Source organism: Dermacentor andersoni, chromosome 9 (assembly GCF_023375885.2).
Source record: "Dermacentor andersoni chromosome 9, qqDerAnde1_hic_scaffold, whole genome shotgun sequence".
Lineage (NCBI taxonomy): Eukaryota > Metazoa > Arthropoda > Arachnida > Ixodida > Ixodidae > Dermacentor > Dermacentor andersoni.
Window position 1 is genome coordinate 137,870,451 of NC_092822.1, and position 1,153,433 is coordinate 139,023,883.

The 1,153,433-nt window shown below is 46.4% G+C and overlaps 8 protein-coding genes, 4 long non-coding RNA genes and 4 pseudogenes across 22 annotated transcripts; 10 read left to right on the forward strand and 6 right to left on the reverse strand.

Moving 5' to 3' along the window:
• Nucleotides 1–25,128: 25,128 nt before the first annotated feature.
• Nucleotides 25,129–26,357, forward strand: LOC140213270 (uncharacterized). The gene is made up of 2 exons (XR_011890228.1): nt 25,129–25,622; nt 26,151–26,357. It is a non-coding gene; the product is annotated as an uncharacterized lncRNA (long non-coding RNA).
• A 351-nt stretch (nt 26,358–26,708) lies between these two features.
• LOC129384451 (uncharacterized) lies at nt 26,709–27,798 on the forward strand (annotated as a pseudogene).
• A 34,610-nt stretch (nt 27,799–62,408) lies between these two features.
• LOC126529763 (ferredoxin-fold anticodon-binding domain-containing protein 1 homolog) lies at nt 62,409–217,747 on the forward strand. 5 transcript variants are annotated; one of them, XM_055070029.1, is made up of 7 exons: nt 104,932–105,016; nt 136,021–136,723; nt 136,795–136,981; nt 137,053–137,310; nt 158,956–159,156; nt 178,524–178,655; nt 215,163–217,747. In XM_055070029.1, the coding sequence occupies exons 4-7, from the start codon at nt 137,171–137,173 to the stop codon at nt 216,124–216,126; spliced, it is 1,437 nt and encodes a 478-aa protein (XP_054926004.1). In that variant the 5' UTR covers nt 104,932–105,016; nt 136,021–136,723; nt 136,795–136,981; nt 137,053–137,170; the 3' UTR covers nt 216,127–217,747. The 5 variants fall into 5 exon arrangements, with proteins under 5 accessions (XP_050033225.1, XP_054926000.1, XP_054925999.1 ...); XM_050177268.3 differs by lacking the exons at nt 136,021–136,723; nt 136,795–136,981; nt 137,053–137,310 and adding an exon at nt 62,409–62,681 and having other exon boundaries at nt 104,854–105,016; XM_055070024.2 differs by lacking the exons at nt 136,021–136,723; nt 136,795–136,981; nt 137,053–137,310 and adding an exon at nt 62,710–62,840 and having other exon boundaries at nt 104,854–105,016.
• LOC129384497 (uncharacterized) lies at nt 62,855–66,160 on the forward strand. The gene is made up of 2 exons (XR_008612215.1): nt 62,855–64,273; nt 65,443–66,160. It is a non-coding gene; the product is annotated as an uncharacterized lncRNA (long non-coding RNA).
• Nucleotides 217,748–265,165: 47,418 nt separating the features above from the next.
• On the forward strand, nt 265,166–266,466 carry LOC126529782 (uncharacterized; annotated as a pseudogene).
• LOC129380166 (uncharacterized) lies at nt 266,300–269,051 on the forward strand. Its single transcript, XM_055069886.2, has 5 exons — nt 266,300–267,625; nt 267,729–267,839; nt 267,938–268,048; nt 268,147–268,257; nt 268,518–269,051. The coding sequence occupies exons 1-5, from the start codon at nt 266,938–266,940 to the stop codon at nt 268,922–268,924; spliced, it is 1,428 nt and encodes a 475-aa protein (XP_054925861.1). The 5' UTR covers nt 266,300–266,937; the 3' UTR covers nt 268,925–269,051.
• Nucleotides 269,052–351,039: 81,988 nt separating this feature from the next.
• LOC126529762 (G-protein coupled receptor-associated protein LMBRD2B) lies at nt 351,040–693,072 on the reverse strand. 3 transcript variants are annotated; one of them, XM_050177266.2, is made up of 15 exons: nt 692,800–693,072; nt 659,240–659,420; nt 617,219–617,300; nt 593,160–593,247; nt 563,142–563,309; nt 562,859–563,069; nt 516,660–516,731; nt 497,735–497,848; nt 475,312–475,477; nt 455,012–455,193; nt 451,756–451,998; nt 420,707–420,908; nt 407,662–407,760; nt 384,339–384,520; nt 351,040–351,503 (listed from the first exon to the last, which is right to left on the reverse strand). In XM_050177266.2, exons 2-14 carry the CDS (start codon nt 659,411–659,413, stop codon nt 384,369–384,371), a joined length of 1,953 nt encoding a protein of 650 aa, XP_050033223.1. In that variant the 5' UTR covers nt 659,414–659,420; nt 692,800–693,072; the 3' UTR covers nt 351,040–351,503; nt 384,339–384,368. The 3 variants fall into 3 exon arrangements, with proteins under 3 accessions (XP_050033223.1, XP_072140404.1, XP_050033222.1); XM_072284303.1 differs by having other exon boundaries at nt 593,160–593,250; XM_050177265.3 differs by lacking the exon at nt 351,040–351,503 and adding an exon at nt 373,746–375,504 and having other exon boundaries at nt 593,160–593,250.
• On the reverse strand, nt 573,964–576,930 carry LOC140213192 (tigger transposable element-derived protein 4-like; annotated as a pseudogene).
• A 1,348-nt stretch (nt 693,073–694,420) lies between the features above and the next one.
• Nucleotides 694,421–877,281, forward strand: LOC126529764 (EGF domain-specific O-linked N-acetylglucosamine transferase-like). 2 transcript variants are annotated; one of them, XM_050177270.3, is made up of 16 exons: nt 694,421–694,787; nt 696,873–697,039; nt 709,120–709,217; nt 711,893–712,001; nt 715,408–715,508; nt 749,102–749,206; nt 758,023–758,129; nt 791,931–792,034; nt 830,515–830,601; nt 850,653–850,724; nt 851,853–851,936; nt 852,133–852,201; nt 854,894–854,980; nt 859,489–859,580; nt 860,204–860,306; nt 868,581–877,281. In XM_050177270.3, the coding sequence occupies exons 1-16, from the start codon at nt 694,772–694,774 to the stop codon at nt 868,758–868,760; spliced, it is 1,581 nt and encodes a 526-aa protein (XP_050033227.1). In that variant the 5' UTR covers nt 694,421–694,771; the 3' UTR covers nt 868,761–877,281. The 2 variants fall into 2 exon arrangements, with proteins under 2 accessions (XP_050033227.1, XP_050033230.1); XM_050177273.3 differs by lacking the exon at nt 854,894–854,980.
• Nucleotides 705,806–706,601, reverse strand: LOC140213193 (uncharacterized; annotated as a pseudogene).
• A 71,298-nt stretch (nt 877,282–948,579) lies between the features above and the next one.
• LOC126529781 (zinc finger Y-chromosomal protein-like) lies at nt 948,580–970,467 on the reverse strand. The gene is made up of 2 exons (XM_072284304.1): nt 963,933–970,467; nt 948,580–951,146 (listed from the first exon to the last, which is right to left on the reverse strand). Exon 1 carries the CDS (start codon nt 964,941–964,943, stop codon nt 964,530–964,532), a length of 414 nt encoding a protein of 137 aa, XP_072140405.1. The 5' UTR covers nt 964,944–970,467; the 3' UTR covers nt 948,580–951,146; nt 963,933–964,529.
• Nucleotides 970,468–1,021,471: 51,004 nt separating this feature from the next.
• Nucleotides 1,021,472–1,024,857, forward strand: LOC129384445 (uncharacterized). The gene is made up of 2 exons (XR_008612165.2): nt 1,021,472–1,021,644; nt 1,024,691–1,024,857. It is a non-coding gene; the product is annotated as an uncharacterized lncRNA (long non-coding RNA).
• Nucleotides 1,024,858–1,048,350: 23,493 nt separating this feature from the next.
• On the reverse strand, nt 1,048,351–1,074,144 carry LOC129384498 (uncharacterized). Of its 4 annotated transcripts, none has more exons than XM_055070032.2 (3): nt 1,073,364–1,074,143; nt 1,052,780–1,052,882; nt 1,048,351–1,051,351 (listed from the first exon to the last, which is right to left on the reverse strand). In XM_055070032.2, the coding sequence occupies exon 3, from the start codon at nt 1,049,904–1,049,906 to the stop codon at nt 1,048,788–1,048,790; it is 1,119 nt and encodes a 372-aa protein (XP_054926007.1). In that variant the 5' UTR covers nt 1,049,907–1,051,351; nt 1,052,780–1,052,882; nt 1,073,364–1,074,143; the 3' UTR covers nt 1,048,351–1,048,787. The 4 variants fall into 4 exon arrangements, 1 of the variants encoding a protein (XP_054926007.1); XR_011890106.1 differs by lacking the exons at nt 1,048,351–1,051,351; nt 1,052,780–1,052,882 and adding exons at nt 1,059,582–1,063,720; nt 1,064,299–1,064,336 and having other exon boundaries at nt 1,073,364–1,074,124; XR_011890107.1 differs by lacking the exons at nt 1,048,351–1,051,351; nt 1,052,780–1,052,882 and adding an exon at nt 1,059,582–1,063,720 and having other exon boundaries at nt 1,073,364–1,074,144.
• A 24,700-nt stretch (nt 1,074,145–1,098,844) lies between these two features.
• LOC140213364 (uncharacterized) lies at nt 1,098,845–1,099,825 on the reverse strand. Its single transcript, XM_072284612.1, has one exon. It carries the CDS (start codon nt 1,099,823–1,099,825, stop codon nt 1,098,845–1,098,847), a length of 981 nt encoding a protein of 326 aa, XP_072140713.1.
• A 3,546-nt stretch (nt 1,099,826–1,103,371) lies between these two features.
• On the forward strand, nt 1,103,372–1,106,929 carry LOC126529790 (uncharacterized). Its single transcript, XR_008612166.2, has 2 exons — nt 1,103,372–1,104,682; nt 1,106,709–1,106,929. It is a non-coding gene; the product is annotated as an uncharacterized lncRNA (long non-coding RNA).
• Nucleotides 1,106,930–1,128,803: 21,874 nt separating this feature from the next.
• LOC140213365 (uncharacterized) lies at nt 1,128,804–1,130,327 on the forward strand. The gene has a single exon (XM_072284613.1). The coding sequence runs from the start codon at nt 1,128,804–1,128,806 to the stop codon at nt 1,130,325–1,130,327; it is 1,524 nt and encodes a 507-aa protein (XP_072140714.1).
• The last annotated feature ends 23,106 nt before the right edge of the window (nt 1,130,328–1,153,433 follow it).

A 1,153,433-nucleotide genomic window follows, 5' to 3' on the forward strand; every position in this document is an offset into this window, starting at 1 on the left:
CAACCAGCCAACAGAGTGAATAATGGTCAGTCACTATCGTGAATGCCCGGCCATGTAGATACGGGCAGAAATTCTGAATGGCGAAGACGACTGCTAGGCACTTGAGTTCAGTAACGGTGTAGTTTGTCTCCGCTTTTGTTAAGTGTCCGACTAGCGTAGGCAATGACATGCTCACAGCCACCGCAGAGCTGAACAAGCACAGCGCCAACACCAGCACCACTGGCATCAGTGTGCAGCTCAGTTCATGCCTCCGGATCAAAATGCCGCAGTACCGGTCCAGAAGTCAACAAAAATTTCAGTTGTTGAAACGCCGACTCACAGTCAGCAGTCCACAAGTATGGGGTGTCTTTGTGAAGGAGAGACGTGAGGGGAGAGGCAAGCTGTGCGAAATTCTTGATAAAGCGCCGGATATATAAGCAAAAGCCCAAAAAGCTTCGCAGATCTTTCACCGTTTGTGGCTGTTGGAAGTCGCGAACCGTCACTGTCTTTTTAGGGTCTGGTCGTATGCAGTCTGTCTTTGTCGACCAGAAAGCCTAGTACGAGGGCTTGATGCTCACCGAAATGACATTTCTAGTTTAAAATAAGGCCAGCTTGCTGGATACAGTCGAGAACGATCGACAGGCGCTGATTGTGCTCGTGAAATGTCCGGCCGTAGATAATGACGTCTAAATAGCACATGCAAATTTCCCATTTGAGTCCGCGAAGCACGGTATCTATAAATCGCTCGAATGTCGCTGGAGCGTTGCATAAGCCAAAGGGAATAACGTTGAACTCAAAGAGACCGTCAGGTGTCACGAAAGCTTTCTTCTTGTCTGAGGGGTGCATGGGAATTTGCCAATATCCTGACCGTAAATCAACAGAAGAGAGATACGACGCGGAGTGGAGGCAGTCAACGGCATTATCTATTCGTGGTAGGGGGTACACGTCTTTCTTTGTGACGGTGTTTAGGCGGCGACAGTCCACACAGAATCTCCATGAATTGTCTTTTTTCTTCACTAGGATCACAGAAGCAGCCCAAAGGCTACATGATTCCTGGATCACTCCTTTCTGTAACATTTTTTCAACCTGCTTGGCGATTACTTTTCTCTCTGAAGGTGAAACGCGGTTGGGCTTCTGGCGAATTGGCGTTGCTTGCCCTGCATGGATGCGGTGTTGCATACGAGACGAGGTGTATGGGACGCTCATTGGCCTTGAGCAAAATCACACTGTGGCATAGTGAGCAAGCACAGCTTCCAGCGGATACTGCTCACTAGAAGACAGCGGACTTGTTAATCATGCGCTTAAAGTCAGCAGAATTATCATGGTTGGAATCGGGGTTGGATTTTTTTCTGACAGTTGACATTTTTACCGTTCCGACGCCGACAATGGCTTGTTCATCAAAACTTGCCAGTTTAAATCCTAGCGGCAATGTTATGGATTGGGTTGAAACGTTCACTGTCCACAAACGAGTACAACCATCAGTGGTGACAACGAGGGTGCGAGGGACTCGCATTTTTCTTGAGCGCATTGTTATAATCAGGCTTGGCTAAACCACAAGAACCTGTATGAGGGCGAGAAGTATTCACAGGTACAAACATTGCAGTCTGAGGGGACAAACACACATCTTGTGACACGGAAAGAATGTCGGCGGCATCACTGGTGCTATCTGTCGTTGAAGTTCGCACGTCACGGCGAAGAGAAATCGCGCCACTCCCACAATCCAAAGTTGCCCCCCACTCAAGCAAGAAATTAATTCCTAAAATAATGTCATGCGTTGTACGTGCAAGCACAGTAAATTCACTTCGAAATGTCTGGTCCCCTATCGTAACTGAAACAGAACAGACCCCAAGTGTGCGTAACGTTTCCCCGCCAACTCCACGAAAGGTAGCGTTCCGATTCCAAGAAAACAACTTTTTGTCCAAGACGATTTTTGAAGGACAGGCTCATAACAGAAACTGCCGCCCCGGAGTCAGGTAAAGCAAAAGCACTCACATTGTCAACTAAAACGCACTCTTTGTTTTTAAACAATTTTACACAAGGGGGTCCTGATGAAGATGAACATATTGCGGCCTCACCCCCGTCGGTCGCACCAGCTAGTTTCCCAGCGGCGGCGGTGATAACGAGCGACAACGAGGTGATGGAGAGCATTGTTGTGTCGGTGGTGGTGTGAGGCTGCGATCAGAAACGGGGGAGTCGCTGCGGTTCGCGCGTCCCTGCTGCAGCCGCTGGAAGGAACTGAGATACAGCCAAGGCTCGTCAGCGGGCACGCGGGGTGTGTAGAAATTAAACCGTGGCGCACGCTGCTGACGGCGGTGGCAATACCTAGCTAGCAATGTGTCCAGGCACACCGCAGCTGTAGCAAATGCGGGAGTCGCGGCTCGTCGCGAGTGACACCGGTGACTAGGGTGTTATGGGTGGAAACGTACTCCCAGGCTGGTTGTAGGAGGGAAGAGCCCGCGGAACAAATCGTTGTGGTGCATCTTGTCGGCGTCCCAGACTTGTCGGTTGCGGTGGCAAGTTGTTGCTCACCGTACGATCAGCATAGGTCCTGCGAGGTTCTCGGTAACTCTGAGGTGCCCAGGTGGCCGGCGGCACATGAGAGCGATGATCAAATGCACACTGATGGCATACATGAGCGTCGTCAAGCCGAATCACCGAGGAGATGTCATGGGTTGGGACGGATACACTTGCAATAGTAGTAACATTGTCCAAGCGCCCAAACTTTGGCCCAATCCTTCTCATTTTCAGCGCTTCAAACGCCCGGCAGTGTTTCTTCAGATCAGACGGAGAACTAAGATCTTCCTTCGTTATAAGCAAATTATAAACATCTTCAGCGATTCCTTTAAGCAGATCCCCTACTTTGTCTTCGTCTGTCATGGTAGCGATGACGATTCCGCATAATTTCAGAACAGTGCGTCCGGAGCGGCGGCGCATCGAAGCGAAGCGGCGCAGGCGCACACGGACCTCGGGGAGGCGCTTCGCGTCGTCTGCTACAGCGTTGGAGCGCGCCGCTCTGGCTTTGCTGTAAAGTACGCTTCGCTAGACCCAGGTGACTGAGCGACCGAGGCGGCGTGGCGGGAAGGCGCACTTCACTTACTGGAGCATTTTCCAGCTGGTTCGGTCTACAGCTTGTGAACAGCCTGCTTAATCAATATACATTAACAGAAACAAGCTTATCACCACATAAATCACTTAGCATGTTTTTAACAAGTGATGAGGGTAAAAATACAGTCATTTCTTCGCGCTCTTTATTAGGCTGGTGCCATTTTATTTTACTCTCACAGCACTTGGTATAGTGCATACCGAGAAACCTATTAGGTGCGCTCTTCTTCGTTGGAGTCATCATGTGATGAGCCTAGCGCGCCATTTCGCGCATGTCTTGATGCTAGAACGAATTTGCTTAATTGACCTAAATAAGCGACCGAAACCCGCAATAAATTCCACAAAAAGTTAGAGAACGATTGTTCAATCATGCATCATCATGTTTGCCATCGATTTTACCATTAAGGAGGGCAATAATATTACTTCGACAGCAACTAAGAAGTGACATCCGCTACTTCGCGACTTTCTTATTGACGCGTTAATGTCGCTGGTAGGGGTGCATGGAGCGCTTCACGCGATGTTGGAAAGGGCTCTCCCCTGCATAGCAACTAATTTGGCGGCAGTTTTACTCCCCCTTTTCATCTTTCTACATCATATTTTTGTTGTCACAGATTGGTTAAAATCGCCGAAGCGGTGCCGGTCCTTTGACGGCTACCTGACGTGAGAAGTCGCATTCTTATTTAGAGGAATCGTCGGTCAGTTATTTGATTACATTGATTAGGTGGAGTGAGACATGTGGCGCCGTCGTTTATTTGGTTGTTTGTATTTTTCTCCTTGGAGTCGATGCACGCCGCATGCGAATACCCTTTCTGTCCGTTTTGAATAGGTAATTGAATGGATGGATGAATGGATGCAAAACTTTAATAAGGTCCTGAGGTACGCGACTCAGCGCGCTGCGGGCCGCTCCCATGTTGGGACAGTCAGGCCTTGCCCGACCGCGTAATTGAAGTGGAAAATCTATAATCTACATGTCTGTTTTCTAGCTTAAATTACGTCTTGCCGGGTAATTAAGTCGTTACTCGTTTGTATTTCATTTCAGTACTTCCTCGGAATAGGTCATATGTATATTCTCACTAGCATAAAATTGTGCGGTATGCGTCCCGAAGCGGCACATGGCCTCTGCGTTACGCCATATAGGGGGGCATCGGATAAATTTGGAGAAAAGGAGGAATTGATTTCTCTTTCTTTAGGGGTTAGGGGGGTGGCGAGGCTCAGTGGGGAAAACCCAAATATGAATACGGCACAGGAACCCTTGCCTTGAACAAGCGATGCTGTTGCCGTCGTGGGGAAGTGGCCGGTCCAGGTGTTGGACGAACGTGGCCACGATAATTAAACCGGCGGTCATGAGGCCGGCCCGGTGTCGTCTGCCGACAGCATGCCGGTGGTCGGCCAACGGGCTCGACATTTGTAAAAGCCAAGCCCGGCCCGAGCTAGATTGCTATGTTCGGGCCAGTCTACTTTTTAACTGACCATGGGCGTCAGCCGGATCTACCGCCGATCCCACCCCCCCCTCCCCCTTTTTTTTTTGGCTTAGGTCATGCTACTCCATTTTAGCTTAATATGGTGATGTGGTGCAGCCAACGGCTGCTCAAGTGAGCGACTGGCCGCTCACGAGTTAAATATTCTGGGATGACTCGTCAAATCGAAAGAAACCAGAGGTGTTTGCATTAAACGCATTTCTATCGGTTTGCATGATGAATTGCGTTTTGTTCGGTTGTCGGTTGCCGGGGCACTTCGGCGACAAAAACGCTGTAACAGTGCAGGATTTTGTTTCCCCGGTGCACTTTCGGAAACTGGCCATGTCGCGGGTACCGGAAAAAGAAAGACGACGCATTGTAGATCTGTGCCCACAAAACTATTCTCAACGCGTTATATCGTAGATGACAAAAAGGCCACTGAAAACTGTGAATCGAATAGTCCAGACTTACAAGAAGGATGGAAGAATTGCGGATGCTCCCCGTAAAGCTCGGCAAACAGTGACCACTGAAGCTGAATACATGACCATTGTTGCGGCGGCTGCTGCAAACCCAACCTTTATCGCTCGGGAAATTAAGAACAGCCTCTGGCTGGGTGACGTCGCTGACACGACTATCAAGCGTCGCCTCTACGCCCCAGCCTAATAAAGAGCGCGAAAAAATGACTGTATTTTTACCCTCGTCACTTATAAAAACATGCGAAGTGATTTATGTGGTGATAAGCTTGTTTCTGTTAATGTATATTGATTAAGCAGGCTGTTCACAAGCTGTAGATCGAACTAGCTGGAAAATGCTCCAGTAAGTGAAGTGCGCCTTCCCGCCACGCCGCCTCGGTCGCTCAGTCACCTGGGTCTAGCGAAGCGTACTTTACAGCAAAGCCAGAGCGGCGCGCTCTAGCGCTGTAGCAGACGACGCGAAGCGCCGCCCCGAGGTCCGTGTGCGCCTGCGCTGCTTCGCTTCGATGCGCCGCCGCGCCGGACGCACTGGCGACCGGCGGAGCGCGGCCACGGTGAGCCGTGTTCACCCTAAGAGTGGACGAGCCTGTACTTACATACATGTACGTTGTACACGTTTCGCCAGGTAATTGAGCTCGTCGAGAAAGCGTCTGCTCAGCCTTCTTTTTCTTAGAAATCGGATCCCCGAAGCACTTGGTGAATTCTTCTACAAAATTATCTCAGCTTGTCAGAACGCTCTCGTGGTTTTCAAACCAGAGGAGCGCGGTTCCAGCGAGAAAAAAAAAAAAAGAACGTTATTGAGCTGCTTCGTAGTGCTCCAGTGGCTGTGGCGACTCACTCTGTTGTAGTGTTTAACCCTTTCGCTGTCGGACCTTTCTGGCCGTGACGCACCCCCAGTGTCGGCTTGGTTTCAGGGAGCGAGCATAACGGGGAATGAACATAGCAATTTATTTTTGATTATGATTGGTATACAAATAACATAGTCAATGCAATCCGTTCATCATCCGAATCTGACGATGCGGAACTCATCTCTTCGTCGCGTTACGCTGTCCGAGTCCAAATCCGAGCTCGGCTCATATTCTGAATCGTAAGAGCCACCGCTCCAATGAACAGACGAAGGTCTCGAGTAACCGCGCGCAGGGAGGATGCGCTTTCAGTCGCCCGCGCAACAGAGATAAATGGGACGTTGTGTGATCAAGAAGAGGGAGATGGAAAAAGGCTAAAACAAAGTTCAAAGGGCTTTACGTTTACTGCTGCAAGTCGGAAGCGAGGGTGCGGCGAGAGAGCGAAAGCAGCAATCGAGTCACCCTTTTCGGAGAGGCAACGGCGGCGCGTGCGCCTGAACTTGACGCGCCGTAGCAGACACACCAACAGAAGAAAATAAAAACCTTCAGAGAGAGAGAAAAAACATTTATTTGAACCATCGAGGTGGTTGCTATGAGGTCGAGTGGGTGGTGTCCTCATTCCAGGACTCCACTGGCCATGGCTGCTCGACGTACTTGCTGGACGAGAGCTTCTTGTCCCGCCAGGGTATCGCCGGTCAGCTGTACCTCCCACCGCTCAAATGACGTGCTAGGCGTCTTTAAGTGTTGAGGTTTGCCCCCGCACCCCCACGAGATGTGGAAGAGTGTAGGGCGTGTGTCGCCGCACCAGGGGCAGATGCCGCGATATGTATGTGGGAACATTTTACTGTATTTGTGTAGGTTAGGAAATGTGTTTGTGTGAATAAGTCGGAGAGCTACGGCATCTTCAGTGCTGAGCTTTCTGTGAGGCGGAGGATAAATCCTGCGGTTGAGTCGCTGGATCTCGAGTCGGTCGCAGTAATTGGACGGCAGGGGCATGAAGGTAAATGGTGGGGATTGATGAGACGATTCGTCTTGCCCCGCTCGGTTGATTAGCGCTCGAGCTAGGGCGTTCGCCCTCTCGTTCCCCTCCAGACCCGCGTGGCCCGGCGTCCACGTGATTTGATGGTATTCTTGCAGCCTCGGGCCTAGAATATGAGCCGCCAGCAGCGGTGTTCGGCCGTTGGTAAAGTTACGGCAGGCCTGTTGCGAGTCGGTAACGACATGGGCTTCCCTGCCTACCCTGTCTTCTTGCTTTATTACCAGCGCCGCAGCTATGGTTTCAGCCGCAGCTGGGGTCTCTGCCCTTACGGAGGCCGCGAGAGTCAAGGAGTTGTCTCTCCCGTTCACGGCGGCTACCGCGAAGAGGCCCCCTACAGGGTACGCCGCCACGTCCACGTACGTTACGTACGGGTCACCCTTGAATTGTCGGCGCTGTCTGTCGACGCGAGCCTTGCGTCGTCCTTCATGGAGTTCATGGCTCATGTGCTTCGGTATCGGGTTCGCCTTGATCTTGCCTCTGACCTCAGGCGGGAGTGATCGTTGCCCATCGAGGGCACGGAGCTCCGTTGCCGTTCCGGTCCGGTGGAGGATGGCTCTGCCCGCCGCCGTGTTCTGTAGTCTGGCCTTTTGCGAAGCCATAACCGCGTCCGACAGCTCAGCGAAGGTGTTGTGGATCCCGAGGGCAGCTAACTTCTCGTTTGAGGTGGTGACAGGGAGACCCAGGGCCGTTTTGTACGCGCCTCTGATGATGGCATCGACTTGTTCTTGGTCGCGTTTGTTTAGCGAGTGATAGTGATACGGCATGCTATATGTGATTCTGCTGATCACCAGAGCCTGGACGAGGCGAAGCGTGTCCTCTTCTCGCATGCCCTTGCGGCTTCTTGTAATTCGTTTTATAATCCGCGAGATCTGGTTGGTGGCAGACCTTAGGGTTTGGATGGTGTGGGAGGCTTTCAGGTTGCTCTGGATCCAAAAACCCAGAATCCTAGTCTTATCGCCTTCCGTGATCTTCTGGCCCTCAAGATAGAGGTCGATAGGGCCGGGGGACTTGTAGATTCCTCCTCCGTGCACCCGGATCACCTCGGACTTTTCTGGCGCACAACGCATCCCGCTCGCTGCCGCAAATCTCTCCACGGCCGTCGCGGCCTCTTGAAGGGTCGCCTCTTTTCGCGCTAGGGAGCCCTTGGTGGCCCAGAGCGTGATGTCGTCTGCGTAGAGGGCGTAACCTAGGTCGGGGATCTTCCGCAGCTCTTTGGTCAGCGCTAGCATCGCGACGTTGAATAGAATCGGGGATATTATCGCCCCTTGCGGTGTTCCTTTGTTCGGTACGTCGATCGTATCCGATCGAGTCTGGCCTATTCCGATGGTTGCCGTCCGGCCCGTCAAGAACGATTTAACGTAATTAAAGATGCGCTCCCCGCAGCTGATGTCGTTCAGTCCCTTGAGAATGGCCTCGTGAGAGATGTTATCGAAGGCCCCTTTTAGGTCGAGTGCGAGCAGGAGATGTTCTCCTCCCTTCGGGATGCCCTTAAGAACTTCTTCCCTTAGGATTAGGAACGCATCTTGCGCAGAAAGTCCCGGCCTGAAGCCAAGCATGGTGTGCGGGAAGAGGTCACCGTCCTCTATGTAATGTTGGAGGCGGGTTTCGATGACCCTCTCGTACAGCTTGCCGAGGCACGAAGTCAGCGAGATGGGACGCAGGGCGTCGATCGCGGGCTTCTTGCCGGGTTTGGGAATGGTCACGATTTCCGCGTGTTTCCACTCGTTCGGTACGTGGCCCTTGCTCCAGAGTTCCTCGTTTAGGTATTCGGTGAAGTCCTGGATGTGCATCGGGCTCAGGTTTCTAATCATGGCATTGGTGATTTTGTCAACTCCGGGAGCAGTGTTGCGCTGTGAGGCTCGTGCCGCGGCATACACCTCTTCCTCCGTGATGGGAGCGTCTAGTTCTGGTCTTGGGTCTCCTTCATATTTTAGGAGGCAGGGTTGTATGGGGTCGCTACCAAGGTATCTGGTTTTTAGGGTGTCAATCAGATCCTGGTCGTTTCCGGGGAACTTGTGAGCGATTTCTAGGAGCGTCCGACTGGTTGTCGATTTCGCCTTGTCGGGCTCGATAAGGCAACGTAGGATGGCCCACGTCTGCGCCGTACTCAGGGTACCCTTGAGCGAGGTGCAAAACTGTACCCAATTTTGCTGCGTCAGCTCGTTTGCGCAATTTCTGGCTTCGTCTGTTATTTTCTCGATTCGTAGACGTAGCTTCCGGTTTAACCGCTGTCGCTTCCACCGTTTGAGGAGGCCCTCACGGGCTTCCCACAGGTGTAAGAGCCTGCGGTCGACTTCGGGCGTCTCGACCGTGCGCTGGATGGTTTTAGTGGTTTGGATGTGGGCGTCCCGGAGGTGCTGCATCCATTCCCCTATGTCCGTTATACCGTTTTCGGGCGGGGGGTACTGCCTGAATGCCTCCCAGTCCGTAAGCCTAATTTCACCAATTGTTCTCTTGAGTTTCGGCGTGGATACCGAGATGCTGAGGATGTAGTGATCGCTGCCCAATGTTTCGCCCAGGTGCGCCCATGAGTATTCCCTTACGTTTTTGACAAATGACAGGTCCGGAAACGTGTCTCGACTTACACTATTGCCTACTCGGGTTGGTTGGAGGAGGTTGGTTGTCAATTCGAGGCCCATTTGGTCAACCGCATCGAGGAGCGACCTTCCCTTTTGCGTGTCTTGTTGGTAGCCCCAAGTCGTGTGTCTAGCGTTCATGTCTCCCACCACTACCAGCTGGTTGCCGCCAGCGGCTCTCACGCTCTCGTAAATGATGTTGCGGAAGTCGTCTTTCTGAGCCCTCGGGGGACTGTACAAATTCAGGATGAAAGTGCTACGTCTACCCCTTTTCTGCGGGAGGACTTCCACTAGCATATGATTAATGTCATGATGTTGATAATGTTGTCCCACGGCCGTCACCGTTTTGTGAACTAAAACCGCGACCTTCGGTGATCCCGCGTGTTTAATTACGTAGTAACCCCGCAGCCTGATCGGCTGGTTCCCGACCTCCTGAAGGCAGATGACGTCGGGGGGGTATAGGTGATTTTGGATGAAAAGTTGGAGTGAACTTGCCTTCTTGTTGAAAGAGCGACAATTCCACTGCCAGATCACGAGGTGTTCGGGCGCGCTGCGTGTGGTGTTAGCCATTGCTGACGTTCATGGCACCGCCGTCGCAGTTGTCGGCGTCCCTGATGTCACCCGTGTTGTTTAAAAAACCTTCAAACCGGCGGAGATGGCAGAACAACCCTTGAACCCATAACCACACGCGCGCGACGCATGATCCAGCGAACGCGGAGCCACCGCGCCACTCGGCAAAAAGAGAGGGGGGCGTGGCAGTCGCACCGTACTCTTCAATACGTGTACTGACACAGGCCGGGGCGAAAATACGAACTTGTAGGAATAGTCAACAGATGGCGTGGCCAAGTCCGGGAGCGCCAGCTTTGCGCTCAGGCGCGAAATTTTGAACGCGCGATAGAGAACGTACCGGTACGTCAGTGACACTGTGTGTGGGGGGGGGGGGGAAGCGCGATGACGTACCGGTACGTCAGTGACAGCGAAAGGGTTAAGCCAGTCGTCGACGTCTTCGTTCGCCTTCCCCGAAAAGGTGGGTGGCTCTCGCAGCGGTGTCCAGTAGCCAGCCTGACCTGCGTGATTGATGTCTGGTCCGCCGCAGGTGGGGTCGTCATTGCCTTCTCCGGAATCGGCCATATGTCCGCTGCTTGTGGTCGTAAACCGGCCAAGCGTCTACTCCGTCGGACAGTTGGTAGAGCTGTGTCGTCCAGGATCGTCCAAGATTTACCCCGCATGTCCACCAAAGATGTTACGAATGATGTTTATTTACAGGGTGAAATGAGGTCCGAGAGGGAAGCTACAGGCCAGGCCCAGCCGGCGCAGAGTACCCCGAGATCACGCGCGCGCACCCTACTTCTTTCTCTGCCTCAGTCGCGCAGTGCTGCGACAATATTGTAAAAGAGAGGCTTTTCTCATCACTGACATTCAAATTCATCATCATCAGCCTAGTTACGCCCACTGCAGGGCAAAGGCCTCTCCCATACTTCTCCAACTACCCCGGTCATGTACTAATTGTGGCCATGTTGTCCCTGCAAACGTCTTAATGTCATCTGCCCACCTAACTTTCTGCCGCCCCCTGCTACGCTTCCCTTCCCTTGGAATCCAGTCCGTAGCTCTTAGTGACCATCGGTTATCTTCCCTCCTCATTACATGTCCGGCCCATGCCCATTTCTTTTTCTTGATTTCAACTAAGATGTCGTTTAATTAATACTGTGTAAAACAGCGAGGCTCCGTCTAGTGCATGTCTGTCTGTATGACAATGCATATCAGTCTTGCCATTTCATCCCATTTCATACCCTGCTGCTCTGCATAGCACATATGGCTATGGCACCATGGCTGTAGATACTGTCAAGGGGATGGAGGCGTTATTTGCTACAATCGGTACACTTCTGCTTCTGAAAGGCCAGAAACTTTCTCTGGGGTATAGCAACCTGAAAAAACCTGAGAAAGTCAAGTAATTCTCACAAACTTTTTTTAAATTGACCATGTAGGTCAGTTATTCTGCAAAGCTCTTGCAGCACCCTAAAAGCTTTTCTGCGAAATAAGTCTGTCAAGTATCGCTGTATCATAGGAATTAATTCTTAAATCATGTGCAAGACAGCAAGACCTTAGTACAGTGGTGCACGTAAACTTGTTAGTTTACGCACGTGGCTTGCCATACAGTGAAGCACCTTGTATGTTGTGAAGCATATTGATAGTGGCAGGGGTATAGAGGCTAGCCTAACCTAACCTAACTTTCTAGCCTCTATAGCAGGGGTGAACCTGACATCAAAGGCATTTGCCAACAATGGACCAAGCAGCTTTTCTTTAAGCTGGTGCCATGTAGTGGCCTCATTATAGCCAATAAAAATGTGATATCGTTACAGCCAAATTTTATTACTGTAACCATACTTTGTAACCATTCCAAATTTTTTTGTAAAGTTTATGAATTTGGGCCTGTTTTACGATTTTATGAATAGTGTCGAGTTTTACGAAAAATTATTTGTGCTGTAAAAATGTACCGCAAGCCAGTCTTCGTACCTTCCGTTTCAAGTCTTTTGATGATGTAATGATGCAATACTTGATTTGTCCAAGTTTATGCAGAAGTTCTTGAAGAGGTGAAATTGGCAACAGCCAAGTTGCTGAAAAAGTCACTGTGATATAGAAATAGCTTGTTGATTGTAAGTAGGCTTTTTCTGTACAAAGTTTGCTGCGGCCCAGTTTGCTGCGTCTAAAGTTAAATCCTCGTTACTCAAATGCATGTGTATCACTGAGAAGACGTCTGCTCAGGGTAAGCTTGAAAATACACATGCCTCCTTCCCCCTTCTGCATGCCCCCTGCCTCTCGTGGCATTTTACCAATAGTAAACTTGACAGGATTGGCAGGTATGCTGCAACCAATACAGTGGATTGTGCTGTTGCTAGAATGTTCAAAAATTTCAAATAATGATTAGAATACTGTCCTGTCACACATGTGATTCGTCAACAAGACATATCACCTTTCCTTGAGCATCTAAACTCTTTTATACCAAGTATCCAGTTCACCATGGAAGAAAACAATGGACAGGTTGCCTTCCTCCATGTCCCCGTGAGACGTTCAGCCAAGGGGTTACTACCAGTCTGTTTCAGAAGTGGACCCACATAGGGAGATACCTGAAAATCGATTCTGCGCATCTTATAGGACAGAAACGCTCCATTGTGGCTACTCTTCTCGCACATTGAGCATCTGCTACGAGCCTGGACTGTGCAAGCAAGAGTTAGCCATGGAAAGGAAGGACCTCTCCAACAATGGCTACCCACCACAGCTACTGAAGACTCAAGAATTGTGGTCTTTAATTGCTAGCCATGTAACGGTACAAGAAAAAGAGAAGCAGAAACGAGTGGCTGTCCCCTATGCGCAAGGAATCAGTGAGGCACTGGCAAGATTTTTCGGCACATGCGGCTTAAAAATCGCACATGTGCCAAGAAATAAAAAAGGCCCAACCACAAAGAAGAAATCTTGAGCAGATTTTCGGTGGCAGCGCGCGACAGCAGCTGGCGGCATTGAGAACAATGCACCACATGGAGTTGGCCGCTCAAGAGCGAGCTGAATCTTTTGAGCAGTTCTCTTTAAAGAGCGAGTGAGCCGTACGTGGGTTCAGTAAAAGTGAGCAGCGGTTATTTTGGAGAGAGAAAGCCAGTTCTCCCTCGTTCAGTGAGCCATACCAAACCGTTCCATCAGAGCCGGGTCTTCTGCTGGGTTTGACTTTCGCGCCTTCTATTAGGCGTGCGAGAAAGCAACTGCCCGCCCACCCTTCCTCGCAAGAGTCACAACCACTCCCTCGCCTTCAGCTGCTGAAGGCGACGGAGTCGTCAGGAGTCGTCACGGTATTGGTTTCGTAAAACCATTACCGCTTCTACCTTGGTTCTGTGCGATCAGCTGTCGGAAATGCAACTGAGTTCTCGCTAACACAATGTGCTCCAGTCATGCTGGATTGAATCATGTGGATTGAAGATGTGTGCAGTAATTCCATGGGTACAAAAATAGTGACTGGCATATTAAGGAATGGAATGAATATGTGTGGCCAAGTTCACAGATCACTGCTGCAACTGTCCGTACTTAATTATTACCGGCACTTTGAGATGTGCGGCTTTCCTCGAGGATGCAGAAATTCGCTCGTCTGACAGCATTGTATCGCTATCCTTCAGAAAGGTTTCAGCCCCGGAACGTCGGCAAGAGTGAATACCGTTCGTGAAACAATGATAAAAGGAGTAGCGCCGCTTGCTGTCATAGTAAGTTTCGTGCACAGTATCTGCATACATTTACCCCAACTGGCACGGAGACTACGCCCATTTTATTGCCAACGTGTCAAGAATAAGTGAATGGTCACACAATTGAATATATGCGCCCTATATATATATATATATATATATAGTTATTTTGGGGGGAGGAGGGGAGTAAAAAACTAGGTTAAGGAAAAGAGGATATAAAGAAAGGAAAAAAAGAATACTAAAATAGGAGAGGGAGCAAAAGGCTAGGTGGCGCCAGCCGCCGCCCGTAACAAAGGGTATAGCCGCCAACCATCCATCCATCTATATATATATATATATATATTATGGTGAACTCATAGAGTTTCTCACTACATTACCTAGAGGGAAATCTGGCGCTGCTGCGCTGTGGTATGCATGGGAATGCCGGTATATTGTGGATTCGGATTGGCATCGTTCTCGTAGACACAGGACACCTTGAAGACGCGCTTGGCAAGTACTGTTCCGTCTGTCACAATCCTTCATTTTCTACTAGAACAGCACGTGAAAAGCTGTTTTAGCTTTATTATTACGCGAAAACATGTTTTGTTTAACTATGAGAACTTGTTATTGTGTGTACGGCTACATGTTACGTAAAAAGTATCAGCGGGCCGCTAAAGTTGGAGGACAGACGATGAAGTTCGCGCTCGCTTTGAAACAGTTGGTCGTCTGTTCTTGCTTTTCTTCGCTTGGTCATGCATCGTGGGTGAGTAAAGATGTAATATGCGCGAATGGAAACATTTTATGAAGATCTTACTTTGAGAACGCGTTATTTGCGTAGCCATATCCACGTTTTAGACGAAGCCTCTCACAACACCAGCCAACACGAGCCTCGCAGACACATATCCCGTCATTCCCATGACGGCACGGTGCCCCCTTAAGAAACTCCCATAGACGGTGGCGCCAGATTACCCTCTAGGTGTTATAGTGAGAAACTCTATGAGTGAACTAGAAGGGGGTAGTGGTATCAGGGAGAGCCCGCGGGTGTGGCATCTCACGGCGACGCCGCAAGATGGCGCCACTAGAGCATGGGCTGTACGGAACGCGAAACTCGTGAGCATTTTCAACGTAGAGAAAGCCGTGTGCGCTTGGTGTCGCGCCGAAAAAAAGAAAGCGCGCAGCTCCGTAACATGTTTTCTGAAAACTTCCTCTGAAATTAAGATAAGGCGCAGAGAAAGGTGGAAAGGCGGACGTTCTTCAAGCTTGCGTGAAAATAAAGCCGACCCAACGAGTGCAGACTAACGGCCGCACGACGATGCGACTGATTTCTAAGCTAAAAGCTCGCGAACACCGTAGAAGAGGTAAATATGTGAATGGGTAAATTACTTAATTCATTTGCCATTATCAATTTTTATACAGGCCAGTACCCAATCGCATTCACAAGTTCAACTGAGCCAAACAATTGCGGCGCGTGTACTAACACATTCGGAACAGAGGCCAGATTGATGAGGTTTTATTCCTTTAAGTGCGATTTTTTTTACGAAAGCATATATCAACTGAAAGCTAGGGAGTTAATCCTATGGTTATGCCACTATTATGCGGTCGTAGTGGTTACCAGGGATAGCGAAATTTCGTAACACAGCAAAATAAAGAGAACTCGCGGTGGATAAATTGTTTTTGGCTACCACGAGTTCTCTTTATTTTGCTTTATTGGTACAAAAGATGAGCAGCTACTCGTTTCTCAAAGTGCATGGTTGCTACGAGAGAGGCACTATGAGGAACGGCTTATCTTCGCGTGCAATTTCTTTTTACGCCGTTCCTATCGCGATTGGTTGATCCCTTTTACATAGAAGTGCAGCCTGGTCAGCACATAGAACTTGGTCAACTCTGTTGTGAGCGCATCTGAGTGCTGGCTGCAGCCTAAGGCATAGCCGAAGTTCTACTTCACTAGCAACATTACATCCACTATGCTATCACTGCAGAGTTTCTCTTGGCTGAAGAACACAGTGAAGATGTCCTCCAACTTCTTCACGGCCCTGAAAAGCTCCAGCGAAGGATATAACAACCCTCCCTTGTCGCATGTCACAGTGAACTCAGAGTTTCTGCTTTCCGTATTGGGGGTTTCCAAAAGAAAGGCCTTGCAAGGCATGCAGTCATAACACTTCAGAAACTTTCGAGCTACATACCCTGCCATGTAATGTATTAGACGGTCGTCGCTTTTCTGCTCCACCAACTCCCTGTGCTCAGCATGCAGGAATACTACGAAGCATGCGCTCGGCTGAAGCTAGGTTTCCTTCCTCAATGAGATGGTCGATTGCAGCAGCCCTGGCTCATTGAGCTGGAGCATCTTGCGCACTCAGTAAAGAACTCATTACTCCACTAGCTCCATTAAGGTCAGCATTGCGTGAGCGTACTATTTTCGCAAGGTTATAAAAGGATAGGCAATTAACGACAATTAGAAACTGCATTGGTGATGGGTGGTCATTAAACCCACATGATTGCCTGACATACCGAAAAAGTTTTCCAGCGAATCCTGGCTTAACCTGGATGTCATAACATACCTAAATCCCTGGCTGACAAGATAATCCAGCAGTGATAATGTGCTGGATATCGTCACCCTTAGGCCATCTGCAGTTGAACCGCTTAAAAATCCACCTACTCTTTCAGCATGTTTCGCACACAAACCGCATATGTTCCGTCGAGTTTCTTGTCTTCGGGGAGCACGTTGCGTTCCCAAATTCGCCGTGTTTATTCATTTTTCGGCGCGGTGAACAACGACGGCTGCTTTCCTTTTTTCAACTTATATCCTGTTTCACAGCCGGGAGCGAAGCAGTGTCGTTGCCGTTGACGTTTCGACCTTCCTACTTCTCACGTGTTCGGCCGACTGCGCGCGAAACAGACTCGAACGGCAGGTTGAAACACCAAAAACAGTCAACGTCGCGAATCAAGCCCGCACGAACAAGCGCGCGAAGCCCTTTATTCTATGGCGAAGCAGCGGAGGGAGCCAGCCCACGCGACTACAGCGCCGCCACCGAAATCCGCGTCCCGTCCGCACTCGCCGCCTCGCTGCAATGCATAGGGCGCTCCGGCTCCTGAGCTCACTACCCCCGTCTAGAACACCATAATATATATATATATATATATATATATATATATATATATATATATATATATATATATATGCACGGTAAATGACGGACTACACCGATAGCACACGAATGGTCGAAGCTGAATGGTTCGCAACGTTCTGCAAGAGTAAGCGAGTTACTAGCGAAAATAGATCTTTGCTATACAAGCTAGTACAATGTACAAAACAGCTACGTTTGAGCTCTTGTGCGTAGCAAGAACAGATCTATCGGAACTTGGCACAATCACCAACGATTAGGCTGAAATTAATCAGATAGTGACCGCACCAAGGAACTTACTGAGTCAGAAACTTGACAAACCGCTGCTTCAAAATATTTGCGACATGAAGAACTAAGAGCAAAACATTAATCGTGATTCAATTCATGACCAGACAGGATAGCTTAATTGGAATGCATATTTAGCTCCGCTTTTAGGACAAGCACCATATACACTGCTCGCCGTTTGGACATATCTTAATCTTCTTCAATAGCGCTTTTGCATGTTCTCTGAATTAAGCTGTGGCCAAAGCTTCATGTCGCCCATCCAATCACTGCCTGCAATATCTCCCAAAACAGAGTTTTATTGCTAAGCCACACCGGCGTCGTACAGATCCATTGCAGACTCTGAGGCAGTTGAGGCCAACGTTACTAGTAACATCTAGTAACAAGGGTTGAAGCAAGTGATACGTAAATAAGCATGGCAATGCCCACGGGATTGCCGCGAAAAGGGTTAGTATGAGGTGCGAAAGTCGCACCCAGCAGTCTGCTGGGTGCAGCTCTGTGAGCTCTGAGTAAAGATGGATTGACTGCTGGGTGCGACTCTGCCGGCTCTGAGTAAAGATGGATGCAAGACGTTCATTTGAGGGATCGCCAGCCGTTTGGGCACAGGCGTGAGCAAGAGCGCGAGCGCAAGAGAAAATCTGGGGGCTTTTTCTCCTTGAATATCTGAATCTGCCTAGGCACTACGGAGGAGTTTTGTTAGTGTATGCGTTTGTCCCTAGGCGTGGCGGCATTATGGAGTGGGGTCGAGTTTGTTTACGTTCGAACGCTGGCTGCTGGCGCGGTGACATAGGTGAAGCAGCGGGCACTGACGCCCCACTTGGCGACCGCTGTGTCGGACAGACTGTTTCGCACCTGCGGCGTTCGTGCCGAGTCGGTCGTGCCGGACCATAGCTTTCTCGTGCCTTAAAGCAATGTACCTTGGAAATAACATCACAGATGTTTCCGTGGGATCAGCAGGGACTGTAGTAGAGGCTGGGCCACATATATTGAATGTAGTAGAAGTCACAGCGCCTTAGCAACCGCATTTGAATGCAAGTGGCTGAAAGGCTACCAGTGCCGCTCGATGCCCCTGCAACCGCTATGAGAATATGTCGCGCTACTCTACCCAGGTAGCACACAGTCTTTAAAACGTCGTATTAATGGATTGAACGTCTGAAACAGATTTTTGTCCAAGCTCGACGCATTAAAAACGTTGCAAGCAGGATACCTTAAAAACGAGGGGTGAATACGTTTCGAAAACGTTTTCACAAGACTGGCCGTATCTGTTCAGTTAGCGGGCTGGGTTTTCGATGGCGCCATTCTTGGCGGAAAAATTCTCCATTTATCAAGCGGCACTCATCGTGTCAAATGCTGCTGTATTCGCCCTGCATTAGCATGAGTTTAGTTGGGAAAAAGAAGCGTTTTGTGGTGTTGACCTCACGTCGGAAGAGACACACGATTGCAAGGGAAGTTGATATTGCAGCAGGCCACGAAGAAATGGTGCGCTAGTGCAGTAACATTGAAGCCACTCTTTGTGACGCGGACAACGGCTCCACATCGACTTCGGAGGAGCGCTGCCCGTCAGTAGACCATGCGGGTGTTAGTGCTGATTCTGACAGCGCATCCTCTACTTCAATAGCTTTCGCTTTTTCCTGAACTTGATCATCATTCAATTCTTTCTGACGATTTTTTTCAGTTCCCTGCAGTAATTTTTTTGTCATGACCACTAGTGCAAATGTGAAACGACCGATATGTCACTCTCATCATTTTGCAAATTCATTCATACCGCGCACTATCGTCGAATGGAACCACTTGCCATCGCACGTAGGCACTGAAGGATACGCAGCAAAATTCAAAGAGCTGCTGCACACTGAGCGCAGTGCCCGACCTAATTGATTTTACTTAATTTTTACGCGTTTTGTTTTCACATTTTCTTACACATTGAAGCTTGTATTTTACCGATGGCATGTTCATTTTTCCCCTGTTCCATTTTGTAAGCATTCTCATATATGTGGTGTATTTATAAGGCTTTTGCTATATTACGCATGAATAAAGGGATCAAGTTAAAGAGAAGACGTCTGCTAAGGGTAAGCTTGAAAATACACATGCCTCCTTCTCCCCTTCTGTGCAAGTTTCTGCCCATCTGCAAGTTTTCGATGACACCGGAGGAATACATGCATCGGTACGTCCGTTAATATAGGAAGGGTGCTCTGTAGAAAGTGTTGCGGTGAATTCTACTGTGGGCACACTGTATACAAAACAATATGCAGAAACCACCGTCGATGAATGTCAGTGCAAGCGAATAGCCCGAACGAGTGAGCGAACAAAAGAAAGAGAGAGATCAGAATATAGTTGGCAAGCGAGCAAAAGAACAAACGGACGTCTTTCTTGCACATCAACAGTACTTATGACCGACTACTGACCTCTAAACAACCATAACAGCCGGAGACAGTAAGCTATTCGCTTTAATATTCATGGGACTCAACGGTATGGGCTCGGCATGCTTGGGCGCATACCTTGGTGTGATCGCACCTGCTCAGACGCGAAGATCGTCTAACCACAATGATGCAGCACTGACAGGCGTCCAAAATGAAAAGCCTGCGAAATGCACAATGGAAACTCCCAGCTCACTGCTCTTGTTTGAGATGTAGTGGCATATCGAGCAAGTGAGCCAGTGCGCAAAAGAACAATGGAAGAGAGGGTGGCGACTGGCTCTGCGCGACATGATTCACAGTCCATAAAGAGAAATGCGCAAGACACGCTGACACGCTCACACTGCAGTGCTTCAACATCCCATGAATATGCGCCTGCAGGGAGCAGAATTGCGCATAACTTTTTCGGCGCCGCATGCATCGCTATTATTGTCGAGCGCTATCGCGTGGCGCAAAAGTGACGTGAATTGTTCAACTGCGCCGCTGCAAAGCCAACTTTACGCGCCTGACGCCAACTCGTCGTTTTCACCAGTGACATCGACATTGTAATCAGCGGACCGGACTGTTGAGCGTGTGTTGCATTCATCGGCTACGGGTGACTGGTACGGTATTTAACGAGATTAAGTCAAAGGCCTTGGTGCGGTGATACGAAACACACCATATCATGAGAAGCCAACAAACACTGTACACCAAGGACAACATAGGGGAAATTACTTGTGTTTAATAAATGAAATAAAGAAACGATAAATTAACGGAAAAAAATTAAGTGGATGAAAAAACAACTTGCCGCAGGTGGGAACCGAACCCACAACCTTCGCATTTCGCGTGCGATGCTCTACCAATTGAGCTACCGCGGTGCTGTTTTCCCATCCACTTTCTTGGGTATTTATGTGTCCTAGTAGAACCCTGGGAGTGCTAGCCAGCGCCATCACTCACATACCTTGGCGGCGGACGTGGAACGTCCTTCTTGCCGCAGGCGTCACGAGAACGTGATCTTTTTGGGTGACGGCAACAGGTCAATAATCCCACACATGCTACCTGAAGGCACCAATGTTGCCGGATTCGACACCCTCTTTATGTAATAAACGAAAAAAGAGGGGGTTAACCGAGGGTCCCGATTTTTATTAGTCATATCATGAGAAGCCAACAAACACCGACACCAAGGACAACATAGGGGAAATTACTTGTGTTTAATAACATAGCGACATTATTAATAACATAGGACATAGTGACACTTTTATTCCGGTATGAAGGGGCGCAGCGCACCAACGGCACAAACCGCATGGAAAAGCTTCTTCTGCGGTGCTGTGCGAATGGACAAATGTGCACCGGCGACTGGTATGGCTACTGCGCACGGGCCGAGACCGGCCGCCTCCGAAAGCAACCAGGATATGCAGTGTGTTCGCCTTGTTTACACTAAAGCAACACTTATCCCGAATAACACCAGCTTTAATGGCGAGATGCGAACGCCTGGCATGAGAGATTGTTGACTTTCTGAAATATTTTTGGCATATATGCATATGGGCAGTGCGACACAGATGCGTGATGAACCTCTCCTCTTGTCCGTTGTGTTTTTGACTGGCTTTTCCCTTAAAGTATGTACCAACTGGCCCGGATTTCAACCTTTATGCGTGATGAAGAATGAACGATATATGTCCGTGTCGCGAGTGTGAGAGAATCACACATATACGCTAAGAATGCTAACTTACCAACTCGCCCAATTTGCTGTGTTGCTTGTACGATTGTTCTGACTACGCGAGTCAGTGGGTTTAAACATTGCCATTTGTTGGGCGTGTTGGTAAACTGAAAGCATATCTAGCGCCAACAAACAAGGACGGAATCCCTTCCGTGCTTGTTTGCTGGCGCTAAGTATGCTTTCAGTGGGTTTAAGACAGTGTAAATACTAGCAGGTACAATCTGCCCACTGCACCCTGGTTTTCTCTCTCTTGTTCTTGATTTTATTTTTTGTAGGCTTTGTAGTTTTCACGTAACGTTGATTGATGTGCTAGTGTTCATTTTGCGCAGTAAGCGAAAACCCCATGCTCCCGCTTATTAGACAGCTGTGATAGCTTCAGCATTTACTGACTGTAATATCTTGCTTGTTAAATTGACGTTGGTCGACATGAGGAATGTAAAATTCTACCTGTATGCTTAAGAAGCACTGTGTTACAGTAACTTGAACTGAGCAGTATGAAGAGATCAAGAAAAATGCGTTCCCATATTACAGTCTACAATGTGTGAATAGTTACGTTGCAAGTTTGCGATCTTGGTGTGATTAGTGCAATAAAAATAAGCTGCTGTTACTCTTAATAGCTTGTTGCCTTTCCAGTTGCTTTGAGTTCTGCCCCCCAAAGCTCCAAGAACCAGCACTCTTGCCCTACTTCCAGCAGCCATTGGTCATCCATTCCCTTGTACGAAATAGATTTGATCTACAAACTCCTGCATCTTGAATCTTTTTCCACTTGGAGATTTGCTGCTATGAAGCAGCTGTTTAGTCTGTGGTGTGAATGAATATACGTTTAAATCTACGTGTGCACCGCATACATCGAAATGGTACAGCTGCTGTGAACGACGGTTAGTGATGCATCACGCTGTTTAACGGTCACTGACATAACTGCAGTAACGATAGTTGGCTTGGCAACGATCATTAATCGACTGGTTTCGGCAGCCAAAATGCGCTTACATAATTGTCCACTTTACATGTGTGAAGTTTTCTTTAAAGGGACACTAAAAGCAAATACTAAGTCAAGCTTTAAAGTGATAGATTAGTGCTTGGGAATCTCTAAGGCGTCAATATCGCGAACAGAGCTGTAATAATCAATATATTGAGGTAAATGCAGGACATTAGAGACTCCTTCGGGACGCGATCACCGAATGGAGTGTCCGTGCCCACTGCCTCACCCCGCGGGCAGCCAGTGGCGGAGTGTAAACAAACTAGACCGCACTCCGCAATGCTGGCATGCTTAGGGGACAAACGCGTACAACACTCGTTAAGAAACCTCCGTTGTGCCTAGGCAGACACGCAGAGGACGACGCAACGAGCTATGGAAAGACGAATGATAGGTGTAACGTTAAGGGATAAGAAAAGAGCAGATTGGGTGAGGGAACAAACGCGAGTTAATGACATCTTAGTTGAAATCAAGAAAAAGAAATGGGCATGGGCAGGACATGTAATGAGGGGGGAAGATAACCGATGGTCATTAAGGGTTACGGACTGGATTCCAAGGGAAGGGAAGCGTAGCAGGGGGCGGCAGAAAGTTAGGTGGGCGGATGAGATTAAGAAGTTTGCAGGGACGACATGGCCACAATTAGTACATGACCGGGGTTGTTGGAGAACTATGGGAGAGGCCTTTGCCCTGCAATGGGCGTAACCAGGCTGATGATGATGATGAGACACGCAGATAGATATTCAAGGAGCAAAGGCCCCCAGATTTTCTCTCTCGCACCCTTCTCGCGCCTCCGCAGAAACACCGAGCGCCGTGAAAAGCGTCACGTCTCGCTACCTACTAGCAATTGTAAAAACACCCCCGGGACATTCAAGCACTCGCCCGATGACGAAAGCACTCCTCAGTTAAATATTGCCACTAGTGCTCAACTACTCGCTGCAAAAAAACATCTTTGTGTTGTATTATAAAATTAAATAAAATGCTATTTGTCCAGTTCTATTTCATTTTCAGAAAAAAAAAATGGCCAGGCTTAGCTTGGTTAAGCCAAGAATGCGTTGCATATTGCGCGCGAGTTGGGGCCCAGCTTTTCCTCCGGCTGTCGTGACGTCACGTCACGTGGTTGCGCTAAAGGTCAATGGTGGCTGCCCGGCCGCGCCCAAGGGCTGAACTGAGTGATTGCAATATGCAACGCATAAAACTCTAGTGTAGGGGTATGAGCCACTATGATGGCTCATACCCCCAATGGTGGCTGCGCGGCCGCGCCCAAGGGCTGAACTGAGTGATTTCAATATGCAATGCATAAGAAAGAACTAATTGACGATGCCGTGGACAACGATGCAGGCGGTCGAACGGTTTCATTTGCGCTCGACTCTGCGCCGCCCAAGCTTTCGCGTTTCAGTGCTTTCCTGCTCGCGTAGTGCAGCTCTGGTTTTGCTGGCTCGCGAAACTCGCACAAACTTCCAGTAGCAGAGAATTCAACTTCCATGTGATGTCACAGGATGGATGGATGGAAAACTTTATTTGGTCCTGCAAGTAGTGATAATTAACCACTAAGTGGGCCGCTCCCACGTCGGGACCGGAAGGCCAAGCCTCACGGCCACGTCGTGAGCCTGCTGGACAGCCCAGAATTGTTGATCCAGGTCCGGGCTGCGAAGTGCAGCCTCCCACCTGGACGCATCCTTGATCGCCGAGCCTTCAATTCTTTCGCAAGACCAGAGCATGTGTTCGAGCGTGGCTAAAGCGCCACAATCTTGGCAATAAGGCTCTGTATACGTCTCCGGATAAAACATGTTCAGTCTCCGTGGGCAAGGATAAGTACCAGTCTGTAGTAAGCGTAATGTAAGTGCCTGAGCCCTGTTTAGTTTAGGATGCGGCAAACCGTAAACCCTGCGATTAAGAAGGCAATACTTTGTGCCACACACAATTCAAATGGGAGATGCGGTACTCCTTAAGCGACACTCGCCTCTCTCCCATGCGACGACCTACGAGCCTGTCCCCTACAGGGTGACGAGAATTCAAAGGACAGCTGTAACCGCCGAGCGAGACGGCAGGAGGGTTTTAAGAAATGCGTCGTTCTTCAAATGTATCAAAGTAGGTCAGCAGCATAGTCCAGCACTCGAAGACTGGGACGACTGCATCACTCCAACAGGTGTAACCCAGAGTGACAACACAGGGTTTAGATCCTCTTCACTTGGAAGCAACAAAGCATCCCAACCGAATGCAGGGCGAAACCCGGACCGTCAAGCCCGCAATACCCAGCCGAAGATTTTTTCAGATTTCATCGTCGGCCAAGTGCAGTCTGAATAAAAGTCTGGGGGGATGTAGCATCGCCAAGAAAAGCCAACCCACAAGCAGCGCCCCCTATGCGCATTACAGAAGAATCCTGGTGCGACAACTGGGCGGAGAGGGGGAGGGCCACGGGAAGCGCGGCGCTCGACACGGTGTGGAATAAACGTTCCTTTGAGTTTTACTCGAGTCCAGTCTTCTTATCTGGAATAGAGATAACTCCCGCGCCTGGAGCAGTCACTACAAACTGGCGACGAGGATCATTCAACTTCAAGAAGCCCACACGGCACCAGAAGAGGCCAAGAAACAAATCAGCGGACGCCAATCAAGAAAACATGGCTGTGGCTTAGCTAAGGTTAAGCCCAGGATGCGAAGCATACTAGCCTTTATTTTAGTTGTTGAACCACTGTTTAGCCTGGTGAACTGCTGTTGCTTGGCTATATTTGGTTCGGCTAGACGAAGAAAGAACTCATGCGTTACTCTGCTTCGCCTTCAAGAGTGGAACGCGATAGCGTTCCCGTCGACCCGCCAAGGGGTGTAAGACAATGGGCTACGGCGCAGCGACTACGCGCCCCGCATTGGACGCGGTGAGCGTCGAGCTACGCAGCGTTCGGCGCGGCAACGAAATGTGCGCCTGAGCAAGCGACGCACGCCTGAGCCTTAGAAACAGCTCGTTGAACACCGCATTCACTAGAGGCGCTTTTGTACCGCTTCGAAGCATCGTACTCGTGGCTCAGTGGTAGCGTCTCCGTCTCACACTCCGGAGACCCTGGTTCGATTCCCACCCAGCCCATCTTGCAAGAGTTGAGCCAAAGCCACCTAGAAAAAGCGCAGCTGCTTATATACCGCCGCGACGCCGCGAGTTGGAGCCCCGTTTCTCCTCTGTCGTGACGTCACGGTGTCACGTGGTATTGAAGGCGACACCGCCGCGCCTGAGGAGCTGGGTTGAGCTCCAGTAAAATGCTTCGCATAAAAATGGCTGTGGCTTAGCTAAGGTTAAGCCCAGGATGCGAAGCATACTAGCCTTTATTTTAGTTGTTGAACCACTGTTTAGCCTGGTGAACTGCTGTTGCTTGGCTATATTTGGTTCGGCTAGACGAAGAAACAACTCATGCGTTACTCTGCTTCGCCTTCAAGAGTGGAACGCGACAGCGTTCCCGTCGACCCGCCAAGGGGTGTAAAGTATAAACCCCATGCAAGCGATCTTGCACGCGACAGCGACAAGCGACGCGATGGAGATGGCTGTCGCGTTTGCTCGTCGCCTACAAGTTGCACCCCATGCGAGCGATGACTTCGAGCGACGTCTCCCCAGTGTTGCCGGTATGAGGGCAGCAATATAGGCGCCGAAACTAGCGTCACGTGTGCTTTATTAACTTAAGTTGATGTATTTTACTGTAAAAAGTAGCACAAAATATTTCTGAAAGCCTTGCTGTAGGTTCTTATCCTTGCACCTATAAAAATTCAATCGTTTGCTCGTTCCGTGCGACAATCGGAAGTACTGGAGTTATGTACATCCAGTTCCGGCTTTGCGCTATTGGCTAGTCGCTCATAGCACTTCCGGGCGACGAGCGACGAATTCTAGATTTGCAAAACCGAGCGATCGCGCGACAAGACCGAGCGATCTGTTCAAGCGACCGCCCGATCCGTCGCGCGAACCCGTCGCTCGTCGCTGTCGCGCACAAAATCGCGCTAATGGGGTTTAGCCTTTAGACAATGGGCTACGGCGCAGCGACTACGCGCCCCGCATTGGACGCGGTGAGCGTCGAGCAACGCAGCATTCGGCGCGGCAACGAAACGTGCGCCTGAGCAAGCGACGCACGCCTGAGCCTTAGAAACAGCTCGTTTCTAAGGCAACACCGCATTCACTAGAGGCGCTTTTGTACCGCTTTGAAGCATCGTACTCGTGGCTCAGTGATAGCGTCTCCGTCTCACACTCCGGAGACCCTGGTTCGATTCCCACCCAGCCCACCTTGCAAGAGTTGAGCCAAAGCCACCTAGAAACAAGCGCAGCTGCTTATACCGCCGCGACGCCGCGAGCGACGGCGCGAGTTGGAGCCCCGTTTCTCCTCTGTCGTGACGTCACGGTGTCACGTGGTCAGCCTTGAAGGCGACGCCGCGAGTTGGAGCCCCGTTTCTCCTCTGTCGTGACGTCACGGTGTCACGTGGTATGGCATGGGGTCACTAAAGGTCATTGAAGGCGACACCGCCGCGCCTGAGGAGCTGAGTTGAGCTCTAGTAATATGCTTCGCATAAAAAAAGCCACGCAAGATGGAAGCCATGCTGCCCGCCTTCCCGCCATTCGACCCGTACACGGACCTGACGTCGCTCGCACAGCGGTGGACGAAATGACAAGCCCGTTTTGACAACTTCCTACTAGCAGCAAACATACAGAATGCAGCCCGCAAACGCGCTATGCTGCTACACTACGCAGGAGATGCGGTGCACGACATTTTTCTGACGCTTCCGGATCGATCGAGGCACGGACTATGAAACGGCAGTCGCGAAGCTGAACGCACATTTCGCACCAAGAAAGAACGCGGTCTACGAGAGGCATGTTTTTCGTCAAGCAAAACAAAGCTCCGAAGAAACAGTGGACCAATTTCAAGTCCGACTCAGAAAGTTGGCTGCGATATGCGAGTTTGCGAACGAAGAACAAGAAATCGTATCGCAAATAATAGAAGGCACCAATTCAGCTAAGCTGCGCCGCAGTGCATTACGAGAGCGCGATGTCACGCTGGAGAAAATCATGGAAATGGGCCACAGCCTCGAGACAGCAGAGTTTCAAGCAACCACCATGGAAGGCCGCGAGCGCGTCGAACCTGTGCAGAAAGTCACAAAGAAGAAGCAATGGCGGCGCAGTGCACCTTCGAGCAACCAGTCAGAACACAAGCTGTCGGGCAATCGTCCAGAGAACAAGCAAGCTCAGAAGTGCAGCTGTTGTGGAGGAGCGTGGCCTCACAAAGGAGGGAAATTGAGCTGTCCAGCATGGGGAGCTACATACCACAAGTGTCAAAAGAAAAACCACTTCGCCAAGTTCTGCAGACAAAGACCCACTGTACACTCCATTGACGTCACGGGCACCCCCGCAAGCACACAACAGGACACAAGCGTGGAGGATTGCGTCTTTCACGCGCAGAATCACAGGCAAGGATTACCAGTGGTAACAGTCAAAATCAACGCCACACCACGTGAGCTTTGTGTGGATTCTGGAGCAGGTGTCGACGTCATCGGAGAGACAACGTGGCAAAATCACCTACAGACGATGCAGCTAGAGCATGCAACCACAAAGCTGGTACCATATGGAGTCACCCAAGAAATCCTGTCATGGGAAAGTTCTCTGCAACGTTCCGTGCTCTAGACCAAGTCATCGAAGCGACAGTGTACGTCGTAAAAGGGACACATCGATCGATTTTGAGCTACAAGACAGCCTCTGATCTAAAGCTCATCACAATACTTCAGCTGGTCACAGAACACAGTAGTGTTGACGCAAAGAAAGAGTTTCCAAAGCTGTTTGGCAAGGTCGGTCGGCTCAAGAACTTTCAAGTAAAGCTGAACATCTCACAAGACGTCCAACCAGTCGTGCGACAACACCGTCGCATTCCTTTCCAGATGAGAAAAGCGCTGGAGACCGAGCTCACACGCCTGGAGGAGCTAGACATCATATAGAAAGTAACAGGACCAACACCTTGGGTGTCACCGATCGTCATTGTTCCCAAATGCCATGATCCCAACGCAGTCAGAATGTGTGTCGACATGCGAGAAGCCAACGTGGCCATTGCTAGAGAAAGACATGTCATGCCCACAGTAGAAGATGTTATCAGCATTCTGTACGGAGCCGCCTACTTTTCAAAGTTGGACCTGAAAGAGGGCTACCATCAGCTCGAGCTTGCTGAAGAATCCAGGGTGATAACAACGTTCTCTACACACTGTGGTCTGAGGAGATACAAAAGACTATTGTTTGGTGTCAATGCCGCCGCAGAGATTTTTCAAGACGCCATAAGGCAAGTACTTCCGGATGAGGACGGAATCATCAATGTCAGTGACGACATCCTCATCTCTGGACGCACCATAACAGAGCTCGACCGAAGACTGCGTCTGGTGTTGAAGCACCTGGAAGATGCCGGGCTGACTTTGAATGAAAACAAGTGCGTCCTAGGCACTAACAAGCTGAAATTCTTCGGACACGTGTTTTCATCTGCAGGAGTCAGTGTGGACCCAGAAAAGGTTAAAGCAGTAGCCAGAATGACAGCACCAAAAACCCCAACCGAGGTTAGAAGCCTCCTTGGCATGGTAAACTATTGCTCTAGATTCATTCCTCGCTTAGCCCAAATGGTGGATCCATTGAGGAAGCTCACACATGCCGGCACAGAATTCTGCTGGAACGAAGCGCACCAGAAGGCCCTAGATGACGTGAAGAAAGAAATATCTGGAATGCGCACCCTAGCATACTTCGACGACACAAAAGAGACCCACGTCATCACTGATGGTGGACCAGAAGGTATAGCGGGAGTGCTGGCTCAAGAAGGTCCAAGCGACAAAAGCCGCAGCATTCTGGCGTACTTCAGCAGAGCATTGACACCAACGGAGAGAAGATATCCTCACATCGACCGTGAAATGTTGGCCATAGTGGCAGCTATTGAACTTTTTCACATCTACCTCGCAGGGAGAAAGTTCACGGTGAAGACAGACCACCTGCCTTTGGTGTCTATCATTCGAAAGTCCAGCACAAAGCTCTCAGCAAGGCTTGAACGACTGAGCCTGAGGTTACAGCATTACACCTTCGAGATTGAACACATTGCAGGGAAGAACAACCCTGCAGACTACCTGTCAAGGCATGCACCACCTACCGACAGTGTCGTCCCCAGTGAAGAAGCAAGTGCGATTGAAGAGTATGTCTCCTTCATCGTGGAATCAGCTGTTCCACAGGCACTGACTTTGCAAGAAATCGAGAAAACGTACGCAAAAGATGCTCAGATGCAGCTTTTGATCAAGGCTCTGCGAACGAACAACCCAACGACTTGTGACGACATGTGGAAAAGCGACAGGCTGAAACCATTTGCTCAAATCAAGGACGAGCTCACAGTTGCCGAAAACGACATTGTGCTAAGAGGGACGAGATTGATAATTCCTGAACAAGCACAGGCTCAAGTCATTCGTCTAGTACACAGAGGTCACCAAGGAGTGGTGAAGACCAAACAAATGATTAGAGAAAAAGTGTGGTTTCCGGGGATTGATAAGAAAGTAGAGGTGGCTATAAAAGACTGTGAAGCATGCCAGAGAACCGTGGTTGAAAACAAGACATCACCGCTAATCATGACACCCCTTCCAAATGGACCATGGCAGCAGACTTTGCTGGCCCCCTACCTGGCAATAAGTACGTTCTAGTGGTTGTCGACGAGTACTCGCGTTTTCCTCTGACAGCAGCACTATCCTCGCTAAGTTCAATATCTGTGACGGAGAAACTAAGCGAAATGTTCACAGTACACGGAATGCCACAGACACTAAAGACAGACAATGGACCTCCCTTCTTCGGGAAGGAGTTTGCAGAGTTCATGAAATCTTGTGGAATTCACCATCATCGCGTCACTCCTCTGTGGCCTCAAGCCAATGGAGAGGTCGAAAGATTCATGAGAAATGTTAAAAAGCTGGTGAAGAGTACTGGTGCTGAGCAGAGAGACTGGCAAGCGGAGCTAAACGAATTCCTTCTAAACTACAGGGCAACACCTCACTCAACAAGAGATTTCACGCCTGCTGAACTGCTGTTTGGACGAAAGATCAAAACGAAGCTTCCTGAAGTTCCAGAGAAGCGCATGCATGCGAAGCTGGCAGAAACAGATGTAAAGAAGAAGCAACAAATGAAGGCCTATACTGATGACAGAAAACACGCTGTGCCACACACAATTCAAATGGGAGATGCGGTACTCCTTAAGCGACACTCGCCTCTCTCCCATGCGACGGCAGGAAGTCAACAACAATACAACAACACATCCTAGACGAAGATGAAAACAGACTGGAAGGAGAGGCAGCAATAAATTACATCCAAAAGTAACAGGGTGACGAGAATTCAAAGGACAGCTGTAACCGCCGAGCGAGACGGCAGGAGGGTTTTAAGAAATGCGTCGTTCTTCAAATGTATCAAAGTAGGTCAGCAGCATAGTCCAGCACTCGAAGACTGGGACGACTGCATCACTCCAACAGGTGTAACCCAGAGTGACAACACAGGGTTTAGATCCTCTTCACTTGGAAGCAACAAAGCATCCCAACCGAATGCAGGGCGAAACCCGGACCGTCAAGCCCGCAATACCCAGCCGAAGATTTTTTCAGATTTCATCGTCGGCCAAGTGCAGTCTGAATAAAAGTCTGGGGGGATGTAGCATCGCCAAGAAAAGCCAACCCACAAGCAGCGCCCCCTATGCGCATTACAGAAGAATCCTGGTGCGACAACTGGGCGGAGAGGGGGAGGGCCATGGGAAGCGCGGCGCTCGACACGGTGTGGAATAAACGTTCCTTTGAGTTTTACTCGAGTCCAGTCTTCTTATCTGGAATAGAAATAACTACCGCGCCGGGAGCAGACAATACACACCGAACTTCGAGTTTTTGTGCTACGGCGCAACCGTGGAGCGCAAGGTGCAGCCACGAAAGGGTCGCCCACGGCACGGTCGCCCACGGCACAGCCACCCCCAGACACGCCTCCCGGCGACCGCTCCCCATGCAGCACGTCGGGCGCAGCCGGGAGATGCACGGCCGGCCCTCTCTCATGAAGCACATCCGGGACAGCTGGAGAATGGGTGGGCGGTTGCCCCAGTTGAGGAGAAACTTCTGCTCCAGCAGGACGAAGTGGCGCCGTCTGCGCAAGGCGCAAGTGGTCATTGTGTCGGCACCATGTCGAACCATCTTGACAAAGAACCTAGGCCGACGGTGGATTGACGTCTGAAACACTGGCAGGTGCCCATGGTGCACCTGTGCGGAAGTTTCTCGCATACACTTTATCTCCTGGTTGGAGTAATAGAGCCTGCCGAGACCCTCTGTCAGCATTCAACTTCTGTTTCAGTTGTTTAAATGGCACCGATGCTTGTAGGCTAGGCCGCAGGACATCCAGAGGAGTCTTGAACATTCTCCCCATTAGGAGCTCACATGGTGGCCGACCAGTTACTTCATGTGGGGTTGTCCGATAATGAAATAAAAACCTGAAATCTGTGTCTTGAAGTCGCCAGAGCCAGACTTCTTGAGTTTGTTCTTTACAGTCTGTACCACTCGTTCTGCTGCACCGTTGGAAGCGGGGTGATACGGTGGTACAAGCATGCGGCGTATTCCGTTTCGAGTCAAGAACTCAAGGTACTGTGCACTGGTAAACGCAGGGCCATTGTCAGAAACTATTACGTCAGGGAGGCCATGCTGAGCGAATGCAATTCTCAGGGCAGAAATGGTAGCTTCTGCAGATGTGGATGTCACAGGGAAAACTTCTATCCACCTCGAGAAAGCATCCGCGATGACTAAGAACGTGTGTCCTAGAAATGGTCCCCCGAAATCAATGTGGAGCCGTGACCAGGGCCGGTGCGGAAACGGCCATGGCATCTGTGGGACCGGCTGCGCAGCCCGTTGTTGAGCCTGGCACGTAGCGCAGCTTTTCACACTGTTAACAATGTCATTGTTTATGTCTGGCCACCAGACGTGGCTCCTGGCAATCATTTTGCTTTCTTCAATACCAGGGTGACTGGCGCGAAGTACTCCAAGAACTTGGGCCTGCAGTGATTTGGGAATTACTACTTGTGACCCCCATAGTAGGCAGCCTTCATGGAGACTGAGTTCTGAGCTTCTTGTGCTGAAAGGGTTCCACTCTGGCCCAGCTGGAAGGCTCTCTGCTTTCAATGCAGAATGCACAACGTGACCCAGAACTGGATCGTTCCTGGTAGCTCGTGCCACCACAGCAGGTGAAAGTAGTCGTGAATAGGCCTCCTCCAACATGAAAATCTCGGCAGGGGAAGGTAGTGTGGTGCTGTCGTTAGGTAGTGACAGTCTGCTAAGAGCATCAGCAGAGCCAAGCTCTCTTCCAGGCTTGTATACAAGTGCGTACTTGTACGCAGATAACTTGAGAGCCCACCGGACTAATCTTGGTGATGCTTGCACAGGGACAGGCTTGTTGGCACCCAGCAGTCCGAGGAGTGGCTTGTGGTCAGTGTATGCTTCAAACGGTATGCCCCACAAGTACTGGTGGAACCGCTCTACACCAAACACGAGTGCCAGGGTCTCCCTGTCAAGTTGACTGTAATTTCGTTCTGCTTTTGACAAGCTCCGTGAGGCAAAAGCAATGGGATGTTCTCGGCCATCAGCATCTTTGTGGGCCAGAACTGCACCTATGCCATAAGGTGATGCGTCACAGCTGAGGCACACAGGCGTGTCAGGGCGGAAATGTACGATAACTGGAGCTGAGGCCACCAGGTGTTTGCAGGCTGTGAATGCATCTTGCTGGTCCTGCCCCCGCTCCCATTTCTTTCCATCACAAAGAAGAGAGTGTAGGGGAGAAAGAAGTGCAGAAAGATTAGGCAAAAAACGTCGATGAAAATTGACAAGTCCCAAGAAACTGAAGTTCTTTGACGTCTTTTGGCACAGGGGCATGCAGAATGGCAGCCACCTTGTCGACGTTCGGGAAAGGCCTTCCTTGCTGATGATGTGCCCAAGATACTCCACTTGTGGCACGAAGAAGTGACACTTTTCGAGTTTCACTTTGAAGCCAGATTCTTGAAGCTTGCGAAGCACAGCACGAAGGTTGTTGAAATGCTCAGCATCATTAGCACCTGTGACAAGAATGTCGTCGAAATAGACGGTCACATGTGGGAGTCCTCTCAGCAAGTTCTCCATCTCACGTTGAAATATAGCAGGAGCTGACGAGACTCCAAAAGGCAAGCGGGTGTACTGAAACAACCCCATGTGTGTCGAAATTGTGACGTACTCTCTGGAGGGCTCATCAAGAACTACTTGCTGATACGCGCCGCGCAAATCCAATTTGGTGAATTTCTCACCGCCTGCAAGGACAGTCCACAGGTCCTCAATCCTTGGAATTGGATATTTGTCCACTGTTGCTACTGGGTTGATGGTGACACTAAAGTCTCCACAGATTCTAATGCGCCCATCCTTTTTTACCACAGGAACAATAGGTGCAGCCCACCTGGATGTTTTCACTGGAACAAGGATACCATCTCTTCTTAATCGTTGTATTTCTTGTGTGACTCCATCTGTTAAGACATATGGCAGAATGCGTGGCTTGAAGAACCGAGGTGGGGCATCTGAAGGAACATGTAAAGGCGCTTCAGCACCTTTGTACGTACCAAGACCTTCTTCGAACACCTCTGCGAAGTCTTGGACTAGGTGTTTGATGTCAGAAAGTGCATGTATATTTACTTCAACATTGGAGAGGCCGATGCCCAGCTCGCGCATCCAGTTGCGTCCTAGCAGAGTAGGTGAATTGTCCCCGGTCAGAAAAACGGGTAGATCCGCCTCCTTGCCATGAAACTTCACAAGGATGTCAGCCTTGCCTTCGACTTTTTTCAGTTCCCCGGAATAGCTTCGCAGAAACACTTGCGACGGCTGCACATTAACCGAAGGCAGAAGCTGTAGGAGCCGCGACTTGGCAATGACGGAGACGCTTGCCCCCGTGTCCACTTCCATGCGGAGCGGCTTGCCGCAAACGTCAATGGTGACGGTGAAAGGCGGAGGCGGTTCGGCGTATTTAATGTGCCCCATGTCGCAGACTTCTGAAGGAGAAACTGCAGCGGCATCTTCATATTTTACAGGGTGCGCGCGAAGGCGGTTGCTTGACGCCTGCGAACTTCGTGCAGTGGGCGAACGCTGCTCGTGAGGACTGCTGCTTCGGGCTTGGCTGTCCTTTCGTTTCGTATTGCAGACTTTCGCCAGATGACCCGTTTGTGGCAGTAATTGCAGACGGTCTTCACACGCTTGCACTCGGATGCAAGGTGTCCACCCCCGCAGCGATAGCAGGTGACGGCCTCGTAGCCTGACGAGACGCGGTGGGTCGAAAAGGTGCCGTTAGGGTTAGCTTGTGCAATCTCCCCGGCGTCCCTTTTCGCTGCTTCCATTGCTAGGGCTGTCTGCACGGCATCCTGGAAAGTGAGGTCCGCTTTTTCCAGCAATCTTGTTTGAATATCTGTGTTGTTCACACCACGTACAATACGGTCGCGTATCATGTCTTCTAGTTCGGCACCGAAGTTGCAATGCTCAGAGAGGCTTTTCAGCGCTGCAATGAACTCGCTGATAGATTCGCCTTCCGCGCGAACTCGGAAGTTGAAACGGAAACGCTGCACGACGGCATACGGCTTCGGGCAATAGTAGTTTCCAAGAACCAAAAGAATCTGTAGGAGCGTTTTGTCACTGGGCTTGTCGGGTTTCATCAAATTGCGAAGCAACGCATACGTCTTCTGTCCGCAACAACTGATAAATACGGACGTTTGTTTGTCTTCGGCGATATCGTTCGCCACGAAAAATGCTTCGAGTCGGTCCATATAGCAGGGCCAGTCATTTCCTCCGCCCTCGAATGGTTCGAGACTGCCGAAATTTGGCAGGTTGAACGGGTGGTCGAACCGTGCGGGAACGTAGACTCACTTGAAACGCAGCAGGCGCGGCATACCTGGCGATCGTGGACGCGTCGCAGCAGAAGCGTTCGAAGTAGGGTTAGCGTCCGGGTAGCGTCTCAGCCGTCCTAATTCCGAGGAATAGGTCGCAGGATGTAGCGACGCTTTCCGTAGTAGCTCCTGAAGTCCGTAGAGCAAGTCGTTGCTGTAGTATACAAGAAGGGGTTCTTCAAAAGTAGCATGGGCAGCAACTTGGACTCGTCGCGGTAGCAGCAGTAGCGGTCAAACAAGGATGCGTCTCAGCAGCGGTGAAGTCCCTGGTATCCATCACAGAAGTAGAATCCGAAGTAGCAGTATCGTAGCAGCAGTAATTAAGGATCGGACGTAGTGCGCGCAGCAGTAGAAGTCCTTTTCACCTCGTCGCCAGTTGATACAATTGAGTATGGCCCGCGAAACGCAGCCACCGAAGAAACAGGCCAGCACGCCTATTAGTGACAAACTCACATATTTATTGCCAGAACGCGACTACCGCGGCCCTTTATATATTGCCCGCTAGGCATGGCACAGCAGCAACGCAAAAAGCAGGGCTGCTAGGGGACGCTGCATTTAAGAAACCTTTAACACCGCGTCACCTTCCTCTCCTCGTTAAAAGAAGCATCGACGAAGCCAACCTTCTGATTCTCATCACGAATGAGTCTCAGCAGGCAAGCCCCCCTGGCCTTTCTTCTACTCACATTTCGCTCCGGATGCATGTTCCTGGGAACAGGCTTGACGTGATACCGATTACGGACCTTCAAGGGAATACCGACGTGAAGCTGCGAAATCTTCTCCTGAGGAACACCTAACTCTCTCAGAATCTGCCGACCCGCGCTAGTTGTAGAGAGACGCACCATCTGCGTCCTCTCCTGAGCTTCAGCTATCTCATCCAAGGTATTATGAATTCCCAGCTGGAGAAGTTGGTCGGTGCTGGTGCACAGTGGCACTCCCAACGCTTTCTTCGTGATCTTCCTAATCTGCGTGTCAAGCTTTCCTTCTCCGGTGGTTTCCACTTGCGCATGGCCGCCACATAAGTAAAGTGACACAATACAAATGCGTGCATAAGTCTAATCAGACTATCCTCCTTGAACCCCGTCTGCCTGTTGGTCACCCTCTTCACTAGGCGTACCGCATTTTCTGTCTTGGCAATGATCTTCTGGATCGTCAGCGTGTTGGCGCCGTTCGACTCAATCATCATCTCCAGAACCCTGATTTTATTTACCCTAGGTATGAGGTCGCCATTACTTGTACGAAGCTGAATGCTCAGCTGGTCCACGGGGATCCATTCCCTTGGCTTGGGTCCCCTTCTAGTGGGACTATACAGTAACAGCTCCGACTTGGAGGGGGAGCACCTTAACCCCGTCGGATTAAGGTGCTACTGCCTCCTGCAGAACACTTTCGATATAGCCCTCACTACCACCGGGACACCATATGGTCACGTCATCTGCATACATGGTGTGCTTAATCCCCTCAATCTCCAAGAGCTTCTTGGTCAATCCGACCATGGCCAGATTGAACAATGTGGGCGAGATGACGGCCCCCTGAGGAGTGCCCTTGTCTCCAAGATTTAACTTCTTTGACTCCAGCTCCGCAACCCTCAAGGTAGCCTTCCTGCCTGACAGGAAGGCTACCGACACGTCCCTATACGTGTCGGAAAGGCAGCGTAAGGTCAAACTCCGCAGCGTTCTGCCAAAGGTCTCTCCCTTTAACTGTGTCATGCTTGTAAACCCACACGTGGTACGGAGCATTAAAATCCCCAGCTACGATCAGCGGATGGTCCCCGGCAAGCTTAGAAGCCTTCTGCAGAAGCAACTTGAATATCAGCACCCTGTCCCTCGGGGCACTATACACGTTCAGAATAAATATGCTTTTCTTGTTCACCCGGTTAGGAATCACCTCAATCATGACATACTCCAGGGAACTGAAAGGTATCTTAAGATCATGGACCACCTGCGTCCGTTTGCTATCCAACAGAATGCAGGTCCCCCGAGCTTTGGATCCGCCGAAGAGGGTTCGGTAGCCCTTCAGAGAAAATTCTTCCGTCATTGTCTCCTGCAGTAGAATAGCCTGCGGCCTACCCTTACACGCACGAATATACTGCTGTAGAGGTGCCCGTTTACGAGCATACCCCCTACAGTTCCATTGCCACACACAAAAAGCCTCATTTTGTCGCGCCATGTTGAAGCAGTTGCTGCGAGCCATCTTGCTGATTTTGAGACTTCCCTGTCGAGGAACCAGCCGACTGAGATCCCGACCTAAGAAGGGGAGGGGCACCCAGACTGGATTTGTTTTCAAACACCTCTATTCTACATTGCAGCTCCTTGAACCTCCCATCGATCGAGCCGAGCGACTCTGTGAGACGCGTATTTAGCTGCGCCAGACCATCGTTGACCTGCTTAACACTATCTACAACACTCGACAGCATCTCCTTCACCTCAGATCTCAGCTTCCTCGACGTGGGCTCCACCTCATGAGTCATCGCCTTCCTCTTTGAGGGGCGCGACCCACTAGCCTCGCCTACATCAGCAAAATCCATGCTCTCTGTGGGCTCAGGCATTGCCCTCTCGGCCGGTGCAGATCCTGCCACACCCTTAAGGGCCGAGATTTCTGCCCTAAGCAACCTCACCATTTCTCTCAACTCTGCGTTTTCCTGTTCTAGCCTCTTGAATCTCGCCTCATTCTTGCTATGCTCTGGCCTTACCAAACTAGGCATCTCCGTTCGAGCACTTGTGCGCTCCGCCCAGGTAGTACCACTGGCCGCTCCACTGGGGCCCTTGCCTTGTAGACACTGCAACACACCACTCTTGCGCACACCCTGTCCCGCAGTCCCATTGGGGCCACGCGCAGTCTCAGTTCCCAACTGTCCGTCCAGTCCGAACCGCACCTTAGACGCCGATCTGCTCCCAGACCGGCCACCGGAGCGGCTGCGAGATGCTCTACCTGGTCTCCTTGATCTTGAACGTCGACGCCCACGATCTTGTCCTTGCCCAGTCTCCAGCGTCTTCCCCAACTTCGAGAACTGGCTTTCGACGTACCTGAAGCCTCCCTTCTCTTCATCCTCCGCCTCGATATCCGCCATAGCCCGCTCAAAACGACGGCGCCGGACCACATATGGGGTACGGAACCGCTGCTGGCACTCCTTGGCAGCCGTGATATGCTCTCCCCCACACAGTTCACACTTGGGCGTACACCGGTGGGCCTCACCGGGATTGGTTGAACCGCAGCCCCTGCAAACCACTTCTTCCGGCGAGGGGAAGACGTCAGCGCGATGCCCCAGCTTTCCACAAGCATAACAAACATCAATCTGCTTGCGGTAAAGCGTGCACCTAACCAGCGCGTTATCATAACAGGGGCCGTTGTCAGATGGGAAGAGGACTTGGCGCCTCGTCCATGACCTTTCGTGTACTCATCAACCCAGCATCATTCGATACATTGACCCCGGCTCCCCCCCCTCAACCCGGGTTGACTGGGCGGGGGGCTTTGGTTCGGGCCAACGGTCCTTCCCGGACAAGGGGGCTGTTGTGGTGCAGCAACACAGAGTTACTGCACTCAACACACAAACAGCCATGTCAGTCTTACAGGACTCACAGGATGTCACAGGATGCCCGAACGGTATACGCCACTAGACCACAAAGCAGCTGCAGCGGCAAATCCACCATTCTGTCTTGGCTCGGTACCGCCGTCTGTAGGGTGCTGTTTTAAGCCCGGTATATACGGAGCGGAAAACCGGCGTCCAGGTGCAGAACGGTTCGGGAAACGAACCGTTCACTTCGTTGCGTCACTAAATGTGCCACTCCCAAGCCAGTGGTGGAAGAAGGGGAGGACGCCACAGAACACCTACACAAACTTAGAGAAAGGAAACTGTACCTTCCACAGTGCAACGGAAATAAGATGGAAATAAGCGTAGCGGTGGCATCGGGAACTAAAGTATGCGACCACAGATGGCGCTGTACAACAGGAAACAGTAGAGTCACTGGAAAAAATTTCAGAGTACCGCAAAGGTCGGGATTTGACTGGCAACACTGAGCGGCCACCGCCATATACCTTCCAAGCCGACTGCGTCGCGGGAAGGCCGCCGTGTTGGAAGAGCTTGGTATTCGGTGACACATCGGGTTTAGTGTTTGCTGAAGTACAAATACTTTGTGCCCGGAGATAATGGTTGCTAAGAACGAAAATAAAATGCTCTATTGTGCGAAGTAATGCAGCCGGTGGTTGTTTTGCACGCCGATCGTGTTTACTGCTGGAACTGTGCTACGATTGTGGGCAGCAGCTTACCGCCGCTATCGGGAGCTTATGCACGCGTTTTTTTTTTTTTTCTTCCGCGGAGCGAGCTACGAAGGAAACATTTCGTCACTTCGAGCCGGAATGAGGGAAGCTTGTGCTTTTGGGCATGAACATCGTGGACCGCCATCGGCTTCTATTGAATGTTTCCAACGAGCCGGAATGAGGGAAGCTTGTGCTTTTGGGCATGAACATCGTGGACCGCCATCGGCTTCTATTGAATGTTTCCAAGCAGGACGAAACCAACACCTGACAGTGTCACAGGCACGTACGTTCATTGTATAATTTCACAAGCTGAATCGGATACATCTAATTTGGTTTGTAAACGGATACCGCGCGTCCTCGATTCTGCAGGGCGACTTTGTCCGCCGTATACGCACGACACACTGCGACTGCCGCGTGCGCACCGGAGTTTGGCCGTGATCGTAAGACGATCTGTGCACAGCAAGCGTAAAAACCAACTTCGATGACCATTTTGCGCACTAAATGTTGTGGAAGGCCAATATAAGCCATTTGCGTGATTACAGCAACGTATATGTACTTCTGTACACTGATAATGAGCGAGAGTTTGCTACATTGCGATTTATGAAGGCGGCTGTCTAGTGCGTTCATGAGCGGCTACTCTTCTCAACTTATTTATTACGGTTTTCTTAGACTGCCAAGATTTGCTGCCTGTGTAAAAAAAAAAGCAGGAACGCCCGCTGGTGACGCAGCACTTTTTTTTCTAAGTTACATAGGCGATGTATGAAATTCTTGTGCTTTTAGAGCGGCTTATGTAACATGCATAGTGACAGAGTGAAACTAAAGCTACTGGGTGTTCTGTTGTTTTGTATTTCTTGTTATGCATCAAGCACAACATTGTTTGGGTATGCACCGTAGCATTTCAACATAAAACATAATATGTATGCTGACTTCAGTTCATTGCATGTGCTCGGCTTACAAGCTCAAAATTTGAAGCATGTGTTGTGAATATCACCTGGCCATTGGTTTCAAGCTCGAAATGCATATGTATAAATGAGCAAAGGATGGATGGATGGATACAACTTTCTTGTATGTCCGGCAAGATTTAACGCGACCCGCGCTCAGGTCTCCCACGGAGGAACGTCAAGGCCCTGCCTCAACGCCGCTTCACGGGCTTGCTGGACTGCCCACATCTGAATTCCGAGGTCTGAGCTGCGCAGAGCGGCTGCCCACCTCGACGACAGGGTCTCCGGAGTAACTGCCATCCCTTCAATAACTACATTGCACTCCCACAGCATGTGTTTGAGTGTTGCTGGTCCTTCCTGGCACAATTTGCACGTGTCGTCCTGATGCTTATCTGGGAAGATACGTTTGAGACGGAATAGATCAGGGAACGTGTTTGTCTGTAGTTGTCGCCAGGCGACGGCCTGCCTCCTGTTCAATTTGGGACTCGGCGGTGGGTATATCCTTCTGGCGTTCAAATATGCACTGGTGATGTCGTTGTATCTGGTGAGCCTGTCCCGTTCTGCTCGAGAAGCGTTCGCTATTGTGCGAGAGGCGTTGCCCTGTTCGGCGCGGCGGGTCATGTCTCGCGCCGTCCGGTGCGCCGTCTCGTTTAGGTTCGGGAGCGCGTCGCCTTCCGTGGTGACGTGCGCGGGGAACCATATGATCCTCGAGCTCGCGGTTTTGGATCTGCCCGCTTTGGCCAGAATGGACAGGGCTTCCTTGGAAATTCGACCTTTGGCATAATTCTTTATTGCCGTTTGCGAGTCACTGAGTACAACTTCGCATTCCTGTTCTCTGAGGGCCAGCGCAATCGCTACTTCCTCCGCTATTTCCGAGTGTTTGGTGTATACACTGCATGCGGTTCTAATTTTTGACTCTGCGTCTATGACTACGGCGGCGTATGTTTGGCCGTTCGCATATTCGGCTGCGTCGACAAAGCGCGCGTTTCTCTCCCTGCCGAATGAACGGAGCAGAGCCTCGGCTCTTGCCTTTCTTCTACCTCGGTTGTAATCGGGGTGCACGTTTCTTGGGATGGTTGCCACCGTAATGGTCTCTCTGATTTTGTTGGGGATTTGCATTTTCTGGCCGTGCTGGTTGTGGTACGTTATGCCGAGCGTGTTCATAATGTGTCTTCCCGTCGTGGTGGTCGACAGGCGTTCGAGCTGCGAGAGAGCAAAGGATAAGTGGAAAAAAGGAAGTATCATGGGCCTCGTATTGACCATGTTTTTATTGACTGCGATCGTCACGATCTGCGAAAAACAAGTACCATATGGGTCGAGCGACTCGAGGCGAGAGCGCGCTCACGTGCGCGGAGAAATCACGCGAGTACCTGGTGCACGTGAGGACGCAGAATTCTCGCGCGACCAGTGTGCCTTCGCGTGCCACGAGCACGGAATAACCACGTGTGTTGAGCAACAAACGCGTACACTTGTACCCGCGTCAAGCGTGCAAGACGCGAACGATCCCTGCAATGAACTCCTATTTTCGTAGCATCGCTAACACCGCGTGCACTTCGCCTAAATATCTTCTAAACAGTGCCGAAAAGCACAAGCAAGGTGTACTTATATCTCGCACACGCGGGTGTTTTCTGTAGGCTTGAAGTTCTCCCGGACGATTCTGTGTAACCACGCAGAATGACGCTCTCGGTCATTTTTCCCGGTCGGAATCGAGAAAAAAGTCTTTCCAGACTCAGTTCAGTTGCTGCATCCGAAGGCACAGCAGCCAGGCATGATTTCCTTGCAGTCAAATGCGAGCGCGACAATCGGAACACACGCACACACACATACACACAAAAAATACGTTGGGAACCTGCGCTCTAAAGCCCCAACCACTGGCACGCGCCGAAAGCTTCGGCGCGCGCTGGCAAGCGAACGCGTCGCTTCGCTTCGGCTGGAGGGAAAGGGCGCGCAACCACTGGAGAAAAACTCCGTCGCGCGCCGAAGCTCGCTCCTCGGCTCCCGCGCACTGTTGCTGGACTATTCCGTCTTCATCCGTCAAAGTCCGGCCTAAAACAGCCTGCTGTAAACTAAGCTTGAAACAATAAGTTAGTGATCTGTATGTGCTTTTAGATATAAAAAACGTTTGAATAATGAATGTACACCTGCCGCAACAGTTTGTTTTTATTTTTGAAGTAACAATAGTGTACAAAATATCGACATCAGCGCTCGCGCGTCGTCTGTCTGCAAGATCGCTTTGCAAACACCTGCACGACGATGCCATACACCAAAAACTGTTGTACCATTTCATTCTTTGGTAGCTTATTGCACAGCCAACTATGTAAGAATTAGGCGTGCAATGTATAACTGAAAAAATCTGTGTTGGAAATATTGCCACGTAGTAGTGACGGTAAATAAATAGTGCCGGCTCAATCGCAACGATAGCGGCGAGCAATGTCGGCAATCGTAGAAAATCTCATCTGCGGGTCAAGCGCGTCGGTTTGCATACGTCTGTCGTCGAAAGTTACAGCCTATTCGCTGGTGCCCGCGCGCCTTCCAGAAACTACAACACAATTCGTGTCGCGTATGCAACCAGATTAGCAAGGTTCGTCGATAACATTCGCGAAACTTCCGATACGTTCAGGCGCATCCTGCACCGAGCGATAACGTTTAGCAATTTTTAGCCGGTGAAATACGGCAACGGGATACAGATAAAGCATCCGTGTCAATATAATTATGTTTGTCGGTGCATGAGAGAAACGTGAAAAAGTGGGTTCTGAGAAAATCAGCACAACAGAATTGAAACACCTGTAGCACTCACAAAAAAAAAAAAAACTAGAATAGCTAAAATGTATGTAATTCGTATCTTGTCTCCCCCCAATTCTTGATTCTGCCAAATTCAGCCCATGGAGCACCTCTATTATTCTAGGTTGTTTTGATGCATCAACACCCCATCCGGAGGCCTTCACATTGAGTGTATTGCTACAAAACATTTTCACAGTGTAAGGGCCATGTTCTATTGTAACTGGTTTCCACATATCAAGTTTGCCTTTCTTTACATTAATGAAATGACATACCATCAGATAATACAAGCTTGAGAATTAGAGGGTTTTAATAGGAGTCTTTCGTTGCCCTTTGCCAAGTCGTACTATTGAAGCACTTATTCGAATGTATGGGAGCAGCTCATTTGCATAGTATAAGAAATATATAAACAGGTTATTTTCACAATTTATACACTTCGTCACCACAAAAAGAAAAATTGCAGTTTATTGTTTTCAGCCTGCTATGATGTTTTGACTGAGAAAGATATATTCAATTTTTTCTGCGAGGCACGGAATAATTGCTGTGGCATATTATTTTATTGCACAACACTGCATACAGTAGCCAGCCATTATTAAAACTCAGAAGAAATCAATAGCACAATGCATATGATCAGGCACATAGCATATTATTGCACTTTCTTAATTCATGCCAGAACGACGACCACAGGCGTCCTTCTCCAACAAGGTCAGCATCCATCGTGCCTCCTTACCATCGGGCTTCACACCCTCAGCACGTTCAACCTCAGCTTTGTGGTGTTTAAAGCAACCTCAAGTGCGTCTTACGGTTCCAGGGATAAGAAAGAAGACCGTCCTGCCTACCTTGGCCTTGAAGCAAGCAGCTCTGGATTGTTTGCACACTTTCTACTTTGATCGAGTCCACATATATACGGATGGTTCTTCCACTCAGACCAGCTCCACCAGCGCAGTGGTTATACCATCATGATCACTAAGCATCCAATACAAGATTTCTCACTTGACAACATCGACCGGTTCGGTGCTTGTTGCCCTCCGAGGTGCCGTTGATTATATTAATAACCAACCAGCTAATCGGTGGGCAATATTCTGCGAATCAAAGGCGGCCTTACAATGTCTTCTGTCATCTCTTAGTCGCGAGTCATGTGAACAACTCGTGTCGGAGATACGAGAAATGCACCATCACGTGATCAAGAAAGGACACGACGTCGTGTTTCAGTGGCTGCCTGGTCATTGCGGTATCTCCAGCAATGACCTCGCTGACGAAGCTGCTAGGAAAGCCCACGAAGGAGCAACCCTTGTTTCTATACCTTTATCACAGACCGACGCAGCCCAACACTTAGGCAAGCTAGCGCACTCTTTTGACATTGGAAAAGTGGCACACACGTGAATTCACTCAACATCGATTGCATTCCCTCGATCCCTCTATGCAACTGCGGCTGTTACCAGGTCTTCTGCGAAAAGAGGAAACAGTGCTGTGCCGCTTACGTTCGGGCGTCGCATTCACCAGTGCATATGCATTTTCGATTGGAATGGCTGATAGCGCCGAGTGCAATGCCTGCGGTGTCGAGGAAACCATAGAACACCTAATGTGCTACTGCCCATCTTTTGAAGATGAAAGGCGAGACCTCTGCAGAGCTCTCAATCAGCAGATGGAAAGCCGTTCACCTTGAACAAGATCTTGGGAACATGGCCTCGCATATCGCAGCTCAGGTTTTGCGACGGACTGTATTTTTTTAGACTTTTCTAAAGCCTTCGATAAAGTTAATCACGAATTACTTATCTATAAGCTAAGCCTTCTAAATATTGACCCTTTAATATTCAAATGGATTTGCAGCTTTCTTTCTAATCGTACCCAATATGTAACCATCAATGACAATGACTCACCAGAGGTGCCAGTAGAATCGGGTGTACCCCAAGGCTCTGTGTTGGCGCCTTTACTTTTCCTCATTTATATTAACGACCTGCCTAACCAAATCACTAGCTCTATTTGTTTGTTTGCCGACGATTGCGTAATTTACCGAAAAATAACTAATGATTCTGATATGGTTACATTACAATCAGACCTTGATAACGTTACAACCTGGTGCTCCCGCTGGCACATGAATCTTAACACTTCAAAATGCAAATTCATGAGAATCTCACGCAGCCAAGTATCTTTTTATAACTACCATCTTAACAACATCCCACTTGAATCAGTATCTTGTTATAAATATCTTGGAGTGCACATTACAAATAATCTCTCATGGAAACGACATATCGAACACATTACATCAAAAGCTAACCGCATGCTGGGCTATCTTAAACGAAATTTTTCACTCGCACCTTCTTCCCTGAAAAAACAGCTATATGTCACCTACATTCGGCCTAATCTAGAGTATGCATCCTCAATATGGGACCCTCATCAATTAACCTTAATTAACAGCTTAGAAGCTGTGCAGAATCGGTCCGTTCGTTTTATTCTCAACAATTACCAGCGCACAGCAAGCGTAACTAGCATCAGACTTGCCCTCAACATACCTCTCCTTTCCAAACGCAGAAAAATCGCTCGCCTTTGTCTGTTTCATAAAATATACCACTTAATTCCTACACTCAAATCACGCTTTATCGAACCAGCCCATTTTACTTCCGCACGCTTGGACCATCGTCATAAGGTGAACATCCCATTCCACAAAACGTCTACCTATGGTAATTCATTTCTTCCAAAAACATGCCAGGAATGGAATCACCTACCGGATCCACTAGTCTGTATAACTAACACAGATAACTTCCGTAAGGCACTTACTAATATTATCTAGTATGCCTGATGTGAATGTATAAAGCAATTCCGCTTTCTCCTGAATATTATTGTTGATAAACTCTCTGTTTTATTATCTACCTAATCTGCAAACATTGTGTACTGTATTATGCTTTATTTTCTATCATTCTGTGCTTATTGTCTCACTCTAACCTGTCCTATATACCATGTATTTATATTTAATCTGTATTACTGAAGTTTTCCGTTTTTCTTTGTATAATTATATTTTTACCGCATTATGCTTTTTTGTTTTTTGTGTCGCTCTCGAGTTATTTTTACGTTGTACCATGCATTGTCATCTAATTAGTATTCGTGTTTTCTTTCTCCTTTCTTGCATACTTATCTGTATTTATTAGCCCCTCCCCTCTATAATGCTTCATTGTAAGCCCTGAGGGTACTATAAATAAATACAAAAGGCCACAAAAGCGCTGCTGCGATGTTTGAAAGATACCGGATTGAGTCATACTCTAGTAGTTGGAGGCACACAGCAGAATTTCAGAAACACAACAGGTGAGTGGAAATCATGCAATATACGGCATGCAATTCCAAGTGCGTGAAGGGCATCTTGTGTAATTATCTATGTGAAGAGAAGCTTAGCATTTTGTCGAAGTACACACCAAGATCTTTCATTTCATCGACCCTAAGGAGTGGAGCATCATGTAGGGTGTATCAAAATTTCACATGGTGCGTTTTGTGCATATAACTTAATGCCATAGTGTTGGAAGCATCTAAGAGTCCTGCTGTGCCTAATTGTGTAGACAGCGTCTCAAAGGGTTAAGCTCTGTGGAGGAAATACCATCAACACCACAAGAAAGGGAAAGTTTAAGGCACTTCATATACTTGGAAACGAGGTTTTCATTGACTGTTAGCATACACTGCGCCAGACTGAGAAGGAAGGTTACTTGAAGCATATTTCACACCATATAGCAAACAGAAATGTTCTGCAAAGGCATCAGCAGTGTTCGAGACAACACCACTATTTTGATGAAGAAGACGTACATCTTTGGCACTCCTTTTAGAAGAGAGTGCCCACAAAGCTCCAGAAATATTTTGAATTATGTGTCACACTGGCTTCAACACAATGTGGTCAAAGTGATGATTCTAATAATAATAATAATAATAATAATAATAATCTTAGTGGTAACTTGGCACACTAGACTAAAAAGAAGGCTGATGCCTGTATGTTAGAGCATCTGATAACCAGCCATCTAAAGCAGGAATTTGCAGGATGCAGAAGACACTTCCTTCCCCTCCACGTGCACACACACTTGCTCAATAACACAGCACGGCACACACGCACACATTCGACAGGTGCACAACACACAGGAGTGCCAATGAAGTCTGGTTTCAAGGAAGGAGAATCCAAATCGCCAGGGGGGTGGAGAGAAAGCTCTGCATGCCAGATATAATCATGGAGCTGTGGTGTCGGGCCATAGAGGCATGATGAGGGCTCAGGCTGTGCTGACCACTTGTTCAGACGAACTGAAGAAAGATTAGTGCTGTCCAGAGAGACGTCAAAAACCCTGCAGGATAGACTAGTGCAATGTTGCGTTGGTATTGCAGGGTGTGCTACTTGAGGGGTTTGAGGCAACCCTCGAAGGCTGGCATGAGCTTGTGTCAAACGAAAAGACGGGAGTAAAGGGTGCGTATTGTCCGGCGCTGAACAAGCTTAAGTTTGTTAGCGTCACGAGTTTGGTACGGGAACTATACTGATGAGCAGTACTCAAGTCGTGACAGAATGATAGAAGTGTACAGTGCTCGGAAAACCTTAGGTCATCAGGGAAGGGAGACACGGGACACAAACCCAAGAAAGGGCCGGTGCTTACATACAGTGCTGGTGACATATGCGGAAAAGTTGAGAGAACAGCTAAATGCTACACCCAGAATGGGAAGGGCCCGAACAGTCTTTATAGAAGTGCCTCCAAGGAAGAAGGTTGGACGTGCAGCAGTTTCGTTGTGGCTGATACGCATGGCAGCACTTTTTACGGTACTACTACAAAGTTTGATATTGTAGGCCCAGTCGTTCACCTTTACGGAATGTATTTATTGTAAGCACATATGCTGTGCGTCGGCATATTGTTGTTGTGGAAGCGTTAACTTGTTAATCAAACACATTCTGCGCAGATGCATTAGTAACTTGGTTTTGAGTAGATCTTTGTCCTGACTACAATTTATAGTATCGCAGCAAGAAACATTTTAGTAGAGGCTGAAGGGATTCCAGCAGTTTAAGCATACTGACTGCACAAAACACTGATGACACCTTTTCACCTTCCCCACAATGCACTCACACCATCTACACTTTCCATAAGCAAAAAGTGAGATAAAAAATCAATTACGGTTTCATTGACTCAGTACTTGCTGCTTCTGAAGCGGGCATCGAAGCAATCGTGGTATACGCTGCTACATGCATAGGTCTTGCATGATGCAGGTCCTGCTATGCACTGCACACAGGGCACACGTTGCAAACAGATAATTTATTTTTGCAGTGCTCAACTATAACGACACACTGACTCAAACATGACTGCGTTGTCACGTATGCTTCAGTGCGTCAGTGTTCTTGATTGCTACACGAGCGATTTATGCCCAACTAGCCCAAAAGACGGACGCACTAGAAAAAAGTGAGTGAATGAGTACAGTGAACTTGTACTGAACTGGATTCACATGCCGAATAGAAGAGCGCAGTGTCATCTGAAACAGGCGGCACGGCTGATTATGTAAGTACTTCCAATAGTTCGGCTACTAGCGTATTTCGCTTTCGGAAGTTATCTTTACCACTGGAAACAGCGCAGAGCTTGCCCGTTAAACTTGAGTCAACCGACACCACACGAAACACGCCGCGGTTGACCAACCCAACTTCCACACGGTTCATTCACCACATCACAGGTCACACGAAGTCAAGAGTGCCATATTTTAAATCACTGCAGCACCAAACGGACCTGAAAATTCATTTCCTTCGACAGAGTTTCTCAGGTGAGTTCGTTCACTCGCCAGTTACGAACTCGATGGACGCGCTAGGCCTACGCGTAACGTAAACAACATCGGCGATAGGCGAGTGTTGATTATCCAGACTTCGGAGCTCGTAAACGTGTTTCCATTCGTTTTGAGCTCAACAAAATGCACATACAACAAGCACAGACGTTGCGGCAATCGTGATTCGGTTGGCTGTTTTAGCAGACGATCGTACCGAGCCCGGCGGAACCCAGTGGGCAGGTTGGATTAGTCGGCGTCGTTCGAAGTCGCTTCGGATCCACGTCGCACTGCCACAACCCACGGTCGTCGGTCGGTCGGTCGTGTCGTTGTCGGCCCACTATTACAACACTGTCTTTCAGGAACAGTGTCGCGCGCGTCGTGCGTCCAAAAAACTCGGACGATCGTTGGTGCCGGCGTCTTCGCACGGTCGGCCATCAGGCCTAGCAGCCAGAGGCTCCGCAGCCTCCGATTGGTTGACGCCTGCGAGGCGTCGCAGCCTCCCATTGGTGCACGCCGGCGCAGCTTCGCCGCGCGCCGGCAAACTTCTAGCATCGGCAGTAGACATAATCGCTACGCGACGTTCCGCTTCAGCGAGTTCCCGACCGACGCTTTGACGCATTTGACCCTTGGGCGCGCGCCGAAGCTTTCCAGCGCGTGCCAGTGGTTGGGGCTTTAACTCAGCCGGCCCGCCCGGCGCTTGGAAGGTATATGGCACTCCAGAGGTCACATGGTACGGTTGGGCCAATGAACGTGTCGGCGGCGCGGGGAAAACGAATGCGGTACTCTGAAATTTTTTCCAGTGACTCTAGGAAACAGTGCGTGGACGGTCGTGGTTGGTCGTGGCTCGCGGACGCTCCTGTGGACGAGGCTTCAGCGACTTCGTTCGTAGCTAAGTACTCTTTTATCTTTATTAGCTAGTGTTTTGAAGTGTTTTTTTGTTGCATGGAGTAGGGGCGCAAATTTTGAATTCTTGGTAGGAGTAGTAAACGTACCGGCTTTGTCTAGGTCTGGCGGCTCCCCCGTTAGGCCTAGGGGGTAGGAGGGACCTATTTGATAGGCTTATTTAATTCTTTCAGCTAGCTCTTCGGATTCTTACATGGAGTAGGGAGTGATAATTCTTTATTTTTGTTTGGGATAGCGGTCGAGGTCGGGTTTGCGTGAGTGATTTGGCGAACTTGCTCGTTGGGCCTAGGGACGTAGGCCTAGCGATGAAATCGAAGAACGGGAAGGCCGCGGGGGACGGGGAGCAAGTGCAGTGCGACGAGTGCCTGCGCTGGTGCTTCCTCAAGGAGACTAAATTCCAGAATTTAGCAGACGCGGTGGGGTCTAGCTTCACGTGCAGGTCGTGCGAGGGCGTCAGGGAAGCCGTCCAAAAACTGGAAGGGAATTGGGCGGCTAAGTTTGAAGAGCTTAAGAGGAAGCTTTAGCTCGGGTCCAACTCCGACGCGGCCTATTCAAATACATGTAAAACGCAAAAACGTTTTTATGAGATAACCCCTGGACCAATTTTGATGAAATTTGTTGCATTTGAAAGAGAAAGTTAAATTCTAGTGACTGTTGGGAGCGGAATTTCGATTTAGGGCTTGAATTTTGGTAACAAGATTTTCAAAAATTCAGAAGTTTGAAAAAAATAGAAGCACGAAGTTTACAAACTAATAGCTCTGCATGAAAAACAGATATCGCGATTCTGTAAACGGCATCCATTAGACCATTCAAAGCGGACAAATTTGATATGTCATTTTAGATCTTACGTGAACTTGTTACCTTGGTTACAACGGTTTTGCAAAAGTTATATTTCCCTATGATTAAAATTTTTTATATTCATGTGTAACATATCAATTTTGTCCGCTTTAGATGTACTATTAGATGCAATTCACAGCATTGTATTATCGTTTTTAGTGGTTTAGTTACAGAGTTGTAAACTTGATAGTTTCGTTTTTTGAAAATGTTCGATTTTCGCCAATTTATAATAAAAAATTGACGACCTAACTCAAAAATTCGAAACCAACAGTCACTAGATTTTAAATTTCTCTTTCAAATGCGACAAACCCCGTCAAATTTGGTGCAGTGGTTGCCGAGAAAAACGAATTCTCATTTTACATGTATTTAGATAGGACCACTCGAGCTAAAGCTTCCTCTTAAGGCAAACCTGAGGGAGGAGCAGGAGAAGCGGGTAGCACTGCAGGCGAAAGTTGAAAATTTCGTCAAGGTGGAGGCGGCCCAGGCGGCACAGTTAGTAAGGACTGTGGCCGAGCTTGAGGAAGCGAAAGAAGAGAGCGCCGAACTGAAAAAGCGGCTCGACGCTCTTCAGAGTCGGGCAGCGGATAATGTCGGGTCAGGACGCCAAAGCGGGGGCGAAGTGGGAGGCAGGGAGCCAAAGCAAGCGGTCGCTAGCTCGCCGCCGGTGAATCGGCGTAGCTATAGTGAAGCAGCGCAACACGCCCCGAGTGAGGCGACGCTGCAGCCAGAGGAAGCTGGAAAGAGCGGCACCTACCTTGAGGCCACCATGCGGAAAAAGCAGGAGCCCAGGGGACAATGCCCTTTGTCGAGTCCGAATCAGGCGGAAAAGGACACCGGGAAGCAAGGAGAGGTAGGAGAGAGTGAAAGGGTGATTATCGCTGGCGACTCAAACATGGCTGGGTGCTCAAAAGCAATTGTGGAGAGGGTGAAAGGCGACAAAAGAGTGGCGGTAGGGACATTTCCAGGGCGGACACTGAATTCTGTCATGGAGCGAGCAAAAGAAAAGCTCACGGAAAATGCCCACGTGCGCAACCTTGTCGTAGTAGCAGGTGGGCTAAATGACGTCCTAAACAGGAAAGGGCCAGGACTAGCCCAGCGCTTGGCGAAGGGGGTGGACGACTTGCGCGAGCTATCCCCTCAAGTGCAGATCGTGGTGTGCACGGTGCCGGAGGTGCCTGTGCGTGACAGTCACGTACAAAGAGCCGTAATGGCTGCCAATGAGGCAATATGGAAAATGAGCCGAGAGAAAGGCTTCGAGGTTGTCGAAGTAAATAGGGAAGTGAGAAGTTGTGGTGGTTTTAAACGAGATGGGATCCACTTCAATTACAGGCTAGCACGAGAAGTGGGCTGGTGACTTGGGGGTCGCGCTGTTGCTTTTTTAGGGGGCCCGCGGGCGCTCAGGAGCTCAGAGTAGGTAGTAATAAAGAAGGTCCTCTAGGGGAACATCAGAAGAGCATCGCCGTCGATAACAGAAGAAGGAGGAAAGCAAGAACAAGAGCTCGCCATGCAATAGGCTACATAAACATGCAGGGCGGCAGAAGAAAGGAAAAGTGGGCAGAGATTGAGGAGCAGTTACATAGAGAACAAATAGGGGTGTATGCGGTTACAGAAACGCACCTTAGAGACTCAAAAGAGCCGCCAGTTATTGAGAATTATGTATGGGAAGGGTGCAACAGAACTAAGTCGGAAAGAAAGGGAGGGGGAGTCGGAATGCTCATCCATCAGGGAGCCAAATGGAAAAGAGTAAATTCACAATGTCAAGAGCATCTTTGGTTATCAGGTACAATGAGTGGGAAAGAAACTTGGCTGGGAGTTACGTATTTGTGGACCGGAAAAAAATTGCACAGAGAAGAATAAAGAGTTAGTGAAATGCATAAGCGCTGACATTAAGGGTTTCGGGAATGGTGCTGAGATTGTCCTATTAGGTGACATGAATGCCCACATACAGGATTTAGATGGCTATACCGACAATAACGGGAAGTCAATGCTAAACCTTTGCGAGCAACATAACCTCGTGATCGTGAATACAGGGCCTAAGTGTGAAGGACAGATCACGTGGGAAGTGGGAAACCGGCAATCGACCATTGATTACTGTCTGATGACAGAAGGAATTCATGATAAGTTGAGAGAAATGGTCATCGATGAGGAAGGGTTTAACAGCATAGGGAGTGACCATAAACGCATCATTTTGAAAATGGGATATGTAGTTGGGAAAGAGAGCAAGGAAAGCACAATGGCCAGTCCAAATTTGAACGCTGAACAAATAGCAAACACAGTCACTAGAGTTGGGGAAGAACTTTGCAATTGGCCAAGTAAGGGGTGGGAATATGGTGAGCTTCTAAGTGTAGTAACAACAGAAATACGGAAAGAGAAACAACATGTTCGTTGGAAAGGAAAAAAGAAACCGAAAAGCTGGTGGAACAAGGAGATACGAGAAGCGATCGCCGAACGACAGAAACCATCTCGAGAGCACAGGCAGGCAAAGAAGGCGCAGTTGCCACAGGATGAAGTAACCAGTAAATGGGAAATATACCGGGAGAAAAAGTCTATGGTTCAAATACTGGTGCAAGCAAAATTAAAAGGTGAAAGTGAACGTTGGTTGTCAGAAATACGTGAGAAAAAGAAGGCCGCACCTAGAATATTTTGGAATCACATAAAATTATTAGGCAGGAAGTCAACAACAATACAACAACACATCCTAGACGAAGATGAAAACAGACTGGAAGGAGAGGCAGCAATAAATTACATCCAAAAAGTAACAGCCGAATCTTTCCAAGGCAAGGACGAGGTTGTATTTGAAGAAAAAAAGAGCATGAAAGAGACCCAAGTGGAAAAGGAACTGGTGCTTACAAATTTAAACTGGAAGAAAGCGGAAGAGAAAATTCCTAAGCGCACAGCCACAGGGCTAGACGAGGTTCCCGTTAGGCTGATAAATGAACTGGGACCAAAAAGTAAGGAAGCTCTGGTGAAAGCAGTGGAAAAAACTTTAAAAGATAGACGAATACCAGACAGTTGGCGACAAAGTAGAATGAATTTAATTTATAAAGGTAAGGGGGAGAAAGACAGAATTCACTCGTATAGACCGTTGACCATTACATCGGTAATATACTGGCTAGCAATGCAGGCAATCAAATTAAAGCTTCAAGCATGGGCAGAGAATAATGGCATTTTGGGAGAGCTTCAGAATCGCTTTAGAATAGGTAGGTGTTTGGATGATAACTTGTTTGTTCTTACTCAGTGTATTGAAATATCAAAAGCAGAAAGCAGACCGTTGTATGTGGCCTTTTTGGACATTACAGGAGCCTACGACAACGTAGACCGCAACATTCTGTGGGATATTCTGGAAGGGGAAGGCTTAGGTAACGATTGTCTACAACTTTTGAGAGAGATTTACCTAGAAAATACTGTTTGCGTTGAATGGGAAGGGATGAGGAGCGCGGAGAAAGTTCATATCAACAAGGGACTGAGGCAGGGGTGCCCTTTATCCCCGCAGCTGTTTATGATGTACATGGTGAGGATGGAGAGGGCGCTAGAAGGAAGTAATATCGGGTTTAATCTCTCATACAAACAGGCAGGTACAGTAATAGAGCAGCAACTCCCAGGTTTATTTTATGCGGACGACATTGTGTTGCTCGCAAACAAGCAAAGTGATTTGCAACGTCTGGCTAATATCTGTGGACAGGAAGGCAACAAATTAGGTTTGAAATTTAGTGTTAGGAAATCAGGTGTTATTGTATTCAATGAAAACAGTGAACAGACAGTGGAGATACAGGGCCAAAAAATACCTCGGGTAACAGAATATAAATACCTTGGTATATGGATAAACGAAGGCAACGAATATATGGAAACACAGGAAAAAACCATAACAGTCAAGGGGAAGAGAAATGCAGCCATAATGAAGCACAGAGCGCTATGGGGATACAATAATTACGAGGTCCTCCGAGGTATGTGGAAAGGGGTAATGGTTCCAGGACTTACTTTTGGAAATGCGATTGTTTGCTTTAAATCAGGGGTACAATCAGGACTCGACGGGAACCAAAGGTCAGTGGGTCGCCTCGCATTGGGCGCTCACGGGAAGACTACAAATGAAGCTGTGCAAGGGGATATGGGCTGGACTAGTTTTGAAGTGAGGGAAGCTCGCAGTAAAATTGAGTATGAAGAATGGCTGAGGAATATGGAGGAAAGTAAATGGGCTGGGAGAGTGTTCAGGTATCTGTACAGGCAAAACATTGATTCACAGTGGCGGAAAAGAACTAGGAAGCTTACCAGAAAGTATGCGGCCTGTGGGGTGGGCAACACAGCAACAAAGAAGGTCAAGCGGAAAGTCAGAGAGGCTGAATTAATCTCATGGGTGGCGGCAATGGAAAAGAAACCTGCCATGAGTAACTACTTAAGAGGAAAAAAACGAAATTAGGAAAAACACCATTTATGATAACTCAAATGGAAGCTCATTACTTTTCGAAGCGAGATCGGGATGCCTTAGAACACGCACCTATAAAGCGAGATATAAGAAGGAAGAAGAAGCATGTGCTTGCTGTGGTAAAGCTAGGGAAACGACGGAGCATATTTTATTAGAATGTGAAGACGTGTACCCAGCGGTCGATTTAGGCACCACTGGCCTCCTTGAAGCCCTTGGGTTCAGCGGGAGCAGTGGTAAAGCAAACAGGTCCGCAATAGACATCAGTAAGAGGCGATCGGAGGATTGGTGGAAGAAAAGTAGGGAAACGACAAAAGACGGAGACGTACAAAAGCACAATTCGCAATAGGGGATCAGAAAATTTGGACGTGATAGTTCATAGTGTTTTTTTTTCTTCATTGGTTAACCTAGGTAGGATATTAGGCAGCATAGTAGCAAGAGCTTGGTGGCGCAAGCCACCACCCCGTTCCAAAGGGGACGCTCATAACATCCATCCATCCATCCGGAAACGGGGTTTTGCACACGCTTTACCAGATGTTCTGTGGCTTAAGTTACTGTGTTTCTGGCTGCTGCGCCTCGATCGTGCCATAGAGAAAAAAAAATGACTTCTTTTTCTTTCTCTATGATCGTGCTCCCGCCAGTATAGTTGCTGTGTAGCAAACGTAGCGCCTACATATATTCATGTAGGCGCTACGTTTGCCACACAGCAACCAAACTGGCGGGAGCACGATCGAGGCGCAGCAGAATACATGTAGCGCTGAGTCATATCGAGTTAAGGCACACTCTCAACTGACTTTTAAGGGCATCCCGAGCGGTTTTTCGTTTATTACGCCGCGTTACCCTGAGTTAAATTGTGCCGCCGCGCTCCAGCTGTTGCATTTCGTGTAGCGGGCTACTGACAGAATGCGGTTTCCAGGTGGCACGATGGCCTCGACTGGAATAAACGCACACGACACCAAAGATTGAGTAAGCCTGAAAATATTTTATTTGCATTTTACAAGTACAACAAAAAGCACACGTCTACGCATCCACACAAACGCGGTTACATAGTCAAGAAATTGCTCATTAATGCGGGTAGCACAAACGCACAAGAAAGAATTAAGACCTAAGCTACAAAACGTACGGTCGGCTGCGAAGTATAGTAATTTCCCTGTCAGCGCGTGTCACTTTTATACAGCATCTTTACAGCACTACCAGGCCGAGTAGTTTGGCGGAAAGAACGCAACAGCTTATACGGCCGTCAGCTGCCTCGTCCTTACGGGTGTCATAATTATCCTAATCTCCGCATCAACGTCGTGCAAGTTCGCATACAGATATCTGTATCTGAACCATATGTGCCAGCTTAATACACGTGTAGTGAAATTATGGTAACCACTGCGTCTTATCAAACGTATTGGTTTTGCAAATGCGCATTACAGCTGACGGAACGACATACTGTAAGTGAAGCACAAGAGAACAAGGACAAAAGGAGGATACAACACTTGAAGAAACGAAGAATTAGTAGGCATACAGCAAACAAGCGATGACGGAGAGCACACAATGATACATCGGGTGTTCTGTGACATCGGTTTGCGTACTTATGGTGTTATGGAGATCAACGGCATAAAAACGTACCTTCAAGCGTACTCCCTCAGCCTCCGCCGCATTCATTATGATAATCAACGCCTAAACAAAATGAGGCACTATTCTTTGGCAAGAGTAGACCTTTTTACAGCAAGTCTATGTAATGACTCGCAGACGAAACCAGCATGCTTTCGAAAATGTTTTACCGCCGTAGTATTCGAACGCCAACGGCCAGGAAACACATCGATACCAATAGGCTGTCGGCTGTCGGTGGTTAATCGAGCACAAAAACCTTGACGCTGTGACTAAAAAGCAGCTTCAACAATCAAATTAAAAAAAAAATCAACTGCCTATTTGCCTGAAGTAAAAAAGCATCCTTAGACACCTCGATTGTTCATGTCAATGGTTTGTGTAAATTAAAAAATTTAGCATGTTCAGCGCCCCTAGCAGAGAAAGCACAAATTAATGTGTTCGACAAAATTACAGTAGCTCCACTTGCGCGCTTACGCTGAAACGTGCCTCGATTGATTTTTCGCCCTCTGTGGCCATTTGTTGAACTTGAGAGTGTGCGGGGCCTGGTTGGGTGGTTGGCGTAGGTGGGGGTAGAGTTCCTGTATATGCTCCCGCAGGGAGCAGAGTTGCGCATAGTTCCGCCGCCGTGATCCAGCTCTGCAGCGAAGCCACTCCTCGCGCGCGCAGGAGCCAAATGCCGCGCGGTGTTCCGCCTTTTTCTCTGGTGGTCGCGAGCTACAAGCGCCAATTGTTCGCAGGCGCTTAGCAAAGGGCACTTGTTAATACAGGCTACGCTCGAACGAGTCATTCGTGCAGCCGGAGGGGGTGGGCTTCCAACCAACCGAAACTTTGTATGTACCTATGTAAACACGCATATACAAACACACACACGAACGTACAAATATGGGGTGGGACCGCCTTCGATTCCCCAAAATAATATACTCCCGTGGCTCGAACAGCTCCAGAGTTCGCTCGCAAATGCGCAGTACGTTGCCACAAACAGCGGTGCAATGATTTTCAGCATGCAGCAGAAGAAAAGCGGAGGAGTTAAGGTGAGCTGGGGAGCCGGCCCTCCCAAAACGCTTCTTGCTCCGCACAACAACATAACCAATAACACAAGCATGCAGACAGAAAACGAGAAGAGGCTTTGTGCCGAAAACAGTAATCTTAAAAAAGAGCTTGAGCTCTGCCGCGAAGAAACCCGGCAACTCAGGAAAAGAATAGACGACCTAATTCAGGAAATGCAAGTGATGAGAAAGGCAGGTTTCTCACCAGTTAGGGTGCCATCACCGCCGCAGCAACATATAGAGAGCACGCAAACTAGCGAGGGGAACACCTCAATTGAAGACCTCAAAGCTTTCATGCAGCAAATGCAGCAGCAAATGCAGCAGCTAAATCAAAAGATAGCCCTGCAAGACCAGAGCTTCCGCAACTACGTAAAGAATCAAACTACACAGAGAACAGTAAACGACGCCAGAGATCGACTCTACAACGAGCGCAGGTTTGGATCAGAATCCCAGGGAACAAATAACAACACCAATACATCAACATGGCAGGACCAAACCAACTAGAGTTTTGGCAGTGGAACTGCAGGAGCTACAAGCGCAAGCAAGGGCTCCTGCAACAGTTCATTAACACTAGAGGAAATCCACCAGATTTAATATTACTACAGGAAACAAATTGCATCCCAACCCTAAAAGGATATACGTGTCAGAAAAATGGACGAACAGCGACTTTAATAAGCAACAAAATAACAACCATAACACATAAGGAACTAGAAGACACACAGCTAGAACATATCGTGACCGAAGTGATTCCAAAACGGAAAAAGAAAGCTAAGAGCACTTTCGTAATCAATCTATATAGCCCACCTAAAAACAGAGGAAATTTTATTAAGCTTTTTGCGGAAGCGAAGAAGCTTGCAGGGCAAAGCACCCTAATAATAGCAGGAGACTTCAATGCGAAGAGTCCGCAGTGGGGCAGTAGAATCGAAGACAAGAAAGGGCGCAGTATCTGCACAGCTGCAGAAAACATAGGCTGCGAGCTACTCACAGATGAAAGCCAACCCACCAGACAGGGCAATAGCGTAAGCGTGGACACGTGTCCCGACCTAACCTTTGTCGGGGGCGCTAAGCAAGTCGAATGGGAGAACTTGCAAGAAAACCTCGGCAGCGACCACTACATCATCAGGGTCAGCACAGAGGCAGAAATCATCAGGAGGAAGATTGGCAAGGCAAGTCTAACAGACTGGGATGCCTTTCGAGTCCACTGTAAACAGCTAAAAGGGGACATAACCTCGGCAGAGGATTGGAGCCATCAACTCCGACAAATAAGAGATCTCTACACAAAAGAAGTGGAACGAACAGAACAAGCACCAGAAGTGGACAAACGACTCCTCAGGCTATGGGAGGCACGACGAGGCCTAACCAAGCGGTGGAAGCGTCAGAAGCTAAATAGAAAGCTTAAGAAGAAAATTGCCGAAATAACTCAGCAAGCAGAGGAGTATGCAACGCAGCTGGCAAGGCAGGGGTGGCAGCAGTTTAGTACCTCACTGAATGGCACCCTAAGCACAGCCAGAACATGGCATATCCTCAGAACACTCATGGATCCGAGCAAGAGCAAGGCGGAAAGCAGCAAATCCATTCAGAGATTAGTCCACCAGTATGAAGGAACAGAAGAACAACTGCTCCAAGCAGTACGGGAAAAATGCTACGGAAAGATCTCGGTAGAAGGCTACCGAGGCGACTACCAGGGTGAAGAAAATTCAACTACAGACCGACCCATCACAAGAGAAGAGGTCGTCGAGGCTGTAAGGGCTACAACGAAGAACACAGCAGCAGGGGCGGACAAAATCCGAAACTCGCTAATTCGAAACCTCAGCGACGAAGCAATTGATCAGCTCACCCTCTACCTCAACGAACTATGGGAGGAAGGCAAAGTACCAGCGGAGTGGAAACACGCCGTAGTGGTGATGATTCCCAAACCCGGCAAAAAACTCCAAATTGAAAATCTCAGACCAATTTCGCTTACATCATGCCTAGGCAAGCTGTACGAAAGAATAGTAACCCGAAGAATCCAAACGCACCTTGAAGACGGAGGATGGTACCCCAACACCATGTTCGGCTTCAGGGCAAACTTGTCTACCCAAGATATCTTGCTACAGCTAAAGGAAGAGGTACTCGAGACAATGCCGAAACACGGGGAAAACGTGGTCATGGCCATCGACATCAAGGGAGCCTTTGACAACGTGTCCCACGCCGCAATTATGGAGGGGATCAACACCACTAATTGCGGGAAGAAAGTCCATGACTATATCAGAAGCTTCCTAACGGACAGAACAGCGACAGTAGGCCTGGGAGACCTACGGAGTGACGCCTTTCAAACGCCATGCAAGGGCACTCCGCAGGGCTCAGTAATCTCGCCAGTACTCTTCAACATAGCGATGGTCAACCTTACCAAGAAACTTAGCAAAATCCAAGGAATCAGTCACGCAATGTACGCGGACGACATAACGATCTGGACTACTCAAGGCTCACTAGGGGATAAACAAGAGGCACTACAAGAAGCTGCCACCTGCATCGAAGAATACACAAAGCAAAGAGGCCTCAGATGCTCCACGGAGAAATCTGAACTCCTCAGGGTGGGCAGACACCCCACTGATGCCCCGCTCGAAGTAAGGCTAGAAGGACAGAACATCCCGGAACAAAAGATGATTAGAATCCTCGGCATGTGGCTGCAAGGAAGCCGGAAATGCAGCCACACAATCTGCCTGCTAAACAAAGCAGCAGGACAGGTGGGCCGAATGATTAGCAGAGTGGCACACAAGCGATATGGCATGAAAGAGGAGGACACACTCAGGTTGGTCAACAGCCTGATAGTCAGCCGGGTCACATACTCACTGCCGTACCATGCAATCACCAAAACCGAAAAAGAGCAAGTGGAGATCATCCTCCGGAAAGCGTATAAAACAGCTCTTCACCTCCCAAGGAACACATCCAACGACAAACTCATGCAACTTGGAATCAGCAACACTTTTGAAGAACTAAGGGAATGCCAGCTCAACGCACAAGTACGAAGACTCAGCAATACAACAACAGGAAGGGCGCTCCTGACAAAGCTAGGTCGGGAAGTAGAAAAACCACAAAGTAGCAGGGCCACATTACCAGACCCACTAAGAAAGAAACTACGAATACAACCTATCCCTCGCAACATGGACCCAAACCTCCATGCGAGTAGGAGACAGGCTAGGGCAGAGTTTTACGAAAAGACGATGGGACATCGGGACAATACAGTCTATACCGATGCGTCCCTATACTCACAAGCACACAAAAACAACGCGGCAGCGGTAGTAGTAAATAATCAAGGAGAATTAATCACAGGACTCACGGCCGAGGTGGCTAACATAACCGAGGCAGAGGAAATTGCTGTCGCACTGGCAGCGGAAGAAGGTTATAGAACAGGAATATCCCTCAATATTCTAACAGATTCACAAGAGGCGTGCCGGAGCTATATAAGAGGCAGAATTAGTAGCACGGCGCTCAAGATCCTCAGCAGAGTTCCAATCGCTGAGGGACAACCCACACATAACATTATCTGGATACCAGGCCACGCAGGGATCAGGGGCAACGAAGGGGCGGACAGCCTAGCTCGAGGGATGACCAGCCGAGCAGAAACGTCAACCGCCCCAGAGGGGCCACGGATCAACTGCGGGAACAGCTATTCAGAGCTATTACACCTCTATAAGGGGCTACGATATCAATATCCCCCACCACATAAAGCATTAACAAAGGAGGAGGCCGCAGGATGGCGGAGACTGCAAACGGGCACCTTCCCAAACTTACACATACTAAGTAGGATGTTCCCCACGCAGTATAGCGCAACCTGTCCGTGGTGTGGAGCTAAACCAACATTATACCACATTACATGGGAGTGTACAAGAAACCAGGCATTCCACAAACACAAAACACCAAGTGCGGAGCAATGGGAGAGCTGGCTCACCAGCCGCGAGCTAGAGGCTCAAAGAGCTCTAATAGCGCACGCGTGCGAGGCGGCCCGGCTCAGTGGAGCCCTGGACTAGGGGCCCATCCATGGCTGAAGAGGACCCAAGCTTCAAGAATGAAGATTTCGGCCTCGAACCGCTAAAACTTTAAGACTCAATAAAGTTTTCCATTCCATTCCATTCAGCATGCATATGAAGTTGTCTTATCATGGCCAGAAAGCAAGAAATGTTTTAAAGAGTGTTTAAAACTTCACACACGTAAGGTGGACACTTAGCGCATTTTGGCTGCCGAAACCAGCCGATTAATGACCGTCGCCAAGAGAGCTATCGTGCCTGCAGTTATGTCAGTGACCGTTAACAGAGCGCCATTTATCGCTAACCATCGTTCACAACAGCTGCACGTTTTCGATGCATGCGGTGCAGACACAGATTTAAGCGCATTTCAAATGTTGACATGTGCACATTTTAAGCAAAGCTTACTTTTATTTACTATTACTATTTAGTAGTACTTACTATTTAGTAGCAGCAAATCTGCAAATAGAAAAAGATTCAAGATGCAAGAGCTTCTAGCTGCTCCTCTGAACGCACGATCGACGGTCCACTGATTGCAATGGCGATGGTACTGACGGAAACGACGATTGAGTCGGCGATGCGCCCGTAAAGTTGGCTTCACAGCGCCGCGGATCATTTGACGTCATTTTTCGCGCTCGGCCAATAGCGGTGCGAGCGGCGCCGGAAAAGGTATGCGCAACTCTGTAGGAGGGGGTGAGCACTAGCGCCACTGTTCGCGGCGGCGGTTTGGAAAACTAAAAAAAAAACCACACAAGCAAAAGCAAATCAGCGGCGCTGGCGCAGCGCCGCACGCGCAGGTCGTCCCTTATACCGTAGGTCGTGTTCAGGTCCCACACAACACGTGTTTCACGGCAGCGGCTGAATATATTGAACCAACTCAACCACCTATCAACAACTGGGCTCACTGGGTGTTGCCCAATATGGTGTGCCTGCTTGTTGGCGAAGGCGACTTTTCATTCGCGTTGGCATTGGCGGCTCAACGGGGCGCTGCCAACTTGGTGGCCAGCTGTTTGCTCCATGGCTCCTTGGACGTCGGCGCACGGGCCAATGTGGACAGGCTGTCTGCTATGGGTGAGCGTCCTGTCTGCTGCTGCGTAGCAGAACTAGAATGTTGTCGTATGAATCCTGGCTATCTGATACGGAGCAGGCGTGCAAACGCGTCTCCCAGGCACTCGAAGTACTGCTGTCAACAACTCAATGAATGCGGGCGAACGTGTCGTCTGTTCCAAGGCAAGCGAGCGGTTCGCAGGAAGCTGTAGGCTTGAAGTGTTGTAGCTTGCGTGTGCTTCATTGCTTGTTTGGTTGCGTGGCAGTCAAACGCGCAATCAAGCTCACTCAAACTACAACACTTGTAGCGGGCAATCGAACGCGAGATTGTGCAGTTATAATGATAAACGAACAGCATGGATAAACTTATTGCAAACAAAATAACATAAAATAAATACGTTGAAGATAAAGCGCGAAATCTGTCATTTTCAAAGTACTTATAAAGGCAGTTGTGCAGCATTAAGAGCACTGTTATGAAGGCTTGCTTACATCGTTAGTTCTGTTACAATTAAAGGACTGCCCATTCCTCTGTATTTCTTCTTAAAACAAGCCTTTCTTTACGCATGGGTCTTGCAGTAGATTTGGAATTAACTGCCCACTACTACAGGTACTGGCAGTGCACAGCAAACCTCTTCATATATAGATTCATAAATTACAAAGAGGCATTTGATTCAGTACAGATACCAGCAATCATGAAGGCATTGCTTAGTCTAGGAGTATGAGAAGCATACATGAATATCTTAGCGTATTATATGTGTAAAGACTCCAAAGCTACCCTAATTCTCCCCAAGAAAAACAAATATGCCTGTAAGAAAGGGGTCAGGCAAGGAGACACAATCTCTTCAGTGCTTTCCACTGCACGCTTAGAAGTATTCAAGCCATTAGACTGCAAACAATTAAGGATGAAGATCAACAAAATTCTCGGCAACCTACAGCCTGCAGGTGGCACTGTCCTGTTCAGCAATATTGATGATGACTTGCAACAAACGATTAAAGACTTTAGCAGACAAAGTGTACCCCTGCCACATGGTCACAGACAATGACATTAACTGGCTAATACCTTAAACTTTAATGTCATTCGCGGGGTGCCACACAAACATGCTTAATGGCATTAACGCTTAATGCCATTCTCGTAACTCACTTCGCCGTCAAATGCGTACTCTTGTTCTCAATGTCTTCATATTCTGACGTGACTAAACGAACTATTAGTGAAGAACAATTAATATATTCCTCTCTTTCTTTCTCGCGGTGTAGTGTGTTCTTACAATTATTACAACTCACTTGGTGTTGAATGTGTACTCTAGTTTACAATGTCCCTGCCGTGGCCGTAGGGACCATATTCTCATGATATTAAGCAAACTTGTAGATAAAAACAACTAATATATTCACTTTTTTAAATGGAGCTCTTTATTTTTGTACAGATCAGCAGGCGATCTTGCTGCTACTCACGGCTAGAGCACTAATCGTGCGTGTGTTAGCCAGGAGAAGCTGTTCGATTGCACGGCGGCAGCTCCTTGCCTTGTTAGCCTCATACTGAAGCATTCAAATTTCTCACCGATGCAAACTGGAGCACACGGTCAAATTCTTCAGGATCGCTGCGGGAGAGCTTTGAAGCTGTGAGCGCTATTTTTCCCAATTTCAATGCTGTGGCTACGCTATGGATTGGCCTTCGAGCTAGCTTTGGCTTCAAACAGCTTACGGCTGGGTGCAACAATGACATTCCTGAAGTAAACTACATACAATACACCGATTAATGTTTTTCATGCCATTTCTTAAACATCTGCTCCCGAGATAACTGTTTTTTATTGTATTACGATTGGCAAGCAAACTTAACCGTTTCACTGCAGCTATTGCCATCGCAACAATTAATGTAATTAAGTGTGCACGTGTAGCAGCGATCAAAATATAATGGCATTAAGAAACTTAAGGTCTTAAACTTTTAATGGCATTAACCTCGCCCATGTGGCACAGGTATAAAAGTATATGGTGGAAGATTAACCCGTTAAAGCCAAACAAAAATGTACCAGGTACATTTTGTTGGCTTTAGTACCAGATGATCTTTTCACACTGTAAATGCATTGTCAGTTTCCGGAGCTGTGCTATATTTTCTGAAATGCTATGCTGGCCCTTTACGGGTGAAAAACATGTTGCAGGTTATCTAATATGTATGCTATATTTTGGAGCTTCCTAAAACCGAAAGGCTTGCAGCGAAGAGTGATGTTTTAGGATGAAGGTGGGCATTCATGATTAAAATATTCAGCATTTGTTTCACTAGTAGTTCAAACATTCAACAGAATGGTGGCACCTCCTCCAAGGAGAGTCGGTTCTTCCTTTACAATCCTGTTGTATGACTTGCTGGGTGACATTTTCGTTTCAATTTTCTGACCTTTCAAGAGATGGGGACGTGCTATAACGTAATGCTATTCCAAACTTTGCTATTCCAATTCTGCAATCAGCCCTTCACAATTGGTCAGAAAATTTTCAGGCCACCTCCGCTTCACCTATTTGTCCTGCGACGTCATGAAAACCGCAAAAACGCCCCATCTGATATGATATGTGCGCACTGATGAATGTTTACGCTGAACAAAAGAAAAATGATTATTTCTGATCCAATGCTTATTTGCCAATAGCCATCTGCTATTGGTGAAAAGTTCTGGGGCTGCGCCCACTTTGCCTGTCACGCAACGTCACAAAACCGCGAAAACACACCACGTCAAAGTGATGTGCATGCCTTAAAAAGGCAATATTATGCCGAAAAAAAAAGATTTTTTTTTTTTCTGAATAGCTGGAGACTGCCTCACTCCGAAAGGAAAAGAAGATGGCTGCTGATTGCTCAGGCACTGGCTGCTCACACCTTCCAGAGAGCATGGATTTATTTGTGTATAATAAAACTTCTTGTGTGGTAGTATAATGTTATCAAGCCCTTTCAGCATGTATACGACATCGCTCTACCAACTCATTGCCGAGTTCCATTGCATGCTCCCGTGATTTTCGACCAGCCACTGCAAGCAAAGTAAAGGGAAGCGGACTAATGGCAGATGCCGGCACCACCCTCCTCATCCGCTTGTATATTTTCACGGCGCTGGCTCAGCCCCATCGAAACTCTCTCCACTTGAGCGTGCTCCTTGCCTCTTGTCAGCCAATCAGATAAGAACAACCACTCGATGTAGGCAATGTTATTTGTTTATAAGGCAAACAAAAGTGGCCTCCTACAAATGAGGAGAGCATATTATTGGGCTATTAAGACAGCGTTGTGGGCCACCACCCGGTGCTTGCGTGGGCAGCTGCGTAAATGTGACATTAGGAGACTGCAATAAAAACAGATTGAAATAGTTTTACGTTATAGGGCCTCAGGTCTACGTCCGATTCCCCAAACTAGGTTGGCCTACTTTTATTGCATAACTCATCTTGATTGGCAGACATACATCGGCATACATAGTCTTTGTTGTTTTCTGTTTCCTCCCATCTATTTTCCACTTTGTAATAAAATCATGCATAAATTATCTGTCTTTATTATAATGTTCATATGTTGTCGAAATTGTTTATTTATTTAACTTAATTTGCTGTAACGCTGCCTGCTGTTTTATGACTGAGAAGAGCATCATTATCTTTGTCGGCAGCAAGAAAAAAACCAGGAGGAATAATAGCGATGTTGATGTAATTTGTATTATATTTATTACCTGCAACCATCTCTGAAGTTTCTGTTGCCACCAAAGAATATGTTCATGGAATAGAGGTAAAAAAACATTGCATCTGCTTCGAGAACAAGTATGCCCCTATACCATACTCATAGACCAAGTGTACTTTACAAAGTATACCTGCATTCATTTTCTTGCAAGGCTATTAATATGCATTGTATATTCAATGTCATGCATTCATCATTTACACCAACTTACACACAAACTTCAGCCTTGATAAACATATGCTATGCTTGACAAAAAATAAAGAAGGTGTATGTGCAGAACACCTGCAATGTTTAACACTTCTTTATGTTTGGTGATGAATAGATCAAATATATCGTGAAGCAGACAAAAAACTACAATGTGGTTGTCTTGCAGGACCCTTAGCAAAACATTGTACTAAGGCACATGGTATGTTTCATCTTTCATTAGTTTCTATTGGCAGTCATACTGTACTTTCAAAAGTACGCTGCACGCTAATAGGTTAATATGTAGAAGATAACAGTAATGTTTATTAGCCTGGCAAATCAAACAAGTATGATTGGCAGTCAGCTTCTAGAATCTGTGCAAGAGTATGTTTATTTAGGCGAATCACTCACAGGTGATGCCATTCATGAGAAGTGTTTCGTCTAGCTTGGCGTGCTCGTGTGAGTAGAGCAACCACACACCTGACAGGCAAGCTGTTTATTCATTGCATACTGCGCGCGCGTCGTCCACCCCCGGGTTGCCAAGAGTGGCATACTGCCATGCTGTGTCTAGTGGATTCCTGGCTGATGCATCCTCCTTTCTCTTTAGGTCACATAGTCTGCAAAATGTGCTGGTGCCTTGTGTGGCCTCGTGGTTCTTCGAAAAGTGGGTCGGCTTCTTGTGGCGCATGGTGTGGTGATACCTGCTGCTGGTCAGTTACCACACAAGGGTCCTTCGGTGGGTGATGCCCTCTGGATGCCGCTGGTGCAGCTGGACTGCCTGGTGCCGCATCTAGTGTAGGACGTGGGCTCGCAGGTGCACGAACTGTAGGCAGCAGGATTGTTGGTGAGGCTTTGTGGCCCTTGTTCGCCGTGAAGTCCACACATGGCTCGAAGGGTTCGGAAGTCTTCATGAGGTGCTAGCAGTTTCTTCGGTAGCGCTGACCTTCTTCGATGCAGACAATGTATGATTGAGTGCCAATGCAACTACCAACCTTGGCCCTAGGGTGCCGTACGTTGTCGTTTCATATTCTAACAACGTCCCCTTGGGGGAGAGTGGTGAGGAATTGATTTCTTTTTTTAGGGGGTAGGAGGGGGGGGGGCTGGGCTGAGTGGGTAAAACCCAAATATGAATACCGCACAAGAACTCTTGCCGTGGAAAAGCGATGCTGTTGCTTTCGTGGGGAAGTGGCCGGTCCGTGTGTTGGACGAATGCGGCCACGATAATTAAACCGGCTGTCATGAGGCCGGTCCAGTGTCATCTGCCGACAGCCTGCCGGTGGTCGTCAAACGGGCTCGCCATTTGTAAAAGCCAAGCGAGATTGCTGTGGTCGGGCCTGTCTACTTTTTAACTGACCATGGGCGTCAGCCCGATCTACCGCCAAGCCCCCCATCCCCCCCTTTTTTTTGCTTAGGCCATGGTATACCCCATCTTAGCTTAATATTGTCACGTGGTGGTGACGTTGAATAACACAGTAGCAATACTGTGAACGACAAAACAAACTTTTATTGGGCGAACCTGTGCCCACAAAACAGGCTACACTTATAGCACAACGATAGCGGCGAACACGCTCGGCGATCGTCGAAAATGTGATCAGCGGGTCAAGCGCGTCGGCTTTTATACAACAGTCGTCGAATGTTCCAGACTAATCGTTGGGACCCGCATGCCTTCCACAAAGTTCTACAACATTCGAGTCACGCGATGAAATCAGATAATACAAGGTTCCGCGACAACAGACTGCGGATAGAAGCATCGATAACTTTCCAGAAACTTCGGATACATGCAAGCGCGTCCCGCGCTGTGCGATAAGATTTGTTAGACGGCGAAACGTGGTCGCCCGATAAATATAAGTACACGTGTCAATACCCCCCTCTTAAAAAGCATCGTCCCGATGCTACAAATATAAGAGCGAAACACAAAAGGACACTTATTAAACATAATTAACAAAACAACGAAAAGAAAGCAAGTCCAAAGGTCAGTTACGCGAAGTCCCAAAGTTCGTCAACGCTGGTGGTACGGCTTGAGTCGCACAACGTGGACAACTTCAGGTCGTGAGCGGCGTCGCTGTGACAGCGAAATGCCGTCTGGCACGACCTCATAGTCCAGTGCGCCAATACGTCGGATGATCTTGTACGGTCCGAAATAGCGACGCAAGAGCTTCTCGCTCAGTCCTCGTCGGCGTATAGGGGTCCAAACCCAAACACGGTCACCGGGCTGGTACTCGACAAAGCGTCGTCGGAGGTTGTAGTGTCGGCTGTCGGTCCTCTGCTGGCTCTTGATTCGCAGGCGGGCGAGCTGTCGGGCTTCTTCGGCGCGCTGGAGGTAGCTAGCGACGTCAACATTCTCTTCGTCAGTTACGTGCGGCAGCATGGCGTCAAGCGTCGTCGTCGAGTTCCTGCCGTAAACCAGCTTAAACGGCGTGATCTGCGTTGTTTCTTGCACCGCCGTGTTGTACGCAAAGGTTACGTACGGCAGGACCGCGTCCCACGTCTTGTGTTCGACGTCGACGTACATTGCTAGCATGTCGGCGAGGGTCTTGTTCAGGCGCTCCGTGAGACCATTCGTCTGCGGATGGTAGGCAGTTGCCCTCCTGTGGCTTGTCTGGCTGTACTGCAGAATGGCTTGGGTGAGCTCTGCTGTAAAAGCTGTTCCTCTGTCGGTGATGAGGACTTCTGGGGCACCATGTCGCAGCAGGATGTTCTCGACGAAAAATTTCGCCACATCGGCTGCGCTGCCTTTTGGTAGAGCTTTAGTTTCAGCAAAGCGGGTGAGATAGTCCGTCGCCACGACGATCCACTTATTCCCGGATGTTGATATCGGAAACGGCCCCAACAAATCCATCCCAATCTGCTGGAATGGTCGGCGAGGAGGTTCGATCGGCTGTAGTAATCCTGCTGGCCTTGTCGGTGGTGCCTTGCGTCGTTGACAGTCTCGGCATGTCTTGACGTAACAGGCGACGTCGGCGGTCAGACGCGGCCAGTAATACCTTTCCTGTATTCTCGACAGCGTCCGGGAGAATTCGAGGTGCCCAGCGGTTGGATCGTCGTGTAGGGCGTGCAGTATTTCTGGACGCAGCGCTGACGGTACAACAAGAAGGTAGCTGGCGCGGACTGGTGAGAAGTTCTTCTTCACGAGCAGGTTGTTTTGCAGCGTGAACGACGACAAACCGCGCTTAAATGCCCTAGGGACAACGTCGGTGTTTCCTTCCAAATACTCGACGAGGCCTTTTAGCTCCGGGTCTGCTCGTTGCTGTTTAGTGAAGTCTTCCGCGCTTATTATCCCAAGGAAGGCGTCGTCGTCCTCATTGTCCTGCGGCGGGGGATCGATGGGGGCGCGCGATAAGCAGTCGGCGTCGGAGTGTTTTCTTCCGGACTTGTATATTACCGTGACATCATATTCTTGTAGTCTGAGGCTCCACCACGCCAGCCGTCCTGAAGGGTCCTTTAAGTTAGCTAGCCAACACAATGCATGATGGTCACTGACGACTTTGAATGGCCTGCCATAGAGGTAAGGGCGGAATTTAGCTATAGCCCAAATGATGGCGAGGCATTCCTTTTCAGTCGTAGAATAGTTGCTTTCCGCTTTTGACAGCGACCGGCTAGCATACGATATCACCCTTTCAAGTCCTTCTTTCCTCTGGACTAGGACGGCACCGAGGCCTAGGCTACTGGCGTCAGTGTGGATTTCGGTATCGGCGTCCTCGTCGAAGTGTGCAAGTACCGGCGGCGACTGCATGCATCGTTTGAGTTCTTGAAATGCCTTGGCCTGCGGCGTTTCCCACTTGAACGCGACATCACATTTGGTCAGATGTGTTAGCGGCTCCGCGATGCGTGAGAAGTCCTTGACAAAGCGCCTATAGTAGGCACACATGCCAAGGAATCTGCGCACTGCCTTCTTGTCGGTTGGCTGCGGGAACTTTGCGATGGCAGCTGTCTTCTGTGGGTCGGGGCGTACTCCTGATTTGCTGATCACGTGGCCTAGGAACAAAAGCTCATCGTAAGCGAAGCGGCACTTTTCCGGCTTCAGAGTGAGCCCTGATGACTTGATGGCTTCTAACACTGTCGCAAGCCGCCTAAGGTGATCGTCGAAATTTCCGGCGAAGACAACGACGTCATCGAGGTAAACAAGGCACGTCTGCCACTTCAGTCCGGCTAACACCGTGTCCATGACGCGCTGAAACGTTGCAGGCGCCGAGCACAGTCCGAATGGCACGACCTTGAACTCGTAGAGGCCGTCTGGCGTGATGAAGGCAGTCTTTTCGCGATCTCTCTTGTCGACTTCTATTTGCCAGTAGCCAGACTTGAGGTCCATCGACGAGAAGTATTTAGCGTTGCAGAGCCGATCCAATGCGTCGTCTATCCGTGGAAGGGGGTACACATCCTTCTTCGTGATCTTGTTCAGTCGACGATAATCGACGCAGAAGCGTAGGGTTCCGTCCTTTTTCTTTACCAGGACTACAGGAGAGGCCCACGGGCTTTTCGACGGCTGGATGATGTCGTCGCGCAGCATTTCGTCGACTTGTTGCCTAATAGCTTCACGTTCTCGCGTCGAAACTCGGTAAGGGCTCTGGCGGAGTGGTCGAGCGCTCTCTTCGGTTATTATGCGATGCTTTGCTACTGGTGTTTGTCGAATCCTCGATGACGTCGAAAAGCAGTCTTTGTATCGTCGGAGAGGACTTCTGATCTGTTGCTGCTTACTCATAGGAAGACTTGGATTCACGTCGAAGTGTCGTTCGGGGACAATGCTCATCGGGGTAGATGCGGCTGAATCCGGGAGGACAAAGGCATTGCTGGTTTCCAAAATTTCTTCGACGTATGCGATTGTCGTGCCCTTGTTGATGTGCTTGAACTCTTGGCTGAAGTTGGTTAGCATAACTTCCACTTGCCCTCCGTGGAGTTGAGCGATCCCTCTTGCGACGCAAATTTCACGGTCGAGCAGTAGATGTTGGTCGCCCTCGATGAGGCCTTCTACGTCAGCGGGTGTTTCAGTGCCGACGGAAATAATAATGCTGGAGCGCGGCGGGATGCTCACTTGATCTTCGAGCACACTCAAGGCGTGGTGACTACGACAGCTCTCCGGCGGTATCGCTTGATCTTGTGACAGCGTTATCGATTTCGACTTCAGGTCGGTGAGTGCGCCATGTTGATTCAGGAAGTCCATGCCGAGAATGACATCTCGTGAACACTGTTGCAGGATAACGAAGGTGGCAGGGTAAGTCCGATCATGAATGGTAATTCTTGCCGTGCAGATTCCACTCGGTGTGATGAGGTGTCCTCCAGCGGTCCGAATTAACGGGCCTTCCCATGCAGTCTTAACTTTCTTCAATTGGGCTGCGATGGTTCCACTCATGACAGAGTAATCGGCTCCTGTGTCTACTAAGGCGGTGACTGCGTGGCCGTCGAGAAGCACGTCGAGGTCGGTGGTTCTTTGTCTTGCGTTACAGTTAGGCCTCGGTGTCGGATCACGGCTGCGTCGCGTTGACCTGTGGTTGGTGCGTGGCGTCGTCAGGTGGTCATTCGTCAGCGTGTTCTTTCCTGCCAGACTTCGTCGGGGCGGCGGTGTGTCGTCGTTGTTATGTCGTCGAGATAGGCTTTTCGGCGTCTTCGTCGGCGGCGGAGGATCTTCGTCAGTTCGACGAACAGCAACCGCACCTCCATCGGTTGCTGCTTTTAGTTTTCTGGATATGGGCTGACGGACCGGCCCCGGGCTGGGCCAGTGTATGGTCGGCGCTGTGGCGACAGGTAGCGGCCTGGTGACGGCGAACGGGACGGTCGTCGAGGGCTCCACTGAGTAGCGGCGAGGTAGTCGGCGATGTCACGAGGGCGTTCACCTTCCCTCGGGCGCTGCGCGTTGACGGCGAAGCCTCGCAATACCAGCTCGCGGTATGGGCATCGGCGGTAAACATGGCCGGCTTCGCCGCAATGGTAGCAGAGCGGGCGGTGGTCGGGGGCCCGCCAAATGTCCGTCTTCCTCGCGTAGGTGCGCTGGGCGACAGGTGGTCGTACTGGCGGCGGCGGCGGACGACGGAATTGGGGCGTTGCAGGGCCCTGGCGTGGTCGCGGAGGGGGACCTTGACGACGTGCAACGGCGGCGTAAGTCATCGCTTCTGGCTGAGGCTGCGGTACTTGTGGTTGCACCTCAGGAACTCCAAGCGATCGGTGCAACTCTTCTTTCACGATGTCGGCGATCGAAGCTACTTGAGGCTGCGACGAAGGCAGGACCTTGCGCAGTTCTTCGCGCACAATGGCCCTGATGGTCTCTTGAAGGTCGTCCGAACCCAGTCCTTGGATGGCATACTGCGGCGTGTGCCCCTGGTGGTTATATTGCCGGGTGCGCATCTCCAGAGTTTTCTCGATCGTCGATGCCTCTGCAGAAAACTCAGCCACAGTCTTCGGCGGGTTATGAATAAGTCCGGCGAAAAGGTCTTGCTTGACGCCGCGCATCAGGAAGCGAACTTTTTTCTCCTCCGACATTTCCGGGTCGGCGTGCTGGAAAAGACGGGCCATCTCCTCCGTGAAGATCGCGATCGTCTCGTTCGGCAGCTGCACTCCGGTTTCTAGTAGAGCTTGGGCTCGCTCTTTTCGCACGACGCTTGTAAACGTGTGCAAGAAGCCGCTTCGGAAAAGGTCCCACGTCGTTAAGGTGGCTTCCCGATTCTCGAACCACGTCCTGGCGGCGTCTTCCAACGCGAAATAGACATGCCGCAGCTTGTCGTCGCTGTCCCAACTGTTAAACTTAGCGACCCTCTCATACGTTTCGAGCCAGGTTTCCGGGTCCTCGAATGTTGATCCGCGGAACGTCGGAGGTTCCCTGGGCTGCTGCAGCACGATGGGGGACGTTGGGGCTGCCATTGGGGTTGCCTTGTCCACAATCTTTTTGGTCTTCTCAGGTAGAAGTCCGTGCTCCGGGGGCAGCTGTTGAAGACGGCGGCTTGCTCGATGCTCCGGGACTACGTTGGTGCTCTCTTTGCGGTCCGGGCTTGGATCACGGCTTGTAGGGGGCGTCCGGTACATGAACGAAAAGCACCTCCACCAGATGTCACGTGGTGGTGACGTTGAATAACACAGTAGCAATACTGTGAACGACAAAACAAACTTTTATTGGGCGAACCTGTGCCCACAAAACAGGCTACACTTATAGCACAACGATAGCGGCGAACACGCTCGGCGATCGTCGAAAATCTGATCAGCGGGTCAAGCGCGTCGGCTTTTATACAACAGTCGTCGAATGTTCCAGACTAATCGTTGGGACCCGCATGCCTTCCACAAAGTTCTACAACATTCGAGTCACGCGATGCAATCAGATAATACAAGGCTCGGCGACAACAGACTGCGGATAGAAGCATCGATAACTTTCCAGAAACTTCGGTACGTGCAAGCGCGTCCCGCGCTGTGCGATAAGATTTGTTAGGCGGCGAAACGGGGTCGCCCGATAAATATAAGTACACGTGTCAATATGATGATGCGGTGCAGCCAATGGCTGCTCAACTGAGTGACTGGCCGCTCACGAGTTTAGATTCTGGGATGACTCGTCAAATCGAAAGACACCAGAGATGTTTCCATTAAACGCATTTCTGTCGACTTGCATGATGAATTGCATTTTGTTCCGTTACTGGTTGCCATGGCACTTCGGTGATAGATAAAAATGCTGTCACAGTGCAGGATAATTTAATTTCCCCGGTGCACTTTAGGAAACTAGCCATGTCGCGGGTACCGTAAAAAATAAAGATGACTCATTGTAGATCTGTGCCTACAAAACTATTCTCAACGCGTTATATCGGAGATGACAAAAAGGCCACTGAAAACTATGAATAGAATCGTCCAGGCTTACAAGAAGGATGGAAGAATTGCAGATGCTCCCCATAAAGCCAGGCAAAGAGTGACCACTGAAGCTGAATACATGGCCATTGTTGCGGCGGCTGCTGTAAACCCGACCTCCACCGTTCGAAAAATTAAGAACAGCCTCAGCCTGGGTGACGTCTCTGACATGACTATCACGCGTCGCCTCTACGCCCCAGCCTAATAAAGAGCGCGAAAAAATGACTGTATTTTTACCCTCATCACTTTTAAAAAACATTCTAAGTGATTTATGTGGTGAGAAGCTCGTTTCTGGTAATGCAAGTTGACAAGCTGTAGACCGAACCTGCTGGAAAATGCTCCAGTTAGTGAAGTGCGCTTTCCCACGCCGCAGCCTCTGGCACTCAGTCACCTGTGGGTCTGCGAAGTGTACTTTACAGCAAAGCCAGAACGGCGCGCTCCAGCACTGTAGCAGACAACGCGAAGCGCCTCCCCGAGGTCCGTGTGTGCATGCGCTGCTTTGCTTCGATGTGCCGCCGTGCCGGGCGCACTGGCGCCTCGTGGTTGAGACGTACGCGCAGGCACGCGCTGCACCACTTCCGAACGCGTACGCCGTCAGGCGCGGAGGCTGCATCGCATGTCGACACACGGCGGCGTGGAGACCTTGTACTGCTAGGTTTTTTACGCCTGCGCCGGAAGCTGCCGCCCGCGTCACCCGCCGGATGCGCCTCACGTGACTACGGCGAACCAACATGACTGCCAGAAAGATTCTTCGCGCGGCTTGCAGGCAAGCACGGGCATGTTGTGTGCGTTGTGATCAGAGTTCCACGTGGGTTTTGGTGTTTTATGATGGCAGCCGCTGAAGTCTTCAGCCATAACGGCTGCATTAATAATGAAATGTTCATCGCCGAAGTTCGGGAACTGACACAACGTCCAGCACGCATAGAGCACATAGCACGCGAGTGATGCTATGCCGACGCTGCTGCAGGTTTCACCGAGGTCACAATATTCGGTATTAAGTCGCAGTTGAGTTGACTGAACCACTAGGAGTCCTGCAATATCTTATTGAATATATAAAAAGAAATTTTAAGTTAAATCTTGTATCTTATTGCCCTCTTTAGCACGTTGTTTAATGCGACCGTTAAGCGAAGGCTGGGCAGCCTTCAACACAGAAACCTAGCAACACTGTGCTGCCACGATGAAACTCGGGGCGACGCGCGAGAAGTCGTGCATCGTCTTCAAGAAATACCACTGCCCATTGGAAAAGCCCCCTATACGCCGCCGCTTTGCTAATTTGTATGTGTGGCAAAGGCGACCACGCGTGCGCCATAGACAGGCTTATCTTCGCTTCCCAAGCGCTTCCCTGCTCAGCCTTTTTACTGGGAGGCGCCTGCAAGCGGCAGCTTTTCCAAAGCGTCGGTACTTGGTAGAACCGAAAACGCATTCCGAGCCTCCGCTAGCTTTCGTTTTCCTTTTGTTAGCGTTTGTACTTTTCTCCCGTCCCTGTAGATTCCATTTTTGATGAATAAATACATTGCACTTCCTGCTGTACTTACATGCGAGACGACAAGCATACTTTCGCATAAGGTACGCAGTCGAGATCGGGGAGCCCGACCGGTCCGTCCGAGACATAGAAAGCCTGGCCCGGGCCCGGCCCAAGCCCAAGTAAGAGAATCTCCAAATGGCCCGAGCCCGGCCCACGGGCCGGGCTGGGTCCGGGCTTTTGTGCTGGCCCGAGCCCGTGCACAGCTCTAAGCAACACGCTTGACCGGTTGCCCTGGCAACCAAAACGGTGGTAATTTCTTTCCAGGCCGCCAGGTGCCGCCAGCATGATAATGGCTCCACGGGCTTGTGACCATTTCTGGTCGCCGCGAACAGCGGAGTTTCCACTCCTAAATGTTTCTTGCTCCGTGGCCGTAGCCAAGCACTTCTGTAAATAATAATGCGTGTATGGACAAGCTAAAGCTTTCTAGTATTTGTCAAAATGAATATTCCGCGCTCAGCGCATAGTTATTGTATTCTGCAAAGCCCCAATGTTAGCCGCTATCATCATTATCACATTACCGTACGCATTGAGTGGCACACGCAGCTAAAGCATCTTCGGTCATCGCGGTAAGTTAGTACGGAACGGTAATACTGTACCGTATACCGCACTTACCGTATTGTATTATGGCACTGCTAAAGCTCTGTGAGGTTTTGACGTTCCGTAAGACCATTCGTTTGTGGGTGGTAGGCGATGGACAGCTTGTGCTCAGTGACACAAGAGCGGAGGAGGTCGTTGACAACTCGGGATAAGAACGAGCGGCCGCGGTCTGTGAGTAACTGTCGAGGTGCACCGTGGTGGAGAATGACGTCGTGGACGAGAAAATCGGCGACGTCGTTTGCTCAGCTAGTCGGCAACACCTTTGTGTCGCGTAATCAGTAGCGACGGCGATCCACTTGGTCCCTCTAGTCGTTGGAAAAGGGCCAAGCAGGTCAAGGCCTACGCGAAAGAACGGTTCAGAGGGAACTTCAATGGGATGGAGTCGTCCGACAGGTGCCAGGGGAGGTTTCTTCCGCCGCCGACGCAGTTAGCAAGTTGCGACATAACGACGGACAGAGCAGTAAAGACCCGGCCAGAAGAACTGGCATCGTACGCGGTCGTAGGTACGCAAAACTCCAAGGTGTCCCGCCGTCGGTGCATCGGGAAGTCGTTCGAGAACGACAGGTCGCACATGACGAGGAAGGACAAGCAGCAACTGGGGGCCGTCAGGGTTGATATTGCAGCGGTAGAGGATGCCGTCATGCAGCACAAACATGCGACACGTGCCGTCGGTGCTGCCAGATTGCACTCCGGCGATGATGGACTGTAAGGATGCATCGCATTGTTGTTCAGCGCGCATGTCGTTCATGTTAGTCAAAGCCATCGCGCAGGTCACCGGATCATGTGCAACAGGATCAGGAGGATCCACGGGGTGACACAAGAGGCAGTCAGCATCCTTGTGGAGGTGTCTAGTCTTGTAATGGGCACTAAATGAAAATTCCTGGGGCCGCAAAGCCCAGTGACCAAGCCGTCCAGTCGGGTCCCGTAGGGAAGACAGCCAGCAGAGTGCGTGGTCGTCTGTGACAACCGAAAACGTGTGACCGTACAAATATGGCCAAAACATGGCGACAGCCCAAACTAATGACAAGCACTCCCACTTGGTGATGGAGTAATTTCTCTCGGCAGGTGACAGCAGGCGGCTGGCGTAAGCTATCATGCACTCGGTACCATTCTGGTGTTGGGTGAGAACAGCGCCGATAGCATAGCTGCTTGCATCAGTGTGGACTTCGGTCGGTGCAGGTGGATCAGTGGGCAAGTATGGGAGGGGTGGTGACAAACCCGATGAGAGCGGCGAACGCGTGAGCCTGCTCCGGGCCCCATGAGAATGGCATCTTCTTCTTTAGAAGATCTGTCAAAGGCCGAGCAACGTTGGTGCAGTTTTTGACGAAAAGGCGAAAGTAAGGACACAGGCCGACGAAGCAGCGCATGTCAGAGGCAGAACGTGGCACAGGGAAACTGCGTACGGCACGAACTTTTTCCGGATCTGGTTGGACGCCGGATGTGTCAACGAGGTGTCCCAACACGGTGATCTGACAGCGCCCAAATTGACACTTCGTGGAGTTCAGTTGAAGGCCGGCTTTTCGAAAGACCGCAAGAATTACAGCGAGTCTGGTAAGGTGGCTGCCGAACGTGGGAGAAAAAACAATGTCGTCAAGGTAACAAAGACGGGTGGTCCATTTGTAGCCCCGCAGAAGAGACTCCATCATACATTAAAATGTCACAGGAGCATTGCATAGGCCAAAGGGCATGACTTCGAACGGATATACGCCATCCGGCATGATGAAGGCAGTCTTTTCGCGGTACATTTCATCAACTCAAATTTGCCAGTAGCCAGATCGAAGATTGATGGATGAGAAGTATTTAGCTTCGTGCAAGCAGTCAAGACGTCATCGATACATGGTAGTGGGTAGACTTCTTTTCGCGTGGTCTTGTTTAAGTGGCGATAATCGACGAAAGAACTCCAGGTACCATCTTTCTCTTTCATAAGGACAACAGGCGAAGCACAAGGGCTGGCTGATGGCTCGATGACCCCTTTGCAGAGCATTTTGTCCACTTCTAATTGTATGACTCGACGTTCAGCATGCGATACATGATAGGGACACCGACGAACAGGATTTGTATCTCCAGTGTTTATACGGTGCTGAACAACATATGTTTGGCCTGGCCTGTCACTGAAATCGAAGATGTCACTGTACGATTCAAGCAGGAGTTGTATGTCCGTGGCCTGTGCAGAGGTGAGGTCAGGTGCAATCATTTTCACGAAGTCATTCGTTAAAGAACCAGAGCTGTCAGCTGCAATTGGTGCTCATAAGCCAGTCTCAATGTCAAATTCGCAACCACTAGAAACGCTGGCTAAGAACATGCCGTCTGGAAGCACTTGAGGGCACAGGCTGAAATCAAGAAGCGGTAGAACGACGTCGTTATTAGTAACCGTGACCAACGTATGCGGAACAGCAACGTTCCGGTTCAAAAGGACATCTATGATAGGGTGAAGCACAGATTCACCATCAGAAACCTGTGGCTGGGCGTTCAAAGTGACGTAAATAACTGCCTCGGGTGACAGACGCACATCTTGAAGCGAACACGAGCGCGATGGGGCGGTATTTGGAGCATCGGCGAGTTGAGGCAGTTTTAACTGAAGAACGCCGGTCGTGCAGTTGATGGAAGCAGAGTGAGTGGATAAAATGTCCAATCCAAGGATAATGTCATGAGGGCAGTTGTCGATCACAGCAAAGAGAACAGAAGTAGGGCGGCCGGCTCTAATTAAACGTGCAGTGCACATTCCAAGAACAACCAGCACGCCGCCGTCAGCCACATGAAGCACTCAGGCAACTGCTGGGTTGAGTACCTTCTTTAAACGTCTACGTAGGCTAGCACTCATCACACATGCATGGGCTCCAGTGTCGACGAGTGCTTGGAGAGGTACACCGTCTATTTCGACGTCAATTACACTTCTCCTTGTGGGCACAGAGAGGATTTGCTGCAGTAGTGGGCAATGCAGCGCCACCTCCGAGGGCTGCATTTCCTAGTTTTCCAAAAGGGTGAGGCCAAAAGCCAAGGGGACGAAAAGCGACATGGCTGCGGTGAACAGGAAGACGTTGCAGCAGTGTTGGGAAGTCTGGCGAATGGTTGCAAGATGCGTTGGCTTTTGGCCTGCTTGAATTGCTGATGCACTCTTTAATGATTGCATCAACTGTAGAGCACCTCTTGCACATGATCAGATGAAGCGCGTCGTCAGCAATGCCCTTAAGCACGTCTCGACCTTCTAAGCTTCTGTCATGTCGTGATCGACTTTACGACAAAGTGCCAGCACGTCCTAAATGTACGAGACATAGGACTCCGTGGGAGATTGGGCACGGGAGGCCAATTCTTGCTTTGTGTCAATTTTACGGCCGGCTGGTCTGCCAAACAACTCTATCAATTTCTCTTTGCATTGGTCCCAGCTGGTTAGCATGGTAACTCTTCGTGGTTTTCGTACCACACATTTGCCGTGCCTCTTGGACAGAACAACAGGTTAGCTAGCATAAGCGCAGGGCCCCATCTGTAGAGTCCACTCATGCCTTCGTACATGGCCACGTACTCTTCAACGTCGGTGCCATCAGTCCCGCAGAATGTTCCAGGTTCCTTCGGTTACACAACGACAACCGAAGGTGACAGCGACGTAGCTGGCGACAGTGACATTGGAGGTGGCAACGACGTTGATCCTGCGTGCTCACAGTCATTCATGGTGCGGACGGTGATGCGACGTCCACTGCCGAGCTCCATTTCCAGCCGTGGTATCCCGCACCTCTCACCAATATGTTACAGGGATGTTGTGAGTACATAAAAACTAACAATATATATACAGGATGAGTCAGAATAGTTAAGATGGCTGACCACCAGCAACACACAGCAGCCAGTGTCTCCGATCTTTTTGCTCTCTCTTCTTTCATCCTTCCGTAACAATATATATATGTACATACAAACAAGACGAAGGGTTTCGTGCCAGACCCGAAGGTATAACGTTTAAAAAGAAAGACAACCATTATGGCATATATTTTTACTTGCGTTTCGGCCAGAGGAGCAGCCTTCTTCGGACTTCGACAAAGAAACTTCGCCTCACCTCGAATAGTTGTTCACTGCAGTGACGGCCTCATATGCGAATTTTCAAGGCCCAACCTACTTTCCGAACCCCATATATACAAATATATGATAATATATAATATGGGGAAATATGGGGTTTGCAAAGCTGGTCGGGCGACAGCGTTTTTTCCTCCATGTCGGCGCCTCTGTCACACTATACCGATGCTGAGAATCCGCCGACGGTCGCTGGAGAGCTTGGCATCAGTACAGTGTGACAGAGGTGCCGACATGAAGGTAAAAAGTGCAACCATTTACGCCACAACACATCAATGAATGGCATATTGTGTCACAGGGTTATCATAAAACTCTTGGTACTTGCAAACTTGTGCTATACTTACGCGCGTACAACAGTATGTGTGCCGCCATGCATGTGGGAGGACGTGAGCGCCGCTCATTAGCGTGGAGTTCCTTTACATCATAATACGCATAGAATAAAGCGCAAGTGTCTAATAATATACTAACTGCAATTTTAAGCAATAATTATACTGTACTTAATAACAGTCGACTTCCGTACCGTAATCTTTTGACGTCATTCCGAAGTATCAAGATTTCACCGCCAGGCCTCGCCACTTACTGGATTTTCTGACTTTTTTTGTCAATTTAAAGTTATATCTCCTAGTTAAATCCCAAACAGCGTGCTAAATTCTAGCACTATAAATCATGGTCATTTCATTTCCATCAACGTCTCGCAACACATTCTGGCCAGTTGTCAGTCCCTTTAAGGTCGTCTTCAAGGGTAGCTTGGTCTGAAGTGTTAGTAATACTACGATAAATTAGAGTTGTCGGTGAAGATACAAATTTTACACGATACTTAAAGTGCCACATCATTAATTCATTGTCATTGCGATCATTAAGTCATGAAAAATGCTGGAACACGTCATTCATAAGCACATCACACTCTTTCTGAAATCAAATAATTTACTGTCTAACATGCAACATCTGTTTAGGCACGGTTTTAGCACGTTAACACAGCTAGCTGAGTTCACGCATGACATTTCATTTAACCTTGATGTAGGCAACCAGCTTGATGCTATTTTTATAGATTTCTCTAAGGCATTTGCCACCGTTTTACATTCTAAACTTATTGCTAAACTTAATGCTGTACTGAATAATCCTCATTTAGTTAACTGGATTTTAAGCTTTCTCTCATTTCGCTCCCAGTTCGTCTCTTACAGTTCGACTGACTCCGCTACTGTTGATGTGACATCAGGTGTGCCCCAAGGCTCCATCCTTGGGCCGCTACTTTTTTTATTACATATAAACGATTTGCCACTTCACTGCTCTTCTAACATCCATCTTTATGCTGATGACTGCGTTCTATATGAAGTGATTAACTCTTCTAATGATCATTATCGCCTTCAAGAGTTGTTTTCTAGGTTTTGCGATTGGTGTAACACTTGGCAAATGAACATTAATTTCAATAAAACCGTTCTGATGTCTTTCTGCAACAAATCTTCCCCCTCCCTTTTTAGTTACTCGTTCAATGGCTGTGCTGTAGATAAAGTTTCTGAGTATAAGTATCTTGGTGTCATTTTTACGCATAACATGTCATGGTCTAAACACATTGATTACATATGTAGTAAAGCACTAAAAAAATTAGGTTACTTGAGGCGAATGTTAACCCGATCTCCTAAAGACACAAGTTACTGATGTATAAATCTCTAATCCGCCCTGTTCTTGATTATGCATCTGTAGTTTGGAGCCCGCATAAACAGTTAGAGATTAATAAGCTAGAAGCAATGCAGAAAAACGCTGTGCGATTTATATGTCATCGTTACGATCGCGACTTTTCACCCTCTTCAACACTTTCTTCCTTGAACCTAAACACGCTCTCTTCTCGTCACCGTGTCGAATCATTAAAATTCTTGCATTGCATTGTCAATTCTTCAGTTAGGCTCTCAAATGATAATTACGTTTACTTCGCGCCAGGATCATCAACGAGAGAAGACCTCACGACCTTAACTTGATACCCTACTATGCACATACTAACATGTTCAAATTTAGCTTTTTTCCCCACTCAATCGAAGACTGGAATTCATTACCTGGGTCCATTCGCTCATGCTCGTCCGGAATTTTTGCAACCGCCATCCTAGATGCATAATTGTGCTCACCCATGCCCGGCAGCATTTGTATAACTTCCTGTGTATTTTCCTTTCATCAGTGCTCTTTTGTAAAAGTGTTCACTTGTGTTTACCGCTGTATACTCCAATGCATTTTCTGTACCTTTTCTCAACCCACTCCTGCTATAGCGCAAATTGCGCTGCAGTATGTATAAATAAATATATGAGGAACGAAAGCGGGCCGAGCACAGATCCCTGCGCTACGCCCGATATTACAGGTAGAGTGCTGGAGCTGCGATTTTTGATAGAGACGAACTGAGAACGGTTAGTTAGCAACTAATTATTCCATGCTAGAATATTAGGGTGCAAATTTGAAACGGTGAGTTTTAGTATTAGGCGTCGGTGTGGTACCTTGTCAAATGCTTTAACAAAATCTGAAAACAATGCATCGGTCTGCAAAATACGGTCAAGGTTAGAATGTAGGTCCAAGGTGAAGATTGCCAATTGTGTTTCGCAGGAGAGTCCTCTACGAAAGTCGTGCTGAGCCGGATGAAGGAGATTGTTCAAATATAGAAAAGTGATATGTGAATGAATGACATGTTCCATGATTTTGCAAGGCTTGCTGGTTAAATAGATGGGACGATAGTTTAACGGAGAATCTTTTATTTGTGATATGGTTTGTGAGCCAGAGTGACCCTCCCCACCTTCCAGTCGTCTGTTAGGGTTCCTGTTGAAAGTGACTGAGAAAACAGTGATGAAAGGCTGAAATATGTTTTGTGTTTTTTAATATTTTTGAGTTGATTTTGTCGACTGCAGTGACTGATGAGAGTTTAATTGTGTCGATGAGGTTCATGATGCCTTGCGCAGTGAATTCGATTGATGTCATTGCTGAATGTGTTATGCTAGGTGGAATGGGCCATGATGAGTCAGCTGCGTCTGTGAAAACAGAAGCAAACACAAGGTTAAAAATGTCCGCACATTCGCTGTGAGTGGCTTCCTCGCCTGTGGTGTTCATGAGGGCGATGGTATGTTTCCTGCGGGTTTATTATTTCCCAATACCTCCTGGGGTTATTCGTTAGGATTCTTGGTAGGTCAGTTTGAAAGAAAGCGTATTTGGTGCAGCGAATTGCATCATAATACAGATCCTTGGGTGCATAGTATTTATCCCATACATCCGCGTATGGGTTCCATTTCACTACACTGTAAGCTCAGTGTAGTCCGCTAGTGCTTCGATGCTGCGCATGTTCACGGCATCTCTTTGCATGTCTAGCACTTGCATTTTCCCTGTGGCACAACAGGCGTCGCACCATCGAACGATGCATGTCTACCCAAGCCTAATCACAGTCATGTCTAGCCACTGACGTAGGCACTGCCGTCATACCTGGCTTAACCAAGATTGTGTACCCAAGTGTCATCATCATCATCATTCTGTTTTACGTCCACTGCAGGATGAAGGCCTCTCCATGCGATCTCCAATTACCCCTGTCCTGCGCCAGCCGATTCCAACTAGCGCCCGCGAATTTCCTAATTTCATCGCTCCACCTAGTGCGCGGTCCTTAACTTGTTCTCAAGCTTCTTTGTCAGTCTCCAAGTCTCTGCCCCATATGTCAGCACAGGTAAAATGCACTGATTGTACACCTTCCTTATCAATGATAATGGTAAGCTTCCAATCAGGAGCTGAAAATGTCTGCCATATGCAATCCAACTCATTTTTATTCATCTATGAATTTCCTTCTCATGATCAGGATACCTTGTGATTAATTGACCTAGGTAAATGTACTCCTTCACAAACTGTAGTTTAGTACCAAGTATAATAATTACAGCTAAATCAAAGGTTAGCCAACTGAAACCAAGACTTAACCTGGCTAAACCAAGGTTAGCTGAGCTAAGCCGCTGCCAATTTTTTTTCATACGTGGGCCGATCCCGAAGATAGTGTCATACCGGGCAAACCCGCGGCAGTGTAAAGCAGGCGTTCAGCTCCCCCATACATGGGCCAATCCCAAAGATAGTGCAATGCCAGGCCGACCCGCGGCCAGGGTGAAGCAGGCATGAAGCACTACCATACATGGGCCCATCCCGAAGATTGTGCAATACCGGGCCACCCGTGGTGGAGGGTGCAGTTCACCATTAAGGGGCCCACATACACAGCTTTGCAGGTCACCCTTCTTCACAAAGTGGAAGGGCACTGAGTTTCTTTTTCTGTGGGTTTGCAGTCAAGCAGCACTATTAAAGGGACACTGAAGGCAAATAATAAGTTGACGTGGACTGTTAAAATACCATTCCAGAAACCTCTTGGCACTTGTTTCGTGCAAAGAAATGACTTACTTTACGAGAAAATTGCATCTGAAGGGTTCGCATAGCTGTAACGTCATTTAAATCGCCCGCCCCCAATCGGGGAGTGGTGACGTTTCATATGCCAAAACCGACCTTTAGTGCCATCAATGAGTAAAACGGCGCCCGACATATGGCGCTAGTTTTCTGCCAAAATGCAAATGTGTGGCCATGGAAAAGTCAAGCCAAGACAGAGTGTTTTATTCACCGCTGCAGCTGCGCTTGATCAAGTGGCGCGAACCGTTCTGAAATCTAGTGACATCACATAGATGTGGTATTCCCTGCTACTTGCAGGTTGTGCGAGTTTCGTGAGCCAGCAAAGCCAGCACAGCACTACGCGATAACGAAACTACTGAAACACGAAAGCACGGGTGGCGCAGAATGGAGAAAACAAAACCATTCGACTGTCTGCGTTGTTGTCAAGGGCAACGTCATTTCTAAAAATCAAATAGAACTTGACAAGTAGCATTTTCTGTCGTCTTATTATGCTCTGCAACTATGTTTTTATTACGAGTGGTTGAGTACTAGTGGCAGAATTATTCTCATTCAAGTACTAACTTCAATCTCCCGGTGGAGTCCCTAATTGTGTCCTGCATTTACCTTAATTTCTTGGTTACTAAAGCTCTGTTTACAGTAATATGACGCTTTAGATGTTCTTCAGCACTGATCTATCGCTTTAGCTTGTATTGATATTTATGATATTTATGATTTATGACTTGATATTATGACTTGATATGATTTGCCTTTAGTGTCCCTTTAAACAAGCTGCCTCGCGTGGTCATGTAATGCGGTAGCCTGTAATTGTTTTGAAACGTGTTGCGTCCGCTTGTTGGCATGATAGTTTGTGTACTGTCCAGCAGGAACTAGGTTGCATGACACGCACTGTTTTGTTCTACAGGTGAGAAATAGCGTGTCTACTTAAGCATTCATATGGAATATTATATGTACGATCGAATGACTGTACTAAGGCAGCTTTGCTCAATGAAGCTGCCTTGCTTGGAAACAAATAATTATGGAGCAATAGCAATAAAATTGCATTGCAGCGGTGGCGTAGAGGTAAAGCATCCGCCTCGCGTGCGAGAGGACCGTGGTTCATTTACCGGCACCGCGCAATTTTTCACCGAACTAAAACAAATTCACGTGTTGATAAAATTGCATACACAAGCCTGGAGTACAGCCTGATCCGGTGACCAGAACTGGTAACACACTCCCTCCCCAGAACAAGATTGGCCACTCTGGTGCAGCACTTGGCCACAACCTCCTATATGAATACAACAATCAAACCCCGGCCCTCAGTCCCCAGCAGCTGCGAAGCAACTGACCATGGCGGCAGTCAGACCTGTGACGCAGCAGGTGGTGCTAAGAATCTCTGGGTTCGGACAGGCCGCCATTGGAACCTGAACCTGGCAACGTTTAACGCTAGAGCGTTATCTAGTGGGGCACGTCTAGCAGTGCTATTGGAGGAATTAGCGGGCAGTAAATGGGATATAATAAGGCTCAGTGAGGTCAAGAGGACAAAAGAAGCATATACAGTACTGAAAAGCGGGCACGTCCTGTGCTACCGGGCTTAATGGAGAGACGAGAACTAGGAGTCGCTTTCCTGATTAATAAGGATATAGCTGGTAACCTACAGGAGGAGGTTGGACGGACAGGCCGCCATTGGAATATGAACCTGGCAATGTTTAACGCTAGAACGTTATCTAGTGAGGCGAGTCTAGCAGTGCTATTGGAGGAATTAGAGGACAGTAAATGGGATATAATAGGGCTCAGTGAAGTTAGGAGGCCAAAAGAAGCATATACAGTGCTAAAAAGCGGGCATGTCCTGTGCTACCGGGGCTTAGCGGAGACACTAGAACTAGGAGTCGGATTCCTGATTAATAAGAATATAGCTGGTAACATACAGGAATCCTATAGCATTTTCTTTCTTTATTCAATACTGCAAACCTTGTACAGGTCCAAGCAGGGTGGGTCAAATGACAACAAAACAATAAACAATAATAACAAAGCTAAAAAAAAAAACATCAAAGTGTGGCGAAAGGCAATAAGGAATCATTCCAGTCCGTTATCGTGTGAGGGAAAAATGAAAACTTGAATAAATCTGTTCGCGCAAAATATGGTGTCAGGGAATTAGGATGATGGTGGCGTGTATGCCTTGACGTTGAAAGCGACAGGTATGGAGAAGGGTTAATAGCTAGATCTTGATTCCAAAGCAAGAAATTGCAAACGTAAATTTTTTCTTCGTTGTTCAAGACATTGTATACCGTTAATGTACATTAATTCAGAGGGTGAGTCATACGGGGAAAATTTAGAGTAAATAAACCTTACAGCTTTTCTCTGTACCTTTTCTAGGCGGGTGATATTGTGCTTATTAAATGGGTCCCAGACAACGCATGCATATTCATGTTTAGGTCTAATTAGTGAATTGTAAGCAAGTAATTTTACGCTAGGGGGAGAACTTCTTAGCTTATGTCTTAAAAAGTACAGTTTACGGAATGCGGAAGAACAGATGTTATCTATATGTAAATTCCATGATAAAGTATTAGTTAGTGTGACACCCAAATACTTATATTTTGTCTCATCCAGCAAAGGTGACGAACCAAGCCTGTAGTTAAAAGAAAGCGGAGCTTTTTTGCAAGAGAAGCGAAGAAAGACGGTCTTATCTGTGTTAAGTTTCATGTCCCATGTTTCACACCATTCAAAAATTTTAGCAAGAGAGGAGTTAAGATGGATTTGGTCGTTAATTGAAGTTATCTCTTGAAAAAGCACACAATCATCCGCAAACAACCTGATTTGGACATTCGGATCAAGTTCAGCAGCAATGTCATTAATATATAATAAGAACAATAATGGCCCCAGCACACTTCCTTGGGGCACGCCAGAGCCGACCGGAAGGCAACCTGATTGCTGCTCATTAACTGTTACAAATTGGTAGCGATTGGTTAAATAGTTTGATATCCATATGATTAAAATTTCTGGGAGTCCAATGCGTCTGAGTTTTAAAATTAGTTTGTCATGGGGAACTCTATCGAAAGCTTTACTGAAGTCAAGAAATATTGCATCAATCTGCCCGTTCCTATCGAGACATGAAGCGAGTGAATGTATTACTGTCACTAATTGTGTAATTGCTGAGTATCCTTTTCTAAACCCCTGCTGGAAATTAGAGAGGATTGCGTGTGCATCTAAAAATTCATTAATCTGGTTGGCAATAATATGTTTGATTAGTTTACAACATGATGATGTAAGTGATATTGGATGATAATTTTGTCATAATGTGCGGTCACCTTTCTTGTGTATTGGCACAACCCTGGCTATCTTCCAGTCGCTCGGTAATTTCCCATGAAGTAATGAAATACGAAATAAAATAACTAGAAACTTTGCAACAGATTCCGCATATCTCTTCAGAAACACGTTAGAAAGGTTGTCGGGACCACATGATGATTTAGTTTTTAAATTTAGTAACATAGAAACTACGCCAGGGTATGAAATAAAATTTACATCACAGGGGTGAAACACTGCATCATTGGATGGACAAGCACCGGATTTAGAAAACACACTGTGAAAGTAGTCATTGAATTGGTGAGCAATATCCCCGTGATCGGTAACCACAGAGCCATCAACCAAAATTTGTGACACCGGTTTCTTTTTTTCACTTATATAATTCCAAAACTTTTTTGGTTCCTCTACAATGAAAGTTGGCAGCACTGTATTAAAATAACGTTCTTTCGAAGAGTGTACTGCACGTGCAAGACCTTCTTTTAAATCCTTTAAATGACCCAAATGCAAGCGCTGTTTCTTTAACCTTTTTATTTTTCGCTTTAAGTGGATTATTTCACGCGTCATCCACGGCGTTTGTCTACGAACAAATTTACGTTTGCTCGGCACAAACTTATCGATACAGAAGTGGCACATATCTTCAAAACGGCGCCAAAGTGTGTTCAAGTCAGTATCATTAAAATCGATAAGGCATGTTTCCAAATGTTCTATAGTGGATGCATCATCTGCACATGAGTAATCTTTGAAAGAACAATGTTTTACATTGTTATTAGGTAGAGTAGAAGCGACAATGAGTAAGTGAACACTGATAAGCAGATGGTCAGAGATGCCTTCCACAATTTCAGCAGTGTAATCAGGTAATCCTCTTGGCAAAAATACCAAATCCAGTACAGATTTGCTAGTTCCTTGTATACGTGTCGGTTCCTGAACTATTTGAACGAGGTCATGTGTTAACATTATGTTAAGTACACTGTTTAAATTATTGCTGTTTTGAGGAAGGGATTCAAAACGCTCCCAATTAATGCCTGCCAGGTTTAGGTCACCAATAAGTACCAATTTGTTTCTCTGGAACCGAGACATGTGCTCTTCAAGTTTTAACAGATAATCAGCTGATGCATCAGGAGGTCTGTAAATGGCAAACAGAATCAAGGTATGGCCCCAGCATGAGATCTTTATGCACAAACATTCAAGGTCGGGAATTTCCTCCAAGAGAATAGACTGTATGTGGTCTTTAATTAGAACTGCAACGCCACCTTCCCTGAAAGGCCGATCCCTATGAAAAACTTGGTAACAATTAGGAAGACATCCTCGTCGGCTATTTCAGTCCGCAGCCACGTCTCTGTTATGACGGCAATATGTGGGTCATGTTCTAGTAAAGAAACCTCAAGGGGTTCTGTTTTGTTTACTACACTACGAGAGGGTGGCAGGTCTTGTTGTGAAATTTAATAGGAGATACAAAATGAAGGTTGTACAGGTCTACGCCCCTACATCCAGTCATGATGACCAGGAAGTCGAAAGCTTCTATGAAGACGTGGAATTGGCGATGGGTAAAATCAAAACAAAATACACTATACTGATGGGCGACTTTAATGCCAAGGTAGGCAAGAAGTAGGCTGGAGACAAGGCAGTGGGGGAATAGGGTATAGGCACTAGGAATCGCAGGGAAGAGTTATTAGTAGAGTTTGCGGAACAGAATAATATGCGGATAATGAATACCTTCTTCCGCAAGCGGGATAGCCGAAAGTGGACGTGGAGCAGCCCGAACGGCGAGACTAGAAATGAAATAGACTTCATACTCTGCGCTAACCCTGGCATCATACAAGATGTGGACGTGCTTGGCAAGGTGCGCTGCAGTGACCACAGGATGGTAAGAATTCGAATTAGCCTAGACCTGAGGAGGGAACGGAAGAAACTGGTACATAAGAAGCCGATCAATGAGTTAGCGGTAAGAGGGAAAATAGAGGAATTCCAGATCAAGCTACAGAACAGGTATTCGGCTTTAACTCGGGAACAGGACCTTAGTGTTGAAGCAATGAACGACAATCTTGTGGGCATCATTAAGGAGTGTGCAATGGAAGTCGGCGGTAACTCCGTCAGGCAGGATACCAGTAAACTATCGCAGGAGACGAAAGATCTGATCAAGAAACGCCAATGTATGAAAGCCTCTAACCCTACAGCTACAATAGAACTGGCAGAACTTTCGAAGCTAATCAACAAGCGTAAGACAGCTGACATAAGGAAGTATAATATGGACAGAATTGAACATGCTCTCAGGAATGGAGGAAGCCTAAAAGCAGTGAAGAAGAAACTAGGAATTGGCAAGAATCAGATGTATGCGTTAAGAGACAAAGCCGGCAATATCATTACTAATATGGATGAGATAGTTCAAGTGGCTGAGGAGTTCTGTAGAGATTTATACGGTACCAGTGGCACCTACGACGATAATGGAAGAGAAAATAGTCTAGAGGAATTCGAAATCCCACAGGTAACACCGGAAGAAGTAAAGAAAGCCTTGGGAGATATGCAAAGGGGGAAGGCAGCTGGGAAGGATCAGGTAACAGCAGATTTGTTGAAGGATGGTGGACAGATTGTTCTAGAGAAACTGGCCACCCTGTATACGCAATGCCTCATGACCTCGAGCGTACCGGAATCTTGGAAGAACGCTAACATAATCCTAATCCATATGAAAGGGGATGCCAAAGACTTGAAAAATTATAGACCGATCAGCTTACTGTCAGTTGCCTACAAACTATTTACTAAGGTAATCGCAACTAGAATCAGGAACACCTTAGACTTCTGTCAACCAAAGGACCAGGCCGGATTCCGCAAAGGCTACTCAACAATAGACCATATTCACACTATCAATCAGGTGATATAGAAATGTGCGGAATATAAGCAACCCTTATATATAGCTTTCACCGATTACGAGAAAGCATTTGATTCAGTCGAAACCTCAGCAGTCATGGAGGCACTACGGAATCAGGTGTAGACGAGCTGTATATAAAAATACTGAAAGATATCTATAGCGGCTCCACAGCCGCCATAGTCCTCTATAAAGAAAGCAAGAAAATCCCAATAAAGAAAGGCATCAGGCAGGGAGATACGATCTCTCCAATGCTATTCACAGCGTGTTTACAGGAGATATTCAGAGACCTTGATTGGGAAGAATTGGGAATAAGAGGTAATGGAGAATACCTTAGTAACTTGCGATTTGCTGATGATATTACCTTGCTTAGTAACTCAGGGGACCAATTGCAATGCATGCTCACTGACCTGGACAGGCAAAGCAGAAGGGTGGGTCTAAAAATTAATCTGCAGAAAACTAAAGTAATGCTTAACAGTCTCTGTAGAGGAAAGCAGTTTACGATAGGTAGCAAGGCACTGGAAGTGGTAAGGGAATACATCTACTTAGGACAGGTAGTGACCGTAGATCCGGATCATGAGACTAAAATAATCAGAAGAATAAGAATGGGCTGGGGCGCGTTTGGCAGGCGTTCTCAGATCATGAAGAGCAGGTTGCCATTATCCCTCAAGAGAAAAGTGCCTAACAGCTGTGTCTTACCAGTGCTCAACTACGCAGCAGAAACCTGGAGGTTTATGAAAAGGGTTCTGCTTAAATTGAGGACGATGCAACGAGCTATGGAAAGAAGAATGATGGGTGTAACGTTAAGGGGATAAGAAGAGAGCTGATTGGTTGAGGGAACAAACGCAAGGTAATAACATCTTAGTTGAAATCAAGAAAAAGAAATGGGCATTGGCAGGGAATGTAATGATTAGGGAAGATAATCGATGGACATTAAGAGTTGCGAACTGGATTCTAAGAGAAGGGAAGCGTAGCAGGGGGCAGCAGAAAGTTAGGTGGACAGATGAGATTAAGAAGTTTGCAGGGACAACATGGCCACAATTAGCACATGACCAGGGTAGTTGGATAAGTATGGGAGAGGCCTTTGCCCTGCAGTGGGCATAGCCAGGCTGATGTTGATGATGATGAGCAATAAAATTCATTGAGAGCATCTTCATAGTAAAAATAACCATTCAATAAATTACGAATGAATACGTGATGATTGTCACGAAGTAGCGATCTAAGTACATGTTTTTATCATGTACTGTCATTTGTTCCACATCTTTGGCGGAGCATCTCAGACCACAAGCATAAACTAGGAAAATGAGCTTTTAATAAATTTAAACAAAAAATATTACTGTGCTGTGTTACTGTAAGTAGAAGAACGAAAGTGAAGGAAATGAACGCATGGACAAAATATGCTTCTTAATCGATAACAGAAGTGCAAAAATATTCTGTGAATTATGCCTGTGTACATCAAAATCTGCAGGCTTGCTTCTGCACAAGTCATGCTTATATGCCCGTTAGGTCTTTTTGCCACGACCTGACGGATGTGCACGCACAGCCTCAGTATTGCGTAGTTTGAAATGAGCAGCTTTCTAACAGTTTCTTCTTGCTGTTGTTGCAATTCCAACGTAATTCCCTAGTTGATTGCATTTTTCGCCTGTTCCTTTCTGCAAAAGCTGTCGCCTGCATTCTAATTGTGCCTTGGCAAGGTCATATTGAAACACCGCAAGCATTCACGTCTCGACATGAGAGCTACGGATCAAAATGGCAGTTTTGGCAGCAGGAGCTCCTTCAAAGAATAGACCGTTTTAGCAGAATGTTTCCTTCGTCCCGCTCTACTCAGCCAGCAAGCGGGAGTGCAAGTGCGCATACGCTGAACACTCAGCCACACGTGGTTGAGTGGATGGGCGCCTCTGTTCGCTAGAGAGTTCGCCGAGCGGAGCGCACAAGTGCAGCGAACGAAACAAATGCAAATACAAATGGCTGTTGCCACTGCCACACTAGGGTGGCTAGCTTAGCTAGAGGACGAACTAGGCTAACTTAGCTATGCTGGTTAGAAGGGGCCAGTATGGCGGGCAGGAGCCAGTTGGCTGCACAGAGGAGCAATGCAAGTTGGAGATAGCGCTACTTGCTGCTTGTGTTTTCACTCGTCTATTATAGTGGAAAGGTTAAAGCGTAGTTCTTTATGCTGCTTGTATTTTCACTCGTCTATTATAGTGGAAAGGTGAAAGCGTAGTTCTTTATTGAGCCGAAATAAAATGCATGCTTCGCTGCAATTATTTACTGTCAAGTTTCACTTCAGTTGGCAGGGTTGTTTAACGAGCAAAACGGTGTCAGTAGTGAAATCAAATGTACCGCGGAATTTTGAAGAGTGAAATGCTCAGTGCGCAGGCACCTTTTGCAGTGGTCAGCCAAGTGACCCCCCCACTACGAAAGCCTGCACATTTGCTCGATGTTCCCTCAGCTGACCGTCGCGAGAGGTGCCTGTGTACTGCAGTGTACAGAGATGCTTGTATACTCTGGAAGGGGAAGCCTTAGAGGATGATTGTCTACAGATGCTGAGAGAGGTTTACCTAGAAAATACCGTTTGGGTTGAATGGGAAGGGATGAGGAGAAAGTTGATATCAACAAGGGACTGACACAGGGGTGCACTTTATCCCCACTGCTGTTAATGATGTCCATGGTGAAGATCGAGATGACGTTAGAAGGAAATAATATCGAGTTTAATCTCTCATACAAATAGGCGGGTACAGTAGTAGAGCAGCAGCTTACAGGTTTACTTTATGCAGACAACATTGTGTTACTAGCTAACAAGCAAAGTAATTTGTAACGTCTGGCTAATATCTGTGGACAGGAAGGCGAGAATTTCGGTTTGAAATTTAGCGTTAGAAAATGAGGTGTTATGGTATTCAATGAAAACAACAGACAGCGGCAATACAGGGCCAGGAGATACCTCGGGCAACAGAATATAAATAATGTGGTATATGGATAAACGAAGGCAATATGTGTAGATATATAGAAACACGGGAAAAAACAATAACACAAAGGGGAAGAGAAATGTAGACATAATGAAGCACAGAGCGTGTGGGGATGCGCGACTCTCGCGCGTCCCCTGATGTTTTTCCCGCATAGCACATCCCCTGATATGCTGTTTTCCCGCACGGCTCGCGTGGCCTGGCGCCCGCGGCGGTCGGCGTGGTACAAGCGCGATGCGAGAGATGGCGCCACCGTCGCGGCGGGGTTACTCGGGCGCCGAGGGACAGGCGCTTGGTCTCTTTTTCCCGGCGGGCTGGTGAACGGCGTGGACATTCCGCGCGCGCTGCGACCATGCTTCTGCGAGACCGCCTCGCGTGGCCGCCTTCGAACGCATGACCGTTGGCGTGACCGAACACGCGAACGACCAGGCGTTGGGATCCAGCATGGGGCGAACATATTCGCTCGCAATGCGGTCGCGGTAAGTCGGACTTCTAGATTTGTCGCGCGCCCATCGGCATGTTTTGGGGATAGCAACTCGGCTAGCAGGCATTGATCTATGAAAGGTGCAGTAAATGCCCTTGTGATTGTTTGCACTACTGTGTTGTCGTTCCTTTGTCCCAAGAGTACGGAGGAGAACCCCGTATCTCTCACAAGCGCTATGGGGATACAATAGGTATGTGGAAAGGTGTAATGGTTCCAGGACTTAGTTTTGGAAATGCGGTTGTTTGTGTGAAATCAGGGTTACGATCCATGGCAACCAAAGGTTAGTCGGACACTTCGCATTGGGCACTCACGGGAAGACCACAAATGTAGCTGTGCAGGGTGATACGGGCTGGACAAGCTTTGAAGTGATAGAAGCACACAGTAAAATTGATTACGAAGAACGACTGAGGACTGAAAGGATTTTGCGCCAAAAAACAACACACACAAGAAAGACGACAACGAGAGAGTCTTGGAGGTATTTGTACAGGAAAAACATTGATTTAAAGGAGGAGAAGGACTAGGAAGCTTACCAGCAAGTATGCGACCTGTAGGGTGAGCAACACAGCTACAAAGAACGTTAAGCGGAAACGGAAAGTCTGAAAGACTAAAATAGTCATGGGTGGTGGCATTTAATGGAAGCGAAACCTACCATGAGTAACTACTTAAGAGGAAAAAATGAAATTAGGAAAGAAAGAATTAATGATAACTGAAAGGGAAGCTCATTACTTTTTGAAGTGAGATCAGGATGCCTTAGAACATGCACCTATAAAGCGAGATATAGGAAGGAAGAAGAAGCTTGTGCTTGCTGTGGTAAAGCTAGGGAAACGATGGAGCATGTTTTATTAGAATGGGAAGATATCTTCGCAGTGGTTGATTTAGGCACCACTGGCCTCCTTGAAGCCCTTAGGTTCAGCGAGAGCAGGGGGAAAGTAAACCTGTCTGCAATAGAGATTTTCAAGAGGCGAGTGTAAAATTGGTGGAAGTAGGGAAACGACAAAAGGAAATGTACAAAAAGGATGTTCACAATAGGAGGTCAGAAGACTTCGTTATGGGAATTCATTTTTTTTTTTTTCTTCGCATTGTGCGTGGTATATTTGCGTGGGGTCGTGAAGACGTGGGATCGTTCCCCACCAGCAGCAAGTTGTTTTTTTCATCCACTTTCATTGTCGTTAATGTATCATTTCATTAATTCAATTAGTAAGTACAAGTAATTTCCCCTATGCTGTCCTTTGTGTCTAAGTTTGTTTGCTTTTCATGATACAATTAACAAAAAATTGGAGGATGCTTAAGCTTTGCCTTCAAGAGTGGAACGCGACAGCGTTCCCGTCGACCCGCCAAGGGGTGTAAGACAATGCGCTATGGTGCAGCGATCACTTACGAGGTGCCCCGCATTAGACTTTGCACCCACCAATCACGCGGTGAGCGCTGAGCAATGCAGCGTTCGGCGTGGCAATGAAACGTGCGCCTGAGCAAGCTGAACGAACCAAAGAACTCGGTGTCTCGGAGCGGGAAACGATCTACGCGAGCCAAACGTCATGATCAGCATGAACAGCTGGGCCACGACGCGCCTCGCTCCAGTCCCCACACAGCCCCAGTGCGCTCAAATGAGACAAAGGCGAGAAGTGGGCAAGTGGCGTGCCACCTGTCAGGGCAGCGCCGTACATTGCGAGGAGGGGGTCTTCTGTGTTTGCCGCAGGCTCTCTCTCCGATCCGATTAGGCTGTTATCATCAGTACGACAAGGATGCCCTTTGTCATAGCTTCTGTTCTGCTTGTATTTAGAGCCACTTTGTATGAGCATTCTTAAAGAACAAAATTTCCAAGGGTTTAAATTACTGACTAATGAGGTTCGGGTTCTTGTGTACGCAGACGACGTGGCCTTTTTTTGTACCGAGAAAAAGAGTGTATGCTCTTGCAATTACAGAAGAATTTTGTGTGGCGTCTGGTGCAAGTGTTAACTTTGAAAAAAGTTCAGGTTTTTGGTTTGGATTATGGGCCACAATGCCATCCATCACGTTACGCAGGCATTCAATGGAAAGAGGATCTGCGTTATTTGGGTGTGCCTCTCTCACAGTATAGAAATAGCAATGCTCATTGGTCGGGAGAAGTTGGCAAAATTCAACGTAAAGTGAATTCATGGCGAGGGTGGAATTTGTCAATGTTCATTCGTGCTGAAGTGTGCAACGTGTTCTTAGCTTCCAATCTTATGTATGTGCTGCAAGTACTGCACTGCTCACGACTTCGCCTTCAGGCATTGCATTGTGTATTTGCAACATTTATTTGGAGTTCGAGCTGTGAATCAATGCGGCGCGACAATCTGTTCCTCCCCCTTGAACGTGGTGGTCTAGGATTAGTACACCTCTTTGTCAGGCAAATTGTTTCTCGCCTGTTTTTCTTTTGAGACAGTGACCATCCGTTTTTGCGTGAAATGTGCAATTCCATTTAATTCATTATGTTCCTAATATAGTAGTGTCATCAAATGTCAAAGATGTCCCACAGGCTCCTTGGGGCTTCCTCAAGGAAGTTGTTGACACATTTCTTTTCTTGAAAGTTAGATTCAGCCTGGAGTACGTGTTCACTGCCAGTCAAAAAGCAATTTCTGCGGCACTGGTGGAGTCTATTTTCCCAGATCCTTTGTATCATGCACCTTATTTAAGCCGACCTTTTCAGGATGTACTTAAGTGCGTCCGAAAAATGTGTGTACCTCCTGGAGTAAAAGCATTTTTCTTTAATTTACATTCAGAAACACTCCCTGTTAAAACTGGGTTAAATTCGCGGGGTTGCTTTGTACCGTGGTCAACAAACTGTCGGCTCTGTCCACGTGCCGAAACCATAGATCACTGCTTCATAGACTGTAAGGGCGCTGTATTTTTTTTGGACATTCTCCAACGGACGCTTAAAAAGGACATTGACATGACTCCATATTCAATTAGGTTTCTGCCGTTTAAGGTTACAGGTGGTCCTCCCTGTGACATGTTCATAGTACTTGGCTTATATAGCCTGTGGAGAAGTAGACTGTGTGATCGCCATGCCGAAAACCCACGATCTTCAAAATCCTTCTTTCATGAAAGTGCTGCCTATGTAAGAAGTGTGTATGCTGTGCAGGACCGTCTGCCAGACTGGATGCACTTGTTGGATGCATGTGTGTGTTTACCCGAGTTTTAAGTGTGTAATTGTGTCAACGTTGTAATACACCTTCAGTTTTGTTTTCCATGTAATAAAGAAAGAAAAAAAAACTCGTGGCTGAGTGGTAGCGTCTCCGTCTCCTGCTCTGGAGAGCCTGGTTCGATTCCCACCCAGCCCATCATGCAAGTTGTTTTTATTTATGAGATTGCCTTCCGGGATTTTTCGCACACGGCCAGCGCCGCCGACACCGGCTTTTTTGCGACACAAGCTCCTTAACGCTCTCGCATTAAAAATCGGGCCCCTCGATTAACCCCCTGTCTTCCCGTTCTGATGTTTTGTTGGTTATTTTAGTTAGGTTATGTTAATTTAGCTAGTGGAAAATTTTGTTAATTTAGTTAGGCAATCGTAGATACTGTAGATAATGAATTGGGTATCCTTGCTAATTTGATTATATATACTTATTCGGTTGATTATAGTTGTATTTGGCTAGTTATTTGTTTAGTTCGTTTTGTTAGCTTAGGTAATTAGATAATTGGTTCGTTGATTAGTAAGTTTAGGTAGTAAGTTAGTCAGTTATTTGCTTGGTTAATTAGTTGTAATTAGATATTTAGGTAGGTTAGGCTTACTTTAGTTTACTTAGTTTAAGTTTGATTAGTGAGGCTAGTTAACTTACTTAGTTTATCACTTAGTTATCTTAGTTGGTTCATTTTTACTGAACTTAGGTATTTAGTTAAGTTATTTTAGTTAGCTAATTAATTATAGTTATTTCTATTTTCCTTGTTCATTTTTTCGGTTTGCTTTGTTAAGTTTGGTATCAGTTAAATAGCGAGTTTAGTTAACTTAGTTCGTTATTGTTCTGAAAATAATTTAGTTCATTTGTAAGTTTAGTAAGTTAGTAACTTTAGTTTTTAATTAGTATGTTTTAGGTGGTGATTAGTTCATTAGGCACCCTTGCTACTGGGGGGGGGGAGGACTTACACGCAGGAACATAACAAATGATAGGCAGGCAGTGTCGGTATCACTAATTGTGATGTCACTACACGGAGAGAGATGTACGCTGCAAAAACCAAAACGCGAGCAGCTAAAAACAGTACTGCAGGCCTCTTATAAATAATTACATAAAAGTGTGACGTGCAATCGCCCAGTTGCCGGTTTCTAACGATGGAGTAGTCTGAAATGTTTCTTTCAAATTCTGAATTAGGCCACTGTTATGAATGCATGTGAACCTGAAGATGGAACAATGCATTGTAGTTGTTTTCAAGTTGTCCACATCTGAGGTCTTAACACTCCATCCTCTTAAATATCCACTGTACAAAAATGGGGCAGTGATTTGCACGTTGTGCCGATAATGTGCACATGCCTCACTTTTATTTCTGTTCTTTTTTGTAATGAGGGGACCAAAAATTTGCCAATGATAGTTGACCCTTGCGCAAAAGTGGGCACACTCACAAAAGATGCCTGTGGCATCCGTCAGGCGTCTGCTCCGGTGTCCTTGTGCCAGCGTTGTGATGCGTCCACTGCGGGCGTTATATGGAGTGCTCTCACAACATTACGCGGGAGTTTCGTGACCAGAAGAAAAGTATTGAAGGACTCTGTTAAAAGTTGACTGTGTGCTCTTTTAGGTATTGTTCTATATTATTATTATTATTATTATTTTGTCGCCATGTCGCCATTGTTGTTTAACGTTTTCGTTAACGACTTCTCTTTGGCAATTTCGAAATGTTCAGTATTCCAGTATGCTGACGACACTGTATTACTAGCGAAACACCTTTCTTATAAAATGTCCACTGAAATGTTGCAACATGACGTGTACAAAGCAATGCTTTGGTTCGCTAATAATGGAATTGTTGTAAATGCCCAAAAACAAAACTTATTTGTTTTCGCTCCCCACTTAAGACTACAGTTATTAACATGCCTCTCTACTTGCAGAGTCAGACCGTGTTCATTGTAAATGTGCGCCTATTCCATACGTGAATTATGTGAAATATCTCGGAATCTATTTCGATAGTAATTTATCGTGGCAACATCACTTATCACTTATTTGTTCTAAACTGAGGTCAGTAGCGTGGCTGTTGTTTAATGTCAAAAGTATTGCACCCTTGTCTGTAAAAAAGATTATAGCACATGCACTAGGTTACAGTGTGTTGAGGTACGGCATTACATACTTTGGCTTTCGTTCTGATCGATGGAGATGCAGGGTAGACCGCATTATAAAAAACATTCTTAAAAATGTCGCATACAATTCCCCAATAGTAACATCTGCAAATATCTTCCGTGAACTTGGTCTACCGAACTTCCATTCATTACTTATGGAAACAGTTGTCGTTAAACATTTCTGGAATTCCGCTTTCAAACAAAAAAGTGCCGCCACAAGGGAGCTTAGAAAACGTCCATTAAGTAGTTCCGCATTCAGCCACACGGTATGGCGCAGCCAGATGCTGTGCTTATGTGCCTGACATATTTAACAAATTACCAGAAGAAATTTTTAATGCGACATCAAAAAGCACGCTCAAACACTTCTTAAAGCAGCTACATAAAATTAACCTCTTGTACATTTTTTTGCATTGCAATATTTACCTCTTCAACTTTTGTTATATATAGATAACCAAATTTTATCTTGTTCTTTTCAATTTTTTGCCATTCGTTTTTTTAAATTTTTTTTCCCTTCATGTATCATCAATTTATGTATATTTTTTTTTTGCCTTGTCTATCATATTCATTGGCACGGTCCTACAAGCCAACTAAGGCTTAGACCGGCTTGCTTGTGTTGTTTTGTATATTTTGTGGCAATAAATTATTATTATTATTATTATTATTATTATTATTATTATTATTATTATTATTATTATTAGTTTCATTGGCTTGCAGTTTTGTGATAGCAGACAGTCTTTCTATTCAAAGACAGGCATCACTCTGTGGTTGGTCCTCCAGCCACAAATATTTAGTTTTCTGACCAGAATAGAGGTACAAAGTACAAATACGGTAAATTTTTGTATGTGGCTTGAGGCATTATCAGGTGCACAGGACATTCTATTTTTCTAAATTTAGTAGCATACACCAAGATAGAAAATAAATTTAAAATCCTAAGCACTGGGTCAAGTGCGTACCAATGTATTTTAAAGCAAATCTTTCTTTGCGGGCCCTCCTGACCATGATGCAGAGAACAGATCAGCTGTTTGCAGCAGTGCTGCTGTGTTGGCAAATAGCTGGTGCACAGGTGCCTTGTGGTCTGCAGAATTACTCGGTGATAAAATGAATGATACCTAAATATCCTTATTACAACAAATAGTGTTATCAAGAGCATAATTCCTTTAATGAAGCAAGCCACTCTAACCTTTCTGTGCCTACTTTCTCAACCAATAGGCCACAATCACACTTGTACTTCTGTCGTGCCTGCGACAACTACCTCTGAGATCATCACCACTTGTTGATGATGATGGTTTTCATACTAAGGCACATACCCACAATGGCAGATTTGCCAGGAAATGGGGGTAAATTTAAAATAAATAAATTGAGAGATACAAGCCAATATAAGAGTTGTCACATTTTGTAGCATAGTTGCATGATAGCACATGTGCCAGTTTCTTTTGCACCCAAGATGCAGGAATTAAATGGACAAATTCATAGCATTTAATTAACCGCTTCACAAGATATTTGCTTCATATATTGACACGTGTACTTCTTTGTCTTTATCGGGCGACACGTTTCACTGCCTAACAAATGTTATCGCACAGCGCAGGATGCACCTGCATGTATCGGAAGTTTCTGGAATGTTATCGATGGTTCCATCCGCTGTCTGTGACCGAACCTTGTGTAATCTCATTGCATGTGTGCACGACGAGAATAATGTAGAACTTTGTGGAAGGCATGCGGGTCCCATCGATTACTCTGGAACATTCGACGACTGATGTATAAAAGGCCTACAAGTCCGGACGAAAACACTCTGATGCCGATTGCCTATCACGCGCCCCCATGATGATGACGACACCTTCCTTGGCATATTAAGCGTGGAAGACGTCACTGAACAGCAACGAGCAGACCTGGAGTTGAAAAATCTCGTCGAGTATTTGGAAGGGCACACCGACATCCCTAGGGCATTTAAGTGAGGATTGCCTTGTTTCTCGCTTCAAAACAACCTACTGTTAAAAGACTTCTCACCAGTCCGTGCCAACTATCTTCTTGTTCCTTCAGGGCTGCGTCCAGAAGTATTGCACGCCCTACATGATGATCCGAGCGCTGGGCACCTCGGATTCTCCCGGACGCTATCGAAGATACACCATCATCATCAGCCTGGTTATGCCTACTGCAGGGCAAAGGCCTCTCCCATAGCTCTCCAACTACCCCAGTCATGTACTAATTGTGGCCATGTTGTCCCTGCAAACTTCTTAATCTCATCCGCCCACCTAACTTTCTGCTACGCTTTCCTTCCCTTGGAATCCATTCCGTAACTCTTAATGACCATCGGTTATCTTGCCTCCTCATTATGTGACCTGGGCATGCCCATTTCTTTTTCTTGATTTCAACTAAGATATCATTAACTCGCGTTTGTTCCCTCACCCAATCTGCTCTTTCCTTATCCCTTAACGTAATACCTATCATTCTTCTTTCCATAGCTCGTTGCGTCATCCTCAATTTAAGTAGAACCCTTTTCGTAAGCCTCCAGGTTTCTGCCCTGTACATGAGTACTGGTAAGACCCAGCTGTTATAAACTGTTCTCTTGAGGGATAATGGCAACTTGCTGCTCATGATCTGAGAATGCCTGCCAAACGCACCCCAGCCCATTCTTATTCTTCTGATTATTTCAGTCTCATGATCCGGATCCGCAGTCACTACCTGTCCTAAGTAGATGTATTCCCTTACCACTTCCAGTGCCTCACTACCTAAACTGCTGTTCCCTTCCGAGACTGTTAAACATTACTTTAATTTTCTGCAGATTAATTTTTCGACCCACCCTTCGGCTTTGCCTCTCCAGGTCAGTGAGCATGCATTGCAGTTGGTCCCCTGAGTTACTAAGCAAGGCAATATCATCAGCGAATCGCAAGTTACTAAGGTATTCTCCATTAACTCTTATCCCCAATTCTTCCCAATCCAGGTCTCTGATACCTCCTGTAAACACGCTGTCAATAGCATTGCAAAGATCGTATCTCCCTGCCTGACACCCTTCTTTATTGGGATTTTGTTGCTTTCTTCATGGAGGACTACGGTGGCTATGCAGTCGCTATAGATACCTATCAGTATTTTTACATATGGCTTGTCTACACCCTGATTCCATAATGCCTGCATGACTGCCGAGGTTTCAGCTGAATCAAACGCTTTCTCATAATCAATGAAAATTATCTATAAGGGTTGGTTATATTCCGCACATTTTTCTATCACCTGATTGATAGTGTGAATATGGTCTATTGTTGAGTAGCCTTTACGGAATCCTGCCTGGTCCTTTGGTTGACGGAAGTCTAAGGTGTTCCTGATTCTATTTGCAATTACCTTAGTAAATACTTTGTAGGCAATGGACAGTAAACTGATCGGTCTATAATTTTTCAAGTCTTTGGCATCCCCTTTCTTATGGATTAGGATTATGTTAGCGTTTTTCCAAGATTCCGGTACGCTCGAAGTCATGAGGCATTGTGTATACAGGGTGGCCAGTTTCTCTAGAACAATCTGCCCACTATCCTTCAACAAATCTGCTGTTACCTGATCCTCCCCAGCTGCCTTCCCCCTTTGCATAGCTCCCAAGGCTTTCTTTACTTCTTCCGGTGTTACCTGTGGGATTTCGAATTCCTCTAGACTATTCTCTCTTCCATTATCGTCGTGGGTGCCACTGGTACTGTATAAATCTCTATAGAACTCCTCAGCCACTTAAACTATCTGATCCATATTAGTAATGATATTGCCGGCTTTGTCTCTTAACGCATACATGTCATCATCATCATCATCAGCCTGATTACGCCTGATCAGCCTGATACATGTGATTCTTGCCAATTCCTAGTTTCTTCTTCACAGCTTTTAGGCTTCCTCCGTTCCTGAGAGCATGTTCAATTCTATCCATATTATACTTCCTTATGTCAGCTGTCTTACGCTTGTTGATTAACATGTCGAAGATACAGGAAAGGTATTATTGGCCACGCCTGACTGCCGACGTCACTCGTTATGTCGGGACATGCCGAGACTGTCAGCGACGCAAGACACCACTGACAAGGCCAGCGGGATTACTACAGCCAATCGAGCCTCCTTGCTGACCATTTCAGCAGATGAGGATGGACTTGTTAGGACCCTTTCCGACATCAACAACCGGAAATAAGTGGATCGTCGTGGCAATGGACTACCTCACCCACTTCGCTGAAATGAAAGCTCTGCCGAAAGGTAGCACAGCCGAAGTGGCGAAATTCTTTGGCGAGAACATCCTGCTGCAACATGGTGCTCCAGGGACGACATGTTTCATTGCCTAACAAATGCTCTTGCGCAGCGCAGGACGTGCTTGCATGTATCGGAAGTTTCTGAAATGTTATCTATGGTTCCATCCGCTGTCTGTGACCGAACCTCGTGTAATCTTATTGCATGGGTCCGCAACCCAAATAATGTAGAACTTTGCGGAAGGCGGGTCCCAGCGATTACTCTTGAACATTCGACGACTGATGTATAAAAGCTGACGCACTTGACCCGCTAATCAGATTTTCGCCGATCGCCCACTGTGTTCTCCGCTATCGTTGTGCTTTAAGTGTAGCCTGTCTTTGTGGGCACAGGTTCGCCCAATAAATGTTTTGCCTTTCCTAGTATTGCTACTGTGTTCTTTAACGTCACTTCCACTTGACAATATGCAGCAAAATGTGCCTTGGATCTGCATATATGATTTTTAACCAAGGCAGTCCAATATGTATTTTTGTCCATTTAATTGAATTTAGGCAGTGTGGGATGAGAATTATTCTTTGAAAAGTGTGTGGCACTGGAACGACTATTTTTCACCCTGGAAATTATTGTAAACAGTTCTGTTCTGACTTCCAACTTCCATACAGTGAGTCATCTTTTGCTTGCTTGGCACAAGGTTATAGACGAAATATTAGCATCTGTTCATAAAATGATTCTATACAACAACGGCATTGAAATGAGTGAGACAGTGTTGAATGCATCATGAGTGCATGTGCAATCTTAATTACAATGCACCAATATGTCTGCCTGGAATAAACGGTGCAGAGACAAGTACAGAGCAGTGTAATCATAAAGTGTGCTCCAACGCAGGTGTTCGAGTGCTGACGGACGTGGACGCCCGGTGCCTGCACGAACACCCGTGGGTGTCGCATTGTTGCACAGAGCTGAGTGAAATAGTGTTCAACTTCCCGCACGTTGGCGGGAAAATGAGGATTGGCGACAACCGCAAGCTGCTGCGAGACTTCTTCCTCAGGTGAGAAGGTCCCGTGCCTTGAGTCACCTGGACATTGTAGGTGTCTTGCTCTTCAGTGGTGACATGGAAGAAGGTGCAACAGAACAACAAAAGAATTGTTTACAGGCGGGTAACAAAGGAGCATACACACAGGGACGCTACGAAAGTTCGCGCTAAAGCACCGCGAAATGAAGCTTGATTAACTCAAAAGGAGCCTCATTGTATAAAACACACATAGTGAACAATCAACGAGGAGGGCGGGTATTCCTGCTTTGTTCATCAGTTTCTGGTCAGCGTCCATCTTGCTTGGACATGCCCATCATATTACCTGCATGCTTCACATTTCACTGGTAATCAAGAAACCTGCTCGAAATAGCTCTCGATGATGCACTAAATCTCCTTGGCTGCTAGTGTAAGCAAGATGCAGCGTGAGTAGTATGAGACACTGCCACCACTTAAGCTGGAGCAAAGCTTTCACGCTCTGAAAGATTGAGGTGCATTTCCCACCATAGTCAGCCAGGTCAGCTTTCCTGTCAAGCTCACTCGCGTGTTTGTTTGCATGTTTACACAGTTGGTCTCTACTGCGCAATACTGAACAATGAAGAATAGGCTGCTACTGCAGAGGGAATGCTTTGAAGCAATTAAAGCGAAAAATTTTCCCTCAGAATGTGTCTCTTTTCATAAGGCTTCCTCGCCATGTGGTGAACCTTCCTAAAGAGGAAGTTTTGTGTTTGACATTCATACGAAGATGGCTTCTGAGCTTGTATGCTAGGGCAAGATGGGTGTTCAGAACCAGAGTGAGTGCCTGGATGGCCATTTAGAAGGTAGGACTATACACGGTAGCTAACATATTGCCGTGTCCTTTTGAGCAGGTTTCATTCACTTTACAAGCACTAGAACATGGCTTAGCTGGTATTTACTGCATGACTTGTTAACCCCATGTTTCTTTCGCTGTTCTAATTTTTAGCGGTTAACATGTCATGATGTTTCACTGAGTCCATTCATTCGTTGAATGTGCAGTCATCTCTGCTTTCGTCCAATTCTTTGCGCCGTTTTTATCCCCTTCGTTATGAACCAACCAGCCCAATTCAGCACGCTCGTGCAGCATCGCTTGTTGCCATCCTTGAGGCCACGAGGGTGTCCTCACCTTCCCTTGCAGAGTGAGGCCATCGGTAGGTTTCAGGTCATTGAACGTGTCACAACAAGGAGTCAAGTGACCGTTTCATTCATCGTGCCACCTCTGATGTGCTTGAAAGACAAAGCTCCAACAAAATTAAAGTGGCTGTCTGCAATGGCTTAAGCGATCGCCTATTGGGCCTCTTAGATTACGCTCCAGCAGCCAGTCGGCAGTGTGCGGGCTGCCCAAGATGTCTGCTGAGCATTTGTTTTTCTCTGGCAGCTTCCATGCCGGAAGCTCCATGCAGTAGTCCGAGCACTGCCGGAATCGTGTTAAGTTTTTCTCCTTCGGCAGCTCGCAGGCCGCCTGTGGGTTTGCCCTGCTGCTGGAACACTTTGCTCTGGCAATGAGCTGAGGCAGGCTTTCTTTTTTCTTTTGTGTCGTTTGCTCATCACTTTTTGAAGCAGAAGTTTCGCGCTTGTTTTGGCAGTCTCCTTTGGTTTACAGCTTTCCCACTGTTGTACATTTCACGCATGGTCATCTTCTTCCTGCTATGTCATCATACCTTGTGCCACAGAAAGCTGTAATTAACGGGGCGCAAATTGCACTCCGCCCGCTCATAAGGAGCGGCTGTCTAGTACTCGATGGCAATCCCATCTATGTATCTCAAAGGTAAGACATTCCAATGTAGTGCGAAAAATTTTTGCCTCATCATGTCTCATTTGTGCTTTTGCGCAGGAGGCACACATACCACTTCTGTCGAACAAGGTTGGGATCAAGGAAATAGGCAAGGCAAACGATCAAGGAAATAGGCAGTACCAGTTTGAGTGGAAGCTTCTGTTCAATTCGCCGTACTTCTTACATGGAATTGGGTTCAGTATTGGCTGTGTGGGTGACTCTGTCTTAAATTTTGAAATGTCCAACTGGCCTGCATGGTCGACATCCATATCCGAGGCGGTGAATTCAGTCGCAGAATCAGGTTCTCACTGTCCATTTGCACCACCGAGGACAGACGTACAAGCGTCGTCAGAAGTGATGATGTACGCAGTCTCTTCAAGCAGAATCAAAATGGAACGCTGAGAAGGATTTCTTTGTTCATTGATTCTTTCTGAATCTCCCATTGTTGAAGCAGAAAGATCTGTGGGGATGCATTGTTGCTTGGCCCGCTTGGTTGCACTTGAAAAGAAGTCTGCAATGGACCTTTTCTGCGACATCCTGAGGCAACCCAAAGGTCCTGTAGCGTTGACCACATGTTGAAGGCTCTTCTGGTGGTGAGATGGGCTGGTGTTTCCTCCCACGACACGAGCACTGCTTACGAACTGCCTGAAGTGGTTGGTGCCATCGCTACAGTGTACTAGAAAGCTAGAAGGGGTCAGTGCAATGAGGGGAATGGCTGTGCTGCATCGTGTATGGTGCACCCAGGGGCAATCGTAGCTGCGACGCTCTCATTGCCCACTACTGAAGCTCCTGTTACGTCTCAATACGGCAAAGAGTATTTCTTAGGCGTTTACCAAAGGCAACCCACCAAAGGCAAACCACCGATGGGTCAAGCAAAGACCCTCTACCTGAAAATGACAAGCTGAGGTAATATATGAAGGGGGCCCAAGTCGACGAATTCCTCTAGACTATTCTCTCTTCCATTATCGTCATGGGTGCCACTGGTACTGTATAAATCTCTATAGAACTCCTCAGCCACTTGAACTATCTCATCCATATTAGTAATGATATTGCCAGCTTTGTTTCTTTAACGCATACATCTGATTCTTGCCAATTCCTAGTTTCTTCTTCACTGCTGTTAGGCTTCCTCCATTCCTGAGAGCATGTTCCTTATGTTAGCTGTCTTACGCTTGTTGATCAACTTTGAAAGTTCTGCCAGTTCTATTCTAGCTGTAGGGTTAGAGGCTTTAATACATTGGCGTTTCTTGATGAGATTTTTCGTCTCCTGAGATAGCTTACTGGTATGCTGTCTAACGGAGTTACCACCGACTTCTATTGCACACTCCTTAATGATGCCCACAAGATTGTCATTCATATCTTCAACACTAAGGTCCTCTTCCTGAGTTAAAGCTGAGTACCTGTTCTGTAGCTTGATCTGGAATTCCTCTATTTTCCCTCTTACCGCTAACTCATTGACTGGCTTCTTATGTATCAGTTTCTTCCGTTCCCTCCTCAGGTCTAGGCTAATTCGAGTTCTTACCATCCTACGGTCATTGCAACGCATGTTACTCAGCACGTCCACATATTGTATAATGCCAGGGTTAGCGCAGAGTATGAAGTATATTTCATTTCTATGTTTCTGAGATGTGTTCTGAGATATGAGATGTTTTCGACAAAGGATTTCGCTACTTCAGCGGCGCTACCTTTCGGCAGTGCTTTAGTTTCAGCGAAGCGGGTGAGGTAGTCCGTCGCCACGACGATTCACTTATTTCCGGTTGTTGATGCCGGAAATGGTCCCCACAAATCAATCCGCATCTGCTGAAATGGTCGGCGAGAAGGTTTGATCGGCTGTAGTAATCCTGCTGGCCTTTTCGGTGGTGTCTTGCGTCCCTGACAGTATCGGCATGTCTTAATGTAAGAGGCGACGTCGGAGGTCAGACGCGGCCATTAATACCTTTCCTGTACTCTCGACAGTGTTCGGGAGAATCCGAGGTGCCCAGCGGTTGGATCGTCATGTAGGGCGTGGAGTATTTCTGGACGCAGCGCTGACGGAACAACAAGAAGGTAGCTGGGGCGGACTGGTCAGAAGTTCTTCTTTAGGAGCAGGTTGTTTTGTAACGTGAACGAAGACAATCTGCGCCTAAATGTCCTGGGGACTACGTCGATGTTCCCTTCCAAATACTCGATGACGGCTTTGAGCTCCGGGTCTGCTCGTTGCTGTTTAGTGTAGTCTTCCACGCTTATTATTCCGAGGAAGGCGTCGTCGTCCTCGTCGTCTTGCGGCGGGAGATCGATGGGGGCGCGTTATAGGCAGTCGGCGTCAGAGTGTTTTCATCCGAACTTGTAGATTACTGTGATGTCATATTCTTGCAGTCTGAGGCTCCACCTCGCCAGCCGTCCTGAAGGGTCCTTTAAGTTAGCTAGCCAACACAACGCGTGATGGTCGCTGATGACTTTGAATGGCCTCTCATATAGTTAAGGGCAGAATTTTGTTGTAGCCCAAATGATGGCAAGGCATTCCTTTTCAGTTGTAGAATAATTTTCTTCCGCTTTTGACAGCGACCAGCTAGCATAGGATATCACCCGTTCATGGCCGTGTTTCTTCTGGACTAGGACGGTACCGAGGCCTAGGTTACTGGCGTCAGTGTGGATTTCGGTATCGGCGTCTTCGTCAAAATGTGCAAGTACCGATGGCGACTGCATGCGTCGTTTTAGTTCTTGAAATACATCAACCTGCGGCATTTGCCACTTGAACTCGACATAAGAGTTGGTTAGATGCGTTAGCGGCTCAACGATGCATGAAAAGTCCTTGACAAAGCGCCTGTAGTAGGCACACATGCCAAGGAATCTACGCACTGCCTTCTTGTCAATGGGCTGCCGGAACTTTGCGATGGCAGCTGTGTTCTGTGGGTAGGGCGTAATCTGGATTTGGTGATGACGTGGCCTAGGAACAGAAGCTCATCGTAAGCGAAGCGGCACTTTGCGGTTTCAGAGTGAGCCCTGATAATTTGATGGCCTCTAATACTGTCGCAAGCCGCCTAAGGTGGTCTTAGGAATTTCTGGCGAAGACAACGATGTCATCCAAGTAAACGAGACACGGCTGCTACTTCAATCCTGCTAAAACTGTGTCCATGATGCGCTGAAACGTTGCAGGCGCCGAGCACAGTAGAGGCTGTCTGGCGTGATGAAGGCGGTCTTTTCGCGATCTCTTCAACTTCTATTTACTGGTAGCCAGACTTAAGGTCCAATGACGAGAAGTATTTAGCGTTGCAGAGCCGATCCAATGCGTCGTCTATCCATGGAAGGGGATATACAGTGGAACCCCGTTCATACGTTTTTCACCGGACCGAGGAAAAAAAACGTAACAGCCGGGAAAACGCAACAGTGAGGAAAGCTCCGAAAATGAATGAAAAAAGTGCAGCTTCAACTATAGACGATTTATTTCCACAGAGTGCGCTTAGAACTTAAAAAAAAGTCTAGAATGGTGGCTTGCCGTTTGTTTCGCTCGCTAGAAATCACCACACGTTTCTCAATAGCCTGGAAGGCCGCATTGCTGTCAGCGTCGCTGTGAGGTGCGATGTACCTGCGGAGGAGGTCCAGAGCCGCGACGGCTTCTCCAAAGCTAGGATTTGGCAACTCCCCGGCGTCATGCGGCTCGTGCTCTTCGTTGTATGCGCCAGGCAACGGCAACGGACGAATGAATAACCGCGGGAAATTTTGCCCTCTTTGGTGTAATCATGCTAACGTGCTAACGATTGTTTAGTATTGCTGCGGAGCGCGCGCGTCCAAGCAGCCCGGTTGCGCGCAGCGCTGCGTGGTTTCGCGAGAAACGTAAACAAGAGAGGAGAGCTGGCCCGATAGGCGGAGCAATGCCAACTTCCGGCTTCCCTTTAGCTATAGCTTCCCGAAGAGTGACGTCAGGGCCTCTCCTGAGTTTCCTTCCTCTGTGAGTCGACCCGTCCAACAAACCATGCGGCACGCGGGGACCGTAATCACAGTGATGATAGTGAGAGCATTTTTCACGAATGGGCACCTAGTGGCGGCCTCTCGAACTGGCGTGCGGAGTTCCATAGTCAAGCCCGGTCAAAACTCGTCAAAAGTCAAAATAATGGCTGGAGCGCGTTGCCTACTTTAGCCCAGGCGGGTTCGGGTTGCGACGCATGATGCGGGAACATTTTCACAGCTACTACGTAACAGCGGGGTTCCTTATACATTGGATCCTATGGAAGCTATGCCGGGACCTGATGAAAGCGACGTAGCAGCCGGGAAAACACAGCAGTGAGAAACGTAGCAGCGGGGTTCTACTGTACGTCCTTCTTCGTGATCTTGTTCATGCAGTCGACAATAATTGACGCAGAAACGCAGGGTTCCATCATTTTTCTTCACCAGGACAACAGGAGCTGGCCACGGGCTTTTTCAGCGGCTGGATGATGTCGTTGCGGAGCATTTCGTCGACTTGTTGCCTAATAGCTTCACGTTCTCGCTTCTAAAGTCGGTGTGGGTTCTGGCGGAGTGGTTGAGCGCACTCTTCGGTTATTATGCGATGCTTTGCAACTGGTGTTTGCCGAATCCTCGATGACGTCAAAAAGCAGTATTTGTATCGTCGGAGAAGACTTCTGAGCTGTTGCTCAGAAGGAAGGCATGGGGAGACTTGGATTTACGTCGTAATGTGGTTCGGGGACTATGGTCGGCGGGGTAGATGCGGCAGAATCTGAGAGGACAAAGGCATTGCTCCTTTCCACAATTTCCTCGATGTACGCGATTGTCATGCCCTTGCTGATGTGCTTGAACTCTTGGCTGAGGTTGGTTAGCATCAATTCCGCCTTCCCTCCGTGGAGTCAAGCGAGCCCTCTTGCGACGCAAATTTCATGATCGAGTAGTAGATGCTGGTCACCCTCGATGACACCCTCTGTCAGCTGGTGTTTCGGTGCTGACGTAAATAACAATGCTTGAGCGCGGCGGGATGCTCACTTGATCTTCGAGCACACTCAAGGTGTGGTGACCATGAGAGCTCTCCGGCGGTATCGCTTGATGTTGGAACAGCGTTATCGATTTCGACTTCAGGTCGATGATTGCGCTGTGTTGGTTCAGGAAGTTCATGCCATGAATGACGTCTTGTGAACACTGTTGGAGGATAACGAAGGTGGCGAAGGTGGTCGTGCACATTCCAGTCGGCGTTATGAGGTGTCCTCCAGTGGTCCGAATTTGAGGGCCCTCCCATGCAGTCTTAACCTTCTTCAATTAGGCGGTGATGTGTCCACTCATGGCGGAGTAATCGGCCCCTGTGTCGACTAAGGCAGTGGCTGCGTGGCCGTCGAGAAGCACGTTGAGGTCGGTGGTTCTTTGTCTTGCGTTACAGTTAGGTCTTGGCGTCGGATCATGGCTGCATCGCGTTGACCTGTGGCTGGAAAGTCGCATCGTCAGGTCGTCTTTCATCAGCGTGTTCTTTGCTGCCAGACTTCGTCGGGGTGGTGATGTGTCGTTGTTGTTATGTTGTCGAGATAGTGTTTTCGGCGTCTTTGGTGGCGGCGGAGGGTCTTCGTCAGTTCGACGAACAGCAACCGCACCTCCATCGGTTGCTGCTTTTAGTTTTCCGGATATGGGCTGATGGACCGGCCCTGGGCTGGGCCAGTGTATGGTCGTCGTTGCGGCAACAGGTAGCGGCCTGGTGACGGCGAACGGGAGGGTCGTCGAGAGTTCCATTGAGTGGCGGCTAGGTAGTCAGTGGTGTCACGTGGGCGCTCCCCAAGCTGCAGAATTGCGACGGAATTGCGGCATTACAGGGCCCTGGCGCGGTCACGAAGGGGGGCCTTGACGGTGCGCGACGGCGGCGTAGGTCATCGCTTCTGGCTGGGGCTGTGGTAATGAGGCTGCACCTCAGGAACTCCAAGCTATCGCTGAACCTCATCTTTCATGATGTCGGTGATAGGGGCCACTTGAGGCTGCGACGAAGGCAAGACCTTGCGCAGTTCTTCGCGCACAATGGCCTTGGTCTCTTGAAGGTCGTTGAAACCTAGTCCTTGGATGGCGTACTGCGGCGTGAGCACCTGGCAGTTATATTGCCGGGTGCGCATTTCCAGAGTTTTCTTGATCGTCGATGCCTCTGCAGAAAACTCAGCTGTGGTCTTCGGCGAGTTACGAATAAGTCTGGCGAAAAGTTCTTGCTTGACACTCTGCATCAGGAAGCTGACATTTTTCTCCTCCGATATTTCCGGGTCGGCGTGCCGGAAAAGATGGGCCATCTCCTCCGTGAAGATCGCGATTGTCTCATTTGGCAGCTGCACTCTGGTTTATAGTAGAGCTTGGGCTCGTTCGTTTCGTACGACGCTTGTAAATGTTTGCAAGAAGCCGCTTTGGAACAGGTCCCACGTCGTTAAGGTGGCTTCTCGATTCTCGAACCAGGTCCTGGCGGCGTCTTCCAATGCGAAATAGACATATCGTAGCTTGTTGTCGCGGTCCCAACTGTTAAACGTAGCAACCCCCTCATACGTATCCAGCGAGCTTTCCGGATCCTCAAATGTGGAACGTCGGAACGTCGGTGGCTCCCTGTGCTGCTGCAGAACTATTGGGGCCGCTGCGGCTGCCATTGGGGCTGTCTTCTTGGTCGTCTCTGGACGATCTTCTCTCACGATCTTCTTGGTCGTCTCTGGTAGAATTCCGTGTTGCGGGGGCAGCTGCTGTAGCCGGCGGCTTGCTCGATGTTCTGGGACGATGTTAGTGTTGTCTTTGCGGTCCGGGCTTGGATTATGGCTTGTCAGGGCTGTCCGGTACATCGCATCACATCACATTATTTTCCTTAAAGACCCCTTCTGGGGTGTTACATAAGGGGTGGGGTTTACAAGGTGCAGGCGTTTGCAGAAGTCGAAAATGTGGATGGACAGGTTATGGCAGCGATATGGTGGGGGAACACCGTTCCAGTCAGTTGCCGTTCGTGAAAAAAATGAGTTCATGAAGGTAGTAGTCTGGGCTCGTGGATGCAAAACTTGAAGAGGGTGACCGATGCGATGGGATCTGCGTGGTAGGGGTGCGCAGATGTATGGTTCTTGTCTTAGGGGTGAATAAAAGAACTTGATACAAAACCAGACTGGCAATTGGATGGTGAGTAGAAAGATCACACAAACATGATTGCAATTTTAGAGATGATATGCTAACGTCGTATGAGTATGAAGAGTGAATAAATCTGGTAGCCCGGTTTTGTACAGCTTCGATGGCATTTGTTAAAGGGACACTAAAGGTTACTATTAAGTCAACGTGGACTGTTGAAATACCATCACAGAAACCTCGAAACGCTTGTTTCGTGCCAAGGAGAGACTTATTTTAAGAGAAAATGCGTTCTGAAGCGTCCGCGTGCCTCTAGCGCAGTTCAAATCGCCCGCCCTCCGATCGAGGAGTACTGACATCATGGTCTCGTAGTGACGTTGCGCCATCGGTGAGTAGAACGGCGTCCGCAGACGGCGCTACGGCTTTTCTGCGCAAAACGCAAACGCGCGGCCAGAAACAGAGCCAAGACAGAGCCGACAGCAGAGCGAAAGCGGGAGTATGGTGGCTAGCGGGAGGAGAAACGAATTACGTCCCACATTACGTCCCACGGCACACGGAGAGTCCGTTTGCGTAAAACTGTAGGCTGCGGCGAGCTCGCAGCGTGGTCGGCGTGGTCTGTGAGAAGTGACGAGCCTTTTCGCACTTGCAACAGGGCATAAAAAAGTGCGAATCGACGCAAAACTCGGCCTAGAAACGTGCTTCGCCACAGCCAGGGCTCAATACGACCCAAGCTGGCACGACCCAGATGTCGTTTCCCGCACCGCCACCAGGCGCCGCTACTATACCTAAACCTAAGGAGAAGGTGCCGATATTTGTCTGCTGGGTGACATGAATGGCCACATCGAGGATCTGGATGGATACACAGATTGTAATGGGAAGTTGATGCTAGACTTCTGTGAACGACACAACCTAGTTATAGTAAATAGAGAAACTAAGTGTGAGGGACAAATCACGTGGGAGTCCCGTAACAGACAAACGACCATTGACTACTGCTTAATGTCGCAGGGATTGTATAGCAAGCTAGCAATAATGGAAATAGACGAAGAGGGGAAGTACAGCCTCGGAAGTGATCATAAGCGTATTAGTCTACAGTTGGGAGCCCTACTCAACAGAGAAATACAGGGAAGCCAAAAAGAGTACGCAAAATTAAATGACGCGCAAATAGCGCAAATAGCGGCTGGCATAGAGGAAGCAATAATGAAACATCCCATGGAAAGGTGGGATTATAATGAGTTAGAACTACTCATTAGTACAAAAATAAAAGAGGTAAAAGGAGTAAACCGCTGGAGAGGAAAGGGGAAGCCACGAAGTTGGTGGAATAAGGAAATTAGAGAGGCCATCGAACAACGACGGTGGGCATCTCGGGAACACAGAGAAGCAAAGAGGCCGCAGTTATCTGAAGAGGAGATAGGCCAAAAATGGGAATATTATCGACAAAAGAAACAACAAGTGCAGGTCCTCGTCCAGGCTAAAATAAAGCAGTCCTCTGATCGCTGGCTGGCTGAAGCTCGCGATGCAACTAAAGGGGGGTCAAGAAAATTCTGGAACCATATAAGCTGGCTGGGTAAAGCTAATCACAGAAAAGAGGAACAGATTCACGATGCCGAAGGAAATTGTTTAGATGGAGATGACGCTGTGAACTACATTGGTTCAGTTATAGCAGAGTCATTTAGGAAAGACGATAGGGTAATCGCCCCAAGTGAGGGAGCAACACAGAATAGCATAATAGAAAACAGCTTAGAATTGACCAATCTTAACTGGAAAAAGGCGGAGGCAAATGTTCCAAAATGCACGTCCGCGGGGATAGACTAAATTCCAATCAAGTTAATTAATGAACTTGGCCCAAGAAGCAAGGAAACGCTGATAAAAGCATTGGAGGCAGTCATAACAAATAAGCAAATTCCGCACAGCTGGAAACAGAGTAAAATGAATTTGATTTATAAAGGAAAAGGTGATAAGAAGAACATAAAATCTTTCCGACCAATTACGATAACATCAGTTATATATAGGCTGGCGATGCAGGCGGTGAAATTAAAAATGCAGTCATGGGTAGAAAGTAATAGAATACTTGGAGAACTTCAGAACGGGTTCAGAAGTGGTAGGCGCTTAGATGATAGCCTGTTCGTGCTTACCCAGTGCATAGAAATAGCTAAGGCGGAAAATAGACCTCTGTATTTAGCCTTCCTGGACATAAGTGGTGCATACGACAATGTGAACAGGGAACTCCTGTGGAACATATTAAAAGCTGAAGGTATCGGTAATGAGGTAATTGATTTTCTACAGGAACTATATCGAGAAAATAATGTTGAAATAACATGGGAAGGAATCAAGAGTACGACAACTGTCGAGGTTCACAAAGGATTAAGGCAAGGTTGTCCTCTATCACCGCTGCTGTTCATGCTTTATATGATAAGCATGGAAAGAAGGTTACAACGAAGCAATCTAGGGTATAATCTGTCGTACAGATTAGGCGAAAAGGTTGTTGAGCAACGACTACCGGGTTTAATGTATGCGGACGATATTGTTCTGTTCGCAGATAGCCAGGAAGATTTGCAAACTCTGGTTAATTACTGTGGGGACGAAGGAGACAGTTTAGGTTTCAGTTTTAGTGCAGCTAAGTCCGGTGGGATGTTTTTCAACGATACAACTGATCAGGAGCTTACAATACAAGGCCACGAAATACCCCGAGTGGCCGAATACAAGTATCTCGGGGTTTGGATAAACAAAGGGCAGATGTACACGAAAAAGCACGAACAGTCTCTAATAGCAAAAGGGCGAAGAGATGCCGGGATAATGAAACATAAGGCATTGTGGGGTTACAACAGGTATGAGGTACTGAGAGGCATTTGGAAGGGAATATGGTGCCGGGGCTTACTTTCGGGAATGCGGTCCTGTGTTTAAGGGCAGATGTTCAGTCGAGACTAGAGGTAAATCAGAGAGCTGTGGGAAGGTTAGCACTAGGTGCCCACGGGAAAACCACAAACGAAGCAGTACAGGGAGATATGGGCTGGGCGTCATTCGAAGCACGGGAAGCTCAGAGTAAAATCCTATACGAAAAACGTCTGAGGAAATTGGATGATAACAGGTGGGCAGCTAAGGTGTTTAAATACCTATACAGAAAGAGCGTTGACTCACAATGGCGGAAAAGAACTAGAAAGCTAACCAGTAAGTATGCCAGACACGAGGACGAAAAAGGACAGAGCATTAAACGACAGGTTAAAAATGCGGAAGGTAAAAATTGGACAAATTCAATGGGAAATATATAAGCATAGTGTAGAACTATATCGATACTGGAAACAGCAGATCAGGAAGGAAGCGTTTTATGATAACTCAAGAGGCAGTGCCCTACTCTTTGAAGCTAGATCAGGATGTCTTAGAACGCGGAGCTATAAAAAGAAATTTAACGAAGAAGAAGACACATGTACTGTGTGTGGTAAATATGTAGAAACAATGGAACACCTCATACTAAAATGTGATGGTATCAACCCCGATGTCGATGCGGCCACAGTCACCCTTCCTGAGGCCCTAGGGTTCAGAGATAATGATAGTCATGTAAATAAAGGTGCGGTGGAAATTAGCAAAAGGCGATTGGAGGATTGGTGGCTCAAAAGCAGAGAGGTGACATAAGGTTAAAAGGGTAGGAAGACGTATTTAAAGAAAATCGAGAAATTCAATAACACACAACACAGATAAAAATAAAAGGCAAAATAAAAATCTGAGCATGGTGGCAACTGCCATCGCCCCGTTTCAAAGGGGACGCTCCTACCTTCCATCCATCCATCCTCCAGCGCAAGACGCCCATAAGCTGGTACTTCATTCTATGACGCAAACTTCGACGCTCGTCGCAATGGACCCTGACACCGACAGATTGGCTCGCGATGGTGGGCTCAACTTCAGCGATTTGAACACCGACGAGCGCGACCTGCTGCTGAGGGCTCGCACTGCCGGCGTCGTTGCGTACTACGACGGCGGCCTCGACACCGGCTCTACGGAGCGGGAAAGCAACGAGGGCTTCCCACGACATCACATGGACGTAGCATTCTCGCTGCTTGTTCCAAATGAAACTTTCGCGAGCCAGCAGAACCCTCACAGCACGACGCGATAGCGAAGCTACTGAAACTCCAAAGCGTGCGCGGCGCGGAGTCGAGCGCGCACAGTCGAGCGAAAACGAAACCTTTCGAACACCCACATTACTGAAGGGTAACCTCAAAATATTATTTTTTCTTAGAATCGAATAGACATAGACAAGTAGCATTTTTTTCCGTCTTATAATCAAATGAAATGATATTTTTAATACGAGTAGTTGAGTATTAGTAACACAAATTATGAGGAGTGCTTTCGTCATCGGGCTAGTACCGGAATGTCGCTGGGGGGTCTCAAATCGTGTCATGCATTTACCTCAATTTCTCGGTTACTAAAGCTCTGTTCGCGATTATATTGACGCCTTAGACGTTCTAGAACATTGCTCTACCACTTTAACTTGAGTTTCTGGTAACCTTTAGTGTCCCTTTAAATATTGTTACGTGTAAAAAGACAGAGACGAGAGATGCTATTTACACGCTATTTACACTGGAGCCAGGCAGCCAGGCTGACCCTCGCTCCTGCCGAGGGCACCGACCAACTTCTTCGTCGTTCTCGCGGCTGCTCGTCTCTCGCGGAATCATATCGTAATATTACCCCCCGGCGGCAAAAGCACCGTCACGGTGCTGTTAAATATCCAAGGGGCAAGGAGAGTTGTAGGGCTTGAGTCGGGCAACGTGGACAATGTCACTGGTTGTCACAGCGGAGGACGTCGTGGGCGTGGCTAGAACGATTTCATAGGTGACATCGGTCACTTTGCGTATCACGCGATATGGGCCTGTGTAACAGAAAAGCAGTTTTTCACAAAGGCCGACTTTACGCGATGGGGACCAAAGCAAGACGAGGGCTCCGGGCACAAAATGGACATCACGGTGATGGAGGTCGTAGCGTTGTTTCTGCTTGTCTTGAGACACTTGTAGACGAGCGCGCGCAAGTTGGCGAGCATGGTCAGCATGGGCGATTGCATCACGGGCATAATCGCTAGTTGAAGCTGTGGCGGACGGAAGCACAGTGTCCAGTGGTAGCGTCGGTTCGCGGCCATACAAGAGGTAAAACGGGGAAAAGCCAGCAGTTTCGAGACGGGAAGAGTTATATGCAAAGGTAATGTAGGGTAGAGCCAGGTCCCAGTCATGATGGTCGTCTGAAACGTATTTGGATAGCATGTCTGTAAGGGTGCGGTTCAAACGCTCAGTGAGGCCGTTCGTTTGGGGGTGGTAGGAGGTGGTAAATTTATGCTGTATTGAGCAGGCACGCATGATGTCGTCAATGACTTTGGCCAAAAAGGTGCGGCCGCGGTCTGTAAGCAATTGACGCGGAGCACCATGCATCAATATAATATCATGTAGCAGGAAGTCCGCAACATCAGTTGCACAACTGGTCGGAAGAGCACAGGCTACGGCATAGCGGGTCGCGTAGTCCACCGCGACTGCAACCCACTTGTTTCCTGATGTAGATTCCGGAAATGGGCCGAGAAGGTCCAAGTCGACACGATGGAAGGGCTCGGCAGGGATGTCGAGCGGCTGCAGGTAACCAGCGGGGAGCTGGGAAGGCTTCTTGCGTTGTTGGCAAAGTTCACAAGCGGCGACGTAACGTCGTACGGAACGGGCAAGGCCCGGCCAGAAAAAACGGCGACGTACACGGTCATAGGTTCGAGATACGCCGAGGTGTCCTGCCGTTGGTGCGTCGTGAAGCTCTTGTAGAACGGTGGAGCGGAGGTGTTTAGGTACTACAAGCAGGAACTCAGAGCCGTCTGGATGAAGGTTACGACGGTACAGAGTACCGTCGCGGAGGACGAAGAGGCGTAGAGTAGCATCGGCCGGAGAGTGTTCAAAACGGTCAAGGAGTGCGCTGATGTAGGCGTCACGGCGTTGCTCGTCGGCGAAATGAAGCAGCTGGGATACCGAGAATACGCAAGAAGCACTGGCAATATTGGAGGAGTCAGAGTCGTCAACAGGGTAACGCAACAAACTGTCAGCGTCTTGGTGCAGGCTTGTACACCACGGAATACGAAAATTCCTGTAGCCTCAAAGCCCATCGACCCAGCCGGCCTGTAGGATCTTTTAGCGATGAGAGCCAGCAAAGAGCATGATGGTCAGTGACTGCGGAAAAAGGGCGACCGTAAAGGTAAGGACGGAACTTTGCAACCGCCCAGACAACAGCAAGGCATTCGCGTTCCGTAATGGAATAGTTGCGCTCCGATGGTGCTAGGAGGCAGCTCGCATAAGCAATAACGCGATCCTTGCCACGCTGAAGCTGGGCTAAGACGGCACCTACGCCATGACCGCTGGCATCTGTACGTAATTCTGTAGGGGCATCAGGGTCGAAGTTGGCGAGAATGGGTGGTGAGGTTAGAAGAGTGATGAGAGAAGGCGGCGGCTTCTGCACTACCCCACGAGAAGTGTACGCCTTTCTTCAAAAGATTAGTTAGGGGCCTAGCAATTGTCGCAAAATCTGGAACAAAACGACGAAAGTACGAGCACAGCCCTACAAAACTTCGGACGTCTGCGGCTGTCTTCGGAACCGGAAACTCTCGGACAGCGCGAGTTTTGTCGGGGTCAGGCTGTACTCCGGAAGCGTCAACTAGATGGCCCAGAAGAGTAATTTGTCGGTGGCCAAAACAACATTTCGATGAGTTCAGTTGAAGCTTCGCCTTTCGAAATACATCAAGTATAGTTGTGAGACGCTCAAGGTGAGTGTCGAACGTTGGCGAGAAGACGATGACGTCGTCGAGGTAGCAGAGGCATGTGGACCATTTGAAACCTTGGAGCAAGGAGTCCATCATACGCTCAAAGGTGGCAGGGGCGTTGCATAATCCAAACGGCATTACCTTAAATTGGTATAGGCCATCAGGTGTGATGAACGCGGTTTTTTCTTTGTCCATATCGTCAACAGCAATCTGCCAATATCCCGAACGAAGATCAATAGACGAGAAATATCTGGAACCGTGCAGGCAATCAAGGGCGTCGTCTATACGTGGGAGCGGGTAGACGTCCTTTTTTGTAATGCTGTTCAGGTGACGGTAATCAACACAGAAGCGCCACGTGCCGTCCTTCTTCTTAACCAACACCACAGGTGACGCCCAGGGACTCGATGAAGGCTCAATGATGTTTTTATCGAGCATTTTGTTTACTTCATCTTAAATTACTCGGCGTTCCGACACAGAAACTCGATATGGTCGTCGGTGAATAGGGACAGCATCGCCAGTAAGAATGCGATGCTTGACCGCGAGCGTCTGGCCTAAAGGGCGATCGTCAAAGTCGAAAATATCGCGGTGGGACGATAATACTTCGCAAAGGTCTGCAGCCTGCGTAGAGGACAGGTCCGTCGCAACCATTTTCTTTATGTTGGGATCGACGCCCGAGGCTGGCGCGATGGGCATGCTAAGGTTGCGAGAACCATCGGTCGATAACGCCGCCACGTATTGGTCGCCGAGACAATCAATGGTGGCAAGGCAAATACCTTGCGGTAGAATTTGCTTTGCCAATCCAAAGTTACTGACAGGCATGCGAGTGTGGTTCGCAGTAATAGTAACTATACTGTGAGGCACGGTGACGTCATACTGTATTGGGATGTCGGGCAGAGGAGTGACGAGGTACTCGCCATCAGGAACTGGTGGGGAAGACAGCAGTTCAATGTAGGCTATGGACTTTGGCGGCAGGCGAAGAAAGCCGGTGGAGCGTAAGCGGCAGTGGGGTGCGTCAGAAGGTTCTGCGAGCATCGGCAACTCGAGGCGAAGGGTACTGGAAGAGCAGTCAATTAGGGCAGAATGGGCGGAGAGAAAATCGAGGCCGAGAATAAGGTCGTGGGGGCAATGAGCAATTACAGTGAAGAGTACAGGAGTGTGGCGGCCGGCGATGCTGACACGTGCCGTACACATGCCGATGATAGGCACAGTACCGCCATCCGCAACGCGGACGACGCGTGCCGACGCTGGGGTGAGGAGCTTGTTCAGTCGTCGTCGGAAGGCAGCACTCATAATAGAAAGATGAGCTCCTGTATCGATGAGTGCCGTGACAGGATAGCCGTCAACGTCAACGTCAAGAAGGTTTCGGTTAGTAGGTAACGTGAGCAGAGGATGTGAGGGCAGGGTCGACAACGCAGCTTCACCTCCAGAAGCTGCAGTGCCTAGTTTTCCGGCTGGGTGCGGGAGGCGATAGGCGGCGAAGAAAAGCGGCGGGGTTGGGGCGAACGAGACTGGTGGCGTCGAGGTGAGGGCGAGCGGCTGTAGCGATGGTTCGGAGCAGGGACATCAGCAGTAGTAGATTCATGGCGGGTGCCATCGGGTACAGAAGGTCCAAAGGTGCGGGAATAAGTGGGGGCGTAAGTCCGAGGAGGTGGTGGCCATCGGTTGTGGCAGTGACGGGCGACGTGGCCGATGCGACAGCAGTGGAAGCAGATCGGCCTGTCATCAGGTGTACGCCATTCGGACGGGTTGCGGCGAGATGTGGCAGAAAAGGACTGCCGGGGACGAGGAGGGCCGCTAGATAACTGGGGAACGCTGGGTCGAGACGTCGAACACACAGTGTTCAGACCCATGTTTTCAAATTCCTGTCTGACGACAGCCTGAATCATCGCAATGGTGGTTGCTGGCGGATCGGGATGCGGCGTGGAGAAGGCTGGCAAAGAGGCGGCCTCGAGTTCGCGGCGAACAATGCGGGTGACGTCGTCACAGGTGGTGGTCTGACATGGTCGACCCTCACATGTCGACGTAGCAGCAGTGTTGGGTAGGCGCGCAATGTGGTTGGAGATACGGCGGCTCTTAGCCTGTTCAAGGCGACGGCATTCTTTTATAATGGCATCGATAGTCGACACGTTGCCGAAAACAAGCAAATTGAAAGCGTCATCGGCGATGCCTTTTAGCACATGTGCCACTTTATCTCCTTCGGACATAAGATCGTCAGCTTTACGGCATAGAGCCAAGACGTCGAGGATGTAGGAAACGTATGGCTCTGTAGGTGACTGAACACGAGATGCAAGAGCCTTTCTCGCGGCAGCCTTGCGCGCAATGGGGTCGCCGACCAGTTCCCGCAGTTTTTCTTTGAAACTGTCCCAACTGGTTATTTCGTCATCATGTGTTTGGTGCCACACGCGTGGGGTGCCGCCGAGATAAAAGATGACATTGGCGAGCATAATCGTTGGGTCCCACCTGTTATTAGCGCTGGCATGTTCATAAAGCTTGATCCAGTCGTCGACATCCTGTCCCTCCAGGCCAGAGAACACACCTGGGTCACGATGTGGGGCAACCGTAACGACTGGAGCAGTCGGACAAGCCGAAGCCGTTGCGGAGGCGGGTGCGTCACCGGGAGGCATGGTGACAAACTCGGTGTGCCGACCACTTCGGAGTTCTGTGGTGAGGACGGGGATCGCTGACCTCCACCAGAAATGTTACGTGTAAAAAGACAGAGACGAGAGATGCTATTTACACGCTATTTACACTGGAGCCAGGCAGCCAGGCTGACCCTCGCTCGTGCCGAGGGCACCGACCAACTTCTTCGTCGTTCTCGCGGCTGCTCGTCTCTCGCGGAATCATATCGTAATAATATGCTTGATGAGGGTTCCAGATGGGCAATGCGTATTCCAGTTTAGTTCTGACAAGGGAGATGTATGCTTGTAGCCTAACGTGTAACGTAAAGCACCTCCACCAAATGTGACGTAGTAGTGACGGTGAAGAGGGCAGCAAAACTGTGATTATAGAAACTAGCGTTTTATTGGGCGAACTTGTGCCCTCAAAAGCAGGCTACACAAAAGAACAACTATAGCGGCAAACACACTCGGCAGTCGTCGAAAATCTGATCAGCGGGTCAAGCGCATCGGCTTTTGTACAGCAGTCGTTGAATGTTCCAGACTAATCGCTGGGACCTGCGTGTGTTCCACAAAGTTCTACACCATTCGCGTCACGTGATGAAATCAGATAACACAAGGTTCGGCAACAAGAGACGGCGGATAGAAGCATCGATAACATTCCAGAAATTTCCGATACATGCAGGCGCGTCCCGCGCTGTGCGATAACATTTGTTAGGTGGCGAAACGTGGTTGCCCAATAAAAATAGGCAAGTGCACGTGTCAATATGCGCAAAAACAAGTTGGTCATCATCATCATCATCAGCCTATTTTATGTCCACTGCAGGACGAAGGCATCTCCCTGCGATCTCCAATTATCCTTGTCCTGCACCAACCGATTCCAGCTAGCACCTGCGAATTTCCCAAGTTCATCGCCACACCTAGTCTTCTGCCGTCCTCGACTGCGCTTCCTTTTCCTTGGTACTCATTCTGTAACACTAATAGTCCAACGGTTATCTAACCTGTGCATTACATGACCTGCCCAGCTCCATTTCTTTATCTTCATGTCAATTAGAATATTGGCTATACCCTTTGCTCTCTGATCCAAATCACTCTCTTTCTGTCTCTTAACGTTATGCCAAGCATTCTTCGTTCCATTGCTCAGTGCGCGGTCCTTAACTTGTTCGCAAGCTTCTTTGTCAGTCTCCAAGTCTCTACCCCATATGGTAAAATGGCACGGGTAAAATTCACTGATTGTACACGTTCCTTTTCAATGATAAAGGTAAGCTTCCAGTCAGGAGCTGACAATTTGTGTCTGCCGTATGCAATCCAACCCATTTTTATTCTTCTATGAATTTCCTTCTCATGATCAGGGTTCCTTGTGATTGATTGACCTAGGTAAGCATACTTCTTCACAGACACTGGAGGCTGACTGGCAATCCTGAACTCTAGCTCCTTTGCCCAACTATTCATCATTATCTTTGTCTTCTGCATAATAATCTTCAACCCCACTCCTACACTCTCTGTTAAGGTCCTCAATCATTTGTTGTAACTCGTCTGAAGTATTGTTGAATAGAACAATGTTATCAGCAAACTGAAGGTTGCTGAGGTATTCCCTGTCGATCCTTTCTCCTAAGCATTCCCAGTTTAATAGCTTGAATACTTCTTCCAAGCGTGCAGTGAATAGCATTGGAGAGATCTGTCTCCCTGTCTGACCCATTTCTTTATAGGTATCTTGCTACTTTTCTTGTGTAGAATTAAGGTAGCTTTGGAATCTCTGTAGGTATTTTTCCAGGATATTTACGTAAGCACTCTGTACTCCTTGATTACGTAATGCCTCTATGACTGCTGGTATCTCTGCTGAATCAAATACCTTTTCGTAATCTATGAAAGCCATATAGAGAGGCTTATTGTACTCTGCGGATTTCTCAATAACATGATTAATAACACGGATGTGATCCATTGTAGGGTATCCCTTCCTGAAGCCAGCCTGTTCCCTTGGTTGACTAAAGTCCAGTGTTGCCCTTATTCTATTGGAGATAATTTTGGTGAATATTTTATATAATACTGAGAGTAAGCTAATGGACCTATCATTTTTCAATTCTTTAACGTCTCTCTTTTTGTGGATTAGTATAATAATTGCATTCGTCCAGTTTCCTGGGACCCTTGCAGTTGATAGACACTTTGTATAAAGAGCCGCCAGTTTTCCAACCAAGCATTATGTCTCCTCCATCTTTGATTAAATCGATTGTTATTCCATCTTCTCCTGCCGCTCTTCCTCGTTTCATGTCTTGCAAGGCCTTCTGACCTCATCGCTAGTTATAGAAGGAGTTTCTGTATCCTTTTCATTACTGTTTGTAATTGAAATATCCTGACTCCTCTGTGTACTGTACTGGTCAGTATAGAATTCTTCCGCTTCTTTTACTGTATCTTAGAGATTGCTGATGATATTACTCTGCTTATCTTTTAGTGTATACATCTTGGTTTCTCCAATGCCAAGTTTCCTTCTCACTGATTTCAGGCTGTGTCCGTCTTTTATGGCTTTTTCAGCCTTTGTCACGTTATAGCTTTGCATGCCACTTGTTTTCACCTTGTTGATCAGTTTTGACAGTTCCGCGGCGCCAAGCCCACCTTATATCACATTACATGGGAATGCGTTCAGAATCAACAATTCCTTCAAATAAAAGACCCGAGTGCGGAGCAGTGGGAGAGGGTGCTCTCCAGCAGCGACCCGAAAGTCCAGCATGGACTAGTAAGGCACGCTCGCCGAGTAGCCACCCTCAGTGGTGCCCTGGAATAGGGGCGTCGACCCTGCGCAGATGGGGAAGAAGACCGTGAAGACAGCCGACCGCATCTGCCACCGCAAATTTCTAACCAATTAGAGCAAATAAAGTTTTTCCTCCTCCTCCTCCGCGAATTCTATCTTATCTCTTGAGTTGGACACTTTCATTCTTTGTCGTTTCTTTATTAGGTCCTTTGTTACTTGGGAGAGCTTGCCTACTGGTTGCCTTGGGTCCTTGCCTCCCACTTCAATTGCTGCCTCTGTAGCCATTCTAGCTAGAGTTTCATTCACTCCCTCTGTCATCTTCATCTCTCTGTTCTAAGGCTTCAGGTAAACATTTACCAACCTGAATTCTGCTTTTACCCTTACTGCCTCTGGGTTGACCTGTTCCTTCTTGACCAATTTTACTCTTTCTCTCTTTAAATTGGGGTGAATGCTAGCCCTCACTAGCCTATGGTCACTGCACTTTATCCTACCTATCACTTCTACATCCTGCACTATGGTGGGATCGGCACGAAGTACGAAATCAATTTCATTTCTTGTTTCACCGTTAAGGCATTTCCAGGTCCACTTTCTGTTGCTACGATTCCTGAAAAAGTTGTTCATTATTCGCAGCTTATTCCTTTCTGCGAATTATAGCGTTCTTAGAATTGACGCCGTAGTTAGCAATTGCTTGTTCACCAGCCTGCTTTTTCCCCACTTTTGCATTGCAGTGGCCCGTTACTACAGTATACTGAGTTTGCACTTTTCTCATTGCTAATTCAGCATCTTCATAAAAGTGATCTACTTCATCATCATTGCGACTGGATGTTGGAGCATAGGCTTGTACTACCTTTAATCTATACCTTTTATTATGTTTGATTACGACTACCGCTAACCTCTCATTAATGCTGTAGAATTCGCCAATGTTGCCCGCTATGTCCTTATGGATTAGGAATCCTACCCCGTATTGCTTCTTATCTGGGAGACCTCTATAGCAGAAGACAAGGCCGTTAGTTAGCACTATATTAGTCTTACCAGTTCTAATCCCACTAAGGCCAATGATATCCCAAACCATGTCTGATAGTTCCTCAAACAGTCCTGCTAAGCTAGCCTCACTCGACAATGTTTGGGTGTTAAAGGCTCCCAGGTCCATTTTCATTGGCGGCCTGTCCGTGTCCAGAGACTCTTAGCACCTTCTGCGTTACAGGTCGGACCGCCACCAATGTCAGGTGTCCGTAGCTGCTGGGGACTGACGGCCATTGGATGATTGAATGAGTCATTTGGGAGGGAGTTTTATCTATTTATTTACACAATACTGCAGGCAGCAATTTGCCCAAGCAGGAGAGGGTTTACAAAAGATGCTTTATCAACATATTTTCAAATGAAACATAAGAAGTGCATTCAACAACACATTCCAGTAAATGAGTGGCCGAACACTGAACCATAGAGGCCAATTCCTGTTCTGGTGAGGGAGTGTCTTTTGTTGAAGCTTAGTGGGACTTCCTATTTTGTTGCACCTGGATTAGTACAGCCTGACTCGCTCTTGGTATCTTTTGCTGGTGTCAGGCATCACTCCAAGCCTGCAGATGTAGTGCACTGGAGGAGGTGAAATTCAAGGTCACCATCACCAGGAAAAAAATTGTAGAAGTATTCGAACTTTCGACTAAGGCATCCAAGCATCCGACATAGCTCAGTCGGATAATCCCATAGGCGGCAAGGCTACCTTATCGCTTAAAAGTACAGCCCAGAGATGTGTTGATTTATCCACTCTCTGTTGGTTTTGCTAATCATCATAGGTTGCACGATATAATGTCAATTCTCAGTGGTCCTAACATCATGGCTCCCGAATCTCAAGCACGCATGTGGCCTTGAACGCATCTATGTACATGATATATTTTCGTCGAATTCAAACAGCATTTAAAAGCTGTGTGAAAAAAGTAAGAAAAAAAAAGTTTTGCAGCGCTTACCGAGAAGCCCCAAGCCGCTTATTGTCGTGTCTGCCTGCCTCTTGCCGTCTGAAACTTGCGCTCCCAGGTAAATACTAAGAGTGGTGAGATGGGCCACCAGAACAATACGGTCCTGAGCCTCGCGCAAAGTAGATGACTTTCACAGTTCCCAGATGTCTTCGGCCTTGCTACAGCTTTGGGCAGCGCTTACACCAGAGCTAATGAGAAGGAAGAAATGGGGGGGGGGGGGACAACTGGCCCCTTAGTTTCTTGGGAACACTTCAGGTGTATGCGCTAGGAAGTCAGGAATGCTATGCCTCATTTAAGCTACAGCAATGCCGTCTTCGATCAGTCAAACACGGCTTGTACATTTCACACGTGGAGTTGAGTTTTGAGTTGAGTGGTTGTAGGCTACTGGTGGGATTAGCCTTGCAGTGACTGCCGACAATTTTTGCTCCACCGTAGCGTCACTTAAAATAAATAAATCACATAAATCTGACACAGAACTCACAACTACAAATAGTCACTCATAAGGTCATCATGTGGAGGCCAAATCCGTGTCCTGCAGGTAATTTAAAAGAAGGCGAGAAACCTCCTTCCTACACAACTGGTTCCCGCGCGGGAAAACAATGTCCTGAAGAGAACTGTGATGAACGCCTGTCTTCTTGAGGGACCCGAATAATGCACTCTTTTCCGCGTTATACAGAGTACAGCACATCAGGTAATGTTCTATGTCACCGCATACACCACACGTTGAACATAATGGAGACAACGCCAGGCCAGTCTTATACATCCACGCAGGGGTACGAGCAGAGCCCGTGCGAATGCGGAGCAGTGAAGTGGCTTGGTTTCTTTTGAGGCCATTGGTCACACATGGCTTGTGAGGTGAGCTTCACAAAGAACTGAAGTGGTGCAACACCGCTTCTCTGAAGAGTTTCTTGTCCTCCTGGAGGCACTTTTCTCAATTGATTCCCAGACAGCGCTCTATGGGCGAGGCTGTCCGCCATCTCGTTGCCTTTGATACCTATACGCGAGGGCACCCATTGAAAATGTATGGAGTAGCCTTTGAGATGGAGATTGTGCACCGAGCGTAGGGAGCTAAGACATAAGGCATCAGTAGGGAACCCGTGCTCTAACCTTTGAAGGGCTGATTTTGAATCTGTAACAATGACAACAGGTTGAGGCATACAAAACCGTAGGTTCTTTAGAGCTGCCTCAATGGCAACGCTTTCTCCGTTGTGGAGGACACGACTGCAGTGAAGCGAATCGACCAATCATACTTCAAAGAGGGAATGTGAAAAGCAGCTGCACTAGATCCTCTGACCTTGTCCACAGAGCCATCAGTAAAAATTTGAAGATGATGTGCATATTCAGTCTCAAAATGTTCCAGTACGAGCGAACACGTTGCCGCCAAAGGAGAACTCTGCTTAGCGTGAACGTGAGGAATTGTCAATGAACAATCGAGGCTCGCGTATGACCAAGGTGGTTTCAACCTCTTAGTTCGACCTCTAGCGTCAAGACCTAGATAACCAAGAGTATTAAGGGCCAAGTATGCTCGGGACTCGGATCTCTTTCGAAGGCGCTGTAGAAGGGCTCGCCCGGCTATCGTCTGTTTGAGGCTTATGATAGTGTCCTCCAGAGCTCAATACTAAATAGTTTGCAGGCCATAGGCGTACAGGGCTATCTCCTGTGATTCATTCATTCATTTATCAGTGATCGTAAAATTCAAGTGCGGTTAGGAAGTACCATAAGCACCGAAAGAGCGGTATCGCGAGGTGTACCTCAGGGAAGTGTTCTTTCCCCAACGCTGTTTAATGTTGTAATGGCTGGTCTTCCCGCTGAAGTGCAAAAACATTGCAGGAATATCCATATGTCGATATATGCGGACGACATTTGTATTTGGTTAACCGGATATCAACACAAGCGTTTAGCTCTGATAGCTCGACAGGCATTACTTTCAGTTCAAAATTACCTTCAAGGTGTTGGGTTGACTCTATCGATGGAAAAATCTGTCATCACGTTTCCAGGTAGAGGAAGACGTTATGCGCGGCTGTAGACCTTGATCAATCTTGCCTTCGTCAATTGAAGCTCAAGCGCTTTTTGGGCGTCATTATTGACTACTGTCTACAGTGGCGATGAGCTGTAGACTCTTCACACGTGGAAGTAATTGACGGCTCTGTTACCGCCGCACTTGCAGTACAATTTTCAGAAATACAAACAAATATACGCAGGAAAGAATAACTGCAAATGTAAAGGAAAGCAATGAACCCAAATACGATCGTTCTGACGTGATGAAAATTTGTGTTAACTTAACAAGTGGTGTCGCTATGTGCTTTTTCCTTATTCTTTGCGTGAAAACTGTAAAACCTCATCACTTTTCTCTATTCCTTCTGGACGGAAATTTTGGATCATCAAAGGAAGCCCGTTTTGGCAGCGCGCCTTCTAAGTTGCTGCGGATACATTGTTGAACATTTTTAGTGTTATGGAGTGTGCAATGCTAACATCTATTCACGTATTAGGATCCCCGAATACGTTTGCGAAATCTGTATAAGCAAGCTTCTATGTATGTAGGCTTTTAGTAAAGCAATGAAGGGGGCTAGTTGGTGAACGTTCATGGTTATATTGCGCTCAGTTTTACGCAGACGATATAAAGGAAGGACAGGACGTGGACGGATGTAGCGCAAGCTACCAACTGTTTAATACTGTTAAATAACGTGCTTATATACAAGGAGATATGGCGCGGGGGGGGGGGGGGGGGGGTTATAAAAGATGTGACAAGTTCACGAAATGTGATCATAGTTCGGGTCAGGCATACATCGTTCACTTGCACCCGTTCGCCCTGGCAAACTCGACCTCAGCTTTGATAAGCGCGATGGACGGAGTGCTTACACACATTTCTTTTTCTTTAGCTATCGCAAGCGCCTCCCATATTTCTCGCTCCGTTTTTGTTTTTGATGTGCCAATGACTGTGGTGCTTTCTAGTAGCGCAGAGCATTTGCATTGTTTGCAATGTGCAGCCAAGTTGCTGGGTGCTGTCAGAAGCTGGCACGTGTATTTGTGCTCCCGTAACCTATCATTTAGATAACGTCCAGTTTGCCCGATGTATACTTTCCCGCAATCTAGTGGGATTTGGTAAACAACTGAAGTAGCACATTCCACGTACTTTTTCACGTGCTTAGTCTGACAGATCGTAGCACTAGGGTTTGCCTCTTTAGATCCTGCGTTCACCCTTTTGCACATGCCTTTTAATTTTTGTGGGGCGGAGAACAGAACTTGAACGTCATGGCGTTGGGCTGTCTTTTCTATCCTATGTGACAAGCCATGAATGTAAGGCAACACCACGCGTTTTTTCAATTTTTCTTTTTCCTGTGTTTTCTGCCTTTTCCTGTTGGTTCTGATTTCGGGCAACAAGTTTTCACAGATTTGCACCACCATGCCGTTCGGGTACCCAATGTTTCTTAAGCGGCTTACTTGCAAATCGATGCTCTCCCTCACAGCATGGCGGCATGATTTTTCAATTGCTTGACTGATGCAAGCCTTGGCGATGCCTCTTTTTATGATTTTAGAATGGCATGAGTCATACCTCAGGATTTCTTTTTCTCCTCTAGTTTTTTAGCACCAGCAGATGTGGGAGCCTCTGAGCCTAATATTTATGTCGACGTACTGAAAACGACCTTCGATAGAGGTCTCGTACGTGAACTCTAAACCTTCATGCGCTTTCTTGAACATGCTGATGACAGTTTCTACACTGAATGGATCGGTTTGGTCTTCTTTCATGCACACCAAATAATCGTCAACATATCTGAAACAGGTAGTTATGTTAGTTTCTTCAAACAAGGTGACAAGTTTCCTGTCTCCCACACTCAAAAATAGGTCGGAAAGCACGGGAGCTATACAAGAACCAATAGGCAATAGGCAAACGTCGCAGGCATTGTATGCAGCAATCATCTCCGGCAGCGACTCCATCCACTCGTTCACCGTCGAAACGTCCACAGAAGTGCTTTCTCCGCAGAAGCAGCTGTACACAATCCTGTTTCGTTCTTTAAAGCGATACAGCCGCCCGTTCGATGCCTGAAAGTCGTCGATGGCCAGACGCAATGCCACAAGGCCTGCCTTTTCTTTTAGAATGGCGTCGTCAACGTTGATTGCAGAGCTTTGTGTTTGAAGCAGCCACTTGACGAGAACTTTTTCTAACTTCTCATGCTGTCCTTCTTTTGCCGCTTTCCACTTGAGCCCGAACTTGTTGGCATTCTGCAATATCACCACTTTGTTTGCCAGGATTATCTTAAGCGAAGATTCAGGTCCCGGGCAGTGCTGGCTTTTGTGGCTCTATGCCACTTTTCCACTTCCTCGATAATATTCAGCTTAATGCCGAGTGACAGAACTGTCCGCTTTCGGGACATCGTGCGTCGTGTTGCTCCACACAACTCAAAACCTCTGCTGAGCGCTGGTCACTGGGATTACGACGAAGAACACGTGCGATAAACCTAGGCCTCTCCGCGCTACCTTTTCGGCGATCTGCTGCTGGGAAACTGGAAGGAGAGAAACGCTTCCCCAACACGACGAGAGGCGACGTCGCCGAGAAGAGAGGGACATAGTGGTTGCGAAGCATAAAAGGCGCTATTTCAGCACAGCTGCTGGTGGAGGGGGGGAGAAACGCTTCCCCAACGCGACGCCACCTAGAAGAGAGGGAGAAAGTGATTGTTTAGAGAAAAGGCGCTATTTCAACACAGCGAGCGTCGTGGGCGGCTGCTGGTGGGGGAGAGAGAAACAGAACGATGAGACGAGGCAAGGAAGAAAGCTGCGCCGGAGCGAACTGGTCGAGCGGTGTCAAGCGCTCCGCATGCGGAGAGACGGAGCGAGGAAAGAGACTCCTGGCACTTTTCTTTCGTCCGCTGTTCCGTCCCGTGCTTCGCGAGGGTCGTCGAATAATGCGGGTCAGGCGTAAAATTGCGTCGGATAACCGGGCTTTTCAATGTGTTGCTTCTTCGCCGGGACAGCGCTAATCGGTCGTAAAACCCGGGTCATCTCAAAACCGGGGGACGTATAACCGGGGTTCCACTGTAAGTTCTTCCACAGTTTCCTCCCAGCACGCGGAAGATGTAGGGCCTCTCTTCAGTTTTTTCCTTCCTCCATGTTGTGGATGGTTCAAATAGTGCGTGGGACACCCCAACGTAAGTGGCGCCCCCAGGAAAAATTCCAACAGTAGCCGCTTTTATTGAGATACGACTTATAAGGATACTCCAAGCACATTTCTGCCATTGGTATCGCCTTGAGGTTCCGCATAAAGTTCATGGGCGATCATATCGCCCCCTGCGTACTGCGCGCAAAAGCCAGCGAATGCGGGTGGGGCCCCGCACATGCTCTCTCAAAGTTCCAGCAATCGCCACAGAGGGCAAAAAATCAACCGCGGCGCATTCCAGCATGAAGCCTGCAAGTAGAGCTACTATAAATTTATCGCATACTTTCATTTGTATATTTTCTACTGGGAGCACTCAATGTAGCTATATATTTTATCTATTAATGTACATATAATAACTGACAAACATAGTTAACGTGAGATTTTTTTACATCATAAGCAGACAATTGTTTTTGTTGGACTTACATTATTAAAGTCTATGCTTTGTTATTTGAATAAAGGTTTTGAGAAATCAGTCATGTCTGACAGGCAGCAGCCCACTGGCATCGATTGCAGTCCGTGCCGTTTATCAATTCAAATTGTACGGCGGTTATGTTTGTGAATGGGGTGGTCGTGTCCTCTGAGCAGCATCATAATATATCAGCGAGCTTATGCGTCCAACATTCGATAGCCGCTACCAGGCAAACGTGTTTAAAGACGGTGAATTTTATCAGCTGCGGTGTTTCACTGGCGTAATGGCTACATACACGGCTTCTGTCGTCAGTGGTCTGCCGCGTCTGGCCATGCAACGACATGTTGCTTGAAAAAAATGTGCTAACTAGCGCGAAAACTCGTCGCTGGTACTGACAACAGTCTCTGGAAACTACCTGCCAAAGCGGATTAACCTTGCTGCCTCTGGGTGTGTGCACCGGTGAGTGAAAAAACACTGCTTGGCATTTTCAACTTCGAATTTCTTCGCATGCGAAGTGGATAAAACATTCATGTAGTCATTTTTTATTCAAGGTGGAAAATAATGATAAATATATTGTTCTCCAAAGGCAATTCAAAGAAGACTCTTGTTATTTTGCCAACTTGCTAAAATTCCTAACATACAAAATAAATCGTTTTGGCTGTGTCTGCATGAATGATACAGTGTGATAAATTCTGCACATTATTGCCAATGTACTTCCGGTGATACAGTTGGATTAATAGCATTTGATACATAGTAAGATTACTGTGTTTATTACCTAGAATCTGGCAAAAAATTTCATCTAATCAAGGCTTCACTAAGCACAGCCCGCACAAGGCCACCATTGAAAGAAATGCACACTCAAAACAGTGTTGTGTGTGTGTGTGTGCTTTTCTTTCATAGAGCGCGTTGTGCTCTGTACTTAGTTATATGTGAATCACAAAGTTACCCGCACTTCCACCATAGTAATTCTTTTGCCACGAGCCTCCAAGATGCTGCTCATATTTGTTCACCCCTTCAGACTCTTGTCTGGACGTACAAGTCAACAGCGAATGTGTCACCACAGAGCCAGAATCCTTGCAAGGAATGTTTCTGAACACTTCAACTAGAACTGTGATTTGTTCATTTAATCAACTAACTTTTGTTTCACCATTTTTTGCTTGCATGTCTGTCATGCTGTCATGATTTCTCTTTTGAGGAAGAAGGACAGAAGATAGATTATTGGTTTGCAGGCTGCCTATGCCAAGCCATAAGAAGCATAAGGTCACCATAATGACAACAGGTCCTCTTGAACTACGTGCCTCACCATGAAATGTTTGCAAGTTTACCAGATAGAGGGCTGTGAGCCCTACTACCAGGACAGCAGCAGTCTACAGTTTTTAACATACCGAGCGGGAGTGCTAAAATTTGACATACAAGCTTACTTTTATTTTAATAAGGGCGTTTTATGACAATCGGAGAAGTAGCTTGCTGAGTCCCAACTTGTTTCTTTTCTCATCATTACAGCCATGATGACCAGAATAGAAACAATGTAGTAAGCACAAATTTGCTAATTCACAAACTCTCTGTCATCTGCTATTTGCAAATCAGATTGACGGGCATTACCACCAAGTATCACGTGCTCCCTCATAGCACTAATTTGTTACACGAAACTTCAATGAATTTTAACACCTTCAAAACCGCTCAGTGCAATTTTGAGGAAATAGTGCTTCATGTTGACTGAAACTTTGGCAGTCCCTCTTCGCCTTATTATTCGATTTTTTGTTTAAAGTACCCTCAGGGCCATATGCCATTAAAGAGGGGAGTGGTTACAAAGCAGTAAGGTAACGAACAAAAGCAGTGCATTCTGGTAGCGCAATGATTCTCCTGATTATACATGTTAGCTAATGTCTTGCAAAAAAAGTTTGTTATCGGTGGTTGCTACGATACTTGAGGGTTTCATTCCATTCCTGAGATGTACGGGGGATGAAAGAATGAAAGATTTCGTGTAACAAGAATCAATTTCTACCTTACTGCAATAGTCGATATGGTTTGAAGTGCACTTGAGGCCGCGGTATGAAGTCCTCATAAAGTGTGTTCAGATGGAAAGTTTTGTGAAATAGCGAAACACGGGCGACTGCGGCAGTAAGGGGAATAAGTGCTGGTTAGTTTCATTGAGGCTATGCTCGCGGTATGTTTATAATTTGAAAGAATGAAACAATCCGAGATTTTTGTACTAGTTAAAGTGAAGTATTAAGATTAACACGACTGGCATCCCATATTGCAGATGCATATTCAAGTTTCTAAGGTATTAGAGTCTTGTAAAGGTGTAGTATTAAAGCAGACAGTGCTTTGGAAAAGTTGCACCGTAAGTACCCGAGCATCTGAATAGCATTGTTATGATGTACTCTATACTAGTCCAATTTAAGTTATTTGTAATGTGTACACCAATATACTTATAGGACATGAAGAAAGGGGGCACGACACCTACGGCACGACATGGGGCACGGGGGCACGACATGGGGCACGACACCTACGCCGAAATGGGGCACTTACCGCTGCTGTATTTACAGGCTGCCATTTTATGTGGCGTCCGTGCTTCGTCGACTGGGTGCTGGCTCCCGCCTTCAAGTGCTCTACTCGCATCGCCGCCTGGATCCCCATTCAACCCGCTAGACTCGGAGCGCTTCCATGGAATGGGCTGGCCAGCTGGATCTTGTACCGCTATCATCGCAGCGCACGAGAGGGGATATAAGCAGCGTCCGGTCACGGCTCGCTTTGGGCACGACACCTACGCCGAAATGGGGCACTTACCGCTGCTGTATTTACAGGCTGCCATTTTATGTGGCGTCCGTGCTTCGTCCACTGGGTGCTGGCTCCTGCCTTCAAGTGCTCTACTCACATCGCCGCCTGGATCCCCATTCAACCCGCTAGACTCGGTGCGCTTCCATGGAATGGGCTGGCCAGCTGGATCTTGTACCGCTATCATCGCAGCGCACGAGAGGGAATATAAGCAGGGTCCGGTCACGGCTCGCTTTGGGCACGACACCTACGCCGAAATGTGGCACTTACCGCTGCTGTATTTACAGGCTGCCATCTTATGTGGCGTCCGTGCTTCGTCCACTGGGTGCTGGCTCCTGCCTTCAAGTGCTCTACTCACATCGCCGCCTGGATCCCCATTCAACCCGCTAGTCTCGGTGCGCTTCCATGGAATGGGCTGGCCAGCTGGATCTTGTACCGCTATCATCGTAGCGCACGAGAGGGAATATAAGCAGGGTCCGGTCACGGCTCGCTTTGGGCACGACACCTACGCCGAAATGGGGCACTTACCGCTGCTGTATTTACAGGCTGCCATTTTATGTGGCGTCCGTGCTTCGTCCACTGGGTGCTGGCTCCTGCCTTCAAGTGCTCTACTCACATCGCCGCCTGGATCCCCATTCAACCCGCTAGACTCGGTGCGCTTCCATGGAATGGGCTGGCCAGCTGGATCTTGTACCGCTATCATCGCAGCGCACGAGAGGGAATATAAGCAGGGTCCGGTCACGGCTCGCTTTGGGCACGACACCTACGCCGAAATGGGGCACTTACCGCTGCTGTATTTACAGGCTGCCATTTTATGTGGCGTCCGTGCTTCGTCCACTGGGTGCTGGCTCCTGCCTTCAAGTGCTCTACTCACATCGCCGCCTGGATCCCCATTCAACCCGCTAGACTCGGTGCGCTTCCATGGAATGGGCTGGCCAGCTGGATCTTGTACCGCTATCATCGCAGCGCACGAGAGGGAATATAAGCAGGGTCCGGTCACGGCTCGCTTTGGGCACGACACCTACGCCGAAATGGGGCACTTACCGCTGCTGTATTTTCAGGTCAGTTACCGCCCTGGCGCTTCATGTATTAAGACTGATAACTATTGCCTCATTGCGGTGTCGTGCCCCGAAGTGCTTTCTGATAAATTGTGCCTGGTGTCATTACTCTTGTCGAGCGTATGTCCTTCCATAGGTAGCTGGTTGATTTTACTTTCTGGGGATGTTGAACAAAACCTGGGCCCTGACACAAATGCCATCGCGCAAACGCTTGCTTCCGTTCTTGAGACTGTGCGCAGACTTGAAGCGGGACAGTCAGCTATTCTAAATGAGCTTAAAGGTGTCAGGGAACGGCAAGAAGCCACAGATGCCAGAGTAGATTGCTTAGCTGGAAGGATAGATGCACTCGAAAACATGGTTGCATCTCTCGATAGTGTTCAAATCTCGAAACCAAATAACGAGTTACGCAGTTTATGTGACCAACTTCACTCGCTCACTTCAAGATGTGATGATACAGAAAACAGAATGCGACGATGTAATGTACTGTTTTTCGGTATTGATGATGAGCAAGGCGAAAACTGGGCTGCGTCTGAACAAAAAATAATAAATTTTTGCTCTGAACAGCTTGGCCTTACTATGGTGAATGCACAGTTTGAGCGCATGCATAGATTGGGGCGTTTTTCTTCTGAGAAACGTTGGCCCATCATAGCACGATTAGCCCTTTTTAAAGACAAGCAGAATATCCTCGCACTTCCGCGCAAGCTAAAAGGTACTGAGTATTCCATACGTGAAGATTTTTCTTTGTCCACAAGGCAAACAAGGAAAAAATTAATTGAATTTGCCAAAACAAGAAAACAGCCTTTCAAACTTACAATAGATAAGGTTCGTATTAATGACACCACTTATGTTTATGACCGCGCTACCGACACAGTTGTGCCGTCAATCCTGTAGCTAAAGAAGGCAACATTTGCTGGTATAGCTAAGAAATCGCAATCTTCCTTAACGTCACATTGTCGTTATCTTACACGAACATTCGCAGCCTAGTAAACAAGCGCGATGCATTGAGTGCTTATTTGGAAGATGGCGACCATGATATCGTAGCTTTATCTGAGACTTGGTTGCACACAGACATCACTAATGAAGAACTTCTTTCCAACAGTAACAAATACAACATTTACAGGCATGACCGTTGTGGGAAGAGGAGTGGTGGTGTCCTGATTGCTATAAAAACCTGCATTTCGTCCTTTCTCGTAGACACCAATTCCCCAGCTGAAATAGTTTGGGTCGCTTGCGCAACAGCCTCTGCCCGCGTCCTAGTGGGCACATGTTATCGGCCGCCCGACGCTGACCACTCGTTTCTCTATGTACTGCGTGAAAGCATTACACGTGCTACTCAACAATGTTCCACGGCTCTTGTTTATCTCCTGGGAGACTTTAATTTTCCACTTATTGATTGGCCAAATCTGTCATCATCATGCCGCTCCTCTGCTGAATTTATTAACTTAACACTAGATTAGAATCTAACCCAGACAGTCGATCAACACACCCGTGGTCCCAACATCCTAGATTTAGTATTAACTTCCGCACCTGATACCACCGGGCCTATTGCTTACATTGATGGCTTGAGCGATCACAAAATTCTTCAATTAGACATTAATATTCCACAAACTTTCTATCAGGTTCAGATGAAAAGTATTAGAGATTACAATAGGGCCGACTATAAAAATATTAATGCTGAATTGGCTATTTTTCTTAGTGAAGTGTTTCTGCCATTCTTTAATTCAAGATCGGTAAACGACACCTGGGAACATTTTAAGAAAAATTAACAGCTCTTGTAGAAACTTACGTGCCAAAAATCGTTATAGCAAATGACAGATCTAATTCTTGGTTTACAAAGCACCTTCGAACACTAAAAAACAAGAAGCGTCTGTATCGGGCGGCCAGAAGGGACAATCAAGCCTCATCTTGGGCAGCGTACAGTGATTTTCTAACATTTTACTGCAAAGAGCTATGCGCAGCCAAAGACAAATATTTCTCATGTGACCTGCCATCTCTTTTAATCAACAATCCCAGAAAATTCTGGCAAGTCATATCACCAACTAACACTGTCCGCAATATTGTGCTATATGATGATGCTGAAAGCCCTCTGTCTGACGCCGATTGTCCAGTAGCGTTTAACAATGTTTTTCACATCTGTTTTTACACAGGAAGACTGTTCAACTGTTCCCATAGTTCCCGACTTCGAATATTCTTTTATGGAACCTATAGATATTACAGCAGATGGCATTTCGTCTTTAATAAATAATTTGAAATTATCCACATCTTCCGGTATAGACAATATTAACTCAAAAATACTAAAAAATACCGTTACAATTTCAAGCCAAATTTTGTGTCATATTTTTAGGAAATCCTTAGCATCTGGCGAACTACCCCTGGACTGGAAAATCGCAAAGGTTATCCCTGTATTCAAGGGAGATAACAAGTACACTCCACGAAATTACCGTCCCATCTCATTAACATGCATCTGCTGTAAACTACTGGAACATATCATAGCATCGCATATCTACCGCCATTTAGAATCAAATGACTTTTTTTATTTTAACCAGCATGGATTCAGAAAAGGCTTATCTTGTGAAACTCAGTTGCTTGAATTTACAATAGAATTACATTCCAGCATAAATAACAAACAGCAGACTGACTGCGTATTCTTAGATTTTTCCAAAGCATTTGATCGTGTCGCTCATTGTCGCCTCATCTCAAAAATATCCGCGCTCCGGCTGGATTCATTAACTTTATCTTGGCTCCGAAACTTTCTCTCCTTGCGGCAACAGTTCACTGTTGTTAATAACCACTCATCGCTTACTTCTGACGTTACATCTGGCGTACCGCAAGGCAGTGTCCTTGGTCCTCTTCTTTTCTTAATTTTCATTAATGACCTTCCACAAAACATATCATCGCAGATAAGGCTTTTCGCTGACGATTGCATTTTATACTGTACAATAAAAACATCTGATGACCATTTAGTATTGCAGAACGACCTTAACCTTGTCAGTTTCTGGTGCAGTACGTGGCAGATGACCCTGAACTCAGACAAATGTAAAGTTATGTCCTTGTCGCGAAAACATTCAAACTCTCACTTTTCCTACGTCCTGAATAACACCGCCGTACCACCGACATTGTCCTACAAGTACCTTGGCATTGAACTCACAACTCATCTTTCCTGGAGTACACACATAACAGCTATCTGCGCAAAAGCTTCGAAAACTCTGGGTTATCTTCGACGGAACTTGCGTAAATCCTCTGCTACAGTTCGTAAATTAGCATATCAGACTTTTGTTCACCCACAGTTAGAATTTGCGTCATCAGTATGGTCACCACATCAAAATTATTTAGTTGATATGCTAGAAAAAATTCAGAACAGGGCATCGCACTTCATCACAAGTAACTACGACAGAACTTGCAGCGTGACCAAGATTAAAGCAGATATTTCGCTCCAGCCACTTGAAACTCGTCGCACGATAAGTCTTCTTTGCCTTTTCCATAGATACGTCCATGGTAATGCGCATATTCGGCAATACACTGTCATTTAACGCATCAGCACTGCCACGTGTCATAACCGTATGGAACAGTCTTCCTGATAACATTGCGAGCATAACAGATTGTGACGCTTTTCGCAAAGAATTGCAGAGTTTCCTGTAGAAACATTGTATAAGGATGTTATTGACCTGCTTTCCCTCCCTGTTTCTCACACTTGTATATTTATATTTTTGTGAGCATGAGTATATTACTGTGTTTACGCTCTCTAAAGCTTTGCCTAGACAAACATTTATTGAACTTCGCTTTACTTATCTTGTGAATGCATGTATTGATATTTATATTGTCTACTCCTGTACTGCTTTACTTATCTTGTGAAAGCCTGTATTGATGTTTATATTGTTTACTCCTGTTGAAACACTTACTTTGTGTCCCCCCTTACCCAATGCCCTTAAATGGGCCTGTAAGGTATATTAAATAAATAAATAAATATCTAAGGAAACGTTGTTAAGATGGTAAGTGCTAGGATTAGAATTAGATCTTGATATATGCATTATTTTTCATTTGTTAACTACAAAAGGCTCATGTACAGTTTCCATGAAATCAGTAACTAGGCTAGCCTTGCGCCGTAAGAGATGGCTAGAAGAGGCAACTTCACACAGCTGGCCTACTCCACACTTCTCAAACATGACAAACCAATAAAAACAATTTTTCTTTCTCTTCAAACAGCAGATGACATATTTTAGGACATTGTTCACAAGAAGTTTTTGAAATTACTCAAAGTTTGGCTTAACATTCAGCCAATCAACAGTGGATGAGCAAGGGAAGCCTCAGCGAGGGAACTTCTCTTCGTCACGGCCCTCACAAATGTGTTTGTTGAAACATTGCCTGCAGGCTGAGGCTTCCCTTGCTCACTGTTACTCAGCTGAAGTGTTCATTTTCTTGCAGCCTTATTGCACCTTAAAAGGACGTATTGTTGGGCGAGTTGGTCACAATTCATCTTGGGTACTAGGCGCGAAAACACACGACACAAGGAAGGAGACGGGACAGAGCGCCACTTACAACTACTTTTATTTATATACCCGTCTTGCGTCTAAGACGGGTATATAAGTGTGTGGTGTGCCTCCGAATAAAAGCAGTTGTAAGTGGCACTCTGTCCTGTCTCCTTCCTTGTGTCGTGTGTGTTTTCGCGCCTAGTACCCAAGATGACTTATTGCGCCATTTGAACACACAGACTGAGATGTTTTTTCAACATGAAATCGTAAATTGCATTTTCCAAGAATCTGTAAGCATTAATTGGGCATACTTGTATGTTTATTTAGCATCCTTGCTTATACACAATATTTTCAGAGGTCCTTATAAGCGTTGTTGTCTCCATAACGTTCCTCACCTTCCTACGAGTATTCCACTTGTGTGAAAGCGTTTACTGCTGCACCTGAGCACTAAATGGGCAGCAGAAATATCAAGAACAGACAATATGTGATGTAAAATTTAGCATAATCTTGCACGCTGCGGGAACAGCCGACTTCTCACCACGTACGACCCGATTTATGATTTTGAGCTTCATGGCAAAAAACAAATTCCGCCGCTTCATCACGGCAACACTGCAGGAGAAGGACCACAAGGCGAAAAAAAACAATGAACCAGAACATCAGCGAGACAACCCTCACTTGCGCCATCTTGCACGACGAGGGCACAAGAGCCTCTCATTGGCTGTCTGAGCAAGTGCTGCGAGCGGGCCAGGATAATTTTTTGCAGGGAAATGTCGACGGCTCGCCTGACGCAGCACAGTCAGGGTAGGGAGAGCAGTTGGATGGAGCCGCACCGCAGGGTTTTCCCACCACCTCAAGGGAGAGCCAACTTCTGGGGGCATGTTTGTGCCGCTTGTTCGCTATATCGGGAGTCGCTATTTTGTTCGATGTACGCATAATTTTTGCTATTATACTCGTTATAACTATACCGTTTTCAGAAATTGTTCGATACTCACACGTCTACTTGTCTTTATCGGGCGACACGTTTTGCCGCCTAACAAATGTTATCACACAGCGCGGGACGCGCCTGCATGTATCCGAAGTTTCTGGAAAGTTATCGATGCTTCTATCCGCTGTCTGTTGTCGCCGAACCTTGTGTTGTCTGATTTCATCACTTGACACGAATGGTATAGAACTTTGTAGAAGGCATGCGGGTCCCAACGGTTAATCTGGAACATTCGATGACTGATCTATAAAAGCCAACGCGCTTGAGCCGCTGATCAGATTTCCGACCATCGCCGAGCATGTTCGCTGCTATCGTTGTGCTATAAGTGTAGCCTGTTTTGTGGGCACAGGTTCGCCCAATAAAAGTTATTTTTGTCGTTCACAGTATTGCTACTGTGTTATTCAACGTCACCACCACGTGACATCTGGTGGAGGTGCGGGCAATTATTCTACAACCGAAAAGGAATGCCTCGCCATCGTTTGGGCTACAGCGAAATTTCGCCCGTACCTATATGGCAGGTCATTCAAAGTCTTCAGCGACCATCACGCTTTGTGTTGGCTAGCAAATTTAAAGGATCCTTCACGACGGCTGGCGCGGTGGAGCCTAAGACTGCAAGAATATGATATCACTGTAACCTATAAGTCCAGACGAAAACACTCTGATGCAGATTGCCTATCACGCGCCCCCATTGACTCGCCGCCGCAAGATGACGAAGATGACGACGCCTTCCTCGGCATTTTAAGCGCAGAAGACTTCGCTGAACAGCAGCGAGCAGATCCGGAGTTGAAAAACCTCATCGAGTATTTGGAAGGGCACACCGACGTTGTCCCCAAGGCATTTAAGCGAGGATTATCTTCGTTCTCGCTTCAAGACAACCTACTCTTAAAGAAGAACTTCTCACCAGTGCGCGCCAACTACCTTCTTGTTGTCCCGTCAGGACTGCGTCCAGAAGTATTGCACGCCCTACACGACGATCCAACCGCTGGGCACCTTAGATTCTCCCGGACGCTGTCGAGGATACAGGAAAGGTATTATTGGCCGCGCCTGATCGCCGACGTCGCCCGTTATGTCAGAACATGCCAGGACTGTCAGCGACGCAAGACACCACCGACAAGACCAGCCGGATTACTACAGCCAATCGAGCCTCCTTGCCGACCATTCCAGCAGATCGGGATGGACTTGTTGGGACCCTTTCCGACGTCAAGAACCGGAAATAAGTGGACCGTCGTGGCAACGGACTACCTCACCCACTTCGCTGAAACTAAAGCACTTGCCGAAAGGTAGCGCCGCTGAAGTAGCGAAGTTCTTTGTCGAAAACATCCTGCTGCGACATGGCGCCCCAGAAGTCCTCATCACCAACAGAGGAACGGCCTTTACAGCGGAGCTCACCCAGGTCATTCTGCAATACAGTCAGACAAGGCACAGGAGGACAACTGCCTACCATCCACAGACGACTGGTCTTACCAAGCGGCTGAATAAGACCCTCGCCAACATGCTAGCAATGTACGTTGACATCGAACACAAGACCTGGGATGCCGTCCTGCCGTACGTAACATTCGCTTACAACACGGCGGTGCAAGAAACAACACAGATTACGCCGTTCAAGTTTGTTTACGGCAGGAACCTGACGACGACGCTCGACGCCATGCTGCCGCACGTAACTGACGAAGAGAATCCTGACATCGCTACCTATCTCCAGCGCACCGAAGAAGCCCGACAGCTCGCCCGCCTACGGATCAAAAACCAGCAGCGTACCGACAGCCGACAACCTCCGACGACGCTTCGTCGAGTACCAGCCCGGCGACCGTGTTTGGGTATACGCTCCTGACACTGCCCAGGCGGCGCGTCCGAGCAGCTATCGTCAGCGCCTCTGGCGGCACCTTCCGTCAAAACTGACACTGACGGACCACGTTACTCACACTGCCCACGGGGATCTGCCAACGTGATCGCTTGTTCATGCTTGTTCTGAAACGATTTAAATGGCGCAAGTTTTACTGTGTGGATTCAGACCAATCTTAATTTTATACGGTCGGATACGCCCTGCCATTCGTCGTAAAGGGGGAAAGCTCTATGCTGCCTGGCACGTTCACAGCGTGAAAGAAACCGCCGTTGTGACTTTGCTACCGAAGTAAACGAGAAGAAAGGAAGTTAACCGAGGGCCCCGATTTTTTTATTAGTCATATCATAAGAACTGAATCATGAGAAGTGTCACTTCCACCAAGGCAAACACAACTTCAGCGTATCTCTAGCCTGAGTACACTCAAATATCATATTATGCTTTCATCAAGCAGCTCAATTGAGTGTGCAGACATGGCAGAGCTTATTAAGCGTTATGCGTAGGTAAAGAAGGGAAAATCAGACATCCACCTGTTCGTAGCCTTTGCTACAAAGGAAACCCAAACAGGTTCCGCGAAACAAAAGCCTCAAAGCTGAAGACAAATTCGTCCTGGTCAGGGACTCGAACCCGCGACCACCGCCTTTCCGGGGCAGCCGCTCTACCATTTGAGCTAACCAGGCGGCTAGCAGGTGGCAGGGCTAAGTCGAATTTGTGGACAACACGAAGCAAAGGCAAGAGTTTGACGTAATAGTTCCGCGGAAACCCGCAAGGCGGAGAGAAGTAATTAAAGAAGGGAAAATCGGACATCCATCCGTTCGTAGCAATTTCTACAAACTAAACCATAGGTGTTCTTTATCCAACGATTTGAGTTACCGTAGACCCGTGCCGTAGACAAAACGTGTCCTTCCGTGGTGCTGTTTTGACACGCTTGCAAAGCCTCATTGGCCAGGGATGATAGGCGCCATATCTTTTAGAATTACTAAAAGGCTCTTTTAAACAACCTGCACAAAAATTTTATCAGACTATGTTCTGACAAGCAACCGCAGTACTTTGTTTACAACTGCCGAGGTACCGGCACGGCGAAGCTTGGGCCGCTCCGGCCGCCAAGACTCGGGTGACCGTATCCGGCAACACAGCGTGAAGTGCTGAGCGACTCATGCAAGACAGAACACCTGCAGCCACCACGCAGTATGCCTCGCATACAAGAAAATAAATAGCTATAAAAGATGTGGAGAATTTGCTAAAATATGTAAGCCGGCTGTGCGGCAAGATTCTTTCTTGACCAAAAACTTCAGTCTACTGACTACAATACTTTCTAGTGCGATCCTCCAGGAAGGAAGCGCGAGCACAAAACCACGGCCGGCCAGGAAATCTGTAGAGTCGGACAGCAGGCGGTCCTGCACGGCCGTTACAGCCTTTGACGCAGCAGTACCGCCGTCCCCACGCTTTTCTTCCTGGGCTGTTTTCGATGTCTTGCACATTTGCCATCGTAAAAAAGCGGTATGGGAACGTTTACTCACAGGACAGTGGCGCACGTGGTTCAGAAGTTTCGAATCACACGTGGTCATAACAACAACACGTGCGCGACTACGCCGTCGATTGAAGTTTGACCAGTACCAGAGTTTCGCTTTTGACGCTACAGGTGGCGCGGCCGTCGCCGGGAAATTCCACTGTCAGGAGCGTATGGACCCCAATACGCCTACGAGGACTAAGTAAGAAACTATTGCGACGCTATTTCAGACCCTACAAGGTCATCCGACGTATTGGCGCACTGGACTATGAGGTCGTGCCAGATGGCATTTCGCATTCACAGCGACGTCGTGCACGACCTGAAGTGGTCCACGTGGTGCGTCTTAAACCGTTTTACAGACGCTAACGAACTTTTCCTATTTTTTTTTCTTTGCTACGAGTGCTTATTTATTACTTTCGTTTGTTTGCAGCATCGGGTCGATGCTTTTTAAGAGGAGGGTATTGACACGTGTACTTGTCTTTATCGGGCGACACGTTTTGCTGCCTAACAAATGTTATCGCACAGCGCGGGACGCGCCTGCATGTATCCGAAGTTTCTGGAAAGTTATCGATGCTTCTATCTGCTGTCTGTTGTCGCCGAACCTTGTGTTGTCTGATTTCATCACTTGACACGAATGGTATAGAACTTTGTAGAAGGCATGCGGGTCCCAACGGTTAATCTGGAACATTCGATGACTGATCTATAAAAGCCAACGCGCTTGAGCCGCTGATCAGATTTCCGACGATCGCCGAGCGTGTTCGCTGCTATCGTTGTGCTATAAGTGTAGCCTGTTTTGTGGGCACAGGTTCGCCCAATAAAAGTTATTTTTGTCGTTCACAGTATTGCTACTGTGTTATTCAACGTCACCACCACGTGACATCTGGTGGAGGTGCGGGCAATTTGTGTTTGTTTGCTAGTTGAGGCCTCTCAGTCACCTGGCGATATAACAAAGATATCTGCAGTCATTTTAGAGTACCGTACACAGAACACCGCCCCGAAAGCGGCAACAAAATGCCCAAAACCAGTGAGCGAGCAGCGCAACGAGTCCCACCCGCCGCTATCGCAGTGGCCATATTGCTCACTACGTAATGATGATGATATTAGGATGGATGGATGGATGTTATGAACGTCCCCTTTGGAACAAGGCAGTGGGCTGCGCCACCAAGCTCTTGCTATTATACTGCCTGATATCCTACCTAGATTAAAGAAGAAAAAAAGAAACCCACGGTGAATTCCCATAGCCAAATTTGCTGACCCCCAATTCTAAACTTTGTTTTTTCTTATGTCTCCGTTTTTTGTCGTTTCCTTGCTTTTCTTCCACCTATCTTCCAATCGCCTCTATTGCAGACTTGTTTACTTTCCCCCTGCTCTCGCTAAACCTAACGGCTTCAAGATGGCCATCATCATCATCATCATCATCAGCCTGGTTACGCCCACTGCAGGGCAAAGGCCTCTCCCATACTTCTCCAACAACCCCGGTCATGTACTAATTGCGGCCATGCCGTCCCTGCAAACTTCTTAATCTCATCCGCCCACCTAACTTTCTGCCGCCCCCTGCTACGCTTCCCTTCCCTTGGGATCCAGTCCGTAACCCTTAATGACCATCGGTTATCTTCCCTCCTCATTACATGTCCTGCCCATGCCCATTTCTTTTTCTTGATTTCAACTAAGACGTCATTAACTCGCGTTTGTTCCCTCACCCAATCTGCTCTTTTCTTATCCCTTAACGTTACACCTATCATTCTTCTTTCCATAGCTCGTTGCGTCGTCCTCAATTTGAGTAGAACCCTTTTCGTAAGCCTCCAGGTTTCTGCCCCGTAGGTGAGTACTGGTAAGACACAGCTATTATACACTTTTCTCTTGAGGGATAATGGCAACCTGCTGTTCATGATCTGAGAATGCCTGCCAAACGCACCCCAGCCCATTCTTATTCTTCTGATTATTTCTGTCTCATGATCCGGATCCGCCGTCACTACCTGCCCTAAGTAGATGTATTCCCTTACGACTTCCAGTGCCTCGCTGCCTATTGTAAATTGCTGTTCTCTTCCGAGACTGTTAAACATTACTTTAGTTTTCTGCAGATTAATTTTTAAACCCACTCTTCTGCTTTGCCTCTCCAGGTCAGTGAGCATGCATTGCAATTGGTCCCCTGAGTTACTAAGCAAGGCAATATCATCAGCGAATCGCAAGTTACTTAGGTATTCTCCATTAATTTTTATCCCCAATTCTTCCCAATCCAGGTCTCTGAATACCTCCTGTAAACACGCTGTGAATAGCATTGGAGAGATCGTATCTCCCTGCCTGACGCCTTTCTTTATTGGGATTTTGTTGCTTTCTTTATGGAGGACTACGGTGGCTGTGGAGCCGCTATAGATATTTTTCAGTATTTTTACATACGGCTCGTCTACACCCTGATTCCTTAATGCCTCCATGACTGCTGAGATTTCGACAGAATCAAACGCTTTCTCATAATCAATGAAAGCTATATATAAGGGTTGGTTATATTCCGCACATTTCTCTATCACCTGATTGATAGTGTGAATATGATCTATTGTTGAGTAGCCTTTACGGAATCCTGCCTGGTCCTTTGCTTGACAGAAGTCTAAGGTGTTCCTGATTCTATTTGCGATTACCTTAGTAAATATTTTGTAGGCAACGGACAGTAAGCTGATCGGTCTATAATTTTTCAAGTCTTTGGCGTCCCCTTTCTTATGGATTAGGATTAGGTTAGCGTTCTTCCAAGATTCCGGTACGCTCGACGTCATGAGGCATTGCGTATACAGGGTGGCCAGTTTCTCTAGAACAATCTGCCCACCATCCTTCAACAAATCTGCTGTTACCTGATCCTCCCCAGCTGCCTTCCCCCTTTGCATTTCTCCCAAGGCTTTCTTTACTTCTTCCGGCGTTACCTTTGGGACTTCGAATTCCTCTAGACTATTTTCTCTTCCATTATCGTCGTGGGTGCCACTGGTACTGTATAAATCTCTATAGAACTCCTCAGCCACTTGAACGATCTCATCCATATTAGTAATGATATTGCCGGCTTTGTCTCTTAACGCATACATCTGATTCTTGCCAATTCCTAGTTTCTTCTTCACTGTTTTTAGGCTTCCGCCGTTCCTGAGAGCATGTTCAATTCTATCCATATTATACTTCCTTATGTCAGCTGTCTTACGCTTGTTGATTAACTTCGAAAGTTCTGCCAGTTCTATTCTAGCTGTAGGGTTAGAGGCTTTCATACATTGGCGTTTCTTGATCAGATCTTTCGTCGCCTGCGATAGTTTACTGGTATCCTGCCTAATCGAGTTACCACCGACTTCCATTGCACACTTCTTAATGATGCCCACAAGATTGTCGTTCATTGCTTCAACACTAAGGTCCTCTTCCTGAGTTAAAGCCGAAAACCTGTTCTGTAGCCTGATCTGGAATTCCTCTATTTTTCCTCTTACCCCTAACTCATTGATCGGCTTCTTATGTACCAGTTTCTTCCGTTCCCTCCTCAGGTCTAGGCTAATTCGAGTTCTTACCATCCTGTGGTCACTGCAGCGCACCTTGCCGAGCACGTCCACATCTTGTATGATGCCAGGGTTAGCGCAGAGTATGAAGTCTATTTCATTTCTAGTCTCGCCGTTCGGGCTCCTCCACGTCCACTTTCGGCTATCCCGCTTGCGGAAGAAAGTATTCATTATCCTCATATTATTCTGTTCCGCAAACTCGACTAATAACTCCCCCCTGCTATTCGTAGTGCCTATGCCATATTCCCCCACTGCCTTGTCTCCAGCCTGCTTCTTGCCTACCTTGGCATTAAAGTCGCCCATTAGTATAGTGTATTTGGTTTTCACTCTACCCATCGCCGATTCCACGTCTTCATAGAAGCATTCGACTTCCTGGTCATCATGACTGGATGTAGGGGCGTAGACCTGTACAATCTTCATTTTGTACCTCTTATTAAGTTTAACAACAAGACCTGCCACCCTCTCGTTAATGCTATAGAATTCCTGTATGTTACCAGCTATATTCTTATTAATCAGGAATCCGACTCCTAGTTCTCTTCTTTCCTCTAGGCCGCGGTAGCACAGGACGTGCCCGCTTTTTAGCACTGTATATGCTTCTTTTGGCCTCCTAACTTCACTGAGCCCTATTATATCCCATTTACTGCCCTCTAATTCCTCCAATAGCACTGCTAGACTCGCCTCACTAGATAACGTTCTAGCGATAAACGTTGCCAGGTTCATATCTTCACATTCTAATAAAACATGCTGCATCGTTTCCCTAGCCTTACCACAGCAAGCATATGCTTCTTCTTCCTTCTTATATCGCTTTATAGGTGTTTTAAGGCATCCTGATCTCACTTTGAAAAGTAATGAGCTCCCTTTTGAGTTATCATAAATTGTTTCTTTCCTTATTTAGTTTTTCCTCTTAAGTAGTTACTCATGGCAGGTTTCTTTTCCATTGATTGCCGCCAGCCATGAGATTATTTCAGCCTTTTTGACTTTCCGCTTCCGCTTAACGTTCTTTGTTGCTGTGTTGCTCGCCCTACAGGTCGTATACTTGCTGGTAAGCTTCGTAGCTCTTTTTCTCCACTGTGAATCAATGTTTTTCCTGTACGAATACCTCCAACACTCTCCCAGCCCATTTACTTCCATCTTCCTCAGTCGTTCTTCATAATCAATTTTACTGTGAGCTTCCCTCACTTCAAAACTTGTCCAGCCCACATCACCCTGCACAGCTTCATTTGTGGTCTTTGCAAGAGCACCCAATGCAAGGCGTCCTACTGTCTTTTGGTTGCCATGGAGTCCTCGTTGTACCCCTAATTTCAAGCAAACAACCACATTTCCAAAAGTAAGTACTGGAACCATTGTACCTTTCCACATACCCCATAGCACCTCGTACCTATGGTATCCCCAGGGCTCTCTGTGCTTCATTATGGCTACATTTCTCTTCCTCTTCATGTTATTGTTTTTCCCCCTGTTTCCATATATCTATTGCCTTCAGTTATCCATATACCAAGGTATTTATTTTCTTTTACCCGAGGTATTTCTTGGCTCCGTATTGTCACTGTCTGTTCACTGTTTTCATTGGATGCCATAACACCCGATTTTCTATGGCTAAATTTCAAACCTAAATTCTCGCCTTCCTGTCCACAGATGTCCTGTCCTGTCCACAGGTTCCTGTCCCAGACGTTATCACTTTGCTTGTTAGCTAGTAACACAATGTTGTCCGCATAAAGTAAACCTGGAAGCTGCTGCTCTACTACTGTACCCACCTGTTTGTATGAGAGATTAAACCTGATATTACTTCATTCTAGCGCCCCCTCCATCCTCACCATGTACATCATTAACAGCAGTGGGGATAAAGGGCACCCCTGCCTCAGTCCCTGGTTGATATCAACTTTCTCCTCATTCCTTCCCATTCAACCCAAACGGTATTTTCTAGGTAAACCTCTCTCAGAATCTGTAGACAATCATCACCTAAGACTCACCCCTTCCAGACTATCCCTTCCAATCACCCCTTCCAGACTATCCCACAATATGTTGTGGTCTAAGTTGTCGTAGGCTCCTGTAATGTCTAAAAAGGCCACATATAAGGGTCTGCTTTTTACTCTTGATATTTCAATACACTGAGTAAGAAGAAATAAGTTATCATTCAAACGCCTACTTATTCTGAAGCCATTATGAAATTCTCCCAAAATGCCATTATTCTCTGCCCATGCTTGAAGCTTTAATTTGACTGCCTACATTGCTAGCCTGTTAATTACCTATGTAATGGTCACCACCTATACAAGTGAATTCTTTCTCCCCGTTACCTTTGTAAATTAAATTCATTCTACTTTGTCGCCAACTGTCTGGTATTCGTCTATGTTTTAAAGCTTTTTTCCACTGTTTTCACCAGAGCTTTCTTACTTTTTGGCCTAACGGGAACCTCGTCTAGCCCTGTGGCTGTGCGCTTAGGAATATTTTCTTCGGCTTTCTCCCAGTTGATATTTGTCAGCGCCAGTTCCTTTTCCATCTGGTTGTCTTTCATGCTCTTTTTTCTTCAAATACAACCTCATCATTGCCTTGGAAAGATTCGGCTGTTATTTTTCGGACGTAATTTAATGCTGCTTCGCCTTCCATTTGTTTCCATCTTTGTCTAGGATATGTTGTTGTGTTGGTGACTTCCTGCCTAATAATTTTATGTGGTTCCAAAATATTCGAGGTGCGGCCTTCTTTCTCTCACGTATTTCTGACAACCAACGTTCATTTCCACCTTTTATTTTCTTTTGCACCAGTATTTAAACGATAGACATTTTTTCCCAGTATATTTCCATTTACTGGCCAATTCATCCTGCGGCAACTGCACCTTCTATGCCTGCCTGTGCTCTCGAGATGCTTTCTGTCATTTGGCGATTGCTTCTCGTATCTCCCTGTTCCACCAGCTTTTCGGTTTATTTTCTCCTTTCCAACGAACATGTTTCTCTCTCCGTATTTCTGTCGTTATTACACTTAGAAGTTCACTATATTCAAATTCTTTACTTGAAGAAAGTAAAGAAAGCAGACGACGGTCTCAAATCTTGCAACATTGATGCCTTCAGGTAGCATGTGTGGGTTTATTGACTGGTTGCCTTCACGCAAAAAGATCACTTTCTCGTGACACCTGCGGCAGAAAGGATGTTCCACATCCACCGCTAAGGTTTGTGAGCGATGGCGCTGGCTAACACTCCCAGGGTTCTACTAAGAAACATAAATACCCAAGAAAGTGGATGGGGCAAGGGCTCTGCCGTAGCTCAATTGGGAGAGCATCGCACACATAGTGTGATAGTTGTGGGATCGTTACCCCCCACCTGTGGCAAGTTGTCTCTTCATCCACTTTCATTTCGATTTATTGTTTCTTTATTTAATTTATTAATCAGAAGTAATTTCCCCTATGTTCTCCTTGGTGTCAGTGTTGGCTTCCTATGATATCACTCTTTACTTGGCCATTTGCAAAGTTCTTCCTTGACTCTTGTGGCTATATTTGTGATTTGTTCAGCGTTCAAATTTGGACTAGCCATTTTGCACTCCTTGCTCTCTTTCCCAACTACATATCCCATTTTCTGTATGACGCGTTTGTGGTCACCCTCTATGCTGCTATACCCTTTCTCATCAATGACGATTTCTCTTCACCTATCATGAATTCCTTCTGTTATCAGACAGTAATCAATGGTCGATTGCCGGTTTCCCACTTTCCCCACGTGATCTGCCCTTCACACTTAGGCTTTGTATTCATGATAACGAGGTTTTGTTGCTCACAAAGATCCAGCATTGACTTCCTGTTGTTGTCGGTATAGCCATGTAAATCCTGTATGTGGGCATTCATGTCACCTAATAGGATAATTTCGGTATCATTCCCGAAACCCTTAATATCAGCACTTATGCATTCCACTAACTCTTGATTCTTCTCTGTGCAATTATTTCCAGTCCACAAATACGTTACATGTAGCAAAGTTCTTTTTCCACTCATTGTCCCTGATAACCAAAGATGCTCTTGACATTTTGAATTTACTCTTTTCCATTTGGCTCCCATATGGATGAGCATTCCGACTCTCCCTCCCTGTATTTCCAACTTAGTTCCGTTGCACCCTTCCCAAACATAATTCTCAATCACTGGTGGCTCTTCCGAGTCTTTAAGGTGTGTTCCTGTAACCGCATACACCCCTGTTTGTTCTCTATTTAACTAATCGTCATCTCTGCCCATTTTTTCTTTCTTCTGCTGCCCTGCATGTTGACGTAACCTATTGCATGGCGAGCTCTCTTTCTTGTTTTCCTCCTTTTTGTGTTATTGATGGCGATGCTATTCTGCGGTTTCCCTGGGGACCTTTTTCATTACTACCTACTCTGGCCTCCTGAGCGCCTGTGGGCCCCCTACAAAAGCAACAGCGCGACCAGCAAGTCGCCAGTCCACTTCTCATCCAAGCCTTTAATTGAAGTGGAGGAAGTGCATCTTGAGGGGAAAAGGAAAGGTTGACGCTATCTTCTGCAGCTCTTGCGGGAGCACAGCTCAGCGCGAACAGGGGTGGGGGAGAGTGGGAGCAAAGAAGATGGGGCAGTAGGAAGTTATGTTTTTGCCATGGCAGCAGCTGAGCAGACTAGCAGGAAGGGTAATCTGGTGACAGGCCAGGAGGCGGTGATCCAGCAGAGCCAGATGGTTGGGGCAGGTCAGGTAGCCTTGAGTGGGTTGGATAGCCGTGAGGCTATCCGTCTGCAGAAAATCCTAGAGTCTCGCCGAGAGCCCCCGATGAGTCGAGGTACTCAACGACACTTAGGAGAGTACTGGTAGCTCGTGTCGACCAGAAAATAGAAAGTCTTCCTGCCGTGCAGAAGGAAGGCCCAGGCGCCGGTACTCCTGCAGGAGGCGGCCACGCTGCTGCAGGTAAGCGGGGCAGGCCAGTAGGAGGTGCTCCAGGGTGTCCAGCTCCCCACAGGAAGTGCAGGCTGGAAAGGCGACGAGGCCGTGCCGGTGGAGGCTGGACCCCATCCAACACCAGCCATTCCTCAGTCGCAGCAGGAGTGGCCACGCTGTGGGAGTAGTGGAGGGTGGACCACGGACATCCGCTTGTCCGGATGGCAGGCCAGCAAGTGACGTCGCAGCCTGTGGCTTATGAAGTCGCCAGCTGTCACTGCTAGACTAGGCAGCACCACACAGTGGTGGGCATGCTTTGCTAGTGCATCAGCCTCGTTGCCCAGTATCCCCATGGCTGGAAGCCAATGCAGGGACAATGAGCAGCCCGCCTCCTGGAGTGCCATCAGCCTAGTCGAGAACAGGGCTACCCTAAGGCTACTCCTTTCTGGCCTCTGCAGGCTGAGAAGTGCCGCCTTGGAGTCGCAGTAGGTCATGGATCCCGTTTTGTTCAAAACCACCACACCTTCTCACTTCCCTGTTTACTTAATTCGACAACCTCGAAACCTTTCTCGTAGCTCATTTTCCATATTGCCTCATTAGCAGCCACTAAGGCTCTTTGTACTTGACTGTCAGTAGAGGCACCTCCAATGCCATGCACACCACGATCTGCATCTGAGGGGACAGCTCGCGCCGGCTGCCCTTCGTCTACCCCCTTCGCCAAGCGGTAGGCTAGTCTTTTACCTTTCCTGTTTAGGATGTCATTTAGTCCACCTGCTACTATGACAAGGTTGCGCACGTAGGCATTTTCTGCGAGCTTCGCTTTTGCTCGCTCCATGACATAACCCCTTGAAATGTCCCTACCGCCACTCTTTTATCGCCTTCGCCCTCTCCAGAATTGTTTGAGCGCCTAGCCAGGTTTGATTCGCCGGTGATAATCACCATTTCACTTTTTCCTTCCTCTCCCTGCTTCCCTTTGTCCTTTTCCGTGTGATTAAAACTTGACAGGGGCATACACCCCTGCACTCCTGCTCTTTCCGCGTGGTGGCCTGAAGGTAGGTGCCGCTCTTTCCAGCTACCCCCTCACCATGTTGCATGCATTCCACATACTTTGCTGGCACTCCCTCTTGTCATGTCGGGGGACTGCGTCCCATTGTCAACCATTCTCATTCATAATGGTGGCCCTGCTCAGCTTTTCCTCGGCTGCTTGAAATCTTTTTTTCTACTACCTTCCATGCATCACGCTCCATATTTAGCTCATTCGTTAGCTCTTCGACCTGTTTGACAAGCTCATCCTGGAAAGCCTCCATTTTCTTCAGCCTAACATCGACATGACAGTGTGGGCCGATTGACTCGATTCTCTCTCCATTATCATTCGTCCCCTCGTCTGCCTTGTGGGACCCCCCGCACACTGCACGCTGTCCCGGCTTTCTTGCCATGCATTGCACGGCTTTTTTCTAATGCAAATACTATAATAATGCAGAGCATGTGCTTTCTAGCAAAAAATCTATACACACAGTATCTAAATCCTTAAAATACCGCAAAGTAATTCTCACCAATGTTTTTAAAGCGATCAATGCCGCAGAGACTTAAGGTATGCCAAGTTTTCGCATGTGTTCAACCTTGCGGGCATGCTCGCACTATCCTACCAAAGCAATATTGCTACCAAAGCACACACAGTAAAACCACTAATAGCTATTAGTCTTGCCACTTCCAAGCTACTATTTAAAGGCTACAAAGACCTAACATCCCACTCGGTTTCATGTGTCGAAGCATGTGGCGTGAAAGGACGCTCTGACTATCCTGAAAAACCAAATATACACGAAAAAAAGGAAAAAAAGGAAACTTACCAATTATTATTTAAAGACTAAAGAAATCAGCAAATCAAAAACCAGCAAGCTCAAAGAATGCACAAAAAGATTTATGATTTAGTCACTGCCACGGAGCCCTAGAAAAACATGTTCATCCGCCACAAAATCTCGCACTACTCATGTCAAGTTAGTTTTGATTTTGCCACCGCCATCTCTTGGTCGCATACTTTTGTTCACAACGCCACTGCTACTCTTATTTCTGTTGCACTGTGGTAGGTATAGTTTTCTTTCTCTAAATTTATATAGGCGTTCTGTGGCTCATCCTCGCGTGCACGAGTGAAGAAGGAGGAGCGAAAGTGCACCCTCTTTTCTTACACGCAAGGAACGGGGGTGAGGGGAGGGAGGGGGCGCTCTTTCTTGGCGGCTTCTGCTTACGGCGCGGCTGTGCGGGTGCTGTATCTTGAAAGCGATCTGCGACGTGGCCAAAGTGTGCTCCCGGGCGTTCCTCATCTTCAGAGCTATCTGCAATGTTTGCAGAGGTTACGCAGTGCCGGCAGCTTCGTATGCGCTGTGCTTTCGATGTTTTTTTCGCATTGAAGCGAGAGATGCACGAAGGTCAATTCACTCGTTGCTTCTACTGCGATTCCTCACTCCAGTGTTTTCACAGCGAGTTTCCGCGGTCATCGAGCGACATGTGTTTGTTTACCGGTGCGTGCGTGACACCGTGCTTGTTAATTTAGTTAGTAAGTTAAGGTTTACAAGTTCTTATGGCCGATAAAGCTACTATCTTTATTTCGTATATCTCATTTGCTGTCACAATCTATGTTTCGCCTTCCTGGCGAAACTGCAACTTTTCATTGCTTCGTAATAATTTGGCAAGTAAGTGTGCTTCTGCTCTTTTATTTATGAACATGTTTTTTTTTTTTTTTTGTCATCAGCTAGCACCAAGAATGTAAAAAGTGTGCTCGAGACAACCCTACGTAAGTGGCACCACCACCATAATTAAAACGACGACTGCTTTTCATTGGTTCGCCTATGATCCGGCAGGCACAGAAGCTATTAGGAGGCTATGGCTGTACATATTCCGCCCTTTACATTATAACACAATGTGACCAGTAGCTGAGGAGCAACCAAGGCAAGTGTTTCGAAAGTCAACAAAATTCATTTCTAAAGAATCTGTGCAACTCTCAAACGTGCTTTTTTGAGGACCTGGCAGAAGTTTGCAGATGGATGTACCCAGTAAGTTTCATTGACACCCATTGACTTCAAAAATTCGCCAGAGTTGCCCTTTAAGGCACAGAAGGTCCCTCCACCATTCTTGGGCATTGCAAACAGACAAGTGCTATGTGTAGATCACGCACTGACAATTGCGTCTGCAAAGTATCACATCGTTCATGAAAGCAGCTGAAATTTCAAGCAAATCACCGTGCACCCTTCTTCTCGAGGAAGCCCTGCTCTCTGCCAAAAAGTCAAGGTGATGCATATAAACGCCTATACATCCAATGCACTGACTGCAATGTCACCGAATATAGCATGTGGCTTTGGCAAGTGATCCGATGCACAACACTGAATATTGCCGTTGCTGCGCAGGAACAAAGGAAGAGAAACAATGCTCTTAGTGCAAATGTGAACTCATTTCTAGCATGAAGAATTAAAAGCACCACCTACAAACACACTAGTCAAGGTGAAGAAGTGTCTACTGTCTTGGTAGTGAAGCTTGCGTCTTGGCAGCATGGGGATGCAGAATTTCTCCTATATCCAGCAATGATGAACCAATTTCAAAACTTTGCACAGTAAAACACTCCCTAGATTGTGCTTGACAACTGTTAACTTTCAGAGTAAAGTAATATTTTCTACTAGTCCTGATAAGGGGCCATTTAAGAAATGCGGTGCTGGCTGTGTATTAGTGACATGGTGAGAGGCATGGTGACAAATGCTAATGTGACAAGTAGGATTGATGAAAATCTGCCAAGTGGACGTACAATCCTTTCTATGCATATTGCTGCCTCTCGTTGTCAAATCATTCATGCATGACAGCTTTCGTGTGCCCGTCATATGTCAATGCTGCGGGTATTCGTTTGAAAATTTAACGCTGTGTGCAATTGTTTCATCCCACTGTGGACAATAATTTTTCTTGCTGTGCTCTGAAAACAATAGTATGATGCACTCTAAAACAATATTACACCCTTTGGGTTGTATCTTGCCACACAACAATAATCGTCATCTGTCTTGTCCGCATTTCCTTTCTTTAACGCTGTGAGCCCGGTACTTTCCGGTAACGAACGGCATGTGCGTTATCAGCATGACATAGCATTCCCGACAGGAAAGTAGCGGGCGCGGCGTTTTCAAGCAAGGGAACGCAAGCAAGGCAGATGACAATTGTTGTGTGTTAGATATACACCCCAAAGGGTGTACCTATGTCTAAGAGTGGAAATTATGGAGTAAGACTAATTGTTGCCATACAATGATTCACAATGAAAATGCAACAAGAAATGCTTCATGAATGTTCGCACAAGTATTGACAGTTATTAATGCCGAAAGTTGGGCTAGTTGGTGTTGATGCATTTGCTGTGACATAGTTACTAGCGCAAACAAGACTAACGGAAAAAAGGTGGGACAGAACAGAGTGCAGAATGTTTAGTGAGATGCCCGTGCTGATATGATGCTGTGTGTGCGTAAAGTGCAGGGCGTGTGCTCCGGCCTGGATTGCTAGTCCGAGTGACCCTGTGCCGCGGCCAAGGGGGCACACCCGCCGACAGTAAGGTGCGTCGCTGCCCCAGTGACACGTGGCAGGTGGTGGAGATGGCTGCTCCAGGGGGTTTCATCCTGCATCGTGTTGTACCGTTCCGTGCACCAGCCGGATACACTCCACGTGGGTACAGGTCAGTGCTGAATGTATGATGCTTGTCATCAAGTGCAACATAGTACTTACGAGCAATGAAGAACCTGACAACATTGGAGAATGTTTGCGGGAGTGGCTTGTTGGGCGAGTGGTTACTTGAGCAGGATATGAATGCCAGTCACCAAGTGGAAGACACAGCTACTGAATAAAGTTACCAGTCCAGCACTGTCTGCACCATCCTTGTGGTTTTAATGTAACTTGTGTGATCTGGGAACTTGACCAAGATTGCAGTAGGTGGCTAACCTCTTTCACATACTACAAGCTTGGGCCACTATATATATGTGCTGGCTGCTGTCTTGTCGAGGAGATGCCACTGGGCTGCAGTCTTGGGTCACAAATTGTGTGATATTGCTATGTGTTCATACTTTGGCAATCCTCCAGAAAGGGTGGGACAAGGGGCATAGTATATTACAGCTATAGCACCCCATCCACAACCGACACCTCTGTATCGAGAGTGGCTACTGGATGGATAGCCATGGAACCAAGCTACAGCCAATATACTAGTTGTAGTGGGCGTTGCTTTGGAGTTTCAATTGGGGGGGGGCTGTGATTATAACAAAATATAGTGTCGTAGTATCATTAAACATTGTGGTTGGCAGTGAGATTGTGACCTCGTGTGTCTACGAATGTGCCCATAAGGCTTCATGATTGATAGATGGTGTGGGGATATGGCAGGAGAATGCAGTAATCATTATAATAATCATAACCTATAAAACACATCATTGCCTATTACACAGCCGTCATAAGAAAGATTGCTAATGATTCACTAAGATGGAAAATTGGGCGAGTTGATGAAGCTTCTTGGTAGCTACAAGGCATCTTTTGTCCACATCTGTCACGCTGTAGCTACTATGTTGCTAATATTTACGTTGTCAATCATCTCCAAAGGATGGATGTGCCACCAATTTTTTCTTCTTTCCTTCTTGTTGGCATTCCTGACTCAAATGGCATTGAACGATGCTTGGATTTAGAGAGAAGCTGGCATGTTTTTGAATGAGCATCTGTAGCAAAAGTTTCGGGCTCAAGAAATTATTGTGCCCGAGTGGCACTCCCCTACCTGGACTCGGTGTGCCGCTCATGGAGCCAAGGGATTGCTGGCTTAGAGTTACTGTATATGCTACCAAAGGTAGCATATACAGTAACTCTATGCTGACTGTAAATGCTGCTCCATATCTGGTGATCATTCATAGCAAAACTGCAGGAGTACTTCCCTGTATTGCTGCGGTGCTGTGGGCAAAGCTGCACGTGCTCTCCTGCAGTCCCTCTTTCGCCACTCCCTTTACAGTGTGTGGGTACATAAGCTTTACTTATGCCTATGAGCAGAAAACAGCACTTAATGACAGGCCGAAAAGAGGGACACAGACCACACTGCTGTGGAAATGCACTCGTGCATTTCATAAGGCAACACAGGTTAGTTACATTACAGTGAGCCAAAAGGTGTGCTAAAAAATGGGTGTGACAATAACAAGTGAGGAAGCTTTTGGGCAGCTGTCGGTTTTTATTTTGTTACAGTGTAATATATTGCTCATTTGCAGCATAGTTGTGTAAAACTTATTAGGATTAAAAATTAGGCTGTTGGTATCTTTTACAACAGTACTTTTCGAGAGGCAAAAGAACGCAGGGCATGTGCTGACTACCAGTTTAACTTATTACTATACATACATAAACAATAGCTTATTACCACAATCTTACTCCTTTCAACCCGCGCCTGCCCACATACAGCCTGTAATTAGATATGTGATGCCAAGCATTTGAATGGGATGACTCAACTTCAGAACAGATTTCTTTCTCTGAGTGTCTTATCAACCTTCCAAGAAGGGCACTTTGCAATCGCATAAAGCAATTGAAGGGTGACCAGCACATGCGCCATCATATTTGATTGTTCTCACACCGCTGCTCTTTCATGCATTATAAGCTTTCCCTGTATCTGTAGGTGTTCCTTGTGCCTTACAAAATTTGAATACACATGCTATTGCGACAGTGTGTGGTGTGGAGTGTATGCAGCTGCTTTCAACAAACTTTTGTGTTCCCTATATAGCCTACGTGCTTATGCACCTTCTTGTCAACCCCATGTGCCTGCTACCACAAAAAAAAAAAAAGTGGCGATTTCGCAATCATTGATTGCGATAGCAAATTAGACAGCTATACAAAGTAAAAATAGTAGTTTTATCGGCCGTATAAACTTAGAAACATACGCTTATTTACTGGATTAACAAACATGCTGTCAGTGCGCACAAACAAACATGAACAGGGCATGGGCCCCGGATGCCAGGTACCAGTGGGGGGAGTGCCATGTCTAAACCTCCCCCCCCCCCCACTGTCTAATACCCCCCTCTTTCTGCCGGCTTGACTGGGCGTAAATGGTGCACAGTGCACCGATAACCAGCGGAGTAATGCCAGATGTGTAGTGCCGCAGAATTGTCGGCTGCAGCTTTATCAACATCTTATCTAATAAGTGAACGAATGTGCGGGCTAAAAGATTTACTTCGCTAATTGGTTGCTAAGCTACTCGCCTTAGCGGAAGGTTTCATGTGCGGTGCGCTTGTGGGGTGCGCTCGATACTCATGCGTCTCTAAATACAGTCTAGTGATGTGGCTCTTGGGTCCCTCTTCCCTTCAGTCTGCGCTATCTTAAAATAGGATGTAGTGAGTACTTGTTTAATTAGGAATTATAGAGGAAACATTGCAATGGCTGCTTTCGCTGGTTTGATGGCCGCCTTCTTTCTTTCGTTCTTTTTTTTTTCCGTGGTGACATCAGTAATCTACGCGAGGTGTGCGCTCTTCTGTTCCCAACCTTGTGGCGGTACCACAGCTTGGATAATCACGTTTGACAATAGCAGCAAATAAATGCTTTATGGATCAGAATGATGAGAACTCGCAATTGTCATAGCATTGGCGCCCACGCACTAAGGAAGCAGGTGGAGTTTTCAAATAGGATGGGGAGATCAGCGTCACTGACACGCTATTTAATTGTCATTTGGGTTCAAGGCAGCACACAGCCAAGATACTGTATGCCGTTGTACCTGCGTCGATTTTTGTGAAATTGTTGGGCAACATATGTCTATCGGGCTTTTAATTTTGTAAATGCAGTATTGCCTCTAAAATCGCTAATTCAAAGTTTATGAAAATATTTTTTTTACTTGTGAGCCATATCCTCCATGAAGCCACATTTGTATTGGCCGCCAAACCTTGCAGTCTGACAGCAGATGTGCAAATGCGCTTATTACAAGCTATCAGTGCAGCACTCTGTGTTATTTGGTGCAGAAAATAAAACAGCGTGTATACCTGCTGCATTTGCGATCTCTGGGAACGAGAGCGAAGGGAGGGGGGGGGGGGGGGGGGGTGGACATGCGTGGTATCCAAGGCGGTTGTGCTGGGGCTGAAACAACCCCCGCTCCCCCTCCACCGGAAATGTTCGATATCCTCGCCTTCCTGACTACACCCAGGGTGGGAGGGGGCGGGGTGGTCCCTATGGGCCCCGGGCACCAGACGGCCTATGCCACTGTGCGTTCGTCATGCGTCGCACACGCCGCTGAAGCGAGTGAGGCTGGATGTGCATGTGTGCGTTGGCCTGTTGGGCGACTCGTCTGCCTCTCTTTCCTTTTTTTGGATTTAGCCTGGTTTGTTGTGCTGCCGGCGTATTCTTGCGTTCCTTCTGCACTTCGGCACAACACCACTGCACTATTGGACTATGGCAAGGTGACAAATTTTGTTTGACAGTATGCTACGCATTTCAAGCAGTTAGGCTTGCAACTAAAAACTGTGACCCCGAACATTGCTGTAATTTATTTCGTTACTTCTTTGGATACCTAGGTATGCTCGCCAAGCCTTGCGTTTTGGCGCACTTAGCGAAAAGCAGCTCGGCTATGTGACGCAGTTTTGCATGTACACAATCTTGCCGGGACAAGTTCGTGACGCTTTCTCTGACTGTCAACATGATTGTAATTAATTTCGTTATATTTTGGGATAACTTTGAGGCACACTCGCTGCGTGTGTCGTGACGCTGCGAAAAGCAGCCCGGCCGTGGTGACAAAGTTAGTCGTGGGACAAGTTTGTGACACTTTTTATGGCCCCACCACAACATATACCTTCCTTCGGTACTCACGCTTGTCAAAAACGCGACGAGCGATTGCCAAAAGTGGTAACATGGGAGTGTGTTGCTTGCGTCGGCAGAACGCGCAAAAGGCAATGCCAAGTAGCTCAAACATCAGGAACTTGTAACTTGAAAATTCGGTCTTCTGAACGACTGGAAACAAGCTTTACACTCAAGCATTTGTCTTGATTGCGAGTAGAAGCAATTCTGCGAGCGTCTATACTCTGTTCCATACATAGCAGTCAATGCTGTGGAGGCTAGAAAGACTTCTTGCAATGGCTTCATTCGCACCGAAATATAGTTTGATGTTTTTTGACTGCAACTATGGCTGACTGTTGTTTATATAGAGGCTCAGTACTGAATGAAACAAGTTTTAATCCTTAGAAAGAAACACACTGGTGGTATACGGCTGCTAATGCATTGTTTTAGATAATTTTTATTGTTCTTTTCGTGCATTTGCATCTCGTCGCCGGGAGCGTCACATGCATGCTCATGTGAGCGAACGCTGTTGGCGCGCAGCGATGCATGGATAGACGGAGTGATGACTTTTCTTGACCGAACTTTTTGCGTAGCAGCGCTGGCTGCTATGGAACAGAGTGGTCTGGTTGAGAGCCTGCGTTCTGGCCACCTGTGTGTATACGTAGCGTACTATCGGTTGAAGCAAAGTTCTTTTTGGAAACGCACTGTCGCCCGTGTGTTTGTGCTCCTTCAAGTGCAGGAAATAAGCCCTGGTAATAGGCGAATGCTTGGAAATTAGATGTCTTCGTGATATGTACAGTATTGTTTGGGATGAGTCGGATATTTTCCACGCCATGTATTGTATGTAAAAGTGAATTGCTTTTGTTTGTAATGCTGCCCATATTCACCACTTACGCATGTTTCGTCTCTACACTCATTATTCCTATAAGGTCTTAATCCCAAAACGACACGTGCTTGTAATCTACTTGGTTCAGCTGATGTCGTTCGGCGGAACTTCGTACTGGAACTGCTGCTGCTTACCTGGTGCCACAACGTTGGATGCATGCACAAAAAGCCCGGAACAAGCGTTTATATAGTTAAAATAAACATTTTCTTATTTCACAAGGCATCTTGCGTCTTCTGTATGAAATTGCACGTGACACATATTCAATGGAAGCTTGTAAAAATCATTCGCAATCATTTTTACTTCATAATAAAACACTTCCGCACCAAGACCGTGTGCGGTTGAGCAGCGGAAGCAAGAGAGAGAAAAACTGCGCACCGATCAGCGCAGCCGGTGTGAAGGCTAGCGTTCAAACCGATACTGGAAGTGCCGTTCAGGCATTAATGCGTAGTCACTTCGGCCACTGGGCTCTATGTGGAGACAATGGTTGAGTGGACCAAACGTGGTTCTCCCGCTGAGGCATGGAAAAATTGTGCGAGGGCACTGCGAGCGAACTGCATTGGGGCACGCTTCACAGCACATTTGACGTAATTTCACTACACGTGCTGAGAGCGATGGCGCGCCCGTATAATGGTGCTTTATTTCAAGTGCAAATTTATATTGACACCTTTTTGCTACGTATACATATTTGAGGCATGGGTTATACAACGTGTCTTCAATTTTGCTGTCATTGTCAAGTGCGTCATCTGCTAGCGCGCACGCGTTCATAGCGCGGACCATCGCGGACGGCCAGTTTTTCTCACAGAAAGTCTGTGCAGTAAAATTTTGCATGGTTTTACTTGCTTTGGTGCGTCCGCTGCTCTTGTCGGCCAGTACGAAGTGTAGTTTTAGCCAGGTAAACTGCTATTTTTAACATTGTTTTCTGAAAGTGACATGTAATTTTTGCCACAGAAGTTGCCTATCTGCAACATGAAGCTACATAAGAAAGTTTTACTGATATGGTGTCATTTTACATCCCCTTCTTTTGGTGGAATATTGATCAGGGACAATCATCAACAAAAACAATATTACAGTGAAATAAACCAGGTTTATAAACAGCGTGGCGCAAAGAGATGCAAATGACCAATGCACTTCTGTGATGACCAATTATTTTCCTTCCCTCTGTGCAGGATGCTATTAATCAGAAGAAAAGCCATTCACAAGATGAACAAACGATTGTGTTGTATTAGCGTTAACTACTACTTGTGGCAATTTATTCCATAACGAAGTAGCATGAGGAAACAGGGAATATTGGTGCATGCTAAGGTAACTGAATGGTTGCCTAACTGTTGTGTTGTGTATGATCGCATTGGCGGCTCAGTTATGTGACATTCACTCTGTCACTTTCACTCTGTGACTTTTAAGGTGACCATAGTGACACGTGTACTTATATTTATCGGGCGACCACGTTTCGCCATCTAACAAATCTTATCGCACAGCGCGGGACGCGCTTGCATGTATCCGAAGTTTCTGGAAAGTTATCGATGCTTCTATCCGCAGTCTGTTGTCGCGGAACCTTGTGTTGTCTGATTTATTCGCCTGACGCGAATGGTGTAGAACTTTGTGGAAGGCACGCGGGTCCCAACGATTAGTCTGGAACATTCGACGATTCTGTATAAAAGCCGACGCGCTTGACCCGCTGATCAGATTTTCGACGATCGCCGACTGTGTTCGCCGCCTTCGTTGTGCTATAAGTGTAGCCTGTTTTGTGGGCACAGGTTTGCCCAATAAAATCTAGTTTTGCCTTTCACAGTATCGCCACTGTGTTCTTAACGTCACCACCACGTGACATCTGGTGGAGGTGCTTTTCGTTCATGTACCGGACGCCCCCGACAAGCCGTGATCCAAGCCCGGACCGCAAAGAGAACACCAACGTAGTCCCGGAGCATCGACCAAGCCGCCGTCTTCAACAGCTGCCCCCGGAGCACGGACTTCTACCTAAGAAGACCAAGAAGATTGTGGACAAGGCAACCCCAATGGCAGCCCCAGCGCCCCCCATCGTGCTGCAGCAGCCCAGGGAACCTCCGACGTTCCGCGGATCAACATTTGAGGACCCGGAAACATGGCTCGAGACGTATGAGAGGGTCGCTAGGTTAAACAGTTAGGACAGCGACGACAAGCTGCGGCATGTCTATTTCGCACTGGAAGACGCCGCCAGGACCTGGTTCAAGAATCGAGAAGCCACCTTAACGACGTGGGACCTGTTCCGAAGCGGCTTCTTGCAAACGTTTACAAGCGTCGTGCGAAAAGAGCGAGCCCAAGCACTACTAGAAACCAGAGTGCAGCTGCCAAACGAGACGATCGCGATCTTCACGGAAGAGATGGCCCGTCTTTTCCGGCACGCCGACCCGGAAATGTCAGAAGAGAAAAAAGTCCGCTTCCTGATGCGGGGCGTCAAGCAAGAACTTTTCGCAGGACTTATTCGTAACCCGCCAAAGACCGTAGCTGAGTTTTCGGCAGAGGCATCGACGATCGAGAAAACTCTGGAGATGCGCACCCGGCAATATAACTGCCAGGGGCTCACGCCGCAGTACGCCATCCAAGGACTGGATTCCGGCGACCTTCAGGAGACCATCAGGGCCATTGTGCGCGAAGAACTGCGCAAGGTCCTGCCTTCGTCGCAGCCCCAAGTGGCTTCGATCGCCGACATCGTCAAAGAAGAGGTGCACCGATTGCTTGGAGTTCCCGAGCTGCAACCACAATTACCGCAGCCCCAGCCAGAAGCGATGACATACGCCGCCGTCGCACGCCGTCAAGGTCCCCCTCCGCGATCACGCCAGGGCCCTGCAACGACGCAATTCCGTCGTCCGCCGCCGCCGCTGCCAGCACGCCCACCCGTCGCCCAGCGTACCTACGCGAGGAAGACGGACATTTGGCGAGCCCCCGACCACCGCCCGCTCTGCTATCACTGCGGAGAAGCCGGCCATGTGTACCGCCGATGCCCATACCGCGACCTGGGATTGCGAGGGTTCGCCGTCGACGCACCGCGCCCTCGGGAAGGTGAACGCCCTCGTGACATCGCCGACTACCTCGCCACTACTCAGCGGAGCCCTCGACGACCGTCCTGTTCACCGTCACCAGGCCGCTACCTGTCGCCACAGCGCCGACCATACACTGGCCCAGCCCGGGGTCGGTCCGTCAGCCCATATCCGGAAAACAAAAAGCAGCAACCGATGGAGGTGCGGTTGCTGTTCGTCGAACTGACGAAGATCCTCCGCCGCCGCCGAAGTCTGGCAGGAAAGAACACGCCGACGAAAGACCACTTGACGACACCACGTACCAACCACAGGTCAACTCGACGCAGCCGTGATCCGACGCTGAGGCCTAACTGTAACGCAAGACAAAGAACCACCGACCTCGACGTGCTTCTCGACGGCCACGCAGTTACTGCCTTAGTAGACACAGGAGCCGATTACTCCGTCATGAGTGGACCCATCGCAGCCCAATTGAAGAAAGTTAAGACTGCATGGGAAGGCCCGTTAATTCGGACCGCTGGAGGACACCTCATCACGCCGAGTGGAATCTGCACGGCAAGAATTACCATTCATGACCGGACTTACCCTGCCACCTTCGTTATCCTGCAACAGTGTTCACGAGACGTCATTCTCGGCATGGACTTCCTGAACCAACACGGCGCAATCATCGACCTGAAGTCGAAGTCAATAACGCTGTCGGAAGATCAAGCGATACCGCCGGAGAGCCCTCGTAGTCACCACGCCTTGAGTGTGCTCGAAGATCAAGTGAGCATCCCGCCTCGCTCCAGCATTGTTATTTCGGTCGGCACCGAAACACCCGCTGACGTAGAAGGCGTCATCGAAGGCGACCAACGTTTGCTGCTCGACCGTGAAATTTGCGTCGCAAGAGGGATCGCTCGACTGCACGGAGGAAACACGAAAGTGTTGCTGACAAACTTCAGCCAGGAGTTCAAGCACATCAACAAGGGCACGGCGATCGCATACATGGAGGAAATTCAGGAAACCAGCGATGCCTTTGTCATCTCGGATTCTGTTGCATCTACCCCGACGACCGTGGTTCCTGAGCCAGACTTCGACATAAATCCAAGTCTCCCCGTGATTAAGCAGCAACAGCTCAGAAGTCTGCTTCGACGATACAAAGACTGCTTTTCGACGTCATCGAGGGTTCGACAAACACCAGTCGCAAAGCATCGCATAATAACCGAAGAGTGCGCTCGACCACTACGCCAGAGCCCTTACCGAGTTTCGATGCGAAAACGCGAAGCTGTACGACAACAAGTCGATGAAATGCTGCGCGACGACATCATCCAGCCGTCGAAAAGCCCGTGGGCGTCTCCAGTTGTTTTAGTGAAGAAAAAGGACGGAACCCTACGTTTCTGCGTCGATTATCGTCGACTGAACAAAATCACGAAGAAAGACGTATACCCCCTCCCACGGATAGACGACGCATTGGATCGGCTCTGCAATGCTAAATACTTCTCATCGATGGACCTCAAGTCTGGCTACTGGCAAATAGAAGTCGACGAAAGGGATCGCAAAAAGACCGCCTTCATCACGCCAGACGGCCTCTATGAATTCAAGGTTATGCCATTTGGACTGTGCTCGGCGCCTGCAACGTTCCAGCGCGTGATGGACACGGTGTTAGCAGGATTGAAGTGGCAGACGTGTCTTGTTTACTTGGATGACGTCGTTGTCTTCGCCGGAAATTTCGACGATCACCTTAAGCGGCTTGCGACGGTATTAGAGGCCATCAAGTCATCGGGGCTCACTCTGAAGCCGGAAAAGTGTCGCTTCGCTTACGATGAGCTTCTATTCCTAGGCCACGTCATCAGCAAATCTGGAGTACGCCCTGACCCGCAGAAGACAGCTGCCATCGCAAAGTTCCCGCAGCCAATCGACAAGAAGGCAGTGCGCAGATTCCTTGGCATGTGTGCCTACTATAGGCGCTTTGTCAAGGACTTTTCACGTATCGCTGAGCCACTGACACAGCTAACTAAATGTGACGTCGAGTTCAAGTGGGAAACGCCGCAGGCCGACGCATTTCAGGAACTCAAACGACGCATGCAGTCGCCACCCGTACTTGCGCACTTCGACGAGCACGCCGATACCGAAATCCACACTGACGCCAGTAGCCTAGGCCTCGGTGCCGTGCTAGTCCAGAGAAAAGATGGTCATGAACACGTGATAGCTTACGCTAGCCGGTCGTTGTCAAAAGCGGAAGGCAATTATTCTACGACTGAAAAGGAATGCCTGGCTATCATTTGGGCTACAGCAAAATTCCGCCCTTACCTCTATGGCAGGCCATTCAAAGTCGTCAGCGACCATCACGCGTTGTGTTGGTTAGCTAACTTAAAGGACCCTTCAGGACGGCTGGCCCGGTGGAGCCTCAGACTACAAGAATATGACGTCACGGTAATATACAAGTCCGGAAGAAAACACTCAGACGCCGAATGCTTATCACGTGCCCCCATCGATCCCCCGCCGCAAGACGACGAGGACGACGACGCCTTCCTTGGAATAATAAGCGCGGAAGACTTCACTAAACAGCAGCGAGCAGACCCGGAGTTAAAAGGCCTCGTCGAATACTTGGAAGGGAACACCGACGTTGTCCCTAGGGCATTTAAGCGCGGGTTGTCTTCGTTCACGCTACAAAACAACCTGCTCGTGAAGAAGAACTTCTCACCAGTCCGCGCCAGCTACCTTCTTGTTGTACCGTCAGCGCTGCGTCCAGAAGTACTGCACGCCCTACACGACGACCCAACCGCTGGGCACCTCGGATTCTCCCGGACGCTGTCGAGGATACAGGAAAGGTATTACTGGCCGCGTCTGGCCGACGTCGCCTGTTACGTCAAGACATGCCGAGACTGTCAGCGGCGCAAGACACCACTGACAAGGCCAGCAGGGTTACTACAGCCGATCGAACCTCCTCGTCGACCATTCCAGCAGATTGGGATGGATTTGTTGGGGCCGTTTCCGACGTCAACATCCGGGAATAAGTGGATCGTCGTGGCGACGGACTATCTCACCCGCTTTGCTGAAACTAAAGCTCTACCGAAAGGCAGCGCAGCCGAAGTAGCGAAATTTTTCGTCGAGAACATCCTGCTGCGACATGGTGCCCCAGAAATCCTCATCACCGACAGAGGAACGGCTTTTACAGCAGAGCTCACCCAAGCCATTCTGCAGTACAGCCAGACAAGTCACAGGAGGACAACTGCCTACCATCCGCAGACGAATGGTCTCACGGAGCGCCTGAACAAGACCCTCGCCGACATGCTAGCAATGTACGTCGACGTCGAACACAAGACCTGGGATGCCGTCCTGCCGTACGTAACACTCGCTTACAGCACGGCGGTGCAAGAAACAACACAGATCACGCCGTTTAAGCTGGTTTACGGCAGGAATCCGATGACGACGCTCGACGCCATGCTGCCGCACGTCACTGACGAGGAAAATCTTGACGTCGCTAGCTATCTCCAGCGCGCCGAAGAAGCCCGACAGCTCGCCCGCCTGTGGATCAAGAACAAGCAGAGGACCGACAGCCGACACTACAACCTCCGACGATGCTTTGTCGAGTACCAGCCCGGTGACCGTGTTTGGGTTTGGACCCCTATACGCCGACGAGGACTGAGCGAGAAGCTCTTGCGTCGCTATTTCGGACCGTACAAGATCATCCGACGTATTGGCGCACTGGACTATGAGGTCGTGCCAGACGGCATTTCGCTGTCACAGCGACGCCGCTCACGACCTGAAGTTGTCCACGTTGTGCGACTCAAGCCGTACCACCAGCGTTGACGAACTTTGGGACTTCGCGTAACTGACCTTTGGACTTGCTTTCTTTTCGTTGTTTTGTTAATTATGTTTAATAAGTGTCCTTTTGTGTTTCGCTCTTATATTTGTAGCATCGGGATGATGCTTTTTAAGAGGGGGGTATTGACACGTGTACTTATATTTATCGGGCGACCACGTTTCGCCGTCTAACAAATCTTATCGCACAGCGCGGGACGCGCTTGCATGTATCCGAAGTTTCTGGAAAGTTATCGATGCTTCTATCCGCAGTCTGTTGTCGCGGAACCTTGTGTTCTCTGATTTATTCGCCTGACGCGAATGGTGTAGAACTTTGTGGAAGGCACGCGGGTCCCAACGATTAGTCTGGAACATTCGACGATTCTGTATAAAAGCCGACGCGCTTGACCCGCTGATCAGATTTTCAACGATCGCCAACTGTGTTCGCCGCTTTCGTTGTGCTATAAGTGTAGCCTGTTTTGTGGGCACAGGTTCGCCCAATAAAATCTAGTTTTGCCTTTCACAGTATCGCCACTGTGTTCTTAACGTCACCACCACGTGACAATAGTAAAGCTGATAGATAAATTTTAATCTGGATACCATTCTATGATTATCAAGTTTTTTCATCTTTGCTCTATCGCACAGAACTGACATGCTTGAGAAACATGAATAGGTAGAATAGGTAAACCTCAAGGCCAAGTTCTGCACCCTTTCTATTTTTTAATTAAATATTGTTGATACGAACTCCAGATTAGGTCCGTATATTCCAATTTTGGCCTAATGAGAGCTCTGTATGCTGTTAACTTTACAGCAGGTGACGCATGACGTAGTTTTTATTTTAAGAATGCCAGCTTTTTCAGTGCGTTACTACAAATATTATCTATATGGGGTTCCCAACCTAAATTACTCGTGAGTGTAACACCCAAATACTTCACCTGCCTAGTTTTTCTTTACATAAGAATTTTAGATGGTGTAAGCAAATTCTAAAGGTTCTTTTCTGTTACTAAAGGTTATGCTTGCCGTTTTCGAAGTATTGAGCTTCAAGCCCCATTTATCACACCATGCACTAACTGAATGCAATGCATCATTTAGTCCGACTTGATCAGCATGTTGATTTATGCTTGTATAAAGGAACACAATCATCCACAAGAAGTAAGATCTTTACAGCTAGTTGCACTAATAGATATTGAAGATATAAACCAAAAACAACAATGTACCGAGCACCGACCCTTGTGGTACTCCTGAGTGTACATCTAGTGTATCAAAGATGCAGTCATTAACAGCCACATATTGTTTCCTTGAAGCTAAGTAGTATGCTATCCAGCAAAAAAGAGGTGAGGCGTGCTGACAGGACACAAGAGTAGAGAAGTGGACAACACGAACGCCGACTATCAGCTGAAGGGAGCACTGAGGCAAAAAAAGAAAGAAGACACAAAACTCATCTGTGCAAGTTCAGGAATGGTATCACCACGTGTCAGTCCGGTACATGTGCTGGTCTATGTGAGAGATAACTGTTAAGGCACTTAATCTCTTCCTTATGTAAAGTAATCGAAGGTTGACTCACGCATCCACTTCCACCATTATAGATATGCCATGCCTCTACCATAAGACGCGTATCTTCATTATTATGCCTGTGCAATATCGCACATTCATCTAACTCTGGCGTGCAGTTACAATCTTGGCAGTGTAGGGAAAGATCAGGTGATCCACCCGATCCACCCTTGAACGCCGAGCAGCACGGAACGCCGGCACGCACTACTCGGCACGTGCTACTCAAGCTCAACCCTTCGTTGTCGCCCTGCACAGCGAATACGGCATTGATATTGTTTTGCACCCGCTTGTGTACATATTACAGTTACCCTTTGTCACAGAACTGATAGTTGGGCGAGTTGGTACAAATCATATGTTCTGTATCTTTCCGAAAATAAAACAGTTGTGAGTAAGCGCTCGTGTGTCCTCCTTCACTGTGTCCTTGTCAATTGTGCAAGCTAAATATTTCACTATGAGTTACCCTTTGTCTTCATTGCTCTTTGTAAATTGCATATTTTGATTCTTGCAATTTTTACAAATGTGAGTAACAATTAAGAACAGTGTCCATGGCCTCGACACAGCTGACAGCCACTCGGTGCGATTCGGTGCCACATGCTAGGCATGTTGGGTGGCTCCCAGAAGAAGAGAACGACGAAGGTGCCAGGACAGCGATATATAAAGAGATCTATAGCGTCAACCGAAGTCTCTTGTGGCTTTGTCTCTGACAAACTGGTGGAGCTGCTGGGTACGCGTCTATGTATTCTGACCGCCAGGAACTGGAAGCGGACAACCTACGCAAAAGCCGACGGCTTCAAAGACTGCCTCCGGAATACGGCCCGCAAGATCTGCCGAGGATGTCCACCACAACCGCAAGCCAGACACAGGAGACATACGGTACGGGACAGCCTCCTGCGTCGCTGGTTCTCCACACCCCACGCTGGCCGTGGCCGTTCCATGGTGAGCCTTTTGAGGACGTGGAAGACTGGCTCAACGACTTCGATCGTGTGGCTGACGTCAATTATTGGGACGAGCAGAAAAAGTTAAGGAACGTGTACTTCGCCCTAGAGAACTCTGCCTGAACATGGTTCGCTAACCACGAACCATCCATCACTACCTGGCAAGAATTTCAACGGCAGAATGTCAACGGAGCAGCCCCGCAAGAAAAGAGCGAGCAGAGCAAGCCCTTCAGAATAGGGTTCAAAGGCCGAATGAAAGCGTAGCCATGTTCGTAGAGGACATGTCACGGCTTTTCAAGCGTGCTCACCCTGGGATGACAGAGGCGAAGAAAGTATGCCTGCTGATATGCGTGCAGTGAAAGAACACCTGTTTGCTGGACTGATGCGAAGGCCTCCAGCTACTATAGCTGAGTTCGTCAGTGAGGCGACAACAATGGAGCGAGCCCTTCAGCAACACTCCTCGGTCTACGATCGCCAAATCAGTCTGGGATCAGCATCTTCTCTCTCGTTGCCCTATGACACCGATGCGCTTCGAGAGCTTGTACGTAGTGTTGTGCGTGAGGAGCTCGATCGACTACAGGGAGTGCGATTTCAACCGACCGTAACATCCCTCACAGATATCGTCCGCGAAGAAGTCCACCAGGCGGCACAGCCATTCGTGCAAACCAGACCTGAAGCCAGACCCCTTACTGACTTATGCGCAAGCAGTGAGGCTACCTGCGCAACCCGGGAACCATCGTAACCCGCCTTCTTCTGAAGAACCGCTGTGCCAACTCCAGGGACAAGCTTCACGTACAAATATGTACGGGTCCACGAGCCCCCGAATCAACACACGAAAGTCAGACGTGTGGCGCACACCTGACTATCAGCCACTCTGCTTCCACTGTGGGGAAGCGGGCCACTTGTACCGTGCCTGCTACTACCGAAGAATAGGACTCCAGAGCTATCACCCTGGCGCTCGTCGCCCACGTGAGGGAGAGCGCCCGCGAGAAATCCAGCAATATTTGGCCAGTCAACCTTCGTCGCCGTACGCGCAGTTCCCACCGGTTGTACAGCCCCTGCCAACGACCTGATCTCCGTCTCCACAGAGGCGCCAGTCATGATCACCACCTCCTCGATGATCGGCGTCACCTAGCCGCTACCCTACGTTCACCGCTTCCGTGGGCAACCGGCCCACGAGCCCAAGTTGGGGAAACTAAGAACACCGACCTCCGCACTTCAAAAGATGCTCCGCTGCAACACCCCGACGACGGCGTCGACGACGACGATAACGACGACGACAACGACGACTGCATACCTTCGACACCTTCCTTTGAAAACCGTGGACCTGTTTCAGCCGACATACTCGTTTCCGAAGGTCAACCTATGCCTATTGCGAAACACAGAATTATTACAAATCCCAATGAAAGACCCGTGTGCCAACGTGCCTACCGTGTTTCTCGTAAAGAGCAAGACGCCATCCGAAATCAAGTCCAACAAATGCTTACCGACGATATCACAGTCCATGGGCATTGCCTGTGGTTCTGGTGAAAAAGAAAGACGGCGCACTGCGTTTTTGCGTTGACTATCGCAAGCTTAACAACGTTACGAAGAAGGACGTTTATCCCCTTACCTGCATCGACGACTCTTTGGACTGCCTTCGACATGCTCGATACTTCTCGTCAATGGACCTTCGCAGTGGCTACTGGCAAATAGAGGTTGATGAGCGTGACCGGGAGAAAACCGCATTTATTATGCCTGACGGACTTTACGAATTCAAGGTCCTTCCTTTCGGATTGTGCTCTGCGCCTGCTACTTTTCAGCGCATGATGGACATGGTTCTATCAGGTCTCAAGTGGCAGTCATGCCTTGTCTATTTAGATGATATCGTTGTCTTTTCAGAAGCTTTTGAGCAGCACCTCCAGCGCTTACAAGCAGTTCTTGACGCAATTCGTACTGCTGGCCTGTCTTTAAAGCCTGAAAAATGCCATTTCGTGTATGACGTACTCAAATTTTTAGGCCATGTCGTCAGCTACAAGGGCATTCGACCAGACCCCGACAAAACCATTGCTGTTGCTTCGTCTCCAACACCTTCGAACAAACACGAACTCCGCCGTTTTCTAGGGCTTTGCGCATATTATCGACGCTTCGTGGCAAACTTCTCACGGATAGCCGAACCCTTGCAGCGGCTGACTAAGGATAATGTTCCGTTTGTCTGGGAGCAGGACCAACAAGAGGCCTTCTGTGAACTCCAGAGACGTCTGCGCACACCTCTTGTTCTAGGACACTTTGACGAAGACAGTGACACCGAGTTGCACACGGATGCCAGCAACGTTGGCCTTGGTGCCGTCCTCGTACAGTGGCAAGATGGAGCCGAACGCGTCATTGCGTACGAAGCCGCACTTTGTCTCCAGCTGAAAGTAACTATTCCACTACGGAGAAGGAATGCTTGGCCGTTGTGTGAGCAATTGCCAAGTTCCGACCATATTTGTGTGGCCGATCGTTTCGAGTTGTGACAGATCACCATTCATTGTGCTGGCTCGCCAATCTGAAGGATCCATCTGGTCGTCTTGCACGCTGGAGTCTTCGCTTGCAAGAATACGATATGACGATAGTGTTCAAGTCCGGGCGTAAACACAGAGACGCCGACTGCCTGTCACGTGCTCCACTTCAACCGTCGCCATGCGAGTTTGATGAAGAGGACGCATTTCTGTCCATTATCTCAGTATCAGACATCAGCAAGCAACAGCGCGATGATTCAGAACTCCGGCCTCTCATCGACTACCTTGAGAACCGTCTACCAGAGCCGCCTCGTATGTTCATCCGCAAGTTATCCTCGTTTTTTCTCCGCGATGGCGTTCTCTACAAATTGGGTTTTTACTCAACCGCAACCGCCTGCCTCCTTGTAGTGCCTTTTTCACTATGTGACGACATCCTGCGGGCCTCTCACGACGAGCCATCTTCGGGCCACTTGGGATTCGCACGGACGTTTTCACACATACGCCAAAAGTACTTCTGGCCTAACCTTCGCCGTGACGTAAAGCAATACGTGAAGACATGCCACGACTGCCAGAGACGCAAGACACCACCCGTGCGTCCCGCTGGACTTCTCCATCCCGTGGATCCTCCGCGTATCCCTTTTCAGCAGGTTGGCATAGATTTGCTTGGACCATTCCTCACGTCGAGGGCTGGTAACCGTTGGATTGCTGTTGCCACAGACTACCTTACACGTTACATTGAAACCCGAGCTCTCCCACGAGGCACTGCTAATGATATTGTGACCTTCTTTGTACATGGTATCGTACTCCGCCACGGTGCTCCAAGAGTGGTATAACCGACCGGGGCACAGCATTTACAGCGCAGCTCACAGAAGATATCATGCTTCTCAGTGATACCGTTCACCGCAAAGCCACTGCTTGCCATCCCCAGATGAATGGGCTCACAGAAAGGCTAAACAAAACAATTGCTGATATGATTTCCATGTATGTTGACGTCGACCACAAAAACGGGGACGATGTTCTCCCATATGTTACGTTTGCATATAATACTGCCGTTGAAGAAACTACCGGCTTCACCCCTTTTCGTTTGGTGCACGGCCGAGAAGCTGTCACAACGTTGGACGCAATGCTCTTACCCACCTACTGTTCTAATGTTGTCAATGATGCTGCCGAATTCGCTCGATGCGCCGAAGAGGCACGCCAGCTCGCACGAATGCGTATCCACTACCAACAACACGACGACGCCGACCGATACAACCTTCGTCACTGCGACGTCACTTATCAACTCGGTGACAAAGTATGGGTGTGGACACCGATCTGCTAGCGTGGTCGGTCGGAGAAACTTTTGCGCCGCTACTTTGGACCTTATAGGGTCGTTCAACGACTCGGCGACGTCACATACGAAGTGATTCCTGAAGGAGAAGGCACCGCTCGCCGTCCCCGACGCCCACGCCTGTCCGAAGTCGTTCACGTCTCTAGATGGAAGTTATACCACTCCCGCTGAACGCAAAATCCCTCACCTCTCTCACCGTCTATGTCTCTGTTAACACTATCCCCGTGGCAATCTCCAGTGCATCAATGTTCCGCATCGAGACGATGCTTCTAGGGAGGGGGGTAATGCCACGGCCTCGACACAGCTGACAGCCACTTGGTGCGATTCGGTGCCACATGCTAGGCATGTTGGGTGGCTCCCAGAAGAAGAGAACGACGAAGGTGCCAGGACAGCGATATATAAAGAGATCTATAGCGTCGACCGAAGTCTCTTGTGGCTTTGTCTGTGACAATATAAGACAGTCTTTCTTTTATTTCTTTCTTTAAAGATCAAAAATCTTTAAAGGTAGCCTGTGGCATATATCACAATTCTAATTCATGAGCTGGTCTACTCGAAGGGGCAGACAATACTTGCACAAAAAAATTGACATGCAAAATCGACTAATTAATAAAAAAGTCACTAATTAAGTTTTTAACTAATTACATTATGGCCCATATTGAAATTTACAAATTCTAGCCATAGAGTTCGCAAGGCCACTTGGAACTAATTTTCAAGATGACTTGTTAACAAAGCATCATTTCATGCACTGAAGCACACAAGTAACTGGAACGCCAATGCATCTCTCTGCAAAGTTCGGGAATTCATATCTCGAAACTGGTATTGTTCTGAGAATTCGTTCCAAGTGGATCCGCCTTGGGAAGTCCACTGCTAGAATTTGTAAATTGCAATATGGATCATAATTAGCTAAAAAGTTAATTAGTGAATTCTTGTTAATTTGTAGATTTTGCATTTCAGTTTTTGTGCTAGTAGTGTTTGCTGCTTCGAGTAGACTGGCTCATAAACCAGAGTTGAGCTATCTGCCACAGGCAACCTTTCAAATTTTGAAAGTGTTCAATGGAACACCCTGTATGTACCATCCAGGAGCATTTCTGCCGTCGGCGTGCCCGTCGCCATCACCGCTAGGTTCCGTATCAAGTTCAAGGGCGATAAAATTATTGCCGCGGGCCGTATGCTGTATGTGCGAGTAAAAGCATGCGAGGGTGAGCCGGCTGATCATCCACGTTCACACACTGGAATGGCTCATGAATTTTTAAAAAATATATGCAGGATTCCAACTTACAAGTTTGTCCCTTGTATGCAGGGGTGGTACCAAAGGCTTCCACACTGAGGGCGCCCTGACACACGTGTTCTGCCTGGTGGGCAGTGCAGTCTTAGTGCTGCCCAGTGCATCTTCCTCATGTGCGGGGCAGAACATTGTGGCCAGTCGACTCTGGTATGATTGAGCACATACTATTGTTTGTTTGTTTGTTTGTTTGCTTGTTTATTTATACTGTCAGTTCAAGGATGGACCGTTACAGGAGTGGATAGAAATACAACAAAAAAGATAAAGATATCGGTACATGTAGAACAAAGAACAATACAATAGCAGTATCTGTAAAAGGTGACATGCAGTGCTCAAAGACAAAACACTCGCAATATGCGCATCAGAAACAAATGCTATGATGCAGTCATATCCGGAAAAGTAAGATTCTCCAAACCAGCAGTAAAAGCACTGACAGAGGAACATGTGACAAGTGAATTGGGTAATTCATTCCATTCTTTGATCGCCCTAGGAAAGAAACTATACTTGATTATATCATTCCGTGTAACTGGCGGGTGTATGTACAAACTGTGCTTGTGTCTGGAGCGTTGATCTGGCGAAATTATGCAGAAATCAGTGAAATTAAGTTTAACCTGGTTATGAACAATTAGGTATAAAAATTTCATTCGGCCAAACTTAGTCCTTAGTTCTAAAGCAGAGAGGTTTGCACGTCTGTATAGTTTAGTAGGATAGTGCACGTGCTGATACTTATCAAATATGAATCTGGAGGCGAGTCGTTGAACTCTGTCCAATTTATGACGGTTGGTTACAGTGTGTGGGTCCCATACAATGTTAGCGTATTCAATAATTGGCCTTACTAATACCTTATATGCCAAGCTTTTCACTTCAGGAGTTGCGCTGTACAGTTTTCGCCTGAAGCCCCATAAGACTTTATTAGCCCTGCTACACACCTGATTGATATGCTCATTCCATCTCAAATCTTGAGTTAATATTAGTCCTAGATACACGTATTTATATTCTGTTACTCTTCTTAGTTCCTGTGGACCTATGCTGTATTCGTACCACAAAGTCACCTTCTTTCTTGTTATGGTCATACAAACTGATTTTACTAGGTTCAGTGACATTTGCCATTCATTACACCATTTTAATATTCTTAGTAAATTGTTGTTAAGTTCTAACTGGTCACTTAAAGATTCGATCCTATTGTAAATGACGCAGTCGTCTGCAAAGAACCTTAGTGAAACAGTTATATCAGAAGGCAAATCATTAATAAATATAAGAAATAAAAGAGGACCCAGGACACTGTCTTGGGGTACTCCAGACAAAACTGGTTTGGGCATGGATTTAATTTTATTTGTTTCAGCATACTGCTCACGGGACTGAAGGTAGGATTTAAGCCACTTAGTAATATTTGGATTTCTAAATATTTCATTCATTTTTAAGAGGAGTTTAGGATGTGATACTTTGTCGAACACTTTGGCGAAGTCTACAAAAATTAGGTCGACCTGTCCTCGGCAATTTAATGTTTGTGAAAGATCGTGAACGGTTTGAACAAGCTGCGTTAGTGTAGACGACCTGTTGCGAAAACCATGTTGTGCTGGTGATAATAACTTGTAAGCTTCCAGGTAATTTGACAGATGTTTATAAACTATATGCTCAAGTAGTTTGGAGCAGGTACTCGTAAGAGAAATGGGCCTGTAGTGTCCTACCTCAGATGTTCTCCCACTTTTGTGAACTGGGATTATCTTAGCTTGCTTCCAGGCTGTAGGAAATGTTCCCTGGGTGAGCGAAGATTGAAAGACTATGGTAAGATATTTAGCAACCCACGGAGCATACCTATATAGGAACTCATTCGGGATGCCGTCGGGGCCGGGGGATTTCTTAATGTTAATGCGCAGAAGAAGGTTCAGGACTCGTGCCTCGTTGATGAGAAGGTCAGATGCTGAAGGGCGGTCAGAGGTGTCATGAAAGTACAGAAGTGTGCCATCATCATTGGTGAACACGGAGGAAAAAAAGGAATTGAAATTTTCTATACGCAGAATGTGGCGGTCCGCCTTGGTGGTCGTGAGTCGGGTCACCTGCGTTCGCTCCTGAGCATCTAGCATGTTGTGTGTGCTGAGCTTGAGGAGTTTTTGTGTGAAGTGGAGATTGGAAGACCGAAGGCCCGTTTCACTACCTTTCGAATGAGGGCGTTGAGTTTATTGCGCTCAGCGCGTAGGCCGAGAAAGTCTATTATGAGAAAAAAGGACGGTACGGCCGTCCCTGGTGCGGAGGCCGGGGGTTTCCACCCTCTGAGCTGCAGAACACGCTCCCAGAGGTAGACCTAGAGAAGGCAGTGCAGCTCGCGGAGGAATATTACACGCGCCGAAACTTCCAAGAAAAATCGATGCAGGAGGATAGGCTAGAAAAAAGGACTATATTCTGTAAAGCAGTTTTCCCCTCGCAACCCAATTTTGCCGAATAAGAAATCACCCATGAGCGACGAGTTCAGCAAAGGAGTACCGACTTAGGCTGAGGTTGCGAGGGAAGGGCTAGCAGAGACAGCCCAGTCGGCTGGGGCCGCTAAAGCTAAGGCAGACGTAGAGCGCGCGTTCGAGGCCCGGAGACCAATTATCTGCTTCCGTTGCAACAACGAAGGCCATATTTCCTCACATTGCAAAGAAAAAATCGCGTTCGCCAGCATTAGTCAGTCAGACAAAAATCTGAGGCTGCTCTAGCCATATATGCAGGAAGTCGTAGTAAACGGGAAAATGTGCTGGGCACTTCGCGATTCCTCCGCCGCCATTGATGTTACTCATACGTCTCGTTTCTCCCGGGGACTATACAGGGGAATGCACAAGCCGCAGAAGAGCAGAGCGCGTGCTTGCCAGGGTAATCCTCAAGGGCGCTTTTGGAAGGTTGCAAACGGAGGCAGCCGTGAGTCCAAGCTTACCCGAACACTTTTCATATCTTTTTTTAAATAAAGCGGAGCAGATTTTAGAAAAGGAGGGCCGGTCATTCTCTACCAGTCTCGCTTGCACGGCATTAACGCGATCACGGTCACGCGCTCTCTCAAAGAAACTTGAAAGCTCATCTTCAAACGAGGAAACTGACAATGTAAAGTCCTCTTATAGAATTTGTGGAGAGATCAAATACATTAATAATAACTGCATTGCCATTGCAAAAGATGCTTTCTTGAACGCTACGCATTGTCAACACACGTAAAATATGCATTTCTTCATAAACCCATACTCATACTTCATACTCGTTGTAACAAGCATGTGACGCCCGCTCGGGCATAATCTTCGTTTGGCCCGCCATGTTCGGTAGGCAACATTGGGCACCGCACCCAATAAACACCAACGAGCACAGCTGCTCGGCGGTCAAGCATCGTTCATCACCACCACGCTGCAGAGCGTCTGTCTAACGGAGGGTGCCTGGAGCCCTCCCTTGTTCACGAGCCCGGGCGGATCGTGACACTGGCGGCGAGTAGCCACGGATCATCCCACACCGCCGCGAGCGGCGAAACACCGCCCCCCGTTGCTACCGCCATGCCGCTGTATGGAAGGCTCGAGCCGTTCGAGGGAGAATAGTGCCTGGCCAGTTTACGAGGAACAAGTCCACGTGTTCTTTCGGGCAAACGACTCACTCGAGGCCAAAGAGCGGGACATTTTCTTGGCCAGCTGCGGGACCCGCGTCTTCAGTATCCTGCTCAACCTCCTCAAGCCAGCCACGCCGCATGTTAAGACGCTGGGTGAGCTGCTCGCCATACTACGCTCGCATTTCAACCCAGCACCGTCCACACTAACGGAGCATTTCCGCTTCAACAACCGGAGCCGCCGGGAAGGAGAGACCCTTGGGCAGTTCGTCACTTCTGTACGAGGGTTAGCGAGTGCCTGCGTTTTCGGGGACCAACTGGACTCGCTGCTCCGGGACCGTTTCGTCTGCGGCATCAACAACATCGCCATGCAGACGCGTGTCCTGGAGCTTCCAGACCCCTCGTTGGACGACGCCGGCGAGATTGCCCGTGCGACTGGCTCACCGTCGGCGGAAGCGGCGGTAAACAAGTCGGCGCTAAAGGGCAGTACCTGCGGTCGCTGTGGTGGTGCCCACTCCCCCTCACAGTGCCAGTTCTCTCAAGCACAATGCTTCACGTGCGGGGAACTTGGGCACCTGGCACGGGTATGCCGAAGGGTCAGGACGAACCGCAAACAGCAGCAGCAGCCTGGTTCAAGGCCAGGGGCCCTATAACGTAAAACTATTCCAATATGTTTCTATTCCAATCTCCTGACGTCAAACTTGCGTAACCGCCAACGCAAGCACCGGGCGGTCACCCGCAGGGTTGTCTGAACAGACCAATCAAACGCTCTCCTCGTTCATAGGAGGTCACCTTTGCTTGCTTGAAAAACGAATAACATTGCCTACAATGAGCGGCTTGTCGTATCTAATTGGCTGACAAGAGGTGAGGAGAACGCTCAAGTGGAGAGGGATTCGATGGGGCCGAGCCACTGCACTGAAAGCCGATAACCAGATGAAGAGGGTGGTGCCGGCGTCTACGATTGGTCGGTTTTTGCTTACCTAGCTTACGGTGGCTGGTCGAAAATCGCGGCGGCATGCAGCGGAAGCTCAAGAATGACACTAAAGCGGACCCTCAGCAAAGAAGAGTTGGCAGAATGAGGGGGTAAACGTGCCGAAAGTGCTCGAAAACGTTACACGGCCACGCAAGAAGTTTTATTCTACGCAAATACACCCATGCTCTCCAGCAGGTGCGAGTAGCCAGCGACTGAGCCACGACCTACTGAGCCACGGCCGAGCGATCGGCGGCAGCCATCTTCTATTCCTTTCGGAACAGGGCAGCCTGCGGCTCTTCCGAAGAAAATTCAGTTTTGTTCGGCATATTAATGCCTCTTTATCGCGTACACGTCACTTTGACGCGGTGAGTTCTTGCGGTTTTGTGACGTCGCGTGACAGGCAGGTGAAGTGGGTGCAGCCCGAAAACTTTTTGCCAATAGCCGAGGGCTAATGGCGAAAAGGGGTCGAATTAGAAATAACTGTTTTTCTTTCTTCTGTCAAATCATGCATAATCAGTGTGTACACATCATATCAGGTGGGGAGGCATCGCGGTTTTCGTGACGTCGCGTGACAGACAGGTGAAGTGGGGTGGTCGAAAAAAGTTTTTAACCAATCGTGCAGGGCTGATAGCAGAATTTGAATAGAAAAGTTTGGAATAGCTTTACGTTATAGTGCCCCAGGTACCACACAAGCCTGCGGCCAGGGTATGCGGCGGGGACGTGCAGCAGCAGGCTCAAGTTCCGCGGCCAGGCTCCACGTCGTGGCCCAGGACCGGCCGATTTTCGACATGTGGCACACAGGCTTTGTACCGTCGTCTGTGCCGCCATACATGTTGACCGTCGAAATCTGCGGGCACCCCATGTCTATTGAGCTGGACACAGGGGCCAGCATGTCAGTAATGGCCGGGAAACTGTTCAAGCGTACTTTCCCCAGCGTGTTCGTCAAGGCTTCAGGCGTGATGCTGCGCAGCTACTCCGGGCAACTCTCCCAGGTCCAGGGTCAGCGTTCGCTTTGGCGACAGGGAGGCAACTCTTCCCCTTTACCAAGGGGTCGTCGCCGACGCTGCTGGGCTGAAACTGGATTCATACACTGGGCGTTCGTCTGCCAGAGTACCAGGAAGCCAGCCTGCATGTGGTGAAAGACGTCCCCAGCCAACGCTACTAGAATATCTTCAGTTGTAAAACTCCCCGCCCGCGCGCTTACAGCCGCTGTCGCCACTTCTGTGACAGCCGCCAGAGGGCAACGCTGTTCCATCGGGCTCCACTGCAGACGCCTCGTCACAGCCTTGAGCTCGTGCGGACGGGCAGTTTGTGCGTGTTTCAAGCTCGCTGGCGTTCTTCCTTGTCCGAATTAGTGATACCACGAGAAAGCGGTATCCACCTACAGCAATAAGATTTATCGCGCCAGTTCGTTAATACTGAAAGAAACGTAAACTGCACGAAAGGAAGAAACGTATACAGCGAATCGCAGAAGCTGCGTTTCTAAATGTCGTGTATTTCTTCCTGTCGTCTTCACGTTTCGCACAGTTTAGGCTTAAGAGCCTGAATATCTGGCCAAAGTGTGTGATTGTAGGATGATCTTCATCCCCACCGAAGCTTCTCACCACGCCAAAGAAGCGCTACAAAAAGAATGATGAGGTCGGTCGTTGTACACACAAGCCACAAAAAAGAGAGAGAGAGAGAAAAAGAAGTCGGATTTTTCGTTCCGTGAAGATGCTTAATCAGCGAAGCTGAAACGTGCGGCCCCTGTGTTTATCACTGGGTTAATCCCGAGGGTTCATTAAAGTATTTCTCAGTTATGAGGTTACACACACAATCGGCTGCGACGGAGAGAACGATGTCTGACGGTATGCCCGCAGTCCGCAGTTGTCGCTTGCGTTCGATGTCTCGAGTTTGCTCGGCGACGTGGTTAGCAGCCTTCGCCTGCGATTTGCCGCTTGTGATTCTTCGAAATTAAATTTCTTCAAAGTTAAATCTTTCCATTACGTAAGACCATGAGTGCCTCATACTCCCTTAAGCAATGGTTCATACCCCCGTAAACGCGGCCTCCCCATTACGACGACAGAAGTGAAGTGAAATTCTACGCTGGAAAGATGAACGGCCACGCAGCCAGCTGTGGAAGACGACGACGAACGCGGGAGCAGTGGCACGAGCGCGTGCCGTTGATTTCGCAGAGAGTTTCCGGTCGGCACGAGGAATCGCTCTGTTTCACGCCGAGCGAAACGTCGCATTGCTGGGAGCACAAAAAAAGTGGTGCGCCGAACTGTTGACATCATTCCGATAGCGGCCTATGCAGCCAGGTACGCAGCACGTCGGCATCGTCTGCTGATATTCTTAAGAAACTCGGCGAAGGCTACAGTTCCACGGATGACAATCTTTGCTGAAATTCGCTGTCAACAACGAAGCACAGAATACACCAACGCTGCACCGCGTGCTTTGTCCGGCCCGCCCGCGTAGCCGGCTAGTGAGGAATTGAAGCCGGGCGCGACTGCAGCGCCACGAAGGTGCGGGCGGGTGGCGGTTCCACGCAACGGCGCCGAGTTTTAAAACTGAAGCTAGTCTAGTAACGCTGTCCCCAGCCTCCTAACCGAGTTCAAGTCCCTGTTCCAGCCAGGCGTAGGCACATTCGCCGGCACGGCGGCTGGCATCTATGTACCTGAGGGAGCCTGGCCACGTTTTTTCAAGCCTCGCCCACTGCCGTTCGCCCTGAAGGACGGGGTCACCCAGGAGCTGCAATGGTTACAGCGAGAGGGCATCCTGGTGCCCGTTATGACGTCTGAATGGGCCGCTCCTATCGTACCAGTCCTCAAGCGAGACGGCAATGTCAGGATCTGTGGGGATTTCAAGGTTGCCATCAACCCCGTCTCTACCGTCGAGAAGTACCCGTTGCCCCGGATTGAAGATCTCTAGTTAGCGTTGTCCGGTGGACAGAAGTTCACCAAGTTGACCTCAGAGATGCTTACCAGCAGCTGGTGCTCCAGGATGCCTCCCGGAAGTATGTCAGACTATCGACAACTTTGGGGCTATTCCAGTACATGCGCTTACCGTTTGGCGGGACCTCAGCCCCAGCCATATTTCAGAGGGAGATGGACAACCTTCAGGGGCATGAGGCACGTGGCGGTGTGCTTGTATGACATCCTAGTTACTGGCAGCAATGGCAGGGACCGCCTGCAAAACCTGCACAACGTCCTAGCACGACTGCAGGACGCCGGTCTCAAGCTCAAACTGGAAAAGTGCATTTTGCTGGCCCCCAGTGTTGAGTACTTGGGACATGTCATTTGCCAGGCTGGCCTAGCCCAGGCTCCCCGCAAAGTTGATGCTTTGCTCAAGGCGCCTAAGCCCCAGAACAAGGAGCTTCAGAGCTACCTCGGAATCAACTTCTACAGGTGTTTCCTGCCAAACCTGTTGGAGCATCTACAGCCGCTCAATCTGCTTCGAGATGGTCAGCAATGGGTCTGGAAGAAGGAGCAGGACCGGGCCTTTCAGCGCAGCAAAGAGCTAATCACCAAGGCTCCAGTGCTGGTGCACTTCGATCATGCCAAGCCTGTCGTCCTGACCGCAGATGCGTCGCCGTACGGCGTGGGAGCCCTCCTGCCACACAGGGAGAAGGATGGCCAGGAACACCGTGTGTCGTTTGCTTCTCGTCGGCTTCATGCTGCAGAGCAACGGTACAGCCAGCTGGACAAGGAAGGCTTGGCCTTCATGTTCGGTGTCGAACGCTTCCACCAGTATCTGTGGGGCTGGAAGTTCGAGGCGGTCACGGACCACAAGCCGCTGTTGGGGTCTGACAAGGCACTTCCCGTGCAAGCATCACCTCGAGTGGTACGATGGGCCTTAATTGAGGCTGGCAACTTACAGTTACCAGCTGGTTTACCATCCGGGAAAGGACCTGGGGCTTTCTGATGCCCTGAGCCGCCTGCCCCTGCCTGAGGTGCCTGATGCCGTTCCAGAACCTGCTGAAGTGTTCATGCTGGAACAGGCATACCCGGAGGTACTCTCCAGGTCTGCAAGATCGCAAGAGACCAGCCGGGACCCAGTCCTGTCTCAGGTGGTCAAGGCGGTGTCCCTTGGGGAGGAATTGGTTCAACAGGCCTATAGCCACAAGGCCGCTGAGCTGAGCTTGCAGCAGGGCTGCCTACTGTGAGGTTCCAGGGTGGTGATCCCACAATGTCTTCCGACCAGGGTTCTGCAGTTGCTGCACGTTGGTCATCCTGGCGTGGAAAAGACCAAGATGGTGGCGTGGTCCCGAATTTGCCAGGAGCAACAGTAGGCCTCATGTCATGTGAAAATCACCCCCTGGCCGTTCCCACAGAGACTCTGGTCCCACCTACATATGGATTTCGGGGGACCCTTCAAAGGCCATTACTTCATGTCGTGGTGGACGCCTTCTCGAAGTGGGTGGAGGTTCTGCCTGTCACCTCTCCATCAGCAGGCGCGACCATTGCAGCGCTACGACAGGTCTTCGCTGCCCAGGGATTTCCGGACGTCATCGTGTCCGAGAATGGTCCTGCTTTCGCCAGCACAGAGTACTTGGCTTGGCTGACGAAAAACGGAATCCGCCGGATGATGGTTCCGTCGTACCACCCTGCTTCAAATGGTGCAGCCGAGCGGGTGGTGCAAACTATCAAGGACAAGCTCAAAAAGAGCCAGACTGGGGATTTGCGGGCGCAGATTGCCCGGATACTGTTTCAGTACCGGACCACGCCCCACGATGTCAGTGGCCGTGCTCCCTGTGAGCTCCTGCTGGCTCGGATCGTCAAGACACCCTTGGACGTCTTGCATCAGGACCTCCGATCCAGTGCTCCTGAAGCAGCTGAAGCAGAACCTGGCTGTTGACCAAGGGTGCCGTCCCGGGCCTTTGCCGGATTCGGGAGCTCCAGTTTTCGCCAGGCATTCCGTCCTGGCCCACCCTGGTCCGCCGGACAGGTGGTGTCTCCTGCCAGCGCCTCATCGCTGCTCGTCCGGATGCCAGACAAGGCCACATGGCACAGACACGCCGACCATGTTAAGCCTAGCCTCATGTTAGGACCTGACCAGCACCCTCGACTGCCACTTCCGAGTTCCATTCCGCAGGAGGACTAACGGCAGCACCAGTCGTTTCCAGCGGAGCACCACCCTCCTTGGAGGCGGCAGGCTTTGCCAGTGGTGTGGCGCCTGTTGGGCCAGTGTCGAGCCCGTCACCACTCACAAGGCCGACCACTACGGACCCTCCGAATGGAGCGAGGCTGTCTCGGGCAGCACCCGGCGTTGCCACACCCGGCCCGTCAACACCGGTGCCCAGGCGGAGTACTCGACGGCAGAGGCCACAGGACCGTTACTCGCCTGGGTAGCAGGCACTGCCAACCCGGCTAGGATGGAGGCAGAGCCACGTACTTTGAACTTGGACGTTTTTTTGTTGTCGACAAACAAACTGGGGGTAAGGGGGGTGTACAAGCGTGTGACGCCCTTCGGGAATAATCTTCGTTGGCCCGCCAGGCTCGGTGGCCTGCCATGCTCGGTAGGCAACATTGGGCACCGCACGCAATAAACACCGATGAGCACAGGTGCCTGTTGGTCAGTCATCGTTCATCACCACCACGCTGCGGAGCGTCTGTCTAACGGAGAGTGCCTCGAGCCCTTCCTTGTTCACGAACAAGGGCGGATGGTGACACTCATATGTCTAAAAATTGCGTTCGAAATATCAGTGCTTCCATGTTTTCAGTTTATTTAATATGGCCCATTGTGGCCCATTACTTTCCGCAGAAGTAACAAAATTGAGTTTTCACCATGCGACAATTTGCTGCGCTGCAACAATGTCTTTTTTTTCTTTTGTGGGGAGGGGGCACGGAAATGAAAAAAAAATAAAGAAACGCAAGGAGAGCATGTTGGCCATAATCGAATGCCTACTTTGGGCACCTAGGTAATGTGGCTACTGAAGAAATATCCAAGAAAACGTGAGACGCTTGGTCCACACCGGCGAGACAAAATTTTGCTGAGAGGTTGCGCTCAAGTGAATGCGTTGCAATCCGTCGAGTTCCTGCAGTAACGACGGTGAGTGACCATGCATTGTTTCTTTTTCTTGTCTGCTAGCCAGAAAGCGTCCAAAACTATGCCAGGTGAAAATCCACTTGGCGAGAGAAAAACGAACGCGCATCGAAGTACGCCGCGCAGTGGTCGGGGCAACACGAGAAAAACGCATGCGCTCTGGATGGGTCCTGCAGCCCGCAGGTAGCGTGAACCAAAAAAGAAAAACATGAAGAGGTTCAGTATGTCCTCGCGAATAAAAGTCAAAGTAGAAAAATAAGTAAGCCCATAGTTACCTTTGCTGGCTTTAGTGTCTTGAAATGGATGCTTTCGCGCAGGTGAAGAAAAATGTTGATATTCTTTTCTGTGACATAACGGCACAAATGAACCACCACAATGCTTCGTCTCATCGGACCTCGCTGCGTGCTTTGTAAACTTGTCTGATAGTGTGTTGATTTGGCTTGTCTCATTATACGATCCGATGTACGACTCTAGGAAAGTCAATGCACCTTTGGCGTCAAATGATTATAACAACATTAAACCCACAAAGTTCCGGAGTTGAAAATCTAAAGCACGACTTTAGAGATGTCAATTCACCTTTCACATCAAAAGTTTATGAGAACATTATACCCATACATAACATACATAACAGCTATGTCTTACCAGTATTCAAGTACGGGGCAGAAACCTGGAGGCTTACGAAAAGGGTTCTACTTAAGTTGATGACGACGCAACGAGGTATGGAAAGAATAATGATGGGTGTAACGTTAAGGGATAAGAAAAGAGCAGATTAGGTGAGGGAACAAACGCGAGTTAATGACGTCTTAGTTGAAATCAAGAAAAAGAAATGGGCATGGGCAGCACATGTAATGAGGAGGGAAGATAAACGATGGTCATTAAGGGTTACGGACTGGATTCCAAGGGAAGCGTAGCAGGGGGCGGCAGAAAGTTAGGTGGGCGGATGAGATTAAGACGTTTGCAGGGACAACATGGCCACAATGAGTACATGACCGGGGTAGTTGGAGAAGTATGGGAGAGGCCTTTGCCCTGCAGTGGGCGTAACCAGGCTGATGATGATGATGATATACCCATAAAGTTACAGTCTTGAAATCCATGCGCTCTGTAAATTCCGAGCCCTTCGTAAGATGCCGCGACGAGCCCGCTCGCCATCACAACGCCATTGAAACTTCGTGCTCGGATAGGGCTCCTTGAGTTATGCGATTCCCGGTGCATGGGCGTTGCCGCGAAATCCAGTCCGACTTGGCAATGTTCGCGCTTAAATGTCTTTTCGAGCGTGAAAAGGACATTCTAGACAAAATCCAGCATGATTTCCGGCGCCGGGGGTTGTTTTGGTCGGCGGCGCACGACAGCACGAAAAAATTTTGGTGGGGGGGGGGGCGAAGCCCCAAAAGCCCCCCCCCCCTGACTACGCCCCTGTCACAGAACCATTCCGGAAGTTGCATAAAAATGCTGACGGACTTAGCAGAGCTTTTTAGGCTGCAGCCTATGCTATGCTTATCCGAGAGCTTATCTTAGAAGTTAAAAACTTTAATGCTACTTATTTATGTATACTCTTGTCGCTGCAGGTATATTAGCACATTGAAGTTGATTGATGATCACTTACGACACACAATCGTGTGAAGAGTATCGTAATGTTAGTGTCACGGATTAAAATAAGCCTCCGGATCGCTCGATCGAGAGCCTACTGCAGGCACTCGAACGGGCTATCATTGCAAACCAAGTGACCGAATTTCGCTCGGAGCGAGACAGGGCAAAACATAAACTTTATTTCTTTCCTAGATATACTTTGTGGCGCAAAATACATTTGTTGAAAAGGGACAGAAGAAAGGAAGACAGTGAAGCGCTTGGCACTTCACTGTCTTCCTTTCTTCTGTCCCTTTTCAACAAATGTATTTTGCGCCACAAAGTATACCTAGGAAATCTAAGCACCAACTCTCCCAAGAAGAAGTCCTTTTGGAATTAACTTTCTTCAATTGCCTCAGGTGTGTCTGGCCTGCCCGGATGACTGTTGGAAATTGCTTTACAATCTATTCTTTAGCTGTTTATTCTCTTTGAATGTGTCTTTGAGAGCACTATTTGTAGAGGTCTGTATCCCGGGCTCTTATCGGGTGCGTGTTTCGTGTTTAGTACAATAACCGTAATGGTGCTGTTGAGAGCACAGACGGGGTTAGAGCGTTTATTTTCATGGAGGTTGGTCTGGCGTTGTGGAGAGCATTGGAAGGGTGCACATTTTCGTCGAAGTGGTTGGCGTTGATTTTTGGTCACTCAGTGAGATTTCTCAGACCCAAGCAAAGGAAAGACCAGCGGATGAAAGGGCGGCAAAGCCATTTACGTCACGCACGTCACTCAGTCAGCACATCGCATACGTCGAGCCGCGTCAAACAGCTCGGCTTCCGGATTCTGAAACACTCCTTTCCTTACTAAGGATGTCTCACATGCTGTAAGGCGACCTGGCGTCAATTCTGGAAGCCACCTTGGTGCTTCCCCGCTCTTAGGGAGCCGGTATGCTACCTTGATGCTTCCTAACCGTGCTCCTCTAACTGAACGCATGCTTCTCCGCACGACTTTGTACGCGATACGCTCGGCTAGAATAGGCGCCGTGCGCAGCCAAGGCCGCGGTAGCCAGCCGTCGTGTATTGACGTCCAGTTTTGTTCCGCGGACTGCGTTTTGCGCCATATCTCTTTACTTTGATTTTGTGAAAAGCGAGCGGCGAAAATGACGGTCTTGCGAAATTTATCCGAAGACGACAGCTTCGAAAGCTATGCACGGTTTCTTCGACGAGCAAATGAACTTCTTTACGGGACTGTGTACAAGCCTCCGCTTTTGACTCCAGCCCCGCGTCTGATTGGAATACTACGACGAGTGGACTTTCTAACCCGGTAACGTTTTTCCAAGCGAGCTATTACAGCGTACTGGCAGAGCTGCAACTGCATTGTAACACTGACAACAGAGGAGAGCCGCTCCCTGCTCTCTTGAAGGTCCTCAACGCACTGCGTTTTTACGGAACGGGTGCCATGCAAACTGTTGTAGGCGACCTTGTGTGTGTATTCCAACCCTCTGTGTGCCGATGTATTTGAGAGGTGACACAGCTGATATGCCTACGTCTCTATCCCAAGTACGTTTGGCTGCCAAACGCCAGTGAAGCGAGGGTAGTCATGGCCAGGCTCTGTCCAATCGGACAATTCCCTGAGGTTACTGGGTGCATAGATTCATATACCCATTAAAAGTCCCGGTGGAGACGACGCAGAAGTCTTCCGAAACAGGAAAGGGGTATTCTCGGCAAATACACGCACACACGAAACAAAACGTACGCAAAAAGAAAGAAAGCGACGCCTGACCAACCGAACTCAGATGCTGCCATAGTTGCTAGACTGAATTTTCTTTCCTGCCATATGCATAATTTTTGAACTTTTTTTACGTTATTAACCAAAGAAATGGAATTTATGCCCCGGAATAGAAATGCAATTTTGACAGTCCCGGAACTTTACCTTGGCAATTCATTACAAATATTTTACAATTTATTGTAAGTAATCTCGAAACCAGAAGCCTCTAACGTTACACTTCCTTTGGTGAGGGAAGGTAAAAGGGAGCTTTTAGAATTCGCGGTGGTTTTCCGAGGGCGCCTAACGTTTAGGTAGCATGGAGGACTCCTTGCGGAAGGTAGGGAAACGGTCTAAGGTTAGGAGCATTTCAGAATCCGGCCCTGAGTATAGCGTACGCTACACCATTGCGTACGCTAAGAAATAGCGGGTCGTCACTGCGCATGCGCTGAACGCTAAACGAAATAGCAGGTTTAGCGGGCGTACGCAACGCAAAAGAGTTAGCGTTTTTGCGTGGTTTGCGGAAAACATGGCGGCGGTCCCGGCTGCCCGCTTCGAATTGAACTTGGCGTTGCTTTTGTAAAATGCACTTCGTTCGTAGCAAATGATTGTGTAAACGGCTTTCGCTTAGTCTCAGGCCGCTTCGACGACAGAGTATTATGGATAACCTTGTGGTGTTTTCGAGATCGCTTCTCGTTTCGAACGAGTCGAAGTCTAACGAAAGAAATGGATGGATGGGTGGATGGATGTTATGAGCGTCCCCTTTGGAACGGGGCGGTGGGTTGCGCCACCAAGCTCTTGCTATTATACTGCTAATGTCCTACCTAGGTTAAACAATAAAAAAGGAAAAAAAGAACACTATGAACTACCCCACCGAAAAAGGATGGATGGATGTTATGAGCGTCCCCTGGAACGGGGCGGTGGGTTGCGCCATCAAGCTCTCGCCATTATACTGCCTGGCAATTCATTGTTTAACCCACCTAGGTTAAACAATGAAAAAAAGAAAAAAGACACTATGAACTACCACGCCCAAGTTTTCTGATCCCCTAGTGCTTTTGTACGTCTCAGTCTTTTGTTGTTTCCCTACTTTTCTTCCACCAATCCTCCAATCGTCTCTTACTAATGCCTATTGCGGATACGTTTGCTTTACCATTGCTCCCGCTGAACACAAGGCATCCAAGGAGGCCAGTGGTGCCTAAATCGACCGCTGGGTAGACGTCTTCACATTGTAATAAAACATGCTCCGTCATTTTTTAGCTTTACCGCAGCAAGCACATGCTTCTTCCTTCGTATACCTCGCTTTATATGTGCGTGTTCTAAATTAAGGCATCCCGATCTCGCTTCGAAAAGTAATGAGCTTCCCTTTGAGTTATCATAAATGGTTTCTTTCCTGATTTCGTTTTTTCCTCTTAAGTAGTTACTCATGGCAGGTTTCTTTTCCATTGCCGCCACCCATGAGATTAATTCAGCCTCTCTGACTTTCCGCTTGACCTTCCTTGTTGCTGTGTTGCCCACCCCACAGGCCGCATACTTGCTGGTAAGCTTCCTAGTTCTTTTCCTCCACTGTGAATCAATGTTTTGCCTGTACAGATACCTGAACACTCTCCCAGCCCATTCACTTTCTTCCATATTCCTCAGCCGTTCTTCATACTCAATTTTACTGCGAGCTTCCCTCACTTCAAAGCTAGTCCAGCCCATACCCCCTGCACAGCTTCATTTGTAGTCTTCCCGTGAGCGCCCAATGCGAGGCGACCCACTGACCTTTGGTTCCCGTCGAGTCCTGATTGTACCCCTGATTTAAAGCAAACAACCGCATTTCCAAAAGTAAGTCCTGGAACCATTACCCCTTTCCACATACCTCGGAAGACCTCGTACCTATTGTATCCCCATAGCGCTCTGTGCTTCATTGTGGCTGCATTTCTCTTCCCCTTGACTGTAATGGTTTTTTCCTGTGTTTCCATATATCCGTTGCCTTCGTTTATCCATATACCAAGGTATTTATATTCTGTTACCCGAGATATTTCTTGGCCCTGTATCTCCACTGTCTGTTCAGTTTTCATTGAATACCATAACACCTGATTTTCTAACACTAAATTTCAAACCTAAATTGTTGCCTTCCTGTCCACAGATATTAGCCAGACATTGCAAATCGCTTTGCTTGTTAGCGAGCAACACAATGTCATCCGCATAAAATAAACCTGGGAGTTGCTGCTCTATTACTGTACCTGCCTGTTTGTATGAGAGATTAAACCCGATATTACTTCCTTCTAGCGCCCTCTCCATCCTCACCATGTACACCATAAACAGCAGCGGGGATAAAGGGCACCCCTGCCTCAGTCCCTTGTGGATATGAACTTTCTCCGCGCTCCTCATCCCTTCCCATTCAACGCAAACGGTATTTTCTAGGTAAATCTTTCTCGAAAGCTGTAGACAATCGTTAGCTAAGCCTTCCGCTTCCAGAATATCCCACAAAATGTTGCGGTCTACGTTGTCGTAGGCTCTTGTAATGTCCAAAAAGGCCACATACAATGGTCTGCTTTCTGTTTTTGATATTTCAATACACTGAGTAAGAACAAACAAGTTATCATCCAAACGCCTACCTATTCTATAGCCATTCTGAAGCTCTCCCAAAATGCCATTATTCTCTGCCCATGCTTGAAGCTTTAATTTGATTGCCTGCATTGCTAGCCTGTATATTACCGATGTAATGGTGAACGGTCTATACGAGTGAATTCTGTCTTTCTCCCCCTTACCTTTATAAATTAAATTCATTCTACTTTGTCGCCAACTGTCTGGCATTCGTCTATCTTTCAAAGTTTTTTTCCACTGCTTTCACCAGAGCTTCCTTACTTTTTGGTCCTAATTCATTTATCAGCTTAACGGGAACCTCGTCTAGCCCTGTGGCTGTGCGCTTAGGAATTTTCTCTTCCGCTTTCTTCCAGTCTAAATTTGTCAGCACCAGCTCCTTTTCCACTTGGGTCTCTTTCATGCTCTTTTTTTTCTTCAAATACAACCTCGTCCTTGCCTTGGAAAGATTCGGCTGTTACTTTTTGGATCTAATTTATTGCTGCCTCTCCTTCCAGTCTGTTTTCATCTTCGTCTAGGATATGTTGTTGTATTGTTGTTGACTTCCTGCCTAATAATTTTATGTGGTTCCAAAATATTCTAGGTGTGGCCTTCCTCTTCTCACGTATTTCTGACAACCAACGTTCACTTTCACCTTTTAATTTGGCTTGCACCAGTATTTGAACCACAGACTTTTTCTCCCGGTATATTTCCCATTTACTGGTTACTTCATCCTGTGGCAACTGCGCCTTCTTTGCCTGCCTGTGCTCTCGAGATGCTTTCTGTCGTTCGGCGATTGCTTCTCGTATCTCCTTGTTCCACCAGCTTTTCGTTTTTTTTGCTTTTCCAACGAACATCTTGTTTCTCATTCCGTATTTCTGTCGTTATTACACTTAGAAGCCCACCATATTCCCACTCCTTACTTGGCCACTTGCCAAGTTCTTCCTCAACTCTAGTGACTATATTTGCTATTTGTTCAGCGTTCAAATTTGGACTGGCCATTGTGCTTTCCTTGCTCTCTTTCCCAACTACATATCCCATTTTCAATATGATGCGTTTATGGTCACTCCCTATGCTGTTAAACCCTTCCTCATCGATGACCATTTCTCTCAACTTATCATGAATTCCTTCTGTCATCAGACAGTAATCAATGGTCGATTGCCGGTTTCCCACTTCCCACGTGATCTGTCCTTCACACTTAGCCCCTGTATTCACGATCACGAGGTTATGTTGCTCGCAAAGGTCTAGCATTGACTTCCCGTTATTGTCGGTATAGCCATCTAAATCCTGTATGTGGGCATTCATGTCACCTAATAGGACAATCTCAGCACCATTCCCGAAACCCTTAATATCAGCGCTTATGCATTCCACTAACTCTTTATTCTTCTCTGTGCAATTTTTTCCGGTCCACAAATACGTTACTCCCAGCCAAGTTTCTTTCCCACTCATTGTACCTGATAACCAAAGATGCTCTTGACATTGTGAATTTACTCTTTTCCATTTGGCTCCCTGGTGGATGAGCATTCCGCATCCCCCTCCCTTTCTTTCCGGCTTAGTTCTGTTGCACCCTTCCCATACATAATTTTCAATAACTGGCGGCTCTTCTGAGTCTCTAAGGTGCGTTTCTGTAACCGCATACACCCCTATTTGTTCTCTATGTAACTGCTCCTCAATCTCTGCCCACTTTTCCTTTCTTCTGCCGCCCTACATGTTTATGTAGCCTATTGCATGGCGAGCTCTTGTTCTTGCTTTCCACCTTTTTCTGTTATCGACGGCGATGCTCAGCTGATGTTCCCCTAGGGGACCTCCTTCATTACTACCTACTCTGACCTCCTGAGCGTCCGCGGGCCCCCTAAAAAAGCAACAGCGCGACCCCCAAGTCGCCAGCCCACTTCTCGTGCTACTCTGTAATTTAAGTGGATCCCATCTCGTTTAAAACGACCACAACTTCTCACTTCCCTGTTTACTTCGACAACCTCGAAGCCTTTCTCTCGGCTCATTTTCCATATTGCCTCATTGGCAGCCATTACGGCTCTTTGTACGTGACAGTCACGCACAGGCACCTCCGGCACCGTGCACACCACGATCTGCACCTGAGGGGATAGCTCGCGCAAGTCGCCCACCCCCTTCGCCAAGCGCTGGGCTATTCCTGGCGCTTTCCTATTTAGGACGTCATTTAGCCCACCTGCAACTACGACAAGCTTGCGCACGTGGGCATTTTCCGTGAGCTTTTCTTTTGCTCGCTCCATGACAGAACTCAGTGTCCACCCTGGAAATGTCCCTACCGCCACTCTTTTATCGCCTTTCACCCTCTCCACAATTGCTTTTGAACATCTAGCCAGGTTTGAGTCGCCGGCGATAATCACCGTTTCACTTTCTCCTACCCTACCACTCCCTCCTTCCCTGTGTCCTTTTCCGAGTGATACGGAGTCAACAAGGGGCATTGTCCCCTGGTCTCCTGATTTTTCCGCGAGGGGGCCTCAAGGTAGGTGCCACTCTTTCCAGCTAACCCTTCATCATGCTGCACGCATTCCACGTACTTTGCCGACACTCCCCCTCCTGTCGCGTCGGGGGTTTGCGTTCCATTGTCACGCACATTCTCGTTCACAATGGCAGCCCTGTTCAGCTTCTCCTCGGCTGCTTCAAGTCTCCTTTCAACTGCTTTCCGTGCATCACGCTCCCTGTTTAGCTCATTTTTGAGCTCTTGCACCTGTTTGAGAAGCTTTTCCGGGAAAGGTCCATTTCCTGCACCATAGTATCGACATCACATTGTGTGCCGGTTGATTCGATGCCCTCTTCATTTTCATCCATCTCCTCATCTGCCTTGAGGGACCCCCCGCGCACTGCCTGCTTTCCCGTCTTTCTCGCCATGTATTGCACGGCTTTTTGCAAAACATTCCAGATGTCAGCGCCACCTATCGCTAGAGTCGGGAAATAGCCGCAACGACGGTATATGGCCTGAGATCCGAAGATCTCCCTAGCCATCTAAAACTGTAAAAAAAAAATGTGCGCTGCTTAGCGTACGCGAAGCTAAAACTGTCTGTAATAGAGAAATACACTTCAATAAAACTTGGTTTTGGGCTAGTTGGTGATGCATTCTTTAAAACTGAAGGTAGCGCTAAAAAGGACGGACACACGATGAAAAGACGACACGACGACGAGGAAACGAGGGAAGCGTTTCCTCGTTGTCGTGTCGTCTTTTCATCGTGTGTCCGTCCTTTTTAGCGCTACCTTCAGTTTTAAAGAAAGGACTATAGTAGAGAGTTTTAGAATAGGGGCCCCAATAGTTTGGGGCCCCAAAGCGCTCTGCAGGTGTTAGCCTTGGGGCACGCAGGAGTGAAGAGCTTTAGAATAGGGCTTTGCGTTTGCGGATAGCGTCTTGCGCTGACAGCGCCACTACGGCGTCCAAGAAAAGCTATTGGAAATAATTCAGTAAAATATACAATTTTATGATAGGAATAGTAATTTTGACTGGCGTGTATTCGGGTTTAATTACAAGTTAGATATTATCCTGTAAGCAGCAAACAGTTAGTTGCGCTTAGTTTTGAGCAAACCAACTTTACGTGCCTTCACCAGCCAAGCTTAGCCGTGTTAGGCCTACGAGCCATAAAATCCACAATCGAATTCGGAATCAGCAGCGTCTAATGAATCAATCTTCATAACAGACGCCAGTTGAGCGAAAGCGATAACCGCAGTCACTTCTAGCTTGCGAACTTCACGCGTTACCACGAATCGAACCCAGTTAGGTGCTAGGTTAGAGCCATCACTTCGATGGGTGCCGCCATGTTTGCTGACGCAAAGCTTTGGGGGCCGCTATTCGGGCTCCCGCTAAATAGGTGAAATAGCGTTCCCAACGCAAAACCCAAAAGCCTGTTTCACATGATGCGATTTTCGTCGCACCGGAAGTGCGATTTCCGTCGTTTGCGATGAAAATCGCAGTCGCAGTGCCGACCTCCCGATTTTCGGCTGCGACCAACCGGTTGGTCGCACAGTCGCACCGTCGCACCGATTGCTGCGATTTTCCGTCGAAATTGCGCGGAGAGCTGTCAACGGAGCTATTTCGCCGGTTTGTTTTGGAAAATGGCGTCTCGTACGACAAGTGCAATGCGCGGAGTCGTGGATCGTCGAATTTGGTACGTACGCGAAGGGAGAATAAAAAAGCTTGTACCGCAGATTGCATTCTCCGATTGCTATGCGTTTGTTGACACGCTACACAGCAAATGAAGTGCATTTTCACGTTTGCTTCGTACGCCTTTGCGAGTTGTCAGTGCTAACAGGTGTTCGATCCCCAGCAGACGACGAGGTCGTCACAATTTTCTTTTGTTGAGTAGCATGCAAAAATCGCGCTTACGGAGCAGCTTGTATTATTTCAACCTCGGCAAGGGCAAATGACAAGACAGCAAAGTACCCGAAGTTTCAACGTTGCGCTGAACGCGGTACCGTTCAGTTGCATTTTCTTGTTGGTTTTCAAGCATGAATTTCCCGATTCATCTTGAAAGCTTATCTTGCCTCTTATTAAATTTGACAGAGCAAAAGTGTAGGCTATCGTAATGAATTTGCTACGATAGCATTAAATCCGTGGCTTGAATAAAAAATTACATGCACGTTAAGTTGCACCTCTTCTCTGGAGAATTTTTTTTTTCTTGCACAGAAACCAATAAACATAGACTATGTTGCGGACTTTGTATCCTTACTGCATCTGTGTGAACACTTGCTCTGCAAGGTAATGAACTGTACAGCTAGTAGATTAATTAAATTGCTTGCTATAGTGGCAAAGTGACGACGTACCCTCCTGCACAATTATGTAGAACTCGTGCAACAATGCGAAAAGCAGGCACACGGCCTGTTCTTGTGGGGATAAACCAGTATAAAATGACACGCTGAAGAGAAGTAAATCAAAACTGTGCAGTGAAGTCAGCCAGTACAAGCAGTTCTTGCATGTTCACAGCTGATCAAGTGTGCAGAAACGTTCATGCCTTACATGTTTCTAGTAAGTTTCTAATAAGTTTGTGATCACATATATTAGTGTGTAAACCCATATAACGATATCCGCTGCGATTACTATCTTTATAAGTAATGAAATACCATGCTACTTGCAAGAACATACACCACCCGAGGATTTTAGAACAAATTTCTGCATTTCAACTATACACAATATGTTGTTTATTCAATAAAAGACCACAAACTGGGCTTTTTTTCCAATGACAAACTTATTCCAAACTTTACTTACATATAGGGAAGAAAAAAAATTATAGACAGAAATATTGTTCTTCAATTTGTTCACCTGCCACTGTGGCTATAGCAATCTGCTGCTAACACAAGGCGAGGGGTTGATTTGCCAGCCATGGAAGTCGCATTTCGATGGGAGTCATAGGTGAGAAAAAAAGCTCTTGCACTTAGATTTAGTTCATCACCTTTTCTTGAACCCTTACACTTCAAAATACTGTTGCATAGGGGGGCATGCTTATGCAAAATCTAACACCAATAGAAAGCAAAGGGCAGAATTGTAAAACAACCATCTTTCGTGATAATTCGAGTGTGTAAATATTCATTGCATCAATATGTATTATTCAACAGCACTGCACAAATTAGCACGATCAGGTATAGCAAGTACTCTGTCAGGAAGCTGGTTCTACAGATGTATAAATGTCAAGGCATGAATGCTCATACTACGTCGCACACATAGCACAAAAAAAAACCTTTTTCAAGAGTTGTCCCTTCTGGCAGATATGAGTGGGCCATAAGCAGCAGAAACTTTATTGCGGGACATTGTGTAATACCGCTTATGAAAGAATGAAGAAAGTGAAGAGGCTTTTAACAGCAGTACCTCATGCTGCTCTAATAAGAGGAACGATGAGCAAAAACATTTCTGGTAGAGCACTTAAACAGTAACTTTCTGAAAGACAGAAAATTCCAGGTCAGAGTTGGAGGTACATTAGGCCCACACACACCAACAACACGGGCATACTACAAGAAACACTACAGCCTATGGTGTATTACAGTCTATGGGAAAGCTATCTTATACAGAAATCAAGAATGATGCAACAAGCCCTCAACAACTTTCTTGGCCAGTCTGGCCTCTCGCTTTCTGATAAGTCAGCTCATATCGACGTCGGAAAAAAAAAGAAAGACTAGAATCAAGAACTACCCCAGATTGCACATTGTGACAAATATGCCCGCAAGTCAACATCCACATATCCTCAGCTAGTGTAAGCCCATGACGGCAGAGCCAGCACGTGGGTGAAACAATTATGCAATGCCTGGACGCAACTTCCACACCTGGTGAAAAGAATAATCCCGAAATAATGGGGGTGGACGAGTGGATACTATAGAAAATCGCACATGCTGTGCTTGTGTCCAAGGTATGGTACGGTATGAATTACCAGCAGCACACAAAAAAGACAACTCATCGAATACAGGCATCGGGTAGTAATAACAGGTCTTTCCAACTGTACCATGCTTGAAGACCTCTGTGAGAAAGAGCTAACGAACAAGCACCTAGACAGAGTAGAGTTGCAGCCTGCAGCACAAATTCTTTGTCTCAAGAGCTCAGAACCTCGTCCCAAGATACTATGCCAGCTAGCATATGAGATGCAAAGACGACTACTTAGAAGTTAGCATACCCTGTTCTTACTGCTTCACACTGTACATTCTTGCTACATTGGCCAAATAAAAGATTTTATAAGGTATCATGAGGGCCATTAAAGTGACTTGTTGCAGTCTAAAAAAAAATGAATAGCCTGGCTGCAAATGGCACCAGAGAACACATAGGACAAACAAGAAAACCGAGATGATCTAACAACAAAAAGTTTTATGTACACACCGAGTAAATGCTCGCTGACAAGCAATAGACTGAACATACACAAAAAGGAGAAGCAAAAATTCATGTGCATTTCCTGACAGGAAATGCATCCATTTCTAATGGAGGCCGTGCTGACAAGATTAACCCAGCATTTTTAGAGTTACAGCTTCCGTAATTTCTCTAGGCAGCCGATCTGCACAGAATGCTAGCTTCTTCCTCTACAATGCACGCTCAGATGTGGAGAGTGCATTGTAGAGGAAGAAGCTAGCATTCTGTGGAGGTCGGCTGCCTAGAGAAATTATGGATGCTGTAGATGCAAATACACTGGGAGAATCTTGTGTCAGCATGGCCGCTGTTACACTTTCAGAGATGGATGCGTTTCCTGTTGGGATCTGTATGGACACACATCAGACCTTGCTTCTGCTTTTTGTGTAAATTCTATTTATTGCTTGTCGAACAGCATTTACTCGGCATGTTCAATAAAGTTTCATTTGTTAATACACTTCATGATTGTCTTGGTCTCTAGCAGAAAGGCGTTCATTCTTTTTACAGTGAAGCTGTATATGCCTAGGCGAAACACTCACGGTCCGATCCCAAAAACCGTAGTGTAGGGGTATGAGCCATTGTTTAAGGGGGTGTGAGCCATTGCCTTCGTCTTGCATGATGGACGGAGACATTTCTTGTTGGGCAGACATAGAAATGCTTATGCATTACAAACATACATTTATCTGCGTATTATTGCAGGGAAGGGACACAGAGGGGGATGGGGTTAAGACAAGATCATGATGTCATTATTATCTCACAGCAAAGGTGTGGTGGGCCATTGGCTAGACCGGTAGTGACGTCGTTTCTCTCTAGCAGCAGAGCGCGCGTGCAGCAGTCTCTCAGACTTCCCAATAGGTTCGAAAATGTGTCCCTGTATTTCATTAAGTGAAATGTGCAGCCCCGGTGTGTCACTTCGTAACTACAGTGCATAACTGAGTCATAAACATTATGATTAACACATCACAAAACACAAGTGCGTAACATAATTCAGAAAGACTTTAATGGACCCGCTGGATTAACACAATGAACCACTCATTGCACTTTCCATGATGGTGACCTTGCAAAGTGCAATGTGTAACATTCCAAATAAACAGTGTGATAAATCCAAGCCAAACATGTGCATAACCTCATTAAGAAACACAGACATAACCAATAATATAGAAAGACTTGAATAAACCATTGGAATTAACCCAGTGATAAACATCGGGGCTGCACATTTCAGCTTCGCTGGTTTACCGTCTCTACAGGGTGCATGGGCAGTAACTTTTTCTGTTATTGTTTGTTAAGTATTGTATAATGTTGTGCCAGTAAAACACGTTGGGCTAGTTGGTGCAATGTATTGGTACTGCTTTTGTTGCTGTTTTTTCCTCTTAATGTTGTGCCCTTCTTCCTTTTGTAACAACTTTTTTATTCCCCCTTGCATAATACTCCAACCTTGCAGCCTGCGAGGTATATAAATAAATAAGTACATAAGCACGTCATTCATTCATTTTGTTCATGGAACAAAAACGCATTGATAAGCTTAGACATATAGTCATTGCTTCACGCTTTTGAAATGAATAATTATAGCTTGCTATCGACACTGAAGCAGCCTTTCGACAGCAAGAAAACGAATCAGTTTTTCCAGCTCTGAACATTGAATTGCAGGAAATGCAAGCAGGCATAAAATTATGCCAATATAATCTGTTTAGGAATACCAAATTGGAATAAACATTGAGGCTTGCATTTGTACTTTCTCTGGCTGAGCAATCTAGTTTGAAATGACTCCCATAAGCATGTCGTAACAATGTAGATCTAATACAAGTTAAATGCATGACTAGCTTAAGAAATCTGGATGATTGCTATAAATTACAGTGAAGAAACTATAATATCTAATAACATTAATAATATAATAATATTTATTTCCACAAAACAGGCTAACCTTGAGAGGCGTGCGAGGCTGAGCAGAAAGCTGAAAAATTCTACGGCAAGTGCGCCTGCCGTGGGCCTACGATCCTGAATTACGAATAGCGCGTATTGATATGGTCTTCTTGTCAGAAGTTCCGAGTATACTACCAGCGCGAGACACGGGACAGCAAAGTGGACGAGAAGCGTGTCTTTTAGAATGCTATGTTACGACGTACAGGTTTCTACAAAAGTGACGGTAACTGCTCGAAACATTTGATGCGTCGGCTTTTGCGCCTTTAGAAATATTTAGAGAGGGCTCCCATATATATATATTCGCAGCGCAAGCACGGCGATGGACGAACCAGGCTAGCGCTAAGGTTGAATTTCACAACACAATTTTCATTCCACGTCGTAATCACACAGATCGTTTGAGGCTTCGTTCAGGGGCACACGCGGGCGTTCGGGTTGCTGCTTCTTGTTGCGTTTGACGTAAGAATATGGCTAGGAGCAGGCACCACATATGCGCCATCACGGGCAATATACACGCATCATTTCTCCAGAAACTGACGCCGAGCACGGGTAGCGCGAGGATCTTGTGGGCTGACACGACTTCGTGGCAGCCGAATTCCGAATGCTGCATATGCGGTGAGGGTAGCTATATGAACTTGTCGATAGGTCATCTTGTAGATTGTTGTAGCGCAGGCAGAACGAAACGGCCATATAAAGTAGATAAGACAACACACAGCGCTGAACCGTAGAATAAAGAACCGCTGAACCACCTGCGAACAGCTGTTTACGTGCGCGATGTCGCACTGAACTACAGCAACCGCCGTCGCGCACCCAAAGACAAATCTTAACTAACGTTTTTAAATTAGTAAATGTACATATTATTTGCTTCTAATCAAGAGAAGTTAATAATATTATAGTGTAAACGTTTTATTCACTACAATAAAAGAATTATGCAGCGTGTGCCACGAAACCTGGCAGTAAGCAACCCTGGGCGTCGCACCAGTCGCATTGTTGAAATCGCAATCATGTGAAATGAGCCCTCTAAAAATCGCATTGCGACGCGTGCGACAGCACCGATTTTCGTCGTTGCAGTCGCAGCATGTGAAACAGCCTAAACGCAGTTTGCGTCTCGCGCATGCGCAGTGGCTTCGACGCTATTTCTTTGGGGCCCCAAAACGTTGAGGGCCCCTATTCTAAAGCTATTACAGTCGAACCTCGATATATCGAACAGCGCGGTGATCGCAAAATAGTTCGATATAGCCAGAATTCGATATATAAAATCACGTAGAAAACGCGTCAAAAACTAGCACAAATCAATCAATGAACCAATCGTGGCGCAATAGATACTCACATGAAGCTTCAAACAAAGTATTTATTTTGTTTGCTGAAAGTACTGAAGCAGCGTAGCCTACTTCATATTGGCAACCGCGTGCTTGACCACGGCGTCCTCAACATAGTCCAAACGGTTACGCTCGAGTCGCCCATCGCCGCAAGCCGCACCGCACGCTTGCGGTCGCGCGAAAAATTGCACGTATCCAGCACTTGTGCACAAATTACCGTTTACACTGTGTGCACAGTGTATACCTTACACATCGTAAACCGAAATTTGTGCACAAGTGTTTGATACGTGCAATATTTCGCGCGACCGCACGCGTGCGGTGCGGCTTGCGGCGATGGGCGGCTCGAGCAAACTCCGCCACTGTTCCGGTGCTGTCGTCACCGCCAACGAAGTCCTCAATGCACATGCTGTGTGGCTCAGCACCGACAAAGCGCTCCAACTGGCTCCACGGCCGCCTCGATCACGCGCGCACGGCGGGAGCAAGCCCCGCCGTGCGCGCTTGATCGAGGCGGCCGTGCTGGCTCCAAGCCGCCGCGTGTGTACGCCGCCACGTTCAAATGGCGCCCTCGGCGCAACCGATGTGGGCAGCTGTCGTACGCAGCCGTCCGGAATAGGGTGCCTCGATGTCCTCCTCGCCCGCCGCTCCGGGCGAGGAGGACATCGAGGCACCCTAGTCCGGAAAGTCCGGAACGCCCATCGCGCCGCCGCTATCTTCGAGAGTGTTGCGGGAAAGCTCGCCTCTTGTCAACAGAGCGCACTTGGTCTGGGGCGGCGGAGTTCGATATATCCATTTTACATCCGGCCCCGTTCGAAATAAAAAATTAAAAATGCATGCGATTTTCCACGTGATAAAGAAAGTGTTCGATATACGCAATAATTCGATATATCCGTGTTCGATATATCGAGGTTTGACTGTATTTGGCGGCGAGGGAACGGAAGCAGCTGGTACATAAGAAGTCGATCAATGAGTTAGCGGTAAGAGGGAAAATTGAGGAATTCCAGGTCAAGCTACAGAACAGGTTTTCGGCTTTAACTCAGGAAGAGGACCTTAGTGTTGAAGCAATGAACGACAATCTTGTGGGCATTAAGGAGTGTGCAATAGAAGTCGGTGGTAACTCCGTTAGACAGGATACCAGTAAGCTATCGCAGGAGACTAAAGATCTCATCAAGAAACGCCAATGTATGAAAGCCTCTAACCCTACAGCTAGAATAGAACTGGCAGAACTTTCGAAGTTAATCAACAAGCGTAAGACAGCTGACATAAGGAAGTATAATATGGATAGAATTGAACGTGCTCTCAGGAACAAAGGAAGCCTAAATGCAATGAAGAAAAAACTAGGAATTGGCAAGAATCAGATGTATGCGTTAAGAGACAAAGCCGGCAATATCATTACTAATATGGATGAGATAGTTCAAGTGGCTGAGGAGTTCTATAGAGATTTATACAGTACCAGTGGCACCCACGACGATAATGGAAGAGAGAATAGTCTATAGGAATTCGAAATCCCACAGGTAACACCGGAAGAAGTAAAGAAAGCCTTGGGAGCTATGCAAAGGGGGAAGGCAGCTGGGGAGGATCAGGTAACAGCAGATTTGTTGAAGGGCGGTGGGCAGATTGTTCTAGAAAAACTGGCCACCCTGTATACGCAATGCCTCATGACTTCGAGCGTACCAGAATCTTGGAAAAACGCTAACATAATCCTAATCCATAAGAAAGGGGATGCCAAAGACTTGAAAAATTATAGACCGTCCGTTTACTGTCCGTTGCCTACAAAGTATTTACTAAGGTAATTGCAAATAGAATCAGGAACACCTTAGACTTCCGTCAACCAAAGGACCAGGCAGGATTCCGTAAAGGCTACTCAACAATAGACCATATTCACACTATCCATCAGGTGATAGAAAAATGTGCGGAATATAACCAACCTTTATATATAGCTTTCATTGATTACGAGAGAGCGTTTGATTCAGTCGAAACCTCAGCAGTCATGGAGGCATTGCGGAATCAGGGTGTAGACGAGCCGTATGTAAAAATACTGAAAGATATCTATAGCGGCTCCACAGCCACCGTAGTCCTCCATAAAGAAAGCAACAAAATCCCAATAAAGAAAGGCGTCAGGCAGGGAGATACGATCTCTCCAATGCTATTCACAGCGTGTTTACAGGAGGTATTCAGAGACCTGGATTGGGAAGAATTGGGGATAAGAGTTAATGGAGAATACCTTAGCAGCTTGCGATTCTCTGATGATATTGCCTTGCTTAGTAACTCAGGGGACCAACTGCAATGCATGCTCACTGACCTGGAGAGGCAAAGCCGAAGGGTGGGTCTAAAGATTAATCTGCAGAAAACTAAAGTAATTTTTAACAATCTCTGAAGAGAGCATCAGTTTACAATAGGTAGTGAGGCACTAGAAGTGGTAAGGGAATACATCTACTTAGGACAGGTAGTGACTTGCGGATCCGGATCATGAGACTGAAATAATCAGAAGAATAACAATGGGCTGGGGTGCGTTTGGCACGCATTCTCAGATCATGAACAGCAGGTTGCCATTATCCCTCAAAAGAAAAGTTTATAACAGATGTGTCTTACCAGTACTCATGTACGGGGCAGAAACCTGGAGGCTTACGAAAAGGGTTCTACTTAAATTGAGGACGACGCAACGAGCTATGGAAAGAATGATAGGTGTAACGTTAAGGGATAAGAAAAGAGCAGATTGGGTGAGGGAACAAACGCGAGTTAATGATATCTTAGTTGAAATCAAGAAAAAGAAATTGCCATGGGCAGGACACGTAATGAGGAGGGAAGATAACCGATGATCATGAAGAGTTACGGAATGGGTTCCAATGGAAGGGAAGCGTAGCAGAGGGCGGCAGAAAGTTAGGTGGGTGGACGAAATTAAGAAGTTTGCAGGGACAACATGGCCACAATTAGTACATGACCGGGGTAGTTAGAGAAGTATGGGATAGGCCTTTGCCTTGCAGTGGGCATAACCAGGCTGATGATGATGATGACATGAATGCGACAGTGGCGCATTCGGGAAAGGCGATGCGACGCCATTTACATGTAGCGCATTAACTATCGCTACTCTCGCGAGAACGTAGCGCCACATGGTGTCGTATAAGGGAAGTGCAGCCGACTTCCGGTGTAACTGGTTTCCGGTAGTGGGCCGAGTGCACGTTGGTGGCTGAGGGCCGAGAAATAGTTTCGCGTAGAGCACGCTGCGGCAAGCGAAATTGCCGTGGGGAACGCCATTTTGCTTTTGCTTCAGGCGTTGCTGTCTCGCCGCTTCACCAGCGCGGCAGTCCCGCAGCTAATTCCTTTCCATAATACCTAATGCGACGATCCCGCGTTTACATGCTTCGTGAGAGTCGACTCACGCCCGTAAATCTACCCTCGCCTGGCGCATTAATGCGATGCGCCTTCCTAGCGCATTACTGCTGTTTACATAAATGCGATGCGCTAGAAATTACATACATTATGGGGTTTTACGCGCCAAAACCACTTTCTGATTATGAGGCACGCGCTAGAAATGCGATGCGATGCGACACTGTCGCATTCATCTAAAGGCGGCTTTAGAGAGAACCGGCCCATTGTGATGCGAGAAAGTCGCTTCCAGCCGCCCAGTCCGTCTGTTGCGCTCTTACAGCTACATGTACGCTATCATGTGTGGTTAGTGCGGTCGAATTTTCTTTCTTTGTTGAGAGATGAAATAAAACTTTGATTTGATTTGAATACCGTACCGGTGGAGGACTGCGCATGCGCGTACTTTACCATACCGAAAGACTTTCCGTACTGCATACTAGATGGTAAGTAGTCGGTAAGGCTGGGCTCGCACCGTGTTTTGCGAGCCGAGCCGCACCAAGCAGAAACAGTGAGAAACAGGCATCGGCCACAGAGTCAACGTCGCGCATGGCCACGTCTCGCGTGCTTTTTTCACCATGATAGGACAAAGGCAAGAGTTTAATTCTGTGGTGCGACGAAGTTACAGTGTACTAGAATACTAGAATTGCTTCTAGTTCTCTGTGAAGAAGTCATGATCATCAGCCTGGTTACGCCCACTGCAGGGCAAAGGCCTCTCCCGTACTCCTCCAACAACCCCGGTCATGTACTAATTGTGGCCATGTCGTCCCCTGCAAACTTCTTAATGTGGCCATGTCGTCCCTGCAAACTTCTTCGCTCTGTAACGTGCCCGAGTCGGTCCTACGAGCTCTTCAGAGTATGATGGACAAAGCGCGTGCAAATTTTCTTTCGTCATGCCGCAAAGATAAACCGAACGACATCAAGCTCAGGCGCGGCGGTAGGCGGTAAAGCGTGCAGCCAGACGCGGTCGGTCTTAAAGATGGCGCAGGCGCGATTCGCAAGCCGGATCTGACGTCACGTGCAACCCATGTATACCGTCCGTATACCGCACTTACCGTGCCGTTATATGGCACTGCTAAAACTCCCTAATAGAGACTTTTAGCAGTGCCGTATTACGGTACGATAAGTGCGGTATACGGTACGGTATTACCGTTCCGTACTAACTTACCGCGATGACTGAAGACGTTTTAGCTGCGTGTGCCGCTCGATGCGTACGGCAATGTGATAATGATGATAGCGGCTAACATTGGGGCTTTCCAGAATACAATAACTATGCTCTGAGCGCGAAATATTCATTTCGACGAATACTAGAAAGCTTTAGCTTGTCCATACACGCATTATTATTTACAGAAGGGCCCGGCTACGGCAAACTTAGACGCCAGTCACAGGGCCGGTAGCGACATCTTGTGACACTTCGTCCTGCAACACGTGAAACCTTTTGTTACATAGGTCTTCTTATCTAATCAATATATAAAAAAGGGTTTCTTTCTTGTAAATTGCACCGCTGCTGACAATTTACACCAGCAGATAAGTAGAATATAGTTAGTTACTGCAATAAAAACTCTGCGTCTCCTCTAAGTAAACTCTGCATCACTAGATGGCGCCACCTACCTGGTTCTTTTTTTTATGCCAATGTTTCGTCGCTCCGCAGAAGGTGGTTTAAAGTAACCTCTTGCCTTGGTATTATCATGGTAAAAAAAAGCACGCAAGACGTGGACTCTGTGGCCGATATCAGCGTCTCAGTTTTGGCTTGGTGCTGCTCGGCTCGCGACACACGGTGCTAGCCGAGCCTTACCGACTCCTTACCGTCTAGTATGCCATACGGAAAGTCATTCCATACGGTAAACTTCGCGCATGCGCAGTCCTCAACCAATACGGTATTACGCACTTACCGTACCGTATACCGTACTTTCTGTAGCACCGCTAAAAGTCCCTAAGCATAAAGTTTTCCGTTTCTTCTTAGTCTGCAGAAAGAGTCCATCCTTCGTCCTCCGCCCCGAAGTCACCACAATAGCCACTAAGCAACCGCGGCGGGTTACGAGCGACGAAGAATAAAAGTAGTTGAAGTTTAGCGCTTGTCCTTGTCCCTTACTATGTCCTTGCGCTGAATTTCGCGCAGCACATTTATTTCCTCGCAGTATGAACCAACTCGCCCATCAACAAGTCTTATTGAACTTTGCATTACGTAAATGTCAATTGTAGTTGAGTCTGCATAGTTTTACAGCGAAATTGTATATGGCTAGCCGATTAGTCCATCCTTCCGTCTGTCGGTCGCCTCTATGCCGAAAACTCCTCCGGCGCAACCCCCTGCGCACGCGCGAAAAAAAAAAAAGGTGCGCTATTAATTAACACCACCTATAGTCGGATACAACTTTAAAAAAAAGGGGAGGCCCCGCCCAGATGACCGAAGCGCGACAGCCGATTGCCTCCGCGACTAAAATAGTCCCGCTCGAAAAATCGTGCTCCTGAAACGCGCAATTCTCGGTATAAATAAAGACTTTTGTATTTTGATGACTGGTTTAGTAGAGCTATCATGTGCTACAGCACATGCCGGATAGCGACAGAAAAATAACCCCGTGCCTTCTACAACGTTGCCCGTCGTCTGCTCTTTAGCTTCCTTGCAAGTGACAAAAGTAGAAAGAGCAGCTCTGCATGGCTTTTGCGCTTGTTCGCATGTACACGGCGTATCTACTACTCGTTTTTCGGGCTTAAAATGAATCAGTTGCTATTGAAAAAGTGCTTATATAAAACAATGCATTTATCGCTGAAGCACACAGCTGACGCGACTTGGCCCAGTTCGAAGCGCGGGCGGCCGTCTTCTCCGTCGGCGGGGTCACCGGCCGTCTGGCTCATGACGTCAGTCCGGAGTGCGCGCCCATTGGTGGATGCTCGTGTGCATCCGCGTCGGAGGAGTAAACGCCCCCTTTTTCTAATGTTGTATCCGACTATAGATAGCACAAGGCCTACCTGGCCCTGACCAAGGCGCTACCTGGCCCGAAATTTTCATTGACAAGGCTGATGTGATGAAAGCGGTGACGTCAAAATCACTGTTGCCTACTCGGGAATAGAATACTTCGAAGGTTTTTTTTTGCGTTTGTAAATGATTAGCATTTCGATCTCATTTTTGGTGGTGATGTGAATATTAACATGTTGAGCAGTGATCCGTCAAAGGTTAAGCTGGATGTTCTATTAAATTCAAATGGCCTTACAAATGTTATTAATCTTCCAACAAAAGTGACACTGAATACGTCGACATTTATTGATATTTTCGTTACAAATGTAACGCCGGAGAGAATCAGAGCCGTAGTTATCGCGGCTGAGTTGAGTGATCATTTTTTTATGCTGTAGTAAAAAGGTGAACATGAAACAAAATTCGCCTGCAAATGTAATACAGCGTATTACGCCGCAATATCTTTCCTCATTTGTAGACAAACTTTCGTTGGTACCATGGGACACTGTATAATATTACAGATGCTTGCGCAGCTTACGAAAAATTCCTTAAAATTCTTAAACCTATATATACAGAGAGCTTTCTTTTTGTACACTTAAAACAAAGGAGAAGAATTCGTAAGCCCTGGATAATCTCCGACCTGGCAGCAAAAATTCAGGAGAAAAATACAATGTTTAGCAAGTTTATTAAGAAAAGAGATCCAGACGCACTGAAGAAGTTTAAAACTTTCCGTAACAGTTTAGACAAAGAGTTAAAAAGAGCAAGAAAACATCATTTTAATAATTTATTTACTTCCCTTTCTGGCTGCTCAAATGCTCTCTGGAATAAGTTGAACTCAGTGTTACAATATAATGTTAAAAACCAATCAGTTCGTGAAATAATGTACAATGGCAACGAGTTGTCAGGGAAGGCGTTAGCCAATGCTTTCAATGAGCATATTGTGAACACCGCAGGTCAAATGGCAGCATCGAGTGATTTAAAAAATGTTTACTACAATAACAGTTCGGTGTTCCTTGACCCTGTCACTGAAGCTGAAGTGACAGGTAATAACGAGCCTAAATAACAGCAGTGCATTGGATGTTGACGGGATGCAAGCGAAGCCTTTGAAGCATGCTGCCTCTTTGCTTGCTCCGTGCATACGGTACATATTTAACTTATGCCTCGAGCAAGCGATATTTCCACCCCAAATGCAAGTTGCTCGTGTTAAGGTACTCTATAAGAAGGGTGACAAGAACGATATGGGCAATTACCGGCCTGTTTCTATATTGCTCGTGTTTTCAAAGGCCTTTGAAGAGGTAATCCTCAGGACACTGAAAAAATTTGAACAGAAACACAACATCTTAATTGACTGCCAGTATGGTTTCCGTGAAGGCTTGAGCACTGAATCGGCACTTCTCGGCAAAGAAAATGTAATACTGGGCATTTTTGTAGATTTTTCAAGGGCCTTTGACCTTATTAATCATGAACTGCTTATTAGGAAGCTAGAACGATACGGTATGAGAGGTGTTGCTGCTTCTCTAATCCATTCATATTTAAGAAATAGGCAAGAAATTGTAGACATAGAAGGCTTTCACTCGGATCCATTAGCAGTTTCTTGCGGCGTGCCTCAAGGCAGCATCTTGGGACCGTTTCTTTTCAATTTTTATCTAAATGACATTGTAAGTATATGTCCAGAAGTAAAATTCATCATTTACGCAAATGATACGAGTATATTTTTGTCAGAAAAAGAAACCAACCAAATAGTTCGCAGTGCCAACGAAATCCTGGGTAAACTGGAAAAGTGGACAGAAGAAAATGCCTTAAAAATAGATGTACGGAAAACAAAGGCACTCTTATTTCACGCTAGAAACGAGAAAATAACATTAAATCAAAGGGTTCTGCTGAACTCAACTCCAATTGAAATAGTACCTTCTATTAAAACACTGGGTGTTGTCTTCCACAATACCTTGTCTTGGGACGAGCAGATAGATCAGTTAGCAACAAAACTCTCCCAAGTAATTGGCCTCATATATCGGAACGCAAGCATGCTACCACGCAGTGTAATGATGCTAATTTACAATACTTTATTTTGTTCCAGACTTAATTATTGTCACCTAGTTTGGGCCTCTACGACGCAAACCAATTTGCAAAAAATCCATGTCTTCCAAAAAAAAGTCTGCGAGTTATTGCGGATGTACCCAGGTACATCCATCTGAGCCCTTATTTCGCAGCTACAACATAATGCCAGTAACAAATATTTATGATTATTGCCTCTGCAAGCGATATAAAGAAGAGATAAAAAAATAATACCTGTTTCTTGCGTCAGTTAGCGAAGTTGAAATATCACTCTGCTACATATAATACGCGAAATTCTGAAACATGGGCAATAGATACTTGTAGGACAACATATGGCTTACAAATGTTGAAAAACCGGCTGCCAAGGTTATTGAATACGCTACAGAAACAAAATATAGAGCCCGACAAAATTACTTTTGTGGACCTTCGAAAATACTTCAGTGCGTAGAAGAAGATAACAAGAAGGGAAACAAGAATAGTATAGTTGGTGTATAATTTTGCTGCACTTTTACTGCGGAGTTATCTGCGCTTTCTGCGGTGCATTTTGTGTGCGCTGGTCTTTGGTGGCGTTCTTGTATGGATACACAGTGTCTTGAAAGCTGAATGTTTGTACTTCATAACCTGTAATTTGTATGACGATGTCTGAATATGGAATGAGTTTTATCTTGTTTGCATGGATTTCAGTGAGTGCTGACTATAACTAATGTATATTACGTAATTTGCTGACTGCTACGTGAAGTTGCCAGTGCGGGGGCCTGCGGCCTTGTCAAGCTGCAATGCGACAGCTTTTTCTGTAGGCCCCAGGCAGCGTATATTTCAGATGCAAATAAAGTTATTATTATTATTATTATTATTATTATTATTATTATTATTATTATTATCCTCATTAGAGTCTGTGGCAGTCGGGCCAGGTAACATGACGTCATGGATCGGAGTGAAAAAGCCTTGTGCTATCTAGGCGGTGTTGGATTAGCTGCGCCAGCGTGGACGTCGTTGGTCTCTATTGCAGCCTAGCGCGCGCACAGCAGTTTCTCTCCGGCTCCAAAACGCATAGGCCACGTGTAATACGTACTCATGAGCAGCAGGCAGCTTTCTATCAGCAACGCCGCGAGCAGAACTGGGAACGAGCTCGTCTACGCCGTGCCGATGCTGCAGCCTGGGCACAAGAACAGGCTTATGCAGCCGAGCGTAAGCAGCAACTGTCTACCGAGGATCTGGCAGCCTATCAAGCCATTGTTTAATGAACCGTGGGGATTAATCGAGGGATAAACACCGGGGCAGCTTGTTTCACCTTCACTGGTCAACCATCTCTACGCAGTGCTTGGGCGGTGGTTGGGCGGGGGATTAATCGAGGGATAAACACCGGGGCAGCTTGTTTCAGCTTCGCTGGTCAACCATCTCTACGCAGTGCTTGGGCGGTGATTTTTTATAAGTTATTGCAAAGTGTCTCGTGCCCTAGAACTAAACCTAAATTTTAATAAGTTATGGGGCACATTGATAAATAAGTGCCTCGGGGATTACTCCCTCTTTTCTGTCCTTTTTTTGCATCGCGTGTGGCATTCCTTTAGCAAAGTGATAAAAATGTGGCCGCATGAAGTCTCAGCCTGGAGTCATCATCAGTTTGACAAGTTATGTTGGGGCACATGCTTTTTTGTGAAAACAGTCTTTATTTCACTTCATTGTTGATCATTCCATTTTCCAGTGAAGCATCTTCGAATTATTCAATGAAGTGCCACAACTGCTTCACAATAGTGTCATGGTCTTGTGCAGGTCTATGATGGCTACCGACAAAACCCCACTGGGAAGAACTGTGCACCGTCTGGCTAGTGCGCTTGAACTGGATCTTGATAACTTGGTTGCATCTTGGGCTGCCAAAGACGGTGTCGACGATGCCGCTGTGGGGGAGACTGCATGGAGGTGTTACCTGGAGAGATCGCACGCGTGTTCTCCCGTTCATCCACCATTTGGCCACATTCTCGACATTGATGTGAGGGATCGTTCCGGGATGAAAGATGTCCTGCTTGCGCTTCAAGATATTTGTGGAGACACTTTGATGTTTTCTTTCCCAGCTGTGTTTCCGGACAGTGTGAAGAAGAGAATGGAGCCAGCGGCTGAAGATGACTGCCACGCATACTGTGATGGCCTGCACGTGGCTACATTTCGAACTCCAGTAAAGTCACCGAGGTCTCCAATGTCTGCTGGAAGTGTTCCCAAAAATTTTATCTCGTCATTAAATCTCACATCTTCCAACTGCAGTTATGAAGAAAATAGCTGTTCACTGCAACCCAATGGGCATAATTTGCTGTCATCTTTAAACTTAGATAATTATAACATTATTGATCTGATTTTGCCTTGCGAGGTAAGCATTCACGTTGAACTACTGTCACTTGCATCCAGTGGCCTCGGTGACTGGCGCCTGCTCCTGCCACGGTCTGCTCCCGACCCCGGCCCATTATATCCGACCGCTTCGTTCACGCATGATATCAGCTTCTGGTTGGGCGAGGGGTTCAATGAAGAGAACCTCTTGGTGCTAATTTACGACACAGCGGGTGACTTGCTTCGAAGCATGGAACTTGTCGATGATTACGTGGACGCCAAAACTGGACGCCGCAGTCGATGCTACAGACTTTGTTACCAGTCCCTGTGGAAAGCCCTGAGCCAAGAAGCTGCGCGAGATTTTCATTTGGCACTGGGCGTTGCTGTCAGCCAAGTGCTTCCTGTGGAAGTCAGGTGACTGGATGAAATGAATGTTATTCACTTGCCACTGTGATTCCCCGACCGGCTGAAGAGTACAGGCCACAGGTGCACATGTCTAAGTACTCTACATTAAATACTCCACTGACCTCAAAGCTTGTTCGATACTCTGAACATTACTTGGACTGGCTTAACAGGACATGTGTGGCAAATTGATTTACTACCATGTTTTCAGCTGCATAAGCTAGATGTGGTTCTCTTACAAAATTTTCGTCGGTGCGTCTTATATGGTGCGAATAAAATATGAAATGTGCTGAGGGTGGCAGGTGTTAAATGGCACCACTCGGAGCACGCGTGCTTGCTGACCCATGCAAGCTCGCTTTCTACGCCCCTAAGGATGCGCAGATATCGCGAAAAATGTATAAGATGTGGTTTTCTTACAAAATTTTCGTCGGTGCGTCTTACATGGTGCGAATAAAGTATGGAATGTGCTGAGGGTGGCAGGTGTTTAACGGCACCACTCGAAGCACGCGTGCTTGCTGACGCACGCAAGCTCGCTTTCTACGCGCCTCTGCACGCGCACATATCGCGGTCGTAACCTCGAGGCGCGGTACGATGTTGTGAGATCGCGCAAGCATATCGCTATCCGAACGCTTGTTTTGACTCCCACGTCACTGCGTAGGTGATGTTCAATTTGGGCCTTGCCGTGCTGACAGCCACTGACAAAGGCGTGGCGCCGGCCTACTGGGAGAGATAAGGAGCTACTGCCCCGAGATCAGCGGGCGGATTCTGCTTTCATCAGCGCCGCAGCCGCCGCTGCTCCTGTATGCGGAGTGTCTGTGTCAAGTTGCAACTTTGTCGAACGAACGACCTCGCAAGGGTCAGCGAACGCCTGCAACGAATGTTCTTGAGTGGAATTTTAACATAATGTGATTTGCGACACAGTGAACTGGGCAAGAAATTCCCCCCGATGGTCGACGAGCATACCGATGCCACCATGGAGGAAGGAAAATGAGGGGCCCTACCCCCTCCGCGCGCTAGGAGAAAGGTGTGGAGAAAGTCACGCGGTATTTTCTACAACATAGCTGTAGATGTCTACCCTGTCATACATTTTTCAGTGTCCGTGCCTCAAGGCACGGCCGCTGGATAAAAAAAGTGTGTCATCCGCCGCGGCGCTGCCAGTCGGGGACTGTTGTCTCGGAGAGGCATAGAAAGTGCGTGAGGAACGCGCTTCGAACGCCGTGGAAACCGACGCGTCCCGTCCCCGAGAGCTAGCGCCGTTCGGCCCAGCCCAGCGGCCGAGAATGAAACTACAGCTGTCACTTTCGCTCCCATAGCAGCCCGCCTGACGTGGCAGGCCGCACTTTTTTTTTTTATCCAGCTGCCGTGCTCAAGGCTCCCGTGCCCTCTATGAGGAGGCGAAACAACCCTGTAATGCATGTGCTGACACCTGGCGGGTGAACGCTAAGAAGCCACCCAGACATAGTTTCATATAATTACTGGAGGGAATTGCGGCCCTAGTGCCTACGGGAGCTGCAATCGGGACGGTTCAGCCAGCATCGGAATTATGGCAAGCACATGGATTTGCCTAGACTTTGTAAATGCGTTATTTTCAACGAAGGGCTGTGTGATAAATAACTGAATAAACATTAATAAAATCATCTGCCGGCAAGATTCGAACACAGGACCTCTAGCACAGAAGCCCGACACTGAAACCATTACACCGTGGACGCATTTTTTTCTTTATTTCCAGACATTCGGCAAATACATCAATACACATTGCTGCCACCAGCTGACAATATTTCCTTTCCCACCGTAGCGCTTTGAGCTTGCGGTTGAGATTACGAAACTTTCATTTTGAGATCAATACCAACAGTTCATCGTCGTACATTAATTACTGAAACACTTCACCTAGTTTACCCACATTTTCAGTAAAGAGTTTACTGTTCTCAGATTTATATCACAATTTCTCACAGCCATGCGGTTTCTCCGGATGCTGTGAAGGCCTAGAAGAAAGAACATAAGGTATACTATCTTACCTTGTAGCTAAATAACGAATACCATGTGTTGTTAACGGTAATTTTTTTTAAATAGTTATTCGCATAATATCCCAAAAGACCGCGCTCCAACAGTCGGAAAAACGTGTTCTATAGATTAGGGTTTCTTGCAAATTAAACGGTTAGCCTCCACCGGTAAATATTATTTTTTTCTTCTAGCCATGTTTTCACAGGCAAGGTATTAGTACCTAGTTTAAAAAAGGATGTTTTCACTCCCCCTGGTACAGTCATTAGTTTTACGCGTTTTAGCACACCTTTCCCATGGCCTTTGCGGTACATTAATCAATACAATGGTTCTGGGAATATAATGTCTGTTACATCCGAGCTTATCTGCTTACGTGTCACTGTAGCCAAATATTCCATGGAAAAGTGGTGGTTTAAAAATCTAGATGCCACGACCACCTCACGTAGAAATTTACTGGTTCCGTAACACCCACCCTCCCTCATCGAGACAACAAAGTAAGGTAAGGCATCGCTCAATCGGATTTAAATAACTGTTCGCAGAAAAGATTTGTCATGTCACGCAAGAAGAAAAATCTGGAAACCAGTTGCTTTAAATGTAAGTTCGGTAATGACAAGCCCCTGACCTAACTTGCGAAACAGGCTGTTTGTTCTTTCATATTCTGACTACCACACAAACACAACGAATGCTCTATGGAATTTCTTAAAGTTGAATCAGGAACAGCTCAGGACTTGCATGAGGTACCACAGCTTGCTCACCAAGAAGATTCTGCAAATAGCCGCATGTGCGAATATTGAAAGGTCACGCCCGGCCCACTTATCAGTTTGAGCTTTTAATTCCTGCACCTTTCCATTCCACAAATCTTTGGTGTCTCGATGCGTGCCTAACGGTACACCAAGATAAATCCCAGGTGAGAGCGTCCACTGCGTACCTTCAAAAACATGCGGCGTTGTTTGCCACCGGCCATGCCACAAAGCGACACACTTATTCAGTTTTATATTAGTGTCCTTTATGTAACAAAACTCACGCATAATTGTCATCTAGCAGTTCGAACGATCACCTTATCAGCGCTGAAAACATCATCAGCGTAAGCTAATAGACGCACTTCGCACTCATTTAGGCTGAAGCCACGCACGTCCGGACTATCGATATTTTTTCTACAGGGAGCCTATTGCGAACGAAAGAGGTGCACCCCTGACGAACACACTTCAATCCTTTCAGTTAGCTCATGGTTGATAATGAGGTTAGTTGTACAATTATTGTATGCAACTCCCTCGCCGTTATCAAACTCCGACATACTCAAGAATTGAAAACAGGAGATTGTGACATACTCTGTCGAATGTCCTTTCTAGATCAATTTGTAAATAATGACTTTCCTAAAATCTGCATCACAAGCTTCAAGTATGCTGTGAGCCCCATGGATATTAATAAATATAAACGTCCCTCTTATCACGCACGTCTGATATGATCCTACTAAAGCATCAATAACCCTTTGTAGTCTTTACGCAAATATCTTCATTAAAACTTTATAATCTACATTTGTCAGCGTAATCTGTCTGTAGCCTGTGACTATGTTTATATGCGTCATCACTTTTTGGTATCAAGACTGTATACGCCATCCTAAAGACAATGGCAAATGATCTTCTTGATTCACGATCCTTAAAAACATGTCCTAATACAATGGCTATCTGTGAGGAGAAGGCTTTGTAAAAAGCTGCTGTTAAGCTGTCAGGTCCTGGCGATTTTGCAGGGTTAAGGTCTTCAACGACGACGCCACAAACTCGTGCTTCGACAGGCGGCATAGAACGCGTTTATGAATTTCTTGTGGGCGAGCCAGCCTCTTGAGACACTTGGCACGTTTCAATTTGAACACCATGACAGGTTGAGCCGATATTAGCAGCGATTGTGCGTGTTTACAGAGTATTCTACAAGCGCGGAAACGTTTACCTTGAGTGGTGTGCTTTGTCTTTCTTTTACAGCTCCGCTGGTAGCCCACATTCAGAGTGGAATGGCTGCGTTTTTTCCTGTTGCGCCATGTTATCGGGCCACAATGGCGACTTTGTTGTGGTTTTGTTCGCTCACACGAGTTGCTCTGTATAGGTTTCGTATATCGTGGCAAAGGCGTCGTGTGGGCAGGTTTCCGTGTTGCGCTGTTATCTGGATCGTGTTCTCCCGGATGTTGCTGTGGCCAGGTGGGACTCGAAGAACTGAAACTTGTGAAATTAAAGCGCATGCAACGCTGAACGCAATGTAGCGCGTGACGTCAAAAGCAACGGATGAAAGAATATCCGCAAGAAATTTTCCCCTCTGGCGGAATCACGCTAACACGCTATCGCAGGCCGAAACCGCTGTTTGAGAATTTGTAGAATGAACGCCTTGCAGGTCAGTGACCGACGTGCAGTATTCCTGCTTTTGACAGTGGTTGGGGCATTTGCAGCCCGTAGAACGTTATTCAAGAGCACATAATCCTGGCATTTGACCTTCATGTTCAGTAACAACTTTCTTTTGCGCATATTAAAACACACGTTGCTCAACTTGCCTGTTTCTCGCAGTACTCAGCACGAACTCGTTTGAGCAGAGCGCGTTCGAGGGTCACACACATCTGCGCAGGTGTACCTCAGTGCACGTGCTGGTAGAGTATTACGCAGAATATGTGCGTCATTTTGCTTCATTTTTGCAAGCTCCACGCCTGCTTACCCCACATGTAGTGTTTCATGATCTAGATTGGCACGTCGATGTTTGCAATAACGCTCAAAGCGCTGCATTAATGAAACGGCGCACCATACAGGGAAGCACACGGATGAAATGACTTTTTTTAACTAAACAAAGTAAGTATTGTACAAAACAATTTGAAAGGCATTCATGACAGGTGCAATTGGAAGTGAAATTGCATCGTACACAAGGAGCAAGAAATGCACAATTCACGCAATCCAGTTTGCATAATAATTAAGCGGGTTCTCCAAATCGCATGTCTCGTACGATTTGAGCATGGAGAAAAACTTTTCAAGGCAAGTGTGAGGGTTTGCACACCCTTTGTCTTTTAAGTCCTGAAAAGGTTTGTTCGTCTTCAAGCTTTGTGCAGGAGGGGTAAAGTTACCATTTAAATACAACAGCATAACAAATGCAAATTACTGGATCAACAACTTAAATGTAAAGGGCTCTGCGCCATATAAATGGGGCTAATCTAATGAATTGTGGGGAGCACACGCGCTCATCTTCCCCCGCATCGAGAGCCGGCATTCGACACGGGAGAGGCGCACTTCGCCCTCTCCCGCTTCTCCCTCGCTCTCGCGACGCGCGCGCACCCTTCCTTCCCGACTCACGGGCAGATAGCTGACGGGCGAGGAGCACATTCCCCTCGCCCAGGTAAAAAGGTACAAAACAGCGCCACCGGGGGAGACCCCATCTCTCTGAAGCCGGACCCCTAACCTCCCTGACTGGAGTACCTGCCGCAACCCGTGAGTGACCTCGTTTGCCTGACTATCCCGGGCAACGAGGCCAGCCTATCATTACTTATTACAGAGGACGCCAGTGTTCTTTATTGCCGGTATCAATACAGTTGACGCCGCTGGTTATTCGTTCGAACCCGACGTAGTCGCGATTCCCGCGCTACGGGTTGGGGAGTACCACGGAGCGACTGTGTGGGGCTAGATCCGGAGCTCGCCTTCAGCCCTAGCCGCACGCAGAGTGGAACCCCCACATTTGGCGCTACCAACGTGGATCGAATTCGGCAACACGGCGAGTCTTCTGGTGTGTGTTGGCGCTAGGACTACCCACGTTTCAGCGAACAGTGGCGGCTGGCTTGTCTGACCTCTCAGATTTGTTCATGTCAGATGTAGCGACGCAAAGTCAGCCACCTATTGCTAACGTGGCGGCAGCTGCTGAACAAACCGGCAGCTTTGATTTTGAGTGTTTCACGCGGAACAGTCAGGATTGCGCAAATGCCACGTTGGTGGAGGTTAACCCTGATACGAGGCGTGTCACGTTGGCCCCCTAGCCGCTTCGTGACGCGGACACAGAGGCACGCATGCCACTAAATAGAGACTTTTAGCCTGTCCGTTATTCCGACAAACGGGGGCGGATTGCCTGATTTGCGGTGGCGCAAACGTGAGCAGCCAGAGCGGTGCAGCCGCCTGGTGACTTAGAGTTCCACCAAACACGGAGCTGAAGCTGCAGCAACCGACTATATCCTGCTTCGCTGCTGGTACAAATCTTTGGCAGCAGCGTAGCTGTGAACACGATTACGCCGCTGTCAAAATTTTACACCAGCAGCTAAGCAGAATATAGTAATTAGATTTATGTTTGTATGGTTGCGCTTTTGCGCCACAAGCTAGCGCCACTAATCTGGTCGCTCGCGTTTACGCCCCCGCTACTAGACACTAGAGACTTTTTTAGCGTGTCCGCTATTCCGGCAAACTGGGGCGGATTATCGGATGGTCGGGGGCGTAAACGTGAGCGGCCAGATTGTGACGCCAGCTGGTGGCGCAAAGCTCAACCACCTAAACACAGGGCCAATTACTATCAGCTGGTGGCGCAAAGCTCAACCACGTAAACACAGGGCCAATTACTATATTCTTAGCTGGGGTGTAATTTTTCGACAGCGTCGTAATTGTGAACACAATTACGCCACTGCCGAATTTGCACCAGCAGCGAAGCAGAATAAAGTACGTTACTGCAATTTTAGCTCTGTGTGTGTCTGGTTGACCTCTACACCACCAGGCGGCTTCACTGCTCCGGCCGCTCACGTTTACGGCCCCGACCATCCGGTAATCCGCCCAAACCGCTCCAGTTTCCCGGAATGGCGGACACGCTAAAGGTATCTACTGTACCCCCGCTAAACCGACAAACCGCTCGCGCTTGCCCGAATACCGGACGCACTAAAATTCATCTCGACCAGGGCGGCAGAGGCACCCGGCCCTTCGGTCGAGAGTTTGCCGTCGAGCGAGGCAATGTTGCAGAACGCGTTGCAAATCACGCAGAGCTTAGCTGGCGCCCTGCAAGGCACAGTGCAGGCCTCGTCGCAAACCGAGCGACCACGGATTAAGGTAGACATGCCTACCTACAGTGGGTACCACGATCGTACGAGTGCAAGCAAGTACCTCGACCGTCTGCTGTATTACCAGCAAGCAACCGGGCTTTCAGACGCCGAACTCGTCGCGCGCGTGATCCTGGTTTCACTGACTGACCAGGCGGCTCGATGGTTCCAACTGACCAGACACCGATGCCGCACGATAGAAGAGTTCCGCGCGAAGTTGCGCGAGGACTTTCTTCCGGCCAACTACGAGTGGCGTTTGAGGAGAGAGCTGGAGCTTCGTAACCAGCATCCGGACGAGTCCCTGCTGGAGTATGTTCGAGCGATGGACGAACTTTATCGTCTCGCGAACCCTCTCGCCACCGACGCAGAGAAAGTTGAGCGCGTCACACGGCAGGCGCACCCCACGTTCGCGGCCTACTTCAGAGGATCTAGGTACAGAGACCTAGACGAACTCGCCGCCGAGGCGAAGCGCATCCAGGGGGGACATCCTCGCGGCGCGAGCATACCGTCCGCCTCCACCCGCGGCGCTGTCACTTGAGCCTCGCTGCGCGTGGAACGGCGGCGTGATCACTTCACACTCGTCTAGAGTCGACGCGTCGGCATCGTTCGCTGAGGAGCGCGTCCAGCGTAGTTGAGAATTATCAGACCGTGCTTCGGACCCGTACGCCTACGTGCTCAGAACAGCACCGACTAATGCCGCGCTCAGCGCGCCGCGACAGGAACGTGAGGCTGATGCGAGACCGGAGGGGCGGCACACGCCGAACGCTGTTCAAGGAAGCTACGGCGGGCCGGAGTGGAGCGACAGGCGCCCAGGCCACCGAGGCTTCGGCGGCTGTTGGTACCAATGCGGCCGACCAGGGCAACGTTACTAGACTAGCTTCAGTTGTGAAACTCCCTGCCCGCGCGCTTACAGCCGCTGTCGCCACTTCTGTGACAGCCGCCAGAGGGCAACGCTGTTCCATCGGGCTCCAGTGCAGACGCCTCGTCACTGCCTTGAACTCGTGCGGACGGGCAGTTCGCGCGTGTTTCACGCTCGCTGGCGGTCTCCCTAAAGCCCCTCAATCTCCCAAAGTAGCGCCATTCGCTTCCCTCCTCCTCCGCTCGGCGCGGCCTCGGCGGTGGCGCCGCCGGTGGTGGGCCTGCCGTAGCAGACGACGACTAACACGCTACGGGAGGAAATCAGCAGAAAAGTTCGTTCGAGCCCTGCGGAGCAGTTTTTTCAATCGAGATCTTTCTTCGTCAGTCGGTAACTGGCCTTTAGAATTTAGTGTTCGAATTGCGGAAGAAATAGAGAAAACGACCATTATTTAAGGCGTAAAGCACGCGACTTTGAGAGTTCGTGTTGCTGAAACACGACGCAAGCACGCGGTGTACTCAAACACGCGCGTAATTACCAAAGTTTCAGGTGTTGACAGCGTGAAAGTATGTGTACGTGGTTTCGTAGGTTCGTTCACGTACCTGCAGGACACTTTTGTTCGGTCGGCGCGTGAGAGATTCCGGCTGTGTGCGGTCAGCAATGCCTGGCAACAGGGCCGCTTTTTCATTGCGGGGTGCTTTGGTAATCGTGACGATATATTGTTTTTTTTTTACAAGTACTGCTCCAGGAGGGTACATGTAATGGCTAACGGAGGACTCTGAAGAGCACGTAACATTACACTAATGCAGGCGTCGCAGGGAGTGTTCGCATACAAAATTGGCTGTCCGTGATCTTATACCCCCTTGGCATGCACAGGCTTCGGCGAGCCCCATCCAGCCCTGGTTCTAGCTTTGGTGTTCCCGTTGCCGCTTTGGTGCCCTGGAGGCGCCGTTAATAATACGAAATAATGACAAGTTGTTACAACTAGTAAATCAAATTTATTGAAGAAATACAATCGCGCCGAGGCGCCAACTTCTAAAGCAGCGCTAGCGCGCGAGTATTATGAAACGCCAACGAGGAATTTACCGGCCCACGTACGACTCTACGATCAAAGTGCACGTTAAACATCCCCAGGCGAGCTAGATAAAGTTATCCGGAGCCATCCACTACGACCTCCATCCTAGCCTTAGTCGCTTCGGAACGTTAAAAACGTTAATCACCACAAACCAAATCAATACATGCGGGCGTACATTCGAAGCTGAAAGACTGCATCGTAAGTCATAGTGAGCCTTGCAAAAGCGTCCAGAATGTGCTAACTTCTGGTGGAGCTCAAAACACACCCTGAATAATGTCGCTTTTATGTCACAGGCCAGCTGCAGATGCGTGTATTCTACCGCAAGACGAAACTACATGAAACAAAGAGAGCACATTCGAAAAAAAAAAAAAAGTCAGACAACGCGCACTTTTTCGAAGCGGAAGGCGTGAACTAGGCTCAAAATAAGAGGTTCTGAGTAGCCATGGCCCTTACTTCACTAAGCCGTGCGTTCTTTGCCACTTCCTCGAAGTCAACCCACCCGATCCTGCGAATCCACACTTCTTTTTGCGTTGCGCCCGCCGGACGGCAAAGCAAAAAGCTTTTTGCCCTCGCTGTGTCTGTTGCGGCAACAGAAGGCGCAGCAGCATGGCATCGCAATTCAGTTCTCGGCCCTGCACATTCTATTGCGCTAACGCACTCCGTCAGTCCGCCTGCCGTACTTTCGTCGCGCAGGCCCAACAATGGAGGTCGGCGCGCGCTGGAAACAAAAAATACACAAAAGCGCGGCGCCTGCTCCGCGCAGGAAAGAAAAAAATGTACAAAAGCGCGGCGCCTGCTTCCACGTGACATAGATTGGCCAATGGGGGAGCGGAGGAGACTGGGGCGACAGGAGGTGTGGAGGAGGACGCGCCAGGGTGAGAGGGGTGTCGGAAAGATCTAAGAATGGCGCTACTTTTGAAAAATTGAGGGGCTTTAGGTCTCCCTTGTCCGAATGAGTGATACCACGAGAAAGCGGTATCCACCTACAGCAATAAGATTATCGCGCATGTTCGTTAATACTGAAAGAAGGGTAAACTGCTCGAAAGGAAGAAACGCATATAGCGAAGTGCAGAAGCTGCGTTTCTAAATGTCGTGTGTTTCTTCCTGTCGCCTCAACGTTTCGCGCAGTTTAGGCTCACGAGCCTGAATATCTGGCCAAAGTGCGTGATTGTAGGATGATGCTCATCCCCACCGAAGCTTCTCACCACGCCAAAGAAGCGCTACAAAAAGAAAGACGAGGTCGGTCCTTCTACACACAAGCCACTAAAAAAATAAAAACAGAAATAAAAGAAGTCAGATTTTTCATACCGTGAATGAATGAATGAATAGAATTTATTGATAGGAAAGACAGAGAGGTCGACCTGAGCTAGTGCGCTCTAGTCTGCTACTCTGCACTGGGGAAGAGGGAAGTGGAGTTAAAGTATTGGGATGGATGATGATGATAAGAGAAGTGGTGAGTGCTTATGTACATGAGACAGTTGCCTCGCTAGAGCCGCTCGTCGAGCATACCGTGAAGATGTTTAATCAGCGAAGCTGAAACGTGCGGCCCCTGTGTTTATCACTGGGTTAATTCCGAGGGTTCTTTAAAGTATTTCTCAGTTATGAGGTTACACACACAATTGGCTGCGAGAGAGAACGACGTCACTGACCGTATGCCCGCAGTCCGCAGTTGTCGCTTGCGTTCGATGTCTCGAGTTTGCTCGGCGGCGTGGTTAGCAGCCTTCGCCTGCGATTTGCCGCTTGTGATTCTTCGAAATTAAATTTCTTCAAAATTAAATCTTTCCGTTACGTAAGACCATGAGTTGCTCATACTCCCTTAAGCAATTGCTCATACCCCCGTAAACGCGGCCTCCCCATTACGACGACAGAAGTGAAGTGAAATTCTACGCTGGAAAGATGAACGGCCACGCAGCCAGCTGTGGAAGACGACGACGAACGCGGGAGCAGTGGCACGAGCGCGTGCCGTTGATTTTGCACAGAGTTCCCGGTCGGCACGAGGAATCGCTCTGTTTCACGTCGAGCGAAGCGTCGCATTGCTGGGAGCACAGAAAAAGTGGTGCGTCGAACTGTAGACATCGTTCCGATAGCGGCCTATGCAGCCAGGTACGCAGCACGCCGGCATCGTCTGCTGATATTCTTAAGAAACTCGGCGAAGGCTACAGTTCTACGGATGACATGCTTGCTGAAATTCGCGGTCAAGAACGAACCACAGAATACACCAACGCTGCACCGCGTGCTTAGTCTGGCCCGCCCGCGTAGCCGGCTAGTGAGGAAGTGAAGCCGGGCGCGACTGCAGCGCCACGAAGGCGCGGGCGGGTGGCGGTTCCGGGCAACGGCGCCGAGTTTTAAAACTGAAGCTACTCTAGTAACGTTGGACCAGGGCACATCGCCCGTGACTACGGCCGCACGCCGGGCCGAGGACGAGCCCGTGGCTCGGGAAACGGGCTAGGCCGCCTGTGATCCACCTTGGGTCCCAGCCGGCGATGTCGAACACAACCGGTGGTATCGGGTTACTTGCGCATTTGGCTTGTCGCGTAGGAGGGGTTGCGCACTCGCAGGCGCCGTTCATCGAGCGAATGATAGCCCGAAAGAAATTCGCTGCATTATTGGATACCGAAGCAAGCGCTTCATTATTTGGTGACGAGATGTTGCTGACGAGCGATGCTGCTAGAGAGAAACGACGTCACTATCGGTCTAGCCAATGGCCCACCACACCTTTGCTGCCAGATAATAATGACATCATGATCTTTTCTTAACCCCGTCCCCCTCTGTGTCCCTTCCCTGCAATAATACGTAGATAAATCTGTGTTTCAAATGCATAATCATTTCTATGTCTACCCAACAAGAAATTTCTCCGTCCATAATGCAAGACGAATGCAATGACTCACACCCGCCTAAACAATGGCTCATACACTAGGGTTTTTGGGATCGGAGCATGAGTGCTTTGCTTAAGCATATACAGCTTCTCTGTAAAAATAATGAACACCTTTCTGCTAGGGACCAACACGATCATGAGGCGTACTAACAAATGAAAGTTTATTGAACATGCCGAGTAAATGGTGGTTGACAAGCAATATATCGAAGTTACACAAAAACAGAAAACGCATCCATCGCTGAAAGTGTAACAGAGGCCATGCTGGCAAGATTTTCCCAGTGTCTTTGCGTCTACAGCATCCATAATTTCTCTAGGCAGCCGATCTCCACAGAATGCTAGCTTCTTCCTCTACAATGCACTCTCCACATCTGAGCGTGCATGGTAGAGGAAGAAGCTGGCATTCTGTGCAGATCGGCTGCTTAGAGAAATTACGGAAACTGTAGATGTAATAATGCTGGGAGAATCTTGTCAGCACGGTCTGCGTTAGAAATGGATGCATTTCCTGTCAGGAAACGCACATGAATTATTGCTTCTCCTTTTTGTGTATGTTCGGTCTATTGCTTGTCAGCGAGCATTTACTCGGTGTGTACATTAAACTTTTGGTTGTTAGATCATCTCGGTTTTCTTATTCGTCCTATGTGTTCTCTGGTGCCATTTGCAGCCAGGCTATTCATTATGTTTTTTAGACTGCAACAAGGCACTTTAGTGGCCCTTATGATGCTTGTGTGTACCTTATAAAATCTTTTATTTGGCCAATGTAGCAAGAATGTATAGTGTGAAGCAGTAAGAACAGGGTACGCTAACTTCTAAAAGGTTTATTGTGAAAATGCAGTGATCTATAAAGGTTACCAGAAAGTAGTACAGCAATAAACCTGATAAAGGCTAGTGCTTGATGAAATCAAACATAAAAGCGGGAAAGAGAGAAAATACATATATACAAGTCCAGGGAAAAATCACCAAGTGTGCATGTGGCTACCTTTCAAGAAACTCATTTTTTTCCAATGGCATGGAACTGGAAGAATGTGCTTGCATAATCAAGCTGTCAGTCTGTCTATTGGAATAACAACAGTGTTTCTTGAAAGGTGCTGGCATGCAGGATTGGCAATTGTAATGATTTTTTTCATGCACTTGAAATTTTTCTGTATTTTCTTTCTGTAGCATTTTTATTTATGTTTGGCTGCATCAAGCACCAATTTTTATCTAGCCTTCCAAGATGTATTTCTTTTTCTGGCGAAAACACGGGGAAGGCGGGAGATGGAAATTCAAGACAATGAGCAAGACGAGAACAAGGTGAAAGTAGGAGCCAACGTTTCCACAAGTGGACCTTGAAGAAGACAAGTGCACTTGTCGAAACGTTGGCTCCTGCTTTCACCTTGTTCTCGTTTTGCTCATCGTCTTTTTTTTTTCTGGTAATTTGTATAACTCGCCACATTTTTACAAATGAACCTCAGTTGAAAGTTAGTCCTCATCCATCTCTAGTGTCATCCTGTTAATACTGCTTCATGCTATGCACTCTTGCAACATTTGTGTGTTTGTATGTGTGTGTGTCTGTGTTTGTGTGTGTGCACGCGTGGATTTGGATGTGAAATCGGGCCCTTGGGCAGAGGTATCATTCTTCTCCTGTGCAGCCTTATGAATTTATTAACTATAGTGCAACAGAAATACGATGGACAAGAACGAAGTGAACACACAGAGCGCTTCGTTCTTGTCTGTTGTCTATCTGTTGCAATTTAGTTAATATTGAATACACACTAACTCATCCAGTTTGCAGTTATTATGTCGGGCTTATAAGTCCGCTTGTGTCCTGGAATATCTGCATGGCTGTGTATCCCGTAATTTAATTTCTGGCCATGTGCTTGCAAGTCGCGTGTCAATCTCCTGATTTTCCTGACAATCTTGTGTGATGTGCAGGCCCGGACAGTTTCTGGTGAATCCATGCAGGGTGTTGTGCAGGGTGTAATCTGCACTACAAGTGCTGCTTGGATTGCTTTCAGTTCAGCTTTTCTAGGTGTAGGGTGACCTGGAATGGTACTCACTTATATGGGGTTTAGTTTTGTGTAGTGTCATACTACTGTTACACTGCTATTGCCACATCAGTGTACATATTATATGTGCCTTATGTTTGCTTGCATCTTCATGATTAGCAACCTCCTCTGTGTGTTTGGTAGTTGCATATAGTCTCCTGGCCTAATTGTTTGCCCCATATTTCACGGTATGGGCCTGTTGTGTTTCAAGTTCAGGTACTCCCGAGGTTGTATTTCTGAAGGGAGAGGTAGTCGTCTTTGCATCTAACATGCTAGCTGGCATAGTATCTTGGAACGAGCTTCTGAGCTCTTGAGACAAAGAATTTGTTCTGCAGGCTGCAACTGTACTCTGTCTAGGTGCTTGTTCGTTAGCTCTTTCTCATAGAGGTCTTCAAGCATGGTAAAGTTGGAAAGACCTGTTATTATTACCCGATACCTGTACTCGATGAGTTGTCTTTTTTGTGTGCTGCTGGTAATTCATACCGTACCATACCTTGGGCACAAGCACAACATCTGCGATCTTCCATAGTATCCACTCGTCCACCGCTCATGATTTTAAGATTATTGTTTTCACTAGGTGTAGAGTTTGCGTCCAGGCACGACATAGTTATTTCACCCACATGCTGGCTCTGCCGTCATGGTCTTACACTAGCTGAGGATCTGTGGATGTAGACTTGCGGGTATGTTTCTCCAGCTCTTGTGAGCACAATGTGCAATCTGGAGTAGTTATTGATTCTAGCCTTTTTTCCCACGTCGATGTAAGCCGACTTATCACAAAGCGAGAGGCCAGACTGGCCAAGAAAGTCTGCAGTGTTGTCAAGGGCTTGTTGCATCATTCTTGATTTCTGTATAGCTTTCCCATAGACTGTAATACACCATCGGCTGTAGTACTTGTTGTATGCCTGTGTTGTTGGTGTGGGTGGGCCAAATGTACCTCCAACTGATCTGACTGGATTTCCGCAGGAAAACCAACTCGCGCAAATATGGACAGTAGTGCATTGACTATCTCAACTGAGCTGAGTTCTTTAAGCGGCACTGCTTCAGGGAACTTTGTCGCTGGGCAGATCACAGTCAAAATGTGTCTGTACCCCGTGGCTGTTACCGGCAGAGGTCCCACTGTATCAATAACGAGCCGTCTAAAAGGCTCCGTAATGATAGGTACCAACTTCAACGGCGCCCTCGATTTGTCCCCTGGTTTGCCCACCCGCTGACAGGTGTCGCATGTCTTCACAAGGTGGTCTGCGTCCCGAAAACACCCTGGCCAATAGTACTCTTGCAAGAGACGGTCCTTAGTTTTCTTAACTCCTAGGTGTCCGGACCACGAACCCCCATGCGACAAGCGCAACAGATCCTGACGATAGCATTGAGGCACGATCAGCTGATCGAACTCCACTCCCCTGCGGTCTAGATACTTCCGGTACAGGACCCCACCTCTTTCCACAAAGCGAGCATTTTTCTTGGCGATACCTTCCTTGACAATGCAGCGTATGTTTTCTAGGCTGCCATCCTTCTTTTGCTCGGCTATCAAAGCCGACCGGCTGACTTTTAGCAACCTATTAAGTCTGTCTGACGTAGGCGCGATGAGCAAATCTGCAGATAGCTCTTCTAACTTTCCCGCATCGGGAATTTCCTCTCTAGTATCTGGTGCCTTTAACGCTACAGGCTCAATTTTATTCAGTTCGGGCGTGCTCTGAATATCAGCTTGCTGCGCCTCTGACCCTTTCTCATCGTACGACAACGTCGGCCCCGCAACTACCGCCTTTGCAGCGAGCTCCCGAACCTTCGATCTGGTTAAGGCCTGAACGCTAGCCTCACCAAACAAAAGCCCCTTCTCGCGCAGGAGGTGATCGGACCTGTTCGAAAATAAGTACGGGTACTGGGGGGGCAGCATAGATGACACTGCGGCCTCCGTCTCAAGCGCTCCGAAAGGTCCTTCAATAAGCACTTTTGCTACGGGTAGACACACGCTATGAGCTTCCACGGCTTGCTTGATCCATGCACACTCGCCCGTGAACATATCGGGTTCTACGTAAGAGGGGTGAACTACATCCATTGTAGCTGCGGAATCGCGAAGCACTCGGCACTCTTTCCCGTTCACGAGGAGGTCTCGCATGTAAGGCTCGAGAAGCTTCATGTTCTCGTCAGTGCTGCATAAAGACAAAAACACGACTTTTGTTTTTGTTTCTGGACACTGCGCCGAAAAGTGACCCGGCTTCTGGCACGTATAACAAACGCGCGCTTGCCTCGTCTCGAACCGCTTTCTGCGTTCGGCTTCGGTTGCCGCCGTCTCCTACGTTCGGTCGGACTGCTTTCACTCGCATCCGCACTACGTGTGTCCCCCTTTGCTCTCATGGGCGTGAACTTTGGCCTCTCAAACTTGGAGCCAAATTCACCCTTTTGACCGTCCTTAGCTCCGCGAGCCCGACGCGTCACAAACTCCTCGGCTAGCTCAGCGGCTCGAGCCACCGTACTAACGTCTGGCCTATCCAAGACCCAGTACCGCACGTTCTCAGGTAACCGACTATAAAACTGTTCTAGCCCGAAACACTGCAGAACTTTCTCGTGGTCACCAAACGCTTTCTCTTCTTTGAGCCACTCCTGCATGTTTGACATAAGCCTGTAGGCAAACTCTGTATATGACTCACTTTTGCCTTTCTCATTTCCGACGGAACGCCTCCGCTGACAGCCTGTACTTTTTTAGCAGACTCGATTTCACTTTGTCGAAATCCTCTGCCTCTTCTCTATTCAAGCGAGCGACTACGTCGGCCGCCTCGCCGGGTAGCAAAGTGAGCAAGCGCTGTGGCCACGTTTCTCGAGAGAACCCCTGCTTCTCGCACGTTCGCTCAAAGTTAACCAGGAACAAACCAATGTCCTCTCCAAGCTTAAACGGCCGCATCAGGTCAGTCATTTTGAACAATACTCGTTCTCCTGCACCGTGTGCCTGACTTCCATTACGAGCGCGTTCCATCTCTACCTCGAGACGCTTCATTTCCAAAGCGTGTTGACGGTCGCGCTCTTCTTTTTTCTCTTGTTGCTCTCGCTCTATCTGTTCTTTACGTTCACGCTCTTCTTTTTCTTTCTGTTCTTTAAGTTCGCGCTCCTGTCTTTTTGCCCGCTCCTCAATGGTCTCAAGGCATTCCGACAGCTCGTCATCCTCAGCTTCTAACTCAAGAATAGCCCTCAGCAGTTCTGGTTTTCTGAGTTTGTCTGAGACATCCAGACCCAACTGTCTTGCAAGCTCCAGCAATTTCGGTTTGCGCAACGACTTCAAATCCATGGCTGCTCTGAATGCTGCTTTCTCTACTGCCTACTATTGTCTTGCCGCAAACTAACCCGGCAGCAACGACAACCACAATTACCAGCTCTGTTTCTGACACTAAGAAAAGCCTGGCAAAACTCAGAAGAAGAAAGTCCCGCACTCACCAAACCTCGCAGCCAAGAATTCAGCGCAGTCGTTCCGCTGCAGGCAACCAGTCATCACACAGGGCTCGTTGCACTGCTCCCGGATGGTCGTTGTGCTGCTCAGCATACAGTCAACCGCATATCTTCGCTGCTGGCCTCCGTTGTCGCGATCTCACCGCTACCAGCCAGTTGTTGGAACCTCAGCGCTGACGCCCGTTGTTGCAAATGGGTCGCAAGCCCCAAGGGTAGCGTTGGCCTGGCGGCCTGGGGCACAACTGGAAGCATCCGGAGGTCCCGGCAAAGCATGAGTAGACTGGTAACAGAACAACTTGTTTATTCTAGCATCGCAAAAGAGCGGGCGGTCAGGTCGACCGAAGTGAGAGACGGGAGAGCACGCTACTCAACGGAAGAAATCGGAGCCTCTCTCGGCGTCCGGGAGCAGCTGCTCTTATACTCTCGGAGTTGAGGGCAAGAAGGAACGCCTCGTCACTGGCGCACGTGACGGCGCCACGGACACGCTGAGAGACACGTTGAAGCGAGTGTAGTGACGCATCGCCGAGCCGGCGCCGATCAGACCTCCTCGCTTTACACTTGGGGAGCTCCTCTCCCCGGCTGCCGCGCTTCGACAAGCGTGGGCACACACACACACACGAAGACACGTGGCACTGAAACACGCCTGGACGCGCTTGGCGGGGAGGCTTTGCGGCAGCTCCGAACGGGCCAAAATGTCCGCCGCTTTGAACGAAGCCCCGGCGTCCGTTGCATCCGCGCCGGCTATACCGCGCGTCGTAGGCAAAACGTAACACCCCATAATCCCGAAGCAAGTACTCTACTACGGTGGAGAGATGTGGTGCTACCCGTACCGCCCGACGAGACAAGTATGCTACAAATGCTGCCAGCAGGGGCATCGGTCGGACGTCTGCCCGAATACGGAGGCCAAGGCCTGCAAGCAATGTGGCTGCCAAAATCCAGCGGAACAACACCAGTGCACGCCCAAATGCCTGATATGCGGGGGCGACCACGTTGCAGGCACGCGGGACTGCAAGCACCGACTCAAGGCGGCAGGCGAGCTACGAGGAGGTCCCCAGGGACATCAGCAGCAGAGGCGCAGCCGAAGCGGAGGCGGTGCAAGAAGACCGAGGTGGTTCCAAGACGAGGGCCAGGACCAGGGTCAACAAAACTTCAATGCCTACCGGCGCGGGTCACGGAGCTGGAGCCGCGGCCGGGGCCGGAGATAGAGCCGAGGGTCCAACCGGGACGGATCCTATCCAACCCTGGGCGGCACGGGCCAGCAGCAGCAAAAACACCAAAAGAAGAGCGGCGGCGGCGTTAAGGTGAGCTGGGGTACCGGCCCTCCCAAAACACTTTTTGCTCCGCTCTCGGGACCACACACTAACAACAATACGCAGACAGCGGCCGAAAGGCAACTAAGTGAGGAAAACAAAAGTCTCAAACGCGAACTCGAGCTAAGCCGGGAAGAAACGCGACAACTCAGAAAGAGGATAGATGACCTAATTAAAGAAATGCGAGAGCTCAGACGAGCGGGGTACTCGCCAATCAGAACGCCAACGCCACCACCGCAGGCCGTGGCACCAGTGCAGCAAAACACAGAAGAGAAAAGCTTTAATGATGAAATCAGGAATTTCATGACTAGCGTGCAAAACCAAATGCAACAGATGCAAAATCAGATGCAACAAACGCAACAAAAGATAGCTCTGCAGGACCAGAGCTTCCGTAACTACGTCAAAAATCAAAACACGCAGAAAACCACTAATGACGCCAAGGATAGGTTATACAATGACAGGAGATTCGGATCAGAAACCCAAGGTTCAAGCAACAACAGTAACAACGCAAAATGGCAGGACAAAACCAACTAGAAGTATGGCAGTGGAACTGCAGAGGGTACAAGCGCAAGCAAGGACTCCTGCAACAGTTCATATCTACGCGAGAAAATCCACCAGATATAATCATGCTACAGGAAACCAATAATACCCCCGCGCCCAGGGGCTACACGTGCCAGGAGAGTGGCCGCACCGCGACCCTCATAAGTAACAAAGTAGTAACCATAGCGCATAAAGAAATCGAGGACACCCAGATAGAACACGTGATCACGGAGGTGATTCCCAAAAAGAAAAGAAAGGCTAGAAGTACCTACATAGTAAACTTGTACAGTCCACCTAAACAGACAAAAGGAAACTTTATTAAACTTTTCGCGGAGGCCAAGTAATTGGCGGGACAAAATACTCTAATCATAGCGGGAGACTTTAACGCTAAAAGCCCGCGCTGGGGCTATAAAAAGGAAGACAAGAAGGGACGAGGCATCTGCACAGCGGCAGAAAACACCGGGTGCGAGCTGCTAACCGATGAAAACCAGCCGACTAGACAGGGAAACAGCGTCAGTCCAGACACGTGTCCCGACCTAACCTTTATCAGGGGCGCCAAGCAGGCAGAGTGGGAAAACCTGCTCGAGAACCTTGGCAGCGACCACCACATAATAAGAGTCAGCACGGTGGCAGACAATGTCAAGAGGAAAATTGGTACGGCTCGGCTGATGGATTGGGACGCCTTTAGAGCACACTGTCGACAGCTAAAGGGTAACATTACCTCGGTAGAAGAGTGGAGCCAACAACTCAAGCAAATTCAGGAAATGTACACGCAAGAAGTGCACAGAACCGAAGAAACACCGGAGGTAGACAAGCGGCTCCTCGGGCTCTGGAAGCTAGACACGGGCTCACCAAGAGATGGAAAAGACAAAAGCTAAATAATAAGCTAAAGGAGAAGATAGCGGACATCACTAGGCAGACGGAGGAGTACGCGACGCAGCTGGCCAGACAGGGGTGGCAACAGTTTAGCAACTCGCTGAACGGGACCCTAAATACGGCCAAAACGTGGCGCATCCTCAAGGCCCTAATGGACCCTAGCAAGAACAAGTCCGAAACCGGCAAATTGATCCAAAGACTGGTCCACCAGTACGAAGGTTCCGAAGAGCAGCTCCTGAAAGAAGTCCGAGAAAAATGCTACGGGAAAGACCAAATCGAAGGTTATAACATAAATTATCTCGGTGAGGAAAACCCGAACACGGACCGACCCATCACGAGTGAGGAGGTCACCGAAGCCGTGAGAGCGGCCACCAAGAATACAGCGGCGGGAGCGGACAAGATTCGAAACTCGCTCATAAGAAACCTAAGCGACGAGGCAGTCGATCAGCTGACGTCGTACCTCAACACGCTCTGGCAAGAGGGGAAGGTACCGACGGAATGGAAACACGCCGTCGTGGTCACGGTACCCAAGCCGGGCAAGAAACTACAGATCGAGAATCTCAGGCCGATCTCGCTTACGTCGTGTCTGGGAAAACTGTATGAGAGAATAGTCATCAGAAGGATTCAGCAGCACCTGGAGAACGGGAGGTGGTACCCTAAAATCATGTATGGCTTCAGGGCCAACCTATCGACGCAGGACGTCCTCCTACAACTCAAAGAGGAGGTACTCAACGCAATGCCCAAGGCGGGTGAAAACGTTGTGATGGCGCTCGACATCAAAGGCGCCTTCGACAACGTCAGCCACGCGGCCAAAACGGAGGGCCTCAACACCACCAACTGCGGAAGGAAAGTACACGACTACGTCAAGGACTTCCTAACCGACAGAACGGCAACGGTAGGGCTGGGGGAGTTGAGAAGCGACACCTTCTCCACACCGTGTAAAGGCACACCCCAAGGCTCCGTGATATCGCCCGTGCTATTTAATGTGGCGATGATCGGCCTGGCAAAACGACTCGGCGAAATCCAGGGCATCTAACACGCGATGTACGCGGACGACGTCACGGTTTGGGTCACGCAAGGTTCACTGGGAGAAAAACAAGAGAAGCTACAAGAGGCTGCGCGCTGTGTCGAAAAGTACACTAGAGAGAGGGGACTGGTATGCTCCACAGAAAAATCCGAACTACTGAGAGTAGGTAGACACCCCACCCAAGCAACACTGGAAGTAACGCTTGACGGTCAAAACATCCCGGAAAAGAACAGATCAGAATCCTGGGCATGTGGCTACAGGGCAGCAGAAAATGCAGCCACACCATCAGCCTGCTGAGCAAAGTGACGGAGCAGGTGGGCCGGATGATCAACAGGGTCTCCCAAAAAAGATACGGCATGAAAGAGGAAGACACACTCAAACTCGTCGGCAGCCTGGTCGTCAGCCGAGTCATCTACTCGCTACGGTACCACGCGATGACCAAAGGAGAGAGGGAACAGGCGGACACGATACTCAGGAAAGCATACAAGACGGCTCTCCATCTGCCAAAAAACACGTCAAACGAAAAACTGCTCCAACTGGGCATCAGCAACACTTTCAGCGAACTGGCGGAAGCCCTGCTCGAAACGCAGAAAGCCAGACTCAAAAGCACCCCTGCAGGGAGAGCGCTCCTGACTAGGCTGGGATGGGACACGAGCGGACACGTAGATAGAGACGCAGACGTGCCCGACTGCTTAAGAAAAACAATAAACGTCAGGCCAGTACCTAAGAACATGGACCCCAACCTCGACGAGAGCAGAAGGCAGGCGCGAGCCGAATACGTGGAAAAGACACTAGCGCTACTAGACAACACGGTATACACGGATGCTGCCACGTACCCGCGAGAAGGGAAGCGCACGGCCACGGCGGTGGTGGTGGACGGCGACGGGAATCTGATCATATGTGCGACGGCAAAAGCAGCCGGCACAGCGGAGGCCGAAGAAATTGCCGTGGCGCTGGCGGCAGTAGAAGGATATAGGACAGGCAGGCCTCTAAACATCTTAACAGACTCGAAGGAAGCGTGCAGAAATTACACGAGGGGCAGGATTAGCAAAGCCGCCCTCAGAATTCTTGGCGGAGCCAACTTCGCCGAGAGGAACGTTACGCACAAGTTAATCTGGATTCCGGCCCACGCAGGCATAGAGGGTAACGAAAGGGCAGACAGCCAGCTCGAGAGACCACGTTCCGAGCAGAGCAGTCGCACGCCCCGGAGTATCACCCACACGCTTGTGAAGGAGGATACACAGAAATCTGAAACTTATACAGAGGGACGAGAGCCAAATATCCCCCACCGCACAAAGCTCCAACGAAGGAGGAACGGGTTGGCGCAGATTGCAGACTAACTCCTTCCCAAATTTATACATCCTAAACAAAATGTACCCAACACAATACAGAGACACCTGCCCATGGTGCGGCGCCACACCCACACTATATCATGTCACATGGGAATGTAAACACAATCAATCATTCCACCAACACAATAACCCGAGGTCGGAGCAGTGGGAGAGTCGGCTTACCAGCTGCGAGCTCACGGCCCAAAGGGCCTTAGTGCAGCACGCTAGTGAGGTAGCTAGGCTCAGTGGAGCCCTGGAATAGGGGCCCACCCTTGCCGGAAGAGGCTCCAAGTCGCCGGCGCCCAAGAAGACGACGGAGACCTCGAGACGCTAAATCCTTGAAGGAACCAAATAAAGTTTTTCTGTCTCTCTCTAAACAAGCTAAGCACCTGAAATATGCTAGTATATATTCTACCTTCGGTGACGACCCACTACTGGTGTGACTAAGAGTCTGTTTTGATAAAGGCATTCAGAACGTCTAACCCAAGAACGTTTTACAGCGAAGCTGCATATGGCTCAGATCCGGGGTTTCGTGGCGTCTGTGCAGAACTATCATTATGTGGGCCGATTCTGGTGATGTGCAGAAATAGTCTGAGCTCAACGGCACAATCCTGTGGCCTGGGGGTCCTGTAACACGCCCTTGAACTACCTTTGTCGCACTTGGGACGCAGAGAGGTCCCAGGCACGAGGGTAAGAATAGACGCTCTTGAAAAAAGAAATATTTTGTACACCTTTTTCAAAAAGGTCTGCTAAAAAATTCTCTACGCCAACTATGTGAACACGCTCGTGCTCATGCTCACGCTCGTGCTCGCGCGTTCGTTGTCTTCATCCACGGCTGGCTCTGTTATGCAAAAAAAATTGGAGGACGCTTAAGCTTCGCCTTCAAGAGTGGAACGCGACAGCGTTCCCGTCGACCAGCCAAGGGGTGTAAGACAATGCGCTACGGCGCAGCGATTACTTACGAGGCGCCTCGCATCGGACTTTGCACCCACCAATCACGCAGTGAGCGTCGAGCAACGCAGCGTTCCGCGCGGCAACGAAACGTGCGCCTGAGCAAGCGGAACGAACCAAAGAACTCGGTGTCTCGGAGGGGGAAACGATGTACGCCAGCCAAACGTCGTGATCGGCACGGGCAGAGAGATAAACAGATAGTGATTTAAAGAAAGTATGGACGCTTGATTCTGCTACCCGTGAGGGAGCACGGTGAAGCGTCGTCAGGGGAGAGGGAGTCCGGGCCGCGACGCGCCTCGCACCGGTCTCCGCACAGCCCCAATGCGCGCGTGGCGCGCCATCTGTCGGGGCAGCGCCGTACATTGAGAGGAGGGGGTCTTCTGTGTTTGCCGCAAGATGGCTCTGCGTGTTCGGAAAGCGCAGAAGAAATGTAGCGGTAACGCACTTCGCTACTCGTGTAACTGCGACTTCTGTAAGTTACATGTTCATAATTACCGGTATAAACCGCAGTATAACTTTCTACGGCTCGTTTCTAAGGCAACACCGCATTCATTAGAGGCGCTTTTGTACCACTTTTAAGGATTGAACTCGTGGCTGAGTGGTAGCGTCTCCGTCTCACACTCCGGAGACCCTAGTTCGATTCCCACCCAGCCCATCTTGCTTGGTGCAAGTTGTTTTTTATTCATGAAGTGCCTCCCGGGATTTATCGCTCACGGCCAACGCCGCCGACACCGACGCCACCGGCTTTTCTGCGACACGAGCTCCTTAGCTGTCGCGTTGAAACTCATCATCCGCTCGAGCGTCGTCGTCTTCCACGGCCGGCTCGTTGGTGCCCCTCGGCGCAACCGCGAGAACGCGCTCGTGCCACTGCTCACGTGTTCATCGCCGTCTTCCTCTGTTGGCTCCATCGCCCCTCCGTCGCCAGAAGAGACATTTCTCTTCTGTCGTAATGGGGATGCCTCGTTTACGGGAGTATGATGCTTTAGGGGGCATTGTTACACGAGGGACACATTTAATAACAGAGGTGATACTATATCACCTATATCATTACGATGAACACAGATCAGGACAACAAATGTGTTCGTACCTTTGTTCAAAATTCTGTGTCACCTCTGTGTCGTGCACTAAACAGCTTCGCAGGTCATCCACCTTCACAGAGTGGAATGACATGATTTTTTTAGATGTATTTGTCTAAAAGTGCATAAAATGCCAAACTGCTTGTTAAAAGTACGGTGATCGTCGACGTTAACGGACAAACGAACTCGTAAGAAGCGACATAATAAGTCGGCTTCAATGTTGAATAATTTCACGCCTAACTTCAACAATGAAGGCCGTGTTTTCAAGCCGTGGCGCGCACATGACGCCTGGTTCTTTGCTCGCGCAGCTGCAGGCGCCGACAGCATCGGGAGCGAAACGCCGGTGTAGCAGCGCTAGCCACCGCGCTGCGATCGGCGGTGAAGCCCTTTATTCGGTGGTAGTCAAGCAGACAGGCTCTAAATTAGTCCGGCATATCTCATTCCGTGCTGGAAACATTGGGAGGCAGAAGGTTTGAAAAAAATAACGGCCACTGCCGGACGCAATGTCTCGGTCGTGGGTTCGTATACGTTATGCTAGTTGTGTGGCGTTCTAAGCCGTTCTGTACATTTATTGCAGATTAACTGGAGTCATTTAGTTGTGCTGACGCTGTTCGCCGCGTGTTTCGTGACGTCGGCTATACTGTGTTTTCGCCGACGGCTTTCTACCACAATGGCGGGATTTCACTTCGCCGCCATTGTTGTTCTCAATGCGTCTTTGTATGTCGCACGTTCGGATAGTACTCTTTCCGGTAAGTGAAACACTTTTCACTTCGTTTTTCGTCATCAATGTCTGAATATTTTGAGGTGTTACCCGCGACAATTTTTAATGTTTGGGCTCTTCTGCCCTGCCGGTTTTTGTCATCTTTATTCTTATGCGAGGGTTCTGCTTGTTAGTCTTTAGGGTTAACGTAGCACGAACGAAGGGAGTGCATTCGAAGAGGACGCGCGTGCCGTAATCATGAACCAGATTGAAATCGCCCTATTTTGTGTCCTTTTGTTCTTGGCTGGGTTACAGCTTCGCGTGCGTGCGCACGTGTCTCTGACTGTACAGCTTGTAGCGTTCTCACTTTATAGGAAAACAAAAATATAGCTACAATCCTTACTTGATTTATGCAATGCCAAATGCAATCGGCTGCTGATCTAAAAAAGTCGCAGTTTCGCCCGAAAGGCTAAGCAGTGATTGTGATAGCAAATTAGTAGGTAGCTATATAAAGTAAGGATAGTAAATTTATCGGCCATATAAACTTGTAAACGTTTGCTTACCAACTAAATGAACAAGCACGGTATCACGCGCGCACAGAAACATCGCTCGATGAGCGCACAAACTCAAAACGCTGGAGTCTGGAATCGCGCAGCAGTAGCGAGCGAATTGACCTTCGTGCATTGCTCGCTTCAACGTGAACGAAACGTCGAAAGCACAGCGCATACGAAGCTACCGGCTCTGCAAACATCGCAGATCGCTTTGAAGCCCCGCGCGGGCGCGCACTTCGGCCATGTCGCAGATCGCTTTCAAGACACGGTCGCGCCGTAAGCAGCAGCCGCCGAATAAGAATGCCCCCCACCCCCCTCCCTCAATTGCCTCACCCCTGTTGCAGCATACGGCGCGTGGCGACGATTTTACCACCTTTGGACTTTATTGACCCTTTTCACAGCGATCATGTGGGCGCCGCCATGTTTGATCGCGTGGGGTCGCGTCCACTGCTTGCCTCAGCTGCTTCCATGGCCTCTGTGTTTACAGTGGATGTGTATGACGCCGGTGTGGGTTCGCAAACCTCTGTTTCGGCAAATATCGTTAAAGTGACTGGGTGGACGACACGCCAAGCTTTGGCTACAGCTTTAAAGGACATGTAAGCGCTTTTGGAACTCATTATGCTTTGTCAAAACGCGAGCAGTGTATACGGTGCTTGTAATAAAAGTGGGGCTCAAAATGTATTCCTAGCTATCCCAGCTTTACGCTTAAGAATTAAATGAGTATCAGTGTTTAGCTCTGTGCTCTTTTTTGAGTAAATACTTTTAAGAAGCAGCGCGTCATGTTTCTGACTCAGTAAAGTTCCCTGGGTGGTCACTATATGATTCTTTTCTGGCTGATCGCTCGCTGGTATGCTCAGTTGCGATAGATTTGTTCTTGCTGCGCACAATACTCGTAACGTAGATGTTATGTACGTTGTAATTCGCTAGTCACTCGCTTATTGTGTGGAGTATTACGAAATGTTCAGCTTCGAACATTAGTGCGCTATAATAGCAGCTTGCGCTCGTTGGTTTTCCATCCTGATGTTAACAGCGCAAAACCTAGACGGGGACACGAGACGACACCACGAGCGCTGCCTTTCAACAAAGTTTATTTGAAAGAAACACGGCTTCTTATCCATTTGCCTACAGGAATCACACATGTCACAGACACGGCACTGTACATCATGGCACACACACACTTCTGCACACTCAAGAAAATAATTGCACATGCAAAAGCTCAAGTTCTTTTTTAGCAATAAGGACAGCGTGCTAACACATCGGTCATGACGTCTGGCAATCTCGACTGGATCAACAATCTCTCGAACCAACTGGTCATTGTGTTTTTGCTGCACTTCATAGCGTCTGAATTCTGCGGCACAAGCCTTGAAGGGGTCATCTCTGACCTGGATGCCTGTTTGCCTGCTCGACGTTAAGTTTATGTTCTTTCGTTTGTGCGGTTAAAAAAAAGGCAAGAGCTAGACAGTGCAAAAATGCCGAACTTGCTTTTGGTTTAGCAATATCAAACGCTTTTAACCTTTTAATCAAGATAGTACATGATTTACATGCAGAATGGATAACTATATTAAACTGATTATATTTTACAAGGAGGTTCTCAGACTTGACAAATTGACAAGTGCTTTTTTAGACGCGAAACACAGTATATTAATTGAAGCTTGAGAATTTATCTGACTCTACTCTGCATTTTATTATCTATATGACAGGAAATATACTACTAATTTTAAACATGATCACATACTTTAAGTGCCCCGTAATTTAAGAGAAAGGAGTGCTTAAAATTATTTTTGACGTCAGCCAAACTTCTTGCTTGGCTAATTGAAGTTCTAAGTTGCACATTCTCATTTGCTCCCTAGCCTTTTTTTTTTTCCTCTTGTGTGCAGATTTTGCTTGCCTGTGTCTACAAGAACTTTCACGCCAGACTGTGAGAGCAAGCTTTTGTGGGGAACCAGTGCTCTGCTACGAATGCTGGCCTGCTCAGGCTGCGGCTGGAAGCATTTTCAAGATCCACGCATGGCCACCTTTGTTGTTATTTGTCACTCTTTTTAATTACGCGTCTTGCATCTTTTCTACTTTATTCGGTAATAAAGTTTTACTATGTCACATCGTGGAAGTGGATGCCTTGCAGTATTTTAGCTTGCAATTGTGTTAAAAGCTCATCGTACAGTGTATGACAAAAAAATATAACAGCATATTAGGATTTATCTTTTAGTTCTGGTAACATGCAACGTGCAAGGAATTCTCTAATGGGTGGCATGCGGAAGAACGGGCCATTATTTCTGCGTGATGCTATGAAACCTTATGGCGATATTTTACAACGGGCATCCACAAAGTAAGTTACAATGTACACTTAAATTAGGCATGGACGAGCCAGAGCCTTGGCCCTTCTGCGCAAGGTCAAAGAGAACCCTAAAGATAACTGTTGTGTCGATGCCGCCCGCTACGGAGATAGTCGAAGATACACGGCCGCCTCGGGGCCCAAATATGGTCAATCCGCCCGTCCGTTCCGCCCGCGTCCGCCTGCGTGCGTATGGCTCTCCAGTCGAGAAGGACGAGCGATCGCAAGTTTGATACGATCAGTAGCAATAAGTTTGTATTGCCTCATTATCACTGCCATTCCGCGTGTGCTATACAGCGTGTGGGCAGTTTTGCCGGCTGCGATACACCGTGGTGACCGCGACGTTCGAGCTGTGTTCTGTCTGCTACGAAATGTTTTCGCAAGCTACAAATCGTGGTAAATATGTGCGATGTGTCGCAGCGTTGCTGGGTGCAGAAGTGCTCGTTCTGCGCGATGTGCGTGTGCTCAGAAGTGAACTGTGCAGAAGTGTTGCCGATCGCGTTTACATATGTAGTGCCCCTATAGATAAGCCCTATCACACCGGTCTTTACTGCTTCGTGCATGTATCGTTTGTTTAAAGTAGTTACTGCACTTTTGAAGGTGGTGCTATTGTGGGGGAGCTTAAGGAACATCATAATAGTTACGTGCGTCAAGACATACAGCGCTGTCCTGAAATGTGGATGCGCCTGACAGCACTAATGAGCACTAATGAACGAAAATTTCGGGCAGCCTTGCTTTTTATCATGTGGACAATGGTGTGAACAGCAAGAATTTCTAAATTTCACGAAGTTAATTGCTTTATATTTTGTGATGCAAGCAGCTTACATACGCAAAAATCCTAACTGCTTGTTTTTGGCTAGTGACTAAGCACATAGTCTGTGAAGACACCAATGGCATGGTAGATGAATACATTATAGGTAATGTGAAGAAGAAGACGCGCCTCGCGGCACAGACACATCGCCAACGCGCGGCTCGGCTCCGCTCGCGCTGTTGATTACTGTCGCCTTTTTTGGACAGTGCTTCGGGCTGGCTCGCCGTTCCCGGTCGCTGCGCTTTTGCCTTAGGAGCCGCCAATAAACCTCTTCTCAATTGGTGGAGGTGCTGGGACTCAAACCCCGTCGCTTGTAACCCTGGAGCTGCGATCAAGAACCCTATCGCCCGCCATGACCGACAGCTCATCCCAAACGGCGACGACGCCACAGTCCGTCACTTGCACCGGCGTTGCACGACAACGCGACCCCAAGATCTTCAGCGGTGCAGACGACGAAGACGTAGAAGACTGGTTGGCGTCATATGAACGGGTGAGCGCGCACAACAAGTGGGATGATCCAGCCAAGTTAACCCACGTCATCTTTTATCTGGCTGGTGTTGCCCAACTCTGGTTTCACAACCACGAAAGTGACTTACCCACATGGTCCATCTTCAAGACAACCTTTACAGAAGTGTTCGGCCGACCCGCTGTTCGCAAACTGCGCGCTGAACAACGCTTGCGCACCCGAGCACAGCAGACGGCAGAAACATTCACGAGCTACATTGAAGACATCGTGGACCTGTGTAAACGAGTCAACGCGGCAATGCCCGAAGCTGAGCGAATTCACCATATACTGAAGGGCATCGATGACGGCGCTTTCCAGATGCTTCTAGCCAGGAATCCGCGCACTGTACGTCCGAAGTCGTCAGCCTATGCCAAAGTTATGATGAGTTACGGAAGCAACGCGCTTCGACTCGGCGTGCTCTGGGCAGCGACGACTTGGTGGCAAGCCTTGACAGCATGTACGACCCATGCTCGTTACTTCAACGGGTCAAGGACTTCGTGCGTGAGGAAGTTGCCCGCCAACTTTCTTTAGTCCCCTTCACTCAGGAGCCCACCTCCCGTCTTCCAAACACGCTCCGCACTCTCATCTCCGAAGAGGTCGCTCAAGTTGTCCCTTCCGCACACCATCAGCCGCCTGCAGCCACGAATCTCAACTCTGCTCTGGCAGTGCAGCCTGTCGCGACTCCTCCCACCTATGCGCAGCCAGTCCAGCCTGTGGCCGCGCCTCTTACGTACGCGCAGGCAGTACGCAGGCCTCCGCCTGCGTCTTTCGCGACCCATTCCCAACCGGTGCCACCGGAAGCCCATGCTGCATCTTGGACCGCACCGAGAGCTAATCCTTGGAGGACGCCGGATAATCGTCCCATCTGCTATTCTTGCTGCACTCCTGGACACGTCGCCCGATATTGCCGACGTCGGCCTCAAGCGTTCGGCGACGCCTCTCGGCCCTTCCAGTACGGCAGCCAGCCCTTTCGCCAATACGCCACTCCTTCCCCTCAACCGTATGCTCGTACTGACCTTCCAGAATTTCCTTCGCGTCGCTCGCCATCCCCTCGCCGACGCTCGCTCTCCCCAATGCGTCGACGACCCGCACCACCTGACCAGGAAAACTGAACGTCGCAGTTCACGAGGCAAGAACTGCGCCCCATTCGAACTGTCTAAGTCCTCGCGCCTGTCCTGCTAACGTGGTCGAAATTAGTGTAGAAGGTGTTCCTGCATTCGCTCTTGTGGATACCGGCGCAGCCGTTTCTGTGATAGCCGCCAAACTGTGCCGTTCGCTGCGCAAGGTGACCACGCCGCTTTCTGGACTGTCGCTTCGTACGGCAAGCGCTCAGCACGTCACTCCGCACGCAGCCTGTACTGTACGTGTGCTTATTCACGGCATTGTTTACATAGTCGAGTGCATTGTTCTTCCCACCTGCTCGCATGACGTCATCCTCGGATGGGACTTCTTATCCCGTCATAAAGCCGTGATCGACTGCGCACGCGCCGAAGTTGAATTTTCCCCTTGTGACGCACCCTTGCACGAAGATTGTGACCGCCCTTCTAAACTTACCGTGCGCGAGGACACAGATATTCCACCTGGCTCCTTCGCTCTCGTACCCGTCTCTTGCGATGCCATCACTGATGCAACGGTCCTCTTCACACCTTCCGACGTCTTCATGAGCCGTAAATCTCTCCGACTACCCTTCGCAACACTTGGCATGGCTGGCGGCTGCAGCAATATATACTTTTGCAATCCCCTCTGTGCGCCTATTACATTGCTCGTTGGTGAATGCCTTGGCATCGTGGAACTCCTCGACTCTTCGTCTTTGGTTGACGTCCCCGGAGACTCTTTTGATGTCGACTCCGGCCCGTCGTCTTCGATTTCCGCGCTTGACGAGACGTCCAAGGATGCATTCTCGAGTGCCATCGCCGATACCCTCACACCTGCCGAACGCGCCGACCTTCTTGATCTCCTGCACCACTTTAGAAGTTCATTCGACGTTTCACAACCTCACTTGGGCCGCACGTCGGAAGTGCAGCACTACATTGACACCGGTTCACATCAGCCGTTACGTCAACGACCCTACCGCGTCTCGGCCGAAGAGCGTCGTGTCATTACCACCCAAGTCGAAGATATGCTGCGCCGTGACGTTATTCAACCTTCGCGCAGTCCCTGGGCATCGCCTGTCGTTCTCGTTCGCAAGAAGGACGGGTCTATTCGTTTTTGCGTCGACTACCGTCGGCTAAATAAGGTAACGCGCAAAGACGTCTATCCTTTGCCGCGCATCGACGACGCCCTCGACAGTCTTCAGGGAGCAGAATTCTTTTCGTCCCTTGACTTGCGTTCGGGGTACTGGCAGGTACCGATGGCTGCATCCGATCGCCAGAAAACCGCATTCATTACGCCTGACGGCTTATATGAATTTAACGTAATGCCGTTCGGGCTTTGTAACGCCCCTGCCACCTTTGAACGACTCATGGACAACACGCTGCGTGGCCTCAAGTGGTCCATATGTCTGTGTTACCTCGACGATGTCGTGGTTTTCTCGCCTGATTTTCCGACTCACCTGCTCCGCCTCAGACTTGTTTTGACCTGTCTAACGAACGCTGGCCTCCAACTCAACCTCAAGAAGTGCCGCTTCGCCGCGCGAGAGCTCACCATTTTAGGCCACGTTGTGTCCAAGCACGGTGTTCTACCCGATCCTGCAAAACTTCGAGCAGTCGCTGAGTTTCCGAAGCCTCAGACCATCAAAGAACTTCGGAGCTTTGTGGGCCTATGCTCATATTTCCGGCGCTTTGTTCGGAATTTCGCATCGATCATGGCGCCATTGACTCAGCTTCTGCGCGGTGACACCACCCTCTCCTCCTGGTCCCCTGCATGTGACTCCGCCTTCGCTACGCTGCGTCGTCTTCTCACCTCCCCACCTATTCTTCGCCATTTCGACCCGTCGGCTGCAACTGAGGTACACACAGATGCCAGCGGGGTCGGTCTCGGCGCCGTCCTCGCCCAACGAAAGCCAGGCTACCCCGAATACGTAGTCGCCTATGCGAGTCGCACGCTGACGAAGCCTGAGGCCAATTACAGCGTGACCGAAAAAGAATGCTTGGCCTTAGTATGGGCACTTGGCAAGTTCCGACCATACCTGTACGGGCGCCCATTCGACTTGGTCACAGATCACCACGCGCTTTGTTGGCTTGCCAACTTGAAAGATCCCACTGGCCGCCTAGCCCGTTGGGCATTACGCATCCAGGAGTACGATATTCGCGTCGTATACCGCAGTGGGCGAACACACTCCGACGCCGACGCCCTGTCTCGTTCACCTTTACCTCCAGACTCGGCCTGCGGAACAACTTCCGCACACTCCATCTCATCTCTCGACATGGACTCCTTTGCCACCGCACAACGTCGTGACCCGTGGATCGCTTCTCTTTTCGACTATCTTTCTGGATCATCGACCATCCCTGTATCCCGAACCCTCCGACGCCAAGCAGTTCATTTTGCCATTCGTGACCAGCTGCTCCACCGACGCAATTACTCGCCTGAAGGCCGTCGGTGGCTTCTGGTGATTCCCCGCAGCTTAAGGTCCCAAATATGTGCCGCTTTCCACAACGATCCACAGTGTGGCCACGCCGGAGTCTTCAAGACGTACGAACGAATTCGCCACCGCTACTACTGGCGCGGCATGTACAATTTTGTACAAAAATTTGTTCGATGCTGTCTTGACTGTCAACGCCGCAAATCGCCGCCTTTACGCCCGTCTGGTGCCTTGCAGCCGCTCCCGTGCCCTGCCACACCCTTCGATCGCGTCGGCATCGACCTATACGGCCCGCTTCCTATGACGCCAGACGGCAATAGGTGGATCATAGTTGCTGTTGATCACTTGACATGCTACGCCGAAACTGCTGCTTTACCAAGTGCTACGGCACGGGATGTAGCCTTTTTTGTTCTACACCGCTTCGTGCTTCGACACGGCGCACCTCGAGAACTCCTCAGCGATCGGGGTCGCGCCTTCCTCTCCGAAGTCGTCAAAAGTTTGCTCTCGGAATGCCGTATTATTCATCGGACAAGCACGGCATACCATCCCCAGACTAACGGACTCACAGAGCGATTTAACCGCACACTTGGTGACATGCTGTCGATGTACGTGGCATCTGATCATGGTAACTGGGACCGCATCCTTCCATTCATCACGTTCGCGTACAACACCGCGATCCAGGCGACTACGGGATTTTCACCTTTCTTCCTCCTGTATGGCCGCCAGCCTACGCATACCATCGACACGCTCCTTCCGTACCGTTCTGACGCCTCCGAGTGTCTACCTGTGTCCGACGTCGCCCGACAGGCAGAAGAATGCCGCCAGCTAGCGCGCTCCTTTACGGCCGAGCAACAGCAGCGCCAGAAAGAAAACCGCACCGACACGCTTCCGAACACCACCTACGCTCCAGGCGTTCTTGTGTGGTTGTCTGTGCCTTTCCAGACTCCGGGGCTTTCCTCGAAACTCGTCCCAAAATTCGAAGGGCCTTACCGAGTCTTGGAGCAAACATCTCCGGTGAATTTTCTAATTGAGCCACTGTCACCACCTGAAGACTTGCGCCGGCGTGGACGTGACATTGTTCACGTCTCGCGTCTCAAGCCCTACCACGACCCTCTGCCTCCTGATTCTTAAGGCGCCAGGATGGCTCTTTTTTGTCCGGGGGGAGATTGTGAAGAAGAAGACGCGCCTCGCGGCACAGACACATCGCCAACGCGCGGCTCGGCTCCGCTCGCGCTGTTGATTACTGTCGCCTTTTTTGGACAGTGCTTCGGGCTGGCTCGCCGTTCCCGGTCGCTGCGCTTTTGCCTTAGGAGCCGCCAATAAACCTCTTCTCAGTAAGAACTGGGTACTTCATTCTTATTAAGTACAAATTTTATGTTTGCAGACAGAAAACGAACATGAATGTAAAAATGAACACGTAAGACAAGTAATAACAAGTAAGTAAGTGTCACAGGTATTAAATTACCAAAGGCAAGGCGCAGAAGACGAGGACTCAAGAAGAACACACATGAGAGGACCGGCGCCACTCACAACTAAGTTTATTTCCGCAACAAGCCTGCCTTATGTAGGTTAGTCAAGCCGAATCACACACGAAGCTTTAGAAGTAAAATACAGCAATCTGTCGACCACTCAGGAATCATATCTGGCACAAAATATCAAATGAGTGAACAAGAGCCTCCCGTGGAACAGCAGGGGAAGCAATTCGTCGAGCATATTCTTTTCCAAGTCAACGGGGAGGAAAAACGAGACATAAAAAGTACCGTGTACGCTTCACTACCAAATTATCTACAACATAACACACTCCAAACGCCTAAGTCCCAGTCAGCGATAAAATCCGCACTACTGTGGGAATAATGACCAACGAATAACACGGAGAAACTGAATAAAGGCGTCTATGTACAGCATCTTCGTCAAAACGAAAATCTCTAATAGTCACTCCCCTAAAAAATTGATAAAACGTGTGACCGCGCGAGAAATCAACCATGTGACAAACAATGAAATGGACATAACAGTTGAACGATAAAGGATCTAAAGAACACTGTCTGCATGCATAAAAAAAAGAAGCTTAGGAGCCACTAGAAAATCGCCAACAAAATAAAAACAAGATAAATAAAAGGAAGACAGACGGAAAAACCTAAATGAAATCACTCTAACATGAGGCCTAAATGAAACCTTCTAAAAAGTAGTCTCCTTGTCACTAAGCGAAATGGACGGCCTGCTGACGCATTTGTTTCCCTTTTTCTTGATGAAATAGGCTTCCGCAATCTCCCGCTCGAACCTGTCTTTTCCAAACTTCAAAATTTAGTTTTGTCGAATTAAGGGCGGCAATTAGTGCAGTCTCTGCAATACTCTGCAAGGAAGCTCCCTTCACTGTTGCGCAGATTACGACAATGTTTCATTGTACGCTCATTGAAACTTCTACCTGTTTGTCCGATATAGCTGCGACCACAGTTTAGAGGGATTTGGTAGACGACACTTGTTCTGCATTCAGTGAACTTCTTCTCATGCTGAATTGAACAAGCCGGGCGTTTCTCTTGGTTCATGGCACAAAGCTTAGACAACTTGCAAGGCGCCGAGAAGACAACCTGAACATTATGCCTGCTCGCCACTTTCTTAATGTAGTGCGATACCTTATGAAGGTACAGAATTACCGCAACAGAACTGCGTGAAACTGGCTCCCTGATAAGAGGCGGGTGCTTGAGTTTTTGGAGCATCGTTTTGCAGACAGCTGAAATCAGACATGGCGGGAAGCCTGCGTGTTGTAGTCGTTGCACTTGAGCGCTAAAGCTACTCGACACCAAATGAATACAAGACTTAGTTAAAGCAGTTTGCAGATAATTGGTCGCAATTGCACGCTTTACAATCTTGGAATGGGCGCTCTCAAACGGTAGCAGGCCTTTCAAAGAATGCGGATTGTACATCCAACAGATGCCTTCCTTTGGAAACACTAGCCTGATATCCAAAAACTGGAGTTGACCACTGTGCGGAAGTTCCTTGGTAAACCTGAGATCCTGACTGTGGTTCGAGAATATAGTCATGGTTCTCTCAACGGTAGAATCTAATTCGTGATCAGGGACATCCTTCAGAATGACCAAGAAATCATCAATATATCTGTAAATGAACACTGCATGAGGATCACGAAGATTATTACTGATCTCAGCTCCTACAACAGATAGGAAGATATCGCAAAGGACAGCAGCTACAGAAGAACCGATGCATATCCCTTTCTTCTGCACATAAAACTTTCCTTCAAACAAAATGGCGGTTGAGCCCAGGTAGAACTCTAATAAGGAAATGAAATTGTCCGCGCTTACACCTGCAGCGTTCTGGAAGCGGACTTCACCACTTGATTGGGTCTTGTGCCTGACGGCCGCTAAGAGACCTTGGTGAGGGACCGAATAGAAGAATTGCTTCCCGTGCTGCTCCATGGGTGGCTCTTGTTCGCTCATTTGATATTGTGCCAGATATGATTCCTGAGTGGTCGAGAGATTGCTGTATTTTATTTCTAAAGTTTCGTGTGTGATTTGGCTTAATTAACCTACGTAAGGCAGGCTTGTTGCGGAAATAAACTTAGTTGTGAGTGGCGCCGGTCCTGTCGTGTGTGTTCTTGAGTCCTGGTCTTCTGCACCTTGCCTTTACTAAGTCAAGCATGAACCAACTAGCCCAAGCAAGAGTTTTACTTGAGCATATTTCTTCTACATTGAGCCCTTTCTTTCAACAAAGCTTTCGCACCGATCCTGCCATTTTGTGCGTCAACCTGATTGCCGTCTCAGCTTGCCAGTCTTGAGTGGCGTCGTATTGCTTGAGAAAAATACTGGTACCTTTGGAAGTACAGTCTATCTTCGGCCTCTTGGAACCATCTTCTGGGCACGTCAGGCGCGTATGCAAAATACTCAAGGTCGAGTATTGGAGGCAAGTTAGATTGTTTCAAGATAGGCTGCGCGTGCTTGTTGTTCTCGGAAAAGAAGCGGAAAGCAAAAACAGGCGGTTACAGCAGATGAAGCGGCTGGCAGCAACGTCCACTGAGTTTCTTTGGCATCGTGCGTTAGCGAGCCTGATATCCCGTTCAAAAAAAGCCTCCCGATGCACGCACCGGCCAGGTCACCGTGCTAGGAGACGCAGCTCTGCCTAGACAAATAGAGCGCTTTTTGCAAGAATGTCCCAAGTTCAGCCTGACACAAGGATCCCAGCACCAAGAATTGCTTGCCATGGTGAGAAGAGTGGCTAGCCGCGGAAAGAACCAAGAAGAAAAAGAAAAAAACATTGTAAGTGACGGTGTTTCCTGCCTGATGGCGAGTGGTGCATCCATTCCACCGAGAAAGCCTCACCTCCAGTGGATTTCACAGGTTCTGAAGGATAACGACCTTGTAGTGCTACAGGCCGATAAGGAGGGCGGCTTTGCTGTTATGCCGACTGGTGTTTTTCGTGAGAAGGCCTTGGTTGCTATAATGAAGAACTTCAAGTGCCGTTCAAGGTCCGGAAGCAAAAAGGCCTAGCTCTTCAACTTTTGGGAGAAATCAATTTTGAAAACTTGCACAAGATGGCAAAGGATGAAAAAGGGAGGTTTCTTGAGATCTTCTTCACTGTGAAGACACACAAGCCTGGATGTCCGCTGCGCACCATTGTTTCAGAAAGGGGAACATGGCAACGTCTTGTAAACCGATACCTTCAGACACACCTGGGAAACGTGGTGAGCGACGACCGTTTCCTGGTGCGTAGTTCTCTGGAAGTGCTGAAGGATCTGGGCACCTTGCCTCCTCATGAATACAACGCGTTCTCTATTGACATTGAAGATCTCTTCTTTTCGGTCCCTCACCAAGGTCTCTTAGCGGCCGTCAGGGACAAGATCCAATCAACTGGTGAAGTCCGCTTCCAGAATGCTGCAGGTGTAAGCGCGGACAATTTCACTTCCTGATAAGAGTTCTACCTGAACTCAACCGCTATTTTGTTTGAAGGAAAGTTCTATGTGCAGAAGAAAGGGATATGCGTCGGTTCTTCTGTAGCTCCTGTCCTTTGCGATATATTCCGATCAGTTGTAGAAGCGGAGATCAGTAATAATCTTCGTGATCCTCATGTCATCATCATCAGCAGCCTGGTTACGCCCACTGCAGGGCAAAGGCCTCTCCCATACTTCTCCAACTACCCCGGTCATGTACTAATTGTGGCCATGTCGTCCTTGCAAACTTCTTAATCTCATTCGCCCACCTAACTTTCTGCCGCCCCCTGCTACGCTTCCCTTCCCTTGGAATCCAGTGCGTAACCCTTAATGGCCATCGGTTAACTTCCCTCCTTATTACATGTCCTGCCCATGCCCATTTCTTTTTCTTGGTTTCAACTAAGATGTCATTAACTCGCGTTTGTTCCCTCACCCAAACTGCTCTTTTCTTGTCCCTTAACGTTACACCCATCATTCTTCTTTCCATAGCTCGTTGCGTCGTCCTCAATTTAAGTAGAGCCCTTTTCGTAAGCCTCCAGGTTTTTGCCCCGTAGGTGAGTACTGGTAAGACAGAGCTATTATACACTTTTCTCTTGAGAGATAATGGCAACCTGCTGTTCATGATCTCAGAATGCCCGCCAAACGCACCCCAACCCATTCTTATTCTTCTGATTATTTCCGTCTCATGATCCGGATCCGTGGTCACTACCTGTCCAAAGTAGATGTATTCTCTTACCACTTCCAGTGCCTCGCTACCTATTGTAAATTGCTGTTCTCTTCCGAGACTGTTAAACATTAGTTTTCTGCAGATTAATTTTTAGACCCACTCTTCTGCTTTGCCTCTTCAAGTAAGTGAGCATGCATTGCAATTGGTCCCGAGTTACTAAGCAAGGCAATATCATCAGCGAATCGCAAGTTACTAAGGTATTCTCCATTAACTCCTAACCCCAATTATTCCCCTCCTCACCCTCATGTAGTGTCCATTTGCAGATATGTTGATGATTTCTTGGTCATCCTGAAGGATGTCACTGATCACGAATTAGATTCTACCGTTGAGAGAACCATGACTTTCTTCTCGAACCACAGTCAGGGTCTCAGGTTTACCAAGGAAGTTCCGAAGAGTGGTCAACTCCAGTTTTTGGATATCAGGCTAGTGTTTCCAAAGGAAGGCGTCTGTTGGATGTACAATCCGCGTTCTTTGAAAGACCTGCTACCGTTTGAGAGCGCCCATTCCAAGATTGTAAAGCGTGCAATTGCGACCAATTCTCTGCAAGCTACTTTAACTAAGTCTTGTATCGATTTGGTGTCAAGTAGCTTCAGCGCTCAAGTGCAACGACTACAACAGGCAGGCTCCCCGCCATGTCTGATTTCAGCTGTCTGCGAAACGATGCTCTAAAAACTCATGCACCCGCCTCTTATCAGGGAGCCAGTTTCACGCAGTTCTGTTGCGATAATTCCGTACCTTAATAAGGTATCGCACAACATTAAGAAAGTGGTGAGCAGGCATAATGTTCAGGCTGTCTTCTCGGCGCCTTGCAAGTTGTCTAAGCTTTGTGCCATGAACCAAGAGAAACGCCCGGCTTGTTCAATTCAGCATGAGAAGAAGTTCACTGAATGCAGAACAAGTGTCGTCTACCAAATCCCTCTAAGCAGTGGTCGCAGCTATATCGGACAAACAGGTCGATGTTTCAATAAGCGTGCAATGGAACATTGTCGTAATCTGCGCAACAATGAAGGGAGCTTCCTTGCAGAGCATTGCAGAGACTGCACTAATTGCCGCCCTCAATTCGACAACTAAATTTTTGAAGTTTGGAAAAGACAGGTACGAGCGGGAGATTGTGGAAGCCTATTTCATCAAGAAAGAGGGAAACAAATGCGTCAGCAGGCCGTCCATTGCGCTTACTGACAAGGCGACTACTTTTTTAGAAGGTTTCATTTAGGCCTCATGTTAGAGTGATTTCATTTAGGTTTTTCCGTCTGTCTTCCTTTTATTTATCTTTTTATTTTGTTGGCGATTTTCTAGTGGCTCTTAAGCTTTTGTTGTTTTTTTTTTATGCAGACACTGTCCTTTAGACCCTTTATCGTTCAACTGTTATGTCCATTTCATTGTTTGTCACATGGTTCATTTTTCGCGTGGTCACACATTTTATCGATCTTTCAGGGGAGTGACTATTAGAGATTTTCGTTTTGACGCAGACGCTGTACTTAGACGCCTTTATTCATGTTTCTCCGTGTTATTTGTTGGTCATTCTTCCCATAGTCGTGCGAGTTGTATCACTGACTGGGCCTTCTTGCGAAACCGTGATGTGGCGTCGCCGTGTCCGACTTTGCTCAACGAACATCGAGGGATGTGCTGCTCGCTACAAGTCAAGTAAATGCGACTGCGTTCTGCGAATGCGACTGTTCAGCGCTGAATGTGTTTGGTGTGCGGTGCTTGAAATGAGCGGTGCAGCCGTGCAGCGGGGATGGTGGAGAAGCAAAGTGGCTTAGGGGGCTCCGTTTGCACGTTCATAGACATGTGCTCCCGTTTTGGTCTCATTAGCAGTTGTCTTGGGATTGTGGTATGCTCCTTGCCTAGCCGACGGCCGATGCTTGGCCGATTGTTGAGGAATAGTCAGAAGCCGGCTTTACTGGCCACCCTACTTCCGAAAACAGTCGGCCCGACGTCTACTTCCAGCGACATTGGCACGCCGCCGGCCGCACAGGCTGGGCCTCCGTCGGAGCACGACTGAACGCCGAGCGCGCTAAACGCTCGTCGGTGCGACAAGGTGGCAATGCATCGGCCCGACTTTAGTTGCCGATTGAACTTTGGCTCCGCGTAATTTTTTGTTAGACAGCATAAAATATTTGCATTAAGTACATAACTACGATAATAAGTATTTTGTATTGCTGCCATAGCTGATGCGCACTGCAGAAGCCCCAGACTACGTCTCTGGACTTGTTTAAGTTCTTTTGATATGAGTTTGCTCGTACTGCTGATTGATTTCAACTCACTTTTCGCTAAAAGGCCGCATTTTTTGTTTGTCCGCATTGGTAAAACGCTTTGCATTTCTGTTAAAATGGTTCGTTCGCAGCTGGTTCCGTCCGACTGGGTAGGAGGTGTCTTTTTCATATGAACCATGGCAAGCAGAAATACCAATTAAACACTCTGAAAAACGCAAGAAAGAATGCGACCTTATTGCCAGAATTTGAGCGCGAACGAACAAGCAATGTAAAGGATGCATTCTTTTGAAGCTTGTTAGAGAGCAAACGCGCATGCCTGCTTCCAACGACAAGCCTGTGGCGACTTGGGCTAAAGCAAAATAAAGAAAAAGGAAGTAAAGGCAAACTGCCTGTCGATTAACTTTGGTCGCATGGGGGACAGAAACCGTTCTCGCCGACGGTGGCAAAGAAGTCAGCAGAAACAACGAGTAATTGTGCAGGCACTCGTCCTTTCACTGTATTATGTGACGGCAGTTGGCAATACTGAGGAATAAATTGTTCCTTGCGAGCACCCGCATTTACGCGTCGTTTTCTGAGAGCGAAAGTCCCTTCTCACGTTATAGTCCTGTTCGCGTCATTTACGTGCATGTATGGTAAGTGTTTATTTGGTTTCTTAGTGACATGCCACACAGGACCGTGCACACTGTCCGACAGCCGCTGAGCCTATTCGTATATTTAAGAAGCTGCGTAGATGCAGCTTTGTCTTGCAGAGGCTGCCAAATTTTGTGTCTTGTCACGGGTGACAAGAAAAGCGAGCATAATAAAGTAACGTGGCGCGAAAAGCCTTCAACGGGGTGCGATAACGCTATCGCACCCCGTTCAAGAGTGGAACGCTATCGCGTTCCACTCTTGAAGGCGAAGCTTAGGCGTCCTCTAAATTTTGTTTCTTCTTTTTTTCAGGCACTGCCTATGAGTGCGCCGCTGTTTCCTTCTTGGTGTGCGTGTGTGTGCGTACTGCGTGCGTGTGTGTAATGAAAATCTGCGTTCTGGATTTTACAAGGATTGGTAGCTCTATATGAATATGTATATTGCTTATGTATATAATAATTTTGACCTCTTCATTGCGCCAAACAGTACTGTGGGTGCTATATGCATGTTACCATGTAGGTTTGCTTATATTGTATAATCTTGTTTCCTTTCCTTTTGTACTTGCTCATTATTGTATAAATGTCACTACACTGTGCAATTACCTTTATTTTAAATGTCTTGCTGTGAAGCCGCTGCCAAGCGAAAGGGGGCTGCGGCTTTATCAATCTGGATGTGACAGCTTTTTCTTTATTGGGCCTCCGCTGTCTGTACCTTGACAAGGCAGAAATAAATAATTTGATTTTTAATAAATATTCATCGTCTAAGCATCACGTCTATATGTGCACCTAGTTCGATATGTGCGTGCATGCAGGCACAGTCAGTGCGCCTTCCGGGGAGCTTTGCACGAAAATGGTAGATATGCCATGACAAAAACACTCACGATGTACCATGAATTTATTAATTCTTAACTGCTTGATTGTTGAATGTCATTAGTTGATTCAGCAAAAGTTCGAGGAATTTGATCTAGCTCTAGTTCTTCAAAATGAAATTAAACGTCGACAGCAGAAATGCTCCATTTGTATGATTGGCATTGATGGACATGCAGCTTTAATTACTCTTAGATGAACTGACAATAGCTAAGAAAATTGCTGATTTCGCCATCTATTCACAATTCGGCTTCGTATAAGCACTTCTTTCGCACTCCGCAGTGAAAACATCCCATGGAAATGTTTTCCTAGAACTGTACAATCCGCGTGTCGCCTGTGCTTATATCGTATGACGATTTTTGCTGTGATACGACAGGACCATTTACAATTAACATGCCGTTCGCGAACAATTGTGCTTGACTCTTTATGCAGTGCAGATGACTATTACGAGAACTGTCTAACACAATATCCACTTGATTAAGTTTTGTTTCCCGTTAAATAGTTATTTTCTCGATTGTATACCTAGAAAAAAAAGCAATAATGAACGATGTAGTAGTGTTGCAAAAATATCCGTTTTCGAAGTATTGAAATCTTGTGATTTTTCGTAAAGGAAATGTATTACTTCCGCGATATGACTTCTCCCTCCGACTTCCAAGGCACACTGGTCTCCGCGTACTCTCGCTCTCATAATAGTGGTCGTTGCATGCGCAGCCGCATATATAGCGAGAATAAATTTGCTTCTGGTTTCATAATTCGCTCAAATTACTACAGTTTGGTAAAAGAACAAAACACAGAACCATCCTTTAGCCAAAAGTTGATCTAACTGCGAGATAAACTATCACTAACATCTGTATGTGATGGGTGCTGTTTTGCCCCGTGTGACAAACCGCCGTCATCGCTTTTGTATAGCTGTTCTATGTTCCGTCATCATATATTGGTCCGTCAACATTTGTTGCGCAAAAAAAAAAAAATAATATCTGCCTCTCACTTTTTCAAAGCACTGCGCAGCCTGTCGGAACGCACTGGCGCGTGTGAACGCGTGGCCTAAAGGATCAATTTCAAAGTAAAATCGTTCAGAGTTCAACTCGTGTCTGAACCACCGGTGAAGGCTTTTCGCGCCACGTTACTTTATTATGCTCGCTTTTCTTGTCACCCGTGACAAGACACAAAATTTGGCAGCCTCTGCAAGACAAAGCTGCATCTACGCAGCTTCTTAAATATACGAATAGGCTCAGCGGCTGTCGGACAGTGTGCACGGTCCTGTGTGGCATGTCACTAAGAAACCAAATAAACACTTACCATACATGCACGTAAATGACGCGAACAGGACTATAACGTGAGAAGGGACTTTCGGTCTCAGAAAACGACGCATAAATGCGGGTGCTCGCAAGGAACAATTTATTCCTCAGTATTGCCAACTGCCGTCACATAATACAGTGAAAGGACGAGTGCCTGCACAATTACTCGTTGTTTCTGCTGACTTCTTTGCCACCGTCGGCGAGAACGGTTTCTGTCCCCCATGCGACCAAAGTTAATCGACAGGCAGTTTGCCTTTACTTCCTTTTTCTTTATTTTGCTTTAGCCCAAGTCGCCACAGGCTTGTCGTTGGAAGCAGGCATGCGCGTTTGCTCTCTAACAAGCTTCAAAAGAATGCATCCATTACATTGCTTGTTCGTTCGCGCTCAAATTTTGGCAATAAGGTCGCATTCTTTCTTGCGTTTTTCAGAGTGTTTAATTGGTATTTCTGCTTGCCATGGTTCATATGAAAAAGACACCTCCTACCCAGTCGGACGGAACCAGCTGCGAACGAACCATTTTAACAGAAATGCAAAGCGTTTTACCAATGCGGACAAACAAAAAATGCGGCCTTTTAGCGAAAAGTGAGTTGAAATCAATCAGCAGTACGAGCAAACTCATATCAAAAGAACTTAAACAAGTCCAGAGACGTAGTCTGGGGCTTGTGCAGTGCGCATCAGCTATGGCAGCAATACAACATACTTATTATCGTAGTTATGTACTTAATGCAAATATTTTATGCTGTCTAACAAAAAATTACGCGGAGCCAAAGTTCAATCGGCAACTAAAGTCGGGCCGGTGCATTGCCACCTTGTCGCTCCGACGAGCGTTTGGCGCGCTCGGCGTTCAGTCGTGCTCCGACGGAGGCCTAGCCTGTGCGGCCGGCGGCGTGCCAATGTAGCTGGAAGTAGACGTCGGGCCGACTGTTTTCGGAAGTCGGGTGGCCAGTAAAGCCGGCTTCTGACTATTCCTCAACAATCGGCCAAGCATCGGCCGTCGGCTAGGCAAGGAGCATACCACAATCCCAAGACAACTGCTAATGAGACCAAAACGGGAGCACATGTCTATGAACGTGCAAACGGAGCCCCCTAAGCCACTTTGCTCCTCCACCATCCCCGCTGCACGGCTGCACCGCTCATTTCAAGCACAGCACACCAAACACATTCAGCGCTGAACAGTCGCATTCGCAGAACGCAGTCGCATTTACTTGACTTGTAGCGAGCAGCACATCCCTCGATGTCCGTTGAGCAAAGTCGGACACGGCGACGCCACATCACGGTTTCGCAAGAAGGCCCAGTCAGTGATACAACTCGCACGACTATGGGAAGAATGACCAACAAATAACACGGAAAAACATGAATAAAGGCGTCTAAGTACAGCGTCTGCGTCAAAACGAAAATCTCTAATAGTCACTCCCCTGAAAGATCGATAAAATGTGTGACCACGCGAAAAATGAACCATGTGACAACAATGAAATGGACATAACAGTTGAACGATAAAGGGTCTAAAGGACAGTGTCTGCATAAAAAAAACAACAAAAGCTTAAGAGCCACTAGAAAATCGCCAACAAAATAAAAACAAGATAAATAAAAGGAAGACAGACGGAAAAACCTAAATGAAATCACTCTAACATGAGGCCTAAATGAAACCTTCTAAAAAAGTAGTCGCCTTGTCAGTAAGCGCAATGGACGGCCTGCTGACGCATTTGTTTCCCTCTTTCTTGATGAAATAGGCTTCCACAATCTCCCGCTCGTACCTGTCTTTTCCAAACTTCAAAAATTTAGTTGTCGAATTGAGGGCGGCAATTAGTGCAGTCTCTGCAATGCTCTGCAAGGAAGCTCCCTTCATTGTTGCGCAGATTACGACAATGTTCCATTGCACGCTTATTGAAACATCGACCTGTTTTTCCGATATAGCTGCGACCACTGCTTAGAGGGATTTGGTAGACGACACTTGTTCTGCATTCAGTGAACTTCTTCTCATGCGGAATTGAACAAGCCGGGCGTTTCTCTTGGTTCATGGCACAAAGCTTAGAAAACTTGCAAGGCGCCGAGAAGACAGCCTGAACATTATGCCTGCTCACCACTTTCTTAATGTTGTGCGATACCTTATTAAGGTACGGAATTATCGCAACAGAACTGCGTGAAACTGGCTCCCTGATAAGAGGCGGGTGCATGAGTTTTTAGAGCATCGTTTCGCAGACAGCTGAAATCAGACATGGCGGGGAGCCTGCCTGTTGTAGTCGTTGCACTTGAGCGCTGAAGCTACTTGACACCAAATCGATACAAGACTTAGTTAAAGTAGCTTGCAGAGAATTGGTCGCAATTGCACGCTTTACAATCTTGGAATGGGCGCTCTCAAACGGTAGCAGGTCTTTCAAAGAACGCGGATTGTACATCCAACAGACGCCTTCCTTTGGAAACACTAGCCTGATATCCAAAAACTGGAGTTGACCACTGTTTGGAAAGACTCTCGCACATCTCCTGCTGCGATGCCCATCGTTCGACGCTGAGCGCACCGCGCTCTGTACATCCTATCGTCGTGTGGGTCTACCCTGCAACACGGAGACAGAACTACTCTTTCCCGCAGCCCACGCCTCCATCACCAAGAGAGCGTTTGCTGCCCTTCTCGACTTTTTTGTCGAAACTCAACTGAGAGCGCGGCTATAAGCCCCGCATTGCTTCTTCTTTTTCAACCCTCTTGCCTTTTTTTTTCTTTTTTTTTTTGTCCGCTCTCTTTCATTCTCTCTTAATCTTTTCCTTCCCACTTCCCCTACCCTGTGCAGTGCTGTTGAGGTGTCCTCCTTTGAGAGACAGTTACGGCACTGCACTTCTCTCTTCCCTTCACCCTTATAATCACTACACACTACACACCACTGTTCGGAACTTCCTTGGTAAACCTGAGACCCTGACTGTGGTTCGAGAAGAAAGTCATGGTTCTCTCAACGGTAGAATCTAATTCGTGATCAGTGACATCCTTCAGGATGACCAAGAAATCATCAACATATCTGCAAATGGACACTACATGAGGGTGAGGAGGGGAATAATTGGGGTTAGGAGTTAATGGAGAATACCTTAGTAACTTGCGATTCGCTGATGATATTGCCTTGCTTAGTAACTCGGGACCAATTGCAATGCATGCTCACTTACTTGAAGAGGCAAAGCAGAAGAGTGGGTCTAAAAATTAATCTGCAGAAAACTAATGTTTAAGAGTCTCGGAAGAGAACAGCAATTTACAATAGGTAGCGAGGCACTGGAAGTGGTAAGAGAATACATCTACTTTGGACAGGTAGTGACCACGGATCCGGATCATGAGACGGAAATAATCAGAAGAATAAGAATGGGTTGGGGTGCGTTTGGCAGGCATTCTGAGATCATGAACAGCAGATTGCCATTATCTCTCAAGAGAAAAGTGTATAATAGCTCTGTCTTACCAGTACTCACCCACGGGGCAAAAACCTGGAGGCTTACGAAAAGGGCTCTACTTAAATTGAGGACGACGCAACGAGCTATGGAAAGAAGAATGATGGGTGTAACGTTAAGGGACAAGAAAAGAGCAGTTTGGGTGAGGGAACAAACGCGAGTTAATGACATCTTAGTTGAAACCAAGAAAAAGAAATGGGCATGGGCAGGACATGTAATAAGGAGGGAAGTTAACCGATGGCCATTAAGGGTTACGCACTGGATTCCAAGGGAAGGGAAGCGTAGCAGGGGGCGGCAGAAAGTTAGGTGGGCGGATGAGATTAAGAAGTTTGCAAGGACGACATGGCCACAATTAGTACATGACCGGGGTAGTTGGAGAAGTATGGGAGAGGCCTTTGCCCTGCAGTGGGCGTAACCAGGCTGCTGATGATGATGACATGAGGATCACGAAGATTATTACTGATCTCCGCTTCTACAACTGATCGGAATATATCGCAAAGGACAGGAGCTACAGAAGAACCGACGCATATCCCTTTCTTCTGCACATAGAACTTTCCTTCAAACAAAATAGCGGTTGAGTTCAGGTAGAACTCTTATCAGGAAGTGAAATTGTCCGCGCTTACACCTGCAGCATTCTGGAAGCGGACTTCACCAGTTGATTGGATCTTGTCCCTGACGGCCGCTAAGAGACCTTGGTGAGGGACCGAAAAGAAGAGATCTTCAATGTCAATAGAGAACGCGTTGTATTCATGAGGAGGCAAGGTGCCCAGATCCTTCAGCACTTCCAGAGAACTACGCACCAGGAAACGGTCGTCGCTCACCACGTTTCCCAGGTGTGTCTGAAGGTATCGGCTTACAAGACGTTGCCATGTTCCCCTTTCTGAAACAATGGTGCGCAGCGGACATCCAGGCTTGTGTGTCTTCACAGTGAAGATCTCAAGAAACCTCCCTTTTTCATCCTTTGCCATCTTGTGCAAGTTTTCAAAATTGATTTCTCCCAAAAGTTGAAGAGCTAGGCCTTTTTGCTTTCGGACCTTGAACGGCACTTGAAGTTCTTCATTATAGCAACCAAGGCCTTCTCACGAAAAACACCAGTCGGCATAACAGCAAAGCCGCCCTCCTTATCGGCCTGTAGCACTACAAGGTCGTTATCCTTCAGAACCTGTGAAATCCACTGGAGGTGAGGCTTTCTCGGTGGAATGGATGCACCACTCGCCATCAGGCAGGAAACACCGTCACTTACAATGTTTTTTTCTTTTTCTTCTTGGTTCTTTCCGCGGCTAGCCACTCTTCTCACCATGGCAAGCAATTCTTGGTGCTGGGATCCTTGTGTCAGGCTGAACTTGGGACATTCTTGCAAAAAGCGCTCTATTTGTCTAGGCAGAGCTGCGTCTCCTAGCACGGTGACCTGGCCGGTGCGTGCATCGGGAGGCTTTTTTTGAACGGGATATCAGGCTCGCTAACGCACGATGCCAAAGAAACTCAGTGGACGTTGCTGCCAGCCGCTTCATCTGCTGTAACCGCCTGTTTTTGCTTTCCGCTTCTTTTCCGAGAACAACAAGCACGCGCAGCCTATCTTGAAACAATCTAACTTGCCTCCAATACTCGACCTTGAGTATTTTGCATACGCGCCTGACGTGCCCAGAAGATGGTTCCAAGAGGCCGAAGATAGACTGTACTTCCAAAGGTACCAGTATTTTTCTCAAGCAATACGACGCCACTCAAGACTGGCAAGCTGAGACGGCAATCAGGTTGACGCACAAAATGGCAGGATCGGTGCGAAAGCTTTGTTGAAAGAAAGGGCTCAATGTAGAAGAAATATGCTCAAGTAAAACTCTTGCTTGGGCTAGTTGGTTCATGCTTGACTTAGTAAAGGCAAGGTGCAGAAGACCAGGACTCAAGAACACACACGACAGGACCGGCGCCACTCACAACTAAGTTTATTTCCGCAACAAGCCTGCCTTACGTAGGTTAATTAAGCCAGATCACACACGAAACTTTAGAAATAAAATAGTCAGTGCCTATTCTGTGGACCAGACCACAGGATAAACTCTCACTTTATTCTGTGGGCCAGACCACAAAATACGCTTCAGCTTTATTCTGTGGACTAGACCACAAAATACACGTCAGCTTTATTTTGTTGGGTAGTGCGGTAGTTCCCCCTGTCGGTCGGTTGCGCTAGCGAACATTGAACGATTGGGATGTGCGCTGTCTAGTGCCTGCTTCGGAAGTCAGCACGTCGTTGTGCTGTGCGTTGTATGCCATGAAAGCGGGACGAAAGTTCTCCTCGTTTGAAGAACTCCGATCGGCAATAGCCGACTATGAGCGCACGGTTTACGCCGAATTTTGGATTAGTAAGTCGCGAACCGTTCATGCTGCAAGAAAGAAAGGCATCACACGCCCCATTGACGAGAACCTGACCTACTACAGTTTGACGTGCAGCTGCAAGCACGGCGGAAGAACGCACAAATCCGTGTCAACAGGTGCTCGTCCTAAACAAACGTAAGTTATTGACTCCTCCGCATGTTTAATTCACTTTATTGACGTTTTACAAATCGTGAAATAATGGCGTTGGGAGGGTATAGCATAGTGCAGGAATGGCGTACACCACGTGGAAAGCCGTGAATCCATGTGGCAGGAGGAATGTAACTTCACTGCTCCTATGTATCTATTTTATACAGGACATACAAGATCAACTGCCCGGCCCACATTTCCTTCCTTGCCACCAAAGATGGGAAATGCTTGGAAGTAATTGAAGTTGTTGACCAACACACTCACACGTTGAGTGAGGTATGTCTATTACACTGCCATTCAATCAACAAATTAGTTTCCCTTTATCCTATAACTGTACTTCAATTGAAAACTACAAATACTACCCGCTATGCTTTCCTTGATATCTGTTGGCTTCATATGGTTGCGTCTAACAAGAACGCTAAGGCCCTCGGTCAATTCTTTCATACAAAAAATGTTAATACATGCAGCAGTAGATGAGCTCCTGAATTCGTTCTTCTTCCTTGCAGAAATGTTTCCAGCACCTGCCACGCCAAAGAAGACTCAACGAAGAGGAAACAGGAGAAGCGAAGAAACTTCTTGCACTCAAAGCTAATAAGAAATGCATAGAAGGGCACTTCTTCAATGGTGGGAAGAGAATACTCCTGCGTGACCTTCACAATTTAACAACAAAGATGCAGGCGGAGAAAGTGAAAGGCTCAACGCTTGACTTCATTGCCTCCCGTGTGCAGGAATCTGGCGGCACTATGGACATGCGTGTGGATAGTGATGATGTGCTGATTGGCCTTTTCTACCAAGATAGTGACATGAAAAAGGCATATGAGAACTTTCCAGAGATTGTTTTTGTTGATGCCATTCACAAGACTAATGATAAACGGATGCCATTGTATGTTGTTCTTGTGGAGGATACCAATGGTGAGAGTGAAATAGTGGCATTGATATTGTGTGCAGGTGAGGACGAGGCAACATTACAAGCATTGTTTTCAAGGTTTATTATGAACAACAGGTCAACCACGGACACTAAAGTTATTATGACTGACAAAGACTTTGTAGAAAGAAAGACCTTGAAGAATGTGTTTCCCTGTGCAGTGAGCACTATATGCTTATTTCATGTCCTGCGAACATTTAAAAGGGAGGTGACCATAGAGAAGATGGCTGTCACTAGTCAGATGAGGATGCACATTCTGGAATTATTGCAGAAGTTGTGCTACTCTCAAACTGAAGAAGAATACCAAGAGACCTATAAAAGCTTGCAGAACACTGGTTGTGGCCAAGGTTCTTCAATATTTCGATAAAAATTGGCACCCGATACGCAATGAATGGGTGGAAGGTTTGAAACATCAAGCCACAACCTTTGGAAATTCCACAAATAATCGTGTTGAAGCCATCAATCAGAAGATAATGCAAGTTGTCAAGCGGTATGCGCCTCTCCACGAGATGTTTTCTGACCTGCTTACTCTTGTGAACAGTCTGCGTCTTGAACGGGATCAGAGAGCAATGGAAGCCTTGCTGAAGGCCCCAGTGGTGAGAAATTTAACAAGTTGTGAAAAAGAATACTGCAACATCTTGACACCATATGCATTTGCTATAGTCTCCAAGGAACTGAAAAAGGCAAATGAAATGGATTCCTTAGAACAGTATGCTCATCTTGAAGTGTCTGAGGAAAGCTGCTCATGTAGTCTGTCCAAAGCAATGCGCCTGCCATGTAGACACACATTCTTTTACCGTAAGGAGCTTGGTCTACCAATGTTCTTCGACAACTCAACACCAACAAGATGGACAAGAAGCTTTTATAGTCAGTCTTGTCGACTCTTTGACACAGATCCAACTGTTGCAGGCCACACTAACGTGGTCTCTCATATAGCTACAAGAAAGGTCATGTCAGAGTGTCAGAAGCATAGACAAGCTATGACAATTCTCCTAAATATTGCGACACTTGTTGCGGAACTGCCAATGCGAAAGTATCAACAAACAGTAGAACTGTTGAAGGCATTGAAGACAAGCATCGAAGAAAGAAAAGAGGTGTGCCTTGTTGAAATAGCAGCACATGACGGTTCAGACGACGTCATGCAAGTCATAGACAGTACAAGTGAGTGTTTTGTTTCTTGCATTTATGCCTCAGCACTAGTTTCATATATTATGTGGCGACACACATTGCACCTGTGAAAATGAACTGTACATTTTTATGGCAGGCCAGCCCATGGACATGCCGGCATCCAGCAAAGGAACAAAAGTGCCCGTGTCACTACCCACTCTGGAAGGAACGCCTGCAGCAACATTAGAGCAAGAATGCAGTGCAAGTGGTAAGCTGCATTGCAGTTTATGCCTCGGCATTAGTTTCATATTTTATGCGGCGACACGCATTGCACTTGTGAAAATCAACTGTACATTATTATGGCAGGCCAGCCCATGGACATGCCAGCATCCAGCAAAGGAACAAAAGCGCCCGTGTCACTATCCACTCTGGAAGGAGCGCCTGCAGCAACATTAGAGCAAGAATGCAGTGCAAGGGGTAAGCTGCATTGCAGTTTATGCCTCGGCATTAGTTTCATATTTTATGCGGCGACACGCATTGCACTTGTGAAAATCAACTGTACATTATTATGGCAGGCCAGCCCATGGACATGCCAGCATCCAGCAAAGGAACAAAAGCGCCCGTGTCACTACCCACTCTGGAAGGAGCGCCTGCAGCAACATTAGAGCAAGAATGCAGTACAAGTGGTAAGCTGCATTGCATTTGCTTTCAGTGATGCATTTCCATGGTTTTTCTGAAGAGATGCCAGTTCTGTCTTATCTTGCACTTAATTTTTTTTTAATTTATTAGTTTATACTCTCAGGACCCAGAGGGCATTACAGAGGGGGTGGATACAGTGTAAATACAAAGCTATAATAGGGATTCAAAGGAAAATACATTTTGTTTGTGAAGTACATACTGTTGTGAAGCTTTTTATTGATGTTGATGAACTGTTGTATGATTCTAGGTTCTGTGGACCACCTCGGCCATATCAAGTTGCCAGCTACAATGAAGCACTGTGGAAGGCCAAAAAGAAGGGGGCAGACCGTTATCGGTCTTCCCACAAAACGAAGGTGCACACGCCCAGTTTCATTTACTAAGAAGGCACCTGCTGACCGTGCGAAAGTCATGCTTGGATGGCTTGTGGACAGCTGCAATTTGGAAGCTGCAATGAATGGCACCAAGATTTCTGAGCATATGGTGGAAGTATTGCCAAAAAAGGTGTCCTCGGCAATTTTAGATGATGCCTGCAGTTTGGCAGACATAAAGCCATACTTTGATGATGATGCCTGGCTCTGTGTAATGGCATTAGTAGAAATGAAGAAGAGAAAACCGGTATGGTTCTGCCCCACATGCAAAAAACTTATTGGCTAGGCGGACTCAGTATGTTGTGATTCCTGCCTGGAATGGAGACATTTGAAATGTGCATGTCTTGATGGTTTGCCAAAATCAAGTACATGGTTTTGCAGAGATTGCCACCAATAAAGGATGACACCCTTGTTGCCACTTCATTGTTGTATTTTTATTGCAATAAAGCTATCTGTAGTGATTTGGAAAAATAGTTCAAATTTTGGCCTTCGAAACCTGTACGAACCATGCAACTTGTAAAACCACTGGCATTGCTACCATCGTAGTCCCACTGTCAGAATCATTGCTGTGGCAAGAATACGTTGTAAGAAATATTCATTTCATCTGCATTGATATGGCTAGTTGTGTGCTTTAATAACCACTCTGGATTTGTTCTGTACATGTACAGCAGAAAAGCTTTCATGAACAGCAATTTTAAAAATGCATTACTTTACAAGCATTATGTTTGTAGACTGATGCAGATAGCACACGTATTTGCATCTGAGCAGCAATTTCAGCCTGTTAACTGTCAAGCTAACATCGCCAGAATCTAAATACGTTTATGACAGGCAAGTTCGAAGTAAAGTGGGTTTTGAACCTATGTGAACGAAGTTATCTCTGCGCGTTTACGGCTCCGTTTTGCGGCTTCCACTTACTGATCTGAAAAACCACATATGGCAGGTGAGAAAAACTTGCTGCCGATCGCGTTTACATGCATTGCGAAAGTCGACTTACTCGTCTCAATCCACCTCGGTCTGGCGCATTAATGTGACGCGATTTCCTAGCGCATTAGGCCCGTTTACATGGATGCGATGCGCTAGAAAGTTGATGTGATGCGATACGCCAGTTGTCGCATTCATGTAAACGCGGCTATAGACTTCCGTCTTGCGCCTTAGCTTTAGACCAGAGTCATAATTTCGCGCTGTCTCCTGGTCCACAAAATAAAGCTGAAGCGTATCTTGTGGTCTGGTCCACAGAATAAAGTGAGAGTTTATCCTGTGGTCTGGTCCACAGAATAGGCACTGCGAATAAAATACAGCAATCTGTCGACCACTCAGGAATCATATCTGGCACAATATCAAGTGAGCGAACAAGAGCCACCCATGGAGCAGCACGGGAAGCAATTCTTCTATTCGGGCCCTCACCAAGGTCTCTTAGCGGCCGTCAGGGACAAGATCCAATCAAGTGGTGAAGTCCGCTTCCAGAACGCTGCAGGTGTAAGCGCGGACAATTTCATTTCCTTATTAGAGTTCTACCTGAGCTCAACCGCCATTTTGTTTGAAGGAAAGTTTTATGTGCAGAAGAAAGGGATATGCATCGGTTCTTCTGTAGCTGCTGTCCTTTGCGATATCTTCCTATCTGTTGTAGGAGCTGAGATCAGTAATAATCTTCGTGATCCTCATGCAGTGTTCATTTACAGATATATTGATGATTTCTTGGTCATTCTGAAGGATGTCCCTGATCACGAATTAGATTCTACCGTTGAGAGAACCATGACTATATTCTCGAACCACAGTCAGGATCTCAGGTTTACCAAGGAACTTCCGCACAGTGGTCAACTCCAGTTTTTGGATATCAGGCTAGTGTTTCCAAAGGAAGGCATCTGTTGGATGTACAATCCGCATTCTTTGAAAGGCCTGCTACCGTTTGAGAGCGCCCATTCCAAGATTGTAAAGCGTGCAATTGCGACCAATTATCTGCAAACAGTGGCGTAGCCAGAAATTTCGTTCGTGGGGGGCTCACTTTGCAGCTCGGCCTCCTCCTTATAGAATTAGTCGAGGGATATATATATATATATGTATATATATCATCTGGGATTCCACAACCTTGTTTACATTTTCGTACATATGCAACGACCCGGGGAATATCTCAATGACGCTGTCCTTTGTTAGAATGTATTGCGCAGGAGCAGCTCTCACCAGTCGTGTACTGTGAGTAATTGCTCCGAAATTATAGTCGCAACAGAGAGCACATATAAAAAGCAGGAGTTCTGCAAAATATACGAGGGCGAGTGAAATGAAAGTGAGCCTATGCGAATATATGACAAACGGGGTATTTTTAAAAGTAGTCATCATGAGTGTTTAGACACTTATCCTACTAACGAGTCGCGTAATTCCCGTCTCATAAAACTCCTTGGGTTGCTGCCTCAAAAATCTGTAAATGACTACACGTCATCTTCCGACACGAATCTGGTTCCCTTGAGCAGTTTTTTTCAAATTTTACCAAATGTGGAAGACGCAAGGCAACAGGTCTGGGCTGCATAAAGGGATGTTGCAGCGTTTCCCACTTGAACTTTGCCAGTTTTGTATTAACCACATCAGCGACATGGGAACGGGCAATGTCGTGAAGCAAGATGTTCCCAATGCTCAATTTTCCACGTCGTTTGTTCTTGATTGCGACACGCAGCCGATCCGACCTTTCACAATATCTGAAACGATTTAGAGTCTCTCCAGGTTTAGAAAATTCGATCAATAATGGCCCCTAACGATCTAAAAAGAAGTCAACACTTTTCCGGCAGAAATGACGGCCTTTGTTTTCCTTGGGAGTGGTGAATTCAAATGTTTCCACTGTAAGCTTTGCCGTAGTGTTTCAGGCTACTAGTAGCGGCACCATGAGTCATCCCCGGTCACAATTGCAGACAAAAAGTCGTCACCCTCATCTGGGGTTCTTTGACGTGCACTTAAATCTAAGTACACGGGTGCTTTCGCATTTCGCCTACATCGAAATGCAGCCGCCGTGACCGGCATTCGATCCCGCGACCTCGTGCTCAGCAGCCCAACACCATAGCCACTGAGCAACCTCGGCCTTTTCAATTGTGTTGGGGGTGATTGCACGGTGGCTTTGGCCCGGCCTTGGATCGTCTTTGTAACTTTCATGTCCTTCTTTGAACAGTTTCCTACAACGCTTCACAGTGGCCAATGAAACGCAATGTTGAACGCATACGGCCGCCATACGGCGAATAATTTCTTTTTGGGAAACATCTTCATTTGTCAAAAACCTCACGACACCAAGCTGTTCAACTTTTGGAGTGTCCATTATGTCACGCAACCATGTTCAACCCAGTGTATGAGAGCATTAAAGAACATTTAACCTCACCTCTGCATGTCACTTGTAAATGAGATGCGTATGTGCTACGCGCATGCCTCGAAAATAATGAACCGAAACATTATTGCGCGGGGTGGGTTGTCTCACTTTCATTTGACTCGCCTTCGTACATTAGAAATGCGAAGTTACAAAGGAATATACAAATGTGAAGATACAGCTTGATACAGGGCAAAAAATTGTCACTGGAAACAAAGTGCACTGCGCATATACACAAAACCTCGCCACAAGATGTTTAAATATACGTATAAGTCTCCAATAAATCTACGTACCTAAGAAAAAGTCACTATATATAATACGTAAAACAAGACAAATAAACAAATAAACAGGTTGCGCAACCACAGATTCACAGATCACAGCACCCCCCCTCCCTCCACTCCCAAAATGTATCGCGTGCGACGGAAGGCGGCACGCTTCCTCCCCGCTTTTCTCCCTTGCGCACACAAGACTGAGCCACCATCGTCGCTCCCCCTCTCCCCCCCCACGCTTTCACACGCACATAGAGCATGCGGCGCGCGGTCACGATGTTATCGCCCTTGGCCTTTATTTATACGGAACATGAGGGCAACGGCAGGAATGTGCCTGGAGTCTTCGTATAGCTGCTATTGCAATAATATAATAGTATCCGGCAACTGAAGCGTCCCGTGGCCCATTACTTTCCGCAAAAGAAGTAACAAAATCGAACTTTCATCATGCGACAATTCGCTGCGCCGCAACAATGTCTTCTTTTTTTCTTTTGTGGGGCGGGGGCGGCGAAATAGAATAACGCAAAGGAAAGCATGTTGGATACAATCTAATGCCTACTTTGGGCACCTAGTGTGGCTACCGAAGGAATATCGAAGAAAACGTGTGACGCTTGGTCAACAGAAAACCATGCGCATACTGCTCGGTATCCTACACCGGCGAGACAAAATTTTCCGGAGAGGTTGCGCTCAAGCGAACGCGTTGCAATCCGTCGAGTCCCCGCAGTGCTGGCGGCGAGCGACTGTGCATTGTTTCTTTTTCTCGTGTGCTAGCCAGAAAGCGTCCAAAACTCTGCCAGGCGAAAATGCAGTCGTCCAGAAAAAACGCATGCGCTCTGGCTGGATCGGCAGCCCGCGGGTTGCGAGAACAAATAAATAAATAAATAAATAAATAAATAAATAAATAAATAAAGAGGCTCAATGTATCCTCGCGAATAAAATTCTAGGTAGAAAAATATATAAGAACTTAGTTACAATGGTGGCTTTATTGTCTTGACATGGATGCTTTGGCGCAGGTGAAAAAGAAATGTTCATATTCTTTTCTGTGACCTGACGGCACAAATGAACCACCACAACGCTTTGTCTCATCGGACCTCGCTGAGTGCTTTGTCAACTTGTCTGATAGTATGTTGATTTGGGTTGTCTCGTTGTATGGCCCGATGTACGACTTTAGGAAAGTCGATGCACCTTTGGCCTCAACTGTTTACAACAGCATTAAACCCACAAAGTTCCGGAATTGAAAATCGAAAGCACGACTTTGGAAATGCCATCAAAACGCTCTTGAAATTTTGTGCTGGGTGGGGCTCCTTGCTTTACGATATGTGACTCCCAATGCATGGGCGTTTCCGCGAAATCCAGCCCGATTTCGCAAAGTTTGCGCTAAAATGTCTTTTTGAGCGTGAATTAATGACATTCTAGACAAAATCGAGCTTGATTTCCGGCGCCGGGAGTTGTTTTAGTCAGCGGCGCATGACAGCACGAAACAATTTCGGGGGGGGCTGAAGCCCCATAAGCCCCCCCCCCCCCCTGGCTACGCCCCTGTCTGCAAACTGCTTTAACTAAGTCTTGTATTCATTTGGTGTCGAGTAGCTTTAGCGCTCAAGTGCAACGACTACAACACGCAGGCTTCCCGCCATGTCTGATTTCAGCTGTCTGCGAAACGATGCTCCAAAAACTCAAGCACCCGCCTCTTATCAGGGAGCCAGTTTCACGCAGTTCTGTTGCGATAATTCCGTACCTTAATAAGGTATCGCACAACATTAAGAAAGTGGTGAGCAGGCATAATGTTCAGGCTGTCTTCTCGGCGCCTTGCAAGTTGTCTAAGCTTTGTGCCATGAACCAAGAGAAACGCCCGGCTTGTTCAATTCAGCATCAGAACAAGTTCACTGAATGCAGGACAAGTGTCGTCTACCAAATCCCTCTAAACTGTGGTCGCAGCTATATCGGACAAACAGGTAGAAGTTTCAATGAGCGTACAATGAAACATTGTCGTAATCTGCGCAACAGTGAAGGGAGCTTCCTTGCAGAGTATTGCAGAGACTGCACTAATTGCCGCCCTTAATTCGACAAAACTAAATTTTGAAGTTTGGAAAAGACAGGTTCGAGCGGGAGATTGCGGAAGCCTATTTCATCATGAAAAAGTGAAACAAATGCGTCAGCAGGCCGTCCATTTAGCTTAGTGACAAGGAGACTACTTTTTAGAAGGTTTATTTAGGCCTCATGTTAGAGTGATTTCATTTAGGTTTTTCCGTCTGTCTTCCTTTTATTTATCTTGTTTTTATTTTGTTGGCGATTTTCTAGTGGCTCTTAAGCTTTTTTTTTTATGCACGCAGACACTGTTCTTTAGACCCTTTATCGTTCAACTGATATGTCCATTTCATTGTTTGTCACATGGTTGATTTCTCGCGCGGTCACACGTTTTATCAATTTTTTAGGGGAGTGACTATTAGAGATTTTCGTTTTGACGCAGATGCTGTACTTAGACGCCTTTATTCATGTTTTTTCCGTGTTATTCATTGGTCATTATTCCCACAGTAGTGCGGATTTTATCGCTGACTGGGCCTTAGGCGTTTGGAGTGTGTTATGTTGTAGATAATTTGGTAGTGAAGCGTACACGGTACTTTTTATGTCTCGTTTTTCCTCCCCGTTGACTTGGAAAAGAATATGCTCGACGAATTGCTTCCCCTGCTGTTCCACGGGTGGCTCTTGTTCACTCATTTGATATTTTGTGCCAGATATGATTCCTGAGTGGTCGACAGATTGCTGTATTTTACTTCTAAAGCTTTGTGTGTGATTCGGCTTGACTAACCTACATAAGGCAGGCTTGTTGCGGAAATAAACTTAGTTGTGAGTGGCGCCGGTCCTCTCATGTGTGTTCTTCTTGAGTCCTCGTCTTCTGCGCCTTGCCTTTGGTAATTTAATACCTGTGACACTTACTTACTTGTTATTACTTGTCTTACGTGTTCATTTTTACATTCATGTTCGTTTTCTGTCAGCAAACATAAAATTTGTACTTAATAAGAATGAAGTACCCAGTTCTTACCTATAATGTATTCATCTACCATGCCATTGGTGTCTTCACAGACTATGTGCTTAGTCACTAGCCAAAAACAAGCAGTTAGGATTTTTGCGTATGTAAGCTGCTTGCATCACAAAATATAAAGCAATTAACTTCGTGAAATTTAGAAATTCTTGCTATTCACACCATTGTCCACATGATAAAAAGCAAGGCTGCCCGAAATTTTCGTTCATTAGTGCTCATTAGTGCTGTCAGGCGCATCCACATTTCAGGACAGCGCTGTATGTCTTGACGCACGTAACTATTATGACGTTCCTTAAACTCCCCCACAATAGCACCACCTTCAAAAGTGCAGTAACTACTTTAAACAAACGATACATGCACGAAGCAGTAAAGACCGGTGTGATAGGGCTTATCTATAGGGGCACTACATATGTAAACGCGATCGGCAACACTACTGCACAGTTCACTTTTGAGCACACGCACATCGCGCAGAACGAGCACTTCTACACCCAGCAACGCTGCGACACATCGCACATATTTACCACGATTTGTAGCTTGCGAAAACATTTCGTAGCAGAAAGAACACAGCTCGAACGTCGCGGTCACCACGGTGCATCGCAGCCGGCAAAACTGCCCACACGCTGTATAGCACATGCGGAATGGCAGTGATAATGTTGACCCTCCGCCGTGGTGGCGCACTGCGGAGGGTCAACATCGAGGACAAAACTGCACCCCGTGCCAACGTTCTTATAGCGTCCTCGATCACCCGCACCGGTGCGCACCGGGGCGCCTTGGTGCGCACTTTCATCCTCGATCAACCGCACCGTTGCGCACCGACCATCCTCGATCACCGGAAGCGCACCCTGTTGGAGCGGTTTTCTGCTGCCCCGCCTCGCACCGAGAAAATCGGCGATGCGCCGGGGTGCAATCCCAGCAAGCAATGCGGGACGCGCGCGCGCACTGCCGACTGCAGAACCGCGGACGCTCTGGCCCGGTAGCTGCGGTTGCAACGGAGTTGACGGAGTTAGCTAGTGGATTTGTCGGCAATGAGAAAGGAAGCGCTGCTAGTTGCCGCAATCGATAAGCATTATTCAAGTTCGTCTGACAGCGAAGACGACATGCTGCTCGACCTCGTCCAAAAACAGTGTGGTGAAGAGCGGCCGAAAGTGGACAGGTTCATTGAACGGGTCGTCAGGATTAATTATAAAATCCATTGGTGTTTGCTTGCAACCAGGTATGTCGGAGCACGCAGTTTGACAAGGTTCGAGCGCTTGCCGCAGATGCTCAGCATCTGCAAACAATAAAATATGCGCGCGCGCGTGTTCGCGCACGTTTTCCGCGCCAGGGGCAAAGTAGCGCTGCATGCAAGCACCCTGCACAGGGTGCAGTTTTGCCCTCGATGTTGACCCTCCGCAGTGCGGCACCACGGCGGGGCAAAGCGCACCATTCTGGTTTCGGGGCAACCCCGGGGCAAGGTGATCGAGGACGCTATTAGACATACTTCAGTTTCGCAGCTCCCTATGCGAGCCCATTGGCCGACGTGGCCGCAACGGGTGTCACTGAAACTACCGGCGCTGCAGTCGCGTCTTTCGTCATGCGCCGCGCGTCGTCTGCTCCTGCTGCGACGCGTCGTTTGCACTAACAGGCCTGTAGGCGCTTATCCGACGGTAAATGTAGTTTAGATACACAGTCTGAGTTTTGTGAAAAACCTGCCGCGCGTAAGTAACGGGGACTTCACGGTGTCTATGCACTATCGGCGCTGCAGTGACGCATCTCTCACGCAGCGCGTATCGTCTACTCCTGCGATGTCATCTCTGCGGTGGGTCGTTTTCCCCAACTGGCCTGTGCCGTTCGCTCTTTGACGACTGTGTTTTGGCTGCTGAACAATATTTTATGCCAAGGACCTTTGAATGGCATGTCTAGCTAGTCTTTAGAGGCTGCAACTACACCGCAAATGAGCGGTCGTGCACTACGATTCCGCTTTTCAACCAACTTTTTCCCCATAAAAGCGCTACAGTGCTCCCTTCAGCGGGGGCTTTGTTTTTTGCTGCTTATTCTTGAGATGTGTATTAATTAAAGACGGCGATCGCCTGTGCAGACGTAGGGACATTAACGCATCACGCCCAGCAGTCGCTTGAGGCAACGCTGTGGTGAATTGATCCACCCCCGTCAACACTTCTTCGCCTAATAAATTTAATTGACATATGTATTTTTTATAGTTGTCCGCGGATATTATGGGACATGCAAATGAGTTGGAAGTGATCTGTGAGCAGTGACAAGGACGAAGTTAAATACTATGAACATATATTTATTTAGGTCAAAGCTTAATTCATTTTCTTTTAAACGAACAAAACAAACAACAAACACAGTGACACTTTTTATTTACTTTGTGCACAATAAAGTAATTTTGAGCTACTTTTGCTCAAAGCAATTTTGCTCTCTTTCTGGCTGCTTGCACCTGTTCTGTCAGCGGTGCCTCACTGTTCATTTTTTGGAAAAGAAGTGCATGCGCATGACAAGATAGAACTTGATGACATTAGCAGCCGCCTCCTCATAATGATTGTCACATCCTAGTGCCGGCACAGATGCTTTGTCTAGCCCGTCCAGGATGCTCCAAAATAAGTCACCAAAAACTGCGTTATTGTCGAGTGTGTGACGAATTATTTCTTCTATGTGTTTGATGACGGTGAACATTCTGAAAGAAGGTTCACGTAAGCACCCTGGCTTGAATGACCTCAGCTCTGTCAAAAGGCTATGCGAGGGTCGTGGGTCACCCGCACTTGGTGGCACAGAAGCACTTTCCAGTGATTCAACACACCGTTCGCAAGACATGGATTTCGTAACTTTCTTCAATGTATATCCAGCCAGGTAGTAGACAACCATTTCTTGTGTTCCTGCTTTCTGGTACCCGTGGTCGCCCAAGTCATCCATGTGGCCTACTGAAAGACTCACCCCACAGAGCTTCTTGTATAGCTTTGCCTCAACTGCACCTTTCAGCTCAGCAGCAGCCTTCGCCTTTTGCCCCAAGCTGTCGTGAAGAGACACCAGTGCACCATCGGGAGCGCCAGAGCAATTTCCTCTCACTGCATTTTTCACAGGTGTGAACAAAGACAACAATCTATAAATCTGGCTGCATCGAACTACGGATGGGTTGTCATCGTCACCATGAAATGAACGGACAACTCCGAAAAATTTCTGAAATGAATAAAGAAAGCGTTCCGTGAGTGATTTTGCCTGCGCACTTTTTAATTTAATGGTGCAGTAATAAAAATAATCACGATAAAACAAACTTTGCATTTGCGGTTTGTGCATGCATTAAAAATTCAACAACTCTCTACATTTTCAACAAGCATTTGCGCATTACCTCTAGGGGATCTTGGTTGAGCTTCACTGTCAGTATGTAAGGGACACCAGCTTCGTGGAGCTCATCAATTATGTCGAGTACCGACATTAGCGTAACACGCAAAGCTTCGGTTGTCTGTCGCGAGGCAAACATAAGCATGTTTCGGTGGTGGTAGTTGTGTTCCGTGATGTTGAGCAGGTCGAGAAACTAGTGATTATCTGCGCAAATAAATGAATTTATAGTTTGCACTAACTGTAGGGCTTCCACTAAAACGTCATGTACACTGGCTTAAAGCGTACCTCAATCTTCGGTGAGCCGTTTCGTATTCCTTCTGCAGGATGATTTGTGTTGAGTGCATCAAAGACGTCATTCATTGTCATTGTAAACGCTTCTGTTCCCTCCGAGTCTTGGAGGCCTTCAACGTTTTCTGCCCTGTATAACTGCAATCTAGTAGCAGTACTGTGGCTGAACAGCTGTGGAAGGCAAACAAAGTGTAACAGTTGTAGTTGAAAAAACTTACAAAGCAACAGAGAGCCACCTTCTATATTTTGGCATATTACTATTTTTAATCGCTCACCTGTGCAGCGAGTCGCACGTTCATTCTCTGCAAGTTTCTGGGGTTTACGTGCGCTGCTGAGAGCTTGGGGACGACTTTGACATGATGCTTTCTTTCGCACTCATAGAGGAGTTAATAGTGGGCAAAGTTTATGCGGTAATCTCCAGCCTGAAAAACAGTTATCGACGCCAATCAGCACAAGTTATATATGAAATAAACTACGCTAGCTCACCTGTCCATATTTGTGCTTGAGCAAATGGTTGCGTACACACTTCAGGGCATGTGGCGCATCACACAGGAAATAAAGGTACGCGCTCTCAGGCAGGCATGGATGTGGAATCTTGTGAGACGGTGAGGTTACGCAGCCGCTGATTCCCATCTGCTGCCACATCGAGCGATTGTTCCCAGCCCCGTCACTGATTACGGCGATCACCATAGCACCATGTTTATGCAATCGCATTACTGCTTGCAACACCAGCTCTGCTAAAATCTTGCCAGGCGCAGCACCTTTCGTGGCAAAGGTGGCAATCGGTTGCACCCAGCTCTCCAGAAGTGGTACGAACATCAGCACGAGCGCATGATCTGCAAGTTGGTCAGTTCCTTCATTTGAAATACAGCCGTAGTCCACAAAACCATCAAGTTTGAAGGTTGACTTGTTGAAATCGTACGCCTAGCGTAACTTAATTTCATCCAAAATCAGTGTGCCGAATTTCTTCCCATCTGCTCTGTTGCCCAGCTGTTTTCCAATAGCTTCCATACAGAGAGGATTGAAACCATACTTGCATGGTATTCCTTTCAGTATTTGTGTGAGACTGCTCAGGGAGGGCAGCATGTTCATATCAGACAGAAGCTTATATGCTCGAGGGCTCGCTATCCTCAGCATTAAACAATTCAGAAGCCAGTCCGCATTGTACCGCGCGCCACACGGAGACTTTGCTTTACACTGTTTAAACAATGTCATAAATGCAAGTCGCTGCAAAGGTCGGCCAACGCTTTCTCGATTCTGTTATCGGGCATTTCAGATAGCCTTTTCTTCAGAGGCAAAATTTCCTTCTTTTGCTTTTGATGCGCAGCAGCCATCCTAAGCAGCCTCTTCTTCACATTGCGTAGTTTCTGATATCGCTTGAGCGTTGCGCTCGGAGCCTTAATGCTCAGTCGAAGTTTCCTCTGTAGACGAAGACAACGCGCGCAGACTAGTTGCTTTGTAAGTACATTGCACTGCTTGTGATGCATATTATCTGGTGTCGCCGAGTCACACTGGCCTGCTTTCACGCCCGCACATGTGTTCAAGCTGTCTGCTTCTCTCAGGATTCTTTTCACACTTGCAATGCTAGTCGCAGCTCGAAATAGCCTCTTGTGAATTTTGCTGTAGCCGTTTATGCAGCAAATACCATCCTCTTGAAGCACAACAGTTTTCATTACTCCCAGATGCCCAGTTGCATCATATAAAATACTCCACATCGCTTCTGTGTTGCGTCGTCCTCAACAATTTCGAACTTCCAGAGCGCAGAAGGCAGTGTCACGTTCGTGAGCTCGTTGAGCGCAAAGTGTGTAGCGCATATTTCTGAACTTCCTTCTTCCAAGCCCAACAGCAGGTTTGAAGTTGAAGCGCTGAAGTTGAAGCTCTTCACCCGATGTACTTGGCGGCACTTGCGCGCGTTCTTTTGGTGGACGTCGCTTTCGCTTTACATTTTTTTGGCTTTGAGATGTGCTCAGGCAGCCGAGGAAAGAACCGAGGAAGTGCGCCAGGAACAAACATCCATTTCCCGCGAGGAATCAATATTTCTTTGTTGCCCACAACATGCTTGTAGTATTTCAAAATGTCGTCGTCCTCAAAGTGGCGTTCACACACTTTTGATTTGTTTGTGAGGCGTTTGTCTTTTCGGTGTAGCATGCGCTCCCAACTTTTAAACTCTCCAGCGTCTTGCGGCGGTGCGAAAAAAATGGTGACCAGCGGCATCGTGTCTAAGGCCGCTCGTGCAGCCGGGGGCAAAACAGCACGGCATAGGGAACTTCTTGCTGTCATGGGATGCGGAAACGCTTCTTCAAGAAGCTTTTCAAGAGAGCAAATCGCGACACATCACACAACACCTACAAAACGGAGAAGGATAGCGACTGACGGTGCAGCGCAACCAACATGAAACCAGAAGTGAAAGCAGAAGTCAAGTTTCAAGTTCCTTACCAGAAACGCATTTACAATACATAGCTCAGATATCACAATATTTCACAAAGAGGCTCAAAATTGAGAACTGTGAAATAACTACTTCTCAAAATATAACACGGAAAGCTACCAGAGATTAAGCAACTTCTATCAGAAACGAAACAAAAAAGTGACGAAAGACGCGCTTGCAGCGCCGCTAGTTCGCGTGACCACCACTTCGGCCATCTCCCGAGCGGAGCTGCGAAACTGAAGTATGTCTAAGAACGTTGCCCCGTGCAGGGTGCTTGCCTGCAGCGCTACATTGCCCCTGGCGCGAAAAACGTGCGCGAACACGCGCGCCCGCACATTTTGTTGTTTGCAGGTGCTGAGCATCTGCGGCAAGCGCTCGAACCTTGTCAAACTGCGTGCTCCGACATACCTGGTTGCAAGCAAACACCAATGGATTGTATAATTAATCCTGACGACCCGTTCCTGACGACCCGTTCAACGAACCTGGCCACTTTCGGCCGCTCTTCACCACATTGTTCTTGGACGAGGTCGATCAGCATGTCGTCTTCGCTGTCAGACGAACTTGAAAAAAGCTCATCGATTGCAGCAACAAGGAGCGCTTCCTTTCTCATTGCCGACATCTCCACTAGCTAACTCCGCCAACTTCGTTGCAACCGCAGCTTGCGCAGCTATCGGGCCAGAGCGTCCGCGGTTCTGCAGTTGGCAGTGCGCGCGAGCGCGCACGTCCCGCAGTGCTTGCTGGGATTGCACCCCGACGCATCGCCGATTTTCTCGGTGCGAGGCGACCCGCCGTGGTTGCTCAGTGGCTATGGTGTTGGGCTGCTGAGCACGAGGTCGCGGGATCGAATCCCGGCCACGGCGGCTGCATTTCGATGGGGGCGAAATGCGAAAACACCCGTGTGCTTAGATTTAGGTGCACGTTAAAGAACCCCAGGTGGTCGAAATTTCCGGAGTCCTCCACTACGGCGTGCCTCATAATCAGAAAGTGGTTTTGGCACGTAAAACCCCAAATATTATCGGTGCGAGGCGGGGCAACGGAAAACCGCTGCAACAGGGTGCGCTTCCGGTGATCGAGGATGAAAGTGCGCACCAAGGTGCGGGTGATCGAGGACGCTACACCAGGCCCCGCACACTCTCAAGTTCAACAAATGGCCACAGAGGGCGAAAAATCAATCGAGGCGCGTTTCAGCGTAAGCGCGCAAGTGGAGCTACTGTAATTTGGTCGAATACTTTAATTTCTGCTTTCTCTGCTAGGGGCGCTGAACATGCTGAATTCTTTAATTTACACAAACCATTGACATGAACAATCGAGGTGTCTAAGGATGCTTTTTTATCTCAGGCAAATAGGCAGCTGATTTTTTTTTTTAGTTTGATTGTTGAAGCTGCTTTTTAGTCATAGAGTCAAGGTTTTTGTGCTCGATTAACCACCGACAGCCGACAGCCTATTGGTATCGATGTGCCTCCTGGCCGTTGGCGTTCGAATACTACGGCGGTAAAACATTTTCGAAAGCATGCTGGTTTCGTCTGCGAGTCATTACATAGACTTGCTGTAAACAGGTCTACTCTTGGCAAAGAATAGTGCCTCATTTTGTTTAGGCGTTGATTATCATAATGAATGCGGCGGAGGTTGAGGGAGTACGCTTGAAGGTACGTTTTTATGCCGTTGATCTCCATAACACCGTAAGTACGCAAACCGATGTCACAGAACACCCGATGCATCATTGTGTGTTCTTCGTCATCGCTTGTTCGCTGTATGCCTACTAATTCTTCATTTCTTCAAGTGTTGTATCCTCCTTTTGTCCTTGTTCTCTTGTGCTTCACTTACAGTATGTCGTTCCGTCAGCTGTAATGCGCATTTGCAAAACTAATACGTTTGATAAGACGCAGTGGTTATCATAATTTCACTACACGTGTATTAAGCTGGCACATATGGTTCAGATACAGATACCTCTATGCGAACTTGCACGACGTTGATGCGGAGATTAGGATAATTATGACACCCGTAAGGAAGAGGCAGCTGACGGCCGTATAAGCTGTTGCGTTCTTTCCGCCAAACTACCCGGCCTGGTAGTGCTGTAAATCATCATCATCATCATTATCAGCCTAGTTACGCCCACTGCAGGGCAAAGGCCTCTCCCATACTTCTCCAACTACCCCGGTTATGTACTAATTGTGGCCATGTTGTCCCTGCAAACGTCTTAATGGCATCCGCCCACCTAACTTTCTGCCGCCCCCTACTACGCTTTCCTTCCCTTCGAATCCAGTCCGTAACCCTTAATGACCATCGGTTATCTTCCCTCCTCATTACATGTCCGGCCCATGCCCATTTCTTTTTCTTGATTTCAACTAAGATGTCATTTACCCGCGTTTGTTCCCTCACCCAATCTGCTCTTTTCTTATCCCTTAATGTTACGCCTATCATTATTCTTTCCATGGCTCGTTGCGTCGTCCTCAATTTCAGCAGAACCCTTTTCGTAAGCCTCCAGGTTTCTGCCCCGTAGGTGAGTACTGGTAAGACACAGCTGTTATACACTTTCCTCTTGAGGGATAGTGGCAACCTGCTGTTCATGACTTGAGAATGCCTGCCAAACGCCCCCCAGCCCATTCTTATTCTTCTGGTTATTTCAGTCTCATGATCCGGATCCGTGGTCACTACCTGCCCTAAGTAGATGTATTCCCTTACCACTTCCAGTGCCTCGCTACCTATCGTAAACTGCTGTTCTCTTCCGAGACTGTTAAACATTACTTTAGTTTTCTGTAGATTAATTTTCAGACCCACCCTTCTGCTTTGCCTCTCCAGGTCAGTGAGCATGCATTGCAATTGGTCTCCTGAGTTACTAAGCAAGGCAATATCATCAGCGAATCGCAAGTTGCTAAGGTATTCTCCATCAACTTTTATCCCCAATTCTTCCCACTCCAGGTCTCTGAATACCTCCTGTAAACACGCTGTGAATAGCATTGGAGATATCGTATCTCCCTGTCTGACGCCTTTCTTTATTGGGATTTTGTTGCTTTCTTTGTGGAGGATTACGGTGGCTGTGGAACCGCTATAGATAGCTTCCAGTATCTTTACATATGGCTCATCTACACCCTGATTCCGTAGTGCCTCCATGACTGCTGAGGTTTCGACTGAATCAAATGCTTTTTCGTAATCAATGAAGGCTATATATAAGGGTTGGTTATATTCCGCACATTTCTCTATCGCCTGATTGATAGTGTGAATATGGTCTATTGTTGAGTAGCCTTTACGGAATCCTGCCTGGTCCTTTGGTTGACAGAAGTCTAAGGTATTCCTGATTCTATTTGCGATTACCTTAGTAAATACTTTGTAGGCAACGGACAGTAAGCTGATCGGTCTATAGTTTTTCAAGTCTTTGGCGTCCCCTTTCTTATGGATTAGGATTATGTTAGCGTTCTTCCAAGATTCCGGTACGTTCGAGGTCATGAGGCATTGTGTATATAGGGCGGCCAACCTTTCTAGGACAGTGTTCCCACCATCCTTCAACAAATCTGCTGTTACCTGATCCTCCCCAGCTGCCTTCCCCCTTTGCATAGCTCCCAAGGCGTTCTTTACCTCTTCCGGTGTTACTTGTGGGATTTCAAGTTCCTCTAGACTATTATCTCTCACCTTATCGTCGTGGGTGTTACTGGTACTGTATAAATCTCTATAAAACTCTTCAGCCACTTGAACTATCTCATCCATATTAGTAACGATATTGCCGGCTTTGTCTCTTAACGCACACATCTGATTCTTGCCTATTCCTAGTTTCTTCTGTACTGCTTTTAGGCTTCCTCCGTTCCTGAGAGCCTGTTTAATTCTATCCATATTATAGTTCCTTATGTCCGCTGTCTTACGCTTGTTGATTAACTTAGAAAGTTCTGCCAGTTCTATTCTAGCTGTAGGGTTAGAGGCTTTCATACATTGGCGTTTCTTGATCAGATCTTTCGTCTCCTGCGATAGCTTACTGGTTTCCTGTTTAACGGCGTTACCACCGACTTCTATTGCGCACTCCTTAATGATACCCATAAGATTGTCGTTCATTGCTTCAACACTATGGTCCTCTTCCTGGGTTAAAGCCGAATACCTGTTCTGTAGCTTGATCCGGAATTCCTCTAGTTTCCCTCTTACCGCTAACTCATTGATTGGTTTCTTATGTACCAGTTTCTTCCGTTCCCTCCTCAAGTCAAGGCTAATTCGAGTTCTTACCATCCTATGGTCACTGCAGCGCACCTTGCCGAGCACGTCTACATCTTGTATGATGCCAGGGTTCGCGCAGAGTATAAAGTCGATTTCATTTCTAGTCTCACCATTCGGGCTCCTCCAAGTCCACTTTCGGCTAACCCGCTTGCGGAAAAAGGTATTCATTATCCGCATATTATTCTGTTCTGCAAACTCTACTAATAACTCTCCTCTGCTATTCCTAGAGCCTATGCCATATTCACCCACTGACTTGTCTCCGGCCTGCTTCTTGCCTACCCTGGCATTGAAATCGCCAATCAGTATACTGTATTTTGTTTTGACTTTACCCATCGCCGATTCCACGTCTTCATAGAAGCTTTCGACTTCCTGGTCATCATGACTAGATGTAGGGGCGTAGACCTGTATAACCTTCATTTTGTACCTCTTATTAAGTTTCACAACAAGACATGCCACCCTCTCGTTAATGCTATAGAATTCCTGTATGTTACCAGCTATGTTCTTATTAATCAGGAATCCGACTCCTAGTTCTCGTCTCTCTGCTAAGCCCCGGTAGCACAAGACGTGCCCGCTTTTTAGTACTGTATATGCTTCTTTTGGCCTCCTAACTTCACTGAGCCCTATTATATCCCATTTACTGCCCTCTAATTCCTCCAATAGCACTGCTAGACTCGCCTCACTAGATAACGTTCTAGCGTTAAACGTTGCCAGGTTCATATTCCAATGGCGGCCTGTCCGGAGCCAGGCATTTTTAGCACCCTCTGCAGCGTCGCAGGTCTGACCGCCGCCGTGGTCAGTTGCTTCGCAGCTGCTGGGGACTGAGGGCCGGGGTTTGATTGTTGTGTTCATATAGGAGGTTGTGGCCAAGTACTGCACCAGGGTGGCCAATCCTGCTCTGGTGAGAGTGCGTTACCGGTTCTGGTCCCCGGGATCAGGCCGCACTCCAGGCCTGTTTGTGCAATTTTCTCAACACACGGTTGTTGTTTTTTCTTTCTGGTATTTTCCGGTGGAGAATTCTGCGGTCTGGGATTTGAATCACGGTCCTCTTGCACGGGAGGCGGATACTGTACCGTCCGCGCAGGAGTTAAATTTAATATAAATTGTGGGCTTTTACGTGACAAAACCACTTTCTGATTATGAGGCACGCCGTAGTGGAGGACTCCGGAAATTTCGACCACCTGGGGTTCTTTAACGTGCACCTAAATCTAAGTACACGGGTGTTTTCGCATTTCGCCCCCATCGAAATGCGGCCGCCGTGGGCGGGATCCGATCCCGCGACCTCGTGCTCAGCAGTCTAACACCATAGCCACTGAGTAACCACGGCGGGTCCCGCAGGAGTTGTACGCCTCATTTAATATACAGCGGTGCCCTATTTGATCAGTCAAGGTGTACCAATCTGAGCTCGGATATACCGCACGGATGGCACTCGGCTAGAGAACCTGGTATTTATGACCTGCACATGTGGGGCCATACATATTTGAAAATATATATCTTTCTTTTTTTATTTTAGGAGGGTTCCCGTACAGTGATAAAATAAAGGAAAAGACATTAAAAGAAAGAAAAAGGGGCGAAAAAAAAGGAACATAACAAGTGATTTGAACTCGTGACCCTTCGATGTTGCCCGAAAAGATAGCTCAGTCGGTTGGTTCGTCAGGCCCCAGGCTACTTTCAAGCGCCACAGCTCCTGCTCCGAGCCTCGCACTTACGTGGAAAGGGACTCATGTTGTCCGCGATAGTCGGTTTTTGTTGGAAGGCATACTTTCTTGGAAAAATGGCTGCCCGAGGAGAAGAGCGAACTCGAGCGGCTTTAAAGACAAGGAAAACTGCCTTAAAATATTTAGACTTGAGGGAAAGCTTCGTTAACAAACTATAACACGGCAATCAGAACTCGAATACGACGAGAGAAATTATTGAGACGTGGAAAATTTCCTTGAAATAAATATGGTTTGCGAGACAAATGCTTGTAAGTATTGAACCTCTTAAAAGATGAGGGGAAATTTGCGCTCACCGAGAGGGCATCATCCGTACGAGACCACCACCAGGCAGCTTACTGAGACGTGGGGAGCTTCGCGGCCGGAACGAAGCCTCCCGTCCCCGCCGGCCAAGAGGGGGAAACTCGCTTTCCGATCGCTCAAGGTTGCGCGGACATAGTGTAACTCTAGCGTCTAGGAGAAGCTTAACCAGGTGCGATGGCGGCACGCATAGCGTGGGAAGCTAGCCGCCAGAATAAAATCTCAAGGACTGCTGCTGACGAGGGCGAAAGACCTTCGTGTAATTATAATAACCTTAACAGGACTACTTTCGAAAGAAAAAAGAAAAAAAAGGAAACGCCCCAGAGGGCTATACTACGAGAGCTATGGCTGATAGTTCTCTCTCTCTCTCTCCCTCTCTCTCTCTCTCTCTCTCTCTCTATATATATATATATATATATATATATATATATATATATATATATATATATATATATATATATATATATATATATATATATATATTCATCTCATCTATGGGATTGCATGCGCGCGCTGTTGCTTTGTCTCTGCGTGTAGTAGTTAAGAGAGCCAGTTTAAGGGCGGAGAAGAAGGAAGGAAAGGAAAGCAAAAACTGCAGCGCCGTGGTTTTAAAGCGCACCCGTGGTAGAGAAACGGAAGGCGATATAAGCGTGCGTAGCCATGATACGCACACGACAAACTGCCTTAAAATATTTAGACTTGAGGGAAAGCTTCGGTAACAAACGATAGCACGGCAATCAGCACTCGAATATAATTATAACCCTAATAATAATTGTAAATATTCATCTCATCTATGGGATCTAATGCGCGCGCTGTTGCTTTGTCTCTGCGTGTAGTAGTTAAGAGGGCCAGTTTAAGGGCGGAGAAAAAGGAAGGAAAGGAGAGTCTATGAAGCAAAATTGCAGCGCCGTGGTTTTAAAGCGCATCCGTGCTAGAGAAACGGAAGGAGATATAAGCGTGCGTGGCCATGATACGCACACGACAAACTGCCTTAAAATATTTAGACTTGAGGGAAAGCTTCGTTAACAAACTATAACACGGCAATCAGAACTCGAATACGACGAGAGAAATTATTGAGACGTGGAAAATTTCCTTGAAATAAATATGGTTTGCGAGACAAATGCTTGTAAGTACTGAACCTCTTAAAAGATGAGGGGAAATTTGCGCTCACCGAGAGGGCATCGTCCGTACGAGACCACCACCAGGCAGCTTACTGAGACGTGGGGAGCTTCACGGCCGGAACGAAGCCTCCCGTCCCCGCCGGCCAAGAGGGGGAAACGCGCTTTCCGATCGCTCAAGGTTGCGCGGACATAGTGTAACTCTAGCGTCTAGGAGAAGCTTGACCAGGTGCGATCGCGGCACGCATAGCGTGGGAAGCTAGCCGCCAGAATAACAATCTCAAGGACTGCTGCTGACGAGGGCGAAATACCTTCGTGTAATTATAATAACCCTAATAGGACTACTTTCGAAAGAAAAAAGAAAAAAAAGAAGAAAAAAGAAAAAAAGGGAAACGGTCCAGAGGGCTATACTACGAGAGCTATGGCTGATAGCTCTCTCTCTCTCTCTCTCTTTCTCTCTCTCTCTCTCTCTCTCTCTCTCTCTATATATATATATATATATATATATATATATTCATCTCATCTAAATATGCTGATCTCATATATCTCATCTCATCTAAATATGCTGTATAAGAGTGACGCGCGGTGACAGGGAAATTATTATACTTAGCAGCCAACCGTACGTTTTGTAGCTTAGGTCTTCTTTCTTGTGCGTTTGTGCTACCCTTATTAATGAGCGATTTCTTAACTATGTTCTTGACTATGTAACCGCGTTTGTGTGGATGCGTAGATGTGTGCTTTTTGTTGTACTTGTAAAATGCAAATAAAATATTTTCAGGCTTACTCAATCTTTGGTGTCGTGTGCGTTTATTCCAGTCGAGGCCATCGTGCCACCTGGAAACCGCATTCTGTCAGTAGCCCTACACGAAATGCAACAGCTGGAGCGCGGCGGCACAATTTAACTCAGGGTAACGGCGGCGTAATAAACGAAAAACCGCTCGGGATGCCCTTAAAAGTCAGTTCAGAGTGTGCCTTAACTCGATATGACTCAGCGCTACATGTATTCTGCTGCGCCTCGATCGTGCTCCCGCCAGTTTGGTTGCTGTGTGGCAAACGTAGCGCCTACACGAATATGTAGGCGCTACGTTTGCTACACAGCAACTAAACTGGCGGGAGCACGATCGAGGCGCAGCAGCCAGAAACCCAGTAAAGCCACAGAACACCTTGTAAAGCGTGTGCAAAACTCCGTTTCCGGATGGATGGATGGATGGATGGATGTTATGAGCGTCCCCTTTGGAACGGGGCGGTGGCTTGCGCCACCAAGCTCTTGCTACTATGCTGCCTAATATCCTACCTAGGTTCACCAATGAAAAAAAAAAAAAAACCCACTATGAACTACCACGTCCAAATTTTCTGATACCCTATTGCGAACTGTGCTTTTGTACGTCTCCGTCTTTTGTCGTTTCCCTACTTTTCTTCCACCAATCCCCCAATCGCCTCTTACTGATGTCTATTGCGGACCTGTTTGCTTTACCACTGCTCCCGCTGAACCCAAGGGCTTCAAGGAGGCCAGTGGTGCCTAAATCGACCGCTGGATAGACGTCTTCACATTCTAATAAAATATGCTCCGTCGTTTCCCTGGCTTTACCGCAGCAAGCACATGCTTCTTCTTCCTTCTTATATCTCGCTTTATAGGTGCGTGTTCTAAGACATCCCGATCTCGCTTCGAAAAGTAATGAGCTTCCCTTTGAGTTATCATAAATGGTTTCTTTCCTAATTTCGTTTTTTCCCCTTAAGTAGTTACTCATGGCAGGTTTCTTTTCCATTGCCGCCACCCATGAGATTAATTCAGCCTCTCTGACTTTCCGCTTGACCTTCTTTGTTGCTGTGTTGCCCACCCCACAGGCCGCATACTTGCTGGTAAGCTTCCAAGTTCTTTTCCTCCACTGTGAATCAATGTTTAGCCTTTACAGATACCTGAACACTCTCCCAGCCCATTTACTTTCCTCCATATTCCTCAGCCGTTCTTCATACTCAATTTTACTGCGAGCTTCCCTCACTTCAAAACTAGTCCAGCCCATATCCCCTTGCACAGCTTCATTTGTAGTCTTCCCGTGAGCGCCCAATGCGAGGCGACCCACTGACCTTTGGTTCCCGTCGAGTCCTGATTGTACCCCTGGATGGATGGATGGATGGAAGGTAGGAGCGTCCCCTTTGAAACGGGGCGATGGCAGTTGCCACCATGCTCAGATTTTTATTTTGCCTTTTATTTTTATCTGTGTTGTGTGTTATTGAATTTCTCGATTTTCTTTAAATACATCGTCCTACCCTTTTAATCTTATGTCACCTCTCTGCTTTTGAGCCACCAATCCTCCAATCGCCTTTTGCTAATTTCCACCGCACCTTTATTTACATGACTATCATTATCTCTGAACCCCAGGGCCTCAGGAAGGGTGACTGTGGCCGCATCGACATCGGGGTTGATACCATCACATTTTAGTATGAGGTGTTCCATTGTTTCTACATATTTACCACACACAGTACATGTGTCTTCTTCTTCGTTAAATTTCTTTTTATAGCTCCGCGTTCTAAGACATCCTGATCAAGCTTCAAAGAGTAGGGCATTGCCTCTTGAGTTATCATAAAACGCTTCCTTCCTGATCTGCTGTTTCCAGTATCGATATAGTTCTACACTATGCTTCTTTCCCATTGAATTTATCCAATTTTTACCTTCCGCATTTTTAACCTGTCGTTTAATGCTCTGTCCTTTTTCGTCCTCGTGTCTGGCATACTTACTGGTTAGCTTTCTAGTTCTTTTCCGCCATTGTGAGTCAACGCTCTTTCTGTATAGGTATTTAAACACCTTAGCTGCCCACCTGTTATCATCCAATTTCCTCAGACGTTTTTTGTATAGGATTTTACTCTGAGCTTCCCGTGCTTCGAATGACGCCCAGCCCATATCTCCCTGTACTGCTTCGTTTGTGGTTTTCCCGTGGGCACCTAGTTCTAACCTTCCCACAGCTCTCTGATTTACCTCTAGTCTCGACTGAACCTCTGCCCTTAAACACAGGACCGCATTCCCGAAAGTAAGCCCCGGCACCATTACTCCCTTCCAAATGCCTCTCAGTACCTCATACCTGTTGTAACCCCACAATGCCTTATGTTTCATTATCCCGGCATCTCTTCGCCCTTTTGCTATTAGAGACTGTTCGTGCTTTTCCGTGTACATCTGCCCTTTGTTTATCCATACCCCGAGATACTTGTATTCGGCCACTCGGGGTATTTCGTGGCCTTGTATTGTAAGCTCCTGATCAGTTGTATCGTTGAAAAACATCCCACCGGACTTAGCTGCACTAAAACTGAAACCTAAACTGTCTCCTTCGTCCCCGCAGTAATTAACCAGAGTTTGCAAATCTTCCTGGCTATCTGCGAACAGTACAATATCGTCCGCATACATTAAACCCGGTAGTCGTTGCTCAACAACCTTTTCGCCTAATCTGTACGACAGATTATACCCTAGATTGCTTCGTTGTAACCTTCTTTCCATGCTTATCATATAAAGCATGAACAGCAGCGGTGATAGAGGACAACCTTGCCTTAATCCTTTGTGAACCTCGACAGTTGTCGTACTCTTGATTCCTTCCCATGTTATTTCAACATTATTTTCTCGATATAGTTCCTGTAGAAAATCAATTACCTCATTACCGATACCTTCAGCTTTTAATATGTTCCACAGGAGTACCCTATTCACATTGTCGTATGCACCCCTTATGTCCAGGAAGGCTAAATACAGAGGTCTATTTTCCGCCTTAGCTATTTCTATGCACTGGGTAAGCACGAACAGGCTATCATCTAAGCGCCTACCACTTCTGAACCCGTTCTGAAGTTCTCCAAGTATTCTATTACTTTCTACCCATGACTGCATTTTTAATTTCACCGCTGTTACGTTTCGCCTACAACGCGCGGTAATGCCGGCGCGGATGCAACGGACGCCGGGGCTTCGTTCAAAGCGGCGGACATTTTGGGCCGTTCGACGCCGCCGCAACGCCTCCCCGCCAAGCGTGTCCAGGCGTGTTTCAGTGCCACGTGTCTTCGTGCGTGCGTGTGTGTGTGTGTGCCCACGCTTGTCAAAGCGCGGCAGCCGGGGAGCGGAGCTCCCCAAGTGAGGTGCCAGGAGGTCTGTCCGTCGGCGGGTTGGCGATGCGTCACTACACTCGGTTCAGCATGTCTCTCGGCTCGACCGTGCGCGCCGTCGTGGGCTCATGCTCCGCCGTCGCGTGGGCTCATCCCGTGACCTTCCTTCTGGCCCGCGACGCCGAGAGTATAAGAGCAGCTGCCCCCGGACGCCAGCAGAGAGGCTCCGATTTGTACTGTTGAGTTACGTGCTCTCCCGTCTCTCCACTTCGGTCGACCTGACCGGCCGCTCTTTTGCTATGTTAGAATAAACAAGTTGTTCTGTTACCAGTCTACTCTTGCTTTGCCGGGACCTTCGGATGCTTCCAGTGCCCCAGGCCGCCAGGCCAACGCTACCCTTGGGGCTTGCGACCCATTCGCAATAACGGGCGCCAGCACCGAGACCCCAACAACTCGTGCCAGCGGTGCGACCCCAACAGCTGGTTGCCAGCGGTGAGATCGCGACAACGGAGGCCAGCAGCGAAGAGATGCGGTTGACTGTATGCTGAGCAGCACAACGACCATCCGGGAGCAGTGCAACGAGCCCTGTGTGATGACTGGTTGCCTGCAGCGGAACGACTGCGCCGAATTCTTGGCTGCGAGGTTTGGTGAGTGCGGGACTTTCTTCTTCTGAGTTTTGCCAGGCTTTTGTTAGTGTCAGAAACAGAGCTGGTAATTGTGGTTGTCGTTGCTGCCGGGTTAGTTTGCGGCAAGACAATAGTAGGCAGTAGAGAAAGCAGCATTCAGAGCAGCCATGGATTTGAAGTCGTTGCGCAAACCGAAATTGCTGGAGCTTGCAAGAGAGTTGGGTCTGGATGTCTCAGACAAACTCAGAAAACCAGAACTGCTAAGGGCTATTCTTGAGTTAGAAGCTGAGGATGACGAGCTGTCGGAATGCCTTGAGACCATTGAGGAGAGGGAGCGTGAACTTAAAGAACAGAAAGAGAAAGATGAGCGTGAACTTAAAGAACAGAAAGAGAGAGATGAGCGTGAACGAAAAGAACAGAAAGAAAAAGAAGAGCGCGAACACGCTTTGGAAATGAAGCGTCTCGAGTTAGAGATGGAACGCGCTCGTAATGGAAGTCAGGCACACGGTGCAGGAGAACGAGTATTGTTCAAAATGACTGACCTGATGCGGCCGTTTAAGCTTGGAGAGGACATTGGTTTGTTCCTGGTTAACTTTGAGCGAACGTGCGAGAAGCAGGGGTTCTCTCGGGAAACGTGGCCACAGCGCTTGCTCACTTTGTTACCCGGCGAGGCGGCCGACGTAGTCGCTCGCTTGGAGAGAGAGGAGGCAGAGGATTTCGACAAAGTGAAATCGAGTCTGCTAAAAAAGTACAGGCTGTCAGCGGAGGCGTTCCGTCGGAAGTTTCGGGAAAATGAGAAAGGCAGAAGTGAGTCATATACAGAGTTTGCGTACAGGCTTATGTCAAACATGCAGGAGTGGCTCAAAGAAGAGAAAGCGTTTGGTGACCACGAGAAAGTTCTGCAGTGTTTCGGGCTAGAACAGTTTTATAGTCGGTTACCTGAGAACGTGCGGTACTGGGTCTTGGATAGGCCAGACGTTAGTACGGTGGCTCGAGCCGCTGAGCTAGCCGAGGAGTTTGTGACGCGTCGGGCTCGCGGAGCTAAGGACGGTCAAAAGGGTGAATTTGGCTCCAAGTTTGAGAGGCCAAAGTTCACGCCCATGAGAGCAAAGGGGGACACACGTAGTTCGGATGCGAGTGAAAGCAGTCCGACCGAACGTAAGGAGACGGCGGCAACCGAAGCCGAACGCAGAAAGCGGTTCGAGACGAGGCAAGCGCGCGTTTGTTATACGTGCCAGAAGCCGGGTCACTTTTCGGCGCAGTGTCCAGAAACAAAAACAAAAGTCGTGTTTTTGTCTTTATGCAGCACTGACGAGAACATGAAGCTTCTCGAGCCTTACATGCGAGACCTCCTCGTGAACGGGAAAGAGTGCCGAGTGCTTCGCGATTCCGCAGCTACAATGGATGTAGTTCACCCCTCTTACGTAAAACCCGATATGTTCACGGGCGAGTGCGCATGGATCAAGCAAGCAGTGGAAGCTCATAGCGTGTGTCTGCCGGTAGCAAAAGTGCTTATTGAAGGACCTTTCGGAGCACTTGAGACGGAGGCCGCAGTGTCATCTATGCTGCCCCCCCAGTACCCGTACTTATTTTCGAACAGGTCCGATCACCTCCTGCGCGAGAAGGGGCTTTTGTTTGGTGAGGCTAGCGTTCAGGCCTTAACCAGATCGAAGGTTCGGGAGCTCGCTGCAAAGGCGGTAGTTGCGGGGCCGACGTTGTTGAACGATGAGAAAGGGTCAGAGGCGCAGCAAGCTGGTATTCAGAGCACGCCCGAACTGAATAAAATTGAGCCTGTAGCGTTAAAGGCACCAGATACTGGAGAGGAAATTCCCGATGCGGGAAAGTTAGAAGAGCTTCCGGTCGAGCTTCCGGGACTAGGCTCAGTGACGAACAGGAAAGACACCGATCAAGTCATTAGTGACTTAATAAGTAAAGCATCGCTGTCGCCTGAGCAGAAAACCGAACTACACCAGCTCTTACAAGAGTTTCAAGGTCTGTTCTCTGAGAGGCCTGGTAGGACTTCTGTCCTTACTCATGACATAGAACTTACCTCCCCAGAGCCAGTACGATCCAAGGCGTACCGGGTGTCACCCCGCCAGAGCGATATTATGGAGGCTGAGGTAAAGAAAATGCTACAGCTCGGTGTTATTGAGGCGGGTGAGAGTGATTATACCTCCCCTTTGATTTTAGTTGAGGTACCGGGCAAGGAACCTCGTCCTTGCGTCGACTACCGCAGGCTTAATTCCATCACTAAGGATCAAATTTATCCGATCCCTAACATCGAGGAGCGCCTTGAGAGAGTGAGTAGCGCTCAGTTTATTTCCACCCTAGATCTTGTCAGGGGTTATTGGCAGGTTCCACTTACAGAAGAGGCTAGTAGGTATGCGGCATTTATTTCACCAATGGGGACATTCCGTCCTAAAGTTTTGAGTTTTGGTTTGAAGAACGCGCCATACTGCTTTTCAAGCCTCATGGATAAAGTGTTGCGGGGACAGCAAGAATTCGCTTTACCGTACCTAGACGACGTAGCGATATTCTCCGCATCCTGGCCTGAGCATATGGCCCACTTGCGGGCAGTGCTAACCCGCCTGCGCGATGCGGGCTTGACAGTCAAGGCTCCCAAGTGCCAGTTAGCACAGGCCGAGGTTGTCTACCTCGGACACGTGATTGGTCGGGGTCGTCGCCGCCCCTCTGAAATAAAGGTGGCCGCTGTGCGAGACTTCCCGCAACCGCGCACGAAGACCGATATTCGGTCGTTCTTAGGTGTCGCCGGCTACTATCAGAGGTACATCCCCAGGTACTCTGATATCGCGGCTCCCTTGACGGATGCTCTAAGAAAGACAGAGCCGCAAACAGTCGTCTGGGATGAGACAAAGGAAAGAGCTTTTAGCGCCCTAAAGAGCGCCCTAACAAGCCAGCCTGTGCTACGATCGCCCGACTACACAAAAGGGTTCGTTGTTCAGTGTGATGCTAGTGAGCGAGGCATGGGCGTTGTACTGTGCCAACGGGAAAATGGAGAAGTAGAACACCCCGTCCTGTATGCTAGTCGTAAGCTGACGAGTCGTGAGCAGGCGTATAGCGCCACCGAGAAAGAGTGTGCGTGTATCGTGTGGGCCGTTCAGAAATTGTCATGTTACCTAGCCGGCTCGAGGTTTATCATTGAAACGGATCACTGCCCTCTCCAATGGCTGCAGACCATCTCTCCCAAAAATGGCCGCCTCCTGCGCTGGAGCCTCGCTTTGCAACAATATTCCTTTGAGGTGCGTTACAAAAAGGGGAGTCTCAACGGTAACGCCGATGGCTTAAGTCGAAGCCCCTAACGTGGGAATCAGCCTCAAAATTGCTTGTTACTGATGTTTTTCTTCCTGAGGCAGGATTTTTTTTAACTTATTGCTTTTGTGTAGTGTTTCAAAGTGATGATGTGCTTTCTAGTGCAATTTTCCGATTTGTGGACGCGTTCTGAGTGCTGCTAAACTACTGTAAGGAACTAGGCAGCAGTATAAAAGGGGAAAGAGCCTGGCAGGGCTTGGTGAGGGTTGTGCCGTGCTTGCTGACTGAGCGGTTGACTTTCAGGCGTGGTTCTAACGCTTGCCGGAAACGAGAACAAAAATGTCAACTCTCCCGAAGTCACTTTGCAGTGTCCTGTGTGAACCTGAACGTGAGAACGAGGCCTTCTCTGTGCGCTGCGCTCAAGAAACGCCAAAGGACGCCCGACTTCGGTTATGGGCATCATCGAGCGACATCCCTCCGGACAGCGGATGCAGTCCCCTGACCATCGGGATCTCCTTCCCCCGGCGGGGCGGTCTGTTACGTTTCGCCTACAACGCGCGGTAATGCCGGCGCGGATGCAACGGACGCCGGGGCTTCGTTCAAAGCGGCGGACATTTTGGGCCGTTCGACGCCGCCGCAACGCCTCCCCGCCAAGCGTGTCCAGGCGTGTTTCAGTGCCACGTGTCTTCGTGCGTGCGTGTGTGTGTGTGTGCCCACGCTTGTCAAAGCGCGGCAGCCGGGGAGCGGAGCTCCCCAAGTGAGGTGCCAGGAGGTCTGTCCGTCGGCGGGTTGGCGATGCGTCACTACACTCGGTTCAGCATGTCTCTCGGCTCGACCGTGCGCGCCGTCGTGGGCTCATGCTCCGCCGTCGCGTGGGCTCATCCCGTGACCTTCCTTCTGGCCCGCGACGCCGAGAGTATAAGAGCAGCTGCCCCCGGACGCCAGCAGAGAGGCTCCGATTTGTACTGTTGAGTTACGTGCTCTCCCGTCTCTCCACTTCGGTCGACCTGACCGGCCGCTCTTTTGCTATGTTAGAATAAACAAGTTGTTCTGTTACCAGTCTACTCTTGCTTTGCCGGGACCTTCGGATGCTTCCAGTGCCCCAGGCCGCCAGGCCAACGCTACCCTTGGGGCTTGTGACCCATTCGCAATAACGGGCGCCAGCACCGAGACCCCAACAACTCGTGCCAGCGGTGCGATTCCAACACCGCCTGCATCGCCAGCCTATATATAACTGATGTTATCGTAATTGGTCGGAAAGATTTTATGTTCTTCTTATCACCTTTTCCTTTATAAATCAAATTCATTTTACTCTGTTTCCAGCTGTGCGGAATTTGCTTATTTGTTATGACTGTCTCCAATGCTTTTATCCAATGCTTTTATCAGCGTTTCCTTGCTTCTTGGGCCAAGTTCATTAATTAACTTGATTGGAATTTCGTCTATCCCCGCGGACGTGTATTTTGGAACATTTGCCTCCGCCTTTTTCCTTGACCGGGGTAGTTGGAGAAGTATGGGAGAGGCCTTTGCCCTGCAGTGGGCGTAATCAGGCTGATGATGATGATGATGATGATGCCTCCGCCTTTTTCCAGTTAAGATTGGTCAATTCTAAGCTGTTTTCTATTATGCTATTCTGTGTTGCTCCCTCACTTGGGGCGATTACCCTATCGTCTTTCCTAAATGACTCTGCTATAACTGAACCAATGTAGTTCACAGCGTCATCTCCCTCTAAACAATTTCCTTCGGAATCGTGAATCTGTAACTCTTTTCTGTGATTAGCTTTACCCAGCCAGCTTATATGGTTCCAGAATTTTTTTGACCCTCCTTTAGTTGCATCGCGAGCTTCAGCCAGCCAGCGATCAGAGGACTGCTTTATTTTAGCCTGGACGAGGACCTGCACTTGTTGTTTCTTTTGTCGATAATATTCCCATTTTTGGCCTATTTCCTTTTCAGATAACGGCGCCCTCTTTGCTTCTCTGTGTTCCCGATATGCCCACCGTCGTTGTTCGATGGCCTCTCTAATTTCCTTATTCCACCAACTTCGTGGCTTCCCCTTTCCTCTCCAGCGGTTTACTCCTTTTACCTCTTTTATTTTTGTACTAATGAGTAGTTCTAACTGATTATAATCCTACCTTTCCATGGGATGTTTCATTATTGCTTCCTCTATGCCAGCCGCTATTTGCGCTATTTTCGCGTCATTTAATTTTGCGTACTCTTTTTGGCTTCCCTGTATTTCTCTTTTGAGTAGGGCTCCCAACTGTAGACTAATACGCTTATGATCACTTCCGAGGCTGTACTTCCCCTCTTCGTCTATTTCCATTATTGCTAGCTTGCTATACAATCCCTGCGACATTAAGCAGTAGTCAATGGTCGTTTGTCTGTTACGGGACTCCCACGTGATTTGTCCCTCACACTTAGTTTCTCTATTTACTATAACTAGGTTGTGTCGTTCACAGAAGTCTAGCATCAACTTCCCATTACAATCTGTGTATCCATCCAGATCCTCGATGTGCCCATTCATGTCACCCAGCAGACAAATATCGGCACCCTCTCCAAACTGCTTTATATCGTCATCGAGGCACTTCACTAGATCTTTGTTCTCTTGCCTGTATTTGTCCCCTGTCCCTAAATAAACTACTCCTAGCCATGCCTTTTTACCGGCAATTGTACCTGATACCCAGACATGTTCTTTGCAAGTTAACTTTATTCTTTGCCAATTTGTTCCTTGGTGTATGAGCATACCTACGCCTCCTCCCTTAATTCCTCTCCGTTGTTGTCCTATTGCTCCCTTCCCAGACGTAGCCTTCAATAAGCGGTGGGTCTTCTAGATCCCTGAGGTGTGTTTCGCATAGCGCGTATACACCTACTTCTTCGTCCTTTAACTGCTGTTCTATTTCTAACCTGTTTCCTGTTGTACAGCGCCACCTGTGGTCACATACTTTAGTTCACGACGCCACCGCTACGCTTATTTCCGTAGCACTGTGGAAGGTACAGTTTCCCTTCTCTAAGTTTGTATAGGTGTTCTGTGGCTACACGCTCCTGACAGTGGAGTTTCCCGGCGACGGCCGCGCCACCTGTAGCGTCGGAAGCGCAACTCTGGTACTGATCAAACTTCAGTCGACGGCGTAGTGGCGCACGTATTGTTGTTATGACCGCGTATGATTCGAAACTTCTGAACCACGTGCGCCACCGTCCTACGAGTAAACGTTCCCATACCGCTTTTTGACGATGGCAAATGTGCAAGACATCGAAAACAGCCCAGGAAGAAAAGCGTGGGGATGACGCTACTGCCAGGCCCCGCACACTCTCAAGTTCAACAAATGGCCACAGAGGGCGAAAAATCAATCGAGGCACGTTTCAGCGTAAGCGCGCAAGTGGAGCTACTGTAATTTGGTCGAATACTTTAATTTGTGCTTTCTCTGCTAGGGGCGCTGAACATGCTGAATTTTTCAATTTACACAAACCATTGACATGAACAATCGAGGTGTCTAAGGATGCTTTTTTACCTCAGGCAAATAGGCAGTTGATTTTTTTTTAATTTCATTGTTGAAGCTGCTTTTTAGTCATAGCGTTAAGGTTCTTGTGCTCGATTGACCACCGACAGCCTATTGGTATTGATGTGTTTCTTGGCCGTTGGCGTTCGAATACTACGGCGGTAAAACATTTTCGAAAGCATGCTGGTTTCGTCTGCGAATCATTACATAGACTTGCTGTAAAAAGGTCTACTCTTGGCAAAGAATAGTGCCTCATTTTGTTTAGGCGTTGATTATCATAATGAATGCGGCGGAGGCTGGGGGAGTACGCTTGAAGGTACGTTTTTATGCCGTTGATCTCCATAACACCATAAGTACGCAAACCGATGTCGCAGAACACCCGATGCATCATTGTGTGTTCTCCGTCATCGCTTGTTTGCTGTATGCCTACTAATTCTTCGTTTCTTCAAGTGTTGTATCCTCCTTTTGTCCTTGTTCTCTTGTGCTTCACTTACAGTATGTCGTTCCATCAGCTGTAATGCGCATTTGCAAAACCAATACGTTTGATAAGACGCAGTGGTTATCATAATTTCACTACACGTGTATTAAGCTGGCACATATGGTTCAGATACAGATACCTGTATGCGAACTTGCACGACGTTGATGCGGAGATTAGGATAATTATGACACCCGTAAGGAAGAGGCAGCTGACGGCCGTATAAGCTGTTGCGTTCTTTCCGCCAAACTACCCGGCCTGGTAGTGCTTAAAGATGCTGTATAAAAGTGACACGCGCTGACAGGGAAATTATTATGCCAAACTACCCGGCCTGGTAGTGCTTAAAGATGCTGTATAAAAGTGACACGCGCTGACAGGGAAATTATTATGCCAAACTACCCGGCCTGGTAGTGCTGTAAAGATGCTGTATAAAAGTGACACGCGCTGACAGGGAAATTATTATACTTCGCAGCCGACCGTACGTTTTGTAGCTTAGGTCTTCTTTCTTGTGCGTTTGTGCTACCCGTATTAATGAGCCATTCCTTGACTATGTAACCGCGTTTGTGTGGATGCGTAGACGTGTGCTTTTTGTTGTACTTGTAAAATGCAAATAAAATATTTTCAGGCTTACTCAGTCTTTGGTGTCGTGTGCGTTTATTCCAGTCGAGGCCATCGTGCCACCTGGAAACCGCATTCTGTCAGTAGCCCTACACGAAATGCAACAGCTGGAGCGCGGCGGCACAATTTAACTCAGGGTAACGGCGGCGTAATAAACGAAAAACCGCTCGGGATGCCCTTAAAAGTCAGTTGAGAGTGTGCCTTAACTCGATATGACTCAGCGCTACATGTATTCTGCTGCGCCTCGATCGTGCTCCCGCCAGTTTGGTTGCTGTGTGGCAAACGTAGCGCCTACATGAATATGTAGGCGCTACTAAAACCACAGAACACCTATACAAACTTAGAGAAGGGAAACTGTACCTTCCACAGTGCTACGGAAATAAGCATAGCGGTGGCGTCGTGAACTAAAGTATGCGACCACAGGTGGCGCTGTACAACAGGAAACGGAAACGGGGTTTTGCACACGCTTTACCAGGTGTTCTGTGGCTTTACTGGGTTTCTGGCTGCTGCGCCTCGATCGTGCTCCCGCCAGTTTAGTTGCTGTGTAGCAAACGTAGCGCCTACATATTTATGTAGGCGCTACGTTTGCCACACAGCAACCTAACTGGCGGGAGCACGATCGAGGCGCAGCAGAATACATGTAGCGCTGAGTCATATCGAGTTAAGGCACACTCTAAACTGACTTTTAAGGGCATCCCGAGCGGTTTTTCGTTTATTACGCCGCCGTTGCCCTGAGTTAAATTGTGCCGCCGCGCTCCAGCTGTTGCATTTCGTGTAGGGCTACTGACAGAATGCGGTTTCCAGGTGGCACGATGGCCTCGACTGGAATAAACGCACACGACACCAAAGATTGAGTAAGCCTGAAAATATTTTATTTGCATTTTACAAGTACAACAAAAAGCACACGTCTACGCATCCACACAAACGCGGTTACATAGTCAAGAACATAGTCAAGAAATGGCTCATTAATAAGGGTAGCACAAACGCACAAGAAAGAAGACCTAAGCTACAAAACGTACGGTCGGCTGCTAAGTATAATAATTTCCCTGTCACCGCGTGTCACTTTTATACAGCATCTTTACAGCACTACCAGGCCGGGTAGTTTGGCGGAAAGAACGCAACCACTTATACGGCCGTCAGCTGCCTCTTCCTTACGGGTGTCATAATTATCCTAATCTCCGCATCAACGTCGTGCAAGTTCGCATACAGGTATCTGTATCTGAACCATATGTGCCAGCTTAATACACGTGTAGTGAAATTATGATAACCACTGCGTCTTATCAAACGTATTGGTTTTGCAAATGCGCATTACAGCTGACGGAACGACATACTGTAAGTGAAGCACAAGAGAGCAAGGACAAAAGGAGGATACAACACTTGAAGAAATGAAGAATTAGTAGGCATACAGCAAACAAGCGATGACGGAGAACACACAATGATGCATCGGGTGTTCTGTGACATCGGTTTGCGTACTTGCCGTGTTATGGAGATCAACGGCATAAAAACGTACCTTCAAGCGTACTCCCTCAACCTCCGCCGCATTCATTATGATAATCAACGCCTAAACAAAATGAGGCACTATTCTTTGCCAAGAGTAGACCTTCTTACAGCAAGTCTATGTAATGACTCGCAGACGAAACCAGCATGCTTTCGAAAATGTTTTACCGCCGTAGTATTCGAACGCCAACGGCCAGGAAACACATCGATACCGATAGGCTGTCGGCTGTCGGTGGTTAATCGAGCACAAAAACCTTGACGCTATGACTAAAAAGCAGCTTCAACAATCACATTTTTAAAAATCAACTGCCTATTTGCCTGAGGTAAAAAAGCATCCTTAGACACTTCGATTGTTCATGTCAATGGTTTGTGTAAATTAAAAAATTCAGCATGTTCAGCGCCACTAGCAGAGAAAGCACAAATTAAAGTAGTCGACCAAATTACAGTAGCTCCACTTGCGCGCTTACGCTGAAACGCGCCTCGATTGATTTTTCGCCCTCTGTGGCCATTTGTTGAACTTGAGAGTGTGCGGGGCCTGCTAAAACTCCTCCATCCACGCGCCACCGCCGCTTTCTTAAGTAGCGACAAGCACCTTTTCCCCTCACTAGAGTATTCTAGTTCACTATACCCCTCACAACAAATCCGGTTCCGGCATTTCCGCTTCCGGCATTTCCGGTTCCGGCATGTCCGGTTTTAAGATTTCCGGTTCCGGCGTTTACGCTTCCTGGAGTTGCGCTGCGAGAATTTCCACTGTGATTGCAGACGATGGTGAGACGCCCGCGCTTAGCAACCGGTGCTAATTTGAGTAGCTCGCTCTAGCCATTCCACCAAGCGTCATTCGTGTGCATCTACGTCCTTGTTTGCGTACGCTGCGCCCGCACGCTTTGCCTGTCGTCCCCTTTCTCTGACAAAGTGCGGAGAGCCATGGGCTGGGGCACAACACACGAACATAATTCGCCGTACACATCTGCTCGCGTCACAACACTAACACAATTCGCCGTACACCTTTGCACGCGTTACAACACGCACGCACGCACCAATTCACTGCACACCTCCACTCATATCGCACAAGAAAAGCACACTTGTTTTCACCATGTCACTGAATGCCCTCCACGCAAATTTGAACTTGTTATATTTCATAGCTTCACGTCATTGAAGTTCTTCACGCAGTGCACGCACTTGGGACGTTCGTTACCTTCCATCTGCCGTACGAGACAAGTTCAACCTCAGAATCAACAGCATAAACTCTATGCGTCTGCCGTACAAATTGGCGTCGCGAACTCCTTCACTAAAGTCCCTCCATACGTGCTGGCTGGAGAGGATGTATGCTTCAAAACAAGAAGAATTCAAAGGGGACAAGCTGTTGTATTCCGCTGAAGTACTAGTTTGCGGTCGCTGTTTTCCAAATGCACGAAAAACGGGAGCGGTCTCCAAGCACCCAGGCACTACATTCCACTGTACGTTGTCTCTCGTGGCACAACCCGTCGCAGGTTGACGCGAAGCAGCGAACACGACCAGATCGCCGATTACAATAGGCGGTGGTTCTTGGATGGAATCGTATTAACAGTTTCAACCGCAGCTAGTGCAATTAAAGCCTCTCCGTAGACGCGAAAGTAAACAACGCTAAAGGCATAGCGTCACTTCCACTCGGAACAGGAAGCTGAAGCTACGTAAGTTCCGCTTGACGCCGGAAGCTGAGGGGGTGAGTGGGAGAGGAGGGTGGAGGAGGAGGGTAGGTTGGCGGTACTTAACCTGGTCGGCGGTGGCGCGTGGATGTAGGGCTTTAGGCGCTACTATGGTGGCTAGAGGGGGGTAGTGTGACGGGCGCCTCATCCGCGCCATGGAGGAGGAGCGCGCGGAACGCGGTGAAAATTTAGCCACCGCTAGGGGCACTGCTGTGTTCAAAGGTGCCCCGCTTGCGACGGCCGGGCACTGACAAGGCTTCGCCGGCTCCGTTGACGCTTCGCTGTCGCCTCTGTCGTCGTCCGTGAAATTTGTCTGCAGTGTTGGGTCGTGGCATTACCACACTGTTCAGACTGTTGGATGTAATGAACCCTGCCGTCAAGCCGCTCAAGCACGTGCTTTATACCTGGATGCAAAGGCGGGTATCGATCTTGCTCGCAAAAGCTTTCTGTGTTTAAAGCCCCAACTGATGTCTTGCGAAGGGAGCAGTGGGCCTGAAATATTAAACGGGCTGAAAAAGCGCTTACTAACGACAGCGTGGTTTGTGAACGGCACTTCGACGAAAGATTCGTCGAAAGGACCTACCGCAACGGTGAGGTTGTGGAATTGCCGCGCGATCGTCCGCGTCTGAAAGAAGACGCCGTGCCCGCTTTGTTCCCTGATGCACCTAAGTATTTCACGAAGAAAGCTCCGATGAAAAGGAAAGAGAAATATATGCGAGCAGCTTGGACCTGCTGCAAAACGGCAAAAGCTGAACGCAATCAACAGGCAAGACGCCCAGCAAGAAAACACCGTAGCGCACGCGCAGCTACGCCAGGGGCCAGATATACCAGATATCATTGCCTCAGATACACAGCGCGCCGTGCAACTTGAGCGTGCGTGTCATAATGTCTGCCTACCTGATGCAACATGGAATAAGGTAACGTTTCCAAGGGAACGTTACAGTGAGATTTTCGGAGCCAGTGAGCTCGAGGGCGAGCAGGTTGACCACATCTTGGTGCCGAATTTAGTGAAATTCAAGTCAGAAAGCAACCAACCGGAATCGTTGTGTTGCTCTGTATTCCTCAGGGGCCAATTGCACTCACAGTGCACTGTTTCTTCGCCGGAGGAAGCGCAGTCAGTGCTCGACAGCACACATGCACTTATATTGTGTGGAGGCTGCAGCGTGAAACCAGAGAAGCAAGGAAGATAGATATCGCTTGCTCCATGGGTGTTACTTTATGTCTGCCTACCTGATGCAACATGGAATAAGGTAACGTTTCCAAGGGAACGTTACAGTGAGATTTTCGGAGCCAGTGAGCTCGAGGGCGAGCAGGTTGACCACATCTTGGTGCCGAATTTAGTGAAATTCAAGTCAGAAAGCAACCAACCGGAATCGTTGTGTTGCTCTGTATTCCTCAGGGGCCAATTGCACTCACAGTGCACTGTTTCTTCGCCGGAGGAAGCGCAGTCAGTGCTCGACAGCACACATGCACTTATATTGTGTGGAGGCTGCAGCGTGAAACCAGAGAAGCAAGGAAGATAGATATCGCTTGCTCCATGGGTGTTACTTTTCCATCAAGTGCACTTACGTATGTGAAAGTAACGGCCCCTGAATTCATTGCAAATACTTGAGAAAACTGCTGCAGAATCAATTTTCACGAAAGCGACGGAACGGGAGAGAAAGTTAAAAAAATAATGAATGAAAATGTTCGGTGCAACAGAGCCCTGCCTACACCATTGCCATTTCTACTCTAAAAATATTAGCTCTCCAAGGGAAAGAGAAAATTCAATTTAAATGATGTCAACACTGAACCTTCGAGAGCGAAAAATAAACACGCGAACCATTGCTTCTTATAAGAGAAAATATTAAGCAGTTTACACTCCAAAGCGCATAAAGAAACAAACACTCAAGGCACAGTTTGACTGTTCGCTCACGTAAATGGATTAATTCACATGAAGTTGGCGAAAGATGTGAAATCTGGTCAATGCTGAGAAACATTTAATTATAACCTAAACGCCGCTTGCCAGTTGCGTCTATCAGAAATATTGTGGTTTTCGTTTATGTTAAGTAGCACCATTTAAAATTTCAAACGCACGCTTTTCAACGAACTAACAAAATTACTAGTTCATGTCCTGTTAACACGGACGCGGCGTGTAATTATTGGAAACAAGGTGAAAGTAAAACACGCGGCCCAACGCGATACCGGCCAGCGCCGCTGGCACCTGTCGCGCAGCCGGCGCCATCTACGGGGGCCGCCATTTTTCATCACAAATTTGTGCACCCCTCCGCTCCCGCCCGTCACACTACCCCCCTCTAGCCACCATAGCGCTACGTTTGCTACACAGCAACTAAACTGGCGGGAGCACGATCGAGGCGCAGCAGCCAGAAACCCAGTAAAGCCACAGAACACCTTGTAAAGCGTGTGCAAAACCCCGTTTCCGGATGGATGGATGGATGGATGGATGTTATGAGCGTCCCCTTTGGAACGGGGCGGTGGCTTGCGCCACCAAGCTCTTGCTACTATGCTGCCTAATATCCTACCTAGGTTCACCAATGAAAAAAAAAAAACCCACTATGAACTACCACGTCCAAATTTTCTGATACCCTATTGCGAACTGTGCTTTTGTACGTCTCCGTCTTTTGTCGTTTCCCTACTTTTCTTCCACCAATCCCCCAATCGCCTCTTACTGATGTCTATTGCGGACCTGTTTGCTTTACCACTGCTCCCGCTGAACCCAAGGGCTTCAAGGAGGCCAGTGGTGCCTAAATCGACCGCTGGATAGACGTCTTCACATTCTAATAAAATATGCTCCGTCGTTTCCCTGGCTTTACCGCAGCAAGCACATGCTTCTTCTTCCTTCTTATATCTCGCTTTATAGGTGCGTGTTCTAAGGCATCCCGATCTCGCTTCGAAAAGTAATGAGCTTCCCTTTGAGTTATCATAAATGGTTTCTTTCCTAATTTCGTTTTTTCCCCTTAAGTAGTTACTCATGGCAGGTTTCTTTTCCATTGCCGCCACCCATGAGATTAATTCAGCCTCTCTGACTTTCCGCTTGACCTTCTTTGTTGCTGTGTTGCCCACCCCACAGGCCGCATACTTGCTGGTAAGCTTCCAAGTTCTTTTCCTCCACTGTGAATCAATGTTTAGCCTTTACAGATACCTGAACACTCTCCCAGCCCATTTACTTTCCTCCATATTCCTCAGCCGTTCTTCATACTCAATTTTACTGCGAGCTTCCCTCACTTCAAAACTAGTCCAGCCCATATCCCCTTGCACAGCTTCATTTGTAGTCTTCCCGTGAGCGCCCAATGCGAGGCGACCCACTGACCTTTGGTTCCCGTCGAGTCCTGATTGTACCCCTGATTTAAAGCAAACAACCGCATTTCCAAAAGTAAGTCCTGGAACCATTACCCCTTTCCACATACCTCGGAGGACCTCGTACCTATTGTATCCCCATAGCGCTCTGTGCTTCATTATGGCTGCATTTCTCTTCCCCTTGACTGTTATGGTTTTTTCCTGTGTTTCCATATATCCGTTGCCTTCGTTTATCCATATACCAAGGTATTTATATTCTGTTACCCGAGGTATTTCTTGGCCCTGTATCTCCACTGTCTGTTCACTGTTTTCATTGAATACAATAACACCTGATTTTCTAACACTAAATTTCAAACCTAAATTGTTGCCTTCCTGTCCACAGATATTAGCCAGACGTTGCAAATCACTTTGCTTGTTTGCGAGCAACACAATGTCGTCCGCATAAAATAAACCTGGGAGTTGCTGCTCTATTACTGTACCTGCCTGTTTGTATGAGAGATTAAACCCGATATTACTTCCTTCTAGCGCCCTCTCCATCCTCACCATGTACATCATAAACAGCAGCGGGGATAAAGGGCACCCCTGCCTCAGTCCCTTGTTGATATGAACTTTCTCCGCGCTCCTCATCCCTTCCCATTCAACGCAAACAGTATTTTCTAGGTAAATCTCTCTCAAAAGCTGTATACAATCGTTACCTAAGCCTTCCCTTTCCAGAATATCCCGCAAAATGCTGCGGTCTACGTTGTCGTATGCTCCTGTAATGTCCAAAAAGGCCACATACAACGGTCTGCTTTCTGCTTTTGATATTTCAATACACTGAGTAAGAACAAACAAGTTATCATCCAAACGCCTACCTATTCTAAAGCCATTCTGAAGCTCTCCCAAAATGCCATTATTTTCTGCCCATGCTTGAAGCTTTAATTTGATTGCCTGCATTGCTAGCCTGTATATTACCGATGTAATGGTCAACGGTCTATACGAGTGAATTCTGTCTTTCTCCCCCTTACCTTTATAAATTAAATTCATTCTACTTTGTCGTCAACTGTCTGGTATTCGTCTATCTTTTAAAGTTTTTTCCACTGCTTTCACCAGAGCTTCCCTACTTTTTGGTCCCAGTTCATTTATCAGCTTAACGGGAACCTCGTCTAGCCCTGTGGCTGTGCGCTTAGGAATTTTCTCTTCCGCTTTCTTCCAGTCTAAATTTGTCAGCACCAGCTCCTTTTCCACTTGGGTCTCTTTCATGCTCTTTTTTCTTCAAATACAACCTCGTCCTTGCCTTGGAAAGATTCGGCTGTTACTTTTTGGATGTAATTTATTGCTGCCTCTCCTTCCAGTCTGTTTTCATCTTCGTCTAGGATATGTTGTTGTATTGTTGTTGACTTCCTGCCTAATAATTTTATGTGGTTCCAAAATATTCTAGGTGCGGCCTTCTTTTTCTCACGTATTTCTGACAACCAACGTTCACTTTGACCTTTTAATTTTGCTTGCACCAGTATTTGAACCATAGACTTTTTCTCCCGGTATATTTCCCATTTACTGGTTACTTCATCCTGTGGCAACTGCGCCTTCTTTGCCTGCCTGTGTTCTCGAGATGCTTTCTGTCGTTCGGCGATAGCTTCTCGTATCTCCTTGTTCCACCAGCTTTTCGGTTTCTTTTTTCCTTTCCAATGAACATGTTTCTCTTTCCGTATTTCTGTCGTTCCTTCTTTCCTGTTGTACAGCGTCACCTGTGGTCGCATACTTTAGTTCACGACGCCACCGCTACGCTTATTTCCGTAGCACTGTGGAAGGTACAGTTTCCCTTCTCTAAATTTGTATAGGTGTTCTGTGGTACTGCTGCGTCAAAGGCTGTAACGGCCGTGCAGGACCGCCTTCTCTCCGACTCTACAGATTTTCTGGCCGGCCGTGGTTTTGTGCTCGCGCTTCCTTCCTGGAGGATCGCACTAGAAAGTATTGTAGTCAGTAGACTGAAGGTTTTGGTCAAGAAAGAATCTTGCCGCGCAGCCGGCTTACATATTTTAGCAAATTCTCCATATCTTTTAGAGCTATTTATTTTCCTGTACACGAGGCGTACTGCGTGGTGGCGGCAGGTGTTCTGGCTTGCATGAGTCGCTCAGCACTTCACGCTGTGTTGCCGGATCCGGTCACCCGAGTCTTGGCGGCCGGAGCGGCCCAAGCTTCGTCGTGCCGGTACCTCGGCAGTTGTAAACAAAGTACTGCGGTTGCTTGTCAGAACATAGCAGTCTGATAAAATTTTTGTGCAAGTTGTTTAAAAGAGCCTTTTAGTAATTCTAAAAGATATGGCGCCTATCATCCCTGGCCAATGAGGCTTTGCAAGCGTGTCAAAACAGCACCACGGAAGGACACGTTTTGTCTACGGTACGGGTCTACGGTAACTCAAATGGTTGGATAAGAACACCTATGGTTTAGTTTGTAGCAACTGCTACGAACGGGTGGACATCCGATTTTCCCTTCTTTAATTACTTCTCTCCACCTTGCGGGTTTCTGCGGAACTATTACGTCAAACTCTTGCCTTTGCTTCGTGTTGTCCACAAATTCGACTTAGCCCTGCCATCTGCTAGCCGCCTGGTTAGTTCATGTGGTAGAGCGGCTGCCCCGGAAAGCCGGTGGTCGCGGGTTCGAGTCCCTGACCAGGACGAATTTTTCTTCAACTTTGAGGCTTTTCTTTCGAGGAACCTGTTTGGGTTTCCTTTGTAGCAATTGCTACGAACAGGTGGATGTCTGATTTTCCCTTCTTTACCTACGCATAACGCTTAATAAGCTCTGCCATGCCCGCACACTCAATTGAGCCGCTTGATCAAAGCATAATATGATATTTGAGTGTACTCAGGCTAGAGATACGCTGAAGTTGTGTTTGCCTTGGTGGAAGTGACACTTCTCATGATTCAGTTCTTATGATATGACTAATAAAAAAATCGGGGCCCTCGGCTAACTTCCTTTCTTCTCGTTTACTTCGCCAGCACAGTCACAACGGCGGTTTCTTTCACGCTGTGAACGTGCCCGGCAGCATAGAGGTTTTCCCCTTTATGACGAATGGCAGGGCGTATCCGACCGTCTAAAATTAAGATTGGTCTGAAGCCACACAACAAAACTTGCGCCATTTAAATCGTTTCAAAACAAGCATGAACAAGCGATCACGTTGGCAGATCCGCGTGAGCAGCGTTAGTAGCGTGGTCCGTCAGTGTCAGTTTTGACGGAAGGTGCCGCAAGAGGAGCTGACGATCGCTGCTCGGACACTGGGCAGCTAAGCACGCTCGTCTCTGTTTTTGTCCCCTCAAAGTGGACATGGCTACGTTACTCCCACAGACTTGCCGATATTATTCATTACTGATACGGAAGAAACGGTTTCAATGCACGTAGTGTACTCATGAAAAGAAAAATAAAGGCGTTCGGCACGTGCGGCTTGCTCCGCCAGCTGCCATTTTTGTTTTGGTGTCCCGCACTGTTACAGCGGCAGCCTCCTGTTTGTAGACCTGTTGTCACCCGCAGCGAATGCCGCATGACAATTTTTTTTTCGTTTCACGGGAAATTTAACCCGCGTATGATGGCACCCCTGAATTTGCGGCATTTTTTTTTTTTACAGAAAAGTGCGATCATTATGCGAGTAGATACGGTAATATGGATATCTATTAGATGTAATAAATATATTGCTACGGAACAGCCGCCACAGTGAGGCGGCACTGAGGAGGAAGAAGACGACGTGGGCCCACAAATTCTAACTAGCCAGATGGCGCAGATACTTGGAACAACAACAGCAACTTCTCGAACTACTCAGTGTCCACGTACTTCAAATGAGGAAGTAACCGCCAATTGCACGTCGCAAGATGCCCAAATTGTAATCCCACCTGTCGATGCTGACCAGACCCAAAGCACAGGCTCCAACGATAACACAGAGGACGCAGAGGAAATGGACATGGATCCTCGCTCGTTAAAACGATGTAGGTCCCCTTTGTCTAAAAAATCTACGACCCTAACTCAGGCAAAGACAAAAAAGTATCAGAAAGACAGCCTTACAAAGGAAGATTTCTTAAAGGAAAACATTTTAGGTAAGGCAATTACTGAGTCCATACTAACGCAACCATAGGTCTCCTCAAAATTCTTCATTGGAATTGCCGATCAATTTACTCTGCAGCAACAGATTTATTGTATCTATCATCGAAATTCTCCCCGGATATTATTGCTTTGCAAGAAACATGGCTTTCAGTACATCAATGTTTCCAATTGACTAACTATCGATCTTTCCGACTGGACCGTCCATCGAAGGGCGGAGGTTTAGCTTTCTTTATCAATAACAGACTTAACCTTAAGGCAAAGATTTCATATAAACATATGTCTCCCGAAAGTGAAATTTTCGCATTAGATATAACTATAACAGGGTGTCTACCTTTCTCCTTAGTAAACTTATACTTTCCGGTGGGTGTACAGAACACTCGATGTTTGAATTCAGCAGTGACTTCATGGTGTAAGGCCAAAATTCTGGTTGGAGATTTCAACTCCCATCACACGTGCTGGGGCTTTCGAACTGACCAATGTGGCAAACGCTTGTGGGATTGGACAATAGATAATAATTTGTATTGTCTGAACTCTAGAATTCCTACATATGTTAGTAAACAGTCCCGATCTGCATTGGATTTAAGTTTCGCAAGTTCGTCCTTCACTAACTCATCCTGGACAACCTTGGACTGTGCAACCAACAGTGACCACTTTCCAATAATGGTTGAAATTGCTTGCCCGATTATGCCATCGTGCTCCCAGGTGCGCGTATTTGTAAATTATAATAAATTTAAATCCGATCTTAAGGTGCATTTGACTTCTCATTCTAAAGAGCAGGAAGACACCAAGGCTATGAAACTTTGTGCGGTAATTAAAAGAACATACAAAAAGGCTGAATTCAGTGTTACATCTGCAAAGCAAACATCTTATAACCCTTGGTGGAATACAGACTGCACGCGAGACCACCGACGCCGACAGGCAGCTTGGAAGCAGCTCCTCTACAACCAGTGCCCCAAAAATTGGTCTGATTACAAGTTTCATGCTGCCGTCTTTAAACGTACAGTTACTAAAGCTAAAGAGGATTATGATAAGAAACACTATGATTTCCTTTCTAAATCTAAAAACAAAAAATCGTTGTTTAGATATATGAGATATCGGAAAATTCTGCCATCGCCAACTAATATTGATTATGTCAATCTGTCTCCCGATGAAATGAGAAAATCTCTTGAACTCCTTGCTAAAGGCTTGGAGAGTAGATTCACGTCATCGATGTCGTATAATTTGCAAAAAGTAGCCCCATCCTTAGTGTATACTGAAGTTACATTGCCTGAATTAGCTCAAGTGATTCGAAACTTACCTTTGTCAGCCCCTGGTCCTGATGGAATTACCGTTCACATGATAAAAATTTTATTTGATCTATCTCCTGGAGACCTTCTAAACGTTATAAACTATTCCTTACACAAAGCCTGGATACCTTACGATTGGAAAGTAGCTAAAATAATCCCGATACCTAAAAAACAAGGACTAGGTTATAACATAGAAAACGTCAGACCTATTTCTCTTACTTCTAATATGGTCAAACTCATAGAAAGGGTATTACACTGCCGAATTACTACCTGGATGACGGATAACTTAATATTAAGTCCAAATCAAATAGGCTTTAGAGCTAATTGCTCAATATGGTGTGCCCATGCTGATTTAGAGAGCCGCATCCAACTTGCCCGGAAGAGGAGAGAATATTCTGCTTTGATGAAATTAGATATAGCTAAAGCCTATGACAGCGTCGAACATTCAATTCTATTGGATATTCTGCAGCGTCGTAATTTCCCCAATTATATAACCGCGTGGGTGGCAGAATTTTTGCGATCAAGAGAATTTTATTGCTTCAAGGACGGATGTTCTTCGTCTAAATTCAGACAAACTCGCGGTGTTCCCCAAGGATCTGTCCTATCCCCAATATTATTTAATATATTAATGAGCTCTATCCCCACTTGTCAGGACGTGCACGTTTACGTGTATGCAGATGACATTGCATTCTTTGCTGCTGACATTGACATTAACACATTATACCAAAAATTACAAAGATACATGAGCATGCTAGAAGTATGGCTTTAGACAATTTGTATGTCATTAAATGTAAGCAAAAGCGCCATTTTAGTGTTCTCGGTCATGGATCCGGTTTCAATTTATATAACTTATAAGCAAGAACCAATTCCACAGGTTGAGTCTCTAAAATATTTGGGAATCACATATAATGGAAAACTCAACTGGAGTCCACACATAGAGAGTGTAGCGGGTAAGGCACAACGTGCTTTAGGTATTCTGCGCAGAATGAGTAACCGAAAATATGGACTACGTAGAGATTCACTTTTGATGATTTATAAAATGTATATGCGCCCCATATTGGAATTTTGGTGTGTCTTGTTTTCAGGCGGCCCCGCTTATAAAATAAAGCCTCTGGTTCTTTTGGAGCGTGAGGCCCTACGCCTGTGTCTGGGACTCCCCAGGTTTGTGGCTATTAATGTTATCTACCAAGAAGCGCGCCTTCCAACATTGCCCTGCAGATTTCGCATCTTAACAGTTCAAGCATTTCTGAAATTTTACAGCTTGCCGCTTAGACGATCTGAATACGCATTCATTAATGATCCAAATTCCTTCTTCCTTGCTCATTGGCCTCGATCTCACACTCCACAGATCATATTTGTACAAAAACAATTAGATAGCCTGAATGTGAACATTCGAGAGGTAATTCCGTCAACCGAATCACATCAGAATATTAGGATAGATTTTGATGACATTTCCCCCCCAAACTCTAAGTTTCAATCTGCCACTTTTTTGAATAATCTGTTGCAAGATTACCTAGCGCACGTGCAAACAAATAACATAATAGCTACAGACGCTTCAGTGAACAACGAAAAGGCGGGCATAGGCATCTTCTCGCTTCCACTTGGCTGGTCATTCTCCTTGAGACTGCCAGACTTCACACCTGTTTTTGAAGCCGAGCTTTTAGCAATTCTTTTAGCGCTTCGGAAACTCCCGTCGAACTCAATAAGTGCGGTTATTATAACAGACTCCCTTTCGGTCAGTACTTCGCTTACGGCTTCACCCAATTCGCCACCACTAAAGACGTTTCTAACATTAGTTCCTCCACAGTTAAATTCTCTAAAACTATTATGGGTACCTGGACATTGTGGCTTACATTCAAATGAAATGGCAGACGCATTAGCGCGAGCATCCCTAAGTGGACCTATAATGCCTGTTCTTCCTTTGGTGGCTCACATAACTGCAATCAGATATAGAAAATATTCAATTCATAGGGATGTCAGTGAATCAATAACAACATGGACAGAATATCAGCACCTCAGATTTCCATGGAAAATCCAGTGGTGTCCATCAAGACAATCAGAAGTAGCGATCACGAGATTACGCTGCCGTGTCCCTCCATTAAACCTATATTTACACAGGACTGGTCTGACGCTATCGCCTCTGTGTCCATACTGCCAAGAAACAGAATCACTAGATCATTATTTTTTGGTATGTCGACGATACAAATTGTTAAGAAAAAGACATCTAGAACTTCCGCTCGCAAAATTAGGGTTAATGTTATCACCAGAAACCATACTATCTTTCGGTGCGTCAGTTATAGGGGTCAGCCACAGGGACGTATTTGATGCCGTTTGCAGTTACATACAGTCAACAAAACGAATAACTTTTTAACTTTCGCCTTGTAATTTGTCCGTTTTTGTATGTTTCTTTATCTCTCTTTCGTTATATATATATATTTTTTTTTTCCGCATCGAATAAGTAGCACTTCAAAAGAATAGGTGAACCTTTCAGCAGTCAATTCTTGGCCAATCCCCCAGTGTGGGTATGAGCCATAACATGAGGCCATCATCATCATCATCATCCCGCTTGATATAGCGTCGCCATTTCGGCCTTCCGTTAGCTCCCTGTAAATAAAGTGTATATAGTATTCGGCTCCAGCTACACGTAACATTAATTTGGTGGAGGTGGACGTTCCCCGTACCCGTCATGGAGCTTCGCAGCGGTCGCAACTGCGACAGTGCAACTTCGGCTCCTGCTGGCGGCACTTCATCTACGCAACCGTCTCCGCCTACAGCCCCGACCTACGTCGCCGTTTCCCCCCTCGAGATCCTGGTGTTTTCAACGGAGTCGGCAGTCCTGATGTTGACGACTGGCTCCGCTTATACGAACGTGTCAGCACCAGTCACAGGCGGGATCCGACTATTATGCTTGCGAACGTTCTTTTCTACCTCGACGGAGCTCCACTTGCATGGTTCCAGACTCACGAAGAGGAGATCTCGAGCTGGGATCTCTTCAAAGAGAAGCTCCGCGACCTTTTTTGGCAATCCGTCCGGTCGCCAAGTCAATGCCAAGAAAGCCCTTGCCACACGTGTACAGACGTCGACCGAGTCCTACGTGTCGTACATTCTCGACGTCTTGGCCCTTTGTGCCAAGGCTCACCCGACCATGTCTGAGGACGATAAGGTTAATCACGTCCTCAAAGGCATTGCTGACGACGCCTTCAATTTACTGGTGTTTACGAACGTCACCAGCATCGATGCGATCCTCAAGGAGTGCCGCCGTCTTGAGCATGCTAAAAGCCGCCGGGTATCCCAGCACATCACGCGACTTCCCAACACAGCTGCTACGTCATCCTGTGATGACCTCTTCCACCAGCCGTTGCGATGTGACAACTTGACCCGCATCATTCGTCGTGAGGTCGAAGCGGCACAACCGGCGGCCCCTTCATTCCCGTCACCTGATCATTCTCCGGTGACAATCTCCTTGATCCAGGCCGTCGTCCGTCAAGAGTTGTCCAACGTCGGCCTGCAATCCATTCGTTCCATACGCTCGGAAGCTCTTTCTCGCCGCACGTCCCCACCGCGCTCTTCTTACTCCTCTTACGGACAGCGCAACCCCTCCGAATGGCGAACAGTGGACGACAGGCCGATCTGTTTTAATTACCGACGCATTGGACATATCGCTCGCCACTGCCGCAGCCGCTGGACTTCTCCGATGCGCTATACTCCTGATTACCACCCTGGCCCCTCTAGCGCGTCCTCTTCCTTCGCCCCTTCTATGCACGCTCCATCATCTGACCCTGCGACACCTCTGACACGACCCCGCTCGCGTTCACCCTCCCGTCGTCAATCTCGTTCGCCCCCGTCACGCCGTGCTCCTTCTCCGACCTACTCGCCGCACCCCCGACCGAAAAACCAGACAGTGCAGCTTCTGGAGGTGAAGCTGCAAAGACGACATTGGCACGAAATCCTCGCTTCACCTTACCCACGAACAAGAATCTTTTGGACGTTCTCGTCGACAATGTTCCTGTGTGCGCGTTGATTGACACTGGGGCGCATGTGTCCATTATGAGTGCTGCTCTTCGCCGTCGGCTCAAGATAGTTCTGACGCCCGCCCCGAACCGATTTGTACAAGTCGCCGACGGAGGGACTGTCGCTATTGTTGGCATGTGCTCTGCCCGACTCACCATTGCTGAGAGACAAACCGTCGTTCTCTTCACCGTCATCGAGCACTGCCCTCACGACCTCATTCTCGGTCTGGATTTCCTTGCCAATCATTTGGCCCTCATTAACTGACTGTTCGGCCGGCTCACTTCACCTTGACTTGCCTCTTCTTGCCGACCCTGTGAACCCGCCTCCAAGCCGTTTGAGCTGCATGGATTTTATTCGCCTACCGCCTCAATCTGTGACACACGTCGACTTGTTGTCCTCACCAGCTGTACCTGACGGTAATTACGTGGTCGCACCAATTCAGGCAGTTATACTTACACATGGTGTTACCGTGCCGCACACTGTGCTGACAATTACTGGCAACCGCACCTGCCTTCCCCTTGTCAATTTCGCGCTAACCACGCAAGTTCTGCCTCAGGGGATTTCATTGGCTATAATTAGCGCTTTGCAGAATGACGAGATCGAGCCATTCACAGTGGAAGATCGTCACAGCTCAGCCCATACTGTAACGTCATCGCACGGTACTGACGTCGACATTGAGAAGATGATATCCCCTGACCTTACACCTGTTCAAGCTGAAGCCCTTTGCCGCGTTCTTGACGGCTATCGCAACATTTCTGACTTTGACAATCGACCCTTAGGTCAAACGGCCGTCGTGACCCATAGCATAAACACTGGCGATGCGAACCCTATTCACCGACGTCCATATCGTGTTTCTGCGTCCGAACGAGCTGTTATCCAACAGGAAGTCAAAAAGATGCTTGTAAAGGACATTATCGAGCCTTCCTGTAGTCCCTGGGCTTCTCCCGTCGTACTTGTCAAAAAGAAGGATGGAACGTGGCGTTTTTGTGTAGATTATCGCCACCTGAACAAAATCACAAAAAAGGACGTGTACCCTTTGCCACGTATTGATGACGCTCTAGACTGCTTGTACGGTGCCACCTATTTTTCTTCTATTGACTTACGGTCCGGCTACTGGCAGATATCCGTCGACGACATGGACCGAGAGAAGACTGCATTTATTACCCCTGACGGCCTTTATCAGTTCAAGGTGATGCCTTTCGGTCTCTGCAACGCGCCTGCCACCTTCGAACGAATGATGGACTCTTTGCTTCAGGGGTTCAAGTGGTCCACCTGTTTGTGCTATCTGGATGACGCCATCGTTTATTCGCCCACATTTGACACGCATCTAGACCGTCTTTCAGCGATTCTTGACGTGTTTCGCCGCGCCGGTCTCCAGTTGAACTCGTCAAAATGTCACTTCGCTCGCCGCCAAATCACCGTCCTTGGACACCTCGTGGACGCCAGAGGTGTGCGACCTGATCCGGACAAAATTCGCGCTGTTACGAACTTTCCTGTTCCGAAGTCTACTAAGGACGTTCGTAGTTTCGTAGGGCTGTGCTCATATTTCCGACGCTTTGTGAAGGATTTTGCGACTATCGCACGTCCCCTTACCGACCTCTTGAAGAAAGACGCCCCATTTTCTTGGGGACCTGACCATGCCGCATCTTTTTCACAGCTCACTACTCTCCTTACCACGCTTCCAATTCTGGCCCACTTTGAGCCGTCTGCCTCAACGGAAGTTCGAACTGATGCCAGTGGTCACGGCATAGGAGCAGCGTTAGCACAACGCCAGCGTGGACATGACCGCGTTATAGCCTATGCCAGCCGACTTCTGTCACCCGCTGAGCGCAAGTATTCAATCACAGAGCGCGAGTGCTGTAGTGTCTGCTCCCGGCGCGGGAGTTATCTCTATTTCAGATAAGAAGACTGGACTCGAGTAAAACTCAGAGGAACGTTTATTCCACGACGTGTCGAGCGCCGCGCTTCCCCTGGCCCTCACCCTTTCAGCCCAGTTCTCGCACCAGGATTCTTCTGTAATGCGCATAAGGGGCACTGCTTGTGGGTTGGCTTTTCTTGGCGATGCTACAAGTACCTCGCTCTTGTGTGGGCTGTTGCGAAGTTTCGTCCATACTTGTACGGACGCCCCTTCTGTGTCATCACTGATCACCACGCGCTCTGCTGGCTATCCTCACTCAAGGACCCCACGGGACGACTCGCTCGCTGGGCATTACGCCTGCAAGAATATACCTTCTCCGTGGTATATAAGACGGGACGCTTGCACCAGGATGCCGATTGTTTGTCCCGCTACCCCGTCGACGAACCAACTGATGCGGACGCCATCGCTCGCGTTTTCTCTGTCTTCCAGTTGCTTGAAATCGGCAACGAGCAACGCCGCGATCCTTCATTACGAGCCCTCATCGACCACCTGCCTGGCGACGCCTCTCCCCGGATGTTTCTCCTTAAGGAGGGGACATTATACCGCCGCAATCTCGATCCACACGGCCTTGACCTTCTGCTCGTAATCCCATCACACCTGTGTTCGACTGTCCTCCAACAACTTCACGACGCTCCCTTGGCTGGACCCTTGGGCGTCTCGCGCACATACGACCGTGTACGCCGTCGATTCTTTTGGCCGGGTCTCGCCCGCTCCGTGCGGCGCTACGTTGCCGCTTGCGAGCACTGTCAGCGCCGGAAGAAGCCCTCCACACCTCCAGCTGGATGTCTCCAGCCGATCGACATCCCACCGGAACCCTTTTTCCGTGTTAGCTTAGACCTGCTTGGACCGTTTCCTCTCTCGGGCTCCGGAAATAAATGGGTCGCCGTCGCTACTGATTATGCGACGCGGTACGCAATCACCAGAGCCCTTCCGACAAGTTGTGCTACTGACGTTGCTGACTTTCTGCTCTATGACATCATTTTAGTGCATGGTGCTCCGAGCCAATTACTCATTGACCGTGGCCGCAGCTTTCTGTCGGCAGTCGTCGAGGTCATCCTCCGCTCCTGCTCGACAAAGCACAAGTTCAGCACGTCCTACCACCCACAGACCAACGGTCTCACGGAGCGCCTTAACCGGACCATCACCGACATGCTTTCAAAGTACGTTGCGACCGACCACCACGACTGGGATCTTCACTTACCATATGTGATGTTCACGTATAATTCATCGCGTCACGGCACTGCCGGCTATTCACCATTCTATCTCCTATATGGCCGAGAAACCGCGTTGCCCTTGGACACTTTGTTGCCCTCGGCCACACGTTCAACCACTGAATACGCCCGCGACGCGATCGCACACGCCGACCACGCGCGCCAGCTCGGCCGCACCCGTCTCGAGGCCTCACAGGAGCATCAGAGACGCCTTTATGATCGCCACCATCGCGACGTGCACTTTACTCCTGGTTCTCTGGTGCTTCTCTGGTCACCCATTCGACGTGTGGGCCTTTCAGAAAAGCTGCTGTCGCGCTACACTGGCCCATACCGTGTGGTGCGACAAGTGACCGATGTCACATATGAAGTCATCCCCGCCGACCTGTCAGCGTCATCGTCGGCTGCAAGTGACATCGTTCACGTGGCGAGACTAAAGCGATACCAGACACCTTTCACCGCGGATGTGTAGATTAAGCACCGGGACGGTGCTTCTACCACCGGGGGTGATGCCACGGAACAGCCGCCACAGTGAGGCGGCACTGAGGAGGAAGAAGACGACGTGGGCCCGCTTGATATAGCGTCGCCATTTCGGCCTTCCGTTAGCTCCCTGTAAATAAAGTGTATATAGTATTCGGCTCCAGCTACACGTAACAATATATTAGATGTTGCATATATCCGACCCTGACGTTTCATAACATACCACTTGCATGTTCTAGATGCATTTGCGATGATCTATAGTACATCCGTACAATGTTTTCTGGATAAATCTGGGTATCTGATGGGCGTACTGAATGTCCAAGGTGTAGTATATTATGCACATGTAATGGATGTATCTGGCTATCTGGGTCCAAGGGTATTATGCAGATTCAACGCTGTGCAAAGGTCCAAACGTGTTTCTCGTGTTGTATTTCCTCTCTACCGCGCTCCTGCCATGCACGCACACGCTCTGAACAACCTCCCAGTACCGTGTGCCAGACAGCAGCAGCAGCAGCAATTGGAAAGTCAAAAATACTTTGTTTAGCGCAAAGCAACAGACACAGGAAAGACGACAGGACAAGGCGCCTTGTCCTGTCGTCTTTCTTGTGTCTGTTGTCGTGCGCTAAACAAAGTATTCATAGATTCGCACCAACTAGCCCGCCAACGCATTGTGCTGGAAAGTCAAAGGAAGGGGCAAAGAAAGATTCGTTTTAGAAAGTTCGATGAGCTTGCAGTTCTGGGCTCCGGAACTCTGCTGATTGGTTTCCCTCGACAGTAGGTGGTTGCCGACGCATAGGAGAAAGCGACCGTCGACGTGGAGAAGGAGAATGGCGACTGGCTGAATGGCGGTCGAGATCAAAAGGTCTCGGCAGCAAGTCAGCAGCATCTCGGGAATGAATCTCGGCGGCATGTTGTGGCGTGGAGCAGAACTGGTCAAAGACACGATTGTTAGACATGTTACGATGACAGAAGCGCACAACGTGATCAAATAGGCCTGTTGTGTTGCATGCGCCGCATGTCGGCTCAACAAAGACGCTGGGGTGACTGTCGTGGAACGGGAGCAAGGGGAACCCGGTGCATGGGTAGTAGGATGGAGTAGGATGGTGGGGGTGGCCTTGCGATCGCGGCAGCGTAGTTGAGCGGCGGAGGTGTGACCCGACCTTACCTTGCACACCGCAACAGGCGGCCTCCGACACGTCCGATGCCATGATACGAAATCGCATGTAAGTGGTTGTATCCCCGAAAGCGATCGCTCGACAATCCTTGCTCGTAACGATCACATCGCCCAACGGCAACATTGATGAATTGGAATTGTGTAATCACTTGTTGAGACGTGAAAAAGCAGGATACTGGGTACGTCTTATATGCATAAAATTTCATGCTGACCTGCTTGGGCTTCGATTTCAGAAAATTTGTTTCGGCTGATAGTGCTTCTCATTTTCACCCTAATGAGCTGGGAATGCGGCTGGCACATGAAAATGCATGCCACCTGTGACCAGCGAAGTTTCACAATATTGGTCGCGACCATGAGAGCAATAAGTTAATGTATGTGTGCCTAATGTACGTGTGCCTATTACTCAACCAGTGTATTCTTAACATAAATGGCCAGCAGTTCGAACACATATCGGTTTTGAGCTGCTACACAAGCATATAACGGAGAGACGGAACGAAGATGGGCTAGCTGCAGCGCCTTCGCTAACTGCAGAAAATGGAGATATCACCACTACATACGCGAGATATGTGAAAAGGAACACCACCAGAGAAAGATGAACTGAAAATATACTGCAATGTGTGTGAATCAGTGTCTGCAACTTGCGCAGGACACGATGCAGATAACTTGCACGCATCAGAGCGCGGCACACTGTTCACTGCCGGGAAGAATTAAGCGTTCATGGGATACACACACACAAAGCTTCAAATAGTTTACCGCCACTCATATCGCACCGCTTGGCAATGCGGAACAGTGCATTAGAACCTAAGAAGATAACGCTAGAAGTAAGGAAATCTGGGGATGACCTTAGCCAGTTGGCTGAACGAGGTAAATTTGAATCCTCAAGCGCCCACGTTGCAATCCGTCAAGTCCCCACAAAGATGGCGTCGAGCGCCCATCGCCTCTTTTAGTCGCATGCTAGCCAGATAATGCTCTAGAGAGCAGCCAGACCAAAATCGTCCTGGCTAGTTCTGGCAGCCCGCGGGTATCCAGAACTGTCCATACCGAGTAAAACGAACGCCCAGCAGAAGTGCATGACGCAGTGGGCGGAGCAACCCGAGAGAAACGAAGGCGTTCTGGCTGGCTCTGGCAGCCCGCGGGTAGCCAGAAGTAGAAGATCGAAGGGGCAGGCTCCGGGCGGGCGCTAACTTGAAAGCGATCTGCGTTGGGGACAGAGTGCGCCAAGTGCTGATAGCTTCGTGTGTGCTGTGCTCTCACCACTTAGTTCGGGTTGAAGTGAGAGACAGCACGAAGGTGAATTTACTCGTTGCTATGGACGCTATCTTGAAAGTGATCATATTACGCGACATATATTCTCGTTGGGTAGGCACAGAAATGCTTAGGCATTTAGAAAAAGAACATATCGTGATATATCAGCTCGTATATTAGATGTCTTTAGACAATTTCTGATGCTTATCGTGTAGTGAGGTAAGTACTCTTAAAGATATAAATGGTGCCCGCAATATTCCTACAAATATTTGAACAATGTTATTGTGTGTCCTTTCTAGAGAAAACTTACCATGGTTGTAAAAAAAGTGCGCAAACCGTGGGTCGCTCAATAGTTATTGAAACTTATTAGGGAGTTTTAGAATAGGGGCCCCAATATTTTGGGGCCCCAAAGAGCTTTGCGGGTGTTAGCGTTGGGGCACGCAGGAGTGAAGAGTTTTAGAATAGGGCTTTGCGTTTGCAGATAGCGTCTTGCGCTGACAGCGCCACTACGGCGTCTAAGAAAAACGATTAAAAATAATTAAATAATATATACCATCTTATGATATGAATAGTAATCTTGACTTGCGTGTATTCGCGTTTAATTACAATTTAGAGGTTATTCTTCAAGCCGCAAACAATTAGTTGTGCTTAGTTTGGAGCAACAAAACCAACTTTACGTGCCTTCACCAGCCAAGCTTAGCCGTGTTAGGCCTACGAGCCATAAAATCCACACTCGAATTCGGAATCAGCGGCGTCTAATGATTCAATCTTCATAACACACGCTAGTTGAGAGAAAGCGATAACTGCAGTCACTTCTCCTAGCTTGCGAATTTCACGCATTACCGCGAATCGAACCCAGTTTGGTGCTAGGTTAGAGCCGTCGCTTAGATGGGTGCCGCCATGTTTGTTGACGCAAAGCTTTTGGGAACGTTATTTGAGCTCCCGCTAAATCGGTGAAATAGCGTTCCCAACGCAAAACCCAAACGCAGTTTGCGTCTCGCGCATGCGCAGTGGCTTCGACGCTATTTCTTTGGGGCCCCTATTCTAAAACTCTCTATTAATGTGAAACACAGGATGTCTGAGACCTTTCAAGACGATGCTTTAACTCACGGGCTCCCATCTAAATTAATACACAGGAAAGGAGAAATTATTTTTCTCGGCAAGCGCGCAGCACCAAAATTGATGAGGTTTGTTGCATTTAAACAAAAAGTTTGAATCTATACTTGCGGACGACTTTCTGTGGCTATGAAGCGAAAGCTATGGAGGTAAAGTGTGCGCAAGTGAGAGCGCTTTTGAAAAGAGTCCTGTGTTTTATTTCACGTTAGGTTAGGCTGAGGTTTAGCCTATTTTGCGGCTTTTCCCTTCAGTGTCTGGGCAAACACGAAACTATCGCACGTCGAAGCGGCGTCAATTCAATGTATGTTCCAAGCAATGACAGGCACTGTCAAAACACTGCCGGACTACTCGGTGCAGTAACACATGTCCAGCAGCCACGTGCCCGCAGCTGACCCTTTAGCGAATTTTTTATTTAGGCCGCCGATTTCTTAGAATAAAAATTGTTAAACATCGCAAATGCTAAAAAGCAACACTATCAAGCTTGCAACTCTGTGACTTGACAATGGAAAAATTCACTGATGATTACGATACTCCATAATGCAAGGTTTGAGTGCCCGAATAATCGGGAGGTTGCGAGACGTAGCACGTGGGTGACGCGCGGGCACGATTCACGGCAGCTGCTGCAGACAGACCTATGCTCATGCAGCGCTTTGTTTCCATACAAACAACGCGCACTACTCTGGTGCCATGTCGTAGCCATTGTCGCCACACAACCCGTCTTGCGCAGCACTGTGCTTTTTCTCGCACGCTTTTGTTCCAACTACGACGAGAGCGGCCCTTTATTGTGGGAAAATAATGCCGCTAGTGCCATCGGCGACAACATCCAAGGGTGCTTCACATCGAACCTTACTTGTAGCCGCTTGCCATCGCTCCTTGCAGGAGCATGCAGTGATCCCCGTCACACACGCTGGTACCACGGACTGACCTCAGCAGCTGATGTCGCGGACGAGAGTAGTCCTCCCCACCTCACGCCACCTTGCGCAGATGCGCGGAAGCGCAGATGCGATCACCCACTCGGTGGAGGATGCCGTGGCCTCCCGCAACTCAGCGCATGCGCAGGCCGTTTCCACTCCGCTCGTCCTCCATTTTCCGCCTCATTCTTTCCCAGTAGCCTCCTCCTCCACTTTCCTCCTCGCGCACTGTTCTCCGAGCTCGCTTTCATCTTTCGCTTTGCTTGTTCGTTCGGTTACGAGGTACAACACCGAGGCACGCCGATTCTCAATGCAGGAACGGGTGCCTAAGAGCTGCACTCTAAAACAATACAATTTTGTAAATGTCACCTAATAGTTTATCTAAAGCGGACAAAATGAATGTATTATATGTGGCTCTCAAAATAGACCACTAATATGTGAAAAGGACTTTTGCAAAACCCTTGTAAGCAATGTAACACATTCACATAATATATAACTACATCAATTTTTTTCTGCTTTGAATGTTCTAACGGATTCAGTTACACAACTGTGATATTTGTTCTTGGTGCAGAGTTATGAATTTTCAAACTTCGTGCTTCTATTTGTTTTCAGACATACCAATTTTTGAAAATTGCATTAAAAAAATCCGTGTGTTGATAAAATTGCATAAACAGAAGCAAGGTTTGCGTACGGGCTAGTTGGTATTCCATGGTATCAATCATCCCTCACAGCGCATACATAGACGAGGGACAAGAAAAGGACAACGAAGACAAGCGCTGACTTCTGATTTTTATTTTCAGAAACAAACATATATATACTGCGACACCAAAACAAAAGCGCCCCTACAAAGCATCAGCCCGACATGAGTATGCATTCAACATTTATGACCTAAGATGAACGAGAGCGCATGTGCGACCTCAGAAAAACCAGTTCTTTGTCTGTTAATGCAATTTTATCAATTTACATTTATCAATTTTATGCAATTTTTTTAGACTCTTTATCCTTTCCAACTTCCTCTTAAGCGTCACTTGATGGGGACTCCAAACAACAACTGAATATTCTAGTATCATCCAAATGAAGGCGCTGTATGCAATGAGTTTTACATTACGCGATGCACATTCCAGTTTTTTTCTCAGAAAATATAACTTTTGATAGGCAGTCATGCAGACGTTATCTATATGTTGGTTCCATGTCAATTTTGCTTGTATTCCTGTATTCTCTGCGGCAAAACTGCGGCACGCTAACATAATCCTAATCCATAAGAAAGGCGACGCCAAAGACTTGAAAAATTATAGACCGATCAGCTTACTGTCTGTTGCCTACAAAGTATTTACTAAGGTAATTGCAAATAGAATCCGGAACACCTTAGACTTCCGTCAACCAAAGGACCAGGCAGGATTCCGTAAAGGCTTCTCAACAATAGATCATATTCACACTATCAATCAGGTGATAGAGAAATGTGCGGAATATAACCAACCATTATATATAGCTTTCATTGATTACGAGAAAGCGTTTGATTCAGTCGAAACCTCAGCAGTCATGGAGGCATTGCGGAATCAGGGTGTAGACGAGCCGTATGTAAAAATACTGAAAGATATCTATAGCGGTTCCACAGCCACTGTACTCCTCCATAAAGAAAGCAACAAAATCCCAATAAAGAAAGGCGTCAGGCAGGGAGATACGATCTCTCCAATGCTATTCACAGCGTGTTTACAGGAGGTATTCAGAGACCTGGATTGGGAAGAATTGGGGATAAGAGTAAATGGAGAATACCTTAGTAACTTGCGCTTCGCTGATGATATTGCTTTGCTTAGTAACTCAGGGGACCAACTGCAATGCATGCTCACTGATCTGGAGAGGCAGAGCAGAAGGGTGGGACTAAAAATGAATCTGCAGAAAACTAAAGTAATGTTTAACAGTCTTGGAAGGGAACAGCAGTTTACAATAGGTAGCGAGGCACTGGAAGTGGTAAGAGAATACATCTACTTAGGACAGTTAGTGACTGCTGATCCAGATCATGAGAGTGAAATAATCAGAAGAATAAGAATGGGCTGGGGTGCGTTTGGCAGGCATTCGCAGATCATGAACAGCAGGTTGCCATTATCCCTCAAGAGAAAAGTGTATAACAGCTGTGTCTTACCAGTACTCACGTACGGGGCAGAAACCTGGAGGCTTACGAAAAGGGTTCTACTTAAATTGAGGACGACGCAACGAGCTATGGAAAGAAGAATGATAGGTGTAACGTTAAGGGATAAGAAAAGAGCAGATTGGGTGAGGGAACAAACGCGCGTTAACGACATCTTAGTTGAAATCAAGAAAAAGAAATGGGCATGGGCAGGACATGTAATGAGGAGGGAAGATAACCGATGGTCATTAAGGGTTACCGACTGGATTCCGAGGGAAGGGAAGCGTAGCAGGGGGCGACAGAAAGTTAGGTGGGCAGATGAGATTAGGAAGTTTGGAGGATCAACATGGCCACAATTAGTACATGACCGGGGTAGTTGGAGGAGTATGGGAGAGGCCTTTGCCCTGCAGTGGGCGTAATCAGGCTGATGATGATGATGATCATGATAACTGCTCGTGAGCGTTTTAAAGAACAGCCTTGAACCCTACTCGTGCACTGGTAAAATGTATAGATGCAATGAAATTGAAACGGAAGGCAAAATAGCAAACATGATGCGGTATTTGCCAGACAATTATATCAGCAATTTTTGCATAAAACGATTTACTTAGAGTGTACTAGCACTACAAAGCACCCATCTTTCTTGTTAGGCATACATTACATCAAGCTCTTTAAAGGTGGTCACAAGAGAGATGCTGGCTTTAATGAGGAACTATAGAGGTTAAAGGGAGCCATGAAAATGTATTAAGAAATTATGCAATGCATAGCATTTACTCAGTTTAGAGAGCTTCCAAAGTTGCCATAAGGCCTTGATAGCTGTGGATGAGGGAACAGTTGTAGCCCTATTTGGAGCATTAGAGATGAACATTAAGATCGAAACATAAGTAACAACTCGTAATGCAATTAAAAAATCTTGCTATACCTTTAAAAAGACAGTGAAATGAAATTAGTGCCACAATTTCCTTTTCTTTTTACTTCATTTAGGTTCAATATACTTATTTTAGTAACACACAAAGCAGAGGGGTGAAGCACATAAGAAAAATGCTAGTCTGTTTTTATATTCTGCCTTCTCTAAATTCAAAGTTCAGTAAAGTTAACTTAAAAAGCTACGGTGAAGCCATTGCTTCAGCCTGTATGGTGCATAACAGCAGCAATAGCCAGCCTAACCGCTTGGGTTTACAGTGCCTTATGTGTATTGTAGACGTTTTAACTGCTGAGCTATTGGAAGATTGATTAAGGTGACCAACATGCTGAACCAGTAGTGTACTGAGTAAAATACAAGGAGAAGGGTGGAAAGATAGGACAGAGCACAGGGAATGTATTCCGTGTCCACCTAGTGGAAATGTCCATTTCATCCGCTGCTGAAGTTCTGATTGGCTGGGCTGGGGTAAGCATGAGAAGGAGACATGCTTCCCCAGCTAATTTGCACTTCAGCAGAAGAGGATATGGACATGTCCACTAGATGAATACTTACAAAGCTATTTAATAAAAGACTTCTGTAACCAACATGCCTGCTATGCCATCCTTGCTTTCAATGTCTGTCTTAGTAAAAGTGTGAAAGAACCAGGTTTGTGCATGAAAAGTTTTCCTGAGGGTGTGTGCCTTGAAGCCCGTAGTGGTAATCACAGGAAACGGGAATGGATCCAGAGTAGCACCAAAGGGCAAGCCTTCATCGAAACAAATATGGAGGGAAGTGACTGCATGCTCAAACTTGTCAGCTCACAAATTTGCCAAGACCAAGTGATGTCAGAAGTTGATGAAGCCTACATGGTTAATGTATAACCGCTTAGGCCAAAATGATTTAGATCTCAATATAATTATGTTAGTGTAGAATACCTTCCACTAGTTGTGACGTCCTTGAAAGAATGAAAATTTTTGAGTTGTACTTGTGTGGTGCATGAAGTTACTTAAAAAAAAAAAAAACTCAGCAATGGAAACAAAATGCAAAGAGTAGTACTCGAAATATATCGCCACCTCTTTAGGGCTAGATGAATTCAAATAATAATAATAAGCAAATGAAGATCGGGCATAAAAGATACATGTTTCGGCTCCCACATGAAATCCTTGTTCACAAAGATTGTGAACAAAGCTCCAGTTTAACCAGCTCTTATTTTCCATTTTTATGGTTGGCATCTAATTTTAAACTACTTACCGTGCCTCTTTTGACCGAACCAGACAGGCTGCCGTCAAACTCTTCACTACTTCAATGCAAATAATTGGAGGTTGGCAAATACATGGTATCGAATAGTCAAACACTGATGCATACAGTTACAACAGGCATATTTATCTTGGAATTAAGCACCATGCTTGTATTCTCTAGTAAAAGAAAGACAGCTATCAAGGAAAATTAGGATTATATTTAAACAAAAGTAATTATACCTCATATACTTGTAGCAGATGTAGAGCTTCTCAAGAATCACGTCCAAACTGCACACACTAAAACATTAAGCTGGGATATTCAAAAACACAAGTACATGTTTTGCTCGCCAAGTGACTTTTAGTGTGCTCAATTATGTAAAGTGTGATATCATATGATTAATGTAATTTGCTAATGTAAAGAAAGAACAAGCCAGGATCTCTTGCTTCATATATATGCGCTGAATCAAGAAAGTAATTAAGGAAGAAGAACACCAGAAGTAAACACAAATATTTGTGTGCTTTCTGGCACAAGATAATTCTCATGTAAGCCACGTAACATGCTTTCTAAAGCATCCCCTACCTTAACTTACAGCTGCATCACATGAATGCACTTTCTAAGAACACACATGCTTCATGATCATTCACTGTGTTAGTGACTCCCACTGAAGTAGACTTAGAACATATCTGGGGATTGCATTCAATAGCTGATGTAAAGTGAAAATACTGCTGCTTGTAGGTATGAATGAACCAAGTGAATAAGAAATATAGGTTCTCAAACTTCTAGTAGTAAGTGTGGCAGCACTTAAGAAAAACATATTGCAGCTAAAGACTGCAACACATGATGAAATAACTGAAATAGCTAGAGAGAGTTTAGTAGACCAATAAACAGGAAACTGCAAATTCTAAACATTTCTGAATACTTTTCTTCACATGTACTTACCTCATAAGTATGACTTCCCTTAGTGCTCGAACCTCTGCCTTAATTCCATAATTCCCCATTCTCGCTGCTTTGCTCATGCTAATTGACATATAGCACAAAGGTTGGCAAAAGTAGCTGAGCATGTGCATGTGTTGTGAGGCAAGCTGCCCACATCTGGTAGCCACATGCCAATTTCTCAGAATAGATGAAAGGGAAGCCTTGAGGGTAAACCATAGAGAAGACGGATACCTTGGTTCAATGATAACTGAAAACGCCAACGTGGAAAAATTGGACAGCCCACAAAATCAGCAGAATTGACATAGTTTGGAAAAACTGAAAAGATGCATTATGATATTTATGTTACACAGGTTTCAGTTAAGTTGAAGATTTTCACTGTCTAATAAACTTATAAGACAGTACATGACCAGCAATACTGTATGGAACCTAAATAATTTTAATAAGGTCACCTAGAAGTCAGGATGGAGAAGCGACTGAATTGATGATGCTAAAATGGATGAGGTGGAGGCAGATTGTGAAGACAGGTCTTAAAAAATTAACATTCAACACACACTTAAGTTGGCAAAGATTGGACTCAATGTTCAAGAAGAAATTGACTAAGATAATTTATTGGTTTACATACATGAGAGAGCAGCAACAATACAGCAGAGATAACTGTCATGCAAGAGGACAGGACGTTAGTCTAAATATTAACATTTGTTCAGAAGAATGCTTATGCATGGGCTCAGGCTCATGTACAATTCTGTATGGTACGCATGATGTCAGAGCTGCATTGCATAAGGAACTGTGGCCTAACGTGCCTCGATTATGAAATGAGGTGGGCCAAGAGTGGAAAAAGGATAGCATCAAGAGGGGGCCTCCTCCAAAAGGAGAACGGGAGGGAAACAAGGCGAGAAAGATTTTCTACGCAACAGATACAGTTGAAATAAATCTATAGTTGAAAGTGAAGCGCTGTGTCTGGGTATCTGTTTCTTCTACGTCCTCGTTCAGTCGCACTTATACACTCTACCATGGATTCTAACAAACTAGCCCGCCAACGTGTTTCAACAGATACAGTCATATGAGTCATAGTCATAAAAACCACCACCCAAGGAGTTGCACAAGGTAGATACATTCAAATCTCTATACAGTTAAACCTCAGTATAACGAAATTCTCGATATAACGAAGTATTTAACTTTTCATAACCTCTTCTGCATAGAACACCATGCATTTAGAGCCTTAATATAACGAAGTGTGTTTGTGTGCAATTTCAATATAACAAAATTTCGCTTCTGCCATAGAGGAGTGCCAAGACAATCAATGGTAACTTCCGCGGACGCAGACAGTTAAATGATTGAATTACAAGCGGCTCCTTGCAAACGCACCTCTCAAACTGCGTGCAGCGCGACAAGAACAACAGCTTGGAGCCGCATCATGTTCCGTATAAATTAAGTCCAAGTGCGATCAGATCCTATCGCGCCCCGCGCACTTGTGCTTTAGGTGCGAGTGAAAGTGTGCGAGGGTGAGACAAGAAAGATGGTGGCTTCATAAGTGCGGCCTTTCCACACGAGCAATGGCAAAGTGGGGAAGGAAAGCGAGCTCGCGGTAACGCGATCAAGCGCGCGCGAGGGGGCGGAGTGGGGGGGGGGGGGGTAAGTTGGCGCGCGTCTCGGCCATGACTGGCCGAGACGCGGCTGTAAGCGCGGCTGAGTGCATACGCAGCCGTGCACCCTGCTCTAGAGGTAATCTGCTGCGTGTGGAAAGAGCGGGCATGTCAAGACGGCGTGGCACCATGTAAGCTGTTTTTCCGCACGTTTAGAATTGAAGGTTGCGCAATCTCGAGTTTTGATGACCCGTTGGAACGAGAAGCAGACGAAGCATTCGTTCCCAGCTGCCGGAGCTTTTCATGATAGCGTCGTCGCAGTGCGACCGGGCGACGCTTTGGGGGCGGAGTGCACGCGAAAGCATGGCGTCACTTAGTTCGTACCGCTGATGTGAAGATATCAACGTGGCATGAAACCGCATCATTCATCGCTGACTCCTATATTCGTCAAAATAAAATGTTTTCTCATTCAAACTTTCTTTTTTTTGATTGCCCAATAATTCGGAAAATTGCACGGCCCCTTTCCGTGCAATAAAAATGATCGGCGACTGTACTCATTTGCATAACAGATCGAATTTCAATACAAGGAAATTTCTATATAACGAAGCGAATTGACGATTTTACCTACTTTGTTATATCAAGGTTTAAGTGTATAAAGAAATTTCCTGTTCTCTACACGGGGGTGGCAATGTGGGCTTGTTCGTTGATCATCATGGAACGGCATGTAGTGTAGCGCAGCAAAAGCAAGAACATAAGAAGAAATGAAACACAGACACAAGCGCCTAATTATGTCTGTGTTTTCCTTTTTCTTGTGTCCTTGTTTTCGTTGCATGACACTACATGACATTCAATACTTTCACTGTCACATTCATGAGCACTGAAAACCTAGAATCAACTAATATCTTGCCTGATTTGCCATAATTAAAGAAGAAAAATGTGGGTATAGTAGGTCTAATTGAGTTCTGGGGATTTTAGTATCACTGACATATAGCTTTTAAGAATGTTTGTTTCTTTCGTTAAGGCAGAGTACATGCTCAACTGCTACAATAAGTGTGAACGTAGGCAAAAAACGACATTTTCGGCTCTTGCATCAATTTTATGGCATGTTGCATGATCTAATCAAGTGGTTTCAATTTGACCAAGTTCTCGATTTAACAAAATAAAACCTCACATCCCAATAAAATTTATTAACTAGACTTACTGTACTTTATAACCAAAGTACTGTATAACTATAAGCAGCTACAGCCGCCACGAGTGGCGAGCAGAATTGAAATGACATTGCTTTAGCCGAAACACGCTGAGCGCTGCCGCTAAAGTACACGCCACATGCATTGAGCAAGAAAAAATAAACGGGAACCGCGGTACCACACGCAGTTATTCAAAGCAGCACATAAAAGTGCCGCGGACTGAAATTGGTTAGTAAATGCATTCGGAACCAGTCTTTCGATTTCTCAATTAATATATCAGCCACACGCTCGCATAGCACGGCCACGTGGCAAATGCGAGTGTATTGCATGGTGCAGAATTGGCCCCAGTACCAAAAGTACACAGGTAGGGCGGTCCGTGCAGACAAAGCGTGAACGCGAGCTCAACATAACCACGTCGTCATTATTCTGTAGCGATTATTTATGCGAAAGCGTCAAATGGCCTATTGAGCAAAAAAGCCAGCGTCTGTCGTATCAGCGAAACAGCGCCTCAAATCCCATTGGCTGCGACCATGTCACGAGCGCGCCTCGACGAAAAAGAGCGGGTGAAAGGGTACACCTGCTGTCGCTATAGTGCACCAGGTGTTGCGTGAGGGGAGAGGGCATCGCCACGATGCCACGCCATCCTTGCTCTCGTAAGCCGCCGCCTGGTCCGCATCTCCCCCCTCCACTGGGCTTAGCTGCTGCGCGTGCCTGCCGGCCTTGGTGGCCACTGCTGTTTCCTGGTCTCTGGTCGTGCAGCCTGCGGTGTTGGCACCGCAGGCTGCTGCTGCTTGCTATCTCGGGCCCAATGTAGCTCTAGGGTGCATCACTTGCAGCGTAAAACTCGAAGGACTGCTCAGTAGCATTCAATTGGGCATTAATGCTTTCGCAATCACAACTCAGATAAGACGTGCTTAGTTGTCCTCATATGTTTTTCTTTAGTGGCCAAGTGGACGCATCATTGTTCACCATTCACAGTCTTCAATCTGTCGTCATCATTGCATTGTCATTTCAAATTAGTTGTAATATCACGCCGTCGGATGCTGCCGCCTTCACGCTGTGTAGTAGATACGCAGTCATTGCCATACATGCACTTGTCATCCCAAAGTCGTTATGCCTCAACCATGATGACTCTAGAATTGTCAACCCATTGTCGATCGCCATCGTTGTCACTGCATCAGCATCATACTGTTGTTGGCATTCGACAGATGCCTTACACAGGTTAGCATTCTCTTTTAAGCTTCTAGAACAGAATGCACGTGGTGATCTACCGCAGTAATATTATGAGAGACACTTGGGCAGAACAGCTGCTGGCCTCAATCGCCAAGCCTCCCTGCCACATCATTTATTTCAATCTCCACAATAATCTTAACTTGTGTCACAAAACTTCTACAACAAATGTCAATATGGTTGCCATAAGACTTTGTCTCTCATGAAAAACACAACTATATTGTCATGTTCACTAACTTGATCTCCTCCATTGAACTTAGTTCTTGCGTTGAATGGATGCTTTTAACGTTTTAAATTCTGCTACTTTGTGCCACTGCCTCCTTCTCCTGAATAAGCTAACTTAATATTGATCCACATACAATTACTAAAGTTCAGTGAATGCTTTCTTCATGACCAAACACAATTTGTATGTTAACAACTCCAATTCACAAATCTGTCTTTTGTCACTTCTGGCATGCCACAATGCTGAGTGTTTAGGCCCTTGATTTTTCTCACTTTAGATCTCTTAAAGAACTTAACGTAGAAAACTAAACTTTCTGTTGATGACTGTGTGTTTTGTCGTGAAACAACCAAACTCTGGCAGGTCCGTTTCTGTTCAAACAGACTAAGCAAATGGCCCATTGAGCAAAAAAGCCAGCGTCTTTCGTCTCAGCGAAATGGAACCTCAAATCACATTGGTTGTGACCACGTTGCGAGCGTGCCTCTACGGAGCAGAGCGAGTGAAAGGGTACATTTGCCGTCACTCTAGCGCGCCAGGCATTGCGTGAGGGGAGAGGGCGCCGCTGCAATGCCACGTCATCTTTGCTCTCGCAAGCCGGCCCCCAGTCCATAACTACCCCCCCGCCCCCCCACTGGGCTTAGCTGCTGCACGTGCCCAGTGGGGCAATGTCTCCACTAATGTCTCTTCGAATTGCCATCACTAGTTAAAAACCTAACATCAGTACCCTAGCAAAAAAAACTGATAGAAATTTCTACAAGTCTCTTAGGAATATGTATAGGTTGTACGGCTCCTTCTAAGAGTGATATATATTCCTACCTGACCCATAGAACTCTTTACCAGACTGGTAGGCAGCAGATGGATCTCACTGTGCTGCCTACAAGACCAAATAGCATGATGTATCAGTCTTTTAAACCCAGATAGAGATCTTCATACGACATACAGAAATCTAATTGAGGCACTGATAAAGCATGTTAGAAATAGCACACACGCCGGTGCCCACACGCCTGAAGAGCTGTTTTTAAAATGAACTGAATATACAACCCCGAATGCATTGCCTGCCACGTGAACAGATTAACAAACACAGTTGGGATATTAGAGTATCAAATAAACATGAAGTGTGTAAACTGTGTAATTATCAAAACTTTTTACAGCTTGTATGCAGATATATTATCCTGAACATGTTTCAACATAAATTAAAGCACACGTTTTCAAAGCACAGCAGCGTTACTTAGTCTGTGAAACTACATTGGGAAAGTTGCATGAGAAAAGTATCAGTGCATTTTTGTACCAGGTGTGCTCCAGTTCTTTTAATACAAAATTACATTTACAAATTTTGCGAGACGGATGTGCAACATTTAGTGCATAACCAAAACTGGATTACTGTCGTCGTCGTCGTCATCATCATCATCATCATATTTATGTCCACTGCAGGACGAAAGCCTCTCCCTGCGATCTCTCATTGCCCCTGTCCTGCGCCAACCGATTCCAACTAGCACCCGCAAATTTCAAAATTTCGGTGCACCACCTAGACTTCTGCCATCCTCTACTGCACTTCCCTTCTCTTGGTACCCATTCTGTCACCCTAATGGTCCAACGGTTATCTAATCTGTGCATTACATGACCTGCCCAGCGCCATTTTTTTTTCTTAATGTCTATTAGAATATCACTACACCCGTTTGCTCTCTTATCCAAACTGCTCTCTTTCTGTCTCTTAAAGCTATACCTAGCATTCTTCGTTCCAGCACTCTTTGCGCGGTCCTTAACTTGTTCTCAAGCTTCTTTGTCAGTCTCCAAATCTCTGCGCCATATGTCAGCACCGGTAGAATGCACTGATTGTATACTTTCCTTTTCAATGATAATTGTAAGCTCCCAGTAAGGAGCTCATGATGTCTGCCGTATGCGATCCAACCCGTTTTTATTCTTCTTTGAATTTTCTTCTCATGGTCAGGGTTTCATGTGATTAGTTGACCTGGGTAAACATACACCTTCACAGACTCTAGAGGCTGACTAGCTATCTTCAACTGTTGTTATTTTGCCCTGTTATTTATCATTATCTTTGTCTTCTGCATATTAATCTTCAGCACCAGTCTTACACTCTCCCTATTAAGGTCCTCAATCATTTGTTGTAACTCGTCCGCAGTGTTGCTGAATATAACAATGTCATCGGCAAACCGAATGTTGCTGAGGTGTTCGCCGTCGATCCTTACTCCTAAACCTTCCCAGTTTAATAGCTTGAATACTTCTTCCAAGCATGCAAAGAATAGCATTGGAGAGATTGTGTCTCCTTCTCTGACTCCTTTCTTCATAGGTATCTTCCTACTGTTGTAATAAAGTTTATTTACAAAAGCAAAACGAAGCACCTTCAAGGCTGTGGATACTAACTGCAGCTCCAACATGTCCGGCTGAGTTTGTGAATGCCAAAAATTAGACACTACCAACGTGATTTCATTAAAGCTACTTTCTGGGCTAGTTGGTGCATACTTGATTTGAAAAGTATAACAATGCTAATGCATCCATCCACAAAGGAACAAGGACAAGACACAAGCAACATGACTACCAACATGACTAAGGTTTATTTTACACTCCATTATCTAAAGAATAAGCAAGCAACTTTAGCCACATTTAAACAAGCACATAAGAGGAAGAACACAGACTGAAGTACCAACTTCACCATGCCCATTTGTGCTCACAGATGCTGGATAGAACGCCAGGTCTAATTGGCACATGCTTTTATCATATGACAACTTCATATGAAGCTATTTTCTCTAGACTATGCACTTTTGCATTCATCCCAAAATTGTTGTGCTATGTGACAGAACACAAGTGAGCTTGTGTAAAAAGAACAAACTGGCATGGCACACTGACAGGAAGCAAGGAAACAGGGCAAGCATCGCTATTGGTACAAGATCTACAGCAATATATCAGAACATGACAATACAGCAATATTATTTAAGCAAAAGTGAGTACAGATCTGAGAACTTATTCAAGTAAGAACATGGATTTACCATATTTAAAACCCCATATTCATGAACAAAAACTGCTAAACATCAGTGCACATATTGCAAAATCAGAAGACACAATTCTTCACTGGGTGCTAGTTCAACCACCGCACGTCGACATGTGTAAGAGCAGTTTAACCTTTGTAGCTTTCAGCACGCGACAGCAAAGAAGACTATCAGAACAGGCTTCATATATAGTGTTTGGAGTCTTTGATTCAAACCGTATTACACTGTTAAAATAAAATTTCAGAGTTTGCTTGTTTCGTTAAGAAAAAAGATAGTGTCTTAGTCATGCCGCCACAGTTAACGGATAAACTTGCACCAGCTACATTGAGTCAAAGGAGAAAATAAAGTGAGGAAGACAGATGCATGGTGTGAAAATGATGCTGTTGTATCAAGTAGCATAACTGCTCACTTAACATTCAGCTGCTTTCCATGCCTCTGCATACAGAGTGAGAAGCTTTACCTCTTCACCATCTGCTAGTGAAGCACTGTTTGTTCACTGTGATCACCCACTCAAGGCAGTCACTTGGTTAAGTAGGGTCCTTCGCTACATGTAAGGACACCGACCTGAAACTGTGCATAAGTCCCGTAAAATATTGTCATGTTTTGGCTACTGCAACTGTTCATCAGCAGCTGCGTCACTACTGCCAACATGCAGACCATGCAATTCCCCAAGCACTTAATTAACAAGAGTACAATAATGAAGAGTGGCAAATTGGGCTAGCTGGTTCATTAGGAAAACAAGAAGCTATCGCAAGAAAAAATAAACACTAGAATTTTGATGGCTCTGGCTTGTTTAATATATTCAAACATCAAAAAGCTGATTATTACAGAACGCCATAAAGCGTGGTGCACTGTTACCAACTGTTGTTTTTTAAAGCTATAACCTGTTATAACCAGACATTCATGTACCATGGCTAAAGACATACTGTTCATCGTTGCCATGTCTTGAGCACGGGAATTAGTCTCTTTCATAAAGGTTTCGTATTGTCCACTCAAAAATATTGTTGTCTATTTCTATAAACACATAAAGGCGCATAACTTCGCTGGGTGTTACGTAAACTAGTGGCTCCTCTCTCCTGACGCAGACTGAAAGGTGCTTTGCATGGAGAATTTCAACAGGAAATAGTTTCTTGCATTTCAGAATTATACAAGAATTCGCTCCAGTAAGAATTCTACAAATGAGAGAAAACGCACCTGAAAAGCTGACAAATGCACTGTTTTTAGTCTTTATAGTTCAAGTGTACTGGAGAGAGTGGAATGTTTGTTGGTTGACGACCATTCGGTAATATTCAGTGACACTTGTTGAGTCACAGCCACGGTTGTGGACTACAGCCTGTTTTTCACTTTCATCCAAGTTCAGGCACAGCTTTCCAGTGCCCAACGAAACTGTCTGCTGATCAGCTCCCCTGTGCACCAAAAAAACTCACTGCTTCTGGTGAAAGATTTAAACTAGCTTTAGCTGCCTGTAACTTTCAAGCAAGTACATAACATTCCAATATTTGTAAAGGAACATCATTAGCACCGCTGACCAATTTCACAAGAAATCCATTCCCACCTTCAAATACAAATGAAGAATGCGACCAATGAGGTCCTAGTTTAGCCGCACTTTTAGGAAGATACAGAATTTGGTGTACATTGTATGTCATTGCACCCAATCCATACAAAGACTGTGCCCTCACAACAAACTCTGAGAGAAGATCAGATGATCTCATTATGGTCATCTGAAGTGACGGTGTCCAGTAGAAGTATATAGACACCCTCCACAAGCAAACTGGAATGTCTGACATACTTATCTGGCAAAAAGACATGAAGGCATGGTAATGAATAATGCAGAACCCACCACTTCCATTCACTAGCTTTCCAGATTGTGAAGTCTGATAATCTTCGTGGTGTACGTGTGAACCAACTCGGTGGCTTGACTGCCAATAACCTCCTGTTTAAAGAGGCTAAACTTTGTTGTGAACCAATGTAAACATCTTTTCTCTTTTAAATGTGATCACATTTTTATTCTTTTTAAGCTGTTGTATGGTGTATAGTTGTTCCAACAATCTTTCCTTTCTGAATCCTGGGCTTCATATTTGATTTGTATGTATTGTCTTTTGTGATAATATAAATGCATTATTTCTGACTCATTTTTTGGGCAAATGAGGAATTCTCCTTGAAGCACATTACACCTATACAACACACATAGATACTGATAGACTATAGATCTGGCGAACTAATACGAATACACTATTACACTAATAAAAAGGATACACTAGTAGACTAGTACAAGCAGAGTAGAACAGATACTTTCAGAATAGAACTAAAAGGAATTTTATCAGTATCAGTTGTATCGTTTCATAACGCAATAGAAAAAAACTGACATAATTTTTATTAGGTTGCCCTATCAGATTTTTTGCTAGTGATCTTTCAGTGTAAATTCATATAAACTTTTTGACTAATGCTAATGACTGAACAAATGTATTTTTGTGCTGTAAGTTTTCTTGGACACCTGCTTCCCTTAAACTTATACTGTATAATATGCTTGCAAGATCAAAACTGGAGTATGCTTCATCAATCCGGGATACACCTACAAAAAAAAAACAACTCTCATATTTAATTGAAGACATACAAAACCAACCTGTAAATTTTATTGTAGCTGCTTATTTCCATACCGCAAGCATATCAACAATTAAAACTTGCCTTGATTGGCCAGGCTTGTCAACAAAAAAACTTACCCATTTATTTCACAAATTCTCAATTGAAACATTTGTTATTACCTCCTTGTATCTCATTGAGAATGAACCACAACCTCAAGGTACAGGTGCCAACTTGCCAAACCAATCTTTACTATTCCTGTCAAAGGCAGCCTCAGAACACACACACACACACACACATATATCAATGAGCTACAAGGAGGTAATAAAAACATGTTTCAATTGAGAATTTGTGAAATAAACAGGTAAGTTTTCTTGTTGCCTGGCCAATCAAGGCAAGTTTTAATTGTTGATATGCTTGCGGTATGGGAATAAGCAGCTATAATAAAATGTACAGGTTGGTTTTGTATGGCTTCAACTAAATATGAGAGCTGTGTTTTTTGTAGGTGTATCCCGGATTGATGAAGCATACTCCAATTTTGATCTTGCAAGCATATTATACAGTATAAGTTTAAGGGAAGCAGATGTCCAAGAAAACTTGCAGCACAAAAAGCCATGTGTTCAGTTATTAGCATTACTCAAAAAGTTGATATGCATTTGCATTGAAAGATTATTAGTAATATGAATACTTATGTACAAGGCGCTTAATAACAACAGAGTGTTTAATTTTGTAGGTAAATGTGTTAGAAGGACTAGTTATGATGTGAAAATCTCTTCATTTTACTTTTGCCACCCCACCTTACCACCATTTTACCTTTATATATATATATGCCATGGCACCTATTCCGTAACTCTAATGCTCCATTGGTTATCTGCTCTAAGCTCAATACGATAGAAAATTGGGCAAGTTGTTGAAGCTTCGTGGTAGCTACTGCATGACAGATGCCCACAAAAGTAATAGAACGGGACAGGATACAGCACTATCAAATGAAGTTTATTGAAAGAAAACAACCAATATATAACACACATCACGTGACCAACACTTGGCCCCCTAGCATATGCAGATACATACCAAAACAACCTTCACATCACCGAATGCACATGTTTTGATGGCAACACACATGTCACGGCTGATTATACAACAAAAAAAAAAAAAGCAATTACTAAGGCACAATGCAACTCAGTGGCTTTACTTAAGATCTAACACGGCAACCTCGCTATCTTGCAGCGAGATGGATGGCTGGCTAACACATAGTGAGCCTTTCTTTCTAATGTGATAAGCCTCCATTAATTCATGTCAGAGCTTTTCACAGTGTGTGAACAGCAGAATAGTACTCTCAAAAACTGGATGACGCGCACTGCTGCAACAATGCACAGAAAGGTGTGGATGCGCAAAAACCCTTAAAAAAACTATGGTACTTCCTTAGTTGAATGTTTAGGCACCTTCCAGTCTGACTGATATATATTTTGTAGGCTGCAAGAAAAAGGAATCGAATAAACAACATTTTGTGTACAAGAGACAAACTGCATATTATGTTTCACTTTGCAGTCCTCCCTGCTCAGACACCCGTTGTGGAAGAATGTGCTTGTTTATTGCTTCACATATTCCCTTCAGCTTGTTTTTAAATGAAAACCCAATCCTGACCTGGAACTTAGAAGCGACCTTTTTCAGCCTGTGTGACAATTATAGAGGGGATAATGGCAACTTTGTTCCGCTCTTGCTCCTTAATCTTCTTGCACCCTGGTTGCACTTTAAGTTCCTTAATTAAAGTGTTTCAAGATAAAGAAACCATTGAAACTGAATAACCTGCCTCATTAAGCCTTGTCACCAGATTCCTTACACTTTCAAGGATAAGGTGAGGATAGCTCTTGGTTGGGGCATCTCTAATTGCGTGAGTGGCTATACTGTACTTAATAAGTTTTGAATGGCTAGACCTATAATCAAGGGACTTAGAAGTTCTTGACTGATATCCCCAGCATACGTGATTCCACATAAAAGTAAGCCTGATATAAGAAGTTGCAGCACATATTTTTTCTGGAACTTCTAAAGTGAAGTTGAAACCTTGCTATTGTTCTCTAAATAGCTTCAGTACTTCGATGACAGCTCTGCAAAAGTTATCATTTGCTCATGAAAAACAAATAATCATCCACGTATCTGAAAATTTTAAGAGCAAGCCCACTCAGGTTTTGATTATTTTCTGGTCAACATATCTTAAAATATTACTGAGCACTGGTGCAACACCGGAACCTATGCAGATGCCAGCATTCTGGACACATATTTTACCTTCCCACCAGACCAAAATTGACCTTAAATAGAAATCAAGAAGCTCCAGAAAGTTTGCAACCAGAATTTTACACCTTTCAGCAAATTCCAGCTAACCTGTTTGATTGTGTATGCAGTCCTTAACAAACTGCAAGAGACGCACCTGCGGACAAGAATTGTATAGATCTTCTGCATCTATACTAAAGCCTGTCCATTTTCCCAGATTATGCTCTTGCAGGAAATGTACAACAGTCTGAGAGCTGGGAGCAAGGAATTGGTCATTGATTCTCAGCCTGTCAAGGTGTGTCTGCAGAAATTCTGAAACATGAAGCCATGATTTATATTCCGACACAATGGTTCTGAAATGGATTCCCTAAGCTTGTGTGTTTTGCACTGAAGAAGGCGCATAAAAGAAGACCTTTTTCCACCTTAACATCATTTGAGACTGTTGCCAAACCAAACTGATTCAACTTCGTGACAGCTCAACATTTTATGTCAACTATATTGGTATAAATTTCATTAAAATTTATGTCAGTGGCTGACACACCCTCCTCCGGAAAAGTGCTTTCCAACATGACAACACAATGCCCTTTTTTGTCTCCAAGAAACCTCCAAATTTCTGCCCCATACATTAGCACAGGTAGAATACAATGATTCTATGCTTGATTGTACACAATTATATATATATATATATATATATATATATATATATATATATATATATATATATATATATATATATATATATATATATATATATATATATATACTTTCTATTCACCATCCAGGGCTAGGGAACAAGAGAAGCCAGACACCACTGACCAGTTTCTGACTAAAAGAATTAATTTTTGACCTTATACATCTTGTTTTTACTGTACATGTCCCTCACCTCCATCCAGGTTCCCAACATTTATATCTAAAAAGCTTGTCTATAACCACATATATGGTCTGTCCTGAAAGTAATGTCAGTAAATTTATTGTGATGTGACTGTATGTCAGAGCGGTCTAACTGGTTGAAACTGGTAGTGACGGAATCCAGCTAAGCAGCGCTCAGTCACTCACTGTGCTCCGAACATCGGAGAGTGTTGGACGGGCCTGTTCGTGAGAGCTGTTTTTTATTCTTGTGCAAGTGAAAATGCAGCGCTCATTAGAACAAAGATTTGCGATCAAGTTTTGTGTGAAACTTGGCAATACCACTGCGGAAACTGTTGCTATGCTCAAGACTGCTTATAAAGAACATGCCCTGTCAGATTGGCAAGTGTTTCGGTGGCACAAGGCCTTTTGGAAGGCCGGGAAGAGGGCGATGACAAGAACTGTGCTGGATGGCCATCCACGACCACTACGACTGACAATGTGACACGAGTGAGGGAACTGTTGAACTCAGACCAACAATTAAATGTTCGTTTAATGGCTGACATGTTAAACATTCCGAAAACTTAAGTTCATGAAATCGTTACAAACGATATCAGCATGCGGAAGGCGTGCACAAAATTGGTTCCAAAAGTGCTCACTGACAACGAAAAGTCACGCCGCGTTGAAACGTGCGAAGAAGATCTCGACATGTGCAAACGTGAGCGAAAATTTTTGGACGTCATTACAGAAGATGAGACTTGGGTATTTGAATATGACTCGGAGACCAAAAGGCAATCATCTGAGTGGCACACACACTCGTCCCCTACCCAGAAGAAAGCCAGGATGAGCAAATCAAAGATCAAGATCATGCTCATCGCTTTTTTTTTACAACCACAGACTGGTTCATCATGAGTTTAAAGAACCTGGAACCACTGTGAACTCCAAATTTTATGTGGATGTCCTCGAAAGACTGAAACGCAGGGTTCAACATATCCGGCCGGACATTGCACACAACTGGAAGTTGCACCACGATAATGTGCTGGCCCACAGTGCCTTCATCGTCACCGACTACCTGGTTAAAGCAGGGGTGCCAACCATCCCCCAACCCCCGTACAGCCCGGGCTTGGCTCTCCCCGACTTTTTTCTGTTTCCACGCCTCAAAACACCCCTGAAGGCAATCATTTTGGGACAGCGGACGTGATCAAAGCAGCTAGCACCACAGCATTAAAGGCCATTCCGGAGGAGGACTACCGCAACGCATTCGAGAGCTGGAAGTCTCGCTGGAGCCGCTGTATTGACGCAAAAGGAGAGTATTTTGAAGATTCTTTAACTTTTTGTAACAACAAATTCAATAAATGATTTTTAATCGCCTTACTGACACTACTCTCAGGACAGACCCTGTACATGCACCTTGAAGGTATGTATGTGGAAAGCATTTCAACCTCTGCTTGCTTTTCTGGCATGGAATAAAACGGCCTTTTGTCTCTAAACCACTTACTTTTAAACTATTCCATTTGGTTCATTTTTCTAACTTCTGCAGAGTTGCATTCACAACTTTCATAGTTAACCGGCCCCATTTTCATTCTTGCTTCCTAAAATATGCCCTCCTGTCATGCTAATTTGAAGGCCTTCAGTTAGCAATGGGTATTGTATTTCAAGACTATCAGTGCAATGTTGCACGAAGAAACCTATTCTTGGAGTAAATTATTGTTCAGCTTGATATCACGATACTGCTGCATGGTTGTTATTTAACTCTGCAAGAGTCTGATCTTGCCGTCCTACCAGGAGTGTATTTCATGGGTATTATTCTCTTTATTTTGACATTAGTTTATGAGGCTCACAGATATGTATCTGTGTCAACAATAACACCTGACATTTAATTTTGTGCAACATGCACTACATTTAATCAGATAAAAGTTGCATGTTTTGTCTCTTGGACCAGTCTGCTCAGTGGTAGGAGGTGGAGACCACAAATGAGAATGGCTGGCCAAGATCTGTGGTGTATGGCCCATGTTATGCATCTGACAAGATTTCATGGCGGCAAGAAGAGATGTCAGACATGATGTGATCTTTCTAATTATTGTGCACAGAGTTATCAGCATGATAATATCCTTAATGCTATAAAGAGTACCTCCAGCAAGCAGTCTATATGCTTATGCCTTTTTGTTGCTTATGGCAACAAAATCCAACATCCTTTGAAACATGCTCACTTGCTGTCTGATGCACAAAATGAAGAACGCTGCCTTCTCTAAATTTATTAGCAACAAGAAAGCCACTCTGGAAGCAATTATATACATACACAGCAACACACACTAAAAGCTACAAATGGGTGAAAACCACAAACTAGGCTAACAATAAAAGAAACCTGACACCCAACAAGTGTTACATGTTACTCAAGTATGCACATTCAACCTGAGTTAGAGAGATAGATGGTCGACTCCCGCACTCCTGTGCATGCATCTGGATATGTTAAGCCTTAGCTACTCTTTACTATCCCCATGTTTGTGAAATCTGGTGTACAACCGCAAGAACAATGATGGCTTCACAGGTGGTTCACCTTTCAATGAGTTCTATAAGGAGGATGCATCAACTCTTCCAGCCAATGTACACATTACCACATGAAAGCAGCAGCTTATAAACAGCACAACACCATACCACACAAATTATATATTTGCCACGTGTCATTAAACTTACATCATTAAAGTACATTAGAATTGGTGCTAAGGCTGGTGCACAATATATGCATATACTTTAAACAATCATAAATAAGGCAGGAGCTTGGAATATGATTGAATGTTCTCTGAACTGCTTTGATAATACAAAAGTCAAGGCTTTGTTTTTGGCATCACCCACTCCAATTCGTTTTTTTTTTTTCAATTGAAGCATTGGCAAGGTTTGTGCCATGCGCTTCGACCGTGATTTTTCCTTGTTCACACACGGCCATGACCATAATACAAGAAAATCGCCCCAGTAACGCAGTGGTCCCTGCCTACTTTTTCATATACTTTACCGTAATACATTACGTTTGCTTCGCCGCATAACACGACTGTATTGCGGCAAAGCTGATTTTATGGCACTGACCTTATGTAACGGACCTTTTGTCCTTCTGCTGCTCGCATGAGCATAAGCTCGCAAAACCACAAAATACAGACTTGGCTTGCTGCTGGTTGATTTTCTAGCTAACATTTCGAGCCGTCCACGTTGTTTACACAAAAATCAGTGAAGTTTCTCGCGCTTCAAAAGGCAGCGTGACCACCTATAATTAAGGCAGTCATAAGCGGCAATGAAATCCACACAAGGTACATCAACTTCCACAAAGCTACTGGGCAATGCCATAAATAACTGGCACAGGGGCCACCCAGGAGCTGGCAAACACTGCGATGACATCCACACAAACTACGTCGCTTTCCACAAAGCTATTGGGCAACACGATCAGTCACAGGTGAAGTCCGCAAAACACTACATGGGCAGAACTACTACGGCCATACTCAATCACTTCGCCACAAGCTCTCACATTTAACGACATCAAACAGCTACAATCACTTCTCCACAGTCACGGGCACAGGCGAAGACCGCACGAGCAGAACGGAAGCACCGATTCAGGGCTCTCATCGCGTTCATCGCTTTAGTGCTACCTATTAAAAAATACTATACGGAGCCAAGCCAAACCATTATTTAGCGTCTATTTGGGTGAACCTAATGCTTTCGAGGCCTAAGCGTTCGAACGACCAGGGCACTATAACGCTTACCCCCCTTTCCACTCCGTCGACCGGGTCGCAGGAACGGCGGCCTAGGAAAAGTGACATCGTTTGGAAAAAAATTAAACAACCCATTACAAAGAAAGAGTGTGTCAGATGCTGTCAACAGCACGGTAGTTGATAATGTTTTACTCAGGAATGAACTTGTCAACAGCTTTAATGATTTTGTTTTGTGAAGATAAGTAGCACTGCTAATTCCTTGGTTACTTTCGATGGTGTTCCAAGGTTGCCACACTCAAGTTTCTTCAGCCTACACCTATTTCTGAGGTGACAGCACTTTTTGTGGTAGTATATGTAATCTAATGTGTTTTATTTTTTTGTGGGCCTCAGAAATAGTCATAGTAATGATGCAGACGGATTAGTAATTAGGCCTGTTAGGTAGGTACTCCATTTGATCACTTTTGCGATAACACATATTTGACAGAGCAATTTCGAGTGGTGTTCTTCCAACTAGTATATGGGTATGCCAGAGTAAAAGTATTATATAAATGAGGTGACAAGAATAGCTTTTCTAACTACTGCTCGGTCTCAATTTTGTCAGTTTTTAGAAAGACCTTGTGAAAGTTATTAATACCCGCATTGACAATTTAGTAAAAAACTTAATCTCTTTACAAAGCATCAGTTTGGATAAAAAAAAATTGGTCCACAGAAAGCACACTGCTGATTCAGAAAGAGATTGTGTTAGAGAATGTTGAAAATAAAATTACACTAGGACTTTAACTGGACTTCAGCAAAGCCTTCGATCAAGTCAATGATGCCATAATGTTAGAAAGAATGGATACACATTTCGGGAAGTTCCTCTGCAACTTTTTCGCTCTCATCTAGATAAAAGATTTTAGTATGCCAAAATAGGCAAATGCAAGTCGCGCTTGAGACAAATTGCTGCAGGAGTACCACTAGGGAGTATTTTAGTGCCTATTTTCTTTGCTATATATAAATGACACCATAAAAATAAATACCAACTGTCAATTAATTATTTATGCTGATGACTGCAGCCTTCTTTCACGGAACATATTTATCAAGTATTCAACTGAATCAAGTATGTTTTGCCTTGATCCCTGGTGCAAGGCGAACTGCTCGGCATTGAATGAAACAAACACAAAGTGCTTCATATATCGTGCACTTCGAACACTGGCTGCAGTAGCTGAGGAACTTACCCTATGTCCATACACTATCCATATTGAAACAATTGGCATCATCTTTATTGAACACGTAGAATGAACAAATAAAAGCAATAATGTTAAAATTAGTTAAATGTGTTGGTTTAATGTACTGTCATCGACATAATCTCCCAAAGAAGGATTACTATACAATGGCCTTTTTAACTCGCATCTGTGTTACTGCATGCTTCTATGAGGTAAAACTACAGCAATTAATATATGCAAACTGACAATGCTGCAAAAGAAGCTGGTTTGGGTGATTTTGAATGTTTCCTTTCTAGAGCACACTTCTCATCTTTTTAAGAAACCTTAGATATGGTTAAAAAATCAGGCTTGCATAATTGCCATTTATTATGCTCTTACAGGAAGGCAGCACTGGGCAGATGGGACACTTTTCTCAACCTGATGCACCTTGAGCGAAATCTGTTTCCCATCGCTTCCGATATAAACTGCCTTGGCATATTACATTTTCACTCAAGCACTATGGAGTGCACCGTATTCAACATGTTTTTGCCAATGACTATAAACTACTATGACTCACCACAAATATACACTTCATTCCTTACAAAAAAGAGATAAGAGCATTATCTTTGTGAAAACTGAGACAGGCTTTCTTTTATATTAGTGCTTTATCGCACTTTGTGTTTTTCTTAAATTTTATCTTGTATGCATGGCCTTCTACTGCATTTCTGCATTCAACTGTGCACAATACATTTTTGCAAGAACATGTGTCGACGTTGTCCTATCATACGTGCTAGGGCAGGTGCGTCCAGCACGATACACATCTGTGAGTGTGGAACCTCGCATCACTCGCACGATGACACTTGAAGGTGTGTTTATTTTCCCTGCTCTCGATGTTGTGGGTACGAGTGTGGCACACTATTTTCACTGCCAATAGGTGGCAGGGGTCCTGCTTCTTGGCCACTTTCTTTCACTGTATATGTTCTGGCAACACTAAAGTTCTTATTCACTGATTAGTCACCAACACATGGCAATCAACTCAAACAGCTAGCTGGCGTTGGCACGACATGTACTTCCCTTTAATTTGTTGTTGCGGGTGAGGTTGCGGGCTAGTGCCATTGTACCACCAAGTTTTTGGCCAACCCTCCAGTGTGTGCCATTGCATATAAATCATTAATACATGTACATGCTTCTTGGCTTGTTCTGGGCATGGGCCACAGCATGGATATTATAATCAATGCGTGAAAGAGGTAGTAGGTGTTGACATGTGGTCTAATTGTTAAGAGCATCGGGGTGGGGGGAGGGTCAATGTTTCAATGCCTTCACTGGACACGCTTCATTTTATTTAAGTGAAGGGGAATCTACTCGGCAAGAACCCAACCAGCGACCGACCGACAGACAGCAGACTGACTGACCTTGGCGAGAACATGGGATGGTAGGCAATGAAAGCTTTGCCTTGAACAAGCCAAAAGAACTGATGCTCCTCCATTGATACCTACCATCGAGTCTACTAAAGACTGCGATAACTGGCATTTTTTTTAAACAGGAATGATGGCATAGTAAAACCAACTGTGAGAATGGTTTGTGGAAGTGGGAATTTTATTTAGAACCATCTTCATACATTTAGGAAAGAATGCGAGAGAAATGTACTAAATGGGAAAAAGTACAATCCAAACCAACTAAAAAACGCCAGCTAGCTCTTTGAGTTGATTATCGTATGTTGGTTTGGGTTAACTTCCCTGTAGTTAAACTCTATATAATGTGAGCCTTTGTGCCAATTGTTCCTGCTTAAGACCCCAACATGTGCCGAGCTGGTTGAGCCCGAGCGGCCCGAGACATGCATTGTTGTTTTTGCGACTTCGGCAAGCTTACGTTTTCGCTTCTCGAATTCGGCCAGGATCAGCAGCTTCGCAGGAAGTTTTGACGTGCCCACTCGGCACGAGGTGCTGATGTGCATCGAGATGGTGTGGCCTGAGCAATCCGAGCCAGACCGTGTCTGATTCTTATTGCGTAGTGTTTTAAGGGGGTGATGGGAAACCAAAACGAAGTGGAGTCACTGGGCAACGCTAGAGTACGATGCCTATGATGCTGCTAGAGTGAAACATCATGATCAATTCGTGCCACCTGCAGCAAGGAAAGATGGCACGTGCTTTGGGATATCACCTACCAAAAGCCTGCAGTGTGCTTCCAAAGGTACTACGTTCCATGCGCTGAAGATGCTTATTGCGTTAGGGTTGGTGGCGATAGCTGGATGTGGCATGTGACGACCCAGGAGGTCGTCATCTGCTGGGTCGTCACATGGAAGCTCAGCGTGTGCTGGCATTTTCATGTGAGATGGTCAAGCGAGTATTAAGGGGAAGTTTCTGCAGCAGGCGGCCACTGTTTTTGATCATGCACCTCACGCCTTTTCTTGTTTGCATGGAATCTAGTGGCCGGAAAATGTACAACATAAAAGTTAGTGCTGAAAGACTGTGTTTTGCAGGAATGAATGAATGGCAAAATATCGTAACTGTATTGGGTCATTTTGTTGTTCTCGGTCGCAATGGGAACGTATCAATGAGGTGCTACTGTTTTAGGAAAGGTGGTAGCAGCAACTTCATGACGTGGATATTTCTGTGTATAACAATGGCATTTCACACCCCACACATTACTTGGTCGCAGCAGTTCCATTCAGTAACACGAAAGCTTGCAGGTATGCTCAACCAGTCTGAATAGCAAATTCTTGCTTTTATACACACCAACACGCACGGTTGCATTGTTATGGTCGTTAGGCATGGCTGTACTAGTACTGTTATGGAGAGAATGCCCACTGAATATGCAAAAAGGAATACGGACTGTGTTTGACAAGCAGGGATCATCATCATTCATTTGGATGTATGCTATAGGTATCATGATAAGCAGAATAGAGTGTTAGCCCTGACAAAGTATTTCAACCTGACCCTTGCACTGAGCATGTTTATTCACACTATAATACATACCTAAAAGGTCAATAAATAGAATAGATCACATTTCTTGCTTCCTGATTAACACTGTTACACTCATTACTTCCTCCATGACATAAATAACAAGAATAAACCGATTTCACAAGTGGTCTGACACACCGTTTCAAAAATAAATCTGCGAAACAATAAGAAAATTGAACATGGCCATTCTGCTATGAGTTTATCTCTGTAAAATGGCAATGACAAAGCTAGGAAGCTTTTTACACAGTGTGGATGCAACAGGATTCAACAATGGTGCTGTGTACATGTCTACACATCAGTTGGTACGCAACACAGAGCTACTGTTATGTACACTGCTGAAGGCATTGAAACCTTCATCAAACAATGTTGAGAATTCTTGCTTGAAAACAACATGATGGCAGTCACAAAATGTTGTATGGCACAAACACCTGCAAAAGTAAAAACAGAAAAAGAAAAGATGGGCAGGAATATTTTTTGCAGACTTTTGGCAACTAGGGCAACAAACCAATAATGCAATACTATGAAACAATAGCTGTTGACAAAGTAGACCTAGCTAATGGAGATGTGTCAAGTGTTAGAGAGCAACCACTGACAGGAAAGAAAAATGATGCACAAATATGCAGTAGGTGTCTGTACATGAATGCATCAACTGAATTTGCATAGATGCAAAATCAACTTGGAGTGCACACAGTAGTTGAAAACGGTGGGGGCTCCTCACAGAACACAGTTTATATTGCTGCACTAGAAATGTCACAGAGTTAACTAGTAAGCATTTACTCCAGCGCATTATTATTATTGGTGGTGGTTTGCGGTTTTACATTTACAACGAAGATGTAGCTACACTTTTTTGTCATGCCCTAGCCTTCTAGTCACTACTGGTACATAGAAACCAGCCAATGGGGAAGCCCCTGCACAGCTGCAAAACATGAGTAGAAACCATGGCACAGCTATGCCTAACACGAGGCTCACGCACAAAAAAGGTGCAGCCATTTATAAATTCGTACAAAAAGAGCAGAAAATCTTGGCAAGTACTGGCCAAGGCATGTGTTGTGTTTTCAGACTCTGCATTCACTTGGACAGAGGTGTCCAGCCATGACTTCTTTCTTGTGTGCATTGAAAGCTGAGCTGTGAACGACTATTGCACTGTGCACCACGTGTATTTCCTGCTGCTGAGATTTATGCCATCCGTCTGCTGCCCTGTACAACAAAGTGACTGGTTAGCATGTCTAGTTACAATCCCCAGTAGTGAGCAATGTTTTACAACAGATGGCAAAATCCACTGACCAGCTGTGTGATCCACTTTCCTCAGCAGAAAAGCAACCAAGCGTCACTATGGTAGCTAATTTTTAGCTAAAGCAAGTTGGCAGGCTAGTTGGTATGGATTCATGATTACAATGTGCAGAGCAAAGAGGCAATAAGGCAATTTCCATTCCTTTATCTATCAACTTGCTCAGTTCACCCTACTCCTAAACTTCCATTCCCATCCACGCGTGCAAAACCTTCAAAATGTGCAGTAATACAATTTTGTCTCACTAAATCTCTGTTCGAGTCCTGCAGCGGGTAGCGAGAAGGGTAGTGAGAAAGTAAGCAGTTGACACAGCTTCTTCTGCCCCTGAATGATTGGAGAAACTCTGCAAGAAATGAGAGTCTGTCTTGTCCACCTGGGCTCTCTTTCTTCCACATAATTTTCCCACTTAGTGCAATGAAATCTACAAGAAGGTCAACTCAGACAAGAAAGAGACAACCATCTGCCTTATACAGCACTGAAAACAATTTGTGGATCCTGTAAAAACGTTTTGTATTCGATGCCCTTGTTGGGCAAAAGAACATATATTGGTCAGACATGTTAATGTATTAGTAGCATGCACGCAAGCATCATTAAAATGCTATAAAAGCTACGTCAGGCCATTTAGGCATACATTGCCGAGAGTGCGGCTGTGCACAAATCTTTGAAAAAACTTCTATATATTTTCAATTGGTCCCAAAGTAATACCTGTGTCACACGGGCCCATTTAGAAGGCCTTCCAGTCGACGGCCTTCAAAACGCCACAACTCTATCGACTCAAAGGAGTCATCGTGCTGCTACACGGCACTTTTGAAAGGCCGTTGAGTGGTTTAGGCGTTTCTTGCAAAATTGTGTGGCGCTGCAAACCTTCATTTTCGTTTTCATGTCACGAAAAGTTAAACAACATTAAAACCACTTAAAAGCACTATAATTTCTTTCATCTTTGTTTATACATTAAAAAAATTTGTTTATACATTGCCATACATATAAGTTTAGTTTTTAAGTTGTTGAGTAGCGAAACTGCAGCAACGTTTGCGCCGCTCGATGCGACTGCCGTTTTGGTGTGTGTTTACATGTTTCAAACTTCAAAGTGCGCTATGGTGCGCTATGACTGCACTCTTGCTCTGCTGCTAGGGTGACAGAGAGACAGAGGCTCAAGATGACAAGGCTGCTATGATATTCTATATATAGTATTTTTAGAGCATTTGGTTTGATTTGTTTTTTCTTACCGTGAGTAAGAGCACACTGTGAACGAGAGGGCATGTTAGTGCTGTTTCCGCTTCTGTTGCTCAAAGGCCATTCAGATTTCGATAGAGTTGTAGGGTGCTCCGCTGACTCGATAGAACTATTGACTCGGCGGCCTTCGAAACCGCCTGCGTAGCAGCTTGAACTTGACCTTTGAGTCAACCGACTATCAGTTGGAAGGCCTTCCAAATGCCTGTGTGACACGGGTATAAGATGACAAGATAAATTATTGAGGCTTAAGAAATTGCAAGAATGAAAGAAAAGCACATGAGCATGTCTTCAGTGTCGCTATCGGATAAGGAGGTGCAGTTTCTTGAATTATCACTATAGCCCTTCGCAGTCTGTTTTTATTACACTAAGGACACATGTACCACTGAATGCTGATACAGTAAGAATTAAGTAATTCAGATTTCAAGGGACCAAAAAAAGTGAATTATCGTTCTGTTTACTGTGCTATACTGTTACACGAAGGACAAAAAGAGACTGACACACATGTGTGCCTCCTTTAAAGATGAAAGCCCTATGCGAAAAAGCAAATAATAGCATAGAAAAATCAGCCAGAAACAAATGCGAAATAAAGCATGCAGACAGGCATTTGGAATGTGTCGATAACATTGTCTACAAGATCACTTTCACGTGCGGAAAATCAAACATAGGGCAGATAGGCTGTGTGGGATTTTCACTCATGCTCTTGGGACAAAGGAACGACAACACAGTAGTGCAAACAATCACAAGGGCATTTATTGCACCTTTCATAGACCAATGCCTGCTAGCCGAGTTGCTATCCACAAAACATACCGATGGGCGCGCGACAAATTGCAGAAGTCCGACTCACCGTGACCGGATAACGAGCGAATATGTTCACCCCATGCTGGACACCAACGCCTGGTCGTTTGCGCGTACGGTCGGGCGAATGGTGGCGCGTCCGAACGAGGCCTCGCGAGACGGTCTCGCAGAAGCATAGAGCGGAGCACGCGCGGGACGTCCGCGCCTCCTGACGAACCCAAGCCAGAGAGAAAGAGCCTTCTCCTTTCCGTGCCCAAGTAACCCCACTGTTAAGCGCGGGATACATGGAGCGTTCTTTCACGGCGAACATCGCGCGGCGGAAATAGACGCGGCGGGACGACGCCGGTGGTTCGCTGGCTTCGCTTACATGCAGCGACAAACGGGCGGATGCCGCCGCGCGCCCGCCGCATTGTTGCCAGACTTTGCGAATGTGTTTCTGGATAACAAAAAAAGAATAAGCTGAATTTTTATTGTATTATTAGTTGTTAATGACTAAACAACTTCGAAAAAAGTTTCATAGAGGCGCTTACCAATGATTTCTACACATTTCATTTAGCTGTGAGCATTTTAGCGGGCTGGCTTTGCGCTGTCTGGCGGGTCTGGCTACGTTGAGTGAGCGGGCACCTGCGATCACCGCGGAGTGCAGGCGTTGCAGAAGGTTTTGTGGATCTCCAAGAGCGACGTTTACTTTGCGTAAAAATAAATTGTGGTTATTGATGTTTACTTCAGTGTCAGTTCCTGTTTTAAAGCCTCCTCCAAGAACTAGCGTTTTGTACTGCAGCTGGAGAGGATAGAATTATCGATATTTGGCGTGAAATGGGCGGCTCTCGTTCCGAGCGTGATCCTAAAGTAACTTGGTAAAAAAAACAAAATTTAGAATACTTACTATTCTAAACGCGCGGTGTAAACAGCGCCTGAAGCTGCTGCACCCAAACACGCGTCCTGGCGCCCAAAACATTCCGTGTGTGCACGCACACATAGATCGCGCACTGGTTTTGAAAACTATATACTGAGATAAAGGGGAATGAAAAAGAAATAAAACAACAACAGGAAAGCAGGAGGAATGAGTTTGATGGGACATCAAGGGCGCAAGAATTATATAACTATCCTACAATTAGAACGACAATAAGTTGGCGCGACGAATATATAAATCAACGCGGTCGTGTACCGAAAGCACAAAGGGTGGTATCATCGGGTGATCACTTCCGCATATAAATTTGTTTTCATCAGTACCAACATTGTGAACTTACCTTCCGGATCGGTTCCGATATCGGCGATGATCTCTGTCCATGCCGCAGCTTTCTTTCGCTGGTCCTTGTAGTCCTGGCGACCACAATCCCAAATTATGCCACGTATTTGCACTGCTGAAATGAGCTTATCATTGTATTCTAGTCTCGCTGCTTTCGATGACTTTGCCATGGTTGCAGTGCTGTCCCTAGAGCACTTGGATATTGTGCAGCCTCCGCGCACCTCTTGTATCCGCGACAACCGTATACCGAGTGGGCGCTTTCTCTTCGTACCAACGTTTGGCTTGTCTGGAACACCCGCTTTCTCTGTAAACTATTCTCACGCCTTTCGGCATTTCACGTGGAAGCAGAATCCTTCGGTATCTTCACATGTGCGCTCCTTGGACGCTCCCCGGTGCCGTGCGTCACCATGTGTGTCTCATTAGTTTCGTCTGCCGCTCACCTCAGGGCATACAGCTTGCCGTGTACCCTTCTGGATTTCATTAGGCTTTTAGCGTAGCAGTTTCAGTTGTCCCTTTGTATGCTATCTGTGACGCGCAAGACCCGCGGCAAGCCAGCCCAAGACCCATGACGAGGAGCCGCAGTTCTCGGAGGCCAGGCGCGGGATCGACGGTAGTTGACTGAGCGACGAACAGGTGGCGTGAGTGCGGGGAGGACAGCGGCGCGAGCGTGCGGGAGGAGAGTGGAAGAAAGGGGAAAAACTCGGAGTGTGGTTGTGTGGTGCGGAAGGTTGGCGTGCCGGAAAATAAAGCGGTAGTTCGGGACCACGTGTGGCGTGTCGTCGATCGTGACAAGTGGGGGCCCGTCCGGGATCTACGTGAACATGGAGACAGTGGACGTTCCCGAACAATTGGTACAGCATCTGCTGGGGCAGACGAGCGGATCTACCATGGAACGCGAGCAAATCGCGGCAGCTGTCAGACAAAGACTGATGGCGGCCGAGGCAGTGCCTATGGGTTCTACGACAGCGGCGGCGGCGGTTCAACCGGTGAGCGACTGCGCTCCGCGCTCCACAGGCGGTCAGCCAGGTCAGCCTCCAAGGTTTAAGGGGTTCAACGACCATCAGTCCCCCGAGGAATTTTTGGACCGGCTTGAAACGTTTTGTTTGGTCAGCGGTGTCGCAGCTGACAAGAGGCTTACGCACATTGTGCCTGCTGCGCTGGAAGGTAGCGCGAAGTTGTGGTGGCGATTCGTGAACTCGTTTGCGTCGTGGGAGGAGTTCACTGCGGCGTTTATTGCGGAATTCTCCTCCATTGACGCGAAGCGCCGCTTGAAACAAGAGCTGGAGCACCGGACGCAACATCCCCAAGAAAATTTAAAGGAATTTATTTATACCATCGCGGCCTACTACGACCGGATTAGCGGCGAAGTGCCCGAGTCGGAAAAGGTTGACCGCGTGCTGCGGCAGATGCACCCGCAACTCCAGGATCTGGTGGAGGGAAGACAGTTCGGCAGTCTCGCGGAGTTGGCGAAGGCCGCTGACGGTCTCATGGAGCGTTTCTGGAGGCGCATGCAGTACAAGCCACCACCACCCCCGACTGACCAAGTCGCGAGAGACTTGGCCTTCCAATCGACTATAAACGTGGCCGGCGTGCCGGGAACACAACCCGGAGGGTTGATCACAGCGGCTGCCGCGCCGTTCCAGTATCCGCCGGCGGCATCCCCCTGGCCGTTGCACCCCGCGGCGATACAGCCCTCCTACCACCGAGACCAATTGCACGGATTGGCCGCATTCGCCACAAGGACGCCACATCTCTCAACGCCGTCACAGCACCAAAGGTACCAGCCGCGTGACCAAAGAGAATTCAACTGCCATCGCTGCGGAGGCGTCGGTCACATGGCCCGCGAGTGCCCTACAGGTCGGCGTGGCGGCCCACCCCGCTGCTACCAATGCAACGGGATCGGACATATCCGCTCTCAGTGTACGGGAAACGGGGGACGGTAGGTGCTGCACCGGCAAGCACCTACGAGACTGCGCTGCAAGTAGCGGCCTTGGCCGGCAACAAGGAGCCTCTCCTGGAAGTGCAGATCGGGAGGACGACGTTCCAGGCCCTACTGGACACAGGCTCGAGTGTGAGCTTGCTTGGATTGCCGGCGGCAAGGGTAGCGGTCGAGGCGGGCGCCAAACCCAAGACACAGGAACAAGCACTCCGCCTGGCAACAGGTTGGTCTCAGTCGACGACTTCCCTCAAGTGCAAAATAAAGTGGGCCACAAGCAGCCGCAATCAACGCTTCCTGTGTGTGCCAGACTTGTGTCGGGACATTGTGCTGGGCAGAGATTTTTTAACAGCAACAGGCATCTCTTTACATGTATCGCTGGGTGGGTGGACGATTGGAACCGATCCACAGTGCATGGTGCCATTTGCTAAGCGTGAAAAGGACCCAGCGACAGCACTTGCAATAGAAGATGGAGAGTCGTACCACTTGCACAGCCTCTTTGAAGAAGTGCTTGTAGTTCCAGGCATAGAGAACATGCATCAGGCTGGCACCAGGGAACTACACCCAAGCATGAGTAAAGTTCTCGATGACTTTAACCATCTGTTTACTACAGTTGCGGGATGTACCACCCTGGCTCAGCACCTCATTGACACGGGGGACAGTGCGCCCGTGAGATGCAAGCTACGTCCAGTGAATGCGAAGAAGCAGAAGATCATTGAGGGCTGTGTGGATGACCTCCTACAACAGGGCCTTATAAGACGAAGCACCAGCCCATGGACTAGCGCCCCAGTGCTCGTTGCAAAGAAGTCTGGAGGCTACCGGCTCGCTGTGGACTACCGTCCGTTAAATGCACGCACCCGAGTACCTGCCTACCCAATGCCTCGAACTGACTGGCTGCTAGCGCAGTTGGGCCGAGCAATGTGGTTTTCCAGCTTTGATCTCTCCCAAGGGTTTTTCCAAATTCCTGTTTGCAAGGCTGACATAGCTAAAACGGCCTTCATTTGCCATCAAGGTACATTTGAATTTACGAGGATGCCCTTCGGGGTGGCAGGTGGTCCAGCAACTTTTCAAACCCTAATGGACCGGGTGCTGCAGGGAATCAATCACCACTTTGCTATGGCATTTTTAGATGATGTCCTTGTATACTCAGAGACACTGGAGAAACATGTTGAACATGTAAGGGAAGTGCTACAACGCATTGAGGGTGCTGGCCTTACGATTAATCCAGATAAAGTACAGGTCTGCCGTCAGTCCCTCAAGTTTTTAGGTCACATCATCTCCCCTGGGCAGTGCAGACCAGATGAGGACAAGGTGCGTGCAGTGCTGGATTACCCTAGACCCAGTACAGTTAAGCAGCTGCAAGCCTTCCTGGGACTTGCCGGCTACTATAGAAGCTTCATCCCTCACTTTTCACTGACGGCACATTCACTGACCAACCTTTTGAAGAAGAACGAGCCATGGCAGTGGGAGGAGTGCCAAGAACAGGCTTTCACTGCACTCAAGCAGGCCTTAGCTCAGGATGCTGTTATAAGCCTCCCAGATCTAAATCGACCCTTTGTGGTGGAGACAGATGCAAGTGGCATTGGCATTGCAGCTGTGCTGCTGCAGGCTGGCCCTGATGGTCTGCAGCCTGTTTCCTTCATTAGCAGAGTCCTTACAGCAGCCGAGAGCCATTATACTGTCCAGGAGTGGGAATGCCTGGCAGTAGTCTGGGCAGTGGACAAGTTCAGGGCATATCTTGAATTTACGGAGTTTGAAATACACTGTGACCACTCCTCCCTGGCATGGATGTTTCATACCGACCAAGCTTCACCCAGGGTCAAGCGTTGGGTTCTTCGGCTGCAGGGCTTCAACTGCCGAATCAAGCACAGACGAGGGCTGGCAAACATACCCGCTGATGCCTTGAGTAGAGCCCCTCTCCAGTGTGAAGACAACCCAAGTGACAACCTACATGAGACGCTGTTCCCCATTGCTGCTCCAGAACCTGAAGGCAAAATTACATTTGATGAAGTAGCTGTGGCCTCGGAGGTTGACTCTTCGCTGCTGAGTGACACAACACAGCTGGTACAAGAACAGGCTCGTGATGACCGCCTCTTAAAGCTGAAGGCAGTGGTCCAAGGGACTCAGCTCCCAAGTTCGGACCCTGATCATCGCCTCTTTCGTGATCTGGCCGAAACAACGGAACTGCAGCCAAGCGGATTGCTGGTTCAGCAAAGAGGCAACCACAAGGTAGCGTGGTTACCTAGTCACTTGCGGCAGCTGGCACTGAAGGTGGCCCACGACCATCCCACTGCAGGCCATGCTGGATTTTTCAAAACTCTGAGGCGTGTGGCTGCACGATTCGTCTGGCTGGGCATGCGAGCAGATATATCAAAGTATGTGCAGTGCTGTACTGTCTGTCAGCGCACAAAAGCTCGGCGCAAGAAACCAGAGGGCCTCATGAGCAGTCAGTGGGCAACATCACCCATGGAAGAGCTCAGTGTTGACATTATCGGGCCCTTGCCATCTACACCCCGGGGCCACAAATACTTGCTGGTAGTTATTGACAAATTTACGAAGTTCCCAGAGCTTTTCCCTCTACGAGCAGCAACAAGTGCGAAAATACTGGAGTGCATGGTGCAAGTCTTCTGCCGCCATGGCACACCTGTGGCCATCACCAGTGACAATGGCAAGCCCTTTGTTAGCACACTATGGCGCAACCTCTTGAAACACTGGGGCATCAAAGATCGCCACACAGTGCCTTACCGGCCGGCTGGCCAAATGGTGGAGCGTCACAATGGCACAATTAAGCAGTGTCTACGGGCATACTGCTCCAACCACAAAGACTGGGACCGGCACATACCTGAGATCGCCCTTGCCATGCGTACTGCCGAGAGTGTTGTCACCGGATATACTCCAGCATTGTTGTGTTACGGCCGCGAGTTGCGCACCCCATGGGAACCTACAAGCGACAAGGAAGACACAGAGCCTCCAAAAGCAGCACACCATGCACTTGCTGCGGAACTCCAGCGGTGCCTTGGAGAGGCCCTCCAGTATGCTCGGTCACATCAGGCAGCTGCTTGGAAGGTGCAGAAATCCTGTTACGACCGTCATCGTCAGGCAACAACCATCAAAGAGGGTGACCTTGTGCTCCTGGATTCCCATACCTTGAGTGATGCGGCCAAGGGCGTTTCGGCGAAATTGGCACCGCGGCGAAGTGGACCTTATTGTGTAATCAAACGATTAGGTGACAATAACTTTGTTTTGAGCGATCCTGCTACAGGACGTCATCGAACTACTGCCCATGCTGATCAGTTGATGCTCTACCATGAGCCATGGCCCCTCCCTACCAGCACAGCTTCACGATTCGAGGGGGGGGAGAGTTGTGACGCGCAAGACCCGCGGCAAGCCAGCCCAAGACCCATGACGAGGAGCCGCGGTTCTCGGAGGCCAGGCGCGGGATCGACGGTAGTTGACTGAGCGACGAACAGGTGGCGTGAGTGCGGGGAGGACAGCGGCGCGAGCGTGCGGGAGGAGAGTGGAAGAAAGGGGAAAAACTCGGAGTGTGGTTGTGTGGTGCGGAAGGTTGGCGTGCCGGAAAATAAAGCGGTAGTTCGGGACCACGTGTGGCGTGTCGTCGATCGTGACATATCTTTGCTAGCATCGCTTTTTCTATACGTACGCCGACAACAGCATGTGCAAGCTGTGACGCGGAAGTCAGCAATTTATAAAAGTTACTTTATTTAGTGTACGCATTTTTTTTTATTTGCTTTCGTACGTTTAATTTCTTTTCTCGTTCTTGCTACCGGCCATTTTTGATGATGTGCCTCAGTCGAAAAACGATGCGGGGCCATCAACAATCTTTCCCGATGTTCCAGAGTATGAATGGAAGCCTACTACTTGGAAAAGAGAAGAGCGCAATCTGTGTAATCAAGCACCACCAAGAGTTGCGAAAAGACGAAATATTGTTCACATTAGCCAGTGCTAGCTCATAGCACCCACGCGACGGTTATAGTGACGCTGGCGTCACCAGTAAATTCAAAGAGTATAATGCCCCATCACCCCCGACGAAAGTTAACTTCTTAAAACGAGGAAATGTTATTGAGCACATCGGCACCAAATTTTTTCTTTTTTAGACTTCCATGATGTACTTATTGGAGTCCGCCGAGTTTACTGCAATTTGACGTTGTAAATATGGGCAAAGTTTACCTTTGCTGTCACTTATTTTCCTGCATTTCGAGTAATAATCAGCACTTACGCAGAATAAAGGTTTTAAGCAGGATATTTCACACTAATTGCAATTTTTGAAAGGGTTGGTAAGAAAACTGTACCGCATATATAATTATCTCTTTCGTGAGCACGCCACTTAAGTTTGTAGAAGAAAAATATGTATACACAAATTTGTACTCTTCATTTAATGCTCTGAAACATTCAATATTCGGCTGTAACGATCGATGGTGTCCTTTTCACGCGCAGAGAGACCAAAAGTGCGCGTCCAAACAAGCGCAAACGCCCACATTCCGTCACTCCGCGCGGCCGCGCGACGGACGCTCCCACGGAGGCACCAGCTAAAAAGGAAAAACACACAAAACGTTCGGCGGCCACCGGAAGTCGGTGGGAGTTCGATTGTCGCGACGCCTGGTGAGCACGAGAGGCACTCCCGCGACTTCCGCCGGCGTCGATCGCCGGGCGTCGGTTTTTCCGATCGGTCCGGATAGCCGGCGGGAGTCAAATTTTTGGACGCCGAGGGGCGAGCGTTCGACGCCGGGCGTTTTTCGCCGCCTGGACGCCGGTTTTTCGCTCCATGTATCCCAGGCTTTAGGTGGCATTAGCAGAGCCACACTCGTGCCAGCTCTCGCAATGCGCTTCAACCACACCGACTGCCGCGGGCACCAGGCCACGCGGCGAAGCCAGATTACAGGAGATGGGAGCTATGCGGGAAAACAACATATCGGGGGATGCGTGGGAGTCACGCATCCCCGCATCCCCCCCAACCTTAAATCACTACATATTCCGGCGAAACATGTCACACGGTCTAACATCAACGCGTGCTTCGCGAACAATGTAGTACATGCAACAGTGGCCACGCCGAGGAAATGTCCACACACTGTCCACAACATGCGAGCCGACATTGTCCTTGGGTACACCGCTAGCGTCCACTGGTCACAGCAGCAGCCCTGCAGCCTCGACGGCACGATTCCAGGCCAGGACTCCTGAAATGGCGACGCCGTAGTCGGTACGAGCAAACGTCACTCGCACGAACGCGCACTGCTGGCGAGAGCCGCAGTAGATGTTAGTGACCGCCGGCTGTTTTCTCTGCTGCCGAGGGTTGTGAGCCGGATACAGGCGGCCGCCGAAGTCGCTGCACCGAACTATGGTGGCTAGAGGGGGAGGTGTCGGCATCGGAGTGCCCGAGAGGCGGCATTTTTTCAGGACGATGTGGTGGCGCTGCTGTCGGCTCCGAGATGCATTCCGTACGCTGGCTAAGGTCCGCTGCGGTTGTTTGGTTCCGCTGTGAAGTGTTTTCTCGCTCCGCGGCTTGTTGGGGCGCAATACGCGTATCGGAAAATCATTTTAAAGGCTAGGCGACTTTATCACTGCAGCTGGCCTGACGTACTACTAAATTTTGGTCATTTTATCGCCGTGCGTTAGCTTCGCGCTCAGTGCAACACTTATGAAACCCATGATTCCTCTGAACAGAGAAAGCTTCCGCAGTAGGTGGTCGTTTGCGGTTTGCCAGTGCAGCATTTTCATTTTAAGGGACTATTATAGGGTGCCGTATGCTGTTCTGCCTGGCGTGACTTTATTAGCGCCATGAGCTATAGGCGCTTGTCCTAATCGTCTACTAGATGGTGTGCACCTCGGCACTTGAAACTCGAGTGAACCAGGATTATTTCAAGTTTATTTAATTTTGCAATGAAAGGTTGAACTGTAGACACCAATGGTCAAAACTGAGCATAATGAGAGCGCAAAGAGAAATTTGGTTTCGAATATTATAAACCAGCAAAGAACCAAGTCCACGTATGTGGCATCACTCAGAAAATCCCAAGAATGACTTAGAAAAAAAAAAGAATATTTATTGTTAATAAAATAATGCACATGATCCACTGTATATACATGATTGCTAGCTCTCAAACAAACAATATGACACAAAATGGAGCGCAAATTCAATATATATTGGAGGTATATACCCAGAAATGATGAACAAGGTGCAGTGCAAACGATAATAATTTGTCGGGTGGGAAGTTCTGTTCAGATATGCAGATATTTCTGGGCATACAATGTGATGTGAACAATTCCTGTTCTATATACATATTCAGATGCTTTGTCTTGGATGCTGATATAAACTTTGCAGTTATGTTGAGCGCCAGTTTGAGGTACTTCATTTTTTCTCGTTTCCCTTGCTTCGATGCGTTCTCTCCTGTGACAAGGAAGTGCAACCTCGTGATAACAAAAAACCGTATCACTTGGTTGGTGATTTCTACGCGATGTTGTGCACAGCCAACCGTATGCAGCTTATTTATTGACAGGCAAGAAATCAGGTCCATAATGCTGTCAGCCTTCAACTTTTTGAAGCTGAAACAATGCGTGAAGGCATCTTCCATCGCAGCAACCAAGTCTTTTAGTGCGTGAGATGGGTAAAGTAGGCCACCTCTATCCATGTGGTTGGTTAGGCACGACTCTTCCGGAAACAAGCGAGAGTCTTTTGCATGAAGCAACAGCTGAGAGCACTCTTCACACTTTGTTCTAATTAGCATTTTTCTGGCCACATACCCACTAACGTAGTAGGTTATGCGAGAGTCGCTATTTGAGCCTACCATTTCACGATGATCTGGGATCGCATCACGTGCCTTTACCATCTTGTGAACTTCATTTAGGTGGCTCACATCCAGGAGATCATGCAGCTTCCTTTGCATGTCGACCAAATTTTTGCAGTGGCGTGGGTCAAGCAGGCTACTGAGAACTCCTTGTGACGTATTGCCGCTGGTAGGTGACCGGGCCAAGCTATAGAAACTCAGGCAGTTAACAGAAATCAAGAATTGCGCTGGGGTGGGGTGGTCATTGCAACCTGACATTTGCCTTAATATACCAAACAGATTTTCAAGGGCGTCCTGGCACAAATGTGAGGTCATCAAATAATTGAAGCCTAATGTCTCTGTGACGTAAGTCAACAGGGAGAGTGTGCTGGAGAGGGTTACACGGAGGCCTTCAGCTGTTCCTTGGCTCAGGAACCCACCCTGCTTTCCGATTGCTTGCTCCCACATATCAAGAAAATCCAAGAACTTTTTGATGTGTTTGGCTTGTTCACTGCCTCGTCTCAAACTCTTCCGGCTGTACCTAGACGTCATCACATCAATTAGGTCCCTCATCATAGATACAAACAATGAGGTTGCCGTTGTACTGCCAGGACCATAGCGGGTCTCCACTTCATTCTTGTATATATAAAGGCCCCTCAATACCTCGTCGCTGAAGAACCTAAACGCCAGGTTCACTCGCATCTTTTCAAATCCATTTGGCTGGCAAACAGCCATGGTTACATGTGGCATTGCTCTCAGCCGTACTGTACTTGCAGTGTCAAACTTCCAAGCTTCCTTCATGTACTCGTTGCCCACTCTTCCATTAGGTGTCAAGAGCCCTTTCGATGCTATGGAATTACGCACACATTTAACAAGATGAGGGAAATCCAAAATGAAATGTAGGTATCTACTTGTATCCACTGGGTGCTGTACTTTAGACACCATATTTTTTAGACTTCCGCTAATGCCAAAAATTTTGCACATGCTTCTATTCCATGAAGCGCCATTGCATGTGACGAAATCAACAGAGTCCAGATTTCTCAGAGCAGATCACAGTATCAACAATTATTCTGGACAGCAGATCCGCTTTCACATTACCTCGCAAGCCGAAAACCCCAAGAATTTGTTGCCATTTGCCGGTGAATGGCTGAAACAAAATCACCAGCCCATGGTCACAATGCACCCCTGCTTGTCCTCCAGAGGTGTAGCTGCCAAGGTCAACAAATCCATCGATCAGACTATTTCTGTTGACCCTCAAGTTTTCTGAGAGCTTTATCTCGTCAATAAGGATGCCTCCATGTCTGTGTCGAACGTCAATGCCCTTTGCCTTCTTGGCTACTGCCGCGAGCACCTTTTAATTTATATTCCAAACCCACTTTTGTACCTGCGGATGTAAGACTGCAGGCATGAAGGACTCGGGACAAACATAACTTTGTGCTTTAGAATGTGGTCATAAAGTCGTGGGCTCTTCATATGCATAACAATGCATTCCAAGATCCACTCTTGCTCATACTTCATACCATTTGTGCCTTTCCTAGTTGAAGCTTCGAAGCATGTTCTGACTTGCATTTGCTGCTTTCTTGACAGGCTTGCCAACTTTGTTTCAAAATGAGCAGTAGACGTAGCTTCATTGTCCCGTTTCATTTTTTTGACCGTGTCACTCAGCTTGCCAATGCTCAGCCTCTGTTGACGAAGTTGCTCATTTTTTCTTACTAGCTTGCGTGACAAGTTAGCCTGTCTTCCTCGTGTGCGTTTGTAGGAGGCTTGATTCAGCATAAACTTTCGAAGGTACTTGCATTGCAAGCACCTCGTCTCATTTTAGGATATTCTGCAACATCTGAGGCTGTAACGCTTCCCTCCATAAACTTTGTGTTTTGTTTTTGTATTATCAATTCTGAGAATTTCTAACCCTTCACAGGGACTCATAGCATCTATCTGAAACAGCAACTCCTTCACATCAATAACATTGCTAACATTGATGCTTTTCACCAATGATCCCTGCACATATGCAGTGCAATGGAAATCTACATCAGTACTAGTGCACAAAAGTAACTTCTGAAAGCACAATGTTTCGCCGCTCGATGCACACAAAGAAAATGCCACAACTTTCGGAGCCCTTGAAATCATGTGCCTTGCCCAGAACATACTTGGGAGGCTTACTTCTATAACACTGTCCAAGCCTCCCTTGCTGCTGTCAGAATGCGAAGTTGATGGGACGTCACTGACTACACTGTCATCACGCTCATCTGAATGGTCGACCTTCTTTCGCTTGTGCGGCACACATCCAGTCGAAGTAGCTGTCTTTCTTTTCGATGGTAGCTTCTTGGAAAGGTATGCAGGGACATTGGGGAACAAAGTTGGAACCTCATCGGGTGTTGGAGAAGAGCGATCACAGGAAATTTCCACTGTTTCACCGTTGATTACATGTGTGCAGCTGTGAACTATAAACCTCTCGTCGAAGTGAACTTTACACACAACACAGTTCTTGTCCAGTGGCTTGTCTGCTCGCAGAATGGAACGTTCCCAAGCCTGGCGGCGTTCATCATTGGCGGGGACGGCGAAGAGAGAGGCCTTTTTTCCTTTTTTTTTCTGACTGAGACGTATCCAGTGGTACATCCAGGAGCAAAACAAGTTTCTGTTGTTTTGCCATCAGGATCCGTCATGCACTAGCAAACAAAAGCGGGGCAGACAAAGCTAACTACACGAGGCGCGTGCCGGAGAGATTGCTCAAACCAATGCCTCCGCTCAAACACAACCTCACGCTAGGCATCTCGGAGACGACGCAAGCGCCACCTATTGTCATGAAAAAATGCTGCACCGCCGTACGCGGCGCAGCCCAGCCGATGCCGACACCTCCCCCTCTAGCCACTATAACCGAACTGGCCAGAGCATCACCATTGCCCAAGGTGGCTCGATCGTAGTCCGATGCAGCCGCGCAGACGATGTGCAGGTAACAACAAACCAGGAGTGACTCCGATCACGCTGCGTAAACTCAATGCACTCGGCAAACACTAAAGTAGTGCAAGTGAGAGAAATTCTACATGCGCATCGCCCACGTGGTACGATGTTCAACTCGGCTAGCAAAAGATCGGGTAGCTACTCAGATGCCAAGTTCACGTGAACGAAACTCGCTTCCTTGAGTCAAAAGAGTAATTTTAATTCGTACGAGGCTAACTAGAATGAGGGGAGCAAAGTGCAACACCTCAACGCCATGGTGCACCAGGCTGTGTCCCTCCGTGTGCAACAGGCAGCTTCATAAAGCCTTAGGCCTAAAGCGTCGCTACCCTGACAACAACTAGTAACCAAAAAACAACACCTATAATGGGCGCAATACAGGCACCTGCAACGAGACGTCAGCTCTGTTATGTGGCCCTACCCCGCTCGGTGAATACAGCATCCGAGTTTTGACGGTGCCCACCGTCCCAGACGGCATTGGAGCGCCCGGTGCCAGGCCGCAATGCCAGTTAGCCCGAAGCGGCACCCGTGGCCCGCGGCCACCCGGTTCCCAGAGCCGCAACTTCATCAGAGTCAAAGAGGTAGAAGAAGCTATTTACATAAGAAATTCGGACCGCCCACGAGGCTTCCGTACTCACTCGCTTCAGGCTTGCCAATGTTCCGCAGGCGCTAAGCCTTGCTCTCCCAGGATGTAGACCATGTGGCTCTCGTACTGACGAATGTCATTAAAAAAAAATCATTTGCGAAAAGGCTTAGCATAGTGAAAAATTCAAACACACTACAACCACGGTCGCCTCACTCAAGAAAGCACGCCGCCGACGCTAGCGATCAAAATCCACGCTAGCCCTACGCTTCCGTTCAAACAAAGGTTTCGAACAAAACAAAACTGTTAAAGCTATTGTTCGATGCCCCAAGAGGTCCACATTGGGCAGCCAGATGTGGTGTTCTCACCCGTGCTCTTGGGACAAAGGAACTACAACACAGTAGTGCAAACAAACACAAGGCCATTTATTGTACCTTTCATAGACCTGCTAGCCGAGTTGCTATCCACAAAACATGCCGAACATGCCGATGGGCCTGCGACAAATCTAGGAAGTCCGACTCACCGCGACCGGATAACGAGAAAAATGTTCGCCCCATGTTGGATCCCAATGCCTAGTCGTTCGCACGTCACACAAACGGTGGGGCGTTCAAACGAGCCCTCGCGAGATGGTCTCGCAGAAGCATGGATCGGCACACTCGCGGAACGTCCGTGAAGCTTGCCGATCCCGAACCAAAGAGGTAGAAGAAGCTATTTACATAAGAAATTACACTATGCACCACGTGGCTGCAAGCCTATCTTCAATGAAACCAAGGCTTTGGCTTTCTGCAGGTCTAATGAAAAGCACATGAAATCTTGGAAGCCTATTTTATGCTAAAAGACTGCTCGGGAAACCGCATTAGCACACCTTCTGTGGTGCTGGGAGAAACAGCTTTTAAATTCATAGACAAGTGTCAGATCAAGCCATACTTGTCATTGTGCATAGATTACTTTCATTTGATGTTGTTTATTTTCTATCAATCACCCTATCGCATATATATTTGATGTGCACTAGCGAATAATAAACTGCTGAAAGTTGCGCACATGTTTGTCAGTCTCCTTTTGTTCTTTAACAGTATAGCACAGTAAACAGAATGATGTCATACCAACTAGCCCCAGTCGAAGCCTTATTAAACGTTGGTCCAAATTAACCAAATTATTGACGGTATCAAAAGAAAAATAAACATATGCTTACTACATCAACATGCTTTTATCTACTTAATTAATCAGCTAGCCATGGTTTCTATTTTGCAAAACAGCAGTGCGGAAGCTGCAATTCTCATCATCTCATGACTGATTAGCATGCGCCACGGTTGGGAACAGATTGTATGTCCATCGTGATGTATCTGGATTGTGCTCAGCTCGGTCTCCGGGAACCGCCGCCGTAATGGCAACATGGCAGACATGGCTAGTGCACTGGAGCTAATTTACAGCGTAAACCGTGCTTCTTCCTCCCAGGGTTGAGTCATCGGGCAAACAAACGTCACCAGAATGCACCCTGATTGGCCTCCCGAGTGGCAGCCCCCAGGCACCCTCTCCACCCGAGCTCTCCTCTGATGAGCACTTCATCACTGCGGCAGATGCTCACAGGCACGCAATGGGTTGTTTATGTGGTACCTTTGCTCCTGCAACTTCTCGTTCTCGCGCTTGGTGGACCGTTACCCGGTTAGCCCTAGAGCAGCGGGTGCGCATACTTGATCGGTTTTGCGGCGAGCCGTTGACCATAAGCACCGTCACTGTTGCACTGTATTGTACCTTGGGTGAATAAACCAGTGTTGGAGAGTTGACGAACCATATGCCATAGTGCATTTGTACGTTGTGGAGTAGAGGAGCATCATGCCCTTTCCTGACCGTTGCTCACAGGGTGAGCCCTGATGCGAAGCAGATTCAGGGCGACTTACTAACAGCGGCCGTCCACCTCTCGAACCCCGTAATTACCCAAAATACAAAACGGACTCAGCCATGAGAGCACAGTGATGCGCAAGACCTTTCTGACCATGCTCTGGACCCCTACTCGCCAGCCAAAGGGGCAACGCGATCAGATTTCCCCTGGCGTGCAGGGGCGTGCATGCATTCCCATTTTCGTGAGCCGTGTGGGGTAGAACAGTGCTCCTGGGCATTGTTCTACACCACACGGCCAATGTAAATGGGAACGCATGCACACCCCTGTGCACGAGGGGAATCAGATCGCATTGCCCCTTTGGCTGGCGAACAGAAACCGCTTAGTGCTTGAAACATGCCCAGGTCACCTCAGTCGGACGTAGGCATTGTCTGCTACCATTGTCATGAACCCGGCTATATTGCCTGAACATGCAATGCATACCACCTGACGCAAGAGCCTCCTCGCCCATTGGGGAACGGCGTGAGGCCGTGAGCCCATAGAATGAAGAACCAACGTGAGGCGCCGGTGAGCTCCCCCTCACTGGCGGCAACAGTAGTAGTGCATCGTGGCGCAACACAACCTCTGGCTCCAATGGCATGTCATACTGGAACTGAATATCTCGCACGCCAGCACCTTTCCTTTACCTTATGATCGCTGGTCGACAGTTTGTGGTGTTGCTGGATAGCGGGGCTTCGGTCTCACTATTTGGCGAAGAGGTTATGGCTCATTTGTGCCTGCAGCACTGCCTTCCACCCCGCGAGCAGTGCAGCTGCCTTGTGCGGTTGTGTGCTGGGAGAATCGAGTGCACCGTCAGTGCTTTGTGCATCTCTCGGGTCTTTCCGCGCTCGTGATTCTGGGATGCGACTTCCTCACACGCGCAGGTATCGTGATTGACATTGCAAGTGGAGGCTACAGGGCAGGCCCTTCTGACCGCTTGCAACCCTCTGCTGCATGCACTCCTGCTGGCCACGGCAGTCCCTCATACACCAGATGCTGGCCCCTTGGCCAGCACAGCAGAAAATTATCAGTGCGAACTGCTTTGTCACAAGCATTGCGCTGCTACAGCGGTCAAGGTTCTAGTTACCCCAACAACCACCTCCTTAAGCAGTAGCTTAGGCTGCTCATTGCTGCCTTTGTCCAACAAGTTGTCGGTGCACGGGAAGGCACGCCTGTCATTGCTGGTGACTCGTTTCAGTGCAATGTTCAGTGAACGACCGGGCTGCAGATCCCTTGAGCGACATTGCATTGACAATGGCGTGGAAATGCAACCCTTGCCCCATTATTGTGGCGAAGAGAGAGGCAATTGACCAGGCATTGGATGAGCTTATTGTTCAACGTTCAAACAGTCCTTGGGTTTCTCTGGTGGTAATGAACCCCATAAGAGCTGGCTTTTTTTTGGCTGTGTGTGTACTACCACTGCCTGAACGAGGTCACGAGGAAGGATGCTTATCCTATGCCTAATGTGGGCTCAATTGTGGCTAATCTAGGCAATATGTGTTACTTCACCCCTCTGGATGCTAGCATACCTGCATGTTCAGATGGAGCCAGCTGATGCAGAGAAAACTGCGTTCACCACTCACTGAGGCCTTTACCAGTTTATCTGTATGCTATTTGGCTGCTCTGGACCAGACATTAACTGCAATTGTTGCGTGGTGTGGATTTGACTCTTGACCTGAAAAAGCCCAAGTAGCTGAGACTCACATTTCCCTACTGGCCTTTGTGATCAACAGGGGTCGTGTTCTGCCGTACGAAGAGAATATCTGCACTTTCCTCAAATACCCGATGCCGATGAAATTGGACTGCAATGTTGATGCAGTGCCGTTTGTGGTGGAGACGGACCACGTGGCACTCACCTGGCTGAAGCACTTGCACAAGTCCTCAGGCCGCCTCGTGCACTGGGCGTTGACACTGCAGCAGTAAGACATTGTTGCGCACTACCGGAAACGGAGTTCGAATGTGGTGGCTGATGCTGTGTTGCTCGCCCCCATTTTGGCATGTGACCTTTTGGTCCGCCACTACCGTGGGAATTTGCACCAAGTAGAGAGCAAAGCCTCAGTCTCCAATGGCTCAAAAGGCGCGAAGCCCATGCACTCAGCAAAGACCGGAGTCTCTGTTTCAGATGACTCGACTAGCATGAACTTAAGGCACTCATAGAGACCGGAGCCTTTGTCTCTTATGACTCAAATGGCACCGATTCGCACCCAATAGAGATTAGAGCCTGTGTCTCCAACGGCTAGGGTGCCTCAATGCCAGCGCGTGGTATTGAGGCACCCTACCAATGGCTCAAATGGCGTGATTACTGACAGCGTAGTGATCCCTAGACTGAAAGCCTTGGCAGAAGACGTTTACCTGGTTGACCTCGTTACCTCCTCTGGTATCATCTTCAACAGGCAAGAGCTACTAAAGGCATAGCAAAGCGATCCACCTTTAGAGAAACCATTCATGGGCTCAAAGAGTCGAGCTCCCAAGAGGAGCGGAGCGGCAAAGCCATCGAGCACACACGGACTGCTTGTATTGCTGTTGGCACTGAGTGCAATGCAGCTGGTAGTGTTGCGGGCACATTGGATACGTGCTTGATGCCAATGGAGTTCTCCTTTGCTATATTCCATCTGAGGAGGCTCCCCAGAAGTCATTCAAAGTGGTGATACCTTGCAGTCTCAGGAAGCCACTTTGAGCTATTTCCACGACTCGCGGTTGGCTCGACATACCAGTGGCCTTAAAGTTATGCCGCTCTACTACCTGGCCATGCATGAAGCGTGATGCTCTTTACTATGCCTGTTTGTGCCACGTGTTCCAATGTGTGAAGCCTCATATGGGGACACCCCAGGCTTGTGCAACCAATCGACATCCAGCTACTCTGGCAAGTCATGGTCCGTGACATTATGGAATCCTTTCCCAGAAGCCGGTGAGGTTACATTTTTCTCCTGGCTGTCAAAAATCACTTCACGAAACGGGTTGAACTTCTTCCCCACTGGAAGTTAATGGCATTCGCAATCTGTGATAAATTGACTGAGGTCTTTAACCACTTCGGCTTTCTGGCAGGGCTGATATCAGACAATGTGTTCTGCTTCATGGTCAAGGTATTTGTGGATGCATCTGCCACCTTTGGCATTAAGCACCACAAGACAACCACGTATCACCCACAGGCCAACCGGACAAAGTGGATAAACCAGAACCGCAAGCCCTTGCTTGCGGCCTTTGCCCAGCAACACAGGGCTTGGAATGTCCGTCTTAATGATATGGGCTTCTCCTTGTGACCCGCAGTGAACTGTTTGACTGGTTGCATGCTCGCTTTCCTCAATGTCGGGAAAGAGCTGCCAAGCCCCAGGGACCGCGTTCTGCGGACTGGCAGCAGGGTGTGCACCATGAAAGCTGGCCTTTCCAGCTACACAGTGGAACTGCGCTCACGGATGGATGTGGCTCATGACCTGGCTCGTTCCAACCTGGCAGAAGCGCGAGCTAGACAGAAGGCCCAATCACATTGGGACGTTCACTACTGTTTCGACGGTCTCGACCTTCGACGCAATCATGTCTTGAGTGATGCTGCCAAAGGCATCTCTGCCTGCCTGTTGGCCAAACGGTTGGGCCCGTACTGAGCGGATACCAAAATGTCCCCTCTGGTATACAAGCTGGCTGACTCCCAAGGTAGACCAGCCGGCGGTCCAGTTCACGTCTCGGACCTCAAACCTTTCGTTGCCAGAAGCAGCAACTGGTGTGAGGGGGAGGCAGTCAACGATTCGCAGGCAAATTGTGACACAACTGGCCCCAGACAATGCCACTTGTACAACCTGCGGAAACACACCTAGGCAGCCTTTCTTCTACCAGCTGGTAGCCGGACTTTATTCCCTACTGTGCCGGTAAACAGAGAAATGCAGCCACAGTGCAAAGGTGCACATCAAAGCGGTGACAGGCCCTTGTGGCCTAGTATACCCTCTTATGTGTTGCCAAAGCCTTAGCCTCGCAAACGTCCCTTGTTAGGCGATCAGCTGGGTGGGCATCTTTATTTGGCAAGCCAGCTATGCCTCATGGGCTTTCCTGTCCTTTCCCCTGCATCGTCCAGTCTTCTCCCTGCGCATGGTTCCACTGTGCCACCAGTCTTGCTGACCATGAGGCCAGCTGTCCCTGGTCCAACCATGCCAGTCTGTTGCTGCTACGAGGCTTGCTGTCCCTGGTCCTGTTGCATACTCCGGCCTTGGGGGCCAGACTCATGCCAGCCATGCCTCCTGCTGGCTTAGGCTGCGGCTGGTCCGCCCAATCAAGCTCTAGGCTCTCGTCAAGGATGGTCACTCCGGCTGCCGCTGTTAACCTGGCTGACACTCATCCCAGTCTACTGTTCCTGTCAGCACCCAATCATTTTTGTGGTGGGTACTGCGCCAAAATGGCAGCTACCACTCACTTGTTCCTGGCAGCTCCTGTCCAGTGTCTAGTGAGGTGACACTCTACCTTAAAAACTGGAATATAGGTACAGTTGAAACTCAGCTTAACAAAGTGATGAACAAGCTCGAACTATTTTGTTAAATCGGGTAGTTCCGAAAATTGAGTGAGGGATTTTTCAATCCTTTGAAATCTGAAGTTGTAACGTAGTGGCACCTAAAAGGTACCGCGGCATTGTATTTGCCAGTAACTCACGCCTGCGCATGTAACAAGTCCGCTAGGGCGGCCCAACTACTGCCGCCCCTAGCGCCATCTGGTAAGTAAGAATGCTAGCGACTGTTGAGTACGTTGTTCAGTGCATGGGTGCAGCATGCAGCCTTGTCAAAGTAAAGCTAGGGCCGTGACTAGGGTGCTTAGATGTTTTATGTCAATAGCATTGAGTGCATTCTTGAAGAAAAATGCATCTGCGTCAAAATTATAAAGAAATCACAGCTTTTATTACTACTTTATTTCTAGAAAAGCTTTGTTAAATCTGGTTTAATGCAAGCTAGTTTCGTTAATTTGAATTGATGGCAACATTGAACCTTGTGGGTACTTGTCAGGGAATTAAAGTTTCTGTGTTAGATCGAGAACTTCGTAAAAATGGGTTTCGTTAGATAGAGCTTTAACTGTAGAACTTTTTTTCAAGAACCCGCAGCAAAAAGTCGACCCCCATCTTATATATTCGTCATGGTGGAAAAAAATTATAGGAGTCTTGCAACAATGGGCAGCTTGGTTGTTTTGGTTGTCCTGTAGCACCTGTTGCAAAGTTGTGTTGGTTCTGGGCTCTTTTTTCCAATATTCTTTGAAAGTGAGTGGTAGCCAATGGCAGTTCACCATAGACTTCAAGAAGAAAGAAAGCCCTCGCTCGTGGCAACCTGGCAGCACAGCGTGAATTTGAAGCATCATAAGAAAAGCATCTGAAACTGGAGGAGCCAAAAGCAGCGTGTTGGAGTGCAGCAACCAGAATTTCAGTGCTTCAGTTATTTTTTTATTTTTTCTTTACTTAAGAATTAAAGATTGGGGGGGGGGGGGTCAATCTATATTCTGGTCTAACCTATATTCTGGTTTTCACGGTAGTGGAACTACGCCACACACACTGGCCGCGTAGTGACAGTGCAATGCCTGCCAGGAGTCCTAGCACAGTTGGCAGCTTTTTCGTCTGTTTGGTCTGGCGGTGATGACTGATGTTACACCTGAAGTTACACCTGCATGGTTGATGTCACTTTGCAGTTTCTGCGCGAACTTGAGCGGACTTTCACCACCAAGTTTTTTTCACTGAACGGTGACTGCGGTCATCTGGATCAACTCGAAACTTGTGCCTGGTAATAATGCGCCACACAAAAAGGAACACCAAGAGGAAACAACATCATGTAAGAAAATGATCTAGGAATTTGGCCAGCTCTGTGGCATCATGCTTAAGCAGCATAAACAAAATTAGCAAGGTATGTTTTTGACTTGTTAGGTTTCCACTAAGAACTTCCTGGCTGTGATATGAGTGCTCTGCCATTACTCCAAAACTGCACTGCATTATCTGTAAATAAAAAATTGTGTTATAACCTTACCCAGGCATAGTTTACAAAATAATGGGTCACATTAAAAGCAGCATATGAGAATATGAATCCCCTAATTTCATGATGACTACTAAAGCTGAAGAGAACTGGTAAATGAACCAGCATACAGAAGAGAGTTGGCCATGGCCTTCAAGACACGGGTGGCTAGGTGCTCTGGGGTTGCCTTGTGTAGGTGAAACCCAAGGGTCATCAAGGTCTTTGGCAAGGCTGTTTCTGACTAATGACGAACCGGAGAACTTGACGCGGCATCATAACGTAAATCACCTCTTGGTGCGGAGGCACCAAGTAATAACCGTTGTTGAGCAGTGAGGCAAAGACAACCTTGGTGAGTGACTGGGGTTGCACAATGCGTCACATTGGAGCTGCCCAATGCAGCCTGCCTGTCTATGCAAATTTTCTCATGGAAGCCCGGTTCTATTCTTCTAACAGCGAGTGTTGTGACGAGTGGCTCGCAGTAAGCTGTTTATTTTAAAACAAAATATATCACTGCATTGGTTTTACAATGTCACATCTGATTTATTACCACATTATGAGACAATTAGGTGGAATGTGCAAAAACAGATCCATTCTGAGAAGGAATGGAGTGATAGCAGAATGACCTACTCAAATTTCGGCATAGGCATTCATGAAACAGCCAACAAAGCCATATGACATTTAGTGAAAAACTTTAGCTTTACCCTGCATACATAGGTGCTTTGGAATACATACAACAAAGTACTGCTTCGCATTTCATGTGGAATGAGTGCAGGTACTATCATGAGCAATATGAGTGGGAACATGCAAATGTGTGGCAAATAGCCTTGAAACCGAGTTAGAGCGATACGCAGATGGCGCTGTCTAAAACAGAGGGTGAAAGGGTGCACTCTTCCGCTAACTCTTGGCACTCCCGCTGTCATTTTAGCTGCTCTTAACAGCATTCTGAAAGCCACATCAAGCAACCGTGGCTGCTCACTACGCCACCTGTAGAGTGGTATACAGACCTGCAAGACCTAGCTTCCCACTGTCTTAGACGGGAAACACCTACAGTATGTAGTCATACTCTCTGTAATAAACACCATTCCATTCTTTGTTCGCTAACTCAAGTGCCACGCTGCCTTCTTCTCCAAGTGCAATGCATGAGCACACAATACTGGCGATGATGGTGAGATTGACGAAGCACGGAATTCAGCAAAGCAGCATCGGGGAATGAATGAGCCAGAACAGAAGACCTCAAGTAGCACAGCGAACGCCGCCCTGGCAAGAATGAGCATGAGCCGTCAGGGACACCTAGAACAGTACGACAAGTCGACCAACAACTGGCCATTGTACGAAGAAAGACTCACCTCCTACTTGCAAGCAAACCAAGTCACCAAGGATGATAAGGTGTATACTTTTCTGAGCCTTATCGGTCCCAAGACATATATATGCTCTCCTGAAGTCACCGTCAGCGCCGGAGCTGCCATACACCAGGACATTCGACTCACTGAAGGGCTTGCCAAGAGAACACCCGGTGCCACAGACCTTCGTCATCGCAGAATGGGTGAAATTCTACAAGCGGTCGCAATCAGACAGTGAGACCATTGCTGAATTTGTTGCTGAACTGCAGAACTTGGCTCAAACATGCAATTTCGAAACTTTTCTTGACCCCACACTGTGTGATCGTTCTGTGTGCTGCCTTAAGTGTGAAAATATACAGCGTGTCCTGTTTATAGAAGGAAAGTGGCTGATGATCCAATGCATCACCGAGAAAGCCCTCGCCATGGAAGCCGCAACCAAGAGCACTGCCACCCCATGTGCACCTGAAGGAGCGGTGTCAGTTGTATACAAGATCCACGTAGACAGAGGAGCCTCGATGCCAGCCGAGGGTGTCGGATACCTACAAACGCCACGCAGCCAAGAGCGCATCGACTGCTAGATGTTTTCACTGTGGCTCCCCAAGCCATGTGAGCAGAAGCTGCCTGCACATAGGACATATGTAACTCAAGTGCCATAGAAAGGGCACATTCAGCGAGCTTGCTGCAGCAGTGCACAGAACAAAAAAAAATCCTGGAAGAAAATGAAAATACTTGTAAAGGTGGACGGCAACAGCCTTCTTGACACGAATGCCATGAAGAGTCATGGCCACAACCCAATTACATTCAAAGTGACAGTGGACAAAAAGCCGCTTTTAATGGAAGTGATGATGCTGAGGCAGACTGTCTTTCAAGATTGCCGATTAAAATGCAGCAATAACAGTCGGTAGAAAACAGTGAGCAATTCTACACCCTACATCTTGAATCCCTGCCAGTCACAAGTGCTGACACTGCATGTGCTACACACAAGGATGCAACACTCGGCCAAGTCTTGGAGTGGACTCGAAACAGTTGGCCGTACTGGATGGGCAATGGAAACCCTTTCTGGACAGAAAGGCGGAACTAACGATCCACCAAGGCCGCTTATTGTATGGCATGCACGTTGCAGTTCCTCAATGGCAACAAGCACTCTTAATGGAAGAAACAAGAAGAGAGGGGGTTAACCGAGGGTCCTGATTTCTATTATTCATATCATAAGAAGCCAACAAACCCTGGCACCAAGGACAACATAGGGGAAATTACTCGTGCTTAATAAATGAAATAAAGAAACGATAAATGAATGGAAATTAAAGTGGATGAAAAAACAACTTGCCGCAGGTGGGAACCGAACCCACAACCTTCGCATTTCGCGCGCGATGCTCTACCAATTGAGCTACCGTGGCGCTGTTTCCCCATCCACTTTCTTGGGTATTTATGTGTCCTAGTAGAACCCCAGGAGTGTTAGCCAGCGCCACCACTCACATACCTTGGCGGCGGACGTGGAACGTCCTTTTGCCGCAGGCGTCACGAGAATGCGATCTTTTTGGGTGAAGGCAACTGGTCAATAAACCCACACATGCTACCTGAAGGCATCAATGTTGCCGGATTGGAGACCCTCATTATGTAATAAACGAGAAGATAGGGGGTTAACCGAGGGTCCCGATTTTTATTAGTCATATCATAAGAAGCCAACACTGGCACCAAGGACAACATAGGGGAAATTACTCGTGCTTAACCCTTTCGCTGTCACTGACGTACCAGTACGTCATCGCGCTTCCCCCCCACGGTGTCACTGACGTACCGGTACGTTCTCTATCGTGCGTTCAAAATTTCGCGCCTGAGCGCAAAAGCAGGCGCTCCTGGATTGGCCACGCCATCTGTTGACTCTTGCTACAAGTTCGTATATTCGCTCCAACCTGTGTTAACCCATGTATTGAAGAGTACGGTGCGACTGCCACTCCCCACTTTCTCTTTGCTGAGTGGCGCGGTGGCTCCACGTTCGCTGGATCATGCGTCGCGCGCATGTGGTTATGGGTTCAAGGGTTGTTCTGTAATCTCCGCTGGTTTGAAGGTTTTTATTTTTCTTCTGTTGGTGTGCCTGCTACGGCGCGTCAAGTTCAGGCGCACGTGCCGTTGCCTCTCCAAAAAGGGTGACTCGATTGCTGCTTTCGCTCTCTCGCCGCACCCTCGCTTCCGACTTGCAGCAGTAAACGTAAAGCCCTTCGAACTTTGTTTAGCCTTTTTCCATCTCCCTCTGTCTTCTTGATCACGCAACGTCCCATTTCTCTCCGTTGCGCGGGCGACTGAAAGCGCATCCTCCCTGTGCACGGTTACTTTCGGATGGCTCGGCGCGCGGGACCTTCGTCTGCTCATGGGAGCGGTGGCTGAATTCCGATTCAGAATACGAGCCGAGCTCGGATTCGGACTCGGACAAAGTCGCTTGAGACGAAGAGGGTTCCGCATCGTCAGATTCGGATGTTGAAAAGATTTTATAGTCAGGCTGATGATGATGATGATGTTTACTAACAACAGCTGCAGAACACTGAAATGTGCATATTGCATTGACTATGTTATTTGTATACCAATCATAATCAAAAATAAATTGCTATGTTCATTCCCTGTTATGCTCGTTCCCTGAAACCAAGCCGACACTGGGGGTGCGTCATGGCCAGGAACGTCCGACAGCGAAAGGGTTAATAAATGAAATTTCTCGTTTATTTCTCGGTTAGGCAACATTGATGCCTTCAGGTAGCATGTGTGGGTTTATTGACCAGTTGCCTTCACCCAAAAAGATCACGTTCTCGTGACGCCTGCAGCAAAAGGACGTTCCACGTCCGCCGCCAAGGTATGTGAGTGGTGGCGCTGGCTAACACTCCCAGGGTTCTACTAGGACACATAAATACCCAAGAAAGTGGATGGGGAAACAGCGCCGTGGTAGCTCAATTGGTAGAGCATAGCGCACGAAATGCGAAGGTTGTGGGTTCGGTTCCCACCTGTGGCAAGTTGTTTTTTCATCCACTTTAATTTCCATTAATTTATCGTTTCTTTATTTCATTTATTTAGCACGAGTGATTTCCCCTATGTTGTCTTTGGTGCCAGTGTTTGTTGGTCTCTTAATGGAAGAATTATGCAAGGGGCACCCAGAAATTGTCAGAAGCAAAGAACTTGCACGGAGTTATGTGTGGTGGCCAACAATCGATGCTGACTTTGAAAAGCACATCAAAAGTTGTCAAGCTGGTCAGGAGCAATGTTCGGCACCGGGCACTACACCGCTGCACACGTGGTCGTGGCCGACACTACCTTCACTTGGATTTTGCTAGTCGCATGCGCAACAAGATGTTTTAGCTAGCAGTTGACGCTCATTGAAAATGGCCTGAAGTCTTCATTATGAATGAACCTCGGCAGAGAAAACTATTCAGTGCTTGAGAGAATTGTTTGCTCATTTCGGTGTACCTGGAACGGCGGTCGTAATGGACAACGGCCCACAATTCGTTAACGGCGAATTTCAAGCTTTCCTCAAGCATCTTGGAACAAGAGTCGCGACCTGTGCTCCATACCACCCCAGCATGAACGACCTAGCAGAACGTTTTGAGCAGTCATTGAAGTCAGCTCTACGAAAAAGACAACCAAGCGAGCGCCTGGAGACCACGTTACAAAGCTTCTTGTTGCAATACCGAAATACGCCTCGCGCAGCAAGGAAGGAAACACTGGCAGCACTGCTTTTTGTAAGAAACCTCCGGACATGCCTGGATGCGGTCAAGCCTACGGCGGAGGGGAGGGTTTAAGCAGATTGCCCAATGACTGAGTCATGCACGTACGTTTGCTGTTGGTGACTGCTCTCGTTCACAATTATCAAGGCTCGCCACATTGGGTCCAGGGTGTCATAGTGAGGACTGGACCTGTTTCCTACAATGTGAATGTCACTATATCATGAGGATCTTTCAGATGGCAAAGGCACCGCAATCAGCTGCTTCCTTGTGAATCAGACATCAAGGTCGCCTACCATCCAGATGAATCTGCTGCCCTTCACACCTCTAGCTGTCAAGAGATGCCTCAACAGTGGGGAAGAGAGAAGAGGACTCAGTGCAGGCATTGGCTGCACCAGCAGAGCCAGCAATGCCTTGCAGGTGTCAAGAAGTGCGATGATATTCGCAATGCACCAGCTTCCACAGAGGTACCAGTGGGACTAAGTGCAATGACTGTGTTGTTCTCTCCACAAAAAGGGTGGAAATGTGTCATGTTTAGCTGTTCCAAGAGTATTCTGAAAGCTTCATTGAGAAACTGTGGCCACTCACTATGCCACGTGTCGAGCGCTATATAAAGAGCTGCAAGACCTAGCCTCCTACTCTCTTAGCTGGGAAACACCTATAGTATGCAGTCATACTTCATGTAATAAACACCATTCCCTTCTTTGTTCGCTAACTCAAGTGCCACGCTGCCTTCTTCTCCAAGTGCAATGCACAAGCACACAATACTGGCGATGATGGTGAGATTGCAGACAGAACGCACACACGCAGACAGAGAAGGCAGACAGAACGCACACACAGAACATCCAGGAGGTGGCTGCCAGTGGATGCATGTGTGGGAACGTGGGGGGGATTTCACATGATGGCCTAGGTCTACTGGCAAGAATAGATGTGAGGTTTGACTGTGCTGCCTATTGCACATTGCTCGAGCACCAGATGATTCCTTATGTGTTGAGTGGACCGCATCCAGAGGGCATTATTTTTTCAAACAGGATTTGCCTCCTGTTCACACTGCGAAGGACGTGGCACGCCCTTTGGACGAGTGCGGGGTAATGTAGCTTCAATGGTGTGCGAAGGGTGCTGATATGAACATTATAAAGCATGTTTGGGGCCCTATGAAAGTGAACCTTTCCAAGTTGTCTCTGCACTAGGCCACCATCGACCAAGTGTGTCAAGCAATGGAAGAGTGGAATTGCCTTTAGCATGACACTGCCTCATCATGAATCTATACAGGTCTCTGCCTTGGAGAATAGAGACCGTCATTCGAGCTAGCGGTTGCATAATGCGTTCTTAGGCGACCCAGGGCACAAAGAAGAAAAACAAGCATATGCTGGAGCAATGCTGCTGTCCTATTTTATGTGGTTTTACATATCTTTTACATGTGGCAAGCGGCAATAAATTTGTTTTTGACTCCCGCTTGCAGGCATTTTCTGCTTTACAAGACCTACGGATATGTCAATTACTGACAAGCAACAACTCAAGCTATACCATCTGATTATTGACACAAGTTTGCCATTACAGTTGCTTTTCTTATTAGAGGTGCTTTTTGCTCTATGGCTGTGTTCCAATACTTGCTGTAGACAGCAAAGTACACGGCTAAGTGGAAAGTGGCCATTTTAAGCCTCGTTGGAGTTCTCATGAAGACTTCGAAGTAGACAGCTTCGCGAAGACAGTATCGAAGTCAAAAACACTGCAGGCTACTTTCCTGTCAAAACAAGATGGCGGCTGAGCAGGGCGCTTTGAAAGCTGACAGGAAGGTTGTCTGCACGCAAGAAAATGTGGGCACGCTATCCTACGCCCTTAATGTAAGCTACATCATGTTTTTCATAGGTTTGCAGGTGCAAAGACTTTAAATACAGAAATAATGTGTGCTTTTCTCAACTTTTTTTTTTGACGCCATGAAGTGGTGTCATGTCGCAGAAGCGTCTTTCGTACATCTTTCAGACGGCTAGAAACACATTCCATACACTGCCTCAAAATTGTCTCGGCTGTCTCCTTACCTGTCTATGTAGACTGTTGCCGATGCTGGCCAGAATTGGAACACACCCCATGAATTGCCCCCCAAAAAAACATTTCAAGCCAGTGAGCACAGCTTGGCTGCAATAGAAGTGGTGAGCCGAAAGCCGAGTCAATCCTTTCGACCCTGATGCGCACTGTAATGGCATTCACCTAGTGACTCCTGATTGACTGAACAGGGTCACTTTAGAATCCAAAGGACTAATAATAATAAATCAGTGGAACATAAGCAGTGCTTCAATATGGCATTCATAGATTATGCTGTGCGCATTAATTATAAATGCGCACAGCATTTGATTTTATAAAGATACCAGCAGTCATGGAGGCAACATGTAGTCACGGAGCAGTGGTATGTAAATGTGTTATCTACGGAGATTCCACAGCTACCATAATTCTTTGAAAGAGCTATTGAGAAGGCTCTCGACAAGACAAAGAACCTCCCAAATGCTCGGATCTTCAACCGGTAAGGACAGCATGGGAGGATCAACACATGTGGTATAATTATATATCCACTGCCATGTCCCATTCACACAAACACGCTGGGTGTAAGACCACAACAGCAAAATTGCTACTACAGTCATTCAAATTTTCACAAAAAAAGTTGAGTTAATTGACAGTGCATAAAGAGAACAGCCAATGTTCATTAGCAACAAATAATATGTATCACAGCACTGCATCTATGCTCCTCAGTCAGGATCAGCCAAGTCATGCGCTGCTCTGGCGTTCATGACACGAAGGAGGTGCTCACGCTGGAACTTATTTGACGCAGTTGAGATGTGCAAGGAATGATGAAGCATTACAAGATGATCACGGGCCAAGCTCAATGGCTTCTTGTCAATGAAGAGCTTGCAAGACAACTATGTCCCAGTGGACACATTACAACCAATTCATGTTAGAAAAATGTTATGCGAGAAGTTTTGTAATCTTAAGCTTCAGTCAATGGCAGATCCTGTTATAGCCATAGTTTACATCTTGCATCCTTGAGCTATGCTGTCTGTATAGCCAATGACGCTGTGCCTAGGTTCTTTCTGCTGGCACAAGTGACTATCGTTATTATAGTATAAAGGTTATAAACAGGGATAAGGTGCCTCAGAAAGGCTGGCCAACGTTTCGATAGGAGGACCTATCTTCGTCAAAGGCGTAGGTCCTCCTATTGAAACGTTGGCCAGCCTTTTTAAGGCACCTTATCCCTGTTTATAACTGTTGTATTACAGTGTGCTATTCTATCTGTCAGCCCCATTCTTGATTTTGGATATTGTTATTATAATGAGAACAAAGCATCTGAACAGAATGACAGATTTTTGCAAGCAAGCAGAATATGCAATGCTCTCCTGTCATGCTGTAGCAGTACACAGGGGTTGTGTTCAATCAAATGAGGGATGGAACTTTCTGCCCCCACTCATTGTGTGTGCAACCTTCTAGCTAGCTGAATTGCAGTAGTTTTGGTATGCAATCTCTAAAGGAACCCGTCAGATAAAACTAAAAAAAAGCAAAAGAAAATGTTTTTGACCTGGTGGACATGTATGATGCCTTTCCAGCCTCAGACATCATCAAAGAGTCCTCTGGGCGGAGACGAGAAGGGTCGCCGCCAAGCATCTTCGGTTGCCCGCGGAGCTGTGTAGCCGGCCAGGGGCTCCACACCGCGGAGCAACTCGGTGCGTGCACTCTCCTCTGAGCCGGAGCGGGTCAGGCCTGCAACCACACAATTATAAGGGTTCCTTCTCCTCATGCAGTGCCACTACAACTCCGACTACAATTCTGAAAATTATGTTTTCAAGGCTTGTGTGGAAAAAAATGAAGGGCTGAACAGATTTCCAAGACAAAGCATATTAAAGGACTAAAACAACATTAAATTTGACAGGTTGAAAATGGCAGTTTTCAACAATAAGTAAACCTTTTTAAACATGCACACACAAAGGCTTAACGAATCAACCACCACAAGCCACTACAAAATAAGGTGGCTACCAATGCAAAGCTGCTGCCCAGATAGGATTCTCTTGGCTTTTGGTTAGTGTGACAGCCAAGGCAAAAATGTAATTTAGCATTTCTTGCGCACTCGATTAAACTGAAGCATATAGGTGGTGTAAAATTTACGGTGGCAAAGACATGTTACGGCTCCTACGATTCCTTCTGGCACTTGCAGTGCACAAAAGCATGGCTCTTGAGATTGGCCTCCATGATTCTAAAAATGCCATCACTGGGCATGCAACAGTATGTATTCAAAGCCTTGAGAATGGCACTCCAATATTCAAAGTTCTCAAGGTCCTTCTAGAAACTTTTATTCAACAATACTGGATCCTGTTGAGCCTTTTATATAATGCTTTCAGTGATAAATTTGATTCGACAAATGCTGCACATGAGATAGAGCCTCACAGAATTTGGTGGTGTGTAAAACACATTCATGGTTTAAGTGCCCCATGGCAAGGTGGTATGGCGGCAGTACCACCTGGTACTGCCTCCAGTACCAAATAATGATACATTCGACTGGCTCTTGCCACACTCTGAATTGGTTTGGAGCAAGGCAGTATTCTCTTGACAATGGAGCCAGAGAATGTGTGCCTGAACGTTGAACTGCTCCCAAGGAAATTGGAGGAGATACATAATAAGAATTGTCTCGAATTTCTGCCACACTCCCAACTCAAAACGAGAGCACTTCTGAATGCTCTGAATGGACCAAGTGGATGTGTTCCAAGCACTTGATTTTGACCAGCCATAAGGCAAGACGTGTGTGGCAAGTGAAATATGAGTACAAAGCCTGGACCTACCCAGTGTAGACAGCACACGTTGACCCCATGCCATGAAACATAGTCTCATTTAGTTTCACAATGCATGGGGAAGAAGGCAATGTTGGCTACATTACAAGAGAGGGGCTAAATTTTTTTTGTCAACCAGCTGAATAGAAAAAAATTAAATTGTAAAATGAATTTCCTTTTGCTTTATCTAGAACTGCGAAAATGTTAATGATTAAGGTTAATACGTATGTGATAATCCTATTCTTCTTAAAGACCAACTGCATCAAAATTTCACTTGGGTTAAAAATGCTATAGAACAGTGTATGATCACTGAAGTAATCCTGACTATGCTGCAAGGCTGGTAATTGTATATTTATTTGAATTTGTTTTAAATGTGCTTCCTGCCTCACTGCCAGGCTTTGGGCAGCAGTGGACAATACAGAACACAAAAAAAGAAAAACAAAGGTAGGGAAACAAAAAAGCAGGTCGCATGCAACATTCAAGAATGGAATGGAATGAAATTATATGTGTGCAAGATCAAGGGAGGTGCCTGTTATCCCACTTGGACTTTACACAGATCATCATGGCACTGCCGCCGCTGCCGGAAATGTGCCTGGAGTATTGCTATTGCAATAAGACAACAGATCACACTCAAAATCCAAGTATGCATAGCTTTCTTGTTCGGAATCCTTAAACAGCACATAAGCAGATGATGTGTGCACTTAGTGGTTGTCGCTATGGCGTAAGTTCTAGCACACTGCCTCCAAGATTTTTCAGCATGCTGCGGGTGTTGCCCTGTCTCGAAGCTGATGCAGAGGAGCCTAGGTCATACGTCACTTCATCAAGTGGCAATGGCAGCATTTTTTGCAGTTTCAGTATCAAAAGTGGCCATTTTCACAAGCTCATTGTGGCTCATCTTTCAAATCTTGCACAGAGCCTGCTCCTCATAGACTCTTCTCATGGAGCAGTTTGCTCCAGAGGAATGAGATGGCGCTACCGGTGGCACACCGCATATTGCCTTAGGCGAAAGCTTGCAGAAGCATAGAAATGTGAAGCCATTACTGCTTCTGCACTACTACTGTGCGATCGGCTGTCAGAAATGCAACAGGGTGATTGCACTCCACTCCTTTCACGCTGCAAAATGTGGAATGGAATAGGGAAGACCTGTGCAGTAGTTGGCTGCAAGAATAGTGACTGGCATATAAAAGAATGGAACAAATCTGTGTGGCCAAGTTCACGAACCGCTGCTACACAAGGACTACCTGTGTTGCCGGATCTTCGCGATGCAGAGCTTTCCTCAAGGATAAAAAAATTCAATTATCTGCCAACATTGCATTCCTAACCTCTGGAAAAAGGACTTCAAGCCCGTAACATCGGCAAGAACGAGTACCGCTTGTTACACAGTGACAAAGGAGTAGCACCATTGCCAGGCATAGCAAGTTCCTCGCACATTATCTATACACATACACACACCCCAACACACACTCAGACGCGTGCCCACATATAAAAAATAAGCAAACAGAATCAATGCGCTGAAGCGTGTGTGACAACACCAACAACACATGAATGTTCGAAGCTGAACGCATCATGATGGTCCACAGGGTATAAACAAGTTACTAGCAATTATGCGTCTTTGCTACAAGCTGTTACAAAGCACAGAATATCTACGTCCCAAGCCTTAATTGTGCATGGCATGAACAAATCTACTGCAACTGATCCCTCCCGTGAGTGATTAGGCAGAAAAACAATGAGATAGCGACCGCATTGAGGATGTTACTGAGACAGAAACATGACAAGCCACTACTTCAAAGTGATTTGCACATAAAAACCAAGACCGAAAGACACTGTAATCCTGATTTAATTCAGAAGCGAAACGTTTGGACAAATTTGGAATACACCTATAGCCCCACTTCCAGTACAAGCACCGTATACCCTGCTCATAACATTTTGACAAGGCTTAATAAGCTCAGTGTAGAAAAAGAAATGTTCAAAGAATGGGCGATTGTGGGGAAGAGAAGGAGGATGAGGTTTGAGCGGGCCCTCGGTGTTGGAGTCAGTCTCTTGTGTTTTTAATATTGTTCTGGTGCCAAAAACCTCATGCGGACATGTCTTGTTCTCTTTACATAAGTTGAGGGGCTCTCTCTACTCTGTCATAAGGGATGAGGAACAATAAACGCAGATGTGAAGATTGACTTCCGTGTAAGTCAGCTGCGAGATAGCGCGCAATTTTGTCTAATGGACCAGCTGAAGACCAAATGAGCAGCCTGACGAGCGCAAAACACAAATATCATTCAGCAAGCCAGGTCTCTTTTGAATGCGCTCGATGTTCACCTCCCCAAGCTTAAAGGTATGCGTGACCGTCTTCCTTCAAGCAACGACATGCTCTCAAAAGTTGATGACGAGATCGAGGATCACATACCAGATGATGAGTTGGAAGTGGAATATGCGACTACTATTGAGGCTGCCTAGGTGCATTTCCACAGGTTGTACCAGTGGTATGGACTGGGGCCAGCCGTGTCACGGTTTGCCTGCAGTTCATTGGCTGCCTCCCCCCACCCCAGTCGCTGCTCCTGGCAATGAAGTACTAGACATGAACTGGATTGCCAACTGGTCTCCCATGGGTGTCAGCCAGCTTGTGTACCAAAGGGGACATTTTAGTCTTCACTTGGTATGGGCCCAACTATTTGGCTGACAGAGAGGCAGAGATGCCCTTGCCAGCATTGCTGAAGACATGGTTGTTTCTGAGGAAGAAATCACCAACAACGTAATGCACATCCTGATGTGATTGGGCCTTCTATCTAGCTCCGCTTTTGCCAGGTTGTAACGGGCCAAGTCTAGGGCCACGTTCAAACTTGAGCGCAGTCCCGCTGTATAGCCGGAAGGGCTGGCTTTCATGGCATGCACCCTGCTGCTGGTCTTTAGAACGCAGTCCATGGGGTTTAGCAGCTTTCTCTCGATGTTGAAGAAATCGAGCGTCAGATGATTCACCATGGACCGCAAGGGGAAGCCTATCTCGTTAAAACAGACATCTTGATCGCTGTGTCGCCAGGCAAAGACCGCGAGCAAGGGCTTGAAGCTCTGTTGTGTTAGCCTGTGGATGATACATGGTTACCTTGCGGTGGTTAATGCCAAAATCGGCACACACATTCATGAACACCTTGGCTGCGAATTCGGATGCATTTTCCGATATCCGCTCCACTGGAAAACTGAAGCGGTTAAAAACCTCAGTCAACTTGTCACAGATTGTGCATGCCGTTAACTCCCGAAGGGGAAAAAGTTAAACCCATTTCGTGAAGTGATCCGTGACAGCAAGGAGAAAAATGTAGCCTTGCCGGCTTCCAGGAAAGGATCCTATAATGTTACAGACCGTGATTTGCCAGAGTAGCTGGATGTCGATTGGCTGGATGAGCCCGAGGGGTTTACCTGCATGAGGCTTCACACATTGGCACATGTGGCACAAGCAAGCGCAGTGAAGAGCATCACACTTCATGCCTGGCCATATAGCGGAGCAGCATAACTTTTAAGGCCACTGGCATGTCGAGCCAACCGTGAGGCATGGAAATAGCTCAGTGTGGCTTTTCTTAGACTGAGGGGTATCACTACCTTGAAAGACTCCTAGGGAGCCTCCTTGATGGGATATAGCGCTGCGGAACTCCATCAACGTCAAGCAGATACGTATCCAATGGGCCCACAACAATACCAGTTCCGTCACACTCTGCGCCAACAGCAATACCAGCTGTCTGTGCGCACCTGGCGGCTTTGCTGCGCCTCTTCTCTTGGGAGCTCTGCTCCTTTAGCTCATCAACGATTTGTCGACAAAATGGATGGCTCTGCTCAAGTAGATACAAATCCAACGTGCCCTCGATCCAGCTGCAACGCACTCTATGCCAACGCAACAGCAATGCGAGCTGTCCATGTGCACCTGACGGCTCTGCTGCCTCGCTCCTCTTTGGAGCTCGGCTCATTGAGTCCGTCAATAATTTTTTTGACAAAGTGGATTGCTCTGCTGTGCCTTTAGCAGATCTTGCCTGCTGAAGACGGCACCAGAGGTCGGGGTCCACCAGGTAACGGTCCTTGCCTGAGACTGGCAATCCGGGGATCGCTTTGCTGTTGAGGGTCGCGTCGTTCGAGCCATTGGAAACGCAGGCTCCGGTCTCTACTGAGTGCATGGGGTTTGCGCCTTTCAAGTCATGGGAGACAAAAGCTCCAATCTTTACTTGGTGCACATGCTCATGGGAGTGGCGGACCAAAGGGTTAGATGCTGAAATGGGTGCGCCCGACAAGGTGTCCACCCCCACATTTAAGCTCCCTTACTGGAAGCACACAACAGAGTTGTCCCACTGCAGTGTCAACACCCAGTGCGCGAGGCAGCACAATGGCTCGCACAAGCACTTAAGGAGGATTAAACATCTCCACGACAAATGGCACTCCTTCACCTAAGCAAACTTCCAGAGAGAAAACAGAAGGACAGTAAGCGGCAGTAGGTCCACTCAATGAGCGCCTGACCCCATGGGGTCAGTAAATGGCAGAGCTAGGTTGCCTCTCCGACAGGCGCATGAGCCTTCACACGACCAAGGAACAAATCGATAGCAGAGCAGGGTGGCTCATGCAAGTAAAAAATGTTGCTCAGCTGTGCATGAGGCAAGCGGTAGGCGGAAAGCGCAGCGACATTGTCGGCTGAGCGGGGTGGCTCATGCTTGACCTAGTCTGCCAGCTCTGCTCGGGACAAGGAGAGGCCATCAAGCGGTTTCACACCAACAGCGAGGCAGGGAGGCTCAGCTGCAGTGCACTGGACATCGACCTGTGCTCGGAACAAGGACAGGCTAGTGAGCGAGCTCACGCCTATGGCAGAACGGGAAGGCTGCACCACAGCGCGCACATCTAAGAAAGGCATTCGAGACAAAGGTAGGCCACTGAGCGTAATCATGCCAGCATCTAAGTGGGGTGCCTCTAACACGGCAATGAACTTGGGTACTGAACTGCGCTCAGGTCAACAGTGAGCGAGTTTGTGCCAACACTATGCAGGGTGGCTCTGGAAATATGTGACACTAGCCTGTGCTCGGGGCCGAGAGAAGCCCGCAAACGAACCGGGCAAGCGAGGTGGCTCCGACGTGGCACATGGCAGTGAACGACAGTTGGCGAAAAGGCCAGCGAGTATATTCGTGCCGGCATCTAAGCGGGTGGCTCCAATGCAGTACAATAGCGAAAGAAATTCAACATGAGGGGACACTCAATGAAACTGGCAACAGGAAATACATCACATTAGTATTAATGCTGTCCATTAGCTGCTCCAAGCATCAGAAAAAAAGAATATGAAATGACGTTAACAGACGTTGCATTATCTTTTTTAACATTCCCCGCTAAAACTAAAAAGCTTTGAGTATAAATGAACTTACACTTTGAGACTTATTTTTCTTGCGTTACTTAGCAACAAGCTAACATGCCAGATGTGCCAGATGCATGCGTCATGCGCCAGACATGCCATCGACGCAAACGAGGCTGGTTGCACATGTGAAGTTCGCCTGTCCAATGCCTCACTTCTATTTTTTTTATTTAACATGGTTTGTTGGCCACCCGGTGTATTCTTGTGCTTCTTCTGCACTTCGACACAGCACCACTGCACTACTGAACTACGGCAAAGTGAAAAATTTTGTTAGACAGTCTGCAATACATTTGAAGCAATTTTAGGCTTATGGCACAGAACCGAGACTTGTTACACAGTTAGCAAAAAACAGCTCGGCCGTTATGGTGCAGTTAATTTGAGTTAATGACTATTACTAGATGATCGCAACACTTTCTATGGGCCCCAATATTATGGTAACTTATTTCAGCAGTTTCTGGGCACTCTCCTCGCAACTGGCTTTGTGACACAGTTAGCAAAAAGCAGCTCGGCCGTGTGCTGCAGATTCGCATGTACTGAATCTTACTGGGACTAATTCGTGATGCTTTCTCTGACTCCCAACATTATTGTAATTAATTTCGTTACGTTTTGGGATACCTTTGAGGCATGCTCGCAGCACCTGGCGTTGTGATGCAGTTAGTTTGGCGTATACTGAATCTTAGTGGGACAAGTGGCCGAGCGACAACATACTGACATGTGTGCTTGTTTATCTTTCTTGAGTGACCACTTTTTCGCCATCTAACAAAGGTTAAATGTTATCGCTCAATGCAGGATATGCCTGCATCTATAGAAGTTTCTCGAATGTTATCGATGGTTCTATCCATTGTCTGTTGCCACTGCACATTGTGCAATCTGATTGTACGCACGACGCAAATTACGTAGCACTGGAAGAAACGTGGGCACCAGTGATTATTCTGGAGCCTTCAATGATTCATGCATAAAAGCCGGCACGTTTGCCCCACAGATCATATTTTCTACGATCGCCGACTGTGTTCGCCACTATTGTTGTGCTTTGAGTGTAACTTCCTTTTGCGGGCACAGGTTCACCCAATAAAAGCAAGTTTTATCAGTCACAGTTCTGCAACTGTTTTCTTCATCACTACAACGTGACATATGGTGCTGGTGCTTTTGCGCTCAAGTATCAGACGGCCCTGTAAACCCTACACACTGAAGACAACAGCAGCGTCGCCCCGGACCATCAGCCGCAGGCTACAAAACTGGCCCCCAGAGAACAGACTTTTACCTAAGATGACCACAGAGATAATGGCCTCATCAACAACCACAATGGCAGCCCCAGCGTCGGCCGTCATGCTGCAACAGCCCAGGCAGCTATCGACCTTCCATGGGTCATCATTTGAAGACCCAGAAAACTTGCTGGAAACATATGAAAGGGTCACTACATTTAACAGATCATGGTCAAGCACGTACAAACAAAGACAAAGTGAGGAGTAGACAACACAAGCGCTTACTTCCAACTGATTGTGTATTTACAATATTGCACCATATGAGCACTTTCCATCATGACGTCACAAGACCGAAATGCCGACATCACGTGGCCGTGCTCAGAAACTTAGTTTTTTGGACGACAGAAAAACAAAAGGTGCGCTGACACACGACACACCCGCCTTTCTAATGCAATCTTCTTCAATTACCTTCCTAACATCCTGGTTCTTATTTTTGGCTACTATCTTAAACATGTTGAACAAGGGTTTACACAGCTTCTTGTTCTTTATTCCACAGTCATGACCAAGCACAGAAAGATTTCTATCGCAGTAATTCCCCACCTTCCAGTCTGACTGATATAGCTGGAACCACACTATTTGTGCGTGCTTGACAGTGATCTGCTATGCGTAACCAACTAACCCAAAAGTTGGTGCTCTTGTGCTACATTTAAAAACTGGAACAGCAGCTGTGCCATGTCTGCTCATTGCAAAATGTAGCCAGGACTTCGTTCGAGAATCGAGAACCACCTTAACAATGTGGGACCTATTTCTCCACGACTTCCTACCGACCTTCACAAGCGTCATGTGTAAAGAGTGAGCGCAAGCTCTGCTGGAAACCCGAGGGCAACTGCCCAACGAGACCATCACCATCTTCACAGAAGAGATGACTTGTTTCTTCCGACACATCGACCCAGCAATGTCTAAGGAGAAAAGACTCAGTTTCCGGATCCGCGGCATAAAACAAGAACTTTTCACCGGGCTGATCTGCAACCTCCTGAAGACCGTAGCTGCGTTTTTGACAGAGGCAACGACGACTGAGAAGATGCTGGAAATGCAGAAACGAAGTGCGGCAAGACTTATGTTGGCCAAACTGGCAGATGCCTCAATGACTGCTTGTGCAAGCACCGAAACAACGAGTACAATACGGTGCAAGGGCATCCTGGCATTCATTGCCGGGATTGCAAGGGCACCCCCCTCCTTGGCAAGGCATAGGTCACAGTTAACCCGAGAAATAACAGAAGCCAAGTACATTCACAATCTAGGTGACTGCTGCGTAAGCGCCCCTTCCGTTGCTCTGTCACGATAAAGTGAAATTATTTGGCCGAGCGCAGGGCAATCGTGGGCATGTGAAGTGATCTGACTTACCATATTTATTCGAATCTAGGCCAATAACCTTTTTCAAATAATCATATTCCAAACTCTAGGATCGGCTTAGATTTGAGGATGTTAAAAGACGCGCCAGTTTTTCATTGAAACTGCTAAATATGGTGCATAGCTAGCGCCATCTAGAAAAGTCAGTATCACAGCCGCTACTAGCTGTGCCAGTAGCCAACCGTACACAAGCGAGGTCACCATTTTGACCAGTGTCGTTTTGGTCGTATCGGTGTGCGACGTGACGTTATTGCGATGGCACCAAACAGGAGATGCCACAACAGTGCCGCTTTTAAGCAAAAAGTTGTGATAGCCGCATCGTCGAACCTTCAAGCCGGGCGGGACTTCGGCGTCAACGAGAAAAACGTCCGTCATTGGAGGGGACAACGACAGCAGCTTTTTGCGTGCGCCGCAACGAGGTTGGCATTTAGCGGACCAAAGAAAGGTCGTCACCACGAAGTGGAGACAGTTTTGACCGACTTTGTTCGGATGCAGAGAGCAGCTGCCCTTCCAGTGACAACAGAAGTGCTCCAAGCGAAAGCTAGGGAACTTTCGAGGGAGCGAGGCCTAACGCCAAAGGATTTCAAAGCCAGCCAGGGTCAGAAATCCATAAAGCGCTTTGGCTTCAGCCTCCGACGTCGCACTTCAATTAACCAGAAGCTGCCAAGCGATTTTGAAGAAAAGCTGATAGCTTTTCAGTGCTACGTGCTGCGAAAGAGAGAAGCGGCAGGCTACAACCTTGGGCAAATTGGCAACGCGGACTAGATGGCTGTGTATTTTGATAAGCCAGTGGCGTACGCCGTGATTGAAAAGGGTGCCAAGGAGGTGAAGGTGCACTCTGTGGGCTACGAGAAGCAGCGCGCAACTGTGCTGCTGTGCTGCACAGCTGATGGACATAAACTCCCTCCTTATATGATATGTAAAAGGAAGACACTGCCTGCTCGAGAAACTTTCCCAAGAAATGTCATTGTGCGGGTAAATGAGAATGGGTGGATGACGGGTTATATGGTGGAAGAGTGGGTTAAGATTGTGTGGCGACGCCGTCCAGGAGCCCTTTCGACAAAGAACTAGCTCCTTGTCGTCGACTCTTACCGTGGGCACTTGACCGACAACGTGAAGGCTGCGCTTGCCCAAGCGAACACGGACCTCACTGACCGGGCGGCATGACGGGCCAGTTGCAGCCACTTGATGTCTGCATCAACAAACCTTTCAAGGATCGTCTGCGGAAATATTACACGGACTGGTTGACTGATGAAGGCCACATGCTAACGGCAACGAGCCGCATCAAACGTGCATCGCTATCGCAGCTGGCGGGCTGTGTAGCTGCAGCGTGGGACGACATCCCAGGTACTTTGATCGTGCACGCCTAAAGTGCAGCAATCTAATGCGCTTGACGGTACCGAAAATAGTGCACTCTTAGAAGGTGACAGTGACAAGGAACACAGCGATGAGTGTAGCAGTGACGACGACGTTGAATGAGCTCTGCACGTTTATTCAATAAATGCTGTTTGCATTTTGTGAACGCTGTCCTCGCTTTTTTTGTTCGGCCTACATTCGAGGTAATATATTTTTTTTTGTTGGCTTCGGACTTTAGGGGGTCGCCTTAGAATAAGGGTCGACCTAGATTCGAGTAAATACGGTATCTATGATGTGCTGGTTCTGCAAATCCCCCCTTTTTCTGTGTGTTTTCCTGTTTGCCGCGCATATATATTGTGACACGCTGACGAAGAAGATGTTTTAATCATCGTCAGAACAAGGCGATGTTCTGTTCTTCGAGCGCTGCCTACCATCCTGTCAGCTGCTATAATTATTGTAAATATTCTGTAAATACACATCTGACTGTTTTTAAAGGGACACTAAAGCGAAACAATAAATTAGTTTAGACTAATGAAGCATTATTTGAGTACCCTGCAGGTAGTCATTTCAAAAAAATAGTTTGATTATTAGATGAGAAAATGAAGGTCTAAGTATTAGTATTTGAATTTCGCGCCGAAACCCTAGCGTCGGTACGTCAGCGTGACGTCAGGGATTCCAAAGTTTGTTTTCGCATTTGGGCCGCGTTGGCTGAATAAATGTTCCCGAAACTAGCCATGTGCAATACTTGGTTCCTTTAGAACACAATGTAGTCAATCTGTACCGCCATATATAATTAGTAGGCCCTAGAAGATGCCGTCAAAATCCAAAACGTCATAGCCCCCAGGTGCGGGAGCTTCAGTAGGTGTCGCCACCCGTATTTCGTTCGTGCACTTTTTCTGGCTTACCAAACGTCTTATCGTTGTAAGAGTGGTGTTTTTGGTGTTGTAGAACGGTAATTTACTGTTGTAGAAGAAATCATTTTTCACTTTAGTGTCCCTTTAACCCCTTAACACTTTTGGTGGAGGTTACGGGATCATTATCAAGATGGATTTACGCAGCGGCCGCTCCTTGGCTGCTTCTACAATGCCAGCGCAAGGCGAGGATGCTTCGGGCCCGTCGGCACCCATGCCCACCGTCATTCTAGCACAACTCCGTGACCCAGGAACCTTTTCTGGCATCGACGACACTGATGTTGAAGACTGGCTTCAACTATATGAACGGGTGAGCACCAGCAACCACTGGGACTGGAACATCATGCTCGCGAATCTGATATTTTACCTCGTGGGCAGGGCACGCGTCTGGTTTCAGACATATGAGGAGGAACTTACCAGCTGGGACATTTGTAAACAGAAACTCAAACATTTGTTTGGCAAGCCTGTTGGACGTCAGCACGCCGCCCAAAAAGAGATTGCTTTGCGTGTCCACACGTGCACTGAATCCTATCTCATGTACATCCAGGACGTGCTCGCTCTGTGCCGCAAAGTGGATCCGAAGATGGGGGTCTGAACTTGATAAGGTTGCACATGTCATTAAGGGCATAGCAGATGATGCCTTCCATCTCCTTGTCTTCAAGAATTCTTCCACTGTGCAAGCCATCATTACCGAATGCCGGCGGTTTGAAGAAGCCAAAAGTCGCCGCATTGCCCAGCCTTCCCAACACAGCTGCTACATGCTACGACCTGCGAAGACTTCCGCAGTCCACCAACACCCAACCGCTCTGATGACATCCTCCATGTCATCCAACGTGAAATAGAAGCCGCATCTCCTGTCACGACCACAACCCATGACCCTGACAATTGCCAGGCGACCGTCTCATTGATACAGTTCGTCGTGCACCAAGAATTGGCCAACATTGGCTTGACCAACGTCTGCTCAGTTAATTGGCCTGACTACACTCCATCCAGCACTGTCATACGCACCCGCAACCTGAATGCCCCAACTTGGTATCGCAACCCGGCTGAATGGCGTACCCCAGACAACAGGCCTACATGCTTCACTTGTGGTCGTATCGGCCATATTTCACGTCACTGCCGGTATTCGTGGAATTTGACCCCCTGGTCCTACCACCCATCCCACGGCCCTCATGCTGCACCTCGGTTCGCCCCGCAAACGCAGCCAGCAATTTCTAGCGGCACTTCTCTTCCTACCCGCTCTAGCTGCTCTCCTTCGCCACGTCGCCGCTTCTCCCGATCGCCCCCATCTTGCCGATCACCGTCCCCTAGCTCCTTCCGGCGCACCCTTCCGGAAAACTAATGGGCGCATCACTTGGAGGTGATGCTGCAAAACCGACCCGACGCAAAAATTCTCTTTTGACCTTGTCCACACATCGGAACCTCATTAACGTGAACGTGGATGGTGTACCTGTTATGGCTCTGATTGACACTGGCGCGCACGTATCTGTGATGAATGCTCAGCTTTGGAATCGTCTCAAGAAAGTCCTCACTCCTGTCCCTTCGCCTGTGGTCCAAGTCGCCGACAGTGGAACACCAGCTGTTATTGCCGTGTGTCCAGCTCGCGTGAGTGTTGCCAGACATCATACTTCTGTTTTATTTTATGTACTAGAGCATTGGCCCTCACGACCTCATCCTGGGCCTTGACCTTCTGTTTACACAATCCACTTTGATAGACTGTTTTGCTAGTGTTGTGCAACTCGCTCTACCTGCTGCTATTGACCCTCCCGATAGTGCTCCGATACGACTATGTTCCACAGAGCATATTCGCCTCCCTCACCGTGCCGTTACCTACATAGATGTCTCCCCCGTTCCACCTGTACCAGACGGTGACTACATCGTATCTCCTAATCCGCATGTCCTGCTCTCGCATAACGTCGCTTTTCCTCACACCGTCGTTACCACTTCAGACAACATGTCCTGCCTTATGCTTGTGAACTTTGGACTCTGTACACAAGTACTCCCGCGCGGAATATCCCTGGCGCAAATAACGCCAGCCAGAGACTACCACATTTCGGCTTTAACTTGTGACAGCTCCTCGTGTTCAACTCTTGCTTCGCCCCCTGTCCCTTCAGACTTGAATGCCCTAACAAAAATGATTGCTCCCGACCTTCCTCCCCAGCGTGCTCAAGAACTACGTTGCCTCCTTGCCTCATAATGGGACATATTCGACCTTGGAGAACGCCCTCTAGGACAAACATCTGTCGTAAAACATCGAATAAACACCGGTGATGTGAGCCCGATCCATCGGCAACCCCACCGCGTCTCTCCTACTGAGTGACATATCATACAACACAAAGTTGACAAGATGCTTTCTCGAGACATCATCAAACCTTCTTGCAGCCCACGGGCATCCCCTGTTATACTAGTTAAAAAGAAGGACAACAGTTGGCGATTTTGCGTCAATTATCGACCCCTCAACAAGGTAACAAAGAAAGACGTCTATCCGCTACCACGCATTGACAATGCCCTGGATTGCCTGCATGGAGAACAATATTTTTCGTCCATCGACCTTCGCTCCGGCTACTGGCAAATTGCCGTCGATGGCATGGACTGTGAGAAGACAGCTTTTATTGCTCCCGATGACCTGTATCAGTTCAAAGTGATGCCTTTCGTTTTATGTAATGCCCCAGCCACATTTGAACGAATGATGGATGTCCTTCTACACGGTTTCAAGTGGTCCATCTGCCTCTGTTACCTGGATGACGTGATCGTTTTTTTCTGCGACTTTTGCGACACACCTCGAACGCCTGTTGACGATCTTATCTGTTTTCCGTCAGGTGGGGCTACAACTAAATTCGTCCAAGTGCCACTTCCGTCGTCATGAAATTTCTGTGCTTGGGCATCTTGTCGATTCTTCTGGTGTACGCCCTGATCATGATAAAATACGGGCAGTCAAAGACTTTCCCGCGCCACCACGTGCCAAGGATGTTCGCAGCTTATTGGGCCTTTGCTCCTACTTCCGTCGGTTTGTCCGAAATTTCGCGAACGTTGTGCGCCCTCTCAATCAGCTCCGCAAGAAAGACACTGCATTCATTTGGGGCCCTGAGCAAGCTGGTGCTTTCACAGAGCTGATTGGGCCCCTTACGTCCCCGCCAATTCTCGCTCACTTTGATTGATTGATAGATAGATAGATAGATAGATAGATAGATAGATAGATAGATAGATAGATAGATAGATAGATAAACTTTATTAAAAGAATAATCAGAAAAACCGCTAATGGTTGGGGCCCTTAGTCCAGAGCTCCGCTGGCTCTTGCCATCTTCTCGGCTCTCTTTATCAGCTTGAGCTGGTCGTCGAGGGCCGAGCTGGACAGCAGTGCCTCCCATTGCTCCCTCGTGGTGTTCGTGTCTGGGTGTTCTACGTTGTGTAGTGTGCACTCCCACGTAATGTGGTATAGGGTTGGTGGGGCCCCACACCATGGGCGTTTGTCCCTGTAGGCTGTGGGGTGTACCCGATGTAATATGTGTAGGTTCGTGTAAGTGCCTGTTTGGAGCTCATTTTGATGCGTCAGCTCCAACAGAAGTCCATACCGATGCCAGTGGCCACGGTATTGGAGCTATCTTGGCACAGAAACAACAAGGGCGAGAACGTGTTATTGCCTACGCCAGCCGCCTTCTTTCCTCTGCGGAGAGCAATTATTCTATCACTGAACGCGAGTATCTGGCTCTCGTTTGGGCAGTGGGTAAATTCTGCCCCTATTTGTACAGCCGCCAATTCACAGCCATCACTGATCACCCCGCTCTGTGTTGGCTTTCGTCCCTCAAAGATCCTTTAGGGCACCTTGACTGCTGGGCTCTGCGCCTCCAAGAATACAACTATTCAATTCAGTTGTATACAAGACCGGCCGGTTACATCAAGATGCGGACTGCTTGTCACGCCATCCTGCCGACCCTCCTGATGTTTCTGCGGCCGGCATACCTGTCACCGTTCTCTCTCTGGCTGCTTTTCGCGACATTGGAGCCGAACAACGTCGGGACGTCTCCTTGCAACACGTTATTCAATGGCTCACTTCAACAACGCCTGATCCTTCCCTTCGCATGTTTGAACTTCAAGATGGTATATTGTACCGCTCTAACATGCACCCGGACGGCCCTGCCCGACTCTTCGTTGTGCCTGAGCACCTGCGTGAGACTGTTCTCGCCCAGCTTCATGATGTACCGACTGCAGGTCCCCTTGGCGTGTCACGGACTTATGACCGCGTTCGTCGGCGCTTCTTTTGGCCTGGTCTATACCGTGGCATCTGCTGTTATGTCACTGCGTGCGATCTTTGTCAACGACGCAAAAAGCCGACCGCACTCCCTGCTGGTCGCCTTCAACCACTTGACGTACCATCAGAACCATTCTTTCGTGTAGGTGTTGATCTTTTAGGCCCTTTTCCTACGTCTGCTTCGGGAAACAAGTGGATTGCTGTAGCAACAGACTACGCCACTCGATATGCAATCACACGGGCTCTTCCGACAAGCTGTGCAACCGATGTCGCCGACTTCCTCCTAGAAAACGTCATCCTTCACTACGGCGCCCCTCGACAGCTCCTCACCGACCGAGGCCACTACTTTCTTTTTAAAGCTGTCAATGACATTCTACACTCATGTGCGACTAAACACAAACTTGCTAATACTTACCATCCACAAACGAACGGTCTAACCGAGTGCCTTAACCACACCCTTACTGACATGCTGTCCATGTATGCCTCCGATGACCATCGCGACTGGGACATTGCGCTGCCGTTCGTTACTTTTGCCTATATTTCGTTTCGCCATGATACCGCAGGCTTCTCTCCGTTCTTCCTCTTGTTTGGCCGCGACCCTACGTTACCTTTCGACACCGTTCTGCCTGCTAGTCTGAATTCCACATCCGAGTACGCCCGTGAAGCCATCCTCAAAGCCCAAGAAGCACGCCATATTGCCCGACGTCGACTTGTGGAGTCGCAGGACAATCAGCGGCGCTTATATGACGCCCACCATCATGACGTCTATTACACACCAGGCACCCTGGTTCTCCTTTGGTCGCCATCGCGATGCGTTGGCCTCTTGGAGAAGTTACTTTCACGCTACTCCGGCCCTTACCGTGCCTTGCGTGCAGTAACTCACGTCACGTACGAAATCGCCCCTCTTGAGCCAACCGTGGCTCAGCATCGCTCCGACGTGGTCCACGTAGCGCGTTTTAAGTTGTATCACTCACCCGCCTCCTAACCAGCACCGAGCTGGTGCTTCAGCCGCCGGGGGTCATGTGACACGCTGACGAAGAAGATGTTTTAATCATTGTTGGAAGAAGACGATGTTCTGTTCTTCACGCGCTGTCTACCATCTTGTCAGCTGCTATAATTATTGTAAATATTCTGTAAATACACATCTGACTGCTTTTAACCCCGTAACAATACTATCGTCCGCAATACTCGTCCGTAAAAGATCAGTTAGAAGTTAGCGCATTTTACTCGTTTCTGTCCTTCCTTTCCTACTTTCGTGCGCTATGCAAACACTGCCGTTATGAACCATGACGAACTCGCCCAAGCCTCTACCCTAATATGCAAAATAATGTTTTGATAAAGAATGCAGTCGTCTATAAATAGTCGAATATTTCCTGTGGTTTTTGCTGGTAGCTAGGTAATTTTAAGCTTAGAAATAAAGTAGGAGCCTGAATGTTTCCTTGGGGTTCCCCCGGCCAATCGCTGTCCTGGAAATCCCAACAACTGTGGCTGGTGCCCAGTGTGCCTAGGATAACCTCAGGTTCACTTCGAGCGTGTGTCATTTTGGTATTTAGGCGTTATAGGAATACTGCGTGTAGAGGCGAAACATGCAAAAGTGGTGATTGGGCAGCATTACAAACAAAAGCAAGGTGCTTTTGCGTACATGGCGCAATAAATACCCGACTCATCCTAAACAATACCATACATAAAATCCTAAACAATACCATACATAAAATATGACTAAAACATCCGATTTCCAAGCACACTAAGAAAAACATTGGTGCTCTAGAAATGATTCAACACAAATCCATTCGGTTGATCTTTTCTCGATACCGCATGACGGACTCCCAAACCTTTATGATGCAACAAGATATTATCCAGGAACTTAAGCTATGTCGCAAAATTCTGAGATTAAAGTTTCTTTTTCACTTGAAGAACAACCATCTCGCATTACACCCTGCTCCATACATCCAACCTCTGATGCCACGACTGACTCGAAATCATCATGCTGAATCGATAACACCATTTAGAACACATACTAACAAATTCAAGTTTCCATTTTTTCCACGAACGATTACAGACTTAGCTTTGCCGCTATGTATGCTTCAGAACAGTGACTCATTTGACGCATTAACGTCATAATGTGAAGCGCTTTTCTTTTGTTTTTTTCTTGCAAAGGACTGTTTTTCCTAATGTTGCCATGTTTATAATCGTTTTCACGGCCATAAGGTGCTCATTAATGTGTCATGTTTTTTCCCTCTCTATGATCTGTGATGATTTCTGTTTGATGTTTTTACCAGTGCTTGCGTAAACCTTTTTGATACCCCTCCTGCAAGGGCCCTAGCTTGGGCCTGCAGTATTTTGTAAATAAATAAAAAAATAATAAAAGAAATGTTGTGCAGCATTTCATAGACTTGTTGCGTTATAGCTTCATGTTCTCGCGTTGAAACTCTGTAAGGGCTCTAGTGGAGTGTTAGAGTGGATTCTTTGGTTATTATGCGATCTCGTGACTGGTCTTTGTCGAATACACAATGATGTCGAAAACCAGCCTTTGTACTGTCGGGGCAAACCTTTAAGCTTGCTTACTCACAGGAAGACTTGGATTTATGTTGAAGACTGGTTCTCGAACTTTTACCACCGAGGTAGGTCCGACAGAACCTGAGAGGATAAACGAATTGCTGGTTTCGACAATTTCCTTAATGTATGCGATCGTCGTGCCCTTGTTGAGGTGCTTGAACTCCTGGATGAAGTATGTCAGCATCATTTTTACTTTTCCTCCATGCATTCGAGCTATCCCTATAGCGACAAAAATTTAATGATCGAGCAGTAGACGTTGGTGACCCTCGTTGATGACTTCTACGTCGGCGGATGTTTTGATGCCGACAGAAATGACAGTGCTAGAGCAAAGTTGGATGCTGACTTGGTTTTTCAAGTACTCTCAAGGCACGCTGACTGGAAGTCCTCTCCAGTGATATCGCTTAGTCTGTGGACAGCATTATCGAATTCGACTTTAGGTCAATGACTGCGCCGTGTTGATTCAGAAAGTCCATGCTGAGAATCACGGTGCGTGGGCACTCTTGAAGGATAATGAAGGTCACAGTGTAAGTCCGGTCATGTACTGTAACTTTTGCTGTGCAGTTTCCAGTCGGTGTTATAAGGTGTCCTCCAGCTGCCTGGATATGAGGGCTGTCCCATGTAGTCTTCAATTTTTTCAGCTTGGCAGTGAAGTGTTCACTGATGACGGAGTAGTCAGCTCCTGTGTCTACTAGAGCGGTGACGGTGTGGCCGTCGAGAAGCACATCGAGGTCGGTGGTTCTTCGTCTTGCATTGTAATTGGGTCGTGGCGTCGCATCATGGCTGCATCGCGTAGTTCTGTAGCTGGTGTGTCTCGTCCTCAGGTCTTCTTTTGTCGCAGTATTATTAGTTTTGAAGCTTCGCGGGGATGGCAATCTGCCGTTCCAATGTCATCGAGATATATCTTGAAGAAGCGGTGGCGGCAGCAGAGGAACTTTGGTATTTCGACGTACAGCAACCACAAATCTATCAGTAGCTGCTTTTAGTTTTCCGGATATGTGTTGCGGCAATGTAGTCAGCAATATCACGAAGCCGTTCGCCAAGCTGTGGACACGGTGTCCCAAGTCGCAGTATGGGCACCGGCGGTAGATGTGGCCCGCTTTTACGCAGTGGTAGCGGAGCGGGCGGTGGTCTGGAGCACACCATATATCCGTCTTTCTTGGGTAGTTGCTCTGGGCGACAGGAGGGCGAGCTGGCAGCTGCAGCGGCGAATGAGTAAACTGCGGTGTTACCGGGCTTTGGCATGGGTGCGGAGGGGGAGCGAGACGGCGCGCTACGGTGGCGTAAGTCATCGGTTCCGAATGAGGCCATGGCAATTCAGGGTCTCCAAGTGACTGCTGAATCTCCACTCAGATAATGTCAGCAATGAATGCTACTTGAGGCTTCATCGAAGGGAACATCCTGCGCTGTTCTTTGCATGTGACGGTTCTAATGGTCTTTCGAAGCTCGTCTCAGCCTAGTGCTTGAATTTCGCTCTTCAGAGGAAGCGCTTGGTGGTTGTATTGGCGGATGCACATTTCCAGCGTCTTCCCAGTCATCGTTGCCTCTGTCAAAAACTCAGCTATGGTCTTCGAGAGGTTGCGGATCAGTCTGGTGAACAGTTCTTGCTTTACGCCGCAGATCAGGAAACTGACTTTTTTCTCCCCGAACATTTCTGGGTCGACGTGTCCGAAGAGACAAGTCATCTCTTCTGTAAAGATGGCGATGGTTTCATTGGGTAGTTGCCCTCGGGTTTCCAGCAGAGCTTGCGCTCACTCTTTGCACATGACGCTCGTGACAGTCGGCAGGAAGTAGTGGCAAAATAGGTCCCACGTTGTGAAGGTGGTTTCTCGATTCTCGAACCAAGTCCTGGAAGCGTCTTCCTCTCCTAGGATGTTGCCAAGGTCCTTCAATACTCTTTTCATTCTGATCACGAAACTTCCCAGAAAGTATCATATAGGGACAGAAGGTGGCACCAGAGGTGCTGGCATAAGTAGAAGGTGAAAAATTTGCCAAGCCAGATGGTCGGGCAGCACAATCATGCAAATATTTCACAAGCACCTCGGCCACGTTCATTTCAGCATGTTTCTAGCGTGAACATGCAATGGGGCTTTTGGCAAAATAATTTCATGTGCAATGAATTTGTGCTTAAATTACACATGGCACCGTTTTATGATTTACGTCGCCCCCAGCCCCCCAGTAGCCTTCTTTTCACAAACTGTTTCATTCGGGTGTCTCTATTTGCACTTTGTCAAGTTAGTTAGTTGGACAAGACAGTTATATTTCGTTACCTAGTTGTGTGTTATTAATTGATTAGTTAGATAATTATATTTGCTTAGTTATTAGTGAATATATTGTTATTTCAGTTAGATAACTTAGTTAACCAGTTAGTTAGCTTTCTTAGTTTGATTGGTTAATTAGTTTTGTTAGTTACCTTACTTATTTAGTAAGTTTAGTAGTGTATTACTTAATAATTATATAATTACTTTATTGGTTGAGTTGGTTTTGTTACTGAAATTTGTTATGTTACTTATTACTGAGTTTAGTTAGTTAATGTAGTTAGTTATTAGTTTGATAAATAGTTTATTAATTAATAAGTAGTTGGTAATTAGTTTATTAATCAATTTGTTAGCTTAGTAATTACCTATTTGGCTATTTGACCAGTTCATAAGCTCCGTTACTTTGAAATGCAGTTCTTTTATGTGCAATTACTTAAAAGTGGGACGTGAACTGGCTTTGTACTCGGTTTCTAATGATGGACCAGTCCAAATGCACAATTTGAATTATGAATTAGGATGCTGTTGCAAATGCAGTTGAACTGGGAAATGAAACAAAGCATTGTAGTTGTCCTGAAATTGTTTGCATTCAAGTTTCTGAACACTGCACAGAAACAGGGTGGTGATCTACATGGTACGTCGATAATATTCACCCTCCGATACAGGCAGTTGACCCTTGTGCAACAGCGAGCGTATGTACAAAACTCCTGACGCATCTGTTCAGTTCCAGTGCACTTATGCCAGTTCCACAATGCGTCCACTACAGCCACTACGTGAAGCTCTCCCATAGCACTATGCGGAAGTTTCACGACCAGATAAAAAGGACCCTGATGTCGCTAAGCCTGGCTAGTGACCATAGTAGGAGTTATGCGTTGAACAAACACTAGTGCAAAAAGGGGAATGAGAAAGATATGGAATTTGAACTCTAGCTATTTTATGATGGTACACTCGTACGGATAAGTGTGATGGTCAAAGTATGTGCACATTCTGTGTGACCAATTTCCATCACTCTTGTATTTTACAATCTAAACTAAAAACATGTGTTCTAAAAACATGTGTTCCGCCTACACATGATGCCCTCAATAGTACAATACATAGTCCTTAACTGCTTCGAATGTACATGCAGAGTGGATATAGATGCCAGCCTTTAGACAAAATGATGCAAAGCCAGCAAACCCAACCAGTTTCGCTACTCATTTACTTTAAGCTTCTTTATAACGTCTTCCCCGGGCATCCGATTCCTTGTGGATCTCTAGAGCACTTTTTGTGATTGGGAACGCATATGGTTAGACCGCAAACATAGCTCACTTGTCATGATCCTGCAAGTCACTTATAAGTAACTTAAATTAAATTATGGGGTTTTACGTGCCAAAATCACTTTCTGATTATGAGGCACGCCGTAGTGGAGGACTCCGGAAATTTCGACCCCCTGGGGTTCTTTAACATGCACCTAAATCTAAGTACACGGGTGTTTTCGCATTTCGCCCCCATCGAAATGCGGCCACCGTGGTCTGCTTTCCAACGAGAGGCTTCTATTTCATTTTTTAATCACAAACCTTGCTTTGGCTTGGTATTTGGTGTGTGTGTGCCCTGTTTACTGTTTGTGCGGGTAGTGTTTGAATGACACCTTTGTGCAGTGCTGTACATATATGGTGGTGATGAAACATTTGAATAAACTATGCCTTTAGGAACAAAACATTACCTAGCATTGCACTGGAAGTGCCGCAACCTTTCCTGACTTCGAGGAAAAATTCTTATTGTACTGCTACCCCTTGCTTTCTGCCAAAACTGATTTTTTTGCTTCGCTCTATCATGGCTGTTAATGCAGTAGTTTGGGAGTAATTCCTGCTTCACCTAGTTTGCTGCTGCATGCTCATGCCTCCGCTTGTGCACTTTGTAATCAGCATTCGAGTGCATGTTGTTTCTAGTTACGGGCATTGGGAAAGTGATGTCTATTTTGCTACTCAGCGTTACCATGGCTTTACCACCGGTTATTTCGTTTACAGACAGGCAGTTGCAAACTGGCGATGCTGCTGCATGCATGTTTTTTTTTTAGAGAGGCATGAAAACAGATGGAACCATGTCTAATGATCTAACAGTTGCTACTGCAAGTTTTTCACTTACTTTGTTTTTCCCACGCGTCTGAGCATACTTGCAGGTGCTCACATGGCATGCCTTGCTAGGGCCACATGTACTGCCTTATTCTCTAATGATTAACTTCAGTTTTTATTCTTCTGGCACTTTGTATTGGTTTGGGCATGGCTTGGAGGCCACTGCAGCTGTCTTTGCCGAGTCCACACCCCCGACACAATACATAAATATAAAAAAATTAAATTTAATGTTTCAAAGAACGGGTGCTAGTGGTGTCAAACCTACATAGAACGTAAAACTAAGTTCCGTTCTGTAAATTCTATTACATCTGTAAAAAAAAGACAATTGTGCTAGTATTTTCATGTATTCAACAATAAACTGCACACTTTAAAATTTACGTTGCTTTATTGGCACCTAAAAAATTCTTTGCTTGGTTTTTCTCAAAAGAAATTCTCTTGAAGAATTTAAATCTGCAATAAACAACAATGTGGCCCTGGGGGAACGCATGTGATGCTCAAAGGGTTAGCCAATCTATCTTGAAATATAAAACTATGCACGAGCTGGAAAAGCACCGTGTGCCAGTCTTTAGCTTGTGCACATGGTAGAGGTCACTTGAAAGTAAATTCCTAATTTGGACACAACCTTTGCAGTGGCAGCAATTACTGCAATGCATGCAGGGTGCATGGCTCACCCAGGCCTCCTCCATTGGGGGGCGAGTGATCCGCCAGTGGCTGCCTTGGAACAGCAGGCCTCCGTCGCTGGTCTGCCGCCCTCTGACGTCGCCCGCGCTCTGAAACAGCAGTAAGGACAGTGGCACAACTTACCCTTCATTTAAAGCTGTGACGATCCCACGACTCCCACTTCATGATTTGTCATGAGTGTTTATTCGTGAAGCACTTCTATTGAAGTAAGTGCATACAAATGGACTTTCTGTGTGATATCCTGTGAGTGTGGCAAAGTGTACTTGCTAAAAATTGACACGACAGCTTACCCGGCACAAGGACTACACAAGCCTTGCTAAGTGCTAGGTGATATACTTGCAGTGTGCCTAGCTGTCGACACAACTACGCAAACCTGCGTCGCCATCAGTTGCGCCTCGTCTTTGCTACTGGCCCTCTATACAAGCTGAAGATGCTACACGGGGGAGTCTCCAGAAGAGTTCCAGGTCCAACGAGAACACAAGAGTGCAGTTGAAACAGCACTTAAAGATGTTTTGAAGGTAGCTGACAAACTCAAATTTAAAGGAATGGAACAACTTGCCTTTGTCAAAGAACACTGTATGCATATGAAAATTGATAATGCACAATGAATTGCCACCAGCCTTTACTGCACATCTTCTGGCAAAATGTCTACAAGCACGTACAACAGACAAGGTAAGTCTCCTTGGTCTAAAGAGCAAAGCACTCCTAGCAGGCAGCCTTATAAGCCATAAACATTTTTATATACTATGTGGTTTATTGGGGCATATTTAAGATTGTAGAAACAACATGCTGCTTGCAAGTAAAAGGATTCAGAAAGAATGAAGGTTGATAAACATGTTTTAATTTGAGCACTAAAGTTGATCTAGAAATGCCATATGCCAGGGCAGGTGGGGGATCTAGGTGGTGTTGGCTAATCGCACGCCTCTCTTTCTCTTTGGCATACTTCACCCTTGAAACCACTTGAACCTGGACAACGGATCTGGTTCAGACTGAACAATGAATGGAAATTGGGAAATATCATGTCGTTTAGTCAACAGCCACGTTCGTTCATTGTTGAGGGTACTGACAGAGGCTGATATCGCAAGAACCACCTAGGAGCCGCACACCTGAGTCCCGTTAACAAGACTGGGCCTTAGGCGTTTGAAGTGTGTTATGTTGTGGATAGTTTGATAGTGAAGCGTAGACGGTACTTTTCTATGTCTAAATTTTTCTCCCCGTTGGCTTCGAAAAGACTATGCTCGATGAATTGCTTCCTGTGCTGCTCCACATGTGGTTCTTGTTTGCTCATTTGATATTTTGTGCCAGACATGATTCCTGAGTGGTCGATAGATTGCTGTATTTTACTTCTAAAGTTTCGTGTGTGATTCGGCTTGATTGGCCTACATGAGGCAGGCTTGTTGCAGAAATAAACTTAGTTGTGAGTGGCGCCAGTCCTGTCGTTTGTGTTCTTCTTGAGTCCAGGTCTTCTGCGCCTTGCCTTTACTAATTCAAGCTCTGTATATAAGTTCATACTTTCTGAAACATTGCATTAAATATATATTACACTAAGATGCAAGTATTTTTCTTGAACTTGCTGTTCCATTTTATTGTTATAATATACGAGCATTACGATAAGTGCAAACTTAACCTTAATTCACAGCAAAGCAAAACGACTGCTTTTCGACGTCATCAAGAATTCGACAAACACCAGTTGCAAAGCATCGCATAATAACCGAAGGGTGTTCTCGACCACTCCGCAGAGCCCTCACCGAGTTTCGACGCGAAAACGCAAAGCTATAAGACAACACGTCGACGAAATGCTGCACGACGACATAATCCAGCCGTTGAAAAGCCCGTGGGTGTCTCCTGTTGTTTTAGTGAAGGAAAAGGATGGTACCCTACGTTTCTGCGTCGATTATCGTCGACTAAACAAGATCACAAAGAAGGACGTATACCCCCTTCCACGGATAGACGACGCATTGGATCGGCTCTGCAACGCTAAATACTTCTCGTCGATGGACCTCGAGTCTGGCTACCGGCAAATAGAAGTCGACGAGAGAGATCGCAAAAAGACCACCTTCATCATGCCAGACGGCCTCTATGAGTTCAAGCTCATGCCATTTGGACTCTGCTCGGCGCCTGCAACATTACAGCGCATGATGGACACGGTTTTAGTGGGATTGAAGTGGCAGACCTGTCTTGTTTACCTGGATGACGTTGTCGTCTTTGCCGGAAATTTCGAGGATCACCTTAGGTGGCTTGCGACAGTACTAGAGGCCATCAGGTCATCAGGACTTACTCTGAAGCCAGAAAAGTGCTGCTTCGCTTACGATGAGCTTCTGTTCCTAGGCCACGTCATCAGCAAGTCTGGAGTCCACCTCGACCCGCAGAAGACAGCTGCCATCGCAAAGTTCCCGCAGCCCATCGACAAGAAGGCAGTGCGTAGATTTCTTGGCATGTGTGCCTACTACAGGCGATTTGTCAAGGATTTTTCACGCATCGCTGAGCCGCTGACAAAGCTAACTAAATGTGATGTCGGGTTCAAGTGGGAAACACCGCAGGCCGACGAATTTGATGAACTCAAACGATGCATGCAGTCGCCGCCGTACTTGCGCACTTCGACGAGCACACCGATACCGAAATCTACACTGACGCCAGTAGCCTAGGCCTCGGTGCCGTCCTAGTCCAGAAAAAAGATCGACATGAACACGTGATAGCTTACGCTAGCCGGTCGTTGTCAAAAGCGGAAGGCAATTATTCTAGAACCGAAAAGGAATGTCTCGCCACCGTTTGGGCTGCAGCGAAATTTCACCCTTACCTATATGGCAGGCCATTTAAAGTAGTCAGCGACCATCACGCCTTGTGTTGGCTAGCGAATTTAAAGGATCCTTCAGGACGACTTGCGAGGTGGAGCCTCAGACTACAAGAATACGACATCACTGTAACCTACAAGTCCGGATGAAAACACTCCGATGCCGATTGCCTATCGCGCGCCCCCATTGACCCGCCGCCTCAAGATGACGAGAATGACGACGCCTTCCTTGGAATGATAAGCGCGGAAGACTTCGCTGAACAGCAGCGAGCAGACCCGGAGTTGAAAAACCTCGTCGAGTATTTGGAAGGGCACACTGACGTTGTCCCTAGGGCATTTAAGCAAGGATTGTCTTCATTGTCGCTTAACTATCGTCCTATTTCTTTGATTTCAACATCATGCAAACTTCTGGAGCATATAATACATAAACATCTTACTGAGTTCCATTCAAAGAATAAAATATTATCATGCCATCAGCATGGCTTCAGAAAGGGTTTCTCTACATGCACACAATTAGTAACTACTGTACACGATTTCGCTAAGGCAATAAATTCAGGTAAGCAGGTCGATACAATCTTCATGGACTTTGCGAAAGCCTTTGACAAGGTTTCCCACAAAAAGCTACTCCACAAACTTGATGTTACTCTGGGTAATGCCAAAATTGCTACTTGGCTTTCTGCATATCTTTCAAACCGATATCAATATGTTTCATTCAAAAACCATGCCTCTCGGAGGCTTCCCGTTGTGTCTGGTGTTCCACAGGGTTCGGTGCTCGGACCACTGTTGTTTCTAGTTTTCATTAACGATATCGTTAATGACATTCCCGTAAAAATTAGATTATATGCGGATGATTGTGTAATGTATTCAGAAATAGATAGCGTCAGTGACCAACTACGACTAAATGAAGCCTTTGAAAAAGTTGTAAAATGGTGTAGTGACTGGCAAATGGCTATCAATTTTGACAAAACTGTATTTATGAAAATTTCGCGCAATCTTAGAAATCTGCACTTCCAGTACTCGGCGTAATGTCTTGCTATCTGAGGTTGAGCACATAAAATATCTTGGTATTTGGATTTCTAAAGATCTTAGATGGAACAAACATATCAACACTGTATGCAATTGTGCCAATCAAAGGCTTTTCTTTCTCAGGAGGGCCTTGAGACTGACGACACCTGAAGTTCGCCTTCTTGCATTTAACGCAATTGTGCTGCCACTTTTAGATTACGGATCCATAATATGGTATCCTTTCACTAAAAAAGATATTAATAAAGTAGAAAGTATTCAAAAGCGGGCCGTTCGATATGTATATAACAGATTTGGGCGCACGTCGATGACAGCCTTGCTAAGCAGAGCCAATCTGCCAACTCTAACCCAAAGGAATCGTGTTCTCAGATTAAAATTTTTGTTTCAGCTCATTGAAGGATACTACAGCATAGATATTTCTGAGATTATTGCCTTTTCAACAGGTTATGCTACAAGGCAACGGCATGCACTAACAATTACCCCCTTCACTAGCCGCAAAAATTGCTTTAAATACTCATTTTTTCCTAGGGTCGTAACTGAATGGAATCAGCTGTCCAACGATGTGGTGTTGCAGCCATCTCTGAATTTGTTTATGTCCCATATTGTGTAATTTTCTTATTTTCGCTCTGTTACATTTGCACTTGCAGTAGATGCATTGATTCAGTTGTACTCGAAGCGTATCTTTTATTTCATGATATCTGTATTGTCTTTCTACTAGTCCATGTAATTTTTCTTTTCTTTGCCCTGCTAATCATGTCATAATGATGTATCCCCATCCTGCAAAAATCCCGTAACGGGATTGCAGTATTTGTAAATAAATAAATAAATAAAAATAATGTACTTGTAAAGAAGAACTCACCAGTGCGCGCCAACTACCTTCTTGTTGTCCCGTCAGGACCTCGGATTTTCCCGGACACTATCGAGGATACAGAAAAGGTATTATTGGCCGCGCCTGACTGCCGACGTCGCCCGTTATGTCAGAACATGCCGAGACTGTCAGCGACGCAAGACACCACCGACAAGGCCAGCCGGATTACTACAGCCAATCGAGCCTCCTTGTCGACCATTCCAGCAGATCGGGATGGATTTGTTGGGGCCGTTTCCGACGTCAACAACCAGAAATAAGTGGATCGTCGTGGCGACGGACTACCTCACCCTCTTCGCTGAAATTAAAGCACTGCCGAAAGGTAGCACCGTCGAAGTGGCGAAATTCTTTGTCGAAAACATCCTGCTGCGACATGGCGCCCCAGAAGTTCTCATCACCGACAGAGGAACAGCCTTTACAGCGGAGCTCACCCAGGCCATTCTTCAATACCGTCAGACAAGGCACAGGAGGACAACTGCCTACCACCCACAGACGAATGGTCTTACGGAGTGGCTGAATAAGACCCTCGCCGACATGCTAGCAATGTACGTCGACGTCGAACACAAGAGCTGGGATGCCGTCCTGCCGTACAAAACATTCGCTTACAACACGGCGGTGCAAGAAACAACACAGATCACGCCGTTCAAGTTGGTTTACGGCAGGAACCCGACGACGACGCTCGACGCCATGCTGCCGCACGTCACTGACGAAGAGAATCTTGACGTCGCTACCTATCTCCAGCGCGCCGAAGAAGCCCGACAGCTCGCCCGCCTATGGACCAAAAACCAGCAGCGTACCGACAGCCGGCACTACAACCTGCGATGACGCTTCGTCGAGTACCAGCTCGGTGATGGTGTTTGGGTGTGGACCCCGATACGCCGACGAGGACTCAGTGAGAAACTACTGCGACGCTATTTCAGACCCTACAAGGTCATTCGATGTATTGGCGCACTGGACTATGAGGTCGTGCCAGTCGGCATTTCGCATTCACAGCGGCACCGCGCATGACCTGAAGTTGTCCACATGGTGCGTCTCAAACCCTTTTACACACGGTGACGAACTTCCTTGTTTTGTTGTTTCTTTGCTATGGGTGTTTTTCTTTAATACTTTTGCTTGTTTGCAGCATCGAGTCTATGCTTTTTTTAAGAGGGGGGTATTGACACGTGCACTTGCCTATCTTTATCGGGCGACCACGTTTCGCCGCCTAAAAATCTTATTGCACAGTGCGGGACGTGCCTGCATGTATCGGAAGTTTCTGGAATGTTATCGATGCCTCTATCCGCTGTCTGTTGTCGCCGAACCTTGTGTTATCTGATTTCATTGCATGACGCGAATGGTGTAGAACTTTGTGGAAGACACGCGGGTCCCAACGATTAGTCTGGAACATTCGACGACTGCTGTATAAAAGCCGAGGCGCTTGACCCGCTGGTATGATTTTCGACGATCGCCAAGTGTGTTCGCCACTATCATTGTTCTTTTGAGTGTAGCCTGCTTTTGAGGGCACAAGTTCGCCCAATGAAATGCTAGTTTCTATAATCCCAGTTTTGCTGGCTTCTTCACCTTCACTACTACATGACAATATCTATAGTGGTTCCACAGCCACCGTAGTCCTACATAAAGAAAGCAACAAAATCCCAATCAAAAAAGGCGTCAGGCAGGGAGATACGATCTCTCCAATGATATTCACAGCGTGTTTTCAGGACGTATTCAGAGACCTGGATTGGGAAGAATTGGGGATAAGAGTTAATGGAGATTACCCTAGTAAGTTGCGATTCGCTGATGATAGTGCCTTGCTTAGTAACTCAGGGGACCAATTGCAATGCATGCTCACTGACCTGGAGAGGCAAAGCAGAAGGGTGGATCTAAAAATTAATCTCTAGAAAACTAAAGTAATGTTTAACAGTCTCGGAAGAGAACAGCAGTTTACAATAGGTAGCGAGGCACTGGAAGTGGTAAGGAAATACATCTACTTAGGGCAGGTAGTGACGGCAGATCCGGATCATGAGACTGAAATAATCAGAAGAATAAGAATGGGCTGGGGTGCGTTTGGCAGGCATTCTGAGATCATGAACAGCAGGTTGCCATTATCCCTCAAGAGAAAAGTTTATAACAGCTGTGTCTTACCAGTACTGACGTACGGGGCAGAAACCTGGAGGACTACGAAAAGGGTTCTACTTAAATTGAGCACGACGCAACGTGCTATGGAGAGAAGAATGATGGGTGTAACGTTAAGGGATAAGAAAACAGCAGATTGGGTGAGGGAACAAACGTGAGTTATTGACATCTTAGTCGAAATCAAGAAAAAAAAAATGGGCACGGGCAGGACATGTAATGAGGAGGGAAGATAACCGATGGTCAGTAAGGGTTACAGACTAGATTCCAAGGGAACGGAAGCGTAGCAGGGCGCGACAAAAAGTTAGGTGGGCGGATGACATTAAGAAGTTTGCAGGGACAACAAGGCCACAATTAGTACATGACCGGGGTAGTTGGAGAAGTATGGGAGAGGCCTTTGCCTTGCAGTGGGCGTAACCAGGCTGATGATGATGATGATGAATTTCAACGAATTATGAAAGCCATTTTGTTGGAAATGAAAAAGAAAATTACTTATGTGTGTGAGCTTACAAGTTGTAGGCGACATGTATTAAAGAGTTGATTACTCGCATTAAGGGTGGCAACCGTTCAGGTTACCTGTCCCTTTCTCGGCGCAGTTACAAGATGTTTCTCCTTCTAGGAGTGCTCCACAGAGCACGGCTCTTTTGGCCAGGGTTTTCAGATTGACCTCCATCGCCTTTTCTGAGGCGCTGGATGATCGATAGCCAGGTGCCGAGACGTGCATCTCGGGCTGTGGGGTTCAGTTCAACTTCGGGCCTGCGGCACTGCAGTCTGGGCATCAAAGATGTCACCGATACTTGCAAGTTCAGTGATTTTCTCGATTTGGTCTTTCTTTGTCATTTCAAGGAGGTCTCCGCTTGCCATCTTTGATGCTTTGTAGCCTGATCCGATCGTGTTTGATAGGCATTTGGATACTAAGAAAAAAGATAGTTTTCTAATGGTTGTGTTGCCTTCACTGTGAAAGGCATGGAACTTTGGCAAGGTGTCATGGTTTGGCTTTAATAAGAACTGGAATGTTGCTTTGAAATTGAAAGCGAAATAAAGGATGCCCTAACCACTTTGCACAAGGCAGGGCAGATAACCAATAAGACCTTCAAAGCATTGATACCAAGAAACTCTGGCCCCGGCCGTTTCTACCTACTACCCAAAATTGGCAAAATAAACAATCCCGGTCGGCCTATCGTTTCCAGTAATGGAACAGTGACTGAGAAAATATTCAGCTTTATTGACAGTCTCATTAAGGACATCCCATCTTCATTCCCCTCGTACATTAAGGACACAAATCACTTCCTTCAGGAAGGTATCGAACATGACGGTGCCGGCGTGGGGTTACTTGGTCGCTATGGATGTCGCATCTTTGTACACCAACATACCTCACGCTGAGGGCATAGTTTCCGGAGTTTCAGCTTACGCTGGCTCCAGCCAACCTAGGCAATTAGATAAAGATACAGTTGAGACCCTTCTAAATCTAGTACTGAAATATAATCACTTTGAGTTCGAGGACAAGCATTATCTGCAAATCAGCGGAACTGCCATGGGAACGAAGATGGCGCCAGATTATGCAAATATCTTTATGGCATCTTTATAAATACCCTTCCTCGCAAACTCGGCCGTAAAACCAATATTTTATAAGCGATTCCTGGATGACATTTTCTTTGTGTGGGCCGACAATGAACATAGCCTCTAGGACTTCATTTCCAATTTCAATTCTCTGCACCCGTCAATCTGCTTTACACACAACTTCTCCCAAGATAGTATTCACTTCCTCGACGTCACTCTTTCATTGAGTGGCGGTCGCATTTCCATGTCCCTGTACAAAAAGCCGACAGATCGTCAGCAATATCTGCATTTCTATAGTAGCCACCCTCATCACTGCAAAACAAGCATTCCCTACTCCCAGGCCCACAGATTCAGAAGAGTCTGTTCCGAATCTGCGCAATTTGAGCGACACGCGGAGGAACTGAAATCTGCTCTCGTACGCCAAGAATATCCTCCAGAAATAGTAGACGATGCCATTGAACGCGCCCGCAGCTTAGATCGAGCACATATAATGGGAGAAAGGGTAAGCAATACCAATACACAATCAGATCCAAACTTGGTCCTCACATACACTACCAGAGCTCCGTGGGTCAATGCCATTCTCAACCGCCATTTCAATATCATGAAACAGAGCATCCGACTCGCTACTATCTTCACACAGCCGCCTCGGGTTGTGTATAGAAGAAACAAAAATTTAAGGGATTTGTTAGTCAGGGCGAGGACACAGAAGTCAAACATGCTCAAGGGCTGTCGACCATGTGGGAAACCTCGTTGCAAGGTATGCCGTCACATGACAACAGACACGGCTAAGGCATCGAACTCGTCCTTCGTATATAAAATTAATGCAAATCTTGACTGTGATTCCAGTAACGTCGTGTACAAAATTCGATGCGAGGTGTGTAAGCAGGAATATATCGGACAAACAGAGACTCCTTTCTGCCTGCGGTTCAACAATTACCGTGCGCATGTGAAAAGTCTCCCGAATTTACCCTTCTCCGGGCACGTTCGGCTGCCAGATCACTCGTTTGAATGTGTGAGCGTTGTGCTCTTGCAATCTGGTTTCCAACACACCCGTGCAGGCGAGCGGAGAGAATCTCTTTTCATCCATAAATTTGGAACGTACGCTAAAGGAATTAATGAGTGTCTGGGGTGGCTGACGTGCCTCCAGGATATGCCATGAGAGTGCATGAGAAACGCGAATGCATGTTCTGCACTCTAAAATTGAGACGCTGGCCACTGCTTGCTCGTCCCTCCGCATGCGCCTCAAGGGGGCGAGCGGAAAACCAATAAATTCAGTTTCCTGCACCCTGCCACTCAAGTGGTCATTCTGAGTGACCTATTGCCCCTTCTTGGAATCTGCACGAGCTGACTTGATGTCAGTTGTCAGTTAAACGTTCAAAAACTGGACCACAAGGAGGCTATTTAACTCGGCTCCCTAAACCTAAGCCCAGGGGCACACTTGTTCTGCGAATTCCACGCATATATTCTTTTTGGAACTATATATTTTTTTCGCACCGTAGCTGGACCACAGAGTTGCCAGAACGGGCCGTGCCTTGTATAGGTGTACTGTGAAACTGTGTTTCTTTCCACAAGTTGCCGCTCTTCTGTCTTCTTTCTGGGCCCCTTCTCTATTGTGCCCCCCGCCGCCCAATTCAACTTGCCCTCCCGCTACAGCGGCAGCACGCGCACTGGTGTTGCACAGTGACCGTTTTCTCCTTCTTTGCCTTGAGCCAACGGGAACCTAGCTACTGCTACTTCCTGCCCCCTTCACTCTCGGACTTACGTCTCCCTCCTCCTGTGTGTTTTTTCTTTTTCTTTTCTTTTTTTTTTTTCTTCTCACTGACATCTTTGCTCTACATACATGAGACTCCGCCTTCCTCTTGCCCTGCATAGTTGCCAAAGGCAGCTGTAAATCTGCCAAAGCGCCGAAAGTCAATCACTGTCACAACTGCCCTCTCAGTTTGATGTACGTGAGAACGATCAGCTACCCGGTCTGGTGTCTTTACTACCAGGGCCGAACTGCCATTCTTTTTGTAAACCCTGATGAAGATCGGTCCACCGATCGAAACTGTTGAAATTAAATACTTGTTCTGTTTACCTTGTAGCACCACTCAAGTTCTTTATACATATACCCAAGACTGGAGATATTACACACAGTCCTTGCCGCCAGGAAATACGGAAGTAATAAGAAGTGAAGACAGGAAAGATTAAAAGGTGAGAGAGAAAGAAGAAGATGGAGAAGAAGGAGAGGAGGACAGGAAACGGTGACTGCCAATTTCCCCAAGGTGGGTCAGTCTGGAGGTGCCGTCTATGCGAAGCAGAGGCCGAAGATGTGTGTTGCCTTTGCTGGGGGGCCTTAAAGGTCCAAACACTCAGCATCGGCTCAACCCCCAGGATTCCCCTTTCCTCAGACACGGCTAAGCCATGCATGGCTACATGTTGGAGGGTCCAATCCTCGTGTGCTCGGGTACGTGGTGTCGCCACACACCAAACGCCTGCTGACACAGACGCCCCTACGAGGAATGGCGCACTAGACTATCAAGTTTTGCCAGATGGCATTTTGGAATCACAGCAGTGCCGCGCATGACCTGAAGTTATCCACATGGTGCATTTCAAGTCTTCCTATGCCTACTGACGGACTTAGAAACTTAGTTTCTTTGTTATTGCAGTTTTTTCTTTATTGTGCGTGGTTTTCTTTTCGCTTGCGTGTTAGTAGCATTGGGACGATGCTTTTTAAGAGGAGGGTATTGTCACAAGTACTTGTTTATCAGGTGACCGCGTTTTCACCGTCTAACAAATGTTATTACGTAGTGCAGGACAAGCCTGCATGTATCGGAAGTTTCTCGAATGTTCTCAATGGTCCTATCCACTGTGTGTTGTCACCGAACCTTGTGTAATCTTATGGCATGCATGCGCGACGCAAGTTGTGTAGTACAGAAGAACCTCGTTCATACGTTTTGAAAAAACCAAGAGAAAGAACGCACTAACCGGGAAAATGTACAATCCGAAGTAACTAAAAATTTGGCTTACTCAACTATTGTTGACATTTACAGAATGCGAAGTGTTGCATGGATCGTTGCATTGTGAGATGCCGACGCGTGTGGAGCTGGTAATGCTCCGGCGCCCTGAGACGCGTGTTGTTGTTTTCCTATTGCGTGGTGTTTTAAGAAGGCGATGGGATATTAAAACGAAATTGAGCTGGTGGGTGATGCTGGATGCCACCGAAGCGAAACGTGATGCTCACACTGTGCCACCTGCAGCAGAGAACAGCAGCGCATTTGGATTGTCGCCTACTGAAATCATGCAGTACACTACCAATGGCACTATGCATCACACACTGTAAAACAGATAGGTGAAGGTGCTTATCGCAATAGGTTTGTCGGCTATAGCTGTGAATGCAGTGCGCGACGACCTGGCCAGAGATTTGCTGGTACCGGAATAAGAAACTGCGCATGCCTCGTACCTCCTTCTTGTTCAGTGGGATCTAGCGGCCGGAAAACGTACACGATCGCAGTCTGCAGCAAGGAACGGCGGTGCATTTCGGATATCACCTATTAAAATCGTGTGCTATCCTTCTGACGACACCACACACTGTGAAACAGATAGGCAAAGATGCTTATCGCAATAGACTTGGCAGTGATAGCTGTGAATGCAGCGTGCAACGACCCCGGAGAAGCTTTGCTTGTACCGAAATGAGAAACTGAGTGCGCGCCGGCGTTTTCATGTGAGGCAGGCGGGCGAGCATTGCGGTGATGCTGCGGCGGCGGGCAGCTATACACTGTTCTCCATTGTGCACACCTTGCAGATTTTTTTGTTTATATGGGATCTAGCGGCTGGAAAACATATCATACGATCGCAGTTTGGCGACGTACTGAACGCTGGTGCCGAAAAATAGTTTTTTGTGGGAACGTATGAGCCGGTAAAAGATGAGCGTAACCCTATTGGGTAATTTTATGTCTTCTCGATTGCGAACGTTGGCTCCAGGAAAGCATACGTAACGGAAACGTATCAACGAGTTTCTACTGTACTTCCTGGAAGACACACAGCCACCAGCGATTACTCTGGAACCTTCAATGCCCCTAGTATAAAAGCCGACTGCGCTTACCTGCTGATCAAATTTTCAACAATTGCCGACTGTGTTCGTCACTATCGTTGTTCTTTGAGTGTAGCCTGTCTTTGAGGGCACAGGTTTGCCCAATAAAACGCTACTTTTGTCATCCAGAGTTTTGCTGATATCTTTATTGTCTCTACTTAGTGACACAAGCTTTAACCTGTCGCATTGGGAAATGTAACAATTATGGAAAACTAACCAGTCACCTTGGAAAAAGATTTTGTCATAAGTAACAGTAACTCAATTGCTAATGGCACACTGTTTTGCTGCACTTGGCAGAATGCGGTCCCTGGCATCATGTGGAGAACTTGAAGAATAGAGCAGCTGCTCTTTTATTACAACAGTGAATTTTGGTGCATTCATACAACTTGGTCATTTGAGTAAGCATACCTGATGGATAGTAAGCTCTTTCTCATGCACTTCCTCTGCAAAAAAAAACTTCAAGCAGGAAAGCATAAGCACAATCTCAATATCATTGAGAAATGCTATTTAAAGAGCAATTTGCCAGTGTGACTATAAATCGCTTGGAAATTGCTCTGTGCTTCATCCCATGTGCAACCACGACGCCTATTTAACTATAGTTTTCGCACTCACCCCGCTTGATGAGGTCCCTGCCCTCGTTGACGAGGTCCCCCGTGAGCTCGTCGTCAGTGATGAACTGCTCAAAGCCGAGGCAGTGCAGCAGTCGACTTCCCAGGTGCCACCAGGTGGCCAGGCATAGCACGCAGATAAGTGTCGGGAAGTACAGGTTGAAGCCTCGTGCCACAATCGGAATCAGATCCAGATGGCCCATGATCTGAAGTGCACCGCGTCATCAAAACTTAAATATTTTTTTTTACAATAGATGTTGTGAGATAAGCACTTGGTATTTAAATGATGTTGGCAGCAACAAACTGATGGGGGAATCAAAATAATTTACCTTTGTTTTATCAGCCTGCCAGCTCACGCATTATGGGTTCATCTTTGTGCATTATGAGCCCAGTTAAACCTTAATATAACAAACTTCAACACAGCCGAATTCCTACAATTTGATCTGAGGGAATAAATGAAATTCATCAAATTTCAGCAGGTCGAATTAAACAAGATGGGGGAAAGAAACACACCACTGATTCATTTGCAGTATTTGCCTGATTCTAACATGCCTCCAAATCGAAGGTGCACCTATTTTTTATGTGTTCAAAGTTGAAAACTTATAGTAACATTTCACTGACTAGGTTATGTATGCTTGCAAAAAAAAATAACCTAGAAAGGATATTGCAGCTCCTAAACACAGTAGAAATGTAACAAGCATCCAATTTTTTTTGCTACAAGGATCCTGGTAATGAGAAATGGGTGAAACCATCAAACTTTACCTTCATAGAATACAAATTTATTTACCCCTAATGTCCAAAACAGCACTTTAGTGCTGTCTATGAACCATAATGCGTTCTCTGCACGGCCCATTGTTGTTCTTTGGAAATCTCCTGGGCATGCCTTTAGCTGGTCTTCTTGCGCTCATTCCCAGCACTTGCCAACGACTTAAAGGTCAACTTGCGCTGCGTTGCTGTTTCATCGTTCTCACTTTGCGTTCGGCCTCTCGATCGCCAGATGAACCTGGTACATCCATAGTGCACACAATCCATAGTAACTGCCAGAGGAGGCGAACCCAGCAGGCCTCCACCTACCCTTCTTCTCTGTGACCGCTTGCCTCCTTACTACTGCTTCCCGCTGTGGGGATGCGTGACTCTCGCGCGTCCCCTGATATGTTTTTCCCGCATAGCGCGTCTCCTGTAATTCGGCGTCGCCGCGTGGCCTGGCACCCGCGGCAGTCGGAGTGGTTGAGGCGCAGTACGAGAGATGGCGCGAGTGTTGCGCTGCTAACGCCGCCGACAGGCGGGGTAACTTGGGCGCCGAAAGACAAGGCGCTTGCTCTTTTTGGTCCGGGACAGCAAGCAGTGCGGACGTGCCGTGCCGCGCGTGCGCCGATCCATGCTTCTGCGAGACCGTCTCGCGTGGCCGCCTTCGAGCGCGCCACCGTTCGCGTGACCGTACGCGCGAACGAGCAGGCATTGGGATCCTGCATGGGGTGAACATATTCGCTCGCTATACGGTCGCGGTGAGTCGGACTTCTAGATTTGTCGCGTGCCCATCGGCATGTTTTGTGGATAGCAACTCGGCTAGCTGGCATTGATCTATGAAAGGTGCAATAAATGCCCTGGTGATTGTTTGCACTACTGTGTTGTCGTTCGTTTGTCCCAAGAGTAGGGAGGAGAACCCCACACCGCTCCACCGCATGCTCCTCCGTACATTCCTCAGCATGCGCTTCTCCTCACTAATTTCACTAAATCACTAATTTTGGGCTGCTTTTTCCTCTAGGAAATGAAGTTGAAAACACTAGACTCAATCTTCTCGAGACTGTCCAGGTGCGAGAGCCCAGTGCCTTTCATTTCGCCGCAACAGCACCGAATCAGGCTGAACGCTGACGCCAGTTCAGTGGCTGTGCACGGACGAGTTTCTTCGAAAACACAGTTTCCCTCGTCGTCGCCGAAGTCGCCGTCTTGAACGCCAGTTATTCCGGTTACAATGTCCTCATCAGCGAGGTCAGCTACCGCTTGAACTTCGCTGTCAGCGTTAATGAAGTCATCAACTGTCACTTCGGACAGGACGGCGCCGGGAAAATTGGACAAGTCGCGAAACGCGTCCTCCAAGTACTCATCGTCATCTAAAGCTTCCGGAAATTCATCTCCGGCCACTTTAAGGCCTGCCTTGCCAAAAGAGTTGGCTACTGTGGCCTGCTTCACGTCGCCCCAAGCGCCGGTAATCATCTGGATCGCGCCAAGCAGGTCAATCTTGAGATCGGTTCCCATGCGGAGGTTTACGGGGAGCTGTTGAATAAGTCGCTTCCGATAGCCTACCTTGAATGCCATTATGATACCCTGGTTGAGGGGCTGCAGTCTCGCTGTGGCGTTCGGCGGGAGAAACTTCAGTTCGATGTGCTGCAGCTTGCAAGTCATTTGATGGGCCGAACAGTTGTCTACCAGAAGGCAAGCTTGGCGGCCCAACTTGCCCAACTCAGCGTCCCAAGCGTGGAGCCATTCAACAATAAGTTGACGTGTCAACCAAGCCTTCCTATTACAGCTGTAGCGGACGGGAAGCTGTTTACAGTTCTTGAAGCTAGCTCTTCCCCATCACGAATGGCCGTAGCTTGCACGAGCGCCATCCATGTTGGCTGCAAGCAGCACCAACACACGCACTTTGCTCATTTTACCGCCGTGACATGAGGTTCCACGAAGAGCGAGTGTCTTATTCGGTAACATTTACCAAAAGACACCAGTTTCGTCTGCATTGAAGATTTCTGCATGCAAAAACTTCGCAGTGATCTTCGGCCACTCCTCAGAAAGCCACTGCTGCATCCTGACATCCCACTTTTGCCTGAAATGGCCTTTCCTACAATGCCGTGGCGGTTTTTAAACCGTTGCAGCCACCCAGTGCCACCGCAAAAGTTCTTTGCCAAGAGCCGTAGCAAACCATTTGGCCTTTTCGATTGACATCGGGCCATCCACGGGAATATTTTTTGCTCGGATTTCAAGAAACCACGTATAGAGTGCCTTCTCCACTTTGTCAAAAGCAGCAGGGCGCACATGACACGCTCCCGAGCGACTTTCCTCACCTGCTTTAAGCTTGATGTCCTGTTTGTTTTTTAACAACGTACTTAAAGTATACCGCGGAATGCCGAATGCGTCTGCCACGGAGGACTTTTCTCCGTTCTCGAAATGCCGGATTACCTCAAACTTTCTTGCATAGTCCAGACTCTTCCTCTTTTTTATGTCCGCGGATGCCATAGCTCACCGGATGACCGCAATCATACATGCTACACACGGCACGTTGAAACACAGGTACACACAAGAAATCGCGCGATGCAGAGATGGAGCAGTTTGAGCGAAGCCTGTTCATAGAATAAAGAACCAACGTTCGAGCGGCAGTCAACTGGGCTGCGAAGGAACGACAAAGGGAAAAGAAAGGAGAGAGCGGGGAAAAGATCGGCGGAATATGCCGTCAAAGGCGCTGTGGGCGCAATTGCCGCTTCGCTATGTTTCGTTTTTTGAGCCCTCTCCTGCAGCGACCGTGCCGACCCCTCACTCTCTCTTCCTTTCCCCAGGAAGCGTGGCTTGGAAACGTCGCCGCGTCTCCAAGCTACGCACTCTTTTCGTTGAGCTCCATTGGCCTTGCCCAATGGACACGTCGGCGGTACAGGAGGAGCGGGAGAGCTCGCGCTGGTGGGGCGCAAGAACGGGGGAAAGGCTCTGCGTCTCCGTCGCTAGGCGACAGCCGAGCATGTGCAGAGGAGGAGCCTGCTGACTGACTGCGGAAATGTTTTCCCCTGAGGACAAAACACGAATGTCTTTGAAAAACGCGCATCTTCCAGGGGCGCAGTGCGCGCCGCGTTCGATGTATTGAATGTCCGACGAAAATGGAATTCGATATACTATGCAATTGTCCTATACTTTTACATAGTATATTCAAGTGGGTAATCTGTGTGTTCGATATAGCTAATAATTCGAAATATGCGGGTTCGATATTTCCGGGTTCGACTGTATAACGAAGTGTGTTTATCCACAATATAGATACAGTCGACTCTCGTTACAATGGACCCTGATAATCCGAGAAAAAACATCCATTTTATCCAAAGTCTGTAATACCTGAAACACGTTACTTCCGAAACTTTCTTCACGACGTCTAACAACTTCACTGCAAAAAGTGAGTAACAAACATTCAAAAAAAAAAAAAAAATTGCAGTTTCGTCCGAAAGGCGAAGCAGCGATAGCAAATTAAGCAAGATAAACATGGAAGCAGCAGCGAGCTTAGTGCTGTCTGTCACTTCAATGCCAACTAAACGTCGAAAGCACAGCACATATGAAGCTACCACCACTGGGTGCACTTTGTCCACATCACAGATCCCTTTCAAGATATGGCGCCCACGTGGGCGAGCACTTTGTCCACATTGCATATTGCTTTCAAGATACAGTCGCCGCGCTGTAAGCGCCAGCCACTGAAGTTGAACCCCTCTCTCTCACCTCCCCCCCCCTCTCCATGCCTTGCGCGCAAAAGACGACGGCGTGTTCCGCAACGCCTTCCTCCCTCGTGCCCGCGATATTGAGCTGCGATTATCGGATGACCCTCGCAAGTCAGTTGTCAGCCCATGTCAACACTGCAAAAGAACGTTTTATGCGTCCGATTTGGAGAAAACTGCCACTAATTTAGTCCGCTGTAGCTGATAGTCCGTTGTAGCACGGTACGTTAAAAGTGAACTTCGTTTCAGTAATAAAATAGGCAGAACTAAGGCTGCAATATGGTCTGGTATATCTGAAAGTCTGTTGTACCCGGGTTTGTTGTAACGAGCGTAGACTGTACGTATAATTATAAATTCTCACTACTGCCACAAAGGAAGACAGAGGCACCATTGGTCAAATGGTTGAATTACATGTGGTCGTCTGCGAACACACCTTTCCAATTGCATGCCACACGACAGAGAACAGCTGCCGAAGTGGAGAAGCAGTGGCAAATTTAGCTGGTCATGGCCTCAAAAATGCACCTCCAGATTTTCAAGACCATAAGCTGGCAAATGTAGTGTTGATCAGGGGCACTAGGGGGCCTATGTATCAGTGCATTGTCTGCGCATCTTATCATGAACTCTACAAAGCATCGCTGCATATTTCTGGTGTGCCTTGCGTCAGATTCGGTATTTTTGTTCTTGGCAAGTGACAAGCATGACTAGCTGTAGGGATGGTAGTACACTGAAACCTTGTTAAACCATAGTTGGCCGGAGCTTGGAAAAAGTACGTACTAAACGGTAGTACTGTTTAAGCGAAATAGCATGAGATCGACCACTTACCCGTCAAAACCGAAACTCGGAGAGAGTGCATGAAAGAAGAAAAAAACATGCAGTATTTATTCACTTCGCGTGACAAAAGTGTTATTTTCATTTGATGCGGCGGCGGCCTGGCAGCAACGACAGCGGCCTCAAACTTACTGAAGCTGCGAGGCAGGTTTTCAGCCAGCCCCCCTCTTCTCGGGAAACACTCGCATGGCAGATTCCTCGTTGGAGTTACGTATTTTATGTGCACGCATGCAGTAGTGCTGTAGAAGTCGCAGGGTGCCTTTTTCATTGCGGGGCGCTGTTCTCGTTGCGACGATTGCATTCATGAGGCTGACGTAACGCGCAGCTTTTGCCACTGTCAAGCCTGAATCGCCCGTGCTGTCGCTTTCCGTGTTGTCCTCATCACTGTTGCTAGCTGACACTTCGGCAACAACAGAGGCAACGATGGCAAAAAGTCGAACCTCGTAGCTGACGTCTCTTCACAGTCGGAGAAGCGCTGCCGAGCAACTTCTTTGCATTCCAAATGCCACACACTGTAGTTAGTCAACAGCAGAGCCCTGTCGCGTGCCAGCGCTGACTTCTTCATGTCACGTTCGATAGCACGAACAATGTCAAATTTTTCTTCTATGCTGAGCATCCGCTGTCTTTTTTATCGGAGCTTCAGCATGACGCGAGTCCTGGCTTACAAGACGCCACAATGCTCTCTGGCAAGCCACCGAAATGATATTGATGTTGATGTGGCTTTATGCGCCAACGCACAGGACGCTTGGAGGCCGTTGTGCTGATCTCTGAGGCTCGCTGTTCTGCCGGGCCGCATGATGGAGATGACGCACCACCGTTGTTGCGCGAGAAAAAGTGGAAACACTACGTGTTAACTGATCCATATAAAATAAGCTGGTACGGTTTATGCAGATACGAAACACATTATGTTCAATCGCCGCCGAGTTGGGGATATGGCTTTACTACCTTTAAAATGAAAGTACTGTTTAAGTGGGTACGGTTTAACGAGGTTTTACTGTACTAAATGCAACACCCTCTATGGCTGGTAGCGATCTTGCAAGCAGCACATTGAGCCTGTTACGCACTCACGCTGTGAGGCACAACCACAGGCAACTTTTGATAATAACATCATCACCAGTGAGGACACAAAGAGGCTTTTAACGATATGTTCCAAGAAACATTTACTCCTGTGAGGACAGCTGCATTCAAATATTCAGATTCAAGTAAAGATTACTTTCTAAAAGGTAAGCGTAACTGCTCTTAACGTTCAAGTGAAGCTCTTTAGTTCTTAACTCAAGACATCATTCAAAATCTGTGTCCACATACAGTAATCCCTCGTTATAATAAAATCAGCAGGATGGGCACAAAATTTGTTATAAGTGGTAATTCGATATAAGCGAGCACTCAAGAAAAAGCTAAAGCAGTCAAGCTTTAACTGTGATACAACTATGAGGAAGTCAAAATACAATATATTCTGTGAAGCAAAACTTAATTCAGGTGCAAAAAAGGCAGTGAGCTTTGGCTGTTTCAAGTTCTTACCAGGCGTGAGCAACCCCTGCTCTAATTTGACCAAGCATTCAGGGTGTCTACTAAGTTGGCATTTCCAAATTCCCTGAGTTTTCCAGGTTTTCATTGAGTGCCTTTGCAAAATTGTTGGAGTGATGCAAAACTATGTTCTATGTCAAAACTGGCTTAAACCATATTGCCCGACGCAGTAACTCTCTAGTAAGCATATGAAAAAAGTTTAAAAAACGACATAATCCCCTTTGAATAATAAGTAGTAGTGCTTATGTTATTCAAAAAGAATATAGAAGGAAGGGGGTTAGTAAAATGCACAGCAAATAAAATGCCTTCGAAAAAAAAAATGCAAATCGAGATGGACATTCTCAAATACGAATAAAAAGGAGATGCATACAGAAGCAAATATTTTCGAATATGAGCTATTTATATCAACTGATAGCAAGCTCAGTGGTATGAGGCCCGAACTATGTCCCAATTCAGATTGCCTCTCAACAGCTCCTAAGTCAACCTCAACTGTCCTGACATACTCTCAGCCTGTGCACGACGCCTCAGGGTTGTGTTTCATTGCTTTAAAGAGTTTATTTTTGTTTGGATGAAAGACATCTGCATCACGGCATCAGGAAACACTGTTTTTTGAGCTCAAGCTCCTCCCAAACGGCGGCAGCACGCTTGCTTTCCCGTTCATTCCTCAGTGCGTAGGTCCTTACTGTTCTTGTCCTCCTTGCACCACTCGTTCACCCCACGGACCATTTCAAGCATCTTCTTGGTCAGTTGCACAGTCCACGTCCGATTATTCGAAACCCGTAGGGGCCGCGAAAACGTCCGAAAAATCGGCCAGTTGGAAAAAATAAATGCATGTCATTTACTTCCTTTAAAGGCTCAAACCGTCACAGGCACATTCGAAAACGCTCTGGAGGCCTGTCGGTACATGGATTAGGCATATCGGTGCTCGTACAGTGACAGGAAATACGTGTGCACGCGTGTATCATTCAGGAATACATACTGTGTCAATAGCCCCTTCCCACACTTGTGATGATTCACTGCAACACTTTTGCGCATGCTTCACCAAGTAACAGCTATGTACAAAGGCGAAGCTGATTTTCAGGAACCGACATTATGCAATGCACTGTGCTTTATATGCTTCTAAGCCAGTCGCGAGGACCACAAAGGCGGAGTTCGTGCGATTGCTGACAGCCGCGAATTCTTTCAATAAAAAACACGGCGCCCAACGGCAAGAAGCTTCATAGCGAACGTCAAAGCAGCTAGGCCTAGGGTTGCCGCAGTGGTGGCGACGGCTGCTGGCGGATCTGCGTGGGAGAGCGCCGATTCGAGGCGGCTACGTAACAAAAATGGCAACGGTGGTGGGTTTGATTAATGCCGTTTCGGACCTGCGGTCACTGCAAAGCGTCCGAAAACTCGGATGGCGCAGAGTTCTTGCGTTCGAAATTTCAGACGTATACATTGACTCTACGGGGTAGGTGGTGGTGCCGCGAAGTCGTCCAAATTATGAGGAATCCGGAAAGTCGGTCGTTGACTGTACACTGGCAACTCCTCCAGCCGACGACAGGGCGTCAAAGACGATTGATTACAATTTCTGTTTGTTATTCGAGCCAGCAATGTATTACCGCGACTTTCGAACCTTCTAACAAAATTTCAGCTAATTTTCCCTGATAGAGGGATAAATTCCCTGAGTTTTTCCAGACTACCCAAAATCCCTGAGAATTGCCGGTCTTCCCGGTCGGTAGACACCCTGGCATTGCATGAGGTCGCGGTCACCGCCCGTGCATTCAACCTTATTTCGCTTATTTTTAGTTCGCATTTCACGTGGCTCTTTGTCCTCACCATCCATCGCTGGGGCGACCAAGGGATCAGCAGCATCGGCCAACGCGAATGTCTCGAAGTTGCCTTCTACCTGGAAGTCCGATCGTCATCAGGCGTCATCCGTCGTCATCGTCAGGGTCACTGACGACGGTGCGGGAAAAACCGGAGTGCGCAAAGTAGTTGGCGACCTTCGAAGGTGCGAGTTCTTTCCATGAAAAGTACAGCAAATGGATTACACCAAGCAAATCGATGTTGTATCTCTTGCTGGCGTCATACGCTGTTAGCATGCGCTGCAAAAAAGCTTGTGGTACAGCTTCCGGGTGGTCTCAATGATGTTCTGATCCATCGGTTGCAGTACCATGGTTGTGTCTGCAGGCAAAAATTCCACAGCGATCGCATTGAGGTAGTCGTTCTTCCCGTCGCTCAGACAATTGTTAATTATGAAAAGCACTTGCCGATTCTTTACATTGAACCGTCTACCTAGAAGGCGCACATGGTCTTGAAAAATAGCAGGAGTCATTCATGCTCACTTGCTACTTCTGTAGATGAATTCCTTGGGAATAGTTGCATTTCGGAAGCACCGTGGCTTCTCCACCTTTCACAGTATCAACAAGGGAAGCTAGTCATCACCTATTGCATCGGCACCAAACTGCACTGTGACACGCTCCTTGCTGTTTTCCTCCGGATGAGGATCCGCCAGCGGTAGTGAACGTGTGATTCGGTAGCACCTTGAAGAAAAATGCAGCGTCATCTAGCTTGTAGATATTTTTGTCTTCATACTCTTCAAGTAGAGCATGGAGCCGATGTTGGCACCATACGTCTACAGCGTCACAGTTCACGGCTGCGCTTTTGCCAACGATCAACTTTGAGGTCACGCCGTGTCATTTCTTGAACCGCTTAAGCCAGCAGTTTCTGCACTTGAAATATTTATGGCCCCTTTGGAGGGCGAGAGCTTCGGCTTTTGCAGTAAGTTCAGGTCCATGTACGGGGAGATTCGCACTCCTGGCATTCTTCAACCACTGTAGAAATGCACCTTCCACTTTGGAGTATTTCGAACCGCGATTCCTCTTTCTCTTTGCCAAGAAACTCCTTCCAAAGCCATCCAACACAGCTTCCTTGTTTTTCAATACAGTTGATAAAGTAGACGGCGGTATGTCGAATTCCTTCGCGATGTCAGTTTTCTGCCGGCCGCCTTTTTCCAGTTTTTTTTATCAGCAGAACTTTCTGCACCAATGTCGGACACTTTTGCCTGGAAACTGACAGAGCCATTTATCACTGTAAACCACAAAATCACACACAAGGCACGCCTAGCGAAGCACTCCGAATGACACACAATCACATGGCCTGCAGCACAGATCCAAATGCATGCGCCGTTGGCGCGAAAGTGACTGAATGCGGTGGCTGACGCAGAAGGCAGATGCTTCAAAATGTCATCAGGGCATCTCGCTTTTCTCGTCAGTGCACGCTGGTGATGGAGGGCTTGGCATTGGCTTCACATATAGCGGAAAAAAGTCGACTAGAGTTGTGGAAACCAAGAAGCAGGAACTGCAGAAGGTGGAAGATTGTGCTTGGGACGGTAGGCCAGCAGCTTTGGAGAAGTAACGATGTCGAAATTGGCAGCGAGGAGGTGAGGAGTTGACATGAAGGAGAGTGAGAGGAGTGACCAGCGTCCAAATGGCTTGCGGACTGGAGAGCAAATGAGGAGGCGAAGGCTGTGGCCAAACTTTTATTGGGGGGGTGCAGAGACTATGGACGACTATGAGAGTACCGCGATTCAGTCTGAAGTTCTTGTGCTCAAAAAACGATTAGCCGCTCATTGTGGGTACGCAGCGCGATGGTGAAACCTGAACAGTTTTGCAGTAAGGGCTTTGCATGATCACTGGGCAATTTTTTCCTGAGGTGTGCAGCCGTGAAGTTTGCAAAACGAGTTTTTGGCGCACCATTGTCGACGACACTGTGCTAACTGTATGGTTCGAGTGTCCGTGTTCAAGCACCGTCACGTCTGCGTCATTGACAAATGTCTAGCAACAAAACTCGATGACCCTACCATGCATTTAGACCGTTTGTCTAAAGTCGGATGGCATGAATCGAGCATGACCTGCTTGAGAAAATTGTCAGGGAAACACCAGCGTGCGTTGAACCGCCATGTTGACAGCCTGACTTGCCGCTGGTTCTACTTAGATTTTTCATGTTTTCGGAAAGATATCGGTCGATTTTGTGGTTATGTGGGGTTCTCCTCCGTGCTCTTGGGACAAAGGAACGACAAACACTGCAGTGCAAACAATCACAAGGGCATTTATTGCACCTTTCATAGATCAATGCCAGCTAGCCGAGTTGCTATCTACAAAACATGCCAATGGGCGCGCGACAAATCTAGAAGTCCGACTCACCGCGACCGGATAGCGAGCGAATATGTTCGCCCCATGCTGGATCCCAACGCCTGGTCGTTCGCGTGTACGGTCACGCGAATGGTGGCGCGTTCGAAGACGGCCACGCGAGACAGTCTCGCAGAAGCATGGATCGGCGCCCGCGCGGGACGTCCGCGCCGCTCAATGATCTCGAACCACAGAGGAAGCGCCTTGTCCTTCGGCGCCCTGTCGGCGGCGTTAGCAGCACAACACTCGCGCCATCTCTCGTACTGAGCCTCAACCACTCCGACCGCCGCGGGCGCCAGGCCACGCGAGCCGTGCAGGAAAACAACATATCAGGGGGCGCGAGAAAATCGCGCATCCCCACAATTTTCACCGTGAAAAGTGCAACGAAGCTAGAGGCAGTGTTTTAGTGCGATGCAGTATGATTATGGCGAGCGGAGAGAAAATTTCTAGACCGGCTTCCCCAAAGTCGTCTTTCCTATTTGTTAATGCAGCTCCTCTTGTCGAACATGGCACTTATAATTGGAGGGGCACTTCTTTTGTGCATTTCGGCATGTTTCAGCACCAGAAGTGCTCTTTCGAGTGTTAAAACTTTGCTCATTGAGTGCACCCCATGGAATGCTATGGTGCAAGAGTGCCCGTGGTCTTTTGCCAACTTTTTGGCATCAAAGAGACTGCGGTTTTCTAGCATCGCAAAGCATCAGGAAAACTTTGTTTTCGTGTGGATTCTATCACAGGAGACACCAGCGATGCGATTGTGACCGAAATTAACGGTTCGGGTGCGCTGCACCGTGGAATTTCACAGCTCCCGTTTGCTCCGCTGTAAATAGCTGGGAGCACTCGGCACTCGCTTCATCGGCAGTATTAGCTCGACACTGCATGCATGAAAGGGTCGCTGCCGCTCGGGGGTTGGGATGCCTCCGCTCGACACTTCGCTCTTAGCGGGTCAAACTCTTCGTACGCTTCGAGTAATGCTTTAAAATGCATGCGTTTGGGTCAGGACTGGAAGAAATTTCGAATAAAGCGATATTTCGATTACAGCGATTTCGTTGTAACGAGGGATTACCGTGCATTTTTCATCAGCAATTTTTCGATATAAGTGATCTCTTCCTCTACCCCACAGATGAGCCAATGGTAGAAAAACAAAAATCTATGACTGCATTTGCTAAATTAGCATTACCTTCACAGCACATATGATTGAACTAGATTAAAACCCTTTAAACATACAAATTTTCAGACTAACAATATTGTAGATTGCTTGAACTTGGTTCTACGAACGGCATTTTAGGCTACTGTGAGCAAAACGAAAAAATGTGGAATGGAAAAGAAAGAAGCAACCAGTCTTTCTTCATTCATTTCCACAATTTCTTAATTGCAAGAAGAAATTTTGTATTTGCAGAGCCCTTCAATACTGGTCGGAAAACTTAGGCTAAGTTTGAGATATGGACAGCAGCTGCCGCTAAGGGCGCCACTGCAGATGAGGAGGCTACCATTATTGGCTTGCTTTGGCAGTTTAGGCCCGGTCGCACTAGGCCGGCATGATGGCAATTTCAGTCTGCCGACATCCAGTGACAGCCGTGTTATGCCAACAGCCGTGTCAGCAGGTGTGCAGTTGTCGGCAGACAAGTCACATGATTTTGTTGCAGCACTGCAATGACACAATGCCCCCGCACCGATGTGGCTGTCGAGAAATTTTTGCTGCTGATTTCTACAAGTGCTGCTGGCTTGTCTGTTATATTCAGTTTCGTTATTCATTTCGGTTCTTTATTCCCCAGGGGGCGCTTCTGTTCTTCATTATATATATTGGTTGTATATGTTAAATAAACGGCTTTTACTTCGGGACGGCTGGAGTTTGACTTCCACCTTCGGTCAACACCACATTGGCGACGAGGATGTCGTGAACGTACCCCCAGCCCCGCTGCGCCGTCCGTATCCGCCACCATGAGCTTCACCGGGCTTGCTCCGCCGCCGTTTTTCCTTCCGACGCCCGGCCGTCCCTCATTGCCATGGGAGCAGTGGGAGCAGATGTTCAACGTGTACTTGCTGGCATCCGGAGCCGCCGCATTCAAGCCGGAGCAACGCAAGGCTATTCTTTTGCATTGTTTGGGGGCGGAGGGCCAGCGTATTTATCAGACGCTACATGCAGGGACGAGCGCCGCAGCACCGGCCGCGCCAAGTGCCGCAGCACGCGCCGATGACAAGTCTGCCGTGGCCCCTCCTGACGAATACGACTCTGCACTCGCCGCATTACGGCTACAGTTTTCGACGTCGCGCAACGTTATCATCGAGCGTCATCGCTTTCACCGCCGCAGCCAACACACAGGCGAGTCCGTTCATGACTTTGTTGCCGCTCTACGGGAGCTAGCGTCACATTGCTCGTTTGCCTCGCAAGATGATGCTTTGCGGGACCAATTCGTTGCCGGCGTAGCTTCCCCTCGCGTACGTGAGCGGTTACTGCTCGAGGGTTCCACACTTTCATTCGAGAATTCTGTTCGAATTGCACTTCAGTTTGAGCAGGCGGCTGAAGAGCTAAAGGAGCTTTCTGCTTCGGTCGAAGCAATTTCATTGCGGCAGCGTCGAAAACCATCATCGCATTCTTCGAAAAAAAGGAATTCACGACCGGCAGTCACCGTAGAGCAGAATTTAACGAGGAGCGCGAGCGGCTCACGTGCGCCGCAGCGGAACCGCCCCCCTCAGCGGTACCGAGAACAGAGTAGCCGCTCCGGCTCGCCACATTGTTTCCGATGCGGTTCGCGGGACCACATCGCGTCAGCGCCACAGTGCCCAGCGCATGGCAAGACTTGTTCGTTTTGCGGTCACAAGGGCCACTTTCAAAGGGTATGCAACCGCAAGCTAACCCAAATGCAAGGCCGAGTACGTGAAGTTGAATTTCATGAAGATGTTTCGTCATCCAGCAGTGCTGAGGATGTTTTGACGGTGCAACGTTCCGCGCGTAGCGGAATTCATATTCAATTGCAAGTCGCGAATTTCACTTTGACATTCCTTGTTGATTCAGGGTCGTCTGTTTCAATCCTGTCGGAACAAGACTTCAGTCGATATTTTCAGAGCGTTCCGCTCCTGCCTGCTCCGCATGTTAGTCTGTTTGACTACTCTCAACGGCTGATTCCAGTGCTAGGTTGTTTCCAGGCAGACGTTCGATTTAAAGGCCGCACAGCGTCGCTACGTTTTTATGTTGTTCACCGAGGCACTTCTCTGATCGGTCTAGACGGCATTAAAGCCTTGGATCTTCGCATTGAGGGTTCTGCTCTCAAGTGCCTATACACGTCCGTTACTCCGCAGCCGACTGTTGTTGACCCGCCATCCTGTTCTATTTCCACACCGTCAAGCACGCAGCCTCATAACAAAGCTCTTCCGCCAGCCTTAGCACATGAGTTCAGTTCACTTTTCAGTCCCGAGTTAGGTCTTGCTAAGGGGTTCACTCATCGCATCAAGACACGGCAAGGCGTGCAGCCTGTAACTTCGAAGCTTCGCCGTCTGCCGTATTCTCTCCGTTCACCAGTATCAAATGAGCTTCATAGGTTGCTGAGCCTTGACATCATCGAGCGGATCGATGCTTCTGAATGGGTTTCCCCCATTGTTGTTGTTAACAAGAAAGATGGTAGCATCAGGATCTGTGTAGATCTTCGAGAGCCGAACAAAGCTATTGTTCCAGACAGTTTCCCATTGCCCCATACAGAGGAGCTGCTTCACGCTTTGGTAGGCGCTACACACTTCTCCAAACTTGACTTGGCTTCTGCTTACCATCAGGTTCTCTTGCACCCTGACAGCAAGGATCTGACAGCTTTCATCACCCATGATGGCCTTTTCCGTTTTAAAAGAGTTTGCTTTGGGTTGGTTTCTGCCCCAGCGGCATTTCAGAAGATGATGGCGAAAATCCTTGACCGCTGCCCTGGCGTGTTGTTCTACATTGATGATGTCATCATTTTTGGCAAGACCGCAGAACAACACCTTTCAAACTTGAAGACCGTGCTGCAAAAGATCAAGAACGCAGGTCTGAAACTGAACGACAAATGCCTTTTCGACGTTCCAGAACTTGCCTTTCTAGGGCACAAGGTCACTGCACGTGGTATCTTGCCACTTCCAGAGAAAGTAGACTCCATAGTTAACACACCAGTGCCAACTGATGTAGCCGCCCTTCGTTCGTTCCTGGGCCTCGTAGAATACTACTCCAAGTTTGTTCCACACTTGGCACAAGTAGTTGACCCTATGAGAGTCTTACATCGCAAAAATGAGCCATTCATCTGGTCTGCCGAAGCAGACAGCAGTTTCCGGAGGGTCAAGGAAATACTTTCGTCAAGTACAGTCCTCCAGATGTTCGATCCGTCATTGCCAGTAATTGTGTCGACCGACGCGTCCGACTGTGGGCTGGGAGCAGTCCTGCAGCAACAAAGTGGCCACGAGCTCCGCACAGTCGCTTTCGCATCTCGTACACTGTCGCCTGCAGAGAGAAAATATTCAGTCGGTGAACGAGAAGCACTTGCGTGCATTTGGGCGTGTGAGCGATGGCACACGTACCTGTGGGGTCGCCATTTCACAATTCGAACAGACCACCAGGCACTGGTGTCCTTGCTGTCGTCACAAGGACATGGAAGACGCCCACTTCGAATCGCACGCTGGAGTGCACGACTGCTTTGCTACAATTTCACTGTTGAATACCGCAAGGGGTCCACAAACACTGTAGCAGATGCACTTTCTCGGCTACCAGCACCTACCTCGGAGGCAGAGATTGCTAAGGAGGAAGAAATTGTCTCGTTCATTGAGCCAGCCTGCGTGACTAAGGAGAAGTTCAGGCAGGCCGCCCTCGACGACAGTTGCCTGGAAACCGTCAAGTCATTCGTGCTGAGTTCCTGGCCGCCAAAGAAGTCCATACCAGAAGAGGCGAAACCATTCTACGCCATTCGGGAAGAACTTTCTGTTGTCGATAACCTGCTTCTGCGTGGAGAGCGCCTCGTTGTTCCGTCCTCCCTCACGGCTCAGATCATCGGCATCGCGCACGAGACACATCCGGGTATCACGCGCACGAAGGCGCGACTGCGTGAGCGGTTCTGGTGGCCACGAATGGATAAGCAAGTGGAAACGGCAGTAAATAACTGCCATATCTGCCTGGAGGCAGATAAGTCCGCCAAAACATCACCAGCACCGTTGCAACCTGTTGAATGGCCTGAGCGACCGTGGCAAAAGCTTGGCCTAGACATTGTTGGTCCCTTGGAGCATGCAGCCTACAACAGCAGATTTGCTGTAACGCTTGTTGACTACCATTCGAAATGGCCAGAGGTGTATTTTTGCAGCGAAGTGTCCACGAGCACCGTGAAAGACTTTTTAAGAAGTGTTTTTGCCCGGGAAGGCTACCCGGAAGAGATCGTTTGTGACAATGGACCTCAGTTCACTTCGCGTGAGTTCATAACTTTCCTGCAACACAGAGGCATCAGTCTTTCACATTCTTCAGTATACTACCCCCAAGCCAATGGGCAAATAGAACGTTTCAATCGTACATTGAAAGACTTCATTCAAGTCTCACTCCTCGAAAGACGACCACTCCGGCAAGCTGTCACAGAATACCTTGCCATTTACCGCTGTACTCCGCACGCCACCACCGGAGTCGCCCCAGCAGTTCTGCTGCATGGTAGAATGCCCCGAACCAGGCTGGATATCGTGGGTTTCTCGGCACCAGCATTTGCGGAAGATCCAGCCAAGGAGTTGGCGCGACTTCGTCAAAGGGTTCGGCGTCAGCAGCAAAGCAGCAAGCACTACACGGACAAAAGAAGAGCCGCCAAGAAGACGAAGATAGCCGTAGGCGATTTTGTCCGTGTCAAAAAACCGTCCGTTCGGTTCAAGGGAGACTGCGCCTTTTCTTCACCCACTGAGGTGATCAAGAGGAGGGGACCAGCCTCTTTCCGACTTGGAGACGGCCGTACGTGGAATGCCTCCAAGCTTTCCAGGGTTCCGGAGAGGGGCACCTGGGGACCAGGCCCACCTGCCACGCCGCAGCCGCGGTCTCCTGAGGCGCTGCAACCTGCCACGCCGCAGCCGCGGTCTCCTGAGGCGCTGCAACCTGCCATGCCGCAGCCGCGGTCTCCTGAGGCGCTGCAACCTGCCACGCCGCAGCCGCGGTCTCCTGAGGCGCTACAGCCTGCCACGCCGCAGCCGTTGTCTCCCGATGTGCTGCAGCCTGCCGTGCTGCAGCCTCCTTCTCCCAGGACGCAGGCACTGTGTCCTGGCATACCGCAGCAGCAGTCAACGAGCCCGTCGCCAGTGCGACGTCCAACGCGGCCGACCCGAGAGCGCCGGCCACCGGCCTGGCTCAAAGACTATCAGACCAATTAGTTCGTGGTCTGCCATTGTGTACATAGGTTGTAAATATGTGTAAATAAGTACAGTGTGCATGCTTTGGGGTTTTCGTTACTAATACTTACTAACAACTAACTACTAAAAATAAGGGAGGGAGTATGTTATATTCAGTTTCGTTATTCATTTCGGTTCTTTATTCCCCAGGGGGCGCTTCTGTTCTTCATTATATATATTGGTTGTATATGTTAAATAAACGGCTTTTACTTCGGGACGGCTGGAGTTTGACTTCCACCTTCGGTCAACACCACATTGTCTTTCTTTACTTGTTCTCAACAATACATTTAGCATATTTGTGGCACTGAACAGTTAGTGCTGGAAACTTTTCATGTGTAAGCGAACATTGTTTAACTGCGCGAACAAACAGACCACAGAGACAGCATGGGACAAGGACGGGCGCAGACTTGCCTGAAGATGTACTTAGATTGTATGGGCATGTTAAACCTTCCCTGAAACATGGAAAACAAGTATGCCGAAACATACGCGACGAGCTGAAGGAGCAGACGCGGAGGTTTGTAGACTTGCTACAACTCCTCTTCTATGCGAATTATCCTGCATGGCTGGCTGCCATCAAAATGCGTGAGACCAAACGGCTAGAAGCTCAGACGACGGAACGTTGGTGGCGCTGTTACCTCCGAGATGCCTTAGCAAAGATGAAGGACACCAAACCACAAGCTTTGGGTAACGTTATGCTGCTCGGAGAAGCTGCGGTGCCCTAAAGAATACTGTCCACCCTCAAGAAAGGCCCCAAGTACAGCATGGAAACTTCACTGGAAGCGCATGAATGGTTGACCCTAAACAGGAGCCTGGCCAAGCAAGCGGAGGCAGAAGATCAAGAAAGGTGTTTATTGGATGGCGTGGACAGCCTAATCAACACAGTCAAGAAGACTGAAGAAAGGCCAAAGCAGAAGGACCCGTCAGGAATCGTCAGGTTTTTTAGACAAAACGACCTCAGACTGCTACAACAGGATAAAGAAGGAGGGTTTGTGGTAATGCCGTTGGGGCTTTTCTACGAGAAGGCGACAGCTGCTGTGAAAAAGAACTTCAAGCCTGTGCCAGTGAAAGCTGCAAGGATAAAGGCGAAGGCCATTTCTATGTGCAAGGAGATGGAACTGCACAAACTGGCTGCCTCAGTCAACAAAAGCAAAGGTGATGGCTTGATCCGTGTTTTTTACGGCCAAGATGCACAAAGAGGATATCCCTTTCCGGTCTATCATGAGTGAAAGAGGAACTTGGCAGAACGAAGTAAGCAAGTTTTTGCAGAAATGTTTATCGCACCTGAAAGTGGACGACCTGTTAGAAACAAAGAACTCGGAAGCTGTTACTAGGTTTATAGAGTCGAATGACGATATTGGCCATGCTTTTTCCATTGACATAGAAGATTTGTTTTATTCTATCCCTCACGCTGCATTGTTTCAGGCTGTTCAGAAATGTATTCAAGTTAATGGCGAAGTGTCTTTTCAGAATTCTGCCGGGTTGACTGTTGATAGGTTTTTAGCGTTGCTTGAGTTTTACCTCAACTCTACCTTCATCCAGTTTAAAGAAGACTTTTACGTGCAGAAACAAGGTATATGTATAGGATCTTGTGTTGCTCCTATCTTGTGCAATGTTTACTTATCGGAATTTGACAGAGCAGTAAACAAAGGGATCGATCGTGACCAGGTTGTTACCGTGTTTCGTTATGTTGACAATTTTCTTGTACTTTTAAAAAAGCAAGCTGGTTCCACGTATGACGACGCCATCGCAGGTGTACTACACATTTTTCAGCGCCTTGGCAAAGGTTTCACCTTCACCCATGAACTAACAAAGGATAATAATATTCAGTTTTTAGACAGCGCTATAAGCTTCTGTGACGACCATGTGTGTTGGAAATATAACCCAAGATCCCAAAAGAAATTGTTGCCCTACGATTCGGCTCATTCGAAAGCGGTAAAGTGGGCAATAGCCACCCAGTGTATCATATCAGCCTTAAAAAAGTCCTGCACACACAAAATACAGGAAAGCTTTGACAGGCAGATTGTAAGGCTGGAAGAAGCAGGTTTCCCGCAATCAGTCATTTCAGCAGTAGTGGAGGCAGTGCTTAAGAAGATAAAGATGGAAGGCAATATTAATGAAGATGCAAGGGAGCGCAAAAATAAGAAATGTAAAGTTGTGCCTTATGTTCACAAGACTTCCCACAACTTAAAGAAGGTTGTGAAACGGTATGGAGTTGAGATAGCGTTCTCGGCTCCTGGCAAGCTCGCTGGGCTATGCTTGCGCATAGGAAGAAGTAAAGATAGCTTCCAAGGGTGCGGAACAAAGCACTCCATTTTCCACATAGATTGCAGTGTTGGAGTAGTTTATCAGATACCTCTATCATGCGGCAAAGTTTACATAGGCCAAACAGGAACGTGCGTGAATGTGCGCATGCGTGAGCATGAATTGTCAATACGTTCATACGTGTGGGCAATAAAATGAATGGGCACCTGCCTGTCCACTGCCTGGCATGCACGTGCAAGCCGATCATGAAGGAAGCAAAGATTTTGTGCCGCTGCCCAGATAGCCGAGCCAGCGAGCTACTCGAGGCGTACCATATTAGAAAGAAGGGACAAGACTTTGTCAGTGACACCTCAGTTTATTTACACAACAGTGAGATGAGGTTTATTGACGAGCGTAGGTAGGTCGCGTTTCGCATATACAAGGCTTTTCTTTTCTTTTATCTTTTCTTTTTTTGCACACGTGCAGTGGTGTATGTCGGGGGTGTACTTATATGTGGTCTTTGTGGAATAAACATTAGTTGAAAGTCTGCGCCCGTCCTTGTCTCATGCTGTCTCTGTGGTCCATTTGTTCGCGCAGTTAAACAATGTTCGCTAATATGTACCAACTCGCCCAACAACAATTTCTTCTAATCTTCTCATGTGTAAATAGCAAAGTAGAGCATTTATTCAAAGCAGAGCATTTGTTCACACTGGCACTTACGGCCACAGTTGGTTGCTCACTGCAAGCACTGCTAAAACCAATCAAAGCTGACAAAAAATAATCACGAAATATTGCAAGACATGGTGATTTGCAAATATGAGCACCATCACCCTAGCTGAGATGAGCTGCGTGATATGAGTGACGGGCGGATTCAGGGTGGATTCAGGGTGGCTCATCTCTGAAAACTGAGATAGGGCGCTGTTACTGATAGCTGGTTTTCACTTCATCGTGCATGCAGTATGCTCGATGAACTTTTGTTAAATAAAACTCTGCACATATAAGTACTCAGTTAGAGAGCACCCTCTTTGAATACGCTCACACAACTGAGTGAGGCGTGCTAGAGTAAGGTGGAGGCTGTTGCCTGTTTGGCATAAGAGACAAACATGTCAGCATAGGAATATCACAACCTCCTATATGAACAATACATACAAAGCTACAGTCAACTTCCATTAATTCGACCATGATGAGACCAATTAAACTGATGTAGTTACCTGGCGGGTCGAATTACACAAGATGCAGAAAGAATACCGAAGCACAAAATTTAATTGGCAGTGGGTATTTCCTTGAGTTTAAGATGCCTCCAAATGAAATGTGCTCCAAATTTGTATGTGTCTAGAGTAGAAAGCTAATGCAGAAATGACTTAAAACTCCTAACCAAAGTAGAAATCTAATGTGCATTCGATTTTGTAGAATGGCAGCCAGTTTCCCAGAGACAGCTTTGCCTCAGGGTATTTAAGGTCAGCTTTGCCACAATACATGCAATGTTGCACGGTAAAGCGTATGAACGCTGCGAAGGCGGCTTTGGTTTTACAGTGAACTCTTGTTAAGACAAACTCGGTTAAGCCGAATTCTTAGATATAATGAACACCATGGAAACATTTGTTTGGTCTTCCGTAGACTCAATGCAAAAAAAATATGCTTAAGACGAACCACCTCAGACGTGCTCTTTGGTTACGACGAACATTCGAAGTGACTGCCACTGCTACCGATCCCGGAGGCTACGGTGCCTCGATGCGCCGTGCCTGGGGGTGTGCGCATCCAGGCACCCTACTGGAGGCCTGTAATGCACATTGCCCATGGACTGAGGTGAAAACAAGAGGAGGAAACAATAGGATGAAACAAAAAGAGACAGTGACATTTCACTTCATGAATGCAGGTGACGCACAAGCACATGGGTGCTGTAGCGCATACGAAGCTGTTGGCCCTCGGTGCGCCTAGACTGTCTGCATCGCAGATCTTATTCAAGACAAGGCTCGCGCGGCTACGCCATAGGCAGCAGCTGCCAGAGCAGCATGCCCCCAAGTCAAGATCTGCTTATTAACTACTAGCTTAACAAGCATGGTGTCAGTGCACACATGCGAACATGAACACATCACACTCGATGACCGCGGACGCTCACTGACAAAATGCTGACGTGAGAAATCGTGGCAGCAGCAGCAAGCGAAGTGACCTTCGTGCTGTCTATTGCTTTAACGTAAACTAAGTGGCGAGAACACAGCGCATGCAGAGGTACGAGCCATCGACCCATCTAGACTGCACCCCCGAAGAAGATCGCGTTCAATATAAAGCCTGCGTGACTGTGAGCAGCTAAAGTACAACACCCCCCTCCCTCCCCTCCTGGTGCCATGCGCGCGATGGAAGATGGCGTGCCCCCCCCCCCCCCTCACCCCCGCTCCCTTCCTCCTTTGCGCGCACGAGATTGAGCTGCCATCATCGGCTCACCGTTGCATGCTTTTACCCACATACACAGCGTACGGTGTGCGAGGAGAATGTTATCACGAGATGAACTCAGTACGTCCTTATTGCAAACGAAGCTTGTAGCAATTGCTAGAGGACGTCAACCCAGTGTGTGTCCGCCTACCTTCCTCCTCCAAGATGCTTCACTTCGTTTCTCCTTCCCTACTTCACTCTATGACACCTGGACTTTCATCTAGGGTGCGCTGCATTGCTGCGCACTCGGTGCACTCCTTCATCTTCATGCTTTCGCTAGCTCAAAGCCTGCACTGTTGACTTGTGAGGTGGCAGGGGCCTGCTTTAGCTCCCTGGTGAAGTTTCTCCAGCAGAACAAAGGCGCAGAATAATGTTTAGGATCATTAGGTGAGATGACATTGTTTGTGCCTGCTCGCCGATTTGCAGAGAAGCGCGACTGGATGAAACCAAGAAAGAGTACCCCTTGAAAAGTTTTCTATTAAGTTCAGCTAAATAAATGCTTTTTATGTCATTCTTTTTTAACTCTACTTCATCTAGCGTTTTGAAGTAAGATATTTGGATGTGGCCAATTATTCTATTCTTCTGATAGGATGAACTTCTGATAAGACGAACAAATTTTCATGGTCCCTTCAAGTTCGTCTCAAAGGGAGCCTACTGTATATCCACTTGTACCGTACAGGCAACCTTCGGCCATATTTCCTTTGGAAAGAGAAGGTGCCCGTTACAATCTGGTAAATACCACATTCAAACATTGTTAGCTACCATTATTGCTTTAAAATCTTCCTAGCGCAGGCCGAAAATAGGCGTTTTTGACGCGAGATGATGTGTGTTCCAACACATTCACTGTCTGAGCTTGATCTTTGGTCAGGTTCATATGCACACATTAGGTCATGCATGCAGACTGGTGAAGTTTAAATTATAGGATGTACTGAAGAAGAACGAGCAGTAGGCACTGCTTAGAGAAAGACGACGACAACGTGTGGTTGGAAGCCTTGTGCCTGTGTTGCCGAAGCTCTGTGTTTTCTCGCTGCGGTTCTCTGCTATCTGAGCACTTTAGCAATCGAACTATAACGCCTCTTGACATTTGGTGGAGGTGCTGGGCCCTTCCCAAACCTGGAACTCCGCAGCCGGACGCTCCCTACCATTTCTGCCATGCCTCAGGACGCCGCGCAGCCCGATCCTCCCCTGGTATCGCCTGTCGTCTGCTCCGGTGCTCTACGCCAACGAGATCCTCCGGTCTTCAGCGGCAACGACAACCATGACGTGGAGGATTGGCTCTCGTCATACGATCGCGTGAGTGCGCATAACAAATGGGATGAGAAAGCTAAACTGACTAACGTCATCTTCTATCTTTCTGGAGTCGCTAATCTCTGGTTCCGGAATCACGAATCCAACCTTTCCACCTGGACAGAATTTACCCATTCTTTCAAAGTCTTCGGTCGCCCTGCAGTGCGCAAGCTTCGCGCAGAACAACGCTTGCGTAGTCGCGCTCAGCAAAAGGGTGAAAACTTCACAAGCTACATTGAGGACGTAGTTGACCTCTGCCGGCGCATTAATCCCGCCATGCCCGACTCTGAAAAGATCAAGAATGTCATGAAGGGCATAGAGGATGACGCCTTCCAAATGCTCTTGGCGAAGAATCCTCAAACGATTGACGAGGTCATTACACTGTGCCAGAGCTACGATGAGCTCCGCAAACAACGCCTTACTACGCGCCGAGCTGCCACGCCTGACAACACGATTTCGGCTTTAACTGACACTTCCAGTGCTGCTCCCGCCCACTCTCCGTTCCTCGACCAAATCAAACAATTCGTTCAAGAAGAAGTGGCGCGCCAACTGTCACTGCTGCCTGCTACCCAGTCGTCTGAGTCCTCTTTGTCCCCGGAACTCAGACGCGTCATACACGAACAAGTCAGCGACGCACTACCTCTCGCTAATCAACCACCCTCAGCGCCGGTTCCGCTCACGTACGCTGCCGTCGTCGCCAGGCCAAGACCACCGCCTGAAGTTGCGCACTACACCCCCACAAGCGCCTCCCAGTCCCAGTCCCGCTATTCACCACCAGTTCCGCACTTCGCTCCTTCATCTCCTGTTCCCCAAAGCTTCAACACTCGTTGGTCTCCATCTCCCCGTCGACGTTCCCTCTGACAATGACAATTTTAGGATTGAAATAATGAGCAAGGTACCGGCCGGTACTTTTGGTCAGGATGGAGTTAACCAAAAATCTAATTAACTGGCATTGAATTAACAGAATTCTACTGCACGAATATATGTAGTCGCATTTCATTCATGGAAGTGCCGGCAAGTGCGACCAACAGCCTTTGATTGACAACGACGATAAACCTACGTTGGTTCTGTGCCGTGCCGCCACTTCCCACTACTTGTGTGTTCACCATACAACACTTCGAATCACTTGGGCCAAAACAAAACTAGAAAACCAGTTTTCTTCATTGCAACTGTTCATCTTTTAGTTCAGATTTGTAAGTGGTGGGTGCACGAACTCTGCTGAGCTAGGCCTAAGATTTGCTGAACAATATTGACACAGCCTGAAACTTGATTTGAAGGACTGGCAAGGGCTGACAACTGTGCATTTCAGCTTCAGAAGCCCATTCCTACTCACTTTATATAAGGCATCCAGTTAGCCATCAGTTAAAAAAAAAGAAAATGCGGTCTGACAACCGAAACCATGGGTCTCATAATCGTATCTTGCACCATCTCTCTCTTTTTTTTTCCTTTCTTTCTTTAACAGCTTGGCTTTAACATTAGCTGAAACACTTAGTATATATAAATGTACAGGTGCTGCAGCAATCACATCTGTGCAATGCTAACTTAGTGGCTGATTTTATTAATGTTTCGTCCGTTCCTCTGTAGCTGGAATGACACTGCTGCGGACAACAGGCCTTCAGCATTGCTGTGCCTGAGGACCATTCAAGCTTCTATGCACACACAGAAAGAGTGCATAAAGCTGCTACAGATGAACACACCACAAGTCAGCTGCTGGGCCGCTTGCCAAGTGCTGCCGTGTGGTCACTGTCGGTAGTCCATGAAGCTCTCGAGACGAAGTAGTTGCATGACCAGTATCAAAGGACTCTACTTGTACTGTGGATGTAATGAAGCCACGCCATATCTGCACTTTGGTAGCTCCTGCGAGAGACCCACGTGGCAGAGGCATGCAGAACTCACTACTGTGTGATTTCGGGCCCACAGTGTTCGTGCCGAGTGTTTTAAAGCGATATCGTTAAGGAGACCGCATCGCAGAAAATTTGGCATTGGCCTCCCACGTCGCCATCGGATGTTGTTTCGTCGAAAAGATTTTCGAACCACCTATGCCCAGGCTCTCCAAGTGAGGCAAGGAATTTACTGAACTAAATAAATTTCTCAAGCTAAAATACGTGAAAAAGCGTACTATGACTTACACAAAACCTACAGACATGATATCTCTTGGATTGTAATTTGACTATACAAGAGAACATAATTCTGTTACATGAAAACTCAAAGAAACCCCTTTTCCAGCGTTTCTACGATTCACAGACTAGCAGTGGCATCTGCCATTTCCATGCGCCGGCGTGCGAATGTTTTGGGGGTCACAGAGTGGTGCACCCGGTTCCTTGCAGTACCTCCAGCTCCGTCGCATCGCAGCCCACGCAAAAGGTCGCATTTCTACCACAAAGACCGCCTTCGCGCATAGAGTTTACGGCCAGAATTTCCCGGTAAACATTACGGTTACATACTATTACGATATTATCGGTAGATACCCGAGAGATGAGCCGCCGCGAGAACGATGACGAAGTGGGTCTGTGCCCTTGGAGCGAGTGAATGTCGGCCTGGCGCTCTGGCTTCAGTCCAGTGTAAATAGCCTGTAAATAGCCTCTTTTGTCTGTGTCTTTCTACACGTAACAATACATTCCAGTTGCCAAGAAGCGTGAGAAGCAGTCAGGGATCTTTGAATGCTACCGCATTCCACTGCTAAAGGCAAAGCTTAAGCATCCTCCAAATTTTTTCATTCGTGTTCACAAGGGAGATTTGTAACAAATGAGCAGGAATTAACTACCGTAAAATTCCGAGCTAACGCCCCCCCCCCCCCATCCACGCTCTTATCACGCACCACACTCAGGCAACACTGGCTTGGCACATCCAGTTAATGAAAAGTTTCCGTGGCTTCTAAAATTTTTTATTTTTTTTAGGTGCGTCCTTATTACTGAAACGGACTCGCCGCACGCCATTTGGAGTTCGCAGACCACCAGCCCACAGCAGTCTTGCTGGCAAAAGGCAAGATCTGCCTGTCACACAGTACAGAGGATCTCCCAGTGCCATAGCGACGTGGGCACTCAGCGGCAGAGGAGTGGTCATGGCTAAGCTCACCACTACTGATCACTCGCCACCAATATCGTAGCTAGGTCTTTTCCAGCTCACTTCAAATCCGTAGCAGATGGCACTTCAGACCGAACCGCGGATACTCCCAGGCAGCAATGTTTTGTTACCACTGTTGCTGCTTTACCCTCTCTTTGCAATAATTTCACACAGAGAAGAAAACATGCTGATATCTTGAAGTAGTAAAGGCATTCACAATTTCCGGGAAATTGTGGAAGCCTATTTCATCAAAAAAGAGGGAAACGCATGCGTCAGCAGGCCGTCCATTACGCTTAGTGACAAGGAGACGACTTTTTTAGAAGGTTTCATTGAGGCCTCATGTTAGAGTGATTTCATTTGGTTTTACCGTCTGTCTTCCTTTTATTTAACTAGTTTTTATTTTTTAGACGATTTTCTAGTGGCTCTTAAGCTTTTGTTGCACTTTTTTTTTTTGACGCAGACGCTGTTCTTTAGACCTTTATCGTTCAACACTTCTGTCCATTTCATTGTTTGTCACGTGGTTCTTTTTTCGCGCGGTCACATGATTTATCAATTTTTTAGGGGAGTGACTATTAGAGATATTAGTTTTGACGCAGACACTGTACTTAGACGCATTTTTCATGTTTTTTTCCGTGTTATTCGTTGGTCATTATTCCCATAGTCGTGCGGGTTTTATCACTGACTGGGCCTTAGGCGTTTGAAGTGTGTTATGTTGTGGATAGTTTGGTAGTGAAGCGTAGACGGTACTTTTTATGTCTGGTTTTTGTCCCCGTTGGCTTGGAAAAAGACTATACTAGATCAATTGCCTCCTGTGCTGATCCACGTGTGGTTCTTGTTTGCTCATTTGATAATATGTGCCAGATAAGATTCCTGAGTGGTCGATAGATTGCTGTTCTTTACTTCTAAAGTTTTGTGCGCGACTCGGCGTGAATAACCTACATAAGGCAGGTTTGTTGCGAAAATAAACTTAGTTGTGAGTGGCGCCGGTCCTGTCGTTTGTGTTCTTCTTCTCGAGTCCTGGTCTTCTGTGCCTTGCCTTTAATACTTCAAGCATGAACCAACTAGCCCAAGCAAGAGTTTTACTTGATGCTGATATCTGCAGTGTCACCAGCTGCGATGCGAACATGGCCAAGCCGCGGTTCGCTGTCCGCCGTCGGTAGCCATGCACTGCAGCTGAGCTTGACTTTAAGAGTGATGAACGGCACTAACAAATCTTTGGCTTAATAAAGTTCATGTTAAATAAAATTTTAAATTTATGCCCACTGCATTTTTTTTCTTGCGGGAAATTTTGTTGTCGCCATCTTGAATTTTGGCGGCCATTCTGAGATAGCACCCCTCCCCATATACTTTGCCAGTAATTTGGACTTGCTTGAGGGTGGGGGTGTTTGTTTGGAATTTTAAGGTAGGAAATTTTGCAATGAAGGCCACTTTCGAATTTTGCAGCCTGGTTGATTCTTGTTGCCGACCGATGAGGATATTGCTTGCACATATTGCAATGGAGTCGCAGGGTGCATTCACACGTACTTACGGTATGGGTGCATCAGTGTCAATACGGTGCAGTTTTGATATAAGCTGGCTTCCTACTGCACTGTGTTTACAAGATCCTCTGTGAGGATTACGATACCACCTACATCACAGAGAAGGGCAACTTTACACAGTGGCTGCACCAACATCAGACTGATGTGGATAAGAGCATGCAGCAACGACGTGAACACAATATAGACTGGATGAACTCTAGTCTAATCGGCCAGGAAATAAACTGGAACTCACACCTGCACCCTGAAGATACAATCAACAGGACACACGCTCACTAGAAATGAAGAAACCCTCCCCCCCGTCTCATGCGTGGTGTTTGCGTCACATGCTAGAACCTACTTAAACAGGCGCTTGTACTTTTTTGCCCCATTGTGAACAAGGCTTTCGTACGGAAGCCAGAACATCTTGCTATTAAAGCTTTATTTGCTCAGTGTGAGTCTTTTTTTGTCACATTTCATCTTGACCAGACGGGTTTCCGTCGAACTCTCAATTACATACGTCAATCCCACATCACTCAACGCAGTTTCCAACTGCAAGTACAGTAGTATCTCAATGATACAATTACAGTTGATCTGAATTTTGCAATGATATGCATTTAAAACATGTTTCAGATGCGCTACGTTATATAGAGTATGCTATGATTCAGGTTTACACGAACAGTTTCTCAAGCTTTCGTAGACCATACGAGTGCACCAATGACCGGTGCATGTGAGCAGAGACCCGGCTGGTCTCGGAGCTGAGGCATGGCCACTGTGGCTACTGCGCGGCTGCTGGCCCTTTTCGCACCCACTTCGACATTCTTTGCTGTTCGAGCGGCCCTCCTTTTCACACTCACCTCCCTTCCCGTCGCCGCCGCCAGTTGTGTAGCGTACAAAGTGCACTTGGAATGAAACCTGAAAATCCAGGGGGAGCCATGTGCCTGACAAGTCTACGTCATCCATTTCACGCTAGCTTGTCTTCTTCCCCTCCCCCCCCCCCCTTTTTTTTTATTGCTACGCCGCACTTTTGCACAGGCGATCCAATCTGAAAGGGGAAGCCATACCGCCATTGCCATTACGGGCTGCTGTGTGCTGCTGTGTGCGGCTGTGTGCTGCTGTGTGCGGCTGTGTGCAGCTGTGTGCTGCTGTGTGCTGCTGCGTGCTGCTGCAGGTGTCTGTTTAGTTACAGTGTACCAGAATATGGAGAGTATCTGTAACGGCCGCACTTTCAATGCAATGAAAGTGACGTCAAAAGAACATAACACAGTTGGGGGTGCTGTGATAGGTAGCACACATGGCACCATGGTGAGAGGTAGAATGTCTGCTTCTCATGCAAAACACTGGGGTTTGAATCTTATCAAGAAGTAGTGTCTTTCTAGCTTTTTTTTAATACTTCATGCGTTAATGTTTTTATTTTTTATATTGTTGCTTAATACAGTACTTGCTTCCGTTGCTATGCAATGCAACAAAAAGTCAAGCATAACTTGCAGGAACAATACCAAAATACAGGTTTTTTTTTTTACAGAGAACAAGAATTTTTCCAGCGCCACCGCACGGGGATCAACAAAACTATTCCAACCAAAGCATGGCCTTTGAGACTTGCATGCATATGAAAAGCTGCCGACGCCGGCCCGACAGGCTCTGCTCGATTTGCTGGTTGTACATGCTTTCTGAAGCTGTCAACGCAAAAGGGAAACGGACAGTAGCCAACGTTCGGTGACTACAAAACGGTGCAGGTTCAAATACCGCCGAAGAAGCGATATTGTACCTGCGCTTTCGTTCTTGCTAATTATTGTAAACAGAACTGTGGACATGGTAATATGTATCAACGAAGTTCATGTGAATGTGATGTGCACAGTGTAATTCATTAATTAACAGTATGGGGTAGCTCTCTTGAACAACCTTCTTTACTGACATAGTATTTTGACTTTTCAAGATATTTACCGGAGTGCATGCTTCATGCATATCATCACTGATGGGGGACCTCTCCTGTGATGCATTCAGTGCATGAATACACGCAATGTGACACCACACATGTGCAGTTGCTGCTGAAAGTGCTGCCGCAGATGCAGGAAGGAAACATACGAAGCGTTCTAAGCAGAGAGGCCAGAACTTGAATATATGAGGGGACAGTCAGGCATGGATGAAGAAGATAAGCGAGCAGAAAGCAGGCTGGCTACAAGCCATCTGCAGCCACTGGACACGAGGATAATTCAGAATGTGAAGCGTCACTTGACATGACTTTTAGTAAGGCATCCATCCCCTGGCAAAAACTGATTGCAAAGGTGAGAATCTGTAGATCAGTTGACTAGATGCATTGCATTTCTTGGCCATGTCTTGGGACCATGTAACCTCGGATACAATCACAAACCATTTTCACAAGTGTGGATTTTGCATGGGAATGGATGCTGCTCCGATGGGAGATAATGAAGAGCCTGATGAGGACTTGGTGAATGAAGGCTGGGAGAGTCTGGAAACTCAAGCTTCCACTCAAGTCTTTGTCACCGCTGATGACAACGTTACAACCTGCGTGTTAAGGTCCATTGAAGGCTTGGTCGATCAACTAAATGAAATCGAGATTGACAGGGATGGTCAACACGCCGAACGTGTGTGACCAACTGCCGTCCACTGTCAGAAACCCCTCGCGCTCTCTATGTTCTGCACTGCACTGCAAGTGCCGGCAGCGTAAGCGACAAAACTGCTGCACGATTTTATGCCTTTCAGGCGGGTCTTGTCAGCAACATCGAGGTCAGGAAGGTGCAAATAAACATTACGGACTTTTTTGGCCGGAAGTAGTGGTGCCCAATAAAGTTTGTGTTCATTTTCGTGTTCAGCTTGGCTTGTTTTGGCTCATCTGAATGCAGGATGATACGAATATTTTGGCATGCTCCCAAGAAATTTGTATCATTAAGATTCTACTGTATGACGTAATGCAAGCTCATATGCACCATAGGCAACCTGAAGCTGACTCCAATAACCAAGTGGCATGGAATCACACACTCATTACCCCATTTAAATAAGGCAAAAATTTATCCCCTTTATTGTCCCTCATGTCCGCCTAATATACTTTCATCAATGGACAGAGGGGGCAGGCCTGACTACCCCTGGTGTCCCATGCCACTCGGTTGCAGCTATTTCTACTTGCAAAAGAGCGTTTAAATACAAAATGGTAACCTCGGTGTAGGCAGTCTCGACACGGTGTGCCTCGGAGGATACGTGCGTGTCCAGGTGCAGCAGGCCAAGAAAGTTCAGGCAGAGTGGTGGCGTGAGCCGGCACAGCAGCATGCCCGCAAAGACCAGGCTGTAGGCATCCGTCAGGTGATGCGGTGCCAGGTAGTAATAGTTGAGAACCCGCACCCGGAACACGGTGTAGTAGGCGCACACGCACAGGTAGCCCAGGGTCACAATGCTCATCAACTGCACACAGGTCGCCAGAGTGTGCAGATCTCTTTGTTGGCATTTCTTGAAATGTCCGCATAAAAAATGAAATTTAAGAACTGCCTTATACAGCTTCACTGTCTTTCATGTGCTAGTTAGTCAGATTTGCATACATCTGCTAAAAGTTAATATTTCTTTTACAGAATTCTCTTTAAAAAAAGAAAAAAAGACAACAACATCAGAGCGCAGAGACTCATTCGACACAACTTTTTTTCTTGTCTGAAAAACTGACCATTGCAGAATAAACAAAATTTGAAGTGGAAAGGTGCTGTTTACACCAGTAAAATATCCAAGTGCCCACTCTTCAACATTGTATCTACTCAAACAGCCTCATGATGAACTTGAGTCCTCAGTGCAGCTGATCCTCTCGGCCATCGGCAGTGGCAAGCTGATCAACTTAACGCTCACTCTGGTCTTAAAAAGACCCTCAACAATCGCGGATACCACATGCTACTGTGAACATCTCAGCCGAATTCATGCACTGTGCATGGGGCTCACAAGCGGAGTAACCTTATTTTCAAACCCTCTCTTTTCGATGGAACCCTTCTCCTCACTTTTTTCGGGACTGCCCTATTTCATCATATAGTAAATTCCCATACACGGCTGCTATTGGCCAATAGCTGACATCAATAAAAAAGCGTGAGCTAACTACTGTCTGCTCCCATGCGGCCCCGCCCACCCACGCAAGAATGAAACTTTGGTCGCATGGCTTATAGCGATGTCGTAGTCATTGGCTCTCGGTAATTTCGATTAGTCTTGAGCACTCAGCTGGCCTCGCGCGAAGCTTAAAGGGACACTAAAGTTTACTATTAAGTCAACGTGGACTGTTGAAATACCATCACAGAAACCGCGAAACGCTTGTTTCGTGCCAAGGAGAGACTTATTTTAAGAGAAAATGCGTTCTGAAGCGTCCGCGTACCTCTAGCGCAGTTCAAATCGCCCGCCCTCCGATTGAGGAGTACTGACATCATGGTCTCATAGTGACGTTGCGCCATCGGTGAGTAGAACGGCGTCCGCAGACGGCGCTACGGCTTTTCTGCGCAAAACGCAAACGCGCGGCCAGAAACAGAGCCAAGACAGAGCCGACAGCAGAGCGAAAGCGGGAGTATGGTGGCTAGCGGAAGGAGAAACGAATTACGTCCCACATTACGTCCCATGGCACACGGAGAGTCCGTTTTCGTTAAACTATAGGCTGCGGCGAGCTCGCAGCGTGGTCGGCGTGGTCTGTGAGAAGTGACGAGCCTTTTCGCACTCGCAAAAGGGCATAAAAAAGTGCGAATCGACGCAAAACTCGGCCTAGAAACGTGCTTCGCCACAACCAGGGCTCAATACGACCCAAGCTGGCACGACCCAGATGTCGTTTCCCGCACCGCCACCAGGCGCCGCTACTATACCTCAAACTCCAGCGCAAGACGCCCATAAGCGGGTACTTCATTCTATGACGCCAACTTCGACGCTCGTTGCAATGGACCCGGACACCGACAGATTGGCACGCGATGGTGGGCTCAACTTGAGCAATTTGAGCACCGACGAGCGCGACCTGCTGATGAGGGCTCGCACTGCCGGCGTCGTTGCGTACTACGACGGCGGCCTCGACACCGGCTCTCCGGAGCGGGAAAGCAACGAGGGCTTCCCACGACATCACATGGACGTGGCATTCTCGCTGCTTGTTCCAAATGAAAGTTTCGCGAGCCAGCAGAACCCTCACAGCATGACACGATAACGAAACTACTGAAACTCCAAAGCGCGCAGAGTCGAGCGAAAACGAAACCTTTGGAACACCCATATTACTGAAGGGTAACGTCAAAATGTTATTTTTTCTTAGAATCGAATAGACGTTGACAAGTAGCATTTCTTTCCGTCTTATAATCGAATGAAATGATATTTTTAATACATGTAGTTGAGTATTAGTAACACAAATTATGAAGAGTGCTTTCGTCATCAGGCTAGTACCGGAATGTCGCTGGGGGGTCTCAAATCGTGTCATGCATTTACCTCAATTTCTCGGTTACTAAAGCTCTGTTCGCGATTATATTGATGCCTTAGACGTTCTAGAACATTGCTCTACCACTTTAACTTGAGTTTCTGGTAACCTTTAGTGTCCCTTTAAGCACAGACCAAACATGTACACCATGTTTGCCACGGCTCACAGTGAGCAGCGGTTAGCATTTACAAAGGACGTGCGCCAGTGCGCGTTCACTCACGGCTGCTCCTGGCTAGGCGGGCTTCACATGGAGCTTTGTACTGAGTGCTAGAAAGTGCGCGACCTGGAATTTCCTACCATCCATGCAGAACAAACCCGGTCTGCACCACGTAGCACAGCCAGGCTCACCCTGTCCACTTCAGCCCTGCACGTAGCCACACGTAGTGTCTGCTGCACAGCGTAAGTACTGCGACTGCCGCGGCCTGCTGCGGTGTGCTCACTCGCCGTAACACCATAGGCAGCCACTCTACTACCAATGGTGCTCCTTTGGGATGGAGGACATTGAGGGCAAATGGGAAAGGTAAATAGTGCTCTTGAAGTATCTAAGTTCGTACTAGACCTTTTTGAAAAATTATTGAAATATATTCCTAGGGGGTATCATATTCATTCAGACGTTTTTGAGGCTTCAAAGAAATGTGCTTCAGGGCCCTTAAGTGAGGCATCACTGCACATATGTAATGGTGCAAGAACCACATCAATAAGAAAGCAGCTGAAAGTTAGTCTCTGCTGTCGTACATTTCTTCTAAACAGCACCACAAAATGACACGACCATGAAATGACACTAAGAACACAAGCGCCATTCGTTCCGTGTTCGTGTTTTTCTGCGACACCATTTCAAAGAAATGAGGCCTTATCAACTTACCCAATTGTCAATTTTGGTGTGGCAGCTACACCAAAGCAGTTGGTAGCTTTTCATCACATTATTAAAAAGTAGACTGCTCACAGTTGGGTGTCCAATTCCAAGCGGCACCTGCAAGAGCTCTGGAATGGTTCTTTACTGGTGCTGACCTCAATGGCGAGGTAGTCATGCCGCCGCTCAGCCGCCCGGTGGAACAGCCCAAACAGGGACACCATGGGTGAGCGAATGAAAAAGGTCATCTCGCTCCACACAACCACCACACTCCACACACCCAGCAGGAGGGACAGCGCCCGCAGGCACACACTGCGCACCCGGCACAGCCAGTACCATTCTGCAATAGGGACCAAGATTCTTCATTGCAACTGGCACCGCCGCCTACAAATCTGCACTTTCAACCACGTAAAAGCGACTGTGATATTCCACTGATGCAAAGTGTTGCTGACAGTTCATTAATGCGATTACAGTAAAACATAGTTCATTTGACTCCCGCTGAGTGGGGGTCGAATTTGATCAGTGAAAAATGGCCGGAACGCTGGAATGCTTCATGTCTAGTTGTCTTTTTAGTCCTTTCATTGCATTTGCCACTGCGCATCACAATGTGTTAGCTGAATGCCTTTAGAACTGCACAGTCGCTATCCGTGGTTCCGTCGATGGCAACCACGGTTTCGTCGACAGCGGCTGTGCCTAGCAGTAGATTAATTTTAAGTTGGAGTATGCATTGGCCAAGTGCGTTTCAGAGCTGAGTGTTAGCATCTGTGATTGTGCCAATCGCAACCGTGGTTTTGTCCACAGCGGTTGCGGCAAGTAGTAGTTTCATTTTTACTGAGTGTGCATTCACTGCGTGCCTTCAGAACTGCTAAGTCAGAATTTGTGACTGCAGTGTCGATAGCGACCACGGTTTCGTCTGCAGCGGTTGCTGCCAACAGTAGTTACATTTTGACTTGGTGCGCATCAGCTGCATGCTTTCACAGTTACGTGGTCACCATCCATCCATGACTGCATCAATAGCGACCCCGGTTTCATTTACAGTGGTTGCGACGAGCAACAGTTTAGTTTTCACTCAGTGCAATGCATAGGCAATACTGCAGTCTACACGCTAGCATGAAGTCAACCGGCCACATTGTGACGGACGGATAATCTGTTGCCGACTAGCTCACTGGTGAAAAAATTACAGGGCTGTGTGTACAGTAGCAAAAAGGATGCCTTGGGTAAAGGTGTGGGTCTTGCAGCAGGGCCACAATGCACAAGAAGCTGCTGTGACTGCTGATCAGTCATGAGACGACCAGAACTGCAGCTTCCAAACTGCTTTTGTGCAAAAGAGATTTGCTGATTTGATTCATTCATTCATTCATTCATTCATTCATTTTATTTCAGCATTATGGTACATTATAGCATGTACAAAATGCTGGGGGCACAGACTAAATGCCAAAAGCTTGACGGGGTCTGTACCCGATAATTGCACTTTGACAGGGGTAACAGGAAATGTTCGTATGCGACAAGCTTACAATGCCAAAACTATACATCCGAAAAATTAAACTAAAAGTGTTGAAATTAACACTAAAAAGGAAATACTCTACTTTGATGCACAACATCAAAATTTACCAAAACTTGGCAAAACTTTCCAGTACAAAATCAAAACTTAACAGCAGCAGCATTACAGAAAACCATGCTGGTTGTTTAAAAGAGTAGGCTATGTATATGCGATCATTTGTTGGCCATAGTATGGGCCCGTGGTGTAAACGAAAAAGTGATTCCGCACGTATCATCAACATGCACTCTTTCAGTCAAATTAGCAAGTTTTTTCAAGTACAGATTGTTTGTTTTAATATCTTGTTAGTAGCATGTCATTAGTAAAGAATCGTACAAGTCGACAACAGGTATTACGTTTAGGTTTTTACAGATGGGCCCTGTGTGTACGTTATACAGAGCATTGACAATCAAATGGACAGCCCTTTTCTGTAATCTAGAAAGCCTCAGAATGTTGCAAATTGTGGTGGTTCCCCAGACAAGGTAGCAATGGCACAGTTTTGAAAGGAAAGGTTTATTATACAACAACAAGTTTTACTTTCTCAGGAAAAAGAAAACATGTGCGCGATAATATACCAACCGTGCGAGAAAGGCTGGAACAAACAGAATCAGACTGCAAATCCCAGGACATGTTTTCATTAAAGAGTACACCAAGACATTTCACAGCAGGAACCACAATTTTTGATGTACCAAAAAAAAGCACTAAATCAAAGTTGACTTTCTTGTTTTAAACTCTAAATAGAACTGCTTTTATTTTTAATGTATTTGTAGTTAGCGAGTTGTTCAAACACCAGGTATGCAATTTCGCGAGTACTTTATTTGCTCTGGTTTGAATTTCCAATAAATCTGATCCTAAAAAAAAAAAAAAAAGAGCTATGGTAGTATAGTAGAGTAGAGGCCCTAGGATGCTTCCCTGTGGTAACCCGCTGTTTGGGGATCGAAAGCTTGATTTATAGTTATTCAGTTGTACCTGCTGCTGGCGATCACTCAAGCAACTTTGCATAACTGTGAAAAATGCTCCACGGAATCCCTAATGCTCTAGCTTTGTGTTGATCGTGTTGATGTATTTGTTTGCTGTTCTCTTGGTACCCTTGATAATTCACAACATTTCGTTAATTCAGGCATTTTCTTTTGGTCCCGTGAAATCTAAATTAACGAGGTTATCTAAATTAACGGCAAGGATTTGATGGTAGGTTTTCACTAAAACTATCTTGCTGAATATTACCGCTGCTGCTAGTTGGCAGCGAAGTTATGAATGTGAGGGAGTGGATAGCAATCAGAAGGGTGCAAGCATTGAGCACACGGTAGTTGCCGCACCAATCCCATAGGCCTCGTTTTAGTACTATGTGGAGAGCTGAGGACCAACTGCTCAACGAAGGACGGATGATACCCAGTCGCAACATGTGGTCGAATTCTCTCCTTGCTATGGCGAGATGGTCAGCAGCGAGGCGTCTAGGTTGGCAGAACACTGGGGGGCTTGTGGTGACAACATGATGCTTGACATTGCGATGTACCGGCATCTAGAGATTAGAAGGTTTCGTGATGGCAGGAAAGTCTGATAGAATTGAAGGGAACGCTGATGACGGTATTTGTGGTACCGTACTAGTGGTTGATGTCATAGGCGCATAGGCGTGAGGATGCCTAGTATACTACATTCTAGTCGTAGTGTCCACAAGGTGAGGAGTGCGGAGGTTAACACTTAGGGCGAAGTAGGTCAGAAAATGTGTGTCCAAGGTGGCCATACATATGTCTGAAACAATGAACCCCCATCGGAAAGTGCGTCGGAGACCCTAGTCGATTGTGAGAGAGCGCTGGCCATATGCGATGATAGAAGAGCTGTTGGCTGCTTGAAGGGGCGCATATTTTTTTGGCACATTGACAGTCTAGTCGCGCGGGAGGAACGACGCTGACCTCTGAACCTGTGTCCACGAGGAAGTATTGCACGGCAATCCTGTCAGGCACGTAAAGCAGATGGCTTGCCGTACGACAAGAGTTGCCAGGCACCATCAGTGACTGTGGCATGTTTCCCTGTAAGAGGAAGGGCACCGATGTGTGCTGGTAACAAATTTGTTGTTATACGAGCAGTATGTGCCGCGATGAGGGCCAGAACTGGAGCTTGACCGAGAAGGGAATCCGGAATGGCAACTGCGATCGTGCTGACGATGGTGGAGCGATGACCGTAGTGAAGTAAGGGTCTCAGAAAGTTTGTCAATCATTTGCTCAAGGCGAGACTGCTGATCTTCAAGGTGCAACAGCGAAATGGTCATTGTTGCCACAGTACCTCTTGCTGAATAATCAACGATGCCGTCGGCTATCTCGCCAAGATTGTCAAGGGACATGTCTTCTGGTGTGATTGCCAAGGCGACCACCAGCTTCTGTGGCAGGCGCTGAAGGAACAGTTCACACAACAGTGGGCTGTTTGCACCCAGTCTACAGCCACTGAGAAGCCGCCTCATAAGACCTAGAGTTTCCAATGGTCGCCGGTCGCCGAGCTCCTCTTCGTTGAGAAGCTGCTGGAGGCACCTGCGCAGAGACCGGGTTTGCGTTGCAGCAACATCGCTTTGAAGTGGTGACAGGGTGGTGTTGTGGGGTGCATCCACATCTTGTAACTCTTCAACCACCTCTGCAGATAGTGCCAAGACAGCGCAGAGGAACCTTGCATGCTGTGAGGTAATGTACCGAAGGTCGATGATGGCCTCCACTTGAGTAAACTAGGCTACAGGATATCGTGGCCAAAAGGACGGCAGGTGAATCTGGACCGTGGCAAGGCCCTCTGCGGTGGTCGTCAGTCTCCTGTTTGTGGCCTCATCCATGACAACATGCTCGCCGTACAATCATGTCCGGGCCACCACATTGTGGGGACCGAGGTTAGGTCTACTACAACAATGTGTAAGTCAGTGAGCGAAAGACCTGATAACCATTCGGACCAATGGCAGGAGCAGAAGCCTTTTTTTAATCTTCCCTTTCTTGTAACCTCGCGGCTCACAGCACGAGACACACGCGCTGAAGTGAGCCATATATAAAAGGCAGCCAAGGAAGATGACGACGGCTACTAGAGACAACAACCAGAATTAATTTCATCACCTTTTTTGCAAAGTTTGCTTTGGTGTATTAGTTGCAAAAGCTTCAAATAATACAACTGCTCTGCCCGTAATATAGTATGCTTTGTAATGAGGGGATCGAGGTGCCTTCCCGCGTGTCATTCCTCAGCTCGTGCACTGTGTTTAACTTGAGCTCAGGGAACTATCGCCACAATGGCAACATAGCAGACACTGATAACATGCCGGAGCTAATTCCCCATGCAAACCATGCTTCTCCCTCCTGATGTCGAGTCACTGGACCTCTCTGATTATCAGTCCCTGACAGTCCTCAACTGCTTTGGAAGCTCCCTGCCAGAATTGCGTTCGGTTTTTGCGGACTGGCCCGCAGACCCTTGGAGCTGTCAGCAGATTTTTGGTCAGACCAGTGCAAGCAGCTAGCAGATGACAGTTGTCTGAAAAAGATGTGCAGGGTGTTTGCCATTACCCAGACAACACAAGACATCCTGCGGATGTTTTGGTGTTGTCGATGGAGGTATGGTGCTGTCAATGGAGACGTCAACAGCACTATGCCCACGATGAATTTTAAGCACATCTACTGCCAGATTCATAACAAACCTAACTTGACATATATCCAAGCAACATCCTCAGCAGGATTTCTCGGGATGTTGCTTCCAGGTGCGTTTATTTAAGGAGCTTCATGTTTGGCCAAATGAATTTGAGTACAGTTAAACCTTGATATAACGAACTTCAATATAATAAAATTCTCAATATAACGAAGTATTTAACTTTTAATCACCTCTTCTCCATAGAAGACCATGTATTTAGAACCTCAATATAACAAATTGTGTTTGTATGCGATTTAAATGTAACGAAATTTCCCTGCTGCCGCAAAGAAATGCCGAGACAAATGGAAACTTTCACGGACACAGACGGTCAAATGATTGAATTACAAGTGGCTGCTTGCAAATCCACCTCTCAAATCGCACGCAGCCAGCATGGCAAGAGCCACCGCTGAAGTAGAGCCACATCATGTTCCGTGTAAAGTCCAAGTGCGATAAGATCCTATTGCGCCCCGTGTGCTTTAGGTGTGAGTGAAAGTGTGCGAGGATGAGATAAGAAAGACGGTGGCTTCACGAATGCCGCCTCACCGTGTGAGCATAGGTAAAGAGGGGGAGGGGAACAAGCTCGCGATAACATGATGAAGCGGCGGCAACGGGGAAGGGGGGCGGAGTGGGAGTAGGGTGGTGCATGCCTCGGCCATGGTTGCACATGGCTGTAAGCGTGGCTGAGCGCATATGCAGCGGCGTACGCTTCGTTAGAGGTAATCTGCCGCATGTGCAAGAGTGGGCATGCCGAGACTGCGTGGCATCGTGTCAGCTGTCTTACCACACTTTTAGTATTGGAGGTTGCATAATCTCGAGTTTCGGTGACTCGTTGGCGAGAGAGAGGCAGACGAAGCATTTGCTTCCCGCTGCCAGCACTTTTCCTGACAGTGTCGTACCAGTGTGGGCGACGCTATCAGCAGCAGAGCCATCATCATCATCATCATCATCATCATCATCATCATCATCATCATCATCATCAGCCTGGTTACGCCCACTGCAGGGCAAAGGCCTCTCCCATACTTCTCCAACAACCACGGTCATGTACTAATTGTGGCCATGTCATCCCTGCAAACTCAAACTTCTTAATCTCATCCTCCCACCTAACTTCCTGCCGCCCCTTGCTACGCTTCCCTTCCCTTGGAATCCAGTCCGTAACCCTTAATGACCATCGGTTATCTTCCCTCCTCATTACATGTCCTGTCCATGCCAATTTCTGCCCATGCCCATGCAGGGCCATAATGTACCCAAAAGCGTGGCTGACTTCGCTTAATTCATATTGCCAAGAAGACAGCGTCGACATATCTGGCGTGAAAACATAATTCATCGTGGACTACCAACTTATTAAAATGAATTGGTTTCTCATTCAAATTACCTTTCTTCAGCTGCCTGATAATTTCTGCGAAGTTCTGCGGCTCCTTTCCATGCAAGGAAAGGTCGAAAGGTCGAATTTCAATAGAACAATATTTCGATATAACAAAGCAAATTGTCGATTTTACCGACTTCATTATAGAGAGATTTACCTGCATAACCAAAACAAAATACAAATGGCACATTGAAAAAAAAAACTAATGCTTATTTTGCTTTAAACACTATTATTATTACTGTAATGTTTACATGTTATAGCCACTTGCATGCTGCGACTGCAGTATTATGATGTTGGCAACTTTGCTTGGTTGTGACGACCATGTCACAAAAGTGAACAAAGAGCGGCCGGAGCAAGCAGCTGCACCTCCTTCAGTTGAGTCAAACTGTGTGTCAGTGCATCGTCGCTTTCGCGATACAACACTGGTGAGGAGAGTGGAATTGGTGCCTAGATAACGGAATGCTATCACTGGGAATTCATCGCAGATTCACCGTCAGAGCCAACTGAAGGAAAAGGACGACGCCGCCCACTGGAAAGTCTGATGGGCACTGGGAGGTTTACACTCAATGACTTGAGTCTTTTTAGGAAGCCCACAGCATAAAAATGCCGACAAGCAAAAGTTCACCTTCCTGAGCTGATACGGTCCCGTGACATTCCAGTTAGCCAAAGCCCTCGTAGCAACAGCACAGTTGAACACCAAGCTCCCAATGAAACTGCCTGCCCTGCAAGAGCATCTTGCCCTGAAACCACCCGAACTGGCAAGACATTACGATTTTCTTCGCTGAAACCAGGCACCGGAGGAGTCGGCTGCCGATTACCTTGCGGCTCTCCGGAAGTCACTGCAGCACTGCAATTTCACAGCCCTCGACACCGCATTGCGGGACCGTGTTGTGTTTGTCCTATACAACGAAAAGGTCAAGAGGTGACTGTTAGCTAAGAAGGAGGTGACCCTCGCCAGCGCCATGGATGAGCCAGTCCCGGCAGAAGTTGTGGATCAGGAGGTTGACCTTCTGCCCCGCTCTAGCACTGCCGCAACACGAATGGAACCAGTGCACCAAGGAACGACGGGGGACAGTGGCGAAGAGCAGGACGACACAGAGGACATTCTACATTTACAAGCTATTGCCCATATGCGAAAGGACCATGACAGACTGCAGGGTAGATTCTGCACTAGTTGTGGCGAGTTGCATCAGTGCCGTCTGTGTCATCTCAGGGACGTACACTGCCGAAATTGCGGAAGAAGGGGGCACATTGCCAGGGTATGTCGTTCTCGAGGGCGGTCACACCTACCAGCATAAACGGATGTAAGAATCAATTCAAGGGTGCCTATTGCGAAAATATCTCGTACTGCAACGACAGTGCTCCAAGCTCCATTCAGGTGCTGCCGGAACCCACCAAGAAGAAGGGTATATCAGCATCAGCATCGAAGGCACAGCGTACCAAATGGAAGCGGACTTGGGGCCTGCGTTCTCACTCATTTTCGATGCCACAGCTAGGAAGATTTTTCCAAACGTACTACTTCCAAAGCTAAAACTGCTCGATATTGTAATGAGAGATTACCAACACAACCGCATTGCCGTGTATGGAATTAGTATCATCAGAGTGACATTCTACCATTACAACAGGCTACTGAAACTAGTAATCGTCAAAGGCGAGCGCCCGAGCCTGCTCGGTCTGGATTGGTTCCTGGCATTAGGCATCTGTATCACCGAACATGTTAGCCAGCAACCAGCTCCGTGTGAGGACATACTCAGTGATTTCGTTTCCGCATTTGACGGCGCGGTGGGTTGTTGCTGTGGGCCATCAGTGCAGTTCGCTCTCCACCCGAATGTTGCACCAGTCCGCCTGAAGGCTCGGAGAGTACCATTTGCACTCCGCCCCAAAATCGATGCTGAAATGAATAAGCTGATACTACAGGGGATTATTGAGCCCGTCGACCACGGCCAATGGGAAACACCTATTGCAACCCCTTTGAAGGCAAATGGAGGTATCCGCATTTGTGCTGACTACAAGTTCACTATTAGTTACAAAGCCCTGCAGCTCTGTGTGTATCCTGTGCAGGTGATCAGCCATCTGCTTGCTGTGGGAAGGCATTAACAAAACTAGACATGGCCCAGGCGTGCCAGCAGCTGCCAGTGACCGGGGAAGCTGCAGACGCATAAACTATAGTAATGCACCAGGAGCCATTCTGCATCCTAAGACTTCAGTTTGAGGTCAGTGCCATGCCCGGCATTTTTTAAAAATCTGATGGAAACCCTCTGCCCGGCATACCAGGCATCGTTCCATATTTTGATGACATCATCACCGCTGGTGCCTCACATGAAGAGCTTTCTCGCCGCCTCCACGATGTTCTCAGTCGATTTCAAGAAGTTAGGTTGAGAGTCAACAAGGACAACTGTAATTTTGGTGTGGATAGAGTGGAATTTCCGGGATTCCTTATCAATTCTGAAGGGGTCCATCCGACGTCTAGAAAGGCATAGGCAATCATAAACACACCTTGCCCCAAGGAAAAAGCTGAACTGCAGGCTTTTCTGAGGCTTGTAAACTTCTACTACGCCTTCCTACCTCACAAAACAACCATTGCCGAGCCTGCTGGACAAGCATGCAACCTGGGTCTGGGATCAAGAGCAACAGAGTGCCTTTGTCGGTGTGAAACAGCTCTTGGCATCAAACCAAGTCCTTAAACACTTTGATGAAAGGAAACCAATGATCCTTGCGTGCAATGGATCTTCGTACGGTATTGTAGCCATGCTCAGCCACCCATTGCCTGACGGCACCAAAGCTCTGATTGCGTTATATTCGTGAACTTTGTTTTCTGCCGAAAGAAACTACGCACAAATCGACATGGAGGCTTTCACTATTGTAGCATGTGTGAAAAAGTTCTACGATTACGTGTGCGGCCGCCCATTTCAGATTCACATGGTTCATAACCCACTGCTCATGTTGTTTGTTCCTGACCACCATATGCCACAAATGTGGTCGCCACATATGCTGCGTTGGTTCATTTTCTTAAATGGCTACCAGTAGCAGGCTGCCTCTGCCGCAACCGTACCAGGATGACCCCGAGACGGCAGAGGTCGTGATGTTGTTGAATATGACTTCGGAGGCCCCACTCCATGCTGTGGACATAGCCACCTGTGCTGCGAAAGATCGCATTCTTTCCCGTATGCTGAACTGGATATGGAAGGGCTGGCCAAGGGAGTGCGTGAGCCCCGAATTCGCACCATTCATTTCACGGCAACATGAACTGTCCATTCAGAAGGGTCACGGCAACATGAACTGTCCATTCAGAAGGGTTGCTTGCTGTGGGGTGATAGGGTGGTGGTGCCCGAAAAGTTACGTTTCCAATACTTGAAACCCTGCACGCAGGACACCCATGCATCATCAGGATGAAGGCACTCACTCGAAGCTATGTGTATTCCAGAATATGGCCCAGAATAGATGCTGCTATTGAAGAATGGGTTTGCCGGTGCCAGGCATGTCAGGAGGTGCGACCAGAGATGCCACAGGGACCAGTCCACCATTGGGAGACCACCTGGACGCCATGGCCCTGGCTGCATGTTGATTTTGCCAGGCCATTTCATGGGCAGACCTTCCTAGTAGCAGTTGACTCATATTCAAAATGGTTCGAGGTCATTCAGGTGTCATCGATGACGTCACTCACCATGATTGGCATCTTGCAGAGGCTATTTGCGACACATGGATTGCTGGACGTAATCGTCTCAGGTAACAGAGCACTGTTAACGTTCCTCGAATTCAAGAGTTTTCTGAGTGCAAATCTGATCCGTCAGGTTACATTGGCGCCCTTCCATCCCACCACGAATGGACAGGCTGAAAGAATGGTGCAAACGACCAAAGCAACCCTGTCTTGAATCACCATGGGAAGTGGGAAAAGGGACTGGCTGATTTCGTGCTACAGCAGCACATGACCCAGCACACGGTCACAGGTCATCCGCTGGCAGAACGTTTAATGGGCCGTCGGTTGGGAACTATGCTGGGCCGGCTGCATCTGGACAGGGCTCCGGACTGGTCACCCTAGCTGGCAGCACCTGTGCCCACCCTGCGGATGTTTCAGCCAGAAGATCTTGTCTTTACATGCAACTACTATCAGGGTCCGCCATGGATTGCAGCAGTTATCTTGAGAGCCACGGGGCTGGTCATATGAGGTCGTGTTATCGGATGGCCGAGTGCTTCGCTGCCATATGAACCAGCTCTGGCATTGGATTGGCGTGGCTACCACGACAGCGGAACTGACGATCACAGAATGGAAACTAGAGAACGAGCCTGCCGAGTTCCCTGTAACCAATGGGCCCAGCAGTGGAACTCCCAAAAACAGTTACGTTGTAAGGCAGCAACCTGCAGAAGTTCAACTTCAAGACGGTGCATCTGCACATCAGCCACTGTTGACCGAAAACATTGGGCAACCGGTCACGAAATCGCGAGAGCCATCGTGCACGATCGATCAGTCGTGCTTGCGTCGTTCACCACGAGTTCGTAATGTTCTGCGGAATTTGAGAGACTATGTTTTAGCATTAGCAGATTGTTAATAATGTTCTGTATAAGGGGGAAGGGGTGTTATGTTTGCATGCTACAGCTGCTTGCATGCCATGACTGTAGTTTTATGATGTTGGCAACTTTGCTTGTTTCTAACTATGACGTCACGAAGGTGAATAAAGAGCGGCTGCAGCAAGTGCCAGCACCTTCTTCAGTTGAGTCGAACTGCGTGTCAGTGTGCAGTCGATTACATGTGCAATTATTATTATTATGATTATTATGATTATTATTATTATTATTGCTCATTGTGTCCAAAGCGCACTTTCCACCAATGGTTCTCTGTAAGCAGCAAAAGCAGATCTCGAAGGCTATGCTGTAGTAAGTGCATAGGTGGTGCTGCACCTGAGGTAGCTCGTTTGATATCGAACTGCTTTTTTAATGGTGTCAAGAAACAAAGATGCGAAATTTCAGAGATTTCAGAGCACATGAAAGCACACAAATATTAAAATGGAGCCCTACAATATGGTGTCTCACATACAAGTTGCGTCATGCATATTATATTAACCAATTTGTAAATAATGAAAGAGCGTAGGTTAGGGCGTGTTGGTATTCCATAACTGAGGTTTTTTAGCGCACGAAAAGGGACGAAAGACAGTGGCAAGACACGGACTCAGCGCTAACTTCCAACAATTGTTTTATTCCACGAGGCGGTACACATATATATAGGTAACATACACCACCGTACGCATGCGCATATGTACTGATTTCTAATCAAATGAGACAGCAACGAGACATGTGTAATGGAAAGTGAAGATGATATTAAAGATGAAAGAACGACCATGCATAGCCAAAAAGTTTTTTTGTGATTGCAAGATTAAAATGTCCTCTCCATCAGGCCACTCCCTGTGTCACATTTAAAAAATCGAATTCTTTTTTTGAAAGATCGATTGAAGGCGCGCTAACACAAGCGCTCCCCAATCTAGCGATCTTCGCCACTTCAATAATCTCACGTGTTGTTTGTGCGGGGCTTCTTCCTATCACCGTGCACTGCTTATAAATGGGACTGCACCCATGCTTTCTGCAGTGAAAAGCCAGATGCCCCAATCCTCCAGTTCGCACATTATTTGCGTGTTCACGCAACCTGTCATTTACGTACCTTCCCGTTTGGCCAATGTATTTTTTGCCGCACGACAGGGGCAGTTTATACACGATATTGTTCTCACAATGAACGTAGCATTCCTTGTGATTTGTCCGGCAACTGGGCTTCTCAGAACCACAGTAGCTGGCCTTGCACAAGTTGGACAGCTTGATTGGCGCTGAAAAGATTACGCTTACATTTGCGTTATTGTCAATCTTCTTCAGTCTGTGCGAGATATCGTGGATGTACGGTGTGATTGCGCGTTTCTGCTTCACTCGCGCATTTTCTGGTGAAGTAAACTGCTCATCCTGTTGCCCGCGTTTTGCGGTCTTAAGGAGACCTTCGGCCACAGCTGTGATGATATGCTGCGGGAAACCGGCCTGTTTCAGGCGATCCACTTGCGCGAGAAAACTGCACAAACACTTGTGAGGACATGAGGGGCGAAGTGCATTTATTAGGGTTGACTTTACGATACCCCTCTTAACCAACTTAGAGTGGCCCGATGAAAATGGCAGTAGCGGTTTGTTCGCCCTTGGTTCATGTGCCCATCACACTTGGTGTCTCTCAAAAAACATTCTTATATGGAGAAATCGCAAAGTACCATCCTGTGGCATTTCATGCATAGCAGTGAGCGGTTGTAAACACTTGTTGAAAAGATCTAGCACTTGCGTGACATCAAGACAAACCTCCCCGCTAGGACTTGGATCGAGAAGCAAAAGGTTGTCGTCAACGTACCTATACACCTTTTTTACATTTGAGTTTTCTAATTGGGCATCCAGTATCCTGTTTACACAAGCAAGATAAAGGTCCCTTAAAATTGGCGCAATACAGGAACCAATGCAAATTCCTTGTTTTTGAAGATAAACACTTCCATCCCACTTGGAGAACGCTGAGCGCAGGTACATGGACAATAGTTCAAGAAAACCCTGTGTAGATATGCAGATGGTGTTTACAAACTTCAGTTCATCGTAAGCATCAATAGCCTCTTGAACACATACTAATAAGTCATCATGTGGTAGTGAATAATATAGATCTTTTACATCTATAGAGAAAGCTTTCAAATTACTGCCTACATGCGTCTTCAGGTAACCTATTACTTCTTCTGAGTTCTTGGTCGGAAAAGGATCATTCACTGCAAGCAACTTCGACTTGCATTGAAGAAAAAGGCCTGCACACTTTTGCCAAGTTCCACCTTCCGACACTATAATATGCAGGGGCCATTCTGGTTTATGGGTATTGATCGAAAAAAACATTTCAAGGCTGCCAGATTTTTTTACTTTCGATTTCGTGGAACAGTTTACTCAGGTTTAATTTCTGGCAAAGCTTTTTAGCTTCTAATTTCACTTTCGCAACTGAGACATCTTTCCTGCTATGAAAAACGGAATCCAAAGTTTCATCTGCCTTCTGTTTCAACGAGTTATGTTATATGACCACAAAACCACCTTCTTTATCTGCAGGAAGCAGTGCCAAGCTATTTTCGCGAAGGAAATGTTTCACACGTTTTAAGGGCACGAATGGCCTGGATGGTTTATCTCGCGACACAACATCCACACCTGCTGAGATACACATTCCTACTTCATTTCCCTCAGCGCATTTTGAAACGTCTCTAACCAAGGTTGTTGTCCATTGTCCATGTACCTGCGCTCGACATTCTCCAAGTGGGATGGAAGTGTTTATCTTCAAAAACAAGGAATTTGCACTGGTTCCTGTATTGCGCCTACTTTAAGTGACCATTATCTTGCTTGTGTAAACAGGATACTGGATGCCCAATTAGAAAACTCAAATGTAAAAAAAAAGGTGTATAGGTACGTTGACGACAACCTTTTGCTTCTCGATCCAAGTCCTAGCGGGGAGGTTTGTCTTGATGTCACGCAAGTGCTAGATCTTTTCAACAAGTGTTTACAACCGCTCACTGCTATGCATGAAATGCCACAGGATGGTACTTTGCGATTTCTCCATATAAGAATGTTTTTTGAGGGACACCAAGTGTGCTGGGCACATGAACCAAGGGCGAACAAACCGCTACTGCCATTTTCATCGGGCCACTCTAAGTTGGTTAAGAGGGGAATCGCAAAGTCAACCCTAATGAATGCGCTTCGCCGCTCATGTCCTCACAAGTGTTTGTCCAGTTTACTGGCGCAAGTGGATTGCTTGAAACAGGCCGGTTTCCCGCAGCATATCATCACAGCTGTGGCCGAAAGTCTCCTTAAGACTGCAAAACGCGGGCGACAGGATGAGCAGTTTACTTCACCGGAAAATGCGTGAGTGAAGCAGAAACGCGCAATCATACCGTACATCCACGATATCTCGCACAGACCGAAGAAGATTGACAATAACGCAAATGTAAGCGTCATCTTTTCAGCGCCAATCAAGCTGTCCAACTTGTGCAAGGCCAGCTACTGTGGTTCTGAGAAGCTCAGTTGCCGGACAAATCACAAGGAATGCTACGTTCATTGTGAGAACAATATCGTGTATGAACTGCCCCTGTCGTGCGGCAAAAAATACATCGGCTAAATGGGAAGGTGCATAAATGACAGGTTGCGTGAACACGCAAATAATATGCGAACTGGAGGATTGGGGCATCTGGCTTTTCACTGCAGAAAGCATGGGTGCAGTCTCATTTATAAACAGTGCACGGTAATAGGAAGAAGCCCTGCGCGAACACGTGAGATTATTGAAGCGGCGAAGATCGCTAGCTTGGGGAGCGCTTGTGTTAGCGCGCCTTCAATCGATCCTTCAAAAAAAGAATTCGATTTTTTAAATATGACACAGAGAGTGGCCTGATGAAGAGGACATTTTAATCTTGCAATCACAAAAAAACTTTTTGGCTATGCATGGTCGTTCTTTCATCTTTGATATCATCTTCACTTTCCATTACACATCTCGTTGCTGTCTCATTTGATTAGAAATCAGTACATATGCGCATGCGTACGGTGGTGTATGTTACCTATATATATGTGTACCGCCTCGTGGAATAAAACAATTGTTGGAAGTTAGCGCTGAGTCCGTGTCTTGCCACTGTCTTTCGTCCCTTTTCGTGCGCTAAAAAACCTCAGTAAATAATTAATTGCCTTCTATTTACAGTGTCAAACACCAGTTCCTTGGAAAACGTTCTTATGTCACCCTAAAATGGTCCTCCAATTATGTACCTGGTATATATATTCTCAGTATCTGATTGCGGCAAATGGACTTGATCAGCAGCCTTTTAGGATTACTGCCGGACATCCTTAGCATGTATGAATGTCCTGATGCTGACATCCCAGAGACTTCCTGAGGATGCCTTTGCCTTGTCTTGGATATATATAAACATATTGTGAAAGATTCAGTGTGCTTCTGTATACATTGAGCATTTCAGACTGCACAATATTGTGCAATCAGCTATCCCGTCTATAACATTGTTGCTTTGATAGCTATCATGCAAGCGTTTCATAAGCCGAGAAAATACTGTAGCTTCAGTCTTCGCGTTTCTTTCAGTGACAAGCACAGCAATCAAGTGCACAACCTTGGTTTTCTTGATACGTTTCAGTAGATACTGTCATGTGAATACGCTTGCTACCTTCCATTTGCCCCGACTGTCATTCAGTGTGTCATCTACAGCATTGGAGCCACCCCGCTTAGATGCTGGCACGAATACCCTCGCTGTCCTCCCTTCATACCGAGCGTTGTTCACTGTGCCATGTGCAGCGACAAAGCCACCCCACTTATATGGCAGCATGAATATGCTTGTTAGCTTCCCTTACCCCGAGCGTCGTTCAGTGTGCCATGTGCAGCGTCGGAGCCACCTCGCTTAGATGCCGGCTCGAATACCCTTGCTGGCCTTCCTTTTCCCAAGCTGTGTTCAGTGTGCCATGTGCAGCGTCAAAGCCACCCCACTTATATGGCAGCATGAATACGTTTGCTGGCTTTCCTTTGCCCGAGCGTCGTTCAGTGTGCCATGTGCAGCGTCGGAGCCACCTCGCTTAGATGCCGGCTCGAATACCCTTGCTGGCCTTCCTTTTCCCAAGCTGTGTTCAGTGTGCCATGTGCAGCGTCAAAGCCACCCCACTTATATGGCAGCATGAATACGTTTGCTAGCTTTCCTTTGCCCGAGCGTCGTTCAGTGTGCCATGTGCAGCGTCGGAGCCACCTCGCTTAGATGCCGGCTCGAATACCCTTGCTGGCCTTCCTTTTCCCAAGCTGTGTTCAGTGTGCCATGTGCAGCGTCAAAGCCACCCCACTTATATGGCAGCATGAATACGTTTGCTGGCTTTCCTTTGCCCGAGCGTCGTTCAGTGTGCCATGTGCAGCGTCGGAGCCACCTCGCTTAGATGCCGGCACGATTACCCTTGCTGGCCTCCCTCTGTCCCGAGCGTCATTCAGTGTGCCATGTGCAGCGTCGGAGCCACCTCGCTTAGATGCCGGCATGATTACCCTTGCTGGCCTCCCTCTGTCCCGAGCGTCGTTCACTGTGCCATGTGCAGCTTCAAAGCCACCCCACTTATATGCCAGCATGAATACGCTTGCTGGCTTCCCTTGGCCCCGAGCATTGTTCAGTGCACCATGTGCAACGTTGGAGACACCCTGCTTAAATGCCGGCACGAGTACCATCGCTGGCCTCCCTTATTGCCAAGCTGTGTTCAGTGCACCACGTGCAGTGCCAGAGCCACCCCGCTTAGATGCCCGCACGAATACCCTCGCTGGCCTCCCTCTGTCCCTAGCGTCGTTCACTGTGCCATGTGCAGCGCCAAAGCCACCCCACTTATATGGCAGCATGAATACGCTTGCTGGCTTCCTTTTGCCCCGAGCTTTGTTCAGTGCGCCATGTGCAACATCGGAGCCACCCTGCTTAAATGCTGGCATGAATACCCTCGCTGGCCTCCCTTTTTCCCAAGCTGTGTTCAGTGCACCACGTGCAGCGTCGGAGCCACCTCGCTTAGATGCCGGCACGATTACCCTTGCTGGCCTCCCTCTGTCCCGAGCGTCGTTCACTGTGCCATGGGCACTTATATGGCAGCATGAATACGCTTGCTGCTTCCCTTTGCCCCGAGCATCGTTCAGTTTGCCATGTGCAGCGTCCGAGCCACCTCGCTTAGATTCCGGCACGATTACCCTTGCTGGCCTCCTTCTGTCCCCAGCGTCGTTCACTGTGCCATGTGCAGCGTCAAAGCCACCCCACATTTATGGCAGCATGAATATGCTTGCTGGCTTCCCTTTGTCCCAAGCATTGTTCAGTGTGCCATTTGCAACGTAGGAGCCACCCTACTTAAATGCCGGCACGATTACCCTTGCTGGCCTCCTCCTGTCCCCAGCGTCGTTCACTGCGCCATGTGCAGCGTCAAAGCCAGCCCACATTTATGGCAGCATGAATACGCTTGCTGGCTTCCCTTTGCCCTGAGCATTGTTCAGTGTGCCATTTGCAACGTCGGAGCCACCCTGCTTAAATGCCGGCACGATTACCTTTGCTGGCCTCCTCCTGTCCCCAGCGTCGTTCACTGCGCCATGTGCAGCGTCAAAGCCACCCCACTTATATGGCAGCATGAATACGCTTGCTGGCTTCCCTTTGCCCCGAGCATCGTTCAGTGTGCCATGTGCAGCGTTGGAGCCACCTCGCTTAGATGCCGGCATGAATACCCTTGCTGGCCACCCTTTTTCCCAAGCTTTGTTTAGTGTGCCATGTGCAGCGTCGAAGCCACCCCACTTATATGGCAGCAAGAATTCGCTTGCTGGCTTCCCTTTGCCCCAAGCGTCTTTCAGTGTAACATGTGCAGTGCCGGAGCCACCCCACTTAGAAGCTGGCACAAATACGCTCGCTGGCCTCCCTTTGTCGCGAACGCCATTCACTGTGCCATGTGCAGCGTCAAAGCCACCCTACTTATATGGCAGCATGAAAACGCTTGCTGGCCTCCCTTTGCCGCGAGCATCGTTCAGTGTGCCATGTGCAGCGTCGAAGCCACCTCGCTTAGATGCCGGCACGAATACCCTTGCTGGCCTCCCTTTTTCCTTAGCGTCGTTCAGTGCACCATGTGCAGCGTCGGAGCCACCCCACTGAGATGCTGGCACGAATATGCTCACTGGCCTCCCTTTGTCCCGAGCGTCATTCACTGTGCCATGTGCAGCGTCAAAGCCACCCTACTTATATGGCAGCATGATTACTCTTGCTCGCCTCCCTCTGTCCCGAGCGTCATTCACTGTGCCATGTGCAGCATCAAAGCCACCCCACTTATATGGCAGCATGAATACGCTTGCTGGCTTCCCTTTGCCCCGAGCATTGTTCAGTGCGCCATGTGCAACGTCGGAGCCACCTGCTTAAATGTCGGCACGAATACCCTCGCTGGCCTCCCTTTGTCCCAAGTGTTCAGTGCACCATGTGCAGCGTCGGAGCCACCCCGCTTAGATGCCGGCACGAATACACTTGCTAGCCTCCCTTTGTCCCAACAAAGGTTCAGTGTGCCATCTGCAGCGTCAGAGCCACCTTGTTTAGATGCAGGCATGACTACGCTTACTGGCCTCCCTTTGCCCCGAGTGTCGTTCACTGCCATATGCAGCATCCAAGCCATCCCGTTTAGATGCCGGCACAAATACCCTCGCTGGCCTCTCTCTTTCCTGAGCGTCGTTCACTGTGCCATGTGCAGCGTCGGAGCCACTTTACTCTGCCGGTTCATTTGGGGGCGTTTCTCTGCCCCAAGCACAGGCAAGTGTCGGAATGGAGCCACCCTGCTAAGGTGGCGGCACAAACTCACTCAGTGGCCTCTCTACGTGCAGAGTGCAGTTCAGTGCCCAAGGTGTTGCAACACACCCACCCTGCTTAGATGCTGGCATGCATACGCTTAAAGGCCTACTGTTTTCCCAAGTGGTTTTCTTGGACGAATGTGCCGTGGTGCAGCCTTCCTTCTCTACTATAGGCACAAGCTCGCTCACTGGCTTGTCTCTGTCCCGATTGCAGTTCGCCAATCGGTGAACGACAGCTGAGCATCCCTGCCTTGCTGTTGGTGCAAAACCACTCACAGGTCTCTGCTTGTCCCAAGCACCGCTGGCAGACAATGTCAAATGCGAGCCAACCCGTTTAGCCAACAATGGTGCTGCACTTTCCGACCACGATGTGCCTCATATGCAGCTGAGTGACATTTGCAATGCGTGAGCCATTTCGCTTTGCCACTGCTCCGTTCGTTGGTCATGTGAGTTCTTGTGCACCTGTTGTAGAGGCAACTGAACTCCCCTCCAAGCTGTTTACTGGCCCTTTAGTGTCAGGAGTACATTTGAAGATGAAAGGTGAAACAACCGAGTATGGTCTGGAGCAATCGCCACTGCATACCGTGGTAGCACCGCTTCTGCAGCAGCACAGCTTCTCCAAGTCCTGACGGAAGGGGTGCACACGCCACCTAGTGCTCTAAGTCGTCGTCATCATCATCATCATCATCATCATCATCATCATCAGCCTGTTTACGCCCACTGCAGGGCAAAGGCCTCTCCCATACTTCTCCAACTACCCCGGTCATGTATTAATTGTGACCATGCCGTCCCTGCAAACTTTCTGCTGCCCCCTGCTACGCTTCCGTTCCCTTGGAATCCAGTCCGTAACCCTTAATGACCATCGGTTATCTTCCCTCCTCATTACATGTCCTGCCCATGCCCATTTTTTTTTCTTGATTTCAACTAAGATGTCCTCCTTCTCAACTATGAGCGCTGCATGTGTTGTGAGCTAGAGCTTCGGACCCAGCAACTTGACGAATCTCTGCTCTAGTATGTCAGGGCTATGCAAGAGCTCTATCTTCTTGCTGACACAAGCAGTGTGGTGCGAGCGGTGCGAGCTCGGGCTGGCTTGCATCACCACACTTTTGGGCCTAAGGCTATATCGCCCACCAGGACCCAACAGAGCACACAGTTTTCCGAGCGTTTCAATGGTGACAGGGCTCACTGCAATGGCAGCGGTACCTTGCTGAGCAGGACATGGCATCCAAAACCAAAACTGACCCTCAAAATTCCCCATAATGCCCTTGGTGCCATGACACTGACTTCTTTAATGTCATCCATTGAAGAGAGGCTCACGAAAGTTGCAGACCTTCATGAAGAGCAGCTTTCTGAACAGCTTCATTGGGGCTTCAGTGTAACAGTGGAAAAGCATTTGTGTACACGAGGCCACATAAAAATGCCAAGTGCAAATATACAATCAAGCCACCTGTCATGGTCAATGCACCTTCACCACAACAACAGCCACGCCAGGGATTCAAGCGTTACAACTATTCTATGGTAAAGAATGGTTCCTATCATGTGTTTGCGAGCGGCCCTTTTTTGAAGGCCTCACCTACGGTGGGTCCACACCAGGAACCTAGCAGGGTTGGCGAGCGCAATCGGCGTTCCCCACGGCCAGCCTCTGAGGTGCGTGCCACGTCCTCCAGGTACAGGGCCTGCTCCACCAGCAGTCGCCACTGGCAGCTGGTGCGGTTCTCGTGCTGCAGAGCTCGGATCACCTGCAACAGTGGACCAGTCAGGACAATGCAGACCAAGCAACCAAACATTTAAAAAAAATTATTTATTCTTCAAGTTGCAGCGTTGAAAACTTTTAGATACATATGTAATGTTAAGTGCCTACTTCAAATGTGGTGTCCATTTTTGTCTATACCATTTGGCTCTAGTTTGATGCAACTTTCCTTCAATGAATTTTATGGAAAGATTTGCAAATAAAATTGTTTTTTTACACATCTTCCCACGAAGTTAATTAAAGGAAACTTTGATAACATTATGCTTGATAAACAATGCTTCCTGAATGCACTGACAAAAGAGAATTGGTCTTCTCATTCACTAACAACAAATGATACACACAAAGCATTTCCAGTCTTTGCTCACACTGATTTCTTGGGCTGACACTGCTAGTGCCTGTCCGTGCATACTTCTGCTTGCACTGTATGCCTTATTAATGTTGACACACTTCTCTGAAAAACAAGCGCAAAGAGACCCCTTCATCTGACATTTATCTGGATTACTGACAAATTACTACAAGCAATGCACACAAAAAAGCAAAGAAAATAACAACAAACTAAAAAGCAGCCAATTAACACAAACTTAGCTACACACTACAAGGAGCATTCCCATTATCTTTCTGAAGAATTGAAAAAAGGAAAGCAACAACATAACAGAAAATACAAATCGCTATAACAAATAGAATGAGAAATGGTAAACACTTTCACAAATATCTACAAGCTTGAACAATAGCGCTATTTCTAGTATAATGCATGATAGGAAATTGTACAGTCTTACCCAGAATCTGCTATGTATTCAGCGAGTAGCAACACCTAAACCTCTGCAAATCTTCACTTATACATCTTCCGCATTCTTTTCTTCTTGTTTGAAACTACTCTAAATGGAGCCATCATCATACAGAGTTACATACAAAGTAACTAATGCTGGTCTGAATAATAAACATGCAAGCCATACAAAATTACTTGCTCGACTATTATCTGGTATTTCTTGCTTACGTTGTCAACCTATATTTAAGCATGCAATTTTTCAGCATGAGTCCAAACAAGCGAGGGTGACCTCCGTGTTCCAAAAAAAAAGGGGACCATTCCCTTATAACACATTACAGACCCACTTGTATTTTATGATTCTTTGGTAATTAAAATATTGTTTGAAACATACACAAATTTAATACTCTTACACCATGTCAATATACAGCTTTCAATAAGAGTATTCGACTGACTTGGTGCTAATATCACTCACTGATCAGCTAAAATTTGCTAATAATGAAGGGAAATATGATATTCACTCTTATACAGACTCGAGATTAAAAAGACAGGCTACTTCAAGACAGCTAAGCATTGGAGAAATGCTCAGGAATGGGGAGAAAGTAAGACATAGTTTAGCATACCAAACAGCAGTTCGTAGTGTCAAGTTTGTCTACTTCAACAATCATTTGCCAACTACGGTAGAACCTCATTCATATGCTTTGAAAAAAAAAAAAAAACGCAAGATACAGTAAAAGCTCGTTAATTCATATTCTGCAGGGATGTTACAAAAATTCAAATTATACAAAATTCGAGCCAATGAAAGTTGGAGAAAAAAATTGCCCGGTTAAGGCACATATATTGTCCTACATAGCATGAGCCCACACACTCCCTACTTCGCATTGGTGAGAACAATGTCTATAGTTCGAAGCACTGGTGCAGCCAACATAACCGGACGTGGCCAATGCAGTCCGACGTGCCTGACATCGAGATGGCTGTTGCTCCATCTGTGCGTTCGTTGCGTTGACTGCACCGAACCACAGTGCATAGTGTGGAGAAGAAAGTTGCCTACGCCACTTCGCCGACAGTCATAGACACCCGTTCAAAGACTTCAAAGCGGCACGTGGGTTGAGGATCGTTCTGCGCAAGCTCTGAAAAGAGCAGCCGACGGCGCCTGTCTAGAGGGGACAGCATTTCAGCTGGCGCAGCGCAAGTGGCATAGCGTGACTGGCTGTAAACGATGTACGGCGAAAACGTTGGGCTATAAACGCACCTTTGTGCCGCAGGAACAAGAGCTGCGCTCTAAAATGCACTCGCAAAATGCACCACAACCTGCTGCAACATCGGTCTCTGTCGTATTTTTGTGGCTGCACCGACTGCATGCTGCCGAGTTCCACTATACGTAGAGGCGGCGCCCACACAATGCTGGGATACGTGTAATAGCCACGAATCTCAAAGGCTATGCTTTTTGGTACTGCAAGTGCCAATAAGCATCATGGCAGCCACGTTTCAGACATTGCCTGGTGCCAGTTCTCGGCAGAACACTTCGCAGGGAAAGAGCATAGCATCCAAGATATAACAAAAAGATGCAAGGATGTAAAGAAAAAAAGAAACATGCAATGTTGCATCCGCATTTTTATCTTTAAGGTCTTGAGAGAGGGAGAGAAGTGACCTGCAACAGGGGCGTTAACATAGCTGGCAAGGAACAAATGCATCTCTCTCCAGTCAGGCCTAAACAAAGGGCTGCAGATGGAAAGAGCAAAGTGGCGTGGCCCACGCGGTGATGCCAGCGTAGTCGACGGGCTTTCGTGCACTAGCACTCTCCCCATCCACAATGGCGCAGAGTTCGAATGGTCGGTGGCGGTGTGCATTTCAGTGGGAATTAGCCGGATGCATTACACACTGCTTTCAATATATTGTTGGACGGACTGCGGAGGCTACTTCGAATTATGCGAAATTTCGAACTAGTGAGCTGTGAATTAATGAGCTTTTACTGTAAAACATATTGGCTGGGAAAATGTATGATCAGAAGTCACTTAAAAATTTGGCAGGCTCAACTGTAGTTGACACTTATGTAATGCAAAGCGTTGCATGAATTGCTGCAGCAGAAGACGCCGACACGCATTGATCTGGTGGGGCCCAAGATGACACGTGTTGTTTTTGTGGCTATGCCAAGCGCTTAAGTTTGCATTCCTCGTGGGTCAGCAGCTTCTAAGGGCAGAACATGGTGGGAAGTGTTAACTTGCTCACTTGGTGAGAACTGTTGGTGGCAAGAAATGCCAACGCCTGCCAAGCTTCCAAGGGACCCGAGATGCATGTTTGTGCTCTAAGACGGCGATGGGAAGCCAAAATGAAATAGAGTTGGCAGGTAACACCATGATGCCACTAGAGTGGAAGATGACGCTCACTTTGTGCCATCTGCAGCAGAGAATGGCAGCACACTTGGGTTATCCCCTCAAAGCTTGCAGCATGCTTCTAACGGCACCACACCTCACTTGTTGTGAAACAGATAGGCGAAGATGCTTATCGTAATAGGTTGGTGGCTACAGTTGTGAATGCCGACGTGCTATGACCCATGAGGAGATTTGCTGGTACCAGAATAGGGGTCTGAACCTCAAGTTTGCAGACAGACGCAAGCACCACTCCTTCCCCCAGTGGAGAGCTGTGTGCCCCATCTGATGTCGCCGGAAGCGTGAGGTACTCGTGATACTCGCAATCCTTGCAAAATGGCTCCTCGTGTCACTGCTGTTTTGCGAAGGTTTGGCAGTTGGGTAGCCAAGGTGCCTAACACTGTTGCGTTGTGAACTGCCAAAACAGTGATAAAAACGTAATGCAAACAGATAGACAGTTGGGCGAGCTGGTACAAACATGATCTTGAATGTAGCGCGAAGTGACACAGACAGATACTAGAAGCAGACAGGTAGCACTCGTTCTGTCAGCTTCTAGTCTCTGTCTGTCACTTTGCACTACACTTCAATATCAAGCGATAAAAACACCCAGGGCCTGCAGCTGCCTGTCATGTTTTAGTTTCCCAGGTAAATGGTATGAAAAGGAATGCAGGCAGGCTTGAATAACTGCCGTCCACAGAATCAAGTAAAGTCAGAATGTGAAAGTTTGCTGTTTTACTTAATGCTATTATTCGTGGCAGCGTCGTTCGTTCACTTTGTAACTGAGTTGTGACGAGAATATTGATGCAGCTCTGCTTTGACATGCTTTGAGTGACACATTGGCTGATTTGTGCGTGCACTGTGCTTTCTCATGTTTGTTTGACAGTGTGCTTTTGATTGGTAACATTCGTATAGTGGCAAGTTTCAGACAGTTGAGTGCTTTAACACAGGTGTATGATTATGTAGCCTACTGACAATATACAGACCATACTGTGTAGCACCTTGACTCCATGAGTTGGCTGATTAAAGAAACAAAGACTTGGCCAGAACTACTTTACAGGGCGAGAGATGTTTTGATAGTCACCCTGTCAAGTGAAACTCAATGCTGCATCAGCAGTGGTGCAGATGCCATGACCAAGTGTGAACTGGATTCTTCTTGTCAGCCTACTCCTAGAGCAGCTTGTTACCTGAAAGACAGCTCTTTGTGTTTGTTACCCTCCGACAAAGAAGGAGGTTTCACTGCTCTCCCTCTAAGTTTATATTGAGAGAAAGCACACAAGGCTTTGCTGTCCCGTTTTTGACATTCATAAGCAGGTCTTCCTGGCAAAAGTTAAAAGCGATGCTAAGAGGCTTTGGAACAAATTTAACCTGTCGAGGCTTGCTAAAAGCACAGGGGAGTGTAAGAACACTGCTTTAGAAATACTCTTTAGCATGTAAGCCCACAAGCTAAACTGCCCTCTAAGAGTTATTGTATCTGAAAAAGACACTTGCCAAAAGAATATAGTCCTTTTCCTGCAAGATAAGCTGAACTTTGTGGAGGTTGATAATCCCTTTAAGGTCAAGAATTCCATGGAGGTAGTCTAGTTTCCCAGTAGGCATTCTGACAAGGGTCCAAACACCCTTTCTGTTATCAAGAATCTTGCTAAAGTGCACTGATGCAAGCATCGACAAGTTTGGGTCCATCGCATTTCAGAATGCAACAGGCGTTCCAGTTGCAAGCTTTCTGCAGCTAATTTCACTTTACCTAGGTTCCACTTATTTACAAAGAGATGGGTGCTTCTACCTACACAAAAGCGGCGTCTGTATTGGATCCTGCCTAGCCCCCGTCTTAAGTGAATTATTTTTAAGCCAGGCTGACACACGCCTTGACAATAGGCTACAATAGCGCTCGTCCTGTCTCCTTCTAGTCTGTGTCCGTGTCACTTCGTGCTGCAATCAAAGATCAGGTTTGAAGGCTCTAATGTTCTTAAAGTTATGGGTTTGTCGATGACTTTTAGTATTTCTTGACAAAAGCCCGATTGGCTCAAAACTTGACAATCTTTGACAAATTTGACAAACTTTGACAATCTTTCATCAGAGTTTAGAACCATTGTGCGTGACTCACGAACTTCCATTAAATGAATCCATTAAGTTTTTAGATTTAAATATTGCTGTTCATAAAGAGCAAAGGTGCTGGGGCTACTAGTCAAGATCAAGCAACACCATTCTGCCTTATGTGTCGGCTAATTCGAAGCTACTCAAAAGAAGCCTCACCTCGCAGGAAGACTGTTTAATTCTTTTTACCTTCTGCCTCAGCCACCAAAGCTAAAATGTGGTTCGGGTAGCCAGAAGCCTTCAGGCGATCAACTTGCTCTGAAAACTTGCTCTGTGCTTTTCAGAGCAAGTTGGTCGCCTAAAGACTTCTGGCTACCCGAACCACATTTTAGCTTTGGTGGCTGAGGCAGAAGGTAAGAAGAATTAAACAGTCTTCCTGCCAGCAGCGACACGAAGAACCAAAGAAGAAAGAAAGAGTAGTGATAATTCCATACTGACGTGCGTACTTTGCTTTATCGGGCGACCACGTTTCGCCGCCTAACAAATCTTATCGCACAGCGCGGGACGCGCCTGCATGTATCCGAAGTTTCTGGAAAGTTATCGATGCTTCTATCCGCTGTATGCTGTCGCCGAACCTTGTGTTATCTGATTTCATCACGTGGCACGAATGGTGTAGAACTTTGTGGAAGGCACGCGGGTCCCAACAATTAGTCTGGAACATTCGATGACTGCTGTATAAAAGCCGACGCGCTGGACTCGCTGATCAGATTTTTCGACGATCACCGACTGTGTTCACCGCTCTCGTTGTGCTATAAGTGTAGCCTGTTATTGTGGGCACGGGTTCGCCCAATAAAATCTAGTTTTGCCTTTCACAGTATTGCTACTGTGTTCTTAAGGTCACCACCACGTGACATCTGGTGGAGGTGCTTGTGTGTTCATGTACCGAACGCCCCCGCAAAGCCGCGATCCAAGCCCGAAGCCCGAGGACAAAACCGACATCGCCCAAGACCAGCGTGCTAGCCACAAGCTCCAAGGACTGCCCCCAGAGCACGGACTTCTACCTGAGACGACAAAGAAGATCGTGGTCAAGACAACCCCAATGGCTGCCCCAGCGTCTCCCATTATCCTACAACAACCTCGAGACCCACCGACCTTCCATGGAGCAGCGACTGAAGACCCGGAATCCTGGCTGGAGACCTACGAACGAATCGCGACATTCAACAACTGGGACTCCGACGACAAGCTGCGGCATGTCTACTTTGCCTTAGAAGACGCCGCCAGAACATGGTTTGAGAACAGGGAGTCGACCTTGACAACGTGGGACCTGTTCCGTAGCGGCTTAATGCGCACCTTTACAAGTGTCGTGCGCAAGGAAAGGGCAGAAGCTATGCTGGACGCCCGAGTGCAGCTACCAAATAGAACGTTGCCATCTTTACGGAAGAAATGAGCCATCTGTTCCGCCACGCCGACCCGAATATGGCCGAGGAAAAAAAAGTTCGCCTACTCATGCGTGGTGTGAAGGAAGAACTTTTCGGCACAATGGTACGAAGCCCACCGACGACCGTAGCAGAGTTCCTTCGCGAGGCCACCGGCATTGAGAAGACACTCGAAATGCGGAAACGGCAATTCAACCACCGCACGAAGTCTACAAATTATGCAGGAATTCAACCACTGGCCACCAACAATCTGCGCGAGACTATCAGAGCTGTCGTACAGGAAGAGCTGCAGAAGTTGTATCCGAGGTCGCACCTTCAAGGGGCCTCAATCGCAGAAATCGTCAAAGATGAGGTTCAGCGATCCCTTGGAGTTCCTGAGGCACAACCAGAATCACTGCAGCCAGAAGCAATGACCTACGCCGCGGCCGTGGCCCGCCGTCAAGGCCCCCCTGCACGACCGCGCCAGGGTCCTGCAACGCCGCAATTCTGTCGTCCGCCGCCGCCGCCAGCGTGCCCACCTGTCGCCCAGCGCATCTACGCGAGGAAGACGGACATTTGGTGAGCCCCCGACCACCGCCCGCTCTGCTATCACTGTGGAGAAGCCGGCCATGTGTACCGCCGATGCCCATACCGCGACTTGGGACTGAGAGGGTTCGCCGTCAACGCGCCACGTCCACAGCTTGGGGAGCGCCCACGTGACATTGCCGATTACCTAGCCGCCACTGAGTGGAACTCTCGACGACCGTCCCGTTCACCGTCACCAGGCCGCTACCTGTCACCGCAGCGCTGACCATACACTTGTCCAGCCCGGGGCCGCTCTGCGAGCCCATATCTGGAAAACTAAAAGCAGCAACCGATGGAGGTGCTGTTGCTGGTGTCGAGACCGGCGCCTACACGCATGCGCGTCCCTCCGAGACTGCAAGCGTGCATGCTTCCACGCTTCCTCCTTGCGCGCCGGCGACATCCGAATGCAGCCGCGAGCTTCCCCTCTTGCGATTGGCGCTGTGGCGGCTTCGACGGGCACAACTATGTGAAGCCTGTTTAGAAGCTTGCGCGTGCCGCTGCGGCCGCTTTTTGTCGAGTCACGAGCGCTGACGCATAGGGCCCAGGGGTGAACACAAGTATCTTTCTTTCTGCGCTGCACCTTTTCGTTGCCAGTCTTCGTCGTTTCTTTCTTTATACGAACAGGACGTTCTCCCGCAGAAGAGCGTGGCAGAAAAGGCGCTCTATAGAAGCAGACAGGCAAGACGAAAATTAACTCTGGATTTCTATTGTATAAACGAAGTTTTGCCCGTTGAAGCCACCACAGCGCCAATCGCAAAAGGGGCACCTCGCGGTTGCATTCGGATACCGCCGGTGCGCAAGGAAAAACCGCAGAAACATGCACACTTGCAGTCTCGGAGGGACGCGCATGCGTGATTGCGTTGGTCTCGACACCAGGGGTTCCCCGCTAGCGGGGGAGGAGGGTCGTTTCGCCACGCACTCACGCACCCCGCAATATTTTGTGAGTGAGTGTACGTACGTAAGCTTACAGCACCAACTTTTAATTCGGAGTGAATAAGGCACACACCACGAGTGATTTGTATGCGGAGGGTAACACACGTGGCGGTGGTATAGAAAAAGAAAGGGGGGGGGGGGAGCGGAGGGCGGCGGGGATTGCTGAGACAGGTGCTCGAAAGCATTTCCACGCATGTTTTGTCGGTGTACTCGATGAAGTAAATGCCTCATTAAAGAAATTGTGACGAAATGTTGGCATGTGCGTAGTGGCGAGTTTAAAATGTGTCAGAGTAAATCCGAAAAGAACCGAAGTGTACCATGTGTAAAAAATGTGTGAAAACTACAGCTGCAAGCTTATGTTATGCAGCATTGTCCAATGTCGAGATATTGTTCTTATGAATGTAGCACCCATCGCCTTTGTACAAATATGTTCTGGCTTTGGCGCACTATCATCGAGGCATTGATCGAGGTTAATAAAACTGTACCCGCAACAAATGCGTCGCCCTGGTTTCAGTTTTTGCTGCCGTTCGTGATAATAAACCGTTTGTAAATTGTACTTTTTGTTGGCAATTTTTTGGACTAGAAACGAAAACAACTGGCAATTAAAATAAGCAATACGTAAAATGTTTTAAACGAGAAACTGTTTCAACATTCTTAAAATAACTCTAACATTCTATAGAGTCACTGGAAAAATTTTCTAGTGACTCTAACATTCTGGGGCTCTAAGCGCCATCTGTTTCCGGTAGTCAAAATGTGTCATGGCGGCTTCCTGTCAATAGGATGTGAGCGTAGCAAGGGAGCTTCAATGGTACATCTAAGCTTTCTTGGTTATCCCAAGCTGTTCCTTATCCTTCCGCGTAATAACTCTTTCTTGTACCCAATAGAATACCGAATAGAGATCGTATAGAAGCTCAGAGGCTGCACCTGTCATTCACATAGACAGGTAAGGTAGCTGTTCGCAACCACTTTCAACTCATCTGGGGCTTACATAATTTTTTTGTGTTATTTATGCATGATTAGACATCATTTTTCACGCCGCTTGAAGTCCTTGCTGAAAGTATGCTTTAAATGCACTGCACGCCTTAAATTGACACCCATCTGTAACGTGTTTGAGCCGTTATTTATAGCCCATATTTTGCGGACTACGATTTTAACCTCATGCGCACTACTGCCCCTTTGTTCTGTAGCACTCGCGATATCAATGTTTTTAGATCCAGAAGGCTGCTTCCGCATGAAAAAAGAGACTCGCCGTGTTAGATTGTACACATGGAGAGCGAACGCTGTGGCACGCTCTTTAAATTGGCCGACTGTTGCAAGTGCTGGCATCATTGCCGTCGCCGAAGTGTATATACAGGCACACTATAATAGAGACATACGTATTTACAGTGCCAAATTAACAATTTGGTGTTTCGTCCCTTGGTGCTCTCCTACTCGGCCTGACAGGCAGGTGTCACGCAGTGCGTTGCACTGAAAGCGCATGAGCATACAGCGAAATCTACGCGAACGTTTTTATAGACAAATGCTCGAAGATTTCTATCACCAGCTGCCCCTTGAAAGTGCGTTTAGCTAGCAAGCCAGCACTAGTGTCTGTGCTTTCAAGCATACACTTGATAATACGAAGATAATGAGACAAAGTGTACACATATGAATGACAGATTCAATATTTCTTGACACTCGTAAATCCTCAAACCTGCCAGTTCTTGGTTAGTGCGTGAAAAAGTGGAATTTTGTGTTGTTTGAAAGCAGACATTGGTTCATCCAAACGTGGCTTTGCGTAGGCCGTCGCATTGTATGAATAAATTATCAAATGCATGGGCATTGGAGCAGTGAGGCGATGTAGCTGAAAAATGCACCTTTTTTCTCTTTTCACTTTGCCTCATGCTATTCTGTCTCAAGTTTAGCCATTGTCAAAGCAGCAATTTTGACTGGCACAACAACGCTCATCTGAATGGCAACTGTCAATGTCGTAAGTTGTCATTGCTCCTTTCAGCACATATATTACATGGCCTTTGACTTCTTCATCATCATCATCAGCCTGGTTACGCCCACTGCAGGGCAAAGGCCTCTCCCATACTTCTCCAACTACCCCGGTCATGTATTAATTGTGACCATGCCGTCCCTGCAAACTTTCTGCTGCCCCCTGCTACGCTTCCGTTCCCTTGGAATCTAGTCCGTAACCCTTGATGACCATCGGTTATCTTCCCTCCTCATTACATGTCCTGCCCATGCCCATTTTTTTTCCTTGATTTCAACTAAGATGTCATTAACTCGCATTTGTTCCCTCACCCCATCTGCTCTTTTCTTATCCCTTAACGTTACACCCATCATTCTTCTTTCCATAGCTCGTTGCGTCGTCCTCAATTTAAGTAGAACCCTTTTCGTGAGCCTCCAGGTTTCTGCCCTGTACGTGAGTACTGGTAAGACACAGCTGTTATACACTTTTCTCTTGAGGGATAATGGCAACCTGCTGTTCATGATCTGAGAATGTCTGCCAAACGCACCCCAGCCCATTCTTATCCTTCTGATTATTTCAGTCTCATGATCCGGATCCGCGATCACTACCTGCCCTAAGTAGATGTATTCCCTTACCACTTCCAGTACCTCGCAACCTATCGTAAACTGCTGTTCTCTACCGAGACTGTTAAACATTAGTTTTCTGCAGATTAATTTTTAGATCCACCCTTCTGCTTTGCCTCTCCAGATCAGTAAGCATGCATTGCAATTGGTCCCCTGAGTTACTAAGCAAGGCAATATCATCAGCAAATCGCAAGTTACTAAAGTATTCTCCATTAACTCTTATCCCCGATTCTTCCCAATCCAGGTCTTTGAATACCTCCTGTAAACACGCTGTGAATAGCATTGAAGCGATCGTATCTCCCTGCCTGAATCCTTTCTTTATAGGGATTTTGTTGCTTTCTTTATGGAGGACCACGGTGGCTGTGAAGCCGCTATAGATATCTTTCAGTATTTTTACATACGGCTCGTCTACACCTTGATTCCGCAATGCCTCCACGACTGCCGAGATTTCAACTGAATCAAACGCTTTCTCATAATCAATGAAAGCTATATATAACGGTTGGTTATATCCCGCACATTTCTCTATTTCCTGATTGATAGTGTGAATATGGTCTATTGTTGAGTAGCCTTTACGGAATCCTGCTTGGTCCATTGGTTGACAGAAGTCTAAGGTGTTCCTGATTCTATTTGCGATTACCTTAGTAAATACTTTGTAGGCAACGGACAGTAAACTGATCGGTCTATAATTTTTCAAGTCTTTGGCATCCCCTTTCATATGGATTAGGATTATGTTAGCGTTTTTCCAAGATTCCGGTACGCACGAAGTCATGAGGCATTGCATATACAGGGTGGCCAGTTTCTCTAGAACAATCTGCCCACCATCCTTCAACAAATCTGCTGTTACCTGATCCTCCCCAGCTGCCTTCCCCCTTTGCATAGCTCCCAAGGCTTTCTTTACTTCTTCCGGTGTTACCTGTGGGATTTCGAATTCCTCTAGACTATTCTCTCTTCCATTATTGTCGTGGGTACCACTGGTACTGTATAAATCTCTATAGAACTCCTCTGCCACTTGAACTATCTCATCCATATTAGTAATGATATTGCCGGCTTTGTCTCTTAACGCATACATCTGATTCTTGCCAATTCCTAGTTTCTTCACTGCTTTTAGGCTTCCTCCGTTCCTGAGAGCATGTTCAATTTTATCCATATTATACTTCCTTATGTCAGCTGTCTTACGCTTGTTGATTAACTTCGAAAGTTCTGCCAGTTCTACTCTAGCTGTAGGGTTAGAGGCTCTCATAGATTGGCGTTACTTGATCAAATCTTTCGTCTCCTGCGATAGCTTACTGGTATCCTGTCTAACGGAGTTACCACCAACTTCTATTGCACACTCCTTAATGATGCCCACAAGATTGTCGTTCATTGCTTCAACACTAAGGTCCTCTTCTTGAGATATGCCAAATCTTGAGTTCTTGAGTCATGCCAAATACTTTTGCAGAACAACTGAAATGTGGGCAAGTTCATTCGGATTCATGATTACGGCAGATTTGAACCCAACACTGTGTAACACTACTACACAGACTGGCATTTCGGGTAGTCGAGACAAGATGCTTATTAAAACCTCTTTGAGATTTGGCAAACTGTTAGCTAGGTGGGATAAAGTAATTGTGATTCAGAATGGTAGCCTCAACATTGAGCACAAGGCAAGAGGTGAGTTTTTTTATTGTGATCATTTTCTACAAGCATGCACATTAGCCTTACAGTAGTACGAGCATCCTTGTGTAGCACATCCTTCCCTGTATAAAAAGGGTCATGTTGCTTATTGCTTAGTTGGTGTTATGCATTGTCCACTTCTATGGTGTTGATGGCCAGGATCTCTACAAAACGGAACCTCTTTGGTACAGTCTTGTGGCTGCTTGTGTTCTCCGTTAGCCAGAGGCATGAAGGGGGGTTCAGGGTCACTGACCAAGTCTGATGTACAACTCAATGTTTTGGAACTGCATACAGGTTCCTTGTTCGCCGAGTTGGACAGGAAATCGTCGTCACTTATGTAGCCAGCATGTGACGTAACGAACATGCGTAAATGTCAGGCATAGTCCCTGGTGTCCGGTTCATCGTAGCTGGCGTCGATTGAATGATTAGCGATTCTAGCAGCTGCCGGGATGACATGTTCTTTTCTTTCGCAACAACAGTGGCATTGTCCCAGTCAATCTTGTGACTATGTTTCTGCGCATGCTCGGCAAATAATAGTCGTGTGACTATTATTTGTTAGATCACGTTTTTTTTTTCGTTTCCGTGCTTGACCAGACAAACTTCCATCGAACCCTTGAGCCAGAGGCAGTGGCACTGGTTGTGTCCTGTTTGAGATGAATGGTCCTTTTGTCCGTGTCTATCCACTATGACCTGGGCTTATCTCTTGGCTGCTGAAATGTGCCGGCATTTTCCAGGTCAACTACTCGGACATTAATGTCTGCATACAAATTGGGTAGATCTTGCATGCCATGCCCAACATCAGAGTAAGTTTTCTGTTTCTGCCAGCACTTTTGCTCATGCACTTTCATTTTCCTCCGGTCCGGGAGTTGTGGAAAGAAGCTGTCTGCAGTAGCTGGAAGTGTAGTCTTAAGCCTTCGGCACGTAAGCATTTGCACTAGCGAGGAGCTATTTTTTAGAAGGCTCAGTCTATAATCGTGTGTCTTGTAGGCATCACCTGACGTCTCAAGGGAGTTCTTGGATAAGTTTACAGTGGCTTCTGTGAGATGATTGCGCTGTTGGTAGTGTGGACTGCATGCCATTTGTTGAAATTCTTATGAATTCTGCGAACAGCGAGCTGCGCCCTTTTGCAAGCTACAGTTTGTTGCCGTTCACGACCACTACACTATTGCACGCCTTGTGAAAACAATGACGCATTGAGTCGCAACCACAGGTCCTGTCAAACTAGCCAGTACTAGCTCAGGATACCCTTACTAGTATTTTGTGATGATGAGCCACCGCACCCCACCAATAGAAAATATGTCCATGGTGAACTGCTGTAACAGCTTTTCTCAGAATCCCAGTTGCAGGAGTGTCATCCTTCTCTTAGCCCTGTGGTGCTAGCATGTATGACATGACTTGAAGACGTTTGCTGTTTGTATATATTTATGATGCAGTACTTTGTTGTCTTGCCAGACATTTATTGATTCCAAAGTGGCCTTCAAGTGAGAAGTGCTGGGTGGGTAAGCTCCTGTAGCTTCTTGGGCGTAATGGTTTTGTTGCCAAAATATCAACATGTCTTGGACTACATCGTCCTTGTGAAGCCAGAATTCTTTCAGACTTTGCAACACCTTGTCCAGCTCTTTCGAGGGAAGATGCGAAGTTGGCAGCAGCATTAATCTAGTGCTTGTTCTTTCTTCAGTTCTTGTAAAGAAGGTGGGGAGAGGCAGCATGCATAGCCTTCAATCTTGGTAGGTCCTTCTGGTGCCTGTTATTCTCCTTCACATGAGAACTTGACAGTGTATCAGCTGTGGGAAAGTCTTTGCCTAAGATGTACATTATGCCTCATAATGACGATCATGCATGCATTTTATGATTTGGGAAACAGATTGTTGCCCCATTTATAGAATTTATCTCAAGCTTGCAAGAAAGAAAGCACTTCTATTTATATCTAGGCATAGCCAGGCGTTCTGTCTCTGCAAAATATCTTGAGGCGTATCTAGTAACATGTTGCCCATCGTCTTGCTTTTGGCTGAGCACTGCAACTAGACCACAGCACAAAGCATTAGCTGTGATTAGCAGCTGGTTTCTCATTTTGAGGAGCACCAGCCAAGCACTGGATCTGAAGAAAGTATTTCTTTCCATTTTGAGAATTCTTGAACCTGTGTGGGTTCTAGATAAACCATGCTTTGAAAACAGCATGCTGGACAATGGGTGTAGTGTTTGTCATGTTAGGAGCGAATAAACCTAGATAGGTGGTCATGCCCATTAGCAGCTGTAGTTCTAGAGGATAGTCTTGGCATGTCTGTGACAGCTTTGAGCTTGTTTTCGTTGATGATATGCCCCAAGTAGGATATTATTGTGATGCCAAACTTACATTTCTCTTTGTTGATGGCAGCTCTTGCACAGTGGGTGCCCTCAAATGTACTGCAGAGTTCGTTGTGTTGCTGTTAAGTTGAGCACCAACTGATAACCTCGACCATATGACAAGCAACACATGATAAGTTCTGGATGAATATCATTCATATACCATTGTATTTGATCTGGGGCACACCAGATACCAAATCGCATGAGCAGTTAAAGTGAAACCAACGGAATGGTGCTGTAAAGGTGGTCAAAAACTTTCCGTCATTTCTCAGGGATTTGCCAAAACCCTGAATTTGGGCATAAATTTTTCATACACCAAGCTGTGACTCGTAGTATCTGAAGGGTATGCTCTACTGCAGGAATTGGATATGATGCTCATAGAACTTGCTTGTTCAGTTTTTGTGTAATCCATAAAAATTTGGAGTGCTCCTGATGGCTTCGTCACCACTACCATAAGCGTGCACCAAGGAGTTGGCTCTGTCATAGCTGTCGTAAAACCAATCTTAAACCTGGAGAAGTTTGGCTTTCGACTTCTATAAAAGTAGCCACACAAAACAGTGAAATATTAGTTCAAAGGACACAGGCTTGAGTTTCAACATTGTCATGCAAGCTGCACAAAGTATTTGAGGATGCGGCTTTGAATCTCCTCAACCATTAACATTCTCAATCTGTAAGCGCTTGACTTCACCTTCACAATCACCTCTGTGACCTAGTTAGCAAATTTATTTAGAAATAGCAGCATTCTGCCTGATACACGAGATGGAACTTGATGTTGTGCTAGTCGCCTTACACACTGACCACAGTAACTTGGAGATCACCACCTTCTTGAAATGTCATGAATCACATTGTTTTCAGGGTGAGACAAGAAATCGTGTCTAATAATCATCTGTGACAAAAAAGAAATAACTAATGCCTGTGGCAAGGTGCCATTCCAGTGGTTGAGTTCCTCCGGGAGGTAGGGGGTGATACGAGTGAGAACCCTCAAAAGCCGATTATGGCCTTAGCCAAGCAGCCCCAGGTGACATAGTAAAGGTTTTTGGGCACAATGTCATTAGGCACCACCCTATATAATTTATTTGCTTCCACAATACCTGCATGGCTCACGAGTGTCCGGTGGTAAATTTTTGAAGCCAGATCAACCTCGATGTAGCATCCCTAGTTCCAAATACTTCAATCTGTATGCCACTATGTATGGCGGGGGTTACTGGGAAGGAGACTAACGAACAGCTACACATAGATAAAAACTCCCTAAAGGCTGTTATTGTGGAAGCACTGCCCAACATCAACACACGCTATATGATACAAGAATGTTGCTACTATCAAAAATGAATTCAGTCAGTAATTGAAGATGAAGGTGGTTTTACTCAATAGCCTTATAAAAAATGGTAAAAGAAAGCTAATAAATTTGGAACTCATGTTTCGAATCTTGTCTGGAAAAAAAATCATGTCTTCAAGTATCTCACGCAGCCGGTAATTCTGTTCTACTTCTTCATGACCTTCAGGTATGCTAGAGAAGTCTTTCTCGTCATTGGGCTCCAAAATGTAGTTGAGCAAAAGGAGTAGACCTAGGTGGCTGACAGGATGGTGCATAGAAGAAAAAAGCATGCAAACATCTTCAACACTGTAATGAGCATTAACTGTTGGGGATGAAACATGAAAAACCCTAAGGAAAACATTTAGGATTGGTGGAAATGTAGAAAATACACAGAGACTAAAGACAGTGAAGGAAAATGAAAAATGTTTGTGTAAGCTTCTTCAGCAGTGCGTTTCTTGCCTGTAGACAACACCAGGTAGAACTTGGAAAGCGACCTTCACCCCGAGTCGACATCAATTCTGCGTGCAATTTGTGCCTATTGACACAAAGATGTGGGGCTCCCGCACCGCAGAACGGCGCGCGCGACGGTTGGCGCCACGAAAGACGATGAAGTGCGTAAGCTGCACGCTCTTGTTCTGGCCCGCTATTAAAGAGAAGCGTATATTTTGCAAGACTCCATCTCCAATCTACGTTACATTTTTTTGGTGGAAGTGCAGGGTACATGCTACCACTCCCAGATTGAACACCGTCTACAAGCCCAGTACGAAGTCCGGTCAAGCTGACTACTGTGCAGGTACAGACAAGCTGCCGACTTCAAGGACTGCCGCCTGAGCATGAGCCTCCACGCAATCAAGTCAGAAGGTTGAATACATCGGTTCCATCTTCCTCGACCGCGCTGACCGACGTCGTCCTCATCCAGCCACGAATGCCCACGTCCTTCCATGGGGACACCTTTGAGGATGTAGAGGACTGGCTCGATCACTTTGAGTGTGTTGCAAAATTCAACGGCTGGACTCCAGAGTGCAAGCTATGCAGCGCCTACTTTTCCCTCGAGAACTATGCGCGGACATGGTTTGAGAACCGTGAGGCGGCCTTATCGACCTGGGATGAATTCCGACGCCAGCTAATCAGCACATACGCCAGCCTTAATCACAAGGAGCGAGCTGAATCTGCAATTCAGGCGAGAGTACAGCAGCCGGACGAAAGCGTCGCATTGTTTGTCGAAGGTATGAGCCGACTCTTCTGACGCGCGGATCCATCCATGCCGGAAGAAAAGAAGCTTAGGAACTTGATGCGCAGTGTCAAGCAAGAGTTATTCGGTGCCCTAATATGCAACTCACCAAAGATAGTTGCAGAGTTTCTCGCGGAAGCCATATCAATGGAAAAGGCACTGCAGCAGCGAACAAGGCAGAACCGCGAAGTGTCGACTCTATCGCATGACTCTCTCGCTATACCCCTGGACAATACCGACGCCTTGCGTGAGCTCATTAGGCTTATCGTTCAAGAGTAGCTTCAAAATCTTCAGGTGGCTCCAGCATCGGTACAGTGGCTCGCTCTGGCTGAGGTCGTCTGGGAGGAAATCAGGCAAGCAGTCCAAGTCCCAGAGTGAAGCGAGACACTACAGCACGAGGTACGGCAGCCACAACCTCGCATGTTGTATGTGGAAGCTGCGCGAAGTTCGTTGTCCCCGATTTTTCGCTATGTGAGCAACGTCCTGGACTTTCATGGTGTGTGCGCCATTGAACAAGCCCCTGGCGACTTCAGGCCTCACCGCACGCCATTCATGGCTGATACACAACCACCCCGCAAGAGCGACGTATGGCGAACCGCAGACCGGAGGCCCTTGTGTTTTCATTGCGGTGAAGCTGGTCACCTCTACCAGGCGTGTCCCTACCGTCGAGCTGGGCTCCGTGAATTTTCACTGAATGCACCGTGCCCGCGCAATGGTGAACGTGCCCTGGAGATTGAAGCATACCTCGCGGACGCCGTGACCTCGTTTGCCCCACGATTCCAGGAACCCTGGTCACCGTCACCGGCCCGAAAGAGGTCTTCCAGCCCCCTATTCACGCCAAGAGCAACGAGGCATCGCTCACTCAGCCCAGCCTCCCGGGAAAACTGAGTCCAGCGACCTGCGGAGGTGAGGTCCCTGACGTTGCGAACACTGAAGATCCTCCACTACGACGACCGCGATATGACGTAATTGAGACGCAGTGTAGTTCCGTGTCAGTATCCTGCGACGTACCAGTTACCATAGATGACTACGAAGTCATGGCGGGTGCGGACACATCTGTTATGAGCCAGAATCTCACGCGTATACTAAAAAAAGTTTCGACGCAATGGACCGGAACTCAGATTCGTACTGCAGGAGGGTATCTCATAACTCCAATGGGCCGGTGCACGGCACGAGTCAACGTTCGGGGCTTCATGTACATCGGCGACTTCATCATTCTTCCCGAATGTTCAAAGGACCTTATACTCGGCATGTATTTCCTTCAGGCGAACGGTGCCATCATCGACCTGCAAGAGTCTAAAGTCAGCTTCACTACTACGACGCATTGAATCGACGACGCATTGGATCGTCTACAACATGCCAAGTATTTTTCTTCGTTGGATCTTAAATCAGGATATTGGCAAATCGAAGTTGATGAACAGGATCGTGAAAAAACAGCATTTGTGACACCTGACGGGCTTTATGAGTTCAAAGTTCTCCCCTTCGGTCTGTTTCGCACCTGCCACCTCTCAGCGGACGATGCATACCGTGCTTGCTGAACTCAAATTGCAAACCTGCCTCGTATACTTGGACGATGTCGTTGTGTTCTCGAGCATGTTTGACGAACATCTCACATGACTCGAGAGTGTCCTCACTGCGATCCATACTGCCGGCCTCACCATCAAGCCTGAAAAATGCTAGTTTGGGTTCCAAGAGCTCAAATTTTTTGGCCATGTCGTTGGTCCTCAAGGCGTCCGACCAGACCCCGACAAGTTAGCTGCTGTCGCTGAGTTTTCACCACCCACAGACAAGAAGGCTGTCCAACGCTTCCTTAGTTTGTGCGCATATTATGGGCGCTTCGTCAAGGACTTCTCGAGACTTGCTGAGCCTCTGACAGGGCTTACATGCGATGATGCACCTTTCATTTGGGCGGACGAGCAGCAGCAGTCGTTCAATGAATTGCGCAAGCGTTTGCAAGAGGCCCCAATACTTTCTCATTTCGACGAAGACACTGACACTGAAATCCATACTGATGCCACCAATGTGAGTCTCGGGGCTTGTGCAGTGGCAAGCTGGTGCAGAACGCCTCGTTGCTTATGCAAGCCGCAGTCTCACCAAGGCTGAGAAAAACTACTCAACCACTGAAAAAGAAAAAGAATTGTCGCTGCACATGGGTGGCATTGGAGGAGCAGCGAAGAGAGTAAGGCTCGTGCTGTGCGTGAGAGATGGCGCCAGAAGCTCGCGCAGCTAGAGCAGTGCGCTGGCTGTGCTACAGAGCTGGTTATGGCGGGGCACAATGGCGCCGCGAAACGCAGGAACAGGTGCCAAAGAGCTGCGCTCTAAAAAAAGGTTTGTTATACCCATTGTGAGGAAATTTTAGCTTCGTTAAAATGCGGTTTTCAATACATGGGCATCTATTGGAATTTCAAGGGGAATCAGACTGCTTTGTTATATCCATTAGTTTGTTATATCCTGTTTCGTTATAACGAGGTTTTATTGTATATGCCACGCCTTGCTATGTGATGTGCAGTATATGTGGGTTATATTGCTACACCATTCTATCACTAAAGTTGCTCATACCTTGTCTTACATTCTTGACAAAGTTATTCCTTGGAATTTTGAGAATCGCAGCCCACAAACAAATGTAATGAAGCAAAAGACCGACAGCACTTACCTTTTATGTAAAATCTTCTCATATTGAAATACTAAAAGTGCGAAACAATAACAGAAGCTTGAAAATGATGTAATTTTTTTGCCACAGCTGTGCACAACCTCCGAGATCGGCCCACGCAAGAGGCTGCATCTCTACCAGAAAGCTCACTTTCGTGCATAGCATTCAACGCCAACGTTTCCCAGTAAACATTAATACATAAGCTGCAGTTGCTGGGAAACATAAGAAGCAGTCAGGGATCTTTGAATGCTATCGCGTTCCACTCTTGGAGGCAAAGCTTAAGTGTCCTCCAAATACATCTCTTGCTTCTCTCAACTGCTGACTGGTTGATGCTTCTGTCCACTTTAAATCCAAGCACTTCTGGAATGTGTATGTTACCTACAGGTCTCACTGAATGAATCCCTTCACAGTCCATTAGGATGTGCTGACTGGTCTCCAGATTATTGCTGCAGGATACACATGCTTCATATAATTAAGGGAAAAATGAGACATCCACCCATTCATAGCAATTGCTATAAAGGAAACCCATATGGGTTCCTCGAAAGAAAAGCTTTTCTTTCGAGGAACCCGTATGGGTTTCCTTTGTAGCAATTGCTACGATTGGATGGATGTCTAATTTTCCCCTTAATTAATTACTTCTCTCCACCTTGTGGGTTTCCGCAGAACTATTACGTATAACTCTTGCCTTTGCTTTGAGTTGTTGACAAATTCGACTTTGCCCTGCCATCTGCTAGCTACCTGGTTAGCTCAGATGGTACAGCGGCTGCCCCGGAAAGGCGGTGGTCTCGGATTCGAGTCCCGGACCAGGACAAATTTTTCTTCAACTGCAAGGCTTTTCTTTCGAGGAAGCTGTATGGGTTTCCTTTGTAACAATTGCTACGATTGGGTGGATGTCTCATTTTCCCCTTAATTAATCACTTCTCTCAACCTTATGGGTTTCCGCAGAACTATTACGTCAAACTCATGCTTCATCTAGTTGCAAATATTTGTTCCAGTATGTGTTTGCCCTTAGGCAACCAGCTTGAGCCTCAAATAGCAAGGCACTGCCCTTGGTTGAGGAGGCTTGTGGATACTTTCCAACATGACTATGATTGCTTCAAGGAAGTGGCTAAAGCATGTTGGCGACGTAGCTGGTTGGGATCCATGATAACACAGTGCTGCGTGTCTCCTATCGCACTGCACTGTGTTAACATGCTTCAAGAACCTAGAAAGCACTGAAAATATGAAGAAACCACATGCTTGCTGCAAGGAGCCAGAACAAACAATCCATGTGCAACAGGCGCATGCTCAAATTTGTGAACTCACGGCTTTTCTGTAAAGCATCAGTACCATAATGGCTAATATTTATGACACCAAATCTACAAAATGTTTTCTAGTGTGGTATAACTTGGAGAAGTTGGAAACTAGGAGCATGACCAATATTTTGTATATTTCAGATTTTTTTTACTCACAGTAGTTCTAGTAAAAGTCTAAAATAATTCATTTTATTCATGGTTTTCACATACTCTTTAAAATTTTATGTAAGAGTTCTTTAAAAACTCTCTAAGCAATTCTTTTCTTGTTTATTTCCATACGAACTACCAAAAGTTAGTCTACAATTTCATGCAGCATGGTATATGTTGGGAATAATATCGACATGTGGACTTGTTACTCTTTTTCGAGGACCCTTTTTCCCCATTTAACAAATGCTATCGCTTAACGCCGAACATGTCCGCATGTATTGGAAGTTTCTCGAATGTTATTGATGTTTCTACCCGTTGTGTATTGTCACCGAACCTTGTGTAATCTGATTGCAAGCGCGAAGTGAATTGTGTAGAATTTTCTGGAAGACACGCGGGCACCAACGATTACTCTGGAACCTTCGATGACTCATGTATAAAAGCCGACGCACTTGACTGGCAGAGCACATTTGCGCTGACCGCCGACTGTGTTCGCCACTATTGTAGTTCTTTGAGCGTAGGCTGCTTTTGAGGGCAGAGGTTCGCCCAATAAGACACTACTTTCATAATTTACAGTTTTGCTGCTTTGCTCATCGTCACTACAACGTGACAATATGTCTCGAAATAAAACCTTTTAACATAACAGCACCTAAATTCAGCCCATTCTAGGTGGTAAAGAAAGAGCTAATAGTTTGGGTCACGTAAGCTAGGACACCTTGTACACAAGTGCAGTTCATCACTCGAGGATATGGTTCAAAATCACTTACACATATACATATACAAATTTTCCTAGTGTTCACTGATATGCAAATCCTTCAACTTCTCTACATCAAGTGCGCCACAGATGTGCACAAAATACAGTGGTGCTTTTTTTTTTTTTTTTAGGATTAGCGACCCAGCATGCCACATGCAGTACCCAGCAGCACAGCAGCCAGGACGCACCTGCTGGTGCAGCCGAACGAGGGTGCGCTCAGTGACCACCGAGCCTGACAGGATGTCCACCTCAGCGTTGACTCGCTGCCGGGAATGGCCACTGACCTTGGTACCTTCAGGAAGCTGCAGAGACAACAATAAACTTATGCACATGCTGTTGTGAAGGCCGGCTCAGTTATGATAACACCATCAGTAGGCGAACCAATGATGTTATCTTTGAGGCACTTGTGCATCTGATGTACTTGGTGATATGATATTGGCTTGTAGAGCGAAGTGAACACGGACACAGAAAGGAGCACACAGGACTTCGTGTCTGTGTTCACTTTGCGCTACAAGCCAAGATCATGTTACCGTACCAACTCGCCCAACTGTCTATCCTTTTGTACTTGGTGATATGACTAGTTCTAGCCGTGCTCCTAAACCAAGTCTTTATCTCGCTTTATCTCACAGTGTGATAAGGCCCCTTCTTGCTCCTCTTACTTAGTCACAGGGGGCACAATAAAATCTGGCCAAGAATGGATGTCGATCACTCTTTCTTTAAACCTAGTAAGATCAAATGAAACACAAAGGCTTGACAAATTAACTGCTGTTATCAGTGAAAAAGTGTGAAGCACAGTTTTGTACACACAGGAGATCTGCAAAACACCGCAGAAAAGCAGCACTTGATGAACAGGCCACACTTTTGAGCATTGCTGCCGTATTCATAGCAGTGCTTTTTGTGTCTGCTAGTGCTAAAACTATGGATAATCAACTCGACTGCCAACCTTGCCATTGTGGCACACTCTCTCCGATCCATAGAGCTTTCAGCTTTCATACTGGATACTGTAGAAGGCAGTCGACGCAGTGCAGTCATATCTCAAAGAATGGGCCACTCTCCTCATCCTCCAAAAAATAATGGGCTTCTTAGAGAGCTTGGCATTCTGAGAACTCTATTTCCAGCATGGTAGCCCAGTCCTAAAATGGCAAATGGTACCAGTGCCAACATGTGGTACTACCAGATCTGCCACCATGTTTGGGTTCTCAGCACTATAACTGGCTCCCTTGCATAGTGAGGAATGTTTTGTTACACGATTCTACTTTTCTCTTTAATAACCTCACAGTGATTTTCTTTGTCTACGTGTCGAGCAGGAAGTCGACGTCCATGAATAGAGTCACAGCTGCGTTATTCCATCAATTCGGCAGCACCTGCAGGCCCACAGCAAGGAAACAGTGCATACTATTAGGAAAAAAAAAAAGAAAGAGTAGACTCATGTTCTAGATGATAAGAGAGTAGTTTTGATTTTGCTTGGGGAACTGTTGTGAACAGATGGAGAAGAAGGATAACTACATGCACAGGCCATGGGAAACGGGGTTCCATTAAAGGAGTTGCACAGAGCAACTGTAACCGACAGATGTGCTTCATTCCTGACATTATGGTGCCGTGAAACCTGGGATGGAGATTGCCGTCTACATGACTGATCAATGACCAACTACGCCGTCAGTGTGGCATCATCTGAAGTGCCACTACCCGATTCACTGCCACTGCAACTGAAGCCTTAGAAGAAACCAAACTGACAACTACAACTTGCAAGTGCTCTCAAACGAACTCGATGGCAAAGACCACTGCCTCACTGAAATTAATGCCAAAGTCAAAGATCTTGTGACTGACAATGATGAATACAAAGCTGAACCCACCGAGGTACTTGATTACCATGAGAAGATCCGTCACACCATTTTCCAGGTTTGTTTTCATCTTCATACCTGCAACAAGAATGGATCCATACCGGCTGTCGCCAGCCTTTTGTGAGGATAGCAGGCAGTACATCCAGTCTGCAACCTGCTAAGCAGGCGAATGTCAGTGCGAACGCCAGACCACCGACAGGATGTCTACAACAACCGAAGCTCCAGATAGAGGCAAGGGTACAGCGCCAGTTCATCCTGAACGATAAGGTGATCGCTGACACAAGCCCCCAGATCACAAGAAGAAGAGATGACAAGTTCCAGCTGCCCAAAAACAAAGTGGAATCGAAGAATCTTGCAGAGGTTGAGAAAGAAGCCACATAACAGTTCAATGATTTGCACGAAGCAGCCGACATCAAGGTTACCGACAGAATGCACAAGCGGTAAGACATCCTGTACCTATGGACAAAGTCTACATTATACATGGTCACATGCAAGCCACCGAGCCTAAACCAAGGAGATCAAATACAAAATAGTGAACCAAATCGCTATCGCTCTTGCTCCTCTCATGACTGCCACTACAGTGTGTGGAGGCTGATGATTACTTGCTAAGCAGCTTTGGAACCACAGCCCCAATACAACTTACCAACAGCGTCGAGGCTTTCCAAAGCATTTGTATTCGATGACAAAAGGTACTCCAGCTGCCTCAACAGATGCCACAAGGATGGCTATGTTACCGTTAAAAACGACTACCATTTACGGCCTCACTTGGAATTCACGTTGCCACAGAGCGAGTGCTATTTCTCCGCTGAGAGAAAGACAACCACAATCCAGTCATACGTGGCAGGGTTGATGTCTTCCACCAAAGGGCTCACACTCTTTGACTGACCACACTGTTTCCCGAGTACATCCGGGAGTCTGCCATCCAGAGATGCCCACCGACTCCATGTTTGATGATGTTAGAGAAAGCTGACTGAAAGTGTACAATGGCATTATGAAACATCGTTCCAGCACACAATTGAACACAGACTAGAAGAGAAAGACAACACAAATGCCGGACTTCAACTAAATTTTATTCACGGAAAACAGGGTTTATGTACACAGGGGTAGGGGGGAGAGAGGGGGGGGGGTGCCATTAGTGCACCGGACCACCAAAAAAAATTTTCTTTGGTACAGGCGACAATCATCAGAGGATGCGAAACCAAAAGAAAAAGTGAAAAGAATGAAAATAAAAGTGAAACGGTGAAAAAAGGTGATAAAACCTTTTTTCCCCAACACTCAAGTAGAATCTTGCTCATCTCCTGCCTTACCTAGCTGAATCACACACACGTTCGCCCTGAGATATGCCGACGATTACCTTGTGGTGATGAATGCGACTGATACTCAGGATAGAGGTAATAGTATGATCAACATTCTCGATATTTTTGCTAGCAACGCCTTTGGAATGAAGTTCACGCAAGAACAGCAGCAGGATCGTCGCATCCAGTACCTTGATGTCTGTATTATTTTTCGCGAAGCGCACGTGTGTGCTGGCTGTACAAGCCACAGTCGAAAAAACAAATTCTTAATTATCAATCGGCCCACTCCAAGCTCGTAAAAAGAGCTAAAGCAAAAAACTGCATCCGCTCTGCTCTAGAGAAGCCCTGCGAACATCAAGTTCGTGAGAGCGTCGACACCCAGCTAAGGCGTCTGGAGAAGGCTGGGTTCCATGGAGAAATCGTCGCCTCGGTGGTAGAGAGCCAAATTCAAAAGGTAAAAGCTGGTGGGAGGCGCACCCCAGCCCATTCTCATTTGTCTGATTATTTCAGCCTCATGATCCGGATACGCGGTCACTACCTGCCCTAAGTAGATGTATTCCCTTACCACTTCCAGTGCCTCGCTACCTATTGTAAACTGCTGTTCTCTTCCGAGACTGTTAAACATTACTTTAGTTTTCTGCAGATTAATTTTTAGACCCACCCTTCTGCTTTGCCTCTCCAGGTCAGTGAGCATGCATTGCAATTGGTACCACTTCCAGTGCCTCGCTACCTATTGCAAACTGCTGTTCTCTTCCAAGACTGTTAAACATTAGTTTCCTGCAGAATAATCTTTAGACCCCCCCTTCTACTTTGCCTCTTCAGGTCAGTGAGCATGCTTTGCAATTGGTCCCCTGAGTTACTAAGCAAGGCAATATCATCAGCGAATCGCAAGTTGCTAAGGTATTCTCCATTACCTCTTATCCCTAATTCTTCCCAATCCAGGTCTCTGAATATCTCCTGTAAACATGCTGTGAATAGCATTGGAAAGATCGTATCCTCCTGTCTGACGCCTTTCTTTATTGGGATTTTGTTGCTTTCTTTATGGAGGACTACAGTGGCTGTGGAGCTGTTATATATGTCTTTCACTATTTTTGCATATGGCTCGTCTACACCCCGATTCCATAAGGCCTCCATGACTGCTGAGGTTTCGGCTGAAACAAACGCTTTCTCGTAATCAATGAAAGCTATATATAAGGGTTGGTTATATTCCGCACATTTCTCTATCACCTGATTGATAGTGGGAATATGGTCGATTGTTGAGTATCTTTTATGGAATCCTGCCTGGTCCTCTAGTTGAGAGAAGTCTAAGGTGTTCCTGATTCTATTTGCAATTACCTTAGTAAATACTTTGTAGGCAACGAACAGTAAGCTGATCGGTATATAATTTTTTAAGTCGTTGGCATGCCCTTTTTTATGGATTAGGATTATACTAACATTCTTCCAGGATTCCGGTACGCTCGAAGTCATGAAGCATTGCATATACAGGGTGGCCAGTTTTTCTAGAACAATCTGCCCACCATCCTTCAACAAATCTGCTGCTACCTGATCCTCCCCAGCTGCCTTCCCCCTTTGCATAGCTCCCAAGGCTTTCTTTACTTCTTCCGGCGTTACTTGTGGGATTTCAAATTCCTCTAGACTATTCTCTCTTCCATTATCATCATGGGTGCCACTAGTACTGTATAAATCTCTATAGAACTCCTCAGCCACTTGAACTATCTCATCCATATTAGTAATGATATTGCCGGCTTTGTCTTTTAACGCATACATCTGATTCTTGCCTATTCCTAGTTTCTTCTTCACTGCTTTTAAGCTTCCTCTGTTCCTTACAGCATGTTCAATTCTATCCATATTATACTTCCTTATGTCAGCTGTCTTACGTTTGTTGATTAACTTTGAAAGTTCTGCCAGTTCTATTCTAGCTGTAGGGTTACAGGCTTTCATACATTGGCTTTTCTTGATCAGATCTTTCGTCGCCTGCGATAGCTTACTGGTATCTTGTCTAACGGAGTTACCACCGACTTCTATTGCACATTCTTTAATGATGTCCATAAGATTGTCGTTCATATCTTCAACACTAAGGTCCTCTTCCTGAGTTAACGCCGAGTACCTGTTCTGTAGCTTGATCCACAATTCCTCTAGTTTCCCTCTTACCGCTAACTCATTGATTGGCTTCTTATGTACCAGTCTCTTCCGCTCCCTCCTCAAATCTAGGCTAATTTGAGTTCTTACCATCCTATGGTCACTGCAGCGCACCTTGCCGAGAATGTCCACATCCTGTATGATGCCAGGGTTAGCGCAGAGTATAAAGTCTATTTCATTTCTAGTCTTGCCATTCGGGCTCCTCCACGTCCACTTTTGGCTATCCCGCTTGCGGAAGAAGGTATTCATTAACCGCATATTATTTTGTTCTGCAAATTCTACTACAGTGAAAGCTCGTTAATTCGAACTTCAATAATTCGAATTAATGGATAATTCGAACTGTACGATTTGGCCCGGCCAAGCTCCACAGAAGTCTATGCATAAAAAAGCCCATTAATTCGAACGCAAGAAGGTTCCGCCACGATATGGATAATTGGAACTACGTGCCATAGTGCCAGCAACTTGGTGCCTGGCACACGGCCAGAGAAACACGCATACTGCCTACACACAAGGCTGCGTCGCCTCTGGAACGGAGAGAACGGCGAGAAAAGGCAAAATCGGGAAAAATATAACTGGCTCAGTGTCGGCCAAAACGCAGCGGCGGCTGCCTTCTCTCCGTTCTACGTTGACCTCCAAGACTTCTTGCCCGTCGCAAATATCGGGGGCTTTGCAAATCTTCTTTGCTGAGTATGTCGACGTGGACGAGGGTGCAGTGGTGTGTGGTGCGCTGAAAGATGGGGACACAATTTCTCAGTTCAGAAGCGCTGAACCTGTCGCTGCCAGTGATGATGAGGAAGAGGAAGACGAAGCACCAGTGTGGCCCTCCGTTGTGGAGGTCATGGCTGCATTGAATGCTGCCCGTCTCTTCTTCAGTTTTGAAGAAGGCGAAGAGGAGGCCTTCCGCTACATTCGCTCGTTCGAGCAAGAAGTGCTAGCTGTCGCCTTCAAGGAAAAAAGGCAGACTATGATCACGGACGTTTTCAAGCATTAAATTTCTGACATGCCCTACTGCTTCCAAATCGCAATGTACTGTTGTTCTCTTTCACTTTCGTTAGTTCGAACTTTCGTTAATTCGAACTGAAGCGGCTTCCCCTTGCGGTTCGAATTAATGAGCTTTTACTGAATAACTCTCCCCTGCTATTCCTAGAGCCTATGCCATATTCCCCCACTGACTTGTCTCCAGCCTGCTTCTTGCCTACCCTGGCATTGAAGTCACCCATCAGTATAGTGTATTTTGTTGATGAATTTGTTGTTCTATGGCGCAAGGGCCAATTATGACCAAAGAGCGCCAGGTCAGCATTGATGAGTTTGCAGTCGGTAGATGAGTTTCGCGAGTTCTTGTGACGTAGCTGTAAAGGGGCCTAATAGCGATGTCTGTAAAGTGCATAAAAGCTATATGTCATAAAATTATGGCAATGACTAATGAGTACTACTAAGAACACAAAAGATATATTGTGATAGATTGATCATATCTTAAAATACATGTAGGCAAGCATTTGCAAGACGCACTACTGCCTTAGAGAGCCCTTGAAACAGAAGGGCCTGAAGGCATGTGCTGTACAAAAATAAATTATCGCAGCGGCATCCTCTGGAGAGAGGATGTGCTACAAATTCGTAGGGCTAACAACATGCAAGACAACATCGTTTAAGAAGCTTAGGACTGCTCTGGTGTCAAACAACGGTTCTGTACCAAGAAACATTACAGGATGAAAGGGGATGTGCTGCCGGTATGCTAGCGGAGTGTTTTTTTCTCTCTGTTTCAGCTTCCCGACACTCCAGGAGGGCATGGAGGACGGTGAGCCTTTCACCGCATCTACCGCAGGATGGTGGCTCATTTCCAGTTAGCAGAAACTGCGTGTGGCATATGTGTGTCCTATTCTGAGACGACAGAATAGGACTTCTGTTCGTCGTGTTTTTGTTGTGGGGGGCCAATAACCCAGTTTTGGCTTAATCAAGTGAAGCTTATTATTTGTTTCAGCATCCCATAAGCGCTGCCAGTGGCTTCTGAGTTTCTTTCGGATGAAAGGCTTTAGGTCTAACGCAGGTAGTGTAGTGGTAGAATGTATATCTTGTGAAGCTATTGATGTGGCAATTTGGTCAGCCAGCATATTACCCTCAATGCCCCTGAGTCCAGGTACCCAGCATCTTATGAGTTGCTGCTGAGATATGTACGATGTGCAAATAACGGAATAAAGCTCAGTAAGTACAGGGTTTCGATGATTGTGGAGGAACATTAGGGCTTTTACGACGCTTAGAGAGTCGGTGTATATGATGGCTTTGTGCAACTTTCTTTTCTTGATTTGTTTAACAGCAGATAGAATTACATAAGCTTCCGCGGTGAATATGCTTGTTTCCGGGTTCAGTCCATCGGACTCGGAAAAGGATGGTCCGATTGCAGCATAAAACACTCCGGCATGTGACTTAGAAGCGTCAGTGTAAAACTCTATGCACGAGTACTTCGATTGAAGTTCCAAGAAGTGCATTCGAATATGTGCCTGTGGGGCGTGTTTCGTCACCTCTACGAATGATGTATCACATTCTATGGGTTTCCACTGCCATGACGGCAATTGCTTAGCTGGGACCATCAGGTTTTGCTGAAGAATCGGAACTTGCATTTCCTCAGCAACCTTTCTAATGCGCAGAGAGAATGGTTCTCTTGCTGCAGGTCGATTATTAAAGAGCAGTGCAGATGCCACGTCGTTTATGCTTACATAAGAGGGATGGTTGCGGTTCGCGTTCACTTTTAGAAAGTACATGAAACTGGAGTATGACCTCTGAAGATAAAGCGACCACTCATTAGCTTCAACGTAGAGACTCTCTACAGGACTTTTCCTGAAGGCACCGGTCGCCAAGCGGATACCTAAATGGTGAACAGGGTCAAGCATCTTCAAGGCGCTTGGACTGGCAGATTGATATACTATGGCCCCATAGTCTAAGCGTGTGCGTATAAGACTTTTGTAAACGTTCATCAGGCACTTCCTGTCGCTGCCCCATGTTTTATGTGATAAAAGTTTAAGAAGATTCATTGTTTTTAGACATTTCTCTTTTAGGTGCTTTAACTGTGGAATGAAGGTCAGTTTTTTATTTTTATTTATTTATTTATTTACAAATACTGCAGGCCCTATTCGGGCCCAAGCAGGAGTGGTTACATCAATAGTAACAAAACAAGGCTGGAAATAATAAAAAAAAAAATAGAATACAGAACAATAATAAAGATATATAAAATATATTATACAGGAACATCAGCCTTTGAAATTTAGACTTATCAACATAAATACGATATAGGAACAACAGTTGTAGTTTGCAACTCAACAACAAGTACTGACAAACCATGTACACACAACAGGTCACTCAATTCAGCATTTTCACCTAATTTTATTACAAAACACAGACAATGATTAATTAATTGCTTTCCCTATGTGCACGCTATTAATCAAAAGAAAAACCATTCACAAGATGAACGAACGATTGTGTGGTATTAGCGCTAACTATTTCTTGTGGTAATTTATTCCACAATGAAATAGCATGAGGAAACAGGGAATATTGATGCATGCGAAGGTGACTAAATGGTTGCATAACTGTTTTGTTGTGTTGTGTACGGGCAAAGCGTATTGACGGCTCGGTTATGTGACGTTCACGCTATATGTTAAAGTGACCATGGTAAAGCTGATAGATAAATTTTAATCTGGATACCATTCTGCGATGATCGAGTTTTTTCACCTTCGCTTTATCGCGAAGAACTGATACGCTCGAGAAGCGCGAATAGGTAGAATAGATGAACCTCAAGGCCATGTTCTGCACCCTTTCTATTTTTTTAATTAAGTATTGCTGATACGGACTCCAGATTAGGTCCGCATATTCTAATTTTGGCCTAATGAGAGCTTTGTATGCTGTTAACTTTACAGCAGGTGACGCATGACGTAGTTTTCGTTTTAAAAATGCCAGCTTTTTCAGTGCGTTACTGCAAACATTATCTATATGGGGTTCCCAACTCAAATTACTTGTGAGTGTAACACCTAAATACTTCACCTGGTTAGTTTGTTTAATATAAGCATTTTTAATGATGTAAGCAAATTGTACAGGTTCTTTTTTGTTACTAAATGTTATGCTTGCCGTTTTCGAAGTATTGAGTTTCAAGCCCCATTTATCACACCATGCACTGATTGAATGCAATGCATCATTTAGTCTGACTTGATCAGCGTGTTGATTTATGCTGGAATAAACGACACAATCGTCCGCAAACAGTCGGATCTTTACAGGAGGTTGCACTGAAAAATAGATATCGTTGATATAGACCAGAAACAACAATGGAGCGAGCACCGACCCTTGTGGTACTCCTGAGTGTACATCTAGTGTATCAGAGATGCAGTTGTTAACGGCCACGTATTGTTTCCTTGAAGCTAAGTAACATGCTATCCAGCGAACAATGTTGTCTTCAATACCAATAGCATGCAGTTTAGTTACTAAATCATCATGTGGAACAACGTCGAACGCTTTTGAAAAATCTAAAAACACTGCGTCAATCTGACCCTTCAAATTTAGGGAATTTACGAAATCATCGGTTATCTCGGCTAGCTGAGTTGCAGTGGACAGACCGGACCTAAAGCCATGTTGATTGTCATGAAGCAGTTGGTTATTTTCGAGATGTATCATAATCACCTTAAATATAATATGTTCTAACATCTTACAAATTGTGGATGTTAGGGAAACTGGTCTGTAGTTGTTTAATTCTAATGGTGATCCAGTCTTGTAAATTGGGACTATTCTTGCGGAGCGCCAGTCATCGGGTATCACACAAGATTCTAACGAGACTGTATATATTTTATACAAATATTCTGCTACCCAAGTCGCATATCTGTTAAGAAAAACGTTTGATATTTCGTCAGGACCGGGTGATTTTTTTATATCAAGTGTACACAAAAGGTGAAGAATGCCCTCTTTGCTTAAGTTTACTTCAGGCATTGGTTCAAGAAGTGCATAAGATGGCAAATGTGCGTGTGACGCCGTCAGCGTGAAAACGGACTGGAAGAATGCGTTGAATTTTTCAGAAATTATGGAGGGGTCATCGATGATTACGCCCGATTCTTTTATTTCTGTGATACCGCTTTTATCTTTAGACAAATAACGCCAAAATTTTTTGGGTTGTTCTAACATGAAAGAGGACAGAGTGCAGGAAAAAAATTGGTTTCTTGCTGCGTGCACTTTTTCCTGAAATGTTTGTACAAGACTTGGAAGCTGTTGTTTGTTACCACGTTTACGACAGCGTTTAATCTTGCGTTTTAGATGAATCAAATCACGATTCATCCATGGGTAGTCCCTGTTGACACGTTTCTTTTTTAACGGCACATAACTGCGCTCACAATGAAATATCATTTCTTTAAGACATGACCATAACTCCTTAACATCTCTTATTTCATTAAAATATGGGAACATGGATTCCATATAGCTGACTACTGCATTGTCATCCGCATGCGTGTAGTCCCTGATAAAAATGTTAGAAGGCTTGACGTGTGATCATGAGCCAGAAATAGGACATGTTAACACGAGTAACTTATGATCAGATATCCCATCTCTGATACTAACAGAGCAGTTTGGGAGCGAACTGCTTGCAAACGCAAGGTCAAGAATAGAAGAAGAATTGGAAATCCTGGTAGTTTCGGAAACAAGTTGGTTTAAGGAAAAGGTAAACGCAGTTAGTAGTAGAGGCTCAGCATTTTTAGAATCCTTGCCGTCATGGGAAAGACTGGACCAATTAATGCCGGGTAAGTTGAAATCGCCAGTGATAAGGATGTTTGAACGTGAATTGGTATTTCGCAGCAAGTAATCATATAGTGCTTCTATATACTCAGGGGGAGCATTCGGAGGACGATAGACACCACCCAAAGTTATATTCTTATCGAAAAATTTCAATTTGCACCATATGCTCTCGTGATTGTTGATACCATCTAAGCGAGTAAATTTAATGTTGTTTTTTATCGCGATTGCAACTCCGCCACCACGTGATCCTCTGTCTCTACGGATTAGCGTGTAGGAAGATGGAACTATTTCAGTATTTTGCACATCTGAATGTAGCCAGGTTTCTGTAATCACTAAAACATGTGGCTGATAAGTCAAAATTACATCTTCAAGTAACTGTACCTTATTAAGAACACTGCGTGCATTGAGTGAAACAAGCCGGAGCGTCTTGCTAGACACTTGTCATTTCTTAGCGCTCTGACGGGTGGTCGCACGAGTGGACTGAGAAGGCAACTGTTGGGATTTCGCAGGCGCAGTGGATTGGGATAACTCTACTCTGCAATTTCTAAGTGTGTCCCATACATACAGCTTGCCATCGACTTTCAGCTTATCAAAAACGAGGGAAACTTTAGAACCACTGTCCTTTGCTTCAGCGGCAGACCGCCATAATTTCGCACGTATATCGCGAATCTTTTTAGAAAAGTCCTCCGAAATGGCTATTTCCGTACCTTTTAATTTGAAGCAGGAAGACAGAACCTTAGTTTTGTCGATGTAGTTATAAAACCTCAGAATGATAGGACGCGGGCGCTGTGCGTTTTTGGCGCCAATTCTGTGGATGCGCTCTATGGAATTGATTTCAACACCAAGGATGTTCTTGAAAATTTCTTCGTTTACTTTCCGTTCCAGTTCTTTTGAGTCTTCTCGCTCTTTTTCTTTTACGCCATAAACCAAAATGTTGTTACGCCGACTTCTATTTTCGAGGTCTTCGACCTTTGCAGTTAACTCAAGAACTAGTTTGGTAGTGTTTCTGCAAGCTTCATCACACTTCTCCAACCTTTGCTCGCTTTTCTCGATTCGGCAAAGTTCTTGCTCAATAGTTGTAATCTTAGCTTGAATACCTTCGACCGTTGATTCAACCTGTTTCAAGTTTGTAGTCAGTGCGACTAGAGTCTTATTTGTCTTGGTTTGCTCTTTCAAAATTTTTTTGAGTAATTCACTGTTTAAGTGCGTCTCGGACTCAGAATCAGAAGGACCAGGGTTTAGTTCTATATCGCCGGAGGTAACTAGCAACAATCTGATCACATGCACGCAATCAAACAATAAACAGAGCACACACTGGGGGCTTGGCAACACCGTCAATGTGACTGAATCGTCTCTAATAGAAGAAATTAAATATTTGTCACCAACCTGGACAAAAAGAATTGGGATAAGCGTCCGTCTGCCAGCGGTGTCACCAAGCCCACTGAAAGAATCTTCCAACAGGCTCCGGTATTTATACTTGAATTCGCCAGTATCCGATGATGTCACCGAGTTGATAAGATGACACGCCTGGTGCACATAGGGCGTCGGATCTTGAAGGTTGCTTGACGATGCCACGATGATCAATCTAATATGCCTCAATCTAATATGATTCCTAAAAATTTGTGTTGTGTGACAACTGGTATGTGCTGTCCATGTAGTTCTAGGCTGGGCTCTGCAAATAAGCCTCTTTTTCACGTGAAAAGAACACATGAGCTTTTAACAGGATTCAGTTTAAAGCCATTTTCCTCTGCCCATTTACACACTTTGTTCAAGCAAAGCTGGACATGTCGCTCACATATAGAAAGGTTACATGACTTGAAACCCAATTGTACGTCATCTACGTACACCGAATAAAACATGCTCTGCGGTATATATAAGCGCAAGGAATTCATTTTCATTATAAAAAGGGTACAGCTTAATACCCCTCCTTGCGGCACCCCAGTTTCTTGTGCAAGTGGCCTGGATAAAGCATTGCCCACTCTAAACTCAATATGTACAGTTTCATAGGTAACTTTCAATTACAGTAAGCATATTCCCTCGAATAACCATTTCTGAGAGGTCTTACAATATCCCATATCTCCAAGTCGTATCATATGCCTTTTCCATTTCTAGGAAAACAGAAAGAAAGAACTGCTTATGGATAAAGGCGTCGCGAATGCCTGCCTCAATGCGCACGAGCTGGTCAGTAGTCGACCTACCCTCTCTGAAGCCGCACTGATAAGGGTCGAGCATTTTATTCGATTCAAGGAAATGTAAAGGACGACGACTTATCATTTTCTCGAACAGTTTGCATAAGCAACTTGTCAGTGCTATTGGACGATAACTTGAAACGTCGGATGGGTCCTTGCCTTTTTTCAAGACCGGCACTACTAAAGCTTCTTTCCATGAGGATGGGAGGTATCCAGCAGCCCAAACAGAGTTAAAAAGTGCCAGAAGTGTCATCTGTGTATCAGTGTGTAGGTTTTTAATCATGTCATACATTATTTTGTCAACTCCAGGTGGAGAGCTCATGCACGAGCTCAACGCAGCTCTAAGCTCGGCAATATTAAAAGGACAGTTGCACGGTAGATTTGGTCTGCATTTACGGTTTATTGACTGAAGTTCTGCTATTTGCTTATATTGAACGAATCTTTGTGAATACCTTATGGAACTTGATACACGTGCAAAATGTAATCCAAGGGCATCGGCCTGCTTTTCCAAGGCATTCCCTCGCTCATCAATCAAGGGTAATGGGTTGATCTGCTGCCCTTTTAGCCTTCTCAGCCCATCCCATACTTTAGCTTCCTGGGTATAGGAATTGATGCCTGAGAGAAACCTCTCCCAGCTTGCTCTTCTAGCCTGCCGTCTTGTGCGCCGTCCTTGTGACTTGATGTGTTTAAATGCGATGTAATTTTCCGCCGTAGGATATTGGCGCAATCTGCCCCACGCCTTATTTTGTCTTTTTCGTGCGTCCCTGCAGTCTTCATTCCACCAAGGAACACGTTTCTTAGGTGAGTGACCATTTGTTTGTGGAATGAACTTTTCAGCTGCATCAATAATAAAAGCGGTAAAATATGCAACAGCGTTATCCATGCTAAAATCGCGTATAAAATCTTGTGTAGGTAAGTAGATTCCTTAAAATGCTTCCAATCAGCAGAGTCAAGTTTCCAGCGACGTACCTGTGGACGAGTGTCGTGTCGTGTTAGTAAGTTTAAAGTTATGGGAAAGTGGTCACTCCCAAATTAATTTTCTATAACATTCCATTCTAAGTAAGAAAGAAGTATGGAAGACCCAAGTGCTAAATCTATGGAGGAGTATGAATTATGCGCAACATTATAGTAGGTGGGCTTTTTCTTATTAAAAAGGCACACACCGGACGTAACAAGAAAGGATTCGATCAGTCGACCCCTCGAATCAGTCCTGGAATCTCCTCAGAGACTTTTGTGAGCATTAAAGTCCCCGACAATAAGAAACGGCTCTGGAAGTTGATTAATAAGTTCGTGGAATTCAATTTTACTCATGTGATAGTTTGGAGGTATGTAGATAGAGCAGACGGCTACAAACTTATTAAAAAGAATTGCGCCAACCGCAACTGCCTCGAGGGACGTCCGAAGCGGCAAGTGTTGGCAAGCAACAGTTTTATGGGCAATTATCGCTACACCGCCGGATGAGGTGTTGACCTCGTCACGATCTTTACGAAAAATAATGTGTGACCGGAGAAAATTTGCCTGCGTAGCTTTTAAGTGCGTTTCCTGAACACACAGTACCTTTGGATTAAGTTTGTGTGGGAGTTCGGTTACGTCGTCAAGATTGTGGATGAGACCTCTCACATTCCATTGCATAATTTGTGTATCCATTTTGATAGAGTTGGATACTGTGTGTTCTGGAAAGGAAAGGAAAGGTTAGTTCACTGGCGCTTTGCAGGCACCGTGACGGGAGTCTTATCTCTTTTGGAGCGATCGAGAGATCCTCGCCACTCCTTAGGTGCTGGTGGCGTCGTCTTGGTGGTGGTTGTGTCCATCGCCTCTTGCGAGGCGCTGGACACGTGCTCTTCCGAGCGCTTTGTTTGACGTGAAGGCCTCGGCACGTTGGACGAGACCTTCGAGGTCACCTGCCCGGAGGTAGATGGCCCCTTCTGCTGGGTTCGCGTAGCAGCGCTAGCTGCATCCGCCAGGGGGGCGGATGGCGTTACTGCCACCTCACTGGGTGTGAGTCGGACAGCCGCCGGAGACCACTGTGGCGCTGCCCCCTGACGCGCCACTTCGGCAAATGTGTTCTTAGGCAGGTATGTCACCCGCCTACGTGCCTCCTTGAACGATATATTTTCTTTCACTTTGATCCTGACAATTCCTTTTTCTTTTTTCCAAGACGGGCACGACCGCGAGTACGTGGCGTGCTCTCCATCACAGTTGACACAATGTAAAGTGTTCTGGCATGTTTTGGAGGAATGTTCATTGTCACTGCACTTGGCACATGTCAGCCGGCCTCGACAGTTCTGTGAACTGTGGCCAAACCTTTGGCACTTAAAGCATCTAAGAGGATTGGGCACGTACGGCCTGACACGGAGCTTGATGTAGCCGGCCTCGATTGATTCGGGCAGGACACTCGAACCGAAGGTGATTATCAAGTGTTTGGTTTGGATTTCTTTGCCATCTCGCCTCATCTTAATTCTTTTGACATTTATAACATTCTGTTCACTGAAGCCCTCCAAGAGTTCAGCCCCAGTGAGCTCCAGCAAATCATCGTCCGAGACAACGCCGCGGGAGGTATTCATCGTGCGGTGCGGGGTTACTACTACTTGGGTCTCCCCAAATGATACTAGTTGAGGCAGTTTCTCAAATTGCTTCTGATCGCGGAGCTCCAAGAGGAGATCACCGCTAGCCATCCTCGACGCCTTATATCCTGGACCAAAAACTTCGGTAAGAGACTTCGACACAAGGAACGGTGATACTGTTCGCACTGGTTTAGCTGGTTTTTCTGAATGGATCACATGGAAACGAGGAAAATTGTGGACTTGGCGTCCGAAAAACGGAAAGACCTCTTCGGTGCGCCCTCGTTTCTGAGGGCGATCAGGGAGTTTAGGAAAAGCATTTTCCATAAGTACAGTTGGGTTTTCAGCCGCAATGCCAACCACCCACCATGGAGCCAAACAGGGGGACGTGACAGAAGCTCCTCCTAGAGAAACCCTGCCAACGCCAGCCGTACATCACTGCTATAACCAAATACAGCATAACCAAGGCTGGTTAGCCACACAAGGTTAACCCTTGCCGCTGGGAAACTCGGAAGTGAGGAGAAGTGATGAGAAGACAGGAAAGATGAAAAAGGCGAGAGAGAAAGACGAAGATTGGAGAGGAGGACAGGAAAAGGCGACTCCCGATTTCCCCCGGGTGGGTCAGTACGGGGTGCCGTCTACGTGAAGCCGAGGCCAAAGGGGTGTGTTGCCGCCGCCGAGGGGCCGTAAAGGTCCAAACACCCGGCATTGGCTCAACCCCCAGGATCCCCTTTTCCCCGGACACGGGTAAGCCGCGCACGGCTACACGCGGGAGGGCCCAACCCTCGTGTGCTCGGGTACGTGGTGTCGCAACGCGCCAAACGCCTGCTAACGCAGATGCCCCTGCGGGGGTGTATTTTGTTTTGACTTTACCTGTTGCCGATTCCACGTCTTCATAGAAGCTTTCGACTTCCTGGTCATCATGACTGGATTTAGGGGCGTAGACCTGTACGACCTTCAATTTGTACCTCCTATTAGGTTTGACAACAAGACTTGCCACCCGCTCGTTAATGCTATAGAATTCCTGTATGTTACCAGCTATATCCTCATTAATCAGGAATCCGACTCCTAGTTCTCGTCTCTAGCACAGGACGTGCCCGCGTTTTAGCACTGTATATGCTTCTTTTGTCCTCCTAACTTCACTGAGCCCTTCATATCCCATTTACTGCCCTCTAATTCCTCCACTAGCACTGCTAGATTCGCCTCAATAGATAACGTTCTAGTGTTAAACGTTGCCAGGTTCAGATTCTAATGGTGGCCTGTCTGGAACCAGGGATTCTTAGCGCCCTCTGCTGCGTTGCAGGTCTGACCGCCACCATGGTCAGTTGCTTCGCAGTTGCTGGGGGCTGAGGGCCAGGATTTGATTGTTGTATTCATATAGGAGGTTGTGGCCAAATACTTCACTAGGGTGGCCAATCCTGCTCTGGTGAGGGAGTGTGTTACCGGTTCTGGTCACTGGGATCAGGTCGCACTCCAGGCCTGTTTATGCAATTTTATCAACATACGGATTTTTTTTTAATCCGGTGGAAAATTGCATGGCACTGGGATTCAAACCACGGTCTTCTTGCACGCGAGGCGGATGCTCTACCTCTACACCACCGCTGCACCCTGCACCACTGCACACGATGAATGTGTTGCCTAGTAGACGAATCCAAGAAGAAGCCAGCCTGTAATATAAAACACACCAAAGACCTTGTGGAATGTGACGTTGATGTTGTGTATATTATTCCCCTCGCCTGTGGGAAATGCTATGTATTGGCCAAACTGGGTGCTGTCTGAATGAGCGCCTGCTAGAGCATCGCAGGAATGCTACTTCACTAAGTGGCACTGGTCATTTAGCCGACCACATTCGCCGTTGCTCGCACAAGCCAGCATGCAAGGCGTTTTTCGAACGAACACGTGTGTTGCGCAAATTCAGCAATCAGAAAAACCGGGAAATTGTTGAAGCCTTTTGTAGCTCTCGTGAAAACGATTACTGCGTCAGTGCTCCTTCTGTTGTGCTCGGGAAAAAAGAACTTGATTATCCTAGGGCAAATGTGTGTGTTGATTCAGCTAGGTAAGGCGGGTGATGAGCAAGATTGTACTTGAGTGATGGGAAAAAAAGTTCTATCACCTTTTTTCCCGGTTTCACTTTTATTTTCATTTTTTTCACTTTTTTTTGACGGCTCTAAAATTGTTGCTCGTTCCAAAGAAAATTTTTTTGGGTGGTCTGGTGCACTAACAGCGCCCCCCTTCTCTCCCTGCTCCCCCCTCCCCCTGTGTACATAAATTCCTGTTTTCCGTTAATAAAATTTAGTTGAAGTCTGGCGTTTGTGTTGTCCTTCTCTCCTAGTCCGTGTTCAATAGTGCGCTGGAACGATGTTTCATAATGCCAATCAAAACTAACTAGCCCAGCTGTCCATACTTAGTGTACAACGGCTCCGGTACTGTCATGATGTACCGCATACTACCGCATTGATCTACCAGCAGATGCCTTCGTGGTGCCTACATCGACAACCAGGACGACCTGCGCTTCATAAACAGGTCCAAAAAGAAAACGAAAAAAATTCATACGATGGTTCCTCCAGTTGCCTGTGTGCCATTGCATGATTTCAGGCCTTCTGTTCCAGCTTGGTGGGTCACCAGCACCAGCAGGCTGTTGTTGACCCAGAATGTGATGACTCGAAGGCTATGATTCGCGCTGATTCAATCACCACCAGCCAGAGAAATTTATACACAAGAAGGGGTTAAGCAAGTTTGTTCAGGATGATGAGACTCGCAGAAGTTTAGAAAATGACTAGACGCTGCTGTCTTCATTGACCATCTTGCTTGCGGGTGGCAGTGTGTCGTGAACAGAAGGAGAAATGTGCGATAACCACGTGCACAGGCCAGGGAAAACTGAGTATCAAATTAAAGGAGTCGCACTGAGCAACTGTAACTGATAGAAGCACACTGGCTACCATGCAGGAACCTCAGCTTGACCGTGCAAGGACTTTGTTATCACGATGAACACATTGTTTCTCACAAATTTTTCCACGGATGTCATCATGACACTGTCACATAATCACGACTGAGGAAGAATAAATTGTTGGGGTTCTTGGTCTTGCATTGCTGGTAATTAGTGCAGCAAAAAGGCAATGCACATAGGAAGAGAGTGCTTGCCTTTGTCTTCTCTTCCTGTGTTCCTTGTCTTTTTGTTGAGCTGATCATCAGAACAACTGAGGACTTCGAAATTTAGCGCAAATTGGATAAATCGGATTCTTCAATTTCTTTTCATATTTATTGGATTAATCTGTACATGCCACTTACCACACCATACTGTGGTGTGCCACCATATGCACAATAATCCTACCTTAGCCAGGATGACATCCATGTGGCGCTGTAGATGGCCCGAGCTGAGGCTGCTTGACACTTGCTGGATTTCCTGCATTGTTACAAGCCTCATTGTTACACAAGGATGGCCACTGTGGCCACCGCAATGCAATGCAATATTAACAACAAGGTATTGCTGTCAAGGTATGAAAGGGCACCTTCTTCTCGGACATGCTTTCATTCCCAATAGGTTCATATGAAGGTTCAGCCTAGAATCCAAAATCCCTGCTACCTTCTTGCATTTGGCCCTGGAGATGATCTAGATGCCAAGGAACACATGAGGTGTATGAATGAAACATGGCACTATGCAACACACCTCTGAAACACTCAGTCTTCAACATGGCATGGTCCAGAGACATTGCTGCATAAACAATGCTTTCCTGCCCATGTAAGGAAACGAAACCATTATTTTGAAACACAATGTGTTCAACCATGTTTACTACAACTTTTCACATATCCTTTCGTCAGTGGGAGACTCACCTCTCTCTTTTGTCCTTCACTCGATCAAAGCAAACTCACAAGCACTCGTGCCAACACAATTCCCTCCAACTTAGTCATCATCGAGGGGTATTACAAAGAACACACACAGGCTGTTCATTCCTGCTTGGAACCATGCTGAATGCAATGAAAAAAAAACAAATCAGTATGAAAAGCCACAATATGCACACTGAAGTAATAAAGTCCACTTTCATCAATTCAACCCTAACAGAATTGACAAAACTGATTGAATTAAACAAGGGGCAGAAAAATACAAATGCTCAAATGCACCACTGCTTCATTTAGCAGTACAGTTAACCTCAATATAAAAAAAAAGAAATTTGAACTTTATTTCATTATGTTCAAATTGCAAATGCAATGCAAAGTACAGTCGGCAGCCGTTTCTCTTTTAAACAGAAGTAGCTGTAAAGATGTCCAAATAATCAGGCAATCTAAGAAAACAAATTTCAACACCAAAAAAGAAAGTTAATATTGCTGAACTTGAGAGTCAGCAAGTACTTTAATGATTTATTTCACAATTCAGGAGTGTCCCAAACCAAAACAGTGGAGTTGTTAGACCCCACATTTTGGAACCCACTTGGCTGGTTCCTTAAGGTTCAATGACGAATGGTCGCAGGGTGCAGCTTTTAAATGTCCTTTCCTCAAGTCACTCAAGCTGTACAGACAAGGCGAAAGCCCAAGAAAAGGCTATTACAGAGGAACCCCAATTATAGGAAATTCTTGGGGCCACACGAAAATGTAGTATAATCCGACCAGCAAAAAAACTGCGTCATAATATGCAGTTTCATGCAACTGAGTTGCGAAGAGCTTCAATTTATATTATGGGCTAATACTTTACAGGACTCAAAAATCAAATTTGCCAGGAAATTAAATGTGAATATAATACTGCAGTTGAATTAGGAAGGAACAGCGCCAACTAAGATGATCATGAGAGCGAGAACGGCACAGGACAAGGCGCTTGTCCTGTGTCATTCTCTCTCTCGTGATCGTCTTAGTTGCACTGTTCCTTCCTAATTCAAGTCCGCACCATCTAGCCCAAATGAATGTTGTCCTAATACTGCAGTGCAGCTGCCAATCACACTTTATTGGATGAATTTAGCGATCAGTTCCCGTCAGCATGCTAAAACATTCTTTTCTTACCTGGACACTTTAAACAAAAGATCGCTGCTTTCTTATAAACTTTTTTTTTAGCCACACAGCAAGAGCTATATTTTGAACATAGCAATGTCCGCAAGGAGGATTACCTGCTGCCTCTGAATGACGTTGATGCTATGCTACAGGCACGGCAGCATCTGTAGCCTCATCTGAGGTGTGAGCCCGAGGCAATGCCTCCTCACAAATCCTATCTCATAGAACAACCCACACGAAATCAGAAACCCAATAATGGACACATCTTGGGTGCTCGTGTGTAGATACAAAGCTCTGAATTGCATGCACGAACAATAAGCGTATCCAATATGATCTGTGTGGCTTCCGGTGCCTAGTCAGTGGTTCGATGTGTGCTTTCCACAAGCGCTGGATCCTTGACTTTAGTTTTACTGTCGCAAGACTCATCTTGTTGGAGCACACGGCCAACAGCACTGTTGGCACTTGGCAAACATAGTGACTTTAGGTTTTTAGCGCACAAAAAAGGACAAGAGACAGAGGTACGATGCGGACACAGCACTAACTTACAACAATTGTTTTATTCTACGAAGCAGTACACATATATATAGGTCTAACAGACAACAGCGTACACATGTGCATATGTACTAGTTTTTAATCAAATGAGACAGCAATGAGACATGTGTAATGAAAAGTTAAGATGATACTGAAGATGAAAAAGCGACCATGCATAGGCAAAAAATTGTTTTTGTAAGGTCTCCTTAAGACCGCAAAACGCGGGCGACAGGATGAGCAGTTCACTTCACCGGAAATTGCGCGAGTGAAGCAGAAACGCGCAATAATACCGTACATCTATGATATCTCGCACAGACTGAAGAGGGTTGGCAATAATGCAAATGTAAGTGTCATCTTTTCAGCGCCAATCAAGCTGTCCAACTTGTGCAAGGCCAGCTACTGTGGTTCTGAGAAGCCCAGTTGCCGGACAAATCACAAGGAAGGCTATGTTCTTTGCGAGAACAATATCGTGTATGAACTACCCCTGTTGTGCAGCAAAAAATACATCGGACAAACGGGAAGGTGCGTAAATGATAGGTTGTGTGAACACGCAAATAATGTGCGAACTGGAGGAGTGGGGCCTCTGGCTTTTCACTCCACCATGCCCAAACCTATGCTCTTTCAAACATAGTGAGCCTAGCACAGTGCCAAAGATGCTACCTTGGAATAAAAACATGAACAAGTTTTGGCACCTAATTGAAATGATAATAAATATGCCGATTAATGAAGAAAGTTATGTACAGATGGCAGTGCATGGCACTACATTTAACTCCGATAGTTCGTTCATGAATGCGGTACATGCCAAGTTCCTCTGTGCCATGTACTGCAAGTGCTTGTATTTATGTTAGCCTCGACAAGTACTCAAGAAAAATTAGTGCTGCTTTTTCTTTCTGTTTAAAGACATTTCAGTAAAATTGTATTCTAGAATGATTTTATCGGCATTATATCTAATTCATTATATTAATATATCCCCCTTTGCATAGCTCCCAAGGCTTTCTTTACGGAAGTAAAGAAAGCCTTGGGAGCTATGCAAAGGGGGAAGGCAGCTGGGGAGGATCAGGTAACAGCAGATTTGTTGAAGGATGGTGGGCATATTCTTCTAGAAAAACTGGCCACCCTATATACGCAATGCCTCATGACCTTGAGCGTGCCGGAATCTTGGAAGAATGCTAGCATAATCCTAATCCATAAGAAAGGGGACGCCAACGACTTGAAAAATTATAGACCGATCAGCTTACTTCCGTTGACTACAAAGTATTTACTAAGGTAATCGCAAATAGAATCAGTAACACCTTAGACCTCTGTCAACCAAAGGACCAGGCAGGATTTCGTAAAGGATACTCAACAATAGACCATATTCAGACTATCAATCAGGTGAGAGAGAAATGTGCGGAATATAACCAACCCTTATACATAGCTTTCATTGATTACGAGAAAGCATTTTATTCAGCTGAAGCCTCAGAAGTCATGGAGGCATTATGGAATTAGGGTGTAGACGAGCCGTATGTAAAAATACTGAAAGATATCTATAGCAGCTCCACAGCCACCGTAGACCTCCATAAAGAAAGCAACAAAATCCCAATAAAGAAAGGCATCAGGCAGGGAGATACGATCTCCCCAATGCTATTCACAGCATGTTTACAAGAGGTATTCAGAGACCTGGATTTGGAAGAATTGGGGATAAAAGTTGTGGGGTTCTCACACCCATGCTCTTGGGACAAAGGAACGACAACACAGTAGAGCAAACAATCACAAAGGCATTTATTGCACCTTTCATAGATCAATGCCTGCTAGCCAAGTTGCTACCCACAAAACATCCCGATGGGCACGCGACAAATCTAGAAGTCCGACTCACCGCAACCGGATAACGAGCGAATATGTTCGCCCTATGCTGGATCCCAATGCCTGGTCATTTGCGCGTACGGTCACGCGAACAGTGGCGCGCTCGAAGGCAGCCACGCAAGACGGTCTCACAGAAGCATGGATCGGCGCACGCGCGGCACGGCACGTCCGCACTGCTTGCTGTCCCGAACCAAGAGGAAGCGCCTTGTCTTTCGGTGCCCGAGTATCCCCGCCTATAGGCGGCGTTAGCAGCGCAACACTCGCGGCATCTCTCGTACTGCGCCTCAACCACGCTGACCGCCGCGGGTGCCAGGCCACGCGAGCCGTGCGGGAAAACAACATATCAGGGGACGCGTGAGAGTCGCGCATCCCCACAAAGTTAATGGAGAATACCTTCGTAACTTGCAATTCGCTGATGATATTGCCTTGCTTAGTAACTCAGGGGACCAACTGCAATGCATGCTCACTGACCTGGAGAGGCAAAGCCGAAGGGTGGGTCTAAAAATTAATCTGCAGAAAACTAAAGTAATGTTTAACAGTCTCGGAAGAGAACAACAGATTACGATAGGTAGCGAGGCACTGGAAGTGGTAAGGGAATACATCTACTTAGGGCAGGTAGTGACTGCGGATCCGGATCATGAGACTGAAATAATCAGAAGAATAAGAATGGGCTGGGGTGCGTTTGGCAGGCATTTTCAGATCTTCAACAGCAGGTTGCCATTATCCCTCAAGAGAAAAGTTTATAACAGCTGTGTCTTACCAGTACTCACATACGGGGCAGAAACCTGGAGGCTTACGAAAAGGGTTCTACTTAAATTGAGGACGACGCAACGAGCTATGGAAAGAAGAATGATTGGTATAACGTTAAGGGACAAGAAAAGAGCAGATTGGGTGAGGGAACAAACGCGAGTTAATGATATCTTAGTTGAAATCAAGAAAAAGAAATGGCCATGGGCAGGACACGTAATGAGGAGGGAAGATAACCGAATGTCATTAACAGTTATGGAATGGATTCCAAGGGAAGGAAAGCGTAGCAGAGGGCGGCAGAAAGTTAGGTGGGCAGATTAGATTAAGAAGTTTGCAGGGACAACATGGCCACAATTAGTACGTGGCTGGGGTAGTTGGAGAAGTATGGGAGAGGCCTTTGCCCTGCAATGGGCGTAACCAGGCTGCTGCTGCTGCTGCTGATGATCTAATTGACAAAAAGGAGGATTAGAATGCGCGTCAAATGAAGAGTTTGAACTGGCACGGACGGCCTTCTTTTGAAATAAAAATATAATGTTGATGTTATATCTGGTCATGTTGCCCCATACAAGATGACAAAAGTTAACATGAAATAAAAAAAGACAATCACAAAGTAGGAGCTTCACTTTTAATGGTAAAAGGAAGCGCAACCTTATTGGTATTCCAACAATTCATGCAAGTTTGTTAGCAATAATGTCCACATGGTCATTCTACAACATATTCCCTTGGAAAATTACAGCTAAAATTTTAAGTGATGACACGATGTCTACCAAAGTACCCATTTTAATATGTCCATTGACGTTCTGCTCTTTGGTCGTTGACTGAAAAACCACGCCTTTTGTTTTGGTAATAGTAATGCCTCTAAATGAGTTTAATCAGCTCCACTCGTATATTTGTGCTAGTATATCATAAGCAATATTTAGCAAGTCTTTCAGGCTTTTATAAGTTATAAATAAACCACTGTCGCAGGCATGGATAAAAAATTGTGCCATGGTATTGATATACAGGTTAAACAATAGTGGACTTGGTATGCTTCTTTGAAGAACTCCAGCGAATACAGCAGAACCTCACTGATACATTCTCGCTACGTACGCTTTCCCGGCGCCGACGTTCGCAATCGAGCACACAAGAAATTACCCTGTTTAGTTAAGCTTATTTTTGACTGTATAACAGCTGTGTCTTACCAGTACTCACGTACGGGTCAGAAACCTGGAGGCTTACGAAAGTTCTACTTAAATTGAGGACGACGCAACGAGCTATGGAAAGAAGATTGATAGGTGTAACGTTAAGGGATAAGAAAAGAGCAGACTGGGTGAGGGAAAAAGCGTGAGTTAATGACATGTTAGTTGAAATCAAGAAAAAGAAGTGAGCATGGGCAGGGCATGTAATGAGGAGGGAAGATAAGCGATGGTCATTAGGGGTTACAGACTGGATTCCTAGGGAAGGGAAGCGTAGCAGGGGGCGGCAGAGAGTTAGGTGGGTGGATGAGATAAAGAAGTTTGCAGGGACAACATGGCCACAATTAGTACGTGGCCAGGGTAGTTGGAGAAGTATGGGAGAGGCCTTTGCCCTGCAGTGAGCGTAACCAGGCTGATGATGATCATGAAGATTTTTGACTGGTTCATACGTTTCCGTGAAACACAATTTTTCGGCACCAACATTCAGTACGTTGCCAAACTGCGATCATATGATATGTTTTCTGGCTGCTAGATTTCATGTAAACAAGAAAATGCACAAGGCGCGCGCGATCGAGAACAGTATACAGCTGCCTGCCACGGCAGCTTCACTGCAATAGTTGTCCATCCATCTCAAGTGAAGACGCCGGCGCACACTCAGTTTCGCACTTCGATACCAGCAAATCTTCTCTGGGATCGTCGCACGCGGCATTCACAGCTATCACTGCCAATCCTATTGCGATAAGCATATTCGCCTACCACAGCGCATGGTGCCGTCAAAAGCATAGCGCACGCTTTTACCAGGCGAAAACAAAAACGCGCCGCCTTTCCCTGCTACAGAGGGTGATTATATACATTTTCGGCCGCTAGATCCCAAGTGAACAAGAAAAGGTGGAGGCGCATGCGATCGAGAACAGTGTATAGACTGTTTTTTCATGGGCACCACCATATTGTCACGGGTAAAAAACTATTTACATGATGTATTTACAAGGCACATATAAAGAGCAGCCAAAAATCCCGAGAGGCTGTTGCCACTTCGTTGTCTTCACTGTCAACGACCTTGCCCTCTTTTTACACCACAATACGACCCCCGGCAGAAAAAGCGCCGTACCGGTGCTTCAGATGGGGCCGTCGGTAAGGGCATAGTAAGGCTTAAGTCGAAAGACGTGTACGACGTCAGGCGATGTGGAATCCCGGGTGGCATGACGGAGTTCATGGGGACTATCACGTAAGTGACATTGGTCACTTGACGTAGAGCACAGTAAGGGTTTTCGCAGCACGGAAGGAGTTTCTAGGAGAGCCCCACTCGGCGGCAAAGGGACCAAAGTAGCCTGAGAGAGCCTGGTGAAAAATATGTGTCATGGTGGCGGCGATTGTAAGCATACCGTTGAGATTCCTGCAATGCAGACAGATGAGTACGGGCAAGTTGGCGCACATGGTCAACATGGGCGATGGCCTTGGACTCGGTCCTTGAATCCTGTATCAAAGGGAGTGAAGTGTACAATGGTAGGACAGGGTCACGACCGAAGAGCAAGTAAAAGGGGGAATACCCAGCAGTATCATGACATGATGAATTATAGGCGAACATGACATAAGGGAGAGCCACATCCCAGTCCTTGTGGTCGGGTGAAAAGTATTTCGATAGCATGTCAGTAATGGTCCGATTAAGTCACTCAGTAAGGTCGTTGGTCTGGGGATGATGAGAGGTAGCCATTTTGTGCTTCGTAGAATATGAGCGTAGGATATCAGCGATGACTTGGGAGGGAGAGGAAAGCGTAGCCTCGGTCAGCGAGAAGCTGTACTAAAGTAAGGCGCCCTGTAGTAAAATGATATCCCGGAGTAAAAAATCTGCAACGTCGGTTGCGCAGCTCATGGGGAGTGGAGTGATGGCATAGCGCGTTGTGTAATCAGTAGCGACAGCGATCCACCTGTTGCCAGAGCTGGACTCGGGGAAAGGGCCAATGAGATCCAAATCCATGTGAAAGAATGGCTCAGGCGGAATCTCGATCGGCTGCAAGTACCCAGCAGGAAGCGTTGCTGGCTTTTTGCAATGTTGACAGGGCTTGCAAGCAGCTACATAGCACCATATGGAGAATGCGAGGCCGGGCCAGTAGAAGCGGTGGCGCACGCGGACGTAAGTGTGAGCAAACCCAAGGTGTCCGGCAGTTGGGGCGTCATAAAGCTCCTGAAGCACGGTAGAGCGGAGGTGTTGAGGAACGACAAGGAGAAGGGGAGGACCGTCAGGACGAAAACTGCATCGGTACAATATCCCATCGTTGAGGACAAACCACCTTAACGATGGATCAGTAGGAGCAGATTCCATTTGGTCAATGAGGGTCCTCAAAGTAGCGTCATGGCATTGCTCGTTGGCCAAGTCCAAAAGCTGGGAAACGGAAAGAACATTTGCAAAAGCATCCATGCCGGCGTTGGCATGTGTGTGTATAGGGTAACGGGACAAGTAGTCGGCGTCCTTGTGTAGGCAACCAGACCTATACACCACCGAATAGGAATACTCTTGTAGCTGCAAAGCCCATCATCCAAGCCTCCCTGTGGGATCTTTTAAGGACGAAAGCCAATAGAGGGCGTTGTGGTTTATTACAATAGAAAAGGGCCTGCCGTATAAATAGGGGTGGAATTTCGCCACTGCCCACTAAACAGCCAAACATTTGCGCTCATTAACAGAGTAGTTAAATACTTAAAAGGATGAGGTCTGGACACCGACCAAAAATGGTTTAAAATAGTTATTTGCGTTTCGGCTCCCCCACGGGAGCCTTGTTCACAATGAAAGAAGCGGCAGAGCTGGCGCCCCTTTTTATGTGTGTCTCAAAACATGATTAAGGCATGGCATATATGGGCGGCAGATTGCCTTCGTTGCGATTAAGAGTGTGCGCCGTGGTTTGGATGATTAGGGACTCAAGATAAAGACGCGAAGAATGATTTCGTTCCTTGGCAATCACGCGAGATTTCTCCCAGTTAATCTTACGTGATGTGGCTGCGCAGTGTTCGGCCAAGGCATTCGATGCAACGTGTCGTTTCTGGACGTCATTCATGGGTATCCGCAAGCAATGGCTTGCGGATACCCTGAGTACGTAATTGACTCAGTAGGGCGCCAGCTTGCTCGCACTGTACCCACCCAGCCTGGACCCCCCAAAAGACGGGCTTCGATTCCGTACGTCCCCGGCATAAGCGAGACTCTTGCACACGTCCTGCGGTCATATGACGTGCAGGCTGCGCACGTTCCCTCCTGGAAACTTAGACACGAGCTCGTGCATGTGAAAGACCCTTTGGAAAAGGACAAGTTCCCAGGCGTGGTGTATGTCATTCCGTGTGCGGACTGTCGGTATGTCTACGTCGGTGAGACCGGCAACTTCAAAACAAGACTTAAGCAACACATGAATGACGTTCAGAAACGACACGTTGCATCGAATGCCTTGGCCGAACACTGCGCAGCCGCATCACATAAGATTAACTGGGAGAAATCTCAAGTGATTGCCAAGGAACGAAATCATTCTTCGTGTCTTTATCTTGAGTCCCTAATCATCCAAACCACGGCGCACACTCTTATTCACAACGAAGGCAATCTGCCGCCCATGTATGCCAGGTGCCTTAATCATGTTTTGAGACGCACATAAAACGGGGCGCCAGCTCTGCCGCTTCTTTCATTGTAAACAAGGCTCCCGTGGGGGAGCCGAAACGTAAATAACTATTTTAAACCATTTTTGGTCGGTGTCCAGACCTCATCCTTTTAAGTATGCATCATCTCGACCAAACGGGCTTCCGTCATACTCTCAACTTTAACAGAGTAGTTCTGCTCTGCAGGTGACAAAAGACGGCTAGCGTACGCAATGACCCGTTCATGGACGTGTTCCACTTGTGCCAAGATGGCACCGATTCCGTGGCCACTGGCATCGGTGTTCATCTCTGTAGGGGCTGATATAGCGAAGTGTTCCAGAATCAGAATGCATTGGATTGAAAAACAAAAAAAAAAAATGCATCAGCCATCCTTCTGTTTCATTGTTAGATAAAGAAAATTCACTTCTATCATCACATCTTTAATGCATATTATTGTAAGTGGTTGTTTTATGCACCTTGTTGTTTTTAGTATGACCGGGTGGCTTTTGTCCACGTCTTTTTATCACAAGTGTTATATGCAATATTGACGTTGCTCGTTTGACTTGATCGCGCAGATCTGCGGGCATTATGGGTGCGATGTTGTACGCGTTCCAAAATAGAACGGAGGCCGTTCGTTCCACCGAGCCGAATACGATTCGTCAATTTGAGCCGTGCCGAACGCCATGACGTCAATTGTGACGTGATATCTGCTATCGGACGAAAGGAACGGAACATACCGCCTATTTCGTGACGTAAAGAACGAACCGCCTCCGTTCTATTTTGGGACGCGTACAAGATAGCACCCTATATGCGCTATAGGCGTGCTCTGTTCACTAGATCGCGCAGATCTGTGGGTATTTAAGCACGTAGTTCTTCAAAAATAAAATCAGTTGTTAGAAAGCGCTCGTCCGTGTGTTGCCCCTATTCTTTGTCCCTGTTTATTTGCGCACAAAAAGTTTTAAGATGAATTTGTGTGTCCCATTCTCTATGATGCACTCACACGTATTACAGAAATTTTTTCCTCACAAATAGCCGTCGCATTCTTGTTATGCAATCTCTCTTGGATATTAGGGCTTTACAGGGCAAAAAAAGGCAATGCCGAAGCCCATAGCTTATATACGTATTATGCAGGTTCACCAACCGCAGCGATCGATGCACTGAGCAGTGCTATTGGGCTCATACAGGAGGCTAGCATGGACATATCATAGTGATTTCAGGTCTATTAGACTTGAAATGTGTGTGAATAATGCCGGTGTATCACAAATATTTGATAGTGCCTGGCGCTTAGATGTTTTGGGGTTGCCTTTGGTTAGTCGTACATAAGTATGCGCTCTTATGTTTTAGTTCCTGCGCCAAGCGATCACATTGTGAGCAGATTTTCCATTTCCTGGCAATACACAGATGCCGGTTCTCTTCGTTGAATCAAAACAGATACACTCAAAATAGTCCACAACATGTACACACACCACGGCTGTGTCATACATAAGAGGCATGCAGCGCAGAAAGGAAGAAGAGGACGATGTGCATGTATCGGTCTGAACGGCATACGCCCTCGAGGCGCGTGACCCGAGCTGTGATCAAGGGAGAAGTGGCACCGAGCTGGGATTATCGACGTGGCTCTGGCCCAAGAAGGTTGTAGCATCAGCATCACACTGCTGACGGGAGCCATGGACATCTGGTCAAGTCCACGATGCTGGCGGTTCAGGGTGTGGCTGTCGACCTCGGTGACATTCGAGTGAGGCTCCTTGGACCTGCTACAGCCTCTCACGGTAGTGCTGGGCACTCCAGGAAGGATCCTCCTTCAGAGGCAGACCAGCGCGCATGATTGTCCTTGGGGCATCTCGTTGGCACTCGAAGAAGTAGCGGTGAAACCCTGAGTTAGGCCTAACCGGTGAGGCAGGGGTGCCATGTCACCTACTGAGTTCGGGATGCCGGCACCAGAGACGGACGAGTTGACTGGCCAACACCAAGGCAGCAACGTTTACAGAGTCGGCGAGAACACCGACTATCATGAAGATCCGATACGCTACGGACTCGGAAGATGCGTGTGACAACAAAATAAAATTTAAGTCAGTAAGAACGGTCCTTTCTAGTAGTGTCGCAGCGATAGGCTAGGGTGGCCTGACTTTCACGTAGCAAATGCCAAGGACTAATGTAGCCGGCAGTAAGGACATGTTTAGTGATTAGGTTGCATAATAGGTTGCATAAGTGTTTGTATTTCTTCATTGTGTTTTAGTCTGAGTGAGTTTTATTTTGAATTTAGGGTAGAGTGTATTTAAAATGTGTTTGCGGTGCTGCTCTGCGTCTTCCAACCCCATCTCTCGTAACACCTGCACGCCCCCGAGATCATGACACACGACAGGCTGATGGTGTGCATCACATGTTTGCACCCACAAGAGATATTTCTACATATTGTAGTTAGTGATGCATCGAAAGGTTCCCCGACGACCTTGTAGAACGGACATTGCGTAAATTTCATGAAGTACATACCAAAACATCTCCAAATCGTTCCGCAGCACGCAACAGCAATACTTTCATGCAGTGCTGTGCCGGATCGTACAAGCCAGAGAGGAGGAAAGGCTCGGCACACGCCCTTTCCTCCTCACCCGATGAAAAGGTCTCTAGCCACCCGTCTCACGCAAAAACGACGACAGGCAGTTTTTTATTCTGGTACCAGCAAATAACCGCTCTGGTCGTCGCACGTCGCACTCACAGCTATCGCCAACAAACCTACTGCGATAAGCATCTTCACCTGTCTGTTTTACAGCGTGTGGCACGTAGTGCCATTGGTAGCGTACTACACGCTCTTAGTAGGCGACAATCCAAATCCGCCACTATTCCCTGCTGCAGGTGGTGCGAAGTGGGCATTATGTTTTGCTTTGGCAGCATCCGACATGGCCCACTAGCTCGATTTCTTTTTAGTTTCCCGTCGCCTCCTTAAAACACCACGCAATAGGACAACGACAAAACACATCTCGGGCCGCCTGAGCACCACCAGCTTGACGCACACGGCGTCTCGTGCTGCAGCAACCCGCACGACACTTCGCATTACGTAGATTTCAATAATAGTTGAGTCTGTCAAATTGTTTAGTTACTTAAGATGGTACATTTTGCTGATAAGTACATTTTTTCTCGCAGTTTATTCCAAAACGTATGAATGATGTTTACTGTAAAGGCAAGCACAGTGGTTACCTACGACGACGGTCTGATAGCTATACTGCAAATAACTTCGAATTAAGTTCACGAATGTTCCACTAAAGCCATAAATGTAAAGTTTTCTTTGTAGGATATTGTGATTAATAGTATCAAAAGCCGTAAAAATATAAGTAAAGACGCCGAGAGTAAATAAATTGTCTTCAAAGCCTCGCAGAATTATTTCTTTTTGCATCCGTAAAACTACTTCTGTTGAACGACTTTTTCTAAACCCTAATTCATCATCAGACTGTTTTATGTCCACTGCAGGACGAAGGCCTCTCCCTGCGATCTCCAATTACCCCTGTCCTGCGCCAACCGATTCCAACTAGCGCCCGCGAATTTCCTAATTTCATCACTCCACCTAGTCTTTTGTTGTCTTCAATTGTGTTTTCCTTCTCTTGGTACCCATTGTGTAACCCGAATGGTCTAACGGTTATTTAATCGGCGCATTACATGACTTGCCCAGCTCCATTTTTTCCCTCTTGATGTCAATTAGAATTTCGTGAATACCGTTTGCTCTCTGATCCAAACCCTAACTGGTAATGTGTAATTACATTGTGCATTTTACAAAAACAGGTTATTTATGTACTAATCAGCTTCTCAAGACATTTAGAAACAATGGACAGGATAAATATTGGGCTGCAATTTGAGAGCTTGTTTCTGTTGCCAGACTTGAAAAGTGCTGTTACTATCGCTATTTGCAAGCGCTGAGGAAATATACCATTTGTCAAAGAAAGATTGCACACGAGCTCCAAGACAGGACAGATTAAGTCTAGCACATGCTTTGCTGGGCAAATTTGCAACTCATCAAAATCGCAACTTTCACTATTTCGAAGGCTAAAAACGTGTTGCGGATTTCATGAGGGTTAGTGCTTAGGAATGTCCATTCGACGATGTTTCGATTTATGTATTCTGTGCAACGTGGACTGTAGGAACTATTCACAAGGGGTGTGACTGAAGATAATTGTTCGAAATACATGTTCAGTTTGCATTCAGTTTCGTGTCATGCGATTGGCCTGGACCGCACTGACGGGTGCGGCTGATGACATCGGCACCACCTCAGCCAATCATGTGAGATGAAACTGAACGCAAACTGAATGTGCATTTTAAACAACGATCTTCGATTGCGCCCCAGTGACATAAAATAACTGTCAAAAGTGTCAGCCAATGCCATGCCTGATCTCGGCTCATTATTTATGTCTAATTGTTCTATATTTTCTGGCTGATTGTTTAGACGAATTAAACTGTTTTGATTTTTTCCAGGTGATACCAGTTCGCATTATCGTTTCGACATTAAATGCTTTCTCAAAATATTGCACTTTCACTACCCTTAGAATACCTCTAACTTTATTCCAGAATTTTTTAAACTCTGCTAAATATGTTGCATCTCTTGTGACTAGGAATTGTTTGAAAAGAGCATCTTCTCGTTTTATCAGTTTTGACGTACTGTCAGTAATTAAGGCTTGCATACTTTATGGCTTTTTTGTTTTGTGTTTAAATGACTGTGTAAGCGCTCTTAAAAATGAAGAAAAAAACAACTCATACGCTTTGTCACAGTCTTTTTCGTTATACACGAGATGCCAGTTTATGTGCAATATGTCGTGAAATTTTTTCAGCGTGAATGGGTAATTATCTCAAAATGTGAATTGTTGATCTTTAGAAAGACGTGAGTGAAACACAGATGATTTAGCAAGTAGCAAAATGGGTAAGTGGTTGCTGATGTGAGCAGTGATGACGCCTGATTAAATGTTTCATGCGTCAAAATTCGTAATGAAAACATACAGTAAACTTTCGCAGTTACCTCGAATACGAGTAGGAACAGTAATTGTATTAATGCAAGCATTTGATTCAAACACTGGGAATGCACTGGAGAGGCATTCTCGTGTAAGGGGGCTGCAGCCCAAGGCCTTACCTCGGACAGTAGAAGGGGGCCCATTTATTCTAACCTGCTTAGTACATGGAACGATAGGCAACGGAACTTCGAGCGACATGTATGAAGCGAGAGAACCAGAATGAGCAGACGGGGCCCCCCGCCTAATGTAACAGCATGCGTTTAGCCTGATCATTTGGGGAGAGCATGTTGAGCTGCAAAAACAGCAATCCCCCGCCACCTTGGTGGGGCCCTCTTTCTTGCGAAGCGAGGTGCATTTGCTTGGAAGAGTTTTCGTGGTTTCCTGTCAGTCCGTCTGTCCAGTGCTGTCTGGAGAGGAGGGGCAAGGGGGAAACACCAAAAACATGTAATGTGGGATGAGGACCTAAATCTCCCTTGCCCCTCGTCACCACCACGCCACCCTCCACCTCTCAAATAGTTCCGCCGCTGTCCTTCTCATAAAAAGGATGTGCTGCAGGATGTGCACAGTACCCAACAGTATGTGCACAGTACGCAACAGTGCCTCCCAGTCGACTTTTCTTTACCGTAATGGTAATTTGGGTGGGGGAGGATGAGTCCGATAGCAGATGATGATGAGTCTGATGGCAGAGTCTAGGCAGGAAAGGAAAGAAGACGTCACACGTGGTTTTGTCCACGTGCCGTGGGGCATGGAATGTTCACTGTTCGGGCTGGGTTGTGGAAGAGTGGAGGGGAAAGTTGGAGAACTGGACACAAAGGCCTGCCTCCAGGGCCCATTCCTGTCTAGTGGCTGCGCACCCTCACGCATGCTTGACGGAAAAAGTAGGCCAGACTGACCACCGAACTTTCCAGAAAGAAGTAGAAAAAGATGGCTCAAAGGCGACGAAGGGCACGCAACTTCACCCGCGCTAGGAGTCGCCCTCTCCCCTTCGTTCTTGTGCTCGGCGTTGACGGGGCGAAAGAAAAATCGAGAACCTCTCAGAACAGAAAATTGCTCCTAGCCAATAGGAAGACGAGACCGGAACAGGAGGAGTGAGTTTCTACGGAGAAGGAAGGAATTTGTACAAGAAACTCTATGCATATGTGAACGCTTGCTTTGGTGCTAGTAACAGACAGACGCGGCACGCATCCATAAAGGGAAGTTGATCGCGGGCTGCGATTGAGCCCCGAGCCGCCAGTTAAGCTTGCATAAGCCCGCCTGCTGAGAAACTACCGGGGGACGCACCACTCTCGGCCAGCCACGGACCATCCAGGCAGTGTGCGCCAGTCATCGGGACGGCCACCGTTGGACACCTGCGGTCGCGTCTGACTGACGAAGTGCCCGATGAACAATTAAAATCCATTCATGTGAAAATTCTCGGTCGGAAGCATCAAAGCGGTGCGTCTAAATGAAAGGCGAAGTTAGAAAGAGAAGAGCGTGAAAAGAAGCTACCGAAGATGACAAAGTACCTACTGAATGCAGCTTCCGCGGAGCAGTATGATCGCTCTACCCAGAGTCCGTATCAAACTCCCAATAGTACCGACTGTGCTTCTGTGGAGGACTTGCCAACTCCATCACCACAGTTTCCTGGCAAGAAGCAAGGTTTGACTCATCTTGGTTGTCTGGATCCTGTGAAAACGGTGCCAACCTCGGTCGTCCATATTTCTGAACAACCGATGCTAACTGAGCCCTGTCCTGTTCCTGAGTCAGCAACGTCTGTGCTACTCGGCCGGGCCCCTGCAACAGAGCTACAGGTCTCCGGTCCGCCTCGCCCGATTTTTACCACTGCTGATAAACAGGTGCCAAAACTCCCCGATGAGCCTCCTTCTACTGACGAGCACCAGGAAACAACATTCCAAGAACCGACTCACTTGTTTCCTGTTAGTTTGGCTTCAAATAATCATGTTCCCACCCACAAAGTGTGCCTCGAGAGGACAAATGAGACGGCTTCTCGTTGCGGCAACAGAGAAGTACAGACACCCCCGCAGCTAGAGGTACACTGCGAGATGCTCTGAAGTGACCTTGCTAAGTGGCCGGACGTTATTACTGACAGCTTTCGGAGTGTATGCCTTGAGAAAGGGCCATTGTGTTTTCAAAATCAGGGAGAAAATTTTCCGTATTCCGAAAGGCAATACAAAACTCAGAAACGCTATATTTCACCTCATCTTTTCGTGCAAAAGGCTGTAAATGGGGAGGCGTACGAGCAACACTGGTTAATGTACTCGGAGTCCAAAGGTTCTGTTTACTGTTTCACGTGCAAACTATTTTCGATTTCAAGCAACCCAGTGCTTTCACCACGCATGGCTTTTCTGATTGGAAAAGAGCAGAAGAAAAAGGTCTGTGCACATGAAAACAGTGTCAAGCACCGGAACTATGTGGCAGCATGGCTCGCCCGCTCTAACTCAAGCAGCACAGTTGACAAGGAGCTGGCTAAGCATCTTGTCACTGAGACCGCTTACTGGACAGAGGTGTTGAAGCGCGTAGTCGTTGTAGTTAAGCTTCTAGCTGAGCGCAACCTAGCGTTTAGGGGCAGTGAGGAGATTTTTGGTTCACCGAGAAATGGCAATTATACGGGAGTGCTTGAGGCCATTGCCAAGTTTGATCCCTTTCTAGAGGAGCACATCAAACGCTACGGGAACAAAGGAAAAGGTCACCCATCGTATCTGTCAAAAACAATTTGTGATGAATTTATCGAGAATATGGCAAAGGCTGTCAAGGAACGTCTCGTTGATGAAGTGAAATGTGCAAAATACTTCTCTTTAATTATTGATTCGACTCCAGACCTTACTCACGTTGATCAGCTGTCAGTTGTTTTACGATACTATTTAAATGGAACGTGTGGACGAACGCTTTCTTGGATTTGTTCCAATTGAATCGCATACCGGCTTGTATCTTTTCGATACCATGATGTCCCTCTTGACGACCAATGGCATCTCAATTGATGATTGTAGGGGCCAAGCTTATGATAATGTGAGTAATATGTCAGGAAAATACAAAGGAATGCAAGCTCAAATCAAACACCTGAACGAATTGGTAGTCTACGTCCCGTGTGCTGGTCATTCACTGAACTTAGTTGGCACGTGTAGCGTTGACAGTTGCCTTGAGGCAGTCAAATTTTTCACTGTAATTCAGAGACTGTGTGTGTTCTTTGCTGCCTCACCTAAGCGATGAAGGTATCTTTTGGACAGCATGGGCAGAACTCGCTGGCAGCTTGTTTTGAAAAGTCTCTCTGAGACCAGGTAGTCAAGACACGCTGAATCATGTAAGCCCATTCTAAAAAATTTCAATGCAGTCTTGTGTTGCCTTGAAGCTATATCAAAGAATGAGGAACAAAACGGTGACACTAGGAATGAAGCGCACTCTCTCTTCAAGAAAATGACAAAACTAGAGACTGCATTCATGGCGATTTTCTGGAGTGATATCTTGGAGTGCTTTGACAAAAGGAGCGTAGCACTTCAGAAACCAGGCCTAGACATTTCAACTGCTGTAGACCTGAAGTGCTCTCTAGAAGGGTTTGTTAATTCTTTGCGACCTCTCTTTGATACCTTCGAAGAGAGAGCACGCACGCTAAGTACCAATCAATGTTATCAGGATGAGGGCAAACGCATCGTTTTGAGTAAGCACCCGGACGGAAAACGCGATAGTGCGCTACAAGGTAGAAAATGTTTACCGTAGAGACTTACAATGTTGCACTTGACAGTCTAGGCTCCGCTTTGCGAGTGCGAAAGGCTGCCTACACTGAACTCTGCGAAAGGTTCGGATTCTTAAAATTGCTGACAGAAGTTGGGAGCGAGGCCTCTCTGGCACAGGAGGGTGAGAAGTTGGTTAGAACCTACAAAAATGTTCGTTTGAGCCACCTTGACGACAAGGTGAACTCACTTGCTATCATGTCCATTGAAAGTGACCTTCTCCGCGATCTATCCTTCGAACAGACTATATCTGATTTCGCCAAAGCGAAGGCGCGAAGATGCCATTATAGAAGAGGACTGTTTGCGCTATACATGAATAGTTCCAATAAGTTCGTTGTGTTGCCTCCCAGCCTCCACGTTGCCAATGAAACGCTGAGCAGTGTAATTCAAGATATGCAAACTTCGTTGTTCATCTCTTGTTTGTTCTTCTTGTGATATTAAGCATGCTTATAACGAACTGTATTTTTGTTGTTTTTGATAGTGCCACGTTTATTTGGTGTCCTCCTTGCTTGTCTTACCTTTAACGAAAGTATTTTCAAATAATGTTTTGTAATTACAGTTGGTAATTTTCATCTGTATTCTAGTGCATTTTTATGGTGTTTGTATTGCCTTAAGTATTGTATACATCTATTACATATTTATAGAGTAACATGTATAACGATTACTGCAGTCTGATACTTGCATTTTAATAAAGAGTGTTTTGGATAGAACCATGCGTCTCCTCACGAGATTAAACTTAGTGATGCAAACAAAGCCTAGCTTCAGAAGGATCGACATCTGAGCTGTGTTGTCTTTTCTACGTTCTTGTTCATCTTGAGTGCACTAAACTTTTCCTTAAAGCCTAGCTTTTGCTGAAAACAGAATGCAGATTAATCACAAAGTGAACACATGTGTTGGTGTTTACAACAGCACGCGTTTCAGACAAGTTTGGTTGTTTCCCTATAATAATAACAATAATAATAACCCGGTTGATCGCACTTTGTTCTTTTTAATTTGGTGGAATTAAAATGAAACATGGCATATTTCCAGTAGCGTAGACGGCGACAAGGGGGGGGGGGGGGGGGGGGTGAGTATAGGGAAAGGGGGCCTGCATGCACATTAGCCCAGGGCCCCCATTTTTCTTAATTCGGCCCTGGTACATTGAGCAAATAGGAACAGAAAAAACACACAGGAACAGCAAAAAAAAAGAAAAAAAAAACATGCAAATTGCATTCATTACAGAAGGATGAGAAGGATGTGTGGGAGGCGGCACAAAGAGGTAGCCAGCATGGCCACTGTTTCTTTAGGCCGGCCAGCCATGCTGCCGTGGCCGCTCAGATCGAGCGTGCTAACGTGTTCTATTCCTGCGCTACATGCACGTAAGCTGTCTTGTTCTTCATCGTCTCTGGAGGCAATACTCACGCCACTACAGGGCCCGCCTCCTAGTGCAAAGCGCACCTGCCTGTCCCGCACTGGCCAGAGTGGGCATCACTGTGTTCACGCTGAGTGATGTAGGATGATGGATTCCTCTATGGAATTCCTTTGGGACAGTGTTCGTCCGACTTAGCTTCCCAAAAAGAAGCATTTCACCCAGAACGACGTGTTGGTCGTTGGTGACCACATTCTACCCAACAGTAGTGGGCCCTTTGAGCTCTGGTGGACTATTTTGTTCAAAACAATTTGGACTCTTACAGTCTGACAAGGAAAGTTTCTTTGTCCTGTCTGATGCGCAGCTTGCTGAAAAAGCTGCGAGTGCTGTTAAAAAAATTTCAACCCAGTTTCAACCAATCCTGCTGGAGTTAAAAAACAGGCTTTAACTCTATTACTAGAGGTTGGCTTTGAGCTTCTCGCCTCATCCGTCAAAAAGGCAAAAGAGGACATATTCAATTTCTTCTTTGCTGAAAAAACAAACTGAACATCCCTTTTCGCTGAATTGTCGCTGAATGCCATACCCGGCAACATGTAGTTTCCAGTCACTTCCAGAAGCACCTTCCTTCACTATGCATAAAAGGTCCCTTTTATGATCCCTAGTTCTAATCACGTAACTGATTACCTGTTTTCTCTGAACCCTGGCTCTTGTTCAGAAGTAAGCTTTGATGTAGAGGACCTCTTTGACACTATACCTCATGACAAACTTATGATGTCTGTAAAATATTGCATTACTGAATGTAATGATGAACTTGCTTTTAAGAACAAGTGTGGTGCCACAGTGGAGGCTTTCTTAGAACTTGTAAATTTCTATCTAAAAGCCACATTTGTTACTTGGTATGGTGATCTAGATATTCAAAAGTCTGGCATATGCATTGGTGATATATTCCTGTCTGTCGTCGATCGTGCTATTGAATGTGAAGTGCAAGGATTGGTGAAAAAGATTATTTTAGTATTAGAAAAAGATTAGAGAGTTTATGATTTTCTTACCTTCTCTACTAATCCTTGCACTTCCCACCTTAGTTCATGATAAAGCTTTTCAAAGAACATGCTTTGCTCTATCATGGAAGTGTGGATAGCCTAAGGATGGTTGTATTCGATTTTCGGATTTATGTTTGTATTTTAAGATGGAACATGTCTGCTGGTGTTTGTCGCCGCAATTGGGAAAATCGCCTCTGAGCTATTGTTCAAGCCAGTCCAAGATAGCCAAAAATAATATTGCCTATAATTCTCTAAGTTCTGCCTTACACAAACTTTGCTACCTTCAAATGGAGCACAGCTTTCAAGAACAATTAGGCCACCTAAAGAACGCTGGCTTCCCGGTTTGAACTTTACTGTGCATTTCTTTTAGGCTGCCGAAATATTTGAAAGTGTCCGCATCTTGAATTAGTTCCCACACGAGTCCCACCAATAGGCCAAAGAAATTAGCAGTAATCTCATACGTTCATGGGCTTTCACATCAGCATAAGATCACCAAGGGTTTTGACGGAAATGTTTTTACAGCATAGGGAAAATTCAGAGGAGCCTGAGCCACTGTAGATGAGATAAGAAAAGGTCAGTCACGGAGAAACCTGTGTTTGGTCAATCATCGTAATAGTTTTTTGTTACTGGTGCCTGTGGTGTTATTTATAACATCCCACTATCATGAGGAAAAATGTATACTGGACAGACCGGCGCCTGCCTTAACAAAAGGTTATGCAGCACAACAAGAATTTAAAGGACACCCCTTCATCGCATCTGTAAGCTCATTGTCATTCATGTGGCTGTAAACTAGTTTTGAAAAAATGCATGTCATCTGCATGCACATGGATCAGACAGCACGTGAAATCATTGAAGCTCTCCACATGAAGAAAAACCATGAACATTGCATTTCTATCCATCTATCAACCTGTACAATTGTGAAATCAGTCTCCTCAAAATATGTGGCAAATACCAGCAGCGTGAGAAAGGGCGTGCATTTTTTGTATTTATCCCTTCCTGTGCACAATAAACCAATCAGTTGTTCGTTCAGCACCTGTCCTGTGTATTTATTGGTTTTGTGCTGCTGTCTTTTTGCGCTGCTTTTACGATGAAGAGCACCTAAAAAGAATTATTCAAATAAGAGCGATTTCGAAAATGCAATTCCTATTTTTGCAAGAACTTTGTTTATTTTCTATTTATAACTTTCTGGCTGTTTTACAAGGTTCTATTCAAATTCTATACTACTCACTTAAAAACTATTCCACACTATTAACTCTTTCCTTACCATGCCACTAGGCATCGATCACCGGCGATCAATGTTTTTGAGCGGCTTTTAAAGAAAATCCGCCGCGCTCATGAACTCATAGTATCATCTCGGTGATTGTACACAAACTAGAGTTGCCACTTCTGCGCGGTTCACATCTTTATCAGGTGGCAGATATCTTTAAAGAGCACGCGAGCTCATAGGTTGAGGTACACTTGGGCGGCAGGATGGTGTCAAAATCTAGAACCATGTACGCTCGAAAGAAAGCAGTTTCGCTTGATTCCGACAATGCTAGAAGCAATCTTTTGGACTCTTCGAGCAGTGATGACTCGGACATTGATGTCGTGTCATCAGAGTTTAGTTCTAAGAAGGAAACTTCAGCACACCAGCCAGGAACATTCGCCGTTATCCGCCGATAAATTTAGTTTCCAGCTTTCCTTTTGTTTACTGATATCTAGGCTAGTTCAATTGTCCTGTTAGTCTCTGAACTAAGAATTTCTTTATTTATAGTGTGTCCACTTCATTTGGACAAGACGTGCTGTCACCAGCTCAAATGAGTGTTGAGTTTTGAACCCAGCGAGATCCAGGCATTGACCTCGGGATTACGCTTCATAGAGGCTCGAAGCAGCTGACAAGAGCTCTCAATTTTTTTCGCCTGTTCTTTACGGCGGAGGTCATTTATGCAATATGTGTTAACACCACAAATTTATTTATTTATTTATTTATTTATTTATTTTACCCTCAGGGCCGAAGCATTACAGAGGGGAGTGGGTAGAGAATAAACACAGTGCATAGTAACATAATAATAACAAAATGATAATGAGCATTATAAACATAATATCACAAAGCATGCTAAGGTATGGTAAATCCTAATTATACAATGTTAGCTTTGTTTATTTGTTTTGAATTGCTTTCGCAGTGATAACACCTTTTCCTTAATGTTAAAGTTGGAAAACTTAGCAATAATGGGACGCGGTTTGGCAGGAGTGATTGAACCTAACCGGTGAGCACGCTGGATGAAATCGGCAGAAAATGAGGGAAGCACTGAAATTATTGCATCTGTTAACTTTTTTTCAGTGTCATTCCAAGATTCTTTGGAATCGAGAAGGCCATAGAAAATTAGGTTGTCGCGACGTGACCGGTCTTCCATTTCGTCAAATCGTGACTGAAATGTGTATTTGTGCGAGGATAAATCTTGGATTTCTTCAGTAAGGCAAGATATTTTTTGTGACAGGTCTTGAGCCTGTTTAGCCTGTTATGCATGGATGCACATACTTGACAAACTAATGTACAGCGAGAAGGATGGCTCGTGGAAAGAAGTGACCCCAGCGGAAATGAGGAAGTTCATTGGTCTGAAATGAGGAAGTTCAGTACATGGAAATACTGGAACTGCTGCAACTTCATTTGTATTGGAGTATGGCAAAATTGTGTTCTGGATATCTCATCCCAAATATTATGTCAAGATGATGTTTCACCGCGCTCCTTGCCATGCTGCATGTTTCTGACCCAGAAACCAACACGGCACTACCACACAGAAACTGAACAAGGTGTCCTGGCTTCTTCAGCACATCAACGACTGCTCCATGACATTTTTCCAGCCATATTGTGAAATTTCAATGGACAAAAGAATGGTGAAATTGAAAGCGTGGTCTGGAATTTCGCAATACATTAGGGACAAAGTTGCAAAATGGGGCTATAAATTATGGGTTCTTGCTGACCTGAAAACCGACTACAGGATCTAGTTCATAGCGTATGCAGGGAAGCATGAAAAACCTAGTGCCAATGGGCGGACATTTGATGTGGCGACTAAGCTTTGTGACAAGTACCTTGACCATGGGTACATCACCTATATGGACCATTTCTACACCTCGACCTCTCTTCTTGTGCACCTTTTGAAATGCAAGACATGTGGAATGACTTGAAAAGATCCCTGGGGATTGCCCACAGAACTGAAAGGTGTCGAGAGGAAAGCTAAAAAGGGAGACATCCGCTAGCTGACAGACAAGGGAGTCATGTACTTTCAATGGAAGGACTGACGTGTTAAGCATGCAGTTAGCACTACACACACTGCTAACTCGCACATGCTTGCCATAGAAAAGAAGGATGGGAAGTGGCAACAAATCTCCGTAAAAAAACGACAACTCATAGACAAATACAACAGGAGTGCTTGGAGTTGATAAATCAGACCAGCTGATTGGCTTGTACAATGTTTTGAAGAAATGCGTAAGAGATATTTCAAAGATATAGTAAAAATGGCGCAAGAAATCTATAATGACCTGTACAGTACCCAAAGCAGCCATGATACCTTCACTCGAAGTAGTAATGAACAGGCTACAGAGGCTCCTTCTATAACTAGCGATGAAGTTAGAAGGGTCTTGCAAGACATTAAATGGGGAAAAGCAGCAGGAGAACATGGACTACCATATGATTTATTTAAAGATAGAGGAGACATAACGATTGAAAACTAGCGGCCCTTTATACAAACTGTCTATCCACTTCAAGGATCCCCGAAAACTGGAAGAATGCCAACATTATACTAATCTACAAAAAGGGAGATGTTAAAGAATTTAAAAATTATAGGCCCATTAGCTGATTTCTAGTATAATATCAAATATTCACCCAGATAATCTCCAATATAATAAGGGCAACACTGGACTTTAGTCAACCAAGGCAACAGGCTGGCTTCAGGAAGGGATACTCTACAATGGATCACATCCTTGTCATCAATCAGGTAATCAAGAAATCCACAGAGTACAATCAGCCTCTCTATATGGCTTTCATAGATTACAAAAAGACATTTGATTCAGTAGATATACCAGCAGTAGTAGAGCCATTATGTAATTAAGGAGCACAGGACGCTTACATAAATATCTTGGAAAGTATGTACAGAGATTCCACAGCTACCTTAATTCTCCACAAGATAAGTAGGAAGATACCTATAAAGAAAGGGGTCAGACAAGGAGACAGAATCTCTCCAGTGCTATTCACTGCGTGCTTGGAATTGGGCGCGGCAGGGGCACAGCAGCGCGGCAGGGGCACAGTGACAATGCCGCTCACGAATCCTTTCCTCTTTTTCGTTCAGGCCGTGCTCTTCATCTGCCCGACACCCCCAGCCACCGAGACATGCTGCGGCCTTTCAGCGGCTGAGACGACGGAATACTATATCTTCAGGCCTACCAGTCCACAGCGATGCGACATCAGTGACATGCTCCCAGATACGTGCACATGGGCACCGTTACTTGCCGGATTTTTTTCGCCGTCATCAGTTACGTCACAGTTTTGGCAGCATAAAATTCCAGCCACTTCGCAAATTCCGGCTAGTGGGCGCACCAGGGGCACAGCGACAATGCCGCTCACGATTCCTTTCCTGTTTTTCGCTCAGGTGAGAGACTATAGCCTAGCGTATACCTATCGCAGTAACAATGTTTGCCTCTTGCTTCTGCCGTGCCCACGGTCATTGAGTAATATGCTTACTACGATTTACGATTGCTTTGTGAACCTACTGTCGACCTGTGGTGACGTAGACTAACCCCGGACCGTCTACTGCAGAGATGCTTCAGACCCTAATTGATGATGTTCGTGAACATAAACACACTGTGCAAGCTACTAACAGCAAGATAAACGAAACAAATATTAAGCTGTTTTCAGTTGACAAGAAGCTTGACGATATTTCTGCTACGGTGACTAATTGCACGAGCAAAGTTGACGAGCTTCAGTCAGAAGTCGAAAAACTGGCTTTGAAAGCAGATGACTTGGAGAATAGGAGTAGAAGAGAGAACTTGATTGTATATGCCATAAAACAATCGTCCGAAGAAAATCGGCAATCGCTCGAAAAGGTCGTGTCTAAAAGCATTCTGGCTGACACTCTAGAGGTTCCAAACGTGGCTATCGAGCGTATTCATAGAATTGGCCACCCAGCCGAGGGCAGGTGCCGACCCGTCATATTCAAACTTATGGATGGCAGAGAAAAGGCCAATATTTTGAAGAATTGTAACAAACTGAGAGGCACAGCCTATAGCATATCGGAAGGTTTCTCTCCGCGGGTACAATCAATCTGAAAGAAGCTCTGGGCTGCTGCTGCTAAACACAGGAAGAAAGGCGCCAAGGTCATGCTGTCATTCGACAAAATCAATATTAATGGTAAACTGTTCCAATGGGACGACACTCAAGATAAAATAGTCCCGCTAGCTTCACAATGACGGCCTAACTGTAACTTCAGAAAAAAAGAGTCCACTTAAGAGTCGCATTTTAGGCCATAGAGACACAGTTCAAAGCGAGTTCTCTGTTCTGAACACTAATGCCCACAGCATCCTGAATAAAACAGAAGACTTCGAAGGTCTTCTTTTAACGTATGTGCCCGATGTTGCAGTGCTCACCGAAACATGGCTCCATGATAATATTTCCAATAAGGGTGTCATGCCTCATTCGCACGAAATTATCCGCCATGACCGCAGTTCTAGAGGGGGTGGGGTAGCCATTGTGATAAAGAAAGGAACAGATTATACGCTTGTACCACACCATACTAGCAAAGAATGGTCTGGATCAGACTTCATATTTGCAAACACAACATCTTTATTGGCGCCATTTCATCATCATCATCAGCAGCAGCCTGGTTACGCCCACTGCAGGGCAAAGGCCTCTCCCATACTTCTCCAACTACCCCGGTCATGTACTAATTGTGGCCATGTTGTCCCTGCAAACTTCTTAATCTCATCTGCCCACCTAACTTTCTGCCGCCCCCGGCTACGCTTCCCTTCCCTTGGAATCTAGGCCGTAACCCTTAATGACCATCGGTTATCTTCCCTCCTCATTACGTGTCCTGCCCACGCCCATTTATTTTTCTTGATTTCAACTAAGATATCATTAACTCGCGTTTGTTCCCTCACCCAATCTGCCCTTTTCTTATCTCTTAACGTTACACCCATCATTCTTCTTTCCATAGCTCGTTGCGTCGTCCTCAATTTAAGTAGAACCCTTTTCGTAAGCCTCCAGGTTTCTGCCCCGTACGTGAGTACTGGTAAGACACAGCTATTATACACTTTTCTCTTGAGGGATAATGGCAACCTGCTGTTCATGATCTGAGAATACCTGCCAAACGCACCCCAGCCCATTCTTATTCTTCTGATTATTTCAGTCTCATGATCCGGATCCGCAGTCACTACCTGTCCTAAGTAGATGTATTCCCTTACCACTTCCAGGGCCTCACTACCTATCGTAAACTGCTGCTCTCTTCTGAGACTGTTAAATATTACTTTAGTTTTGTGCTGATTAATTTTTAGACCCACCCTTCGGCTTTGCCTCTCCAGGTCAGTGAGCATGCATTGCAGTTGCTCCCCTGAGTTACTAAGCAAGGCAATATCATCAGCGAATCGCAAGTTACTAAGGTATTCTCCATTAGCTCTTATCCCCAATTCTTCCCAATCCAGGTCTCTGAATACCTCCTGTAAACACGCTGTGAATAGCATTGGAGAGATCATATCTCCCTGCCTGACGCCTTTCTTTATTGGGATTTTGTTGTTTTCTTTATGGAGGACTACGGTGGCTGTGGAGCCGCTATAGATATCTTTCAGTATTTTTACATACGGCTCGTCTACACCCTGATTCCGCAATGCCTCCATGACTGCTGCGCCATTTACAGGCCACCAAATTCAGATCTAGGTATGCTTGAGACGCTGTATGACTTTTGGATGAGTACGAAAAACGATATGCACATGTCATTTTGTGTGGTGATTTTAACTTACCAAAAATCAACTGGAAATCCTTTAGCATCTCATCTTCATGCCGGCATTCTGATTTGCTGCTCGATATTGCTTTTTCTTTTAATTTGAAGCAGGTTGTGGTTGAACCATCGCGGGTTACTGCTACAACAGGCTCACTTCTAGACCTTGTATTTGTGTCTGATGTTATTGAAAGGCTGGGTTTCATGGTTGATATTATGCCTGGTATATCCGACCACGATTTAGTGCTTTTCAAAGCCAATATGGCACGGCCAATTACACGCCAAGCAACAAAACAATTTTACGATTTCAATTACGCTGAAGAAGAGAGTATTTTAGGTCTTCTCGAACAAGAATACGAGAATTTTTTTGCAAGGTACAGTGAAGGCCACACAAGTCCGAATGAATTGTGGTTGGATTTTAAAAGTACGGTACATAAGTGTATTCATCGGTACGTCCCGCTGAGGAAAAAGAAAATTCATAGCCAGAGTCGATGGATTACATGAGAAATAATTCACCTAAAACGTCACGTAAGCAGACTTTCCCATAACATTTCGAGGGTTGCACGCAGTACTGTGGCGTCACTTTGTAGAGAGCTAAGAAATAAAATAAGGCAATCAAAATTCCAATTCATTAATGTAAAACTGCACAACTTCCTCATTAATGACCCGCGAAAATTCTGGACTCATCTAACTAAAAAAAAAGGACCCCATACATAAATTGACAATAAATGACGTGGACGTTAGTGACAGACAACAAATAGCGGCAATATTTAATGACTATTTTTCTTCTGTGTTCCTGCATGGTGGTGGTCCGTCTACCGACTTCAGATCAACCAGTTTCCAGGTACCCGATCTTAGCATAAGCGAAGAAGGCATTTTTTCCGCCCTTCTACACCTGAATACAAAGAAATCATCTGGACCAGATGATATTCCGAACATGTTTCTTTCCAGATACGCGGAATGGTGTTCAAAATTCTTCTTTATTATTTTCCGTACTAGTCTACGAGAGGGTGACGTCCCAGTAATTGGAAACTGGCTAAGGTTATTCCTGTGCACAAATCTGGTACCAAGCTCCATGTCGCTAATTACAGGCCAATTAGCTTGTTGTGCACCGCAGTAAAGTGATGGAACACTTTGTTTTCAAACACATCGCCTCATTCTTGGAAGACAATAATTTTTTTTCTGAAGCTCAACATGGATTTCGTCGCGGGTTATCTAGTGTGACATAGTTAATTCACACTACCAATGATTTCTGTAAAACCCTTGACAAAGCAGGACAAATATATGCCATTTTTCTGGACTTTGAAAAAGCCTTCGACCGCGTACTGCATAGTAAACTTTTGCTAAAACTTAGTCACATTTTACAGAATCAACAAATTTTACAGTGGCTTGATTCATACTTATCCCACCGGCAACAGTACGTCCAGATATCCAGTTCAAGCTCACCCATCGCTCCATTATATTCAGGAGTGCCACAGGGCTCAGACCTTGGGCCGCTTCTTTTTCTTATATATTTACATGACCTAAAGCTTGACTCTCCTGTGCGGGCCCGTTTTTTGCAGATGACTGCGTAATTTTATCATACAATTCTTACCGAAGGTGACCAGCTCATTCTAAATAACTACTTGTGTGCTGTTAGTAATTGGTGCCAAAACTGGTTGATGCCATTAAATGTCACGAAATGCAAAAAAATGAGCTTAACCTGAAAGAAAGATCCACTGAAGTGTTCTTACAAAATTAATAGCGCTTCTCTAGAACCAGTAGAACAATTTAAGTATCTTGGCGTAACGATCAGCTCGAACCTCAGTTGGAGCCCCCACATTAAAAACATATTTTTAGTGGCATCCAAAAGACTGTGGCTAATAAGACACCGGTTAAAACATGCAATCACTCAAACAAAACTTGTAGCTTATACTTCGCTTGTGCGTCCCCTACTGGAATATGCTGACGTGATCTGGCATCCGCACACTAAAACGAATGTAAAAAGTATTTGGGGGGGTTCAGAGAAAGGCACTGCGATTTATACACCACGCCTACGGAAAACAGGTATCGATATCTAATCTTCTTACCGCTGCGGTCTTCCCACCTTGGAATCTCGTCGAAAAATGCACCGTCTGAATATGTTATTTGCAATCATTAATAATCATACCAAAATAGAATTCCACACTTACATGCAGTACAACAGAACCTAACAGACTTGGCACAAACACGACAAAACAATTAAATGCCTCAGTGCAGAACCAACACATACAAGCTCTCCTTCTTTCCAAGAACGATAGCAGACTGTAACAAGTTAGTGAGGCACTGGAAGTGGTAAGGGAATACATCTACTTCGGACAGGTAGTGACTGCGGATCCGGATCATGAGACTGAAATAATCAGAAGAATAAGAATGGGCTGGGGTGCGTTTGGCAGGCATTCTCAGATCATGAACAGCAGGTTGCCATTATCCCTCAAGAGAAAAGTTTATAACAGCTGTGTCTTACCAGTACTCACGTAGGGGGCAGAAACCTGGAGGGTTACGAAAAGGGTTCCACATAAATTGAGGACGACGCAACGAGCTATGGAAAGAAGAACGATAGGTGTAACGTTAAAGGATAAAAAAAGAGCAGATTGGATGAGGGAACAAACGCGAGTTAATGATATCTTAGTTGAAATCAAGAAAAAGAAATGGGCATGGGCAGGACACGTAATGAGGAGGGAAGATAACCCATGGTCATTAAGAGTTACGGAATGGATTCCAAGGGAAGGAAAGCGCAGCAGAGGGTGGCAGAAAGTTAGGTGGGCGGATGAGATTAAGAAGTTTGCAGGGACAACATGGCCACAATTAGTACATGACCGGGGTAGTTGGAGAAGTATGGGAGAGGCCTTTGCCCTGCAGTGGGCATAACCAGGCTGATGATGATGATGACCCTACGATGTGGCCACCTTATCATCACGCGATGCATTTTTTTCAGCAGTCAGTTCTAGCCAATTTGTGTGCTTGGGCTTTTTTTTATTTTTTTTAATACTTTCTTTTTCGGATTTGAATGCAACACATTTGCGTCTTGTTTTGTTTGTTCCTGATTTGCTTTGCAGTAACCTTACTGTGTGCCTATGTGGTTCTCTGTTGTAACTGTTACTGTTGTTGTTTTCTTCATGGACCATTAATACGTAAAACGTCATGTACCCACTCCTGCCCTGGCTACCAAAAGGCGGCCGGCAGTATTGAATAAATAAATAAATAAATAAATAATAAAAAGTATTCAAGATAATAATCTGGGAAGGTTTAGGAGTAAGCATCAACGGCGAATATCTCAGCAACCTTCGGTTTGCCGATGACATTGTTCTATTCAGCAACACTGCAAATGAGTTGTAACAAATGATTGAGGACCTTAACAGAGAGAGTGTAAGAGTGGGGTTGAAGATTAATATGCAGAAGACAAAGGTCAATAGCTGGGCAAAGGAACAAGAGTTCAGGGTCACCGGTCAGCCACTACAGTCTGTAGGAGTACGTTTACCCAGGTCACTTACTCACAGGGGTCTTTGATTATGACAAGAAAATTTACAGAAAATAAAAATGGGTTGGAGCGCATTCGGCAGCCATTGTCAGATCCCGACTGAAGGCTTACCGTTATCATTAAAAAGAAAGGTTTACAATCGATGCATTCTACACCGGTGCTGACATATGGGGCAGAAACTTGGAAATTGACAAAGATGCCCGAAAACAAGTTAAGGACAATGTGAAGAGCGATGGAACGAAGAATGTTAGGCGTAATGTTAAGAGACAGGAAGAGAGCGGTGTGGGTCAGAGAGCAAACAGGGATAGCTGATATTCTAATTGACATCAAGAGAAAGAAATGGAGCTGGGCAGCTCATGTAATGTGTAGGTTAGATAACTGGTGGACATTTAGGGTTACAGAATGGGTGCCCAGACAAGGGAAGTGCAGTCGAGGATGGCAGAAGACTAGGTGCGGTAATGAAATTTAGAGATCCGCAGGTGCTAATTGGAATTGGTTAGTGCCGGACAGGGGTCATTGGAGATCGCAGGGAGAGGCCTTTGTCCTGCAGTGGATATAAACAAGGCTGATGATGAATGTTTCGGCTACGCTATGGATTGGCCGTTCAGCTAGCTTCAGCTTCAACCAGTTTATGGCTGGGTGCAACAATGACATTCATGGAGAAAACTACATAAAATATGCCTATTAATGTTTCTCATGGCATTTCTGAAACATTTGCTCCCTACATAACTTTTTATTGTATTATGATTGGCAAGAAAACTGCTTCACTGCAGCTGTCACCATCGCGACATTTAATGTCATTAAATATGTACATGTAGCAGCGACCGAAATATAATGGCATTAAGAAACTTAAGGTCTTACACTTCGAATGGCATTAACCTTACCTGTGTGGCACGGGCATGAAAAATGAACAATGGAAATGAAATTTGGTGAGGGCCAATCTTACATACAAAATAACAAAAATTTGGGCCAATAGAAATGTATGGGTGCCAGCTGGGACACAACTAGCTTAAAAATCTAATTCGGCAGATTCAAATTAACAAAAGTCGAAGGTATGTAAAGCTCACATTTTGAGGTGATCACAAGGCAGCTGTTTAAACTTCTGAGGGTCATATTCATAGACAACTCTGGTACAATGTTCCACTCTGAGATGATTAGTGATTGAAAAAAAATTGATTTGTGTGAAGAGAGCAAATACTTACCCAATATCTATGCACACGCTACAAGAAAAGCAAACACAAAAATGCATTTAAAAACAATGCCTAGTGCAGTGTATCCTGGGAATCACTAAAATGACTTGTATGTACAGTAGAATCTCGTTCACACATTTCCGTTACGTACATTCTTTTGGCGCCAACGTTCGCAATCGAGAACACAAAAAATTACCAATAGAGTTACGCTCCTCTTTTACTGGTTCATACATCCCCGTAAAACAAGATTTTCCAGCACCAACGTTCAGTACGTCACCAAACTGCGATCGGATGATACATTTTCCGGCAGCTATATCTCATGTAAAGAAAATGCACTAGGCAAGCGCGATTGGGAACAGTATATACCTGTCTGCCATGGCAGCTTCACCACAATGCTTGCCCACTTGTCTCACGTGAAAGCGCAGGCGCGCACTCAGTTTCTCATTTCAGTACCAGCAAATCTTCTTCGGGGTCATCGCACGCGGCATTCACAGTGATTACTGCCAAGCCTATTGCGATAACCATCTTTGTTGATCTGTTTCACAACGCGTGGTGCTGTCGGAAGCATAGCGCAAGCTTTTAACAGGCGATAACCAAAACGTGCCGCCATTCCCTGTTGCAGACTGCGACTGTGTATGTTTTCCAGACGCTAGATCCATGTGAACAAGAAATGGTACACGCCATCGAGAACAGTATATAGCTGCCTGTCTCACGTGAAAAGGACAATGCGCACATTTCTTATTCCAGTACCAGCAAATCTCTGCCCGAGTCGTTGCTCGCCGCATTCACAGCTATCGCTACCAAACCTATTGCGATAAGCATCTTCACCTATCTGTTTTACAGTGGCGCGATGTGGGCATCACGTTTCGCCTCAACCGCATCCGGCGTCGCACACCATCTTGATTTTGCTTTGGTTTCCAGTCGCCCTCTTGAAACACCACTCAATAGAAAAACAACAAAATGCGTCTCGGGCCACCGGAGCACCACCAGCTAGACAGGCGTTGGCATCTCATGCTGCAACGATCCGCGCGACGCTTCGAATTACGTCGATGTGAACAATAGTTGAGTCTGACAAATCTTTTAGTTATTCAAATCGTATGTTTTCCCGGTTAGTACATTCTTTCTTGCATTTTTTTTCCAAACGTATGGGCGAGGTTCTACTGTATATATGGCAATTTTCGCTCACGGGATGCCAACAGAGGTTGGATAGTGGGATTAGTTTTGGTACTATTGGCAATAAAGCATCGCCATGACACAGGTAGCCAAAGAAAATTCAGTAACTTTTTCATATGTGGCTTTATCTTTTCAACTTACATAGCAATAAAGTAACGTGATGCAATTTTTAGTAGAAATAAAATGGGTTTCTGGCTATTTTCTTTTTCAGCATCCTATGTCTTTATTTAGTTGTATCATTTGTAGTGGGTGGCACTTTCGCCCTTATTGCTTTGGCTGCCATTCTGTTCTACTGCTCCTGGTGCTCTCTGCACAGCTGCACACTTTTGCCTTCTACTGTGTGCTGCGAGATTTTGCTTCTGTATTGGCCAGTGTTTCAGCGATGTATGAAAAACAGAACAACACACACAAGAAGTTCCGCATGGCTCTATGATGGGCCAATACGGGGAAGTACAGAAGGGCCACTTTTATTTTTGATTTGAAGAAAATGACAGTTAAGCACGCTTTTTATGAAGTTGTTATGTAGGAAATAGCCACCAACCTTATCGAAACAGCTATAAGACAAAAGGAAGGGTATTCCGTACACAGTACATTTGTCTGTGGTTTGTAAATACATTGAACTTACCTATTGACAGCAGCTGCTGAGTCGAGTGAGTGCTAGTGAGCCCGCTGATGAAAATTGCTTTGCTGTTTGCTTCATGGAAGAATAAGAAACTGAATCTTTGGTGAAGATGTTAGAATGCTTGCCGCACAGACAAGGGAGTCATGTTAGAGGACAGTGTATTTGCCCGTTCTTAGTTAGATGTGCCTAAAGCTACATAAGGTGTGGAAACCAATTGAAGGAGCGCTGTGCTGGCGCAAAAACCACTGCAAGCCCTATTTTTGCGTTGTCTGCTATGGTGCTGGGCGCATTTTATGTTGTGCAGCGAAATGTTGTGTGCAAGGAAAAAAAAAACAGAAAGAAAGAAAGAAAAGAAAAAAAAAGACATCTGCTTGTGTATTCTTCTGTATTGGATATTGTGGTGTCGCGGCGCGAAGGGATGCTAGCGCGATAGCAACAAACTCGGACACATGAATGCTGCCGTGGGCTACTGACGACTGACTATCTTAATCGCACAGTGTCCTTCTATACAAGACATCACATGCTACAGATCACAGCGCCATCTCTGATAGCATCACACAACCAATACCAATACACAATAGATATTTATCTGCGATGTGCGATGTTCGCTGTCGTTAACTGACAACTAAGTGGACGAGCAGATTTTCCTGAGAACGAGCAAATTTACCTTCGTGTCAAGGCGCACTACCGATCAGTCCGCACAAACGTGCTTATGTCGGCACTTAGTGAGCCACGTGCTCTGGTGTTGCCGCACTTTTGTTTCCCCTAAGCAACACAAATTCTTCTAGAGTAGGAAATGCTCACAGAGTTGATCAGTGGCTTACAACATTTGGGAGCTAGTCTTCCTGTAATAGGCATTCTGTAGAATGAGAAAGACAGGGGCTAAACAAAAAGGTTGAACAAGCTCATCTGCCAGTGCCTTATCGACAAGTGAAGAAATATATGGATCAAGATAATTTAGTTGCAGAAATTGATCAGTATTTTCAGACAGCTGCTGTAAAAGCAGTATTAGAAAACCTGTTACTTCAATATTGTAGTAGTTAAAATAAGAATATGGATTGTTAAATGTTTGTGCCAAATTTTTATCATAACTTCCACAACAATATATAATAAGAATTCACGTACATGAATTGAAAGTACTGTGTTGCGGAAACAGTCCTGAAATTTGTTCCTGCAATTGCGTGCTATGTAAGCATATGACTTATTACCTCCATTTTTTCCAGACCACATGTCCAGCGCGGACAACGCCATCTTCGCCGACTCACTGTCTCATTCGTGTTTGGGTATGCCAAATGTGCTGGTTTCAGCCTTTCAACCTGCTTAAAGATAACTTCGTTCATTTGCATTGGTGTGATTTTCACATGCAAAGCAAAATGCCATGACTTTGCTATTTAAAAGGTGTAAGAAGCTTTGTTATGTATATGCGCCTTTAGAATGTGCCGTTTGTACTGTGGATACGAGAGAGTCAGGACTGCAATATTCTTTTGTGTATTGTACTTCTTGATGTACCAAAGTTGCTAATAAATATGTAAAATAAAGAACAATTCACTGCCTGTTATTGTCCTGACAAAATGCAATAGGCACGTGCCAAGGCATGTGGGCTCGTGTATCGTAACAGAATAGGGAAAAATTTTAGGAAACAGTGATGCGCTGCTGGCATTTATTCAATACATGAGCAACCACACATGCAAAAGAAAAATTGCCATTACGAAAGGAAAGAGGCTGAAAATGACAGCTGTTAAAACAAAACAGATTGAAGCAGCAAACGCAACTCATGCTAGTTTCCGCTTGCGTCTGCCGAGAAAATCATGCACTGTCGAGCTTATTGCAGACGACAAGTGGGATGGCTGTCTCTCCCTCGTGCATAAACAAAACCATTGTCATAACAGCAAGCTTCATTATTTTTTTTTTCCTCAGAATAATGGCCTACCAAGTACAAGGGGAAAAAGTGGCGCTCATGACACAATTCCCGTTTACCTGGGAGGTATGCTAGCTGACACAGTCATGACGCCAACACCAGATTTTCAGCGACAATGGGAATTTAATGTAAATACATTTTACAACTGCTGATGTGCTGAAAAAAAAGCATGACAGCTCATTAACAGTACCCCTAACTGATGATCACTTGCGTAAAGTTTGGTGCAACATTTGTGGTGCGGAAGTGTTGTCAAGGTCACAGTGGCTTCTTGCTCGTAAAAAGAAAGTCTTCATGAATCATAGGTTGTTTGAAATACTGTTATCGGTTATTTGTCAACATCATCTTTAAATCTAAAGCTAAAGCTAAAGCTAAATCTTTAAATTTAGCTAATTCAATGTGTTCATGCCCAATGAATGAGAAATATTCAAAGTGCACCATGAACAACACCCATCAAGATACAGTGAATGCCGTTTACGTACTACCCTCTGTTAATTTTTTTTATTTTTGGCGACCTTCAGTTAAGACAGCAGAATACTGCAGAATAAATGTGAAGTGACATAGTGGTCATTGCGTGTTGACCAGTATATCACATCACTTGCCAAGAAAAAAGTCTAAGATATTCTGCAAAACAATAATGAGGTAAAAATGTTTGCTGGCTTTCCAGTCTGCGTCGTCAACCAATATTTTTCAAAAACTCTATTGTTCGGGCTTATTCACGGTTCTGCCACAGGCACCATAAAGACAATGTATAACAGCAACCAATATTTCGGGCGCCTAACAATGATTTATTAGTTTCTGGACTCAATCTGCGCCAGTTGCATCGTGAGCATTGTTGCCGCAAACGCAGTTTCGGAGGTTTGCGGTTTTGCCTAACATTTCATTATGACCACAATTTGGGCACTAAAGTTGACTAAGTATGAAACATAACATCCTTGGCTTGCGCTCTGCGGTGGCAAGAGCCTGATTTTGTGCGGTGTGGCCGGGAAGAAAATAATGTAGCCTGAGTGCAAATTTGAAAGATGATTGTGGTTGCCATTTGTGACAAAGAAGTTTCACAAAAGCAAGCAGGTCATTTATCGGCGTGCCACATTATCATCCCGAAAAACCAAACCTGGCGCAGGTATGAAATATTTAGAATGTCACACACATGGTGTTCGCCCATTAATCGATGCAGTTGTACCAATAGAGCGCAAAATCAATCTCTAAAATGAATAACGAAACTGATGAGCTACATGCTGAGCAGGCTGTACGACCTTACTTAATGATTAGTTACTTTATCGATTATCGGAGGTTATGACAATGGCGGCTTCTTAATTTATAAAAAGAAATGTACACAAGGCAGCACTTTGAAGTTTCCTCACATGGTGCGATTAAGCAGCGAAGTGAACAAGGGATGGCAGCGCCAGCACTTCCGTCACACAAGCGGATATCTCTGGCACGTGGAACACTGTCAGTGATATTCGGTCACTTCTCATCCAGCTGAGTGGGACTGAGTCACTTGCGTTTCAAGATAAAGCAATAACGCAGCCCTGAACGTTCCCTCATCACCACTGGTAGGTCGCACATGTTGTCTCAAGGTAGAAAACAAGCACGTTGGTGCGAATATACGATGACTCATTGCGTTCTCCGGGGACACGCATCCCACCTAATGAAGCAGACGATGGCTTGTATGCAGCTGATAATGAAATAATGACATGCTTTGATCTAGCTGCTCTATTTTTACTGAGAAAGAAAACTGTTTTGCTTTATTAAGAACTTTAGGTTCAGTGCCTTCATTTCAGTCTCTTAGGCAAAACGCCAAGCTTGTGTCACATTAAGGAAGCAGAACGGAGCCATCAGCGCCATATTGTAAGCGTTGCGCCTACGTCACGCCTCGAAGAAAATGATGGAATGTCCAGAATAGAGCCCCTAGTTACAATTATGCCACCAAACACACCCACATTCCAAAGACACAACGCTGAAACAGTTTTCTTAGGCTTTGATTGCAGGGATAAGTGCTAGCCAACGCATTTCTATGGCCGTGTGGTTGCCACTGAACATGCACATCCTGCTAAGTTTGGCAAATTCATTCAAAATTTGTCTTTTGGCACAAGTTGGTGTGGCTCGATGGTTTGGCGCAAAAGGGCGCAATTGGCGCAGCACTTCCACGTCTGCTGTAGCGCATGCAGAAACACAGTTGTCACGAGAACTCTCTACACGGCTAGATAAGAAGCAGACGAACAACCAACACAGGCCTAGCATGCCTTGAGGCGCCGTTTTGTGGTGGCTGTGATCATGCTATTTTCGTGAGAATGCTGGCTGGCTGTGTTGCACATGAGTGCACGTATTGCTTTACTGGCCAACATGGGATTGGTTTATTTCAGTTTTCGTCCAAGAAGAGCTATCCGGTGATGAAAGTAGCATGGATAAGCAACACAGGAGCCATGACTGCATGCAGCTTGGGCTGCTTCACAGAGCCTGTTCTCGATGCAGTACTGGCGGCTAATGAAGTGACAGATGCCAGTGCCGCAAGGCTATTTCAGCTTGCAAGCTTCAGGACGCCCTTAAATGCAGCTGCCTTTTGCCGGCAAGAACATGCGACAGCGCTCAGCATGACTGTTGTGCACTCTTCACTGCACCAGACATTAAGAACCAGCTCACTGAAGCGCCCATATTGGCGCATTTGCTCTCCCTGCATGACTCTCAATAACCTAAAATATAAGTGGCACTTGGTAAGCTTACACCAATACTGAATACGTAGACATTACAAAAGCTACACAAGGTTCCTGTCTTCAGCCACTTTTTGCCATAATGAAGAGTGCCGCACATGGCTGCCACAGCAGAACCAGACACAAGCACGAAAATGAAACTCAATTTCCAACCATTGTACGTAGAGCACCGGAGCTTTGTTTGTTGTAAGACAGGTGGAGCTCAATATATTTTGAAGATATACCGAAACACAGGACAAAACAATAATAGCAAAGGGAAGAGAAATGCAGCCATAATGAAACACAGAGCTATGGGGATATAATAGGTACAAGGTGCTCCGGGGTATTAGAAAAGTCAAATGGTTCCAGCACTTACATTTGCTAATACAGTTGTTTGCTTGAAGTCAGGGATACAATTGGAACTCCATGGCAACCAAAGGTCAGTGGGACACCTAGCACTGGGAAGACTGCAAATGAAGCTGTGCATGGTGATATGGGCTGGATAAGTTTTGAAGTGAGGGAAGCACTTAGTAAAATTTATATTGAAGAACGACTGAGGAATATGAAAGAAATTAAATGGGTTGTAAGAGTGTTTATGTATTTGTACAGAAAAACCACTGACTCACAGAGCAGGGAAAGAGCTAGGACGCTAACCAGCAATTATACGACCAGTACAGTAAGCAAAATGGCAAAAAAAGGATGTCAAATGCAAAGTCAGAGAAGCTGAGACAATCTCATGGGTGGCAGCAATGGAAAAGAAACCAGCTAAGAGTAACTACCTAAGAGGAAAAACAATAACAGGAAAGAAACAACTTATGATAATTCAAAGGCGAGCTCTTCACTTTTTGAGGTGAGATCAGGATCCCTTAGAGAGTGTAGCTATAAAGCATAAAGCATAAGTCATAAAGCTTGCTGCTGTAAAGCTAGGGAAATGATGGAACATTTCTTATTAGAATGTGAAAATATCCACTCACAGCTGGCGGTTTAGGCTTCTCTAGCCTCCTCGAAGCGCACAAAGAAAGGAAAAAGCTTGAGGAGAAGCCCTGCCCCCTTCGCACGCTAAGGGAAAAGTGTGGAGGAAGGTGGTATTTTTACGCTGTAGGGGCCATGTTGTCGGGGCACAATGGCGGTTTTGTTATGGCGGTGTGTGCTCACGTGTGTGCTGCCCCGTAGTTATCCTACCATGGCAAAGGTGTCGTCAAAGCAAGGTGTCATATGTGCAGGATTGCGTTAGTCCCTGTTTGGAGTAAAACACGTTGTGGGGCTAGTTGGTGCATAGCTTTCAATAGGTGAAGCGCCAATAGTGACGGCATACAAGAAGAAATACAGACAGGACAAGGCGCTTCCTGTCTGTATTGTCCTGTCCTGTCCTGAAAAACGCTTCCTGTCTATTGCGCCTTGTCCTGTCTGTATTTCTTCTTGTGTGCCGTCACTAGTGGCGCTTCACCTATTGAAATCTCTGTTTGGTTCCGCTGTGTTATCTAGACCATGCTCTCCCAGTTGTTGTGGCCAGGTGGGACTGGAAGTAAAAAGCATGGAAGGAGCATGCATGCAAGGCTGCACATCACGTACCACGCCATGGGTGAAGGACTAGCTGGGAATGTATTTCCCATTTTCGATGAATTCATGCTAACGTGTCATCACGGACTGAAACCGCTGTGCTTCAGAATATGTATGATCAACGCCTTGCAGGTCGGTGACAGCTGTGCAGCGTTACTGTTTTTACAGCGGATGTGCATTTGTGGCACGTAAAACAGCCATGTGGAATGGCAGGAAAGAAGTGGCTGCTGTGACTCATCAAGGTTCCTCTGCACTGCATATATCGGTGCGCTTGGCGGGTGCAGGGAAGCAAACCTTGGCGGATACAAGGCTCAACAGAAAAACGCAAGCCTGTGCGCTGTGGGAGATAAGGGGTTCTCCTCCGTACTCTTGGGACAAAGGAACGACAACACAGTAGTGCAAACAATCACAAGGGCATTTATTGCACCTTTCATAGATCAATGCCTGCTAGCCGAGTTGCTATACACAAAACGTGCCGATGGGCGCGCGACAAATCTAGAAGTCCGACTTACCACGACCGGAAAACGAGCGAATATGTTCGCCCCATGCTGGATCCCAACGCCTGGTCGTTCGCGTGTTCGGTCACGCGAATGGTGGCACGTTCGAAGGCGGCCATGCGAGACAGTCTCGCAGAAGCATCGGACGGCGCCCACACGGACGTCCGCGCCCGCCGACGATCTCGAACCCGAGAGACCAAGCGCCTTCCTTTCGGCGCCCAAGTAACCTCGCCTGTCGGCGGCGTTAGCAGCGCAACACTCGTGCCATCTCTCGCACTGCGCCCCAACCACATCGACCGCCGCGGGCCCCACTCCGGCCACGCGGCGAAGCCGCACTACAGGAGGCGTGCTATGCGGGAAAAACATCAGGGGACGCGCGAGAGTCACACATCCCCACAGCGCGTATCAAATGGTTGATGTCGCACGTAGATCCAGTCAATGTGCTAGCCACATGCATAAGTGCTTACATAAGTGCTTACAAAGTTTACCACAAAGCTTTGTTTATGTGAAGCTGCACTTCCCATGAGAACACTATACCACAGGCTGCAGTGGGTGTACTTAAACACGTAACGGCGTTCTTCTATGCTGGCCTGTTCATCAGCATGCTGTGGCTCGTCACACCTCCGCTGTGAGCGGCCACCCAAAAACTTGTCAAATAAAGCAAAATGATTCCTATGAAGCCACAACCAGCATACGTGTCTGTTCTCACAAATGGCAGCAGGGCTAGCCATAGGTCGTGAGGTGTGTAAAGTGCACTGCCAGTCATCGCCTGTGGAGTGAGAATGCAAAGATTTATTTTCAGAAAAGCAGGCAAAAGTAGAGGGGCACCGGCCTCACTATCTAACATGTAGAGTTCATTATGAACTCGTTTCAACGCTAGAGCACGATACTTGGACAAAATGACTTTAGTAATGGTATCGCAGTGGTATACACTGCAATTGAATCCGTTGGTCGGATCATTACGGAGTGCACACGTCCGTGCAGCCTGGAGTGGTTGTGCACCGAAGGCGAGAAGTGTAAACAAGAGAGAGCAATTTGCCCCGACAAGATGACAGAGTAATGACAACTTCTGGCATCCCTGAGCTTCACAATGAGTGATGTCAGGGCTTCCCCTTAGTTATCCTTCCTCCATGTTGAAGCCATTGGGCTCAGGGATGGCAGGGGGAAAGTAAATATGTTCTCAATGAAGATTCCTAAGAGGCAATTGGAGGTTTGGTGGCAGAAAAATAGGAGACCACAAACAACAAAGGCTTACAAAAACTAAGTTCCCAATAGTCGTTTAGAAAGTTAAATGCTGGGAATTATTTGTTCTTTTTTTTGTTTGTTTTTGTTTTAGAGATAGGTGTAGGACATTATGCAAAATAAGAACAAGAGCTTGGTGGCGCTATCTACCGCCCCGTTGCAAAGGGGACACTCACAGCGTGCGTGCGTGCGCGCGTGCGTCCGTCCGTCCGTCCAGCTAGCTATCATCAATTACAGACAACCAATATTTCAGATGCCCGATAATTCAGACGCTTTCGCGGTACCACCATGTACGGCATAGAGGCAATGTATAAGAGTGTATGAAATTTCCTAAGCAAAAACCCTTTGCCGTCCGATTTTCCAGATTTCTTGCCGTGGCCAGAGGTCTGAAACACCATTATTAAAAGCCACTGCCACCACCATATTTATTATATCGTGATCTTAAACCGGCGCTCTTGCACGCCAATAAGCTGGCTGCCACAGCCACCGCCACGGCAATGCTAGGCCTAGCTGCTTTGACATTCGCTTCCAAGCTTCCTGGTGCTCAGTGCCATGTTTTTCATTGAAAAAATATTGCAGTCAGCAATGGTGCCAACTCCACCTTTGTAATTCTCGCCGATGGCTTCGAAGCGCGGAAATCACGGAGCATTGCATAATGCCTGTTCCCAGCAGCTAGTTTCGTCGCAATACAGTGGTGTTATGCGGTCAAGCAAACACGATGTATTGATGTAAAACATACCTAAAGTGTAAAGGGATAACTGTCACAAGACACAAAATGTATTCCTTAATTATACATGCACACACCCGCCACCTCCTGCCACAGTAAGGGCACTGATATGCCTTATATTTACTTATTTTTTATTTACAGAGTACCTACATCGCTATAAAGGCATTACGTAGGGGGGAACTGAATATAACCAGTAACACAGAAAAGCTTTTGGACAGATATACTCACAAACAGAAGCACTACAAGGACAAAGACATACAAGTAATGTGAAACTAACAGGTTTCAATATATATAACAATACATTTGTTTTACAAGAGTGCTGTCACAGCATAGAATAGAATAGTTCGTTATTTGACACATTTACTACATCATTTGATAAACTGTTCCATTGTCCTTATTTATTTGGGGAAAAAAGAGTACTAAAAAGTGTTCTGCAGTTATAGGCTGAGATCTTTTTGTGATCACAGTGGGTCGACATGTAATCTGGTTCCAAAAGATAGTTATAGTGATTGATACCTGTCTGACAGTTATATATTCGGTGCAATAGTTTGAGCCTTAACTTCTGCCTACGTATATGTAGCAGAACCCATCCTAAAGTGGCCTTCATTTTGGAAACGCTAGAGTACGGGCTGTAACTATTACAAACAAACCTTACTGCTTGGTTCTGTAGTTTTTCCAGTCTATTAATGAGGTAATCTTGATAGGGATTCCATATTACACAAGCATAATCAAGTATTGTTCTGACATGTAAAAAGTATTAATCAGGGTGTCTACCAAGTTGACATTTCCAAATTCCCTGAGTTTTCCAGGTTTTCCCTGAGTGCCATTGCAAATTTCCCTGAGTGATGCAGAACTATATTTTATGTCAAGACGGACTGAAACCATACCGCCTGATGCTGTTACTCTCTAGTAAGCACATGAAAAAAATAAAGCGACTTAATCCAATTTGAATACTAAGGAGCAGTGTTTATGTTATTCAAAAACAGAATAGAAGGCAGGGGTTAGTAAAATGCATAGCAAATAAAGTGTCTTCGAAAAAAATTGCAAATGGGGTCGGATATTATCAAATACGAATAAAAAGGAGATGCATATAGAAGCAAATATTTTCTAATATGAGCTATTTCTATCAACTGATAGCAACCTCAGTGGGATGAGGCCCAAACTCTGTCACAATTGAGATTCTCTCTCAACAGCTCGTAAGTCAACCTCAGCAGTCCTAACATACTCTCAGCCCGCGCACGACACCCGAGTGTTGTGTTTCACTGCTTTAAAGAGTTTATTTTGGTTTCGATGAGGGACACGTGCATCTCGGCATAAGCCAAAACTTTATGTTTTGAGCTCAAGCTCCTTCAAAACGGCGGCAGCAAGCTTCTTTTCTCGTTTATTCCTCAATGCGTAGGTAACTTCTGTTCTTGTCCGCCTTCCGCCACTCGTTCGCCCCAAGGACCATTTGAAGCATCTTGATCAATTGCACAGTCCACGACCAAATTTTTCGAACTCCCTAGGGGCCGCGAAAACGTCCGAAAAATCGGCCAGTTGGAAAAAAATAAATGCGTGTCATTTACTGCCCTTAGGGGCTCAAACCGCCACAGGCACGTTCGAAAACGCTCTGAAGGCCTGTCGGTACACATATTAGGCATACCGGTGCTCGTACTCTGACAGGAAATACCGGGTGCCCGGGTGTATAATTAAGGAATACATACTGTGTTCCGTGGCAATAGCCCCTTCCCACGCTTGTTATGCTTCACTGCAATACTTTTCCGTAAGCTTTACCAAGTAACATTTCTGTACAGAGGCGAAGCTGACTTTCAGGAACCGGCATTATGCAGCACACCGTGTTTTCTAAGTTTCTAAGCCAATCGCGAGGACCACTAAGGTGGAGTCCGTGCCATTGCTGACAGCAGCTAATTCTTTCAATAAAAAACTCGGCACCCAACGGCAAGAAGCTTCATAGCGAACGTCGAAGCAGCTAGGCCTAGCGTTGCCGCAGTGGTGGCAACGGGTGCCAGCGGATCTGCGTGCGAGAGAGCCGGTTCGAGGTGGCGAAGTAATCAAAACGGCAGCGGTGGTGCCTTTGATTATTGCCGTTTCGGACCTGCGGTCACGGCAAAACGTCCGGAAAATCGGACGGCAAAGAGTTCTTGCGTCGGAAATTTCACACATTCTGATACGTTGACTCTATGGGGTACGTGGCGGTGCCGCGAAGCCGTCCAAATTATCGGGAATCCGGAAAGTCGCTCGTTGACTGTACACTGGCAACTCCTCCTGCCGACGACAGGGCGTCAAAGACGATTCATTATGATTCCTGTCTGCTACTCGAGCCAGCATTACCGCGACTTTCGACCCTTTCAATAACATTGCCGCTAATTCTCCCTGATAGAGGCCCAAATTCCCTGAGTTTTCCCTGACTTTTTCCAGACTACTCAAAATCCCTGAGAATTCCCGGTTTTCCCGGTTTTCCCGGTTGGTAGACACCCTGAGTATAAAGTTTCTTTAAATTTGCGTGTTGCCTGTTTGAAATTTCTGTGAATAAAATGTAAAATCCTACTAGCTTTTGCTATGACAGTGTCAATCTGTTTATGCCAAGTGAGTGATTCGGTGAAATAGATTACTAGATACTTGTATTCCGACTGTATGTCGATAAGCATGCCATTGATGCTACTGCACTTTTTTATATTTAAACTTATGTTCCATTTTTTACACCAGGTCGCTAACTTATCTATATCTGTTTGCAATGTATCTATGTCATTTTCAGTAGTAATTTCTCTGTAAATCACACAGTCATCAGCAATATATGTACCAGCAGGCCTTCAGAGCTATTTCGGACGTGCCTGTGATGATTTGAACTCTCGGGGACAGTAAAAGACAAGAATTCATTTTTTTGGCCTGCTGCAATATATCGGATGTTCTCTCGATCACGAGGAAGTCTGAAAAATTGGACGACATTGACTGTAAGTCTAACTTCGCTCGTAAGGCGAAATCATTTAATAGTGACATAATTCTATGATTATAAAGTGTTTCAGGGCCCTTTTAAGTAGGCATATGCATATGTTGCAAGGTGGTGCACTACTTCCACAGCAAGGCACCCACAAACAAGGACCAGAGAAAACCAGACGTCTGTACATTAGAACGACAGAAAGCTGAGCTAGTTGGTAAGGATTCATTATGCAAAAAGGTGAGGCGTGCAGACAGGACACAAGAGAAGAGAAGTGGACAGCATTCGTGTTGTCCACTTTTCTTTTCTTGTGTCCTGTCTGCATGCCTCACCTTTTTCGCATAATGTCTGTGCATTTATTTCAGTTCTTCTGGCCATTAATGCATACCAACTTGCCTAGGTTTCAGTTCTCGTTCAGCATGGTGCAATATTCAACATAAGGGCAAGCTGCCTAGTGTGAGACAAACTTGTAGAAAGGAAGCACAGGCTACGCCCAGGTAAATGCATCGTCACTGTCATCCTACATGAGTGCTGACCTGCAGGAGGTCGTCGAGGCGCTCCTGTGCTTCGGCCCGTTCGAGGCTGAGCTTCGCCGCCCGAAAGTAGGTGTGACACAAGGTGTGTCCAGGCTGGGCCCGGTGCCAGAGGCCCCGCGGCACCTCCACCAGGCCATGGCCCAGCAACAGCACCAGCAGGAACAGGCCCCACGTGTTGCTGGCACTCACGCACACCACCTTCAGCTTGGCCCTAGTGGGGGAGGAACCTTTCATAACAAAAAGACAACAGGGCAGAGAAGACAGAAGCGAGCGTAATACTCACGCATCCAGGTTCATGCCTGGCTGCAGAGCAAGGTAGACAAGCAGCACACCAAAGATGAGCAGGTAGCTACCATAGTAGATGGCATTCTCAATCAGGGCACGCCGCAGTTTGCCGGCCATGGTGAACTCACCCGCCGTAGAGTACGACTGCATCAGAGGCAGGATCAACCTGCAACATGACCACATGGCCTCAGCAAAACTCCAGTGAGGACTTCAGAGGCGACCTCCCGAAATGAAACCCTGGCCTCTCACGGGATGACCCAAATCAAACTGGGATGGAAGCAGTGGACATAAGCTTTGTTAAATCTGGATGCCTCATCAGCTAAGAGGGCTAATGTTGAAAATCCTGTCCTCAAAGCCTATGAAAGGCTGATACCAAATCTAGCACAGGTGTGAAATCTAGAGTTTTACATCTGGCTAGGTGATGGCCATGGCACAACTGTTTAAAATAACGGCCACCAACCAGGTAAAGGAGTTTAAAAGTAAGAAGAAAGAGCCTTGCAGCTTACACAAGGGAGCCTTGTACACATGCATGGTCGCTCGATTCTGTGGCACATGCTTGTCAAAAAGGCTCTTGTGTGGGAAGCTGAAACATCTTCAAGTTCTCTCTTTCTTTAAACTACTGGTGCTTGTGTTTATACACAGCTGTGCCAATAGAAGTGTGAAAATACTTTAGTAATACCATGCATACACTGTTTGACTTTTTTGCAGGCGACAAGACTTTGCCTGTGATCACTGTTATTGCTTTTGCAAGGAAGGTGTTTATTGATTGAGTTACTTATTACAGAAAACCAGAAGCACCACAAAGGCATTATTACAGGGTAATAAACAGAAATACAGGTAATAAAAAAAAGAAATAGAAAACCGCTAGTTTGGCTCAAAGTATATTGCCACCTGATGTTTTGAGCCAGCGAATATTCAGCATTGCATGCCCAGCAAAACGGCGAAGAAGACGACGAAGTCAAAGATCCCGCGCCAGCTGGAGAACCGTCGCTTAGTGCCTGGCATTTTTCGTCTCTGGCTGCTCGTACAGTCACTTACTCTTGCGTTAGCGCGTGACAAACTGGTGGAGGTGCTGGGTAATCTAATCTATGCACCACACCCCTCCGAGCAGCAGGAGCTCCAGCCCCGTACCGGTGGTTACGCCTGTACACCGCGCCAGCAGAAGGATCCGTGGACAAGCCCCGGAGTTTGGACTCCTCCCAGAGAAAATGGCAGCTCCGACCACACCAACAGGTATGGAAGGCCCAATGCCGATTCATTGTACGCTACTGAATCTGCGAACGCCAAATCCCTTCCACGGCGCCATACATGACGATGTTGAACATTGGCTGGTCCACTATGAACGTGTTGCTGCATTCAACATGTGGGATTATGCAGAGATACTGAAAAACGTACATTTCAGCCTTAACGATGGTGATCGTGTTTGGTACGAGAACCCTGCAGATGCCCTAAATTCATGGGCAGAATTCAAACACCGGATTTTTGAGACGTATGCGAGCCCTGATCGCTCGGAGCGAGCTGAGCGTGATCTCCAGTCCCGTATACAAATGCCCAACAAAGGTGTCGCAATGTATGTCAAGGATATGACGCGTCTCTTTCGACGAGCCGACCCCAGCATGTCGGAAGAAAAGAAGGTGCGGTACCTGATGCGCGAAGTGAAAGAGCAGCTGTTCGGCAGTCTCGTGCGCAGTCCTCCCAAGACTGTGTCAGAATTTCTTTCCGAGGTCGTCACTATGGAACAGACGCTTCAGCAGCGGGCACCTTCATACGAACGCCAAGTGAACGCTGCCTCACCTACGGACTTCTTCAGAGCTCTCGGGGGCCAAGTTGATTTCTTTCGAGAGCTCATTCGTTCCGTATTCCGCGAAGAACTCCAGAAGCTGTCGGCACTCTCACAGCCGACGCTCAGCCCCTTGTCCAGCGTTCTCCGTGACGAAGTCCAGCAAGCGCTAAGAGAACCACCCTTCAACACAGAAGCTCAACCGCTAAGAAGTGACAGCTCCCGTATGTCGTATTCGCAAGCTTTAAGGCAACCTGCCCCACCTTCCTCCCCGCTTCGCACCGCGTGCCCGGCCATGCTACAGCCCGTCCAAGCGGCCTCGTATTACCAGGACCACCAATAGGCCCCAAGGAAATCAGACGTGTGGCGGGCACCTGATCGCCGTCCCCTTCGCTTTCACTGTGGCGAAGCTGGGCACGTCTACCGACAGTGCTCCTATCGAGAGCTCGGACTAAGCGGATTTTCAGCAAACTCGCCGCGACCTACGTTCAGCCAGCATCCTCCTGAAATTGAACAATGCATTGCCCAGCAGTGCGGATCCCCATCAACTCGATCCCAGTCACGCTCCTCTTCGCCGCGGCGGTTTTCTCCGACTCGCCGTACATATTCGAGCGTGGTGCGAGGTCGGTCACCCAGCCCGCGCGGGGAAAACTAACCACAGCGGCCTTCGGGGGCGAGGCTGCTCAGTCTGGACGTGCTCAAGGACCCCTACTGACGCGTACGCGGACCGACGATACATCGACGACGACAGTACCTGCTGATTACAGAAAAAGAATTTCCTTGGACATTGCTGTACTGCTCGACGGTCGTGAATTGACTGCTTTAGTGGACACATAATCAGCGAAGAACTGGCCACCCTTCTGAAGAAAGTGATGACGCCTTGGAAACAAACACCAGTTCGTACAGCTGGCGGTCACATCGTCACCCCACTCGGCATGTGCACGGCAAGAATACAGATTCGCGGCTCTACGTTTGTTGCCAGCTTGAGCATTCTCCCTCAGTGTTCTCGCGACCTAATCATCGGCATGGACTTTCTCAGGGAGCACGGAGCAATCATCGACATTCGACAACGCCTCATCACTTTCTCGACAAAGAGCGCCGCAGCAATGACCAACACCATCCACCCTCGAGCATCTCTTCGTGTCATCGACGACGCTGTCACGCTACCACCACGTGCAAGTGTCGTGGTTCAGGCGGCATGTGACAGACTCTTACACGGTGAAGTGGTCGCAGAAAGCAATCGCTCTCTCCTGCTTTCTCAAGGTGTTTGCGTAGCAAGAAGCCTTATTGATCTCCATGATGGCCACTGTGAGGTTCTTGTCACGAACTTCAGCTACAAACACCGGCACCTTTTCCCCGGTACTGTCATCGCCTACGCTGACCCGATCGCCGATGTCACTGAGTGTTTTGTTTCCGAGGCAATCGACAATGCTGAACCACCTATACGCAATGTCGACATTAGTACAATGCTTCCTGAAGAGAACAAACAGCCCCTACGCGAGCTGTTGCTCGAGTTACACTCTTGCTTTGCACAGTCATCGAAGATACGTCAAACGTCGATTACGAAACTGCATCATCACCTCTCGACGACGTGCCCCCCATATGGCAACAGCCTTATCGTGTTTCCCCGACTGAACGACATGCGATTCAAACACAGGTGAAGGAAATGCTTTAAGACGGCGTAATACAGCCTTCATGCAGTCCCTGGTCATCGCCAGTCGTTCTTGTTAAAAAGAAAGATGGCATGCTTCGGTTTTGTGTTGACTACCGGAAGCTAAACAACGTCACAAAGGAAGACATGTACCCACTGCCTCGTGTCGACGATACTCTGGATAGACTGAGGCGCGCGAAGTATTTCTCCTCTATCGATCTGAAAAGTGGCTACTGGCAAATTGAAGTAGATGAGCGGGGCCGCGAGAAAACTGCGTTTGTGACTTCGGACGGCCTTTACGAATTTAGAGTACTCCCTTTTGGCCTCTGTTCCGCGCCAGCCATATTCCAGCAAATGATGGACAGTTCTCGCTGACCTCAAATGTAAAAGCTGCCTCGTCTATCTCGATGATGTCATTATCTTTTCGGAGACTTTTGACGAGCACCTTCGATGCCTTCAGAATGTACTCGAAGCCATTCGATCGGCTGACCTTACACTCAAGCCAGAGAAATGCCATTTAGGTTACGAGGAACTGAAGTTCCTTGGTCACGTCGTGAGCGCGGCATGTGTTTGGCCCGATCCCGAGAAGACTGCTGCCGTAGCTGCTTTTCCCACTCCAACCGACAAGAAAAGTGTCCGACGGTTTTTGGGCTTGTGTGCCTATTATCGACGCCTCACAGAAATTTTTTCGAAGAGTGCAGAGCTGCTATTTCGCCTTACACGTGACGACGTGCCATTCCTCTGGACTGATGAACAGACTGCCTTTGCGGAGCTACAACGTCGATTGTCTTCTCCCGTGCTCGGCCATTTTGATGAGGATGCTGACACAGAAGTACGCACTGATGCCAGCAATATCGGTCTCGGAGCTATCCTGGTGCAACGGCAAGACGGAACTGAACGAGTTATCGCCTACGCGAGCCGCACTCTGTCACGGGCAGAGTCCAATTATTCCACCACAGAGAAGGAGTGCCTCGCGGTTATTTGGGCTACTACAAAGTTTAGGCCGTATCTCTTGGACGGCCATTTAAAGTTGTGACCGATCATCACGCTTTGTGCTGGTTGACCAACCTCCGAGACCCTTCTGGACGATTGGCACGTTGGAGTCTGCGACTCCAGGAATTTAACATCACATCGTATACAATTCAGGTAGGAAACATGAAGATGCTGACACGCTATCAAGAGCACCTGTTGAATCTCAGAATCCTGACGAGAAAGACGACAGCGCCTTCCTGGGAGCCCTCAGCAGACCGGACCTGCTCGCTAAACAACGTTCGGACGCTGAGTTAAGGCCCATCATTGATCACTTAGAAGGCGGCATCGCGTCCATTCCTCGCCCACCTTCGCGACGGTTGTCGTCATTTTGCCTTCGAGAGGGCATCTTATACAAAAAAAAACACAGGTGCCGGCGACAAACCACATTTTCTAGTAGTGCCTCAAATCCTTCGCGACGACATCCTATTAGCCTGCCACAACGAGCCGACATCTGGTCACTTGGGCTACTCAAGGACTCTGGACAGGGTACGGCAACTGTACTACTGGCCTAGACTGACTGCTTGCGTCAAACGCTACGTGAAAGGATGCCGTGAATGCCAGCGCCGAAAGTCACCACTCTTCAAGCCTGCAGGCCTTCTACGACCCATTGACCCTCCGCGTACGCCGTTTGATCAAGTTGGAATGGACCTTCTTGGACCATTTCCCTTGTCTTCCTCCGGCAATAAGTGGATCATTGTCGCAACTGATTACGTGACGCGTTACGCTGAGCCGAAGGCACTACCACGCAGGACAGCATCTGAAGTTGCCCAGTTTTTTATGCATCACATTGTGCTTCGGCATGGTGCACCATCATTCCTCATCACTGACCGAGGGACGGCATTTACGGCGAAGCTTCTGGACGACATCTTCAAGTTGAGTTACACGAGTCATCGAAAGACCACTGCATACCACCCTCGGACTAACGGCTTGACAGAAAGACTAACCAAAACACTGGCAGACATGCTCTCTATATATGTGGATGTGCAGCACAAAACGTGGGACGAAATCCTGCCGCACGTAACGTTTGCATACAACACTAGTACACAGGAAACTACATGATTTACGCCATTTCGCCTCGTTTATGTTCGAGATGTTCAAACTATGCTAGACGCCATGATTCCATATGAAGACATCGATCAGCTGGACCAGTTAGCTCCTGACGTCGAGGAGTACATTCAGCAAGCTGAGGAAGCACGTCAACTGGCCCGTGTCCACATAAGACAGCAGCAGTGTACAGATGCCATAAGGTACAATCTTCACCCTCAACAAGTTTTCTATGAGCCTGGTGACCAAGTCTGGGTTTGGACCCCCATTAGACGGCGAGGCCTCAGCGAGAAACTCCTGAGCAAGTACTTCGGACCATACACAGTACTAAGGCGTGTAAGCGACGTGAACTATGAAGTGGTTCCAGACGGAGACCTACCATCGCCCAAGCGCCGTTTACCACGCGCAGAGACTGTACATGTCATCTGCCTCAAGCCATATTTTCACGGTGATGTTAAGTCTACTGGTGAAACACTTTTGTTTTTTTGCTGTTGTCGCGTCGTCCCCCAAAGAACTGCGACGTGTTTTTTTTTTCTTTTTTGTTCCCGACAACAGAACCCATTTTTTTTTTGCCTCGTGTGCATGCCTGTATGTGTGCTAGCGCGTTTCCTCCCCCTTTTTTTTGTCTTACCTAATGTGCGTACTTTCCGTGTACGTCTTGTGTTTGAGCATCGAGTCGATGTTTCATAGGGAGGGAGAATAATGCCACCTGGTGTTTAGAGCCAGCGAACATTCAGCATTGCGTGCCCAGCAAAACGGCGAAGAAGACGACGAAGTCAAAGATCCCGCGCCAGCTGGAAAACCGTCGCTTAGTGCCTGGCATTTTTCGTCTCTGGCTGCTCGTACTGTCACTTACTCTTGCGTTAGCGCGTGACAATATTATACAATGATATGATGTAAGCAGAAGAATTCATGTGAATACACAAACACTAAGCAAAAAAAAGTTCTTTTTTTTATTAGTAACAAGGACGGCGTGCTCACACATTGGTCACGAAGGTAATGAACTTTGCACATTCTTACCTCGTTTTCAGTCTGACTTCAATCAAAGATCTATCCACGATAGCTGGCACTTGTTTAAGACAAAAATTGAAGGTTTGGTTGACAGGTTTATTCCAAGCGTAAATATAAGAACTAATCCCCTAAACCCTTGCTTCACAATTCACAAATACACTCCAACGTCTCGAAAACAAAAAGAAGCATCTTTTCCGTTCAGCCAAGTTGCGGCCTAGTCAGAACGCTTGGGAAAAGTATTACGCAGCTGAAAAAATGTACCTACAAAATGTGCGAGAAGCCAAACACTCTTTCTTTCATTATGACCTGCCTAACATGTTGTCTACTAACCCCCGTAGGTTCTGGCAAGTCATTAATCTCCAGAATACACGCACAATTTCCCTCACCGATGCATCAGGTTAAAGCATCTACGAATCCGAATGCGCCAACATTTTTAACACAACTTTTTCATCCGCGTTTACTAATGAAACCGATCTGTCTGTTTCTCTAAACCCCACAATTATTCAGGAGACAATGCCTGCACTTGTATTTTCTTCAGAGGGGTCCCTAATAGAAAACTTAAAGCTTTCATTTTCTGCTGGCATTGACAACATAAACACTAAGATACTGCAGAACACCAAAGATACATGTTCATCTCTGTTGTGCTTGTTATTCACTCAGTCACTCCTCACAGGCCAACTGCCCAAAGATTGGAAACAACGGAAGGTCGTTCCAGTCTACAAATCAGGTAACAAGAACTCACCTCTAAAGTACCGTCCCATTTCTCCAACTAGTATTCCCTGCAAGATCATGGATCACGTCATCTACACTCACGCCATGGCGTTTCTCGACTCGAATAACTTTTTCAATCCTGCCCAGCACGGGTTTCGCCGCGGTTACTCCTGCGAGACTCAGCTTGCCGATTTCTTACATGATCTGAACGCTAACCTTGATTCCAATCTTCAGTCTGACATAATATTTTTAGATTTTGCTAAAGCCTTTGATAAAGTACCCCATAAACGCCTTCTGATAAAGCTTTCCCACTTAAATTGTCACCCTAATATTTATTTATTTATACAATACTGCAGGCCCAAATGGGGGCCCAAGCAGGAGGGGCAGAATACATAAATACTTACATATGCACATATATATATATACATACACACATGAAAAGGAAATACAAAAGCAATGCAACATATGTCAGGAGAAAACAAAAATGAAGGCGTCGACTAATAAGATTAAGAGAAGGTACACTGAAGGAAGACAACTTGACAAACATCAGAACAGTATCATACGCATATATGGGCACTTGCAACAACTATTGAGAGAGGGAAAGAAAGAACAAGTACCAGAAGTTGAGCGAGTGACCATTGTAAAATACTGAAAATAATAGAATAAGGAACATGTGGAAAGTATCAAACAAAATTCACGTGTAAAAAAAAAAGAAAAAGAAAACAGTAACAAGGCTTTCCGACATGGCAATACCCCTAGTATTAAAGACACATGCGTTCAATAGAATCGGTGTTGATCAGTTATGATAATGGCAGGCTGTTAGCGAAAAACAGCTTTCTTAAAAAGTGTGTACAAATTAAAGGGTAGTCGAATATCGATTCAAAATGATTACTTGTGCAGCACACTAAAGAAACGTAAACTCTTGTGGGATAGTGCTAAAAGTGAAAGAGAACAAGGAAAGAAAGTTCGCTTAATTAATGATAAGATGCATGTTAACAATGAGCTTTTCACATGGGATGACAGCAAGAACTTGAGGATAAAAACTGACCGCCATGTAAATACTTTGAAAAATGATTGACTTGCTTTTCCGCTGACACTTCTCCTGGTGCTAAAGAACCGAGAATTTTAAACGTCAACGCCCGCAGTGTCGTTAATAAATCGGAAAGCCTTGAGGCAACTATCGTGGGTTACAATAACCATGTAGTTGTGATAACAGAAACATGATTGCCTGACAATATTGAAGATGCTGTTGAGTTTCCTCCATCTTTTCAAGCATATCACCGTGACAGGTGTACTAGAGGGGGCGGGGTAGCAGTTTTGGTAAAAGAAACTATCGTATTTACTCGCATGATGATCGAATTTTTTTGTCAATACAATTGACGCAAATTCATATGTGCGATCATTACGCGGGTTAAATTTCCCGCATAATGATTTTTTTTCATCCCACGTTTGCTTCGGGATGACAACAGGTCAACAAATAGGCGGTTGCTGCTGTGTCTGGTGTGGGACACCAAAACAAAAATGGCGGTCGGCGGAGCAAGCCGAACGTGATTTTTTTTTCTTCTTGTGAGTACATTACGTGCATTGAAACAGTTTCTTCTGTATCAGTAATGAATAATATCGTTAATATCGGCAAGTTTGTGGCAATAACGTAGCCATGTCCACTAAAGGGGACAGAAACAGATGGGCGCACTTAGCTGCCAGTGACCTAGAAACACATGGCAGGCATGCTGTGGAAACTGCAGAATCTGTCTTCACTAATATCCTAATAAGGCACATTTCAGCTAAGGGTGGGCGAATATCTTAGGTGTGTTACAAGCGTCGGCGTATGAATAGAGTGCACTTCTAACGTATCAGTGTAAACGTCGCTACTATCGTTGCTGCTTGCGATTTGTTGCGTGCCCACGAGTGCAGATAAGAAGAATAGGAAGGCACCTTTTTTGTTGTTGTTGACCACAACCATCATAAAGCCTACACATAATAAAGGAAAGTTTGGTTGTACCTTTATTTGTCATGGAAGTGCGGAAAGTGATGAAAGTAATGAAATGGGGCACCTACTTAAGAATGTTTGGTGTGTGCAGACCACTTGGTTTGTCTTGAAGAGTTGTTTGCGTAGAATTCGACAGATGGTAAGCGCGATCATTATTAGGTAGACTTGGCACACGACATATCGCTGCAGCAAGTTCGGGGTGCGATCATTACACAGGAAATTTTAAAAATCGAATTTTGACGACAAAATTCAGGGTTGCGATCATCGTGCGAGTGCGATCATTATGCAAGTAAATACGGTATGTCCGCTACTCTGTTATGTCAGGCCAATAACTAACTTGGAATCTGTAACAACGTTGAAGTCGTTACACTAAATTCTTTATACCGTTTTCAGGCGAAACTGCATTCATGACTCGGCCGTACACAGTTTATTTGCTCCTTTTTTCATGCATTCTGTTCTTTTGCCACGTTGAATTCAAGCGTAGGCATGATTGCTTGAACTGTATATTTGTATGAATGCACTTGCATGTTCCCACCCTGCTAAGATCTTGTAAAAGGTTGCAGTATCTATAAATAAATAAACAAATAAATAAATAAATAAATAAAGCTTACTTTCTGGGGTAAATCATTTTTGCTTTTTGCAGTTTATCGAGCACCTGACTCGCCCCATGAATTCGTGATCTTTTTGAACACATGGTTTCATTCACAAGCGATAAAACACTACTTATAGGTGACTTTAACCTACCAGATATTGATTGGGAGAACAGGTTTCTCTGCACCGGGATTAATGCACACTTAGGTTACTTGCATGACATCATTCTGTCTCACAATCTACAACAGGTTGTGAGACAGCCAACGCGCACCTATGGTACGTAGGCAACCATACCTGACCTCGTTTTCGTAAGTCGTTCATTAGAAAACTTTATTGTTTCGGTTGAACCTGGAATTTCTGATCACCGTCTGGTATATTTTTCTTGTTTTTTGGAAGTGCTTAACACCAAAATATGTAAAACAACCACTGTTAAATATTTTTCTCATGCCAGAGACGAAAGTGTCTTGGATTATCTTGGACAATGCCTTGATAACCCTCACAGTAACAACGCTACTGTGCTTTGGGATAAACTTAAAGAAATTATCACTCACTGCCTTAGCAACCTTATTCCTAATAAAACTAAAAAACTTCCAAGACTACTCCCTGCATAACGAGAGAGATTTTGCACCTTAAAAGAAAAGTTAAGCGCTTAAGACAACGATGTGCCGCCTCACGTGTTTCAATTCACGAAATCCAAAATAAACTAAACAAAGAAGTACGGCAAACTAAGCTCTGGTATTTTCACCATACATTGCCAAATTTCATTCGAACGGCACCCCAAAAATTTTGGGCTTTTCTAAACACAAAAACCAAGTCAATTGACCAAATTGTTCATGAGGGCCATGTCGTTGCCGAAAAACAATGTATCGCGAAGCACTTCAATAATTACAGTCGACTCCCGTTAATACGAAGTTCACGGGGACCGCAAAAAACTTCGAATTAAACGAACTTCCAGTTAAGCACAAAGCACAAAAACAGCACTTTATTGGTAGCGAAATCGAGTATTTTCCCTAAGAAAAAGAGTCGATCATCTTGCTCTGTTTCTTCTTGCCGAATCGCACTGCTGAAAGCAAGTTCTGCAGGCTGTAAATGTGGCGGAACGCTTCTTCCGCATTACCTTCAGCGGCAAGGAAGCGCTCCGCGAGAGCAAGGCCCACAGCTGCATCGGCAGCCTTAGGTGGCGGCTCGTCCTCAACTTCATAGTGGCTTTCCTGGGGCCGAATAATCTCCACAATCTCTTTATCCGTTAGTGCACCCCACGTTTCGACCACCTTGTCTACGGCGACGTAATCTTCAAAATTGACGTCCCCGAGAGCATCACCAAAATCAGTGCTGTCAACCTCGCTTGTTGACGCTTCCTCCGAAGAAGCTGTCACAAAACCGCAAGCCCTGAAGCAGTTTGCGATTGTTTCTTGCTTCACACGATCCCATGCTCGCGCTAACATGTGAATGGCACTGAGCAGGCTCACCTCGTATTTTGCGGAATTATTCATGCACAAAATCACGCGCTCAAGGAGGTGCCGCCTGTACAGGACCTTAACATTCTTGATGATGCCTTGGTCCATTGGCTGCAATACAGCTGTTGTGTTTGCAGGCACAAATGCGAGGCGTATTGCACTTAAGGCTGGCACATTCACGTGAGCACTGCAGTGATCCACAAGGAACAACACCTTGCGGTTCGAAGAAGCAAACTTGCGGTCCAATTTCGTTACCCAGTTCTTGAAGATTTCGGCCGTCATCCACGCTCTCTTGTTCGACTCGCAGTCCACAGGCACCGTCTTTATGCCTTTAAAACACCTCGGCTTGGCGGCTTTCCCTATCACAAGTAAGCGACATCGTTCCGTGCCAGTCATGTTTGCCGTGATCAGCACCGACACCCTCCTCTCCTTGCTGCGTTTGCCCACAGCACAGTCGTCGTCCTTGAATGTCAGGGTATTCTCTGGTAGAAGCCGATAGAAGAGTGCAGTCTCATCTGCGTTGAAGATGTCTTCCGGTCTGTATTCACCAAGATATTCACGCAGCTTTCCGTCTTTCCATGTGGCGCATTTTTCCTGGTTAACGGACGCTTTTTCACCACACACGCTCTTAAAGACCAGGTCATGGCGATCTTTAAAGCGCGTCAGCCATCCATCTGACGAAACGAAGTCATCGATCCCCAACATTGTTGCAAGCGTTCAGGCCTTCATCGCAACGATGTCTCCGCTGAGAGGAAGTTTGTTGCTCCGGGCCTCCCTAATCCAAACCAGCAGAGCCTTCTCCAACTCTGGGTAAGCGCCGGTGCGCATTCGCTTCCGACACGTCTTGAACTTGTCGTTCTCAAGTGCATCCATTATTGTGCGCTTGTTCTTGATGTAGTTTGAGAGTGTGTTCGGCTTGATCCCGTATTTCCGCGCTATGTCTTGTTTAGCGGCACTTCCATTCTCAACTTTCTTCAACACGTCGACTTTCATTGCCAGGTCGAGCGTGCAATAAGAGCCACGGTTTGCCATGGCTATCAACTGTGCGACTATGTAGAGTCAATTCCGAAGCGTAGGATCACCTGCGGAACAACCTAGCCAACGAGCAACATGCACAAAGGCCCTCAACCAACACACGTCTCGGATGGAAGGATGGATGTTATGAGCGTCCCCTTTGGAACGGGGCGGTGGGTTGCGCCACCAAGCTCTTGCTACTATGCTGCCTAATATCCCACCTAGGTCTAGGTTAACCAATGAAAAAAAAAAAAAAAAAAAAAACACTATGAACTACCACGCCAAAATTTTCTGATCTGCTATTGCGAACTGTGCTTTTGTACGTCTCCGTCTTTTGTCGTTTCCCTACTTTTCTTCCACCAATCCTCCGATCGCCTCTTACTAATGTCTATTGCGGACCTGTTTGCTTTACCACCGCTCCCGCTGAACCCAAGGGCTTCAAGGAGGCCAGTGGTGCCTAAATCAACCGCTGGGTAGGCGTCTTCACATTCTAATAAAATATGCTCTGTCGTTTCCCTAGCTTTACCGCAGCAAGCACATGCTTCTTCTTCCTTCTTATATTTCGCTTTATAGGTGTGTGTTCTAAGGCACCCCGATCTCGCTTCGAAAAGTAATGAGCTTCCCTTGAGTTATCATAAATGGTTTCTTTCCTGATTTCGTTTTTTCCTCTTAAGTAGTTACTCATGGCAGGTTTCTTTTCCATTGCCGCCACCCATGAGATTAATTTAGCCTCTCTGACTTTCCGCTTGACCTTCTTTGTTGCTGTGTTGCCCACCCCACAAGCCGCATACTTGCTGGTAAACTTCCTAGTTCTTTTCCTCCACTGTGAATTGATGTTTTGCCTGTACAGATACCTGAAGACTCTCCCAGCCCGTTTACTTTCTTCCATATTCCTCAGCTGTTCTTCATACTCAATTTTGCTGCGAGCTTCCCTCACTTCAAAACTAGTCCAGCCCATATCCCCCTGCACAGCTTCATTTGTAGTCTTCCCGTGAACGCCCAATGCGAGGTGACCCACTGACCTTTGGTTCCCGTCGAGCCCTGATTGTACCCCTGATTTAAAGCAAAGAACTGCATTTCCAAAAGTAAGTCCTGGAACCATTACCCCTTTCCACATACCTCGGAGGACCTCGTACCTATTGTATCCCCATAGCGCTCTGTGCTTCATTATGGCTGCATTTCTCTTCCCCTTGACTGTTATGGTTTTTTCCTGTGTTTCTATATATCCATTGCCTTCGTTTATCCATACACCAAGGTATTTATATTCTATTATCCGAGGTATTTCTTGGCCCTGTATCTCCACTGTCTGTTCACTGCTTACATTGAATACCATAACACCTGATTTTCTAACACTAAATTTCAAACCTAAATTGTTGCCTTCCTGTCCACAGATATTAGCCAGACGTTGCAAATCACTTTGCTTGTTAGCGAGCAACACAATGTCGTCCGCATAAAATAAACCTGGGAGTTGCTGCTCTATTACTGTACCTGCCTGTTTGTATGAGAGATTAAACCCGATATTACTTCCTTCCAGCGCCCTCTCCATCCTCACCATGTACATCATAAACAGCAGCGGGGATAAAGGGCACCCCTGCCTCAGTCCCTTGTTGATATGAACTTTCTCCGCGCTCCTCATCCCTTTCCATTCAACGCAAACGGTATTTTCTAGGTAAATCTTTCTCAAAAGCTGCAGACAATCGTTACCTAAGCCTTCCCCTTTCAGAATATCCCACAAAATGTTGCGGTCTACGTTGTCGTAGGCTCCTGTAGTGTCCAAAAAGGCCACATACAACGGTCTGCTTTCTGCTTTTGATATTTCAATACACTGAGTAAGAACAAACAAGTTATCATCCAAATGCCTACCTATTCTAAAGCCATTCTGAAGCTCTTCCAAAATGCCATTATTCTCTGTCCATGCTTGAAGCTTTACTTTGATTGCCTGCACTGCTAGCCTGTATATTACCGATGTAATGGTCAACGGTCTATACGAGTGAATTCTGTCTTTCTCCCCCTTACCTTTATAAATTAAGTTCACTCTACTTTGTCGCCAACTGTCGGGTTTTCGTCTATCTTTTAAAGTTTTTTTCCACTGCTTTCACCAGAGTTTCCTTACTTTTTGGTCCCAGTTCATTTATCAGCCTAACGGGAACCTCGTCTAGCCCTGTGGCTGTGCGCTTAGGAATTTTCTCTTCCGCTTTCTTCCAGTCTAAATTTGTCAGCACTAGCTCCTTTCCCCCTTGGGTCTCTTTCATGCTCTTTTTTTCTTCAAATACAACCTTGTCCTTGCCTTGGAAAGATTCGGCTGTTACTTTTTGGATGTAATTTATTGCTGCTTCTCCTTCCAGTCTGTTTTCATCTTCGTCTAGGATATGTTGTTGTATTGTTGTTGCCTTCCTGCCTAATAATTTTATGTGATTCCAAAATATTCTAGGTGCGGCCTTCTTTTTCTCACGTATTTCTGACAACCAACGTTCACTTTCACCTTTTAATTTTGCTTGCACCAGTATTTGAACCATAGACTTTTTCTCCCGGTATATTTCCCATTTACTAGTTACTTCATCCTGTGGCAACTGCGCCTTCTTTGCCTGCCTGTGCTCTCGAGATGCTTTTTGTCGTTCGGGGATCGCTTCTCGTATCTCCTTGTTCCACCAGCTTTCCGGTTTCTTTTTTTCTTTCCAACGAACCTGTTGTTTCTCTTTCCGTATTTCTGTCGTTATTACACTTAGAAGCTCACCATATTCCCACTCCTTACTTGGCCACTTGCTAAGTTCTTCCTCAACTCTAGTGACTATATTTGCTATTTGTTCAGCGTTCAAATTTGGACTGGCCATTGTGCTTTTCTTGCTCTCTTTCCCAACTACATATCCCATTTTCAAAATGATGCGTTTACGGTCACTCCCTATGCTGCTAAACCCTTCATCGATGACCATTTCTCTCAACTTATCATGAATTCCTTCTGTCATCAGACAGTAATCAATGGTCGATTGCCGGTTTCCCACTTCCCACGTGATCTGTCCTTCACACTTAGGCCCTGTATTCACGATCACGAGGTTATGTTGCTCGCAAAGGTCTAGCACTGACTTCCCGTTATTGTCGGTATAGCCATCTAAATGCTGTATGTGGGCATTCATGTCACCTAACATGACAATCTCAGCACCACTCCCGAAACCCTTAATATCAGTGCTTATGCATTCCACTAACTCTTTATTCTTCTCTGTGCAATTTTTTCCGGTCCACAAATACGTAACTCCCTGCCAAGTTTCTTTCCCACTCATTGTACCTGATAACCAAAGATGCTCTTGACATTGTGACTTTACTCTTTTCCATTTGGCTCCCTGATGGATGAGCATTCCGACTCCCCCTCCCTTTCTTTCCGACTTAGTTCAGTTGCACCTTTCCCATACATAATTCTCAATAACTGGCGGCTCTTCTGAGTCTCTAAGGTGCGTTTCTGTAACCGCACACACCCCTATTTGTTCTCTATGTAACTGCTCCTCAATCTCTGCCCACTTTTCCTTTCTTCTGCCACCCTGCATGTTTATGTAGCCTATTGCATGGCGAGCTCTTGTTCTTGCTTTCCTCCTTTTTCTGTTATCGACGGCGATGCTCTTCTGATGTTCCCCTAGAGGACCTTCTTCATTACTACCTACTCTGACCTCTTGAGCGCCCGCAGGCTCCCTAAAAAAGCAACAGCGCGACCCCCAAGTCGCCAGCCCACTTCTCGTGCTAGCCTGTAATTGAAGTGGATCCCATCTCGTTTAAAACCACCACAACTTCTCACTTCCCTGTTTACTTCGACAACCTCGAAGCCCTTCTGTCAGCTCATTTTCCATATTGCCTCATTGGCAGCCATTACGGCTCTTTGTACGTGACTGTCACGCACAGGCACCTCCGGCACCGTGCACACCACGATCTGCACCTGAGGGGATAGCTCGCGCAAGTCGTCCACCCCCTTCGCCAAGCGCTGGGCTAGTCCTGGCCCTTTCCTGTTTAGGACGTCATTTAGCCCACCTGCTACTACGACGAGGTTGCGCACGTGGGCATTTTCCGTGAGCTTTTCTTTTGCTCGCTCCATGACAGAACTCAGTGTCCGCCCTGGAAATGTCCCTACCGCCACTCTTTTGTCGCTTTTCACCCTCTCCACAATTGCTTTTGAGCACCCAGCCATGTTTGAGTCGCCAGCGATAATCACCCTTTCACTCTCTCCTACCTCTCCCTGCTTCCCTGTGTCCTTTTCCGCGTGATTCGGACTCGACAAAGGGCATTGTCCCCTGGGCTCCTGCTTTTTCCGCGTGGCGACCTCAAGGTAGGTGCCGCTCTTTCCAGCTTCCTGTGGCTGCAGCGTCACCTCACTCGGGGCGTGTTCCGCTGCTTCACTATAGCAACGCCGATTCACCAGCAGCAAGCTGGCGACCGCTTGCTTTAGCTCCCTGCCTCCCACTTCGCCTGTAGGGTCTACCCTACTTTCTGAGGCTTTGCAACCACTTTGGTGTCCTGACACGACATTCTCCGCTGCTCGCGTCTGAAGCGCGTCGAGCCACTTTTTCAGTTCCGCGCTCCTTTCTTTCACTTCCTCAAGCTTGGCCACAGTCCTTACTAACTGCGCAGCCTGGGCCGCCTCCACCTTGACGAAATTTTCAACTTTCGCCTGCAGTGCTACCCGCTTCTCCTACTCCTCCTTCAGGTTTGCCTTAAGCTCTTCGAACTTAGCTGCTCAATTCCCTTCCAGTTTTTGGACGGCTTCCCTGACGCCCTCGCACGACCTGCACGTGAAGATAGACCCCTCCGCGTCTGCAAAATTCTGGAATTTAGTCTCGTAGAGGAAGCACCATCGCAGGCACTCGTCGCACTGCACTTGCTCCCCGTCCCCCGCGGCCTTCACGTTCTTCGATTTCATCGCTAGGCCTACGTCCCTAGGCCCAATGAGCAAGTTCGCCAAATCACTTATGCAAAGCCGACCTCGACCGCTATCCCAAACAAAAATAAAGAATTATCACTCCCTACTCTATGTAAGAATCCGAAGAGCTAGCTGAAAGAATTAAATAAGCCTATCAAATAGGTCCCTCCTACCACCTAGGCCTAACGAGGGAGCCGCCAGACCCAGACAAAGCCGGTACGTTTACTACTCCTACCAAGATTTCAAAATTTGTGCCCCTACTCCATGCAAAAGAAAAAACTTCAAAACACTAGCTCATAAAGATAAAAGAGTACTTAGCTACAACCGAAGTCGCTGAAGCCTCGTGCACAGGAGCGTCCGCGAGCCACCAAGCAAATACAAAAAACTTTCACTGTACAAAATACAAAACCATGTACAAATACCATGTACAACCATGTACCACCATGTACAAATGTACCATGTACAAACCATGTACAAATAAAAAAAAACAGTAGCAATGAATAATCGCGCCGCTCCAAGAAGGGCGGCGTTGCGGACGGGTGCGGTGGCGAAGACACCAACGCGGAACACGGAGCTGTAGCAGCACTTGAAAAGATTGCACATTCTACCAAAGAATGACGGTCACCTCAAGGATCCTGGCTGAAAATAAACTTCCATATAAACAATATTACTGGATGAGGACTTCGAATTATCGAGCGATTCCTTCCATAGGATTACATGCAAAATTGACGGGACCAGCACTTCACTTATAATTACCCGAAAATTCCAATTAAGTGGCTTCGAATTATAGGGAGTCGACAGTATTTTCAGAGTGTTTTTTCAAATTTCGATGGTGGTATAAACCTTACCCGCATGTCATGTAACTCGACCTCTGGTGTTGTTTCGCATCCGGGCGTAGTGTTGATGCTGCTGAACCTCAAAGCTAAATCATCTCCAGGACCAGACAACATACTGAACGCTTTTCTGTGCAGATATTCTAAAGCGTTAGCCCCTCTTCCGTTGCTCATTATCTTCGGCTAATCTTCCTACAGACTGGCTAGCTGCACATGTTGTTCCCATACCGAAAGAAAGGTGACAAAACCTAGGAACTAGTTATCGTCAGACATCATTAACTTCATCATGTTGCAAGTTAATTGAACATATTATAGCTAATGAAATAACCAAATTCCTAAGTGACAACAACGTACTGTCTCCTTATCAGCATGGCTTCTGGAAGGGTTTCTCTACTGTGACACAATTAAGCACAATTATTCACAACTTTCCAAGTGCTTTTGACAAGTAAAGCCAAATTTTTAGACTATTTTTAGACTTTGTTGGGATGCGTGACTCTCACGCCTCACCTGAGATCTAGCTTTCCCGCATAGCTCGTCTCCTGCAGGGCGGCTTCGCCCGCCGTGTGGCCTGGCGCCCGCGGCGGTCGGAGTGGTTGAGGCGCAGTGCGGGAGAGGGCGCGAGTGTCGCGCTGCTGCGGGGTTACTCGGGCGCCGAAAGGGAAGGCGCTTGGTCTCTTTGGGTTCGGGAAGCGAGCGGGACGGACGTGCCGCCCGCGCGTGCACCGACGATGCTTCTGCGAGACCGTCTCGCGTGGCCGCCTTGGACACCGTTGGCGTGACCGTACACGCGAACGACCAGGCGTTGGGGATCCAGCATGGGGCGAACATATTCGCTCGCAATGCGGTCGCGGTAAGTCGGACTTCTAGATTTGTCGTGCGCCCATCGGCATGTTTTGGGGATAGCAACTCGGCTAGCAGGCATTGATCTATGAAAGGTGCAATAAATGCCCTTGTGATTGTTTGCACTACTGTGTTGTCGTTCCTTTGTCCCAAGAGTACGGAGGAGAATCCCATATCTCCCACAACTTTAAGAAAGCGTTTGACCTTGTTCCTCACAATAAACTTATAGAAAAACTACAGTCTATAGACCTTCCAGTCTATATCATTAACTGGGTGGCAGCTTATCTGTCTAATCCCAAGCAGTTCGTTTCAATTGATAATTACTCTTCTAACAAACTTTCAGTAACCTCTGGAGTACCTCAAGGTAGCGTGCTAGGACCTTTACTATTTCTGATATACATAAATGACATCACTCACTAAATTTTTCATCCTGTTCAAGTTCGATTATTTGCTGACGATTGTGTGTTGTTTAACGAGGTTACTTGCCATGAAGATCAATTAATGCTTAACTCTGACCTTCAAAACATTCTTTCCTGGTGCAGTAGGTGGGGCATGAAATTTAACAGAGAAAGAACTGTTTACATGTCCATAACAAAAAATAATAATAAAATGTTGTTTGTCTATACCCTCGACTTTGAGCCGCTGACCAAAGTCAGCCAATATAAACATCTTGGAATCACAATAACCAGTGACCTCAGCTGGAACAGCCACATTTCTAACGCATGTAACTCGTCTTTCAGGAAGCTTTGTCTCCTCAGGCACAAACTAAAGCACGCTCCCTCTGGTACTAGGTTAGAGGCTTACACTACACTCATCCGACAGGAACTAGAATATGCATGCATTGTGTGGGATCCCTATCAGAAAATTAACATTAACGCTTTAAAGATGGGTCAACGTACTGCTGCCAGGGTTATTTTTTCTAAATATTGACTGAGTGACTCTCCTACTAGCCTAATGAATCAACGTAATATTCAAACGCTACAACTACGCAGAAAAATACGACTGAAATTTCTTTTTTTGCTTAAAAACAACTGTTTGTCCCTCCACCCATAGGCTCATGTTAAACCACTTACAGTGCACCAAACACGGCATCGTCACGCTGATTCTTTAACACCTTATAAACCCAAACTAACCTCATTAAGTTTTCCTTCTTCCCACGCACTGTAACAGATTCGAAATATACTCAAGTCGATTGAAGAATTCTTGACTAATCATTCACAATTCGTCACCATTAATAATACGAATTCTAATTCAGTCTGTAACATCAGACGTCCCGCAGGGATACGTGCTCGGCCCGCTACTTTTCGTAACATACATAAATGATTTACCGTTAAATGTAACATCTACCATACGTATGTTCGCGGATGATTGTGTGATATATCGTGCTATTACTTCCAATGCTGACCAATCTTCTCTTCAAAGTTATCTTAATGCTGTCCAGGACTGGTGGAACGAGTGGCTAATGGAACTTAACCTACGTAAGCGGAAATGTTTGTCCATTCATCGTCGCCGTAATTCTCTCATATTTCCTTACGTAATCTCTGAAGTTCCAGTAGAACTAGTTCATTCGTACAAGTATTTAGGAGTAACACTTTCGAGCGATCTTTCCTGGAATTCTCATGTTACTAACATAATATCATCAAATTTTTCCAAAGAGAATGAACCAACTTGCCCAACAATGCATCCTGCTAATATCATCCGCGAACAAGACGTTAGGATTTCTAAAATGCCATCTATATCATGCTGCTCAACAAGTAAAATTATTAGCCTACAAATTTGTCAGGTCAAAACTAGAATTTGCATCGCCTATTTGGAATCCTAATCCAGCGCACCTAATTAATGATCTTGAATATGTACAAAATCGCACAGCTCGATTCATCCACTCGTCATATTCCTTTGATATCAGCGTTTCCTCCTTAAAAACTGCATCCGCATCATCCCCCTTATTGCTCCGTCGTCGCACTGCCAGCCTATCTTTATTTCACAAATTCTTTCATAGCCCTATGTGCATCGCACCTTATATCCTTCCCCCTACACGCATATCTCACCGCACCAACCATCAGCTACGAGTTGCCCGTCCACGCTCAAGCACTGTCATGTTTTTAAATTCTTTTTTTCCTTGCACAGCTGTAGGCTGGAACGGCCTTCCTAAAAACGTTGCTGTCATTATGTGCCCATCGAAGTTCGTCGAAAATGTAAAAAACTTCCTGTTATTGTGACTATGTATTTTTATTCTTGCCACCCCTTATGCAACGCTCCATTTATTGGGACCTTTAAGGTAATAAAATGAAATGAAATGAAAAAGTCTGGCAATCTCGGCTGCCTCACCCGAACCAGCTCCTGAACCTGATCTCCCGAACCAGCTGGTCATTATGTTTTTCAGCACCTCACAGAGTCTGAATTCTGCAGCGCAAGCTTTAGAGGGGGCAATCCCTGACGTGGTACCTAGATTCCTGTTTACCTGCTCAATGTTAGCTTAATGTTCTTTTAGTCTTGTGTTTGTGCATCTCCCAGTTTGCCCTATATACTTGACCAATGTTACCAATGTGTTAGCATGCTGGCCTTGTTATTAACAAAAAAAAAAGAACTTTGGCACGTACAATCATTATCTTGAGTGCAAAAAAGTGCGTGTTTCACATGATATGTGATGCCCGGTCTGTGACACGTGTGGGCAAAGGTATAAGAAGCATTATGCAAAAAAGAGGTGAGGCGTGCAGACAGGACACAAGAGAAGTGGACAACACGAATGTTGTGTTCAATTGGCACTCTCTTTTTTGCATAATGAATCCTTACCAACTAGCTCAGCTGTCTGTCCTATAAGAAGCCGTATTTCTTTCAAATAAACGTTGTTGAAAGTCAGCACTTGTAGTGTCGTCTTCTCGTCTTGTGTCCAGTCTACATTTTTCGCTGCTAACACCAGGATACTGCATGTGGTTCAAGCAGAAGGGGCCTTCAAATGTATAGAATACAACAAAAAGTCAACCAAACATTCAAAAGAAAAGCAGTAAGTAAAACAACAAATAGTATAGGCCAGTATATTTAGCAGCCACGAAAGTGACACTTCAGTTAGTGCACAAGATTATTAGCATCAAAGATGCAGTTAATATGTCCCACTGCACCACTACAAAATCATGGTCCTGTTATGTTGTTAGGGATCAAAGTTTCGGTGCATATACTGATTGTACTTTCATCTATTTGTGGCGACAGCATGACAACGATAGAGATGCGGACTGACCAGATCGTAGGCAAGCGTACGTGCGCTCAGCAACACGTTAACAAACTTGGGCTTTATTTTTGGACGATTCATTTTAGGGATACTTTCTATTTTCAGCATTTTGCACGACTGGCACCAAACACGTCGACAGACAATAGCATTCCTGGCAGCACAGTGCCACGAATGCCATTGCCCGTAGACACCGACGCATCGGACATTAGTGATGCAAAATCCGGAGAAGGCCAACATATCTCCATAGTATCCCCGAATATGGTAATCCGACAATGTGGCACTTTTTTTAGTCCCTCGTAGAATAAAGTCACTTGTTTTCTGGCAAATTTGGATATATTGGGCTTCCAATTATTTGGACTCTTAGGTGGTCACTGGTGAGCCGGAAGTATCAGTTGGTGATGTATAGATAATGTGAAGTTCGATTTGTTAAGCTGCTTACCACGTCTGCAGACCACTGCAGCCACAGACATATTACACAGTTGCTAATTTTGGTGCACTCAGGTGAAAAATCGTGTTTCTTTTTTTATCAGGATGGTGCAGGAAATCTCATTTGACACAATTGGGCGTATTTGGCACAAGTGTGGGAGCACTGGGTTAGGCTGTAACATTGTCCTGTTGGCGTAAACCACCTTGAAGCGAAAGCAACTGTGTGGCGCTCATTAGAGAGTTGCTCTGGCAGCCAAAAGAGCTTGCATTATAGAAACCATGGCCTTGTATGCCGAACTGTACCGTTCCACTTAAAACACAGCAAATGCTTCAGGTTTTCTGAGTTCTGAATGGGGCACCACATCCAATGCAAGTATTTGCAAGGCAGTGCATGAATTTGAGAACTTGTCTCTGAGATCTGTATGAGGGAATGTCCGATATGACTGATGATTTTTACATATATGTGCAGCGCAAAAATACAAATGACAAGGAATAGATGACACATTTACAAATAGTTAAAAACACTTAGGTCATGTCATGCATACCAGATATGTAAGGGTGCCAAGAAAACAAGCTATTTAAAAATTCGGTCCCTTACTGATGCAGTGAAATAGACGTTTGGCTAACACATAAGGCAGAATCTATGTGCATGTGATATGCCTCGACTATCTCTCCGCTTGTTTGATTTCCATTTTTGAACAGCACTGTGGCTCAGTGAACCAGGGGGTTGTATTAGCAGCACCTGCAATGTGTAGCCAGATTTGACATCGCAGAATTCCTGACAGCAGTGTGGTGCTCTGCAAGATGAACATTAAAGCACCGTCTAGTCTGCCTATAGTGCACTTTGTGCACGATAGCGATATTGTGGATACCATCCCTACTGAACACGTGTGGGATGTGTTTGATCCGACATGAAGTTGTCGATGCCTGCCAAAGTTTGTTGACCAGACTGCACATTCTACTTAATTAATTTCTCCCAGAAAAGACAACTCGTACCTGATATTTATTAGCAATTTTCTTTAGTCCACACTCCGTAAAGTGTGCATATGGAATAACGGCTAACTTCTTTTTTTCTTTTTGCTCCTGCTATTGAGGGAAATCGCCTTTCTTTATAAGCCCTTTACATATAGAAATGAGAGTGGATTCAGAAAAAATGGGTTTCTCTAGCCGTCTTAGCTGTCGCGAGAAACTGAAATTGACAACATGATGACAAGACTCTGAGAGCTGAACCTAAACACAATGCAGCTGCACTTCTTTTTACTGAGTTTGAGTGCACCAACGAGTAATTCAATATGGGTTTGTACATTCTAGGGTTGAACTGCCAATAAATGTGGTGGGTGGTACAGGGTCTCTTAAGATCTCTCTTAAGAGGTGAACAGTGAGGCAATTTCAGTCATTGTTAGTCATTACTGGTCATTACTAAGCATTTTTATTCATTTGTAATGAATTGTAGTCGTTACAAGTTGTCGTTAGACATATTGGTCATTTCGTAGTCATTACTAAGCATCACAAGTCATTATTAGTCACTACTGCTCACTACTAAGCATATTTAGTGATTTGTAATCAATTGTGGTCATTCCAAGCCGTTGTTAGACATGTTGGTCATATTGACACGTTTACTTATCTTTATCGGGCAACCACGTTTCGCCGCCTAACAAATGTTATCGCACAGCGCGGGACGCGCCTGCATGTATCCGAGGTTTCTGGAAAGTTATCGATGCTTCTATCCGCTGTCTGTTGTTGCCGAACCTTATGTTATCTGATTTCATCGCGTGACGCAAATGGTATAGAACTTTGTGGAAGGCACGCGGGTCCCAACGATTCGTCTGGAACATTCGACGACTGCTGTATAAAAGCCGACGCGCTTGACACGCTGATCAAATTTTCGCCGATCGCCGACCGTGTTCACCGCTATCGTTGTGCTATAAGTGTAGCCTCTTTCTGTGGGCACAAGTTCACCCAATATAAGTTAGTTTTGTCTTTCACAGTATTGCTACTGTGTTCTTCAACGTCACCACAACGTGACATCTGGTGGAGGTGCTCTGCGTTCATGTACCAGATGCCCCCACGAGGCCGGGACACAAGCCCGAACGCAGAAGACATCACCAACGTCAACAAGAACCAGCGCGGTAGCCACAGGCTGCAAGGACTGCCCCCGGAGCACGGTCTTTTGCCCGAGACGAGCAGGAAGACTGCCACCAAGTACACCCCAATGGCAGCCCCAGCGTCCCCCATTGTGCTGCAGCAGCCCAGGGAGCCTCCGACGTTCCGCGGTTCAACCTTCGAAGACCCGGAAAGCTGGCTTCAAACATACGAGAGAGTCGCTACATTTAACAGCTGGAACACTGACGACAAACTGCGACATGTCTTCTTCGCATCAGAAGACGCTGCCAGGACGTGGTTCGGGAACTGAGAAGCCACCTTAACGACCTGGGACCTGTTCCGAAGCGGCTTCCTGCAGAAATTCGCAAGCGTTGTACGCCGAGAACGAGCCCAAGCACTATTAGAAACCCGGGTGTAGCTACCTAATGAGACAACCGCAATCTTCACGGAGGAAATGAGTCATCTATTCCGTCACGCCGACCCTGAAATGCCCGAGGAGAAGAAAGTCCGCCTACTCATGCGTGGTGTGAAAGACAAACTTTTTGCCGGAATGGTACGAAGCCCACAGAAGACCGTTGACGAGTTTCTTCGCGAGGCCACCAGCATCGAGAAGACACTCGAGATGCGAAACCGGCAATTTGACCGCTGCATGAACTCTGCAAACTACGCAGGAGTTCAATCACTGGCCACCAACGATCTACGCGAGACGATCAGAGCGGTCGTACGGGAGGAGCTGCAGAAGTTCTACCCAAGGCCACAGTTCCAAGTGGATCTAATCGCCGAAATCGTCAAAGAAAAGGTTCAGCGATCGCTTGGAGTCCCTGAGGTACAACCACGATCACCGCAACTTCAGCCGGAAGCGATGACCTACGCCGCCGTCGCCCGCCGTCAAGGTCCCCCTCCACGACAACGCCAGGGCCCTGTAACGCTGCAATTCCGTCGACCACCGCCGCCACCGCCAGCATGCCCACCCGTTGCCCAGCGCAGCTACCCGAGGAAGACAGACGTTTGGCATGCTCCTGATCACCGCCCGCTCTGCTACCACTGCGGGGAAGCCGGCCATGTGTACCACTGATGCCCATACCGTCACCTGGGATTGCGAGGGTTCGCCGTCAATGCACCGCGCCCTCGGGAAGGTGAACGCCCTCGTGACATAGCCGACTACCTCGCTGCTACTCAATGGAGCCGTCAACGGCCGTCCCGGTCGCTGTCCCCTCGCCATTTGTGGCCACAGCGCCGTCCATACACTGGCCCAGCATGGGGCCGCTCTGCGAGCCCTTATCCGGAAAACTAAAAGCAGCAACCGATGGAGGTGCGGTTGCTGTTCGTCAAACTGACGAAGATCCTCCGCCGCCGCCGAAGACGACGAAGAGACCACCTCGACGACATAATAACCACACGCCGCCGTGCCGACGAAGTCAGGAAGCCAAGACTACACCGATGAAAGACGACTTGACAACGCGACGTTCCAACTTCAGTTCAACACGACGCAGCCGTGATCCGACACCAAGACTTAACTGCAACGCCAACAACGAACCACCGACCTCGACGTGCTTCTCGACGGCCACACAGTCACCGCCTTAGTAGACACAGGAGCCGATTACTCTGTCATGAGTGGACCCATCGCCGCCTAGTTGAAGAAAGTTAAGACCGCATGGGAAGGCCCTCAAATTCGGACCGCTGGAGAACACCTCATCAAGCTGACTGGAATCTGCATGGCAAGAATGACCATTCATGACAGGACTTACCCTGCCACCTTTGTTATCCTCTAACCGTGTTCACGAGATGTCATTCTCGGTATGGACTTCCTGAACCAACACGGCGCAATCATCGACCTGAAGTCGAAGTCAATAACGCTGTCGGAAGATAAAGCGATACCGCCAGAGAGCCCTCGCAGTCACCATGCCTTGAGTGTGCTCGAAGATCAAGTGAGCATCCCACCTCGCTCCAGCATTGTTATTTCGGTCGGCACCGAAACACCTGCTGATGTAGAAGGCATCATCGAAGGAGACCAACGTCTGCTGCTCGACCGCGAAATTTGCGTCGCAAGAGGGATCGCTCGCCTGCACGGAGGAAATGCGAAAGTGTTGCTGACAAACTTCAGCCAGGAGTTCAAGCACATCAACAAGGGCACAACGATCACATACATTGAGGAAATTCTGGAAACCAGCAGTGCGTTTGTCCTCTCGGATTCTGTCGCATCTACCCCGATGACCGTAGTTCCCGAGCCAGACTTCGACATAAATCCAAGTCTCCCCATGATTAAGCAACAACAGCTCAGAAGTCTACTACGACGATACAAAGAGTGCTTTTCGACGTCATCAAGGATTCGACAAACACCAGTCGCAAAGCATCGTATAATAACCAAAGAGTGTGCTCGACCACTCCGCCAGAGCCCTTATTGAGTTTCTACCCGAGAACGTGAAGCTATAAGGCACCAAGTCGACGAAATGCTGCGCGACGACATCATCCAGCCGTCAAAAAGCCCGTGGGCATCTCCTGAAGTCTTGGTGAAGAAAAAGGACGAAACCCTACGTTTCTGCGTCGATTATCGTCGGCTGAACAAAATCACAAAGAAGGATGTATACCCCCTACCACGGATAGACGACGCATTAGATCGGCTCTGCAACGCTAAATATTTCTCGTCAATGGACCTTAAGTCTGGCTATTGGCAAATAGAAGTCGATGAAAGAGACCACAAAAAGACCGCCTTCATCACCCCAGACGGCCTCTACGAGCTCAAGGGGATGCCATTTGAACTGTGCTTGGCGCCTGCAACGTTCCAGCGCGTGATGGACACGGTTTTAGCAGGATTGAAGTGGCAGACCTGTCTTGTTTACTTGGATGACGTCGTTGTCTTCGCCTAAAATTTCGACGATCACCTTAGGCGGCTTGCAACAGTACTAGAGGCCATCAGGTCATCAGGGCTCACTCTGAAGCCAGAAAAGTGCCGCTTCGCTTACGATGAGCTTCTGTTCCTAGGCCACGTCATCAGCAAATCTGGAGTCCGCCCCGACCTGCAGAAGACAGCTGCCATCGCAAAGTTCCCGCAGCCCATCGACAAGAAGGCAGCGCGTAGATTTGTTGGCATGTGTGCCTACTACAGGCGATTTGTAAAGAACTTTTCACGCATCGCTGAGCCGCTGACACAGCTAACTAAATGTGACGTCGAGTTCAAGTGGGAAATGCCGCAGGCCGACGCATTTCGAGAACTCAAACGATGCATGCAGTCACCGCCCGTACTTGCGCACTTCGACAAGCACGCCGATACCGAAATCCACACTGACGCCAGTAGCCTAGGCCTCGGTGCCGTCCTAGTCCAGAGGAAAGACGGACTTGAATGGGTGATATCTTATGCTAGCCAGTCGCTGTGAAAAGCGGAAGGCAATTATTCTACGACTGGAAAGGAATGCCTCACCATCATTTGGGCTACAGCAAAATTCCGCTCTACCTATATGGGAGGCCATTCAAAGTGGTCAGCGACCATCACGCGTTGTGTTGGCTAGCTAACTTAAAGGACCCTTCAGGACGGCTGGCGCGGTGGAGCACGTCACTGATGAGGAAAATCTTGACGTCGCTACCTATTTCCAGCACGCCGAAAAAGCTCGACAGCTCGCCCACCTACGGATCAAGAACCAGAAGGGTACCGACAGCCGACACTACAATCTTCGACGACGCTTTGTCGAGTACCAGCCCGGCGACCGTGTTTGTGTGTGGACCCCGATACGCCGACGAGGACTCAATGAAAAACTACTGCGACGATATTTCGGACCCTACAAGGTCATTTGACGTATTGGCGCACTGGACTATGAGGTCGTGCCAGACGGCATTTCGCATTCACAGCGGCGCCGCGCACGATCTGCAGTGGTCCACGTGGTGCGTCTTAAACCCTTTTACGGACGCTGACGAACTTCTTTATTTTGTTGTTTTCTTTGCTACGAGTGCTTTTCTTTATTACTTTCCTTTGTTTGCAGCATCGGGTCGATGCTTTTTAAAAGGGGGGTATTGACACGTGTACTTATATTTATCGGGCGACCACGTTTCGCCGCCTAACAAATGTTATCGCACAGCGCGGGACACATCTGCATGTATCCGAAGTTTCTGGAAAACTATCGATGCTTCTATCCGCTGTCTGTTGTGGCCGAACCTCGTGTTACCTGATTTCATCGCGTGACTCGAATGGTGTAGAACTTTGTGGAAGGCATGCAGGTCCCAACGATTAGTCTGGAACATTCGATGACTGCTGTATAAAAGCTGACGCGTTTGACCCACTGATCAGATTTTCGACGATTGCCGACCGTGTTCGCTGCTATCGTTGTGCTATAATTTTAGCCTGTTTTTGTGGGCACAGGTTCGCCCAATAGAAGTTAGTTTTGTCTTTCACAGTACTGCTACTGTGTTCTTCAACGTCACCACCACATGACAATATCGTAGTCATCAGTAGTCATTACAAGTCATTTCAGTCTTTATTAGTCATTAATGGTCATTACTAAGCATTTTAGTCATTTCTAATCAATTGTAGTTGTTACAATTCGTTGTTAGACATACTGGCCGTTTCATAGTCATTAGTAATCATTACAAGTCATTTCAGTCATTATTAGTCATTACTGCTCACTAGTAAGCATATTTAGTCATTTGTAATCTGTTGTGATCATTACAAGCCATCGTTAGATATATTGGTAATTTCCGTCATTAGTAGTCATTACAAGTCATTAGTAATTATTAGTCATTACTAGTCATTATTGACCTCCACCAATTTCTATTATCACATTATCATTCACTAATTGTCACTATCAATCAGTTCTCATTTTTAATCTGTCTTCATATGGCGTGATGATGCTTCGGCGGACACTTCGGTGGCCAGGTTCGCTGACACAAAATTCATCATGAGCCTAGAAAGGCTTTCGCCTTAAAACTGGATTTCATTGTTAGATGGCAATTCATAGGTAAAGCCCAGACCCAATCACATTAAAAAGGCGGAATGAATATTATTCCCTTGCTTTGGACCAATTTGCAAACTCACTAAGCACTGCACATACATGTATATGTAACAATGTTAACCTACCAACTCGCCCAATTTGTTGTGTTATGATTCATGAGCCCTAGGAGGCAATAAACCATTTGGCACTTTCACAGGGTGGCATATCCGGGACTGCTGTGACCTTTCCTGGGTCTGAAAAGATGCCTTGAGCTCTAATGATAACGTCCAAAACTTGAAAAAGGGACTCTGTTAGTTAATTTGTCTTGGCTGTTGAGTTAATTTGAGCGCAGTGTCGCTCACAGGGCACAGCACACAAAAACACAACATAATGAAGAGAGTGGAAGACAACAGCAGCAGTACAGTGCCCTGGCGGTATCACTGTGCACCGCAACGGGCCCACTTTTGAGCAACCAGGCCACACCCACTCACCAGGTCAAGGCCTGGGACGTCCAGTAGACGACACGCCAGAGGCTCTGCAGGACCCCTTCTGGGACAAAGCTCCAGGGCTGCACACAGGCTGCTGAAAAAAAGCAGAAAGCTACACTATTTGGAATGGAAAGATGGGAGCTGCTTGCACAGAGAGGGTGGGTGTGGTGAGAAAACAGAAGGACACAATGGCCAAACTTGGGGCAGCAAGAGCGTAAGGCAAGGTTGCTGCTAGTGCCATCTGGGGTGCTTCTATACAACACCGTCCTACCCCCCTAGGCACCATTCTTTGTGCTGTGTCCATTCTGAATAATTGACACCTGTGGTTTCAATTGCTCGTATGAGACAATGATGAATTGTGTTCTTTTATGGTGCAGCAGCTGCCATGCAAGACTGGTATTCTTACCAGTTTTGTAAAACATCAAAAAATAAAAGTGAATGACCTGTCACTTAATTGTAATGGTAACATATACTCGTCTAAAATTGATACCTGGTATACAGGGTCCATTATTAAAGTAATGCACACGGTTTTATTATGACACGACTATCTATGGCAGCGCAGTAATACCAGTCAGGAAATGTGGCGAGGGTTCTGCCCTGCCAACACAGCCGGTCGCCTGTTTACTCCGAGCAATGTGAGCGGATAACACGGCGCGATGGAGAATGCGCTTGAACAGCGATACGCTATCAAGTTTTGTGTGAAGCTTGAGAAGAATGCAACCGAAACATTCCAGATGTTTTAAGAGGCCTTCAAAGATGACTGCATTTCAAGGTCACAGTCAGAAAGGCGGCACAAAGTGTTCAAGGCGTGCCGAGAGGTGATCACCATAGAACCCCGTTCTGGACGCCCTACAATGACCAGAACCGACGAAAATGTGGATCGTGTGTGCGAAGTTTGCATTCTGACTGTCACTTGAGCATACAGCAAATTGCTGACACCCAACATGTGCCCACATTTGTGCTACATGGGATAGTGACCAGAGATCTGCAAATGTGCAAGGTCTGCACGAAGCTTGTGCCGAAAGTGTTGACTGAAGAACAGAAAGAACTTCGAGTTTTGCGCTGTCAATAATTGTTGCATTTGATTCAGAATAAGCCGGACTTTCTTATATCTATCGTAAGCGGAGATGAATGCTGACTGTCCGAGTACGACCCAGAATCGAAAAGGCAGAGCAGCGAGTGGCACACAAAATGGTATGAGACAATAATGAATTGCGTTCATTTATGGTGCGGCAGCTGCCATAAAAGACTGGTATTCTTACCAGTTTAAAAGGACACTAAAGGTTAATGTTAAGTCAACGTGGACTGTTGAAATGCAATCCCAGAAACCTTGGAACGCTTGTTTCGTGCGAAGAAGAGACTTATTTTAAGAGAAAATTCGTTCTGAAGCGTCTGCATGCCTCTAGCGCAATTCAAATCGCCCGCCCTACGATCGAGGAGTGGTGACGTTATGGCCTCATAGCGACGTTCGCCATCGGTAAATAAAACGGCGCCCGCAAACAGTGCTACGGCTTTTCTGCGAAAAATGCAAACGCGCAGCCAGAAACAGAGCCAAGGCAGAGCTGACAGCAGCACGAAAGCAGAACTATGGTGGCTAGAGGAAGGGAAAGCGCGTGACGATAAGCTGGTTCTTTATTTTATGACGCCAACTTCGACGCTCGTTGCAATGGACGCCCCTGACAACGACACAATGGCTCGCAATGCTGGGCTCAACTTCAGCAATTTAAGCATCGTTGAACGTGACCTGCTGCTGAAGGCTCGCACTGCCGGCGTCGTTGCGAACTACTACGATGGCGGCCTGCTCCACACGACTTCAGTAAGTCGGCGTTGAACTCTTAATTCTCTGGATGAAAGCGCAGCGAGCACACTACATGATTTTTCGGCTCTTTGCCAGCGCGCTGTGGCAGAGGTATGGCACTTAACCACTTCGAACGGAGAGGTTCACTCGTTGGCACAATGATAAGTAATGTTGGATTCGCCGCTGCAACTGCCCTTGACCAAGTTCCGCGGACCGTTCGCGCATCCCACGACATCACATGGACGTGGCATTCTCGCTACTTGTTCCAAACGCAAGTTTCGCGAGCCAGCAGTACCACCACAGCACGATGCGATAACGAAACAACTGAAACTCTAAAGCACGCGCGGCACAAAGTCGAGCGAAAACGAAACCTTTCGATCACCCATACTACTCAAGGGTAACGTCAAAATGTTATTTTTTTTTCTTAGAATCGAATAGAAGTAGACAAGCAGCATTTGCTTCCACCTTATGATCTAATGAAATGATCTTTTTAATACTAGTAGTTGAGTACTAGTGACATAAATTATGATGAGGAGTGCCTTCGTCATCGGGCTAGTAGTACCAGAATGTCACTGGGGAGTCTCAAATCGTGTCATGCATTTACCTCAATTTCTTGGTAACTAAAACTCTGTTCGCGATTATATTGACGCCTTAGAGGTTCTAGAGCATTGTTTTATCCCTTTAACTTGACTTCACAGTAACCTTTAGTGTCCCTTTAAAACATCAAAAAAAATGAAAGTGGAGGATTTGTCACTTAATTGTAATGGTAACAAATACTTGTGTAAAATTGATACCTGGGTATAGCTGATACCGCCCCAAGAAAGTGCGAATGAGCACGTCTCACATAAAAAAATATGGTCATTGTCTTATTTGACACACGAGGAATCGTCCATTTTGAGTTTGTACCGCGGGGAGAAACTGTCAACTCAGCCTTTTACTTGGAGATGCTCAAGAGATTGAAACGCTGGGTCGCGCATGTGAGGGCTGACATCAAAGACACAGTCAAGCTCCACCATGACAATGCCCCCAGCCACACATCCTTCATCGTTACTAACTTCCTGGCACGGAGCAACACCTCGGTGGTCCCCCATCCCCTTACAGTCCGAACTTAGCTCTGTGCAACACGTTTTGTTTTCCCGACTAAAGAGAGCGCTGAAAGGAAAGCATTAGGAGAACGTGGAAAACATCCAATAGCATGTTGCAGCACTCCTCAGAGACATTCCTGTCGAGGACTTTCAGGGTGCTTCCAGGCGTGGCAGACACGTCTCCGCAAGTGTATTGGTGCAGGGGGAGAGTATTTTGAAGAATTTTAACCATTTGTACAGGTCCAGTCAATAAATCTATTTTTACCAGAAAATGTGCATTACCTTCATGATGGACCCTGTACTTGCATATACCTAATTACGTCAACGATTGACAATTCAGCTTCCACAAGGAACGTAAGTAAGTCGGAACTATCGAATGTCCAAAAAAACGAATGTATCCAAAAAAAAATTATTTTATTTATGTTTTAAGACCCTTGTGCAAGGAATAAGTGGTCGATTCATTGCTGCACACACTTCTGCTTATGTGCAACCCTGTAAGCTTGTATCTCTGCCAGTTTTGTGCTGTTGCTGTACGACCATGCAAGGACTGCAAAAGCTTCAGTCAGATCCACGTGTGAAGACTCCAGAGCACACAGCACATCATCATCAGTCGCTGTTTGACGGTGGCAGAACTTGCTTAATTACTTTGTCATCGTTCAGTTCGGCACATGAAAACACCGCGCTGTTGACGTGTGCAGTCTTCAAATGTAACAGCGGCAAAAATTGACCCACAGCAGCCCAGCAAGTCATCAATGATGTCTGCATTTGAGCTTGTTGTGGCAGTTGAGGCTCTTCAGTTGCGGAGTCAGGCTCATTCGGACTGCGAGGGCACCTGCACTGGTGCCATTTGACATGGCCTGTCTATAAGTTCACAAGAAAGACTTCTTGGAGCCAGCAGAGCGGTGACAGGAATGTAAACTAAACAAGCAAGCACAGAATGTCGGTATGCTGTCTGAAAGGCACTTGCCAAACAGAATGGTGAGAGCAGGCAATGTGCGGGCAATTATTGTAGGAAACTGTGCGGCGTGGGGCACCAGCACATTAAAATTATATTTAACCGCTCTTTCTGCGCATGCGTGAGTAGCAGTGGTTGTGAGAGAGAAATGTGGTGACTTTCGGTCCTTGAGATTTGCCATCGCCCAGGTACTATGGGGGAGAACACTGTCTGCTCCGTTCATCTCTAGCTGAGGTGCCAGCACAGAATCGACAGAATGGGTGGTTGGCGCGACAAAGAAGCCGTGTCCAAGGTGAGTTTGTTGTGTTTTGTCGCAATTTTGATAGTCACAGGGGGATATGTTTGGAAGTGAGGTGTGTTCTCGGAGGAATTTAATTGCAAAGCATTACATCGTGCATCATGGTTCATTAGTGTTGTTGAGCATACCGCACACTTCAGGAGATTTGTGGCAACAGAAACAGTTTATGACTTCCACAGTTTGTATGTGAAAGTAAGAAAACTAAACATCGCTAAGCACTTTAATAGCCGTAGATGATTGTGACAGGTGTTCAGCAACACTGGCAAAGCATTACGCCATGCCGACGCCTCTATGAATTGAATCACATTTCGTATCCTGAACATCAAAGTACGAAAAGTGGATGTCGCCATACAATACTTCATAGCCGTATGTAGGCCCTTGTCAAAGCTGTACAGAAACACTGATATAGACCCTTGGAAATGCTGTACAGAAACACTGATCGACTACGTGGTACAGATTCATAGTTATGCTGAGGTGCGTGTACACTTGTATATAATTAACAAACGGGAACCTAATTGGCTGTTACAATCTTTTATACGGAGCATGACAAGCGCTCAAATCACCACAGCCATGTCTGAAATATCTTAGAAAGCCTTCCGGCACATTTACTGTCTGGGTTTGCATTGCGATAGGAGATGCGGCGGCGAGTGTCAGGAGTGTCACTCGTGACATTGGTCCCGTTGCGTTCTTGGTGTGCTTCACTGCATTACAATGCGCATGCTTGACTGCTTAAGACCGATGCAATGCAGCGAAGCTGCCAGTATGGAACCGGCATTACGCAGCTTTCGAGCCTTCTTAGTGACTGTGGATAGAAAACACATACACTTTCAGGAGGTTTTCGTCGACCTTTACACCTCTTTATTGAATGAAAAGGATCATGCACGCTTGTGTCCGTGAGTTAAAGGATCGATAAAAACTCTGTGAATTACTTGCAGTGCATAAAAAAAAAAACTTAATTCATGCAATTATCCATGCTCCTGTAAAAAACTGCAGTTCAGTGGAGACTCTATGGAGCTGGATCCGGCTTTATGGAAAAACAGCTGGCTCATGAGCCACAAAGTAGGAGTTGAAAAGAGCACTCTAATGCTGACATTACACCTCATTGTTAGTGCTTAATTTGTGGTTAGCCAGTGACAAAGGCATTGCACTAAGCATTCAGCCTTAATACGCAGCGCTTATGTGGCAAACAGGAGCGCAAGGTGAGAACGATGTTTTGAGATGAGGCAGCACTACGTTCACCTGTGTATTGAAATCATGTTTATTATTTGTGTAACGTCAGTGCACTCCCTAGCGAAAAAACTGATAGAATTTTTATCAGTTTATCCTATCAGTTTTTACTATTGCATTATGAAACGATACAACTGATACACTGATAAAGTTAAAAAAAAATTATGGGGTTTTACATGCCAAAACCACTTCCTGATTATGAGGCACGCTGTAGTAGAGGACTCCGGAAATTTGTACCACCCGGGGTTCTTTAATGTGCACCTAAATCTAAGTACACGGGTGTTTTCGCATTTCGCCCCCATCGAAATGCGGCCGCCGTGGCCGGAATTCGATCCCGCGACCTCGTGCTCAGCAGCCTAACACCATAGCCACTGAGCAACCATGGCGGGCACTGATAAAGTTCCTTTTAGTTCTATTCTGGACGTATCTGTGCTATTCTGCTTGTACAAGTCTACTAGTGTATTCTTTTTATTAGTGTAATAGTGTATTCGTATTACTTTGCCAGATATACAGTTTATCAGTATCTATGTGTGTTGTATAGGTGTGATGTGCTTCAAGAAGCAAGCTTCCCCGATTGCATAAAACATGAGTCAGAAATAATGTATTTACATTATCACAAAAGAAATTATATATAAATCAAATATGAAGCCCAGGATTTGCAAAGGAAAGATTATTGGAACAAACCTAAACAACAAATACACACCATACAACAGCTTAAGAAGAATAAAAATGTGATCACATTTAAAAGAGAAAAAATATTTACATTGGTTCACGACAAACTTTAGCCTCTTTAAACAAGAGTTTATTGGCAATCAAGCTACCGAATTGGTTCACACGTACACCATGAAGATTATCAGATTTCACAATCTTGAAAGCTAGTGAGTGGAAGTGGCGGGTTCATTATTCATTACCGTGCCTTCTTGGCTGTTTGCCAGATAAGCATGCCAGACATTTCAGTTTGCTTGTGGAGGGCATCTATATGCTTCTACTGTCACTTCATATGACATAATGAGATGATCTGATCTCTCAGAGTTTGTTGTGAGAACACAGTCTTTGTATGGATTGGGTGCAATGACATACAATGTACACCAAATTCTGCACCTTCCTAAAAGTGTGGCTAAACTAGGACCTCTTTGGTCGCATTCTTCATTTGTACTTGAAGGCACAAATTGACTTTTTGTGAAACTGGTCAGCAGAGCTAATTGTGTTCCTTTATAAACATTGGAATGTTATGTACTTGCTCGAAAGAGACAGGCAGCTAAAGCTAGTTTAAATCTTTCACCAGAAGCAGTCAGTTTTCTTGGTGTGCAGGAGAGGAGAGCTGGTCAGCAGACAGTTTTGTTAGGAACTGGAAAGTTGTGCCTGAACTTGGATAAAAGCGAAAAACAGGCTGTAGTCCACAACCATGGCTGTGACTCAACAAGTGTCAATGAATATTACCGAATGGTTATTAACCAACAAACATTCTACTCTCTCCAGTACACACAGACTACAAAGACTAACAACAGTGCATTTGTCAGCTTCCCAGGTGTGTTTTTTCTCATTTGTAGAATTCTTACTGGAGTGAATTCTTATATAATTCTGCAATGCCAGAAACAATTTCCTGTTGAAATTTTCCATGCAAGGCACCTTTCAGACTGCGTCAGAAGGGAGGAGCCACTAGCTTATGTAACACCCAGTGAAGTTATGCGCCTTTATGTGTTTATGAAAATAGACAATATTTTTGTATCGACAATACCAAACCTTTAAGAAAGAGACTAATTCCCGTGCTCAAGACATGGTAACCATGAACAGTATGTCTTCAGCCATGGTACATGAATGTCTGGTAATAACAAGTTATAGCTTTAAAAAACAGAAGTTGGTAACAGTGCACCACGTTTTACGGCATTCTGTAAGAATCAGCTTTTTGATGTTTGAATATATTAAACAAGCCAGAGCCATCAAAATTCTACAGCTTTTATTTTTCTTGCAACAGCTTCTTGTTTTCCTAATGAACCAGCTAGCCCAATTTTCCACTCTTCATTATTGTACTCTTGTTGAGCAAGTGCTTGGGGAATTGCATGGTCCGCATGTTGGCAATGATGATGCAGCTTCTGATGAACAGTCGTGGTAGCCAAAACGTGACAATATTTTACAAGACTAATGCATGGTTTCGGGTCGGTGTCCTTACATGTAGCGAAGGACCCTACTTAACCAAGTGACTGCCTTGAGTGGGTGATTCCAGTGAACAAACAGTGCTTCACTAGCAGACGGCAAAGAGGTAAAGCTTCTCAGTCTGTATGCAGAGGCATGTAAAGCAGCTGAATAATGCTTTAAGTAAGCAGTTGTGCTACTTGATACAAGAGCATCACTTTCACCCCATGCATCTGTATTTCTCAATTTATTTTCTCTTTTGACTCAATGTAGCTGGTGCAAGTTTATCCATTAACTGTGGCGGCATGACCAAGACACTCTTTTTTCTGAGCGAAACAAGCAAACTCTAAAATTTTATTTTACAGTGTACGTATTACGGTTTGAATCTAAGACTCCAAACACTATATATGAAGCCTGTTGCTGATAGTCTTCTTTGCTGTTGCGTGCTGAAGGCTACACAGGTTAAACTGCTCTTACACATTTCGACGTGCGGTGGTTGAACTAGCACCTAGTACAGAATTGTGTCTTCTGATTTTGCAATATGTGCGCTTGATGTTTGGATGTCTTTGTTCATTAATATATGGTTTTAAAAATGGTAAATCCATGTTCTTACTTGAATAAGTTCTCAGATCTGTACTCACTTTTGCTTAAATAATATTGCTGTGTTGTCATGTTCTGATGTGTTACTGTAGATCTTGTATCAATAAGTATAAACCCCATGCAAGCGATCTTGCACGCGACAGCAACAAGCGACGCGATGGAGATGGCTGTCGCGTTCGCTCGTCGCCTACAAGTTGCACCCCATGAGAGCGATGACTTCGAGCGACGTATCCCCAGTGTTGCCGGTATGAGGGCAGCAATATAGGCACCGAAACTAGCGTGACGCGTGCTTTATTAACTTAAGTTGATGTATTTTACTGTAAAAAGCAGCATAAAATATTTCTGAAAGTCTTGCAGCAGGTTCTTATCCTTGCACCTATAAAAATTCAATCGTTTGCTCGTTCCGTGCGACAATCGGAAGTACTGGAGTTATGTACATCCAGTTCCGGCTTTGCGCTATTGGCTAGTCGCTCATAGCACTTCCGGGCGACGAGCGACGAATTCTAGATTTGCAAAACCGAGCGATCTGTTCAAGCGACTGCCCGATCCGTCGCGCGAACCCGTCGCTCGTCGCTGTCGCGCACGAAATCGCACTAATGGGGTTTAGCCTATAGCGATGCTTGTCCTGTTTCCTTGCTTCTTGTCAGTGTGCCATGCCAGTTTGTTCTTTTTGCACAAGCTCACTTGTGTTCTGTCACATTTCACAATGCTTTTGGGACAAATGCAAAAGCGCATGATCTGGAGAAAATAGCTTCATATGAAGTTGGAATATCATAAAAACATTTCTTTTTTCCCGCGCACTATTTCCGAATGAAACACATTACCTGCTATAACTATTGGCTGTCCAACGGTTTCATCCTTTTTTTCTGCACTTTGTAGTAAACCATAGCGTTCATCTCTCGTTTTTACCAGTCAAATCATGATTGTCAAAATTTTGTATTAAAAGAACTTGAACAGGCCTGCTACAAAAATGGACTAATACTTTTCTCATGCAACTTCCCCAATGTAGTTTCACAAACTAAGTAACACTGCTGTGCTTTGAAAACGTGTGCTTCAATTTAGGTTCAAACATGTTTTGGGTAATATATCTGCATACAAGCTGTAAAATGTTTTCATAATTGCACAGTTTACACAGTTCATTTTCATTTGATACTCTAATATACCAACTGTGTTTGTTATTCTGTTCACGTGGCAGGCAATATTGTCACGTGGTGGTGACGTTGAAGAACACAGTAGCAATACTGTGAAGGACAAAACTTGACGAAGCGTCGTCTGAGGTTGTAGTGTCTGCTGTCGGTCCTCTGCTGGTTCTTGATCCTCAGGTGGGCGAGCTGTCGGGCTTCTTCGGCGCGCTGGAGATAGGTAGCGACGTCAATTTTCCTCGTCAGTGACGTGCGGCAGCATGGCGTTGAGCGTCGTCGTCGGGTTCCTGCCGTAAACCAGCTTAAACGGCGTGATCTGTGTTGTTTCTTGCACCGCCGTGTTGTAAGCGAATGTTACGTACGGCAGGACCGCATCCCACGTATTGTGCTCGACGTCGACGTACATTGCTAGCATGTCGGCGAGGGTCTTGTTCAGGTGCTCCGTGAGACCATTCGTCTGTAGATGGTAGGTAGTTGTCTTCCTGTGACTTGTCTGGCTGTATTGCAGAATGGCTTGCGTGAGCTCTGCTGTAAAAGCCATTCCTCTGTTGGTGATGAGGACTTCTGGAGCACTATGTCGCAGCAAGATGTTCTCGACGAAAAATTTCGCCACTTCGGCTACACTGCCTTTCGGTAGAGCTTTAGTTTCAGCGAAGCGGGTGAGTTAGTCCGTCGCCACGACGATCCACTTATTTCCGGAAGTTGATGTTGGAAACAGTCTCAACAAGTCCATCCCGATCTGCTGAAAAGGTCAGTAAGGAGGCTTGATCGGCTGTAGTAATCCCGCTGGCTTGTCGGTGGTGTCTTGCGTCGCTGACAGTCTCGGCATGTCTTGATGTAACGGGCGACATTGGTGGTTAGGTGCGGCCAGTAATACCTTTCTTGTATCCTCGATAGCATCCGGGAGAAACCGAGGTGCCCAGCAGTCGGATCATCATGTAGGGCGTGCAGTACTTCTGGACGCAGTGCTGACGGAACAACAAGAAGGTAGTTGGCGCGGACTGGTGAGAAGTTCTTCTTTACGAGTAGGTTGTTTTGAAGCGTGAACGAAGACAATCCACGCTTAAATGCCCACGGGACAACGTCAGTGTGCCCTTCCAAATACTCGACTAGGGCTTTCAGCTCCGGGTCTCCTCGATGCTGTTCGGCGAAGCCTTTCGCGCTTATTATTCCAAGGAAGGCGTCGTCATCCTCGTCATCTTGCAGCGGCGGGTCAATAGGGGCGCGTGATAGGCAATCAGCATCTGAGTGTTTTCGTTTGGACTTGTATGTTACAGTGACGTCGTATTGTTGTAGTCTGAGGCTCCACCGTGCCAGCCGTCCTGAAGGGTCCTTTAAGTTAGCTAGCCAACACAACGCGTGATGGTCGCTGACCACTTTGAATGGCCTGCCATATAGGTAAGGGCGAAATTTCGCTGTAGCCCAAACAATGGCGAGGCATTCCTTTTCGGTTGTAGAATAATTCCACTTCCGCCTTCCGCTTTTGACAACGACCGGCTAGCGTAAGCTATCACGTGTTCATGTCCATCTTTTTTCTGGACACGGACGGCACCGAGGCATAGGCTACTGGGTTCAGTGTGGATTTCGGTATCGGCGTGCTCGTCGAAGTGCACAAGTACGGGCGGCGACTGTAAGCGTTGTTTGAGTTCTCGAAATGCGTCGGCCTGCGGCATTTCCCACTTGAACTCGACGTCACATTTAGTTAGCTGTGTCAGCGGCTCAGCGATGCGTGAAAAGTCCTTTACAAATCGCCTGTAATAGGCACACATGCCAACAAATCTACGCGCTGCCTTCTTGTCGATGGGCTGCAGGAACTTTGCGATAGCAGCTGTCTTCTGCAGGTCGGGGCGGACTCCAGACTTGCTGATGACGTGGCCCAGGAACAGAAGCTCATCGTAAGCGAAGCGGCACTTTTCTGGCTTCAGAGTGAGCCCTCATGACTTGATGGCCTCTAGTACTGTTGCAAGCCGCCTAAGGTGATCGTCGAAATTTCTGGCGAAGACAACATCGTCATCCAAGTAAACGAGACAGGTCTGCCACTTCAATCGTACTAAAACCGTGTCCATCATGCGCTGGAACGTTGCAGGCGCCGAGCACAGTTCAAATGGCATAACCTTGAACTCGTAGAGGCCGTCTGGGGTGATGAAGGCGGTTTTTTCGCGATCTCTTTCGTCGACTTCTATTTGCCAATAGCCAAACTTGAGGTCCATCGACGAGAAGTATTTAGCGTTGCAGAGCCGATCCAATGCGTCGTCTATCCGTGGGAGGGGGTATACGTCCTTCTTCGTGATCTTGTTCAGACGACGATAATCGACGCAGAAACGTAGGGTTCCGTTCTTTTTCTTCACCAGGACAACAGGGGATGCCCACTGGCTTTTCGACGGCTGGATGATGTCGTCGCGTAGCATTTCATCGACTTGTTCTCTCATAGCTTCACGTTCTCGCGGTGAAACTCGGTAAGGGCTCTGGTGGAGTGGTCGAGCGCACTCCTCGGTGATTATGCGATGCTTGGTGACTGGTGTTTGTCGAATCCTCGATGACGTCGAAAAGCAGCCTTTGTATCGTCGCAGCAGACTTCTGAGCTGCTGTTGCTTAATCATGGGGAGACTTGGATTTATGTCGAAGTCTGGCTCGGGAACTACGGTCATCGGGGTAGATGCGACAGAATCCGAGAGGACAAACGCACTGCTGGTTTCCAGAATTTCCTCGATTATGCGATCGTTGTGCCCTTGTTGATGTGCTTGAACTCCTGGCTGAAGTTTTTCAGCAACACTTTCGCATTTCCTCCGTGCAGGCGAGCGATCCCTCTTGCGACGCAAATTTCGCGGTCGAGCAGCAGACGTTGGTCGCCTTCGATGATGCCTTCTACATCAGCAGGTGTTTCGGTGCCGACCGAAATAACAATGCTGGAGCGAGGCGGGATGCTCATTTGATCTTCGAGCACACTCAAGGCGCGGTGACTACGAGGGCTCTCCGGCGGTATCGCTTTATCTTCCCACAGCGTTACTGACTTCGACTTCAGGTTGATGATTGCGCCATGTTGGTTCAGGAAGTCCATACCGAGAATGACGTCTCGTGAACACTGTTGGAGGATAATGAAGGTGGCAGGTTAAGTCCGGTCATGAATGGTTATTCTTGCCGTGCAGATTTCAGTCGGCGTGATGAGGTGTCCTACAGCGGTCCGAATTTGAGGACCTTCCCATGCGGTTTAAACTTTCTTCAACTGGGCGGCGATGGGTCCACTCATGACGGAGTAATCGGCTTCTGTGTCTACTAAGACGGTGACTGTGCGGCCGTCGAGAAGCACGTCAGTGTAGTCTTGGCTTCCTGACTTCGCCGGCACGGCGGCGTGTCGTTATTATGTCGTCGAGATGGTCTCTTCGTCGTCTTCAGCGGCGGTGGAAGATCTTCGTCAGTTAGACGAACAGCAACCACACCTCTATTGGTTGCTGCTTTTAGTTTTCCGGATATGGGCTCGCAGAGCAGCCCCGTGCTGGGCCGGTGTATGGTCGCCGCTGCGGTGACAGGTAACAGCCTGGTGATGGCGAATGGGACGGTCATCGAAGGTTCCACTGAGTGGCGGCGAGGTAGTCGGCGATATCGCGAGGTCGTTTGCCAATCTGTGGTCGCGGCGCGTTAACGGCGAATCCTCGGAGTCCCATTTCCAGGCATTGGCATCGGCGGTAGATGTGCCTGGCTGCTCCACAATGATAGCAAAGCGGACGGTGGTCGGGGGCGCGTCAAACGTCTGTCTTCCTTGGAATGCCGTGTGGGGTGACGGGTTGGCGTGCTGGCGGCGGGGGTGGTGGTGGACGACGAAACTGTGTCGTCACTGGGCCCTGTTGTGGGTGCGCAGGGGGAACGTGACGGCGGGCTACAGCGGCGTATGTCATCGCTTGCGGCTGAGGCTGCGGTGATTCAGGGGCTACGTCCGAGTTGTTGTTGGAGCTCCTCACGTACGGCGTCGGCAATCGAAGCCACTTTAGGCTGCGATGACGGGAACAGCTTCTGTAGCTCTTCCCGCACGACCACTCGGATAGTCTTGCGCAGGTTGTCGGTGGACAGTGACTGAACTCCGGCGTAGCTTGTCGAGTTCATGCGGCGGTTGAATTGCCGGTTCCGCATTTCCAGTGTCTTCTCGATGCTAGTGGCCTTGCGAAGAAACTCGTCGACTGTCTTCGGTGGGCTTTGTACCATTCCGACGAATAGTTCCTCCTTTATACCACGCATTAGTAGGCGCACTTTCTTCTCGTCGGACATATCCGGGTCGGCATGGGAGAACAGATGGCTCATTTCCTCTGTAAGAATCGCGGTGGTCTCATTAGGCAGCTGCACTCTGGTTTCCAGCAGTGCTTGGGCTCGTTATTGGCGTACGACGCTTGTGAACGTCTGCAGAAAGCCGCTTTGGAAAAGGTCCCAGGTCGTTAAGGTGGCTTTTTGGTTCTTGAACCACGTCCTCGCTGCATCTTACAATGTGAAGAAGACATGTCACAGTTTGTCGTCGCTGTTCTAGCTGTTAAATGCAGCGACCCTCTCAAACGTCTCAAACCAGGTTTCCGGGTCCTCGAATGTTGAACCGCGGAATGTTGGAGGCTCCCTGGGCTGCTGCAGCACTATGGGGGACGCTGGGGCTGCCATTAGGGTTGCCTTCGTTACAATCTTCTTGGTCTTCTCAGGTAGAAGTCTGAGCTCCGGGGGCAACTGTTAAAGACGGCGGCTTGCTCAATGGTTCGGGACTACGTTGGTGTTCTATTTGCGGTCCGGGCTTGGATCATGGCTTGTGGGGGGCGTCCGGTACATGAACGAAAAGCACTTCCACCAGATGTCACGTGGTGGTGACGTTGAAGAACACAGTAGCAATACTGTAAAGGACAAAACTAACTTTTATTGGGCGAACCTGTGCCCACAAAAACAGGCTACACTTATAGCACAACGATAGCGGCGAACACCGTCGGCAATCGTCGAAAATCTGACCAGCAGGTCAAGCGCGTGGGCTTTTATACAGCAGTCGTCGAATGTTCCAGACTAATCGTTGGGACCTGCGTGCCTTCCACAAAGTTCTATACCATTTGCGTCACGCGATGAAATCAGATAACATAAGGTTCGGCAACAACAGACAGTGGATAGAAGCATCGATAACTTTCCAGAAACTTCGGATACATGCAGGCGCGTCCCGCGCTGTGCGATAAGATTTGTTAGGCGGCGAAACGTGGTTGCCCGATAAAGATAAGTAAACGTGTCAATATGACCAACATGTCTAACAACGGCTTGGAATGACCACAATTGATTACAAATCACTAAATATGCTTAGTAGTGAGCAGTAGTGACTAATAATGACTTGTGATGCTTAGTAATGACTACGAAATGACCAATATGTCTAACGACAACTTGTAACGACTACAATTCATTACATATGAATAAAAATGCGTAGTAATGACCAGTAATGACTAACAATGACTGAAATTGCCTCACTGTTCACCTCTTAAGAGAGATCTTAAGAGACCCTGTACCACCCACCACATTTATTGGCAGTTCAACCCTAGAATGTACAAACCCATATTGAATTACTCGTTGGTGCACTCAAACTCAGTAAAAAGAGGTGCAGCTGCATTGTGTTTAGGTTCAGCTCTCAGAGTCTTGTCATCATGTTGTCAATTTCAGTTTCTCGCGACAGCTAAGACGGCTAGAGAAACCCATTTTTTCTGAATCCACTCTCATTTCTATTTGTAAAGGGCTTATAAAGAAGATAAAGAAAGGCGATTTCCCTCAATAGCAGGAGCAAAAAGAAAAAAAGAAGTTAGCCGTTATTCCATATGCACACTTTACGGGGCGTGGACTAAAGAAAATTGCTAATAAATATCAGGTACGAGTTGTCTTTTCTCGGAGAAATCAATTAAGTAGAATGTGCAGTCTGGTCAACAAACTTTGGCAGGCATATCAGTCGTCAAATGTTCCAGAGTAATCGCTGGGAACTGCGTGCCTTCCACAAAGTTTTGCACTATTCGCGTCGCGCATACATGCAATCAGATTACGCAAGGTTCGGCGACAACAGACAGCGGATAGAAATATCGATAACATTCCAGAAACTTCAGATACATGCAGGCGCGTCCTGCGCTATGCGATAACATTTGCTAGGAGGTGAAACATGGTCGCCCGATAAAGATAAGTACACGTGTCGATATGTTCGGGGTTGTATATTCAGTTCATCTTAAAAACACCTCTTCAGGCGTGTGGGCACCAGTGTGTGTGCTATTTCTAACATGCTTTATCAGTGCACAATTAGATTTCAGTATGTTGTATGATGATCTCTATCTGGGTTTAAAAGACTAATATATCATCCTATTTGGTCTTGTAGGCAGCACAGTGAGATCTATCTACTGCCTACCAGTCTGGTAAAGAGCTCTATGGGTCAGGTAAAAATATATATCACTCATAGAAGGACCCGTACAACCTATACATATTCCTAACAGACTTGTAGAAATTTTTATCAGTTTTTTCGCTAGGACTCACTTTCTTAAATTTAATGTTTACTGCAGCTTACAGCTTCTGTCAGTGAGTGTGCTTCTTTACTAAAAACAACCTTTGAGTTAACAAATAAAGTTGCCATTTTGTAGTTTTACAAGTTTCCCTCTGATCTTTTAGTTTTTTCTGAATCTGGAATATCTGGCAGAATGCATGTGTATGAGAGTTTGTCCTCCATCAGATTTCATGGTACATTTCACATTGAGATAGCCGATACACTTCCAGGGTCACAGGATAATACATGTGGTTCAGCACAGATGGGCACTGCGAATTCGGCTATTTTTATGAGACACCTAACTCCTTCTTGTGCTTGCTCTTGCTACTAGTGCATTCTCCATCAGCTACTGCATTTGTTTCTGTGCACATGTATCTCTGTGCACTGGCAAGGGCCAGAACAATTCATGTGGTACTCACAGTTGCCACAAACACTTGGTGCATCGCAAACCAGTGTTTTTGTTTTCTTTCATTCCATAAAGCACTGTGCTTGGCAGGCATATTTCCACTGTATAAAGGCACTTAGCCAAAGCAGTGAAGTTGGCATGCGAGTTCCTGGTGTTAGTTCCTCCCGACATCAAAGTCAGGGCTCCCCTTATGTGCCAATAAAGGTGGAAGCAGTCTCCCTGCCTAGTGTAACATTCTGGGTGACATACTATTTTAACGCGACAGCGTTAAGGAGCTCGTGTCGCAGAAAAGCCAGTGTCGTCGGCGTCGGTGTCGGCGGCGTTGGCCGTGAGCGATAAATCCCAGCAGGCACTTTATGAATAAAAAAACAACTTGCAAGATGGGCTGGGTGGGAATCAAACCAGGGTCTCCGGAGTGTGAGACGGAGACACTACCACTCAGCCACGAGTTCGATGCTTCAAAGCGGTACAAAAGCGCGTCTAGTGAATGCGGTGTTGCCTTAGAAACAAGCTGTTTCTAAGGCTCAGGCTTGCGTCGCTTGCTCAGGCGCACATTTCGTTGCCGCGCCGAACGCTGCATTGCTCGACGCTCACAGCGTCCGATGCGGGGCGCGTAGTCACTTCGCCGTAGCCCATTGTCTTACACCCCTTGGAGGGTTGACGGGAACGCTGTCGCGTTCCACTCTTGAAGGCGAAGCTTAAGCGTCCTCCAATTTTTCTAGTATTATTCATTACTGTGGGAAAGTTAATTTCTCCACATGGTAGAATAAACCTAGACCTTTACTTTGATAGGTCACTTTGTAAAAAGCAAAAGCTCTTGAACCACAAAAAATTTATCACACAAATATTAACAAGCTTAAATAGGCATTGCAGTGTACTTGATTTTTACAATGCTCAACCCCATTGGTAGTATGCTTGCACTATAACTGAAAAGATTTTGCGCCAAAAAACAACACACACAAGAAAGATGATGACACCACGGGCGCCCGTGGTGTTGTCGTCTTTCTTGTGTGTGTTGTTTTTTGGCGCAAAATCGTTTCAGTATGCAACATCACCAACTAGCCCAGAAGCTAACTCTTCTATTGCACTATAACATGCACTATAACATCGGAACTGGCATCGGAGCCAGCAGTCGAAGAAGTACAGGACGAAGTGACTCGTGGGCGCGAGCAATGGCTCGAGAGTCGGCTGGGCGTTCTTGGGTGTGGCCGGCCAGGACTGAGGCTTGCTGGCGTGGACTGAGGGACTGCGTCGTTCCCACATTGACGCTCATAACGTGGGGCCCCAGCTGCGTTCCAGGTCGGACCATGATTGTGGGGAAGGCAGGAAGCACCCGTTCCATGGCCAGTAGCGACGCCTGCCTGGCCTGGTGTGTGACCATCTTTGCGGTGTGAGCTGAAACTCCGGCGTTCACTGAGGAATGTTTCCGTCGGCTCCTTCTCCGTCACCGTCATTGGGTCTGGCATAGGGCACGGGACCGTTGGCAGTAAGGGAGCTGCCAAAGAACGCAAATGCAAGCTGTCCAAGAAAATGGCTTGGAAAAACCGCTCGTCGAGTAGCGAAGCCGAGAACAAGAGTGGCGTGTTGCCCTTGTCTGAGCCCGACGAGGGCGAAGTCTCGGAATCTGGCGGCGGTTCCTTGGCACGGGCCAGTGGCAACAGCAGCAAAGACAGTGATAATGATTCCGAAGAAGAGGAGTTCAAGGACTACAACAAGAACTTCATGGGACTTGAGGTCAGTTGCCAATGATAGTGGAAACACCACCGCTCGAGCGACAATGATCAACATCTGCGATCTTTCCCTCCTGTTAACTGCGGGGTGCGGTGCCACGTGGTCTCTGCGCAGTGGAATGGCAGCAAGTGGGCAGCAGCTACTTCCAGCGGCCTGCTGCGTGCAGTCGTCAGAACGAGGTCAAGGCGAAAGATTGGACCAGGCGTGCCTCCGGGAATGGTTTAGGGCCTTCTGGTTCCTGCGAGACCTGGACAACTTGGAAGCTTCACCACCTGGTCTGCTGCATCTTCGCGAAGTGTACGTCCGGGAAGCCGGCCACGTTTAGGGCCTTCGGGTTCCTGGAAGACCTTGGTGACTTGGATGTTGCCTGCTCCGCCAATCCTCGTTTGGTGCAGCAGTCTGCAAAGTTGGCCTGCCGCCGGGGTTGCAGTGCTGTCGCTGCAAGCCGTCGTGCGCCAGTTCCAATATCGCCTTCACAGAGGGAGGGGCAGTATGGGAACTCTGCCATCATCATTATCGGAGCCACCGGCATCATTTGAACACCAGCATCATTTCATTTCATTTCATTTTTATTCCTTAAAGACCCCGTAACGGGGTATTACATAAGGGGTGGGTTACACAGAAATAAGGAGAAACCATGTGTTAATCTATGGTGAAAGGTGATTGGTGACGCTTTCTATGAAGGTAGATGGACAAGGGATGGCAGCGGTGTCGCCCGGAAGGCCATTCCAGTCAGCAGCTGTACGAGGAAAAAATGACGTAGAAAAGGTAACGGTGCGTGCACGTGGGCGCGCGACTTGAAGAGGGTGACCAGTGCGGTTAGATATGCGTGTTGGTGGAACAATGTATGGCGGGATGCCCATCGAGCTATGAAAAAGTTTATAGAATAAAGAAAGACTGGCGATACGGCGGCGACATGAAAGAAGGGGTAAATTAGATTCTAATTTTAGTGATGACACACTCACATCATAAGAATACGAACGATGAATGAATCTAGTGGCACGGTTTTGAAGTGACTCAAGGGCGTCTTGAATATAAGCTTGTCGTGGGCTCCAAATTGGTGAAGCATATTCCAATTTTGTTCGCACGAGAGTTTTATAAGCTAGCAATTTTACGTTCTTAGGTGCGTTATGTAGATGACGTCGCAAAAATCCAAGTGTTTTATTTGCAGATGATATGACTTTAGTGACGTGCAAAGCCCAAGAAAGGTCATGGCAGAAAGTGACTCCCAGATACTTAAACGATTGAACTGCTTCGACCGGAACGCTGCTAATCGCATAAGAAAAAACAAGTGGAAAGCGGCGGCGGTTGAAAGATAAGGTTTTGCATTTGTGAGGGTTAAGTTCCATGAGCCAATCATCGCACCATTGCTTTACATGGTTAAGATCACTTTGAAGGGTTAATTGATCAGAGGCTGCCCGCCAGCAGAGCCAGCAGAGCCAGCAGTCAAAGAATTAGAGGATGTAGTGACTTGTGGGCGTGAGCGGTGGTTCGAGGGTCGGCTGGGCGCTCTTGGGCACGTCCGGCCAGGACTGGGGCCTGCTGCGTGGACAGAGGGACCGTGCCATTCTAACAATGTTTAAAAAGTGCGCCAATTTCCTAACTTTTTCTTTCCTGACATGTTCTGCCACTATGTGGGAATACAGGGAATTTTTTTCTCGTGCCTCCCTCTCTTGGTTTTTGTTACATGGTTTGTTACATACATTCGTTACATGGTTTGTTACATGTTACATCTGCATACTACTGCTTGCGCATTGGCAAGCGCGCGGGCGGGCAGCGGTTAGTTTGGGTTTTGTTCTGCGGGTGATTTGAGCTTCTTGCACTCGCACAAGTGATGGTTATCTCATTACTAACCGCTCAATGGGCGGCTGCCTGTTACTCACTCATATATTGCTCACAAGGGTGTGCATACGAAGGATGCCGCCATGCATGCGTTTCCTTCCTTGGAGACTCGCGAAAACTACTTGCCTCTGGTTGGCAATAAGATGAAGATTAGTGGAAGTTTGTCCCACGTTTCGCTTTTCTGACGGGCACACAGCCACAAAGTTTTCTTGAGTGCGCTCACCTATGCAGTTCGATTACATTATATGCCTAGTGCACCGCCTATAGAGGCGCCACTGATAGCCACCTATCAGGTGCTTCCAACAGTACGTGCAGGAGCAATAGCAGACAACCCTTTGTAGCAAGGACGGCCGAAGTTTGTGGCTGCGATTTCTCCTTTGTTCGGATGCCACACTGCTTCTTCTGCGGTGACAGTTGTAGAGAAGATGCTGACCTGTGTGGGAGCGGGTATGAACACAATGTTACCGGTGTTTGGGAGAACATGGTCGACATACATGCCAGGTGCATCCCACGGACAAATGCCATGAACCTTATCTACATGAAGTGGAGCTCATGTTAACTAGCTGATGAATTTTGTTGAGTAATGCGATGTTTCAATCATTTTTTTTTTTAAATTCTACCCTTGCCGTAATGCTGCTTCTGTACCTCAATAATAAGCATCCGTCGTTAGTGCAGACTTATATCAAACAAATCCGCATGGTGCGATGTCTGCGTATGCCGTTGTGATTTTTCTGCTGATGAATACATGTGACATTGCTGAATAAGTGCAGTCAAAGGCGCCTCAAGAAGAGTAATCGCGAATTTATTGATGGAAGCGCGTACACTATTCAACAAAGTCACCAAACGCACGGGTTAATAAAAGCGTGTGTTAGCGCTGTGCCGCCGATACAATTCCGCTGCATACTCCGATGAATTGCCATTTCCGCGGCAATTTCTGCAATTTTAAATTCCCCAAGGGAGCTGCTTGGAAACGTACAAAGCTAAAGTCTGACTAATTTTTCAGTACTTTCTTTTTAATGCTACTAGAGAGAGGTGCCCCATGTAATGCTACTAGAGAGAGGTGCCCCCCCCCAATATATTTAAAGGCAGAGCAGCGCCATCAAAGTAGATGAGCGATGATGGCAAGGCCGGGTTTAGTTCTCTGCGGCATAAGCACAATAAGAAAGAATTCAGTTGAATACGAAAGTTACATGCAAGAAGGAACTACATTGTGAAACAAGCAAATCACTCGGCGTGTTAAGTCTGCTCAGACAGCATCGAGGTGTGATGACTTCCCGAATGTGATGCGAACTTTTCAGCGAAAAATAGAACAATACCATATGCAGTAACTACATGTATTGGCAATTCTCACCTTGAACTACCTATATTTTAAACATATTTCCCAACCACAATATCTAAGATGCCCTCGGGCGAAAAGAATAAAGCTGTTAAGGAAGCACTTGCTTGGTATCATTCCGATAAGACACAGCATGATTTATACCCTTTACAAATGAGGCAGGGTGAAAACCTCGCAGCTCAAAAGAATCAAGCAACTAGCAACAGTTAAACATGTGCGAAGCCATGCATAAAATAGATGTAAACACATGAAGTGCACAACAGCTGGTGCGAGGGCTTACCGGCCCACATAAAACCAACAGTTTCAGTTCTTGCAAACTTCAGTACCTTTAACATACAATACAATTCGCTCGTGCAGTCGTGCTGCCTAGCTAGCGCAACACGGTAAAGAAGCAGAAAACAATATAAGCGGCAAACAGTATTCCGAACTTTAGTGAAATGCCTTTAAACTGCATGTTGCCCTGCAGACGAACTTTGTCGCTTACGCGTCTAACTATGATCGAGTGGAAAAACACACCGACGTGACAAAGGATAGGATGAGAACAAGAAATTTCCCACCGAAGCGACGATCCATTGCTACCATTGCTCCCGCTGATGAGGCTTTGTGGGGAATGATTAGAACCGTATCGCCGGCACGTTTTCACCGGTATTTGAGCCCCCCCCTCCCCCCCCCCCTGCAACAATTCTTATTCGACATTCCTTGAAGCTTTGGCCACCCCACACATGCGAAAGGTGCTGCCTATTTTGCTCTGAAAACATGAATAAGACAGAGAAGCACTATCAATGACAAAACAAACTACGGCGCAAAACTGGCTCCTCTCCCGTGTGTTCTGCGCAAGGCTGCCACCAGTGGCGCGTCCATCGGCACGCACTACGCGTATAGACGTAAATATTAGTGTAAGAGCAGGAACATTTGAGACTTGCGAAATATTCTCGTGTGCACATTTTCTAAGCCTTGAACTGTGTGTATAACAATGGATCAAATTTTTAATTCTTATAGGTTTATTTCCTTTTTTTATTGTTGTTATTCATCAATAAACGGCACATATACCCCAACGCAATATATTTTTTTTTCTCACTTTACGGTCACCCTAGAAAAATTACGGTAAATCTTTTTTTTTCAAAATAGATCCTTTTGAAGAATTTAAACCTGCAATAAAAAAATTGACCCTGGGTGGTCGCTTATGGTGAAAAAAAATCGACCCTGAAAGGGTTAATGATGGCCCTTTTCAGGAAGAAGCGCACTGCAGGACCAGCTGATGAGAAAATTGTGCAATAAGGAAAGGCAGTAATTGCAATACCATGCTTTGACAGCAATCAAAAAGGCAAATCTCATGGGTGCTTTCCAGAAATTGTACCCACTGTCTGTGAGCCCGTGACAGAATGATGGCTGCAGAAGTTTACAGAATTAACAATGGCGCACTGCTTATCATCTTTGCCCTAATAATTGCTCATAGCGATCACCAAAGCAAAGATCATTTATCATATCTTAAAATATGCTGTTCACCTAATAAGTGATGCTAATTGCTTTTTAACAATAAAGACCATAAGTAAAAGATGCTTAACATTATATTTTTGTTTTTTACACGTAACAATGTTATAATCGCACAACAGAAATTTCTGTGATACAGTTGTCTTCTTGAAGTTTTGGGATCTGGTAAGACATGCGACTGCTTTGTACGAAGCCATCGAGATCACGTGCGAAAACATCACACCCATATTCCCATGTTTCTGAGGCAGACTAACACAAAGAATTGATCGTTTGCATACAGATGCATCTACCAAAAATATGAATTGCACTCAGTGTATCGTCAGGTCGCGCATGCGCTCCTGGAATGGCCCCTTCCGATCGGACTGATCAGCGAAGCACGTGTCTGTTATCGGACAGTCAACCAAAGCTATATATACCTGTAAGCATCCCTGAATAAAACACACTTCTTGTTCTTGTTGCATCCATGCTGGTGGTCGTCACTGCACACCGGAACATGGTGTCAGAAGTGGGATAGAATTGCTCAAGCAGGAACGCATCGAAAGAAGGGCGTCTCAGTGAACCGACAAGATGGATTTAGTGAAGCCGCCGCAACCGCTGGTGCTGTCTGGGAACAGCGCAAGGAATTGGTGCCTGTTCAAGCAGAGATTCGAGCTGTTCTTGCAAGCAACAGAAACGGCGAAAGCACCGAGGTCCGAGCCAGCCAAGACTGCGCTCCTGCTCACCATTGCTGGAGAGGACGCCCTAGAGGTATTCAACAATTTTTCGTTTTCGGACGACGAAAGTAAAGAGGATTATGGAACAGTGACGGGAAAGTTCGAAGAATATTGTCGGCAACAGCAAAACGAGGTGCATGAACGGTATGTCTTCCGTACAAGGACTCAAGCGGAAGGGGCCATTCCAGGAGCGCATGCGCGACCTGACGATACACTCAGCACCCAAGCAATGTTATGTGTGTTTCACAAAGGAAAGAAATAAATGAACAGTATCCTTTTAGTTTAGCACATTTCTAAGCAGGGTGGCTTCTTTTGCATTGAACAGGCATATACATTAATGTGGGTGTTGCAGAAAATCTTGCTGCTAATGTGTGAAACCTATTTGGGCTTTGTAACTGTATTTTATGCCCACATTTTATTTGAAGCTCTAAAATAACAGGCACAGCAATCGCTGGACTTTCTTGGTGTTCCTTCCACAAAAAAAGATATCTTGTGTCGGACAGTTTCTGCAATATGGCACTGTAGTATCATTGCCATTTTCCAACCAGTCCACCCACTGCTGAGCAACATACAGTGCCATCTGCCACAGGCAATGAATGAGAGAGTGAGGCGCGCAACGCAACTGAGCACCGCAAGCAAAGAAAGAGGCAACACGCAGTGGTGCGGCGATGCGACTGCAAAAAGAAACTTTCTAACACATGGGGATCCTGCTCTCAACAGACGTAGATGCGACGCCGGACCATTGCAACCACTTGCCTCATTTGGGAGAAGGGTTCCTAAAAACTCACCTTGGTGGAGAGGGGTGCTGTTGCTCATTGTTCCATTACTGGGCACTAGGCTGGCATCGTGCAGGCACTGCCGGTAGGCCGCCTGCACAGAAGAGCATTGGGGAGTGCCTTTGGGGATTTTCCAGGTTGTTAATAGGCACGGCAATTTACATAGGCCGTTGCCTTTTCTTAATTCTCAGAATGCAAACAAACAATGCTTTCCTATCCCACTCCTTGTTTGTCCTTTCCTCTGAGGTTGAAGTAATCCCCACCCAATATAGACAAATGTGCCTTGCCCGATGCTTCAGATGTCCTTCCTTATGAAATACAGTGCAGTCCACTTATAACGATATCGAGAAAAACGAAAAATATGATCGTTATAACCATCATCATCATCATCAGCCTGGTTATGCCCACTGCAGGGCAAAGGCCTCTCCCATACTTCTCCACCTACCCCGGTCATGTACTAATTGTGGCCATGTTGTCCCTGCAAACTTCTTAATCTCATCCACCCACCTAACTTTCTGCCGCCCTCTGCTACGCTTTCCTTCCCTTGGAATCCATTCCGTAACTCTTAATGACCATCGGTTATCTTCCCTCGTCATTACGTGTCCTGCCCATGCCCATCTCTTTTTCTTGATTTCAACTAAGATATCATTAACTCGCGTTTGTTCCCTCACCCATTCTGCTCTTTTCTTATCCCTTAACGTTATACCAATCATTCTTCTTTCCATAGCTCGTTGCGTCGTCCTCAATTTAAGTAGAACCCTTTTCGTAAGCCTCCAGGTTTCTGCCCCGTACGTGAGTACTGGTAAGACACAGCTGTTATAAACTTTTCTCTTGAGGGATAATGGCAACCTGCTGTTCATGATCTGAGAATGCCTGCCAAACGCACCACAGCCCATTCTTATTCTTCTGATTATTTCAGTCTCATGATCCGGATCCGCAGTCACTACCTGTCCGAAGTAGATGTATTCCCTTACCACTTCCAGTGCCTAAGGTGCCTTCCAGTGCCTTCCAGGAAGTCTAAGGTGTTCCTGATTCTATTTGTAATTACTTTAGTATATACTTTGTATTCAACGGACAGTAAACTGATCGGTCTATACTTTTTTAAGTCTTTGGCGTCCCTTTTCTTATGGATTAGGATTATGTTAGTGTTTTTCCAAGAGTCCGGTACGCTCGAAGTCATGAGGCATTGCGTATACAGGATGGCCAGTTTCTCTAAAACAATCTGCCCACCATCCTTCAACAATTCTGCTGTTACCTGATCCTCCCCAGCTGCCTTCCCCCTTTGCATAGCTCCCAAGGCTTTCTTTACTTCTTCCGGTGTTACCTGTGGGATTTCGAATTCCTCTAGACTATTCTCTATTCCATTATCGTCATGGGTGCCACTGGTACTGTATAAATCTCTATAGAACTCCTCAGCCACTTGAACTATCTCATCCATATTAGTAATGATATTGCCGGCTTTGTGTCTTAACGCATACATCTGATTCTTGCCAATTCCTAGTTTCTTCTTCACTGCTTTTAGGCTTCCTCCATTTCCGAGAGCATGTTCAATTCTATCCATATTATATTTCCTTATGTCAGCTGTCTTACGCTTGTTGATTAACTTCGAAAGTTCTGCCAGTTCTGTAGGGTTAGAGGCTTTCATACATTGGCGTTTCTTGATCAGATCTTTCGTCTCCTGCGATAGCTTACTGGTATTCTGTCTAACGGAGTTACCACCGACTTCTATTGCACACTCCTTAATGATGCCCACAAGATTCCCGTTCATGGCTTCAACACTAACGTCCTCTTCCTGAGTTGAAGCCGAATACCTGTTCTGTAGCTTGATCTGGAATTCCTCTATTTTCCCTCTTACCGCTAACTCATTGATCGACTTCTTATGTACCAGTTGCTTTCGTTCCCTCCTCAGGTCTAGGCTAATTCGAGTTCTTACCATCCTATGGTCACTGCAGCGCACCTTGCTGAGCACGTCCACATCTTGTATGATGCCAGGGTTAGCGCAGAGTATGAAGTCTATTTCATTTCTAGTCTCACCGTTCGGGCTCCTCCACGTCCACTTTCGACTATCTCGCTTGCGGAAGAAGGTATTCATTATCCGCAATTATTCTGTTCCGCAAGCTCTACTAATAACTCTCCCCTGCTATTCCTAGTGCCTATGCCATATTCCCCCACTGCCTTGTCTCCAGCCTGCTTCTTGCCTACCTTGGCATTGAAGTCGCCCATCAGTATACTGTATTTTGTCTTGACTTTACCCAACGCCGATTCCACGTCTTCATAGAAGCTTTCGACTTCCTGGTCATCATGACTGGATGTAGGGGCGTAGACCTGTACAACCTTCATTTTGTACCTCTTATTAAGTTTCACAACAAGACCTGCCACTCTCTCGTTAATGCTATAGAATTCCTGTATGTTACCAGCTATGTTCTTATTTATCAGGAATCAGACTCCTAGTTCTCGTCTCTCCGCTAAGCCCCGGTAGCACAGGACGTGCCCGCTTTTTAGCACTGTATATGCTTCTTTTGGACTCCTAACTTCACTGAGCCCTATTATATCCCATTTACTGCCCTCCAATTCCTCCAATAGCACTGCTAGACTCGCCTCGCTAGATAACGTTCTAACGTTAAACGTTGCCAGGTTCAGATTCCAATGGCGGCCTGTCTAGAGCCAGGGATTCTTAGCACCCTCTGCAGCGTCGCAAGTCTGACCGCCGCCGTGGTCAGTTGCTTAGCAGCTGCTGGGGACTGAGGGCCGGGGTTTGATTGTTGTGTTCATATAGGAGGTTGTGGCCAAGTACTGCACCAGGGTGGCCAATCCTGCTTTGGTGAGGGAGTGCGTTACCGGTTCCGGTCACCGGGATCAGGCCACACTCCAGGCCTGTTTATGCAATTTTATCAACACGCGGATTTCTTTTTTTAATCCGGTGGAAAATTGCGCGGCACCGGGATTCGAACCACGGACCTCTTGCACGCGAGGCGGGTGTTCTACCTCTAAGCCACCGCTGCACGCCATGATTACCATGGTTGGCTATATTCCAACTGGAGTGGTTGTCGAGTGTCAAGATCAACGCTCTCAACATAAAAACCGTGCAGCAGCATAACCGATCATTGCTATATCTGGACTGCAGTTATTAAAAACAAAATTAAAAAAAAACAACGCTGAATGTACCTTTGCAGCTCCGAACTCGAATTCATGCTTGCTCTAAAGAATAGATGATGTAGAAAGTAAGCTGTGAAAAACAAACTTTATTTCCAGCGCCAATGACCGTGTCAAAGGTTAGGCGTGCCGAAATAGTCCAAAATCTGCACTTGCTTTTGCGGCAGCTTCAGCTTCATGTGCATGAATTCCAGCTGCTGCGCGAACACTGGCGGCAATCCTTTAGCATGCATAAAATCAATTAAGGAGTCTATCGACGACAGTGCACTTTGCGTGGACATCGAGGTCGGGGTCAAGTAGCCACTGTCAATCTAGTTGTCACTGTCGCTGCTGCCGTCACCACCGTCGCACAACTTTGCCGTCTGTCGAGACAGCACATCTTCGGCGGTTGTGTCGTCGGTGACCTCATCGCAGAACGAGGCAGCACTGTCTGCAGTCAAAAACTCCTCCATAGATGCAGCACCTGTGTCTCCAGTAGGAACGAGCTCCCAGAGCTTGGTTATGTCAGCGGCTTACACGGTGTTGGTCTCAGTGGGTTGGGGAAGTTCATCCTGATGCGTAAAGCCCGCCTTTTTGAAGCAGTTGTATATGGTTGACTGCTTTACTTCAAACCACGCACCCTAAACGAAGCGCATGGCTTTCAAAAGGCTGATCTCAGGTCAGCCTTTTGCATGACTTGTTGTGCCCGGAGCTGCGCGGTTAATGGCTAAAATTAGCCACTCCAGCATGCGCCGCCGATACAGGACTTTAAAGTTGGCGATCATGCCGGCGTTCAACAGCTGCAGGCCTGCCGTAGTATTCGGAGGCAGAAACATCGATTCGATAGATGTTAGCTTCGGGCTAATGCTGTGTGCGCTACAGTTGTCAAGTAGCAACACTACTTTTCTTCCTTGGCCTTCAATTATACTGTCGAACTCAAGCAGCCATTCTTCGAACAGGTCGCGGGTCATCCACGCCTTCTTATTGCTGCGATAGCAGACTGGGATGTGCTGATTCTTAAAGCACGTTGGCTTCTTTGACTGCCCGATCATGAAAGGCTTGAGACGATGGCTCCCGTCCATGCTGCCACACAGCAACACGGTCACCCTAAGTTTCGAGTGTGTCCCGCCGGGGCATCGATCTCCTTTAAGAGCGTGAGTCTTCGACGGCAACATTTGAAAAAACAGAGCACTTTCGTCGCACTTATATATGTCCTTCTCCCAAAGCGCTAGCGTATGCCGGGCAGATTTGTCTGCAGCCACTGCTGCTTTGCCTGTGTGTCCAAAGACGCCGCTTCCCCTACCACATTTTTGTAAATGATTCCGTCCCGCTCTTTAAAGTGCTGAATCCAGCCTCCCCCAGGTTCAAAATTTGGGCGTCCCAGAAGAAAAGCGAAGTTTGTCGCTTTGGTGGCAAATATTCGCCCACTAATAGACATTATGCGTGTGGGTTGTGATAAACCACTGGTAAAGTGCCTCTTGGTGATGAACCACTGGTAAAGCGCAAAGGGTCTCTAACCCTTTTCTGTTGATCGGCATGGCCGCTGATAGCTCCTGCCTTCACAATCGCGGTGCTCCCGATTTTCAAGATGGTTGATATTGCCGACTGGGCGAGCTCATACTTCCTCACGAGGGCGCTCACCTTGAAGCTGCGTCGAGAGTCCTGCAAAATATCTATCTTTGTGTCAAGCGACACAGCTTAGCGCTTTATCGACGCCATCTTCGAACTGGGTTGTACCATTGGTTGCACGTTGCACGCTGTCGCACTCGCTGAGAGAGAGAGAGACTGCGAGACTGGCGCCACCGCGCCGCTTTGCTTGTCGCTTTTTTTTTTCTCTCTCTTTCAGAGAGACTGCGGTCGATGCGCATGTAAAGCCCCTTAAACTTCATAAAGTAGTGACTCTCCTCCTCCACCTTCACTCCTCCTCGTTTCTCCTCTCTCTCCCGCTCCTTCCTCGACCGTGGCGCCGCCTACAGTGCTCGAGCGTAGCAATGGCGCCAACATGCGCTTCTCGCCACTCCATAGACTCTTCTCGAGCAAAAATGGCACTGATGCATGGTGCAAGGGCCCACGTGATGCTATTAGGCCAATAGCAACGCTGCGTTGGCCTCGGCCAGAGTGCGCGAGGAGGAGGCGACATTTTTCAAAGCGTGGCACTAGTTTACGAAGTTTAAGGGGCTTTACGCGCATGAAGCAGCTAGCGCCATCTTGTGGCGCTGCGTCAAGTCAGGTACTCTCCGGTGCGCAGGCGGGGCGGGACGCGCTGCGCGGTAATGGCGGCAGATACGAACTTGCGGAGGTAAACATCGCCTCATCTCGACATCGTTCGTTTCAGGGAACTAAGCAATGCAAATGTTATGATTATTTGGCACGGAAAACGCCATCCAGACAGCAAAATTTTGATCGTTATATCCGATATTCGGTGAATAACTTATCGTTATAAATGGGATTTTTTCATATAGACCTAATGCATACAATGACACTCTCGTGTCGACCCATCGTTATAACCGATATATCGTTATATGTGGTATCGTTTAAGTGGACTGCACAGTACCAACATACACCAAACCCTCGGCGCAAGGGCAGGATGACAGGCATCGTTTAGACACCTTGCTTCATCTCTCAAGCACATAAAAAATTACAATGGGGCTTATCGTAACCCAAAGTGGGCAATACGAGGCACCACAACTGGAATTAATTTCCATCAACCAGGCTTCTTTAGCATTTCCTCAATCTAATGCATACAATATTTGAAGTAGTAACTTAGCGCAAACAAAACCACGGAAACAAGAAAGACAGACAAGGCAACCCGCTACTTCATCAGCAGAATACCAATGGCACAGCAGGGAGAAGAAAAGAATCAAGTCCTTCTATTTTCTTTCTGAACCTTCAGCATTTCATGGCTGTTTAGGAAGGTTACCCAAATAAGCTTTCCTCAGTCTTCTTGTGCGACATTTATTCTGTATTATGTCAAAAAAAAAGCAGAGCCTGAAGAAGGCATTCACCTGCCTATGGGTCATTTCACGACAAACCAACAAGCGTTTTTTCGACCACTGCAGATATAGTTGAAAAAGTTTCCACATATTCATTGAAGTTCAAAACTCATTCTCCCCGTTTATTTTTCTTCCTAAAATTTTTCAAGCATTATGCCGAAAATTTATTGTTCTTGGCCAGCTGGGTCAGACGGACTCCATCAACATTTTCTTTTCAAAGGCACATTGTATGATCCAGTCATTCAAATGGCGTGTATGGCAAGACAATGAAGTGATGTGACCGCCAAAATAATCAATATTTCAAATATTTGAATACACTGAGTGCTTTTGGCATCGGCAAAAGCTGGTGAAATAGCGAAGTTTGAATTTTTTTCTTGGAATGCCACAAAACCCAGAAGCCACAAATTAAATATGGAATGGTAGCCCAGTTGCCCAGTTTGGCATAGTATAGCCAAAGAATATTTGAACCTTTAAAGGTTCTGCCGATCACCTGAACAATAACTCTAAAGTTATAATTTTTTGCAGAAAGCTTCATGTTCATGATCAAGAACGCAGCTTTGGTGGTTGGCTTGAACATATATGTGATATATCATTAGATAGCTCTACCCGTCTACTATTCCTGTGAGAAGTTACAAATATGTATTATTTTTTAAACATGAAAAGTAACACATCCGCCACCAAGGTCTTATGAAACTTATGATATGAACTTCTTATGATATGACTAATAAAAATCGGGCCCCTCAGTTAACCCCCTTTCTTCTCGTTCATTACATAACGAGGGTCTCGGATTCGGCAACACTGATGCCTTCAGGTAGCATGTGTGGGTTTATTGACTGATTGCCTTGGTAGACTGGATGCTCAATTGGTAGAGCATCGCAGCGAAATGCGAAGGTTGTGGGATCATTCCCCAACTGCAGCAAGTTGTTTTTTCATCCACTTTCATTTCTATTAATTCACCGTTTCTTTATTTCTTTTATTAAGCCCAAGTACTTCATTCATTCATTCATTTCTTTATACTGTCAGCCCTCTTAGGGCTATTAAGGGAGTGGAGAATAAAAACAACAAAAAGAAACATGGAATGTGACCAAGTTGCAAGCTTTGACTCACAAAGGTTGTCTTAAAATGGAAAAGACGCACGAAATACAACATACATGGGAAAATAATAAAGAAACCATTCACGATTTGGCACCGCGTTGTCATAGACACAAATAGAGTCACACATGTAAAAATAAATGCATACATATTGGGCAATTCACTACGTGTTACTATTACAAAAAATTGTGCTTTTAAGACTTTCCAAAAAGGCAGTTATTTCCCCTATGTTGTCCTTAGTGTCAGTGTTTGTTGGCTTCTTATGATATGACGAATAAAAATCTGGCTCTTCGGTTATCCCCCTTTCTTCTCGTTCATTACATAACGAGGGTCTCGACTTCGGCAACATTGATGCCTTCAGGTAGCATGTGTGGGTTTATTGATCGGTTGGTTTCAACCATAAAGATCATGCTCTCATGACACCTGTGGCAGAAAGGGTGTTCCACATCCGCCGCCAAGGTCTGAGTGGTGGCGCTGGTTAACACTCCCAGGGTTTTTCTAGGAAAATACCCAAGGAAGTGGGTGAGGAAACGGCGCTGCGGTAGCTCAATTGGTAGAGCATCACACGCGAAATGCGAAGGTTGTGGGATCGTTCCCCACCTGTGGCAAGTTGTTTTATCATCCACTTTCATTTCCATTAATTTATCATTTCTTTATTTCATTTATTAAGCACAAGTAATTTCTCCTATGTTGTCCTTGGTGTCAGTGTTTGTTGGCTTCTTATGATATGGATTACAATGTGTCATCGAAAAAAAGATGTTGATGGATACTTTCTGGTCCAGCTGGGCAAGGAATAAATTTTCACCATTATGCTAGAAAATTTCTGGGAAGAAAAACGGGGCAAATGAGTTTCAAACTTCTACAAACACATAAAAAATTTTTCAGGTATATCTGTGACGATCGCAAAAAGATGCTGATTGATTTGGCATGATTCACCACCGTGGTGCTGCAAGTCAATGCAGCTCCCAAGTGACCCCAACTGTGCTGGCATGTGCTGAAACAGCCTGTCGGGACGCTTCACAACACAGGCATCCAATCGCAACTTAGTTGCCTGCACCAGGCACACAAAGCAGAGATGTTCTTGGTGACATCACCACTGTCGAGAAAGTTATGAAGCATCATAACTGCAAAAGAGTGTGTCTGAAGGCCTGATCGTGGAGCATACTCCCCCCCCAAAACACTTTTTTTATTGCTCTGCCTAACAGGTTTTTGAGCCGAACCTATAAATTTTTTTTTGCAATTTTCTGTTCAAAATAAACATGTTTTCATTGTCATCAATACACCTCAATAACAACATTGATGTAGCTCTCAATCTTGCAAGGCAGAGAAAGCACAAATGGCAACTGGGTACATTTGGTTGTCTTTGGAGACTATTTCAATCACCCTGAGTCACTTGCCTCTTGATTGGAAATAAGCACCTTTCAGGTAACATTGATTTTCGATTGAAATGCAACTTGAACAAGGTGAAACAGTGGTTATGGGGACCAGAAAAACATTCCAATTTCTAGCAGTACGCACAGTGACACATTTCGCGGCACCCACATGATGTTGAGAATCGCCATCTTAGATGTCGGTAAACATCATCGTTATCATAGCTGTCCCCCACGACCACTACCATGCCACTGTTTTTTTTTTTTTTTTGTACCACAGTCTCATTGCCAATGTGTTGTTGTCATGCCATTTATTACTTTGGTAAAGCCTTTCTTCTGTGCCCAAGCCAAGGAATGTTTGCTAGCCTTATCACTGCTACTCACAGTAAAACAAAATGTTGGAAAATGTGAGTGTGTATGCAAGGCTTTTGCACCCTGTGGTGGGCCAACATTGTCGCACTACAGCTTATGGTATGGAAAGGTAGGCATGCAAAGACAAACTAAAAGTACTTGTTACTCGCACCTGCCTTCCACAAACAGCAACTTCAACTTATTACAGCTCAGACCACATAATGCTTATAGTGCTGGACCGGATATAATAGTGTCATTCCCAACTCCCAGTTATCTTCCCAAATAACTCAACGTACACACTTACAGTGCAAATGATAATGATGATGTGTGGTGTCTAACAGCACAAGGACAAGCTATAGCCAAGAGTGGCATGACATATTGTAATGAATTGTATGTGTATTATGTACAATTTGATCAAATGAATTGCAAATGATGGTAGATGTAACATGGCTGCAAAGAGGCATAAAGATGGGTTGCTGTAAACAGCATAAAATATATAAGCATCAACATAATGGCAATGCCTCATGATGTGAACTATGAGCATAAAAGTTTCGACACAAAGATGTAATAAAATGTACACAAGCACTACTGCCTCCACAGCACTCTTAAAGTTAAGAGCTGAGAGGCACGTGCTGTAAAACTTATTTCACTGCCGCTACAGCCTCGACGACAAGGCTGTACTACACATGACCTGGCCAAATTATTTCTAAAATGTTAACTTCATCTAAAAAGCTAAAAACAGTTTTCAAGTCATAAAGCTGTTCGTTACTAAAAAAAATACTGGGTGAAGTGGAATGTGCTGATGATACACAGAATGAAACGCAGAATAAAAGAACGAGGACATGGAGAAGTGTAAGGCTGCCCTCACGCCTTCGACAGGAGGGAGGATCTTTTCCAGTCAGTGGGTAAGAGTGAGTGCCGAAGGTACCACCTATTTTTAATCGACAGAGGACCACTTCTTTGTATTGTGCTGTTTTCTCTGATATCCAGTACCCTAATTTAGCTTTGATCAAATGCAGTTTATTGATAGCTGGGTATCCCATTGTTTCTGCCAGTGCTTCTTCAACTTGTGCCAGAAGTATGGTTTGAAGTCTGTGGCTGGAAACGGATATGTTTGTTTTGGTGTTGCTAAAAGCTACTGAAGTAATGTTCTCATCAGCAGCTTCACTGTCTTTAATGACACTGTGGCCAGCTACCCAGCAAAGGATGATGACTTTAACGCGATAGCGTTAAGGGCCCTGTGTCACAGAAAATCCAGTGTCGGCGTCAGGCATCTTGCGTCCAGCATCGGACATCACCTCAGCAAAAAAAAATTTCAAACTGAATTTCAAACCACGCATACCCGCCCACTCTTCAACCACCATCACTGCTCACATCTTGTCATTCACTCTTTATTGCACATACCCTGTCTCATTTTTTTTACAAAGTTATTCCTCAGAATTTTGAGAACAGCAGCCCATAAACAAATGTAATGGGGGAAAAAAAACACCGACAGCACATATGTTTTATGTTAGCTCTTCTCAGATTGAAATATTAAAAATATGAAACAATAACAGGAAATCGACCCACACAAGAGGCCGCATTTCTACCAGAAAGCTTGCCTTGGTGCATAGTGTTCGCCGCCAGCATTTTTCGGTAAACATTATGGTTACATAAGCTGCAGTTGCTGGTAAGCGTGAAAAGCAGTAAGGGACCTTTAAATGCTATCGCATTCCACTTTCAAAGGCGAAGCTTAGGCATCCTCCAAATGTTTTATCCATATAAGCAAAGTATATAGCAAAGCATACACTTTGTTAAAGACTGTTTAGTAGGTAGAGCGGCTGCCCCGGAAGGTCAGTGGTATCGGGTTCGAGTCCCGGACCAGAACAAACTTTTCTTCAACTGCGAGGCTTTTCTTTCGAGAACCCATATGGGTTTCCTTTGTAGCAATTGCTACGATAGGGTGGATGTCGCGATTTCCCTTAATTAATTACTTCTCTCTGCCTTGCGGGTTTCCACAGAACTATTATGTCAAACTCTTGCATTTGCTTCAAGTTGTTGACAAATTCAACTTTGCCCTGCCATTTGCTACCCGCCTGGTAAGCTCAGATGGTAGAGCGGCTGCCCTGGAAAGGCAGTGGTCTTGGGTTCGAGTCCCAGACCAGGATGAATTTTTGTTCAACTGCGAGGCTTTTCTTTCGAGGAACTCGTATGGGTTTCTTTTGTAGCAATTGCTACGATTCAGTGGATGTCTCAATTTCCCTTAGTGTTTTTATGTTTTTGTAAGCTCACAAGGACCGACTACAGTCGAACCCACTTATAACAATATTCAAGTGCCACGAAAGTTTCATTGTTATAACCGATAATTGTTATTAACAGGTTGCATGAAAAAAAATGAAAATGGGGGATGGCATAGCTGTTTCAAGAAAACTATAATGGTGGGGAGGCCAGTTCTCCCCACCACCTTCCTCCATCTGGCTTCTGATTGTGTTGACTCGTTTAACTGTTTAACTTTGCTTCCAGCACGCTCCGATCGTGTGTTGCTCATAAGCCGCAGCTGTCAGAGTTCAAGAATGGCACTGCTATAACAACTGCAAGGAGCTTTCACAGGTGGCAAGTGACATACGAGCTCCGCCGAGGCATAGCTTTGGTGGCCCCAAAAGGCACCTTTTAAAGAATGCGGGAAGGTTGCTGGGGCAGCATCTCATCTTGAGAAATCAAGAGGAAACGCTGGGACGTGATCACGACAAGCACCTTGTCCCATACTTCCCATTGGCTTCCGCAGGATGTGGCGTGGCGCTGCCCCCCGCAAACCACATCAGTATAGGAAGGACTGGATTGATTGTGATTGTGGAGAGAAAAACGTTTACGTGCCTTCTAGAAACACAGGTTTAGTTTGACTTTCGTTTGTACGATCTCTTTTTCATTTTTCCACAAGGGCCAATGGGTTGCTGAAGTGCAGATGTGAGAAGAGTGTTTATTTGAATTGCACATAGTACAAGTTGCATGCCCTCTGCAGCTTTTCAATCTATGCCCAAAACGCTGACACTGGAAGCTTCGAAGCGGGTTCAGGATTTATGGTCTGATACAAAGCTTACTGTAACCAGTTTCGATTGATTCAGGTAGGTTGCTAGTTCCAAAAGTAATAATTACTGTATATGCTTAGTAGATATTTTCTTGTCATCTTACCTTAATGTTGTTTTTTGCCCTTTGACTATGTTCTGGTCTTGCCATCCTTCCAGTAGTTCGCTTTCACCGAATTCGAGGTCATCTTCTGAGATGACACCGCACACTATGTCCATTGATCTGCGTGGGCCCACTGAAACAGAAATGTCTCCAAACACTACTGGTTTCGAGAGTTTGTCAATTTCAGTTGCCATATTGAGTGGACGCGCGTGGTGTTCGTAGATCGCTTGTAATTCATGAGGATAGTGTTGAGGTTGAGTAATGCCAGCTTAATGCAGTCAATGAAGACGCTGTCCTGGCGTCCATTGAGCAGCAGGACAAAGTGTTTGAGGCAGCGCTTAATGACCTTGAAGCGTCCGTCGTAAGATGGTTGTAGTGACGTTTGGACTGTGTCGTGTCGCACAAAGACGTGTGCAATCATGGAGAGCACGACTGATAAAGGATGGTCGTGAGTGTTGGCGGGATTGAATAGGAGATACGTCTCCCATGGCAACTTTGAGGCGGCTGGCAGAATCGGCAACATTGAACATTAGTGCCGGCGAAGGGTGAAAAAAAATTGTCCAGGAAGGGTTAAGGCTATGTTGACCAACCTGGTCAACAAAATGTTGAAATGTTTGTGCGGCGCTTCATAGATTGAATGGCATATGTAGGTTCACTTGAAACCGGCGATAATGAAATCCCGTGACGAAATTCTCATGACAGCAAAAGACTTTCGTATACTCAGCGAACGCCCATAGGATTAAATGCATTTGGTACCTCTCGACAACGAAGTGTCACTGTACTACAAACCTGCATCAACGAAATTTGCCAGAATGTAACCCCACATATTACCTACTCATGCAAGGCTAGCAGGCTTCAAAATGTGCTCAAATGCAATTGCTTGGCACCAAAATTACATAAAATACCACCACATTACACTCGCGTGGCCACTGCCATTTTTGCTTACAACAACAAACAAGCGCCAGAAGCGATCGCACTGGAAACACGTCATAGCTGCCATCTTGTTTGTTGATCGTCCGGAGCGGCAGCATGGATAGGGTGGCTAGAATTGGGAGGTGTGAAAAGTGGCCGTGGAAACCTGTGCCCAAAGCATGCTGGTATGCAAGGAGTGCTGTACACAAGGCCACCCCTTGTGTACAGCAAGGGGTGTCCAAAGATCAGTAGGCCGGTTGGCTTTGGGAGCCCATGGTAAAACTACAAATGAGGCAGTGCAGGGTGACATGGGTTGGGCCTCTTTTGAAATCAAAGAAGCACAGAGTAAAATTAGTTTTGAAGAAAGACTCAGGAACATGGATGAAAATAAATGGGCAGCTAAAGTGCACAAGTATCTGTACTTCAAAAGCTTGGGCACAGAATGGAGGAAGAGGTCAAGAAAATTGGCAACCAAGTACAAGGTAATTGACACTGTAAATACACAACCAGGAGTCATCAGAAAAAAATTGAGAGAAACAGAGACAATTAATTCAATGATGGAACAGCCATTTCACCTTTCAGCACAAGCCCTGGCGCAGGCAAAAGGTTGATTTAGCACAGCAGCAAGCACTAATGGCGCAGGGCCCACCACACATGTGCTTACCATACAATGCAAATTTTAACTGATAAACTTGATATTTTGTGGCGACAGGCTTGCACAACGCTTATCCTACAAGCACGATCAGGAAAGTATGCGATGCTCCTCCACACTGACACACAAAGGGCACTAGGGCCTGGTTCATAGACACAGCAAGGTCCATCCAAATAGGCTGTGAAGCTTGGAACGAAGAACGTGCCAAAACCTATCACCAAAGGTATCAGTTAGTGGTGCACAATTGAAGTGCAACTAGGTGAGGGGGGACAAACACCGAAACTTGAAAACCCACGTAACAAAAATGTTAAAAAATTTTGAGTCAGAATACTGCCATTTTTTCATTTCATTGCATATTTATTTCCCTGTAGGGGGTATGACATAAGGGGTGGGGTTAACATGAGAAAGCAAAACATTTTTTTTCGTGATGACAGGTGGGATGTAACTTTTTCTAGGAAGGTTGATAGACAGGTGATGGCTGCAATTTCATGGGGAAGGTCGTTTCAGTCGTTTGCTGTTCGGAGGAAAAATGACTTGGAAAATGTAGTTGTATGGGCACGTTGGTGTGAAACTTTCAGCAGATGACCAATTCGGTGAGACGTGCGTGATGGTGGTGCGCAGATGTATGGCTGCTGTTTGAGCTGGGAATAATAAAATTTGTGAAATAGGCACAGGCTAGAAATACGGCGACGGAGGGAAAGACTGTATAATTGGGACTGTAGCTTGAGAGCTGAAACACTAATATAAGATGAGTATGAGCGGTGAATGAAACGTGCGGCTCTGTTTTGCACAGCTTCTAATGAGTCAATGAGGTATGCTGCTGTGGATTCCAGATGGCGGATGCATACTCAAGTTTTGGCCTGATTAATGATTTATAAGCGAGTAGCTTTACATTTTGAGGGGCGTCGTGAAGATGATGTTTAGGAAAGCCTAGTTTTTTATTCGCAGATGATATTAGCTCGCGCCATGATAAGTCATTGCTGATAGTGATGCCGAGGTAAGTATAGGGCAGGACAAGTTCAACAGGAGAATCGGAAATCTTATAAGTAAATAAATGCGGGTTGTGACGATGATGAAGAGACATGACCTTGCACTTATTGGGATTAAGTGTCATCAACCAATGATTGCACCATGATTGAATGCGGTTAAGATTGTCCTGGAGGGATTCTTGATCAGCGGTATTAGTATCATCATCATCAGCCTAGTTACGCCCACTGCAGGGCAAAGGCCTCTCCCATACTTCTCCAACTACCCCGGTCATGTACTAGTTGTGGCCATGTTGTCCCTGCAAACGTCTTAATGTCATCTGCCCACCTAACTTTCTGCCGCCCCCTGCTACGCTTCCCTTCCCTTGGAATCCAGTCCGTAGCTCTTAGTGACCATCGGTTGTCTTCCCTCCTCATTACATGTCCGGCCCATGCCCATTTCTTTTTCTTGATTTCAACTAAGATGTCGTTTACCCGCGTTTGTTGCCTCACCCAATCTGCTCTTTTCTTATCCCTTAGCGTTACACCCATCATTCTTCTTTCCATAGCTCGTTGCGTCGTCCTCAATTTCAGCAGAACCCTTTTCGTAAGCCTCCAGGTTTCTGCCCCATATGTGAGTACTGGTAACACACAGCTGTTGTACACTTTCCTTTTGAGGGATAGTGGCAACCTACTGTTCATGATTTGAGAATGCCTGCCAAACGCACCCCAACCCATTCTTATTCTTCTGGTTATTTCAGTCTCATGATCCGGATCCGTGGTCACTACCTGCACTAAGTAGATGTATTCCCTTACCACTTCCAGTGTTTCGCTACCTATCGTAAACTGCTGTTCTCTTCCGAGACTGTTAAACAGTACTTTAGTTTTCTGCAGATTAATTTTCAGACCCACCCTTCTGCTTTGCCTCTCCAGGTCAGTGAGCATGCATTGCAATTGGTCTCCTTAGTTACTAAGCAAGGCAATATCATCAGCGAATCGCAAGTTGCTAAGGTATTCTCCATCAACTTTTATCCCCAATTCTTCCCACTCCAGGCCTCTGAATACCTCCTGTAAACATGCTGTGAATAGCATTGGAGATATCGTATCTCCCTGTCTGACGCCTTTCTTTATAGGGATTTTGTTGCTTTCTTTGTGGAGGACTACGGTGGCTGTGGAGCCGCTATAGATATCTTCCAGTATTTTTACATATGGCTCATCTACACCCTGATTCCGTAATGCCTCCATGACTGCTGAGGTTTCGACTGAATCAAACGCTTTCTCGTAATCAATGAAAGCTATATATAAGGGTTGGTTATATTCTGCACTTTTCTCTATCACTTGATTGATAGTGTGAATATGGTCTATTGTTGAGTAGCCTTTACGGAATCCTGCCTGGTCCTTTGGTTGACAGAAGTCTAAGGTGTTCCTGATTCTATTTGCGATTACCTTAGTAAATACTTTGTATGCAACGGACAGTAAGCTGATCGGTCTATAATTTTTCAAGTCTTTGGCGTCCCCTTTCTTATGGATTAGGATTATGTTAGCGTTCTTCCAAGATTCCGGTACGCTCGAGGTTATGAGGCATTGCGTATACAGGGTGGCCAGTTTCTCTAGAACAATCTGACCACCATCCTTCAACAAATCTGCTGTTACCTGATCCTCCCCAGCTGCCTTCCCCCTTTGCATAGCTCCTAAGGCTTTCTTTACTTCTTCTGGCGTTACCTGTGGGATTTCGAATTGCTCTAGGCTATTCTCTCTTCCACTATCGTCGTGGGTGCCACTGGTACTGTATAAATCTCTATAGAACTCCTCAGCCACTTGAACTATCTCATCCATATTAGTAACGATATTGCCGGCTTTGTCTCTTAACGCACACATCGGATTCTTGCCTATTCCTAGTTTCTTCTTCACTGTTTTTAGGCTTCCTCCGTTCCTGAGAGCCTGTTCAATTCTATCCATATTATAGTTCCTGATGTCCGCTGTCTTACGCTTGTTGATTAACTTAGAAAGTTCTGCCAGTTCTATTCTAGCTGTAGGATTAGAGGCTTTCATACATTGGCGTTTCTTGATCAGATCTTTCGTCTCCTGCGATAGCTTACTGGTTTCCTGTCTAACGGCGTTACCACCGACTTCTATTGCGCACTCCTTAATGATGCCCATGAGGTTGTCGTTCATTGCTTCAACACTAGGGTCCTCTTCCTGAGTTAAAGCCGAATACCTGTTCTGTAGTTTGATCCGGAATTCCTCTAGTTTCCCTCTTACCGCTAACTCATTGATTGGCTTCTTGTGTACCAGTTTCTTTCGTTCCCTCCTCAAGTCTAGGCTAATTCGAGTTCTTACCATCCTGTGGTCACTGCAGCGTACCTTGCCGAGCACGTCTACATCTTGAATGATGCCAGGGTTCGCGCAGAGTATGAAGTCGATTTCATTTCTAGTCTCACCATTCGGGCTCCTCCACGTCCACTTTCGGCTAACCCGCTTGCGGAAAAAGGTATTCATTATCCGCATATTATTCGGTTCTGCAAACTCTACTAATAATTCTCCTCTGCTATTCCTAGAGCCTATGCCATATTCCCCCACTGACTTGTCTACAGCCTGCTTCTTGCCTACCCTGGCATTGAAGTCGCCCATCAGTATAGTGTATTTTGTTTTGACTTTACTCATCACCGATTCTACGTCTTCATAAAAGCTTTCGACTTCCTGGTCATCATGACTAGATGTAGGAGCGTAGACCTGTACAACCTTCATTTTGTACCTCTTATTAAGTTTCACAACAAGACATGCCACCCTCTCGTTAATGCTATAGAATTCCTGTATGTTACCAGCTATTTCCTCATTAATCAGGAATCCGACTCCTAGTTCTCGTCTCTCCGCTAAGCCCCGGTAACACAGTACATGCCCGCTTTTTAGCACTGTATATGCTTCTTTTGTCCTCCTAACCTCACTGAGCCCTATTATATCCCATTTACTACCCTCTAATTCCTCCAATAACACTGCTAGACTCGCCTCACTAGATAGCGTTCTAACGTTAAACGTTGCCAGGTTCAGGTTCCAATGGCGGCCTGTCTGGAGCCAGGTATTCTTAGCACCCTCTGCAGCGTCACAGATCTGACCGCCGCCGTGGTCAGTTGCTTCGCGGCTGCTGGGGACTGAGGGCCGGGGTTCGATTGTTGTATTCATATAGGAGGTTGTGGCCAAGTACTGCACCAGGGTGGCCAATCCTGCTCTGGTGAGAGAGTGCGTTACCGGTTCTGGTCACCGGGATCAGGCCGCACTCCAGGCCTGTTTGTGCAATTTTCTCAACACACGGTTTTTTTTTTTGTATTTTCCGGTGGAGAATAGCGCGGCACCGGGATTTGAATCACGGTCCTCTTGCACTGGAGACGGATACTCTACCGTCCCTGTAGGAGTTAAATTAAAAATTAATTTATGGGGTTGTACGTCACAAAACCACTTTCTGATAATGCACGCCGTAGTGGAGGACTCCGAAAATTTCGACCACCTGGGGTTCTTTAACGTGCACCTAATTCTAAGTACACGGGTGTTTTCGCATTTCGCCCCCATCGAAATGCAGCCGCCGTGGTCGGGGTCCGATCCCGCGACCTCGTGCTCGGCAGTCTAACACCATAACCACTGAGCAACCACGGCGGGTCCCGCAGGAGTTGTACGCCTCATTTAACCTACAGTGGTGCCCTATTTGGTCAGTCAAGGTGGACCAATCTGAGCTCGGTTATACCGCATGGATGGCACTCCGCTAGAGAACCTGTTATTTATGACCTGCACATGTGAGTGTGAGGCCATACATATTTGAAGATATATATCTTGCTTTTTTTTTTTTTTTTTTAGGAGTGTTCCTGTACAGTGATAAAATAAAGGAAAAGACATTAAAAGCAAGAAAAAAAGAAAGAAGATGGGGCGAAAAAAAAAAAAAGGGAACATAACAGGTGATTTGAACTCGTGACCCTTCGATGTTGCCCGGAGAGATAGCTCAGTCGGTTGGTTCGTCCGGCCCCAGGCTACTTTCAAGCGCCACAGCTCCTGCTCCGAGCCTCGCACTTACGTGGAAAGAGACTCATGTTGTCCGCGATAGTCGGTGGTTGAGTGGTTGGAAGGCATACTTTCTAGGAAAAATGGCCGCTCGAGGAGAAGAGCGAACTCGAGCGGCTTAGAGATTAGGAAAACTACCTTAAAATATTTAGACTTGAGGGGAAAGCTTCGTTAACAAACTATAACACGGCAATCAGCACTCGAATACGACGAGAGAAATTACTGAGACGTGGAAAATTCCCTTGAAAAAAAAAATCTGGTTTGCGAGACAAATGCTTGTATGTATTGAACCTCTTAAAAGATGAGGGGGGGAAATATGCACTCATCGAGAGGGCATCGTCAGCACGAGACATCCACAAGGCACCTTACAGAGATGTGGAGAGCTTCGCGGCCGGAACGAAGCCTCCCTTCTTCGCCGGCCAAGAGGGGGAAACGCGCTTTCCGATCACTCAAGGTTGCGCGGACAAAGCATAACTCTAGCGTCTAGGAAAAGCTTAACCAGGTGCGATGGCGGCACGCATAGCGTGGGAAGCTAGCCGCCAGAATAACTATACCAAGGACTGCTGCTGATGAGGGCGAAATACCTTCGTGTAATTATAATAACCCTAATAGGACTACTTTCGAAAAAAAAAAAAAGGAAACGGCCCAGAGGGCTATACTACGAGAGCTATGACTGATAGTTTTCTATATATATATATAGATGTATGGGATCGCATGCGCGCGCTGTTGCTTTGTCTCTGCGTGTATTAGTTAAGAGAGCCAGTTTAAGGGTGGAGAAGAAGAAAGGAAAGAAAAGCAAAAACTGAAGCGCCGTGGTTTTAAAGCGCACCCGTGGTAGAGAAACGGAATGCGATATAAGCGTGCGTAGCCATGATACGCATACGACAAACTGCCTTAAAATATTTAGACTTGAGGGAAAGCTTCGGTAACAAACGATAGCACAGCAATCAGCACTCGAATATAATTATAACCCTAATACTAATTGTAAATATTCATCTCATCTATGGGATCTAATGCGTGCGCTGTTGCTTTGTTCTGTGTGTAGTAGTTAAGAGAGCCAGTTTAAGGGCGGAGAAGAAGGGAGGGAAGGAAAGTCTATGAAGCGAAATTACAGCGCCGTGGTTTTAAAGCGCATCCCGTGGTAGAGAAACGGAAGGCGATATAAGCGTGCGTGGCCATGATACGCACACGACAAACTGCCTTAGAATATTTAGACTTGAGGGAAAGCTTCGTTAGCAAACGATAGCACGGCAATCAGCACTCGAATATAATTATAACCCTAATAATAATTGTAAATATTCATCTCATCTGTGGGATCTAATGCGCGCGCTGTTGTTTTGTCTCTGCGTGTAGTAGTTGAGAGAGCCAGTTTAAGGGCGGAGAAGTGGGAAGGAAAGGATAGTCTCTGAAGCAAACTTGCAGCGTCGTGGTTTTGAAGCGCAACCGTGGTAGAGAAACGGAAGGCGATATAAGCGTGCGTGGCCATGATACGCACACGACAAACTGCCTTAAAATATTTAGACTTGAGGGGAAAGCTTCGTTAACAAACTATAACACGGCAATCAGCACTCGAATACGATGAGAGAAATTACTGAGACGTGGAAATTTCCCTTGAAAAAAAAATCAGGTTTGCGAGACAAATGCTTGTATGTATTGAACCTCTTAAAAGATGAGGGGGGGAAATATGCGCTCACCGAGAGGGCATCGTCAGCACGAGACATCCACAAGGCACCTTACAGAGATGTGGAGAGCTTCGCGGCCGGAACGAAGCTCCCTTCTCCGCCGGCCAAGAGGGGGAAACGCGCTTTCCGATCGCTCAAGGTTGCGCGGACAAAGCATAACTCTAGCGTCTAGGAAAAGCTTAACCAGGTGCGATGGCGGCACGCATAGCGTGGGAAGCTAGCCGCCAGAATAACTATACCAAGGACTGCTGCTGATGAGGGCGAAATACCTTCGTGTAATTATAATAACCCTAATAGGACTACTTTCGAAAAAAAAAAAGGAAACGGCCCAGAGGGCTATACTACGAGAGCTATGACTGATAGTTTTCTATATAATTGTTTTCTATAATTGAGTTTTCTATAATTGAGGCATAAATAATGCATTCGTCGGCGAGCAGACGGACATGACATGATAAATTTTGTGGCAGATCATTAATATAAATTAAGAATAGGGGAGGGCCAAGGACAGTTCCCTGAGGAACGCCCGATGTTACCGGTAGACAGAGGAGTAGTTGTTAATAGTAACGGACTGTGAACGATGTGTGAGGAATTCTTTTAATCATGCAATAATTTCTCGATGAAAGTTTAGTCTGGAAAGTTTTAAGAGTAGACGTTGATGAGGTACCTTATCGAATGCTTCGGCAAAGTCTAAAAAGATGGCGTCAGTTTGTAAGTTAGCATCAAGGTTGGAATGAAGATTGTGAAGAAAGATGGCGAGCTGTGTCTAGCACGATAAGCCTTTTCTAAATCCATGTTGGGATGGAGTCAAAAAATTTATGGAGTCTAGATGCTGCATTATCTGGGAGTAGATGATGCATTCCATGAGCTTACAAGGCATGCTAGTCAGGGAAATGGGGCGATAGTTGAGTGGAGAGTCTCTGTTACCTGATTTGAAAACAGGAATGAGCTTCCCCATCTTACAGTCTTCTGGGATGATACCTGTGGCGAGTGACTCAAAAAACAACAAGCATAAAAACTTGAATGAAATGTCCTTAGTGTTTTTGAGAAACTTTGTGTTAATTTTGTCGGTTCCGGCTGACGATGAAATTTTCAATTTGTTGATTGCGCACGAAATGCCATTTGGATGAAAAATGATGGCTGGCATTGCGAGTTCAGTAACGGAGGCTAGTGAAAGGAATGTATCTTCAGGTTCTTTCATGAATACTAATGAAAAGGCAGTATTAAAGATATCAGCACACTGAGCATCACTAACGGAGTCGCCATTATCACTAGCAAGGGTGATGTTGCGCGATTGCTGGGGATTTATCACGTTCCAAAATTTTCTCGGGTTAGTTATCATACTGGGTAAGTCGTCGTGAAGAAAGAAACGTTTCGCGCTTTTCACTACTGCCAAGTACGCATCTTCAGCGCTGTAGTATTTTTCCCATGCAGAAGAGCTGGGTCTAAGTTTAGCTGCACGGTACAGCCGCTGCTTTTCATTTTTTAGTCTTTTCAATGTTTTGTTGAACCAAGGATTTTGGAAATCAGAGTTGATAGTGCACTTTGGGAATATATCTGCTCGTTAGATCCCAAATTTTGAGCTTGAAGATTGACCAGCTTTCGTCGACTGTATGCTGATGGAAGTGAAGTTCAAAAGTGGATAAGAGGGAGTTTAATTCATTATTTATTGCTACGTAGTCTGCCTTATCGTAAAGCTTTATTGTTTTTTTGGACACTTTCCTTTGAACGGGATTAATGTTAAATGAGGCGTGAATAACTTTATGGTCACTGATTTCCCTCAGGTAAGTAATACGAGCTAAGGTCTCAGGATGACTAGTTAGAATGAGATCAAGAATGTTTTGTGAAGTCTCTGTGATGCGTGCTGGCTCAGTTATTAGCTGTGAAAAATTAAAATTGAGACATACGTCAACAAATTCTCGAGGCTCCTGAGAAACGGTAACGTGAGGTTGGTGCCAGTTTATAGAAGGGTAGTTAAAGTTACCGAAAAGAATAATTCGTGTGCTTGGATACCTACTTGTTAATTGTAGAAAAAATACTGTTTAACTCACGGGGGAAGTCAGGGCTATTATGTGGCGGTCGATAGCAGACGCCAATTAGTGTTGTTATTGGTGCAGTGCGGCAAATGAGTCACATAATTTTAAGGTGAGATGTGATATTGACAAGCGAGAATGGTAGTTCACGATTAACGGTGACTAAAACACCCCCTCTCTCGAGAACCCTCGCGGTCATTGTGAAAAAGGCGAAAATTTGGCAAATCATGCAGAACTTCAGAATTGCTGATGTTTTCGTTGAGCCTTGTTTATGTTAGTACAAGTATGTTGCTTCCGGATGACGATACAAGGTTAGATGCAAGGTCTCGTTTGGGAAGGAAGCTGCATATATTTGGGAAAATGACGGTATGGATGGACGGACAGACGGACGGACGGACGGATGGAAGGATGGATGGATGGATGTTATGAGCGTCCCCTTCGAAACGACACGGTGAGTTGCACCACCAAGCTCTTGCTATTATACTGCCAAATGTCCTACCTAGGTTAAAAAAGAAAATGAAAAAAAAAACGAAGAAAAAAAACCCACAATGAATTCCAATAACCAAATTTTCTGATCCCCTATTGCGAACTGTGTTGTTCTACGTCTCCATTTTTTGTTGTTTCCCTATGTTTCCTCCACCAATCTTCCAATCGCCTCTTACTAATCCTTATTGCGGACATGTTTACTTTTCCAGTGCTCTCATTGAACCCAAAGGCTCCAAGGAGGCCAGTTGTGCCTAAATCGACCACTGGGCAGATGTCTTCACATTCTAATAAAACATGCTCCATAGTTTCCCTAGCTTTATCGCAGCAAGCACATGCTTCTGCTTCCTTCTTATATCTCAATATATAGGTGCGTGTTCTAAGGCATTCTGATCTCACTTCGAAAAGTAATGAGCTTCCCTTTGAGTTATAAATTTTCTTTCCTGATTTCGTTTTTTCCTCTTAAGTAGTTACTCATGGCAGGTTTCTTTTCCATTGGCACCACCCATGAGATTATCTCAGCTTCTCTGACTTTCCGCTTGCTGTTCTTTGTTGCAGTGTTACTCAGCATATTTAACAGCGAGAGGTGGGCTAGTTGGTGGTCGATACTGGAATGCATTATGTAACCGCACAAACGACAACAGACAAAGAAGGAAACACACAGTTCTTGTCCTGTGTGCTTCCTTCTTCGTCCATTGTCGTTTGCACGGTTACATAATGCATTCCAATTACTCACCATACAGGCCGCATACTTGCTGCTTAAGCTTCCTAGTTCTTTTCCTCCACTGTGAATCAATGTTATTCCTGTACAAATACCTGAACACTCTCCCAGCCCATTTACTTGCTTCTATATTCGTCATTCTCCATAATTATTTTACTGTGAGCTTCCCTCAGTCGAAAACTTGTCCAGACCATATCACCCTGCACAGCTTCATTTGTTGCCCGTGAGGGCCCAATGCTGACCTTTGGTTGCTATAGAGTCCTGATTTGTAACCCTGATTTGAAGCAAACAACAGCCTTTGCAAATGTAAGTCTTGGAACTATTACACCTTTCCCTATTCCCAGGAGCACCTCATACCTATTGTATCCCCATAGCACTCTGTATTTCATTATGCTCATATTTCTCTTCCCCTTTACTGTTAGTGTTTTTTCTTGTGTTTCCATATATCTATTGCCTTCATTTATCCATAAAACAAGGTATTCATATTCTTTTAAGCGAGGTATTTCATGGCGCTTTATTGTCACTGTCTGTCCGCTGTTTTCATTGAATACCATAACACCTGATTTTATGATGCTAAATTTCGAACCTAACTTATCGCCTTCCTGTCCACGGATATTAGCCAGATGTTGCGTATCACTTTGCTTGTTAGCTAGCAACATAATGTCCGTATAAAACAAACCTCGAAGCTGCTGCTCTACTACTGTACCCGCCTATTTGTATGAGAGATTATTCAACTCAATATTACTTCCTTCTAGTGCCCTCTCAATCCTCACCATGAACATCAAAAACAGAAGTGGGGATAAAAGGCACCCCTGCCTCAGTTCCTTGTTGATATCAACTTTCTCCTCACTCCTAATCCCTTCCCATTCAAAGCAAATGGTATTTTCTAGGTAAATCTCTTTCAAAAGCTGTAGACAATCGTAGCATAAGCCTTCCCTTTCCAGAATATCCAACAAAATGTTGTGGTCTACGTTGTCATACGCTCCTGTAATGTCTAAAAAGGCCACATATAATGGTCTGCTTTCTACTCTTAATATTTCAATACAGTAAATAAGAACAAATAAGTTATCATCCAAATGCCCACCTATCCTGAAGCCATACTGAAGTTCTCCCAAAATGCCATTATTCTCTGTCCATGCTTACAGCTTTAAATTAATCGCCTGCATTTCTAACCTGTATATTACCAATGTAATGGTCAGCAATCTCTACGAGTGATTTCTATCTTTCTCCCCCATACCTTTATAAGTTAAATTCATTCTACTTTCTCGCCAACTGTCTGGCATTCTTCTATCTTTTAAAGCTTTTCCACTGCTTTCAACAGAGCTTCCTTACTTTTTGGTCCTAGTTCATTAATCAGCCTAATGGGAACCTCGTCTAGCCCTGTTGCTGTGCGCTTAGGAATTTTCGCTTCGACTTTTTTCTACTTGAAGTTTGTTAACACTAGCTCCTTTTCCAGCTGGTTCTCTTTCATGCTCTTTTTTTTCTTCAAGTTCAACCTCGTCATTGTCTTGGAAAGATTCAGCTGTTATTTTTTTATGTAATTTAATGCCACATTCCCTTCCAATTTGCTTTCATCTTCGTCTAAGATATGTTGTATTGTTCCAGACTTCCTACTTAATAATTTTATGTGGTTCCAAAATATTCTAGGCGCGGCCTTCTTTTTCTCACGTATTTCTGATAACCAACGCTCATTTCACCTTTTATCTTTGTACCAGTATTTAAACCATTAATTTTTTTCTCCCGGTATATTTCAAATTTTTTGGCTACTTCATCCTGCGGTAACTGTGCTTTTTTTGCTTCCAATCTTGAAGCTGCGAAACTTCAGCAGTAAATCGAGGATGTTGGGGTTCGAATTCGGCCCTGTCCACAAGACATCATTGAGTGAAGGCGAGTCTGAAGCAAGAGAAGAGGCGTCGAATACCACTCGTACTTTAGTCATCGTCCTGCCGCGTCGCACTACTGCTCGGTGTGGCGTAGTACATGATATGTTCACTCGTACTGGCCGTTGTGACCTTCTCAGCGAAGTCTTTGTTACAGTAGCTCCTAATGGCAGTGTCATATTCCTTCTGAAACTCTGGTTTTCGATGTAGCATTCTATGTTAGGACTCCAACCTCTTTAACGTGACACCCTGGTTACTGTTAAGCTGGGAACAATTGCTGTGCCATGGCAGTTCAACTTGATAGCGACCGTTGTTTCTAATACTTGATTCCACGAAGTTCTTCAGGATGTATTCATCTTTCGAAAGTCTCTCTTCGTTAGTCAGTCCCAGATTTCCTACTTCCCAGAAAGACCTCAGTTCCTAAGAAACATTGGCTTCCGTTAGGCATATGTTGAAATTCCTTATGGTTTCCGGCTTGTAGAACTTCGGTGGATATCTGGTATCTCCATGAAGTGTCCATCCTATGACAGTTTCGATGGCAGTCAAGGAGTCATCCAGTTGATGAATTCTTCCACTGACGAGCTGCCAGTAATAGTCTGTACCTGAAGCACGCTTATTCCAGGCTCTGGCGAGATGTAAACTGCGTTGACGTCAGCCAAACGTACGTTCTTGCTTTTCAACTTTGCAAGTACATTTGTTTCTGTCAATGCTGACAAGTCAAGCACTTCCGCGTATGCGTGCTCCAGCATGAACACTTCAGCAGGTTCTGGAACAGCATCAGGCACCTCTGGCAGGGGCAGGCGGCTCAGGGCATCAGCATGTCCCAGGTCCTTTCCCGGAGGGTAAACAAGCTGGTAACTGTAAGCTGCCAGCCACAAGGCCCAGCGTACCACTCGAGGTGATGCCTGCACAGGAACTGCCTTGTCAGGCCCCAGCAACGCCAATCGCAGCTTGTGGCCCGTGACCGTCTCGAACTTCCGGCCCCAAAGATACTGGTGGAAGCGTTCGACACCGAACATGAAGGCCAAGCCTTCCTTGTCCAGCTGGCTGTAGCGTTGCTCTGCAGCATGAAGCCGACGTGAGCAAACGACACAGGGCGTTCAAGACCATCCCTGTCCCGGTGTGCCAGAATGGCTCCCATGCCGTATGGCGACGCATCTACGGTAAGGACGACAGGCTTGGCAGGATCAAAGTGCACCACCACTGGAGCCTTGCTGATTAGCTCCTTGCTGCGTTCGAACGCCCGGTCCTGCTCCTTCTTCCAGACCCATTGCTGACTGTCTCAAAGCAGAAGATGAGCGGCTGTAGATGCTGCGACAGATTCGGCAGAAAACTCCCGTAGAAATTGATGAGGCCAAGGTAGCTTTGAAGCTCCTTCTTGCTCGGGCCTTAGGCGCCTCTGAGCACAGCATCAACTTTGCGGGAAGCCGGGGCAAGGCCAGCCTGGGAAATGACATGTCCCAAGTACTCAACACTGGGAGCCAGGAAAACGCACTTTTCAAGCTTGAGCTTGAGACCAGCGTCCTGCAGCCATGCCAGGAAGTTGTGCAGGTTTTGCAGGTGGGCCCCGTCGTCGCTGCCAGTAACCAGGATGTCATCCAAGTACACCGCCACATGCCTCATGCCCCTGAAGAGTTTGTCCATCTCCCTCTGTCAAATGGCTGGGGCTGAGGCCATGCCAAACGGTAAGTGCGTGTACTGGAAAAGCCCCAAAGTTGTCGATATTGTGACATACTTCCGAGAGACATCCTGGAGCACCAGCTGCTGGTAAGCATCTCTGAGGTTGGGCTTGGTAAACTTCTGTCCACCGGACAACGCTGACCAGAGATCTTCTGAGGGGCAATGGGTACTTCTCTATGGTAGCGACGGGGTTGATGGTAACCTTAAAATCCTCGGAGATTTTGACACTGCCATCTCGCTTGAGGACTGGTACAATGGGAGCGGCCCATTCAGACGTCTTGACGGGCACCGGGATGCCCTCTCGCTGTAACCGTTGCAGCTCCTGGGTGACCCCGTCCTTCAGGGCGAACGGCAGTGGGGGAGGCTTGAAAAAACGAGGCTGGCCTCCCTCGGGTACATAGACGCCAGCCGTCTTGCCGGCGAATGTGCCCACCCCTGGCTGAAACAGGGACTTGAACTTGGCCAGGAGGTTGGGGACGTTTTTGACCACATACAGGCTGGCTTCTTGTTACTCTGGCAGATGACACCCAGTGCATGAATCCAGTTTCGGCCCAGCAGCGTCGGCGACGACCCCTTGGTTAAGTAAAGGGGAAGGGTGCCTCACTGTTGCCAAAGCAAACGCTGACCTGTGCCTGACCCTGGACCTGGGAGAGCTGCTCAGAGTAGCTGCGCAGCATCAGGCCCGAAGCCTCGACGGACACGCCGGGGAAAGTACTCCTGAAGAGTTTCCCGGCCATGACTGACACGCTGGCCCCTGTGTCCAGCTCCATTGAAATGGGGTGCTCGCAGATTTCGACAGTCAGCATGTATGGCGGCACAGACAACGGTACAAGGCCTGTGTGCCACAAGTCGAAAATTGGCGGGTCCTCGGCCACGTCGTGGAGCCTGGCTGTGGAAGAACTTGAGCCTGCTGCCACATGCCCCCACCACATACCCTTGCGATGGCGACCCTGGCCGCGGGCATGTGTGGTACCTGGGCTTTAACCAGGCTGCTGCTGCTGTTTGCTGTTCGTCCTCCCCCTTCGGCATACATGTGCCAGGTGCCCAGTTTTCCCGCACGTGAAGCATTGTGCTTGAGAGAACTGGCACTGCGAGGGGGAGTGGGCACCACCACAGTGACTGCAGCTACTGCCCTTTATCGCCAACTTGTTGACCACCGCTATCGCCGACGGTGAGCCAGGTGCACGGGCAATCTCGCCGGAGTCCTTGGCGGCAGCTTCCATTGCCAGCGCTGCCTTCCCGGTGTTGTCCAGCGAGGGGTCGGGAAGCCCCAGGAGTCGCGTCTGCATGGCGGGGTTGTTGACGCCGCAGACAAAACGGTCCCGAAGCAGCGAGTCCAGCTGGTCCGCGAAAACGCAGGCACTCGCTAACCCTCGTAGCGCAACAACGAACTGCTTGAGGGTCTCTCCTTCCCGGCGGCTCCGGTAGTTGAAGTGGAAATGCACCATTAGTGTGGGCGGTGCTGGGTTGAAATGTGAGCGCAGTATGGTGAGCAGCTCACCCAGCGTCTTAACATGTGGCGTGGCTGGCTTGAGAAGGTCAAGCAGGAGACTGAAGATGCAGGTCCCGCAACTGGCCAGGAAAATGTCCTGCTGTTTGGCCTTGGGTGTGCCGTTTGCCCGGAAGAACACGTGGACTTGTTCCTGATAAATTGGCCAGGAGGACTCATCTCCCTCGAACAACTTGATCCTTCCGTACAGCGGCATGACGGCAGCAACGGGGGGCGGCATGGGACGATATGTGGGTGCCCGTCGCCAGTGTCACTATCCGCCCGGGTTCGTGAACGAGGGAGGGCTTGAGGCACCCTCCGTTAGACAGATGCTCTGCAGCGGGGTGGTGACGAACGATGACTGACTGCCAAGCAGCTATGCTCGTTGGTGTTTATTGGGCCCAGTGCCCAATGTTGCCTGCCGAGCATGGGAGGCCACCGAGCCTGGCGGGCCAACGAAGATTATGCCCGAGGGGGTGTCACATGCTTGTTACGGAAACAGTTGTCTGCATTTCTCTATTCTTCTGATTCCATTTCGGGTCACACATCGTGGTGATATGTCGCCCCTTGCATTTCGCATAGCTTAGTCCCTTCGAGCTTCTGCATTCCTTAGCTTTGCGAAATTGTCTAGCGGAGGGGAAACAGCATCCTAATTTGAGTAGTTTCTCTTTTTTGTCATCTAATGTTAGTTCCGTTGGGCAGACATCCACCGAGTGATTTTTGACTCCGCATACTATACAACTCTCTGTAGTCAGTTTCATGATTAACATAGATGCAGAACATTGGAAATGCTCATTAGATTGTCGTTTTGCGGTTGAGGCTTGTTCTGCCTTGTCAGAAGTCATCATTATAGCCTGTTCCTGGCTTCTTACTTCAAGGCTCAAGAGGTCTAGAAGAACAGACATTTTATTTAGCCTGTCACTCGTAACGCCTGCATTTGTTGAAGACAAGATGCGCTGTGTATAACGGAGTACCATTTCTTGCGGAAGATCTTGTATTATAGCAGTTTTCAAAAGTACTCCATATTCTTTTTCTTCGACACCAAGGTTATGGAGGGATCTCACGCAAGTCTGCACTTTTTCATGCAACCTTTGAAGCCCTTCGAAATCTTTGCAAGAACAAACTTTACATAGGTTTAGAAGATGACGCACGTGGTCGTTAACAATCAGCGACTTCTGACCGAATCTTTCTTTGAGAAGTTCTATAGCTGTGCTATAGCTTTCGTTAGTTGTCGACAGGCCGCTGATGACACCTTCCACTTTACCTATCAAGTAGCTCCGAAGATAGTTCAATTTATCTGCGTCTGTGATATATCGGTTCTGGTGAACGGCAGACTCATATTTATCCCAATATTCTGGCCATTTAATGGGGTCACCATGAAACTTTGGCACATCGAGCTTAGGTAGCTTAATGTGTGCGCATGCTTAATGAAAGTCATCGTGAGATGCGTGTGTAGTTATTTGCAGAGCGGATAAAATGCGTTCAGTGCGGGATTTCGTGAGGAAGATAGATTCTTGATACTGTCCGACGCTTTGAAGCTCATGCTCAAGGTCATCATCGGTAACATGCTCTTCTACTTGGTTATCAAGGTCCGTAAGCATAGTTTCCTTTATCTTCAATAGGTTAAGATGGTCGGTCAGCTCACCAGATGGTGCTGGTTCCATCTGCAGAAGAGTGGTCATGTCTTTGATGATCCTGGTGACCGCCGCTCGAACGATAGCCCGCTTCCGTTGTAGTCTTTCCATGTCATCACGTCAGGAATTGGAGGCCTCATGATGACGTGGATCATTCTTCAATCCTGTCGCAGCGTTGTCGCGTTGACTGCGTTGGTCGGTTGTCCTCTTCAGGGAGCTCACTTCATCGTCAGGGGTCTTCTACTGCAGATCTGAAATCCTGGTTATGGCACCATGTCACTGAAAACCAGGAAGCGAGGTCGAAGTAGAGACCGTCTTGTTTATTCGACACTTGCAAAAACAGCTAAAAGAAATTCAGGTGAGCGCTCGTGTCCACGCTTGCTTCTAACTTCGTCTTCTTTTCTTCTTTTTCGGAACATAACATTTTACGGCGCTCCTTACTCTCTTTCCCAACTGTATATCCCATTTTCAAAATGATGCGTTTATGGTCCCTCCCTATGCTGCTATACCCTTCCTTGTCAATGACCATTTCTTTCAATTTATCATTAATTCCTTCTGTCATCAGACAGTAATCAATGGTTGATTGCCGGTTTCCCACTTCCCACGTGATCTTTCCTTCACACTTAGGCCCAGTATTCACGATAACGAGGTTATGTTGCTCACAAAGGTCTAGCATTGATTTCCCGTTATTGTCGGTATAGCCATCTAAATCCTGTATACGGGCATTCATGCCACCTAATAGGATAATTTCAGCCCCATTCCCGAAACTCTTAATATCAGTGCTTATGCATTCCACTAACTCTTTATTCTTCTCTGTGCAATTATTTCCGGTCCACAAATACGTAACGCCCAGCCAAGTTCTTTTCCCATTCATTGTACCTGATAACCCAATATGCTCTTGACATTTTGAATTTATTCTTTTCCATTTGGCTCCCTGATGGATAAGCTTTCCGACTCTCCCTCTCTTTCTTTCCGATTTAGTTCTGTTGCACCCTTCCAAAATATAATTCTCAATCCCTGGCGGCTCTTCCTAGTCTCTAAGGTGCGTTTCTGTAACTGCATATACCCCTATTTGTTCTCTATTTAACTTCTCCTCAATCTCTACCTACTTTTCCTTCCTTCTGCCACCCTGCATGTTTACATGGTTTATTGAATGGTGAGCTCTCTTTATTGTTTTCCTCCTGTTTCTGTTATTGATGGCGATGCTCTTCTGATGTTCCCCTAGAGGAGCTTCTTTATTACTACCTACTCTGACCTCCTGAGCGCCCGCGGGCCCCCTAAAAAAGCAACAGCGCGACCCCCAAGTCGCCAGCCCACTTCTCGTCCAAAACTGTAATTGAAGTGGATCCCGTCTCGTTCAAAACCACCACACCTTCTCACTTTCCAGTTTACTTCTACAACCTTGAAACCTTTCTCTCAGCTCATTGTCCATATAGCCTCATCAGCAGCCACTACAGCTCTTTGTAAGTAACTGTCATGAACAAGCACCTCCAGCACTGTGCACACCACAATTTGCACCTGAGGGGACAGCTTACGCAAGTCTACCCCCTTCGCCAAGTGCTGGGATAGTTCTGTCCCTTTTTTGTTTAGGATGTCACTTAGCCCACTTGCTACTACAACGACATTGTGCCCATGGGCATTTTCCGGAAGCTTTGCTTTTGCTTGCTCTATGACAGCGTTCAATGTCCGTGTAAATGTACCTACCACCACTCTTTTGTGACCTTTCACCCTCTCCACAATTGCCTCTGAACACCTAGCCAGGTTTGAGTCGCCGGCGATATCCACCCTTTCACTTTCTCCTACTGCACCTCTCTCTCCCTGCTTCCCTTTGTCATGCTTTTCTGTGTGATTTGAACTTGACAAGGGGCATTGACCCCTGCGTTCTGCTTTTTCTTTGCGGCTGCATCAAGGTAAGTGCAGCTCTTTGCAACTACCCCCTCCCCACGTTGACATTCCATGTGCTTTGTTGACACTCTCTTCTGTCACATCGGCAGACTGAGCTCTATTGTGACGACCATTCTCGTTCACGATGGCAGCGCTGTTCAGCTTTCTTTAAAACTGATGGTAGAGCTAAAAGACCTTGGCTGCTTGAAGTCTTCTTTCCACTGCCTTCCATCCATCACGCTCCATATTTATCTGATTTTTGAGTTCTTTGACCTGTTTCACAAGCTCATGCTGGAAATCCTTCCTATACTCACCCCTGTGAGCACTAAACGAGCAAGAAACAGGCCGCCACCCTTTGAGCGATTACTAACGAGATAGCCATCAGCTTTGCAAGCGCAAGAAACCGAAACCGCCGCCCGCCGGCGCGTGTGCCGATACGCAAGCAGTAGTATATTGATGCACCAAACCAAACCAACTCTAAAACAAACCATGCAATGAAAACCAAGAAAGGGAGGGTGAGAAAAAAATTCCCTGTATTCCCACATAGTGGCAGCACATGTCAGAAAAGAGAAAGTTTGCAAATTGGCGCATGTTTTAAACGTACAGACAGTGCCGTAAATATACGGCATTGACCAGTTTGGACTTTTTCGTGGCGCCGTATATTTATGTCATTGACCTCAAAGGGTTAAGGTACAAGACGTATTCGCATGTGTACAGCCACACGCCCACGCTCTCACTATCCTACCAAAGCAATATTCCTGATACCAATGCACAGACAGTAAAACCACTAATAGCTATTAGTCTTGCCACTTCCAAACTACTATTTAAAGGCTATAAAGATTTGACATCCCACACAGTTGCAGATGTTGAAGCACGTGGTGCAAAAGGACACTCCGACTATCCTGCAAAACCAAATACACACAAAACACACCAGTGTACATGAAAATAAAAGATAAAGATAAAGCTAGCCAGTTAATACTTAGATGCTAAAATAATTATCACCAAATCAAAAACAGGAGCAAGCTCAAAGCATGCACAAGGACTTATGTTTTCGTTGCTGCTATGGAGCACTGGAAAAACACATCCGTTCGCCACAAACATCACCACCACATCATTTTGCAAAATAGTGAGTGCCATTTGGCGCATAACAGATGAAGCTGCAGCGCTCTGCGTGCGAGAGCATGTAGCTAGAAAGTAAATTTCGTTTCTCGGCTTCTACCTGGCCTCTGCCGTGGCAACCCTAGGTGTTCACTGCAGCAAGAATAATTGAAGATGCCATCACTTCGTTCCAGTTTTCGTACATGACATGAACCTCAGACTTCTCGAAGTGTACCATTCAAACAGATCGTGTGTGGCAGTATGCACTATTTGCCAGGCTCATCAAGGCTCGGCACTCAAGCAACAAGATTACGTTAAAAATATTGTATATTCGGGGAGTGCCGATGCCAGAACAGGACTGATGCAAGCAACATGCACTCCTTCAACAAATAGCAGAGTGCACGTCATCGAAACACACTGGCGATGTGTCCCCGAGTGTCCACACTTGGTTTCGCAGACTGGCCATGCACAGCGACCACCGTGCAAGGTAGCTCGCCTTATATGCTCTATGTTGCTGACAGAGTATATAGAGAGAACCAACTATACATTCATTATACAGTCGCTGACTGTTTATTCGCACCTCACGAGGACTGCGGAAATTTCCGAATAAACAGGTGTCCGAAAAGGCAGATTAATAAAAAAAAAATTATGTATTTCCACGCACTTATTCGGGCTCGGCAGTAGTCTTAAAGAAATCGTGAATGCGCCGTTGCACGTTGTTCTGTTTACGCGCAATCATAAGCCAGAATCTCGGAGAGGGTCTTACGGTCACTATAGGCAGCTGAAAGCACAGTCACTGCTTGTACTAGCTCCGTATGTGACGGCAGTGTGGCACATGGTGCGTCATGTTCCGACTCGGAGTCATTGCCCGGCGGTGCAGCAGAAACCTGACGAATGATCTCGCCGTCATCGAGTTCTGCGCATGTCAGTACAGCATGTCAGCACCTGTGAAACTGTCAAATGAGACGGTGTCCGAAATCGCAATGCAACCGCTGCGCAGGTGTCCGCAGAACATTTTCGGCGTCAGTAGGGAGCACATCGGAAGGCGACAAATCCTAGGCCTCCCGGCACCCGCTTGCCGGCATTCCCCAGCACAGTCTGCGCGGGCACTGTCGGCGCCATTAAACACTTGACGCGATGTTTCCGTATGCTGCGTTGGATCACTGGAACCTTGACACAGCACACAAAGCAAACTCCACCATGCCGACACCACTCGCACAAACGAAGAATGTGGCCTACTCACAACGTTGTGCGCGAAGAAACAAATCAGCTGCTGGATCGTCTTGACATGGCTTACTAAGCTGAGACCGGAACTGCTGTATCAACTCTATCGAACCAGGCAGAAATAATGATGAGCGGGAATTTCCAGTAGCGCCACTTCGTGGGGCAGCAAGGAGGCTCCGTTCAAAACAAAAATGACGCTCAGCTAGTCGAACCATGCATCGGTCAAAGTGGTGCATGGTGCTCTCGATCGAGTTGGCTCAAGGAGTGTCCGAAAAATCAGACGAGAGGTTGCAAGGTGTCCGAACTTTTGGCAGTTGTTATACATTATGGTCTATGGGGAGAATGGCGGTGCCGCGAAGCAGACCAAATAATCAAGCATGTCCGAATTTTCGGAGTCCGGAAAATCAGTCGGTGACTGTACATGCACATGCAGGAAGCAAGTTTATTTGAACTTTGCAGTGAAAAGCTATCTACAGAACACACGGCTTAACCCGCTTGGCTTTCTTTTCGTTCTCCTTTTGGTTGACTCCCTCCAAAAAGAAATAAATCTGTGTTAGGCAATAAAAGTGTACAAGAGATCGTGTTAGTGCAACAGCATACTCACTGCAGCTGGCCTCTGATGCCTGCCCAATCTTTCGCCACATGCCTACAATAGACTTGGCATGGAGGTGAGCGGTGCTAAAAAAAATTGGCTAGCTTGTTTTCAAGCATCTGAGTCGAGCCATGTAGAGTGCGTAATTCATAAAGGAGTCCACCAAGGTCCCACTGCAGAGACGCATCCGCTGGCACCATTGTCTTTGGTGATGAGGCAGGCTGTCTAGCATTGTTCACAATTGATGCACAGAATCTGCTTCCTTGCCACATAGCCCGCTATGTGATAGACTAGTGGACTTCGAAGCACGGAACAAGAACAGATGCTGATCAAATTTTTTCTGATCGCACAGATCGTGCTGTCAAGGACCGGATTCGTCAACGCAGGGTCTGAGCATGCGCTGCATCAGGCCTATCTGCTGCTACCTCCGGCTGTCTGCCCTGCTGGCTTCATTGGATGAAAACACGTCGCAAGAAGCTATACCACCTGCACTGCACTGGGACCACCTGACCAGCACGCTGACATTGACGGAGACATGGTGGCACTCAGATAAAAGCAGCAGCCTTTTCGACATATCCTTCAGTAGACTTTGAAGCACCGAACGAGCACGGATGCTGATCAAATTTTTTCTGATCGCACAGGTTAGTGACAAGCATTTAGTCTATTCAGGTAGAGACGACGTACCATTAACGGTGCTCCCAAGTCCAGAAAGCTGTGTTGCTATTTTGCGGGATTCTTTTAATGTCCGCTTAATGTTACTAACATCCAGACAAGTGGAACAAAATCCAGGCCCTGACTTTGATTCGGATTAATGTTCGGAGCGAGAACTAATGAAACGCATTCTAAGAGAAGAAAAGGAAACGGAACAAAACACTGAAACAACTGTCTTCAAATATCAAGCACATGGAGACAATAGTTGCAGATTCGCAAGAAAGGCATTTATTGAAAATGCATTTATTGAAAATTATTGGAATGACAGTTATTGAAAATGAAAGGAGATTATGGAAAGAATGCGAAGACAATATTGTCACGTGGTGGTGACATTGAAGAACACAGTAGGAAATACTGTGAAAGACAAAACTAACTTTTATTGGGCGAACCTGTGCCCACAAAAACAGGCTACACTTATAGCACAAAGATAGCGGCGAACACGGTCGGCGATCGTCGAAAATCTGATCAGCGGGTCAAGTGCGTCAGCTTTTATACAGCAGTCATCGAATGTTCCAGACTAATCGTTGGGACCCGCATGCCTCCAACAAAGTTCTACAACATTCGAGTCACGCGATGAAATCAGATAACACAAGGTTCGGCGGCAACAGACAGCGGATAGAAGCATCGATAACTTTCCAGAAACTTCGGATACATGCAGACGCGCCCCGCGCTGTGCGATAACATTTGTTAGGCGGCGAAACGTGGTCGCCCGTTAAATATAAGTACATGTGTGAATATCTTTAACACTAAGGTCCTCTTCCTGAGTTAACGCCGAGTACCTGTTCTGTAGCTTGATCCACAATTCCTCTAGTTTCCCTCTTACCGCTAACTCATTGATTGGCTTCTTATGTACCAGTTTCTTCCGTTCCCTCTTCAAGTCTAGGCTAATTCGAGTTCTTACCATGCTATGGTCACTGCAGCGCACCTTGCCGAGCACGCCCACATCTTTTATGATGCCAGGGTCACCGCAGAGTATAAAGTCCATTTCATTTCTAGTTTCACCATTCGGGCTCCTCCACGTCCACTTTCGGCTATCCCGCTTGCGGAAGAAGGTAATCATTATCCGCATATTATTATGTTCTGCAAACTCTACTAATAACTGTCCCCAGCTATTCCTAGAGCCTATGCCATATTCCCCCAGTGACTTGTCTCCAGCCTGCTTCTTGCCTACCCTGGCATTGAAGTCGCCCATCAGTATAGTGTATTTTGTTTTGACTTTACCCATCGCCGATTCCACGTCTTCAAAAAGCTTTCAACTTCCTGGTCATCATGACTGGATGTATGGGCGTAGACTTGTACGACCTTCAATTTGTACCTGTTGTCAGAGTTGTCGGACGATCCCACCGCTGTCAACCAGATGTAGGAGTCATCGGACGATCTCGCCGCTGCCACCATTTGAAGGAGTTGAAGGTCGTAGAGAGGAACTCGGTGAACAGGATTTATTTACATTATTTACATCTTAGACAAGACATATATCGACAGTCTAGCGTGACTCCCAAATGGAGCATGCGAGACAACGCATACAGCAAACAGCTTACGAGCACACAGCTCACTAGCACATTTCTAGCACGACAACGAGCACTCAGCTCACTAGTACATCTCGAGCACGACAATGAGCACTCAGCTCACTACGACGAGCACGCTCTCGCAGCCGACAACCGCTGCTTATAAGCACTTGGTCCCCCCTTGATTCCAAGCGAACGGAAACGTTCGTCCAGTCATCGTTCGACATCACCGAAGATGACCCGCCCTTTCGGAGGAGGCGGGCTCACATACTCGTGTTACACACACACACAGGTGTAGAGGTCCGGAGCCGACGTCAGAGGGGCTTCGTAGAACTCTGCTCCATCCCGGGTGGCGCGGCCGGGTACCACATTCCTGAGCTGACCCCGCGCCACGCGGCTGCCGGTTATCCGCAGTTCTCTGAAGTGCGCCCCGTCTGGCTGGATTAGAACACGTGCACCGGGCTGAAATAACTGGCACATTGCCACCCCGTACGGCCATTCCTAACATGCTCCTCCATTGCCCGGAAAATCTCGCCTGGCCAGTGCTGGCAACCGCAGGGCAGGAAGAAAATGGCTGGCGAGCAAGACGATGGCTTTGCTCTCTGCAACCCCTGCGTACTTGGAATGCCTTCAACCATCTCACAACAACTGGCACAGAAGAGTCGACCCGGCAACACAATACCGCTCAGCGTTCAAACGCCCGGAATTAGCAGTTAACCCACCAGGCCTCCTATCAAAATTTCAATGCAAGTCACTCAACTGGGAAACCCCAAATTTTGCCCCAAAATTTTGTGCTGCCAAAGCGAGCGTTGACGTTCCTCTTGAGTTCGACCAAACCCGATCGTCGCGCTGCACAAGAGCAAAGATTTACGCAGAATTAAACCAAAGGCTCTCAAACACCAATACCCAAACATAACTTAAGCAGCGTAAGTTCGCGAGCAGCCTGTTTTTATCCTATCACAGTGGCGTACTTATCTCATGTACTGCTGCCACTGAACCGTCAGGCCAGCTCCACAGGTACGTCAATACAATCGCGCTAGCTTTGTGGTCTCTATTCCAAATGCATACTTGCGACGCTTACTCCAATTTGTTCCTTTAATCCACATAGGACACGTTCCTTAAACAAACAACCAAACTTGCGTAACTTACGCAACACCGAGGAACCTTTGAACAAATGTGTCTTTTACTAACTAGCTCTTCGTACGCGTACTAGAGAAGTCAGAATACGGCTGCCCTCGACACACACGAGCAACCCAGTCATAAACCTTCTGCTTCCTTCTGTCTGCACACGACACGCGCTAATGGACCTAAGACCTCTTCTCAGTGCAAATCACGCACTTACTGAATATCTACACGCTTAACCTTAGAAAATAAAAAGACACATAAAAAAAGAAGGTTAAATAACACACACGCACATTACGATAGGCCTCTCAACGATAACCTTGACACTCGGGTTACTCGCAAACACAAAAAAGAAAGCCTATATACTCATTAATGAACATCGCGTGAAACTACATGCTTACATAAAACTCTTCTTTCTAATCTCGGAGCTTCTCGAACAAAAACACAAACAAAGCTCATACTTTTACATATTGAAAGAAACTTAAATCGCGAAAATTATCCGCTGCTCAAAAAATGAAACAATACAACACGTTTTCCTTCTACGGAAGCTCTCTTGGCCTCTCTTTTTCAAACGTTTACAACTGACTCATACTATTTGAGCCGTACTTGAGGTGGTCGCAGTTTGAAAGCTATTCTGGCTACCCAGGAACAACAAAAGGGCTGACTCACTATCAGCTCCCCCAAGACGTTACAGTCCCCTGCCAATTTGCATCCTGGCGCCCCGCTTTCATCACGACCTCGATTGACCGCGTCGCTACTCCCCAACTGGTCTCGTCTTGCCACCTTGCGCTTCTTCGTACTGCACGCTGAGCTTCGAAAAGAATGATGGAACGACGAGGAATTTAACTGCCCTGTGCCCTTTGTCCACGTCCGTGCAGAACATGCTTCTCGGTCTCCTTTTGACCAGTGGCTAAAACGTGCTTGATGCGCACACGTCGTCCGTGACGACCACATCTTTCTTTTCTCTGCGCCCTGCCTTTTCGCGCCTGTTGCAGTCTTTGGCTTCACTACATTAGCCACCGCATTCCGATCTTTTCGGTGCTTCTTTCTGCGGCACTTTCTCCTCGAACTCTCTTTCATGCCGTCATCTAGCGCCTCGTGCTGGCCGTTACACATCTTGTCGGCCCGGATCGGTCTCTTACCCGCACAGTCTGAATGATCCTTAACTAAATCATACCTCTCTTGGCTACCTAGACTGGCGGAGAGCCGCACTGATCCCTGAACAATGCAGTTGTTCTCTCGTGAGCTACGGAGCTCGCCATCCCGAGAACTACTCTCAACTGCGTCGTCCAGCTCGCACATCACTTCGGCACGCAGATCTGACTGGACATGGGTGCTCGTGTCTATCGGGTCAGCAGTACTCTCCACTTCGCTAGCAACCTCGCTAACATTACAAGCGACGCACACGCGCGGTAACTGTGCCAATTTGTTCGCAGCTGGCCTAGCTGTCTCTACAGTCCTCTGTTGGCACAGCACCTCGTCGCTCTCACTCTGGCCTTTAACGGCCTCTGTTACCACTAAGGCATCGTTAGCTTCTAGCACTTCATGCTGCTAATCTTACAGGTGCTGCTACTTCTCTCGGCTTTTGAGCAAAATCTGCTATCTACTTCCTCCCACTTTCGCTGCGTCCAGCCTACAGATTTGTCAAGCCGCTGTTGACTTCGCTCGATGTCCTGCTCCAAACCTTGAATCTCTTCGTTCAATGCATCAATGTACTGCCTCGTTACTTCTGTTAGGCCTTCTTCCTGAGAAATTCTTTTCAGTTCCTGCCTAGCTTTCTCCTGTTCTTGCTTAAATTCTTCCTGCTCTTGCCTAATTGTTTCCTGTTCCCGTTTTTTGTTTAGAATTCGTTTACTCATTTGTTTTATGAATTTCGAATAAATGTTACTTTCTAGAATTGTCTTAAGAATTTCTGCTTCCGTCAAGTCCTCCTCTACGTCCACCTTGATCTCCTCACACAACCACAACAGGTCAGCCCTCGTCAAACACATTAGGACCATGGTCGCTACTTTAAGCTTTGGCTCTGCTGTCACACAATACTTGTTGCGATACCCAAGCAAATCAAAATACAAGTACAAGATCCCCAGCGAATCAAATCAAAAACACAGAGAAATTGAAGCCTGGTAAATCTTACAGCCAAAACCAAACGGTTACCCACTGAAGCAGCACCATATCGCCAGTCCTTCTCCGCCGTACCCAGTCAGTTGCAACAGGTGGTCAATCTCATGTCGCCTCCAACTTGATCAGGATACCGGTCGGTCACCATGTGCCAACGTCCGTCAGCTGCCGTTGCTGTCTCTGAGTCGTAGGCCGATTTAGGAGCCATAGGCTGATCTAGGAGCCGTAGGCCGATCTCGGAGCCGTATAGGCCGATCTAGGAGCCGTATAGGCCGATCTAGGAGCCGTATAGGCCGATCTAGGAGCCGTATAGGCCGATCTAGGAGCCGTATAGGCCGATCTAGGAGCCGTAGGCCGATCTCACCGCTGCCGTTCAGTTATTAGAGTTTGGCAGTCGTAGCTGTTGGAAGGAGCTTGACTCTTCGTCGGGACTTAGGAGAGCAGGATTTAATTTCATATTAACATTTTAACAAGACGTACATCGACAGTCTAGCGTGACTCCCAAATGGAGCACGCGAGACGACACATACAGCGAACAGCTTACGAGCACACAGCTCACTAGTACATTTCTAGCACGACAACGAGCACTCAGCTCACTAGTACATCTCGAGCACGACAACGAGCACTCAGCTCACTACGACGAGCATGCTCTCGCAGCCGACAACCGCTGCTTATAAGCACTTGGTCCCCCCTTGATTCCAAGCGAACGGAAACGTTCGTCCAGTCATCGTTCGACGTCACCGAAGATGACCCGCCCTTTTGGAGGAGGCGAGCTCACATACTCGTGTTGCACACACACACAGGTGTAAAGGTCCGGAGCCGACGTCAGAGGGGCTTCGTAGAACTCTGCTCCGTCCCAGGTGGCGCAGCCGGGTACCACATTCCTGAGCTGACCCCGCGCCACGTGGCTGCCGGTTATCCGCAGTTCTCTGAAGTGCGCCCCGTCTGGTTGGATTGGAACACGTGCAGCGGGCTGAAATAGCTGGCACGTTGCCACCCCGTACGGCTATTCCTAAGACTGTTATTAAATTTCACAACAAGACCTACCATCGTCTCATTAATGCTATAGAATTCCTGTACGTTATCAGCTATATCCTTATTAATCAGGAATCCGACTCCTAGTTCTCGTCTCTCCACTAAGCCGCGGTAGCACATGCCGTGTCCGCTTTTTAGCATTGTATATGCTTCTTTTGTCCTCCTAACTTCCCTAAGCCCTATTATATCCTATTTACTGTCCTCTAATTCCTCTAATAGCACTGCTAGACTTGCCTCACTAGATAACGTTCCAGCATTAAACGGTGCCAGGTTCAGATTCCAATGGCGGCCAACAGGTATAACCAGCATAAAATAAGATGTCAAGAAAGCACAAGGTACCATGTTTTGTAGATATGTCATGCATTAGTGACAAGGGTTCAAGACACCACTGAAACAGCAAAAGCTTGGTCAAGGTTAAAGTGATTGTCAACACATTTGGTTATAAAAACACGGCAATCTGTCTCACCGTGGACACGTCCAGAGGCAGGATGAAGATGATGGTGAAAGAAAAGTACCAGGCCACAAACACGCTGACTGTGACCAGCAGCGGATGCTGGCTGAAGTTGCCATACCGGTGCAACAGCACAGCCGCTAGCACAAAGGTGAAGCACACCTCGGACACCAGTGGGCCCACCACCATCTTCCACCTGCAAGACATGCACACGTGGATCCAAACATGGCCTTTTTATGGAGGCTTTAGTAGGGTATGCAAACACTATCATGGTTAAAATAACATAGCATAATGAATAGTAAGATAACAAACACATATTTTCTAAAAAGATAAACTCCTAAGAGTTCTGACTAGGGTGTAATGTGTAATATAATTTGTGCAAAAATAAAGTTCACAGAAAAGTCCACAGAATATTTACAATGTTATGCTGATAACACGAAAAGATAAAATGAGAACTTATTCATGGATATACATGCTTGGTGCAATTTCCTACACTGCATAAAAGTTTCATGTTCTAGCTCATAACAGATGTGAGCAGCAAAATATGCTTTCTGCCTAGTGGGAACTCTCTGGCAGGTGTCACAAATTTTGGGCCAGACATTACATTCACCTACTGGGCTGGCAGCAGTGGCAAAACTTTGCCACGTGCTGTAGAGATACACTTCTGGTAGGGTATGTGGGATAAGACTAACTATGGACTCCAGACTTTCGAACACATTACTGACACGTGCGCTTGTTTATCTTTATCTGGTGAACACATTTCACCGCCTAACCAATGTTAAGGGTAATCACTTACCACAAGACGTGCCTTTCTATGTCAGAAGTTTCTCAAATGTCTCCCAAATGTTACCTGTCGCCTATGTCATCGCTGAGCCTTGTGCAATCAAATTCTGTGCATGACATAAATGCTGGTGTGCATTCTAGAATTGATTTGAGCACCAACAATTGTTCTGGAAGGTTGACTGAACCACATATAAATAGCTGACCTGTTTGATTCACAGAACATACTCACTGTACTGAGGAAAACACGGGGAAGGTGGAAGATGGAAAGAATGAGCAAAACAAGAACAAGGTGAAAGCAGGAGCCAACGGACAAGTGGACTAGTCCACTTGAAGAAGACAAGTCCACTTGTCGAAACGTGGGCTCCTGCTTTCACCTTGTTCTCATTTTGCTCATCGTCACTGTACTGTCACTTATTTTGCTGGGCACAGATTCGGACAATAAACAGTTAGTTTCGTGACTTGCGTTGTACCACTGTGGTTTTTCACTGTCACTCAATGCAATGTGACATTAGGTGGATGTGCTGCTGCATTGTGCCTGACACCCCCGTCAAGCCCAAACCTTGAAGAAAACGGCAACATTGCCCCAGGCCATCTATCTAGCCACAGGCTACAGAGCCTGCCCCCAGAACACCGACTTATGAAACAACCAAGAAGATTGTGGCCAAGACAGCAGCCGCAATGACAGCTAGTGTTTCCTGCACCCATCATCCTGCAGCAGCTAAGGGGGCCTCCTATTTTCTGTGGATCTTTGTCGGATGACCCCGAAACCTAGCTCAATATGTTCAAAAGGATCTCTATCTAAGGATCGCTAACTAGAATGCAGAGCACAAGTTACGCCACGTATGCTTCTACCTAAAATCACTGCAAGGACTTGGTTAGAGAACCAACAGATCATCATTGAGATGTGGGACCTGTTTCATGAGAACATCATGGAGGCCTTCATAAATGTTGCACAGAGAAAAAGGGCCAAAAAAGGTCCGTTTCTTGATGTGTGGTGTGAAACAAGAGCTTAACCCTTTCTGGGTCAACGACGTAAATGCACGGCGCCGCGAACAAGTCGAAAATGGTCGATGCCGTATATTTATGGTGCCATCTGTATGTTGAAAAGCGCGCCAATTTCCAATTTTTCTCTTTCCTGGCATGTGCTGCCGCTATGTGGGAATACAGGGAATTTTTTTCTCGCATACACATACTAAGTAGGATGTTCCCCACGCAGTATAGCACAACCTGTCCGTGGTGTGGAGCTAAACCAACATTATACCCCATTACATGGGAGTGTACAAGAAACCAGGCATTCCACAAACACAAAACACCAAGTGCGGAGCAATGGGAGAGCTGGCTCACCAGCCGCGAGCTAGAGGCTCAAAGAGCTCTAATAGCGCACGCGTGCGAGGTGGCCCGGCTCAGTGGAGCCCTGGACTAGGGGCCCATCCATGGCTGAAGAGGACCCAAGCTTCAAGAATGAAGACTTCGGCCTCGATCCGCTAAAACCTTAAAAGAGTCAATAAAGTTTTCCATTCCATTCCATTCTCGCGCCTCCCTCTCTTGGTTTTTGTTGCATGGTTTGTTTTAGAGTTAGTTTGCTCCGGCGCGTCTATATGCTGCCGCTCGCGCATGGGCATGCGCACGGGTGGGTGGCAGTTTGGGTTTTGTTCCACGGGCGGTTTCCGCTTCTTGTGCTCGCAAAACTGATGGCTATCTCGTTACTAATCGCTCAAAGGGCGGCTTCCTGCTTCTCGCTCGTTTAGTGCTTACAGGGTGAGCATAGGAAGGATGCCGCCGTGCATGCGTTTGCATTTTTTTGGGGGGGGGGGAACTTGCGATATCCAATTGCCTCTGATTAGCGATTAGCAGATGTTTGTCACATGTTTTGCTTTTATGACGGACACACAACTACATAGTTTTCTTGGGTGCGCTCACCTACGCAGTTCGATTAGGCTATGGATGTAAATATTAGTGTAAAAGCAGGAACATTTGAGACTTGTGAAATATTCTCACGTGCGCATATTCTAAGCCTTGAACTACAACAATGCAACAAATTTTTAATTCTTATAATTTTATTTCCTGTTTTATCGCTGTTATTGATGAATAAAGAGTACATATATACCAACGCAAAAATATTTTTTTTCTCACTTTATGGTCGCCCGAGAAAAATTGCGGTAAATTTTTTTTGAAATAGGTCCCTCAGAAGAATCGACCCTGGGCAGTGGCATATGGCAAAAAAAATCGACCCTGAAAGGGTGAAGAAGCATGTGTGGTGCAATGTTAAAATCAATGGAAGATTTGGGGAGACAGAAAAAGAACCAAACTTGCAACTAATTTTATTCCAGGAAGTAACCAATACATAGGCAGAGAAGATACATGCGCAGAACCATTACACTCACTGCACATGCAGAAATGCTGACAAAGTAGTTGAAATCGCAAGACAGCTATCACAAGTCAGAGAAAATATTTGCAAACCAAATGTAAAATTTCAAATTTGCTGATGGAACGCTAATGCAGGAATCACTTTTTTTCTTTATGTGAAAGGCTTCTAGCATATCTAGAGCCAGCGCCATCTCACCTCTTTCCTACCAGTCACGTGTTATCAGACTGCAGCACGCAGCCCCATGAGGCATAGTGGATGGGCAGGTGTGACCCCATTCCATTGTTAATTGATAAACTATGTTCCCTTAAACAGCCATTAGTGCAGCGTCTTATTTGGCCACTATACACTCTGCCAGAGGTATATTGGCCAAAGATAGCTCAGAGGTATCTTGCAGATTGTGCACACAGCGCAACGCGGAAAGGCCTGGTGTGCTTCTTTTCACACACAGGCTTAGCATTTCGCAAAAAAATGTCGGCACTAAACCTCGAGAGCTTGCCTGGAGCAGAAAAGACCACTTTGCAACCTTTTTTCAGGTAATGGTATATTCGGTGGTTGTATGGCACAACTTGTGGTCTCAACACTCGCCTAGTGTAAGTTAATGTCTAAAAACAGCAAGTGCTTGTCATCAGGTGGTTCATGGGCAAAGAATGGGCCTTTCCCATGCTGTCTGAACAAGACTAAAACCACATCCAACTCAAGAGAGGTAGTCACAGAATCATATTATTTTAACATCACAAGAAAATAATCACATCTAAAAATTTTATGGCTTCGTGAGGGACAATTATACCTGTCAATGTACAATCAACAGAGGAAAGTCATATGTTACATAAGACAGGCACAACATCTTTATTGTGTTGGAAGCACCCTATATACTGGGTGCTTGCTGGAGTAAAATTTGTTGCAAGTGTGGCGCTGCTTCTGTCTCCTGTTGTTTATGACACTGAATTAACCTTGGGCCACGCATCCTTAAGCTATGCACCAACTAGCTCAACGTAGTAACTGAGAAACAAGAGCTGTCCAGCAGATTAGTACGGAACCCGTCAAAGACCATTGACGAATTTGCTTCAGAGGTCCCAATGATCAAGAAGACACTTGGCATAAGGAACACGCAAAACAACCGCCGGACACTGATGGGAAACTACGTCAAAGCTCAAGCACTAGGCTATGATGACTGGCACGAGACCACCAGAGCAATCATGTAGGGGTTGTTCCCCTTGTCGCAGCCTCAAGTGTTCTCGACTGCTGACACTGTCCGAGAGGAGATTCAGCAGGGCAGCGCGTCCACAGCTTGCCGAACAACTTCATGAGATCACCAACTACGTCACCGCCACTCAGTGGAGATGACCTTCTTGTTCACTGTCATCAGGCGGCAAATCGTAGACTGGCCCAACCTGTAGCCGGTTTAGCACTTATCTGGAAAACTAAAGACAACTAATGGAGGTGCAGTTGCTGTTCGTTGAAATGCCGAAGATCCTCTGCTGACAACACTGCAAGAACCATTTTGACAATGCAGCAATAACACACCGCCATGCAGACAAAGGCTCCATGCAAGGAAAACATCACCAAGACAAGATTTGATGATCACATGTAAAAACGAGACAATGTGACACAGCCGCTAGCAAATGCTGCGACCTAACTGCAATGCAAGATAAAGAACCATCAACATCAACGTGCTTCTCAATGGCCACGAAGTCACCACCCTTGTAGGCACAGGAGCCGTCTATTCCGTCATAAGTGAATTGATCTTCCCTACCGAATTGAAAAGTCAAGATTGCATGGGACAGCTGTCAAATCCGGACAGCTGTAGAACACCTGATAACAACTGGAAAAATGGAAAAGTCAGGACTGCATCGGATGGCCCTCAAATTCAGACAGCTGCAGAACACCTGATAACACCAATTGGAATCTGCATGGCAAGAATAACCGTTTATGAGTGGACCTACCATATTTACTCAATTTTAACGCCCCCTCAATGGTAATGCGTACCCGTTTTCTGTGAGAGAAAAAAACAACAATAAAAATAGAAAGAAAAGAAAAAAAGAATGCCCTCGATTGTAGCATGCACCTGTTTTCCATGACCAAAAAAAAAGTTTTTTACAGTACCACCGACCTCATGCTTTCATACAGAAATACTACAACTTTCTCTCTTGGAAAAACGATTTACTCCCAATGCCTTAAAGCTGCGAGGAATTAAAAAAGGTTGCAGTTTTGCCCGAAAGGCGAAGTATCACTTGTGATAGCATATTAGCAGACAGCAATACGAAGCAAGGATAGTAGTTTTATCGGCCCTATAAACTTGTAAACATTCACTTACTAACAATTGATTGTTGTTTGCATTGTTCTTGTATTTTCTGTAGTTGAATTTTCTGCAAATTGATTTTCTCCTCTACTTTTTGTATGGAATTGATGCCACTGTATGCCATGCTATGGTGCACCGACCCAGTCAAGCCTTTTCAAGCTTTTTGTTAGTGCTCCAAACATCTGACAGATGTTGAATAAAGCTGAATTGAATTGAACTAAATTAACAGGCATGGTATCAGGAGCGCACAAGCAAAAACTAACACGTCTCAGTCGATGACCATGGAAACTCGCTATCAATATGCTGGAGTGAGGAAGTGTGGTAGCAGGAGCGAGTGAATTGACCTCTGTGCTGCCTCTCGCTTCAAAACAAACTAAGCGATGAGAACACAGTACACATGAAGCTATCCGCGCTTTATGCGCCTAGACGCATACTGTCCCCATTGCAGATAACTTTAGAGATAGGATCCTCACGGCTGCGCCATACACAGCAGCCGCCGGAGTAGAAGGCCTCTACTCCAGTTTCTACCAGCCCCGCACGCAAGTTTCGAATGCCCGTGATGCAGCGCGATTTCCGTCTGTCTCCGCAGACATGATCACTTTCCTTTTAATTGCAGCATCATGATGAACTCGGCATGTTTTCGCAGTTAGCACTTCCATGCTGACGAAGCAAATGCACAAAATGGGTAGACAGATGGCAGACTAACCTAGGGCTCTATTCTCGACATGCATGGCGAATGCACAGCTACCATTACCCACCATGTTGACTCTCTGATTGGCTGTCGAAAGGTCACTTGTTTTGATATTTGTGGCGGGAAGTGGAAGTTTTGCAAAATGCAATTTTGCGTTTTCATCAAGATGACAAAACGTGATGTGGAGCTGCAAATTTCATCAACAAATACTTTTTTCTAGTCCTTGGCAGCGCTTCAGAAAGAAAGTGTGTAGCAGTGTGCAGAAGCCCATTCAATGCATCTTCCACTTCACAAATATGTGGTGGCAGTCCAAGATAGCTGCCATGCAAGCTTGCTGATTGGCTGAAGGAATATTCCGTGAGGAGTGTCACAGGAAGGGCCGTTTTGTAAACGTCAGTTTGACATTGCGTGATGTTGCACTGGACCGGCATTACAGAGATTTCCCACCCTAATTTGTGGTGCAATGAGCCACGCGAATTATGCTAATGAGTGGCCATATGCAATGGTGTTCAAGAGGCATGCATATCCTCGCATTTTTACTGTCATTTGGGGCCATGAAAATCTTTTGTTCATAATGCGTGCTCATAGTATTTTCATCGCTCTCGGGTGGATGCTACCATTTGTGTTTTGGGTCACATTTTTTTTAAGTACGTTTATTGCTAATAAATTAGTTGAACATTAATAACCTTCTGCAACATTTTTCACATTTAGCTACTGCATTTGTATTGTAATCAAGATTAATAACTTTTCACATCATCACAGGTCATGACAATGGCGGCATTTTAATTTATAAAGAGATATGTAGACGCCTTGTAGTTTCCTCACGCGCTGCGGGTAAGCAGCAGAGTGAACACGAGATAGCAGTACCGGCGCTTGCGTCACACAAGCGGATACATCTGGTCCACGCAACACTAGCAGTGATATTCGGCCATTTCTAAGCCGGCCAAGTTGAGCCGAGTCACTTGCATTTCACAAGACAGCAATAACGCAGCCTAGAACATGTGCTCATCACCACTGATAGGTCATGTATGTTGTCTCAAAGTAGAAAACGTGTGTTGGCACCAATATATGATGACTCATTGCATTTCTTGGGGGAGCGCGTGCTAATGAAGCGGACGACAGCTTGTATGCAGCAGACGATGGGAGCGAGAAGCTTTTTCTATGTAATAATCATACGCTTCGAGGTAGATGCTTTATTTTTACTGTGGAGCAAAGCTGTTTTGCTTTACCAAAAATGTTAGTCTCAGTGCCTTCATTTCAGCGTCTTAGGCAAAACATCAAGTTTCGTTATGTTACAAAAGCAAAACAGGGCCATCAGCACCATTGTGTACGCGTTGTTTACGTTATACATCGAAGAAAATGGCGGAATGCTCAGAATAGAGCCCCTAAGTGCACATACTACAGCACATGGAGCAGGCTACGGCTAATAGGCTCGAAGTGCTTATGAGAGGGCCATTCTGAAATGCCGAAGCTGATATACTGACGCAAATGTAGGGTCGTACTCGATTCTAACATGCACGCGATTCTGGTCCTGAGTGCTGGTAGAAAAAAGCAAGTAAACTGAATTAACCCCCTGCATGCTCAATGTGCCTTCATTTCACTCCCAATGTACTCCGTACTGCGATATCACTACCACTTTGCTGTAGGTACTATACTACCATGTTTGATGTCGTGTTTGACATGACACATCAAACATGGTAGTAACTGCAGCAAAATGGTAGCAGTGTAGCAGTACGGTGTACACTAGAGTGAAATGAAGGCAAGCTGAGCATCAAGGGTTTCAATGTACTTGAAGCATGTAGTCAAACCCTGATTATATGACTTTCTCGGAACCACGAAAAAGCGTCATAAAATGCAGGTGTCGTAAAATGCGAACATTAGTTATGCCTATGAAAATACTACTTATTTTGCGCGACGGCTTTACGAGAAACTTCAATGTAAACTACTAACACACTCTACAGGGCTTGGAAACCCAAATTACCAAAAAATTAAACGCGATAAGAATTAATGCTTCAGTACAGGCACCAATCATGCTTTATTCAAATGAACCTTTATGGCACTCCACTGCCCACTGCCGCGATTCCCACCAGTGGGCGCGAACTTTTAAAAAAGTCTGTAAGCTTCTTTTGGACCTTCTTTGATCCGTGAACCAAGAGCTTTTGCTCGAGTTGGGCAACGTCCGAAAGGAGGTCCTCTGCGGCATCGCGTGGACAGATGAAGTTCTGGATGCCGTCTATGTGCCGTACCACCTCAGCGAACATAGTAGTAGGTACAGGCACGGCATCTGTGGCGTCGTCGGTTGTCCTCGTCCGATGTCGCAGCGGTATCGGCACTAGGCAAAGCCTCCTTGATGGTGTCATCCAGCAACACCTCACCGCAGATCGCAACATTGTCATCCACCTCCACGTACTCGGCGAAGTCATGATGAGGTTTAAACCCTCGAAATCGTCGTCGGTGAAGCCTGCATCGGCCTCGAGCGGCATCGAGGTTATTGCGTCCCCAGTAGAGGAGGCAGTCTCTCGCTTAAAGCCACAGTGCTCGAACGAGTTAGCAACTGTGCTTCGCGACACTGCGTTCCACGATTTGGCAATAAAATGCATAGCGTCAAGCCCAGTGACGCTATTTCCGACTCGCTGCGCTCCATAGCCGCCAGCCAACGCCGCACTAACTGCTTCCGGTACCCTCGCTTGACGCACTTAATGATGCCAGCATCCAGCGGCTGTAGCCGGCTTGTGCATTTGGGCGAAAAAAAAAACCAGCCTTCATGTTCCTCAGACTGGACGTAACGGGTGGATGGCACGGTGCGTTGTCCACGAAAAGCAATATTTTGCTTTTCGTGGACAACGAAACGAGGATGGTGCTCACGCGCCTCGCTCAAACAATCAAATTTCACATGCATGTAGCAATATTTTCCTCGCCTTAGCAGCCATTTTGTTATCCAGCTGCTACAAAAGAATGCTGAAGAGCGAAGACATCATCCACACCTTTTTGTTGAAGTTGTAGCTGCATGGCACCGTCTTCAAGTTCGTAAAGCACCATGGGTTTGCAATCTTTCCAACAACGAGCACGGGCAGCCTCTTCGAATCGTCCTCGTTAGCACAGAATTGTGCTATCACAAGCTCTTTACTACCATGACAGCTGTCACCCTTAAACGCAATGGTTTTCTTGGGCTGCATATGGTAAAAAATACCGCTCTCATCGGCGTTAATAATGTTGCAGGGCTTGTATGCAGCAATCATCTCCAGCAGCGACTCCATCCACTCGTTCACTGTCGAAACGTCCACGGAAGTGCTTTCTCTGCAGGAGCGGCTGTACAGAATCCTGTTTAGTTTTTTAGAGCAATCCAGTCACCCGTTCGATGCCTAAAGTCGCTGATGGCCGGACGCAATGCCACAAGGTCCGCCTGTTCTTTTAGAATGGTGTCGTCAACGTTGGTCGCAAAGCTCCATGCTTGATGCAGCCATTTGACGAGAACTTTTTCTAACTTATCATGCTGTCCTTCTTTTGCCGCTTTCCGCTTGAGCCCGAATTTGTTGGCATTCTGCAATATCACCGCTTTGTTTGCCAGGATCACCTTAAGCGAAGATTCGGCTATCTTAAGGTCCCAGGCAATGTTGGCTTTCGTGGCTCCATGCCGCTTTTCCACTTCCTCGATAATATTCAGCTTATCACCGAGCGACAGAACTGTCCACTTTCGGGACATCATGCGTCGCGATGCTCCATACAACTCAAAACCTCCGCTGACCGCTGGTCACTAGGATTACGACGAAGAACATGCGATAAACCTAGGCCTCTCTGCACTACCTTGTCGGCGATCTGCTGCTGGGAAAGTGGAAGGGAGAGAAACGCTTCCCCAACACGATGCCACCGAGGAGAGAGGGAGAAAGTGATTGTGGAGAAGAAAAGGCACTATTTCAGCACAGCGAGCATCGCAGGCGGCTGCTGGTGGGGGAGAGAGAAACAAACGATGAGACAAGGCAGGGAAGAAAGCTACGCCGGAACGAACCGGCCGAGTGGTGTCAAGTGCTCCCAATGCGGAGAGACGGAGCGAGGTAAGAGACCCGCGGCACTTTTCTTTCGTCTGCCACTCCGTCCCGCGCTTCGCGAGGGTCGTCATATAACGCGGGTTCCGCGTAAAATTGCATCGAATAACCAGGGTTTTTAATGCATTGTTTCTATGGGAACTTCGCCGGGACTGCGCTAATCCGTCGTAAAATCCGGGTCGTCACAAAACTGGGGGACGTATAACCGGAGTTCCGCTGTAATTATATTGTGCATGTGCTTCAAGCCTATGATTCAACATTATTTGTACAAGAACAAGGAACAAGAGCAAGAACAGTGGGCGCGTCAGCTGGCTCCTGGCGGACGTCATGACCCTGATTCTGTTTTTCACGCAGGCACTGGTACTTAGCACGTCGCGGATGGCCAGCGCACACGAGGAGCTAATATGCTTCGACACTGCAACCTGCAGATATGAGTAACTACACCTCCCGCACTACATCACACTGCTACATTCAGCTTCGGTGCCACCATCGACCGCTATAAGATCATTATACCATCTACCTGTCAGTGGGTGCATCAGCTGGCTCCCGGCAGATGCCATGAACCTGATTCTGTTTTTCATGCAGGCACTGCTATTTAACGCATTGCGGATGGCCAGCGCACGCGAGGACACAACAGGTTTTGTCACTGATGCATGCTTCGACACTGGAACATATGGATATGAGCAACTACACCTCCTGCACAAAGTCACAACACCGCGTTCAACTTCGGCACCACCATCAACCGCTATAAGATCATTCTACCAGCCACAAATCCTGGTCCTAGTGACCAGGATTTACTCAAGGAAATTCTTGAGGGTCAGAAAAGCATGCTGAAAGGATTAGACACAATAGAATCAAAACTCAAGAATGTTGAAGAATCTGCGGCGAAGTACAAAGAATTTGGAGAAAAGCAGGCAAGATAGAAATGAGTATTCAGACATTGGAAAGAAAACTTGTTGATCTTGAAGACCGATGCAGACGGAATAATCTGATATATATGGCATTGCAGTGAATGAAATTGAGACGACCCATTCACTCACAGACAAGGTTGTTGAAGAAATATATAGGGAAACGTTGGGTGCACAAGTGTCCTCAGTTGAACAAGCGCATAGAATGGGGCATAAACATAAAAACCGCGTACCGTCATCATGAAGTTTCTAGACCAGCGTGATAAGCTAAATGTACTAAGAAATTGCTTGAAGCTAACAGGAAAAAAAGCTATACCTATCTGAGAGGACCTTTCTGTGGCCACAAGACAAGTTACAAAGCAATTATGCGAAAGTACCACTGATGAAAGAGCATCAGGAAGCGAAGTGCAGCTCTTTAATGACGAGATCAAGATCGATGGCAACAGACCTTTACCCTTTATCACGAATCGACGACACTCTTGACTGTCTTCACGGTGCCAAATACTTTTTGTCCATCGACCTTCGATCTGGTTATTCACAGATTTCCCTCAATGAGCAAGACCAAGAAAACACTGCTTTCATCACTCCAGATGGCCTCTACCAATTCAAGGTTATGCCGTTCGGTTTATGCAATGCCCCCGCCATGTTCGAACAAATGATGGACCTTCTGCTTCAAGGCTTCAAATGGTCAACTTGCCTTTGTTACCTCGACAACGTCCTTGTGTTTTCTCCTACATTTGAGACACACCTTGAGCGCATCGCAGCTATCCTGGACGTCTTCCGCAAAGCTGGGCTACAATTAAGCGCATCGAAGTGCCACTTCGGGCGCCGACAGGTTACAGTGCTAGGCCACCTCGTCGATGCTTCCGGCGTACAACCCGACCCGGAGAAGGTTCGAGCAGTAACGGCTTTTTCTGTACCTCAGTCTGCCAAAGACATGCGGACTTTGTGGGGCTCTGTTCTTATTTCAGACAGCTTGAGAAAGATTTCGCAGCAATCGCTCGACCACTCACCGAACTTCTGAAGAAAGACGTGCCTTTTACGTGGGGTCCCCTCAGGGTGCCGCATTTTCACGCGTTATCACGATTCTCATCAATCCACCAGTCTTGGGCCACTTTGACCCATCCGCACCTACAGAGGTCCGAACCGATGCCAGTGGTTATGGGATCGGTGCCGTCTTATCGCAATGCCAACACAGACACAGCCGCGTTATAACCTACGCTGGCCGGCTCCTGACGACTGCAGAGCGCAACTATTCAATTACCGAGCGCGAATGTCTTGCTCTCGTCTGGGCTGTTTCAAAGTTCCATCTATATTTATATGGCAAGTCCTTCTCAGCAATCACAGACCATCATGCGCTCTGTTGGCTTTCATCGCTCAAGGATCCTACTGGCTGGCTCGATCGTTGGGCCCTCAGACTACAAGAATATCCCTACACAGCGACTTACAAGTCGGGACACCAACACCAGGACGCAGATTGCCTCTCTTGCTACCCAGTCGAAGACGCGATATCTACGTCTGATACTGACACTGATGCCTGTGTTCTCTCTATTTTTAAACTGTTCCATGTTGCCAACGAGCAACGCCGTGACCCATCCTTGCATTTCATCACTGACTGCCTGGAATCGTCACTTGCAGACAGTTCCCTTCGCTTATTCACACTTTAAGACGGCGTACTCTACCGCCACAACGTTCACCTAGACGGCCCTGCATTACTCTTTGTCGCTCTGTTCGAAGATACGTAGCAGCGTGTGAGAAATGCCAGCGACGCAAGACACCATCGACATTCCCTGCTGGGTACCTTCAACCACTCGACATTCCCGAGGAACCATTCTTTCGGGTTGGTTTGGATTTACTTAGCCTTTTTCCCTTTTCTACCTCTGGGAACAGGTGGATCGCTATGGCCATGGGTTATGCCATGCGCTACGGCATCACCCGAGTGCTTCCTACAAGCTGCGCCACAGATTTTCTTTTACACGACGTGATTTTATTACATGGAGCTCCGCGACAATTTCTCACTGACCGTTACTGGACATTCCTATCAAAAGTTATCGCAGACAACCTGCAGTCCTGTGCCACGAGGCACAAGCTATCCACGTCATACCACCCACAAACAAATGGCCTCACAGAGCGTCTCAATCACACTCTCACGGACATGCTCGTGAAATATGTCTCTTCAGCCCACACTGATGGGGACCTCGCTCTACCCTTTGTGACATTTGCTTATAATTCCTCGCGCCACGACACAGCCGCTTATTCCCCATTTTTCCTTCTGTTCGGCCGAAAACCAGCACTGCCCTCAACACAACCCTCCCTGTTCACGCGGCACCGACCAGTGAATATGCACTTGACGCCATCGCCCGCTGTGCCCACGCAAGGAAAATTGCCCGTGACCGCCTTCTGAAATCCCAAAAGAGTCAAAAATGTTTGTACGACTGGCAATACCGCGACATGCACTTCGCGCCTGGTTCTTTTGTGCTTCTATGGTCTCTGTCGCTCAGGTCGGCCTGTCAGAAAAACTGCTGTCTCGTTACACAGGCCCAACCGAGTGCTTCGTGCAGTGACTCCCGTCACCTACGAGATCGCCCCTGACGTCCCATCTGCTTCCCAGTCCAGTGATATCGTCCATGTCACACGACTGAAGCAGTATCACCCTCCCAGTGATGACATTTAGATGCTCCAAGACGTCGCTTCTGCCCCCGGGGGATTATGCTACACGCGTGTGGCATTTGATTGTTTGAGCGCGGCGTATGGGCACCATCACTAGAGAAATGAGAGGGAAGAACGAACTGGGCTCGCGCGGTGAATCTAACTGGCCAGCATTGCAACCGCTTTTGTAAATATAACCTGCAAATAGCTGCTCGTCTTACTGACTCGTCCTTCGCGTAGCAATATGCACATGTCGGATGCAGTGGCGTAGCCAGAAATATCATTTAGGGGGAGGGGGGCTGACGTTGCAGGTCAGCCTCCTCCTTATAGAATTTGTCGAGGGATTAAATATGTGAGTAATAACTGCATTGTCATTGCCAAAAATGCTGCAAACGAATTCTTGAACGCTGTGCACTGTCAAAAATTGTGCCCGAAATAACTGATATCAATGCTTCCATATTTTCTGTCTATTTAATAAGTAAAGATATTACACGAACTTTAGAACTGTTTCAGTTTGAAACCAGCAAAGCAGTGCATGCCGCTGATATGAAAAATGTAAAGGCTATGAAATGAACAAGTTGAGGACAAATATTCTAATGAAACATTGTCCGTCAAGAACTTTCCATACATTTTTGTACATATGACACGGCCAGGAAAAAATCTCAATAATGCTGTCCTTTGTTCCAATGTATTGTGCAGGAGCAGCTTATCACTGGTCGTGTATTGTGAGTAATTGTACTGCAATTATGGTCGCAACAGAGAGCACATATAAAGAGCAGGAGTTCTGCAAGATATATGAGGGCTAGTCAAATGAAAGTGAGCCAATGCGAATATATGGCAAATGGCCAGTGCTATATCAAAAATTAATCTTCATGAGCATTTAGACATTTGTCCCACTCAATAATGAGTCACGGGATTCCCGTGTCATAAAACTCCGTGGGTTGCTGCTTCAAAAATTCTGTAACTGACTCTTTCACGTCATCGTCCGACACGAACCTGGTTCCCTTGAGGTATTTTTTGAAATGCCCCAAAATGTGGAAGTCACAAGGCGACAGGCCTGGGCTGTATAGCGGATATTGCAGTGTTTCGCTCTTGAACTTTGCCAGTTTATGCTAACCACATCAGCGATGTAGGGACAGGCATTGTCGTGGAGCAAGATGACCCCATCCCTGAATTTTCCACGTCATTTGTTTTTGATTGCGATACGCAGTCGATCTGGCGTTTCAAAATATCGGAAACGATTGATAGTCTCTCTAGGTTTAGCAAATTTGAGCAGTAATGGCCCCTGACGATCGAAAAAAAAAAGAAAAAAAAAAGATGTCAACAACACCTTTCCGGTGGGAATGATGGCCTTAAGGCCATCATTTCTGAAGAAAGCAAATTTGCTTTCTTTGGGGGCGGTGAATTGGAATGTTTCCACTGTAAGCTTTGCCGTCGTGTTTCAGGTTAGTAGTAGTGGCATCATAATTTGTTCCCGGACACGATGGCAGACAAGAAGTCGTCACCCTCATTGTGACATCAGATCAGATGAGTCAAAGCAGCACCGAACTTCTCAGTCTTCTGGCAGTGGTTCAAAATGTTGGACATGCATTGCGTGCACAAGAAGCGATAACCAAGATGTTAATGAATTATGGTGTGAACCGCACCATGACTGATGTTCACACGCTCTGCCGGTTCATTGATGCTTATCCTCCATTATTGTCTAATCAGCTGATCAACCGTGGAAACTGTGTTGGGGGCGATTGCACGGTGGCTTTGGCTCAGCCTTCGATCGTCTTTGCAACGTTCAGGTCCTTTGAACCGTTTGCTCCGATGCTTCAAAGTGACCAATGAAACGCAATGTTCAATGTACATGGCAGCCATACGGCGACTAATTTCCTTTTGGGAAAAATCAGTTGTCAAAAGCCTCACGACACCACGGTGTTCAACTTTTGGAGTGTCCATTATGTTACGCAACCGTGTTCAACCCATTGAATGAGAGCATTAAAAACCTTTATCCTCACACCTGCGTGTCACTTTCGTAAATGAGAGATGCCCCTGCGCTATGTGCATGCATCGCACATAAAGAACTGAACCATTATTGCGTGGGGTGGGTCAGCTCATTTTCATTTGACTCGTCCTCGTACATTAGAAATTAGAAGATACAATTGAATATACAAATGTGAAGATACAGCTTGATAAAGTGCCAGAGAATGTCACTGGAAACAGAGTTCACTTCATGTATACAGAAAACCTCGCAACAAGATATTTAAATATTCGTATCAGTATCCAATTAATCTATGTATCTAAGAAAAAGTCACTGTATATAATGCGTCAAAAAAGGCAAGTAGACATGTTGCAAAATCAGAGATACAAAGATCACAGCACCCCCTCCCTCCACTCCGCTTGATGTATCGCGTGTGACAGGAGGCGGTGCACTTCCTCCCTGCTTTTTTGCCTTGGGCACACAAGACTGAGCCACCATCATCAGCTCACCCCATGCCACCCCCCTTCCCTTAGCTTTCACTCGCACATAGAGCATGCTTCGCACGGTCAGAATGTTATCGCCCTTGGACTTTATACAGAGCATGAGGGCAACGGCGATGGCAGGAATGTGCCTGGAGTGTCCATATAATTGCTACCGCAATAATATTGTAACAGATACGAAAGGCACGGACAAGAAGAGAAGAAAGAGAAGACGAAGAGAACGAGGAGTTTGAGAGGCCGGGCTGCGCTGCGATCACGCTATGACCATCGTCCATCTCCTGTAAATAAAACCATTTCTTCGCAACTCACCGTAACAGTTGTGGTGGAAGGTGCTGGGTAATCGACACCCGAAGACCGAGGCTGAATCACAAGTTCTTCGACGGAGCCGTCGCCTTGCTGGACTCCCACCAAATCCACCGGAGTTGAATATGTCCCACGACGCAGACGAACAACGGCCCATTCCAACTGCTGCACCGACCAGTTCCGTTCTACAACTGAGAGATGCGCGTCCCTTCGCCGGAAGATCGGACGAAGACGTCGAGGAATGGCTCATCCATTGTAACCAGGTGAGTGCCGCTAACAAGTGGAACAGCGCTTCTCAGCTTTCGAACGTCGTGTTCTTTCTAACGGATACTGCGTTGTTGTGGTTCGACAATCACGAGGAAACGTTCACAACACGGGGAAGGTTTGTTTCGGAAATCAAAGAACGATTCGGCGACTCCGCGACGAAAAAGAAAAGGGCAGAACAGACGCTACTGCAACGTGCGCAAGTGCCAGGCAAAACCTGCACGACCTACACGGAGGCAGTAATAAAACTGTGTAGGATGGTGGACTCTGGAATGTCCGAGGAAGACAAAGTCGGGCACATCCTAAAAGGAATTGCCGAGAATGTCATCGCAAAAGACAACCTGGCTTCCGTCGCTGACATCATTCGGCACTGTCGTACTTTCTAGCAACTGAAGACAAGGCGCATCACGCCGAAGTTTGGCAGGCTAGCCAATGTGACGACAGTTGCAAGCGTGGACACCAACCAGCCCCTCGATCTGGCATCAACGATCTGACAAATAGTTCGGGAAGAGCTAAGCCTGCACGGGCAAGTGACACATCCAGGCACTCGTAGCTTCCGCCTATCACCAGATTTCGAGCCAAACGTGGCATCCTTCTCCCCGTATCCTGCGGCGAGAGGCACTGAGGATTATGAACTCGCGCCCCGACAGCAGCCACGTCTCTACGACAGAGGCCCTACCTATGACGCTCGGCCACAACAAGAGCAGCCGCGTTTTCACCCCCGAGGCCCTGTGACTTCTGTCAGGCCACGACAAGAACAGCACCGACACTACTACCACGACGCGACTTATGCACGATATAACAGATTTCAGCAAGCAGCAGAGACATGTTATCCACATGACAACGAACTTTCTCGCCGACCGCAGCCGCCTACCATTCGTTTCGAGGAAGACGCTGTGAACCGCGACCCTCCCGTGTGCTACAACTGCGGTTCCACAGGCCATATAGCTCGGTATTGTCGCCAAGGCCGTCAATAACGTAGGACACCACCGATGTTCTCGCCACCCAGAACTAGTACTTCATGTGACTTGCAGACGACCGATTTGCTCCCAATGGACCCCTTCTCACACGAGACCAGGCGCAGCGATTCGCCAGCATCTGAGCGGAGTTTGACACCACCAAATAACCGTCCCCGTCGCTCTCCGTCCCCTCGGCGCCGTTCTTCCTCACCGCCGCCGGGAAACTGGCATCCGCGGCCAGTGGAGGTATGGTCGCCGGACGGTCTTTGCAAGAAATAACTCTGCCTGTTGTGATATTCAAAAACAAAGTGAATGTCTCGATTGACAGAATACCGACCATGGCGTTAGTTCATACTGGGGCAACTGTGTCTGTGATGAGCCTCGCTTTCAAAAACCGGCTAGGCCACAAAGTTATGTTTTCTTGGAACGACGGTATTACCTTTCGTGGAGTAGGCGGCGAGTGGCTTCATCCCCTTGGTGTTTATGCTGTGAGTGTTTTGTTGGCTGGGAAGTGTCGGAATTCCTTGTTCTTTCTCGTTGTTCGCACAACGTTATTCTTGGTATCGATTTTCTTGAACAGTGCGGCGCTTCCGTGGGCTGTGGTTGTGGCGAAATCTCATTGAACAAGTTATTTATATCAGCACATTCCGAACAAAGCTCGGGTGGTGAAGACAGGGACACAGACATTCTCAGTGTTCTTGATGAAGTGATTGCACCATCGTGGTGCCTGACGCCCGTTCGTGTTTCTACAACTACTGTTGATGCTGATTGTGTTGACCTTGTAGTTAGGCCTCTCCGCATAAACTGTGCTAAAAAAATACTTGTGCCCTGCTCTGTCGTGTGCATGACGAAAAGAGTCGCCACATTGTGGGCGCTGAACTGTTCCGCCACGCCGGTTGTCCTTCCTCGCGGTATGAAAATCGCTCTTTTCGATGAAGCCGCATGTAGCTCAATAGCGGCACTAACTACGGACGTCTCTACAACTTGCTCTCCTTGCGATAATCGCCATTGTGAAGAGCTAATGCTTGGCATGATCAGCAAGGCTCTTGGTACATCGGAACGGCAAGCACTGGTACAAGTCCTTGCCAGGCATGAGGCCGCATTCGACTTCACGCATGGAGATGCACCCCTTCATTTACCGTCGTCCCGCGCTCGTCACAGAATAGATACCGGCTCAGCACACCCCATCCGCCAGAAGCCCTACCGAGTGTCATCGTCCGAGCGCAAAGTTATTGCCGAGCAAGTCAAGGAGATGATGAACAAAGGTGTCGTTCAAGAGTCATCTAGTCCATGGGCAGCCCTAGTAATCCTGGTTCGAAAAAAAGATGGCTCCTGGAGATTCTGCGTGGATTACAGACATCTAAACGCAGTGAGGAAGAAGGATGTCTATCCACTACTGCGAATTGATGACATCATTGATTGCTTACACGCTGCTTCTTACTTCTCAATACTTGATTTGCGATCGGGGTATTGGCAAATACCTATGGACCCTGCCGACAAGGAAAAGACCGCTTTCGTGACTCCAGATGGCCTATTCGAATTTAATGTTATGCCTTTTGGCCTTTGCAATGCTCCTGCCACCTTTGAAAGATTCATGGACACAGTACTACGTGGCCTAAAGTGGGAGATATGCATGTGTTACCTCGATGATGTTGTAATCTTTGGCCGCACGTTTGAAGAACATAATAAACGCCTCAGCCTCGTTCTCGACTGCATTGAGAAAGCTGGACTGGTCCTAAACTCAAAAAAGTGTCGGTTCGGCGAACGTCAAACACTGGTCCCGGGACACTTAGTCGACAAGGATGGCGTCAGACCCGATCCTCGTAAGATTGAAGCAGTGAGCTTTTTCAAGCCACCGCAGTCAGCACGAGAACTCCGCTCATTCATTGGCCTATGTTCGTATTTTCGTCGTTTTGTTCCCCGGTTTGCCGACATCGTTTACCCGTTGACAAGTATTTTGCGACAAAATGCATCCTTCAATTGGACACCAGAGTGTGACGCATCATTCTCTCAACTGAAGTTTATACTAACGTCAGCATGCCTCTTGCGTCACTTCGATCCACCTTGCCCGACTGAAGCTCACGCTGATGCGAGTGGAATCGGGATAGGAGCGGTGCTTGTACAACGTCACAGTGGCGCAGAACATGTTGTCGCATATGCCAGCCGTTGTCTGAGCAAATCTGAACGCAATTATACGGTTACGGAACAGGAATTCCTGGCAGCCGTTTTCGCCGTACAAAAGTTTCGATGTTATCTTTACGGTAGACCATTCAAGATTATCACCGACCATCATTCTTTATGCTGGCTGGTCGGTTTGCTTGATCCCTCTGGTCGCCTCGCACGTTGGGCGCTGCACCTCTAGGAATACGACTTTGTGGTATCGTACAAGAGTGGCCGTCGTCACGCTGACGCAGACTGCCTCTCTCGGATTCCTCTTGCAACTACCGACTGCGATGCTGAGAACTTTGACGACTGTCTCGCTGCTGTTACTCCTACGTTCCCTGACGCGGCAGACTTTCAGCAGGAACAACGGTATGATGTTACCCTTGATCCGCTTTTTGTCGCCGCCAATACTTCTAAAGGCAGCGGTCGCTTTACTGTCTGTGATAAATTGCTGTACAAAACTAATTACTCCGGGCATGGAGCGCGTTTTCTGCTTGTTGTCCCCGAGAGTCTCCGCTCCGACATTCTACGCGCCATGCATGACGATGTGACATCCGGCCATTTCGGCTTCGTACGAACGCTGCACCGCACGCAGGAGCGCTTTTACTGGCCCAAGATGTACGAAACAACCAAGCGCTATGTCGCTAGTTGTGAAATGTGCCAACGTCACAAGCGACCGACCACCGCAGCCCCGGGTCCCCTTTGGCCATTGACACCGCCCAGTACGCCGTTCGAGCAAGTAGGCATTGACCTTTTGGGTCCATTCCCGTTATCTAACAACAAGAACCGCTGGATAATTGTCTGCGTAGACCATCTTACACGGTATGCAGAAACTGCAGCCATGCCGTCTTCCACCGCTGCTTGCGTGGCGGTCTTCCTGCTCCGTTCCGTGGTCCTTCGTCATGGCCCACCACGTGTCATCACCAGCGACTGTGGTCGCCAGTTCACGGCTGATGCCATTGAAGAGTTACTTCGTTCGTGCACTTCACAGTTCCGTCATTCCACGCCGTATCATCAACAGACCAATGGCCTTGTTGAAAGGACAAACAGAATGCTGACTAACATGCTTGCCAAGTACATCTCCTCCAATCATAAGAACTGGGACGACGTGCTGCCCTTCATCACTTATGCATACAACACGGCGAAGCACGAAACCACGAACTATAGCCCATTTTATCTCCTGTATGCAAGGTTACCGCGAAGCCCTCCGGACACTTTCTTACCCTTCATTCTGCACAGTGATGATTCTGTATTGAAGACTTTGTGCATCGCCGAAGAAGCGCGTCGAATAGCTCGTCTTCGTACTCTGGCCTCGCAAAGTCGTTCGAAAGAGCGATACGACGACCGTCACGTACAAGTATCGCTGCAAAAAGGTGACTTAGTCCTCCTTTGTACACCGCAATGCAAGCGTGGATTGTGCCAAAAGTTCTTGTCACAATATTCAGGCCCATTTGTAGTTGTGGACCGCCTGAGCGAACTCACTTACGTCATAGCTCGCCTACTGTGCAATGGTCGGCGATCAAGCAGAACTCAGCTGACCCATATTGCTCGTCTGAAGCCTTTCTACCCTGCTTGTCCATCCTGACTCGCCCCACGGGCTTCGTCTGCTTGTGGGGAAATGTAACAGATATGAAAGGCACGGACAAGAAGAGAAGAAAGAGAAGACGAAGAGAACGCCGAGTTTGAGAGGCCGGGCTGCGCTGCGATCACGCTACGACCATCGTCCATCTCCTGTAAATAAAACCATTTCTTCGCAACTCACCGTAACAATATATAGTAAGCATATCCCGCAACTCAAGCGTCTCATGGCCCATTACTTTCCGCAAAAGAAGAACTAACAAAATCGAACTTTCAACATGTGACAATTTGCAGCACCGCAACAATATTTTTTTTTCTTTTGCGGGGGCAGGGGCACAGAAATAAAAAGCGCAAGGGAAAGCATGTTGGCCACAATCGAATGCCTAGTTTGGGCACCTAATGTGGCTACCCAAGGAATATAGAAGAAAACGTGAGACGCTTGGTCCACAGAGATCCATACACATACTGCTCGGTATCCTACACCGGCGAGACAAAATTTTATGGAGAGGTTGCACTCAAGCGAATGCGTTCCAAGCCGTCGAGTCCCCGCAGTGATGGCGGTGAGCGACCATTGTTTCTTTTTCTCGTCTGCTAGCTAGAAAGCATCCAAAACACTGCCAGGCCAGAGAACAACGAACGTGCACTGAAGTGCACCATGCGGTGGTCGGGGAACACGAGAAAAACGCATGCACTCTGGCTGGCTCTGGCAGCCCGCGGGTAGCGAGAACAAAAAAAAAATGTAGAGGCTCAATGTGTCCTGGCGAATAAAAGTCAATGTTGAAAAATAAATACGAACGTAGTCACCTTTCCTGGCTTTAGTGTCTTGACATGGATGCCTTGGCGCAGGTGAGAAAATATTTTTGATATTCTTTTCTTCAACATGATGGCAAAAATGAATCACCACAATGCTTCGTCTCATCGGACATCGGTGCATGCTTTGTCAACTTCTCTGATAGTGTGTTCATATGGCTTGTCTAGTTGTATGGTCCGATGTACGACTTTAAAAAAGTCAATCCATCTTTGGCGTCAAATGTTAATAACATCAAATCCCCAATGTTCTGGAATTTATAACCGAAATAAAGCACGACTTTGTAAATGTCAGTGCACCTTCACATCAAAAGTTCATGAGAACTTTATACCCATGAAGATTCGGAATTGAAATTAATGCGCTCCGTAGCTTCCGCGGCCTCTGCGAGGCACTGCGACGAGCCCGCTTGCCATCAAAACACCCTTGAAATTTTGCTCGGATGGCGCTCCGTGTGTTATATGCGTGTTGTGTTATATGGTGTGTGGTGCATGTTGCGACTCCCGGTACATGTGCGTTGAAGCAAAATCCAGCCCGATTTCGCAATGTTCGCGTTGAAATGTCTTTATGAGCATGAGAACGACATTCTGGACAAAATCCAGCATGCTTTTCGGCACCGCGGGTTGTTTTGGTCAGCGGTGAATTCCCTTACCACTTCTAGTGGCTCGCTACCTATCAGAAGAGAACAGCAGTTTACGATAGGTAGCGAGGCACTGGAAGTGGTAAGGGAATACATCTACTTAGGGCAGGTAGTGACCGCGGATCCGGATTATGAGATTGAAATAATCAGAAGAATAAGAAAGGGCTGGGGTGCGTTTGGCAGGCATTCTCATATCATGAACAGCAGGTTGCCATTATCCCTCAAGAGAAAAGTGTATAATAGCTGTGTCTTACCAGTACTCACATACGGGGCAGAAACCTGGAGGCTTACGAAATGGGTTCCATTTAAATTGAGGACGACGCAACGAGCTACGGAAAGAAGAATTATGGGTTTAACGTTAAGGGATAAGAAAAGAGCAGATTGGGTAAGGGAACAAACGCGATTAATGACATCTTAGTTGAAATCAAGAAAAAGAAATGGGCATGGGCAGGACATGTAATGAGGAGGGAAGATAACCAATGGTCATTAAGGGTTACGGACTGGATTCCAAGGGAAGGGAAGCGTAGCAGGGGGCGGCAGAAAGTTAGGTGGGCGGATGAAATTAAGAAGTTTGCAGGTATGACATGGCCACAATTTGTACATGACCAGGGTAGTTGGAGAAGTATGGGAGAGGCCTTTGCTCTGCTGTGGGCTTAACCAGGATGGTCATGATGATAAATGACACCATGGAAAAATTATGGGGGGGGGGGGGACTGAAGCCCCATAAGGCCGACCCCCCCACTCATCAGGCCCTCATCAGGTCTTATGACCACCAAGCTTCGAAAAGCAAGTAGCTAGGCTGAAGCTCGCAGGTTTCCCGGCACTGCTTTTAACCGTTTGACGGTCAATGCTGTAAATATACGGCGCCGCGAACAAGTCTAAAAATGGCCAATGCCATATATTTACGGCGCCATCCGTACGTTTAAAAGCGCACCAATTTCCGAACTTTTTCTTTTCTGTTATGTGCTGCCAGTATGGGGGGATACAGGGAATTTTTTTCGCGCGCCTCCCTCTCTCGGTTTTTGTGGCATGGTTTGTTTTAGCGCTAGTTTGCTCCCACGCATCTATATACTACCGCTCGCGCACTGGCGTGCGCGTGGGCGGGTGGCCGTTTGGAATTTGTTTCACGGGCGATTTTGGCATTTTGCGCTTGCGAAACTGATGGCTATCTCGTTCCTAATCACTCAAAGGGCGACCGCTTGTTTCTCGCTCATTTAGTGCTCACAGGAAGGATGCCGCCGTGCATGCGTTTCCGTTTCTTTTCCTTTTTTTTAAGACTCGCAAGAACTAATTGCCCTAGCTGGTTGGCGATAAGATGAAGATTAGCGGAAGTTTGTCACATGTGTTGCTTTTTTTGATGGGCACACAATCAAACAGCTTTCTTGAGTGCGCGCACCCACGCAGTTCGATTACAATATGGACGTACGTATTAGTGTAAGAGCAGGAACATTTGAGGCTTGTGAAATATTCTCGTGTGCGGATTTTCAAAGCCTTGAACTATGTGCATAAAAATTCATAAGATTTTGAATTCTGATAAGTTTATTTGTCTTCTCACTGTCGTTATTCATGAATGAAGAGTGCATATACACCAACTCAAAATATTTTTTTCTCACTTTACGGTCACCCTAGAAAATTTACGGTAAATTGTTTTCGAAATAAGTCCCTCAGAAGAATCGAAATCTGCAATAAAAAAAAATAGACTCTGGGCGGTCGCATATGTCGAAAAAAATTGACCTTCAAAGGGTTAACCAGCATCGCTGAAAGCCTCCCAACAAGCCTTAAAAGAAAGCATTTGGCAGCTGCTCAATCTGAAAATTGCTCACGGCAGATGATTGCGGTTATCCCATATGTGCACCAGGTTGCACATAATCTCAATAAGGTTGTCAGCAAGGCAGGCGTTAGGTTGCTGTTGACTGCCAGAAATAATTTAGGTAGCCTGTGCCATAAGTCAATCGGGTGACCGAGAACAACAAAAAAAGTAAAAAGCAGCACAGACAGAGATTTGTTGGTGACTGTTGTGACTGTTGTGGTGTATGAGATTCCTCTTTCATGCAAGCGTTTTTATATCGGCCAAACGGAGCGGTGCATCAATGACTGCATGCGTGAGCACTCAAACAAAGTTCAAAAACAAGCTAAATATAGTAAGTTACCACTGCATTGTAATGAATGCGGCTGCAAGCCATCTTTTAAAGATGTGACCTACCTGTCAAAATACCGCGATGACCGTGCACGTCTTATTTCCGAAGCTTTCCACATTCATGTTAGCGGCGAAGCATGTGTAAGCCTTCTCTCCATTTCTCTCCTTCCGAAGGAGATTGCCTTCCTATCGCATTAATTGCAATTTTCCACACCTGCGCATGCCCAATTCTGTTGATTCTGAGGTTTGAGATAGCGGCGGAGTATATATATATGCTGACTGAAGGAATAAAGACACTTTGGTTGTTAGTCAGCACTGTTGTCTGCTTGTCCTGTTCTTTAGCGCTGTTTTTGTTGCTCGTAATCATGAACCAACCAGACCAAATGCGTACTCTTCTAGAATTTTTCTGCTGCTGATGCCTCTCCTCCGAGCAAGGAAGCCATGGAATGCACCATCCTTTCAACACATCCCCTTTCTTAACTTTATTAGATGTATTGTAGTGGGTATTATGCATGTGGCGCTGTGCGTACTGCCACCGCTGCAGCGCAAGATCCGAGCTCTGGCTGTTTATTTGAAAGGCTAGGTCTCGTGATCAAGAGCTACTTGCGGTCCCTCAAACGAGCTGCAATAAACCCCATTTCATTTGGTGGAGCTGCTGGGTAACCTCAGAAACTGGAACTCCGAAACCGGACGCTACTAACTACTTCGACTATGCCTGACGAAACCACCCACGAAGATGCACCACACCCTCCGGCGGTCATCGTTTCTGATGTGTTGTGCCAGCGTGATCCTGCCATCTTTAGCGGCACCGATGATCATGACGTGGAGGACTGGTTGTCATCTTACGAACGAGTGAGCCAGCATAACAAGTGGGACAACGTCACCAAGTTTCACAACGTGCTGTTTTACTTAACCGGCATCGCGAACCTCTGGTTCCAAAACCACAAACACGATTTTACAACATGGAGCGCATTCAAGACAAGTTTCGCAGAAGTGTTCGGGCGCCCCGCTGTGCGCAAGCTTTGCACAGAACAACGCTTACGGGGGCGTGCGCAACATCACGGCGAAACTTTCACAAGTTACATCGAAGATGTCATTGACCTGTGTAGGCGCGTGAATCCATCAATGGCAGAACAGGACAAGAGAAAACACATTATGAAAGGCATTGATGAGGATGCCTTTCAAATGTTGTTAGCGAAGGATCCGCGTACAGTGACCGAAGTTATCAATTGGTGCCAAAGTTTTGACGAGCTATGGAAACAATGCATCTTAGCTTGGCGCCCACCGCCTACAGAAGATTTGTTAGCAGCATTAGTTATTGGCTACAACCACACAATTTTGCTGACGCAAACAAAAGAATTTGTGCGCAAGGAGGTCGCGCGACAGCTCTAGATTTTGCCGACCACGGAGAAGCATTCTCAATATTTGGCCTCACCGATCCGACAGGTAATTCAAGAGCAGGTGACCGAAGCTATTCCACCTTCGTGTCAGCCGGCTCCCGTGGCCGCACCTCTGACGTATGCTGAAACCGTTGTACGGGCGCCTCGCCCGCCGGTGTTCTCTCCTCTGCCTTCGCCTCGCCAGCCGGCGGCTCCCTTTTTCAGTGCACAGCAGCAGGGTACAAATCCTTGGCGCACTGCTGACAACCGCCCAATATGCTAAGCCTGCGGTACACCGGGACATGTAGCGCGCTTCTGCCACCGGCGCTTTCCGGCCTTCGTGGGCACCCCACGACCACCCAGCTCCGGCTTCCGACCATTCGGTATGCCTCAACGACCACCACCGCAAGTCTACGCTGTTGATGACATACCAGCACCGCAGTCACAGCTCTACGGTACTCGTCGCTCACCTTCCCCTCGTCGGCGCTCACTCTCACCCGTGCGTCATAGGCCAGTGCCAGTACTACTGAGGCGGAAAACTGATTTCCGCAGTTCCTGAGGCACAAACTGCGTAATCATCGGAACATCAAAGTCCTCGTTTTTCCCCCGCTAACGTTATTGAAGTGTCCGTTGATGGCATCAAATCCCTTGCGCTTGTCGATACAGGTGCTGCTGTATCCGTGATTAGTGAGAAGCTTTGTCGTGCATTACGGAAAGTAACCATGATGCCTTCGGTACCATTGCTTAGAACAGCCAGTGCACAACAAGTTCAGCCAGTCCCTATGTGCACTGCCAGGGTGCTGATGCGAGACATTCTGTATTCGATTGATTTCTTTGTGTTAACTTGTTGCTCCCACGATGTGATTCTCGGTTAGGATTTTCTGTCGGGCCATCATGCCGTCATTGACTGTGCATGTGCTGAGATTCAGTTCTCCATTCTGTGCGATTTGCCATTTTACAACTTTCAAGTTCATGATGTTAGCAGGATCTGTGTAGCTTCAGATACTGATCTTCCGCCTCACAGTGCCGTATTTGTCCCTCTCTCATGTGCATCGCTTGCCGAAGCGGTGGTCATGTTTACACCCGCTGCCGTCTTCATTCGCCACCAGCCTATATTTTGCCTTTTGCCCTCCTCACGGTTCACTATGGTGCTGCAGAAATCCTGATTTCAAACCCAAATTCGTACACTTTGACTTTGCACTGTGGCGAGACTATTGCTACCATCTAAACTGTGGACGCTTACGTTATTGTGCATTTCCCTGTTGCCGATGACGTGGATACTGCCAACGTAACAGCACTGACACCCCCTGTGCCAACTAACTGAGTGTCACCGGACATATTTTGTCGCTCTATTGCCGATGACTTCGAGCCGACACAACGTGAGCGGCTAATAACTCTATTAAATGATTTTCGCGCCTCTTTTGACTGGAACTAAGCATCATTAGGCCGCAGAAGTACCGTCTCTCACCGCATTGATACGCGACATCACGCACTATTACGGCAACGTCCGTATCGCGTGTCATCCACCGAGCATAGTGTCATCACCGACCAAGTTGAAGACATGCTTGAATGTGGTGTTATCAAGCCATCTTGCAGCTCTTGGTCATCTCCCGTAGTACTCATTAAGAAAAAAGATAGCTCGATTCGTTTCTGTGTAGACTATCGTAGCCTCAACAAGATTACACGAAAAGATGTCTATCCTCTACCGCGCATAGATGACGCCCTGGATTGTCTACATGGTGCTCAATTCATTTCTTCTTTGGACTTGCGATCCGGCTATTGGCAAGTGCCAGTGGATGAATGCGACCGCTCGAAGACAGCTTTCATTACGCCTGATGGCCTGTATGAGTTTACAGTAATGCCATTCGGCCTCTGCAATGCGCTCACAACATTCAAAAGGATGACAGACAATATTCTGCGAGGCCTCAAATGGAAGACTTGTCTGTGTTATTTAGACGACGTGGTAGTTTCCTCCCCTGATTTCACCACTCACCTCTCTAGTCTAAGCGAAGTCCTTACTTGCCTTGCCACGGCCGGCCTTCAACTTAACTTGAAAAAGTGCCACTTCGGAGCACGCCAGCTGACCATACTTGGCCATGTCGTTTCCAAAGGCAGCGTCCTTCCCGACCCTGACAAACTTCGTGCTGTCGCAGAATTTCCGCGGCCGACTACACTGAAAGAGCTCCGAAGTTTTATCGTCCATAGCTCTTATTTTCGACGCTTTGTACGCAATTTTGCCTGCATCATCGCCAGTGGCGTAGCAACAAGGGGGGGGGGGGCATGGGCCCCGGGTGCACGGGCCAGTAGGGGGGGTTGTCATATACGTCTGAAGACACTCGAAAATTGTTGATATCCTCGCCTTCCTCGAATACACGCGGGGGGGGGGGGGTTGACAGCAGAGCTATTGGCCCTGGGTGCCAGACGACCTAGCTACGCCTCTGATCATCGCTCCCCTGACGAAGTTCCTGGCTGGCCCTGGTGACCTTCGCGATTGGACTGCAGCATGTGACCAAGCCTTCACCACTTTGCGTCGTCTGCTTACCTCACCGCCTGTTCTACGCCACGACGACTTGAATGCACCAACCGAAGTTCATACAGACGCCAGCGGCGTTGGTCTTGGAGCCGTCCTTGCGCAACGCAAGCCTGGCTATCCGGAACACGTGGTTGCATATGCGAGTCGTGCCCTCACAAAGGCAGAATCCAATTATTCTGTCACGGAAAAAGAATGTTTGGCTACACTTTGGGCCTTACACAAATTTCGCCCATACTTGTATGGCCATTCGTTCGACGTTGTGACAGACCACCACGCACTCTGCTGGCTTGCGTCACTGAAAGACCCGTCGGGGCGTCTTGGATGTTGGGCTCTTCGGCTCCAAGAATTTGACATTCGAGTCATCTATCGATCCGGGCGTCAACATTCTGATGCAGATGCGCTCTCCCGATCACCCATGCGATCCGACAAAACGCCACCCTCATCCGTAGAGTGCCTGGTTGCTACGCTTGCTGTTACTGACATGCCATCTGAACAGAGAAAAGATTCGTGGACTGTCTCTCTCATTGACCTTCTTAACAGTTCTTCAATGGCTACATGCCCTCGAGCCCTTCGTCGCCAAGCCATTGATTTCGTGCTACGGGACACCATCTTGTACCGCCGAAACTATGTGTCAGACGGTCGCAAATGGCTGCTAGTCATCCCTCGCCATTTACATTCCGACATATGCACGTATTTCCACGCCGACCCACAACAAGCTCATGCTGGCATCCTGAAAACCTACGAGCAGCTCCGCCAGCAGTACTACTGGCGTGGCATGTATTTTTATGTCCACAAATGTCCACTTGTCAGTGCCGCAAGACATCTCCTCATACAACAGGCCCTCTGCAACCTTTACCGTGTCCTGCACGTCCTTTCGATCGGGTTGGCATTGACTTTTATGGGCCTCTTCCATGCACTGCTAATGGAAATCGTTGGATAATTGTCGCCATAGACCACCTCACAAGATGCCGAAACTGCTGCACTTGCTTCGGCTGCTGCTCGCGACGTCGCCGCATTAATCTTATGGCATTTCATCTTACGGCACGGCGCACCGCGAGAACTGCTCAGTGACCGAGGCCGTGTCTTCTTGTCCGAAGTTATTAATGAGCTCCTCGCCGCGTGCCGCACTATTCACCGCACCTCTACGGCATATCACCCACAGACTAACGGTCTCACAGAACGATTCAACAACACTCTTGGTGCCATGCTCAACATGTATGTTGCATCTGATCATTCCAATTGGGACGATGTCCTCCCTTTTGTGATGTATGCATATAATACCACCGTTCAGGCTACCACAGGTTTCTCACCATTTTTCCTTCTTTATCGACGTGAACCATCCACTACCCTCGACACCGTACTACCATATCATCCGTATGCCTCTAAATTCACCCCTCTTTCTGAAGTTGTTCGCCATGCTGAAGAGTGCCGCCAACTGGCTCGCTCATTCACGTCGGATACCCAAGGAATCCACAAAGATCGCCACCACAACGATCAGTCCACACAGTCCTTCGCCGTGGACTCTCACGTCTGGCTCCGGCTGCCCTTCCAAGCTCCAGGCCTTAGCCCAAAGCTTGCACCGAAATATCACCGCCGTCTGCAGGAAAACCCGTCATCGCCAGAAATTCTACTACAACCGCGGCTCAAGACAGCTGCCCCCCCTATCGCAGCTGCCCCCCCTCTTCACTGGACCTGGGCACCTGCTGTCTTCCTAAGGCCAGTGGAAGCACCACATTCAGCGATGTTGAAAACGGAAGATGGCCGGGAGATCAGGCAGACCCGAGAGCATCTACGCGACGTGGCCCCACAACCGCACGATCCCCTAGAGTCTGATGTCCCAGACATCGAACCACCTTTCCCAGAGCTACGACGAAGCACGTGGCAACGTTGCAAGTCTTGTCTTTACACATTGCCTCAAAGATGTTAAACTAATTGTTTATAAAAAAAATGGGAAGATGTGGAAGAGCAGCCAGCAACGCAGCATCGTGACCTGTGACATCACGCTCCTGTTCCAACATATACCAGAGTCCCACCGGCAATAAATGTTGTTTTTCACCGACAACTGGCTTGCTTACTCATCCATTCTTTTCTAGCCTTCCTATACTTTTTTTATAGTTTGTGTCAAAAATGCAGTGTCATAGCATTCTAATACTTCTTTAATAAATATATCATACACACAAGATAAGTCTGCTTCATTGTATACGTCAGCCCAATTGATAGTAGACATCAAATTACAAAAGCAGGCAATACTGTTCTTATGACAAACTCTCCGTGGGCTTGTGGGAGCATTCATTCTCGCTTTCTTCAGAAAGAGCGAAAAAAAGGGCAAATTATCATCAATTCCAGATGAAAATACACCTCACATATTGCAATCTGGAGGGTAATGAGTAAAACATAGATCTATTAATGTTTCCGAGTGTTGTGATATGCGCATGGGCAAATCAATAACAATCTCGCAGCCATTGGCATTGTTTCACTGAACCTAATATTTTGGGGGTTATCTTCAAGCAATATTAAAATCACCTCATGCAATGATGCGCCATTTATTCAGGTTTTCATGCTTCACAAAGGAATCAATCGACCGAAAGAAGTTATCTAAATTGCCTTGAGGGGAACGATACACAACTGTTATGGCCACTCTACAATTAACAATGCAGACTGGTTCAAAGTCATCATGAACGAGAGAATAACTGAACAAGATATCGAAGGACAATCGGTTATGAACATATAAAGACACGCCACCACCTTGCTTTGCGTCTCGAAACAATGAGATGGGTTTGTAGTCAGCAAACTGTATGACATCTGAATTTGAACAAAACTATGTTTCTGTAAAATCAATAAAATCAAAAGTAAAGGACAGTTTCTGTAACTCAGTACTTGTTCTGATTTATTTCTTAAGCTCTCACAGTTTAAATGGTACAAGGATTACTCAAATGATATTGCGCAACAAAAAATGACACAGACGTAAGAGAAGACGACACACCAAGCGCCATCTTATGTCTTCCCCTACGTCCATGTCATTTTTTGTTGCCAATATCATTTGAGTAATGAATTACCAACTTGCCCGGAATGCTGCTCTCATTAAGGTACAAGGATAATGTGTCGCAAATTGTAAGCACCAATTTTTAACATGTTAGTATGCCATTGTTAAGCAAGTGTACTGCGCAGCCCTGCAGCTACATGCTCTTAAACAACCTTACTAATGTCCTTCTCACAAGTGATACTAATGGCTCGTGCTCCTGGCTGCTTTCGAGCATAAGCCTTTCCTTCGTTTGACCAGACGAAGTCGTAGTTCATTTCTTTAGCCTTTGTTTTAGCGAGCCACAGTAACTTCTTGTTGAAAGCGGTCAGGTTATCAAAGAATCTGACGTCATCGTTGCATTCCCTTCACTTTGAAAACCAGCCACGCTGTTGCAACTATGAAGAATTTAATGTGCAATACTAATAACACTCATTTTGCATCTAATGGTAATTTATTATGGCCATGTTTGTATAACAGTCACGGTTCAAGAACTCTGCATGTCATTTACTGCTATTGTTTTGGAATTGCCTACCACCACACATAAAGTCGCTAACATCAGTATTTTCATTTAAAACCGCTATCAAGCCATTTCTCCTTAATGCACAAGTATCAATCTGCATTTCCTTGTGTGCATTGTTTTGTACTGTTTCCCGTTTTAAATTCGCGCACCTTGCACAGATGTATATGTATCTCTGATCTTAACAAGTGTTTCATCTTGTTTTTTTTTTTTTTTTTTTCGTGGTGCTGCTGCCTATGTAAACTTACTACAATAACCTCGATCGTGGATCCCGCTGCAGTCCTAGGACTATGGGACCCTAGTCTGTAACGTTTTAGTGTGTATTTTACATGTGCTTTGTACTAGTGATAATAAATAAATAAAATCGCGAGCTTAAATAAACAATCAGCGTGTGTAAACCACGCTTTTCCACTGCTTTTCACTTGCCACCAATGTAGCTCCGAAGCAACACCACTGATGTTTGCTGTCTACCTCACCCTTTTATACGCTTCATATAAGCTGACTGCAATCTACACGGCAGCACAGACCAGCTTCTTACTTCATAGGTTACGTATGTAACGTATCCTCAATTGTGCCTACATTAAGGAATCGCAGCACAGACCAGCTTCTTACTTCATAGGTTACGTATGTAACGTATCCTCAATTGTGCCTACATTAAGGAATCAATTACGCTGACAAAAAACGTGAGCCCTCCCAAGATTTTGTCTTCGTGTGCCGGAAGGCATGTTTGGAACATTGATGACCGGAACGGGAGTCCATGCGCAGGTTGAACAAATGCGCTCGCTAACACGTTTCGATATCATCCTATTTCACAAGGCAGGTACGCCTTGTTGCGCCTACCAATCTCCCACCGGGAATACGGATCTCCTATGCGGCACTGTGCGGTGTCGTACGTAGCTAACACCTTCAATATTGCGCTTTAGGTGTTTCAGTAGGCAACGTACGAGTGTCGCTTTCCATTGCGCAAAAGCAGTCGCGGCAAACGGCAATACTATTTCGCTATAGCACGTTGATTTTGGAGGCAGGCCGGGTGAAGGCAAAGTATGCAAGCAATTGCAAAGTACGTACCTTGGCGATCTAGTCAGTACGAGATGCGCACGCACCGAGAAAAGCGGCAGACCACTGCGTACAAGCGGCGGCGCGATCAAAATGCGTCAGGTCGTCTATGGTCACCACCGGTGCTCGGTAAGGCTACTATGACCATCTCTATCAATAAATGCAGACCTTCTGAGAAGTACGGGGAGTAGTGCCAGAACGGGATCGTGAAATTTACAGCGGCAACTGAGTGGCCATTGCGGCACCCTGCGATTGGTTTGTGTGCTTCCCTGCGACGCATGATGTCCCAATGTTGCCCACGGCAAGTGTGCACCCGCCGCCATAGAGTTTCTCACTATAACACCTAGAGGGTAATCTGGCGCTACCGTCTATGGGAGTTTCTTAAGAGGAAGCTTTAGCTCGGGTCCAACTCCGACGCGGCCTATTCAAATACATGTAAAACGCAAAAACGTTTTTATGAGATAACCCCTGGACCAATTTTGATGAAATTTGTTGCATTTGAAAGAGAAAGTTAAATTCTAGTGACTGTTGGGAGCGGAATTTCGATTTAGGGCTTGAATTTTGGTAACAAGATTTTCAAAAATTCAGAAGTTTGAAAAAAATAGAAGCACGAAGTTTACAAACTAATAGCTCTGCATGAAAAACAGATATCGCGATTCTGTAAACGGCATCCATTAGACCATTCAAAGCGGACAAATTTGATATGTCATTTTAGATCTTACGTGAACTTGTTACCTTGGTTACAACGGTTTTGCAAAAGTTATATTTCCCTATGATTAAAATTTTTTATATTCATGTGTAACATATCAATTTTGTCCGCTTTAGATGTACTATTAGATGCAATTCACAGCATTGTATTATCGTTTTTAGTGGTTTAGTTACAGAGTTGTAAACTTGATAGTTTCGTTTTTTGAAAATGTTCGATTTTCGCCAATTTATAATAAAAAATTGACGACCTAACTCAAAAATTCGAAACCAACAGTCACTAGATTTTAAATTTCTCTTTCAAATGCGACAAACCCCGTCAAATTTGGTGCAGTGGTTGCCGAGAAAAACGAATTCTCATTTTACATGTATTTAGATAGGAGCACTCGAGCTAAAGCTTCCTCTTAAGAGGAAGCTTTAGCTCGGGCCCAACTCCGACGCGGCCTATTCAAATACATGTAAAAACGCAAAAACGTTTTTATGAGATAACCCCTAGACCGATTTTGATGAAATTTGTTGCATTTGAAAGAGAAAGTTAAATTCTAGTGACTGTTGGAAGCGGAATTTCGATTTAGGGCTTGAATTTTGGTAAAAAGATTTTCAAAAATTCAGAAGTTTGAAAAAAATAGAAGCACGAAGTTTACAAACTAATAGCTCTGCATGAAAAACAGATATCGCGATTCTGTAAACGGCATCCATTAGACCATTCAAAGCGGACAAATTTGATATGTCATTTTACATCTTACGTGAATTTGTTACGTTATTTACGAGGGTTTTGCAAAAGTTGTAATAACACATTGACACATTTTTTGAGGTTCATGTGCAACATATCAATTTTGTCCATAGTGAGATACTCTATGCGCGCGCCCGAAGGAAAGCGCCGCCGGTATTCACACCTCCCCTTCTAGCCACCCTAACGCTATGACCAAAGAGAACAAAAACGCAACTTGACTTTTTTTAATTTTTTTATTTATGTAATTATGTCAGGTGTAATATTGAACTATAGAGATTATCAAGTGCTATTCTTGTGCAGAATAGTAACGACAACAGAGCAGCACACCTATTTCTTTCTTTTCGCGATTTTTAGCGAGGATTGTTTTTGCAGTCTGGTGACTATGTGTCGGTCAAGCTGAAGCAGACAGCACGTTATGCTCCGGCCGGTTTTCTCGGCATGTGAAGTATAGCTGTCATGAAAATTGTGTCTGACGCCAAAAAGAGCCCGTCCTTGCACTGAAAAGAGACGCGTCTGCGAGATCTCCTGAACGAACCCTCTAGGACAATGCGTCCGGCGTGTTGTAAGTCGGGAGGCTAGCTATTCGTACGATTGACAGCTCCGTTGACAGTTGGCTAGATGTTCTTTCTTTGTCGTGCTACATGTCGTTAACACGCCTATGGAACATGGCCGAGCACTTGTGCTCGTTGGGAGTCGTTGAAGTCGCTTGGCAGTGTTCGTTCCTGGTTCTCGAGCGTGAGGGTCGCCTGCAAGCAGACATGGCACTTGGGTCGTCGTAGGAATCCAGTAGCGACGACCCACTTTTGGGTCGTCGCTACCGGATTGCGACTGCTTGTTGCACGGTTAGGTTACCCTGCTTAAGCTGTCAAACTGAGCCGAACCTCCGCTCAAGCGTTAAACCTCTCTACTTGGGTATTCTCTCTTTTAACTTTAATGGCGGGGTCTATTTACGAGGACATAAAGGCAGGATGTGTGTTTGTGTCAAAAAAGACGCTGTGCAGAGTGCTTGCCTTCAGAAGAGATTGCAGCTCGTGAATTTGCATTTGCGAGCGAGGTTATATAACAAAGGCAGTGAAGGCGACAATAGTGGGAGCGGGCACTGCTGCTCGACCCTCGCTAATTCAAAATTTTAATTTTCGGGTTTTACGTACAAAACTGCAAAACTACGATCTGATTATGAAGCATGCCAAGTGGGGGACTCCGTATTAACTTCGACCACCTGGGGTTCTTTAACGCGCGCGCAGTGCGCGGGCGTACTTGCGATTTGCCCCCGTCGCAGTCGCGGCCGGGATCGAGCTCAGCGACGCTATTCATTTATTTTATGTACAGTACCTCCAGAACCAGAGGGGGGAGCAGTCACTGAAAAGGAGGGGAGGGGGGAGGTTAACATAAGAGTTGTTCCTATTTATCCAATTTTAGCTATAGTTCTTTAGCAAGTTCGCAGGGACGACATGGCCACAATTAGTACATGACCGGGGTTGTTGGAGAAGTACGGGAGAGGCCTTTGTCCTGCAGTGGGCGTAACCAGGCCGATGATGATGAGCTATTCACATGTAAAAGTCAGAGTATTGCATGCATAAAAAAGTGAAACCAAGTAAGACAGTATAGTTTGAATTATACGACACTCGCTGAACATGGAATGAGCAGAGTTAGGTTACAGAATGTTAAGAACTTGCACTTACAATGTGTGGTTTGGAATTGGAGCTATTCATGCAGGAAGACAATTTCACTCTTTAGCTGTTCCAGGGACATACAACTGCGAGAAAGCACGTGTTCAACACCTTGAACCGGAATGCTCTAGTGCGTGGGACGTGCCACTTTGCACATGCTTCTCATAGAAGAGTCCACGTTGCAAGCACTAGATTGCATGTGGGCTAATGAAAATTCAGATTTGTTTGAATAATAATGCACCAGATAATCACATGAATGATACACCTGAAACTCTAAATTGTTACTGGTGCCAGGCTGCTGAGCACGAGGTCGCGGGATCGAATCCCGGCCACGGCGGCCGCATTTCGATGGGGGCGAAATGCGAAAACACCCGTGTATTTACATTTAGGTGCACGTTAAAGAACCCCAGGTGGTCGAAATTTCCGGAGTCCTCCACTACGGCGTGCCTCATAATCAGAAAGTGGTTTTGGCACGTAAAGCCCCATAATTTAATTTTTTTTTTTTCTAAATTGTTACATGGAATGTGATTGAATGTGAAGTAGTATGTATATATCTTAATTGTGTTAACGCATTCCAAATTGCATAACTGTGTTGTAAAGTGCTTGTGTAAACAAACATGTCATACAAATCGTGGGTTCCTCTTGGCTATTACCATTGCTTCTCTTTTGTTCTCGGAAGTTACAATCTTCATGTTTCTCTCTTTTTTTTTCCGTTCTTTCATCTATATCCTAGCTCACTGGGTAATAAAGCTAGCTGTGCTCTGGCCTACTCTCTTAGTGCAATAACTGCTCAGTCACCACTGTGTGCAAAATATAAAACAGCACAGCTCTGTTCCAGCCTTCTGTTTGTCTTGCACTTTGCTGTTTTGGGCTGAAGCAGAGCAGCAGCAGTTCTTTCACTGTACTGGTACCAACGTCCTACAGTAGCATACAATGTTGTTTGGTATCACATTCTGTTAATATTCCCTCGCCCTCAGGTTATTTTATGGCTGCTACGGCCACAATTGCTGCTTACTACTTGCCCGAGGTGTGCGGCCAGAAGCCTTACGACGTGCGGCTACCAGAGGAACACATGGGCATGTTCTTTCACAACAGCCCTGAAGCTGCGCGCAGCTGTCGGGAGGAACCTGCCTGCCCGCACAAGGTAAGTAGTGAGGAAACATACTAGCGTGCCTGCTGGGAAACTGAGTACAGCCATTTTCATGCCTCGGGTGCCCAGCAGAACGCAAAAGGAAGAGGACAGTGGTACTAGCTCACAGCTGAAAGACTTTATTAAGGCCACACAAATAAGCAGCGCCAAACAACCGTAGTGCTTTTTTCACTCTAGTGCGCGAATGTAGCTCGAACTGTAATTATTGTAACGAAGACAAAGAGGCGCACTTGGCCATGGGCACGAGGACTGCAGTCTCGAGGGGAGGCGACGATGAAGCGGAAGTAAACGAGGCGTCCGGCAACACGACCCTTTGTCTGCTTCTCTCCTTCTCCTCTCCTGTTTTGGTCAAGCTTTTTAGATAATGCAATTTTACTAATTGTATATTTGCATATCTCACTGATTAGTTGTATCAGTTATGCCCCTATTCTGAGGGCCTTTAGGGGTATTTTGAATAAATAAATAAATATACCCTCCCATGCTTCGCATGCAAAAAGTCCAGGCAAGGAATGAAGTTGCCTGAAACAACAATCATTTGCCTTTCTAAAGGTATATCGCTTTAGCATATAATGCAACTGATGAACAGCTGGTACGGGTTTTTATAGGAACAGCAAAGGAAAATATTGAGTTGAGCTACATCGATAATTACTCGTCGAGAAGTCTATGGTTGTTTTCTCTAGGCCAATATATATTGCTTTGTTGCATAGAAATTTTCATCTGAAGGTCGCACTGCTGGGAGGGTACTCGGTAAGGGTCCACCTAGTGAACTCCATTTTGGCTGCTGCCGATTGGCTAGAGCCGCTCGTCTCCTCCTCTCTCGTACAGCTTCATCCAATCGTAATGGACAGCCCATTAGGTGGACTCTTACAGAATACCACCTCTCCCCCTGCTATTCAACTTGAACCGCACGTGCTAAACATACAAGTTGACATAATCTCCACGGTACCTCCCTCTATGCCGTTCTCTGTGAATCGGCCTTTGCTGAGGTCATTAACGATACCATTGTCAACAACGGGCGGCGCCACTTTAATTTTCCATTTTCGTCATTTATCTTGCTTACAGACGATATCTTGCTACGAATGACGAATTAGTTATTACAGAAGCCTAATCTTTCAATCTAGTTCTATGGTATAGTGGAATATGGTAGTGTGTCGTCTGGTGGCGAAAACGTGCCTCTTTTTGCGATGACGGCCGAAGGTGCTGGAGCACGCCGGTCTACTGCAGCACCACCCATCACTGCAGCTTGGAGTCATTGCTGGCGAAAGGGAAATAATGGTGCAACACAGGGCCTCCGGGATTGGCAGTTATGGTGGTAGCGGAGGTCATACATGTACGTATGGAGCTCGCAGATTGCTTGTTGTGGTTTTTCCTGCCACATTTGCCCATTCTTTATGTGCACGGGAAGCGCTGCATTTCTAAATATCTCTGTGTGTGTATGGGAATTTCTTCAGTGAAACCTGGCAACCGCCTTTCTGGCTGATGCAACATGAAAGGAATCATATGCAACCCACCAAGCACAATGCAGGTGCTCCGTCCGGGCTTCTTATCGTTGCGTGATTCGAAATACTAAAAACATATGCATGCTTACTGAACGAGTAGATGAGTGTTTGTTTGTCTTCTGCAACCAAAACGCTGAGCAGACGATCGGGGACACTGCATGATCTGTGGTTGGAAACGTGCAAGCTTAGATGCCGTTTTGATATATCCTAACAGTTTGTAGGGTTTATTTCTTGTGAATTATGTTAATTTAAATTGTTTTTAGAGCATTTTTGTTTATAAATACAGGAAGTGTTGCATAGCATGTTTAAATTTCGCGTGCTAGGCACGCCGGTCGATCGCAGTGCCCTACTGGTGGCATCATGGCAGAAGCGTCCCAGGTTCTGCCATTCTTTTGCTGTACGGACAACACACTGCCCCATTCCAGTACACCACACTAGTTCAACTTAATATATTCTTTTAAGTGTCCCTTAAAGATATAGCATGTTTTGACAACTACCCAGGTAGCCTTACTCCTGTGGTGCAAGAAAATATCACCTTTGTTAAACAATGGCAAGCAGCTGCAGCGCCCACAGTGATCCAAAAAAGAAAGCCAAGTTGCTTGTGGCTTTCTTGTCGAGATTGTTAGCATGTTCCCTTATTGATAACATTCATGAACGTACCTGCTGCTTGTAGTTTAACACTAAGAATACTATAGACAAACTTGGTATTGTTGCGAGTGCACACCGCCAGCATCTACATGAACCTGATGTGAGAGGCTCAAATTCAAGGCTGAGATGAGACATCCTGACCACCTGACAACTGCTGTCAATAAAATGCCATAGTGAAGTGTTGTGTCGGCAGCGGCAGGCAAGCAGGGGCCCCGACCAGCGAACGCACGGCGAGCGCCGACGCAGAGAGGGAGACACGGAGCTAACTGCTCCTGATGAAAACCGGACAAAGGACTGAGCCGGCTCGTGGCTGTTTATTACTAAAAAGGACTTCACATGCCAGATGACACCTCCTGATTGGTCCCTGCTCGTCACATGACAGAAGGGGTGTGCGCCATCTAGCTCAACTACTATCAAACATAAATGTATGATAACACAGAGATCTGGCAGGGGGCGACACTATACTACATGAAGGAACACAGGCATGAAGAAAGGACGATGACACAAGCAACTTACGTAATAGTGTGAAACATGAGGAAGGTACGACTATAGAGACCGAGTGAAAAGAACGCATTGTTGTCCCTTCCTCGTGATTCACGCTGTTACATAAGTTGCATTGAACCAACTAGCCCAACAATCAACCATTCGACACAAGCACTCGCTCAAAATTAGGTAGACTTGGAGGACACACAGAATATGTATGCATTCATTACAGAGAGCCCAAAATACAACAGAAAGAGAAATGGAAAAGGTCATATTGAAAGGTCACAATGATTGAAGGAACAGTACACATGTTTGTCAAGAAAGCAAATTTGCTCTCGCTATCATGTGAAAATTGATGCTTCGCTCATGCATTGTACCTTTTCGTTTGATGTGGAATGTGTTTAATACCATATTACACGATTGTAAGTCGACTCTAATGTAAGTCGACCCCCCCCCCCATACCGCATGACAGGGGAAAAAAAAGAGCATACCCGATGGCACATTCCATAACGAAAATTTATTAGTAGCTGGCATGGTCACTGGACTACTTTTCACTAGTGCTGTCATTGCTGCTACGGTCCCACAGCGCGTCCTCATACAGCGAAATACCACATTTGGCAAACGACCGCACCACGACATCTTGTGGAACAGCAGCCCACGCCGAATGCACCAAACCACACGCAGCCATCAGGGAGGCTGTTTTGACAGGTCCGGTTGGCGTAAGTTCGCGGTCTTCTGCCGCCAGCCACTTGTTGTACTCACGGGGGAGCAGGTCCTTCAGGGCTTGTTACATGACCATGTCGCACTTCACTGGCAGGGACCGATCACGCATTTTAGTGACGTACGCTGCAAGCTTGGCCTACAGCTCCGCAAAGCGTTCCGACTTCAGCTCGTGGGAAATTCTTCGCTTGCTGTCACAAGTGAAAATGTTGTTTCGCTGCAGTCACCACTCTCACACCAACCGTTCAGAAACATCAAACTTGCAGCCCGCTGCGCAGTCATTTGTTTCTTCGGCGTAAAGGATGGCAGCCCTCTTCAACGCTGCTGTGAATGAGTGCCGAATGTGTAGTGGTCCTGGAGCACTCGTGATGACTGAGGAAGCATGGAAGTAGCACGTAGCCGGCAGTCGAGTCGAACGTGTCAAACTAAGAGCTACAGGGAAACAGAAACACGTAACTGAGGTTTTTAGCGCACGAAAAGGGACGAGAGACAGCGGCAATACGCGGACACAGCGCTAATGAGTGCCGAATGTGCATATTGCCGCTGTCTCTCGTCCCTTTTCGTGCGTTAAAAACCTCAGTTATGGAATACCAACATGCCCTAACCTACGCTCTTTCTAGAAACACGTGTTGCGGCATTTGCTCTTCCATGAACATTCGATGGATGGATGGATGGATAGATGGATGATTGAGGCTCAACCCTTTGAATCAGGCGGTGGCGGGGCGCACCACCTAGCCTTGAATGGTACTACATGTATATGCATGCATACCTATGTATTTACACCTTCACTTTTGCGTTGGTATTATCTACCAATCAGATAGCCTCCGTTTAGTTATTTATACCTGTTCAAAGTCTATTTTACTTTCACTGTCTTTAAAACGCAAAGCTTTGCGTAGTTCCCCGTTACATTCAACTGCAGGGTCAAGTTGTTTACAAGCATCAGGTGTTCAGCCGTTTCCTCCTCCTCTCCACACGCGCCGCACAACAAATCTGTCTCCTGGTATACATATACCAGGTACGTTTTAGTACATTTTCGGTACGTTTTAGTCCGCAGTACACCTGTCCTGGCTTCAAACAATAATGAGCTTCCCTTAGAGTAATTTTAAATATTTTCTTTGGCTATTTCTTGCTTAAATGTCCTGTATGTCTCTAATGCTGATTTGGTTTACATCTCTGTTTTCCACATACCCCTCTCTGTCTCCTTAACCTTTTTCTGGACGGATGATTCCTTACCTGTCCCCCCACTGCTGCCCAAGTATTCGCTTGTCAATTTTCTAGTTCGCTTCGTCCACCTTGTGTCAACATTCCTCATGTTTAAGTAACTGAAAACTTTCCTAGCCCACTGCATTTTCCATATTTTTCTCAATCGTTCCTCAAATGCTACCTTGTTACTAGGCTCTCTGCCCTCGAAAGAAGACCATCCCAGATCCCCCTGCACCCCAAGATTTGGTGTCTTGCCATGTGCTCCCACAGCGAGCCTACCCACACCCCGTTGCCTAGTTTCCAACTGTTGCCGGGTCTCTGCTCTCATACATAAAACTGCTTTGGCAAAAGTGAGGCCTGGAACCATTACCCCCTTCCATATCCCTCGTACTACCTCATACCAATTGTAGTTCCACAGTGCCCTACTCTTCATAATCACTGCACTTCTGTTACCTTTAGTCGTTACATATTTTTCGTACTCTGTCAGATACTCAATGCCATTATTTATCCACACCCCAAGATACTTGTATTTATTGACTATCTCAAGCGTGGCCTCCTGTATCTTATGCTCACCGCAAATGTTATCATTCGAAATCACGGCTGCTGATTTTTCTTTGCTAAACTTCAAGGCTAATCTGTCTCCTTCTGTACCACATATGTCCATCAATCCCTGCAGATCTTCTGCATTGTCAGCCATTAATACAATATCGCCTGCGGACATTAGTCCTGGTAATGACTGTTCAATCAATTTTCCTTGTTTAAAAAATGATAGGTTGAAGCCGAGTCCGCTTTGCTGTATTTTGGCTTCTAAACCATGTAGGTACAGCATAAACATCAGAGGTGACAATGGGCACCCCTGCCTAAGCCTGTGCCGAATCATTACAGGCTCCGAAACCTGCTTTTCCCATTGTATAATCACCCGGTTACATTTATAGATATCTTTTAAGAAATTGGTTACTCCATTTTGCACTCCTAAAGTTTCCAGAATGCCCCACAAGCCCTCTTGAAGTACACTGTCATAGGCTCCCTTGATATCCAAAAAGGCCAGCCATAGGGGTCTGTGTTCCTTTTCAACCATTTCAATGCACTGTGTTAGTGAAAACAGATTGTCTTCTAGCCTCCTATGCTTCCGGAACCAATTCTGTAGCTCTCCAAGTACCCCCTCGTTCTCTACCCATGCCTGCAGTCTGTCCTTTATAATCTGCAGAACCACCCTGTAAACCACTGATGTCCGTGTTATAGGCCGGTAGTTATTTATGTCAGCTTTGTGCCCCTTTCCCTTATACTATATCATTCTCATCCTACTTAGCCTCCATTCGTCAGGTACTTTACCATCCATTAGCATTTTGCTCACCACCTCCCTTAATGCTTTCTTAAATTTCGGGCCCAATTTCTTTATTAACATAATTGGAATACCATCGGGGCTTGCCAATGTGCTACTTGCTACCCTCTTCTCGGCCCTTTCCCACTCTCTTTGTCCAAGCTAAAGCAGTGGGTTGACTGGGCTATTCCTCTCCGACATACTGCATGTACCATTTTTCTGTTCTGTAAATTTTTCCCTCATCATGGTTCCTATATGCTCCTTTGCCTCCTCTCCTTCTAACCGAGTACCTTGAGCTGTTACTATATACCTCTGCTCTACGCTTGTCCTGTTACCCACGGAGTTCAGATGTTGCCAGAATTTCTAGCTACCTGTTTATCTTTTTTATTGCTCATTTCTGACAGCCATTGGGACCCTTTTGTCTTGATTTTCTCGTTGACCAAATAGGATGCTTCCCTTCTGCATTTTATGTAGTTTACCCACTTCCTCTCTACTTCTGCTTCAGGTTCTCCCTTACTTTTGGAATACCTGTGTTCCCTGGAGGCTTCCTGACATTTCTGTCATCATCATCATCAGCCTGGTTACACCCACTGCAGGGCAAAGGCCTCTGCCATACTTCTCCAACTACCCCGGTCATGTACTAATTGTGGCCTTGTTGTCCCTGCAAACTTCTTAATGTCATCCGCCCACCTAACTTTTTGTCGCCCCCTGCTATGCTTCCCTTCCCTTGGAATCCAGTCCGTAACCCTTAATGACCATCAGTTATCTTCCCTCCTCATTACATGTCCTGCCCATGCCCATTTCTTTTTCTTGATTTCAACTAAGATGTCATTAACTCGCATTTGTTCCCTCACCCAATCTGCTCTTTTCTTATCCCTTAACGTTACACCCATCATTCTTCTTTCCATAACTTGTTGCGTCGTCCTCAATTTAAGCAGAACCCTTTTCGTAAGCCTTCAGGTTTCTGCCCCCAAACATGAGTATTGGTAAGACACAGCTGTTGTACACTTTTCTCTTGAGGGACAGTGGCAACCTGCTGTTCATGATTTGAGAATGCCTGCCAAACACACCCCAGCCCATTCTTCTGATTATTTCAATCTCATGATCCAGATCCATGGTCACTACCTGCCCTAAGTAGATGTATTCCCTTACCACTTCCAGTGCCTCGCTACCTATCGTAAACTACTGTTCTCTTCCGAGACTGTTAAACATTACTTTAGTTTTCTGCAGATTAATTTTTAGACCCACCCTTCTGCTTTACCTCTCCAGGTCAGTGAGCATGCATTGCAATTGGTCTCCTGAGTTACTAAGCAAGGCAATATCATCAGCGAATCACAAGTTACTAAGGTATTCTCCATAAACTTTTATCCCCAATTCTTCCCACTCCAGGTCTCTAAATACCTCCTGTAAACACGCTGTGAATAGCATTGGAGAGATCGTATCTTCCTGTCTGACACCTTTCTTTATTGGGATTTTGTTGCTTTCTTTATGGAGGACTACGGTGGCTGTGGAGCCGCTATAGATATCTTTCAGTATCTTTACATATGGCTCGTCTACACCCTGATTCCGTAATGCATCCATGACTGCTGAGGTTTCGACTGAATCAAACGCTTTTTCGTAATCAATGAAAGCTAAACATAAGGGTTGGTCATATTCCGCACATTTCTCTATCACCTGATTGATAGTGTGAATGTGGTCTATTGTTGAGTAGCCTTTACGGAATCCTGCCTGGTCCTTTGGTTGACCGAAGTCTAAGGTGTTCCTGATTCTCTTTGTGATTACCTTAGTAAATACTTTGTAGGCAACGGACAGTAAGCTGATCGGTCTATAATTTTTCAGGTCTTTGGCGTTTCTTTATGGCCTTCTTAACTTCTTCATCCCACCAGCTCTTGAGTTTTCGTATCCCTTGCCTTGTTTTCCTGACTCGCGCCTTACTTAGCTCACGCCTTACTTAGTCTCATTAACTTTGGGTAAGTCCAATCAGTTTCAGTACCCTCTGATATTTCCTCCTCAATTTGTTTGGCCGCTATTTCCACTTGGTCTTCTGAGTAAAAAATCACATCTGGCATTTTCTCACGCGTTGTTCGTGCTTTAATTTCCCTCTTAAAACTCAACTTGGTACATTTGTTGTCGCTACCTATACTTCTGGAGCCCTGTTCATCTATAATCATGGCTCCTAATCTATCGTACATCCTATGTGACATTAACACATAATCTATTGTCGAACCCCTACCTCCCATGTTATGATCCCGTCACACTTTTCAGTAGAGTTACAGACAACTAAGTTAAGCCTCTCACACATATCCAGCAGCATGGCACCTGTAGAGTCTGTGTACCCATCCATATCTTCAACATGCACATTCATGTCTCCTAATACAATTATCTCACATCCTTTTCCCAGCTCATTGATGTCCACTGCTATACAGTCCAACATTTTTTTGTTTTCCTCTTTAGCATTTGATTTGATCCTGTCCAAAGGTATACAAAGTCTAGAAGTGTTTTCGCCCCTGCTACTTGTCCTTTTAGCCATAAATGCTCCTTGCATTCCTGTTTGACCCTTTGCCAATTTGTATTTTTATGAGTGAGTGCTCCAATTCCCCCGCGTTTTCTGCTACCCTGCACTCTGTTGCAGTATTCCCATGCATAATCGGGGTTACAGGGCGGTTGTTCCATGTCCCTAAGATGTGCCTCTACAAACCCATAAACCATTAAGTTCTCCTGCCTTAGTTGTTCTTTGATTTCCTCCCATTTTAGTCTATTTATGCCACCTTGCATGTTAATGAACCCTATGTCTGTCTTAATTTGGCTCATGGTGCTTATACCTGTCGCCTCTCCTACAGTACCGATGTTTGCTTGTTCATGGCTCCTGCCTCGAATCGTCTATGCCTACACTGCTTCTTTCAGGGCTCTAGGTCCCCTTAAAAAAGCTGTTGCCTGGCGACCCATCCTGCCCCCTATCCTTTTGCCTGTGGCACCACTGTAGTGAATTCCATTCTGCACAAAAGGCCGGAAGCCGGTTCCACACACGTCCCTGTTGACCTCCATCACGCTGTACCCGAGTCGTCCACTCAGACTCCTAATGACCCGATTGGCCTCAGCCACCCTCCTTTCTACCTGGTAAGTCTGGCCCTGGACCTCTGGGATAGTGCATATGGTCACATGCACCCTCCCGGAGGCCTCTCTAAGCTTACTCAACCCAGTCTCAATGTGCCTCTCAAGGTCCTGGCTTCTCCCCTTAAGCACGTCATTGAGCCTAGCATGCATAATGACCAAGCTGTCGCTCGCCGTGCTGTCCCTTACCACTTCCCACACCTTGGTCATTGCTTCCGCCATGCCCTTGCCCGCTTGGCCTCCACATGTGCTCGCCCGTCCGCCTTCACTCTCGCCATCATGCCTTGTTCAGCCCTCCCTACGTTGGAGTCCCCTATTACCAGCACCCTTCTGCGTGCGAACCGTTCGCCTCCAGCCTGTGTCCGCTGCCCCTCCCTGCGCGCCCGCTGGCGCCCCTGTGGCTGCAGCGTCGCCTCACTCGAGGCTTGTTGCGCTGCTTCACTATAACTACGCCGATTCACTGGCGGCGAGCTGACAACCGCTTGCTCTGGCTCCCTGCCTCCCACTTCGCCTGTAGGGTCTACCCTACTTTCTGAGTTTTTGCCACCGCTTTGATGTCCTGACCCGACATTCTCCGCTGCCCGCGTCTCAAGCGCCTCGAGCCGCCTTTCCAGTTTGGCGCTCCTTTCTTTCTCTTCCTCAAACTCGGCCACAGTCCTTACTAACTGCGCGGCCTGGGCCGCCTCCACCTTGACGAAATTGTCAACGTTCGCCTGCAGTGCTACCTGCTCCTCCCTCAGGTCTGCCTTAAGCTCTTCGAACTTAGCCACCCAATTCCCTTCCAGTTTTTGGACAGCTTCCCTGATGCCCTCGCACGACCTGCACGTGAAGCTAGACCCCTCCGCGTCTGCTAAATTCTGGAATTCTAGACTCGTCGAGGAAGCACCATCGCAGGCACTCAACGCACTGCACTTGCTCCCCTTCCCCCACGGCCTTCACGTTCTTCGATTTCATCTCCCTAGGCCCAACGAGCAAGTTCGCCAAATAACTCAAGCAAAGCCGACCTCGACCGCTATCCCAAACAAAAATAAAGAATTATCACTCCCTACCCCATGTAAGAATCCGAAGAGCTAGCTGAAAGATTTAAATAAGCCTATCAGATAGGTCCCTCCTACCACCTAGTCCTATCGGGGGAGCTGCCAGACCTAGACAAAGCCGCTATGTTTACTACTCTTACCAAGAATTCAAAATTTGCGCCCCTACTCCATGCAAAAGAAAACACTTTGAAACACTAGCTAATAAAGATAAAAGAGTACTTAGCTACGAACGAAGTCGCTGAAGCCTCGAGCACAGGTGCCTTACTCCCTGCTGCAAGTGCCACCGTTCTGGGGGTGCCGCCGCGAATGGAACAGCGGCACTGGTTGGATGGAAGGTAGGAGCGTCCCCTTTGAAATGGGTGATGGCAGTTGCCACCATGCTCAGCTTTTTATTTTTGTTTAACTGTGTTGTAAGTTATTAAAATTTGCCATTTTCTTTAAATACATCTTCCTACACTTTTAACCTTGTCAACTCTCTGGTTTTGAGCCACCAAACCTTCAATCACTTTTTGTTAATTTCCACCGCACATTTATTTACATGACTATTGTTATCTCTGAACCCTAGGGCCTCAGGAAGGGTGACTGTGCCTGCATCGACATCGGGACAAATACCATCACATTTTAGTATGAGGTGTTCTATTGTTTCTACAGATTTACAACACACAGTACATGTGTCTTCTTTGTTAAATTTCTTTTTATAGCTCCTCGTTCTAAGACATCCTGACCTAGCTTCAAAGAGTAGGGCACTGCCTCTTGAGTTATCATAAAACGCTTCCTTCCTGATCTGCTGTTTCCAGTCTCTATATAGTTCAACACTATGCTTCTGTTCCATTGAATTTATCCAATTTTTACCTTCCGCGTTTTTAACCTGTCGTTTAATGCTCTTTCTTCGTCCTCGTGTCTGGCATACTTACTGGTTAGCTTCCTAGTTCTTTTCCGCCATTGTGAGTCAACGCTCTTTCTGTATAGGTATTTAAATACCTTAGCTGCCCACCTGTTATCGTGCAATTTCCTCAGACGTTTTTCATGTAGGATTTTACTCGGAGCTTCCCGTGCTTCGAACGATGCCCAGCCCATATCTCCCTGTACTGCTTCCTTAGTGGTTTTCCCATGGGCACCTAGTGCTAATCTTCCCACAGCTCTCTGATTTACTTCTAGTCTCGACTGAACCTCTGCCCTCAAACACAGGACCGCATTCCCGAAAGTAAGCCCGGCACCATTACTCCTTTCCAAATACCTCTCAGTACCTCATACCTGTTGTACCCCCACAATGCCCTATGTTTCATTATCCCGGCATCTCTTCACCCTTTTGCTATGAGAGATTGTCCGTGCTTTTCCTTATACCTCTGCCCTTTGCTTATTCATACCTTGAGACTATCTTCCATCGACTATCTTCCATACTTCCATTGACTATCTACACCCCCCATGACCAAGTGTTGTGTGCGCTGTCGCTGGCGCTGCAAAACCCTAAAAAAATGTTGAAAAACCCTTCCGAAAAGCGAACAAACGCGCAGGATAGCGAAAACTAGGGGTAGGGCCATAGAGCAAACATAAAATCGTAACTACGTTGTAGCTCCCCTGATATCTCATTGGTGTCATTTTTTTTTGGTGGTGCCATGTTTTGGTTTCGATTGTAAGTCGACCCACCCACTTGAGATTTTCAAATTTAAAAAAAATGGGTCGACTTACAATCATGTAAATACGGTATTTGATGTGATATGTGATTATAATGCCTAGACAGAATGTTTGTGTTATGAAAATGAGGATGAAGGAACACAAATATTCATTAGTTCTATCGACTCGCTCCTATATTGCAGCACATGCCGTTTAGAGTTTGGTCATATGAAGATTGAACACTAAATGATTCACAACTGCACTTTCATCTTCTTCACTCTAGACTTGTAGGTTCCACTACAACAGGACTTGTTTGGTGAATAATACGTTTTCAATGCTGGTTCTGTTGCCCACCACTGGTGCTGATTGTAATTTTTGTGGTGGCGGTTTTTACAGCTTGCAGCTCTCTAATGGCATTCTCATCTGAATTTTCTGCAGCATTTCATCAATGCGAAAACCTGCTGGGGATACGAGCCTGGCTGCTTGCCACAACACAGATACTGTCTTGCCGCCTGTCCTGAGGGTTCAGCTGGGTGGTAAGTGTCGTTGTTGATGCCTTTTTCTCAGTGGATCACCATGTTCCTACTTAATTCACTGACGGCCGACTGCCTGACAACATATGCGGTCGAAATGTGAGGGATTGTGAAATGATTCTTACGTTAATTAGAATTTACACTAGAAAAGTATGAACTGATGCACACTCATCTTCCTTCTTTTGTTGGGCTGCTGAGCCCGAGGTCGCGGGATCGAATCATGGCCATGGCGGCCGCATTTCGATGGTGGTGAAATGTGAAAATGCCTGTGTGCTTAAATTTAGGTACACGTTAAAGAACCCCAGGTGGTTGAAATTTTCCGAGTCCTCCAATACGGCATGCCTCATAATCAGAAAGGGATTTTGGCACGTAAAACCCCATAAATTAAAATTTTTTTTTCGTTCTTGTGGCTAGCAACTGCAGTTGGAAGCTTATCTTTACATCATTGCTCCACTGTGGGACATGGTCATTCCACTTAGTAGGGCATAGACTACACGCTAAATACAATAGCCAAAGAAAACACTCAGCACAGAAATGATCACCGAGCGGAGTTGTTGCCAGAACATTTGTTGCTGGTAAGAAGTTGCAATCAGTTGTCCTTTGTGCTGATGATCTGGCAAAATCTAAGTGTTTGGCACACAGGTCATCATGACATGCCTACAAAAGTTATTCCCTCAGTGCCTTGAGAATGAGGAATATTTCCTTTCTATTTTCACGGCTTTTTCTGTGGAAGACGTTGATCTGCAGGCAGTACAGTGTAGGCCCTTGTGATAGTATGTGAGGGACAGCACTGTCAGCTTCTCAAACGTGCTTGTTGGAACGAAACAGTTCAGTGTCCACATAGTGATGATTAGCTATCTGCACCATATCAGTGGCACCTACCGTATTTACCCAATTCTAACATGCCCTTGATTCTAACACACACCCAATTATCACATGCTTAAAATAAGAAAATAAAAGTGCACCTGAATGTAACATGATGTCGATTTCTTTCAAAAGAATAAGGAGCATGCTCCTCACGTTTGCAATCAGAAAAAAATGAGATGTGACAATTTCCCTTCACAAAACACTCAAGAGAATTGTTTGTTATAATGCGCTTTCATAATGAAAGCAGCACATCATCTAAATTTGCACTTCACTGGCCACATGTACAAAGCACACAGGGGTGGTACACTGGAGCGATCACTTTCACAGGACTCTGCGTCAGACTTGTCGAAGTATGCAGTTGACAGCGTTCCTGGCACTGTGCACAGATCACAAGCTTGGCACAGTGTGAGAAACGGTGGTGGCCTTATATGCATCTGGTGCCGAGTCACATGAATTCTAGCGACAAGGATGGTATCTCCTGAAGTGATTGCCCGAGAATACTGCTTCAGATCAGTCGAGTGCAAAATGAACCCACAGTAACCTTCACAAAAACGTGCTCGGTCAACCTCTTGTGATGGCAGTGACACCTGATGGCTGTGACAGTAGGGCTCTGCCAATGCCATGAACGTGGTTTTCATTTCGTATCCAAATATAATGTGCAGGCAATTTCCTGACCCATTTTCTCGGAAGAAAGGGTGTGCATTAGGTTTGGGCAGATATAGTATATAGGTACTCTGTTTCATACTAAGCAACCAATGCAATGGAAGCTATGCAAATAGTGCAGTTGTAGAAGTCTCACTCCATGCTTTTCACAGTGCAGTTGTCTTTGATCTGGGATGCTTTCAATGGAATAACAACTACAATTTGAAGACACAAGGTCATGTGAAGCCACATATTATTTGCACACCTTTGTGCTGCTGCTATGTTTTTGTCACGAGGTAAAGCTGCGCACTGTAGCTGCTATTCAGAAAACTGTAACACTCCACATGTTCAGTAGTCATCATCATCGGTCTGTTTTATGTCCACTGCAGGATGAAGGCCTCTCCCTGCAATCTCCAATTACCCCTGTCCTGCGCCAACCGATTCCAACTAGCGCCCGTGAATTTCCTAATTTCATCGCTCCACCTAGTCTTTTGTCGTCCTCGATTGCGTTTTCCTTCTCTTGGTACCCATTTTGTAACACTAAAGGTCCAACGGTTATCTAACCGGTGCATTACATGACCTGCCCAGGTCCATTTGTTCCTCTTGATGTCGATTAGAATACCGTCTATACCCGTTTGCCCTCTGATCCAAACTGCTCTCTTTCTGTCTCTTAATGTTATGCCTAGCAATCTGCGTTCTATCACTCTTTACATGGTCCTTAACTTGTTCTCAAGCTTCTTAATCAGTCTCCAAGTTTCTGCCCCATATGGCATCACTAGTAAGGTGCACTGATTGTACACCTTCCTTCCTTCAAGTAGTAAATAGACTGAAATCTGCGATGCCTTCCATGTAATAATTACATTGTATTTTGCAATATACAAGTATGAAGCTTAATGTTACATCAAATTGCATGGCACATACAAGCTTACCTTCATCTGTGGCTCACTATCCCCTGTCTGTAGATGCTACCAGCGAGAGAAACCTCCCTAGCCTTCATAGCACTGTGTGCCACTTTTGAAACAAAGTATAGAAATCACTGGTCCTTATTAAGTGCAATCACATCAATGGAATGGCTGCACAACAGACGTCTGGCATTGCTGTACTTCGTGTAAGCCAGAATAAACTCGGAAGAATGCAGTCGAAATGGCGTGGCGCTCTCTTCCCTGCAGGGCATCAAACAAACAGCAGCAAGAGCAGCTTTTCTTCAACCAGGGTGACTTTGGCTTCATCCACGAACGTAAGAAGACTCTCGGCATTCTCTGTCGGCCGCACAAACCGGTGAGGCTCTTCACAGAAATTGGCTTGTTCACACTCAAATTTTGCACAGAGGGGGCATTTCGTAGTGCATATGTGACATCTGGGTACAATGCAGTCGAACCTACTTACACAGATCACAGATACAGTTGAACCTCGATATATCGAACAGTGTAGTAATTGCGAAACAGTTCAATATAGCCAGAATTCGATGCATAAAGTTACGTAAAAAATGCGTCAGGAACTTGTACAAATCAATCAATGAACGAAAGGTGTGATCGGGCATCGTTGCTTGGAGTGCGCGTTCGGTTGTGCCGCACGCCATTGGCCTAGGCTGTGCCGACTTCGTCCGCCGCGCAAAGTCGGCACGGCCTGGGTCAATCGCACGCGACGTGACCGATCGTGCGCTTCAAACAACAATCCCCAATTGCGCCCCAATCGTGGCGCAGTAAATGCTCATTTGAAGCTTTACTCAAAGTATTTATTTCTTTGGCTGAAAGTACTGCAGCAGTGTAGCCTGCTTATTAGTAGCTGCGTGCTTAACCACGGCGTCCTCAATATAGGCTGTGTTCTAACACTTGCCGTAGACAGATAAGTAGACGGCTAGGCAGACAGTGGCCATCTTAATCTCGTTCCAATTCTTGCGAAGACATCAAAGTAGATAGCTTCGCGAAGACATCATCGAAATCAAAAACGATGTAGGCTATTTTCCTGTCCAAACAAGATGGCGGCTGAGCAGGACGCTTGGAAAGTCGACAGGAAGGTTGTCCACGCACAAGAAAATGTAGACGTGCTATCCTACACTCTTAATGTAAGCTGCATCATGTTTTTCATAGGTTTGCAGGCGCAAATACTTAAGACACAGAAATTATGTGTGCTTCTCGCAACTTTTTCTTGTCACCGCGAGGTGGCGTCCTGTTGCAGAAGCATCTTCCGTGCATGTTTGAGACAGCTAGAAACGCATTCTATTACATGGCTTTGAAGCTGTCTCAGCTGTCTACGTAGACTGTCTCTGATGCTGGCCATAATTGGAACACACCCATAGTCTAAACGAACTACAAGCGTTAAACCAGTGCCTTCTATTGTGCCGCAGTAGTGGCAAAGAAGGGCCAAAGCAGCTGCAGACTCAGCTGAAGTCGGGAGCGGGACATCATCAACGCTTGTGGGATCAACTTCGGCTTTGTCAACTTTGGCCGCTACTTCCGCTGCGATCTCCATGTCCGTCAATCGAAGCATTTTGAGACACTGTCAATAACAGAGTATGAAGTGGCATCTGCCAAGGCGTCCATGAGTGAGCGTGCACTGTCACACGTCTTTGTGGATGCAAACCACCATCCCTTGCAACGCGCGGCAGGCACAGAGCGCAGCACCAAGGAGTCAGTGCGCCAAATGCAATGCGCCGTTGATGTTGTCGAACTAGCCAAGCCGCCGCACGCGTAGGCCGCTATGTTCAAATAGTGCCCTTGCCGCTTTCGATGTGTGCAGCCAGTGCGCAGCAGTCGGGAACACTCATCGCGCCATCGCTATCTTTGAGAACGTTGCGGGAAAGCTCGCCGCCTGTCAACAGAGCGCACCTGGTCTCTGGTGGCGGAGTTCGATATAGCCATTTTACGTCCGACCCTGTTCAAAATAAGAAATGCATGCGATTTTCCTGGTGATATAGAAAGTGTTCTATATAAACAATAATTCTATATATCCGTGTTCGTTATATCAAGGTTTGACTGTATATAATCCATCTATTATAATGACCACATTTTGCAGCATCTACAATTTTCCAATCCTACCTATTAATACTGCATCAAAATATAATGAACATTTTTTAAAAGTGCCGCACTGTTACAACAAACACTTCAAACCAGGTCGCTGTAAAACAAGGGCACATGTCAGTGCAACCCCCCCCCCCCCCGTCCCCCCCACCCAACTGCTACGAGAATTCGACCACCAGGATGAGCGAGCACCGTGCGAAGATTTCAGAAGCTGGGGGGAAGGTCACTTGCTTTCAGCTTTGCTCTATGTTAAGGCAGCCGTGCTTTCAAGACATGTCTCCAGCGTGCTTCGGGATGAAGCAGTACAGCGCATGGCGCCTGTGGCCTCCAATCTCGAAGGCCACAATGGCGGCACACTAGTGTAGAGTTTTCTAGATTTGGCACGGGACCTCGATGGCACTGCGCACATTCTCAGAAGCAAGAGCAGCAGCACTCTCAATCTTGCGCACTTCTTTGTGCAGCACCCCGTGCACTACTTTATGTACACTATTCGGACAATTTTGACCAATATTGAACCAACAGCCACTAAAGCGTAGCTATCGATATCCACGCGACTCGAGTAGGTGTGAACCAGCATGACACGTCACTGCCATGCAAAGTTATAAAGACTTGGCGGTTACGGTTCGTAGATGCTTCTTTTATGTTGTTGCTGATAACAGGGTGTTCTACCTTTCGAACTTCGTGCTTTTTCGGCCGAAGAAACTTTAGTAAATGTAACTTCTCGTCTCCTGGCGCATGTGTAGTCGATGCTGCAGCCATAACCGCATACGTACTGCAGTATTTTCTGCTTACAGCCAACCAGAACGTTTCGCTATTGCACCTATGTAGAATCCACTCGTATCCTACTGATAGTAAAATATATCGCAAGCTCTCGAAGAAAAAATGCCAGCGGATGTGCTGGCAGCTGATTGCCAGCACTGGCGGCAAATGGCAGGTGATTGGAATCGGCCGCACACAATTTCGAAGGGGCTGCAAAGCCGCACTTAGCTCTTTAGATTACAGTTTTAATGGAAACTTGCAGTTACATGTGGGAAAGTGCCGGGAACAAGAATGAAAGTACTGAAAGTCCTATTTTTAGACGAAGGTGATGTTAAATTGTAGCTGCCGACGCCAGCTACAGTGTCATTAATTTTTTTGCATATTGAAAGGTGAGTTTACATGTAATGAACACCTGATACAATGACCACTTTTCAAGGAACTGTCGAGTTTGTCTTAAATGTGTTCAACTGTATTTTGCCGGTACTGTATAGAATAATTAAGAAGTATGTGTTGTTGGCTGCTGCGCAATGGTTGTGCCATCTATCATTCTTAATGTAAAACACAGCGTGCACCGTGTTTCAACATTACAATGAGAGATGACACCAGCATTCCATTTCTGCTGAATTTACATTTTCTTGTATGGTGTCGCCACACAAGATGCACACTTCTGACTTATTGTTTTACTGTCTACCATTTTCCATTCCAATCCTTCTTAGGTTGCACAATCTTTAGATCTTTCCCACACTTTTCTGCTAACATCCGAGTTTCAGGTAAAGTAACAGTATGCAAAATCCCTCTGTTGAATGTTGCTGGCATTAGCTGGTGAAAAGAGTGTACCTTTTGCTATTCTTAAGGGTATGTTACTATGACAACCCATTTAGTACTTTCTGGCTGCACTTGTGCAGGGTGCTTCATTGCTGGAATGTGTCCGTCACATGGAACTCTGTCGGGCCAAGAACATACGTCTGGACTTCCAACGCTTGCTGAGCATGACTGGGCTTGTCAAGTGAGTCCTGGATCGAACTCTGCTGACTGGGATGTTTTCTGATTGCAGCATCAGCTCCAAGGTATTCGGTCTGGTTTTCTGCAGCATGCTACTGTTTAATTGGAATGCTCATTATTAAAATGCCTGCAGGACCAATTGTCTAGACCCAAAAAATCAGTCGGCAACTTCGTTCCGTGCACAAGGCACATCACGATTGAAAATAACCGGTGATGTGAGCTCTTTCGAAACTTGACAAAGATTGCTTGAAACTTGCCGACTAACTTCACATGGCATTGTACTACACTCCACATGAAGCCTACACACACCACAACACACATATGCCGAAACTGTGCCTCGCTGACCAAGCTACCAGACTCGCTGAGGGCCGAGGACTATCGGTACTGCAGCCATCCTGTGATCAATTGCGCAGCCCTTGCAGTAACAATGACTGGCTTGCCACTGGGTCTGATCACCATGTGTGTTCAGGCGCTGCTGCCGGAAGGGTGGTTCAGGATGTGTTGCATTCAGTTTAACAGGTGCCAATGTCCGGGACAGAAGATCTGTTCGTATTGTTTGGGAAGCTGAATTACCAGGTGGGGGTTTTCTCACCTTTAAATACACTAGATTATGATGAGACCACAGCTTCACTTCGAATTACTGATGTTCTACTGCGTAACAAGTCATTGGATGTAAGAAAGCAAATCTAAATTGTTTATCACCAATATCGATATTGCTACGGAACAGCCGCCACAGTGAGGCTGCACTGAGGAGGAAGAAGATGACGTGGGCCCGCTTGATATAGCGTCGCCATTTTGGCCCTTCCGTTAGCTTCCCTGTAAATAAATTGTATATAGTATTGGGCTCCAGCTACACATAACATTAATTTGGTGGAGGTGGACGTTCCCTGTACCCGTCATGGAGCTTCGCAGCGGTCGCAATGGCGACAGTGCAACTTCGGCTCCTGCTGGAGGCACTTCATCTACGCAACCGTCTCCGCCTGCAGCTCCGACCTACGTCGCCATGTTGCCGGCCTACGTCACCGACATGTCGCATTGAACATGTCGCTCGCCACTGCCGCAGCCGCTGGACTTCTCCGACGCGCTATTCTCCTGATTACCACCCTCGCCCCTCTAGCGCGTCCTTTTCCTTCGCCCCTTCTATGCCCGCGCCATCTGACTCTGCGACACCTTTGACACGACCCCGCTACTCCCGCTCGCCTTCTCCCTCCCGTCATCAATCTCGTTCGCCCCTGTCACGCCGTGCTCCTTCTCCGACCTACTCGCCGCACCCCCGACCGGAAAACTAGACAGTGCAGCTTCTGGAGGTGAAGCTGCAAAGACGACATTGGCTCAAAATCCTCGCTTCACCTTACCCACGAACAAGAATCTTTTGGACGTTCTCGTCAACAATGTTCCTGTGTGCGCGTTGGTTGACACCGGGGCGCATGTGTCCATTATGAGTGCTGCTCTTCGCCGTCGGCTCAAGAAAGTTCTGACGCCCGCCCCGAACCGAGTTGTACAAGTCGCCGACGGAGGGGCTGTCGCTATTGTTGGCATGCGCTCTGCCCGACTCACCATTGTTGAGAGATACACCGTCGTTCTCTTCACCGTCATCGAGCGTTGCCCTCATGAACTCATTCTCGGTCTGGATTTCCTTGCCAATCATTCGGCCCTCATTGACTGTTCGGCCGACTCACTTCGCCTTGAGTTGCCTCTTCTTGCCGACCCTGTGGACCTGCCTCCAAGCCATTTGAGCTGCATGGATTTTATTCACCTACCGCCTCAATCTGTGACACACGTCGACTTGTTGTCCTCACCAGCTGTACCTGACGGTAATTACGTGGTCGCACCAATTCCGGCTGTTATACTTACACATGGTGTTACCGTGCTGCACACTGTGCTGACAATTGCTGGCAACCGCACCTGCCTTCCCCTTGCGAATTCGCGCTAACCGCGCAAGTTCTGCCTCAGGGGATTTCATTGGCTATAATTAGCGCTTTGCAGGATGATGAGATCGAGCCATTCACAGTGGAAGATCGTCACAGCTCAGCCTATACCGTGGCGTCATCGCACGGTACTAACGTCGACATTGAGAAGATGGTTTCCTGTGACCTTACACCTGTTCAAGCTGAAGCCCTTTGCCGCATTCTTGATGGCTATCGTGACATTTTTTACTTTGACAATCGACCCTTAGGTCAAACGTCCGTCGTAACCCATCGCATAAACACTGGCGATGCGAACCCTATTCACCGACGTCCATATCGTGTTTCTGCGTCCGAACGAGCTGTTATCCAACAGGAAGTCAAAAAGATGCTTGCAAAGGACATTATCGAGCCTTCCTGTAGTCCCTGGGCTTCTCCCGTCGTACTTGTCAAAGAGAAGGATGAAACGTGGCGTTTTTGTGTAGATTATCGCCACCTGAACAAAATCACAAAAAAGGACGTCTACCCTTTGCCACGTATTGATGACGCTCTAGACTGCTTGTACGGTGCCACCTATTTTTCTTCTATCGACTTACGGTCCGGCTATTGGCAGATATCCGTCGACGACATGGACCGAGAGAAGACTGCATTTATTACCCCTGACGGCCTTTATCAGTTCAAGGTGATGCCTTTCGGTCTCTGTAACGAGCCCGCCACCTTCGAACGAATGATGGACTCTTTGCTTCAGGGGTTCAAGTGGTCCACCTGTTTGTGCTATCTGGATGACGCCATCGTTTATTCGCCCACATTTGACACGCATCTAGACCGTCTTTCAGCGATTCTTGACGTGTTTCGCCGCGCCGGTCTCCAGTTGAACTCGTCAAAATGTCACTTCGCTCGCCGCCAAATCACCGTCCTTGGACACCTCGTGGACGCCAGAGGTGTGCGACCTGATCCGGACAAAATTCGCGCCGTTACGAACTTTCCCGTTCCGAAGTCTACTAAGGATGTTCGTAGTTTCGTAGGGCTGTGCTCATATTTCCGACGCTTTGTGAAGGATTTTGCGACTATCGCACGTCCCCTTACCGACCTCTTGAAGAAAGACGCCCCATTTTCTTGGGGACCTGACCATGCCGCATCTTTTTCACAGCTCACTACTCTCCTTACCACGCTTCCAATTCTGGCCCACTTTGAGCCGTCTGCCTCAACGGAAGTTCGAACTGATGCCAGTGGTCACGGCATAGGAGCAGCGTTAGCACAACGCCAGCGTGGACATGACCGCGTTATAGCCTATGCCAGCCGACTTCTGTCACCCGCTGAGCGCAAGTATTCAATCACAGAGCGCGAGTGCTGTAGTGTCTGCTCCCGGCGCGGGAGTTATCTCTATTTCAGATAAGAAGACTGGACTCGAGTAAAACTCAGAGGAACGTTTATTCCACGACGTGTCGAGCGCCGCGCTTCCCCTGGCCCTCTCCCTTTCAGCCCAGTTCTCGCACCAGGATTCTTCTGTAATGCGCATAAGGGGCACTGCTTGTGGGTTGGCTTTTCTTGGCGATGCTACAAGTGCCTCGCTCTTGTGTGGGCTGTTGCGAAGTTTCGTCCATACTTGTACGGACGCCCCTTCTGTGTCATCACTGATCACCACGCGCTCTGCTGGCTATCCTCACTCAAGGACCCCACGGGACGACTCGCTCGCTGGGCATTACGCCTGCAAGAATATACCTTCTCCGTGGTATATGACGGGACGCTTGCACCAGGATGCCGATTGTTTGTCCCGCTACCCCGTCGACGAACCGGCTTATGCGGACGCCATCGCTCGCGTTTTCTCTGTCTCCCAGTTGCTTGAAATCGGCAACGAGCAACGCCGCGATCCTTCATTACGAGCCCTCATCGACCACCTGCCTGGCGACGCCTCTCCCCGGATGTTTCTCCTTAAGGAGGGGACATTATACCGCCGCAATCTCGATCCACACGGCCTTGACCTTCTGCTCGTAATCCCATCACACCTGTGTTCGACTGTCCTCCAACAACTTCACGACGCTCCCTTGGCTGTACACTTGGGCGTCTCGCGCACATACGACCGTGTACGCCGTCGATTCTTTTGGCCGGGTCTCGCCCGCTCCGTGCGGCGCTACGTTGCCGCTTGCGAGCACTGTCAGCGCCGGAAGAAGCCCTCCACACCTCCAGCTGGATGTCTCCAGCCGATCGACATCCCACCGGAACCCTTTTTCCGTGTTGGCTTAGACCTGCTTGGACCGTTTCCTCTCTCGGACTCCGGAAATAAATGGGTCGCCGTCGCTACTGATTATGCGACGCGGTACGCAATCACCAGAGCCCTTCCGACAAGTTGTGCTACTGACGTTGCTGACTTTCTGCTCTATGACATCATTTTAGTGCACGATGCTCCGCGCCAATTACTCACTGACTGTGGCCGCAGCTTTCTGTCGGCAGTCGTCGAGGACATCCTCCGCTCCTGCTCGACAAAGCACAAGTTCAGCACGTCCTACCACCCACAGACCAACGGTCTCACGGAGCGCCTCAACCGGACCATCACCGACACGCTTTCAAGGTACGTTGCGACCGACCACCACGACTGGGATCTTCACCTACCATATGTGATGCTCGCGTATAATTCATCGCGTCACGACACCGCCGGCTATTCACCATTCTATCTCCTATATGGCCGAGAACCCGCGTTGCCCTTGGACACTTTCTTGCCCTCGGCCACACATTCAACCACCGAATACGCCCGCGACGCGATCGCACCCGCCGACCACGCGTGCCAGCTCGCCCGCACCCATCTCGAGGCCTCGCAGGAGCATCAGAGACGGCTCTATGATTGCCACCATCGCGACGTGCACTTTACTCCGGTTTCTCTTGTGCTTCTCTGGTCACCCATTCGACGTGTGGGCCTTTTTGAAAAGCTGCTCTCGCGCTACACTGACCCATCCCATGTGGTGCGACAAGTGACCGATGTCACGTATGAAGTCATCCCCGCCGACCTGTCAGCGTCATCGTCGGCTGCAAGTGACATCGTTCACGTGGTGAGACTAAAGCCATGCCAGACACCTTTCACTGCGGATGTGTTCACCCATCTGGCGATACGTCCCTTAGGTTGGGTCATATTCAAGAGATGAGTGAGGGCCTGGTGATGGGCGAACAAAAGGTAAACTTCGCACCTTCTAGGTACGTAGGGAAGTACTGAATTCCTTTAAGGACGGCAAGAGCTTCCTTTTCAGTAGTGGGTTGTTGACTTCAGGTGGCTTGAGGGTGTAGCTGTAGTAACCTACTAAGTCGCTTTTCTCAGCCAGATAATTCTGGACATGTCTGGTACAAGACTGCACCTGTTCCATGGTGTGAAGCGTCGGTATTCAGTTCAAAGGGTAAAGCGAAATCTGGTATGCGTAGAATAGGGTTAGCAGAGATTCTGTGCACCAGATCATGGTAGACTCTCTCACATTTCTCATACCACTCAAATGGAACTTCTTTCTGTGTTATGCGCGTGAGACATCTTGTTTTTATGCAAAGTCTTTTATGAAAGGTCTGAAACGTCCTGCTAATCCCGAAAACACACGCAATGAGTGACATCTTATGGTTTTACCAGTTGGGAGAAACACAACTTTTCTTGGAAAGAATGCACTTTTCTTAAAATTAACCTTGAGGTGTGCCAAGCTCAAGGCATTTAATACCTGAGACAGGTGTTCCTGATGCTCAGTTTCTGTTTTGGAGAAGACGATAATATTGTCTATGTACATGTTACAAAAGACACCTAGGAAAGGCTTCAGGACTTCGTTCATAATTTTTTGGAACCATGCTGGCAAGTTTTTCCAGCTGAAAGGAAGCTGGTTATACTCGTACAGATCAGAGGGCATGATAAAAGCAGTGTACATTTTTGCTTCTTCGGTTAGCGGGATCTGCCAGAAACCTTTGCTCAAGTCAATGCGTGAAAAACTTCGGCAACCACCTGTCTCATCTATACTGTAATCGTGTCTATCTTCGGCATGGGAAATGGTATAAGTTCTGTCTGGCGATTGAGAACCCTGTAATCTGTGCACAATCTGAAAGTTCCATCTTCCTTTGGCGCGATAGTTATGGGAAAGGCAAAGGGTGACACCGAAGGGCGGATTATATCGGCGTCTAGCATCTCCTGCAATTCTTTCTTCAACCACATCTTGCGCTCTCTTGACATGTTATGAGGTGATTTTTGGATGACGGTCTTGTCAGTTCGATAGGTACCTTGTGTGACTTCATCGCTTGTGGATAGCTTCCTATGCATACCAGTTCAGGGCAGGTTGTTGCAATATCCTCCACGCACTTGACAACTCGCAGGTTATCTTTTCTATCTTGCTGTCTCTTCCCTTGATAGTCCTTGCACTAAAACCGCATCGTCCCAGTATACATTGATTTTTAGTTTCTTTATATCTGGTCTGGACAGCAGAAAGTCGTACGTCACCCCTTCCATCACCAGTGCTTCACTCTCTCTTTCATGACCTTGGAACTCGATGTTTACTGAGGCCCACTGATTATGCATTGTCACTTTTCCATCGTAACCTTGCACCCGTAGCACTCTTCCACTATGCAGGTGACTTGAATCTACCAGCTTGGCATTTATTATAGACACAGAAGCACCGCTGTCAACCAAAGCCATCATATGTCTGTTTCCCACTTTGACAGGAAAGTGAAGTAGGCTAGAGCAAGTTAAATAAACAGTCTCAGTTGTGGTCATCGGGTCGGACTGATCACCCTTGTTTATTAGTTTTTTGTCGTCGGAGACTCTTGAGCGTCTGAAAGTAGGGGGACAGGGTCGTTGTCGACGTTATTCACTCGACCTCTGGGAGCACGCCAACCCAAGTTCTCTGTACTGCCTGCAAGGCGGCTCGGTTCTCGCGGATTACGGCTTGACCAGTCCGCGCCGGTCCGTCTGAAGCGACTGCTTGAGCCAGTGGTTATATTTTCTTCTGAAGTAGATGGTATGTCGTGAAGGCACTCCAGGAGCCCGTCTATAGCCTTAGGTGATCGAACTTGCACTAGCTTCAGGACTTCCGCGGGCAATCCGGGCATTATTAGAGCTACTATGGCAGAAGGAGGAAGCATAGGCTCGGCCAGCTTTAAAAGGCGGCGTTTTTCAAAGAAATACTCGACGGGGGAGCCCTGCTTGAATTTGAAATTAAGCACGGCGTCCAATCTTTGCACTGGGTTGCTTCGGAATGTCGTCAAGAATTTTTCCTTCCACTGGTTTCAAGAGTTGCCATCATCTTCAATAATTTGCAGATCGTACCACTTCCGTGCAACACCTCTTAAGTACCGTATAGTGCGGAATATAGGTCGAGGTTTTTTCCAAAAAATATTACTAAAAGTTCACCCCTCAACTTATATACCGGCCCTTGGCACAACATGAATAGTCGTCTGGGAACATGTAGGAGTGCAGACCTTTGGCATCCGCATCGTTATCGCCTCCTTGGTTACCGACGCGGCCCAACGTTAACGCGGCCTACGCTAGGGTGGCTAGAATGGGGAGGTGGGAAGACCGGACTCCGGAAGCTGGTCCCAAAATGCGTTCTTGCCGTGTGACGGTGCTGCCAGCTGGGGCGCCGTTTAGGGCGTCATAGTTTCTCGTGGCGTCTGCATACCTCCGGGCGGGCAAATGATTTGGTAGCGCTTACTTTTTGCATTTGAATGAGTTAGAATCTGACGAGATTTTTTTCTCTACATTGTAGATGCTGAGAGAATTTAATGTTGTGTTTCGCTGCTCTCATTCCACATAGAAACAGCGGGCACCGACTCCGCAGCCGACAGAGCAAAGGTATTTGCGACCACCTCTTGCCGAGATTAGCGCGCTTATGCCTTGCCGAAAGTATAGTTCATAGGAATCACCGTGCAAAGCCAGCGCATTGGAATAACCTTGAATGTGTCGCCCACACATTTGTCACATATTTAGGATTGTAACATTACTTTAACGGGAGGAGGTTCATGCAATATATCAGCATTGTGGTGAAGAAATTCTAGAAAGTACAAAGCGCTTGTGACTTACTAATACATGTTTATTGGAAATAACACAGTTATTGTATAGCATCACATTTTTACAGAGCACAGGGCTTAACCTTCTTGGCTTTGTTGTGGATGACACACTGATTTAAAGGGACACTAAAGGTTACTATGAAGTCAAGTTAAAGTGATAAAGCAATGCTCTAGAATGTCTAAGGCATCAATATAATCGCGAACAGAGCTTTAGTAACCGAGAAATTGAGGTAAATGCATGACACGATTTGAGACCCCCCAGCGACATTCTGGTACTAGCCCGATGACAAAGGCACTCCTCACTCCTTTTACTTCTTTTATTTTTATACTAATGAGTAGTTATAACAGATTATAATCCCATTGTTCCATGGGATGTTTCTCTATTGCTTCCTCTATGCTGGTGGCTATTTGCACTATTTGTTCATCATTTCATTTTGCATACTCTTTTTGACTTCCCTGCATTTCTCTTTTGAGCAGGGCTCCCAACTGTAGACTAATATGCTTATAAACACTTCCGAGGCTGTACTTCCCCTCTTCGTCTATTTCCATTATTGCGAGCTTGCTATACATCCTCTGCGACATAAGCAGTTGTCAATGGTCGTTTGCCTTTTACGGGATTCCCACCGGATTTGTCCCTCATACTTAGTTTCTCTATTTACTATAACTAGGTTGTGTCGCTCACAGAAGTCTAGCATCAACTTCCCATTACAATCTGTGTATCCATCCAGATCCTCGATGTGGCCATTCATGTCACCCAGCAGACAAATATCGGCACCTTCTCCAAACTGCTTTATATCGTCATTGAGACACTTCACTAGATCCTTGTTCTCTTGCCTGTATTTGTCCCCTGTCCCTAAATGAACTACTCCTAGCCATATCTTTTTACCGGCAATTGTACCTGATACCCACACATGTTCTTTGCAAATTGACTTTATTCTTTGCCAATTTGTTCCTTGATGTATCAGCATACCTACACCTCCTCCCTTCCTCTCCGTTGTTGTTCTGTTGCTCCCTTCCCAGACGTAGCCTTCAATAAATGGTAGGTCTTCGAGATTCCTGAGATGTGTTTCGCATAGCGCACATACACCTACTTCTTCGTCCTTTAACTGCTGTTCTATTTCTAACCACTTCGCTCTTTTTCTACCACCTTGCATGTTTATGTTCCTGATCCTGGTGATAAATTTCTTTTTTGTAGTTTTCTTCCTGGACCTCCTAGTGGCCATTTTATTGGCGTCAGCCTCTATTGTTGCACTTTCTACATTGTTTCTACCTATCCCTACGCCCTTAGCTGCAGTGGACCCCCTAAAAAAAGCTCACAGCACCCCCGCTACAGTGTACTAGAATAGGCAGTGGAACGACCGCGCTCCTTGGGCGACTATCGCGGCGGCGAAAGTAGCGGCGGTGCTGTGATCGGCAGCTACAGGGAGGCGCGCGTTGAAGCCTACGCGGCATGTGGACTCTAAAGGCTACTTCCAGAACTTCTTTCATTCATTCGCACCCAGGACTCGCCCGTTAAGCGAAACAAATTTTTCTAGTGTTTGAAATTTACTCTTTCTCTATTTTGGCCAAAACCGCGATGCAAAGATGCTTGCTTGCACCGATTGCAAATGACGGTACACACCGTGCGCAGTGTTTACCAGCATGAATAGATGAGACGAAATAAATAAAGAAACTGCAACAGATAATGATTATCTTCGAAGTTTTATTGCACACTTCCATGGCATGAGGATGCCAAGAATTCACATACTATTAGAATGCACAACACAAATACACAAAATGTTCCAGGTCAAGACAATGCAGAAGTTACTAACATACACAAACATACAGTGATATTAGAAATACATTAAGAGGTTTTCCATGGTATGCCAAAATTGAGAACTTAATACAAAAATGCACAATAGAAATAATCATGTTTAGCAATGCCATGGTTAATAAGTGCAAATATATAAAAAGCGACACCCACTGAAGGATTTAAAGAAATTCACAATACAGATAAGCAACTGTGCTGTACACACAATACAAAGGCTAATTAAACTGCAGCTATCATTCAGGAATGCCGGCATACCAGTCAAATTAATGGTTTAATATGCAATCAATTCAGCCTGCTTAACTTCCAAGTGCTTAGATGACTTCCGCTTGGAGGTGCTGGCTTTGTTCAGCCCCTTTACAAAAAAGTGGAGCCTGGTTGTGACATGAAAGCCGACAACACGGGGTGTCAAGCATTCTGCATGCGCTTTGCAACCAATACTCAAGGGCCTGGCAGAATGAATCATCTCCAGGATATCCATTACACTCTCACTGTACACCTTATTAGTAGAGAAACAACTAGTGAAAACATCCGTACAACAAACCACCCTGATCTTTGAACGGCACAAATGCAGAAGCAGCCAACAAGCGCCCTTGCTCAGTTGACAGCAAGAGGCGGGCAATGCAATCAGGACATTTGGTCGGTAGCACGCACTTTTTTGCCACATAGCCTGAAATGTAATATATTAACCTTGACTCGCTTCTCTTCACATGATACACATGTCCATCAGTTTCTGCTGGCAAAGATATAGTCAGAACCTCTGTATTTTCATCTGTGTACAACTTCACTGTTTCCAAAACCTCTTCCTTAGTGGTACCCTCTTCTCTGTCGGTTGCCTCAAGAAGAGAGTTGATCACATCATCCTCCACATTGCTGCCCGTGACGCTTCATGCCAAGTTGTAAAAAGAAAGACAATGAACAGTCAGTAGAAACTGCTGCGGCGTTGGATGACTGTTGCAGCCCGATGAAAGTCTCACTATACCGAAAAAGTTCTCAACTTTATCCTGACTAAGCCTTGAAGTTAGCAAATATTTTAATCCCACTTTTTTGTTCAAGTAGCCAAGAAGCTCGAGCGTACTTGTCAGTGTTACCCTTAGTCCTTCTGCAGTTGAGTCACTGAGAAAATGCCTCTTGTCAGTGTGACACTCCCATGTGTTCAGAAATTCAAGCATATCTTGGATCTTTTGTACACTGGTAGAATTGGGTGCTAGAGCTTCTACTGGATACCTAGAAGTCATTACTGCAATCGGCGACTTCATTCTTGGAAATAATTTTGCAGTAGCTTCTATGCTGCCACAGCTTCTCTCCAGTTGTGTCTGATAAAGAAAGAAGGCTTGCAGAGGTCCCTGTCCAAAGAGCTGAAAAGCATAACTCACTCTCATTTTTTCAAAGTTGTTCGGTGCAACATGAACATTTGATATACCAGGCATTGTCTTCAATGCAAGTGCACTGTTGTCAAGCGTGAGGGCTTCCTTCACAAACTGCATGGACACCTGTCCATCCGTTGTCTTGAAAGTCGTGCCTAGAAGCCGGTTGCGAATATTCTTGACAAGATGAGGGAAGTCAGAAAAAAAATAAAAGAACCGGCTACTGTCAACTGGGTGTTGCTTCTTGCAGATAACTTCTTTCATTGATGCCTTTACATTAAAAACTCTCCACATCTTCCTATTCCAAGAGGCTGCATCACACGTTATATATAGTCGATAAGAAGCCCAGCTTTTTCTGCGAGTACTGTGGCCTCAAGTAGAATTTTCGCAAGCAATTCACCCTTGACATTCTCATGGCTACCAAAGACATCAAGCACCTACGTCCAATTGCCTACAAGGGGCACAAACATTACAACAAGGCCATGATTGCATGGCAAGGTCTTTTGGTCCTCAGGTGTGTACGCTCCAAGGTCGACAAAACCTTCAATTTTTCCTCCTGTGGTCACTGAAAGGTGCTCGGAGAGCTTCATTTCATCAATGATAATGCCTCCATGCCTGTGAAGTTCATCTAGTGGCACCGTTTTCTTTTTTAGTGCGATCAGCATTTGTTCATTAAACCCATAACCACCCCTGTATTCAGCTGTGTATTTCCTTATAGTCGTTTCACTTGGCAAGGTTAGAATTGCCTGCTTTCGCATATATTTGTAAAGTTTTGGGCTACGCATTTTAAGTAGTATGCACTCCAAAATCCACTCTTTCTCGTAGATCATCCCACGTGGACTTTTCCTCTTTGAAGCTTCAAAACACTGCCGAACAGCAAGCTGCTGCTTCAATGAGAGATGCTTAATCTTCTCGGCAAGCACTTCTTCTTTGGTCGCAGCACTATCGGCTTTCATCTTACTGAGATCTTCGCATAGCGTCATTATTTTTTATGTAAGGCACTTGTTCTTGCGCGTGCATGCTTGCAACTTCTGCTATGTTTTCTTAGGCGCACATTTTGGCGACTTCCGACTTAGGACGCGTGACCGACGGGTCAGAAGCGCTTTTCTCTAATATTTGCACACAACGCACGGTATTTCATCTTTGGTCGTTCTACCAAGGCAATTTATGCTGAAAGCGGCTTTCGACTTGTTTTCTACTTGGTTACGCAAGCGGTCTGTAAGACTGCTGATCAAAAGGACCTCGTCGTTCGCAGCAGCACCCTTACACAGATACATCTCATTGGCTTGTTGCAAAGTGTTCATTGCGTCCTGCACTGTTGTCAACGATGACTCTGCCACCAGCTTCCCACGCAAAAATATCTTCACACGAAAACCACCAGAGCTATCCTCTGTACAAAACACGGCCCTTTCAACTCTCACTTCACCTGTGACGGCGTTAAAGGTGCACGAAGTGAAACAAATTCCTTCCGCGTCATGCATCTCATGCAGAACCCAGCGCTTATTAGGCGGGGTTACATTCTTAAGCGCGGCGACAGTCACGACAGAATTTACATCACTTTCGTGCTCGTACACACAAAATGTCTCACAAACATCTGTAGGCTCGTCTACAGTCTGACGCTCTGCAGCACTCGAGAACAGTATCACTTTTTAGCTAATCTGTTGATCTCTTCCGCCTTGCGTTTTCTCTCGTTCCTTCTCGGCACCACGCGCTTGCTCAAATACGCCGGGGCATTTGGTAAGATTGTTGGCACGGCGTCTGACGAAAGCGTAGGCTTTCCTCGTGGTAGACGAACTTCTTCGCCGTTGATTATGTGCACATAGTCCCTGACAACACAGTGCAGCTCAAAGTGTAGTTCACAAACTGCACAATCCTCCGTAAGTTGTTTATCCGCTCTGTGCAAGTTCCGCTGCCATAGGCTCCATCGTTCAGGGTCCGCAGGTGCCTTGAAAAGCGAGGGCTTCTTTGTAGCGTCCGCTTGACTGTATCCAGTGCTACATCCAGGGGCGTAGCAATGGTTCAAGCGTTGCTTACCTATCGCTGAAGCAAGGAGTCACCGTTCACACACGAACTGTATCGAAAAACACTCACTAAATGAAGAAGCACGTAGCCGAAACAGCGTGCCTACGCCAAACCTCGCGCAGGTGTTGTCAAGGGGAATAGCGTAGTCGACGACTGCAGCGCTGCCGCTACGTTCGCCACCTGCTGTGACAGCTCTGTCAAGGCGCAGTCCCTGGCGGTCGCTTCACTGCCCCATTCTAGTACACTGCACTGGCGCCGCGGTCTTCACACCTCCCAATTCTAGCCGCCCTACCTACGCAGTTGGACCGACGCCATCTTCCCTTTTTGTGCAGCGATCGTTCCTGGCGTTGCTAATTTCCTGACAACCTGCAAAATGAGTACGAGTACTCGACGTCAGTTCACTGCGGCGTTTAAAAAGAAAGTCATTGAATATGCTAAAATGCATGGGAACATGTCTGCTCAGTGGCAATTTGGCGTCTCAGAAGAAAGCATCCGGTACTGGCGAACGCAGAAAGTCAAGCTGTCTGCCTGCAATGCGTGGAAGACGTCGTTTCGTGGGCACCGCGCGGTGCACCCGGAGCTCGAAGACAAGGTTGCGGATTTCGTCCGCGAGCATCGTGCCAGATCTTTGCCAGTGACAGCAGAAATCATCCGCATCAAAGCTATTGAGATCGCCCGAGAATCCGGACTGCCCAAGGAACGATTCAAGGGCTCCATTTATTGGGTTCGTCGCTTCATGCGACGCATGGGATTCGCACTTCGACGGCGCACATCAATCTGCCAGAAGCTGCCAGAGGCATACGAGGACAAGCTGGTCGAATTCCAGTGCTATGTTATCCGTCTCCGGCAGCAGCATGGCTACATGTTGGGACAGATCGGCAACGCCGATGAAATGCCGGTGTGGTTTGACATGCCGTCGCCCACCACAGTGTGCGAACGCGGCGCAAAAGAAGTCAAGCTTCTTTCTACGGGGAACGAGCATTCGCGCTTCACGGTGATGCTCGCGTGTACTGCAGACAGCAGAAAGCTGCTCCCATACATAATATTCAAGAGAAAGACGCTGCCGAAAGAGCCTTTCCCGCGGGATGTTGTCGTTCACGTGAATGAAAGGGCTATATGGACAAGGCCCTCATGCTTAATTGGATTAAGACCGTCTGGAATCGGTGACCCGGTGCACTCCTGAGGTGTCCGAGCATGCTCGTCTTGGATGCCTTTCACGGGCACTTGACCTCAGGTATGAAGCAGGCACTCCGTGACGGGAGGACGAAACTTGCCTTCATTCCGGGAGGGATGACGTCAACACTTCAGCCACTGGATGTCGTGCTCAACAAGCCCTTTAAAGACCGTGTCCGTGAACAATATAATCAGTGGATGGCCGGCGACAACCTGACGACCCCAACCGGCCGGCTGCGCAGGCCGCCTCTCGCCACTGTGGCCACATGAGTGTCGCAGTCTTGGCGCTCGCTGCCCGACGATATGGTGATGCGGGCATTCAAGAAGTGTTGCATTAGCAACTCCTTGGACGGCACCGAAGATGACATGTTGTGGGACGCAGCCAGTGAGAAGCAGTCGTCTTCGGACGAGAGTTCAGACAGCTGAAACGAATGAGCAGGTGATGAGTCTGGCGGCACCACTAAATAAAACGAAGTTTTGTGCCTTATAATTTTTATGTTGACTTCTTTGCTTCAATGTAAGGGGGTCGACCTATATTCCACCTCGACCTATATTCCGCATTATACGGTAACTATACGCATGTTAGTAATCTTGTCCCATTAGAGCGCCAGTTGTTCTTCCCAGCAGCATATTCATAAAATTCAAGCCAGCTTTCTGGACTTCAAGACATGCCATCGAACGCATCGGGTTCTACAAATTTAGTGACCGGCTTCTCAGTGCTTAGAGAGCTTATAAGCGATGTCACCAGTTGGTTTTGGTGTGCAATCTGTTCTTGTTGTAGCTGAAGTGCCTTCAAAACGAGGCTCACCTCTTCCATCGAAGACCGTGATCCAGAGTCCTTTCGACGCATCGGTTGAAGAACTAATTCGTCAAAGATCGCCAGACGCAAGTTCACTTTCACAGCACCCTTCCGACGTAGTTCAGCAGTGTCCATGGAAGCCTTCTCTAAAACCAGGCTCACGAGTTCTGTTGAGTTGAGTTAGCGAGGTAGTTCCACTGCTGGTTCGTCTTGAGCTTGGTATCTCGAAAAGATGATCTCCTCTGCGGAGGTCTCCTCGAGGAAAAATGTCACCCACATGTTGGAGTCAGTTGTCGGCTGCGGCAAAATAATGTAGCGTTCCTAGTTAAAGGACACAATAGATGTAAAGCATGGCTGTGGAACTGGTGTCCATCTGGTCTACCTCTTATTCTAACTTCATTCTTCTCTTCTCCTGTCCCCCGGTTCCTGCGCTTCTTCATCTTCTATTCGAAGGCACATACCGCTTCATATCTCAAGGCGAAAAACAATGAACTTACTGAACTTTTACAACAGCCTTGTCTGATCAGGTTTGGGTTATGGAGCCGTAGTATCACTCTGCCATACTGAGTGCATTAAAGTTGTTGGATCCTGCCCACCATGTAGGTGGGCAGGATCCAACAACTTTAACAGCTTGTTCTGAAAGTGCCTGTCTACAGGCACTTTCAGAACAAGCCCTATTTAAAGTTAAAACATTCGAGCCCGGTGACTGCTTCAAACATAAACAGTTTATTGAAGTAAAGTAGCGCGCACTTGTGACAAGGAGCCAGTCTCTTGCTCTTCATCTTCGGGTACCTTGATGATGATATTTTACAGGCTCCCCCCCACCCAACTTACAGAGATATGCTTTGGCTGGCTTTTTGAAGCACCCTTCAAGAGGTTAGATGTTATTCACAGATCTTCTGAGAAATTCTTTGTTGCTTGTCCGAAGTAGGCAGGCTCTTGTTATTTCATCGCATCCAGGGTAACTTTGTTCAGTTTGGCATGTTTTCCAAATGTTCTTGGACCCCGGTCTTCAATTAACACCACATCACCTTTGGACAATGGTTTCGCTTGTTGCATTTTGGCTTTGACATTAGCTCCTATTTCCTTGAGATATTCACAGTGCCATCTTTTCCACCAAGCTTTCATGAATTTGCATCCACTTCGCCATGCTTCTTCAACATCTCCGTTGTATGGCCTTGTTCATCTTGAAGCTGTGGCCATCTGCCTATGATGTCTGAAGGCGTCAGTAGTATGGGCTCATTAAGTTTGCCATACACGTAAGTTAACGGTCGATTGTTAAACACTCCTTCAGCTTCTGCTACAAATGAGCGTAGCTCCTTCACAGAAGTTGTTCTCCTTGAAATGATTTTTCGCATCGATGTCTTCAGGCTTCGTATGAGGTGCTCGTAAAATCCTCTCCATCTCAGGGCTATTGTTTTCCATTATATTTCATGCATACTGCAGTAATCCTTCAGCTGTTCGTGCCCAACAGGTTCAAGCATTCTGTTGATTTCCTTCTTGGCCTTTGTAAAGGTCCTGGCATTGTCCTATGGCAGGTATACCCTGCTGTGCCGTGAACTGGCGGAAAGCTTGTAAAAAACTGTATGTGGACATGTTGTCATCTCCAAGTGTACTCCTCTAGTTACTACGCAGGTGAAAATTACTACGTATTGTTTTACATTCTCGTATTTCTTTTTCGCATAAAGTCTTCTGGTGAAGTCAACTGTCAATAAATTCTATTCAATTCAAAACTCGCATGATTTGAAAAGGCCCCGATTCATTGACTCTGTCCACTGGGATGTGAGGCATAATTTGAGTGGCCGCTCTTGCTCATGCAGACTATGCATTTATTTAAAATTCTTTTTACACCTTGGGAACCTCGCAATATCCAGAACTTAGCCCGCAGTTGTGCTAGCGATGCTTGAGCTCCGCCGCACAATATTATTTGATGAACGTGACGTTTCATTAGTTCCATGAAATACCCATCCTTTGGAAGTATGATGACTTGCCGGCTTGATTCTTGGCTATAGTGCAAGCGTCCTTTCTCTCTTATAAGTCCTTTGTTGTCACATTATACAGTAGATCCCGGATATATCGAACCCAGATGTATCGAATCATTGCCTATATCGAACAGCTGAAAAATCCCCTTGGGAATCCCATGCAAAAGTATAGTGCTATTGTTTGCATATATAGAACTCCCGTGCACCGGCATATCGATGTATTAAACTCGGTGCTGAGCTGCGCCCCGGCAAGTGCACTTCTTCCACCATACCCCACCCCTGCAAGTGTGCTTCTCCCATCGAATCCCACCCCCGCAAGTGCGCTTCTCCTAACGAAGTTCTCGCGATGTTCCCGCAATCTCACGCGTGCCGCCCCGCACTCTGAGAAAGGAGCGTGTGGGTTAAAGGCACGTGACGAGGAGCATTTGGAGTGTGATTGGGTGTGAAAGGGAAGCGGGAGGGAGAAACCACGCTGACCGCAGGCACCCGTTTCCTCTGTTTTGGTTGGCTGACACTGCTGCCGCAGCGAGACAAACGAGGTCAGTGCAGCTTGGGTTTGTGGTAGTGCGGAGAGGTGGAGCGGTGCATCTTTCGATTCGCTTTGTTCCTTTTATTTACGAGGCCAGTGCGAAGGATTGTTACTCGTGTGGTGCAGTGCGTTTTTCTTTCCGCTTTTGGCACGTGTTCCAGAGCCATGGCCGCGAGAAAACATAAAAATTTGGATTTTTCAACAAAGACGAACACCATTCGATGGGTGGAGGCTGGCAAGAAAAAGTTGTCGGTCGCCGCGGCGTTCAGAATTCCTTGCAACACCCCGAGTACGATCCTCCAAAGCCGATGTTAAGCTGAAGGCAGTGTAGTCCAGTCACCCTGTAGCATGTCGTGTGCACGTCCCAACCTTTGACAATGTCGAGAAGGCATTGTATGCCTGGTTTTTGGAAACACATACCAAGAACACACCTGTGGACCGCGCAATGCTCATGGAGAAGGCCAAATGGTTTGCTGTGGCCTTTGGAGAAGAAAGCTTCACTGGTGGCACTGGTTGGCAGCAGCAATTTAAGAGTCGCTACAGCATCGTCGGAAAGATCCTTTCGGGCAAAAGTGAGGTGACTAGCACAAGTCACATAGAGAAGTGGTTGTCCAAACAGTGGCCAAATAATTCCGACAGCTTGTCACCGTCACAAATATTCAACGCAGATGAGACAGCACTGTTTTAGCAAATGCTGCCGAAGGTTCCGACGAAGAGGACCAACCACCATGCACTGCAGCTGAACTTGCATCAGCTTTCAGCGTCATTCGCTGCTGTTGGGGTACAATGGAAGGAGCTGGCCTTTCTCATTTGGACACTGTCAACAAGCTTGAGGACAGCTTAATGAACTTGATGGTGCAGAAGAAAAAGCAAGCAAAGGTTGCATATTCTTTTCTTCCGAAATAAAGTGCTCTGGTCATCGTGCTGTGTTTTTCTTTTTTTACGCGCCTTAGAGGCACAGATCGGTAAGTTCCCATTAGTCACGACATTGGGAAACTGCCTTGAGATGTGTGGAGTTGTTAGAGAAGCTTTTGACATGCATATTTTATATTTCGAATTATCGATATATCAAACTATTTCGCGATCCCCTTCAAGTTCGATATATCCGGGATCGACTGTATCGTATTTACTTGAATCTAACATGCACTTTTTTTTCTGATAAAAAGCGGGTCCAGAAATTATGTGCGCATTAGAATCGAGTATGAGCCTAAATCTGCGTTACCATATCGCCATCGGCATTTCAAGATCTCCGCCTCATACGCGCTTCGAGTCTAGCTGCCGCAGCTTTCTCCCTGTGCTGCAGTACGGGTGCTTAGGCATTGCTTCCTTTGGCTTAGGTTAGTGCACTGTCTGTCTTCCCATTTTCTGCGTTTGCTCCATCAGCATGGAAGTGCCGACTGCAAAGACATGCCGAGTTCATCACAATGCCGCAATTAAAATTAAAGCGATCGCGTGTACGGCGACGGATAAAAACAGGGCAGCATCACGGGCATTGGGAGTTCCCAAAACTTGCGTGCGAGACTGGTGCAAACAGCAGCCTGAGTCATTGTACACTGGCGGCTGCTACGTACGGCTCGGCCGCGTGCATCCCCTATCATAAAAGCGATCTGCGAAGGAGACAAGAGTGTGCATCTAGGCACACCATGCTGTGTTCTCGTTGCTTAGCTTGCCTTGAAGCGAGAGGCCATACAAAGGTCAATTCCCTCTTTCCTGCTACCGCACTTCCTTGCTCTAGCGTTCTGATAAAGAGTTTATGCGGTCATTGAGTGAGACGTGTTCATGTTTGCTCGTGAGCTCATGACACCATGCTTGTTAAATTAGCTATAGTCAGGTGCAACCTTAGAGAAAAGGGGAGGTGCCGCCCAGATGATCGAAGCACGACAGCCGATTGCTCCGCGACTAAAATAATCATGCTCAAAAAATCTTGCTTCTGAAACGCGCAATTCTCGGTATAAATAAAGACTTTTGTATTTTGATGAGTGGTTTAGAAAAGCTCTCATGTGCTACAGCACATGCCGGATCGCGACAGAAAAATAACCACGTGCCTTCCACAACGCTGCCTGTCGTCTGCTCTTTAGCTTTATTGCAAGCAACAAAAGTAGAAAGAGCAGCTGTGCGTGGCTTTTGCGCTTGTTTACATGTACACGGCACATTTACTACTTTTCCAAGCTTAAAATCTATCAGTTGCTATTGAACGAGTACTTATATACAACAATGCATTTATCGCAACCGTTACAAACCTGGAGCGTGAATACTCGAAGCAGGAAAGGTACAAAAATGCTTCGTTCACTGATTTAAATAAATGCTCTTGGTTTTAAATAGCATAAAATTTATACTTTTTGGTTTTGTGTTTCCAAATTTTTTTTTCCTTTTCACTTTTTTTTTTTTTTGCAAGTTTGCAATCTTGCCAGTTCACGCAAGGCATTCCGTGCGTGTTTTCCGACATAGAGCCCAGCGAGTGGACATCAGAATGCGATCCTTTTTTGCCGAACGAGCCTTGTGTCGTCTCAATGTCCACACCACCAAGGAGCCTTGACAAGAATAAGAGTGGCCACATCCTGAACAGCGATTCATGCAACATGATCCTCCACTGCTACACGTATTGGCGTAACAGGGAGCCTGAACACAGCGTGGAGGCCACGGCCAAGTTTATCGCCGAGATGCTCAGTGTCAGCGAAAGCACAGTGTTCAAGGTGAGGAGGGAGGTCAAAGTGTCGCATATTTCGTGTGGCTAACTGCCAACGCCTTAGTGAAAGTGCCCACGAAATGTAGAAAAAAGAAGACGCAGCACGAACTATAACAGCTTCACGTTGTGCGCGCTGAGGTCATGTGTGCTTGATTTCTTTCGCCGCAACGAGATACTGACGGCCGAGAAGATAACTAACGAGTTCTCGAAACGTATGGATCTCCCATCGCTGAAGCAGTATACTGTGCGTCGCCTGCTTATCGAGATCGGATTCAAGCACGAGAAGAGAAGCGACACTGTACATGAACACACCTGCCACTGACAGTAGGCACCAGACTTTGGCTAACTTTTCTTGTCGTAACTTCACTAGGGAGCAAAATAAAAGAAAAAAACATGGAACAAACACGCAGGGTGTGTGTTTGTTGGGGTCGCTGTAGGATGGTGTTTTCAGGCAAAGCGTAGTGCAGCGTCAGCGATGCTCGCTGCAATGTTTCTTCGCCGGATCACGGCTTAAAATAAATGCACGCGGCACAAATGCCGCATCGTAAGCTCGCAGTAATATTTCTGGCATGATAGACCATCACAAACAGTTTGGAATTCCACTATGACGAGGGGCTGACGCACACAGCTGACGCGACTTGGCCCAGTTCAAAGTGCGGGCGGCCATCTTCTCCGTCGGCGGGGTCAATGGCGGTCAAGCTCGTAACGTCAGTCCAGAGTGCGCGCCCATTGGTGGATGCTCGTGTGCATCCGCCTCGGAGGAGTAAATGCCCCCTTTTTTCTAAAGTTGTACGCGACTATAGTAAGCGAATGTTTAAAACTTTATACGGCCAATAAGACCTTACTTACTTTTGTATAGCTGTCTACTAGTTTGCTATCGTAGTTGATGCTTCGCCTTTTGGGTGAAACTGCAACTTTTTTTATTTATCACAACTTTAGTGCATTGGAAGTAAATCTTTTTTTCCAAATGAGAGAAAGTTGCATTTATGTGTGAAAGAATGAGGTGTGTGGTACTGTAAAGGAGTTTTGTTTTTTTAGATTATGGCAAACTGGTGCGCGTTACAATCTTTTTTTTTTTTTTTTTCTGGTTGCGAAAATTGGGTGCGAAGTACAATCGAGGGCGCTTTAGAATCGAGTAAATACGGTACTTCTTGTCTATTTATATTAAAGGATTTGGCACATGAATCAGCATCGCCACTTGTTTGCCTGAGTAGTACTTGTGTTTGTCATATCCTGTATGTCTCGGCAGTTATAATCTCCTTTCTTTTTAACGGCCCCTTGTGATGTTCTTTTCTTGCATTGTCTATGAATATGAACACCCATGCTGTTATTCTTAGAAGTTGCCCGTATGATGAATACTTTTTAGTTCCAAGATTGGTCTATTCTCTGTTGTTTCTGTGCAGGTGTGGCATTGCGCTTCGTGTTGATCGTCCATCTGTACATTCATGTGAATCACACTTGCTCTTTTCGTCACCACGGAGGTAATCCATTCGGGTCTATGCCACCATATTTTCGAGTTCATTAATGTCTTTGCGCTTATACCATGTGGGAGCCGATCGGCCAGATTGTGTTCACCTTGGATGAATGAGCAGCTCATTTCTAGTGTTTTCTCTCTTATTTCTTCGACTCTGTTGGTAACGAATGTATCCCTTTTTGCTTGTCCCTTTGATCCATTGAAGTACAATCATTGAGTAGGTCCAGCAGGCTGCCTCTTGAATTCTTTCAGTGAAGTGACCTTTGATGTAGTCGCTTAGCCTTAATGCTATCACCGCTGCCATTAACTCAAGTCTTGCTATATGACTTCTCGCTGTCAGTAGCCTGGACTCTTTTTGTTCCATCATTGTACACTACTACCAAGTATGCTGCCACTTCGTATGCTGTTGGGCTCGTGTCGCAAATACGCATCACTTGTATGCTTGTACTATTTGGTCCTTGCTGGTGTAGCATCAGAGAACTTCTAGAACTTGCAGCTCCTCGACTTCTGACATCAGTTCCCTCCACTTGTTGTATTCTTCTGTGGTGAGTGGATCATCCCATGTGACGTCCGTTTTCCACTGTCTTTGAAAGCCCAACTTTGTGCATATCGTAAAAGGTGACAGCAAACAAAGCATATAAAATAACTTTGTTGCTGGTAAGGACGTCCACTTGTCCACAGAGAAGGATAGCCGGTCTTTTGAGTGCTTCCAGATTATGCCAAGAAGCACTGTGTGTCCTTTTGATCGAATCTCGATGTGAGCATCGTCCTTTTCGTTTTCGATCTACTATTTTGTTTAATCTCTCTTCATATGATGTCCATTTTCTCAAGTTCATCGCCGCCTCTTTGAACACTTGTTTTGTCTCTTTGTACAGCTTGACAGCACCATCAAACGTTGCTGCCCCTAAGATTACATCATCCACGTAAATCGTTTTCTATAGTGTTTCTGTTTTATCTGGAAATTGCTCATCCACTTGTTTCAAATGGTGCTTGATTGCAACGGCCAGAAGAAATGTGCTCGGTGTTGTACCGAAAGTTACCCTAGTCATGCACCAACGTTTTTACTTCCGCGTCATGCTTCCACCACAGAAATCTCATGGAATCTCTGTCCTCTTTGGGGATTGAAAGTTGTGGGAATGCCTTTTCAACGTCTCCTACTAGGGCCAGCTTTTACTTTCAAAAGTTGATTTGCAGTGGCAGTATGTCTTCATTTAAATTAGGTCCTGCCTCCAGATCGTCGTGTAATGACATGTCTTTCTTGCATGTGTGAAGAGGCATCGAATACTACACGAATGTTGTCGTGGCTCGGTCCTCTCAAATAGCCGCGTGATGTGGCATGTGGCACAGTGTAGTCAGTGGTTCTGAAGATTCCTGAACCTCTTCTGCGACTCCCAAGGTCATATATTCTGAGATTGCGTGATCATAGTGACGCAGCATGTCTTCGTTTTTCTTTAGCCTTTTCGTCAGTTGGAGGAGTCATTTAATTGAATTTTACTTGTTGATTTCCAAGTTAACATTTTGTTTCCACTGCAAACTGACTTGTTAGCGACCGTTTAGTTGTACTATCTTAGTCTCGAATTCTTCTACAATTTCAGCTTTTGTGTTATTTCAACTATGTTTTGTGATCCCCATTGATTCCAAGCTCCAAAACCTTTGTAGCTCTTGCTGAAGTCTTGTTTCTGCAGCTTCAGCCTACAGAACCATAACTGCTGGATTTTGGACTTGATTTAATTTTGTTTTGGTTTGCTCCAGTGAACTTTGCAGTTCCCAACCCAGTATTGTCTCAACAGCCATCAGTCTGCTTTCGATTTTTTGTGTTTTACTAGTGAAGAACTCCCAATAATAATCTAAGCCGATGAGAAGTCCTATGGCATCTTTTGCAGTCTCAGTTCTGTCATCCGCCACTTGTAGCTTTAGGTGTTCCATTTTCTCGCCGAGTTTCTGATTTGGAGCAAGTAGACAACTGTGAGATATGACATCCACTTGTAGAGCTTCGATTACTTTGGCTGATTTGTTTTCTCACATTGCTATAGTTACTTGCACACCATTCATTAATTGTAATTTTTCGTCTCCTCCAAGCAAACCACTCGTCAGCGTTTCCTGTCACATTATTTTTGCACCTATTTCTTTTGCAAATCCATCTTCAATAAATGTCTGCTGGCTTCTGCTTAAATGGCAAAGTCTGCCACCTTTTCTCGCCCTATCCAAGCTACACCTGTCTGCAAAAGCACAAAATTATTCTTTAGATTTTCAGTTGCATCTAGGGTTGACGTCGTCACTTCTGCTTGCTGTGTTGTGACCTGCTCTGCCTTTTCTTGCTGCGCCGTTCTACACACTGATGTAGCATGTTGCCCTTTGCATTTCTTGCATTTCACTGTTGCTCTACAATTACGTTTTGGCCGAGTGCACCTGAAACATTTCACTTTCACTTTATTTCCTTAAAGACCCCTCTTTGGGGTATTACATAAGGGGTGGGTTACAAAGAATATGAGAAACAAAGAATATCAAAATGTTACAAGGCATAATGTGAGGCAATTTCTTCTATGAAGGCAGATGAGCTGGGTATAGAAACGATGTTGTGCAAGACCATTCCAGTCTTTGGCTATTCGTGGGAAAAAAGAAGATGCAAAAGTGATAGTGCACGTGTGTGTATGAGCTACGTTTAAGGAATGACCTATGTGATGGGATATGCGCGATGGTGGCTAGATATATGGTGCATGATTGAGTATGCTGTGGTAGAATTTGTGAAATAATGATAAGCTGGCAATTAAACTGCGGTGGGAAAGGGTTTGTATGCCAGATTCTGCTTTTAATGAAGTTACGCTGACATCGTATGAAAAAGCGGTGTGAATGAACCGGATGGCCTGATTCTGAAATGCCTCAAGAGCGGTAATGAGGAAAGTCTGGCAAGGGCTCCAAATGGCTGATGCGTATTCTAGTTTGGGTCGTATTAGTGCCTTATAAGCTAATAGTTTCACATGCTGCGGTGCCTTTTTTAGGTGACATCGTAGGAACCCAAATGATCTGTTAGCTGAAGAGATAACGTTAGTCACATGCACACACCAGTCCAGATCATTTGAGACAGTAACACCCAGGTACTTATAATTGTTTACACACTGAATTTGTTCGTTAGCGATTTCGTATTGAAATACCAAGGGGTTAGAACGGCGGGAGAACAACATTGCTTTACATTTAGTAGGGCTTAGGACCATTAACCAACATAGACACCAATTTTGAATATTGTTGAAGTCTTCCTGAAGGGTGGTTTGATCATTATCGTTAATAACTGAGCGGTAAATGACACAGTCATCAGCGTACGTGCAGATTTTTCGCGACACGTGTAATGGTAGATCATTAACCCTTTCGCTGTCACTGACGTACCGGTACGTCATCGCGCTTCCCCCCCACGGTGTCACTGACGTACCGGTACGTTCTCTATCGTGCGTTCAAAATTTCGCGCCTGAGCGCTAAAGCAGGCGCTCCTGGATTGGCCACGCCATCTGTTGACTCTTCGTACAAGTTCGTATATTCGCTCCGACCTTTGTTAACCCATGTATTGAAGAGTACGGTGCGACTGCCACTCCCCACTTTCTCTTTGCTGAGTGGCGCGGTGGCTCCGCGTTCGCTGGATCATGCGTCGCGCGCGTGTGGTTATGGGTTCAAGGGTTGTTCTGTAATCTCCGCTGGTTTGAAGGTTTTTATTTTTCTTCTGTTGGTGTGCCTGCTACGGCGCGTCAAGTTCAGGCGCACGTGCCGTTGCCTCTCCAAAAAGGGTGACTCGATTGCTGCTTTCACTCTCTCGCCGCACCCTCGCTTCCGACTTGCAGCAGTAAACGTAAAGCCCTTAGAACTTTGTTTAGCCTTTTTCCATCTCCTTCTGTCTTCCTGATCACGCAACGTCCCATTTCTCTCCGTTGCGCGGGCGACTGAAAGCGCATCCTCCCTGCGCGCGGTTACTTTCGGATGGCTCGGCGCGCGGGACCTTCGTCTGCTCATGGGAGCGGTGGCTGAATTCCTATTCAGAATACGAGCCGAGCTCGGATTCGGACTCGGACAAAGTCGCTTGAGACGAAGAGGGTTCCGCATCGTCAGATTCGGATGTTGAACAGATTTTAGTCAGGCTGATGATGATGATGATGTTTACTAACAACAGCTGCAGAACACTGAAATGTGCATATTGCATTGACTATGTTATTTGTATACCAATCATAATCAAAAATAAATTGCTTTGTTCATTCCCTGTTATGCTCGTTCCCTGAAACCAAGCCGACACTGGGGGTGCGTCACGGCCAGAAACGTCCGACAGCGAAAGGGTTAATGTATATTAAAAATAGGAGGGGACCTAGTACCGAGCCCTGAGGGACGCCTGACTTTACGGGTAGGGGCTCAGAAGTATGGTTATTGACGTACACCGACTGCATGCAACTAGTAAGGAATTGTTCTATCCATTTTAAAACTGCAGGGTGTAGGTTTAACCCTGAAAGTTTTAGGAGCAGTCGTTGGTGAGCTACTTGGTCGAATGCTTTTGTGAAGTCAAGGAAAATTGCGTCAGTTTGTATGTTAATATCGAGATTTGAATGTAGATCGTGGAGAAAAATAGCCAATTGTGTTTCGCAATTTAGTCCCTTGCAGAATCTGTGCTGGGATAAGTCAAAGAAATTGTTAGTATCAAGGAAGTTAATTATATGGGTGTATATAACATGTTCCGTGATCTTACAGGGCACCGACGTGATGGAAATGGGGCGGTAGTTCAAAGGCAAACTTTTATTGCCCGATTTGTAGACTGTAACGACGTTGCTAATGTTCCACTCTTTCGGGAGGTTTCCAGAAGACAATGATTGTGAAAACAACAATGTTAAGCATGCTGCAGAGATGAACTTAGTGTTCTTTAAAGACTTGGATGTGCTTTCGTCGAGACCTGCAGATGACGAAAGTTTAACATTATCTATTATATTTGAAATTCCATGTATCAATAAAGTGATAGCTGGCATTGTAGGTAGAGACGGCGCAAGAAACATAAGTAAGGGGGTGTCTGGTTCTTTAGTGAACACTGAAGAAAAGGCTGTATTAACCCTTTCGCTGTCGGACCTTTCTGGCCGTGATGCACCCCCAGTGTCGACTTGGTTTCAGGGAACGAGCATAACAGGGAATGAACATAGCAATTTATTTTTGATTATGATTGGTTTACAAATAACATAGTCAATGCAATATGCACATTCAGTGTTCTGCAGCTGTTGTTAGTAAACATCATCATCATCATCATCAGCCTGACTAACATCCGTTCAACATCCGAATCTGACGATGTGGAACTCATCTCTTCCTTGCATGAGACGCTGTCCGAGTCCAAATCCGAGCTCGGCTCGTATTCTGAATCGGAATTGAGCCACCGCTCCAATGAGCAGACAAAGGTCCCGCGCGCTCAGCCATTCGAAAGTAACCGCGCACAGGGAGGATGCGCTTTCATTCGCCCGCACAACGAAGAGAAACAGGACGTTGCGTGATCAAAAAGACAGAGGGAGATGGAAAAAGGCTAAACAAAGTTCGAAGGGCTTTACGTTTACTGCTGCAAGTAGGAAGCGAGGGTGCGGCGAGAGAGCGAAAGCAGCAATCGAGTCACTCTTTTCGGAGAGGCAACGGCGCGTGCGCCTGAACTTGACGCGCCGTAGCAAACATACCAACAGAAGAAAAATAAAAACCTTCAAACCAGCGGAGATGGCAGAACAACCCTTGAACCCATAACTACACGTGCGCGACGTATGATCCACCGAACACGGAGCCACCGCGCCACTCAGCGAAGAGAAAGGGGGGAGTGGCAGTCGCACCGTACTCTTCAATACATGTACTACACAGGTCGGGGCGAATATACAAACTTGTAGAAAGAGTCAACAGATGGCGTGGCCAGTTTAGGAGCGCCAGCTTTGCGCTCAGGCGCGTAATTTTGAACGCACGATAGAGAACGTACCGGTACGTCAGTGACACTGTAGGGGGAAAGCACGATGACGTACCGGTACGTCCGTGACAGCGAAAGGGTTAAATGTGTTAGCAATGTCCTAGTCTGATAAGATTTCACCCTGCTCATTCGGCAAGGAGATAGTGCGTGATGGCAGCGGGTTAATGATTTGCCAGAATTTCTTTGGATTTTCACTTATCATGTTAGCCAGATCGAAATGAAAGAAAGTGTATTTGCATGAGCGGATTGCTGATAGATAAATGCGTTCTGCTTTGTAGTACTTATTCCACAAGTGATCGTTCGGGTTTTGCTTAGCTTGTCGAAATAGGCACTTTTTCTTATTCTCAAGTGTTTTCAGATATTTTGTGAACCATGGTTTATGGCGATTAGCTTGAATCGATAATGTTGGTATGTATTTTTCAATTAAGAGTGCCACTTTTTCCTGAAAAAGAGACCAATTTTCTTGAACAGATTGGTGTTGAAAGGCCGTTTTGAATTCCTCGTAGAATTCTTCTAATTCATTATTTATTGCCGGGTAATTGCCTTTATCGTAAAGGCAGATTGTTTTTTTTTTTTTTGTGAGTGTGGCGCGGGTTCGGGAATAAGGTGAATGTAGCATGAATTACTTTATGGTCACTTATTTTGTTACAGTAAGTAAGAGACGATAGTGTTTCAGGATTTGAAGACAGTACTAGGTCTAGAATGTTGGCATTATGTGTGACACGCGTTGATTCAGTTACCAATTGTGAAAGGTTATAATTCAGACAGACATTAATGAATTCTTTGGATTCAGTGTAACCGGTAGTTATTTGAGGGTTAGACCAATCAATGTTTGGATAAATAAAGTCCCCGAATAGCAGAATGTGCGTGTTAGGGTATCTTTTAACTAGTTGGCTTAGGATGTTATTCAATTTTCTGGGAAAATCTGCACAACTGCCGGGGGGGCAGCAGCATACACCTACAAGTAGTAGTTCAGGTTTGGCACGACAGAGGATCCACAAATTTCGAAGTCCGAGCTCATGTCAATGGTGGAAAACAATATTTCTTTTTTAATGGCTATAAGGACGCCTCCTCCTCTGCGTCCTTGCCAATCTTTGAGGATTACTTGAAAGTTAGGCAGGTCTTCTAATATTTCAGTATCAGGAACGTCATCTCAGAGCCATGTTTCGGTTAGTATGAGCAGGTTGCCTTCGGATGATGAGACAAGATTTGATGTAGTATCACGTTTTGCAAGGATGCTTCGTATGTTAGTGTAGATAACTGAAAATGGTGGAATTGAACAGGCGGCAGGTGTAGCACAGTGAGGCAGTTTTTGATGGCGTGATAGCTATGTTATTTCTTGGACACTTTGAGATGACTCGTCAAAGACATACCGGTTGGAGTTGATGTGCAATATTTTATAATGAAGTGAATAAGGCATAGATTTGTTTTTTGCAAAGGCGATAAGATGCCTCCGCGCATTTTGGATCTGGCAGTGGTAGTCTTCGCTAATGCCGTGAGGAGTACCTTTTAATTTATGGCCATTAGATAAAATCGCTTCTTTAGTTTTGAAGGAATTTGAATTTAACAATAATTGGATGGTTTCGACCTTGGGTGTGTCTGCGCAGTCGATGTGCGCATTCAGTTAATTGGGGATCTAATGTGAAGTTCGGGTACTCAGAGCAATGGCGAAAGACTATTTCTTCGGAACTCGCGAAAGATTCTTTTGGGTTAGTATCTGGAATAGAGAAGAACAACAAATTATTGCGTCTGGACTGGTTCTCGGCATCATCAAAACGGCTTTTCAGTTTTACCATTCGATTGGCAGTATTTAGTGTGTCTGTCTGTAAGGTTTCTAGCTGCCGTCGCATACGCTCAATGCGCCAACAGTAGGTCTCGGCACTAGTCAGCTGTGTACTGAGTTCAGAGGAAGCGTTGCTAGTTACGAGAAGTGGAGCTTTCATGTCTTGTACCTCTGTTAGTAGTTTAGACTGACCAGCGGCTAATTTCTTGAGCTCTGCAAGAATAGTTGTCATTTTGGGACCGGGGTTAGTCTCAATATCTCCGTGAGCAATAACAAGTCAGGGGCGACCGCGACACACTCGCAACAAATACAAATCAAACGCTGCGGGCTTGGCAGCTGTACCAACGCATAATGACTGTTTTTTTTAGTGTATAAACTGTACGATGGACCAACCTGCATGGTGAAACGCAGAAGGTTAGATGATTTATTTGTGGCACAGCCACCAAGCCCACAGGGCGATGCGGATTGGGGCTCGAGCTTTATAGCAGGCGCCAAGACAATTGTCGTTGCCGACGGGGCCAGCCAGGGTGGGATGAGGACCAGTGGTTGCGCATGTGGCAACCGTAGATGTGCAGCAAGAGTGGTTGTAGGCAGCTTCCACAGGCGTATTGCAGGAACGCCATCAGCGCAGAGTGACGGCGCCTGAGAAGGCACTGTGCATTATGACACCGCAACCAAGCCAGGAAGAAGCGTCAGCAGTAGGGTAGTTCAGAAATTGGCCTGCATGGCGAAACACAGAAGGTTAGATGATTCGTTTGTGGCACAGCCACCAAGCCCACCTCCACCATGCTCTATTCTTGGTGAGAATGGCCTTTTTTTCTGTCATTGGAATGTTCCAATGACTGTCCTCAGTCACATGGTTGTTCTGCTTGCAGAACAGGCAGCTTCTGTTTTCTGAGCTATAAAAGCTTGAAGTTGTTCGAAGCTGTCTGCTGTTATCCCTTGGCTTCGTAGCTATCCTCTCCTGTTCACATTGTGTTTGTTCCCAAAAAGATATTTGCTTTCGCAAAAATGATGTAAACCTGTCCAGCTTTTCCTCACATTCTTTTCCTGTTGTGCTGCTTTGTGCGCTAGCTTCCATGGCTGAGCTGTTTCTCATTGCTTCTTTTGACTCGAACTGTGCTGATAAATCCAGTGAAATTGCTCTTTTCAATGCTGTCAACAACATCAGCACGAAGCTCTCGGTCTCCACCTTCAGTGATTTGAGTGCCGATGAGTTGACTTGCACTCTGGCACTAGCTTGCGTAGTTCATCAGTTTCTCTAGGCTCAATAGCTTATGTTTATGTGTAGTTTATGTGTCATTAGTTTATGTGCAGCTCCACTGATTGCTCATGATATTCGAATGTTGTTTACAGTATTTTTATTGCTTCATCATAATTTTCGTCTGCAAGGTACTGAAGCCCTTCTATAGTAGATGCTGCCTTTCCGGTTAGAGATGCTAATAAATGATTGAACTGTTGTCTCTTGCTCATGTTATGTCTGAGGTGAACTGCTGACTTGTACTGAGCCCAGAAATGATTCCACTCCAAAGCTCTTCAACCAGACTTTGTCATTTCCAGCTTAGGTAGTTTAACTAGTTCTCTTGTGTCTTGTCCTGTACTTGGTGATGCCGCCTGCTTTGTTCTGTTGTTCAGATCCAATTGTACAGGCTCTCAAATTCTGAATTCTATTGTGGATGAGATCATCCTTATTTCCATGTCATACTCTATTATTCTTTCGAATTCAGCTTCGGCAGTAACTTCTGTCAGAAATTTCTCCATTTGTTCGTTGGCCTTCTTCAGGCTTTCACTTATTCCCTTAATCTGTGCCTGCATTGTGAGCAACTGTTCTCTGTTAGCCTCTTCATTAATTTGCTGTTCCGCTGCGTTGATGAGCTGTGTGACCTGGGAACAAAGCACTTTCCTTTTCTTTGTTACTACCGTATTTACACGACTGTAAGTCGACTCGAATGTAAGTGGACCCCCCAATATTGCGTGTGACAGGGGAAAAAAAAGAAGAGCATACCCGCGGGTGCATTCCATAACGAAAATTTATTAGTAGCTGGCATGGTCATTCATTTTTTCATTTATTGATACTGTCAGCCCAACTTTGGGCTATTACAGGAGTGGTAGGTCACAATACAAGCAACAATATATTTACAGGATAAAGAAAATAAAGTACATTTTGGGGAATGCACTGATAGTCGGACCATGGCAAATACAGCATGTAATACAATACCCAGGTGTACAGTATAACCATTTGGCCGAGTTATGGTCTACTGCTGGACTATTATGGTCGACACTGGACTACTACTCCTCACTAGGGCTGCCATCGTCATAGGTGCTACGGTCCCGAAGCACGTCGCCATCCAACGAAATTTCCCATTTGCATACTTAAGTGCATTTGCATACATACATACCGTATTTACTCGCATAATGATCGCACTCATGTAACGATCGCACCCCTGAATTTTGTCGTCAAAATTCGACTGAGGAAGCGCAGAAGTAGCATGTGGCCGGCAGTCAAAAAAAGAGCTACAGGGAAAGAGAAACAAGGTAAATATACCTGGTAGCAAAGCTTCCATAGGAGCCCATACGTTCAAAACATGGCGGTTCATCGGTGGTTCATGGGGCTTAGTGCCATCTGTATGTGGAGGGAACACTTCCGGCAGAAGAAAAAATAATTTGATGCCATATCTATTAAAAACAGAAGTGACATCCTTTTGTTTTCGAAGGCGCAAAATTTCTTTTGTTGGCCTGCCTTTAGAGCTACATATTCAAATGCTCCACCATTCGACTTGATGGGTGTTTCGAGTTTTCAGTGCAGAAAGCTATGCAGGAAAAGGCCAGCTGTACAGTTGTCTAAATTGTACCCCTGCACAGAATATCTTTGGAGGCCGAGGAAAGCTTTAGGTGTAGAGTGCTGATTCTATTGTCGGATGCCGAGCCCGTCGCCAGCGCAGTCGCACGAAAACAAGTACACAATTAACTGACGATCGTAACTCACTACTTTTGACTGAACAGGTCAAGACGCGATGAAGCTACCCGCGTTACCAAATTCAGACAAACTTTGACAAGCAAAAAAAGCACAACGTATGAGGGGGGCGTATTTCAACCGGTGAAATCTACGAGCGCACCTTTCTACACATTTTAAGAGCTGCATTGCATTATGAGTGATAACTGTGTCAGTGCCCCCTGTAATGATGGGCGCTGAAAAGTAATGTATTTGTTAATAACAATAAAATTAAATAAACTTGTATTTAATTAACTCATCATGAATATATAAAGTTGGCCAGGAATCTTATTTTCGTTGAATGAATCTAACTGTGTCTCGCTTGAATTAAAAAATGCTTTTTTCTTTCCCAATGTTTGTTCCCTCAAAACATAGTTGTGCTTCAATCGCTGCTCTCATAACCACCCTTGCTGATGTCGGTGACAATTTGTACTGAACCGCTTTTCGCCTGAAGCTTCGCAACCTGTTTGGATCGACCTTGAGAGAAACACACGAGCCGCGAGTGGTGTTTGCTCTTCCATGAACTATCTATACTCCCCGCAAGTGCCGCTCTTCTGAGGGTGCCACCACAAATGGAACAGCGGCACTTCCATGAACTATCGACATCCTCACATGAGTGCTGTGTGTGCTGTAAAACTCTAAAAAATGTTGAAAAACCCTTCCGAAAAGCGAACAAATGTGCGGGAGAGCGGAAAGCTACGGGTGGGGCCATAGAGCAAACATAAAATTGTTGCGCTATGTCCGTCCACGTCCTGTCCTTCCTTAATATCGTGTTTGTAAAACTGAGCGCAATATAACCATGAACGTTCACCAACTAGCCTACGTTGTGGCTCCCCTAATATCCGGTTGGTCTCGCCTTTTTTTTTTTTTTTTTGTGGTGCCATCTTTTGGTTTTGATTGTAAGTCGACCCCCCCACTTCAGATTTCCAAATCTTAAAAAAGAGGTCGACTTACAATCGTGTAAATACGGTACTTCATTGCTCATTTCTAGGTGGGTAACAATGATGTCTTACTTGTCAGTCAGCTGTTACGACGCTTGTGGTTTTCAGTTCGGTCTTGCTTGTGATGATGTCCACAAATGTGAGGTCCTGAGCGGTCCACCTCGACTCAGGTACCGAGAGGACATCCTGGGCCCTGGCCTTGTTGGCGGCTACTGTCGGCTCGACAAAGACTCTCTGCACCTTGAAGGGGACCACAAGAGCCCTTTACAATCATGGTGAGTAGAATGTGCCCAAGTGTTCGTTGTTTCACCCAGTACATGTTTTATATGCCAAACCCAAAGATACCTTGAAAAGCCATTTGGCTCATACCAAGTCTGGCTTGACAATATAACACTATTGTCACGTGGTGGTGATGTTGAAGAACACAGTAGCAAATACTGTGAAAGACAAAACTAACTTTTATTGGGCGAACCTGTGCCCACAAAAACAGGCTACACTTATAGCACAACGATAGCGGCGAACACGGTCAGCGATCGTCGAAAATCTGATCAGCGGGTCAAGTGCGTTGGCTTTTATACAGCAGTCATCGAAGGTTCCAGACTAATCATTGGGACCTGCATGCCTTCCACAAAGTTCTACAACATTCGAGTCACGCGATGACATCAGATAACACAAGGTTCGGTGAGAACAGACAGCGGATAGAAGCATCGATAACTTTCCAGAAACTTCGGATACATGCGGACGTGTCCCGCACTGTGCGATAACATTTGTTAGGCGGCGAAACGTGGTCGCCCGTTAAATATAAGTACACGTGTCAATACCCCCCTCTTAAAAAGCATCAACCCGATGCTGCAAACAAACGAAAGTAATAAAAGAAAAGCACTCATAACAAAGAAAACAACAAAATAAGGAAGTTCGTCAGCGTCCGTAAAAGGGTTTAAGACGCACCACGTGGACCACTTCAGATCGTGCGCGGCGTCGCTGTGAATACGAAATGCCGTCTGGCACGACCTCATAGTCCAGTGCGCCAATACGTCGGATGACCTTGTAGGGTCCGAAATATCGTCGCAGTAGTTTTTCACTGAGTCCTCGTCGGCGTATCGGGGTCTACACCCAAACACGGTCGCCGGGCTGGTACTCGACGAAGCGTCGTCGGAGGTTGTAGTGTCGGCTGTCGGTCCTCTCCTGGTTCTTGATCTGCAGGCGGGCGAGCTGTCGGGCTTCTTCGGCGTGCTGGAGGTAGGTAGCGACGTCAAGGTTCTCCTCATCAGTGACGTGCGGCAGCATGGCGTCGAGCGTCGTCGTCGGGTTCCTGCCGTAGACCAGCTTGAACGGCGTGATCTGCGTTGTTTCTTGCACCGCCATGTTGTAAGCGAATGTTACGTACGGCAGGACGGCATCCCAGGTCTTGTGTTCGACGTCGACGTACATCGCTAGCATGTCGGCGAGGGTCTTATTCAGTCACTCCGTAAGACCATTCGTCTGCGGGTGGTAGGCCGTTGTCCTCCTGTGCCTTGTCTGACTGTATTTCAGAATGGCTTGGGTGAGCTCCGCTGTAAAGGCCGTTCCTCTGTCAGTGATGAGGACTTCTGGGGCGCCATGTCGCAGCAGGATGTTTTCGACAAAGAATTTCGCCACTTCGGCTACGCTACCTTTCGGCAGTGCTTTTGTTTCAGCGAAGCGGGTGAGGTAGTCCGTCGCCACAACGATCCACTTATTTCCGGTTATTGACGTCGGAAAGGGTCCCAGCAAGTCCATCCCGATCTGCTGGAATGGTCGGCAAGGAGGCTCGATTGGCTGTAGTAATCCGGCTGGCCTTGTCGGCGGTGTCTTGCGTCGCTGACAGTCTCGGCATGTTCTGACATAACGGGCGACGTCGGCAGTCAGGCGCGGCCAATAATACTTTTCTTGTATCCTCGATAGTGTCCGGGAAAATCCGAGGTGTCCAGCGGTCGGATCGTCATGTAGGGCATGCAATACTTCTGGACGAAGTCCTGACGGGACAACAAGAAGGTAATTGGCGCGGACTGGTGAGAAGTTCTTCACTAGTAGATTGTTTTGAAGCGTGAAGGAAGATAATCCGTGCTTAAATGCTCTGGGGACAACGTCGGTGTGCCCTTCCAAATATTCGACGAGGCCTTTTAGCTCCGGGTCTGCTCGTTGCTGTTCAGCGAAGTCTTCCGCGCTTATAATTCCAAGGAAGGCGTCGTCATTCTCGTCATCTTGCGGCGGCGGGTCAATGGGTGCGCGTGATAAGCAATCGGCATCGAAGTGTTTTTGTCCGGACTTGTAGGTTACAGTGATGTCGTATTCTTGTAGTCTGAGGCTCCACCGCGCCAGTCGTCCTGAAGGATCCTTTATATTCGCTAGCCAACACAACACGTGACGGTCACTGACTACTTTGAATGGCCTGCCATAAAGATAAGGGCGAAATTTAGCTGTAGCCCAAACGATGGTGAGGCATTCCTTTTCGGTTGTAGAATAGTTGCCTTCCGCTTTTGACAGCAACTGGCTAGTGTAAGCTATCACCTGTTCAACTCCATTTCTTCTCTGGACTAGAACGGCACCGAGGCCTAGGCTACTGGCATCAGTATGGATTTCTGTATCGGCGTACTCGTCGAAGTGCGCAAGTACCGGCGGCGACTGCATGCGTCGTTTGAGTTCTTCAAATGCGTCGGCCTGCGGCGTTTCCCACTTGAAGTCAACATCACATTTAGTTAGACGTGTCAAAGGCTCGGCGATGCGTGAAAAGTTCTTGACAAAGCGCCTGTAGTAGGCACACATGCCAAGGAATCTACGCACTGCCTTCTTGTTGATGGGTTGCGGGAACTGTGCGATAGGAGCTGTCTTTTGCAGGTCTGGACGGACACCAGATTTGCTGATTACGTGGCCTAGGAACAGAAGCTCATCGTAAGCGAAGCGGCATTTTTCCGGCTTCAGAGTAAGCCCTGACGACTTGATGGCCTCCAGTACTGACGCAAGCTGCCTGAGGTGATCCTTGAAATTTCCAGCGAAGACGACGACGTCATCCAAATAAACGAGACAGGTCTGCCACTTCGATCCTGCTAACACTGTGTCCATGACGCGCTGGAACGTTGCAGGCGCCGAGCACTGTCCGAATGGCATAACCTTGAACTCGTAGAGGCCGTCTGGGGTGATGAAGGCCGTCTTTTCGCGATCTCTTTCGTCGACTTCTATTTGCCAATAGCCAGACTTGAGGTCCATCGACGAGAAGTATTTAGCGTTGCAGAGCCGATCCAATGCGTCGTCTATTCGTGGGAGGGGGTATACGTCCTTCTTCGTGATCTTGTTCAGACGACGATAATCGACGCAGAAACGTAGGGTTCCGTCCTTTTTCTTTACCAGGAAAACAGGGGATGCCCACGGGCTTTTCGACGGCTGGATGATGTCGTTGCGCAGCATTTCGATGACTTGTTCTCTTATAGCTGCACGTTCTCGCGGCGAAACTCGGTAAGGGCTCTGGCGGAGTGGTCAAGCGCACTCCTCGGTGATTATGCGATGCTTGGCGACTGGTGTTTGTCGAATCCTCGATGACGTCGAAAAGCAGCCTTTGTATCGTCGGAGTAGATTTCTGAGCTACTGTTGCTTAATCACGGGGAGACTTGAATTAATGTCGTAGTCTGATTCGGGAACCATCGTCGTCCGGGTAGATGCGGCGGAATCCGAGAGGACAAACGCATTACTGGTTTCCAGAATTTTCTCGATGTACGCGATCGTCGTGCCCTTGTTGATGTGCTTGAACTCTTGGCTGAAGTTTGTCAGCAACACTTGAGTTTTCCCTCCATGCAGTCGAGCGATCCCTCTTGTGACGCAAATTTCACGGTCTAGCAGTAGACCTCGGTTACCTTCGATGACGCCTTCTACGTCAGCGGGTGTTTCGGTGCCGACCGAAACAACAATACTCGAGCGAGGCGGTATGCTCACTTGATCTTCGAGAACACTCAAGGCGTGGTGACTGCGAAAGCTCTCCGGCGGTATCGCTTGATCTTCCGACGGCGTTATCAATTTTGACTTCAGATCTATGATTGCGCCGTGATGGTTCAGGAAGTCCATGCCGAGAATGACGTCTCGTGAACACTGTTGGAGGATAACGAAGGTGGCAGGGTAAGTCCAGTCATGAAAGGTTATTCTTGCCGTGCAGATTCCAGTCGGCGTAATGAGGTGTCCTCCAGCGGTCCGAATTTGGGGGCCCTCCCATGCAGTCTTAACCTTCTTCAACTGGGCGGCGATGTGTCCACTCATTACGGAGTAATCGGCCCCTGTGTCGACTAAGGCAGTGACTGCGTGGCCGTCGAGAAGTACGTCGAGGTCGGTGGTTCTTTGTCTGGCGTTGCAGTTGGGTCTTGGCGTCGGATCACGGCTGCGTCGTATTGAACTGAAGCTGGAACGTCGCGTCGTCAAGCCGTCTTTCGTCGGTGTAGTCTTGGCTTCCTGACTTCGTCGGGACGGCGGCGTGTCGTCATTAGGTCGTCGAGATGGTTTCTTTGTCGTCTTCGTCGGCGGCGGAGGATCTTCGTTAGTTCGACGAACAGCAACCGCACCTCCATCGGTTGCTGCTTTTCGTTTTCCGGATATGGACTCGCTGACCGGCCCGGGCTGGGCCAGTGTATGGTCGGCGCTGCGGCGAGAGGTAGCAGCCTGGTGATGGCGAACACGACGGTCGTCGAGAGCTCCACTGAGTAGCGGTGAGGTAGTCGGCGATATTGCAAGGGCGTTCACCTTGCTGCAGGCGCGAAGCGTTGACGGTGAAACCTCGCAGTTCCATCTCCCGGTATGGGCATCGGCGATACACATGGCCGGCTTCTCCGCAGTGATAGCAGAGCGGGCGGTGGTCGGGGGCTCGCCAAATGTCCGTCTTCCTCGCGTAGGTGCGCTGGGCGACGGGTGGGCGTGCTGGCGGCGGCGGCGGCGGACGACGGAATTGCGTCGTTGCAGGGCCCTGGCGTGCTCGCGGAGGGGGACCTTGATGGCGTGCGACGGCGGCGTATGTCATCGCTTCTGGCTGGGGCTGCAGTAATTGTGGTTGCAGCTCGGGAACTCCAAGCGATCGGTGCACCTCTTCTTTCACAATGTCGGCGATCGAAGCCACTTGGGGCTGCGACGAAGGCAGGACCTTGCGCAGTTTTTCGCGCACAATGGCCCTGATAGTCTCCTGAAGGTCGCCGAAATCCAGTCCTTGGATGGCATATTGCTGGGTGTGCATCTCCAGAGTTTTCTCGATCGTCGATGCCTCTGCAGAAAACTCAGCTACCGTCTTCGGCAGGTTACGAATAAGTCCTGCGAAAAGTTCTTGCTTGACACCCCACATCAGGAAGCGGACTTTTTTCTCCTCTGACATTTCCGGGTCGGCGTGCCGGAAAAGACGGGCCATCTCCTTTGTGAAGATCGCGATCGTCTCGTTTGGCAGCTGCACTCTGGTTTCTAGTAGTGCTTGGGCTCACTCTTTTCGCACGACGCTTGTAAACGTTTGCAAGAAGCCGCTTCGGAACAGGTCCCACGTCGTTAAGGTGGCTTCCCGATTCTCGAACCAGGTCCTGGCGGCGTCTTCCAGTGCGAAATAGACATGCCGCAGCTTGTTGTCGCTGTCCCAACTGTTAAACGTAGCGACCCTCTCATACGTCTCGAGCCAGGTTTCCGGGTCCTCGAATGTTGATCTGCGGAACGTCGGAGGTTTCCCGGGCTGTTGCAGCACGATGGGGGACGCTGGGGCTGCCATTGGGGTTGCCTTGTCCACAATCTTCTTGGTCTTTTCAGGTAGAAGTCCGTGCTCCGGGGGCAACTGTTGAAGACGGCGGCTTGCTCGATGCTCCGGGACTACGTTGGTGTTCTCTTTGCGGTCCGGGCTTGGATCACGGCTTGTCGGGGGCGTCCGGTATATGAACGAAAAGCACCTCCACCAGATGTCACGTGGTGGTGACGTTCAATAACACAGTAGCAATACTGTAAACGACAAAACTAACTTTTATTGGGCGAACCTGTGCCCACAAAACATGCTACACTTATAGCACATCGATAGTGGCGAACACGCTTGGCGATCGTCGAAAATCTGATCAGCGGGTCAAGTGCGTCGGCTTTTGTACAACAGTCGTCGAAGGTTCCAGACTAATCGTTGGGACCTGCATGCCTTCCACAAAGTTCTACAACATTCGAGTCACGCGATGAAATCAGGTAACACAAGGTTCAGCGACAACAGACAGCGGATAGAAGCATCGATAACTTTCCAGAAACTTCGGATACATGCGGACGCGTCCCGCGCTGTGCGATAACATTTGTTAGGGAGGCGAAACGTGGTCGCCCGTTAAATATAAGTCACTATATTACATGCCTGGACTTTTTAAATGACTCTTACTAGGAAGAAATGACTGTGCTTGTTTCGCAAAACTTTAATACATAGTACCAAGAGCAGTCTACAGTATTTATCTCTGGGTGAATATAAACAATGTTGCGGCTTCCAAAGCAATGGACTCGGAGACAGAGTCATCTCTGGCCTCCAGATGTGCTCAAGCCACTTGTCACCACTTGAAATATTTCTTCTCTTGGCAGTCTCGTTGGCCTTTAAGACACCTTTGTTGAAGGGTGGACTGTTGCTCTTCAATGCACTCTTAAATCTTCACATGCCACTGTGCATCTTTCAGTGTGAGCTTGCAGTCATTGAAAGTACCCATTGTCGTCCCCTCCGCGACTTTCAGGATACCTCACTGAGAACATTTTGTGAAGGAAAACTTGCAGGCTTTCTAGGACTTTGAAAAGCCTCACTGAATGCTCTTGTGAAAATACTGCGACATATGCTACAAGCTACCATGTTTTCCTAAATATAACGTTCACCTTTTTTTTAAAAAAGAATGAGTAATAATATTGTCTTTGCATTACAATCAGATATAAAACCAAAGCATTGTTCGCACTGTTGGCAACAGCCTACTGTAAGAGCCATCAAACGCAGCAGCATCATCATCATAAAATCGCTTAGGGGCACATTCTTGCAAAGGTTGCCCTTGGTTCATTTTCTGTTCGACTATGATCTAGAGCAGTTTTCTTGGCCAATAACTTTGGGGATACTATCACTTTCATGAGGTTTCACTTGACTCGACACCGAATGCATAGGCGTAATTGGCATCCAGTGTTTCTGGCACTTCACCAAGCTTGCTATTTGCGCACAATGCCAGGAACGCTGTTGGCCATATACTTCGACAAGTCCGATGCATAGTCTTGCAAAAGTGATAGCAGCGTACAAAGTGATCTCATGAAAATACCATCCCTGTGTGTTTAATATCTGTGGCTAATGAAACACAAATGGCAACGATGATGCGCCGCTTTCATAATGAAAGGTAATTAAAAATAAATTCCAATCTGTGAATAAATTCTGCACTTCTTGTTTCTTCTGATGGCCATGCTGTGTGTGTGTGCGTGTTCTGAATAAACAGCAGGTTTTATTAAGGTGCATTTTTCTTTTCCTGCTTTTAGCCCACAAAAATTGTGTGTGTGTTCATTCGGGGGTGCATCAGAATTGAGTAAATACAGTGCTAAGCTGGGGGGGGGGGCATCAGCTCAGTGATATTGTTTCATGCTTTGAATGAATTATGGGGTTTTACGTGCCAAAACCACTTTCTGATTATGAGGCACGCCGTAGTGGAGGACTCCGGAAATTTCGACTACCTGGGGTTCTTTAACGTGCACCTAAATCTAAGTACACAGGTGTTTTCGCATTTCGCCCCCATCGAAATGCGGCCGCCGTGGCCGGGATTCGATCCCGCGACCTCGTGCTCAGCAGCCCAACACCATAGCCACTGAGCAACCACGGCGGTTGTTTCATGCTTTAGACAAGCAGTTCATACACTTGGATGTGTAATGGATATTAGTGAACATTTGTCATTTGTTTTGCAACTCACTAGTTATATAAAGCTTCAGTTCTCTATTTTTTTCACTTTTTTCTCACTTTAACTTTAAAGTAGCTTCTGTTTTTAATTAACACTTTACCTATGTGGCTGCTTCGTAATGTAAAATTTTTTTTTTTTTCTTGATCTATGGATCCCCCTGACACTACTCTGAGAAGAGTTTTGTGGCTCTACCTTTAGATAAGACCCGCCGTGGTTGCTCAGTGGCTATGGTGTTGGGCTGCTGAGCACGAGGTCGCGGGATCGAATCCCGGCCACGGCGGCCGCATTTCAATGGGGGCGAAATGTGAAAACACCACCCGTGTGCTTAGATTTAGGTGCACGTTAAAGAACCCCAGGTGGTCAAAATTTCCAGAGTCCTCCACTGCGGCATGCCTCATAATCAGGAAGTGGTTTTGGCACGTAAAACCCCATAATTTAATTTTTAACCTTTACATAATTTTTGTAAATAATTGTTATCATTAAAGATTTTATTGAAGTCTTTGAAAGCTTGGTTGACTTGCACACACTCCCAGGCATGACTGAGACACAATTAACTCACATGATGGGGGAATGAATCTGGCACGCTACAGCATACCTGTTGTTTCTGAAGCAAGTGTCATAGCTGTGCATAGCTGCATTTGTCTCGTGTACTTTCACTTTCGAAATCTATTGGGCACACAGTTTGGTCCCTTTTCAGTGACTTTCAATGACCCTCTCTCTTATCTCTCGCTCGTGTAGTGCACAATTATTCCTTGTGTTGCAGCCATTGAAGTGCCAGAAAAACTGCATTTCTTACTTTTGCTCCTGTTACAGCAGTTGCCACTTCATGGCCAACTTTGTGACACTAGCACAAAGGCCCACACCAATCACATGTAGCAGATGCGAGCGACCAACTTGCATCGCTGAAACAGACGAAATTCATAATCATCTTCATTGATTGATTGATTGACTGATTGATTTATTGATTGATCTTTACTAGAAAAGGACTGACTTGAAGGCCTATACAGTGGAGTGAGGTGTTGCTCATCGCATTAATGTCACTAATCAGCTCCAAAAGATGAATGTGCCATCAATTTATACGTGTTAATCTTGTGTACCACATGCTTAGGCTGTAGCCAACTATTTTGTCAGGCTTTGCATACAAGCTACGTCTTTTCACAAATGCTGTCTGTTGGTGATGACTTGCTTCTCAACAGGTACGCTGAACTGGAGCACTTTGAAGAGTTCAAAGAGCTGCCTTTCGAGGAAAGTGGCTGTGATGTTATCCTGGGTCGGCCAACGGTCATCATGAAGCTCGATGCCAGTAAGCTCAGTGGGTCATAGCTAACAGGGCTTCTTTGTTCATTGAAAGAGAGTGTGTGTGCAGGTGTGCTAGTTGACTGACTGAAGCGTGCATTCATGTAATCCTCACTAACAAGAAAAAAATCATGTCCCTCAGCTCCCATGAGTCTTTTGCACTAGAAATAGATATTGCAGTTGTCTGAAATGTCTGTTAAATTATCTAAACCAGACACATATGATGCCTTAATTTGTAGCCTCTTGTGAAACCCCTGCATTGTTTAGTGAGTTTTGCAAAAGTTATGTTGACAAATTCGTCACAGAAAATATACAGCAGTGTGTATCAAACTTGTCCACTTTAGGTCTCCCAGCAGCTGCATTCTGCAAAGTATGATAACATTATTTGTTGATAAATTAGAGCTGTAAACTTGACAACATAGTTTTCTTTATTTCTATATTTTCCTAGTTTACGGGAACTTCCGCCAAAATATTATTAACTCAAATAAAATCTTTTCTCAAAAGTCATTGAATTCTAACTTTTCTAAATGCTAGAAGCCTCATCAAAGTCAATCCAGTGATTGCTAAAAAAAAAAAAGAGGGGCTTGGTAGGGGACATTTTTTTTTAATTGAACACTAGTGTTCAGAAAATGTGGGTCTAATATGTAATAACTAAATGCTGAATATTTCATCTTTTCTGAATAGGTATAAAAAAGATGGGACAGACTCAAGTGATAAAATGAACACTTACAAGTGCAGGTAACGTCATTGACAACTGAAAGTTAAGCCAAGCAGGTAGCCTGTGAATGAGAAACAAAAGAAGTTAGATGTCATCTTGTGGAGCCATAATAATAATAGTGATGAAGTGGAGGAGCTACATCACATCAAGAAATTTGTTTTGAGGGGGAGTCTCCACCGACAACTACCACTCCTCCCCAACTCACCTCTCTCTCTCTCTTTGTATATACAGTCGATCCTGGATATATAGAACCCGGATATATCGAATTATTAATTATCGAACAGTTGAAAAATCTCCTTAGGAATCCCATGCAAAAGTATAGCGCTATTGTTCACGTATATAGAACTCCCGTGCACCGGCATATCGATGTATCGAACTCCGTGCTGAGCTGCGCCCCGGTAAGTGCGCTTCTCCCACATATCCCACCCCTGCAAGTGCGCTTCTCCTCACGAAGATCTCGCGATGTTCCCGCCTCACGCGCACCGCCCCGCACTCTGAGAAAGGGGCATGTGGGTAAAATGCAAGTGACAAGGAGCACTTGGAGTGCGATTGGGTGTGAAAGGGAAGCTGGAGGGAAAAACCACGCTGACCGCAGGCGCCCGTTTCCTGTGTTTTGGTTGGCTGACACCGCTGGCGCAGCGAGACGAACGAGGTCAGTGCAGCTTGGACTTGTGGTAGTGCGGAGACGCGGAGCTATGCGTCTTTTGATTCGCTTTGTTCCTTTTATTCACTAGGCCAACGCCAAGGTTTGAGACTCGTGTGGTGCAGTGCGTTTTTTCTTTCCACTTTTGGCACGTGTTCCGGAGCCATGGCCGCAAGAAAACGCATGAGTTTGGATTTTTCAACAAAGGCGGACATCATTCGGTGGGTGGAGGCTGGGAAGAAAAAGTTGTCGGTCACCGCAGCGTTCGGAATTCCTCGCAACACCCTGAGTACGATCCTCAAGAACAAAGCTGATGTTAAGCTGAAGACGTGCAAGCTCTAGCGGATCGCGCTGATGCGGAGATTGTGGCTGACATCATGGGTGACGAGGACGCAGACTCGAGCAGTGGCGAAGGTTCCGACGAAGAGGACCAACAACCACCATGCACTGCAGCTGAACTTGCATCAGCTTTCAGCGTCATTCGCCGCTGTTGTGGCACAATGGAAGGAGCTGGCCTTTCTCATTTGGACACTGTCAACAAGCTTGAGGACAGCTTAATGAACTTGATGGTGCACAGGAAAAAGCAAGCAAAGGTCACAGATTTTTTTCTTCAGAAATAAAGTGCTCTGGTCATCGCGCTGTGTTTTTTTTTTTTTTTTTACGTGCCTTGGAGGCACAGATCGGTAAGTTCCCCTTAGTCACGACATCGGGAAACTGCCTTGAGATGTGTGGAGTTGTTAGAGAAGCTTTTGACATGCATATTGTTACGCATGAAGAAAACGAAGACTGGTGAACGTGCTTGCGGTCCCGAGTGGGGGAAGGAAGAAGAGAACAACGCTGAGTTGATCGACCAGCTGACCACTCTTGCGCTCACCTTCGCTACTTAATGTAAACGGTCCCCTTCATCCGTAAGGGTTATAAACGGTCTCCTTCCCGCGTAACAATATATTGTTACACACAAGGTGTTTAATGCAGAACCAGATGAATCTGGTTGATAGGCGCGGTTGTTGAAGAGAGGTCTCGCGGCAGCTTGGCTAACGTCGTTCTCCTCTTTCTTTCCTCTGGTTGTCTGCGCGGCAGGCGTGGTTCATGACAGCTTGTGACATTTCTCCGCTGGCAGACGAAGCTCGCCGGGCGAGTCAGTCATCTCGTGGGTTGTAACGCCTCAGACATGCGACGTGTGTCACTTCAGCCTTGGCCGAGCGTCGTCCACTGCTCGTGAGATGTGCAATGCGGTAGTTTACTTCACTGAGGCGCTCCAGAATAACGTAAGGGCCGACGTAGTTGGCGAGAAACTTCTGGCATAAGCCACGCTTACGCAACGGCGTCCAGAGCCACACAAGGTCACCAGGATAGAAGTAAACGTGGCGGTGACGCCCGTCATAGCGTATCTTGGACCGGTCCTGCAATGCTAGGGTGCGTAGCCTAGCGAGGGGTCGGGCTTCTTCTGCTCGACATAGGATCTCATCAATTGATTCGTTGTCATGAGTGAAGTAGGGAAATATGGTGTCGAGGGTATAGCGCGGCGGGCGAGCATACAGAAGGAAAAATGGTGAGTAACCAGTGGTCTCGTGTCTCGTGGTATTGAAGGCATAGGTAATGAAAGGCAAGATACTGTCCCAATTCCTGTGTGCTGAATCGACGTACATGGACAGCATGTTGGCAAGCGTTCTGTTTGTGCGCTCGACCAGACCATTAGTTTGTGGATGGTAGGGCGTAGAATGGCAGAAGCTACATGAACACAGACGAAGGGTTTCTTCAACCACGTCCGCGGTAAACTGTCACCCACAATCGCTGATTACTATGCGAGGAGGTCCATGTCGGAGTCTAACGTTAGCCAGCAAGAAGATAGAAACTTCTGTAGCTGTGGCCGATGGCAATGCGGCGGTCTCACAATAGTGGGTAAGGTGATCTACGCAAACAATAACCCAACGATTACCCTTGGAGGATCGCGGGAAGGGCCCAGAAGATCTATACCAACTTGCTCAAAGGGGACGCTCGAAGGGGGAACTGGTTGAAGCAGGCCATGTGGCGCTTGTGGTGGACGCTTGTAGCGCTGGCATTGAGAGCAGCTGGCGACGTACCGTTCGATATCTTTCCGCATCTTAGGCCAGTAAAAACGTTCTTGAGCCCGGTAGAGTGTACGTGTGGAACCAAGATGACCGGAATTTGGGTCATCGTTCATGGCGTGTAATACTTGGTGGCGAAGGTTCTTGGGGAGAACAAAAAGGTAGCGTACACCGGTGGTCGAGTAGCTCTTCCTATACAGCGTGCCACCATCACGTAGGCGAAAGCAACTGCCAGCAGGTGACTCCTGTGCTGCCGCGAAGAGCGGTTGTAAGCTCTCGTCCTTGTGCTGCTTAGATATGACGGTACCCATATCCGGAAATTCCGGGGACACAAAAGCGATGTATTCATCAAAATTGTCCGCATGACATTCAGTTGTTTGAAGTGGCATCTGAGAGAGACAATCAGCGTCAGCATGTCGCCGGCCACTTTTGTAGCAAATAACGAAATCGTATTCCTGTAGACAGAGGGCCCAGCGCGCTAGTCGTCCGGAGGGATCCCGCAGATTCACAAGCCAGCATAGCGAATGATGATCTGTTATCACAGTGAAGGGACGCCCATAGAGATACGAACGAAACCGTTGAACGGCGAAGATGACCGCGAGACACTCTTGTTCGGTAACTGTGTAGTTGCGCTCGGAGCGGCTCAAGGACCGGCTAGCGTAAGAGATCACATGCTCACTGTCGCCAATACACTGAACTAGCACAGCACCGATGCCTACGCTGCTGGCATCGGTGTGAATCTCAGTTGGTGATGAAGGATCAAAGTGGCGAAGAATTGGTTGGGATGTCAACAGGAACTTGAGCTGGCGAAACGATGAGTTGCAATCTGCAGTCCACTCAAAGGGAACGCCTTTTTGGAGAAGGCATGTAAGGGGATGAGCCATGTCAGCAAACAGGGGAATGAATCGGTGAAAATAGGAGCACAAGCCCAAGAAACTTCTTAACTGCTTGACAGAGTTGGGTACTCTAAATGCTTCTACGGCCGCAGTCTTTTGTGGATCTGGTCGGATGCCTTCTTTAGCGACCAGATGGCCTAGCACAAAAGTTTGTCGTTCCCCAAAACGGCATTTTTTTAAATTGAGCACAAGACCCGCTTTCTCCAAGCAGTTCAAGACCAAATCCAAACGTTTGTTGTGCTCACTAAACGTTCGCCCGAAGATCACAACGTCGTCTAAGTAGCACATGCAAACTTCCCATTTTAAGCCGCGTAATATCGTGTCCATGAACCTTTCGAACGTTGTGGGCGTGTTACACAACCCGAAAGGCATCACGTTAAACTTGAATAGTCCGTCGTGTGTTACAAATGCTGTCTTTTCTCTGTCGTCCTTGTGTATAGGAATTTGCCAGTAACCTGACCGTAAATCGATTGAGGAAAAGTAAGATGCCGCAAAGAGACAGTCGATGGCGTCGTCAATTCGTGGGAGCGGATATACATCTTTCTTAGTAACGGCGTTTAGGCGACGGTAATCAACACAGAACTGCCACGTACCGTCTTTCTTTTTTACCAATATCACGGGGGCTGCCCAAGGACTAGATGATTCTCGAATGATGCCTTTACATAGCATTTCTTGGGCCTGATCGCTGATTATCTTGCGTTCTGACGGGGATACACGATAGGGTTTTTGTCGGATTGGCTGGGCGGCCCCTGTGTTGATGCGGTGATGAGTTCTGGACGCAGGAATTGATGGCGGGCCATCGTGCTGCGCAAAGTCGAATACCGAGGTATGTTTCGAAAGCAGGGCCATCAAAACTCGACGCTCGTGATCGCTGAGTGACTTATCAATCATGGAAAGTATCTTCGAGCGCCCGAGGCTCGAGACACTGGTTGCTCCTCCAACGTGGAGCTCTGTAAGTACTGCCACCGATACGGGCGAGTCTTCCTGAAACGTGGCAATCTTTAGGCCTTGAGGTGCACTGCCGCTTCAGTGGAACAGTTTAGTGCCCACAGCCCCGCGCATCCATTGGTCACTGAGACCACGCAGTGCGGAACTAACATGTTTTTCTTGAGGCAGTTCCGATGTACAGGTTCCACTGCAGCATAGAACGAGATAGGAGTTGGAGATGAACAGGCGACGGCAACACGCATCGCGGATAAGGCGGGCACAACTGTATCCTCAGACACGCACAACACACTCTCCGGGCAAGCTTCACCTTCAAAGAGCACAGGTGAAACACTGGTGTCGACACTGAGTTCTCCCGTCCGGCAGTCAACATTTGCACCACACAAATGCAAAAAGTCAATCCCCAGAATCACGTCATGCGAGGAGCGAGGAAGGACAGTAAACTCTGCATTAAAAACTTTCCCACCCAAAGACACATCCACGTTACACACACCAACCGGGTATAAGGATTCACCACTGACTCCACGGAAACTTGTGCACTGGTCCCAACGAAACATAACCTTGCGTCCCAGAAGGCCTTTAAACCCCACACTAATGACCGAGACAGTTGCTCCCGTGTCGACTAAAGCCATTGTAGAGACCCCATCAATCAGTACATGAACCTTATTCTTCAGCATGAAAATAGTTGGAGGCAGTTGAGTCGGCAGCACACATTTTCCAGCGACCTCACCTCCATCGGCCGCGCTGGCTAGTTTCCCGGCGGGGGCGACACGAAACGGCGCCGAGGCGATGGTGACGTGAATCGCGGCCGAGGGGATGGTGATCGGGAGGCTCGGAAGGCTGGTGGTGGCGTCAGAGTACGGTCGGAGGCAGGGGAGCGGTAGTGGTTCTGGGTTCTTTCTTCTCCAAAGTAGGTCTCCTGGGCGGTGCATCGGTCCTCTCGAAAGTGGCTTCCTGAGGTGGAGTCTCCTGGCCACTGAGTGCGCAGTTGACGACCGCTAGACCGCATAGTCGGCGCTTACGATCCGTAGTTTGATGCTCGGCGTCGGCTACAGTACCTAGCTATATGGCCAGGCATGCCGCAGCAGTAACACACTGGCGAAGGGCGAACTTCAGAATGCGGATCGAAGTATTCTGCCGAAGACATCGGTTGAGGGTAACGAGGCTCTTCCCCTTGAAAGTCGTAGGTAGCGGCGAGTCGTCGTGGACGAAAGTTGCGTGAGCGTGGATCAAAACGTTGAGGGGGCGAATCATTGCGTGGTGGTTCGGTCGTAATGTAATGCAGTTCGTCTCTGGAGCCGTTAAGATCCGCGACGTTCACCGTGTGGTTCCAAGTAGCCGAAGGGGGTTCCCAAAGAGTGTCTCGGGAAGCGGAGGAGCTGCAACGTGGCGCCGCATAACGTGCCTGTTCGTCATGTCGCTGGAGCTCCTCGCGAACTATCTGGCGAATGTTCCGGGGAAGGCCATTCCAATCCACTGCTGTGCGAAGAAAAAATGAGGCTGCAAAAGTAGTGGTGCGAGCACGTGCGCGTGCGATTGAGTAAGGATGGGACGTACGGGGGGGATATGCGCGCCGGTGGGATGATATACGGTGCTTGATTGAGCGGACTGTGAAATAATTTGTGGAACAAACAAAGACTGGCGATGCGGCGACGCACAGAAAGATTAGCAAGATCAGTTTTACGTTTTAGGGATGATATGCTTATGTCGTATGAATATGAAGAATGGATGAACCTAGTGGCACGATTTTGTACAGATTCTAGTTCGTTTCTTAAATATGCTTGATGCGGGCTCCAGATGGGTGCTGCATATTCTAGTTTCGATCTGATGAGTGATTTGTACGCGAGAAGTTTTATGTCTGATGGTGCGTGACGCAAATGACGCTTTAAAAAACCGAGGTATCTGTTCGCGGATGATATGATATTGCTGATGTGTGCGTTCCATGAAAGGTCAGAGGATAAGGTGACGCCTAGATATTTGTATGTTTGAACTTGTTCGACAGTGGAGTGGGAGATCAGGTATGAAAATGATAGGGGATTAAGTTTGCGATGAAAGGAAACGAGCTTGCATTTAGTAGGGTTAAGCTTCATTAACCAAAGATCGCACCACTGTTGTACAAGGTTAAGGTCATGTTGGAGTGTAGTTTGATCAGAAAGCTTTGTTATTGTGCGATAGATGACACAGTCGTCGGCAAATAAACGGATATGGGAGGATACATGTACAGGCAGGTCGTTAATATATATGAGGAACAGGAGGGGTGCGAGTACAGATCCTTGGGGGACGCCGGATGCTACAGGGAGGGAGCTGGAGCGGCTACTTTTAATTGAAACAAACTGGGAGCGTTTGTTGAGAAATGCTACGATCCATGCGAAAACGTTAGGGTGCAAATTCAGCTGGGAGAGTTTTAGTATAAGGCGTTTGTGTGATACTGTATTGAATGCTTTAGCGAAGTCGAGAAAGATTGCATCGGTCTGAAGGTTGAGGTCGAGATTAGAGTGCAGATCATGAAGAAATATGGCAAGTTGGGTTTCACAAGATAAAGATTTACGGAATCCGTGCTGGGAAGGATGAAAAAAATTGTTAGTGTCAAGGAAGTGCATAATGTGAGAGTATATGACGTGTTCCATAATTTTGCATGGAACGCTTGTTAGAGAAATAGGGCGGTAATTTAGCGGGGATTGTTTGTTACCTGATTTGTGGACTGGAATGACTTTGCCCTCTTTCCAGTCGTCTGGTAAGATTCCTGTTTCAAGTGAAAGTGAAAAGAGCATCGAAAAATACATTGCAATAATTTCTTTAGTATTTTTTAACAGTTTTGAGTTAATGTCGTCGACACCAGCCGATGATGAAAGTTTTAATTTGTCAATGAGTGATGAAATGCCAGCGACAAAAATTTCAGCAGGGGCCATCATTGGCAGTGTCGCAGTAGGTGGCGTAGGAAGAGGCAAGTCGGCTTCTTCAGTGAACACGGATGAAAACACGATGTTAAAAGTGTCAGCACAAACAGCTTCGCTCATAATTTCGTCTTTATCACTTGTAAGTGTGATGTCATGTGTTTGTTGCGGGTTTATGACTTCCCAAAATTTTCTAGGGTTAGTTTTTAGAATTTTAGCTAAGTCGTTATGATAAAATGTTTCTCGTGCTTTCCGAATTGCAGTGTAATAAGCGTCTTCCGCAGAATAGTACCTGTCCCATGCGCTCGGACTTCCATCACATTTCGCAGTACGAAAAAGGCGCTTTTTCTTATTTTCGAGTCTTTTTAAATTTTTACAGAACCATGGTTTATTTTTATTGGCAAGAAAGCTCGCCGTGGGGATGAATTTATTAGTCAGGTCAGTAATTTTGTCTTTAATCACTAGCCAGTTGTCATTGAGGGAACGGGAAACGAAATTGGATTGGAAAACAGGCACAAAATCTCGTAATTCATTATTAATTGCTTCATAGTTAGCCTTATCGTACAAGTGAATTGTTTTGCGGAAGACGGAACGTGTTTTGGGGACGAAGTTGAAAGTGGTATGAATGACTTTGTGATCGCTTATTTCTCGTAAATATGCGATAGATTTTAAGCTTTCGGGGTTATTCGTTAGTAGAAGGTCTAGAATGTTTGAGGATTCACAAGTGACGCGCATCGGTTCTGTTACTTGTTGGATGAGGCCAAAGTTGAGACAAACATTAATAAATTCGCTTGCTTCGGTATTTCCTGAAGTTGGTGAAGCCTGATTGAGCCAATTAATGCTAGGGAAGTTGAAGTCTCCATAAAGGAGGATGTGTGCATTGGGGTGTTTTTTAGTAAGCTGGGATAATATTTCATTAAGTTCGAGGGCGAAATCTGGATCAGTTCGAGGGGGCCTGTAGAATACCCCAAGTATTATTGCTTTGGGAGGGGCATGACACATTACCCATAGCGATTCCAGTTGTGAAGATGTACTGATTAGAGAGCATGATAGTTCTGTGTTAGTGGCGATGAGTATGCCCCCGCCACGTGCATTTTTGCGGTCGTGGCGAAAAATGTTAAAGTTCGGCAAGTCAGCCAGTGCCTCCGTATCTGAAATGTCGTCATTGAGCCATGTTTCTGTTAGTATCAGTATACTACTGCCGGTTGATTGTACTAGATTAGACAGGAGCACGCGTTTCGGAAGAAAACTACGTATGTTAGTATAAAGTACAGAAAATGAAAGATTCGCTCTTGCGCATTTATGGTGCTGATGGCGTGGTTGCTGACGGCGACATGATCCCTACGATATGGCTTTGACAGTTCCTGATGCAGTGTCAAAGATATAACGCTGGGCTCCAATATGCAATGTTTTGTAATGTAATGAAAATGGTACGGATTTGCTCCTAGCAAAGGCAATGAGCTGTTTTCGGGCGGTTCGAACTGGACGCGTGAAGTCTTCCCCAATGCTGAAATTTGTGCCTTTTAATTTTGGACCGTTTGAGAGGATAGATTCTTTAGTTTTGAAGGATGAAAGCTTCACTATGATGGGTCGTTTGTGGTTAGTGGTGTAACGCCCTAGTCGATGTGCTCGCTCTATATCTTTGGGCTCGACTATAAGACCAAAGCGTTCAAGACAGTGGCTTACGATTATTTGCTCCGATTGAACGTATGTTTCCTTCGGGTTAGTGTCAGGAAAACCGTAGAATATTAAATTGTTGCGCCGGGAACGGTTCTCGAGGTCGTCAAGGCGCTCTTCAATATCGCACATACGATGGGTTAGTTGACCGGTCTTAGTGCAAATGGCATCAACTTCTGTTCGGAGAGCTAAAAGATTTTTGCAGAGATTTTTTAAGTCTGTGAGGCGGGTGCTTAGATTAGCAATAGTGCAGTTTGTGCTCGTTAGCTGGGTTTTGAGGCTCTGCATCTCGGATATTAGTGTGGCCTGGCCAGTAGACAATTTTTTTAGTTCGTCGAGGACGGCTTTTTCAGGACTGGGGTTTGTCTCTATGTCCCCTGATAGCAGTAGCAAGGCACATATGACTTCAATACATTCAGAAATAAGTAAAATGCAGCACTGTGGGCTTGGCAGCTGCACCAAAAAGTAATCACTTGATTTTTTAGAAGGAGCTTGATACCAACTACTAACCTGCATGATCAGGATGAACTGGTTAGCGGTCTGTGTGGTGGCACAGCCGCGAAGCCCACAGTGCGCAGTGGACGGTGGTTGCAGCTTTATAGGTTGCACATATGATGTTGTCGATGGCGATACGGTAGCTGGATTAGTTTCGATGATCCACAGCGGTGCTGGAGGCGCTGTCAAACGTCCTGAAGCATGGGCGACAGGGAGGAGGCAGACGCTGGGTTCGCTTCCGTTGGCAGCAGGCACGAAGTTTCCCGAAGTGGCAGAAGAGGCTGCCAAGAAGGTAGACACGAGCAGGTCGACGATGATGCGGGCGAAAACCTGCATGATCAGGATGAACTGGTTAGCGGTCTGTGTGGTGGCACAGCCGCGAAGCCCACCAATTCGATATTTCGAATTATCGATATATCAAACTATTTCGCGATTCCCTTCGAGTTTGATATATCCGGGATCGATTGTGTGTATATATATATATATATATATATAATATGATTTGGGTAGCTGAAACAACGCTTTGCTTAACTTTTGACAAAAGTTTTTCATTGCTAATGTGTGCAGCCACTTCGCATCAAATTATGCTATCATCCTTATGCTACATTTAAAAACGATGATACGGAAGCAAACTAAAATTTCATTTACGAATTGATGCATATATGTAATGTATGTCAATGACCTAGCTTGTACATGACTTTGAAAAACAAACAGCGCAAAAGACGGGGCGAAGCATAATCAAGACAGTGCACTATCGTGCATCTTCTTGTTTACAGGCCACACTTGTTGCAGCCCAGATCGTCTACCGAGTGATACAGCCATGGCTATGTATGGAAGAGGGCAGGCACTATTTTGCAAGTTGCCTATCAGTCAATCGTGCTTTTGGCCTTGTGGGCATGCTATATTATTCTGGATTTAATTATACAGGAACGAAGCTTTGTGCTACAACTTCGATGGTATCATATGATGTAAGTGTCACTCACTTTTAGTGACCTGCTGTCCGACTTGTTTGAAGAGATGTTTGGAAGTAACTTGCAATCATGGTATTGTAATCATCATGGAATGCATAATTGTTATTTGATGACATTCAGGAATTGATGAGGCAGACAGTCCAAAGCAGGGCCGCTTTCTGTTCAGAAGCCTTTGCGAAAATGACTGCATCTGTAGTTTGCAGCAAAATAAGAGCCAGTAGCTTTGATAGATTTGAAAGTGTCGTGTCTCTTCACACCCGTCTAGTCAGATTATAGCCTAGACGTTTAGTTAAGATGGGCTCTCTGCAGCAAGCAGCATGTGTTACGATGGGGTAGGTGCAGCTAGGCGACTGGCCACGGCCGTCTGGTGTTGAGTGTTGGGATGCTCTTCCTATGTCCATAATTATCCGCCGACTTCAATCTTGATGCCTTTTAGGTGCACCCCCCCCCCCCCCCCTATCCATCACCCCACTCTCCTCCTTAAAATTCATTTCTGTTGGTCTCTGTCGTGCTCTTCAACATTCACAGGGTTGTTGAATGGCGCGGTGGCCCCTAACATTCCTATATTTTTTTTATGGCCTTTCAATGGACTTCGAGGCCATTCACCAGCCTGCCCTCCCACCTGTTGCTTGTGGCAGTTTCTTAGCTTCCCTGGACCAGCACCCCTGTCCTTGATATATTTTGCCGTTCGCAAATCAGCGTTCTGTAGGTCTTTCTTTCCTGTCCTGTTCTTTGCCTCGTTTTCATTCTTACCATCATGTACAAACTAGCCTGACAGCAAGCTCTTCTCAAGTTTATTGACATAATGAAAGTCAGAAACAAGGGGAAGAAAAAGATGGGGTGGAAGTGCTTATTATGTGTATCCTAGACAAGCAAGTCGCAATATTTTCGGAATGCTTCTCTTACGCGCAGCATGGTCGACGATTCGGTCAACTACCAGAGATGAGCAGCACTTCAATGACATGAAGGCTTGGTGGGGAGCAACCAATGCCACAAAGTTTTATGCTCATGCTCGTCCCACCTTTACCTGTCTGTGGAATTTTAGTGCTGATCCCCCTCTCAGCATGATCTGGAATGATGTAGAGGCGCACCATGAGTGGGGCCACAATGTTCTGTTCATGGGAGAGGGGATCACCCTCCCTGACAACCCCCTCGCCCCCTTCGGACCGCCACTAGCTCTCGCCTTGCTTTCACATTCAAGCTTGCCATCCATGTCGCCCTTTTGGGACCCACCTCCTGAAACTTTCTATAATGTTTAAAAACAGTGCTACCCACACAGGACACAGAAAAGGGAATGGGACCACATACCTTTCTGTTCCGTGAGAAAATGGGCAGGGGGAGGGGGGGGTCAACCCCCCACACCCCTCGTGGCTATGCCAATGGTGGACACTACTACATGCAAGTCAAATTGTGGAGTTACGTTGGCTAATTAACAAATTTCCAGTAATTTTACTTGTAATTAGTTGGCAGTAGTGCACATGTACCCATCACAGAGTTTAAGCCAACCAGTAATGAATACAGTTAGCAGAAACCCTATGCTCAGCACCATATATAAGAAATATGTACTTAGAATTTGCGGCGAAATGCATCAATTTTCAGCAGTGCATTGGGTTATTGTCTTTGTCTATGTTGTGCTGGAGCTAACCAGTTGTACAGCTCTCACCGCTTAGCCCGACAATGTGTATTACTCAATGCTGTACGACACCACACACCACATGTGTGATGAAAACATGGTGATGCACTTAAAGGAAGAACTTAATTATGCAAACAGTAGAGGTATAATAGGTCTGCCGTCAGTCTATGAGGCTGCAGGCTGTTGTAAAAAATTCAGCTGATCCATGCTTTCGCTCGGTGAATGGTGCCTCCAACAGCAGCAGTCATTCTTGTAAAAAGAAATTCTGACATTTATTTATTTATCTTCAGTACTGCCAGTCTCATTTTGGTACCATAGCAGGTGGGCATATGATTGTATGATGTATAATTTATACAGTGAAGAATGAGGCGTATACCTGTGCATAACAGTATCTCAATGTGCAGTTATAACAAGCCGGTTCGATGCAAATATTTGTAACAGTTATTGTGCTCACATATAATAAATGAAAATTACCAAGTACTGTGAAATCCCGATTATTCAAAATCTCTTCATTTAAATTGACAGTTAAATTGAACCGCTCTATTGGTCACGGAAAAGTCCTGCTTATTAGAATGTAGAAAAACTCCTGCATATTGAAACTCTAAAAGCCACGCAACAGTTATATTGAGCAAAGTCTCTCGCTCCCTGCACCACTCTTCAGACAAACCCAAGCCAAAGGCCAAAGTTCAATGCATTGCTAGCTACAGTAAGGTCACGTGCCATAAAAATGACAAGAAAAGAGATGGCACGGGAAGCGGACACCGAACTGGAGCAAGCAGAGCAGCATGTGCCCTCCTTTTAAATCTGGTTTAAAACAAGCAGGAAGAGCCCCCAACATGCTTCTTCACGTTACCGCATGCTCACCGTCATTGTAGCTTTGTCATTCGATGCTCCTCATGCTGTTGTCAGCATACAATTGTCATGGCACACAGTCGTAACACATCGTCGTCACACTGCTGTAGTGATACCGTCATGATCATTCAATTGTTGTCATTCCAGCCTCGTGATCTGACTTTCGTCGGGCTGCCATTGTCAGTCCTTCTACATTGACCCAGTGGTCGAAGTTGTCAAATAGCTTAAGCCACAAGGTACAGTTGATCCCGGATTTATCGAACTCGAAGGGGATTGCGAAATAGTCCAATATATCAATAACTCAAAATATAAAATATACATGTCAAAAGCTTCTCTAACAACTCCACACATCTCAAGGCAGTTTCCCGATGTCGTGACTAACGGGAACTTACCGATCTGTGCCTCCAAGGCGAGTAAAAAAAGAAAAATACAGCGCGATTACCAGAGCACTTTATTTCGGAAGAAAAAAATCTGTGACCTTTGCTTGCTTTTTCTTGTGCACCATCAAGTTCATTAAGCTGTCCTCAAGCTTGTTGACAGTGTCCAAATGAGAAAGGCCAGCTCCTTCCATTGTGCCACAACAGTGGCGAATGACGCTGAAAGCTGATGCAAGTTCAGCTGCAGTGCATGGTGGTGGGTCCTCTTCGTTGGAACCTTCACCGCTTCTCGAGTCTACGTCCTCGTCACCCATGATGTCAGCCACAATGTCCGCATCAGCGCGATCCGCTACAGCTTGCACGCCGTCAGCGCTGACGAAATCGTGTGCTGTAACGCCGCCTGGGAATGCTGAGAGCTCGCGAAATTCGCTGTCCAGGCATCCAGTGTCATCGTCTTCACTGTCAAGACATCTGTCGTCTGCAGCTACCACAAAGACTGCTTTGCGGAAGCAGTTCACAATTGTGCTTTTCTTCACATCGTTCCAAGCACCAGCCAGCATTTGAATGGCTCCGAGGATGTCCACCTCGAGTTCTATTCCTAATCGAAGGTTGATTAGGAGCCTGTGCACCAGTCATCGTCTGTACCCAACCTTAAACGCTTTCACAATGCCTTGGTCGAGAGGCTGAAGTTTTGCCGTCGTGTTTGGCAGCAGAAATTTGAGGGTGATCTGCTTTAATTGGCAGACAACATGATGGGCAGAACAATTGTCAAGAAGAAGACAAACTTTGCGGCCAGACTTCTCCAGTTCGGCATCCCACGCCTGTAGCCACTCAACGAAAAAATTTTGTGTCATCCAAGCTTTCTTATTGGACGCGTATCGAAGCGGGAGGCCTTTCACGTTCCTAAAGCAGCGTGGCGACCTGCTCTTTCCGATAACAAATGGCCATAGTTTGCATGACCTATCCATATTTGCAGCAAGCAAAATCGATACGCGCACTTTGCTGTTCTTTCCACCATGGCATGCAGTGCCCTCCAGATGCAGAGTCTTGTTTGGCAGCATTTGGGAAAACAGTGCTGTCTCATCTACGTTGAACCTTTGCGATGGCAAAAAGCTGTCTGAAATATTTGGCCACTCTTCAGACAACCACTTCTTCATGTGACTTGTGCTAGTCACCTCGTTTTCACCCGAAAGGGTCTTTCCGACGATGCTGTAGCAACTCTTAAATCGCTACTGCCAACCAGTGCCACCAGTGAAGCTTTCTTCTCCAAAGGCCACAGCAAACCGATTGGACTTCTCCATGAGCACTGGTCCGTCTACAGGTATGTCTTGGCACGTGTCTCCAAAACCAGGTCAAAGGACCTTGTCAAAGGTTGGGACGCGCACACGACACCCTCCAGGGCGACTGGACTGCATTGCCTTCAGCTTAACATTGGCTTTGTTCTTGAGGATCGTACTCAGGTTGTTGCGAGGAATTCTGAACGCCGCGGCGACCGACGACTTTTTCTCGCCAGCCTCCACCCGTCGAATGTCCGCCTTTGTTGAAAAATCAAAATTCTTTTTTTTTCTTTTTTTTTTTTTGTGGCCATGGCTCCGGAACACGTGCCAAAAGCGGAAAGAAAAACGCACTGCACCACACGAGTCTCAAGCCTTCGCGTTGGCCTCGTGAATAAAAGGAACAAAGCGAATCGAAAAATGCACCGCTCCGCGTCTCCGCACTACCACAAGCCCAAGCTGCACTGACCTCGTTCGTCTCGCTGCGCCAACGGTGTCAGCCAACCAAAACACAGGAAACGGGCGCCTGCGGTCAGCGTGGTTTCTCCCTCCCGCTTCCCTTTCACACCCAATCGCACTCCAAGTGCTCCTTGTCACTTGCATTTTACCCACACGCCTCTATCTCAGAGTGCGGGACGGTGCGCGTGAGGCGGGAACATCGCGAGAACTTCGTGAGGAGAAGCGCACTTGCAGGGGTGGGGTATGGTGGGAGAAGCGCACTTACGGGGGCGCAGCTCAGCACGGTATGCAGATCGATATGCCGGTGCACGGGTGTTCTATATACGTGAACAATAGCGCTATACTTTTGCATGGGATTCCCAAGGGGATTTTTCAACTGTTCGATATAGGCAATAATTCGATATATCCGGGATTGTATGTTTTCGGGGTCATGATGCAGTCATGGTCGTTGGTTCTTCATCCGAGCTTTATCATCCAACTCTCCTAATGCCGTTGTCATCATGCTGTCATTTTATTATTGTAATCACTTCAATGCAGTGTTTCCGTCGTCGACACACCGCCTTCCTGTTTCGTTGCCATCAAATCGTGATTAAGCCGCCTTTGTCATGCGGTCATTTTCAGATAGGCGCTACAATGCCTTCATTGTCAGGCCATCGTCATAATGCCGTAATAGTCATGCCATCGTCGCCACTCCAGCTTCCTCATCCAACTCTTGTCATGTCGTTGTCACACCATCGTCCTCTTACAGTTCATGGTGCAGTCATCCCCACGCCATTGTCTTCATCACTTGTCATTATTGTCACCATGCCATTGTCATGCCATCATAGTTATGCATTGTCGTCTATCGATTGTCATCTTGCATTCATTACCATATCGTCATCAGGATACCCTCATGCTTTCATCATCATCATTGTAACTTCGATATCAGCTTCTCGTCATGCCATCATCATACCATTCATCGTCGTCATCGTCATAATCATCATCATTATCAGCCTATTTTATGTCCATTGCATGACTAAGGCCTCTCCCTGCAATCTCTAATTACCCTGTCCTGCACCAGTAGATTCCAAATAGCGCCCGTGAATTTCCTTATTTCGTGGCTCCATCCCCACCGAGCTTTCTGCTTTGACAATGGTAGATTTGCAGACGCTCCATCATCATCATCATCATCATGATCAACCTATTTTATGTCCAATGCAGGACGAAAACCTCTCCCTACGATCTCCACTCCAATTACCTCTGTCTTGTACCAACCGATTCAAACTAGCCTCTGCGAATTTCCTAATTTCATCGCCCCACCTAGTCTTCTGCCGTCCTTGACTGCGTTTCCCTTCTCTTGGTACCCATTCTGTAACCCTAATGGTCCAACAGTTATCAAACCTGCGCATTACATGGCCTGCCCAGCTCCATTTTTTTCTCGTAATGTCCATTAGAATATTGGCTATACTCCTTTGTTCTGTGATCCAAACTGCTCTCATTTTGTCTCTTAACATTATGCCTAGCATTCTTCGTTCCATCGCTCTTTGCACAGTCCTTAACTTGGCCTCAAGCTTCTTTGTCAATCTACAAGTCTCTCACCATATGTCAGCACCGGTAAAATGCACTGATTGTACACCTTCCTTTTAAATGATAATGGTGAGCTTCCAGTCAGGAGCTTACATATGCGATCAAACCCATTTTTATTCTTCTATGAATTTCCTTCTCATCCTGTCTCTCTGATTAGTTAACCTAGGTAAACATTCTCCTTTACAGCCTCTAGAGGCTGACTGGCGATCTTGAAGTCTTGTTTTCTTGCCCGGCTATCCATCATTATCTTTGTCTTCTGCATATTAATCTTCAAGTCCACTCTTACACTCTGTCTGTTAAGATCATCAATCATTTGTTGTAACTCGTCTGCAATGTTGCTGAATAGAACAATGTCATCGACAAACCGAAGGTTGCTGAGATATTCGCCGTTGATCCTTACTCCTAAGCCTTCCCAGTTTAATAGCTAGAATACTTCTTCCAAGCATGCTGTGGATAGCATTGGAGAGATTGTGTCTTCCTGTTTAACCACTTTCTTTATAGGCATCTTCCTGCTTTTCTTGTGTAGAATTAAGGTAGCTGTAGAACCTCTGTAGATATTTTCCAAGGTATTTGCGTAAGCGTTTTGTACTCCTTGATTACGTAATGCCTCTATGACTGCTGGTATCGCTACTGAATCAAATGCCTTTTCACAATCTATGACAGCCATATAGAGAGGCTTATTGTACTCTGCAGATTTCTTGATAACCTGATCAATGATATGGATGTGATTAATTGTAAAGTATCGCTTCCTGTAGCCAGCCTGTTCGCATGGGTGACTTAAGTCCAGTGTTGCCCTCATTTTGTTGGAACTAATTTTGGTAAATATTTTATATATTACTGGGAGTAAGCTAATGGGCCTAGAATTTTTTAATTATTTAACGTCTCTCTTCTTGCAGATTAGTATAATGCTTGCATTCTTCCAGTTTTCACCCGCCGTGGTTGCTCAGTGGCTATGGTGTTGGGCTGCTGAGCACGAGGTCGCGGGATCGAATCCCGGCCACGGCGGCCGCATTTCGATGGGGGCGAAATGCGAAAACACCCGTGTGCTTAGATTTAGGTGCACGGTAAAGAACCCCAGGTGGTCAAAATTTCCGGAGTCCTCCACTACGGCGTGCCTCATAATCAGAAAGTGGTTTTGGCACGTAAAACCCCAAATATTATTATTCCAGTTTTCTGGGACTTTTGCAGTCGATAGATACCTCTTATAAAGAGCCACCAGTTTTCCAAGCATTATGTCTCCTCCACCTTTGAATAAATCAACTGTTATTCCATCTTCTCTTGCTGCTCTTCCTCATTTCATGTCTTGTAAGGCCCTTCTCACCTCATCGCTAGTTATAGGAGGAGTTTCTGTATCCTGTTCATTACTGTTTCTAATAGGCGTTTCCTGACTCCTCTGGGTACTGTACAGGTCAGTGTAGAATTCTTCTGCTTCTTTTACTATACCTTTGAGATTGCTGATGATATTACCCTACTTATATTTTAGTGTATACATCTTGGTTTCTCCCATGCCAAATTTCCTTCTCACTGATTTCAGGCTGTGTCCGTTCTTTATGGCTTTTTCAGCCTTTGTCACGTTATAGTTTTGCATGCCACTTGTTTTCGCCTTGTTGGTCAGTTTTGACAGTTCCGCGAATTCTATCTTATCTCTTGAGTTGGACACTTTCATTCTTTGTCGTTTCTTTATAAGGTCCTTTGGTACTTGGAAGAGCTTGCCTACTGGTTGCCTTGGTGCCTTGCCTCCCACTCAGGCACGTACCCCCGGGGGGGGGGGGCCTCTCCTTTCCCACGCCATAAAATCCTCACACACATTCCTAAAGCGCCGCCAAATCAATTTTGAGACTTGACAGCTTTTTGGTGGTCAACATTTTGCTGCCTTTTTTACTCCTTTTGGATGACGGTATTTATCGGCATCTCCTGGGGTGTGAAGGCCAGTTTTCTCATCGATTCGGTGCCCGCACAATTAACTCGAGATGTGTTCAGTTGTCACCATCTATTCAGCGGTCACGTGCATGGCTGTTGCTTCGTTAGTTCAACCTTCTTTGTTTAGACTGATTCAGGGACCAGGAAAGAGATTCAGCTGGTCTATATGCTTAAGGAACGATTTGCAGCCAGAGAAAACACCAGTTCAGTTTAACTTTTCCTTTTGCTTTATTATTTCCTCGAGGGGCGGCTCGCCACAATGCTGGCAGATCGTCGGAACCATATACCCTCAATATGGGTTAAATAAAGTGAAAATAAAATAATGCGAAACAGTGTCCATCATCAAATCTTGCAATAACCCTTTAACCCATAAGCAATATGTGTCACCTGTTACCTCGTCTGGTTTTTCCCTAATTGTACAGCACTTTTCAGGCAAAATTGGCAACTGGAAACAAGAGTCGCAAGGAGTTGAGAAATTAAGCGATCTTCTAAAAAAGAGAGCCAAGGCAACAGCCATGGAAACAGGAAGGAAAAGTGAAAATGAACAAATTTGACCATTGTTTATGAAAATATTTATGGATCAACATCTTTTTATTTAAAAATGAAGTAGAGGAAATGCTGCTAGAACTGGAGAACAATTCTGTGTATTTTGAATGACACTTCTACAGTTATCAGTCGAGCCGCCTGACATAGCTACTTCTCTGCTGTGCTTATGTAGGTGTCTTTCTAACCTTCCGTGGTGGGTGCAGGACATCTAAAACCGCAGCATCCTGCGCTCTACGCTGTTCTACGGGACTGGTGGCCACGCATCATTATGCAACTTCCCAAATAACAATACGAGTCTATTTTACACGTCACTTAGTAGAGCAGTAAATGAGGGATCCAAAAGAACTGTGACTGTTCTGCAAATATATATTTCTCTATAATTCTTCCAGAACTATTAACAAAAACGCCACCATAATCGGATACAACTTAAGTCGGCAGTGAAGCCCTGCGCATGCCCTCATAACTGCCAGCCACTGTTCCTCCGCGAGGCTGCAAATAATTCGAACTTTTCCTGTTACCCAAATAAGGCGGTAACCACAAAAATAATATTATTAGCGTGTAATTTTATACGTTTTCCCTTGCCTGTCATAGTGGAATTGCGTAAGCCCAATTCTTCATTGAAGTGAAATAAAATTCTTGCTTTGCTGCAACTATTTATTGTCAAGTTTCACTTCAGTTGGCAGTGAAATTTCGTGAGTAAAACGAGCTCAGTAGTGAAATGAACGGCAGATTTTTAAAGATCTGATTAATTGTGAAGTTTTACGTGCCAAAGCCAAGATCTGATAATGAGGCTGGAATCCCAGGTGGTCCTAATGAAATTAGGACCACCTGGGATTCTTTAACGTGCACCTAAATCTAAGTAGACAGGTATTTTTGCATTTCATCCCCATCGAAATGCGGCCGCCGTGGCCAGGATTCAATCCCACGACCTCGTGCTTAGGAGCCCAACACCATAGCCACTAAGCAACCACGGTGGGTAGACTTTTGAAGAGTGAAAGGCCTACACTCCATACGCTTTGTCCATTTCTGTTGCACACCTCATTGCTTCCATCGATGAAAAGACTCTTCAATAACAGCAGACGCTCCGGAGGTATCAAGCACGATGCCATTTTGAAAAGGCCATATGACGACGATTTTGTTTGCTTCTGTGATTGGCTGGCGGAGTAGCACAACCCCGCACGGTCCGTGTGCCTAGGTTGCCAACTGCGGTTTTTTTAAGTTGTATGCTACTACACAGGCCTTTGTCCTGCAGTGGACATCAAATAGGCTGACGATGATGATAGAAACTTTTATTTTGCAGTTTAGTTTGTTTACTTGTTCTTGGCAGTGTTCTTCCTGCGCGAGTTCATTCGACGTGGTTCCTTGTTTGCCAAGTAAAGAAGAGGTGTATCTCACAGGTGTACCCTTGAGATACACCTTATTTCATTTCTCTTTTGCTGGTTTACGCGCCTTTAAGGTGAACGGCAAGCATTGTTCACATTTATGCTTGTAAAGGTACCCCCCTCATTTGCATAGAAATGTTACGTAAGGTTGCCCCCCCCCCCCCCCCCCCCGAAAAAAATCCTGGGTACATGCCTGCTCCCACTACAATTATTCATTACCTCTATTTAATCATGATCATCATCTCTGTTATAAGGCTGCATATTTATTTGCAAGTACCAGCCTAAATTTGTCTTTTACTCCTACCACCTCTAGGTTGACCTGTTTCTTCTTGACCAATTTTACTCTTTCTCTGCTCAAATTGAGGTGAATCCTAGCCCTCACTAACCTATGATCACTGCACTTTACCTGGCCTATCACTTCTACATCCTGCACTATGCTGGGATCGGCAGAAAGTATGAAATCAATTTCATTTCTTGTTTCACCACTAGGGCTTTTCCAGGTCCACTTTTTATTGCTGTGTTTCCTGAAAAGGTGTTCATTATTATCAGCCTAATCCTTTCTGTGTATTCGACCAGCATCTTTCCTTTAGCGTTTCTAGAATCGACGGCATAGTTGCCTATTGCCTGTTCACCCGCCTACTTTTTCCCCACTTTTGCATTGAAGTCCCCCATTACTACTGAATACCGCGTTTGCACTTTTCTCATCGCTAATTCAACATCTTCATAAAACTGATCTACTTCCTCATCGTCGTGACTGGATGTTGCAGCGCTGGCTTGTACTACCTCTAATCTATCTCTTTTATTAAGTTTGATTAAGACTACTGCTGCCCTCTCATTAATGAGGTAGAATTCGTCAATGTTGCCCGCGATGTCATTATGGATTAGGAATCCTATCCCATATTGCTTCTTATCGGGGAGATCTCTATAGCAGAGGATATGGCCGTTATTCAACAATGTATAAGCCACACCAGTTCTTCTAATCTCACTAAGGCCGATGGTATCCCAACAATGTCTGATAGTTCCTCAAAGAGTCCTGCTAAGCTAGCCTCTCTTGACAGAGTTTGGCTGTTAAAGGTTGACAGGGTCAGTTTCCATTGGCAGCCTGTCAAGACCCAGATATTCTTAGCACCCTCTGCTGTGTTACAGGTCTAACTGCCGCCTTGGTCAGGTGCTCCGCAGCTGCTGGGTCTGATGGCCATGGGTTAATTGTACGAATCATCAGGATGGTAGTGGCCAAATACTGCACTAGGGAGGCCAATTCCTGTTCTGATGAGGGAGTGTCTTTGTTCAAGCTTAGTGGGCCTTCCTATTTTTGGTTGTACTAGGATTAGGATAGCCCCACTAGCTCTCGGCATCTTTTGCTGGTGTCAGGCGTGTCTTTGTTCAAGCTTAGTGGGCCTTCCTAATTTGGTTGTACTAGGATTAGGATAGCCCCACTACTCTCGGCATCTTTTGCTGGTGTCAGGCGTGTCTTTGTTCAAGCTTAGTGGGCCTTCCTAATTTGGTTGTACTAGGATTAGGATAGCCCCACTAGCTCTCGGCATCTTTTGCTGGTGTCAGGCGTGTCTTTGTTCAAGCTTAGTGGGCCTTCCTAATTTGGTTGTACTAGGATTAGGATAGCCCCACTAGCTCTCGGCATCTTTTGCTGGTGTCAGGCATCACTCCGAGCGTCAGGCGTCACTCCATACCATTGTCATCATGCTATTTCATCCCGTCGTTTCACCATTGTCATCACTTCAGTATTGTCATCCCATTGTCGTCATGCTGTTATCAGCATACCGCCTTCATCAATCCATCGGCGTCATTCCTTGTTCATCATTCTGTAGTAATTATGCTGTCGTCATCCAATCGTAATTATGCCACCATTGTCTTGTCATCATCATCATTGCTTCGTCGTCACAAGGGCGCTATCATGTATTCGTTGTCCCACCATCGTCATCAAGCAATCTCGGTCTTGCCGTCATCATCATTACTGCTTCTTCCAGTTGTCATCATACCGTTGTCATGTCACCATCATCATCATCTCATTGTCCTTATGTCATCATCGTCATACCGTCGTCATAATTTAATTAACGATATTTCATTGTCATCATGTCATCGTCGTTATGCGCCTTTGTCGTTAAATCGATATCATTCCTAATTCGTCATTCCATTGTCACACTGTTGGCGTCGTACAGTTGTCATCCTGCCTCCATGCGGATGGGCAACATTGGCAAGCCAGTGCCATAGCAAAATGGGATGATATTGGATTCATATAGCCAAAGCAACCAAATTATCATAATTACCACTACACGTGTTAAATAAATCTGACTTCAGAAATATGATCTGTTGCTACATTGTTCTATTGCTATTCTCATTACCCTCGACAGTCATCATGAGATGAGTTCTGCTGTAATATTTTCGGTCCCCTTGGAGTACTAATTGACAAGATTCTTCTGTAGCATATTCAGTACACTTCTTGTTATATTCTTGTACAGAATATAACAATGTTACAAAATAAAGAAATACACAACCAAAATGCAACAACCTTAGCTATATCTAAGTGAAAATTTGGATGAATATTGACACCTGTACTTATTTATTCTTTACTCGGGGACTCCGTTGCTCCCGCTAACAACTTGAAGTTGTCGCTCAATGCAAGACTTGCATGTACGATTGGAACTTATTCAAATGTTATCGTTGATTCTAGGTGTTCTGCATGTTCTCGCCAAACCTTGTGTAATCAGATTGCATGCGCGATGCGAGTTGTGTAGTACTTTCTGGAAGGCATGTGGGCACCGGCAATTGCCCTGGAACTTTTGACGAGTCGTGTATAAAAGCCAACGCGCTTGGTCTGCAGATCAGGGTTCAACGGTCGCCGACTGCATTCGCCACTATCATTGTGCTTTGAGCGTAGCCTGTTTTTGTGGGCACAGGTTTGCCCAATGAACGCTAGTGTCATTATGCACAGTTTGGCATACTGTGTTCTTCAACATCACTAAGATGTGGCAATATATAGATGAAAAAGTGGTTTTTAAAGTAATGTGCAAACGCGCAATCATGCAGCTATTTTCATGCTTTGCACGTTTTCTTCGTAATGAAAAAAAAAAGAAATTATGCAAGACATAGCACACTGGAAACAACTGACTCGGATGTTTTAAAACGCAATTATTACTTTTCTATCAAAATTTACACCCTCAATTCGGTAATTAGAATGTTTGCTAACTAATCTCATTTAATTATTGATAGTTCAATTATGAAAAGCATCTTCATGGTGCGATATGTCACTGATGACAGAACACCATTGGTTGATTTGTTGTGTATTCTGCATTTTATTTTTAAGAGCTTCGCTAACGTTCGGTGGGACGCCCTGTAGAGGCACCTATGTTCTGTGTGCATCTGCGGCTATCCTGCATACAGTAAAGAAATGTGCAACCTACTTGTTATTTTTATTTTTTTCATGTGTATAAACAGCTGGTAATGCTTCCATTATCCTATCATGAAAATATTAGCACTTTCATGGAATTATTCCTTAAAAGTTCATAGTGGTCTTTTGACGCTTAAAATAATAATACTACTATGCCATTTTCAGACTTAGAAAATCCAACATTTTTTGAAGTGCTCAGGGCTTTTCTTTCAGGTACATCGAAGAGTATTTTGCTTAGAAAATATGTTTGCAGTTTTTTCTGCTTTGCACTGTAATGTGAAAATCGCACCTGTGCCGGTGCAAGCATGATTCAATTCAACTCAGTGTAATTTTTATTTCTAAACATACACTTATTAAAGACAGTACTACAGTTAAAATTCAGTCTAACAAAACCCAATTTTACGAAGTTCCTGATCTAACAAAGAAACTTCCATTCCCTGGCAAGTACCCATAGATTTCAACGTTGTCATGGACCCGAATTAACGAAACTAGCTTGCTTTAAACCCAATTTAACGAAGCTTTTCCAGAAATATATGAGTAAAAAGAGCTGGGACTTCTTTCTAACTTTGACGCCGACGGATTTTTCTTCCAGCGTGTGCTCTAACACTCTCGCGTTAAAACATCTCGGCACCATAGTCTCGGCCCTAGCTTTATTTTGACGAGGCTGCACCCTGCACCCATGCACGAAACAGCGGACTCGGCAGTCGCTAGCGTTCTTGCCTACCAGATGGCGCTAGGGGCGGTGGTGCAGGCCTGGGTTCGTGGCAAATACAATGTCGCGGTACGTTGTGGGTGTTGCTAAGTTACAATTTTAGATTTTGACAGACTGAAAAATCCCTTAGTTGATTTTCCGAACTTCCCGATATAACAAAATAATTCGAGCATGGTCATCACTTTCTTAAATCGAGTTTCAACTGTATTGAATTGATAGGCCTAAGCACACTGTACTTGTCGACAAACCGGGCAGTAGATGGGACATCTTAATACCTGTGTAACAGAGCTTGTGCCACAGAGTTAATGTACCAACATCACATGCTGCACATTATTTTTCCAAATTCAAAACAGTCATCTGAACGAAAGCTAAAAAGCAAATGACATTAGAGGTGCTGTATTGCAGCATCTTACAAAAGCCAAATTTTATACATATGAATTTATTTTACATTATTAAAGAAAAAAAGCTTAAAAAATAAAAAGAAAACAAAAAATGTGTATTTGATGTCAAGGGTATTGCAGTACATGAAAGAACCCTTGTGAACATTATATATTGGCCCTTACAGTCACACCATTTTCTACTCTTTCTATGCATTTTTCTTTTGGAGGTAATTCCGAGCAGGTCATCATTCATTTTATTAAAAAGACTTGGGACATTATATTCACGTCTCTTGTTACCATAATTAGTATAACTACATGGTTTAATGAAGCACTCTGTTGTACATAATCTCACCTTCTTGCAAACAGGTATCTCAAAATTATTAGAGAAATAATACTGTGTAAGCGCAACAAAATTAAAATGTATTTGTAGTACACCAAGAAGAACATATGTTTTTTTTATATGGCAGCTGATTGCGTTAGAGTGCCGCAAGGTGTTGTGTTTACAATTTGTTTAATTGTATTGTCCAAAGCTTGTTTCTTACAGTGCGAGCAAGTGACATATAATGTTATTGCATACATTATTAGATTTGACTATAATGCTTTGTATATGATTATCCTCAAATTCAGTGGGATTTTCCATCGCAAGTTGTACCTCATTGCTGCAGCAGCTCTTATCCTCTAAGAAATATAGGTACTAACACATTCAGTCCCAGTAATGTGTTGGTCAAAAAGAACACCCAGGTACTTTAACAACTGGTCCGTACCGTAAAACGAGGCATTTACACAGGGAACAAGTCAAGCCGTGGAAATATAAATGCAGCTGTAGAGAAATATTATTATATAGGTATCTGAAACATAATAGCTTTATTTTATTTTTAATTTTCAAAGATTGCATTTTCTGAAAACCAATCTAGTACATTGCTAATATCCTGTTGAAAGGTTTGATTCTTTACTTTATATTCAGTACATTGAGGGCAAGTGATGTGTCATCTGCATATTGAAACATTCAAATTAGTTATTAATAGACACAGGTCATATACGTATGCTATATTGAAAAGCAATGCTCTGAGCGTACTGTCCTGTGGTACTCCATGCTCTACCGTTTTAAGGTCACCATAAACGTCACCAAGTCACACACTGTACTCTATTTTTAATATAATTACTAAAGAATTTGCAAAACTCATTTAAAAAACCTAAAGAGCTTAACTTTTCCAACAACCTATTGTGATATATTGTATCAAATGCTTTGCTCAGGTCTAGAATAGTGCCAGTACTACGTGGTTATTTTCTAATGCATTGGTTCTAAGGCATGCATTCTTTTCTATGATTAAGACTATTTTATGATATTGTCACATGGTAGTGATGGTGAAGAAAGCAGCACAGCTGTGAATGGCGAAACTAGTGTTTTATTGGGCAAACCTGTGCCCTCAAAAATAGGCTACACTCAAAGCACAATGATAGCGGCGAACACAGCCGGCGATCGGGGAAAATCCGGTCAGCAGGCCAAGCGCATCGTCTCCCACACATCAGTCGCCAAACGCTCCAAACCAACCGCCGGGACCTGCGTGCCTTCCACAAGGTTCCACACCATTCGCATGGTGCATACATGCAATTAGATTCTACAAAATTCAGTGACAGACAGCGGATGGAACCATCGATAACATTCCAGAAACCTCCGACACATGCAGGCGCATCCTGCGCCATGCGATAACATTTGTTAGGCGGTGACAAGCGGTCACGCAGAAAAGATAAACAAGTACATGTGTCAATACCCCCTCCTAAAAAAAAAAAGGCATTCACCCAATGCTGCAAACAAACGAAAGTAATAAACTAAACACCCGTTGCAAAGAAACAACAAAATAAGGAAGTTCGTCAGCGCGCGTAAAAGGGCTTAAGACGCACCACGTGGACCACTTCAGATGGTGCGCGGCGCTGCTGTGAATGCGAAATGCTGTCTGGCACGACCTCATAGTTTAGTTCGCCACTACGTCAGATGATCTTGTAGGGTCCGAAATAGCGTCGCAATAGTTTCTCACTGAGTCCTCGTCGGCGTATCGGGGTCAAACTCAAACGCAGTCACCGGGCTGGTACTTGACGTAGCGTCGTCGGAGATTGTAGTGTCAGCTGTCGGTACACTGCTGGTTCTTGATCAGTATGCAGGTGAGCTGTCGGGCTTCTTCGGTGCGCTGGAGATAGGTGGCGACGTCAAGATTCTCTTCGTCGGTGAAGAGCAGCAGCATGGCATCAAGAGTGGTCGTTGGGTTCCTGCCGTAAAACCAGCTTGAACGGCGTATGGCAGGACAGCATTTCAGGTCTTGTGTTCGACGTCGACGTACATGGCTAGCATGTCGGCGAGGGTCTTATTCAGGCGCTCCGTAAGACCATTCATCTGCGGGTGGTAGGCAGTTGACCTCCTGTGCCTTGTCTGACTGTACTGCAGAATGGCTTGGGTGAGCTCCTCTGTGAAGGCCGTTCCTCTGTCGGTGATGAGGACTTCTGGGGCACAATGTAGCAGCAGGATGTTCTCGACGAAAAATTTCGCCACTTCGGCTGCGCTACCTTTCAGCAGAGCTCTTCTTTCAGCCGAGCGAAGCGGGTGACCGAGCAAAGTGGGTGAAGTAGTCCATTGCCACAATGATCCACTTATTTCCGGTTGTTGACGTCGGAAAGGGCCCCAACAAATCCATCCTGATCTGCTGAAATGGTCGGCAAGGAGGCTCGATCGGTTCTAGTAATCCCGCTGGCCTTGTCGGTGGTGTCTTGCGCTGCAGACAGTCTCGGCATGTCTTGACGTAACGGGCAACGTCGGCGGTCAGGCGCAGCCACTAAAACTTTTCCTGTATCCTCGATAACGTCCGGGAGAATCCGAGGTGACCAGCGGTCAGATCGTCATGTGGGGCGTGCAGTACTTCTGGACGCAGCGCTGAGGGAACAAGAAGGTAGTGGGCGCATACTGGTGAGAAGTTCTTTATGAGTAGGTTGTTTTGAAGCGAGAACGAAGACAATCCTCGCTTGAATGCCCTAGGGACAATGTTGGTGTGCCCTTCCAAATACTCGACAAGGCTTTTTAACTCCGGATCTGCTCGTTGCTGTTCAGCGAAGTGTTCCAGGCCTATTATTCCAAGGAAGGCATCGTCAGCCTCATCATCTTGTGGCGGCTGGTCAGTGGGGGCGCGTGATAGGCAATCGGCATCGGAGTGTTTTCTTCCGAACTTGTAGGTTACAGTGTTAACAAATTCTTGCAGTCTAAGGCTCCACTGCACCAGCCGTCCTGAAGGGTCCTTTAAGTTTGCTAGCCAACACAACACGTGATCGTCGCTGATGACTTTGAATGGCCTGCCGTATAGGTAAGGGCGGATTTTCGCTGTAGCGCAAATGATGGCGAGGCATTCCTTTTCGGTCGTATAATAATTACCTTCTGCTTTTGACAGCAACCGACTAGCATAAGCTATCACCCGTTCAAGTCCGTTTTTCCTCTGGACTAGAACGGCACCGAGGCGTAGGCTACTGGCGTTAGTATAGATTTCTGTATCGGTGTACTCGCCGAAGTATGCAAGTACCAGTGGCGACTGCGTGCATCATTTGAGTTCTTCAAATGCGTCGGCCTGCGGCGTTTCCCACTTGAAGTTGACATTTAGTTAGATGCGTCAATGGCTCAGCGATGCGTGAAAAATCCTTGACAAAGCACCTGTAATAGGCACACATGCCAAGGAATCTACGCCCTGCCTTCTTATTGGTGGGCTGCTGGAACTTGGTGATGGCGGCTGTCTTCTGTGGGTCAGGGTGGACTCCAGATTTGCTGATGATGTGGCCCAGGAACAGAAGCTCATCATAAGCGAAGCGGCACTTTTCTGGCTTCAGAGTGAGCCCTGATTACTTGATGGCCTCTAGTACTGTTGCAAGCCGCCTATGGTGATCGTCGAAATTTCCGCCGAAGACGACGACGTTATCCAAGTAAACAAGACAGGTCTGCCACTTCAATCCTGCTAAAACCGTGTCCATCACGCGCTGGAACGTTGCAGGCGCCGAACACAGTCCGAATGGCATAACCTTGAACTCATAGAGGCCGTCTGGGGTGATGAAGGCTGTCTTTTCGCGATCTCTTTCGTCGACTTCTATTTGCCAATAGCCAGACTTGAGGTCCATTGGCGAGAAGTATTTAGTGTTGCAGAGCCGATCCAATGCGTCATCTATCTGTGGGAGGGGGTATACGTCCTTCTTCGTGATCTTGTTCAGACGACGATAATCGACGCAGAAACGTAGGGTTCCGTCCTTTTTCTTCACCAGGACAACAGGGGATGCACACGGGCTTTTCGATGGCTGGATGATGTCGTCGCGCAGCATTTCGATGACCTGTTCTCTTATAGCTTTACGTTCTCGCGGCGAAAGTCGGTAAGGGCTCTGGCGGAGTGGTCGAGCGCACTCCTCCGTGATGATGCGATGCTTGGCGACTGGTGTTTGTTGAATCCTCGATGACGTCGAAAAGCAGCCTTTGTATCGTCGGAGCAGACTTTTCAGCTGCTGTTGCTTAATCACGGGGAGACTTGGATTAATGTCGTAGTCTGGTTCGGGAACCATGGTCGTCGGGGTAGATGCGGCAGAATCCGAGAGGACAAATGCATTACTGGTTTCCAGAATTTCCTCGATGTACGCGATCGTCGTGCCCTTGTTGATGTGCTTGAACTCCCGGCTGAAGTTTGTCAGCAAGACTTCAGTTTTCCCTCCATGCAGTCGAGCGATCCCTCTTGCGACGCAAATTTCACGGTCTAGCAGTAGACGTTGGTCACCCTCGATGAGGCCTTCTACGTCAGCGGGTGTTTTAGTGCTGACCGAAATAACACTGCTGCAGCGAGGTGGGATGCTCACTTGATCTTCGAGCACACTCAAGGCGTGGTGACTACGAGGGCTCTCCGGCTGCATCGCTTTATCTTCCGATAGCGTTATTCACTTCGACTTCAGGTCGATGATTGCGCCGTGTTGGTTCAGGAAGTCCATACCGAGAATGACGTCTCGTGAATATGGTTGGAGGATAACGAAGGGTAGATCCAATCTTGAACTGTAATTCTTGCTGTGCAGATTCCAATCGGCATTATTCGGTGTCCTCCAGCGGTCCGAATTTGAGGGCCTTCCTATGCAGTCTTAACCTTCTTCAACTGGGTGACAGTGGGTGCGCTCATGACAGAGTAGCCAGATCCTGTATTCACTAAAGTGGTGACTGCGTGGCTGTCGAGAAGCACGTCAAGATCGGTGGTTCTTTGTGTTGCATTGCAGTTAGATCTTGGCGTCGGATCACGGCTGTGTCGCACTGACCTGTGGCTTGTACGTCGCGTCATGAGGTCCTTGGTCGGTGCATTCTTTGCTTTCAGGCTTTGTCTTGATGGCAGCGTGTCATTGTTATGTCATTTAGATAGTGTCTTTGGTGGCGGCGGAGGATCTTCATCATTTCGACGAACAGCAACCGCACCTCCATCGGTTGCTGCTTTTTGTTTTCCAGAAATGGGCTGCCGGAGCAGCCACGGGCTGGGGCAGTGTACCATTGGCGACAGGTAGCGGCCTGGTGATGGTGAACGGGAGGGTCGTCGAGGGCTCCACTGATTGGTGGCCAGGTAATCAGCGATGTCATGTGGGCGTTCACCTTGCTGTGGGCTCGGTGCATTGACGGCGAACCATTGCAGTCCCATCTCACAGTAAGGACACCGGCGGTAAATGTGGCCTGCTTCCCTGCAATGGTAATAGAGTGGGTGGTGGTCAGGGGTGCGCTAAATGTCCGTCTTCTTCGCGTAGCTGCGCTGGGCGACAGGTGGGCGTGCTGGCGGCGGCTGCGGTGGACGTCAGAATTGCAGCGTTACAGGCCCCTGATGCGGTCGCGGAGTGGGACCTTGATGACGGATGATGGCGGCATAGGTCATCTCTTCCAGCTGGGGCTGTGGCGATTGTGGTTGCACCTCGGGAATTCCAAGCGATCGCTGAACCCCTTCTTTAACAATTTCGGCGATTGAGGCTACTTGAGGCTGCGACCTTGGTTACAACTTCTGCAGCTCTACCCATACAACCGCTCTGATAGTCCTGTGCAGATCGTCAGTGGCCAGTGATTGAAATTCGGTGTAGTTTGTAGAGTTCGTGCGATGGGTGAAGTGCTGGTTCCGCATTTCGAGTGTCTTCTCGTTGTTGGTGGCCTCGCGAAGAAACTCTTCGAGTGTCTTCGGTGGGCTTCGTATCATTCCGCCGAAAGTTCTTCCTTCGCACCACACATGAGTAGGCGGAGTTTCTTCTCCTTGAGCATATCCGGGTCAGCATGGTGGAACAGAGGGTTCATTTCTTCCATAAAGATGGCAACGTTCTCGTTAGGTAGCTGCACTCAGGCTTCCAGCATAGCTTCAACCCTTTCCTTGCGCATGATGCTCGTAACGGGGCGCAGGAAGCCGCTATGGAACAGGTCCCATGTTGTCAGGGTCGACTCCCGGTTTTCAAACCACGTTCTGGCGGCATCTTCTAAGGTGAAGTATACATACCGCAGCTTGCAGTCGAAGTCCCAGTTGTTGAAAGTCGCGATTCGTTCGTAGGTCTCCAGCCAGGATTCCGGGTCTTCAGTCACTGATCTATGGAAGGTCGGTGGGTCCCGAGGTTGTTGCACGATAATGGGGGACACTGGGGCAGCCATTGGGGTTGTCTTGGCCAGGATCTTCTTGATCGTCTCAGGTAGAAGTCCATGTTCCGGGGGTAGCTGCTGCAGTCGGCGGCTTGCTCGATGATCCGAGACGACGTTGGTTTTGTCTTTGCGGTCCGGGCTTGGATCACGGCTTGTCGGGGGCATCCGGCACATGAACGAACTAGCACCTCCACCAGATATCACGTGGCAGTGACGGTGAAGAAAGCAACAAAACTGTGAATGGCGGAACTAGTGTTTTACTGGGCGAACCTGTGCCCTCAAGAATAAGCTACACTCGAAGCACAATGATAGCGGCAAACACAGTCGGCGATCGGCGAAAATCCAATCAGCAGGCCAAGCGTGTTGGCTCCCACACATCAGTCACCGAACGCTCCAAAGCAACCGCCGGGACCTGCGCGCCTTTCACAAAGTTCCACACCATTAGCATCCCGCATACATGCAATCAGATTACACAAGGTTCGGTGACAGACAGCAGATGGAACCATCGATAACATTCCAGAAACTTCCGGCACATGCAGGGGCATCCTCCGAGGTGCGATAGCATTTGTTAGGTGGTGACAAGCAGTCACGCAGAAAAGATAAACAAGTACACGTGTCAATATGCAGCTTCATGTTGTGTTGCAATACTGTTTGTTGAACTGTGACATGTAGAAGCTGATTTTCTGCAGGCATTTAACAGGGGCCAACAACCCCATCAGGACATGCTCACTTTCAGCCTCAGCGTTTTCTTAGACCTGCTCTAAAGACGGAATAACAAGAAAAAGAAAAGAGGTTCTTGCAATATAAAAATTAGCCTATGCCACTGATTAGCAGCTGGTTTCAGTCGTAAACCCACCTCAGTGGCTTAGCATGTTGCGTTGCTGTTGTGCTGCTTAGCACAAGGTCGCGGGATCAAATACCAGCCGCATTTGGATGTGGGCGAAATGCAAAAATGGCCATGTCCCGTGCGTTAAAAATCCCCTGGTGGCCAAAATTAATCCAAAGTCCCCTATTACGGCGTGCCTCATAATCAGATTGTGATTTTGGCACGTAAAACCCCAAAATTCAATTCATAATTCAATTGGTTTCAGTGACTAGCTTGCTGATGCCTTTTCTGCATTTCTTTTTTTGTTATTCATTTGTGTGTAGTAATGACAAAAAAAAAGAAGCTTGCTTTTTTGTTGCCAGCATAGTGTTCTTTTCAAGCTATCCAACATAATGTTGCTTTAGTGCTTGTAATTGTGTAAGGGTACTTTTTCTTGTGGCATCTTTACATTCTCATTTCCCTTTGAAAATTTGCTGTTATACAATGTTTTAATTTGCACTCGTCCATTTTGTTTCTAGCTGTGAACATGTACCACCACTTCTGCGACTTCCTCAACCTCTACCTGACCATGCACTTCAACAATAGCCTCGCTGGGGATTTCGACATCCTCATCTGGGACACGGTGAGGCTAACCTGATGCAATAGTACATTTATTTATTTATTTATTTATTTATTTATTTATTTATTTATTTATTTCCATAGTCTCGGGGGCCTGAAGGCATCACAGAGAGGAGGGGAGTTACAAAATATCAAGAACAGCATTTTTTAAGGTGGCTCCGGCAGTGATGGTAGCAGTGGAAGAAGGAAGCTGGTTTAATCCGATGCTGGTCCAGAGGATGAAAGAATCATAATGCGTGGTAGGGCAACTTGTGGGAACACTCACTTCGAAGTGATATTACTGTGAGAAGAAATATGGTTTGGTTGAAGTAGTAGTTCATCTTTCAAACATGAATTGGTATGACAAAACTTGTGAAACAGGCATAAGTTGGAACATTTATGGTGCGATGGCAGGACAGACAAGTCGGCAGTATGGTGAAAATTAAATTGTACGAAGTAGGCAGCTCAGTTTCGCACTGCTTCCGCGTGCTCATTAAAGTGACATTATTGGGATCCTAAGAAGAAGATGTGCACTCTAGTTAAAACAATTGCTGATAATTATGAAGTTGCTGAAATTGTTATTTTTGCCAAACCTTCATAAGCTATGCTTCTTTAGAGTTGACATTGAGAAGCTTTTGCAGCTCCTGTTTAACAATAACTGCTCTAAAACTACTGACTAAGCTATCAAGTTCATTTTATTTTTCCAGTCATTGGTGGCAATATTTTTTTTCCACTTGTGAATGTTTAGGTGCTGAACAAAAACGTAATTTAATATCTGTGGGACATCACACTCTTTCCTGTGGCATTCAGTTGTTCAGACATTCCATGCTTTGTGTAAGGTACAGCCAGCCTATTTGAGTCATCCAGCAAGCAGTTCTTTGGTAGATGACTGTTATAACTTTGACTGAGCCCATCTGTGGTTTCTCAAAGCTGTTGAGTATTGTTCATCGAGAATTTCTTGAATGAGTGTGGATGCAAGTTCTCATGGCTATATAATTAAATTTTACCTTACATCTCTTAGTATTAAGAGTATTGCATTCTCAAAATTTGGAGGATGCTTAAGCTTCACCTTTAAGAGTGGAATGCAATAGCATTCAAAGACCCCTGACTGCTTTTCATGCTTCCCGGCAACTGCAGCTTTTGTGACTGTAACGTTTACCAGGAAATGCTGGCGGTGAACACTGTGCATAAAGGCAAGCTTTCTGGTAGAAATGCAGCCTCTTGCATTGGCTGATCTCCTGTTATTGTTTTGCACTGTTTCAGTCTGAGAAAAGCTAACATAAAAGGTATGTGCTGTTGGTGTTTTTTTTTTTCTATTACATTTGTTTGTGAGCTGCCGTTCTCAAAATTTCGCAGAATAACTTTCTAAGGAATGAAAGGCAAGATATGAGCAAATTTGGTGGTAGAAGAGTAGTGGTTGGGTATGCGTAGTTCAAAATTTGTTTCGAAATTCTTTTTGCTGAAGCGATGTCCGACGCTTTTCTGTAACACGGGGCCCTTAACGCTATTGTGTTAATACATGGCTGACGAGAAGCACCTAGACAATGCTTGATTTCAGTTTCAAGTTCTGCAAATCAAAGCTAAGTGAGAATGCCTAACATCTCAAAGTTGCTGTCAATGTTACAATGCCACATAAAATACATCTGATGGTGTGTGCACCACTGACTCGAAGCAGAATTTATTCTTTTTTTTTAATTTATTTAACAATACTGTAGGCCTTTGCACAGGCCCAAACAGGAAGTGGATTAAAAATACACATGAGCATGGGAAAAACAAGGGAAAAAAGAGAAAAAATATAGAAAGCAAAAGAAAACTGCCATACAACAGCTCTGGTATTCAACACAAGACACTTTCTTTGTTTCTCATGAATCAAGAAATAAGAAAAGGTGCTCAAAACAATTGTAATATTAGCCGTATAACATTTTTCAAGTTATCGTGGATCTATAAAACACCACTATTCAGCACATTGCAATATTTACATTTGAAATCATAAGGCAGTATGCAATCACCTGTGCGCTAGTGTCCAATCACTCAACCAACGCATTACCTTTAAACTACGCACTCAAATACTTTCATGAACAACCAAAATATGGCTCCAATTTTGCGACAAAGCCATCCACAGAATCTGATTCTACAATTTCCTTTGGTAACGAATTCCAGATTTCGATTGCCCATGGGAAATATGAATATCTAAACATGTCGCACTGTCTTGGATACTGCCTGATGTGTTTGTTATGACAAGTTCTTTGGAGTGTCGGTGTGGTGGCTGCATGTAATCTCGCTTATCTATATTAATGTTGTCATTACATAGCATAAAAAGGAATTTCATGACAGCCACACGACGCCGGCAAACAAGGGTAGGCAGTGCTGCCTGGCTTCTAAGAGCACTTACGCTTTCTTGTCGAGAATACTTATGGTATATAGACCGTTTTTTAGTAGGCGCCGCCATTTTGTGAATGCAGTGGCGCCGCCTATGAGCAGCGCCATACTGGCTTGGGTGAAAGCGGTCTTTTGCATGGCAGGTATACGCTCAGCGGTAGGTTCTGGCGTTTGTTTTCGCGGTCGCGCGGTCTGTTTAGTATGACGTGTGCCTTCTACATGATAAACGGTTCTGTGAGACGTGCTGAAGGGGTTTAAGGCGTCATGGCCGGAATTTCTGCTGGCGTTGAGGTGGACGGAACACGCAGCGCGATGTGCGCACCCATATTTGAGCCTACAATCAGCCTCGGAGATCAGCTGTGTATTTCTGAATGGTCCAATCACTAACGTGACCTTATTTCAGTATTATCCTCTATTTCTAAGCTGCGGTTTAGGAGCCATAAAACATACGCGACAATCGTAACAGAGTGGGTACCGTTCTGCTACGATAGGAGCTGTGATGTCATACTTTGACAAGCGTTCAAACTGTTCGCTGCAGGTTACATTGCGTGACTACTTGGTTCGATGGATGAGGGTTCCGCCCCTGAATAAAATAGTTTTGACAAGCAGTAGTAGCATACCTTACAGTCTGAATTAAGCTTGTCCAGCAAAGGGACTCTTTACGAACTGCGCGAGCGTCCTAAGCACTAGCTGGTAGGTGCTGGATTGCAGATATCTTTGTTCTATATACCGCATGGTCCAAGCATACGGCATCAGCGGTTATATATTTATAAACGTTGTGCGGCCTGACTATGCGAGGTCGTATTGCGGCGTTAGCCCGTTTTCTCTTGCTTTTTCGAGAAAGAGGATGATAACCGAAATTTTATTTCGGTTGTGTTCGTTCCGTTCTCTACGACGCACTCACACGTATTACGCAAATTTTGTCCTCAAATATAGGCATCGCATTCTTTTTATGCGATCCCTCTCATATATTATGGCTGTATAGGCCAAAAAGGCAATGCCGAAGCGCATAGCTTACATATGTATCGTGTTGGTTCACCAACAACAGTGATCGCTGTGTTGAGCAACGCCATCGGCCTCATGCTGGAAGGCTAGCGTAGACATGTGGTAATTTGAAGCCTACTAGAATTGAAATGCGTGAGAACGATGCCGGTGCATCACAAATATTTGATAGCGCCTGCCGCTTAGATGTGTCGTGGTTTGCTTAGGCTGGCCGTGCACGAGCATGCGCTCTTATGCTTGATGTTTTACTCCCTGCGCGCCAAGTGCTCAGATAGTGAACAGGTTTACCATTTCATGCTGTTAATACAGAGACACTGGTTTTCTTTGTTGAATTATAACCGATATAAGCAATATAGTTCACAACACATACATACACCGCGGCTGATAAAGCGCGTCACATTTTTGCGCCCCCAAGAGATATTTCCGCCTACTGTAGTTACCGATGCACTGAAAGGCTTCCCTGACGACCTTATATGAACGGACATGGCATAAATTTCACAAAGTACGATCTAAAACATCTCGAAATCGTTCCGCAGCACGCGACAGCAATACTTTCAAGCAGCGCCGTGCCGGATGGCCCAAGCCAGAGAGGAGGAAAGGCTCTCCGCGTGCCCATCCTCCTCGCCCGATGAAAAGTTCTATAAATTGCAACACTTTATTTTGAATACTTTCTAACTTCTGTGAGAGACCTTTCTGGTGTGGGTTCCACACTACGCTACCATACTCAAGAATTGGCCTTACTAAAGTTTTATATGCTGTTAGTTTCACATAGGATGGTGCTGCAGTTAATTTTCTTCGCAAGAAACCAAGTGTTCGGAAGGCCTTCGTACATGTATTATCGATATGGGTATTCCATTTTCACGCGCTTGTAAAGGTTATGCCTAAATATTTTACTGTGTCAGTTTGTATTAAATCGTTGCCCATTAATGTATAATTGAACCTAAAGATCGACTTTCTATGAGTTATAGTCGTATACTGTGTTTTCTTAAGATTAATGTCCATTCCCCACATGTCACACCAGCGGGCTATATTGCTTAGTGTAGTATTTAGTCTAAGCTGGTCCTCGATTCCATGCACACTTGTATAAATTACCAAGTCATCGGCGAAGAGCCGCAATTTTACTCCATTTTCTGCACAGTCAGTGGTGTCGTTAACGTATATGAGAAATAATAATGGCCCCAATACGGACCCCTGTGGTACCCCTGAATAAACTTCGAGTTGGTCCGAGTCATAATTATTTATGGTAACATATTGAGTTCGGTTTGACAGATAGGCTGCTATCCATTCAACTACATTGTGTTCTATTCCGATAGACTTTATTTTCTCGATTAGTTTACTGTGCATGACGCGATCATAAGCCTCCGAAAAATCAATAAAAATAGCATCAGCTTGGAATTTGGAGTTAATTATTGATGCGAAGTCGTGTTATTTCTAATAATTGTGTTATATTTGACAAGCCTTTTCTAAAGCCGTGTTGCTTAGGATATAATACGTTGTTTTCTCTAAGTATGTCATGACGCCTTTACTTACTATGTGTTCCATTAATTTACAACAGCAACTTGTTAGTGATATAGGTCTATATGTTTCCACGTGTACAGTGAATGACGGATTTTTCGGACCCTCTAGGGAACGTAAAAACGTCCGAAAATTCAGGCAGTCCGAAAAAATGAATGCATGCAAAAAAACGCACCCTTTTTATTTTTTTCTCAGATCTAGAGGTAAAGGGCGAAGTAACAGGCTTCCGAAACCCTGCCACAGCATCAGTGAAGTGGCTATAAAAAGAGGCGTTCAAAAACTCTGTATGCAGCCGACTGCCGGTTTATTATGTACATGTGCATCGTCGGGCAGCCGGTGTTATTGCTGCAGTGGCTTGAAGAACTTGTTGATTGTTGTTTTGACGGCGTTCTGGTTGCATGCGATCACATTCGCCTCGATCTGAGCAAGGGTCATGTCAGCACTGTACACCGATGAAGGAGTCAACAGTGCTCGCGTCAACTCGGCGCTTGTAGGTGGCGCAGGCATTGGCTCCTCATTTTCAACATCGGAGTCTTCTGAATCCCCCACAACCCGACGGACTATTTCCTCGTCAGTCAGTTCTGCGCGGAAATCGAGCTCGTTGTCAGCGTCACCAAACTGTTCAAAAGGTATTTCCGTGGGTATGGAAACCCCAGCAGAGCGGAGGTCGTTGATCACGTCGTCCGACGGTACTGTTTTCCGCGCTTCGATGCCATCGGCGAGGACGACGAAGACGGAGTGGGTGCCATCGAAGGCAAGTGAAATCTTCAAGTTGCGAACAGTGGAGTTCGCTGACGAGCGTCGAAGCACCTAGCCCTAGCGTCGCAGAGCACACTTGACACAACAGACAACCACACACCACGCTAGCCAAAATGTGGCCTGCGCAAACAAACAAACAAAATGGCGCCGCTCCGGAAACTTCGCCGGAGGCGAAAGTGTGGCGATGAACATAGCCAGCGTGGCCAGACCAAATCGGTGTGTGACGACTAGAATCGGCTAGTTGTGGTTCAAAGTGGTGATATGCTTCGGCTGCAAGTGGATTTCCTTCTCAAGGGCGCTGCGCGAGGAGCCAAAAGACCTTCCGTCCGTCAAAAAGTCCGGAAAATTGGACGGTGGGGGGTTCGAGCGTCCGAAACTTCAGATGTCCTTATACATTGATTCTATGGGGCTCGTGGCGGTGCTGCGAAGACGTCCGAAATATCAGGCATGTCCGAAAATTTGGGCGTCCGAAAATTCAGTCGTTGACTGTAATTTATTGCCTTCTTTATGAATGGGGATTACTTTGGCACATAGCCAATCCTTGGGAAGAGAGGCTGTACTCAGCGATTCAGAAAATATAATCTGCAAAAGGGGAGACAGCTGCTGCGCATATCGTATCAAAAATATATTTGATATATTATTGGGCCCCGGTGCCTTCTTGGTGTCGATTTCCAAAAGCAAGCTTAAAATGCCCGACTGTTATCACAACTCCGCCCATCCGGGTGTCAGCGGCTGTCACAGGCGCACTCGAGATTGGCCAGCGCGTGAAAACGGATTGGAAATAGGTGTTAAATGTATTTACTACAACACGCATGTCTTCTATGACCAAACCTGCCACTTCTATTTTACTGCTCACGCCTTCTGGCTTTGACAAGTAGCGCCAAAACTTTTGTGGTTGATTCCTTATGAAATTTGTTAACTTATTTGAAAAGAAATCGTCTTTTGCAGCTTTTATTTCTAATTTCAATTTGCATGTGAGCTCTATTATCTCCGCAGAATTTATCCTTTTTCTTCGACGTCTTTTTAGTTCTAGTTTTCGGTGAATTATGCTCTGCGTGATCCACGGTGTTTTCCACTCAGTTCTTTTGAATTTTGTAGGTATGAAATTATTTTCGCAATGCATTATAGCCTCTTTTAGTTTTATCCGCCATTTTTTTAGTTTTATTTATGACTGATGTAGTTAAACCTCGATATAATAAACTGATATCAGATATAATAAAACGAAACTAAATTTGGTTGCCTATACCTCATTTCAATGAGAGTTCCCCTTCTGTAATGAAACTGGAAACGTGGAATCCGGCTCACATTTTTGTTTGCCCATAGCCAAAATACTATGCAAGCCAGCAGCAGAAAGGCAAAATGCCTGCAAAGATAACTCTGGATACGTTCCTCTGTATGCTGAGGTTATTCAACGCAAGGAATATGTTTTGGTGACTGATGCAATAAATAGACAGCAGACTGAGCATGTCTAGTGCAAAAGCTTGGGTAGGCCTGGATTGGTTTGTGGTACAGCAGTAGCTAGTCATGGCTGTTTGTGGAAATTGCTCAGAAATTGCTCCAAAACTGGTGCGTCATACTTGGCAGGTAACGCTGCAGAGGCTAGCAAGGCTTCTTGCAGTACATGTGCTCGCACCAAGCAATGGTTTTGCATTTTTTGCCAGCAATTATGAAGCTCATCTTTATTTAGACATTTTCACACTCAGTAGTAAGTAGTGTAAATGAAAAAAAAAAGCTTTAATCTTTAAAGATGAAGAAACTGTGTTATGCTGCTGTTAATAACTTGTCTTAAATCATTATGCTTTTCGTTGTTTTCCTTGTCTGGTTTTTCAGTCGTTGCTGCAACATTATGGGCAGGCTCATGCAAGCAACTGTGAGCACAAAACTTGACCACAAAGCATGCAGAGGGATACATTTTTGATTGCAGAACTTCCTGTGTAGCTTCCACAGGGTTGCATGCCAAGTTTGAAAGGGTGTGCAACCTCTCCTTGCCTTGAGATAACCTTCCCAGCCACTTCTCATGTAGAACGTCTCCAGTGGAGACACCTGAAATCAGCAAATTCCTTGTGGAAAGTCCAGGCCAAACAGGCACAGTGCCATCTGTGGGCCATTGCCTCACCATGAATGCTCAGTCGGTGCTGCGAAATGGCAACAGAGGCCCTCTTCCTGGAGGTCACAATCGGGGAAGTCAAATCAGTTGCTCATTTTTGTATTATTATTATTATTATTATTATTATTATTATTATTATTATTATTATTATTATTATTATTCAAAAATACCCCCAAAGGCCCTCATTACAAGGGTATTACATGAGGGGGAGGGGCAATCACAGGCACTGGTCATAGTTTGTACATAGTAAAAATAAGAGACTAACAAAAGTAATACAGTGAAACATAGGTAATATACAAGATAATTAAGTCACAATTATTACAGAGAAAACATTAGTACATATTATGAGAACATAAGACAACTGCAATGAAAAACACTAAAAAACATCAAAAACACTGTAAAGGTCCAAAAAATAATAATAATAAGATTAGTCGACAAGTCGTGAGCGAATGAAATGTTGAAACTTAGTCAAGTCTGGTATGTTAGCAGTTTTGCACACGTAGCTCTTTTGCATAGCCCTGACTGCAGAATTTTTTTGCATTAATGTTGTTTATTTCTTTATAAGGAATATAGATAATGAAAGAAAACTTTGCTCCATGTAGAATTTTGTCATATCAAGGCATGACAGCAACAGCTTGAACCTGAACTAGCAAAGTCAAATGGAAGGTCCGAAGATTAAGATGCTCAAAACGATATTGTTTATTAGCATTAAAGGGACCCTGAAACGATTTTGACGATTTTCTACAAACGTACTGAGTCGTTAGAGTAGGTCCTTCTGATCATTAATTGACACATCTAAGTGCTCCGCGTAAAGCGTGTAATTTATTATAAGGTTTTAAAAATGCACATCGCTGCCGATCGGAGCACGCTGCTCGGTGGAATTTGAAGCCGCCCCTACCCATATGACGAAAATCACCCATATGACGTCAGTGGGGCGAGCTATCCGATTGGCTGACCAAGGCGCGTGATCAATAATTTTTCCAACTTTATGGTAAACAAATGATCTTCGTAATAGTTGGAATGTTAGTTCGTTTGTTTTTATAAACAGAAAGTAACATAAAGAGAATGCAGAAGAACGATTTTTCAATACAATTAAGCACTTCCGGCACACAGCAAGTGTCGTCTGCTTGTGTTACAACGTACTCCCATTTTGACGAGAGCTCCGCGGTCAGAGTCGGTCTCAGTCTTTTCGCGAGCACTATGAATCGAATTTGTTGCTTTGTGGACTGCAAACGTAGCGACTGGCAATATGTCAAGCTGCGACATCGTGTCCCTCTGCAAGGCAGCATACGAGCGAGCTGGCTGCTGCGCATCGGACTGCCGCTATCCGATCGGCGCCAGGGTTTGCGCGTTTGTGGCCGTCACTTTACACCGGAAGATTACTAACGCAATAGCGTTTCGCGAGCCCAGTATTAGGGCAAATGCAAGCAGACAGGGTCTGGCCGCTTGACTGTGCCATAACGGGATGAGCCATGAGATGAGCAGAAGGGCAAATGTGAATGGTCTGCACGGTGCAGCCACCTGGTGGCACAGAGCTCAACCATACACAGTAGCAGCAACGAAGTGTATTCTTCTTTGCTGCTGGTGTGCATTTTTCGCAGGAGTGTAATCATCAACACGTTGTTTTTATAAATGTTTAAAATGTTTTACACTTGGTTAGAGCAATATTAGCGCTTTGTTTGGCTGGTTAAGCGCTGCGCCAACAAGTGTCTGGACCGTGCAGACCGATCAGGCCGCTCACGTACGTCTACGCTAAAGTTCCTTCATCAGCTTGACTTTATGCCTCCAGTCGTTCGCCGAAATCATCAGCTTGCCTGTGGTTACCGGAATACCAGACACGTTCGGCGCTACGACAGATTGCTCGCAACGCACGCTGCTTCGATAGCTCGCGCTTGGGGTCGACGGCCAAGCGGCTAGCGGAGAGGTCTCGCGCGGGCGGGGGCGGGCTCCAAAACAACCGGAAGTGGACGATGTGACGTCGCATCGTGACGCGAAACCAGTGAAGGCGGAGCTTAGCCCCGATCGCTCGGCGAATGAGTTGAGGAGGAAAAGCATGACTAGGGAGGAGGGTAACTTCTAATCGCTTGTAGCTCCATTAATACGTAACGCTTCACTTAAATTGTGGTGTGAATGTTCTACTTAAGCTGTACCCTACGCGTCTACAAAATTTGTCCGAACCGTTTCAGGGGCCCTTTAAATAACAAAGGTGTTCATTAAAAGGGAAAGAAAAAGGAGGCTACATCTATATAATTACGTATAAGCGACCCACGTATTAAATCTTGCTTATTCATAGGCACAGCAGCGAGCGATCGTAGATGGCCTTTCGGTGGGCAAGGATTCCTGTGGAATGAAGACGTAATTTATTTTATTTATTTATGTATATTACCTCAAGGGCTCCGTGAGGGACATCACATGAGTTGTTGGTACAGGCAAAGTGAAAACAATGACAATTATGGGCACAGTAGATACATAGTAAATTTCTATGATTTATCCACAATACTCAAAATTTCTGCGATGGCAGATTTGAAGCCAGCAGGGTCACTGAACGTAATAGTATGGCTCGCAAGGCAATCCTAGTCATGCGCAGTACGTATAAAAAAGGACTGTTGGAATGTTGTGGTATGCACATGTCGAGGGACGACGCTGTGAACAGCTGCTACGAGATTGTTGTCTGGCTGCAGTGGATGAAGAAATGTGTGATAAAGATTTAGTCAAGAAATTCTGCGGTGATCGGTCAGGGCAGGTGATTGGCTACACTATTCTGCCCGAAGCTCGAATACGCGTTGACAATATGGGGTCGTGGTCAGACATACATCATCAACGACATTGAATCTGTTAAAAACCGAGCAGCTCGCATCATTTTTTTCAACTATTCATCTTACAGTATCATTTCCTTATTAAAAGCATGAACTGGTTTACAAGCGCTATGCCTTCGTTGAAAGCCAGTGCATCTTTTTCTGCTTCACAAGCTTTATCATCATACTTCACGGCGATTCTTTTCAGTCGCCGTCTGTCATCTTTCTACGCCAAGATAACCGTTTCAAAATCAAGTGCATAGCGTGCCAACCGTTACGATATGCATGCTCTTTTATATGCTGCACCATCATCGAATGCAACAGCTTTCTTTCTGATATTGCCACTGAACCTGACCCTGTAAAATTTCATGACATTTCCTTTTTACTGGTTTTTGTTTGTTTATTGTAAGTCACTATTAAATACTTGTACATAACAATGTTGTAGTCTATGTGAGCGTGCATATTTTCACAATACAGTCGATCCCGGATATATTGAATTATTACCTATATCGAACAGTTGAAAAATCCCCTTGGGAATCCCATGCAAAAGTATAGCACTATTGTTCACGTATATAGAACTCCCGTGCACCGGCATATTTTCACGTAGGTGACGGTGAGCTACCTGACACACAGCCAGACAGAAAAGGACACTGCATCGGCGGTAGACTTAAAGAGAGTTTAATGGGCGAACTTGTGCCTTAAATCAAGCGAACAAGTATGTGACGGCGAAAGCAGCAAGCACGTCTGGGGTGTTCGTTGGACTGAGACACAGCGCAAGCGGTGGTCCCGTATTTATATATTTCGCGTCCATGACCGAAACACGTCAAGCAACGCCGGTTGCGTCACAGCGATGCTAGCTGCATCGCTGGCGTCGCTACAAGCCTAAATAAACGCACGTGGCATTACCCCTCCTTGTGAAAAAGCGTCACCCTGCCCTCACGCAGATGGGTGACACCGCGTGCGATGCAAATTTGGTGATCCTAAAGCAGCTGCAAGTTCGCTTCGACAATCACATCGCCGCTTGAGAACGCATCTGTTTCGACGAATGCCATGACGCCAACGTTTGGCGGGAGGCTCACTTGATCGTCGAGGATGGTGAACATGGTACGATGATAATGATTGCTTTGCATTCTTTCTGACCGTTTTATCGTCAGTGCTATGGTTTTCATCTGCAGGTAGATCACCGCACCGTTTTCGTTCAGGAAGTCCATCCCAAGGATTACGTCACGAGAGCAGTGCTGTAGGATGATGAAGTTCACAGGGTAGGTGTGACCGTGAACAGCCACTTGCGCAGTGGATCATCCCGTCAGGGTTATGAGGCGGCCTCCTGCTGTGCGTATTTGAGGACTCTCCCATATGGTTTTGACTTTCTTGAGTTGTGACAAAAATCGTCCACTAACGACGGAATAGTCGGCCCCGGTGTCGACGAGTGCAACCACAGGATGTCCATCTAGGTTAACTTGTAAGTTGGCACTTGGTGTTCGGGTTCGATGTCGGTCGGTCGGTCACCGACTGTGCGGTCTGTCGCTTCGCATAGTTGTGGCTGCATTGGGTGGAAGCCACGTGGCAAGGTGCTGCTGTGTCCTTCAGCTGCGCCATCAAATTTGTGGTGTCGGGTCGCGGCTTTGTGCTTTGTGGCGTCGCTGTGTGGGTTCGCAGCGGTGTAGCATTGGGTTGTGTCGTTGCGTCGGGTCGCGTCGTGGCAGCGGAATGCGTCAAGGCGTTGGAATTCGTCGTGGTTGTAGGAGGGTTTTTTGGTCTTCGCTCGAGAGAGGCGTCACCTCCCCACGTCACTGGCTTTAGTTTCCCCTACGAGGGCTCGGTGACCTCTCCCTTACGTACCCTTGGTACGACGAAGATGAACGGCGTGGGTAGGGTGACGGGGACCTGAAGCGACGTGGGGCGGCATCTTCGGTCGCTCGAAGATAGGCCTCCATTTCTTGAGGCTGTTGGCCAGGAAGGTGTCGAGGGGTGTCGATGTTGTACCTGCGGAGGCCCATATGAAGGTAGGGGCACTCTCGTAGGAGGTGGCCGGCTTCACCACAGTGAAAACAAAGCGGTCGTTGATCTGGGGTTCTCCAGATGCAAAAGGATAGACAGTTGGGCGAGTTGGTACGGTAACATGATCTTGGCTTGTAGCACGAAGTGAACACGGACACAGAAAGGAGCAGACAGGACGAGCGCTAACTCTCAACTAAATTTTTTATTAAGACGAAGAACATATATATAGGTGATTGCAAAAACCGCAGCATAAGAACATGACAAGGTAAAAAACATCAGTTAAACATATCAGGAGGTATGGAAGTCAAAGAAGCAAACAAAAAAAGATTACTTCAGATTAGTACACGTATTGCGAAGGTACTGAAATTCGCAATCCAACAGAGACAACGAAGCCTGGCTAACGCAAGTGTCTCCTAATCTTTTGATGTGGAATGCTTCGATAATTTCCCGTGTGGTTTGGCATTTATGTCTAGAAAGAATTTTTGTGTCTTCAAAGAAAGGTTTACAACCACAATTGAAACAATGTGATGCCAAATGTGATGCATTAGGGTTGTTTAGTGAATGTTTGTGTTCTTTTAGTCTAATGTTAATACACCTGCCACTCTGTCCAATGTAAGCTTTGCCGCACTCTAGTGGAATCTGATAAACTATACCAGTGTTGCAAGGCACTAAAGGGGACACATGTTTAACGCCGCAGTCATCTTTCCTTTTTTTGCCACCCTGTTCAAGTTTCCTATTTATGATAGGACACATGTTAGACAACTTGCGAGGGGCCGAGAAAACTGTATTGACGTCATATCTATTGGCCACGTTCCTTAAACCATGGGATAATCTATGTATATAGGGTACCACAGCAAACTTTGTTTCTTTTTTCTGTTTTTCTTGTTTCTTACCGGGGCTTTTTGCCCATTTTAAAAGTTTTTCGCAGGTTAGTGATAATAAATGCACGGGATAGCTAGCCTTTCCAAGCCTTTCTATCTGTTGTGAAAAACTTTGTTGCATATTGTGCGGACATGACTTAGTAATGGCAGACCTAAGAGTTGAATAAGCTATCCCCTGTTTAAAAGTTTAGAATGACAAGAAGAAAATTCAAGCAGTGGCTTCTTAGCCCTAGGCGAATAATGCCAACAGACATGCTCATCCTGGAACGTTAGGCACAGATCTAAAAACTGTAATTTGTTGCCCAGGATAAGCTCAAGCGTGAAACCTAGGCCCCCACCACATTCCCTAAAAACTTTTAAAATATCCATAGCTTTCTTGGTGTAGTTATCGCGAGAACAAAACACCAGGTAGTCATCTACGTATCTAAACGCATGCACCCCCACATGGATTGCGCACGGATAGCGAATTTCAATACCTTTCCTTCTTTGACTTCCATACCTCCTGATATGTTTAACTGATGTTTTTTACCTTGTCATGTTCTTATGCTGCGGTTTTTGCAATCACCTATATATATGTTCTTCATTTTAATAAAAATTTAGTTGAGAGTTAGCGCTCGTCCTGTCTGCTCCTTTCTGTGTCCGTGTTCATTTCACGCTACAAGCCAAGATCATGTTCTCCAGATGTCAGTCTTCCTTGTAGTGGTTTGCTGGAACGTGTTTGAAAGGACGGCCTGCTGCGGGTGCGACGGTGACTGGTAGGATTGGCTGCGTTGAGGTGGCGTCTACGTTTCCCGTCGCCAGCAGGTTGACCACGCTTGGCTTTGCAGAGCGGCGTAAGTTGAAACGCGGGGCTCCTGGCAAGGTGGCGTATGGTCAGTGCCGTTTCGGTAGGATCAAGTGTGCCCAGCGCTTGCTGTACCTCGTCCGTTACGACGTCGGCGAGCGAGAATATTTGTGGTTGCGCACCCGGTAGCAACTTGCGCAGCTCATCGCGCATGATGGCGTGGATGGTTTCTTGAAGGGCCACTGCGGAGGCACTTCGGGAGTCGTCACAGTCTGATGGAGGAGCGCGTAAGTTGCGGTCATACTGCTTTGCACAAAGCTCGAGCGTCATCTCAATAGTGGCTGCTTCGCTCCTCGGCAGGCTGCGAATGAGAGCAACGAAAAGTTGCTCCTTGACGGCCCTCATAAGGTACTGAAGCTTCTTGTCTTCAGTCATGTTGGCGTCCGCGTGGCAGAAGGGCTTTTGCATTTCTTCCGCAAAGACGGTTACGGACTCGTTTGGATGCTGCTGGCGAGTTTGGAGCAAGGCCTCAGCTCGTTCTTTGCTCAGAATACTTGCGAAAGTTGCAGATAAACGCCTCTTGAAAGCCTCCCACGTTGTCAAGGACAGCCCCTGGTTCTCGTACCAGGTTCTAGCAGAGTCTTCGAGAGAGAAGAAGACGTTACGAAGTTTGTCTTCGTCAGACCACTTGTTGAAGGTTGCAACTCGTTCGTAACGCTCCAGCCAATCTTGTACATCCTCGCAAGTGGAACCGCTAAAAAGCGGAGGTACTCGCGGCTGCTGGACGATGACCGGTACAGGTGTGGTGGCGGCTTGCATTGGTGACGTCGAGCGGTGGTTCACACGGCAACCAGTGGCAGGTAGTGGTCCCAATTCAGCCGGCAGTCCTTGTAGTCGGCGGCTGATCCGGGTTTCTTCCTTCTTGTCTTCTCTGGAGCTGTGTTCCGTGTGGCCAGCTCCAGATGCACTTGGGCTGGTGTCACGGCTCTGAGGGGGTGTCCGAACCATAAGCACCTCCACCAAAATGTCATGTCGGTGACGGTGAGCTACCTGGCACGCAGCCAGACAGAAAGGGACACTGCGTCGGCGGTAGACTTAAAGAGAGTTTAATGGGCGAACTTGTGCCTTAAATCAAGCGAACAAGTTGGTGACGGAGAAAGCAGCAAGCGCTGCTTCGTCGGACTGCGACAGCGCAAGTGGTGTTTATACATTTCACATCCATGATCGAAACGCGTCAAGCGACGCCGCTTGCGTTGCAGCGACGCCGGTCACGTCACAGGGATGCGAGCTGCGTAGCTCACGTCGCTACAAGCCGAAATAAACGCACGTGGCAATATCGATGTATCAAACTCCGTGCTGAGCTGCGCCCCGGCAAGTGCGCTTCTCCCACCAAACCCCACCTCTGCAAGTGCGCTACTCCCATTGCATCCCACCCCCGCAAGTGCGCTTCTCCTCACGAAGCTCTCGCGATGTTCCCGCGATCGCATGCGCGCCGCCCCGCACTCTTAGAAAGGGTCGTGTGGGTAAAAGACACGCGACGAGGAGCACTTGGAGTGCGATTAGGTGTGAAAGGGAAGCGGGAGGGAGAAACCGTGCTGACCGCAGGTACCCGTTTCCTGTGTTTTGGTTGGCTGACACCGCTGGCGCAGCGAGATGAACGAGGTCAATGCAGCTTGGACTTGTGGTAGTGCAGAGACGCGGAGCTATGCGTCTTTTGATTCGCTTTGTTCCTTTTATTCATGAGGCCAACGCCAAGGCTTGAGACTCGTGTGGTGCAGTGCGTTTTTCTTTCTGCTTTTGGCACGTGTTCCGGAGCCATGGCCATAAAAAAACACAAGAATTTGGATTTTTCAACAAAGGCGGACATCATTCGACGGGTGGAGGCTGGCGACAAAAAGTCATCGGTCGCCGCAGTGTTCGGAATTCCTCGCAACACCCTGAGTACGATCCTCAAGAACAAAGCCGTTGTTAAGCTGAAGGCAGTGCAATCCAGTCGCACTGGAGTGTGTCATGTGCGTGTCCCAACCTTTGACAAGGTCGAGAAGGCAAAGCAGGCTTTGTGGTAGCTGCAGACGACGGATTTCTTGACAGTGAAGACGATGACGCTGGATGCCTGGACAGCGAATTTCGCGAGCTCTCGGCAATCCCAGGCACCATCCCAGGTGGCGTTACAGCAGGCGATTTCGTCAGCGCCGACGATGGCGTGCAAGCTGTAGCAGATCGCGTTGATGTGGAGATTGTGGCTGACATCATAGGTGACGAGCAGCAGACTCGAGCAGTGGCAAAGGTTCTGACGAAGAGGACCAACCACCATGCACTGCAGCTGAACTTGCATCAGCTTTCAGCGTCATTCGCCTCTGTTGTGGCACAATGGAAGGAGCTGGCCTTTCTCATTTGGACAACAAGCTTGAGGACAGCTTAATGAACTTGATGGTGCAGAAGAAAAAGCAAGCAAAGGTTACAGATTTTTTTCTTCCGAAATAAAGTGCTCTGGTTATCACGCTGTGTTTTTGTTTTTTTACGTGCCTTGGAGGCACAGATCGGTAAGTTCCCGTTAGGCACGACATCTGGAAACTGCCTTGAGATGTGTGGAGTTGTTTGAGAAGTTTTTGACATGCATATTTTATAGTTCGGATTATCGATATATGGAACTATTTCACGATCCCCTTTGAGTTCGATATATCGGGGATCGACTGTATTATTGCCCTCTTTGCATTCCCCAGTGTTTGTATTTCTTCTTCTTCTTATTTTTTTACTCTTATTGTTTCTTACTAGCTGAACTCTGTTAGCATATACTTTGTCCTGTTGCTAGTACATTGTAATAACTTTTATGTTTGTAGTGCCCCCCCCCCCGTTTTTGTGTAATACCGTCAACTGAGGGCCTTTAAGAGTACTGTGAATACAAAAATAGAGAAAGTTGCAATCTTAGTGCCAAGAATACGAAAGTTATAAGAATAATCACCTAGGATGAATCTAGCAGCACGATTCTGGAGTGATTCAAGTGTTTTAATTAACTTTAGTTGGTAAGAGTAATAAATTTTACTTGCATACTCAAGTTTCAGACGAACAACAGTTTTGTATGTTAACAGCGCAACAGAATTGTTTGTGATACTAGTCACAACTGAGCTCCATAGCGTGGCAAGGCAGCACTGTCACATTGCGTACAGTCTGCCACATGCCTGTTTATTAGCGAGCCGTCAGCCTTCTCGGCTGGCTAAACCCAAGTGCCAGCCTTCCTGCCTAGTGCCGTTTGATATAGATGGGAGAGTTATCGTACACGACTCCTGTAGGGAGCCAGAGTTGCACATCTGTTTTCCTAACGTTGTTCACATCACCATTCGCCGAGCACTGTCACGTGGTTAAAAAAAAAAGTTCTGGCGGAACTTGTCTCACAACAAATGCAATTAGCATTCAGGCAGTGTTTCAACACTCCATATTGCTGAATTCTTCACTTCTGTGTAGCCGACTCCTGTAGGGAGCCAGAGTTGCACATCTGTTTTCCTAACGTTGCTCACTTCACCATTCGCCGAGCACTGTCACGTGGTTAAAAAAAAAAAGTTCTGGCGGAACTTGTCTCACAACAAATGCAATTAGCATTCAGGCAGTGTTGCAACACTCCATATTGCTGAATTCTTCACTTCTGTGTAGCCGATTTCTGTGTCCTCACACCTTCTCCATTTCTCGGTGGCTTGGCACTCCTCGCTCAATGTACGCTCTGGTCCTATTGTGTTTCCTTCACTTCGGTCTCCACACTCGGCTGCCCCCGATGGTGAATTTTTCGCCTCTGGCCTGTTGTTAGTCCGGGCACCTACCACATACTCATTTTGAAGGACTGGCCAAGAATGTTTACACACCCAGTGGCACATGCCCCATTGCACATGCCCAGTGGTCCAAGCTGGCGGGAAAGGGGTCAGCTACGAAAAAGTCTGTCCAGTTCCCAAAAAATGCCAATCACATTAAAAGCAACCATGCAGTGCAAAAATGCCACCACTAAGGCACCGATAAAGTTGGCAAAGAGCGCCATCAGATCACTACAGTCTGGCACTTTCCTTGATGACCAGCATCCAGATAACTGCTCCCATCAGCAGATGTGTGCCACCAGAGCCAACATTGTCTACTGATCAGGCTGCCAGATGCAGTGGGAAAACTTGGGAGGCATTTACCAAAAGTGCGCCCTGCTAGGACGTTTCTGTCGATGTGTTTGCTTCTGGGCCCACGTGGTGCACCTTCCTAACGAATGCGCAGCTCACTTTTATTGTTCCTCAGAGCTGCCGCTAATTTTTTAAGTCCTTGGCGTCCCCTTTCTTATGGATTAGGATTACGTTAGCGTTCTTCCAAGATTCCGGTACGCTCGAAGTCATGAGGCATTGCGTATACAGGGTGGCCAGTTTTTCTAGAACAATCTGCCCACCATCCTTCAACAAATCTGCTGTTACCTGATCCTCCCCAGCTGTCTTCCCCCTTTACATAGCTACCAAGGCTTTTTTTACTTCTTCCGGCGTTACTTGTGGAATTTCAAATCTCTCTAGACTATTATCTCTTCCATTATCGTCGTGGGTGCCACTGGTACTGTATAAATCTCTATAGAACTCCCCAGCCACTTGAACGATCTCATCCATATTAGTAATGATATTACCAGCTTTGTCTCTTAACGCATACATCTGATTCTTGCCTATTCCTAGTTTCTTCTTTACTGCTTTTAGGCTTCCTCCGTTCCTAAGATCATGTTCAATTCTATCCATATTATACTTCCTTATGTCAGCTGTCTTACGCTTGTTGATTAACTTCGAAAGTTCTGCCAGTTCTATTCTAGCTGTAGGGTTAGAGGCTTTCATACATTGGCTTTTCTTGATCAGATCTTTCGTCTCCTGCGATAGCTTACTGGTGTCCTGTCTAACGGAGTTACCACCGACTTCTATTGCACATTCTTTAATGATGTCCATAAGATTGTTGTTCATATCTTCAACACTAAGGTCCTCTTCCTGAGTTAAGGCCGAGTACCTGTTCTGTAGCTTGATCCAGAATTCCTCTATTTTCCCTCTTATCGCTAACTCTTTGATCAGCTTTTTATGTACCAGTTTCTTTCGTTCCCTCCTCAAGTCTAGGCTAATTCGAGTTCTTACCATCCTATGGTCACTGCAGCGCACCTTACTGAGCACGTCCACATCTTGTATGATGCCAGGGTTAGCGCAGAGTATGAAGTCTATTTCATTTCTAGTCTTGCTATTCGGGCTCCTCCGCGTCCACTTTCGGCTATCTCGCTTGCGGAAGAAGGTATTCATTATCCGCATATTATTCTATTCTGCAAACTCTAGTAATAACTGTCCCCTGCTATTCCTAGAGCCTATGCCATATTCCCCCACTGACCTGTCTCCAGCCTGTTTCTTGCCTACCATGGCGTTGAAGTCGTCCATCAGTATAGTGTATTTTGGTTTGACTTTACCCATCGCCGATTCCACCTCTTCATAGAGGCTTTTGACTTCCTGGTCATCATGACTGGATGTAGGGGCGTATACCTGTACGACCTTCAATTTGTACCTCTTATTACGTTTCACAACAAGACCTGCCACCCTCTCGTTAATGCTATGGAATTCCTGTATGTTACCAGCTATATCCTTATTAATCGGGAATCCGACTCCTAGTTCTCGTCTCTCCGCTAAGCCCCAGTAGCACAGCATGTGGCCGCTTTTTAGCACTGGATATGCTTCTTTTATCCTCCTAACTTCACTGAGCCCTATTATATCCCATTTACTTCCCTCTAATTCCTCCAATAGCACTGCTAGACTCGCCTCACTAGATAACGTTCTAGCGGTAAACATTGCCAGGTTCAGATTCCAATGGTGGCCTGTTCGGATCCAGGGATTCTTAGCACCCTCAGCTGCGTCGCAGGTCTGACCGCCGCCGTGGTCAGTTTCTTCGCAGCTGCTGGGGACTGAGGGCCGGGGTTTGATTGTTGTGTTCATATAGGAGGTTGTGGCCAAGTACTGCACCAGGGTGGCCAATCCTGCTCTGGTGAGGGAGTGCGTTACCGGTTCTGGTCATTGGGATCAGGCTGCACTCCAGGCCTGTTTATGCAATTTTATCAACACGCGGATTTTTTGTTTTCTTTTAATCCACTGGAAAATTGCTTGGCACCGGGATTCGAACCACGGTCCTTTTGCATGCGAGGCGGATATTCTACCTCTACGCCACCGCTGCACTTCTATGCCACCGCTGCACTGATTTATTTACTTATTGTTTATTTATTGATTGGTACTGCTAGCCCAAAGGCTGATACAGGGTGGAGGAATAGTAATGAGAGGGCACGGCACCTGGCCTAGCGACAACATGCCTAAGCGGACATTACTGCTGTTGCAGGTTTTGGCATGGATTTTTGTGAACGCTATATTGGTCTGCAGTCCGGAAGAGGCACCGCTTTTCTTCATGCCTTATCAGGACTTTCGGATTGATGGCATCCGGCTCGTGGATCGTCTTTCGTCGATGACGGGGGCGTCACCAGTGGACCGGCTACAAAAGGAGCCAAGCAGCGAGGGAGGCTCCAGAGGCCACGGCACCTGGCCTAGCGACAACATGCCTAAGCGGACGTTACTGCTGTTGCAGGTTTTGCCATGGATTTTCGTGAACGCTACATCGGTCTGCAGTCCGGAAGAGGCACCGCTTTTCTTCACACCTTATCAGGACTTTGGGATTGATGGCATCCGGCTCGTGGATCGTCTTTCGTCAATGACGGTGACGTCACCAGTGGACCGGCTAGAAAAGGAGCCAAGCAGCGAGGGAGGCTCCAGAAGGCACGGCACCTGGCCTAGCAACAACATGCCTAAGCGGACGTTACTGCTGTTGCAGGTTCATTATTTGCTTAATGCTACAACTTTTAGAAGCCACAACCGCTTTTTGTTAGCCCTGCCGTGCCCTCACAGTTACCTGAATATTTGGTTGACTCTTGGTCTATGATGATGACACTGTTGGTTTCTGGAGATGCTGAAGAAAATCCTGGGCCCAAAACCGCAGAAATGTTGCAATTAATCATTGATAATCAGGCTTCATCAGATGCTAAAATAGATGCATTAAGAGCTGAAATGACCGAAATGAATGAGAAATGCGAAAAAATGACCACTGCACTTAACGTGATTGCAGAATTGAACAAGCGAGTACAAATCCTAGAATCCCTTGTTCGTCACCAGGCGGCGAAGTTAGTAGAATATGAAAATAGAAGCCGATTCAATAATCTCTTGGTATTTGGTATCGATGAGGACAAGGGTGAATCAGACAGCGAACTGAAACAAGCTGTTATTGAGAATATCTTTAAAGGAACCCTGGGAGTGCAAGTGAACATGATCGACAAAATTCATCACATTGGCAAGAAGAAAGACTGTAGTAATCGGCCGGTAATCATGCATTTTTATGATTCGCGAGAAAAACAGTCCGTGATGCAGAACTGCGGCAAGCTGAAAGGCAGCTCGATAAGCATAAGTCAAGACTACGCTAAAGAAACTGTAGAAGTACGGAAAAAACTATGGCAAAGCAGTGAAAAGGAACGAGCAAACGGCAAAAAGGTAAAACTGGTACATGACAAGCTTAAGATCAACAACCATATCTACGTCTGGGATTGTGAAAGGAGTAAATGGTGTCTGTACCGTACTGAGCAAGATAAAGTTCCTCAATTCAAAAACAAGGAAAATACTGCTGGCCAGACATTACGTCAGTTGCAAACTTTAGACAAGGCTTCTGACACGGATAACGATTCTTCTCGGTCATAGCTCAAAATTGTACTTTTAAACGCCCGCAGCATATCAAATAAAGTAACTGGTTTAGAGTATCTACTAATTTCTCAGAATCCTGATGTATTGATGTTGACTGAGACATGGCTACATAGTGCAATTAGTGATAGTAGTATTTTTCCTCCTGACTACAAGGTATTTAGATGCGACAGGGATTCCAGAGGTGGTGGAGTGGCTATTGCTGTGAAAAGTACTATAAACACAGTCGCTCTTGAATGCAGTCTCCCTGAAATGGTTTGGTGCGAGATACGCTGTGCAGACATGTGGTATATATTAGGGACTGTGTACAGACCACCAGCCACTCTGCCAGAATTTTTGGATTGCTTGAATGAATTTCTTAGCTCCCATGTAACTGAAAACACAAGACTAATAATGGCTGGTGACTTTAATTTGCCGTATATTAATTGGGAAGGTCTATCAACGGGTAGTGTAGAAATAAGGAGCGCCAATAAAACGATCCAGATCATGTTTTCACATAACCTTAAACAAATAGTTAAAGACGTCACAAGAGTTACACCAAAGTCCCAGTCATTGTTGGACGTGGTATTCATATCCAGTAGAATAACTGACTATACTGTATCAGTTGAGAATGGTTTGTCAGATCATAAGATGGTTTGCTTGAATGTACCGCTGCACACGAGAATCTGTAAGCAAGCATATGTCGTGATGCATGTTAATGATTATGGCCATGCGAATGACACGTCTATCCTAGACGTTTTGGAAGAAGAGTTTAATGAATTTGAAATAGCATCCAACCGCGAAAGTGTAGAAGAACTATGGGACAGACTTAAAGGCATAATCAAATACTGCATAAATCATTTTGTCCCTACATGTATAAAGAAATCAAAGCAAAGAAATCTATGGATTAATAGGAACATCATACATCTTAAGCGTAAGATAAAAAGATTAAGGAAGAAAAAAAGCAGGGCAACAGAACTTTCAATAACCAAACAAATGCTGAAATCTGCATTGGTGGAGTCTAAGAAAACATTCTTCAATAAAACGCTTACAAAGTTCCTCAAATGCTCGCCACAAAAGTTTTGGCGATATTTCACAGATAGAAGGGATGAAATGGAACAATAGCGGATGGCAACGTAGTCGTGACAGAAAAAAAAAAGATATTGCAAACGTACTTAATCAGTTCTTCCAATCAGTTTTCACCAAGGATAGATGTGATAGTGACAATGATCCTTTAGTCTGCGCAATACAACACCCAATGGAAGACCTACGCATTACAAGGGAGGGCGTGTTCCAACATTTGCTTACGTTGGACGCAAAAAAATTGTGTGGCCCAGATGAAATATCGACGGCATATCTTCAACGGTACGCTGAATGGATGTCGTATTATTTGCAGCTTTTATTCGAAAAGTCTTTGCGGGATCATTCAGTACCTCAGGACTGGCGCGATGCCACCGTCATTCCGATATTTAAAGGTGGCAATAGGCTATGTGCACACAACTATAGACCAGTCTCGCTCACTTCTGTGTGCTGTAAAGTCCTAGAGCATGCAATAGCTAGACATATTCTGTATTTTTTAGAAAAAAAACTATTTATTATGTCCAGTTCAGCACGGCTTCCGATCTGGCCTTTCTACAGTGACACAGTTAATCGAAACTGTACATGACCTTTGTAAAGCTATAGATAAATGCCAACAGATAGATGTTGTATGTATAGACTTTGCGAAGGCATTTGATAAAGTTGCACATCATAAACTGCTTTCCAAATTGAGAATCCTAAGAATTAGTGAAAACATAGTATTGTGGATTCAGGCATATTTAACAAACCGTTATCAAAGGGTCAGAATCGGGAAAAGTGAATCGGGGAAGTGTGAAGTTGTGTCTGGAGTGCCACAGGGGTCTGTTTTAGGTCCACTATTGTTTTTATTGTATATTAATGATATTCCTTCTAATGTTGATCCGCCTGTAAAAATTAAACTATTTGCCGATGATTATTTAATTTACACGCGTGTAACCTGCGCGGAAGATCAGATTAAACTAAACAGATGCCTGCAATCATTAAACTCGTGGTGCCAAAATTGGGGCATGGTAACTAATTTTAAAAAATCTACATACACTCACGTAAGTAAAAAACAGAACTTTATCAGATTTGAATATAATATAGGAGAAAATGCCTTGGTCGAGGTACAGAGTTTCCGATATTTAGGGGTGACAGTGACGCATAATCTAGACTGGCGTATTCAGATTGAGAATATCTGTTCGAAGGCTTACCAAAAGCTCTGCTTTCTTAGGAGAAAGCTTCCAGATGCGACTAAAGAAATTAAATTGGTCGCCTACAAAACGTTTATACGACCAGTTCTGGAATATGCGAATGCTGTGTGGAGCCCTCACCAAAAATGCTTAAAAAAGAAGGTGGAAAGGATTCAGCAGATTTCAGCACGCTTTATATGCTCCAAGTATCACCGTACTGACTCTGTTACAGAGATGATACAGCAGTGTGAATTAGAAACGCTGGAAATGAGAAGAATAAAACATCAACTCATACTTTCTTTCCAGATAATGCAAGGGGCATTAAAAATAAATAAATAACCTTATGTGAAAGCACCTCTAAAACGTGGTTCACGAAAAAACCATAGCAGGGTACTACAACCTATTAACACAAGTACGGATGTATATCGGTATTCCTTTTTTCCTGATCTAATTGAACCATGGAACAAACTGCCAAGTGATGTTGTGGAGAGTGCGAACGTGCAACGATGTGAGCTGGGTGTCGATATGTTTTTGAGAAATGGTGTACAAATTTTGAATTCTGATTCATGATTGCTCATTGAAGTGATTGCTCATTGAACGACCCTCATTGGAGGTTTAACAGTATGACCAAATAAATAAATAATAAATAACATAAGCTTCAAAAATTGCTACAGACAGGAATGCTACACAAATCAGACAAGAAAATGCAGCGCGTCTGAATAAGCAATGCCAATTTGACAAAAGAATATCCGTAGATATATTGAAGTGAGGATTCCACTACAAACTTGAAACACCACAAGAAACAACAGCTACACCATACAAAATTACATTTTCAACATCATATGCAGGAACTTTGTCAACATCACTTCACTTCACTTTTATTTCCTTAAAGACCCCTCAACGGGGGTACTACATAAGGGGTGGAGTTTACAAATGTTGTTTGTTCTAATTAGTGGCCACATGAGTTCAATGAAGAATATTAGTATTAAGCTTATCAGCAAACGTTGATGAACAGGTGATTTCGGGTATGTGACGGGGCAGGCCGTTCCAGTCGGTTGATGATCGGCAAAACAAGGATGCAGATAAGGTTGTAGTATGGCTGCGTGGACGGGTTACTTGCAAGGAATGCCCTGTACGCAGGGAATGGCGAGGGGGTGGGGCCCACACATATGGTGCATGATGGAGCGAACTGTAATAAAACTCATGAAAGAGGATTAACGAATTAATGCAACGCCGGGATGATAGCGTGTTTAAGGTGGACTGTGCCTTTAGTAGTGATACGCTAGTGTTGTAAGAATACGAAGAATGAATTAATCTTGCCGCACAATTCTGAATTCTTTCAAGTGCATTGATAAGGTAAGTTTGATGTGGTGACCAAATGGGGGATGCGTATTCAATTTTCGGACGTACAAGCGCCTTAAATGCTAGTAGTTTGACGTGCTGCGGTGCATGATGCAGATGGCGTTTTAGGAATCCCAGTGTGTGGTTAGCGGAAACAGTAATGCGCGTTACATGAGCAGACCAGTATAAGTCGTATGAAAGGGTGACGCCGAGGTATTTAAATGTGTCCACTATTCTAAGGTAGTATTAGTAATATTATACGGTGAGTCTAAGGGCTGGTGGCAGCGAGTGAAGCACATTACTTTACATTTATTGGGGTTTAGGGTCATTAACCAGTCATTGCACCAGTCTTGCACTTTGTTAAGGTCATTATGCGGTAGATGACACAGTCATCGGCGAACATATGGATTTGAGAGGAAACATTAAGAGGAAGGTATAAACAGGAAAAAGTAGGGGTCCTAGAATGCTACCTTGTGGGACGCCAGATGTTACAGGGAGGGCCAAGGAGGTGCGATTATTGACATGCACTGACTGTGATCGGTTAGTGAGAAATTCGATAACCCAATTTAAGATGTCAGGGTGCAGGTTCAGCTGTGAGAGCTTGAGTATTAGGCGTTGGTGAGGTAATTTATCAAATGCTTTAGCATAATCCAGAAAAATGGCATCAATTTGGGTGTTACTATGGAAATTTAGATCGACAGAAAGCTGAGCTAGTTGGTAAGGATTCATTATGCAAAAAAGAGGTGAGGCGTGCAGACAGGACACAAGATGTTATGGTAGAGGCATGGCATATCTATAATGGTGGAAGTGCATGCGTGAGTCAGCCTTCGATTGCTTTACATAAGGAAGAGATTAAAGGGCCCCTGAAACAGTTCGGACAAATTTTGTAGACGCGTAGGGTACAGCTTAAGTAGAACATTCGCACCACAATTTAAGTGAAGCGTTACGGATTAATGGAGCTACAAGCGATTAGAAGTTACCCTCCTCCCTAGCCATGCTTTTCCTCCTCAACTCGTTCGCCGAGCGAGCGGGGCTAAGCTCCGCCTTCACTGGTGCTGCGTCACGATGTGACGTCACATCGTCCACTTCCGTTTCTTTTGGAGCCCGCCCCCGCCCGCGCAAGACCTCTCCGCTAGCCGCTTGGCCGTCGACCCCAAGCGCGAGCTATCGAAGCAGCGTGCGTGTAGCGCCGAACGTGTCCGGTATTCCGGTAACCACAGGCAAGCTGGTCATTTCAGCAAATGACTGGAGGCATGAGCTCAAGCTGATGAAGGAACTTTAGTGTAGACGTACGTGAGCGGCCTGATCAGTCTGCACGGTCCAGACACTTGTTGGTGCAGCGCTTAACCAGCCAAGCAAAGCGCTAATGTTGCTCTAACCAAGTGTAAAACATTTTAAACATTTATAAAAACAATGTGTTGATGATTACACTCCTGCGAAAAATACACACCAGCAGCAAAGAAGAATACACTTCGTTGCTGCTACTGTGTATGGTTGAGCTCTGTGCCACCAGGCAGCTGCACCATGCAGACCATGCCCTTCTGCTCATCTCGTGGCTCATCCCGTTACGACACAGTCAAGCGGCCAGACCCTGTTCCCTTGCGCTTGCGTTTGCCCTAATATCGGACTCACGAAACGCTATTGCGTTAGTAATCTTCCGGTGTAAAGTGACGGCCACAAACGCGCAAATCCTGGCGCCGATCGGATAGCGGTAGTCCGATGCGCAGCAGCCAGTTCGCTCGTACGCTGCCTTGCAGAGGGACACGATCTCACAGCTTGACATATTGCCAGTCGCTACGTTTGCAGTCCACAAGGCAACAAAGTCGAATCATAGTGCTGGCGAAAAGACTGAGACTGACTCTGACCGCGGAGCTCTCGTCAAAATGGAGTACGTTGTACAGAAGCAGACGACCATTGCTGTTTGCCGGAAGTGCTTAAGTGTATTGAAAAATTGTTCTTGTGCATTCTCTTTATGTTACTTTCTTTTTATAAAAACAAATTAACTAACATTCCAACTATTACGAAGATCATTTGTTTACCATAAAGTTGGAAAAATTATCCATCACGCGCCCTGGTCAGCCAATCGGATAGCTCGCCCCACTGACGTCGTATGGATGATTTCGGTCATATGGGTAGGGGCGGCTTAAAATTCCGCCGAGCAGTGTGCTACGATCGGCAGCGATGTGCATTTTTAAAGCCTCATAATAAATTACACGCTTTATGCGAAGCACTTAGATGTGTCAAGTAATGATCAGAAGGACCTACTCTAACGACTCAGTACGTTTGTAGAAAATCGTCAAAATCGTTTCAGGGTCCCTTTAAGTGCCTTAACAGTTATCTGTCGGGTAGACCGGCACATGTACCCAACTGACATGTGGCGATACCATTCCTGAGCTTGCGCAGATTAGTTTTGTGTCTTCTTTCTTTTTTCGCCTCAGTGCTCCCTTCAGTTGATAGTCGGCGTTCGTGTTGTCCACTTCTCTACTCTTGTGTCCTGTCTGCACGCCTCGCCTCTTTTTTGCATAATAAGCATAGAAATTAACGTGGAAGTCATGGATGAACATAGCAAGTTGGGTTTCGCACAAGAGACCCTTACGGAAACAACGTTGGGATGGGTGAAAGAAGTTGTTAGTGTCAAGGAAGTGCATAATTTGGGTGAAAATGACGTGCTCCATTATCTTGCAGGGTACGCTGGTTAGGGAAATCGATCTGTAGTTAAGAGGCGAGTTTTTATTACCTGATTTGTAGATTGGAACGACCTGCACTTTCTTCCAGTTGACGGGGATGCTACAGGAGGATATAGACTGTGAGAAGATTAACCTAAAGTATGATGCGCAGATGAGTTTAGTATTTTTAACAGTTTAGAGTTGATGCCATCCACCCCTGATGACGATGGGAGTTTTAGCTTTTCAGTTATTGCCGTTATGCCATGTTCAGTGAATTTGATGGGTGACATAACAGATTGCACAGGTGAAGGTGGTATAGGTAACAGAGCATCAGGTTCAGTGGTGAATACTGATGAAAACGCGCGGTTAAATGCTTTGGCACACTCTTCTTCGGGGATGACTATATCGTTATGGTCGGTGATAGTGATAGCATCCGGTGGTTTGGGGTTTAGAAATTGCCAGAACTTCTGGGGGTTGGTGCTTAGTACACGAGGCAATGTGTCATAGAAAAAGGAGTGTATTTCATGGTGTATAGCTCAGAGATAAACTTTCTCTGCCTCGTAATATTTGTCCCAGGCCACAGCACAATTGGTTTGCTTTGCCGACCGAAAAAATCGCTTTTCCTGTTTCCTAAAATTGATAATTTTTTTGTGAACCAAGGTGTATTGCTGTTAGTTGGTACTGAAATAACTGGAATGTGGTTAGTAGCAAGGTTGGTGATTTTTTGTTGGAAGATCGACCAATTTGCTTGAAGTGTGCGGTTGTGGAATTCAGCACTGAAAGTGGGGTAGAAGGACATAACTTTGTTGTTAATGGCTTCGTAGTTGCCTTTGTGTCGTATAAGCGTATTATTTTATTCCATGATTCTCGTTTTGGAAAGGTAAAGTTAAAGACACTGTAGATTACATTATGGTCGCTAATTGCCGGGAGATAAGATATCGAAGGTAGGCTAGACGGATTGTTAGTTAATATGACATCTAAAATGTTGGTCGAGTCATTCACTACGCGTGTTGGTTCTAAGACTAGCTGGGTTAAGGTGAAATTAAAGCAGACTTCGAGGAAATCATTTTCGGTTGTACTATATGACGATAGTGGATAGCTATCCCAATTGATATTAGGGTAATTAAAGTTTCCGAAGAACAAAATCTGAGCATTAGTGTATTTTTTCATTAGTTCATCTAGGACGCAGTTGAGCTTGTCAGTAAAGCTAGTGTCTGCTTGCGGGGGGCGGTAGCAAACGCCAAGTAAAATAGTTCGCGGGGTTGCACGAAAGAGTAGCCATAATATTTCAAGGTGCCTTGGGTTGTGAACAACGGAGCAGGGTATTGTATTACTAACGGCGATGAGCACCCCACCGCCTCTAGAGTGCTGGTGATCATTACGGAAAACATGGGAACCGGGTAGGTCATCCATGACCTCCGCGTCGGATACATCAGTGGTTAGCCAGGTTTTGGTAAGTATCAACAACTTACATCCAGATGATAAAACCATATTAGATACAATGTCACATTTGGAAAGGAAGCTACGTATGTTAGAATAGATTGCTGAAATAGTAGTGTTAGGGCGGGTTGTCATTATCAAACGGTTTGTTGGATGACGGCGATGCAGCGATTGCTATTGGATTTCTTTTACACATGTTGTAGTTTCATCGTACGTGTACTTAGCAGATCCTACAAACAGAGTTTTGTAGTGTAATGAAAATGGAGCCGATTTGGTCCTCGCAAAAGCCGAAAGATGTTTCTGGGCATTTTGCACAGTACGAGAGTAGTCTTCGCGAATGCTATAGTTAGTCCCTTTCAACTTGCGGCCGTTGGACAGAATTTTTTCTTTTGTTTTATAAAAAAGGAATTTTACGATTATAGGACGGTTTCGATTATCGGAATGGCGGCCGAGACAATGCGCACGTTCAGTCTCCTCAGGATTCACGGTCATGTTTAATTGGTCTGCGCAAAGCCGAATGATTTCTTCCTCTGCAGCGGCGGATTCAGATGCACTTGGGACGGGGATACCGAAGAAGATAAGGTTGTTGCGGCGGGCTTGGTTTTCTGCATCATCGATGCGCGCTTCTATATCGGAGGTTGCCCGTGTCGTCACGGCCGCAGAAGTCTTAAATGTTTCAACCCGCCGCTGCAGGTCCTCAATGTGTTGACAGTGGCTCTCGACGGCATGCATTCTTCTGTTTAGTTGGGAAATCGAATTGTTAGTCTCGACTAGCTCACTTTTTAAGCCTTTAATCTCGTTAATTAACTGCGATTGCCCAGCAGACAGCTTCTTTAGTTCAATTAGTACAGCGTTAGAGTCAGGAGCAAAACACGTTGTGGGGCTAGTTGGTGCATAGCTTTCAAAAGGTGAAGCGCCAATATTGACGGCACACAACACGGTCCTGTCTGTATTTCTTCTTGTGTGCCGTCACTATTGGCGCTTCACCTTTTGAAAGATAGAGTCGGGACCGGGGTTACTTTCTATGTCGCCTGACAGTAGCAGCAAAGAGCGCGAGACATGAATACAATTCATTGCGATGGCAAACAGACACTGGGGGCTCGGCAGCAGTACCAAAACATAGTCACTTGATTTCTTCGCGTAAAGACTATAACACTGACTAACCTGCATATCAAACAGCAGCAGTTTAGTGAACTGTATCGTGGCACAGTCACCGAGCCCACAGGTTGGCGCACGAAGGTGTTGCTCTTTTATAGGTGATCTGCCGACGGATGTTGCTGACGTAGGCAGACGTGGTAGGGCTGATCACGCTCGTCACAAGTGGTGCTAGTAGAAGTGTAGGGGGGACTAGCATGACTTGGCGAGAGACAGCAGGGGCACGGCCAAAACACGGTTCCAGGCAGTTTGAAGTTGCGTGTGGGACGGCTGAGATGGTAGCGGGCAGAGCTGCGCCGATCGGTGCAATGATGACCACCTGCGTATTAAACAGCAGCAGTTTAGTGAACTGTATCGTGGCACAGTCACCGAGCCCACAGGTTGGCGCACGAAGGTGTTGCTCTTTTATAAGTGATCTGCCGACGGATGTTGCTGACGTAGGCAGACGTGGTAGGGCTGATCACGCTCGTCACAAGTGGTGCTAGTAGAAGTGTAGGGGGGACTAGCATGACTTGGCGAGAGACAGCAGGGGCACGGCCAAAACACGGTTCCAGGCAGTTTGAAGTTGCGTGTGGGACGGCTGAGATGGTAGCGGGCAGAGCTGCGCCGATCGGTGCAATGATGACCACCTGCGTATTAAACAGCAGCAGTTTAGTGAACTGTATCGTGGCACAGTCACCGAGCCCACAGGTTGGCGCACGAAGGTGTTGCTCTTTTATAGGTGATCTGCCGACGGATGTTGCTGACGTAGGCAGACGTGGTAGGGCTGATCACGCTCGTCACAAGTGGTGCTAGTAGAAGTGTAGGGGGGACTAGCATGACTTGGCGAGAGACAGCAGGGGCACGGCCAAAACACGGTTCCAGGCAGTTTGAAGTTGCGTGTGGGACGGCTGAGATGGTAGCGGGCAGAGCTGCGCCGATCGGTGCAATGATGACCACCTGCGTATTAAACAGCAGCAGTTTAGTGAACTGTATCGTGGCACAGTCACCGAGCCCACAGGTTGGCGCACGAAGGTGTTGCTCTTTTATAAGTGATCTGCCGACGGATGTTGCTGACGTAGGCAGACGTGGTAGGGCTGATCACGCTCGTCACAAGTGGTGCTAGTAGAAGTGTAGGGGGGACTAGCATGACTTGGCGAGAGACAGCAGGGGCACGGCCAAAACACGGTTCCAGGCAGTTTGAAGTTGCGTGTGGGACGGCTGAGATGGTAGCGGGCAGAGCTGCGCCGATCGGTGCAATGATGACCACCTGCGTATTAAACAGCAGCAGTTTAGTGAACTGTATCGTGGCACAGTCACCGAGCCCACAGGTTGGCGCACGAAGGTGTTGCTCTTTTATAGGTGATCTGCCGACGGATGTTGCTGACGTAGGCAGACGTGGTAGGGCTGATCACGCTCGTCACAAGTGGTGCTAGTAGAAGTGTAGGGGGGACTAGCATGACTTGGCGAGAGACAGCAGGGGCACGGCCAAAACACGGTTCCAGGCAGTTTGAAGTTGCGTGTGGGACGGCTGAGATGGTAGCGGGCAGAGCTGCGCCGATCGGTGCAATGATGACCACCTGCGTATTAAACAGCAGCAGTTTAGTGAACTGTATCGTGGCACAGTCACCGAGCCCACAGGTTGGCGCACGAAGGTGTTGCTCTTTTATAGGTGATCTGCCGACGGATGTTGCTGACGTAGGCAGACGTGGTAGGGCTGATCACGCTCGTCACAAGTGGTGCTAGTAGAAGTGTAGGGGGGACTAGCATGACTTGGCGAGAGACAGCAGGGGCACGGCCAAAATACGGTTCCAGGCAGTTTGAAGTTGCGTGTGGGACGGCTGAGATGGTAGCAGGCAGAGCTGCGCCAATCGGTGCAATGATGACCACCTGCGTATTAAACAGCAGCAGTTTAGTGTACTGTATCGTGGCACAGTCACCGAGCCCACAGGTTGGCGCGCAAAGAACTCACAAAGAACCATTTTTCGAAAGACCATAGCACTGACATCGCTTTATTTACTGAATCTTGGCTAACACATGATATTAATGATTCAGAATTGATCCACAGCAACCGGTCCTTTCATATCTACAGGCGAGATCGAGTAGGTCGCCATGGAGGCGGCATTTTTGCTCTTGTGAATTCAACTTTTTCATCCGCTGGCTTTTTATCCCGAGTAAACTTTTTCATCCGCTTTACCACGGGATAAAAAGCCACAGCGAAATAATGTGTCTGAAAATTTGCCTTCCCTCTTGTACCAATATACTAATTGTATGTTATGGAGCACCTGACATGGATAATTCCTTTATTACGGACCGTCACTCTGTAGTTCAAGACTTGCAATCCCGGTTTCCTCATGCCAATCTAATACTTTACGGTGATTTTAACTACCCGGACATCGACTAGGAGGCTCTTATTGCGTCATCTCGCCAATCTAATGATTTCCTTGAAATGGTCCTCACTTCAAACCTTTCCAAGCAGTAAACAAACCAACACGAGGCTCAAATATTCTTGACCTCATTCTTTTTTCCAGTCTTGAGCTATTTCAATCCTTTTCTTGTTACAGTAGGCTGAGTTCTTTAACCTGATGATTGAAGTCTCCCCCCCATCAACCATCCATCAAACCCGCCATGGTTGCTCTGTGGCTATGGTGTTGGGCTGCTGAGCACGAGGTCGCGGGATCGAATCCCGGCCACGGCGGGCGCATTTTGATGGGGCGAAATGCGGAAACGCCTGTGTGCCTAAATTTATGTGCACGTTAAAGAACCCCGGGTGGTAGAAATTTCCAGAGTCCTCCACTACGGCGTGCCTCATAATCAGAAAGTGGTTTTGGCACGTAAAAACCCACAATTAAAGAATTAAAATTAAACCGTTCATCAAATAAATCCGTGAATACGGTAAAGCTGATTTCGCGAGCATAAACTTCGACCTCAAACACTTTTTCACCACCTTTCATGCGTCCATGGCTACGAGATCCGTGAACGAAAATTGGTGTCTTTTCAAGCACAAAATCTTATCACTCATAGACACCTACATCCCACTCATCTGCATCTGCGGGGATGCCACAAAGCCATGGTATTCTCTCTGCGTAAGCTATCACGAAAAAAGAAGCGCCTCTTCCGTAATGCCAAGAACTCCGGATCACTTGTAAAATGGGAAAAATACTTCGGCATCCTTCGCACATAGACTAGATTATTGCAGTCATCCAAAAGAAAATTCTACAGTCACAATCTTCTAGAAATATTGCGTGTTAACCCCAAAAAATTTTGGAATTTGCTAATGCCCAACAAGAACAGTTCCTATAACATATCCTTGAAAAGACAAGACGGCACAGCCGTTCCGCTTTACGAGCAATCAGATGCGATGAATTCCTACTTCACCTCAGTTTTCACCCACGAGCCAGCGGATAAGAGCATTACTTTACCAAGCCTACATTTTTTTTCCAATGCCACCCATAACCATCACATCTCAGGGAATTTCAAAGCTCATCAATAACCTCAAGCCGTCCACTTCATCCGGACCTGTTAACATTCCTGCTAAAATACTTAAAGGCACATTTCACAAGCCCAATCCTGCAACTCATCTTTGCCCAGTCCCTCAATACCAGTCAAGTTCCGGACGACTGGAAATCAAGCAAGGTTGTGCCAATTTTTAAGAGCGAAGACCGTGCTGACCCCTCTAATTATCGTCCCATTTCATTAACATGTATTTCATGCAAGCTCTTCAAACATATACTCTACTCCCATATTGGGAATCACCTTGATCACAATTCTTCTTCTTTTCCAAGCATGGTTTCAGGGCAGGCTTCTCGTGCGAAACCCAACTTTTCGAATTTACAACCGATCTTCAGCTTAATTTAGATTCTTCATTCCAAACAGGCGTCATCTACTTAGATTTTTCAAAAGCATTTGACCGCGTTCCTCACCAACGTATATTGTGTAAACTTGCATGCTTATCACTCGACCCTCTTATCTTATCCTGGATTCGCTGTTTTTTAACTAACCGCTCACAGTTCACCGTCATCGTCAATCATTCGTCTGAAACTACTGAAGTTGTCTCTGGAGTTCCCCAGGGTTCCGTTCTTGCTCTGCTTCTCTTCCTAATTTTCATCAACGACCTGCCATCTGGGATTTCGTCAACCGTCCGTCTTTTTGCAGACGATTGCGTCATTTATCGCCACATCTCCGATAATACTGACCAGGAATCATTACAAGACGACCTAAACAAAATCCAGAAATGGTATTCTGACTGGCTTATGCAGCTTAATATTTCGAAATGTAAATGCATGCGCATCTCACGTAAACATTCCGCTACCCTTTTCCTGTACTCTCTGAACTCCACGGCATTATCAGTAACAAACTCATACAGGTACCTGGGAGTCGAAATAACTAACAAGCTAACTTGGGTGGACCATATCACGAAACTTTGTGCTAACACTTCCAGAACATGTGGTTTCATCCGATGATCTCTGGCTATGTCCCCTCCATCCATCAGGCAACTAGCATACGAAACATACGTCCGCTCTAAAATGGAGTATGCCTCAGCCATATGGGACCCTCACCAGGTTTACTTGATTCAGTCGCTCGAAGCCATTCAAAAACGGGCAGCCCACTTCATAACTTCCCAGTACTCACCTTGGCACAGCATTACTGACATGAAATTATCTCTCGGACTCGAACCCCTAGCACTCCGCCGGAAACTTGCAATGCTCTGTCTTTTTCATAATTTATACTTTAACTATCCTGCACTACACGAGAACTTATTACATGCTCCGTTATGCTCATCTCACCATTTGTTTAACTCCCTTCGCATACAGCGTTTCCATGTTTCTTCCAACGCCTTCAACAAATCCTTCCTCCCTATTGCCAAAAAAGAATGGAACAAACTTCAAGAAGCCGTGGTTTTAGAGTCAAATCCCTCCAAATTTAGACAGTTACTATCAGACCATTTCAACGCAAAATAGCCACTTTTCCTCACGTTTCCTCTCCCAGCAGTCCAACTTGCTTGTGTCATCGCTTATTTTTCCTTCTCTCCTTTTTAGCCACTTATGTTTAGCGTTTTTCACAGTTACATGTACAGTTCTCTTTTAATTTATTGCTACTCAGTTTGAGATATTTTCATTGTTCTGTCTATACCTGATGTTTCCTACACAGGTTATTATTTATTTTTCTGTTACCTTTGTTGTTGTTTTTTTATCTGATGTATGGCACTTTCCCATCGCTGTCTCCCTCCCTTACGTAATGTCACGGAAGGGACCCTTAAGGGAATTATAAATGATGATGATGATGATGACTATGAAGAGCTGTGCCACGTTACACATGCCACCTGCATCACTGAACAAGAAAGCCAGTAATATTAAGCATGGCTGCGTAGAAGAATAATACGCCAGTACCAATTTTTCAAAGTGTTCTGGAATGAATGAACTGTGGCATAGTTTACGTGCCAAAACTACAATTTATTATGAGGCATGCCGTAGTGGGAGACTCCGGGTTAATTTTGACCACAGGGGGATTTTTAATGTGCTCCCAATGCACGGGTGTTTTCTGCACTTTGCCCCCCCGTAGAAGTAAGCCCGCCGTGGCTAGCATTTGATCCCGCAACCTTGTGCTTAGCAGCGCAACCCATAGCTGCTAAGCCACTGCGGAGGGTACTGTTCTGGAGAATCCATTTTGGTTGTGTTATTGGTTGCATCAGCCAAGGATGCTTCAGCAAGGAAACGTGGCTAATGGCAGCAGCTGGTTGTATTGTGCATCCTCCCATATTCCCATGTGTGTTCAGAGAAAGCTTATATGGGGCCTACTCTGATTTCCCTATTCAAAAGCATGTAAAATATAGAAATGCTTTTATGAGGCAACAGCTTGACTGAATTGAATGAACTATGTCGCATTTGACAGATAAGGGTAAATTGGGGCAACCCTAAAAAGCAGAAGTTTGATTTAGAAGCTGAAATTTTTTGCATAAATTGTTGAAGAAATCAGAGTTAAGTAAATATTAACCTAAAGTTTACAAATTTGTAGCTTCACTCCAAAATCAGATGTCGCAGTTCTGTGAACTGTGTCTGTTAACAGAACTGCTGGTTGGCCTAGTTGGTGCTTGCTAAAAGACATGTTTTTTGCCGCATTTGCTGCCCGTGTTGTCTTTATGTGTCTTCCTTTTGCGAGTGTTCAATTGCGGCAAAAAACATGTCTTTTGTGTCTGTTAAAGCATCTCAAGCGGACAAATGTAATTTACAGCTTACGGGAAAATACTGCAATGTTTAGGAGGGTTTTGTAAACATCTTACTCACAATTTAGTGGTATACTTCAGAACAGTGTACTATAATACACCAATATTTTGTCGGTTTTAGACATAATATTAGGTGCATACACAATTGTGATATCATTCTTTATTACTGGATTACTTAATTAAAAACTTAGTGCTTATTTTTTTGCAATTTCTAATTAATTTTTTTACAACTTATGGAGTAAAATAAGATATAAGTCTGCAGTTACTAAATTTTAATTTTTTTATGCAACAAACCTCATCAAAATCGGTTCAGTGATTGCTGAAAAAAACATTTCTTTGTTGCCATAGTATCTGTATAAGAGCTGCCAACCTTAAGTTTCCTTTTAAGTTGTGTTTCTAAGTAAAGCGCAGGGTTTTGTGTATGCTTCAGCAAGCCATAGGCTGTGCACCTAATTTTATGGCAAGTTGCTTTGAGGTGGCGATTGTCATTGTTGTGATTCCTGTTATGTGAAGCTATACAGAATTCTTGACGTGATTATATTTCTTGTTATTATGTAGAATGTGTCTTTGCTCAGTCTAATTATGTTAACTAGGCCTTGTAGCCACACGAATAATCTTCAGATGAATAAAAATAATGAGTTGGAGCACAGGCATTACCAGATTAAGAACAGCAGCTCTCCCATATTCTTAAAAAGAAAAATGCATTCTGTGAATTTTGCTAGTGCTAACTTCTGGGGCTGAAACTTGAATGAAAGCAAGGAAAATTGAAACGGCACTATGGTGTTTCATTGCATAATGAGCAATGGAACGGAATATTGTAGGCATAATGCTAAAAGACAGCCTGATGACAGTATGGATGAGAGAGCAAGCTAAAATGGCTGATGGTTTGTTTGAGATTAACGAGTGCAGTTGGGTGGGTCATCTAGATAACCAGTAGTCTGTTAGGGTAATGGACGACTAGGTGCTAAGCATAGAAAAACACAAGTGAAACCACTGTGCCTTGTAATCTGCTGGTGGAAAGATACCTGAACACTACACTGAGACCTTCATTGTCATAATCAGTGCGCTTTAAGTCCACTTCAGTGCAAGGGCCTCTCCAATCGATCTTAAGTTACTGCTGTCTTGCACTGGCTCCATCGTATGCCTGCAAATTGTCTGGTGTTATCACAGTACCTGATTTCATCATATAAGCTCTCAAATTCTTTCTCTCTAAATATGTGTTGGACAATGTGGGAAACAGTACAGACAACAGGACGAGATGTACAAACAGTATAATTATGCTGTCAGCTGATTTGTATGCAGAGTCATTAAGTATATCTATATGGCACATGTAGAACATTGCAAGCTTAGACATGCACGAGGGCAGCCATGTCTGAGCCAGTTGCTTGGCCAGCTATCAAAAGAAAAGAATAATGCCTCCTACGATGTTCATCGTGTTTTATGAAGAGCAACTAGCCCAGCTTCACTTCTGACATGCTGTGATTGTATTGCAGCTCCCTTACAAGGGCACGTTCCTGCCAATGTGGTCAGCATTCCATTCGGGAAAGCTGAGAAGCCTGTCTGAGTTTCGAGGAAAGAAGGTGCGTATTTTGGATTTTGTCCTCGTCTTGACTTCCCAGGGCCTACGAATTAGTCATTTACCTGGGTAGTGCAAGGACGAGATGGCCGCCTGGCCTATAGACACCTAGCAAGAATCTTTCACGAGGTCAGGAATGAGAGTCCTTCCCTATTGCACCATCTTGCGCCAAACCACAAGCTGCGCCAACCTGTTCCAATATACTAATTTTGAATGAAGTTGCCAAATTTAGTAGGATGTGCTTGTTCAGTGGCAACTCAACTACACAGCCCATAGACGCGTTGGATAGTGCTTAGCCCTGCATTCAAAGCCTGAGCAGTCCATTTCACCATCAGCATTTTTGGAGTGTGGGTGTGTTGGTGGCACAATTATAACTAGGGCACAAGAAAATGAAAACCGTCTTGTGCTATAGAATGTATTACGAATGTTTTATAAAATTGCTGAGCTCTTCTATATATGCAGACCAGCTAAAGATGATTTGAACTGGTGCTCACTTCATGGGGGCAGCTGGGAAGGAAAGCCATGCTGAATGAACATGGTCGTACAGTCTGCTCAGTGTGTAGCTTATCAGTTTCGTTACACACTTTAGCACTCAATTTTATGCCCTACTGGCACATCTCAGTCGATTAATGGGCAAATGTCGTGCTTGTGACCTTCTAAATCTATTTCACATGTGCACCACGTCCGGATACCGGGATGTTAGTGTGGCACACCGACAAACGACCTGCTTGCTTTCATGAAGCTTCCTGGTCACAAATATCCAACGGAAACTGCAATCGTCACTCAAATTCGCACTCAGGCTGCACTATTTTTTGCAGGGCCACACCACACAAAATCAGATTTTTGCCACCGCAGAAAAGAAGCCAAGGATGTAGTTTTGTATTTAGTCAACCTTGCTTTATTTCATAAACTATATTTCCACAATTTCTACCTGTGCAATAATCTTATATCATCTCCTACCTACATTTCCTCTCGCATTCATCATAGCCATAAGGTTGGAATCATTCAATGCTGCACCAGAACCTGTAATGAATCATTTATTCCTCGGACCTCTCAGGAATGGAACCACCTTCCCGGCGCAGTTGTCGCAATCAAGGACAACTCAAAGTTTCGTTCGGCCTTATCAGAGATCATCACTCCCGGATACAATTAACTGGTCAATTGATGTAATAACTAACTATTTCTTGCTGCTTTGTTATTTACATGTGTATGTTTTTTACCCACTCCCCTCTGTAATACTTCGATCTTGAGGGTACAACAAAATAAAAAAAATATGAACCTTAGCAGCCAAATGGTGGTCGTAAATAAAAGTTATGTGAAAACGCAAGCCTCCAAAATTGCGTTTGCGGGAACGATGCAGACTGAGTCCAAAACTTTTAATAAAGCATCATCCAGCACATGAAATATTGGTTGCTGTTTTACACTGGCTTTATGGCGCCTGTGGCATAACCATTAATAAGCTCGAATAATCCAGCTTATTCGGAATATTGGTCTACGGCGCAAAACCGGAAAGCCAGTTAACATTTTTATCCCTTTATTTTTTTCAAGAATATGTTAGAGCTTTTTCTCGGCAAGTGATGGGAAATACTGGCAAATCTGCAATGACCAACACGTCACTTCACATTTATTCTGCAGCATTCTGCTATCTTAACTGCAGGTCGCCTAGAACTAAAATTTACCAAAGGGTGCTACTCGAACAGCATTCACTGTACCTTGAAGAGTGTTGTTCATGGTGGCCTCTGTAAATATTTCTCATTCATTGTGCACGAATATGTTTAATTAGCTAAATTTATAAATATACCTAGTCGAGCGAGATTTAGTGAAAAAGGTTTCTGTGACAGTTACAAATGACCGATAATATCATTTAAAACAACTCAGAATTCGTGAAGACTTTTTTTTAACGAGAAAGAAAGCCCGTGAAATAAATAGAAAGTAAAAATAAACCGCTCTGACTGTGACAATGCTTATGTGCCCCAAATATTGCATCAATCTTTATGGAAACTTCGTCAGATAGGGGCAGTGAGCTGCTGGGCTTTTTTCTCGACGTGTCAGCAGTTTTTGCTGTGCATATCCGGTCCCTACCAAATGTGAAGTAGCGCAATCTTGTAACAGTTCACTTTCCGAACCATTACAAGACCTTGCCCCAGGTTTGCATGTTCGTAATATACACGGTGCGCTCATGATTATGTTTACGCCTGAGACCATTTATATTACAGGTGCAGGGACACATTGTCACATGGATTTTTAGAAACATTTTGCAGGCTTTGTTCTCTTATCCTTTTTTGTTGTTGTTGTTGCAAAAAAGGACCACACATGACCTAGCTAGGTCGCTATATTATACGCTGTTATCAGTCATTTCTCGACATATTGGCACCTTATTGAATAAGTAGGGTACTAAATGTAAGTTCAGTAAAGTTAAATACTGGTTGCTTGTTCACAATGAAGAACAAATTGACCAGCATTAACATAAGCCTATCAATGTAGAGTGGGTGTTGTTCATGGAAAGCCCTTGCTTATTTTTTTCTTCACCACATTTAGTTGGCAAGTCCGGTATGTAATTTAATGGGGGTTTTTGAGAAGCCTGTACATGTATGAGTTTCCTTTGTAGCCTCATGCCCTACTTGGGTGGATGACAATTTTTCCCTGTCATTAATTTTACTCACCTTGAAGGCTTCCACAGAACTGATCTGTCATAATCTAGTAGTGTTCTGCAAAGTCAAATAAGGAACGCGCTTTCTTCATATGCCTGTATGTCAATCATATTGAACTTTACCAAGCTGCTCCAAAACGTGTATCTACTGCTCCAAAATGGACAATTCATGCTCCAAGCCTGCTCCATTGTGCCAAATTTGCTGCTCCAAGACTTCCTTGACCGCTTCCAATCTGGGAGGTGAAACAGCACTTCATTCAGCGTCCCAGTAAAGTCGTGGCAGAGAGCATGGCACTTACATGCCCTCTATTGTTCGAGTCAGCTCATAGAGAATGGAAGGGCGTGCACAGCTGGTTCAAAGCTATCATGGACCATCTGACGCTTCCATGCATGAATAAATGTGCTCATTTCCGATACCGGTGCTTACGTCCCCAAATTTCAAAGCAGTGGCACAAACACACAAACTCATTGCAAACACGGGAGGCGGCAAGGTGCCTCATCTCACCTTGCTCACCATCGCAAGCAGCATGTAGGTTCGTACCTTTACCGACCGAAGTTTCCGTCACACTTCACGCTTCCGTACTTCATGTTGCATTCATTTGGTATCTTTTGCAAATAAACGACAAGCAGCTGGGACAGTCGGAGAATGTCGACAGCACAGCATCTGAGAACAAAACAGGCTGTTTCAGCTCAACTAGAAGGACTTTGCCATAATGCCGCTGTAGGAGTTGTCGGACGATCTCGCCGCTGCCACCAGTTGTAAGGGTTGAAGGTCGTAGAGAGGAACTTGGGGGGGACAGGACTAGGCGTACTGGGTTTATTTACAGTATTTACATTTTAAACAAGATACATCGACAGTCTAGCGAGGCTCCCAAATGGAGCACGCAAGACGAAGCATACAGCAAACGAGCACACAGCTCACGAACACGAGCACAGAGCACGACGACGAGCACACTGTAGCAGCGACAAACAGCCGCTTATAAACACTCCGTGCTCCCTAGATCCCTAGGTGAGGGAAGAACAGCAGTTCGCCGATTCGCAGCGTCAAACGTCAACGCAGTCAACCTGCCGGTTGTCCATTATCTGGAGTCTTGAAAGGCGCGTCGGTTCCCCGAGCTGACCCCCGCAGCGCGGCCGCCGGTTGCCCATTGTCTTGCGCCTCTAAATTCCAGAGCTGCCTTTCTCCTGTAGTCGCCACGAGTGTCAGCAGACTGTGACGAATCCTGGGGCCCACGTACCGCGAAGCACCCTTTTGTTAGGGAAGCTCTTCTTGCTGCCGAGAGAGACCATGTAGACCCGGCAAATCAACCAACAATACGTTGGGTGCCAAACGTGGCCCGCCCTGCTGCCGTCGCCGATTCTCCGAATGTGGCGCATGGTGGATTAACGCTGCCGTAGTCCGCAGTTCTCTGAAGGAAGTTCATGGTCGGTTAGCGCTGTTGTCCTCGCTGGTTCTCTGAACCAGCAAGGACACCACCGCGGATCCACCGCGGATCGATCGAAGCACGTGCAGTGGGCTGAAATAGCTTTGCAGAGCAGTACCCCTGCAGGCCGGTTGTAACAGCTGCTCCATGGCCCGGGAAATCTCGACTGGCCAGTGCTGACAACCACTGGGCAGGAATAGAATGGCCGGCGAGCAAGAAGATGGCTTTGCTCCCTGCAACAACTGCGCCCTTGGAATGCCTTAAACCATCTTACAACAACCGGCACTAAAGAGTCGATCTCGGCAACACAATACCACTCAGCGTGCAAACGCCCGGAATCAGCTGTTAACCCACCAGGCTTCCTATCAAAATTTCAATGCAAGCCGCTAAACTGGGAGCCCCAAATTTTGCCCCAAAATTTTGTGCCACCAAAACGAGCGTTCACGTTCCCCTTGAGTTCGACCAAACCTGACCGTCGCGGTGCACAAGAGTAAAGGTTTGCGCAGAACTAAACCGAAGGCTCTCAACCACCAATACCCGAACATAAGCAGCCTAACTTCATGAACAGCCTGTTCTTACCCTATCACAGTGGCGTATTTATCGCACGTACTGGTGCCACTGAACAGTCTGGTGAACTCCACAGGTACGTAATCACAATCGCGCTAGCTCATACCTCTATTCAGAACGCGCACTTGCGTCATGCACAAAGTTTTCATCACGCTTACTCACATTTGTTCCTGTAATTCACACAGGACACGTTCCTTAAACGAACAACCAAACTTGCGTATCTTACGCAACTCAGAGGAACCTTTAAAATAATGAGCCTTCTAACAACTAGTTCCACGCACCCTTACTAGAGAAGTCAGAATATGGTCGCCCTCAACACACACGAGCAACCCAGTCATAAACCTTCTGCTTCCTTTCGTCCACCCAGGACACGCGCTAATGGAACTACGAACGCTTCTCAGTGCAAATGATGCACTAACTGCAAACCTACGCACTTAACCTTAAAAAAATTCGAAAACACTTATAAAAAAAAAAGGTTAACTAATACACACGCGCGTTACCATAGGCCTCTCACCGATAACCTTGACCTTCAGGTTACTCACAAGAAAAAGAAACCCAATCTACTCATTAATTAGCACTCGCGAAACTAAAGCCCTACCTAAAACGCATCTTTCTAATCTCGGAGCTTCTCAAACAAACATGAACAAAGCTCATACCTTACATATTAGAAGAAATTTTAGTCTTAAAGTGCGAAAATTTTCATATGCTAAAAAATAAAACAGAAGAACACCTATCACTTCTAGGGAAGCTCCCTTGGTCTCCCGTTCCAAACGCTTACGACTGACTCATACTTTTGAGCCGTACTCAAGGTGGTCGCTGTTCGAAAGCTATTCTGGCTACCCGGGAACAACAAAAGGGCTGACACACTATCAGCTCCTTCAAGATGTCAGTCTCCTGCAAATTTGCGTCGTGGCACCACGATTTCCTCACGAACTCGACTGACCGCGTCGCAACTCCCTATCACCTCGTCTCGTCTTGCCACCTTGCGCTCTTTCGCACTACATGCTGCATTCAGAAAAGAACGGCGAAAAGACGAGGAACTTAACTGCCCCGTGCCCTTTGTCCGCGTCTGTGCAGAACATGCTTCTCGGTCTCTTTTTGACCGGTGGCCTGAACGTGCTTGATGCGCACACATCGTTAACGACAACAGCATCTTTCTTTTCCTCACGCCCTGGCTTTTTGCCTCTTTCACCGTCTTTGGCTGCGCTACATTATTCGCTGCATTCCAATCTTTACGGCGCTTCTTTCTGAGGCGCTTTCTCTTGGAATTCCCTTTCATGCCGTCCTCTGGCGCCTCGTGCTGGCCAGTACACATCTCGTTGGCCCGGATCGGTCTCCTACCCGCACAGTCTGAATGATTTTCATTTAAATCTACTCTCTCTCTGCCTCGACTGGCGGATAGCTCAACTCACTCTTGAAAAATGCAGCAGTCTTTACTCGAGCTATGCAACTCGCGCTCTTGCGAATTGCCCTCTACTGCATTGCCCAGCTCGCGCTGTGCATCGGCACACAGCTCGTCAGTCTCGATCGCTGTCTCACCTGCACAGTCCGAGTGATTCCTAACTAAATCATCCCTCTCTTGGCAACCTAGACTGGTGGAGAGCTGCACCGATCCCTGAACATTGCAGTTGTCTTCTCTTGAGCTACGCAGCTCGCAATCCTGAGAACTACCCTCAACTGCGTCGTCCAGCTCGCACTTCACCTCGGCACGCAGATCTGGCTCGACATGGGTGCTCGCGTCTGTCGGGTCCACAGTATTCTGTACCTCACTAACGACCTCGTTAACATTAGATGCAACGCACACTCGCGGTGACTGTGCCAAATCATTCACAGCTGGCCTAGCTGTCTCTACAGTGCTCTGTTGGCACAGCACCTCGTCACTCTCATTACGGCCTTTAACGGCCTCCGTTGCCACTAAGGCATCGTTAGCTTCTAGCACTTTGAGTTCACCTATGAACGTGCTGCTAATCTCACAGGTACTACTACTTCTCTCGGCTTTCGACCAAAATCTGCTATCGACTTCCTCCCACTTTCACTGCGTCCAGCCTACAGATTTCTCAAGCCACTGTTGACTTCGCTCGATTTCCTGCTCCAAACCTTGAATCTTTTTGTTCAATGCAGCAACGTAATGCCTCGTTACTTCTGTTAGGTCTTTCTCCTGCGAAATGCTTTTCAGTGCCTAGCTTTTTCCTGTTCTTGCCTAAATTCTTCCTGGTCGTGCCTAATTGCTTCCTGTTCCCATTTTTTTGCTTAGAATTCGGTTACCAAGTTGTTCTATGAATTTCAAATCTTTGTTACTTTCGAGAATGGTTTTACGAATCTCTGCTTCCGTCAAGTCCTCCTCTACGTCTACCTCAAGCTCTTCACACAACCACAACAGGTCAGCTCTTTTCAAACACGATAGGACCGTGGTCGCTACTTTAAGCTTTAGCTCTGCTGTCACACAATACTTGCTGCGATACCCACACAAGTCAAAATACAAGTAAAAGATCCCAGCCAGTCAAATCAACAAACATAGAGAAATTGAAGTCTGGTAAATCTTACAGCCAAAACCAAACGCTTACCCACTGCAGCAGCACCATATCACCAGTCCTTCTCTGCCATATCCAGTCAGTTGCAAGAGGTGGTCAATCCCAAGTCGCCTCCAACTTGATCAGGATACCGGTCGGTCACCATGTGCAAAAGTCCGTGAGCTGCCGTTGCTGTCTACGAGCCGTAGGCCGATATCACCGCTGCCATCCAGATGTAGGAGTTGTCAGACGATCTCGCCGCTGCCACCAGTTGTAAGGGTTGAAGGTCGTAGAGAGGAACTTGGGGGGAACAGGACTAGGCGTACTGGGTTTATTTACAGTATTTACATTTTAAACAATAGATACATCGATAGTCAAGCGTGGCTCCCAAATGGAGCACGCAAGACGAAGCATACAGCAAACGAGCACACAGCTTACGAGCACGAACACGAGCACAGAGCACGACGACGAGCACACTCTAGCAGCGACAAACAGCCGCTTATAAACACTCCGTGCTCCCTAGATCCCTAGGTGAGGGAAAAACAGCAGTTCACCACCAATTCGCAGTGTCAAACGTCAATGCAATCGACCCGCCAGTTGTCCATTATCTTGAGTCTTGAAAGACGTGTCGGTTCCCTGAGGTGACCCCCGCAGCGCGGCCACCGGTTGCCCATTGTCTTGCGCCTCTAAATTCTAGAGCTGCCTTTCTCCTGTAGTCGCCACGAGTGTCAGCAGACTGTGACGAATCCTAGGGCCCACGTACCGCGAAGCACCCTTTTGTTAGGGAAGCTCTTCTTGCTGCCGAGAGAGACCATGTAGACCCGGCAAATCAACCAACAATACGTTGGGCGCCAAACGTGGCCTGCCCTGCTGCCGTCACCGATTCTCCGAACAAGGCACATGTTGGATTAACGCTGCCGTAGTCCACAGTTCTCTGAAGGAAGTTCATGGTCGGTTAGTGCTGTCGTGCTCGCTGGTTCTCTGAAGGGCGCTACCACCGCAGGTCAATCGAAGCACGTGCAGCGGGCTGAAATAGCTTTGCAGGCCGAGTACCCCTGCAGGCCGATTGTAACACCGCATATTCTCCATGTCGCTCTCCAAGAAGTGTTTCTCGCCAACATAGTTGCGGGGCATTAGCTATCATTGCTTAGGATTGAATGAGCCCACACTTGCAACTATACCGGGTCACTAGGAGCCTTGGAGGTAATTACCTTTTCTTTGCAGGATCTGTAGCCACTGCTGGAGTTCAGCACAATGCATTTCCATCCCATTCTCAAATGGCATGGATGGAAAGCACATCAGTTTTGTAGCAACATGAAAAACGCATGCGCAGTATCAGAAATCGGCGCCACTGGCACATTGCGGAAATACGACAAATCGTGAGAGTCAGAAAGCCTGTAAATCATGAAAAGTATGACAGTTTGCTAGTCTGAATACATTGTGTCATGGATAATCCAAGCTTTGCCTCCCAAGGTCACCTATACGCGCCGTGCACGCCAATGGACGCGCCACTGGTGGCGGCCTTGCGCAGAACACGCGGGAGAGGAGCCTGGCTCGCGCCGTAGTTTGTTGTGTCGTCGATCGTGCTTCTCTGTCTTATTCACATTTTCAGAGCAAGATAGGCAACACCATTCACACGTGTGGGGTGGCCAAAGCTTCAGGGAATCTTGAAGAAGAATTGTTGCAGGGTGGGGGGCTCAAATACCGGTGAAAACGTGCCGGCGATACGGTTCTAATCATTTCCGGCAAAGCCTCATCAGCGGGAGCAACGGTAGCAAAAATGGATCGTCGCTTCGAAGGGAGATTTCTTGTTCTCATCCTTTCCTTTGTCTTGTCGGTGTTTTTTTCCACTCAATCATAGTTAGATGCGTGAGCAACGAAGTTCGTCTGCAGTGCAGCATGAGGTTTAAAGGCATTTCGCTAAAGTTCGGAATGCCGTTTGCCGCTTATATTGTTTTCCGCTTCTTTACCGCGTTGCGCTAGCTAGGCAGCACGACTTCACGAGTGCATTGCATTGTATGTTAAAGCTACTGAAGTTTGCAAGAACTGAAATTGTTGGTTTCATGTGGCGCGGTAAATCTTCGCACCAGCTGTCGCGCACTTCATGTTTTTACATCTATTTTATGCGTGGCTTCGCACATGTTTAACTGTTGCTAGTTGCTCCATGCATAACTCTTGTCGATTCTTTGGAGCTGCGAAGTTTTCACCCTGCCTTGTTTGTAAAGGGTATAAATCACGCTGTGTCTTATCGGAGTGATACCAAGGAAGTGCTTCTTTAACAGCTTTATTCTTTTCACCCGAGGGCATCTTAGATATTGTTTGCGTTTTTAGATATGTGTTTAGAAAATAGGTAGTTCAGGGTGAGAATTGCTAATAGCTGCTGCATATGGTATTTTTGTTCCATTTCTTGCTGAAAAGTTCACGTCCCATTTGGGAAGTCATCACACCTCGATGCTGCCTGAGCAAACTTAACACGCCGAGTGATTTGTTTGTTTCACAACGTAGTCCCTTCTGGCATGTGAGTTTTGTACTCAACTAAATTCTTTCTTATACTTACGCTGCAGACGACTAAACCGGGCCTTGCCGCCAGCGCTCATCTACTTTGACTGGCGCTGCTCTGCCTTTAAATATATTGTTACGTAAGAAGACGCAGATGAAAAGCTATATACAAGTATATTTACAACGTAATACGCCGCACTTGGCCAAGAGACAACAGCCCGCGCTAGCCTCCAATCGTCGTCGTCGTCTTCTTACTGCTCGCCTCTTCGTCATCAGTAATACTATTCCGTAGCACTACCCCCGGCGGCAAAAGCACCGTCCCGGAGCGACTAAAGGCCGGACTCGGAAGCAGTGTAGTAGGCCTTGAGCCTACTGACGTGCACGACATCACTAGATGCCACAGTAGATGACGAGGCTGGGCTCACAGGGGCAATTTCGTACGTCACAGGCGTCACCTGGCGCAGCTCGCGGTAGGGCCCTGTGTATCGCGAAAGGAGCTTTTGTGAAAGTCCGACGTGACGAGAGGGCGACCACAGGAGCACGAGTGCACCAGGCGAAAACTGTACGTCACGGTGGCGGGCGTTGTACCGACGCTGCTGCGTGGTTTGCGAGTCCGTCAGTCGAGCACGGGCAAGCTGGCGTGCATGGTCGGCGAGGGCGATGGCGTCGCGCGCATACTCGGTTGTTGAGATCGCAGTAGGAGGAAGTACCGTGTCAAGGGGCAAGGTCAGTTCGCGACCGTAGGGTAGATAAAATGGAGAAAATCCGGTGGTGTCGTGCCGGGAAGAATTATAAGCAAATGTGACGTAAGGAAGGGCAATGTCCCAGTCGTGGTGGTCCTTGGAAACGTACTTGGACAGCATATCGGTAAGAGTACGGTTTAACCGCTCTGGTTTGAGGATGGTATGAGGTAGTCAGCTTGTGTTGAATAGAGCAGGAACGCACAATGTCGGCGATAACTTTCGAGAGGAAGTTACGACCACGGTCAGTGAGCAGCTGTCGCGGAGCGCCATGAAGTAAGATAATGTCACGCATGAGAAAGTCCGCGACGTCAGTGGCGCAACTGGTAGGGAGAGCCCGCGTGATAGCGTATCGGGTGGCGTAATCAGTTGCGACGGCTACCCATTTGTTCCCAGAGGATGACGTGGAAAAGGGACCGAGGAGGTCTAATCCAACATGAAAGAACGGTTCCACAGGGACAGTGATCGGCTGGAGATGACCGGCATGTAGCATCTGAGGTGTTTTTCGACGCTGGCAGGTATCACAGGCAGCAACATAGCGTCGGACGGAGCAAGCGAGACCTGGCCAATAGAAGCGGCGGCGGACGCGGTCGTACGTGCGGGTTATGCCAAGATGTCCTGCAGTAGGTGCGTCATGCAGCTCAAAGAGCACAGTCTGTCGTAGATGTTTTGGCACGACAAGAAGAAGATCAGATCCATCAGGGAGGAAGTTCCTTCGGTACAGAATGCCGCCCTGGAGAACATAGCGGCGAACGGACGCGTCAGTAGGTGTAGAGCGCAGACGCTCGATGAGTGCTCGCAGCGGTAGGTCTCGGTACTGCTCATCGGCGATGTTAGCGAAGGCAGACACAGAGAAAATGCCGTTGGCGGTACTACTGTCGGCGTCGTCAGGCTCGTCTACCGGGTAACGAGACAAGCAGTCAGCGTCCTTGTGTAGTCGGCCAGATTTGTAGGTGACAGTATATGAATATTCTTGGAGGCGTAATGCCCAGCGACCAAGTCTTCCTGTAGGATCTTTCAGTGAGCATAACCAGCAAAGCGCGTGATGGTCGGTGACAACGGAAAAGGGTCGGCCATATAAGTATGGGCAGAACTTCGCAACAGCCCAAACTAGTGCCAGACACTCACGCTCAGTGATGGAATAGTTGCGCTCCACGGGTGAGAGGAGCCTGCTGGCGTAAGCGATAACACGGTCGTTGCCGCGCTGGCGTTGTGCCAGTACTGCGCCAATTCCATGACCGCTGGCATCAGTACGGACTTCGGTAGGCGCAGAAGGATCGAAATGGGCCAGAACTGGAGGCGCTGTGAGAACGTCGATTAGATGCGAGAATGCAGAGGCCTCGTTATTGCCCCACTGGAAATGGGCGTCTTTTTTCAAAAGCTCGGTTAGTGGTCGTGCTATGGCCGCGAAATTTTTCACGAAACGACGGAAGTAGGAACAAAGGCCGATGAAGCTGCGCACATCCTTGACACACTTTGGAACAGGGAAGTGCGTAACAGCATGGATCTTGCCTGGGTCCGGTTGCACTCCGTTCGCGTCAATGAGATGCCCAAGGATGGTAATCTGGCGACGGCCGAACTGGCACTTCGATGCGTTCAGTTGCAGACCGGCACGACGAAAAACGTCCAGGACTGCCAAGAGGCGCTCGAGGTGCGTAGCGAACGTTGGGGAGAATACTATGACATCGTCCAAGTAGCACAGGCATGTGGACCATTTGAAACCGTGAAGAAGGGAGTCCATCATGCGTTCAAAAGTGGCAGGAGCGTTACATAGACCGAACGGCATCACTTTGAATTGATAAAGACCGTCGGGTGTTACAAAGGCAGTCTTCTCGCGGTCGAGATCGTCCACGGCAATCTGCCAGTAGCTGGAGCGGAGGTCAATAGAAGAGAAGTAGCGAGCACCATGGAGGCAGTCAAGGGCGTCATCGATCCGAGGTAGGGGATACACGTCCTTCTTGGTAACCCTGTTAAGGTGCCGATAATCCACGCAAAAGCACCATGAGCCATCCTTCTTTTTTACCAGTACAACAGGTGACGCCCATGGACTACATGACGGTTCTATGATGTTCTTGGCAAGCATTTTGCGAACTTCTGTGTGAATAACTTGACGGTCAGCCGGTGACACTCGATACGGGCGGCGATGAATAGGAGGGGCATCGCCGGTATTAATGCGATGTTTTTAACAGTTGTAGTTTGGGCCAAAGGACGATCGTTAAAGTAAAAAATATAGTTGTAGGAAAACAGAACGCGGTAGAGCTCACGAGCGTGCTCGGACGGTATGTCGGGCGCAATCATTTTCTGTAAGTCGGCGATGGTACAAGCTGTCGACTGAGATGGTAGAGGAGGACCGGCTGAATTGCCGTCTACCTCGATAGATGCTATTGAGTGATCCTCGAATGAGCAAAGCTGGGCCAGAGACATCCCGCGTGGCAGCACTTGTGTCGTCAAGCCAAAATTGACTACTGGCAGGCAGACGCAATTAGCCGTAATAGATAAAATGGTATGAGGTACCGTGATCCCGTGTGTAAGGAGGACGTCTTGTATAGGAGCCGCGATATAGTGACCGTCGGGCACTGGTGGGGATGACACTAGGTCAACGTAAGTCAGTGCCGTAGGTGGCAAGCGAAGGAACTCGACGGAACTGAGGCGACTGGGGTATGGTTCAGCGGGATCCAGAACAGGCAGGTCAAGGCGGAGAGTACTGGCGGAACAATCAATGAGAGCAGAATGTGCGGAGAGGAAGTCGAAGCCGAGGATGATGTCGTGGGGACAGTGGGCGATGACTGTGAATAGCACAATTGTGGAGCGGTCAGCGAAGGAGACACAGGCAGCACACATACCAATTACGGGGACTGTTCCGCCATTGGCGACACGGACAACATGCGTCGTGGCGGGCATGATTATTTTTTTCAGGCGAGTACGAAAGTCCGTGCTCATTACCGACAAATGCGCCCCAGTGTCTATAAGAGCAGATACAGGAACACCGTCGACTTGCACGTCAAGAAGGTTCAGATGAGTGGCCAACGTCAGTGGAGGATTTAGCGGCGTAGGGAGCAATGCAGCGTCACCTCGAGGCGCTGCATCGTCTAGTTTTCCGGCTGGGAGCGGCGTCCGAAGGGAGTCGGCGAAAAGGAGCGACGGGGCTGGGGAGAGAGAGATTGTCATCGTTGGGGCGAAGGTGAACGAGAATAGGGGCGGTTCGGCGCAGGAGAGTCAGTGGCGGCATTATCGGAGCGTGCGGCATAGGGACGAGAAGGGCCACCTTAGGGGCGAGAGTAGGCAGTATAAGCAGACCGGGTCGGGGAAGTCCAGCGACTTCGACAGTGCCGAGAAATGTGCCCGATGCGACGGCAGTGAAAACAAATGGGCTTGTCGTCAGCAGTGCGCCATTCAGCTGGGTTGCGGAAACGTGGTGGGTAAGAAGAAGCGGGACGGGGCGGAATCGAAGAAGCCGGATGGGTATCAGGGCGATGGGCCGAGCAGATGGTGTGAAGGCCCATGTTTTCGAACTCCTGGCGGAGAACTGCCTGGATCAGGGAAACCGTGACTGCAGGTGCGTTGGTGGGGCTGGAGTTGAAGGCAGCCGGATAGGCGGCCTCAATCTCACGCCGGACGATCTTGGTAATATCGCCAGTGTTGTTGGGACGAGGAGCGTCGGCACAGGAAGATGTCGCTGGGGTGTTGGGCAAACGGGCAAACTGTTGATCGATACGTCGGCTTTTAGCGAGTTCCAGGCGGCGGCACTCTTTTATAACAGCATCCACCGTCGCGACGTTGTTGAATACAAGCAAGTTGAAGGCGTCATCGGCAGTGCCTTTGAGGATGTGGGATACCTTGTCTGACTCAGTCATGTGTGCATCAACTTTGCGGCAGAGAGCCAAGACGTCCTGAATGTACATGACATAGGGCTCTGTTGACGTCTGCACACGGCCGGAAAGCGCCTTCTGCGCGGCATGTTTGCGACCGTAGGGGTTGCCGAACAAGTCTCGGAGCTTTTGCTTGAGCGAATCCCAACTAGTGAGCTCCTCTTCGTGCGTCCGAAACCAAACTCGAGGTGTGCCACCGAGGTAAAAGACTATGTTGGCGAGCATGATAGCAGGGTCCCACCGGTTATTGCGGCTGACGTGTTCATACAGGCTGATCCAGTCGTCAACGTCTTCCCCATCTTTGCCCGAGAATACGCCAGGATCACGAGGAGCAGGGAGAGTGATGTAGGTCGTCGAAGTGGCAGCAGGTGTCGGAGGCGGCTGAGTCAAGTTGTTATCGCCGGGAGCCATGAAGCTAGGCTCGACGCACCGTCCACTGCGAAGCTCCGTGACGAGGTACAGGGAACATCCACCTCCACCAGATATGTTACGTAAGAAAACGCAGATGAAAAGCTATATACAAGTATATTTACAACGTAATACGCCGCACTTGGCCAAGAGGCAACAGCCCGCGCTAGTCTCCAATCGTCGTCGTCGTCTTCTTACTGCTCGCCTCTTCGTTATCGGTAATACTATTCCGTAGCAATATCTTGTGCACCTCTCTCTAGTAATATAAAAAAGTACTGAAAAGTTAGTCAGTCTTTAGCTTTGTACGTTTCCAAGCAGCTCCCTTGAGGAATTTAACGTTGCACAAACTGCAGCGGGAACAGTAGTTCATTGGCGTATGCAGCAGAATTGCATCGGCGGTGCAGCACTAACACGCGCTTTTATTAACCCGTGTGTTTAGTGACTTCGTTGGCTAGTGCATGCGTTTCCATCAATAAATTGGCAATTACTCTTCTTGAGACGACTTCGACTGCAGTTATTCGGCGATGTCACATGTATTCATCGGCAGGAAAATCACAACGGCATATGCAGAGATTATACCGTGCGGATTTGTTTGACATAAGTCTGCACTAACGATGGGTGCTTATTATTCAGGTACAGAAGCAGCATTGCGGCAAGGGTAGAATAAAAAAAACCATCGAGAGATCGCATCACTCAACAAAATTTATCGGCTAGTCAACATGAGCTCCACGTCATGTAAATGAGGTTCATGGTGTTTGTCTGCGGGACACACCTTGCACGTATGTGGACCATGTTGTCCCAAACACCGGTAACATCGTGTTCATACCTGCTCGCACAGAGGTCAGCATCTTCCCTACTGCTGTCACCGCAGAAGAAGCAGCCTGGCACCTGAACAAAGGAGAAATCGCAGCCGCGAACTTCAGCCATCCTTGCTGCAAAGGGTTGTCGTCTGCTACTGCTCCCGCGTGTACTGTTGGAAGCGTCCGCTAGGTGGCTTTCAGTGGCGCCTCTATAGGCGGTGCACGAGGCGTATACACGCACGCATAGATGGATCCTTCTATGGTTCCGATGGATCCCATACAGGGATTCATCGGAAAGTACTTCGATTTCTCAAATAGAATGTATTCGAAGCAGAGTGGCCAAGTTTGTCCTGGGCCTGTATAGAAAAACGGAGTCTGTTACCATGGTGAAGCAAGAATTGAGTTGAGCATTGCTGTCTTTACGCCGACGAAAACTAAGGTTAAACCTATTTTTTCAAGTATTCTATGATAACCTTGGAATTAATAAGGAAACTTACCTAAACAAACAGTTTTGCATCTCCAAGCACAGCAATCATACCCTAAAAGTATGTGAATACCGGCCCAGGACATGCCTGTTTGCTAGTTCCTTCTTTCCAAAGTTCATAGCGGAATGGAACAAGCTGCCTGAAGAGCAAGTATGTTGCCAAAATGATGAGTTGTTCATATCTGTGCTGTAACACTTGCTGCTGCAATGTCCAGGGGCAATGCAGGGTCATTCTTGAATAGTGAAAAGAAAAATGCCGCATGCAAGTGTGTTTATTCGTGGGGCCAGCAGATGTCATCTGCTCAGGGAACTTGCTGGTAGCTCATTTCAGGGCCAGTGCAGCATGTAATTTGAGCAGTACTAAGCAATTACTGCTGCTAAAATGTTTGTCACTCCTAATTCTTGACATTGTTGATTAAAATCAGGAAAATTTACAAAATATGGGATGATACCGCAATTTTTGTGTGTCCTGTATAAAAGAGCATGAAAATGGTGTGAATCTGCTGCATCATCTGTCATAATGCAACAAAACTGCATTCCCTCCTCACCAAAGCATGATGCTATCGCACCGCCCGCATATGCTGTTGTGGCCAGACAGATTCGCCACCCAGAACAGGTCTTTCTCGGTGCCTATTGAGCTTGACTAGTTTCTACCATGCTCCAATTTGGATTTAAACAGTACAGCACCTATTTATGAATGGAGTGATGGGAAGGTTGGCCACACTGAACATTTGGCCTTCACATGAGCAAGTGTAGTGCAAACAAGGCAACAAAAAGGTGAGAGCATGGTGCTACTAGCAACTGAGGGTTTTATTGTGTGTGATCTATATACTATATGTCATTGCACGACATAAGAAAAGGGGAAAAAAATACACAGAGCAACCCAGCAATCTGTAAAAGGCCACTCTCAGGAAAAAAACATTATTTCTTTTTCTCACAAAGATACGGACGCATAAATGACACAAGTATTACATGTTTTGTTAATCCCTACAGCTTCTACTATTTCACTAGATGATTTCCGTAGGCGTGGAGATTAACAGAAGTGATAATTGTGTCAATTGCCAGGCTGTATCTTTATTATAAAAATAAATCATGTTTCTTTTCCAATACAGTGAAACCTTGGTAATATGTACCTGGCAAAAATACGGCATAACTACGCTCGAGACAATTGTATGCACTAACGGCCAAGTACAAATTTGAAGTAAATGCCACAGTAAATGTTGGCCGAAATTTGCACTATGCGGCTTTTTTCTTTCTTTCTTTTTCTGAAGCGCTAAAAATATTCGAGCTCTTTTCGAAAGAGCCAGACATTTAAAATATTGATGGTGAACACAGTGGCAGATGTGAAGGCAGTGCGGACGAGTCGTCCAGATTTCCCCGATGTGTAACGGTACGTTTGTAAAGTGATCTGCTGCTCCGCAAAACTGGCACCACTTCGCTGAAATGCAGTGCCGTGTGGGGCCGATCACCCCTTACGATTTGTGTGCAGCGTGTCACCTACTAAGCGCCCGCCATCACTGTGCCAAGACACTTGCTGGGGCAGCATTTTCTGACAATATCTTTCAGACATATCATTTAAGTTTCATGAGATTTCACATGACAAGCATTTCTGGCTCTGTGCCAAGCTCGCTATCTTTGCACAGTGCCACGAGCACTGTCGGGCATATCCTTCAACGCACCCAGTGTGAAGTCTTGTAAAAGTGATCACCCCATAATTACTATTCACCCTTTTCGCGGCGATCTCGTGGGTGCTGCAATGTTTGATCACATGGTGACACGTCCATTGGTTGCTTCAGCTGCCTCCGTTGCCTCCGTGTTTACAATGGGTTTCTATGATGCCAGTGCAGCTTAACAAACCTCTCTTTTGGGAGATATCGTAGACGGTGACTGGGTGGACAAAACAAAGCTTTGACCACAGCTTGAGCAAACATGCAAAAGTGCTTTGGAAGCTGATTAAGCTATGTCCAAACAGCGCGAGCAGCGTATATCGCGCTTATTCTAAAAGCAGGGCCAAATATGTTTTCCAAGCTATCCAAACTTTCCACTCATGAATTGAATCAGGATGAGTATGTTTTGCTCTTCGTTCTTTATTTGGCAAATATTTTGAAGCAGTGGCTTGTCACATTTCTGACTTCCTCGGTGCGGTTGCTATCTGATTATTCTGTGTCTAATCGCTCGAGGTGTGCTCACTTCCAATAGATTTGTTCTTCATGCATGCAAGGCTTGAAACGTAGCTGGTTTGTACCTTGCAATAGCTTGTAGCAAAGACGTATTATCGCTAGTAAGTTCCTTACTCTTGTGGACCGTCACAAAACATTCAGCTTCGACCATTTGTATGCTATTGGTGCAGTCCGTCATTTATCGTGCCTATATGGAGCGCATATATTGAAGTATGTGCCCATTCACTCATCATTGACTCGTTGGCGAAACAGTGGGCACAATTTTCCATGCCACTTGAGGTAAATGTGTGTTGATACTGTGCGCAAAACTTACTATAACAGAAAGTGGCACTACTCCTTTTGTCATTGTTTAACGAGCGCTACTCACTCTTGCCGACGTTCCAGGGCTGAAGAACTTTCTTTGAAGATTAGCGGTACAATGCTGGCGGATGAGCAAATTTCTGTATCCTCTAGGAAAGCCGTACACCTCAAAGTGCCAGTAACACGTACAGTCAGTTGCAGCATCGGTCCACGAACTTGGCTACACAGATTCATTCCATCCCTTAATATGTCAGTCATAATTTTTGCAGCCAACTGCTGCACACATCTTCAATCCACATGATTCAATCTGGCATGATTGGAGCATAGTGCCTTAGCGAAAACTCAGTCGCATTTCCGACAGCTGATCGCACAGAAGCATGGTAGAAATGGTAGTGGTTTCGTATTTGGGCTCTGTCATTGAGGCTACGTGCGGTGCGCTGCAGAAGGTGCCATTTTGTTTCTCTAGGACAAACTGCTCCACGAAAAGGGTCAATGCTATATATACCTGTACCATACGCATGCATGTGTGCTGGCAGGCCAGCACCCATTTCGAATGTCATGAGGTTTCTTTGTGCCTGCACCACTCTGGCTATGCACGGGTGTGGCACATACCTTGTTGAGGCAATGGCTAGTTGCTTTCATTTCTGCAAGCAATATGCACTTGAAGCAGTCCTACTCAGAGTCTGCAGAGAATGGCAGCTAAAAGTGTGCAGTAGGCTTGCTACGACGCAGCACACTGCTGAGCAGATAGCTGAAGATGCTTATTGGGATAAGGTTGGCAGTGATAAGTCATGGAGCCACGCCCATCAGTGGTTATATTCTTTGCCAAGGCCGCCACCACGCGTTCATGCATATCCAATGCTTATCTGCTAGGCATGGCCGCACTCACTCCGAAGCGAAAATCTTTGGTCAACTGGCCTCTACTTTCCGAAAAGGCAGAAGATCTTTTGCGGCATGGCTTGGTGTTGGCCAAACCACAAGTTGAGTTGGCACAGTTAGCCTTTATGCAACAAAAAAGAAATGATTGTGGCACTCACCAACTGGTAGCCATACGATGAGCTACTACATAACTGGCCAGCTAATATACCAGGCTCTGTGGAGACTGGATAGGGGATTCATTGCAACTACCTTTTAACCGCCAGTACATTTTAAGCAGATATGTATTAACAAGGTTTTACTGCAGTAGCTTATGAGCGATGGTTGTGCTGAGTTGTTCTGTTTGCGTTTTTTTCCTTTTTCCTTTGTTGTCCAATGACATACATATTGATCACGGGCAATAAAACCCTCAATTGTTAGTAGCGCCATGTTCTTGTCTTTTTGTACATGATGCCATACCAACTAACCCGTCACTTTATCCTTTTGAATTTGATAACAAGAGAGATCATGAGTTGGAGTTTAAAACACACCAGCATTGCTTTCCTTTGTAACAAAGCACAGCGGGCACTTGAGCTGCGCACACACAAAGCGCCAGCCAGAAAGGCTGCTGCTATGACAACTGTAGAATCTAAAGTGGCTGTGTAATTAAAACTGTTGTCCAGCCTTCTTTGTAAACTATGGCACTAACGACATTCCAGAAAGGGTTCCTATTGTGACACTGCTGGTCTTCTGTTCTTGTTGTGTGCAGGTGTGTCTGCGAGAGGCACTGTTTGCCTTCCTGCCACGCATGATCTTTGGCATGTACTACAACCTGCCTCTGGTGAGAGCAACATTCACTCTTCAGTGGGTGACGAAGGGCGTTGGGAACATCAGCTGAGCACAAATCCATGAGCTTCACTGTTAGAGGTAACATAGGGAAGCAACCACAACGTGTGTGGGCTTTTTTGCCATAGTAGCAGAAAACACACTTTGGCGGGTATGCCAGAAACTCTGAGCATACAAAAACACACAAGTTCCGACTTCCAATTGATGATGCTGTTGAATGTCATTATTACATAGTAGCATTTGACAAAAAATGCCGTCGTTATATCTGGTATTCGTTTTGTATGCATTTATTTGTTTACATGCTGATATTGGCACTGAACATTTTACATTTACCTCATTATATCTTATAATTTGTTATATCGATGTTCAACTGTATAGTGAACATGGATGCAACAAATTATCAAATATACTTAAGTAAATATAACATTATTCTATCTGATATTAGCACATAACGCTTAATAATAACTATAGAGTATAACGGCCGCATTATCACGTCAAATGCGACTTCATTATAATATGGTATGACTTTATTCAAAAACCAGCTATGTGTATCTGCATGTGTATCTATGTGTATCTATGTGTAGCTATGTGTATCTGCATGCACTGAAGCCAAAAAAAAGACGATTGAAACCAAAGCACTTGCAGTAAAACATAATTCACCTGCTACCCATGGCACATATTTTGAGAAACATTGCCTTTTTTGTTGATAATAATAGCGATAGATTGTGAATACACTGATCATCTGCAGAATGTATTTCATGTCTAATGTGATGATCAGTCCTGGTTGTGCTGTATAACATCCCCCTACTTTGGCTTGATTCAATTTACATGCTACTGTTGTTCAAAAGCTCAGACATTGTAACAGTCAACAGTGGTCAAACAACGGATATCACTGGAGCTTGTTTCGACAAGGGGACTTCTCTTCATGGAGGAAGGCAGCCCCAAAGTGAGAGCCCTTGTTGAAGCCCTGGCATGCCACATTTATTCTAAATCCTGGATGTCAAAGCCACTCTTGGGTAGTCTCCGTGAAACAAGCTGGCCAAATTGCACACTGATGCCAGAACTGGCATTGCAAGAAATCTTCGAGTCCAATTCGTGTGCGTGTTGGTGTGCTCCCTTGCAGGTTCCTGGCTGTCATTCAAGTGGGGTGTTCAAAGCCTTCAATCGCCACGTGCTGCACAAGCTTGATGTTAAAGTGCTCCCACCGGTTAGTTGCTTGAAAGTGTTTATGGACCGGGGTGTTCTTTGACTGTAATAGAAAACAGTGAAAACTACGTACACAGTGCTGTTCACATCTAAAGTAAAGCTGTCTGAGCTTCGACAGGAATTCTTCCTGTGAATAACATCACAGCTTAACCATCACAAAGCTATTAATAATTTGCTTTCACCTCTCTTCATTCCAGGAAGATTATGTACGTGTTACGCTGCTATCTAGGGGAACTAAGCACCGTCGCATTCTAAATGAAGACGAGGTATGTGAAAGCCACATTTTCTGTACCTGTGCAGAGAAATTGTTTGGCCATTTGATTACTGGCAGAAATACAACTTTGCAGTTGCGTGTCAGTTAGTGCCAACCTTGTGGTAAAGCTATGTCCATGTTGTTTAAGCTCGCCCACCAAGTTGCACCCAATATTATGCTGTTTGTTTTTTTGTTTGTTTGTTTGTTTGTTTGTTTGTTTGTTTATTTATTTATTTATTTATTTATTCAAAAGAGCCTTACAGGCCCTATGACAGGGCATAAAGTAAGAGGGGCATTAAAAACAGTAAAGATATCAAAACTAAAAATTTTCAACAGGAACAGTGCTATGAAAAGATTGTCATGTTATACAATATTCAAGGCACAGGGAATACAAAAAAATATCTGAAGGCACACGAACACTTGTTACCATTGGCAGAGCAAAAGGAATACTGTTATAATAATAATAAGGAATACTGAATATATTAATATATACAACATTACAAAAATGCGCAATCAAATACTCTAGACTGGGCATTCATGAACGGTAATAAATGGGTAAAGCATGAGTAACTGACAGCAGAATGTGTCGGAGTTGGATATGGAGGCTATGTTATCAAGGAGGTCATTTCAAAGACGAATGGCACAAGGTAGTGCAGATAAATTAAATGCATTTGTTTTACCATATATGCACATGAAACTGAACTGATGATGTAATCTGCATGAAAAAGAGTGGGGTATTTGGAGTTGTAACCCGGTTCGTTTATTAGTGTAAATATAAGCACAGAAGAGCGATGTTGCGGCGGATATCTAATGGCAGCAGTAGAAGGTCTAGTTTAATTTGTCTAATGCTTGAGTTTATACCATAGTTACGTGATATGAACTGGGCTGCTCTATTTTGTATCCTTTCCGTCATATTGATTAGGTAATTTTGATAAAAAGGCCAAATTGAGGAGGCGAATTCTAACTGTGGTAAAATGTATGTTTACACACTGTTGTACTTGCATTCACATTGGATGTCTGCATCAGTGACAAAAATGAAAGTAAGACCTTATCAGGAGTTCTGGCTGGTATGGTGTGTGGTTCTTGCTGCACTGCTATAGATAGGTACATGTTTCTTTTTTTTTTTTTCAGACATCTAGTGGTCTCATGCTTTTTTGTATCAGTATCAAAGTTACTTTTGCACGTGAAATATTTATACTGCAGTATTATTTGCTGGGCTAATTGGTGAACAGACATGGTGGAAGCTGCAACGGTTGTAATCAGGGTGAGGGTTAGGGGTTGTGACATTGTTGAAATAAAGTGTTCAGTGAAAACTCATCTGGTCGGGATTGCTCATAGTCAAGGGTAAAACGGACGCTGACCAAAAACATTAAAAGAAAAAACATAACCAAGACATTTCAGCTCCCATACGGGGGCCATATGGGGGAACAAGGCCCCCGTATGAAAGCTGAAACATCTTGGTTTCCTTTTCTTCTAATGTTTTTGGTTGGCATCCGTTTTACCCTTGACTATCACCAAAAGTTATCACTGCGGCAATATATTTAGTACAACTTCCATGTATCTCATATGTATATGTCAAAATATGTCACATGTCAATACCATTGTATCTCATCCACCATTATACCATTACATTTGGGTTTCCTTTGTAGCTTCTGGCTACATTCAGGTGGATGACGATTTTTCCGTTCATGACACTTCCTCCACCTAGCCGAATTGCTTGGAACTATTTTGCCAATATATCTTGGCGATGCGCTTGATTCACATGCAAAAGTAAGCGAACATTTCAGCATTGCCATTTGTTGGGAGTGTTGGTAAACTGAAAGCATATTTAGCGCCAGCAAACAAGGACGGAAGGGAGACGACACCACAATGCGCTAACTTGAACAACTTGATTTTCAGGAAATACACCTATATAACCCATTTGAACATTTCAAAATAGCCACCGCTGCCGCCACAAGACCCCTCCCAAAAGTAATTCCTGGGTACGGCCCTGGAATTATCACTCTGCGCTGTTGCCTCCTTTCTTTCTTTTCTTCCTTCAGAATTTTTGTGCTGCTTCCGTCATAAGTTAAACTGCCTTTCTAAGTATTTTACTTGATGCCTCAAGAGGCAGATGCTGAAAATTACAATAAGGGTGTGGTTCTTTGCTTGTTATACTTGCTGGCCATTGGTATTTTGTGCCAGGGCGGTTGTTCAGTTGATTGCCAATACAATGCTCTGCTTTAGCATTGCCATCTCCAGCATACAGGTGACTGCTTGCAGCCTCATAAAGTCATTACATCACTACGGCGAGCTGAAGTCAACTAGGGCCTTCTACATGAAATCATCAGCATGAGTCAATGAGCAGAGATGGCTTCCTTACCAATGAATGTGAGGCCACGGGCTAGATTTCCAGTTGCAGCGACCACGTCGCAGTCAGGGTGGAATGCGGAAAGGCTTCGAGTGCATATTGAATGATCGAGATGGTCAGAATTAAGCCAAACATCTTTGTAGAGAGTAGAAGAGATGTTAGCAGTCATGCCGCAGGCAAGCAAACGTGTTGGATGAGCAGTACTTTGCCGCTGCTGCTAGAAAGTATCCGTCAACCTGAATTTTGGTAAATACAATACATGTGTTATAATGAGAAGATGCTACTTCTTCTGCGACATGAGTTCTTGTACTTTTATAGTGCACCACCAATCATTTCCTCATTGTTGTTGCTGCAGCTGCTTGCAGCAGCTAGGAAGCTTCCAGATGCATCTGTGCAGAGGGTCCACTTCAACCATGCAACTGACTTTCGTCACCAAATTGAGGTTGGCTCACCAGATTCCTCCTTTGTTTTTCTCGCTCTCTCCATCCTTGCATTCCTGGCATCCACGCATAAATGTGAGCATAGTGCAGTCAGTCTCACCAATATCAGCATGCAAAGGGTACCGTACTTACTCGCATAATGAACAAACTTCTTTTCCCAAAAAGTATGCATCAAGTTGGGGAGTGTGTTCATTATGCGTGGTAAAATTTTGAGCGATTTTTTTTTCGCGGCCACCTCTAAAAAGTCAGTTTCGCCCGAAATGCGAACCATCGACTGCGATAGCAAATGTGTAGACAGCTACACGAAGTAAGGACAGTAGTTTCATCGGCTGTATAAACTTGCACACATTTGCTTCAACACAAACTGAGGGGCGAGAATGCAGCATGCACAAAGCTATGATACTCAGCCGCTGACGCAGATCGCTTTGGAGATATGGCGCGCCGCAGCTGTGCGATGCGCAGGAGTAAAACGCCGCGCCACCCTTCTGCCTCCCCAATCCCCGGGGCCCTTTGCACGATGGAAGATGGCGTGTTTCCTTCCCACTTTCCCCACTTGTACGCGGGAGTTTGAACCGCGATTGTCAGCGCTCCCCAGGCCCGGCTGTGCAATGTGCAGTTGCTGCCAGAGTACAACGCTGCCCTCCCTCACTTCCCTCCCCCGGGGGCGTGACGAAAGACTGCGCACGAGACGGAGCCGCAATCGTCGGCTTTCCTCGGGCGCTTTCACCTACACCACGCCGCATGCGGCGATGGCAGCGGCAGCGGCGGTGGTGGCAAAAATGCGCCTGGAGAGTCCATATAGTAATTGCTATTGCAATAAATGGTATAATTCGACATCCAACATGGCATCGGACACAATTGCACCCGCCGAATGCCATATCAGACGCTGAATCTTACCGTTTGTTTCCTACTTCACGGCAGCAAGTTTAGGGTGGGATCATTACGCGAGAAAAAGAAAGAACACACGCCTTGAGTGGAAAAGTGGAGGCTGCATTCATTACGTGAGTGCGTTCATATGCGAGTAAATACGGTATATGCTAATTACAAATATTGGATATAGTGAATATATTTTATATGTCATGGGTGACTTGTAACAACGTTTGACTGTACTATGCCTTTGCCCAGCAACGCATTAAGTTCAGAGATGTATAAAGCTAAGAAAAGAAAATGAAAGCTTATTGTCGTAATAAATTATTTCATGGCCATCTTTGACGACAATTGGTGGAGACACTTGATTATGGGCTAATTGGAGCAATAAACTAGCTTGTTAAATGAAGCCTTAAACAAAGTTATTTCTTAGAATGCATTTATGCATCTTGAGCTCTTAAGTCACATAAATGAGGGCACAGTGTGGGGTAAGGATGCACATTTTGAGTCGTGCAGTTCAAGTTTATGGGCCACAATTTCATTATTTTTTTTCATAGGTGACATGCTTTTGTTTGAGCTGTGCACCTATAGACATATGTAACTGAATTGAATATAAATTCTAAAATCACAGTGCTAAGTTAATCATATAAGGAACACCCTTCAAATAGTTGAATAATTCTTGCATAACGAACTCACTGAGATTAAAAATGCAAGCAGACACCCACAATTTTTTTTATGCTATCGATACACAAGGTACACTTAAAGACATGGTCAGATTGTTGGTATTCAAATCTTTTATAGCACTGGTCAAATACTTTTCTTTGGTTATTAAGCATAAGTAGTTTTGATCCGTAAGAGCGCAGGTTAAGGGCGTGAAAATTGGCGCAAGTAGTCTCAGACAAGCTTCAACCAGTGCTTTAGTTTTTACCTGGGCCATGATTTTGTAGCTATTAGCTATGCCTTCCACTTGATTTTATGCCGCTCTTAGCATCCGCCATTCTCAACCGGCTGATCCCATTGATGATGTGGGTGGAATGTTGCTATGACCACTGACAAAGTGCAAAAAGGAATAGCATCGGAAAAGGCGTCACTACAAAATCGCGGCCCTTTGGTAATTTTTCCAGTATTGATAAACAACAGCGGCAGTAAACATGGGCTCACGTTGCAAAACGTCTTTAAGATCTTTTTGTTTCCTCAGTTGTGAATCATTCGAACATAGGTGAGGGCTTAGGTATGCCAAATGTCCTCATAATGAAATCACTGATAGCAAAAAAAAACATGAACATGGTAGCAGCAAAACACCCTCTAATGCTTTGCAATTGCACAATACATGTGCTAAACCAAACACTCGCAATCAAAATCAATTTATTTTCACATACAGAAGGAAAAGGACATTTTTTATTCAGGTGAACCCCAGAGTCCATGGAAAAGTTGTGAGCGGGGCTTATATAAATAACAAATAATATACAAATATAAATACAAATAACAATAAAAAGAGCACTGATAAGTAGGCAAACATAGTTATCATAACAGAAAAATTATGCGAAACATCAGATTGTTTTGACTGAATACAAGAGTGCAGCAAGAACCAGCAGAAAGGACTCAATGCAGCTTTGGAATCCTTGAACTGGTCCCATTACTCTCTGACTTTGGGAGCTCCTCCTGTATAAATTATTATATTTTGTAACAAACCTCAATATTACTAAACTTCATTCTGATTATGGCTTACTATGAAGGGCTAAGTTAAATAAGTAATATTATTGTTGTTAATTTCGTTCAATTGCAGCCAAAGTAATATATTTACATTTGATGTGTGCATTCCTAAAAAAAAGGTGAAAATTTATGCATTGAACACTTCAATTGTGGTGTCTACACCCCTTGTCACACCTTTCACAATGACAGCATGACAACAATAATGACGATGATGATAGCATGATAACAGTGCCATTGGCACAATGACAGTGACTGACTTTCTAGGGACAGTAAAGCGAAATCAGTGAGAGGAACACCTTGAAACTCTGTTGCACTAAAAGTTACTTCAAGAATAGCCATGCTTCACTTGGTACCTTAGGTTAACTCATTTTCAGCAAATAATTAAAATGTTTTTTATTATCTTATGACCTTGAAATTTTGCAGAACTCCTCTACAATTCCTTGACTTTGTCCACATCAAATCTTATCCCTGTGTGAAAATGTTTTAAAGCATGCACTTTGAGTGTTACTCTAAAATGGGACACTACAGATGCTGGCACTCATGATAATGATTACATAAGGAGTTAGTATTCCATTTAGCAACATTCCTGTGATGTTCAGACATTCTAGTTACGTTATTAAACAAATATGGTGAACCTTCTCATATTTTTACGAGATAGAAATGAACATTGCATCAGTTAATATTACACACGCAATAAAATTCATCTATTAATTCAGATGCATGGTTGCACGAATTAGCATGTTGGTTAGCAAATAAATACAAAATATAAGAGTGTTCTTTATTTTATTTATTTAGGCATACAGTAGAACACAGGTATTTGTCTTTGGAACAAATGAGTGAATACATACGTGTATAAGGGGAAAGAAATATTCATAGGACTACAGTTACAATATTCAAAATAGCATTCAACAGAAAAGTCATGCGGCACTTTGTCAGACAAGCTATAAGCAACATAATAGAAGAATGGAGGTCTCGGTTGGTGCAGCATTTTATAGAACAACTATAAAAACATCTCTTTTTGGGAGCAATTGAAAGTATGGCTGGACACTTTTGACAAACTTATCTGTGGTGTTACCATTTACAGCATCGCTTGGCAGCCTATTCCGTAACTCGACAGCTGACAAAAAATGTGAATGTTTGTAAGTTTTACATTTTAATATGTATGGCCTAACGCATTTCTCATTACTAGTTTGACTCGAATGTCGACTTGATCTGTAGGTTTCTTCTCGTTTTTTTTTTTCTTCTTTTTCTTTCTTTTAATGTTCTAATTGGGGTGTGTAAGATTATTTATTTTTATTTGTCACAGTAACCACAGTGCCAATTTGGTATTACAGTGCGGGGGGGGGGGGGGGGCGGAGGGGGGAATACATATATCATAGACAAATAAAAGCAGTTAAAGTAGAACACATGAAGAGAAAAATTACAGTTCAGGGCAAATCGCTGACTCAAAAAGAGATAAGCAGAGCATAATCGTACATGTGCAAAGCGAAACAAAGCAGTTCTGGTGATGCAAGCACAAAGTACAGAAAGGAAATGCAAATCACACGGCTTAAGCAAAGGCATCACTTGAAGATAGTGATCCAACATCGTGAGGCAACCTGTTCCATTCACTGACCGTCTTAGGAAAAAAAGACATCTTAAAAGCTCTGTTCTACATCTATACTCTTTAATCTTACGTGGGTGATCGCGCCTTGCAGATGTGTGCTCTGGTGCCTTTATGTAGCTATCACGATTGAGGCTGGTTTTAGAATTATATATATTCTGCGAAAATTTTAATCTGAATGTCTTTCTACGATTTTGAAATGTATTCCAGCCCAAGTTTTCATTAGTTTTCCTGAGTTATGTGCAGACATGTCTTGTGGATGCAAAAAAAACAAGAAAAGAAGGTTTCACGTTGTGCGAAGTCCCCCTGACATTCTTTCTTTTACAGATAATGGCAAACACTGATGTGCTCATCGGAATGCATGGTGCTGGTTTGACACATGTGCTGTTCCAGCCAGACTGGGCCGTCCTTTTCGAGATGTGAGTGCAGCTTTTACTCAGCTAGACGTGTGGAAATAAATGTTACTTCAGTATGGCACTGTATTCATTGCTACAGGACCTGTGAACTGATGAGCATATTTCGTGATGTTTGCATTGTCAGGTAGTCAGGTGACCAGGCTGTAGCAGGTTGATGTGTGAAGCATGATGGCTTGGCAGTGACAGTATCAAAGCACCTGTCATTCTTGGTGTTTGACAGGCGACCACTTGTGACTAGCATCAGAGTAATGACAAAGTAAAATTAGGAACTTTCTTCTTCCTAGCTTCTTCTATAGCATTTTTTACACATCAGCCATCGAAATGTCTATTTAAATTATTATAATATGCACATATGGTGATGTCATGACTGATATCTATCTTGTTCAACATCACTCCTCAATCTCCCCTCGTGTAATTGACCATGTTCTTGTCATATTTTGGATTTCTTGCATTTTTGTTACGCAATCTTTCTGTATGTTTTGTATTCTTGGTTATTGTTGATTTCCTTTATCTCGCTGCGAAATTTTTCTCTTGTTTAAATATCTTAAACCCCCTACTGTAATGCTCTTTAAGCATTACATGAAGCTGTAGGTATATGAATAAATAAATAAATCACTCTTTTGCAGCTACAACTGTGACGACCCAGTGTGCTACAAGGACTTGGCACGACTGCGCGGCGTCAAGTATCTCACGTGGGAAAACACCACAAAACTTCGCCCTGAAGATGAGGTAAGGCGCACCAAGAGTTCACAACATATTACTGTACAGCATGTTCAGTATGGTCCACTGTTCAAGGGGACACTTAGCCAGTAACAAAACCAACATACTGACTCAAACACTTGCGCTTTATAGAGATAAAAAAATGCCTTGTAGTATGTATTAGGCTCACATCTATGCATCAAAGAATAGTCTGCGTGCCTTCATACAATATTCAAGCTGCATTCGGTAGCCAAGTACTAGGTAAATGGGTGTTCTGTTTTAAGGTGAATCATAGTATATGTAGTTCATGCAAAAAAAATTGATAGGATTTCAGTGATGGCAAGTGAGCTGCTGTGTGGGATACAGAGCAGCAAGCAATGTGAATGGGTTTAAAACAAGCATCTAATCATGCTCATCATGTCCTGACATTATAGTGTCTGTGAAGACTATGTCTCAAAAATGAAACGAACAAGCATGGTTGTATTGTGTAAAAGAAAAATAATTAATGTACCATTGTCAGATGGGAAGAGGACGCCCATAGGTGCCGCGTCCTAGAGCTTACATGTACTTATCAACCCAGAACCGTTCTGTACATTGACCCCAGCACGCACCGCTATCCAAGTTGGCAGGGTGAAGAGCTTTGGTTTGGGCCTACCATCCTTCCCGGATGAGGAGGCCACTGCGGAGCAGAACGAACTGAGCATCTGCACTCGACACACAAACAGCCTTGTCATTCATCAGGGACACGAGCCCAACAGACCCTCAGATTGCCTTAACGCAAAAGCCATCCTCGGAGCAACATGATCAGTTCTTTATTCAGATGCGCCACGGCCAGTTCTGGCTCTGGATTCCACAAGGACAAATGAAAACACGTGGATCAACTAGCACACACGGCCAAGTCGAGCGGCCTTAAATGCATACATTACAGCTTCATGGAGAGCTTTCCTCCTGACTCATCAAAAATCAAGGCAGGGCGAGCCCACACCTCGAGAAACTTCTCCCCTAAGCGATGCCTCTCCTGGCTGAGGTGGGACCAGACCTCCTTCCATGTTATTGCAAGTACTTTGTGAAGTTTATGTCTGCACAGAAAGTCATGCTAGCTACTTGAGTGGACAGACTGTGTTTAAAGCAAATTGCTTTCTTTGGCTAACTGTTATACCTCCTATAAAACCGCATCAAATATGCTGGTTAACGGCTCTGTTCTCTAGGGAATGGCGAAATTAAACAACAGATGCTACCTAAATCAACAACAAGAAATGGACCAAACTCCTCCAGAGTTCTTCCCATTTTCTTCGTCTAAAATTTCAGATAATTACAAACTCGACCAAATCAATAACCCAAATCGCCAGCTATGATGAATTTGCCCGCTGGCAGGGACATAAAGCTGCAACAGTTACTGAGCAGTGCACAGTGGTGCTCAAGTGTGGACCAATCTCGAGCATCGCTTATGTAAATGTTTGTTTACATCCTAGGTTCGGTGCTGGGTTTATTGCAGTGGAACTGGTCATAGCACAGTCATTGACTCAGAGCTGCTGGGTTCTGTCATTCTTTTTCCCCCCTATGGGAGACATAAATGTATGCTAGAAAGGGAATCACATGTTGCTCATGTTTTTTTCATGCAGTGGAACGGTGATAGGGAGTGCACAATCTGAAAAATTATGGCAGAACTGATCTCACAATGACTGTCAACAGTGACGCAATTAGCATTCGAGCAGTGCAACGACACACCTTATTCCTGAAGTCATGTTTATTTAACATGCATAGTGGTCATTCTGAGACTATTGCTGCTTTGGCTGTATGTGACGTACTCCAATATGTTTCACTTTGCCTATGGCACTCACTTGCAAAGGTCACCAATGAGCATGGTGGCACGACGACTGTATGACGCCAACACATTGACGACAACGAAGGAAGGACGTCGATGGAACGACAAAGGTGGTACAACGACTATGGCGTGATGACAATGACATGACGATTCTTAAATTATGACAATAGTATAACTACAACATGAAGACAGTGAGATGACAATGAGTTTATGACGATGATGGCATGACAACGACGGTATGACAACAACCGGATGACAAAGCTGGAATGGCGATGATGATGTGACAATGGATCCATGATAGCGACTGCCTGATGATGGCACAATGACAATGATGGCATAACATTGGCAGCATAATCACAATCATATGACAATAGAATGATGAACAAGGAATGACATCAATGGATCGACGAAGGCATGACGACAATTGACATACTGAAGTGTATAGGGGTATTACTCAAGCTCACGCGTGCGCACCTGACCCTTCTCTGGATCGCACAGCGCCAGCGGAGCGGCAGTCGCTCCCTAGCACTTTCGCAGCAGCCCTAACAGTCAGAGCTGTGACCCCTAACCCGCGGTTCGCAGTGAGTTGCGACCACGGCGGGTTCAGGCCAGGGGGGACAGGGTGAGTCTCGACCTAAGGTGTTTATTCACCTTAGAGTACAAATATACCAACTGGTCAACAACAGCAACCACACATACAAATACAACACAAAACAAAACCACAGCGGCGGAGCGTTCCACACGTCTGGGGCGAAATACCGCACAATGTGGGAACCACAAAAGAGGCTGATAAGAGTTCAGCTCACCCAGAGTGGATCTGCGCTCGGGCCCTGGGGCGGTCAGTCGCTCACAAAGGCCGAACGCAACAGGGGGACGGCGTGCGGCAGTCTCAGCGGCTGAATTGAGATGCGGCCTGTCGCAAGCTCCTCAGCCGAAAGACAACGGTGCATCGGGGGAATAGCGCTTCTCCCCGAGCGGCGGAGAGGGAGTCTCTCCGGTTCCAAGAAAGGGAAAGGAGGGAACGGGGTGCCTTGGCTGCAGCGTCGCGGCCAGGCGCGAAGAGCAGCGGGAGCAGCGAAGGTGCCCTCTCCCCGCTACCCTCCGCGAGCGAGCACATGATTATCGCATGATAACCGCATGGCCGCTCCGGAGATATCGGGATGCGCGTGTGATCCCCACAAGTGATGACGACGGTAAAATGATGGCGTGATGACAACAGCATGAGAATGATGGCTGGCGAGGACAGCATGATGAGACTAGGATGTCAAAGTTAGAATGACGATAGTTCAGCACAATGCGTTGGCGGGCTAGTTGGTGCGAATCCATGAATACTTTGTTTAGCGCAAAACGACAGAGACGAGAAAGACGACAGGACAAGGCGCTTTCTTGTCTCTGTCGTTTTGTGCTAAACAAAGTATTCTTAGAATGACGACTATGAAAGGACCGCAACAGCATCTTGACAACAGTATGACAATGAATGCATCCCAACGACTGTATGATGACAATGGCATGGCAATGGTATGAGAACAATGGGATGACGATGAGTATGTGATGACAATGTCGTGATTACGACTGTATCATGAACCCTGTAAGATGGCGATAGGGTGACAATATAGGCATGAGCACGACAGCATGACGACAGCTGCATAGGTACAACTGAATGACGACAGTATAATTACGATAGAATGACGAAAAAATATTGACATCAATAGAACGACCAAGGCGGTATGACGACAATGATATGAATACAACTGTGGCAACAATGGCGTGACGACAACAATGTGACGAGAGTCAGATGGCAAAGTTAGAATGACGACAATGGTATGACTACAACTGTTTGGCAACAATGGCGTGGCGACAACAATGTGACGAGAGTCAGGTGGCAAAGTTAGAATGATGACAATGTAACAGCCATAACGGCATCACGAGGGTGTTGTAACAATGAATGCACAACAGTTGATGACGATAGTGTGACGATGGTGGCACAACATAGTCAGTTGACAAAGCTGTGATGACGACGGTGCAACAAGCACAACCACAACAGCATCACAATCGTGAGCACATACCTAGCGGCTCAAGCTATTAGACAACTTGGCCCAAGGGGTCAGAGCAAAGGCATGATGACAACGACGACATGACAAGTCAGACCACGAAGCTGTAATGGCAGCAATTGAACAACCACGACAGGCATTACCATGGCGGTGTGACAGCAAATGCATGACGACTGTATGACGATGATGGCATGATGATGATGCAATGACCACAAGCACACCTAGTGGCCCAAGCTATTAGACAACTTGGGCCACTGGGGTCAGGGAAGAAGGTATGATGATGATGACATGACAAGAGTCAGATCACGAAGCTGGAATGAGGACAATAGAACAACCACAACAGCATCATGACCACAAGAACATACCTAGTGACCCAACAGGTAGACTACTTGAACACTGGGTCGGCATGGGAAGCTAGATAGATAGATAGACTCAAAACAGCCGAAGTAGGCAAAGACTGTTAATCACATTAAAGGTTGGGAAACACACCACTAGTGCAAAAGAGCAAGATGTGCAAATTGATGAGGGCATGTGCATATTTCCTTATTAAAAAGCAAAGATAAGATACTGGAAGAGTAACTTTGTAGCACAGTGACTGAAAATGCTTCTCTGTTGCTTAGACCACTGTTGAACATTCAAACAATGCACCCTGTTGGAACTTCTTTCATCCACCTAGCAGACAATGCAGTCTCTTTCTTGACCCAGAGAGTGTGGTAGCCAGCTGGTTTACTGCACGGTGCCAGAACCTGGGATCGATTAAACCCACCGTGGGCCCTCACAAGCATTTTTCAACCTTTGGCGTACCAGGGTGAACGTATGACCTTTCAAGGGGTCATGGGATTGGGAGACTGGCTGAAAAAGTATACATTGGCTTTCATTTGAACATACTCATGTTTTTGCAGCCTGCATTCATGGCTATAAAATCATTTGAGAATTGTAACAGCGCTAACACATGCATCCACAAGGTAACAAGGACGAGACACATGTGTCTCGTCCTTGTTACTTTGTGGATGCATGTGTTAGCGTTGTTTCAATTTTCAAATCAAGTATGCACCAACTCGCCCAGAAAAAAATTTTAATGAAGGTATAAAATCAGTCTACACAGCAGGCTTCTCCTGGACTTGTGAGGGGGCATGGCAATTATTTGGCCAAGCTTATTCTTTATTGCTTGTATGTTTTAACGCGATAGCATTAAATGCCCTGTGTCGCAGAAAAAATCAGCGTCAGCATCCGGCCTCGGCGTCCCACATCCAGCATCAACCGTTGTTTCGGATTGGATTGGATTGTAAAACTTTATTTGTCCAACAGATGTAGGGAAGGCTTTAAGCCTTCCCACCTAGACGACGGCCAGAAGTCCTTGGACCCTAGCGGCGGTTTCGGCCAGTTGGACGGTCTTCAGTTGAATCTCCGGATCGGAGCTGAGTAATAAGGTCTCCCATTGTTCTAAAGACTTTATTCTTCCCTCAGAGGGAGCCTGTGGGCATTCCCACAGAATGTGATTAAGATTAGCCCTGGCTTTACATAGCTTACACTGGCTGGAGTACTGACCCGGGTAGTAGAGGCTGCACGACACCGGGCTTGGAAACGAGTTGGTTTGCAGGCGACGCCAAGTGGAGGCCTGGCTCTTGTTTAAGGATGCATCAGCCGGAGGATATTTAACCCACCCTAGTCTGTACTGTTGTGTGATCTCTCTGTAGCACACTAAGCGGTCTCGCCCCGTGAAGCCTTCGGCTAGCCCACCAGCTCGGAATGTAAGTCCTCGAGCTAATTTGTGGGCCACCTCATTCCCAGCGAGGGAGGCGTGCGCAGGTGCCCAGATTATTTCAATTTTCCTGCTATCTCTGCAGGTCTGCTGGATTCTGTTCGCCTCGAGAGAAATTCTGCCTCTGGCAAAGTTCATCACCTTGCAATTGCAAGTGCTTGCAATTGCAAGTGCTATGGCAGATTCTTCTCCAATCTGAGAGCAATCCGTTGGAACTGTGCCACTGGCTATCAATCTAGTTTCAGCGCTCGCAACAGCTAGGGCCATGCGGCCGTTGCCATAGTCTGCAGCATCAACGTAGAGCACGTCCTTGGAGTTTTTTAAACGCTTCTCAAGAGCCTCCGCCCGTTTCTCTCTGCGTTCCTTGTGATGGATTGGGTGTATGTTTTGCGGTAGTGGTGGGATTATTAGTCGATTCCGCACGCTTCGCAGCAGGTCGACTTTGATGCCTTCTTGCCCCTCATAGTTTATGCCCAGCCTAGCTAGGATTTTCCTGCCCGTAGGGCTTCCCGCAAGTCTCTCATACTGCGAGATCCTCATTGCTTCAATAATCTCCTCAAGAGTGTTGTGGAGCCCTAGAGCTAAAAGCTTTTCATTTGCAGTGCGGATGGGAAGCCCCAGCGCCTGTTTTATACTTTTATGTATGATGCCCTCAATCTTCTTCTTCTCGAATGACCTAAAATTGAGGAAGGGAGCAACATAAGCTATTCTACCTATCACAAAGGCCTGGACTAGCCTAACTAGATTCGCTTCTCTCATCCTGGACCGCCTGTTGGCGATCCTGCGGATCAGCCTCATGGTCTGCAGTGCGCAGCCGTCTAGTTTCCTTATTGTTGTTTCGGAAAAAAACATTTTGAACCACACATACTCAACCATGCGAGCCTTCCATGTATCACAAGGAAGTTACTGAACTATTTCAATTTCTCAAGGTAAAATATGTCAGAAAAGTTATAAAGTAGGACTTACACACAACGTACAGACATGATTGCATCGGATTTCAGTATACAAGAAAACATAATTCTGTCACGCGGAAACTCAAAACACAAACCCCTTTCACAAATTTTCAAAGGCTATAAAGTGGCATGCCTAGTTCCTAGCAACAGCTCCAGATGGCGCTTGCTTCCGCCCCATCGCGGCCCACGCAAGGGGCCACGTTTCTACCACAAAGCTTGCCTTTGTGCACGGTGTTCGCCGCCAGCTTTTCCTGGTAAACGTTACGGTTACATTTTATTTTTATTTGTAAAATACGTTACAAGGGCCCTACATGGGGATTGAGTAATAATACAAAGAAAACACCAGCCAAATGCACAGCCTAAAAGTCAGAGAAACATATTAGCTACATAAAGCTGCATATGAGTACAATAAAAAGGAACTCTGTAAGTTTGTAACAAGCATATAACAGTGCAAGAAAAAGGTAGAAAAAATAACACAGAACAGCGAGTGTGATATTAATGGTTAACAAGGGTTAAGCGAGTTGAGTGAGTGCTTGAATTTTTCACGGTCAGTTTCCACAACTATGTTGTCGGGGAGGTTGTTCCAGAGCCGTATGGCATGTGGTATTGCAGACGAGTTAAATGCTTCTGTTTTACCATAGATGTGCGTGAAGCTATGATGATTGTGTAATCTGTGCGACGTGTGCGATGATGTTTCTTGGTGCAGGGAACGTTTGTTAGTGTGGTGGGCATATTTATGAAATAATGACAAAAGGGCTATGTCGCAACGATTACTTAGCAGCTGAAGTGAAAGGTGAATCTTTATTTGAGTTACGCTAGAATGGTAGTCATAATTCTGGGAAATTAAACGTGCGGCTCTATTTTGGATTGATTCCAGCATGTTAATTAAGTAATTTTGGTGGGGAGACCAGACTGGAGCGGCGAACTCAAGTTGAGGGCGAACAAATGTTTGAAATGCCAGTTTGCGGATAAATAGAGGTGAGTTTCGAAGGTTATGTCGCAGGTAACCCAGTGATCGAGAAGCACTGGCACAGATGGTGGTAATGTGAGAAGTCCAGGAGAGGTTTGTTGAAAGATTTACGCCTAGATATTTAAATGATGAGGTCCGAAATAATGGGACATTTTTAATACAGTAGGAATAGTCCAAGTTCATGCGTTTGCGGGTGAAGGACATCATCTTAAAGTTTGATGAATTTAGAGTCATTAGCCAGGTGTCACACCAATTAATAATTTGGTTAAGATCATTTTGGAGGATCAGGTGGTCATTGGAGGTGTTAACAGAACGATAGATAATGCAGTCATCAGCAAAAATGCGCATGCATGATGATAAGTTATTGGGCATGTCATTAATGTATATCAGAAAGAGTAAGGGACCAAGAAGGCTGCAGGCTGCAGTTGCCGGGAAGCGTGAGAAGCAGTCAGGGGTCTTTGAATGCTATCGCGTTCCACTTTTAAAGGTAAAGCTTAAGAGGCCTCCAAACTTTTTGTACACTTGTGCACGTGCTTTTGTGGCACGTTTCGATGGATGGTATAAGTGTGGCTGGTTTCTCAGAATAAATTGTTGTTGGAAGTTAGCACTGTGTGCATGTATTCAGGTCTTCTCGTGTCCACGTTCCTGCTTTTGCTACTAGAATAGCCATCAACCCTGACAGTTTTGTCTGTACCTAGCACAAAGACCCCAACCTTTGCATTGTTTCGCATAATTTTCCCTAGGGCCACCACCCAACACTTGGAGCACATGCCAAGTTCACGAACTACCACTTCAATGTCAACGAGTTTCTTCGACTTCTCGGCATGGCCATCGACCATGTCAAGGAAGCACGCCCCCAGGCTGTCACCGATAAGCTGAGCACCAAAGGGGCACAGCCCACAGCAGGTCATCAGGAATTGTAATACTGTATGCAGATGTTGCATTCTGCACTCATTCATTTCATTTTCCATTCTTCTTTGCTTATCATCCTTTACACCGAGCTGTGAATACCAGGAATAATATGAAAATGGGTCAGAAGATTGCAAAAATAAATGGATCCTTGCAGAATGACAAATCGGTTCTGCAGAAAGTTGGAGGATAATTCATAAAAGGAAAAAATTGTCAGGTACCCCAGACTACAAAGGAAAGAGTTTTCTCAGAAAGAAAGCTTTGCAGTTTGAGAAATTCATCCAGGTCTAGAGATCTAATCCATGGCCAATGCCCTTTCTGTGACGTCTTTCCATGAAACTCCTGTGGGATTTCTTTGTAGCTTTCTGCTACACTCAGGTAGATCTTACGTCATTGCAGAATACGTCCCTGATGTCGCATTCGAAAATTGTTTCATCTTTAGCAACTATTTGGCATGAATGGCACCATTACACTCTTTTTGCCTTCCTTTCGGCCGGTGCCTCCCATTCGCATAAGCAGTTCTTGCATTTTGAATGGTGAGCCCAACCCGATGAGCATGAAAGGTCCCGCGTGTTGCCCCTCAGGTGGAATACCTGTGGCCCAAGACTTGGAAGCACACACTCTTCAATATTTCGAAAATACTGTATGGCAATAGAGCTACGTTTCCCTAGGGAAATGCACAAGCAGTTAGGGCAGTCTGTGATCGGACAAGCCGATCACAGTACGGTTAATTCTGCGATGAAGCAGCTGCTACTGTTTGTTCTGTTGATCCTTTTGGTGATATCGGCATTGTAATGATTTAATTGGTGTTTCTATATGTGTGCATGTATGCTTATCTGTGATTACAGACACTCACTCAAGGTGGATGTGTAACTTATTTTGTGGCACAAACAAATTAGCGCTCACTGCTTCCATGAGGCCTTCCTAAGCCCATTCCTGATTGGCTTTGTTGGCATGACAACATCCAGTGTATTAAGCCTAACATGGCCAACAAATGTTGACTTGTTACCACGAGGTCAAGCCGGTATCAGCAGTGCAACTGTTGAGGTGAGCAGTGAACTAAACATCTAAAAAAATAGATCTAAATAGAGCAGCAATTTATTGATATTTCGTGGCTGTGCAACCATTCATACTGCGCGACATGCAAGGCAGCTTCTGGAGAAACATGGATCTCTGCATGTTTAGGAGATCTCGCATTTATTTCTCAATCTAGCATTTCCCAGTTTTCAATACTGCTCTGACCTTGGCAACTAAGTGGGAGATTAATTTCACCAGCTTGTTCACATGTGTTTAGGCTGAAAACCTGAGCCTAGCAAGGCGTAAACACACCCAAGCAGAAATCATTCTATTAATGCCATACTCTCATCTCTTGAGATGTCCTGAATGCTCTCATAAAATGTTGTCTTTGGCATCATGCTGACAGACGCAGGAATGAGGCACTAACAAGCAGTGCACCAAATTGTGTTTGCAGTACTGCATTTTCACTCTTCTCTGAGAAAAGATGCATGAAATGTTTCATTTTTATTTTCTCGTACGCTAGAAAGCTTTATGGTATCTTCGGCTGGTGGTTTTTGAACATTGCAAAGCAGTCTGAAATGTGGCCCTATGTTTAGGTGGTTACAGAGGGATGAGAGTGCATTTGGCTGGTTGCACCCTCATACTCCGCTCCAAGAGAAAGCGCTCCTGGAGCACTTCAGATTTTCTTCACAACATTACCTAGGTTCAGTTTGATTGCATTTGCAATTTTCCAATTACAATGACCCCGCTGAAACTGGAATATTGAAAGTTCATTAATTAACTTTTTGTTCATTAGGAACTAATTACCGCCTATCACCTGTCAACCCGTGATCACGACCACTGACGGCATGTCTCAGAAGGAACTGTCCTTTTGAAGAGTTAACTGCTGGGCTAGTTGGTGATCTTGCATACTGAAAAGATTTTGTGCCAAAAAACAACACACACAAGAAAGACGACGACACCATGGGCGCTACTTCAACTGTTTAAGGAGGGTGAAAGCACTCTACCTATATAGCCCTCGAAAACACCACGCATGCGTACAAGGCAACATGGAGTACAAGGTTTTATCAGAGTAGGCGCGACAGAAACTTCAGCTCAGCCTCGTAAAGAAAAACCGCCCGTGGTGTCGTCGTCTTTCTTGTGTGTGTTGTTTTTTGGCGCAAAATCTTTTCAGAACTGTCCTTTCATTTGAAAATGGCTATCTTTAAATATTACTTAAAGGTCTCCGTAGAAATGGCCACTATATAATGTGCACATGCAACTCGCATGTAGCCCATGCAAATAATGGCACGCTGTGACACTCAATTCTTCATAAAAATAATGTGGCACAATTGTCAGCACACCATAGTTTTAGAAGCAACTGTGTATATTGATTATGCAAATATGAGGCGAGGCGTGCAGGCAGGACACAAGAGTAGAGAAGTGGACAACGACAATATTGTGTGCTCGGTCACCACAACTTTCCCTGCTGTTCCTTGTCGAAGACTTCAGACCAGTACACTCCGAAGCATACCGTGGTAAAGCCCCTCCCAAAGGAAGAATTGCCCTCACTTCCACTTTACGAAGTTGTTACTTGAATTCTTGGTACAGGTACCACATGCAAAACATGGCAATTTGCATCAGATGCAGTACTGTATGCTTGTTTTGTTAATGGCATGCTAGAATGTATTATTTCAGAGAATGTTGCCTTTAAACAGTCAGCAGCCTTGAAAAAGGCTCTGCCACTTCAAGGCTGAACTGCAGGATAACTACACTGCATAAGTCACCAGGTCATCAAGATGGTGGATGCAAACAACACAAACATCGTGGCATTCCTCACTGACGGTACCATGAGAACCATGTATACTTTACATTTCAATTGTTCTATGTGTTCTTGGTAGAAGGGCACATTCCTATGATTGTGGGTGCTTGATTCAAATGTAATGGTATGCGTGAAACGGAAGAAAGAGTGTGCACTGAAGTATTGCTGCTTGCTAAAGGTGGTTCTGTTGGGGAGACCAGCCAATCTGTGTCTTGCTGCTACAGTGCTTCTTAGGAAAGTTTTAATGCCTGAGAATGGTTCAGTAGGCAATATACAGTGACATTTAACGACAATAGAGTTACGTGCTTTAACATGTTTGTCCACTGCCTTTGTAGGTTTTATGTGATGCATCCTAGCACATTTAGCGCACTGTTAAATTTGTAACCTATTATTCTTAGGTGCTTTTATTGTGTTTGCTATGGGGGCCACTCCTTGAGGCACAGAATTGAAGTTTCTGCCACAGTGTCGTCAGAGTATGATTTGCTGATAGTACATGGGGCACGTCCATCACAGGCATGCCCTACGTACCACTGTACCCTCAAGTTGGAACCTTGCTTAACCCTTTGAGGGTCGATGACATAAACATACGGCGCTGCGAACAAGTCCAAAATGGTCGATGTCGTATATTTACGGCGCCGTCTGTACGTTTTGAAAGCATGCCAATATCCTAACTTTTTCTTTTCTATCATGTGCTGCCACTATGTGGGAATACAGGGAATTTTTTTCATGCGCCTCCCTCTCTCAGTTTTCATGGCATGGTTTGTTTTAGCGCTAGTTTGCTCCCGCACGTCTATATACTACCGCTCATGCACTGGCACGCGCGCAAGTGGCCGGCGGTTTGGGTTTTGTTCCTCGGGCGTTTCAGCTTCTTGCGCTTGCAAAACTGATGGCTATCTCATTACTGATCGCTCAGGGGGTGACCGTTTGTTTCCCGCTCGTTTAGTGCTCACAGGGGTACACATAGGAAGGATGCCGCCGTGCACGCTTTCCGTTGCTCTTTTTTTTTTCTTTTTTTTTTTTGGAGACTCACGCAAACTAATTGCCTCTGGTTGGAGACAAGATGAAGATTAGTGGTAGTTTGTCACACATTTAGCTTTTTTGACGGGCACACAACCACGCAGTTTTCTTGAGTGCATGCACCTGTGCAGTTCAATTATGCTATGGATGTGCAATTAGTGTAAGAGCAGGAACATTTGAGTCTTGCGAAATATTCTCGTGTGCGCATTTTCAAAGCCTTGAACTATAACAATGCACCAAACTTATAATTTTTATAAGTTTATTTGCTTTTTTATGGTTGTTATTCATGAATGAAGACTACATATATACCAACGCAAATTTTTTTTTTTTTTTCTTTACGGTCACCCTAAAAAAAATTACGGTAAATTTTTTTCGAAATAAGTCCCTAAGAAAAATTGGAATCTGCAATAAGAAAATCGACCCTGGGCGGTCGCATGTGGCAAAAAGAATCGACCCTCAAAGGATTAAGTGTGGTTTTAGGAACAGATCAGGACTGTAATAGAAGTGAAAGTTGGGCAACTTGGCACTTATTCAGTGTTTTAAACTGCAGGTGAGCCCTAATGAAGGATGCCGGCAAGTTAACAAACAAGCACTGGCTTGCAACTCAGTTTATTTTTGGAAAAGATGGTCTTTGACTTTTGAGCGCTGCAGTTTTAAAATGAAGACAAGCACTGATAACTAAACTGCTTTGTATTGCACTTTTAGGTGTGAAATACTGTGCCTTGAATTGTGTTATCCATTGTGCCTTCACTTACAATGTGCACAATGTCCCTGTGTGCAACATACTATATCAGAAGGAAAAGCTAGGCCACTATTGGTGGTAGTGTTGGCAGTTTTGCAGGCAACCTGCAGCTGGCATTTTACCTTTCACATGTCCTAGGGTTATGAGACAGAAATTGCGACAAGGGAACAAGATGGGGACACAAACAAAGCCTCAAAGGTCTTGCTGCTTTACTGATCACTATTAGCACTTCTTGACCTTTGTATATTCAAGTTTTATTTGTTGCTCATTTTCTTACATCTTTTTTTTTTCTTCAAATCATTTGAATCACCTCTAGCTAATATAGCAAACTCTGCATCTAGCAGAGCTGACATCTTCAGCTTGCATTAGGTATTCTCTCTTTATCAACATCACCTGTGTCATGTTTTAGGCAGAATGCAGTAAACAGAGCCTGGTTATGACTGAAGTTCCAACGCACACTGACAGTCACAGAAACGGACACTAGAAACACACTGTGGTGTCCGGTGTCCTGTTCTCACATTTGGTCGTGTTATTTGTGTGTGCATTTTAATTCTAACACTGCTGCACAGACCAGCCCAACTCTCTGCTCTTGCGAAAACTGCTGGCTGACGGCGGTAGTGGTGTTGATTTTTATGCATTGTGGACCCTTTGGCTCATGAAAAGGTCACTCAGAGACTGCCCTTCACAATGCTGTTAGTATTTGCTTAGACTAAGTGTGCACAGGAGAAGGCATGGTAATCTAAGGCCACAGACATTAAAAATGGCCCTTGGCCAGACTGGCACACTTGTGGCAGTGATAGCCAGGAAGTCTGTTTCACAGAGCATCAGGTTAATAAAATGTTTGCCTGCCACACATGAACAATTATCTCCATAATCACACTCTTTCTCACCTGTCTATCCCCTCGCAAAACAATGTGGCTTTGTTGCATTTGCTTCAGATAATGACTGTCTTATCAGCGTCACAAAAATTTTTGCTGCAGCACACGAGCAATTTGCTCGAGATAATGAATTCTGCTTTTTCTTTTCTATTCCAACTTTCTCACCTTTTCATCAAATTTGTGCAATCTATTTGATATCAAACCTGGCTTATCACCTCGTGCATCCGTTATGGCCTGGAATGTCAACTGCATGAGGGAGTGGTGCTTTTTCTGATCCGACTTCGTGGCTGTCTTCTGGACGCACTTGGCATATCAGATTCAGAGGTTTGATGCCAGCTCAAGTGCCTTTCCTTTGCTTTCTGGAAACATTTTCCTGTTCTTAAGACGACATGACAATGGTTGCTGTTGGGGAGGCTGGCAACAATGGCTTGCAACAATGCCGCAGGTGTAGCTGGAAAGTTCATATAATAGCTATCATTGTAAATCGCATGATATGCTACCACCAATGAAACTGAGGAAAGTGAAATTCATTATGCAGAAAGGTGAGGCGTTCAGACAGGACACAAGAGAAGTGGACAACACAAAAGTGAGTTTATTTATTTTCAACGAAAAGAGGGCGCCAAGACAAAAGGCAAGAGCCTGACAAGGTCCTGGTCACGCGTAACACAGCTGGCATTGTGCACTAGCACTTCACAACAAATTCACAATGAATTTCTCAAGCGTTGTAAAAAGCATGACGCAGTAAGTTAACATGCATGAGATTTGTACTAGAAAAGAATAAATTGCATACACAACTTATCGTGTGAGTGGTATAAAGATACATAATTTTTTTATAAACATAGAAATTTCAGTGCCAAAACACAGAAACAATAACACAGCTTGCAACATGTGCGTTAGAGAAAAAACATTTGAAAGGTAGTAAAATAAATACAAATTCCTTCGACTAAAGAAATATCTCATTCCGTTTGTTCCAATAGGTATTTTTGATTGGTAGATTTAAAACGTTTTTGTGGGAGGTAATATTCACTTTCAAAGACAAATTGATTTATTATCGTGGGAATTTGGTAGTTTCGTGTTTGCTTGCCATAACTGGTTTGTGTGATTGGAACTAGCTTATGTTTCGTCCGAAAAGCATATCGGCTGCTGGAATTATCTGGACAAGAAAAGAACAATTTACGACGATGGATGTACTTAAGTAGACAGAAAGCGCAGGGTAAATTATTTGTTTTTGTTAATGGAAACGTAGAAATGTTAAAGTAAAGAGAGAATTAAAGTAGACGAAAAATCAACTTGTCATAGATGGGATCCGAACCCATGTCTTCGCATTACGCATGTAATGCTCTTACCAATTGAGATACTGCAGTGCCGTCTTCTCATCCACTTTATGGTGCCTTATATGTGCACTGATCACCTAGCCCTGGAAGTGTTAGCCAGCACCACAACTAAGACCAGGGTGGCAGATGTGGAGCATCCTTTCTGCTAGAGGTATCACATATTATATGTGAACTTAGGAGACAGTAACTGGCCAATAAACCCTCGTATGCTATCTGAAAGCATCAAAAGTGCTAGTGTCAAGACCCTCGCTATGTAAAACATTGCTGCAAAACATTTCTGCTGCTGCCGGGAATATTTTTTAAAGGGCCTCTGAACACTCTTCTTGAACATAGTAAGAAAACCTTGCCAATCTGTACAAGAGGCTCCTGCAAAAACATGAGCCAAATAATATTGCATTGCATGCAGCAGGGACTTTACAACCTCGTGTCAAAAATGGCGAGAAATCGCTTGCTCTTGCTTCCGCAATGTTGTCATGCAGTGTCATCCCAAGCAGCTGGACCCACCAACAGCTATTGGCTGATTTCATGATCACGAGAACGTTCTCATTAACACATAGTTGCTAAATTTTAGTTAAATAAATGAAACATATGTATGTCTGCAATCTCAAAAAGCCAGAAAAAAAATTTTGTGTAACCTTTGCACTGTCAGTCTACACACAACAGTTGCATGTAGCTGCGTATGGTGTGTGTGGTCTCCAAGACAGCAGCAGCGTTCTGTGTCGCATAGTCTACCGCAGTCACCACGGAGCGATGCAACGAGCCCTATCACTGCCGTGACACTCAACTTTTGGGCAAGGCTTTGCCTCCTTGGCTTCTCTCCTGTGTAGCTTTTAGCACGGTAGCAAAGAGGAAAAGAGGGAGCTGCATTTCGATGTGATAATTCCACTTATACTTGGAAAGATTCGAAAAAGTTGACACCCTTTAATACTCAGGCCATTTGATGATTAATCAGTTTAGAAAAGTGTTTCAGGGCCCCTTTAAAATGCATTGCTTTACAAGCCATAGTCAACAACCAGTGGGATAGGGGGATGCGCCCCAAAAGCTAGGGTCCTGACATTAACTCCAAGACGAAGTTAAATGTTGAGTTTAACATCACACAAGTCTAAAGTTTTGCATTTTCTCACTATGTGCAAAACTCAGCTTCTTTACACGGACAGCTTGCCAAAAATTTCTTTCACTTCTATGTATCGCACACTTTCCCAATGGATGATCATGATCATTGGGAAACGTCTAAAATGGTCCCAGAGGATTTCTTTGAGTCATTCGTTGTTGCCCCAGGTTCAAAGCACTGATCTGCATTACAGCTGACACTTCCACCAGCGATGGCATAGTTTAAATAGTTGGAGCCAAATGATTTGATTTGTGTGCAGGTTTTTGTGTCATCTGTGGAATTGAGCTTGTTCTAGCAAATGGGGTTTGCCAGTTTTACTGGAATTGGACACTGCAACACAGTTTGCATGTGTATGGATTCATCACTTTTAGCCTTCCAAATCATTCAGCCATTAAATAATGGCATGTGGTTGTGCCAAACCAAAAAAAAATAAAAACATAAAGAACAATCCACCCACACATAGGCTGCGTTATATATTGTGTGTCACCAGTGATTGTGGTGTACAAGTGGCAACAATGGACTTGCTGCTTGAACTTTTTGAATCCTCAACCAGTCTGTGATGAAAACTAGTGCTTTTGACAATTTTTCTTATTGCTTTTTACGAGCAATAAAGTGTCTTTTCATAGCTTACTGCATCCTCCTTGTGGCTGTTCTTTTTCTTACAATGTCCCAGTAACTGCTGTGGCATCCCTTAGGCATTCAACTCAAGAACATGAGTTATTCTGGGATGTGCTAAATACGTCCCTCTCACAATTGTTTTGGATGCGAAATCCTCTCGCAATAAACTTTTGATGCGAAAGATCCAGTGACATTTCCAAAGTCATGCTTTAGATTTTCAATTCCGGAACTTTGTGGGTTTAATGTTGTTTTAAACATTTGACGGCAAAGGTGCATTGACTTTTATCAAATCAAAGCGGCAGCGGTTGCGGTCCAAGTGTGCGCTTGCTAAAGCATTCTTCCACGTTTCACAGAATTCTACAACCCTGGGCGAAGCTGTTTGCTGCTCCATACTGCACGTGGGTGTAATCACTGCTCCTCCAGGTGTGCCCAAGCTCCGCTATGTGGCGACGGGATCGCATACAGTGCGCCTGCGCCAGACCATTTCTGGCCTTAAAAGCTTCCGTCGGATGGACACCGGCCTTAAAGCGGCAGCGGTTGCGATCCAAGTGTGCGCTTGCTAAAGCATTCTTCCACGTTTCACAGAATTCTACGACCCTGGGCTATCATCTTCTGGTGAAGCGGTTTGCTGCTCCATACCGCACGTGGGTGTAATCACTGCTCCTCCAGGTGTGCCCAAGCTCCGCTATGTGGCGACGGGATCGCATACAGTGCGCCTGCGCCAGACCATTTCTGGCCTTAAAAGCTTCCGTCGGATGGACACCGGCCTTAAAGCGGCAGCGGTTGCGATCCAAGTGTGCGCTTGCTAAAGCATTCTTCCACGTTTCACAGAATTCTACGATCCTGGGCTATCATCTGCTGGTGAAGCTGTTTGCTGCTGCATACCGCACGTGGGTGTAATCGCTGCTGCTCGAGGTGTGCCCAAGCTCTGCTACGTGGCGACGGGATCGCATACAGTGCGCCTGCGCCAGACCATTTCTGGCCTTAAAAGCTTCCGTCGGATGGACACCGGCCTTAAAGCGGCAGCGGTTGCGATCCAAGTGAGCGCTTGCTAAAGCATTCTTCCACGTTTCACAGAATTCTACGATCCTGGGCTATCATCTGCTGGTGAAGCTGTTTGCTGCTGCATACCGCACGTGGGTGTAATCGCTGCTGCTCGAGGTGTGCCCAAGCTCTGCGACGTGGCGACGGGATCGCATACAGTGCGCCTGCGCCAGACCATTTCTGGCCTTAAAAGCTTCCGTCGGATGGACACCGGCCTTAAAGCGGCAGCGGTTGCGATCCAAGTGTGCACTTGCTAAAGCATTCTTCCACGTTTCACAGAATTCTACGATCCTGGGCTATCATCTGCTGGTGAAGCTGTTTGCTGCTGCATACCGCACGTGGGTGTAATCGCTGCTGCTCGAGGTGTGCCCAAGCTCTGCTACGTGGCGACGGGATCGCATACAGTGCGCCTGCGCCAGACCATTTCTGGCCTTAAAAGCTTCCGTCGGATGGACACCGGCCTTAAAGCGGCAGCGGTTGCGATCCAAGTGTGCGCTTGCTAAAGCATTCTTCCACATTTCACAGAATTCTACGACCCTGGGCTATCATCTTCTGGTGAAGCGGTTTGCTGCTCCATACCGCACGTGGGTGTAATCACTGCTCCTCCAGGTGTGCCCAAGCTCCGCTATGTGGCGACGGGATCGCATACAGTGCGCCTGCGCCAGACCATTTCTGGCCTTAAAAGCTTCCGTCGGATGGACACCGGCCTTAAAGCGGCAGCGGTTGCGATCCAAGTGTGCGCTTGCTAAAGCATTCTTCCACGTTTCACAGAATTCTACGATCCTGGGCTATCATCTGCTGGTGAAGCTGTTTGCTGCTGCATACCGCACGTGTGTGTAATCGCTGCTGCTCGAGGTGTGCCCAAGCTCTGCTACGTGGCGACGGGATCGCATACAGTGCGCCTGCGCCAGACCATTTCTGGCCTTAAAAGCTTCCGTCGGATGGACACCGGCCTTAAAGCGGCAGCGGTTGCGATCCAAGTGTGCGCTTGCTAAAGCATTCTTCCACGTTTCACAGAATTCTACGATCCTGGGCTATCATCTGCTGGTGAAGCTGTTTGCTGCTGCATACCGCACGTGGGTGTAATCGCTGCTGCTCGAGGTGTGCCCAAGCTCTGCTACGTGGCGACGGGATCGCATACAGTGCGCCTGCGCCAGACCATTTCTGGCCTTAAAAGCTTCCGTCGGATGGACACCGGCCTTAAAGCGGCAGCGGTTGCGATCCAAGTGTGCGCTTGCTAAAGCATTCTTCCACGTTTCACAGAATTCTACGATCCTGGGCTATCATCTGCTGGTGAAGCTGTTTGCTGCTGCATACCGCACGTGGGTGTAATCGCTGCTGCTCGAGGTGTGCCCAAGCTCTGCTACGTGGCGACGGGATCGCATACAGTGCGCCTGCGCCAGACCATTTCTGGCCTTAAAAGCTTCCGTCGGATGGACACCGGCCTTAAAGCGGCAGCGGTTGCGATCCAAGTGTGCGCTTGCTAAAGCATTCTTCCACATTTCACAGAATTCTACGACCCTGGGCTATCATCTTCTGGTGAAGCGGTTTGCTGCTCCATACCGCACGTGGGTGTAATCGCTGCTGCTCTAGGTGTGCCTAAGCTCCGCTACGTGGCGACGGGATCGCATACAGAGCGCCTGCGCCAGACGATTTGTGGCCTTAAAAGCTTCCGTCGGATGGACACCGGCCTTAAAGCGGCAGCGGTTGCGATCCAAGTGTGCGCTTGCTAAAGCATTCTTCCACGTTTCACAGAATTCTACGATCCTGGGCTATCATCTGCTGGTGAAGCTGTTTGCTGCTGCATACCGCACGTGGGTGTAATCGCTGCTGCTCGAGGTGTGCCCAAGCTCTGCTACGTGGCGACGGGATCGCATACAGTGCGCCTGCGCCAGACCATTTCTGGCCTTAAAAGCTTCCGTCGGATGGACACCGGCCTTAAAGCGGCAGCGGTTGCGATCCAAGTGTGCGCTTGCTAAAGCATTCTTCCACGTTTGACAGAATTCTACGATCCTGGGCTATCATCTGCTGGTGAAGCTGTTTGCTGCTGCATACCGCACGTGGGTGTAATCGCTGCTGCTCGAGGTGTGCCCAAGCTCTGCTACGTGGCGACGGGATCGCATACAGTGCGCCTGCGCCAGACCATTTCTGGCCTTAAAAGCTTCCGTCGGATGGACACCGGCCTTAAAGCGGCATCGGTTGCGATCCAAGTGTGCGCTTGCTAAAGCATTCTTCCACGTTTCACAGAATTCTACGATCCTGGGCTATCATCTGCTGGTGAAGCTGTTTGCTGCTGCATACCGCACGTGGGTGTAATCGCTGCTGCTTGAGGTGTGCCCAAGCTCTGCTACGTGGCGACGGGATCGCATACAGTGCGCCTGCGCCAGACCATTTCTGGCCTTAAAAGCTTCCGTCGGATGGACACCGGCCTTAAAGCGGCAGCGGTTGCGATCCAAGTGTGCGCTTGCTAAAGCATTCTTCCACGTTTCACAGAATTCTACGATCCTGGGCTATCATCTGCTGGTGAAGCTGTTTGCTGCTGCATACCGCACGTGGGTGTAATCGCTGCTGCTCGAGGTGTGCCCAAGCTCTGCTACGTGGCGACGGGATCGCATACAGTGCGCCTGCGCCAGACCATTTCTGGCCTTAAAAGCTTCCGTCGGATGGACACCGGCCTTAAAGCGGCAGCGGTTGCGATCCAAGTGTGCGCTTGCTAAAGCATTCTTCCACATTTCACAGAATTCTACGACCCTGGGCTATCATCTTCTGGTGAAGCGGTTTGCTGCTCCATACCGCACGTGGGTGTAATCGCTGCTGCTCTAGGTGTGCCTAAGCTCCGCTACGTGGCGACGGGATCGCATACAGAGCGCCTGCGCCAGACGATTTGTGGCCTTAAAAGCTTCCGTCGGATGGACACCGGCCTTAAAGCGGCAGCGGTTGCGATCCAAGTGTGCGCTTGCTAAAGCATTCTTCCACATTTCACAGAATTCTACGACCCTGGGCTATCATCTTCTGGTGAAGCGGTTTGCTGCTCCATGCCGCACGTGGGTGTAATCGCTGCTGCTCTAGGTGTGCCTAAGCTCCGCTACGTGGCGACGGGATCGCATACAGAGCGCCTGCGCCAGACGATTTGTGGCCTTAAAAGCTTCCGTCGGATGGACACCGGCACCAAAGCGGGAGCGGCTGTGGTCCAAGTGTACGCTTGCTAAAGCATTCTTCCACGTTTTCACAGGTTGGTACTTATTTTCCTTGGAGATAGCATAAGAGTATTTGTGACCACAACTGCTGCTGCTGCTGCATTGGCGTTTCGTACTCTTTCGTTTTTCTAGTTGTTCTTCCGTTATGCTTACCAGTGCTGCGTTGGCCAAGCGACTCGATGATCTCGAGGCGCAATTTCAAGATAGATTGCAAAAACTGGTCGAGAAACTTGTTTCCGACGTGGAAGAGAAGCTGCCGGAAGCTGGGCTGGATAACAGCACCGTGCGTACCCAAGTTTCTGGCATGGATGGCAGTCTGACCATGCTAAATGAAATTGTCGAGAACACGCGTACCCAGCAAGCTGAGCTGTCGGCATCAAACAAGGCTCTAAAACTAGAAAATGATACCCTTAAAGAAAGGCTAGCCGAGATGGAACAATATTCTAGAATCAACAATGTTGAGATCAAAGGAATACCATTTACAAAAGAGGAAGACTGCCTTTTTATTGTAACTGTCATTGCCGATAAGGCGGCATGCTCTCTTGCTCCAGTCGAGATCAAGATAGCACATTGTGTGCCCACTAAATCAGGTCATAAAAATATTATTGCCAGGTTTTGCTCTCGCGCTAAAAAAAAGAAAAAACGATTTCCTGGCAAAGGCTTGCAAGGCCAGGATGGATACCGGCAGTCTTGGTTTTTCTGGAGAGAATGCGGAACCCATCTTCATTAACAAACACCTTACACCTTACAACAAGAGGCTGTTTGCTCAGGCCTTAGCGCTCAAGAAAGAAAAAGGATGGCGCTTCCTCTGGACTAAGAATTGCCGTATCAGCACACGTGAGTCCGAAGACAGCCGAGTTCACTGCATTAACTGTGAAGCGAACCTCTCTGTTATCTCTTAACCTGAATCACATGCATAATGTCAATCCATCCTCAACAGACCCCTTCATACTTCACACCATCCAAACTAGATTCTTATCTTAAGCCTCCTTGCCGATCTCTCGTACATTTTAATGCACGCAGCTTAAGCAAACATTTCAAATCTATAATTTCCTTTCATTGTGTCAACATAACTTCTCGATCATGTGTGTAAGTGAAACCTGGCTCAGCGAAGCCGATAACAGCTTGTACTCTTTTTCATCTTCTACAACAGAATACTATCACCGGAGTGACAGCAGTCATGGCGGCGCAGCTGTCTTCATTTCATCAGAGTTAGAATATTCAAGGCATCGGGACTTAACAATTAATCTAGTAAATTGCGAATCAGTGAATATTGAGCTGAATGTATCATTTCTCGATATTAACACCAAAAATTTAGTGGTTGGCTCAATTTATCGATCCCCTTCGTCATCCATTAATGATTTTTGCTTAGAACTAAACCATGTTTTGCACACGCTATTGCTAGAACGTAAAAACATCATTATTATGGGTTACATCAATATTAACCTTTTAGCTGTTCCCAGTTCATCATACACTGCTTATACAGATACCTTGAATGAACATGGCCTCTAATTACTTGTAACTGTACCTACTCGGCGGAATATTAATGGTCCAGATACACTAATTGACCACGCATTGTCGAACCTCATGATTACTCCTGGATCTGGTGTCATTGAAGATTCACTAACTGATCATTATACAATATTCTTGCGTATGAATTCCAATATGAATATTCAGGATATGCATGTTAAAAGAAAAAATCTCGACAAAACATCATTTGTTAGGAAAATCACCGATGTTAATTGGAACCCGATTACATCGCAAAATAATCCAGAAATAGCCTTCGAATTGTTTTGCAATACAATTTCTAATGCTACTTCCGAATCAACCACAATAACTACGAGTAAGAAAAGGTTCGCTTTTCCTCGTTGTCCATGGATGACTGACAATCTTTTCAAATGCGTGCGCAGAAAATATAATCTTTATAAAAAAAACAAAAGAGAAGCTATTTAATTTGACCCTGCTGACTGGTTACAAGTGCTACTCGAATATTTTGAGCAGGCTTCTTAAAAACGCTAAAGAAGAGTATTATGAAAAGGAAATTGACCGTGCTGGCAACGATTCTAAAAAACAGTGGAAAATTATCAATGAGTTTTTAAATAGAACATCGCCAAACCCTGCCATGACTACTATTCAAGTTGGTGAACAAACCCTTAATAATCCTTCAGCCATTGCTAACGCCTTTGCCAATTCATTTTGCCCTGAACAGCCACATCTCTCAGTTCACATCGACAAGGCTTATCATCGTCTGCCACACAGTTTTTTTCTCTGCCCAGTTTCCCTAGAAGAAGTGCGCATGACCATTCTGAGCTTAAGAAACATTGGAGCTGGTTTAGATAACTTCAACTCATCTCATGTAAAGCTTATAGCTCATCTTATCAGTGACACACTCTCACACATAATAAATCTAACTTTCAAAACTGGCGTCTTTCCTAGCTGCTTAAAAATCACCAAAGTTATTCCTGTTTTCAAGAAGGGTAGCAAAAACTCGTTATTAAACTACCGCCCTATATCTATTTTATTTTTCAGCAAGGTAATTGAAAAATTATTCGTAGTGCGTTTAACTAGCTTTTTCTCAAAGTTCAGTATTTTGTCATCTAATCAATTTGGCTTTCGATCTGGTTACTCAGCTGAATTAACGCTCACTACTTTAACTGATCATCTTAAAACAGCCGTTGACACAGGTAAATTGGCTGGTACCTTGTTTATTGATTTTTCTAAAGCTTTCGATTCATTAAATCATTATATACTTTTTGCTAAACTAAACGCTGTTGGCATATGTGGTCCAGCACTTTCCCTAATTCTCAGTTATTTACATGATCGAAAACATCGTCTCTATTTCTGATACTACTCATTCTTGTACCAAACTAACTAACATAGGGGTTCCACAAGGCTCAATACTGGGACCAATTTTATTTCTCGTGTACATCAATGACCTTCCAGAATACATTACACATTCTAATTGTATTTTATATGCTGACGACACAACAATTTATTCTTCTAAAACATGCTTGGAATCACTAATATCTTACCTTAATGCTGACGTGGCTAAAATCGTTAAATGGTGCACAGATAATATGCTCAATAATAATGCTACTAAATCGAAATTTGTAATTTTTTCATCCCCGCAAAAAATGCACAGGAGAAGCCATGCATTGGTTCGACTTCGCTTCAGGCTGTTGACCATGCAACATTTCTTGGAGTTGAACGCGACAATCATGTGAAATTTGCAACTCGCATATCTTTATTAAACCATAAAGCAGCATCTGGTATTAGAATCTTAATCAACGTCCGTCCCTATTTTTCTTTATGTATATTAATTTCACTCTACTACATATTTCTTCTTGGGGCAATACTTACGCAACTCACTTGGTGCCCCTGCAGCACACACCAAGCTTTGAGAATAATCACTTACAGCCATTTTTCATCTAGTGCCCTGCCATTACTCCACACATATAATATTTTGTCAGTAGTGGATTTAATTAAATGCTCTCTTAGTGTCCTGACATATAAATTTTGTCTAGGAGAATTACCAATTTCACTGATAACAAAAGACCAAACCCCACATTTCACTGGCACTCGATTTTCACATCATAATAACTACCTGCTACCAAAACCAAAGACTATCTACGGCAAATTCACTGCGAACTTTTCGGCAACATCAATATGGAATTCATTACCACCCTCCATTAAATCATCTCCTTCCATTCATTTATTTCAGGAAACTTCGTCACCACTTGTTGGGAAAGTGATTGTGTTGTTTATTTTTTTTACGCTTCTCTTTGTGGAATAATACTCCTAGGATCTGCCTTTTGTGTTTATACTTTATTGTTGTTACTATGCCTTGACTTTGTTTGTTAATACTTTCCATTCCATAGGATTGCTACTGCTGTTGTTAACTGTATTAAGTGTACTTTTTCTATGTATTTATTGTTGGAGGCCCCTCCTCAGTCTTTGACTATGGGACATCCTAGAGTTAGTTTTTCTGTAAAACATTTCAATCGCATCAATAAACTGAAACTGAAAGTTGTACATCGAACCACACAACGAAACAAGCCAAATCAACACATTATCATACAAGTTGACGAAGCACGCAGGGAGGTCCGATGAGACCTCGTTGTGGTCGTTCATTTGTGCTGTCATGTCACAGAAAAAATATTGTCACATGGTAGTGACGGTAAAGAACATGGTAACAATACTGTGAAAGACAAAACTAACTTTTATTGAGCGAACCTGTGCCCACAAAAACAGGTTACACTTAAAGCACAACGATAACGGTCAACAGTTGGCGATCGGCGAAATTTGATCTGCGGGTCAAGCGTGTCGGCTTTTATACATAAGTCACCGAAGGTTCCAGAGTGATCACTTCTGCCCGCGTGTCTTCCAGTAAGTTCTACACCATCCACGTCGTGCGATGAAATCATATTACACAAGCTTCGGTGACAACAGACAGCGGATAGAATCATCGATAACTTTCAAGAAACTTGTGATACATGCAGACGCGTCCTGCGCTGTACGATAACATTTGTTAGGCGGTGAAATGTGGTCACCCGATAAATATAAACTACACGTGTCAATATCCCCCTCTTAAAAAGCAGCATCCCGGTGTACAAATATAAGAGAGTGAAACACAAAAGGATGCTTATTAAACAAAAGTAACAAAACAACAAAGTCCAAAGTAATATAGTCCATAAAAAGAAGGTCCTGAGTTCTATACAAAGTCACAAAGTTCGTTAGCACTGGCGGTACGGCTTTAATCACACAACATGGACTATTTCAGGTCGCTGTAATAGCGAAATGCCGTCTGGGACCACCTCATGGTCGAGTGCGCCAATGCATCGGATGATCTTGTAGGGTCCGAAATAGTGGCGTAAAAGCTTCTCACTAAGTCCTCGTCGGCATCTTGGGGTCCAAATCCAAGCACGGTCACCGGGCTTGTACTCGACGTAGCGTCATTGAAGGTTGTGTCAGCTGTTGGTCCTCTGCTTGATCCGCAGGCAGGTGAGCTGTTGGGCATCTTCAGCACGCTGGAGATAGGTGGCAAAATCAAGATTCTTTTCCTCGGTCACGTGCGGCAGCATGGCGTCGAGAGTCGTTGCCGGGTTTCTGCCGTAAACTAGCTTGAACGGCGTGATCTGTGTTGTTTCTTGCACAGCCGTGTTGTAAGCAAAGGTTACGTATGGCAGGACGGCATCCCAGGCCTTGCGTTCGACGTTGACGTACATTGCTAGTATGTCGCGAGGGTCTTATTCATGCACTCCGTAAGACCATTCGTCTTTGGGTGGTAGGCAGTTGACCTCCTGTGGCTTGTCTGGCTGTATTGCAGAATGGCTTGGGTGAGCTCCGCAGTAAAGGCTGTTCCTCTGCTGACGATGAGGACTTCCGGGGTGCCATGTCGCAGCAGGATGTTCTCGACGAAGAATTTCGCCATTTCGGCTGCGCTACCTTTTGACAGAGCTTTTGTTTCAGCGAGCGGGTAAGGTAGTCCGTCACCACGACGATCCGCTTATTTTCGGTTGTTGACATCGGAAAGGGCCCCAACAAGTCCATCCCCATCTGCTGAAATAGTCAGCAAGGAGGCTTGATTGGCTGTAGTAATCCCACTGGCCTTGACGGTGGTGTCTTGCGTCGCTGACAGACTTGGTATGTCTTGACGTAACGGGCGATGTCAGCGGTCAGGCGTGGCCAGTAATACGTTTCCTGTATCCTTGATAGCATCCAGGAGAATCTGAGGTGCCCAGCGGTCGGATCGTCATGTAGAGCGTGCAGTACTTCTGGACGCATTGCTGAGGGAACAACAAGAAGGTAGTTGGCGCGGACTGGTGAGAAGTTCTTCTTTACGAGTAGGTTGTTTTGAAGCAAGAACGAAGACAATCCTCGCCTAAATGCCCTAGGGACAATATCGGTGTGCCCTTTTATATACTCTATGAGGATTTTTAGCTCTAGGTCTGCCCATTATTGTTCAGCAAAGTATTCCATGCTTGTTATTCCAAGGAAAGCGTCATCATCCTCGTCATCTTGCGGCGGCGGGTCAATGGGGGTGCGTGATAGGCAATCGGCATGGGAGTGTTTTCGTCCGGACTTGTAAGTTACAGTGATACTAAATTCTTGCAGTCTAAGGCTCCACTGCACCAGCCTTCCTGAAGGGTCCTTTAAGTTCACTAGCAAACACAACACGCGATCGTGACGACTTTGAATGGCCTGCCATATAAGTAAGGGCAGAATTTCACTGTAGTGCAAATTATGGTGAGGCATTCCTTTTTGGTCGTAGAATAATTGCCTTCCGCTTTTGACAGCGACCGGCTAGTGTAAGCTATCACCCGTTCAAGTCCGTCTTTCCCCTGGAGTAGGACAGCATCGAGGCCTAAGGTTACTGGCGTCAGTGAGGATTTCGGTATCGGCGTCGTCGTCAAAGTGCGCAAGTATTGGAGGCGACTGCATGCGTCGTTTGAGTTCTTGAAATGTGCTGGCCTGTGGCATTTCCCACTTGAACTCGACATCACATTTAGTTGGATGTGTCAGCGGCTCAGTGATGCATGAAAAGTCCTTGGCAAGACGCCTGTAGTAGGCACGCATGCCAAGGAATCGGCGCACTGCCTTCTTGTCATTGGGCTGCAGGAACTTTGCGATCGCAGTCGTCTGCTGCGTGTCGGGGCGTACTCCAGATTTGCTGATGACGTGGCCTAGGAACAGAAGCTCATTGTAAGCGAAGCGACACTTCTCCGGCTTCAGAGTGAGCCCTGATGACTTGATGGCCTGTAGTGCAGTGATTTGGGCTTGTTGGTATATGACATCGTGAGGCTTATAGCGCGTGAAACGACAAGGACGAAAAGAAGACGTGAGACACACAGGCGCTAACTTGCAACAATCTTTATTTTGAGCAAAGGACCCACACATATATACAACTTTTTTGCATACACCATCATACATGCGTTGTTTGCAAAAAATACCTTACCATTACGCGTGTAAGCTAACTCTTTGCGGGAAAGGGCAGTTGATGGTTTTGAAACACAGTTATCCCCTAGCCGATCAATCATTTCTGCTTCGATAATTTCGCGAGGTAATCTTCCTCGGGCTCTTCCCACGATGGAGCAAGTTACCGCCTGTTTATGTCACGTCTTCCTTCCGTCCTTGTCTTTACTGTCGCAAGCCGGCTGAGGTGATCGTCAAAATTCCCGGCGAAGATGATGACGTCATCCAAGTAAACAAGACAGGTCCGTCACTTCAATCCTGCTAAAACTGCGTCCATCACGCACTGCAACGTTGCAGGCGCCGAGCACAGTCCAAATGACATAACCTTGAGCTCATAGACGCCGTCTGGCGTGATGAACGCGGTCTTTTCAATTTTATTTTCCAGTAGCGAGACATGAGGTCCATCGACAAGAAGTATTTAGCATTGCAGAGCTGATCCAATGTGTCATCTATCCGTGGGAGGGGGCTTACGTCCTTCTACGTGATCTTGTTCAGTAGACGATAATCAACGCAGAAACGTAGGGTTCCGTCTTTTTTCTTCACCAAGACTACAGGAGATGCCCACGGGCTTTTCGACGGCTGGATGATGTCGTCGCGCAGCATTTCATCGACCTGTTGCCTAATAGCTTCACGTTCTCGCGTCGAAACTTGATAAGGGCTCTGGCGGAGTGGTCGAGCGCACTCTTCGGTCATTATGCGATGCTTTGTGACTGGTGTTTGTCAAATTCTCGATGACGCCAAAAAGCAATCTTTGTATCGTTGAAGCAGACTTCTGAGCTGTTGCTGCTTAATCATGGGAAGACTTGGGTTTATGTCAGTCTAGCTCAGGAACTATGGTAATCGGGGTTGATGTGGCAGAATCCGAGAGGACAAACGCATTGCTGGTTTCCACAATTTTCTCAATGTACGCGATCGTCGTGCCCTTGTTGATGTGCTTGAACTCCTGGCTGAAGTTTGTCGGCATCCCCCGCAGGGGCGTCTGCGTCAGCAGGCATTTTGTGTGTTGCGACACCACGTACCCGAGCACACGAGGGTTGCATCCTCCCGCGTATAGCCATGCGCGGCTTAACCGTGCCCGGGGAAAAGGGGATCCTGGGGGTTGAGCCGAGGCCAGGTGTTTGGACCTTCACGGCCCCCCGGCGGAGGCAACACACCTCTTCGGCCTCGGCTTACCGTAGACGGCACCTCCAGACTGACCCACCTAAGGGAAATCGGCAGTCGCCTTTTCCTGTCCCCCTCTACAATCTTTTTCTATTTCTCTCACTTTCAATCTTTCCTGTCTTCTTCTCACTTATTCCTACTTCCGTATTTCCGGGCGGCAAGGGTTAACCGTGCGTCATATATTCAACCTTGGGTATATACATTAGGTTATAGTGGCGGTGTATAGCTGGCGTCTGCAGGTTTCTTAGAACCTGTAGCGTCCCCTTGTTGGGCTCGGTGGTGGGTGGCTACCACCACAGCCGAATTTTCAAACCATACAATGACAGAAACGTTCCCGCGACTTTCAGATCGGCCTCTGAAAAGAGGTCGCACCGAAGCAACTTTCCAGTTCTTTTTAAAACCAACCGAAGACTCATTTCCAAAATACCACGTTCTTCACGGTGAAGGCAACACAGCCGTCAGAAAATTGTCACCAGTCATAGTTTTGAAATGCCTAGCAAACACAATTGGACCTGGTTACAAGGCCTCGAAGATGGCTAGCGGAGGCTGTCACGATCCACCCGGGCTCGTGAACAAGGGAAGGCTCGAGGCACCCTCCGATAGACGGACGCTCCGCAGCGTGGTGGTGCTGAACGATGACTTGGATGACTGACCGGCGAGCAGTGTTGCCACGACACATTAAAAAATAGTAGTAGATTTTTTCGCGAGAAATCAGTAGAAATCAGTAGATTTTTAATTTCAATTTTTGCACTCAGTTTATGAGCCCATGAATTCAGCGCTTATATCAGTACTCTGTTGAAGTATTGTAGCTTCCAGGAAATAGTACAAAAATTGACCCCGAGATTCTTAGCGATACTTTTGAAAAACCCGGGGATATACAGAGCCATTGTCAAGCACGAATTTAAAAACAGTGAAGCCCTCCGATGGCCTATTCAAAGGCGTCAGATGGTACTTAGTACCTGAAAGCCTTAGAGTATAGTATCTTCCAGACAGGGGTAATTGGAGATCGCTGGGAGAGGCCTCCATAGAGGCCTCCGTGCTGCAGTGCACATAAAAGGTTTGTTCGATTCAGAAAAAGGTGCACGGCACCTCAAACGAAAAACTGCAGTGGGTGCCGGGCTGTACCCACCCGCTGCAAGGTTCAAGGGTGCAGTGCACCGCGGTGGCACCTTGCCTTGCACACCGTTCAATCGAGCACGGGGGTGCAGGGTGCACTGCTCCACCCCGGGGAATCGAGGGTCTAGGTGCAGTGCACCATGAATAGGTGCTGTGGGGATCGCACGCGCATCCCGATATCTCCGGAGCGGCCACGCGGTTATCACGCGATAATCGCGTGCTCGATCGCGGAGGGTAGCGGGGAGAGGGCATCTTCGCCGCTCCCGCTGCTCTTCGTGCCTGGCCGCGACGCCGCAGCCCAAGGCACCCCGTTCCCTCCTTTCCCTTTCTTGGAACCGGGGAGACTCCCTCTCCGCCGCTCGGGGAGAAGCGCTATTCCCCCGATGCACCGTTGTCTTTCGGCTGAGCAGCTTGCGACAGGCCGCATCTCAATTCAGCCGCTGAGACCGCCGCACGCCGTCCCCCTGTTGCGTTCGGCCTTTGTGAGCGACTGACCGCCCCAGGGCCCGAGCGCGGATCCACTCTGGGTGAGCTGAACTCTTATCAGCCTCTTTTGTGGTTCCCACATTGTGCGGTATTTCGCTCCAGACGTGCGGAACGCTCCGCCGCTGTGGTTTTGTTTTGTGTTGTATTTGTATGTGTGGTTGCTGTTGTTGTCAGTTGGTATATCTGTACTCTAAGGTGAATAAACACCTTAGGTCGAGACTCACCCTGTCCCCCCTGGCCTGAACCCGCCGTGGTCGCAACTCACTGCGAACCACGGGTTAGGGGTCACAGCTCTGACTGTTAGGGCTGCTGCGAAAGTGCTAGGGAGCGACTGCCGCTCCGCAGGCGCTGTGCGATACAGAGATGGGTCAGGTGCGCACGCGCGAACTTGAGTAATACCCCTATATTTGGCGCCCAACGTGGGGCCTGAGGTGTGACAGGTTGAGTCTGTTTGTGTGAGTGACTGCCACCACACGAATGAACCATGGCAGCATACGGGGCTGACTTACAGCCGTTGTATACGCTGTCGCAGGTTGCTACCAACAGGCAACAATTCGAAGCGGCGGTAACTGCTACCGCTCAGTCATACCCTGCGGCGAATATTAGCCCTGGGAATTTTATAAGCTTCGAAGAGGGTAGCGCTACACATAAGGCGCTCTCTCCGGCAGGACGTACCCTTGAAGGCGTGAGGCACATTACGCCGAACCCTTTGCCAGAGTTTGCGGAGAGCACGGAGCCACAGCGGCACACTTGCTCGACGCGTCCCGCTCCTGTGCCAGACATTACTGGCCAGAGCGAGCCTCAGTAGGCACTGTTGCACGATGTGATGCGCTTGATTGAGAGGTTGACAGGTGCCGTGCAGAACACTCTGCTGACATCTGCCGCCGCAGCTGCTAGACCGAGAGTGAGGGTGGACCTACCCACCTACAGCGGGTATCATGATTCAGTTAGCGTCAACGAATACCTCGATCGCGTGCTGACTTACCAGCGCGCAACGGGGCTGTCCGATGGCGAGATACTGGAACGCGTTGTACCAGTGTCGTTAACTGATCACGCTGCCCGCTGGTTCCGGCTTACTGGCCACCGGTCTAGCACGCTGGCCGATTTCCGAGCGACCTTACGCAAGGAATTCCTTCCCGCAGATTACGAGCGTCGTCTGCGGCGCGAGTTGGAGCTACGTACTCAGCATCCGGACGAATCCTTGCTGGAGTACGTAAGGGCGATGGACGAACTCTATCGCACCGCTGACCCTACTGCTCCGAACTGCGATAAGGTGGAGAGAGTCACGCGACAAGCTCATCCCACCTTCGCAGCGTACCTAAGAGGCAGCAAGGTCAGGGATTTGGATGAGCTGGCCTCGGAGGCAAAGCGCATACAGGCGGACATACTCGCCTCGCGCTCATATCGACCTCCACCCCCAGCGTCGAGGGCACTTGAGCCGCGATGCGCGTGGAACGGGGACACTTTTCGCACTCGTTCCGGTGGAGATGGTGCGGTTGCTTTCAGTGACGGACAACTGAGAAACGGTTGGGACTTATCTGACCGGGCTCTCGACCCGTACACTTATGCCATGCGTGCAGCACGCGCTGCCGATGGCCGAGATATGCAGAATCGTGGTCGACATGCCGGCTCGATGATGCCAGAGCAGAGCGTGCCTGCAAGGGAGCAGTCGATAGAGAGGAACAACGGTCAAACGGCGCGAGGCACTGGACACCAAGCCCGACAAAGGCCGGCTCTCCTCTGTTATCGGTGCAACCAGCCGGGGCACTTCGCCCAGGATTGCAGACAGCCTGCGAACCGAGAGCACGTGCTTTCGGAAAACGAGCGGGGCCGCCGGTGAGCAACGCTGCATGGCCGGTGGCGGTTACAGCGGCGCGAAGTGAGACACATGAACTCCTTGCCCCGCTGGCTTGTCGTTTCGGACCACCCAACGACACGCCAGTTCCGCTCATAGAGGTTACAGTCGCCCGGCGCAGGTTTTTTGCGCTCGCGTTCGAACGACCAGGGCACTATAACGCTTACCCCCCCCTTTCCACTCCGTCGACCGGGTCGCAGGAACGGCGGCCTTTCCACAAAACAGGCTAACCATTGAGAGAGCGGCTCAAATAAGGGCAGGAACACGACCTACTCAACTCCAGACCTGCACAGATCTCCCTCCTCCAGCACGCCTGGTCTAGTTCGCTCCTTTTTGCCGCTAGGGAAAAAACGTACAGAGTGGCGCTAGTTATAACCTATTCGCTGTCGTCTGCTTCTGCGATCTGTTCAGCTCTTGTCTTACCACTTCGGCCGGCACAAAGCGCTTGTATTGGCAGTAAATGAATAAATTCACAAATATACAAAAGAAAACATATTTGCGCATGCTTCGCGTTTGGATAGTGAAACTAGAAGAGGAGGAGCGGTGCAAGAAATGTTAACAACGAGCATAGGTGGCAGCTGCAATGCTAGATCGACGGCATAAATTTCCCTTTCCTGGCCTCCGTAAAAGACGGGAAAAATTGCTTAAAAATATTCATAGGATAATCTAGCTTTTTCTAGTAGCCTAATGTCGTAGGTGACATTAGGATTTACTGCTGTGTGCCGTAGTGAAAGGCAGATGGTGTGGTAAAAGTATAGTAATAGTATTCACGAGTAACTCCTCCGCCCGATATGTGCAATGGGCTGATCGATTCTGTTTCAAGGGAAGGTGAGCATATCTTGTTTTTATTGTCATTGGATGTCTAGTTAAGTAGAAAGCTTACAAAAAATTAAGCGATCCCAGTGCTTTAAAACGTGCTGCCCTGCAGGCCTTAAATCGTGTCAAGGAACTCTTTTCAAACTGTAAAGCTAGCTTTTCTGCGTGGTACGGCGGCAGCATAACGGTGGTGCTTAAGATGCGTACGCAGTGAAGCTGTCTGCGTAATTCACTTTTTGAGCTCACGACGCATTCAGGGACAACATTTAAGAGTTAAAATGAGTGGTAATCGTGCCAGTTTCTAAAAGTTTCTAAAGCGCGCAGAAGCTAATTTTACAACGTATACGATGAAACTGTTGTGTACGTTACGAACTCTATACACAATGTGATTTATAATAATCTGCTTGAAAAAGGCAATAGGAGCGGCTATTTTAGAGCAGCGTACTACACGCTCCGACATTTTTTAGGTTCGGGCAGTCAACTTTTGGAGACAAGTGACCGATCAAAGCCTTGTGACATCACTGTCACTGTGTTAGCAAAAATCATCAACTATACAAGCAGTTCGTCACAACACAACAGCTGCCGTACTAATTACGACGCCGCACAGCCGCCCACGCCGTAGCAGACGATGGGATGGATGGATGGATGTTATGAGCGTCCCCTTTGGAACGGGGCTGTGGGTTGCGCCACCAAGCTCTTGCTACTATGCTGCCTAATAATCCTACCTAGGTTAACTAATGAAAAAAAAAAAAACACTATGAACTACCACGTCCAAATTTTCTGATCCCCTATTGCGAACTGTGCTTTTGTACGTCTCCGTCTTTTGTCGTTTCCCTACTTTTCTTCCACCAATCCTGCAATCGCCTCTTACTAATGTATATTACGGACCTGTTTGCTTTACCACTGCTCCCGCTGAACCCAAGGGCTTCAAGGAGGCCAGTGGTGCCTAAATCGACCGCTGGGTAGACGTCTTCACACTCTAATAAAATGTGCTCCGTCGTTTCCTTAGCTTTACCGCAGCAAGCACATGCTTCTTCTTCCTTCTTATATCTCGCTTGACAGGTGCGTGTTCTAAGGCATCCCGATCTCGCTTCGAAAAGTAATGAGCTTCCCTTTGAGTTATCATAAATGGTTTCTTTCCTGATTTCGTTTTTTCGTCTTAAGCAGTTACTCATGGCAGGTTTCTTTTCCATTGCCGCCACTCATGAGATTAATTCAGCCTCTCTGACTTTCCGCTTGACCTTCCTTGTTGCTGTGTTGCCCACCCCACAGGCCGCATACTTGCTGGTAAGCTTCCTAGTTCTTTTCCTCCACTGTGAATCAATGTTTTGCCTGTACAGATACCTGAACACTCTCCCAGCCCATTTACTTTCTTCCATATTCGTCAGCCGTTCTTCATACTCAATTTTACTGCGAGCTTCCCTCACTTCAAAACTACTCCATCCCATATCCCCCTGCACAGCTTCATTTGTAGTTTCCCCGTTAGCGCCCAATGCAAGGCGACCCAGTGACCTTTGGTTCCCGTCGAGTCCTGATTGTACCGCTGATTTAAAGCAAACAACCGCATTTCCAAAAGTAAGTCCTGGAACCATTACCCCTTTCCACATACCTCGGAGGACCTCGTACCTATTGCATCCCCATAGCGCTCTGTGCTTCATTATGGCTGCATTTCTCTTCCTCTTGACTGTTATGGTTTTTTCCTGTGTTTCCATATATCCATTGCCTTCGTTTATCCATATACCAAGGTATTTATATTCTGTTACCCGAGGTATTTCTTGGCCCTGTATCTCCACTGTCTGTTCACTGTTTTCATTGAATACCATAACACCTGATTTTCTAACACTAAATTTCAAACCTAAATTGTTGCCTTCCTGTCCACAGATATTAGCCAGACGTTGCAAATCGCTTTGCTTGTTAGCGAGCAACACAATGTCGTCCGCATAAAATAAACCTGGGAGTTGCTGCTCTATTACTGTACCTGCCTGTTTGTATGAGAGATTAAACCCGATATTACTTCCTTCCAGCGCCCTCTCCATCCTCACCATGTACATCATAAACAGCAGCGGGGATAAAGGGCACCCCTGCCTCAGTCCCTTGTTGATATGAACTTTCTCCGCGCTCCTCATCCCTTCCCATTCAACGCAAACGGTATTTTCTAGGTAAATCTCTCTCAAAAGCTGCAGACAATCGTTACCTAAGCCTTCCCCTTCCAGAATATGCCACAAAATGTTGCGGTCTACGTTGTCGTAGGCTCCTGTAATGTCCAAAAAGGCCACATACAACGGTCTGCTTTCTGCTTTTGATATTTCAATACACTGAGTAAGAACAAACAAGTTATCATCCAAACGCCTACCTATTCTAAAGCCATTCTGAAGCTCTCCCAAAATGCCATTATTCTCTGTCCATGCTTGAAGCTTTAATTTGATCGCCTGCATTGCTAGTCTGTATATTACCGATGTAATGGTCAACGGTCTATATGAGCGAATTCTGTCTTTCTCCCCCTTACCTTTATAAATTAAATTCATTCTACTTTGTCGCCAACTGTCTGGTATTCGTCTATCTTTTAAAGTTTTTTCCACTGCTTTCACCAGAGCTTCCTTACTTTTTGGTCCCAATTCATTTATCAGCCTAACGGGAACCTCGTCTAGCCCTGTGGCTGTGCGCTTAAGAATTTTCTCTTCCGCTTTCTTCTAGTCTAAATTTGTCAGCACCAGCTCCTTTTCCACTTGGGTCTCTTTCATGCTCTTTTTTTCTTCAAATACAACCCCGTCCTTGCCTTGGAAAGATGCGGCTGTTACTTTTTGGATGCAATTTATTGCCGCTTCTCCTTCCAGTCTGTTTTCATCTTCGTCTAGGATATGTTCTTGTATTGTTGTTGACTTCCTGCCTAATAATTTTATGTGATTCGAGAATATTCTAGGTGCGGCCTTCTTTTTCTCACATATTTCTCACAACCAACGTTCACTTTCACCTTTTAATTTTGCTTGCACCAGTATTTGAATCATAGACCTTTTCTCCCGGTATATTTCCCATTCACTGCGCCTTCTTTGCCTGCCTGTGCTCTCGAGATGCTTTCTGTCGTTCGGCGATCGCTTCTCATATCTCCTTGTTCCGCCAGCTTTTCGGTTTCTTTTTTCCTTTCCAACGAACATGTTGTTTCTCTTTCCGTATTTCTGTCGTTATTACGCTTAGAAGCTTACCATATTCCCACTCCTTACTTGGCCACCTGCCAAGTTCTTCCTCAACTCTAGTGACTGTATTTGCTATTTGTTCAGCGTTCAAATTTGGACTGGCCATTGTGCTTTCCTTGCTCTCTTTCCCAACTACATATCCCATTTTCAATATGATGCGTTTATGGTCACTCCCTATGCTGTTAAACCCTTCCTCATCGATGACCATTTCTCTCAACTTATCATGAATTCCTTCTGTCATCAGACTGTAATCAATGGTCGATTGCCGGTTTCCCACTTCCCACGTGATCTGTCCTTCACACTTAGCCCCTGTATTTACGATCACGAGGTTATGTTGCTCGCAAAGGTCTAGCATTGACTTCCCGTTATTGTCGGTATAGCCATCTAAATCCTGTATGTGGGCATTCATGTCACCTAATAGGACAATCTCAGCACCATTCCCGAAACCCTTAATATCAGCGCCCATGCATTCCACTAACTCTTTATTCTTCTCTGTGCAATTTTTTCCCGGTCCACAAATACGTAACTCCCAGCCAAGTTTCTTTCCCTCTCATTGTACCTGATAACCAAAGATGCTCTTGACATTGTGAATTTACTCTTTTCCATTTGGCTCCCTGATGGATGAGCATTCCGACTCCCCCTCCCTTTCTTTCCGACTTAGTTCTGTTGCACCCTTCCAATACATAATTCTCAATAACTGGCGGCTCTTCTGCATCTCTAAGGTGCGTTTCTGTAACTGCATACACCCCTATTTGTTCTCTATGTAACTGCTCCTCAATCTCTGCCCTCTTTTCCTTTCTTCTGCCGCCCTGCATGTTTATGTAGCCTATTGCATGGCGAGCTCTTGTTCTTGCTTTCCTCCTTTTTCTGTAATCGACGGGGATGCTCTTCTATGTTCCCCTAGGGGACCTTCTTCATTACTACCTACTCTGACCTCCTGAGCACCCGCGGGCCCCCTAAAAAAGCAACAGCGCGACCCCCAAGTCGCCAGCCCACTTCTCGTGCTAGCCTGTAATTGAAGTGGATCCCATCTCCTTTAAAACCACAACTTCTCACTTCCCTGTTTACTTCGACAACCTTGAAGCCCTTCTCTCGGCTCATTTTCCATATTGCCTCATTGGCAGCAATTACGGCTCTTTGTACGTGACTGTCACGCACAGGCACCTCCGGCACCGTGCACACCACGATCTGCACCTGAGGGGATAGCTTGCGCAAGTCGTCCACCCCCTTCGCCAAGCGCTGGGCTAGTCCTGGCCCTTTCCTGTTTAGGACGTCATTTAGCCCACCTGCTACTACGACAAGGTTGCGCACGTGGGCATTTTCCGTGAGCTTTTCTTTTGCTCGCTCCATGACAGAACTCGGTGTCCGCCCTGGAAATGTCCCTACCGCCACTCTTTTGGCGCCTTTCACCCTCTCCACAATTGCTTTTGAGCACCCAGCCATGTTTGAGTCGCCAGCGATAATCACCCTTTCACTCACTCCTACCTCTCCCTGCTTCCCTGTGTCCTTTTCCGCGTGATTCAGACTCGACAAAGGGCATTGTCCCCTGGGCTCCTGCTTTTTCCGCGTGGCGGCCTGAAGGTAGGTGCCGCTCTTTCCAGCTTCCTGTGGCTGCAGCGTCGCCTCACTCGGGGCGTGTTGCGCTGCTTCACTATAGCTACGCCGATCCACCTGCGGCGAGCTGGCGACCGCTTGCTCTGGCTCCCTGCCTCCCACTTCGCCTGTAGGGTCTACCCTACTTTCTGAGTCTTTGCCACCGCTTTGGTGTCCTGACCCGACATTCTCCGCTGCCCGCGTCTCAAGCGCGTCGAGCCGCTTTTTCAGTTCGGCGTTCCTTTCTTTCTCTTCCTCAAGCTCGGCCACAGTCCTTGCTATCTGCGCGGCCTGGGCCGCCTCCACCTTGACGAAATTTTCAACTTTCGCCTGCAGTGCTACCCGCTTTTCCTGCTCCTCCCTCAGGCTTGCCTTAAGCTCTTCGAACTTAGCCGCCCAATTCCCTTCCAGTTTTTGGACGGCTTCCCTGACGCCCTCGCACGACCTGCACGTGAAGCTAGACCCCTCTGCGTCTGCTAAATTCTGGAATTTAGTCTCGTCGAGGAAGCACCATCGCAGGCACTCGTCGCACTGCACTTGCTCCCCGTCCCCCTCGGCCTTCACGTTCTTCGATTTCATCGCTAGGCCTACGTCCCTAGGCCCAACGAGCAAGTTCGCCAAATCACTCACGCAAAGCCGACCTCGACCACTATCCCAAACAAAAATAAAGAATTATCACTCCCTACTCCATGTAAGAATCCGAAGAGCTAGCTGAAAGAATTAAATAAGCCTATCAAATAGGTCCCTCCTACCACCTAGGCCTAACGGGGGAGCCGCCAGACCTAGACAAAGCCGGTACGTTTACTACTCCTACCAAGAATTCAAAATTTGCGCCCCTACTCCATGCAAAAGAAAACACTTCAAAACACTAGCTTATAAAGATAAAAGAGTACTTAGCTACGAACGAAGTCACTGAAGCCTCGTGCACAGGAGCGTCCGCGAGCCACGACCAACCACCACCTCAGTTGACACTCGAACAGGTTATAAAAGCGCCACCTACGGCCGTCGGTTGAACGAAAGTGGGCACAAGCTGCTCCCATAGAAGCCGGATATCTGTGCAGGTCTGGAGTTCCAGTAGGTCGTGGGCAGGAAAAGGAGGGAGGGGGCCTAACCCCTAGCATTTCCTCTTGCCCCTAAATTCACCCCTCCTACCAACGCAAAGTGCCATGTGATTGAGTGCCCCTCTTGCAGCCCCAAGGAAAATGGAGAATTATGCTCTGCCCCTAAAATAGAAATCCTGGCACCACCCCTGCTCATAGGTGCCCTATGTGCAAGCCATAGTTTAACAATGGATATGCCTTTCTTGTTTTCAGTCTTGTACTAAGTGTCAAGGATGTGCTGTGCCACTGTAAAATCTGGTTATGGCTGTCAGCGGAACTGTGAAAGGGGAGATAGATCAAAGGGATGGGACACACGAAAGACTACTGACTGTTATTTTCCCAGTGAAACATGTAAATATATATCAGGGAATTGTGTAGGTGGTAGGGCTGGGGAACTTATCACTGTTTGAACCAATCAATATGGTGTTCCAACACGGTTGACAACACTATGCAGCTTCATTTTCACTGCACAGGAAGTTTTCTTTGCTGCTCAAGATAACAGATCATGCACTAACCCACACAAATGCCTTTTCAATCACCCAAGTGTGTGCTCATCTTTTACACTATATATGTACAAGTATGAACACTGTTAGAGGGAACACACAAGTGCGTGGCTCATGCTCTGAGCAGCGCCATGTACTGGAAGTGGCCAAGCACATGCGCAGAACAGTGCAGGGGCAGTGCATGCCGCACGTCGTCTGCTGCCAAACCACCCTTTTGCTTCGTCTGCACTTGGCGTGCAGCCATTCGGCTGAGCGATTGTGCGTGTTGAGCCACAATTGTGCCGAACACAATTTAAAGGTGACGAGTTGCGCCCGACTTGCTAGCCATCTAAGAGCATGAAAATTATCGACCTTTAAGAACATTCATGGCAACATTAAGCCCTGTTTTTCTTGTGGAAACGTCGCATTTGGATGTAATCACATGACAGACCGAAAAACTTTCATTTCGTGGATGAAGCGTGGCACATGACTCAACAGAAATGAGCACGAGTCATACAACAGTTCGTTTTCGTCACTTTTGTGTACGGCATGCTTCAGTGATGTCTGGCTGCGAAATGGCACGCGAAATGCCATTTTAAGTTACTATTGGCGAATCACAAACATGAACATATATATATATTTATTTATTTATTCAAATAACCTAAAGGCCCGGCAGGCATTACATAGGGGGTGAACAACAGTAAGTACAAAGCAACGCAGTACTACGATGTGTACAGAAGTCGCTGACCATTAACAGCATGTTGAAAAGAAAAACAAAATATAAAGACACATAGCAACAATTATCAACAAACATCCCCTTGTTACAGAGGGTAGCGTTATATATACACATGTATAAAATGGGGAGAGGGGAAGGATGAAGGTTACAGCTCAAGGTGACGTTTCAGGCTGGTTTCAAACGCTTCGTAATCAATGACAGATGCAATGGTGCCAGGTAGAAGATTCTATTGACAGATAGCTAGGACGAGCGGCAAATGAAAGAGGTTAGTGCGAGGAAAGATGGGTTCGACTTTCAATTGGTGGTCAATGCGTGGGAATATGCGATGCGCTGGCGTGAGACGGGACATAACAAAGGAAGAGTGGGTGCGATACAATTTGTGGAAAAAGGACAGTATGGAAAGCATTCTCCGTCTTTCAAGAAGAGGTAATGTGAGAGCTTTCTTTATTTCAGTCACACTTGCCGTACGCGAGTAGTTCTTCGATATGAATTGAGCGGCTTTGATTTGGAACCCGTACCAAGCATACTTAATACCAAAATTGGAGTCTCTTCAAAATAAAGAGGCGTAATCCAACTGCGAGGGCACTAATGTGGTGTATGCTAAAGATTTAGTGTCTGCATTAGCTAAACGCAGATTGTGTCTGAGAAATCCGAGGGTATGTATGTATATATATATATATATATATATATATATATATATATATATATATATATATATATATATATATATATATATATAACTATAATACATACATACATATATATATATATATATATATATATATATATATATATATATATATATATATATATATATAATACATACATATATATATATATATATATTATATGTTCATAACCCAAATCATTCGAAGGTATCTCTTCCAATATTTTGCCAGTGAGGGAGTGATTAGAGATGGAACGATTTTCAGTTGTTGATCGTGTTGTGAATGCATTTCCATCAGTGGAATGTGCACGCAAGACACAGCGTGCCGACATTGTGTGGCATGTCCAAAAATACTGTCTCCGAAACAAAATACTTCAGTTGCTGCTTGTTTGCATTCTAAAACACTGCAGTAGAAGTGAGTGTACTTGGGTGCTTTCTTTGTCTCATAGGTTGCAGTGCAGGAAATGAAATGTTTCTTTGTTAGACGGGAGGCTTTGGCGTGTCACTGCACAGCAGGGCAGTCAGCTATGAGCAAAGCGAAGGGGTGGTTCAGTAGCAAACGACGTGCAGCATGCACTGCCATGCGTTGTTTCACGGATGCGCTGGGTTTTCGCCACTTTTCATGCGTAGTGTTGTACGCAGCCCGAGGCATGCACTCGCATGTTCCCTTTAACAGCAGATGCAACCTGATATAATATTTCTGGTGCAGCGGTGGCGTAGAGGTAGAACACCCGCCTCGCGTGCAAGAGGTCCGTGGTTCGAATCCCGGTGCCGCGCAATTTTCCACCGGATTAAAAAAAAAATAATAATAATAATAAATCCGCGTGTTGATAAAATTGCATAAACAGGCCTGGAGTGTGGCCTGATGCCGGTGACCAGAACCGGTAACGCACTCCCTCACCAGAGCAGGATTGGCCACCCTGGTGCAGTACTTGGCCACAACCTCCTATATGAACACTACAATCAAACCCCGGCCCTCAGTCCCCAGCAGCTGCGAAGCAACTGACCACGGCGGCGGTCAGACCTGCGACGCTGCAGAGGGTGCTAAGAATCCCTGGCTCCAGACAGGCCGCCATTGGAATATGAACCTGGCAACGTTTAACGCAAGAACATTATCTAGTGAGGCGAGTCTAGCAGTGCTATTGGAAGAATTAGAGGGCAGTAAATGGGATATAATAGGGCTCAGTGAAGTTAGGAGGCCAAAAGAAGCATATACAGTGTTAAGAAGCGGGCACGTCCTGTGCTACCGGGGCTTAGCGGAGAGACGAGAACTAGGAGTCGGATTCCTGATTAATAAGAGTATAGCTGGTAACATACAGGAATTCTATAGCATTAACGAGAGGGTGGCATGTCTTGTTGTGAAACTTAATAAGAGGTACAAAATGAAGGTTGTACAGGTCTACGCCCCTACATCCAGTCATGATGACCAGGAAGTCGAAAGCTTCTATGAAGACGTGGAATCGGCGATGGGTAGAGTGAAAACAAAATACACTATACTGATGGGCGATTTCAATGCCAAGGTAGGCAAGAAGCATGCTGGAGACAAGGCAGTGGGGGAATATGGCATAGGCACTAGGAATAGCAGGGGAGAGTTATTAGTAGAGTTTGCAGAACAGAATAATATGCGGATAATGAATACCTTCTTCCGCAAGCGGTATAGCCGAAAGTGGACATGGAGGAGCCCGAACGGCGAGACTAGAAATGAAATAGATTTCATACTCTGCGCTAACCCTGGCATCATACAAGATGTGGACGTGCTCGGTAAGGTGCGCTGCAGTGACCACAGGATGGTAAGAACTCGGATTAGCCTAGACCTGAGGAGGGAACGGAAGAAACTGGTACATAAGAAGCCGATCAATGAGTTAGCGCTAAGAGGGAAAATAGAGGAATTCCAGATCAAGCTACAGAACAGGTATTCGGCTTTAAGTCACGAAGAGGACCTTAGTGTTGAAGCAATGAACGACAATCTTGTGGGCATCATTAAGGAGTGTGCAATAGAAGTCGGTGGTAACTCCGTTAGACAGGATACCAGTAAGCTATCGCAGGAGACGAAAGATCTGATCAAGAAACGCCAATGTATGAAAGCCTCTAACCCTACAGCTAGAATAGAACTGGCAGAACTTTCGAAGTTAATCAACAAGCGTAAGACAGCTGACATAAGGAAGCATAACATGGATAGAATTGAACAAGCTCTCAGGAACGGAGGAAGCCTAAAAGCAGTGAAGAAGAAACTAGGAATTGGCAAGAATCAGATGTATGCGTTAAGAGACAAAGCCGGCAATATCATTACTAATATGGATGAGATAGTTCAAGTGGCTGAGGAGTTCTATAGAGATTTATACAGTACGAGTGGCACCCACGATGATAATGGAAGAGAGAATAATCTAGAGGAATTCGATATCCCAGAAGTAACGCCGGAAGAAGTAAAGAAAGCCTTGGGAGCTATGCAAAGGGGGAAGGCAGCTGGGGAGGATCAGGTAACAGCAGATTTGCTGAAGGATGGTGGGCAGATTGTCCTAGAAAAACTGGCCACCCTGTATACACAATGCCTCAAGACCTCGAGCGTACCGGAATCTTGGAAGAACGCTAACATAATCCTAATCCATAAGAAAGGCGACGCCAAAGACTTGAAAAATTATAGACCGATCAGCTTACTGTCTGTTGCCTACAAAGTATTTACTAAGGTAATTGCAAATAGAATCCGGAACACCTTAGACTTCCGTCAACCAAAGGACCAGGCAGGATTCCGTAAAGGCTTCTCAACAATAGATCATATTCACACTATCAATCAGGTGATAGAGAAATGTGCGGAATATAACCAACCATTATATATAGCTTTCATTGATTACGAGAAAGCGTTTGATTCAGTCGAAACCTCGGCAGTCATGCAGGCATTACAGAATCAGGGTGTAGACGAGCCGTATGTAAAAATACTGAAAGATATCTATAGCGGTTCCACAGCCACTGTACTCCTCCATAAAGAAAGGCGTCAGGCAGGGAGATACGATCTCTCCAATGCTATTCACAGCGTGTTTACAGGAGGTATTCAGAGACCTGGATTGGGAAGAATTGGGGATAAGAGTAAATGGAGAATACCTTAGTAACTTGCGCTTCGCTGATGATATTGCTTTGCTTAGTAACTCAGGGGACCAACTGCAATGCATGCTCACTGATCTGGAGAGGCAGAGCAGAAGGGTGGGACTAAAAATGAATCTGCAGAAAACTAAAGTAATGTTTAACAGTCTTGGAAGGGAACAGCAGTTTACGATAGGTAGCGAGGCACTGGAAGTGGTAAGAGAATACATCTACTTAGGACAGTTAGTGACTGCTGATCCAGATCATGAGAGTGAAATAATCAGAAGAATAAGAATGGGCTGGGGTGCGTTTGGCAGGCATTCGCAGATCATGAACAGCAGGTTGCCATTATCCCTCAAGAGAAAAGTGTATAACAGCTGTGTCTTACCAGTACTCACGTACGGGGCAGAAACCTGGAGGCTTACGAAAAGGGTTCTACTTAAATTGAGGACGACGCAACGAGCTATGGAAAGAAGAATGATAGGTGTAACGTTAAGGGATAAGAAAAGAGCAGATTGGGTGAGGGAACAAACGCGCGTTAATGACATCTTAGTTGAAATCAAGAAAAAGAAATGGGCATGGGCAGGACATGTAATGAGGAGGGAAGATAACCGATGGTCATTAAGGGTTACCGACTGGATTCCGAGGGAAGGGAAGCGTAGCAGGGGGCGACAGAAAGTTAGATGGGCAGATGAGATTAGGAAGTTTGGAGGATCAACATGGCCACAATTAGTACATGACCGGGGTAGTTGGAGGAGTATGGGAGAGGCCTTTGCCCTGCAGTGGGCGTAATCAGGCTGATGATGATGATGATGATAATATTTCTGTGAATAAAAGTCTGTAAAGCTCAGTGAAAACGTGATTAATACTGGTAGAACACGGAATGTTGTTAAAGCCAACATTTCAACACGGGTACTTGTCTTCGCCTAGTTTGCCTTGTCAAAATGTTGGCTACACTGACATTTCTTGTTCAACCAGTGTTAATCCCTTTAAGCCTCCATCTTCCTGTAAACCTCTCTCAGTTAGAATCTGTGAAAAAGCATAACTGATAGTCAGCATTACATCTCATCCTTTCACATGCTGTTTCCTGTATCACAATTCAGCTGACAGTTTGCAATGGCCACATACCGAGTCGGATTCACACACGGTTTGCCAAACAAACTGGCCTGTCAGTTTGCACTTCCTGATGCAAGAAGCACTCTGCCGCTGATGCCACAGCTCATTGCTCGTAGAATGGATGGGCAGTCTTGCAATGTCGGTCCAGGTGGTGCTTGTGCACGAAGGAGCGATTGCAGTAAGCGCACACGAACGGCCTCTCGCCCGTGTGGCTGCGTAGGTGGCGCAAGATGTGCGGCTTGCGCTCGGTTTTGTAGCTGCACACGTTGCACTGGTAAGTGTGCAGTTCACCTCCTCGGCAGGCGCTCGTCATCTCCTGGTACACCGACTCCGTGTAACCCACCTCGCCTGTAGCAATGAGGAAGCGCGGCATGTCACTGCCAAGACCACACCCCGGGATGGCAGCAAGTAGAAATAGTCGGCATCCATCCATGATAACTAAACAGCACGAACAGCATATGCACAAGTGTCTCACAATATCAGCACTGGTTGGGAAGAATTACAGCGAGAAACAAAACAGATGCAGACCAAGTGAAAAGTTATTTCAAAACTTGACGTTCTGGCCCAGCTTCATGCTGAACAAGGCTCCCGTGTGAGGGTCAAAAGGTCAAGTTTTTTAATAATTTTTCGCCTTGGTTGGCGCCTGTTTTGTTTATCACAAGCATATGCACACTCAACTTCCTACACAAATGCCCCTTCAATCACCGAAATGTGTGCCCATCTTCTACACATATACGGGTGCGTACACTGTTGGAGGGAAAATGCAAGTGCGTGGCTCATGCTCCGTGCAGCGCCATGTACTGGTAGTGACAAGACCAAGCGCATGCATGAAATGATGCAGGGGCAGTGCATGCCACGCATCTGGCCCAGTTTAATTCTGAACACGGCTCCCGTGTGAGGGTCAAAATGGCAAGTTTTTAAATAATTTTTCGCCTTCGTTGGCGTCTGTTTTGTTTATCACGAGCATATGCACACTCAATTTCCTACACAAATGCCCCTTCAATCACCCAAATGTGCGCCCATCTTCTACACATATACGGGTGCGTACACTGTTGGAGGGAAAATGCAAGTGCATGGCTCATGCTCCGTGCAGCGCCATGTACTGGTAGTGACAAGACCAAGCGCATGCATGAAATGATGCAGGGGCAGTGCATGCCACGCATCTGGCCCAGTTTAATTCTGAACACGGCTCCCGTGTGAGGGTCAAAATGGCAAGTTTTTAAATAATTTTTCGCCTTCGTTGGCGTCTGTTTTGTTTATCACGAGCATATGCACACTCAATTTCCTACACAAATGCCCCTTCAATCACCCAAATGTGCGCCCATCTTCTACACATATACGGGTGCGTACACTGTTGGAGGGAAAATGCAAGTGCATGGCTCATGCTCCGTGCAGCGCCATGTACTGGTAGTGACAAGACCAAGCGCATGCATGAAATGATGCAGGGGCAGTGCATGCCACGCATCTGGCCCAGTTTAATTCTGAACACGGCTCCCGTGTGAGGGTCAAAATGGCAAGTTTTTAAATAATTTTTCGCCTTGGTTGGCGTCTGTTTTGTTTATCACGAGCATATGCACACTCAACTTCCTACACAAATGCCCCTTCAATCACCCAAATGTGCGCCCATCTTCTACACATATACGGGTGCGTACACTGTTGGAGGGAAAATGCAAGTGCATGGCTCATGCTCCGTGCAGCGCCATGTACTGGTAGTGACAAGACCAAGCCCTTGCGTCAAATGATGCAGGGGCAGTGCATGGGGGCAGTGCATGCCACGCATCTGGCCCAGTTTAATTCTGAACAAGGCTCCCGTGTGAGGGTCAAAATGGCAAGTTTTTAAATAATTTTTCGCCTTGGTTGGCGTCTGTTTTGTTTATCACGAGCATATGCACACTCAACTTCCTACACAAATGCCCCTTCAATCACCCAAATGTGCGCCCATCTTCTACACATATACGGGTGCGTACACTGTTGGAGGGAAAATGCATGTGCATGGCTCATGCTCCGTGCAGCGCCATGTACTGGTAGTGACAAGACCAAGCCCTTGCGTCAAATGATGCAGGGGCAGTGCATGGGGGCAGTGCATGCCACGCATCTGGCCCAGTTTAATTCTGAACAAGGCTCCCGTGTGAGGGTCAAAATGGCAAGTTTTTAAATAATTTTTCGCCTTCGTTGGCGTCTGTTTTGTTTATCACGAGCATATGCACACTCAATTTCCTACACAAATGCCCCTTCAATCACCCAAATGTGCGCCCATCTTCTACACATATACGGGTGCGTACACTGTTGGAGGGAAAATGCAAGTGCATGGCTCATGCTCCGTGCAGCGCCATGTACTGGTAGTGACAAGACCAAGCCCTTGCGTCAAATGATGCAGGGGCAGTGCATGGGGGCAGTGCATGCCACGCATCTGGCCCAGTTTAATTCTGAACAAGGCTCCCGTGTGAGGGTCAAAATGGCAAGTTTTTAAATAATTTTTCGCCTTGGTTGGCGTCTGTTTTGTTTATCACGAGCATATGCACACTCAACTTCCTACACAAATGCCCCTTCAATCACCCAAATGTGCGCCCATCTTCTACACATATACGGGTGCGTACACTGTTGGAGGGAAAATGCAAGTGCATGGCTCATGCTCCGTGCAGCGCCATGTACTGGTAGTGACAAGACCAAGCCCTTGCGTCAAATGATGCAGGGGCAGTGCATGGGGGCAGTGCATGCCACGCATCTGGCCCAGTTTAATTCTGAACAAGGCTCCCGTGTGAGGGTCAAAATGGCAAGTTTTTAAATAATTTTTCGCCTTGGTTGGCGTCTGTTTTGTTTATCACGAGCATATGCACACTCAACTTCCTACACAAATGCCCCTTCAATCACCCAAATGTGCGCCCATCTTCTACACATATACGGGTGCGTACACTGTTGGAGGGAAAATGCAAGTGCATGGCTCATGCTCCGTGCAGCGCCATGTACTGGTAGTGACAAGACCAAGCCCTTGCGTCAAATGATGCAGGGGCAGTGCATGGGGGCAGTGCATGCCACGCATCTGGCCCAGTTTAATTCTGAACAAGGCTCCCGTGTGAGGGTCAAAATGGCAAGTTTTTAAATAATTTTTCGCCTTGGTTGGCGTCTGTTTTGTTTATCACGAGCATATGCACACTCAACTTCCTACACAAATGCCCCTTCAATCACCCAAATGTGCGCCCATCTTCTACACATATACGGGTGCGTACACTGTTGGAGGGAAAATGCAAGTGCATGGCTCATGCTCCGTGCAGCGCCATGTACTGGTAGTGACAAGACCAAGCCCTTGCGTCAAATGATGCAGGGGCAGTGCATGGGGGCAGTGCATGCCACGCATCTGGCCCAGTTTAATTCTGAACAAGGCTCCCGTGTGAGGGTCAAAATGGCAAGTTTTTAAATAATTTTTCGCCTTGGTTGGCGTCTGTTTTGTTTATCACGAGCATATGCACACTCAACTTCCTACACAAATGCCCCTTCAATCACCCAAATGTGCGCCCATCTTCTACACATATACGGGTGCGTACACTGTTGGAGGGAAAATGCAAGTGCGTGGCTCATGCTCCGTGCAGCGCCATGTACTGGTAGTGACAAGACCAAGCCCTTGCGTCAAATGATGCAGGGGCAGTGCATGGGGGCAGTGCATGCCACGCATCTGGCCCAGTTTAATTCTGAACAAGGCTCCCGTGTGAGGGTCAAAATGGCAAGTTTTTAAATAATTTTTCGCCTTGGTTGGCGTCTGTTTTGTTTATCACGAGCATATGCACACTCAACTTCCTACACAAATGCCCCTTCAATCACCCAAATGTGCGCCCATCTTCTACACATATACGGGTGCGTACACTGTTGGAGGGAAAATGCAAGTGCATGGCTCATGCTCCGTGCAGCGCCATGTACTGGTAGTGACAAGACCAAGCCCTTGCGTCAAATGATGCAGGGGCAGTGCATGGGGGCAGTGCATGCCACGCATCTGGCCCAGTTTAATTCTGAACAAGGCTCCCGTGTGAGGGTCAAAATGGCAAGTTTTTAAATAATTTTTCGCCTTGGTTGGCGTCTGTTTTGTTTATCACGAGCATATGCACACTCAACTTCCTGCACGACCTTGTAGTGTTGCATTTGTTAGATAGCAAGAACACTTCTGTCGGTGGAAGTTCAGCAGAAAAAATGCATTCACAGTGTCCACATTGCTTCTGCCAAGCCTGCCATTTTCAAACTTTGCATTATACTCTAATGCCTTTTTTGCTTTTGCCAGCCTGAACAAATCTACACAACCTATGCCAGCGCACTTAAAAGCTGACCTTAGATGCTGCTTCATGCAGTGGTAGCCGAGCTGAGCCAGTGCTCAGCAATTGAAGTACGATACCCAGAGCAAATGACTGCCGGGGACACAAGAAAAGCTTGGAAATTGAAATTGTATGCTTCTGTTGCATTCGTATAAACATGGCTAGCAATGTTATGCCGATAGCACACTCAATTGGCCTCAGCCAAGTGTGCCTCCAGTCAAAAGCACACGACTCAAAGAGGCCTCATGTCAAATTCTCAGGCACCATGCCATGCAGTACCCATGTGCTTGTACTGTGCACTGTGGCATTAGTACACGGCTCATCGAACACCTCCGCCCTAATTTTGCTTGGCCACTGTCACGGTTCACCCCAGAGGCTCAACCTTTCTTTCTACACAAGAGAAATGCATTTCCCGATTTGTTTACATCATGTTATCTCATCTCTAGCTAATGCATATTTCAAACTTTTTGAATCTTGCAATCTCATCTCCAGCTCATGCACATTTCAAACTTTTTGAATCTTACAATGATGACATTAAGTACTCCACATACTCCAGGGTGCCACAGTGCCTGATAGTCAATTAATGGGACCTAAATCCCTGTGTCTCTGCTTGTATTTACTGGAAGCGAGCCTAGTTATGTTGGCACCAAGAACAGCTTGCAGGAAAGCAAGTGGCATAATTATGTGCATTTAACCTAGGGACGAAACCGGACATACGAGGCATAGCTTTCATCACTTGGCATCTGCCATAAATGTAAAAATGTCTACCGACAGCATTACACAAGGCAGGTGTTGGTGTCGCTTTACTGCAACAGTATACGGTATTTTGAACAAAAACAGTGCGGCAACAATGAGACATGGACTGTCTGCATTTTTACTATGTACAAAGTAGACAAACTGTCTTGAAGCAGTATTGGGCTCACCTAATGCTTTTTTGTCTACCTGCCTGCCAGTTTATAGCATGGCTGCCATCACCACTACTTCTCCTGAATAGTTTGCTACAGAACATGATTTTCCAGTGCAAGTTTAGAAGGGGCACATCGAGGTATACAAGAGAAGCGCTCGACTTCAACTGGTCATTATTAATAAAGCACAGTGATACTTAACTAAGAGTTGCTGCGTGGGAAGCACATAAAAAAATTGTCAGTGCACACCGTTGTCATCAAACATGTCTTTACGCACTCTCTGCACAGCGACAGCTGTGGGTTGTCCAGTAAACAGCCGTTGAAGTTGGGCACTTGTGCTGTGCACCTCACGCTGTCTTCTCTTAGCTAGGGATGTGCAAACAGTCCCTTTTTCAGACCAAATCGAATACGAATTAAACATTGAAAGCTTTTTTTTTAACAGTTTTCGAATAATGAACAGACGTTTTCACAACTAATATAAACGGTGATCACCCCCTACTATTCATAATGTTAGCACGTTTCTCTCACTACACTGAGTGTTATTTTGTGTTGTTTATAAAGTTGAAGAATTAGGAATAAATAAGCAGTTTGTCAGCGTACACAGGACATTTCAGAGAATGTGAATGATCACCGTGTAGCCGATCAAGTCTTGCTTCTTGAGTGATGTAGCTTGTATGCTACATACAAGCTTGTGCTTGTGCTATGCACACGGGGATGAAATGTATAGTAAGTTTGATCCAATTTTGTGTTTTATTACACACGGTTGATGTTTTGACATATTATTAATTTACGAATGGCTATTAAAAAATTTCAGATATTCACACATTCCTAGCCTAAACCTGTGCCAAAAAAATCATGTTCCAGAGCACCTGCATCCAGCTGGCTCACCTTTCCTAAAGGAATATTTCCTCTTCCCCTTGCTTTGCTCAAACTTTGCTCCTTAGCTCCTTTACAAGCCAGGCATCAGTCAACTTGGAACTTGAGCACAGTACCTTTTCTTTTTTTTTTTAAGATGTTGCTGCACTACAATGCGACTCCATTCTGAGCATCCCTACGTACCCTTATGACAGCCCCACAATGAGGCAGTGGCCACAGGCAGCTGCCAAATTTCATCTATGTGCTCAATACAGTGTTGGCGATACACTGTAATGAGGACATGGGCGAAATCCTGCCAGCATCTGCAAACATTAATGTGATGTCATCAACTCCACCCCTTCCTGCCTGCAGCTTGCATCAGTTCATAATTAAAGGAGGGCGGAGCCTGTCAAATCCTGAACGAACACAATATAGAAGCAAATAGAATGAAATAAGCAGAGAGCACTGTACTGCTGTTGCAGTTCATGTTGTATGTAAATAGCACAGAGACTTGGGATGTGCACAGCACTATAAGCATCTCCTACTAGTTTTTTTACCAGCTGGCATTAATGAGCTTGTAGCGCTGTACAGCAATTAAAGCTACCATTTTATACCTGCAACTTTTATAGCAATGGCTGTACAGCCTGTCGTATCTTGGGATACACCGAGATTTCTTAACAGAATTTTTGTTCCATGATAGTCGTGCAACAGTTTTTAAACCTGTGGATCCGTATGCATGTTGGTCAACATTAGTGTTGACAAGTCTGCGCCATTTCATGTTTCTCGAGGTGTGCCTATTTTTTCCTGTTTTGGCATCATGACTGCCGTACCACAAAATGGATAATTAACTGCAATCTGCTCAACAAACATGCTTGATCAGACTCTTCCTGATAACTTCTCATTGTATGGACTGTGGCTGCTCACACACTTGTCATTCAGCATTACTAAGGCAATTAGTGGAACAGTACTAATACATAATCATGCTGCTTGATCAATCTTCCATTAAAGCTGACTGACTGTTAACCTCACTGTTTCTTCCTTCATATTCTCAAGTGCTCAATAGAAGTCTAGAAGCTAGGTCATTCATTTTCACTAGGCACTTTTGACTTCTGCTATTATCTGGCTGTTGTGTGTGCCTAATATTATTGTGTACAAAAGTCCTAAAAGGAGGCTTGATCTTTTGGCACTATTTGTTAATTGAAACATTCAATTAAAAGCAATTTTCCTAGATTCCCATCACATTTTGACAAACTGAATTGGGCTAACCTAACTAAGCTTTCTTACAAAAATCACTATAAAAATTATCTAGCACTTCTATTTACCTTTTTGCTACATCCAATAAACTTTTTGCTGAAATGCAGTTAGATTTCATGTAATACTTTTGCAAGGATTGCATTCAAAACACCCACACATCAACCTATTGCAGTACATCATTCAATTACGTTATTCTTGGCATTGTTGGCCTGTACACGCTGTGTTTAATAATTTGTTTTAAACAAACTTATTTGTCTAAAGCATTTGCAAGGTCTCAGGTCTTGGCATTGTTGGCCTGTACACCTTGTGTTTAATAACCTGTGTAAACAAACTTTTTTTTTTGTCTAAGGCATTTTCAGTCTCAGGCTTGCAAAGCAAGTATTTTCCAATGAACTCTTACACGCATAGGAGGTGTCCTCAGAACTATGGCACAGATGCCTTGCACTTCATTACAGAGGGCATGTCAAAGTTCAACGTGCACCACTAATACAAACAATGGAAAAAATATTGCAGTGCACCACTGTATTTGTCACACAGGACCAGCGTCAATTCTAAACAAAAGGAATTTGCGCATTCGTATATTCTTGGCAAGGACCAGACACTGCTACAGTACACACAAAATGTAGTGAAAAGGCTGAAGGTTGTTGGGAAGTCATGGCACCAAAGCAGACCAGCAGCAGCTAAACCATTCTTTGTCCTCTAGCTGCAATGCTGCTGTAATTGTCTTATCATGCAGCTCATGGCAGCAGTCCTTACATGATACATGGAATGCTATGAATCACCCACCAGAGGTGCCACGAGACAAGGTAATATGGCCACCTCATCGGCAGACCAAGTTGCAGTTACACTTAACGCGGGGACAAGGCTGTGAAAGAATGTCACATACAGAGACTGTCGTATAAGCATTTGTGCAAATAGGAAATGGTTGCACCTAATTACATAAATGCAGCAGATGTACTGTAACATGCATTTACTTTAACATTACAAGAAGATTTCACGCTCCCCACTGTTTTGATTTCACTCAAATTTCACAGTAAGATTGCTTTTTATAGTCTCAATCATTCAACATTTGGTCCCGCACACTCCACTGCAGTTGAATTAATATTTTACAGTATACATGCTTGCAAAAACAAAAGAAGTTAAGCAAAACAAGTCATGGTTAAAAGGTAAACAAAGACCCGGGGAACTTCGCCGACCAAATAAAGATTTAAAAGAAAAGAAGACGTTTCGGCTCCCACACGGGAGCCTTGTATCACCGTCGACGCGAATGGCAGCTTTCCGCGGCCACCTCAAGTTTAACTCTAAATGCAAGACTCTGGGTTTTATCCCTCGTTCACTACGTCTGGGAAGACCTGTATCGACACGCATTGGTCTCAGCGTCATCGCCAAAAAAAAAAAAAAAAAAAGTGAACAAGGCTCCCGTGTGGGAGCCAAAACGTCTTCTTTTCTTTTAAATTTTTATTTGGTCGGCGAAGTGCCCCGGGTTTTTGTTTACCTTTTAACCATGTTTCATCCCGACCAGACGGGCTTCCGTCAAACACTGAACTTCATAAAACAAGTCATGGTTCAGTCAAGCCATTGCTACCGTACACATGTTCTTTTAGATATGCCATCTATGCAACAGCACCCATATCAGTGTTGCTAAAAAAACAACTTTAACAATTAAATTGCAGTAGCACATAGAGAGAAGAAAAACCGGGAAAAGTGCTGACAGAATCTGCAAGTGACATCCTCTTGAAATACATACTTCAGAACTGAAAGAGAAAAATACAAACGAGTATTTAACTTTTCAAATATACTGAGAGCACAGTACTGTAGTATACCAGGGTTAATAACACAACAGATAACTCAGTTCCCAAAAGAGAGTATACTGGTCCATACTGTCTTAAGTACAACACAAAGACTGCTACAATACAGCAAGCCTTCAGTTCGACGTAGTGGTTCTGCGGAAACCCGCAAGGTGGAGAGAAGTAATGAATAAAGGGAAAATCAGACACCCACTCGTTCGTAGCAATTGCTACAAACGGGTGGATGTCTGATTTTCCCTTTATTCAAGCCTTCAGTTTGTGCTGCCATCCCACCATTTTTTCACTCCGAGCAATCACAAAAGATGCAGCGCAATGCCAACAGTAACATCCGTTTACTTTAACATTACAAGAAGATTTCACGCTCCCAACTGTTTTGATTTCACTTTTTGATTTAACAGCAAGATTGCTTTTCATAGTCTCAATCATTCAACATTTGGTCCCGCACCTCATCGACAACAACAACATCATCAACAAGACAAGGCTGCTGACACAACTGATTTGTGTTGCTCTATTACTAAAGCTTATGGTATACACCCGGTTAGCTTATCTGGATGCTTGGATGCTAACCAGGGAGATGCTAGAAGCTTTTGAAACAGAACAGCACAAGAATGACTGTGTCTGCAGCCCTTCAGTCAGGTACCTTTACGCAGCATTGTAATTTAACACGGTCAGTGACCAAGAAAGTGTTGTGATTTTGTTTTATAATATTACAATGTTCTAATTAAGATTCAGTTGCAAGGCTTGAGAGTGAGGTAGTTGGTTTACCATGACAAGTACCAGTTGAAGCACAAAGGAAAAACTAAGGATAAAAGAGACAAGTGGGCAAGCACTAATGAAAGCTTTGTTTAAACAGCCCAATTTAAAAAGGCAGCATGCGCATAATGATGCTCTTTTAAAATAAAATATTGTTGGAAGTTGGTGCTTGTCTGTGCCAGTCGGTTTGTCACCATTCTTCCTTTCACATTTCAACTTTACTCGCAATGTGTGTACACTCACATTCAATACGAGTCGCAACACATTGCCTGCGGTCGAAGAGGTGCTAAGACTTCATGGCAGAACCAAAATACGAGAAATTAGAGACGGAAACGCCATTCCAATTAGTGGCATGCGTTAAACAAATTTCTAGTATGCCACTGCCGCCATTTAATCTTGGAGTCCCTTTGACCATGGGCACCGTGTTGCAGTTCCTATTGAACATGACTGTAGATTTCTCTGTCGCTGTTCTACTCTCATGCGCTGCAAGTCTATTCTTGTGAGGCCCAAAGCAAACAAGCAACAAGACTTCCAAACTGTTAAAGAAAGCAACTTTCATCGAAAGGTACAACCTGAGACCCTCTACATAATGAAGAAACCACTCTAAAGGTGCTTGTACAACCCAATATACAAAATGTCATAATGCTGCATAAATGTAGGCTATGTTAGTCGATGCTTACCAACATGTGACCAAATGTAAACAATGTTTGGCCAGAGTTAAACTTGATTTTTCAGGTTCAGAGACTACAAATGCATAGTGTACAAAAAAGATGGAAAACCCAATGTCTTCAATGCTATGGTCTTCTCACTCTGACCATCCACACCTCAAGGGCAACACTACACCAAACTTGACCAGACCATAAAAAGCTTACCCCAACATGAAGACATCATAAAACTAACAAAAAGATTCACACACCTGCTGATTTAGCTTTTCATCATTTCTTAGAACAAAAATATATATAACTCAAAAAAATACAAACAGGAATACCACATCCCATACAGGGGCAGGGTAACATACATCAGAATTGCACAGTTGTACAATCCTTTTATTTCTTGTCCTGCTGCTGTTGCAAGATGTGCAGCTACAATATTGCAGACTCATACAGAAAGCAGTATAGCCAGACCTCAATACATAAAGCTAGAAACAGGGTCATGTCACAGTAACTAAAAAATTAGGGAATGCCACTCCCACCACTGTCGTTTCCGGTGGTTGGCACAGCAGAACCTTATTCGCTTTTGCGCCACTAAATCCAATTTAACTAACATGGTCATTTTCCATGTGGCATCCAGTCACCTTAAAACTGGGGATGCACACTTAACAGGAGCTGTTGTCCACTTTCAAAGCACTGAAATCATAAAATGGTCAAGTGCGAGTATTGTGCTTTCTTTCACCTCTGCTCTTAAGAAAACTTACAAGCTTTGGTATGCAATTTTGCAACACAATAATAATTGTCACCAATCAAGTATGCACGTCCTTTCTTAAATACTGCATCCAGTATTTTTCTGACAGGAATGCCACGAGTTGCAGACTCAGATGCATATGCCATTCCCAACATAAAAGTGCTGGGTATGCAACATTAAAGAAGGGACACACACGTCTGATGGTAGTCATCATTGCATGAGAACATTCCCCCCCCCCATTTGCCCCAAAAATGCAACTGCACACTCTACAATATTTGCTGCTTTTCAGACTGTGATAGTGCTTTGCTAGATTTCATTTTTTTATAAGCATTTCCCAAAGCCACATCAACTGCTCTGATGCATGGCTAACTTCAAATAGAAAAAAAATGGGGGGATTGGGTGTAAAACATGCCAGAGTGCTTGTAGGCCCCTTTGGATATTGATGATGATGCATGGTTATCTTATGGCACAAGTGCCATCTGTGGCCAAAAATCACCAGAACAACATTCTTAATGTTGTGAGATAGTATTATGTAAGATGCAAGGTGATGTATGTAGCATGGCTGTAAATGGGGCTAAAATTACCTCAATATTCCAAGAAACTATGCAATAAAAGCATAAGTGTGCACACTGTGAGGCGTTAAATGTTTAAGAGTTGACAGCGGTTGGAGATGAGATAAGAACAGTGCCTTTGAATGATCATGGGATAGTCTCAAGTGCTGTCTGTTTATGCAAGGCTGGAGGTTATCGCTTGGTCTCAGCAATAGTCGCGCACCTGCCGAAGCAGGTGCAGCGAGACCAGTGACAGTTATGAGGTGACAGCAATCCCTCCCTTCCATGTTAAGGAGAAGGCTGCAAACATCTCATAGTAGCTAATGGCCCTGTGTAGATATAACTTGCAGTGTGCCAACTTCACTGAGGAATGCCGTCACTGTGCTTGTTTTAAAATGTGGTTCTCTTCCAAGGAACAGCGCAAGATGTAGCAGAATAAATTCCTTACAAGTTTGAGGAAAACAATTTTTCTAAATGTTTCTAAATGCTTGCATTCTATTAGGACATGTACAACAGTGAGCAGAGTATTTCCCTACACCTGCTGCAGGTGGGGGCTTCATTCACCTAGTGTGTCCAAAATGTGTGTCCTATTTTCAGTCAGGTGAGTGCCACATCGGTTTGTCTTGCTTTCTTTCCACTGGCCCAGTTACATATTTGAGACTTCACCAAGTACAGTTTATTTAGCGTTTCTTTATCTCACTCTTATTCACAATATTCTTTGAACTTCATACACGCTTGGTGTTGCAGATTGATATACGACTGACCCATAATCCAGGCAAGAACATATGAGAGTCCCATAAAGATTCATTAAACATCTCCTGTCACTGCCCCAAGAAGTCTGTGACAATATCTTTAGTATAGTAGTGGCTATTTTTAGGCACTTTGCCGTGAGGTTTTTAATGTGGGGGATAAATGTTAACTTTGAGTCAAGGTATACTCCAAGAAATTTGTGCTCACTAAGTACAGGCAGATGCACTCCATGCAGCTCAATGGCAGGATCTGCAGCTAACAACCTCTTTAGGGAGAAAAACACGCAAGTGCTTTTTTTGAGCATCGAACCTGAAGCCGTTCTCGTCTGCCCATTTCGACATTTTGTTAAAAACAAGCTGGACAGATGGCCAGATTGCAAGACTTAAAACCTATCTGGGCATTGTCGACGTAAACAGAGTAAGAAATTTTTGGTGCTATGGTAGAACGAAGAGAGTTCATTTTAACAATAAACAATGTGCAACTCAGGACACTTCCCTGGGGTACACCAGTTTCCCGAATGAAAGTCTTGACGATGTGTTCCCACGTCTAACACGGAAAGTCCGGTTTGAGAGATCACTTTCTGTAAGATTCAACATCTTGCCTCATACCCCCATAGAAGATATGTCTTGCAGAATTCCATAGTGCCATGTCATATTGTACGTTTTCTGCATATTAAAGACAGCAATAAAGAATATTGGCTGTGGACAAATGCATCTCTCATAATTGCTTCTATTCAAACAAGGTGGTCAACAGTTGACCTGTTTTCTCTAAACCCACACTGATATGTGTCTAGCGCATTGTTATCTTCCAGATAATACAGCAACCGTCGATTAATAATTTTCTCAAGAAGCTTACAGATACAACTTGTGATTGCTAATAGCCTATAGCTGGATACTAAAGATTGGTCCTTTCCGGTCTTTAGGACAGGAATTACTATAGCTTCCTCCCATGTGGAAGGTATGTATCCAGCAGCCCAGATTATACTAAAAGGGAAAGTAGCGTCATTTGAGTTTCAGAATTCAGGTACTTTATCATGTCATATACAACTGTCACCTGCAGGTTGAGTTGGAACTTGGAACTGAGCCTTGCTAGCCTCTCCATTACACCACAGTTGCATTTTGAAAGAAAACTGTCTTCTTCAGAGCAGTGCCGTTTCCTGTGCTTATAGCTTCAAGGGCAGCTTATATGTGACAGCATGGTTTGTGTCTGGCGGCCTAGTGGAGTATGATGGTTTGCACATGGTGGTTGCATGCTTCTGCTTGCACTTCGTTCATCACACATTCACTTGCCATTCTTTCTATACGTGTCCTCGTTTCGTACATATGAAACTTCTGCCCTACGAGTGCAGTAGCACGTTCTTCTCATCTGTTGTTTTCATGGCATCGCAGTGTTGCATTCGCTGCCCCTTAGTGTTGCAGAACAAGCAGGCCTTTGCAGTCACATTTCAGGGTGGCACTTCAGCCAATGGACCATGCATGTTACGAGTTTTCGCATGCTGCTTTAGGTGATCCTTTAGGCCTTCTTCTGCTTGCTGCTTAAAATTCATGCATTGTAGTGTAGCCGACTTTCTCTACTTCCAACTTTGATGTTCAAGAATGAGAGGAGCTTCAAAAATGAACTCCCTCTGCTTCTTTTGCCTTCATCTGCTTGCGAGGAGCCATCGGTGACTGAGTCCTACTGAACCCTGGCGGAGCCAACTGTCTTGACGATGCACTTTCGGCTAAAGTTGAGAAGGATGTCTCGTGGCACTGCCCCCTGCCTGGTGGGAAGCAACATGGAGCTGCAAGAGCATTGTTTCTTGACGAGGGTCTTAAGGCCTCTGATGTGCGCAGCCAAGGTGTCACGAAGATGGCGAAGGCCATGAACATCCTTCAAAGAGTGCACTGGCTTGGTGTCGATCAAGTTCTTCAGGTGTTCTTGTACAAGTAGTTCTTCATTCCCAAAGTGCTTATTCAGCAGCTGAATGGCGTTGCCGTAGCACCGAGCAGTCAATGGAAGGCTCGCAAGAGAAGCTGCTGCATTGTCCATGACTGATGTCAAGTAGTGGAACTTGCAGATTTGCGCTAACTCTTCAATTTCATTCACTACCAGCTCCAACACCTCCCAAAAGGGTTGTGCTGTCCACTGAACCAGATCAACTTTAGCTTAGGAAGGTTTGGCCTTGCTGACATTGTTGCATGGGTGGCAGCGCTATCCCTCACTAGTCCGACTGTTGCCGGCGTTGGCACTGTAGTAGAACTGTCCATTTCGTGTTGCAGCCACACTAGGCAGGACATGATGCGTTTGCTGTATTTTAGGCTTAGAGACCCTCATTCTCTGTCTTGTCGTCCTGCACTGGGGGCTTGATTTCATCATTAGGGCATCAAGCTGACTCTGCAAGCTTGCAAATCGAGCATGCATTACTGTTGTCTATGCCCTTGAGAAAAGCATTTGATGTTCCCGGTATGCATTGGTGAGTCACATGACTTAAAAGTACAGTACATTTCTTTGGTAGGCATTCAATGACGTTTTGCAGTTAACTGTGGTGATCCCATTACCGGAGCGGATTCACCTCACAATCATTGCCGAGGCATTTGAAGAGCGTAGTTGTTGGCCTTCCATTTGCAAAGCCCATGGCAAGAAAGTCCCAAGCAGTGCACTAGATTACGTCTGTGAAAGTGAATGCCAATGGGAAGTTAGTCCACTGGCAGTAATAACAACAATTGACTTTAATTAAACCTAATAAATGTGGTTCTCACAAGAGATAGCCCAACACTTTCGATCGAAGTTTGCATGGCAACTGACGTTTTGTTGCACTCCTTCGAATCCACGATATCCCTCTCCACTTGTGGCCGCCTCTTCCTCTCTCACCTCCGGTGCCAAACCAGGCATCCGAACTGGTGCAGCTCACAGTGGGATTCTCGCCCTGACCACAAAGGGTAGGACAGTGTTAGAGCACATGAAACAAGCAGCCAAAGGTTTTAGAGCCGTGGTCAAGGGCTGTATAACATATTTCAACTCTTTCAGAAGAAACCATGCGTTTGAGTCTTTGGGAGCTATCCGCAACAATTACTTTTGTCCCAAGCTTACTTTTATGTCCAGTGCAGAATGAACCTTTCTCACAGTGACAGCCTGCTCCATCCTGTCTGCTAACTTTCTAATTCCATCAGACCACTTAATACTGTTAGTCACATTCGCACGAAGTGACAGGAAATGAGGCCTGAGAAAGCATGGGGGAAGCTAATAGTTGTTTAATTAAAATGTACAAAAATAAGGCAATAAATATAAAAGTGGACAAAAAGAGAAAAGCGGGAAGTTATCTTTTGTTCTACTGATATTTTTAGATGTTATTTCTACATTTCAATTAAACATAACAATTACCTTCCCCTATGCTTTCTCTGGCCTCATTTTCTGTCGCATGAGTGTGACTAACAAAAAAGTTACAATATGACAATTACAATATTTCCTAATGTGAAATTTGAGCGCAGCTTTATACATGTGTTCATTTCGCAATATATTGGCTGGTACGGACAATCTGTCTTGTGCGGCACGTTGCAAATGGAGCAAAGTGTGGCACGAATGCCTTGCTAATCTGAGGATCGCAAGAGTTGGCGCTTAGGTCACACATGGGCATGATTCACAGCATCCACTGCCAACAGACCTCCCAGAAAACACGTGCTACTCTGGCGCCATCTCATAGCCATCGTCACAGCACCATGCTTTTCTCCTCGCGCCACAGTCTTCTCCTCCGCTTTCCTCCTCGTGCCTCTCATCCGCCGCTGCGCTCCACATTCGCTTTTTCATCTTTTGCTGTACTCGTTCATTCGGTTTCACTGGCACCACCACTTACCACAGGAATGAGCACTGAAGAGCTGCATTCTAAAATGGAGGCTCTTAGTTTTTCTATCTTGCCTAACGACGTAGTTAGGCATCTCAATCACAGTGAGACGCCGACAACGCGATCAGCGGCATTGCGGTTCCATGGTGGATCTTTTTTTTTCTTCTTAGTACACTGCTTGTATGTTCTTATTTGTTGGAGAGAGCACAACATTCACATTGTGTTCCATAAATTACAACTCCAAATTTCTATTCTGTAGCAAAGAAAGAAGTTAGCAATTGACATCTCGCTCAATTTTCTGCATTTTTTAAAATCAGGTAAGCACCCTGAACTAGGTGAACAAGGACAGCTTGTGCTAAATACTGCAACATTCCTTCTTACACAAGTGGACATGGGGCAGTGTTGTGGTGACTAGGTGTGGACAAAGTAGTCCAAATCACACACTGTGCCCTAGGAAAGATTTGAAAAGTCGAAGAGCATTGCAATCTGCTTGGGAGCGTCAAGCGCACGCAGAACCATAGCACACTACAAAAAACTAGTTTCCCATGCTGTTAAGCATCGCTGTTGCCGCGCGCCGGGATGGTGACGGCATTCACCTTAGCGAACACATTGTTACTGTTACAAGTAGCCATGCTGATGAACTCTTTGGCTTTCTTTTTTTCCCTTCTCGAGAACACAGACATTTTTGTTCTCCATATATACTAGTCTGTGCATCTTACGGTTCGTTTAGTGATAGTAACAAGCTAACCTATAACTGCTGAATTTGGAACTTCAACAGAAACGGTGAGTCTGCAGTGCCCCTTAAAACATTTTGACTGAGGGACAAAAGTGGCGTGGTCAAGTTCGGAACTGCAAGCATCTCTGCCTAGGTCAATCCCATTCTCGCACACAACTCGGGAGTCGTAGCAATCTGCTAGGGGTTTGCAACTGAAGGAGTAAATACTACTTTGAAAAATCTCTTATCCACTGAGCACACTATGTTCTTGAACCGTCTCATGCCAAACCGGTAACCATTATTTTTCTCTGTTCAGTTTTCGGTTTGGGTTCAATTTGACACCACACTGTGAACTCAACATTGCATAAAGTGCATCTTTACCTGTTGCATGAGTGGCCACCAAGCCAGGAAACTGCACAGCCAAATTTGTTGCCATATCAGAAACATAAGCTAGAACTGTTTTTAGCTTAAAGCCTTGTCAACTGAAGAAGTCGCATATCATGCCAAGCCATGCCACAAAGCTCCAACTTCTGCACGAAACACACCAAGGATAATCAGCTATGAAAGCTGTAACACACCTTTTGTCTTAGTAAATGGGACTTCACTGTGACACAGAACAGCTGGCCAATTGCTAAAATTGCATAGAAAATATGCATAAGCCGTCAGCCTGTAAACTGACCAAAAATGCAAGCGCCTTCACATTCATATAAACTTTGAAGGTCACGTGGCAAGCAAGACAGGGCTGGTTCTAGTTGATGTGCAACTCCAAATGAATAAAAACTACTCCTATGAAACATAACAGGCACATTAAGCTGTCTAGATAGTATAATTGGCCACTTTGATGTGGCAGCACAATCATCTCCAACAGTACAGTTCGCAAGTTGGGGGTTTGCCAAATATGCACCGCATACACTGCAGTGCCTGGCATTCTTTCACCAACAATCAAATGGTGGAGCTGCCGAAAGAGCAAATTGCTTGATAAAGAAAGTCATTCAAAAGAATAAAAAAGAGATCTAGAGCAGAACTTGAAACAGTTCAATCAAAGAATAATGCCTCTAAAGACTGAGAAATTCATGCCTCTCATGGATCAAATTAGATCACATCAGGGCACGTGCTTTCCACGTGCTTCGCTACAGGTTGTAGCGGATAAAAGTGATGAGAGTGACAGTGAGCAATGACCACTGATGAAGAGTGTACTCATCCGCAATTGCAGCACGAAAGAAAGGCGGATTTCACGGCATGGTTTGCGACAGGAGCTCATGACCGTGGCAACTCCTACTGCTGTCATAGATGATGCCATCGTCGCCATGATTCATAGCCAAAGATGCTGGTCACTGCTGCTGGGGGTGGCAGGTTCCAACCAGATGCCAGCACAATCACCCATGTAACGCCTCTTTTTCGAGTTGCCCGCTCAGATAATCCTACAACTACAGGGTTCCGAAGGAGGCATTTAACTACACAACACGTCACTCCCAACTTACGCTTATCCGAAGATGCGGAGCAAGTACTTGGAGCAAGACGTGGAGACAGCGCAAGCCAGTGCAGATAGAAAGGTTGTGTGCCGCAACATCACGCTCTGACGATGTGTGGTTTTAGTAAGAGGAGGGAAGGCGGTGGATCCTCTGGTGGGAGCACGGCTCAGCGCCGCTGCGCAGCAACTTTTCTTTTTTCCTTCCCGCTGATCGATCAAAGCAACCCCACACACAGTACTATTCCAATGCCGGATCTCTGCGTGCCGTGGCTAGGCATCCGGTAAAGCACTAACAATGCAAAAATATATTCGGACACACAGTTCTGTACATCCAACAGAGAAACTTTAGCTTTGAAATTTCGCGGGCGCGCAACTAGGCGCCTGTAGTTAAAGGCAGCCTCAATCGCGCGGCGAACGAAGAAAAAAAAAAAGACAGGCACTGCTGACGTCCACTGAAAGCAAGATGTGCGATACGTGTCGTTCGCGGTCGGCCGCAGAGTAATGGCACTTGTTGCACAAACATGCAGTCAGTTCGCACCTGCGGAGCTTTCAGATATCCCGCATCTGCAGCCGTTTCTCGACATAAGCTACGCCGCCTGTAGAACCCTACTTCCCGACAGCGTTGACATATGCAGTCGAACAGGCACGACGGGTGCCACCTTTCACGCCTGGCGACTCCGTGCGACTTACGAACTTCGGTAAACACGCTTGTCCTCAAGGGAGCGGCGAAGTCCCAGCGTTCGAATGGCGAAGCACGACAACTATCGGCTTACCGACGCCCACGTATGACCCCGCTTGCTAGTTTCGGTGCAGCTGTTGCGACGACGTCCTCTTGATATGGCACCATTTCCCAGACATTAAACGCTCTGCGCGTATGTGCTAGGTCACGCTGTAAGTGGGTGTGATGCCGTGCTACAAGTCCTCGTTGGGCGCTGCACAAGCAGCTCTGTTCTTTCTACAAAAACTTAACAGGGCCAGCAGGACGAAACAGCCGCCACTGTACGACATTACAACACGCGAACGCGGCCATATTGCCAATGCCAATGGCGCTTGTACTGCTTGTACTCTCTACTTGGAATGTCGATATGGTCGATAGCAGCAAGCATAGAGTTTCTCACTACATATAGTGAGAAACTCTATGGCAGCAAGCCGCATTAGAGGCCATTTGCGCTCAGCAAGAGTGGTACCATGGGCACTGCCTACCAAAAGGTGCCAAAATTAGAAAAAGGTTGTTACCCAATGCGTTTGGCGCCTCCCTCATTCGAGAGATATGCACACAGATGTTTATGCTACAGCAAAACGTTGCTGTAGCAACGTTCTTAGATGGACGTCAGACTCTGGAGCACGGCTGGAGTATTGCAAGCATAGAGTTAGTAAAACCACTCTAGAGGACTAGCTGGGCCGGACAAGTGGGTACCATAGAGTTTCCTACAAAAATTTTGTAGGAAGCTCTATGGTGGGAACTTCTAGGGCGCCGCCCTGTTGCTACTGGTCAATGCACAGAACACAAACTTAGAGAAGAGAAACTGTACTACGGTGTACTAGATAGGGGGAGTGTGTTCAGACGGCGGAGCGGGCCCATGGCGGGCCACGCACCGCTTTGAAGCCGGGAGCGTAGACAGGTCCCGGATGTATGCAGCGGCGCTGCAGTCGCACGGGCTGTACGGACGCGTTCTCCGTGTGTTGCGGCCAGTTGCAGATGGTTGCAGCGTGCTTGCCATGTGCTTGCTCTGAAGGGCTCTGAAGGAATTCGTCGAGTTTCTGTCTCATTGAGAGTCACATGCAACAGGATTGCCATTTGTTGGGCGTGTTGGTAGACTGACTTGGAAAGCATATTTAGCGCCAGCGAACTAGGACAGAAGGGAGACGACACCACAATGCGCTAACTTCAATTTTCAGGAAACACCCGCCTATTTAACTGTGCATGGGTTAAATAGGTTGGTGTTTCCTGACAATCAAGTTGTTGTAGTTAGCGCATTCTGGTTTCGTCTCCCTTCTGTCCTTGTTCGCTGGCGCTAAATATGCTTCCCATTGCAAAAGGACTTTGCGGCTTGAGCCAGTCGACGGCAGATAGGCCCCGTGTGACATTGTGCAGCACTTTGGCTCTGTTAGAATACTTGGAAGGAGAGGGTTTTAAATACCTGTTGACATCTAGACTAAGCCAATGAAAGTTTGAGAACTTCTTGTGAGGTAGTCGTGCGGATCCAACGATCACCCAACGCCGTCTCAATTTTCGATTGTTGTGAATTGCCTTTTTATATCTTGGCGAAGGCAATGCAAACAGGGAATACAGAGATCAGTAAAGATTTAGTATCGCTACTTCACTCACCTGATAATTCTGAAAAGGAAGCGGACGTTGCGTCACTACTGACGAGTTAGTTGAAGCTGGGCTTATGTGGAGGAAAGGAGCGACGACCGCCTCATCCATTATATATGGCAGGGTATGTCGCGCAGAAATTTTTTATTCGCAAGAAATGTGAGGACTGCCGCTCTCTTCTTCTGCAGAACTCTAGTGCCAGTAACAGACTCAAAATTCACGAAATTTTTGACAGAAGAGGATTGCTGTATCCCTCCAAGTTGCTTTTCGAAGCACTAAAGAAACTTGAGGGAATGTATTTACAACTTTCTTAAACAGGAGCTTAATTAGCAGCGACAGCATAGTTGATGTCATGATTCTAGTGAAAGCTTTAAATTTGGCTACGTCAAAGGCTGCAAATTACATGCTGCTGATTTCACATCAGCAGTTGTGCGTTTTTATGTCCTAACAAGGCTGCACCTTTACTTTAAAGGTGTTGATCAGTGAACAGAAGCACGACGAAAAAAGAAATGCACTTTAAACTTAGCTATGCTGTTCTTAGCTGGCTCGTGCAACATATGTACCCTTCTAATTGTCTTTTTCGTCTGAATGCACAACTTTTTCTGCTGCATTCAAAAAGCTAATTTTGTGAATATCATTAAAAATGAATTAAGTAATTTATTTGCGCATAATAATTCCGCTGTAGGTCTCCATTGTTTGGGTAGGAATGTTTTTGCAGAGATGCCTTTTACTTGGCGTCATTATTTCCTACCTGTTTTATTCGTTTCATAGAAATGTAGGATGTCGGTGTGTCTCGTACTCGCACATGAGCCTGACGTTCGGGAACACTTCATGATGTAAATAAAAAAAAATCGCGAATAAACTGCGCAAATGTAGTTTCGGGGGGCTCGCGAAACAGAATGAAAGAACGAGTGACAAATGTTTATCGCGAAAGAAGGTAAATGCCAAGCAGGGAAGCTCTTTGGCTTTGGGCTATGTACGTACATATTGTTTTGCCTTCTCTCCTACAACAGCGGCTGAGGAACTAAGCGCTTGATGTTGGGTCGGGAATGCCGCGGCCGCATTTTTATGAATGCGAACGGCAAAAGAAAATGTGTGCACCTGGAATCCGAGTTAGTTTAAATCAATTCGATGTCCATTACTACGGCGTTATTCGCAGCCGACTTTTCCGTGCGAATAATTTCTGGCGTGGCTCAAAACAAATTTAACGGCTTTACGCCACTATTTCGGTGTCTGCAAAACCTTTGCTGTCAGGTTAAAAATGCGTCTAATGGGCGTTGTGATGCGCTAGGAGCGCACATACAATTCATCTCTTATATGAAGTGAGTTTCGGTATAGTTTCGGGGATGCATCTTAACACCTGCCGAGGATTTGCACGTCTATTTGATTGCGACAGAAAATGATTATCAAAATATCAGCATGCAGCGCTGGCTATGGTGCTGGCGCTGCGCCGTATGGTCCGTACAGGATGGATGGATGTTATGAGCGTCCCCTTTGGAACGGGGCGGTGGGTTGCGCCACCACGCTCTTGCTACTATGCTGCCTAATATCCTACCTAGGTTAACCAATGAAAAAAGAAAAAAAAAAACACTATGCACTACCACGTCCAAACTTTCTGATCCCCTATTGCGAATTGTGCTTTTGTACGTCTCCGTCTTTTGTCGTTTCCCTACTTTTCTTCCACCAATCCTCCAATCGCCTCTTAATAATGTCTATTGCGGACCTGTTTGCTTTACCACTGCTCCCGCTGAACCCAAGGGCTTCAAGGAGGCCAGTGGTGCCTAAATCGACCGCTGGGTAGACGTCTTCACACTCTAATAAAATATGCTCCGTCGTTTCCCTTGCTTTACCGCAGCAAGCACATGCTTCTTCTTCCTTCTTATATCTCGCTTGATAGGTGCGTGTTCTAAGGCATCCCGATCTCGCTTCGAAAAGTAATGAGCTTCCCTTTGAGTTATCATAAATGGTTTCGTTCCTGATTTAGTTTTTTCCTCTTAAGTAGTTACTCATGGCAGGTTTCTTTTCCATTGCCGCCACCCATGAGATTAATTCAGCCTCTCTGACTTTCCGCTTGACCTTCCTTGTTGCTGTGTTGCTCACCCCACAGGCCGCATACTTGCTGGTAAGCTTCCTAGTTCTTTTCCCCCACTGTGAATCAATGTTTTGCCTGTACAGATACCTGAACACTCTCCCAGCCCATTTACTTTCTTCTTTATTCCTCAGCCGTTCTTCATACTCAATTTTACTGCGAGCTTCCCTCACTGCGCCGAACGCCTTCTGCTACACTTTTCCATAAACACAGCATATTAAAATTCGAAAATATATTTCATAAAAAACAAGCGACAGTCATCTACAATCAAATTAAATCGGACGCAGATATATTTCAGGATACCTACTCGCAGAAAACACACACGTATAATCTTAGGAGAACCACCTATTACAGTGAAAGGATTCGAACCAACTACGGCAAGCAAAAACTAACGCACCTTATTCCTTCATTTTAAACTCTAACATCACGGCCATGAGCATAGTGAATGAAAGCCGGAAGGTTGCAATTTTCAAAAGAAAGATACCTGCTTATCTAATGGCGCTTCAAACATGACATTTTTTTTCTCTTTTCCTTCCGTGTCAGACTTCCTTATATTGTATACTTTCTTCCAGAACTGTATTGTGCCTCAAAATTCAGCCATGAAAATTTCTTGTCGGTAAGCTGTTCATATCAATTATGTTCTAGTTCACTTATTAAAACTACGGCTTAGATCTTTTTTTTTTCTCTTCTGCATTTATGTATTACATGATGTATTAGTGGTACATTATGTGTCATTATGTAGTATTATATTTATGTATTATGTATTACAGGCTGAGTGTACTGCAATAATTTTGTTTTTCTTTTCTTTTTCTTTCCTTTTTTACTACATTGATGTATTAGATAGTGACTCGCTGAGTGTTGTGCAGTATCGTGGTCTGGGCGGGGACTGGCGCATTGTCAGGCATTCAGTTGCCTTTTCGCCACCCCTTCCCGCTGTACCACTGGATATGTATGCTGAACTGATCATGAAATAAAGCAAACCAAACATCATACTTCAAAACTAGTCCAACCCATATCCCCCTGCACAGCTTCATTTGTAGTCTTCCCGTGAGCGCCCAATGCGAGGCGACCCACTGACCTTTGGTTCCCGTCGAGTCCTGATTGTACCCCTGATTTAAAGCAAACAACCGCATTTCCAAAAGTAAGTCCTGGAGCCATTACCCCTTTCCACATACCTCAAAGGACCTCGTACCTATTGTATCCCCATAGCGCTCTGTGCTTCATTATGGCTGCATTTCTCTTCCCCTTGACTGTTATGGTTTTTTCCTGTGTTTCCATATATCCATTGCCTTCGTTTATCCATATACCAAGGTATTTATATTCTGTTACCCGAGGTATTTCTTGGCCCTGTATCTCCACTGTCTGTTCACTGTTTTCATTGAATACCATAACACCTGATTTTCTAACACTAAATTTCAAACATGAATTGTTGCCTTCCTGTCCACAGATATTAGCCAGACGTTGCAAATCGATTTGCTTGTTAGCGAGCAACACAATGTCGTCCGCATAAAATAAACCTGGGAGTTGCTGCTCTATTACTGTACCTGCCTGTTTGTATGAGAGCTTAAACCCGATATTACTTCCTTCTAGCGCCCTCTCCATCCTCACCATGTACATCATAAACAGCAGCGGGGATAAAGGGCACCCCTGCCTCAGTCCCTTGTTGATATGAACTTTCTCCGCGCTCCTCATCCCTTCCCATTCAACGCAAACGGTATTTTCTAGGTAAATCTCTCTCAAAAGCTGTATACAATCGTTACCTAAGCCTTCCCCTTCCAGAATATCCCACAAAATGTTGCGGTCTACGTTGTCGTAGGCTCCTGTAGTGTCCAAAAAGGCCACATACAACGGTCTGCTTTCTGCTTTTGATATTTCAATACACTGAGTAAGAACAAACAAGTTATCATCCAAACGCCTACCTATTCTAAAGCCATTCTGAAGCTCTCCCAAAATGCCATTATTCTCTGCCCATGCTTGAAGCTTTAATTTGATTGCCTGCATTGCTAGCCTGTATACCACCGATGTAATGGTCAACGGTCTATACGAGTGAATTCTGTCTTTCTCCCCCTTACCTTTATAAATTAAATTCATTCTACTTTGTCGCCAACTGTCTGGTATTCGTCTATCTTTTAAAGTTTTTTCCACTGCTTTCACCAGAGCTTCCTTACTTTTTGGTCCCAATTCATTTATCAGCATAACGGGAACCTCGTCTAGCCCTGTGGCTGCGCGCTTAGGAATTTTCTCTTCCGCTTTCTTCCAGTCTCAATTTGTCAGCACCAGCTCCTTTTCCACTTGGGTCTCTTTCATGCTCTTTTTTTCTTCAAATACAACCCCGTCCTTGCCTTGGAAAGATTCGGCTGTTACTTTCTGGATGTAATTTATTGCCGCTTCTCCTTCCAGTCTGTTTTCATCTTCGTCTAGGATATGTTGTTGTATTGTTGTTGGGTTCCTGCCTAATAATTTTATGTGATTCCAAAATATTCTAGGTGCGGCCTTCTTTTTCTCACGTATTTCTCACAACCAACGTTCACTGTCACCTTTTAATTTTGCTTGCACCAGTATTTGAACCATAGACCTTTTCTCCCGGTATATTTCCCATTCACTGCGCCTTCTTTGCCTGCCTGTGCTCTCGAGATGCTTTCTGTCGTTCGGCGATAGCTTGTCGTATCTCCTTGTTCCACCAGCTTTTCGGTTTCTTTTTTCCTTTCCAACAAACAGGTTGTTTCTCTTTCCGTATTTCTGTCGTTATTACACTTAGAAACTCACCATATTCCCACTCCTTACTTGGCCACTTGCCAAGTTCTTCCTCAACTCTAGTGACTATATTTGCTATTTGTTCAGCGTTCAAATTTGGACTGGCCATTGTGCTTTCCTTGCTCTCTTTCCCAACTACATATCCCATTTTCAAAATGATGCGTTTATGGTCACTCCCTATGCTGTTAAACCCTTCCTCATCGATGACCATTTCTCTCAACTTATCATGAATTCCTTCTGTCATCAGACAGTAATCAATGGTCGATTGCCGGTTTCCCACTTCCCACGTGATCTGTCCTTCACACTTAGCCCCTGTATTCTGGATCACGAGGTTATGTTGCTCGCAAAGGTCTAGCATTGACTTCCCGTTATTGTCGGTATAGCCATCTAAATCCTGTATGTGGGCATTCATGTCACCTAATAGGACGATCTCAGCACCATTCCCGAAACCCTTAATATCAGCGCCCATGCATTCCACTAACTCTTTATTCTTCTCTTTGCAATTTTTTTCCGGTCCACAAATACGTAACTCCCAGCCAAGTTTCTTTCCCACTCATTGTACCTGATAACCAAAGATGCTCTTGACATTGTGAATTTACTCTTTTCCATTTGGCTCCCTGATGGATTAGCATTCCGCATCCCCCTCCCTTTCTTTCCGACTTAGTTCTGTTGCACCCTTCCCATACATAATTTTCAATCACTGGCGGCTCTTCTGAGTCTATAAGGTGCGTTTCTGTAACCGCATACACCCCTATTTGTTCTCTATGTAACTGCTCCTCAATCTCTGCCCACTTTTCCTTTCTTCTGCCGCCCTGCATGTTTATGTAGCCTATTGCATGGCGAGCTCTTGTTCTTGCTTTCCTCCTTTTTCTGTTATCGACGGCGATGCTCAGCTGATGTTCCCCTAGGGGACCTTCTTCATTACTACCTACTCTGACCTCCTGAGCGCCCGCGGGCCCCCTAAAAAAGCAACAGCGCGACCCCCAAGTCGCCAGCCCACTTCTCGTGCTAGCCTGTAATTGAAGTGGATCCCATCTCGTTTAAAACCACAACTTCTCACTTCCCTATTTACTTCGACAACCTCGAAGCCTTTCTCTCGGCTCATTTTCCATATTGCCTCATTGGCAGCCATTACGGCTCTTTGTACGTGACTGTCACGCACAGGCACCTCCGGCACCGTGCACACCACGATCTGCACCTGAGGGGATAGCTCGCGCAAGTCGTCCACCCCCTTCGCCAAGCGCTGGGCTAGTCCTGGCCCTTTCCTGTTTAGGACGTCATTTAGCCCACCTGCTACTACGACGAGGTTGCGCACGTGGGCATTTTCCGTGAGCTTTTCTTTTGCTCGCTCCATGACAGAACTCAGTGTCCGCCCTGGAAATGTCCCTACCGCCACTCTTTTGTCGCCTTTCACCCTCTCCACAATTGCTTTTGAGCACCCAGCCATGTTTGAGTCGCCAGCGATAATCACCCTTTCACTTTCTGCTACCTCTCCCTGGTTCCCTGTGTCCTTTTCCGCGTGATTCGGACGCGACAAAGGGCATTGTCCCCTGGGCTCCTGCTTTTTCCGCGTGGCGGCCTGAAGGTAGGTGCCGCTCTTTCCAGCTTCCTGTGGCTGCAGCGTCGCCTCACTCGGGGCGTGTTGCGCTGCTTCACTATAGCTACGCCGATCCACCTGCGGCGAGCTGGCGACCGCTTGCTCTGGCTCCCTGCCTCCCACTTCGCCTGTAGGGTCTACCCTACTTTCTGAGTCTTTGCCACCGCTTTGGTGTCCTAACCCGACATTCTCCGCTGCCCGCGTCTCAAACGCGTCGAGCCGCTTTTTCAGTTCGGCGTTCCTTTCTTTCTCTTCCTCAAGCTCGGCCACAGTCCTTACTAACTGCGCGGCCTGGGACGCCTCCACCTTGACGAAATTTTCAACTTTCGCCTGCAGTGCTACCCGCTTCTCCTGCTCCTCCCTCAGGTTTGCCTTAAGCTCTTCGAACTTAGCCGCCCAATTCCCTTCCAGTCTTTGGACGGCTTCCCTGACGCCCTCGCACGACCTGCACGTGAAGCTAGACCCCTCCGCGTCTGCTAAATCCTGGAATTTAGTCTCGTCGAGGAAGCACCATCGCAGGCACTCGTCGCACTGCACTTGCTCCCCGTCCCCCTCGGCCTTCACGTTCTTCGATTTCATCGCTATGCCTACGTCCCTAGGCCCAACGAGCAAGTTAACCAACTTATAGTAACTCTATGGCGCTAGCGGATATACGCCGGCATTAGTGGGAGACAGAGAGACAAGTGTGGCCATAGTTAGAACAATAACAAGTATGATTTAGTTCATCAAGTCGACGTTCCTGCAATTCGTGTTTTACCAATTGTTAAATTATTTCTGCAATAATAGCTATGTGTTTCCGTGGTTTCCTGTCCAACTGCTTTGGTATTTACCCAGTAAAAATGAAACCAATCGGATTGGAAACGAAACGACGCCTTTACACGTGATACGGAGTTCAGCGTGTTGCCGTAGCCACGCGTGCGTCTTGGTTTCCGAACCATCAAATAATGTGCGAGTGTCTAATAATATGCCAAATGCAATTTTAAGCAATAATTATGATGTAATTAATAAGAGCTATTCGACTCAAGTGCAGTAATCTCACAGAATACATCCGAAGTGCCACGATTTCACTGCCAGGTCTCGCCACTTACTGGTTTTTGAGAAATATGCGGTGGATATTAGCAAAAGGCGATTGGAGGATTGGTGGCTCAAAAGCAGATAGGTGACATAAGGTTAAAAGTGTAGGAAGACGTATTTAAAGAAAATGGCGAATTTTAGTAGCTTACAACGCAGCTAGTTAAACAAAAATAAAAAGCTGGGCATGGTGGCAACTGCCATTACCCCGTTTCAAAGGGGACGCTCCTACCTTCCATCTACCCAGCCATCCACGAGACTTCCTTTGCCAATTTAAAATTATAATTCGTGCTTACTATAGTTCATTTCCGTCAAGGTCTCACAACACATTCTGGCAATGTCTAAACCGGTTACATTCAAAAATGTATTGCGTACACTGGAGCCAAGACGAATTTGACCATGGTCAAAGAATTGAGATTTTCTGGCTCTATCATTCTAGAACTACTTGAAGGCTACATAGGAAACAGGCATTAACCATTTGTAGAAAATTGGCACAGTAGGCAGAACTTTCGAAGTTAATCAACAAGCGCAAGACAGCTGACATAAGGAAGTATAATATGGATAGAATTGAACATGCTCTCAGGAACGGAGGAAGCCTAAAAGCAGTGAAGAAGAAACTAGGAATTGGCAAGAATCAGATGTATGCGTTGAGACAAAGCCGGCAATATCATTACTAATATGGATGAGATAGTTCAAGGGGCTGAGGAGTTCTATAGAGCTTTATACAGTACCAGTGGCACCCACGACGATAATGGAAGAGAGAATAGTCTAGAGGAATTCGAAATCCCACATGTAACGCCAGAAGAAGTGAAGAAAGCCTTGGGAACTATGCAAAGGGGGAATGCAGCTGGGGAGGATCAGGTAACAGCAGATTTGTTGAAGGATGGCGGGCAGATTGTTCTAGAAAAACTGGCCACCCCGTATACGCAATGCCTCATGACCTCGAGCGTACCGGAATCTCGGAAAAACGCTAACATAATCCTAGTCCATAAGAAAGGGGACGCCAAAGACTTGAAAAATTATAGACCGATCAGTTTACTGTCCGTTGACTACAAACTATTTACTAAGGTAGTCGCAAATAGAATCAGGAACACCTTAGACTTCTGTCAAGCAAAAGACCGGGCAGGATTCCGCAAAGTCTACTCAACAATAGACCATATTCACACTATCAATCAGGTGATAGAGAAATGTGTGGAATATAACCAACCCTTATATATAGCTTTCATTGATTACGCGAAAGCGTTTGATTCTGTCGAAACCTCAGCAGTCATGGAGGCATTACGGAATCAGGGCGTAGACGAGCCGTATGTAAAAATACTGAAAGATATCTATAGCAGCTTCACAACCACCGTAGTCCTCCGTAAAGAAAGCAACAAAATCCCAATAAAGAAAGGCGTCAGGCAGGGAGATACGATCTCTGCAATGCTATGCACAGCGTGTATACAGGAGGTATTCAGAGACCTGCTGGAGTGGGAAGAATTGGGGATAAGAGTTAATGGAGAATACCTTAGTAACTTGCGATTCGCTGATGATATTGCCTTGCTTAGTAACTCAGGGGACCAATTGCAATGCATGCTCACTGACCTCGAGCGACATGCAAAGCAGAAGAGTGGGTCTAAAAATTAATCTGCAGAAAACTAAAGTAATGTTTAACAGTCTCGGAAGAGAGCAGCAATTTACAATAGGTAGCGAGGTACTGGAAGTGGTAAGGGAATACATCTACTTAGGGCAGGTAGTGACGGCGGATCCGGATCACGAGACGGAAATAATCAGAAGAATAAGAATGGGCTGGGGTGCGTTCGGCAGGCATTCTCAGATGATGAACAGCAGGTTGCCTCAAGAGAAAAGTGTATAATAGCTGTGTCTTACCAGTACTCACCTACGGGGCAGAAACCTGGAGGCTTACGAAAAGGGTTCTACTTAAATTGAGGACGACGCAACGAGCTATGGAAAGAAGAATGGTGAGTGTAACGTTAAGGGATAAGAGCGGATTGGGTGAGGGAACAAACGCGAGTTAATGACATCTTAGTTGAAATCAAGAAAAAGAAATGGGCATGGGCAGGACATGTATGAGGAGGGAAGATAACCGATGGTCATTAAGGGTTACGGACTGGATTCCAAGGAAAGGGAAGCGTAGCAGGGGGCGGGAGAAAGTTAGATGGGCGGATGAGATTAAGAAGTTTGCAGGGACAACATGGCCCCAATTAGTACATGACCGGAATTGTTGGAGAAGTATGGGAGAGGCCTTTGCCCTGCAGGGGGCGTAACCAGGCTGATGATGATGATGGTACAGTAGTCCAGCATTGTTGAATGGCCTTCAAGATAAAAAATAAGAAACAACGCATGCGGAACTCTCTGGACCACAAAGTATATTTAGCGCCAGCAAACGAGGACGGAAGGGAGACGACACCACAATGCGCTAACTTCAACAACTTGATTTTCAGGAAATACACCTATACAACCCATGCACAGTGGCGCCACCTCATCCAAATCTTAACCATCCAAAAAAGCCGTCTCGTTATCTAACAAGTCGACCGAAGGGGCACTAACACACATATCACTATTCCGCCAGATAGCCTGAGACTCAATAATCTCTCGCACGTCTTTATCTTCGTGCTTCGCAAGAATCCGGCAGGATCCAACACCGGCGCACAGCCGCATTCCTGACAATGATAGGGTGGTGTGAATACCGGCAGCGCAAACGTGACCCCACAGCGCACCGATGCCGCGGGGCGGCACTGTTGACCAAGGCGGGGTTTCACAGTTTCACAGATTTTTGTGGCGGATGGACGTGCTTTTCGGGGCTCCGTGGCGACGACGAAATCATAAGTTTTTGTGCATGCTTTGAGCTTGCTTCTGTTTTTTTATTTGCTGGTTTTTTGCATTTAAATAGTAATTGGGGGGTTTTCCTTTTCTTTCCCTTTTTTCGTCTCTCGTATTTCGGGTGCGCGGTGTGCTTCGTGTAAATTTGTTTTGCAGGATGATTAGAACGTCCTTTCGTGCCACGTGTTCCAACACGTGCAGCCGGGTGGGACGTTGAGTGTTTGTAGTCTTTAACTAGTAGCTTGGAAGTGGCAAGACAAATAGCTATTAGCGGTTTTACTGTGCGTGTTTGGTAGAAAAGTGAGAGCGTGGCCGCGTGGTTGAGCGCGTGCGAGAGCGTGTCATACCTTCGGTCTCCGCGACATTGTTTATTTTTGAAACAGTGGTGACAGTTGCTTTGCGGGATTTTGAGGATTTGGATCCTGTGCGTATCGTTTTTTTCTAAAAGGCACGTGCTCTGCATTGATATAGTATTATAGTATTTGCAAAAGCCGTGCAATACATGGCGAGAAAGCCGGTAAAGCAGGCAGTACGGGGGGGGGGGGGGGGGGGGTCCCTCAAGGCAGATGAGGAGCGGGTGAGAATGGAGAGGGCGTCGAAACAACCGGCACACAATGCGATGTCGATACTAGGCTGCAGAAAATGGAGGCTTTCCAGGAAGAGCTTCTCAAACAGGTGCAAGAGCTCAAAAATGAGCTAAACAGTGAGCGTGAGGCATGGAAGGTAGTTGAAAAAAGGCTTGAAGCAGCCGAGGAAAAGCTGAACAGGGCCGCCATTGTGAACGACAATGTGCGTGACAATGGAACGCAGACCCCCGACGCGACACGCGAGGGAGGATCAGAGAAATACGTCGAACGCAGGTAGGGTGATGAAGGGTTAGCTGGAAAGAGCAGCACCTACCTTGAGGCCGCTACGCGGAAAAAGCAGGAGCACAGGGGACAATCCCCCTTGTCGAGTCCGAATCACGCGGAAAATGACAAAGGGAAGCAGGGAGAGGTAGGAGAAAGTGAAATGGTCATCGTTGGCGATTCAAACCTGGCTGGGTGCTCAAAAGCAATTGTGGAGAGGGTGAAAGGCGACAGAAGAGTGGCGGTAGGGACATTTCCGGGGCGCACACTTGGTTCTATCATGGAGCGAGCAAAAGAAAAGCTCGCGGAAAAAGCCCACGTGCGCAACCTAGTCATAGTAGCAGGTGGGCTAAATGACGTCCTAAACAGGAAAGGGCCAGGACTAGCCCAGCGCTTGGCGAAGGGGGTGGACGACTTGCGTGAGCTATCCCCTCAGGTGCAGATCGTGGTGTGCACGGTACCGGAGGTGCCTGTGCGTCACAGTCACGTACAAAGAGCCGTAGTGGCTGCTAATGAGGCAATCTGGAAAATGAGCCGAGAGAAAGGCTTCGAGGTTGTCGAAGTAAACAGGGAAGTGAGAAGTTGCGGTGGTTTTAAACGAGACGGGATCCACTTCAATTACAGGTTAGCACGAGAAGTGGACTGGCGACTTGGTGGTCGCGCTGTTGCTTTTTTAGGGGGCCGCAGGCGCTCAGGAGGTCAGAGTAGATAGTAATGGAGAAGGTCCCCTAGGGGACCTTCTCCATTACTATAGAAAAAGGAGGAAAAGAAGAAAAAGAGCTCGCCATGCAATAGGCTACATAAACATGCAGGGCGGCAGAAGAAAGGAAAAGTGGGCAGAGATTGAGGAGCAGTTACACAGAGAACAAATAGGGGTGTATGCGGTTACAGAAACGCACCTTAGAGACTCAGAAGAGCCGCCAGTTATTGAGAATTATGTTTGGGAAGGGTGCAACAGAACTAAGTCGGAAAGAAAGGGAGGGGGAGTCGGAACGCTCATCCATCAGGGAGCCAAATGGAAAAGAGTAAATTCACAATGTCAAGAGCACCTTTGGTTATCAGGTACAATGAGTGGGAAAGAAACTTGGCTGAGTGTTACGTATTTGTGGACCGGAAAAAATTGCACAGAGAAGAATGAAGAGTTAGTGGAATGCATAAGCGCTGATATTAAGGGTTTCGGGAGTGGTGCTGAAATTGTCCTATTAGGTGACATGAATGCCCACATACAGGATTTAGATGGCTATACCGACAATAACGGGAAGTCAATGCTGGACCTTTGTGAGCAACATAACCTCGTGATCGTGAATACAGGGCCTAAGTGTGAAGGACAGGTCACGTGGGCAATGGGAAACTGGCAATCAACCATTGATTACTGTCTGATGACAGAAGGAATTCATGATAAGTTGAGAGAAGTGGTCATCGATGAGGAAGGATTTAACAGCATAGGGAGTGACCATAAACGCATCATGTTGAAAATGGGATATGTAGTTGGGAAAGAGAGCAAGGAAAGCACAATGGCCAGTCCAAATTTGAACGCTGAACAAATAGCAAATATAGTCACTAGAGTTGAGGAAGAACTTGGCAAGTGGCCAAGTAAGGAGTGGGAATATGGTGAGCTTCTAAGTGTAATAACGACAGAAATACGGAAAGAGAAACAACATGTTCGTTGGAAAGGAAAAAAGAAACCAAAAAGCTGGTGGAACAAGGAGATACGAGAAGCGATCGTCGAACGACAGAAAGCATCTCGAGAGCACAGGCAGGCAAAGAAGGCGCAGTTGTCACAGGATGAAGTAACTAGTAAATGGGAAATATACCGGGAGAAAACGTCTATGGTTCAAATACTGGTGCAAGCAAAATTAAAAGGTGAAAGTGAACGTTGGTTGTCAGAAATACGTGAGAAAAAGAAGGCCGTACCTAGAATATTTTGGAACCACATAAAAGTATTAGGCAGGAAGTCAACAACAATACAACATATCCTAGACGAAGATGAAAGCAGACTGGAAGGAGAAGCGGCAACAAATTACATCCGAAAAATAACAGCCGAATCTTTCCAAGGCAATGACGAGGTTGTATTTGAGGAAAAAAAGAGCATGAAGGAGACCCAGGAAAAGGAGCTGCAGGGTTCTGACAAATTTAAACTGGAAGAAAGCGGAAGAGAAAATTCCTAAGCGCACAGCCACAGGACTAGACGAGGTTCCCGTTAAGCTGATAAATGAACTAGGACCAAAAAGTAAGGTAGCTCTGGTGAAAGCAGTGGAAAAAACTTAAAAGATAGACGGATACCAGACAGTTGGCGACAAAGTAGAATGAATTTAATTTATAAAGGTAAGGGGGAGAAAGACAGAATTCACTCGTATAGACCGTTGACCATTACATCGGTAATATACAGGCTAGCAATGCAGGCAATCAAATTAAAGCTTCACGCATGGACAGAGAATAATGGCATTTTGGGAGAGCTTCAGAATGGCTTCAGAATAGGTTGGCGTTTGGACGATAACTTGTTTGCTCTTACTCAGTGTATTGAAATATAAAAAGCAGAAAGCAGACCGTTGTATGTGATCTTTTTAGACGTTACAGGAGCCTACGACAACGTAGACCGCAACATTTTGTGGGATATTCTGGAAGGGGAAGGCTTAGGTAACGATTGTATACAGCTTTTGAGAGAGATTTACCTAGAAAATACCGTTTGCGTTGAATGGGAAGGGATGAGGAGCGCGGAGAAAGTTCATATCAACAAGGGACTGAGGCAGGGGTGCCCTTTATCCCCGCTGCTGTTTATGATGTACGTGGTGAGGATGGAGAGGGCGCTGGAAGGAAGTAATATCGGGTTTAATCTCTCATACAAACAGGCAGGTACAGTAATAGAGCAGCAACTCCCAGGTTTATTTTATGCGGACGACATTGTGTTGCTCGCTAACAAGCAAAGCGATTTGCAACGTCTGGCTAATATCTGTGGACAGGAAGGGAACAATTTAGGTTTGAAATTTAGTGTTAGAAAATCAGGTGTTATGGTATTCAATGAAAACAGTGAACAGACAGTGGAGATACAGGGCCAAGAAATACCTCGGGTAACAGAATATAAATACCTTGGTATATGGATAAACGAAGGCAATGGATATATGGAAACACAGGAAAAAACCATAACAGTCAAGGGGAAGAGAAATGCAGCCATAATGAAGCACAGAGCGCTATGGGGATACAATACGTACGAGGTCCTCCGAGGTATGTGGAAAGGGGTAATGGCTCCAGGACTTACTTTTGGAAATACGGTTGTTTGCTTTAAATCAGGGGTACAATCAGGACTCGACGGGAACCAAAGGTCAGTGGGTCGCCTCGCATTGGGCGCTCACGGGAAGACTACAAATGAAGCTGTGCAGGGGGATATGGGCTGGACTAGTTTTGAAGTGAGGGAAGCTCGCAGTAAAATTGAGTATGAAGAACGGCTGAGGAATATGGAAGAAAGTAAATGGGCTGGGAGAGTGTTCAGGTATCTGTACAGGCAAAACATTGATTCACAGTGGAGGAAAAGAACTAGGAAGCTTACCAGCAAGTATGCGGCCTGTGGGGTGGGCAACACAGCAACAAGGAAGGTCAAGCGGAAAGTCAGAGAGGCTGAATTAATCTCATGGGTGGCGGCAATGGAAAAGAAACCTGCCATGAGTAACTACTTAAGAGGAAAAAACGAAATCAGGAAAGAAACCATTTATGATAACTCAAAGGGAAGCTCATTACTTTTCGAAGCGAGATCGCGGGATGCCTTAGAACACGCACCTATCAAGCGAGATATAAGAAGAAAGAAGAAGCATGTGCTTGCTGCGGTAAAGCAAGGGAAACGACGGAGCATATTTTATTAGAGTGTGAACACGTCTACCCAGCGGTCGATTTAGGCACCACTGGCCTCCTTGAAGCCCTTGGGTTCAGCGGGAGCAGTGGTAAAGCAAACAGGTCCGCAATAGACATTAGTAAGAGGCGATTGGAGGAAGAAAAGTAGGGAAAGGACAAAAGACGGAGACGTACACAAGCACAATTCGCAATAGGGGGTCAGAAAGTTTGGACGCGGTAGTTCATAGTGTTTTTTTTTTTGTTTCATTTTTCATTGGTTAACCTCGGTAGGATTATTAGGCAGCATAAGAGCTTGGTGGCGCAGCCCACCGCCCCGTTCCAAAGGGGACGCTCATAACATCCATCCACCCGTGTAAGCACGCAGCCGAAATGAGCGCCTCGCCAGCCTCACGTCGGCTGCATCTCTACCACCGAAGTGAAAGTGAGCCCGTTTCGGGTATCGCGCGCTTTCTGCGAGCGTCAAAGAATGAATCATTATCATGACAACAATGCTATGTCAGCCCACATCATTCCTCCTGTGAAATTTTACGGGCCCAGTTCGCACTGTATAGAGATTAAAACGCGTTTCGTCTGTGCGCATTTCGTGAGCTGCCTTTGGGTGTTAGGGGTTAGTGGGGGGCTTCGAAATAATTTCGACCACTTCGGGTTCTTTAACGCGCACTGACATCATACGGGCCATGGCGGCCGCATTTCGATGGAGGCGAAATGCGAAAACACCAGTGTACTTAGGTTTAGGTGCACGTTAAGGAACCCCAGGTGGTTCAAATTTCCGGAGTCCCCCACTACGGCGTGCCTCATAATCAGAAAGTGGTTTTCACGTGCAAACGGTATGATGTCACACCCGTTCTACTGTCCCTGGTACGCAGTAACATAATTACGTGGCACCTGTAACGTCATGGCTGCATGCATGGCTGACATGATGCATTTTTGGTTGTTCACTCTTAAAAAATTTACATCCTTCGGGCTTATCTTGTCCCACAATGACAATCGTCATCTGTCTTGCCCGTACTTCCTTTCTTTAAGGCTGCGAGCCAGATACGTCCAAGCCATGAATGGCTTGCACATTATCAGCGTGACACATCATTCTCGACAAGAAAGTAGCGAGTGCAGAGTTTTCAAAAAACGAAATGCAAGCAAGGCAGATGACGATTATCGTTGTGGGACAAATATACACCTCAAAGGGTGCAAATGCTTTAAGAGTGTTGCAGTCGTTTCTGGCGCCAAGAATGATGGTCTTCAAGATTCCCTATAAACGTAACCTTCGCTGGGGGTGATATTAGGACACCACCTGCTGCTTCTGTCCTATGAAGGATGCAAAAGATGCCTTTAAGACTGGGTCATTCCTGTTACTGAGAGGGAGGTGCTTGGGCCTTTTCAATTATCCATCCATGACAGTCCTGGATTGCCCGAGGCATTCATTCTAGCCAACGGGCATCGCATATGAAGCACCTTGGGCAGTCCTGCACAGCCCAGGACGACAAGTCGAAGAAGCCCACTGACCATTGACCGTACGCTGATTCCAAGCTCCAGCATTGACCATATGCTGGAGCTTGGAAGACACAAAAGCATGGCCTTCAGGATCTGGCGCTTGCGGCTGTTGCTTTGAGGGGGCTGTCAGGGGGAGTGTGATTCGGACACTGTATACCTATACGAATTACCAGCACCAAAAGTAGCCAGCAAGTAGCCAAGTCGCCAAGCCAATTTTCGGTCACAGAGAGCCTCTATAAGTAGCCGATTTGGCGAGAAATACCCAAACCTGGTAGCCCTGCATCATGGTGTCTTACGTTATTCAATTAGCCCACCCCTACTCTTCCCATCATAGTGTTTTACACAATGTCTATGGGAGCTGCAATCGGGGTGAGAAGTTCAGCCAGCATGGAAATTATGGCAACTACATGGATTTGCCTAAACTTCGTCCTTCTGGCTTCATATGGCTTAGTGGCTTTGTAAACTCAATTTTCAATGAAGTATTGTGTAACAAATAATTAAAGAAACATTATTAAAATTCTTTCACATCAGGGTTCGAGCACGGGACCCCTGGTACACACCATTACGCCAAAGGCGCATACACTGACAAGATTCATATAGAACGCCTTTACGAATTTCTCGCAGGCAAGTCAGCACGTTGAGACGCTTGGTGCATTTCGATTTGGCCACCTAAACAGGCTGAACTGCTGCAATTAGAACTAATTGTGTGTGTTTGCAGAATCGTCTGTGCCTTGAAAATGTATTGATTGCTCTGAAATTGAGGATAATGCAGGCAGCTGAAGCATAATAATTTAAGTCAAGAATGCCTGAAGAAAGCCTGAAGCCACAAGCACGAAGATCGGAGAAATCCATGTACTTCCCATCACTCCGATGGTGGCTGAACAATCACAGTTCCAGTGTTTCCTCTAGTAATTATTCTCGGGAACTCTATGCTTTCTGTCACCTGTGGTCATAGAGTTTCTCACTACAACACCTAGTGGGAAATATGGTGCCACCATCTATGGTCCGGGCAAGTTGGTAATCCATAGCTTAAAGGATATTGCGCGACATAAAAACGACACGGACGTGAGAGAAGGCGCACTTTCAACAGTGTGCAGTCATGGGAATGACGGTATGTGTGTGTGCGAGGCTTCTGTTGCAAGAGGTTTTGTCTAAAATGTGAATATGGCTGCACAAATAACATGTTTTTAAAGTAAAATCTTTATAGAAGGTTTTAGTTCGTCCATATTACATTTTCCAATTAAGTTTACTCACCTACAACACATAACCAAGCAAAGAAGATCAAGTACAGACGACAAACTGTTCCAAAGTTCGTGCAAATCTTGTCACCTGTCCTCCAACTCCAAATTTTTCTCTTTCTTGCTCAAAGTATGACTTTCATTACGAAATAATTTATTGGGATTGGTTTAGCTGCTTAATCTGAGAGCTCTTTATGCGCTGCACTGTCAGCGGTTTTTGATGGTTGCGTTTGTAATTGTGGGTGTCGCTGCTCTGCTTGCCGACCAGCTAGCGGGTTGCCATTTAATTACAAGAACGTCAATAAGAAACCTCTAAAAAGCACCTTTTTCAGGAAACGTAGCAACAAAAAGTGGACCTGGAAAAGCCCTAATGGTGAAACAAGAAATGAAATTGATTTCATACTTTCTGCCGATCCCAGCAGAGTGCAGGATGTAGAAGTGATAGGTAGGGTAAAGTGCAATGATCATAGGTTAGTGAGGGCTAGGATTAACCCCAATTTGAACAGAGAAAGAGTAAAATTGGTCAAGAAAGAACAAGTCAACTTAAAGGCAGTAAGGGTAAAAGCAGACAAATTTAGGCTGGTACTAAACAGAGAGATGATTATGATGACATAAAGGTAATGAATGAAACCATAACGAGGGTGGCTTCGGAGGCAGCAATTGAAGTGGGAGGCAAGGCACCAAGGCCACAAGTAGGCACACTCTCCCAAGTAACAAAGGACCTAAAAAGAAATGACAAAGAATGAAAGTGTCCAACTCAAGAGATAAGATAGAATTCGCTGAACTGTCAAAACTGATCAGCAATGCGAAAATAAGTGATATTAGAAATTATAATGTGAGAAAAACTGAAGAAGCTGTAAAAAATGGACGCAGCCTGAAATCAGTGAGAAAGAAACTTGGCATATAGGACAAACCAATATGTATGCACTGAAAGGTAAGCAGGGTAATATCATCAGCAATCTCGTCGATATAGTAAAAGCCGCGGACGAGTTCTATACTGACCTGTACAATACTCAGAGGAGTCAGGATCCCTCAATTAGAAACAGTAATGAACAGGATACAGAAACTCCTCCTATATCTATCAATGAGGTCAGAACGGCCTTGCAAGACATCAAATGAAGAAGAGCGGCAGGAGAAGATGGAATAACAGTCGATTTAATCAAAGATGGAGGAGGCATAATGCTAGGTAAACTGACGACTCTCTATACGAAGTGTCTATCGACTGCAATTGTCCCAAAAAACTGGAAGAATGCAAACATTATACTAAGCCACAAAGAGGGAGACGTCAAAGAATTCCAAGTCCCAAGTCCTTATTTTCCTTTTTTGGTGCAACAATCTATTCATTAGCTTACTCCCAGTATTATATAAAATATTTACCAAGATAATCTCCAATAGAATAAGGGCAACACTGGAGTCAACCAAGGGAACAGGCTGGTTTCAGGAGAGGATACTTCTACAGTGGATCACATCCACATCATTAATCAGGTTATAGAGAAATCCGCATAGTACAACAAGCCTCTCTATATGGCTTTCATAGATTACAAAAAAGCATTTGATTCAGTAGAGATACCAGCAGTCATAGAGGCATTGCGTAGTCAAGGAGTACAGACTGCTTACGTAAGTACCCTGGAAAATATCTACAGAGATTCCACAGCCACCTTAATTCTACACAAGAAAAGTAGGAAGATACTTATAAAGAAAGGGGTCAGACAAGAAGACACAATCTCTCGAATGCTATTCACTGCGTGCTTGGAAGTATTCAAGCTATTAAACTGGGAAGGTTTAGGAGTAAGGATCGACGGCGAATACCTCAGCAACCTTCGGTTTGCTGATGACATTGTTCTATTCAGCAACACTGCAGATGAGTTACAACAAATGATTGAGGACCTTAGCAGGGAGAGTGTAAGAGTAGGGTTGAAGATTAATATGCAGAAGACAAAGATAGTGATAAATAACCGGGCAAGGGAACAAGAGTTCAAGATCGCGAGTCAGCCTCTAGAGTCTGTGAAGGAGTATGTTTACCTAAGTCAACTTACCACATGGAATCCTGACCATGAGAAGGAAATTCACACAAGAATAAAAATGTGTTAGATCGCGTACGGCAGACATTGTGAGCTCCTGACTGGGAGCTTACCATTATTATTGAAAGGGAAAATATACAATCAGTGCATTTTAGTGGTGCTGACATATGGGGCAGAGACTTGGAGACTTACAAAGAAGCCCAAGAACAAGTTAAGGACCGCGCAAACGGCGATGGAATGAAGAATGCTAGGCGTAACTTTAAGAGACAGAAAGAGAGTGGTTTGGATTGGAGAGAAAACGGGTATAGACAATATTCTAATAGACATCAAAGAAAAGAATTGCACTGGGCAGGTCATGTAATGCGCAGATTAGATAACCGTTGGACCATTAGGGTGACAGAATGGGTACCAAGAGAGTAGAGGACGGCGGAAGACTATGTGGTGCAACGAAATTACGAAATTTACTGGTGCTAGTTGGAATCGGTTGGCGCAGGACAGGGGTAATTGGAGATCACAGTTAGAGGCCTTCGTCCTGCAGCGGACATAAATAGGCTGATGATGATGATGCACAATGGCACAAATACCGCTGTGGAGTTTTATCTTGTCCGTACATATTACCATTTACGCAATACTGCATCACCCGACAGGTGTATAGCAGCAACATTGGTAGCAACATTTTTTGTGACATCATGTATACAGAGAGCACATAAAACTTAAATGACCTTCGATATTCTACTTATCTGCTTGCATAAAGTGTTAGCAACATATTCATTAATGTGCAATCCTTTTATGATTTTTATGACTTTATGAGAAAACTTGCCTCTCAAAAACGTTTCATACATATTGTAGAGTCACAAAGCAGCACGTAAGAGAAAATTTGATAACTACACTATAGCAGCATCAGAATTTGTGCAAAAGACGCCGCACGCATTGGCATACGCAGCACAGTACCATGGCTACGAGCAAGTGTCATGGCACCGATGCAACTAAAAACAAAAAATCAAGAAAATGAAAGATCGGCTGTGCGCATGTTTTTGTTGAGCCCCACAACGTGACTGTGCTCAACCAACAGGGACACGCAGACCTCATCACCTGCCGTCGCTGGAGGGCTCTAGTAGAAAGATAAAGGAATGTCACTGCCTTTAGTTTTACTCGGGTGGCTTAGTGGTAGCAGTGTCAGTTTGAGAAGCGGAGTTCAGCCAATGTTTATAGTTTGCCACAGTGATGTTGCGAAAGCAGTAGCTTGTATCTTAACATTAATAAGATACCTAAACATTCTTTCATCTATGGAAAATACAGCTACTGATACATGTCTCACCAGACATATCATGATAGAGATACAAGATACCCAAAGAGTATCTAATATACATGCACCTTCAATACAGCCCAACACTGGTCGCATGGAAGCAACTCGACTAATGCTTTGCTGCTGGTGCCTATGGGACCTGCTGCCCGCGCCACGCCATCAACAACGTGTCACATGGACGAAAGTAAAGGCACAGTTTATTTTTATTCCAAGAAATATTGTGTTTTATATAGGCTGTTTCTGTGACCTGGCCTATCTGCAACGCAACACCATGAAAGAATAATGGATTGTAAAAAGCAGAATACAAATCAACATGATATTGCAATAATAATGCTGTTCACAATGAATCAGTCATAAAGAGAACTTCGGAAATTCTGGTGGCTTTCTGAAAAAAAGGTATTTGGGACAAAAAGGGTTAAGTAAAACAAAAATCGCTCTCTAGAAAGGTGCACCCTAGATTGGAGGCACAAATATTCCTTTCAGCAGTGGTAGGGGTTAGGGGACACGCTATGTTTTAACCACTGATGGGCTGCCCCTTTTCTGTGCCTCATTCATGGACTCCTCTAGTCAATATATTTTTACTTCATTCTTTATCATCCCTTGATGTGCAGACATGCGTATGGCTGTGCACGCTATGCCTTGCTACAATAAAGCCACTGCTGTTAGTCGGTGCTTGCGTTGTCTCCCTTTCCACCTGTCCTTGCCACCCTGTCTCGTACTTCAGAAACCATGCAATCACTTTGTCAATGCTTGCGCTTTATTTCACATTTGGTGTAATGTATTCACACAAAAGGCAGAATAACGAAAGGTTAACGCACAGCACATGCTCCATAAATCTGTGGTGCAACATATTGATGCATATCCATGGAACACAAATATTTATCATACTGAACAATGGTTGTTTGTGCATTTGTGGACAATCTCTTACAAAGGTAAGAAAACAAAAACACACATCTTAGAGGCATCATCGCCATTTACTTCCCAAAAGAAAGATCCACTGCATGTAATAGACATGACTCAAACTTGCTACGTATGTGCTAGCTATAAAATACATCTTACACCTTGTTAAGCTAAAAAGAAAAGCATGTACACTTCACTTTAACTACAGTTCTGCATTACTCTTGAATAGACAACACCATGAAAATTACACCTGCAACAATTATGCCCACTGAGGGCAGGCAAGCTTTTTTTCATCAGCGTTGCTGTGACGACCAGATATTTAGGAACTCGGAACTGCGCTGCAAAACTGCTTTCTGCATTGCATGGACACTGCACACACATATACAAGAACAACACATGCACCCTCATACACATATGCAGTAATTACAGTTTCTAAGTGCTTCTTGTGAAGTCAAAGGAAAAAAGGAGAAAACAGTGCACCAGAGACAACTTGCTGGTCAGGTACACAAGGTGAGAAGGCTGCTCTCTAGTGTTTAGAAGACAATGCCATTGAGTCTATGACAGACTAGAAATAAATGTAAACATTCTCGCCCACACCAAGCTTCTGCTGATTCTAAACATAAGCAGTGTCACTGATAGTGACTAGAATCTTGTCACTTTCCATAACACAGCGCAAGGCAAAGTCGTAAGCACAGTGACCATGCTATAAGCCCAAAGCAGAGTCTAAATCATGCATGACGGGACATTCTCATGTAAATGCCTAAATTTTTTGCAGTGAAACACAATTGCCTTGAGCTTTGCATGCCATAACAGAAATTTCGTATGTACATCAATGCCACATGAGCACACAAACACGTCACACGAGGAGCTCACAAGAGTGGAATGACTAGCCCATGTAAATGCCTCTGACAAGCTTTCATGCAAAGTGTGTGGCATCAGTCTGACAAGCACTGTTTTGCATCTTCATGTTGATTCGATAGCATAAGAAAACACACTGCTGATTTGCAATGTAGCACTTCCAGAAAAGAAACAGAAGGACATTAATAAGTAAAAATTAAATTCTTCTCTATAACCAAGTATAAACAAGCATGGCAAGGAAACACTACAGTGTCCACCAGATGCGAGAGCACCTGACGAAATGACAATGAGTCCATGGGATGTCAGCACCTACGCTTATGGCTGCAGCATTCAATTCACAAGTACCTGTGGTCTTACTTTACATGCAAAACATTCCATATTGCTTTCATGTAGTCTGACTTAACCACTGGCACCATGTACTGCAGTTTCGTATGTTGACTGCTGCTAACTTCATGGACAACTTCAAACAGCAGGTGAAATAACAGCCATCATATTTGAAGCAAACAATGCTGCAAACTCCACTTTGCAGAGCTTATTCTTGTAGTGTCCTAATGCATTAGGGGTCAAACTAATTTAGACTATCAAGAGAGGTTGGTGAACAAGCAGAACCACCGCACAAACAAATTTCATTATTCAGGAGAAGAATATTCAAGGCAATGGCCCTCAGCACTGCGCGCCACGCGTGCAAGAACACTAATGACTAACATCTCACAATTAAAACAGGGCCGTACTCATGCAGTGCAACATTGCAGATACTCATCTGCTGACTTGGTGCCTAGCCACTGCGTGAGCAATGCCCACAGTTCCATTTCGTCATCTTTCAATACTGAAGCAAGAAGAGGAAGGCTTCTTGCTATTTCCGACACATCCATGGATACACCAGTGTGCATGTCAGCCAACTTTCATGGCCCATGGAATTGCACACTGCTGTGACTTGTTAAAGATAACACAATGACAAGGCACTCTGAAACATAAGCATGAGATGTGCCATATGTATATTGTTTTGCACACATTCAGTGTGTGGTGTTGCCAGCTGGGACTCACTGGTTTACGACGCTCTGGCTTCTGTCTAGCTTTGCCATGTTGCCTGTTCTAAATATTTAATAGTTGCGTAATCTGACGCACAAAGCAGACATGACCTGCAGACTCAGGATGGCTCAGGCAACAGTGAATGCAACACTAGTTCACTTTATGGCATAGGACACTGTGTCAAGGAGTGCTGCCCAGAATGAAACCATTATTCAAACATAGCGTCTGTCTGAGACTGCTTATTTCAGCTGACATGCACGCTTTATAAACGGCAGCCAGAAAGGCCAATTCATGCGGCACTGAAGTGTACTGAAATTTTGAGGCCGTGTAGTTTTCAACATGCACACCTTTTAATTATGCCACTGTTGCAATGTGGGCATGGTTGAAGCAACAATCTTTCACTTAACAACACAACACAAAAGCCACTGAGCCATTGCAGGGAGTGCTTGAATAAGCTCTTCACCTGGCAGTTGACGAGCATGTTCTGTTCTTGTCTTTGTCTCCTTCCTTTAGCGCTGTGAAACAATAACACCATGCCATCAGGGGCCGTGGTTTGGAACAATCAGTTTCATTATCCATTGTTTCTGCACTTCATCACTGGCTGGCATGACGGCGTGCCTTCCTTATCAGCCATCAGTTTCAGCCATCCACTAACAATCAGAAATGAATAGAATAGCAGGAAGAGAGTCCTTACGTAATATGGTCCGAGCTACCTATTGTGGCAAACGACAAACTGACTATACAGAGAGGAATACAGTAAAAGGAAGACGGAGCAAAACAGGGAATTAAACAAGACAGATGGTTGCATGCAATCAAATTATTACCCCCAATAAAAAGAAATGCATGTGTAGTTGTCACAAGCACAAACTAGTGGCACAAGCAATACCATGACTGTCACATGACACTGCTGCACTGTACGACAGAGTCTAAAAAGGTAAATCCAACAGAAAAACAAACGAAGCAATCTTGCTCGTGACACTCATTCAAGCTTAAACACATGTGTGTGTCTTCTTATTTTTTCTTGGGAGACACAAAAAAAAAGGACAGAGCACTCAGTCATTCTTGCCTGGTGTGTACTTCTATTATTTAGTGGTTTTACAGTGTGCTAGTTGTATTCAATGACCACACTTTTCCAGTATGCAAAAACGGCTGACAAAAAGGAATAACAGAAGCACCAACTTCAACCTAAACTTCTATTACTGAGATTATGTTCCTTTTACACAAAGAAGCAATCGGCAAACACTTTTTTTCTATGCCTTTTGTGCACTTGCATATCACTTTTCTTTTTGTGTACAAATAACAACCTCGGTAATAGAAGTTTAGTTGGAAGTTAATGCTTGTACTTGTCTTATCCCTTTTATGTCCATCATTATTGCATGCTTTAAAAGTTTCGTTGGTTGGTAGCACCAACACCTCCTAGACAAGTTCGCAATTCAAGCACTGCCAAAGTTCAAACAGGTAACAATGTGTGTAAATGGCCACACGCATAACTTACTCATACATTTAATTGATAACTGCACTACAAATACCCCACTGAATAACTAGTACAAGCAAGAGTGACTTGTATCGCACTGCAAAGGTTGGGAATGCCAAGAAATGAAAGGCACTTGGCATAAACCTGAGAAATAGTTTTTTCACATGCGGTCGTTGTTTGTGTACTTGTTCGCTATACTGTATTCTATAACCAGGTGTCCTTTCCCATAAGCGCTAACACAGGATTATGTACCAGGCGTACAGTGTTGCACTCTTGCTTTGCATTTCTAGCGATTTTCCATTTTTTGCATTGACTTGTTTGTGTGCGTTCTGTATTGAAGTGTTCTGCAACAGCACTATAGAAAGAGCTGCTTAGGCTTTTCGTGCACCAGATGTTTCGGTATGCCATCTTTTCTTTTTTTTGCACTATGTCTTGCCTGTTTTGTGAGAAATTGTGCGAACCATGAAAACTTCAGGGTCTCAATAAACACCAACATTCTCCCAGAATGTGCCCATCTCCTTTCTACTATAATGCACCTAGCTGCTGTCGATGCATGAGCACTGCAGACCGCAACATACGACCAGCTTTTCCCTCGCACCAGCAGTAAGGGGCGCCCAGTCAGCCAGCCGGGTGAGAGCTGGTGGGTAGGGGGACGTAGTTGACATGATGACACGCAGGCCTGAAATGTCTAGGAGGTGTTTGTAGTGCTCGGCCCATTGCAAGCCAACACCCACTGGCCCAATTTCTCGCTCTACACACGGTATATCTTCTAAGCATAAAGCATGTGTAGCTTATAGGGGTGTGTGAATATTTAAACATTTCGAATAACAAATAGAGACGCGTCGTATTAGGCTCGAATAGTCACTATTTGTATCGAATGGTCACTATTTGTAAAAACGAATATTTATCAAACAGTTTTTCAATATTTTAGAACATCAACTGGGCACAAGCAAACAAATAATTTGACCCAAAAATCCATAAATTTTCATGGAAATGGGCATAGCATATAACTTCAGAACATAAGTAGTGGTACAGGCTACGTTGCTCAAGCAGCCACACTTGACTGGCTTTCCAGCGATTATTTGCACTCTCAAAATAGTCCTGTGTATGCAAACAAGCTTCTTAATTATTCCTAATACTCCATTTGTTGTTTTTAATAAACAATGTTCCATAACATGCAAACAATAACAGAAACTTGCTAATGTTATACTGTTTTACATCAAATGTGAAAATTGCTGCTCATTATTCGAAAAGCGTTCGATATTTGATTCAATTCGCTTCGGCCATTATTTGATTCACATTCGATAATTACTATTCGCACACCCCTAGGAGTTTATGGTAACGAAGAAACGGGTTAACGGGTGCCCCCAGCACAAAACATGAAAAATCAATCGGTAGGTGCCCCACGGAGAGAATTGTGCAGGCACAGCAAGACGGCACGGAGAAGTGGATGGTGCGTTGTTTCCTAGGCGAATGCAAAACCCATGGAATCTGCCTCTGACAGTATGAGAGTCTCCTAAAAGATATGGAGATGAGCTGCAACTCTGCAGTGCCCGATGTTGACAAACAGGTGCAAAACCATGAACAAATTTGTAATATTCTCAAACCCGTGCAGTTCTTTAAGATGTGCTCTTGCTATTTCACTTTAGAGCAACACTCAGTTATGTATGATGAAATACACATTATTGATTCGATTTGCTCTTATTCTGTAGAAAAAGGTTGGTTATTAGAAGACAAAGAAAAGTGCTCTTAAAACTAGCTAGGTCGAGCCTTAGGGTCCTTTAGAATGCAATGTAACCACTGTTCATTAAAAGATTGTTAACGAGTCTAGAGCATACGCGGTCCAACTTTTTTTTTACATCACAGGAGAACCAGTGCAGGAACTTGGAGCTTATTTTTAGTTTTGTGTTTTTTTCTAGCTTACGAAGATTCTGTACCCTGATGTTCCTGGTATTCTGGAAATGTAATTTAGCTAACCAGATTAACACAATTGTCTTTGATGCCCCTTCAAATTGTTTAAAGTGCGATAAGACAATATTCCATCATAATGTTCAGTGAAAATCAGAAGCGATACTTTTCTTTTTTTCAGAAATGAACTTTCAACCTGCATTTTCCTCTAAGGAGCTTCTAAGAGGTCTTTCCAATTGTCAGCTACTCTCTCGACAGCTTGAAAAGCACAAAATTCCAACTCGCCGCTTGATTCAAAGCATAGCATAGGTGAAGCTCCAGTCAGGGCTATGTGGTGCTAGCATCAAAAGTGACTTCAAGAAACTGTTCACCATCTGCCGACCTGTTGGTTCGCCCTTCCTCAGTGTCAAGGGCTCCTAACGCTAGCACCACGTGCAAATGTGTGCCCAAATTACACTGGCTATAGCAGCAGACACAAAAGACAGTAGTAGCAGTGCACCAAGGAGCAACAGTATCTGGTATCTAAAACTGGTATCTGGTATCTAAAACTGGTATCAACTGGTATCTAAAACACAAGTGAGAGTTCATTGCCCACTCCTTCTTGCACCCACAACCTGATGACGCCATGATAAGATCGTACCAACGGGGATTTGGACTTGGCTGTTGACTATCTACGAGTACAATACAGTAAGTTCAATTCACTAAAACTAACAATTATTTCAGCCCATTTAAATGGGCCTTTCAACACTTTCAAGAGAGCTTGTAGACCAGCACTGATAGGAGCATCACGATGAGGCAATTTTGTGCACTTTCTGCGAAGGATGTGACATCAATGAGTGGCATTATGATCACCTGTTGAAAATGCAATGTGCAATTATGTTTGCACAATAATTCGAATAGGGGAGGAAAAAAAAACAAAAAAAGAAACCAGGGCATTGCGTTTCCAGATCATTTTAAGCACTCAGGGCATTGCGTTTCCAGATCATTTTAAGCACTGTACAGCCACAGGCAAGGTGTCACAACTACGGCAATAACACGTCAACATTCCGAGCACATGGCATACCCATGGCCACCTTGCGGACGCTGTTGTAACCATAGAAGCAATGCCATGAATTTGGAAATAATATTGTGCACTGCCCAACAGCGCAAGCCACAGGATCGACACGTTGAGCTGGCTTGCCAAATTATGGTGTGACAACTTCCTTTCACTGACGATGCTGCGACTATTGGGCAGCACACTACGACGTCACGGGAGCATGAAATGCGGGATTCAAAGTCACAAAAACTCAAGCTGAGGGTCACTCACATTTTGCTCGTTCGTCTTTTTTTTTTTTTTAGACCAATAACTTGGGTTTGTGTGCATTTATTACCATAATCCCTTTTTCAGTCAGTTCTTTGACAGGCGAAGAAAAGGCCTAAAGCAAGAATGGTGGCCTTCAAAAAGTGTCGCAGGGCCCCTTTAAGAGAGAGCCACAAGTACACAATATTCAGCACTGAGCGACTCTATTTTAGAGATCTTGTGTGACTCAATGGCGTCAGCATCCATGGGCTAAAACATTCCTGGCACAGTGCCAAGGCAACTGTACAAGGAACACGGTTGCACATAGATGCCAATGCATCTGGCTCACAGAGTTATGTAACATCTGCCCACTGAGCAAGATAAAAATAAAGTTGTGAGCATCACTTTTTCCACTATGACATGGACGTACCATAGTGAATCACTGGCGAAATTATTACCATGCGCAGCTGGTGTTCTATCACGATGAAGTCAAATTCTACCAAAAAGTTAAGCTTATAATTTATCATGCACTGTTTGTTATCCATACAAATTATTGCATGTTGGATTAGGATACAGCAATGTCCTGATGTGTAGATACCATCTTTCTATTAAAAAAAAAGAAAGCCTTTCATTACAGTGTGAACATTGTTCACCTTAATCCGACTGACGCATTATTTCCTTGTCATAAAATAGTGTGAAGCACAGGTTCAATTTTTGTTCACTTTGTTTTCATTTGTTTGCTAGTGAACAATTGAGTGTTTACTGCAAGGTTTTTCTGATGTATGCACACGACACTCGGGCACTCACAGCTCCAACAGGTGGCCTGTTCAGCGCACAAGCTATTTTCTGCAATCACTTTGGTTGACACTGCCATTTTTGCTTAACAATTATAAACAGGCAGACGTTGCCTTTGCTCAGTATACCAGAAAACAAATGTGTGATTTTGTTTCTAATTCTTTGTTAATGTTCACATCTGGCCTGTAAAACCATGTACACAAGCGCTCAGGTGCACTCAAGTGGTTACAATTCATGCTACAATTCGGGTGGATGCCCATTTTTCCCGTCCCCCCCACCGCCTTGCGGGCTTCCGCAGAACTCATTTGCAATAACCAGTGTCTCGAGTTGCCGATTAATTTGCCCTCGCTCTACGATCGGCTAGCCTCCTGGTTAGCTCAGATGGTAGAGCGACCGCCCTGGAAAGGCGTTGGTCCTGGGTTCCGAGTCCTGGACCAGGACGAATTTTTCTTTAACTGCCAGGCTTTTTTTCCCGAGAAACCCGTATGGGTTTCCTTTGTAGTTACGTGCTACAATACGGGTGGATGCCAATTTTTCCCTTTCATGTACTCCACTACACTTTGCGGGCTTCTGCAGAACTGGTTTGCCGCACTCAAGTGGTTTGCAACTGCTTTTCACCTATGAGACACTCAGCTTATGCTGGAAGTAAAAGATTGATTGAAATCCCATGAAAGTGATTGCATCCCAGAAAGTGATTGAGTATACAACCCCAGGCTTGTGCTGAACCATGTAAAGGTTCAAGCCTCGAAGTTTCACGCAGGTCTTGTAAGAAAAAAATCTGGCATTACAATCATTCAGCCACTAGGGATAATGGTTTGGGAATAACTGAATGCTGTGGAAGTGAGAGCTAGGTTTAACTGGCAGCGACTTGCTTGCATTCAAGCAGCATTTCGTGGTGCCACACACATGGGTGCACTGCTTGTCTGTTTATGCCAGGATTGCAACTGACAACCTCCCAAACTTGAAGTTTGTTTAAATCTCACGCACTTGACACCAGGTATGGTATCATTTCCCACTAGATTAGGAATGACTGATTTAGATGCCGCACACAAGCAAGCAACAGCAGACTTGAACCAGCAGAGACTGGCAAAGAACGCACTGTATGTAGATCACAGTTAATTTGCTCATCTTAAAACTTTTTGTGCGCAAACAAACAGGGACAAAGAATAGGGGCAACACAAGGACGAGCATTTTCTAACAACTGGTTTTATTTTTGAAGAACCACCCGCTTAAATACCCACAGATCTGCGCGATCTAGTCAACAGAGCACGCCTATAGCACATATGATACCCGCAGATCTGCGCGATCAAGTCAAGAGAGCACGTCAATAGTACATATAACACTTCAGATAAAAAGACGTGGACAAAAGCCACCCGGTCAACATATAAACTTCAGGTGCATAAAACAACCACTTACAATAAAATGCGTTACAGATGTGATGATAGAAGCCAATTTTCTTTATCCAACAATGAAACAGAAGGATGGCTGATGCATTTTTCTTTTTGTTTTTCAATCCAGTGTGCTTCCATAATTTCCCTAGCGGTTTGATTCCTATGCCTATACAAAATGTATGTGCTACTAAAACAAGGTGAGCAATCATGTTCTTGGCAATGCATTGCCAAATGCGTACTAGGGCGACCTTTCAGACTAGACAAGTGCTCCCTTAACCTCGTGTTAATGCATCTCGCAGTCTGCCCTACGTACACATGACCACACGTCATAGGAATCTGATAAACGACACTCTTCGCGCTATCAACAAATTGGTCCTTGCGCGGATGTTTAACACTACATTCTTTCTTTACATCATCCTTACTTTCGAACTTCTTTTTAACCTTAGAACAAACACTACCTATTTTGTTTTTTGCCGAAAATACCACTTTTACTGCATAACTACCAGCCACCTTTTTAAGTCTGTGTGAAAGACCGTGCACATACGGAATCACTGAAACCTTGGAAGCTACATCCTTCTGCCTTTGATCCTTTGTGCATTGTCCTTTATCCTTTTTAAGTTCTTTCATTAGTCTAGCGCACGACGCCAGCATCACAGCGAGCGGGTACCCAGCCTTTCTCAACCTATCAACTTGCTCAAAAAATGCAATCTTTACAGTGTGGTGACATGACTTCAACAACGCTGACTGCAAACACGAAATTACTATCCCATTCTTCACAAGCCGGGAATGGTTTGAGGCATAGTTCATTAGCGGTTTTCCAGCTCGGGGGGAGAATGACCAACACACATGTTCCGGTAGAATTTTAACTTGACATCAAGAAACTGTAGCTTATTATCTACCGGTACTTCCGAAGTAAATGTTAAGCCCTTGCCCAGAGAATTGAAGGCTTCTACAACCCTATTCTTGAAAGCACCCTTGTCTACATGACAGCCTAAAATCAAGTAGTCAACGACATATCTGTATACCTTACTTACTACACCTTCTAAATCTTTGGCCAACTCTCTGTCTATGCTTCCCAAAAAAATGCTACTTAGGATGGGAGCTACCTTTGACCCGATGCACACACCCCTTGCCTGTATATACGTTTCACCACAGAATCCTACATGTCCATTCGCTAAATAAAAATGCAGAAGTTCAAGAAAGGATTCAACGGCCATGCTGCACGTGTTGCGGAATGACACCTCAAAAAGGCTTTCCTAGCGGTGAACAAGTGCTTTAAGAAATTCCGTTTAGGCCAATTGTGTCCGAGCGAGGGTGTTGGCAGCTTCTGGTCACGGAGTTCCTGCAAAAAAGTGTTGAATTCCCTAGAAATACAGGATCCGTACTTATTGAAAAACTCTGAAGGCCTTGTGAATTGTCTGGCATCAGATAGTACAAGCTTCAGCTGGGGATTCAGCATAGATGTTCAAGATCTCTACTATTCCTTACCGCATGGGCCCCTAATGTGCAGTGTTAAAGATTGCATAACAAATGAGAATGACGAGGTGTCATGCTGGGGTGCGTTTGGCAGGCATTTTCAGATCATGAACAGCACGTTGCCATTATCCCTCAAGAGAAAAGTTTATAACAGCTGTGTCTTACCAGTACTCACCTACGGGGCACAAACCTGGAGGCTTACGAAAAGGGTTCTACTTAAATTGAGGACGACGCAATGAGCTATGGAAAGAAGAATGATTGGTATAACGTTAAGGGATAAGAAAAGAGCAGATAGGGTGAGGGAACAAATGCGAGTTAATGATATCTTAGTTGAAATCAAGTAAAAGAAATGGGCATGGGCAGGACACGTAATGAGGAGGGTAGATAACCGATGGTCATTAAGAGTTACGTAATGGATTCCTAGGGAAGGAAAGCGTAGCAGAGGGCGGCAGAAAGTTAGGTGGGTGGATGAGATTAAGAAGTTTGCAGGGACAACATGGCCACAATTAGTGCATGACCGGGGTAGTTGGAGAAGTATGGGAGAGGCCTTTGCCTTGCAGTGGGCATAACCAGGCTGATGATGATGATGATAGAGAGTTGGCCAAAGATTTAGAAGGTGTAGTAAGTAAGGTATACAGATATGTCGATGACTACTTGATTTTAGGCTGTCATGTAGACAAGGGTGCTTTCAAGAATAGGGTTGTAGAAGCCTTCAATTCTCTGGACATTTACTTCGGACATTTCAATTCTCTGGACATTTGCTTCGGAAGTACCGGTAGATAATAAGCTACAGTTTCTTGATGTCAAGTTAAAATTCCTACCAAAACGTGTGTTGGTCATTCTCCCCCCGAGCTGGAAAACCGCTAATGAACTATGCCTCAAACCATTCCCGGCTTGTGAAGAATGGGATAGTCATTTCGTGTTTGCGGTCAGCGTTGTTGAAGTCATGTCACCACACTGTAAAGATTGCATTTTTTGAGCAAGTTGATAGGTTGAGAAAGGCTGGGTACCCGCTTGCTGTGATGCTGGCGTCGTGCGCTAGACTAATGAAAGAACTTAAAAAGGATAAAGGACAATGCACAAAGGATCAAAGGCAGAAGGATGTAGCTTCCAAGGTTTCAGTGATTCCGTATGTGCACGGTCTTTCACACAGACTTAAAAAGGTGGCTGGTAGTTATGCAGTAAAAGTGGTATTTTCGGCAAAAAACAAAATAGGTAGTGTTTGTTCTAAGGTTAAAAAGAAGTTCGAAAGTAAGGATGATGTAAAGAAAGAATGTAGTGTTAAACATCCGCGCAAGGACCAATTTGTTGATTGCGCGAAGAACGTCATCAGATTCCTATGACGTGTGGTCATGTGTACGTAGGGCAGACTGCGAGATGCATTAACACAAGGTTAAGGGAGCACTTGTCTAGTCTGAAAGGTTGCCCTAGTACGCATTTGGCAATAGATTGCCAAGAACATGATTGCTCACTTTGTCTTAGTAGCACAGACATTTTGTATAGGCATAGGAATCAAACCGCTAGGGAAATTGTGGAAGCACACTGGATTTAAAAACAAAAAGAAAAATGCATCAGCCATCCTTCTGTTTCATTGTTGGATAAAGAAAATTCACTTCTATCATCACATCTGTAACCCATTTTATTGTAAGTGGTTGTTTTATGCACCTTTGCTGTTTTTATGTTGACCGGGTGGCTTTTGTCCACGTCTTTTTATCTCAAGTGTTATATTTACTATTGACGTGCTCTCTTGACTTGATCGCGCAGATCTGCGGGTATCATATGCACTATAGGCGTGCTCTGTTGACTAGATCGCCCAGATCTGTGGGTATTTAAGCAGGTTGTTCTTCAAAAATAAAACCAGTTGTTAGAAAGCGCTCGTCCTTGTGTTGCCCCTATTCTTTGTCCCTGTTTGTTTGCGCACAAAAAGTTTTAAGATGAATCTGTTCCAACTAGGCCGACTCGCTGTTATGCTTCAGTTAATTTGCTGTTGTCAATTTTGCTTTCTACAGGGACTTGTCTGAATAAACTTGCTCAATGCAGGTAGCCTTCTGGTGCACTTTCCCCATAAGAGACTTGCAAAGGTATGGTCTTAGTCAGACCAGCAAAACTTTTTCATGAATGGAACATTTGATAAAACTGGATGAAATAATGTTAAATCGTAGAACCAGTTTAATTTCCTAAATGTTATGGAAAATACGGGAAAGTTGGCAGGAATGCAGGATAAATCGGAAGTACATGTTGCCTGTGGCAATGTCAGGTGAAAAGCTGATGATTTCACTGTGACAAAACGTCAGTGCCATCTGCCCTTATCTGGGCAAGACATAGCAAAGCGTGTTTCACCCTAACAATGACGATGCTACCATTATCCTGCTGAAAAATCTACATTTTTACGTTTGGTGTCAACACACGCGGTGCATGCTAATGAAGTTATTCTGGACAAAGCAGAAAAGGAATGCACCTGAACTTGCACACTGACACCTTTCTGCAAGACTTGAATGCCAATAAGTCGGTTCAGTCAAAGGTCGTTTGCATGCGATGCCCTCACTCGACATTCAGCAAGATTGGACTGCTCCGCTGAGAAAAACACACTGCAGCTTCTCTGTGTATGCGAATTGAAACCTCTCTGGTTCCTGCATGACAAACGGAGCAAAAGACAGGACGGACAAGACAGTGTCTAGTCCTGTCTTCCCTTTTTTGTCCCATCTTTCTGCACTCATTTTCCGTCATAAAGTCACACCAATGGGCTCAATTTCAGGCCCTTTGTTCCTGCAGTTAAGCTTAACAATTGCAAATAATTCATTGGATCATGTAATTATAAGAGCATAAATAAACAATGGCTGTTAACACTTTGAGTGCCTTTTTTTTTCTTGCAAAATGCGACCCCTGCGGATTTGTCTTTTTTATTGCGGATTGAAAATCTTCGGAGTGGCCTATATCAAAGAACATTTAGCATAACTTTTTTTAGAGTAACCATAAAGTGACAAAATCAACCAGCACACACATTCTTTGCGTAATCGAACTGCGTATGTGAGTGCACGCAGGAAAACTAAGTGGTCGTGCACCCATCAAAAAAACCAAATAAGAGAGAAACGTGCAGTGATCTGTTGTCCCATTACGAAGGAAGGGCAATCAGTTTTCACGAGTCCATAGAAAGGGAACATCATTCATGGAAGCATCATTCTTCTACAACGGCATCATTTGTATATACTAGCACAAAACTGTGAACAGATGTAATCATGCTCCTGTGAGCAATAAACGAGCGAGCATCTCGCAATGGCTCTTTGAGAGGTTAGAAAAAAGATAGAATAGACGTGAGTTCCTTGAGTACAAGGAAAAACAGCCCGCAAGACAATACCAAAAATACCTGCCGCACACCCACACACATACTGATGCATGAGTGGTTGCTGACGTGCCTGCATAAGCAAGCCGTGGAATGAAAACCCAGGCTACGGTGCGAGCAAACAATTCCCTGTATCCACACAGGGTGGCCGCACTTGCTGGACAACCGCGAGTTGAAAAATTGGCGCGTTTTTCAAACATACAGATGGCGTAGTAAATATACAGCGATCATTTGGGACTTGTTCTCAGCACCGTATAGTTGTGTTTGGCCCTAAAAGGGTGAAGAGAATGTGTGTTACTAAATCAAGACATCACGTGATCAGTAATGCTCACCATGGGTATACCATTTTTTATATTCTGCACAATTATTTCTCTCTGGAATACTCTGAAGCAGCAGCAATGCAAGTCCGCATAAGACTAATTACTATGTAATGAATTTTCAATGACGTATAACATCAAGGTTAGTACGAGAAGTCACACGGACATCCGAAGCTGGAGAAATGATTACACAAACCTCAGCACAGCCCATTATCCCCATGCTTGTTGAACTGACATACCACCAGCGAAAGCAGGCAACAATGCTACATTTTCTTTTAGTATAGAACCCTATGAAGCAGGCCTTCACAAGATTAACATAAGCAGCATTTAAAGGTGTACCTATTCAACTGATGAAATTGGCTAGATAAGGCTCTTGCAGTCTGCTTATGCTGACATCACTTACCCTGTTCTTTAAGAGGAAGCTTTAGCTCGGGTGCTCATATCTAAATACATGTAAAAGGAGAATTCGTTTTTCTCGGCAACCACTGCACCAAATTTGACGAAGTTTGTTGTATCTAAAAGAAAAACTTAAAATCTAGTGACAGTTGGTTTCGAAATATTGAGTTAGGTTGTCAATTTTTTATTAAAAATTGGCAAATATTCAAAATTTTCAGAAAACGAAACTATCAAGTTTACCACTCTAACTCAACAACTAAAAATGATAATACAATTCTGTGAATTGCATTAATAGTACATTAAAGCGGACAATATTGATATGTTACACACGAATATAAAAAAAAATTTAATAATAGGGAAATACAACTTTTGCAAAACCCTTGTAACCACTGTAAAAATTTACGTAAGATGTAAAAAGACAATCGAATTTGTCCGCTTTGAATGGTCTAATGAATGCCGTTTACAGAACCGCGATATCAGTTCTTGATGCAGAGCTATGAATTTGTAAACTTCGTGCTTCTTTTTTTCACACGGTCAAATATTTGAAAATTGTTTTAAGAAAATTCAAGCCCTAAATCAAAATTCCGCTTCCAACAGTCACTAGAATTTAGCTTTCTCTCTCAAATGCAATAAATTGTTAAAATTGGCCCAGGGGTTATCTGAGAAAAACGTTTTTGCGTTTTACATGTATTTTAATAGGCCGCGTGGGAGTTGGGCCCGAGCTAAAGCGTCCTCTTAAGCAGCAAACTTTACAAGCTCCATGTGCTAGTCAACATCGCTATATGCACCCATGAATGCACAGAAAAAGCACAGTGTACACAATTGGCCTTTCTAAACAAGAGCGAACAAAGAGAGTGCCAAGCCACTAACGATCTACTGAGGCAGCACTGTGCGCAGAAATGTATGGAGTGTTATATTTGCTCACCACAAACCACCATTGCCAGACCCTCGAAATAGACTGCTGAATGAGGTGGTCCACATTGCTCAACCCATCTTGAGCCTTTAGCGACTGCGGACACAGGCAGCACTCGCAAGACGCTAACAAGCACTGCGCACTCAAAAGCAGGCAACAGCTGCAGAGAATGTGCCCACAAACAGGGCCGTCAACTCCCCGAGGGCAGTGCAAGTCATCGCACACTTCCATATCGCTTATGCAGAACACAAAGAACGGATGACATCACAAAGTTCCTGTGAACTGGCATCGGAAGCGCTCACAAGCGGAAATCTTCAAAACTTGCAGAGGCACGATGCCTCTCTTCAAACTACGTTGTCCAGTGTGCAGGAACTCGCACGGTTACGCATATGGAAAGTGTGTCATGGCACATGGAGACGCACTAGTGCCCCAGTAGAGCGTTGGTTCCCAACACATGGCACACGGGGACATCAGGAAAGGCCTGTGGTTTGCCTAAGCCAGCAGGTGTACGCAGCTGTCAGCTGACAATTATGTTTTCTAGATGACTGCAACGAGGCAGCAGGTCCCTTCAGCATTACAGCAAAGGCCAACGAAGCTGCCGTAGGACTTTCAAGCCAGTCCTAGGAGACTGTTCCCTTCCTCATTGTCGTCGTCCTCTTCCTCACTGGCCGGCAAAGAGGGAGCGTCTTCCGACGGGTGCTCCTCACCCACGTGCTGTTCCAGGCTCGACGACTCAGTGAACACCCGCTCACAGCTGGTGCAGGGATAGAGCACATGGCCGTCGCTGGAGACATGACGCTGCAGGTGCTGCATGAGTGCCTTCTTGCCGGCGAACGTGAGCTGGCACAGCGGGCAACTCATGGGCTGGTCCCGCTCCAGCTCGGCCACGGCCACGCTGGCCTCTGCGGCGGCTGCTGACACGCCGTGGGTGCAGCGCAGGTGAGCCGCCAGGTGCTTGCCCTGGGCAAAGGACTTGGCGCAGTGCGGGCACTCGTGCCGGGGCTGGTCACCGTGGGTGCGCATGTGGCGGTTGAGGCCGCTCTTGTGCGTGAAGCGGCGGGCACAGCACCGGCATGTGTACGGCTTCTCCCCGGTGTGGGTGCGCCGATGTACGGTCAGGTTGCGGCGGAACGCGGTCGAGTACTGGCAGAGGTCGCAGCAGAAGCGCCGTGTACTGCTCGGACCCGGCGACTGCCTGCCCAGCGCCACCACACGTGGGCCTGGAAGCGAAGCACAGTTGCTACTTTAAATGTAGAATGCCACAGCACAGCAGCCCTTATTCGCTGCTGTGGCAGCATTTACGACACCTGGATTGTTTTCCGAAACACCTCCCATCTTTCCTTACATGAAATACTTGATACCATTTTCAAGCCAATTATAGTCTGTCCAATTTTATTTACCACATTGGCAAATTTCTTAACACAAGTTGCGGGTACAATAGAATACCAGGTGCGTGATGACATCCCGACTATTCCCAGCTCCCCACGAAGAAGGTAACAACAAAAAAACCTACAGTAAGAAACATTCAGCAATCATACATGAAAATGAATGCGAGTTTAAAACAAGCGTATGATGACATGTATGGCATATGATGACATGCGTGATGACATGTACGAACACAAAAAACAACTGCTACTTGTCCAGTAATGCTTAAGTTGCATGAAAAGTGTTAGTGCTACCCTAAAACACCATTGCAAGCTACGCAAGCTATCTGTGTTGCTTATCTCCTCTAAAATAATATAGGCGCTTTTTCACCAAGAAGCACTAATCATATGGCTAGAGGAATGAAAGCAACATGCACGACTCCCTGGCTTACACTAAGCAGTGCAAATTCACTGCAGTGTTGCGAATGCACTATACATTGGTGAGCTTGACTCCATTCTCAACTGAGCTAGGCAGCTCATACTTTCTGCAAATGCAGGCCACACTTATTTTGATATAACAGAAGGATGGATCTTCCGTCTTCCTTCCCTGTTGTCAAAACAAGTGTGCACCGAATTCCCAGAGAATATGACTCATTGTTCAAGCACTTCACTCGGGGCACAGAACTGTGAAAGAAAATGCAGCTCAAAAGGATAAGAAAACTAACAAGGTCACAAGAGTGTAATCCTAAAGCTTCAGACTAACAGCCCTGCACTACATCATCTAAGTGCCACTCTCCTGATGAAACTATACAGAATGTTTTCCATCGTTTGAGAATCATTTCAGAAGGATTACAGCTGAAAGGATTTTTCTGGAGGAGATAAACGCTCGCCACAGGCAACAAAAAACTTCATTCTTTTTGCTGCCAGCAGCGTGTTTATCTCCAAAGGAAATGCATGCCCCTCGCCAGACGATGTTTCATCACACCCTGGATTGCTGGAAGAGTAAATTACCCTCCTACAACACCCAAAACATACACTCCTAGCATGAAAAGAGGCTAGCCAGAAGACAATACCATCATGAAGTTTCTGCACCAGCTCACCACGACATCCTAAATTTTGACACCTGCCCAGCAAATTTTTTATTCATAAAGATGGATTACACTGTGCTCTAATATGCTAAGACCAAACTTGGTAAGTTTCAGGAACTGTTACTCTGCCATAATTGCTTGAATGCAAAAAACATGCTTTGAAATCAGTGACGTCACACTGGGATGCTGGCACTGTGGGTCCAGCTTGACATAAAAAAAAAAAATGGAATTTTGACCTTCACTTTCTTTTAACAATTGGCCTATAATTATGAAATTAATGAAAATAGAGTTTTGAAGGAATACTTTACCAGTTTAAATTGATTTAGTCTTTCTCTTTAGTATCCCTTAAAATCATTTGCTTTTCATCTTGAAAAGTGTCCTGCAACCTTTCTAATACTTGTTAACTTTTGTCAAATGCACCTTTGGTCAAACCTACGACCAAACTAGCTATGTGCTCTATCCAGTTGACTATCATGAATTTAAAAGTAAATCAAAGTGTTGGGTATAACATCCTGAAACAACACAGGAGTGCCGAAGTGGAGGGCTCTGGATTGATTTTGACCTTTGACCACCTGAGGTTCGAAATTCAGCAGCCGCAGCTGCGATCAAATCTGCGACCTTACACTCGGAAGCACAACCACTGAGCAGTGGCTTAACTCAGAAGTGGTGAACTTGTACTATCAGTCAGTGTTTGAAAGCCCCAACATATCACTATGCTTTCCTACATGGAGGAAAACACCTTTGAATTAAAACATGTTGAGAATCAGGCTACTTAGCACTAGAAGGAATCGGCAGTGGGCACATTACGTGCTCATCTAATCAGGGTGAAAATGCTAAAAGGGACACTTTTCAGCTCAGAGTTATGATCCCATCCCATTTATGCTTAGGAACCGGCATAAGCAGTAGGGTGGGAAAAAAAAAAAAAAAAACTGAGACGAACAGACACACACAAATAGGATGAGCCACACTTACAGCGGCATGTCTAACCAACTAGCTGAAACAAAAGTTCTGCTTCAAGAACACCCCATGCTATCTCCTTTTCCATGCAGTCAACATCATCTACACAAGCATGGAAGACTGGACGGGGAAGCGAAGCTAGGAGCAGCATGTTGTTTGCTGCACAAAGACCCACTTTGCAGCAAACATAACTGGCATTAGAAGTGTCTGAACACTAGTTCTGACCCCCTAGCACAGGTAAATTTAAGTAAATATTCATAATGTATAGCAAAAAAATATACAGATATCTTGGTCTTAGTATGCGAATATATTCCAACCCACCGGGTACTTATTTCTTGTTCACGTAAATAGGTATAAACCATTGAAAATGTTCAATTGATTGCTAAATTGGACATGATCAATTTTTAACTGATTTTTCACATCCCCGTGGTACTGGTCGACTCCACATTTGAGTTTGTTTATTCAGTATGTATGTCCCTGACTGTAAAGTTCTTTGAGGGATGCACAGTGCCAAAAAGTACTGTCTGCAACAAGGTACATGCTGTGGAGTTAAAGGCAATAACGTCGGGAAATTGGACAAATACTTGCTTTTTGTCACTTCATCATCATCATCATCATCATCATGTACTTTGAGCTTACCAAATAGATGTAGTATAGAACTGAGAATGTGTATTTTTTTCTTTCTTCTTTCGTACAGTCAAAAAAGCATGTCACAATAAAACTTATCACACAGCAACTGGTCACAAACTAGTGGGGCACTGCTTGGAAGGAAAGCTATGTGCCGTGTGCTAAAACAATGAACACCACAACATGAAACAGCACTGCATATACATGAAGTAATAAAACGAAGGACACCGACCAACAGAAGTGCTAAAAAATGAATAAATCTAAAAGACATTTCGGCTTCGCTACAGAAGCCTTGTTCACAACGGGATGACGGAAGGTTCATGGAAGCTTATGTATACTTCAGAATGTGACGTAAGCAGCGCGTGTATGACGGGGGGAGGGTTCCCTCATTTCGATTGAGCGTGTGACGTGTTTTTTTGTATCTCCAGTGATTCCAGATACAGTCGCGATTTCAGGTTTCTTTCTTGGCCGATAATTCTCGAGCGATCCCAGTCAATCTTGAGGCCCGTTGCACCCGTGTGCTCAGCAAGGGCATTCGAAACTACGTTTCTTTTCGACATCTTTATGATGCTGCCTCAGTCTCTGTTTGAAGTTGCCCGATTCACCGATGTATGCGTAGTCGCAACCTGCACAGGGTATCTTATAGACCACGCTGGGAAACGATTCTCTCGGAAGCCTGTCCTTACCGCCGAGTGCTTGCCTCAGCTTACACAAGGGCATGTGCGCCACCTCAATGTTATAACTGCGTAGAATGCGAGACAAGGTTTCGCTTTTCCCTGGAACGTAAGGAATGGCAGCATGCTTTCTTGGTCGGGGATTAGCTGGACGAGCTGGATTGGACAGACGGCGTTCCACAGCACTCAAAAAGGATGTGGGATAGCCGCTTGCCGAGAGATCATCTCGCACGTGGTCCAAGTCAGTGGAATGACTTTCTGCTGTGGTGCAAATGAGGTTCGAACGGTTGAGCAGTGAGGCAGCAACCGACCTTTTGTGAGCGTCTGGATGAACGGATTGAAAGTTCAGGTAGCGGCCAGTGTGTGTGTCCTTACAGTATACGCTGAACGAGAGCCGTCCATCGCGTCTGGTGACAAGTACGTCTAAAAAGGGAGTCTGCTGTCGACCTCTGTCTCAACTGTGAATTGGATGGCCTTTTCCTGACTGTTTAGGTGCGCAGTGAATGAATCCAAAGCACTTCGCCGAATCAGACAGAAACAGTCGTCCACATAGTGCAGAAAAACTTTTGGCCTAGGACTGAAGGACGCGAGTGCACGCCTTTCCAAACATTCCATCGTAAGATTGGCACAGTAACAGAGATGGATGCACCCACTGCCGTACCGTGGACCTGCCTGTAGAAGACCTTGTCGAAACAGAAGTACGTGTTTCCAAGGAAGCCTTGTGAACAAGGTTTCCGTAGCGAAGTCGAAACGTCTTTTAGATTTATTCATTTTTTAGCACTTCTGTTGGTCGGTGTCCGTTTTATTACTTCATGCTTCATCCCGACCGGACGGTCTTACGTTGAACCCTCGATTTCACTGCATATACTCTTTGCACTGCCTCATCAAGTGACCTCAACATGCTACTAAGTAAAATTTTTTTCGTTTCTGTGGTTTCCTATTGGCACGACACAAATCAACACAGCATTTCCATATGTGCCTAGCATACATACATAAACATCCATGTCCTGAGCGTGAAGTTCACTGAACAACAACACGTACATTGTGACAAAAATACAAAAGAAAGCACCAATGTGTTTCCCAAGCTATACATGGGCTTTTGAAGGCTCAGACATGTGAGCTGGTTGCAAACACTGGCTTTGCCGTGCTTGCAAGAGCTACAGGAAAAGCAAACTTCTGGTCTTTGATTGCATCTCCAGTGGTACCGTGGTGAACTCTGCAGGCTTCATGTCCTGCTTCACTCTGGAAGAAGACAACAGGTCGGGTTATCAAGTGCTGCTGAAATGATGACGGAGTCACATTAACACGAGATTATCGCCATCCTCCCATTTATGTCCACTGCAGGAGAAAAGCCTCTCCTAGTGATCGCCATTTATCCCGGTCTTGCATCACTCGTTTGCAGTGAGCACAAACTACCTGGTGATACTGAGCCCATGCTGCTTCATAGTCACTGCTATACCACTGCACAGTTAGCAGTAAAATACTTCAGTCGGTGTACGTGGGCAGATACAGGAAAGAGATATTTATGACCCTGAAATGGGGTTTATTGCAGCTCGTTCAAGGGATCGCAGTTAGCTCTAGATCACGAGTCCTAGCGCTTTGCATCAACAGCCCGAGCGCGGGTCTCGCGCTGCAGCGGTGGCAGTGCGCACTGTGCCACATGCATATTACCCACTACAACTTCCCCCGCGGTGAAGAGGAGCCATCCTGGCGACCTACGATAAGGGGGTCGTAGTACGGCTTCAGGCGGCTGACGTGAACGGTCTCGCGGCCACGGCGGCGATTGTCCGAAGATGGCGTCACCAGTTCGACCACATAAATCACAGGCGAAGTACACGCGACGATCCGGTGCGGACCTTGATATTTTGGAGCAAGCTTTGGGCTAAGGCCTGGAGCATGGAAGGGCAGCTGAAGCCAGACGTGAGAGTCCACGGCGAAGGACTGTGTGGGCTGATCATTGTCATGGCGACCTTTGTGGATTCCTTGGGTATCCGACGTGAACCAGCTAGCGAGTTGGCGGCACTCTTCAGCATGGCGAGCAACTTCGGAAAGAGGGGTGAATTCAGAGGCATCCGGGTGATATGGTAGTAAGGTGTTGAGGGTAGTCGATCGTTCACGTCCATAAAGAAGGAAAAATGGTGAGAAGCCTGTGGTAGCCTGAACGGCGGTATTGTATGCGTACGTCACAAAAGGGAGGACATCGTCCCAATTGGAATGATCAGACGCAACATACATGGTGAGCATGTCCCCAAGAGTGCGGTTGAATCGTTGCATTAGACCGTTAGTTTGTGGGTGATACGCTGTAGTGGTGCGGTGAATAGTGCGGCACGTGGCGAGTAGTTCATTAATAACTTCGGACAAGAAGACACGGCCTCGGTCACTGAGCAGTTCTCGCGGTGCGCCGTGCCGTAAGAGGAAATGCCGTAAGATTAATGCGGCGACGTCGCGGGCAGCAGCCGAAGCAAGTGCAGCAGTTTCAGCATATGTTGTGAGGTGGTCTACTGCGACAATTATCCAACGATTTCCGTTAGCACTGCATGGAAGAGGCCCATAAAGGTCAATGCCAACCCAATCAAAAGGACGTGCAGGACACGGTAAAGGTTGCAGAGGGCCTGTCGTATGAGAAGATGTCTTGCGTCGCTGACAGCCTTCACATGACCGAATGTATTTGCGGACATAAGAATACATGCCGCGCCAGTAGTACCGCTGGTGGAGCCGCGCGTAGGTTTTCAGGACGCCAGCATGAGCTTGTTGTGGGTCTGCATGGAAATACGTGCATACGTCGGAACGCAAATGGTGAGGGATGACTAGCAGCCATTTGCGACCGTCTGGCTGATAGTTTCGGCGGTACAAGATGGTGTCCCATAGCACGAAGTGGGTGGCTTGGCGACGAAGGGCTCGAGGGCATGTAGACGTTGAAGAACTGCTAAGAATGTCAATTCTGTTCTCTGTTCAGACGGCATGCAGTAACAGCAAGCGTAGCAACCGGGCACTCTACGGATGAAGGTGGCGTTTCGTCGGATCGCACGGGCGAACGGGAGAGCGCCACTGCATCAGAATGTTGGCGCCCGGATCGATAAATGACGCGAATGTCAAATTCTTGGAGCCGAAAAGCCCAACGTCTAAGACGCCCCGACGGGTCTTTCAGTGCCGCAAGCCAGCAGAGCGCGTGGTGGTCTGTCACAACGTCGAACGGACGGCCATACAAATAAGGGCGAAATTTGTGTAAGGCCCAAACTATAGCCAAACATTCTTTTTCCGTGACAGAATAATTGGATTCTGCCTTTGTGAGAGCACGACTCGCATATGCAACCACATATTCTGGAAAGCCAGGCTTCCGTTGTGCAAGGACGGCTCCAAGACCAACGCCGCTGGCGTCGGTATGAACTTCAGTCGGTGCACTCGAGTCGTAGTGGCGTAGAACAGGCGGTGAGGTAAGCCGACGACGCAAAGTGGTGAAGGCTTGGTCACATGCCGGAGTCCAGTCGTGAAGGTCACCAGGGCCAACCAGCCAGGAACTTCGTCAGGGGAGCGATGATGCAGGCAAAATTGCGCACAAAGCGTCGAAAATAAGAGCAAAGACCGACAAAACTTCGGAGCTCTTTCACTGTAGTCGGCCGCGGAAATTCTGGGACAGCACAAAGTTTGTCAGGGTCGGGAAGGACGCCGTCTTTGGACAAGACATGGCCAAGTATGGTCAGCTGGCGGGCTCCGAAGCGGCAATTTTTCAAGTTAAGTTGAAGGCCGGCGGTGGTAAGGCAAGTAAGGACTTCGCATAGACGAGAGAGGTGAGTGGTGAAATCAGGGGAGAAAACTACCACGTTGTCTAAATAACACAAGCACGTCTTCCATTTGAGGCCTTGTAGAATATTGTCCATCATCCTTTCGAATGTCGCAGGTGCATTGCAGAGGCCGAATGGCATTACTGTAAACTCATACAGGCCATCAGGCGTAATGAAAGCTGTCTTCGAGCGGTCGGATTCATCCACTGGCACTTGCCAATAGCCCGATCGCAAGTCCAAAGAAGAAAAGAATTCGGCACCATGAAGACAATCCAGGAAGTCATCTATGCGCGGTAGAGGATAGACATCTTTTCGTGTAACCTTGTTGAGGTGACGATAGTACACACAGGAACGAATCGAGCCATCTTTTTTCTTAATGAGTACTACAGGAGACGACCAAGGGCTGCAGGATGGCTTGATAACACCACGTTCAAGCATGTCTTCAACTTGCTCGGTGATGACATGACGCTCGGTGGATGACATGACGCTCGGTGGATGACACGCGGTATGGATGCTGGCGTAATGGTGCGTGACGTCCCGTATCAATGTGGTGAGAGACGGTACTTGTGCGGCCTAATGATGCTTGGTGGCAGTCAAAAGAGGCGTGAAAATCATTTAAAAGAGTAATAAGCCGCTCACGTTGTGTCGGCTCGAGGCCATCGGCATTAGAGCGACAAAAAACATCCGGTGATACTCGGTTAGATGGCACATGGGGTGCCAGTGCTGTTATGTTGGCAGTATCCACGTCATTGGGAACAGAGAAATGCACAGTAACGTCAGCGTCCACAGTCTGGATGGTACCAATAGTCTCGCCACAGTGCAAAGCCAAAGTGTATGAATTTGGGTTAGAAATCAGTATTTCTGCAGCCCCATGGTGAACCGTGAGGAGGGCGAAAGGCAACAATATAGGCTGGCAGCGAATGAAGACGGCAGCAGGTGAAAACATGACCGTCACTTCGGCAAGCAATGCGCATGAAAGAGGGACAAATACTGCACTGTGAGGCGGAAGGTCAGTATCTGAAGCTACACAGATCCTGGTAACATCATGAACTTGAAAGTCGTGAGATGGCAAATCGCACAGAACGGAGAACTGAACCTCAGCACGTGCACAGTCAATGACGGTGTGATGGCGCAACAGAAAATACCAACCGAGAATCACATCGTGGGAGCAACAAGTTAACACAAAGAAATCAATCGAATACAAAATGTCTCGAATCAGCAACCTGGCAGTGCACATAGCGACTGGCTGAACTTGTTGTGCACTGGCTGTTCTAAGCAATCGTACCGAAGGCATCATGGTCACTTTCCGTAATTCACGGCAAAGTTTCTCACTAATCACGAATACAGCAGCACCTGTATCGACGAGCGCAAGACATTTGATGCCATCAACGGACACTTCAATAACGTTAGCAAGGGAAAAACGAGGACTTTGATGTTTTGACGATGACGCAGTTCGTGCCTCAGGAACTGCGGAGATCAGTTTTCTGCCTCAGTAGTACTGGCACTGGGCCTACGACGCATGGGTAAGAGCGAGCGCCGACGAGAGGAAGGCGAGCGACGAGTACTGTATAGCTGTGACTGCGGTGCTGGTATGTCATCAGCAGTGTACACTTCTGGTGGTGGTCGCTGAGGCATACGGAATGGTCGGAAGCCGGAGCTGGGTGGTCGTGTGGTGCCCACGAAGGCCGGCAAGCGCCGGCGGCAGAAGCGCGCTACGTGTCCCGGTGTACCGCAGGCATAGCATATTGGGCGGTTGTCAGGAGTGCGCCAAGAATTTGTGCCTTGCTGCTGTGCACTGAAAAAGGGAGCCACCGGCTGGCGAGGCGAAGGCGGATGAGAGAACACCGCCTGGAGAGGAGCTGAAGGTGGAGGAGAGAACCCCGGCAGACGAGGTGCCCGTGCAACGGCTGCAGCATACGTCAGAGGCGCGGCCACGGGAGCCAGCTGACACGGAGGTGGAAGAGCTTCGGTCACTTGCTCTTGAATTACCTGTCGGATCGCTGGAGCCAAACATTGAGAAGGCTTCTCCGTGGTCGGCAAAATCGAGAGCTGTCGCGCGACCTCCTCGTGCACAAATTCTTTTATTTGCGTCAGCAAGGTTGTGAGGTTGTCGCCAATAACCAATGCTGCTAACGAATCTTCCGTAGGCGGTGGGCGCCGAGCTAAGATGCGTTGTTTCCGTAGCTTGTCAAAACTTTGGCACAAATTGATAACTTCGGCCACGGTACGCGGATCCTTTGCTAACAACATTTGAAATGCGTCCTCATCAATGCCTTTCATATTGTGTTTTATCTTGTCCTGTTCCGCCATTGACGGATTCACATGCTTACACAGGTTAATGACATCTTCGATGTAACTTGTGAACATTTCACCGTAATGTTGCGCGCGCCCCCGTAAGTGTTGTTCTGCACGAAGCTTGCGCACAGAGGGGCGCCTGAACACTTCTGTGAAACTTGTCTTGAATCTGCTCCACGTTGTGAAATCGTGTTCGTGGTTTCGGAACCAGAGGTTCGCGACGCCGGTTATCTAAAACAGCACATTGTGCAAGTTGGTGACGTCGTCCCACTTGTTATGCTGGCTCACCCGTTCGTAAGATGACAACCAATCCTCCATGTCATGATCATCGGTGCCGCTAAAGATGGCAGGATCACGCTGGCGCAATGCACCGGAAACGATGACCGTCGGAGGCTGTGGTGGATCATCCTGGGTGGTTTCGTCAGGCATGGTCGCAGCAGTCGGTAGCGTCCAGCTTCGGAGTTCCAGTTTTCAAGGTTACCCTGCACCTCCACCGAATGAAATGAGGTTTATTGCAGCTCGTTCGAGGGATCGCAGGTAGCTCTAGATCACGAGTCCTAGCGCTTCGCATCAACAGCCCGAGTGCGGGCCTCGCGCCGCAGCGGTGGCAGTCCGCACTGTGCCAAATGCATATTACCCACTACAACCCTTTGAACTTTCGTTAGTCATCTGTGCTTGAGTTGTTTATTTATTCCTATATTTTTCTTGCCTTTGTCTTCTCTGCCTCCAGTATTCTTTTCCTCTTCATGTCACCTCAAACACATCTTCTGAAGTAGCAAGCCCTGCATATAGTAGGGATGACATCTTGAACTTCCATTAAACTGTTTCTCCAACCTCTGCTGAAAATCTTATACTGACACAAGCTAAACCTCTGCCACATCTGACTGTGTTTATTTTCCCCTTGGCATACATTCTGCTATGATCTAAGAACCGTTTGTTATCTAGTTCTACACCCAAACTATCGTAGCATTAAACCTACCATTCTTCACTGGAATGCCTCTGGGTCGAGAAAGCGCAGATTTTGTGGGCTGCAGCAATAAAGCAGACTGGCTGTCACCTCAAGAAGTGCCTGTGTCATGTCAATTTCTCCTCTGCACGTTGGTCACACATGTTAGTTTCAGGGTGTCTACCAAGTTGACATTTCCAATTTCCCTGAGTTTTCCAGGTTTTCCCTGAGTGCCTTTGCAAAATTCCCTGAGCGACACAAAACTTTGTTTTATGTCAAGAGACGGGCTGACACCATGTCGCCCGACGGTGTCACTCTCTAGTAGGCATGTTAAAAAATAAAGAAACTACTTAATCCAGCTTGAATAGTAAGGGGTAGTGTCTACTTTATTCAAAAAGAAAACAGAATGGAGGAGTTAGTAAAATGCACAGCGAAAAAATATATATTGGAAAAAATGCGTAAAACTCATGGTGAGACGTTCTCAAATACGAATAAAAACGAGATGCATAGAAAAGCAAATATTCTCTAAGGTGAGCTATTTTTATCAATTTTGTCCCAAGGTGCCTGAGACTCCATATAGAAGGCAAGTCAAGGTGGGAGAATGCCTCTGAATTTTATAGTGACCCATCGTAAATACATAGTAACTAATATTCATTAATTGTACAGTGAGTCGTGCTACATTTCAATTAATATATTGAATCACCCCCTCAAATTACTTGCAAAGGTTATTTATTGGGCCCAAGCATAACAACTTTTGCGATTGCTACCGAAACCCACCACTTCGCTTTCACGAAGGCATTACTCTCTTTGAAGGGACGTCAAAGAGGGCAATGCCTTCGTGAAAGCGGTCGTTTGAAGCGATACATTTCACTGAGAAGTGGAATGGGTGTACCTTATGAAATCCGAATGTGCAATTTACTCAAAGCCTAATGTTCACTGTCTATTCCTTGTAACCACTACACAGTAATGGCAAAAATATGTTGCGTTCGCAAATGTTATGCCATGACTGAAGGGGATATTATGACATTTGCAGTTTGTTTCTCCGGTGTTCTCGGTGAGCTAAACAAGGCATCTTCTTTATTTCTAGGGGGAATTAGGGGCATGGTATGGATAAGGTGTAGGCAATGCTCCAAGTGGGTGGGTTAAATGCGCATTTTCAAGTAGAATAGGTATGCAAGTGGTCCATAGCCTTATTAGTCTGTTTTACGAGCGCTGTAAGACATAGACTACTGCGCTTGCATAATTACAACTGAGATAAAATTGTGCGAACATAAGGGGAACAATACGCCAAGTTTATGTGCGATGGTAAATGCATGTTGATGAAATACAGCATCGAAACATTGTGAACAAATTGTGAAATTATCACACTACTGCTATTGTCCCAAGAGAGCTTAAGATACTTTATACTTTGAAGGAATAGGCAGCATTTCAAGTGGAATGTGTTGCATAGTTTTAATATTTCTGGGTTATCGAGACGCGTTATGAATAATCATTGCCTCATTTTTTTGTTCTTACTTTGTCATGCGTGATATATTAGTTTCGGCTGGTGTCCTCAATGAACTAATGAAGGCAGCTTCGTCAGGTTTGGTGACTGTAAGGACAAACTAATGGGTGATGTGGAGGTGAAGTTCAATATAGATGGCTTTCGTAATAAATTATGTATGCGAGCACTCCAGCGTGTTTGAGCGTGTCTAACGAGAGCGGAAGAATTGAGCCCGCTGCTCTGGCAGCACTATAAAAGCCACTAAAACCAAATTTAGCGAAAATTGGTGGTGCCCAATGGAAACTTCCTGTGCGAAATGGTTGAATCAAATACAGCCTTTGCAAAATTTTCTTATTCAAGCATTAGAGCGTGTGATATGGCTGCTATCAACTGTGCTTCCCGGTGTCTCGACGTAGCTGTAGTCTATAACAGGTTCATATTTTGTGGCAAGTGGAGGTGGGCCATTGTAACTGCAGTGTGTGACAAAATTTTTACATTCCTCGTCCGGTTAAAAGCGTAAATAGTAATGAGCTGTTGTTTTTCTTTCCTTACACACACTCTAGAAATAGTTGGTACGCCACTGCATGTCTTTTACTGCCGCAGCACATCAGAAAAAGCTCTGAAGGCCTGCCAGTACACTTATTTCGCCAAATCGGAGCTCATCCTGTGACAAGAGGCAGCGGGTGCACGCGTCTTTTACTAAGGAATACATACTGTGTCCCGTGACAATTGCCCCTTCCCACGCTTGTTGAGCTTCAGCGCAATAAATTTTGCACGCTTCACCGCGTAATATCTCGTCAGTGAGGCAAAGCTGACTTTCGGCAACCGGCATTATGCAACGCGTCGTGCTTTCCGAGCTTCGAAGCCAATCGCGAGGACCACAAAGGCAGAGTCGGTGCCATTGCTGACAGAAGCCAATTCTTTCAATGAAAAACATGGCATAGAACGGCAAGAAGCTTAATAGCGAACGCACAAGCAGCTAGGCCTAGCGTTGCTGCGGTGGTGGCTATGGCTGCCAGCGGATCTGCGCGCGAGAGCTCCAGTTCGAGGAGCTACGAGGTAATAAAAACGTCGGCGGTGGTGGTGGTGGTTTTACTAAGGCCGTTTCGGACCTTCCATGACGGCAAAAAGACCGGAAGATGGGATGGCGAAGGGTTCTTGCATCCAAAATTTCAGACGTTATTATACATAGGCTCTATGGGGTACGTGGTGGCGCCGCAAAGCCGTCCGAATTATCGGGCGCCCGGAAAGTCGGTCGTTGACTAAACACTGGCAACTCCTCCTACTCGAGCCAGCTTTACCACAACTTTCTTTCCCTTTCAATAAAATTACTGCCAATTTTCCCCGATAGGAGCGCAAATTCCCTGAGTTTTCCCTGACTTTTTCCAGACTACTGAAAATCCTTGATAATTCCCGGTTTTCCCGGTTTTCCCGGCTGGTAGACACCCTGAGTTTTCAAGCTTATCAGCAAGATGAGTGGCCACCCTCTCATGGAATGAAACAGATTTTTAGTCCGAACATGTCAATTTTGGTGTTACTGCCTCGGAATATCAGGTAAAGCCACTACTAGCCCTGAGGATCAGCCAAACTTTACGGAGCTCCTGTTGTCATCTGTGTTCTCCTGCAGCCTAGCGTACAAGCGTCTGCAGTAAAGCAACCTTTCCTCGCACTATATTTATTCCTGCCAACATGAACAGCGCAGCGGGAGAATGTCCTGGAACAGTGTGGTTGAACAGTGTGCCACAAAATGTCATCCCGAGCAATCTTGTTCATGGCATTCTGATAAAACAGCTGAAATTCCTGTCTTCCAGTTTCAATGCCCCAAAACTGCCCAATGGGTTATGAGGGACACCATGGTAAGGGGGCTTTTGATTAGTTTGCCTGGTGCTCTTTAGGACCCATCTAGTTATATGAGCATTTCAATGCACTTATGATTCTTTGAGAGCTTTACACACTCAGCAGTATGTGTGTATATAACCTCTTTGGCATGCCCAAGTGGTCCACTAGCTTGGGCCACTGGGTGTTTGGCCAAACTTGCTGCTGGCTGGCCTAGCAAACAACTTGGGTCACTGTGTATGTGATAATGGTGTGTGCCCATTTTCTGCCAATCCCCCAGAACGGATGTGCCAAGGTGGCGCAAGAGGTATGTAGCCTTCAATACATTGAAGCAACAGCACCCCATCCGTGACATACACCCCCTTGTCAGGTGCCTGATGGAGAGCAACCGCAACGAAGTTGCAGCAGCGATACTACATTGATTTACTGCAGAGTCCCAACTGAGTTGCAGTGATTACCACAAGATATACTGTCGCGTTGTACCATTTGCTGTTGTGGTTAGCAGCGAGAGTGCCCCTTTGTGTGTCTCTGATGGCAACAATGTGCGTCCTGACATAGCTCCAATGCTAATTGCCCACGTTCATCGTCAGATGAATCCTGCTGATTTTTTTTTTTTTCATTTGGCCCTCGTCAGGATGCAGCTGTTGTAATGCCTGGAAATACAAAACAACAACATTATGCTATGCAGTGGGTGGATGTCAGAAAGCCTCTTTCTTTAACCCTTTGCAACATATCTGCCATGGCAACAAATGCAAGGTGAAGGTATATGCAAAGATAAGGCATGCCAAGCAAGTCACTTAACACAGTCAAAGGATCAGTGAAATTAAAATACTTGCAGGCACAGGGTGGCATTATCTGATGCAAGACGGCAACAATTGGAGATCACCGAGAGAAAGATATTCTGGGAGCCTTTGCCCTGCGGTACACATGTGACGGCACCTCGTTTGCATGAGCAAATGAAAAATCTCAATGTTGTATTTATCAGCGTTTCCATGTTCTGAGCAAGCCAACTTTTCAAGCTTCCCATGTACAGTCACACATAACTGTCTCATCACAAGCTAAAACAACAGTGGCGGGGATCTTGTATGAGTTTGCCTGCTTCGTAATGCAGGATAAAGTATACGGCAGGTATGAAATAAGATTGCGAATACCTGACTAGCAGCTAGTGCCTTTATTCAAAGCAAGGAACATATATACAAGAAAAAATCTATTGGGACACTGAGAGTGGTTGATACACGTAATAACCACAAGAGCACCATACTTTCTTTTTCACACCATGTGCACTAAGGTGATGAAAAGCGACACGAAAAAATCAAGTTCACGAAATGAAACTAACAAGTCAAAAGAAAAACAAGCAAGAAAAACTACAAAACTATAGCTTGAAATGAAAATGACCTGGAAGCTGAACAATCTTCATTGATGCTTAAGGCACCTGCTGTTCTTCCAGGCATTGCCCTAAAGGCCTTTGAACAAAACTATGGCGGCAATCACAAATAATGCAAAAAAGTTAGTTTCTACACACACAAGGTAACGGCATTAGTTCATTGTTGCATTCTTAATCACAGTGCAGTACCAAAGGTCAATTTCAATTTGATGATATCGGCAAAAAAGGGGCTTAACCCACAAGCGCTATTCCTGCCTCATTTTTAAAGAAAGCCAAGATACAACGAATTCTCTCTGCAGTAGCTTTAGACGAATTGCTGAATGCTCTGGCGGAACAATCCTGTTCCCAGAAGGGTTGTACTTTTGACTTGACAGCCTGCATTGATGCCAAGTGCACCCACTGTTCTCCCAAATGTGGCCCAAAAAAGACGCATCTTTAACAATGATAAAGTATCAATGCTGATCACTTGTGATGTGGACTGTCACAAGAGTGAGAAGGCAACACTGAGCAAGACATGCAGTTTCTTAGTATTACCTATGCTTCGTTCCATGCATAGCAGGCAACGCTATGTAGGTGAGAGAGTGACCACTTTCACTGTTCGCACTAGTGACCAAAAATAGTTTGTCCCATATGAAAGATGCACACATCATGGGACTGGAAGCAAACTATATTTCAGAATATGGCATATTCATTACATGCAATGTGTCGAAGGTCTGCACTTATGTATAACCAAACGAGCTCACTTGCTCTCACAATTGAAACACAGTATATGCAGGAAACACAAAAGGTGCACAAATAGCATGCAATTTGGAATAAGCCTGTATCTACAAGTTTCGGTTGCAATATATGAAGCAGTTTATATTTTGAAAGCGCCACAGCTCAAGAGCAACTGCACTGCAATCTGCAAAATGCGTAGAGCAGGGCTTCCTTGCATGGTTTCTGCAATGTTGCCTGCTCATTACGAGACGAAGTACATTGGCGTATGTGGCGCCACGGGAATGATAGGCTTTGGAAACTACGACCTGTCTTGAATGTGGCTTAGCATAAAATGAGGTCAAGGCTTACAAATTAAAATGTTTTCTGGGAGCTAAATCTTTATATGGCAAATCAGTTCTGCGGAGGCCCGCATGAAACGAAAAAAATTTGCATCCACCCGAATTGCAGCACAAAGCTGCAAATGAAACCCATACGGGTTTCTCAAAAAGAAAGCCTTGCAGTTGAAGAAAAGTTCATCTGAATGCCAATGATTCGGAAAGGGGATGCCAGAGTTCTCTTTCGCCAATGTTCCAAAGAGGGAGCCCCCCAAGCTTTTGAGCAATGCACCAGGATACCTTGGTGCACACACACAAGTCCTCAATATATGGAACTTGCACACCTTTGGTAGACACTGCACCACAGCAAGGCATACATGCATTTGTTAGAGAAGTTTGCCAAGAACCACATGTCAACCTCAGACCTCTCACCTTCCACTGCTCAAGAGCAAATGAAAATCCTCCAAGACATCAAAATAGGCCTAATAATCCTCCGCTCTTCCACTTTCACACTGCAGATGACACATCCCTAACCAATTCTGTCTTCCAACTGAAGGTTATTTATAGGAATGCGCTTTAATGTGTGTTTTAATGAAGAAATATATATTGTAAGGACAGTCTTGGCTTCTTCAGCTTTGCTTTCCAGCACTTGCCATTGACAACATGCACTCTGGGCAGAGTGAAGACGCCTGGGTTACCTCCCTTTTGGAGTTTCTCAAATATGCAAAAATAGTCCCAGCATGCAGGATGTAAACGCAATAGGAACACAATTTTATTATTTGTGGCCGATTCCTCTACCATTGCAACTACGTCCTCAAAGATCAGCAATAGCTTGCGTTTATATCAAATCTTAGGGAAGATTTCTATGCACATTGTTACAGGACAATCCCATACGTACATCATGGTGGTGTATTTAAGACTCCCACCCACCTTCAGCTTCGATATTACTGGCCTGGTTTGTATAAGCATGTTTGCAAGTACACGCGTCTTGTCTCGAATGTCAATGCCGCAATGTGGTTCTAGAAACTTACAGTTTCTGCCGCTTTCTCGTCTGACCAACCCCTTTGATTATGTACGAATCAACATTTGTGATCAACCGCCCAGCACCATTACAGGCAACCAGTGAATTATTGATACAGTTAACTACCTGCCCAAGACGTCACATCATTTGAACTACACCACTTCACTCTTTGTTACGGAATCTTACAAACTGCTTAGTGTGCTTTTCAATTCAAAGCTATCTCACTGCTTCACAAGAAATCAGATCGTTCACTCAGCTACTGTGCTAACACATACCACCAAAAGATTAACAGGCTCACAGGGCAACTACACTTTCTGGTGACACGAGGGCACATACATCACACAAGACCATTCCAACATTTCAACAGGGACATCATGCTTCCGTTTGTTAGACGACTCTATAACACTGCCATTAGACTTGAGACGAGTATCTCTCTGCTTTTCCTACCATACGGCTGCGAACTTTCCTGCACAATCTCTACAACTAGGCCCTACTTGTCTGAATCTTCAGAATGTGTGCTTCTCTCTCAAGCTCACGGCATGCCGATGAATGCAGATAGCTCGCCCACTTTCTTATAACAGCATATCAATCCTGCGAAAACACCATCAAGATGACACTAACACCTCATATTATTTATCTCTCTGATCGAGCTGTCTGTTCCAGCTGTAGCTCTGAATGTCCAAGCTGCTGCCTGAATACTATAGCCCTAACCATGGTTCAATGAATCTTCCCAAATATTGTTCCTAACATAACAACATCCTACGAAAACACCACCCAACATTACCAAGCAACCAGCATTTGAGAAAAGGGTTCCAGAAGGTCCCAGGGGTTACCTGTAGCTGCAAAAGAAAACATTAACAACTTGGTGCACGCTAAAGTCAGCCAACATCATTCCCTAGTAACAAAAGCATGTTGTTGCCCCAGGTGCAAAACCTGCAGGCACCTTCAAGGCGACATTAAAATTGAAGGCACCGCAAATAGTTATGCACACGAAGTGAAAACTAGCTTTACTTGCACAAGTTCGGATGTCATTTATATGCTTGAATTTTCCTTCCGTAAGAAACAATATATCGGTGAAATGGGACAATCAACGAATGCCAAGTTAAACGGACATCCCGCAGACACAGCTAAAAAGTTTCCCAAAGCCGTCAGGGAGCATTTCAACCAACCAACTTTGACAAACTTAAACTCTACATCTTACAGAGAAAAGAAGAAACAGTCACCATACCTGGCTATAAAGTGATATATAAGCCACATGCATCTAATTCCCACGGTGGAGGCGTTGCTCTTTTCATCAAGAACAAACTCCCCTTATCTATGCCATCTGAATTCACATGCAGCATAACATATTGCCACGTGGTAGTGATGGTGAAGAAAGCAAAACGGTGAATGGCGAAGCTAGTTTTATTGGGCGAACTTGTGCCCACAAAAGCAAGTTGCACTCAAAGGCACCGCAAATAGCGGTAGTCAAAAATCTGATCAGCGGGTCAAGCGCGTCGGCTTTTATACATCAGTCATCGAATGTTCCAGAGTAATCGCTGGGACCCGCGTGTCTTCCACAAAGTTATGCTCTATTCGAGCAGTGCATGCATGCAATCGGATTACACAAGGTTCAGTGACAGACAGCGGATGGAACCATCAATAACATTCCAGAAACTTCCGATACATGCAGGTGCGTCCTGCGCTGTGCAATAACATTTGTTAGGCGGTGAAACGTGGTCGCCTGATAACGATAAGCAAGTACACGTGTCAGCATATTGAAGCACTCTTTCTACAGATCAAATCTGCTGTTGTCGGTGTGATTTATCGGCCGCCAAACACAACCACTAGCTGTTTTCTTGTCAAACTTGAGGAAATTCTTTCAACCTTGACAAGGACTGGTCGTACTCAGGTTGTAATTCATGGAAACATAAACATTGATGTCTTGAGTGCTAGCCACAAAGAACACACTTACCTAAAAAAAAAACATATAATTTTCGCAATTTAATCATTATGCCTACGCGGGTGACTTGCATATCAGAGACTATTTTAGATCATGTGCTCACTAATATTCCTACTGACATGACAGCAGGTGTTTTTGACGAGCCTGTCACTGATCACATACCAACCTTTGTCACGTTAGAACAAGCGCCGATGCTATGCCATGCTGGCCACAGAACAACTTACAGAATTGATTATAAGAGGTTCATAATTTTTTACATTCAATAAGTTGGCATGAGGTTTATCACGACGACGTAGACCAAGAATTTGCTAATTAATGTTATTACAGACTCCGTTGAAAAGTCCAAAACTATAATCAATAAGCGTACATATGATACCAATTTGCCCCTGAATGACCATGAATTTATAAAATATGCTTAAGGCAAAGAACTATTGGTATCATAAATGGAAACATGATAAGCATAATGCCCATCTTCTCATTGAGTACAAAACTGCCCGTAATAAATCTGTAGCTATGTCGCATAAATGTAAAAAATACTATTACTCCAACCTTATTGAGCAAGCTGCTGGTAATTCTCGGAAAACTTGGCAAATAATCAATGAAGCAACTGGACATGCTTGCAATGAAAAAATTGTACCTGATAATGTTACTGAGAATACTGTCAATGATTTCAACACTTACTTTACAAATGTTGGTCCCTCACTGGTTAAAATGTTGCCTCGTGCTAGCAAAGATTCTAATGAACCCATTTCCACGGCCAATAGTTTCGCTATAAATCATATAGAGCTTTATGAAATTCTGTCTATTGTGAGTAAGCTGGTAATGACTACTGCGCCAGCCCCAGAAGAGATTCCAGCGTGGGTTATAAAACATAATATTGATATATTCGGAAACATACTAAGCGATCTATTCAACCCCTCACTACGTACCCCTCAACCCCTCACTTTATATCCATCAACATTTAAAATAGCCAAATTTACCCCTATTTATAAAAAGAGGGACAGGTCCGACCCTTCTTGCTACCGCATGATATCTGTACTGAGCGTTCTTAACAATACTTTTGAAAAAATAATCGCAAAACACATGCATTTATTTTTGGACAAATATGTGTTCTGTCCACATCAACATGGGTTCCGACCAATGCGTTCTACAAACACAGCAGTGCTCACACTGAGTCAAACTTTAAATCATCATCATCATCAGCCTGGTTACGCCCACTGCAGGGCAAAGGCCTCTCCCATACTTCTCCAACTACCCCGGTCATTTACTATTGTGGCCATGTTGTCCCTGCAAACTTCTTAATCTCATCCGCCCACCCAACTTTCTGCCGCCCTCTGCTACGCTTCCCTTCCCTTGGGATCCAGTCCGTAACCTTTAATGACCATCGGTTATCTTTCCTCCTCATTACATGTCCTAAACATGCCCCATTTCTTTTTCTTGATTTCAACTAAGATGTCATTAACTCGCGTTTGTTCCCGCACCCAATCTGCTCTTTTCTTATCCCTTAACGTTACCCCCATCATTCTTCTTTCCATAGCTCATTGCGTCGTCCTCAATTAAAGTAGAACCCTTTTCGTAAGCCTCCAGGTTTCTGCCCCGTACGTGAGTACTGGTAAGACACAGCTATTATATACTTTTCTCTTGAGGGATAATGGCAACCTGCTGTTCATGATCTGAGAATGCCTGCCAAACGCACCCCAGCCCATTCTTATTCTTCTGATTATTTCAGTCTCATGATCTGGATCTGCAGTCACTACCTGTCCTCAGTAGATGTATTCCCTTACCAGTTCCAGTGCCTTACTACCTATCGTAAACTGCTGTTCTCTTCCGAGACTGTTAAACATTACTTTAGTTTTCTGCAGATTACTTTTTAGACCCACCCTTCGGCTTTGCCTCTCCAGGTCAGTGAGCATGCATTGCAGTTGGTCCCCTGAGTTACTAAGCAAGGCAATATCATCAGCGAATCGCAAGTCACTTAGGTATTCTCCATTAACTCTTATCCCCAATTCTTCCCAATCCAGGTCTCTGAATACCTCCTGTAATCACGCTGTGAATAGCATTGGAAAGATCGTATCTCCCTGCCTGACGATTTTTTTTATTTGCTTTTTTTTACAAAGGACTACGGCGGCTGTGGAATCGCTATAGATATCTTTCAGTATTTTTACATATTCGGCTCGTCTACACCATGATTCTGTAATGTTTCCATGACTGCTGAGGTTTCGACTGAATCAAACGCTTTCTCGTAATAAATGAAAGCTATACATAAGGGTTGGTTATATTATGCACATTTCTCTATCACCTGATTGGTCGTGTGAATATGGTCTATTGTTGAGTAGCCTTTACGGAATCCTGCCTGGTCCTTTGGTTGACAGAAGTCTAAGGTGTTCCTTATTCTACTTGCGATTACCTTAGTAAATACTTTGTAGGCAACAGACAGTAAGCTGATCGGTCTATAATTTTTATTCAAGTCTTTGGCATCCCCTTTCTTATGGATTTGGATTATGTTAGCGTTCTTCCAAGATTCTGGCATGCTCGAATTCATGAGGCATTGCATGTACAGGGTGGCCAGTTTTTCTAGAACAATCTGCCCACCATCCTTCAACAAATCTGCTGTTACCTGATCCTCCCCAGCTGCCTTCCCCCTTTGCATAGCTCCCAAGGCTTTCTTTACTTCTTCCGGCATTACTTGTGGGATTTCGAATTCCTCTAGACTATTCTCTCTTCCATTATCGTCGTGGGTGCCACTGGTACTGTATAAATCTCTATAGAACTCCTCAGCCACCTAAACTATCTCATCCATATTAGTAATGATATTGCCGGCTTTGTCTCTTAATGCATACATCTGATTCTTGCCAATTCCTAGTTTCTTCTTCACTGCTTTTAGGCTTCCTCCGTTCCTGAGAGCATGTTCAATTCTATCCATATTATACTTCCTTATGTCAGCTGTCTTACGCTTGTTGATTAACTTCGAAAGTTCTGCCAGTTCTATTCTAGCTGTAGGGTTAGAAGCTTTCACACATTGGCGTTTCTTGATCAGATCTTTCGTCTCCTGCGATAGCTTACTGGTATCCTGTCTAACGGAGTTACCACCGACTTCTGTTGCACACTCCTTAATGATGCCCATAAGATTGTCGTTCATTGCTTCAACACTAATGTCCTCTTCCTGAGTTAAAGCCGAATACCTGTTCTGTTGCTTGATCCGGAATTGCTCTATTTTCCCTCTTACCGCTAACTTATTGATCGGCTTCTTATGTACCAGTTTCTTCCGTTCCCTCCTCAAGTCTAGGCTAATTCGAGTTCTTACCATCCTATGGTCACTGCAGCGCACTTTGCTGAGCACATGCACATCTTGTATGATGCCAGGGTTAGCGCAGAGTATAAGGTCTATTTTATTTCTAGTCTTGCCATTCGGGCTCCTCCACGTCCACTTTCGGCTCTCTCGCTTGCGGAAGGTATTCATTATCCGCATATTATTCCGTTCTGCAAACTCTACTAATAACTCTCCCCTGCTATTCCTAGAACATATGCCATATTCCCCCCTTGACTTGTCTCCAGCCTGCTTGTTGCTTACCCTGACATTAAAGTCGCCCACCAGTATAGTGTATTTTGTTTTCACTTTACCCATCGCCGATTCCACGTCTTCATAGAAGCTTTCGACTTCCTGGTCATCATGACGGGATGTAGGGGCGTAGACCTGTACGACCTTTTATTATGTTTCACAACAGGACCTGCCACCCTCTCGTTAATGCTATAGAATTCCTGTATGTTACCAGCTATATTCTTAATAATCAGGAATCCGACTCCTAGTTTTCGTCTCTCCGCTAAGCCCTGGTAGCACAAGACGTGCCTGCTTTTTAGCACTGTATATGCTTCTTTTGTCCTAACCTCACTGAGCCTATTATATCCCATTTTCTGCCTGCTGTATGCAATTCCTCCAATAGCACTGCTAGACTCGCCTTACTAGATAATGTTCTAGCGTTGAACGTTGCCAGGTTCATATTCCAATGACGGCCTGTCCGGAGCCAGGGATTCTTAGCACCCTCTGCTGCGTCGCAGGTCTGACCGCCGCCGTGGTCAGTTGCTTTGCAGCTGCTGGGGACTGAGGGCCCGGGTTTGATTGTTGTGTTCATATAGGAGGTTATGGCCAAGTACTGCACCAGGGTGGCCAATCCTGCTTTGGTGAGGGAGTGCGTTACCGGTTCTGGTCCCCGGGATCAGGCCGCACTCCATGGTTGTTTGTGCAATTTTATCAACACACGGATTTTTTTTAATTCGGTGGAAAATTGCGCGGCACCGGGATTCGAACCACAGTCCTCTTGCACGCGAGGCGGATGCTCTACCTCTACGCCACCGCTGCACCCTTTAAATACTTTAAATGCCATCCTTCAAAATAAATTCGCTGTAGCAGTTTTTCTTGATCTCAAGGAAGCATTTGACACCGCAGACATCGAAATCTTACTTTACAAATTACGTAAATATGGCTTCCGCAACACTATATGGTATTTCTTAGAGTTACCGAAGGTCGTCAACAAATGATAATAATTAACATTACTTCTTCCCTTCAGTCCATATGAACAGGTGTGCCACAAGGTTTGGCATTAGGTCCATTGCTTTATTTGCTATACATAAATGGCTGACCACAAGTACTAACCGCTGCCAAAATGCTCATGTATGCTGACGACACTGCCCGTATTATTACTGGTGAAAATATTTCAGATATAGAAAAAAAAATGAATACTGAACTAGCCAAAATTGCTGATTGGTTTACTGCTAACAAGCTTACCATTAATCCTAACAAAACTAAATGCATGGTATTCCATTCCCGAAATAATACTACTCCACTTGATGATATAATACTACACATTAATAACTGCCACCTCGATCGTACTGACTCGTTCTCCTACCTTGGTGTCCTTCTAGACAGCTGCTTAAATTGGCAGCTTCAGCTAATTGCTGTCTGCTCTAAATTAGCTTCAAGTTGTTATGCCCTCATGCATGCTCGTGAATACATTGACGTTTCAACACTCCGTATTTTATACTTTACTGTAGTGAAGTGCCACCTACTGAACTGTGTAGAATTCTGGGGTTCGACATACAACTCCTACCTTGAACCAGCGTGACAGTTGCAAAAATGAGCTATACGTACGATAACTTTCTCGCGATACTATGAACCAAGCAAACCCCTGTTTTCTATGCTAAAAATCTTCCGTTTTGATTTCATACGGGAATTGCGATTAGCCACATGTATTAACAATGTTATAAGATACAACGAGCCATTCCCTATTTCATTACTCTGCACCCCACGACGCCACACTAGGAACCAAACTTTTAGTAACTTAAATATGCTGCTAATAAAAAAACACCTGTGGTAAACGACTGCTACAGTACGCTGGAGCGAAGGTATGGAATGGTATTTCGCATTACATAAAGAACTTGCAGGACTTGCTGAGAGCAATGAAAACGTATTATTTTGAAATTATTTTCTCTGCTTCTTAAAGTGATTCTTGTATTCTCTTTTTGTTAAACCATGTACAAACATTATTTCATGAGGTATTTCTGTGTTTATTGTGAAGTGTTGCAATTTTCAAGCACTCTTTGCTAACTTTTCGAGAAGACTAATAATAATACCTATACAATAAGTTTTCATTTTGCAAATCCATGTACTAATACTCATTCCTGTATTTAGTGCAAAGTGTTGTATTTTCTTTAAGGCTAAACCCCATGAGCGCGATTTTGTGCACGACAGCAACGAGCGACGGATCGGGCCGTCGCGCAAACAGATCGCTCGGTTCTGCAAATCTAGAATTCGTCGCTCGTCGCCCGGAAGTGCTATGAGCGACTAGCCAATAGTAGGCAGCCGGAACGGGATGTACATTAGTGACGTACTACCGCTTTGCTCACATACGCGCTTCTATACAAACGGAACGAGCGAACTACCGAATTTTGATATGTAAACGAGAAGAAACTTACTGCAAGACCCTTCAGAAATACTTCATGTTGCTTTGTACAGCCAAACAAATCAATTTAAATAGTTATAGCAAGTGCCACGCCAGGTTTGGCATTAACTCGATCCCCTAATACCGCCAACACTGGAGAGCCGTTGTGCGAAGCGGTCGCTCGCTTGGAGTTTGACTTCTGGGCGACGAGCCACCGCGGCAGCCATCTCCATCGCGTCGCGCGCAAGATCGCTTGCATGGGGTTTATACTTTATTCTTTGTTGATATATTTGAGACTCTTTACTAGCATTATTTTAAAAGTTTAGTATAAGGATATTTTGAAATGGGCCCCTACTAGCCATTGGCTAAGGGACCATACAGATTGTGCGTATATTGTGTAATGAAATGTGTGTGTGTAATAAAGAAAGAATCTTGCAAAAGGGAGCTTTAGAATCTATTCACTATGCTACATTTCGAGCTATAGTAACAACACTTAGTTATTTTCATTTGGATGCTTTGTCTTTTTCTCTTTTTTTTTTATTTACATATATATTCCATTCTTTTTTTTTTTCATGAGCACCGTTTTCTGCTGCTCCTTTTATTACCTCTTTCAGAGATAATAGCCCACTGACCTCCAGCGAAGCAGATAATAGGGGGGTGCTGTGCACACAGCCGTCCACATGTCGGTTGTGTTACTAGCCATGTGCAAAGCACCCCTTTATTCTCAATTTTACACCCACGCCGCTAACACACCTTTGGTCGTTGTCTCACCCATCCCTTACCCTCCCTCCCATTTAGAAGAACCCCACCTAGACACACTGTGCCAGGGAAAGCACATGTCACCTTGAAAAAGAAAAGTCCGCTTGTCGAAACATTGGCTCCCGCTTTTACCTTGTTCTCATTTTGCCGATCGTCTTGAACTTCCATGTCCTGCCTTTCCTGTATTTTCCCTTAATGTTACTCACTGTGTTTTCTGATAAGAAACTGGTCCGCAATTGCAAACTGTGTGCGTCCCATTTCATCCCAATGCCAGACTGTTCATGTAGAATGATTCTGCCTCTTTTACGATTCCTCTGTTGCCATTGCTTTAGACCACTTGGACAGCACCTTTCTCTTCAGGGGACAAAAGTGCCACTTGGCCAGGCACACTGCCAGTGCTTGGTATTATGGTGCGGGTTCCCAACACTTGCAGGCAAGCCTTCTCCAACACAAGAATGGAAGTGGTTGGAATGGAATGGAATATGGTTTGCGTGATACCATATTTCAAACAAAAAGTGAAATTATATGTTGAACCAGCATTGGGTCATTGTGCAGCTGTTTTTAGTTTCAGATTCACTGTGCAAGCACGAGGCGATGTTCCCCCTACTCGATAGGGAAATGTCCAGCAAAGGTACGCACAACCATAATGGGGGCCTACCGTAATGAAATAAGGAATACCCTTAATGAGAGCAGCATTCCGAGCAAGTTGGTAATCCATTACTCAAATGATATTGCGCGACAAAAAACGACATGGACGTGAGAGAAGACCACATAACAAGAGCAAATTTTCAGCTAAAGTTAAATTTTCTTAGTTGAAAATTTGCACTTGGTGTGTCGTCTTCTCTCACGTCTGTCGTTTTTTTGTCGCGCAATATCATTTGAGTAAAGGAATACCCATTACAGATGTAACACTGGCCATAGCATTCTGTCTGCAAAAATCGTCAGCAGCGGAGCCCAGTTCAGCAACGGTGGACGTTACCTGGATGAGCCATTTGGATCGTCAAGCAGCAGTGACATCAGCAACGGACAGCGGGCATATAAAGCCAACACTGCACTCGGCTACCTTCAGCGGGGCCGGCAGCACGGCAGTGGCAATGGCGCATAACCACGCATGGCATGTTTTACAGGTTGGTTATTACTCTCATGTGTCAAGACTACGGTCAAATTGCCTATGTCTTGTATTGGTGCTGCCGCTCCCTGTGAAGTGTTTTGAAGTTTTGAGCATGTGGTGGTTAGATCTAAAGGCCTTGCTTTCCGGGGACGTAGAAACAAACCCTGGCCCAACTGTGGAAGAAATGCTGAAACAAATTTTGGATAAGCAAATTCAAATGGGCAACAGGCTTGCCAATTTGGAAGAGAGCCTAGGTAAAATTACGAGTCAATGTGCTCGGGTGGAAATTCTAGAAAGAACGATTGAAGACGTTAAGTGAACAGTTCAGTATCAACAACAGCGACTAACTGATTTAGAAGACCCGGCACGACGGAATAATGTTATTGTATTTGGTGTTCACGAGACTGAAAACGAAACGCGTGAAGACATCGAGCAGCAAGTTGTAAAAAATATTTTTTTCGACAAATTTGGCATCACGATTTCATCAGTTGAAAGAATACATAGGCTTGGTCAAAATAAACCATCACACAATAGATCTGTTATCCTAAAATTGTACGATTACAATAAAAAGGTGGCAATCTTTAGGAACTGCAAAAAATTCAAAGGAACGAAAATTAGTGTTTCTGACAACTATTCGCCGCCGGAAACAGTCGCAAAAAGAAGACTACTTTGGAAATCGGCTCAGACTGATAAACGCGATGGCGCGAAAGTCAGCCTTGTTCATGATAAGCTTTTCATCAATAGCATTGCTTACACATGGGACTTTGAGCAGAATGTGTGCAGGAGACTGCGCAGTGAACGACCACCTGCCATCGAAAAAGCTGACTGACGCACAAGGCACCCCGAAATAAGGTTACTGAACGTTAATGGACGGAGCATAGTGAATAAGGTAGAACAGCTTGAATACTTGTCATTGCTTCACGACGCAGAGCTCATTGCCATAAAAGAAACGTGGTTGCACAGTGACGTGAAGGACGATGAGGTATTTCCAAGCACTTACAATGTAATCCGCAAAGATAGAGCAACACGAGGCGGTGGCGTGGCCCTTTGTGATAGGAGTTTGGACTATTTGAATGTCGCGGCCGAATGCGCGTGACTGCTGTGCGGTGGCGACGGACGAAGAAGAAGAGAAGAGCCGGTGTTTGGGCGGAGGTGGCAGCCATGCCATCTGCCTGAGCTGGCCTTCCGAACGAGCCGAGCAGTCTAACTGCTCGGCCTTGGCTACCCAAGGCCGGTGTTCCTGGGTATGCTGGCAGAACAGGCCGGGCTGTCCTTGCACTTCAACCGGCCTGCTCCACTGCTGGGCGAGCATCCGACGCCGGCATGTTTCGGTGCAGCTAAGCCTTCCGAATGGTCTACCCTGGCAGACGTCCCAACCCAGCTATCGAGCGAGTGGCTCGTCGTGTGCCGGGCATCCGCCCCGGCCTCCAGCCCCTGCGCCACTCGCTGCTCCAGATTCATCTTTGCGCCTCTTCGTGCCGTGAGTGTGTGATACGGACGCGCTATCGGACGCCTTCCTATATTGACGATGAGCTTGACTATACCTAAGCGACAGACACTCATGAAGGGAACTGTGTGTGTGTTATCGTGTACGTTATCCTAGTCCCGTCCCCGTGTCATTAAAGCCTCTCTGTGTTCATTGTGCCATCCCTGTGGGTTTGAAGCCTAGGCCCACATCTTCCTATCACAAATTTTGGCGAGCCTGCCAGGATTTCCAAACGCACAGGAGGAGCGATGGAGGTCGAGAGGTTGTACGTCATAGGGAAAGAGCTAGGAATGACAGGAGCGGAGTTAAAGCGTTGGGTTGATACAGAAATCGTGAAGGAACGCGATCAGCGTGCCCAACATCGAGAAGACGCGAAAGCGCAGGCAGAACAAGAGCGCCTACGATTAGAAGCGGAAGAACGAGTGCTAAAGCTCAAGATTGAACTCCAGGAAAAGACTGCTGGTGCACAAAGCGCACAGAGTGACAGAACTACGGAACAGTCGGTTATCAGGGCAGCTCCTGAGCTATTCAGTACCCATAAGTTGATCTCCCCGTTTAACGAAGCCCGGGATGATTTAGACACCTACTTGCAACGTTTTGAGCGAGTGGCAACAAGTCAGGAATGGCCCCCCGCTAAATGGGCACTCTCCCTCAGCCTCTGCCTGCCAGAAGCATTGACGGTCATAGGACAGCTTGATTCTATGCAGCCCTAGACTACGACCAGCTGAAGGCTACTCTCCTTCAGCGCTTTCGGTGCACCGCTGAGGGATGCCGAGAAAAGTTTCGAAACGCAAGGCCCGAAGACAATGAGACTGGCCTGCAATATGCAGGTAGAATATCGGGCTACTTTGACCACTGGCTTGAAATGTCCCACATTGAGAGGACCTTCGACTCCCTCAGGGACACCATGATTGCTGAACAGTTATTGAGAAGATGTTCTGCGTCGCTGCGAGTGTTCCTGAAAGAAAGGAACTGTCAGACCCTCGCTACGTTGTCAAAGAATGCCGAGTGCTTTATAGAGGCGCAAAACCTGACCAATCTAAGTAGAGAAAAGTTATCCAAGGAGATCGTGTTAGACTCTGCTCGCAAGACTGAACCTCCAACAGCAATGCCGCGCGCAACTAATCGGTGCTTCCTTTGTGATAAAGCAGGACATCGAGCTTCGGAGTGCTGGTTTCGAACTAAAGAGAACTCTACAGGTCGCGGATGGTCCGGCAGAAAGGGGCAAGGAGGTGAAGCCTCAAGAAGGAAAAATCAAGGACCAGCTTTGTGTATTCTGGCTCCGTCGCAAGCCGACAGAAGAGGGTGGCAGATACGTAGTGCTTCAAGGTGGCGAAACGGTCCCAATAGTCAACATGACGTTAATGCGACAAGGCCCCAGATGTAACAGTGGAAATCTGCCAGTGGGAAAAGGCTTTCTCGAATCACAACCGGTGTCTGTCTTACGAGACACTGGCTGCAATACCGTGGTCGTGCGACTCTCTTTGGTACCTGAGGACAAAATGACAGGAACAAAAAGCGCAGTGTTCTTGCTGGACTGCACAATTCACTACTTACCGGAAGCGATAGTACACTTAGACAGTCCATTCTTTACAGGCGTCGCGCGAGTTAAATGTATGCGAGACCCCCTGTATGATGTGGTATTGGGAAACATTGAAGGTGCCCGTGCACCTGATGACCCGGCCAATTCAAGGTCTCCGCTAAAACATAACAGCGACAAGATGAGTTACCCTGCCAACAGGATGTCATCCACCGCTCATGGAGAGCTACCAGACGTAGAGGTCCAAACGTTGTCCACAGCTAAAAACGCAGCCGCCTCCTCAAACATACAGAAGACTACGAATCTGGTACCGAGCTCGTTGCTGTGATAAAAGAAACGAAGATACGGTCCCTGCCTACACTGCCTGTCCCGCAACCCGCAGTCACTAAAATAGAGCAAGGCAAATTAAAGGCTTTACAGAGGGACGATGGGTCTCTGAGGAGATGCTTCGAAAAGGTCGGCAAGATGATGGTCGCGGATGTCCGCGCAAGCGAATATTACTTACAGGATAACATTTTATACAGGAAGCACACAGTGTCAGGTGGGAAAATACTAGATCAGCTAGTGGTGAAGTTGGCTCATGAAGGGATCCTCGCCAGTCACCAGGGTGTGACGAGAACGGTGGACCGAATTGTTGCTGAATTTTACTGGCCAGGGGTCCAGTCGGAGACGAAACGGTTTGTTAAATCGTGCGATGTTTGTCAACGAACGTGCCGTGCCATTTAGTCAGACGCGCGCTACTGGGTACGATGCCTGTAATTGACACTCCCTTTGCTCGCGTAGGCATCAATATTATTGGTCCTTTATCCCCAACTTCAGATAAAGGCAACCGCTACATACTTACTATGGTTGACTTCGCCACCAGACACCCCGACGCTGTCGCACTGCCATCTACCGAGTCGAGAACTGTTGTGGAAGGACTCGTCGAAATGTTTTCCCGAGTGGGCTTACCGCGGGAGATCGTCAGCGACCGCGGGTCCTATTTCATGTCAGCTGTGATGAAGGAGTTCAGTCGTCTTCTCTCAATTAAGCAATTGCCTACCACGCCGTACCACCCCATGGCAAATGGATTAGTGGAACGATTTAACGGTACGCTAAAGCGTGCGCTAGGACGAATGTGCCAAGAGCGACCTAAATGTTGGGACCGCTACCTCGGCCCGCTACTCTTCGCGTATCGAGAAGTGCCACAGAGCAGCATCGGTTACTCGCCATTTGAACTATTGTATGGGCGCTATGTCCGTGGTCCGATGGCTATGCTAAAGGAATTGTGGACAAATCCCCGTTTAGATAACGACACGAAATCTTCTTATGAATACATCATGGAACTGCGTCAACGGCTAGAGCGTACATGCGCCATCGCTACGCAAGAGCTCACGAAAGCAAAACAGCAACAGAAAACGTATTATGACAGGAAAGTCAAGATGCGAGAGCTCCATCCTGGAGACAAGGTACTTGTTGTACTGCCTGGTGAAAGGAATAAGTTGATACTTATGTGGAAGGGACCTTTCAACGTTGTAGAAAGGAAAAGTCCGTTGGACTATGTTGTTGACCTTGGGAGCAGAACAACGGTATTTCACATAAATATGTTAAAAAAATATGAAGAGCGACCCAACAGCGAATTGCTTCAGGTAACAGCGACAACGGTGGGTACAGATGACGCAACAGGGCTAAAGCTTGAAGAGACAACGCCGCCTTACCCGTCACTTGTCCGAACGCAGACACCAAAAGACGTCGTCATTTCGAACCGACTATGGACCAGCGACTCAAAGTTGAAGCTGTCCTTACAACCTACGACGATATATTCTCCGATCTACCTGGAAAGACTGATGTCCTGCAATGTCATTTGGAATTGACTACTACTGTGCCCATACAAGTCTGGCAGTACCCCATGCCATTTGCTGTCAGAAATGCTGTGGAAAAAGAAGTCCAGGACATGCTGAAGTTAGGTATAATAGAAAAATCAAAGTCAGCATACCAGGCACCCATTGTGGTGGTCAAAAAGAAAGACGGCACAGTGCGCCTCTACATAGACTTTCGAAAACTTAATCAAATTCTAGTTCCTGACTGTGAGCCCATTCCTAGAGCAGAGATGATGTTTGCCAGGCTCACTGGAAGTCATTATTTTTCTAAATTTGACTTCACAAAAGGGTACTGGCAAGTACCCATGGCCCCTGAATCCAAAGAAGCCACTGCATTTTCATGCGACTCTGGACTATACCAATTTAACTACATGCCTTTTGGCATTAAGACAGCACCTGCTGTCTTCAACCGATTGATGAGGGAGGTTGTCGGAGACATACCTCACGTCTACTATTACTTCGACGACATTCTTGTGGCAACAAAAACATGGGAAGAGCATTTAAAGACTTTAAATTGCTTGCTTCACAGAGAGCGCACAGCCAAACTAACCATAAAACCCAAAAAGAGTGAAATCGGCTCCCCAACAACATGCTTCTTGGGCCATGTGGTATGGCAAGGCGTTTTACAGCCCTTGAAAGACACCGCCAACAAGACCAACACTGCCAAACGACCTGGAACGAAGAAGGAGCTCAGGGCCTTTTTAGGACTAACGGGATATTACCGAGACTTTGTTCCGAACTACGCTGAGCTTGCCCATCCACTCACCGACCTTAGGAAGAAGGGCTCTCCGAACCGGCTGAATTGGCAGACACCACACGAAGAGACATTTATGCGATTAAAGGAGGTGTTGTCACAGCAGCCTATACTAAAGGCTCCAGACTTGAGCAGACACTTTGTGCTACGCACGGACGCCTCTTCGAGAAGTCTCGGAGCAGTTCTTTTGCAAGAACACAATGGGCGTTTGCATCCCGTGTCCTATGCTAGCTGGAAGCTTTTGCCACGTGAAGCTGCCTACTCCACAATTGAGAGGGAGTGCCTCGCCATAGTGTGGGCTGTACAGAAATTTCATGTGTACCTTTACGGTAAACCGTTCATCCTGCATTCCGACCACCAACCACTGCGATACCTCAATTCGGCGAAGCACATGAACAGTCGCGTGCTACGTTGGAGTTTACTCCTTATGGATTATGACTTTCATGTGGAGTATATTCGTGGATGTGATAACCTTGGTGCAGACTAAGTAGAATAGCTACGGACCCGGACTAATGTGTCACGAGAGTAATAGACTGAACTGTGTGACTTGTGTTACTCCGTAGCACTACCCTCCTCGACTTCTTGAACATGGGAGGAAATGTGATAGGAGTTTGGACTATTTGAATGTCGCGGCTGAATGCGCGTGACTGCTGTGCGACGGCGACGGACGAAGAAGAGAAGAGCCGGTGTCTGGGCGGAGGCGGCAGCCATGCGATCTGCCTGGGCTGGCCTTCCGAACGAGCCGAGCAGTCATCTATCCAAGGCCGGTGTTCTTGGGTGTGCTGGCAGAACAGGCCGGGCTGTCGTTGGGCTTCAACCGGCCTGCTCCACTGCTGGGCGAGCATCCGACGCCGGCATGTTCCAGTGCAGCTAAGCCTTCCGAACGGTCTACCCTGTGGCGGGCAGACGTCCCGACCCAGCTGCCGCGCGAGTGGCTTGTCATGTGCCGGGCATCTGCCCCGGCCCCCAGCCCCTGCGCCACTCGCTGCTCCAGATTCATCTTTGCGCCTCTTTGTGCCGTGAGTGTGTGATACGGACGCACTATTGGACGCCTTCCTATATTGACGCTGAGCTTGACTATACCTAAGCGACAGACACTCATGAAGGGAACTGTGTGTGTGTTATCGTGTACGTTATCCTAGTCCCGTCCCCGTGTCATTAAAGCCTCTCTGTGTTCATTGTGCCATCCCTGTGTGTTTGAGGCCTAGGCCCACATCTTCCTATCACACTCTTCTAGTGAAGAAACCACTCAGATATGAAACTCTCCCATCCATAAACGGGCATGAAAGTCTGTGGTGCAAACTATTTCTTGGCAATGCCATTTTGCTAGTTGGCGTTATCTATAGAGCCCCTGGAAGCCCTGTTGAATTTTTGTATGCGCTTGACCAGCATTTAAATAACATAAGGAACGCCAGAAGTAGAATTATTTTAACAGGGGATTTTAATTTACCAGGTGTCGATTGGTATGCGAGAATTACGGGGCCAGTGGAAAAGCCTAGTGCTGATATACTGTTCGAGATTATGCTTAAGCATAACTTTATTCAGGTTGTTCATGATCCAACCAGGACATAGGGGCAAAATCAATCTACGCTGGATTTGTTATTTTTGACTAACGGAACATTTAATTATAATGTCGACATTGAGGAAGGCATATCAGATCATAAAACAGTAGTAGCAATATTAAGTATAGGAAACACGAAATTAGAAAACAATCTCTTTGTATATCTGTATAATTTTAATCGCGCTGACGAAACGTCGGTTATCAACTACTTAGAATGTGCTCTTGCTAATATGCCGGTTGATAATGACATAAATAGGGTTTGGAGATACTTTGTATCAGTTGTTCAGGCCTGTTTAGAAAAATATGTACCCAAGAAAATCAAGCGCATAGGAAAACCCAGTCCATGGGTAACTAGAAACATTATTCATATAAAGCGGCAACTGAATCGTACACGTAGAAGGATGCCAAGGCGATGTGCAGAAATAGCCAGTCTCAGTACGCAAGTTAGAAAAGAATTAAAAGACGCGAAGGCGGCATTTTTTTCAACAACACTGGTGGATTACTTGCAAAACTCGCTTCAAAAATTCTGGAATTATCTGGCTCTACGTGCAACATTAATGAAATTAAGGTAGATGAAAATGTCTGCACTAAACCAGCTTTGATCGCACAGGCTTTTAACAGTATGTTTATCTCTGTATTTACACCTGGCAGTAATAGGCACCCCATAAATGCGAGCGATGGTTTGTTGCTGTGTGAAGATAGAAATGATATTGTACTTTCTCAAGAAGGCATTCTAACATTGTTGTTAAAACTGGATACCAAAAAATCTTGTGGCCCCGATGAGATACCCTATGAGTTTTTAAGGCATTATTGTGAATGGATATCACATTTTTTGTCTAGAATTCTTGCAATGTCATTTCGTAATGGAGGTGTGCCAGAAGATTGGCTCCTTGCACGCATCTTACCTATTTTTTAAAGCAGGCAATACGTTATTGGCGGAAGACTATCGGCCAATTTCCATTACATGCTCTGCGTGTAAAATGTTAGAACACATAATATCGAGACATCTGGTTGAATATATAGAAAATAACAACTTATTCTACAGTACGCAGAATGGCTTTCGCCAACGTCTGTCAACAGTGACGCAGCTTTTTGAGGTGTCTCATGCTTTTGGCATCACAATTAACAACACCGAACAAATTTATGTTATAGCAATTAATTTTCCAAAGCTTTTGACCGGGTGTGTCACACAAAACTTATTGAGAAATTGTATAAACTTGGAGTTAATACACGAATTGTGAAATGGATCCATGCGTACCTTAGGAATAGAAAGCAATATGTTCAAATAGCAGGCGAAAGATCATCCTCCTTACCTGTTTTATCTGGTGTGCCACAGGGTTCGGTTTTAGCACCAATTTTGTTTCTATTATATGTAAATGACATTGCTAATGACTTGCATCCTAACATTGAACTGCGTCTATTTGTGGATGATTGCCTTATATACTGTCGCGTTAAGAATGTCCAGGATCAAGTGTTGTTGAACGAATGCTTGCAAAGAATTTATGACTAGTGTGTTACGTGGGACATGAAAATTAATTTCGATAAATCAGCTTACATGACTGTATCTAACAAGAAAAACCCGTTGCTGTTTTCTTACAGAATAAATAATAGCCCACTTCAACATGTTAGTAAGCCTAAGTATCTTGGGGTCACAATCACGCACAATTTGAATTGGAACGCACACATTGAAAATAAAAGGCAAAAGTTGAAAGATGCTACACCCGAGGTAAAGCTCAAGGCGTACAAAACAGTTGAACGGCCCACACTGGAATACGCATGTATAGTCTGGAATCCGCACCAAGTGGGCTTGATAAATAAGCTGGAACGAATTCAAAGACTAGCCACACGGTTTATCTTTAATGCTTACCAAAGGACGCAGTCTGTAACTGCGTTATCTCGTGCCGGTTTGCCCGAACTCGCAACGCGCAGAAAAATAGCCAGGTTGAAATTCTTGTACCAACTGTATAACAATAAATTCAATTTGGACTCCAGACTATACTTGCGTCCCCCTGGACGAGTGTCCCCACGTACAGGTCACCCTCATACTGTAATGCCCTATGTGCCGCGAGTTGATGCCTTGAAATTTCCCTTTCTTGTGAAAACTTTAGTCGATTGGAACAAACTTGACGCAGATGTATTTATTGAAACGCACACAACTGAATCATTTAAGCATAAACTGTCATGTATTCGCTGAATGCATTGTTTGTTTATTGCGGAACTGGTGTTACGTGTTTGTGGAAAATTCATTTTCCCCCACCCCTGTAACAGCCCGCAAAGGCTAACAGTATCGAAAATAAATAAATAAATAAAATGTTATTTTCCTTGATAACAGACAAAACATTGCACGGACTGTTCGCAACTTTGCATCTCAATATTAACCTCGGCAGACAACTCTGCGTTGTACATTCGCCAATATATCCGGCGCTACAGAGGGGTTTATCCCACACGTCCCTCTATTTCTTTATTGATGCTTTTTTTTTTTTCAGGAAAGGAGGGAGGGAGGGGTGCTGGAAATGTATTACGGCCATACACAACACTGTGGCGTACCGATGAAAGTGTGAATAACAAAAACAGAACTTGACTGCAAACAGTGAGCGCCTGTAATTCGCATTCCGCGTAGCGAGTTGCAAACGTAGGCGCCCAACATGACAGTAGACTTGGATACGCATCGTGCAATCAGTCAGGCACACATGCATCAAAGAACGCCGGTGCGCCTACAACCGGTGCTCCGCTAATTTCGAAAGCATGTCTCTAGGCCACGTAGAAACGACACCGGTCGCATCGCCGCATAATAGCTTTCGAGCAAAGAGGCCTTCAGTGGCAGGCCAAGAGATATGTGATGCGACGCGCAGCGATCCGCGCTTTTTTATCGGGCTCGGACGGGCTGCAATGACGACGGCTCGAGGCGTGGGAAATGCGTATACATAATATGTGCAAGCCGCTAAGCAGGCAAAGTTGGCAAGGAATGCGACCCGCTTTCGCGCTGCAGTTTATGTTCACGGAAGCCAACGTGGAGGTTGGTACGATTGCCGTCAGCGTGCACATGGAACGACGTCGCCCACGCTCGTGTTATCTACTCACGTTACCGCGGCAAGTGTCTTCGTAAGTGGGCCACAGCATGCACTGCACTCGCCTGCCATTGTCAACAAACAATAGTGAAGGTAACACGGATTGCATTGGCTTGTTTTGTTCCGGCTGTTGAAGTAAACGTGTGTCGCTAATCCTACCATCATCATCATCATTATTTATTTTATATTTTAAGAAACGGAAGAAACACAACTCCGAAACCGGAACTTGATGGCGGTTCTGAGCTGGGTTGAAAAACAATGTGCGTTTCGCGTGTCGCGTGCGTCGACGACCTGCAAACCACCGTTACTAGATTCTAGTAGCGGTGCTGCAAACTGTGCCCCTCGACTCTGCAACAGCGAGTTCGCTGTTCGCTTGACGTTCCAGTGTTCCGTAGCCAGCGGCTGTTTTAGTTCTGCAAGCAGCGTTGTGACATTTTACCGTCGGTGGTGACTGCTTTCGTTCTCCGATCTTGGGCATACGTTTTCGAGAGAGCCCACTTACCCGCAAAACTTTCCGGTGGTGGTGTTGCTCACATTTACTTCTAATGCCGCTGCTAAAGCCGTGTTGCTCACACACATTCGTTTCGCGAGTGAAGTTCACTGCAACTTGAAGTGGTTCGGCGACAAAAACCGCCGCACGCGTCTCTGCGGCCGTTCTCCACGGCGGATGACTTGTTGGCGAGACGAACTGCAGATGATCGGTAGAAGACACAGGCCAGCGATACTTTGCGCTTTTTTCTTCGGTTCTTCCTGTTCGTGTGCAGCTATGCAATGTTTGTGTGCAATCACGAGCAAGAATTTGGAGACTACCGGTGCCGCGAAAGAAATTCTTTAGGTGGACATGTTTTGTAATCTCGATCCATATGCAACCCAAAACAGAGTTACACGTATCCCGACCAGCGCACGGCGTGTTAGCTGCACGACCACGGCGCAGAAAAAAAAAAAAAAAAATATAGCTGACGCCGCGTTTGCACGTCTCCAAATATTTGCTCCGTGGTTCAGCAGCTTCACATGGGTGGACCCGTCATCTGCGTGACCCGGAGAATAATCCATTGGCAAGTGGTTCGGGGGAAGAAAATAACCACTCACAGCTAGGTCACTTTGAATCGTATATGTGTGACAAATTGGGCTTGTTAATTGTTATATATGCCGTTTATAGCAGCTAATGGGATGAAAGAATGTAGTTTTGTGTTTTCACAGTGAAATCATATACATAAATATGGGTGATGGTGAAGCAACATATTCAAACGTAATGCAGCTGCCTACAGCATGAATGCATGCTCCACAGCCAGACAGAAAATGGTAAATGCAGCAAAACCTTTATATCTATATTTTAAGAAACGGAAGAAACACAACTCCGAAACCGGAACTTGATGGCGGTCCTGAGCTGCGTTTCGCGTGTCGCGTGCGTCGCCGACCTGCAAACCACCGTTACTAGATTCTAGTAGCGGTGCTGCAAACTGTGCCCCTCGACTCTGCGACAGCGAGTTCGCTTGACGTTCCAGTGTTCCGTTTCGCCGGTGCCAAATTTCCGGGTGCGGCTGTTTTAGCACGTCGCTGCTCTAGCTTATTCTTTTTGTCAGGTGCACCAAGTTGATAAGGGAGAGCCAGAATTACTTCATTATGTCCATTATTGCATGTATTGTGATATTATTTGCCCTGAGGGTTTCGAGGGGCATTTCACTTACTACTTTATATATATTGATTCATTATAACGAGGTTTTGACTAGACTGCTATGACAAGTGTACAGTTAAGAAGGCATTCAAAGTCTCATATAGTGCGAAAATATTAACTATATACCCTTACTCTGTTCAATTAAACCCTCATTAGCCTAAGTGTACTTCCAGAGATGCCTCTTTCCACAGATAATTCTAAAATTCACATTATTACTGTGGTAAAATGTGATTAAATGTGCATGTTTCCATACCTACAGCACTCAGCTGACTGCCTAGAGTTCCACATCAGTAGGATGCCAAGTCTACCCCGAGAGCTCCATGCCACCTTTATTTTGGGTCTAATATGTATATGTTCAAGCTTTCATTTTATTCAACATGAAACTCTGCATGTGAATATGTGCATTGTTTGGCCAGCCTAGTGTCATTGCCACATGCTTCTTGAATGGCACCAAATGCAACCAGCTCGAGATTGCCACTTCGTGGAACCGGATCGGCTCCAGCCTTTACAGTGCAGAAAATATGTATAAAACTGAATCAAGGTAGTAAATTGGTGAAATATTGTAAAACGTGTCAAGGAACAAAATGTACAGGCCAAGGAACTGTACATCCCAGAAGTACTTTGTTGTGAACTAGTTAGACTCATGCTGAATGTAGTAACGTAGTGCATTCTGTCCTGTCTTTCTCTCCACCATTCGTATTTTGCACAGTATGTTACTTGTTGACAACTAGACGTGTTCTTCTTGCTTTTTTACTCCAACCTGACCTTTAAGGAGGCCCATGCACCAATGTGTGCACGAGTGCCTATCATTCAGGGCTTTGTTTTTCAGCAAAGTTTAATTCATTGCAACCTTGTACGACAAATAAGAGGAATAAATGTTCAAGCCAGAGGCTTAGGTGATGTGTGATATATAGTTTATTATTTCTTTTGCACCTTTCATATTGCTTCTTAGGCACAGAAGTGTACAAAACCTTGTTTAATATATTAGATATAGACCAGTGCCTTGTAACTACCAAAAATATATTTCTTTTATTTAACACATGGCAGGAGCCATATGATCCTCAACTTCTTGGAGTACCTGTCCACGTTTTTCCCACACCTTGTATGGCGCGGTGCCAAATTTCCGGGTGCAGCTGTTTTAGCACGTCGCTGCTCTAGCTTATTCTTTTGTCAGGTGCACCAGCCTCTAGCGTAAAAAAATGCAGTGAACATTGTGTTTGTGTTTGAGGGCCGTTGCATTAGTTTTTTAGAGGTGGGTGAACTGTGACTTTGCCATTCGGCACTTTGTCCCTTTGTTTGCGGGTCATACCGGCAGCACCAACTTCAGCAGTTATGCTTTGCGCAGAATGACATCTGGCCCTTTTCCAAAAGTATAGCGGCACTTGCTTTAGTTCCTCTCTCTTCCTATTTGCAGTAGGCAAGTTTTGTATTCTGGTGGCAAACATTGCTGTTCAATTTAAGATCTATCATGTGCACAGCAGCACGGTGACTTTCTTGCCTTGTCCGTTTCACACATGTGCAGCGGTGTGTTGAGGGGCGGCCAGCTCTAAGGTCGCCTTGCACTAAATCTCTGCCCTCCAATGCAAAGGCATGGCTTCTTAATAATGCTCTGTCACTATACTTTTGCAGAATCATGTTCCATGTCTCACCAGGGGTTTTCCCTAGCCTAACACAGAAATCAATCCTCTCTGCTCGGAGTTTGTGTCGATCATGTCACTCGTGTAACATCCAACTAAGTGCACCAATGAACCAAACAGCTGTTGAATTGAACTGGTTCAGCTGTGTTGCTAAGCATCGCTTTGTCCCTGACGAGTTTACACGGAAACCCTTCCAAGGCTATGTCTGCTTTGAGCACTTATAAAGCAGCCCAATAACACCCATTTCCGGAGTTCTAAAAAATGAGTCTTCAAATTTTCTGACAAAGGATATATAAAGAAGTCATTCAAGATCGAGCTCTAAATATGTGAGCTGTGGTTGCCATTGAGAGAATAAAAGAAATGAGATAGTGGAGGAAAAGGTTTAGTTGGGAACGGCTTCAACCTTATAATCCCAACAAAAAAATTGTAAACTACGCTACAGTGTGACTGAATGAAATAAAAATTAGGGTTATCCATGAACTTGGTCCTTCACTTTCTTCTTTTAGTGCCTAGGTGTGCTTGTTAGTAGATTGTTGTGCTTTTTGAAGTTCTCTCCTGTACACATGATGCATTTTGCTTTTCTTTTCAGATTGCTACTCTTGGCTGCACAGTGGTCACCTTCCAACACTACATAAAATTGTTTCATTGTATTTTTACACAGCCACACATTTTGTAATCAATGAGCCTATGTTCCTGGAAGTGTGCCCAATTGCCAGTCATATCTGGCTGACCTCGCATGAGGTTTAATAACCTACAGGATAACCAAAGTCACAATGTGTTTTGGCTGCTAGCTGGTGTTTCTGACTGAAAGATGAACTTTTAGTGGGAAAGCATGGCATTATATTTTTTAAGCATTCACTGGGACTAGTACTGTTATGTCTGCCTTGTAAATGTGATTGGGCTTGCCATGTTTTCTAGTGATTCAAGTTAAAACATAAGTTTGTAACATTGGTATGTGAAGTGCAACAGAGCTCTTACATTCCTTGTCTACTTTGTTAGTGAGAGCTTACTTGCAGATGTGGTGGTGTGTTGTTTCTTCAACAAAGGCTAAACAGAAAGAACATTATGCAAAATGGTGTCATGAAAAGTCTACTCGTATGAACAGACATGAACAAGTGCCTCGCCAACTGATGGTTTATTAAAAAACATGGGACTCAATCACAATAGCTGTTTGGCAGCTAAGTGGGTTTCAGAAAGGAAACTAGTTTACATAATGTCGAACAGGCAGATTTTTTTTTTTAACAGCACAACACAGGATGAAGGTTAGGGGCACAAGACAGACTTGCCTGTGCCCCATCTCTTCGTCCTGTAAAACATCTGCTGTGCGACAAGATGTACCAAGAGCTCAAATGAACAGACTGCTAGTTTAAATAATATTTTGCTTTCCTGTCCCCACCTTTCTTCCTTTCAAATGCAGATTGTTTTGGTAGAGGTCTTAGTGATCATGCTACTGGCATTGGTTAAAGATGTTCACTGCAGAACAGTCTTTATTTTTACCTGAGAAATGTTTGTAAATCTACTGAGCATGTGCTGGTGGGCTAGTTGGTTAAGCATAATTACAAAGACGGCGCCGAACAAAACAACACACGAAGAAAGGAGACACGAGACAAGCACGTAGGCACTTACGTGCTTGTCTCGTGTCTCCTTTCTTCGTGTGTTGTTTTAACGGCACCGTCTTTGTAATCATTGTAAATATAAATGAACGTGTGACAGTCCTTGTCTGCACCCCTGTGATGCTGCCCATAGCATCATATATGTTATGCTGTTTTGAAAGCTCGGAATTCTGATTTAAGTACAGGAACCTAATGCACAGTCTATAGTAGCATTTCTGATACACTTCAAAAAGTTTTCAATTGTGGATAGTTCAACAGACCAATTACTCATTATTTACCCTACTAATTAAGTTATAGCTCTGGTAACATTTCGTTGTTGTTTTGTCTGCAAATATACTCTTCATGGCCACAAATAAAAGTGTATGAGTTGTCACATTTTTCATTGAGGTGTGCCTGGGCATTACAGCAGTGTTTAATGGCTCGGTGCCATGTGGAGCACTACACCCAAAATCATTCATCATGGTGCACGTTCACAAGACTAACTGCAGGGTGAGCAACCTCTCTGTGGCCTCAGAAGTGAACAAACTAAGATGTGTGACTCATTAGTTTGTCACTATGCACTGAGGCTTATGGCATTTAACCCATGGGTGGGGCATGAAGCACAGAACTTTAGGCATTGAGCAACAGCTTTTACAGACAACCGGTTAACTTTGTCTCATTCAAATATTTCTGAAACTATAAGTGTAGTAATTGACACACACAGAATCGGCACTCTTGAAGAATATTTCTGAGACATTTGTCAGTATTTGCGTGTAAGTACTTTTGGACTCCCCACCCAGTACAGGTTGGCAGGCTATTTCATCTTGGGTGACATTATAAAAGCTTGTCGCTTTGTCTTTGCCCATTTTTACTTTCCTGCGAGTCTTTTCTTGCTGTCTGTTGTATTCAGTGTCAAAGCAACACTTCCTCGCTGCCTCACATAACCTCCTGCTACCTTCCTTGCTACCTCACTTTGGCTCACTCTTGTTAGCAGCACCACTTCATTTCCATTTATATTAATCCTAGTTTTTGTCTCCTGCAGTATTTGTGTTTTCATTGTTGTGCAGTTGGTTTGTTGCAAAACCGAAAAATGACCTCTGCCATGCGGAAGAGGGCAACTACATTTAACGGGCTAAAATGTAGAGACTAAATGTGCTCCGTTGCATGCATGTGTTGCTCCTCTGTCCTCATTTGGTTTGTGCAGTTGGATTCTCAGCTTTGAGTCTTTATTTTCTTTTACAATGCATCCTTTTTACTGGCAGTTCAGCATGTTCTGTGCTACCTATGCTGGTGTGCTGCTTTGTGTAAATACATATAGCATGATTTCTTGGACACTCACTAAGATTTCGCCTACTGCAACAACCGTGTGTGAACATTTGTTACTACCGTGAAAACTCTTCTAACACTGTGGATTGTACTGTATAATGGTTATCTTGCCTGTTGTTCAGTTGTTTTTAGTTCTTAACGTAACAAAATGAACTGTGAGTGTTTTTGTAACCTCCCCTCATGCAATGTTCTGAACCTGTGACGTATATTGACACAAAGATGTGGGGCTCCCGCACCGCAGAACGGTGCGTGCAAAGGTCGGCGCCATCAAAGACGAAGAAGAGCGTGCAGCTTGCGCCCTATCGACATGAGACAAATCCCGACGGCAGCTAATCGGTACATACGCCAGCCTCGATCGCAAGGAGCGAGCTGAATCTGCAATTCAGGGGAGAGTACAGCGGCCGAACGAAAGCGTCGCAATGTTTGTTGAACATATGTGCCGACTTTCCCGACACGCGAATCCCTCCATGCCGGAAGAAAAGAAGGTCAGGAACTTGATGCGCGGTGTCAAGCAAGAGTTATTCGGTGGCCTAATACGCAATCCACCAAAGACCGTTGCAGAGTTTCTTGCGGGAGCCCATCTTTGTGTCAATATGAATAAACAAAGAACAGCGTAACCCTAGGGATGCTCTTACGCATCATTTCACTTCTGTTGCCATTTGTTGATGCCGAGCTGTTTCGGTTCCACTGCAGTTCCTGGTCCCGACGACTGTGGGATGCCCTTCTGTTGGACCTCGATGGACGAGCTGCAGATGGGCCAGGCTTCCCGTGGAAGAGTGTTGCCCAGAAGAGAAGCCTCGGAGAGCAGTGGCCGATTCTCGTGCCAGTTCTGTCCGTACGTCTCAAACAATGCTGCCAATCTCCAGAGGCACGTCCGAGTGCACACTGGAGAGAAGCCGTTCAAGTGCAGGCACTGCCCGGCTGCATTCTCACAGAGTGGGAATTACAAGCGCCACCTGCGCAACCACGGCACCGAAGAACAATTCAAGTGCCGTCCGCGGCCAACGGTACCTTCTCGGAGCGCTGCCTTGGTGCGCGCCATGTCCACTTCAGAAGGACACAGATGAAGAAAACTTGAGCCCATACTTGTGTTCCAGAAATTACTTCTTGAGAACTTGCTCCTTGACCCACATATTTCACAGAGCTCACAAATGCAACCACTGCTCGTGTGTTACCACCCACAAGAGCCCTCTGTTACACTGCATGGCTATGCACAAAGACTTGAAACTTGTGCTGTTACCAGAGCCAAGCACAGAAATGAAGTCAGCAGGTACTAATTGCGACGCGTAACAGAGCGTACCACAAGGGACAGTGAAAGTGTGGTTTGCGCTGTCAACTTTTCTGTGAAGAAGCACCAGTTTGCCCTGTTAACAATGCTACTATATACTAGTCAGGCAGAGAATACCTTGAATATTTTTTTTTTCTCGAAAAAAAAAAAATGCCAGAGAACATGAAAAGCTCACTACGTTCTATTTCAAATAAAAAGTGGCATCTTGTCATTGTTCTCCACTTTGCTGCTACAGCATGTGTTCTTTTGCTTGTTAGTAGCACTTGGTGTGCAGCACAACTGCTGAGAATCGGAAGTTCTTGCAAGCGCTTTTCTCTGCATTGACACTTGATGCTTTGCAGATGAGCATGTTTTTTGACGATAAGCTCATTGCAGCAGCCTCAATTCCTCAATGATTTGCCATCTTACAAGGAACGTGATGGTTGGGAAAAAAATTGCGGCAGAACCCGTCTTACAATGACTGTTGACGGTAATGCATTTACCATAGAATCAACATAGCCACACAACGTATTGCCACCATCGAAACGAGGTATGTATGAGGCATTTACGGCAGCAGGACTCCTCTTTCATGCTTTCACGAGAACCCTCGGCATCGTTCAGCGTCGCTGCCGTGAAGCCTGCATGTGGCCTTCGAAATGCATGGCGTGTGTGTGAAGGTGTGCTGCCACTGATCTGGACAGGCTGTTGCCACCGACTGCCGCAGAGTCTGCCTGTGGCCTCCGAGGCGAGAAGCAAGCATTGTTCCCCAATTTGCCACGCACTCGGTGGCACATACTCGGCAACCCAAGTTGGCGAGAGGTCCACTTAAAAGATGGGCCCTGTGCATTCATGGCACAGCTCGCTAAAGCGTTGGCATGAAAGCCGTTTACTGAAACGCGGCACATACCCATTGCATTTGTGGCGCAGCCTGCTAATGCATTGGGCTACTTTCCTTGAGGATTCCTTGCGAGTTCGGATTGATTCCACTCGGCAGTGAAGAAATTTAAGACACCTTTTTCACCACTGTAGAACAGCACATTGCCAGTGTGATGTACCTAGTTACCCAAGTCGGCATCAAAGACGTTCATTGGAGATTCCATCAACTTTCCGGGCATCTGTCTGTCTCTCTCTGTCCGTCTATTGATCCATCCATCCACGTTCGTATCTAACCATTTTCCCGCCTGCTTGTGTCACTGGGTTGTACGTGGTCGAATGGGTAGCACATCGAGCTTCTGAGCTGAGGGAGCAAGTTTCGAAACCAACCGCTGGAGCCATTGCCAGCTTGGGTCAACGAGCATGTGCCATATGTGCCCTCGAGTGTGTGGCAAGCAGTTCCCAGCACGCACCGCACTTCTCAGAGGCCATGCCTGGACTTCTAGGAGGAGCAGAGTGTTAAGAAACAAGTGCAAGAGGAGAGCCAGGCATGGTGAGTTTCTCAGCATTCACACCCTTGAGTGCATGCCATGTATTTCGGAGACCAGGCTTCGTGGCAGCGCTACATGGCGTCGAGTGTCTTTAGGGCAGCGTGAAAGAGGAATTCTGCTGAATTATACACCTCACAAGTCATTTTGACAGTGGCAATACATAGTGTTGTTGTATATTTATTCAGTGCTAACGCATTACTATCAGCAGTCATTGTGGGATGGGTTCTGCCGCAATTTTTAAGATGGCATGGAAACACCAAAGGAAAATATGGAGTCGAATCGACAGATTATTAGTCTAGAAGTCTTTGCTTTCCTGTGCCATTATAAGCTTTCATTGCATAGAAACTCTAGTTCTCATTATTAATGATGAAATTGTTATTTGAGAAGCCTAATATATCGTTCAATCTAGCATGACTTAATATTTTCATTTAGTGTTCCTGGAAACTGACTGCATGCATATACAGTCCTGCCTGAATATGGTGAACTTTGATGCAACGAATTATCAGATATGAGGAACTTAATGTAAAATGTTATGACTGACATAGCATGTAATGATCATATGCTTATAGAATCAGTATTATAGTAGATATAATAAAGCCACCTGTGTCAGGTGTGGCTTTGCTACAAGGTTCAACTGCACTGGTTTGTTAAGCTTTTAAGTTCCAAGCAAGAGTACAACTTTTTCGCACGATCTGCTGCTGCTTTTAATGCAAGCAAGGTAAGCTCATTCATTCTATTTGCCATCGTGATGAGCTTGGAATTTTAGGCATGTGTTTTTAATATTCAGCAGGCATTTGTCAACAATTATTTTCCTTGGAAAAATCAGCACTTATCCACAAACCCCTCCACTCCCCCCTTTTTTATTTTTACAATGACGACTTTCTGACTCTTTCATGGTTTGAAAACTTACATTGCATCTACATTGCTAAGTAAACAAAGCAATGATCGAGAAGGCTTTATTGTAATAAAGGCAGTGGAGCAGAATATTTACAGCTAAAGCTTTTTGTTAAAATGCATGAATAAATATTGCCAGAGATTCTTATCAGAAGATTGGTGGCGTTTTTGGGAAAAGCCGTACTCCATGTTGATGCTAGATACAGAAAAGGAAAGCACTTCGAAGTGCTTAACAAGTATGACCACTGACAGTGCATTCTCTGAAAAAATTCATGAGCCATTCCACTCTGTGAAGGTGGATGACCAGCCAAGCTAGCTGTTTATCACACGAGAATTTTGAACAAAGGTACGAACTGCCACCCTGAGAAGACAGAGTAAACTAATACGCATAACGTTTTGACGGGACCGCCACCACGGGAGAACGGAAGGAAAGTAGGTATACGCAAGTGCTTGGAACACCGACAAAGAGAGGAACGTAACATGGCCGACGTGGGTCATAGTGTAGTATCAGAGCCTCCCAGATAACTTATCTAGGAGCTAGGCTATGGTAGTAGCTGTTGTTATTGGCTTAATATCTGATATGGGTCCAAGTTGGCGGAGGGCTTAAAGTCTGCATCACCTCCGCTGTGGGTGGGCCCTGTATTGCACAATCTCCTGGATCGGCCCACGGTCTTTGCACACGAAGAACAAAAATGCATGAAACAGCTTCGCTGTAAAAGAAAAAGAAAGCTCGAGACTGCTCGGCACTGTGTACAGCACACCATTCGGAACAACGAACACATGCCCCCATCATGTGACCACAGAGTCTATTCAGCGAGACGTCCTCTGTCATTTATCTTTCCCTCTCCACATCGCAGCCGTGCGGCAAAGCGCCGGTACTCGGTGAAGCACTGATGCCAAACCTGGAGGAAGAGGCAAAAAAGCGTTCCTTTTTTCCACGGGTGTTATGCTGCATGCTGCACCAAGTGAATTCAATGTGATAGCATTACATTATTATACTTTGTATGTTATCATATTGTCGCGTATACCCTGCTGGAGTATACAAGCTGAATCAAGATGCAGGCGGTTGCACTTTACAAAACCGCAAGCGGCCACGCGCGATGCCGAGACGAACCTCATTCTCTTCTTCTTCAGTCTCTTGCTGCGCCACACCATGTGGCATTACCCCCTCTTCAAAAAAAAAGAAAAAAGAAGGAAAGCATGCATAGGCTTGACCTGAGAGCGCCGAGATGGTCTAGGACGAACACATAGGCTATAGTCACAATCACTGTGGCGTGCGATATAGTCACAAGGCACTGATGAACGAGCAACCACAAAACTAACTGAAGCGGCTGAAAACGTTGAATATTAGGGGCTATAGTACAGTTTCAACCGCGCAACGTGCACAATCTCAGATTGTGGTTGTCGACGTCGGGGAGGCTGACTTCCATCAGGAAGGACTTCGTAGTTCACGTCACTAATTCGCTGCAACAGTCTGTAAGGTCCGAAGTAGCGACTCAAAAGCTTCTCGGATAGTCCTTTTCGGCGCACAGGAGTCCAGACCAAAACATGATCACCAGGTTGGAACTCGACATGTCGATGGCGGAGATTGTAACAGTGCACATCGATGCTCTGTTGTTGCTTTATATGCACTCGGGCAAGCTGACGGGCTTCTTCCGCTCGTTGCACGAAAAGTTTGGCATCTTGGGCAAGGTCGAGATGATCGATGTTGTCGCACGGCAGCATTGCTTCTAACATAGTCTGCACTTCACGGCCGTAAACGAGGTAAAACGGCGTGAAGCGTGTTGTTTCTTGCGTAGCAGTATTATAGGTGAACGTTACGTAAGGGAGTATCTCGTCCCATGTCTTGTGCTGTACGTCTACATACATAGACAGCATGTCAGTCATCGTTTTGTTCAGTCGTTCGGTCAAGCCGTTTGTGTGTGGATGATAAGCAGTTGTCCTTCGATGGGTCGTGCAGCTGAGTTTAAAAACGTCTTCAATGAGCTGTGCTGTAAAGGCTTTGCCTCGGTCTGTGATGACGTGCGATGGGGCGCCATGCCGTAGGACGATGCTCTGTATGAAAAACTGGGCAACCTCGGAAGCTGTGCTTCGAGGCAGCGCCTTTGTCTCAGCATATTGCATTAAATAGTCCGTGGCGACGATTATCCACGTGTTGCCAGAAGATGACAATGGAAACGGGCCCAGAAGATCCATGCCGACCTGGTCGAAAGGTTTGCCAGGTGGGTCAATCGGATTCAGCAATCCCGCAGGCTTCACAGCTGGCGACTTTCGGCGCTGGCATTCACGGCAGGCTTGGACGTACCGCTTAACACACTCGGCAAGTCTCGGCCAGTAGTAGGACTTGCGCACTCTATCAAGCGTTCGCGTAAAACCCAAATGGCCAGACGGAGGCTCGTCATGACAGGCGAACAAAACTTCGGCACGGAGGTCTGCTGGAACGACTAAAAGGTAGGTCTTGTTCGTGGCAGCGGAGTTCTTCTTGTATAAGACGCCATGTCGTAAACAAAAAGACGACAATCCTCGAGCGATATGCCGGGGTATTGTTGGGTTTCGTCCTTCCAGATGTTCGAATATAGGCCGTAGTGCGTCGTCTGCACGCTGCCGTGTGGGCAAATCAGTAACGCTTACGGCCCCAAGGAAAGCGCCGTCGTCCTCAATGTCGTGGTCGATAGGGGCGCACGAGAGTGCGTCAGCGTCTTCGTGTATGCGGCCCGACTTGTACACTATGGTCACGTCGTACTCCTGCAAACGTAGACTCCACCGTGCCAATCGTCCAGAAGGGTGCCGGAGATTTGCAAGCCAGCATAACAAGTGGTGATCAGTTACAACTTTGAATGGGCGGCCGTAAAGGTAAGGTCGAAATTTGGCCAGCGCCCATACGACGGCAAGACACTCTTTCTCTGTGGTGATGTAGTTGGTCTCTGCACGCGATAGTGTGCGACTTGCGTAGGCGATCACTCTTTCAATACCTTCCTGCCGTTGTACAAGGACTGCACCAAGACCAACGTTACTGGCGTCTGTATGAACTTCCGTGCCCGCCTCCTCGTCAAAGTGGGCCAGAACTGGTGCTGACACCAGACACTGTCGAAGCTCGGTGAAAGCAGTCTCTTGTTCTGAGGACTAGACGAACTATACATCGTCCCTCATGAGGCGAGTCAGCGGCTCCGCCATCTTCGAGAAATTTTCGATGAAACGCCGGTAGTATGCGCAAAGGCCCAGGAAGCGTCGGACACCTTTCTTGTCGGTCGGTGTTGGGAACGAGGCTACAGCGGCAGTTTTCGCGGGATCGGGGCTAACGCCTTCCGCGCTGACCACGTGTCCAAGAAACACCAGCTCCTTGTAGCCGAAATGACACTTCTGAGGCTTGAGGGTGAGGTTAGCCGATCGGATGGCTTCGAGAACTTGCCGCAGTCGTTTCAGGTGGTCGTCAAATGTCGCCGAAAAAACAACCACGTCGTCAAGGTAGACGAGGCAGCTTTGCCACTTCAGACCAGCGAGAACGGTGTCCATCATTCGCTGGAAAGTTGCTGGTGCCGAACAGAGACCGAAAGGAAGTACTCTGAATTCGTAAAGGCCATCTGGAGTGACGAAAGCAGTTTTTTCGCGGTCTCGTTCATTGACCTCAATTTGCCAGTAACCACTCTTTAGATCGAGAGACGAAAAATACTTAGCTCGCCGCAACCTGTCTAAAGAGTCATCGATACGTGGTAGTGGGTACACGTCCTTCTTGGTAACATCGTTGAGGCGTCGATAATCAACACAGAAGCTAAGCGTTCCGTCTTTTTTCTTTACTAGAACGACCGGGGAGGACCACGGACTGTGCGAAGGCTGAATGACGCCATCATCTAGCATCTCCTTGACTTGGGCTTGAATTGCCTCACATTCTTTCGGTGAGACACGATAAGGCTGTCGTTTGATGGGACGTGCATCAGCGGATGTCGTTATTCGGTGCTTCGTGATTGGCGTTTGGCCCACCTTAGTAGCCCGAGCGAAGCACGCGCTGAATTCGTTCAAGAGTTCCTGCAGTGCGCTCTTTTGGTTGTCCGTAAGCTCGGAGTTTACATCGATGTCACGGAGCGAACCGTCGTCTGTGTCCACCTCAGAAGCAAAGCACTTGACGATGTCCATTGATGGTTCAGCGTAGGCGATGGCAGTGCCACGAAAAATGTGCCGATGCTCAAAGGTAAAGTTGGTAACGAGGACCGTTGTCTGGCTTCCACGAAGTTCCACAAGGCTTCGCGCTACACAAATACATTGTGCCAGCAACATAGAAATGTTGCTTTCGACAATGGCTTCACCGTCTTGTAGTTCGTCGGACTTGACCGGAACCATAACACTCGCATGCGGCGGTATCGTGATGCTCTCGTCCGAAACGCGAAGTGCGGATCTGTGTCCAATGGCGTCGGTCTGTGTTGCCCTTTGTGTCGAGAAAGTGATGCAGCGCTCGCGGAGGTCAATAATGGCGCCATATTCCCGGAGAAAGTCCATCCCAAGGATTAAGTCGCGGGAACACTCGCGTAGCACCATAAAAGTGGCGAGAAAACCAGCACCGCGAATTTCTTCTCTGGCCGTGCATAGGCCAAGCGGTGTGACGACGTGGCCACCTGCCGTACGAACTGGTGCCCCGTTCCAGCTGCTAGGGCAACGTAACTTTTTTCAGAACGCTCGCCAGTTTTCCACTAAAAATAGAGTAATCGGCACCGGTATCTATAAGTGCACTCACTGTTTTGCCGTCGATCAACACAGGTATGTCCAGTGAAATCTTGTTCGAGGAAACTGGTTCTGGCGTCATCGTGTTTTCATTGTTCTGCGGTCGGCACGATACGAGGTCTTGAGCGCGTCGAGTATCAGCGGCCCCGCCTCGGAAGGTCGCTGACGTCAGTTTTCCCGGCGTGGACTTGGTGATCGCCTTTGCGTCGTCCTCGAGGTGATATCGCGAGCAGGGAAATATCGCCCCGGTGAGGGTGAACGTGACTGCCGCTGCGATGGGCCCGGTCTGCGCTGCTGTTCGAGGAATTTCATTTCATTTCATTTTATTACCTTAAAGACCCACGAGGGGTATTACATAAGGGGTGGGTACATATATTTTGGTTAGCGAGTGTTAACACGATGAAACATGATTGGTAACATTATCGGCAAAGTTGGATGAGCACGTGATGGCTGCGATGTCGTTGGGTAGGTCGTTCCAGTCTGCTGCAGTACGGGAGAAAAATGATGCGGCAAAAGTGGTAGTTCGGGCACGAGGTCGGGAAACTTGAAGCGGATGACGAGTGCGATGAGATATGCGGGCTGGAGGGACGATGTAGGGTGGGCGACCTAGTGAACTATGGAAAAATTTATGAAACAAGCAAAGGCTGGCAATGCGGCGACGAAGTGATAAGGGCAATAAGTCGGATTCAGCTTTCAAAGCTGACACACTGATGTCGTAAGAATATGATGGATGGATGAATCTGGCTGCTCTGTTTTGGACTGATTCGAGTGCATTTATAAGGTAAGCTTGGTGCAGGTTCCAAATGGGTGAGGCATATTCTAATTTTGGTCTGACAAGGGATTTGTATGCTAATAATTTCACATGTTTAGGGGCTTGGCGGAGATGACGTCTTAAAAATCCAAGTGTTCTATTAGCGGATGAAATGATGTTCGTAACGTGTGTACTCCAGGACAAGTCGCCACACAAGGTAATGCCTAAGTACTTGTATGATAGAACCGGTTGTACAGGGACGTTAGCTATGACGTATGGGAAATGAAGTGGGTTACGGCGACGCGTGAAGGACAAGATATTGCATTTTTGAGGGTTAAGTTCCATTAACCAATTGGCACACCATTCCTGAATGCGGTTAAGGTCGTCTTGAAGAGATGTTTGGTCAGAAGCGTTATTAACCTTGCGATAAATTACACAATCATCGGCGAACATGCGAATATTACTAGAGACATGTGTTGGTAAATCGTTAATATAAATTAGAAACAGAAGCGGACCGAGGACAGACCCTTGCGGGACACCTGACGTTACTGGGATAGGATTGGAGTTGTGGTTATTAACGGTGACGTACTGTGAACGGTTAGTCAAGAATTCTTCAATCCATTTAAAGATATTAGAGGGAAGGTTCAAATATGAAAGTTTTAGTAGTAGGCGTTTGTGAGGAACCTTGTCAAACGCTTTTGCATAGTCTAGAAAGATAGCATCGGTCTGTACGTTAGAATCAAGATTAGCCTGCAAATCATGAATAAAAATGGCCAGCTGTGTTTCACATGAGAAGCCTTTTCGAAAACCGTGTTGCGCAGAATGAAAAAAGTTGTGACAATCGAGAAAGCTCATGACATTGGAGTAGATGACGTGTTCCATGAGTTTGCAGGGTACGCTGGTAAGGGAAATGGGACGGTAGTTAAGGGGTGAATTTTTTTTACCCGATTTGAAGACTGGAACGACCTTACCGCTTTTCCACTCGCGTGGTAGTTGACCTGTTAACAGTGACTGTGAAAAAAGTAAGCATAAAAATTGCGCACAAATATCCTTGTTATTCTTCAAAAGCTTTGGGTTAATATTGTCGATACCGGATGAAGATGAAATTTTCATGGTTTCGATTAGGGACGAAATGCCAGATGACGTAAAGACAACTGGTGGCATAGCATAATTTATCACTGAGGGTGGTGCTGAAAATGATGGCGGTATTTCAGTTTCTTTCGTAAATACGGATGAGAAGGCAGAGTTAAACATAGTAGCGCACTCAGCATCAGTGAAGACTGTGCCTGACTCATCTGTGAGGGTTATTTCTGGTGCGTGATGCGGATTGATGACTTGCCAGAACTTTCTGGGGTTACTAGTTAGCATATTGGGCAAGTCCGAGTGAAAAAAGGTATGCTTGGCATCAGAAATAGCGGCGAGATATGATCGTTCAGCTTAGTGATATTTCGCCCATGCGCTATGCGTCCCCTGAGACCTGGCTGAACGGTAAAGACGCTTCTTTTTGTTCTCCAAACGTTTCAGTGTTTTAGTAAACCATGGCTTTTGTGAATTAGAGTGAAAACTAATTTGGGGGATGAATCTATTAGTTAGACTTTCGAGTTTGTCTTTGAACAGTAACCAATTATCTTGAACACTGCGGGAATAAAAACGTGACGAGAAGACTTGAAAAAACGCGTTAAGTTCATTATTTATGGCGTTATAATTTCCTTTGTTATAAAGACGGATGGTTTTATGGTATTTGCGGCGCCGGTTTGGCGTAAGGAGAAGGTTAGCGTGAATTACTTTGTGGTCGCTTATTTCAGGTAGGTATGTAATGGGCTGAACGCTGTCTGGGTGATTGGTTAATAAGAGATCTAAAATATTTGCACAGTTCTGTGTTACACGGGTAGGTTCAAATATTACCTGAGTAAGGTTGATGTTATTGCAAAAATCTAGGAATTCCCTTGTCTCTCCATTGTTAGCTATAGGTGCGGGCTGGGTATGCCAGTCAATATTCGGAAAGTTAAAATCGCCGAAGAGGAAGATGTGTGAATTCGGATGCTTTGCGGACAGTTGACTTAGTACGTTATTAAGCTGGCGGGAAAAATCCTGGCTACTATGTGGCGGCCTATAACAAACGCCTAGTAAAACTGTGTTAGGTGCTGCGTGAAAAATTAGCCACAACATTTCGAGGTCAGATGAATCTTGTATTAGGGAACATGATAAATCTTGGCTAACGGCAATGAGTACGCCCCCTCCTCGTGAATCTTTACGGTCTTTCCGAAAAACTTGAAAGTTTGGTAGGTCAGTCAGTATTTCGTTGTCTGTCATGTCACTGTTCAGCCAAGTCTCAGTTAGTATAAGCAGGTTGCTGCTTGATGACGAAACAAGGCTAGAAATAATTTCACGCTTAGGAATAAAACTACGAATGTTAGTGTATATAACGGAGAGCGAGAGGTTAGATAAAGAAGCGTTCTTGGCGCGGTTCCCAGAGGATTCACGACGAGGTGATTGCTAATCTGATTGTGAGGGCCGAGTTGCTATTTCCTTGACTGTTTGCGTGGTTTCGTCGAACATGTAGCGCTTGAGACCAATATGCAGTGTCTTAAAATTCAGAGCAAACTTTGTTCTCTTTTCTTTAGCGAACGCGACTAGATGCTTTCGCGCATTTCGTATTTTTAGGGAAAAGTCCTCGCCGACGCTGAAGTTAGTTTCCTTAAACTTATGCCCATTCGATAATATGGCGTCTTTAATCTTAGATGAAGTAAACTTGACGATGATTGGACGAGTGTGGTTAGATTTGTAACGCCCAAGGCGATGGGCGCGTTCAATGTTCTCAGGGTTAATTGTTATACTCAAGTTCTGACAGCAATGGTTGATGACTGTTTCCTCAGAGCCTGCAAAATTTTCGGATGGGTTAGTATCGGGAATGCCATAGAATATAAGATTATTGCGGCGCGAGCGATTTTCTGCATCCTCAATTCGCGCATCTAGAATGTTTAAATGTCGAGCAAACCCAGCACTCTCAGATTTCATTGCTTCGAAGTCGGTTTTTAGATGTGAAAAAGCTTGGAAATGGGCCTCCAGATTGGTCATTCGCTTAGTCAAGCCGGCTATCGCAACTTCAGTGGAATTGATCTTAGTTTTGAGGTCTTGTATTTCGAAAATGAGCTTGGTTTGACCGGCGGATACATTTTTTAGTTCAGCGAGCACATGGTCGATAGTGTTAGGGCCGGGGTTAGATTCGATATCACCTGCCAAGAGCAGCAAGGCACGCAAAACATTGCCGCAATCAGCTACAAGAAAAACGCAGCACTGCGGGCTCGGCAGCTCCACTAAGAAATAGTTGCTAGTTTTTTTTGCAAACAGGGAATATTTGTTACCAACCTGCATGATGAATACAAGAGGATTAGTGACTTGTGCGGGAGCACAGCCACCGAGCCCACAGAGCGGCGGTGGTGGTTGCAGCACTTTTATATCGGCGGGTGATGACTGTGGTGATGCGGCTTTCCATTGGGCATCCAGGAATAGAAAACCGGGTAGTGTCGTTGTCGGACAGGGTGAAGCGTTGATGTTGGGTGGAAGCAGGAATAAGGTGCCGTTATCACAGCAGCTGGGTGCTGTAGTCGACACAGTGGCGGGGGAAAGGTCGAGATGAGCAGCGAAGAGCGCGTTGGCAGCGACGGCAAACACCTGCATGATGAATACAAGAGGATTAGTGACTTGTGCGGGAGCACAGCCACCGAGCCCACAGAGCGGCGGTGGTGGTTGCAGCACTTTTATGGCCGTGTCTGCTGTGCCCGGGGCACAGCAAACGAAAGGTGCCCGAAATGTCTACGTTCACCCATGACGTCACGTCCGCTATAACCCATGATGTCACATCCGCTCATTTCCATGGCGGCCGTCTTACGGAGCCGGCTGCGCTGCGAAACGGTCCGTATTCCGTGCCCACTTAGAGCGTGAGTAATTCATCTTTCCACGCTATATGCGCGTAATAAAGGATTGGGGCTGTGAGCAGTTTGATGCGTTACCATTAAGTACCTTGTGCGCATATTTTGCCTCCTGGCCGCGTCAAATTGCAGCCGGCATGTGGAATGGGCCGTGGCATATATAAAGCTGCTCATGTGAGTGGTATTGCCTCCGTCAGGATCGTCAGTGCGTGCACAGAACCATTCAGTAGTCTGGTTCAGGGAGGATGCGCGAAAGAACGAGGACGTAAGAAAACACTGGCATGACGAGCTGTTCCGTCAGATCGCGTTACATCGCGCTTTTTTTCTAAGACCATCTCGCTCGAGCGAGAGGATCTTAGAACAGCATTACTACTGCTTTTTTACGGCTTTGCTGCGGCTCATTTAATCGTCACCTGCATTCTTTTAATAATACAAATGACATCGCTGCGCGGAAGAGCGTCTCTTGAAGTTTCCAAACAAGAGCCAATGCCGCCGTGCCTGCTGCGTATACACGCTTGCCTTTCCTTACGCAGTTAAGACGCGGCACTAGCTCTGCTACTGCGTGATACAGGGTCACTGTGATAAGAAAATTAAAAAAGAACGAACGAAATTAAGGCAGAAAATGTCAAACGTTGCCAAGCGTGATAAACGGACCTGCCTCGCCAGATGAGTTGAAGAAATCGGGGTCCTGAAGTCAGCTTCGCCGCAGTAGACTAGTGTTACGCGCTGAAGCATGTCAGAACTGAAGAGTGACCGCTTTCACCGACATAAATAATATGTGTTCCTTAATGATGTACGCGTGCACCTGTCGTCTCCTGTTACATTACGCGCGTTGAGGCGCCTAAGTGTACTGGCCGGCCTTCAGCGCTATTTCGGACGTGGCTGTGATGCTTTGAACCGTTGGTTTGTCGACCTCGTAAGCCAGTTAATGTTTACACGGCCATTTTTTTCTGAGCTGTTGATTTCTTCCATAACAGCTACGTAATTTCGTAGTTTCCTGTTCAACTGCTTTGGTCATATGCGAGTCAAGGTTGTTCTCTTTAGCCGAGCGCAGTTTTCGAAAGCGAAACGACGCTTTTGCATCAGCATATAGTGCCGTCGCCCATTTACAACACAGTCAATCAATGTAGTTTTGTATGTCACTGGGAAACCGCCGAACGCAGGGAACTCACTCGCATGCGGGGAACTGCATAACTAACCACGGCATTACCGTGCCTCTTGGAAAGCTGCTTTGCATCAAAGGCCGGATACCCTTGCTATGATTCACCGCAAAATATTTTGTATGTCTAACCGCTTAACATATTTGTATTGCGGTGAAGGTAACCTTACGGAACCGAATTTCGCAACGCTTTTTTGACTCCTGCATCTCTACCAGCCACTACCAAACGCTGGTCGGTACGTCTCTTGGCAAAGGTCCAGGTAAATCTCCCCTGTTGGGAGTTGGGGGCACTCACGTATATGAAAACTGCCAAGGAAAGCAGTTTTCCTGATGAAGGCATGCTCCCGTGTCGAAACATTTGCACCAGCCTGTTCGACCACCGTTATCACCGCAACATAGTTGTGTGTTGCGGTGAAGCATGCCGATATTGGGAAAGATTTACGTGAATCTGGAATGTATGGTTTCTGTCAGCGACGAACCTAATGTTCTACTCTCATCAAAGCAGATTTTCGTGGCAGGATGCATGATGTCTTGAGAACTTTTGTTGGCTAAAGCCATACGTGCCAGGTTAGCTCTTGTCACAATAATACGCTTTACCGCAATACACAAGAGGCCCCGCTGTAGGACACGCCCGCCGTAGTTAGCCAAAACCTTATGTGATGGTTCACTGCAAAACACCTCCTGTATTGCGGTGAATTGCAATAAAGCACATTTGTCAGTTTAGAATGTAAAGACCCTTGCCCTTCGCTTTTGTAATAATATGACTCAGTTTAATGAGAACATGTATTCACTGCTAAAAACATCCACATTGAAATGGAGATATGAACACTGTTGGCAGCTTGTGTGATGTTTTATCCCTTTACTTTTTTGTGTACCTGTCACGCTGCCATTATTAAATTTTCCTGTACTTCGTTAGGTGCTGACATACATAACATTACATCACAAAGAGCCACTGTGTAATTAGTGTTCAAGGTCCAGTGTGATGGCTTTACTCAAGAAAGGTTTGGGTTATGTTGTTGTGAAGGTTTTTTTTTAGAAGTAGCTTTCTGAGAAGAAATCAGATGTCAGGAAATAGATCTCATTGGCACAGTAATCTTGGCTGCCTTTTGCTCAAACGTGCCCTAGACATAATTGAGTGATTTGCACTTGCAACTGGACAGCAGCCGTAGCTTGGGAGACCAGTGATATGGCATATTTTATCAAACTAGGTGACACATAGCATTACCAGTCCGAATAGAGACCTGTTTAAATGTTTGTCACCTTTAACACCTAGATTTTCGACCATGAATTCAGAAAAATCTGTAGCACATTTAGAACCTAGATTTTAAATGCTGTATAAGTTGGCTTCTTGTTCACTGCAGCTGTGCTCGGCTTCTGTCCAAACGGGAGAGCACTTCTGCACAGCTTATTAGGGAATATTCTTATTTACATACCTTCTTTTTATTTATCTCGCCTACAATCACAATCAAATGTTTATGGCACATGAATGTGCTGTGCATGAATCTAACTTACAATGCCATGTTCAACAGCGCAGTGCATGTAGCTTGTGTTGGTTCATTCAAGCTAAGCATTGCTACAGCCTTTAACTGTAGGTATCATGGTATGAGAGCAGAGAAATGGATATGCAAAGACAGTTGGGCACATTGAGACATCATCTTTGTTGTGTGTGAAAAGGTGAAAGATACACAATATGGGGAGAACGCATGCACTTTCATATTTTCTCGCGCGCACAAAAAAGCTGGAGGAATAAGGTTTCTTCACTGTGCCATAGAAACTATATGTTTGCTCTCAAGGGTAATTCTGATTCATTGGATATGTTCCTGTGCTGTGTTTATTTTCTTGAGTGTGCTTTAGTTTTTGCATGTTAATGTTTCAAACTCGTTTTTATTTTCACAGACTGAACATCCCACGTCTTGGTTTGACTTCCTGGTACAGGATACTTGCACTTAGCATGGAGTGATGAAGCAAAGCAGTGTACTTTTATTAAATGTGCAGATTTTAGCAGTATAACAGCAGTTCATTAAAAAAACATGTGTGCTGAAAATAAAGTGTTCTTACCCACATTCCTCGTTGTCTATTTATTTATTTATTAATACTGTCAACCCTCATAGAGGGTCATAACAGAGAGGACAATACAATTACATAAATCATCATCATCATCATCATCAGCCTGATTACGCCCACTGCAGGGCAAAGGCCTCTCCCATACTTCTCCAACTACCCCGGTCATGTACTAATTGTGGCCACGTTGACCCTCCAAACTTCCTAATCTCATCTGCCCACCTAACTTTCTGTCGCCCCCTGCTACGCTTCCCTTCCCTCGGAATCCAGTCCGTAACCCTTAATGACCATCGGTTATCTTCCCTCCTCATTACATGTCCTGCCCATGCCCATTTCTTTTTCTTGATTTCAACTAAGATGTCATTAACGCGCGTTTGTTCCCTCACCCAATCTGCTCTTTTCTTATCCCTTAACGTTACACCTATCATTTTTCTTTCCATAGCTCGTTGCGTCGTCCTCAATTTAAGTAGAACCCTTTTCGTAAGCCTCCAGGTTTCTGCCCCGTACGTGAGTACTGGTAAGACACAGCTGTTATACACTTTTCTCTTGAGGGATAATGGCAACCTGCTGTTCATGATCTGCGAATGCCTGCCAAACGCACCCCAGCCCATTCTTATTCTTCTGATTATTTCACTCTCATGATCTGGATCAGCAGTCACTACCTGTCCTAAGTAGATGTATTCTCTTACCACTTCCAGTGCCTCGCTACCTATAGTAAACTGCTGTTCCCTTCCGAGACTGTTAAACATTACTTTAGTTTTCTGCAGATTCATTTTTAGTCCCACCCTTCTGCTCTGCCTCTCCAGATCAGTGAGCATGCATTGCAGTTGGTCCCCTGAGTTACTAAGCAAGGCAATATCATCAGCGAAGCGCAAGTTACTAAGGTATTCTCCATTTACTCTTATCCCCAATTCTTCCCAATCCAGGTCTCTGAATACCTCCTGTAAACACGCTGTGAATAGCATTGGAGAGATCGTATCTCCCTGCCTGACGCCTTTCTTTATTGGGATTTTGTTGCTTTCTTTATGGAGGAGTACAGTGGCTGTGGAGCCGCTATAGATATCTTTCAGTATTTTTACATACGGCTCGTCTACACCCTGATTCCGCAATGCCTCCATGACTGCTGAGGTTTCGACTGAATCAAACGCTTTCTCGTAATCAATGAAAGCTATATATAATGGTTGGTTATATTCCGCACATTTCTCTATCACCTGATTGATAGTGTGAATATGATCTATTGTTGAGTAGCCTTTACGGAATCCTGGCTTGTCCTTTGGTTGACGGAAGTCTAAGGTGTTCCTGATTCTATTTGCAATTACCTTAGTAAATACTTTGTAGGCAACGGACAGTAAGCTGATCGGTCTATAATTTTTCAAGTCTTTGGCGTCGCCTTTCTTATGGATTAGGATTATGTTAGCGTTCTTCCAAGATTCGGGTACGCTCGAGGTCTTGAGGCATTGCGTATAGAGGCTGGCCAGTTTTTCTAGAACAATTTGCCCACCATCCTTCAGCAAATCTGCTGTTACCTGATCCTCCCCAGCTGCCTTCCCCCTTTGCATAGCTCCCAAGGCTTTCTTTACTTCTTCCGGCGTTACTACTGGGATATCGAATTCCTCTAGATTATTCTCTCTTCCATTATCATCGTGGGTGCCACTCGTACTGTATAAATCTCTATAGAACTCCTCAGCCACTTGAACTATCTCATCCATATTAGTAATGATATTGCCGGCTTTGTCTCTTAGCGCATACATCTGATTCTTGCCAATTCCTAGTTTCTTCTTCACTGCTTTTAGGCTTCCTCCGTTCCTGAGAGCTTGTTCAATTCTATCCATGTTATACTTCCTTATGTCAGCTGTCTTACGCTTGTTGATTAACTTCGAAAGTTCTGCCAGTTCTATTCTAGCTGTAGGGTTAGAGGCTTTCATACATTGGCGTTTCTTGATCAGATCTTTCGTCTCCTGCGATAGCTTACTCGTATCCTGTCTAACGGAGTTACCACCGACTTCTATTGCACACTCCTTAATGATGCCCACAAGATTGTCGTTCATTGCTTCAACACTAAGATCCTCTTCGTGGCTTAAAGCCGAATACCTGTTCTGTAGCTTGATCTGGAATTCCTCTATTTTCCCTCTTAGCGCTAACTCATTGATCGGCTTCTTATGTACCAGTTTCCTCCGTTCCCTCCTTAGGTCTAGGCTAATTCGAGTTCTTACCATCCTGTGGTCACTGCAGCGCACCTTACCGAGCACGTCCACATCTTGTATGATGCCAGGGTTAGTGCAGAGTATGAAATCTATTTCATTTCTAGTCTCGCCGTTCGGGCTCCTCCATGTCCACTTTCGGTTATTCCGCTTGCGGAAGAAGGTATTCATTATCCTCATATTATTCTGTTCTGCAAACTCTACTAATACCTCCCCCCTGCTATTCCTAGTGCCTATGCCATATTCCCCCACTGCCTTGTCTCCAGCATGCTTCTTGCCTACCTTGGCATTGAAATCGCCCATCAGTATAGTGTATTTTGTTTTCACTCTACCCATCGCCGATTCCACGTCTTCGTAGAAGCTTTCGACTTCCTGGTCATCATGACTGGATGTAGGGGCGTAGACCTGTACAACCTTCATTTTGTACCTCTTATTAAGTTTCACAACAAGACATGCCACCCTCTCGTTAATGCTATAGAATTCCTGTATGTTACCAGCTATATTCTTATTAATCAGGAATCCGACTCCTAGTTCTCGTCTCTCCGCTAAGCCCCGGTAGCACAGGACGTGCCCGCTCCTTAACACTGTATATGCTTCTTTTGGCCTCCTAACTTCACTGAGCCCTATTATATCCCATTTACTGCCCTCTAATTCTTCCAATAGCACTGCTAGACTCGCCTCACTAGATAATGTTCTTGCGTTAAACGTTGCCAGGTTCATATTCCAATGGCGGCCTGTCCGGAGCCAGGGATTCTTAGCACCCTCTGCAGCGTCGCAGGTCTGACCGCCGCCGTGGTCAGTTGCTTCGCAGCTGCTGGGGACTGAGGGCCGGGGTTTGATTGTTGTGTTCATATAGGAGGTTGTGGCCAAGTACTGCACCAGGGTGGCCAATCCTGCTCTGGTGAGGGAGTGTGTTACCGGTTCTGGTCACCGGCATCAGGCCACACTCCAGGCCTGTTTATGCAATTTTATCAATACGCGGATTTTTTTTTTTTTTTTTTAATCCGGTGGAAAATTGCGCGGCACCGGGATTCGAACCACGGACCTCTTGCACGCGAGGCGGGTGTTCTACCTCTACGCCACCGCTGCTCACATAAATCAAATATGGACAATGTCAATGTACGTAAAGTTGCTTAACACTTGTCAATTCACAGTTAATAAGATGTTCACTTGAATGCTGTTCAGCACACTTCTGACATTTATCAAAATACGTACAATGAATATCAAGTCGCACATATCACTTGGTACTTCAAAACTAAATCGAAAACTCCCATAAATATGCCTCAGCAGCATTTTCAAAGTCGGTGACATCTTTTAAGCTAACAATAGCGTTTGGCAATTGGTTCCTCATTTCTATCGCATCCAGGAAAAATGAGTATCGATATGTATCACTGTTGGTGTGGTCCGGCTTTATGACGTAGTCGTGGTTAGTTCGCGGGTATCTTTTGCCTGGAGCATGTAGATATTTGAGCTTATCAATGTTAAGTTGATCCTGCATTATTTGATAAAGCACCTTCAGCCTATATTTTTTCCTACATACCTCAAGAAGATCGAAGTTGCAACGCTGTAACATAAGCGTGACTGATTCCTTCCTTCGGTATGTCGAACAAATAAAACGCGCCGCCAGACTCTTTCCAACTTCCTCTTAAGCGTCACTTGATGGGGACTCCAAACAACGGCTGAATATTCCAGTATCATCCTAATGAAGGCGGTGTATGCAATAAGTTTTACATTACGCGATGCACGTTCCAGTTTTTCTTTTTCCTAAGAAAATATAACTTTTGATAGGCAGTCATGCAGACGTTATCTATATGTTGGTTCCATGTCAATTTTGCTCATATTCCTGTATTCTCTTCAGCAAAACCACTTATATGGGGAACTGATCATGATAAGTGCTCATGAGCATGTTAAAGAACAGCCTTCAATGTCTGTCTTAGTAAAAGTGTGAAAGAACCAGGTTTGTGCATGAAAAGTTTTCCTGAGGGTGTGTGCCTTGAAGCCCGTAGTGGCAATCACAGGAAACGGGGGTGGATCCAGAGTAGCACCAAAGGGCAAGCCTTCATCGAAACAAATATGGAGGGAAGTGACTGCATGCTCAAACTTGTCAGCTTACAAGTTTGCCAAGACCAAGTGATATCAGAAGTTGATGAAGCCTACATGGTTAATGTATAACCGCTTAGGCCAAAATTATTTAGATACTTTTTATGAGGACTACATATTTACTGGAAATCTCAAAATAATTATGTTAGTGCAGAATACCTTCCACTAGTTGTGACGTCCTTGAAAGAATGAAAATGTTTGAGTTGTACTTGTGTGGTGCATGAAGTTACTTTTAAAAAAAAACAACTCAGCAATGGAAACAAAATGCAAAGAGTAGTATTCGAAATGAATTGCCACCTCTTTAGGGCTAGATGAATTCAAATAATAATAATAAGCAAATGAAGATCAGGCATACAAGATAGATGTTTCAGCTCCCACTTGAAAGCCTTGTTCACAAAGATTGTGAACAAAGCTCCAGTTGAACCAGTTCTTATTTTTCATTTTTATGGCTGGCATCTAATTTTAAACTACTTAGCGTGCCTCTTTTGACCAAACCAGACAGGCTGCCATCAAACTCTTCACTACTTCAATGCAAATAATTGGAGGTTGGCAAATACATTTTTCTAATAGGAATAGTAGGTAACGAATAGTCAAACACTGATGCATACAGTTACAGCAGGCATATTTACCTTGGAATTAAGCACCATGCTTATATTGTCTAGTAAAAAAAGGACAGCTATCAAGGAAGATTAGGATTATCTTTAAGCAAAAGTAATTATACCTCATATACTTGAAGCAGATGTAGTGCTTCTGAAGAATCACGTCCAAACTGCACACACTAAAACATTAAGCTGGGATATTCAAAAGGACAAGTACATGTTTTGCTCGCCAAGTGACTTTTAGTGTGCTCAATTATGTAAAGTGTGCTATTATATGATTAATGTAATTTGCTAATGTAAAGAAAGAAGAAGCCAGGATCTCTTGCTTCATATATACGCGCTGAATCAAGAAGGTAATTAAGGAAGAATAACACCAGAAATAAACACGAATATTTGTGTGCTTTCTGGCATAAAATAATTATCATGTAAGCCACATAACATGCTTTCCAAAGCATCCCCTACCTTAACTTACAGCTGCATCACGTGAGGGCACTTTCTAAGAACACACATGCTTCATGATCATTCACTGTGTTAGTGACTCCCACTGAAGTAGACTGAGAACATATCTGGGCATTGCATTCAATAGCTGATGGAAAGTGAAAAGACTGCTGCTTGTAGGTATTAATGAACCAAGTGAATAAGAAATATAGGTTCTCAAACTTCTAGTAGTAAGTGTGGCAGCACTTAAAAAAAAACATATTACAACTAAAAATTGCAACACATGATGAAATAACTGAAATAGCTAGGGAGAGTTTAATAGACCAATAAACAGGAAACTGCAAATTCCCAACATTTGTGAATACTTTTCTTCACATGTACTCACCTCATAAGCATGACTTCCCTTAATGCTCGAACCTCTGCCTTAATTTCATAATTCCCCATTCTGACTGCTTCGCTCATGCTGATTGACATCTACCACAAAGGTTGACGAAAGTAGCTGAGCATGTGCATGTGTTGTGAGGCAAGCTGCCCACATCTGGTAGCCGCATGCCAATTTCTCAGAGTAGATGAAAGGGAAGCCTTGAGGGTAAACCATAGAGAAGATGGACACCTTGGTTCAATGATAACTGAAAACACCAACATGGAAAATTTGGACAGCCCACAGAATCAGCAGAATTGACATAGTTCGGAAAAACTGGAAAGATGCATTATGATATTTATGTTACACAGGTTCCAGTCAAGTTGAAGATTTTCACTGTCTAATAAACTTATAAGACAATACATGACCAGCAATACTGTATGGAACCTAAACAAGTTTAATAAAGTCACCTAGAATTCAGGATGGAGAAGTGACTGAATTGAGGATGCTAAAATGGATGAGATGGAGGCAGATTGTGAAGGCAGGTCTTAAAAAATTAACATTCAACACACACTTAAGTTGGCAAAGATTGGACCCAATGTTCACGAAGAAATTGACTAAGATAATTTATTGGTATACGTACATGAGAGAGCAGCAACAATACAGCAGAGATAACTGTCATGCAAGAGGAAAGGACGTCAGTCTAAAAATTAACATTTGATCAGAAGAATGGTTATGCATGGGCTCAGGCTCATGTACAATTCTGTATGGTACGCATGATGTCAGAGCTGCATAGCATAAGGAACTGTGGCCTTAGATGCCTCGATTATGAAATGATGTGGGCCAAGAGTGGAACAAGGATAGCATCAAAAGGGGGCCTCCTCCAAAAGGAGAACCGTAGGGAAACGGGGCGAGAGAGGTTTCCTACACAACAGATACAGAGTCATATGAGTCATAGTCATAGAAACCATGACCCAAGGAGCTGCACAACAAGGTATATAAATTCAAATCTCTATACAGTTAAACCTCAGTATAACGAAATTCTCGACATAACGGAGAATTTAACTTTTCATAACCTCTTCTCCATAGAACACCATGCATCTATAGAGCCTCAATATAAAGAAGTGTGTTTGTGTGCAATTTCAATATAACGAAATTTCGCTTCTGCTGCAGAGGAGTGCCATTTGAGACAATCAATGGTAACTTCCGTGGACGCAGATAGTCAAATGACTGAATTATAAGCGGCTCCTTGCAAACGCACCTCTCAAACTGCGTGCAGCGCGCGACAAGAACAATAGCTTGGAGCGGCATCATGTTCCGTATAAATTAAGTCCAAGTGCGATCAGATCCTATCGCGCCCCGCGCACTTGTGCTTTAGGTGCGAGTGAAAGTGTGCGAGGGTGAGACAAGAAAGATGGTGGCTTCATAAGTGCGGCCTTCCCCGCGAGCAATGGCAAAGTGGGGAAGGAAAGCGAGCTCGCGATAACGCGATCAAGCGCGCGCGAGGGGGCGGAGTGGGGGGGGGGGGGGGATAATTTGGCGCGCGTCTCGGCCATGACTGGCCGAGACGCGGCTGAGCGCATACGCAGCCGCGCACGCTGCTCTAGAGGTAATCTGCTGCGTGTGGAAAGAGCGGGCATGCCAGGAAGGCGTGGCACCATGTAAGCTGTTTTCCCGCACGTTTAGTATTGAAGGTTGCGCAATCTCGAGTTTTGATGATCCGTTGGAACGAGAAGCAGACGAAGCATTCGCTCCCAGCTGCCGGCGCTTTTCATGATAGCGTCGTCGCAGTGCGACCGGGCGACGCTTTGGGGGCGGAGTGCACGCGAAAGCATGGCGTCACTCAATTCGTACCGCTGATGTAAAGATATCAACGTGGCATATGAAACCGTATCATTCATCGCTGACTCCTATATTCGTCAAAATAAAATGTTTCCTAATTCAAACTTGCTTTTTTTTATTGCCCAATAATTCGGAAAATTGCATGGCCCCTTTCCATGCAACAAAAACGATCGGCGACTGTACTCATTTGCATAACAGATCGAATTTCAATACAAGGAAATTTCTATATAACGAAGCGAATTGCCGATTTTACTTCTTTGTTATATCAAGGTCAACGGCGTAGCTAGGTCGTCTGGCACCCGGGGCCCATAGGTCTTCTGTCACCCCCCCCCCCCCCCCGGCTGTAGTCGAGGAAGGCGAGGACATCAACAAGTTCCTGGTGTCTTCAGACGTATATGACACCCCCCCTCTGGCACCTTGCACCCGGGGCCCGCGGCCCCCCGGCCCCCCCTGTTGCTATGCCACTGATCAAGGTTTAAGTGTATAAAGAAATTGCCTGTTCTCTACACGGGGGTGGCAATGTGGGCTTGTTCGTTGATCATCATGGAACGGCATGTAGTGTAGCGCAGCAAAAACAAGAACACAAGAAGAAATGAAACACAGACACAAGCGCCTAATTATGTCTGTGTTTTCCTTTTTCCTGTGTCCTTGTTTTCGTTGCATTACACTACATGACATTCAATACTTTCACTGTGACATTCATGAGCACTGAAAACCTAGAATCAACTAATATCTTGCCTGATTTGCCATAATTAAAAAGAAAAATGTGTGTATAGTAGGTCTAATTGAGTTCTGGGGATTTTAATCGTTTCTTCTGTTAAGGCAGAGTACATGCTCAACTGCTACAATAAGTGGGAACGTAGGCAAAAACGACATTTTTGGCCCTTACATCAATTTTATGGCATGTTGCGTGATCTAATCAAGTGGTTTCAATTTGACGAAGTTCTCGATTTAACAAAATAAAACCTCACATCCCAATAAAATTTATTAACTAGACTTACTGTACTTTATAACCAAAGTACTGTATAACTATAAGCAGCTACAGCCGCCATGAGTGGCGAGCAGAATTGAAATGAAAATGCTTTAGTCGAAACACGCTGAGCACTGCTGCTAAAGTATGCGCCACATGCATTGGGCAACTGTGGGAACCGCGGTGCCACACACAGTTATTCAAAGCAGCACATAAAAGTGCTGTGGACTCAAATTGGTTAGTAAATGCATTCGGAACCAGTCTTTCGATTACTCAATTAATATATCAGCCACACACTCGCATAGCACGGCCACGTGGCAAACGCGGCCATGCGGACGCTTCACTATGCGCGGATCGGCTTGTTGCAATATTGGGGCACTCTATGGGTGCATGTTTAAAGCACAGCGTTTTTTGCCTATCGTGTGATCGTTGCGGGTGCTCCATGGCTGAGTGTATTGCATGGTACAGAATTGGCCCCAGTACCAAAAGTACACAGGTAGGGCGGTCCGTGCAGATGAAGCGTGAACGCGAGCTCAACATAACCACGTCGTCATTATTCTGTAGCGATTATTTATGCGAAAGCGTCAAATGGCCCATTGAGCAAAAAAGCCGGCGTCTGTCGTCTCAGCGAAACAGCGCCTCAAATCCCATTGGCTGCGACCACGTCACGAGCGCGCCTCGACGAAACAGAGCAGGTGAAAGGGTACACCTGCTGTCGCTATAGTGCACCAGGTGTTGCATGAGGGGAGAGGGCATCGTCGCGATGCCCATCATCCTTGCTCTCGCAAGCCGCCGCCCGGTCCGTATCTCCCCCCTCCACTGGCTTAGCTGCTGCGCGTGCCTGCCGGCCTTGGTGGCCACTGCTGTTTCCTGGTCTCTGGTCGTGCAGCACGTCGGTGGCATGCGGTGTTGGCACTGCAGGCTGCTGCTGCTTGCTATCTCGGGCCCAATGTAGCTCTAGGGTGCATCACTTGCAGCGTAAAACTCGAAGGACTGCTCAGTGGCGTTCCATTGGGCATTAATGCTTTCGCAATCACAACTCAGATAAGACATGCTTAGCTGTCCTCATATGTTTTTCTTTAGTTGCCAAGTGGACGCATCATTGTTCACCATTCACAGTCTTCAATCTGTCGTCATCATTGCATTGTCATTTCAAATTAGTTGTAATATCACGCCGTTGGATGCTGCCGCCTTCACGCTGTGTAGTAGATACGCAGTCATTGCCATGCATGCACTCATCATTCCAAAGTCGTTATGCCTCAATCGTGATGACTCTAGAATTGACCCATCGTCGATCATGCCATCGTTGTCACCATCAGCATCATACTGTTGTCGGCATTCGACAGATGCATTACACAGATTAGCATTACCTTTTCAGCTTCTAGGACAGAATGCACGTGGTGATCTGCCGCAGTAATATTATGAGAGACACTTGGGCGGAACAATTGCTGGCCTCAATCGCCAAGCCTCCCTAAAATCATTTATTTCAATCTCCATAATAATCCTAAATTGTGTCACAAAACTTCTACAACAAATGTCAACATGGTTGCCATAAGACCTTGTCTCTCATGAAAAACATAACTATATTGTCATGTTCACTAACTTGATCTCCTCCATTGAACTTAGTTCTTGCGTTGAATGGATGCTTCTAGCGTTTTAAATTCTGCTACTTTGTGCCACTGCCTCCTTCTCCTGAATAAGCTAACTTAATATTGATCCACATGCAATTACTAAAATTCACTGAATGCTTTCTTCATGACTAAACACAATTTGTATGTTAACAACTCCAATTCACAAATCTGTCTTTTGTCACTTCTGGCATGCCACAATGCTGAGTGTTTAGGCCCTTGATTTTTCTCATTTTAGATCTCGCAAAGAACTTAACGTAGAAAACTAAACTTTTTGTTGATGACTGTGTGTTTTGTCGTGAAACAACCAAACTCTGGCAGGTCCGTTTCTGTTCAAACAGACTAAACAAATGGCCCACTGAGTAAAAAAGCCAGCGTCTGTCGTCTCAGCGAAATGGAACCTCAAATCCCATTGGTTGTGACCACATTGCGAGCGTGCCTCTAGGGAGCAGAGCGGGTGAAAGGGTACATCTGCCATCACTCTAGTGCGCCAGGTGTTGCGTGAGGGGAGAGGGTGCCGCCGCAATGCCACGTCATCCTTGCTCTCGCAAGCCGGTGCCCAGTCCATATCTCCCCCCCCCCCCCCCCACTTGCTTAGCTGCTGCACGTGCCCAGTGGGGCAATGTCTCCACTAATGTCTCTTCGGAGTGCCATCACTAGTTTAAAACCTAATATCAGTACCCTAGCAAAAAAAACTGATAGAAATTTCTACAAGTCTCTTAGGAATATGTATAGGTTGTATGGGTCCTTCTAAGGGTGATATATATTCCTACCTGACCCATAGAACTCTTTACCAGACTGGCAGGCAGCAGATAGATCTCACTGTGCTGCCTACAAGACCAAATAGCATGATGTATCAGTCTTTTAAACCCAGGTAGAGATCATCATATGACATACAGGAATCTGATTGAGGCACTGATAAAGCATGTTAGAAATAGCACACAAGCCGGTGCCCACACGCCTGAAGAGACGTTTTTAAAATGAACTGAATATACAACCCTGAATGCATTGCCTGCCATGTGAACAGATTAACAAACACAGTTGGGATATTAGAGTATCAAATAAAAATGAAATGTGTAAACTGTGCAATTATCAAAACTTTTTACAGCTTGTATGCAGATATATTATCCTAAACATGTTTCAACATAAATTAAAGCACACGTTTTCAAAGCACAGCAGCGTTACTTAGCCTGTGAAACTACATTGGGGAAGTTGCATGAGAAAAGTATCAGTCCATCTTTGTAGCAGGCGTGCTCCAGTTCTTTTAATACAAAATTACATTTACAAATTTTGCGAGACAGATGTGCAACATTTAATGCATATTCAAAACAGAATTACTGTCATCATCATCATCATCATCATCATATTTATGTCCACTGCAGGACGAAAGCCTTTCCCTTCGATCTCTAATTACCTCTGTCCTGCGCCAACCGATTCCAACTAGCACCCGCAAATTTCCTAATTTTGGCGCACCACCTAGACTTCTGCCATCCTCTACTGCACTTCCCTTCTCTTGGTACCCATTCTGTCACCCTAATGGTCCAACTGTTATCTAATCTGCGCATTACATGACCTGCCCAGTGCAATTTTTTTCTCTTAATGTCTATTAGAATATCATCTATACCCGTTTGCTCTCTTGTCCAAACTGCTCTCTTTCTGTCTCTTAAAGTTATACTTAGCATTCTTCGTTCCATCACTCTTTGCACGGTCCTTAACTTGTTCTCAAGCTTCTTTGTCAGTCTCCAAATCTCTGCGCCATATGTCAGCACCTGTAAAATGCACTGATTGTATACTTTCCTTTTCAATGATAATGGTAAGCTCCCAGTCAGGAGCTCACAATGTCTGCCGTATGCGATCTAGTCCATTTTTATTCTTCTGTGAATTTCCTTCTCATGGTCAGGGTTTCCTGTGATTAGTTGACCTGGGTAGACGTACACCTTCACAGACTCTAGAGGCTGACTAGCGATCTGGAATTCTTGTTCCTTTGCCCGGTTATTTATCATTATCTTTGTCTTCTGCATATTAATCTTCAGCCCCACTCTTACACTCTCCCTGTTAAGGTCCTCAATCATTTGTTGTAACTCGTCCGCAGTGTTGCTGAATAGAATAATGTCATCGGCAAACCGAATGTTGCTGAGGTGTTCGCCGTCGATCCCTACTCCTAAACCTTCCCAGTTTAATAGCTTGAATACTTCTTCCAAGCACGCAGTGAATAGCATTGCAGAGATTGTGTCTACTTGTCTGGCTCCTTTCTTCATAGGTATCTTCCTACTGTTGTAATAAAGTTTATTTACAAAAGCAAAACAAAGCACTTTCAAGACTGTGGATACTAACTGTAGCTCTAACATGTCAGGCTGAGTTTGTGAATGCCATAAATTAGACACTAGCAACATGATTTCATTAAAGCTACTTTCTGGGCTAGTTGGTGCATACTTGATTTGAAAATTATGACAACGCTAATGCATCCATCCACAAAGGAACAAGGCGCCCGTCTTGTCGTTTGTGTTCTCCTTCCTAAGTCCTGGTCTTCTGCGCCTTGCCTTTACCTACTTCAAGCATGAACCAACTAGCCCAAGCAAGAGTTTTACTTACAAGACACAAGCAACATGACTACAAACATGACTAGGGTTTATTTTACACTCCATTATCTAAAGAATAAGCAAGCAACTTGAGCCACATTTAAACAAACACATAAGAGGAACAACACAGACTGAAGTACCAACTTCACCATGCCCATTTGTGCTCACAGATGCTGTATAGAACACCAGGTCTAATTGGCACATGCTTTTATAATATTAAAACTTCATATGAAGCTATTTTCTCTAGACTATGCACTTTTGCATTCATCCCAAAAGTGTTGTGATATGTGACAGAACACAAGTGAGCTTGAGCAAAAAGAACAAACTGGCATGGCACACTGACAAGAAGCAAGAAAACAGGACAAGCATCGCTATTGGTACAAGATCTACAGCAATATATCAGAACATGACAATACAGCAATATTATTTAAGCAAAAGTGAGTACAGATCTGAGAACTTATTCAAGTAAGAGCATGGATTTACCATTTTTAAAACCACACATTCATGAACAAAAACACCTAAACATCAGTGAACATATTGCAAAATCAGAAGACACAATTCTTCACTGGGTGCTAGTTCAACCACCGCACGTCGAAATGTGTAAAAGTGGTTTAACCTGTGTAGCCTTCAGCACGTGACAGCAAAGAAGACTATCAGAACAGGCTTCATGTATAGTGTTTGCAGTCTTTGATTAAAACCGTAATACACTGTTAAAATAAAATTTCACAGTTTGCTTGTTTCATTCAGAAAAAAGATAGCGTCTTAGTCATGCCGCCACAGTTAACGGATAAACTTGCACCAGCTACATTGAGTCAAAGGAGAAAATAAAGTGAGGAAGACAGATGCATGGTGTGAAAATGATGCTGTTGTATCAAGTAGCATAACTGCTCACTTAACATTCAGCTGCTTTCCATGCCTCTGCATACAGACTGAGAAGCTTTACCTCTTCACCATCTGCTAGTGAAGCACTGTTTGTTCACTGTGATCACCCACTCAAGGCAGTCACGTGGTTAAGTAGGGCCCTTCGCTACATGTAAGGACACCGACCTGAAACTGTGCATAAGTCCTGTAAAATATTGTCATGTTTTGGCTACTGCAACTGTTCATCAGCAGCTGCGTCACTACTGCCAACATGCAGACTATGCAATTCCCCAAGCACTTAATTAACAAGCGTACAATAATGAAGAGTGGCAAATTGGGCTAGCTGGTTCATTAGGAAAACAAGAAGCTATCGCAAGAAAAAATAAACACTCTAGAATTTTGATGGCTCTGGCTTGTTTAATATATTCAAACATCAAAAAGCTGATTATTACAGAACGCCATAAAGCATGGTGCACTGTTACCAACTGTTGTTTTTTAAAGCTATAACCTGTTATAACCAGACATTCATGTACCATGGCTAAAGACATACTGTTCATCGTTGCCATGTCTTGAGCACGGGAATTAGTCTCTTTCTTAAAGGTTTCGTATTGTCCATTCAAAAATATTGTTGTCTATTTCTATAAACACATAAAGGCGCATAACTTCGCTGGGTGTTACGTAAACTAGTGGCTCCTCTCTCCTGACGCAGACTGAAAGGTGCTTTGCATGGAGAATTTCAACAGGAAATAGTTTCTTGCATTTCAGAATTATACAAGAATTCGCTCCAGTAAGAATTCTACAAATGAGAGAAAATGCACCTGAGAAGCTGACAAATGCACTGTTTTTAGTCTTTATAGTTCAAGTGTACTGGAGAGAGTGGAATGTTTGTTGGTTGACGACCATTCGGTAATATTCAGTGACACTTGTTGAGTCACAGCCACGGTTGTGGACTACAGCCTGTTTTTCACTTTCATCCAAGTTCAGGCACAGCTTTCCAGTGCCCAACGAAACTGTCTGCTGATCAGCTCCCCTCTCCTGCGCACCAAAAAAACTCACTGCTTCTGGTGAAAGATTTAAACTAGCTTTAGCTGCCTGTAACTTACAAGCAAGTACATAACATTCCAATATTTGTAAAGGAACATCATTAGCTCCACTGACCAATTTCACAAGAAGTTCATTTCCGCCTTCAAATACAAATGAACAATGCGACCAATGAGGTCCTAGTTTAGCCGCACTTTTAGGAACATGCAGGATTTCGTGTACATTCTATGCCATTGCACCCAATCCATACAAAGACTGTGCTCTCACAACAAACTCCGAGAGAAGATCAGATGATCTCATTATGGTCATCTGAAGTGACGGTGTCTAGTAGAAGTATATAGACACCCTCCACAAGCAAACTGGAATGTCTGACATACTTATCCGGCAAAAAGCTATGAAGGCATGGTAATGAATAATGAAGAACCCACCATTTCCATTCACTAGCTTTCCAGATTGTGAAGTCTGATAATCTTCGTGGTGTACGTGTGAACCAATTCGGTGGCTTGATTGCCAATAACCTCCTGTTTAAAGAGGCTAAACTTTGTTGTGAACCAATTGAAACATCTTTTCTCTTTTAAACATGATCACATTTTTATTCTTCTTAAGCTGTTGTATGGTGTTTATTTGTTCCAACAATCTTTCCTTTCTGAATCCTGGGCTTAATAGTTGATTTATATGTATTGTCTTTTGTGATAATATAAATGCATTATTTCTGACTAATTTTTTGGGCAAATGAGGAAGCTTGCTTCTCCTTGAAGCACATTACACCTATACAACACACATAGATACTGATAGACTATAGATCTGGCAAACTAATATGAATACACTATTACACTAATAAAAAGAATACACTAGTAGACTTGTACAAGCAGAATAGCACAGATACGTCCAGAATAGAACTAAAAGTAATTTTATCAGTGTATCAGTTGTATTGTTTCATAATGCAATAGAAAAAAACTGATATAATTTTTATTAGATTGCCCTATCAGATTTTTTTTCTAGTGATCTTTCAGTGTAAATGCATATCAACTTTTTGACTAATGCTAATAACTGAACACATGGCTTTTTGTGCTGCAATTTTTCTTGGACTCCTGCTTCCCTTAAACTTATACTGTATAATATGCTTGCAAGATCAAAAAACTGGAGCATGCTTCATCAATCCGGGATATACCTACAAAAAACACAACTCTCATATTTAGTTGAAGCCATACAAAACCAACCTGTAAATTTTATTGCAGCTGCTTATTCCCATACCGTAAGCTTATCAACAATTAAAGCTTGCCTTGATTGGCCAGGCTTGTCAACAAAAAAACTTACCCATTTATTTCACAAATTCTCAATTGAAACATATGTTATTACCTCCTTGTATCTCATTGAGAATGAACTACAACCTCAAGGTACAAGTGCCAACTTGCCAAACCAATCTTTACTATTCCTGTAAAAGGCAGCCTCAGAACACACACACGCACACACATGCACACACATATATATCAATGAGCTACAAGGAGGTAATAAAAGCATGTTTCAATTGAGAATTTGTGAAATAAACAGGTAAGTTTTCTTGTTGCCTAGCCAATCAAGGCAACCTTTAATTGTTGATATGCTTGCGGTATGGGAATAAGCAGCTACAATAAAATGTACAGGTTGGTTTTGCATGGCTTCAACTAAATATGAGAGTTGTGTTTTTTGTAGGTATATCCCGGATTGATGAAGCATACTCCAGTTTTGATCTTACAAGCATATTATACAGTATAAGTTTAAGGGAAGCAGGAGTCCAAGAAAACTTGCAGCACAAGAAGCCATGTGTTCAGTTATTAGCATTACTCAAAAAGTTGATATGCATTTGCATTGGAAGATTATTAGTAATATGAATACCTAAGTACACGGTGCTTAATAAGAACAGAGTGTTTAATTTTGTAGGTAAATGTGTTAAAAAGACTAGTCATGATGTGAAAATCTCTTCATTTTACTTTTACCACCCCACCTTACCACCTTCTACCTTTACACACACACACACGTACGCACACACACACACACACACACACATATACCATGGCACCCATTCCGTAACTCTAATGCTCCATACGATAGAAAATACGATAGAAAATTGTGCAAGTTGTTGAAGCTTCATGGCAGCTACTGCATGACAGATGCCGACAAAAGTAATAGAACGGGACAGGATACAGCACTATCAAATGAAGTTTATTGAAAGAAAACAACCAATATATAACACACATCACGTGACCAACACCCGGCCCCCTAGCATATGCAGATACATACCAAAACAACCTTCACATCACCGAATGCACATGTTTTGACGGCAACACACATGTCACGGCTGATTAATCAATGTAAAAAAACAATTACTAAGGCACAATGCAACTCAGTGGCTTTACTTAGGATCTAACACGGCAACCTCGCTATCTTGCAGCGAGATGGATGGCTGGCTAACACTTAGTGAGCTTTTCTTTCTAATGTGATAAGCCTCCATTAATTCATGTGAGAGCTTTTCACACGTGTGTGAACAGCAGAATAGTACTTTCAAAAACTGGATGACGCCCAATGCTGCAACAATGCACAGAAAGGTGTGGATGCGCAAAAACCCTTAAAGAAACTATGGTACTTCCTTAGTCGAATGTTTAAGCACCTTCCAGTCTGACTGATATATATTTTGTAGGCTTCAAGAAAAAGGAATCAAATAAACAACATTTTGTGTGCAAGAGACAAATTATATGCTATATTTCACTTTGCAGTCCTCCCTGCTCAGACACCTGTTGTGAAGAATGTGCTTGTTTATTGCTTCACATATTCCCTTCAGCTTATATTTAAATGAAAACCCAATCCTCTCCTGGAACTTAGAAGCCACCTGTGCGACAATTAATAGAGGGGATAATGGCAACTTTGTTCCGCTCTTGCTCCTTAAGCTTCTTCCACCCTGGTTGCACCTTAAGTTCCTTAATTAACGTGTTTCAATATAAAAAAGCCACTGAAACTGAATAACCTGCCTCATTAAGCCTTGTCACCAGATTCCTTACACTTTCAAGGATAAGGTGAGGATAGCTCTTGGTTGGGGCATCTCTAATTGTGTGAGTGGCAATACTGTACTTAATAAGTTTTGAATGGCTAGACCTATAATCAAGAAGGGGCTTAGAAGTTCTCGACTGATATCCCCAGCATACGTGATCCCACATAAAAGTAAGCCTGACATAAGAAGTTGCAGCACATATTTTTTCTGGAACTTCTAAAGTGAAGTTGAAACCTTGCTATTGTTCTCTAAATAGCTTCAGTACTTCGATGACAGCTCTGCGAAAGTTATCATTTGCTCATGAAAAACAAATAATCATCCACGTATCTGAAAATTTTAAGAGCAAGCCCACTCAGGTTTTGATTATTTTCTGGTCAACATAACTTAAAATATTACTGAGCACTGGTGCAACACCAGAACCTATGCAGATGCCAGCATTCTGGACACATATTTTACCTTCCCACTAGACCAAAATTGACCTTAAATAGAAATCAAGAAGCTCCAGAAAGTTTGCAACAAGAATTTTACACCTTTCAGCAAATTCCAGCTAACCTGTTTGATTGTGTATGCAGTCCTTAACAAACTGCAAGAGACGCACCTGTGGCAAGGAATTGTATAGAACTTCTGCATCTATACTAAAGCCTGCCCATTTTCCCAGATTATGCTCCTGCAGGAAGTGTACAACAGTCTGAGAGCTGGCAGCAAGGAATTGGTCGTTGATTCCCAGCCTGTCAAGGTGTGTCTGCAGAAATTCTGAAACATGAAGCCATGATTTATATTCCGACACAATGGTTCTGAAATGGATTCCCTAAGCTTGTGTGTTTTGCACTGAAGAAGGCGCATAAAAGAAGACCTTTTTCCACCTTAACATCATTTGAGACTGTTGTCAAACCAAACTGATTCAACTTCGTGACAGCTCAACATTTTATGTCAGCTATATTGGTATAAATTTCATTAAAATTTATGTCAGTGGCTGACACACCCTCCTCCGGAAAAGTGCTTTCCAACATGACAACACAATGTCCTTTCTTGTCTCCAAGAAACCTCCAAGTTTCTGCCCCATACGTTAGCACAGGTAGAAGGCAATGATTCTATGCTTGATTGTACACAATTATATATATATATATATATATATATATATATATATATATACTTTGTATTCACCATCCAGGGCCAGGGATCAAGAGAAGCCAGACACCACTGACCAATTTCTGACTAAAAGAAGTAATTTTTTACCTTATACATCTTGTTTTTACTGTACATGTCCCTCACCTCCATCCAGGTTCCCAACATTTATATCTAAAAAGGGTCTGTCCTGAAAGTAATGTCAATAAATTTATTGTGATGTGACTGTATGTCAGAGCGGTCTAACTGGTTGAAACTAGTAGTGACGGAATCCAGCTAAGCAGCGGTTCGTCACTCAGTGTGCTCCGAACATTGGAGAGTGTTGGACGGGCCTGTCCGTGAGAGCTGTTTTTTATTCTTGTGCAAGTGAAAATGCAGCGCTCATTGGAACAAAGATTTGCGATCAAGTTTTGTGTGAAACTTGGCAATACCGCTGCGGAAACTGTTACTATGCTCAAGATTGCTTATAAAGAACATGCCCTGTCAGATTGGCAAGTGTTTCGGTGGCACAAGGCCTTTTGGAAGGCCGGGAAGAGGGCGACGAGAAGGACTGCGCTGGATGGCCATCCACGACCGCTACGACTGACAATGTGACACGAGCGAGGGAACTGTTGAACTCAGACCAATGATTAAGTGTTCGTTTACTGGCCGACATGTTAAACGTTCTGAAAACTCAAGTTCATGAAATTGTTACAAACGATATCGGCATGCGGAAGGCATGCACAAAAATGGTTCCAAAAGTGCTCACTGACAACGAAAACTCACGCCGCGTGGAAACGTGCCAAGTAAATCTCAACATGTGCAAACGTGAGCGAAAATTTTTGGACAACGTCATTACAGAAGACGAGACTTGGGTATTTGAATATGACCTGGAGACCAAAAGGCAATCATCTGAGTGGCACACACACTCGTCCCCTCCCCAGAAGAAAGCCAGGATGAGCAAATCAAAGATCGAGATCATGCTCATCGTTTTTTTTTTTTTTTTTTACATCCACGGACTGGTTCATCATGAGTTTGAAGAACCTGGAACCACTGTGAACTCCAAATTTTATGTGGATGTCCTCGAAAGACTGAAACGCAGGGTTCAACATATCCGGCTGGACATTTCACACAACTGGAAGTTGCACCACGATAATGTGCTGGCCCACAGCGCCTTCATCGTCACTGACCACCTGGTTAAAGCAGGGGTGCCAACGATCCCCCAGCCCCCGTACAGCCCAGGCTTGGCTCCCCCCCCCCCCCCCGACTTATTTATGTTTCCATGACTCAAAACACCCCTGAAAGGCAATCATTTTGGGACGGTGGACATGATCAAAGCAGCTAGCACCACAGCATTAAAGGCCATTCTGGAGGAGTACTACCACAACGCATTTGAGAGCTGGAAGTCTCACTGGAGCCGATGTATTGACGCAAAAGGAGAGTATTTGAAGATTTTTAAACTTTTTGTAACAACAAATTCAATAAATGATTTTTAATTGCCTTACTGACATTACTCTCAGGACAGACCCTGTACATGCACCTTGAAGGTATGTATGTGGAAAGCATATCAACCTCTGCTTGCTTTTCTGGCATGGAATAAAATGGCCTTTTGTCTCTAAACCACTTACTTTTAAACTATTCCATTTGGTTCATTTTTCTAACTTCTCCAGAGTTGCATTCACAACTTTCATAGTTAACCGGCTCCGTTTTCATTCTTGCTTCCTAAATTATGCCCTCCTGTCATGCATAATTTGGAAGGCCTTCTGTTAGCAATGGGTATTGTATTTCAAGACTATCAGTTCAATGTTGCATGAAGAAACCTATTCTTGGAGTGAATTATTGTTCAGCTTGATATCATGATACTGCTGCATGGTTGTTATTTAGCTCTGCAAGAGAATGGTCCTGCCATCCTACCAAGAGTGCATTTCATGGGTATTACTCTCTTTCTTTTGACATTAGTTTATGAGGCTCACAGATATGTATCTGTGTCAACAATAACACCTGACATCTAATTTTGTGCAACATGCACTACATTTAATCAGATAAAAGTTGCACGTTTTGTCTCTTGGACCAGTCTGCTCAATGGTAGGAGCTCGAGACCACAAATGAGAATGGTTGGCCAAGATCTGTGGTGTATGTCCCGTGTTATGCATCTGACAAGATTTCATGGTGGCAAGAAGACATATCAGACATGATGTGATCTTTCTAATTATTGTGCACAGAGTTATCAGCATGATAATATCCTTAATGCTATAAAGAGTACCTCCAGCAAGCAGTCTATATGCTTATGCCTTTTTGCTGCTTATGGCAACAAAACCCAACATCCTTTGAAACATGCTCACTTGCTGTCAGATGCACAAAATGAAGAACGCTGCCTTCTCTAAATTTATTAGCAACAAGAAAGCCACTCTGGAAGCAATTATATACATACACAGCAACACACACTAAAACCTACAAATGGGAGAAACACACAAACTAGGCTAACAATAAAAGAAACCTGACACCAAACAAGCGTTGCACGTTACTCAAGTATGCACATTCAACCTGAGTTAGAGAGATAGATGGTCGACTCCCGCACTCCTGTGCATGCATGTGGATATGTTAAACCTCAGCTACTCTTTCTATATCACAACTATCCCCATGTTTGTGAAATCTGGTGTACAACCGCAAGAACAATGATGGCTTGACAGGTGGTTCACCTTTCACTGAGTTCTATAAGGAGGATGCATCAACTCTTCCAGCCAATGTACACATTACCACATGAAAGCAGCAGCTTATAAACAGCACAACACCATACAGCACAAATTATATATTTGCCACGTGTTATTAAACTTACATCATTAAAGTACATTAGAATTGGTGCTAAGGCTGGTGCACAATATATGCATATACTTTAAGCAATCAAATAATGCAGGAGCTTGGAATATGATTGACTATTCTCGGAACTGCTTTGATAATACAAAAGTCAAGGCTTTGTTTTTGGCATCACCCACTCCAATTCGTTTTCTTTTTTTTTTTTTCAATTGAAGCTTTGGCAAGGTTTGTGCCATGCGCATCGACCGTGATTTTTCCTTGTTCGTGCACGGCCATGACCATAATACAAGAAAATCGCCCCAGTAACGCAGTGGTCCCTGACTACCTTCTTATATACTTTACCGCAATACATTACGTATGCTTCACCGCATATCATGACTGTATTGCGGCAAAGCTGATTTTATGGAACTGACATTATGTAACGGACCTTTTGTTCTTCTGCTGCTCGCATGAGCATAAGCTCGAAAAACCACAAAATACAGACTTGGCTTGCTGCTAGTTGATTTCTAGCTAACATTTCGAGACGTCCACGTTGTTTACAAAAAAATCGGTGAAGTTTCTCGCGCTCGGACGCGCTTCAAAAGGCAGCGTGACCACCTATAATTAAGGCAGTCATAAGCGGCAACGAAATCCACACAAGGTACATCAACTTCCACAAAGCTACTGGGCAACGCCATCAATAACTGGCACAGGGGCCACCCAGGAGCTGGCAAAAGCTGCGATGACATCCACACAAGCCACGTCGCTTTCCACAAAGCTATTGGGCAACACGATCAGTCACAGGCACAGGTGAAGTCCGCAAAACACTACATGGGCAGAACCACTACGGCCATACTCAATCACTTCGCCACAAGCTCTCACATTTAACGACATCAAACAGCTACAATCACTTCCCTACAGCCACGGACACAGGCGAAGACCGCACCATACCGCACGGGCAGAACGGAAGCACCGATTCAAGGCTCTCGTCGCGTTCATCGCTTTAGCGCCACCTATTTAAAAATAATATACGGAGCCAAGCCAAACCATTATTTAGCGTCTATTTGGGTGAACCTAACGCTTTTGGGCCCTAAGCGTTCGAACGACCAGGGCACTATAACGCTTACACCCCCTTTCCACTCCGTCGACCGGGTCGCAGGAACGGCGGCCCACTTTTATATCGGCGGGTGATGACTGTGGTGATGCGGCTTTCCATTGGGCATCCAGGAATAGAAAACCGGGTAGTGTCGTTGTCGGACAGGGTGAAGCGTTGATGTTGGGTGGAAGCAGGAATAAGGTGCCGTTATCACAGCAGCTGGGTGCTGTAGTCGACACAGTGGCGGGGGAAAGGTCGAGATGAGCAGCGATGAGCGCGTTGGCAGCGACGGCAAACACCTGCATGATGAATACAAGAGGATTAGTGACTTGTGCGGGAGCACAGCCACCGAGCCCACAGAGCGGCGGTGGTGGTTGCAGCACTTTTATATCGGCGGGTGATGACTGTGGTGATGCGGCTTTCCATTGGGCATCCAGGAATAGAAAACCGGGTAGTGTCGTTGTCGGACAGGGTGAAGCGTTGATGTTGGGTGGAAGCAGGAATAAGGTGCCGTTATCACAGCAGCTGGGTGCTGTAGTCGACACAGTGGCGGGGGAAAGGTCGAGATGAGCAGCGAAGAGCGCGTTGGCAGCGACGGCAAACACCTGCATGATGAATACAAGAGGATTAGTGACTTGTGCGGGAGCACAGCCACCGAGCCCACCGGTGGCTGCGATGTCGGGTGGCCTTTGGCCGAACCTAGGTCGAGGCGAATCGATAGAAAAGCCCCGCAGTCCGAGTCGTCGGCAGGGGCACTCCCGATACACATGACCTGCTTCGCCGCAGTAGTAGCACAGCGGTCGTCGATCGGGTGCTCGTCAAACCTCTGATTTCCTCGCGGTAGCGGAGTTGTCGGAGCGGCTTGCGCCGATTGCAACGCGACTGGCGGCGCCACATAAGTAGGTGCGAAAGCTTGGACGGGGTTCAGTAATGTTTCTGCGTACGTCTTGCGCCGGGATTCGCTTGGATTGAGCACCTTCTGCTCCGCTGCCCGGCCTTCGATGTTGAGCGCACTGCGCTATTTGCATCATACCGTCGTGTGGGACTGCCCTGTGACTCGCAGGGAGCACTTCTCTTTCCGGCAGCCCACCCTTCCATTGTCAAGAAAGTGCTTCCTGCCCTACTTGACTTTTGCTGTGACACGCAGCTGAGAGCGCGGCTGTAAGCCTCGCATTGCTTCTTCACCCTTCTTATTATTATTTTTCTGCCTTCTTTTACTTCTCTCCTTGATCTTTTTCTCCCCACTCCCCTTTCCTTGTGCAGTGCTGTTGAGGTGTCCTCCTCTGAGAGACAGTTACGGCACTGCACTTCTCTCTTCCTCTCCTTCAAAAGTCACTACACACAGAGGTGGTGCTTCACTGCTGGAAAGAGATGCCTGCAGTACCTGCTGTACTTCGTAGTGTACGACGCTGGCGAGGGAACTGACTGGAGGTGGCGACGTGCCGTGGTGCTTCTGCAGCTCGTCGCGAACCACTGAGCGAATCAGCTCGCAAAGCAAGGCGGCGTCGCACCCTAAGCCTACCGGCGCATCCGGAGTGCAGGCGGCATATACTTGTCGGTTGTACAAGTTCGACCGTTGCTGAAAGGTCTTCTCCATCGCGGTGGCTTCGGTGAGGAACTCCGCAACAGTCTTGGGCGTATTCCGAACAAGACCGCCAAAGAGCTGCTCCTTTACGCCTCTCATCAGATGACGCACCTTCTTCTCTTCCGACATGCTCGGATCGGCACGCTGAAAGAGACGCATCATGTCTTCCATGTACATCGTGATGCTCTCGTTGGGCTTTTGAACGCGTGACTGAAGGGCCCGTTCCGCTTTTTCTCGGCGATCAGGGCTGCTGGAGTAAGTCTCCAGTAGCTTGCGCTGGAACTCAGGCCAGGATGACAGGGCACTTTCGCGGTTCCTAAACCACGTGCGAGCACCATCCTGGAGGCTGAAGTAGACGTCCCTGAGTTTGGCGTTGTTGTCCCACTCGTTAAACGCAGCCACACGCTCGAACTCCGCCAGCCAGTCTTCCACGTCTTCAAATGTGTTGCCATGAAAAACCGTCGGCACTTGGGGGTTCAGCAGCGTTAGGTAAGTTGGTGTCACCCGTTCCGTAGAAGTCGCAGTGGTTGCAGTCATCACTTTTTCCTGGAGGTTTCCAAATTCTGGGGCGTGGCCTCGGATTCGCCGGCTTGTGCAGTGAACTGGAGTCAACTCCAACTGTGGGGCGAAGTTCTTGCTGCCCAGTGGGGTCTCCTGCATAAGTTGAGCGTACCCAGCAAGCTCCACCAAATTGTCGCATATACCCTGTTGGAGTATACAAGCTGAATCAAGATACAGGCGGTTGCACTTTACAAAAACGCAAGCAGCGACGCACGATGCCGAGACGATCCTCGTTCTGTTCTTCAGTCTCTTGCTGCACCACACCATGTGGCAATATAAATAATTATAAGACAGGTTTATTATATATCCGTGTTTTACCGATAACAAGATTGGAATTTGTCACAGACTCTACTATCACAAACGTCGGTTGGTTGTTCCCTAGTGAAATGGTGCAAACCACTCTAAGGGATCAGCCATGAATTGGGCTATATAAGAAGGCCACTATGAATGTGGCAATTTCATCATCAAGCATAGAGCATTATAATCGATGCCTTTGTGCCCATGGAGGTGCCCAAAATACTGACACGTTCTTTACGACCATTAAAGTGCATAGGAGCGAATAAAGCTTGTTAATGACAGGGTTTTTGTGCACTCTGTGAAATTGACATAGTTGAGTAAACATACTATCAATGTCACAACTACTGTTTGCAATGCAGAGAAGCATCAGCGCTTTGCTCACTCGTGCTTTAATTACGGCCGTTTACATGTACGTGAAAAGCGGAAGATGTACTGCGATGAGCCATTGTAGTATTATTGTAAACTCGGCTACTAAAAAAAGCAACAACGAGCTTTCGTTTACTCAAAGGCTAGGTGCTGGATATATTATATATGCCAGCTTCTGCCCGAGTTTCTAGCAAGAAAGGAAGCATATATCACATTAATATGTGAATATTATTACAATATATCTTGATCATTTGCTCACACAAGCTGGGCAGCATTCATTAGTTTTGTAACAACTACATTTATTATTATCCTTAACATAAGAGTCAGCTTCAGGCCGAATTTGGGTTTAGCCTGATTTCGATTAAACTTGTTCGGGGTACAAAAAACAGGAATTATGAGGCTCTACCTGAAAATTAAGGACCATAGCCATAATAGGGTGAGATGCAACAGAATTCGCGCACTTCAATTTAGCTACAGGTTAAATGAAGCTCAGTGGTCGAAATTAATCTGAAGCACAACGACCGAAGCAGCTGCCGTATATCAAGTGCAGCATTGGAGACTGTAAACCTCATTAAGTGCTATCACGTTGCTTGGTGAGTACACGCACAGCAGGTTGGGAAAATTTGTTGAGCAAAATTCACAAGAGCAGAAACAAGGTGCGCTATACTTTCCAGTCCATATTTAGGATGGCTCGTGTACATCCGCAGACTCTGCAATGGTGCCCCCTCTTTTTTTGAACAACGTCCCTGCCAACCTGGAAGCGTGGAGATTCATAAAGTTCCACAGAAACGATACCGAGGGGTGGATGGGAGCACAAATTTGCCCTAAGTGCACATCTCTTTTGAGGGATACATGCGCAACTTTATTAAATAATGACAAATTACCTGTAGCACGCAAGGTGCACACACAAGTGGCAGCAACACATTGTTTTTAGACCACAGCAACTTTTTTTGTTGCTTCAGCTTCCGCTGCTTCAGGGGCTTGTCAGTATATAGACTTGCTCAAAGCAGGTGCCGTCCTTTAACCATCAGTAAACTTCCGATGTTTATCTATAAGAAGGGAGACGTTAAGTAATTGAAGAATTATAGGTCCATTAGCTTGCTTTCAGTGTTTCATAAAATATTCACCAAGACAATTTCCAATAGAATCAGGGCAACACTTGACTTCAGTCAGCCAAGAGAAAAGGCTGGCTTCAGGAAGGGATATTCTACAATGAATCACATCCATATGCCATTAAGTAGGTAATTGAGAAATCTGAGGAATACAGTCAACCTCTCTATATGGCTTTCATAGATTATGAAAAAGCATTTGATTCAGTAGAGATACCAGCAGTCATAGAGGCAGTGCCTGTAATCAAGGAGTAAAAGAGGCTATCTTGGAAAATATCTACAGATTCCCCAGCTACCCTAATTCTCCATAAGCAAAGTAGGAAGATACCTAGGAACAAAGGGGTCAGGCAAAGAGACACAGTCTCTCCAATTCTATTCACTGCACTCTTAGAAGAAGTATTCAAACTATTAGACTGGGAAGGGTTAGGAGGGAGGATCAACGGCAAATATCCCAGCAACTTTTGTATTGCAGATGAGATTGTCCTGCTCAGGAACACTCGCAATGAATTACAGCAAATTGTTGAGGAGCTTAACCAAGAAAGTGTAAGAGTGGGGTCAAAGATTAATATCCAGTAGACAAACATAATGTTCAATAGCCTAGCAATGGAACAAGGATTCAGCATCGCCAGACAGCCTCTAGATTCTGTACAGGAGTATGTCTATTTAGGTCAATTACTCGCAAGGAATGCTGATCATGAGAAGGAAATTACAGAAGAATAAGAATGAATTGGAGTGCATACGGCAGGCATTATAAAATCCTGACTGGGAGCTTACGATTGTCATTGAACAGAAAAGTATACAATCATTGCATTCTGCCGGTGCTAACATATGGGGCAGAAAGTTGGAAGTTAACAAAGAAGCTCAAGAACAAGTTGAGGACCACGCAGAGAGCGATGGAACGAAAAATGTTAGGTGCAACTTTAAGAGAGAGGAACAGAGAGCGAATGGGGATGGCCAGTATTCTAGTTGACATTAATAAAGAAAAATGGAGCTGGGCAGGCCAAGTAATACGTAGGGTAGATAACCAGTGGGCCATTAGAGTTGCAGAATGGGTGCCAAGGGCAGTCAAGGATGGCAAAAAATTAGGTGGGGTGATGAAGTTTGCTCGTGCAAGTTGGAATCAGCTGGCTCAATGCAGGTGTAATTAGAGATCGCTTAGAAAGGCCTTCATCCTGGGGCAGTGGACATAAAAATAGGCTGATGATAATGGTGATGAAACTTCCAATGGATGGTTTGGAGACTGGTACGTGAGTGGAGACCTTTTAGCAACAGAATTTATTTTTTGTAAATACTGATGCAGCATTTGTAAAATGGGCTCAAATTCCAGAACATTACAAAACATATTCGAGAAATGTGGCAGGTATGCACCTGCATTGAAGCCTTGCGTGGATGTGGCAGCAGTGACCCCCATGACGGCATCTGGTCCAGCACTTTGGGCGCCCACCATGTGACAGCAGATGGCTTGCATAGCCTGCAAGTTTTTATAAAGCAAATGGTACAGCATGCACTCTGCCATGAAAGAAAAATAGTCACAACAGCACCGTAACTTTTACAAGGTGTGTGCCAACATGAAAGGCGTGACCTCGAACGTCATTTGCTAAAGTCCTCATGTCTAGAAAACCTGCTCCATCGGAGAATGTTTTTGTTGTCGATCATTCCAGAAGCAAGGGCGACAATTTAAATCCTCAAATGCAAATCAGACATGATGGTGCTGACTGTCAAGTGAAGTTACTGTTACTATAACTCAAGTCTAAATAGGTACTTTTCTTTCCCCTGATATGGAAATAAAACAATCATGTACAACTTCATTTACGGGTTGTTTCATTTTGCAAAATGGGGAGGAGGGGAGTACAGCACACTGGGCTAGTTCAATTTTGTTCACTTTTGTTTACACAGAGAATGAAAAAAGACAGAATCATCATATCTTAGTGCTAATACATTTATCTCTGCATTTGTTTTTGTGTAATTTTGGTACTCATGAAAGGAGCAGTAGGTGTGGGTTGTGATTCCATTCTGAGGTTCAAGGTCTGTTTGCAAAGTTTTGCAGAATATGCATGCAGTAGTTCAAACAATAAACAACAACATGATGGTGAGTGCTTGAACCCTCCATCAACATCTGCACATCATGTGACTGTACAAGTAGCAAATAAAAGAGCAGACTTGTACATGCATGTTAAAGAGAAAAAAGTAACCAATTACAACTACTTTATTAAAAGAATACAACTAACTGCAGTGACCAATTACTGTCCTATAAATGTAAGTTGTAAATTGCTAAAAAAAAGTAATTGATTACATCTATGTTATGTACGTTTCTCCCAATTTGTATTAGCCTTGCACAAATATAGTAAATATATAATGAGCTCCACAGGCTCTTTTAGTGCATCCTCTGCAGCCCTTCATACATTTTTTATCGTCATTAACAATTGCTTTTCAAAAATTTTATTTGTTATCTTCCTTCATTTTCTTGTGAAAACGTCAGCAGTGACACCTAAAACTTGCTGGAGGGAAGGGTGGTGTTGTAGCATACAAACACCCCGTGCATAAGATAGTGGTTACTCAGTGTCACGATGCTTGCATCCGAGTCCTCTATGAAGCGCAACACTCCATTATTGCTGGGGCCCAGAGAAAGCATCCTGGTAGGGCCAACAAAAAAGCTGAACAAATTGTCCATAGATGATTTTTTGGCATCAACGTCCAAAGTGGCTTTCGATATCATGCCAGAGAAGTGCCGGTTAAACCTGTCACCTCACATTGGCTCTAGTGCTAACACATGTAAACAGATAATGAGCACCCAAATTGGTCCCTCTGATCATGCATAATCCGCGAGGCAGCTACGTGGCATGACCGCAGTTCTCACCAAGTTCATGTGCTCAAAGCTGCATCACCTGTTACAGCTTGTCTCACAAATAAAGTAACTATACAGGGTTATTTGTCACTGGTTACTGAAAAAAGTAATTGAATAACAGTAACTATATATTACTAAGTAAACGAAGTAATTTATCAATTAAAAAACTACCATAAAAATTAAATTGATTACAATTAATGACTTAGATGTAAATCATTATGCACTTATAAGTCTGAAAAAGAGACCCACACGACTTCCAACCAACATGTTCAGCCCTTTATGCACTGTGCACAATATGTTTTTTCCCGCTGCAAAACCCTCATTGGTTATACTGGCAGATACTCAACAAATGGTTAAAACTAGGGTTGCGAGAATATCAAAAATTTCGAATCCAGGTTTAATAGCCTTTTGCTGTTTTTTTTGTATCCGATTTGAGAATTTGCTATTCGAGGTCGTTGAATATTTGTTCCATTCAAATGCTATAAGGAACAACAATAGTTGTTGCAATCTACCAGGAGAAAGTCTGATGCTAATGGAGAGTTTTCCAAATAACTTTGCTGCAGGAGAACCACGTTTGTTGTGCAGGCAAACTAGTTTTTGAGCGAACATTCTTCTCAATATTTGCTCCTGCCCAATAGTTGTTCCAATCGGTAAATAAGCACGCCTTGCCCTGGAAAGCCCGTGGATTTGTTGTTCTAATTTAGGTAAAGCAGCTTATTATTTGGTCAATCTCACAATAATTCGATTCCTTTAAGAACTATGTGTGGTGCTGTAGCATTGCACTAGGCTCTTTCAACTGCCACTACACTCTGCTACGTTTATTTCTGTCATGGTGCACCAGATGAAATCACTTTTCCTCTGATTTCGATTAACAAGCTTCTCAGATGGCGTAAATAACGTAAATGAGGATTTTGTTGTTAAACTAACTTCACAGAAACTTTATATTTAAGTTTGTTTAGTAAAGGGAAACATTTGGCTTTTTTTTTTTCGAACATTTCACTATTCGAACACCCTATAGTTAAAACATTATTGCTAATAAGGGTATGAAAGCGAATTTGAGGCATCCTGCATAGCATCGCAGAGTGTGGACACTTTCCTACACTCAAACTGTGAGGAGGTTGCTACAAGCTGATGCTTGAAATTTTTTCCCATTTATTTATCCTGAAAGTCAGGATAAGGGCATTCCATAATGGAGCAAAATAATCAATGAATTGCAGGAGGCAGAGGTTACTATAGTAGTGTTATTTATAACATAGTGCGACACATAAATATGTACCTTGTGTCACTTTTATACACTTGCAGAGTTCAAACCTAACACCTAACTACCCTAATAGGCTTACGCGACATACCTTAACATGGTCTGTTCCTCGTTACCGAACCACCTACAACTCACAGGCACTCCACTTCAATTTACCATCTATTCTAAACGAATTTCCTGAACTAACTACTGCTAGACAACGGCAGCTATGTCAGTTCTTCACATCAATGTCGTAAATAGAGGTCGCATAGTTATCTTTGGGATGGCGTGCATGTGTCTTGTTTGCGTGGCTTTTGCCCATCCTGTACTTATTGCATTTTTTTTTTTTCTTCTTTTTTTGGTCCTGTCATCGTTGCGCGATGTCTGTTATCAGTGCTATTTTTACTCTTTATTGTTTGTGAAACCTGTTAAATAAACAGAATTTTATTTTTATTTACATCTTTTTTTTTTTCTTTTTTTTCCTTGTACAGTCAAAAGTCTTTAAACGATGATGTTTATTTTATGCTGTATAAAACAATTGATGTGAACCCTGCTGCAACTCTGTATGTTAACTCCAAGTGAGCCTTACGTAAACTTGTTACAGTATTGCTCACATGTTATAATTATGATTTCATATGCATATATGTGCTGTGAACGTCGGATGCTGCCAATGTAAGGGTCTTCAGGGACTCAGTCAAGCTGCCCAGAGCAGCTTTTAGCCCTGAAGACTACCCAGAATTTTCTGGTGAAATAAACTTTTGATTGATTGATTTTGATTGATTGATACTTCTCCATTGCTTCAACTGTTGGGCACATGGATGAATGAAGCTTTATTTCCCATTGAACAATGGAGGAGGCTGAGAAAAACGCTGTAAAAAGACGGCTTGGTTGCCCTCAACCCTCTGACAACATGACAGCGAGACAGGTCAGCAAAACACGCAACAAGAAAAACTAATTGCAAAAGAAGAAACAATAAAGGCATGCATTTGGTGCAGCATGTCGGCATATACAGTAAACACTGCTGACATATGTACATTTACAAGTGCGTGAACTTGTAAGCTATGCTGTGAAATGGCCGGGTCAACAAGAATAACCAAGCGAAGGCAATAACAAGAGCATTAACAACGTGGTTCACCAAAGCTAGCAACACCTTTAGTGGTCCATACGTAGACCGCCTTCTGTTTTATTATTGTCATTCCTTACACAGCAAGTAGCAATACTAACTTCGATATGGTGTTTTATGCATAAGAAAATAAAACTACAGTTCACTGTAAGGAATAAACATATTGTTACCAGATGTTACCATGCGTACATTTTTCCACTTTGTGGCAGTTTTTCATTGGACTGTTGGTGATCTGTCACTGAGTGCTGGACACGCACCTGCTGCATTTGAAGTTTTGTTGATATTGTCACTGATTCTGTACCAAAAGGGGTCTTGTCCGATTGGACTGCATACACGACATGTATAGCGTTGCAGATTATCAAGTCTCCACAAGCACCATCGATTACTCTAGAAAGTACGGTGGTGATACATGTATAAGTAGCAATCGAGGTTGGCCTGCGACATCATATTTCCATCACTGACAACTGTGCTCGCTGCTAATTAAAGTTGTGCTTCGAGTGCTACTAGTTTTTTTCGGCACAAGTTAGCCCAATAAAAAGTTACAATAGTTTTTGCACTGTCTGGTTCTTCATTGCTACTGCAATGTGACAGTATGGCAGGAAGATTTTCAAGACTTGTGACAAATTTCCAGCTACATAAAAGAAATGTGACGGCACCACGAGAGGCTTCCTGCCTCAACACAGGAGCCTATATCCTCGCTTCCCCCTGAGCTGTCCTTCTTTGGTCCTGTGCACTGTTTTCACTGTAATGCAAGGTGACAGTGATTTACAACCAAGGAAACAAGCCTTACTTTCTCGTAGGAATAATAAAAAGTTGGCAAAGTGAGGCGGTGCATCATTCATGGTAAGCAGTCATAACACTGTAAGAGATGGTCATAAATATTAAAGCAAATTTCTGATTGATGCAGGTGTAAAACATTTCAGTGGAGTGTTCGGCCTCCTGCTGGCAGAAGCGAAACATCTGCCAACAGCCTCTTCGAGATCACAGCTGTAGCCACTTGGTCATGTGCAGAAGTCCTTACCGAGACAAACAAATAACTATATCAGCATTTGGCATTGTTTTGAGCTAGTTGTTTCAAACCTGTGTCCTCATTGGTAATTCTCATGAAAATGAGTGCATATGCTGTTTTATGTAACACTAACAATTCTCTCTCGCACAAAATATTTTTTTGCATATTAGAATGTTGCTTTGCCAGCAAAGGTAAACTGGTTACAAATTACACTGACAGTCAAGCAATGATTGCTTTCATCACACAAAGAACCAGGGGGGGGGCCTGCTGATGGTGAAAAAAGATGTCTGCTCACAAATGGTAGCCACTATAATTGATGACAGTTGCCATAGAAATATTGCTGGAATCGGGACAAAAACGGAACGCTTGCTGCAAGGAGGATATCTTCAGCAGCAAATGATTGTATGCAAGCTTGGCTGGCTACACAACATGAATGCAAGCCAGTTGGTGCATACAGCCTTCACGCAATTAACCTTCAATACCACGCCATTCACCTTCAATTCAGTAGTAACCTCTTACAGGCACTCAGGGCATGCCAAGAACTGCAGCAGCTTGTTTATACAAACAACATACCTTCATTCATCCTATATGGTGTAAAAATGGGCCAGTCGGTAATTCCCCATTCTAGTGCTACCTGCAGACAAAGGACAGGGACAGACTTGTGTCTCTTGCAGTTAGTATTCATCATTTGCCAGTTTCTGCATTGTAGTCACTGCTCTGCAGCACTGACATAACTTTTGAAACAGATGTTAGAAATTTGATGTTTTAAATACTGCTGTTCCTAAGAGGGTCACCAAACAGTACGGACAACGACAATTGAGGCAAGTTAAAGCAAGAATGTGAGGGAATAAGGTTCAAGCAGAGATAAAAACTACACTTGACCTTTCCTCCATTTTGTTATATTATTTAGCTGCTGGTGCCAGTGGGAAACTGTGCAGGGCCCTGCAGCAGGTTTTAAGATTTAAAGTTAAAAAAAATTACATGTAACTGCAACTTTTTCAGAAGCACAACATTTATAGAGTGAGCCAGTGTGATTCAGTGTGTAGGTGTCAGACGAAGGACAGACAAGAACCTGCTTCTGTCTCTTCTGTTGTTGCTGATTTTTGTAGCACAATCTTGCATTGGGGTAGGAAGCAATACAACTATGAGACATTTGCAGAATTAATTTTACCATTTATTAAAGAGAATTATGTGTGCAGAGTGGTTATAGCCGAGTGCATATAGTCGCCGGACTGTTAGTGGGCTCTGTTGGGCTTGCTTACAAACTTGTACTTGCAACTTGCCCAGATTGATTCGTTCTGGTTTGTGAGATATTAACTCGCTCAAATGCCATATTGGATTTGACCAAACTGTATCAGGCTCATTTACATCTACAGCTGGACTGCTTCACTTCTTTCTGCTCACATTCTGCTTACTTGTTCACGCGTCAAATGCTTTAAATAAAAGCAAGTTCAAAGACTGTAGTGCTTCTGAAGGCATGATCTATGAAATGTTGGACAGTCTGTGATGGAATTATCTGGCGCCGCTAGGCAAGAAACACATTCAAAAACTGACGCAGTTGCACTCGCCATCTGTTGTGCATGGTGTGACAATGAGTGGCGGCGTGGCTGCCCCAATTGTTTCAACCCGTACTGCGGCCATCTTGATGGGCTTGCATGCCTACATCGTCTGAATCTCCCTTCCGGTAATCGCTGCAACAGCAAAGCTTCCGCCTGGGTTCATTGTGTCCATGCAATGTTTCTGCTACACCACCACCATCATTCTAGCCAGAGGGAGAGAAGAACAAACACACCAGGCTTGCTGTAGCATGGAAGCTGATACCAACAGTTGCTGAAAAGACAGTTTATATCAAAGGCTAGCATTCAGGCCAGCTAAGCTTGGGTGGAAGGGATGCGAGCGTGACAAGATGCCACACTTGAAGGAAGACACACAGCAATTGTGCAAAGGCAGGGACAATTTAATCGATCAATGAAATCTTTATTGGACACTGTGGATACATGTCAGGAGCACAGACGAAAAGCGGAACAAAAATGACTTGACTGGGCCTGTTGGGGGGCGGCACACAGGCCCAGTCAAGCACACCACAGAGACACACAGACTCAAGAAAAAAAGAAATGTGCATAAGAAAAATAATACAAAAGGAAAGCTGATGACAGATCTACAGATAATAAATGCAAATGCAGGAACAGCTGTACAGACAGAGCACACTATTGTGGTATGAAAAACATGCTTCCCTTGCTTAACATCACACAATAGAGGAACTGCAAACAATAGCACAAGGTAAAAGCAAGTTGAGTGCAAGTTCAAGAGTGCAAAGAAGACTAAGAAAAAGAAAGTACTATTCAAATGGGTTGAGGCAACGATGGTCGTTGGTGTCCGTAGTTGTATGCTTATTCAAGTACAATTTCTCCTGCAAGATAGCGCTTGTTGAGCCTTCTTTCTTAGTTTCATCTATCGTGCTACACTTATAAATTTGTACCATTTCTGCGGCTGGTGGTCTGGTACAGACGCTTGGGTAGTTGACATGGTAACTGTGGCAATAGGCAAAAATTAAATAATGCCTTCAACCAGCAAAGGACATTGACAAGCAGTAAGCTTCAGGCTGCCTGTTGCATTTGGTAATTAGGTGACTGGACGAGATGTAGACGTCCTGTGTTTGAAATGGCCTCTGTGGTTCGGTTACCAGACAAACATGCGGTTGTAGACGCAGCTCGTTGCAGTATTTGTACTACAGAACACTAAACAACATTGTACACATGAAATTAGAGCAACCCTCTTGATGCTGTCATAGCTGCATCTGGAACTTAGCAGTGCAACGAAAATGTTGTAGACTTCACACTGGCCTGAGCCTGTGAACATTTCGAGTCTAGCTTAAGTTTTCTACACTATGGGGAAGAGCTAGTGAACTCACTTTAAAGTCAAGATACTGAATTCTCCCACACAGCATAAGAGAGATAATGTTTCGCAGCCCTAAAGCACATTTATCCCTGACATGCAATGCTCTACAATCTCATTGTTGAGAATCCTAACAGGAGTCAAATTCACACTTCCTGGGGTACGAAAGTCTAATTTGCAGTTGTGCTAACCACTTTCTGCTACGAAAGCCATCGGTGACCTCGAGTACTGCCAAGCCCGTGTGGCCGAGTTAATTCCTCCATCACATTGTGTGCGACATGCGGTGGCATTTGAACCACCTCTTGCTCAAGAACTGTGCTTGGCAGTCGGGACATTCGAACAACTTGCGGGGCTTTTTCTCCGAGGCGTGCCGTTTCTGGTGCACCACCAGGTGGGTGCGCTGCACAAAGCGTCGATTGCATACGTTGCACACAAATGGCCGCTCGCCCGTGTGGGTGCGCTCATGCAGCTTCACAGTGTACCGCCGCACCGAGGTGTACGGGCAGTACGAGCATGCATACAGCAGGCGGCCTTGGCTCAGCAGGGAGCTCACCGTCTCACCTGCACGAAGCAGACAGGCCGCCACACTTGATCTCCGTTTTTGAATACACAGAACAGCAACCGATGAAACCAACGACAGAAGGCAACGAACACAATGACACAAACATTACACATCTTTCACTCTTCTCATCTCCTTTTCATTGTTGCTTCCCACACTGAAAATTTTGCATGGATGATCTGCATACAACCGGTCACCTGTGTGAAATGACACCAAAGAGGAAAGTGATTTGAACTGGGCTGGTGGATTAGAGTTTCCAAACACCAAGCAAGCCACTCTCATCATGAGAAGAGGCTAGCCAGAGAAGCGTCACCGCATTCCCACAACAGCTCACTGTGACATCATGCATTTCGACAGCACCACTCGCACCTAACCTAATTGTTGTGCCAGTAAAGGGGAACAGCATTCTATTCCAAACGAACCCAAGACTGAACTTGGTGAGTTTGAGGAAGTTTCACTAAACCCCAATGGTGCAAATGTGAAGAAAACACTATGAAATTCCAAACATTGCCCTGACGTATGTAAGCTGGGGTTTCAGCACGAAATTTTAACAGTGGTACTTTGGGCTTTGTTTTCTCTTCTGATATTCAACCTCTTACTGTGAAAATAACGAAAGTTGTTTTTAAAGAATACTTTATACATTTAAACTGATTTAGTGTTTCTCTTGTCTCAATTAAAAGCACACGGTAATAAATTGTGAAGTCAAGCTAATGAAAGAAGGGGCATTTGAAGTAATGAGACTGAAGCACAGCTGAACCATACAGAACATGCAGGGAAGTTGACACCAAATGAACACTTTCTTGTTGCCTATGTCTAGTTCTTACAAATCTCTATTTCCCAGTTTGCTGAAAGTCCTATTTGCCACTAAAGAGGCACACACGGCAAGGGCAGCAATAATTATAACGCAAGGCAGTTTATTAAGGCAGCAGAGCACCAAGAGAACCCAGGCAGTTCTGGCCAAACAGAATCTCTGATCTCGGTAACAGCGAGAACCCAGAACACCTTCTTTGTTACAATATTTTACTGCATACACGCTTTTACCAGCAAACATATCTTTTGGCATATACATTCTAGGTCGTGAAGCAGTTCTTATACATATCTTTTTTCCTATAGCATTTCTGCCCTTTTCACTTTTCTCTATACATCTATTATATTTCCCCCTCCCCCATCTTTTCATTTCAACCCCATCTATTCTGACGGCCGCAGGACAGTTCAGGACTCCACTGAAGAGAGAGACAGTTGTGATGCCCTTCATTTCCTACCTACTTTCCCCCTTTCTAATACAGCAGAACTACTACTACTACTACTACTACTACTACTACTACTACTACTACTACTACTACTACTACTACTACTACTACTACGACTAAAGCACATTTTCAGTTTGCCTTGGATCCACAATGCAGCACCGATTTAAAAGCAGTACTTCTTGCACACATGGCATTTCTCTTGCTTGTGTCATGACTGTGTTTAGACTATTTGTCCAGTTGTATCTTATAACACTACGTTTTCCGGCATTCATACGTGTCATTTTTTAAGACAGACAGACAATGAACTTTTATTTCATTTTTTGACATATACATTCTTTCCCGAGCTGTAGCGTACACAATTTTCTCCAAAGCTATTCTAGAAAAAAAGAAAAAGAAGGGACACTGTTCATAAGAGAAAATGACATGACATATTGCAAGACTAAGGCACGGCAAAATAATGATGGTTAAGGCTTGCATAGAGTAATTGTTTGCATGGCACAAATGGATCACAGGACTGTTTCACTGAGGCAAGGTCAGAGAATGAGGAGCTAAAAATTAGATGCCAACTAAATGCACAATGTGAAGAATGGTGGCAGATTGGGCTAGCTGGTAATCCTCTGTTGTTTGCAGTGTTGTATAATTTGCAAAGCAGTCAACAGAATGGTGAAGATTGTGTATTGTCGCCTTGTGCACTACTGCACACAACAGTACACGACTGCATCAACTATAACAAGCCAAGGCGGTGTAAACAATGAATACTGATCACATGAACATAACAAACACAAACTAATGCTATGCATGCCCTGAGGATGACCACCAGTAACACAATTTTAGCCCTACGTGCATAGAAACATGCACGCATAGCTCTAGCTCACCACATTCACGAAGCACCTGCACAATTTAAGGCAGTAAGGAGACAGACATTGAAAATTTTCTGTCTCACTTTTTTTATTTTTATGCAGCTGTAGACTCCATAATTACGGAATGAAGATTGAATTCCCCAAGAGCGCAGGCCAGTAATTGTATCACCTTTAAGTTGACTGACACACATGTGTACTAAACACATCTGCATTGGACATAAACAAAACATCATACTTTGGACATGAAACAAAAGATCACTCATGTCACTCAAACCTGCAGTGGCCACTTATGCAGTATGACAAACAACTGAAGTAGGTGCAAGTCAGCCTGGAGCAGTGCTTGAAGGCCACACAACGATCATGTCACCAAAAGCTGCCAAACTGTCTCTTCCAATTTTGTGCTTGCCTTGGAAATGCAGGAGGGCTTTCTCTTCCTTACTATCCGATCGGGTGCTGAATGAACTCTGCTTCTAGCAGAGATTTAGGCGACTTGAACAGATGTGCTTCTAGTCCAATGCCAAGTGTTTTGAACTGGAAATATTAAAAGGTATAGTAACTAACTGTTGTGCACCAAAAAAATTAAGGCTCCATATAGTTACAAACAAGGAAACTTTGTTTTTAATCTACAAATACATCGAAGAGGCCTGAAGACCACTATCCATAAAAGCCATATGGCAGAGCACGTGCAAAGGCTCGAGCAGGAAATTACAACATCTGCTTGCAGAGGTCACATCTCCACTGCATTCAGTATTCCCCGTCTGTACACTTGCATTAGCAAAAGCTGTTTTTGTTGCGTTTCATTTCACACCACTTCAACTGCATGCTTTCTGCATTTGACCATCCCTGCTGTACTCTACATTTTCTTGCCACCGACACTGGCAATAACTATGCCACATTACATTCAGGCTTCAATTCTAGCCAATTGCGAACAAGGTTCCTGCCACAATGCGCCCAAGTGGTTGATGGTTTCCCATTATGCACTGGCAATTCCTGCCACAATTGTCACCACAGTAAGAGAATCAGGCAGCTGTAAGCACAATGGTACACAATGTTTCTTATCACAACATGAAGGCTACACATCTGTGAGCAAACACCAGGGGAACACTGACATGTCCAGAAGGCCACGATGCCTCGATGCCATTGTCCCCTGCAAAGACAAATAAGTTACACACAAGCATCACAACTCAGTGGAAATAACAGAACTTGTACATCCCAGCACTAGAGTGTTCTAGCACACCATTGCAGCCTTACGGTGGCACCGCTACCATATCAAATATACTGGCCTCAGCTGAGCACGTGCTCGCGATCCAGTGCTGTGCATCGGGTGCCCTACAGTGGCAGCGGTAAATAATACTACCCTATTCACTCGTATCAACAGGATGGAAAATCGGGCAAGTTGGTACAGGCTGCAACGGTGAGACTGGACAAGGACTAAGGACCTACCAGACAGGGGTGTTTCCGTCAAATAAATGGCATCCGAAAGCTGCTCTTCCACATTCCTTTTTTTTTCTTCGGGGAAGGATAAAGCTGTACCAGGAGGTGCTGAAGTGCAAAAAGCAGCAGCAAGTCCACCAAGACAGCATAATCCAGCTTCGGGGCGGGATAAGGCTGCACGGTGCCCCCCCACTTGATGTGGTGCCCCCATCTTTTTCTTGGTCCTTGTCTAGTTGGGCTGCTGCAGCCATATATGCATGGCTATACGTGCCGTGGGAGTCGTATATCAGATACCTCTCACATGCGGAAAGAAGTACATCAGACAAACGGGCCGTTGTATTAACGACCGATTAGCGGAACATAATCGGGATTTACAAAATGGCACTAGTTCTCATCTGCCGCATCATTGTAAAGCCTGCGGAGAAGAAAGGAAGATTAAGTTATAAATACTTGGGTGTCATGATCACGTCTGATCTCAGGTGGAACACACATATTAACTACATACAAAAAAAGGCCATGAAGAAGCTAGGGTATCTGAAACGTTCCCTACATCAGTCGACAGAAGAAATAAGGTTACTGGCATATAAAACATTTATTAGGCCGATTCTTGAATATGCTTTCGTCTTATGGGACCCATTTACTGAAGTAAATATAAGAAAACTCGAAAGTATCCAAAGAAAATCAATAAGATTCGTCTTTAATTCATACGGCTGGCACACATCTCCGACTCAGCTGCTAGAAAAAGCTAATTTAGAAACACTTCAACTAAGACGTCATCGTGATAGGTTGAAATATATGTATTTAATATATCATGATCATCTGCATATCAATAAGGAATTGTACATTCAGCAGGTGACTCATCGTTCCACACAAGGAAATCACTCGAAAAAAGTTAAAGAATTCGCCTGCAGAACCGATTGCTTCAGTAATTCATTTTTTCCTCGAACTATTCGAGAATGGAACCGGCTCAGTGCACACCTTGTCGAGAAACCCACCATACAGTCATTCTTAAGTGCTTTATAATTCCATCAGCCTTCGATTTTCAGCAACACTTGTCATCTCGCGACACATGCTATGCTTCGATAAGTGATGAATTACAGCAGTTTGTCATATCGAGCGACGCGCATGCGCAGCTTGAATGGTCCGTGTCCTGATTTAGTTTTTTCTTGTCAAGCACTCTGTCAATATATCTTTGTACAATTTTATGTCTGTAGCACGGGTTTGTATGCAAGCGACGTGCAAACTATCGGTCTTTCGCTGCTTTTCAGTGCGTAGTGCGAGCCTTGTGTAATGTGTTCTTGTCTTCTTATTTTTGATCATTTCTTCATATGTACTGTCCACTCCTGTCTACGGCCTTCTCTGAAGGCTGGCAGTATTTATCAAATAAATCAAAAATTAAGTGTGTGGCAAGGCTGAAAGAAGCAAAGGTTTTAAACAGAAGTAAGGACCAGACAGCCCGTGAACAGTTGGAGGCCTTCTATATTGAAAGAAACTGCAGCGATTGTGATAGCGCCCCATCTATCTCCGCTGATACACGGGCCTGAGATACATGTGTGCCTCACCTATCTCTATCCGCTTTTTTGTAAAAACCCTCGCGCGCATGCGTGGTTCTTGCTACCCATCTTGATTTGTCCTTATATTCATTCGCATATGCAGTGAATAAACAGTTGGAAGTTGCGCCTGTCCCGTCTCGCTTGCTGTGTGTTGTGTTTTTCGGTGCTACAACCCTCTTCTGGAAACATGCACCAACTAGCCCCCCAACGAGTATTACGCATATCAAAGCTGACCGGTAAAAAAAAAAAAATAAACAGCTCAGATACAAGGATACAGTTCAAATAATGAAGTTTTTAGATGTAAGCCACTCAGTGTTGCCATAAACAATCAGCTTCAAAACAGGCCACAATTAACTGACTGATTGAAGAGCTGCAATGAATGCCAACAAGTCATATCAACCATGCGTCCCTTTACAGGTCATCAACTTGATGGCAGCCTTGTATTGGTAACATTCCCAATAAACTGAAAATGCTTTATTTATTTATTTACAATACTGCCAGTCTCATATCGAGACCATAGCAGGTAAGCATATAATTATATATACAATGCATGTTTTATATACAAAATGGTAAGAACATCAAAACATGTAAATGGAAATACATCAAACAGGTTCAATGCACAATTTTACAACACTAATAATATGAATAACAAGAGCAACTCACATAAATAGTACACTTCAGGTTACATGTACGTAAGGATTATTACAATGTTACAAAAACAAAGAACGAAACAAGGGAGGTAAATGTTTAGCTATAGTTCAGAAAATGGAAGTTCTGACAGTTATATGTGCATAAGAACTATTCTTTCCTAACTACTTATTTCATCTTCTAATAACTTAACAAAATCAGACTGCGATACTGTGTTAGTTATAGATGCATCTAGGTTATTCCACTTGCGAACAACACAGGGGAAGAAGGAAGACTGAAATGTATCGTTATTACAAAGGAACTCGTTTAGTGTATATGGATGATTATGACGAAGTATGCGAGATTTAGAAAAGGTCACATATGCAGAGGCATTTATTGTTAGTCGGCTGTGTAATATTTGATGCAGAAATTTTAGATGAGCTCGTTTTGCTCGAACAGCCACAGTTGCAGGCCCTGACTGTGTTAGAAGAAGAGTAGGGGAATCACTGTGCCGATATTTTCAGTGGATAAACCTAACTGCCTTTCTCTGGATCCTTTCCAGTTTAGATATGTTTGTTTTAGTGTACGGGATCCATACGACATTAGCATACTCAAGGACAGGTCTCACAGACATAATGTAAGTTAAAAGTTTGACGTTAGTTGGTGCAAAATGCAGGCACCTTTTGAGAAAGAAAAGTTTTCGTAATGCACAAGAAGTAATGTTGTTAATATGTGATGTCCAGTTAAGGTCAGATGTTATTGTTAAACCAAGATACTTATGCTGTTGAACTCTTGTTACGAGGCTGCCATTAAGTGTGTAGTGGAAAAGCGATGGGTGCTTTTTTCTCGTTACTGTCATACAAACCGTTTTGTTTCTATTATTGGTCATTTGCCAGTCATCCCACCATTCTGTTATTTTTGATAGTGCGTTACTGAGCAGAACTTGGTCCTGGTGATTACATATCTCTCTGCATATTATGCAGTCGTATACAGACAGCTTGATTTTACAATCAATGTTACTTGTAATGTCATTGATAGAAACCAATAATAACAGTGGACCTAATACCGAGTCCTGTGGGAACCCTGATGTGACAGGCACTGGAGCTGATGGGATGTTTTCGATGACGACAAATTGGGATCAGTGAGATAAAAAGTTTTTATCCATGCAGTAATGGGTCCATTGCCAATCGCAGCTGTAATTTTGGCAGTTAGTTTGGTATGGCCCACACAAACAAACGCTTTACTGAAATCTAGTAAAAGTAGGTTAGTTTGATTATGATTATTAATACTTAAAGCAAGATCGTGTACCACCTCTGTTAGCTGAGTGACTGTCGATAAGCCTCTTCTGAAACCGTGTTGAACATCTACTAGAATATGTTCTTCAAAATATGCAGTTAAGTGTTTGAGAATAATGTGTTCCAAAATTTTACATGATGTGCTGGTAAGTGAAATTGGTCTGTAGTTAGATGGCAGGTTAGTATTGCCTGACTTATGAATCGGCACAATTTTGGCAATTTTGTAATCTTCAGGTAGGTCTGACATCGAAAGTGACTTGCGGTTAATAAGGCCAAGATATTCACTGTTACATTCAGCATAACCTTTGAAGAACTCGTTGGGAATGTTATCGGGACCGTTTGCTTTCTTCACGTCTAATTCAAGTAACTGCTTAAATATTCCAGAGTCGTTTATTGTTAATGTGTCAACAGTGGGAAATGATGATGGTGGCAAATATGGAATTGTGTCGTTATCTTTAGTAAAGACTGACTGAAAGTGTTGGTTAAATTTATCAGTGAGTGCCAGTTTTTCCTCGCATGGACGATGTGGTGTCGTTGCGGGTCGTGTGCGAAAAAAGTTCCAAGAGCGATTAGGGTTGTCATTGATAAGGTTAGGCAATGTTTCATTGAAATATATATGCTTCACAAGCTTAGTCTTTAACTTGAGTTCGTTGGCAGCGCGGGGGAGTTGCGATTTTTTTTGTGTACTTTCACTGTTCTTTTTCATGTTATGCCACAAGCGTTTTATTCTGCGCTTGTCGTGAATTATATCGCGTGTTATCCAAGGATTTTTTCATTTGATTTTTTACTTTTTTTCGGGATGTAATGACGCATGCAGTGCGAGACTATACGCTTGAAATGAAGCAAGAGATCATTAACGTGAACAGAACTATCGTTGGCAATTTCGTAAAATTCTTGGTATTCATGCACTAAATAGGTTAGTATAGCGGAATCATCTACTTTTTCATCTAGTTTTGGCTGTTGCAGTGCATCCGAGGGGCAGCTGGCATTTTGGTATGCTGTGGTCTGAGACACCATTTATGACCTCCGAGTTCAGTCAATAATCAATACTAAGTCTAGGATGTTATCGCTTGTTCCTTGTGTTCGCGTAGGAGAGGTTACAACTTGATGAATCCCGAAATTTAGCATCATATCAATGAGCGAATTTGATGAGAGTGAAGTGTGATGCATGGTATTCCAGTCAATATCAGGTAAATTGAAGTCTCCCATAAGAATAACTCGTTTGCTAGCATGCGTCTGCATAAACTCCTGTACAGCAATAACACTTTCGTGACCAGAAAGAGGACTTCTGTAAAAGCAACCAGTAAGTATAGCAAGATCATCGCACGTAATCCTGCAGAACACAGCCTCAACATTTGGAACGTTGGGCGTCAATACAAAGAGTAAGGACTCATCTTAATAAGCAGAGCTACGCCTCGAGTTGGTCTATCTTTACGGATAACTGAGTAATTTGGGGGTGCTATTTCATGGCTGTATATTCCTGGTGAAAGCAATGTTTCAGCAATAGCAACAATTTCAGGGCTGTGCTCAAGTAGCAGGTTTTCTAATGCTTCAGTTTTATTTACAATACTTCTCGCATTCACATTTAGCAGTGTTATTTCTGTGAATGTTTGTGGCTTCGAGTTACTGGTCGACTTATTTCGGCGTTTTTTTGAACTATGACTCACGTTTATTTCGTCATCCCAGACAAACATGCTGTCGTTTATGTACAGTTTATCAAAGAATAGGGATACTTTTTCACCTTTCTCACAGTTCGATTTAGTGCTTTCCCAGAGTTTTCTTCTCTTTTCCTGCACTCTATGACTGAATTCTTCACCTATAGAGTACTTAGTGTTCTTGAATTTGTAAGTATCTGCCGTGCCTGTTGGTGTAATTTATATTACACTCAAAAGAATCGAAAGCAGTGAATTTGACCAATTACTATAGCTTATCAAAATACTTGTGCAAAGAAACCAAGATAAGACAATCGAGACATCAATCAAGGATTACACACAAGAATGAGAATTTTAAGTTGTAATGTCACGCAGTTTTGTAAAGAATTTGTGACTGGCACTGAGTGGGAAAATATTCAGTTTACTTGCAGTGGTGTTCCTTTCTCTGGCATTAGAGGAAAATTTTGGGACAGATTTCTAGCTCTGTAGATTCAAGTAAACGAGTTTTTTCCTGCGAGAAGTGGCATAGCTTCACATTTGTGGTAACTGCTAAACTTGACACAGTGTTGCTTATCAAACATCCAACTAAAATATGGAGATTGACGCTTTTGGCTGCTAAGTGAGCAGGCAGTCCCAGCCCTTCAGATTTATGTTGATTTTCACTAATATTTCTAGATTGTGCTGTTCCATTTCAAGTGCATAAATACGTATTTTTCCTTTCACCAAATTAGGAGCTACTTTGCCTGAAGGTTTGCATCTGGTTAAATCCAGTGATGTTGCAGGTAGTTACAGACAGCTTCCTTACGCATGCAATAACTCCACAATACAGCTATTGCGGACCTTTAATGCTTACATTAGATAAGCCTTTAGGAACTTATTTAAGAAAGTTAAGATATTCTGCAAACGTGAGAAAGCTCAACATTATGCATTTCTAGGACTTCATTCTGGAATTCGCCACTCCAACCTTTTCTCGCAGCTGCAATGAAAGAGGTACATTATTGAATGCTGAAGCTTGTAGGCTCTTAACAGAAGCTTTCAGTTTTGTGTATTTGGTTCCTTAGGCATGAGAGGAGCCTGAAGCTACAAACACTAAATTGTGCTTGATGAGACCTCATCCACCTTTGTAGATTCAAATATACTGTTACTCTATGCATAGTACACTTGCACGAGTGTGCAACAAACAATGTGGTTTCAATATGAGCTGCAACATGGTGCCTGTGGACAGCCAACGGGCTCCAAGACTGCATGATGATGCAGACACACACAATATCGGTTTAATAAATACCAGTAATTGGAACGATGTCCACTTTCATTTTATTTCTTTTTCTGTTACAGAAACAATCGGAGTACAGGAAAAGGACTAAACAGGTTTAGTTCTCCAATCGGAGAAATATTGGTTTAATAAATACCAGTGACTGGAATGGTGCTTCGTACTCAAAATTGTCGCCATGCAGTCTTGGGGGCTTCTTGGACCACAGTGACCATGTTAAAGCATATATTGAACGTGACTATACATAACATGGTGAGAGGTCATGCATAGGAAGTCAAGATGTGATATCCACTAAAGGACCAAAAAAGTAAAAGTGAGAAACGAGACAGAGGCTGGCCTTAGTCTCAACTCTGTCCATATTTGCTTGGCACAAAAATATGCTTTCTTCACACACACACAAAAATGCTGCAATTACCTTAGGATTATGCAACATGCAGCAAAGGCATTGATGTCAAGTGCAACAACATGCCCACTGACTGTACATGCAATTAGGCCAACGAAACAGCAAAAGAAGTGCCCACCTGCGCCACAGGAAGGGAGATCAACAGCTGGAAACAAGTGATCAGGTAGCACCTCTAGGGTGCGATCTTGTACACATTCCAAAATAGAACGGAGGCGGTCCGTTCCACCGAGCCGCACACGATTGGTCAATTTGAACCGTGACGAACGCCACGACATCATTTGTGACGTGATATCTGCTGTCAATCAGTCCGTGTCGTCCGCCATCGGACGAACGCAACGGAATGGACCGCCTATTTCGTGGCATAAAGCACGGGCCGAGGCGGTCCGTTCGATTTTGGAACGCGTACAAGATCGCACCCCTAATTGACCTTGCTTTAGATGTGAAGAGCCACATGGCTTGCAAGAAGCAGTGTGGCACCTGACAGAGATCAGCCATGGCAACCCAACTTTTCACAACAAAATATGTAGACATGAGGCAAAGTAAAAACAGGACCGTACTTGTCCTGTCCTTACCTTGGTCCTTTTTTGTCGTGATGCACCGTAGCTACCATGAAGCCTTACAAATTTCCCAAGTTTCTGTGGTCTCAACTTCTCTCCCCATGTTACACAACACCACTTAATATAGGAAGATACTTGGCTGAAATTTGGGTATATTAGGTACACACAATACATCCACTTGTGTAAGGTGCTGAGTCATTTCCCGACAAAAAAAAATTGAATAAGCTCAATGGTGAATAAGCAGTAAATGCGAGAGAAATGCGAGCATTACATTGCACCTTTTTAAGGTTGTAGATTTATTATATAAACCGCCTTTGCCATATAGCAAAGTGTTCAAGAGCATACTCGAAGCATGTCCCGACTCTTCGAGGAGCAAAATGCAACAGGTCATGGTCTGGATCAGACCTATGTGTACAAACGTACACACACACATGCACGTACACATTATACATGCTCTTCTACCATCCCTTCTCTACCTCTGCCACATGACTGGCTTCCCACACTTTACACACATATGATGCGATTGTGCACAGGCTTTTGCACTTGTAACACAGCTGTTTGTCTCTGGTGTGTGTCAAATTTTACAATGTCTGAAATTCGTGAGCTATCTATCAAAAGTACTCACCTGGCATGAACAGAGTGGGAATAACGAAAGTGATTTGTTGCGGTGTACCTGTTAAACCTTTTCAACATAATTATGGAATAACTAATGCGAGTTTTAATGAGAAAGTTTCTGATTTATTTGGCTTTGTTTTCACTGAAGCATAATGAATGCACCTTTCAAGCTCTAAAAATAGCGGCAGCAATGATACAAAGGTTTATTGGCTACATTTCTAACTTTTATTTTTCGTGCGTACATATAGTGGCGCAGGCTTGCCAATGCCGATTTCATCTAAGCTTTGTTCTAGAAGTAGAACGTTGCTTGTGTTCTAGTCGATGAAACCGTGAGTCTCCTTATGCATAAGGTGCCGATATTCTGATCGAGAACGTTACTATCTATTGCTATTCCCGGTCGTTCAGCGCTACCCTAGCGATTTCATGCACTAATCCCCCTTTCTGTAATCTTTCCTCCGTTTCCCACAATGCTGACCATTTTCAGTAAATAAAAGTGCGCAGGTTACGGTGCGGTCATCACGCTTCCGTGTTTAGCCCATCTCTCTCGCAGGTTGGGTGCATGCAAACCTGTAACCGCCCTCCCCAACACTCAATTTATATACATTAGCGCAGAAACTTCTTGCCAGTATTTTGATTACTGTCGGGGATGCTTTCGAATAATTTGAATTCAAAGGCTCAAAACCTCCCGCGCAGCTTCGGTGACGCTGCATGCAAACGGGTTGGGCAAAACTGGCCAAGCAGTAGCACGCACACAGCAAGGCATCTCACCAACTGCATTGCACAAGGCTGTCATGCATCCAATAAAGTATCGCTCTTGTCCAAGGCTTAAACCACTGAGCCTTTTGGCGCCAATGAAACACGTCGTTCGAACGCACGTCCGTGGGGGTCCACAGCGCTTGGTGCTTGCTTGCACGCAGTCCCCATCCCACGGCGCACAAAAACAATACACAGGCCATACGAACGCACTGCTCGATGAAAAACTGCGAATGCTAAGGGATATAAACGCTACAAACACCTGCAGAAGGTGCTTACGACCGCTAATGGAAGGTTTCCCTTCCCCGCCGCGCAATCTGTCGGGGTTGCCTAGGCGACGGTAGAGCGTCCCCTCTATACATCCTCAGGGAGCGCTGCGAAGGATGGATAAATAGATCGATACTATGAGCGTCCCCTTTGGAACGGGGCTGTGGGTCGCGCCACCAAGCTCTTGCTACTATACTGCTTAATATCCTACCTAGGTTAAACAAAGAAAAAAGGAAAAAAAAAAACACTCTGAACTACCACGCCCAAATTTTCTGATCCCCTATTGCGAACTGTGCTTTTGTACGTCTCCGTCTTTTTCCTACTTTTCTTCCACCAATCCTCCAGTCGCCTCTTACTACAGTGTCTATTGCGGACATGTTTGCTTTACCACTGCTCCCTCTGAACCCAATGGCTTCAAGGAGGCCAGTGGTGCCTAAATCGACCGCTGGGTAGACGTCTTCACATTCTAATAAAACATGCTCCGTAGTTTCCCTAGCTTTACCGCAGCAAGCACATGCTTCAGGAGAGCACGTTGTTGGGCGAGTCGGTCGTACATACTTAAAGAAGGGAACTGCGCTAAAAAAGACACCCATGTTTGCGCCCGTCCATGTCCTTACTCGTCCGTGTCTTTTTTAGCGCAATTCCCTTCTTTAAGCACATGCTTCTTCTTCCTTCTTATATCTTGCTTTATAGGTGCGTGTTCTAATAGCGTCCTCGATCACCTTGCCCTGGGGTTGCCCCGAAACCAGAATGGTGCGCTTTGCACCGCCGTGGTGGCGCACTGCGGAGGGTCACCACGGCTGGACCAACAGGCTGGTTGGTCGTGGTTGGTCCGGGTTGGTCGTGGCTCGCGGACGCTCCTGTGTACGAGGCTTCAGCGACTTCGTTCGTAGCTAAGTACTCTTTTATCTTAATTAGCTAGTGTTTTGAAGTGTTTTCTTTTGCATGGAGTAGGGGCGCAAATTTTGAATTTTTGGTAGGAATAGTAAACGTACCGGCTTTGTCTAGGTCTGGCGGCTCCCCCGTTAGGCCTAGGTGGTAGGAGGGACCTATTTGGTAGGCTTATTTAATTCTTTCAGCTAGCTCTTCGGATTCTTACATGGAGTAGGGAGTGATAATTCTTTATTTTTGTTTGGTATAGCGGTCGAGGTCGGCTTTGCGTGAGTGATTTGGCGAACTTGCTCGTTGGGCCTAGGGACGTAGGCCTAGCGATGAAATCGAAGAACGTGAAGGCCGAGGGGGACGGGGAGCAAGTGCAGTGCGACGAGTGCCTGCGATGGTGCTTCCTCGACGAGACTAAATTCCAGAATTTAGCAGACGCGGAGGGGTCTAGCTTCACGTGCAGGTCGTGCGAGGGCGTCAGGGAAGCCGTCCAAAAACTGGAAGAGAATTGGGCGGTTAAGTTCGAAGAGCTTAAGGCAAACCTGAGGGAGGAGCAGGAGAAGCGGGTAGCACTGCAGGCGAAAGTTGAAAATTTCGTCAAGGTGGAGGCGGCCCAGGCCGTGCAGTTAGTAAGGACTGTGGCCGAGCTTGAGGAAGAGAAAGAAAGGAGCGCCGAACAGAAAAAGCGGCTCGACGCGCTTGAGACGCGGGCAGCCGAGAATGTCGGGTCAGGACACCAAAGCGGTGGCAAAGACTCAGAAAGTAGGGTAGACCCTACAGGCGAAGTGGGAGGCAGGGAGCCAAAGCAAGCGGTCGCCAGCTCACCGCAGGTGGATCGGCGTAGCTATAGTGAAGCAGCGCAACACGCCCCGAGTGAGGCGACGCTGCAGCCACAGGAAGCTGGAAAGAGCGGCACCTACCTTCAGGCCGCCACGCGGAAAAAGCAGGAGCCCAGGGGACAATGCCCTTTGTCGCGCCCGAATCACACGGAAATGGACACAGGGAAGCAGGGAGAGGTAGGAGAGAGTGAAAGGGTGATTATCGCTGGCGACTCAAACATGGCTGGGTGCTCAAAAGCAATTGTGGAGAGGGTGAAAGGCGACAAAAGAGTGGCGGTAGGGACATTTCCAGGGCGGACACTGAGTTCTGTCATGGAGCGAGCAAAAGAAAAGCTCACGGAAAATGCCCACGTGCGCAACCTCGTCGTAGTAGCAGGTGGGCTAAATGACGTCCTAAACAGGAAAGGGCCAGGACTAGCCCAGCGCTTGGCGAAGGGGGTGCACGACTTGCGCGAGCTATCCCCTCAGGTGCAGATCGTGGTGTGCACGGTGCCGGAGGTGCCTGTGCGTGACAGTCACGTACAAAGAGCCGTAATGGCTGCCAATGAGGCAATATGGAAAATGAGCCGAGAGAAAGGCTTCGAGGTTGTCGAAGTAAATAGGGAAGTGAGAAGTTGTGGTTTTAAACGAGATGGGATCCACTTCAATTACAGGCTAGCACGAGAAGTGGGCTGGCGACTTGGGGGTCGCGCTGTTGCTTGTTTAGGGGGGCCGCGGGCGCTCAGGAGGTCAGAGTAGGTAGTAATGAAGAAGGTCCCCTAGGGGAACATCAGCTGAGCATCGCCGTCGATAACAGAAAAAGGAGGAAAGCAAGAATAAGAGCTCGCCATGCAATAGGCTACATAAACATGCAGGGCGGCAGAAGAAAGGAATAGTGGGCAGAAATTGAGGAGCAGTTACATAGAGAACAAATAGGGGTGTATGCGGTTACAGAAACGCACCTTATAGACTCAGAAGAGCCGCCAGTTATTTAAGATTATGTATGGGAAGGGTGCAACAGAACTAAGTCGGAAAGAAAGGGAGGGGGATGCGGAATGCTCATCCATCAGGGAGCCAAATGGAAAAGAATAAATTCACAATGTCAAGAGCATCTTTGGTTATCAGGTACAATAGGTGGGAAAGAAACTTGGCTGGGAGTAACGTATTCCGGACAGGCCGCTATTGGAACATGAACCTGGCAACGTTTAACGCTAGAACGTTATCTAGTGAGGCGAGTCTAGCAGTGCTATTGGAGGAATTAGAGGGCAGTAAATGGGATATAATAGGGCTCAGTGAAGTTAGGAGGCCAAAAGAAGCATATACAGTGCTAAAAAGCGGGCACGTCCTGTGCTACTGGGGCTTAACGGAGAGACGAGAACCAGGAGTCGGATTCCTGATTAATAAGAACATAGCTGGTAACATACAGGAATTCTATAGCATTAACGAGAGAGCGGCAGGTCTTGTTGTGAGACTTAATAAGAGGTACAAAAGAAGGTTGTACAGGTCTACACCCCTACATCCAGTCATGATGACCAGGAAGTCGAAAGCTTCTATGAAGACGTGGAATCGGCGATGGTTAAAGTCAAAACAAAATACTGTATACTGATGGGCGACTTCAATGCCAAGGTAAGCAAGAAGCAGCCTGGAGACAAGGCAGTGGGGGAATATGGCATAGGCACTAGGAATAGCAGGGGAGAGTTATTAGTAGAGTTTACGGAACAGAATAATATGCGGATAATGAATACCTTCTTCCGCAAGCGAGATAGCCGAAAGTGGACGTGGAGGAGCCCGAACGGCGAGATTAGAAATGAAATAGACTTCATACTCTGCGCTAACCCTGGCATCATACAATATGTGGACGTGCTCAGCAAGGTACGCTGCAGTGACCATAGGATGGTAAGAACTCGAATTATCCTAGACCTGAGGAGGGAACGGAAGAAACTGGTACATAAGAAGTCGATCAATGAGTTAGCGGTAAGAGGGAAAATAGAGGAATTCCAGATCAAGCTACAGAACAGGTATTCGGCTTTAACACAGGAAGAGGACCTTAGTGTTGAAGCAATGAACGGCAATCTTGTGGGCATCATTAAGGAGTGTGCAACAGAAGTCGGTGGTAACTCCGTTAGACAGGATACCAGTAAGCTATCGCAGGAGACGAAAGATCTGATCAAGAAACGCCAATGTGTGAAAGCTTCTAACCCTACAGCTAGAATAGAACTGGCAGAACTTTCGAAGTTAATCAACAAGCGTAAGACAGCTGACATAAGGAAGTATAATATGGATAGAATTGAACATGCTCTCAGGAATGGAGGAAGCCTAAAAGCAGTGAAGAAGAAACTAGGAATTGGCAAGAATCAGATGTATGCGTTAAGAGACAAAGCCGGCAATATCATTACTAATATGGTTGAGATAGTTCAAGTGGCTGAGGAGTTCTATAGAAATTTATACAGTACCGGTGGCACCCCCGACGATAATAATAATAATAATAATAATAATAATAATACTTTTATTGCCAATAATCAAATCAGTACATTCATACAGGCCTGCCAAAGCCTTTGAAGGCTTGAGCGGCAGTGCCTGGCAGGCAGCAAAACCATACACGGTACATTGATATACCAGTTATAAGCAGCGAACTCAAGTATGGAACACCAAAAAAAGGTTATTAGAATTTATACAGTGTCTATGAAAAGAAATTTCATTGAGCATAATGAAACACAGAAGTACAGCAATGCGTGTGAACAAAAATTGCCGTGAGGTGATGCATAACCATATACCAGACTGACCGTCATGGTGCAAAGGAATGGCACAACCACATGCATAAAACACAAGCAGTAACGGTAAATAAATGGAACAAGTACGCTTTTACTAACAGACACGCCTTAGCAGTCTCTTTAACTTATTTCGTTTTGGCACAAAATGTGCTGTGCGGTAATTTATTGAAATAGGTGGGCACATAATGGGCACGAGCTCTAGTGCCGTACCTTGTGGAACAACGTGGCCTCCAAAAGGGGTCCCTGGGCCTTAAGCATCGGGAAGCTGTGTATGGAACTAGGAATTGACTGCACCAGAAGTGTTTCAAAACAACCGTTTGCATTAAAAGATCATTGAAATTCGGCATCGAAAGTACTTTGAAACGGTCTGTGTCAGCATTCAGGTTCAGATCATAAGATATGTTTTTTAAGAGGGAGTGCAGTATCGCATTTATTCTGTTGTGCCAGCGGACAGCACAGTGCCCGTAAATTGTTATTCCATACCGGAGTAGACTGTAGCCTAAAGCATGAGTTATAGTTTTCCTTACTGATAAGGGCATGTAGTATCTTATATTGTACAGTAGACAGGATACGGCGCGAAGCTTTTTACAAACGTAAGCAAGGTGACTGTTCCAAGAAAGATCGCTATCAAGATATAAACCAAGATATTTTACAACAGGTGAGTACTTTAAAGGTTTACAAGAACAAGCTGAACAATCTGAAGAATGCAAAACAAGAGGATAGTCAAGGGCTACCCTCCTTAAAGGATTATGGAAGCAGATTAATTGCGTCTTAGATACATTTATAGTAATTAGGTTGTTTTGAAACCAATCCATAGTTTTTGTGGCAGCAGACTGTAAAGAAGCAATCGCATCATAGTAGGTGTGGGCGGTAGTTACGATCATCGTATCATCGGCGTATTGATAAAGAGAAACGGGTATCACGCTAGAGAGGTCATTTACAAAAATATTAAATAATAATGGGCTGAGTATAGATCCCTGTGGAACTCTAGCATTAATAATGGAGAATGCACTATGAACTTCCCCAACTGAGACGACCTGACGCCTACCCCGAAGGAAATTTGCTAACAACGACCAGAAAGCACCCCGAAATCCTAACAAGAAAAGCTTATTTAACAGCCGACCATGATGAACACTGTCAAAAGCCTTGCTACAATCAAGAAGGAGCGCACAAGCAACTTTGTTATTATCGAAAGCTATATTCAACTGATCGGATAAATCTTCCAGAAGGGTTTGAGTGCTTTTGCCGGGTCGGAAACCATACTGACTAGGCGACAAAATGCTGTGGGCGTCCAGAAAGCTTGTCATTGTTAACAATAAGTGTTTTTCAAGTATTTGAGCGATAGAAGGCAGAATTGAAATGGGGCGATAGTTTTCAATTTTATTACGTGCACCGCTTTTATAAAGAGGTATAACCTTCGCTGTTTTCAGTTTTACAGGAATTTCACCACTTGAAATTATGCGATTAAGTAGTGTTAGCAAAACTTCTTGGATGTATTCATATGTTCTGCGCAACTCATTAATGGAAATGCCATCAATTCCAGGAGATTTATTACATTTTAAATTGAATATAATCGATCTTAGCTCTTCCTGAGAAATTGAAGGCAGATATGCCGATTCACTAATGCTGTGACGCAAAGTACAAGAATCTACCTGCAGGTTTGCGTTTCTCATTACACGAGAGAAGTGATTATTAAACTCATCAGAAATATTCTGTCTGCCGCTGGATAAATTGGAAGGAAAATAATTCATTATATCAGCTCGCGTATTAGTGCTTCTAAAGCTGTTAATTAACGACCATGTTTTCTTACTGCTGTAACTAGCGGTGTTAAATTTGTCTCGAAAATGTATTCGCTTTGCGGAGCGGATCATGGCAGTAACTTTGTTTCTGAGCAGCTTAAATTGGGCCCGTAAGTCTGCACGATTCGGGGCACGCTTGCATTGGGCCCACAGTAAGTCTTTTTCTTTTATTGCTGCGAGTATGACAGACGACATCCACTTGTTATCCACGTTACGTTGTTTGATATGTATTGTTCGGGTAGCACTATCTTTTAAGTTTTTGAACACTTCCACGAGTTTATCATATATGGCAGCAGGAGACTCTATTGCTAAAAAAGATTGCCAGTCATATTGAGCCACCAGATTATCAAATATTTTCGGATCAAGCACTGAAATTAGTTTTTTAGAATCTGTGGGCGCTGTCGCAGTATCTGGATAACTCATTGAGGCGCAAACGAAATAGTGGTCAGCAATCTTAATTTCTACAATAGCGGATTTTATGGCTAGATTTTGCGCACGAACGATAACGTGATCAATGCAGGACACAGTGAGCTTACCAGCCAGAAATTCCTCACGAGTCGCTTCACAAATGACGCATTCCAAGCCCCATTTGGAAAGGCTATCGAGGTAATCTGCGACCAAGCCTACAGTAGGACGCAAAAGGTCAATATTGATATCACCTGTGATACACACGTGTTCCTCGAGCGATAAGGTTGACATGTGGAATCGAGTTCGGATAAGAAAAGCCGCGCATTAAAACTAGGAGGTCGGTACACCGATAACAGAATCACCGAAAAAACAGGTGTGCTCAAGCGCAGCGATATCACTTCAGCTTGGGAAAAGGAAAACGTTAACCGTGAAGCTGCCCATCTGTTACTTATAAAAACTGCAATGCCTCCTCCTTTTCTGCTTGGACGCGTGTACGAGAAGCCTTGGAAACCCGGCAATGAATACTGTGGAATGCTCTCGGCAGGAATATTAATTTCAGTAAGTACAAAAGCATCGAACGTTAGGCGAGATGATGAAATGATGGCATAAAACTGATTCCAGTGTTTCCGAAGGCTGCGAATGTTCACATGAGCAACTTTGAAACTGCTGGTGGAGGCATCAGAAAAAAAAAAAAAACTATTTACCTCCGCAAAATCAGTGCATTTCATACTCTCTATGCCAGCCATGTCTAGGCAATCCTATCCAAATCCGAGAATTTCTCAACTCGAATGAAAGGTGCTCCCTCAGATTTTCTTGCTAGAACCTTTCCGTTCCTCGTCCACACGAACTTATATCCATTTTCCTTTCCTTTGGAACGGGCCAACCGGAAAAGCTCCCGGTTCAACCGCGTCAAGTTTTCGTTGAAGAACAGACGAGGAAACTTCTCCGGCTGAGCAAGATCCGAGAGACACTTCCGAGCACGAAACCATTTTTCTTTCACTGAAGCGTTCTGTACTTGCACAAGGATAGGAGAGCTAGAGCTAGATTTATTCCCGGTCGGTAAACGGTGTATCCTGCAAATTTCATCTTCCTGGAAGTTACTTAGGCGCAGTTGTCCAGCTAAGTCGCACATGAAGGACTTAGCATGAAGTCTTCACCAGGCTTCAAAGGGAGGCCATGGATTTCGAAATTGCAACGCCTGCCATATTGATCAAGTTCGTTTAATTGCATCGTTGTTTGGTCTAGGATTTCAGCCTGACGGGCGACTGTACCGGAAAGTGACTCCACCTGAGCCCGTAGCTGAGACACTTCGGTTTGATAAGTAGTCACAGTGGAGAGCATAGAATCATACTTTTCAGAAAGGAAAGCGACAGAGGCTTGAATGCCGGTCACCGTATCAGCCATCTTTTCACAAGTTGCCTTGAAAGAGAGCAGTTCCTGAACCTTTACCATGAGCGTCTGAACAGTGCTGGTTAATTGGTCAAGTTTGGTATTAATAGACGAAAAGTGGGGGCCGAGTGAGCCATCGCTATTACTGGAACCAGCACCAGAGCTACACGTCTGACACGTCCATGTTTCACGTTTAACAGTGGACATTTTGGTGTAAACACTGTCTGTTATCCCGGAACAGTGTTTCCCTGAATGGAAACTTGCTTTGCAACCGGAACATACAAGAAATTTGCCCTCTACCGGCTTGTCGCATACCGAACACACAGAAGACATTGCAGAACACACAGAAGGCAGTGCGGTGCAGTCAGCGGCAAAACAGCCAAATGTGTACGTACTAAAGGCAGTTTAAGAAACCTACCTGCCAAGAAACGAAGTAATGTCTTAGTGTAACCGGCCGGTTTTGCCGCTGACTGCAGGGAAGCACCGGGGAGGCAGGCCTTATGTACGCTGCAACAGACACCAGGCGGACCGGGTTGAGTTGTCTTGCACCAGGGGATGCTCCGGAGCCGTACACGGATAGGACCGTGAAATGCAGAGGCCGCATGCGCCGCAGAGCGTCCGTGATGCCAGCGACTGACGACAGGGATGATAAGATCCGGGAGATGCCGCCGCGTCCAGCCTGTGAAATCTGCCAAGAAACGAAGTAATGTCTTAGTGACACCGGCCGGTTTTGCCGCTGACTGCTGACGCTGAATGGAAGAGAGAATAGTCTAGAGGAATTCGAAATCCCACAGGTAACACCGGAAGAAGTAAAGAAAGCCTTGGGAGCTATGCAAAGGGGGAAGGCAGCTGGGGAGGATCAGGTAACAGCAGATTTGTTGAAGGATGGTGGGCAGATTGTTCTAGAGAAACTGGCAACCCTGTATACGCAATGCCTCGTGACTTCGAGCGTACAGGAATCTTGGAAAAACGCTAACATAATCCTAATCCATAAGAAAGGGGACGCCAAGGACTTGAAAAATTATAGACAGATCAGTTTACTGTCCGTTGGCTACAAAGTATTAACTAAGGTAATTGCAAATAGAATCAGGAACACCTTAGACTTCCGTCAACCAAAGGACCAGGCAGGATTCCGGAAAGGCTACTCAACAATAGACCATATTCACACTATCAATCAGGTGATAGAAAAATGTGCGGAATACAACGAACCTTTATATATAGCTTTCATTGATTACGAGAAAGCATTTGATTCAGTCGAAACCTCAGCAGTCATGGAGGCATTGCGTAATCAGGGTGTAGACAAGCCGTATGTAAATATACTGAAAGATATCTATAGAGGCTCCACAGCCACCGTAGTCCTCCGTAAAGAAAGCAACAAAATCCCAATAAAGAAAGGCGTCAGGCAGGGAGATACGATCTCTCCAATGCTATTCACAGCGTGTTTACGGGAGGTATTCAGAGACCTGGATTTGGAAGAATTGGAGATAAGAGTAAATGGACAATACCTTAGTAACTTACGATTGGCTGATGATATTGCCTTGCTTAGTAACTCAGGGGACCAACTGCAATGCATGCTCACTGACCTGGAGAGGCAGAGCAGAAGGGTGGGACTAAAAATTAATCTGCAGAAAACTAAAGTAATGTTTAACAGTCTCGGAAGGGAACAGCAGTTTACGACAGGTAGCGAGGCACTGGAAGTGGTAAGGGAATCCATCTACTTAGGACAGGTAGTGACTGCTGATCTGGATCATGAGAGTGAAATAATCAGAAGAATAAGAATGGCCTGGGGTGCGTTCGGCAGGCATTCTCAGATCACGAACAGCAGGTTGCCATTATCCCTCAAAAGAAAAGTTTATAACAGCTGTGTCTTACCAGTACTCACGTACGGGGCAGAAACTTGGAGGCTTACGAAAAGGGTTCTACTTAAATTGAGGACGACGCAACGAGCTATGGAAAGAAGAATAATTGGTATAACGTTAAGGGATAAGAAAAGAGCAGATTGGGTGAGGGAACAAACGCGAGTTAATGATATCTTAGTTGAAATCAAGAAAAAGAAATGGGCATGGGCAGGACACGTAATGCGGAGGGAAGATAACCGATGGTCATTCAGAGTTACGGAATGGATTCCAAGGGAAGGAAAGCGTAGCAGAGGGCGGCAGGAAGTTAGGTGGGTGGATGAGATTAAGAAGTTTGCAGGGACAACATGGCCACAATTAGTACATGACCGGGGTAGTTGGAGAAGTATGGGAGAGGCCTTTGCCCTGCAGTGGGTATAACCAGGCTGCTGATGATGATGATGAACGTATTTGTGGACCGGAAAAAATTGCACAGAGAAGAATAAAGAGTTAGTGGAATGCATAAGCGCTGATATTAAGGGTTTCGGGAATGGTGCTGAGATTGTCCTATTAGGTGACATGAATGCCCACATACAGGATTTAGATGGCTATACCGACAATAACGGGAAGTCAATGCTAGACCTTTGCGAGCAACATAACCTCGTGATCGTGAATACAAGGGCTAAGTGTGAAGGACAGATCACGTGGGAAGTGGGAAACCGGCAATCGACCATTGATTACAGTCTGATGACAGAAGGAATTCATGATAAGTTGAGAGAAATGGTCATCGATGAGGAAAGGTTTAACAGCATAGGGAGTGACCATAAACGCATCATTTTGAATATGGGATATGTAGTTGGGAAAGAGAGCAAGGAAAGCACAATGGCCAGTCCAAATTTGAACGCTGAACAAATAGCAAATATAGTCACTATAGTTGAGGAAGAACTTGGCAAGTGGCCAAGTAAGGAGTGGTAATATGGTGAGCTTCTAAGTGTAATAACGACAGAAATACGGAAAGAGAAACAACATGTTCGTTGGAAAGGAAAAAAGAAACCGAAAAGCTGGTGGAACAAGGAGATACGAGAAGCGATCGCCGAACGACAGAAAACATCTCGAGAGCACAGGCAGGTAAAGAAGGCGCAGATGCCACAGGATGAAGTAACCAGTAAATGGGAAATATACCGGGAAAAAAGGTCTGTGATTCAAATACTGGTGCAAGCAAAATTAGAAGGTGAAAGTGAACGTTGGTTGTCAGAAATACGTGAGAAAAAGAAGGCCGCACCTAGAATATTTTGGAATCACGTAAAATTATTACGCAGGAACTCAACAACAATACAACAACATATCCTAGACGAAGATGAAAACAGACTGGAAGGAGAAGCGGCAATAAATTACATCCAAAAAGTAACAGCCGAATCTTTCCAAGGCAAGGACGAGGTTGTATTTGAAGAAAAAAAGAGCATGAAAGAGACCCAAGTGGAAAAGGAGCTGGTGCTGACAAACTTAGACTGGAAGAAAGCGGAAGAGAAAATTCCTAAGCGCACAGCCACAGGGCTAGACGAGGTTCCCGTTAGGCTGATAAATGAATTGGGACCAAAAAGTAAGGAAGCTCTGGTGACAGCAGTGGAAAAAACTATATAGACGAATACCAGACAGTTGTCGACAAAGTAGAATGAATTTAATTTGTAAAGATAAGGGGGAGAAAGGCAGAATTGACTCGTATAGACCGTTGACCATTACATCGGTAATATACAGGTTAGCAATGCAGGCAATCAAGTTAAAGCTTCAAGCATGGACAGAGAATAATGGCATTTTGGGAGAGCTTCAGAATGGCTTCAGAATAGGTAGCCGTTTGGACGATAACTTGTTTGTTCTTACTCAGTGTATTGAAATATCAAAAGCAGAAAGCAGACCGTTGTATGTGGCCTTTTTAGACATTACAGGAGCCTACTACAACGTAGACCGCAACATTTTGTGGGATATTTTGGAAGGGGAGGGCTTAGGTAACGATTGTATACAGCTTTTGAGAGAGATTTACCTAGAAAATACCGTTTGCGTTGAATGGGAAGGGATGAGGAGCGCGGAGAAAGTTCATATTGACACGTGTACTTATCTTTATCGGGCGACCACGTTTCGCCGCCTAACAAATGTTATCGCACAGCGCGGGACGCGTCTGCATGTATCCGAAGTTTCTGGAAAGTTATCGATGCTTCTATCCGGTGTCTGTTGTCGCCGAACCTTGTATTATCTGATTTCATCGCGTGACTCGAATGTTGTAGAACTTTGTGGAAGGCATGCGGGTCCCAACGATTAGTCTGGAACATTCGACGACTGTTGTACAAAAGCCGACGCGCTTGACCCGCTGATCAGATTTTCGACGATCGCCAAGCGTGTTCGCCACTATCGATGTGCTATAAGTATAGCCTGTTTTGTGGGCACAGGTTCGCCCAATAAAAGTTAGTTTTGTCGTTCACAGTATTGCTACTGTGTTATTGAACGTCACCACCACGTGACATCTGGTGGAGGTGCTTTTCGTTCATATACCGGACGCCCCCGACAAGCCGTGATCCAAGCCCGGACCGCAAAGAGAACACCAACGTAGTCCCGGAGCATCGAGCAAGCCGCCGTCTTCAACAGTTGCCCCCGGAGCACGGACTTCTACCTGAAAAGACCAAGAAGATTGTGGACAAGGCAACCCCAATGGCAGCCCCAGCGTCGCCCATCGTGCTGCAGCAGCCCAGGGAACCTCCGACGTTCCGCGGATCAACATTCGAGGACCCGGAAACCTGGCACGAGACGTATGAGAGGGTCGCTACGTTTAACCGTTGGGACAGCGACGACAAGCTGCGGCATGTCTATTTCGCACTGGAAGACGCCGCCAGGACCTGGTTCGAGAATCGAGAAGCCACCTTAACGACGTGGGACCTGTTCCGAAGCGGCTTCTTGCAAACGTTTACAAGCGTCGTGCGAAAAGAGCGAGCCCAAGCTCTACTAGAAACCAGAGTGCAGCTGCCAAACGAGACAATCGCGATCTTCACGGAGGAGATGGCCCGTCTTTTCCGGCACTCCGACCCGGAAATGTCGGAGGAGAAAAAAGTTCGCTTCCTGATGCGCGGCGTCAAGCAAGACCTTTTCGCCGGACTTATTCGTAACCCACCGAAGACTGTGGCTGAGTTTTCTGCAGAGGCATCGATGATCGAGAAAACTCTGGAGATGCGCACCCGGCAATATAACCGCCAGGGGCAGACGCCGCGGTATGCCATCCAAGGACTGGGGTCGGACGACCTTCAAGAGACCATCAGGGCCATTGTGCGCGGAGAACTGCGCGAGGTCCTGCCTTCGTCGCAGCCTCAAGTAGCTTCGATCGCTGACATCGTGAAAGATGAGGTTCAGCGATCGCTTGGGGTTCCTGAGGTGCAACCTCAATTACCGCAGCCCCAGCCAGAAGCGATGACCTACGCCGCCATCGCACGCCGTCAAGGTCCCCCTCCGCGACCACGCCAGGGCCCTGCAACGACGCAATTGCGTCGTCCGCCGCCGCCGCCGCCAGCACGCCCACCCGTCGCCCAGCGCACCTACGCGAGGAAGACGGACATTTGGCGAGCCCCCGACCACCGTCCGCTCTGCTATCACTGCGGAGAAGCCGGCCATGTGTATCGCCGATGCCCATACCGGGAGATGGGACTGCGAGGTTTCGCCGTCAATGCTCCGCGCCCGCAGCGAGGTGAACGCCCTCACGATATCGCCGACTACCTCGGCGCTACTCAGTGGAGCTCTCGACGACCGTCGCGTTCGCCATCACCAGGCCGCTACCTGTCGCCGCAGCGCCGACCATACACTGGCCCAGCCCGGGGCCGGTCAGCGAGCCCGTATTCGGAAAACTAAAAGCGGCAATCGATGGAGGTGCGGTTGCTGTTCGTCCAACTGACGAAGATCCTCCGCCGCCGACGAAGACGACCAAGAAACCATCTCGACGACCTAATGACGACACGCCGCCGTCCCGACGGAGTCAGGAAGCCAAGACTACACTGACAAAAGACGACTTGACGACGCGACGTTCCAGCTTCAGTTCAACACGACGCAGCCATGATCTGACGCCGAGACCTAACTGCAACGCAAGACAAAGAACCACCGACCTCGACGTGCTTCTCGACGGCCACGCAATCACCGCCTTAGTAGACACAGGAGCCGATTACTCCGTCATGAGTGGACCCATCGCCGCCCAGTTGAGGAAAGTTAAGACTGCATGGGAAGGCCCTCAAATTCGGACCGCTGGAGGACACCTGATTACGCCGACTGGGATCTGCACGGCAAGAATTACCGTTCATGACCAAACTTACCCTGCCACCTTCGTTGTCCTCCAACAGTGTTCACGAGACGTCATTCTCGGCATGGACTTCCTGAATCAACATGGCGCAGTCATCGACCTGAAGTCGAAATCGATAACGCTGTCACAAGATCAAGCGATACCGCCGGAGAGCTGTCGTAGTCACCACGCCTTGAGTGTGCTCGAAGATCAAGTGAGCATCCCGCCGCGCGCCAGCATTATTATTTCCGTCGGCACTGAAACACCCGCTGACGTAGAAGGCGTCATCGAAGGCGACCAACATCCAGTGGCGTAGCTAGGTCGTCTGGCACCCGGGGCCCATAGGTCTTCTGTCACCCCCCCACCCGGTGTAGCCGGCGGAAAGAGGGGTGTCTTCATACGTATGACACCCCCCCCCTACCCATTGGCCCCTTGCACCCGGGGCCCACGGCCCCCCGGCCCCCCCTGTTGCTACGCCAGTGCCAACATCTACTGCTCGACCGTGAAATTTGCGTTGCAAGAGGGATCGCTCGACTCCACGGAGGGCAAGTGGAAGTTATGCTAACCAACTTCAGCCAAGAGTTCAAGCACATCAACAAGGGCACGACAATCGCATACATCGAGGAAATTGTGGAAACCAGCATTGCCTTTGTCCTCTCGGATTCAGCCGTATCTACCCCGATGAGCATTGTCCCCGAACCAGACTTCGACGTGAATCCAAGTCTTCCTATGAGTAAGCAGCAACAGATCAGAAGTCTTCTCCGACGATACAAAGACTGCTTTTCGACGTCATCGAGGATTCGACAAACACCAGTTGCAAAGCGTCGCATAATAACCGAAGAGAGCGCTCGACCACTCCGCCAGAGCCCTTACCGAGTTTCGACGCGAGAACGTGAAGCTGTTAGGCAACAAGTCGACGAAATGCTGCGCGACGACATCATCCAGCCGTCGAAAAGCCCGTGGGCCTCTCCTGTAGTCCTGGTAAAGAAAAAGGACGGAACCCTACGCTTCTGCGTCGATTATCGTCGACTGAACAAGATCACGAAGAAGGATGTGTACCCCCTTCCACGGATAGACGACGCATTGGATCGGCTCTGCAACGCTAAATACTTCTCGTCGATGGACCTCAAGTCTGGCTACTGGCAAATAGAAGTCGACGAGAGAGATCGCGAAAAGACCGCCTTCATCACGCCAGACGGCCTCTACGAGTTCAAGGTCATGCCATTCGGACTGTGCTCGGCGCCTGCAACGTTTCAGCGCGTCATGGACACGGTGTTAGCCGGACTGAAGTGGCAGACGTGCCTTGTTTACCTGGATGACGTCGTTGTCTTCGCCGGAAATTTCGACGATCACCTTAGGCGGCTTGCGACAGTGTTAGAAGCCATCAAGTCATCAGGGCTCACTCTGAAGCCGGAAAAGTGCCGCTTCGCTTACGATGAGCTTTTGTTCCTAGGCCACGTGATCAGCAAATCAGGAGTACGCCCCGACCCACAGAAGACAGCTGCCATCGCAAAGTTCCCGCAGCCAACCGACAAGAAGGCAGTGCGCAGATTCCTTGGCATGTGTGCCTACTATAGGCGCTTTTTGAATTTCAGGGACAGGAGGAAGAAGTGCCTCGGAAGTAGAACGCCTATAGCTGTGGTCTCTTCATTTTCCTGTCTCGGACGTTTTTCAACATCAGAGGCTGTGCAAAGGGCACAACGTCATCCTCCAGGATGGGGGATAGGAATCCCAGCCAAGCGTTTGACCCTGGTCGTCCACCACAGGCTGAATCGAAGACAAGGGACCGCACTGGCCCTTCCGCTGTCGCCCTTGAATCTTCCGACAGCTCAACGGTTGAAGAAATGGAATCGGACAACGATTTCACACTTGCCGTGGGTCGCCGTTTGAAGAGAAAACTCAGGAGGACATCAACAGACAGTGAATCGTTGCCCAGGCAGGACAGTGGTAAGCAATCATTCACTGTTGCTTACGTCCCTACCACAGCTACCGACGATCTGAATACTTTGAACAGGCAAAGCTTAACGGAGTATTTTGAGCGAATTGCGCCCGGCCAAGTCAGCGAGATCAGAATTAACGCACGGAGGAACATCCTTTCGGTGGACGTGAACAACAAGTCAATTCTGGATACGCTAAAGGCTGCCACACTACTAGGAAACATCCCAGTGCGCTCCTTCTTTGCGTATGGAAAAGGAACCTCGACTGGCGTTATCTCTGATGTGGACAAAGAAATCGCAGACACTGACCTCCAGAAGCTTTTGAATTCCACCGCACCAATAGTGCAGATTCACCGCTTCGGTCAATCCCGGTGTATTAAAATAGTCTTTGACTCTGAAACATTACCTGACTACGTAAAAGTAGGATACGTAAGACACCGTGTGCGCCCTTACGTGCCAAAACTGGTGCAGTGTCGGAAGTGTTTCAAAATAGGACACGTAAGCGCAGCTTGCAAGGGCGGCGTAACATGCCAATGGTGTGGAGGGGCCCATCAAAATGATAGCTGCGATGCTACTGCCCTAAAATGTCCCAATTGCGCCGGTCCACATGAAGCGACATCAAAAGACTGCCAGAAAATCAAGGACGAAGTGTCAGTGCTTCGAAAGATGGTGCGGGACAACTCCACTCACAGACAGGCTGCTACATCGATACGCCGCCGCAGACGTCGATCGCGACACAGACGACAGCAAGACAAGAGTACTTCCCGTACAGATGGACCATCGGCCGCATGGCAAACTCCTCGCTTGCCAAGTTTGCTTGTGCGATCAAGATGCGGGCCTGACGTACCTTCTTCGGCAGCAGCACGTGCAACACATGCGCTGCATAAAACGACGCCTCCGCCGACCGACTCTGACATTGACTGGCCGTCGCTCCCACCCAAACAAACAGGCTTAAACGCGTCGGGTGATGTGTCTGCAAAGGTGGTTGAGAATGATAAGACAGAAAATGAAAATGTACGAAGTATATGCTGAAACACCTGATAACAACGATGCGCTCACTTCTCTGCGGACTACAGACGCCGGTTGCTAAGACCGCGCTACATGTTCTAGATGCTTTGGAACCGCTCCTCGCGGCTCTACAATAAGGCATCATGGCGCTATCCTTTGAAAACCAATTACGAAGATCTGCAATAATGCAGTGGAATGCCAGAGGCCTACGAGGCCGCCTCGCAGACTTTCGGCATTGGATGTTCAAATACCAGTTTCCCGTGGCTGTAATATGTGAACCAAACATGACGTCTTCACTACCTGTATCTGGATATGTGCCACTGTGGTCAAAGATTGATCACAATTCAAGCAAAGTGCTCACTTTTGTTCGTCGGAATTTAACGTGCCTTCGTAAAGACATTCCTGCACACGCTTCCAACGAGTACGTTTGCATAACGCTGAAGTACAAGCGGCGCACACTCTCAGTAATTGGCGGGTATATACCCCAACATCGAGCATAGACTGTTCATATTTGCTGTCCATACTGAAAACTTGTCCGGGTCCCCACATAGTCATCGGTGACTTTAATGCCCACCATCCCATGTGGGGCTCTGCTTCGACGAACGCCCGCGGTAGAGACATGGCTGACTTCATGCTTAGTCAAGGCTTGATGGTGATCAATGATGGCTCGCCAACATACCTTCGAGGCTCTTACTACAGCAGTTGTCTTGATATTGCGTTTGTTTCAAAAAGCCTGCTGTCTGCTACACGATGGTGTACTGATCTCGACACCCATGGAAGTGACCATCTACCAACATATGTTCAGTTGAAATGGTTACGTCCCCCAGCTCCTTCACACTGTGCGTTCTATCGATTGGCCGACATTTCGAGAATCTGTGACCAATGCATGTCAAGCCATCCAAGCACCATCCAATATTGAAGATGTCATCGCGGCAACTTTACGTGACACAACAAAACACATCAGCGCACCCTCACCGAGATCATCTATTGATGACCAATACGAGCGACTTCGCGCGATACGGCGTCGAGCAGAACGGAAATACAGAAGGACCAAATCACCATTAGACGTCGCTGCATCACGCCGGGCTCAGCGTCATGTCCTGCGCCACCTTGACAAGCTTGACAAACAACGCTGGAGATCATTCTGCGGCTCTCTGGATCCGAGAAAACCTCTCTCTAGAATTTGGAAAATTGTACGAAGCCTTCGCTCGCCTCCACAACAGCTTCACCCATTCAGCGCTGTGGCCATACGGCAAGGCCGGCGTGAAGTTGAGGTCGCCGATGACTTCTGCAAATTACTCGTGAGCTCCTCGAACGATATACCAACCCATTCACGACTGACTTTCCCGTCATCTAGTGATCACCGTCTGGACGCACCTTTTACTATGCACGAGCTCGACGCTGCGATATCTTCTTCCCGCCGGTCAACTTGTCCAGGACCAGACGGAATTACATACTCCGCGATCTGTCATCTTGGAGCAGAAGCTCGAGAAATTCTCCTGGCGCTCTACAACTCCACGTGGGACACAGCAACTGTGCCTAATCACTGGAAGTGCAGTCGTCTTGTGGCTTTACTAAAACCTGGGAAATGCCCACATGATCTCTCACATTATCGGCCAATAGCCTTGGCAAGCTGTGTCGGTAAAGTGATGGAGCGGATGGTACTGAGCAGACTGGAATGGCTACTCGAGAAAAGTGGTGGACTTCCTGATTTCATCAATGGATTCAGAAGAGGCCGATCATCAATTTGTTCAACAGGAAAAGAGACGCCGTCGTCTGGTATGCGCAATATTTCTGGACATCAAAAGTGCCTACGACAACGTCTTCCACCATTCGATTCTTCAGGCGCTTGAGGATATTGGTGTTGGTGGCCGGATGTATGCATGGCTGCAGAGTTACCTCAGTGGCCGCACCATTTTCATGTCCACTTCGGATGGCGAGACTGATAGACATGACGTTCGCAGGGGTGTTCCGCAGGGTGGTGTCCTTAGCCCAATATTGTTCAATATCATACTGGTGGGCCTTGCAGACGAGCTACCTGAAACAGCGCGTATCAGTACGTACGCGGATGATATCTGTATTTGGTCATCTGGGGTCACACGTCCACAAGTGCGTGCAAGGCTCCAACGTGCGGCTACCATAACGGCGACGTACTTGCGCCGTAGAGGCCTGCAACTCTCAGCAACTAAGTGTGCAGTCATGGCATTCACGCGCAAATCAATGTCACATTATCCAATCGTTGTCGACGGAACAGCGCTCCCTTTAGTCACCCACCAGAGATATCTTGGCGTGATAATAGACCGCAGCCTTTCTTGGTCCAAACATGTTACTGCGCTTAGGGCTAAACTGACCAGCTTTATACACGTTCTTCGTGTAATATCAGGACTGAGATGGGGCCCCTCTGAGCGAAGTTTGCTCCAAGTGTACCAGGCACTTTTTGTGGGCTACATACGCTACAGCATGCCTGTGTTATCTAACATGGGGTCATCTTGTATACGCACGCTGGAGAGCCTTCAGGCACAAGCACTACGAATATGTCTTGGCTTGCCACGCTGCACGTCAACTAAGGGCACAATAGCGGAAGCACGGGCTTGTCCTATCGACATATACAGGTCCTGTGAACCTGTGCGAACCTATCTTCGCCTGCTAACCAGACACTCACACCATCCACTGTCAACACTTCCAAGCACCAACCTTGACTGTGCTTTTTCTAAAGCTATTGCATGTCACGCAAGCATTGTACCTGCAAGATTCCAGGCCACCGACATCCCCGTGACACCTCCATGGACATTGCCAAGACCACTAGTGAGGCTTCAGATACCCGGAATTCGGAAGAAATCTCACGTTTCCTCCATTGGCTTGAAGCAGCTCACCCTGTCCCATATATTTACATCATATAGTGGGACTGTACAAGTATATACCGATGGTTCGGTCACGCCATCTGCCACAACGGCCGCATTTGTCATCCCACAACTTGGAATTACTCAACGATTTCGATTAGACCACAAATCGACATCTACGGCTGCAGAACTTGCGGGAATACGAGAGGCTGTCCGTTTTATGAGAACGCAGACACCCCATAAATGGACGATATTGTGCGATGCCAAATCAGCGCTACAGGCGCTAAAATACTTTTTAAAGAAAGGACCATACTATCTGCTCGTGCTGGAAATCGTCGAACTTTATCACAGTGCCGAGTTAAGTGGCCACGTGATCACCTTTCAATGGATGCCTAGCCATTGTGGTGTCTTTGGTAATGAACTCGCTGACAGTGAGGCAAGATCGGCCTCCTCTTCCTCTAATGAAGTACGGATTGCCTACTCGCGACCTGACACCAACTCCATGATCAAGGCACTCATGCAGGCTTATAGAGCCCACTCTGATAATATTCACAGACGTCTACATACGATTGACCCAGACGGTAAATTCTGTTTGCCCCCGAAGTTTACACGGAGCAAAACATCATTGCTACACAGGATTCGGCTCGGCGTTGCTTTCACCCGTCGCTACGCACACCTCATCGGCCAATCGAACAACCCTGATTGTGTACACTGCCAGATGCCCGAAACACTGCAACACGTACTGTGCGACTGCCCAGCATATATGCTGGAGCGAAGGACATTAGACAGTTTCCTAGCCAGCGTTGGCAGACAACTACTGTAGGAGGAAGCTATCCTCGGCCCATGGCCTGACACTGCAATTTCAGTGCGTGCAACAAAAGTTTTGTTGAAGTTCCTGCAGGACACCAAGCTCGACGAGCGGCTCTAGTGAGGCAACTGTCTCATGTACATAAGCACTCACCACTTCTCTGATCATCATCACCCATCCCAATACTTTCACTCCCCTTCCCTCTTCCCCAGTGTAGAGTAGCAGACTAGAGCGCACTAGCTCAGGTCGACCTCTCTGTCTTTCCTATCAATAAATTCTATTCATAGGCGCTTTGTCAAGGACTTCTCACGCATCGCGGAGCCGCTAACACATCTAACCAAATGTGATGTCGCGTTCAAGTGGGAAACGCCGCAGGCCAAGGCATTTCAAGAACTCAAACGACGCATGCAGTCGCCGCCGGTACTTGCACACTTCGACGAGGACACCGATACCGAAATCCACACTGACGCCAGTAGCCTAGGCCTCGGTGCCGTCCTAGTCCAGTGGAAAGAAGGACTTGAAAGGGTGATATCGTATGCTAGCCGGTCGCTGTCAAAAGCGGAAAGCAACTATTCTACGACTGAAAAGGAATGCCTCGCCATCATTTGGGCTATAGCTAAATTCCGCCCTTACCTCTATGGCAGGCCATTCAAAGTCGTCAGTGACCATCACGCATTGTGTTGGCTAGCTAACTTAAAGGACGCTTCAGGACGGCTGGCGCGGTGGAGCCTCAGACTACAAGAATATGACGTCACGGTAATATACAAGTCCGGAAGAAAACACTCCGACGCCGACTGCTTATCGCGCGCCCCCATCGATCCCCCGCCGCAAGACGACGAGGACGACGACGCCTTGCTTGGGATAATAAGCGCGGAAGACTTCACTAAACAGCAACGAGCAGACCCGGAGCTAAAAGGCCTCGTCGAGTATTTGGAAGGGAGCACCGACGTTGTCCCTAGGGCATTTAAGCGCGGGTTGTCGTCGTTCACGCTACAAAACAACCTGCTCGCGAAGAAGAACTTCTCACCAGTCCGCGCCAGCTACCTTCTTGTTGTACCGTCAGCGCTGCGCCCAGAAATACTGCACGCCCTACACGACGATCCAACCGCTGGGCACCTCGGATTCTCCCGGACGCTGTCGAGAATACAGGAAAGGTATTACTGGCCGCGTCTGACCGCCGAAGTCGCCCGTTACGTCAAGACATGCCGAGACTGTCAACGACGCAAGACACCACCGACAAGGCCAGCAGGATTACTACAGCCGATCGAACCTCCTCGCCGACCATTCCAGCAGATTGGGATGGATTTGTTGGGGCCGTTTTCGATATCAACATCCGGGAATAAGTGGATCGTCGTGGCGACGGACTATCTCACCCGCTTTGCTGAAACTAAAGCTCCACCAAAAGGCAGCGCAGCCGAAGTGGCGAAATTTTTCGTCGAGAACATCCTGCTGCGACATGGTGCCCCAGAAGTCCTCATCACCGACAGAGGAACGGCTTTTACAGCAGAGCTCACCCAAGCCATTCTGCAGTACAGCCAGACAAGCCACAGGAGGACAACTGCCTACCATCCGCAGACGAATGGTCTCACGGAACGCCTGAAAAAGACCCTCGCCGACATGCTAGCAATGTACGTCGACGTCGAACACAAGACGTGGGACGCGGTCCTGCCGTACGTAACCTTTGCGTACAACACGGCGGTGCAAGAAACAACACAGATCACGCCGTTTAAGCTGGTTTACGGCAGGAACCCGACGACGACGCTTGACGCCACGCTGCCGCACGTAACTGACGAAGAGAATGTTGACGTCGCTAGCTATCTCCAGCGCGCCGAAGATGCCCGACAGCTCGCCCGCCTGCTAATAAAGAGCCAGCAGAGGACCGACAGCCGACAATACAACCTCCGACGACGCTTCGTCGAATACCAGCCCGGCGACCGTGTTTGGGTGCAGCATCGGGTCGATGCTTCTTTTAAGAGGGGGGTATTGACACGTGCACTTATCTTTATCGGGCGACCACGTTTCGCCGCCTAACAAATGTTATCGCACAGCGCGGGACGCGCCTGCATGTATCCGAAGTTACTGGAAAGTTATCGATGCTTCTATCCGCTGTCTGTTGTCGCCGAACCTTGTATTATCTGATTTCATCGCGTGACTCGAATGTTGTAGAACTTTTTGGAAGGCATGCGGGTCCCAACGATTACTCTGGAACATTCGACGACTGTTGTATAAAAGCCGACGCGCTTGACCCGCTGATCAGATTTTCGACGATCGCCGAGCGTGTTCGCCACTATCGTTGTGCTATAAGTGTAGCCTGTTTTGTGGGCACAGGTTCGCCCAATAAAAGTTAGTTTTGTCGTTCACAGTATTGCTACTGTGTTATTGAACGTCACCACCACGTGACAATATCAACAAGGGACTGAGGCAAGGGTGTCCTTTATCCCCGCTGCTGTTTATGATGTACATGGTGAGGATGGAGAGGGCGCTGGAAGGAAGTAATATCGGGTTTAATCTCTCATACAAACAGGCAGGTACAGTAATAGAGCAGCAACTCCCAGGTTTATTTTATGCGGACGACATTGTGTTGCTCGCTAAGAAGCAAAGCGATTTGCAACGTCTGGCTAATATCTGTGGACAGGAAGGCAACAATTTAGGTTTGAAATTTTGTGTTAGAAAATCAGGTGTTATGGTATTCAATGAAAACAGTGAATTCACAGACAGTGGAGATACAGGGCCAAGAAATACCTCGGGTAACAGAATATAAATACCTTGGTATATGGATAAACGAAGGCAATGGATATATGGAAACACAGGAAAAAACCATAACAGTCAAGGGGAAGAGAAATGCAGCCATAATGAAGCACAGAGCGCTATGGGGATACAATAGGTACGAGGTCCTCCGAGGTATCTGGAAAGGGGTAATGGTTCCAGGATTTACTTTTGGAAATGCGGTTGTTTGCTTTAAATCAGGGGTACAATCAGGACTCGACGGGAACCAAAGGTCAGTGGGTCGCCTCGCATTGGGCGCTCACGGGAAGACTACAAATGAAGCTGTGCAGGGGGATATGGGCTGGACTAGTTTTGAAGTGAGGGAAGCTCGCAGTAAAATTGAGTATGAAGAACGGCTGAGGAATATGGAAGAAAGTTAATGGGCTGGGAGAGTGTTCAGGTATCTGTACAGGCAAAACATTGATTCACAGTGGAGGAAAAGAACTAGGAAGCTTACCAGCAAGTATGCGGCCTGTGGGGTGGGCAACACAGCAACAAGAAAGGTCAAGCGGAAAGTCAGAGAGGCTGAATTAATCTCATGGGTGGCGGCAATGGGAAAGAAACCTGCCATGAGTAACTACTTAAGAGGAAAAAACGAAATCAGGAAAGAAACCATTTATGATAACTCAAAGGGAAGCTCATTACTTTTCGAAGCGAGATCGGGATGCCTTAGAACACGCACCTATAAAGCGAGATATAAGAAGGAAGAAGAAGCGTGTGCTTGCTGCGGTAAAGCTAGGGGAACGACGGAGCATATTTTATTAGAATGTGAAGACGTCTACCCAGCGGTCGATTTAGGCACCACTGGCCTCCTTGAAGCCCTTGGGTTCAGCGGGAGCAGTGGTAAAGCAAACAGGTCCGCAATAGACATTAGTAAGAGGCGATTGGAGGATTGGTGGAAGAAAAGTAGGGAAACGACAAAAGACGGAGACGTACAAAAGCACAATTCGCAATAGGGGATCAGAAAGTTTGGACGCGGTAGTTTATAGTGTTTTTTTTTCTTTTTTCATTGGTTAACCTAGGTAGGATATTAGGCAGCATAGTAGCAAGAGCTTGGTGGCGCAACCCACCGCCCCGTTCCAAAGGGGACGCTCATAACATCCATCCATCCATCCATCCATCCATCCACGTCATGCGCTTGGCGCAGAAGCGTTGCCTAGGCTGCGCCTGGTTGCATTTCTTTATTCGATTTCGCGTTCATGCTGCTACACAGCCTAAAATAACATTGTGTAGCGCAAGGAAGTGGCAAAATCTTTCGCAGAAGTTTTTAAGCTAGCGAATGCGGCATGCATTTAACGGAATCCAAGCGACGGGCAGTCGCATACTCACGATTATGACGTTTCCGTTCGCCCTGGATTTTAAGCAGTGCCCTAAAGAAAAGAGTGAGGGCCATAACTTTTATTGCCATAACAAGACTAAATTTCCGACTCACAATATAGAAATACAGACGCGAAGCAGTCCTTTTCCAATGAATGCTCATGTAAGACGACTGAGCTTCGGATGCTTTTCTTTTTTTCTCGCGAGAAGATGCGCGTTCCTTTTTCAGGGACTTCGTGAAGAAGTGAAGGCGTGTGATGAAAAAGAACTTTATAATCTGGTTCGTAAGATCGATACCATGGCGTGCACAGCTGACCACGACAGAATTTTTCTGCAGGCAGGAGGTCAGCTCATCCATACTGTCTTGGTGTAGTTCATTGTAGCTGACCCATGTCGTGAAGGTGATCTCAAGGGCATCCACAAAGGCGAACAGCTTCTCCGAAGGATAAAGGAGGCCGCCATTATCAAAAAATATGTAAGCACAGCGAGATCTCTGTTCGCCTTCTGCGGTAATACGAGAAGCTCACCAAAGCAGTCGCTGCAGCCGATTTTTACTATCGTCTTCCTGGAAACATAACCTGCTATGTAAAAAACAAGTCGGGCATCGCTTGTCTTTTCGGGATACACATGATCAGGAATGATCTTTGATTTCTTGAGAACCTCAGAAGCTTCTTCGAGCTTGCCCTTGTCACGCCGTGAATCTACTTGTTTGGCCTCACTTCCATCGGGTAACAGAGAGGTAAGCAAGCCTCCTGCACAGTTCCCGCTGCTTGGTGCCTTTACCAGATCACAGAAGCTTAGGCAGTTCACTGTGATTAAAAATTGGGTAGCTGTCGGGTGATCGTAGCACCCTGAAAACTGACGGATAACGCCAAACAACTTTTCTATACAGTCTTGGCTGAGTCGGCGTGTGAGGACGTACTTGAAACAAAGTTTCGCATTGAAGTACTTTAGAAGGCCCAGTGTAGCATCCAAGGTAACTCTCAGTCCCTCAGGGTTGCTTGCGGAAATGAATCCAAGCTTGGAACTGCCCAAGGAAGCTTCCCATTTATTTAGGTACTCTTGAAAATCGGTTATGTTCTTTTCCTGGGGAGAACCAACTTTCAGCCCTTTTGATGGGATGCGTGCTGTCACGGCCTCAATTAATTTTACCTTCATGAGCACAAATACTTGTGTTGGTGCCGGTTCACCCCAATGCTTAGATATCTCACTGTTGTTGAAGAATAGCCCACGCAGAACTTCAGCACTGAACAGGTGGAATGCAAAGTTTACTTTCATCTTTTCAAAGTTGTTGGGAATAATGTGCGACATCGTGATTTTAGGCATCACTTTCAATGTTACAGCGCATTTATCTTCATCGTACGCCGCCTTAATGTGCTCCATGTAAATAGCACCATCTGAGGGTGTTTTGTAAGGAGCATTAATAAAGCCATTCCTGACACATTTCACCAAATGTAGAAAATCGAAAATGAAAAAAAAGGTGCCTCCCTATCTCGACAGGATGTGGCACGGATGACTTTATCGAGGATGAGGTCCCCGATGTCCCAAACTTGCGCCACATGGATCGATTTTACGAGGCTCCATCAGAGGTGATAAAATACACCATGAGGCCCGCTTTCTCTGTAAGCAGCGCGGCTTCCATTACGGTCTTCGAAAGCAGCGCAGCCTTCACATTTACCCTGGAAGCGAAACAACCCAGTACTTGGTGCCAAGAACCTGTCAGTGGACCAAACCATGATCACAAGGAATGTGCCGTTCGGTGTCAGGTGTAAGCTCTCCCAAGTCCACAAGCCCTTTCACCTTTCCTCCCGTGCCAACACGCAAGCATTCTGACAACTTCATTTCATCCACTAAAATGAGTCCGCCGTGTCGTTTGAATTCAGCCTGTTGTGCACCCGGGGACAAAACAGTGACGCTGCGTTCTAGGCATGAGTGCACAGACGCTAAAGCGGGCGAATTATGGAGTGCACGTACACTTGACACAAAAACTGCCGGCACACGACGCTATCGAAACAGGCGGTGTTCTGCGCTGTGTCTGGGCATGACGTGTATGTGGGAGCGAGCGCCCCCACGCGGTTCCCTCTCCGTGGGCTTCAGCGCCTCCCATATGAGCCGCTCGGCGCTCGTCACACTTCCCTATTCTAGCCACTGTACCTCAGTTTTCCTATGATGGTTGAACGATCGCAGCGCCAGATTTCCCTGTCTTATAGTTATGCAGATATGAAACTCTATGGCTCAGGGCATTTCTCAGGAGAACCCCCGTAGTGTTCTTGTATATGCTCCCGCTCCGTGCGGGAGCATATACAGGAACACTAAACCCCCGTAGACACTAGCGCCACATTTTCCTCTAGGGTATTTATGTAGAAACTCTATGCTTTCGAGTATTCGAGTAAAATGCCATTCTTGAAGGCTATGCTTTTGCTGCTGGCTTCATCGCCGAAAGCACCACACAGAAGCATTTGCAGAGCCAAAAAACGTTCATTTCATATGACTTCTATTACAGGGACGCGTATATTTCGCTTAAAATGTTCGAGGAAAAAAAAGACATTGTGCTTATGGCTGTACTGTTCGTGCTAAAATTTCAAAGAAAATCACGATATTGTCACGTGGTGGTGACGTTGAAGAACACAGTAGTAATACTGTGAAAGACAAAACTAGCTTTTATTGGGCGATCCTGTGCCCACAAAAACAGGCTACACTTATAGCACAACGATAGCGGCGAACACGGTCGGCGATGGTCGAAAATCTGATCAGCGGGTCAAGCGCGTCGGCTTTTAAAGAACAGTCGTCGAATGTTCCAGACTAATCCTTCGGACCCACGTGCCTTCCACAAAGTTCTACAACATTCGAGTCACGCGATGAAATCAGATAACACAAGGTTCGGCGACAGCAGACAGCGGATAGAAGCATCGATAACTTTCCAGAAACTTCGGATACATGCAGACGTGTCCCGCGCTGTGCGATAACATTTGTTAGGCGGCGAAACGTGGTCGCCCGTTAAATATAAGTACACGTGTCAATACCCCCCTCTCAAAAAGCATCGACCCGATGCTGCAAACAAACGAAAGTAATAAAAAAAGCACTCCTAGCAAAGAAAACAACAAAATAAGGAAGTTCGTCAGCGTCCGTAAAAGGGTTTAAGACGCACCACGTGGACGACTTCAGATCGTGCGCGGCGTCGCTGTGAATGCGAAATGCCGTCTGGCACCCCACGAAACACAGAACCTCTTAAAAACTTCTTGAAACGGCTACAAACGGCTATAGACGTCTTGGTCTATGATAAGACTGAAAATAGAATTTCTTCTAAACATAACCTGAGCACTTGGAATATGCTAGTATATATTCTATCTGCGGCAAAACCCACTACTGGTGTCACTAGAGTTTGTTTTGGTAAACACATTCAGAATGTCTAACTCAAGAACTTTTCTAGATCTTTTTGTCTAAAAGTGCATAAAATGCCAAACGACGTGTTAAAAGTGCGGTTACCGTCGGCCGTCGGCGTTAGCGAATAAAAGACGCCACAGACAAATCGAACTCGTTCGAAGCAACATAAGTTAATTGGCTTTGATATTAAATAATTTCACACCAGAACTTCAACAATCAAGGCCGTGTTATTGTTTTCCATACGGGGCGCGCACACGACGCCTGGAAGCCATTCTATGCTCGCGCAGCAGCGAAACGCCGGCGTTGCACAGCGGTGTCACAGAGCCACCGCGCTGCGATCACTTCGGCGACACAATCCCAATTTGTCGGACATCTCATTCTGTGCTGGAAACACTGGGAGGCAGGAAGTTTGAAAAAAACGGTCATTGCCGCCCGCAATGTCTCGGTCGTGGGCTGGTCGTGGGTTCGTTATGCCAGTTGTGCGTCATGCTAAGCCGTTCTGTACATTTATACTGGATATTAAATGGAGTTATTTAGCTGTGCTGATGCTGTTTGCCGTGTGTTTTGCATCAGTGCTTCGTGACATCGGCTGTATTGCGTGTTTTCGCCGACGGCTTACTACCACAATGGCGGGATCTGCGTTCGCCGCCTTCGTGTCTCGGTGCGTCTTTGTACGTCGCACGTTCGGATAACACTTTTTCCGGTAAGTGAAATACATAGCACTTCGTTTTTCGTCAACAATGTGAATAATTTTAGGTGTTACCCGCGACAGTTCTTGATATATGGGCTCTTCTGCCCTGCGAGTTTTCGTCATTACTTTTATACGAGGGTCTGCTTGTGTTCAGCCGTTCAGCGCTACCGCGCTCCATGACTTCCGCAACACCAGTCAGAACTTTGCCCTGCTTGTTAGTCTTTGTGGTTAACGTAGCACGAACCAACCGAAAGGAGTGCATTCGAAGAAAGGCTTAATGCTGAACCAGACTGAACTCGCCCTATTTTGTGCCCTTTTGTTCTTGCGTGTGCGCGCGTGTGTCAGTGACTGTGCAGTTCGTAGCGTTCCCACTTTATAGCAAAACAAAAATATAACTGCAATGTTTACTTCATCTATACAATTCCAAATTAAATCGTCTGCTGATGTACAAATTTCACTTGTGTTTTGTTCTAAATAAGCAGCAAAACCTTTAACCTAGTAGGTGCTTCATCTGGGAGTGAAAACACGACAACTTGGCATTTATTATTGAATGACTGTGACTGGGTCACCTTAGTTGTAATTGCAAATCTGCCTTTCAACTGACTTGATGCTACCTTATTTTGTTTCTTTCACTCTATTGGCCTCGAGCTCCACCACTGGAAAAGCTGGCGCCACCGTCGGCGTGATGTGCTATTAGGGATCACGTGGACATAGCGTCCGCGTCGGCTGCTTCTGGAGCGCCGAAGCGAGCTGAAAACGAGAGTTTAAATTCCCTCGTACGCTGCGGTCCTCGTTTAGTGGCGAGATTCTCCCGCTTCGAGTGTCTCCTTTACAAGGCTTGAAAGCACCACAATAGGTAGTGGCTGCCTTTGAAGGCGCGCAACGTGGTAGGCTACTGCTCGGTGCCGCAGTGCTGCACGTACGCAACGGAGCCCGGGGTCAGCATTATTCACACGTAGCCGCAGGACAAGAAGCTGCGTGAAGCTTGGCTCGCGAAACATAAAACCGGCAAACAGCCATCGGCTACAACTCAGGTATGCAGCAAGCACAGGCGCGAGGAAGATTTCTGCTACGGCGCCGGGTCTGTGATATATGTTCGGAAAACGCGCACTGAGACGCTCGCCCGAGTCCGCTGCCCGACTAATGTCATGACGGTTTGGTCTATGAACTTGTCGACGCTATAGATGCTGGCAAGTTCACTGGAGTGGAAAGGGAGCGGTAAGAAGCACGTTAAAAAAAATGATGGCATATGGTCATGTTTGTGTTATGAATTAATGCAGTGGATTACAAAAAAGAAGCAGCGGGAAATCGCACGCTGAGAACACCGATAAACATACAGTGCGATGCAACTCGTGAAATAATATTGAAACGTCCAAGAATTTATAAGAGGAAAAAAAAAAAAGATTGAATCGTCGCGACGGCACATCCCAGTCCCCGTCGAAGTCTCGACAATGAAATTATTTTTGAACAACTCTGATAGCGCCCACGCAACAATGGTTGCATCTATATTGTCAAATGCTCATATTCTACGGCCTAAAGCTCGCGGCACGGTGCGAAAACGCGCACGCGGTGAAAGCGAAAAAGTGCGCGGACAAGCATGCAGACGCGCAGTCGGTCGCTGCGAATCTGTGCGGTCGCTGCATTGAGGCTTCATTCTATTACGCTCCATTCAGTTATACAAACACTATAAGAACATATATCACATAGTTTGCTCTCAGCGTTTACCTATCTTTCACGCAAGAAGCCGGTTCGGGAGACTCCATCGCGGCGACCGCGCGCAGTGGCGTTCACTGTACGTATTCGGTAAAGAGATATCGTCTGTAAACGATTCTGTGCTTTCACTTTGCCCATGATTATTATTTAGACAGTAACAAACTTCTCTCGTTTCGAAAGTACTTACAGAAATGTCCGGGAGAGCTCGTGCGGGGTGTTTTCAGTGAGCGCTGAGAGCAAAACCTATGAGGAGCGTGCCACGTGATCCCTCATACTACGCCAGCCAGGCGCTTCCGATAGATGGCGACTCCGTAACTCCTCGCCGCCAATAGACGGCTGGACATCCTTATCGTACCTTGGCGCTAGCTGGATGACGGGACCTCATCATGATCAGTGTAAGCCAATGTACTGTACCCTCTCTGGTCCTCCCAGCGCTTTTTATATGGGTTAAGGCCAGGGAGTGCTTCGTGGTAAAATAGCTAGTTGGTGTCTCACAAACGAGCATTTTTTTGCACTGGTCCATTATAAGCTGTCACTATTATAACCAATTTCTCAGTGCCAGTGTACATACACAGTTCTACTAATAATTAGTTTCCCTAAGCCTTACAAAATGTACCTGTAGGTAGTCATTGCTATGTAAGAACTCAAAAATTAACTCTGCTGTGTCATACAAGTATACCATACATGAGTAAAAATTTGCTACAACAGTGTGCATTACACCTTGCTTCCCTAATGCACAAATGTATTCAAGCCAGTATTTGATTAGTTTGGCATTCTAAATGTTTTCTGTGCGATTTAGTTTCTTTACAGGAATTTACCGTACAGCATCAGCAAGCAGTCTAATTTAAGATTTATGTGTGCTGTAAAAGGTGCGCTTTGCCGCTAGAATTGATAAAACATGGGCCGAGGCTTCCATACAAGGAGAAACTTCAATTTCGCTCTACCACCATCAGCACTTGGCTGGCGCTTGCAAAATGAATCGTCAGGTAGCTTGTGCCAGACTGTTTTTTTAACCTTATTGTGAGGAGATCACAAAGTGATGTGTGGAGGCGCCTGCGTCAGAGATGTAGATTGCGCTGCAACATATGTGCGTGTAGAACAGGCATGATGCTCAGAGTTCCAGCAGTTTGCAGAGGTGCTTTTAAAATTTTGTCATAACTGCAATTTTACCTGTGCTGTTTTTTATCACCTATTTCAATAATATCATTGGAGGTGTTATCAGAATTTAGCAATCTATTTGCCCTAGCCCATTAGCCTGCCACATTTGCCTTTTCACTAGGTGGGAAATTATTCAGTATTCAGCATGGACCATTACTTGAATACACCTTTTTGTGTGCAGTGGCTTCTCAATTGCGAGTCAACATAGATTCGCAGAATTACCTGAGGCTATAGATGCACTGATGAATTTGCTACCTATATGAATCACTTTGCACTTTCTTGCGCAAACAGCATGTTAACACTTCCAAGACAGTGGGCAATGTTATCGTTTGATCACATCGTGAGATACTTTCAATTTTGTGTGACGCATCATCCAAGGTGTTGCATCATTTGTGTGAGGTATTGCCCTAAACCAATTAGGGTCACATGAAAATATATCAACAAAAGTGATTGATCCAGCTAGGAGTGTTGCTTTGGAACACTACTTTATCACCAGTCCTCCTTTGCATGCTACCTGCTTACTCTGATCTGTGTCATGTTTAAGTTTGAAAAGAAGGCAACAGCTAGGCAGTGCAAAATGTTAAACTTGCTTTTAGTTTAACAATTTAAAATGCTATTTAACTTTTTAATTAAGTTAGTACATCATTTACCTGCAGAGTGAATTACTGTTTTAAGCTGATTATATTTTGCAGGAAGCTTCTCAGACTTGACAGGTTGGTAAGTGGCTTTCTGGCCACAAAACACTATATAATAATTTAAAGGCTGACTCTGCTTTGCAACTTAATGACTATATGGCAGGAACAAGGTCTCCAAGTTGTGGCGCTGGCTAACACTCCCAGGGTTCTACTAGAACACATAAATACCCAAGAAAGTGGATGGGAAAACGACGCCACTGTAGCTCAATTGGTAGAGCATAGCACGCGAAATGCGAAGGTTGTGGGTTCGGTTACCACCTGCTGCAAGGTGTTCTTTCATCCACTTTAGTTTCCATTAATTTATCGTTTATTTCATTTATTAAGCACAAGTAATTTCCCCTATGTTGTCCTTGGTGTCAGTGTTTGTTGGCTTCTTATGATAGGAAATGTACTAGTCATTTTAACATCATCGCATACATACCTTAAGATACCCATAATTTAAGAGAAAGGAGTGCTTAAATTTATTTTTAATGTGAGCAAACTTCTTACTTAGCACATATTACTAATTGAAGTGCCAATTTCAATATTCCCATTTCCTCCCTCGCCTTCTTTTTCCTCTTCTGTGCAGGTATTGCTTGCCTATGTCTACAAGAACTGTCACGCGTGGCCTGTAACAGCAAGCTTTTATGGGCAGCAAGTGCTCTCCTACGAAGGCTGGCCTACTCTGGCAGCGGCGGCAATCATCTTCAAGATTTATCCATAATCACCTTTGCTGCTATTTGTCACTCTTGTTGATTACACTTTCTGCGTCTTTTCTAATTTATTAGGTAATAAAGTATGAGTATGTGACATGGTGTGAAGTTGATGTCTTGCTGCATTTTCGCTTGCAATCATCTTTTATGCATGAAAAGCTCATCGTACAGTTTATGAAAAAAAATAACAGCATATTATGATTTATCTTTCAGTTCTGGTAACATGCAACGTACAAGGAATTCACTAATGGATGATATGCCGGAGAACTGGCCATTATTTCTGCATGATGCTGTGCAAGCATGTGGCGTTACTTACAAGAGGCACCCACAAAGTAAGTTACAATTTACTTTTAAATGAAGCATGGACATCAGAAAAAATATATTTATATTGCTAGTTAGAGTGGTTCGCAGAGTGTTTTTCCAGATGTGTACTATCCTTTATTTCTTAACTCATTGCAGCACAGTGTTCTGTTTCGTATAATGGTGTAATGCTATTGTGCCCCCTGTAGCTGAAACCAGGATGTAATTTTTGCCTGAACTGCAGCATCACTGACAATTTTTCTTTGCTAGAAGCTATTTCAATTTGGTGGAGACCCAGCAGGGCGAAGTTTTGTCAATAATGACATGTTTCACGCAGAGATGTTCTTGTTTAGGTCAATGGGTGAACATTGGAATGATATCATCATACAATACAGATCTTGTTTTATTTGCAAAATAATTCTGACAGGTGTCATTCAATTGATTGGTCTAATTAAAAAGCACTAATTGACCAATGAGGTTGTACTACACTATTCCCATGGTTCACATCTGGAAAAACTACATGTGCATCACTCAATCCGACAATATAAACTTTTTTTTTTCTGATGTCCATGCCTCGTTTAAAATAAATTGTAACTGTGCGCAAACGTCGTGTTACTGTAACAGCTGCTGCAAAAATTTGAGGGAATGTCTAATAAAAGTCTTCAGTTGTTCTCGTCAAGCTGTCCATTAGCCAACTTTTAGCGTAACGTTAGCAGGGCTTACTGAAGTACTTCTAGACGTCCATGGTTACAAAATGTCTTGATCAAGACAGCTACTAGGCTTTTGAATTAGCCGTTCAAGACATCTTTTAGACATCAAATAGCTGCTTGCGTGTTTCGTGGGACGACCTCATAGTCCAGTGCGCCAATACGTCGGATGACCTTGTAGGGTCCGAAATATCGTCGCAGTAGTTTTTCACTGAGTCCTCGTCGGCGTATCGGGGTCCACACCCAAACACGGTCGCCGGGCTGGTACTTGACGAAGCGTCGTCGGAGGTTGTATTGTCGGCTGTCGGTCCTCTGCTGGTTCTTGATCCGCAGGCGGGCGAGCTGTCGGGCTTCTTCGGCGCGCTGTAGGTAGGTAGCGATGTCAAGGTTCTCCTCGTCAGTGACGTGCGGCAGCATAGCGTCGAGCGTCGTCGTCGGGTTCCTGCCGTAGACCAGCTTGAACGGCGTGATCTGTGTTGTTTCTTGCACCGCCGTGTTGTAAGCGAATGTTACGTACGGCAGGACGGCATCCCAGGTCTTGTGTTCGACGTCGACGTACATCGCTAGCATGTCGGCGAGGATCCTATTCAGCCGCTCCGTAAGACCATTCGTCTGCGGGTGGTAGGCCGTTGTCCTCCTGTGCCTTGTCTGACTGTATTTCAGAATGGCTTGGGTGAGCTCCGCTGTAAAGGCCGTTCCTCTGTCGGTGATGAGGACTTCTGGGGCGCCATGTCGCAGCAGGATGTTTTCGACAAAGAATTTCGCCACTTCGGCTGCGCTACCTTTCGGCAGTGCTTTTGTTTCAGCGAAGCGGGTGAGGTAGTCCGTCGCCACGACGATCCACTTACTTCCGGTTGCTGACGTCGGAAAGGGTCCCAACAAGTCCATCCCGATCTGCTGGAATGGTCGGCAAGGAGGCTCGATTGGCTGTAGTAATCCGGCTGGTCTTGTCGGTGGTGTCCTGCGTCGCTGACAGTCTCGGCATGTTCTGACATAACGGGCGACGTCGGCGGTCAGGCGCGGCCAATAATACCTTTCCTGTATCCTCGACAGCGTCCGGGAGAATCCAAGGTGCCCAGCGGTTGGATCGTCGTGTAGGGCGTGCAATACTTCTGGACGAAGTCCTGACGGGACAACAAGAAGGTAGTTGGCGCGCACTGGTGAGAAGTTCTTCTTTACGAGTAGGTTGTCTTGAAGCGAGAACGAAGATAATCCTCGCTTAAATGCCTTAGGGACAGCATCGGTGTGCCCTTCCAAATACTCGATGAGGTTTTTCAACTCCGGGTCTGCTCGCTGCTGTTCAGCGAAGTCTTCTGCGCTTAAAATGTCGAGGAAGGAGTCGTCATCTTCGTCATCTTGCGGCGGCGAGTCAATGGGGGCGCGTGATAGGCAATCGGCATCAGAGTGTTTTCGTCCTGACTTATAGGTTACTGTGATATCATATTCTTGCAGTCTTAGGCTCCACCGCGCCAGCCGTCCTGAAGGATCCTTTAAGTTTGCTAGCCAACACAAAGCGTGATGGTCGCTGACGACTTTGAATGGCCTGCCATATAGGTACGGGCGAAATTTCGCTGTAGCCCAAATGATGGCGAGGCATTCCTTTTCGGTTGTAGAATAATTGCCTTCCGCTTTTGACAACGACCGGCTAGCGTAAGCTATCACGTGTTCACGTTCATCTTTTCTCTGGACTAGCACGGCACCGAGGCCTAGACTACTCGCGTCAGTGTGGATTTCGGTATCGGCGTGCTCGTCGAAGTGCGCAAGTACGGGCGGCGACTGCATGCGTCGTTTGAGTTCTTGAAATGCGTCGGCCTGCGGCGTTTCCCACTTGAACTCGACGTCACATTTAGTTAGCTGTGTCAGCGGCTAAGCGATACGTGAAAAGTCCTTGACAAATCGCCTGTAGTAGGCACACATGCCAAGAAATCTACGCACTGCCTTCTTGTCGATGGGCTGCGGGAACTTTGCAATGGCAGCTGTTTTCTGCGGGTCGGGGTGAACTCCAGACTTGCTGATGACGTGGCCTAGGAACAGAAGCTCATCGTAAGCGAAGCGGCACTTTTCTGGCTTCAGAGTGAGCCCTGATGACTTGATGGCCTGTAGTACTGTCGCAAGCCGCCTAAGGTGATCGTCGAAATTTTCGGCGAAGACGACGACATCATCCAAGTAAACAAGACAGGTCTGCCACTTCAATCCTGCTAACACCGTGTCCATGACGCGCTGGAATGTTGCAGGCGCCGAACAGAGTCCGAATGGCATGACCTTGAACTCGCAGAGGCCGTCTGGCGTGATGAAGGCGGTCTTTTCGCGATCTCTATCGTCTACTTCTATTTGCCAGTAGCCAGACTTGAGATCCATCGACGAGAAGTATTTTGCGTTGCAGAGCCGATCTAATGCGTCGTCTATCCGTGGTAGGGGGTATACATCCTTCTTTGTGATTTTGTTCAGCCGACGATAATCGACGCAGAAACGTAAGGTGCCGTCCTTTTTCTTCACCAAGACAACAGGGGCTTTTCGATGGCTGGATGATGTCGTCGCGCAGCATTTCGTCGACTTGTTGTCTTATAGCTTCACATTCTCGCGGCGAAACTCGGTAAGGGCTCTGGCGGAGAGGTCGAGCGCTCTCCTCGGTTATTATGCGATGCTTGGCGACTGGTGTTTGTCGAATCCTCGGTGACGTCGAAAAGCAGCCTTTGTATCGTTGGAGCAGACTTCGTAGCTGCTGTTGCTTAATCACGGGGAGACTTGGATTAATGTCGTAGTCTGGTTCGGGAACCATGGTCGTCGAGGTAGATGCGGCGGAATCCGAGAGGACAAACGCATTACTGGTTTCCAGAATTTCCTCGATGTACGCGATCGTCGTGCCCTTGTTGATGTGCTTGAACTCCTGGCTTAAGTTTGTCAGCAACACTTCAGTTTTCCCTCCATGCAGTCGAGCGATCCCTCTTGCGACGCAAATTTCCCGGTTTAGCAGTAGACGTTGGTCACCCTCGATGACGCCTTCTATGTCGGCAGGCGTTTTGGTGCCTACGGATATGACAATGCTGGAGCGAGGCGGGATACTGACTTGACTTTCGAGCACACTTAAGGCATGGTGACTACTATAGCTCTCCGACGGTATCGCTCGATCATCCGACAGCGTTATGGACTTCGACTTCAGGTCAATGATTGCACCGTGTTGGTTCAGGAAGTCCATGCCGAGAATGACGTCTCGCGAACACTGTTGGAGGATAACGAAGGTGGCAGGGTAAGTCCGGTCATGAACGGCAATTCTTGCCGTGCAGATTCCAGTCGGCGTAATGAGGTGTCCTCCAGCGGTCCGAATTTGGGGGCCCTCCCATGCAGTCTTAACCTTCTTCAACTGGGTGGCGATGTGTCCACTCATTACGGAGTAATCGGCCCCTGTGTGACTGTGTCGACTAAGGCAGTGATTGCGTGACCGTCGAGAAGTACGTCGAGGTCGGTGGTTCTTTGTCTGGCGTTGCAGTTGGGTCTTGGCGTCGGATCACGGCTGCGTCGCGATGGCCTGTGGCTCGTATGGGACGCCGTTAGGTCGTCTTTTGTCGTCGTATTCTTTGCTTCCACACTTCGTCGGGACGGTGGCGTGTCGTTATGTCGTCGAGATCGTTTCTTCGTCGTCTTCGTCGGCGGCGGAGGATCTTCGTCAGTTCGACGAGCAGCAACCGCACTTCCATCGGTTGCTGCTTTTAGTTTTCCGGATATGGGCTCGCAGAGCGGCCCCGGGCTGGACCAGTGTATGGTCGGCGCTGCGGTGACAGGTAGCGGCCTGGTGACGGCGAACGGGACTGTCGTCGAGAGCTCCACTGAGTAGCGGCGAGGTAGTCGGCGATATCGCGAGGGCGTTCACCTTGCTGCGGGCGTGGAGCGTTCACGGCGAAACCTCGCAGTCCCATTTTTCGGTACGGACATCGTCGGTAGACGTGACCCGCTTCCCCGCAGTGGTAGCAGAGCGGGCGGTGGTCAGGAGCGCGCCAAACGTCGGTCTTCCTCGGGTAGCTGCGCTGGGCGACGGGTGGGCGTGCTGGCGGCGGCGGTGGTCGACGGAATTGCGGCGTTACAGGGCTCTGGCGCGGTCGCGGAGGAGGACCTTGACGGCGTGCGACGGCGGCGTAGGTCATCGCTTCTGGCTGGGGTTGCGGTAATTGAGGTTGCACCTCCGGAACTCCAAGCGACCGCTGAACCTCATCTTTGACGATGTCAGCGATCGAGGCCGCTTGAGGCTGCGACGACGGGAAGATCTTTTGAAGGTCCTCTCGTACGACTGCCCTGATAGCCTCGCGCAGGTCGTCGGAGGCCAGTGATTGAATTCCGGTATAGTTCGTAGAGTTGGTGCGGCGGTCGAATTGTCGCTTTCGCACCTCGAGTGTCTTCTCGATGCTAGTGGCCTCGCGAAGAAACTCGTCGACGGTCTTCGGTGGGTTTCGTACCATACCGGCGAAAAGTTCCTCCTTTACACCACGCATTAGTAGCCGGACTTTCTTTTCCTCGGACATTTCCGGGTCGGCGTGGCGGAATAGGCGGCTCATTTCTTCTGTAAAAATTGCGGTGGTCTCGTTAGGCAGCTGCACTCGAGTTTCTAGTAGTGCTTAGGCTCGTTCTCGGCGTACGACGCTAGTGAATGTCTGCAGGAAGTCGCTTCGGAAAAGGTCCCAGGTCATTAAGGTGGCTTCTCTGTTCTCGAACCACGTCCTGGCAGCGTCTTCCAATGCGAAGAAGACATGTCGCAGTTTGTCGTCGCTGTTCCAGCTGTTAAATGCGGCGACCCTTTCGTACGTCTCGAGCCAGGTTTCCGGGTCCTCGAATGTTGAACCGCGGAACGTGGGGGGCTCCCTGGGCTGCTGCAGCACGACGGGGGATGCTGGGGCTGCCATTGGGGTGGACTTGGTGGCAATCTTCCTGCTCGTCTCAGGTAGAAGTCCGTGCTCGGGGGGCAGTCCTTGCAGTCGGCGGCTAGCACGCTGATCTTGGGCGACGTTGGTTTTGTCCTCGGGCTTCGGGCTTGGATCGCGGCTTTGCGGGGGCATTCGGTACATGAACGCACAAGCACCTCCACCAGATGTCACGTGGTGGTGACGTTGAAGAACACAGTAGTAATACTGTGAAAGACAAAACTAGCTTTTATTGGGCGAACCTGTGCCCACAAAAACAGGCTACACTTATAGCACAGCGATAGGGGCGAACACGGTCGGCGATGGTCGAAAATCTGATCAGCGGGTCAAGCGCGTCGGCTTTTAAAGAACAGTCGTCGAATGTTCCAGACTAATCCTTCGGACCCACGTGCCTTCCACAAAGTTCTACAACATTCGAGTCACGCGATGAAATCAGATAACACAAGGTTCGGCGACAACAGACAGCGGATAGAAGCATCGATAACTTTCCAGAAACTTCGGATACATGCAGACGCGTCCCGCGCTGAGCGATAACATTTGTTAGGCGGCGAAACGTGGTCGCCCGTTAAATATAAGTACACGTGTCAATATCAAGACGAAAACATATTTTAATTTGCTTTCGTCTGCACTGTCCGCAGTCAGCGATGTTTAAAAGATGAGGGCAATGTCACTTTCGTTGTCTGCATTATGGCAAAGCATGGCCTTCAAGATTTGGTTCCGTAAACTGTTCAGGACAGCACTTGAGAGAACACAACATTTCGTGTTAATAACCATGCAAGCCACAGTACAAGGGCTACATCAAACGATCTCCTAAAAAAAAATGCACTCTTGCTGCAGAATTTGAGCAAGAACAAAGCAGGCGTGGGCGCATTATTTTTATTACTAATATATCACATCCATAAGATTGCTAGAGAAAACACGGGGAATGCGAGAGATGGAAATTCAAGACGATGAGCAAAACGTGAACAGGGTGAATGCAGGAGCCAATGTTTCGACAAGTGGAGTTGTCTTCTTCAAGGCGACGTATGCTTTCCCCGCCACAGTATATATAGGTGGGGTTCTTCTAAAGGAGAGAGCGTGTGAGGCGGGAGGATGCGTAAACGAGGGAAAATGTGTTAGCGTGTCGAATTGAGAGTAAAGGAACACTGTGTACAAGGTCAAAGCCAGGGCACAACCCCCCCCCCCCCCCCCTTCCCGTCTGTCAACGCAGGCGCGTTAGCCAGCGTGTCAAGGGCGTCTGACAAGCCGGCTGACAAAAAAAAAGAAAAAAGAAAAAGAAAGGAAAGGAAAAAAGAAAGAAAGGGGGGATACGCCAAGAAATCAAACTAAGTGTTGTTGCCTATAGCTTGAAGTTTACCATAGCGAATAGATTCTAAAGCTCCCTTTTAAACGTTTATGCCTATTGGTTGCAATGTCTTGAACTTATGGATAAGGTATGATTCTCTGTATTTTCTTTCTCGTTCAGAACGGAAATTTGACTAAGTTCATCAAAGTTATGACCTGGTTGGTTGAAATGCTCGGCGACGGCTTTGGTAAGCTTTTTAGCTGTGCCCGCGCGATGTCCGTTTAATCTGACGTTCATTGATTGTCCTGTTTCACCTATATATTGTTTCTTACAGAAGGAACATTCGAGCATATAAATCACATCAGAACTCCTGCATTCACCTTGTTCAGGTTTTGCTCACCATAAGATTGCTGCAGTATCATCACCATCATCATCATTTATTAACCCTTAAGGACCCTTAATAGGGCATTGCATAAGGGGGGGGGGGGACAGCATTGAAATAACATCTAAAGGAGCGAATGCTATATAACAATGAATCAACTAGGTTACAAGTACAGAGCGCGCACACAAGAAGGATACAGTAAAAAGCAGTGGAAAACACAAGGCAAAAAAAAAAGGTAAAACACACATCCTTCCATAGAAGGATGGGATGGAGCAAGTAATTAGGAATAAGCTAACAAACGAAGATATACTTTGTAATAAAAGATTGACACCCAAACGGACATTGAAATACAAGACAAAGTATACAAAGCATAATGTAAATCAATTGGACAACGCTTGTATCACAAAAATGATGTGAGAAAACAAAAATGCGTAGTTCAAGTTATTTAACAAAAAGCTCAGTTAAGGACTGCCTGAATTTTTCTGGATTTCTCTCAAGAGCAACTGCTTCGGGAAGGCAATTCCATCTTCAATGGCTGCGGGAAGAAACGATTTATTGAATGCAAGAGTCGAACCATGAAGGCGTTGGATGCTGTTGGAGTTGAACAGGTGGCGAGAAGTTCGAGCAGGTGGCAGTAACAGTGTACCATGCAGGTTAGAAAAGTTGTGATATAGCTTACGGAACAGGCTGAGACGCGAGATTCTGCGTCTTACTCCTAAAGGGGGTAGTTCAAGAGTTGATTTAATGTGGGTTACGCTGACGTGTGTATTATAGTTTGATGAAATAAATCGGGCAGCACGATTTTGGACCGACTCGAGAGAGGTAATTAAATAATCTTGGTAAGGGCTCCAAATGGGAGAGGCATATTCAAGTTGGCTCCTAACGAAGGTTTCGTAGGCTATTTTCCTGATTTCCGGGGGCGGGACAGACGTAGTGTTCTTTTTAAGTAACCTAGCGACCTTGAAATATCAGTTACAACATTCAAGATATGCTCTGACCATGTCAGTTTACTGTTAATGAGGACGCCTAGATATCGGTAAGAGCTAGCATGTGATAAAGCTGTTGAATTAAGGGAATACTGAAAAATCAGATTAGTTTTTTTTTGCGTGAAACAACCAGGCATTTGCACTTTGAGGTATTAGGCTCCATCAACCGGCGCGAGCACCATGTTTGGATTATGTTTAGGTCGCGTTGTAGTAATGATTGATCACTACTGTTTGAGATTCGACGATATACTACGCAATCATCAGCAAAGAGGCGAATAGATGACGTTATTCCTGATGGCAAGTCATTTATGAAGATAAGAAAGAGAAGCGGGCCAAGAACTGATCCCTGAGGGACGCCGGATACTACTTGTGCTGTTGTTGAAAGCTTACCGCCAATGACTGTGAACTGAGATCGTGCTGTTGGAAAGCTTTTGATCCATGACAAGGTAAGCGGGTCAAGATTAAGACAACTGAGTTTGGCCATGAGACGACGACGAGCAACACGATCAAATGCCTTTGAAAAATCAATGTAAATGACGTCGGTCTGAAAAGACGAATCCAAGTTCAAGTGAAGGTCTGTAGTGAATTCGAATAATTGTGTTTCGCATGATAACCCGGGGCGAAAGCCGTGCTGCTTGCGGAAAAAGAAAGAATTATTATCGAGATGACTGGCGACGTGGGAATATATGATGTGTTCCATTAGTTTGCATGCAACGCATGTCAGTGATATAGGTCGATAATTTGACGGGTCAAAGCGGTTGCCCTTCTTGAAAACCGGGGTGACTTTCGCAGTCTTCCAGTCGTGCGGAATTTCACCTTCTAAAAGGGACTGCGCAAAAACTATCTGCAAGATGCGACTCGACACGTCCTTAGTACTTTTAAGGAACTTTGCAGGAATATTGTCAGGTCCCGGAGCACTCGAAATTTTGAGTTTGTTAATGAGGCACAAAATACCTTCAACTGTGATAGCAACCGGCGGCATTGCACCAAAATTTTGTCTAGGCAGCGCCGGTACATCATAAACAGGTTCGGAGGTGAAAACAGACGAGAAATAGGAGTTCATGACATTAGCCCACTGATCAAGTGGAACGTCAGAGCCGTCTGGATAAACAAGCGCAATGTTATGGGATTGATTATTTGGTTTTAAGGTGCTCCAAAATTTTTGGGGTTAAGACTAATGATATTTTTAAAATCCTCGTGATGAAATTTGCGTTTCGAGTGCCTCAAAAGACGGGCATATTCACGCAGGCAATCCGAGTATTTCTTCCATTTAGATGCTGAGTACGATTTCTGAGCGACACGATACAATCTTTTTTTCTTGCGCGATAGTCTTTTTAGCGAGTTAGAATACCAGGGCTGGCCTGCATCACCTCGAAAGTGAATCAGAGGGACGTGTTTGTCAATTAAATTTTGAATTTGCTGTTTGAACAGCAACCAGTTATCGTTAACTGATCGGGAAGAAGCAGATTGACGAAAACATTCATAGAAAGATTCTAGTTCGGAGTTAATTGCAGGAAAGTTGGCCTTGTTGTAGCTCCTGATATATTTATTTATTGACTGTTTTTTTGGGGGGGAAAAGATAGGTGGAATGTTACGGCTTTGTGATCACTTAGTTCCATGGGAAGGGACACTGATGAAATTAAGTCAGCGTTTGAGACAGGCACGTACCCAGGATTTTTTTTCGGGGGGGGGGGGGGGCAACCCAAGCTAACTGTTCTATGCAAATGAGGGGGGGGGTACCTTTACTAGTACAAATGTGAATAACGTCCACCATTCGCCATAAAAACACGTAAACCCACAAAAGAGAAATGAAATAAGGTGTATCTTACAGGTACGCCTGTGCGATACACGTCTCCTTTACTTGGCAAACAAAGAACCACGCCAAATGGACTCGCGCAGGAAAGAAGCGCAGGAAGAACACTGTCAAGTACAAGTAAAGAAGCGAAAGTGTAAAATAAAGATTACTTTAGTAGAATCAAATTTTAAAAACAGTAGTTGGCAAAAAAGGCACACGGATCACGCGGAGTTGTGTTACTCCGCCAGCCAATGACAGAGCAAACAAAGTCGTCGTCATGCGGCCTTTTCAAAATGGCGTCGTACTTGATACCTCCGGCGTCTGCTGTTCAACTCTTTTCATCGGCGGAAACAATGAGCTGTGCAACAGACCTGGACAAAATGTAGCGAGCCTGAGCATTTCACTCTTCAAAAGTCTGCTGTGCAGTTCATTTCACTGCTGAAACCGTTTTACTCATGACACTTCACTGCCAAATGAAGTGAAACTTCCAAACAAATAGTTGTAGCGAAGCAAGCATGTTATTTCTGTTCAATAATGAATTAGGCACTCACCATTCCACTATAATAGGCAAGGGGAAAGGTATAAAATTATGCTCTAATAATTTTATTTTTGTAGTGACCGCCTTATTTGGGTAACAGAAGAGGTTTGAAATACGAATTATTTGCAGCCTCGCGGAGGAACAGAAGCTGGCGGTTATGAGGGCGTGGGCGGGGTCTAATATTGCAGACTTAAGAGGAAGCTTTAGCTCGGGTGCTCATATCTAAATACATGTAAAAGGAGAATTTGTTTTTCTCAGCAACAACTGCACCAAATTTGACGAATTTTGTTGCATTTAAAAGAAAAACGTAAACCCTAGTGACTGTTGGTTTCGAATTTTTGCTTTATATCGTCAATTTTATTAAACATTATCAAAAATCTAAAATTTTCTGCAAACGAGACTATCGAGTTTACAACTCTGTCTTTCGGCAACAAAAATGATATCACAATTGTGTGAATGGCATCTAATAGCACATTTAAAGCGGACCAAAGTGATATGTTACATATGAATCTCAAAAAATTGAGTAATATGGAAATGCACCTTTTGCAGAACTCTTGTAAACAACGTAACAAATTCACGTAAGATATAAAATGATATATCGAATTTGTCCGCTTTGAATGGTCTAATGGATGCCGTTTACAGAACCGCGACATCTGTTCTTGATGCAGCGCTATGGATGTGTAAACTTAGTGCTTCTATTTTTTTCGGACTGTCGAATATTTGAAAATATTTTTTAAATACTTCAGGCATTAAATCGATATTCCGCTTCAAACAGTCACTAGAATTTAACTGTCTCTCTCAAATGCAACAAATTTCATTGAAATCGGTCCAGGGGTTATCTCAGAAAAACGTTTTTGCGTTTTACGTGTATTTGAATAGGCCGCCTCGGATTTGGGCCCGAGCTAAAGCTTCCTCTTAAGTTGTATCCGACTATAGTAGCGTTTTTAAAAATTATCTCTGGAAGAAATATACAGAAATATATATTTGCAGAACAATCACAGTTCTTTTGGATCCCTCGTTTACTGCTCGAACTAATTAAGTGCCACAACCGACTCTTGTTGTTATTTGGGAAGTTACGTAACGATGCGTGGCCGCCAGTCGCGTACAACTGCGTATGGCGCAGGAAGCTGCGACTCTACACGTATACTGCGCCCACCGTGGAAGGTTAGAAAAACATCTAAATAAGAACGGCAGAGAAGTGGCAACGTTAAGCGGCTCGAATGATAACTGTAGAAGCGTCATTCAAAACACACGGAATTATCCTCCACTTCCGGCGGCGTTTTCTCTACTTCCTTCTTAAACAAAAAAATGTTGATCGATGAATATATTAATAAACAACGGTTACATTTGTTAATTTTCGCTTTTCCTTCCTGTTTGGCTGTTGCTTTGGCTCTCTCCCTTAGTAGATGCCTTAATTTCTCAAATCCTTGCGACTTTTGTTTCCAGTTGGCAATCTTGCACGAAAATTTAAGAGCTGTACAATTAGGGAAAGACCAGACGAGTTAACAGGTGACAGTCATATTGACACGTGTACTTATCTGTATCGGGCAACCACGTTTCGCCGCCTAACAAATGTAATCGCACAGCGTGGGACGCGCCTGCATGTATCCGAAGTTTCTGGAAAGTTATCGATGCTTCTATCCGCTGTCTGTTGTCGCCGAACCTTATGTTATCTGATTTCATCGCGTGACGCGAATTGTGTAGAACTTTGTGGAAGGCACGCGGGTCCGAACGATTAGTCTGGAACATTCGACGACTGCTCTATAAAAGCCGACGCGCTTGACCCGCTGATCAGATTTTCGACGATCGCCGACTGTGTTCGCCGCTTTCGTTGTGCTATAAGTGTAGCCTGTTTTGTGGGCACAGGTTCGCCCAATAAAAATCTAGTTTTGGCTTTCACAGTATTGCTACTGTGTTCTTAACGTCACCACCACGTGACAATATTGCCTATGGGTTTTAAGGTTATTGCAGGGATTGATGATGGATGCTATCTCGCATTATTTTATTTTCCACCTTGTCTAACCCATATCACGGGTATGTGATTCTGAGGATCTGTCAGCGTCGCGGCGAGCCATCACTCGAGGAAATAATGAAACAAAAATAAAAGTTAAACGCAATTGGCATTTTCTCTGGCCGCAACTCGTTCTACGTGCCTACAGACCAGCTGACCACGAACTGAATCACTTTCCTGGTCCCTGAATCAGTCTAAACGAAGGTTGAATTTACGAAGCAACAACGATGGACGTGACCGTTGAATAGACGGTAACAACTGAATGCATCTCGAGTTAATCGCGTGGGCACCGAATTGATGAGGAAACTGGCCATCACATCCCAGGAGACGCCGATGACTACCGCCATCCAAAAGGAGTGAAAAAGGCAGCAAAATGTTGACCGCTCAATAGCTGTGAAGTCTCAACATTGATTTGGTGGCGCTTTAGGAATGTGTGTGAGAAATGGTGGCGTGGTCGGGGAGCGGGTGTATGAGTCTTAATTTCGGGGGGGGGGGGGGGGGGGGGCCGGGCCTCCCCGGGCCCCCCGGGGCCCCCGCTTGGGTACGTGCCTGGCGTACTAGAATTATTCTAGTACACTATAGCACTGGCTACTCGCCCCTTCCGGAGAGCATGGGCTTATTTGCGTGTAATAAAGCTTTCTGCGTGACTGTGTAACGTTTTCGAGAACTTTCGGCACGTTTACGGCCTCGTTCTGCCAACTCTTCTTTGCTGAGGATCCGTCGTCATTCTTAAGCTTCCGTTGCATGCCACCGCGATTGTCGACGAGCCACCGCAAGCTAAGTAAGAGAAAGCGGACCAATCGCAGACGCCCGCACCACCCTCATCATCCGGTTATCAATATTCACTGCAGTGGCTCGGCCCCATCAAATCCCTCTCCACTTGAGCATGATCCTCGCCTCTTGTGAGCCAATTAGATAAGACAAGCCGATCAGTGCAGGCGATATTATTCGTTTTCCAAGCAAACAAAAGTGACCTCCTATGAACGAGCGGAGCATTTGATTCGTTTGTTGAGACAACCCTGCGGGTGACCGCCCGATGCTTGCGTCGGCGGTTACGCAAATTTGACGTCAGGAGATTGGAATAAGTAATACTTGTTGGGGGGCTAGTTGGCGCATTTTTCCAGAAAAAAAACAACAACGAACAGCAAGCGAGACGGGACAGGCGCCTGTCCCGTCTCGCTTGCTGTGCGTTCTGTTTTTTCGGCGCTATAACCCTCTTCTGGAGATTGGAATAAAAATATATTGGAATAGTTTTATGTTATACGGCCCCTGCATGTACCGCTGCCTACAAATGTACACATAAAAGAACCATGGTTGGTATCCGTGTTAGGGGCCATTGAGCACGGCTAGCTCAGAGACATATTTCCATGCATAGAGTTACTCTAGAGGACAAGCTACCCAGGGCCCATCATAGAGTTTCTCACTTCATTACCTAGAGGGAAATCTGGCGCTGCCGCGCTGTGGTATGCATGGGAATGCCGGTATCTTGTGGATTCGGATTGGCATCGTTCTCGTAGAGACAGGACACCTTGAAGACGCGCTTGGCAAGTACCGTTCCGTCTATCACAATGATTCATTTTCTACTAGAACAGCACGTGAAAAGCTGTTTTAGCTTTATTATTACGCGAAAACATGCTTTGTTTAACTATGAGAACTTGTTATTGTGTGTACGACTACATGTTACGTAAAAAGTATCAGCGGGCCGCTAAAGTTGGAGGACAGACGACAAGGTTCGCGCTCGCTTTGAAACAGTTGGTCGTCTGTTCTTGCTTTTCTTCGCTTGGTCATGCATCGTGGGTGAGTAAAGATGTAATATGCGGGAATGGAAACATTTTATGAAGATTTTACTTTGAGAACGCGCTATTTGCGTAGCCATATCCACGTTTTAGACGAAGCCTCTTACAACACCAGCCAACACGAGCCTCGCAGACACATATACCGTCATTCCCATGACGGCACGGTGCCCCCTTAAGAAACTCCCATAGACGGTGGCGCCAGATTACCCTCTAGGTGTTATAGTGGGAAACTCTATGGGGCCCATGCTATAGTGTACTAGAATTATTCTAGTACACTATAGCCCATGCATTGAAATCGGGAACCGCAAGAGCGCCGCCATGTTGCTACGCGCCGAGGTTGCCTGCTCCTGAGACGCTTGCTAGACTTGGTGACAGTAGTTAGTTTTAATCCGGCAACCGTAGCAGCGTAGCAGCATGGCGTCTCGCTTGTAGTGTCGTGATGTGTGCGTGCAGCCGTGTGTTTGGGCTTTATAAGTTGGTTCTTTATTCTATGTTGCGGGACGGTGTGGGTGTGGTCCATGTTGGCCGTACAGGTGGCAGTTATGCAACCGAGGGATGATCCTGTTGAAGTTTCCGGCGGTATGCGGTTTTCAGCGGTCACGCCTGTTGCAGGAGTGTCACTCGACGAGGTTACGAGCTCGAAGCTGTGGTCAGATTCCTCGTCAGCGTTCCGTAATTCTCTTCGCACGGGCGCGGTATGTTGCAAGAGCCGCTTTCGCGATCTATCGTCGCGACGATAGATTGTTTTTTTTTATTATTATAAGTACTGATCCAGCTGTAGGGCACATGTAACCGACAAACGGAAGTCTCAGGAGAGCACCTGAGATTATAATAAAGCAGCGGCGCAGGAACTCCAAGGTACCCAAGGGACGGTGGGGGGACCAAAGCTCGAAGCAGAACGGTACGTAGGTTGGGGCCGCCGAGGCAGGTGTATGCCAGGGAGTGTTCGCACGAACAGCTCCCCTGGCACGCGCAGCAGTGCCTCGCAAGGTCGAGATACTTTAAAGGCACCTGTGCCATGATCTTTCTTCTGCCTCGGTGCAGTGAGCACGATTAACGAGAATAATATGGAGGGCATCCGGTGCAGTCGCGAATGCGTCATGGCAAATGTAGCTCGCGTCGCCTGGCGTGTGTAGTAATATCAGAGTTGGTTGTATGAACTTTATGCATAATACGCGTTGTTACGGTACCTTAACGGAATGGGTCTAGAGGACGGTGTTGGTACATTTTTTCGTATCGCCCTAATCCTATACCCCCACTACAAACACACACACATACCCCTTTTTTTATGCATACATACATGACGGATCATAGCCTCCTTTATTTTTGAAAGATAGAGGAGACTATGGACGGATTGACCAGTTCAAGTTGTCAACTTGTCAGTAATTGACATAGGAATCACTGTAATAAACACAATTCCACGATCGGATTGTTTACTTTCATTTTTTATTGTAACACTGAGGACTACATAGAACTTTATTTTGTATATGTGAGAGAAGTATGTGGATATCACGAGCTTAAGCCAATGTGCGATACACAGACAAAGCAGCTGCTACAATATGAACTGCACTGAGGGCCACACAACACATACGTAATTAAAGGTGCAAAATTTAGGGGGAAGCTTCAAAATACGCTCTGTAGCACTGCAAAGTATAGCGTATGTGTACAATAAATGTTCAAAAAAACAATGCATCAATGTCCCATTTGCCTTCAAGTTTATTACCAAGTTCAAGTTTACTGAAGTTTATTATGAGCATATGTACAACAGGAATCTACTGACACACCCGCAGTCAAGGTGGCTGTTCGCGGTGTGCTGGCTGCCTCAGTGTAAGAAAAAGAAATTCGGTGAATGTCGACACCAGTGCCACTGCTTCTTGCCTCTGACCTGCACGTGCCTCCGCGGCATCTTTGTGCACAAGTGTGCTGGCGAGGCGAGGCGTAGGAGTCATCCGAGGGAAAGAGTATCGTTTACATGGAGAAGTGGCTGTTCACATTGCCTGTCGCTTTCCCTCAAATGTTTCCTTGGCGACTAGGGTGACACACTCGCAGTCAAGGTGGTTGTTCGAGGTGTGCTGGCTGCCTTAACGAAAGAAAAAGAAAGAAATTGGATGAGTGTCGATACCAGTGCTATTGCTTTTTGCCTCTTACCTGCATTTGCCTCCGCGGCCTCTTGGCTTGCGGAGTCTGTATGAGGGAGCTGCTGTGGCTAGGTGTAGGCATTGTCTAAGCAAAAAGAAAAGGCCATTCAAATGGGGAATTATGGAAATAAATGCAGTTGTTATGTCTGCTTCTTGCCTAAAAGTTTTCAAACAGTGTCCAGAAGACACCAGCACTTTGACTGCTTCTGCTTTTTACCTGCAGCTGTTGCTGCGAGATCCTTAGTATGGCTGCGTGCAGCATTGTAACACTTGGTGGAGGCATTTGAAGTGGTAGCCAAAAATATAAAGAATCATCCTTGTATGCATGAATGCTTTCAATTTCTAAATGCAGTGGTAACTATCACTATTAGTACAAGGCCCCCCACATCTATGCGGCAAGTGCCATAGCTCGAAACTGAATTTTTCCTGTAGTGTTTCACAAGGCGTCTGATATGTCCACATTAGATGTGATGTGTTTGTTTTTATTTATCCCAGTGTGGAGAGGGCATCATTAAATTGTTTTTTATTTTTGCGTGTCTTGTTTTTTGGTTTATTTCTGAATTTATGAAGCAGCAGTCTCATGATGCTAAAGTGATTTATGTAATGGCAAACAGCTTTTGTTTTGCAGAAAAACAATGCATTTCCTGACCCATTGTTTGACATCCCGTCACTCGCATAATTTTGCAGAGTATTCTACCTATATTGACTTGCTTGACCTCCACTTAAGAGTCTTGCATTTTCAAATACGACTCTCTTCCTACGACCATTCGACACTTCTCATAATTTCTGTGCCTTGGGGCTTCCGATACTCTGCATTCACCATTTTTGCTTGTTTCTGACTAGAAATGTCTTCTTTAATTTAGAGCTTAAATTTTACCTTTGGAACACACCGAAGGGCTTGCCATTGCATATCTACATAAAAGGGAAACATGTTTCATTAAACATTTGCAAAATCCAATTTAAGATTGATGAATGCAGCTTGCAGTGTGATTTGACTGAATAATCCATAAAAGTAACTCATCTCACTTGGTAAATTAAAGCACATATTAGTGTGATGTACAAGATACGTTACACTAACGTGGGGGGTTCTCTTGCTTATACAGCAAAATAATCGGTGCGCGAGAAAAAAATTATTTTTGCATACCCCTTGTACACACTTATTTAAGGAAAATGAGCTGGAGCTGTCCACATGATCTACTTGTTTTACCGGCGAGTATGGTCAACAAAAATGTGTCCCAGCTGCTTAGTGGTATTTGAGATTATGTCAGCATTGCATATGTGCCTGTTGTCTAAAATAATTGAATTTTAAAAATGCTCGCAGGGATCTGATGTGCATATCTGCAGTTTATGGATACATGTAAAAGACTCAGCATCAAGTGGAAGTAAACGGTCCCACAGGCCCGGAGTCGATCATGCAAATAGATTCGCTGCATAAATTTGTGACCAGAAAAGATATGCCACATGAAATGGCATGCAAGGAAGCGTTGAAAATATTGCACAGTTAATAAAACGCCTACGCTATTAACATATGGGTTGATGCACTCGTTATGCAAAACGGAGGTGAGGCGTGCAGACAGGACACAAGAGCAGCGAAGTGGACAACACGAGCGCCGTCCACTTCTCTACTCTTGTGTCCTGTCTGCACGCCTCACCTCTGTTTTGCATAATGAATCCTTACGAACTAGCTCAGCTTTCTGTCGTTCTAAGTCTCGGTGCACTCGATTTCGTCCGCATTAGGCACTCGCCTCTTGATTACTTCGTAGCACAGAAATAGTCGGCATCAGGCTGTTTTTCTGCCGTGGCCTTTGTAGAAGCATGATTATTCAAAGTGCAACAATTAAACAGATTCTATGAGTTGCTTGTGGCTTCGCCAATACAATTCCGGTGCGCTGGTCCGCCTGTCCAGCAATTTCCTACTGAAGGGAAACCTACACATAAAAACACCGCTCCGCATGTAGAAAGATGCTCTACTGTGACGCTTCCCAAACGATTGTGATGCAAGACTGCGAGTCGGCCTAGTTGGAACAAATTCATCTTAAAATTCTTTGTCCCTGTTTGTTGCGCACAATAAGTTTAAGATGGATTGTGATGCACCACAAGAGCTGCCTACTCGCGTGATATTCTCAACAAGGAGATACATTAGTTTACTTACATGTGAAGGTATATGCCAGAGCACTTCGGGGCTTCGGTGGCACATATGGCACGAGTGTGCCATAGCGTCCGATGTCTACGCGCGATCGCATGTCAAACCTAAACTGTACGAAACTACTACGCTTCCAAAAAACAGATTCGAAACCGAAATTCGCGTCATCCTTTATTGCATGAATGCGTATATAGTGATTTACATAAGTCACTGACTTAGCGATCGCTTTCTGGAAATATTAATTTAACGCACCATCTTCATACACTCTAAGAACAGTTTACACCCTTTGGCGTGCCCCTTCTGCCACACAACAAAAATCGTCATCTGCCTTGATGCGTTTCCTTTCTTTATCGCTGCGAGCCCGGAACTTTCCAGTAAAGAACGGCACGCGCGTTATCAGCATAGAACAGTTTACACCCTTTGGAGTGCCCCTTCTGATAACGCGCGTGCCGTTCGTTACCGGAAAGTTACCGGAAGCGAGCGGATGCACGTCGCATGGGCTCAGCCAATTTTCGAAGTTTTCGACAGGACAATTTTATTAGGCCTCCAAATTTTTTGGCAACATCAACGCAGCTGATCGTCAGGACCACGAGGATACCACCTTCGAGCCGGTAGGCCCATTTTTGGACTTTTTATCGGACTTCGAAGATCTCCGACGTGGCCGGGGAGCTAAGTCTCGCGTTAGGCTTAGCCACACCCGACACCCGGGCGGGCACCAAGTAGGTCGGAGCGACAAGACTTCGACCGAAATGGATCCCCGGGGCGCTACCAACCCTGCGACAAGCAATTTTATGGCCGGGCCGGCCCGAAACCCGGCAGTATTCCAAGATATGGAGGAGGCGCCCGCCACCACGCACTCGAGCACGGAGGAAGCGGGCACCGGAGCCGCAGAAGAGGACCTCATGCAGCAGGACGCCACGGGCGAGGCGAGCCGGCAGCAAGACGGGGAAAAAAACTGGCAAATCTACCATTCCAGGCGCCAGAAAAAGAATCTCAAGCGCGCTACAGAGAGCGACGTCATTTTGAAGACGAGAGGATCCCAAGCCACGGAGAACAATAACAAGATGACGCCGGCAGCCACAGCTGGCAGCGGCGTCACGCAAGACGGCGTGACGGGAGCGCTGCAGCAACAACAACAACAAAAGGTGGGAGCGCCGCGGCAGAGGCTGCCACCGCTACCGACGGACGACGCGAAGATCATCATCCGGCCCAGAGGGGGGCTGAAAATCAAGGACATGAAACCATATCAAGCAACGCAAGCCATCATAGAGGCCTGCGGGATGAAATTCAAGGAAGAAGACTTCCTGGTCAGGCTCCGACCAGGGTCCAACATCGTCATCGCAAGTGCTTCCAAGGAAGAAGTAGCGGACGTCATCAGGAAGATCAAGTACCTCCCATACAGCGGCATCAATTACGAAGTAAACGCTTACGTGGCCATGCCTGGGGACGTAAAGCGGGCGGTCATCCACGGGCTACCGATAGGATTACCATCTGAAATACTGGAATCCAAGCTGCGACTACGTACACAAGGGGTGGAGATCCTGGCGGCAAGGATGCTGGGCAAGTCGGAGACTGCGCTAATCTCCTTCGACGGCCCCATCATTCCCAAGTGGGTCATCTTCAGCTCAGTAGAATACAAGACATACCCCTACAGACCAACCAGACAGTTTTGCTACGTATGCGGCACGCAATGACACCGCTCGGACGTCTGCCCAACGCCGGGAGCGAGAACCTGCAGGCAGTGCGGAGCAAACAACCCAGTTGAAGGACATCAGTGCAAACCAAAGTGCCTGGTATGTGGAGGCGAACACGCCGCCGGTACCCGGGACTGCCGGATGCGCCTCAAGAACATCGACGAGCTGCGAGGACGAGCCTCGCAGAAAAGCCGAGGGCGGAGCCGGAGCCGTAGGCGCCGTCCCAGGTGGCTGAGCTCAGAAGGAGAGCAGAGCCGCTCGCGGAGCCGGGGCCGCAGCCAAACGCGGAGCCGGGACCGGAGCCACTCCAGGGACAGCTCCTTCCCACCGCTGCGGCCACCACCCGCAGCCAAAGGGCAGTGGGAACAGCAGCCAAAACCACAACAACAACAAAAGAAGGGCGGAGTTAAGGTAAGCTGGGGGGCAGGCCCTCCCAAATCACTGTTTCCGCACTCGGACAATAACAATAACGACAACGAACTTAAACTACTAAGGGAAGAAAACAAGGCTCTAAGACGAGAACTAGAGCAGAGTAGGAAGAAAACAGAACAACTAGAGGAGAGAATCAAAGAACTAATCAGGGAACTGCGAGAGCAAAGGGTGGGTAGCCTGCCGCGACAGCAGACTCCACCTCCAGCTATGGAGCAACAGCCACAGCAGCCGGAAAAGGGAACCATAGAATTGCAAATGTAATCCTTTATGCAAAAAATGCAGGAGCAAATGAATTTGATGCAACAAAAGATCGCAATGCAAGATCAAAGCTTTCGCAACTACATAAAAAATCAAAATACGCAAAAGATAACAAATGAGGCCAGAGATAGACTCTATCACGAAAAAAGATTCGGCACCGAAAACCAAAGTATAACAACAATCAACGATAAACCAACATGGCTAGAAACAACACATTAGATATATGGCAGTGGAACTGCAGAGGCTACCGCAAAAAGCAAGGTCCGCTGCAGCAATTCATAAATTCACAGTTAAGTCCTCCTGACATAATCGCGCTGCAGGAGACAAACACCGTGCCGACACTCAAGGGATACACGTGCCAAGAAAAAGATCGCACGGCCACCTTAATTAGTAAACAACTAGTCGCCATAGCACACGATGAAATTCCGGACACGCGGATAGAAAACATCGTGACAGAGATAATTCCAAATAAAAAGGGAAAACAAAAAAGCACTTTTATCATAAACTTATACAGTCCACCGCGACAAAATGACGGGGATTTTCAGAAACTTTTCATAGGAGCCAGCAAGCTAGCGAAATCCAACACCCTGCTTATAATGAGTGACTTTAATGCCAGGGGGCAGAGCTGGGGATATCAAAAAGACACTAAGAAGGGAACGCAAGTTGGCGACGCAGCAGAAATCACAAGCTGCACCCTTTTAACGGACGCAAACCATCCAACGCGCCTAGGCAACAGTGTTAGTCCCGACACATGCCCAGACCTGACATACGTCAGGGGAGTTAGGCAAGCCACGTGGGAGAACCTGCTGGAGAACCTGGGTAGCGACCATTATAATATAAGAACGCAAGTGTCAGCAGAGAACATCAAGCGCAAGATAGGAACAGCCAAAATAACGGACTGGAACGCTTTTCGCAAAGAATGCAAGCACATGGAGGGGGCGATAACTTCCATAGAGGAATGGTACAAACAACTTAAGGAAATACAGCAACAATACACCCAGAAGGTCGAAAGGTCAGAGCAAACACCGGAGGTGGACTCGCGACTCCTCAGGCTATGGGAGGCAGGGCGTGGACTAACAAAAAGGTGGAAGAAACAACGACTAAATAAGAAGCTAAAGAAGAAGATAGCAGAGGTTACCAAGGAGGCAGAGGAATACGCAGCCCAACTCACACGACAAAGTTGGCAAAAGTTTAGCGACTCGCTGAATAGAACCCTCAGCACCGCAAAGACCTGGCGTATCCTCAAGGCTCTAATGGACCCAACCAAGACCAAGTCAGAAAGTAACAAGGCCATCCAAAGACTAGTACACCAATTTGAAGGGACAGAAGAAGAGCTACTGGAAAAAGTCCGTGCAAAGTGCTACGGGCAAGATAAACCCGAAGCGTACACGGAGAGATACCGAGGCGAAGAAAACTCCGACCTAGACAGACCCATCACCAGGGAGGAAGTTTTCGCAGCCGTTAAGGCATCGACCCGGAACACAGCAGCAGGTGCGGACAAGATTCGGAACGCATTACTCCGCAACCTAAGTGATGAGGCGGTCACACAGCTGACGAACTTCCTCAACGCACATTGGGAAGCGGGGACACTGCTAGAGGAATGGAAACATGCGGAAGTAGTTATGATCCCCAAGCCAGGGAAAAAGCTACTAGTAGAAAACCTACGGCCAACATCACTCACTTCGTGCCTTGGCAAGTTGTACGAGCGAATCGTGACAAGGAGGCTACAACAATACATGGAAGATGAAGATCTGTATCCCCACAGTATGTTCGGCTTTCGCACCAAATTATCAACCCAAGACGTCCTACTACAAATTAAAGAGGGGGTTATAAGCAACATCCCCTACAACGGAGAAAACATAATAATGGCACTCGATGTCAAAGGAGCATTCGACAACGTCAGCCACGCGGCCATCCTCAAGGGACTGGACGATCTCAATAGCGGACGAAGAATCCACGGCTACGTGACAGCGTTCCTATCAAACAGAACAGCCACGGTGGGGTTAGGAGACCTGCGGACAGACAAGTTCCACACTCCTAACAAAGGAACCCCGCAGGGATCCGTGATCTCACCGATCCTTTTCAACATTGCAATGATTGGGATAGCCCGGAAGCTGTAAGAGATCGACGGCATACATCACGCCATTTATGCCGACGATATCACCATCTGGACTAACCAAGGCTCGCTCAGCCAAAAAGAAGCCGTCAGGATTCTGGGAATGTGGGTGCAGAGCAATGAACGCTGCACACACACCATAATTCTACTCAAGCAAGCGACGGCACAGGTGGCACGTATGATCACCCGCGTCTCGCAAAAAAGAAGTGGCATGAAGGAGGAAGATACAGTCAAGTTGGTTAAGAGCCTCATAATCAGCCGGATTACGTATGCCCTCCCATATTACAACACAAACAAAGGCGAACGGGACCAGGCCGACGCCATCATAAGGAAAGCGTTCAAAACAGCGCTTCACCTGCCGGCCAACACCTCGACAGAGAAGCTGCTGGCCCTCGGACTCCACAACACGTTCGAGGAGCTCAAAGAAGCACAATTAGGGTCGCAGCTACTCAGACTCCAGCAGACTACCACGGGCAGAGAGCTCCTAAAAAAAACTGGGGCATAAAGAAATTGAAAGGGAAGAACAAAGAACGGCAAACCTACCCGATGAGTATCGCAGTACCATCAAGGTAGGGTCCCTGCCAAGAAACATGGACCCGAATTTACACACAGCCAGGCGGAACGCTAGGGCAAAGTATGTAGAAAAATACCTAGCAACCAAGGCGAACACGGTATACACGGACGCCGCGGTATATCCTCGAGAACGAAGGGAAAAAGAACAAAGAGTCGTCGCGGCAGTAATAGGCTCGGACTATAGGGAAATCGCTCGCGCGTCGGCACGGGATTGTACGGTAACCGAGGGAGAGGAAATGGCTGTTGCTCTAGCAGCTGTGGCGGGCTACCGCACAAATAGATCCCTTATAATTCTAACAGACTCCAAGAAAGCATGCCGAAACTACATTAACGGCAGAATCGGTCTAAAAGCGCTCCAAATCTTCCTCCGCGCTGGCCAACAGAATAAACGCATTAGACACACCATCTTTTGGGCACCGGGGCACACTGAGATTGAGGGCAACCAAAGGGTAGATAGGATCGCTCGCGAGCATACAAACCGAGCGGACCTAAACAGAGATCCTGAGGACTTCATGACAGTGATCCCAACGTACTTTGACATACTAAATTACCATAGAGGGACGAGGATCAGATATCCCCCGCCTCACAATACACTCACTCAAGAACAGGCAGTTTACTGGCGAAAGCTGCAGACAGGAACTTTCCCAAATTTACATAAACTATACAAAATGTTCCCAGGTCAATACAGGGACACATGCCCGTGGTGTGGCGCAATACCCACACTTTATCACATCACATGGGAGTGCAATACGAATAAGGCATTCCACAAAATAGAAAATCCGAGTGCGGAGCAGTGGGGGAGCGTGCTCTCCAGCGGCGACCCTAGCCTCCAACGGAGGCTGGTGGATCATGCCCGACGAGCAGCCACGCTCAGTGGTGCCCTGGAATAGGGGCGCCAACCATGCAGGCCGGAGATCGGCATCAACCAATAGAAGTTGAAGACATCCGGCCCGACCGCGGAATTACTCTTTCTAGGGCAATAAAGTTTACTTCCTCCTCCTCCTCCTCCGGGCTCGCAGCGATAAAGAAAGGAAACGCATCAAGGCAGATGACGATTATCGTTGTGTGGCAGAAGGGGCACCCCAAAAAGTGTAATCTCTTCTTAGAGTGTAAAGCCATCAGGTATATATGCATTTTTAGATGACAAAGCATAAGGTGACCTGTACCTGTTTTCAGCTCTTTCAATAGTAATTGCGCTGGCCACATTGACCAGTAGCAACAGGGCGGCGCCCTAGCGTGCGTTCAGGTTCAGGTGCCGTGGTGGTTGGTCGTGGCTCGCGGACGCTCCTGTGGACGAGGCTTCAGCGACTTCGTTCGTAGCTAAGTACTCTTTTATCTTTATTAGCTAGTGTTTTGAAGTGTTTTCTTTTGCATGGAGTAGGGGCGCAAATTTTGAATTTTTGGTAGGAGTAGGAAACGTACCGGCTTTGTCTAGGTCTGGCGGCTCCCCCGTTAGGCCTAGGGGGTATTTCTTTCAGCTAGCTCTTCGGATTCTTACATGGAGTAGGGAGTGATAATTCTTTGTTTTTGTTTGGGACAGCGGTCGAGGTCGGGTTTGCGTGAGTGATTTGGCGAACTTGCTCGTTGGGTCTAGGGACGTAGGCCTAGCGATGAAATCGAAAAACGTGAAGGCCGCGGGGGACGGGGAGCAAGTGCAGTGCGACGAGTGCCTGCGCTGGTGCTTCCTCGACGAGACTAAATTCCAGAATTTAGCAGACGCGGTGGGGTCTAGCTTCACGTGCAGGTCGTGCGAGGGCGTCAGGGAAGCCGTCCAAAAACTGGAAGGGAATTGGGCGGCTAAGTTTGAAGAGCTTAAGGCAAACCTGAGGGAGGAGCAGGAGAAGCGGGTAGCACTGGAGGCGAAGGTTGAAAATTTCGTCAAGGTGGAGGCGGCCCAGGCCGCGCAGTTGGTGAGGACTGTGGCCGAGCTTGGGGAGGCGAAAGAAAGGAGCGCCGAACTGCAAAGGCGGCTCGACGCTCTTGAGACTCGGGCAGCGGATAATGTCGGGTCAGGACACCAAAGCGAGGGCGAAGTGGGAGGCAGGGAGCCAAAGCAAGCGGTCGCCAGCTCGCCGCCGGTGAATCGGCGTAGCTATAGCGAAGCAGCGCAACACGCCCCGAGTGAGGAGACGCTGCAGCCACAGGAAGCCGGTAAGCAGGGAGAGGTAGGAGAGAATGAAAGAGTGATTATCGCTGGCGACTCAAACATGGCTGGGTGCTCAAAAGCAATTGTGGAGAGGGTGAAAGGCGACAAAAGAGTGGCGGTAGGGACATTTCCAGGGCAGACACTGGGTTCTGTCATGGAGCGAGCAAAAGAAAAGCTCACGGAAAATGCCCACGTGCGCAACCTTGTCGTAGTAGCAGGTGGGCTAAATGACGTCCTGAACAGGAAAGGGCCAGGACTAGCCCAGCGCTTGGCGAAGGGGGTGGACGACTTGCGCGAGCTATCCCCTCAGGTGCAGATCGTGGTGTGCACGGTGCCGGAGGTGCCTGTGCGTGACAGTCATGTACAAAGAGCCGTAATGGCTGCCAATGAGGCAATATGGAACATGAGCCGAGAGAAAGGCTTCGAGGTTGTCGAAGTAAACAGGGAAGTGAGAAGTTGTGGTGGTTTTAAACGAGATGGGATCCACTTCAATTACAGGCTAGCACGAGAAGTGGGCTGGCGACTTGGGGGTCGCGCTGTTGCTTTTTTAGGGGGCCCGCGGGCGCTCAGGAGGTCAGAGTAGGTAGTAATAAAGAAGGTCCCCTAGGGGAACATCAGAAGAGCATCGCCGTCGATAACAGGAAAAGGAGGAAAACAAGAACAAGAGCTCGCCATGCAATAGGCTACATAAACATGCAGGGCGGCAGAAGAAAGGAAAAGTGGGCAGAGATTGAAGAGCAGTTACATAGAGAACAAATAGGGGTGTATGCGGTTACAGAAACGCACCTTAGAGACTCGGAAGAGCCGCCAGTTATTGGGAATTATGTATGGGAAGGGTGCAACAGAACTAAGTCGGAAAGAAAGGGAGGGGGAGTCGGAATGCTCATCCATCAGGGAGCCAAATGGAAAAGAGTAAATTCACAATGTCAAGAGCATCTTTGGTTATCAGGTACAATGAGTGGGAAAGAAACTTGGCTTGGAGTTACGTATTTGTGGACCGGAATAAATTGCACAGAGAAGAATAAAGAGTTAGTGGAATGCATAAGCGCTGATATCAGGGGTTTCGGGAATGGTGCTGAGATAGTCCTATTAGGTGACATGAATGCCCACATACAGGATTTAGATGGCTATACCGACAATAACGGGAAGTCAATGCTAGACCTTTGCGAGCAACATAATCTCGTGATCGTGAATACAGGGCCTAAGTGTGAAGGACAGATCACGTGGGAAGTGGGAAACCGGCAATCGACCATTGATTACTGTCTGATGACAGAAGGAATTCATGATAAGTTGAGAGAAATGGTCATCGATGAGGAAGGGTTTAGCAGCATAGGGAGTGACCATAAACGCATCATGTTGAAAATGGGATCTGTAGTTGGGAAAGAGAGCAACGAAAGCAAAATGGCCAGTCCAAACTTGAACGCTGAACAAATAGCAAATATAATCACTAGAGTGGAGGAAGAAATTGGCAAGTCGCCAAGTAAGGGGTGGGAATATGGTGAGCTTCTAAGTGTAGTAACGACAGAAATACGGAAAGAGAAACAACATGTTCATTGGAAAGGAAAAAAGAAACCGAAAAGCTGGTGGAACAAGGAGATACGAGAAGCCATCGCCGAACGACAGAAAGCATCTCGAGAGCACAGGCAGGCAAAGAAGGCGCAGTTGCCACAGGATGAAGTAACCAGTAAATGGGAAATATACCGGGAGAAAAAGTCTATGGTTCAAATACTGGTGCAAGCAAAATTAAAAGGTGAAAGTGAACGTTGGTTGTCAGAAATACGTGAGAAAAAGAAGGCCGCACCTAGAATATTTTGGAATCACATAAAATTATTAGGCAGGAAGGCAACAACAATACAACAACATATCCTAGACGAAGATGAAAACAGACTGGAAGGAGAAGCAGCAATAAATTACATCCAAAAAGTAACAGCCGAATCTTTCCAAGGCAAGGAAAAGGTTGTATTTGAAGAAAAAAAGAGCATGAAAGAGACCCAAGGGGGAAAGGAGCTAGTGCTTACAAATTTAAACTGGAAGAAAGCGGAAGAGAAAATTCCTAAGCGCACAGCCACAGGGCTAAACGAGGTTCCCGTTAGGCTGATAAATGAACTGGGACCAAAAAGTAAGGAAGCTCTCGTGAAAGCAGTTGAAAAAACTTTAAAAGATAGACGAATACCAGACAGTTGGCGACAAATTAGAATGAATTTAATTTATAAAGGTAAGGGGGAGAAAGACAGAATTCACTCGTATAGACCGTTGACCATTACATCGGTAATATACAGGCTAGCAATGCAGACAGTCAAATTAAAGCTTCAAGCATGGGCAGAAAATAATGGCATTTTGGGAGAGCTTCAGAATGGCTTTAGAATAGGTAGGCGTTTGGATGATAACTTGTTTGTTCTTACTCAGTGTATTGAAATATCAAAAGCAGAAAGCAGACCGTTGTATGTGGCCTTTTTGGACATTACAGGAGCATACGACAACGTAGACCGCAGCATTTTGTGGGATATTCTGGAAGGGGAAGGCTTAGGTAACGATTGTATACAGCTTTTGAGATAGATTTACCTAGAAAATACTGTTTGCGTTGAATGGGAAGGGATGAGGAGCGCGGAGAAAGTTCATATCAACAAGGGACTGAGGCAGGGGTGCCCTTTATCCCCGCTGCTGTTTATGATGTACATGGTGAGGATGGAGAGGGCGCTAGAAGGAAGTAATATCGGGTTTAATCTCTCATACAAACAGTCAGGTACAGTAATAGAGCAGCAGCTCCCAGGTTTATTTTATGCGGACGACATTGTGTTGCTCGCAAACAAGCAAAGTGATTTGCAACGTCTGGCTAATATCTGTGGGCAGGAAGGCAACAAGTTAGGTTTGAAATTTAGTGTTAGAAAATCAGGTGTTATTGTATTCAATTAAAACAGTGAACAGACAGTGGAGATACAGGGCCAAGAAATACCTCGGGTAACAGAATATAAATACCTTGGTATATGGATAAACGAAGGCAATAGATATATGAAAACACAGGAAAAAACCATAGCAGTAAAGGGCAATAGAAATGCAACCACAATGAAGCACGGAGCGCTATGGGGATACAATAGGTACGAGGTCCTCCGAGGTATGTGGAAAGGGGTAATGGTTCCAGGACTTACTTTTGGAAATGCGGTTGTTTGCTTTAAATCAGGGGTACAATCAGGACTCGACGGGAACCAAAGGTCAGTGGGTCGCCTCGCATTGGGCGCTCACGGGAAGACTACAAATGAAGCTGTGCAAGGGGATATGGGCTGGACTAGTTTTGAAGTGAGGGAAGCCCACAGTAAAATTGAGTACGAAGAACGGCTGAGGAATATGGAGGAAAGTAAATGGGCTGGGAGAGTGTTCAGGTATCTGGACAGGCAAAACATTGATTCACAGTGGAGGAAAAGAACTAGGAAGCTTACCAGCAAGCATGCGGCCTGTGGGGTGGGCAACACAGCAACAAAGAAGGTCAAGCGGAAAGTCAGAGAGGCTGAATTAATCTCATGGGTGGCGGCAATGGAAAAGAAACCTGCCATGAGTAACTACTTAAGGGGAAAAAACGAAATTAGGAAAGAAACCATTTATGATAACTCAAAGGGAAGCTCATTACTTTTCGAAGCGAGATCGGGATGCCTTAGAACACGCACCTATAAAGCGAGATATAAGAATGAAGAAGAAACATGTGCTTGCTGCGGGAAAGCTAGGGAAACGACGGAACATATTTTATTAGAATGTGAGAACGTCTACCCAGCGGTCGATTTAGGCACCACTGGCCTCCTTGAAGCCCTTGGGTTCAGCGGGAGCAGTGATAAAGCAAACAGGTCCGCAATAGACATCAGTAAGAGGCGATTGGAGGATTGGTGGAAGAAAAGTAGGGAAACGACAAAAGACGGAGACGTACCAAAGCACAGTTCGCAATAGGGTATCAGAAAATTTGGACGTGGTAGTTCATAGTGTTTTTTTTTTTTTTTTTTTCATTGGTGAACATAGGTAGGATCACCGTTTATAAAGCTTTTTCAGTTTCGAAACTGCTCCTCCCAAAGCGGGCGCGTTTTGCGCCTAGGCACTGAGATGGCGCTGCAGTCGAAGTTTGCGCTACGCTAGCCACGCTGCCGTGCAAGCAACGTTGCTGCCGACGCTGCAGTAGACGTGAGCATATGCATCGCGTTTTCTTGTCGAGTGGTTCTGATTTTTTCCCTGTAAGTGTGTGTCCATTATCGTGAGTAGTCCACATGATGAGCTTCAGCAGCTTTCGGTGTATGGTATGGTGTGGTCGGTGTGGGCGCTCATATGTTGCCCTTAATTGGGACCTGCAAGTATGCAAGTAGCGTGGGCTGCCGCTCTTGAATGCCAGATTTTTTATTTTTAGCTGTCAGAATGTAGGTGGTGCGTGTGATTTATTTTCGTCACATTGTGTTAGGACTGGGCAACCAAATGCCAATGTGTTTCGTACCGGGATATACCAGCGGGTATCGGCGCAACACAGAAGAGGCACTTCTCTCCGCCGACCGATCCGCTTCTTCTTGCAAAGTGGTAGAGAGCGATACCCCACGCAGACAAAGTGTTGGGGAAAACATCCAAAGTGTGCGACACCCACTTCCAAGCAGGGGACATTGTGAAGTCGTATAAACATATGTTCAACGGAAAAGTGATTGAAATCGAGCGCGGAATATGGTCTCTCAGGAGTGATGCAGTTCCTACCATATTTCCCAATCTCCCGCAGCACTTATCCTCAAATCGTAAACGGAGAAAATCTCCGAAAAAGAGACCAGGTGTCGCAACAAACGCAGGGGCAATTCAGAGCGACGCTGCAGAGGACACCGCACAAGAGCAACTGGAGCCCGTGCAAATCAGCTGTTTGAGTGTTAATGAGTTGGTGGAAAAGAGCGCGTCTTAGTGGTTGCCTCGACAGTGGAGATCGGCAGCTCTTGAAGACTAAATGGACAGCGATCACAGATTGTTTTTTACGAGGCAGGAATGGAGGGAGAGGTATACCCAATATTGAACAGTGTCGTAGTTCTAAAGGACATGAGCTACGTAGTATCTGCCCGCGGAAAACTGGTGCCGACGTTCCCTATGGATATGGCTATCACTTAAAATCACATAAAATGACGATCTTGACCTCCTGCATTAAGTGCAAAAGGGATACAGTGGCTTCACAAGACTTTCTACCTCCTGAAGCAATGCTTGTGATTGAACCCGAATTTGTGACTGGCAGCCTTGTTTGTCCTTCAAGGGAACTTTTTAGCTGCGTGAAAAGCACAGAAGAGACTATTGTGCAAGCATGACAAAAATAAGCCTTTGGGACCTTTTACCCTAGTTACACGGGCAGCTTATGCCCTTGCCAAGACGGGGACAAACTGGTATCGGTTGCCCAGAGCATATCTGTGATTTTACAGCACAGATTGTACACTTCTATTTGGTCACACGAATGCACTTTTTTTCCCGAAAGAAGAGCCAGGAGAACGACAGTGCCAATAGAGCTCGTAGGGAACGTAAAAAAGCAAAGCTCGTGTGAATGGTAAATGGAGTGAAAAGGAAGGTCTCTGAAAGTCTGTGAAAAGTTTTAATAAACTCTAATATGCTAATACAAGTCCACTAAAAACATCTCTGTAATGTTTTTATTTTATAACTATTTACCAGAGGTAACAGAGCAATGTCAGTATGATATCCATTTATCAGGTAGCCCTCTATATGTGCTTTGAAAACTAAGGAGTTGCTTTATGGAACTTCTCTAGACGACCCTGGAGGGTGTATCTCGTCCTTAATAAAATCGGGGGAAATGTTCAAGCTTTGTTGTTTCAATTTTTGTAAATCCTGACTTGCGCAATTTCCCGTTCGGAAAACAGGAATAAAAATTATTCGCGATCAGTGTGATTGATACGGAGAGGTAGCATCACCTTTCAAGAGATAGGGCGAAGTAAACTCCTCATTTCGCCATACAAATGCGGAAGGTATGGAACGCCAGCGCCGAGATACACAGACGCTCAATTAGATTCACACGATTTATAACATTGTTTATAGATGTTTTGATCAATAAACTGATTCATACGCCATATATTGGACAACGTAGTTTTCTACAGCAGGTTTAAAGCGTTTGAACGGATTAAAAACCAAAAGCGCGAAATGTACACTCACGAAAGCGACGATTCTGCCGAAAACGAAATGTGATCGCCAATGCCCACCTTTTTCTAAATCACTGATCGTTTGTACGCATACGTGCGCTAACTCCTAAAGCTTGTACAGCGCGGATAATGACGCCGTGAAGCGTGAAGTTAAGCGCCGTGCGAAAGCACAACGGAGCAGCCTATAGCAGACGATATGCGCTTCTTTGGCGCAAGCTTCGACAGCAGCGCCGCGGTGGCGGGTGCAGAGGCGGGCCGCATACTCGCTGGCGTGCGTCTATTTGTCGTACAAAAATCCCTCACGTGACCTGATCCTAGGTGCCTAAGGACAGCATCATTTAGGGATTTTTGAGAAGGCGCGATGCTGGCGCCGAGCGACGCCGTGGCGTGTTCGTCCTCGGCGTGATCGTTCTCTGGACCGCGCGTTGTTCAACATTGCTCATGTAATCGTGCGTGCGTTGCTTGTGTGTTGGTTGTAGGTTCTGTGTTACTTGGCGGAAAGCCGTGAGTAGTGGCGGTGCGGCAATGCGGCTTTGGCCTCGATGAGCACTACAAAATCTGCGTTGTGTGACCCGTGCTTTCTTGAGAACCCGGCGGTGGTGGCAATTGAAATATCGAAGTTATCTAGCCACCATATCGAAGTGGCCTAGCGCCTCGGCAGCGAAGTTCTGCGAACCGCGATGTGGCGTCGCCGTTTCCGACTTTGCTTAACGGACATCGAGGCATGTGCTGCTCGCTGCAAGTCATGTAAATGCAACTGCGTCGACCGCCCACTGTTCAGCGCTGAATGTGTGTTTAGTGTGCTGTGCTTGAAACGATTGATGCAGTCGTGCAGCGGGGGTGGCGGAGGAGCAGAGTGGCTTAGGGTTTGCGCGTTCACAGACATGTGCTCCCGTCTTGGTCTCATTAGCGGCTGTCGCGGGATTGTGGTGTGCTAGCTCCTTGCCTAGTATGAAGTTTACGACGCTAACACACAGCATGTTCACGTTTTTCCGCGCTATATGTCATTTGCATGACGGCCGCGTTGAAAACGAGACATATAGTGTTCTTTGCGTTTGTGTGTTGTAAATTACTTTCTATTGTGGAAGTTCTGGGAGTCTTATTACGCAAGGAGTGCGAACGTAAACATGAACACATATGTGTGTCTGAAATTTTGAATTACTCATAATACCCTTTACAACTGATAAGTAGGCTACACGGCCTGTGTGAATCAGCTACCGTATATTGCGACGCTCTTCCGTGTGGTAGACTGATGCATGGTGCGCGTTTATTTCTTACTGTTGTAAAAACCACTTGTTTATCCACTCAATACAAATGTACGGCTTCTTCGCCGCAGTACATTTTAGTTACGCGGTGAAGCATACTTAAAGTGGGAGGGGGCCGCTATCAGCCAGCATAGTATGTCCACTTAGGTGACCTGAGAGGCGGCGGGTGCGCGAGTGTGTAATTAAAGAAGTCTTATTATGGCCAGTGATAGTGGCCCCTTTTCAGTTTTAGTATGCTTCACTGCAGTGCATTGCTTAGGCTTCACCGCGAAATAATAGTGTATTGCGAGAAAGATAATCATTGCTAGACCGCAATACAGGGGTGTAAATAAGCATCGTGCAGTAAAGCATACTAAGAGTGGAAAGGGCACATAGGTTTACACTGTGCTCATTACTTTCAATTGTGACATAATTTGCAAGTGCATCTGTGCTCGTTGTAAGCTTCATTGACAATTCTTTGTACATTACAAATTAATATTGCAATGAAGCTTACTAAAGCACATTCGCCATTATGGTACGTGTTATTCACCTTCAATGCAGGAGCACAATGCGGATTCTTGCCCCTGCTTTTGGCTGGACTGCACATGCTCTTTGAGAATTGATTCATTGTTCATAAGAGCACTGGTACTTTACTCTAAACTTGAGGGCTCAAGTTGATATGAAAGCACAATTTTTATTAAGGGGACAAGATGTTGCCAAGATGGTTGCAGCACAGCTTTTTTTTTTCTTCCAGGCACCTTTTCTACTTGAAGCTTCCATCGCAGTGTTTCGAACCTCTTTGAACCAGCACATAGTGTATATAAATATTGGACACTGATTGGGAACATCACCTAAGTTCATGCCTATATATAGTAAAAAGATGTAGCACGACCAGACAAAATAAAAGAAGGGGGTGGGCTGTAGCAATACTAAGTGTTAAATGGTGCTTTATCCTTTACCTTGAGTTTTCTGTTTTTGTGCTTTTTATGAATCCTCCGCAGTAACCACGCGAGTGCTGAACTTGAGCTTGTTGGTTTCAAGTCTCATGGTTGTTACTAACAGAACAGTGTGATAAACGAACAAGGGCTTGGAGGCATCCATTCACCTTGCTTGCGTCCTGGTGCTGCTTCATAAGCACAGTGAGCATCCAGGCCAACTAGGAAGGGAGGTTTGTTGCAATTGCTTCTGAAATTTATTGCCACCAAACCAACAGTGCTCTCAATGACAGCTTTTGGACAGTAGAATGCTCGCACCCAGCAAAGTCTTAAGAAGGAAGCATTCAGGATGTGCAAAATAGGCTTTTGAAGCTGGCAGCATTACTGAAGGGGCTTTGCCCATCTGCCCTCTTTATGGATACACAAAGATGATTTCCTCTTTAAGAGGGATTGTTTCAGAGGTCGTTACATGGCAACAGTGTTGGGTGTTTACTAGCTTGTCTTTGCCCACTGTTAATAACCTGTTCCTTCTCCAGTGCCTACTTTTTGGACACAATGTGCTCTTCATGCATTCATGCATTTGTAGCTTGTAAAGACGTCTATTACCCCTTGCCTCAAGCTGGTCTTTGCTGATGTCACCCAAGAAGCCATTGGGGAGTATGGCAATGTACGCTTACAAAACACCGTCGATACCAGTGAAACTAAATTAATGTAGCTGCTGTTCTTTTTTTGTCCACTCCATCCTTGTTAGTTACAATGAGCAATGTCCGAACAGAAGGCATATGTAGTTGGTCGTGCATAGCCTGTGCACTAAGACTTGTTGGCATGTTATGACCTTAGCACAGTGTTTACATGTAAAAACCTTCTGATGTGTTGATGACTTCCTTCTCTTTATCATACTTTGCCTGGTGGAGCCAGCAAGTGGGTCAACCAGATGTTCAACAGGCTTCCCACTAGTTTTCCCAGAGTCTCCTTACCAGGGTGCTGCTCATAGATATCTGTTTTCTTGACCTTGCACTGCACTTCAACCATGGCCACACCTGCTAAACCTATAGCATGCGATCAAAGAAGTGCTATACATCATGTTGCTCCAAACTCGTAACATGTGCTACAAGGCCTTGAGGAACACCCTCATTTATTTACGCCCTCATCATACTGTATGAAGATTCGCATGATAAGTGCGACAATTAACATCTGCTGGTTTTTCAGTGTTATTCCTGTCCAGCTTGCTGAAAGCTATCCTGTTTCAAAAAGCAAACGACCGCTGCTAGACAAGAAGTGCTTAAAACAAGGGTCGCTATAACCACATATGTCACACGAAATGAAGGATACTGAGTATACAGGCGGTTTACTTCATATCCGACAAGCTTGGTTCTCTCTTTGCTAGTGAGTGAACTCAACTTGCCCCGAATACATGGCCTGTGACAAACTATGTGCCAGATGCTGTGTCCCCTGCAAAGCTGAAGATGTGTATAAGATCCTGACACCCTGCAGCGGCTTCTACACTGGGCAAACAGGCTACTATAAAAACGACTGCCTTTACTAATATGCTAATAACATGAAAACGGGCAGAAATTTGGCTATTCCACCAGATGTGTGTTGTTCACAGAAACTGGAGCTATACAAGTGCAGATAAAAACAATGATGTTTGAAAATAGTAGAGCTGCACTATATTCTGCACAAGCAGTGCTATCTGCAGTGCTGGTACCTTATAGCCACAATTCATGGCTGTACCACCATGCAAAGGCACTATTCTTGAATTATTAACTTCAATTATATTTATGGTGGCCATATATTGCAATTACATATCCACATTGTGTGCAATATGGTTAAATGTCAATTATGATAGCCATTCCTGATCTGAAATGCAACAAAAGAGCAAATATAGGCAACAAATTGCAATTCAAAGACACAAAAGGCAACCAGCGCACAGGATAAGTGACAGACTTCCTTTTATTGAAAAAGAAACATGACGTGTCATGCCACCACCAGTGGGTAGCAATCTTTCAAGCTTGGGTGACAGAGGCAAAACTTAGCAAAATGCTACAATCACGCTGTAAAACGGCCTTGGACACAAAAAAAACATCATATTGTACAGAATGAAAGGGCAAGACTTCATCTAAGAACAGTCTATGGCACCACATACTTGAAGTGGTGTAAAAAATGTTGACATGCCCTAGCCATAAAGAAAAAGCAGCAAACACAGAAAACATGCCTTAAAATGCAATGTGCAGAGTCTGAAACCAAGAAAAAACAACCCGAAAAAGGTTTCCCTAAGTCTTTCAATTATTAAAATTGTCAAACTGTATCATCACTTCTTAAAGGGACACTAAAGCGAAACAATAAATCAGTTTAGACTAATGGAGCATTGCTTGAGAACCCTACAGGCAGTCATTTCAAAAGAATGGTTTGATTATTAGATGAGAAAATGAAGGTCAAAGTATCAGTATTTGAATTTCTCGCCGAAACCCCAGCGCCGGTACGTCAGCGTGACGTCAGGGATTCCAACGTATGTTTTCGCATTTGGGCCGCGTTCGCTGAATAAAGGTTCCCAAAACTTTTCATGTTTAATATTTAGTTCCTTTCGAACACAATGTAGTCAATCTGTACCGCTATATATATTTAGTAGGCCCTAGAAAATGCCATTAAAATCCATGACGTCACAGCCCCCAGGTGCGGGAACTCAAGTAGGCGTCGCCACCCATATTTCTTTCTTGCGCTTTTTCTGGCTTACCAAACGTCTTATCGTTGTAAGAGTGGTGTTTTTGCTGTTGTATAACGGTAATTTACTGATGCAGAATAAATCATTTTTCACTTTAGTGTCCCTTTAATGAACCTGCACAGCTGAAAAGGAAGGAAGGAAAGCTTAATAGCAGGGCTGCAGAAAATGTCACCGAATAAATATACTTTGCATATCAACGATACCTGTGGTTTAGTTGTAGTCTGTGTATAAACTAATTATGTATAAACTTTTCTTGTTTAGAATGGCTGAGCGGATAGGGAAAAAATGACCATAAGAGCACCAGGTGTATGCATAGTCTACGCACAAAAAGCCACTGCTTTCTTACTTTTTTTTCTCTGTATTACTATTCATGAGTATTTAGGTGCCTTATTAGCACTGCTAACATCCCACTGCAAAACACAAAATTGGGCAAGTTGTGGCATAAAGAAAATTGCAGTTTCACTCATAATGTGAAACAATGATGCAGTAGCTGGTGAAATATGCACAGGAAGCTTACTTCATGCAGTGTTTACTGAACTGAACACTTGCCAATGCAAGTCGGTAATCTCCTTAAAAAAGTAAGATAAGTAAGAGTCCTATTTAGTTGTGGGAGTTGTGCCTCAGTGTTGAAGTGGAAAGACTCGGCTTTTCTTCCTCCACTTTCATATCCGGACTTAGCCACTGATCTACAGCAAAACAACCCTTTAGCTTCTTACTGCTGAATTCGTTTTGGTTTTCTCAAATCTATATTTGGGCTATGCATTGCTATGTCTCGCGCTTTGCTTGAGGAAAACAAGACACCAACAGCGCCATCCAGTAAATCTGAGAAGCCAAGCACTAGAAGAAGATTAATGAAGCAGATGCACCCAATCATTGTCATCACATGCAAGAAGAAAACTTAACATAGGACTGCCTTCACAAGTGGGAAGGTGATGTGCAAGAACTTGAAGGTGTGGATGCCAGCTCTAGATACAGTATGCAGACATTGAGCAGGTGTTAGCCAATCTAGGCACCTGTTGGCTAGATCACGCTCTCCGGGATCAGTATTCACCACGACTGTACCTTCAGCAGAGTGGCTGAAATGTAGAATTGTGGACTGCCACTCTTTTGATCGTATGTTTGAATCCTCGCAGCACAACGAGAACTTTATTTGCAATATTCTAGCAAGAAATTCGGGAATTCCAGTGACAACACCAGTAGACATCAGAACAACCAGGGGAGTTAGCCCATAGCAGCTATTGCTGTAAAAAATAAGACTGGCATAAGCACAAGAATTGAGATGGGCATACTACATGCCTTTGTTCTGGTAGTGGTCCACTACTTTGGTGCTACAGTTAATGATCTCCACTGTCACTGGACATAATAAGAGTTCTTAAATTATACACTCGCGCACCCGCCGCCTCTCAGGTCACCTAAGTGGACATACATGCTGGCTGATAGCGGCCCCCTCCCACTTCTAGTATGCTTCACCGCGTAACTAAGCTGTACTGCGGCGAAGAAGCCGTACATTTGTATTGAGTGAATAAACAAATGGTTTTTACAACGGTACAGAAATAAACGCGCACCATGCATCATTCTACCACACGAAAGAGCGTCGCAACATACGGTAGCTGGTTCACACAGGCCATGTAGCCCACTTAACAGTCGTAAAGGGTATTATGGGTAATTCAAAATTTCAGACACACATATGTGTTTATGTTTACGTTCGCACTCCTTGCGTAATAAGACTCCCAGAACTTCCACAATAGAAAGTAATTTACAACACACAAACGCAAAGAACACTACATGTTTCGTTTTCAACTCGGCCGTCATGCTAATGACATATAACGCGGAAAAACGTGAACATGCTGTGTGTTAGCATCGTAAACTTCATGCTAGGCAAGGAGCTAGCACACCACAATCCCGCGACAGCCGCTAATGAGACCAAGACGGGAGCACATGTCTGTGAACGCGCAAACCCTAATCCACTCTGCTCCTCCGCCACCCCCGCTGCACGGCTGCACCACTCGTTTCAAGCACAGCACACCAAACACACATTCAGCGCTGAACAGTGGGCGGTCGACGCAGTTGCATTTACATGACTTGCAGCGAGCAGCACATCCCTCGATGTCCGTTAAGCAAAGTCGGACACGGCGACGCCACATCGCGGTTCGCAGAACTTCGCTGCCGAGGCGCTAGGCCACTTCGATATTACAATTGTCACCACCGCCGGGTTCTCAAGAAAGCACGGGTCACACAACGCAGATTCTGTAGTGCCAGAGCTCATCGAGGCCAAAGCCGCATTGCCGCACCGCCACTACTCACAGCTTTCCGCCAAGTAACACAGAACCTACAACCAACACACAAGCAACGCACGCACGATTACATGAGCAATGTTGAACAACGCGCGGTCCAGAGAACGATCACGCCGAGGACGAACACGCCACGGCGTCGCTCGGCGCCAGCATCGCGCCTTCTCAAAAATCCCTAAACGATGCTGTCCCTAGGCACCTAGGATCAGGTCACGTGAGGGATTTTTGTACGACAAATAGACGCACGCTACTCGCTGCATGCGCGGCGAGGAGATGCGGAACTGAAAAGGATCTATAAACGGTGGGTAGGATATTAGGCAGCATAGTAGTAAGAGCTTGGTGGCGCAAGCCACCGCCCCGTTCCAAAGGGGACGCTCATAACATCCATCCATCCATCCATTTGTCGTACAAAAATCCCTCACGTGACCTGATCCTAGGTGCCTAAGGACAGCATCGTTTAGGGATTTTTGAGAAGGCACGATGCTGGCGCCGAGCGACGCCGTGGCGTGTTCGTCCTCGGCGTGATCGTTCTCTGGACCGCGCGTTGTTCAACATTGCTCCTATGATTGCTCATGTAATCGTGCGTGCGTTGCTTGTGTGTTGGTTGTAGGTTCTGTGTTACTTGGCGGAAAGCCGTGAGTAGTGGCGGTGCGGCAATGCGGCTTTGGCCTCGATGAGCTCTGGCACTATAGAATCTGCGTTGTGTGACCCGTGCTTTCTTGAGAACCCGGCGGTGGTGACAATTGAAATATCGAAGTGGCCTAGCGCCTCGGCAGCGAAGTTCTGCGAACCGCGATGTGGCGTCGCCGTGTCCGACTTTGCTTAACGGACATCGAGGGATGTGCTGCTCGCTGCAAGTCATGTAAATGCAACTGCGTCGACCGCCCGCTGTTCAGCGCTAAATGTGTGTTTGGTGTGCTGTGCTTGAAACGAGTGGTGCAGCCGTGCAGCGGGGGTGTTTGGAGGAGCAGAGTGGCTTAGGGTTTGCGCGTTCAAAGACATGTGCTCCCGTCTTGGTCTCATTAGCGGCTGTCGCGGGATTGTGGTGTGCTAGTTCCTTGCCTAGTATGAAGTTTACGACGCTAATACACAGCATGTTCACGTTTTTCCGCGCTATATGTCATTTGCATGACGGCCGAGTTGAAAACGAGACATATAGTGTTCTTTGCGTTTGTGTGTTGTAAATTACCTTCTGTCGTGGAAGTTCTGGGAGTCTTATTACGCAAGGAGTGCGAACGTAAACATAAACACATATGTGTGTCCGAAATTTTGAATTACCCTTAATACCCTTTATGATCGAGAAGTGGGCTACACGGCCTGTGTGAATCAGCTACCGTATGTTGCGACGCTCTTTCGTGTGGTAGAATGATGCATGGTGCGCGTTTATTTCTGTACTGTTGTAAAAACCATTTGTTTAGTCATTCAATACAAATGTACGGCTTCTTCGCCGCAGTACAGCTTAGTTACTTATTTATTATTTATTTACAAAATACTGCAGACCAGATCGGTCCAAGCAGGAGAGGGTACATACATTTGTTAGTAAGCACTATGCCTTAGGATCAGCAACAATGGGGAAGTTATAATTTACATCCAGAAAATATAACAAAACCAAACAAGGTTACAAAGCAAATACAATTTGTTAGAGTACATGCCCCAAACACAAGTACATAGACAAAAAAGCACACTACGCACAGTTAATAAGTAATCATCATTTCTAACCATACATATAGATACTTATATACAGGCTCTCAAGAAGTTGAAGAAAGGAGAGGTGAGTCATGAGGCAGGGAATTCCAGTCGGATATTGTTTTAGGGAAAAATGAATGTTTGAAGAAATTCGTGCGGGCAAATATTGGCTTGATGCTATGGCTATTTTTATGTCGTGAGGGTCTGGTTGTGTCCCTTTCAAAGTAATCCTGTGGCTGAATGCCCAGTGTTTGAAAATACAAGGAGTGAAAAAAGCGCAGCCGGGCAGCCTTTCTTCTTTCAGCCAATGGCTCAAGGGCTGCCTGATGTAACATGGCGGACGGAGAGTCCCTTCGCTTATAGCGGTTATATATAAACCTTACTGCTAATCTCTGGATTTTTTCTAGTTTATCTATGTTGATTGCGGTGTGTGGGTCCCATACTATGCTGGCGTATTCAGGAGTAGGTCTAACAATTGATTTGTAAGCTTGAAGTCCAAGTACGCTTGAAGAATTGCCTAATTGATATCTTAAGAAACCTAGCTTTTTTCTTGCAGAGGAGCAGATGTTGGAGATATGGGATGACCATTTAAGATCAGATGTTAAAGTCACGCCCAGGTATCTGTATTCTTCCACTTGACTAATTATGTTGTCCCCAATGCCATACGTAAATTTCATTTCGTTGATCTTATTCGTAGCACATAAATAAACGCTTTTATCATAATTAATTGTCATATCCCACTTGTTACACCAGTCTGCAAGGAGCTGTAAGTTCGAATTTAGGACAAGTTGATCGGATACAGAATGAATGCTTTTGAAGATAATGCAGTTATCGGCGAATAACCTGGCCGACGTGCTTAGTTCCAGAATACCTAACAGGTCGGTAATATATATATTAAATAAAACAGGCCCCAAGACAGCCCTGAAGAACACCAGAGTGAACATCTAAGAAGCGGGAGCAGTTGCCATCAATTTCCACATATTGTTTTCTATTTTGTAAATATGACATAACCCAAGCGATGGTACAGGAAGGGATACCCATTTCTTTCATTTTGGTTATTAATTCGGAGTGAGGAACTCTATCAAACGCCTTGGAGAAATCCATAAAAATTATATCTACCTGACCACCACTGTCGAGAGTTTTTGTTAGATTATGTACGGTATCAATTAGTTGTGTAGTAGTGGAAAAACGTCGGAAGCCATGTTGCCTGTTGCTAATTATTTTATTCGTGTCTAAAAAGCTGTTAAGGTATTTGAGTATAATATGCTCTATTAGTTTGCAAGGAATAGAGGTGAGAGATATATGGCGGTAATGATTGATTTCCGATGGATTTCCTTTCTTTAATATGGGTGCAACACGCCAGTCATGGGGTACGAGGCCTGACTCTACAGATTTTTGAAAGATTACGATAAATCTGGCCAGAATTTCTGCATACCTTTTTAAGAATGCTGCGGGAATGTTATCAGGGCCGGCTAATTTTTTTGGATCCAATCGCAATAGAAGTTCGGTAACACCTTCCAAAGAGATGGTAGTGGTGCTTGCGCCATCACTAACTGACGTGTTATCAATCCTTGCATCAGCACTGGAAAATACGCTTTGAAAATTGAGGTTGAACCTGTCTGCCATTTCCTTTTTGTCCGTGACAACTTCCCCGTCAACCGTTACTTGGTCTAACTTTTTATTGTCCTTATTCGAAAGGTACTGCCAGAATTTTCGAGGATTTTCCGTTGCAAAACGACCAAGTGTCTCCGAAAAATACCTGTCTCTTGCTTTTTGCAGTTTATGCTTGAGGGAGGCGCTTAATTCTGTAATTAGCGACGCATTTTTATTCTTTTTCTTCCTGCAGCGCTTGATCTTCCGTTTTAATTGTATTAGTTCTCGGGTTAACCAAGCGTTTGTTCTCCCTAGTTTCTTTACTTTTTCCGGTACAAAGTTTCGTATGCAGTAATCGCAGAGGTATTTAAACCTCTCCCACAACGCATTTACGTCGTCCTCACAAAACGATAAGAGGGCATCTTGCAGAAAATACGCGGTGAAGCATACTAGAAATGGGAGGGGGCCGCTATCAGCCAGCATAGTATGTCCACTTAGGTGACCTGAGAGGCGGCGGGTGCGCGAGTGTATAATAAAAGAACTCTTATTATGTCCAGTGACAGTGGAGATCATTAACTGTAGCACCAAAGTAGTGGACCACTACCAGAACAAAGGCATGTAGTATGCACATCTCAATTCTTGTGCTTATGCCAGTCTTATCTTTTACAGCAATAACTGCTATGGGCTAACTCCCCTGGTTGTTCTGATGTCTACTGGTGTTGTCACTGGAATTCCCGAATTTCTTGCTAGAATATTGCAAATAAAGTTCTCATTGTGCTGCGAGGATTCAAACATACGATCAAAAGAGTGGTAGTCCACAATTCTACATTTCAGCCACTCTGCTGAAGGTACAGTCGTGGTGAATACTGATCCCGGAGAGCGTGATCTAGCCAACAGGTGCCTAGATTGGCTAACACCTGCTCAATGTCTGCATACTGTATATAGAGCTGGCATCCACACCTTCAAGTTCTTGCACATCACCTTCCCACTTGTGAAGGCAGTCCTATGTTAAGTTTTCTTCTTGCATGTGATGACAATGATTGGGTGCATCTGCTTCATTAATCTTCTAGTGCTTGGCTTCTCAGATTTACTAGATGGAGCTGTTGGTGTCTTGTTTTCCTCAAGCAAAGCGAGAGACATACTAATGTGTAGACCAAATATAGATTTCAGAAAACCAAAACGAATGCAGCAGTAAGAAGCTAAAGGGTTGTTTTGGTGTAGATCAGTGGCTAAGTCCGGATATGAAAGAGGAGGCAGAAAAGCCGAGTCTTTCCACTTCAACACTGAGGCACAACTCCCACAAATAAATAGGACTTTTACTTATTTTACTTTTTAAGGAGATTACCGACTTGCATTGGCAAGTGTTCACTTCAGCAAACACTGCATGAAGTAAGCTTCCTGTGCATATTTCACCAGCTACTGCATCATTGTTTCACATGATGAGTGAAACTGCAATTTTCTTTATGCCACAACTTGCCCAATTTTGTGTTTTGCAGTGGGATGTTAGCAGTGCTAATAAGGCACCTAAATACTCCATGAATAGTAATACAGAGAAAAAAAAGTAAGAAAGCAGTGGCTTTTTGTGCGTTGACTATGCATACACCTGGTGCTCTTTTGGTCATTTTTTCCCTATCCGCTTAGCCATTCTAAACAAGAAAAGTTTATACACAATTAGTTTATACACAATTAGTTTATACACAGACCACAACTAAACCACAGGTATCGTTGGTAAGCAAAGTATATTTATTCGGTGACATTTTCTGCAGCCCTGCAATTGGGCTTTCCTTCCTTCCTTTTCAGCTGTGCAGGTTCATTAAGAAGTGATGATACAGTTTGACAATTTTAATCGTTGAAAGACTTAGCGAAACCTTTTTCAAGTTGTTTTTTCTTGGTTTCAGACTCTGCACATTGCATTTTAAGGCGTGTTTTCTGTGTTTGTTGCTTTTTCTTTATGGGTAGGGCATGTCAACATTTTTTACACCATTTCAAGTATGTGGTGCCATAGACTGTTCTTAGATGGAGTCTTGCGCTTTCATTCTGTACAATATGATGCCGTTTTTTTTGTGTCCAAGGCCATTTTACAGCGTGATTGTAGCATTTTGCTAAGTTTTGCCTCTGTCACCCAAGCTTGAAAGATTGCTACCCACTGCTGGTGGCATGACACGTCACATTTCTTTTTCAATAAAAGGAAATCTTGTCACTTATCCTGTGCACTGGTTGTCTTTTGTCTCTTTGAATTGCAATTTGTTGCCTATATTTGCTCTTTTGTTGCATTTCAGATTAGGAATGGCTATCATAATTGACATTTAACCATATTGCACACAATGTGGATGATATGTAATTGCAATATATGGCCACCATAAATATAATAGAAATTAATAATTCAAGAATAGTGCCTTCGCATGGTGGTGCAGCCATGAATTGCGGCTATAAGGTACCAGCGCTGCAGATAGCACTGCTTGTGCTGAATCTAGTTCAACTCTACTACTTTCAAACATCATTGTTTTTATCTGCATTTGTATATCTCCAGTTTCTGTGAACAACAGACATCTGGTGCGAAGAGTAGCTTGCACCTGCAGTTGGGTCCAATGAATAGCCAAATTTCTGCCCGTTTTCATGTTATTAGCATATTAGTAAAGGCAGTCGTTTTTATAGTAGCCTGTTTGCCCAGTGTAGAAGCCGCTGCAGGGTGTCAGGATCTCATACACATCTTCAGCTTTGCAGGGGACACAGCATCTGGCACATAGTTTGTCACAGGCCATGTATTCGGGGCAACTTGAGTTCACTCACTAGCAAAGGGAGAACCAAGCTTGTTGGATTTGAAGCCGCCTGTATACTCAGTGGCCTTCTTCATTTCGTGTGACACATGTGGTTATAGCGACCCTTGTTTTAAGCACTTCTTGTCCAGGAGCGGTCGTTTGCTTTTGAAACACTCAGGATAGCCTTCAGCAAGCTGGACAGGAATAACACTGAAAAACCAGCAGATGTTAATTCTCGCACTTATCATGCAAAGCTTCGTACAGTATGATGAGGGCGTAAATAAATGAGGGTGTTCCTCAAGGCCTTGTAGCACATGTCACGAGTTTGGAGCAACATGATGTATAGCACTTTTTTGATCGCATGCTATAGGTTTAGCAGGTGTGGCCATGGTTGAAGTGCAGTGCAAGGTCAAGAAAACAGATATTTATGAGCAGCACCATGGTAAAGGAGATTCTGGGAAAACTAGTGGGAAGCCTGTTGAACATCTGGTTGACCCGCTTGCTGGCTCCATCAGGCAAAGTATGATAAAGAGAAGGAAGTCAACACATCAGAAGGTTTTACATATAAACACTGTGCTAAGGTCATAACATGCCAACAAGTCTTAGTGTGCAGGCTATGCACGACCAACTACATATGCCTTCTGTTCGGACATTGCTCATTGTAACTAACAAGGATGGAGTGGACAAAAAAAAAGAACAGCAGCTCCATTAATTTGGTTTCACTGGTATCAACAGTGCTTTGCAAGTGTACATTGCCATACTCCCCAATGCCTTCGTGGGTGACATCAGCAAGGACCAGCTTGAGGCAAGGGGTAATAGACGTCTTTACAAGCTAAAAATGCATGCATGCATGGAGAGCACATTGTGTCCAAAAAGTAGGCACTTCACAGGGGCACTGGAGAAGGACCAGGTTATTAACAGTGGGCAAAGACAAGCTACTTAACACCCAACACTGCTGCCATGTAACGACCTCTGAGGCAATCCCCCTTAAAGAGGAAATCATCTTTGTGTGTCCATAAAGAGG

Excerpts from the sequence above, each read along its gene's own strand:
- LOC140213365 (XM_072284613.1), top strand. The coding sequence starts at position 1,128,804 with ATGAGTGACTTTAATGCCAGGGGGCAGAGCTGGGGATATCAAAAAGAC.
- LOC126529764 (XM_050177270.3), top strand. Across the intron at positions 850,725-851,852 it reads TGTACTACAACCTGCCTCTG|GTTCCTGGCTGTCATTCAAG; the intron begins GTGAGAGCAACA and ends GCTCCCTTGCAG. Across the intron at positions 852,202-854,893 it reads GCATTCTAAATGAAGACGAG|CTGCTTGCAGCAGCTAGGAA; the intron begins GTATGTGAAAGC and ends TTGTTGCTGCAG.
- LOC126529781 (XM_072284304.1), bottom strand. The coding sequence starts at position 964,943 with ATGCGCACCCACGGTGACCAGCCCCGGCACGAGTGCCCGCACTGCGCC.
- LOC129384498 (XM_055070032.2), bottom strand. The coding sequence starts at position 1,049,906 with ATGGTGTGGTGCAGCAAGAGACTGAAGAACAGAACGAGGATCGTCTCG.
- LOC129380166 (XM_055069886.2), top strand. The coding sequence starts at position 266,938 with ATGCAAGTTGTCAAGCGGTATGCGCCTCTCCACGAGATGTTTTCTGAC. Across the intron at positions 268,049-268,146 it reads GCAAGAATGCAGTGCAAGGG|GCCAGCCCATGGACATGCCA; the intron begins GTAAGCTGCATT and ends TTATTATGGCAG. Across the intron at positions 268,258-268,517 it reads GCAAGAATGCAGTACAAGTG|GTTCTGTGGACCACCTCGGC; the intron begins GTAAGCTGCATT and ends GTATGATTCTAG.
- LOC126529762 (XM_072284303.1), bottom strand. The coding sequence starts at position 659,413 with ATGGTGGTGGGCCCACTGGTGTCCGAGGTGTGCTTCACCTTTGTGCTA. Across the intron at positions 563,310-593,159 it reads ACGTCCCAGGCCTTGACCTG|GTTGATCCTGCCTCTGATGC; the intron begins GTGAGTGGGTGT and ends GTCATGTTGCAG. Across the intron at positions 563,070-563,141 it reads CCAGGCATGAACCTGGATGC|GGCCAAGCTGAAGGTGGTGT; the intron begins GTGAGTATTACG and ends CTCCCCCACTAG.
- LOC126529763 (XM_050177268.3), top strand. The coding sequence starts at position 62,531 with ATGGTGTGCCTGCTTGTTGGCGAAGGCGACTTTTCATTCGCGTTGGCA. Across the intron at positions 105,017-158,955 it reads CTGCGAGACTTCTTCCTCAG|TGCAGGGCGTGTGCTCCGGC; the intron begins GTGAGAAGGTCC and ends GTGTGCGTAAAG. Across the intron at positions 159,157-178,523 it reads TACACTCCACGTGGGTACAG|GGGTGGTACCAAAGGCTTCC; the intron begins GTCAGTGCTGAA and ends CCTTGTATGCAG.
- LOC140213364 (XM_072284612.1), bottom strand. The coding sequence starts at position 1,099,825 with ATGCCTAAAATCACGATGTCGCACATTATTCCCAACAACTTTGAAAAG.